General features: G+C 45.1%; 14 protein-coding genes across 38 annotated transcripts; 6 read left to right on the forward strand and 8 right to left on the reverse strand.

Annotated features, from left to right (window-relative positions):
* Positions 1-33,574: 33,574 nt before the first annotated feature.
* On the reverse strand, positions 33,575-193,766 carry MOB2 (MOB kinase activator 2). Of its 10 annotated transcripts, XM_050953755.1 has the most exons (7): positions 193,459-193,766; positions 120,244-120,344; positions 59,651-59,737; positions 49,243-49,403; positions 48,208-48,301; positions 38,469-38,593; positions 33,575-34,799 (listed from the first exon to the last, which is right to left on the reverse strand). In XM_050953755.1, the coding sequence occupies exons 2-7, from the start codon at positions 120,258-120,260 to the stop codon at positions 34,492-34,494; spliced, it is 792 nt and encodes a 263-aa protein (XP_050809712.1). In that variant the 5' UTR covers positions 120,261-120,344; positions 193,459-193,766; the 3' UTR covers positions 33,575-34,491. The 10 variants fall into 10 exon arrangements, with proteins under 10 accessions (XP_050809712.1, XP_050809711.1, XP_050809710.1 ...); XM_050953754.1 differs by lacking the exon at positions 120,244-120,344; XM_050953753.1 differs by lacking the exon at positions 120,244-120,344 and having other exon boundaries at positions 59,651-59,740.
* Positions 136,357-138,351, reverse strand: LOC127051440 (uncharacterized). Its single transcript, XM_050953764.1, has 2 exons — positions 138,067-138,351; positions 136,357-136,963 (listed from the first exon to the last, which is right to left on the reverse strand). The coding sequence occupies exons 1-2, from the start codon at positions 138,257-138,259 to the stop codon at positions 136,434-136,436; spliced, it is 723 nt and encodes a 240-aa protein (XP_050809721.1). The 5' UTR covers positions 138,260-138,351; the 3' UTR covers positions 136,357-136,433.
* LSP1 (lymphocyte specific protein 1) lies at positions 157,664-669,666 on the forward strand. 3 transcript variants are annotated; one of them, XM_050953725.1, is made up of 12 exons: positions 157,664-157,674; positions 581,344-581,450; positions 624,768-624,920; positions 631,684-631,866; positions 642,571-642,796; positions 643,942-644,070; positions 647,840-647,883; positions 648,195-648,276; positions 648,749-648,889; positions 650,231-650,311; positions 652,106-652,220; positions 668,775-669,666. In XM_050953725.1, the coding sequence occupies exons 2-11, from the start codon at positions 581,371-581,373 to the stop codon at positions 652,193-652,195; spliced, it is 1,209 nt and encodes a 402-aa protein (XP_050809682.1). In that variant the 5' UTR covers positions 157,664-157,674; positions 581,344-581,370; the 3' UTR covers positions 652,196-652,220; positions 668,775-669,666. The 3 variants fall into 3 exon arrangements, with proteins under 3 accessions (XP_050809682.1, XP_050809684.1, XP_050809683.1); XM_050953727.1 differs by lacking the exon at positions 624,768-624,920; XM_050953726.1 differs by lacking the exons at positions 157,664-157,674; positions 581,344-581,450 and adding an exon at positions 604,243-604,508.
* Positions 245,376-339,182, reverse strand: DUSP8 (dual specificity phosphatase 8). 2 transcript variants are annotated; one of them, XM_050953697.1, is made up of 7 exons: positions 338,861-339,182; positions 317,316-317,721; positions 295,916-296,054; positions 260,011-260,177; positions 256,531-256,690; positions 255,785-255,908; positions 245,376-254,610 (listed from the first exon to the last, which is right to left on the reverse strand). In XM_050953697.1, the coding sequence occupies exons 2-7, from the start codon at positions 317,544-317,546 to the stop codon at positions 253,479-253,481; spliced, it is 1,953 nt and encodes a 650-aa protein (XP_050809654.1). In that variant the 5' UTR covers positions 317,547-317,721; positions 338,861-339,182; the 3' UTR covers positions 245,376-253,478. The 2 variants fall into 2 exon arrangements, with proteins under 2 accessions (XP_050809654.1, XP_050809655.1); XM_050953698.1 differs by lacking the exons at positions 295,916-296,054; positions 317,316-317,721; positions 338,861-339,182 and adding an exon at positions 270,977-271,323.
* IFITM10 (interferon induced transmembrane protein 10) lies at positions 359,561-373,243 on the reverse strand (the record flags this gene model as incomplete). Its single annotated transcript, XM_050953782.1, has 3 exons — positions 359,561-360,624; positions 371,614-372,037; positions 373,131-373,243. Coding segments are annotated over 3 exons (687 nt in total), but the record flags the coding sequence as incomplete, so codon positions are not given.
* CTSD (cathepsin D) lies at positions 384,338-422,233 on the reverse strand. Of its 2 annotated transcripts, XM_050953721.1 has the most exons (10): positions 422,027-422,114; positions 420,458-420,593; positions 417,126-417,282; positions 404,599-404,722; positions 401,622-401,740; positions 395,391-395,590; positions 393,278-393,400; positions 391,607-391,751; positions 389,299-389,397; positions 384,338-387,528 (listed from the first exon to the last, which is right to left on the reverse strand). In XM_050953721.1, exons 3-10 carry the CDS (start codon positions 417,204-417,206, stop codon positions 387,367-387,369), a joined length of 1,053 nt encoding a protein of 350 aa, XP_050809678.1. In that variant the 5' UTR covers positions 417,207-417,282; positions 420,458-420,593; positions 422,027-422,114; the 3' UTR covers positions 384,338-387,366. The 2 variants fall into 2 exon arrangements, with proteins under 2 accessions (XP_050809678.1, XP_050809677.1); XM_050953720.1 differs by lacking the exon at positions 420,458-420,593 and having other exon boundaries at positions 422,027-422,233.
* Positions 476,793-510,160, reverse strand: LOC127051436 (cytosolic 5'-nucleotidase 1A-like). 4 transcript variants are annotated; one of them, XM_050953748.1, is made up of 7 exons: positions 510,083-510,160; positions 488,256-488,314; positions 486,301-486,468; positions 484,148-484,277; positions 483,300-483,422; positions 481,569-481,747; positions 476,793-478,994 (listed from the first exon to the last, which is right to left on the reverse strand). In XM_050953748.1, exons 2-7 carry the CDS (start codon positions 488,298-488,300, stop codon positions 478,692-478,694), a joined length of 948 nt encoding a protein of 315 aa, XP_050809705.1. In that variant the 5' UTR covers positions 488,301-488,314; positions 510,083-510,160; the 3' UTR covers positions 476,793-478,691. The 4 variants fall into 4 exon arrangements, with proteins under 4 accessions (XP_050809705.1, XP_050809704.1, XP_050809703.1 ...); XM_050953747.1 differs by lacking the exon at positions 510,083-510,160 and adding an exon at positions 492,105-492,183; XM_050953746.1 differs by lacking the exon at positions 510,083-510,160 and adding an exon at positions 492,031-492,123.
* SYT8 (synaptotagmin 8) lies at positions 520,914-532,110 on the forward strand. Its single transcript, XM_050953728.1, has 8 exons — positions 520,914-521,041; positions 523,020-523,177; positions 524,089-524,184; positions 524,654-524,821; positions 526,138-526,305; positions 527,348-527,465; positions 528,574-528,707; positions 529,816-532,110. The coding sequence occupies exons 1-8, from the start codon at positions 520,927-520,929 to the stop codon at positions 530,047-530,049; spliced, it is 1,191 nt and encodes a 396-aa protein (XP_050809685.1). The 5' UTR covers positions 520,914-520,926; the 3' UTR covers positions 530,050-532,110.
* Positions 553,111-560,073, forward strand: LOC127051429 (uncharacterized). Its single transcript, XM_050953724.1, has 5 exons — positions 553,111-553,206; positions 554,807-554,905; positions 556,904-556,993; positions 558,563-558,747; positions 559,000-560,073. Exons 2-5 carry the CDS (start codon positions 554,818-554,820, stop codon positions 559,855-559,857), a joined length of 1,221 nt encoding a protein of 406 aa, XP_050809681.1. The 5' UTR covers positions 553,111-553,206; positions 554,807-554,817; the 3' UTR covers positions 559,858-560,073.
* Positions 559,910-578,679, forward strand: TNNI2 (troponin I2, fast skeletal type). Its single transcript, XM_050955977.1, has 6 exons — positions 559,910-560,032; positions 574,203-574,244; positions 574,793-574,921; positions 576,287-576,376; positions 576,718-576,894; positions 578,189-578,679. The coding sequence occupies exons 1-6, from the start codon at positions 559,910-559,912 to the stop codon at positions 578,285-578,287; spliced, it is 660 nt and encodes a 219-aa protein (XP_050811934.1). The 3' UTR covers positions 578,288-578,679.
* PRR33 (proline rich 33) lies at positions 657,252-689,918 on the reverse strand. The gene is made up of 3 exons (XM_050953705.1): positions 689,841-689,918; positions 689,639-689,739; positions 657,252-661,532 (listed from the first exon to the last, which is right to left on the reverse strand). The coding sequence occupies exon 3, from the start codon at positions 661,521-661,523 to the stop codon at positions 659,901-659,903; it is 1,623 nt and encodes a 540-aa protein (XP_050809662.1). The 5' UTR covers positions 661,524-661,532; positions 689,639-689,739; positions 689,841-689,918; the 3' UTR covers positions 657,252-659,900.
* A 19,698-nt stretch (positions 689,919-709,616) lies between these two features.
* On the forward strand, positions 709,617-735,915 carry TNNT3 (troponin T3, fast skeletal type). Of its 3 annotated transcripts, none has more exons than XM_050953770.1 (10): positions 709,617-709,700; positions 722,172-722,190; positions 723,286-723,331; positions 724,698-724,814; positions 726,259-726,336; positions 726,658-726,771; positions 727,196-727,305; positions 728,708-728,798; positions 732,659-732,699; positions 735,516-735,915. In XM_050953770.1, the coding sequence occupies exons 3-10, from the start codon at positions 723,287-723,289 to the stop codon at positions 735,562-735,564; spliced, it is 645 nt and encodes a 214-aa protein (XP_050809727.1). In that variant the 5' UTR covers positions 709,617-709,700; positions 722,172-722,190; position 723,286; the 3' UTR covers positions 735,565-735,915. The 3 variants fall into 3 exon arrangements, with proteins under 3 accessions (XP_050809727.1, XP_050809726.1, XP_050809728.1); XM_050953769.1 differs by lacking the exon at positions 732,659-732,699 and adding an exon at positions 729,568-729,608 and having other exon boundaries at positions 709,627-709,700; XM_050953771.1 differs by lacking the exons at positions 709,617-709,700; positions 732,659-732,699 and adding exons at positions 710,070-710,084; positions 729,568-729,608.
* A 3,957-nt stretch (positions 735,916-739,872) lies between these two features.
* Positions 739,873-833,954, forward strand: MRPL23 (mitochondrial ribosomal protein L23). 7 transcript variants are annotated; one of them, XM_050953777.1, is made up of 6 exons: positions 739,873-739,982; positions 740,894-741,016; positions 743,762-743,844; positions 746,013-746,086; positions 784,428-784,495; positions 833,924-833,954. In XM_050953777.1, exons 1-6 carry the CDS (start codon positions 739,963-739,965, stop codon positions 833,937-833,939), a joined length of 384 nt encoding a protein of 127 aa, XP_050809734.1. In that variant the 5' UTR covers positions 739,873-739,962; the 3' UTR covers positions 833,940-833,954. The 7 variants fall into 7 exon arrangements, with proteins under 7 accessions (XP_050809734.1, XP_050809730.1, XP_050809736.1 ...); XM_050953773.1 differs by lacking the exon at positions 833,924-833,954 and adding an exon at positions 821,958-822,152; XM_050953779.1 differs by lacking the exon at positions 833,924-833,954 and adding an exon at positions 789,597-789,624.
* A 248,572-nt stretch (positions 833,955-1,082,526) lies between these two features.
* On the reverse strand, positions 1,082,527-1,114,067 carry IGF2 (insulin like growth factor 2). Its single transcript, XM_050953768.1, has 4 exons — positions 1,113,773-1,114,067; positions 1,097,751-1,097,913; positions 1,084,625-1,084,791; positions 1,082,527-1,083,716 (listed from the first exon to the last, which is right to left on the reverse strand). Exons 1-4 carry the CDS (start codon positions 1,113,869-1,113,871, stop codon positions 1,083,477-1,083,479), a joined length of 669 nt encoding a protein of 222 aa, XP_050809725.1. The 5' UTR covers positions 1,113,872-1,114,067; the 3' UTR covers positions 1,082,527-1,083,476.
* Positions 1,114,068-1,153,433: the final 39,366 nt, after the last annotated feature.

The following is a 1,153,433-nucleotide window of genomic DNA, read 5'->3' on the forward strand; positions in this document are numbered from 1 at the left end:
ACTGAAAGAAGCCTAATGAATATGAAGTGTACTGAATGCCATTTTTTTACCTTTGCATGATTATTGAATATGGTGTTTTGATTCATTTTCAGGCTTTTTTATGGCCTTTTCCTGGGAACAGTCAGTTATCAGTACACTGGTAGGCTGCTCCCTGGAAGTCCCAAATAAGGCTTTGACTGTCTCCCTACTATGCCAGGTCCTATGGATTACAGGGCCTCTTGCTCTTCAGTCTCTTTCCTACAGTAGGGACATCAACCACTGGGTATTGCACCTTGAGCTTCACAGGTCTCTTCAGTGCAGCCCATAAGCACCCAACAGCCATGCCAGCAGCGCTGCTGGTAGCAGTTAGTTGCAGTGCCTGCAGCAGACGGATGCGTTGCAGTGGGAAGCAGGAACTCGCCTGCCTTGGAGGACTTGTACAGCACAGCGGCCTCCTGTGTTGCTAGTCACAGGGTGGCTGGTGAGGTGGCTACAGTACTAAAGTTTTGCAGGGAAGGGGGGAGTGTCTGCCACCCCCAGCCCTGCCACTTCTCCCTCAATTCCTTTAGCTCTTAAACCACCCGCCTGCTCCCCCACCCCCAGCAGCACAGTGAGGTGGGCTCAGGCCAGGGGTGGGAGGGAAGGGTTGGCTGGCCTGCAGTGCGGCATACACGGAGCAATCACAAGGGGCCTGAAGGGCTACAAACGCTTTCCTGCCTCCCCCCGGGTGAGGCCCTTGCTCGTGAGCCACCCTCTGCTCCAGGCCACATGGGGCGAGCCCCGGCATGTGAGCACAGGGCCGAGCCCTGCCCCCAGCCCCGGACCTGCATGAGGGTGAGCCAACCTGGGCGGGAAAGGGAGCAGCAGGTAGAGGCTGGCGACTGGGGAGGCCGGTGACCTGGTAATGAGGATGGGGGAGAAGCAAGGGGTGTGTGACCTACTCAGGAGAGTGGGGGATGGGGAGCTGGGGGGGGGAACTTGGGTGAATAGGTGCTGCACCCCCCCTTGAAGTGGTTCTCATCATACAGGATTTAGCGTTTGGTTCAGTGGCTTTCCGCACCCCTCCCCCACCGCTATACAAATTGTTCCAGCAGCCCTGCACAGGTGGGGGTGGCAAGTGACTTGGGGAACCAGGACCTGATGTGGTTGTGGAGGGGGGGAGGCTCTTACTTGGCAAGGAGAACAGGAGTGTGGGGGTGACCGGGACCTGGCAAGGGAGGGAGGGTGGCTGTGACATGCTGAGGAGATTAGGGGGCAAACGCAGGGCTGCTGTGACGCAGTAGGGAGTGGGGTGGATTGACCTGGGAATGTCGTTTAGTTTTACTGGGACTGTCTGAATGGGGGATGGGAGAGCAGGGGATGACTTTAGGTGAGGGATGATACCTGAGCCTGTAACCTGAGCCAGGAAGGGGTCTGGGGCGAGTCGACACCTTTGCCCGGGAAACTGGACAAAGGGTGAGGGGGAGAGAAGGAGGGGAGTGAACCGGCTGGAGGGGTTTCTGGTTTCAGTTTTGGGCTGGCTGGGAAGAGACAGGGAACCCCAAGTCTGGGGTCTAAGATCCTTGCGCACCAGAGGGACCTGGCTGGGGTGGGGTGGGGGTCCTGGTTGTACCTACAAGCCCTGCTTGGGACTGTGTTCCTGTTGTCTAATAAACCTTCTGTTTTACTGGCTGGCTGAGAGTCACTGTGAATCGCAGGAAGTGGGCGGGGGGGGTGCAGGGCCCTGACACTCCCCCCCCACCCCCCCGGTGACAGGTGCATGTTTGGCCTGTGACTCCACAGGCAAGGGCTGGTGGGGCACAGACCATTGGAGCCACTGGTGTCCCTTCAGGCGAGGAGGGGTGGCATGGAGCAGAGTGGGGGGCAGTGTCCTCACGAGCAGGAGGAGCCATGGGCAAGGGAAAAGAGCCTCAAGTAGGTTAGTTGCTGGATTTCAGGGGGAGGGGGAGGGGAGTCAGCACTGCCTTTGAATGAGGGAGTCATCATGATTTTGGGGGGGGGGGGTAGGGGTGGCTAATTGCCAGCCTCAACCTTTCCGCTTTTTAGGGGCAGCAGCTCCCCACTGACATGGTGAAGCCAGGCCACCAGGGATGGAGCAGCCAGCAGCTGAACCTGTGAGATGAACCCTTTAATCAACATTAGGCGCAGGCCATGTGTGTGGCTGGCTGCTTCTTGATCACGTAGTTCATGCTCTGGGCCTTTATGCAGTCAGGAAGAAATTTCCCCCAGGTAAGACTTGAAATGAACTTGGGCTTTTTGGTTTTTGCCTTCCTTTGCAGCGTGTAGGCACAGGTCTCTTGCCAGGATTAAAAGGGTATATTACACTTAATAATTTCCCTGACACACATTGCAGGGACCTCCGGCACTGGTGCACCCAGGCCCTCCTATTCTCTGCCTTTGGCACATACTAGTCTCATCTCCTATGGGCTATAATACTTTGATCTAATGTTGGTTGTTGGGTTCACTGTGCATGTGCTGAGTGGTGGTGGTGACCTGTGAGGTACAGGAGACAAGAGTAGGTGATCTGGTGCTCCCTTCTCTATGCTGCTCAGTGCTAGCCAGGGCACAAGAGGATGCAAAAGGGGGAAGGATAGTTTACATCAACCTCTATTGCCCAAGGTAAATATTGTGTCCAATACCTAGAAACTCCTATAGAGTGGAAAACCATTTCTTATGTTAATCTTCATGGTATGGGCTGAGATCATACATCAGCAACAAATTGGTTTACAGAGAGCATGACCTAAAAAAAAAAAAAAAAGCCAAATGTCAGCACTCGCCTACAGAGAATGTTGGGGAGGGTGAAAATAATGAGGTATGTAAGTCTGCTCAGCCCATTTTGTGCTAAACATGTCAGTTCTACCTCCATGTGTCAGTCAGACGATACCATCCTAGTCTTATTGATGGCTATATCTCATGGACCCCACCCCTCATAAAACCATCTTATGGCCATCATAGCTGTTGCTTATTTGGAGAAGTGAGATGAGAACAGTATTAAGTTCATTGTAACTGTTCTGCTGACGGCTCCAGTCCAAGAGGGGAGTTTTCGCTTTCGCTCCTGCAGAATGAACTGCTAAGCTGGCATCTTTTCCATCTCTCCAGCTGCTTTAACACAGATTCAGGCTCAAGGAAGAGCTGCTTGAATACCTGTAGAAGCAGCTGGAAGTGGGAAGTTATAGCCAGCACCATGTGACCTGCCAGTCCTTTGCAGACCACCAGAAAGTATTCTGCACACTAACAGTGGTCCAGAGACCATGGTTTCAGAACCACTGCCACTGCATCTCCTGCAAGGCAGTTGCTGTATGAATGGGATTATTATGAATGGGATGGAGGACTGCATCCATACTGGTAGCAAAAGATATTTCTGAGAGTCAGAGAGGGTTATGTTACTTTAGCAGACACTATCTCCTGAGATTGTCTAGTTAAAATTTGTAGCACATGGTATTTTCCAAGGAAGATGCTCATATTAAGTCTCTGGAGTGGATAGCATCATGGCTGGGGTGAGACTAACACTGGTAAGCTATTCAAGCTTTGTGGGGCAGGACAAAGAGAAAATCTTTAGAAGGAGGCACTTTTTGAGGGTCATAGTAACGTCAGTGGAGGAAGGCGTCTTCAGAGTGTCATGTTAAAGTCAATAGCAGGCACAATTTCCTAGGATGATGTGTTTGTGGCCAGCGGCATCTCTGCGGGGAAGACTTTTGGTGAACATCTACTGCAGAAGGTGGAATATGTAGACTTCTGCTGCAGATGACATCCCCTGTGGACACTCACACTGTACAGCATCTCCTGGGATGAAGGGTCAGCCCAAGGTCAAGGTGCTTGGTGTTTATGATGATGTCTGATGCTTATGTTCAAACAAAAATATAATCTCAGGAAAAGTCACTGCTGCGTTATAAAAGGTTTTTGCAGACCTCTCAGACTGCTAGGGCCCAAAGGTGGGGTGGAATGTGTGACAAAGGCCCAAAACGAGACTCCCAAAACAATCATTCATGCAGCGAACTTGAAATGTGGAATTCAGTCTCTTAGTTTTAATGACACTTTTTATAACTAATGACACTTTTCTATAACTTTCTATAAGTTCATGATTCTGTATTTCTGATCTAAATAATTTTCAGTTATGAAAGTGACAGGAGATGCCAGATTGATGTGGACTGTAGATGATTGGTGCCTACAAGGAGGGACATTTGAGAGACTTTGATCACATACCTTAAAAAAAAAAGTTTAATTTCTCTCCTTCTCCCTCCATCTCCAAAGCAGTTGTTTGTAAGTCCTTCCATGTGGTTTCTTTATCCTCCCAATACTGATTTATACATAATTACATGCCAAAATGCTACAATAAAAGAAAGCTAAGTTGCAAAGTCAAGCACTCAGACATTAGGAAATGCCTGAAATAGGGTTGCCTGTGCAACCTTACTCAGCTTCCTGGTTGTCATGCATGTCTTTAATTACAGAATCACATATGATTTATTTCAATAGGACCCCCTGCCTCATTCAGTGCACGGGATGAATGGTGCTCATTAAAAGAGTGGCGATTCAATTTTTCTTTTTTTCCTCCTCATTCAGTGTGTGCCCCTCACACACATACAGTATTTACTGCACACCATTCGAACCCTGCTCAGAAGACATTATTATGAATTTTCTCATGGGCTTTCCTACAGTGCGCTCACTGTAGAGAGGTGTTTTGGAATTTTTTTTATAGGTATGGTCTACTTCAAACATGAATAAATTCAAGCAAGTCATATGGCCTGTGTTATAAAGGACGTCAGACAAGATGAGCACAGTGGTCTCTTTTGGCTCTATAATCTATGAATCTAGTATTTCAGTGCTTTCCAAACATTAATTGATTTATCTTCACAACACACAGGTGAGGTGATGATATTATTATCCCCATTTTACACATGGGGGAACTGAGGCACAGAGATGAAGGCCAGAATTGTCAAAAGTGTCAACTAACTTTGTGCGCCCAATTTGAGATGCCTAGGGCCTGACTTACCAGAGTGTCTCGCATTTTATAGCACTCCATGTGTTTCAAGTAGAGCTCCTATTGCCCTCACTTGCAGCGGTGAGGGCACAGCAATACTACAAATCAAGGTGTGTCACGCTGGCACCCAAAAATGAGAAACACATAATTAGCAACCACCATTGAAAAATTTGGTTTAAGTGACTTGCCCAACATCAGTCAGGAGCTCTGTAGCAGAGGCAGAGAGAATCCATTTCTCCCGGACGCCATTCAGTTGCCTTAACCATGAGACCGTCCTTTCTCTTTCTGTCTCACTCATTACACACCTTCCAGCTTCCTAAACAAATGAGGCAGGGGGTCTAAAGAGACAACAGCTTCCTTTACTACACAACCCTGATTCATTTCCAGACAGCATGGTTCATCCTGTGCCCCAAAAGAGGCAGGAGTGTGTGTGTGTGGGGGTGAGGGGGGAATATATGTGATCATGTAATCAAACACTATGCTATAATGCATACAGACAAGGGGTTTTAATTAAGGTAGGAAAGGCAACCTTAATACTGGTATTATCTAACTTTTGTATGCTTGCTATCTGGTCCAGCCTGTAATATATATGCACACCTTTTATATTACATATTTATACACAAACACTGGATCTAACTAGAAAAGCGAACCATTAGAAATTGAACCAGGACATAAATACATACTGTGTAAGCAATATAATAAGCAATATGCATTCAACAAATGAGTTGGTCAAGCAGCAGTCATAGTCTGGTATAACTATTCACCATTCATTGAGACACAGGCATATTTGGGGTTGAAAAAGAAGTCAGTTGTTGCTCACTTGAATGCACATCAGGCCAGGTCTTGCAAGTGAACATGGTAATTTCCTCCATAGTCAGGTTTGCTGTAATGAAATCGATCCAACACAACGTACTGGATTTATCTTTAACAGTCCAGACAATCAGCATGCACCCCTAGGCCAGTATTAACAATAACAGCAACATTTTTGTAAGACTGCCAGGTAGTGCTAATTCTGGCAATTTATATATTATGGACCCAATTCGACTCCCATGGACTCAAGTAGGAACGGGGTCAGACCCAATAGGCTTTTTTTTTGCAGGGGGTGTTAAACCTTGGGGTTGATTCTGCAAACTGAGCAGCAAACCTGCTGGGATTGCCGTGCATGGTGAGCAGGCGGGATTGGGCCCAGTAGCCGTGTCAGCGACGCTATACTCCACTGCAGCCCAACAGTAATACGTGCCGATGAACTCATAATGATAGGGAAGCAAATTTCACTTCCAAGTGCTTATTATAGAAAACCGGAAGTAAAAAAAGATTGTGTTTAAAAATTGGAAAATATCTCAGCCTCTGGCTGCACCCGTTAATCTTCCTATTTCATTTTTTAAAAAAAACCCTCTGCTGCTGGGGTTCTAGTTTTAATTCAGAGAACAAAACCGAGCAGCTGCACTGTCTGGGGACACTTGAGGCCATCAGTGGAGCGGGAACCCACACCAAGGGTAAGTCCTTTTCTTCTTCCTAATGCACACCTTATTGTGTGGTTATTTTTAGCACCACCATCTCACTGAACGCTGAGTTGTGCCTGGCAGGCTTTGAAGGGCTTGAGAAATGGGATTTCCCGTTCCACCAGCTCAGAGCAACTCGTGCCATTGTCAGGAGCTATTATTGCGCTCCCAGCCAAAGCAGATAATGCAGTTTCAAGGGCAGGGAAGACACAAGCTCTCGTCAGCAGTGGTAGCAGAGGAAGGAGCTCATTTGCAGACAGAACTATCGTGTCAGCCTCGTTTGATCTAAGGGGCCCTCTTCCTCAGCAGTGGGGACTACTCATAGGTACAGCTTTTGGGGAGAATAAGGGAAACACATTTCCTTGTGCCCCAACTTTTCACTCTCCTTTTTATATCCCAGTCAGTCTGGCTGTAGGAGTCACACAGCCTCACTGCTGAGCATCTCTCGCATTTTTGCATGTGAGATTAGGAGGCAGTAGCACTGCAGCGCAAACAGAGAAAGAAAAGGCAAGCAGGGTTATAGGGAAACTTCCACCCCTACTGCAGGTGTGGGAAGTACTTTCGTTTACTGAACTGCTAGTCCAACATTGGGCCAGGTCACATGTTATTGCAGCAAAGCGTCCCATAGAATTGGGTTCCATTTTCTGTATAAAACATATTCCTTCCATGCGTCTGAGGCAGTGGCCTTAGAAACACCTCTTTTGATGACTGTGAAGCATTGGCAAAGTGCGCGTCAAAGATTTATTTTGAAGAATGCAGAGAGGTTCTGCAAATAGCACTGAGTAACATGCCAGCATTAGAATGGCCTGATTTAAATCTCACAGAGATGTAGCTCTGTTGACTGCCTGAATTATGGTAAAGCTTAGAGGCCCCAACTCTGTTCAGATATGTGATAAACAGTCCCTGCCCCCACAGAGCTTAGGGCCAGATTTTTAAGGGTATTTAGGCATTGCTGCACTCAGTGTTGTGATGCCTAATGGATTTAGGAGCCTAATTCTTATTTGTAAATGGGCTTAGGGAACTTTGGAGCCAAAATCAGAGGCATAGAGAGGTGAAGTGACTTGCCCAGCTTCACACCACTGGTCAATGGCAGAGCTGGCAATAGAACCAGTCCAGGACTCCTGTCTGCCCTACTTATTAGCTATGCTGTCCCTGTACACTACTGATTCAGCATGGCAGAATGACTAGACCACTAGCCTACAACTCGGGAGACCGAGGTTCTATTCCTGGCCTTGTGAGTGGCTTCCACCTCTCTGTATCTCAGTTTCTTCCTCTGTAGAATGGGGCTGATGATACTGTGCTCCTTTCATAAAGCACTTTGAGATCTGCTGATAAAAAGCACAGTATGAAAGCTAAGTAATTACTACTACTACTCTTGATTCACACCAGTTTCAGAGAAAGGAAGAGCAGGTCCGGAACATCCCACCTATAGTTTACTTTAAAACTTAACAGTGTTTTCTTGGGGGGCATAGATGTGGCCGGCTCCAGCTCCCCCTCATGAGATACCTCATCAGGCATTCCTCTGGTGCGGTTACTCCCACTATGATGCTCAGATACCATACTGGACAGTCTCTCTCACGCTGATGTAAATCACGTGTAACTCCAGAGCTACAATACTGTGAAACCTGTAGCGGGAGAAGACCCACACCCAATCAGTGCTGTTTGTAGCACATTGCATGACTAGGCAGTTTTGCATTTCCTTGCATTGCAATCCTATAGAAAAGAAAACTCTAGATTATTTTTTAAATCTCCAAACCATTCACTAAATGAAACAACTTACACACCAAGACGCAAAACAGGTCTGACATCACTACCATTGTACATACCAGGGCATTTCAGACAGGGAATCACTGAGCTAGAGCTTCATTGGCCTGGAAAAAAACCAAAGGAATTGACACTCCTGTCATAACCTTAGTCCCAGATTTGGACCTTAGCGTCCAAAATATGGGGGTTAGCATGAAAACCTCCAAGCTTAGTTACCAGCTTGGACCTGGTACCTGCTGCCACCACCCAAAAAATTAGAGTGTTTTGGGGCACTTTGGTCCCCCTGAAAAACCTTCCCTGGGGACCCCAAGACCCAAATCCCTTGAGTCTCACAACAAAGGGAAATAATCCTTTTCCCTTCCCCTCTCCAGGTGCTCCTGGAGAGATACACAGACACAAGCTCTGTGAATCCAAACAGAGTGACTCCCCCTCTCTGTTCCCAATCCTGGAAACAAAAAGTACTTTCCTATTCCCCCAGAGGGAATGCAAAATCAGGCTAGCAAATCCAACACATAGATCTCCCCTGATTTCTTCCTCCCACCAATTCCCTGGTGAGTACAGACTCAATTTTCCTGAAGTAAAGAAAAACTCCAACAGGTCTTAAAAGAAAGCTTTATATAAAAAGAAAGAAAAATACATACAAATGGTCTCTCTGTATTAAGATGATACAATACAGGGTCAATTGCTTAAAAGAATATTGAATAAACAGCCTTAATCAAAAAGAATACAAATTAAAGCACTCCAGCACTTATATTCATGCAAATACCAAAGAAAAGAAACCATATAACTTACTATCTGATCTCTTTGTCCTTACACTTAGAAACAGAAGATTAGAAAGTAGAACTACTTCTCCAAAGCTCAGAGAAAGCAGGCAGACAGACAACAAAGACTCAGACACAACTTCCCTCCACCCAGAGTTGAAAAAAATTCGGTTTCCTGATTGGTCCTCTGGTCAGGTGCTTCAGGTGAAAGAGACATTAACCCTTAGCTATCTGTTTATGACACGCCCCCCAAATTGCAGACAGTGGGGAAGCTCACTGGCGGCGATTTCCTTCTAGAACTTTAAAATAAACAGATTACTACAACACATGCACCTTTACATATACTACTAAGTATATAACTAACAGACTTCTACATTTTAAGAACACTTTTTAACTACTGAATTCTGGGAAACTCTCACGGGAGAGTGCATCAGCAACTTTATTAGAAGCTCCTGTGATGTGTTGAATTTCAAAATGAAAATCTTGGAGAGCTAAACTCCAACGAAGAAGTTTTTTGTTGTTCCCCTTGGCAGTATGAAGCCACTTTAGTGCAGCATGATCAGTTTGTAGTTGGAACCGCCGTCCCCAAACATATGGGCGTAGCTTTTCCAGGGCGTACACAATGGCATAGCATTCCTTTTCACTGACTGACCAGTGACTTTCCCTCTCAGACAGTTTCTTACTGAGAAACACGACAGGATGGAAGTTGTGATCTGTTGCTTCCTGCATGAGCACTGCTCCTATACCACGCTCAGATGCATCTGTGGTTACTAGGAATGGCTTGTCAAAGTCCGGGGCCCTGAGCACAGGGTCAGACATGAGCGTTGCCTTAAGTTGGGTAAAGGCCTTTTGACACTGATTAGTCCACTTAACTGCATTTGGCTGGGTCTTTTTGGTCAGGTTGGTCAATGGGGCAGCGATTTGGCTGTAGTGTGGTACAAATCGCCTGTAGTATCCGGCCAAGCCTAAGAAGGATTGGACCTGCTTCTTTGACTTTGGGACAGGCCACTTTTGGATAGCATCCACCTTGGCCTGTAGGGGGTTTATGGTTCCTCGACCCACCTGGTGCCCCAGGTAAGTCACTCTGTTTTGGCCTATTTGACACTTTTTGGCCTTAACAGTTAGTCCGGCCTGCCTGATGCGCTCAAAGACCTTTTCCAGGTGTAGTAGGTGTTCGGGCCAGGAGTCTGAAAAAATGGCCACATTATCGAGGTAGGCAACTGCAAATTCTCCCAGTCCAGCTAGCAGACCATCTACCAGCCTCTGGAAGGTGGCGGGTGCATTTCGAAGGCCGAAAGGAAGGACATTGAATTCATACACCCCCGCATGGGTGACGAATGCTGACCTCTCCTTGGCAGGTTCATCTAGCGGTACTTGCCAGTACCCCTTGGTTAAGTCTATTGTAGAGATGAACTGGGCACGTCCCAACTTCTCCAATAGCCGATCGGTACGTGGCATTGGATAGTTGTCCGGACGAGTTACAGCATTTAGCTTACGGTAGTCCACGCAAAAGCGTATTTCCCCATCTGGTTTGGGTACCAGAACCACTGGAGATGCCCATGCACTGGTAGATGAGCGGATTATACCCATCTGTAGCATGTTCTGGATCTCCCGTTGTATAGCAGCTTGGGCATGAGGAGACACTCGGTAGGGTGGGGTTCTGATTGGGTGAGCATTACCTGTATCAATGGAGTGGTATGCCCGTTCAGTCTGTCCTGGGGTGGCTGAGAACAATGGGGCGAAGCTAGTGCACAGCTCCTTGATTTGTTGCCGCTGCAGACGTTCCAGGGTGGTTGAGAGGTTCACCTCTTCCACGCCACCGTCTTTTTTTCCGTCGTAGTAGACACCGTCAGGCCACTCAGCATCATCTCCCTGGACTGTAAACTGACAAACCTGTAAGTCTCTGGAATAGAAAGGCTTGAGAGAATTAACATGGTACACTTTAGGCTTTAGTGAGGAATTGGGAAATGCTATGAGGTAGTTTACAGCTCCCAGGCGCTCTTGGACCGTGAATGGCCCTTCCCATGATGCTTCCATCTTATGGGCCTGTTGCGCCTTCAAGACCATAACCTGGTCTCCTACCTTGAAGGAACGTTCTCTGGCATGTCTGTCATACCAGGCCTTTTGCTCTTCTTGAGCATCCTTTAGGTTCTCTCTAGCAAGGGCTAAAGAGTGTCGGAGGGTGCTTTGTAGGTTGCTTACAAAGTCCAGAATGTTAGTTCCTGGAGAAGGCGTAAACCCCTCCCATTGCTGCTTCACCAACTGTAATGGCCCCTTAACCTCGTGACCATACACAAGTTCAAATGGTGAAAACCCTAAACTGGGATGTGGTACAGCCCTGTAGGCAAACAGCAACTGCTGCAACACTAGGTCCCAATTATTGGAGAATTCGTTGATGAATTTTCGTATCATGGCCCCCAAAGTTCCATTGAACCTTTCCACCAGGCCATTGGTTTGATGGTGGTACGGGGTGGCCACCAAGTGATTCACCCCATGAGTTTCCCACAGTTTTTCCATGGTCCCTGCCAGGAAATTAGACCCTGAATCTCTAAGGATGTCGGAGGGCCAACCTACCCTGGCAAAGATGTCTCTTAGGGCCAGGCACACAGTGTTAGCCCTGGTGTTACCTAGAGCTACTGCTTCTGGCCATCGGGTAGCAAAGTCCACTAAAGTCAGTACGTACTGCTTTCCTCTGGGCATCTTTTTTGGGAAAGGGCCCAGAATATCCACAGCTACTCGCTGAAATGGGACCTCAATTATGGGGAGTGGCTGGAGAGGGGCCTTGACCTGGTCTTGAGGCTTTCCCACTCTTTGGCATACCTCACAAGACCGGACATACTTGGCAACGTCCTTGCCCTTCCCCTCCCAGTGGAAGGACTTCCCCAACCGGTCCTTGGTTCTGTTCACCCCAGCATGGCCACTGGGATGATCATGGGCTAAGCTTAAGAGCTTCCCCCGGTACTTAGTTGGAACCACCAACTGTTTTTGCGGCTGCCATTCTTCCCGGTGTCCACCAGAAAGAATTTCCTTGTATAAAAGTCCTTGGTCTATAACAAACCGGGATCGATTAGAAGAGCTGAGAGGCGGTGGGGTGTTCCGTGCCGCCGCCCAAGCTTTCTGAAGGCTGTCATCTGCTTCCTGCTCAGTCTGGAACTGTTCCCTTGAGGCTGGGTCACCAGTTCTTCCTCAGACTGTGGGCTTGGGCTTGGTCCCTCTGGAAGCGATGTAGGTGATGGGGTTGTTTTCGTTGCTGGTGAACCGCTCTCCGCTGGTGCACCTGAGGGTATTTCAGGCTCTGGCTGAGCCTTTTGGGTATGGCTGTCTGTTGCTTCTGCCAGTTTTGGCTCGCTGGCGCCCTCTGGCGTTGAGTTTGAAGATGGGGTTGCACTTGCTGGTGCTGGTTGCTGTTCCAGTTCCGGGCCTGGGACTGGAGGTGCTGTGGCTGTTTCAGTGGTTGGCATGGAATCCGGGTCCACTACCTCTGTCTGGGTCTCTGGAAACACAGACGGGGCGTCTGTGGACGGTTCAGGAACAGGAATGGGTCTGGAAGCTTGCCTGGTTTGGCTACGTGTAACCATTCCCACTCTCTTGGCCCGCCTCACTTGGTTGGCCAAGTCTTCCCCCAGTAGCATGGGGATAGGATAATTGTCATAGACTGCAAAAGTCCACATTCCTGACCAGCCTTTGTACTGGACAGGCAGTTGAGCTGTAGGCAAGTCTACAGCTTGTGACATGAAGGGGTAAATTGTAACTTTGGCCTTTGGGTTGATGAATTTGGGGTCAACGAAGGATTGGTGGATAGCTGACACTTGTGCCCCCGTGTCTCTCCACGCAGTAACCTTCTTTCCGCCCACTCTCAAATTTTCCCTTCGCTCCAAGGGTATTTGAGAGGCATCCGGGCCTGGGGATCTTTGGTGTGATGGTGGTGTAATGAATTGCACTCGCATGGTGTTCTTGGGACAGTTGGCCTTGATATGTCCCAGTTCATTACACTTAAAGCATCTTCCATCTGATGGGTCACTGGGCCGAGGTGAGTTACTGGAGACTGGTGAGGTGGAAGGGTAGGGTGTCTGTGGCTTTACTTGGGTGGTATGTGGGGTCTTTGGCTGTCCTCGGTTGTAGGGTTTATGGTCTGTGTGCCCCTGGGGTAATCGTTCCCCTTGACAGTAGCTTTCTTGCTTTCTGCCAGTTCCATCCATTTGGCTCCAATCTCCCCCGCCTCAGCGATATCTTTGGGATTTCCATCTTGTATGTACCGTGTGATGTCTTCAGGAACACCATCCAAGAACTGCTCCATTTGTAAGAGGAGGAGCAGTTCTTCCAAGGTTTGAACGTTGTTTCCTGTTATCCAGGCCTCATAGTTTTTTGCAATGTAGTAGGCGTGTTTGGGAAATGACACCTTTGGTTTCCACTTTTGGGTTCTGAAGCGCCGACGGGCATGATCTGGGGTTATCCCCATTCTGTATCTGGCCTTGGTTTGAAAAAGTTTATAGTCATTCATTTGCTGCTTAGGCATTTCAGCTGCCACCTCTGCTAAAGGTCCACTGAGCTGTGACCTCAATTCTACCATGTACTGGTCTTCGGGGATGTTGTACCCAAGACAGGCTCTTTCAAAATTTTCCAAGAAGGCCTCGGTGTCATCCCCTGCCTTGTAGGTGGGAAATTTCCTGTGCTGTGGAGCAATAATTGGCGCCGGGTTGTTAGGGTTGGCTGGCACATGCAGCCCAGCTTTTGCCAACTCCAGTTCATGTTTTCTCTGTTTTTCCTTCTCTTCATTCTCTTTTTGTTGTTTTTCCATTTCTTTTTGGTGTTTTTCCATTTCTTTTTGGTGTTTTTCCATGTCTCGGCGGTGGGCCGCCTCTTCTTCTTCTAGCTTTCTTTTGTGTGCTGCCTCTCTTTCTCTCTCTCTTATTTCCATCTCTGTTTGTTTTATTTCCAGTTGTCGCCTGTGTTCAGCTTCTTTGAATTGCTCTTCGGCCTCAATTTTTGCCTTAGAAGTCATGATTCCTGTTTTCTTGTGTTGGGGTGCCCTCCGGTGTTTATCTTCTGAACTGCAGGTTCTCTGTTGCCTCCTGAAGTCTGCCTAGCAACAGTGCCTTTAGCTAATTTTCAATGTTAAGTAAACCTGAAAAAACCACTTTATTTGCATTTATATAGTGCTGGTAATGACTCTCAATGGGAGTGCTATTGTGTGACAAAAGACCCTCAACAGTCTCTTAATGGCTTCTCGCTTAACATGCAAGCCACAAACTGCCAGAGAGAGCAGGAAAAAAATTCTCTCTGGTTCCCTTTTAAAACCAACTGTTTCTCTCTGCTAAAAAGCCCTTAGCAGAGAAGAGAAAAATATAATATTCCTACTGGCTTCTGGATTCTGTCTATATCCCACCACTGCCACTCATGTCATAATCTTAGTCCCAGATTTGGACCTTAGCGTCCAAAATATGGGGGTTAGCATGAAAACCTCCAAGCTTAGTTACCAGCTTGGACCTGGTACCTGCTGCCACCACCCAAAAAATTAGAGTGTTTTGGGGCACTTTGGTCCCCCTGAAAAACCTTCCCTGGGGACCCCAAGACCCAAATCCCTTGAGTCTCAAAACAGAGGGAAATAATCCTTTTTCCCTTCCCCCCTCCAGGTGCTCCTGGAGAGATACACAGACACAAGCTCTGTGAATCCAAACAGAGTGACTCCCCCTCTCTGTTCCCAATCCTGGAAACAAAAAGTACTTTCCTATTCCCCCAGAGGGAATGCAAAATCAGGCTAGCAAATCCAACACACAGATCTCCCCTGATTTCTTCCTCCCACCAATTCCCTGGTGAGTACAGACTCAATTTTCCTGAAGTAAAGAAAAACTCCAACAGGTCTTAAAAGAAAGCTTTATATAAAAAGAAAGAAAAATACATACAAATGGTCTCTCTGTATTAAGATGATACAATACAGGGTCAATTGCTTAAAAGAATATTGAATAAACAGCCTTATTCAAAAAGAATACAAATCAAAGCACTCCAGCACTTATATTCATGCAAATACCAAAGAAAAGAAACCATATAACTTACTATCTGATCTCTTTGTCCTTACACTTAGAAACAGAAGATTAGAAAGTAGAACTACTTCTCCAAAGCTCAGAGAAAGCAGGCAGACAGACAACAAAGACTCAGACACAACTTCCCTCCACCCAGAGTTGAAAAAAATCCGGTTTCCTGATTGGTCCTCTGGTCAGGTGCTTCAGGTGAAAGAGACATTAACCCTTAGCTATCTGTTTATGACAACTCCACCTTTCCATAGCGCACCATACAGAACAACAAAGCTGGTGTGTTTTTATTTATGCTTGTTGCAGATCATGTGTGAGGCATTTTAACCTATAGGCGAAGCAGCACAACTTAGACCACCCCAGCCTTGATTTTCGGCTGAAGCTCTGTTACACCAAGTGCGTGCTTAGGGTGACCAGTTTTTTTTTTTTTTAAGTTATGAAACTATTTGGATATTAGGAAACACTTTTTCACTAGGAGGGTAGTGAAGCACTGGAATGGGTTACCGAGGAGATGATGAAATCACCTTCCTTAGAGGTTTTTAAGGCCTGGCTTGATAAAGCCTTGGCTGGGATGATTTAGTTGGGGTTGGTCCTGCTTTGAGCAGGAGGTTGGACTAAATGACCTCCTGAGATCCCTTCCAACCCTAATATTCTAGGATTCTATGACCCTTACGTAATGACAGCCTCAGAATTTTAAGATCTCTAACATCAAAGCTGGTTGTTACAGTCCTACTTGGTCAAACTGAGCTCGCCAGTAACTCCCCACTAAGCATAAACTTTATGGAGGTGTCCAAGTAGTGTTAGATGGCATAAAGCTACACTGAGACCTGCATTAACCTAAAAATTCCTCCATTTCACACGTTTGTGGATGAATTTAGTGGCCCAATAGATAAATATATAGGGCAGGTCTTCTTTCAGTTTTATTTAGGGCTTGATCCTGTGAGGGGCTGAGCACTTGTGACTCATATTGAAATTAACGAGAGAGAAGGATGCTTGACCTCTCTCTGGGGTAGACGCTGAAGTACTGCAACAAATCATTAGAGTTTTGCTTTATGACAGTCACTACTAATGAGAGGAAAGATGGTCCAGTAGTTAGGGGGCCAGCTTGGGAACAAGCAAACCAGGTTCAATTTGGTGCTCCACCCCAGACTTTGTGTGTGACTGTGTAAAATAGCACATCACATGGGTGCTGTGAGGGTAAATACACTAAAGATGGAGAGGCACGTAGGTATTACTCTTATGGGACCCTATCAGTGCCTAACATAGACTGCAATGGGGACCTTTGGCCACCAGTTGGCAGTAGAGCACTATGAACACAGAGCAACCCCTATAGTTTTAGAAGGCTGATGGGATTTTGTTTAGGTCAGTGGTTCTCAAACTTTTTTACTGGTGATCTCTTTCACACAGCAAGCCTCTGAGTGACACCCCCCCCCATTAAAAACGCATTTTTATATATTTAACACTATTATACATGCGGGAGGCAAAGAGGGGGTTGGGGGTGGAGGCTGACAGCTCACAACCCCCCCATGTAATAGCCTTGTGACCCCTTCAGTGGGCCTGATCCCCAGTCTGAGACCCCCTAGTTTATTGCTCTGAAACTGACCCTTCTATGAAGGCTCATTCTTCAGTTCTGATTATGGTCATTAAAGTGTCAGGATCACCCTGTTCTGTACACGGATATTAACATGGGACATCAAATAGGAGATTACTAAAAGATTATCCAGCCTATTCTGTAGCCATCTCCCACAATGAGAATTCCTTACTCATTATATTAAACTCCCGAGTTATAATTCATAGCAACTAATGACTCTGCTGTTATTACTTCGTTAAATAGACACGGGCCTCATACAGCTTGACTGCGCACTTACCCAGCTATAGTGTGTAATATGTGATCTGACCCTTTCTAGTTTAATAAAATAATAACTGGGGACTAAGATTTAGCTTTCAGGCTCAATTCCTATGGGTCTTACATCACATCGGAGTTTTGTGGCACAATTAAAGTGGGTAGTGCTCTGTGACTAGTATGCTAGACCTCCCTTGCACTAGCATGGAGCGCCATTGCAGTAAATGGCTTTCCTTTTTACTGCATGGATGTAGTTAGAGACCCTGATTCTAAGACGTTTCCACTTTTTGTCTGGTCACGGGTCATTTGTGCATGTTCACCCAGAATTACAGGTGCATTCGTTTTTAATCACCAGATATTGGTATTTTCTGTACATATAACATGCATTGAAATGGAGGTTTAATGATATAGACAGTATGGGCTAGTGCAGGGGTTCTCACAACCCATTTTTTGGTGGCTTCAGAGTGCAGCCACTAACTCTTGCAGGTGGCCACGCTGACAATTTTTCCTAAAATACTTAATTAACCTTAGGAAAAACAAAGAAATATGCACATATACATGTCCAATTCATTGTAATTTACTTATGTAGGGTTTTTTCAGACTCAGTAATAAAAATAATGTACAGTTGGCTCTATTCTTTACTGGACCTAAACAGAATGGAAACACAAATAGGGTGCTTTGCATGGTCTTGTCTTTTTGTTGTTGTTTCTTTTGCTTTTTTGGTTAAAAAAAAAACTTGCTAGGTAGTAAGTCTGCTGCCATGAAGAGAGATATTTGTGTTTGTTACTATCACTTTTCACAGCAGACTTACTCAGCCCCAGCAAGCTCTGGGACAAATTAAGCCCTGGATGGGGAGGTGGGCATGGAGGCTGCACGGCCCAGAGATGATGGCATGGGCGGTGAGCCTGGGATCAGAGCCTGGAACAAGAGCCTGCTATTGCGTGGATGGAGCCTGCCCCCCCCCACCCCAGGGAAAGTGGGGAATTGGCCAGCTGCCTGCACCTCCAGTGTTTGTGTCTCGGGAGGGGGACAGGGCCCAATCCCCACTGACGGCCCTGGAAGAGGGGCCACTGCTTCCCCCGCCCCATCACAGCCCAGGAGTCTGTGGCCGCAAGAAAAGCCCCTGATGACCAGATGCAGCCACGGTGGCCGCATTTGAGAAATGCTGGTCTAGTGGGCAGGGCACTGCCCAGGCAACTCGGAGACCTGCATTTTATTCCTGGCTCCGTCATTGACCTGCGTTGTGAGCCTGGTTAAGTCACTTACTTGTTCTGTGCTTCTGTTTCCCCTCCCATCTTTTCCATGTGCAGATTGTCAGGTCTGCAGTGCGGGATGCTCTCTTACTATGTGTTCATACAGCACTTCGCTCAATGGGCCACAGTCAGTTAGGGCCTGTGGGTGTCACCATAATATAAAATGAATAATATTTTGAAAATGTAAATATTTCTCACTCCTGGCATTCCAGGAATGAACAAAGAGCCATCTGTGCAGGTAAGACCTACCCATGTTCCACTGTGCATTCAGTGGCAAAATTCTCATTGGGCCAAATTCTGCTCTCAGCTGCACAAGGGCAACCCCCTTGGTTCCAGTGGGAATGGGAAAGTAGCCGTTCTCCCAAAATGGGCTGAAGCAGGGAGTGGAGATGCAGGCCTTCTTGAAAGCAACATTCTGTCCTGAAGCTGACACCCTCCTTGGAAAGCCAAACGTTGAAAGCAATCCCCTTTACTCTGAGCCAGTGTCAACACTGTGCTGTAGTGCGGATTACAGGGGTGGGAATCACAGTGCACCCCTGAGAGTTGCACTCTAATTGCCCTGGGCGGACTCTTCTGGTGTGAACTAAAATGTACCTAGCAGCAAAGAGTCCTGTGGCACCTTATAGACTAACAGATGTTTTGGAGCATGAGCTTTCGTGGGTGAATACCCACTTCTTCAGATGCATGACATGCTCCAAAACATTTGTTAATCTATAAGGTGCCACAGGACTCTTTGCTGCTTTTACAGATCCAGACTAACACGGGCACCCTTCTGATAAAATGTACCTAGTTCATGTTGTCCTAGTCCTCTGTTTGAAGATCGCCTTCCTTGCAGCCTAGAAGGTGTTGTGAGGAGAAAAAATGATCAAGTTCATTGTGTCTGCTGAGAACAAATGTCCCTGGGGAGTCAACACCCTATGACACTAGTGGCTGTATTGGCTCTAGCTGGGCATTCAGGTAGAACAAGGGGCAGGGCAGATGTAAATTTAATCTCTAACTGGGAGTACATTGTAATAAGTTAATTATTTCAGAGATTAAATATGCAGTTCTAAACTGGGCTTCAGATGACGATGACAAAACACTGCCCACTTTCCTAACAGTCAGGCACCTGCAGATGCTTGGTTTGCATAAGAAAAGATGGGCATAAAGTGTAAGGTTAAGTAATGGGGTTGAGATTTTTCAATTATTGGCCCACTTCTGCTCCCACTGAAGTCGTTAAAAAAAAAGAAAAAAAAAAACCTCCCTAAATCTTCAAGCTAGGCCAGTGCTAAACACTTCTGAAAATCCCACTTCAGGTACAGCTCTCTGCACTAAGCAGAAATAAGCACCAAATGCCAGCATGTCGGCTCCCTTACTCACAAGTGCACAGGATGCGTGTGAGGGGAGACAAGCTTAAAAGCAATCAGTTTTCAGCATGCTAATGAGGCCCTTAGCTATGTTATGCCCTTGCTGGCCTTGATTCTGCAGGAGAAACATGATGTCCGTACTGCAGCCCTCTCATTAATGCACAGTCAGGTTCTCCTTACTCATCACTTTTACCTCGTGCTTATCCATGCAGCCCACAACACCTGCACTGTGCAGCGTTCAACCCAACATCCACTTCTTATAGTGTCCCCTTGGTACAAAATGCATTCCGAGCCCTTGGGCAGGACATGCTCTTCTCAGAGTGCATGGCAGAGTCAGGTGAGAGTTAACCAACCTTGCCGTATGAGAAGAAATCATAATGAGACCTCACTAGTTCAGTGATGGTTATAATTCAGGATCTGAACCCTTCAGATAGTTCAAACACAAATTAAGGTAATTGATTCTGGTGTTCTGCTGGGTTCTCTGGAGGAATTTCATTTCTGTCATGCTAATTAATATTTAGAAAAGGCTAAATGAGCCATCGAGTGTGGATTGGAAATCAGTGGAGCAGAGGGGTAGAAACAGGCTGCAGCAATAGGACATACAAATGAATAACAACTTGCAAACAAATCTTTTTAAAAAGACAGAACTAAGCATCTCAGCTGGTATAAAGCTGCACAGGGCCTTTGACCTCAACAGAGCTACACTGACAGCAGCTACAGATCTGATGCTGAATGAGGAAACAGAGAGCTGCTTTTGGGCTCTCTGTTACCCTCTTGCCTGTTTGTACCCCTCTGCTCCATTATGCAATAATCTCAGTTTGCAGCACTGGAGCTGAGATGAACCTTAGATCATCACACAGTTCCAGCGAAAATGTTGTTCACGTCCTTCCTAAAAGCGAATGAAGATGTGTCTATCTCAAAGAGATACTCTAAACCCAACACAAGTTATTAGGTTCACTGTGGGGCTGTGGCCTCTGCTGTGCAGGAGGCTAGACTGGAGGATTGTAGTGATCTGTTCCAGCCTTAAAATTTATGAAAAGGCCTTGCTTTAAAGGTGTAAGCTTTGCCACCTGCCACATATGCTCTCCACCCCCGCACCCTACCCCCATCCCCCAGCCAGAGATGAAAGTAAGCTGGTCTGCAGTGGCTGGAGCCCCGGGCCCTTTAAATCGCCGCCCAAGCCCCGCTGCCAGTGGCATAGCAGTGGCGGTGGCCCGGGGCTCTAGCAGTGACTTAAAGGGCCGAGGGTTCCCGGCCGCTGCTACTGCAGCAGTGCCCTGGGCCCTTTAAATTGCTGCCAGAACCGCACTTGCTGGAGCCCCGGGGTAGCGGTGGCAATTTAATGGGCCCAGGACTCCTGAGGTCGTGGCAGCCAGAGCCCTAGGCCTTTTAAATCACCCCTGAGCCCTGCAGCTCCCAGCGACCTTTGCAGCTAGTAGCTCTGGCAGTGATTTAAAGGGCCTGGGGCTCCCAGCCACCCTACCACAGCCAGAGCCCCAGGCCCTTTAAATCTGAATTTAAACAGCCTGGGATTTAAAGGCCCGTCTCTTCCGGTTGAGGCCACACTCCTTCTGGTTGAGGCCCCACCCTCCTGCTCAGGACTCCGGCGTACCGGTAAATCCTTTAAGTTACTTTCACCCCTGCCCCCTGCCTATTCCAAGAGGAACAGATGTTAATGATAGCTTTTGACCCGTGTCTAGAACAGAGATTCCCAAATCATAGTCTGAGGAGAGCTGGCTGGTCACATAGTGCTTGTTCTCTACCTAGTTTCCTATTAGAAATATGAAACATTTTCCTAATGTTATTTTTCCATGTATGCATTTGATGTGGGAGTTTTACACAGTCACAAATGGGAAATCATTGTAGGGGAGAAAGGAGTGTTTTAAGTTGTTGAGTGCCAAGGAATTTTATCCCCCTAATTACTAAAATTTACAGTTTAGAGAAAAAAGAAATGGTAGGCCAAACTTCAATAATTCTTTTTTAATGGAACTTTAAGGATTTTAGTCATTTGGGTTTCTCTGCCATGCTGTAGCAGAGACTTGAGTTAAAAGCAGGCAAAATGATCACAATTGTTAACTCTGTCCTCATTAAAGAGGGAAAAGAAAGACAAAAAAATTGCTTGTTTTTAAACAGTGGTTACTTCTGTTACAATTTCTTCTGCACGCCTCTCTTTGGAGAGCTTTTAATAGAGATCATGTGTTCGAGAGTGGGTTTGCTTCTGGTGGACATGCTCTTCTCTTGGTAAATTAAGACCGTAGTATTTTATTTTCAAACTTAGTAGAGTCCTGTTTTAGCATATCAAAATAACTAGAACAGTTGTATAGAATTTTGTTTAAGGCTAGGTGAGTCTGTTTGATTTATCATGGATAATGTAAACCACTTATAAATGGGCAGAGGTGAGTGATTTTAAACTAACTTTTATGAAACCAGAGAAAGTATTTAAATTCAATTACTTAAAGAAACCATTCAAGGAGCTGTCTTGAGACAGGCAACCTACTGAATATTAAGAATTTTAATATTCAGTTTAAATGCACTATTTTTTTCTGATTACCAAGGTTAGCGTATGTCTCCTCTTCAGGAATACATAGCCTAAAACACAGTCACCATCCTTTATATCAGCTGTGAACATATTTGAAGACAATTATTAGGTCCCCCCTTCTGTCTTCTTTTCTTAAGACTAAACATGCCCGGTTTTTTTTAACCTTTCTTCATAGGACAGGTTTTCTAAACCTTTTCTCTTGCTCTTCTCTGAATTCTCTCCAGTTTGTCCAAATCTTTCTTGAAATGTGGCACCTAGAACTAGGCACAGTACTCCAGCTATAGCCTCACCAGTGCCAAGCAGTGGGACAATTACCTCCCACATAATACATACGACACCCCTGTTAATTTACCCCAGAATGATATTAGCTTTTTCCACAACTGTATCACATTGTTGGCTCATATTCAATTTGTGGTCCACTGTAACCCCCAGATCCTTTTCAGTGACACTACTCCCTAGTCAGTTACTACCCATTTTGTAGTTGTGCATTTGTTTTTTCCTTCCTAAGTGAAGTACTTAGCACTTGTCTTTGAGTTTCCGCTTGTTGATTTCAGACCATTCCTCTAATTTCTCAAGATCATTTTGAATTCTGATCCTGTCCTCCAAAGTGCGGGAAACCCCTGATAGCTGTGTGTCATCCATAGATTTTATAAGCATACTCTCCACTCCATTAGCCAAGTCATTAATAAAAGTATAGAACAGCACCAGACTCAGGACAGATCCCTGCAGAACCCCACTAGATACGGCCTCCCAGTTTGACAGCCAACTATTGATAACTACTATTTGAAGACTTCAGAGTGTTTATAAAGGAATCAGAATTTTGTGTGAGTTTAAAACTGAAGTTTTGCTTTATGAAGAGAGAAGAGGCTCCTGTCTCAGCTTTTTGTGGTCCTGACAAACAGAGGCTGCACATCCCTGCTTTCTGAGATCCTATAAAAGGAATATCTTCACATTCCTTAATGAGGGGGAGACAGTTGGCTCTTTGAGAAGGCACTCCTGTTGGGTATTTGTCTTTTAAACCAAACAGTTCTCAGGATTACAATCTACAGTAGCTTCACTCACAATTCACAATTTAAGACTGCAACCAAATGCTCTATACAAAAACAAAAATCACGACTCAAATGTAAATCTCCTAATATTACATAAAATAACCTATATAGAATATCACAACAAAATAGAAGTCTAGCGTCTCGCAGTTGGACCTGGGAGTGATAAGTAGTGATTTATGGGAGAGGAGGAGGAGGAGGTATTCTTGCTGACGCTTCTCATGCCTGTCAGTTATTAGGAGAAAGTTTCTTTAATTAGCTTGAATACTTTGCTTAATAAAACAAACAGTTAAAAATAAAGCTATTTTTCTCTAAGCCCCACATCTACGAAAGCACTTAAGTATTTCTTCAATTTTATGAAAGACACAGGCAAGTTTGTAACAACCTAACAAGAATAAATTATATTAATTTTATTGAGGACAATTTTTGTATCAATTTGAGGATTACTACCTACATGCCCACGTGACAGTCTATGGAGAGCTATTCCACATGCTGGTAAAGGCTGGGCACAGCTGGTCTAGAATGCCAAAGCCAACCAACTACACTTACCTCCACTCTAGCCATTTCACTTAAGTTAAAAGCTGCAGCTACTGAATCAATCTCAAACAGCTTTTGGGGACTAGCACAGTGCTCGGTTTGGCTGTGTTTGCAGAGACTCGCACCATGCCAACCACAACCATTTTGAAATCCAGTTCTGCCAGATATGGTTTGAAATATCCCCACCCACTTAGATTAGCAGAAATATGCTAAAGTGAATATCCCAAACACTGACTTCAGTGGACTTCTAGCCACACTGAATTTATCATAGCGTGTGGAGGGAAGTAAGAAAAGAGCAGACCCCGGCTCAGGGACCCCATCCCTATAGGGGACAAAGGAGATCCCCAGCTCAGGATCTCATTTGTGAAATGGTGATCAGAGCAAGAAGTCCTGCCCTTGGCTGCTGTCTCTCCTTAGTGATGCACCATCCCTCTGTCATGCTGGAATGGGCTAGCTCATCTCTGAGTGGTAAATGACTGGTGCTGTAGCTCCAATTATTTGGCTACATCCTGTGCTCAGCTGTGTGTGCACAGTATCTAGTCCCACTAGCCTGTTTCACATCCAGGGAGGTGCACTGGAGCAGAGCTACATTAAGATGGAGTCAGCCGGAAATGCACAAATCAGTCTTGGACCTGTACAGCATTGAAGGGTTATCGTTCCAGCCAAGGGCTGAGCGCTCCTTGCTCTAGTTAGAAGTGCTGGGAATGGTTTGTTTGCAGATATGTGCCTTGCAAGTGCACGAATGGCGTTCGAATGGTGTTAAACCGCTCAGTCCCCTGGCTACTCCCACAGTCTCTGCTCACTACCCTGCAAAAAGGAAAAAGCCCTTTTGTTTCTCAGTAGAGAAGATCTCAAACAGAAATAAGCTAGTAGCTCATGAAGACCAACCGAGGAGCAAGCACAGAAAATGGTTTCGCTGTGATAGGATGTCGCACAGACATGTTGAGAATAGAATGCACTGGAGAAGTGTTCTAGATGAAGATTCACTGAAGGGAATCCATGCCCTGAACGTCCGCAAACCACCTTCAGATGGAATATTAAGAAGAACATCCTCTAGGCTCAAAAGACATCTTGAAAGAATGTCCTGCCTCCAGAATTCTTGTCTAGGGTCTGTAGCTGAGGAGCTGTTTCCTTGCTTTGATCCATAAAGACCTGTATGGTCTGGATCCTAGCTGTGTTACCATTTGTAATTGCACTAGATGCAAAATAAAATAAAATAAATAAATAAAAATCACTGCAATGGAGTAAATGCCGGTGTAATGTTGTCAAGCCAGCTGCCATGTTCTACATTAGCTGAATCTTCCAGGTAGCTCTTGAGAATTGTACGGTAGGGTGCATTACAGGAATCCAGTTCAAATGTGGCAAAATACACAGTGTAAAGTCTGTATGTGAAAAGAAAGGGTGCAGAATTTCCTAATTAATCTCAGATGGAGAAGGGCAACCGCTGTCTGAGAATCCTGCAACAGATGACAGTTCACAAGATCCCCTAGATTATTAATGTATTTATTACTTAGAGGTCACAACTGAGCTCAAGGCCCCATTGTGTTAGGTGCTGTACAGACCTGAAGTGAGGGACCGTCCCTGCCCTAAAGATGTTACAGTCTAACTTGATAAAACAGACAAGGGCTGGGGGAAAGGAAGTGGTGTTATCCTCATTTTTACAGGTGGGGAACTGAGGCACAGAGAGACTAAGAGATTTGCCCAAGGTCTCACAGGAATTCTGTAGCAGAACTGAGATTTGAATCCAGATTTTCTGTGTCCCTGGCTAGTGCCCAACTCATAAATTACAAGGCCAGATGGGACCATTGTGATCATGTAGTCTGACCTCCTGTATAACACAGACCACAGAACTTTCCCAAAATAATTCCTTTTGAACTAAAGAAAAAAAAAATCTTGCCCTCAAGACCATGCTTCCTCTCTCCCCAATTTCAATTGTCCTAGCAGCAGCAGTGTCCGGTTCCCCACTGAGCAGGTTGTATGTGCAGTGGTGTCACAAAAGAGGCAAGTTTGCTAGCCTCCTTGTGACGGATGTGCATAGACACCTTAATAGATTCTTCTCCCTTCTCATGACATCACCCTGGAGCAGCGGTTCTCAAACTTTAGCAACTCGAGGACACCCATTTTGACTTAAAAATTTTCACAGACCCCCAAATCCCACCCCTGCTAGCCCCAGCCCCACTCCTCCTCTTCCCACCTCTTTCTGCTCCCTCCCCCAAGCATGACCCATCCCCACTCCTCCCGCCAAGCACCTCCTGCACTCTGTTCCCTGGCATGCAAGAGGCACTGGGAGGAACGGGGAGAAGTTGATCAGTGGGGCAGGCGGACCTCCTGGAGTACCCTCGCAGACCCCAGTTTGAGAAACGCTGCTTTGTGTACGCAAAATGAATAAATAGGGTACATTCTGTGTTTTGACAGCAAAATAGAGATCTTGTGTCAAGAGTCTCCTGTGATCTTTCTTCCCCCTTCTGTTATGCACCGTTTAAACAAGCTACAGTGTCACTGGAGTGAGAGAATATGGAGGAAGCCTGAGTTCACACCAGCTGCAAAGCAGCCTTCCTGTTCATAGACTTTAAGGTCAGAAGGGACCATTATGATTATCTAGTCTGACCTCCTGCACAACGCAGGCTACAGAATCTCACCCACCCAACTCCTGTATCAAAACTGTATCTGAGGCACTGAAGTCCTCAACTTGTGGTTTAAAGACTTCAAGGTGCAGAGAACCCTCCAGCAAGTGACCTGTGCCCCACGCTGCAGAGGAAGGTGAAAAAACCCCAGGGCCTCTGCCAATCTGCCCTGGAGGAAAATTCCTTCCAGACCCCAAATATGGCGATCAGCTAAACCCTGAGCATGTGGGCAAGACTCACCAGCCAGATACCCAGGAAAGAATTATCTGTAGTAACTCAGATCCCACCCTATCTAACATCCCATCACAAGCCATTGGGCATATTTACCGCTAATAATCAAACACCAATTAATTGCCAAAATTAGGCTATCCCACTATACCATCCCCTCCATAAACTTATCAAGTTTAGTCTTGAAGCCAGATATGTCTTTTGCCCCCACTGCTCCCCTTGGACAGCTGTTCCAGAACTTCACTCCTCTGATGGTTAGAAACCTTCATCTAATTTCAAGTCTAAGCTTCCTGATGGCCAGTTTATATCTATTTGTTCTTGTGTCCACATTGGTACTGAGCTTAAGTATTTCCTCTGGATAGTTTGTAGAGAGTTGTTTTATTTTGCTTCACAAAAACAATGAGGAGTCAGGTGGCACCTTAAAGACTAACTGATATATTTGGGCATCTGTCATAAACAGATAGCTAAGGGTTAATGTTCTTTTACCTGTAAAGGGTTAACACAGGGAACCAAACACCTGACCAGAGGACCAATCAGGAAACAAGACTTTTTCAAATCTGGGTGGAGGGAAGTTTTGGGTGTGAGTCCTTTGTTCTTGGTCTGTTCTTTTCTCGGCTCTGAGAGTGATCTTTCTATCTCCTGGCTTTCTAATCTTCTGTTTCCAACTTGTAAGTACAAGGATAGTAAGACAATAGGTTTATATTGTTTTCTTTTGTATTTACATGTGTGTAGTTGCTGGAATGTTTTAAATTGTATTCTTTTTGGATAAGGCTGTTTATTCATTTTTTTCCTTTAAGCAATTGACCCTGTATATTGTCACCTTGATACAGAGACCCTTTTATGTCCTTTTTCATTCTTTTTATATAAAGCTTTCTTTTTAAGACCTGTTGGAGTTTTTCTTTAGTGGGGACTCCAGGGAATTGAGTCTGCAGCTCACCAGGGAATTGGTGGGAGGAAGAAGTCAGGGGGAAAATCTCTTTGTGTTAGATTTACTAAGCCTGACTTTGCATACCCTCTGGGTGAGGGGGAAGAGAGATTAGATCTCTCGGTACTTGTGTTTCCAGGACTGGAAGCAGGAAATCTCCCAGGGTCGTCCAGGAAGGGGAGCCTGGGAGGAAGTAACAAGGAAACAAGGGGAGGGGGTTATTTCCCTTTGTTGTAAGACTCAAGGCATCTGAGTCTGGGGGTCCCTCAGGGAAGGTTTTGGGGAGACCACAGTGAGCTAGGCACTGTATAATTCCTAGCTGGTGGCAGCAATACCAGGTCCAAGCTGGTAACTAAGCTTGGAGGTTTTCATGCTAACCCCCATATTTTGGACGCTAAGGTCCAGATCTGGGAAGAAATGTTATGACAGCATCTGAAGAAGTGAGCCTTTTTTACCCACAAAATCTTATGCCCAAATAAATCGGTTAGTCTTTAAGGTGCCACCGGACTCTGTTTACTTTGCTTGTTCCACACATGGAAAATGGTGTCTGGTCTGTGCTGAAGAATCCTCGCACATGGAGACCCACTGCCCTCCTCCTCCATGGGGCCGCAGAGATGTGTTAGCAGCCGGCCACTTCCCGGGAGCAGCATTGGGCCAGGGCAGGCAAGCAGCCTGATGAGCCCTGCTGTGCTGCTGGCCAGGAGCCGCCTATGGTAAGCGCCTCCCGGCCAGAGCCTGCACCTCACAACCTCTCCTACTCCCAGCCTGAGCCTCCATCTCACACCGCCTCAAAAAACAGCTGCCTGTAAGGGGGCAGCCAAAGAGATGCATGCGGTTCCAGAGATTGCCGACTACCCCCCACTAAGGTCCACAACAGCACTCATCACTTCCTCCTAATATCCATTTTAAACTTGTCTGGTCCCAGATGGAAGATTGGCTTTGGAGCAGCAGACCTCCCCTGTGAGCTAGAGGCAGTGGAAGGTCAAGTGTTAGGTGAAGCGGACCTGAGAACCAGAGCCTCTTCAGCCAGGAAGGCCTGCACAGTAGCATGCTGCTCTCTTATTTTGCATTGTTCAGGGATGCTGTGGGAGAGGTGGAAAGAAAAAAATCTCTGCTTTGGGAGCAGTCATTCATTCCAAATCCTAGCACATGGCGAAGCTACAGGGCACGTTGTTGCTGTGTCCAGATGCAGGGAGGTCAATCACCAGCCCATCCAATTGACTTACAGTATATTAGGATATTTCTGGGTACAGGTTACACTCTTCAATACAATTCTGTCTTGATCTGAAGTAGCTGCTGGATGTTTTCATTCATATCGTGGCATTTCTATGGGTTGCTTGGTATTGGGAATGAGACCAAGATGTTCCTGTGGTTCTTGCACAGCTGGGTACTCTCTGTGGACAGTGTCCTGTCACCTTGTTTTGAGCAAAGAGACATTTGCTCCCAAACTGAAAGAAGTGGTGGCTCCATTCTGGAGCCTAACTCCAGCTTGAGCTGGATGGGAGTGATGCAGATCGCTGAGAGGCAGTGGAGGACAGCTGCTGCTCTTGCCTCAGCACCCTGCCTGCATTTGTTCTAGGCACTATTTGCAAAGACATATTTTCTCCTGTTACTTCAGGGACTAACTCACCTTGTCATGTGACCTCTGTTCCTGTCTATAATGTCCTCTTAGGACTGTAAGTGCACATGTCTGATGACTCAGCAATAACTTCTACTTTCCCCTGTAGCACTAACAGAATTGAGCACTGATTTGCCTGAGCAGCTGATCTCAAGGAGTGAACCTCCATATACCCATGAGAAAGATTTATATCCCACTATCGTTCTCAGGGAGGCCTTAGGCCATGGGATTTCTAGATTGAGTGCCACCAATCTGCGCACCCTTATTAGCAATGCTTGTGGAGAGGCACATAGTGTGTAGGATGACAGGGCTGTCTATTTTTTTCCTATAATGCCACTGGAGAGTTTTCCTACTGAAGAGACGGACTCTAATGTGATGCCTGCCTGGCTGGACTTGGCTCTCCATGAAAGGCTTGTATAGTGAGGTGACCTCTCTTCCAGGTAAAAACCACTCCCATTTCTGAGTCCCTGAGCAACATAGAACTTTGGTAATGTTACCATGATGTGTTTGGACTGGTGCACATGGAGGAACCTTCTGGCTTTACAGGGTGGAAGGCAGGGGTGAGGAAGGTTAGAAAGGAAGAAAAATGAGGGGCCAAAAAGCCCTCATATTGTCTGCTTGTTCTTTCACAGCTGGCCAGCTGAGATGAAGCATAGCAATCCGCAACAGAAGCTGAGGGCGATAACCTGCATACTAGGGAATGGTGACCCACAGCAGTAGGGAAGGACAGCCCAACACTTTCCCTGTCGTTTAGGTATGGCAGAAAATCCTTTTGTTTCATCTTCATGAGTACAAAGAGGGATATATAGCTATAGCTTGTCTAGGGTGGCTGCAGGCCTCCTAAGTGTGGTTTCACAGTCCTTTGCCTGATGGGGGTATATATTTGATCAAATAATATATATTAAAACACCTTAACTCTGGTTTGGACAGATGCCCTCTTCCCCTGAGGAGGAATCCCATTTTGGGGGTCTGTGCATGCCTCGTGGAATCAGTACCTAGCTCTGGCCTGGGTTTTTCCCCCCAGCACTGAGCTGCCAGGCTGCACTCTGTGAAGCTGAGGATGGGAGCGGGATGCTGATTTTATTTATTCATTTAGCTCCTTTTAGGGAGTTTGTCCCAATAATTCTGCTTCAGAGAATGGTCCAAAAATATTTCAAGTGTGTCATAAACAGATAAGTAAGAGTTAATAGAACAAAACTGCTTCATATCTCTTATGCCTGGAAAGGGTTAACAAGATCCATGAGCCTGGCTGTCACCTGACCCGAGGACCAATCAGAGGACAGGATACTTTCAAATCTTGAGGGAGGGAAGTTTTTGTGCTGTGCTGTTAGTTTTGATTGTTGTTCTCTCTGGGGGCTCAGAGGGACCAGACGTGCAACCAGGTTTCTCTCTAATCTCTCCAATACAGGCTCTTAAGTTCAGAATAGTGAGTACTAGGTAGATAAGGCGAGTTAGGCTTATGGTTGTTTTCTTTATTTGCAAATGTGTATTTGGCTGGAAGGATTTTAATTTGTACTTGTATACTTAGGCTGGGAGGGTATTCCCAGTGTCTATAGCTGAAAGACCCTGTAACATATTCCATCTTAAATTTACAAAGATAATTTTTACTGTTTTTCTCTCTTTAATTAAAAGCTTTTCTTGTTTAAGAACCTGATTGTTTTTTTATTCTGTTGAGACCCCAGGGGACTGGGTCTGGATCCACCAGGGAATTGGTGGGGAGAAAGGAGGGAAGGGGGGGAGAGAGGCTAATTTCTCTCTGTGTTAGGATTACTGTCTCTCTCAGGGAGAGTCTGGGATGGGGAGAGAGAAGGAGAGGGGAAGGTGGATTTTCCTCTCTGTTTTCAGATTCAAGAAGTTTGAATCACATTGATCTTCCAGGGTAACCCAGGGAGGGGAAGCCTGGGAGAGGCAATGGTGGGGGAAAGGGTTTTCTTTCCTTGTGTTAAGATACAGAGGGTCTGGGTCTTGGGGTTCCCCGGGCAAGGTTTTAGGGGGGACCAGAGTGTACCAGGCACTGGAATTCCTGGTTGGTGGCAGCGCTACAAGTACTAAGCTGGTAATTGAGCTTAGAGGAATTCATGCTGGTACCCCATCTTTTGGACGCTAAGGTTCAGAGTAGGGAATTATACCATGACAAAGTGACTAGCTACCACCCTGTCCTCAAAGAGGCTGGGTATATTGTCTCCCCTTCTCTGCATGGGTTTCTCAAGGGAGGCACTGGCTGGGGCTTTAAGATGGAGCTCCCTCGACTCTCTGCCTTCTCTTGTGCATGGAATCCACTTGCTCTGCTCTTTCGGTGGAGGTCACAGCCTGGGATATCACTAGGGATGAGCTGGGAGGTCTGTGAAGAGGTGAGAGCAGGAGGAGAGCTGAGCTTGAAAGCCTCATGCTGTGTCCTCCATCTGGGGCTGGAGATAGCAACTGAGCTCCACAGGCAGGAGTGAAGGCTCTAAGGACGTCATGAACTTCCATCTGACACACTTCCCTCATGGAAATGGTCTGTTCGTGCCTAGAGGCAGTTTTTCCAATCCTGTCTGGCTACTTTCCTGTGAGCAGCAGCCTGACCCCAGAGCTGGTTGAGCTCCCCAAGGAGAGAGACACCTTTCTTTTGATTCTGGCTTTTCTAGCTTATATCCATCCTTGAAGCAGCACATGCTTCAGAGAAGGGCAAGTGGAACTGTGAGGACAATGTCATCAAAAGGCAGAGACCGCTAGGACCAAATTGTTATTAGGGAGAAGTGTGAAATTCTCCCCCATAAACTGCTACAGCAGGGAGGTGTGGCTGAGTTGCTGACTGCTGGTGAGGCAGATAAAATTAGCTGGAACTTCAGGTGGTGAGATGCAGCCTACTGCCAGTGCCTGACAGGTCTGATTCCACCCCAAGCTACAAGCAGATGGGAATGTCTCAGTCCAAGGGCTCTGTGGACCTTACCGCACAGAAGGCTTTCGTTGAATTGTAGTTTAAGTTGGTAAGGAACTGACATAACCTTATAGATAGAAGGTGCTTTTAAACCAAGGTAAGTGTCTACATGGGTTTGCCTACAAATGCTTTTAAGACACCAGTACAAGTTTCCTCTTCGGCAGAAGAGAAAGTTAATCCCAAGCTAGACATAGGGAAATTCAAGCAGAATGGGTGAAGTCAACAGAAGCTTTGCCCTCACTTTGACAAATGCAGAACTGGACTCTGACACCTACATATTCAAAGGTGACTAGTGATTTGGGGTGCCCAACTCGACACTTTTATAGGCTTTGATTGTCAGAGGATGGATGCTCAGCACTTTCTGAAAATCAGGTCCCTTTAAGGGGTGTCTCAGGTTGGGCTCTCAAAAAGCGTAGTCCCTCAAATTACTGTTTTCTTTTGAGAAGTTGGCTCTAGCTAACTTGCCCAGAGGTTAGGGGGCAGCCAGGATGAGACCTGAGGAATTCTTATCTTTCACTTTTGTACTCTGTACTGCTGCTCTCCTACCAGTAGATTGCACTTGAAGACCAGGATACATTTAACACTGTTTAGTCATCTGCCTTTAATGGGAGGAATGTTTTTTTGTTTAAATGGGGCTGGATGATGTCATGGGCTTATGCATTAATACTTAGCAGCTTTCTAATTTTTGTAAAGGCACTAAAATCAATGAATTCCTAACATACCCTGTGTCCTACTAAACTAGCTTACTGGTTGGAAGTAACTGTACGATGCTAACCATCCATAGCAGATGTCTCCCCTTCACATAGGCAGGGTACTGTAGATCAGGGCAGAGGCTTTCCCTTTAGACTGAGGGCAGTCATTAGCCTGACCTTGAGCAGGTACAGTATTGTGGGAAATCTACCCCTGGCATACAATGGCATTTCTGAATGTAAGCTGTCCAGTAGACAGGGTTGTGAAAATTTATGCTCAAGGTAGCCCAAATAGATCAGCCCTTACCTTACTTCAAAATGGCCACCATTTTCATGACACCAACCAGTGCCTGAATGTCCCTTGAAGCAAGCAATTATTGGTCCAATCGGTGCTCTGGTGTTTGTATAATATGGTGCAAACAAGGGAGTACATACAAAAGAACAATGTTTGCAACAGCCTCGTTAGGGTATATGATTGAGTATATCTTAAGCTGACACCTTCCCTGTACTGCTTGGTAAGGTTACTGCTCTCTCCAACTCCCACCTCAAGACTTCTGCCACAGTGCCAACAAGAAACTAGCCAAGCAACAGCTGAGAAGTCTTTATGTAATTAGAAACAATCTGCAGACTGGAGATGAAAGTGTGCATGTGCATGAAAAGTGCATACGGGGTGTATATCCCTTGTCCCCACTACTTCTGAGATTGTAAACTGTTCAGCACAGGTATATGCAGTTCTTACCACACTGCAGCCCTCTCTGTGTGTACTTGATTATATTATGGTAGCAATGCATAAAATGAACAAAATGCAACGTATAGGTTGGAAAATAGCAGGTTTTTTTTAAAGTTGGTTGACATTATCCTTTCAAATTAGACTCTGTGCAGGGAGCTAACCAGGCTAACAGTTTCCCATGCATTCACCTAGCAAACCATCTCTGCATCTTTTAAACAAACATTTAGTGATTTGTGTCGCTGCAGACAAAAACAAGGCTCGTGCCTGATAGAAATTTTTTTTATTATTATTGAACAGATGAACTAAAAATAAGCCAACAATATAATTTTATGCCAACAGCCATCTCTCTATCACAGCCGGTGACTGACTCAGTGCACCCTTCTCCCTCTGGCCCCCTTTTCTATGGGAAGTAAATGGTGGTGGCTCTTACAGACCCCAACGATCTCACTACTACTATTCCTGGATGTGTCCCTGAGACAGGAGGGGCAGAGAAACAAGTAGATGTATTTTGTTGGAGCAACAAGCAGAAAGGCTTGTGGATCCTCTTGCAGGTTCATAGCCAGATGAAGAATCACACTCGTCACATTTGTAGCGAGCACCTACTGCTACTGCGGTCAAGCCAGGCATCTCTTCTTCCCATTATAAGCCAGCAAAGGGCAAGATGCAATTGACTGAGGATTCTATGCAAAATTGGGAGGGGGAGTCTATGTAAAAACCAAACCCCAAAACAAAATCTGCATTTAAGCCACTTCAAAGTAAAAGTCACTTCTTATAACATAATATATATTTTTAAAATGGCAGTACCACCATCCTAGAAAGACAGAAGGGCTTGCACTCAAGACTGAAGAAACAGACCAAAAAGAGAAAAACAGCAGCCCAACTCAAAAACATGGTTCTTCTCTAAAAACAGCATCCGTCAGCCATCTGACAGGGGAAAAAGAAAGAAGGAACATGAGGAAAACAATAAAAGAAGATTGGTGCAACTTCTCACCAGATGGTGCATTAACAAAAGCTCCGTACAGTCCATACGACTACACGTCCTGTGGTGGCAGCATAATTGCTTAAACTTTCATCGCTGTGTATGTCTGTATATATATATATGCACATATACATACACACACATATATAGAATATATAATATTGTTTTTATGTTAATGTTAGTTTTGCTCCATAGGAAGGCTCATCTCTCCTTCACGTGGTTCTGTGCTCCTGCGCTGCTGTTGCCGCTCCCATTACTACTGGTCCCACTGCCGCTGCTGCTGCAGAGGATCTCCGTGAGGTCATCCATGATGGTGGTTTCTTTAGGGTCCACCAGGTTGAACTCCCTGATGAATAGGATGAAGTGTGTGTAGAGTGTATTTAAGTGTCCATGCAGCTCCAGTGCCAAACTCTCCTTAAAGTGGGAGGAGTAGATGTGGGCCAGCACATGAAACAGATATTTGCAAATCTTCTTCACTAAGGACTCAAAGGAGTTGGGGAATTCTTTGCCTGTGAAGAGGAGAGAAAGAAAACCTGAGACACACAGATAGTGCTAGATGTTCAAATCCATTGTTTCAGCCTAGGGGAAGCATCTGTCCATGCCAACGTGCAGACTGGTGCAACTTACTTCTTTTTAAAAGGCAGGCTATAGTCTTTAAAGCAGTAATGGAGAAGCAGGATTTAACTGGATGGAGCCCATCAGTCAGAAGTGCCATTCCTGATTCCCCTTCCAGGGCTGCCAACTCTTGCAAGTTTTTTAGGAAGCAAATAAACCCGCCAATTTATTATTTTTAATATCTCAATTTTGGGGGCCACAACTCCAGTGAAACCTGGCAGACATCTCCTTATTTGCCTGCCCACGCACCTCAGTTATAACTGCACTTCTGCTCCACCTCCCAATTTTTCAGTCCACACGTCTGGGCCTGGGCCGAGGCCTAGATGCTGCTGCAAGCACCTGCAAGCTGGGGGATCCATTCGTAGGTGGAGTGGGAACTGAAGAATGTTCCATACCTGTCACCATATTTCACAAATCTAGGCCCTGTGGTGCGCGCAGTACAGCTATGAAATCCTCTACAGAGCTGTCCATTGCAAGATTTACCTGCATCACCTAGAGGCACTAATTTAGACTCATCATATCAGGATTAGTCCTAGACAATAGGACTTTTTATAGCCCGATGGCATGCTGCAGTAGGATCTGCACTGCTACAAAACAAGTCTGGACAAACTCAATTTAGATTGCATACTGCCCCGTGGATAGGCAGCTGAGTGCCATGTCCAGAGTCGCGCACCTAACCCAAGATGGAAAATTTATTTTCCTTCTAACAGACTCCTCAGTTTCCTTGTTAACAGCACCAACCAACAGGAGAAACAGATTTGCCTGCCCAAGTTGCTACAGGGCTATATTCCTCTGCTAGCTTGGCTCAGCCAGTTGTACTCCCTAATGCACTTTGGGGAGCGCACAAGCAGAATTAGCAGCATGCTAACAGAATTAGACGCACACTCCAATTACAGTGCAGGACACAACTGCTGTTTGATGGCACTCATGAGGAGGTCAGTTTTCATTTTCAACCCAAGTCCTAACACGCACGCAGGATTTAGGTGCAGACCAGACCAGCAGCCTGGCCTTCATTATCATTATGAGAGTAGTCAGATTATGTTTGGTGCTGTTCAAACACGTAGGGACTGCAGACAGACATGTAGGGGATGACTTAGCACAGTCATACATGAAACTTCTCATTTGGCTCCTTTGTGACAGCCACATTTGCTTGTGAAGTGGGCAAATATGAGATCCTGATTACCTTTGAGTAACTAAATTAAAAAATTTTCCATAAGCAAAAAGGGGTTAAGCAACTGGCTTAGCTAGGAGCTAGTTGCTTCAGTTGCCAGAATGATAGTCTCACCCCTGCATGCCTCTGCTCCACATTCAGATGCTTGTTGTTATTCAGCTAGTAGCTCCACACAACATATCTGTAACAGTGAGGTCTCACTCTGGGGGCTGAGGCAACTGTTTAGCTCTTGATTAGCTCCATCCTGTGGGCAGGCCAGTCTAGTGGGCAGGTACCATGTTTTACTTGATGAATACAAGGGGATTGTTCTCCCCTCTACAATAATCTAGTTAATCACATCTGGAAGATACAATAATTCTTTCCGATTATGTTCATTGCTGAGCCCTGGCTATACTGCTAAGATTGCATTTTTCCTTGCATTTCAATTCCTAGATGGTCTTATTGATTCACCACTCAGTAAGACACAGATATGGAATAAGGTGGCAGGTACATCACTTTCTATGGGAGGAAGGGGGATTTCAGACAAAAGAGGCAAAAGCAACCCAAAAACTCTTCCCACCCCCTGAGTAGAAAGTTTACAACTATAAAAATAAAAAGGGTCTTTCATATCCTTCAGCTGCCTGCTCACTGGTTCATCCCCTCTGAAGTTCCAGTGCTCTAATGGCAATGGTGTGCAGGGATTACAGAGCTCAGATGCTGGTGCTCTCCAAAGAAGCATGAAGGTGGTCCCTACCTTAGAGAGACAGCTCTCAAATAATTCCCCCTCTCTAAAAATTGGCTCCTCCAGAATAATTCAGAAGGACTTTGGGTAGGTCTACAGTTACAGTGGCCTGTAGAGAGTACAGACACTGCATGCCTAGCATGGCGTAAATAGCAGCGCAGGTTGTGAGGTACTGCTTAAGTGAGTAGAAGAGACATGCCAGAACCCTTAGGGTCTGTATCCTACATGCCCAAGCAGTGCCTGCCATGTCTATGCTGCTATTTTTAGCAGTGTGGTGTTCTGCTGCCAGAGCTTTTCCCCACCCCAGAGAGACACTCTGGCAGTATGGAAAGGCTCTTTATCGGGGAGACAACGGGGAAAGGTCCCAGCCACTCCCTGCTGGCAGTCTTTAGCTGCTGCCTCCCCCTGCCAGAGCTTTTCACTGCCACATGTAGCTACACATACCCTATGTGCCACTATAAGTGTAGACAGAGCCTAAGGGAGGGGAAGAAGATGGAAAGATCTGCCGGTCTGGCAAAAAGGTGGCTCTGCAAATCTCTGGGAGTTCATGGTTTCCTTTTCTCTCCAAGGGTGAAGCTACATGTATTGTGTGCTAATGATTTAACAATTCCATAGTCCTTACTCTGCAAGAGCACTTGCTGATGATCTGCAACGAGAACCACTTAGCTTAGTGGTAACCCCAACTCCTTACTTCCAGCCACTTGCGCAGTGAAGTAACTCCTTCATTGCAATTAGGAACCTAGATCCCTGTTAAAGCAGCTGGAAACAGGGAGGCCCAGCCTAGCTGCTGCATAAGCAGGAGCATGGGTGACTGGAGCCACCAACATGACAATTAGCCATAAACGAATGCTTTCCAAATGTCACTTTTCTAGGTAGGCAACTGATGTTTCCACAGCAATGTTGTGCAGCTGTGAATAGGAGAGGAGGTGTCCCCAGCACTATTCAATCTGTTTATAGAACATGAATCTTATATTGAGAAGCCCCATAATAAGTGAACCATCTTTTCCTTGACTAACCATGGTACTACTGGTTCTGTGACTCTAAGGATGCAGTGTTTATTTCCTGCTACCTCACAGGCTGTCATCTGCCCCCTCTTCGCTGCCTGTGATATTAGATGTTATAATAGTCCCTTCTGGCTTTCAAGGCTATGAAAATAGGAAATAATGGGAACTATTTGGCCTGTTGTCTCCTGCAGTGCTGTTACTAGATCCAAGCTGTGTGAGTGTGTGCAAGGAAGGGTGTGAAAAAGAAAATGCTCATCATAGCAGCACACCAGGAGAGACTGAAGGATTGTGAAACTCAGGGTGACAACCCCAATGCACATGGCTAAGATAAACAGGCCATATTCATCACTGAAGTAACCCCACTGCAATTCAGGGATGAATCAGGCCCAGTGTTCTCTCCCTCCAATCAAAATGCTTTTGTAGCTAAAAACCTGCCTTAGAAGTTTTGCTCTAGCTTTTCAAAACGTTCATATTTGGGTGTAGACCAAGCATGCAAAATTTCAGCCCAGAAAGAAAAAATTAGCAAGTTCTGAGTAATCAATTAAGAATAGACAGCACAAATGAAGTACACTTCTGCACCCTGAGTGCAGCATTTGTGACTTCTGGATGATGAACACCTCTTTCACAGAGATAGACCACAGGACATTTCCCCCAGCAGTAAACATACCATATTTTGTAGGAAAGACATCCTCGTCTGTCACTAGCTTCTGCACCGAACTCATGACAAAATCAACGTACTGAGGGGCTGTGCACTTTATCTTCTTTCCCCGCTCATCATACCAGTAGTACTGTCTGTGGAGAGAATTGCCAGTGTTGTGTGTTACACTTAGGACCCTCGGTTTGATTTACAGCACACAGGTACATGCCTTTGGCCAAGTAGCTTGACAGTCTAACTAAACTAGAAGAACTTCGGCAGCAGCAGTTAGATTTTTTTTTTAAAGGACATTTATCAGATATATGTTGATATCAAACTTACTCCAAAACCCAATGCCTGGCAAGAGACAAAATGCATTTTTTCAAGCTGTTTGGGCTTTTAAGCAAGCCAATAACGTTACGGAAGTACAGGCCGTGGATTCCTACAGCGACTCACTTCAGAATGTTTTCCTAGATAGGAAGTCCTGACACTATCTCCTTTATAAAAACAGCACAGCACTTGCCATTTACCATTCTGCTTCTGCCAGCGAGCTCACTCAATGCTGTCAGTAGTACTAGCAACACCGACAACTTGCAAAGGAACGTCTTCCATAAGTCAAGCCCAAAAGGGAGGTCTGTCTCACTCCAGTGTTACTTTCACCAAACAGGACAAATCCACAGAAAAGGGCTGAAGATAATGCCAGGATGCAACTTTGTTAAAGCAGCCTCTCACAGTTCTGTTCCCAGCTTTGACAGTGACATATTGTCAGGTTTGGGTAAGTCACTTACCCTCCACGTGCCTAGTTTCCAAAACATTTTGAGGGCTAATGATACCCACCACACTGTACGGCTTAACTGTTTGCGAAGTGCTTTAGAAAGCCTCTGATGGAAGGCACTATAACTGCGAAGTGCTTGGTAAAGCACAGCCACATCATTAATAAATAAAGTACTTGGTCAGTTATACTCTGTGACCCTCCCAATGCTTTAAACAAAATTAACAGAAGTGAGATGGGGGTCCTCTAGGCAAACACAATGTTAATTCAGTGTAAGAACCTTTGCTGTCAGGAGATGGCACCATAATGCTAGGTACCCAGTTTTGGTCTCCCTCAGTCAGGTAACTGCTGCATTTCTTTATTAACTAGCATAACAGCTTAGTCCATCTTCAATCTAATTTTTGGGCACATGTTAGAATCCCTTCTGCATCCCCCTCCATCTAACCCAGGGGTAGGCAACCTATGGCACACGTGCCAAAGGCGGCACGCGAGCTGATTTTCAGTGGCACTCACCATGCCCGGGTCCTGGCCACCGGTCCGGGAGGCTCTGCATTTTAATTTAATTTTAAATGAAGCTTCTCAAACATTTTAAAAACTTCATTTACTTTACATACAACAATAGTTTACTTGTGTATTATAGACTTATGGAAAGAGACCTTCTAAAAACGCTTCTTAAAATGTATGACTGGCACGTGAAACCTCAAATTAGAGGGAATAAATGAAGACTCGTCACCCCACTTCTGAAAGGTTGCCGAACCCTGATCTAACCCCATGTCTGTATTTACATTCTCTGCTCACTCTGGGAGCTCACCATCTCTCCCCCAGCACTACAGAACATGTGAATGATCTGTTTTCAAGGGCATGGGACATGCAAACTGTTTCCAAGAAAAGGTAACAAGTCCTTCATAAGCAAGTATAATTAATTAAAGTTCACTGGCCCCTAAATCACATCAATTAACAACGGCCTTCAAATGAATCCATTATTAAGACAACAGGAAATTTTAATAAAGAACCCCAGATACAGTAGAACATCAGAGTTACGAACACCTTGGGAATAGAGGAGGTTATTCATAACTCTGAACAAAACATGGCTGTTCTTTCAAAAGTTTATAACTGAACATTGACTTAATACAGCTTTGAAACTTCACTATGCAGAAGAAAAATGCTGCTTTCCTTTTATTTTTTAGTCGTTTATATTTAACACAGTACTGTACTGTATTTGCTTTTTCCCCCGTCTCTGCTGCTGCCTGATTGCGTACTTGTACTTCCAAATGAGGTCTGTGGATGACTGGTCAGTTTGTAACTCTGAGGTTCTACTATACCAGCTCCCTTCCACCAAACAGAATGATTAGAATCATTGAAATGTATGGCTGGAAGGGACCTCAAGAGATCATTTAGTACAGCCCACTGCACCTAGGCAGGACAAAATATACCTAGACTGTCCCTGACAGGTGTTTGTCTAACCTGTTCTTAACCTCTAAAGACAGGGATTCCACAACCTCCCTTGGAAGCCTATTCCAGCGCTTAACAATCCTTATAATTAGAAAGGATTTCCTAATATCTAACCTAAATCTCCCTTGCTGCACATTAAGCCCATTACTTCTTGTACTGTCCTCAGTGGACACAGAGGACAGTTGATTGCCAACTTCTTTGTAGCAACCCTTAACAGATGTGAAAACGATCAGGTCTCCTCAGTCTTCTTTTCCCAAGACTAAACATGGTTAGTTTTTTTTAACCTTTCCTCAACCTTTCCTTTAAAACCTTTTATCGCTTTTGTTGCTCTCCTTGGAACTCTCTCCAATTTGTTTAAATCTTAAAGAGTGGTGCCCAAAACTGGACACAGAGCTCCAGCTGAGGCCTCACCAGTACAGAGGACAATTACCTCCCATGTCTTACATACAACGTTGCTCTTGATATACCCCAGAATGATATTAGCCTTTTTTCGCAACTGCATCACATTGTTCACTCATATTCAATGTGTGATCCACTGTAACCCCCAGATCCTTTTCAGCAATACTACCACCTAGTCAGTTATTCCCCATTTTATTGCTGTGCATTTGATTTACAATTAGAATCATTAAAAGTCGTGAATCTGAAGTCTGATGATGATGATAGAGTAGTGTTTAGTACTGATATATATTATGGTAGTACCTAGAGCAGAGGTGGGCAAACTATGGCCCACGGGATCCTCCTGCCCAGCCCTTGAGCTCCTGGCCCGAGAGGCTAGCCCCCAGCCCCTCCCCTACTATCCCCTTGCAGCCTCAGCTTGCTTGCTCTGCCGCCGGTGCAATGTTCTAGGTGGCGGGGCTGACTCAGTGCTCTGTGCTGCGCCGTGGCATGGCTGGCTCCCGCCGGGCAGCGCAGCTGCCTGTCCTGGGGCTCTGGGTGGCGCGGCTGTAGCACTGCCAGCCACCGGTGCTCCAGCGTGGTAAGGGGGTAGGGAGTGTGGGGGGTTGGACAGAGGATGGGGGTTCGGGATGGTGGTCAGGGGGCAGGGATGTGGATAGGGGTCGGGATAGTCAGAGGACAGGGAACAGGGGGGTTGAATGAGGGTAAGGGTCGAGGAGAGTCAGTCAGGAAGAAGGGGAGTTGGATGGGGCGGCAGGGGGCAGTCAGGGGTAGAGGTTCCAGGGGGAGGTCAGGGGACAGGGAGAAGGGGTGGTTGGATGGGGCAGGGGTTCTGGGGGAGGCAGTCAGGAATGAGAGGAGGGGTTGGATGAGGCAGGGGTTCCGAAGGTGGTCAGGGGACAGGGAATGGGGGCGGGGGTGAGATGGATGGGGCATGGGTCCTGGGGGGGCTGTCAGAGGGTGAGAAGCAGGGGGAGGGAGTCAGATAGCAGGAACAGCCTCCCCTAATCAGCCCTCCATACAATTTTGGAAACCTGATGCAGCCCTCAGGCCAAAAAGTTTACCCGCCCCTGACCTAGAGGCCCAACCAAAATCAGGGATCTACTGTTCTCTGGGCATGTCTCTTAACCAATACATGTACAGCACCTAGAACTACACTCTAAACGAAGAGTCAGAGAAAGGAAGTATCCCCATTTTACAAATGGAAAACTTCGACAGAAATTAAGCATTTTGACCAAGGTCACAACAAGAGACTTGGGTTCATATTCCTTAGTCATCCTTTAGGAAGGAAAGGCTCAGTTCAAGTTCTGGACACTCCTCAGTTATCATCAGAGGACTTGTCTTCACTACCAGAGTAAGTCGACCTAAGTTACACTACCCTAACTACATGAATAATGTAGCTGTGTCGATGTAGCTTAGGTCGACTTATCCTGGTGTCTTCACTGCGCTGCATTGACAAGCGATGCTCTATCAACTTACCTTAATCTTCCCAGGGCGCTGGAGTACCAGGGTCGACTAGAAAGCGCTCTGTGGTTGATTTAGAAGGCCTTCACTAGACCCGCTAAAATCGAACCCTGCGCACCCATTGCAGCAGCAGAGGTAATGAAGACCAGCCCTGAGTGTAAGAAATTGATTGAATTGGTATGCCCCCCATTTCACACTTCAGGATGCGCAGGGCTTGCCAGGCACAATGGAGGCAGAGTAGAAGCCACCAGACAGTATTTGTGCATCTGAACTGGCCAGGTATATTTTTTCTTCATGCCAAGGATCAAGCACGGTCCTTTTGCACACCTGCCCAACCACTGAACTCTAAACACTCTTCACTAGACAGGGAGAGGTGTTATCCGTCATTTCTCAGAGAAGTCACTTTTTGAAAAGCATTAAAAGGAGATTAGTCCCATAGCCCTCGCCAAACTATTGCTTCAGTACGAAGTTTAAACAGCCTATGTTATCAATAATCCCTGATAAAGTGGGTGTAATATCCACCCAAGAACACTCACTCATATCCTGGCTAAGGAGCTAGGAAGACTACATGACAGATGTCTGCTGCCATGTGCAGAAAAATCTGCATTCAACTGGAAGGATGTGGGGGCAGAGGCTGGAAAGTAAAGTTCAATGTGTACACCAACGGTGTGCACAGAACAGTCTTGAAACAATTTAAGGAAAAACACTGATTTCAAGATTAAGGCGTAATTGAAAGGTTTGTTCTATTAACAATGAGTTTGTTTTCTTTGTCCCAAATGCTTTTCTAGAAACACTAAGGACATTGTGCATGTCCCTAATGCTGAGCAGAAAAAGGACACCTCATGAGATTCTCCTACTGGCTGTTGTATTCTGCTCGATGTAATACTTCAACCTTCACTATTACTGTTCTCCATTACAGAACCGCAGTTTCAGCAGAGGCTAGCACTGTCAGTGATCAGAGGAGGAGAAAACTAGGGGGGGAAATGTCTAGGATTTTCCTCAATTTGCAGGAAGTTAAAGACTTCTGCAGACAGCTTTTTGTTTTAATACACGTATTCACTGCATGGTGCTAGTCATTCACATCGTGTCCATAGTTACCTAAAGCAGCATTACTGACTCTAGAAGGGCACAAGAAGGCATGTTCAGGCATAGAAGCACCAGTTGCAAGTCGCTGTGGAACCACACTAGGTGTCTAAGACCCACACTTATATGTGGCCTCATTCTTGCACTCCAGACGGACCTATATTCCCCACCACCACTTTTAATTCCCTTAAAAATAATCAGTATGCTTGCACACATCACTTACCAGAAAGCAAATCAGTCCCAGGTTCAAGTTACTGCAGCCACAGGACTGAAGCTAACTTATGCTGGCCCACAATTGCTGGAACACATTGTATTTCAGCTTCATTTTTCTGCCTTGGAAAGACCCGTGTGCCAAGAGGGAGGAGCAGCCGGTTGAGAGCTGGCTATGTCAGCTTTACACCAGCAGAGGATTCTCCCATGCTGCAGAAATCCACAGCTGCCCAGTAGGAGCAACACCAAGTGCTCTTTGCAGCATAAAAAATTTTGAGGGATCTGGCCCTGTTTTAAAAATGGTGTTTGAACCATGCAGAGGGAATAGTGCTTTAAAAAAGTGTTAAGATCCTCTTGATGCTGCCCTGATTTGTGCATGATGTGGACAGGGTTAAAGAAACTGTACATGTCTTGGGGACAGAGAGATGAGGTGACACAAACCTTTCATGTCACTCTACAGATTTCACTTGGCAAGTGAGTGATCAGCAGCAAGGTTTGTGGTTTAAAAAGAAGCTGCGCCAATGCTCCACTGCAGCTGCCACAGAGGAGAGACTAAAATTCAGATGAGAAATTCCAAAAGGTTCAGTTACACACAAAGAACCCTGATCACGATGTGACGAACTGGGAAAGTTCTTAATGTTTTCTCTGAGTACTGTGTTGGTGCCTCAGTGTCCCCATGGCAGTTCTTAAGTATCTGGCAGAGCAAAGGGCCAGTGCACCTAAATGCCTGACACTCTGTCTCCTAGCAACTGATGGCCTGGGCCCCTCCTCTGCAAAGGTGCCAGCTGAAGGTGTTGGAGACAAAGGGATCAGGTGACCTCCTGGCCCGGGGAAAGGGGCTGAGGAGAGAGGAGGGGCTGGGAGGGGTTGTTAGTCTGGAGCTGGCTGGGGTCAAGGGTGGAGGGCAGACCTGGGGGTCTGGCTCACTGCCCCCCCCAGAATGGTCCCAGCCGAGAGGTCCGGTTTGCTGTATCTACAAGCTCTGTTTTAGACCCTGTCCCTGTCATCGAATAAACCTCTGTTTTACTGGCTGGCTAAGAGTCACGTCTGACTGCAAAGTGGGGGTGCAGGACCCAGTGGCTTCCCCAGGACCCCGCTGGGGTGGACTCGCTGTGGGAAGCGCACGGAGGGGCAGAGGATGCTGAATGCTCCAAGGAGAGACCCAGAAGGTGAAGACGTGTGAGCTTCTTGCCCTGAACAAGTCTGCTCCAAGGGAGAGGAGGCTCCCCAAAGTCCTGCCTGGCTTGGTGGGGAGGAGTTCCGGAGCATCGCCCGGTGACTCTGTGACACACCTTCCAGCTGAGGCAGGGAGACAGTAACGTCCTGCTTTGAACAGTGCGTGGAGATCTTAGAGTCACTGTGAATAGTTCTCTGAAAACATTCACTCAATGTGCAGCAGCCGTCAAAAAAGTGAACAGAATGCTGGGAATAATTAAGAAAGTGATAGATAATAGGACAGAAAATATCATATTGCCTCTATATAAATCCATGGTACACCCAAATCATGAATACTGCATGCAGATGTGGTCCCCCCATCTCAAAAAAGATATATTGGAATTGGAAAAGGTTCAGAAAAAGGCAACAAAAATGATTAGGGGTATAGAATGGCTGCCATATGAGGAGAGATTAATAAGACTGGGCCTTTTCAGCTTGGAAAAGGTACGGCTAAGGGGAGATATGATTGAGGTCTATAAAATCATGACAGGTTTAGAGAAAGAAGATAAGGAAGTGTTTACTCCTTCTCATAACACAAGAACTAGGGGTCACTAAATGAAATTAATAGGCAGCAGGTTTAAAACAAATAAAAGGAAGTATTTCTTCACACAATGCACCGTCAATTTGTGGAACTCCTTGCCAGAGAATGTTGAGAAGGCCAAAGCCACAACAGGGTTCAAAAAAGAACTAGAAAAATTAATGGAGGATAGGTCCATCAATAGATATTAGACAGGATGAGCAGGAATAGTGTCCCTAAGCCTCTGTTTGCCAGAAGCTGGGAATGAGCAACAGGGGATGGCTCACTTGATGATTACCTGTTCTGTCCATTCCCTCTGGGACACCTGGCACTGGCCACTGTCGGAAGACAGGATACTGGGCTAGATAGACCTTTGGTCTGACCCAGTAGGGCCATTCTTATGTTCTTATGACAAAAAAGGATGCAGAAGTGCTTGAAGACAATGGTAAATTTACAAAGTGCCTAAGTGACTCAGAAGCCTAAGTCCTATTTTCAAAAGTCAGTGAAAATCATGCACCTAAGTCACTTCTGAAAAGTGAACATAGGCTTCTAAGTCACTTGCATGGTTCTGAAATTTCCACCCAATGGGCCAAATTTTGGCTGCCCCTGTGCATATGCACCTGACTGAATTCAGTACTGGGACTATGAAGAAGTTGTCTGTCCTATCAGGGTCATTAGTGACTCATGATGGCAATTCCACTAAAGTCAATAGGACAGACAACTTCTTCATAGTCCCAGAACTGACTTTTGAAAATAGGACTTAGGCTTCTGAGTCACTTAGGCACTTCGTAAATTTACCATGGTCTTCAAGCACTTCTCTGTGTCCTTTTTTGTCATAAGAACATATGAATGGCCCTGCTGGGTCAGACTTGCTCATCTGATGGTAAGGACTATAGCAGGAATCAGCACACTAGAACAGCAGTTCTCAACTAGGGGTTGGGGTCCCCTGCGGGCCACAAGGAGGTTTCAGGGCGTCCCCCAAAATAAGCCAGACAGCAGGGCAAAAAGCAGAAACCCGAGTCCCGCCGCCCATGGCTGAAAGCCAAAGCCAGAGAAACTTAGTTTCACGGGGCCCCCTGTAGTGTGGGGCTCTAGGCAACTGCCCAGCTTGCTACCCCCGGCTTTTAATCTACTGGATATGCAGAAAAACAGTTGCTGTGGTGCAGGTGGGCCATGGAATTTTTATAGCATGTTGGGGGGGGGGGGGAAGGGCTTCAGAAAGAAAAAGGTTGAGAATCCTTGCACTAGAAAACCAGAAGGCAAAAGTTACTGGAGTACCTTTCATCTTGCTAATCAACAACATCTCATTTACAAGGAGACAAGCCGCCTCTGTCCACTGATTTCCTAGCTTTTGGACCATTATCCTCATTTTTGTGTGAGGGAGATTTATCACTCCACATTCCAGACCGCTTTCAAAATGTTCAGAAAGCTCATATTTCTTGGGTAATTAGATCTACGTTCTATCCTGGTAATCATTAGTAGCGAGGTCTTCTTTTTTAGCCTCCAACTGGAAGTTACCCTGCTGTTAATTTTCACTTCTGAAAAAAGTATCCTTTATAACTTCACATAGACACTCTCCATGAACACAGGAGTGCCTCTCAAACCCCCTACTTGAAACAATGTCAGTATGAGCTGTTAATACACAACTGGAGTTCTACTGAAGTGCCACAGTATAGGAAGCAATCACCTATTTAGCATTACCTAGCAATATGTTGCAATCATTACTAGTCATTTTAATAGGGACGCCTGTGTTTGCTGTGGATAATCTTTACAGCTACTGGTGTGATAAGACATTAACTACTGTTTTGTTTTCCCTTTGAAAACCCATCTTCACTACAGATTGAAGAGATCTCAAGATGCATAATGGAGAAGGGGGTGGGATTATCAGTGTATACATCAGGGAAAAAAAACACAGGAGCCTATCACACCCTGCTGGAGCTCTCAGATTCCCTCATGTCTGAATCTCTCAGTCAAGAGCAGCAGTTTGCAGTAAAGTCCCATTTCAAAACGGCCACTTTGAGCCAATTGCATTTTCCTCTGCATCCTTAACACATTAAAGCACCAATGCTCTCTTTTAAGGCTGGCTACCTGTCAGGTGTGAAAGCTCTGATCACTCCTAGAGTGGGAAAAGACACAAAACCAGAACATTTCCTTTGCCCTTTGAGAAGTTTCCACTTGTGTCCTCTCTGTCCAAGAGCTGAGGCAGACAATGGCTCACATCAGACTGGAGGTTATCTGTCAAATGGCCTGGTGCCCTGTTCACATTCCAACCACAGAGAGGGGCCCCTGAGGTTTTCACTATTCTTTTATCCTTCCTGCCTTCTATGGACTCCCAGCAGCTTTCCCAGTCTGCACAGTTTTACTTTTTATTCCTTCCCTACAAGACCCTAAACAAGGCATTTTTCTTCTGCAGTATGACCCTGCTGCTTTTCTGACTGAGCTGGTTTTCCAAGAGGTCATCTCTCCTTTACTGAATCAGCAGGATTTCCCCTGCCCTCCACTGTTTCCAGGAAGGGTGTGCATTTGTCATGTCCTTAACAGATCATAAGGAGATCATTCTTTATTTCCCTAACGCCCTCCAAAACCTACAAACCCATCCACACTGAGTCTAGAGGCTTGGTTGGAGCAGTCCAAGCAGAGAACACATGCAGGCTGTCACTTACGTATTGCACACGGCCATGGTCTGACACGACTCTCCTGTGCAAAATTCTGAGATTGTACTATACTGTAAATTGATATGGTGGAAGAAGGTCGTTGCTGAAAAAGACAGACAGGAAAAATAAAAAATGTTAAAGATGTAAGCTACTTATCAGAACACTGACAGGTAATCGACAAACGAACAGGTAAAGTGGCCTAACACTCCTGAACTTGGGGGTCTTAATGTTCCAGCGTACTGACTTAAAATCAGCGTTCAAAACCTGCTCAAGATACAAAGGTGAGTTTGGTTCTGACTAAACCCGAATGACCACTTGTACACTTAACAAAACCAGCATGCAGTTTTAGATTAAATCTCTCATAATTAGCACGCACTGCTAAGAAATAAACGTGATTGGGTGTGACTGAAGGTTAGGATTGGCAGAGCTATACGAGTACCAGCAGGCGGTGTTGCAGGTCAGAACAGAGATGCAGTGGGGAACGTACATAGCATATAATCTTTAGTCAGCCACTTCTGTCAGTACTATCTTTGAGTAAACTCTAAAATTCAAAATAACTCACAGGGCTACAATAGGAGATGGCGAGAGAAAGAAAATCCAGCTAAAAGGCGTTTAGATTTATCTTTAAAACAAAACGAAAACAAAAACAAAGGAGCTTTACTGGGACCTGCCTGCAAGTCAGAGTCTTTAAAATGTTTTTGGAAGACCAATGCCTCCAACTGAACCAGCAGTTTTAACAGACCCTTCAAAAGGAAAATGATGGTCCTAAACGAGACCTAAAAAAAACGTGTAATGTCCTCACCAATGTCACAATGAGAGGGGGAAGAAGGGAGAAATGCACTAATATTTCCACCCTGTAGAGCACAGCTGGTTTATGCTAATCATAGCTTAGTTATCACTCAAGATATTGTGACCCACATTGCACAGTAAACATGGAAAAGCATTCAATGGGTTTTAGTGTTAAAACCAGGAAAAGAGACCATGTAGATGAAAGCCCCTTTTGGGTATGGGCATCAGGCTGTGAGCTATGTTCATACTACTTACTATTGCTGGCTAGCCACTCATTGAGGTCTATTTCTCGTGGTAACATCACTAGCTCCTTGAATTCAAAGTCAGTAATTCTCAACTTTGTGTATTCTGGCTCTAGGTAGAGTTTCTTCTCTTCTGGTACTGGCTTTTTACCATTTGGTTTTCCCTTGGATTTCCTGCAAAGGATTAAGAAAAAAAAATAAATAAATGTTACTATTACTCCCGGTAAGGAACCACAGCACACTGACAGGGTCTGCTTTATCCAGACTCCCCCACTCATGTACACTGCATGTGTTCTCGTGTGTAGTACGTGGTATAATTTATTTTAATATTAGCAAACAGAGAAAGATTCTATGCTGTTAGAAGCTTTTCCTGGAGCATACTATCAGCACTAGCAAACAAAAGATATGCAACCCTGCAGGAACTCAGAGTTACAAAACTGCAAGCAAGCAAGCAACCTTTAAGTATTTTGCTTTTTTCCACCAATTTCTTTTATTAAGGCATAATAATAAAACCCACAATTAAAAACCCCATACCTAGTGACTTTACAAATTGTTAATGTAATCATGAAAGCTTTTGGATGCTGCATGTATTTCAGATTGTTTTAATTTATACACCTTTCACACTGTCTATTTAGATTGCTCAAGATACTGTGAAGACACAAAGTCTGTCACTGCCCCACAGTCTGTTACTGCCTCAGAGAACTAGCAAGGAGGCACTGAGCTTGGTTGGGGCTTCCAGAAGCTACTACAATGAAAATTACTACAGTCTTGCTTATATGCAGCAGTATTTTGCACCTGTATTGGAGGTGGATGTGGGGATGGATAGGGGAGAAGATGTTGGGAACGAGCAATAAAAAGATTTAGAGGTAACGAAGGAATGGCACAAGCAAATGCTTTGCAAGCTCTCCCCAGCCCTGCTCTACCAGTATATTGTAGCTCATTCCTGAGGTGCAGCACTCCTTACTACTCCAGTTCTGCACCTTTCCTGAATGAGGACAAACTAGTGTTCTGAACAGAGCATTTACTATGCAAACATGCACTAAAGACTGGGACAAAAACAGACAGCTCATTTTTTTAGACACTGGTTCAAATCTGAATGGAGCGGTGATGTAGACCTGCATATATGGCACATTTTTACCTTCTTCCTCATCAAGTATCAGGGGGTAGCTGTGTTAGTCTGTATCCACAAAAACAAGGTGTCCAGTGGCACCTTAAAGACTAATATTTATTTGGGCATAAGCTTTCATGGGTAAAAACCCCACTTCTTCAGATGCATGGAGTGAAAATTACAGATGCAGGCACTGTTATACTGACACATGCAGAGAAGGGAGATACCTCACAAGTGGAGACCCAGTGTTGACAGGACCAATACAATCAGGGTGGATGTAGTTCACGCCCAGTAATTGATGAGGTGGTGTCAATTTCAGCAGTGGAAAAGTTGCTTCTGTAATAAGCCAGCCACTCCCAGTCCCTATTCAAGCCCAAATTAATGGTGTTAAATTTGCAAATGAATTTTAGTTCTGCAGTTTCTCTTTGAAGTCTGTTTCTGAAGTTTTTTGTTCGAGTATGGCTACTTTTAAATCTGTTATTGAATGTCCAGAGAGACTGAACTGTTCTCCTACTGGCTTTTGTACGTTACCATTCCTGATGTCCGATTTGTGTCTATTTATTCTTTTACTCCCTTCTCTTCATGTGTCAGTATAACAGTGCCTGCATCTGTAATTTTCACTCCATGCATCTGAAGAAGTGGGGTTTTTACCCAAGAAAACTTATGCCCAAATAAATCTGTTAGTCTTTAACGTGCCACCGGACTCGTTTTCGCATCAAGTTTCACAAAGAAGAAACTGAGCCTGTCCCAGTCACCACCGTTTTCCTCATGGCCTGTCCTTAAGGTTCGCAGACTTAAGTCTCAACTGAAGCCAACAATCCCATGGCTAGACTTCAGTGAATCATGGTCTGAATGTGCTGACCCATCACATGCTCACTGCTCCGGATGGGTTTTTAAACAAAAAAGCAATGTACGTTGTCAAGCTTTTGTTTATTTATGTGTCTCCAATGTCTCTGTAGTGACAAACTAACCTACTTAGAAGGGGAAGGGACTCTTCTAGTGCTGAACAAGTACAATAGGCATTGTACACTTAGCACTGGAACATGAACATTGGGTATCAGATGCTCAGATTATTTTAGCTCAGGCATTCTTGGTTTAGGACAAAATGTTTTTCAAATCTAGAAAACCAAGACAATTCCACCTTTGGAGATCACGGCTTTAAACTGTGCTATTGAAATTAGCCTGGATTCTGTCCCAAGAAAACCTGGCCTTGAAGTCATGCTGTAAACGGACAGCATATAGACTTCAAAAGAATCTTTAAACAGTGCCCGTCTGTGATGTATGTAAACTGTAATTATGGCTGCAAAGGATCAGACACACCCTTCCTAGAAAGGGCACTTGAAGGTTCAGTAAAACCTGAATGAGGAGTATGAACCTTCCGTCATCCGTCAGGATCTAACTTCTTAGGTACTCTCTCTAAGTGTACCCCTTTAAAAATGCTGTGAACACTCATGTGGCCCAAACCAGTGAGTCAGTATTCTGCACTGTTGTATGGAAGGCCTGGATTTGATTTCTGGTCTCTTGCTCCCTGGGATGGTAGAAACTAGGAGGCCAATGTAAGAGTGCCTCATATTACTCTGTGCCAGCAGTTCTCAAACTGTGGGTCATGACCCTGTTTGAAAGGGGTCACCAGGGCTGGCGTTAGACTTGCTGGGGCCCGGGGCTGCAGCCGAAGTCCGAGCCCCACCACCTAGGGCTGAAGCCGAAGCCTGAGAGCTTCAGCCTGGTCAGTGAGGCTCAGGCTTTAGCTTCAGCCCTGGGCAGTGGGGCTCAGGTTAAATTCCCCCACCGCCCAGAGCTGAAGCCCTCAAGTTTTGCACACCCCAGGGCAGCAGGGCTCAGACTTCAGTCCCTCTTCCGTGAGTCATGAAGTAATTTTTGTTGTGGCAATGAAGTTTGAGAACCCCTACTCTATGCTGACTTTACATTGAAAAGTTGTCCCCCCCTCACCCCCCACCCCCACTTACTGGCCAGAAGGAAGGCAGACAACATGCAAAGTCTTGAGTAAGACAGTTGTAAGGAAGAGAGGAAAAAAAAGTCAGGGAGATCTTCAAGGCTGCAGAGGACGCCTCATCTTGTCTATTTGTACATATTACATGTAGTGTATTTACAAGTCAGATACACAGAAATCTCATAATAAGTCCCAGTTAGGGGAAGGTCATACTTCGTCTAACTACAGTAATGAAAGGATTAATGAGACAGCTATGAAAGAAGACTTTTGTAACCCCAAACATGTTTTAACTAGTAGGAATGGCCCATGAAAGTAAACTAAAAACCAGCCATACAAAGACTGGCTGCTTTATTATACTGCTTCTCACCTCACTCAGCCTCTGCCTTCCTGTTGTTCAGAACACTGAATTCAAAGTAAGCTAAAAAAAAAAATCTGCAAGATTTCTCTCCTGAGTTTGTCTAACAAACAGAACCTGGCCTACAAACTAATTCTTCAGACTACTTCCCAGCCAGGGGCCATTGTGTGTCAACTTGGATACATGTTCTTAATGTTAAAATCCTACGGTTTTACAGTGGACAGAGGTATAACTCTGGAGGGCTGCAAAGTTGGAACAACTCTGGGTTTGATAACATAACTCCTGCCTTCATCTCTGCAGTTGCAGTGAACCTTGAAGTATAATGTTGAGCTCTAGATAAGAGAAAGATTCAGGAAAGATGCATAAACTGACTTATGCAAGGTATACTTGGATGTTTTGTCTCTAGTTCTCGACTTTTCACAGAACTTGAAGTGTTCATCATTGAAAAACTATTGTAACACCAGAAGAAACAGTCTTTTTCAGGAGTCAGTCTTTGGTTTAATCAAAATATCTTGAATGTAAACAGATGAAGCAGCCTGTTTGACCTCTTTCTTTTGCAGGAATGCTATACTCAGACTTGGAACCAGTTTATCCTGGCAGTAAACGGTATAAATCCAGTTGAAACTATGTACTTAGCCCCTAGCTAACCCAAAGCACTCAAGGCCACTGAATTGCTCCATTCCAAGCAGAGACCTACACACCCCGCCGCTGGTCAAACCAACGTAGGCAGATTCTGTACTGCACCTTTACACCTGCAGAGGGTCTCAGTGGAAATTACCATATATGCAAAAGAAAATCATGTTTTGGGATGGTTCAGGGCATTTAGAACAACAGATAGGTGGTATATTCAAAACTGAAACTAATTTAAAACTGGAGCAAAAAGCAGCATGGTGCATTCAATGTCCTCATGCCTGAGAAGTTGGCATAGAAAGTTTCACTAAATTGCTATTGGCTGAGATGAGTGTAAAACAATGCTCTGAGGGAGAAGAGAATCTGACTCCTCTTCTATAGGATAGTGCTACATCAAATGCCTTAGATATGGAGGGATGATGCTATGCAACATCAGGCAAGAGCAACCTTCCATGGGGAGGAGGAGGAGGGAAAGAGGGATTAAGAGGTTAAAGCTGGCCTGTCGTGCAGACAGGCTACTGGCAGGAACCACGGGAGAAAGCAAGATGTGCGGAGCCAGCTTTTCCGTGAGTAAGTGGGTTGTTCCTACTTCATTCTTATCCAATGCCTCTCCCCAATTTCAGTACAGAACAATTTACTTTCACTGAGTCTCCAAGTTTCTGAACATCATTTCTGCACACAAATGGCTATGCCCCATCTTAAAAAAAGGTTTACCTCTGCACAGAAACTGCAGTTTTATGCTGCTGACAATGCGACCATTTTGTCATTGCGGCATTGAGACATTGCGCCAAATCCCTCTACAAAATGCCCAGTTTAGATCTCCAGAACCCTGAAGATGAACTTCTTGAAGGAGAATTAGTTCCCTTTCCAATGTTTTAGTCCCCTTCTCAAAAATATTAAGTTGAGGGCAATGTCCCACTTGCCAGATACATGATCACAAAACATGAAGGTTTATTCATATCACCAAGACACTTGAATATCAAACTTCAGCTGGCAGTAGGAAAAATTTTTCCCACCTGGTTTAGTTACTGAGGGCTTGTCTACACTACTGCTTAAGTTGATGCAACTTACGCCATGCAGGAGTGTGAAAAAGTCATCCTCAAGTGATGTATGTTACATCGACTTAAAGCGGTGTCTACACCACGCTATGTCAGTAGAAAATGCTGTACTGCCGATATAGCTTCCGCCTCTCATTGAGATGGGAGTAATTATGCCGATGGGAGAGCATTCTCTTGTCGACATAGCATGTCTTCACTAGATGTGCTACTAGGGCATAGCTGCATCGGTGCATTGTTGAAGAACCACCATAAAAATTATTTCTACCAGTGAGTTTTCAGAGAGTGTATTGGTAATAGGTGATATATAATAAAAAAACTATTGTAATGCACAATAATTAGGCTCAAGAGAATCTTAAGAACATCAAGTGCTGGACTTACCAAGCTTATGAAATTGCAAAGCAATGCTCCAGCCTAGCAACCGAAGCTGAATTAATTGTTTTCATGAATCCCAGATTCCCAGGTGCAAAGTGCTGGTTCTAGTGTGGAAGATGATAGCCAGTACTGAGTATTTCATATGTTTATGTTCACTGCACCATGCCACATTACAGAAACATTTTTAAAGGTGATCATACTTGAGTAAGAGCACAAATATTGGTATTACATTCCAAATAAACTGCTCAAACTGAAGCCCATACATTAATTTAATGTTGATAAATATAGTTACCTACAAATATAGGTTAAAAAGTTACCTCTTCCTTCCTACTCCAATCAAGTTTACAGTTACTTCAGCTGAGAGGCTGCTCCTAGGAAAACACTCACTATGAAACATTTCCAAAGACTCTTGAAATATTTTTCGTGCTTTTTATAGGTTATAAAAAGCATATGTCCGGAAGCTCTTTTCACATTCTCAATTTAATATAAAAAAGCCACATCTATAAGGAAAAAAAAAGATTTATGTAGCCTCTTTCAAGATATCCCAGAGCATTCTCTCAGGTGAAGAAAAAAACGCTGATTGTGATATCTACCGACAAATATGAGCAGCAGTAGCTCTTGGAGCCTTCACTGTTAGAAGCTACTTAAAATAGAGGAAGGGTGATAACCAGGACAATGGAATTATTACCACTGTGTTCAAGGAACATCACAGAATCACCGTCTACCTGGGTAATCACTCGAGAGCTTGATCCAATGTCCCCTTAAAAATGATGGCACCTATCAAAAAGCAGCACTCCTAGTCCTACACTGCAGTGTCAACACTGAGAAAAAAATCAAGTCTTGATTCAAATTCTGCATCTATGCCCTTCTAGACAAAGACCAGAGAGAACTCTGTAATTAAGCTTTTCTGATATGGACATTTATCAAGCCTTAGCTGCACCTGCCGAGTATGCACATGCATTTGTTTTTTGTATAAAAGTCTAGTTGGCTGGTTTTTGGGTACCGTTAAGGGGGCTTCCTGAAAATGTGCCCCATATCAGTGTTTGAATGTCAGTGGAAAACATCCTTCATGAGGCATACAAGCATTTTTTTTCATCATCATCTGTTGTGATGAGAGATCAGTTCATGTGTCCCCTGCTCTCTGAGGCAACAGCTCAGCTGTGTTTATTCACAGGTAAAGCAAGACTGCAAACTAATTCCTCACACTGCTTCCAGTAAAGGTTACATCAGAAAATGCCACAGGCACAAATCACACCAGACCGTGAAGAAGTGCAGGGAGGGGGCAGAAAGAAAGGACACAGACAGTAGGGAGGTCACTACGTAAAATGTTTTAGAAGAAGGTTAAGTAAGCTAGCTTGAGCCCGACAATATATTCATTGCAGCTGTGCTTCTAGCAGGGCTTCCATACTCTCTGCTTTGTATTCATCTGAAAAAATATTTTAGCTGTAAGCCTCCCTGGGATATCTTTGGAAAAACAGAAGGTAGAGGACAACCACAATGACTGACAAGGCCATCTGGGTCACTGGTTACTTCCTTTAACTAGCTGCATTTTATTTTTCTTAAAGAGATTTAATAAAAATGGCTATTTCCCAGGTGTCTTTGCTATATCTGTTCAGTTAATCAAGATCTGAAACCCCATCTCTCCCCCACCCCTCTTTCATATCCTCCTGAACTAGAAGCCAAATAACTTTATTGGCCTAAATACCACTTTGGAACTTTGCAGGGTCTAAGCACTGAACAACTGTTTAGCCTCAATACCATATGAAGTAAGTATTATCCCTATTTCACAAGTGGAAACTGGCTTGTCTATGTTAAAAAGTTGCACCAGTTTAACTCAAATTTTAAAACTGATCTAGTGAAACCAAAACAACCTCCCTACCCGACAACATAGATGCAGTTTAATCTAGTTTAAATCAATTTAACTTGCATTGGTAAACTGAGTTAAACTGAAGTTCTTTTAAACAGGTTGATGGGGTTTTCACAAGTTTAAGTGACACAAACAAGGCCTAAGTAACTTCCCTATCAAATTCAGTAGTTTACGTTGATGTCTACATTGAGCATCACACTATTCCATTGTTCCAGTGTGTTTTTATCCAGCAGACCCATGGTAGCTATTTTAAAGGTGCTGTTGTGACACTTCACAGAATATATCTGAGGATTTACTTAATAAAGACAAAATCTGCTTCATCACTCTCAGCATAAATTAACTAGTTTTGCACAGTCATCAGTGGCTTGCCTACCTGAGGTGTTTTTATTAACAGCATCACATCACAACCTTGAAAAGGTCTAAGGCGATGATAATAGAAAGCAGTGAAAAGGAGCAGAGATTTGCGTGCAAGACTCCACTTATTCTCCCCCTCCCCTCCCGCCCCCGGGGGAATGTAATCCAATGTCAAAATTCCACCCCAAGAATCCAAACGGTTTGATACTTCAGTGGAAATTGACATACCAAGTCTGATAAGCATTCTATGCCAGGTTTCCTGTCTCCCCATTAGCCAAGCCTCAAAACTCACAACCCATCCCAAATCTCCAGGAAAAGGAGAAAGGAAGACTATGGATTAAGAATCTGGAGTTGAGGCCAATAAAATACTGATTTGTAGCTAGTAATTTATAGAGACTTTTTAAAATGGCTAAATCACGATCGCAGGTATCATCCAGGATTAAGATTGTGCGGTGAAAATTCCTAACAAAAAGCAGGAGATTCAGGGCAAAGCACCTCCCTTACACTGGGACCACTTGGCTTTAGTGGCCTGAACGTGCAATTTTTTATATTAAGTGCACTCAAAAGCTTTAAAAATTGATATAAAAATAGCATAGAAAAAATCTTTACTGAGCAAATTTAATTAAAAAAAATTTTTCCAAGAGCTTAATGTTTATCAATTTTTTAAAACAAAAAAAGATACCCATATAAAAATTTACTACATTTCATTTTGAAAAAAAATGAACCAAAGAAGTTATTTAGCTACTTGTAAACTAGTCCAAAATACTAATTCCCAAAGTCTGCACATTTTCAAAATATTGAATGTTTTGAAAATTGTTAAAGAAATGCGTATGTGGATTTAAATACTGCGTTTCAAACTGGACCAATTCAGTGGGTGATTTACAAACCAAGCAGCAACTCAGAAATGCTATAATGCCTTGCACCTGCACACATTCCCTGCCATACACTACTGTACATATTGACGTCATAAGCCAAGACACTGTGCCAACACATGTTCGCCTGGACTTTATTCTTGAGATTTCAAAAAGAAAAAGGAATGAATACACATCTAGAATTTTTTTTTATATCCTCTGATAAAATTATAGTGTGAAGCATTCTTGTCAGATGCTACCTTTTCAGTAGTCTCCAAAGACACAAGTTGGCCTCTTAAAATATCAGCTAATGTGGAATTATACAGGCAGTGAGCCAATATTTTAACCATATCTTCTAGACCTTGAATTCCTTCATGTTTGATGCTTTGCAGGGAAGAGAGCTCAAAAGGGATGCAATTCAAGAGGACAATTTTGTTGGATGTTTTAATTTCAGCTTCTCTCTCCACCTCCCTTCTATGTAATAAATCAAATGGGAGGTGGGTGAAAGGCAAAGGCAAGTATAAACAACTTGAAGAAAAATCCCATGCTTCTATGTGCTCTCTTCGCAGAAGACAACACCAGAGATTTCAGCCATCCATGAGAAAGTCCAAGGCTTTATGGGGAAATGTAAATTAACCAGTAATAGATTTCTTCATTACTATTATCCTTTTCCCCATAATTCGCATAATCAATGAGGGATTAATTAAAAATTGAAAGCCCCAGGTTCCTCTACTGGAAATCAGTTATCAGTTAATTTCTACTTAGGGTTATTCTGCTTAAGCGTCAGAGTTTTGAATCTATTCACAGAAGGAAGGAAACAGTTTATGACCTAACATTTATGACTTCCATTTAAGTTCTAGGCAAGGAATTCCCAACAAGAACAATGAGGCAGCAAATAGCACTGATATTTTTACAGGACAGAGGTGGCTGCTTTCCCACTCTCAGCCCTTCCTTCCCCCTACCTCTCCCCTCTTCCCACCAAACCACAATTCCCATCTACCCCTCGCCCCCCATACTTGAAAAAAACCAACCCTTCTTTCTTCAGTTAAGTATCAAGGCAGGGGGGAAAATTCTCACACCTTAAGACAGCTCCCTGATAATCAAGTGTAGATTTTAAAAGGCTAAATTCTTCTGCAGTATCATAGCCTGTATTATCGAGAATGACACTATCTGGTGCTAGATCCAGCATATTAACAGAAGTCTGGAAACGTGCATATTTTCAGGGTTGGAAAGGAAAAGAAAAGAAAGGATGAGCATCAGTATAGAAGGGGTGTATAAAGTATAATTACAAAGTAAGCCTATATTCCATTACAACACAGCCAACTTCTTCGTAGACTGTTGTGGTCAGATTATTTCCATGGGACATTGGGAAGGGAAAGAGACAATCTATTTGTACAGTGTCTATTATGTTCTCCTCCCTTTCTAGCCCTCTGACAGACCCCACCCCAGAGTGTCATTCTTCTCTTCTCCCATCCTGGGTCACTTCCAGAACCCAGTTACAGTGTAGCTCTAAGGGGGCTGTGCAGAATAAAATGTCTTTGGCAGCATCCCTGGCCTTGCTTTTTCATTTTTGTTCTGTTTTTAAAAGTTACTAATAGTTTATTTAAGAGGAGGAGGAGGAGGAGGAAGGAAGAATGTTCCCTGCATGCCAGGGAAACTTTTTTCTTTCATATTCTCATAGCGGCTCTTTACCTTAAAAGGCAATCTTTACTTAGCCTCCGGGCGCTCTGCTGTAAATAGTCGGTGCCAAGGCATGGCAAGCATGTTAAGGATGACAAGTGCCATAACACTATTTCATAATGCTGCTTCTCAAAAAAAGCGTATAAACACTCTATAGACAGATTTAAGACCAAATTAAGCTCCAGCTGGCCTCACCTGGGAAGCAAGGGGAACAGAGTACATCTGGTATACACTGTATATATTGGTACAGCAGAATTTCCCACTCCTGTTTGCTCTTTCCTCCTGCTTTTAACAAAAAAAGGAAGTAAGTAGACAAGTGCTTATCACATTGCTTACACGTAGTGGTTACGAGGTCCTGGCAAGCCACAGATAACTGCCTATCAGAACACCTGTCTATTGACAGAAGAGACTCAATTACTGTATAAGTCTTTGCTGGTTTCCAGGTTCTGGTACTACTCCTTCTGGTTTTCCCAGCTTTCTCCATTGGTGTACTACTGGGAAGAATGACTACAAAAGCAAGGTGGAGCTTGCAGAAAGTTCAGTTAATGCTATAGGAATATTTGGAGTGCATTCTTGTGGTAAAAAACATACTGAACTAGAGCTTCCTTTTTTTCTTTCTGAGCTCCTATCCACCAGTACCCCTCCCTGCAAAACTAGAGGCTGCATCTGACTTCCAGTTATCTTTGATGACTCTTTTTGACTGCGTAATCCCCAGGTCATTCTTCCATGGTGCCCCTTCAATCAATTTTGGGGGGGGGGGGAAGAGGATGAAGATGGAGTTCTGTGCACAGGTGAGGAAGGGAAGGTCAGCTGGAAGAACAGAACATTTTTGTGGATATATTTCCAGGAGGCAGTGCTGAAATACAGATGCAACCACTTTCAACAGCTCAAAATGTAGGAAACTGTCCAACCCAACAAAAGCATTCTACGTGGCCTCAATGACGTAGCTCTGTTGTTGGAAAAGAAGCATTTAAAATTAGTACATCTATGACTCTACCCACTAACCCATAGTTAACTCCTCAGCGAGCCAGTAAGCCTTCATATGCCTGAACCAATAGGCATAAACATGAGGGTTCAGCAGATTTCTTATCTTGAAGGATATTTTGCAGTGCAATCTGTTTAACTAAAACTAAGATCATCTACTACAAAAAAAACCTGATAATTCAGGCATTGGGGAAGTAAGAGCGCTACTGCTTTTCCAAATCCTTGAACCATTCTCAAGAGGTCTCTGCACAGAGCTATGATTACCTGTGTGTATATAAGGTAAATGCAATAGGTCACAGATGGAACAGTGTTATAAACTTATCTGAACTAACTTTCCTAAAATAGAATGAAAAAGGATTTAAAAAAAAAATCAAAAATAGTACCAGTTCCTAACCACCCCAAAATCCTCACATTAATGCCTTTTTTTCAAAGGACAGCTGAATGTGGCTTGCCAGGAATGCAAGATTTGTAGCTTCTCGCTCCCAATAATTTTTTTCAAGTTTATAATAAGTAAAATATTATCTTTTCCCCTTAAGAAATACAGTGCAGCTGACTTTTAGTTCTGTATAACAGGAAATAACTGTCTCAGGATCCTTGACCTTATCATGCATAGGAGCTCAGCTCGTCAGTTTGAGGGGCACTCTGGTTACAAGGTGGCTTAAAGCCTCCTGGGCCACCTGTGTACCTTGCTGATCCCAATGGAAAAGGCACAAGGTTCAGGAAAGTCCTTATTACACCAACTACATTCATGATCTGTATGCGCATATGCCCTGCTACTTGGACCTCCCCCCCACCCCCCAACAGGAGATGCCCTACACTAGAATGATAGTCTGCTATGGGACTTCCACTTTGCACCAGTGGTGTGGCATAAATTAGGCACAGCACAGTGGAGAATTATGTCCCGGATAGCTCTTCACAGCTTCTCAGCAGTGTCACTGTCTTTACCTCTCAAAACTCCATCAGTTTAGAACACAAATGCCAGGAAGCTCCAGGGTCCCAGGTCTTGTCAAACAGGATGCTAACCAAGTAGTGCATTTCAGTGAGAAGTCCCCATGACATGTACCCTGCCTAACCCATCGTAGATCCTTAAAAAGCAAGAAGGTAAGGACACGTCTTCAATAGCAACGTTAAAGCGCTGCAGCAGCAGCGCATTAACGTGGCTTGTGTAGTTGCAGCACCAGCGGCTACACCTCCATGAGGGGAGTAGCTCCCAGCACTGGGAGCACAGCTCCCAGCACTGATGCACTGTCTACACTGCCATTTTACAGCACTGAAACTTGCAGCGCTTAGAGGGGTGTTATTTCACACCCCTGCGCGAGAAAGTTGCAGTGCTGTAAAGTGGAAGTGTAGACAAGACCTTAGAATGTTACTGTATCTAGTTCCCATGCAGAAGAACCATTCTCATTAACATCAAATACCCGACCCATTCCTTTTCACCCTCAAAAACGTGAGCTGAAATTTACCCAGCTTGCAACTAGACAGAAGGGTTTGTCTAACAAAGACAGATCTTGCAGGTAAAAGTTCTTGGGGAGCGAGAGGGAAGGTAGGGGTCACCTTGCATCTACTAATGTTTTATAATGGGATATGAAAAAGGAGTGCTGATCTCTTACATGTCTACTGGAACAAAACAAAACAACACAACAACAAAAAAGTCAGAGGACGTGTCCAAACTGGGGATTTTTGCACCAGTGTAGCTACATGGGTGCGCAGCCCTAATGCAGATGTGCTGCACTTGTGCAAGCTAGTGACTGGCACCCATGCAACTTAGCACAGGTTAACCTGTGAAAATCTACACAAACAGCAATGTCCTTGACTTACTCTGAGGGAGAAGCAAGAAAAAAATTGGACAAACAGTAATTATCCTTGCAAGTACTACAAAAAAGCTTCACTCGGAGTAGAAGAGACTCACTGTTGTAAGAATAAGCAGCGTCTTATGGCAACAAAATACAACTGTAATTTTATTTTGTATAGTGTCTTTCCCAGCTTTCCCAAAATGCTTTACAGAATTAATACAATTGCAAAGTTAAATGAAATAGGGAGAGAAACAGAGATTCAGGCAAGGGTAAGGAGAGGTTTTCAACTGACACAAAGTGAGTAACAACAGAGATGCATAAACTGGTTGGGTTGCAGGAGGCTTCCTATCTGCAGTCTGTAACACGAGTACTGAACTTTCAAAGCGCAGAGACAAGCTTGTGCAAGAGACCTGTATGACGACTGTTGGTTGGAAAAGAGGTGTTTTAGTCCCCCATGCTTTTGGGAAAGCAAATATCTCCAGATTGCAGCAACCCTTAACATTTATAGAAAAGTTCTGCTCTAAAAAAAAGTGTGTAGTCTAGAAGAATCTGCTCCCTGTCTGTGTGTATTCAGACATATCTGATGACTAAAACAAGCTTTGCTATTTTTCCACCCCTACTGTCTTGCAGAGCCAACATATATGGGGGCATGAGAAGGATTTATTTTGGTTTGTGTATCATCAATACAACTGAGCTCTAATTGCAGGACCAAATTCTGCTCTTGGTTACTTCCATGCAATCCTGTTTTCTTTCAAGACAGCATTTGAAGACAATGAAGATGCATGGGTGAAACCAGGGAGAGAATGTGGCATGCGGAACCTATTACTGCAGACACTGCGCACATCAGAAAGGATTCAGTTTGACTCTCAGAACCCCAGATGCGTTTATAGGGCTGGCAGTTAGAAAAGCTAGCTTTTTTCTTTGTAAACTGAGCAAATTTGATCAGGAAATCTGAGGCATCCTAAATGTGGAATTTCACAATGTCATTTACAGAGTCGAGTAGAATCACACTTTAATAGCAGGGAATAATTTCATCATGGCAACTTGGCTTTAGCAGTGACAGACCTTTTTTGCTCTATAACTCAAGATAAGCAAACGCAGACAGATAGCTGTTTGCAGACGGTAGTAGAGTTTAGACTGCTTTGTCTTTGTACTACAGCTGTATTTCTTCGGCTTTCTCCGTTCTCTTTTTCTCCTACAAGCAACGATCACATCATACAAGTTTTGAGTATTACACTAGCCTGCAGAAAATCTATTGTAAGGCAAAAACATTAGAGATGCAGACAAAGCCAGCAACAATCATTCCTACCTACCAACATCTTTCTGTCACAAACTTAAGGGAAGACTTCAATTTTAGCTAGAGTATTAGTAGGCCAGGTTTCAGTATGCTAATACACAGTGCATTACCACCTCCAGTTCAGAGAGGAGTGGCTATATAATGGGACATGAGGACTGTGTTTAAACAGATTTAATAGTCTAAAGACAGTCTTGCCCAGAAAAACTTTTATAATTTATCTAAAAGCAGCACATTTAGAGGTTCTTTTGGTTACTATGTATGTTCTTTAATCTCATTTCTAGATCTGCTATAGAAGACAAAAATCCACCCTACTGAACTGTAGCAAACTAAGGATGGCTGCAAAACTATTTTATTATTGAATTATGATAGTGGGCAGGGCTAGTGTTCAGCTTTTCCTCATACTTCTATTGTACAAAGTACAAAAATTGCTGCTGAACGAGACTTTTGTTTAAAACACTAATTATGTCAACTGCAACTAGTTAAATTGTTAGCCTGATTAAATGGAATATTTGGAAAAGCAAAAAAAAAACCCAGTGTCTTTGTAGGAGGATGTGCGCGCACATAGTTCTATATACACCTCTACTCTGCTATAACGAGGTCATGGGGAGCCAAAAATCCCTAACGCGTTATAGCTGAAACCCCGTTATATTGGGGTAGGGGCAGCAGGGCTCCGGCGGTGATTTAAGGAGCTCCAGGCTCCAGTCACTGCAGGGAGACTGGGCTCTTTAAATCGCCGGTGAGCCCTGTGGTCGCAGCACTGGGGTAGAGGCGGCAGGGCTCTGGTGGTGATTTAAAGAGCTCTGGAGCTCCCTGCATTAGCTGGAGCCCCGGACCCTTTAAAGCGCTACCAGAGCCCTGCGAACCCGTGTCATATGGAGTCGCGTTATAGCAGGGTAGAGGTGTACTTGTAATCAGATTTTTAAAACAGTTTCTCAATTAAGAAATCTACAAAAATACTTTCCCAAAGATAATTTAGAACTGGTACCATACTACTGAGGAAGGAAGGTACAGTTCCTGTGAGACTGTCTCATGGAGTTAATGTCCACACTCATTCCAACAGGCTGAGCTCATCAAAAGAAATATTTTTCAACATGGTGCAATATGTCAGCTCTCAAGTGAGCTCAGTCATAGTTGTTGTTTCTCTCTCCAGCTCCCCAGAGAGGAGAAACAGTAAAGGGCTGTCTTTAGCTCTTCTGGCAGGACTGGACAAGTTCTAACTATTCAGGCATGGAAAGCCTTGAGCTGAAGGGGTTTGGTTACTTACTTTTGTGGGCAGGGCTGGCTTTAGGCCTATTCCACCAATTCCCCCGAATCGGGCCCCGCGCCCAGTGAGAATCCCTTCCCTGGTTAGAGGTGCCTTTTTAATTTTTACTCACCTGGTGGCGCTTTGGGTCTTCAGCGGCACTTCAGTGGCAGGTTCTTCGCTTACTCTGGGTCTTCGGCGACACTTCGGCAGCGGGTCCTTCAGTGCCGCTGAAGACCTGGAGTGAGTGAAGGACCCACCGCCGAAGTGCCACCAAAGACTCCGAGCACCACCCAGTGAATACAAGCCCCACGTGGTTTTTTTACATTTTTTTTTTAAAGTCATCCCTGCGAGGGCCCCGTCAAAACTGTTTGAATTGGGCCCCGCACTTCCTAAAGCCGGCCCTGTTTGTGGGGGGATGAGGAGGATGGTCATTTACTTCTCACACCCACCCTCTGCATCTGTCTTCCTAGCTCTTACCACCCAGGATCATCCATTACAGATACAGTTCCACCTTGGATAACTTCACCTCACTCATGAGCATACAGTAATCAAGTTTGGGCTGTAAGGATCCCTTACACACAAAGGGTATTTTGTATCTGAAGAAGCTGCTACAGAGCTTAAACATTGGATGTGCACATTAAGTAACAAGATACTCAAATTGTAGCTGTCTCAGTTAAGGAAAAAACGTGAAGTGAAATTCTGCCACTAGCTTTAGCTTTGCTGGGTTACAGATTAAAAAACCTTACCTATAGAATCATGGTTAAAATAATGAATGGATGAAAACTTTCTAACAGAACTGTTGTTACACCGTAACACTCTGTACCCCCATGTTCACCATCATCATATGATTAGGATATGTTTTGTACAATGCATGCCTTGTGAGGTACCATTTTAAAAGTCTTGATCTGTTGTACTGTATGTGAAGTTATGAAGTACAGTACTGCTATATGTATTACTGAAATATGTTATAAGGTTGGGAAACGCCCACAGTCAGCTGCTCCTTCCTTGCAACTGAAAGGCTATCACTGGCCAGACAGGCGTTAATAGATTCTTTTGGATGGGCCATTCTCTCAGAGGCTCCTTAGGAGAGGGCATGTACACAATGGGGACTGCCCAACCTCCAACTCTGGGCAAAGATCTTTCTAGCAGCTGGAAGAAAGTATAAACGAGGGACAGTGACATCACTCGCCCGCTTCCTCCCCCAACCTGGAAGATCATCTGGAAGACAAAAAGACTTTGAACTAAGGAGATTGGTTCCAAGCTGGAAGGGAGATCAGTGTGAGTAATGGTATTGAGAACTGTGAGCTGCCTGTAACATTATGGTGAAACACTACTTGATTCAAATCTTGATTAGTCTACAGAATTCAGGTTGCAAATTTATTTTTATTTCTAAAGTAACCAACTCTGATCTCTATGCCTGCTACTTATAATCACTTAAAATATATTTTTCTGTAGTTAATAAATCTGTTTTATATTTTATCTAAAACAATGTGTTTTGGGTTAAAGTGCTTGGGAAATCTCAGCTCAGATTACGAAGGCTGGTGCATATCCACTTTCCTTTTAAGAAGTGGCAAACTAATTAATGAGCTTGCACTATCCAAGGAAGTCCTGAGCACTGTAAGAAGGTATATTTCCAGAGTGCAAGGCTAGGGGCTGGAGTGACTGGCTGGGGCCTCTCTCTGTATGATTCATGAGTGGTTCAGGGAGCATTCATGGAATTTAGCTGGGTGAGTGGCTCCACATGCTGATGGCTGAGTGATCTCAGCGCCGGGAGGGGTTTGCTGCTTGTCACTGGCATGGCTTTGTGAGATGACGACCCAGGATGGAGAGTTAAGGCGGTACAGCGGTCCCACAGTTCCAGGTTGTACCCCATGGATTCTGTCACATACACGAACTGGTGAGTGTTAATTGGTTTAAGAGAGAGTAGGGATTTACGATCTCAATTAGAAGTGACCCCCAGAATATTGTGTAAAGTTAAAAACTATGGGAGACTGAAAAGAATAGAAATTAATAGAATTGTATAGATCAGTGGTCCCCAACACGGCGCCCGCAGGGACATCTTAATGCGCCTGTGTCCTGGACCCCGGGAGAGCACCCGTCGAAATACCGCCGAATTTCAGCAGCATTTTGGTGGGGATGCCTCTTGATGACGACGATTGTTGCCAACAAGTGATGTCATCGAGAGGCATCGCCCCCGAATTCCGGCAGGGATGCTTCTTGATGACGCCACTTGTCGACGGCAAGCGGCGTCATTGAGAGGCGTCGCCACTGAAATTCGGCAGCATTTCGGTGGGTGCTCCACTGCCACAGTGGTCCTTTGTCTGGCGCCTGCCAGATGAAAAGGTTGGGGACCACGGGTATAGATATTTACCAAACTGTTAGCAATTAAAAAATACCTTTAATTTCAATAAGCTTGTTGTGGTAGCTTTACAAAGTTAAAGTTCACTCATTTAATCAAATGTCAACATGATTATATTAAAAGGCACACAACTAAGACAAACAACCTTACGGATCTGATTTAAAATAAAAATCAATCATATGTTAATGTTGGTTTCCAGACCTTATAAAGTCTGTGCCACTAAACAACAGTAGCAGTTCTACAGAAAGATAAAGCAAGAAAAACATAGGTGATAACTCTACACTTAAAATTGAGAAATGAGTTTTCATTATTGGTCCTTCACTGTATAGTTCAGTCTATTGCAAACTTCCTCACCCCAGCATTGCCAATAAATCCCAGTTCTGACCCAAGGTATACACTGTTATGTTAGTTCTGGATACTCTTGAGCACAGACTGAATCAGGCTGATTAGTGATACGGATAAGTGACCACCAGAAAGTGGATGGAGCCACCAAAACCCTTCTTCAAATTTGATCTAAGTAGCATTTGAATTTCTGCCTTCAGAGAAGAAAGCCAAGTCTGCTAATTCATTGCATCAACTACTCTGTGAGAAATGTACAACTATTCATTCTCCCTGTTCATGATGCAGATTATTTTGCTCAGAAATGTGCATTTTTTGTTAACTTTGGTCAGTAGCAAGAACACCCAACTCATTTATGTTGATGGGCCTCAGACAGACATTTCAGATCAACTCGATGTTGCAATATTGTTTTCAGATGACTCCAAACTTAACTCTACATTTCCAAGATGTAAGTAATACAGCAGCAAAACCTGCACTGGAACTAGTGGCCCAAAAGTGGCAGAACCAGAATGCAGATACTCTGAAGTCATCAACAGACTAAATATAAATTTAAATTTTGTTTACTAAAATAAGAGCCAAAGCAAATTGAAGTACTTTAACAAAGCCAACCAGATTTCTGTTCAACTATTAAAACACCACGCATACCTCTACATTTGGTGAGATACAAAAATATTAAATAAAATGATTATGCATTTATATAGCACCATAGTAAATACATGTTGAAGTAAAGGCTCATTTTCTCTACCTTAGGATACAGAAGTCTGAAGTTTTGATCTGCCTGATGATGTAGGGGATACAAACATGACTAGAAAGTTTCTCCTAGTTATCCAACAGAATAATTTCTTATCTGCTAATTATTTTCCGTGACTTTGCTACATTAGTGCAAACTGATGTTTGACTGGTGGGCAGGTAAATCCTGCCCTATCTTTCGCAAAGACAGAGTGTCAACCAATAAGAGCTCAGTTTTAGTAAGATATTTCTAAACATCAGCCTGCCCTGGAGAAGCAGCGTTAGAAAATATTAGTTAAACAAGAGAAACTGCTCTGGCAAGAGAAAAACAGTACTGATTTTATGGCCTATATACTCTTTTGGTAAAGGGTTTGGGAGTGTTTCCACAGAATGAGAAAACATGGCACAGATGGACTTTCAGTTCACTCAGAATGCTAGCTACATACTTAAAATCTTTGAGATAAAGGCATCCTCCCCGTTAAAGGAAAGCACATATTCAGTAAAAGGCTGGGTTATTAAAACACGGGAGATAAAAGGGGAAAACAAAGATTTCCAGGGAATTCTCAAAAAGGTTCATGCTGCATGTTCACCACATGTTCTGTGCATGTATACACAGAAGTAGAGAACATGGTCTAGGCAGAATTAACCAGTAATTAAAATGTAAAGCAACTCCTATGACACAGACACATAGCAAGGAATCAAGAGACAGAGGATAGCAGAACACTTTCAAGGTTTAAGATTACTATTAACTGTTTATTATTCCCAAAGACTGGGCCAAGAGAGTCCCAAAATACCTCTAGGATTGATCTTTAGGAAAAGATCAATATCTGTATCATCAGAGCTGAGGAAAGAAAGGTTTAACCACAAAAACTTTTTTGTTTTTTAAAACACACAACTAGTAGGGGGAAAATACAGTACGGGTTATTTCAATACACAACCAAAAAAAAAAAATTTGTGGTTCTACCCCCTCTGGCTACCACTTTGCAGGACACACAATATGTAACCAAAATACCTGCACAACACTAAGTGCCTATGAAGAAACACTGACTCCACTCCATTAAGCTAACTCCACAAGATGGTACACAAACATAAGCACTTTTGTAAATACATGCGGGTCATGACATTTCTACAGCAACTACAGCTGGAATATCCTTCCACTTATTCAGGTGAAATGGAGGACTGCATGGCTCAGTGGGCTGGTAACAGGATGTAGAGCCTCTCTCTAGATCACCACTTCAAATACAGCCCAAACAGGTAGATAAACTTACTAGCATTCTTTGACAGAAAAAACCAGCATCTGATGGCTAGTAGCAGTCCAGTTCCAAGCAGAAAAACTACCATCGAAAAACCCACTCTTATTACCAGTACTAGAAGCAATTTTGTTGGCCACAAGAGCAAAGAAAGTAAAGACTGATAAATGCAAAGTAATGCATATTGGAAAACAGAACCCCAACTATACATATTAAATGATGGGGTCGAAATTAGCTGTTACCACTCAAGAAAGATCTTGGGAGTCATTGTGGATAGTTCTCTGAAAGCATCCACTCAACGTGCAGCGGCAGTCAAAAAAAAAAATGACCAGAATGTTGGGAATCATTAAGAAAGGGATAGATAATAAGGCAGAAAATATCATATTGCCTCTATATAAATCCATGGTATGCCCACATCTTGAATATTGCGTATAGATGTGGTCGCCCCATCTCAAAATAGATATATTGGAAATCAGAAAAGGGCAACAAAAATGATTAGGAGTATGGAATGGCTGCCATATGAGGAGAGATTAATAAGACTGGGACTTTCCAGCTTGGAAAAGAGACGAATGGGAGAGGGGTGGGGGAGATATGACAGAGGTCTATAAAATAATGACTGGTGTGGAGAAAGTAATTAGGGAAGTGTTATTTACTTCTTCTCATAACACAAGAACTAGGGCTCACCCAATGAAATTAATAGACAGCAGGTGACAAAAGGAAGTATTTTTTCACACAACACACAGTCAACTTGTGGAACTCTTTGCCAGAGTATGTTGTGAAGGACAAGACTGTAACAGGGTTCAAAAAAGAGCTAGATAAATAAATGGATAGGTCCATCCATGGCTATTAGCCAGGATGGGCAGGGATGTTATCTCTAGACTCTGTTTGCCAGAAGCTGGGAATGAGCAACAGGGGATGGATCACTTGATGATTACCTGTTCTGTTCATTCCCTCTGGGCCACCTGGCATTGGCCACTGTTGGAAGTCAGGATACTGGGCTAGACTGACCCAGTATGACCGTTCTTATGTTCTGAGTCCATCTAGAGAACTAGCTACCCTTTCCCCTCAAGCAGTGGTCTCCCCATCAACAGTGTGGGGAAGCCTGCACTGCCTCTGCCTAGACTGTATCCATTCTGGGCATAAGTGGAAGACCTCAGGCTCCTGGAATGGTCTGATATAGCTCATTTTTGCTAGCACTTGATTCACATACCAAATTAGGAAAAGAGCCACCTACAGAGTCCTCTATATACTTCTTCCTTATCATGCAATGGCAAATGAAATAAATCTTGCCTAATCTCTAATGTCAGAGATGGTTCAGTCCCAGGTCACTTCCTTCCTATCGCTTTGCAATGATGAAATGAGGAAGCCTATAGTGAGTTTGATTAAAAAGCAATCATGTTTCACTTTAAAAGGTAAGACACTGAACTCCAACTGCAGACAACATGTCACGTTTTTCTCCTTTAAACTATTTTAGCACTATGGAAGTTAGAAAAAGAACAAGACAAAAATAATCTAGACAGTTCTAAATGGCCCCCAATCTACATTTAAGCATGTTAGGGAACACTATTTAAACACATTTATAACTAATACAGTTAACATTGTAGTCTGGGCCAAACTGTTAAAATAGTATTTTAACCTAGGCTAGAAAAAAAACTTTTTAGACACTGTTTGGCCTATCTCCACTGCATACTTCAAACCTCATTAAAAACCAGTTGGGAGAGCTTTCAAATAGAGTTTGTTAACCTTGTTAAAAGGCCAATAGATATACCACTTTGCTTCCCCCAGCACTTACCTGAAAACTAACTGAGCAACAAGAAAAGATGGGCGGGGCAAAGGAGGCAGAGAGCTCCTTCAATGACAAGAAGAAAGCGCAATAGAAGATTCCAGTATGGATACTAACAAAAAACAGAGTACAATGTCAGGACTATGCTTTGTGTTTCCTTTTTAGCCTCCCCAGTACCATTTGGGGGAGAGAAGGCTAAAGGAGTGGGAGCTTTGTTTCCAAAATATTTTTTGGTGTATAACATACAAAGTATACTGCACAACTATGAGACTCTGATGCCAAGACAAATCAGTCTATGGGAAAAAAAAATGTATTCATTTATCAAGCATCAAGGCAAGTTATGGTAGCTTGATAAGCGACCAGACACACATTTATATTCTTGTGTTTGCAAATTACCTTACATAACTTACCACAGGGAAAAAAAAAAGGGAGGGGGGGAGAACACTAGCCAGAAATAAGAGTTTAAAGGAGCTTATTTTTATAGACTCTCCAAGAGATGAAATATGTAGGCGGATATAAAGGACCATGCATATTATGTACCATAACAGGGGTCGTGAGATTACTTAATTCAGGAAAGACCCAATTTATATCATAACATATTTGTGACACAAGGCAACTACCCAGGATGACTAGATTTCAGCAGAGACTTAAAAGGAAAAGCAAAGGCATGGGCAGAGATGCTACATGATAAATGAAGTCAGCCATCTCTGACTATTGTCTGCACAAGATCTAAGCTGTCAGAGGAAAAGCAGACATACCACAGACCACTCCCACTGCTAACTCAGGTTCTGAATCACATTTGGGTGTCTATTCACATGATGAAAATATTTACACAGAGCAAAAACTGTGTCTTAAAAGTAATAAAACAAAGCTCAGAGCAAGGATTAAGAGTTCAGATGGCCCAGGTCAATTACTAATGGGAATAGAATAAAGAAAGGTGTGCTGGATAGATTAGTATTACTTCCTCTATTACTTTCTAATTATTCAAGGCAACTAAAGAGAAGGCTTTGATGAACAGTCTATACTAACCTCCTGCTTTCTTGTGCATGGAGTTTTACCAATATTTGAAGAATATGATATGATATGGGTAAACAGAGTTCAGTGTGCTTACAAAGTTTCTGCCTCCCTCTCCCCCCAACATCTCTAATTTTCTTTCAATAATTGGATAAAAATAACTGTCCAGAGTTCATCTGTGTTTGGGGAAAACATTTAAGATTAACATATTTCAAAATGACATTTATATATCAGAGAGTTTTTTATCTGTTGCCTGGAAATCCTATTGAACTCCATGCTAAGAGACGTGTAACTTCAGGTCAGCTATGCTGAGATGAGTTTATCACTGTTCTAACAGTATTTTTAATTTGTTATATCTTCAGCAAAAATTAGCAGGCTTTGTATGGCGGCTAGTAATTTTTGGGTAAATTTTGCAGGCTGTAAGTATGTACAGCATGAAAAAGAGGCACTGTGCACAGCTTTCCAAAGACAAGCCCCCTATAATTTAAAGGAATATTAAAACACAAGAGTCGGTTTCATTTTTAAAAAAATGCAAATAGGCAGATAATACATCTGCTGCTTTTGTTGCCCCTACTTTGCCTTCTTGGCTTCACTTGGTTTTCCCCTTTTCTTTCCTATAAGAAAATATGAACCATAATTCTTTAAGTTATCAATTGTTTCTTCTTTTTCCTCTATTCAACTATTTGACATCCCATTCTCTCTTTCCCTACTTCATTATCCAACACCTTCTCTATATATTCTCCCTCTTTTCCCTCTGCCTCAAAAATCTCTCTTTACTGTACTATTTTTAAAATGTGCACAATCTTTCTCCCCTGGTCTCTCCCCTATGGTTTGGAGACATTACTTGACAACAAGGAGGAATTAACCCTACATTACCACCTAACAGAAGATAAAAACAAAGGTGGAGGGCATTGCAGTGTGCAGAAAAAGTTAGTGTAAAACGTTACATTTAAGTAAAACAACATATTGTCTTGTAATTAATGTGTAATGCATCTGCACTAGAAAAACTGTCACTTGTAATTCTCAGCCTGTGCAGCTCCATCAGAGGTAGAAATGGAGTCTGTTTAGACAGAGGCATTTTTACCACTGTTTTTTGTCACTGCTGAGACACGTCCACACCAAAACTTCCAACAATGGAGCTGAACCAGTGTGAAATTTAGGATTCTAATTTTGCCAGTGTAGACAAAACCTTAAAGATCAGCAGACTGTTTACATACTCAGCACTGGCACACACAAAAATTCACCAAGCCTTTCTTCACCCTGTTAATAGCAGTCCCTTTCATGTTCTCCACAAGTAGTTTCAAAGCCTGATCTACACAGGAAAAGTTACTGATCACTGATAATGGGTGTCATTCAGAAGTTCACACCACTTCAACTTCAGTGTAGACCACCACAAACAGAGTTTGGCATGGTTTAAGAAAGCCACATTTACAACTGTGCTGAAAACATCTTGTCCTAGACTAGACTAGACTAGACTAGACTATAAGAGGTTTAAAAAACGAATTAGATAAGTTCATGGAGGATAGATCCATCAACAGCTATCAGCTAGGATGGACAGGGATGATGTCCCTAGCCTTTGTTTGCCAGAAGCTGGGAATGGGTGACAGGGGATGCATAACTTGATTACCCATTCTGTTCATTCCCTCTGGCATTGGCCATTGTCAGAAGACAGAATACAAGGTTAGACGGACCTTTAGTCTGACCCAACAGGGCCATTCTTATGTCCTACGCTTGCAATCAGACAAGTACCAAACGAATGACATCAATTGTCAAGAAGAAATTTTTCCTATACCTAGGCCTATGTCCCTCCCACTTTCATCAACAGCATCACTGGCTTCACATGATGCTATGAAGCGCTAGCAGACTATTTTTGCAACAAACTTGCACACCTCACTCCTTAGACAAGAGACCGTCTATTTTTTGTCAAAGTCCAAATTTCTTGGTCAAGTTATAGTCAAGGTCCAAACTCCAGAGCATATTTTTATACCACAAGGACATTAATGATAATAAATAAGTAAAAAATTTCCACATTCATTCAAAAGCATCTGGTAATCCAGATTTGACCCGTGGTCCACCTATTAACTTTCCCTGCCTTAGACCAATCTCAGATCTATGTTCTTACTATCACCAATCATATCATCCTAGTATCTGAACCCTTTATAGGGTGATGAATCTATCGTCAACATTCTTATGAGGTAGGGAAGTATTACTCCATTTCACAGACTGCAGCAGAGCAAGGTTAAGTGACTCATATGAGGTCACATGAGGAGTTTGCAGCAGATCCAGGAAACGAAACCCAGATCTGAGTCCCAGGCCTTAGTCCAGACAGGCTGAGCTGGGCTGCTGTCTGGCAAGGACAGTGAGGTGACTTCACATTTTTTTTCTTTTTGGATGCAGAAGTTGGTGGTCCAGGACAAATAGGCAAATGCAAAAAAGGACAGCAACACACAAGCAGCATCAGTTCATGGGAAGTATTCAAATGTAGGAGAAAAGAAAGTATTTGGGCATTATGACACAAAATATAGTAATTTATCCATGTTATCCACAAACACCTGTCCAATAGTTGACTAGGCAAAATAAAATACACCTCATTTCTTCATCATCCAGGCCTAAAACATTACACATACTATGGAAGCTTTTCCCTTCTTTCATGCTAAAGTTATGGTATATGCTTTAGAAAATGAGACATGCAGAAGAAATTACACTGTGGTTACCAAAAATAAATTGTATAGAAATGTAATATACACACTTTCAAAATAGGAAAAAAATATCAGTAAGACTTAAAGCTCATTGTGACTTGTCAAAATTATTCAGCTCTCAAATATACAAAGGTATACATTTCACTTGTAAATCATGGGACGTTACCTATATTTAAGACCAACATTACAGACCCTGAACAAAGGCTTTGGCAATACTTTCTTTCAGAGGCACCAATGTATCTACATCTGGGAGTGCTGCCAATAGAACAGCTACTAAAACTTCAAAAAAGTTCACAACATGAATAGCCAGCTACTGGCCAAAGTGTTTTAAGATAGGACTTACTGCACACCACCACACTGAATTATAGAGCCTAAAAAAAAGCTTGCAAACAAAGAACGGAACCTGAAACAGTTCTGACACACTAAGCTAGTTGAAGAGCTGGGAAAGGAACTTACCACTCCTCAAAACTCTACCCCTTAGAAAGTATAAATGAGAGACAAAAGCATGAAAAGGGGAATGACAGAGCAAGCAAAAGCGGAAAGGTGAAGACAGCTATTATTTAAAATTATAAATTAAAAAAAAGCATCCCCTCTAACTTAAGCACAGTCAAGTTCTCTAGCAGAAATGAAAAAGTCTGATCGTAGTCCAGTTTTTCTTGTCTTTACTTAGTTGTCACAAAGTTCAAGTTTAATGAACATCTTCACAGTGCAGACTGTGGTGTCAGAGGACCCATAAATCAAGGAAGGCAGACAAAGGATAATGTTTCTGTTGACAAACATTTTTAACAAATTTGCCATCAATAAGAGGAAACAGCTGCAAGCAGAGGCTTGCCAAATAAAGTTATGTGCATACAACAAAGCCCCTCCTTGGGCTTGTGCACTAATTCTTCACAGTTTAAAAAAATACTTAAGCTCATGTTAACAGAAATAAAAAGCTACATTTTCCCCAACATCAAGCCTGTTTCTTCTAATATTTGTGATGAAATTTTCCTCTCAGCCCAGAACAGATCAGAACTCTCCCCAATCAAGGTACTATACTTGCCAAAAGTTTTCCTTTTGGTCTTGATATTTACATATATGCGTACAATCAGACCCATAACAGTATGTTTAGAATACATGAACTAATTTTTTTAAAGTATATTCTTTACCAGTGTACAGACAAAAAAGCCATGTGCATTATGTAGATTCTTGGTCAAACTACTTACTCAAGTAACACTACTAATGAAGAAAACAAGTAGCCATTCACCAACCATCCCCTTGAAACTCAGCCCTCTCAGATGCCTTCAAACTATTTCACTAGAGTATTACACTTGACATTTTTAAACACTGGTATAAATTCAAAAAGTTTGATAGAAATTCCACATTTATATGGCTACCAATTAAGTTTTAGAGACAAATCAACACAGCTTTTAATTCCCCATTCCTTAAAAATGTTGGACAAGACCAAGGGTTACTTTGCCAGTAGTCTACTTCACAACATTGTTCAAGTCCCCCTCTCACAATGTATCTCCACTTTACAACATTATCTTTACAGAGTTTCCCTCACTACACACTTATTTGTGCCTATGAAATCAAATGAAATAAAAAAGTCTGCTCCAAACTAAAAGTTTTCCCCATTTTGCTATGCATGCCAACTCCCTGTCCTGTACCTCTCCCTTAATTTCTAAAATGACGACAACCTGATTGTTACCTTAGCACTTTACCCACCGCCTGTAGAACCATTTTGCAGCTTAATCCAGTTTTGGGATTCTGGGAGAGTACGGGTCTGTCTCCAGAGAGGTTACAATGATCCCCAACCATGGTACAAAGAGAAAATGAGGGATGGGAGGGAAAAGCTGAGGGGAATGGCCAGTACAGCCTCACCTCCACTCTTCAATCTCTCTCCCTGTAAAAACGAGTCCAACCACATTCACAGAGTGTACACAGCTTACTTCATCCAGTCCTCCCTCCCTCTTTTCCTGAGCCAATAAGCAAGCAGTAAGAGAAAGAGGGGAAAAAAAAAAAACTCAGCTAGAAAAGACAAACAGCTGCTCCTTTAAAAAAAAAAACAAAAAAAAAAACATTCTGAGCTAGAGCCAAGTCTGAGGAGCCAGGGCCAATAAGGGAGCATCTGAATTGGCCTTTTCAAACCGGTGCCAGCTGTGCAGCAAGACAAGAGTAGTAGTGTGAGGGATAAGCAAGCCTCTTTCAGCCAAGCTCTTTGCAGTACTGTGCTGGGAGACATATTTCATTAACTAATCCCTGTAGAGGAAAGGAAGCAGCACGTTTACACCCAACTTCAAATTTTATCACTCTTATCGTCAGTGCAAAAGGCTAGATAGACAAAGATGCATTCAGGTACACAGCAAAACCCATTTCTAACAATATCAGCTTATGAAGTCTTCCACCATGCTCTGCAAGACACTGCACAATAATTTCATACCACAAGCAGAAAAACCCAGGCAGAGGGAGAAATTCTACATAAAGAGAAGAGAAATTGTTCCAAACACAATGGAACAAATCATAATCTACAAAGTAAAACTTTTAGGTATTTTTAAGTGGAGAAGGAGGGAGCTAAGATGGATGTGAAGGGGTTGGGGACATCCTAAGAGCATGCACAGCAAAGACACAATTATGTAATAACCTAAAGCCCGATAGTGAAATCTCTAAAAGATACTTCCAGATAGAGTCAGGATGAAGTTCAAAATCAGCAGAAGTAACAGTCAATTTGCAAATTTATAGGCAGCAAATAGTAAACAAGACCAAGTGGGCATTATAGGATCATGGCTGTTCAAGACAGTGAGCAAGCATGCTATTGTTTGCAGCTTGTGCAGAGTCTAATGAAGTAACCCTGCTGAAAGCCCTCCTAGAAGTGGGAATAATTAATCTTCATTATCAACAAGTAGTGTGTTGCTCTTTATGGCTTGTCTACACTGCAACTTTACAGTGGTGCAACTTTCTCTCTCAGGGGTGTGAACCCCCTCCCCCCAAGTGCTGCAAGTTTCAGCGCTGTAACGTGGCACTGTAGACAGTGCATGAGCACTGGCAGCTACGCCCTTCGTGAAGGTGAGTTCTCCTAGCGCTGTGCTGTGACTACACAAGCCACTGATGTGTATCAGAAGACTGTGGACATCTAATTCTACCAGTATTCTCTCCATGGCTCAGTCAAAAAGCCCAGGGAGAATACTGTTTTGCATTTATGTAGTACCTTCTATCCAGAGGATTTGTAATCAATTAACTTTAGCCTCAATATCCTCTTTAAGTAGAGGAATATGACAGTAGGAGGTACTTTTATCCTTGTGCTTCCAAGTGATCCAGCTGAGACAGAGGATAAGTGACTTCTCCAGTGTCACACAGGAAGTCTGTGGAAGGGCTGGAAAAAGAAAACAACTCTCTCCAACTTCTAGTCCTGTGCCTTAACCACAAGATCATCCTCTCTCTTGGAATAATCTGATACTGGCCAAACTCTCCCCCACCCCCCTAAATAATGCAAACTTGTTATATTAAGTCAATCATACTACTAGAGTGAGGCAGAATATCCACAGAAGGAACACACAGTAGCAAGGGAAACCCACGCAACTTTATTCACCAACTAAAATTCACAAAGACATCTAGCCCTTTTAAATCAGCTGTAAAACAATAAGCATTTAAACATTTTTACAATTACACTAACAGACAAAATATTAAGGGAAAACCTTATTGTTTCCAAGTTAAAGAAGATTTCATAGCTCAAACGAAAGTAAATATGAAACACTATGATAACACTGTTACGATTTTAACAAGAAAGATGGCCTCTCCATGCCTCATTAGTAAGCTGAAAGATTCACACTATCAGATAGAAGGCTTCAACATCCTCACATAGAGGACTGGACTTAGGAACTTTCGTGATACACCTCTTGAGAAGGATGTCAAACAAGAAACTGAGACTTGAACAATTTGGAAACTCATGATCCTTTCCCCTTGACATATGCGATCAGTGATCCATTTGCAGATGGTTAACCTCTGTGCCACACTTCCACTTTCAATGCTCTCTTTTGTGAAACATTCTCCCCTCCCCCAGAACACTCTTCTTTTCCTCTATTTCTCCAACTATCAGTTCTCTATTTGGCAAGCTGCATCCCTTCTTTGGGCTGACTGTACTGTCCAGTTGTATGCTTACATAAAATCCAGTAACATCTTGTTGTTAAAGATGCTGTGTCTCAGTTCTTATTTTAAATACCCCAAAATCATGCAACCGAAAGTAAAGGTTTTTAGAAAGCACAACTCAGCCACTTCGAGCAGGTATGTTTTATTATGTATGATGTCAAATTTAGTAACTTAAAACATATGTGCAACATGGCCATTTGGTGCCATGGAAAGTCATAACTTCGGATTTTAAGAATTTTAAAACAAGAGACTTTGACCATAAGTTCAATGAACAGATTTATCTGAAAACAGTCATATCCAAAAAGGAGTACTCAAATGCAGCATATTTATTTGAAGGTGTAATCATTGAAAATAATGATGTATGTTCATACTGATATTCACCTGAATTACAACCATGGTGTACATTAAAGGTCCAATGTCAGACTTCATACGCAAGTAATTATATTCTTCCCCTTTAAATTATCCTGAAAGTTCCTCCTGGATACATAGTCTTCGTATACTATCTCAAAATTCTGCACAATTGTTTAGCAGCTGCTTAGTTCCACCTTGGACATACGTGCCTTTCAGTAGTAGAAGTGTTATCCCCGTGTGGTAGGAAAGGGATATATAGGGACCAATGAGGCTTTTTTTGGAAGGTGCACTGAAATTAGAGAATAAAAAGTGTCAGATCCCCACAGTGGGCGTGTGAGAGGGGTAGACCAGTTACAGACACCATGCTTTGTTAGGGTAACAGAATCATAGACATCTGAGCGTAGATTGCTCCCAGTACACAAGATAAATTACTAAAGTTAATCTTCTAAGTGATGACATAGGGTAAGAAAAGGTACCAATCAAAGACAGTGGGAAAGGCAGAGCACCCCCCTGACATCTATTCACAAAACACATGCATATACCGAGGACACACCTTCCATACTAACTCCAGCCACTGCCAGACCAAAGACAAAGAGCTTTATGATTGACATCATCTACACTCAGACCTCACCCTGATGGGAATGTTGACCCGTCAGGCCAAGGAGTGATATTTAGTAATCTTATGAATAATGCTTTGTGTGTTTATAACCATTTTATAAGCAACTGTTGCTCACTTTGCTATTTATTTGCCTCTTTCAGGGTTCCATAAAAGCAGCATAAAGTAGGTAACACAGGGAAGTATAGTAGTATCAAGAGGCTTGGAAAAGAACAAGTCAAAACCACTCAGACAAGCGAATAACGTAAGAAACAAAAATAGAGGCCATTAAAGTGCAACTCAGCATTTATATGAAAAATGAGGGCTTGTAATGTCAGATTGTAAAGTTCTGTTTTAAATTAAATTGCAGTCTATTGTGTGTCCCTGCCTGCCATGTAATATTTCAATTCAGCTAGCTAATTGCCCCTTTTGTTTGATTTTAATATGCTTGTGCTATTACCTTGCCAAGTAACCTTTCTAATTACCTCAAAACGTGTCCCCAGTGCTCTGGGACCACTCAAGAATTAGCAGCAGGACGTTTACATCATTTAGTTTACCTCCAAGTCTTATTTACATTGGAAAGTAATTTCAGTCTTCATTCTGCTATCATCCCAACAACAGCAGTAGGGGAAAAGCACTTAGTGTTTTGTCCAAATTCAAAGTCTCATAACTCCTGATAGAAACTGAGGGCTTGTCCACACAGAGCTGCAGTGTGTCCATTAACTGGTTTGTGTAGACCATGCTGGCATGCCCAAAAAGTTCCCTAGTGTACTTTAGCATAGTACTATTTTAAGGTGCACTCCAGAACTTTTTGTTGGTGCTAGCAGGGTCTACTTGGGCCAGTTAGTGTGCAACACATGGGGCTGCTTTAAAAATCACACCCTCATGGAACACATTGTCTCTCTGTGTAGAGAAGCTAGGGTTGCCACCTAGCCAGTTTTTGACTGGCCTGGCCAATTTTTCTGCTGTCTTGTCTGTTACCCATCAGAGATGTGGCATGTCAGTGTTTATTTTTGCTGCCCATGCAGCAGTCTTGGCTCCTGGGAGTGTCACAGCCTGGACAGCGCCCCGGTCCTGTGCTGCATGCATGCAGCATCCCAGGCCCTTGCCTGCCGGGGCCACCACAACTCCTCTTGGTGCTGAGACTGAAGTGGGGGAAACAGACTCATCACTCAGGGACAGGAGTCACCAGCAACAGGGGTGAGATGGGGCCCACAGCCAGTGGCCCATTTTTCTTTGCCTCAGAGATGACAACTCTAACATAGGCCTTAAGAGTGAAGTCAATCCGGAGGCAGAAAAAGTTTAGTGATGGGGTGGGGATCGTATAAGGAGGAAAGATGTCAGAAACATACTTTCAACCCCAACCCAGAAACATCAGGATGGAAACATGCCCTCCTGACCACAAAGTGTGCTGAGATAAAAGCCCTGTAAATCAATTGATGCAAGAATTTCAGAAAATTAATCAAATTTGATAAATACTTTCAAAACGTTGACACAGTATCTAAACTGACCAGTATTTTACTATATTCATAAAGCTCTGGTGGCAAAGATTAAGAGTCAGTATTTGGAGCAGCAACCACTTTCTTTAGCTTCAGCTGTGGCTATGTTTTGCTCTGCAACAGGCAGAGAGAAGAGACTGGTACATATCTTCACTAAATCTGAAACACCAGAAACAAACATCTATCCTGTTGGGGGCAAGAGCAGCAAGTTGGAGTGCACAAATCAGAAGAAGTCTAATATGAACCTGCAAAAGTCTTCAAGATTTTGTTCAAATGCCAACAGGAATTCTTAAAGCGGTTGAATTGTGGGCAAGACCCACAAAAAGCAGGATGGTCATTGAGAGTTCAGCTCAATAAAGTCAGACCGTACCAAAAAACAGGAAAGTGAGAGTTACTGCATGTACTAAGCAAAAATAAATCATGAGTAGATTGATCAGAAAACTTCTAGCGAGTATGTAGGCCTGCACCCATACTACCTTGTGCTGAGATCACTTCAGATCTCTAGCTAAATGGAGTTAAGTCAGATCTGTATTTGAACGCGACACTACTAAAAAAGATGGAGGTGTTTGAGTAGAGATAACGGTTCAGCAGATTACACTCTTGCCTGTATCAATATTGAAAAAAAGCCTAAGAGTTGTTAAGGACTGCTATGCTGTTGGAGGGTCAGTTTTCTGAATTAGGGTACATCTTCAATGCAGAGTTAATGCAAGTTATCTACATTTTACAAATTCAAGTGAAAACCTTGCAATGGCCCAATGCCAAACCAGACAGCACAGCAGTGCCTGGTTGGAAGGCACAATTCACTTCAAACAAGAAAAAAAACCTTATGTTTCTCTACATTCTCTCCCCCTTTCGAGAAAAGATATCCACATTCTCTCTCAATAAGAAAAAAAAATCCACAAACAAGATTTAGTTTCTGCTAAAAAGTACAGATACACTGATGATCTGGTACATGTATCCTTCTGAAAGCACCAGCACATGACTGCAACATACATACTAAGAAGTGAAGTCAGAGGAAGCAATCTTATTGAAAAAACTTATCTGCCTCAGTGCAGCATGGGCGAGTTGCTCCTGGCAGACAGTAAGAAATGGGGTGCTCAGTTTATGTCATTCCTAACCATTGTTGTTCTGTTTTTTTTTTCCTGGAGATCATAACAGATGGGAGTTTCATCTCAGACTTAACTATTCCTTTTATTTTCTTGCCCTAATTCTGAAGCTCAAATGGGCTGCTCTCCAAGGAAGGATTAGTGCAATAATGTATTTTAATATTAAAGAGCTAAAGTGAAAGACTCCTGTTGTTCTCCTTCCATCCCACAAAACACCCAAGACCCCTAGCTTCATATAAAAAGGCTGAGCTTCTAAAACTTGGCTAAGAAAGTCTCCCCAGGGTCATTTAACATTCTGAACTACTTTCTACACATATACATAACCTCCCTGTAAGGTGTACAACACAACTACTGTTTTCAGTTTTACGTCAATATGGCATAGCAATCGAAGCCAAACTGCAAACGGTCATGGAACTCTAGGCTGAGGGATACAAGGTGTAATCAGCACAGAGAGGGAGGGTCCCAGAGTCAACAGTTCTCATTGGACAAGACTATCCATGCTTTGGGTGGGAAAGGAGTGGAAGGAAATAAGTGGAGACTGCTTGAAGTTTTCCCAGACACAGAGCACCATTCACGAAGCACGAGTTTCTCCCCCTACTTGGTGTTATAACTCCAGCCCCATTTCAGTCTGCTCCAGGCAGCATTACTGTAGATGATTTTATTTGATAATGTCACACTTAGATGAGGGCACAGGGAAAAGAAGGATTCATAAAAGTAACTATGAAATATGCTTGAGGAGAATTCTCTCCAGGCATGCTATATTAAATACATGTGGAAACACATAGTTTACATTATGTGATATTAAACAGTAGAAGCTATTCAGTGCAACTCTCAGCACCTAACAAAAAATTTCTCAACTACACTTGTTAAAAGCAAGGCCACAAAACTCTGAAGGCACAAAATGAACTTGGTTCACCCAAAGCCCAGGACTTGTTAGCATCCTCACAATTAGGCTCATTACAGGATTAGCTTCACCTGGAACACGCGTGCTGCACCTTCACCTATTTTCAAAACACCTAACAGTGCCAGCTTAATAGGTGCGTATCAGCTCCTACAATGCAAATATGCCATAAACCATCTAGTTAAGATAAAAAACTGTAGGAGTTTCTGAGACCAAATAGTTCCCAGATGCAGCTGGGTCTTGAGCTGTTTTACTGTTGTTTGTATTGCAGAAGACCAGTTTAGGGGAGAGAAGACCACTTTACAACCCCAAGGTAAAACCTGTTTGGACAGTGTGCATGTAATGGCATGAGAGAGAGGCAGACACATAGCAGAAAGAATTTAACAAGTATCTCATCTCAGTGACCTACTTACTGCTAAATGCAAGTCAGAAAAAATTGGTTAGAAATACAACCCCAAGTAGTAATGCTGAACATGGTTACTTTGAGGGTTCACCCTCAAGTCTGACATATTGCTGAAATCTTTTCGATTGATTATGAAGTACTTTTGGCAACTTACACATATATTTTTAAATGATAGGTTAGGGAGGGGAAGTTAAATTTTAAACATAGAAAAATATGTATGTATATTTACATGAAAAAGCAAAAACTCCACCTCCGTACACTTTGTTATAGTTGAGTTGTAAATCCAAAGTAGTAATGACATGGCTCCCATAGCAATTGCAGCTTCGCTCCCTGATAAGTATGTTCTTTTTTCTGTACTTGTAAACTTTAGTGCGCACATCCCCACCCCCATTTTCTATCTCCTCACGTCTCTGAAATCTTAATTACAAAAATGAATTTAGTTTTCACTTTGATGTTAAAGAGGACAGTGTTGGTACACTTGACTGAACACAATTATCCATTTAATTCACATTTTAAATGCTTGGAGACTATATAACTCATTGTACCACACTTTCCAGAGAACACAAAATTTGAACAGAATACTCACATGTTCAAACATGGTACAGTGGATTCAGATTAAAGAATGACTAGCTAGTATCCAGAGTACTCAAGTTTAAGACTGGTTTATGCTGTACTCAGTATTTCATTCTCCAGACACTGATAGAGCACGTGTATCTGGACCACAGCAGTCTGCTATATTAACGAATTAGAAGAAAACAGAATCCCATGCATGCTGTCTTCAAATTTTTTAAGTTTACATAATTTGTAGATAAAAATGTCTTCAAAAACAGGACAATGACCCTAATATTTATTGAACTAAATTCATGCATAAGTTTAATTTAGTGTTTTTTATTATCAAAGAGCATCTGAAAGATTGAGTTATATAAATTACTATTTCTTTCTTTACACTATAACAATTCAAAAAACGTATATAAGTGGATTTCTCTCAAAATGTCAAGTTTCCTCCCCGGTCTCAGGGTTAGTGTAAGTAATTTTAGCCTAAGGGTAACTTCCCCAAAAAACAGTAAACATTTCAAAAGAATTTATGATGCAAGTGCCTCCCATGCTTCTGTTAAAAATCATGCCAGTGACACAGATGTTATTATAGTGACACATGCATGGACTGTTATATACCCTGGTTTTTAAGAGCTTGTAACTCTGATCTAGATAAATAAAAAATGAAAAAACCAACAGATGGGCTATATCTTTAGAGACTGACTGAAGACTAAAATAAAGAAAGCTTTTAAGAACGAGTCTCATCAGGCCATGCACAGAAAGCATATGGGATCCGTCCTGATTAAGCATCATATTCATTGAGATAAAAAGGGGGAAATATGTAAACAAAGTCAGCTGCAGGTGTGGATGGAAGTTTCCCTCTTTAAAGAGCTCTGGTTGTTGGGTTTGGTTTTGGTGACATTGCTTGGTTTGCTACCACTGGCTTGTGCAAACTTAGTTCAGATTACAATCTCCAATTCACACACATATACTTGCCTAGATTTATGGTTTTTTTCCTTGTTAGCTGTTAGGGCTCTGAAATGGGCCTTCATTGGCTAGAGAAAGGAATAAAAAGCAGTGGATAACAGAAGAAATTCACTGTTTGTGAAGTTCTCTATTCACCACTTTCAGCGTTCCTAGCCTTGTACTGCAGCAGATTGTTTGCAGCCAGCACTGTTACATAGTAAGAAAATTCACTTGCCTTAACTGAAATTGGCTGCTCTACTAGAGAGAAAGTCTTGAGGTTAAGTTATTGAACTGGGACTTAGATTGGAGTTAAACTCTTGGCTTTACCAAAGACTTCATGTATGAGTTTCAAATAACCTAGTCTTTGGGCCTCAATTCCCCCATCTGCAAAATACTACTACTTCCTTCTCTAATCTGTCTTGTCTATTTAAGCAGCAAACTATTGGCTCCAGGGACTGTTTTAGTATCTGTATGTACAGAGTCTAGCACAGGGGTCCCCAACGCGGAGCACCTGCCGAAATGTCGCAGCAGCATTTTGGCGGGGAAGCCTCTCAATGACGACGCTTGCCATCGACAAATGACGTCATCGAGGCGCGTCGCTCCCGAATTTCGGTGGGGCACCTCTCAATGACGTCGCTTGTCTATGGCAAGCGACGTCATTGAGAGGTGTTGCCGCCGAAATGCTGCCAAAATTCAGCAGCATTTTGGCGGGTGCGCCACCGCCACAGTGGTCCTTCGGCTGGTGCTCGCCAGCCAAAAAGATGGGGGACCACTGGCCTATGCACAACAGAATGTTAATGTCCTACCACAATATAAATGCTACAGTGTTACCAATGCTTATACCCAGCATGAAGCAATGTCAACATCATCTAGGCTTTTGAACAACAGCCAATCTGAACCGGGGACAGACTGTGTGAAAGAAAGGGGCTGAAAAAGAGGTTCAGATTCCTCAAAACAAGATAGACCAATTATTATTTACTATTTCTATTATTTCAGTGCCTAGCAGCCCCCGTCATGGACCAACACTCCATTGTGTTATGCACTGTAACAAACACAGATTAATGAAGCAGTGATACCCAACAGGATTCTAGAAGAGAAGGCTGTAATAGAATCCTATTTTTTAAATGACTGATGAAAAACACCTTGCTACTAGGAGAAAGCTCTGCTGAAAAGGTTAATTGTACCAGGATATATAAGCAGGTGACAGGGGAAAAAGAGAGGTAATATGTTCCAATGGATAGAGAGTCAGGACTCCTATGTTCGAAGTCCAACTCTGTGACTAAATGCAACTGACTTCCTGTCAGAATTCAGCATCTATTTGTGCCTCCTTTTCTGCACATATCTAAAGAAGAGATTACCTACCTATTGTAATAGGAAGGTTGTTAAAGGTGTATAAAGTAATTTGTGATCAGATGAAATGCACAATATGTGAAAATTATTAGCATTAGTATCAGGGCTAGTTTGCTAAAGTATTTTTTCTAGGTTTGTCTTTTAGCGCAGAAGAGACATAATGCCAACAATATTTGGGGTGCAATATATGTAACTTGTCTCCTATCTACTTACTGCACCTTACCAAAAGGCAGGTTATGTGCATGAGGCAACTAGCCCCAATCCATAATAAGCAAATCCTTGTCTCCTTGACATTTTGATCTAAAAATTATGCAAAACTCTGGAAAATACACTCCTTCTGGAATATAAATAGCAACCTTCCCCTTACAGTTACAATATATTCTGATGAGAACTGCATCATGACCAGGACACTTGCTATGAAGACAAATATTTATAATTATTCTTAGTGTGCTATAATTTTTTCCTAAATTATAAGAATACATACATGCACATACACACTTAGTCCAAAACTACATTTTTTCCCCACTTGACACTCTTGGTTAAGAAACAGTTATTTGTAACTTCACTGCTTTTTATAAAGTAGCATCATGCACTCTTCACTTTTTCGCCACACAAGCTCCCATGTCTCTTTAAAGTCTCTCAACAGGGTTGGCTTTTTGAAATCTTGCATAAAAATTAGTGTTCTTTTTCGGGGTCCTGCTTGAAGTCTCATTTTCTAAAAATAAAAATCAATCAGTTTGAAGTATATGTTTAGCAGGGGAGAGAGAAGAAAAGGGGCTTCCACTAGCATTCTTTCACAAAATAGGCCTGTCTGACATCAGAGAGGGATACGGTGTACTTTTGATGTGTGTACACTCTGAGCGTTAACAGCAGTTACCACCAGTAGAATGTAGTAAAGTGCTGAGTGTGACATTCAAACTTTACAAGCATTTCTGTTAGTTCTCCAATAGCCTGAAATACCCCAGATTTTTCAGAACAGACATAGCCCAGTATTATCTTATTTACATGCTTATCCTAGTCAATGCTTGAATCAACTGAAGTACCCATACTTGATTACATAAACCAGCACATTTTACTTTGTGTACAAGGCCAACTAGTCTGTGGAAGCCAATGACTTCAGTTGTGGTTGGAAATGGAAACCATGATTGATCAGAAGATTGGAGCAACCTTTAATCTCATGGTGATGCCTGGACACAGAAATACATCAACTCCTCACCCACCCACCCCAGGTGGAAAAATATAACCAACTTTACGTTGTTAAACAATGTACAAAAACATGGTCTAAGGTTAAAAAGAGTTTTCCACTTAAGTGCTTTTCAGAAATTCAGAGAATGAATATATTCTATAAAAAACTCTCTTCTGAGGCAGGGTGAAGGAGATTACAGTTTCTTATTAACAAGACCAGAAGGATAAAAACACATTAAAATCAGTCAGTTCTAGCTCTAATCCCTAGTGTACAAAAAACTGTGTGTTAACCATAATAAATTTATCACTGTGTAACACCAACTCCCAGAGTAAGGGGAAGTCAACTGGAATAGCTATTCCAGAATACAGCCCTGTGTGGACACACTGTTCTGGAATAAGCAGAATCCAAAATGGATTAAAAGCTAAACCAGAAAAAGGCACTCATTCTGGTGTCCATAGGAAGAGTTATTCTGGAATAACTAAAGCAGAGTGTGGGTTTAAAGCACAATGTAACCTAAAATAGTGCTTGTTGCACTTTAAAGTTAAGACTAGATGCTCACAGAATAATCTGTAAAGTAATAGCTATAATCAGAAATCCTCACAGTGTACTGGAGGAGTGGGGAAGTGCTGTGAATCAAGAGGATAAATAGCTCCTTGGTTTATTTGTAAATCTTCCTGTCAGTGGGTTTCAACCATAAAATTGTCTCTTATACTGTTTCCCTTGAGTATTCTACAGAATTTCTCTGAATACTAATGTTACTTGTCTCTCTATTAAGGAAAAAAAATCTTTGCATCTCTAATCAAATCAGTAACAATGGCCAAGACTTCATCCCACACAAGTTTTTGTTATATCTGATCAAACATTCTTGAGAAGAAAAATTAACTCTGGTACTTTGCTACCATGGACACTGTAGTATAATCACTCAGAACACCTACACACATGGAGACCACAAACACAAAATCGGATGTTTTGTTTTAGGCCTGGTCTTCACCACAAAGTTAAGTTGAATTATTACTCAAGTGTTACCCTAACTCTAGTCCCAGCCACACATAAACTGAACTATAGTGGTGGTTTAAACTCAAATTGGCTGGCCCAAGGTGGAGTATGCGCTAAAGCCTGAGAGAGCAAAACTCATCAGCTCTTAACATGACCACTCTGTAGTATGGACAAAGGCTAGTATCACTCTACACCAATGTCTTCCCACAATTCCACCTGGGTGCCCAGAAAAGACAAACCAGTTCTCCCATAATTCACTGAGAATTAATTCAGAGCAGCTCAGCTTACCATAGCATTAAGAACCAGAGGAGGTGCCCCTAAAAGTCTCAGCGCCACACACAAGTATAAAGGGGCTATAAAGTTATGCTAACTTGAAGAGTATTTTGAGTGTAGATAAGTTAATTCTCCAGTGAAGATATATTCTTAGTCACATATGTTCAAATGCCTCATCCCTACTTTGTTCTAATCTTTTGGTGGGAAGAGACAATGAACATGTTGCTCCTAACAGGATTACTAAGACTAGTTGGCCAGGTACAATATGGATATTATCCATTATGCACAATCCAACTATTCCAGTATTTAGCTTTTCCTGGGCAGAAAGGTTGCAATAGTGCAGAATTACTAAACTGCATGGTGAGGCAAATAAGCTTACACTTGAAACAAAACAGATACTAAATTCATCCTAATTGTGAGTACAGGATATGAACCCTGGACTGAAAAAGTAAATGCATTCAACCACAAAAATAATGGGAATGAAAGCCTCACCAACACACTCTTCTGAACATAAACACACCCCATATTCTCCAAGAACTGCTGAACCCTGACTGGAGGATGAAAAACAAATAAAGGTTTAGTGAATTGTTAATAGGTAAATCAAAACTTGTTTATGTAATCCTCCACCTTCAAGGTGTTGTATTACTAATACCCGAATGGAAACTGAGGTTAACACTTCTTTGGTGCTTCATTTATTGGCTCATCTCCATTGAAGTCAATCAACATGACCTGCCCCAGTGTTTCTTCCGCATGTGACAGGAAAAACAAAAACAACTGTTTAGCCCCTTCTGTACAGGCGATAACAGTTTTGATATTACAACTCCTATTTTGGTAGATTGTACTTTCAAAAAAGCAGTCTGGGCAACAGACCAGCAGCTTAGTACATGTTCTGCTTTTGTAGCCTTATATAAACAATCAACTTCTGCTTTTCTGCAGGTACAGAGAATGTTTTCTTCATTCAATTTTATTCAACTAGTTTAGTTCAATGACTAGTTCATTCAAAGTTGAGAAACTGATTATAAGATTAAAACAAACGTTCTTGTTTTTAAACTCCCAGTCTATGAAGAAAAATTCAGTATGAGAAGATGAGAGCTACTGTTGTAAAATCTTGAAGGACATGGTGACCAGAAACCATCAGTTCTATTTGCTAACTGCACATACCTCCTTTGTTTAATAAAGCAGTTTTAAATGAAAAATATGTTTTGAAAAATCTACTTTCAAATGTATCCAGGACATAAAGGTCATTCTCTTTAAGTAATAAATTTTAAAATGCTGGTTTTGCATTTTAATTTAATCCCAATTTCTATACAAATGTAGCTTGACACAAATCATAAGTTAATAAATGCACAGTCTAGTAAACAGAAAATGAATGATGCATTTCTTTAAAAAAAGTAAAAATTAAGAATCTGAATAAATGTTAAAATACATATTTGCTTAAAAAGATGTGCTTAGATATAGTGTACACTTCGGGCTACCAAAAAGAAATACCAAATTATACCAATGAGAATCAACTTTTCTTGAGGAAAATAAAAAGATTCCAAGCTTAAAACATGGTCAAGAGTGCAGGGGTCATCCCCAGGCAAAAGCCATTCAAAAGCAGGGTGGCCTCTCCCATGCCAAAGGGCTTGTCCCTCTTTCCCTCCTTGTGGCTCTGGCTGGAGGTCTCTGCTCTGCTGGGCCAGGACCACGGCCTCCCCAACACCCAGGTGTCTCAGGCGCCCTGCAGCCTCACTGTCAGCACTGCTCTAACTCTAACCCTTCACCTTATTTTACTGCAACTGTAAAAATTAAAATAGTTAATGAAAAATGCTTAAAAATAAAAATCAGCATTAAGCATCAGAATTATTAAAAATAAAAATCCAGTTGTGCCAAACCTACCTATAATTAAGGTAGCCAGACAGTTCCCATTATAAAGCTCTTGTATTCAGCAGCTTATACTTTGCCAATCTTCAACCAATCGGGTTTAAATTTCCCATGCTGGGTTTATACCTCAAGGTCGAATATTTTAAGAAAGTATCAGCTAAAATGGTTTGACCATTTCAGAGAATGAGATTAGGGAAAAATATATTATGCCCAGCTTAAAAAAATTCTGAAATCCATTTTGTTGAGACGGTCTAGTGTCCTCATGCTTTTGGAGCAAGGGTTCGAAATACGGAAGGTGGTCACTCTGGTATCATAACTTTTCGTGGTTCCATATACATTTTCCCAAATTATGAGCAGCTGAAAAATTCTCAGTTCACATCTGCTCAGCAGACTTGTTAGGGTTTGTCAGCTAAATTCTCCAAAGAGTGTCTGAACTCAGCATGCTCTTTTCCCAGAGTGCCAGGGATGATGAGTACTTTCCCTGTAAATGGTTCCCCCTGCTTCAGTGCTGGACAGGGAACTGAGAAGAGAGATTGTCAGTTCTCAGCCCTAAATGCCTCCCCTCCTCACCTTGCTGGCCCCCAGGCCTTGAATACAAACAAGTTAGAAATGGTAGGGAAGGAAAGGAAAGGGGGCTCAGAAGGGTGTGTAGACAAGCAGAGAGGCTGGGGAAGCAACAGGCAATCTTAACTCTAGCATATCCTAACTTCTGAGTGCTTGATTTTGTAACCTTAATGTTACTTCAACGTTTTTTGGATGCAATTATCTTACAGAAAGGCTAATGATGTCCGTTGGATGTGACAATATGAAAACATTAATAGTGTAACAAATACTTTGCACTTGTATAGCTCTTCCCAACCCCAAAATCTGAGTGCATTATTATCTCTATTATACAGAAGGGATATTGAGGCACAAAGAAGAAAAGTAATTTGTCTAAGACCATAAAGATATATCATGGCAGATTGGAGACTGAAACAGAGGTTTATTGACTTCTTGCTCTGCCGTCAATCCACTTGATCAGTGGTTCCCAAATATTTAACAGAAGGGAACCCCCCCCCCCAACTGCATTTGGTCTCTTTTCGGGCCCCACCATTACCACTGCTCTCCCCTCTCCAGCCCCCAGCTCGTCCCTTTCTCTCCCCAGCCCTATAGCCCGTCACCCTCCCTTTCCCAGTCAGACCGAAAGCCCAAATTCCCTGCTCAGCTCTGCCCACCCCCTTTTTCTCCCGCCGACCCAGCCAGACGCTCTCTTCCTGAAGCTGGGCCATGACTGCTACTAGGCTGCTGACTGTCCTCTTGCTGCTTCCTCCATGCTGCTACTGCCACTTAGGTCCTGATCCCCATGTCACTGCACGCTGCTCAGGGAAAGTAATGGGGGAGGGAGCTGAGGGTGGGCAACCTTCAGGGGACATGCAACCTACCATCTCAAAAACACTGCACTAGATCACAGCTGTCCCTAAATAGCATTCTCTAGCAATTCTTTAAATACAGATTGTATGTCACCACTTCATTTTTTATTTTCTCTGGCTAAAGTTTCCACATTTACCTACCTGCAAAAAAATAAAATAAAATTAGTGTAAACACCCAAACCAATTTGTGTAAATAGGTTGGATCAGATATGCAATGACAGCAAGAGAAAAAGATTATATATTAGGAAACTCAAAACTCCACCGATCAATGCTGCCAAAGTACTCAGCTGAAGGTCAGTAAGGCACAGCTATTCCAGCACACTGGGAGAAACTGATAGTGGGACATGAGATGGTTTCTTCTCCATGGCAAGGGTCAATCAGCTGGAGCTGTTCAGTGCACATCAGGGAAGAAAGAAGGAAACACAAACCTGTGAAATTGTGGATCCAAGACTCAACCAGGCATTGTAATATATGAAAGGATGTGCTGGAAGTTTGAAATTGTCTATTTTGTTATATATTCTTAGTAATTAAAGGAATGGCTCATGTGAGAGATGAGGCCAAACAAAAGTTTATAGAAGCAATTTGTCTATAACACTTTTGTTGAGCTCCGAAGTTAAGGAGACAGTGATAGAAATATATGATCTTGAAACTATATTGTCCCCCTCCAATATATGATAGTGCCCAGATACAGAGAGCAGACAGAACTAGTGTTTACATGCTTTTCTGAACATGACATTGTAAAGCCTTTATTTTGGTTATGATATATGGTTGATTTATTATAATTGTTTCATCTATGTAGTGATCATTTACATGTGGTATAGTATATTTTTTGGTGATGTAAGAAATAAACACAAAAAAGTTTTGAATTAGATGATTTCTAATTCTAATTTTGAGGAAAGGTGTTTTTGGTCTTGCAAGATTCATGCATTTACATCACCATCAGAATCCATCAATGGAATGAAAGCCTCAATTCAGATGAGTGTTACTTTATCCACAATGAAGGATATTTCAGATAGCTCATTCCTATTCATCTGAAGACTTTCAATAATTATAAAATATGAATACAAATGTATTATTCAGTCAAATATATTTTTTCCAGAAGAGAAGCAAATGATGGGGAAATCTCAGCCATACAACAGCTGCTAGCAAACTGCTATGAGAGAGGAAAGAGCTGATCGTGTCTAGCACTGCCACATGGCAGATGGAAGAAGAAAATCCTTACACCAAGGAAGGAGTTAATAGATTCCAGGGCTGGAAGGGACCTCGAGACGTCATCAAGTCCAGTCCCCTGCCCTCATGACAGGACCAAATACTGTCTAGACCATCCCTGATAGACATTTATCTAACCTACTCTTAAATAGATCCAAAGATGGAGTTTCCACAACCTCCTTAGGCAATTTATTCCAGTGTTTAACTACCCTGACAGTTAGGAACTTTTTCCTTATGTCCAACCTAAACCTCCCTTGCTGCAGCTTAAGCCCATTGCTTCTTGTTCTATCCTTAGAGGCTAAGATGAACAAGTTTTCTCCCTCCTCCTTATGATACCCTTTTAGATACCTGAAAACTGCTATCATGTCCCCTCTCAGTCTTCTCTTTTCCAAACTAAACAAACCCAATTCTTTCAGCCTTCCTTCATAGGTCATGTTCTCTAGACCAGTTCCATTATTGGGCTCACTAAAGATCTTAAATGACAGACTTGACAACATGGGGGTCCTAAAACAGCTAATCAGTAGGCAGCTTCACTACCACCTCGCTTTTTCTTCTTCTTCTTTTTTTTTTTTTTTGCTTTAAAAATACTAGATCTAAATGTGAAAATAGCTGATTTGTATACAGAGTAATTGTCACTCACATGCGCGCACACACACAGGCGCACACCCACCCACCCTCTTAATGCCTGTGAAGCATGTGTATGGAACCAGAACTACATACTTCATTATGTACAATATTATGGGTTACAGAGTTCTCTTGACTGAAGCAGAGGTTAAGCATGAATTACAAGTGCTTCAAGCTATGAAAAGTAGCTTCCATGTGAATGAATTTTTTTGACGACATAGAGCCTGATCCTCCACTCCTTTACACCTTGCGTAGTAATCTATGCCAGTAATAATCTATACCAATACAAAATTGGTATGAAACTATCATTTTGATTTGTTAGTGTTTTACATCATGGTGCACAGATGTAAATGTCTGCACAAAGTGCAAGATGGTAGAAAATCAGGGTGAGAGTTTAAAGTGGACTGACAACAGGTTGCTGAGCAGGAATTAAGCTTACTGGCTAGTTATATTTGGTCATTTAAATTTTTGTTTATGTAATGGTTGAACGGTAGTAATGCCACAGCTGTTTTTCCACAGAATATACATGTAGTATATGAAAGGATACTCTGGAAGTTTGATATGGTCTATTTTGTTATATATTCTTAGCAATTAAAGGAACACAGATTAGCAAAGGACACTGACTGAGAGACAAGAATCCTTATATGAAGTACTGGGTTTGGGGATTAAAATAAATTTAAAACTACAAAATATAAACAAAACTAGATTAAAGGAGGGAAGGAGTAAGAGGAAGAGTACTGGTCATTGAAAGTGGTAGAGGGGCCTCAGAAAAAGTAAGCTTGAGGTTGAGGCTACCAATATAAACCTGCACTTCAATATCACTTTACAAGGCTGTTTTAGTTGGAGATATTATTCTTTGCTTGTTATACTAAACTGTTGTATATTGTCACTATCAGAAACAGCTTCTGTGTTACACCCTAGAAGGGATTATATTTCAGTAATGAACATGTGGTCTTTCTCCATCCATTCTTCCTTCACAGACCTGTTATTGGAGAACTTCCCTAAAACAACTGTGGATATATGGAGGTATGTTAAGAAGGAGGGCAATGGATTTTTGGAAGACCTGCTGCAAAAATACTGTAAGATATGGTTTTCCCAGTTTCGAAGGGAAATTATTTTGGGTCTAACTGACATAATAAAACAAGTGTCTAGCCCGCCATTTCAACTGTAATAATTTTTCTACCAATTCATAAAATTTTCAAGAAGTGCCACTGGTAAGATTGATTGTAATAGTGTTCGGTTTAGCTGAAAGCCAAAATAAAGTACTCTATCCTACTACGGTTTGTACATTCAACTCAAGCTTGTTTCAGCAGGAGCTGATAGTGGTTGTAGCCATTGCCTTCTGTTTTCTCCTTTGTTTCTCAAAACAAGGAAATGCATCCAGATTTTTCCCTCCCTTGTCTGGGAAACAGGAAATAGCAGTTAGATAGATCTAAAAGTCTGTCCCACACAGACTCTGCAGGGAAAAGGTGGAGTTTGGCACCATTAAGGTTTGTTCTGAAAATGAAGGCTATTAATTATTTGAAGGTAAGCAACAGGATGGCTGGATTTACTGATGTTTACCCCTCGCTCTGCTACAGTTCTTTAATTATTTATGATTCATGTAATCCTACTTACAAATGCAAAGCTCATTTCATCTGAAAAAAATACCACTTTTGCTTGAATTTTCAGCATTTGACTCTTCTGTATAGAATTTCTCTATCACTCTCATATAACAGGGACAAAAAGCAGTATGGTTTTGAGTTTTGATCTATAACATTGGGCTGACATATCAAAACATCATATGCCCAACACAATATCTCAGGCTTTGTTTGGACCACCACTATATAACATTTACACAGCAATCTTCATTTTTTTAAACCACTGTACAAACTAATTGGTCATTAACACGGCTATGAGGAAGGTGACAAGCCATTATCATCCCCATTTTACAAATGAGCCCATGCTGTTTCTAGTCCTAGAGAATACATCAGATACCAAGTAGACATGACATTTCTTTCTAGGGACTACATCTGATCCTAGAAACAAAAACCTATCTTAAGGAATGGCAAACCCCAGAAATGCTACTAGGATAAACTATAATATGTTCTCTCTATAAAGGATGTCAATAACTTACCTACAGAAACTGCTATCCCTCAACCCTTCTAGACACATACTTTCAAATTAATCACCAGCTAAATACCAGGAATTTATGAGCCTGAAACATTCAGCTTCAAACTCAAATTAACCAGAAGGCAAATTCTCCTTTGGAGCAACCATACCGAGGAACAAGTTTGAAAGATGTGCAAACAAACTACCTAGGGGAATCCTGAGATGACCAATTAGCAGAAAATCTGAAGAGTTTGACAAATACTGCTTCCACAGCTGAACCTTGAGGGTTTTCTGTGTGCTTAAGTCAAAAGTGCAGATGCTGGTTTGCAGAAACACAGTAGAGAATCTTTTAGCTCTTTGCCTACATTAGATAAAAACCTGCTCTAGGAAAACTTCCAAAAACCTCCCCAACATATTTTAAAAACTGATTCAACATGCAGGATTTTACCCTGCAGCATATACAGAGCACAATTTGGTTATAAGAGTTATTTATGCACAATCTAGATTATCCAAGAGTAGAAACTCAGATCCAAGACTCCTTTATGGTACGCACATATAATAAAATAAAATAAAATAAATAAAATAAATAAAATAAAATAAATAATAATAATAGGAGATATATCAATCTCCTAGACCTGGAAGGGACCTTGAAAGGTCAACAAGTCCAGCCCCCTGCCTTCACCAGCAGGACCAATTTTTGCCCTGGATCCCTAAGTGGCCCCCTCAAGGATTGAACTCACAACCCTGGGTTTAGCAGGCCAATGAGCTATCCCTCCCCATATACTTGACACCCACTGAGTAACCAAGGATACCCCTTTCACAGACCATACCTCCCATGTTCAGGACATTTTAAATATCATCAACAGTCCAAAAGGTTACTAAAAGCTAGCATACCTGTTCCAGTCTTGCGAAGTTTTCAACTATTTGAAAATGGGGCCAGCGGGAAAGGAAGAGATATGAACTTCCACAACTGCCCTACATTCAAAAGCAAATAATAATAATCCTAGTTATGATTACTAGGAATAATATTTTTTTTAAAGTAGCGTTAGCTCTTATTTAAAGAAAGAAGAGTTAGCAGATGTGCCTCCTCAGTGCCAACTGGCAGAGGGCACACCATACCACAACACACATCAGGCCTAGCACACTCCATGCCCCCAACACACTGTTCTCAATCTGTATCTAAAAGGTGTCATGTAAATCATCATATGAAGACTGGTAACATGCTGGACATTAATAATACTGTGTGATGTATGCATGAGCAGTATATAAAGAATTATGGACGTGTGCTGAAAACATGTTCTTAAAAGTTGTTTTGCAAGAAGAAGAGCAAAAGCCCAACCTGTCTTAGACAAAGGAATGCTTTGCCTGTTTTTCTGTGTCTCCAATCTAAACTGAACCACTTCAGAGGACAAGTACATCTACATAGAAGGTACACAAAGCCATCAAGCTAAATGAGCAGGAGGAAGACCGCTAAACGATCATGACTGAGGATAGAGCTTGCATCCCCAGGAAGTCTTCCTGGCCCTTAAAAACAGACATTGCACACTTTGGGAAATATAAACAGAAAGAAAATGGTATTTTGGCTTCCATCACCTGGAGGACAAAGAGGGAGCAAGCACCCTTCAAGCTCATGAAAAGTAGATTATCTTGGCCTGAAAACCAAGAGAATCTGGAACTGACTATAGGGGAGAAACCTGCTTCAACAAAGATTGTAACTTAATTTCAATAAGTTTTAGCCACTAGAAAGCATGTTTGTTTTTGTTTTACTTGTAATCATATCTGTGTCTTCTGTTCTTACTTATTACCATTTAAATATCTGTTCTTTGGTAACAAACTTATTCTTGTCTAATTACAGATCCATCTCAGTGCTGTGTATTAAACTGAAGGGTGAGGTCCTCAGCTAAACTAAAAGGCTGGTGTGTGCTCTGTCTCTTTGGAGGCAGCAAACAACTTCTGTGAGTATCCTGCGAGAGGGGCAGAATGCTGCAGGGAAGATGATTTGGGGAAGATTCAGGACTGAAAGGCTTACAAGCGGATTAGCCAGGCTGGTGGAAGCCACAGTGAGGCCATTGTGCAGCGAGCTCGTTGCGCATGTCAGAGCCAAAGCACAGAAGCAGCAGGGTTACAGGCAGTGACAGGAGCCCTACTGGTCTGATGAACCCCCAAAGTGTCACAGTCCCTCAAGAGAGAGGTACAGTACTAAATGAGAATTAGCTAACACCTTGCCCAGGGGTAAGAAATACAACAGACTCCATAGCAATAAAACATTCATGCACCTGTGACAAGGAGCCAGAATTCAGTGCAATCGAGATCTTAGACCTGCTGGGGACCATGAAGACATCACTATTATTGGTATCACCTGTTCAGCTGCACTATATCTACATCAGTCTCTCTTTCAAGCCCTTCTGCAGTGCTCCCCCAGGGGAAAACAAAGAAAAGCACATCTTTGTTTTAGCTGAGCTAGAGGCAGAGTGAAATTACTGAAATTGCATCCTCCACTGTGGCAAGAGAGAGGATGGTTAAGAAGTAGAAGAGAAATCATTAATGAATTTGCTTCTATATTTTCCTTTCGTGGCTTTAGTAGAAGAGCCTTGATAGACAGATCACAACAAAGCTCAATCTTTTAATATAGCAGAAGGCAAAGACACTGCAACTTATATCACAGCTAAATGTAGACATGAGATCTAGTGTGAGTAGGGAGGAGGTGAGCTGTTACATTGTTTCAGTTAAACACCTGAATTCATTGAAAAACTACTGAACAAGTTAAAGTCTTACTATATCATCTGAAGAGAAATAAATGAACTGTCCTTGGTCTGTTCAATGTTCACATATCAAGTGATTACATTTGGCATTCATGACCACTGGCATAGGAGAGAAGGTAGGAATCCTAGTAGGGGTAATCTGCTGCCTCTACTTTTCTTAGATAATTATAATTTAGGACTTTGGTAATTCTGGTATACACCAATAGGTAAATTAAATACTCAGTTTTAATGGGCACTGTTCCACCTTTATATATGCACTACCCTGGTTATAAGCCTTTCCCTTCTCCCCACAATGCTCTCCACTGTGAAGGTTACTAGAGGCAGTGTGAAGTCAACCACTGGAAATGTCAAGACTGGAATTTAGTGATAATTTTTCTCCATCACCCTATCCTGAACCAAGCCTGAAATGGTAAGCACCTGTTTGAAAATAAAACCCCAGCCCTAATCAGAGCATTTTAATTGGTTTAGATTCTGCATTAAAATATAGATAACAGCTTTCTAAAGGTTCCACCATTGCATTGTTTGCATGTGAAAGATTTCCAGGTACAACAAGTACTTGCTGGGGACGGGGAGGGGCGAAGAATGATAAAAGCGACAGAACACATGAACACAGACTTGAGAATTTCTGGAATACCACGAGCTGCAGCTGTGAACTCAATTTCTGCTTCTGGAACCTTTTTAAATTAAGTATACGTTAGAGTTATTGGTAGGTTGTATACAGTTAATCATCCATTAGAAAGAATAAGCCATGTAAAATATGATCACTGATTTATAATATTCCCAAAGGATGGGAGTGAAAGCTGGGGGAGAGTGACTAAAGCCCGACAGGATTAAGATTAAAGATAAAGATGAGCATATCTTTCTGTCCTGATCTTTTCATTTTTGAACAGACTGTACAGTTTGCCTTTAAAACAAGTTTTCCATTTAACAGACAAAAATCTTTAATTTGTTTTATACAAAGTCTGGCACTAAAGGATTACCATTCCAGACTTATGGTACAGTATAAGTCTATATTACATGCTCTGCTGATCTGAATAATTGGCTGATCAAAAGGAGTATCAAAGAATATTTGATCGTTAACAAAATACAGAGTCCAAGTCACCATGAAGGCGGTCCAGTTTCAAATCTACATTGTCAAACAGTTTTGTTAATACCTAGTGAAATCTCATCCTTAGGGGCATGAAGTTTACATGTCAGATATTGGAAGGGGATGTTAACCACTTCTGGGTTATGGCAGCCGCCCATTTCTCAAGTAAACAAGCAATGCCAATTCACTGTGGAAACATTCCAGACTATGAACAAGAAACAACCCTTCAATAATGTGACTGTCTGCAGTCATCCCACTACAATCCCAAACGGAGTGCACTTTGTTCATGATTTAGCTGGTTACTTTCCTAATCTAGACTTCCATCCCCATGGTGCCAAACCTCTTCCCACTGGCTCCCTTAACTCATTCTAAAGGCCTCACTCCTGGCTTCAGATACCCTTACGGCCCCTGAAGACTCCTTTTGCTATAACCGAGTCAATAATAATCATACCTAGCAATGCTTATGATTATGAGGTAAGTGGTAGCGTCTAGCCCTTCTCTGGAAGGATTTACTTCAGTCAATTCAATTTGGTGAAGTGTTAAGATGCTATTCAATCAGGCCAGAGCCAATGTGGGCTATACCCAAGTTTATAAATATGCATCCAGTGTTGTTAGCCAACAGCTAAGTAAATTTGACTTGAGTAAGCAAGTCCAGGTGTCTGTACTGATTTGCGGTCTTTGCCTACTCCATCACCACAAAATCACATGCACTGGGAAGAAAACAAGCATCCAGAACACAGTTTCATCCACCTGAGATAGATCATGAATTTAAGGCTAAGATTTAGTCACGAATATTTTTAGTAAAAGTTATGGACAGGTCATGGGCAATAAAGAAAAATTCACAGAAGCCTATGGGGGAATCAGAGATGTGGGGTCCCCCCACGGGAGCCAGGAGCTGCTTGGCTCAGGGCTACTCGCCACCCACAGGCTGAAGTCACAGAGGTCTCTGGAAGTCACAGATTCGGTGACCTCTTTGACAAAATCGTAGCCTTAATCATGATAGGTTTAAAGAATCTCAGGTGGTTGTCAACTGTACACACATACAGTCTACAGCGTATGTAGTATATTTTATAATAATCATTGGTAGAGCCGTGCCTTGGGTATGGTAAATCGGGGCGACTGCTTTGGGCCCCGCACTTTCGAGGGGCCTCCGCGGACCAGTGCGATTGGCTGGCATGGTCAGTCCTGGAAGTGACAGATTCATCACTTCTGCCCTGGGCTCCGCAACCACCTAGGGACAGCCCCCGTCATAGGGCAGTACCAGGATACATAATAGCAGCGTGTGGGTGGCGGTGTTGGGGGTCAGTTGCTGGATTTCAGAGCTCACTTTAGCACGAAAGATGCAATTCTTCCAAACCATAATTCTCCTCTCCATGCTAATGTTCCCCATTTTCTTGCTGTGGCCTGAGGCACACCTTTCTTTCCTTAAGCAAACACACATACTCCTCCAACTCAAAATCCCTTTCGAATTTTGTGCACATGTTCACACACTGAATAATCTGCAACAACATGGCTCTTTTCACCTAACTGGGAGGCGAGGAAAGATTGCGATATAGAAAAAATTCCAATTTTTTGGAAAAGGAAGCTTTGCTATGCTGGGAAAAATGATGCTAAGATCATTTAGGCAGATCTCACTGAGCCCTACTCTGCAATCAGGGCCGGCTCCAGGTACCAGCTGAGCAAGCTCGTGCTTGGGGTGGCAGATTCTATGGGGCAGCATTCCGCCCAATTCTAGGGCGGCACAGAAGGTGTTTTTATTTTTGGTTCCCTGATCTGGCCGCTCTGTAGGGGGTGGAGGAGGGGAGCGCCCTGCAGCAAACTTGGCAGGGCAGCCTGTGTCCTTCCCTCCCAGCCAACCAGAGCGGAGCAGAGCCCTCCCGGCAGGCGGCGCGGCAGTTGGGGCTGCGGAGTGAGCGCCCTGCTGAAGCCCTGGCAACTCCCCTTCTCTCTCTCCGCCCCAATCCCTCCCCCTGCCCCCATTAGACTGGGCACGCACTCTGCAGCACAGGCACCCTGGCTCTGGCTGCCCTGTAGGGTTTTTTTGTTTTGTTTTTTTCTCCTTGCTTTGCCGGCCGTGCCATTCCCTCTACCCTTTGCCGCTCCAGCCGTGCCATTTTTTGTCCTCCCCCCCAGTTTGCCACTCAGCCTGCGTCATGTTGTCATTTTTCCCCCCCCTGCTTTGCCGCTCCGGTCATGCCGCAGGTTTTTTATTTCCCCCCATGCTTCGCCACTCCAGCCACGCTGTGTTCCCCACCCCCACTTTGCCGCTCCAGCCATGCCGTCTTTTTGTTTTGTCCCCCCTTCCGCTTTGCCACTCCAGCCGCATTGTGTTTTTATTTTTATTTTTCCCCCTGCTTTGCCTCTCCGGCCGCCCGCCCCCCCTTTTTTGGGGGGGGGCAGCAAAAAAGCCAGAGCCAGCCCTGTCTGCAATCAGAGTTTCTTCAAACTGATTTGGATGTATATGCACAACTGCCTGATTGTACTTAAACACGCTTAACCCTGGATCTAAAACTGCTCTGTTCAAAAAGCATTTTAGTGCCAGCTAAGCAGCATTATGTACAACCTACACCATTCATTTGTAATTGGACTATAATGAGTTGAGGTCACAATCAGCTACTGTACTGAAAATGAAAGAACACTTCCCCAAACCTCTGCTAACTCCAGCCCATTAATAAGTATGAAATGGGCACAAATGGCCATCGCTGATCAGGAAACAAACAAGGTTCCCTTCAGACTGAGTCACTCAACACGCAGTGAGCAGTGCTGGCATTGCACCTTAGCATATGTCTTTTTGCCATTAAAACCACTTCCTTTAAAAGTCTTCAAAAAAAGTTTCCTCGTATAGGGAAACGTCTACAGTAGCCACGTGCATTGTCACCCCTAGTTCTGACCTTCTAAGCGGGGTCTAGATGAGATTAATTTTGGGGGCCAACAAAAATTTTTATATTGGCAGAGGGACTCAGTTAATCACAAGTTACTCTTAACTATTCCCTCTTCTTTGCCCTACCCCCAAAAAGCAGTGCATTGCCTCTAAGTTTCTGATTTGTAACTAAAGGCTCTTGATTATGCAAGCTCAACTCTTAGGCCTTTCCAACATGGCATCACAGTGTAAAATGCCATTTCCATAGAAATATCAACTGGCTCCCAATGCACTCATTCTTGTAATGAACCACAATTCCTGGATTGTTAAACAACAAGCGCTTCAGGAAAAAAAAAAGTTTAAACCAAGCAGAAACTCAGCAAGACAGGTAGAGAAGTGACAACTTGGCTGCATTCCACAGAATGGAAAAATACATAAGCAAAGCCATTGCTCTGTTTAGCTGCTTGTGGCTCATACTGGCTTACAGACACATCTTCTGAAAGCATCCACCAACAATCAGAGATCTCTGACCACATACCGTATTGAAAGGCGCAAACAAGCATTTCCAAACACAAAAGAGAAATCAAAGTAGTCTTGTAGAATATAGCGCTGGAGAGAGAAAATAAAGCAGCACTGATGTCTCAGCTGTTTGAATTTACAACAAAGCCAGCTGACACAGCAGGCTGAATAAAGAGAGATTTTTCAAGACAGTAAAATGAATGTTAATCAGCAACTGGGGTGCTAATTGACTGGTTAACCACAAACACTGCCTTTTCAAGGCTGCATTCTGCCTGCCCTCTCAATGCAGCATCACCCTGCATTCCTTTTCCTCTTACCGGTGCTCATAATACAAATCAACCAGCATTAACTTAGCAGCAAGAAGTCAAACCTGGGACCTACTGCAAATAAAACTGTCATAACTAAATACAACCCTTTTAGTGCAATGATCCAATTGCACAAGACAGATTAGAAGTTAAGCGCTCCTATAATGGACAGAGAAAGCCCACAAGCTCTTGTACGCTCACTACAGAAAAACAATGGAAAGTTCCATTCTGTGATATATATTTTTTCCATTTCTGGGAAACAGGCTATCATCTATGTCTGCCTTAAAGTATAGACCATATAATGTGCTGCAAGATTTTCATTGCCATGAGTTTTGGATGACCACCACACATGAATTGCAGAGTGCACTGTTTACACAAGCCCTAAGCCTTTGCACCAGTCTTCCTATCTTTGTAACCATGTCAGTTTAGAAATGGACATAGCCCACATCTACACTGCAAACTTTTCTCCAAATAGGTATGCTGGTCAGGGATGTGATGAGGCAGATAAACACAGCTGTGCCAGCAAAAGCCCCTAGCACAGACACAGCTTAAGCCAGCAAAACTGTGTTTTTGCTGATACAGCTTTTTGCCCTGCAGCTGGGGGGCGGGGGCGGATACACCTGGAATATGCAATACCAGCAAAAGCACACATTTCCTGATATAAACTGCGTCCACACCACTGGAAGCTCTTTGCCAGCACAGTACTGTAGAGCTATATCAGTAAAGTCTTTCAAGCGTAGACTAGTTAAAAGGGTACTACCCCATAGCGTGAAGAGTTATACTGGCACCTTTATAGACAGTGGTACCAAAAAAAGTGCCTAGACCAGCCCTTAAGGATTTAAGGACACCAGTGACCAAGAAAGCCCAACATACCATTATTTTCAGAGTATATGTTCACTCTTGGTGGGTCGGGAGTCATTTTTCCCAGCATCCATGCCTGGTCTTACATCCTGCAATAATTAAACAATACACATGGAGGAAGGAGAGGCAGAATAAAGAAAGCTAGAGATTTCCCTGGCCTCTTGTGCAAGAAGAAAGGTGCTGACTAGCATGGAGAGGGTATCAGGGAAAAGAGATACTGAAAAAACACAAAACTTGCAAACAGAATAAGTTAATACACTTGTGCATTTTTCATTGCCGGTAAGTACAACACTAAGCAAATAAAAAAAGCAGAGTTTGGATGACCTCAACAGCACATAATTTGTAAAAGGAAAATATGCAATGCAAAGAAATATAGGCCACATATTGCAAACCAGCATTTCAGCAGCAAAGCTGACTTCACAGAAGTGCCAAGAAGATGCTGGCAGCTAATGTTCTGCTTCATTCTTGCCAGAATTCAGGCAAGCATCCTCAGGAAGGATCCTTTGACAAATTCACTGAACTAGACTTCATTGCCTACATAAAGATCTGCCCTCCCATTGCTCATATCCCCAATTTTACTTTTTACAAACACACACACACAGATCCTCAACACTCCTGTAATACCAGTTCAGTGAAAACTCTAGGACAGGGGTCTGCAACCTGTCAGAAGTGCGGTGCTGAGTCTTCATTTATTCACTCTAATTTAAGGTTCCGCGTGCCAGTAATACATTTTAACATTTTTAGGTCTCTTTCTGTAAGTTTATAAAATATAACTAAACTATTGTTGTATGTAAAGCAAATAAGGTTTTTAAAATGTTTAAGCAGTTTAATTTAAAATTAAACTAAAATGCAGAGCCCCCTCAGACCAGTGGCCAGGACCCGGGCAGCGAGAGTGTCACTGAAAATCAGCTTGCGTGCTATCATCAGCACGCGTGCCATAGGTTGCCTACCCCTGCCCTAGAGCCTTGTATTTATAAGCAAGCTTATGGCTACTTAGGAGAGATTCCTGTTTACAGCTATAGTTCTGCCCCCAATTAATGACAAAGTGCAGCAGGATATGTGAGAAGTCTGGAGGGAGCAGGAGCTATCATTTACTACATTATATTTAATAGCATTCAAAAGTCTTATTCCAGGCACTTCAACCAAATAATTCTTCCATCAACCTAGCTACTGTGTCCTGAGGGGGCGGGGGTAGATCAGCTACAGCAACAGAAAAATCCCTTTTGCTGCTGTAGCATCCATTCTGTAGACCAGACCTCTATTTTACTACACCTCCATGTTTTTAGACAGCTTAAGATGGTTTGTATGAAATTCCTAAAGAGATATTAAAAACCTTTCACCTCTAATAAGAGGCAGTGAAGGGTAGAAAAGAGGGGACAAGTTGTATTTTAACTTGTGTTAGCCAATCGAGTTGAGCCAGCCCCGACCATCCATAGCACGAGACAAGTTCCCAAGTTGATTCAAACCTGAATTTGAAGTTTCAGCACAAAAAGATACCAAGGTCAGACGGTAGTGCCTAGATTTCCAGGATAAGGTCATGCAACAGTACAATGACATGTCACTTAATGCAGTGTCCCCTCCTAAAATCAAATCTCCACTGCCCGTGCCTCAGACCAATTCAGAGACGACAATAACTAAATATGTATCATCAAGGCATGGAAATTCTGGTTCAGCTGTTGGAGAAGAGGGAATAGGGTTATAATATAGTATTTATATAGGTCTTTGGATGTTTGTTGATTAGAATTTTAACATTAAGAATTGCTGTACCAACACTCATCAACTTCATTCATTCATTAAAAAAATTAAAAGAAAGCCGAAGTGAAAAGAATTACTATGTTATACGCAAGAAAAACTCTGCCTCGTGACTTGTGAAGACAGAAGTGGGTTGAATAAGTATCTGTTTACCTTCTTAGCACTGAACAAGAAGATCTAGAATTTGATTAACAAATATCACAATTCCATCCTGAGCAGCTGTAGCAGTCTATCATTTACTGCTAACGAACAAGTTGGCATACGCAAATAAATATCTGAGGATCAGACAGTAATGAAGTTTGAGGTGAAGAAACAGCTATTCTCCTCTTTGGAATGTTATATTTAAGTGAAATCTGATGCACTTTTGAAGTTTACAGTCCAAATGGAATGATTTGTGGATATTTCTGATTAAAACAGAATGTATGTGACTTAGCATACACGTCAAATCTTAAACAGTAAACTACTTCACAGAAGTCAGCATCTGCTCACTAAATGCAGAAACTGTTGCAAGTTATGCTAATTTTGTTTTAAAAATATAATCATCTGTTCAAAACATTTCGGGATATAGTATATACAGGAAACTACAACTAAACTGTATTTTTGTTTTAAGGTTAACATTTCAACAAAATTCAAGCCATCTCCCCCCCCCCCGTACATGATATACACAGCATATTATTTAATTTTAACCCACAGCGACTGAGCTATTCATTATGAAAATTAAGTATCTATTTCAATGTCTAGATTCAAAGAAATCAACTGTTAATTCATATTACAACAGTTATACTTCACAACCACACTAACATTTCATTCATTCAGTTTTACACCATCCTGGGTACTCCCAGTCATTCAGGATATTTGGAGTTGGGTGATGGAACTGCAGATTGTGGGGGTTATCTTTGAACATACTGAATACTTTTGGATACTCTCATCTGGCCGAACAAGTCCCCCTTTTAGTTACAAAACATGCAACATTCTGTGCACCAAGTTGAAAACAGATCTCAGTGTACTAGGTACTACCTGCTATTTGCAGTCATTTGACATAGCAGCCTCAATTAATCTTTTTTTTTTAAAGTAATTTTTAAAAAAAGCCCACATTTACCATATCCGATTCCAGCATGCTGACCTTTTACAGTTTGCCTTCCAAAGCAGCCTAAAGCATGGGTCTGACAATGCACCTGACAAATAGAATATAGCCTTTCAAACCAAAGCATACAAAGATCAGGAACAAATCTTTCTGTTAACACACTAGAAGTGTTAGATGAACACTAAAATGATATTTTCTTCAAAGATCTGTTTCCTTTACATGGTATTATTTCCCAGACCTGAAGAGCTCTGTGTAGACAGAAACACTGTCTTTCGCACCAACAGAAGTTGGTCCAAAAAAGATTTTACCTCACCCACCTTGTCTCTCTAACATCCCTTGTTTTTGTGAGTCTTCCACACATCAACAGGGGAACGATGTTTTTTGTTAGTTTGAAACAGAAAAATATTTTTTAAAAACACAGATTTGACAGGGCAACTCAGGCAGTTTGAAATATCTGAAGCTCTAACTTTGCTTGTTAGCAAACAGCACTTCTTTGCTGCAAAACAAAGGTTAAACTTTTCAAATGATACTTCCTCTAATGGGAACATTGTCAACTTGCAATTTAGTCTAAAAACTGAATTTAATATCATAACTAACAAAGAGCCAAAAAATTAAACTTCATCCTTTCCCCAAAGAGAAAGACTTCTTAAAGCCTCATACCTTTAACTGAGCAGCTTCCTTCCATCCTCAGAGTCACTCCCCCACCTCACTTCTAGACGTACATACTTTAAAACAAAGCTGACTAAAAATGCTAAATAAAATTTAACCAAGCCGCATGCTATATATTCTGACATCTGCCCTTTTTTAAAAAAAAGAAAAAGATAACACTGATTTTTGTTGCAGTTTTACATGTCCTATCACCAGAAAAAAAGTTTTGATTTTTGTGCAGATTTAATCGCAAAGAGTCAAAGGAGTAAATATGTATGTAATGTATTTCTTACCTGCTCAGTGTGTATGACCCATTCCTCTTAAGCCTCATGCTTGTGGATAGGAATCTTAGGAAAAAATCCAGAATGATGGTTTGTCCTCTGTTTAGCAAGAACAGAGGCACCTGTTTGTTGGTAGGTCTTTCTTTTGTTAATCAAGGGATCTCTTTCCTGTTTCTCTGAGTCATCAATTGGGAACAATGAGAAATAGCCAACAGAGCCAATTAGCAGGAAGCGCAGAGGAAGTCAGCCCAGGCAAACAAGAGCCTTGAAGTGTAAAATACCTCACCCCTCCCTGAAAAATCATACAGCCTCGCTTTCAAGAGAGAAGCAGAAATTTGACAATTGGATAGGAAGATTAAAGAGTTGTATGGTCCCCCACTTGACACAAATTTCAAGGGAAAAAGCTTGTGGAATAATGTAGTTTATTGGTGGGGTCTCTTTTCTTCCAGTTAGTCTAAACAGCTTCAGATATTCCCTCTAATGACTTATTACCTAAATATTCATCACAACCTCAAAAATACAAGATAATTCAGCAACAAGCCACAGTAATAATGTCCACGTTCCTTTAAAGTCATAAAAAAAATCAAGCTGAAGACAGCTGTGTGGAGGGGGACACATGATAATTACAAAATCTTTTAAAAGGTTTATTTTTTGTAGGAGGCTAGTCTGAAACACGCAGCTCTGAAGTCACACTTGCACACTGCAGAGAAAATTATCTTCCAGCAACCCAGTCCTGGGCAATCTGCCCTGCATAAATCACAGGATCTACAGTGTCTCTGATTACACTGCTTTGCTTCCTTTCCTGTTCAACCCACCCTTCTGTGGTAGCTGTGAACTACAGAGCTGCCCCGCGTGACTCCTGGAATACGATCGGTTACATAAATTGAATATAAATTTCTCTAGATATTTGTTATTTTACCACCCGTGAAGGGAGTACGATGTTATGACACAAATGGTGAAAGTGACATGTTTTCCCCACAAATACTGTAAGCTTGGAAAATATTTTGTACTCAATAGCGAAGAATGAACTACTGGAACCCTTTTAATTTCTTCATTACGGCTAGAAAACTGCACACTTATGTGGGAGGGTGGAATATTTATTCCCTTTTGGGAGAGACCTGGAATAGTTTCGCCACTTGAGAGGTTTCTCAAACTTATTAACATTAAAAATACATCTCAGCTGTGTGGAGCTCAAAAGCATGTCTCTTTTGCCAACAGAAGTTGGTCTAGTAAAAGACATTACCCCCTACTCTTGTCTCTCTCAGTATTACAAAAATCACACTTCATAATGCGCTTAATGAAAATCACCAGTTGACAACATGTGTGTATATGCAGACACACGGCAGAGCCTCACCACAGTCACACGGTAGGTGGTTCCACCAAATAACCTCATACCTTAAATGTGCAAGGGTACCTATACCCTGCCATCTAAGCCTGAAGTTAGTAAAACTCTAGTTAGCAGACTCTGCGTTTGTTAACCTGGGGCTCATTGTCCGCATTCATCTGTAACCCCAGATTAGGAATTGTTGAATCCTGGGCCCCAACCCCGGGTTCTAGCATCGACACAGTATTATGTGGGCCCAAGTCCAACCACCCATTTCCCAGAGTTCCTAGCCCTACAAAAAATGTGGCTGCTCTAGCCCTTTTGTGGTGCAGTATGGGAAAACTTGACTGTCCAGAGGACAAGTCAACCCACAGGATTAGAGAATATTTTTGGCAGACTCCCAGGGTACAAATCAAGTGGGGCTGCATCTACCCTGCAAAGCAATAGGGATAGTGGCTGGGATCCCAGCTTGACTTAGGCTTGGACTCTCTACCCCTGTGGGGTCCTGGGAACTTGGGTTAGCATGATGTGTGTGCAGACAGAAGAGGGGTTAGGCTTGAGCCTGAGTTTAAACCCTGAGTTTATACTGCAGCGTAGACATAAGAGGAGCGGGCAAGACTGTGTAATGAGCAGGAGTGTCAGCTCAGTGGTGTTTGTCACTGCATGAGGAATTTCCTCTTGCATAAATGTTAGTGCAAAAACTTCAGATTAAAAATTCACATGCAAGTTATGGTGGAGAAGAGGAGATACATAAGGGGCATTAACTGTTTTACTTTACAGACACTGTTTTCCTTTCTCTCGTTCCCTCCTCTGCCTTGACATATCAAATGTTCTGTTGTGCTACAAGTCTAAGTTGATCAGATGTACATACTTTATACAGTGGACACCTGTTTTAACTGACAAGTCAGCTGTTTTAAATAAAAAAACTTGTGATGGTGAAAGTATGTACAGAACTATGGTAAGAGGATGATAGCATTTTGCACTTAAAATCCAAATTAATTCTAATAGGTTTGAAAAATAAATGAAAATTGGAAGATTAAATCATTGTATGTTTATAGGAATAAATTAGTTCCATTTCACTCTACCGCACTAATCATAGAAAATGTACGTAAAAGAATACTCTAACAAATAGAGGCTACTGTAACTTTTTAAAGGAAATTTCTTAAATGCTGTATGCCAGCATTTCCCAAACTGAGGTCTTTGGACCTGGGGCTCCACAAGAGTATTCCAGGGATCTGCAGGCCCTGCTGATCGATTTCTCTCCTTCCCTCCCAGCATCTACTGCATACTGGGGAACCGCTGCAGGGGGTGCTGGGAGGGAAGAGGAGGAGGAGCAGGGATGGAGCACGCTCAGGGGGAAGGGGCAGAAAAAGATGGGGCAGGGGTGGAGCAGAGGCGGGAGGAGGTGGGGGTGAGAGTGGAGCCTTGAGGGAAGGGCTTGGGGTTGAGTGGGGTGACTTGGGAGTTCGCCAAAAATTTTAAACTAAAATGGGGGTCCTTGGGTTGCTAACATATGAGAACCGCTGCTGTATGCCAATACCTCCATGGCACTGTAGTAAACACTTAGCACACCAAACGCTTTTAGAGGAGCGCTTACTGAACTATTACTACACTTCAATTCTATTTCACTGAAGGAAATTTCCTAACAACAAAACCAGTCAGGTACTAAACCAGCAAGATCTATTTAAAGGAGCAGTTATGAAATTAAAAGGTCATTACTATGGGGTACAATCGCCCCATCCTCCCAAGTCACACTCGAATCTAGGTATGTTCCCCCTACATGGGGTATGGCATCTGTTCCGATTACCAGCTTTTCTGGATCTGACATCAGGTAGCTGTTGATATCAAGAATGAATTTAGACTTGTCTACCCTGGCATTTTACAGTGCTGCAACTCCTCGCTCAGGGGTGTGAAAAAACACACCCCTGAGTGCAGCAAGTTTCAGCGCTGTAAAGCGCCAGAGTAGACAGTGTAGGTGGGTGTTTTTAGCTCTCTCCCAGTACTCTCCCAAGACTACACAAGCCACGTTAAAGCGCTGCTGCGGCAGTGCTTTAGCATTGCCAGTGTAGACTAGCCCCAAGAAATAAAAAACACTGGATCTGAGCCAAGATTTTCATATACCAATTTGCTGCAATTGTTGGCTGGAAGCGAAGTGAGAACTGTGCCTGGTATCCACACATCAGACCACCTAGCCCAGGAGCTGACTGAGAGACTCTTGAGAGGTGTACTAAGGTTTGGCTAATCAGACACCATCTCAGTATCTTTTGCACAAAGACAGTCTGGGGTGATAGCTTTGATGCTGGAGTTTGAGGACTGTAATAGTCACTTCCCTTGTTCACTCAAAACCATGTTTCTGAAGGTTTTTAATGACTGTTGATGGGCCCCATGCAACATGAAAAGGTTGTCAAGGTTTTTTATATTCAGATTCGGCACGGTGCATGCACACACACAAGGTTTGGCCTTTCATAGTCTAAAGACATAAGTATCTATGAAGTTATACTCTCATTTGTGCTTAAAGGATTAAGTTTAGTTGAGAGTCTGCGGTATCTTGCTCAAAGCTTGAGTTTTAGAGATGTCTCTTTTTTAAGAGAGGTTTTAAGATTGTGTATTGTTCCTCTCATAGCTGATTCTGAGCAATATCCTTCACCAGTCCCTGGTCCAAACCTCTGAGAGAAAAAGAGAGAAAGGTGGGAAACATGTTACTACAGAGACTGAAAGGACACCTTGCAGGTATGTATCCTGTTGCTCTCCCTAAGGAAAAGGGTAGCCACTTTCTGACCTACTGTGGGATATCCCTGGAATCTGGAAGTGGAAAGGTAGGTCAGTCTTCCTCCCAAGGAAGGGGATGTTAATAACTTTACACCACACCTCCTGCTCCTGAGTCCAAGGTGAATGAGGACTGAACGTAAAGACTGATGAGTGAGCTTCAACCATTGGAGACAAGTGACTCACTAGCATCAGAAAAGTCAGAGGAGCTGATGCTTCTCATGACTGTTGAGGACTTGCAAATTTAAAAAAAGCTTGCAAGAAGAGGGATGTTTTGTGGCTGTCTCTATAATCTTAACAAGGATCTTGCCTATATGCTAGCTGGGAGCAGGAATTTTTCTCCTTTGGATTGCTACAAGTGAACTTTGCCTGCCATCAAGATTCAGTGAATGGAGTTTCCACGTGGCCTGCTCTACCATCTCAGTATAGGCCTCAGTCACACACTCTAAGGCAGGCAATTTTACTGTGGTCCACTTAACTGTCTTGGCACAGACCTTTGCCCACATCCAAGCTGAAAGCTGGTTTCCTGCAGCCTGCTGTCTGCCAGCCATTTGAGGGGGAAAGATGACTTAATGATGTCCTTCAGACCTGCCTCAAAGCCCACAGGTTTGTTTTCCCCCTTTTAGTTCTCCTTCAGTTTTTCCTCCTCAAAATTGCTAAGGAAGAAACTGAGACAATTTACTTAATCTTTCAAAAAATGCTGTGAAAGCTCTGCTATAAAGTATGACCTGGAGTTTGCTGCGTGTGCCACCTCAAGGCAGAGAAAGCTAGGAAGTCCCTCCTGATGGGCAGTCCTAAGCCCAGGCTCAGAGCAAAGATCTGGTGCTCTGCCAGCTGTCATGACAACAGGAAACACTTCACTGAGAAGAGAGTGACGTGGAGAGGACTGAGAACTGACTAAACACTGAACATATGACCAGTCAGAGAATGAGAGGCCTGAAGGGTTTTGGGTGCATGCTAATTTACACCAGCATTAAAAACACATGGAAGTTGGAGGTGACTTTAGTTCTGATGATTACTGATCCATTTGATAGCAATTAAAAACTGTACCATACTATAACATATTAGGAGAAAGATCAGAAAGGTTTACCCCCAAATGGACATTTTTTAGCTGTTCCTTAACTTCTCTATGGATGCACATCTAAATTAAGCTACCCACTGATTTTTATGAACCTTTTGTTTTTACTAGCGATCTCACTACTTTAAAAATAAGTTTTAGCATTCCATTGCAGCAACCAGCTGCTGGCGATTTCAAACTCTACTCCTGCTGAAACCTACCAATGCTCTTTTCTCTTTCACACCCTTCCCTTGTGCTCTTTTGGGGATTACAGAAGCACACGGGTATGCGTTCTTTAATATCTCCATCTGAAAGCTATTATAGGAGACCAGCAGCTAAATATAAAATGCCCCATCAGAATCAGAGCTAACTACATTGATGCTGAGGTCCCCGAGTGCTATCAAGATCAAAGTACCTGCCACAAAAAACAAGACCCCAGTGGTCAGTATAACAGTTTTAAAAATTAAACGGGCTCTGCTAGTCCACTCTTGGTACATGAGGGAGATGTTGCTTCAGTTTTCAGAGCTAAGTGTTCTTTACCGGATTAGTTAAGAAATATCATCCTGTAGATCTGGTGTCTGGACTGGTATAGACGATAAAAGATAAAGCTTTGCATCCGTGGTTCAGGAGGGTTTTCATGGTTGTGAAAGCCATTATGTGACATGCCCGATATAAAACAGACCACAAAGAATACATTCAGAGTCTTATTTATCCACATTACTTTTAAAGAGGAGAACTTTTAAAACTAAATACAATGGGCATTCCTGATCGAAGGCAAAAATGCCATCAACACTGAAAAGCTTACTGCAAGTGCTTCAGAATAAGCAAGAACAGTGTCCAATGAAGCAAAGGAACTAAAATAATACAGTGTGCTCTGCCTGGAAATAGAAAAGGGTGGGTCCACACTACACCAGGGATAAAAGCCACGATTTTATAAATTTAGGAAAAAAAACATACAAACTTCTCATTTCAGAGCTTAACTCAAACAAAACTAGGTTTAACAGCCTTTTATCGTTTGCCTAATCATTCTTAACTTCTGCTCAAGCACAGGAAAGAACTAGTTTTCAACATGGGCCAAACAGTACAAAAAAAAATTCTGCTTTGATCCTACACTTTTTGCAGCATACTAAGGGTATGTCCGTAGAGTGAATGAACATGGGAAGCACTCTTTTTTGGAGGGAATGTCATGAACGGTTAAATAATGCAGAATTTAATGTCAGAGCTGAAGCATACTTAACGTTGCTTGGAATAAGGCTGACTTTGACTGCAGCTTTATACCTACAAGCACGCAAGCAGCTAAGTGGACCTGAACACAGGTTCTACCTTGCTGAAAAAAGGCTACACAGAATTAACACAAGACACTAAAGAGAATATTTCACATTTATGGGCTAGACGTGAAGAAAGTTACTGGTTTCAGAGTGGTAGCTGCGTTAGTCTGTATCAGGAAAAACAACGCATCTTAGAGACCAACAAATGTATTTGGGTATAAGCTTTTGTGGGCTAGAACCCACTTCATCAGATGCATGGAGTGGAAAATATAGGAGCAGGTATAAATACATGGAAAGATGGGAGTTGCCTTACCAAGTGTGAGGTCAGTCTAACGAAACAATTCAATTAACAGTAGGATACCAAGGAAGGAAAAATAACTTTAGTGGTAATAAGAGTGGCCCATTTCAAACAGTTGACAAGGTGGTGAGAATAACAGTAGGGGAAAATTAGTATGGGGGAAATTTACTGTGCTTCACAAAGACTGGTGATATCATTGGCCATGTTAACAGTAGCTTATGTATGTATCTGTAATAAGTAGCTGAAAATTAAATGCATGAAGACACCTATTCCGATCAGCACCGAAGATCCTGACTAAGGAAGCATGTTCATAAAATGGTGTAATAGAGAAAAACATGGGAAGGTTGATTTTTATATTTTAATTTTGTGCAAAAGCAGCAAGCAGGTAATTTAGAGCAGGCACTGCCCCTTCAGTCCAACAACAGGAAGCAACTGTATGACTTGCCAAACTGCTCCACCCAAGTTTTCCCAGCTGGTATAAGAGTCTTTGCTGCAAAATTTAGCCGATGATACAATCCAGGAGGAGGAAAGTCTGGAAGAACTGCAGAGGGAGAGTGGGAGACAGATTTCTGAGAATGAGACTTTAGCTAAAAAAAGCCAGGCCAAGACGATCACTTAGGAAACCCTGGATGTTATATACACCCAGTGGAAAAACACTAGGAAGTTTTGGATTACACAACATTATAACTTGATCTGATTTTTTTATTATTTTTTATTTAATTTAGCTAAGTGCTCTCACTACTAGATTGGTAAAATCTGCCCAACTGTACTTCGACAAAAAAGTTTGAAACTGATATTTAAAAAAAAAAAATCCAGAGCTTTCAGTAGAAATAGTACACAGATTCTCAACTCAGAGAGGTCTGTGTGTGTGTGCGCATTTTTTTTTTTAAACACTAGTAGTGACCCATTAGAGGGGAAAGGGAGAGAAAGATTTAAAATGTCAACAATGAGGTTGTAATGTTGATCAAAATAAAGCTTAAATCTGAAAAAAAAAAGAGAGACAGCATATGGATAATGTGTTTATTTTATAATACACTTAATGCAATACAACATACACATTAATATTAGTAGAACAATCAGTCTAGACTTTACACTTCTAACAGTTGCGATGGGGCACGGCCAGATGCCTACAGTAAAGTACTGAGGAACAGGTATGTTAGCCCCAGGCTAAACAAATCCCTAGTACCATGGTAACCAAATGGCAGTTGCTCCAGGTTAATCAAGGCACTTGGGGCCAATTAAGATCTTTCTAGAAGGCAGTGGAGATAGCTACTTTGATTAGAACACCTGCAGCCAATCAGGGCACCTCGGTTTAAAAAGGAGCTCACTCCAGTCAGGTGGGGAGGAGCCAGAGGAGAGGAACTGTGTGCGAGGAGCTGGGAGCAAGAGGCACAAGGAGCTGAGACTGAGAGGGTGTGCTGCTGGAGGACTGAGGAATTATCAGACAATCAAGCATTATCAGACACCAGGAGGAAGGTCCTGTGGTGAAGATAAAGAAGGTGTTTGGAGGAGGCCATGGGGAAGTAGCCCAGGGAGTTGTAGCTGTCATGCAGCTGTTACAGGAGGCACTATAGACAGCTGTGATCCACAGGGCCCTGGGCTGGAACCCGGAGTAGAGGGTGGGCCCAGGTTCCTCCCAAACCTCGCAACTCCTGATCAGACACAGGAGGAGCTGACTCAGACTGTGGGTTCCATCAGAGGGGAAGATCACTGAGGTGAGCAAATCCGCCAATAAGCACAGGACCCACCAAGGTAAAGGAGGAACTTTGTCACACAGTCTAAAAGTAATTAAAAACATCACTTTTTAAATATATACATTAAAATGGAGGGAACCTACTCCTCTAATTCATTGCCCTTTCAAACTTGTCTTGGCTTGACAAACTTTTCATGCTCAGTGCCTCCCCTGACCCTTATTAGGACCAGAAGAGATACTCCACTTCTTCCTTTCCTCTGTCTATGGAAAGGAATTCACAACAGCCCTAGACTCAGACCTCCAACAGACCACCACTGCTTCTTCCCACACCCGAAGAAGTGAAGAGAACAAGCGAAGGAGTCACTGAAGTGGTATTGGATAAACTATGTAGGAAATACACCCACCTTAAAGGTTTCATATTTGGACAGATGAGAAGAAATTAGGTTTCCCCTAGATCAGCAAAGTGGCCCATGCACAGCCGCCTGGTCAGGTATGCCAAAGGTGATGTGCATAGATCTTTCTGCCCCAAATATTTGTTTGGGGAGAGGAAAGGAGGATCAGCTGTCAGCATAATTCACTGCTCAGCACAGGCAAGGTCAACCTACAACTAAATTCTGCACCACTCAGGCAAAAAAATCTGGGAATTCTCAACCAGCTTCAAATACATTTACAAATGGAGATTGTGATGGAATATACTCCTGTATTCACACTCTCCACATTATTGTAGTAGACTTTGTACAAAGTATGCCTTGTAAGGTATCATTTGAAAACTCATGACTTGATGGTCAGTATTGTCCTGGTAAAATATATATGTGGCAACACTGTATGTGAAGTTATAAGATTCCCCCTATATGATGTTATTAACACATGTTCCAAACCCCACAGCACTGCCCAGGCAGAAGTCAGGTCTCCTCTAAACAAAGGAAGGAATGTGTGTTTGCCTGAATTTGCATTTAAGCAGTAAACAGAGTCATCAAGCAGGGAAGGAAAACAAAAAGTCCAAACAGGTGTAAAAAACCCAGCAGAGAATATCCTTCCACATAGATTCTTTGTTTCCTGGGTCTCAGATAGTTTCAGTCCTCCTCTTGAAAATAATTTCTATTAAAAGGGACAACCACCAAAAGGCAACCCTCTCTGTACCCCTGCTCATTGCTTCCTCTGCACCTGAGAAGACAAAAGGAAACAGCCATTGTACTTTGGGGGAAGGGGCCCTGACCTGAAAGGTTTGGTCAGTAATCTGCTGGCGAGCATGTGATAAGAAAGTCTGCTTTGCAACTAAGACAGTTTCTTAAGTAGATACTAGCAAGCGTTTCCTCTTTATTTTTCTTGTAACCATTTCTGACTTGTATGCCTGATTACTTGTACTCACGTAAAATCTCTTTGTTGTTATTAAACCTTTTTTGCGTTTTATCTAATCCAGTGAGTTTAAATTGAAGTATCTGGGTAACTATTTAAGGTCATGAACTGGCATATTATTCCCTCAAGGGAATAACAGACTTAATATATATTTGTACAGTCCAGGAGAGGGCTGAGCAGTATAGGGCATACATTTCTGAGGGAACATCTGGGACTAGGGGAGCACTGTGGTCACCCTGCAGTATAACCCAGGCTGGGAGAACCAGGACATAGCTGGCAAGCTGCAGTTACATACACACTCAGGGTGTGGCTAACAGGCCAGAAAGCTGTTTTTGAGCGGCCCGGGTGGGAGCTACTTCAGCAAGGCATTGTAAGGCAATCACGATTGCAGGGCAGGGTGACACATCCCACTAGTCCAAATTGTACCCCTAATATGTCACAGAGATTTCACTAAATACAAAAATGAACACAAGTGAATACAATTAGTACAGTAATCAGTTTATGTTATTGTACACTGCACTACGTTTATGAAAGTGGCATTTGGTATTGAAAAATATGTAACTGCATTGTAGAAACTACTGGGGGACTAGTTACCTCTGAACCAAATTGTTGGGGCTTCTGGCAGGTTAGTGGTCAGTTTGAAATTGGGGAATAAGCATATTAATAGGGTGTTTCTGCAAGTTTATCAGCAGTGACATAGTTAACAGGGCCATTTCAATCATCATCTTAAGGTTTCAGCATCAAAACCACTCAGATGAATTGGGACAATTCAACCCTTTCAGAACAATTGCTGCAAACTTCCTGCAAATTCAGATAGAAAACATTACATCAGTTAAACCTGAACATGTGACCAGAACCATTTCTTCACAACAGTAAGGAATAGAAGTTGTTTTTTATTCTGGAGCATAAATCTGCAGCAAGGGAAGTGTTCTGCAGCCATGCAATACTCTTGGCCCTAACCACAGGGAATTACATGTCAGAAGAGTCTTATCTCCCATTGTATTTTATGCCCTTGTATATGTGTCCACATACACAGTTCGCACTGTGTCCCTAACAGAACACTTTCACCCAAGACGACTGCAATTTCACATATTAATACAGCAATAAATTAAAGGGCATGTTTAGCCTTGAATGATTATGCTTCTATAAAAAGTGTCTCCTTTTCACTCTTCGGTCTTCTCTACATTAAGATTTGCACTGGTTTAACTACAACAGTAGTTTCTTAATGTAGTCAGGGCCAAATTCTTGGCTGACAACATGAGCAATGTTGTGCTGACTACATTAATCTAAATATCAGAATTAAGCTTGGCCATGTCTATTTTTCCCCTCCTTCTCCCCCTATCCCCCAATTTCTGTGGGCTATTTTAAGAGCCTTACTTTTTAGGATATTATGGATTTTAATTGTTTCTTCATTTGCCAGGGTTCACTTTGCTTGAACATTATAGAACCATCTAGCCTCATATGTGGACACTATCATGTCGGCCTTTTTAAAAACTGCAAGAACATTTAATATAGCAAAGTCATTTTCCCAGGTTAAAAAATAGAAAGAAAAGAAGGCACCATTATTAGTTGCAAGAACAGACACATTGCCTAGTCCAAAAAATAAAATTAAAAAAGGTAAAAGAATCTGCTTAGCATCTTCAGTGCAAAGAAAAAAACATTTGTATGCCTTCCCAGGACAAAAAACAGTTTGTTTCTGGAGGAAAATCTGACATTCATTTTTTACCACCACACAGGAGCATTTCATTCCTTTTCTTGCTCAAAGATAAATCAAACTTGAAGAAACATACAAAAATGCAAGGTCTCAAATATAAAGATGGGCAACAGCAGCAACAGATGGAGTGAAATCAGCTGTTGAAGCATTTTTGTATAGTTCCAGAGGACATTTCTCACCTGCAACAATCCTGCATCTATGGCAGCTATTCTAAAATCAGCAGTCGATTTGACATGGTATTCAGTAATCAGCTTGAGCAGCCACATAACTGAGGACTTGTCTATATGAAAGGAACATGAACAGTTAGTCTACAGTACACTGGGGTGTAAAATTGCCTTGCACTAGTCTGCCCAACTTGAACTGTCCATGTGGATCCCGCTGCTGTTGTACACTAAAAGTTCCCTAGTGTGCTTTAATCTGTCCATTTCAAAGGAACTAACCATTACTACAGATCAACACTGAAATCAATCACACCTCAAGCCTCTGCCACCATAATAATTCTTATCCCATAGTCACATAAGAGATTTGATTTCTTACAGCAACCTGGACCTATTTAAATACAGAAGCACTTAGAGATCCAGTCAGGACTGGAATACAAAGACACTGTCCTGGCCCCAAAGAGTTTACAACAGGGGTCGGCAACCTTTCAGAAGTGCTGTGCCGAGTCTTCATTTATTCACTCTAATTTAAGGTTTTGCATGCCAGTAATACATTTTAACATTTTTAGAAGGTCTCTTTCTATAAGTGTATAATATATAACTAAACTATTGTTGTATGTAAAGCAAGTAAGGTTTTTAAAATGTTTAAGAAGCTTCATTTAAAATTAAATTAAAATGCAGAGCCCCCAGACCAGTGGCCAGGACCCGGGTAGCGTGAGTGCCACCTAAAATCAGCTTGTGTGCCACCTTCGGCACGCGTGCCATAGGTTGCCTACCCCTGGTTTACAATCACAGGGAAATGTTGGCATTATATCCATAAAATTTAAGCCGTTTAGCCGAACACAGACAGTTGACTATAGTGTTATATGTGATTTCCCTTAAAGCTTTTCAATAAACAGAGATGTGGAAATCTGAGATCAAGTTTGTAGAAACTGACCCTGGCAACTGTGTGCCTGGGGGTTGGGAGTGGAGGTGAGTGCAAGATTGTACTTCCTAAAGCTTTTAAGCACACTAGCATACTTTTCCTTCTCATGCCACTAGATCAAAAGGTGTTACAGTTCTTCCTAACCAGTTGTGTACAGTTGCCAGACAGACTTCTTAAAAAACGAAGTATTGTTTAATCTTAATAGCAGAAACAAACCATTTAGTGAAAAGGGATTTTAAAAAGACAGCCTATACATGTCTAACTTACCAAAACTCTACAATCATGTGACAGTGGTTTAGGCAGACTAGCTTCTTCAGATTCCCCAGTATCAGTCTTGTTTCTCCAAACAGCTCCCCAATAACTACCTTTTCTCTTGAAAGAGCACCTTTACATTCAGCCTTTGGTCTTCTCAGTTCCCATGCTTTGACCCTGCTTGTCAAAAACTAGTCCAGGAGGCTCAGGAGGTCAAGCCAGACTACTCAGAGCCAATGGCTCTGAGACTGTCTCTTAAAACCCATGAAGTGTTTGCTAAGAAGTAGCTCTTTTACATTCATGCTCATTTTTTCCTTACAGCCCGTTGTTAAACTAAACCAATATATTAATACAGTAAACATCTCAGTAATCAGGTCAACAAACTGTATTCATAAATCACAGGTCCATATCCATCACAAAGGGCAAGAGTCCAACTGTTGCCATTAAGAATTGATACAAAAAATAAGCCTGGCTAAACAAGTAGAATGATCAGTTATCATCTGTACCAATCCTGAATGTAAGATGAAAACCCTTTCACAGAAACACCTAATTGACAATGCAAGCTTGGCAGGCCCTGGTTCTTTCAAGTAAATATCCAGAAGAAAAGTTATGGCATCTCAAAATCCAAATGAAGGATAAGCCAGTTGTAACAATACATTTACCTTCCTTCAGAATCCCTAGACTGAAGGAAGATAAATGTGAACATGCTTCCTTCCATTGCCGTAGCAATTCCCTCCTCCTGATAGCATAATAAAGCCTGTGGTTTATTTAGCAGTAAACCTAGGACCCAGAGAAAAGAACAAACAAATCAAAAACAAACAAAATCATTAAATAGTCCGATACACAAATCAAAGCAAGAGTTTGAGTAAGAAACAAAACTCACATAATAAATAAAGCTATAAATAGAGTACAACTGTTCTAACTATGAATCAAGCTGGTCCTCAGTCTGTCTCTGAAAGAGGATGACCCATCACCAACAAAAGGCATTCTTCTGTTCTCACTATATTGTAGTCTGTCTGCCTTGACCAAAAAAAAAATAAATATCTATGTATCTATCTATATATCTATATATCTATATATATAATAATAATAATAATAAAGCGTACCCTGATGATATTTGAGGCAATCAAAAAGCTGCTGAAGCCAGAACTATAAGGTTGCATTTTCATAGTCATACTCCTGTGTTATCTATCCAAAGCAAAAACTTACAAATGTCTAAAAACATGCAGAAGTTGTTATATTGTATAAAAACCCCATGAATAGCAGTTTTCATCTTTATTTTTAGAACTATCAGTGAAATAAACAGGCAACTGCTTTTAAAAAGGAACAAACACTGCAATAACGGAATATGATACCAAATACGGTACACTTATCTTCCACATGCTAGCCATATATCAGACATGTTTAGCATCCCATCTCAGAGGATGGGAGTATGAAATTGACTTCTCTAATAGAATAGTTAATTTCAGTGGTGGTTTTACAGCTTATCCAATAGTACTATGTCTGCACACACAAAACAGCCTTTCTGAAAGTTTATGTGAGTGCAGAGTGAGCGATATATTATGTGTCAATGACACAAGCAGCAGCATGAATCACCCACATGAGCAACACTGGCCTTTTCATGAAACTTACACGAACAGACCTGTCACTGAATTGGGCTTTGGCCGCTATTATTTATATTTCACAAACACTGAAGTTTGCAGTGCAAGACGAGGTTTTTGGAGACATATTTAAAAACATAACCCAGATCACCCAGCCTTCAAGGAAAGGAAAGAATGCTTCACTCAGGTCAGAGTCTAGGCCTCACACAAGGAAATAGTATTAGAACACAGAATTCTACATCCCCCTCCCCCCCCACAACTACTGTACAAACATTAATCTTCACAATGCTCCTGTGATGTAGGTAAATATTATTCTCAATTTAAAAATGGGGAAATTGAGGCAGGAAACAGCTGTGGTTCAGCAGAAAGGACAGAGGAAAAGGAGTTCCCATCACTGACACTGACACTATAACTTTGGACAAGTCACTCAGGCCTTGTCCTCATTAGGAGAAAAGATGGGCTCTTACCTCATGTTAGATAAGACACAGCAACAAACACAAGGTAAAATCCTAATGAAGACAAGACAGTCTGTAGTTTTCACACAAGTTAGCAGGTCCAGGCAAAGACTATAGAGGAGCCTAGTCTTTGCTTGGACCTGCTAACTTATGTGAAAACTACAAACTCTTTTGTCTTCATTAGGCTTTTACCTTGGTTTGTTGCCATATCTTAGTTCATAGAAGGTAAGAACACTTTCTAGTGATGAAAATCCCTCTACCTCTATGACTCAGTTTCTCTAACTGTAAAACAGGGATAGTTATACTTTTCATCTTTGTGAAGCACTTCAATATCTATGGATTAAAAGGGATTGTATCAGTGGTAGGGTTTAATTACTATTATTAGTGACTTGTGTAAAGCCACAGAGAGTGAAAGGCTCAAGAATAGATTTCAGAAGTCCTCAGGTTCCAGCTCGATCCTCATTATTCTAAACCACAGTATCTTTCAGTGGGCCTCTAATCTAAAATAATAAAGAGAGAATCCTTCAGTTCTGGCCAATGGCATTTTTCTTCCCCCTACAATCTGTCAGCAGAAATCTTCAGTAAAATAAAGAAGCAGCTCAGTTCCCAAGGCAAGATGTTTAGTAAACTGTGACCTTAAGAGCCTAACTTTGTATCTTTCCAACTTTAAGTTTTAAAAAACTAATTTTTATTGCCAACACTACATTCCGCCCAACTGCTGTCTGGTTCTACTTCCTACATGACAATCCTCCTATATCCAGTGAAAAGCAACCTGACTTAGTCATGAAACAAAGATTTCTCTAGAGGAAATGAGTTATCTGATCAGACTTGCCAGTAGGTGTGCCTGGTAAAGCAATGCAAAGTCACCCTTCCTTCAGGGCTAAAAATTGTATTCCATGTAAGCGTTGGAGTCTGTGTGTGTCCCCTGAAGTAAAATGCAGAATAACTCTGGGTCACCAACAAAATTTGTAGCTTTTTTCCGTGCTTTCGCCAGATTGCAGTTCAAGTACCACCAACTACTTATGAGAGTGGCTTAGCCCATCTCCCTGGCACTAACAAAAAAAACGACTGATTTATCTTATATAAAGATGAAACATGGAAAACTGATTTGCTCTGTTAAAATATCAGATTAAGGCTAGGTCTACACTGCAGTTTATGTCAGCATAATTTATGTCGCTCAGGTGTGAATAAATCTCTCACACACACCCCAAGTGACATAAGTTACACTGATATAAGTGCCAGCGTGGACAGTGCTATGTTGTTGGGAGAGCTTCTCCCACCAACAGAAGCTTCTGCCGTTCTTGGGGCTGGAGTAGTTAAACCAATGGGAGAGCTCTCTCCCGCCAGCTTAGAACAGCTACATTAGAGTGCTTACAGAAATGAAGCTGCACCCACAGGTGCCAACTTTTCCCAGTGCTAGTCGGTGCTCAAGCCCCACCCCAATCCCCGGTCCTGCCCCACCCCCTCCTGCCCATGCCCCACCCCCATTCCAACTCTTTCCCCAAAGTCCTCTCCCCAGCTCCACCCCCTTCTTGCCCCATTGGACCCCTTCCCCAAATCCACACCTCGGCCCCGCTTTTTCCCCTGAGCACGCCGCATTCCTGCTCCTCCCCTGTCCCTCCGCGAGCTTGCTACAGCTGTTTGGCAGTGGCAAGCGCTGGGAGGGAGGGGGTAGAAGCGGGATGTGGCGCACTCAGGGGAGGAGGTGAAGGTGAGCTGGGGTGATGGGGTGAGCTGCCAGTGGATGCAGAGCAACCATCAATTTTTCCCCGTGGGTGGTCCAGCCCCGGAGCACTCACAGAGTTGGTGCCTACGGCTGCACTGCTGTAAACTCCCTAGTGTAGCTGTGCCCTTAGTCACAAAGTTTCATGGCACAGATTGGAGTTGCCACAATGCTTGTTGTGGTCAGAAAGGTTCTTGGCTGTTACTGGAAGGGTTTAAACAAATATCTTATATCTTGGGTTCAGCCATGTCCTTGCCTGCCCTTCTGGCTGACCAGACAGGTTTTTTTTTTTTAAATTCTCCCAGCTTTCAGCTCATATACCTACAACATTTGATCTAAGTTTTTCAGCAACGTGATCCATGTCTTGTATGCCAGGCAATGAGTCCAATCTTTCCTCACCACAGAAAATTCTCTCCTGCCACCTTGCCAAACTAGTTGAGGTTGAATTGTGTGTTCTTCCACTTCCCTTCTTCATTTAATTCTATCTTCACTTTCTGAATGGAAGTTCCAAGCGATCAGTTTTTATCAACTTCTAGCCTGCTTGGGCTAAGGGCATAGACTTGTAACAAAAGGCTATTAGACTAAAGCAAAAATCCATTAGCTGCTGTGGGTGGACCATAGCTCTGCATAACGATAGAACAGCAAAGAGGCAAGGGAACTCAGCTGCAAGGCTGGGGTACTGTGCGGACATGTGACAAGGTCTCCCTTGCTCCTAAAGAGCTGGAGTTAAGGGTTGGGGAAACAGGGTACCCTAAATCTTTCCATTGCTTCGTAAGGGATAGTATATAGCCATGGTAGAAAGCAAGACTACTCAGAATTAACTAACCCAGATCTCTTCATAATTTCCACAAGTGATGTTGAGTGCAAGAGCTCTTCATTAAAACTACTTTGAGGGGAAAGGTTTTTAGGTTAGCCCTTTAATGACCTTTCTGTCTCAGTTCAGGACAACTACACCAGTCTTCCTATTCTAGGCTCCAGCCTTCTTAGCCATCATGTCTCTTGGGTGAAGACAAACATCTCTTTCGCTCCTGACCAGTGCATGTTCAGGCTGCACGGCCCCATGACTATACTAGGATATCTTCCAGCAAAAGAGACTGCCTAAGCAGACCTGCTTCACTTCTCTACTCAGAGAAGGTAGACATTGTAATTGCCGCAGTTAAGTTACCACACAGCCCTTTATAAGTGGGCACATTTATTTTTAAAGTGAAAGCACTAAGCATTACAGACAAAAACATTAAGAAGAATAAAAACCTATACACATGCTAATAAGCTGATCAGAGATCACCCCATCACTCCAACAAGGGTTTTGGTTGGTGGTTAGTCCTTCAAAGGTCACACAGGGATTTCTCCTATGGTCACAAGTTCATCACAGCTTCAGCTCAGAACCAGTACCCACGTCTTGTGAGGCCTCAGTGGGCCAAAGACCATTGAATCTTTTGATGTAAATCATGTAAACCAGAGGTCCTGTCCTTTTGCTGGATCAGAAAAAAAGCCACAAAACAGTTTATCATCAGGTTATTAACCCAAAAATCTCTGATTGTTGATTCCTGGAGAATCCAGTTTGAACTAGTTTATGTGAACCTCTCCAGGGACTGGATCTTCCCTGGAAATGTTACAACCGGAGTGACTTTGACTAACCACCCCATACTGTTCTCAGTTTCTGAAGGAGCTGTATTTTTCCCCTTCCATGGAAATACATACAATCCCCGGGATCCCATAAGCTATTGCATTTTTAATACAATGGGCCCCACGATATTAAGTAAGTTTAACTTACTTCAATAAGGTTTATCCAGGACATTGGGGGAAGATTACCCTATTTGTCAGACTTATATAGCAAAAGCCAACTGCACAATCATTTTCTTTTGAGTTGCTGTGTTGGAATAACTATCTCTTATTTACATTTTTACTTTTGTTTTACATGAATCAGCTTAAAAAAAGAGAAAGACTACCAGTTAGACAAGGTTACTATTTTCAAATCTCTTTGCATACAATTAACCAACAAACCTTATACACTTCTGCAAGGCAGGTGAAATATTTTCCACTTCACAGAAGGGAAACTGATGCAGAGAATGAATTAAATTGCTTAGAATAGCACTAGTGAATTAGCGGTGGAGCTAAGTTTACAGCTATAGAGTGGCTGGCCGCCAGGCCACGCAGTCCCATAGACAACACTGTATCTCTGTCCACCCTTGTACATCTCCGTCATATCAGAGATTATGACCATTCATGCAAGAATGAAACTGGGGCAGCAAGAAATATCCTGCATTGAGGGTGTACAAACACAAGTTTACTTATGCTACAATTAAGCCTCCTCTGTGTTACCTAGAAAAAATATACACAGGAAAAAACAGAATGTCTCCCATAGCCTCCTTGCAGTCAGACAGTTCACAGATACAAGCTAGTTTCCTTCAACATCCTCCAATCCTGATTAGCCAGTGTCTATAAACCTCAAGGCTGAAAAATATATACGCATGTGTATACGTGCTCTTCTCTAGGAATGAAATATAGTAAAAATCTGTGGCTGGAAAATGATGGGTTATAGGAAGAAGTCAGAGAACCTCAGGTGAGCCTTTTTCAGATTCTGGGCAGGCACAACCCTCAAATCGGATGCCCGGGGGTAGGATTTGACACACAGACATAACATTGGGTGTCCTGCATCTGCCCAACACAGCTTGTTACTCAGTTGTCAGAGAGCAACTCTAAAACATGCACATCCTCAGTTTATTATACTCCCAATGTTTCTCCAATCATTTATTTTTCTGGTTTTCTGTTTAAGATAATACAGTACATTCAAAAAATTACATTAAAAGAATAGTAAGGCTGCAAAGTAAAGCACTGAAAAGTTAGGAAATGCTGGAATTGAGACAACAGCAAAGAGCCCTGTGGCTGGAATTGAAGTTACACAGCACACAGTGAGTTTCACAGCTATTTGCTGGTGGCAGTAGAATGCAGAGACTGAGGAGAGTATAGTAGTGGTTAGAGACCCTGTGCCCTTCCCTTATTCAGCTTTTCCACTGTACCCCCACTTCACACACTCCTCCCCCTGTACTCCAGTCCCTCAAGCCCTGGCTCTTTCCCTCTCTATGTCCAAGTACTCCCCACCAGTTCCCTGCTGCTTTGCTCCCTCCTTCCCCCAGCTCCTGCAACCCCTTCTTCCTCTGCCCCTGTCCCCATCCAACATTCAAAAGACTGTTTCTTCCTCCACCTTGGTGGAATAGGGGGAGCATGGAGAGCACAGGAAAGAGTCTCTTTTCTCCTTTGTGATGCCCAATGCCACTATGGCCCCAGGCCAATAAGAGGAGCAATTACAGGGTGAGTCCTGCTCAACCTCAGGCTGCAGCATACTCAGCACAGACAATATCTGGAGAATTTAGCTGCCAAATTCTAAACAAGTCTGGGCATGTGCAAACAGCTATTTTTCCAAGGCTCATAACTTGGCCACATTTGAGTAGTTTTTAATGCAACCACAGAAGGCGCGTCCCTGATACTAGAATAACCCCGGACAAATTTCAAGTCCCTGAAACAAAATAGAGCTCTAGTACGAGCCTCTAAATGAAATAGTTGGAGCACAAAAAGCAAATCAAAAAATCTCACAAGGGCAATGTATCGTTTTTCCTAATCTTGTTCTCAGGAAAGGCTCAATCATTTTACCTGAAACTTTAAAAAAATTCAACTTGAGACAGACACCCAGCATGGAAAATTTCAGCTTGAACTGATCAAGTTATAAGCAACTGATAACAGGGTCTTATAAATGGAAAGTGTCAGGCAACCTTAACTACAAGTGGCACTACCAACTCTGCTGTCTGTAATTATATATACACCCTTTGCCCCCTACGCAACCCCCTTTCTCAGCCTCTTTAAATTCCTTTAAGAGAATCTTACAGGCATTCAAGAGAAACTCCACATTTCTTGTTAAGTTCAGACCTGAATTGGCTCCAGAATAGATAACCAACTGTTACATTCCTGGAATGACTGTTTACATTCACGTTGCCAAGACATGAACATCAAGAGTTCTTTAACCCAACATGTTACTTACAAATCCAATCTACTGCACTGCACTCAGGTATCTGAAATCCACCTCTTATTTGAAAATTTCCAAATCTATTCCCATTGCACTTTTCCTTCTTCCTACTAATGCTGTTTTGCTAATAAGTCATTGAGCTCCCCACACTCCTCTTCGCTTACAGACAGCCCCCCAACCTGAAGCAAATACTCACCAGCAACCACACAACAAAAACACTAACCCATGAACCTATCCTTGCAAAAAAGCCCATTGCCAACTCTGTCAACATATCTATTCAAGGGACACCATCATAGGACCTAATCACATCAGCCACACCATCAGAGGCTCGTTCACCTGCACATCTACCAATGTGATATGCCATCATGTGCCAGCAATGCTCTTCTGCCATGTACATTGGCCAAACCAGACAGTCTCTATGCAAAAGAATAAATGGACACAAATCAGATGTCAAGAATTAGAACATTCAAAAACCAGTCGGAGAACACTTGAACCTCCCTGGTCACCCAATTACAGACCTAAAAGTTGCAATTCTTCAACAAAAATACTGCAAAAAGAGACTCTGAGAAACTGCAGAACTTGAATTAATTTGCAAACTGGACACTATTAAATTATGCTTGAATAAAGACTAGGAATGGATAGGTCATTACACAAAGTAAAAACTATTTCCCCGTGCCAATTTTGCCCTACTGTTGCTCACACCTTCTTGTCAACTGTTTGAAATGGGCCATCCTGATTAACACTACAAAAAAGTTTTTTTTCTCCTGCTGATAATAGCCCACCTCAATTGACTAATCTCTTTAGAGTTGGTATGGCAACACCCATTTTTTCATGGTGTGTGTGTGTGTGTGTGTGTCTTCCTACTGTATTTTCCATTGCACGCATCATGGGTTTTAGCCCACAAAAGCTTATGCCCAAACACATTTGTTAGACTAAAGTGCCACAAGTACCCCTCCTTTTTCTTCTCGCTCTGTTACAATAATGGGTTATGAACCACCCCAGCTCACACAAAGTAAAACTCAATTTATAGCAGTGAATTGACTGGTGGGACATCTGAGAAACAGTAAGATCTGAAGACAGGGCTAGAAGCCCAACTCTCCGAGTTGTAATCTCAGCTTTGCCAATGTCCTTGCCTAAATCCTTTAACTGCTGTGCCTGTCTCCCAATCTATAAAATGGAGGTATTTTAACTAAATCAAAAACTGCCTACTCTGCAGGTAAAGTTTGCACAGCAGTACAAACACAGACCTATATATTTTGTATTATACATCTAAATTACTTTGAGATAGCACAGCATGATTTTCAGACACATTAAATAAGTTAAATTTGAAGGTCACTTTCTCCTGCTCCCTACCTATACACACATCCACACCCCCCCCACACACACACAATTTGGCACAGTCACAAAGTGATGACTAACTCCATTGTCTCTGCCTACTACCCAGCAACCTCACTATCACAGAGAATTCATCAAGGGAAAGAGGCCACTCACACAAAAGGGTTGAACATAAAATGTCTGAGAACCTTTTCCCACCACCTAACATATGGGGAAACTGAGACACACAATATTCATACAAAATATTACAGAAAACTCCCACTCTGTGATAGATAGTAAGTCACATTTTTAGACCACTAAAGGTGTGCATGAGGTACAACAAGAAAAACTACTACTTTTCTTTGGGCTAAATGTCAGTAGTATGTCTACACAGCCTGTGGCAGCGAGTTTCCCAGTATGGGTCAAGAGACTGGGGTTTGTGCTACCACACTAAAAACAGCTGTGTAGACCAGAGGTCGGTAACCTTTCAGAAGTGCTGTGCCAAGTCTTCATTTATTCACTCTAATTTAAGGTTTCATGTGCCAGTAATATATTTTAATGTTTTTAGAAGGTCTCTTTCTATATGTCTATAATATATAAATAAACTATTGTTGTATGTAAAGTAAATAAGGCTTTTAAAATGTTTAAGAAGCTTCATTTAAATTAAAATGCAGAGCCCCCCAGACCGGTGGCCAGGACCTGGGCAGTGAGAATGCCACTGAAAATCAGCTCACGTGCCACCTTCGGCACACGTGTCAGATTGCCTACCCCTGGTGTAGACAGTGCTTTGACATTATGCTTGGGCTGCAGCTCAGGCTCTGAAGCTCACCTGCCTCCTTAGGATTCAGACCCTGAGCTCCAGCCCGAGCCTCAGAGTCCACACAGCTATTTTTAGCATGGTAGTGTGTGCCAAAGACTACCAACCTGGGCTGGGAGGCCCGCATACCCAGTAAGTGCTCCAATTGGAGGGCCCTCATTTTGGGCCTCATTCAGAGCCTGTCAAGAACGCCCGCATCTTTCCAAGTGAGGCAGCAGCTTGCCATCGATGAGGCCTCATGAGATTCTCAAGAAAACCTTTCAATGCACAGTGCATAACCTTTCAACACATCTGTACACGCAGATTATTTCCTATTCAATTACAAATCACAAGATGCTCAAAAATAAATATATTCTACTAAAAAGTCCACCATGTGCAAGGGGACTGAAACAAGCAACAATGAATTAGAAAGGCTGGATCATCTATTTTAAGACTGTCTAGTTGCAGAGGAAAACATGGTGTTTTAAAAACACACACAAAAACAGATCTTCAGTACCAAGCTTTGTTTTGCAATACTGTCCCACCACACCTCTTTTCTCTGGACTCCAAAACGTACCCTAACCAGACAGCAGTTTACTGCCAAGCAGACTTAACCCGCAACATCTTGTAATTACAACTCCAACATTGGCTGTGTACAAAGCCACTGAAATATTGATAGCCCTTCCTGATAAACAGGTCTGTCACAGTTATAGAAAAGTCATTACAGGGAAGAGAAAAAAAGCAAGCCTTCCAGCAGGAGGTAAATCATTGTGGCACACGTTGTAAAGTGCACAGTGCATGGAAGGCCCCCCACTCCCTCCCAGCTCTGTTGGAAAAAGACAACAGGTATGCAATATTTATATGGTTTAAAGACTCAGAACTGAAGATCATTTGACAATTAGGAGTTCACAAGCATAAAGGATTTTTGTTGACTCAATGTGAGATTTTAGCTACATAAGAATACACCAGTTTCAAGTGTGACAAACTAATGGGGCAGTTCTTGATAGCATATAGAAAGGTTCTCTTTCTGTACTCACACCCACCACCCCTTTCCTCTCCCACAACTATGTCCTCTTCTGCAGGTTACTAGGTATAAACAAAGCTACACTCTTTAGGTCTGCCTAATTACTTATGTCTGCCATTTAGCTCAGAGGGCACTGACACAGAATCAGTTAATAGTAGTCATAGCACCTACTAGAAATGACATCTGGCAGCACAGACACATACGCATTGGGATATTTTGAGAAAGGAATAATTTTAACTCAGTTCAACTTCTACCTCCAAGAAAAAACCACAATACACAAAACAAACATTTACCAGATTCTGGTAGGTTCTCCTTAATTAATATAAGATCATGTGTAGAAATGAAGAAACATCCGTTACAATATTTCATTGCAGGTGGAAAGAGATTTGAAAAGATTAAGTGCTCCAGTGCATTATACATACAAACCACACCCTCTAAGCACCATTCTCACAAGCCAAGGAGGAAGGGTATTGTTCTTCACTAATGTTAAACCCCCATTTACTATCCGTTAGTACAATAATAGACCTTTGTTCATTAGCCTTACTGGGGGTGGTGGAGTGGCGAGAATATGAATATGTTAGAACGGAGAAGGCAGCACGATTCTGCTCCATATGAAAGCATCAGGCCACGTTTCAGCAAGTCAGGCCTGATGTCTTTTCTAGATATATAAATTCAGTCAAACTCCCCCGCCCCCATCCCTCTTTTGGATGCAGAAGCATGGAAAAATTAGGTTTGTGAGAAATAAATGATTTATGCCAAAACATTTAAAGCACCAAAATTCCCTCAAACTACTCGTTTGCTAATAGCTAAGAATGTAAGAGCTTTAAAAAGCTTGTTTATTTTGGGCAGATAAAGGAGGTGTTTGTGTACAGGAAAACAACAGACAAGGTAGGTAAAATAGTTCAGTGACTTAAAAACCTGCGTGCACAAGCACTAAATGGATTCTATTTAGGCCTGAAAAAGAAGGCTGTGTGCTGACAGTGGTTTTCCTCATCTGCCTCTCATCCTTATTGCTATACTGACCCACGGTACAGTAATGATAAGCAGCTCCCCTTCTCTATCCTTCCATGTCTCAGACACTTCCCGTCTCCACTGGACACAGTGCATTTATTTTCAGCTCTCAAGATTCCTTTCTATATGTTCCAGGAATCCTTTAGCCATCCTCTGTCCAGATGGCAACCTTCAGCGGAGGGGAACAAGGTCTTGGAGAGTCTTTTCTTGGCCCGCTTCTCAGCCTGTTGGAACAGCGAGAGGCAGGATGAATATCACACAGACAAGGCTCTGTTGCACTGCAAAAGCCCTCTCTCAATTTCTCTCTAAACTTTCCTCAATACCCTCTTTGTCTTCCATCAATGTTTTAAACCTTTTAATAGCCTCTGCTTTCCAGGGCCATACTTTGTATGATCAACTCTCTACAAAGCCCTGTAGATATCTGATTCTCTAGCAAAGTCCAAAAACAAAGCAAAAGAGCTCAGAAACCAGTGTGAGGCATCCAGAACTTCTGCTTCTTCACAGCATAGGTAGCTGTTTCTTCCAAAGCAAAACTCTGCTTTGACAACAATTAGTTTCTTGGTTCCAGATTTAGTGAAATGCCTTTGGTCTCCATCCCCTGCAAGAGACCGCTCCTGGAAAAAACAATTTATGAACCACAGGTAACTATTACTTTAGTGAGCACATTTTTATCTGACCATCCCAGATAACCATCACCTTCATCTCTAGCTTGGGACAATTATACCAGATGGGAACACCCTATGACAGAAAGAAGCTTTTTTACCATCCAAGGCATCACAGAGTGACCTTATATAGGCTTCATTCCACCATTTCAAAAGGTGTGGCAGTGAAGGGAGGAGAAAACATGCTAGTATTGTGTGTCTGACTGGGATGTCTTGGGGAGATTAACAGCCATGCTACAGTGTTTGGGACAGGGATCATGTTTTCCTTTGGAAAACACCTAGCACATTTTAGCGCTACATTTGTAACATTACAAATATTCTCTTCTGTTATTTAATAGCTGAGTATCTTGCTGAAGTCTGGTGTTTCAGTTTCAGGCACTTCCTGTAGATCGTCACTCAAAGTCACATATACTATTTCAGGAACATTTTGGAGAACTAATCATGGCTACCATTTCGCCAACATTCTTCGACCTTTCATCAAGCAGGCATCTATGCACCTTTGCTGGTGCTTAGCTCACCATTCAAGAGTTAAATCACACATCTCTGTTAAATAGCGGGCAATTAACCTCAGCCAAGCCTCATTTGTTACTTGTGTCATTTTGGTCTTCATGCACAAACTATCCATCAATCTCGCAGCCACAAGATAACAGTATCACAATACATGCAAAGCACACTGCTTTGAAAATGGCGGAATTAGCAACTATGGCCATGTCTACACTTACAGTTTTGCAGCGCTGGTAGTTACAGCTGTGTTCGTACAGCTGTGTAGGGCCAGCGCTGCAGTGTGGCCACACTGACAGCTACCAGCGCTGCAGTGTGGCCACATTTGCAGCGCTGTTGGGAGTGGTGCATTGTGGGCAGCTATCCCACAGAGCACCTCGTCCCATTTTGGCGCTGTGGCTTGTGGGAAGGGGAAGGAAGTGTGCGGGTCTTTCCGCTTCCTGTTCCAACGCCCCGTGGTGCTTTGCTACACATTCTGAGCAGTTTGGCGGCATTGTGAGTCTGCAGTGCGATTTATGAGATTTTTGTTACAAATGGAGCCTGAGCTGCTGAGGACTTTCCTGATGAATGTTGCCAGCACATCACGCATGGCAGTGGAGCTATTCCTTCAGCTGCAAAGTGACAGTGAGGAGTCAGACGATGATATTGAAACGCCTGACGCTCAAGACACTCAACTGCTTGTGGCAGTAACAGACGTGTTTAGCACCGTGGAACGGCGCCTTTGGGCTCGGGAAACCAGCACTCAGTGGTGGGATCACATCATCCTGCAAGCATGGGATGACGAGCAGTGGCTGCAGAACTTTCGGATGAGAAAAGCCACTTTCATGTCACTGTGTGCTGAGCTCGCCCCTACCCTGCGGCGCAGGGACATGAGATTGAGAGCTGCCCTGCCAGTGGAGAAGCGGGTGGCTATTGCAATCTGGAAGCTGGCAACTCCAGACAGCTACAGATCGGTGGCGAACCAGTTTGGAGTGGGAAAGTCCACCGTTGGAATGGTGCTGATGCAAGTTTGCACAGCCATTAATCGCACCCTGCTAAGAAGAACTGTGACTCTGGGGAACGTGCAGGACATTGTGGATGGCTTTGCACAAATGGGTTTCCCTAACTGTGGAGGGGCAATAGATGGGACGCATATTCCTATTCTGTCCCAACTCCAGCTGGCATCAGAGTAGGTTAATCGCAAGGGGTATTTCTCCATGATTCTGCAAGCGCTTGTGGATCACCGTGGGCGTTTCACTGACATTTACTCAGGATGGCCTGGAAAGGTGCATGATGCACGCATCTTTTGGAACAGTGCCCTGTTCAGGAAGCTGAGGGCCGGGACTTGTTTCCCAGACCGCAAGATCACAGTAGGGGACGTCGAAATGCCCACTGTGATCCTTGGAGACCCCGCTTACCCCTTAATGCCATGGCTTATGAAACCGTATACAGGGAAGCTTGACAGGAGCAAGAACCGGTTCAACTACAGGCTGAGCCGGTGCAGAATGACTGTGGAGTGTGCTTTTGGCCGTTTGAAAGGGCGCTGGAGGTGTCTTTATGGGAAGCTAGATTTGGGGGAAAGCAGCATCTCCGCTATTATATCCGCGTGCTGTACCCTCCATAATATTTGTGAAGGGAAGGGTGAAAGATTCAGTGAGGAATGGACCTCCGAGGTTCAACGCCTAGAGGATGAATTTGCACAGCCAGAGAGCAGGGCTACTAGAGAGGCCCAGGAAAGGGCTTCAAGGATTAGGGATGCCTTAAGGGAGCAATCTGATGCTGAGAGGCAACAGTAATGTTTGGTGCCTTTGCTGTGCTCCTTTCTACCTTGGGGTACAATATTTACGACTTCCTGCAATAATAAAACGTATTGTAAAAGCCATAAAATCCTTTATTCAAAGTACAGTACATAAAAGGCCAGGGGGATTAGGGTGGTGGACTGTACATTCAGAGGTTTGAATATGTCCTGTTTGGATTACTGTTCAATGTCTGCTGCACTTCAGGATTACTATGCTGCAGAGTAATGGGGGTGGAGTGCACAGGGTAAGAATTGTAGTTATCAGGGCTGGTAGGTGATCGTACAGGTGTTGGGGGCAGCTGGGGGTAATAAGAAACTGGCTGCTGGAGAAAGGTGTTTTGTGCAAATACTGGGGAACAAGAAAGAGAGCTTTGGGCGGGGTGTGGGTTACCACGGTACAGATCTGCCTGCATGGCTACGAGAGACTCGAAAGAGTCAGTTTGGCGAGCCAGGAGGCTTATCAGGTGCTTTGAGGTTTTTTTGGTAGCCAATTCCTTTCTCCTGCTTTCTGTTTGCCTCCACTCATACATTTTCTCTCTCCATTCCTGCGTCTTCCTACTTTCTCTGTTGTAGTGAATCATAACTGCTTTGATCAATTCTTCTTTTGATTTTCGCGGATTTTTTCTCAAGTTCTGCAAGCAACGTGAGGCCGGTGATCCGGCTGCATTAGTCAAGGTCACTAAAAAAAACAAACAGATAGAAACATGTAATACACAGAGGCTACATTGTTTATCATCACACAGTGAAGGAGTTTTTAGACTTTTTATAGCATCCTTCCCACATACCTAACATAACACAGAGAGGCCACGGAAGCGAAGGCATGGCGAGCAATGGGGTGAGTGTTTCTGCCCCGACTGCACCTGGGAGGGGGAATTGACCGATAGGTCACTGGGGTTTATCTGCACTGGGTACAGGAGGTAGCTGGTGTCCTGCACAGGGGACAGTAGTGAACAGGAAGGTGGCGAGCTGCTGGCGGGGGGGGGGGGGGCGGTCCGTGTAACTGCCGGCCTGGTGGTGGGGGGGGGGGGGGGGGGGAAGACCGGAGCGCACCGCGGGGCTGGCTACGTGCTGGAAGGGGGTGGGGAGACCGGAGCGCACCACGGGGCTGGCTCCCTGCTGGAAAGGGGAGGGGGGGAGACCGGAGCGCACCACGGGGCTGGCTACCTGCTGGAAAGGGGAGGGGGGGAGACCGGAGCGCACCACGGGGCTGGCTCCCTGCTGGAAAGGGGAGGGGGGGAGACCGGAGCGCACCGTGGGGCCGGCTACATGCTGGAAAGGGGAAGGGGGGAGACCGGAACGCACCGTGGGGCCGGCTACGTGCTGGAAAGGGGAAGGGGGGAGACCGGAACGCACCGCGGGGCTGGGGGGGACCACGAACCTGGCGCCCTGCACTCAACTATCCCTAAATTCTCAACAGGGTTTCCTACTGCCAGATATATCACTGCTGCGTGTTACCTGGGAAGAGAGGGAGGGTCTTCTACAGCAATGTGGATTCCGCCCTGGCCCCTATGCAGCTTGCCTGTGTGCAGCCATGGTCCCCCCCACCCCTCGCTGCACAGTGGATCGGACGAGTTAGCCTGACTGGGACAAGGACCACGGTGGCTCTCCCTATAAACTTGCGAAAGCACATTGCCCACGCTCTGGCTGCAACTTTTCAAGAGATTACCGAGGCAGATTACAGAGATGTGATAGAGCAAATCAATGGGCTATTCCACGTTTAGGCATGCATGCAGGCAGCCATAACCCCAACCCTCCTCTCCCAAAACATAAAAATCTGCTTACCCCGAGCACGCTCCTCAGCTTCTTCCTCACCAGCAACTTCCAGCTGCTGCGACTGGCTAGCCTCCTCCTGGCTTGAGAAGAGCTCCTGGCTGCATGCCTCCTGGGACTCCGGGGTGTCTCCCTCCATGCCAGTAGCCTCACTGTTGGCTTCCTCTACACCCTCCCCCACTTCTCCCTGCTCTGAACTCTCCATCGTGCTCCTAGGATTGGCAGTGGGGTCACACCCAAGTATGGCATCCAGCTCCTTGCAAAAAAGGCAGGTTGTGGGGGCAGCTCCTGAGCGGCGATTTCCCTCACGGGTTTTGCAGTAAGCACTCCTCAGCTCTTTTATTTTGACCCTGCACTGCAACGCGTCCCGTTCATGGCCCCTTCTCAGCAAGGACTGTGATATCTGCCCATAGGTATCATAAATTTCTCCAGCTGGAGCGCAGCTGTGCTTGCACAGCTTCCTCACCCCAAACACTGATGAGGTCCTGCAGCTCGGAACTGTTCCATGCTGGGGCTCATCTGGGGCGTGGAGGCATGGTCACTGATTGATTGAATGATTGATTGCACTCCACACCTGGCTGAGCAAACAGGAAGGGGATTTTTAAAATTCCCGGGGCATTTAAAGGTGGGGTCAGCTGAGCCCAGGGCAGTGGAGTGTGCATGACTACCAGAGAGGCTTCTAAGGTATGCTGGGATACCTCCTTATACCCCGGCGGTCAATAAAAGCGCTGGTGGGCGTCCACACTTGCTGACCAGCGCTGGATCACCAGCGCTGGAATCCCTACACCCGAGGCTCAACCGGGTGTACAGCCAGCGCTGCAACCAGGGAGTTGCAGCGCTGGCCGTGCTTTGCAAGTGTGGCCACATCCTAAGTTGCTGCGCTGTAACCCCCTCACCAGCGCTTCAACTCTCTAGTGTAGCCATGGCCTATATCCAGGAAAGACTGGTTAGTCAAGTCACCGACCCAGGACTAAAAACCAGGCCAACTCAGACTTCCCAAATAAAGAGGAATGCCTTAAATCATGGTTTCAGCACGCCATTCATGTTTTACTGGGAACAACTGGTAGAAAAGGAGCATTCCTATGGGGACACTCAAATCCGTATATTGTTAAATTCTAATCACTTTAAGGCTATCCACATGGTCTACCACCACTCCAGGTGGTGATATTAGGCTTGCCCCTGAACAATCAATGTAAAAATCAGACTGTACTTTAAGAACAGCCTACTGGGACAAGTTCTCTGGTGAGTGAACTACAGTCTTAAAACATGCTTCTTGTACTTCACAATCAAAAATACAAATGTTTCATTGGTGCCACAACATTAAATATATTAGTGAACAGTGTTTCTCACATTTTCTTCTGTCTGAAAGTCAAACAATACCCAAGTACAGTGATTATCAAAAATATGCCAACTTTGGAGTTAACTGCATCCCATTAATGACAGAGCAGTGCAGCTACTATCCATGTGCAACATTAGCGGGATATTGTTAACACAAGATAATACACCAATATCTAGCAATATACCCTTCCCATCTCATCTCATCATATTTAGCATTTTACTATGTCCTGTCCTTACCTGATATTTAGTTGTTAAAATGCAATGTGGCAGGTTTTACAGGTTACAACCCCCAAGGGGCCTTATACAGTTTGCTGCTGGGTAGAACAGCTCCAATGCTCAGCTTTCCAGTTGCAACTCTGCCCTTGCTACCTCCTTCAGTGACCTCTTCCCTACTGGCTGGACACAAAAGACCAGAAATGGGATTTGTTTCCTGCCAGCTCAGGAGACTCCCTACCTAAGCTGTACCTGCAACTGTAGAGAGGAGCAGAGAGGATAGCCAGAGTGGCCAAAGTGGTCAAGCCAGCAATGAGGAAATTTAGCTTCTGGTCCAGCAGGAGCAACCAACCAAGTCCAATTCCTATTCCTTCCCATAGCGAGTCTGGTTCATGGAGTGTGTGTGGAGGGGTGTTTGGGGGAGAAAACAGGGAAATTCTTGGGGGACATTCTTCAAGTGGATGTGTTTATATTGTTATGCACCCAACTAAAAAAAAAAACACGCTAGTAATTGTGAATAAAAATGCTTTTATTTAACTGCTCTAATCTAAAAATTAGTTTGTGTTTCTCCCATCAATCTGCTAACCCATTTGAATATGTTCAAATTACAAAAACCTACCAAATATCTTATGCTCTGTTTAACTTGTTTAAAATGTACAACCTGCAAAAAGGTTTCAGACTGACAGACCTGTAAACTGGACTTCTCTGCTTATTCACACATTGGGTGCAGCCAGAGTGCAAGCTTCCCCCGGATGCCCTGCTAATGAACTTAACCCTGACTTAAAGGACCAATCTCCAGGAGGTGATCAAGTAGGCAGACCACCACTACTCTCCCTGCAGACTCATAATAGTACTAAAGGTCTCACTCTACTGAGTAAGCCCATATCTACAATAACAAGCTTACAGCAAAACAGCTGTATCAATGCAGTTGTGCCACTATAAGATCACTTGTGTAGCCGCTCTATGCCAGGAGAGCTCTCCCATCGACATAATACCACCTCCACGAGTGGCAGTAGCTATGCTGGTGGGAGAAGCTCCCCCCACCAATATAGCTCTGTTCATACCAGCGCTTTTGTAGGTGTAACTTATGTCAGTCACTCTGGGGGATGTTTTTTCCATGTCCCTGAGTGACATAAGATATACTGACAAAAGTCATAGTGTAGGTTTGGCCTAAGCCTTGTCTAGTAAACTGAAACTAATACCTAAGTCAGGCTCCTGAGTGCAAAGAAGCCATTTGAAATCAGAGGAGTCACTCCATTTACCTCTCTCTTGCCACTGTGGGATCAGAAGTCAAGAGCCGACAGTATGGTTTTGATTTAAAAAGTGGTCCCATAAATTAAAAAAAAAAAAAAAAGTCCATGATTACTGGGATAAATTGAAAGGGCAAAATTTAAATAACTGAGTGCTGGTTAGTAAACCACACTGAAGAATTGGGGTGAATCCAGAAGCAGCTCTGGACATTGCTATATTTAGGATCTTTTTGGCTCCATTCAAATTAAAGGATAGGACATCACCAGGTACATATTATTCACTGCTGTGAGATGCTGCTTCCAAGAATCCATGCTGGTTTTAATGCAAATTATTTAAAGCTACCAGCTCCGAATACTGCAAATTCAAAGATTATCTGCTCCAAAACAGGCATGTTAGACCAGAGCCTGCTCTCCATTCAGAATGTGGAGCAACAGGGAAGATCTTAATGTAGTCCTTGGGCAGGAAAATCCTCATCTCTGGCATGCAGGCACAATACAAAGAATGAAGTTGTAGAATCCCAGAAAAAGCCCTTGAAAAGAAAGACAAGCCTGGGCTAGAGCCTGTTCAAGAAGGAAAAATTTCTCAATTTTAAGTGGAGTAAGAAAAATTATGCATTTCAAAGGAAGTTACAGAACAAGTACATGCAATATTTCAAGTCCAAGATGGGGCTCTTCATCTCCCTTTTTGTTGCAGAGAAGATGAGGAGTTAAGTGCTATTTTCTCAAATAAATTAACAGAAGATAATATACAAAAGGAAATGTATGTATTGCAGTGTTATGAGTCTTGTTCTCACTTGTTAAAGGAATACAATTCACCTTTTAACAAAGCAAGCGTTGAGTGAACTCTGGAGCTCAGTTAGCAGTGGCCGCACAAGGGGAGGAATGACATCCAGCGTATTTAAAAGAGCTACAATATAGGCTTTAAAAAGATTTTAAAATGTGGATAGCTGTCATCTTTTGCTCCTTGAACTCTGTTGCCATCTGTAGTCATTAGGCATTTCCTGTATCAGACAACAGCACTGCAACAGACACCTTACGAGAGAGGATTCCCTTCTGTGTTATTTGGACCAAGAACTCTCAGTGAGGCACACTTTAGACACTCTCCCTTCATTTTGGCTCCTTTGCTCTCTATGCAATGGTTGGCATGACATTCCCAGACAGTGTGGTATAATTAAAAACAAGATTTCATTAAGAAATCAGAAACAAAAAACAGATTAAACATAAAAAAATGAATATACACGTTTATTCTGATACTTTGCAAGGCTCACTGAAATAGGCATCCCTTACTTTTAACTACAGTGAATGAAACACCACCTTATATATCTAGAAAGCAATCTTCTCTCTGATCCATTTGGGGAGTCAGAGATGGATCGGTTCTCAAATACCTCCTCTTTCAGCTATAGCCCATGATCATTTTGATTGTGAGGGCAATACCAACTTCAAACGTCATATTCAACCTACCTCCCAAAGATAGTACAGAAACAACTTCCTCAACAAGGACATCACTGCCTCCTATGAAGTGTCCACATTATACTCCCTGTCCTTGGTAAATCACTTTGAGGTTCCTGTTTTTCCTCTTTGTTGCCATTTTTTCTTCAACTGTTTGAAGGTGTAGCCCCACCATGGATGATTTCAGTCCACATTTACATCTCCATACGCTGTGGATGTTTGTTACTGAGCTGTATTAATTTACATCAGCTGAGGATCTGGCCCAGGAATTATAGTTCCCTCATACCAGTATATGAAAAGTTACGCAAAGATTAAAACCAGTTATCACAATACCAACCTCAGTTGAAATAGACAGTTAATGAAGCATAGACAAAGTGAGCCAGATTGACAATCCTAGCGAATGAATTGCTCTAGCTACAGAGTCATTAGAACACAGGCAGACAAAATGAACTTCCCCACCATTACCTGGAGGGATCACCTTCTCCCTTTCTACAGCCATAGGGAGTGGGGCTTTAAATGCATCAGTTACCTACTAACTAGAAACTACAGTAATATGAAAGTTGGAGTGCCTAGGCAGGGTTCATAGACAGCAACCTGGTAGGAATCCAGCAGATACAGCATGATGAGGAATTTTGCTTGTGACCTGGATGTTCTCCTTCCCCACCCCTACAATTTCATATCAGCCTTTGGCTGATGCATTTAGTCTCTAGCCATTAGGTGTTTGGAAAAAAATTCCAGGTGTCTGGAAAAGGTCCAGAAAAGAGCAACAAAAATAATAAGGGGATACAGAACAGCTTCCATGTGAGGAGAAAATAAGACGATGGGACTTTTCAGCTTGGAAAAGAGATGACTAGGGGGAATATGCTAGAGGTCTATAAAATCATGACATGAGTGTTATTTACTCCTTCTCATAACACAAGAACTAGAGGTTACCCAATTCAATTAATGGGCAGCAGGTTTAAAAACAAACAAAAGAAAGTATTTGTTCACACAACGCACAGTCAACCTGTGGAACTCTTTGTTGCCAGAGGATGTTGTGAAGACCAAGACTATTGTCATAAACAGATGGTTAAGGGTTAATGTCTCTTTTACCTGTAAAGGGTTAAGAAGCTCAGTAAACCTGGCTGACACCTGACCAGAGGACCAATAGGGGGACAAGATACTTTCAAATCTTGGTGGAGGGAAGTCTTTGTTTGTGCTTTTTGTTTGGTTCATTGTTCGCTCTCAGGACTGAGAGGAATGGGACATCATTCCAGGGGTTCTCCAATCTTTCTGAATCAGTCTCTCATGTTTCAAAATAGTAAGTAATAGCCAGGCAAGGCGGATTAGTCTTATATTTGTTTTCTTAACTTGTAAATGTGGTTTTGCTGGAAGGAGTTTTACCTCTGTTTGCTGTAACTTTGAATCTCAGGCTGGCGGGGGGGGGGGGCGGTCCCTCTAGTCTATATGAATCTGAGTACCCTGTAAAGCATTTTCCATCCTGATTTTACAGAGATAATTTTTACCTTTTCTTTCTTTAATTAAAAGCTTTCTTTTTAAGAACCTGATTGATTTTTTCCTTGTTTTTGAATCCAAGGGATTGAGTCTAAACTCACTAGGGATTGGTGAGGGGAAAAGGAAGGGGATGGTTAATTCCTCTTTGGCCACGTCCAGACTAGGGTATTAAAATCGATTTTAGATACGCAACTTCAGCTACGTGAATAACGTAGCTGAAGTTGAATTTCTAAAATCGAGGTACTCACCCGTCCAGACGGCACGGCATCGATGTCCGCGGCTCTCCGTGTCGATTCCGGAACTCCGTTCGGGTTGATGGAGTTCCGGAATCGATGTAAGCGCGCTCGGGAATCGATACATCGCGTCCAGACTAGACGCGATATATCGATCCCCGAGCAATAGATTTTAACCCGCCGATGCCGCGGGTTAGTCTGGACGTGGGCTTTGTTTTAAGATCCAAGGAGTTTGGATCTGTGTAAGCCTTTCGAGGCAACCCAGGGAGGGGCGAGCCTGGGGCGAAAAAGGTGGGGGATGGTTAATTTCTCCTTGTTTTAAGACCCAAGGGGTTGGGATTTGTGTTCCCCAGGGAAGGTTTTGGGGGAACAGAAGTGTGCCAGACACAGACTTCTGGCTGGTGGCAGCATATCAGATTTAAGCTAGTAATTAAGCTTAAAAGTGTTCAGGCAGGTCCCCACTTTTTGTACCCTAAAGTTCAAAGTGGGGGAAGAAACTTTGACAACTATAAACAGGATTCAAAAAAGAACTAGATAAATTCATGCAGGATAGGTCCATCAATGGACTATCAGCAAGGATGAGCAGGGATAGGGTCCCTAGCCTCTGTTTGTCAGAAGCTGGGACTGGGTGACAGGGGATGGATCACTTGATGATTACCTGTTCTATTCGTTCCCTCTGGGGCACTTGACATTGGCCACTGTCAGAAGACAGGATACCGGGCTAGATGGACCTTTGGTCCAACTTAATATGGCCGTTCCTATGATGTCGCTATGTTGATTTAAATTTTAAGCATAGACCAGTCCTCGGACTTCTTCAGCCACTTAGTAAGTGACAAGACAGATTCCAAAGGCAATGCTATTTAATTCTCTTTTTTGACAAAGGAATGTTGACTGCCACCTAGAACCTCACCAGTGGATGGCACAGAAGCGAGTCTTGTTGACTGCGGATCTCTTACATCAGAGCATTTAAGAGATGGAAACTATTATCTCATACAGATGGCAAAATTGTTGGTTACAATAATGCCACTAGCACTTATTACCACAGGAAAAAGCTAGTTTGAGGCAGGAAACTTAGAAAGGAAACACACTGGCTAAGCATTATGCTGACTGCTGTTCTTTCCCTTCTGCTGCGACACCACCACCATACAGTTTTGCGCGAACTCCCTTCCAAGTTTTTGCCTGCATAGGGAGCTTCAATACATGCCCATACATGTCTGCAGTAGCTAGTGAATATAAAGAATCCTCTTACCAACCCCGGCAGGATGAGCAGATGATGAATTCCATTCCAACAAATTTAACAGCAGGGATTTTCCAGTATGAAGAAGGTGGAAAAAAGTCACGATAATATTTCAGACTCTGTTGTGCTAAAGCCTCAAGGAAAAGGATATGGGAGGTGCAGCAGTTTGTGGATCCTCAAGATCTGGTAAATGGAATAGGGCTTGAAAGATCACTTTTCCAGGTTTCAGCAAGACAGAACTTCTAGCAGGAGAGGGGAACTGGGAGAAGGATTATCTTCCAGTAAAAGATACCTTCCCCTGATTTCATCCATACAAGAGAGCTGCTCAAGAAAGGGGAAGGTGCAGCTTGCCTTTCTTTTCTCTATCAGAGTAGCTATTATCAGTAAGTTTCCTAATGGGTACTAAAATTACAGGCTCATATTTCAGGACAGCCTGTTCCAAGAAAGCACACTGTTCCCATCAGAAAGACTATTTAGCAAACTCCTCTCTGTACCTTGCCCTCTTCCTTCCTGAAAAGCATTCGAAGTCTCTCAGTGAGCAAAGAGAGAAAACAGTTATCCACAATGCTCAAGGCTAAGGTGGCAATAGAGTACCTAGAATAACAGATAAATGGTCTATTTTACACTTTTCCAAAACCTCAGGTTAGGTCATGGATCCCAAGGGATCGATACACCATTGAAGTTAAAAATATTTACTATATCCTTCTGACAGTTTTCTAAGCCCCATTCCCTTACATTTAGAAAGTACTAAAATAGTCAATCCAAGCTTGCTTTTGCTTTGATGAGATTTCAGGGAATTCCCATCCATCTCTCTCAGCTTGTTGTTCAATTTAGGAAGATCTTTGCTTGAAGAAGATCTGTATGGTGCCACCTTGTGGAAGACACTAATGGCAAAAAAGAATCAACTGAAAAGATTCCAAGGACAGCACTCTTACTGTGAAGAGTCAGGGAAATTTTTTCGTGCAATCTACCAGGTGCCCAAATGTCTGTCTGTTGTTCCAATGGCATTTTCACTAGAGTCAGCATTAGAACCTGTTCACCCATAGCTACAAATACATTATGCTCCTGGAGTCAATATTTGTGTTTACTCTAGCACCAAGCAGCTGTGATTATACACTCATGCTTCCCAGACCTAGTGTGTAACAAGCACATTGCTTCCAGTGGCTGCACAGCATTAAGCAGGTAGCTACTGGGCTCAATACCCACTCTATCCAGAGGTGAAAGGATGTGAAACCACAGACATCTGTAAACTGCCTCTGCACAGCTGCCTGAAAATATGGCAGCCCTAACTTTAAAGGCCTGAGAATGGCACAAAAATACTTATTAAAATCTATTTGTCTTGTAATACTAGACCAGCCCCAATCTTACTTGAGAATTCCGACAGCCTTCACAACCCTTCCTTAGGCTACTTATTAAAACAAAATCTTAAAATGACATTTAAAGAAAATGTTTATAAAGTTACGTTCTGTTCTTGCTAGAATGTCTAAACCTAATGGCCCGCAGTAGGTTTTCTTCCATACGCACTGCTTTTAGCTACTACTCTGTGTTTTTCACAAATACAAAACATACAAAACTAAATAAAAAATAAGAGTATCTCACTCTGCAGGTATGACTGTGCTGTGGGGCTGGACCCAGCTCCCCAATCCAGGCGTTATGATCTGGCACTCAGGGTCACAACTCCACTCACTCAAATTTGGCCCAGCCACCTTTCTGTCATCATGACAGAGGGGCAGCCAGGCCAAATCTGAGTAATGCTGCAACCCCATGAGTCGGGAACAAAACCTGGAGCAGGGAGCAGGCCCAAGCCCACAGCACAGGAGTTGCTGCTGCAGGATGAGTGTGGGGCAGGCTTGCTTTGCAACACATCCCCCCAACCTCCAAGGCACCCACCCTCCTGGGGGCAGGAACTGACCTCCCCACCACCAATACCGTGAACAACATGGATAAAATGTAAAATGAATCCCCCCCCTCCCGAAAAAAAAGTTATTAAAACAAAAAGTTTCACAGGGCTCTACTTAAACTATTACATTTCTTCATATTTGAAAGATAATTGGGCCAGTGCTGCCCTCTAGTGAACAAAGTATTCATGTAAAAACTACTGCTGTGACAGCTATACCCTCTTCAGTGTAGAAAAATTAAGTGGGTATAGCATGTCCCCTTTTTGCTGTAATCCCGTGTGTGTAGTAAGTCTTAGCGGCTCTCTTTCCCTGTGGGAATACTGAAGCTTATGGGTATGAAAACTACAAACTTATATACTGCAGTAGTGCATCAAAAGTTTTTACCTAGAACTTTATAACACAGTCGCACCTAGATGCCTCAAAGATCAGTGTCCCATTGTGCTAGGCGTAAAAAGATGGTTCCTGCCCCACATATGATAATCTAAGTATATGATGTGGGAACAGGTGGACACAGACAAAGGAAGCACAAAGAACAGGTGCACACACAAACCAAAAGGATCAGATACAAGTCATGTAGGGTCAGTGTGACTGAGCCTTCAGCAGTTCTTTTGGACAGCAATGAATGAAATACCTAAAGGAACAATGTATTAAAGCAACACCATCCATTTGGGATTCTTATCAATTTTGTTGTGAGAGAGATTAATGCAGTTTCAGATAATAACCCGTGCCAGAATCCTCATTACTAATGTTCTGTAGTTTTGCCACCCACATCTGCCTAGTTATCTATTTTAAATTTTCTCTTTTTGTGTTGCTTTGTTAAAGATGATTCCAAACAGGGGAAAAGTTTATACAGGAATCACTGTCAAATGCAGAAAGTAAACAAAATGACATGCTTCCTCTCCTCTAATCTTTCAGTTACAGTAATATTAGCTATTACTTATATAAATACGTGAAAGCTTCTTGTAAAAGTGTGATTTTTTTTAAACTGATTTGTCTCTAAGTGCCATGAACTAAAAAGTTAATACAGTATCGAGGTTGAGAGACCACGTACTCAAAAGTCAAGAAATTCTCATAGTTAAAATTAAATTATCCAAGACCGAAAGTTTCTTAGCAGAAATTGGGGGAGAAGTCTTTTCCCCTCCCTCATAGCAAGATCATAATTCAAAACAATAGAATTAAAAGGAGGGGAGGGGACCACCACAAGGAAAAACTTCAACCTTTGGTATTATAACAAGCAATGAAAACTTGTACTCCAAGAGAAATTTCCCAAAAGGAAGTTATGAGTAACTAAAATGAGCTAGAATAGAAATTGGAAATCAACCTTGCCTGCACTGGCGGCTATTTGCAGTGTTTATCCCAAAATATTTGAGAGAAGGTGGGTGAGGTAAAAGTGTGATGGGTTGCCCCCCATTAAGGTGCCACCTGATGTACTGAAATACCACTGAGCCCGCCTGTTCCGCCAGCCTGGGCCCCCGTTAGCCTGTCTTGCTGAGCCAGGCTCTTAAGCCTCCTCTAGCACACACAAAGGCAGGGCCACACCCAGCTGCAGAAAGACAGACACAGACGCTGAGGTCAGCTCTGGGAAGACTCAGTTTAAGGGACCTTCTCCAGCACTCAGGTGCCCACCGCCCCTGGAGTGCAGACCCAAGGGTATATTGTCTGTACCGCACAAGCTCATAAAAAAAAAAAAAAAAAATCGCCCACTCCCTCATTGTGGAGAGAGATATGCACACCTCTCCCCCTCCCCCATATGAATTGCACAAACTGGGTTCTGAAATAAACAAGAAACAAGTTTATTAACTACAAAGGGTAAATTTTAAGTTATAATAAGGGATAGCAAACAGAACAAAGTAGATTACTTTAGTACAGGGCTCAGCAACCTTTCAGAAGTGGCAAGCCGAGTCTTCATTTATTCACTCTAATTTAAGGTTTCACGTGCCAGGAATACATTTTAATGTTTTTAGAAGGTCCCTTTCTATAAGTCTATAATATATTTCTAAACTGTTGTATGTAAATTAAATAAGGTTTTTAAAATTAAAATTCATTTAAAATTAAACTAAAATGCAGGATCCCCCGGACCAGTGACCAGGACCCGGGCAGCGTAAGTGCTACTGAAAATCAGCTCGTGTGCCGCCTTCGGTACACGTGCCATAGGTTGCCTACCCCTGATTTAGTAAACAAACAAAAACCGCAAACTGAGCTTAACACAAATTCTCACCCTAAGTGATAAACAGTCTGGCAGGTTCTTAAGGTACAAGTTGCCTTGGCTTTCCCAGGTTTTCATACACAAGCTGAAGATCCTTCTAGCCTGGGACCATCATCATTTCCCTTTCCCACAGTTCAGTCCTTGTCCCTCAGGTGTTTCCAGATGTGTTGTTGTAGGGAGGAGTGAGGTGCCTCCAGAATGTCAATTTCCCCTTTTTATTTCTTCTTCCCACTTGCTGGAAAGCTTTTTCACTGCGATCTGGGTCAAACCATTCCTATTGTGTACTATTATCTCTGAGAGGTTTCTACTGTACACAGTTCCTGGGTTAATTCTTGTGCTTGCATGCATTTCCGCAATATGCCATTAACATTGTTTGGCCTTTTTACTGTTGTACCCGAAGGGCTGCTTGTGAGTGTTATCAACCTCAGGACATGTTTCAGCAACACATACATAGCCAAAACTTCATAATTTCACATAAAATTATATCACATACAATCCAAGATATTACTGTCTAGCAGATCAAGACTTTTAGAACCACATCTCCCAGGGCATACTTTGTATAAGACATATCCTAATTACATGACAGTGCTGAATACTGGGGTGTCAGGGTGTAACAAATATATTTTCTTGGATCAACTTCAGTTGGTAAAAGAGAAAAAAGTTTTCAAGCTACACGGAGCTCTTCTTCAGGTGTGATTTGTGCCAATAGTAACAATTCTTGTATTAGTTATGCACAGGTCAATTTACTATCCATTCTTAAAAAAATAAATCTGCAAACAGCCTATTTACATACTTGATCAAAGGTCACTACCCAGCTTTGATCAACATTTAAAAGATTTATAAACTACTCAAATACATGTATTTTATAAAATAAAAAAAGTTTCACAATAAAATTAGAGTCTTCCTACTACCTCTACAGTCAGTCATTAGGCACTGCTGGTGAAGTGAATACTTCACACGCTTTCACCTACACACCAATGTCACAAAATACACGCAGCTCTACTGAAAGTGATCTTTAGCAAGCTCTCCAGAACTGAAAATACCCAGCTCAAGTCTTGCTCCGCACTACATTCTAAAAGTTCATATGAATAATAGTCAAAACTCGATTCCATTGTACAAATAAAATTGATGCCATTTTCATTTAACCATATCAGACCTAGAGCTCTCATCTTCCCACTTAGCAAAGCAATGAAGAGATTTCACAATGGGTACAGATATTCTGCAGTAATAAGAGCTACATTTCTCGAAAACCAGAAACACTTGAAAATTGAAATGCTCTCAACAATTTTACACACATCTTACCAGTGCAAATACAAGGCTGCATTTTCCATGCTCGTAGAAACTTTCAGTCATGTAAGCTCCCTGGGGCAACTTTAATCTCCTGAACAGAATGGAATTTAATAAATTTTTACAGGTTTTATCATACTTATATCATACTTGCATTATAAAGAAGTTTCTTCATGCAAGTCCTTACCTCACTTTTAGGTATTTTAGGGCACCTACTACCATGGTATCCAAGCAGTGAACTTTCAAGGATAACTCCGAATGCAAATTTGGAAAGTCGCATAGTTTTGCCTCAATTTTTATGAGGAAATGAAGCAAAGTCTGTAAATGTTCATTAAAAAGTACTTTCAAGATATAAAGACACTACGAAAGTGCTAAGCAATAACCTCACTGACATTTATTGTTAAAACAAACAAGATCCAACTACTTGACTTCTTCCTACATCCAAGTAGGAGACCTTGGTTCAGTGTTCTGCTACAGTATCTTCCTATAAAGGAGATACTCACAGCCTCCCTTAACAAAACTCACAGCAGAAAAAGTTTAGGTAAACATACATAATTCTTCAAAAAGCTGGAAGTTATTCATTTCCTCTGACCCCAGAGATAGAGTTTTAACAACCACTGAAGTATCTTCTAGTTGGGAGTTGTGACATGGTAGCCTGGCTCCTAAGGGTAGTACTGCCTACTGATTAGTCCTCCCTGTCATGCGGCATGGCCCTTTAAGAGTTTGAGGTGGTCTGATACACTTGGAGTCTTTCAAAGAAGTTGGGGCAGGGCTCCCCGCTCACCTTGCTGATCAGATATGGGCTGAGAGAAGGAGACAGCATAAATGTTTCCTCCTTCAGCAGACAGAGCAGATGCCTACAGATACTGCAGGAAGAAAGAAGGCTCTTGCAGGGCTCTGAGTGATCAAGGAGAAGACAGCAGCAGAGGAAGGTCTGCCTGCTGAACTCTCCCAGCCTGCGTTTGGAAAGGCTAGCAGGAAAAAGAGCCATCTGTAGAAAAAGCTGTGAGATTCTACATCTGCTCTAAAGGACAACTTCAGCTCCAAGAAAGAGAGCGAGGACATTCCTATCTTGAGGAGAGGGAAGTCCAACCCAGCTCTGAGAGGATGGCTGGGATCTCCTAAACAGGAGAGGAAACTGACCAGGACTCTTACATGGACCCAGAGTAGGCATGAACTTGAGCAGCTCAGTAACTGAGTTGCCCTCAGTAGAATGAGTGAATCAACCAGACCCCACAAAGAGAGGTTACCGTTAAACTAATTTGTTCTGGGTAATGTCTGAGAAGATCCAACTGGTGTGGAGCGCAATATGCCTGCAGGGCCATGACAGACCACAAGGGGGGTGGACTGGAGACCAATGCCCTACCACAGGAGGGAGTGCAAGCAGTCTTTAGTATTCATTCAAAGTCTCAGTGCAGGGGAATAGTTATTTAACAGTTTGATACTGAATCTAATTTGAACTCACAAAAAATAAATAAATTCAGGAGTTATGGCTGAAATTCTGTTCCTAACTCACATGGATTAGTCTTAGTATTGCAACACAATGTCACCATTGTTTGAAGACACTTGAAGGCGTCACTATAAAATATATGACTGTAGGAATCTCTTAAATTGATAAGAGTGGGCTCTATGACAATTCAGTAGTTTGGGATTGTTTGTGATTAGTCATCCATCATTTTATTATACATGAGGAACCTAAACACACATTTCTACATTTTAATTAATAACTTAAATTTTAGTTTTTAAAGTGTTCATAAAGGTCTGAAATGTTAGGTACCTGAAGTGCTGAACAACTTATAATGCCGGAAAGTAAAACGTTCCATTCTCAACAGCACAAAGTGACATTTGCAGAATGATCTATCTGCTGGGGATGCTAGGGAGCGTAAGGCTTGGGTTTGCTGAACGTTAAGTCTTTGATTTTGTAAGTGAGATGTAAGTACAACATTTTCCAAACAGAGAAGCATGTCACTTTGGAAGTGTATTTGGCTTCTGCTAGCCTGGAACTTGAGAAGCCTGAATCTCAGCCCTCGGCCCAAGATTCCCAGCTGGCAGCAGCCAGCAAAAAATCTTCAAATTCAAAGTAAAAACATTCTGTGCACTTCAGCAAGTTTTCATAGCTGCAGGCTGATTCCATTCCCTAGAAATCATCCAAAACACTCCAATCACATCATACTGAGCTGATTCCATAGAACCACTGGAAACTAGCTGGCTGCAGAGGGAGCCCTTTGCCTGCTCTCCCAGCTGCATAAATGATGAGACATGAAGTCAGCTTCCAGGAAAGAACAGGTTGTGTCATGCTAGCTAGAGTGATAGAATCCATTGCTTAGTTTCAGCCTTCAACAATGACTGTACAAGAGTTCTACCAGTGGAAAAAGAGCCTGTGGCTGGTTGTGGAGAAAATAAAGGCCTGATCCTCTGCAGTGCTATGCACCCTCAATATCCATTGGTGTCAATAGGAGCCAGAAGTGCTCAGCATCTGATGGAATTGGTCCCTAAAAATAATTCTGCTACCGCTTTAGTATTCCTCCATTATTTGGGAGTTATACTAACTCTTGTGCCCAAGGAAATTTTGTTTCATGCAAGACTTCTCAGAAAGGAGGAAACCTATCCTTCCTAGAAAGAAATATAATTTGTGGCTTTGTGAGTTCATTATAAAAACCTAGAATGTTCAAGATAATTGCAACACTTCACTAGCTGAACATTCTGACATCTGCTTCAGAAAGCAATAGGTCAGCTTGCATAGTACATGAATGGACCTCCCCATATCTTACTGGGGAAAATTTTACGATACACTAAAGAGCTGCAACTCCATCCATGTACTCACAATTTAAAAACACCCATTTTATTCCCAAACCCCTATCAACCCTCTCCTCCCCCTCCCTCCTCCCGCCCCCAGCACCAAAGAAAAATGAAACAACCTACCCCAAGCAGAACTTTGGCCCTGAAACAGTGGATGTACCAGAGACTTCATTAAGTCCACTGGGAATTTCACCATTGTTATTTATTTTATATGGGAGGTGCTCAAATACTATGGTGATGGATGACAGCATAAATACCTAAAATACATAGAAAACATAAGGAGCTAGACATACCCTACACAAAATTGCACACCTGGAACTCTTTTCATTGCATCTGTTCTTTTAAAAATAATATGGTCTCTAGGGAAAGAACATTGCATCTTCCAAGCAAGCTTTTATCTGAAAATACAAAACTCATCCTTGGCCCATAGTTGCTAAGGAAAATAAGGAGCCAAAAGTACTGATTCCAACAGTGCTATGTATAGATGAGAAGAACTTTCATCCCAATACTAGAGAATCTCCCTTCAAAGTAAGCTTCACCTACGATTCCTCCTGATGAAGCCACAGTGAAAGAGGACTTCATCGTCTCTGTTCTATCTATAAAAGGAGTACAACACAGCTATATATAGCACATGATGTAGTTTCAAAGACACTTTCACTGTAGACCCATATAAGTGTATCAACATAGTAACTAGACTGATTAAAATGACACTTTATAATTGTGTGAATTCCTTTTGTTCTCAGCTTACCTTAGTATCCTCATTAGTGCTCCCTGTATTACCATTTTGGACACATAACCTTGACCCGCCTGGTTACCATACGAGAGTGGTTATTTGGATTATTTTCCTTGACGGTTATTTCCAAACACAAAACAATTATTGCACCCAAAATGTTTTAGTACAGATCTTCAACTGCATATATCTGATGCTATCAGAACTGCTTTAACTTACATCAATACTGAATTCAGGATCTCAGCTAAAAAGTAAAGAATTCTTAAAGACTAAAGAATACAAGAGGAGCTTCATAAAAGACATGTAGCCATGTGTGTCCTCTGAAAATAGCAGGAAGTCCATGTCAGCACAGTGAGGATGAGACAGAACTGCTAAACATAAATCTATCAATTTTCTTCCCTTCATATGCACAAGAGTTTCAGCACAGGTATCTGTAAGCCTAGAGGGTCACCACATGCTTTGTTACTGTAACAGTGTCTTTCTGCTTGGCAGCATCACCCACTTTATCACCCTTTAACTCCAGCACCCATAAGCTTGGTTTCTCCAGCTGAGAAATATTAAGTCTGCTACGACACTTCCTTGATGGCATATGCTCTTGCACATGCAGGGGAAGTCTGTGGCCAAAGCAATCCATTTATGCTGATTGTCACTGCACCATACACAGTAGCGCTACACACTACCGCTTAGATTTTAGGTATATTTATGTTCTGTTTCTGAAATCCACCATTTACAGAATTTCCACTAGGATATATCAACCTAAGCAATTGAACATTCATTAAAAAACAGACCAAAGATTCCTACGAGGCACAGCAGTAAGTGACAAAGACTTGGTGGACCACAGAATCGACATGCTTGTTCAAGACGACTGGATACTGTATCCACCGGATATTGTATCCGTTTCTTCCAGCCCCTCAACCAGAAACACAGTGAAAATGGCAGCTTTGCTCAGACCTCTAGGCTATAAACAAGGCAATATAAGTAGCTTGATTTCAAGGAGTGGGGCAAAAGAAAAAAAGACTCCTCAGAATTATGGTATGAAAATAGGGTAGAACAGGATAACATAAATCCACTATGAGAAAGTGATAATTTTGAATTAAGCACACACATGCATTGTTCATCTGAGGATTGCACTGATTTCACCTATTTAGCATAAAAAGGAACCAATTTAATTTGCCCTCACTAATATAAGCATGCAGCCCATAAAAACTAGGAACCCAGCCTATTTTAACTTGACCTGAAGGAATCTGTGAAGCAACACATCCTGGGATTTTTAGTCCCTAGAGACCATTCCTCTATATTGAGGACAAGAGTCAGGTAAGTTACAGGCTGCAACGTAAGGCTCTAGATAGCCAAAGTTTGGTTTATCCTTTTCCTCTAAACCATGATGTTTTGAACTATTTGATTCTTTTCCCTCATCTTTAGACAAAATCCCAGTTGTTACCCCCTACCTCAGGAAGCATGCAATGTGGAGTTTCTCTTACTACGACTGTAGCTCTATGTTAAAAAGAGGTTCACATCTTCCCCAGAAACTCTGGTCCACTGCAGCAGATTTTGTTCAAGTGTTATAAAACCTGTTCAAAATAGCATCACAAGCTTCTGTAAGGTTACTCCTATTACTCTGTTGGAGAAACTAAACAGTTTCAGTCAGTCTTGTTGAAAACAAGAATTTAAGAGGGAAATGCATACAGATAAAGAACCCAAACAGCAACGGTATGTATGGCACCAAGTAATTTAGAGTTTGCTCAGGTTAAGTAACTATTAAGAAAGGAGATATATTTTTCCTACCTGATTATTTATCTTTTTGAGATCTTCTCAAGCTTCAGTGAGAAGACTGAAAAACTGCTAATCCCTTACCGACTACGATGCAATCAGAAGGCTTTGTGTTCTATCTTAATCTATGCTGGGAAGGAACTATAACCCAAGTGTCTGGATTGATATAAAAAAATCCAAGAGAGAACCCCATATTTTACTACACATACTTGTGTTGAAATGGTTCCAAATAAAATCTTAAATCTAGGCACAAGAGAAATGGTTGCACACTCCAGTTGAGAGTCTATGGGGCAGGAATCAATTCCTGAGCGAGCCTTTTCAAGAGAAGGAGGCCTGTGCCCTGAATCTGTATAAAACTGTTGAGAACAAAAGTAGGGAAAAAGTAAGTGTTGCCTGCAATGAACTCCTAACCATATGATCTCTGTTTCTTTTAAGAAAAAGTTTAAGCATCTGCAAAGTTTAAAAATATTCTTTGAATACACTTTACAATAGTCATCTCCTGCACCTCTCACAATATTCTATGTGGGGCAACCATGTGCTACTTCACTACCCCATTGTATGCGAGACCAGACTGGTTTTTGCACTATATGTATTTTGAATAACAGTGTTCAATCTGTGGTAATGCACTGAGCTAACTGTCTCATTTGTCCACTCCATTATAAATTTGGATTTTAGTGTTGAATTTTGTTGCGTGGTTCTATAAATGTGCCGCCTGCTGTGTTTTCAGTCAGCGGTGGTTATTCAGCAGCCCAAACATTACACATTAGGGGGCTGGTATTCACTTTTTTGGCTGCTCCTCATGATGTATTCTTCAATAGTGGTGTCACTGCACTGTATTTAGCTGCTCAGTTTTATTCAATATCAGTGTTTATTCAGTGACAACAAACTGTATTTAAACACAAACCAACACCTGAAAATAGAAATGTTGAAATGGGCAAATGCAATACAATGTTCATTAGTACAGTGCCCTTAGGAACTGTTCAGTCCTCCAGCCATTATAGCGAAGGTGACTCAAAAAGGATTTTGTATGCTCAGAACCAAAGTGCAAACTGCATAGGACAGCTTGTCTGATGCACATATATTGATTTTAGTTGTGGAGCTTTTTCCAGCAGGGAACTAAAGTAAGTTTTTGAACTGGGTGAATATTGGCAGTCATGTTCATGGCAGTCGCTTGCGCAAAGAAAAAGATGTCTTTTTACATTAGGGCTCATATCACTACTCAACCTCTAAATGTTTACCTATTGTTACTTAATGGATATTGCAAAATGCTGTGTGACAGCCTCCTGCCTCATACAAGGAACATGAGACCCAAAATGTATAGCTCAGTTGATTAATGCAGTAGTCCATGTCTTTGTGCACCCACATATTCATACCCAAGTGTCAGAGTATGTGTACTTCAGGCACAGGTATGGGAAGATTGGCAGACACAAGTAACATTTTTTAAAGTAATGTTATGGAACCAGTTCTGAGATTAACAAGATTTGGAAGCAAGAATAAGGAGCAGCAACTACTCTGATTGAGACCTGGATTTAGCAGTTTTAGGGTACGTCTACACTACCCATCGGATCGGTGGGTAGCGATCAATCTATTGGGGACTGATTATCACATGTAGTGTAGACACAATAAATCAATCCCCGATCGCTGTCCCATCAATTGCTAACTCCAGCTTGGCAAGAGGTGGAAGCGAAGTCAACAGGGGAGGCGCGGCCGTCGATCCCACACCACAAGGATGCGAAGTAATTCTAAGTCGATCTAAGATACGTCGACTTCAGCTACGCTATTCTCATAGCTGAAGTTGCATATATTAGATCAATCACACACACACACACACACACACACACACACAGTGTAGCCCAGGCCTTAGAAAACTGGCATCCAACATCTGCAAATAGGCAGCACGGTAGCTCAGCACACTTCTAAAGCAACATAATATGCAAATAGAATTTCATTCTCCGGTGCTACTAAACAGCAGAAAGGTGAATCATAACCTGTAGAGATTCTATGTATTACCACGCCATATGCGGAGACTGCTGCTTTTCAGTTCTCTTCCCCCATTCCTCTGCGTCCACGGAACGCAAAGGTACACTACTGTGTGAGTACAAGGTACTGTGGATATGTCTACACTGCAAAGAATCACCCATGGCACCGAGCCTCAGAGCCTGGGTCAACTGACTCAGGCTTGCAGAACAACCAGAGTATCTTGTCTCCACTATGTTTTTACAGCGGGATAGCTAATGAATGTTAGTTATCCCTGAGTAAAGACAAGCCCTTAGCATTCTAGTTTGCATGATTCCCAAGGGGTTATCCACAGCTGCCGGAGGTTTCCCTTATAGAAAGAAAAAAAAATCAGCCAGTCATATAGTAGTAGCATTTTGACTGCAAAAGTTAGCTAGGAGGATTAAGCCATTTTCATATGCAGCAATCATCTTTTGTGCTGAAACAAACAACTCTAAAGTACTGTATCTACTCAATCATAAGTAGGTTGGTGTATAAGCTGACCGTCTCATCTCCCCCCCTCCCAAGATAGATAAGTAAAAATGGAAAAAAATTTACGACCTGCTTGTAAGCTGACCCTATAATTCAGGGGTCAGCAAACTTTGGCTCCTGGACCACCGGGATAAGCTGCTGGCGGGCCGAGATGGTTTGTTTACTTCAAGCATCCTCAGGCACAGAGGTAAACATAAGTAAACAAAGTGTCCCAGTGCGCAAGCTGCTTACCCTGATGGGCCAGGACAGCAACTGGTGGAGAAATTTTTGGGTAGGGAGAAGCTGGGAGTCAGGGGAGTAACCCCTGTGACCACGCCCCATATGACCCACCCCTAGCCCAAGACCCCCCCCACTCTCCCCATCCCATCCCTTTTCAACTTATCTGGGGAAAGCCAGGGGAGGATGTCTCTGGCCTCGCTAGAGCTGCTCTGGCAGGCCAGGCTGGGTGGCACGGCCGCATCTTGCTCTGGCAAACCAAGCCAGGCCAAGCCGCACCCTGCTCTGGTGGGCTGGGCCAAGTGGCATGGCTGCAGCCTGCCAGCCCCGGAGCTGCAGCTGCTTCGGAGGCTCAGGGGAGAGCAGCATGGCCAGAAGCCGAGAGACTGGCTCTGCCTCTTCCCTTCTGGCTTTGCTTCCTCTCCTTGCTCCCTCTGTTGGGGGGAGGGGCTGTTTCCCACCTCTCCCTCTCTATACCTGTTCATAAGCCGACCCTCTTCTCTGGTGCTTCCCTTTTTTACTAAAAAAATTAGGCTTATGAATGAGTATATACGGTATACTGTTGGACTCTGCAAGTGATCCATTTTAGTGATTACTGTGGTCACCCAAAAATATGAGTGTTAGACAGTTGGCCCCTAATCATTACAATCAGCATTAAAAACCAGGATAAAAAAATGCTTTATGATTTCTGAATCAATCACATTGCAGGTTTGAACAACAAACATTGTATTTTTTAATCCATAGGTTTAAAAGCACTTTACCAAGGTAGCTAAGCACCACTATCCCCGTTCTATAGAATGGGAAACTGAGACAGAGGCTAAGTGATGTGTCCAAGGTCACAAAAGTGAAATGGAGCATACATCTCCTTACTCCTTGTATGGTATGCCTCATTCACTGGACTCAAGTTCGCATTTCAGTCAAACGGCCCCTGCCAGCAGAAAGCTCAGATAGGCCAAACTGAATTTAAAAAATGTAGGCAAGGACTATTCACAGATTTGTAAGATATGCTCCATTACAGTCCTTAGGCACATTTACAGTAAATCACAAGTCAAAAATAATAGAGGGAGAAATGCAGATGTGAGAAATTCTTTTTCTATATGAAGTTTCAAAATTACTAACTCAAATAGAGTGCAGCTTCTGAAATTAAACTGCTTCTGATTACCAAGTTTTGTGGTGTCCTAGAACTAAATAAAGCTGTGCTACTGACGGAATGAAACCAGGTGGAGGAGGGAACCAAGCAACTGCTGCTGATCAGGGAACTACAGATACAAATGTACTTTAACTCTTAGACTACTTTAAAAGTTGTGAAGAATATAGGATATTGAATGCAAGGTCAACAGGATTCTGATGAACAGTTGTATCAGCAGTTGTATCACCAGCCAAAGGGCAGAGATTATACACCACAATTTCACTGGATTCAGTTTACAAACCCTGGTGCAGCAGTTAGGACAAATATCTAACAATAGCTGTCCTCATAAACTGATCTAGAACAGCAATGAGTACAATTCAACAATCAAAGCTGTTTGTATCTATAAGGGAAAGCAAATAACTGTCCGAGGTCTGTCTACAGATGCTATACTGTGGTACCAACTACACTCAGATCTTCCTTTTTATTAATCTCTTTAATCACTGGGGTGCTTAAAGGCCCCAATCAGAGATTTGGATCTTATATCAGATGCTGCGTGTATGCGCGCGCACACACACACACCCCTTTATCCACACTCAAAGTAGGGTGACCAGATGAGAGATATAAAGTATCAGGACGTGGCGGGGTGGAGGAGGGAGAGGTGTTTGCTGGAGGAGCAACCAAAAAAAGCCCCTACAACAAGAGCCATTGGAGCATAGGAAAAATTGGTGGAGGCTGAGCACCCACCGACAACTCCATAACCCCATCCCCCCTGCACCAGCTCGCCTTCACTCTGCCTCCACCTCTCCAAGCTGGCTGCCACGTCCTGCTTCTCCCCCATCCCTCCAGCGCTTGCGCCAACATACAGCTGATTCGCGCAATCCTGGGAGGGGGGAGGAATGCAGCATGCTTGGGGAAGAAGTGGGGCCAGGGCAGGATTTGAGGAGGGATCCAATAGGGCAGTGAGAGAGCGGGGCTGAGGGTGGGGTGGGGCCAGGGCCGGGATTTGGGGAGGGAGCGGTGGAGTCGGGGCAGGGCCAGGGGGCACGAGCCCCCTCCACCTGTGTGCCGGAGGGCAAAATATCGGGATAGTCCCGATAAAATTGGGACGTCTGGTCACCCTAACTCAAAGTATTTAATGCCTACTTGATATGTAAGTGACAACATATGGAGTCACATACAGCACTTCATAGCTTCAGAATACTTTACAAGAACAATACAATATTTCTCGCAAGACTTTTATGGTGTAGATGTTATCCCCATTTAACAGATGAAGATACTGAGAGAGAGACTGACTAGCTCAAGGCCACAGAGGAAGCCAGTGTCAGTTGTGGTTGTAACTCGAATTCCTAGCTTCTGTCTCATCTGCCCAGAAGTACAAAGGCAATAGTAAAGGGCAATAATAAAAGCAAGCGACGAGAGAAAGAATAGCTTCCTGTTTTGTAAACGCCTCGGTTCCTTCACTGAAATGTTATGTTCCAATGAGATGCATCTTATCACGTTAGATGCTATTTTTATATTTTCACAATGAGAAATTTGGTTTTAAATAAAAAAATCCCACCCACAATCACTCATAAATCAGGAGGAAATGAGGTGATGTTTCATAACCACAGAACTTAGCAGCAAAATCTCTCCCTCAAAATAAAAGGAAAGGAAAATTCTCAGCCTTGAATCAGTTAAGTTCTTTTATTCTGGCAGAGAAGGTAAGACCCTAAACTAGAGAATTATGTAAGCAAGTGAAGGAACTCCTTGTGAGAGAATTAGGCAAAAAGCATGCTTGCTTGTGGACACACATACATTCAAACAACTTACTACAAGTGTCCTGTGACCAACAAATGGCATTGTTTGCTATGCTCTTGGGCTAGTGTTCTGATAAGGGAGTCCCAATAAGGGATAAGATGTCAGTGAAACCCTTTTTCACTGTTACAACATTCCAAAGTTAATTGTGGTCTAGGACTGTGTGTAAAGTTATTCTGGTTTACTGCCATTTTAACAACCACCATTAAAAATCATTTTAACCTTTATCAAAACTTACAGAAAAAGGAAAATACGTAATACATTTGGAATTTAAAGAATAATGGCAGCCTTTTTAAAAAGCAAAACAGAATTCCCTTGTCATTTTTTCTTTTCTTTTCTTTTCTTTTCAGGTGGCCTTGATTCTCCTTTTTGAAAGAAAAGGGAAAGTTAATTCAGATGTTTCTGAGCTGTTGAAGTCTGACCCTGTCGCCTTAAACACAAAACAAGGCAACCACCATAAAGAAAAAGAAAGGATAGTAAAAAAATACCTAATGCAGATTCAGTCTCTGATGCTTACTTTTGCTTGCAACCTAGCTGCTATGAAAAATTACAGTCATGCATCTGGTCTCTCTCAGAGACAGAGACCTGGCAAACTTTTACCAGTGTTGGACTGTAAGACATTGCCTGCACTTCGCCTTTCTGGTCACAAGATCACAGCATTGCTGCAAAACGTGGAGTTATCTCAAGTCATCTAAGCCAGACATAGCGCTCTAACTTGCTGTCTCAGGGGGGTGAAAAATCACCCCCCTGAGCGCAGCAAGTCTGAGCACTTTAAAGTGATAGCGTAGCCATGCTCCCAGCGCTCGAAGCCATGCTCCCAGCGCTTGGAGTTATTACCACGCTGGCGTGCGACCACACACACCACTTCGAAGTGCTGCCATGGGAGCGTTCCCGTGGCAGTGCTTTGAAGTTTCCAGTGTAGACATATCTTTGTCTTTTCTCTTTAAGGGTATGACGGAGACGACATAACATGAAGAGGGAAAATGACTAGGGAGGGAAAGAAAAGAGGAACCTCAGGTTCATATTTAGTTGTAGTTCAAAAACTTTAGCTGAAGCCAAGGGAGCTAGATGTCATCTGTTTCTCTCTCTCTGGCTCAGGCCAAAAGACTGTGGTGGCAGCAGTAGTTATTACAGGGATGCTCACTCCTTAGCACAGTTTAACTTCTATGATCCATTTGTCTCTGACTTTTGTTTACTTCTATCAACAACTTTGTAAGATGAGCCAAGTTGGACCATTACCTTTGACAATTTAGAATATAGGTCTTCACACACCCGCACCTCTTTCTTGGGCTACAGCATGTTTGCTACTGATTTCAATGTAGGTATGTAAAGTCAAAGTGCAAGCAACACTGACCACCTGGCTTTAAAAATCCGCTTCTAGTTTAGTGAAACGATTCTGGTTGTACATACTTGGTATTCAGGAAGCCCAGATGGAGACATCCGTAAACAAAAATTTCAGCTTGCTTCCTTTAAGTAATTTGTTCCTTAACCCTTCCATTTAGTTTACTTAGAAAGATTTTCTGCTGCCACTGTAGTATGTGTTCAGGTCTGGCATTAGCCAGTTCACACTGTGGCTGCAAATATGAGACAATAAGTACTTGGGTTCTTCATTATGGTGTGAAGTATTGTTTCTTCACATTAGGCTGTGACCCAGCATAAGAACTGTTACTTAAACCAAATAGTGTAAAAGCTGATCAGAACATCCCCTGTTAAAATACACTTCCTATTTAATTTGCAAGATTCCTTATATAGGCTGACAACTGAGTTTACATCACAAACATAATTCCTCCTTTGGGCTTCTTGAACAGGGAATCTAGGTTTACAAGCCTTCCCTTAGGCTTGTAAACACACACACGCATGCGCACTCCACTGAACTTTCCCTTAAATTATTGTTATTCTCTATTGAAGCTAGAAAAAGATTGCTGCTACATAAAAATGCACTTCATCCCCTCATCTGCTCTTCCCTCAGATAATATAGAAGCAGGTTAGTTTATCACCCTGCAGCTCTTTGCTGATTTGCAGGTCCGTGCATGCATATTTATAAACGTATTTCATGAAGCAAGCCAAAAAGTGTTCTAACTGCTTTGCAATGTCAATAGGATGACGTGTCGTGACAAGGCCAGGGTGACCAGGCCAAGATGAAAGGAAGAAAAGTAGTCAAGTAAATCTATTAACTGAGAGAGACCCTAACATACACACACAGCCTGCAAGACTTCATGCTTCGCCAGGAATAACAGATAAATGCAAAATTTCTTCCAGAAAACTAGACATACCTTGAGCCTCAGAAGGCTTGCAGATTGCAGTTAAGCTTCAGTGAATCAATCTTAAATTGAAGGACATCTTTGCCATCATCACAGTATCATTCTGTCCAAAGCTGGAAGAAAGTCTCGTGTGTGGACGAATGTTGCTCTCATTAAACAGAACTGACTGGCTGCCACAAAGGACCCATCAATTGGCTGATAGTTCTTGCAGTGCCTACCAACCATTGATTCCCACCCTGTTGGCGTAGTGAAACTTCCTTCTGCACTTGTGGTATCATTTAGCCCAATCTCTGCAATGTGCTGCACCCTGCAGTACCCTTTGTTTTTGAAGAGTAAACCAATGTAATAGTTACCTTCTGAAAATGGTAGCTCATCAATCTATTCCTCTGTCTAGCTATTTCTCACACACATTAATATCAAAGCACAATTGCTTATCTAGCGGATATTCTTAGAAGAATGAATAATAGTGAGCATCACCTAGCTCTAATATAGCTGTTTTCATCAACTCTCAAAGTACTTTAAAAGGAGGTTCCCCACATTACTGACAGGGAAACTAAGGCACAGAGACGTGAACTGACATGCCAAAGTTCACCCAGCAGACCCGTGGCGGAGCCAAGAATAGAACCCAAGTCTCACCGCCAGAAGCTGGGAATGGGAGACAGGGGATGGATCACTTGATGATTACCTGTTCTGATCATTCCTTCTGTGGCACCTGGCATTGGCCACTGTCAGAAGACAGGATACTGGGCTAGATGGACCTTCAGTCTGACCCAGGATGGCCATTTTTATGTTCAAGTCCTTGTCCAGTGCCTTAAATTGTTCTTCCTGTTGTGTATTTCATTGATCCAAAAACCGTAAGTATAATTACCAGGAGAGAATCACTGTTGGATGACTGCAAAAATGGTATTACCTGGAGTCTAGTTTCTAGTATCTCCTTCCTCTTCACCCCACTAAAAAAACAGTCACATTAATCACTTGAATAGGGCTAGGACAGCAATCCTTGTTCTAACAAGCCATGCAGCTCTTTCCATCCAGCATCCCTTCATCTGCCAAGGCAAGTGAAAGGGGAGATGAGCTGCAGCTATGCTGTGTATCTGCTCATAAATAGATGCAGTCTCACTAGCCAAGGTTTCCCTTAACTTTCTCTTCTTAGGAGTGTTCAGTTAATACGTTGTGGGATCCTGTTGGACAGTTAGTGGTAGTCTATCTTCTAGTAGAACTTTATGCAACAAAATAGAGAAATATACTATCAGTAAAAAGAAATTCAACAAATTAGCGCATAAGGCTGATTACTTCTGAGAGCTTCCTTTTGATTGCCACATCTCTCTTAAAAACCCCTTATTTTTACCATATTTTTTCTTCTTAACTATATTTAGGACATGATACTTTGATATACGAGCCCCCACATGGCCTGTACTGGTGTATACACACATGGTAACCTGTAAAAGACTCAGACTTGCATAGTAGTATTAGACTTAAATTCTTTGTACGTTCCAGCTACTACAGGGCAACGCGTGCAGCATGGAGTGTCCGATATGCTCACATTGCATGTGTGCATGCTCATGCACAGACAGTACAGAGATCATTTCAGAATGGGTATTCCGGAGGTTGGTTAGGTCCAAAGTTTGACATATCTTTTAAACATATTTTTATCGTGAAAGGCTAACCAATTCGTGTTCTCCCCAAAGCAATGGGTCTGTATTCTTAAACAAAAACACCTGAGAGAGTGAAGAATGAAACATTTGAGTGTAACACTGCCATCAAATGGGGTAAAATAAGTCCTTAATCATGGAAGGTATTTGTAGACTTACTCTGAAGGAAATCACTTCCTGTTATAAGGTATATGGGTCCTCTCACACAACACTGGCCGTAAGTACCTGACTATGCTAGCCAAGTAACTAGAGAATTGGAGCACTAATTTATATTCAGTATGTTACTTTAGAACACATGCAATCTCCAAGAGATCTTCTGAGACTAAGGGCTGCACAGATGCAGGAATGAGAGCTAATGAGGCATGTAGGTAAGGCTATTACAATGCAAAATAAAACTGGCTTTTCAAATTCAGAGGGCCTAATTCAAAGCCCACTGAAGTCAATGGAAAGGCTCCCTTTACCTTCAGTGGGCTTTGGCCCAGGTTCATATATCTGAACACTGCTTCCCTCTCCTGCCCCACCACCACCACCACACACACCCACTCCCATGTCTGGAGATGTGTTAACGGGACACTTGGGACACTTCACCTTGAACTGTCCCTTGAAATGTGTGTCAACTACTTATGCTAAACAGTCTGTTTTACCTTCTATTTAGCTGAGACACCCTAAGCACATTCCCCAGACCTGAAGAAGAGCTCCGTGTAAGCTCAAAAGCTGGACTCTCACCAACAAAAGTTGGTCCAATAAAATATATTACCTTACCCACCTTGTCTATCTAATACCTGAACAGTGATGTAAGGAATAATTATTTTGCTATCAATTGTCTCTCAGGATTTTAAAATTAGGTTGAGTGGGGTAAACAGTACTGGAGTATTCCAGTCATTTTTCAAAAAGTGATCCTGCCCCACCATTTCTATTCCATTTATTTACTCACATACATTAAATAAATTGTTTAGTAACCCACTTACATCCTAATACAATCACACTTCAGTAGATTCTCTTCAAACTTCTATAAATTTTGGTAGAAGACTTGTGTTAACCGTAATTGCCTGAACCCTCTTAGCTCTGCTCTGTCCTCTCTCTCTTAGATTCTGGTTAGTTTTTCCCCCTTTCTTTTTTCCTAATCAGTACTGCCAAAGAGTACTGCAGTGTTTCAGGGTCAAAGCACTATACAGGGAAAGCTGGCAAAGCTCTGCAGCAATGTTCCATGACTGCACAGACTGGTTGTCTCTATAGTCTGTTCTGTAAGGTGTGTCCAGACAGAAGTCCTATAATCATTGTGCATGTGCGCTTTGGAAAAAACACTGAATAATGTACGATGTTCTGAAGTATAATGATAAACATTTTAATATTTTCCTCTCATTTTTAAAGGCTGATGACAGTTGTTGAATTTGTAGCTCTAAGAACTGAAGTTCTCTATCCACAAAACAGGCACTGCATGGATGGCAGAAATGCATCTTTGCTCCACCATGCTGGCAATATATCGAAGACTTGACCTGGAGGAGCCACCATAAAAGCATAGTTCAGTTCCCAGGTCATTCGCCCCCTGGCCCTCTGGCGAGAACAACAACAAAGGTTTCAGTTTTGGTGCTGGTTATTACCTGGACATCTTTCTGCTACGAACTGAACACTCTCCCCAACCACCATTTGATGGTGGTAGCTTTAAGTTCACTTCTATCCAGGGGTGGATTAACAAATCTGGCGCTCCTAGGTCCTCAAAAAAAAAAAGTCTCCCCTCCCCCCCCGCCAGCTCACCTCTGCTCCCCCGCAGCAAGCCTGGGAGGGAGGGGGGAGATGTGACGTGCTTGGGGGATGGCGTGGGTGCAGTGATGGTGAGCTGGTGCAGGGACCGGTTCCCTGCCCCACCCCCAAAGAGTTACTCCCTGCACCTGCTGGCCCCAGGTCACCTCCACTATCCCCTGCATGCACCGCTACTCGCTTCTCCCTCCCTCCCAGCACTTTCGCGCCGCAAGTCTGGGAGGGAGCAGGGAGAGAGAAGGGAAGTTGTGGCGCACTTGGTAGATGGCAGCAGTGGAGCAGAGGTGAGCTGGGGCAGGAAGCGGTTCCTGGCCCCTCTGGGGTTACTTCCCGTGCCCGCAGGCCCCAGCTCACCTCTGCTCTACCTCCTCCAAGAGCCGCTACTCACTTCTCCCTCCCTCCCAGCACTTTTGCGCGGCAAGCCTGGGAGGGAGGTAGAAGGAGGGACGCGCGGCACACCTGGGGGAGGAAGCAGGCCGGGGATTTGGGGAAGGGGTGGAGTTGGGGAAGGGGTGTGAGCAAATTTGCCACTCCAGGCCTAGGCGATAATATGTTGCTGCTTCTATCCTTGACTCCAGTGAACAAGGTGAAAGGTATGTATCAGACTACCAGTCTCTCAAGTTCTCCAGTACTCAGAATTACTTTTTATCCTTCCTTTTACTTGCTCTCCCCTGCAAACTTCCTACCTTGGACTGGAGAGATGTTCCTTCCACATCCTACAGCTAGTACATGTTGTTCCAAGCATCAGTCAGAAAGGAACTTGCTAAGAAGTCCTGTTAGATAACTCCTCCCTTTCCCTGCTCCCCAGCCCATACTCAAGACTGTAATCCTGAATATGACAGTGTTGTGCATCTATTAGACTAGGGAGGCAGCGTGGCCTGGTGAATTAGGTCAGAAGGTGACCTAAAGAACTCTATGTAAGCTTGAAAACTTGTCTCCCTCACCAACAGAAGTTGGTCCAATAAAAGATATTACCTCACCCACCTTGTCTCTCTAATCTCCTGAGATCAACATCGCTACAACAACACTGCATATGAACAGAAGAAATTTTTAGGACTCTTACTCCCATGAAGGTATATAAAAACAACATTGAAAGGGATTTAAGTGATTCAAAGGTGGAGATGGTGGACTGCATGGCAAAATCAAATCCTTTAAGGTAACTGCTGGACTGGGGGATTTTTTTGGTACATTTCTGCTTTGAAACAAAGTGACACCTAAAATAAATGTCCTAAAACAATGCTAAAATATTTGACATGTATTTGTCTTTACCCAGAGGAAGCCCCAACAAAATATAAACATTTTTAACTGCCCCAAGTCACAGCACTCAACCTTGACTCAAACTTAGCCGTCCAAGGAATCAACATAATGCTTCAGATCTGCGATCATCAGAATGTGTTTTTGTAGGTAGAGGAAGATGACTTCCTCCCAAAGAGTTCTGCCACCTCCTCATGCTCCAATAGAGCAAAGCACTTAAAATACATATTTAACTGTAGGTACGTGCTTTACTCTATCAGGTCCTTAACCATCAATAGGGAACAGTACACTCACTTATGTCATTCACAAATCTGGAGCAGGGCCAAGTGTAAGCTCTTACTCCTGGGGAAATGCTGTGCCACTGCACGCATGCAGAATTCATGCTCCTACAGATTTCTTTGCTTCCCCGCAGAAAAATGACTTTCTGGTGGGGAAGCAAAGGGAAGCTGCTTCCCCTCTCTCTCCCCAGCAGCACAGGCACATTCTTTCAGGTGCCCAGAGCAGCCAGCAGAGAGATAAATTGCCATGGTGGGACACTCATGGGTGTAGTTTGCAGGGGCAGGGCGGCATTGCCCTCCCAAAGAGAGGAGAGGGGCTACGCAGTGTCACAGGTCACTGCCCCCCGCTCTTTTCTGCAAGTGCTGAGCTACTCAACACTAGCTCTGCTCAGCCTGCTGGGAGGGAGCAGGCTCAGTCATTTCCCTGCTGCATCTCGCCCAGATGTGTTTCTGGCTCCCTAGGCTCTTCTCCCCACCAGCTGAGCCCGAGAAAGGTGCAGAAGAGGTGACAAAGAGTAGCTTCTCTCCTGCTGGGTGAGGGAGGGTGGCTGCTCTGGCTTGATGCCTCTGCAGCGGTCTCCTGGGTCCTAGTGCCGGTCATCTTCCCCTTCTATGAGTGCTAGGCACCCTTCATGGCCACCATCCTGTTTCCAGTACAATGGTTAGTACCTGCAGTGGGGTGGGGTGGGGCAAGGGGGAAGGAAAAGGAGGAGCCCAGCATGCGGCATCCGCTCAGCAGTAACTGGGGCTCCCCCATTAAGCAGGCCCATCCCCTCCAGTACTGGCAGCCCAGGTACAACTCCAGGCAGCAGTAGAGAGCCAGTCAGGCAGGGGAACTGGCACATGCACAAACCCCTTCCAAAAACCAGCAATCAAACTACACCTATGACGCCATGTTCGGTGGTTTCTACCCTGCACTGGGCTCAACTGTTAGTCCCAGCTGGGCTGCTGGCAGGGAAGGAGGAAACTTCCTCTTCCCCTGCAAGGAGCAGCCAAGGCTGGGGCTACCCCCAGAAACCTCCCTGGTTGCAGGAAGCTCTGCACTCTCCTGCTTCCTGCCCCCATCACCCGTCGCCAGCAAGGGGAAAGGGTCACTGTGAGGGGGAGAGGGTCCTGCCCACCCAACTGCCATGCATGAGGACCTTCCCCCATATCCAGACCCCCCCCACGGAGTCTCACCCCTGACACACTCAAAACCCATCAAGAGCCCTCCACATCCAGAACCCCCACTCCACTGAACCTCAGTCCTGTATCCAGAGCACCCCTGCATCTGACCCACTCCCACCAACCCCCACCCTCCTGCATCCAGACCCTTCCCCCACCAAGCTCTCACCCTGAGAAGCCCCACTCACTGCACCTGGACCGTCCCAGCATGCCCCACTCCTCCAACCCCCCCTCCAAGCCTCCCACACCCAGACCACCCTGCCATGTCCCAACCATCTTCACCTGGACCCCCCACAGAATCTTATTGCCCCTGCACCTGGAATCCCCCCAAAAGCTCTTGTACATCCAGATCCCCCCTGCACTCAGACTCCCCACTGAGATATCTACATCCAGACCACCCCCCACAAAACCCTTTCACCCACATCTGGATCCCTCCATACTAAGCCCCTCCACACTTGCATTCTGCTGGGCTGAACCTGCCTGCCCACACCTGATGTGCCTGGTGCAGAGGGACAGGGCTCTGGGGTGTTCCTGGAACAGGTCCAGAACTTGTGCTGAGTCAGGATCGGGTGCAGGCTCACCGAGTCCATGTCCCAGGGGGAGGGGAAAGCACAGGCTGCAGGGTCATCTCCCACCTCCCTGTAGCTAGTGGCCTGTGCTTCCCCCGCCGTGCTCGAGCCTCCACATTTGTTTATTGACAAATAATTTGCAGAATTTTAAAAGTGTGCAGAATTTTTATATTTTTGGCACAGAACTCCCTCAGGAGGAAGCTCTGCAGGGGCTTCAGCCAAGATAGACATGCTTGTGCCCCATCCAGTTCCATCTCCACACCTATGACTAGGTTCCTCCAAACCCATGACACTACACTGCCTGCCATCACCACGCCTTCTCCCCTAAACACCAGAGGCTGTTCTATAAGAACCAGGAAGTGGGGCTGCAGTTCAACTTTGCATGCTAAGGGAAAACAGTGGGATGGATATTAGGGAACACTTTTTTTGTTGCAGCCCTCTGGCAACAGGGGTACGTGTGATGGTGCCCAGGCTGGGTGTGCTCATCTGCTATGGGGCCTTATGCAACCATCTAGGTAGCACAACTCTACAGCTGCCACTGTTCCCTATGAGAAGGATGCATCATTGTTCTGTTTTTAAAAGACTTTACAGACTTTGTGGGAAGACCACACAATTTCAAACTTGCCTAGTCATTAAGTATACACTGGAAGCTGTTCTCCAGCTCCATAACTTTATTTAGGTGTTTATATGGATGGAGGACATTTTACAAACTCTAAATGCATACAAAGAAAGGTCATTTCAATTGGTTTTATGGGTCAAGTTCTAGTAATTTTAAAAGATTTACTCACTAAGACTCATTAGTGACATCAGCTCATTAGGTCACTGCCAGTGTTCTTTTTAAAATCTACTTCACTTGACAAAGTTTAGTTTCCCCCTTTCACTACCACAACAATACGTGACTCTAAACACAGCCTTTGCCTGCTGGATAGACGTAAAATATCCTTATCACATCTTTCAATTAAAAGCAGGGTGTTCTGCTTCCTTAATGGTGTCTGAACAAACATAAAAAGCTACAGGAAAGGGGAAACGTTCCACTTTCATGTTATCTATAGGCTTGATCAGCACACAGACAGAAGTTGCAAGCCCAGTTCTGTGTGGAAGGCTTCACTTTAAAGCAACCCAGGCAAGCACCTGATCTGGAAATGCCTGATTGCCTGCAGAAGAAGTGTGTCATTTTTAATATGCACAACCCTAAAACTGACAGAGTTCTTGACTCTTAAAGTCACTGTTTATGTATATTTTGCTAGGGCTTGATCTGGAGTCATTAATGCCTGATGGCATCTGAAGTCTAGGTTTCTAGTATTTGTGGAACTAACTAATCACACCAGAGGAAATCAGATTTTTCATGGCCACAATTCAATTACTCTGGAAGTACAGCAACTGGCTGTCCTCAGTGCCTGATCAGCACTTCAGGAGCAGCACTGGTATTTGCTGAGCTGGGGTTGCCACCTGATCACCCTTACAGGTGGAGGCAAATTGTTTCTGTTTAGAGAGGAGAAAGGTGATTGGCAGAAAAATGGTTTTCTTCATGAGGCTCTTTTAAAACCATTTAGCCAGCCCTTTACTTGGACAAGTATTGGCACTCTGTGATGGGGCACTTCACGATGGAGCTCTTCCTTCATCAACACACACAAGCCCACTGCTATTTATCTGGTGCATAAGCCCAGGTTCTCTCAGACAATTAGGAGGGGAAGTTAATAATATCCCAAGAGATAAAACTTGAATGTATTTTTTTGAAACATGAAATATATTCAATGGACATTATACTTTTCTAAGTTAGCCTTTGCTCTGTATAATCAAGAGAGCAGGACTGACAGAGTGGCATTTTCTCCCTTGCCCACTGTGGACTGATTCCAGGCCATCTGTGAGAAATGCCAGACAGGGCATTCTATCTTTCCTGCAGCACAGCACAGCAATGCCAGCCACTTTACTGCAACAAATGGAGGGGAGAGCAAGGGAGGAAGGGCAGGCAGAGAGCTTCTTTTGTTTTCCTTATTTGTTTGTTTGCTTTACTCAAGCAGAGGGCTTTCCTCTTGCCAAATTCACTCCCATGGTGAAATGTTCCCAATTACACTGTGGTGGAGAGAAAAACAAAGTTTGCAATTAGAGCTGCAGGAGTTTGAGCCTCACTTCCCAGACAATAAGTGAGACTGCCAAGTATGGTGCATCTCTGCAAAGAACTCAAACCTGAGCAGATCAGCTATTACAATTATTTCTTCAATAAATTACTTTCATAAAGTGCCTTTTCTTTAACAAAATACTCCAAAGTATGCTGAGTACTCACTATAAGCTTCTGTTACTAGTCAGCCTTCTATAAGCCATTTCACCATCTTCCAACTCTCCTCAGTTTTATATTTGCATCACCTTCAAAGAGCTGGATGGCTAATTCAGGGTTCTATAGAACATGCAGCTATGCTGCATAAAACTAGTTCTTACTCTTTCACAGTGCATAGGGAGGTTGCTTTACATATCCTGTGCAAGAAAAGTCAAATACTTCTCCTTGTGGCATTCTCTTTGTTGGAGCCCTAAAATCACCCATCCTTCGTATGTCTCAGAGCCCCAAATTGCAATGGTCTTTCTTCCACTGTCCAGAGAGGAAACTGAAAGAGACATTATACCTCACTCACATAAGAGAAGGAACTCACTCCCTGTGTAGCAATCTCAGCTCCTGACAGACCAGGAAACAAGAGTGTGGAATGGGATTCTAACCTGGACATTGCAGAACGCTGCCCATGCACCAAGACAGTCCCAGGTGCTGGATTTTTTATATTACATTGCAAGGCAATAGCCTGTTCCACGTGTTGAGCAAATGGAACACAAGAAAAAAATAGATGCAAGAGAGTCTGTTGGAGTTTAATGGTGAATCAACAATAGGTTCTCGCAGGGCTGCAAGCCCCACCCTAAAAGACATAATACCCTCAAATATAAATTCAATAATTCTGGGAGTTGCACAGCTGTTTAAGACTAAAGAAGAACCAACACTAAAGATTTTCATTTGCAAACCAGTTTTCCTTAAGTCACACCTTGACAAGTTTAACTGGACTTATTTTCCCTCTTTATGTCCAATAGTTTGCCAGTGTATATTTGAAGAAAAGAGAATAGCGGAGAGAAGGAGAAGAGAATAAGAATGACAACAAAAGCCAATGTTTAACCCCTACCTCCACAGCAAAAAAACAAAAAAAACCCTAATCTTTACCTACTGTAAGACCTCTGCCCAGTTTTGCTCTGGCATGCAACTTTTGCCCACAAAAAGAGTGCAGCAATACACTAAAAGTAAACATATTTGGAAGATAAAAACTGCCATTTGCCACATAAATGGTCCAATTTTTTCCAACAGAAACAGAGCCAAAAAAAAAAACAAAAAAGTTTTAAATCAGGCTGTTTAAATCAGTTTGCCTAAAATAAACCATCCCTTATTACATGCCACTCCCTCCTTATGCTGAAGGATTTAGGAAGCCTGTATTGCCATGATCTGACAAGAGGTAATCCAATAAGCCATACATCCTCTCTCTCTCCTGGAGAAGGACACAGCTGCTTTGACCTCTCCACCAAGGCCTTATGTCCCCAACTCACTTTTGCAACAGCGCAGCCAGCTGTGCTGATGCAGCAAGCTTTAGACCAGGGGTCGGCAACCTTTCAGAAGTGGTGAGCCCAGTCTTCACTTATTCACTCTAATTTAAGGTTTCGCATGCAGGTAATACATTTTAATGTTTTTAGAAGGTCTCTTTCTATAAGCCTATAATATATAACTAAATAAGGATGTTTAAATGTTTAGGAAGCTTCATTTAAAATTAAATTAAAATGCAGAGCCCCCCGGACCTGTGGCCAGGACCCGGGCAGTGTGAGTGCCACCAAAAATCAGCTCACGTGCCGCCTTTGGCACTCGTGCCATAGGTTGCCTACCCCTGCGTTAGACACTCCCTTAAACAGGGCTGTAGTAAGAACAACATGCAGATACCCACATTCTGAAGGTTTCTTGTGCCACGAGAAAATCTTAATAGAATGTCTTACTTCTCTTCATCCTCACTTTCCACCTTCTATCGCCACTGGTCTAGTCCTGTTTAAACCTGGTGGGTTTCCCAGGCAAAACTCTCACTTGCCTGGTCTAATCTGGCTCTAGAGCTACCAGCTCCATTTGCCCTCTCTCCACCCCCAACAGAAACATTTACAGAACAAAAACAGCTGCTTCAGGATAAACCTACAGGGCTACATTTCACAATACACTAGAGAGCTGTGAAACACTGTAGCTGAGCGCAGTACACTTAGTTCTGTAACCAGTGTATCAAATCATTGCCTCTCATTACCTGGTGGCATAGGAATAATAAAGATAAAGCAACAAACACTAGAATGTTTAGAAGTGGTGAAGAGAAAGTTCTCAGAATGGAGGCCAGGTTGAATGAACTTATCTGCACCCAGCAATTGCAGGCATCTTCTGAGAATGGATCTTACATACTGTAACGGGGTTCTCAAACTTTATTGCACCGTGATCCCCTTCTGACAATAAAAAGTACTACCTGACCCCGGGAGGGGGGGACCGAGTCCCTTCTCCCCAGGCAGGGGGGAGCGCAAAGCTGAAGCTCCAGGGCTTCAGCCCCAGGTGGGGGCCTGTAACCTGAGCCCCGCCACCCAGTGCTAAAGCCCTCAGGTTTCATCTTCAGCCCCAGGCCCCAGCAAGTCCAACACCAGCCCTGGCGACCCCCTTAAAACGGGGTCCTGACCCGCAGTTTGAGAACCGCTGCTGTACAATATGTTGCAGCACACCAGGAGGAAGGGAATAAATTAACAGTTTCTATTTCTGTACGTTTCATAAAAGATCTTCCCCTTACCTTACAGTAGAGAGTGGGCTTGTTTTGGGAGTTAAGACTCATACAGCCACATAGCAATGTTTCTGGGAACATAAGGCAGTGGATACGGTTAAACACTGCACATCCCAGTTTCGCTTCCCCAAGTCACATGACCAGTGGACTACCACTACCTGGTGCACAAAGGAGAGACCTGGGATGGAGGGGGGTTCTTTACCATTGTTCTTCTAGAATCAGGTGCACTTAACAAGATTTCACTGCACATATAAAAGCAGCATCAATCAACAGGCAAAAAAAAATGTTTTGTGCACCAGGTCTGCTTCTTTTTTTACATCTGCCCAGTCACACTGCATCTGATCCTACAGCCTTCCATCTGGACAGAGGGAATCAATTCCTGTGCCTAATACACACCATATTCTCAGTTTACCAGCTAGATGTCTTAATACCAACAGAAAGACCAGTGAGTGGAGACAATTAGAAGTAGAGACTTTTGCTGGATATCCTCATAGGTGGTGACAGAGCAAAGCAGAGATGGTGATGATGCCAGACTAGATGATCATGTTGGTATAGTCTAAGAGTCTAATATTGCAGTGTTTAGGTGCCTTGCTTTATTCACTCAGCAGCAGAACAATTTGTTGCACACATTAAGAACTGAATGCTAATCTAATTTAAGATTAAAAAAAGATTGAAATGCCATGCAAACTGCTGCTCCAGTCCAAAAATACTAATCAGTTTACAAAGCCTAAATCTTAGACTGGTGCTATACATTTCTGGATACTGTGGCAGAGCTTATGTCAAATATAGCCATTTCACTATCACTTTACAAAAAAGTGCCCACTTTTAAAACTTCAATATTTGGTCATATATTAAACAAAGTTTTTCCATTCATTGGAAGCCAGTTTAACAATCTGACAATGGATGCTATACTATCACTATCAGAAACTGTCACTTCCAGCAAGAGAGTCATCAGCAGCAGGCAGCTCAAATGCTTAGTAATTAAAAGTTGTATATATCTATACTGAGTAGTGCAGCTAAGCTGGATTTTGCAGACTTGCTCACCTCAGCAAACTGCACATATAAAATACATAAATAGAGTCATATGTAGGGTAAAATTTAAGTTTCCTGTCCTAGATACTTTTTCTCTGTACTTACCTGCGGTTATGTAGTTTCATAATAAGAGTGAATACTCACACCACTGTCAGACTGTTTTATTCTTACTACGTATGCTGCGGCAATCCCCAAGATCACATGCTAACTGAAACAGGATTATATATCCTGGAAAAATATTTCAAAACTAGCTAAAAATCAACCACCAGCAACAGGCAAGAGAACTCATAAGCAACACGTGAACATGTGCATTTCTATCCCAACACTGAACAAGTACGTTGGCTGCAAGAATGAGACTTCCTCCAGCTACATTTTTAACAGAACTGTTGTAGACAAGAAAACAGCAAACAGGATATGTGCAGGAGGTATTCTGCACACATGTTACCAACTTGTTTCGGTAAGGGAGAGATTCTGGAGCTTTGGGAAGGAAAGAAAGGAAGGACAGCTTCAAGCCTAGAGCTTTACATATTGACAAGACAGACAAAAAGGTTAACAAGCAGAAGAGAGTGACAAGATTACGCTTTGAAAAGCTGTTGGCTTAGGCAAGTAGCCCTGCAGGAAATATAGACTTTAAGCAGGTTAACTTATTTCTTATTGCTTCTGTGTTTAAAAAACCCCACACATTCTCAGTATGCATAAATCAAGATGTCATTGGCATTGGAAACACAAACCCAGCTTAACTCCATAGCTACAAGGCTTTTGTTAATCCCCCACTAACATTCCCACCAGGGTCTACAGCTTTCCTTTGCTCCTATTGCAAGGCATCTTGGTTTTATACTACACAAGGAAAGACCACCAAATTCTCCTATTAGATATTCACTTATGAATCTTTCCCTCATGGGTATGACGACAAGAACTGAAGTCACCCAAGGTTATTATTACGGGATACAACTACTGAATCCATGTGTAAAGATATTGCGTTATAAATTCCTGCCACAGTTCTCATCATTTTGGGTACTAACACAAGTGTAGTTTAAAATACACCAACACAAAATATCCACATTAAATTGGTCTGATCTGCAAAAAAAGATTTAAGTTTTATTTATATATCAGATTTGTTCATTCATCAATTATGCCTTTTAAGAGATTTCCATGTGCAGACAGGATTTACACAACAGTGTTCAGTACACATTCATTTTTAGGGGGAGGATTGTGGTAAATAACCGCTAAACATCTTTAAAATAAGGCTGTTCCTTCAAATAAAATATTTAGGTCCCTTGACCAGGTGTATTAAGTAACAAGCAATACAAACAGCATGCTGGAGAGGTAAATCAGAGTGATGGCAATCAACAACTCTGATCTGGTAAAAGTTTCTGTCTTGGCATTAGCACATAAGCTAGAAATCAAGGAGAGAGGTTTTCACACCCTTTTGACAAGATATGTAATGAATACACCCTTAGTATTAAATCCTCAGGAAAGGTACAAACAAGTCATTGGCACAAGTTATCCGAGAAAAAAAGCCACTGAACCTTTCTTCACATTTCATCTCCTGGATATGTAAAACTATTTTCAAACGCTTGCAGAGATGTTAGTCGCAACTTCACATGAGCTTCTTAAATCCCCCTTTGCAAATGTCTAACTCCCAGAAGGAAAAGCATGGACGGAAGCAAAGTGATTTGACAAAGTAGATGGCTTTTCATGACAAAGGCCCATATGAGTTGCTACCTGAGGTCTGGTGCATTTCTTATGAGAAGGTACCTGACATCCTTGTACGTACAAGAATTGTGGCACAAGAGATACAGGGCTTTACATTGTCTTACATTTTACTAAACAAGTGCAAACCCTGTATGAACACACTTAAATCTGTTTACACCTGGTTATCAACTCATCTTAATATAGTAATTTATTGCGCAGGAGAAGGGAAGGCAAGGAAAGTTGTAGATTTAAAAAAACAAAAGTGTGCAGTGAGGAAAGAATTCTAAGGAAAAGAAAGAGTCATCTTTAATAGCTAAACACAACCCAATTATCTTATGTGGTCCTGTTTGAGGCAATCTCTGGCTGATTAGTTGTTTGAGCTAGCCTTGTCATCTACAAGAAAACTATTAAGTCCTATGCCTACCCCAATTCAGTCAATTGAATTTCATTTGGTAGTGCAAGAGTGTCATATATACATGTATGCAGTGTTATGTAGCAGTGTTGGTATCAGGATATTAGAGAGAGACAAGGTGGGTGAAATAATATATTTTATTGGATCAACTTTTGTTGATATGAGAGAGAAGCTTTCGAGCCACACAGGGCTCTCCTGATCTGAAGAAGAGCTCTGTGTGGCTCAAAAGCTTGTCTCTCTCATCAACAGGATTTGATCCAATAAAATATATTATCTTACCTACCTTGCCTCTCACATATACACACGAACACTTTAAAATACTTTTGTATCTTTCCTACATAATAAGTTTTTCCAACATTAATATAATCAGTGGAATGAAATTATATTTGGCCTGCTCAGTGAGGATTGGCCAATAACTTCATAGCTTTTCAAAACATGTAGATGTCTTTTATGTTTCTGAGTCAATGCTTATTCTTTATATACACTAACATACTTGCTACGGCATGCAACTAACAGTTAAAAGTAAGACAGCTACTACATTTCCTTTCCCTAAAAGCCTCTCCTCACCACCCACTTGGGGGCAGGGAGTCAGAACTTACACTTCAGTGTTAAAATGAGGTGAGCCCTAATAGTGATAAGTTATTTTTAACAAAAGCATCCCCAGCCCAGGATCTCATCATTTAACTGGATCTTTCTGGATGTAGATTCAGCCCCATCCAGGGATTATAAACAAACATTCAAGAGTACAGAGGTTATGATTAAACAAAAAGAAATGCTGACTGATACCAAACACTTCAAATTCAGATATAAAAGTCTACTAAAATCTGATCTTGTGAACCATCAGTTCAGCATACAAGCCAGAAGCAGTATGTGAGCCGACAGTACATAAACTGTCCAGAAAGAAATACAGAATGAAGTGGAGAGGACCCAGGTCAACATGCCATCTCAAGAAGTGTTGCAGTCAACCCAGGGGAATTCTATATTAGACCTTATCCTAACAGATTAAAAAAAACTGATCGCAGAACTAAAAGTTAATGGTAGCTTAGGTACAAGTGATCACTACTTGTCACATTTAATATGTGCAAGCAGAATCAAGCCCAGACCAATAATATAAAAGGTGCTTTAATAGGACCAACAATTATGAGCCAAATCATCTGGGAGGAAAAAGTTATCAAAAAAACAAGTAAATGATAATGAGAATAATTTAAAACCACCTTACTAGATGACCAAAAAGCCACAGCCCCACAACAGAAAAAGAAGACTATGCTCCTTAAAAAACAAAAACCTAGTTTAGAGCGGAAGTAAAGGCAGCTGTAAAAAATAAAATAATGTACAACAAATGGAAGAAAGGGGAAGTTGATAGTAATGAGTATAAATCAGAAGTTAGGAATTGTAGAAAATTGATACAGGAAGCCAAGGGACACAAGAATAAATCTATGGCTAGTAGCATTAAGGACAATAAGAAGGTGTTTTTTAAAATATATTAGGAACAAAAAGATATGTGACAATGGCATTGCTCCATTACTAGATGGAAAAGATAGAATTATCAATGACAATGCATAAGAGCCAGAAATGTTTAATAAATAGTTCTCTTCTGTATTTGGGGATAGAACAGCTAATGTAGCTCATTGGATGGCAATAACATTCTTTCTATACCACTAATCTCTGGAGAATGTTAAAACAGAAGGTACTAAAATCAGATAATTTGCATCCAAGAGTTTGAGAAGGGATGGCTGAAGAGCTTGCTGGACTGCTAATGTGGTACCTCTCTGGAGGTGTTACAATCTGAGTGAATGTATCTAATCTCCCCACACTGTTCTTAGTTCCAGGCCCACAACCATACTTAAACTTAGTACAGTAAGATCTCCCAAAGATATTGCAGGAAATTGCCACAGCTGTCACAATGGAAACAACTTAAGTTTAAATACCACAGTGATTAAGTGTCAGAAGAGTCTGGGATATTTGTTCGATCTCCAGAAAGTCCAACTGGATCTGGTCATGAGGCTGGGGGTGTTTTAAACAGACAATTCTGTCCATTCCCTTCCCCCAGTATCATGAAACCATTACAAGTATTGGCATATGCTCTTTGACAGACAAGGTCTCAAAGTTGTGACAACTTTGGGGACCAGTAAATATTAGGAGCACAGGCTGATCCTGGCATCTTTATAGACTAAGCTGCTGTAATTTACCTTACTTACAACGTGGGTGGGGATGAAACATGACAACAGGAGAGCTGACACATGGCTCCATAATAGAGACACTATCAGAAGTTCACACCATCTGAAAAAGCATGGAAGGAGGGATATTTGTTTCTTAAGCCTCCAGTATGAAGACCTCAAGGAAGCGCAAATGCTTAGAGAGTGACAGATAGCACCAAGTTAAAACTTGGAGCAGATACATGAAATTGCCATTTTTTAAAACTTCCAGATAATAAATTAAATGAACTAGTGCACTTACTACTGTAAAAGTAGTAAAAATATTTCAGCTTGCAACTAAATTGGAGGAGAGGCTATTCTCAAACAGGAAGAAAGGATATTTCAATATATTTTAGACAGCTGCCTGAAACATAGGGCCAGACATACTGAAAAAGACCAACGGTCCACCGAGTCCAATATCCTGCCTCTGACAATGGCAATGATGGACTGATTCAGAAGGCAGCATAAACTTCTGCAGGGGAAATTTCTTGCTGGCTCTGGCAGATCTGCTTATGCTTTGACACATGAGGACAGAAAACACTTGCCATTTTTATCCTAGTGAGCACAAATGTAGAGAACACTCTGGTTAATATGATCTAATCTTTACAGAATTATACTAAGCAAGTTGCTTTAGTGGTATTATACAACTTTCAGTTCCACAGGTTTATTAAGTATCACATTTCATTAGTGTTACATCCTTGCAGCTCTTTTATTTAATCAGCTACACCATTGTTCTTGTATTATAGTAACAGTAAGCTGGAGCACAGACTAGTCTCGAACATTTATTTAGGATTCTTCCTTCTTTACCCTTTTCTTTTGATCTTGCTAGCGTGCTTCCACATCGTGAAGAGAAGCAAGCATTTAGCTGAAACTTGAAGTCATATAATCTGTTTAACTGTAAGCGGAGCATAATGGAGAAATGCCCTCTGTCCTATTTCCATTGCCACTGATCTCTCTTCTGACACAGGAACTAAATATCCAGCTTTACAGGTTGTGTGAAGAACTGTTGCCCTGACTAGGTTCTCTCCCCTATGAGAACTTGCCTTCAGTGGCCAAATTGCTGTTTCCCCCCCTCCCTTAAAAAATAAAACTAAGGTTTTTTTTAAAACTCTTTCTGTGCTGCTACTGAACGGTTAAAAGTCAAAATGACAAGTGTAACTCCTGCAGAAGAGGCTGTTTCAAGAATGGGGAAACTTCCAGGAGTCCAATTGCCCAAAATGTGTGAACAATCTCTGGCAAGAACATTTAATAAGACCAAGTCTATTCTTCATTCACTAGGGAGAGCTCGTGTGGCTCACTAATTTAACAATCCTCAACAGTACTAAAACCAATGCGTCACTGCCAAGGCATCACATGCCTTCCTTACAGAGTGTGCTATGGCAAGAGAAGCAGCCTCAGCTTCTTGTATTCCAGAATAAAGTGGGCGGAATACTACTAACAAGGATGTTTAAAAACTGCATTCAGTAAACAAGCTTCACAGCTTCCTCATCTTGTTAACTAGGGAATGGATACAGTACACTGCAGAAAAGGATACAAGGTAATACACTAGTTCAGTGGTCCCCAAACTTTAACAACCCATGAACCCCTTTCACTAAAATTTGAAATCTCATGAATCTCCTCCTAAAAATGAATATTTCCAGAGATTTCAGTTTAAATCTCCTCAGTGTGATGCTAACATCCACTCACCTCCCACTGAAGCAAAACAGCACTCCAGAGAAAATGACTTAGTATCGAATTACTGAGGCACCTAAATGCTGCTACAATGACTACCTCCTGGTTCCGGCTGGTTTGGCGCGCAAACATCTTGTCTTCCACCAGGGCCAGGTGCCCCACGAGGGACAAATTAGCCTGGACCACTCCCCACGTACAGCGTGGCCCCTGCTCTCTCTGCCCCTCATACCACCCAACTTCCCATCTGCCTAAGACAGGGGTCCAAGCTGCCTCCCTGCCCACGATGAGGCTCAGGCAGCTGGCCTCTGCTGGACAGGGTCTGGGCTGCCAGCTCCACACTCCGTGGGGCTCGGGCTGCTGGTCCCCACTGACTGCTGGGGCTCAGGCTGCCAGCCTCAGCTGCCTAGCCCCGCGCTGCATGGGGCTTGGGCAGTGGCGCCTCCGGTGACCAGGGCTCAGCTGCCCACTCAGTGCTCCACAGGACTCAGGCTATCTGCTCTGCAACTGGGTCACACCTGCTGCCTCCCATGTCCAGGGTCCTCTGGCCCCCGTTAAGGAAATTTTTCTGGCAACCCCCCTGTAACACCGTACAAACCCCCAGGGGTTCGCAAACCCGTTTGGGAACCACTGCACTAGTTTAGTTTAATCACTAGCATTTCACTTTGAGACCTGGATTAAAATTCTGCCTTTGATCAACAACAGCCCCAGCATACACAGACCTGGCAAAGGAGAGTTCAGATTTGCTTAATGCAGCTGTTTAAAAATCCCACTATTTTGTTAATTTTACACTTCCAATCTCAATGTCCCTGGGCATCCAATGATTCTTGTAGACAGTCTGTCAGTGACTGATGCCACAAGCTTCCCATATTGCAAAGCCACACAGACCACAAAAACTAGAGCTGATCCAAACTGCCGCTTCCTGAAACTTGTCCTGGACAGGCTTTGATTCAATCAAAAGCTCCCAAACCTCTATCTTCCCCCAGATTCATTACATTCCTGTTTTTGCTAGGAAAACTTGCTTCAGATCCATTTATGATTTTTTACTCACTCACATGACTAACATCCAGTTATCACCATATTTACAGTTTTGCCACAGAATGATTATAACAAGGACTTGAGGTCATCTCTTTGTTATCCACTGTGAGATAACTAGCCTACCCCCAATAATACTAATCAGGGGCTCTCTCCAGTAGCCCGCTAAGCTAATAGGAAAGATACATGATTCGGCAACCAGCAAAGAGAATCAGCTCATTACGTTTTGTTTGAATGTGTTAACTGTTTGTACTATTCACTGCAAACAGCTTAAAATAATGCACGACCTTCTTCTAGTATTTGCCATATGTCCAGATGCTATGGAAATTGGAAAGCGGAAGTCATGAAGAATTACAGCCTACTAATGAATCTGCCCAGGTGTACCCATTGAAGGCCGGGGTCTGGGGAGGTCATTTGTAGGAGCTAAACCTAAATTAACAAGTACCTGCATCCTCATACTCTGCTCTCAGTCAGAGGAAAATACTGCTAACTGCTTTTTAAGAGTTTATTTACTTATTGTACGTGACACCCAGATGGAAGCTTGAAAGATTTTTCTTCAGTTACTTATCAGCTAGTGGAAATATAGTCCATGCTTAAAATGAACCGAAGTGATAGTGGCTCTGTTTACGCACTATTGATGTCAGAACAGTTCTAGGAATAGGGGGTTTTCAGTAAACACAGTGCCAGTAAACTGAAGACAGAACTTCATTTCTGCTTAAATCCAGACATCTTAAAATGCATCATTATGTATGATGAACATATGCCATGTTAGACAGAAAAAGGATTCAGAAAAAAGGGATCAAAGTGATAGCAAGCATTTTCAATATACACTGAGGGCCACAATCATCCCAGATTTACACCCTGCAGTGTTGTCAGAGGGGTTGCAGCACAGTGAAGAAAAAGCGGGGATTTTCATCGAAATCTAACAGATACAGGGTGGATCAAAGTTTGACCCCCAGAGTGCGTGAAAAGCACAGTTCCCCCCTCAAGTATGTTTAATTCAATTTTAAGGATATCTGTTTACATGTTCACATGCTTCTGTAAATGTTTTGTAAGAATGAGAATCCCTGTGCTGTGCCCTCTACAGAAAGCAAACAGGGAAGAAACTTAAAGGAGGGCCAAGTATGGCTGGATAAAAGCAGTACTGAAAGTACTGGGTAGGAAAAAAGTAAAAACAGCTTCAGACACACTCTGACTCTCTTTACAGGAAGCATTAATTCACTTATGTGCAGAGTAGTGCAGCTGCAGTGACAAGAGGAGGAAGCAATTTATCAATAATCGAAGCTCAACACAGCATGCAAAGTCATTGATGTCTCAGAAGCACAGTAGCGGACACCAAGCTTTTCCTGATATCCCTAATATAGTAATTGTTGAATTGCCTCGATACCATCAAACTGCATCTTAACCCAAGATCTTAGCATAATGGCTAATTTCCAACACTGGAAACTTGGGGGGGGGGAAGACATGGTGACCACTTTCCATCTGATCAATAAAATGGCTAATATCAAACTTGATATGCAGTTCTGCAGTGAGAGTGTCAGCCATGAGGCTAACCCAAAGTATCTTGGCATTATACTGGACTAGAATTTGACCTTTCAACACCACCTCAGGAACACCGCAATAAGGTCAGGTCTCATGTCACGCTTATCAGAAACTGGCCAGAACACCATGGGGCTTCAGTCCATGGGCCCTACAAACTGCAAGTATATATTCTGTGGCTGAATATTGTGCTCAAGTGTGGTCTCACAGCAGTTACACTCAATTCCTTGATACTCAACTCAACAATGTTGTGTGCACAGTGTCAGGGACGATCACATCTGGCTCCCAGTTCTATCGCACATCCAGCCTCCACAGATTAGAAGAGCTGCCAGACATCTTGCTTTCTCAGCCATGTCAAGGCAAACATGAGGATCCCATTGCACGAGGACCTGCAGAACCTGCCAAAGACAAGATTAAAATCCCACAACCCTTTATGGAACTGCATCAAGGCCCTTACACTCAACTTCAATGCTGAAGCTCAATGGAGAGCCACATGGAGCATTCTGACTGCTCAAAACAAACAGCTTGTCATTGACCCTGCCGAGGAAACGCGGGTCTTGCTTTATGTGAGAAAGACTAGTGCAGATTGAATCACATCAGGACATCTCGTGGGAGATGTGGACAAACCCTGTTTAAATGGAAAATGAGGCAAACACCAGTATGTGACTGATCACCAGGCACAAACAAACAATGGAGCACATCATATCTGAGTTATTTCACTGGCGAACTGAAGGACATTGCCGCAGCAGTGACCTGGTGAATGCGATGGCTATCAAATCTAGACATAAATTTGTAATGGTTGCTATTTACCCCAGCCATACAAAAGAAGCAGCAGCAGCTGAATTATTAGTCTCTTTCCCATGCCTTCACTCGCCAGAAAAGATGCAAAATCCGACTGTGACAATCTTGATTAACTTTCAGTTCTATTATCTGTTTCCTTCAAGCAAAACTATATTTAGTTTCACTTTAATAGAGTCCAGAGATATGTAGAGTGTCCAGTGACACGTACAAAGTTTATTTGGGTGCAAAGAGCATAGATTTAACATGTCCTTAGGTATTATATGTATGAATGGGAAGTGCAGGTCTGTGTTTTATGAGTCTATTTTCAACTCTCTCCAAATAGGAGAAACAGCTCATGAAACCCTGATTTTGCAGAGATTATACAAAAGGGAAACACCTGTTGTGAGGTCAGTTAAAAACCAAAATGAGCATATATTCATGCAGCTGAGAGAGGTTCTACCAAAGCTTTGTGAGGGGGAAAAAAAGTCACCTTATAAAAGAAGAAGGTTTCCCTAACTAAAGAGGAATGAGGGCAAACAAGTTAGCCTTTTTATTGTCAGCTGATGGAAATGCTGGTACTGCCATGTACAGAACTGAGGGTAGAAATGTAATATTTTATTTTATCTATATTGGTGGGGAGGGGGAGGACATTCTGTTGTAATTAGTTAGCTTCAAGGAATCCTCAAACTTAAAATGCTTCCTTACACAAATGCCTGTTCTGCACAGGCCAGGAGTATATTGCTTTTAACCTTAATCTGTTCACTTGTATTGGGTAGCAGCCAACCTGAACGCAAAGCATGCCACATACTTCTTCACTGTTCCTAGCTATATGCTGTATTCCTTACATTTAATGCATCCTGTGCAAGCACAGACAAAATTAAATCTAGTACAGTTGAAAATTAGCATATTTGATTCTTATTGGCTTGTAAAGCCAGAAGTAGGTAGAAGTGTTGCAACTTAAGTGTTCTTTGGACACCTTTAGTCTCTAGTTATTAGCGATTTAAAGAGTAGTTCAGTGTTAAGACCTCTCCCCATAATAGTAGTCTGTATATGCTACTGAAGTTCATTTTCAATTAGACATTACCTCAAGAATACACAGCTTTTTAATAAAGAACTCCTGCATTCTCATAAGTCTTCTTACAGTGCTGAAGTTAGTAGTATGCAATTCTGGTTTTGTTAACTAGCTTCAGACTCTACAAAGTAGCAATGCTACCACTCCACAATTTTACAACTCGCAGGACGTTACAGCCTTCCACATAGTGGCCTGAAGAAGGAAGAGAAAGTCGGTCAGAAGCCTCTAGTGGAAGGGAAGGTTTGCCACTTCATTTTTACTTAAAATACATTGACCTTATCCAGGTAAAGGTAAGATCATGGAACCCTTCTACACTAGAGGACTGAATCTCTGCACAAGGTTGAACATTGCAGCTGAGATTCTCTTTGATAGATTCTTCTTCACATGGATTAGTGTCCACACTGAACAGCTATTTGTGTAGACTAATGCACTGTGTCCACATGTAGCACTTGCTCCAACCTGTACATTGTGCTACTTATCCCATAATTCCAGTAATAGGTATTTGTGGTAGCAGGCATGTGCTAGGCAGTAAATTGTATGTACTGTGTATACATATTACTGTACATATATAATTTTTTATACAGTTGCATGTGAAATTTTATATATAGGTGTCAAAGTTATGTTGGATTAAACCAATGAAGTAACCAAATGATTACGTCCAATAGCTCTCCCCACTGTGAACATACCATGAAGAGTAAGGGCTTTCCCCCTCAATTGCATTCAAAACACAGAAAGCCACAAGTTGACCACAGAGTGCTTAAGTAAACTGTTCCTGGAGTCTTATATGAGCACTGCTGACTTCAGGTGCCCATGCTCTAAGATAAGAGGCTTGGTTTATATTCTATAACGTCTCTGTATTTTGTTGAACCATTTCCTCTTCTCATCACCCTCTAAAAGTCAGATACAGGAGCAATGGGAGGACAGCCCTCCAAGCAGGCTAAATATTCTCCACTCCCACACCACATGCAGTAATGCCCCAGGAGATGTACAAGAACTAGGGGAGAGAGGTCTGAGTAGTGGTTACTGAAATACCATGGATATGTAGGACTGAGGATTTAAACCAGGGTGTACAGTGCCTTCTTCAGATATAATAAGTCTGGGAGATACAGCCAAGGCAGCCACTTCACTGCCATGCCATTTCAACCCACAGTAAGGCACAAATTCATTTGTTGCTGTGAAATTACCATGTGTACATACGTATTTTGTCCAGGAGCTAAAGATCCACTGGCCACAAAATATTATTGTAAAGTTTTACTGGATAACGTTAATTGTAGAATAAAAACCACACAATTAAATAGTTACTTTTAATAAGCTGTTGTGTGCTGCGTTCCTCTGTGGGGGAGAGAGAGAAGCAAAGGGTAGAGAGTCAGAATAAGAGCAAAAGCAAGACCAGCTTAGTATCACCTATCCTGTATACATCCAGGAATTGGTGGGAAGAAGTTGTGACAGCTTGGTGAGAAGATCAAAAGAAGCCTCGGAGCTACAATGTTATCCTGCTTGCAGTGAAACAGTTCCAACTGAAGCAGTCTGGACAAATGCATTCAGACTTACTCAGAGGTTCTACAGTCTTACTGGTACTGGAAATACCTTGTAAAACCATCTGGACACAGTATTGGGACATTGCAGTTTACCAGTATTCTAGAGGACCATACATGGTACTGGGAATGTCACAGTTCTCTACTGTGGATGGAATATGGATAAATGGTCAACAGAAAACAATATCCACGCAAGTTTAAGGACAGCATGTGATTGCAGCAAACTGACTTAGGCTGCAAGGTCTTTCACGTGGTAAAAGATGACAGAACAAAGAAAAATTAGACAAGGAAACATTATAGCTTCTTTTTAATGAAACAATTTTCACTCATTTTTCTCTCTCCACCTCAGTCCTTCCATAAAGCAGTAATTTGTAGTTAACAGGTAGTTGTTGGCAAACTGGTTTTTTCTTTAAATGTCTATGTAACATAAAGCTGCTCTGCATATTCAAAGTCATTCTTCCGTGGGCACAGATGTTACAATTTATTTATCAGAACCCAGTATTTAAAGAGTAATCAAGGCTTGTGAGATTTACAACTTCATTTTCAAAACAGGTTTTGTCCTTTACAATAAGAGTTTTAAATTCAAATTAAAAAGGTTTCACAACTGAAGGAACAATACCTTTGTTGCTACTTTAAATTGAGTGTTACAAATACAGCCAAAATCTTTAACAGCAAATCAATCCTCTTTCAAAATGAAATACTAAGTGTATAGCCTAGATTCCCATCAGATGTCAATGAACACCACCATCCAAGCATCTGTGGTCTCCAATCAAAGCCATGGTACATATTTTCTATGTACAATGGGAATACTTTTAGCCTTCTCTCTTCTATTTATAAAGATCCAAGATATTGCACAACCTATTGTTCTATTCTTTCCAGACACAACTCCCATTGTAACTAATAGGAGTTGCACATATATACCAAAGAGAACACACCCTTCAATCAGTAACATTGTTATGGCAATGTTCAGGAGAAAGATAAGGCATTTTCCAAGGGAAAGGAGAGACTTGAGATTTATTTGGGTCTTAAACTGACATGTGATTGTATGTATGCCAATAGCTCAGTTATGCAGCTTTTCCCTCTAGAACTTCAACAGTTTTAAGGCATTTGAGAGAACAACAATTAACCAAACTGATCACAGTGAAGCTCTGGTGTGTGGCCAGCCAAGCTTACTGTTACTTGCCTAATCTTTGACAAATTCATCATTGTTTATAGGCTCCAGTTTCTATTTCTGTATTAAGTGCTCTGCGGCAATGTGAGACACTTAGGCTGCTGCCCTCTGTGGTATGATTAGAACTTCCCCTTCCCCCACTTCCCAACACAACACTCAACTGTACAGGACCTTTAAGGAATAAAGAGGTCTAAGTGCAATAAATGTGAGATGAGCTGGAATAGTAGGAAGCTAGAACATGGTTAGCTGCTGCTGCCTAATTTATATTTTAAACAAAGAATTTTCATTTGCCTTTGAAGCCAGTTTCTATGATGATACAAAGTTTTTTAACATGTAGAGCACTTTCCACTCCAGAGCATTCAAGAAAAAATATGATTGTCAACATGAGGAAACAAATGTTCTTAGGAGTACTAACACATTTAACACAGTATAAGAGTTTATTGAGAAGGAATTGTACTCTTTCCATATTAGTCTCATGGATACACAGGGACTTTAGAAAACAGACTGATGAGGCTTAATATGCAGAAGTGAGAGGAAATTCATTCAAAAAACTGTGGTGTTCCAGGGGGCAACATTTTGTTCTTCCCTCTTTGTGCAAGTTTTTCCACAGCGCCTCCCTTCGCTTACAAGAGATTGCAAAGAATTGCAATTTTAGCTGAAGCTAAGGCAGACACATTTATTCAAAGCTCTGCTGTAATGAACCGAATACCATAAGCTTCTTTTTCAGTAAACAGAGGAGTGTTTTCACTTAGACACACATAGTGCTGCTGATGGAAGCACCCATATGGACAGATTGAGGCCTGGTTTACACTAGGAAATTAGGTCTGTAGAACTACCTTGCATAGGGGTTGAAAAATCCATCCTCCTGAGCAACACAGTTAAACCAACCTAACACCTGGCATAGACAGCAGTAGGTCATTTTCCCCCTCAACCTAGTTACCACCTCTGAGGAAGGTGGAGAACCTACACTGATGGAAGAACCCCTCCTGTTGGCATAGATAGTGTCTTCACTGAAGTGCTGCAGCAGTGCTGCTGTAGCAGTTTGTGTAGCCAAACCCTAAGAGGTGGTTGTCTTCCCCTCTCTCCCCCTCGCCCACATACCCACTGTTTTCCTACTCCTTATTATCCATAAAGTCCACACAAACAAAACTGCAACAAACTTTGAAACAAAGAATGTGTCTCCAGAGTACAGTTAGCTCAAATTAGCACACTCAGATTAGGGGAATTGTGGTTACTCTAACTTGAGCTATGTTAGCTTCATTTCCAAACAACATGAGTTACACACAGTGATTTGATTAGCAGCACAGAATCACTGGACTATCTTCTGATGACATGTTGTAACTCAAGTTATTGCATCCCCACTGCATTCCTAGCTCAAGCTTCAGCAGCACTGAGCTTTGCTGGCTAGCTACCTTGAGCTTAAAGCAGTTTTCTCGAACTATAGATTTGTGTGTGGGGAAAGGAGTCAAGTTAATATTTGAGTTATAACTTGATCTTACTGTGCTGTGAAGACACACCCTGTGACAATGCAAAAAATTGCAATGTACACAAGGTTTGGACATTAAACAGAAGTATCAGGTAACAGCAAAGAACAAACATGTAATCCACAGACAAACCAGGACCAATGAAAATTAATGTAGGCAAAGAGACGTTCTCCATTCCAACATGAGTTTCACCCATCTTGGAAAGATTACATGTACACAGTGGCAGCAGTAGTACATAGCACACTTCCAACAACCATAAAATATGAATGATGAGAAAATTTACATTCTAATACAATGAAAGGCTAGTAACATCATAAAGTTTGGTTCTTGGCTAATTTATGATATAGTTTGTACAAAATGGATGTGAAAGAACCATCTTAAGCCATCTAAGTCTTCTGCTTAAGTATTGGGATAAGCTTTTTTTTTTTTAAATGAAGCTTCCTTTCACTTAAAGAAACGTGAGTATTGTTGTGGAGAGTTTAGATTTGTTTATATAAAGTAAATATGGTAGGCTCTAGTTGCAATAGTAGTTGCTAAAAACACAATCAAAAGAAACCCAATTACACCAATATCTTCATTATTAGTAACTAAAAACAGTATTTCCTTATAACCTGCCAGATGTCAGCTTTCCAATGCATATCACACAAAAAGGCCTTGTATGTCTCAAACACTATACTTCTATTAATTAATTTGTTGTAGGAAAGCCATACTAACAATCTACCCAGAAAATGCACAGGAGTTCATGCCTATTAGCTTATTAGTCAACATTACAGTTAATACTAGTTACAGATGTCTTGACAACTGGATCTAGAGTTGGATATATCCAAAGAATTTGTCTTCTTAATAAAAGAGCAGGGCAGACAAATGCTGTCAGTTTAAGAAAAAAGAAGTAGAAGAACTGGGTAGTTTTTCCATGTAAAAAATTTACTACTTGACCTAGCAACACAGATAGGCTGTGATCCCATTTTCTAGTGCTGTCACACTATGGAGGATGCAACACAGGTATAAAACATCACACTAAGGATCAAACTACTGTACAAAACCAACTAACTTAACACCAAGTGTCACTGAATCATAAACTTACCGGCCACCTGACTCTGCAACACAATTATTCAGTTCACCCAAGTACAGGTCATCAGCAAAATTCTTGCAATAAGCTATCAAATCTCTTTCTCTAGGACACTAATAATATATCAGGTCACTCCATTCTACTGTACATGTGTCTCTCTGGTGAAGATTTTTACACATAAAACCAGCAGCAAATCGCTTTCTACCTTCTGTCTCTGTGTAATTAGCACGATTAATCCCATACTATCCAAGTCCCTCGGCACAGAACTGATTTGATTTTAATCTATGCTGAGGTGTCTTCCTCCACTCCCCAGCAAGCCATTCAGATCAGATCTTGGCAAACTCCTAGGTCAGAGCTAAAGTTCTGCTGCAGAAATAGCAGTCTCACTACACTGATAGAAATGTGTTGAGACATGCAATGTCTCCCTTTTTTACATCCAAAAAAGGAAAGAAATTAGTTGCTCTTATACAGATTAATTTGCAGAACAGGGAAAGTTCTTTTCTGCATCTCTCCTACCCTGTAAACCAGTAAACAACCTCCACATAACAATCAATAGACAAGGGACCCAAAAATAACCCCAAACATTTTACAAACTTGACACAGTGTAGCCCTATAAGCACATTCTAATACAGTATTTCTCCTCTCAATGTCACTGCAGGAGACCACACATACTGTCTTTTCAGCCCTGAACAACTGATTAGTCATGTATTTCTCTTGTCCCTTAGCAGGAGTCCCATACTATTTCACTGTTTTTCATGCTTCCCAACCTGGGTAGCCAATGCTTTTCAATACGATAGAGTCCCTTACCACCCTAATACTCACCTCTGTTCACCAACTGCCACCTTTGAAGTGTAACCAACAGTCTCTATGATACATTACATTTTAAGGCCACTATCAGACAGCACCACATAGCTCAGGGAAAAGTTAAGAGGCTTTCACTCTGATGTTTTTCCACTAATTCCTGTGTTTTCCATATCCCCTTGTATTCCTGTGCACTTCAAACTAGGCCATATAGTTCCCATGTCACCCAAAGCTACCCCATGTCAGGGTATTTCTTGCCACTCAGGGACCAGCTGCTGGCCACCAGCTGCTTAGAGGCACCTCCTCACCCCAGGTAAGAGGGAGAATTCCTTGCCACTCTTACTATCACCTGCATTCACAGACAGGCAAGAAATCCCCATGCCTCTCCACACACACCTGGCCCTAGCACCTGCCCCTCCCGAGCCAGACTAGTTGAGGAGAAATTTGCAAGGGACCCATCACTCTGGTGCTGACACAAGAGCCTGCCTCCACTGGACAGAGCAAGACGATTCCCCACCTAGGACCACCTGCACTTCACACCCAGCCTCAGGCCAGCACCCGCCAGTTGCACCCCCCACAGCCATGCCCCCAGCTGCACCCCCGCGACCCCCAGTTCCCCGCAGCGCCACTCACCCCATGAGCCAGTCCATGGCTCTCCCGGGTGCCTCCTGCTCCGCCGCCTGCTCCGCTGCTGCGCCGCCCGCTGGGCGCGGGGCCGGGGAGGAGCCGGGGCGGGAGGCGGGCGGGCTCCTGCGTCCTGCCCGAGCTCACCACCCGCTCCGGCCTCTGGGGCTGCGCATGGGGCTCCCCGCCGGCGGGGCTGGCTCCCGCTCCCGCCCCCACTTGGCCCCTCCTCTCCTTCTCCCCCCCGCGGGCGGCTCGGCCAGGCTCACGCTCCTGCCGCCAGGCTGCGCCGGGTCCCCCTAGCCTCAGACACACTCCCAGGGAGGCCGGAAGTAAACACACAGGCCCCGCCCCTTGCTACTGCTAACCCGGAAGTGTGCTGCGACCCACGGCACTACGGGAAATGTAGTGCACGCCTGCTAGTGCTGAGGCTGCTGCTGTACGGAGTGTGCCAGGCAGGGTGTCTCGTCTGCAACCAGAAGCCCCCCCCAGTCTGGACTGGTGCATAACTGTTATTCCATTTATAAGAGGAGTAGCCCTATTAGTCTGTATCCACAAAAACAATGAGGAGTCTGGTGGCACCTTAAAACTAACAGATTTATTTGGCCATAAGCTTTCGTGGGTAATTTACCCACAAAAGCTTATGCCCAAATAAATCAGTTAGTCTTTAAGGTGCCACTGGACTCCTCATTGTTTTTGTCATTTCATTGGCTTCCTGTTTAATAATTGCATGGGGCCACCACTGTGATGGGGTTTTACTTTATTCCTGATTTGTCCATTAGGAGATTAGTATATCTAAGAGCTGGGTATCATTATTTATTAAATTATTTACTATCGCTTACAGGTATTTTAATTACACTGCTCTACCGCCAAAATGTTTGTTTCATAATAAATTTTATTTGTATAACCCTTTTGCTGATTTTTAAAGTGTTACATAAACAGGACGGGTGAAATATTATCATGTAAAGCAACCATAAACACATGAAAAGACCTAGGTTTACAATTTATGATTAAAACTCTACTATCTACACAATATACATAGACATAAAATGTAAAAATTTAAATATCTTAGAAACAGTAGCCAATCATATTTTTAATTGTCATATTTGAATTCAGCACATCAAAACACATAATAAATATCACATTTTATCTCTGAAGCAGATGACTTCTCAAAAATTGTAGACCAGTGTTTTTTATGATAGTTATATTGTTAGTTATATTGCTAGTAGAAGGCACTGTGGCCTAGCTGCTCAAACCCAGTGCTGGGAGCTGGGACTCTTGAGTTCTGGTTAGTGGGGGAGGGGTCACCTTGCCCCCTAAGAAAAGGCTAGCTGCACTTCCTGTAGAGCAGTGGTTTTCAAACTTTTTTTCTGGCAACCCAGTTGAAGAAAATTGTTGATGCCCGTGACCCAACGGAGCTGGGGATGAGGGGTTTGGGGTGTGGGAGGGAGCTCTGGGCTGGGACAGGGAGTTAGGATACAGGAGGGGGTCAAAGCTCTGGGCTGGGGGTGCAGGCTCTAGGATGGGGCCGGGGATGAGGGGTGGTGGAGGCTCAGGGCTGGAGCAGGGATTGGGGTGCAGGTTTACCTCCGATGGCTCCTGGTCAGGGTGCAGAGGCAGGCTTCCTGCCTGTCCTGGCTCCGTGGACCACGCTGCAGCCCAGAAGTGTCCAGCAGGTCTGGCTTCTAGGCAGTGGCGTGCAAGCCCACAGGCACTGCCCCTGCAGTTCCCATTTGACTGGTTCCCAGCCAATGTGATTGTGGAGTCAGTGCTCAGTGTGGTGGCAGTGCACAGAGCCTCATGGCCCCCCTGCCTACAAGCCAGACCTGCTATTGGCCATTTCTAGGGCACAGCACGGTGTCAGAACAGGTAGGGACTACTAGTTTTTACTTGCCGGACACCAGGGTTCCTGGGTGCTGAGCAAGGGGACCTAGTGCCTTGCAGGGGACCTAGTGCCAGTACTGGGTCATGACCTGAATTTTGAAAACCACTGCTATAGAGCTGTGGCTCTCAACTTTCCAAACTACTCCTTTCAGGAGTCTGATTTGTCTTACGTACGCCAAGTTTCACCTCACTTAAAAACTACTTACAAAAATCAGACATAATCAAAAGTGTCACAGCACACAAGAACTCAGAAATTGCTGACTTTCTCATTTTTACCATATAATTAGAAAATAACTCATGGGAATAAAAATATTGTACTTACATTTTAGTGTATAATATATAGCGCAATATAAACAAGTTGTATGACATTTTAGTTTATACTGACTTTACTAGTTCTTTTTATGTAGCTTGTTGTAAAACTAGGCAAAAATCTAGATTAGTTAATGTGCCCCAGGGGTACACTGACCCCGGTTGAGAACCACTGCATAGAATATGTAAGACATCCCTATTACCCGAAATTGAGCCAGCTAGTAAGCATAGGGAGGATTAATGACCTACCAGAGTTTGGCAGAAAGCAGCACATTTATTATACTGATAGCTAAGCTCAAAAGAAGTGGTGTGGGGGGGTCACACTCACACTCGCATACTCACACTCTCAGGACAGGCAAGGCACTGGAGATGTCAAGATCCTTCAAGGTAAGTATCCCACAGCGCAGCGATGGATGGTACAATGAAGGTAAGTCTTCTCGAGGCACGATGAAATGCAACGCGGTGAACCTCTGGCCAGAGGATCCGGGCAAAAGGCCTTCACGGGAGGTACAAGCTTGTGAGTGCCGCCTGAGCACATGACCCCTTCCCCTTCTAAGGACCTGCTCTTCATGGCCTGCAACTAGAGATGGCTTGGCTGCATCTGGTTGGTCACACTGCACCTAGGGCAGTGTCCATGCATTGGGCATGTGATTGCTGCCTAATCAGAGTGCCAGACACCTTGTCTACCTGGGAGCTCTTCTGATCTTCCAGCTGCTCAAGCAGCCCATTCATCCCACAAGCATTTCAGGAGGGAGGCGGAGGGAGAAAGCCACTGCATGGGTATTCAAAGGGGGAGAGGAGACAAAGGGGAGGGGGAGGGAAAGGTGGAGAGACCTTTTGAACATACAGCTTATACAGATCACTGCAGCTCCTACAACAATCCCAAGGACCGGGGTTACATGTGCTCACAGACAAAATGCGGTTGAGGGACTGATGAATGTATTCATTTGTTTTCCACATTTCCTATAACCAAGAAAGAAAAGTGTTTGCTCTAAATATTTATACTTGGTTTTTGAAAAATATACTGATGATGGTCCAGTGCTTACACACATGCTTATATTTAGTCATGGGCATAAGACCTTGTGTGATCAAGGCCTGCATTAATAGGCCCTGCATAATACTCAACTGCAAAAATTGTGAAGAGTTGGAGGCGTTTGCTTTTTTAAACATCTGTCATTTAATGCAGGTTTATCCATTGCAAAGGCCACAAAATTTCTCTTCAGAAGAATTTCTGTGAACTCCAGCAGGAAATAATCTCTGGCTACAGTAAATTAGCAGTAGCCAGTCTAAGAATGAGTAAGCTAGGGAAAGAATCCAAACCATCCCTTCAGAACGGCGTCAGAATTTTAACAAAGGACTCCAAGGTACCACTAGGAATTCTATTCCCAGCACTGGCTCTGACTTTTATGTGACCCTAAACAGATCACTGGGATTCACATTTTCAATAGTATCCATTGATTACTGGATGCCAAATTTGGGACACCTGTGGCCTGATTTTCAAAGCTGCTGAGGAGAACCCACTAAATCTAGAACTGCAGTGTTCTATTCTTGGTTTTACCATTTACTCAATGTATGATCTTAGCTGAGTTATATAGCTTCGCTGTGCCTCAGGTCACTTTCCCCAAGTACAAAGAATATAATAATAGTTATCTAGATCACAGATGTATCAGTAGCCATTTAAGTCAGTAGATCCTGACTTTTGCTGTGTGATGGGAGTATTAAACTATTGCAATCCTGACCCATGTCAGGCTACTGGACTGACAAATAAATACTAGTCTCCTAGCAGCACACCTGCCCCATCATACATTTTATTACAAATAGGGGCATAGAATTATAGGACTGGAAGGGAATCAAGACAGGACTAAATATTATTTGGACCATCCCTGACAGGTGTTTGTCTAACCTGCATTTGGTGAAATCTTATTAATTAGTCCCTTTATGGTATAAGAGTGTATAAAAAGAAAGGTTTGTGATTAAAGCACTGGACTAGGACTCAGGCTATCTGGGTTCAATTCCTTGCTCTCCCACCAGATTTTCCTGTGTGACATTGGGCAAGTCATTCTGCCCAGATTTTTAAAGGTATTTAGATGTTCTGGCACTTAGCATTGCAAAGCCTAGCTAAGTTAGGAGCCTGAATCTCATTTTCAGAAAGGATTTAGACTTTTAAGTGCCTAAAGGTTTGAAAATGAAAATTGCCTAAAGCAGTTAGGCTTTATAAACACTGAGCAGCAGAATATCTTAATACCTTTAAAAATCTGGGCTCTAGTCTCTCTGTCTCAGACCCCTGTCTGCAAATGGGGATAGTCATGCTTCCTTACTTCAGAGGGGTGTTGAGAGACTAAAATCATTGAAGACTGGGAGGCACTTTGACACTATTGTAATGGAGCTACTCCAGTACCCTAGAGAGAATTCTCAAAACTTTCTCTAAATTATTCATTTGGGGGGCTAGGTTTCCTCTCTCCAAACCCTTAACTCATGGTGGGTCCATCCACTAAACCAATTAATTTCCCTGGATAAGCATTAGAGATCCCCACAGAGTTGCACAGGGGGACACCAGGTTTGAAGTGGGCTGTCTCATGGTTGTTCAGCAAGCTAGTACCTTTCCTTACTAGCTGCATCTCACGCTCCAGAATCTAATCTTTCGTTTAAAACGTTGAAGTCTTTAGCCCTTCTGATTGCAAAGATAACCTTCCAAATGTAAACCAGATGAAAACAGATGCAATGATACTGCCCAAGTCTGCAGACAGCCTGGAACCATAGCTCGTAGGGATGGCAACCACTCTGTTCAGTTTTAAGGAAGGTAATCATTTTGAAGCCTAACGACCACCATTCAAATGTCAACATTGTTCACTATTTAACTAACTGCATACAAAAAGAAGGACGTTAGTTTCATGGTTATTTGCACACTCCAGGGCTGGTCCAGGCACAGCTTTTGCAGCAATTTAAAAGATTCAGGATCCTCTCCCACAGAATCAGAGGGGAAGATTAAGGGTGTCTCCAGTGGTAATAAATGCTCACATGACAGATGCAATGGAAGTGCATAGTGTTATCATAATGCTAAAAATAAGTTGCAAAGATAAGAATACATGTCATCTTGGTAGTGGTATTTCTCCCTTTGCTGAGGAAAGATGATGTAATTATTTTTCACCAAGGGCTATATTGTGCCATCAGTTTTTAAGCAGAACACTCCATTTAAATCAGTTGGGAATCTACAGTTGACATAACCTAGATCACGGGTCAGCAATCTTTCAGAAGTGGTGTGCCAAGTCTTCATTTATTTACTCTAATTTAAGGTTTTGCGTGCCAGTAATACATTTTAACATTTTTAGAAGGTCTCTTTCTATAAGTCTATAATATATAACTAAACTATTGTTGTATGTAAATAAAGTTTTTAAAATGTTTAAGAAGCTTCATTTAAAATTAAATTAAAATGCAGAGCCCCCGCCACCCCCACCCTGGACCGGTGGCCAGGACCCGGGCACTGAGAGTGCCACTGAAAATCAGCTCGCATGCTGCCTTTGGTATGCATGCCATAGGTTGCCTACCCCTTACCTAGATCATTTACTTTGCCTAACTCCCATAATCAACCTCCTTACCAGACATTACTGCCATATTAGGTACAAGAGAGAGACAGAAAAGACCAAAGCTCAAAGTGTATGTTGTCAGATAAACATTTTTCTTTATTGCCCTGAATCTGTCTTTCCTGTTTCTCATTTGTATATACTTGGCGTGGGGTAGGAAAAGTTTCCTTTCTTTCTAGTGAAATCGCATATACCTAGTATGAAGCTGGGATGGGGATTTTTTTAGAATTTGTAAAATACCGGATCAAATCATCTGTGGAAAAGAATTACGCTGTATGCAGACACTTGATCCAGTCATTATCTGCAAACATTGGAGAACAGATGTCCCTCATTTGAATGATGTTTTCTTGTTTCCCTTTGTTAAGAGTACTTTTGGCAGGGTGGTTAAGGATGAATTCTATCCAATGTCACTGTGGGGTGCATTGTACCAGGAGTTGGGTGTTTAGTCATATGACACCCATTCTAATCCATAGATGACTCCTAATACAATGAGTTTGTCATGGCTGATTAGCTGTTTCCTGCCTGTTTGGAGCAAAGAAAATATATTGCAAATGACAAAGGAAAATTAACAGCACAATAAGAACTCAGGAATATTAACATCTATTTTATTAATCATTTATATCACATCTTGCAATACATCACAGCATTAGTGTATATGTCACTAAAAATATATATGTATATATTAAAAGGTTCCTAGGAGCCAAAATACCTAACAATAATTTTTTTCTTCATTCTATCCCTAGGCATGGGGGACTCCAGAAATAGCTCTGCCAAGCAAAATGTTTCACATTCCCATTCCCCTCACCAACCCAGGAAAGAAGGGGATGCTTTAAGAGCACAGTGTTCCCTCAATTGTTATCCCTATGTCCCTCTTCTATTTGTAAGCCCTCTTAAAAACCCAACCCATTTCTTTCATGAAAGCTTCCTACATTGATCTTCTGGGTCCTCATTATTTGGTGGCAGTAGCAACCAAACACGACAAACAAGGGAAACAGTGAGATGGTCATGTGTGATGGAATGGGGTCTCTGCACTGACTCACACTGAACTGTTGCCCTTGGTCTCTATTAGGACCTGATATGCAAATCCTTCAATGGCAAGTCTGTGCAAAAAGTTAATAAGAGTTCCATGCATGCTGGGTTTGCAGGATCTGGACTATAAGCTCTTTGGCTCTTGTGGTATTCAATGAACCAGGGCCGGCTTCAGGCACCAGCGCAGAAAGCAGATGCTTGCAGTGGCCAATGGAAAGGGGCGGCACGTCCGAGTCCTCAGCGGTGGATCCATCAGTCCCTCTCGGAGCGGCGCGGTAGAGCTGCCACCAAAGTGCTGCCGATCGCAGCTTTATATTTTTTTTCCTTTTCTTTTTTTCCTTCTCCACTTGGGGCGGCATAAAAGCTAGAGCCGGCCCTGCAATGAACTACCATGTTTATTGACAAGGGGATTGATTCATCATTGTCCTAAGGTCCCCTTTTCCCCAGGCTAGCTGGGACAAAAGGGCTGCAGTGCAAGCATAAACCCTGGCCCTCCCTCAGGTAAAGAACTGCTTCTCTAGTTCTGTGTCACCTCTGCAGTAGTTCTGGGCACAGGGGACATTCTGGAATAGGCCAGAGGAGGGAGGGAGGGAGCAGATTTGGGGGAGGAAGGTGTCATAACTATAAAGGGAAGGGAACAGCCCTCCTGTGTACAATACTATAAAATCCCTCCTGGCCAGAGACACCAAAATCCTTTTACCTGTAAAGAGTTAAGAAACGCAGGTAACCTGGCTGACACCTGACCCAAAGGACCAATAAGGGGACAAGATACTTTCAAATCTTGTTGGGGGGAAGGCTTTTGTTTGTGCTCTTTGTTTTGGGGGTGGTTTGCTCTTGGGACTAAGCGGGACAGGACACCAATGCATGCTCTCCAAATCTTTCTGAACCAGTCTCTCATATTTCAAACTTGTAAGTAACAGCCAGGCAAGGCGTGTTAGGTTTAACTTTGTTTTCTCAACTTGTAAATGTTCCTTTTTGCTAAGAGGATTTACCTCTGTTTGCTGTAACTTTGAACCTAAGGCTAGAGGGGGTTCCTCTAGGCTCTATGACTCTGATTACCCTGTAAAGTTATTTTCCATCCTGATTTTACAGAGATGATTTTTACCTTTCTTTCTTTAATTAAAAGTCTTCTTTTTAAGAACCTGATTAATTTTTCCTTGTTTTAAGATCCAAGGGGATTGGATCTGGACTCACCAGGAATTGGTGGGGGAAAGGAGTGGGGATGGTTAAATTCTCTTTGTGTTAAGATCCAAGGGGCTGGATCAGTGTTTACCAGGAACTTGGTGAAGAAGTCTCTTAAGAGTGTCCAAGGAAGAGAGTTAGTATTTGGGAGTAGTGACAGCAAAACCAGATCTAAGCTGGTAGTTAAGCTTAGAGGTATTCATGCAGGTCCTCACATATGTACCCTAAAGTTCAGAGTGGGGAAGGAATCTTGACAGAGGGGTAAAGGGACATGGTCAGTCCAGACCTGTGGCATGGTAGTTCTGCACCCATAGGGCTCAGAAAAGCAGAAGCACAAGTTAATACTGCCCTGAAGGCTGTTTTAGTCTGAAGTGGCGGGTCACATCTTCCCCCATAGCCCCTCAATAGAGGAGTCTGTCAGCCCACTGAATACAGCTCAGCGTGGTCAGAATTACCTTGGAATCAAAGCGCAATTGTGAATAACAATGTGTCCTGCTTTCCTCCCCCTGTGCTTCTCACAAAACAGATTTGTACAAACAGGACGTTGATAAAAGAGCAGATGTTTCTCATACAGAACTCTCACCTGATCTTTGTATTGGCTTTTAACTAAGCTTCTGTATACTTACTGGATCAAAAAGGGTGTCATAAAGGATAAATTGCCATGATGAATTAAGGTGGTAGTTTTATGAGGCTGTGCCAGCACACTGCTTTTATTTCATTGCTTTGTGTTTTATCATCATTACTGTACTTTTCACGCCACAGTGAATGCAACAACAGGTGAACAAACATTGATTTTGCATTGCAGGCTGCTAACGAGTGGAATTGAACTTTGCCCCTTTATTTGTTTATTACATCAGGGAAGATAGGCCTGCCCCTCCTTGTGTTTGGAGCTTGCCCAAACTACCCTGTATCCGATAACTTGATGTATGGAGGCAGAGAAAGTGGGCCAGATTCTCCAGAAGTTGAGTCATTATGAGAAAAAGATACAGCTTAAATAGATTCAGGTATTTCCTCTTCTTTCCCCAAATGGTTAGTGATGGATTTGGGGAGCAAGGATTAGAGTAAGGGGGAGTAGAGCTAAAAGCAGAGTGAGAGCTCCCCTTCATTGTTTGAAGGAGCACTGTTCCCATGAAGACCTCTCCCTCCCCAATCTCCTGGATTAGTGAGGGGAGGACTCACTAGGCAGTGAATGTGACACACTTTGCCTGGCTGCAGCATTTCCAGGGCTCCCAATGTTCCTGGCGGTGGATGGAGAATCAGTAGCATGTGAACGGTGTCTCGGGTAGTTCTCCTCTGCAAGTGCCTCCACTACATGTGCACATCAGCAGTGTCAAAGGACCAGCACTACCTGTATGACACCTGATGGATTTGGGGATGCACAGAAAGGGAAACTGGCCACAGAGCCCTGGCTGGCTAGAGGATTTCTTGCTGCCACACTGCCTTTCACTGAAGGAGAGAAATGCCACTGCAGAGAGAGAGCACAACCCTGCCCTTGTGGGGACAGGGACTGGTTGCTAATTCTAGGATTCTGTAGTCCCATCCATCACTGTGGTATCTGAGCACGGGCTGGTTGACTTTGGGCCAATCAGCTGGCACGCGGTAGGGCTGGACAGAGGAGCCATATGGCTGAGGCCCAAGCACATGTTGCTGCTGCTGGAGGGAGCAGACCCAAATACAGCCTGACCCTGGAGCTTGGAGATCAGCCCAGGGGGAAAGGTCACAGCCCAGCTGAAGGAGTAGCCTAGACCCAGCAGAGGATGCCTAACCTGCAAGGGAACCGTGGTGACAGACACCAAGCAGAGTAACAGAGACTGGGACTCACTACTTCGAGCTTGCATCATGCCCAAATATTGTCCACCCCTGCAAGGGGCAAAAGGTACTGGGTTTGGGAACTAAGGGTATATCTACACTTGGAGCTGGGGTGTGATTTCCAGCTTACATAGAAGTGTAGCCACAGAAGCGTGGGCAGCCATGAGCGGCAGCACGGGTTAGCCGTGCCGAGTACATACCTGCCTGAACCCAGGGGGTCCGTACACAGCATGGCTAGCCTGTGTTGCAACTCACTGCTGCCTGTGCTACCCCACCCATAGCCCATGCTATTTTTATCATACTATCTCAATGTGAGCTAGTGCAAGTACGTCTGCACAAGCTGGGAATATCAGCCCCCTACCTTCCAGCTCATAGACTAGACATAGCCTGAGAGACTTGGGGCAGACTGGCCTCTCGATCAGGTCCGATAGTATTACTCTGCATATTTAAGTTGGGTTTCAGTACATTGTACTATCTCTAAGGGTGAATGCCTGACCCCTGGGAGGGGCCTACTTTGTACTAACTGAGTTTTGTCCCTGCTCAGATAATGAGATTAGTATCGTACCGGAGTGTGCATTATCTCTGGGGTAAATTCCTGCCTATTCAAAGGCTGTGGAAAGGACTAAAGAGTTTGGGCCTTTTGAGAGACAACGGCATGTGTCTGGGAATTGGAGACTGCCCAGGAGTATAATTTCAGAAAAATTCTTGGAGGCGGGGGGCTGGAGAGGGAAAGTTCTGTCAGCATATAGGCCATTATATATATTATATCCTGAAAAGACGGATATTGGTGGAGCATATTGACCTATTAAAAGTCAGGTGTTGGAGGGCAAATTAAGGTCCTTCCACTGCCTATTGCAACTCACTGTCAGGAAGGATTTTTTTCTTAGATCCTGATTTTCCCTTTCTTAATTTCATCCCACTACCACGAGCAATATAGTCAGAGCCATACCCTAAACTGGTGAAAATCAGTATAGTTTCATTGTATCCAGTAGAGCTACACCAATTTACATCATCTGAGGTTCTGATTCTCAGATTCTGATATTCAGTAATGGAAGAAAATAAATATTTAGTAGTACATAATGATTTGATAGTTTTGGGGTCAAAGAAGATATTTTGCCATTTTCTTGAATGTGGCAGTGGTTCTTTAAATCAGCACCATCCACATACTCCTTCCCTAGGACAAAACGTCTTTGTCTGTGTGCATTATTCATGTTACGATTAAAATTCCTGCATAGCTATTTGAAAAAGGCAAGTGTATGTTGCTTGCAGTGTGGGACTGTCTGCAATTCAAAATGTGATTGTTAATCATGCTGGATATTAATAACATCATCTTTTTCTAGGTGGAACATTTGATTTCTTATAAATAACCATCATGACTGGTTGTAAACATTGATTGCTGCCTGTGATAGAAAGAGTACTATAGTCAGACAATAAACCTAGACTAGGGCCAAATTTTCTAAAGAGCTCAGCATGCTGGGTGTTGGCCTTTTTAAAAAAACCTGGGAGCTGGGTCTTTGAAAATCTGGTCCCGGAGGTGGGTGCTGAACACCTGAAAATCTGGCACATGGGGTCTAATTTTCAGTGATCCATAACTCTCAATGACTTCTTCAGGGTTGGTAAGTGCTCAGACCTTCTGAAAGTCCGGCTCATACTACATTCAAGAACAGCAACATCTTAAAGTAAACCTCTGGAGACAACGGTCCCCAGTCTCCCAGTCAGAAGAAGAAAAAGAGTAATAGATGCTTCCTCTTTTGTAGAAGAACTTATTACTAGTGATTAAAGCAAGGATTGGTCATAAGGACCTGTGGGTTCTATTTCTGTATCAACCACTGATTGAGTAATAACCTCCCTTTGCTTCATTTTCCCCATCTGTAAACTGAGATAATATTACTGAGGTAATATTTCCCTACCTTACAGAGGTGTTGTGAGGGTGTTTGTAAAGTGCTTTCAGATTCACAGATCTAGGAGTGCCTAGTATTAGAATTATTTATGCATGTCTTACACCTGGAAAATGGTGTCCTCCTACAAGAAAACTACCATATATACTTGTTCAGAAGCCAAATTTTTTTAGTAAAAAGGGGAATCACCAGAGACAGGGGGCGGTTTGTGAACAGGTATAGAGAGGGAGAGGTAGGACTTGGCCCTAAAGACAACAAGGCTCATGTTTAGGATCCAACTTCTTAGGCCTTGTCTACACTAGAAAATGAAGTTGATTTAACTACGTTGGTCAGGGATGTGAATAATCCGCACCCCTGGGCGGCACAGTTAAACCAGCCTAAGTCCCCATGTAGATAGCGCTAGGTCAACAGAAGAATTTTTCTGGCAACCAAGCTACTTCCCCTTGTGGAGCTAGATGACCTACGCTGATGGGCGAATTCCTCCCATTAGCATGGGTAGTGTCTACACTAAGCACTACAGCAGTGTAGCTGGGCCACAGTAGCGTTTTAAGTGTAGACAAGCCTTTTGTCTTGTTGCTCATGCCCAGCACTGGAATACATACAATCAGCAAATGGGAATTTGTGTTAGAGCCTGAATCTGCACGATGTTAAAGGCCTCCAGCTGCCACTGATTTCAATGGGAATCAAAGGGACCATTCAGCACCCCCAGAAAGTGTTCAGCAACTTGCCCTTATGTGTCTTCCCAGGAATACCACCAGCTGCATGCTACAGCCCAAGGACTTTCATACCAAGGGGATAGAAATCACAGGGAACACTTGCTGCCCACCCCAGATTTGTATTTGTTCCCTGCTACTGTACCCCACAAGCTACAGCTTCTATGATATAGTGTAACTCATTATGGTTGGCCCTGCTTAATTGTCAGCTATCATGTGTTCTTTAACCTGTCACAGCATCTATCAGGGAAAGAGAAAGATAAGAAACAGAGTCTGTAAATTTAAATTAAAGACAGGATATCTGCTCCTCAATGGGGGTGGGATGTGAGCCCCCATCAAGTGAAACGGAGCAGAACCTATGATTTCCCCCTCCTAGTTTTAGAGGAAGATGAAGACACTGGATTTTTTCCCAGAAAGTGTTTGCATTGTTTCATTGCTGCAACATCTCTCCCCCACATGGCAGAAACTCCCCTGGGCCTCGACATAGAAGATACACCAGGTAGCAAAAGGAGCAGCTAAAGAACGTTTTATCCTTTTTTTCAAGGTCCTGAGTACTTTTAGCCAAACTAAGCCTAGGGAACTTTTGCAAAGGCAAGAAGGGCGTTCGGATATTTCCTTCCAGTAATTTGCCACTGCAAAACCCCACAAGTAACTTCAGATTCTTGACACTTCTCTTATAAAGTTAAAGAGACAAGGTCGGTGAGGTAATATCTTTTACTGGATCAGCTTCAATGGAAGACATTGAATTTAGCCATCTTATGAAGTTGAAAGTCTGGTGACACGCAGACTACCTTCCTTGTATTGATGCCAGCACCAGAACCTACAGCATAGCATCTCCTTAAGCCATGCCCTTGGGATTGGAACAGTGCTAAGCCTTTACTGAGCCACCAGTACCATCTTCTGAAGCACAGCACCTCCTGATGCCAGAACTAATCTAGAGGGATGCATGCACCAACTGCATGCCCTGAAGCATGTGGTGTTCCTTACACATCACCTTTCTCAAACTCTGTCCACATCAACAGTACTTAGCTTCTGGGCTCTGATGAGCGCACAGTGCAAGGTGGTGTTGCCACAGGCTCAGTCCTGCCCCTGTATGTACGAACATGTGGAAGCTGCCTATCATGTAAGAGTAGTCCCTGTACCTGCAAGCCCAAATGGAGGACTTGGATTGCCAAGCCACATGGAGATGTGTGTGATTCATGGTCCCCTGGACAGCATCAAGCCTAAGAGCTTGATTTACTGACACGCTGAGTGCCCAGAGTTCCAAGTGAAGGAGCTGCATGTGCACAACTCCTCTGACTGTCGGCAGCACTTAGTTAATATGTAAGAGGACAAACAAAGGGCTTGATCCAGCAAGTTGCTGGGCACCTGAATTACCACTGAAGTCAATGGGAACTGAGTGAACTCAGCACTTTCCAGGAGCATCTCACATGACTAGACCCAGTGGGATCAAATGAGGCTTCCCATGACGGTGTTAAAATATTCCCCCCACCCCTCATCCAATACAAAGAAAGCCTTGGAGAACAGGAGTCTGTCTGAAATGCTCTGCATAGACAGCTTCTTTTGTAATTACATCTCACAAGAGCCACTAGCCTAGAGAATAGAGAGGGTGCCATCTCTGCAGATTGGATCAGGGAAACAGGGTCTAAATTGGAACAATTGACTCTCCCTATTTCCAATCCCTCACACCTTCTTAGCTAAGCGTGGGTTTGACTCTGCAGAGCATTCCCTTTAATTCTCTCAGCCTCCTTGCCCTATAGGATGCAAGTCAATGGCCTGCCTGCAGTGTATGTGACACCACCATCACCATTCTCAAAATAGCCCCCAGATGACAACTCAGCACCAAGTGTGAGGGAGAGGCACAGGTTCCTGTTTGGGCTTCTGTGAGACCGTGGCGCATTGAGAAGAAAAGTTATTTTAAGGCACACAAAAGATTATGCTGTGAAATTGAAGCAGGCTCCCACTGGGCTTGGAACTCATCCAGCCCTGCCCAGCAGCCATTTTAATCACTGGTTAAACTCAATTTTCTTTCTGTCTCCTTTCCCCCTGCCCCTGCCACCAGTCCTCTCAGTCCCTCTCATATTGCTATATTTTATATATATATATCAACTATTTCTTTATTTAGGAAATTTTTAACAGGTTTACAAATCCTAATGTAAATATCAGAGACAAAACAATAATCATTACAAGAGTGAGCTGCTATATTTTTTACTTACACCATGGACAATAAAATCGATCCTGAAAATATAATAACTATTATTATTTATTTGTATTGTGGTTGTGGCTAACAGGGCTCCCATTGTGGTAGGTGCTGCACATACATGGAACAGAAAAAGACAGTCCCTTGCCCAGCAGAGTATTATCAATACAAATGGCCGAGAACACCTGAACTTGTCTGGAAAAAAGATGTTACAGGTGGTTGGAAAGCCTCATGCAGTGTGTCCTGATGCACAAATCTCTGTGTCTGGTCAGTTCCGAATTGTGCCCCATGCAAAGGAAAGGAAAGGAGCAAGAGGAAGCTGGGATGTGTGGAACCTACATCCAAATGGGAAAATGTGTACCCTCCCCCTGGCTGTTCCCCAGAGCAGTCATGTGTCTGGAGAGACCATGCTCCCTCAACAGGAAGGCCTTGTCTAGGAAAAAAGGAGGCATTTTTATCTTCTATGTTAGCTAACATGGTAACTAGTGGTGCAAGTAGAAATCATTTCTTGCTGGTACTGTACTCATCGGAGGGACACAAGGGAGGGCATGTGACTTCCCCATGTGACCCTCCATGTGACTTCTCCCCACCCTGTCCCCAGTTCTCCCCATCCCCTGTGACACCCTCTTCATAGGCACTGACTCCATGGATGCTCCAGGGCTGGAGCAACCATGGGGAAAAATTGGTGGGTGCTCTGCACCTATCAGCAGCCAAGCTCTCTGCCCCTCCCCCTCCACCTCAGCTCAGCTCATCTCCGCCTTCGTCTCCTCCTCTGAGTGCGCCGTGTCCCCGCTTCTACCAGTGCTTGCTGCTGCAAAACAGCTGTTTTTCAGCATAACAAGCTCTGGGAGGGAGGGAGGAGGAGCGGGAATGTGGCACGCTTAGGGGAGGAGGTGGGGCTGGAGCAGAGATTTAGGGAAGGGGTTGGAATGGGGGCAGGGCAGGAGTGGGAGGTGGCGGGGCAGGAGTGGAGTCAGAGGCTGAGGGTGTCATAAACAGATAGCTAAGGGTTAATGTCTCTTACACCTGGAAAGAGGTAACCTGAAGCACCTGACCAGAGGACCAATCAGGAAACCAGACTTTTTCAGGTCTGGGTGGAGGGAAGTTTGGGTCTGAGTTCTTTGTCTTGTGCCTGTGTCTCTCTCAGCTATGGGAGGATTTCTGTCTCTTGCTTTCTAATCTTCTGTTTCCCAGTTGTAAGTACAAAAGATCAGATAGTGATTGATATGTTTTTTTGTATTTTACATGTGTGTAGTTGCTGGAGTGCTTTGAATTGTATTCTTTTTGAATAAGGCTGTTTATTCATATTTCTTTTAAGCAATTGACCCTGTATTTGTCACCTTAATACAGAGAGACCATTTTTATATATTTTTCTTTCTTTTTATATAAAGCTTTCTTTTTAAGACCTGTTGGAGTTTTTCTTTAGTGGGGAACTCCAGGGAATTGAGTCTGTGCTCACCAGGGAATTGGTGGGAGGAAAAAGTCTGGGGGAAATCTGTGTGTGTTAGATTTACTAGCCTGACTTTGCATTCCCTCTGGGTGAGGGAGGAAGAGAGATTAGCTCTCGGTACTTCTGTTTTCCAAGGCTGGAAACGGGGAGGGTGGAATCTCTCTGTTTAGATTCACGGAGCTTGCTTCTGTGCATCTCTCCAGGAATACCTGGAGGGGGGAAGGGAAAAGGTTTATTTCCCTTTGTTGTGAGACTCAAGGGATTTGGGTCTTGGGGTCCCCAGGGAAGGTTTGGGGGGACCAGAGTGCCCCAAAACACTCTAATTTTTTGGGTGGGGATCGAGCACTCACTGGCACTAGCAGAAGTTGGCGCCTATGACCCCCTTACCTGTCTAAAATTTTACAATTGCATCTGTTAAACTGATGCAGTTGTAAAATGATGCTTTGGTCCTCTGGTGCCACCTGTGCTTCCAGGTTTCACTGAGGATCCAGCAGCACCCCACATTGAAAACTTCTTAAATGAAAGAAGGATAGGAAGGACAATCACCTCACTTTCCCTTAACACACTACCAGTGCCTCCCTTATGTCCAAACTAAGTTTCTGCCAGCTTGCCTTTTTCTAAGTATTGCTCTCTGCCAGGCACTAGGAAAGCAAAGATGCTGTGCCATCTGGGTTTGATGGAAAAGAGGCATAGAACTGTGTGTGCCATGTACATCTTGATAGAACGATAGCCCAAATTATTTTAATATTTCCTCAGCATGACATATAGAAGAGGCCATCAAAATCAGCCTGGTAGAACATGCATGAGAATTGTCTCTGGACAGATGAGCAACTGATCAAAATCCGTAGAAGCAGCAAGGACTAACAGATCCAGACTAACACGGCTACCCCTCTGATACCTGATCAAAATGATCTCTTGGGGCCAAATCCTGTTCCCATTGAGATCAAAAGAAGTTTTGCTATTGAGTTCAATGGGAACAGGCTTTGACATTTGGAGAGGAAAGAGCAAAACCACTCCAGCAAGGGCTATGTTGCTTATACCACAGGTATCAAAGGCTGCTGACTCCTGTGAGAAAGTCAGCACGCATCTGATCTTTGTCCATTGCAAGCAGGGGCGGCTCTAGGCATTTTGCTACCCTAAGCATGGTAGGCAGGCTGCCTTTGGCAGCCTGCCTGTGGGAGGTCCCCGGTCCCGCAGATTCGGCGGCAGCCTGTGGGAGGTCCGCTGAAGCCGCGGGACCAGCGGACCTTCTGCAGGCATGCCGCCGAAGGCAGCCTGCCTGCCGCCCTCACGGCGACCAGCAGAGCGCCCCCCACAGCTTGCCGCCCCAAGCACGTGCTTGGCGTGCTGGTGCCTGGAGCCACTCCTGATTGCAAGGGAGAAATCAGCAATCAATGAGACTAGGACAGTCTCTGTACCGTATCCAACTCATAAATCCATCTGCAAAGAATCAAGGAAATATGAAGGCTCTAGATTACCTTAAAGTCCTCAGTACCTCGGTTAGAATGCTCCCATTAGTATATGTTCATAGTCCAGAGGCTGGAGCAGGAAAGAGGCCAGAGAGAGAAAGAGGCAAAATGGAGATGTTTCCAGGCCAGGGCCTTTTAGCTTCTGCCAAGTGCCAAGTAAAGGGAAATCTGTTCTTACTGTGAAAGATGGTGTTTGGAGTCATATGGGCAAATTACATGTCCATCACCCCCACTCATATTCTAGTTAGAACATTCACAAAAAGTCCATTAAGTGTAGACAAGTGTTTTCCAGGATCCATTGTGAGCTAAGTGTTCCTTAATGGGCCATTCAACTTGATTGGTCCCTTCATGTGCTGGCCAAATACCTTGTGGGCGTTATAACTGGAGCAAACATGTAGCAAACATAGCTAATATTCATAACTTCAGATACCAAGATGAATATACATGCATAAAAATAGCTTAATCATAAGTACCAGCTATTTCACTTACATGACTCTTCCCAAAAGAGATTATGAAAAATTACACCACGTACTTGAGACCCTATGTGCCAGCAACGTGCCCCACTAGAGTTTTGTTATCTGTTATGTAACAACAGAGATGGAGCCAGTGACATGACTCCGTTTAGCCTAAAAGGGTAAGGTTAAGTTTTAGCTGTTCAGGTGTGACTGCACCTTTAGTCTGTGAGGACGTACTGGATGGTACACATTCAGGTTAATGGGCTTCAGCGTTCCTTTGCAGATAACTTTTTAATGTTCATAAACTTGGTATGTTCTGAGGTGGTTTAAAGCACAACACGGGTGTTTAGGTTTGCAAATCCATGAACCTCTGCTTTGAGATTTTATTAATTATTATTATTATTAATATTATTTTTGCTGGTCATAATGTGGGAGGGTATCCTCTCTGCCCTCTGCTCATGAGGTTATGTATGTGTCTTGTAGCACTCTTCTGAATACCAGTTGGAAGGATTTTTTTTTCCAGTAAGTGTATACTGATTCTTTTCTCTTAGAAGACATGTCATTTTTTTCAGGTTCACACTGATTAACACAGAAAACAATTGGGGCTGTTAAACTTTCTTCAAATTCCATAGAAAATTAAGTTCAGCTATATTTTCCAGTACAGTGATGAAATGGGTGTTTATATATACAACTATTAACATGCTTAACTACTCACTTCCCCCCAAAATATGTAGTATTTCAGTCTGTTTATATGGAATATGGGAGTTGGGTGAAGAGCAATTTCAACATATATATGACTTATTAAAAGACAAATTTTAAGTGGAACAGTATCCTAAACTGCATTATGATATTGTTGTACTCCAACACTGCATTTCAATGAGAGATTCAACTTCCTTTATAGGAACAGAACAGACTCCTGAAACTCTTACCACAAATATGGATAGACATGCAAATAGTCCTATTATCTTCAATGGAATTGATCAAATGATTAAGAGTTTACAGGATTAGGTTCCAAGTATGTAAATTGTGCCAGATGAAACTGACAATGCCTGAGCTGTCAGATCAGAAAGAGTGTCATTCGAATAAAGGTGGGCAGATGTGTGATAAGTCTTAGCTCTGTTGTTAAGATGAGGAACATATTTTCAACAAAGTTCTTGGCAGATTCCTGAGGCAGCTGGTTTAAGGTCATCAGTGTCTGGCATTATAATTTTCACTTATTAGTTCTCTCACCCACAAAGCTGGAAAATGAGGCATTTGTTTTCTTTGTTTTGCTGCTCCAGTTCCAGTTAGCAAAATGCATGTTAGACGAGTTTGGCTTTAAAGAAGAATTCTATGTACATTGGGGACAACACCTGATTCCTGTCAGGCTGCAGAACTGGGCTGACATCAGAATCCAAACATCCTCTGGTCAGTGCAAGCAGAGGCATTCCTCTAATGATTTGGACTTGATGGGATGCAGTATGAATGTCGTGGATAATTCAGACCAATGAAACAGAATAAAACAGAGAGAGAATAAAACAGAATAAAAAACACTGTTTAAACACCTTCTGTCTCCTCCACTCCTCCTCTCTTGAGGACTCCTGACCAATTTAACAGCCTAATATGCTAACAAACTTAAACAAAGCCTTTGTTTAAATTTGTTGGCATATGCATTGTGCTGTTAAAGCCATATAGAGAACGAATGCCCACCCTAGCCATGTTCTGCTCCTTTAAGGAGCAGAGCACAGCCCCATCCCATGTCTTTCCGGTAACCTGTACCTGCTAAAAATCTCTTGCTGATACTGCATACTGGAGAGTACCATCCTACTTGCACTCCTGATGGTAATTAACACATTAAAACATAGTGTAGACAAGGCAGTTATTTGGTTGAGGTAAATGCTAGTGTTTACCAAAGTGGTCTCCAAACTTTTTACGTCACTCCTCATGTCTGCGCTCCCCCCAAGACGGGGATGGGAGTGGGGTGATGACCCAAGGTGGGGGGGCACGGTCAGAGCTAACGGGGCCAAGGCCCTGCCCCTTGGAACAAAGGGTCAGTAGGGCAGGTGTAAGGCTCCTCCCAATTTGAGTAGCCCCCAGTTGAGGGAACCCTTACACCAGGCAAAGAGCCAACTCCTCCAGTCACCTCTGCAACAGCTTCAAGACAGGAATGTTCCAGCATGGAATGAAGGCAGATGATGGGTGGCCAGAGGAAAGAGGGGCAGATCTCTGGCCAGGACATGCTTAAGACTCAGCTATTCTGTGTCTCTGAAAAACCCAATAGGAGCCATCGCAGCATGGGCACAATTTAGGGTAGCACTGAGGACTGCTTCAGTCTGCATGGGGACTACACTATGCCCCACAACCCCTGAACAGAGGAGGTGCAAGCGGCATCATCTCCATCCCTGCACTGGTTCAATTTGCACCCCTTCTTCCTGGATCTGGGCAGACATTGATGATGCTGGTACACAAGCAAAGGAGTAAATAAACATCTATATTATATCTCCAGCTGCTTTAAATGCCTAGCTAGTGTGTGTGTGTGTGTGTGTGTGAGGGGGGGGTTATTTGCAAAATAGAAAAGGCCAAAACCAACAAGGAAAGATAAAATACTTTTGACATCATAAGAGAGTGCTACAAACAACATAAAAAATGAGAGAGTAGTGCCCAACTGTCCCTTTAGCACTATAAATATGCCATGAGTCAGCAATCCAAGCCGCTCTAACACCTGATGGCCAGAGCAAACAGGCCAAGAGACAGAGAGAGGCATGAAGAACTGTTGTTATTGTGATTTGTATTGTGTTAGTACTTAAGATTCCAAGTCACAGACCAAAGCCCCACTGTGCTAGGCGCTGTACAAACAGAAAAAAAGGACACTCTCTGTCCCAATAGCTTACAATATAAGTTGTAATTGTTATTGCTATTTATTATTTGTATTACCATAGCGCCTATGAGCTCTAGTCACGGACCAGGACAACAGTGTGTGAGGCACTCCCGTGCCTGTAGCGTTTGAATAAGATTTTTACACTTACTTTAAAAATCAAAATGTGTCATTGATTATTTTCAGTGTTGAACATAAGAAATATTTTAAATGATTTTTAGTAATCACCTAGTAGGATGTTACAAATATTTAATTTTAAAAATAATTGTAAATATTTCTTATTTCAAAATCAGAAAACAATGAACCAACAATTTTCAATAAACTTACAAAAAAGTAAGTCTCTTGAAAAAAATCAGTGTTAAAAAAGGCATTTAGCTGGACAAAAAAAATTCTCATTCAACATTTTTTTACCATCTCTACAATAGAAAGAAAGAAAGAAAGGAATTGGACGAGAAGGCCTCTTGAGGTCCCTACGAATCTTATGATTCTGTAATTCCATGATTCGAAGGAAGAAAGAATAGAGAATCCAGGGTAAGTCACATGAGTGTAAGTCAGTGCTTAATTTGTGCCAGGGCTAAGCTCCAGCACCTCTAGGTACATAGCCCTCGCACCTCTGGGCTTGCTGCATCAGTAATGAAGGTAAAAAAATTGCTTGAACCTTGGCACCTCTTTCATTACAAATTAAGCACTGACATAAACCCTGTATTAAAACAGTGCAATATAACTACACTAGGGTTTCACTAATGATCAAAACTGCCTTGAAATCCAAAATGTAAGTCTAATCAAGAAGCAGATTTTGATGGATCAATTTATTGCATCAGTAAGTGCTGTACTGAGCGACTCTGATGGGATTTTGTTATGGACAGCCAGGAAAGAACTTGTGTACCAAAGAAGACTCAATCGCACCATCTGATGGGCATATGAAAAACAGCAACTGCAAATTAAAACCCAAGATTTTTCTTCTAAGGTTAGCAGTAAGTTGGATGAGAAAAGCTGCTTTGAATATTTTCACACAGTTCATTGTTTTGTCTCAGGTGCTGAACAGGGCAGTGGGTGTGATGGAAGGGTGAGTGCATGGTGGAGAGTTATTGTGGGAAGTCAGGAAGGTGCACGTGGGAGGATTTTGGCAACTTGGGGAAGGCAAAGAGTGGGTGTTAGTTCTCTCCTGCTGGAGCATAGCAGGGCCAGGGGCATCTCTGAAGCAGGTTTATAGAAAGCAGGCGTTGGGAGGGGAGGAAAACACACATTGTAAACCCAGCTAGGCGAACAACCCTCAAAAAATCAGCTGGTCAGGACCCTACTCAAAGGGGAGAAAGAGCAGCATACAACCAACACTTCCAGCCAGGTAGCAGCCAGGGGTACCTATCCGGGGCCAGGTTCTCCTGACTTCAGCTAGCCTGTTGCTGTCAGTTTCACCAGTCAATTGGCTGATGGCTCTTTCAGACTGTCTAGTCAAAGCCTGCAGAAGTGCATGCTGCAAAACACTGTTTGTTTTTTAAATCAACAGGGACATTCATTATTTTCAGGGGTACATGATCACCCGCACCTTGTTGGAAGGGTGATCATCAGGCCCTGAGTATAGACACACACTGGCTGGCCTTTCAGAGCAGCTGGAGTGGGGAAATTGGCAGTCTGGACGCTCTATGCTCCTGTGTGACTTAGTTTCAGGCGATGACCGATATGTGTTTTATTCTCTAGCAAATTCGCAGAATATTTCTACTCCTCTCCCTGTACATGTTTTATTATGTTTACTCCACCTGTAGTTCTGAGTGTTAGCAACCTGCCTCTTTGTATTCTCCTTCTTTGATCATTCATAGCTACGAGGTATTATAATTGCGACGAGTTGCTTTGGCCCAGTGTAATTTATTCAGCCAAATGGAGGAGTCTGGTGGGATTGTAATTATATTTACATTACCTCACAGAGAAAAACCAATGCAGTTTGGGCTAGAAAGGGCCAGCTAGGATATTCTTCTAGTTGAAAACAAGCATTGTGAGTTTTCTCTAGATTGTGATACGGGAGGATAGGAATCGCGCTAGTCTGGGTCAGAGCAGTGGTCCCTCTAGGCCAGTGCTCTGCTTCCAACAGTGGCCATTACCAGCTGCTTCAGAGGAAGATAGAAGAAACCCTGCAGTAGGTAGCTATGGTTTTGCTCAGAGGCCCCATTCAAGGATCAGGTCCCCACTGTGTTAGGTGCTGTACACACACGTAGCAAAATAATGATCTCTGCCCCCAAAGAGCTTACAGTTTTAACATGTTCCCACTTAACAATAACACCGCTAAACCTTTGGTGTCTATAGACGTTGTCCTTGTGTAAGTTACTATGACAAAAGAAAACACTTTTGATATCCTGGAATTCGCTCCTTCTTGTGGTTGCCCAGAGGCAGTTTAGAATGCAGTGCATTTGTTCTGAGTGCTTCTTAATTGGGCTGCTGTCAGGAGCATATTTATTTCCTGGGTGGAGCTGGTAGATGCAGGGGAAGATTTGACCTGTCAGTTGTTGGCAACAAGTGTTTGTGCTAATATCTGCAGCCTCTAGTTACTAATGTATAAAGCCTGCCCAAGCACTGAAAGTCTTTGAGGGCTTGTGCGCAGGGCCAGGCAACAAATCATTGTATAAAACAAAAGTAAGAAGCCCAAAGCTAAGGACTCGCTGGAGATACAATTGACTTACTTCCCCAACACGGTAAGAGTATGAGGGAGTAAACTCCAGCTAGAGAGGAGGAGAGGACCTGTAGGTAAGACACGAGACTGTGACTCAGCAGTTCAATTCTGAGCTATTCCCACAGGTTTCCTGTGTGATCTTGGTCTAGTCACTCGCTACCTTAGTTCCCCATCTGTAATATGCAGATACAAACACTTCCTCTCTCCAAACTTTTGTCTATTTAGAGCAGGGATCGGCAACTTTTGGCAGGTGGCCTGCCAAGGTAAGCCGGTTTGTTTACCTGCCGTGTCCACAGGCTTGGCTGATCGCGGCTCCCACTGGCCGCGGTTCACTGTTCCAGGCCAATGGAGGCAGCGGGAAGCAGCGGCCAGTACATCCCTTGGCCCATGCCGCTTCCCGCCGCCCCCATTGGCCTGGGATGGCAAACTGCGGCCAGTGGAAGCCGCAATCGGCCGAACCTGTGAACGTGGCAGGTAAACAAACCGGCCTGGCCTGCAAGGGTGCTTACCCTGGCGAGCTGCGTGCTAAAGGTTGCCGATCCCTGCTCTAGATAGACAAAAGTTTGGAGACAGAAAGTGTTCGTGTCTCCATATTACAGATGGGGAACTGAGGGAGCGAGTGACTAGCCCAAGATCACACAGGAAACCTGTGGGAATAGCTCGGAATAGAGGATAAGCTCTTCAAGTCCAGGGCAGTCTTCTTATGTGTTTATACTGCACCTACCACAATGGGTCCTTGTGACACTGAACCCCATATTTTTCACGGTGATATTGTGATGAGATGTTTATGGCATAATTATGATGCATTTTGTACAAAATAAGTCATGTGAGGTTGTAACCGTGCCTTTCTGGGTCACAACTGAGAATATCAAATTGAGGACAAACTATTGAGAATTAAGGCAGCTACACCCCAAAACTGGTGGTTATTTTTCCATAAGATAAACCAAACCAGCAATAAAAGTAAAACTTCTCTCTCACTACACTGCAAGAAATCATACAAGCAGTTTCCTTAGGTATTCCAGTCCTTGTATCAAGCCAGCCCCCCCCCCCCCCCCCAAACAAACAAACAAACCAACCAACCCACTGGATTTAAAGGTGAGTGGTTCTTTATAGATTCATAGATTCTAGGGCTGGAAGGGACCTTGAGACGTCATCGAGTCCAGTCCCTTGCCCTCATGGCAGGACCAAATACTGTCTAGACCATTGCTGATAGACATTTATTTAACCTACTCTTAAATATCTCCAGAGATGGAGATTCCACAACCTCCCTAGGCAGTTTATTCCAATGTTTAACCACCCTGACAGTTAGGAACTTTTTCCTAATGTCCAACCTAAACCTCCCTTGCTGCAGCTTAAGCCCATTGCTTCTTGTCCTATCCTTAGAGCTAAGATGAACAAGTTTTCTCCTTCCTCCTTATGACACCCTTTTAGATACCTGAAAACTGCTATCATGTCCCCTCTCAGTCTTCTCTTTTCCAAACTAAACAAACCCAATTCTTTCAGCCTTCCTTCATAAGTCATGTTCTTTAGACCTTTAATCATTCTTGTTGCTCTTCTCTGGACCCTCTCCAATTTCTCCACATCTTTCTTGAAATGCAGTGTCCAGAACTGGACACAATACTCCAGGTGAGGCCTAACCAGCGCAGAGTAGAGCGGAAGAATGACTTCTTGTGTCTTGCTTACAACATACCTGTTAATGCATCCCAGAATCATGTTTGCTTTTTTTGCAACAGCATCACACTGTTGACTCATATTTAGCTTGAGGCCACTATAACCCCTAGAGCCCTTTCTGCCGTACTCCTTCCTAGACAGTCTCTTCCCATTCTGTATGTGTGAAACTGATTGTTCCTTCCTCAGTGGAGCACTTTGCATTTGTCTTTGTTAAACTTCATCCTGTTTACCTCAGACCATTTCTCCAATTTGTCCAGATCATTTTGAATTATGACCCTGTCCTCCAAAGCAGTTGCAATCCCTCCCAGTTTGGTATCATCTGTAAACTTAATAAGTGTACTTTCTATGCCAATATCTAAGTCATTGATGAAGATATTGAACAGAGCCGGTCCCAAAACAGACTCCTGCGTAACCCCACTTGTTATACCTTTCCAGCAGGATTGGGAACCATTAATAACTACTCCCTGAGTACAGTTATCCAGCCAGTTATGCACCCACCTTATAGTGGCCCCATCTAAGCTGTCTCCCATGATTTTCCATATATAATAGCTAGAGGCTCAGATACCTCCTCCATTTGCTCGAGTATTCTAGGATGCATTTCATCAGGCCCTGGTGATTTTCAGGCATCTAACTTTTATAAGTGATTTTTAACTTGTTCTTTTTTAAATTTTATCTTCCAAACCTACCCCCTTCCCATAAACATTCACTATGTTAGGCATTCCTTCGGACTTCTCAGTGAAGACTGAAACAAAGAAGTCATTGAGCATCTCTGCCATTTCCAAGTTTCCTGTTTCTCCCTCCTCACTGAGCGGTGGGCCTACCCTGTCCTTGGTCTTCCTCTTGCTTCTAATGTATTGATTAAAAGTCTTCTTGTTTCCCTTTATTCCTGTAGCTAGTTTGAGCTCATTTTGTGCCTTTGCCTTTCTAATCTTGCCCCTGCATTCCTGTGTTGATGAATATAGGCAAACATTTGTCCTAGTTTCCATTTTTTATATGACTCCTTTTTATTTTTTAGATCATGCAAGATCTCGTGGTTAAGCCAAGGTGGTCTTTTGCCACATTTTCTATCTTTCTTACCCATCAGAATAGCTTGCTTTTGTGCCCTTAATAGTGTCCCTTTGAAATACTGCCAACTCTCCTCAGTTGTTTTTCCCCAGTCTTGATTCCCATGAGACCTTACCTATCAGCTCTCTGAGCTTACCAAAATCCACCTTCCTGAAATCCATTGTCTCTATTTTGCTGTACTCCCTTCTACCCTTCCTTAGAATTGTGAACTCTATGATTTCATGATCACTTTCACCCAGGCTGCCTTCCACTTTCAAATTCTCAACGAGTTTCCCCCTATTTGCTAAAATCAAATCTAGAACAGCTTCCTTCATAGTAGCTTTTTTAACCTTCTGAAATAAAAAGTTGTCTGCAATGCAGTCCAAGAATTTATTGGGTAGTCTGTGCCCCACTGTGTTATTTTCCCAACATATATCAGGATAGTTGAAGTCCTCCATCACCACCAAATCTTGGGCTTTTAATGGGTTGCAACAATGATCAATACTGTCATATTTTAATCAGATAATGAATGCCACAGAGGTATCATTGGAAAAGCTATGATTTGCTGAATACGATTATCCTATTTGCATGTATCATTTTTGTATCTGAAGTTATGAATACTGACTATGTATCTGTATTTCAAATGTGGTTACACCTGGGTAACGCCCACTAGACAAGATGCTTTCAGTCTAGATAGCTGGTTGGGAATGACTCATTAGAGAAAACAATAGGCCTTAGGAGAAGCTTATCTCCCACCTGGTGAGCCTTCCTGAGAACACTCCAAACAGCCTGTGAATGATGACCACCGTGAAGCTACAAGGATACGTGACCAGGCCACATGATGCTGGACTCCATCTTGGGATGTCAGTATTTTTCCACAGACTAGTCTGGTAACCAAGATTTGGAACAAAGTGTTCCTGCCATATGTAAAAGCTACATAAGGCAGGGAGTGACATCATCTGCGGTTCTTCACTCCCCATGCAAGATGACACCTGGAAACACCTGAGGGAAGCTGTAACTGCAGCTGTGTGTGTCCCTACCTTTATGAATGCTAGTTACTCCTGAGGGCATTCTGCACCAAAACATTAAAAATTCTGCACATAATATTTTAAAATTCTGCAAATGTTATTTGTCAAATAAATGAGGAGGCTCCAGCATGGCAGTGGGGAGCACAGGCCACTGGCTGCACAGATCCCACCCTCTTCCCCTCACCCCCAGTGAGGGTGCACCCAACCCTGACACAGCACAAGGTCAGGGCTTGCCCCAGAAATACCCCAGGACCCTTCCTGTCTGTGCCCCATGCACCCAGGTGTGCGCAGGCAGGCTCAGCAAGGCAGGATCCAAGTGTGAAGGGGTTCAGCACTGGGGGATCCAGGTATGGGGGAGAGAGTTGTGTGTGTGACAATCTGCAGGAGGGGTCCAGGTGAAGGTGTTTGGGACTCAGCGTGGGGGGGTGTCTGGGTGAGGGGGGATAGAACTTGGCAGAGGGGTCTTGATGTGGGAGGTTCAGTGGGAAGCTTTAGATGCTTGGGGAGTGGGGCTCAGTAGGGTGGGGATCCAGGTGTGGATGGCTCATCAGGGTGGTCTAGATGCAGGGGGAATGGGGCTCAGTGAGGGGTCCGTGTATGAGGAGGTCTGGATGCATGGGGGTTGGGCGGATGGGGGAGCAGATCTCTGTACAGTGATCCCTCCCCCTGCAGCTGAGGAGCGAAAGGTGCAGGAAGCATGTGGGGGAGGAAGAGTGAGTTTGCAGGGCTTCCTACAGCCAAAGAAGAAATCTGGGGCCGGGTCTGACATGGCCCCAGATGCCGTGCAGGGGAAGAGGAAATCCCATCCTCCACAGCCCAGACGGGACTAGCAGCTGAGCCTGGCGAAGGGTAGAAGCCACCAGCTGTGTCTTCCTCAGTCCTGCCCGACTTCTCTGCCAGCTGCCCTGGGCACCCAAAACATATTGCTGGTTAGGGTCTCATGACTGGTCTTGTGGCTTTCCTTTGCTTCCCCATCAGAAAGTAATTTTTCTGCAGGGAAGCAAAGAAATCTGTGGGGGACATAAATTCTGTGCATGCACAGTGGCACAGAATTCCTCCAGGAGTACAGACTTATGAAAGTGAAGACTGGAGGGCTTTGCAGCTTGTCACAGCAATACAGTGTGAGTGAGCCCAGGCTGGTGGGTCAGCGGGCTCAGTGGTACCCTAGTTTCAGGTAGCACCCTGAGGGGACCCCATCACACCCTTATCTTGTTAGGGATGTTGGCCTGGACCATATGCCACTAAAGGTCAGCAAATTTGGAGTTTTTCGGACCAAAAGGAGAAATTAATTCCAGATTTGCACAGCCCTCATCCAACCAGTATCACCATGTGCTCACCCTGACTCCCTCAACCATCTCTCTCTGACGAGGCCTCTCCTTGTGGGGACTGGGAGATCATCTCTCATTCTACAGGCAGAAGGCACTGGCTGCAGGGAAATTGAAGTAGCAGGATCTGTTCTCCTGGTCCTTCTGGGATACTGTATCCTTCTTGGCAGGCTGAGAGTTGGCAGAGTTGTTCTTTTCAACTCCCTTCCCTGTCCACTGAGGAGAGGAGCTTGTGGGGGATTCAGCTGACAGCATTTACCAATGACCCAGTTGGCTTTCTAATTAGCTGTTTTCATGTGCAGTGGTATAAATAAATATGTGACTGTATGTCTGTATCTGCATATGTAATAAGCCTTTGCAGTTATATAGCAGCATTTGCCAGGGATCTCAAAGCATGATTATCAATATTAAGTAATCACAGTGGCATGAACATGTTCTATCTAATAGTTCTTTGAATTGTATACACTTTTGCCTCCCAACTGAGCCACTCCAAAGAGCTTCAGATCAGAGCACTTCTTATCTGTGGGCAGAGAAGAACACAACGTGGAGTTTTGTGGCCAGCTGCAATGGATTCTGGGTACAACCCTGTTGATATCAACCCTAGGGCTAGACTGCAGCTCAAACCCAAGAATTGCTATACTGCATCAGAGATCAATGACCCTTCTAGTCCCAGTGTCCTGCTGGATGCAAGAAACCCAGTAATGGACAAAAGACCAACCCAAGCATCCCGTCCTTCTCGTCAGTGCAGGTTTCTTTTTAAAATCAAAGAGTTGAGGAGGGAGTGTGCTACAGAAGGAACAAGAATTCCTGCTGAGGGCTCCTGGGAAGGGCATGCCATATCGGCAGCTTCCCCATCCTGAGAGAGGATGCAGCGAGTGCTGTCACCCGCCCTCTCCCTGGGCTACTGCAAGGTGGGTAATCCCAGCCCTGACACCTCATTTAGAAACGCTAGAGTCACTGATGGTGTTAGATGTGCACTGACCGTGCTGCCCAGTCACACCGTTGCCGGCCCTGGAGCAAGGGCTGGATCTGCTTCTCCTTCCCCTTGCATGGGGCTTAGCCATGAGCTGTCCCTTATTGGCTGACATGGGGATCCTGAATGACCAGGTGTCCCTAAAGTTCCCACCCAGGGCTCTTCAATGCAGAACATTAAAGTCCACCATGGTTGACTCACTAGGTGGAAAAATGTGCTTCTTGTTTACCCTCCCTTAGTGGCAGAACACATCACCAGGCAAACTAAACAGGCAATAATTGCCAAACATAACCCCACCCCTTCACAGCACTTCCAGCTACTGCCCTTTCAGTGCTAGTCCCAAGGTCTCCCTGAGAGAATACTGCTGGAAGATGGGGGAGGAGGGGAGACAGATTTCCTGAAATTGAAGCCCTGAGGGGGAAGTCTAAGTGGAGGAGATCGATAGCCACACTTCTGAGAGCCTCCCAGCCACTCTAGATCAGCTAAAATACAGAGATGACCTCATTGCTAACAGCTCTGGTGGGCTCTGGAGCCAAGGGCCCTCTGCATGCACAGGAAGAACTTCGGTCTCCGTGCCTCATCCTTGGGAGATAGGCAGCCAGAGTGCAATGCAAGAAGGAAATAGGGTATGCCCTGGCCGAAGTGTGCTCTGGGAGCTCCCTGGGGCAGTGACTGTCTTCTTCATTACTTGTCTGTGCGGCAGCCTGCACAGCGGAGCCCTGGCATCCCCATGGTTGGGACTAGCCTGGCCAGGGAATAATGTCCCTCCTTTACTTAAGAGCAGAGCTGCATTGAACTCAGAGCTTTACAGTGCTTCTTAAATAATGAAAGTGAGTCTTCAATAGCAGTTTTCATCCACTGATCCCAAAAGGATTTTGCAGACAAGATAAGTATCATCAGGGGAAATTGAGGCACAGAGAGATGCTATGGTTTGCCCAAGGTCACAGAGCAGGACATAACTCAGACCTCAAGTTCTGGTCCAATCCCTCAGTCCCACTGGGCTATATCCTTACAAATGTTTTTCCCCCTTCACAGGCCTTCACACCCTCCTGAGTTTCAGTTTGAGCACTGGTCTCAAGTGAACCCCATGATGTCCAAAAACTCCGTAAAACAGAAAAGTTTCTCAACTGCCTTTTCTACCAAAATCCTATACCACCACTTAAGTGATTCTGACACGAACCCACAACATGGGCTGTTTGGCTTTAAACTTGGCCCAGGTTCATTAGATGCAGTTGATGAGAAAACTCAGAACAACGTTAAGTTTCCTGTGGTCTAGTGTTTCAGAGCCAAAATTTTGTACAACTCAAAGGAAAACGTGCACTTGCATTAGACTGTCACTAGGTGCTGCTGTCATACTTCTTTTAACAGGTCTGGTCTCTTTCAGAGGGATTGATAGAGTTCTGCTGCCTAAAAACACGTCTTTTTCTTTGTCAGGTGTTTGACCTGCAGAGCGATCTTGGGCAAGTCATTTCATTTCTCAGTGGTTCTGTTTCCCCTTTATTATTTGAATTATGTAGTGCCTAGGCACCCCAGTCATGGACTGGAGTTGCTTGTGATGATGGGGGCAGGGCTCAGCAGCCCTAGGGCTCACTTCCCATTTATGTCTTATATTCTTTAAGATCATGCTTCAGGGTTTCAGCTGGGCCACCTGTAGGGGTTAGGAAGGGATCTTTTTTCTCCCCCCAGTATATTCTGGGGTTTGTTTTATCTCCTTTCTCTGAAGCCTCAGGGATAGCCATGGCTGGAGATGGCACATTGGGCAGGGTGGACCATTCCTCTGAGCATTGTCACTCTTAGGTGCTTGGCCAGCTGGTTCTTGCTCACATGCTCAGGTTCTAACTGATCGCCACATGAGGAGTTGGGAAGGAATTTTCCTTCAGGTCAGATTTGCAGAGACGTGGGTTGTTTTTTGCCTTCCTCTGCAGCGTGTGGGTGTGGGTCACTTGCCAGGATTATCTAGTTCTCTCTCATTTAATAATTTCCCTGACATCGTGGCAGCCTTGGGGCACTGGGACACCTTGGTCCCTCCTATTCTCTGCCCGCGGCACACAGTAGTCTGGTCTCTGGTGAGCTGTAATACTTTAGTATAATTTTGGCTGTTGGGTTTAGCTGGGTGGTGTTGATCGTCTGTGATATACAGGAGGTCAGTAGGGTCACTGCCTTCGAAATTCAAAAAACTTGCCACCTCTCCCCCCCCAAAAGGCAAGCCCATTGCAACCCCAACTACAAGGCAATTCCGCAACCCACCCCCTTCAACATCCACTGATAGTATCTAGCAAGATAACACATATAGATAATAGTGATAACGTTGCACGTCTCCTCACTCTCATGTGACTCAAACCCGCTCTCACACAAGTGCAGTGTGCTTGTGGGAAGACAACTGCTGTATTTTCAACCATTTTGATCTGTTATTGCTTAAACTGCAGAATGGGAAACACTGCAGCATCTTTAGCTGGACACAGAAACTTTTAACTTTAAATATCCAAGTATCTTGGGATAATAATGTAAATCTTTAGATCCACATTTTAAAAAAGGCCCAGCAGATTAAATTATTTCTCTGGCAACTGGCAAATCCAGAAAAAAAAAATCCAGCCAGATGGCAACCCTAGAGCCAGATTAGATGATCTGATGCTCCCTTCTGGCCTTAAACTCCATTACTCTATGGCCAGGATCCCATCGTGCTAGGTGCTGTACAAATACACCCCCAAAAGACAAACCCTGCCCTGACAAGTTTATAATCTAAGTATCGGACAAGAGACAATAGATAGATACAGACAGACCAATGGGGCAGTACAAGTCAACAGTGAGACAATACTAGTCAGCATGATAGACAGTGATGTCTGCACACCGACAGCCTAACCATTGTCAAGTTTTTTGTAGGCTTCTCAGCAAAGATGAGTTAAGGAAGGATTTGAAGGAGGCTAACGAGGAAGCTTTGCAGGTGTTTATGGGGTGCGCCACCCAAGAGTGTGGGGGCAGCACAGGAGAAAGCATGAAGCTGCCTGTTTGAAAATGTAAAAGTAGGCAGTGGAGGCTGGTGTAGTGAGTGGATCACAGGTGAGTATCAACATCTCGACAGCAAGTGAGAGATGATAGGTAGGGTGGGGCTTGATAGTGAAGTCCCTGAAAGTGGCTATATCCAGCTTACGTTTGATGTGGTAGAGAAAGGAGTGTATGTACACTGTAAGATCTTTGTACAGCATCAAGAACAATGGAGCCCTGATCTTGGCTGGAGCCTCTAGGACAGGGATCTCAAACTCAAATCACTACGAGGGCCACATAAGGACTAGTACATTGGCCCGAGGGCTGCATCACTGACACCTTTTCATACAACGATACAAAAGTACAGTAAAAAATGAAGAGTAATACAGTATGCTATTAACAGTCAATGTATTAACTTCTTAAAAACTGTAATGCAAAGAGGGATTTTAATAAAATATAAACACCTGTAACTATTCTTTATGTAGTCAGTAACACTGATGATGATCTACACTAACAGTCTATCAACATAGCTGTAATGGCAGGAACTTTTAAAAGTAACTATTCATACAAAATACGTTGCCACTTCTAACAAATATTCTTCCCAACTACTCACAGCAAAGAATCATACATGCTGAACTTCATATCTCAGACTGCTTGTCTAGTCCATGAGGCCCCACCCCAACTTCACCCCTTCCCTGCCCCTATTCCAACTCCTTCCACAAATCCTCACCCTGGCCCTGCCTCTTCTCCGCTTCCTCCCCTGAGCATGCTGCATCCTTGCTCCTCTCCCCTCCCTCCTAGAAAGTCCTAAGCGCCACCAAACAGCTGTTTGGTGGTGGGAAGTCCTGAGAGGTAGGTAGAGGAGCAGGATGCAGTGCGCTCATGTGGGGAGAGGGGAGTTTAGTTGCTGCTAGAGTCAGCACCTATGGCAGGCTGCAGAAAATGACTACGCCGGCTGCATGCAGTCCACGGGCTGCGTGTTTGAGACCCCTGCTCTAGGAACTATGGCAATCCAAGTAATAACAATGACCATTTACACCTTTGAAAATATGTGTAAAATGTGACTATTGTCATTTGGTAGCACTTTGTGTCACCTGGGCACTCACTTTACTCTGATGTAAGTGACTGTCAAAGATGCAGGACAGGGACAGTCAGGCTCCTTGACTACTATGAGACCACTGGCAGAGACGGTACTGTTCAACAACTGTATGGAGGTCAGAATCTTACCATGGTGAGTCCTTTAAGAAGCTCCCCTGTGGTATGGGCGTGTGTTAGTTGCCAGATAAATGTCACAACAGCTTGATTAAGGAAGGGATCATCCAGGAGGAGGAGAAAGATGAGAATGAAGAATGTTTCTCACCGCACACAAATATTATGGTAACAGGTAATAAACAGAAAGAACATGCAGCCTGCGGGTCTGCGGCCTGCAGGCCAGATCTGCAGCCAGTAGAAGCTGGTGTAGCTCCACTGGCTTCATTTTTGTTTATGATAGGCACTACTCATTATCTGATTCATCTTAAATAAAAAATAAAAAAATCAGAAGTCGCATTCACTTCCTCATGGTCAGGAGTAAGAGGGGTGTCCTGCATTCCCCCAGAGCAGCACACGTGACTGGGGAGAGGTGACTTCTCTCTCTTGCTTACCAGCCTCCCCTTTCCCCTCTGAAACGCTGCATCAGCTATCCACTCCAGCTTCCCTTCAGCCCACAGTCAGTAAAGTGGCGGCTGAGGACTTCCATGGGCTCAGTCATACTGAGCTAACACACTCAGTTCAAAGAGACTTTCCTCCTATCAGTCAGTGATGGAAGATTTCTAGTCAGTCACCACTCCCTTGCGGTGCTCAATGCACCCGTAGAACTAATGGAGGAGCACTTGGGCCTGACCCAAAGCCCACTGAAGTCAGTGAAAAGGCTGCCATTGGTTGTAAGGCTGCAGGATTAGGCCCTTAGTGTTTGATTTACAGTAATTCCACGCTTAACGTTGTAGTTAAGTTCCTGAAAAATGTGACTTTAAGCAAAACAACGTTAAGCGAATCCAATTTCCCCATAAGAATTAATGTAAGTAGTGGGGGTTAGGTTCCAGGGAATTTTTTTTTCACCAGACAAAAGGTATTATATACATATACAGTATAAGTTTTAAATAATTTTAAACAAAATTTAATACTGCACTCCCCAGTGATGATTGTGAAGCTTGGCTGAGGCAGAGGTGTAGCAGGGTCAGGGTGTGGGGGCTTGCCCTTCTTCGTCCAGAGTTCCAGCCAGGGCGAAGGGTTGGGGTCTTCCCTGCTCCCCATCTGGAATGCCAGGTGTGTGGAGCAGAGAAAGCCTCTTCACCCTGACCCTGTGCCCAGCAGGAGCGCAGGTGGAGGGCAGAGGAGGGAAAGCACACACACCCTGACCCTGCACCCGGCAGGAGTGTTGAGTGGGCAGGCAGAGCAGGGAAAGCCTCCGCACCCTGACCCTGCTCTCGGCAGGAGCACGGGTGGGGGGCAGAGCAAGGAAAGCCCACACACCTGACCCTGCTCCCAGCAGGAGTGCCATGTGGACGGACGGAGCGAGGAAAGCCCCCACACCCTGACCTTGCTCCCGGCAGGAATGCTGGGTGGGCAGGTGGAGTGGGGTGAGCCAAACAACATTATAACGGAACATTGCACGACTTTAAACGAGTATGTTCTCTAATAGAGCAGCAACCTAATAATGAAACAATATTAACTGGGACGACTTTAAGTGAGGAGTTACTGTACGTAGTGGGACTTAGAACTATGTTCCCCCGCCCCTTCCTTAAACCTCAGTCCTCACTACTCCTGGCAGACAGTATTGTGCCTAGGGAGAGGCGTGGCAGTGCAAGGCACAGACGCAGCTAGGCGGCCTGGCTAAGGACGATGTTTGGAAAAGCATTGTTATGGTGGCTGCAGCATGCTCACCAAGTCAGTCCCATCCCGTGGGATAGGAAAATCTGATTGAGGATTTACCGAAGGCCATCGCAAGCAGAAGATGTTAGTTAGAGCCCATGGCCAGAGTTGGTCCATATGGAAGGTCACCTCATCTGGCAATGTATTGGGAACCAGGAGAACAAGCACCTAAACTGGAGTTCTGTGATCGGTTGGACTGGACTGCAGGTGCAGCCCAGGCGAGAAGGACCTGATCCCACACTCTCCTGGAACAGACACAGGGCGTATAGCCTGTTGGAGGAGAAGGGCCTGAAGCTGGGTGCTAGGTTTAGCCCCTGGGAGAAGAGTTTGAACTGGAGTTTGGGAAGCTGTCTCCCTCTTCCTGTACCCATGCCACTCCCCACCCGTCTGGATAAGCCTTGGCATCTCTTTGTGCATTTTGATCCACAGAATTACTGCTAAGTCAGCACATAAGGCTCAGAAAGACATTTCCTTGCTTGACTTGAATCCTTCTCACCTCGCATTGGGGGCTATTGCAAAGGAAGGGAAGGGTATGGAGCACATATTCACTCCCTTAGAGAGAGCCAGACTCTAGTCCTAGGAACATAGGACTGGAAGGGACCTCCTGGGCTATAGACCCCAGTCTCTGGCTACTGCAGGCAACCCATCATATAAACCCGTTAATAAACTTAGCAGGCTCCATCTTAAACATCAGTTTCTTGCCTCCACTATACCTATTGGAAGGCTGTTCCAGAACCAGTAAGACATTATGACATTTAACTAGTCACAAGGTGCACTCTGTTAGTGCATAAACTGCCCACCACATAAACAGAACAAATTAATTACGGCCCAGAGTCTCGAGTTGGTGTAAACACATGTAGCTAATTGGAGGTCTACAAAGCTACACCTATTTACATCATCTGAGAATCTGGGCCAAAACGTGTGGCTGGCTGGAGATGCATGTATACACACACACACACACACACACACACACGGGGTGTGTGTGTGTCCCCGTCCCACGCCTACTTGGTGTGGTGCTCTGTCGCCCTCTAGTGGCACATAGACCAGTTAGAGATTGATGAGTCTGCTACAGCCGTGGCTAAGAGAGAGGTGGCTTTTAGCTCATGCAGTAGAGGCTCATACACAAAGCTTTAGAGGTCCCAGATTCAATCCCATCTGCCAACAACCCAGTCTACTAGTGTTACATATACACACACACAGAGTTGCTGGCCATGCATATGTTTATGTGGGGTGTGTCTATATTCAAGTTTGAAAAACCCATGTGTATTTGCTGCCCACATATGTGTTTATGTAGGGGGCATACATATTCACATGCACCTGTGTGTGCATGCTTGCATCCCCATGCATACATTTATGTGGGGGTGCATATAGTGCAACACACTGTGTGTGCATGTATGTATGCGTTGGTGCCTGTTTTCTTAGTGAAGTAATCCTCTGAACTGGAGTGATATGATGAGGTAATGTCAGCCCATTACATTCTCTGAGTAATGGATTCCAGTCTGCACAGATAACTCCTGGTGTCTGTATTAGTGTCCCCATAACAGGCAGCAGGAGATGTGTTGTTAAAGCTGTTTTCATGGCAAATAAATTTTTCTGCCTTAAACCAATGATCCTTCCATTTCCTCTGCTGATAACGACCTGCTTCTCCCCCACCCCACACAGGCTTGCTGACCATTAATATGTTTGTGTGGGGTGTGTATATAGTCACATGCTTCTCCTCCACCCACTGCTGACGTTCCACGTGGCACAGATCATCTTAAAGGTGCTGAATAACTGGTGATCTCACTGTGTGTGTGTGTGTGTGTGTGTGTGTGTACATACACAGTGATAAGCATGAGTATGGTGTATACACACACCAAGAATCAATCAGGCCTCCTGCGGGATGAACACTTCCCTCTCACGGCTTAAGGAGCGGAGCTACTCCTTGTGTCCCCAGCACCAGACACGCAGCCCTGCAATGCCAGGCCTTTTTGGAACCTTGGATCTCTGCATTCAATCCTGTTGTTTCCTTCCAACGTTCTTGCTCTGTACACTGTGAGCCAAACTCGGCCCTGCTCTAACTGGGTGCAGTTCATGGCAGAAGCAGGGACTCCTGAAGCATTGCAGCCACTTACACCAAGTCTCTGTTTGCTCGTATGTGTATAGACACGGGTATTGAGACTTCACTTGTGAAAGAAAAATCTCTGTGACCCTGACTGTTAGTTACTGTATTCCTGTGCTTGTAGCAGGAATGGAGTGTGCACAGGTCAAGGTAGTTTGCTTTCCATATTTTGGGACAATTTGGAGGCCTGTCCAACCCCTGGTGCAAGTTAGAGCAGCCTCAGGGCTGCTCTAATTTATGCTCTACTTTCCATGACCCTTTATGGGCTTTGGGAAATAGGAAACAGCCCTTGTGCAGCGTGCTCCTGGCCTGCACCTTCACAGGGTGCTGGCAGCAGAGCTCTTATGCCAGATCAGAGGCCCCCTGTGCAGGGGGTATTCCTGGGGGCCTGTTTACATTCCGATTAAGACTCCTATATGCCACCATAGCTGTCATAGTATATTTGAGAATCTGGCCCTGTGAGAGGGGAAACAGCAAATAGAGAGCAGGGGAAGAGGCAAGAAGGGTAGAAAAAGCCAGATGGAAAGAGTGAGGAGGAGGACAAAGAGGGGGAGAGAGTATTAGAATGAAGGAGACAAAGAGAGAGCAGGAGGAGAAAATGACTGATCTGGAGAGAGAGGAAATGACAGGGTGAACGTGAGACAGAACTGCCTGCCTTGCTTTGCATTGGCTTTACAGTGTTGTTTACACTGCACAGACCCATTACACTGATGTCATCTGTCTCTGCTGAAATGAGCCGGCAATGACTTCACTGCAGTCAATTCAGCCGCCGGAGTGCTAGGTGCTCAGTCAGCCACAAGGCACAGCAGAGCCATAAACATCTGTCTGGCAGGTCGATCCCCTTTCAGACCACTAAGTAAACAACAACAAAGCTGCCTGAAGAACCAGCGCACCCAGACCACTGGAGCCACCTTGGATTATTGGGTCCTTGTGGCTTGGGGAAGGTAGTGAACATAAGAACGGCTGTACTTGGTCAGACCAAATGTCCATCCAGTCCAGTATCCTGTCTGCTGACAGTGGCCAATGCCAGGTGCCCCAGAGGGAGTGAACCTAACAGGCAATGATCAAGTGATCTCTCTCCTGCCCTCCATCTCCACCCTCTGACAAACAGAGGCTAGGGACACCATTCCTTACCCATCCTGGCTAATAGCCATTAATGGCCTTAACCCCTATGAATTTATCCAGTTCTCTTTTAAACGCTGTTATAGTCCTAGCCTTCACAACCTCCTCAGGCAAGGAGTTCCACAGGTTGACTGTGTGCTGTGTGAAGAAGAACACAGTGAATAGAGGTTGACTGATGGTGCTAATCAGAGAGGTGTCCAAGCCACCAAGAACACACCAATATTGGGATCCAAGCTTCCCTCAAGATCGGGGTTGTATGGAGCTGGGGTTCTGGTTCAGGCCCATCTTTAGCACTGTTACCAGTCAGACAAAGAGTGTATGAATACAGCGTAGGGGAGGCCAGCACTGCACAACTGGAGAGGAAGGACAGTCCAGTGATTAGGGTGCTAACCATAGACCTGGGTTAAAATCCCTGATCTGCCCCAGATTTTCCTGCCTGCCTTTGGGCAAGTCACTTAGTCTTTCTATCTCTCCGCAAAACCCTTGCCTCACGGGATGTTGCAATGATTATAAAAGATGGTGAGGGTCTGTGATATGACTGTAAAAGGAGCCATGTAAGTGTCAAAGGTACAAGTCCCCTTCCTGCAGGTCCCCCTTCTCCCACTGATCTACTGGTGCACTTTGATCCTGAGCTGCAACATGAGTTTCACATCTCGCTCCTTATAACCTGCTGCCAACCTTGTCTGCTTCCAGGTCCTCTTCAGAACAGCCCCTTACACATGCTATGACAACCCCTGCCACCCCCATGCTCATAAGCAAGGCCCCTGCCCTCTCCACTTTTCAATCCTTAAAAATCCACCTCTGCCATGGTGTCCATGGTGAATCTTGTGGATTTGTACAGAAAAATCCTTTTGGTTGTTCCTTGACTTCCATCTACTTGACTCCATCTGTCAAGTCTGTGAGCTCCTTGGGATACAGGGCTGGAAAGCAAAGGCTCTGACACAAACCAGTAACAATCACAAACCATACCTCAGATCTTGCACCCCTCCAGGATTGTGATCCCACAGAACAGGGGGCAATGATTTCATGATGAGAGCTTAAGATGAGGCCAACCAACTCATTCTCAGTTCTGACCTCCAGCCAAAAAGTAAAGCTCAGACTCCAGAGGTTAAAGGTTAGCTTCCTACCTATTGCAGCACCCAGCCCAGTTCCTCTGCTCCCCTCCCCCATCCTGATTGTCATTGATCACCGCCAATCACTGGCAGGGCAGTTAAGGAGTCTGAAAATATCTTTATCAGACTTATTAGGCTGCCCTTATATTCATAGTGCCATTCAGTTTTGATAGTAGCATTGTGAAAATAGCATCATGAGGTTGCAAGTCTATTGTGTCTCAACAGCTTCCAGAGTAAATGTGCTCATTTCACAGGTAAAAATATGCTGACAACCCTGGAAATTCAGCCTGCAAAATCAAGTTGGGCCCTTCCTTTCTCCTGCGTCAGCATCGGTAACAAAGGCTCTGAAGGATGAATTCTTCCCTCAGTGACTCCTGTGCAACCCCATCGTTTTCAGATTATGCCCTTCGCTGCACCTGGGCTGCCCAATGGTCCCCTGTGAGTTTGCACAGGTGTGACAGGTTGGCCCTGTAAGCAGAACTGGGTAAATAGTTCTCTTGATGAGCACAAGAAGTAATCGAAAGCAGCTTGCTCTCCTGCAGCTATGATGACTCTCCAGGATGGACTGGAGCAAAAAGACAGAGCAAACCACCAGCCAAGCTGTAGTGGATTCCGTCTCGGGCTCTTTGTCTCTCTCTGATCTCTCCAGTAGTTAGTCATAGGAGACAGCAGACAGCTTATCAGGAGCCCACACTTTATCCCCTGCTGGTGGTGCTCAGTTCTTGTTCTTGAGCTGGTCTGTTCAGCTTCCTTGCTGAAAGTTGGGAGGGGGGAACCTCTTTCCTCTGGGTTGCTGTTTGTTATGGGTCCATGTTCTGGCCATTGGGGCTTTTCACTGTCTCTGGGGGATTATGCATTGTTGGGGGTTGCTTTCCATGGGTTCCAGCCAGTTCCTTTATGACCATATTGACTGCAAGGATCGGTCCTGCTTTGAGCAGGGAGTTGGACTAGATGACCTCCTGAGGTCCCTTCCAACCCTAATATTCTGTGATTCTAGATTCTGTGAATACCCACACTTCGTATCCTGCACTGCCTCCAAGAACAGACTTCAAAATTTTCCCTCCAACGGGTAACAATGCAAAGTGCAGAGGGAAACTGAGGCATACACAGGCTTCATAAATATATTACAGAAAATTCCCACTTTGTCCTAATGAGCAGCTGTGAATCAGATTGACTCCAGGAAGCAAATCAGATGCATAAGAAGGGTTCCTTTTTACTGAGTTGTGTTTTAGAGAAGAAGTCCATTTTCATCTGGAAGGGTGGCTTGCAGAGATGACAGTTTCCAACATGCAAGAAGCCTGGCTGCAGGAATCAAGGTGGAACATTGTATGCTGGGAGCTGTCAGTTGCATCGGTTGCTCTTTAATATTAAATACAGGGCAGTCCAAGAGCTGCATCTGGATTGTAGGTCACACTGTGTCCTCGCCTGATCCATGCTGCTTCCAGCATTTATTTTTGAGGAGGGGATTTTATTTGCACATGGTGCAGTGAAGCCTGATTTTACAGGCACTTGTCTTTGCCTCACTCCCATCCCAAACACTGCTTTCTGGCATGGAACTGATTAAGAGAAGCATTGTGAGGCTGTCAGTGTGGAAGGGTGAAGCTTCTCGGCTTTGGGGCAAACAAATAGAGGTAAATCCTCAGATGGATAATTAGCTCTGCTAGCAGAGGGAGGCTTTTAAAACAAACAAGCAAATAAAAGCTCCTTTAAAGGAGTGACACAAGTCTCATCCCTGAGACAGTGCAGACAGATGAGTAATGGGACCCTCTGAGTAACAGAGTCACCAGCCAGCTCTGAGTCACTGAAAAAACAGAACCATCCTGGAGCCAGGGATGTGGCTCTTCTTAACCACACTGTTTCTGAGAGACACCTTCTATGGTAAAGAAGTAGGTTTAGGGGCAGAGGGAGGGGGATGTTCTCTCTGAAACTGATGGCCATCTTCTTTTATCTTATGACCACTCTGTGCTCCGCCTATGTCTCCTAGATGGTCTCCCACTGCTCCCTTGCCTGCAGTGGTGCTCTGCAAGTCTGCTTCCCCCACTTGACTTTCCAGGGCTGACCCCACTCTACGGCACTTGCCTCTTTGCAGGGGCGGCTCTATGTTTTTTGCCGCCCCAAGCACAGCAGGCAGGCAGCTTTTGGCAGAGCGCATGCGGGCAGTCTGCTAGTCACGTGGATTCAGCGGCGCACCTGAGGGCGGTCTGCTGGTCACGCGGATTCAGCGGCATGACTGCGGGAGGTCTGCCATCGGTGTCCCCACTGCAGAATTGCCGCTGAAGTGCAGGACTGATGGACCTCCTGCAGGTGCGCTGCCGAAAGCCGCCTGCCTGCTGCTCTCACAGCAACCGGCAGGCTGCCCCCCATACGCACTTGCTGCGCTGGTGCCTGGAGCAGCCCCTGCCTCTTTGACAGATATTGCTACCTTGGACTCTATCACTCTCTCTTATTCCTCAAAGGAACCAATGTGACATATATGCAACAAGCTATAACTCCTCACACTCCTCTTTCCCATATCCCTGCTAGCCCTTTGTGTCATCCCCATCTTTCCTCGTTTAACCCAGGCCAATACACTGTGGCTCTTTGGCCCCCTGCTAGTGCATCTACCATGTATAGAGATCTGTGCATGCTGCTGGGGTGGTCCTTTAGCTTAGGAAGTAGCAGCTGATGCTTTTAGATGCAGAGGTTCCAGGTTCAGTTCCCCTAGATTACCCACCTGTGGTGTCATTACATTGTATCTAAGGTAGTTCTTGACTCTACCTCCTTTCTGCACATGGAGTAGTACATTACCATGGGAATGAGCCTGTCCGTGGCATGACAAGGTTCCACTCTGTGCTAGTCAAGGTGGCAGATCTGGCTCCTTGAGATTATAAGCAGAATTTGGGGTAGGGACCTGGGAGGCACTAGGCCACATCTGTTTCCTTGCAGAGGTTAATAAAGCAATAGGGGGCCTGATTCATGCCTCATGGTGAATAGAACCCAGCTCCCTAAGTAGCTCTGTTTGTTTCAATGAGCAAGATTGCATCTGGCCACCCTATGCCTGCAGGGAGTAAGGGGATGCAAAAAGCAGCCCATCTCCCTGCCTCTTAGCTCAAGCACTGGAGATCAGCTTCTGTGGGCATTCTCCATCCCACCCAAGCAGGTGGGCAGAGGCGGTGGAACTTTGGCTTCACCACCATCCAGCAATGCTGGTCGGCAGCACTGCCGGGGGAAATATCCTGTTACGCTTTGTAAAGGGCTCCCAAAAAATCACGCCCCTGGGATTGTGTGTGCCTGAGTCACAATTCCTTCCCAGGGCTTGTCCAGGGGTGGCACAACTAGTGCACCTCGGAGGAGGGGCTGGGGCAGACCTGTACCAATTCTCCACTGGGGTAAGGCCCCTTAAGGACTACTCTAACCCTGGGGCCAGATGGTACAGGATCAACCAGCTCCTGGATGGCCTCACCAGTCCTGTGTTAACTAACATAAACTAGCTTAAGTAAATAAGTACAAGTTTGTGTGCAGTCAAGATCTAGGACCCCAGTCTTGCACTGAGCTCTACATGCGTGATCTTTCATTTAACTGGGGCTTGAGCTCTTAACTGCTTTGAAGACTAGGGCTAAACCCTTGGTATCAGAAGCTGACTGGAAGCCTGCGGAGGGACTTGAGCATAGGCTTGATGCGCTTACAACGGCCTGAGCCATGGTTAAAGCAGGCAGCGGCCTTCTGTCCCAGCTGGAGCCTGTGTAGCATCTTCACCTTCAGCTTCAGGTACAGTAATCCAGCCTGGAGGGGACAAATGCCTGCATGACTGCGGCTGGGTCCTTGTCAAGGAGGAGGGAATGAAGTTTCCTAGAAAGCTGAAGGTGAAAGAAGGCATTTTTAGATACTCATGCTAGTGAGGAGTCACACAGGACACCACTGGGCTGCGTGTGTCAGGGCCAGGCCACAGGCTGCCTGTGTGCAGCTGCTAAGTTGCAGTCAGGAGATATGTAGTGGGGTCGGGAGCAGCCAGGTCAGAATGCCAGAAAGTCAGGGTCAGGAACCAAGTTGTAGGCAGTAGGCAAATAGCAGAGTCCGAGTCAAGGAGATCCAGGATACCAGGAAGCTGGGATCAGGCATGAGGATTATAGATATCAAGCAAATAGCAAAGTCAAGAACAAACTAGGGTCAGAAGCTGGAGTCTGGGGTAGGGGCAGACAGACAATCTGCATTGTTGCTCAGAAAGCTCCCCATGCTGGCTTCCTGGTTTAAATACTAGCATCTGCCAATCAGTGGGCTGTAGGGTGCCACTAATTTCTGACATGGTACTAGTAGTAGTGGTGGCTGCATCAGTTGAGAATGAAGCCTTGGCTACACTTGCAAGTTACAGCACAATAAAGCAGTCCCGGGCGCCCTAGCTCACTCCTCGTCCACTCTGGTAAGGCATGTAGAACACTCTGACTCTGCGGCTACAGCGCTCCTGGTACTCCACCTTGACGAGTGGAATAACGTTTGATGCGCCCCTGCTGGAGCACTGCGGCGCCAGTGTGAACAAGGTGTTGCATTACTGAGCTGCAATCAGCCTCCAGAAACGTCCCATAATCCCCTTAAGTCAAGTGGCCACTCTTGTCATTGTTGTGAAATCGGCTGCAGGCATGCAGAAATGCCCTTTCAAAGCTCCGTTTCAGAGAAGCCGGCTGCTTATTAGCTCTGAGAAAAAGCAAACATTTACTGTTTGCTTTGAGTGAGTGAGAGAGAGGGGCAGGGTGGGGGGTGGGGCAGGGGGTCTGAACTTACAAGACAGCATGCTGACACACTTTCAGCACCCCAAAAACCCACTCTCTCTCCTCCCACATACACACAGCACACTCCCCGTCACACTGCACCCCACACCCCATTTGAAAAGCACGTTGCGGTCACTTGCATGCTGGGATAGCTGCCCATAATGCACTGCTCCCAATGCCACTGCAAGTGCTGCAAATGTGGCCACGCCAGTGTGCTTGAAGCTGTCAGTGTGGACTGACAGCAGCACTTTCCCTACTGCGCGCTACAAAGGTGGGTTTAACTCACAGCGCTCTACATCTGCAAGCATAGCCATGCCCTGAGATACATTACTGAATATCAGTGGCATATGGTTGGCAGCTAAGCTCACTGTCACCCAGGGGTCACGTGTAGATATTGAAGAGAAGTGAGGACAGTACAGATCCCTCTGGAACCCCATAGGCAAGGGGCTTTGCAGAGGAAGAGCAGTTACCCATCACCATTCTGAGTTCTGCTGGAGAGGAACAACTGGAGCCACTGTTGTGCTCCTGCTACATCATGTGGGTGATTTAGTAGCACCTGTGATCCACTGTGTCAAAGGCTGCAGAGATTCCAGCAGTCTGGGCATGGTGGTTTTCCCATGTCTGTGGCCATGATTTCAATGAGACTGCTCTCAGTTTCAAAGTTAAGCACATAGAAATGGAAGGGACCTTGAGAAGTCACCAAGTCCAGCCCCCTGTGCAGAGGGAGGAGCAAGTGAACCTAAACCATCCCTGACAGGTGCCCATCCAACCTATCCGAAACCCCTCCTGTGATGGGACTTCCACATATCATATGTAAGTCTTTACAGTATCAGGGCTGATAACTCAGAGAGCTGTGGTCTAGTGATATAAACACAGCACAAGGAGCCAGAAAGTCCCAAGTACTAAACTCAGCTCTCACACTGATTTTCCTCTATAGCCTTGGGCAAATCACTTGACCTCTCCGCTTCAGTCTCCCATCTGTAAAACAGAGATAATGAGCATGATTCTCTTCTCATTTTCACCAGTGGACTCCATTGATTTTATAGAGTTCATTCAGATTAATATGGGTGTAAGTGAGAAGAGGATCAGGCCCAATAACAATAGTAATTACGTAGCTCCCTCCCATGGGTGTTGTGAGGATTAGTTCATATTAGTAAAGCGCTGTAGATGTGCTAAGCATTATTAATGTCTTGGATTGCTCCAGGAGTGGATATAGCTTTCCAGGGAGTGACTGGTTTTTTTCCTTTGCTGGCATGGGTCTGCAGCAGAGTCATCACAGCTCAAGGTAAGCAGGGTCCTATTTCTGTTGGCCTTGGAGCACAGAGCAGCGCCTGCTTGCAGTACTAATGCCGCAAAACCTTCTCATCTTTCTTTCCTGCTGTATTTTCTGCTTTGGAATGGGGGCTGTTCCAGAAAGGTGCAGCTGTTATGTCAATGCATAACCAACACAAATAATTTCCTGCTTAATTCTTGCCTGCTTCTTTAGTGAGCTAATTACTTTGGATGAAATCCACCCCTGTTCAGAGGGCCAGCATAAGCCAATGAACCAATTAAGCCCTATGGGTCAGATTTGTGGAATAAATTCCCCTTTTTATTGTTATTCATATTACAGTAGGTCCTAGAGGCTCCAACCAAGATCAAGACCCCATTGTGCTAGGTGTTGAATACACATGCAGTAGAAGATAATCCTGGCCCTGAAAATCTTACAGTCTAAATAGACAAGACAGACAATGGGTAAACTGAGTCATAGTGAGGGGACGTGACTTGCCTGAGATCACCCAGCAGGTCGGTGGCAGAGCCAGCAATAGAACCCAGGTCACCTGCATCCACTGCCCTATTCACTGGAACACACTCTGATCCTCTCCCGAGTTGGTGAGTTCTGCTCCTTAACCAGTTCCACTCCTTAACCAGCTGAAACTCAGGGCCGGAGTCTTCTCTCAGTTACACCTCAGTCACTTCAGTGCAGTGGCACAGGTGTAACAAAGGGAAATGTGGCTCCCAAGCACCAATTCTTCCTGCACTTAAATGGAGCAGCAAATGAGAGGAGAATATTTCTCTCACCGTGTCTCTCCTATACAACCAATGACACCAAAGATGAATTTGGCCCCTCCACACCATGGGTTACATGGCATCCTGGAAATGGGTTAAATCCCCTTACACTGCAGAAAATGGAATATCAACACTTCATTAATCTTTGCACAATGCCTTGCAGATGTCCAGTGCTCTCTTTTCCAGGTTGAAGGGGAATGCTTGGCTACTTCGTTAAGGGTGATTTCTTTGATTTATAATTGTCTCACAGTGGTCCTCAGAAAGCATGAGAAGATCGTATTAAGAACATAGGACTCACCAACCTGGATCAGCACCATGGTCCATCCAATCCCATATCCTGTCTTCAACAGTGGCTAGTACCAGAGACATCAGAGGAAGATGCACTAAACTCTGCACACAGCAGTCACGACCTAACCAACCCCCAGGGATAGCTTCCTTCTAACCTCCCAGTAACTAAAGTTTGGCTTATGCCCTGAGGGTTCATATCCCTTTCAAACCCCTGCTATTTTAAAATCCTTATTATTGTAACTGTAGCTGTTCTTGGGATCCATACAACATGTTTGATTATTCTCCCAGTCCTGTTAAGCTCTTGGCCTCAATGATACCTTGTAGCAATGGGTTTCAAATGAAAAAACTAGCAGCAGTTCCACTGAGCTCTATAGCGAGTCATGGCTTTCTAATGTGGGTAAGGAGGCACTCTTTTATGCCAGGTAAATGTGGCCAGTCAAGAATGAGGTCAGGCGTTTCCACAGAAGCCCAGGCTTATTCTCCCCCTCAACCCAAGGTTAATGGCCAACAACCAAACTGGGAACCGTGAGGTCCACTGTCTCTGGGGGAGGGGACAAGTGCGTGGCACGTCAAGCAACATTACGGTACATTATGAGTGCTGGAATGAGACTTCAGATTCCATTACAGAAGTAGAGTTCAGCTTCCTTCCATTAGCCATGAGCTCTTTACTTGGAGGGCAGCTGTCAGCTCTGTACGCACAAGCAGAATGGAGAACGTGCTACTCTGCTAACCTCTCCTCCCACTGGGAGGGTGCAATATACCACACAGGTTCCCCTGGGAGATCCCAGCTGTCAAACCACTTTTTCCTATCCAAGGGATCCCATCTCCCCAGGAGCAGGAGTCCCAAGGTGTCTCCCCATATAACCCCCCCATCCACTCAGAGGCTACCCCAAGCCTGACAATATTACCCCTGAAATATATGGGCCCAGGAGGCTCTGGAAGGGAATGCCTGGCAGAGGCTTTTTGCTCAACCCCTCAGAAATGTGCACTACTTTTGGTGACCCTCTTTCCCTGCATTGACTCAATCTTTCACCTTCCATGGGTGGCCACAGCATGGTGTGGGATAAAGCTAAGGTAGAATTAATCCTGACTGGCAAGCTTTCAAAGAGGCCATAAGCTAAATAAATGGGTTGCAGCCTATTTCAGTGGCTGCTATATTTAGCACTAGAACATTTATTTATAGGCTTGGCAGCCTGTCTGAGTCAATAAAAGCCGGAGAGCTGGAAAAAGGCCGTTCCTGTGTTTCACAGGCAGTAGCAGTTGCGGCCAAACGGAATGGGATTGGCAAGACGGGGTGTAGTAGCACGCTGCCTTGGAACTAGGGTAAAGGTGACAGGACAATCCCAGACATGTCAGAATGCACATACACATCCAACCACATGTGGGCCAACATGTATGCATGCGTACACACCGTGAGCGGTGCACACATGACAACACATGTAGTCACATGCACCCCCAGCATGCACACAAGACATGTTACCATGTGTGCCCATGCACCCCAAGACACGATAATCACATGTACATAAGCACACTCCTGTTGCCGTGGCCGCACAAGTCAGATAGTTAAATTGAGAGCTGATTTGCTCCAACAGTATTAGCAGAAAAGAAATGCTTTCTCTTTCCTCGTTCTAGACGGAGCTGGGGCCATCCTACTGCAGACGCCATGCTCCAGTTACACTCCCATGTCTCAAGCCCAGTAGCATGTTCACGCCAGGGCACTAGTCTCAGGAGTTACACTGCCAGCCTCCATGGACTGCAGTCTGCATCGGTTTGTTACATGTGCTTCCATGCCAAGCCTTGCACTTATCCCTGCCATCTCTCTCCGGAGCAGAAGCATTTCCAGCACGGAGGCAATAGGACTGGTTAGTTCTGACTTTCTGGTTGATCCCTGGCACATTGCCTTAGGGTGAGAAACCAGTTCTTTAGCCTTAGAGCCAAGGAGCTCAGGCAGCAGAGACCCTCAATGGTGCCATTCGTGCCTGTGTTAGGTATTACTAATGGTCTCAAGTTGCAGTGGGGGAGATTTAGGTTGGATATTAGGAAAAACGTTTTCACTATGAGGGTGGTGAAGCACTGGAGCGGGTTACCTAGCGAGGTGGTGGAATCTCCTTCCTTAGAGGTTTTTAAGGTCAGGCTTGACAAAGCCCTGGCTGGGATGATTTAGTTGGGAATTGGTCCTGCTTTGAGCAGGGGGTTGGACTAGATGACTTCCTGAGGTCCCTTCCAACCCTGATATTCTATGATTACTAATAATACAGGGTAGACCCTGGGAAGGAGGGATGTTTACCGGGCATGATAGCTTGTGGGGACTGCTCATTTCCCCCATTCAACGAGTGCAGGTACATTCCCTGCAACAAAGGGTAGCTATAGGTGAGAAGGGAGGGCTATCAGCTCTTCCATAGTGCCAGGCTCTGTGGCTGCCTGACAGACTGTTAGTACCTGTGATGCAAGGCAGAGAAACTTCCAACTGATCAGCTTACACCTCAGCCACTGGCTCAGCCAGAGCCAGATGTCCCTGCTGTGCAGCTGATGGAGCTGCTGCCTTCTAAGCATAAGGGCACAGGTTTGATTCTCACCTGAGGTGGTGTGTGGGTCTTACAATGATGGACAGAACCATCCCTAAAGTATTGTGTTCCCCCAAGCGGAGGGAGATCAGCCATCTCCTTTGGCAGCCCACTGAGCAAAGCTGGAGCGCAACCCTGCCCTTTGTTGCAGACCTTGTGTGAGGCAGCCACATGGATTGTGGGATCCCAAACACACAGGGACTTCTGGACGGGATGGCAGGTGTTCTGTATGCAGTGGCAGGGAGCCTTCCACTTACCCAAAGGTGAAGTCTGCAAGGCACATGGGAAATGCCTGTGTGCACATGTCTACATTAGAAGAGGTCAGTGGTCATGAAAGCAAGATGCTCACAGCACCGGATAACGCCAGAGATCTTGTAAGCAAGCACCATGCAATGTCCCACATGGCTCTACTAATGCACTGCCATCCAGATCTGACACACACCCACACACCCCTCTGTGGTGCCGGCAAGTCTCCTCTCAGCTCTGCCAGGCCACTTATGTAATAGGTACATGCTCACCACTGCTGGGTGAATACTCATACAGGACAGATGGCATGAATAAGGGCTTGGAGCACTTCTCCTTTGTGCTCCCCAAGTCACATCTGCTCTTAGTCACGTTGCACTTGTGGGGGGCTCCTTTCTGGAGGAGCTTTCTGGAGCTCCCTAGCTTGGAAAGATGCATGTACATGAGAGAGAGCTCCTGCCCCTGCCTAAAAAACTCCCACCTCCCTTGGCCATGGGCTGGACTTTGCTGCATGGGAGAAAGAATGCATCTGGCCCCTCTAAAGGTATAACTGGTGAAATTAGCCAAGCAGTGGGGCAAAGTTTTGCTCCTTGTTTCTGAGCTGGCTACATTGTTAAAAATATCCTTCCACTCTAGGTCTGTCCTCTAACTGCCCAGAGAACGGAACAAGTATCCTACCTAGGTCCAGTCGTTGCAAAGTACAAGGGTGGGGGATCCCACTGTTGCTCCAGAATGATAAACTGAGAAAGGTGGTAGCCATTCCAGGTAATCTGCCTGAGGACTGTAGGACTGCATCAGGATTAATGGTCTCCTGGTTTGACAAGGTTTGATTTGTACAAGACATCGAGATTTAGCTGTGCCTGCCGTTACCACTTGGCAATGGGTGGTGGTGCCAGATGTTACTAAGGGCTGGTCCACACTGGGGGGGGGAATCGATCTTAGATACGCAACTTCAGCTACGTGAATAACGTAGCTGAAGTCGAATATCTAAGATCGGATTACTCACCCGTCCACACCGCGCGGGATCGATGTTCGCGGCTCTCCGTGTCAATTCCGGAACTCCGTTGGGGTTGATGGAGTTCCGGAATCGATATAAGCACGCTCGGGGATCGATATATCGCGTCTAGATTAGACGCGATATATCGATCCCCGAGCAATCGATTTTAACCCGCCGATATGGCGGGTAGTCTGGACGTGGCCTAAGTGTGTTAAAGTCAATTAGCGCTTCAGTTTGCTGGAGCCTGATTGATACAGTGCCCACTCATGCCCTCTCCCCCATGTTAAAGCTGCTGAGAATGGAGGGATTTTGTTTCAGTTTAATAAAAAGTTCTTCAGAACTGGTCACTGATCTACACATCCCAGGAGTCTGAAATGAAGTGATGACAGGTATTCAGCAAAGGAAGGGATAAGTTCCAGGCTGACTCAGTATTGTGTCAGTCCTGGCTGGATCTACGTGGGCGTCTACACTATAACTATCGTACTTAGCAATTACTGAATTACTTTGCAAACACCAACTAATTTATGCTCACAATGACCAGGGCAGGCTGTTACAATATCAGGCATTGCCAGATCAAGAGGAAACTGGGAGAGTTAGATAAACTACTCCTCCCCTTCTCATTTGGATGGGGCATAGTTGGGTTGCATTACAAAAATGTAAACAGATACCACTAAACCTCCTGTGTTCCTGTGGCCATTTGGAGTGTAGTTCGTTCTGCCTCAGTCACGACTAGGGACACCCCCACCCCTCTGCAGGTCCAGTCCGAAGCAGAGACTGGCCAGCTTTTCACATTCTGTTGGTGGGCGTTGACGGCCTATGGGCATGCCCAGATCATGCATTTTAAAGGGAACTTTATGGTCGTCGAGTTTGACCTCCTGCATAGCACAGGCCATAGACCCTCACTCTGTAATTGCTGCATTGAAGCCTAACTTGCGGCTGAGCTAGTGCAAGAATCTAGTCTCCATGTAGAGATGTCAGGTGATGGAGAATAAACCACATTCCTTGGTAAGTTGTTCCAATGGCGAACCACCCTCACTATTAAAAACATGCCCCAATCTCCAGTTTGAATTTCTCTAGCTGGAGCTTCCAGCCAGTAGACCATAGGTGGACAGATCTTCCAGCAGGGCTTACCAGTACCGATGGATCCCATGCAAACCCATTTCCATGCGCAAGAGCCATGAGTTGAGCCTGCTCTCCCAAGAGCGACTGTTCAGGGTAGGATTCCATGGCACCCCCCGGACGATGGTCTCACCATCAAAGAACAAAGCCAACACCAGCTGTTAAAACATCTATGTGGGCATTTATTACAACACGTTGTTCCAAAGTACAAAAGAAAGGAAAAGAAAGAGGGTAAAAAAGCACTGCTGTTTACAGCCTCTGGTAATAAATAAATAAAGACAGGACAGGGCAGAGCTTGTCTCTCGGTCCTGCCAGGCGCCATCCGACTTCAGCATTGGTGTAACAGGCAGGAGATGATTTTGGTTTCAGTGACTGAGAAGGGAATGGAACACAGTGGGCTGATTGCAAGATACTGTCTCCCCACCTAGCACTTAGGATGCATTACAAGTGCCCCTGTCCGTTCTGGATCCAATCTCTCTGCTGAGGGGCGCTGTGTGTTTGCTACTGAAAGGCCTGGTGCTCTCCTGTACGGTATTGCACACCTTCTGAGCAACATCCTTGGGGGCTAGGAGTGCTCAGCCCCCTCAGGCCCCAAATCCACAGCATTGTCTGCAGAGCAGGTGATCCTCATTTAACTCCCTAGCCACTGCTGCCTGGAAATGCACTGGAGAGGGGAAGAATGGAGCCCAAACTGGATTTCTAGAAGAGCTGGAATGGATTCTACATATGACTCCTGAGAAGAGGATAAAGTCGGAACTGGATTTCTCTGCTCCTCTAGAATGGATTTTGAGTGACAAAATAAATTCAACACAGCACAAGGAAAAGATGACTTCTATCTATAATAAACCACACTCATGTTAGAGACGATAGGCCATTGCATGGCTGTTATTGGAAGGGCAACATTAATCCCTTTGATTTAAAATGACTTCTAACTGGACTGGCTAGTTAAAGAGATAATATTTGATACTGTGGCACACAGAGAATTCCCTCCCTATTGCACTGACACTTTCTCTCAGGCCTCCTCCCCATTCTGTTGACTGGGTACTTGTAGGCTTCAGGACGAGTCCAGACTATGGGTACAAGAAGCAAGTGCCAGGTTCTGGCCACTAGAGTTACTCGGAAATCTTAACTCTGCTTCCTGTGAATTCTTAATGCTGGAAAACCAGTTATTTCTGCCAGCAATGCACGCACTTATAGGGCCATTCGCCCTCTCTTCTTGCATCCCTATCATTCTTAGAGGCCAGTCTGATCAGATCTCTCTTTGCCCATGGGCTGGTCTTCCACTAAGCCTCTTCTGGGCAGCCTGGAGCTCTGCTGCTCTAAAACTGAACATCCTCATTCCCCAGAAGGTGTGGCTCCTTGGACAAAGAAAGATCATCAGGTGGCAGGGAAATTGAACCCAAGAAAGCCCAGGATTGCTCGCCAAAGAAAGGTGTGGTGGCTTTGGGTGGCTGGGAGAATGCTGCCAAAATAGCTGCTGATGCCAGGCCATTAAACCATTCCTGGTAAAGATAAACTTCCTGGATTCAGACACCAGAGTGGGGGACCCTGAGAGCATGTGTGCATTGACTGTTTCCTGGAAACCTGGTCAATTTTCCTTTAGTTTTAAGCTTGTGCCTTTGAATTCTCCATTCCTGCTCCCTACAAACTTGAGTAGACTCCAATGGGTGTGGGTGTAGGGGAGAGAAAGGCATTGCCCTGGGCTTTGGTGGTTTCAGAACCTCTGGAGGTTTCACTCTTTCAAATCCACTCACATGGGCCTACCAGTGTGTGCTTTCTTCAGGACAGCTAATGAACTAGGCCTGGCACAGTATAGTGCAGCCAGCCCCAGACTGGTGGGGCAGGTACAGGGTTGAGGCAGGTGGGGAATGGAGAGGTGGCTGAGGGTCTGCACTTATTCACAACAGAGAACCAAAGAGCAACATACAAAGATTAAGAAGAAAAAATTACATAATAGTAATAATAATAATAATAATAATTAATAAATACTTAAATCTATAATTCATAGATTGCAATTACAACACTGACAGCTTATTATTGGTAGTTTAAGAGGGAAGGCAGAAGGGGTTTCTTTTGGGTGTAGGCTTCCTATAGCAGAGACATGACAGGGATGCATGGCCAGAAAAAGAAACAAACACAGAAAGACGAGAGATTGGGAACACAGCACAAGCTAGGAAAATACCTTTGGGCTTCAGTGTTGCCGACTCCTTTCCTCCCAGGATCCCTCCCTTGCCAGTCCTCTGAAGCTACAAAAGAAATGGGGATGCTGCAGGGTGTCAAGGAGTTAGCCAGTTATGCCTGACTGAGTGTGGCTCAGCCTTGCACTCCTTTAGAAGCTGGGAGATATGGAGCATTCTAGAGGAGGGTCATCTGGGTAGCTTTACTGTCTGCCCTTAAGAAGGTTGAAAATCTACCAATTCGCAGCTGCACTCCAAGCAATGCAGCTATAGCAGGAAATAATTGGATGTTCTAAGCAGCAGGGCACCAATCAGATGCTTTATAAATTAATCCGATTGTCCAATAGGGGGGCTCATTTACTTTCCTTAGGGCCAATCCTGCTCCAATTTAAATCAATGGGACAGAGTCTGATCTCACTTACCCTGCTGTAAATCAGCAGTAACTCCACTAAAGGCAAGGGTGATACATCACTGTGAACCAGACCCAAGTGAGATCAAAATCAAGCCCAATGACTCTGTGGATCAGAGATTCTGGCTGACAGAGTTCATTAAAGAAACACAGTAAGGGATGGGGACCAATTAGGCAACAGATAAAATCCTCCAAGGTAACTAACCTTGATACAAGAGATAGAAAAGATCTATTCAGCCATGCAGGGCTTGATCCAAAGCCCAGTGAAGACAATGGGAAGACTCCTGTTGAGTTCAATGGCTTTGGATCAGTCCTACCACTCGAGGTTAATGCAGGAATCTTCCCTTAGAGGATATTTTTTCTAGAGTTTTAGCTTTAAAATGCTCCAAGTGAGAGCAACTCCTCTCACAAGGACCATCAGAAAGGGCAGGGCAAATGCAAGCATATTCACAACACTGATGAGATGGGTTATAAATGCGCCATGGTTCTTAAAATCTTTGGCTTGGTAGCAGAATGGACAGCAGAGTAGATGTCACCTCACTGTGTGCAGACACAGAGCTGCTGAAGGGCTTTGCTGACAGTCTAGGGTTGAGGGAGACAAGACAAAAAACCGAAACCCCCATTTTTGCATGCACCACAGTAGCTGTTTCTCTAAAATGCCACAAGATGGCAGCTGTTCAGAGCCCTGCTGCTATTTCTGAGCAGGCAGCTGCTCATGTCGTTCTTCACTGAACCTGTCTGCTTGTTGTTTGTATTTATAAAGGTTGAGATTGCAGTGTCAGGCTGAGGATGGCCCAAATGTGTCCCAGAGCACACTCTGCAGTGACTTCATGTAGGACTAACGGGCTGAGCCCCATCACATCTCATGTCATGTCTGTCATTAAGTTGCATCTACACTAGATTTTTAACCCCCAAATGTCCTACCATTGCAGCTCTAATAGTGGTATTAGTGCTGGGGGGTAATAATGTAGAGTAGGATCCTGTGTACCACCATGTCATCCAAGTCCACCCAAGTCTTGAGGTCATAGTGGTAAAAATGCCAATGCCTTATCTACTCTAGAACTCCACTATAGCTACCATGGGTGGAGCTGGACCAATGCTAGCAGTGGTGGTAAGACCCACTGCAACAGGAAAAGGAAACTCTTATTCTCTCTAACGCTATAGGGTTAAAAGATGGGAGACAGCAACTCCGGGCCAAGCTGGTGCTGGCAGCTATGGAATGCCAGCTGTGGTGGAAGGGGAAAACCCCTTACAATACAGAGGCTAGCAGAGATCCAGGGAGGAGACTGTGGCTTTGGGGTGCTTTGCAACTGCTGTGGCTCATACTTCTCCCAAGCTTCAACCAATAATATATGAACAGAGGCACCCTCATTAGCTCCTCCCTCTGCACTGCAAAGCAGCTGGGTCACATGCCATGGAGGGGAAACTATCACAAACTTCACAGCTGAAGAGGTCTCTGTACTAACTACAGTTCTAGTGCACCAAACCTTGGAAGATCAAGGGCAGAACCTACACGAACAGATGTCCGTGTGACTTGCAGAACAAGAGAGAGTCATTTACTGCTCCTAAGCAGCTGGATGGCTCTTCTCCTTGTCATAAGGCAAGTATCCTTAAGGACTGCTGATCAATACTGTTGAAATGGTCAGAGAAGCTGTGTGTTTTCTATGGAGATACTTCTGTATATGACAGCTCTGCTTTCAGGTCAAGTGGAATGCAATAAGGATACAAATGGGGATTCTCCATTTGTGGTGCATGATCCTGTACTAGGCTTATGGAACATCGGTAAGATGTGAACATGGAAACGCTGTCTTGCTAGCATATTTCACAGTGTAACCTCTTGCTGTCTGGGACTGACCAGCCAATTGACCTGGCTTGGCTGAGAATCTCTGAATTTATATGTTGAAATTTAAAAAAGGGGGAAAAATGTAGACAACCATTTGTTCTCTTTTTTGTGACTAGCTCTAGGGCTGGCTGGAATTTTTCAAATTTCACTGAAAATGCAGGACAGAATGAGAGGGAAGAAGACTGGCGGCCCCAAAAGGGTTAAAACATGAGACAGGTCATATTGCAGCCAGTGGTTAGTGGAGTCTCAGTGGTTAAAAGCTCAAGAAGCCCTTTGAAAGCTTTCCTTTGTTATTAACCTCCCGATGGAGCCAGGATGCTACTTAATATACCAGTTCCCTTAGAATCACCGCCTCCCCACTGTCCCCACACACCATATCTCTACGCTGGACGGGAATGCAAGAAAGAAAGGGCAAGGGTTCTGCCTGCCTCCTAAAAACATAGTAGTCGGCAACACTGATGCTGATTTGAGGTGCTCACTAGAAATACGGATGCTGTGTTTTTTAAGAGAGAGAGTTAAAATGAGTATCTACCCCCCCTTTCAAAATAGCTGTAGGAAAAAGAGGGATGGGATAGGCAGAGGGATCCAACCATCATCAAAACTTGTATTTTATTAATACTTCAACATGGAAAATCAAATGAATTTAACCACCCAACTTTCCCCTCCCCCACTACCAACTCCAGCACATTTTGGGGTACCAGAAGGGATTATTTGAGGTTTCCATGCTTCTCACTTAACCGCTTTAAAAAAAAAAATCAAGAAGCCTAATGCCAGTCATAAGCCTCCTTGGAGAGTCCCCTCTCCCATCCGCCGAGGACACGTGCACATCAGCAGAGACAGACAATGATCATAAGAAAAGTGACAATCTGATGCCTCCAGAACATTATAATTATTATTGCAGCTCCTCACGGCTTCGGTCTGTGGTTAAGTTTTAAACCTGAGATCATCATTTTTGTCTTGTGTAGTTTGATTTGAAAATAAACACAAACAAACACATAAGAAAAAGAAGGGAAGGTGAAAAAAAAAAAAAAGAGCTGGAGGGGGTCTAAAATCACACACAACACACACATGAACAAAAACCCCTGAGGTATTGGCTTGGAAACCAGCATGATACTAAAAGGAAGAAAGCTACAGAAAGCGAAATGTGCTTTGCAGCAGAGATAGACCTGTGCCCATAACACCAAGCAGCGGCTCAGCAGCAAGGTCTAAGCATCCCGCTGCGTGGGAGAAACACAGCTTTGGGGGTGAGGGCTTTGCTCCCCTTTAAAACAGGGGTTTTCATAAAGAGGAGAAGCAGCCAAAAGCGTCTGAGAATCAGAACAGAAGCCACTCGTGCCCCTTTGTCATTCTTCTCTTGACCGTGCTTGCTAACTTATGGAAGCTTTCTGCACTGTGCTCATTGGCCTCCTTGAGGGCTCCCTCTTGCACCCTTGACTTCAGTAATAGCAGGACCTGGCCCTTCCTCAACATCTGTGTTATCATAAAGGTCCCACCTGGGCCCGACGCCACCTCTAAAAAAATAAATCAAGGGAAGAATCCCATGCAGGAGGCCTTCCCTAGGAAATCCTCACCCTTTACCCACCCGAACTCCCAGAGGGAGACGGGTTTTTGGCAGGGATTCCCTTGGAGGCTGGCACCCTGCCTTCTACTGGGTAAGAAAGAACCATCATTCGCTTCAGTTACTCTGAAAAGGTCAATTAACAGAGACTCTCCAAAGCAAAATCCCAGGAAAAGAAAAAAAAACAGGAAAAGAAAAACAGTGAAACCAATCTTCTTAGCAACACATCTGAGTGTGGGAGGATGCTGCTGCAGGAGGGTGGGTGGGTTTGGAGATAGGAGATGGGGGTGGGGTAAGGAGGGAGTGGTTTGTCCTCATACTAATATCCCAAATATTGGGTTTGTCTCTTAGCCTTTCAATGCATTTCCTGGTGTTTCCTCTCTCTCTTTTCCTTCCTGAAGTGCCCATTCAGTTTGGTCTTTCATTGGCTTCACCTGTGTCTTTGGACTGTTTTCCCTCTGCCACATGTCACTTGCACGCCCACTGGAGCCCCAGTGCTGGATACGCTCCATGATCATGCTCCCTTACACACACGCGTGTAGAGAACTGGTGCAGGAGTACCAAGAAATACTTTATGCTAAGCACTCAGAGGTAACTGTCTAACTATCTTGCAGTGGCAAACCTGTCGCTGTTCTCAGGACCCCCTGGGGTTCATTCTGGTACTACAATAAATAACTCCATTTGTTCCTAAGGATGAGGCCTATATTTTCCGCCAGGGTGCAGCCCCTCTGGACGGCCATGTGGAGTAACACTGGGAGGGGGAAAGCAGGGCCTCAAGGGCTTTTCATTACAATCTCACCCATGCACAAGGGTGAGAAGTGTTCCCTATTTCTCCAGGACACTATCTCCCCCACCTCCTCCCCAGAAGCACCCTGAGCAAGTGGGCAAGGCAGTTGCTCATGAGAGTCCAGCCCACCCAGAACCACTCGAGCATTATCTAGGGAGTGATTTTTTCTCCAAAAGGACTCAGTAACCCCCAAATTCTCCAACACAACCCAGTATGCGTTGCTGCCCCTTTAATGAAAAGCCTCTTCTCCTCCCTCATTCCCCACATCCCATCCTCCGTTTTTTACATAGTCTCTCCCTTCCCCCCTGGTTTTTCCATAGACCAATGCCAGACCTTCTATCCCAAAACTGGGAGAGGGAAAGATTCTATGGCTTTGATGGAGACAAGAGAGAATCAAATAGGAACCAAAAGGTAAAGCAGCAGCTTTCAGGAGAGAATTTCCTGCTCAGTTTGTGTTGAAAGAAGATATTTTGTTTTGTTTTGTTGTCATTTTTAAAAAGTGCATGAAAGATTTTTCCTGCCAAGTTTTTGCTTTGCGCACAGGGAATGGGGAATCCGTGTCGCTGACGTGCGCTACAGAAGGAGTCACAGGCCGCGGATATTGCTTAGAAACTCATGTTTCAGATTTAAATACCATAGACAGTAAAAATAGAGCTGAAAGTACCGCCCCACAATGTCTGCAAATCATTGCCAGAATGAACAGCTTCAATAAATTAAAAACAAAACCATTGAAATATTATTTACGTCTCAATAAAAATTGCAGTAAAACCGTTTACCTTTTTCTTTGTGTGGGTTTTTTTATATTATATATAATATATATTTATATATGTATAGGGCTGCGGTAGTGCAGCATTAAGATACTTAGCCAGAAAAAACACAGGCAGAGCATGCTTAGTGCACCAGGAAGAGAAAAAGGCTTAGGGGGAGGAGCTAATGCAAATATCCCCACCCCACCCTTGAGAGGGAGCCACCTACATTCGTCCCCCACCCTGATACAAAAGGACGGAGAGCTGGAGTGAGCAAAGCCTCTGCCATTTCTTATTGGTCAGGATAATGCTCTCTTCTAAATGAAGACACTCCTACTTTTTGACTGCATCTGCAGAGAAAATATTAAACCTCACTCAGAATTTTAAGCTGAGAATGACACTGCTGGGGTGCTCAGATATGATGAGCATCTCCTCCACTTCAGTCAAAGATCCGCTCTTCCATCACCCCAGCGAGTCACTTTCTGCCCAGGGGGCAAAGAATCCAGGGGTGAAAGAGGCTCGTCCCTCCCAAAAGGGAATGCAGCCAGGGTGGGGAAGGGGAAGGGGCACTAAGCATGCGCAGTCATGTTTCCTGACTTTGGATTCATTCATCTTTGTTTCATTTTGGCGTGTGTGCACCTGCAAATACACACACGGGTATAAATACTGTCCCCACCCCACCCCCACTTGGCCTCTTCCCAGTTAAATATCCACCCCTCACTCTCCAATGCCCCAGGATGAATGTCAGGACACCTCAATAATCTCCATGCTGCCCGAAAAGCTAGACTGTTTGCCTATTTTGCCCAGGTCTTCCCGGGACCTGCCCTCTGACATGGTCTCCTCGAACTCCATCTGGCAGCTCCTCCTCTTGAACTGCTTCTCCGCGGCAGCATCCTCGTGCCAGCTGTGCCGCCCATCCCTCTGCTCCGCTCTCTGCTTGTCCCTCAACCTGATCTCACAGCTGCCCTGCAGAGTGCTGCAGCTGAAGGAGGAATACGAGGCAGCACTGGCAAACAAGGCCCCGCTCCCTCCGCCGCCGCCGCTGCTGCCCACTGCCGAGTCTGTGCTAAAGTACCAGGGGTTCTCTGATGACGGGGTGCTGGGTGATTCCAAATGCACACCCCAGGCGCCTACCCCTCCTCCGCCGGCAGAGTTTGGTGCCACAGCTGGCTGTGTAGGCTGCTGTCCCACGCCAGGGAGGCTTAAGCGCAGTGTCTGCTTGAGATTGTCCTCCACGCTGGTGCTTTTGTGCATGGCACACACCCCGCTGAAATTGAGGCTCATCCCATGGGCAGGGGAGCCCGCCTGATGCCTGTGTTTCCGCCTCTGCCTCACCTTGGCTTCCAGCAGGAAGTCCGGCCCACTGGGCCAGTCGGGACTATCTGGCACGGGTGAGAACTGGCACAAGCCGTTAGGTCCAGAAGGGCTGTCCAGCTTGCAAAGCTTGGGGGCTTCCCCGGTGTCAGCAGGGCCTGGGGTGTTCTGCCTCAGGCCGGGGGAGAAGGCTGATTTGATGTCCAGGGAGAAGGAGCGCTTTAGCCGGTTGGTGTCTTGAATGCGCTCCGAGGACAGGTGTAGGCCGTTGAGTCCTTGCTGTAGTGCTGTGGGTGAGACAATTTTGGGAGCGCCTGCTGGCTCACTGCGGGAGGGTGCCAAGCTTGTGCTTTTCGATATGTCCTCGGCCTTTTCTGAGGTAGAAAGCTTCAGGTGCCTGTTGCTCTCAGGCACTTCAGCTGGGTCTGGTTGGGCATCCCCCTCACTCCTATCACCTTGGGCCTTCAAGGCCTTGAGGAGCTTCAGGCTCCTCTCGTACTCCAGGAGCTGGCCCAGGAAGTTGAAGTTGGGCGATATGGATGGGCGCCGGTCTTTAACAAACCTGCAAGGGTAGACAAACAGATGGGGTGGTCACTTGGTCTTTGGCCCACCAGCTAGTCTATCTTAGCTCTGCCGGTCTCCTCAGCGGGAGAAGCTAGTGCATTCTACCAAAAGCTCAGAAAGAAACAGGTGATGGGCTATCCACAATGCCACAGGGCACTCTGCAGAGCAGGGCCGGCTCTAGCTGTTTTGCAGCGCCAGGCAAAAAAAAAAGAAAAAGAAAAAAAAAGGCGTCCGGACTGCCGAAGCAAAAAACCAGCAGCCGCAGCTCATGGAGGGCAGTCAAGGTAGCTTGCAGGGGGGTGAAGGGCAGCACCCGCCTGCTCCCTCTGCCCGCGGGCAGCCAGGCGCTGCAGCCCGCTCACATTCGGGTGAGAGGGACTCCCTCCTCCAGCCTTGGGGTGCTACAGGAAGTGGTGGCTCAGCAGTTCCTTTAAAGGCGGCTCGGCCAGGCCGGGCTCAGACCGGCGCGGGAGGCGGAGGCCGCTGCAGGGGGTGGGGAGTGGCACGTCCCGGGGAGCCCGGTGGCACAATGAGTGGCGGGAATTGCTAGTTCCTGCCGCCCCCCCGGCCAGGGTCCGTGTTCCTGCAGGGCTGGGCTGGCCACCCCAAGATTGGCCGGAATGCCGCCCCTTACCATGTGCCGCCCCAGGCACGTGCTCTCTCATCTGGTACCTGGAGCCATCCCTGCTGCAGAGAAAGCCAGGACTGCTCAGGCTCTAGGAAATTTACCACCCTCACTCTACTTTCCCATGGGCAGCACCCCACCTCCCATGGCATGTAGTCCCATTGTGATATTTCAAAACTGCTCCCGAAGGACAGCCCTCCGCCTCCCATGAATGTAGGGCAGCACCAACCTGCTACTAGGCCAGCCTACACCAGATTTCAACTTAGTCAAGGGTTTTGCTTCTTGAAGCTGAGCCCTTCATTTCCTTTGACTGGGGCAGCAATGAGGGGTGTGCACGGGCACTGCTCTGTGGTAGGGCACAAAGCGTATACCCCACCCAGGTGTCAGCCTAGCAGCGTGTAATCCACTAGCACTCAGAAAATTCATTCAAAGCAGTGCTTTGAAACCCTTTCTGACAGCTTCTCTCTGCCTGCGCCAGCCTGCTTCCCTTTACTAGAGCAGGGTACATTCACGTACTTCCTCATTCCGCTCATCCAGTTGCACCTACCTGTAGGCGTCGTCTGAAGACATGCCCATGGTCTTCATGATGTAGGCGATGGCAATGGTGGCTGATCGGGAGATCCCTGCCAAGCAGTGCACTATCACTTGGCAGCTGGATACCTTGGCCTTGTCTGCAGCATGGTACAGAAAGAACAGCTTTCAGAGGGGTGCCCCTAGAGGTTGGACAGAGTCATTTCATCCTTTGTCCCTGTGGAACAATCTTTGTGAGGCTGTATGTCTAGTGGCCAGCACAAAGGATTGGGAGGCAGGACTCCTGTGTCTCCCCCTGGCTTTGCCAGTGACTCGTCATGTGACCTGGGCTAATCTCTGCACATCTCAGTGTCCCCATTTCCCCATGAATAACATGGACATAAGGACACTGGCCTTTGTTTCTCACTCAGACCCTCAGATAAAAGGTTGTCTTACAGGATGGCAAAGTATTATCATTTGCACAATGAGCTGGTTGTGGCAAAGGTCACACTTTTAAATGACTGATGCTGGTTGAGGTGCCAAGTTTTCTAGGGGAGGAAAGGCTTCTCCTAGTGGCTGAGTGCGCATGTTTCACTGTGGGTGAAGGGACAAGGGCTCTCTGGACGAAGAGAGGAGTTGGGGGAAGAAAAGCCTGGGTTTTGTTGGCTAGGATAGGCAAGGAGTGAAGAGTCCAGCTCTCAATGTCTGGGGCCACCACAGCAAAATCAAGACTGGAGCTGGAAGAAATAAATAAAGGCCCAGAGAGCCAGGGAGATGCCTCACCAATGAACTCAATGGACTTGTCCAGCCAGGGAAGCAGCTTCTCACAGTAGTTGTCATTGACAGGAATGCGCATGAAGTGACTGTCACAGATGAAGTCTGGCTTGGGGCAGGAGTTGCTAGCGTTGAGGACGTAGCTTATTCCATTCTGAGTCATCAGGTCCTGGTGACAGAGAAGATACAAGCGACGTGGGCTCAGTCAGTACAAAGCTGGACCTTCCCATCTACACTCTCACAGGCCTCACGCACTCCAGCGTTCTCGCCTTGCAGTTCCCCACAGTACCTCCAGTGCAGTTCAAAGAAGCAACATGGGGAGCACCAGCACAGATGAGCCAATGAGGAGTAAACCATTGTCATATGGACCTGCTCTGAGCATGAGTAAGCTGTCTGCAGTCTCTCTGCACTAGTTCTTCCACCATTGCTTCTGCATTGTACTAGAGCATGAGGTTCTCACATTTGGGGTCCTGATCAGGTGTTGGGGGTGCTGACCACCTTACCCTTCCCGTACTGGTAAAGAAAAGTGGGTCCTGGGTAGAAAGCAGGGAGTGTGCTTGGTGGGCTCCTGGTAGGGGAAAGACTGAGAACCGGTGAGCTAGAACAATGGTGGGAAATTTTAAGGAAGAAAAACAAAATAGTCTAAGGGTTACATCTGCTGTAGAAGAAAGCTTAGAGGGGCCAGGTTCAGGGGAAGAGAACATCATACTAGCAGAGCTACTATTCATTGAATGTAGTCCTCTTTTCTGTTTCCAAATCACCTGGAAACAACTCATGATTTCCCACAGATTTGTTCCCTGTTTGAAACTCTCCTCTCCATGGTTTACCGGAGCCAGTTTGCAGTCTATAAGAGACCTGCAAATGGTTTGCTGCTGGTACCATTCCTAGCACAGGAGACTGGCAATTCAGAACATGAGATGTTTTGTTTGGGACACATTTAGGTCATGTGATTTCCTTTTGGGATGAATGTAATCATGGCTCTGGAGTGAACTCTTTGGACTAGCCAAAAGAGAAGTAGCTTTCTATGAGTGTTCTGCCATAGTCGTTACTAGTCACCACTTTCTTCCTAACATTCCTGCCAGTAACCTGATTCGCCTGCATGCTTATGGAAAGTGAATGAAAAAGTCAGAGGGCTAGTTCAAAATGTCAAGTCAGTGTTCATGGATCGTTTCTTGCCACGTTTTGGTCATTGGGCACATGTATGTGACCTCTCATCCTTCCCAGAGACAAGGCTAGATTCACCAGTGTGCATGGCCAGAGCAGCATAAAACAGCCAGAGTGTAGTGGTGAATATGACCCATTGTTCCCCCTGAGAGCTGAAATCCAAGCCAGATTATGTCCAAAACAAAGGAGATCATCCATACCAAAGATCCGATAGCTCTAGTCCTACGAATGCCTGTTCTGTGCTATTTCGGGGTGAGGAAGAGGAATACAGAATTGAATGGAAGGAAGCAGTTGAGAAAGAAATAAAGGTGCCATAAAATTGACAATGATTAGGGAAATGGAGAGAGAAAAGAAACCTCCCTCCTGCCCCAGGCTGAGCCCTGTGCCATGGCAGCAGTGAGGTGCAGAGCTGCCATATGAGGTTCGCGTAGGGTGACCATAAGTCCTATTTTGGCCGAACAGTCCCTTTTTTAAGCCCTGTCCCAGCCATCTTGACTTCTTTTTTCCCCAAAAGGAGGCATTTGTCCCGTTTGCTCTTGCTGACTTGATCAGCTGGCAAGAGCAAACAGGACAAATGTACACTTTTGTCAAAAAACTGGGGTGCGGTGCAGAGGGAGAGAGGAGAGAGGGAGGAGGCAGGCATTCCAGCATGCAGGGGAACCCGCTGGGTTCCAGCAACTGGGCAACAGCCTGGTGTGTATGTGTGTGTGTGGGTTTCCCGTGACCGGCAACAGCATGGGGGTGGGGGGGACGACAATAGACTTGGGCAAGTGGTTGGGGGTGTCCCGTTCTCTTTTTGGGAAATATGGACACCCTAAGTTTGCGTGCTCACAAGGGATCCTGCTATCCCATCACAGAGTATTGTTCTCTGCCAGCTCTGCTCTCTAATGCCCTAGATTATGAGGAGGGAGTGATTCTTGTCCTCAGTAATGACCACTGCGCAGAGAGGGAAGCAAACACCTCTCAGAACAAAGGGGTGAGCAAAAGGTCGTGCTGAGATGGGTGGGGGGCAGGGTTGAATCCTAGTCAGTCCGACGCCTGATGTAGGGCTCTCAGGGGACACGGCCAAGATTTCCTCCCTGAATTCCATGTAATTCACCCTGTGGTTCCTATCTTAACTAAGCTTACATAAGAGTCTCTTCCTCAGCAGGCTCCCTAGAAGCCTAACCTCAGCTCCTAGGAGCCAGCCCAGCTCCTGAGTTCACATTCTTGGCATTTTTCTCTTTCATTTCCTTCTACTCCCTGTATATAAAAATTTCTCTCTTCTCTTTCTGGTCCACCCCCATGCTCCTGTCAGATGCTTCTCCCCTGGCCCTCTCCCCAGGCGAGAATGTCTGACTGGCTCCCTCCTGCCCACAGTAGGCGCCAGTGGAATTTTAACTACAATTTCTGTTTCTTTCTTCTCTCATTTATTTTTTTCTTCTCTTAAAACAAAATTCCTTCCCCGAGGTGACATCACTGCCCAAGCATTCCAGCACCTTTAAAAGGACAGTACCCCTCTTTTCCCTCCGCTCTTTTCTTCCCGAAGCAAATCTTTGTCTATTTCCAGGCCTCTTTAAAGAGCTCTTTGCCTTGGACTGTGGTTGCTGGCCCCTTCCCCACTCCCCCCTCAGGATAAAACATCCCAGCTTAACCCCTCCTCTCCCTCTGGCTGCCAAGCTGGGCCTGGAGCAGCTGAAGTCAGCTTTGGCAGCCCAGCTGGCAGGGGGGATTAGTGGGGAGAAGCTGGCTCCCTTGGTGTGAATCTCGCAGGGGCTCCCTTGGGGCGAGGCACCCTGGCAGCTCCTTCTTCTTCTTCCCCCTTCCCAGCTCCACTGTGCCCCTTCTGTCTCTTCCCCACTGCTCCTCTCCGCCCTTCCTGGATTGGATGCCACTCACCAAGCCCAAAGAGCTTAAATCTTTTCTACGTGCATATTCTTGGCCATGCTCCCTCACCCTTTGCCACCACAGAGCATGGCAGTCAGGGGAATCGGGCAGCTCCCCTAAAGCTGCAGAGAGATGGCCGGTCCTTCCTCACACACCCCTTCAGGACTGAATCAAACCACAGCAGGACAACACCCCTGCCAGCCAAGAACTATGCAAGGCTCCTCCTGCGGATGCTCTCCACCCCCCGAGGCCTTTGTATGTATGGTCCATGTCCTTAGCTCCTTATTCACTCCAAATTGGGCAGGACAAACCACTGAATGTTATATATGCATTGTCCTCAAATGTGAAAAGTACAATGAGCTTCCCCTATGTGCCACCTCGATCAGATAGGCCTGTTCCAATTGGTAAGGGGCAACAGCAGTGTGGGGCAGGCGCGTCTCCCCACCAGCAAGACCGTACCTTGTTTAGGACATCTTTCTGGGAGCCCAGGTAGAGATGAGGCAGGATGCGGGTAGGGCCAACATTGGCCACTGGCAAGCATGGCTGGGAGATGCTCATTGGCAAGATGGCAGCTGGTTTCCCTTCGCAGAGTCCTGGGAAGCAAGAGGAGAAGGTGGCAAAGCCCCCTGCAGACAGAAGGAGGAAATTTAGACTATGTAAACTCTCCAGGACAGAGCAGGTCTCTCATTGGGTGTCTTTAAAGTGCCTGGCACAATGGAGTCCTGATCATGGTTAGGGTTTCTTGGTACTAGAATAAAACTGGAAGAAGATACCGACAGTCAATTATAATCAAGCCAGCCCCATAAGAGACCTGGTGTTAAACTGATCGTAGACAACCAAATAGCTTAATGATGGGCATCAGTGTCAACTTACATATAAATAAAATATACTGAAAGTACAGGGAGGGGCTGGGGGTCGGCAGAACTAAATAACCTATGTTAGAATTTGGCCAGGACCCCATAGCTAATCCTCTTTCTCGTATAAATACGTCCATGGGATTTTTAGTGGCTACAAACAGTCAGTGCCAGGATTTTAGATCTGATCCAAATGACAACAACCCTAGCAGCGCAGTGGTTTGCTAGCACTGTGCTGGGCAGTGGCTCAAGGGAACTGCTCGCTGCAGGATTTAGGTGTTCTTTGGCGGTCTTCAATCTAACGAGTTGGACCCTGCTTAGCTTGTGGTTTTTGACAGGATCAGAGCACAAACAGCTGCAGGCCTTTGTACTTGAGCAGGATCAGCGTCAGAGTCATGCAGTGTTTTAAGTGGCATTTACCCTCCCCCCCCAAACACACGGCTCCTGTCTCTTTCCTAAATGAATGCCTGCCTGATTATGCAGCCCTGTGTACAGTGCTAATTAGAAAAATGAGTCCGCACACAGAGAAGGAGGGAGGTGGGCGGCTGGGATGCAGAAAGTATTTGGACAGAGAGGGTGGAATCTGACTTTTTTTAAACAGATTCCTGAGCAATTTTTCATGGTCAGATGTTGCTAAACGTGATAGCAAGTAGTGTCCGATTCACTGCGCCAGCGCAGGCTGCAACCCTGTTTGTGTCGGTTTTGCTCAGACGGCCCCAAACACCAGATTCAGAGGAACAGCTATGGGGTGGCAGAAGCAGGTAGAGGATGACAAGTGAAGCTAGAATTCTGAGAACTCTAGTCCAAATACAGAGCAGCTCTTCCAAGTCTGAAAATTATAGCCATGCTCACCCAGCAGGAATGGGGAAACGGAGAAGAGAATCTTGTTGCACTTTCCAGCCAGGGATCTCCAAGTGCTGTATGAACCTGTACAAATCCTCACCTCCCCATGCGATTACGTAACAGCATTAGTTCGTTTTGCAGATGGGGACGCTGAGGCTCAGAGAGGTGAAGCAATGTGCCTTAGACCAGTGGCAGAGCTGGAAATGGAAACTCAGGTTTCCTGCCTCCACACCTCTGCTAGGCCACAGCATAGCCAAATGCAGGATTTACCGAAAGGAACACACAACATGGTCCCTCCTTGCACTGCTTTAACTTGTTATATATGCAAGAGACCTGCATTCTTGAGGGAGTTTCTTAACATACACCAACTCCTTTCTCCACACACAGAGTTAGACCTAGCAACCCCTAGCGAGAACTACATCTGGTCTAGGTTACCAAGCCGAGCGCTGGTGTCAATATGAAGGGTCCCGACTGGTGTATGCCCCCACTCTCTGCTTTTCATACTAGGGACTATAGATAGTGTAATACAGACTGGGAGTTTCACAGAGGCTGAACTAAATTCCTGACTCCCACTGACTTTCACAGAGATCTGGATATCTAACATAGGGTGACCAGATGTCCGATTTTATAGGGACAGTCCTTATTTGAGGGGCTTTTTCTTATATAGGCACCTATTAGCCCCCACCCCGTGTCCTGATTTTTCACACTTGCTATCTGGTCACCCTAGTCTAAATCCATTAGGTCCCATTGAAACTGCCAGCCATTGTTTCTATAGGGACTGTTTCTGTTTCTGTAGAGTCGAGTTCAGTTAAAATAAGAATCTCTGCCCTTGAACCCAGCCCATCTCCATAACTGAACTAAAACGTCTACTGAAGTTCACTTAACGACCTTCCACCCAATCCCTCCCCATCTAGGGGGATGGAAGAGGCTGAAACATGGCCCCCCTCCCCCAGGTCATACTCAACAGAGTCCTGTCAACTTCCCAGCAAACCCCTCTGAGAGTCCCCATCCTTACCTTACTGGATCCCGTGTGAGGCTCTGATGAGTCCTGACTAGTGTTGAAACCAAACCTCCAGTGCTCTGGGGTGAAGTAGGGGAGGGGCTGACACAATGGGCTCTGCGGTGCTTAGCCCTCGAGCAGACAGTGTCTGAGAGCAGCAGCAGCCAGGCCTCATAGACTGAATGCCCAAGTCCTGGGCCCTATCTCTGCTCAGATGGGGAAGAGGTCCTCAGTCCTCCAAACAAGGGAGATGGCTCATTTTCCATGCCACAGGAACCCCAAGCTGCTTTGGACGGACACCAACCTCCATGCCATTGGCCCTCACTTTGAGTCCTTTGAAGAACAATGCCTTTTCCCAACACAGCCACACAGCAGGCAGCCCAGCTGTACTTGCCCAAGGAAGCCACCATATTGGAAGAGAAATTGATCTCCAACCTGCAATGTGTCTCCGCTGGCCGCTTAAGCTTCCCTGTGTCGCTGGCACTTATCACCCAGAACAGCTACCAAGACTTTGGAGACTTGCGATATGAAGAGTTAAAACACCTCCCAACACTTCCTCATCCCCAGTTCTTTCCAACATGACATCACTCCCTTCAATTGGGATATTAAATCAGAGTGAAAGAAAGATGCTCGGCATAGAGGTGCACACAAGCTCTGGTTACTCCCGCTCCCTCCCCGGCCACATCAATCTCACCAGGAAGCATAAATCATGAGGCAGAGTGGGGTGTGCACATGAGGATTTGAGTGCAAAGAGCCCACATCTGGAGATTGCAGAAGAGGTTCAGTGGACAATGCAGCACAATGGGCAGTCAGGCAGAAGGGCGACCTGCTGCTCCCTCCCAGAGAGACCTTTCCTTCTATTATGCATCGGTGCCAAAGGAAGGAAAAAAAACGATCTCCTGTATTTTTATTTGGAGGGTGTATGTGTGGGGAGGTCTAGTCTTGCAATGAATGCATGGCCGTACCAGGGCCAGGCTTGGGTCCATAATCCTTTGTTCACTCAAAAGGCTTAGGAAGCCTTAAAAGCACAAGAACTGGTGTTTTTCATCTTGGAGCAAGGTGTGCGCCATTCCCCCTGGAGTACAGGCTGGAAATCAATGCCTGCCTCCCAGCCCCCGGCCCCTCTACTTTGCTCATGTTCATTATTGACCTATACAACTCGAAACGCTCTTCAGGAGCCAGCAGCGTTCAAGGTGACATCATAGCTAAAGCAGGCTGGCACATGCTGCGACTCTCCTAACAATGTTCCCCCTCCTCTTGCCCCCACCAGCACTTGTCTGCCTGCAGATCCTTTGCTGGCTCTGCTGGGGAAAGCACAGACAAGTGACACAGGAGGCTGGGAAGTGTGCACGGGGAGATTCACTGAAAGGGACAGAGTCACCCTTGCCTCAAGTTTGTATGTCCCAACCACTTCTAGGGAGGAGACATGCTCCCTATATGGCCCACAACAAAGCACCTAAGCACATGCTTAAATTTAGGAATGCGAGTCGTCCCATTGAAGTCATTTAAACTACTCTTGTGCTTCACTTTAACATCACGCTTATGAGCTTTGCTTGACAGGGTCCTAGCTGAGCAAAGCTTTTACCATTTTCTGCTCTGTCCCTTCATAAACCTCTTTCCACATAAACCTTATTTCCTCCCAAACATCATTGCCCACAGCTATTGAGCAATCCCAGGGTTTGAAACAGAACTGGGAGACAGCCTTGAGCTGAGGACATCAGGCCCCGACACCTCTGAACTTTCAGGGATACAAAACCCAGCCCTAAAACGTGCAGCTACAGCAAGTCTTACATTTTTGGAAAGCAAAGCTGCTTCTTAAAATCACCCCAAAGGCAGTAACTGTCCCTGGAAGCATTCCAAGCAATACTTGGGCTTTCCCTTACCTACACAATACTCCACGTTTTAGTGTTAATTCAGAACAAGAAGGGGCCGTTCTAGTCCTTTATTTGTAATGCTAACACCTCCCTGGGGCTGGCAGTGGGATTCTCCTGGCACGCATGGAACTAAGGGTGGGGGTGAGAATCTGTATTTTGGGTGGAGTGGGTGGAAAGAGATCTTGGGTTTCTTCTAGATGCTCCCTCAAGCAGGAGCACTGGCTGAGGCTCTTGGATAAGGAGCTTGTCCCTTGCAATGCACAGAACCTTATCCTTGGCCTGGACTCCAGCATTCCTGAGGGCTTTAGAAAACATTCCCTACTAAATCCAATGTTTTCCTGGTTTCTAGAGTTACCTACATCATGCGAGGGTGGAGCCCAAGCGAACAGAGAGATGTGTGTGGATGTGGGGCCAGAAGCTAGGAGAAGTGCTGACACCTGCTACTCCCACTGAAGTGGAGGAGAGAAAATTACAAGAGGTGAGCGCATCAAAGGATCAAGACGCTGGTGGGACTCCCCCCCTATCCTAAGCTTCATGGATCAGTCAGTCTTTTTGAAGTAAGAAAAAACCCTTAGTGCCTTCTACCTGAGGCTCTCAAAGAACTTTACAGACAGCAAGGAACGTAGCACCCCTGGCATATATGTAATTGTTATTGTTCCCATTTAGCAGATGGGGAAACAGAGGCACAGAGTGCCTAAGTGACTTGCTCAAGGTCACACAGCAAGTCTGGGAACAGAACTCTGGCCTCCTGCCTCCCAGTCCTGTGCTTTCACTACTAGGCACCGCTGCCTCCCTCCCTTTGTAAAACTACCCAAGTGTCCCTGTAAGAGGCTTTTCTCAATGCTCTAGACACTTTGCTGCTGGGGGCAGGAGTCATAATCACTTTGGGAAGCAGCATGGAGCATTTGCCTACTGTACACTGAAAGGAAAGAAGCTATTTCTTACTTCCACTCCCTCTCCTCTTCCTCTACCCTACCATCCCAGACTCTCAACCCCATCCCCCTGTCACTTCCCCCAGCCCCAGATTGTCACAGAGGATATCAGTGACAACCACCCATTACAAACAACTTTCACTGGGAAAACTGTGAAAGTTCAAGGGTGAAGGCAGTGAGCCTTGGAGTTCTTTAAAAGCCCAGACATTTGACAGAGAAAGCAGCTGCCATTCCCTTTGAGCTGTAACATCTTCTCATATCACCTGGCCCGCTGGTAGTTTGTGGAGAATCATGAGAGCTTCCCTCCTGGGACGACAGGCCGGTGATAAATAAAAACAGTCAGAGGGTTACAAAGAGAACAAGAAGCCCTGTACAATCATCTCACTACACGTCTGGATAATTAAGAGCCAATGTACAAAGCACATCTCAGCAAACACCAAGGCAAAAATAGAGGCACACTTGTAATGGTGCTTAGCCGCTTTGTGCCATCATCACAGGGGAAGAAAATGCACCCACAGACATGGCCTAGGAAAGAGAACCATATAGGTGAGGGTCTCCATAATCACTGCTGAATAATTATCAAACCTCGGATCTCTGGATTTGAAAGAAGAAGCTGCCTCCATTGCCTGCGTTAGGAGACAGTTGCAGACTTAAGCTTCACAGGTGGTCTAACCACTATCCTCAGCTGGCACAAACTGGTGTCGCTCTCCTGAAGTCAATGGAGTTGATTTACACCAGCTGAAGATCTGGCCCATGATTTGAACAGTCACAGAAATAACAGTCAGAGGACTTTTCTCTAGACAACGCCACAAATCACCAATGCCCACGGCATTCTAGATCATGTCCAAGAATTTTGGGACAGTACAAACTGATTGGGCCATCAAATCCATCTCTCTGCCAGGGAAGGACTGCTCCCGATGGTGTGTTCTGTATGACCCTGTGCAAAGTGTAACAAGTTCTAGGTGAAGGTAAGAGCACAGTCCCATTGTTTCGCCTCCTGGGTGGTAAACTCCAGCTTTGTGGATATATACATCCATAAAGGAAAGAGTATTGTTGAGTATTAAGAACAGTAATAGACTCCAGTGCAGCAGAACAAGAGACATCCCCTGCTGTCCTCATTCACACTCAGCCAGGCAGCACAGACCCACTCCATTGCCGCTCTCACTATGATCACAGGAAAAGCCAGCAGTTGTGGAAGCAGCTGCTAGGGCAGGGGGAAGGGGACTTTGATAAAAGGTATGCTCTCAGAATCAAAAGATACCAGCGTCTGACTTCACAAGGGAGGACGGGGAGAAAGGGAAATGTGATCCTCATTCTCCTCTAGGGATTAAAGGGCTTGGAAAACCCTTTGAGATATGAAGGCAAGGCAGGGAAATGAGGGGAAGCGCTGAAGTGAGATCAAAAGGGATGTGTGGCACGTTAAACAGGGCCATCCACATTCCCCACTGTTAGAACCAGGGGGACATTCCAGTCAGGCTTATGGGACTGTGTTGGGCCTAGCCAGCTGTGATGCTTTGCTGCTCCCAGTCAGGTCTCCTTGCAGTCAGGTCTCCTTGCAACACCCGATGCCATGGAGCGCACAGAGAGAGTAACAGGGTCATCTTGGCTTGAAAACCTGTTAACCTGTTGTTTTGAGGGCCCCAGGCTCCTCCTTTATTTCCAGCCATGTGGGCTTACCCCTCCAAGTCTCCACTGAAACCTCATGCCTAACTGTGCCACTGAGGCCTTGGTCCTTCTCCCATTGGAATAAAAGGGAAAACTCCCACTGACTTCAATGGGGAAGGATTAAGCTTTATATAAACAACACCCCCACTCCCCGCAGTAACAAACACTGAAGCGATGATCTAGTGCAGAGACAGCGCTTTGCTCCTGGGGGTGCTCTCTGGGAGTCTCCAGTTCCCATGGGTGCCTCTGACGCACTGGTGCGCATGCTTTCCACAAACACCCCTTTCCCCGGAGAGCATAAGGGCTGTCTGTGGTAAGACATACTGGACAGCAGAAAAGTGACCCACGTACTCATCCCTCCCTTTCTTCTGTGCACACAACACGGGCCCTCTGGAACGGGCCCGGGAAGGAGGGTTGCACTTTCACACCAGCAAAAGCAGAGCTGTCCTTAGCAGAGAAGAGGAGGGGGATGGAGACACAGCCACAGAGCGACAGCCTCCATTTAAGCTAGCTGGCTCACGGGCCATTCTGCCCCATCTTCCTCTCTCTCTGGGGGAAGCATAGGAGCAGCTGATCCCCATCTTTCTAATAACTGCTGTTTAAAGGCAGTGGCTGCTGTAATAGCCCTCCTGGTATGGCTCTGATGTTGGGTATCTGAGCCTGCACCGCAGCCTGAAACCCCACCTTCTGGTATGACCCGGAGCGGCACAGGACCTATGCCTGGGAGACAAAAGGTGCCTCCACCTGGAAGTGCTAAAGCTCATCTGCTCTAGGGTGAGACAGTCCCTGCCCGCCAACATCTCTGTGCCTTTGAGGGGGAAAGTCACAGTAGACTCTTCCCTTCCTGGGCCTTGGTGTCAGTAAATGCAGGCAGTGGGCTCAGGATTCAGAGATGCTCCCTGACGTGGAAAAGGTGCAGCAGTGCATGCAGTTTCACACAAGTCAGGTACGGCCTTATGAACACTTAGTCTCATGTTGCTCCCGCGCAGCCAAGCCAGGGCTGGCTCTCCCTCCTGGATTACATAAAGCCATGTGCTTCCAGATCTCCTGTCCCTCGATAAGAAACAGCTCTTCATGCTGGTCCCTCTGTGATATCGCCCTGTGCTCGTAACTGTGCCTGGGGTTCCCAAGCTGCTTGGCAGTGCCAGCAGTGAATCCACAGCCTCTGCTGTGCCGAGGGATATTCATTACAGGCTTTTAAACAGCTGGAAGCATTCTCGTCTTTGAGTAACAGAGATGTCACTTTCCTCCTTAAGGCTCAAGCCCTCAATTCAGCAAGATATTTGAACACATGCCTAAGTGAAAGGATGAGTCCCACTGAAGTCAGTGAGAGATGCTTCAAGTTAGGCATGTGCTTATGTACCTTGCTGAACTGGGGCACAAAGCCTGTAGTCCTTACTTGGGCAGCGAGTCAACGAGAGAGTAAAGAACTGAGAACTGCAGGATCTTGCCCCTAAAAAAAAATACCAGCCCTTTGTCTCTTATTCAGTCTCAGCTAAACCTACCCTGTTCTCCTAAGCAGTGACATGACTGAACACGCTGGCCAGGATTCCTTCGAATCAGGGCAGAAAAAAAGGAGAAAAGCACATAGACCAGAGGGGTTGGACCACGACAGCTGCCTTCAGATACTAAAGTAGCATCATTTCCTTGGCCTCTGGGAAAATCCCTCACTGCAGCATCACCTCCCCTGGCTCCTACCTCATTTTTTTGCTTGGTGGTGGCCCATTCATGCTAGCTGCTGAGTGAGATGATGAAAGGGCCTTTACAAACACCCTTACTCATCACTCTTTGGAAAGTTTCTTGGTGTGGGTCAGAGCTTCCTACTCTCTGGGAAGTTTTAGGTTTCCCCTCCGCCCTGCCATCCTCATCACTTCTCCGTTGGATGAGGTCCCATGTTTAGCCCTTTTGATTTTGCACAATGACCGTCTCAATGCATAAGAATGACCCCCACCCCACCAAGCTTCCTGCTGAAATAAGTGTTACAGCCACTGCTGGGTCTCAAGGGCTGGGGGTAGGGTGACCAGACAGCAAGTGTGAAAAATCAGGATGGGGGTGGGGAGTAATAGGAGCCTATATAAGAAGAAGACCCAAAAAACGGGACTGTTCCTATAAAATCGGGACATCTGGTCACCCTAGCTGGGGGAGCAAGTATCAGTGCTGGTCAGGACCCAGCACTGCAATAGCACGAGAGGCTGCAGGTCAGGACTAAGGTGTATAGGCACCTGTGTGGGAAATCTGTGGCTTTCTGTCATCTTCTTTGTAATTAAGAAATGAGTTCTGGTTTCCCTTCTTCCCAACTAACTAAAGATCCTGCCCTCCTCTCAGTCAGGTCAACTCGCCCTCTGCTGGACAATGCCTACATACGTCTCCAATTTCCTTTTTGTATAAGACATCGCTAGAACTCCCAGAGCATTCCAGATGTGGCCTCACTGATTCCTTATACAGGGGCTAGATTAGAAGGTCCCCTCAGCTGGGTTTGCTGGCTTCCCGGACCCTTCTTCTGCTCTGTGTTTTATAGCCTATGAGGATATATTCTCTATTCAGGTTCTTCCACTCCCTCCAACCTTATCACAGTGGAAAGAAACATACATCTACCCTCTCTACTCCTAGTCACGCTGAATCTCATAGTATTGTATCGATTGACCTCTCTCTTTATACCTTCCCTCTCCCTTAGTTTGGCACAATCAGGAGATTTCAACCCCCCACTGCAGGTTCTTTCTTCCAGGCTGTTAGTATAAGAAGCAGATGAACTAGCGCTCCATTACTGATCCATGTACATTCCCCACTAGTCACTTCCTTCCCTCCCAAACTGCTTCCACCCACCAACCTTGAGCCTCCTTTGGCTGTCCTGGCCAATACTTATTCTTGATTTTATGCCAGCAGTTGCTGACCTCGTAGATTCATCCTACAAGCCTGAAGACCGGGTAAGCCTTGTTGCCTGCTCCTCCCCTAGTCTTGCCAACTGGGTTTTTGGTACTTCCTTAAAAAAGGAAAAAAAAAAAAAAAAAAAAGAAACCCACAGCTCCAGCCCCCAAAAGTTGCTTGTCCTGATTTTCCTCTGGTGACTGCGCCTGCTCTGGACCAGCTTTACTTGTTCTAAGTAAAGAAGAATGTGTCATTTCCACGACTGACCTATTACTAATTACACCATCACTGGGTTATGTGGCTCACGCCACAAAAACATGCCAAGCTCATTTAACAGATTCCCATTTTAAGGGATGATGATGGTGGGGGGGAGGGGGGAGAATTGCTTGATTAAACCATTTGGTAAACTAGGTCATTCGAGGCTGGGCATATTTTAAGCCGCTCTATTTAATTTCACCCTTTCCTCCTCTCACTCTAGTGCTGTGGAGCTAAGACATTGCAAAATCTCTTTTTGAAAAAGGCACTTGCAAGAGGGGAATTTAGTGATCATCTCAGTGGGGAGAAGTGAAACAGAAGCAGGGGCTATTTGGTTGGTTGGAGGTGGGCTGAAGTAGTGTCACTTTCTTAATATTGTTTCTTTGAACACCCTGTCCACAATCATCACTTTGTTCTGGGGGAATTCCTCCCTTTGCTCCCACCCCCCCACCGCCCTTTGCACATGAGAACAGATAACAATTGCCTCACTGGCCCCTAGCAGCCCAGCAACCAATGCACGATGCTGCTTAATGCCTGTAGTTGCCTACAGGAATACACCATTTCCTCTGTGTCCTGCCCTGGAGGAGTGCAAGTGTGGGTACATAAGGACGGAGCCCCCCACCTTCCTCCTGGGACAGTTCTCTTCCACTCCTGCTTAGCCACTCCAAACTTGCAGGATTTAGTCCCAGTTAGCTAGTCCCACTAAACAAGCAGCACTCCTGGTTTCTAGATGGGAGCCCAAGCAAGTCATAGGGGGAAACCCAGCTGACACCACCTCCTAATGTCAGTCTCATCCTTCCCTCTCCCCTTGCAGTCAACAGCAGAACCTCACCTGCCATGCTCTGCAGCGAAATATCTCATTTCTTCCTTTGCCACCCCCCGCGTCCCCTGGAGGGAGAGGCCAGATGCCCCCTAAAAAGCTTCCTGAAATTGCAAAGGTTGAAAATTCCTGGTATTTCTCCCCATCCAAAAATGCTCCCTGGATCCCTCGATCCTCATGCCTGCAAGATGCCAGCTGTCTAACATCTTTACATTGCCTGCACATCAGCAGCTCTGCAAAGACAGCATCTTACTGCATGGGTCAGGCTCATCAAACAGCACCCCCGGCACCCAAAGGAAAGGAGCTGGCCAACAAACCTCGCATGTCCCTGCTCTCCTTCATCCTTCGCACCCTGATTTTCAGCTTCATCTGCCCCTCATGCATGTCCATCCAGAACTGGTCCTCGGAGGGCGCAATCATAACATCTAGAGGCATCCAGGCAGCTGGGCTGCGTCTCACAGAGGCACAGCTTGCCCTTGCAAAACAGCTGGCAGGCAAAAAAAAAAAAAAAGCCCAAACTCCCCCCCAAAATCCAGCGTCCAGCAGGAATTAAAATAAAAGGGGACGGGGGGAGAAATGGGGAAGAGAGAGACCCTAACACCCTTTTTCCAGCACTACAGCTTCTTCTCTCCCCTCTCTCTCTCTGCGTGTGTGTGCGCGCAACTCCAGCTCCCCCGAGCCTGAATGAGCTCAGCACATGAGCAACAACCCTGCTGATCATAGCTAAGGGGTCAGGCATGCAACCGCATTCCTTACTCAGCACACAGACACGCAGTTTAACTCACAGGCTACACCACTGACACATGCTTCACTCAGCTGCTTAAAGGGGCAACATCCCATTTTTTCCCATTGACCTTGCTTGCTCTCTGAAATAATTGCTCCCTGAACGCCTGCAGAGGACGGCCAGCTCCCTGAAGGCAAGAGGAGCTGCAGCAAACAGATCTTTGTTCCATCTGAAGTGAGCGTTATTTACTTTGGTGAGTTAATAGTTGTACAGTGAGTTGAAGGTAGAAAGCTTTGTACTGTCTATCTAATGCAACTATCCAGGGTCCATCACCATGGTACCTAAGCACCACCACACATGCTAGCACAGTGATTTTATGATTCTGGATGGAGCACAGCAAACCTTTCCCCATCGCTTGGTGTTTTCAGGGGTAGATACAACAAGGAGACTGGCTTGTTTCTTTTTAACTCGTTGATGTTCTTTTTCACTGAAGCCTGAGAGCAGAAGGTTTAGCTTGAGAAAAAGAACTGGAGGGATGGGAGGAATAATCTGGCAGAGACGTAGGCTGCAGGTGAGGGTTGCTGAGACGCCCATCAATAATGAGAAGGGAAGAATGGTCCAGCAGTTAGGGCACTCACCTAGGATTTGGGAAACCTGGGTCTGAGTCCAAGATATGCCATGGATTGCCTGTGTGACCTTGGGGAAGTCACTTAGTCTTTCTGTGCCTCAGCTCCCCATCTGCAAAATGGGGATAACAGCACAACCCTACTTCACAGGGGCATTATGAAGATAAATCCAATAAAGATTGGAGGTGCTCAAATACTGCAGTGAAGTGGGCCATATAAGTACTGTAGAAAGAGCATGGAGAAGGGGTTGATCTGGGATTTGTGGCTACACTGGATTTAAGTGGCGAGTCAGAACACCCTGACTCTTTTTGCAGAGGAAGGACAGGAGGTGGGGCTGGAGTTTGAGGATTTGGTGGATCTGAGTCCAGTTCAGTGTTACTGCACCCTAACCTCAGCACTTGGTGTAACTGCTTACCACTAAACACAGAGTTCTACCTGCTTCCTCTGTCAGAAAGCCCTAAGTGTCAGTGAAATCAGCAGGAACAGAGTCTAAATGATTCTGTGGGCAGTGTTGTTGTAGCTGTACTGGTCCCAGGATACAAGAGACACCGCTGATGAGGGAAAATCTTTTATTGGCGTTAATGAATGGCCTCTTAAAACATATGTTAACTGCTTATGCTCAACACTCTGTTCCACGTTGTATTGAGCTGGGACACTGAGTACGTTTCCCAGACCCGGAGAAGAGCTCTGTAGAGCTCAAAAGCCAGATATACACTATAAACGTACATTGGTATAACCACATTGCTCCAGGGTGTGGATTTTTCACACCCCTGTACGACACAGTTATAGCAACCTAATCCCCGCTGTAGACAGTGTGATGTTGACGGGAGAAGCCCTCCTGTTGCCAGAGCTACTGTCTCTCACACATGTGGACTAAGGACACTGACGGGAGCTCTCCTAGTGGCCCTAATAGCACCTTCAGAGAAGTGCTCCAGCAGCAAGCGTTTTATGTATAGACCTGCTCTGAATGACTTGTCCAGGGTCACACAGTTCTGTGGTGGGGCAAGGACTTGAACCCACTCTCCCAAGCCCTGCGTCAATGCTTTAACCATGAGGCCATCTTTACTCTCTCTCCCAAGTGCTTCTTGGTCTCTGTACTGAGTGGTGATGCAGGCCATCCCCACAAAGGCATCAATGTGGCCCTGTAACAGCGGTAGATTTTGTGACATGGTCACTCGTTCATTAAGATCTGGATTGAAACCTCAGAACTCACACGGGCCAAACACACGAGAAGACAACTTCCAATAACACCCAATCTGCAGGGGAGTCAAACCTGCAGGCTAGATGCAAACGGCTCCAAATCCCATCTGCATTCTTCTAAGCCATTGCCTCTTCTCTGTTTGAGGCACTCCTTTGTACGTACACCCTCGTGTCTACTGGAGGAGATGCACACATTGCCTAGGCTTCTTTTCAGGTGTAAGATACAGTGAAAAGTTACATACGTGAATGGTCTGTTCCCATTCACAATGTGGCTTATTAATGAATTATGACCTCATGAGCAGACCCTCTTCCTCTTCTGCGAGAGAAGTATTCATTCTCCTTGCCTGGCTTCCACAAAACCTTGGAACTCTTTAAAACATCTCATCATAGTTCCTTAAAAGGTTACTTGTTCTGAATTCTTCCCAAACCTCCAGAAAATTGCTCAGGATTAGACTAGGCAGATGGGACATATTGTATCTTTAAACTCTGAAGATTTACAGGCTGAGAAACACAAGGCTGAGTTATACATGGGAGACGTCAATGTTTTCCCTTAGAAGTGACATCACGTGAGATGAGGTCACCAGCACTAAATGAACCCCCCTTTTCCCCCATTCCACCCACCAGCTCATGGAGCCAGTGTTTTAATGAGGCTTGTTATTGTGAGTTTTATTATTGTCAGATGTGGGTCAGAGCCTGAGGTTGGATAACATTCAAAGCACATTCAAACCAGGTTTGAAAAAAGGATCAGTGTTCAACCAAAAGCAACGCTTAGGAACCTGGGAAGTTGTTCCCACAACCCAGGGTCTCTTCCCAACAAGCATGACATTGACTAGCAGAGTGGATGGGGACAACAAATGCTGTTGCACTTCATAGTGGTCCTGTTTATGCTACACTTGACACAATGATGGGGGAAGCATAAAACATGCTTCCATCATGTAGTGTAGATTCTCCTGTCTACCCAGGCGGGCAGATGAATCATGGGGAAATTTCATAGTCCTGTCTACACTGCATGGTCCCATCTATGCTGCAACCAAGTTGGAGGACAACTCTGCTGCAACCAGTTTCTCCAACACAGTTGCATTTGCAGTATGGATGGGAGTGAAATTACATCCAGATGACAACACTGGCAAACCCCATTTCCCATAAGATCTAATTATGGACTCCATGCAGGAATTGTGTGTGAAATCCTATGGTCTGTCCCATGCTACATAATCATGATTGTCCCTGTGGGCCTTGAAATCTATGAATATATTGTCTTCCTTTGCTAGCCTCTAGTAACAGGAGGGACTAACTTCCTCATGGCTGAGAGATCCTAAAGCTAAGTTATTTTGGGGCTGCAGGTTCCTTCAGGAAGAGTTTGGACTTGTTTTTTGGCTCTGCCCATCACGGCTGGGGCATCTCTGGCTGAGATCTGTAATGCAGGATGCTTTAGCAGAACCCTTCTTATGAAAGGTTGGCCTATGCTCTGCATCCCCGCCCACCCTCCTAAAAGACAAATGTGCCCACAGGCAACAGAACCCATCTTCACGGGGAGCAGTAATTAATCCAATTCCAACTGCAAATTTCTCCCTGGAAATAACATCTCTATCCCACCCTCCTCAGAGTAGCTCTACACTGCAGCTGGGAGGTGTGGGTAGATAGATACACGCTACCTTAAGCAGAGCTAGTGTGCTAAACATAGCAGTGTAAATGGGATAAGATGGGCGGTGGCTGGGGCATCTGCCTACCCCAGCCGGGAAGCATGCTTCCAGCGGCAGTGTTGACATTCCTTTAGAGTTGCCTCTCCCCTGCTCTGCTCCTGAACCTCCACCTCTTTCCTTCACCAGCTGTGGCCCCCGTTTGGGGGCTAATGTAGGGAAGGAAGAGAAATTTCCTCAGTGCCAGAGACACCATTTCTCATATTTACCATTCCTTTTAGATCATTCTGCATAGACATGAGAAATGAAAGAATCCCTCACCCTGCTGAAGGCTCTCTCTCGAGGTTGCCACTGCAGGACTAGCCCCTCTGGTGTATGCCTCAGTGGGTGGTTCCATCTAGTTTTTAATGGCTCCACGGATAGGGCTTCCTACATACAAGACTCTCTTGTTTGTTAAATACATAATGGCAAGGGCAGGAATGCAGTGTTGGGACAAGGGGGCTCTTTAAGAAGAGATGGGGGAAAGATAAAATCCATCATCAACAAAGAAGGTAACATACATTAAAATGATGATCAGAGAGAAAGCATTGTCGTGTAGGTAAGCCACTGGGACGCAGAAGATCCAGGTTCAGGTCCTACCTCTGCTCCAAACTTCTTGTGTTGACCTTGGGTAAGACTCTCTGTGCCTCAGTTCCCCCATCTGTAAAATGGGAACAGTGCTTCCTTCTTACCTCTCTTGTCTATTTAGACTGTAGGTTGCTTGCAGCAGGAACTCTCCCCCCCCCTTGGTATGTGCCCACTGCCCAGGGGTGGCTCCAGGCACCAGCGCGCTAAGGGTGTGCCTGGGGCGGCAAGCCGCAGGGGGCACCCTGCCGGTTGCTGCGAGGGGGGCAGGTAGGCTGCCTTCGGTGGCTTGCCTGCAGGAGGTCCACCGGTCCTGCAGTTTCGGCAGCAATTCAGCAGCAGGTATGCTGAGCTGTGGAACCGGAGGACCTCCCGCAAGCATGCCCCCGAAGGCAGCCTGCCTGCCTGCCTGCCTGGGGCGGCAAAATACCCAGAGCCGCCCAGAGTCTGGGAGGGAGGAGAAGCCATGCGGCGGGCACTCGGGGAAGGCGGTGGAGTGGAGGTGAGCTGGAGTGGGGAGTGGTTCCTCTACCCCGTTACTTCCTGCGCCCCACCACCCTAGCTCACCTCTGCTTTGCCTGCTCCCTTGAATGCACTGCTGCTCTGCTTCTCCACCCTCCCTTGCCTGAGAGAGAGTGGGGAGAAGCGGAGCGGCAGCGCACACAGGGGAGCAGGCAGAGCGGAGGTGAGCTAGGTTGGGAGGTCGTGGGGGCCCCCAGGAAGCAATGGGGAGGGAAATGCTGCACACCTGGGGGAGGTGGTGGGGCTGGGGATTTGGGGAAAGGGTTCAGAAAGGGTGGAGTTGGGGAGGGGCCGGGGGCATGAAAAAAAAAAGGGGGGGGAACAGCCAAAATTTTTTTGCTTGGGGCGGCAAAAATCCTACAGCTGGCCCTGCCGCTGCCTACCCCAGTTGGGTCACCTAGGTACTCCTGCAGCATATATCATCATAAATGCTAATGAGGGTCAGAGTCATCCTGGGTGTAACTCCACTGAAGTCAGCAGCATTATACTTGAGAGGAAACTGGCATGAAGCGTCTGCCACACCGAGGAGCATAGAGTCTGTCTTCAGCACTTACACACACATGCAAGGATTAGCGATAACCCAGCTGGTTAGTGGCCAGCTTTTCTCTCCCCCTTCCATCACAGACAGCTTATAATCATGGCAATTTCAAACCTTTCACATGGGCCTCAGGAAAAGGGGATGATAGGGGAAGGGAGGGGGCACTAGGTTGTTCAAAAGGAAGGAAAGCATAACTGGGCACAGTTCCTGTCTGCCAGGCTCATTTACTGGGAAAAGTTTCCTTCCCTCACTTTAGCTTTCCAGAAATGAGATATGAAATGACATGGTTTTGCAACTCTTGGCAACTTGTTCTCCTAGTCCCGTCCTCTTCCCCCTCCCCTTGTTTCCCCTTCTTCGTCCAATTGTTAAACATGCAGCTGGGGGACAAGGGGGTAGCTCCAAGGAGTAATTATAGAATCAGGAAAACAAGTCCTCTGACGACAGTGTTACTAAACAGGGATGTTTAGAACACAGGCCAGGAATACAATCAGCTCATACATATGTGACCTGGCTTAACCCATTCCAGAAATTCAGCCGCTGCTCCCTCTGGGAAGAAAACAGGCAAAGATATCCATAAGTTCAAATGCAAGGGTAGAGTGTGATGAGAAGGGGTGAGAGCTTACCAGGATGCTACACCTCAGCCTGGAGAAACCACTCCTTCCTCACACACAAAAGGGGATTTGGATATTATGCGCCAATCCCCACTCACTTTGCTTTGACAACAAGCAACCACAGCTGGATTTAGGTACCTACCAGACCAGTGGTTGTGGTGTAGCACAAGGTAGAATCCTCCATGAACACTAGCCTAGGAAGGTTCCATTTCCTAACAGCCTGGACTCACCCAGCAGGCACAGCATTCAGTGCCACAGCATCTCTGCCCTGGCCCAATCTAGGCAGTTTTACATGGTTTTGCTGCAGTAAAGAAAGCAGCTCCTTTGTTATTTTGAAACAGAGAATGGCCATGTGACAGAGTTAGTCAGTCAATGGGGCCACAACCAGAAAAAAAGTAGTGCCCACAGTTAGGATTCTAAGACCATATTTAGACACAAACTAGTGATTTGATTCTTTTTCTTTTTAAGTGCCAGCTCCCAGCATCTCCTACTGTGTTCAGCTGTTCTCAGTCCCTCTGAAAATTAGGTGCTTGGGGAAAAGCAAGAGGAAAAACACACATCAGACAGTTACCACTCCACCAAACATAGGCATTGCCATAGGACATTTTCCTGCAATATCCTGAATGAACTTTATTGAATTAGGTTAATACCTTTGGGATCCATTGCATTAAAAAGACAATTGTATATTTGTTATTGGGTTACTATGTATTTCCATAGGAAGGGTAAACTACTGAGGTGGAGAGGTACATATATACTGGTTCATACTAGACTCTCCAAGGACCAGCAGACAAAGAACGGGTTTTTAGAGAAATAGTCTAGTTTTAAGCAAGCTCAGGGCTTTTCCTGATGCAGCAAGTGGACAGGACCCTCAAGCCACAGCTTTAGGGTAGGATTGGAAGGACTGAGCCTCTACAGGCCACATAAGAATGGGTGCTTGCTTTGAGCTTGAAGATGTGATGAACTTGTAACCACAAGGAATCCCCTTGGGTGCGGATCTGAAGGACTGTTCCTGCCAGAATCCATGTTAAGGTTGGGGTGATTTCTGCTGAGCTTATTAGCATGAATGTAGGTTCTTTTATTGTTTTTAAATGAGTTTTAGCTGTGATGTTTTTTACCTTAAGAATAAATTAGGCTTGCATAGGAAATGCTGTGCGGAATCTTGAGTGTAGCAGTTACACCTTTAACCGACACCGAACAGGCACCAACCAGTGTCCTGGGCAGCCTGTTTGTCCTGGGAAATACAGTGAAGGGAGGGAACTGGCAGCTTGGAAATACCCCTGTCAGAAGGGAGAGAGCTGCAGGTCTTCACCTAGAAACAGTGGGTTGTGAAGCCTGACCATACATGCCCTTGCTGGACCACTGAGGGAAACCACTGGGGCAATTGCCCTGGCCAGTGACATTCCACATCCAGACACCCACGCAACCATGAGGGGGTCTAAAACTGGCACCCATGTGGGCATCCTAAGTTGGGAGTTAGATGTTCTATTAAGATGCCTGATTGAAAGCTAAACTTCTTGCTGTATTGAGTGGTATATTCTTGCTCTCTTTTTATAGGCAGCTGAAGAGCAGGGTCCTAAGGCTGATGTGAGCAAATTAGTTGGGCTAGAGGTGTCCCAGTAATTATCCATGAAAAGACCTGCACAGACGTACACATATGAGGGGGAGGCACATTTCTGAACAGATTCAAAGGCACTAGTTCGACTTGAAACGGGGCTGCATGGGTGAAATAGGGTAGAATTTGGACCAGTAACTGTAAGTGACTTGGACAGAAAACATACTCTACAGTAATTGCACCATGGGGTATTAAATCATCAGGACTAGGCTTAACATGTTAGCATGTGGCCATGTATTTTCAGGTCCCTATATTAAGTGCAGACCCTATTCGTATCAGAGCAGAAAGGGCCACTGCCCTGATTTAGCAGCATTTATGATAGTATTCTCCCACTGCTGGAGAAAGGGAATACAGTCCCTGTGGAAGAGATGCAGGAATATCTGTTGTGATTCCTGAAGGAGCACAACAGTAGCTAGTTATACAAGGACATTTTCACAGAGGATATAAAGATATTTACAGAAGCTACCTTGGAACTAGGTGACCTCTCAATCCACTTAGCACAGTGCTGGCAGGTTTCCATTCAGCCAAACTGCTCACACTTCCCCCTTCAAGGCGGATGAGTCAATAATAAATATTGGGTAAAGTTATTCTGTGTCCAGAGCGTTTCATTAAATAAACCAGCAGAGCCCTGTGGGCTCCTGACAACTCCTAATGTTGTCTTTTCTCTGGCAGCTCCTTAGCGCTGCATCTACAGAGCCTTGGATAGGATACGTCCCGCTTCTCCCAGACAACACCACGCTCTATGACCTCCTGCAACAGCAATGGGAACAACCAAAAGAGCTCAGAGAAAACTCTTGTGAGCTCAGGACAGAAATTATTTCCTGCAGTAGACTCTCAGCTGTGGAACTCCCTGCCACTAGATATCAGGCAGTGAGTCTCCACACTAACATGCCTTCCAGAGCAGTCCTTCACTCACTCACTGGACAATCTGCAAATATAACTCGGTAACATGTTTAAAAATTTGATGAAAATCTGATATTTTGAGAAAGAGTTTTGGGGAAAAAATCTCCCCGCCTTTTTTCTTTGACCAACAACCTTGGCCAGAACGCTTCTAGTTTCTCTGCAATTTCTTACTTGGCAAAAATACAAAATTGGAAAATCTTTTTCTTACAAAGTCCGTCCCCACTTATTTTTGACCAGTCCCTTCTGCAATGAAAAACACAGGATGACCTCACTCCAAGTGGAGAGAGCAACGATAAGAGCAGGGAGCATAGCCCTCAGGGAGAACTGTACTTGTCTAAATACACCTCACTACTCCTTGGAACGGGTGCCTGCCAAGGGCCAGGCTCACCACTGCCTTGGCACCGGTGGTGTGATTTCCATCAGTGCAGAAGGGGAGTCAGAACGTAACGTGTCACATTCCACTTTGCACTGGTGGAGGTACGCTCATTTACACCAGCAAAGGATCTGGCCCAGCATGCTTAAATGGACAGCTTGGTAAAAGGGGGGTGCTCACCGAGTGGTCTGAACAATCTCTTTGTTTTCCTCGAGCACGGACTGTACAGTCTCCTCCCTACAGAAAATAACACTATGGCTCTGCCCTGGAGCATCATTGCCAAGCTACAGTGTGAGGTGGAGTGAACCAGGCTGAGAAAAGATGCTGTGGAATTAATATGGAGTTTGTAGGCTTTGGGCCACTGGCCTTAGTTCCATCTTCAGAGAGCAGACGAGGAGTCACGGTCAGCCCGTCCCTATTATTATTTAACATCTGTATGTGATGTAATAGATCAGCTCTTCGGGGCCAGAATCATCTTTTGGTTCTGTGTCTAGCGTAATGGGGTCCTGGTCCATTCCTGGGTCTCCTAGGTGCTATAAAAATAATAATAGGAATCCATGGTCCCCAACAGAGACAATACTGAAGGGTTCCCAAGCACTTTGCAGACCATATCTACAGAAGTGTCACGCACCACTGGGATGCAGCTGGCCTGGAATGCTGCAGCCAAGCAATTTCAGCAGCCAAGCAGCACTACAATAGTTTAGAACAAGAAATATTGGGGGGAGAGGTGGGAGAAGGCAAGCAGAATGGAGTTACTGGAGCTGGAATTTGTCCATGAAATCAGATTTTAAAATCTTTTTGTGACAAATTGCCATGGGACCTTTAGTGACCACAAATGGAATCCCCTGGCCCCCAGTCGTACAATGCCCTCCAGCACTATCCTGGGGCACTCTCTGGATAATGACACAGAGCAGAGAGTGCCACCTACAAAATCAGTCTGGATTTACCTTGGAGATCTTCCATCCTTATGCCAACAAGGTGATCCTTGCTCAGCTTGGAGATCTGATATCACATGATCCTAGGTGGCACAGATGCAGGCTACTACACCTACAGGCATACATGTCAACTAATTAACAGGCAGGGTAGGGTTAAAATCAGAATTCCAGTGCTCTAAACTTCTCAGTTCAACCAGCAGAACATTTGCCTAAGAAACGCCATCTGTAAAATCTGTCAAGAGAGACACTTCTGTGTTATTACCTGTGCTGCTTTGCAGGTTACCGAGAAGAGAGCAGCACAGCAGGAAGAACAGCACTGAAATCGCATAATTATTTAGTGCCCCCCCCCCCCCCAATCACATCACCATCTGCTTATCCAGGTCACCCACAGGGCTACCCCAGTCTCAGGCCAGTGCCAGCCCAGCTGTTAGCAAGCACAGGTTTGTGTATGTGCACGAATGCTACAGAGCAATGGTTCTCAACCAAGGGTCCGGGGCCCACTGCGGGGGCTACGAGCAGTTTTCAGGGGGGTCCGCCAAGCAGGGTTGGCATTAGACTTGTGGGGGCAAAGGCAGAAATCTGAAGCCCCACTGCATGGGGCTGAAGCCCAGTGACCCAAGCCCCACCACCCAGGGCTGAAGCCAAAGCCTGAGCAATGTAGCTTTGCAGGGTCCTCTGTGGCATGGAGCCCTAGGCAATTGCCCTCCTTGCTACCCCTTAACGCTGGCTCTGGCTTTTATATGCAGAAAACTAGTTGTTGTGGGTCATGGAATTTTTATAGCATGTTGGGGGGCCTCAGAAAGAAAAAGGTTGAGAACCCCTGCTACATAGGACACTTTATGGCAAGACACTTCAGTTCCCTGGACAGTGACCTGACAAAGGGAACTGCCTGGGGAAACTGAAAAAGCGCTTGGAGGGTATGGCACAGACTAGATAGACACTGCTTAGTGCATGCTTGGGCTCACAGAATAAAAGAAGAAACTCAGGCTGCTACACCTAGACACAGCCATACCAGATCAGACCAGTAAGGCCCCAACTAGTCTGGAATCCTGGCTCTCTTGGTGGCAAATACCAAATGCTTCAGAGGAAAGTGCTCTGGACAATGATGGAATAACCTGCCCAGACAGCAGTTTCCGTCTCAGTGCCCCCACCCCCATTAGTTAATTTCTGGTTTATGACTTGAAGCAGGAGAGTTTATATTTTTTATCCTATCTAATGTCAGTGTGGATGCTCTCATTATCCACAGAAGTGCCCTGACCCTGGTCTTCAATCTTGCTAGGCACTTAACTTCAACTATACTTATCACGGTTGCTTAAGTTCTGTGTGAAAAAAGTGTATTTTTCTGCTTTAAACTTGCTGCTTTCAAATCCATTGGCTGCATCCTTTTTCTTGTTCCATGAGAAAGGGTAAATAGACACGCCTGATTTCCCATCTCTACCCCATTGGTTATTCTGAAACCTACAGCATGCCCCTTATCCATTTCCCCTCTAAACTACACAGTTCTAGTCTCTCTTCACACGGCAGCCTTTCTCCATCTCCGTCGCCTGCTTCTGGATGCCTATCCTGGCCCTGTCTTTTTTGAAACAAGGTGACCAGCACTGAACACTATATGCCAACCGAGGGCATCCCATTGACTTATATAACAGCACGATAATAATTTCAGTATATTAGCCCTGAGAACATCTTCAGTTAGACTAATGGCTCGTTTGCCTTTTTGCCCATCCAAACCCACTGAGCTGAGGTTTCCATGGAGCTGTTCACACTGACACACAGTTCATTCCCCCTGAGTGTGTACAGTTAATGTAGAACCCAGCAAATGTATGGGCAGTTCAAACTCTCTTTTATTCATTACTAGTGAATTTCATCTGCCAGCACATTGTCCATTCACCTAGCTTGGCTGGATCGCTCTCCGGGTGGATAAAAATTGATGACTTTTTAAAAAACAATTTTAAAAAACCAGATTTTTTTTTATTTAAATGGGACATTTTTTATAAAAGGTTTTTTGAGGAAAAAACCTATCTAAAGATAGTTTTAATTAAGATATATTATAGCTCAAAGATCTCTCATCATGGAATAGGGATTATAAATTCTAATTCTATAGTATGAGACAATATATTCATATAATGTTTAACAAAAGTTTAGTAAATGAGTTCCAATAGTTCATGGATTAGGGACCCAATTTTATGAGGTTCCAGGGGCTTCTGTATAGATTAACTAAATAACCTTTCTATCTATCCAATGGGACTCAGTGATCAGTCTAGAAGATATCATCAGAGATGCTTAGTTTTGCAGTTCTCAAATTGTGGATTTGTGTCTCCAGAGATAACATGCTTGTTAACAGCAAAAATGTTTTTAAATACATAAATGATATATAGAGGTGAGAAATAACAGACCTCAACTCTATTGTCCCTCTGCAAATGTGTGTACACAGTCAATCCCTTATGTCTCTCAAAGTGCAAAGTTTCAAAAAGTTCAATGAACAGAAGATTGTTGGGGATGGAATAGATCTGGGCAAGGAGAAGGGAGGGACAGGCACTAGAAACAAAAGTGAAACCGTCTGAGCAGCATATTCCAGAAGTCTTGAGGTCTTTGAATGTAGCCTTCATTGATTTGAGATTTACCATACCATTCTCTCAATAGAAGGGAAAACCTATAATGGCAGCAGGCCATAAAAGAGACCCTGTTTGGGAATCAGAACCATTCAAGAAATATATGTTTGCTGATCATATTTTTAAGAAAGTCACTCCGGTGAACTGGTGGAAGTCGCTTAAGCACTTGGTTTCAGAGAATGTTGAAGTGATAATCTCACTTTTAACAGCAGTAGCTTCTGCTGCGAGTGTAGAAAGAATCAGTCCTTTGGACTAATTCATTACAAATTGAGAAATAGTTTGGGACCTGAAAAAGCACAAAAGCTTGTTCTCGTTTCCAGATGATGAACAAACAGGAAAATGAAGGTGAAGATGGCTGAGTTAGCTGCAGAAGCCAATATTTTAAGTTTGTCATGTTGACCTGGCTGACATAGTCAATTTAATTTTTGTTTTTTAAAAATATTTCATTTAACTATTTTAGTTAAAAACAATTTTAACAAAAACAAACTTGATTTTAAAAACCTGAACGTTTAACTAAATTCAAAAATTCATATGCTTGTTTTGTTAAATTATTATATGTTTGCTGTTGAAGAAAAAAATCCAGAATACATAACACTTGTTTTAGTTAAATAAAACAATTTAAATGTCTGTCTGGTGATTTCTCCTCCTAGTACAGCATGGCAAGAAAATCCTCCAAATATTAATGATTAACCTATTGAATTGGAGATAGATCACCTCCCAATAACTTCATAAATATCTGCTTCAATTACCTTTGGTAAATGAAATAACCAAATTATTCATTTTCTGATATAGCTGTAAAACTAATCTGAAAAGTTTTCAAAATAAATCACTTAAAAATGCATAGTGTGTATCTTCTAAAAATGAAACCTACACCTATGAGTTGTGAAGAATATGTATTAAGGTTATAACAACCAATAAGAATGCACTTTTATGTAGAAATCCATGATTAAATCGAGTCTTCCTGACTAGTGATTTAAATCAGTTTGATTTAAATCAAATTCACCCTGGTCCCGCTGGAGTTCTTTAGTCCTCTCTAATCTTGACTATCCTACACAATTGTGTGCTTTCTGCAAATGCGGCCAAACCCTCCCTGTTCATCTCATTTTTCAGGTCACCGATGAGCATATTTAAGCACCATCACTCCACACTGTTAACTTTCTGCCATGGTGACGATCGGCCCTTCATTCCTATATTGTTTGCTGCCTCTCAGCCAGCTCCTAGGCCAGGACAGAACTTCGGCTCTCACCCCATGGCTACTTAACTTCCTTAATAGCCTCTTGGGAGGAGCTTCATCAAAAAGGCCTTTGGAAAGTCCCAGTAAATCATACTGACTATTTCTCCCACATCCACTAAGTCACTGACACCTACTCAACAAAAATAGGGCCCAGACAGCTTGTTTTGCACCAAGCTGGAAGGCAGACTCCTGCTGAGCACTCTGGCTAAAAAGGGAACAATTAAATAGACCAACCAAATATTGGCAGCGAGCTCATCAAACCAGCATGAGATGCTCTTAAGACGCCACGTGGATGCCTGCAGCCTTCCCCTAATATTTATATTCTTGCAGGAAGCAAATGAGAGGGCAAGTCGACATTTAAGCTGCTTCTGTGGAAGATGCAGGCTCGCTCCTGTACCATTGGGCTGTATATGGTCTGGGCCCCTCGCCAGCTCTGTCAGGGCCAATCTGCTTGCCAAAGGGGGAGGGGAGATTTCTCACCGCTGATATTGTTACATTCTTTCCGAATCCTGGGAGTAAACAGACGCTCCAAATTTAGAAAGAACAGGACTGGCAAGTTTTAAAAAATTCCTTGCAGACCTGGGACAAACTGAGGGAGTTGGGGACTGGGGATGATCTCACATGTACATCCGAGCCAGATGAAAAGCTCATGACTGAAGTTCAGAAAGCAAGCGAGGGGCCTGTTTCAGGTTAGTGCACAAGATGGGAAAGAACAGCTTCCTCCCCCCACCCCCTAATCTAACCCCTCTAATCCCAGGGGGTCCCAGTTCTACCCAGTCTACCATGGCAGAGGGCCCTGGGGGCAGCCATCACTCCATACCCCTAGTGCAGGCAGGCAAAGACACTATTTGAATGGACAAAGAGTCCCCTTTGCTTAACGCCAGCACCAATTATGACTCATGGTGATTATAAGGGTTTGCACCAGCACATGCACCAGCAGCTGGAAGCAGGACAACCTCTCAGCATAGACAAGGCCTAGATTCTTCTTCATAGGCACCAAACACCTCCCCCAAATTAAAAATCACACCTCCTCCCCGGCTGTTTCCCTCTTCTACCCTACAGGGGCAAGGCTTGCAGTCATCTCATGTACATTTAGAGTAACTTCACTGACTCCATGATCTGTCAAGCATCAAGGGCTGTTCTCTCTTTTGCACATAGTGTAAACCACAGAGGTACAGCTTGCTTTGTATGCAGCATATCCATGCCAGGGGTTTACACTGGTGCAGCAGCCTCGGTGTCAATCCATAAGGTCCCCTTTACATGGTAACTGGGAAGGGGTCACTGTGCTACCCGCCCATCTGGCTGTAAACCTGTCTTATTAGTCAGGTGAGTGGCTTCAGATCTGATTTTCAGAGGGATGTCCGAGGCCAGCTAGGAACAAAGCTCTTAGCTCTGGGGTTTGGGGAAGGGGAGGGGCTATAACAAACTGGAATAGGCTGTACGGCAGCGTGGGCCCAGGCATGCAAAGTGCCATGCAGATGCAACCAGCTGGAGAAGCTTCCCAAGCACTGAATTGCAGATGCCAATTGTAAAATGGGAGAACACTGACATGGGAGCCTGCCAGGGACCCCCTTAGTCCCACCCATCCTTCTCAGGTGAACACAAAGGGAGGAGAAGTGCAGGTGACACACCATGGTGACTCAGCCCCAAATAATACCATGGCTGGTGTCAAGTCCTCCAATACAAGAGCCTGCAGCACTGACCGAGGCCATTAAGAGCTTCTGCTGAACAAACAAACAGCCATCAATAAAAAACAGAGTTTGCAAAAAAGCAAGAGTTTGTGCTGAACTAAACAGAGGTTAAAGAACAGTCAGGCTCCTGCTGGAATAGCACAGTTCGGAGGGGAGGAAAAGGGGGCATTACGTAATGCAGGAAAAATGCTGGCTCCATTCAGTTTTCCACCACTTCATGTGATGTCAGGAAAATCATATAAATCAACAGGCTTTCTGCTCCCACGGATGGAGAGCAGTGAGCAGCACTATTTATACTAAGAAAAAAAAAAGAAAGCAACAGGGAGATGATTTCCAAGACTGGGAAGAATGGACTCTAAGGTTCCACCCCCCCAGCCTCTTTGGAATCATCATGCCTTCCAGTTTGTTAACTCTTTAGGGGCTCCTGCCCTCTATCCCATCACCCCCTCCCCTCTTCCTTTCAGGCCCATCTGCGGCTGCTGCTGCTTTCACGCACAACATGGAACTCTTATGCAGAAGACTGGTGCTAAGGAGTAGGGCTGCCCAGAGGATTCAGGGGGTCTGGGGTCTGCGGCAGGGGCCCTGCTTCGGCGGTAATTCAGTGGTGGGGGGTCCTTCCGCTCTGGGACCTGCCGCCAAAGTGCCCCAAAGACCAGTGGCAGGCAGATCCTGCCGCCGAATTGCCACCGAAGACCCAGCACTTCAGCGGCGGGTACCAGGACGGGAGGACCCCCTGCCGCCAAATTTCCGCTGAAGACCCGGAGCAGAAGAAGCTCTGGGGGCCCCAGCCCCGCGAGAGTTTTCTGCAGCCCCCGGAGCGAGTGAAGGACCCCACTCCAGGGGCCCTGAAAACCTCTCATGGGGGCCCCTGCGGGGTCCGGGGCAATTTCCCCACTTCCCCCACCCCGGGCGGCCCTGCTGAGGAGTCATGTGGTAAACTGTATGGCTACAATGCAATAAAATGCTTGCGGCACCAGTGCACCAAGCGCATGCCTGGAGCAACCTGCCGATCACTGTGAGGGCGGCAGTCAGGTGGCCTTCGGCGGCACGCCTACAGGAGGTCCACTGGTCCCGCGGTTTCAGCGGTAATTTGGCGGCAGGTACACCAAAGGCGTGGGACCAATGGACCTCCCACAGGTGCGCCGCCAAAAGCCGCCTGACTGCTGTGCTTGGGGCTGCAAAATACATAAAGCCTCCCCTCTGCGGCACGGCCACCCCTGGCCCAGGTCAGTTGACTCGGAATCACAGGGCTCGGGCGGAGGAGCTATAAAATATTCAGGGTTGGGGTGGAGCCTAGGGTCTAAAACTTGTGAGGAAGAAGGCTCTCAGAGCTGGGGCTCCATCTCATCCCAAACATCTAAACTGCAATTTTTAGCCCCTGAGCCCAAGCCGTGCAAGCCTGAGTCACCTAACCTGGGTTTCAAGACTTGGTGCCGCGGGTTTTTGATCGCAGTGTAGATATACTCCCAGGCACAGAGAGGGGAAGTGACTCGCTCAAAGCATCACAATGAGGAACAGAAGCCAGGCATCTCCAACCTTGCTCAAGCTATTAGACCATGCTGGGAAAATAAAAGGCCTTTGTCTATAACGGGGGAATTCCTTTCTGTTCAGGACACTACTGCAAGTTTCATTAGCCACCATGTTTCACTAGCATCAGCCACAGGGAAATTCCAGACAGATACTGCTGCCAGTGGGAGTAAATCATTGGTGGGAGAACAGGACACACAGGTTTTAGTCCTTATCAAGAATTGCTCTCGATACATCTTCTCCAGAGAGAGGTCACAAATACAATGAGTTTAGCGGTCTCATCTGTGCGGATTAAACCAGAAAATAAACCAGATGCAATTTGACTTAGGTTTTCTGTTTCACCTCAGCACTCCTGAGCCTGTAAAATTGCACGGGGTGGAGGTGTTGTCTACACTGAGGATTTACCCTGCCTTCAGTCTCTAGCATAGCCGCACCAGTACAAAGTCCTAAAGCAGACGGGCAAACCTGCCATTTGTACTGGTGGAGCCAACCCCTGCTTGAAACCAGGGCAAGCTGCACTAGGGACTTATACCCGTGCAGCTATGCTGGGTCCAGCTACCAATTGCCAACACGCACAGTGCAGACAAGACCTCAGCACAGACTGAAGCATCATTCTTTGGGAACTGAGGCCCAAAGCTCCCATCATCTCCAAAAAGCAGTGGGAGAAAATGCACCATTACGCTCCAAGGGGATGCAGGACAACACTCCGGCACGATGCAGGCGTTAATAAATCATGTACAGGAAGGGACCAATGCTGAGATTGGGGGTGGGGAGATTGGTTTTTAATATCAGAATTTGTTGTTTTGATCTAAATGCAAAGGATAAGTCAGACCATCTGGGTGAGTCTTCCCCACTGGGGTCCTGCGTCTGGGACTTAGGTTGGGTTCCCCGGCATTTGACCAAATGCCTGGGATGAGATTGGCTTTCTTGCCTCCATTTTAAACAATGATTTCACCTACCTTGGAAGAGCAGCGGTGGCGGCTTTGATAAACAGATGGTAAGGTCTGGCTAAGGTCATACAGCTTCTGTCAGTGCCAATGTGTGCTCAGTTTAGCCATCATTATATAATGGCTCAGAGCCACACTCTGAAAAAGACAGCAAATACCCACTCTGTGCCCAAGCACAACATGCTACCAAGCGATCCTAAGAAAGGGGGACTATTTCTTCTTTCACCTAGCAGCGGAAAAATACTGCAGCCCCTAAGCTACGATCACAGCACTGGCATTCTCTGGGCCCTTTCTGATTTTGACTGGGAGTGTTGCTGAGCAGGTTCACTAGCTACCATTTTTCAAGAGTGACTAGTGATTTTGGGTCCCTTTGTTCAGATACCTTAGAGGGGCCCAATTTCCAGGAAGTGCGGAGCGCCCACCCTCTGAAAACCAGGCCCCTTTAAAAGGTGTTTCACTCACCCCAAAATGGAGGCATTCGGAATCACGAGTCACTTTGGAAAATCTTGGCCCATGTCCTTTAACCCTCTGCAAAGATCCATGCACGCGATAGCATTAAACAAGAAGCCAGGACCAAGAACACCAGTTACAAGAAGGGATCAGAGGATGCTTTGATTATTCTCTCTCCCCATCCCCCTTCAGCCTATTCAGTCTCTCTGGCATTCTTCTTTTTCAGTTTCTTGAAGGCGGGTGTTTTGGCAAATGAGATTGGCTGATCAGAGATAAGTCATCATTATTATTATTAATATTATAGTACTGCCAAGTGGCCTCAACTAGGATGAGGACCCCACTGTGCTAAGAGACACAGTAAGACACAATCCATGTCCTAACAAACTTTCAATCCAAACAGACAAGACAGGATGACTAACACCATTTTACAGACAGAGAATGGAGGCAGAGGATGAAGTGACTTGTGCACGGTCAAACACAGGACATATGTGGCGGAACTGAAACACAGATTTCCTGAGTTCAAGTCCGATACCTTAGCAACAAGAACAACCTTTGCAGAAAGAGTTTCAGCCTAAAACCTGTAAGAGCAGACACCCCAAAACCTTCACTGAGAATGAGCAATAGGATGTGGACAAAGGGTTAGTCATGGGCAGCAAAGTATGCCCCTAAGACACTTCCACTGGAGAGACTAACAGCTTGTATCCAATTTCACTCATTAGAGTGTAAATCCAGAGTACAGCCACTGAAGTCAGCGGGGTTATTTTGGATTGATGCTGGCATAAGCAAGATGAGAATCTGGCTCCAAATCTCCATTGGAGGCTGCATTCCTGAGCAAATCCCCAAACTTTATATACAAGCAGGAGAGAGGGCTTCATTCTGGTCTCCCTTATGCCAGATTTGCAAGTGGGTGATGCCACTACTTTTGGTGAAGTGCCTTGCCATTGGGATGAAATCAGCATCAGTCTCACCACACACATCCCCCTCAGACCTCCCAAATGCTGCTAATGTGCATCTAAAATAACTGGCTGCTGCCCACATTACAGGAAGGAGAAAACTGCATGAGTGTGTGCACGTGCTCAGGCCCCCCACCTCCTGAATGTTTTCAGCAGTATTTTTGAGTCACGATTTCCATATAAAACTCAGCAGCCATGACCCAGTGTTCTACATTTTGGTTCCTTTTTTCCACACATTAGTGGTCCGCGCTTCCCATTAGCGAACCAGCAGGCTCCAGGGTGTGCAGCTCACAAATGCCACAGCAAAAGGAGCGTGAGAGGCTTTGCCAAAACCTCAGCAAGGCAATTACCAGCCACTTCTGGGAACACATTCACCCCCGCACCCCCCGCTGGCTGCAATTTCTCTTCCAGGGTTTCTTGTACATAGCTATTGTTTTGGAGCTGGAAATGCATAGGGCTAGACTTGGCCCATGCAACTGAACAGACCTATCACAGCACAGAACCGAACACTCGCTGTCAATGAGCGGGGGGAGTTTTAATTTATAGACAGCATGGGCAAAAGGAGCAGCTGTAGTAAGGGGGGGAAAAGAGTGAGACACAGACAAGTAATTGGCACTGGAGAGAAAAGGCCAGCTTTAGGAGTCACAAACAAGACCCAGGATAACGGAAGCGGCCCATCAGCACAAGGCTTAATTTTATTCCCATTATTTCTTTGCTCCATCCTCCCAGCCAACCACGCCGTCACTCACAGAGGTTATGTCTACGCTGGAGCTAAAGGTGTAAATTTCCAGCTTGGGCAGAGATACCCGTGCTCATGCTAGATGGAACTACCGTGCTAAAAATAACAGTGTAGCCCGTGCAGCCACGGCTAACGGTCCGGACGCTAATCCTGTCTGACACCCTAGGGATGTACGCAGGGCAGTTAGCTCTTCCCGTCGCTCATGCAGTCACAGCTACACTGCTCTTTTTAGTGCTCTAGCTGGATCAGAGCGAGTGCTGGCAAATCTCCTCAAGCTGGAAATGATACCTGCCAGCGTCAGTGCCGATAGGCCCATAGCGTGTGGCACCAGAGAGGGGAAAAAAAAGGGGGTAACAGGTAGTTCTGTATACAGGTAAAAAGGGGAGACCCATAAAAGTCCAAAATGCTGCACTGTAGCTGAGAAGATGCTACGTGAGCTCTCCCAATGGTACAGCAAAGGGTACTGTAAGAAGTACTCTGCCCCCAGCTAACAATTCCCCGCAGTCCAAAGGCATCCCTCCAGCACAGGAGAGTTTGCTTTTTTGTACTTCACCTTATGGAACCCGTGAGCTAAAGAGAGGAGAAGCGCACATTAGCACAGCTCCTCAGAGGATCTTAGGACACCCAACTCCTATTATTTGCAATGAGAGTTAGGCTCCTAGACACCTTTGAGGCTCTGTGCCACTGTGACCTACCTGGGCATGAAATCCAGCATGATGGGGGTGACTCACACCTTTCTGCTCTCACGTGGGTTGCTCAATGCCTAGCCAGTGGCATGCAAATCACTACACATCTGGGAATGGGGCAGCATTAGCAATAATTACTGCTCCACACCTGGAGCTGGGTCTCTGCTCTGGAGGTAGGGCTTGGGCGAATTTGCCAGCTAAATGCACTGGAACCTCCTCTTCTTCGACCTTGGGAAAGCAAAAGTGTTGCTGGTGCATTAGGGATTGTGGCAAGGAGGATGCTCCTGACACATCCCCATTGACTGAGCTGGCTCCTGGGGAGGTGGGTAAAGAGGATTCTTTTCACCTCATTGTGCAATTTATGCAGGGTTCTGCACTTACAGACTCCACAGTGACCTTGGAGCTGCAGAACAGGCCCTGCCGACCACAAGCCTGGATTACTGTATCTCCTGTCAACCAGGCTTCACTGCACTGGTAGATTGTTCAAGAGGCAGCAGTATACTTGCTTGCTGGCCTGAGGTCCTCTTTCACATCACTCCTACCCTGTGCCCTACTACACTGGCTGCCTCTGAAGCGAGGAGGGGGATTTCAAAGGTGGCTTTGCTGGTTTTTAAAGCCCTGGGTATAGTTAAAGCCTTCTCCTTGAGCCTTTCTTCTGCATACAACAGTAGCACCTTGAAGGCCCACCTAAAATCAAGGCCCCCTTGTGCCAGGCACTGTACAAACACAGCCCCATGGATCTCAGAGCAGTTCAGATTACTAAGGTCAGATATTCATCAGAGACTTGTCCTTTGTGACAAAAGCCCGTGGCTGCTATGTTGTTTCCACAACTAGACACAGCCTTTGTACCTGGCCAGCATGGAACTGAGCCAGACTCTTTCATAGGTACTAACAAATTTCATCCCCATTGCACAGAGGGCAAAACTGAAACACAGTTGTTGCCAAAAAACACGGCACGCCACTGGCAGAGTAGGGAAGAGAAGCCAGGGAACCCCTGCTTTAACCCCCAGAGCGTGACCTATGGAGGTGCCTACCGGCGCTAACACAGCTTGAGTTGCTGCACGTGTACACACGCCTTGCGTCCAAGGGAAGGAGCCGGCTGCCTGAGTCCAATGCAGCAAAGAATGCACAGGATGGCTACGTGATGGGAAACAAGCCAGGCAGCCCTGCCATCCTAGCTGCCAGAATGAACAGGAGCTTTCACCCTCTCAACACCTGCTCACCAGCTCTTTTTCCTGCCAGAGCGAGAGAGAGATTCATTCATTCATTCATTCCCTACTCAGCTTTTCGTGAGCTTTGTCCCAGCACCGGGAGGGCAACGCTTGCTCTGCAGCAAGCCTATAATTAGAACATCATGCTCACTTGCTCTCATATGCTCTGTCTTCTTGGATAACACCCAGGGGACCCCGATTCATTCCAGCGATAACTTCTCCACTCCCACTCCTCCTTTTCTGAATGAAAAATCCCTCCCCCCTCCGGGTTTTTTTTTTAATAGGCGCGAGACCGAGTGGAGCTCTGGTAATTCATTCACTTTTTAAATATCAAGCAGCATGGGGTGGATGATTTCATCTGGGAGAGGGTAACTGGATACTTTCAATCACCTCCCTGCCCTCTCCATTCACATCCTCCCATGCATGCTCCCTCCTCAGCAAAGCTATTCTGTTACACAACAGCCCTGCTGGCTGCTCCTACTGTGGGACTGGCTCCAAGCAGGAGACAGATGGAGAATGTCCCCTAAAATCACAGGGAGCTAGAAGGCACAAGAGGAAAAAGAGCCAGAAGAGCAAGCAAACCCCTATCCCTGCAGTCTTGTGCTTCTTCTTGGGGGAGCTTGGATGGAGCTCTTTTGTGTTGATGGACAACACTGCCCTCTACTGGGAGGAACATATGGAACAGACACCAATGTTTAATCAATGGGTTTCCTTTATTGACTGAGCTTGGGGAGCTGTTCCTTGAGCTCAATAGACAACAGTGAGGCAGACTAACCGCCATATAGTCTAGAGAAAGACTGTATCATCCCTGTCTGCGTGTGCCCAGGAAACATGACAGGCTGCCATGCTGCCCTTCCACAGTGAGCAAGTTCACCAGCCTATTGGCTGGATGTGCCGTGCACCCCCCACCCCCGAAAGTCAGCCTTAAACCCTGCTGTCGCACAACATGCCACCAGCCAAACCAAGCGAGCACAGCCTTTGGCCCACATCTGTTCCCAAGTGACAGCTGCCTGCAGAAACGCAAGCTGAAGGGGCAGCACAGCTTCACTTGTTTCCTCTGCGTTAAGAAGGGCACAACTGAGCGGCGCTGGCAAATCCCTCAAGAGGGTGCACTGCCCTGAAATCCATTTACAAGAGATACTGGAGACTTCTGGCATGCTCACAAATGGCCCAAGAAACACAGCTGCAAATATGGCAAGGTTCTCTGTGGGAGCAGAACTGTGCTGGCTACACCCAGGCCTAGACATGCTCACTTCCAGCAGGATTCTAGCATTTTTTTTCTCCCTGAGCAAAGTGGACAAGGGCTCTGCTGTGCTAGAATCAGGACATAAACCTGTGGCCTGGACAGAACACTTACCAGGGAAGTGTGTAGCATGGTTTACTTAGGACAGAGTTTGAGAAGAAAGAAAAAAAACTCTCTACAATTATGATGTATTCTGTTTTGAGTGCAAAGGTCTCTCTGGAGAAATCATGCTAAAAGCATAGCAGTAACTGTCATGGATGAACAATGCTGGGCCTAGTATTGTTCAGATCCCACTCCGGATGGGGCCTCTGTCTGTGTGGAACAAAATACAGGCACTAAACATACCCAAGGAGTTTTGTTCCAAGTTAATTTGGTCCTTTGGAGCCACACGCAGCTCCCTCCTCTCACTCACACCCACCCTGCCTGGCCAACTGTATCTCAACAAGACCTTTAGAGAGTCCCCTCTTTAGGGTCACATTACCAACACCTGGGCACTATGCAGAGATCATGGAGCCACACGCAGCTCCCTCCTCTCACTCACACCCACCCTGCCTGGCCAACTGTATCTCAACAAGACCTTTAGAGAGTCCCCTCTTTAGGGTCACATTACCAACACCTGGGCACTATGCAGAGATCATGAGCCATGTAGTAGGTTTGACATGGGCCAGCACCGTAAGGTATCAGGGAACAGACATCAATACTCAGCACCTCAGGACACGGAAGACCGTGTCCTTCTTCACCCTCCATTCCTGAGCCAAGAGTGGATGCAGCCCCCTCGAACATCTGACAGCCCTGCATTGCTAATTGTGGGCTGTGTCAGCGAGACCCCAGGCAGCAGATCCACACCATGGCACACAGGTGCCTCCTCACGATACGCGCAGCACTGAGTATGGCTGGGTTCTGTGGGGAATTTCTTCCCTCTCTCAGGCTGCTGAGCTCCCAGCATTGAACCCAAGCACTCTCTTTAAGAGCGGATCTAAAGTGGGAGTGCTGAGCACTCATTGCAGATCCCCTGGCGCAAGAGAAAGGGTGTTAATCCCAGTGCTCAGGCCACATTCCAGCTCAGGTAATTACACTGCCTAACGCAAATTTCCTCTACATTTTCATCTGTGGGGATGTTAGTCTTCATTCCCAGGCCTAGAATTCTTCACTTCCTGTCTTAGAAGCACTGTGGTATTTTTCAGTGTGGTATTAAACAGCTGCTGGGTTCCACCCCAGAAGTGGATGCCTTCCAGTGGAAGGTGAAAAGGCAGCCTCTCATAGGTAGACTGAGAAGTGTGTTGGGATGAGAGACTCTACACATCTCAGTCCCCCAATATAGCACCTGCCTACAGGTTGAGGGACCCAACGCTGGCTTAGACAGCGGTACAGATGAGCAGGACTGGTGATGTGCCAGATAGGTGCTGCAGACAGTCTGCATTCTTGGTGCCACAATACCCTCTAAGGACGTCCCATCTCTGGGAGATGGCACAGTTCATCCAGGAGTGTCACCTGAAGGCATGGAGGCACTCCTATGGGCACCCTAAGGTGCTGGTGACCCAGCGTCTGGCCCGGAGATAGAAACACTAGTCACAACCACATGTACTCAAGGGAGACATCCTCCCCGCCCCCTTTCAGGGGCAGAGCCCCCACTTCTCTATGGCATCTCAGCCAGATCCTACCTGTGAGGATGGAGACGTTGTGGAAGCAGCTGTCCAGCTTGCCCAGGAGGATGAAGAGGAAACTGTCGGCAGCCAAGCCACTCACGTCCCGTGTGCTCTGGTCATAGACCACCACGTCCTGGTGCTCTTCCGCCTCCACCTGGGGGGGGGGGGGAAACCACCACAACAGAGCATTACTGCATGTAGGGGGCAGATAGCAGGGGGGGTAGGGGTTGGATATGGGGAGTTCTGCTGCTCTCCACTGCTCTCTGTGTCGCCAAGGTTTTCTGACTTCAGTGCTGGAGAAGAGTCCCCAGCCTGAGGTAGGATGGAGCAAATCCTCCTGCTGCCCACACCCCAGGAGGCAACGGTCCCTTCAGATCAGGCATGAAGCAAGAAACAAGCAGGGGAGCTAGAAAGGGAGGGAGAAGGGGAGCTGGTGGCCACGGTAAGGTTATGAAGCAGATTAATTTTGCTCCTCTAAACTGAAGGAGCATGGAGACGTGGCTCTCCCACTCACGTCTGAGGAGGCTGCCTCTGCCAGAACAGGTCTAGGGTCTACTGACAGAAACCAAGAGCTGAATGGACATGGAAACTGAACTCCCCAGGAGAGGATGGTTCCTGTAGGTCAGATCTCAGGATCTACTGAGACAGCTGGATGGAGAAAGCCTATGCTGAATGGACATGGAGAGGGAAGCCCCCTGGCCTCCATTATAACCCAGATAAGAGATGGGAGCCACTGTCTAGGTGAAGCCGAGGAATCAGATGACAATGACATTTACCTCAGCCCTGACCCTGCCACCTCAGCCTGTGCAGGACTCTGTCCTATCCCAAGTGAGGAGGCTTCGCTCACCACTCCCCAGGCTAGCAACTCTTACAGACAGGAATGGTAGGGTGTTCTAAGGTGCTCAGCATAGGCCTCACTTCGCACCCAGCTCTGTCACGGAGCATTTTGCCATGAACTCCAGGGGAGCAGTCAGGCTAATTGTGAGCACTTCTGAAAATCCCACTCTCAAGCCCCCCTTCTCCCATACCCTGCCTAAATTTTCCATTGCTTGAGTTCATCCCCGTCCTCCCAGTTACACTCCCCCACAAACCATTCCTCCCCTGCAGATCCACATGACAAACACTCACTTCCTCGTTTAGCCAGCTCTGAATTGTTCAGCTCTTTCAATAATTCCGCACAAGCAAACCCTCCAGTCCCCCATTTCCCTTGTACTGCTCTTCTCCAATCTGCCTCTCTCATTCTGGTATCAAGGTAGCTGGAACTGAATCCTGCATGGCAGGGATGCTCTCAGGGCCAGCCAGAGAGAAGGAGACATGGGCTGTAATTGCCACCTTATAATCTCTCTGCACAGCCAACCTCAAGAGTCACATCCACTTGTTTTGATAGCACATCAGCTCATACGTGAAACAACATGGTCCAGTGGATTGGGCACTGAACTGGGACTCAGAAGCCCTAGGTTTTATTCCTGGCTCTGCTACTGACCAACTGTATGACTGCAGGTAAGTCCCTTCATCTCTGCCACCTTGAGCAAGTTACTTCCTCCCCCGCATCCTTTGCCTGTCTTGCCCATGTAGATGTTAAGTCACTGGGGCAGGGGCTCTCTCACTTTGTGCATGTACAGCACCTAGCACAATGAGACTCCTGCTCAGGTGTTACCACAATGCAAATCAATTACAATTTGCCATCTGCTTGCTCAGAGTTTCCTCTGTTAGGAGTGCATTACCAAGTCAAAGCCTCCTGCAGACCAAGCTTGGCCCTAGTACGAGAAGTGATGGGAACATCCCCACATCAGCTGTTTGCCATGTGGGCTCTCATTGCCCCCTTTCCCTAGGCATTCCTAACAACAGGGACTGCACACAGCAGAGAGCACTGTGTGTGGGGGAAGATTGGCCTGACCTGCTCACTGCACCTTTCTGTGCAGTGAGCAATTTACAGAGCCAGCTGCTGTTCCCAGATCCTCAGGAACCCAGTCCAAGACGTGGTGAATTCAGGAGCACCAGTGAGGCGTGCCAGCTTTCAGGGCTTGCGCCCAGGGTATTAGCCATTCTTAGGAGGGCGGGCTCGGGGAGGAAGAGATCAATCTCTGAGGAGAGGTTATATGGTGTCCAGTTAATGGCAGGATTACAGAGACAGTGGGAGGCACGCTGTGTCTAATGAAAAGTTAACGCATTAAAGGCTGATAAAATCCTTGCAGTGCCACGGCTCAGTGCACCTGCTGAATAGGCAGATGGTTGACATACACCTGCCTTGCGAGCTAGCAGCCTCACGCTCTGTGGGGCGAGGCACATTTGTCATTCTGCGGTAGGTGGAGGCAGCAGCTGTGAAGCAGAGCCAGTATGAAACCTGCCAGCAGGACTTGGGGGGTGGAGGGAGGGAAGCAGGGAATGAACAACTCTTTCCATTACAGCCCAAAGAGCAGTTTAGCGCAGATACTGTGCAGCTGGACAAGGAGTTTACAGTCTAGAGCTGTCTGTGTAGCGAGTTTGCTGTTCTCTGCGGTGCGGGCTTGTATTTGTGTTGGCAATCTCAGTTACCAGGTATGGGGAGCTGGGGCTGTCACTCACCTGCTTCAATAAGGTTTTGGGGCAAGTGGGGGGAGGTGCCTGCCATTGTGCCACACTCACTAACCCTTCAGAGCTTTGATTCGGCAGCAACCGCCACAGAATGACACGCTTGCCAGAAGTCCCTGGCCAGCAGCATCGCCTGACAACTTACTGACCGCCCTGCATGCAAAGACCCGAGATGCCTTTCCCTGGCCCGCCAAGCACATCCTGCCCCATCTCTATTCTCAGCCATCGGAGACATCAGTGACCTTGCCCCAGCACTGCCCATCACCCCCCAACGGCCATCTGGGCTGAGAGCAGAGCGCGATGGGTGGTAGCTCTTGCCATTGTGCTTGCAGTGACTTCTGCAGTCCTGCCCCCACTCCACATGCCTTTGGTGCCACACGCAGGGCTTGGTGCCAAATGACCATTACCTTCAGCGTTGCCAGGCATACTTCACCTCAGCACCTCCCCTGCCACCCTGTCTGGTGCCCTCCAACCCATCTCACCCTGAGCTGCTGAGTGAAGCCAACTCCCCCCAGCACAGCACAGCACAGCACTCAGCCCTCCACCCCACACCCAGCTTCTTCAGTTCTGCTCTGCAGCACAGGGGGCTGAGCACTGTAGCTCTCCAGTGTCCTGAACAGCAAAGAGATCAACAGCTGCCTGCACTGCCAGGCTCCAGGCCTGCAAGAACACATGAGGCGGGAGGCCTCTGGAGGCCAGCTTGTGAACTTAGGATGAGTGGCTCCCCCGCTCACCCAGAAGAACTATAAAGACTGACTGAGCCATCCTGGAACATCACAGCACAAAGGCTGGTTTAATGGTCCTCTCACACACCTGAAGGTGCTAGTGTGAGAAAGCACATCCCATCAGCTTGAATTCTGGAAGAGGGAAATAAAGATAGCAGGCATGAAAATTATTCACCTCTTTCCTGTTCAGTTTGGACTTCCAAGAGCTGGCGCTAAGAAACGAAAAGCAGAGATCCCCTGGGTCCACCCAAAGAAGACAGGAAGTGTTGACAGATTACTACATCTTTTGGAACCACAGACTGAACTCATTTGCGCAAATATGTTGCCTGCTTTAACCTGTAAATAACTCTCTCATTTCCATTTCGTAGTTAATAAAGCCTTAGTTAGTTTACTATAGGATTGCCTTTGCTATGAGATATAAGGCACAAATGGATCTAAGGTAAGCGACTCATCTCCTGGAACGGGGAGCAACCTGAATATTTTGTGATTTTTGGTGTAAGTGACCATTTATCACCAAGTCCAGCTTGCCTGGGTGGCCAGGTAGACTGGAGAACCAAAAGGGACTGCCTATGATTCTATGTAAGACTGTTGCAGTGATCCAGGAGTTCACATTTGTTACTGGATTAGTGAAATGTAATTATAGAACTTATCACCAGTTTAAGGTGCCTGCCAACCTCAGGGAAGACTGTCAAAAACAAGCCACTCTTTGGTACGAGCCACTACAGACAACCTGACAACCTGAACCCCAGACACCACAGCACTATGAAGGGGAAAGAGAAACTGACTTAGCTTGGACCCGGAAAGTCAGCGCAGAGAAATGCAGAAAGGTAAGAAAACAGCATGAATGGGTGTCATAAACAGATAGCTAAGGGTTAATGTCTCTTACACCTGGAAAGAAGTAATCTGAAACACCTGACCAGAGGACCAATCAGGAAACGGGACTTTTTCAAATCTGGGTGGAGGGTTTTTTGGTGTGTGAGTCCTTTGTTCTGGGTCTTCTGCCTGCACTCTCTCGGCTATGAGAAGTGATTTCTGTTTCCTGCTTTCTAATCTTCTATTTCCAAGTTGTAAGTACCATATAGTAAGGCAGTAAGGTTTCTATTGTTTTCTTTTGTATTTACATGGATATAGTTGCTGGAGTGCTTTGAATTGTATTCTTTTTGAATAAGGCTGTTTATTCAATATTCTTTTAAGCAAATGACCCTGTATTTGTCACCTTAATACAGAGAGACCATTTTTATGTATTTTTTCTTTCTTTTTATATAAAGCTTTCTTTTAAGACCTGTTGGAGTTTTTCTTTAGTGGGGAACTCCAGGGAATTGAGTCTGCAGCTCACCAGGGAATTGGTGGGAGGAAGAAGTCAGGGGGAAATCTGTGTGTGTTAGATTTACTAGCCTGACTTTGTATTCCCTCTGGGTGAAGAGGGAAGTGCTTGTGTTTCCAGGACTGGAAATAGAGAGGGTGGACTCCCTCTGTTTAGATTCACGGAGTTTGCTTCTGTATATCTCTCCAGGAACACCTGGAGGGGGGGAAGGGAAAAGGTTTATTTCCCTTAGTTGTGAGACTCAAGGGATTTGGGTCTTGGGGTCCCCAGGGAAGGTTTTTTTTGGGGGGACCAGAGTGCCCCAAAACACTCTAATTTTTTCGGTGGTGGCAGCTTTACCAGGTCCAAGCTGGTAACTAAGCTTGGAGGTTTTCATGCTAACCCCCATATTTTGGACGCTAAGGTCCAAATCTGGGACTAGGTTTGACAATGGGACAAAAAGGAACTGGGCTTTCTAGCTGAGATGGGAAATGGGCACTTTTGGAGGTCTGAGCTTTAATGTCCCTTGCACTTTTAATAATCTAAGATGCTATTCTTAATATAAGTTCAGAGATTCATATTACAGGGTCAGATCCTCAGCTGACAGACTGGAATAGCTCCAGTGATTTCAAGGGAGCTACACTGATTTCCACCAGCAAAGGATCTGGCCCAGGATTTTCTTTGATTTTTTTTTAAAAAAAGTTAACTATATCCCTTTAGTGGCACTGTTGAATAACCCAAATCCAAACAGAGCCCAAGTGCTGATGAGCCTTCTGCAGTATCCGCAGCTCAGCCCCTCACAGGGCTGAAACAATAGTACCCTACAAGCTCCTTCAGGAATGGTTTGAAGGGAGAACTTCCAGCCTCAATAATACTCAGCGCTACCTATAGGGTCTCTCATATGTGGCCCTCAAAGCATTGGAGAGAAGCTAATTAAGCCTCATAACATCCAGCTCAGGTAGGGAAGTACGGTCCCATTTCACAGATGGGAAAACAGAGGCAAAGAGAGGATACGTGACTTTCTAAGTGTCATATAGTAAGTATGGAGCAAAGACAGGGATTAGAACCTCAGGCATCTGACTCTCAGGTCCCACCTCAGACTCGTAGGCTGCCCACCTTCCCTGACTGTTGGACAATCGACAATCTGGCATAGCCAGCAGTGAAAGAAAGGAATGATGGTCTCGTAGTCACACTGGACTGAGACTCAAGAGATGTAGGTTCAATTTAATCCCTAGCTCAGTCACAGACTCAGTGTGACCCTGGGCAAACATCTTAGTTCCTCTGTGCCTTAGTTTCCCCATCTATAAAATGGGAATAATAATAATTCCTTTGTCTGTTTTGTCTACATAAACTGTAAGTAGGGGCAGGGACTGTTTCTTGCTCAATGTCTGTACAGCACCTAGCACGACAGGACCCCGATCTCAGCTGAGAGTCTCATGCCACTAACAACAACATTACAACCCATGCAGGTGGAACCTCCTGTTCAGATCCTGGTCAACTCCCAGTGCTCCATGAAGCAGGGAGGAGGAATAACTGTGGACCAAAACATGGGGGGGGGGCGCAAACAAAAACACTACATGGGACAACGCGGCTGCTTGGCTGTGTACCCATTTCCTAACGTCTCCCGGCCACATCCTGAATAGACACTAAGGCCTGGTCTACACTATGCGTTTAAACCGATTTTAGCAGTGTTAAACCGATTTAACGCTGTACCCGTCCACACAATGAGGCCCTTTATATCGATATAAAGGGCTCTTTAAATCGGTTTCTGTACTCCTCCCCAACGAGAGGAGTAGCGCTAAAATCGGTATTACCATATTGGATTAGGGTTAGTCTGGCCGCAAATCGACGGTATTGGCCTCTGGGTGGTATCCCACAGTGCACCACTGTGACCGCTCTGGAAAGCGATCTGAACTCGGATGCACTGGCCAGGCCAGGTAGACAGGAAAAGCCCCGTGAACTTTTGAATTACATTTCCTGTTTGCCCAGCGTGGAGCTCTGATCAGCACGGGTGGCGATGCAGTCCCAAATCCAAAAAGAGCTCCAGCATGCACCGTATGAGAGATACTGGATCTGATCGCTGTATGGGGAGACAAATCTGTTCTATCAGAGCTCTGTTACAGAAGACGAAATGCCAAAGCATTTGAAAAAAATCTCCAGGCCATGATACAGAGTCCACAGCACAGTGCTGCGTGACAAGCATAACGGAAAGCCAAAGAATCAAATGGACGCTCATGGAGGGAGAGGGGGTACTGAGGACTCCAGCTATCCCACAGTCCCCGCAGTCTCTGAAAAGTATTTGCATTCTTGGCTGAGCTCCCAATGCCTGTAGGGTCAAACACATTGTCCGGGGTGGTTCAGGGTTGTCATAACCTTCGTCCCAGATTTGGACCTTAGCGTCCAAAATATGGGGGTTAGCATGAAAACCTCCAAGCTTAGTTACCAGCTTGGACCTGGTAACTGCTGCCACCACCCAAAAAATTAGAGTGTTTTGGGGCACTCTGGTCCCCCTGAAAAACCTTCCCTGGGGACCCCAAGACCCAAATCCCTTGAGTCTCACAACCAAGGGAAATAATCCTTTTTCCCTTCCCCCCTCCGTTCCCAGTCCTGGAAACCAAAAGCACTTTCCTATTTCCCCAGAGGGAATGCAAAATCAGGCTAGCAAATCCAACACACAGATCTCCCCGATTTCTTCCTCCCACCAATTCCCTGGTGAGTACAGACTCAATTTCCCTGAAATTTCCCAGTAAAGAAAACTTCAACAGGTCTTAAAAGAAAGCTTTATATAAACAAGAAAGGAAAAATACATACAAATGGTCTCTCTGTATTAAGGTGATAAAATACAGGGTCGATTGCTTAAAAGAATGTTGAATAAACAGCCTTATTCAAAAAGAATACAAATCAAAGCACTCCTGCACTTATATTCATGCAAATACCAAAGAAAAGAAACCATATAACTTACTATCTGATCTCTTTGTCCTTACACTTAGAAACAGAAGACTAGAAAGTAGAAACTACTTCTCCAAAGCTCAGAGAAAGCAGGCAGACAGAAAACAAAGACTCAGACACAAACTTCCCTCCACCCAGAGTTGAAAAAAATCCGGTTTCCTGATTGGTCCTCTGGTCAGGTGCTTCAGGTGAAAGAGACATTAACCCTTAGCTATCTGTTTATGACACGCCCCCCAAATTGCAGACAGTGGGGAAGCTCACTGGCGGCGATTTCCTTCTAGAACTTGAAAATAAACAGATTAATACAACACATGCACCTTTACATATACCCCGAAGTATATAACTAACAGACTTCTACATTTTAAGAACACTTTTTAACTACTGAATTCTGGGAAACTCTCACGGGAGAGTGCATCAGCTACTTTGTTAGAAGCTCCTGTGATGTGCTGAATCTCAAAATCAAAATGTTGGAGAGCTAAACTCCAACGAAGAAGTTTGTTGTTGTTCCCCTTGGCAGTATGAAGCCACTTTAGTGCAGCATGGTCAGTTTGTAGTTGGAACCGCCGGCCCAAACATATGGGCGTGTATGGGGAGACAAATCTGTTCTATCAGAGCTCTGTTACAGAAGACGAAATGCCAAAGCATTTGAAAAAAATCTCCAGGCCATGATACAGAGTCCACAGCACAGTGCTGCGTGACAAGCATAACGGAAAGCCAAAGAATCAAATGGACGCTCATGGAGGGAGGGGGGGTACTGAGGACTCCAGCTATCCCACAGTCCCCGCAGTCTCTGAAAAGTATTTGCATTCTTGGCTGAGCTCCCAATGCCTGTAGGGTCAAACACATTGTCCGGGGTGGTTCAGGGTATAGCTCGTCAATTTACCCCCTCCCCGGCCCTGTGAAAGAAAAGGGAAAAAAAATCGTTTCTTGACTTTTTTCAATGTCACTCTATGTCTACTGAATGCTGCTGGTAGACATGATGCTGCGGCAGTAAAGAGCAGTATCTGCTCCTCTTCCCTCCCCGGTGGCAGATGGTACAATATGCTTGTTATCTGCTGAGTGCTCCTGGCAAGCCTCAGGTGAGGCCGGCCGGGGGCACCTGGGTAACAATAGGAATGACTCCTGGTCATTCCCAGTAGATGGTACAGAATGGCTGGTAACTGTCTTCATCATAGCAACTGGGGGCTGAGCTCCATCAGCCCCCTCCCTTTCATGTGTAAAGAAAAGATTCTGTACTGCCTGGACTATCATAGCAGTGGGATGCTGGGCGCCTCTCCCCCACACCACTTAATGTCCTGCCTGGACTAATAGCAGTTGGAGGCTGCCTCCCCCTCATTTTATCTCGCTAACAAGTCAGTGTTTCTTATTCCTGCATTCTTTATTACTTCATCACACAAATGGGGGGGACACTGCCATGGTAGCCCAGGAAGGTTGGGGGAGGAGGAAAGCAACGGGTGGGGTTGTTGCAGGGGCACCCCCCATGAATGGCATGCAGCTCATCATTTCTGCGGGATCTGACACAGAGCAGCTGTGCTCTCTGGTTCTGATACACTCGTTCTCTAGTACACTTGCCCCATATTCTAGGCAGGACTTACTATTTTTAGATAGCATAAGGGAGGGATTGACTCGGGGAGTCATTCCCATTTTTGTCTTTGCGACCCCAGCTGACCTCAGCCAGAGGCACCCATGACAGCAGCAGATGGTACAGAATGACAGATAACCATCATCTCAAATGGCACAGCAGACGGTACAGAACAACTGATAACCATCTCTGCTGTCATGCAAAGGCAAATGAATGCTGCTGTGTAGCGCTGGAGTATTGCCTCTGTCAGCGGCATCCAGTACACATACGGTGACAGTAAAAAAAAGCTGAATGGGCTCCATGGTTGCCGTGCTATGGCGTCTGCCAGGGCAATCCAAGGAAAAAGGGCGCAAAATGATTGTCTGCCATTGCTTTCACGGAGGAAGGAATGACTGACGACATTTACCCAGAACCACCCACGACAATGATTTTTGCCCCATCAGGCACTGGGATCTCAACCCTGAATTCCAAGGGGCAGGGGAAACTGCGGGAACTATGGGATAGCTACGGAATAGCTACCCACAGTGCAATGCTCCAGAAATCGAAGCTAGCCTCGGACCATGGACGCACACCACCGAATTAATGTGCTTAGTGTGGCCGCGTGCACTCAACTTTATACAATCTATTTTACAAAACCGGTTTATATAAAATCGGAATAATCCCATAGTGTAGACATACCCTAAGTGTCAATAGTGAGTGAGGGATAGCTCAGTGGTTTGAGCATTGGCCTGCTAAATCCAGGGTTGGGAGTTTAATCCTTGAGAGGGCCACTTAGGAATCTGGGGCAAAAATCAGTACTTGGTCCTCCTAGTGATGGCAGGAGGCTGAACTTGATGACCTTTCAAGGTCCCTTCCAGTTCTAGGAGATAGGTATATCTCCAATTATTATTAAATAACCCTGATCTTGTCAGGAGCCCATCAACCCTGCACACCACAGCATCGGAATGCACCAAATGATCCTTTCTCAACAGGGTGGGGACACGCCCCGCCAGAGAACAGATACCTTAGCCAGACACACCAGGGTGCCGCCTCAAGTGCAGGGGGCCCCCAGGGGAGATAGCCACTTGCCAACCAAATTATCCCACAATAGGATTTAGTGTTCCTCCACATGGGGAGGCTTTGTTTTGCCTATTACTGAAGGGTTGCTAGGCAACGGCAGATAGATGTGACATGGTTTACATCTTATTAAAGTTACAAGCTTTCGGGCAATATAAATGCCAAACAAGCCCTGGCCTCGCATGGCCTAGCTGCAATAAACAAACATTGCATTGGCCGGGGAGAGCTCAGAAACAGGCTGACGGAAGGGCCGGCTTCCTTAAACGTATTAAAAATTCTTCCCCCCCCACACCATTTTCCTTTGGAACAAACAACAAGGGACAAATTCAACCTTGAGCTGGTGCTTTGAAGGAACAGAGGACAGACAGTTTGGGCCTGCCCTGACCAGCAGCTGCTGGCTCCAGTACTCCCCCAAGCAGGCCGCACTGCTGCCTTAATTGCCCAGCCTAAAAGGGCTTTGCAGGGTTATAGAACTCCTGGGACACAGGTCCACCTCAGCCCTTGTTCTGCCCCTTGCTGCAATGGACAAGGGGACAGGGCTGGACTGATATGCAAAGCTGGATCATGCTTCTGGAATTGTAAAGCCTCTCACAGCACTGCTGTGGGGAAGCTCACAATACTGGCAGAACCTCTCCTAGCACAGCTATAAGGAAGAACACAAGGCCAGAGCCTTAGCTGGCATTGTGCAAGCGTTCGGCAGAGAAGTGCTGGACTCTTGGCTGAAGAGACTTGGAGAGGTGAGATGAAAAAGTGCTAGTAGATTATCTTGGCTATCCTTAGCCATGCCAGGGCATGAGTGCTGTCTACAGTAGAACATGCTTCTGACACTCTATGGCAAGCTAGGCCACCTTTGGGCCTAACCATAGAGGGGAAAGTTGATAGGGAAGCCAGGTGTTGAAGCCAGGATCTGTGTCTACATGGATACTATTTGAGCAAGAATAAACCTGGAGGAAACTCTACAAGAGAGTTAAAGAGGAGGTGACTCCTCCTAGCACACTCTCCAGGGAAAGCTGCACTTGCCTGGGAGATGACCCAATGCTGCAGAGGGATCAGGAAGCACTGGAGCTAATTAACCATTTCATGCCAAGTGATACACCTTGCTCTCCCAAGAACCAATCCTCATCCAGCTGGGCCCTGACTGCCTAAAGTTACAATCCGAATGGAAGGATGCTCTAACCCTAGGATTCTGAAATGCCCATCACCATGGTAATCTGCTGCCAGAAAGTGCCCTGTTTGATACTGTCAAAGGAGTTAAGTGATCACACCCCAAGTGCATCCTGAATTACTGCGGGAAGACAAGGACTAGCACCAGCTTGCAAACAAGAGCAGCGATTTCAAACCTTTCCACCCCACACCAACTGCTGATTCCAACAGGTGATTCTTTTTGCTTAAGGATCATCGACAGATACCAGACATGATGTCCTGTCCAAGGTGCCAGTTGTGGCAATGGATGTGTGATCCCCACTGGACACCTGTCCTCTACTAACTGAGCTGACTCAGTAGCTCAGACAGTAGTCTACAGTCTTCCCCAATACGCCTTGGCTCAAGACAAAGGTAAGCCCCCTTTCAACTGGAGGAGGAACCTATTTCTCTCTCCCAAGACCACTGTCATAAACAGATAGCTAAGGGTTAATGTCTCTTTCACCTATAAAGGGTTAACAAACAGTGACCTGCAAACACCTGACAAGAGGACCAATCAGGAGACAAAATACTTTCAAATCTCGTGGAGGGAAGCCTTTGTTTGTGGGTTTTGGGTTTGGTTTTGTTCTCTCTGGGTCCTGGACGGGACTAGAGGTGCAAAGAGGTTTCTGCCAATCTCCCTGCTACAGTCTCTTATCTATTCAGAATTGTAAGTAAGAAAAGGCGGTCATAGTCTTTTAATTTGTTTTTTTTCATTTGCATATGTGTACTTGCTGGAAGTAGCTTAAATTGTGTTTCTGCTGGAGAAAGTTTCTTTCTATTGTTTATAGTTAAAAGACCCTGTAACTTTTTACCATCTAAAGTGCAGAGATAAACCTTTTACTTTTTTCTTTCTTTTTTATTAAAAGTTTGCTTTTTAGACCTGTGTGATTTTTTTCTCCTAGTTAAGGTTCGAGGGAATTGGTGGGGAGAAGGGAAGGATAAATTTTCTCTTTGTGTTATATTCACACAGCTTGTATTGCCTCTGGATGAGGGGAAGGTAACACTCCTCTCAGTGTGGTGATTCAAGAAGTTGACTCAGGCGATCTCCTAGTATTCCCAGGGTGGGAAGGAGCTGGGAGGAAGAAGGGAGGGGAAAGGGAATGGTTTATTTCCCTTTGTTGTGAGACTCAAGGAATCTGGGTCTTGAGGTCCCCTGGGAAGGTTTTGGGGGGACCAGAGGGTATCAGGCCCTAAAAATTCCTGATTGGTGGCAGCCTATCAGATCTAAGCTTGTAATTAAGCTTAGGGGAATTCATGCTAGTACCCATATTTTGGACACTAAGGTCCAGAATTGGGAATTATACTTGACAACCACGTCTTAGCTGCCTGAGGAATCCCAGGTAATGGAGACTTCCCAGAGGTTGGGAGACATTTGGCACAGCCAACCAGTTAACGCAGTTCCACATATCACAGGCAGCCCCACTGACATTTTCAGACACAAAAGTATACAGTCATTGGCCCACCAGTCAGATGGGACATGGAGACAGGGAGTTTCCTCTCGCTACACCATTGGTACGAGCTACGCATATGTATGCCATGACTGTCTCAGCAACCCACGTCCTCGCGAGCAGGATGCTGTGGTGCTGTGGGTCCAGCAGGCCACTTACTGGACTGGGAATTCAGGATCACATGACTGCTATACTGTATCTACAGGGGGCTCCCTGCAAGGGAGCAGAGGAGGACTTTTAAATGATCCAGGCTGGAACCTTCTCAGTGAACCAGGACCGATGGACATTTGCAGCCAGACACCTTCCACCCACAGTTCCATAATCCCATTCAGGTTCCTGGGCTGAAGCCTTTGAAGAGGGAGAAAACAAAAACAAAACAAAGCCAACACCCCCTCAACCAGCTGTATTTCTGAGTGTGACTCAAAGGTCTCCAGCTCGGTGGCTTTGGTTCAAAGAAGAGTTCACATCCCTTTTCGTTCCAGCTTTGAACGAACCCACCCATTCAGAGTCTACTTGCAGCTCAGCAGAGGATAAAGCCATGGCAGTGAGGACAATGCTTCTCAAGCTTCTTGTGCTCAAATGCCCTTTCCTCAGCATGAAGACTCAGATGCTGCCCCACATCAAACAATTCACTGTAAAAAAACTGAATTTCCTTCCATCTTGCTAGTGCTGAGGATGGGGCTCTTGCAGGGCTCTTCCCTATGGGCTGTTCTGCCTGCTGCAGCCTGGCTTAGGAGAGTTCTCTCAACCAGCTTACAGGATGCTGATCAGTGCTTTGCGGGGGAAGGAATAAAGCCTTTGGAGGGCACCTGGGGACATCCTTCTCTAGGGATTATTATTTAAACGAGCAATAAAATAATCTCAGCCTTCTAAAGGGGGAGGGAGAGGGAGCACAAACGGGTGCAGAAGTGCCCCATGAGAAATCCTCACATCCCTCCTCACCTGGCTGTGAGAACTCTCTAGCAGAGTCAGTACTCAGGTAAGAGGAGGAACTGTCCAGAAGTTGGGGCACCATATTAAGACTTGGGAGACCTAGGGTTCCATTTTCTACTCTGCCACAGACTCCCTGTGTGACCTTAGGCAAGTCGATTACCTGCTCTGTCTCTCACTTCCTAGCTGGAATGGGGATAACAGCATCAGCCTACCTCTCTGGGGTGTTGTGAGCATAAATCCATTAAAAGATTGTGTAGCACTCAGATCCTATGAGGATGGGGGCCAGATAAGGGGATCCTATGTGGATGGGGGTCTATCCCTACCCCATTAAAAAAAAAGTCTGAAAACTATACTTTCATAAAAGTGTTTTTGATTTTCATAGCTCTTCACACCCGAGTAGCAGGTTGACACTTTTTCAAATGCTGCCAAGGTGTGCAGATTTTTGCAGCCACTTTTGGCACGATCCTGTCCGCTCTCACATGCTACCTGGAGGGAGGTCAGACCCTGTGCTTAGATAGTAGACTTTCATACAACATCCAGGTGCTATTGGTGCTTCCCTGCAAGTCAGTACTGAGCCAGTGACACAGCATTATGGCAGGAGGCAATGGAGATTTCAGATAAGACCGAGTATGTAAAGAAGCATAAGTGTCAGGGTGTAAGTCCAAGAGCTTTGGCCGAATTCCTGCTAACCTAAACTCTCCCTGCAGTTTCAGTTGGGTACAGCTCCTAGCCCAAGCAGTTGTGTAATATTAAGTATTCGTTGATTTAGATCAGTGTTTCCCAAACTTGGGACACTGCTTGTGTAGGGAAATCCCCTGGTCGGCCGGGCCGGTTTGTTTACCTGCCCCGTCTGCAGGTTTGGCTGATCGCAGCTCCCACCGGCCACTGCTCCGGGCCAATGGAAGCATCCCTCGGCCCGCACCGCTTCTAGCAGCTCCCATTGGCCCGAAGCAGCAAACCGCGGCCAGTGGGAGCTGCGATCGGCTGAACCTGCGGCAGGGTAGGTAAACAAACCAGCCCGGTCTGCCAGGGGCTTTCCCTGCACAAGTGGCATCCCAAGTTTGGGAAACACTGACTTAGATTACAGAATGGCACTGGACTGGGGCTTCAGACCCGGGTGCTGTTCCCAACTGGCCTGCTGGGGAACCTTGGACAAGCCACTTTATTTCTCTCTGCCTTGGTTTTTCCATCTGTAAAATGGAAATAATGATACTTCTCCCTCTCGTGAAGTGCTCTGAGATCTACAAATGAAAAGGGCTACATGAAAGCTAAGTATTATCCAAACACGTCAGACACATCACAAAAATATTTTAAAACACAGTGACTCATTGTACCAAGTAAACAGTAGCTCCGTATCACTTCATGACGTGCAGGCAGCGCAAACAATAGAACGATCCCCTGGTTTCCCTATACACATCACCCCTAAGACAATAGTTACTTCCTCAGCAGCCCTTCAAAAAAAGATGATGGCAACATTACACAAGAGCAGCCATTGTTTAACTGTTACTGCAGCTCCACCCCAGAGGCAGCTGCATTTCAGAACTGGGTAGCAGGTGGAGCTGGCTGCAAAATACTAAGCATTTCCTGTGAAAAGTTCCAAAAGCAATTGAATTCTCATTCCTCCTTTCCCCCCACCCAAGAAAAAAAAATTGCAGAAATTTTCCTTTAAAAAAATAATAAAATGTTTGTTGTTGAAAAAGCTGTAAAAGTTCAAATATTTTGTAACCTTTTAATCTCAAATAAAGGCCATTTGTTAACTGGAAAAAAAAGGTTCCATCCCCAATTTTGCACACAGCTCTAGTAGCAGAGCTTGATGTTGTCTAAGAGGCCAAGGGGGTTGTAGATCTTTGAAATTTCTCCTATTTCCTGGGCAAGAGGCTCCTGCCATGTTGGTGGGTCCACTGAGCACATGGGGTTAGAAACCTCTGGCTTAGATATAGTCTTTCTTCTTGCACTCACTCAGGCAGGTCAGGAGAAGCATATGCACGTTTCAGTACAAGCCCTGGAAAAAGCAATTTTAACTTTTAAGTACCTACTGCTCAGCCAACGTGTCCCTTTGCCTCACATTTTAACAAGGGAAGCCAGGTGTCAGTATTACTCATCCATGGCAATGAGCCAAAGCAGGGCATCTGAAAGGGTTTGTAACGGATGGTGGGAGGGGAGGAGGAAACATTCCTGGTGCCAAGATAACATGGCAGAGATTATTACCCTTCTTGCTGCAGACAGGGAGGGACGGAAAGAGGGTGTGGTGAGAGCAGAGTGGGAACATCAGGGCAGCCACGCTAGAGGGGCGACCAGGTGTTTGAATGCAGGAGAACTGCCACCACAGGGACAGAAAGGGACACATGCCCCTCTCCACCAGCTGCCATGCCTACCTAAGAGAGGAGTAGCAGGTGGCTTCCAAGATGAACTTGCCCTATCCCCTGGGTTCTGCAGTAGATAGGAGAGCATGGCCTGGCAGGGGCTGCTGCTCTTGGAGTCCGTACCTCCCTCTACTGCCCAATGAGGTAGGGCAAAGGCAATGAGCTGGACAGCGAGAGAGAGTGAGTGAGTGAGTGAGTGAGTGTGTGTGTGTGTGTGTGTGTGTGTCCCCACTCCCAAGCCCAGAAACGTAAAGGGGAGAAGTGCTGTGGATCCCTGGCTGCCTTTGTCTCTCCAGCTCCAAACTCTGTCAGCAGGAAACCAGCAAAGAAGGCAGGAGGCTTGTCAGGAAAAATAATGGGGTAGGACAATCAAGCCTATGACGTCACCCTTCCTGCCATCTGCTACTCAGCAGCAGCTTTGCTGGTCCCAGCCCCTCCCCCACCAAACACACACACTGGATCACGTGAGGGTGAGCCACTCAGCTGGCGCCCCCCCCCCCTTCCAGGGACCAAGAAATAGTGGTGATGAGGAGAGCATGTATTTAACACACTGAACTGATATTGTTCAAAGTGCCAGGGATGGTGCTGCCTTGGTTGCCAAGGGGGGGCAGGGGGAAGAAACCCACCAGCATCCTGTACCTTGAAATAGACAAGGAGGGGGACCTGGGTTGAGCAGAGATCCAGAGGGAGCACACACTGTGCATTACCTGAACTAGCCACCAAAGGGAGCTGCTGTTCCACCAAGGCCCAGTGGCTGGTGTAATTCTGTGGCTGCAGACAACAGGGGAGAATAAGTCAACCCGACCTTGTTCAAATCCTTGGCTGTAAACCCAGCTGTGGGTCAGAGGTCGTAGCTCAAGCCCCTCTGTAAGAGACAATCTACCCGCTGGGAATTCAAACTGTTTCTAAACCTCCCTCTGCACAGGAGGGTTCAGATCTAGGGGCTGAGTTTGACCCATTAGAGAAGACTCGGAATTCAGAGCTGAACTTTGGGTTCAGAGCTATCACCGCTGTCAGGCAACAACCCCATTCCACTCATCGGCCCAGACCAGCCACTTCGTTCTGACGTTACATTCCAAAGCCAGCTTCCTCGGGCAGATTCCCGGCCGCTTCACTGCACAGTCAGCTTTCATGGACCATTAACCCAGCAGGCTGGACCACTGGCTCATACATAGGACTGGAAGAGGACCTCCTGGGTCATGGAGTCCAATCCCCAGCTATCACAGGCAACCCTGTCTTATAATCCTGATCATAAATGTATCAGGCTCAGTCTTAACACTAGTTAAGCTGTCCTAAACCACTACAGGAATAGTGAGCAGGGTTACTACATATGCAGACGGGCAACAGTTTCTTCTCTGGAAGTGAAGGTGGGTTGTTTGGCCTCCTTAGGGCCTGCTCTGTTCATGCTGAGATTTTCACAGTGCTCAGCAGCTCCTATTGTTCTCAGTGAGAGCTGCTGGGTGCGGAGGCCTTAGGAGAACTGGCCTTAAGTGCATAATGCTCCTGCGTAGGGAATTAGAGAGGGTAAGAGCATGTTTTTTTCTTTTTTAAGAGCATGTATGTTTCCTGTTCTAGTTCTATGCTTTTAATTTGCAGCCATATTCAATTTCTGCTGCCCGTTCTGCCCACCCATGCCTGCAGCCAGTCCCTGTACCTTCCTTGCAACCCCAAGATCCTGTTCCAAGTCCCATTCCCTCCCTCAAACACCTCCTCTTAAATGGTCCCCTGCTATCCCATCCCTTCGCCTTTCCCAAGCACCTGACAAGTGCTCTATCCCCAACTGGCAATAGTCCCAAGCCCCTCCCATCATCCCAATGGCTTTGATGGGAAGGAAAGAAGAGGGGCGCTGGCAGCTCCTCCCCTCAGCCCTGCTCTGGGGGACTCAGGAATCTTCATCCTTAGCCCTAAAGGAGCAATCATCTCGTCTTCTGTCCCTCAGGAAGCAGACATAGAAGCTCCTTCTTTCCCCAAGGGGCCAGTTATTAATAACCACAAATCCCATAAGGCCTCACTCCTCTTGTGGTGCAAAAAACCACCAGGGTGAAATATTCAACACTCCCCAGCTCCCAAACTGACCAACAAAACTGAGATGTCCAATAAAAATGAAAGTGAGCAGCACACAAATTTAAGGTTTTTTGAAGCGGGGGAGGGAAGAAATTTAGAAGTGGGGTCTAAAATATGCTCTTAAAGGGACATCAGCAGGTTATAAGGCCCAGTCCTGCTCCTATTTAAATCAACGGCAAATATCACTTTGACTGAAACTACTGGGAGCAAAGTGCATTCTTGACTTATCAGTTACTGCAGTCGGGCTGCTTTCATCAGCCCAAAGTACACTTCCTTAGGAGTGGTGCAGTTCAGAAGCCTGATCACAGGACTTGGAATCAGGAAACCCACAGCCACATCTGCCACTGGTGCACAAATAGAGCCAACAGAGCTTTAGATTGGATTTATACCAGCGGAGGATCTGACAAGAACCCTCGGCTTCCTGGGGCAAGTGGCTTAACTCCCCGAGGGTGCCTTGAGGATTAACTCCAGTGCTCTGGAGGTACAGCATGCCAGAGGATATTAACGAATGGCTCGCTCGCAAGTACAGCGGAAGAATGTTCGCGTCTGGCTTGGGAAGCACCATGACAAATTTCAGCCTTAAAGGAGGTAAGAAGAGAAGTTAAACCAATGAGTGCCTCCTCTCCCAGCACTGCAGTGTCACTCCCAGGAGATTATAATTCTGTCTCTCATCAATGCCCGCATCGCTATGTAATTACCCACTGGGGGTCTCCTGCACCTTCCTTTGAAGAAGCCACTGTTAGAGCCGGGATATTGGGCTAGATGGATTATTGATGTGAGCTAGACAGCAATAAAGGGCCACGCACGCCTGCACCAGTCTGAAGTTTGGGTGACACCGGTGACGTTAAAGCCTCCATTGGCGGGTGGGGGTGGGAAGAGAGGAGCAATGGGGGGTGCTGGCCCAGCTCCCTTTGGCTACTGCTGTGGGGATTTCCTTGGCCTGGCTGTAGAGACGCTGTACTCCTGAAGCGCTGCAGGTCTGCAGACAGAAGGTTAGGCTCTTCCCTGCCTAACACTGGTCATCACCCCCATGCACACATGCAGGGCATCAGTGCTCCGTTGCTGCTGCTGCACATGACCATGCCCACTGCAGAGGTAACCCCAGACCAGGGGAGGGTGGATACACATCTCTCTCTTTCTCTCTCAGTTTGTAAACACTGCTTATTCGGCCTTATTTGCTAGCGGATTTAAGAACAGCTAAATCCCTGCAGGAGGAATTCTCTGCAATCCCCTCCAATCCCCCGGCCTGAAGCATCAGTAACGCAGACTGGAGGCAAGGCTCCCCAACCCACCCCGCAGTGCAAACCTCCTTGATCCAGGCAGGGTGATGTCACCGGCAGCCAATCAGGAAGCCCGTGTGCACGCGTGCATGGGGAGGGGGTGTGAGGATGCCACAGATGGCTCCAGCTGGGCCTAGCATTTGATTAATCGCCTGAATTACCCTCACTTTGCCATAAAATGGGGAGGGGGGGAGAAGAGAGAGAAAGGAGAAGAATGAACAGTAAAAGCAGGAGCAACTGCAGAGAGCAAGCCACAAATGGAGAGGCCTCGGGAGAGAGCTTATTGTTAAACGGCCCAGCATCCACCTGGGTTAATGCAAAGCATGGGAGGGAACAGCCCCGCAGACAGAGGGTGAGAGAACAGGGGAGGCACCGGGTGGCTGAACAGTTGCTGCTGCTAGGGTATCATGTGCCCCCAGTGCGGGCAGGTTTCTAGCTGCATGTTGCTTTAAGCCAATGCCAGGGCCACCCTGCAGGAGGATGCAACCCTATGGGGGCCTCTGGCACATTACCTCCCCCCCCCCCCCCAAGGAGCTGCGTCAGCTTGAACGTTGCCTGTCTGCCTTGGAGGTTCCAGGCCAATAAACCCCACGCCTGGCAGAGCAAGGAGCCGGGGCTGATCCCGTGAAGCACTGACACAGCTAGCAGCAGCCGGGTGACCCCGTGGATTCTCAGGCCCTGGGCACCCCCTTCAGAAATGGGCATATTAGTACTGGGGTAAATAGGCAACAAATGGGGCTCAATCGGTCTGGATTTTCCCCAAGCCCCAGAATGCCTCTGAGGGAGGAAGGGGCAAGGTCAGCACCAAACCCCACCAACAGGGCCAGCATGGTAGGGACGACCTTTCGGTAGGCAGAGGTGAGCCTTCCTCCTGCCCCTTAGCCCAATGGCAGGGCACACAAAAGGAGCGGAAGACTGGTATAGCGCCTCATCAGCAGCCCAGCCCTGCCATTCATCCTGCACGCAATTAGCTCTCGTTGACATGAATCCCATTTGAAAGGATTATCCCCCCCTTAGTCCCTGGACTCCCAGAGGGATGGCAGCTAGCAGGTGGGTTTTGCACAGCTGCTTTTGCAGGGACGGTTCCATCAGGCAAGGAGCTAAGAGAAACAAATGATGCTTGCACCATTCAGTGTGCGAGAAACTAGAGTCGTGTAACAAAGAGAGCTTACGAAAGGGTAAGCGCAGCAGCCAGCTGACTGGCTGCAGGGGAGTGAGGAGATGAACAGAGATCCCGTACAGCAGTGCTTCCGAGCCTAACGGCAAAGTCCACCCTGGGAGGACTTGCTCCTGCCAGCACTGAAGCAGCCATCAGGGCACCAGTGCCATTTTAAATCGAGTTGGACCTGAACCCACACAGCTGGGAGCGATCAGAGCCTGATCCAAACTCCGGGGCTGAGCCCAACAAGGGGAATACGCGAAGAAAAAGCAATGCTACTGGATAGGAGCGCTGGAGTCCCAAGGGAGGAGGAATATGGGTCCCTGAAGAGGGCTAGCAATAGAAGAGGGGAGAGAGGAGTTTTTAGTGGGGATTAAGTACTAGCTACTAGAGGGTTGTGGGGCTGGTTTGCCAATGCAATGCCCCTTGCCCAAGGCCAACACACCCGTTAGTCTCTCCGGTGGCAGCCTCAGGCGAGGGACAGTAGAGCATCATGAAAGGGCAGCCTCTTTTAATGGCTCAACCCCCCTCCTTGCCACATTAACAGGCAACTCCTCTGTGGGCCATGGACACAGCGAGTTGCGGGGGCACGACTGCTCTGCCTCTGTGAGATGGCAGGGCCAGAGGGCAGTGGCTGGGTTCCCCTCTAAGGGACTGGAATAAGCAGCAGAAGAGTGAGCCAGCAGCAGGCACTTCCATCCTGTTGCTCCATATGACAGTCATGTGCCCTCTCAGGCCAGGTCCCTATCTGCTAGGTGGGGGGCCCCAGTGGAAAGGCAGGCAAGGGCCGGATTGAGTACCTTCATCTTGAAAGCTGGCTGGATGAGCTCCGCGATGCAGACTTTGTCCTGCTGAAGCCGCCTCTTGACCAGCTTGGAGCAGCAGATGTTGACGGAGCTGAGGACGTGCCAGGAGTTATACTCCACGAAGGAGCGGCTGTCAATGACCAAGGTGCCCTCGGCCCCGTTCCTCAGGAGGCTGGCCAGCTTCTTAGCATCCATCACTTTGCGTGGGAGTCTGTCCCCGGCCATAACGGGCCCGTCCCCTCCGTAGTGACTGGGAGGAAGGGAGGGAAGGCCAGGGGCAGGGAAGCCAGCACAGATCTCCCAGAGGAGAGAGGGAGTGGGATACAGCGCGAGCAAGGCAGCACCTGTCCTGATCTTGCCACGCCGCTAAAGCCCAGGATGCCAAGTCATCATGCCGAACCTGTTGAGGAAAGGGGAAACCCAGAGTCAGGTGTTATGACAGCATGAGCAGCCCTGAGAATTCAACTGGAAACAAGTTTCCAAGAGCCAAATCCTATCTTGGCCACATGGGCCAACAACTGAGTCCAATGGGGTTACTCTTGATTTACACCAGGGTAGCCATGGAGAGAAACTGGCATGGACTGTAGTACTTTCTACATGGAATGTCAAGGTACATTCACCTGTCAGATCAGCCAACTGGGCAGAAAGGTGAAAATGGAGACTGCAGAATGGAGCCAAGAGTGCTGGTCTTTTGGGTCTCTGCAATACCTGCTGCACCCCCTCGCTACCTGAGTGTATCCCTCCACAGGGTCTGTTCCCTCTCACAGCCTGCCCTACCACCACACAACAGCTTCTCCCCTCACAAACACACAGAACTTCCATCTCAATCCCTCTCCCCCCACCACCCCAGAAACCCAGTCCAGGGTATGGAAGGAGGCAGCTCAGAGGAGCAGGATTCAGCATATTGGAAGCAGTTTCATTAAACACTGTAACCAGAATCTTTCCGTTCTCCCAATTACTGCTAGCCTGGAGGTGGTCCCACCTTACCCTGCCCGGACCAGCTCACTGAAGCACACTGTCAGAGGCAGGGCCAGTGTGAAGGGCAGGAGCCGTGGGGCCCTGACCACCATGAGATTAACAAAGAAGTTAGAGGGACATGGACTGGTAAAGCCCAGCTCATGACCCCCTCGTCCACACCCTGTAGCTGGCTGCACGGGGGTGCTGGGTTCATGGCAAGTGCTCTCCCTTCCTCCAAGGAAATGAAGTTATTCACTCCAGCAGCCTAGCTCTCATCATCAGGAGCACCTCTGCAGTGACCAGCCAGCATAAGCCAAAGGCCAGCACACAGCATGAGCAGCTTTTGCATTACCTAAGCCCTGGGCCCCAGGGTTGGAAGAAGCAGCAGCCCAGCAAACTTTAACACAAAAGTTAACTCGGAGATCAAGGCGGCTTGAACTCAGCACTTGTGCCAGACTGATTAGCTATTCTAGGTGCCTGAAAAGGGGCCTTCTTTTCAGAGAGTGGGTGCTCAACACCTGCTGAAAAATGGGGCCCTTTCAGGTGTCTAAACTTTGTGCACCCACAAATCACTAGCAGCTTCTGAAAATATTGGACTCTGAACATTATTCCCAGCTCTGATGTGCTGTGTAACCTTGGGCAGGTCACTTAGCTGCTCTGTGTTTCAATTTGTGAAATGGGAATACTACTTCACTCTCCCCCAGGGGTGTTTGGAGAGGGGCTCATTAGTGTTAGTGACGTGCTCAGAGATCTTCCATGGAAGCTTCGCAGAACTGCTAAGTGCTCTGCAAAGCCCAAAACTCAGCATCTGGGAGCAATCTGCTCACATCTGCAGGATGTCTGCCTGGCAGGCAAAGGGGAAAGGTTCAGGCCTCTTCAGTTTTAATGCCCTGCATCACTGTAGGACACAAGGAGAGCCATTCAGAAATAGCAACCAGGTTATTATAGTGCAGACCACGTTGTATAGAAAACCCACAGGCCGTACCAGGGCAGCCTAGTGTGTCTGAGCCGGGAAAAGTGAACAATCACTTCTAGAGGGGCCAGTTCAGGGCAATGTCAAGTCCACTGACTTTCTTGGAGCCAGGATTTGTCGCAGAGACAGTAGCAGGCATCTCAGTCACTCAAAGGATGCTGGTTGTTCTCAGCCGTTTCCATATTCTGATCCCTCTTCTCCTCCCCACCGCCCCCCGCCATGTAGCAATTCAGAAAGGGCATAGCTAGGGTTGTTATGTCCCTACATTGCTGTCCCCCCAACCCCCACCCCCAAGCTGGAAATCCACAGAACATCAGACTATTCACATTTTCCCACGCATAGCATTACTCCTATAGAAGAACCTTTCAAATGACAACTGGTACATGAGTCCAGACACACAAAGAGAAGCATGTGAAATAGTTAACTCTGCCATCATTTTAATAGTAATAACCAGCTTTGATGTCAACTCCCACTCAAAGCCAAAAGGAGGGGAAAAAAACCACTCTTCCACTGCTGCTGCTATTTCAGTCTTTATTGTTTATTTGTATTATGTCAGCTGCAGCATCCAGTGGTCCCAAGCGAAAACAGGGCCCCATCATGCGAGGCACCGTACTAAAAACATACGGTGAGAGAGCATCTCTGCCCCAAGGAGCTTTCCATCTCAGTAGACAGGACAAAGGCTCAATACCATATCTATTTATATGGTGAAGGCCCTTCCACAACCAGGGGGAGCGAGAGAGAAATCCCGCTCTTTAAAAGGTAAGTGATTCTAGAGAACACAGCGAACATCCAGAAAGACATAAATCCTCAGAATATGGTTTTTTTTCCCCCAGCCTCTGAAGGCTTCTTTTAACCCCGCTGATGAGCAACCCTAAAATAATAAACTCCCTCTTCTGCGCACAGAAAGATCCACACCCCAAAGCACTAGGATCACTAGAATCTATACCCCCAAACCGCCAGTGCCAAGATTCATGCTCCCAGTCTAGGGACACAACAGAAACGATACACCAAGAAACCACATACCCACAAACACACCCAACCACCCATCGCCATATTAAATTTAGATTAAAACCCATCAGGAAATGATGATTATGGCCCCCTTACAGCATAGAAAGCTTCTCACAGCTCTGTGCAATTGTCCCCTGTAACACTGTGCGCTGGTATCGCTTTATATCTCAGCACAAGGATTTCAATCAGAGCTCAGCTACCCCTTCCCATGGACAGCTCACAATCCCTCCCCACCACAGCTATTCACACACTCCTATTTTTTTCCTTCTAGGGAGGGTTTCAGAAATTGAAACAGTTCTAATTAAGAGGCCTGGGGGAGGGGGAGGAGGAAAGGCTGGCTCCTGCTGTGATATGACCCACCTCATTATGCAGTAACAGCCTCGCTGGAGACCCCCCGCTGCACTTGGGCTATAGAGCATGGGCAATCAGAAAGGATGCAAATTAGCCAGCTTTTGCTAGGTTTCTCTCCCTCTCTCTGCTCCTATCCCCTCTCCATCAGGGAATACAAGCTGCCAATTCCCCTCCCGATTCCTCAAACGCCAGCCAGGAAAAATAGGAATTGGAAGAGAGAGAGACAAAGAGCTGGAGATAAGGTTCAGACGGAGGGATAGGTATGGAACACTGGAGTGGGATGGAAGGGTGTCCACCAGAGAAGGGAAAGGGAGAGAAAGATAGCTTATTATCCAAGGAGACAATAGGATCCACTCCTCTCACTCTCCAGACTGTGAGGAAGGGGTGGCTTTGGGGTTTTCAAACACAATCAGAGGGGCCTGGGGAAGATAACAGCCCCTTTATCTCCTAATTGCTCCAAGAAGAGCCAGTTTGGAAGAGGTTGTGTGTGGTTAGTTCTGAGAGGCGAGCAAGCATTTAGATGGACAAAGCCAGAGACGGCGGGGAACATGACACAGGGAAAAGCAGCCAGGCCCAACCGATAACCCCCGCTGCCCAGAGAGGACTCGGTGTACACAGGTAGTGTGCTCTCCCCACACTCTAGCTCTTCCAAAACGAAGGCTGCAAGGACAGCCCAGAAGCTCAGTCCAGACAATTCATCATCCCTTGACACCTAGAGAGTTGTTTATTCTAGCGCACTCCCACCCACTCAGCATCATGGGAGACAGAAGGGTCTATTGGATAAGGTAGCACTACACTGGGACATGGGACTCAGGAGGGTTCCACCTCTGACCTGCTGTGTGACCTGCGCAAGTCATCTCACCTCTCCATGCCTCCTCCTGCCCCCTACCCTTTGTCTTTGACTGTAAGCTCTTTGGGGCAAAGACTCTTTCACTACGTGTTTGTAGGGTGCCCAGCACAACGAGGTCACAATCTCAGCTGTAGTCTCTGGGTGCTAAGAAATACAAAAAATTGAATTATGTCTGGTTGTGCAGACAAGGTGTCAAACAGAGATGCTGACATGATCCCTGATCACGTATTCCCCGTCTCCCCACAGAAACGAACACCAGGAAGCTATCCACTCAGGCAGGCATCAGGGCTGCATCCTCTTTCAAGTGAGGTTCTGCTCTGGAGAGAGACTATGCAGAAGTAGGTCTGCTTCCTGTATGAATTCAGAATCCCATCTGCTGACTTCATAGGACTACAGCAAATTTTGACAGCTTGATTTTATTTTATTGCGGATAACCCTGCAGTGCCGGCATTGCTATGGGAGAGTGAGCTAAAGTCTGATCCTGCTGGAACATCACAATAAGTTCCATTTGCAGAATCTTTATTGCTGGTGATGCAGGAACCAGAAAATGCTCCATCCCTTCACTAGTCTCCCCCACTTCCCTGCAAGCTTCCCACCATTGCTACCACCTGGTTCAGCTGTACAGATGGTAACAGCAGCAGCAGCGCTAGCACAGACATAAGCTCCTGGCACTAGTTATTAACATTACAGAAACACCTACGAACCCTGATCAGCAATCAAGGCCCCATCGTGCTAGGCACTGTCCACACAAAACAGAGTTCCTGTCCTGCCCACCAGGAAGTAGCAGAAGGCGCAGTCAGTGCTTTTACCACTACGCTGTGCAGCCACAGTGAGAGCGTGTCTCGGTGACATGGTGGTAAAAACACCAATGGCTGCTATCTGTTCTGTGTTATTGCTCTCAACCTTGCCAAAACCAGTGGGGCTACACCGTTCAGTGGAGACAGCAACCGCAGGAAATTGTGAGGGAGGCATGCAGGGAAAGCTAGTGGAGGCAAGGCCAAGAGAGCCCAGCTTGACTCCTCACATCACAGGCTGGGCTTGGCTTGGCAGGCTGGCAGCAAGAAGAGAAACATTTTTACTTGTAAACCAAGGATATTTGTTCTACAGTCACTGAAAGACACTGAGCCGGACACCCTGCAGTGCTGTGTTTTACAGTCTCTCTTAAGAGTACAAATGAAGTTTAACACGAAGTTAACTGGGGAGATACGAGGAGAGGTGAAATAAGGGAAGTGTCTTCTTCCTTCTTGCCAACTGGGTCAAAGTGAAGGAGCAGGAATGGCTGGTGGATGTTGCTGAGCAAGGTCCAGAGAGATCTCCCATTACCTCACCACCATGACAGGAGACCACAAGTCCAAAGGAGGGGAAAAGGTTAACCTGAAACCTAAATTGGGGTTTCAAAAACAAAGCTGTGTCCCTCTCTTATCACTCTATTAAAGCTGCCTTAATCATCTTGAGCATTCCTCAAGAACATTACCATAATCCTTTAATCCCACCTCTCCCTGAAGTGCCTGTAATGAGGAGATGGGCCACAGGCTTAGCTGAATGGGGACAGCAAAGCAGGCTGCCGCTCAGGGACAGAAAGACAGCTTCATGTGTGCCTTACGCTCCCCACGCGGCCCCCATCTCTAGACAGTGGGGCTGACTCATCCCTGGCATGCGACTCAATTGAAATACACATCAGTGAAATCACACAGGGGTCAGCACTAAGGGTTTAACCACACACAGTAGAGCATGCCCTGCAATGCAAGCCCAAAGTGGGGCCAAACATTTCTATGCAATAACCTGGAAACACTCAGCTCCTTGGGCCTGAACTGTGCTGCCCTGAGCCCTGGGTGCTCATTTGCTCAGGTGCACAAGTGGCTATATCTGGTGGGAAAAAATGGAAATCAGGCCCAGGGTTTTCAGCTGCCCATTCAGGTCTCCAACTCCCCCATCTGCCCTCATATCCGCTCATTACTTTAGGACTCAGACTACTACTTTTTCCTGCTGCTGGTGCAGGACGCCTTGGAGAACACCCTTCACAAATTACAGGTGGTTTCTTGGTGGAGACACCTAGCCAGGAAGCCTCAAGATGAGAGCTGTGGGAAAGCTTGAAGAATGCCAGAGAACATGGAGTTGGGTGAGGATCTCTGGCCAACAGGCAGCCATCTGTTCTCATCCATCTCCTTTCCCATAAAGGGCCCTCAGGCATGTCCCTGAGGAGGGGCAACGCATGGGCAGCTGCATTCAAACAGCATTGGCCCCCACACCAACATCCAAATCAGATTATTTCCCCACAATTGGAGTAATCAACATCTCACACCCCCTTGTGTGTAATATAGCACAGCACCCATTCCACACACACAGTCCTACACACTTAGAGAAGCCATGCAAAGGTTCATGCGCTCTAGATGCACACCTGTTTTGACATGCTCGGCAAGCACATAGGAAGCTCTGGAGAAGAACAGAGCCTGAATTCATCCCTGTGCTGTTGCAGAGACAGAGCTCAGCCTCTCAGGTCCCATCCTATCTTCCACTCTGGCTGCAATTAGGCACCAATGGGCCATTGCAGCAGCACAAAAAAAAAAACCCCAACCCCACTCGGTATAGCACAGTCCTGGCTGCTCCTGCCCTCAATACTTCACTCCTGCTGGCTGCCTCAGAATGCTCCCTGGTAGAAGGCAGAAAGCAGCGTGTGGATGAGCCCCACTAGGCCTCCTACTGGGGACATGTGCATAGGAAGGGTGCTGAGCTGGCTCCTGCAGAGAGTCTCACGCTGGGGGATGTTAACGAGGGAACCTCTGCAGATGTACTGAGTAGCAACCATCAACCCCAGGCAGCCAGTTTCAGGTCACCGAATTGCTTTGCGCTAGCACTTGTGCCTCCATGATGGCTCTTCCCTTTAGTACACTGGTCTAACTCAGAACTGCCCCTCTTGCTACCTTTGGCAAGTCAACTGCACTGCAAGAAGTAGTGGGTTCAACATTGTTCATGACCCAGCCTGTTTCTGGCCCTTTTGTTCCTCCTCTCCCCATCCACTCCTGCTCCCTTCCCTGGTGTTTTCTGCTCCCCTTTGTTGTTCCCGTAAGTCCTAAATATAGATGGAAGCAGCCAAGGCTCAGGGAAAGAGAAACAATCTAAAAGAAGGTTAACTATACCCTCGCAAGGCCAACAACTAGCTCGTGTTTCTCCCTCTATTTTCTCTTCCCTCTTCCCACCCAGTAGCAAGCAGAAGGGTCATCTATGGAAAGGGCTCATCCACACACTGCTTTCTGCCTTCTACCAGAGATCTCCCTTGCCGCAGAACCATATTGAAATGCCAGAGACTTGACTACCATGGGTCCAACTGTACTCCCATCAAAAGCAAAACTCACATTGACTTTGATAGGGACAGGATCAAGCCTAAATGTTGGACATGACTTTAAAGCGGTCAGCTCAGGCAGAAGAGGCAACAGGTGATAACTCCAGCCTGGATGTAGTGCTGGAGAAAATACTGGAGAATATACTATAGGGGACAGTCCTGCATTGGGTGGACTAGACAGAAAACAAGTGATGGAGTAAATAGTTTCAAACACGGTCAGTGCACATCTGGACACAAGGAAGCAAAGGGGCAAGGAGAATACCACCTAGCTCTTTTCATCCATGACCTCAAAGTTCTTTACAATGAGAGGAAAGCATCATTATATACCTGTTAGGAAAACTGAAGCACCGAGAGCTGAAGCGATTTGCCTATCACCCACTGACAGAACTCAGGTCTTTTTACCCTCTGACCAGTGCCGTGCCCACCCATGGGCTACGCAGCCTCTCAAGGTGCGCAGAGGGCAGGTGTTGACAGAACTTGTCAGTAATTCTTGGCTCAGCCGTCAGGGACGGGAGGAGATTATCTGCGGGAAGGACTGCTGAGAAAGTAACTGTCAGCTTATGGCCTGAAACACTGGCAGGAGCGTTTAAGCTTCAGAGCTCTCCAGGTGCTTATTAAGATGTAAATTCTGGCACCGTTGCCAAGAATTCCCCCCCACCCGCTCCCCCACATATCCCTCCTAGTACGTGGGCACTTAGCAAACCCCCTCTGCCAGCTCACACTACCTGAGAGATCCCTAAATTATGGGACTATTACTAATTATTAGTATTTTGCAGCAGCAATCAGAGACATGGGGCTTATTAACAAGTTAGCACCTCTGGTTTCCACAGCAACCATGTAGCTGCCAGGCAACCGCTGCGTCTCAAGCCCCGTGGAGACATTAACTGGGTTTCTCTGCAGTAAAGACACCTAACAAGCAGCAGGAGCCTTGGCCCAGTCTTAACTGCACTGGCACTGCCTGGGTGACTCCAACCAGCCTCACAATCTGCTTGGGTCGGGGTCGGGGGGTTGAATTCACAGAGAGGACTACAGGCTGCTTCCACCCCCTTTGTCAGACATCTGTCTACAGTTTGTCTATCTGCAATTCCCCTTTTTGCTACTGAGGCTAAACACGTACAACCTAGGTTAAATGGCAGCTGTGGCTTCTGAGAACGACATCCAAACACCCAGCCAGCATGGGGCATGTTAGGACTATGGGGTGGTGAGGGGAGGAGGCAGCATCAAGTACCACTGCTAGGATGGCCCTTGGAGATTTGTCAGCAGACAACTTGGGATGCCCTTTAAAAAGGAGATTCAGCCTCACTTAAATGACTCTCCCCTTCTGAGGGGAGATTCCTTGTAGTTAACATATTCTGGGTGAGGATCCTCGTTAGCAGAACCTTGAAACACTGTCACCAAGATCTGTCAGCTCAGGCACAAAAATCGACTTAGCCTCTTCAAGGGAAAGGTGGGTAATGAAAACAAATGGCCATTAAAAACCCACAAATGATATTTTACTTTCCCAACAAGATAAAATGACTTGCCTCTAGGTTGCGTAAGGGATGGATCCCTCAAAAAAAGCCTGATGGCAGGAAATTGTCTTTCCACCTCAAGCGTTTGGATAACTACAACAGAGCAAATCCTCATACAGGGATAGGTAGGTACTACAGTAGGACCTAGAGAGCCCAGCCCCACTCAGGGCCTCATAGTGCTAAGCACTGTACAATATATATAGCAAGAGCTTACAATCAAAATAGATCAGATCAGACAAAGGGTGAGGGTAAGGCAACCTGCCCAAGGTCACACAGCAGATCAGAGAGAGATCTGAGAAAAGAAGCCATGTCTCACAGTCCAATGCCCTTTCTAACCTTGGACAGGATTCTCCCAGGAGAGACAGACAGACAGACGAGCAGAGGAACCAATACAGAAAAGAGAAACCACCACGCTATCTCTCACTTGAGACTATCTTTCACTTGGTCCTTTGTACTGCCTGACCTCCCTCACCTTAAGATCGTCACCAAGGCCAAGCACAAGTTGTAGTACTCTCACTGCAGCACACCATCTGTGCAAACAAATCTCACCTTAAGAAGTCTGGAAGGGGAGCTTCCATTTTTGGCCCAGCACGGCAGCTCAGTGGCAGTCGGCACAGCCCTTGAACATACACAGGCCCAGCTGCTTACTGGATCGCTTCCCCTCTCTCGTTTCCCCATGCTGCTGCATTTCTTCTTGCTTTATAGTTTAATTCCCACCCCCAAATCTTATAATGATTTCTTTCTGGTGTTTTAATACTGGCAGGGACGCATAGTGGGAAACAGAAGCCTCCTGGGTTTTAAATATGCCACTCTCTGCTGCAAATGGATCATGGTCCATCTAGATCTGTACTTCTAAGGTATGAATTGTGCACCAAGATACACACAACAGAATTCTTGGACGTTGGGTTTTCTGTAAGAGTCTCATTGAACCCTTAAGTCCAAAGGTACAAGGGTATTTCTGGTCATCGGATGTTACATGTGTACGCAGAGTCAGGATGAGCTCTACCCTGACATCTGGTGGTGAATTATGGGGAGTGTGGAAAGGAATTTTAGGTATTTGCATTGGCACACCCACCCCAACTAGCACAGCACATGGCAGCCTGGGATGGTTATTTTGACAGCTCTGGGATCCCCAAATTCTTTGCTTTTGGGGCAGGAGGAATAAAGTGTTGTCACCCTGATTACGTGAATGAGGAACTATGAGACTGCTTTATGACAGAGATGTCTCAACATCAATTAAGTAACACTTGCTAGACAAGGGACATGGGTGCCAAAACCCATTGAAATGAGAGAGGTTGGGGACTGGTGTGTGTATCTGATGGTATGGGCCCCTTTTGAGGGCTTGGAACACCAATTGCCCATCCTCCCTCTCCACTGTTGAAGAGCAGAGCTAATTTTGATTCCATTAGGAGTCTATCTAGAGGCTTCTGAGGTCAATTCATGTTGGGTCAATGGTGCACCAGCACCAGGGCTTCCCTACTACAAGCTGAAATAACTAAAAGAGCTAAGCTTACTGAGCTGAGATCACTGAGTACTGTGTTAACTAGTGGGGGAGCCTAAAAATCTTTTGCTAAGCAGCAGGCAGAGCGGAGCAGTTTGCAGCATGTTGGAGCAGCCCATGGAACAGTGAGTGGAGTGGAGCGGAGCAGTTTGTGGGGACAGCTGGAGCGGCTCACAAGTCAGCTGGTGGAGTGGATCTGGTCGTGGTGAAGGCTGCCGCAGAACTCCATGGTGCCCATGTAAGGTGCCCCCTAAAACCCTGTGTGCGCCCCCCCCCATTTTCACCCAGGCTGGGTGGGGGGGTAAAACTCTGCAGATAAACTTTTGAACACTGGGGTGGCACTGACCAGAGACTTTTGGTTTGTTGGACTTTGGGGTGATTGGACTTAAGACCCTAAGGGGGAAAGGACATTGCCAAACATACTTGGAGGTGGCTTTTTTTGCTTATGGTTTGTGTTATAATCCTGTTTGTGGTGTTTCTCCAATGTGATGCCGCACTGTTTCCCTCCTTTATTAAAAGGATTTTGCTACACTCAGACTCCATGCTTGCGAGAGGGGAAGTATTGCCTCCTAGAGGCGCCTGGGGGTGGGGGTGGTATGTAATTGTCCCAGGTCACTGGGTGGGGGCTCGAGCCGGTTTGGCATTGTGTTATTGAAACGGAACCCCTGGATACTGAACCCGGCCCTTGTTGCTGCCAGCTCAGAGGGGCAGAAGGGTTACACATGCACTAAGGAGTTCTAATCTGCTCAATGTGATAATAGTGCATCAAGCACCACAAAGAAGTGGCAGCACAGAGGCCTGTCAAAAACTCTGGCACATACTTGCATAGGTGCAGGCTTTCAGTCTGAGACAGGGGTTTTTATGGACTATCTCAGACTTGCCTCGAGCACCTCAAAAATCAGCTGAGCTGCACACTGTCAAAATCTTGAGATACCACTGAGCAGACAAGGAGAGCAATGAGAGGAGGAGGATGAGCCCTCTCCAGTTAGGCTATAAGAACATTTTCCCTGTGTGCCCCTTAGTGGCCAATGTGGAGTACACATTGAAATCAGAAGGGCATGGGATCAGGCGCTGTAGGGAGAACAGGGTGTTTAGTAGGGGCCTAGATAACATGCCCCTGCCACGTGTGGCCATAAAAGAAAGCAATGATCTTGCACTTCTGGAATGGGAAAAGGCCTTCGTGTGACCAGGACACTCATGTTTAAAACATGTGACAGCGGAGACCCTAGGGTTTGCCAGGACCATGTTTTAACCACAATTGTCCTTGCTCACACTCAGGGCAAAGCTTCCTAGAACACTGTGGCAGTTACGTTTTCTAACACAAGACTCTACCCACACTCAGAACAGTCAAGTCCCATGTCTCAGAACTGAAAGCACTTCCTACTCCAACCCACTAGCTACACACCTTAGCTGGGGCGAGGGAATGGGCTATACTGCAGTATTTGTCCTGTGCTTGTACATATCACTGTGAGGGACAAAGGTAATTCAGACTTACACCTGCTCACTTCTGCTATACTGGCTCCCCAATGCTTAATATTTAACAAGCCCCCTGCATCTCCTTTGGGTACCCACATGTTACCAGAGGTGGGGATATCAGGGTTCATCTTGGAGGGTTTCAGTGGCTTGATCATCATTTCACAATGGGAATGGTTTGATGTATTGTGGTGGGACTGGCCTATCTCCCTTTGTCGGGGGCCCTGAACACCCTAAATGTACACCGGATAAATGTTCAGCCTCCTGGGAAAAGAAGAGCACAATGTTCTGTTCATAGCTGTTCCTAAGAATATCCCCCACAAGGTTTATGTACGAGAGGTAATGATGCACAGGTCTGAGCTGCAGGAGTCTAAGATGGAACCTCTTCAGGGTTTGGTGATGCAGGTGAGTAAGTGCCTCAGCATTTCACCACTAAAGAACAATTACAGGTGAAATGAGTTTGTGGGTCTCAAGCAAATCCCAAATGTATGTTCTCCAAATTAGAGCTATTGAGAATGAGTGATGGTCACTGGTGAACCTGGGGACTGAAAAAACAGGGGAGTGCAGCAGGTTAAGGCTGAGGTGCAATGATACTTGTAGCCCATTTGCACTGTACAGCGGCATTAGTTCCTCACATTTATGAGGAAAAAGATAAAAAATTGAATCCATTGTTTAGCAGAAACAGTTTAACAACCTTGCTCCCTGAAAGGTCTTACACAGTTTCTAATGACACCCATTGCAAACCATGGTATATGAATGGACTCCAGCTTGGGTTCTGTGCTAGTGTAAGTCAGCACAGAAATCCAGGGAGTTTCACCATTTTATATTATCTGAGGATCTGGCCCTCCATTTCCAGGTATCCTAAAATCCAGAAATTAAACTAAACTCTAAAAAAGATGCTACAGTAATCTTCCAAGGGACTGCAGATCCACAAACCTAGTTACATGTAAGAAGTTTGGCTCTGTTTACATCCTGCCCAAATCCTTGTAGACCAAAAGAAAGTTTACTCCAATGCTGAGGAACAATCTAGTACTTGTCAGTTGACGCTCTGCCCTCCTGTCAGAGCCACAAAAGGAAGCCACCTCTCCTAGATTTTGAGTGGCTCACCTATATCTAGAAGAATACACCCGGTAGGACGAGGAACATCTGGTATGCAGCGATATCCCACTCTCACCTTTTTGCTTAGGGCTTGTGATTTATTACAGGGTGGTTTTGTTTGGTCACTCTGAAATCATGGAGGTCAAGCCAAGTGACTTCTCATCTCTTCCATCTCTCCGTCCATCCCAGACCAATTTATGGGCAGCGGCCACACAGAGTCAGGACTTGCTCTTGTCACGCTGGCTCTCTTTCCTGAATAAGCCCTGGTCGACACTGGGGTGGTGGTGAGGGATGTCGATCCAAGTTACGCAACTTCAGCTACTTGAGTAACATAGCTGAAGTCAACGTACTTAGACTGATGCTCCCCTATCGACTCCGCTTGCGCCTCTCGTGGCGCTGGAGTACAAGAGTCAACGGGAGAGCGCTCAGGGTCTATTTATCGTGTCTAGACTAGATGGGATAAGTCGATCCCTGCCGGACCGATCGCTGCCCGCCAATCGGGTGGATAGCGTAGACATACCCTAAGAAATCTCATTGTTTGCCCTTTTGAAAGGGGGCTGGATATTGCATATTTTCCAGCACACACCATCTCCTGAGAAGCCAGAAGTGGAATAGCTGGCAAAATGTGTTTCATTCATTAACCGGTTCACCTGCAAAAGAGGGAGGGGGCTACACACCTCTATTCTCCCCTCCCAATTCCAGGGGGTGTTTACTTTTCAAGGCACACATGATTTTGCCATATTGTTTCAGACAACATAGAGTGCAGCAATAGAAGAGTGACCTGATTCTACATCATGATCCGGCCACTTCCAACATCAGTGCTTCAGCGGGTGTAATGAAAAGTATTTACGAAGTTTTGTCCTTTAGGACCCATTGCTGCCTCCCCAATAAGATCAGTTCTCTCTCCTTCCCAATTCTCTACCAGAGTCCTTCCAGATTTAGCCATAGCTCAAGCCCACCTTTGTGTCAATTACTGCCTGGGAAAGGATTGCCCTGGCACCAGATACATGGAAATTGAGAAAGAAAAAAAAGGCAGCCAAAATAAAAAGATACGTATTGCAAAGAGACATGAAATTACAAGTGTCACCGTTTAGCGAGCGAACAGAATATGCACCACCATCCATATTTAGTGGTACAGCACAACTGCTTTGTGAGAATGTACATTCAGTGAGGTTCTGCAAAATCTGCAACCAGATGCAGCCATCTAAAATGGATGGATTAGTTTTGTGGGATATTCAGTGTAACTTAGGATTTGGTGGTTATTCTGCCCTTTTCTTGCCTTCCACCCAAAAATGTATAACAATTTGTGGGAGACTTTTTGGGCCTAAACAGGTCGACACCAGAGTCTCAAGCTCCTTTTGACCATTTGCCTGTGCTGCTGCATTCCACCAGGATCAGCACAGCATATACTGAACAGCAGGCAACAAGTAAATAAGAACTCAGTCCATTCTGGCAGTACTGAGAGATTGTGCTCGAGTTCTGGGTCTCAGCCAAGGTGGACTGGCAGAGCTGTGGGAAGCTACTGTACAGGACTCAGTGGTGGTCCCGCTGAAGTCAATGGAAACAAGACCAAGTCCACAGCACATGCCTGAACTTTGCTAGACATTAGCCAGGTTAGTGCAACCCTCTCCTCACAATCTGGGTGGGGAAAGTTGAATAAAGAAAAACTAGCGAAGTATTTTTGGTTTTCGTGTACATATAATTTTCATGCATTAATTTAGTGTTCTGAAGTCAGCAGTGCTGGCACCATCTCTGAACCATCTCTTGACCCAACAGCTTGAGTGTTCAGCATGCGGACAACTGTATTCCAAGGAGGGCTGCTGGCCAAGACAGATGACATTGGAATAAATACACACTCCAGCTACAACTCAATGAAAACAAGTCATATTAATGAGGAGTTCAGAAACAAGGGCTGCTCAAATCCAGTCCATCCACTGATGTTGCCTCCAGTGGTTATTTATTTATTAGACTGCTCTGGAGACTGATAGACCCTCTTCACTTCAGCTGTAAAGTGTCAGCGCTATCTAACAGGGTTTGGAAGTCAATGGGAATTGAGCAGCTTATGAAATCCCAGCCTTACATGCATTTTTGTTTCACTCGCCTTGACACAGGGGCCACAAATGCTTGGATAAGCAGATTGAAAGCTTGGTATAGTTTCACCCTATTTTCTGCCAGAGCCTCTGTAACCTCAATTGAAATATAATTTGCTATTTTTTGCAGCAATATTCCTCAAAGAATTAGTTTTTTTAAGATTTATTATAGACAGTGTATGTAGGCATGCCACAACCCTACTAGCCAGATGACTCACACTGCTAGCCAGAGGCTAACAGGAAAGATGTGGTAAGGTCACCAGCAAGGCTCAGGGGCAAGTGCTGGGAAGGAGGGCGGATGTCAAGAGTTACAGTAGGGCACTCTTATTGGATCAGACCGGTGGTTTATCTAATCCAGTACTCTATCACTGGCTCTGGTCAAGACCAGATGCTTCTAGGGAGGGCAGAAGAAATGCTGCAGCAGGCAATTGTGGAATAATCTGTTCCTACAGTAAAGCTGCCTTCAAACCTCCAGCTGGAGATTGGCTTATGCCCTAATATGAGAGTTTATAGTCTTCCCACAACTTCCTTTTTACTTTTAGAACTCAGGATGTAAATTCCTTGAGCTCATTACATGGAAATGGAGAGAATTCCTCCTGCCAATTACTGTTACAGGATCCCAAAGCGTTCTACAGGCGTTCCAAAAGAACAAAAGGTCTCAGCCCCAAGGAATGGATAGGTTTATATCAGATGAGACAATGAGTGAAGACACACACACACACACACACACACAGAGGTGAGAAAAGATGAGTTACAATCAGAGCCCAGCACCCTTAGGTTAGGCATGTGCACATGTTAATCACCATGCAAGTATGGGCTGGGTATGACTCAAACTTCTCCTGGTAGGTAACCTGGAGGAAGCGAATACATAGCAAGGATGTGAGTGAGGAGAGGGCGGTGACTTGGCGAACAGGAACCATCCGGGCATTTTGTACCTAGGGAGCACTTGATAGAAGACATGCAATGGGAGTGGGAACAGGAAATAAAGAGGGTGTCAAGGAAATGCTTCCAGCACCAGCCCAGTGACTAATACACTACAGCTACACTATGGACTGTACAGTGGCACAGCTGTACTGTTGCTGCTGCACCGTTGTAAGGTCTCCTGTGTAGCAGCTCTGCGCCAGCGGGAGACACTCTCCCGCTGACATAGCACTATCCACACCAGCGCTTTTGTTGGTGTAACTTATGTCGGTCGGGGGAGTGTTTTTTTCCCCACACTCCTGACAGACAGAAGTGCCAGGGTAGATAAAGCCTATGTTACTTATTTCAAACCCAATGCCATACAACCCTAGTATTAATCCGAACACCATCTCTTGCTGTTTATTTTTGTAAGACTGTCGACATAATGGGGCACGATTTTCAAAAGTGACTAGAGCTTCTGCACCCCCTGTCCCAACTGGGGGTACCTTCATAGGACCCGAGTTTGAAAGGATGGGTACTCACACTTTCTGAAATATCAGACCCCTTCAAGGCATCTCAAGTTGGGCACCCAAACCCTCTGGCCACTTTTGACAATTGTGACTCACAAATGCAAAATGTTGAAAGCGAGGCTGTAGAAAACTTCACATGTGGTAAAGAAGGGAGCCCCATATTAGTTCAGACTTCTCCTCCTCTTAGGGTTTGTCTGGGCAGGAAAGTTGTTCCTATTCTGCTACAGCCATGCTGATCAATTTCTCCAGGTAGACAAGTCCTTATGTTTGGTTTACGTTCCTCTCATCCACACGGGGCTTCGAGGTTTGAAAGCCTGAGAACCCTCACTGGCAACACTTTCCACAAGAGGTGAACTCCTATATGCAGCTCCTGGAGCAGAAAGGGATAAGCTGTTGGCCCTTGTAAAAATTGTATGTTAAATAAAAGAATTGGTGGCAAAACTGTGTGCTTCAGCCATGGCTCAATAATGCCACACACCCCACCCCTCCGCTCTATAATGGCTTTGCCAGCCAGGTTTAAACAAAAAAGCCAATGTTTCAATATAGGTTCATTGCACTCCAGCCAAACTAGTTTCTAATGTGGTTCGAGCATGTGGACAGGCCAAAGCCATGTTAGAAGAGCACTCAGAAAAGCATTCTAGTTTCCGTGACCATTAGTATGTTAATATTTACTATGCTGGAGTGCTCTGTTATGGTACAATTGTGCCTGAGCATCTGGTCTCGCCTGCATGCATGGAACTGCACCATATTACAACTATGTTACGCAACCTAACCGCAACTCTAGCTCTCTTCACCCATGGAGGAACAAGCTGTGTTAGGACAGAGTCATGATGTTATCATATTATCACACAGTTCCTTGGTGCAATGTCTTTTGCAAAGTAGATGCTCTGTAAGCCTGTGGTTTTAAACCATTTCTCATTTGCGGCCCCCTAAAAAACTGCAAATGGAGGGACCCCTTTGGAAATCTTAGACATAGCCTGTGGACCCCGAGGGGTCTGTGATCTACAGATTGAAAACCACTGTTCTGAGACAAGTTACTACCACCTAAATACATGGAACATCCCAGGCTTCTTATCAAATGAATTATCTTGGCCTGTTCACCTCCCATCCCCACCCCCCCTTGATTAGGGCAGGCATCTCTTCCCACTTTGCATCAGGCGTGACAGGTGCATTTTAGAAGAAATTCCGAGCTTGAAAAACAAGTTTTAAAACCCAGCAGCCATTAGGATGCAAAAAGCATTTTCAAGCAATGCACACTCTTCCCTGCCAGGACCCCAATATTAAAGGCAATCACTACAAAGGTTTTGCACTCAGCAGTTTCAAAGCCATTACTACACCTGGGCATTTCGCGTGCAGCATTTTGCTAAACAGAAAGGAAGTGATAGCAGGAATCAACAGCAATGAGAAGTTCTATCGCCTTTCACAGTTGCCATTGAACCCACAGCTCAGGATAAAAGATCTATGAAGGCTTCAGACTATTTTTTATCCACCACCGCCTCATCCCTCATGAGCGTAACCCATTATCTACTAGCTCTCTTCCTCAATCACCTCCTCCTTCTCAATAGGTTCAGTTTCCAATAGCTGTTCAAATACAATAGTGATAGGTGCCCTAGGAGTGGATGTCATCAATCAAAGGCGTCGAGAGCCAGAACACAACTGCCTTTTTCCAAGTTTCATTCAGGATCTTTAGTTCATTACACATCTGCTACTTTAATCACACGCACCTTAGCACAGCCCACTCACCACTTTTGGAGCCAGACTTCAGTGGTGCTACCCAGCTCTACAGTAGCTGAGGATCTGACTCAAACAGCCTTCTAAAAAACCCAGCGGGTGCCCCCAATAACCATTCCATATGTGTATATTAGTCTATTGATGGAGGTGGGAGGGAAAATGAGGTGGAACATCGCTCCTTCCCACTCATACCAAGAGAAGCTTCTTCAGTTTGCGAGGAGGAATATGTTCAGTCTCCCGGGGTGAGTTGGTTTGTTTTTTTAAATCTAGGACTCTCCAACTTACCCAGAGGTAGTCTGGCAATAAGGGAGATGGATGACTAAGAAGTCTCACCCTAACACCTATTGTATTTTATCATCAGTAACTGTGTAGGGTGTCCAAAGGTAGATTATAAACTCTTTAAAGGCAGGTGCCAAGTATTATTTGCCTGCAGGGTACCTAGCACCCTTTGTTGGGTGCTATGTAAATAAGCACTAAGGGCCATATTTTCTAGTGTGCTCAATACCTAGCGGCTCCCTTTGCTGAGTGCTTTTGAAAAATCTGACTACTTATGTACATATCTATGGCTTTGCGTAGGCTAGGATTTAAAGGCATACTGTTAGAGGAGATGACTAGAGTTAGTTAGCAGGCTAGCAAAAACAAAGCAATCTAAGGGCACATCTTCAATAGCTACATTAGTGGCTTGTGTAGTTGCAGCATAGCAAAAAACCCACCTCTACAAGGGGCGTAGCTCCCAGCGCTAGTGCACTGTCTACACTGGCACTTTACAGCACTGAAACTTGTGGAGGGTGTTTTTCCACCAGCACCACCCAGAGGATTCAGGGGGCCTGGGGCAAAGCAATTTCGGGGGCCCTTTCCATTAAAAAAAGTTGCAATACTATAGAATACTATATTTTCGTGGGGGGCCCTATGGGGCCCAGGGCAAATTGCCACACTTGCGCGCCCCCCCGGGCAGCCCTGTTTTTCACACCCGAGTGAGAAAGTTGCAGCACTGTAAAGTGTCAGCGTAGACAAGCCGGTCAGAAGTGATAAGTGCAGCAAGTTAAAGCCTACCAGCGTTCAGTGTTGGCGTCTTAGAATAAACGCCTGGTGAAGTGTCCAGCCTACACTTCACAAACATTAGCCACCTTGAGTTAATTCCAGGTCAAAATTCAAGTGTCGACTGAAGCCAGGTGTAAACTAGACAGTTTTACCAACACAGATTACATCTGCAGGGGTGTGAAAAAATAATCACACCCCCAACCAGCATAACCACACCAGCAAAATCCCTAGTGTACATGCAGTTACATTGGCAAAAAAAAATATCCTATCCATTACTTGTATTGATATAGTGCCTGTACTAACACAGCACAAAAAGAAGACAGTCCCTGCTCCGAAGGGCTTTCAGTCTAAGTTTGCCAGTACAGTTTATTTTATTCAGGGTTACTGGTATAACCCATACCAGCAAAAGAACTCCTGTGCTGGTATAAGCTGCGTCTGCACTAGGAGGGCTACAGCTGTAACAGAAAACCCTTTCTGGTGTTGAAAAGGCCAAGCTTTTAAGTGGGAGCTACTGGGTACTGAGTTCATGGGCTGGGTTTGTTTTAATATGTAGACAGCCATGCCTCCAAGGCTTCTGCTTTATATTAAAATAAGTACTGCTAAAATAAGTCAATTGACACAAACTCATTGCAGCAGTGACTTCACCTGTTATTCAGCTGCAAAAGTGTATCAGATGGTCAATCAAAATCTTTAGCCTTCTGAACTCAGACCTCACTGGTTTTATATGCTTAACAAAGCCTCATTCAGTCATCATTGCAGCTACATGCCCGAAACCTCTTCGCTGGTGACAACTCTGCAGCGTGTTTCTGATTGTAAGCTCTTTAGGACAGGGAACACCTTATTTTTGTCCTGTACGTTCACGCCTCCTAGGACAATGGGGCCAAGATCCCACTCACTGCAATACGAATACCATGCATCATTATCTGCACCCAGCAGATCCAAACGTCCTTAAACAGAAAACAGGGCTGCAGCACCTCCTTCGTTACAACAAAACCCACAGATTACAGCCCTGCATCTCCCCTAATGCAGGCTGAAGCACTGACGTCAGCTTTTAAGTATTGACAAAGCATTCATTTTTTAAAAGGGATTTATTAACCAAGAAGCCAAAAAACAAAAAAAACCACACAACCCAAGAATCTTTCATCTAAACTCTTTGGAACATCAGCTCTCCGTGCTGAATCACTGCACAAACACCACTATGGTTGCAGGCTGATGCTCCATCCGTGCTCATGCGGGGGAATCGTTATAAGTGGCAAGCTTAACTCCTTGCTCGCTAGCAGCTCCCTTTGAGCGATGGCAGGGAAGCACCGCGAAACCCCCCCTGCTGCGCACACGCCCGTTTTCTTGGGTTCCTTGAAATGCCAAGGACATAAGGCGATACCCCATTGGGAAACCACAGGGCTGTTAACACCAGCAGCCTCCCAAACGCTGAGCCCGAGCCCGAGCCGGAGAATACTGGTAAGACACTGCCTGCAAAGCCCAGCCACACTGGAGCCCGGTTATTTCCCAGATCTTCTGTAAAACCCCACGGCATTAGAATAGCAAACCGCAAACATATGTTCCCCTACTCTGCAGCCGCCCCCGCCCCCCGTACACACACACACGCTTTTAGTTCACGCGGGAGGATCGTATCATTTTAGTTGCACCCAGCATGATCAGGATTTTGTTTAAACTTCTATCTAAATAAGCATGCAGGTTCCCTGTCAGCAGCTCCCTGCATGATATCACCCAGCACGGGATTTGGTTTTTATGTTTTTGTGTACGTGCGCAAGGTGAGTTTCCAGTCCGTTTTGCAAAATAACAAATGTTTTTTAAAACGTCTGTCAGCTCCGGGTAATAACACAACACACTCACAATTACATCTCCCCAACCATTCCCTCCAACGCATGCCTTGTAATCACCAATTCATGCACCACTTACTGCATCTTCCTGATCCTACCCCCGCATGTGAATACAAACGCACAGCATATCTGCGTGTGTGTTGCATTATATATAATTGGTGTCAGGATCAGGAAGATGCAGTACGCATCTATATAAAAAAAATACACCTCTACATGAGAATTTTCTCCCCAGCTCCAGCCCTTAGGATCTATTGCAGAAATCTGCAGGGTCATTCAAATACAAAGAATGATTAGAAACCCTAGGCCACCCCTTCTTCTTCCCTTACAACAATATAAACACTTACCCTCCCGTGTTTCCTCTGCAGCCGGGGAAATCAGAGCTCCTGAGGTTCTCCAGCTGATTGCAAATTTCTGCACATTCGTCAGGATAATTAAACGCAATTACAGGATGATCAAATGAGAAGCCCTGCAAGGCTGGTGCCAGTGTTGATGATGCAAGTTCTAGCCCCTTGCAAACACATACAGGCACCTACACTGAAATGTAGTCATAATACTAGCCCAGTAAGTGAGGGGCAGGCATGTCCCTGCTCAAAGGGGGTGGTGGGGGTGGATGGCACAGATAAGCATTAACAGGGCCGAAGGGATCCAGGAAGACAGAAGGTTGCACTTTAGAACTAAAAATGAACTGAGGATGAGGTCATGCCTTGAAAAAAAAGCACCTGACGTCACCCCCAGCCAATCAGAGAGGGAGGCTCAGGGGCAGGGTGACGTCAGCCTCTGATCCTGGAGCTTTGGGTGCAGATTAAAGGGAGACAGGCAGGCATAGCTGCAGTTTAAAAGGGGTAATAGTCTAGTTCCCCCCTTTTACTTATTCCCTCCCAGGCTGTAAGCTCTTAAAAGGGAAATGTACTGTCTTACCAGCTACTGAAGGAGATAGGAGAGTGGTGCAGGGAGTTCTGAGCAGTGGTGTAAAGCAAGCCACTCATGCTAAATCAAGTTAGCATTTATTGTTACAAGGGAAGTGTGTGCGGGCTTGTGTCATCAGCACCTAGATATACCCTGCTGTTCACAAAGAGGAACTGGGAAACATTTTCCAATGCCAAAGGGAGGGAAGAATATTATTGACTAAACCTTCCATGCAGCAGCCTTATGTTTTCAAATCAGATTTCATTTTGGAACGATGCACCTAGTGTCCTATAGGATTTTACCCTAAAAAAAAAAAAAAATCCCACCACCCTCAGAGCCTTTGTTTTTGCATGCAGGGAGTGACCCAAAGCTGCCTGCTCAGTTTATGGTGCTCTGGGAGGAAAGAAAAAATACAGCTAAATGATAAGCCCTTAAAATGGCAAAGGAAAGGGGAGCAAGGAGCCCTCCAAGTCCCTGCTTTGTGGGTGGAATGTAATCTAGAATTTGAGATTATCCATCTCTTTCTGTACAGGAATTCCAGGCTTCTGCCTCCTGGAGTTCCCCTGAAACAAAGGCCTGATCATTTGGGTTTTTTTTTTTTAAGTTTCCCTTACAATCGTCTTTATTTCCTGTAGGGCAGGGTTGTTTTTCTCCTTGACATTTATTTTTATTGCCCACTAAACAGATCAGCCACATGCAGGAGGGAGCTATAAGGTTTCATTCTTTCAGTGGTGCTGCTATAAAACTAGCGTGGCTGGTGGAGCACTCACTATGGGATGGGTACTCCCCTCAGCTCAAGTACGCTGCTCTCTGACCTGCCATGGTTCAGCCTTGGGAACACTGGGCAGTGTTAAAAAGACAAGAGGACAATTTGGTGTTTGCTTCCGCAACTCCCCTTCTTTACAGCACTTCTGTCCCCCATGCCTCACAGGCTTTCCCCCACATCAAGCAGCATGCTGGCCGAGCAGAGGGTTCTATTTCCATCTCACCCTAAACACAGGATCGTAAGGTAATCGGGACTGTCCCTATAAAATCGGGACATCTGGTCAGGTCACCTTACAAATAGCTCTGATCACTCCCCCATCTGCAGCTGTGGAAAATTTCCAGTAAGCACCTTCACCTTCCTCCCATGCTGCTCCAAATGCATAGGAGAGACTCTCTGCAAAGCCACTAGGTTGCCTGCTTTCAATCTCTCCTGTACTGCATGCCTAAAACACACACTGCAGTGGCTGGGCAGCTGAGGTGCTGTGACCACATTATGGTTGGTATAATGAACAAACTGTCTCATCTACCTTCTACTTCCCCATTTATTGGATCCACTTGCTTTCTCTCATCATGTACTTTGATTTAAAGTTATTTGGGGCAGGGACTGTTGTTTCCTTTTGTGTGCACAATAATGCCTAGACAATGAGGCTTTGTTCCCTAATTGGGACCCCTAGGTACTATCATATAGAATGAAAATTCATCAGAGAGATGGGTCCAAGCTGCAAAGTTTGGGTTTGGATCTGAACAACCCCCAAATCTGAAGATATGCCCAAACAAACCTCTAATTACAAGCACTGAAGACTGTAGACCAACTTCCCAGGCCTGGCCAAGTTGTGCTTGTTGTAGGAATTAGTGTTGAGAAGGGAAGGTGGCTCTCAATTACAGCTATTTGAGAATTTTCCAACAGAACAGTCTCTCCAAAAAGACCAATTTGATAAAATTGAAACATTTTGTTTCAACTTGATTGCTTTGACTTTTCCATTTTGTAACATAAGAAGAGTTAAATAAATAAAGTTGAAGGAAATGTTTTGATAAGGTTGACATGTTTTGCGGTGTTTTGTTTTGTAAATATTTCTGAGATTGACAAATTTGAGATAAAACCAAAATTCAAAGTCTCAGATTTTCCCACAGGACAGAAATTCAATTTTTTGATCAATTCTATTCTTGTTATCTTTCTGCTTTGCTGATCTTGGATCTGAACCACCACCTAGATTAATTTAGAGCAGCCCCCTGGCTGCTCTAAATTATATCTCTTAGAAAAAGTCCTATATGAATTACTAAAGTGCAGCATGTGCTGTCCATGACCCCTGGCACCATCAGCCATGCTTCTGATCAGCTCAGGAATGATTTCTACTCCTGGGCAGGAGGGGTGCAGGGGCAGAGATACAATCTCCAGCTGCCTTGTCTGTGTGAATAAGAGGGAGCTCAGGGCAGGATATGACCCTATGACCCAAATTCCGCCTTCAGTTACAATGGTGCAACTTCCATGGAAGTCCATCAGCACCAACCCCATTCAAGCGAAGGCAGAATTGGGCTTTGTGTGATTCAGGGACAAGTTACTATTTTTATGCCATGACATACTTTCTGTATGTAAATAGTGAACACACCACACAGGAACCATGGAACCAGCTGAGGGGAACAGACCATGGAACCAGCGTCTGAGGGGAACAGACCCTGGGGCCTGCCTGTTGTCATTTGACTGCATCGATTTAGAAGGGAGAGGGAAAGAGAAAATGAAGGCAAGGCTGGGAGAGAGATGAGATTCAAGATATCCATTCCCAAGGCCCTCTGTGAGGGCCCACCAAACCCAAAAGCCAGCCCTCGGAGTCAGCACACATTTGGGCCCCTTGGAGAACTAACATCATCATGTGATGTTGCAGAGGGGGTGTCATGCTGTGATGGAAGGCCCCACCCCCATGCCACCCTAGTGGGCATGAACTACCCGCCAGCCAAGAGATCTCCAAAAATAGCAGTCATTTCCTTTGTGCCATTGGATATAGCCTGACAGCCTCCAGCTTAAAAAGGGATTACATTTTAAAAGCTGAGGTTTTGCTAATACTTATGAAATCAAGGACAGACTCGCTCCCCTTCCCTGCCTCCTTACGATGACAGAGAAGGATTTTTTTTGTTTTTATTTTTTTAACTTTTTCCTCTCCAAAGACGTACAGATCAGCTGGCCAAATCAGGATTTCAAGCTATTACAGTTACTTAGATTGTAGGGGATCGGCCCTTTGTTTATACATTTGTACAGCACCTAGCAGGCCTGGCCTTCAGGTGCTTCCATGATGCAAACCACCACTATCAGCAACTGGGAAGGATTGAGGTCCCCCTAAGTTCTCCTTTACAGCCACATGAAATTGATCCTGGGAGATACATCCAGGGCACTTGGGCAGAGAAACCATCACTGGGAGTAGCAGGGGCAAAGTTTTTGAGGAAAGTTCATTTTATAGGCACCTAAGATGCATAACTGTGCTAGTTACAGCTTTGGTTACACCAGGGATTGGCCTGGATTACAACCATCGCAGGCCAGATCATTGTAGTCACACTTCTGGTATGGACCCCTAGCACCAATAGGCAGAGCTGCCATGGAGGTGCAAATCATAGCTTACAACAGACCTGACTGTCTGCACTAGAGGTTTGTGCTGGCGTAGTTATACTGGTAGCTAGAATCCCCAATATAGCCAACGCCCTCATTTCAAACGGAATTTGTATATATTCTCTCCCCCCTTTGGCCTAGTCTCAGTCTCATAGCACATTCCAGCAGCAAAGTGATGGAGTTTAATTCTGTACTGCCTTGCGATTGTGAAGGCAGCGCTTTATACCTGGTCAAAGTGCACGCAGCACACTGCAGATTGAACGTTTCAAACCAACAATGGCTTTCTCTCATCAATGAAAATTCATGAAGCTTTTTTAGGTTGTTCTCAGAAAATTTAAACCAAATGAGTTTGTCATAAAATGGTTCCGGTTTCATCTCCCTTTCCCGCCCCTAAATCTTTTTTCCTTTTTCCACACCTTTTTCCAGTGGTAAATTTAAAAAAAAAAAAAAAGGCGGGGAGGGTAAGGAGGGACAGAGGAAGGAAGAACGATCTGAAAATGTTTGAAATCAAAGATTTAAGATTTAAAAAGTGTGAAAAATTCAAATAGATTAAAAGTCATTGACTTTTGAAATCGGATGAAGATGATTTAAAAAATGTTATAGAAAAAAATTAAACATGATTTCCAATTAGTTCTAGCAAGATGCTATCCAGCTCAGAATTCTCCATACAGGTGGCTGAGATGAGGACATCATGGCAGGCACTGTGTTCTGAACCAGAGTTGCGTGAGCTGGGGATGAGGACGCTGAGCATCCTATTTGCAGTGGTAGGTGACTTCTGGTCAGAAAACAAGGAATAGGGAGATAGTAATAAAAGTCCAACGGGGCAAGAGGTCCTAGGGGATTGTGGGTAGGCATTGCATGCCTAGTGGCCCTCTGTTGTGGTAATGACTTGCTGCATCTGCACTGGACATAGTGAGAGGAAGTAACTCATTGTCTTCTCTCTGCCTCCAGATGTGTAAGCTCACTCAGGTGATGCCACTCCTGCACATAAATGACTGGTGGGCATGTCTGGAGGGGGGTCAGAGTAACAGAAACAATCATGCTTCAGCTCATGCTACATCACTAGAGAGGACAAACCCTTGGGAGATGAGATATGCCTAGTGCTAGCACTCAGTTGGTGCTAGCAGGGGGTGGAATAGAATAGACCAGTCACAGGTACTTTTACCAAATCTTCATGCCAATGCTCTGCACTAGCATGCCTGGCCACTGCTCTGCCAGTGCCAGAGCAATGGTGGGGAAGCTCGTTAGTGGCAATACAACTGTCACACAAGGCAGTGGAGAATGAGGTTCATGATCCCATCCACTTCACTGCAGTGAAAATAAATAAATTAAAAAAAAAAAACCCACCCTCGGGAGAGTCTCATACAAACGATTAACAGACGTTAACCTATACGCAGGACATCTGAGGTAACAGACAGATGGTGACATGGGCTTGCGAAACCTGGTCAATCAAGCTGAGGCTTTGACAGCCTAGAGCTGAACCTCTCGTGTTCAGGAGATTCAGACCCATGCAGGGAAAATAGCGTCCTGAGCGAACTTGTATTTTGGTGCTTCTGGCCCCTGTGGGTATGGCATCCTCCCATTTCCCCAGCCCCCCGTGGGCTCCTCAGTTGGCATTGCTGCTTGCTCCCAACCTCCAACACTGCTCCTCCGCATCCCCCTAGGTGGTCGTGAGGGAGGGGAGCGAGGAGCACTGTCAGGGCTCCCTGCATCCAGATGACTTTTCCTAACTGGGATTAGGGATGTCAACCCTCCCAGTTTTGCCGGGAGTTTCCTGGAATCGGGCTCAATATCCTGGAGGCTACTGAAGCCAAGCTGCAGCAGGGCTAAGGCAGGCTCGCTGCCTGACCTGGCCCTACGCCCCTCCCAGAAGTGGCCAGCATGGCCCTGCGGCCCCCGGGGGGAGGAGGGGAAAGGGCCTGGGAACTCCACGTGCTGCCCCCACCCCCAGCACCAACTCCACAGCTCCCACTGGCTGGGAACTGTGACCAATGGGAGCTGTGGGAACAGTGCCTGCAGGCAGGGGAAGCACATGGAGTCACACGCCCCTTCCCCAGGAGCCGCAGGAACATGACAGCTGCTTCCGGAAGCGGCGCAAGGCCAGGGCAGGCAGGGAGCCTGCCTTAGCCCTGCTGCACCGCCAACCGGGAGCCGCCTGAGGTAAGTGCCTCCTAGCCAAAGTCCTCACCCCCTCCCACACCCCAACCCCCTGCCTCAGCCCTGAGCCCCCTCCTGCACCCAAACTCCCTCCCACAGCTTGCACCCTGCAGCCACTCCTGCACCCCAACCCCCTGCCCAGGATCAACCCAGAGCCCTCACCCCCTCCTGCACCTCGACTCCCCTGCCCCAGCCCGGTAAAAGTGACTAAGGATAGGGGAAAGTGAGTGATGGAGGGAGGGGGCAGGGCCTTGGAGAAGGGGTGGGGCCAGGGTGTTTGGGTTTGTGTGATTAGACAGTTGGCAACCCTACCTGGGCTGTATAAGGGGAGGACAGGAGAGAAGCAGCTCATGTGGGGGAAATTACTTGGAAGCTCGGAGCCCTTGTTGTTGATCCTTGCTTCCCCCCCGCCCCTTACAGCTCCTAAGGGGGCACAGAGGAACATTGAGAGGGTAAGCAGTATCTGCGTATCACCGCTTGCCCCTCCCCTGGCGTGTTCCTCCTCTGGGAGGAAGCAGAGAGAAATCTGGGTGCATAGGCACCAACTTTCCCCAGCACCTCTCCTCCCCCCTCCCTCCCAGCTGCACAAAACAGCTGTTTTGCAGCACAAGCGCTGGGAGCTAGGGGGAAAAAGGGAGCACGCGGCACACTCAGGGAAGGAGGTGGAGGTGAGCTGGGTAGGGAGCTGCCAGTGGGTGCAGAGCACCCACCAATTTTACCCCATGGGTGCTCCAGGGCTGGAGCACCCACAGAGTCGGCACCTATGTCTGGGTGCCTCTCTACGCAGCACTACCACCTGGGAGCAGTTTTTGAGTCTACACCAGCAGCGCCCACCTCTGCACTGCCGCACGGTGCCCACTTGACCATGGCACCCTGGGAAGTCATTCAGGTGACTCTGCAATAGTTACTATTTGTATTACATTAGTACCTAAGGTCCTAACTGCAGGAGGACCCTGTTGCACTCAGCTCCGCATACATACTTTAGACCCCTTTTGCCTCTTGCTATCTAAATAGACAAGTTTTAATATGGGGAATGGAAGCAGAGAGAGAATAAGTGACATTGCCAAGGTCCCACAAGAATGAGGGAGTAGTGTCATGAGCTGATCCCAGAACTCTCAATTCCTTGTCTATCTTAATCACAATGCCAACCTCATTCCATTTCCCCCAACATACTCATATGGAGATTGTTCAAAACAGCTTACTAGCTGGATTGTTTGAGAGCAGAGGCAGGGTTTTGTTTCAGACAGACCCAAACACACAACCCCCCCCCTAAAAAACAAACAGCACCTCACCTTACTTTTCCATTTTTTCCCCCATTTTTCCTCTTGCCCAAATTTCAGGCATGTCTGAACTGTGTGTCTGGACTACAGGTTACGCACTTATATGTGTGATCCTTTTCTTCCAATGATTCCATACATTTTATCAACTTAATCTCAGTTCAAATGTACAATTTGAAATCTGGGTCACCTATTATCTGTACATTTAATAAAAACGTCAGCCTGATCATTTGGAAAGCTAGGGAGAGAAAGCTGGTTTGCCAGGAATTCCTCATCCATTTTAAGGAATTACTTCTCAGCCTGAACCGTGGTTCCCCTGAACTATGGAGGAGTGGCCCCAGTTGCAGCCAGCAGTGTAGCTGCATCAGTACAAGGGTTTAGAATTGCCAGGCAGAGCTGTTATCTACATCAGCTTGAAACCAGCACTATTTGGGGCTTATTGCACTGTACTTTAGCTACACTAGTTTGTGCCACTGCAGCTATACCAGGGTAAACCTTGAGTAAACAAAGTTAAAGAAAGTTCCATCGGTTCCCCTAAAGTTGTTCTTTAGTCTTCACTGTGCTCTGAAGTCTCCAGCCTTGCACCGTTTCAGTCAATAGGGAGTGTTGCCATTGATTTGAATGGATGTAATGTAGAGTCCTAGAAGAGCAGGCCAGTCCAGCATGGGGAGGTTCAGAGTAAGGAGTGCTCTGGGTTCCCTATTATTGTAGCTCAGTGAATGCTAGCTCACATGGCAGATCAGCCAGGAATGGCCCCACTGGGGTGCAGTTCCTTTTAGGGCCAGGGCCAGCGCTTCCATTGGGCGACCACAAGTGGTTGCCTAGGGCACCAGGATTCAGGGGGGGCAGCATTTTGTGCACTCCCCACGGGGCACAAGGGAGCTTCCGGTTCCGCTCCCATTGCGCCACCAAAGAAAGGACCTTCTGCCGACGTGCCGCAGAAAACAATGGCAGGCAACTGAGCAGCTCAATGACTGCTGCTGTCGCCTGAGGCTTTTCGGCAGAGGGTCCTTCTTCGGCGGCGCAATGGGAGTGGAACCGGAAGCTCCCGCGCACCCATGAGGAGCGCACAAAATGCCACCCCCCGAATTCTGCCTAGGGCCCCAGAAATTCTGGCGCCACTCCTGTTTAGGGCTGGCTGGCAACCTTTAAGGGCCCACATCAAAACTCACTGAAGTCAGAGGAAAGACCTTCCTTGACTACAATGGACTTTGACTCAGGCCGTAGAAGAGCCAACTCTCCCAGTTAACTGACCCCCTGTTTACCTGGAGGTTTTCAGTGTACTTCAGTCTACAGATACATGGGGCTACCTCTTTTCCAGCTTAGCAGCAGGCCTTGGAATGGTATCACAAGTCTACATAAGAGCTTCACAGAATGTGCCACACAGCTGATCTGCAGAATGCCGGTCCAAAACCTTTGTATTCAACACAGGGGCACCACTCTACCCCAATGGCAGTAATTAGCTTGCTAGAGTGTCCATGCTAGCATCATCTTTCAAGGGTACCTAGCCCTAGCTTAAGGGCTAGTTGTCATTTTGGTAGCTTTGCCTGAGAAAGTTGGGGATCAGAGGAGTGATTTGTTTCCCCTGTAAATAAAGGCCACCTGAGAACATTCTGACCTGTTAAATAAGTCGTGGGAAGGGGAAGAGACCTGAAACCTTAGGATCCCCATGCCCAAGTCATAATATAGGATTCTCCCTGCTCACTGTTGCAGAGCAAAGCAAATCCTTCCTCCTTTCACTCACCAGGGTCTCTGCCCATGTACAAGTTGGGGGTGAGGAAGCTTCTCTCTCACCCCCTGCCCCAAAAAACAATCAGTTTAATCATATGCATATCTGAGAATGACTTTAAAACTCCCCGTCCATTTGCACCCCTGGGTGAACCTCAGTAGCCCAGGTTTGTCATTTTCAATGCTGAAAGCACCTGCTGCCCTGAGAGCCTATTCTGTCTCTGCTCTGCATTCTCCAAGACAGCCACAGAAATGCAGCAAGGTGCCTTGGTCCTCAGCACATACTGATGGATTTGCAAAACGCCACTAAAATGGATATGGAATCTCACCCCACATTGCCCAGGCATAGGCAGAAGCAGTTTCTGCCAATACTTTTATTGTTGCTGGCTGCAGTGCTTGCACTGATTTCCCATTATTAATTTTACAGTCACACTGAAAGACCCCAACTAAGATAAGGGCCCAGTGCTAGGAGTTGTACAGACCTCTAAATAAAGAGCCCCTGCGCCAGAAAACCTACAGTCTCATCTGACAAGACAAAGTGGGAGAGGAGAAACTGAGGTGAAATGACTTACCCAAGGTCACACAGCAGGTCAGTGGCAGAGCCAGGAAGAGACTCCAGGGCTCCTGTATCCCAGGCTCCAGCCCTGCCTATTTAACCACATGGCCTCTAAGTGCTGCTGCCTAAGGGTCTCTCAGAACATCCTTCACTGAGCAATAGCGGAGCTGAGGAATGTTGTGTTTTAGTGAGAGGCAGTACGGTTACAATGCAGGGAGACAGTTGTGTTGTTTATTTACGGCTCAGAAAACAGGAATTAGATGCACAAGTTATGTTACTATGACAGGCCAGCCTCAACTTGTGCAGAGTTCAGGACGTTGAGAGTTAAGTCTGCTGCTGCCCCTCTCTTGACTCACCAAGCTTTGCCCTGGCACTACAGCACACATGCCACCTCTGACCAGCTCCAGGGTAGGCACTGCCCTTCCCCCTATGGGACCTAGATGAGACAGGCAGATGGGCCAGATTCACAGACTGTGTCAATTGACTCCATCTACACTCAACCACTTTATATTAGCTGAGAGAATTTGGCCCAGGGTCTGGAGCTGGCTTGACAGCATATGCAGCAACAGTGGCATCATCAAGCACTGAGCATTTGAGGGAGGAGGAAGGCAGAGAGCCAGCAGGAAAATGGCCAAGCCAAGTATTGCATAACAGCGGTATGTGTATTTGTGCACATGCCTGACATATCTGTGCTCTAGTTGGCCTGGGAGACTGCAGTCTCCCCCTGCCCAGGCATCAAAGGGGTTAATCTGTAATTCCACACACTGCCCTAGTGGGTGCATGACAACATCAATACGTACATGTATGTGTTCAGTACAAACATGCAAAGTCAGTGTCTTTGGAAGGGGCTGCAGTAGTCACATATTAGCCAACTCCTGGATGTTTGCACAACAGGAGAACCGCCCCATTCCAGTAGCTGCCAGTTACACAAGCCTTTCACTCAGCCAACAAGCTTTCCCTGTTCTCTGGATCAGGGCATGTGTTTTCCCTGCACACTGAGGGTGCCGGAACAAGAGGAGGAATCACATGTGAACAGCACAAGGGGGTGTGGGCTCCTCAGAGTAATGTAAACAATGATGCAACGGATGTTAAATGCTGGAGGCTGGGGCTATACTCTGAGTCTGTGCCAGGTGAGCAAAAATCAATGTCATGTTCTTCCCTGAGCTCCTCAAGACTGATGGCCTTTCAAGGTATGCACAGAGCAGGTTCTGTTCCTCGTGTGCACATTGAACAGGCTGAGGGGGCCCTCTGTCTGTCTGACAGAGAACAACTGTCTGGTTGGTGTGTTTCCACCTGTGACAAGCCCAACTGAAGTACTAACCTCATCCTCCCTGCAAGACAGTCTCTGCAGAGAAACGCGCAGGTCATTCTGTGGCACCATACAGCCAGTGAGAGTGGGGTAGGCCCGCACAGGAACTCACTGGAAATCAACTGACAGTAGAAAACACTCCACTGAAAACAGGAACAGAACATCATTTGTAACTGGTGGAACTGGCCAAAGTTTCTCAGCCAAAGTGCCTCAAAGGTGCCTCTGCTTGCTCCCCCTTCCAGGTAATTTCAAAAAAATGTGTATAAAAAAAAACCAAAAGCCTTTCAAAGGTTTGAAATTCCAGGTCTCTCCCTATTATCTGTGCCACTAAATGCAATAGAGGCCATGTCTTCACTGCCAAACAAGGCAAGTTTTTCCAGAGAGATCACTACCTTGAGTCAGCTCTTACCTTGATGCAGGTAGTTGAGATAAACCCTAGGTGGAGGGAGCCTACTGTTGACTTTGACTAGCTACATCAAGATAAGAACTACCTGTGTCTTGTCTCCTCTAGGATTTTACAGCAAGATAGATAACTTGCGTTATCTATCTTGTTGTAGAACATACACTTTTTTTTCCGCAGTGAAGGCATAGCCAGAGTGAGCTTGTCTTCACTAGGAAAAAAAAGTATGTTTAACTCCTACCAAATCCTACCAAAGACAAGGCGAAAATTCTGTAGCTCTCACAAGAGTTAGCAGGTTAAGATAAACTAAAAACGCTTTGTTTTTTAGCAGTGTTGTAGCTGTGTCGGTCCTAGGATATTAGAGTCAAGATGGGTGAGGTAATATCTTTTATTGGACCAACTTCTGTTGGTGAGAGACAAGCTTTCAAGACACACAGTGCTCTTCTTCAGATCTGAGAAGCTCAAAAGCTTGTCTCTTTCACCAACAGAAGTTGGTGCAATAAAACTTATTACCTCAGCCACCATGTTTTTGCGAGGTGTTTAACTCCAGTTAGCTAACTTGAATTAAGACTACACCTTGATTTCCTAGTGAAGACACAGCCAGTGAATGATTCCAAGGATTGACTGGCGGTTTTGTTTCCTGCTCCACTTTTGGAGAGTTTTTAGAGAAAGTGTTGAAAAGTTTTGAGTAGAAAAAGGAAAAAGTGAAAGAAAAAAACCCCAGAGACCCAACCCTTGGAATCATTTGTTCTGTTGCATTCAGTGGCAAAAGAAGGGGATACAATTCTGAAATTTAGAAACTTTTTGTGCAAACAAACAGAAGTTGGAAAAAAAAAAAAAAAGATGTTTGGTTGACTTTTTTTGTGGCGAAAAAAGGAATTTCCAACCAGTTCTAATAACTGGGTAGCAATTTTCATCTGTACAAAACAAATGATAAGGGCTGTTCATATTATTTATATATATAGCACCTAGAGGCCTCAGCAAACATCAGACCCCACTATGCTAGGCATTGTGTAAACATGTTGTAAGAGAGTCCCTGCCACAAAGTTACTATCTAAGCTGACAAAAAGGGAAAAAGCACAGATGAGTGAAGTGACTTACCCATTCACCTAGCAGGTTAATGACAGAACCTGGAAGAGAACCCAGAACCTTTAGTCTAAGGCCCTGTCTACCAGACCACACTGCCTTTTAAGCACAAGGGTTTGAATTATGATTTCTTTCAATGCATAGACTTTCCCTCCCCCTTCCCCCACCTTAGTTCTGGGCACATTGATACAGGTTAAGATATAATAGCCACACAGTTCTACTCTAGTCAGAATGGGACTCTCCTGCAGCAGGCCTGGTAAGAGAGTGCAAATCTGGGAAGCCAGTCTAGGCTCTGGCAGACCAAGGGTCAGAAGCTAGTTCCAAAGGCAAGATGGCTTCATCGAGAAGGCCCTGTTAGCAGGCCTCATTTAAAATTGAAGGGAAGCAGCTTGAGCACCTCCACTGAGAGTGGGGGCTTAGCCACCTCTACCTCACATTTAGACCACTGATGAAGTCCCATAAACAGCTTTGGAGAGCAACTTCCCTTCTCTACTTCTCTTAACAGCACACTCAGGCAGTGTAGTGCTGCCAGTTTAAGGGGCATGACCTTCATTTAGGGTCCCCCCAGACAGGGACATATGGCTAATGCAAAACGCATGAATTCTACACTGAGTGGTCCTTTGCATTAACACCACATCACTTTTCTCACTAAAGATATGGCCCTGTGAGCAGAGATACTGGAATCCACAATGGACACATGTATGCCTATGTCATGTAGCTATTCCCCGGCAGATAATCTGAGCTCCAGATCTCCCTAGTGGCACACTTTCCACCAGAGGTCTGTGTGTAGCAAGTCCTTTCCAACCTTCACACATCTGTATATAGGGCAGCCAGGACCCTAGAGGCCTATGCACTACTTCCCTCTCACTTAAACCCCATTATGAAGGCTGAAGGGATACATGGGTATTGTTCTGGCCCTCTGTGCTGTCACCCCTTGAACATAAGTTGGTCACACAGCAACAGTACCCAGCTAGGCTGTGGTACGGCCAGAGCCTCATGCCTCTCAACACACCAGCTGGAGATCCAAAGCTGAGGATGGAGCGGGGCATGCTGCACGTCCAAAATGAAGGTGACAGAATTGCTCCTACAGAGGCATTTTGCCTGACCTAGTACTCTACAACCAGAAGAAAGGCTGGTTCAGCTCTTACTGTCCTGGCCTGAGAAACCTGGGCTCAGTTCTGTGCTCTTGGGAAAGTCACTTCAATGGCATTTAGGTGCCTAAATACTTTTGAGGATTTGGGCATACGCTCTCTGTGCCTCAGTTCCCCATCTGTAAAATGGGGATCAAAAGCACTGCCTACCGCACAGGCATGTTGTGAGGATAAATACAGTAAGAATTATGAAGTGCTCAGATACTATGCTAATGGGGAGCACATAAGTACCCTGGATAGAATGACTCAAGTTACTATTATGAATGAGATGTCCTCAAAACCACTCCCAACGGTTCTGGCTTTAAGAGCCACAGTCTGTTCCATCAGCCATAAGTCACCTACAGAGTCATAATGGGTTCTACTTTTCTGTCATCAGGTGCATCTTGGCCTCACTTCCCCTTCTGATCCACATTCTTCCTCTAGGGGCAGGGAAAATTTGGGTCTTTTAGACTTTGGCTCTCTGGATAAAGCAAAACTTCCCTTCTTCTACAGAAATCCAAAACAATTCAAAATGGTCCTTTGCCCTCACTGTGCTCAACAATCGCAAAGCAGTGCAATTATTGCAGCTATCAGTAATAAAAGTATGAGAGAAGCAGCTCCTATCTACCTGGGCACTATGGGGTTAGGTTTCTCATTCATTTTAGGATAAAAAACAAAACAAAAAACCCCAAAACAGACAGTTGAGGCACTGTTGGTGGAGAGCATAACTAGGCTCAGGGGCCACATGAGGCACAAGGGCAAAGTCTGAGGCCTTTCAATCCATCAGGAAGTGGCCTAGGACTATGTCTATACTGGGGATTTGTCCAGATTCCAGCAACTGATGGACAGCATTACACCCATGCAGATGCATGGAGTAGGCAAGGAAAGCTGTGATTTTCACTGGTGGATCTTACTCACAGTCTATATTAGGCCTAGTAACCCACACCTTAGCGTGCCTTATTGTGCCTTTAGAACAGAATAAAATGGGGAAAAAATGGCAGCAGCATTGCTATAGTCAGTAGTTCACTATGAACCCCACACACACCCCAGTAAACCTCATCCCCTTCCCCCAAATAGCACTCCCATGAGCAATTACACCAGACAAGGATTGTTCCTGAAGCAACGAAACAAACCAGAATTTGAGGGAGGAAGTCATGTGCAATAGAATAGGTAGCATCAAACGGTGAAAGAAGACATTGAGTAACTTGGTGGATAGCAAGTGGTCCCTTAGTTCTTCTTTGTAGTGTGAAGTGAGTCAAATGACCCTAGCTACAGGAAGAGGTAGTAGGGGCAGCTGTCCTGCTGGTTGTTAGGATGTGTCAGTGAGTTCTGCCCCAGTCTGTTAGTAGTGAGGTCTCAGCTGTGTGTTCTTGGGAGTTTGGTGCAGGGCTGGAATGTCATAAAAGGCCCAACTGGGAAATGAGAACACCACTTTGGGCAATCAGTGTGGCAACAGCACATTGTGACTGAAGTAACAGGGCCTTGCCTGCCACTGGCAAGCCTGTATATGAGATAGGCCAGGTGGGTGAGGTAATGTCTTTGACTGGACCAATTTCTGTGGATGAGAGATAAGCTTTCAAGCCACACAGAGCTCTTCCTCAAGTCTGGGAGAGGGGCTCACTTCCCTCTGGGCACAAGTAGGGTGACCAGACAGCAGGTGTAAAAAAAAATCAAGTGTGGGGGAGAAGGGGGGGTAATAGGAGCCTATATAAGAAAAAGACCCAAAAATCAGGACTGTCCCTATAAAATCAGGACATCCAATCACCCTAGGCACAAGTCATTTACTCAAACCTCTGCTCTCGACATGCTATAGCTCTGTCAAGGTCTTTTCCCCACTTTGAACTTTAGGGTACAAAAAGTGGGGACCTGCATGAACACTTCTAAGCTTAATTACTAGCTTAGATCTGGTATGCTGCCACCAGCCAGAATTTAGTGTCTGATACACTTTCTGTTTCCCCAAAAAACTTTCCTTGGGGAACACAAATCCAAACCCCTTGGATCTTAAAACAAGGAGAAATTAACCATCCCCCCCTCCTTTCCCCCCAGACTTTCCCCTCCCTGGGTTGCCTTGAAAGGCTTCCCACACAGATCCAAACTCACACACAGATCCAAACTCCTTGGATCTTAAAACAAGGAGGAATTAACCATCCCCCGCCTTTCCCCCCCCCCCAACCCAATCCCATGTGAGTTCAGATCCAATCCCTTCGATCTCAAAACAAGGAAAAATCAATCAGGTTCTTAAAAAGAAAGCTTGTAATTAAAGAAAGAAAAGGTAAAAAGTTCTCTGTAAAATCAGGATGGAAAATGCTTTACAGGGTACTTAGATTTATATAGCCCAGAGGAAACCCCCTCTAGCCTCAAGTTCAGAGTTACAGCAAACAGAGGTAAAAATCCTTCCAGCAAAAGAAACATTTACAAGTTGAGAAAAACAAACATAAGACTAATCCGCCTTGCCTGGCTATTACTTACAATTTTGAAAGATGAGAGACTGATTCAGAAAGATTTGGAGAGCCTGGAATGATGTCCCATTCCTCTCAGTCCCGAGAGCGAACAACAAACCAAACAAAAAGCACAAACAAAGACTTCCCTCCACCAAGATTTGAAAGTATCTTGTTCCCCTATTGGTCCTCTGGTCAGGTGTCAGCCAGGTTTACTGAGCTTCTTAACCCTTTACAGGTAAAAGAGACATTAACCCTTAACTATCCATTTATGACAAGCTCCCAGACAATTTTTACCCTGACTTCTCTCAGTGCTGCAGGGAAGGCACCAACTTCAGCACTTGCTAATTGCTAAGGTGCTGGCTTTTGTATTCATTCCATCCCTTCTCAGCTGGGTCGATAATTGACCAGGGTTGGCTGGCCCCCGGCTTCCTCACCCCCTTGCCTGGCCATTAAAGGGCCAACCACCCTGTTACACCAGAGTTATAATTAAAGCTAACAAAAATGTTGGAAGGGATAATAATTAAACCTCATTTTTCAGGGCTAAAGGTAATCCAGAACTATTAGACATCAGGAGTCACAGATTTGAAGGCCAGAAGGGACCATTGTGATTATCTCACCTGATCTCTAGGGTAAGACCTAAACTGGGCAGAAGGTTATTTTAGATCTGCCTACTTTGTGATTCTTACACCTTCCTCTGAGGCATCTGTCTGAGTGAGGATACTGGCATGGCTGGAGCCTGGACCTCAGGTCTGATCCAGGCTGACAAATCCTTTGTATGGAAAACACCAAATGCAGTGTGGATGTTACTGCAAACAAATAACAGATCTAATGAGTATTATTACTACTACTACTACTATCCACCCTCTCAGTCCCCAACAGTTTATATATAGAGAAAAGATGTGAAGCCAGTTCAATATTCCCTGTTGTTCCTTAAAACTCCATCCATTGTCTTTTAGATGAGACGATCCATCACAGAAAGAAATGATCGTAACGCATTTGCTGCACTTGTTAAATGGAAGCAAAAGCTTGGCTTGGGTTAGTTCCAATGCTGTGTCAGCTCTTATTTTATCTGAACTGTTTCATTCATTCCCTGTACAGAGTATGCCTGCCACCCAGTGTTGAAAGCCCAGACCTTAAGATGAAGAGAGCTGTGGAGGTAGCACTGTGCCTGCAAGAGTTCATAGACTGTAATGCAATGTGATTTCTGAATGGAAAGCATCCTGCAGTACAATCTGCAGCACTACAAATCATAACAGCACATATCTACTAGTAGTGTTCCTCCTTCCATTCAATCCCACAGTTACCTACATTCCAGACCAACTTGATGTCTCCTCACTTTTGTTGTGGCAAGTGGATTACATCAGAATACAAAACTCTGAGGTTATAGTCATTTATATTAAAGGAAGGATTCATGCAGGACACAGCTGTCAGTGTCCTGCATGAATGATTTATTTATGCCCCTCATTTTGGATCTTTGTCACACACTGCATCCTGGGGCCAGGGCCAAAGCCAAAGCCTGAGCCCTACTGCGCAGGACTGAAGCCAAAGCCCAAGGACTTCAGGGGCTCAGGTTACAGGCCCCCTGCCTGGGGCTGAAACTCTTGGGCTTTAGCATTGCCCCCACCCCCTGACTGGGATGGTAGGGCTAAGGGTTTGGCCCTGCCACCTGGGGCAGCTGAGCCCAGGCTTCGGTCCCCCATCCTGGGGTCGTGCAGTAATTTTGCTGTCAGAAGGGGACAGCAGTGCAATGAAGTTGGAGAACCCCTGTTCTAGTGTAAACCGACCCTAACACACTTTTCAGTTTTGCTGGCTGTTTTGACTATTGTTTTAAAAAAGCATTTTGGGTTGACTGGAGACAAGACAATTTTTTGGCAAACCAAAAAGTAAAAAAAGAAAAAAAATCATATTGGGTCCAACGCAACATTTTGTTCGTCCCAAAGTGAAATGTTGTTTTGGTTTTGAGCTATTTTTAAAGGGTTTAAAATAAAAAAAACCCGCCTGAAGTAAATTTTGACACAAAAAGCCATTTCAAATAAAAAAAAATGTTTTTTTTTTAATGAAAACGTTGAAATGAAATGCGCTGTCATTTTCAGATTTATTTTTTTTTGGTGTGTGAAACAATTTGGCAGATTTGACAGGAATCAGTGAAATGTTTCGGTTCACCTCAATCTGCATTTTTTTGGTCCAAAAAGGTTTTGGGTTGAAAAAGTTCATCAAGTTCCAGGGGCGGCTCTAGGTATTTTGCTGCCCCAAGCACGGCAGGCAGGCTGCCTTCCGCGGCTTGCCTAGGGGAGGTCCGCAGTCCCGCAGATTCGGTGGCACGCCTGTGGGAGGTCCGCCGAAGCTGCTGGACCAGCGGACCCTCCGCAGGCACGCCGCCGAAGGCAACCTGCCTGCCGCTCTCGCGGCGACTGGCAGAGCACTCCCTGTTGCTTGCCGCCCCAGGCACACGCTTGGCGTGCTGGTGCCTGGAGCTGCCTCTGTCAGGTTCTATCAGAGACAGGATAAGAGTGTCGCTGGACCTGTGGTCTAATCCAGTATCATCAATTTCTTCTTGTCAAGCAGGAAGGTTATTAATAGACTTCCATCTCTAGGTCACCCATTCAAATGCTGCCCAGGCTAGAGTTGGAGCATATTGGCAGGGCATTAGAGAGAAGCTGGAAAAACTGAGCTGTAACTAGACTTTTTTCTCCAGTTTGGTCAATCTGGTGCCTTTAAGAGTGATACAGTCACTTTAGACCAGAACCCTGAATTGTCTGAGAAGAAGTTGTGTGGAAGGTGCTCTGGTGTGATCGTTCATGCAAAGGCTATGGGTAATCTTACTGGATTCTACCAGAATGCATTTTATAGCAATTGTACACGGCATTGTTATGAGCATAACAGAGCACTCTTGCTGAGGAAGGCTAATGAAGGTGAAGTCTAATTAAGTTTTCAGCGAGGTACCCTTTCATGGTCTATTGGTTTGGCCATTTAGGTCTTAATAGCACAGTGCTGGCATTGGGCTGATGTGATTGAACAATTAGTGAAGAAAGACCCATCCCATTAGTGGCTTGGGCACCTATGATGCAGGTGTGAATTCATGTTGTACCTTGATTTCCTGCTCCTGGGGATGATGAGTCTGACCCAGATGCTCATGGGTCTATTAGTTCTCAGTTTGAATCAGCATTGTGTCTCCCTTAGGGATTTTTGCACTGGTACAATGTACAGTAGTTAGAATGTTAAAGCTGGCTCTGCTTGTTAAAACGATCAGCTCTCTCCAAGGCCAGGGCTGTGCTGTGGGCATATACACGATTGCCGTGGCAGCTGCTGGTAAGAGAACACCCCTCCTGCATCCTCCCACCAATCCATGGGTGTTTATCACATGGGTCCCCTCCACCGGCCAATGCATGAGGCAGAGGAGACAGGACTGAGCCGCGGCTGCATTGAGCGGAAGCCTTGCAGGCTGCCTCTCCCCAGCAGCACATGTCCCAGTCTGAAGAGCTGCTACTGGGGGGCAGCCTGGAACTGGGAACCCCACCCTGAGCCCCCCTGGAGAAACTCACTCCAATTCCACACTGGCTAGGGGAGACTGGCAGCAAACAGGGGAGACATTGAAACATAGGAATTTCTATATTGGATCAGACTCAAAGTCCATCTAGTCCAGTAGCCTGTCCCAGTGGTCAGTACCAGATACTTTGGAGGAAGGTGTAAGAGCCCTGCAGTAGGCAGATGTGAGATAATCCTTGCCCCCACACGTTAGGTTTCAATTCAGGGATCTAATAGTTCTCAACATAGAGGATCCATTCCCACCCAGGGAACCCACTGTCCATCCAGCTAATCACTGAATGCCCACAGGATAATTCACCTGCCAGCTCCACTCTAGGCAGAGCCAGCAAGACACCTGCCTGCCTCTGCTGCTGCTGTGTGGAACAGCTGCTAGACAGAGATGCCACTCTGTGGTGTTCCTGTTCCTATGACACCCTAGGAGGGCAGGGGTCAAAAGGGATGGGTGGAGGAAGGATTGATGGGTTCAGAAAGGTGGATGATTTTCAGTGGAAAGCACATTTTACCCAGGGAATGTAACATTTCCAGCTGAGCGTGGTGGAATGTTCTTAAGGGAGCTTCTTTGTTAAACTCTCAGCAGCATATCACCATCACTGGTATGACAACACGTTCCAGTCTATGTACTCCAGAGCAGCGTGTCCTCACTGAGATGGTGATGACCTTCACATGTGCCTGGTCAGGGGATTTAGAAGCCCCCAGATTTCCCCTAGCTCCTGTCACCTCTTTCCTCCTCTCCCCCAACTCCAGTCCTACATTTTGCTAATACACAAGTGGAAATTCTTATCTCAGCTGGGTTCTAACTGGCACCATCCCCTTCCATGCCTGCCACTGTGGTTGCTGCTTGTGTATCAGTCCCCTATTGCACTGCTTGTGGAGCTGCTCCCTGTCTGTTATTTAACTTTCTTTCACATTGTTAAGTGAGGTGGCCCATTACTCCAGGCCCGTATTCACCAATGAAAGCTCATGCTCCAATACGTCTGTTAGTCTATAAGGTGCCACAGGACTCTTTGCTGCTATGGTTGTAAAGGCAGGTTAGAGTGTCCAGTAGGAGTTTTAATTCTCTTCTCTGCCCCTCTGGATTAATATGGGACCAAAGGGGGTAAAACCCCCTAATCTGTGGCAATCTGTGAAATTAACCAGAATGGCATCGGATAGGCAGACGTATTATTATCTTTATTGAAAGTTTACAGAAATACAGTAGGAGTCGGTATACAGGATATATGCAAGTTCTCCAAAGGTTGCCTTACGTTCTCAGCATTTGCAGGAGATTCCATGGAGGAGTTTTGTTTTGTTTTAATTCTTTGGGGTTTATTGGGAGGCTTCAGAATTCTCCACTATGAACTCTCAAGGATAAAACTCTCTGGGGATGGGAAATGGTAAGCTATTCTGGCCTTCAAATGAAATTCAATGAATAAATGTATAAAAAGAGGAAAAGAACAAAATATACAGGGGAGTGAAGGGAAGGGGAGAAGAGAGAGAGAGGACGTGGTAGCAGCCCGAACACATCTGATATGTCCTGAATCTGCCCAGCTTTACGTCTCAGTTTTATCTCACAGTAGCAGGCATTTTTCCTCCATCTCTTGAGCTCTAAATCAGTGCACCTGCTTCCTGGTAGATCTGGAGTTCAGCTCTCCCAATAGGGTTATTTGCTGTTTTCCATCTAAGACACAGCTCAGCGCTTGGACTGCTTATGTAACTTTAATCAGCAGATCGTCGATGACACAATGTTTTCTCTGACTCCTCGGCCGCCACTATGGTTGCAGCATCTAGCTACACAGCTATTGGCTCATGTTGTGGTTAGTTCTAAGCTTCGCATGTTGTCATCACCCACTTCTGTTAATCATGAAAATAAATATTTTTCTGTAAAAAATGTAAAAGTAATTTCCTTTTCCACAGAAATTCAAATCCCAGTCAGGGTTGGGAGTTGGGGGGGTTGCTTGGTAGAGTTTACTTTGTATTTATTTTTTGCAGTCAAGATGGATTGTTGTTTCATGTCCTTGCTGGAGGAAATTCAGTGGACACTTCTGGCACTGAGGCATTTCGGCAGTGGCTGCTGGCCTTGCTCTAATAGTCAGTGAGCGGGTAGCGCAGGAAGATGAAGACGAGGATGATGCAGAAAGTGGCGAGTGCTGAGCTGGTAATGTTAAAAAGCCGGGCTGTCTTGGCATCTTCGACTGCTCCGTTCAGGTCATTGAGGAGTTTCTTATCCCGGACCTGAGACAAAAAGAATTTGGAGAGACAAAAACAAAAAGACAAGCAGGGGTTAGTGCGTGTGGAGACTTTGTACCTGTATCTACTGCATTCTGAGGTTGGGCGTAATTCCTGGCACTATCGTGCATTCAGGTATGGATGCTGGGCGCACTATAGGGTGAATTCTAGCACTAGTGCATGCTTCCTACTGTATTCCGAAGGTGAGAGTGTGAATCCCAACACTAATGTGCTGGGGTTTGGGTCCCACTGCCTTTAGAGTAGGACCACTGGCACTTGTTTCATTGTGAGTGTGCTTTCTACTGCATTCAGAGGCTGAGTGTGTGAAATCTGGCATTGGCTCCAACTGCAGTTAGAGGCCATGCACAATTCTACAGCATATTAATATGCCTGGGTTAATGCACTCTTTTGGCAGGTCCTAGGCAGTTTACACCTACCAATCCTGCAACTGACAGTTTTCAGCTGTAATGTCATGCTCTGATATGCACACTATTTCAGAGGCTGTGACTTTAAACGTGTCCATGCTGGGGGAGGACAGGATGCCTCTGAAGATTGGTAATGACCTTGTACACTCATGAGTTTGACAACAGTCCAAGCTGATAGTGACCAAATGGTGTTATCACTCAGCAGCTGGTCAGTAGTAGTTTACAATGTGTCAAATATGTCGGTGTTCTCAGTCCAGTTTGTTGCAGATACATGTCCACATCACAAAACCACCATCAGAACTGACACTGATTAGACCCTGGCCAACAGTCTCAGCAAACAGGATAGGGACAGAATGGGCTCTTCACTCCCAGCGGTGGTCAGAGTTAGGCAGCAGGGGAATGCTGTCCTTGATGTACCTATTCCGGGGATGGAGGATGTCAGCTCCAGTGGCTGCTACTTCCATCAGACCCTAAATTTGCTCTCAGAAAACACCTTTATGGTGCTCCTATCTGAACACTAGATGTCACTAGCAAGCCACGTAAACCCCTGAGCCTGCACCACAGTCCTACCTAGAAAGGATCGAATGCTTTTATCGACCAAGAGTTTTCCAAAAATACACCAGGATTGATTTTAGTCACTTTTCAGTGATTTGCTCTGTAACTCTGGCAGCACTTACAACCTGACGCTGGCCTGTGAGCTTGACATGACTCACTGGAGACAGGGTGGTAACAGCCACCTCAGTCCCAGCAAATTGCTGTGTGATTCCAGTTCACGGAGGCCTGAAGCTCATTCCAGACCTTGGAGTAACATCCCATGCATTCTAATATGTGGATTCTTCCACTCTGTTGCCCTGGAGGGGAAGGTCCTTTGCGAACACATTCCCTGCTTTTATAACGCATCACACTGGCCTCTGGGAAGGAATCTTTCGCTGACATAAGGATGCATGTGAGACCCTACCACAGCGGCCAGTCAAACACGTGGCACATGTATGTTAAGTATCTGTACCTCGCTCCCTCACCCTCCATGGCGCATCTAGACCTGGACAGCGTCTAGTGACACGACCAGACTGTCACACGCACCCAGCAGCAACAACTGAGAACAGCAGCAGCCAGATGGAGAATGGTGCAGCCAGAGCTGGGAAGTGAGCCACTCTCTCATGGGGCCTGTTGCTCTCCCTGGTGAGCAGAGTAAGCACAAGAAAGCTCCTCCTTTTCTGTGCAGGGCCCTATGCGAAATCAGCAGGGGATGGGGGGGTTCAGGCAGACAAGCCCAAGCCGCTGCACACCTGAGGTCTGGGGAGAGAGGCATTCGGAGGTTAAGAGTACAGGTTTCATTATCTTGGGCAGAAGGGAGTAGGTGTGGGAATGAAGCCCCAAAACACCATGTAGTGAGCACCAGAGCCCACCACGGAGACAATCCTAATCTGTTGGCAAAGCTGCCAGCAGAGATCTCTCATTATGAAGGGAGCTGAGCAGACACATGATCTGTATCCCACAGGGTCAGCCCCACTCACCAGAATAGAAATCATTCAAGGAAGGTCCCAGGCAGAGCTATACCCCTGGGAGGCTGAGGGAGAGAGGGGACAAGTATTCATTGCATGAGACAAACTCCTCTAGGGACACTTCTACTCCTCCACCTCACTCCTACTGGCCTCCTCTCACCATTCTTCTCTATTTCACTCCAGGCCTCTCTCTCCTGCTCCTTCCTTCTCATCCCCCTTTCCCCATTCAGATGCTTCCCACTGGTCTCCTCTCCCTCCCCTCCCTTTTCCCATTTTTTCATTCCTCCTTTTCTTTCTGCCCTCTGTCTCCCCTCCCCCAGCTTCTAACTTCTCTCCTTCACTCAGCTTCCATCTCCCCCCTTGTCCGGAGCTGCCCTTTCCTCTCTTCCCCATGGCTCTTCCCTGCCTTCGCTCCTTCCGCTCCAGTTCTTGCACCTCTGAGCACTTTCACAGAGAGTCCCATGACTGCACAGATTGCTACTTTCCTTCCTCCTCTGCCCTCCTCCCAGCTCACAAGATCTGCTTCTCTGGTCAATTTCTGGGTGCTCCCAGCCCCTCTGTCTCAGGAACGCCCTCCTGGACCCCTCTTCCCAGCACCTTCCCTCCTTCACTTCATCCTCAGCCCCAGATCTTATCAGCTTGCACATCTGTTCCAAGTGAGAATATCCATCAAGGACTCTCTTCTGCCACCTTCCCCAACCCTTCCACCACCCACCCCACACTCTCCTCCTTCACCCGTTTCTGACTCTGATGTCTAAACCTCAGCGTGCCTCTGATCACTCAGCCTGTCCTCCTGTCGCCATCTAGTCCTCTCAACTCTGGTTCCATCTCTGATTCTCTCCCTTAATACTCTCCTCTCTGCCTCCTTCTACCCACATACTATTGATTCTACAGTCCCAGCTGCTTCTCTAATGTTCACCTTTGCCTGAAAACTCCTCCAGCGTGCCCCATGCTCTTGCCCTCTCCTTGATTCCCTCCACTCTGGCTTGTGCCCTCTCTGCTCCACCTGATGGGTGGCATAATATGACCTACCTCCTCCTAGCAAATTCACAGGGAGTCTTCTCTAGCCCTACTTTGCTTGAGCTCACTATCGCCTTTGAAATATCTGAGCTTTCTTTTGCCGTTCGCTTTCTCTCCAAGTTCTCTTCTGACTTCTTTGATGGCTGCTTTGGCCTCCCCTTTGTTGGCACTTCATCCTCCCCTCTTCCTCTGTCTGTAGGACTCCTTCAGGGTTCTGTCCTTGGTCACCTCCTCTTTTCCCATATACTCCTGTGGCATCAGCTAGCACCTCTATTCAAATGATTCATTGTTATTCATGATCATTTATACTGTGGTAAAGCCTAGAGGCTCCAACCAACGCTCAGGGCCCCACTGGGATAGGCACTATATTCACATATAACAAAAAGACAATCTCTGCCCCAAACTGTTTACAGTCTGATTAAGCTTCCTACAGCTTTCTGTCCTGGCTTCTCCTCTTCTCTCTGGGCTCCCATCTCCAATGCCCACTCGACCATCATCCCTGGTAGCACAAACTCAATCTCTCTAAGAGTAGACGGACATTTCCTCCCCTCCCTTCTCTATCACCAGTAAGGAGTTGCCCATCCTCCCTGTATCCTGACCTCACTACCGTTTATCTAGATACTCACATGACCATTACTATGATATTTCAGGGCCCCACAAACATTAAAGAATGTGTCCTCACAATCCCTCTGGAAGGCAGAAGAACAGCATCTCCCTTTCACACAGGAGGCACGGAAATGCTAAGTGACTTGCCCAAGGCCACACAGGAAGGCTGGGTGGTAGAGGCAGAAATTAAACTCAGCTCGTTTGTCCCAGTCCAGTTCCTAGGGTTCAAAAAAGAACTAGATAAATTCATGGAGGATAGGTCCATCAATGGGTATTAGCCAGGTTGGGCAGGAATGGTGTCCCTAGCCTCTGTTTGCTAGAAGCTGGGAATGAGCGACAGGGGATGGATCACTTGATGATTACCCATTCTGTTCATTCCCTCTGGGCACCTGGCATTGGCCACTGTTGGAAGACAGGATACAGGGCTAGATGGACCCTTGGTCTGATCCAGTAGGGCCATTCTTATGTTCTGAATCACAAGTCCATCCCTTCTCCATGTCACTTTGCAAGTGATAACAGCAATTCTAGAAGGGATTATATCACAAGCCTTAAACCAACCTCTAATCATTGGAGATTCAGAGGAGATTATCCCACATCTTCCTGCTATGAGGTCCCTATTCCTTCCTTTGAAGCATCTGGTGGCTAGCACAGTTAGAGACGGGATACTGCACTAGATGGGCCTTTGATCTGATCCAGTATGGCAATTCCTATGTTTTGCTCTCCTTTCTCCCCATACCTTCATAGCCAGCCTTTAAATCCAGTCTTGCACTTTAACGTCACCAGATCCAGGTTCTCCTCTCCAACCCTGCTAATGGAACTTGTACCAGTCTTGGACAACTTTCCCCCGGACAGCTGTCACCACCTTCCCAGGCAGCTGCTCACCTCTCTCCCTTCAGCATATCCAGAATGCCAGCGCTAGAGTCATCTTCCTCTCCCGCTGTTCTGTTCACACCACCGTCTGTCCCCTTCCACTCCTGTTAGGCTTCCTGTCTCATAGTTCAACAGCTCCAAGCTCCAGTATCTCTGATCTCATTTTCTCCTACTGTCCAACTTTCTCCTATGTGCCTCCCATTCCTCCCTCCTCATCTCTCCCCTTTGTCTCTTTCTTGCACCTTCATGTGTTCTGGACTTGGAAGTCTCTTGTCTACTTGTTTGCTCAGTGTCCACTATCTTCTCTTTTCAACCCTCTCCTTCTTCCAGGGATCTTTCCTGCCTTGGTTTCCTCAGCAACACTCTCTCCACAAACTCCTTCCCCTGCTTTTAGGCCAGGCCTTGTCCCCTCAGATCCTCAGGAGCAGGGGACAGGTCACATTGTATGGCTGTCACGTACTGTGTCAGTGTACCATGCAGACACATGCATTTTATTAATAAAATAATAATAATAATAATAATAATAATTCTGATAGGACTGTAGCTAATGCTGCTTGGGCTTTGCTATCCAACCTGCTGCTGGTTGCATCTAGGCTGTGTGCACTGGCTGGAGGGCCTGTAGACCCATCTCTTCCAAACAGTACACCAATTTCCGCTTCTCTGCACACAAATAACTTCCCATGTAGGAAGAGGGGAGAGTCTCGGATTGCTCTACAAATTGGTTGTAAGCCCTCCAGCTTGTGAGCACCTCTGGTACAATCTCTCCTCATGGACTAGCATTAGGATCTTGTCTCATTGGCTCGCTCTGTCACTGTACTGCTTGGGAAGCAGCTGGATCTATTTTAATTCCTGAAAGCTGTTGGTCTTCTAAGACAGTGTTTCTCAACTACCAATCCCTGAGATCTTCGGGGCTGGCGCTGGTCCTGGAGATCTCCCTGACACAGTTTAGGAAGGCAGTTTAGGAAGGCAAACCAGTCCCTGATATCAAAAAGGTTGAGAAACACTGTTTTAAGAGAACAGCCTGAGAGGCTGATGTCTTTTCTCATGGAGTCATTACTACCATACGCCTGCCTGAGAACTCAGGAGATGCAACCTCCCTCATTCCACAGAATCAGGGGAGCTAGACCTCTTTGGCCATTCTAATCCCTTCCCCTCAAATGCAAAGATGCAACATTCACACCTCATCTGCTTACACTCTAAATAGACAAGACAGACAAAAGGTGGGAGAGGGACACAGAGAAAGGAAGTGCCCAAATCACCCACCTAGGGAAAAACCAGGAATAAGACCTAGGTTTTCTGATTCTCAGCCTTGAACCTATCCACTACGCCTCACTCCCTCTCTGGTTAGATTTGCACTAAAACCTGATCTCCACTGGAAAGGAAAGGCTCCACAAAGTAGCTCTTTGTCAGACACAGGTGTAGCTGCACCACTGTTATTCTGTTCATTTTCCTTTCCACTTGAAACTACCTTTGGTAGAGTTGGAGCAGTAAAAGGTACAATCAATATGGCTCCAGCACATACATTACTCATATGCAGCACTTATGTTCACTTAAAATGGAAAACAGGCTATATAAATGCAAGGATCTCAGATGCTCCATAGCTCCCACATGCTTGGTGTGATGCATCTTTTGGCAGTAGCATAGGATCATCTGTTGGAACACACACATGGGAAGATATTTTTTAAATCAGTAAAACCCTGGAACTATGGGTGGACACAAAAAGGAGTCTGGGTTCCTCATTTTCCTGATGTCCATATATGAATCCTGAAATTAGACTTCCAGAATAAAAACTGACTGTGATCCCAGCCTCTCTGATCTACTGCCTTTTTGTGTAATTGGTACATTGAAGGATTTGGCTTTTCCCAAAGGTCTCTAGTGATAAAACTGCTGGTGACTGATCTCTTAACTGTTAGTGCTGATGCATCATTTATTAGTGCGTAGAGCCGGGAAATAGGAGAGTGGGGGAAGCAAGCTGAATAGCCTGTGCAAAAGTCAAGGCCACAAAATTTGCTTCTGGCAAAACCAAACGAAAAAAATCATCTTCCTAGCCAAGTTTATTAGATGGTGTTAGCATCTGTGCTGTATTAATGCTAGTGCTGACATGGGCTTTCAAATCTCACTGCACTCACGTCTAATCATTCCCTCCACCTTCCTCCAAATACACATATCCATTCACAACTAGGCACAGTTTTTCCCTTTCCATCTCACTGATCCTACAGATCGAGTGCTGGGGCCAAACCCTCAGCTGATGTAAACTGATGCAGCTTCGTTGCAGTCAACAAAGCTATTCCACTGTACACCAGCTGAGGATCTGGCCCAGTATGGGTTAGAAAGAGGGGGTATATGTAAAGACCAGGTATGCAGACAAAGCTTATATCAAATACTTGGCTTGTATACCTGTGCCCAGTCTCCACTTGGTATGTTTCTCTGACTGAGAATGTAAGCTCTTTGGTGCAGGGGCCAATGTGTGCCTAGAACATCTAGCACATTTTGGTGCTATTGCAGTGTAACAATCTATACCCAGTGAGAGATCTATAGAGCTCTTTGTCCACACGCACCCTGGGAGGCATGAAGACAAAGAAAGAACAGAAGTGAGTATATTATTTCTGAAACATTTTAAAATGCAATATTAAAGCACACTAAAGGCCCTGATTCAGCAAGGTACTTAAATACGGGCTTAGCTTTCAGCACAAGTGGTCCTAGTGAAGCCAATGGGACTCTGCATTTTTGTTATTTAAAACAATGTTTCTTAGGGTTTTTTAAATGTTTACATTATGTGAAGTAAGTTTAAAGAACAAAATCCGGGGACCCTAAAGCCTTTAGCGCATTGGCTGCACCCTAGGCAGGAAATCACACAGCTTTGGTTCCCAGTGAAGAAACGCCTTGGTTTTATTCATAATAGCAGCCCTGGTCCCGCAGCCTCATGGACTCCACTGGGCCTCTACTCAGCATGGTGCTCCTTGAAGGACTGGGGCCTAAATCGGCACATCTAAACTTTGCTTCAGGGGACAAGAAGAAGGTCTAATTAACAGGACATTTTCCCCAGTTATTTTCCTCATTCCAGTCTTTTTTTACCTAATGGGAAAGCCCTGCAAAATGTAACAGAGATAGAGATGAAACCAGTAGGGCTCTGTAGAAATGACTCTAACGTCCTATAGCAACTAATAAAGAGTGGAAGTCTTTTTACGCACTTGTGCGTACACACACACACACACACTTACCCACGAAAGCTTATGCTTTAATACGTCTGCTAGTCTATAAGGTGCCACAGGACTCTTTGTCACTTTTTACACACACACACACACACACACACACACACACACACACACACACACACACACACACACACACACTAATTCTACAGCAGGGCTATCATTCTCTATTAAACGCTATAGGGTGGTTAAGACTATAGAAATGACCACATTTTCTCTTCCATTCTGTAGGCCTTTCCCAGGGGAGTTCTTTTGCTGCATCCAGATATTCCCCCATTTTCTCTCTTATGCCGCTCTCCCCATCAGTGACCACAATATTTCAGGCCATATCTCCTTGCCATTCCCTGACTCTGCCATGGATCTCTGAGGAACGTTATGTTTGCCATTTTTATTCTGCCAAAGAACTGAAGCTAGTAGAGATGGGAAAGACCTGTTGGGTTGTCTAGTCCAGTGTTTCTCAATGACTGGTCCGTGGGCTGGTGCCAGTCCCCAAGATCTCCCGGACACAGTTTAGGAAGGCAGCAAGCTGGTCCTTGGTATCAAAAAGGTTGAGAAACTCTGGTCTAGTCCATCCCCTGCCAGAGCAGGACTGTGCCCTACAGCTAATTCACCCTGTCTGGTTCAGGTTAGTTGTATATTTCTCAAGTGACGAGGACTACTCCACTTCCAACAGGAGACTGTTCCACAGACTGATAGACAGTGCTGTCTCTGGATCTTCAGCTTATATTTTCGTTTTCCTGAGTTCAGCCTAATTCTCCTAGCTATTCCTCTCTCCCCGCCCCCAATCAATTGTTCCCTTGTGGGGGAGAAGCATCCATGTTATTAAAGCAAATTTAAGCTAATGAACACATGAGGGGGGCAGGGGAGAGAGGAAAAGCCTATTTCTTGTCCTATACTGGTGTGCCCATCCCACAGAGTGTTACGTGGTAAGCAAGACTTCCATATCATCCTCCTTTGATGTTGGCAGTGGCTCTAAATGTCCTTGGGACAGCCCAGGCAATGGTAATGTTCAGCACTTGTATAGGCCTTTACATTCAATGCACTTTACAAACAGCAGTGAGTTAAGCCTCCTGACACCCCTGCAAGGAAGGTGAGTGAGCATTCTCACCCCCCTTTTGTGGATGGGGAAACTGAGGCACAGAGAAGGTAAGGGACTTCCCAAGGTTACCCAGTAAGTGGCAATCAGAGTCCCTGTGCTCAGTGGTCTAGACCACACTGCCTCTGCTATAGCAGAGCCCCAGGGCCTGGCTGGTTCAGAAACAGCCTCCTTGTATTCTTGTGGAAGTCACAGTCACTGGAGTTAGATGGGGTTAATTGATCTGTTTTTGTGATGAAATCCCTCTGTACACTGGCCTTCCTGTAAACACTGCCTGCCAAAACACATCCACTAGATTCCTGTGCCTGAGGCCACCCAAACGATGACACATTCAGGGCCACCCAGGAGCCTGGTCTCATTTAACATATACAATTATCTAATTGCTTTTATGAACCTCCCTCCCCAAACAACATAATCCCTCCAAACCCTCAGACCCTCTCTTCCTTGACAGATGATTAGAAACTGCTTGCTGGTTGAGTTCACCGGCAATGAAATCCTGCAGCCCAGCTGGTCTGTTCTCATCTGGCAGTTACAGGGAATAATTCCGGAAGGTTGGACTCAAAGGATAGTGTTACCTTATGATAGTGTTACCTTACAGACATGCAGAGGTCTGGAGCCCTCAGAGAGTAGCAGACTGGGGCAACTGACCTCTTAGAATCAGACTCTGACTCCATTTCGAGGGTGATCCAGCAAGCAGAGAGCAGGACGCAGTCTGCAGGATACAGGCTGGATGCCCCTGAACTACTCAGGTCCCATTCTCCCTGGGCTGCATTCTGCACACTGGCTCCCAGTTCATTCATGCATCTATTTCCATTCCTCCCTTATGAAGCCCTCCCTGGTCTTCCATCACCTTAGTTAGCAGACCTTGTTTTCACATTCCTGGCAGGTCTCCAAGGCTGGCCTGATGGTTTAGGGGACCCTAGGGAGAATCAGGCCATGAGCTGCTTTCCTCACTGCTGCTTTAGCCAGAGCCAGGGAAGGAAACAAGTTGCTTCATGCCTTTCTGGTCCCACTGCTAGAAGCGGAGGGGCTGGGCTTGGAGTGGCAGAACTTGTAGAGGATGGGATGTGGGGACAAAAGAGCTGGGGCACAAGTGGCTGCTTGGTGTGTTTGTGCTTAAAGCCAGTCCCACCGATCTCCCGGTTCCTCCAGTTTGCACAGTTGCTCTTTTTCCCTCCTTCTCTTTGGAGCCCTCACTATCCCCAGACTCTAGGAAACACTCACTAAGGACCTGATCCAAAGCCTGCTGAAATCAATGGAAGGACTCCCACTGCATCCATATTTAATCAGACCGCTAAGGAGTTCTTAAAAGACCGACTTCCTGTTCCACTATTGGGCCAGATCTTTGACTTAGCATAAATCATCAGAGCTCCACTGCAGTCAGTGGAGTAACTGATTTACATGATTTGAGGATCTGGTCCAGTGCCTCTAACTAAATTATCTTATGTAGAGCCTCAGCAAGTTGGTACCAGACTGATGTGAGAGGCTTTAGTGCGTGGACCACAGGACTGCCAGCCAGGATTTCCAAGATTCTATTCCCAGCTCTCAGACGGACTTCTTCTGGGACCATCACCAAGTTACCTCAGCGCTCTGTGCCTCAGTGTTCCTATCTGCAAGATGGAGATAATACTTGTCCCCACGTAGCCTCCCTCCCCCCCCCAGAAACGTTGCCAGGCTGAATTAAGTTTGATTTGCAAAGTACTGGGAGGATGTAAAGTGCTTCTTATCATCATCATACACCTGGAGTCCCCAGTAGCCTATCAGCATTCAGGATTCCCCAGCACCAGTTGAAGCTCTCTCCTATGGCGATGGGGGTTGCCCCACACAGGTCTCCAGATGCTGGGGGATTCTGGCTACCTGGGGAGGAAGTTGTTTGTCCTCCTGGTAGTAAATTCAACTGTTCTAGTTCTCAGAATTACGCTATAACCAAGACCGCAGACGAGTGAGAAATATAGATCTCCAGTCACAACAAAAGCCAATTCAGAGCCATCATCACCGATTCCTCTTATCTCTCTATCTAGATTCTTCTGTGGTGCCCATCACCTTGGTACCTGAATGCCGTGGATACCCACACTACTCACAAAACAACATTTCCATTCCCAAGATCTCCCCTGACAATGTATATTAACATGACAAGGGCCAGATTCTCCACAGGGAGAAACTGGCATTGCCCTGCTGACTTCAACAGCCATGGCACCGATTTACCCCAGCTGTGGCTCTGGCTCAGTGTGTTCCCCACAGGGTGGCTTGGAATCAGTACTTACTTTCAAAGAATAGGCCAAGGCGATGAAGCCGAGACAGCAGAAGTTGAGGTATACAAAGTTGAAGATGGACCAGAGATAGTAATCGTTCACCTCAGTGGTGTCTGGGTAGATTTCAATCACCGTCGTGGGGTTAGTCATTGTCTTCTTCTCCACAGTGTGTTTGCACTGTACAGCTGGCCGCAGGCTGTCCCCTTTGCAGCTCTTATTCTCCATGTAGCAAACAGCTGAAGAGGGAGATAGGACAGGCGAGGCTTGCGGGATGGCAGGAGGCTTGGGAATGCCAGCAAAGCACCCCTGCTGGGGGGGTCTCTGAATCCAGAATGCTCCGTCAAAGGGACACGGCGGGTCCAAGGTGGGTTCCTGAGTTCTCTCCGTGGCGGCTGCTGCAAATTTACCAGACTGTATCCTGGCAAAGAGAAATCTCCTGTGAAAGATTGGGGGTGGGGAGGGGAGACGGAGAATGACGGGGATGGAATAAAGCAGGGGGGAATCGAGGGAGAAGAAAGAAAGGAGAGGCAGAGGGACAGAGGAGAGATTGGGGAGAAGAGAGAGGGAGTAGGTAGAGGGGAGGGAGGAGAGCAGGGTAGAGGAGGGGGAGGAGACAGAGAATAGTATTTGCACTCATGTACCACAAAGGAGCATTCTCCTGCACATTGAGCAGTCTGTAATGTATGCAGCAGTGGAACAGTTACTGCTCTCCATGCAGCTGGCTGTCCCTGCTCCCGCAGCATGTTCTGTCTCCCCCACAACCCTTGCAGAATAGCCGGAGAGTTCGAGGAGCTTCTGATATCTGTCACCCTCTTCCTCTGCTCCCACCATCCTTATTATCGCCGCCAAAAGCCTTTGCAGCGGGAGCGTCCCAGCAATAACGCATGTGGCTGTTTCCTCACTTGGCCCCCCACCTTTCCCCACATCAGCTCTGAATGGGAGACAGCGGCTGCTTTCGTTTCTTTAAAAGAAAGAAAGAAAGAAAAGGCAAGAAAGAACAACACATCCGAAGAAGGGGGAGAGGAGGTTCCGAAGAGAGTTTCCAAACAGACCCCGTTCCAGCGTTACCCCCACCCCCGCCCTGTCCATCCATCCATCAGGGCCCTGCTGCTCTCTGTCCCATTCCAGGATCGAAGCTGGTTGCTGGGGGGAGGTTAAATGATTGTCAATCCAGTCAGCTGTGCAGCTGCGGCAGCACAGCCCTGGCTTCTCTCTCCCCCTCTGTTTTTCTTTTTTTTTTTTTTTGCTGAGTCCTCATCTCCCTGGAATTCCTGATGTAACTAAATTTCCCATTTCCTTTCACTCGTCAGCAGTTTTTCCTGCTTGGCCAACCCCGAGGCGAGAGGCGGAAGAAGGGGCGAGGACAGAGGAGGGTGAGGGGGAGCTGGGAAGAGGCTGTCTCCTGCTCCCCACCTTCCCCACTCCATTAGCTGTGTAATTAGCAGGAACCATCTGCCTCTAGCAACCCGTCTGTCCATCCATTTATCTCCTTGGGAAAGGCGGAGGAGGGGAGAGCGAGGGATACTCACAAGGAGGAACACAGGGAGTTGCTGCATCTCTGGCTCAGCACTGCCTCCGACTCTGCTTTCTTAATAACTGGAGTTAGTGAAGAAGAGGAAGCGGGTGGTGGGGGAGGAAGAGGTCAACTAGCATCCCCCTGAAACAAACAGTTCAAGGCACACATGCTCGTTACAGCCTTTTGGCAGGAGAGCTCCACTTCATCTCACCCACCGATGCTGTTTTCTCATGCCCTCTCAGCCCAGGAACACGACCTTCTGGTTCATGTTTCCTTGCACCTACCTACCAGCAAGGCACATCTCCCAGGTGCACGGCTCGAGGGCGTGGGCATCAGTGCACACGCTAGCCGGGAAGATCACCTCAGACAGAAACCATCTACCACCTCCATCAAGATATTTAAGGAGAGATTTTGATGCAACCTTAACTATGGAGTCACTGCCGAGGCCTTGGTAACCTGGACCGAACATATACACGCCATACAGGGCTGTCTGGTCAACCAAATGCTGGGAGCACAAGTCTAACGCGAGGAGGGTGTTCAGCAGCGTTTGCACTCCAGTCATGGGGAATGGATAGAAATTGGATAGATTCTGCATGCAGGGAGAGAGACACATGCACATGCAATCAAAACAAGAGAGAAGCATCCCCAGGCCAACAGCGTCTGGAAGCACACAGGACGTAGTGCACTCTGCTGCAGAGAGGAGGAGATGGATGGACATCATTAAGGATGGTAAAAGCCAGGAAGGGTTGGGATCTGAGTTCGGTTTTCTGAGCATCCCTATTGTTGACAGGGGTTGAATTAAATGGTTCCCATCTCTGCTTTCTACCTATCCCAAAAGCTACATTGAAATAAACCGGCTCACCCAACTTCACAACCTAATGACCTCATTTTGTGGGGTGGCCAATGCAGCAAGGTCATAACTTTCAGATTGTCCCAGACGGGACAAGCGTAAAGGTGGTGCCCCAAGGCCACTAAAGATGCTCTGCAGTAGTGGATTAGTTAGGTGAAGACAGGCATGGAATTGCATCGAGTCTTCTTTGGCTGGAAGGCCAGTGGCTGCAATTTGTGGCACTGGGTGGGGCAGGGAAAGCAGTAAAAACGAGGGGATGCTCGTGTTGAAATGATAATTAAAGACAGAACTGTAAGACACATGAGTGGCCATTTATGAGAACGGTTCCCCAGAGCGGCTGCTGAGATAAAGTTCTCCTTAGGATAACATAATGGCTAACAGAGAGAAAACAAAGAGAAGGAATAGTCTATTTTCAAGATGGTGAAAAATTAACAGTAGGGAGCCACAATGTTCCATGTAAGGATTCGTGCCCTTAATATTATCATTTACGATCTGGAAAAGGGAATGAACCATAAGGGTGGAAAAATATTGCAGTGACGCGCAATGATTTAGGTAAATCAAGACGAGAGAAGGTGCATGGGACCCGGAAGCGAGGTGAATGGGCAGATAATTATCACTATTGATCAATGTAATGTAATTTGCAGTGTTGTAACTATGTTGGCCCCATGATTCTTCAGGTCTGAAGAAGAGCTCCACGTAAGCTCAAAAGCTTGTCTCTTTCACCGACAGAAGTTGGTCCAATATTCCCTCACTCACTTTGTCTCTCAATGCAACGTAATGTATATAGAAAGGGATACTCTGAAGTACTGATACACATTGCTGGGTTCAAAATTAACTTTACATCTGGAAAAATACCTGTGGGTAACTGGACAGTTGAATCAAGACCTCTGCTCAATGTAGAGTGGAAACAAAACATTGTGATGTATAAGGAAAGGAGTGGAAAATAATATTGAAAATATTGTTATGGTGAAATGTGCTAATGGCTGCTACCATGTGAGTCTCAGGCTTTGAATACACTAGCACTTTTGTCAGCAAAACTTTTGTCGGTCGGGGGGTGGAAAAAAAACCCATCCCCCTGCCCAACATAAGCTTCACCGACAAAAGCACCGGTGTGGACAGTGCTATGTCAGCAGGAGATGCTCTCCAACCAACATAGCTACTGCCACTTGTTGGGGGTGGTTTAAATTATGCCGGCAGGAGAGCTCTCTCCCGTCAGCATAGAGTGGCTACACACGAGACCTTACAGCGGCAGAACTGCAGAGGTTCAGCTACATCTCAGTAATCTCTCTAGTATAGCCATAGCCTTAGATCCAAAGGCAATCACAGACCTCATCAAACTAATGGGTGTGCTAAGTACTCTCAACAGAAGAAGTAATCAAGCCGCATTATGCACTAAAAACAACTGCAGACTATTGGGGGTGGAATCACCCAAGGCACTAGGCAAGACAAAGCTAAGCCATGTGGACTGAGGTTTGCTCCTACTGTATTCAGGGGAACAGGACTTTTGTGCACACTTTTTGTAAATAAACAGAATTGCTCCATCGATACCTGAGTCCTATCATCAATTTCTCCCCCCAACAGAAAAAACCCTGCAAAGTCCCAAATACTGGCTAACTGCTTGGGCCAAAAGGCAACAATATTATAGTGCCATTATATACATAAGTGGGATAGCCTCATTTTGAATACCGTGCTCAGTTCTAGTCAATCCATCTCAAAAAGTATAAATAGAAGGGAATGAAATACAGGCAAGGAAAATGATTTGACATATGGAGAGACTTCAGTAGGAGAAAATACTGGAAAGACTGAGATAGTTTAGAAGTTTACTGAATGCATTGATCAGAGGAAATACTTTTTCATACTTTGTACAATTAAACTGTGGAACTCACTGCCACAAGCTTTTATTGAGGCAGCATTCATAAAAGGATTAGACATTTATATGGCTAATGAGAACATCTACAGACACATTAGGGAAAAATCATAAGGGATATAAATTGGTGAGGGTGACAAAGAAACTTCCCATTTCATAATTGTCCTTTACAGCATATTTGCACCTTACTCTGAAGCAGCTAGTGTTTGCAATTGTTGGAGGCAGGATACTAGATTAGATGAATCACTGCTCTGATCTGGTGAGGTAGTTCTTTTGTTTCTATACGGACAGGGCCAACAGCTCACCTGCATTTGGGGTGCAACACACCAAAAATTACTTCATCACCCACTCACCCTGTGAAACCTGGAACTTGTTCTGAGGAACAAGTAAGGAAGTGAGGCAAGAAAACTGGAGAGAAATGATAGTGGTGTGGAGTGGGGACTGGTGGAGAAACAGGACCAACAAGACTGCTTTAGAAGTCAAGGAGAGAGGATCAAAGGCCTGGGGGCTGAAGGAGAGGGAAGAGGCTGGCACCGAGAAGGGAGAGTAGAAGTTAAAAATAGTGGAGAAAAAAAAAAACACAGAAAGTGAAAAATGAACTGGGGAAGAGAAGCCAGATCCAACATGTTAGAAAGCAAGGGAGAGAAGGATGGGCCTTTAATCAAAAATAATCAACTAAGGGAAATACGGGCACTGAGAAATACTGAATTAAAACCCGAGATGGAGAAGAAAACCTAATGAATAGGAAGAATAAAAGGAAAGAAGAGTAAAGAGCACAGCTAGGGAGATGCGACAGCTTCTCCTTTCTAAATATCATGGTCTGTTTGCTTTAGCCAATATTCTGGTCCAGCAGCTGGATACTGTTAGAAGCCGAGGCTGGTTCCCTGCAACGAAGCGAGTCTGACATGACACTGAAAGTAAATCAGGAGAACGGGTTTATTTCCGTGAGAAGCCTAAACAGAGAAAGGGCTGAGCTCTGCAAGACAGGGGTGGGAAACTTTGAGCCACCCAGGCTTCACAGCCACAGTTGCCACCCCTCCATCAAACAGCCTGATCCCTCATGCTGCCTGGCAGGCACTAAGTTAGTGCAACACATGAGAAGCACTGCCTGGAGAGGCACTATCAGGTGTTATCACAGCAAAGGAGCTCAGGCCCCGCCTTCCAGTGTGCTGGAGACAATGTTCATATAGAGCAGCAGTTGATGAGGAAGAATTCTGCCGTGCACGCAGCTATACCACCCAGAGTTATCCCCTGGCTCGCTCCAGAGGGATGCTAGAGCTTGTTCCTGGTTGCAGACATTATCCAGAGTGGACAGTGACCTGTCAATCTCCCCAGGGCTCAAGATGGTACAGGCTGTGGCAGGGGAGGGGGGAGGAAGAGGCTCAAGGATAGCCTCCATTCCCCACTGAGCTCCTCACCACAGTGCTGCCTGCTGGCAAGGCTTGGAGACTACTGCTTTCTCCTGCCCCTGCTGGCTGAGTGGGCACCTGTGGGAGAAGCACTGAGGGCAGATGAGGAGAGAGTTTCCCTGCCCTCAGTGCCAGCCCCCACCAGCAGGGAGGAGTGACTGCCAGGGAATCCCTAATGCCTGCTCAGTCCCTGCAGCCCTAACTGGCTGCATGAGAAACTAGCTGCAGCTGGAACGCACACATAGGGGTATCTGACAAAAAAGTTCCCCAGGTAACCATTTGCATTTTCTTATTTTCCAGATTCTAACAAAAGAGTAAGGCAAGAAATTCAGGCCCCACCAGTGGCACTCAGCCCCATGGCCTGGGAAAGCCTGTCTTAGGGGATCATTATGGCTGGCTACATGGCGTGGCTGTTTACGACACCAGCAAGAGAGAATGTTTATCTGGGTGTGGCTGGGAAGGTGTGCGGAGGAGTGGGGTGACACCGCCTGTTCAGATCTGACTTCATTCTTTTACTATCCACCTCCCTGATTTTCTTTTGTGTAAAGGTGACAGCTGATCTGTGCTCTGAGATTTATATGGAAAGCCGCACAAGGAGAAAGCAGCAAGCGGCAGCCATGGAATATCAGGCCATATTTCCATTTGAAAGCAGATGCTGATGCCATCACAAACTATGGGAGTAGAGCCTGAGTCATGAGACCCCCTGAGCTGCAATCTCCTCTTCTGTCACTGCTGCGGCTCTCATCTCCTCCTTTCACTAATATAAAGGCCAGCATGTTTCCCTCGGAGTTAGGTTTCCTTTAACAATCTATTGCTATCGCTATGGAACTAAACGTTTACATTTTACAAGAGTCCCTAAAGTGCCATCGTGCCAGAAGATGCTTAAAGCTCCACAGGCTCTCTGGAACCACAGGTTCAACTGCCAGCAGCATCACCTCATGCCTTCATCCCTCCTATAGCCTCCATAGGCCTGATTCTCAGTTACCCTGTCCCTGTGCTTAGGGCAGGGCTGGAGGAGAAGGGGCATGGGTAGCTTTACACTGTATTCACACACATTGTCCTCTAGCATTATTCTGGGGCCTACCTGGCCACCAGTGTAAGTCAGAGCAGCCTCAGGACTGCTTGACTTCCATGTCTGCTTCCCAGGACCTTCAATGGTCTTTGAGAAGCAGGGAATAGCCAGAAAGAGTAGTGCACCTTGGACATTCCCCTTCCCTGTCCTCCACACTAAGAGCTGGGAGTGGAGCAGCAGCAAACCTGATGCCAGGCCTGTTTCAGCTGGAGAAGCCCCCTGCTCAGAGGGCTCTTCCCATCCCCTTTATGCTGCCACTGTGCACCCGAGAATGGGGTCCAATGGAGTTTGCTACATGTGGCTCTTTCAGATGAGACTTTAAAAACCAAGGTCCTGTCTGCTCTGCCTCGGTACCACAGCACCACATATGCGTGCTCATTGGCCCTAGATTCCATGGCCAAAAGATCACCCTAGTCACTGCTATATAGTACACTAGCACCAGCTGGCTGCCACCATCCCACTCCAGAGGCAGTAGCATTTTAATGAGGCTGTAAGTCCTGTAAACAAGGCCTGAGCCAAAGTCCACTGAAGCCAATGAGACTCTTTCCATTGATTTCAGCAGGTGCCAGACGGCCCTATAGTTTTCAAACCACTTTGGGATCTCTTCTTAATTATTATTAATTCATAATCTTTCAAGATGGCAAGTGCTGTATAATCTATCACATGGTACATGATCATGGTCACCGTACTATTGAACAGAATGTTACATACTCAGTATTTCAAAGCATTAAAAAATCATGAGTCAAGCCTGAAAAAATTATGAAATTGGCTTAAAAAATCATGAGGGTTTACTTTCACTTACATTTTTCATTCTTTTATTTGCCTCTGGTTTCTGAGCCTTTAGGGGTCATTCTCTACAACCATAAAGGCTGAACATCTACTTTTTTACAAATGAAAGCTGAGATTATAATTATTATTTGTATTCATAGTGCCTAGGACCAGGACCAAAAGAGATTCTCTTGTTATCACTTGACCTGGGGGAAGGCTTTAAAAACCATCACATACTGTGAGACTCATGACAGAATCAGGAGAGTTGGCAACACTAACTGAACTCTCCCTACTAGAACCAGAATAGCAACACTGGGAGAACAGAAGAACGGCCATACTGGGTCAGATCAAAGGTCCATCTAGCCCAGTATTCTGTCCTTCCGACAGCAGACAATGCAGGTGCCCCAGAGGGAATGAACAGAACAGGCAATCACCAAGTGATCCATTCCCAGCTTCTGGCAAACAGAGGCTAGGGACAACATTCTTGTCCTGCCCAAGAGCACTATGTAGGACTGAATTGCTCAACTTTTCAGCAGAGGAAACACAGCAGCAACCCTATGGAGCTTCTTTCCTAGCCCCACTCTTTGAAATTCTCTCTACTGAATTCTAAGCTAGCTGAACAATAATATTGTTTGACATTTGAAAGGGTCAGGTCTCCTTCCCCATGCTTCTTCTCTCCTATCCTCTAGCTTTTAAGCTGCATTCCACTTCTCTTCCCCTCCCAAAGGAACCTAAAAATAAAATTAAAAAATCAGAGGAAAAAGAAAACAACCAACCCCAAGACAAAAGTGGTTCATCATTTGTTTTTAGTAAAAAGAGTTTCCAAAAGCAAGAGCTTGTCTTCTAGACATTGCCCTGAGCGTCTGAGTGTGTTGCCTCCATGAACATGGGGTCAGATCTTCCATTCATTTACATGAGCTTCACACTGGTGTAAGTGCATTGACTTCAACTGATTCGTTGCTTAGTATTTAGTAATTCACTGTGTTGCAGGAGAGTCAGCAAGAGGAGAATTGGACTCTTGGAGCTAGGGTATCATGTTTGCTGTTCTGTACATGTGGTGTGTACTGTTTATCTTCTCGGTGCTGGTGGAAAATTTTAATACAGATGAAGTTTCAACTAAATCAAATGAATTTAGTTGTGGAGAGACAATGCAGTAAGTGGAGGGAGATGGCAGAGGAAGGGCAAATGACTCAGATCGTTAATATTAAAAATAGCATTGCAGAAATTAAGGAAATAATGTTGCAGTGCAGGACACAAGTTGAGAGTAGTGGAGGGAACTGAGCCACCTGGCCAGCAGGGGTAGAGAACCTGGCCCCAAATGTAAATGAAGTGCAGAGTACTGGAGAATCAGACAGTGTGCGCGCATCCTGGTGAGTTTTAGGATGTTTTGAGATGAGTGTGGGAATGATCAGGGCATCCCAGGGATGATCTGCAGCAGTAGTTAAAGGCTGGCTCCTCTACAAGACCAAAACTGCACTAATCCCGCCTTTCTGCACAGCCTTGGTGTTTAGTCACAATGCAAGTTGCACATGTTTTAAAGCATAAGCTCAGCATGCCACTGGCACAACACTACACCTGGAAGCACCCCAATGGGGTGAGGAAACATCCAAAACCTCTGCTGGGGGCACTAGGTTGCACAACTTTCCCTTCCCTTCCCGCAATGGAGTCTCTCCCTCTTACCTCTTGTTTCCAGAAGGCAGGCTGGAGTACAAGCATGGGACCAGCAACAGCCCTCTGGCCCCTTCCAAGGTGATCCAAGGTCAGGCCTGTTCTCCTCCCATACAACTTTGTGACCCCTCCCCTCTGCTCTCTCCTTCCTGTCCCTTTAATGGTCTGATTTTCAGAGGGGCTGAAAATGGGATGTCAGTGGGAGCTCAGCACCTTTGAAAATCAGACCATTGTTGTGACTTCCCTTTCTCTTTCCCTTTCCCTTTCCCTCTCCCTCAGCCAGCTGTGCCCCCCTCTTCCTTTCCTGCCTTGGGTCTCTCTTCTGCTTCCTTTTCCACTTCTCTGAAGGGAGCTGAAACCCCCCTACTGGGATGGATGGAGAAAGCACTCAGCACAGAGCAGTAAAGCCAGCAAGGGAGAGCTTCTGGTGGCCACAGCAGTGAAAACAGCATCTCCTAGTGGCAATATGAGCAAACTGCGTGTGGGGAAAACCTGTGTTTTCAGGCCCAGCTGCCTGGAATAAACAGCAACGAGGTGGCAGTAGCACCTTAAAGACTAACAGATTTATCAGGTGGCACCGGACTCCTTGTTGTTTTTGTGAATGCAGACTAACACGGCTATGCCTCTGATACTGGAATAAACAGCATGATCAGAGGACAGCTAAAAAAACCCAGTGGCCACCAAACGGAGCCTGTTAGCCCATATGCACTGGTAAAGTGGTAAAGATGAGCTAGGCAGAAAACAGGGAAAAGGAGGAGCTGCGCTGCTTGGCTTGGTTGTTTTTTACTGGCTCATCCTTTTTATCAGTTATTGTTATTTCTTTGTGTTGTGGGACTGTGTGGAGTCCCAGGGCTAGGCCCACTAGGTGCCATACAGACAGATAGTCCCTGCCTCAGAGCGTTTACAATCTCTTTTGTAGCAAAGGGCTCCACCAGCTTGACCATCCCATTTCAAAAGTCAAACTTCGCTCCCTTTGTCACTAATTACACCAGAAATTATTACAACCACCCACCCAAGCAATCAAACAAACCAATCAACCCCCCATAAAAACAAAATAAATCTAATTCCCCATTTCCTTTCCTGTGTTTGTTTTTTTTTTTTTTTTTTTTTTTTTTTTTTTTGCATTTCTCACCACTTAGACTCTGAAATGAATTTAGGCCCAGATTCTGCAACTAGGTTCACACAAGCAGGTTCTGGTGCTTGTACTAATCCCTAATGGATCAGGGCTTTTAGTCAGTTCCAATCTTGCTTATAGCTAGTTTTGTAATTTAGCTGTCATGCACTAGCCCAATGCAGCAGAGTTTGGGTTGCCAGCACTACAGAGATGTTCTGAATCCAAACAAGAAATCAGGTTCATCAAAGGTTAAAAAGATCAGGAAACCATTTCTAGTAGTGATATATTTTGTTAACAATTTTTTTCCCCAACCTAATTTTTGGGCATATTCTTAAAGTACCTGCTAGACAGTCCCTTTTTAGGTGTGTTATTTTCTTCAGCAAGGCCTAGCAATCCTAGCTCTCCCTTTAATGTTAACTAAGTGGAGGGTGACTAGTAGGAGGAAGATCAAACCGAAATCATGGACCCAATAAGGCACGTTAACATCACTTCTACCACTGGCTTCCCTCCAAAATGAAACTGCATTGGCCCCAGTTCTGCATGGGTTCACCTGAGGAGCTCTTTGCAGGATTAGGGCTTTAAAAGTTCTTTGAGGCAGGCACCTTGCCCTCGTATTTATATTAATAAACATTTGGCAATTGATTACATCTTTTTTCCTAGGCTGAGCATTCGGTATTTGATAGGTATTTATGGGGACTCCTTTCATAGTATAGATGTTAATTTAGGGAAAAAGTTGATTTTGTGGTTAAGGCACACAGCCTTCCTGTGTGACCTTTGCTAAGATACTTAATCTTTTTGTACCTCAATTCCTCATCTGTAAAATGGGGATAATACTTCATTTTGTCATGGCTGTTTAGATAGTAAACTCTTCAGGGCAGAGATTGACTCTTATTGTGTTTGTACAGCACCTAGCAGAGAGGAGCTTCATTTTTTGTTGGGGTTTCTAGGTACCACCATAATACAAAAAGTAATAATATGGGAAAGAGGCTCAGAGCATAGGTTGGATTTTTTTATGAAATTGAAAAATGAATAGTGCTCTTCCTAGATCTGAATCTTTTAGTGTCATCCCATTTCATACATCCTTCAGGTGAGGCACAAAGACATTGGTGTGTGATGCATCTATAGGCATACAGTGCTTCATTGATAGAGCCAGGGTTATAAACTTGGGCTCTGATCTGTGGCCACTGGGGGTGTGTCTGTGTGGATCTGCTTTATGCCATATCTCCAACACAAAGAGGTACTAACACTAGTACAGCTGGTCATGAGAGGATTATCTTATGGTAGGTGGCTCCTTCATTGCGTGGTGCTTGTGTAATATTTGCTGCACTGCCCCCTCCCTGAGGGCCACACAGTGGGAGCGGCTGGGCATTCCCTTCCTCTTGACTGTTATGTGGATGAGAGGCTCAAGAACTGGATGATGGCAGTTCTGTTCCCAGCTCTACTACTGGCCTGGTGGGTAACCTTGAGCAAGGCCCAGTGCCACTATGCCTCAGTTTCCCCATCTGTAAAATGGAAATAACCACACTGCCTTCCTTTGCAAATCACTGAGAGATCTACGGATGATAAGAGCTAGACGTTAGTGTTATAATGGTCATTGGGAGATTATGTAAATTAGAGCAGGCATTATATAGAGCAGAACGGTGCCTGCTGTGGTGGTTTCAGAGCTCCAGTTGGGCTAGGTTGCACTGGGTCATTGATAGGAGGTTAGCATATTGTTTTACAGAATCTCAATATAACGTTTTAATAATTTAATACAGGACAGTATGTTTCTGTCCCTCATGGCTGAGAGGTAAACCTTCTGTAACTGACAATTCTGTCTGCCTCTGTTTGCAGAGAGCCTGAACCAATAGGTCTGAGAGAAGTGAACTGGGCCATGTATCTCAAAGCACGTTACTTCAGATTCCCAGCGAAGATAATGTAAATGTCAACAGTGTTAAATATTTCACTACTGTTTGAACCTATGTAAGAAAGGCGAGTAAGGAGCCCATTGCGATGCTCTGCACAATCTGCTCTGATTGACATTTCACAGCAGTGCCACAAATGGAGCTATCACGGCTTCCTCTTCCCCTCTCCTCACTCCAAATCTGACCTGTGGAACTAAAAGGCCGGAGTGGAAGAGCAGAGGCCAAGCGGGCCTCTGAGCACCATTAACGGAGAGCCACTCCTGAAGAACCCAGTGGAACATTCAAACCGCAGCGTGTGGAGCCTACCCACAGAAGCCCACCTGAGCATATTATGAACATATGTACAATGTACTGTGAGTGGTGTTTCCTTTTCACATCTCAAGGAGGCAGAGCTTGGGAGAATATCTATCCTCCCCCCGGCTCCATTTCAACCCTGAAGTGATTGAAGTTCACTGGGTCCTCCACCCTTCCTGCTGTCCCCCAGCCTCCCAACGTAACGCCTGGCCTAAGTGAAGTGCTCACTACACCTTGGCAATTCCAAACCACTCAAAAGAAAACAGCCACAAGGTAAAGGGGAGAAAAGATGTTTTCATTTCAATTTTCTATAATAAAATGAGATGGTAATTCTGACAGCAAATCAGATTGCCCAGAAAAGAAAGTCAAACAGCATTTCAAGCTCTGTTTGAAAAACACAAGTAAAACAACAAGGGGAAGAGACTGATTTCAGAAGCGCCACGATCTTTGCATTGCAAATATATTAAGTCAAATAAACCGCTCCCCCAGCCTGTCATAAGATGTGTCTTTCAGGGCATCACTATGGACCAAATTCTTCCCTCAGATATAAACGTCCTGTATGTCTGATGACAGAAATTGGCCCAGTGTTACCAGTGAGATGCTACAGAACGTACAATATAGGGCATTATATGTTTTAACAGCAACTACAGTACAATGGCTCCTTCATACAATGCCCTGTGCCTGTTTTGGAAGGGGTTAAAAATAGATCCTTAATAAAATCTAAGCTTGCGGTCAATTCCCTGCTAGAGTTTTACCTTCCACCAAATCTAATTAATGGGCATCTAAGAAAAGTTCTACGTTTAAGTCACTGTATGGGATAAATTCTTCCTCTGAGAAAGGATTTAGCAAAACTTTAAAGAGCTCTGGGCACTTGATTAATTTGCAAATGGGACCCTCTGGAGGGTAGCTGAGTATTTGTGTTTGATGGTTTTTGGGAACACACCATTGTTCTCTAGCTAGGTCTTTAGGCTGTAACAGATGCCTTCAGCTTCTAATCTGAGGCAGCAGCTGAAGAGTGGGCACAGACAGCAGCCCATGGTGAGAACAGCGTATTTATCACTCCTGGGGCTGTGCAGACTGACATGAATATTAGAGCTCCTACATTCGCACCAGTCACAGCTGCCTCAGGCAGCCCCTTCCAGGTGCCCAAGAGTAATGATTGTAAGCATTAAGTACACACAAATGAAATAGCCCAGTCTGAGCAGCAGAGGCTGTTATTAAAGACCTGAGTCAACGTTAGCAAACTTATCACAGGTGCAATGGACTGGAAAAGGGTGGCACTCAGCAGGCTGATGGGATGTGACTTATTTTAGATCATCTCCGCCCCATTCTCCCTGAACATCCCAATTAACTGGCAGCCCTTTTCTCTTCCCCGATGGCAGGCTCAATGTTGGCTTGGACCTGGGGAAAAGTGTGTATGCTCCCTAGTGCGACTGGCCTCCCATATACCCCCAGGCACATTACTGCTCTCACTGCCTGGGGAAATCCTGACCCCACTGAAGTCAGTGGCAACATTCCAATTGACTTCAGTGGGGTCAGGATTTCACACCATACATCACTCCCAATCCTCTCATCTTACTGCTACTGTTGGTGTTAAGCTGGCTCACACCAGGGCAGGATCTGCATCTTTGACTTTTCTTTTTCTCTCTCTGCGTTGTGCCATCACTCATGCTGCATTATACACTTGGGGGCCCACCCCAAAGCCCACTGAAGTCAATGGAAATCTCTCTGTTCACTTCAGTGGGCTTTGGATCAAAGCCTTGATAACTCTACCAAGCTCACTCTCTCCCACTTCCTCAAAACCGTACTTAAAAACCCACTTTATCTCACTCTGTCTACCAATCACTACTTGCAGTCCCTCCCCTGGACTGCTGCCCCATGTTTGTCTTGTCTAAGGGCCCGACAGGGTGAACAGTTCTGTATACGTAGTTGCTGGCTCTTGCCTGGGAAAGTGTGGCTCTGTGCACATGACCATTAACTGTAAGCTCTCCAGAGCGGGCAATGCGCCTCACTCTATATTTGTATAGCAGGGTGTATGTTTACCTGGTTTTGAATAAGAAAAGTAAGCTAGGGTTCGGAATAGGGAGTGTAGAGTAGAGATGAATTGGCTTTCAAAGGCTCAGAGGTTTGGTAAAGAGAAGCACCTGGAACCTGAGATGCTTCCCCAAACCTCTTTGATCTGGAAGTCTTGCAAGTCTCCTGTCTGACTGCTAATAGTCTCTGGTTTGATCAGATCAAAAATACCATAAGTAAAGTTTTCAAAAGCAGCTAAGTGACTTGAAAGCACCTAAACCCCATTGACTGTCAGTGGGACCTAGGGCTTCTAGGTAACTTAAATGTTTAAAAAAAAAAAAAAAAACCCTCTCAGCTCAATAGCTCTTGACAAATTTTCCCAAACAGTAGGACTTTAAGAAAAAATCCAACCAATCAAACTATTTCAAACCTAAGAAGTTTGGGTCATCTCTTATTTTATCTGAACTGGTTTGCTCAGCCTTAAGTGTAAAGATGGGCCATTGTGGACATGAACTCAAAGACCATCATCAAATCCTACCATGGTCCCCTTCCCGTTTCTGCTCCCTGAGGGTTCTACTGGCTGGAGCCCCTATTGTCATCCCTGCCCAGTGAGACATGTCAACAGAGATGGTCACACCACGGCAAGTGTTCTCGTTACACTGCCACGACACAAGAAACTCGGTTAATGTGTTTTGATCCTAAGCCTTCCCTTGTGTATTTTAAGGGATGGCTCATGCAGCCATCTCTCGATCACCCTCCTCAGCTCCACAAGAGAAATCAGTCTCACAAGGAAGCACATTAAAACACAAACTTATTAAGAGCCACCAGACTATTGCCTTTCTTTCCCATGTGACTTGGAGCAGCCATAAGACAAAGTCAGCTCCCTCACCCTGTCATTGGTTAGAGAAGAGGAATAAGGAGAAAGTTTTCTGCATGGGGTTATATAACCCCCTCTTCCCCTCCCAGTAGAACAATGAATCTAATGACCATTACCAATGTGGGTTCTCTGCAGGAGGAGGGGAATCGCAGCTTCATTACCTAATATTTAAAATGGAGCTGGAAGATCTAACAAGGTGAGGCTGCTCTAAATTTGAGTGATCCGCTAGAGCTCTCTGATTATCACTTATTCAAGAGACGGCAAAGGGTCATTAAGAGGGCACTAATATTGTTTCCTTTTTAATTTTAAATCTATTTCCATTTCTTTTATTTCCTCATTTGCTTCCTAATCCTGGGACTCACTCTCTACAGTGCATGCATGTGTGTGTGTGGCAGGGGTGGTGGAGCAGGCACTCAGACACACTTGGCAAAGCCAACAGAGTCATTATCACGGTCAAACACAGTGTAGTAGGGGCCAATGAACACGTCTCCCAGGATCCACAGCGGGCCCCCGGGAGGTGGGATGTCCAGGGCTGAAAATCCACTCAGGCAGATGGTCTCTCCCTGTACAGAAACCTACAGGAAAGAGTGAGAAGGTCAGTAGAAGGATGAGTCCTTCCCCCATCCTCCCACAAGCTCCGCTCTAGGGCACCAACTGGTGGAACTGACTCTATGTGGTATGAGGTATTAACTGTCATCATCATCTATCATGACAGAGACTGGCCCTGAGCTCTCCAAACCCAGTGGCAGATGGACTGCAATAGTAGAGGAGGTATTGAAAGAGTCACATGATGTCCTGTCCATTATTGCTCACCCTGCCTCCCTAGTTTCATCCACTGCAGGAGCTGATGGCTTTACTCAGGCTACGTCTACACTTGCAGATGTAGAGTGCCAGGAGTTAAACCAGCCCTCAGAGACAGCAGCAGGGAAAGCACTGCCATGGGTTCACACAGTGCTCCTTGTGACTGTGGAGCATGTCCACATTAGCAGCTCTTGCAACGCCACAGAGAGCAGTGCATTATGGTAGCTATCCCAGTGTGCATGTGGCTGCAGCATGCTTTGGAAAGGGTTTGCAATGCCTAATGGGGCAGGCACAGTGTCACATGATGCAGGTTTCCCAATCCCCTTGTTGCAGGGCATCCTTCTAGATTGCCAGCTGCTTTTCAAATGGGTGTGCGGGTGGAGTGTGACAGGGAGTGTGTTGTGTGTATGAGACAGTGTATTTTGGAAGGCAGAGAGTGCGTCAGCATGCCGTCTTGTAAGTTCAGACAGCGGCAGGGGGAAACCCCAACATCAGCCCCAACCCCCCTCCTCTCTCTCTCACACGCACAGATGCCTGCTTCTGCAGCAGGAGCATTCCACAGTAATAGCTGCTTTGTCCCAGAGCAGATAAGCATGCTGGCTGTCAGAAACAGAGCTTTGAAAGGGGACAGCTGCATGCCTGCAGCCAAGTTCAAAACAATGACAAGAGTGGCCACTTGACTTCAAGGGATTATGGGAAGTTTCTGGAGACCAATCACAGCACAGTAATGCAACAGTCGTCCACACTGACATCCCAGCACTTCAGTCCGGGTGCAGAAAGCTCTATGCTTCTCTAAGTGCCTTGCCAGTGTGGACACCTCAAGAGTTGGGTGCCTGGGGCTGATTTAATGTGCTTTAATTTGCAAGTGCAGACAAGGCCTTAGCCGTCTCCTATTACTGCAATAAACCAGTAGAGGTCTCCATTGCTCTCTACAGATCCAGCAGCTGAAATTCGCATGACAACATCATGCATCTGATGAAGTGGGTATTCACCCACGAAAGCTCATGCTCCAAAATGTCTGTTAGTATATAAGGTGCCACAGGATTCTTTGCTGCTTTTACATGACAACATCCTGGTTCTTCAGACTCATGCTTGTCCCTAAGTCTGGCACACAGGGGTCCCATCTGGAACTGTAGTGCATGGAGCCAATTCTGACCTTACACACACTGGTCTAACTCTCTGCAGAGTTACTCCTGATTTAGACCAGAGTGAGCAAGGTGAGAGTCAGACCCTGTGACTGAAGCTCTGGGCTGATCCTGCTCCACGTATCCTGCTTTGGAGTCTGGCCTGCTCTCTTGAATAGAAGAGGTTATGACACAGACTCAGATAGGACTGGCAAGCAGCTAACCTTGCAGCAGCGAACAAGCACTATCTTGGCAGGACTCACGTGGGCATTGGGGTGAAACCCCTGCTCTACTGAGATGGTAAGACCACCACTGACTTCAGAGGGGCCAGGATTTCACCATGACAGCCCTGCCTCCTACGTCTAGGTGAGAAGAGCTAGCGTAGGAAAGGGAGCTGAGTAGAAGCTGCTCTGGACTCACCTTGAAGATGTACTGTTCTCCAGTGAGCTCAAAGGGTTTTCCTCCTAGCATGAGAGTGACGACGGGAAGGGACGACACTTTATCACAGGGGATCACGTACTGAAAAGGAAACAGCAGCAGCACACTGAAGCATGAGACCCCATGGGCACAGAAAGGCTGCTGGCTGGCAGGCTTAAGGAAAAGGGGGTCGCTATGGAGATGGCAAGGTCTCTCCTTCTGTGCTCAGACAACAGCCTTCTGCGGGTTAAGGAAAGGAGGCAGCCTATGGTAATTAGCACCCTGTAGCCTTAAATGGAATCTGAATGGGTTCTTTGCTGAGGCATGGGCCCCTTACGATCAGAAGGGCTCAGCACAGTTCAGTGCACAGAGTTTCAGACAGCAAGTGGGAGGACTAGCTCAAGAGGCGGTGTGGTCCTGGGAGTAGCACACTGGCCTGAGAGTCAGAAGACCTCAGTTCCGCTCCCAGCTCTGCCACAGATCTGCGGAGAGAGACTTGTGGCAAGTCACAGCATCACCCTGCCAGGTTCTCCTCCCACCCTTCGTCTGTGGTGTCTCGAATTCCGATGAATGGGAATATAATGCTGTTGGGCTCCTTTGAAAACCTCACACTCAGAGCTCTTTGGGGCACAGAATAAGTGCACATGTAGCGCCTATGCACAATGGAGCCCCTAGGAGCTGCTGAACTAATGAATAAAAGCACAAAACACTGGATGCAAAGCAGGAGCAGGGGCACAAATACAGGGGTTGGAGTCCCTCAATCCCTTGGCCAGCTGGGCCCCAAGTTGCTCTCCAAAGACCCAGTTTTGTCAGTGGGGCTTGTTAGGGGCTACGCTGGGCTATGTAATGTTTGTTGCACTGTATGTTTGGGGAGATTTCTCAAGGGCTTGTAACACTGTATTCTTACATCCTGCCTGGGACAGCTGGGCTATGGTGGCTGGTTCTGTTCTAGCACCAGGGAAGCCCTCGGAAGGAGATGCTTTCAACCGCTGTTTGCCAAGTCATATTACTGAGATTGTAAATGCTTTGGGGCCGGGGGTGTCTCTTCATTAGGCATTGGTACAGTCTCTAACACAATAGGGATAGGGCCCTCTAGCTGCTACTGCAATAGAAATAGATAGTGCTAAACAAAACAAACCCTAGAGACTCTGGATAGGGGCAATCCATCTAATTATAAAGAAATTCTCTCAGCGGTGTTGATGGGGCCTGGAGAGAGCCAGGTCCAGAACGAATGTCATTACATTACAGGCACCTGTATCCCTGCAGAAGTTAATAAGGCTGAACTCAGTAGTGCTCTGTATACATTATTCTAAAACCCTACAGAACGTCTTAGAGTAGTTCCCTCATAGGACATTTATTAACAGAATCCTAGACTGGGGACTTGATTCTCTATCAGGTTCTATAGGATGGTGAAAACACCCGTGGGAAGATTCTCATTGTCTATTAAATCTTGTAGGACTTTTGTGCAAGTGCTTTCAAATGTGAATTTACCCCTCGCGCCTTCCCCCACTGCTACAGGGAGGGGTTACAAGGTCTGAGCCAAAGCCTACTGAAATCAGTGGGATCAGGCCTTAATTCTTGTCCCAGCTGGCCAAGAAACAGCATGGGAGACTATTAAACTCCAGTCCATTTCCTCACTGGCTGCTTCGCTCTTAGTTTATCCAGAACTAGCACAATCATGGTTCAGGGGGTTGGGATTTCTCCATGACAATTTGCTCCTCCCACAGAAGCAGGTCAGTTCCCAAAGTAGGAGAGAGAATCTAAGCTCACGAGCTGCAGTTCAGGATAGGGCAGGGCAGCGTGTATCCCTTCCTCTCTCAGGCTGCTGCCCTTAATTCTCTGTATGGGGCTGTAAAGGTACAGCACCCGGCTCACCGTGCCAAAGAAACAGCAGGTCCCTGCCCCAAGGAACTCGCAGTCTAGAGGCACAAGGGGACGTGACGCAGGACAGACAAAGATTTAAGTGCAGTTGGAACACTACTGTTGGGTTTCAGGAGACGTAGGAGAGGGAGGGGATTTGGGTCATATCAATCAGGAGACTTTTCAGGAGAAGGAGAAAAAGAATCTCCCCCCAAGAGAGACTTGGGCAGAGCACAGAGAGTGGGAAGGAACAGTAGGAGGAAAGACAGGCAGAGATGCAAGGAGGGACAGAAATAAGAGATCTGCAAAGTAAGGAGAAGCTTGATATTAAAGCTGTCTGAAGAAGGGAAGCCAGTGTAGAGATTCCACAGGGTGGGGGCACCAGTCTTTTTGAATACTCAGCCCTCTCCACGTTTCCAGTTCACTACTCAGCTTCTCTGCCAGGGTTTACCTGTCCTTTGATGAGTGGCTTAGCACCGATGGCAGCCTGCAGCGCCTTCACCTCCTTTGTTGGCCCTGTAATGAGCGAGGTTCCTGTGTCCACAATAGCTTCACAGCCCCCTTTGCATAGGGTCAGGCCGTTGGCAACATCCAGTCTATGTGAAAAAGAAGATTCCCAGACAATAAATGCCCTCTGTGAGTTGCAGTTCAGGTTGCAAATATGAATCAGTTACTTAAACAGGGGAAAAAAACCTTAACAGAACAGTATAAAAATACTGGCAAACTGGTGTAGGGGAATTAACAGTTAAAACTCCCAGAATATGCTGAAGTATGGAAATACCTCGGTCTTGATCCAGCAAAGCACTTGAGCAAATACCTCACTTTAAGTGAATAGTCCCATCAACTTCAATGAGAGCACTTATGTGATTGAAGTTATACATACTTTGCCGCAGCAGGGCCAGCAAATTTCTTTAATTTCTGCCTGGTATCTCACAGCTAGCTGACATGCTAAACCTTTTACCATGATGCGTTAACCAGAATTAGGACATATAAACCTGTATGTACTTTGGCACTTCCCCTGCAGATATCTGAATCTGTTTCCACAGTGGTTTATGCAGCAGTACGTACCACCATGGGTGGCAAAGGATTATGTAACATTTCCCGCTTCAAAGGAAGTATAGTAGGCAGGTGATGGGGTCTGGTTTGGCCTTTGCTGATGTTAAGCATCACAATACTCTGCAATGTTAAAAAACCTTCCAGTCAAGGGTCTCAATGCACTCTGCAAACATTAAACAACTTGAGGATAATGATACTTGACCCATGTGCCAGGGAAGGGTGGGAGGCACTTGGAGATCCTTAGATAAAGGCACTCTACACAGTCCTGTCTACACTACAGAAGCTTTACCGGTGTTGCTATTCCAGCAGAGGCCCCTCATGTAGACACAGCATATGCCAACGGGAGTTATTCTGTTGGCATAGTAACAGCACTTACCCATATGACATTAGCTATGCTGAGAGATGCCCTCTTCAGTCACTATCAGGGCATTGATGCTGGGGAGCAGGGAGGAGGGGGTTGCAGGCACAGATAGGTCAGCTCTGGCTCTTTCCACACCCCTGACTGACAAAGCTACGCTAACAAACCTGTGTAGTGTAGATCTGGTCTAGAGCTTGGAATAGAAGTCCAGGCTTCCTGGCTAAAAGCCCTCTGCTCGGACCATGCAACCAGTCTCAGTGCCTCCCCCTCACTTCCCTGAGCAATGCAGAATGCTTACTACTGCCTGCCTATAAGAAGAGGGCCCCTTCCATCAAGTGCAGAATTCTTTGAGCCCCACTCAGCCTTTACGTATAAGCAACTCTGGGGTTTCATCCCCACTGGGAATGATAGCAATTGGTGGACCGAGGCCCTGGGGGGAGATAGGCAAAGCTGCTAGAAGCCATAATTTGATGGGTTTACTCCTGCTTGAAGCCAGCATAAGCTGCAGCTTATAAGTGTTTGCACTGGTGGCTTGTGCCCAGCACAGAGCAGGCCTGAATGAAAACAATGGGACTTACACCCATGTATTCGAGGGCAGAATTTATCCCATTGTCTTCCGCCTCTCCCCACTTCCCAGGGACTAACGGCTAGGTATGAAGGGTCCTGTCCAGATGGGGTGAGGGGGGTGTGGAGGAACGTGGAACTCACTCGTCCATGTGGATCTGCCAGTATGCTTTGCGTGAGACATTCACCCACTTGAAGTCTCCAGTATAATACTTGGGGTCAGTTCCCCCCAGCAGCAGCTCTCCTCCAGGCTGAGCTGATGGGTCCCTGAAAGAAAAAAGACAGAACGTCAATTCAGCTGAAGTGGAAGGGAGGCAGACACTGCTTCTCCAAGCACGCTCATTCCACAAGGGATCCCCATGCACTCATGCCAGGGGAGAGCACGAGCAGGGCACCCACATATGAAAGATATAAAAATATTAAACCACCAACATTGTGGCTTAGGTTGTGAGGGGATATAAGGGAACTCCAGCATGTCTTAGGCTAGCTGAGGGCTGAGCCATCCTGTAACAGCCATGCACGTTGTGTTGAGACCTGGAGAAACTCACTGCATGCAAGGAAAGAGCAATGGAAGAAGGATCATTGGTCACTGACAGCCCAAGACTGGCCAACTTCTTTTACCACTAGCTCCAGGACTGGAGAGACAGACACAGCCTATTTCTTTATCGCCCTTGCATTTGGGGGTACGGGTAGGGCAGAGGCAGAATAAGCTTTGTCACTCTGTGTACTAGTACAATATCCTTCATCCAGCCAACAACATGCATTTATGTGGGGAGGGATGCAGCTGATCAAATGATACATTGTGATTGCCTGACTCACGGCCCAGAGAACCGCATTCTTCAGGTTATTTCAACACACAGATTGCAGCTGACTAGGTGTGAGGAAGCATTGCTATGGGGGATTTTTAGGCGTAACTGATCTAGAACACCCCGCACCCCAATAAGACATTTTTCAGCCCAAGGAGTCTCGTCTCTCCCAGGAAAATGGAAAACCATGCTCAGGTCTGTAGGAGTGGTGATAGGTATGACCGAGCCAGTGAGGGTATGACAGGGCCTCCTGCTGCCATGATCCCAGTCCTCCCTCCGTATTGTCTTTTCCCACTCATCTCCCACTCCCCTTGGGACGCACAGCCTCTCCTGGCCCACCTCAGCACCACATTCAACCCCTCCTCTTAGAAACAAAGACCCTGAATCTCCCCTTCCTCACACTGATTTCATATCAATGTAGCTCTGTGATGGTACTCCCAACTGTCACCGGTGCAAGGAGGAGGAATCAGGCCTAAACTCCTTCAGCAAGGCCTACCAGTGACTCCAATCACCACATGCTATATGCACAGGCCTCATGTGAACCAACCCAGAAGGAATTCATGACTTCTTCCCAGTCCAGAGTTTGACTTTCAGCCGACATATACACAGTGCGTAGAGTTCTGCACTACTTGAGACCCCATTCCCCATTGCTCTACCCTTTGGGTAGGCATCCGGGTATACTTGGTCCTGCCTCAGTACAGGGGGGTGGACTAGATGACCTCTGGAGGTCACTTCCAGCCCTACTTTGTTATTACACTATTAACGCCACCTGTGCAAAGTGGGTGTGAAAGGCTACCATTCTGATCAGGTGGCATGAACACACTCACTTTGCATAGGTGGAAGTGACTGTCTAAGGGGCCAGACAGAGAAAAACTTAGGGCTGGATAGAGAGGATGCTCAGCAGCTCCCAAGTCTTTTTGGGGACGCTCCATCTCCTCAAAGGATCGGGCCATTTGACTGTAAGCTCCTCGGGGCAGGATGTGCACTGACTTGCCCAGTGACAAACATGCTGTAGGCATTCAGGAAAGGGAATGTTTCGCAGCTGATGTAAATCAGCAGAGCTCCAGAGAACTGAAATAGTCAGCAGAGCTCCAGAGAACTGAAATTAAAAATAAAAATAAAAATAAAAAACAGCTTTGTCCAGAGCTCTTCAGTCAGTTGCCTGATGCCAAGCAACCTGTGGGAAGTAGCTACAGCGACAGATGAATGCCCACTCTCTCTGAAGTAGTAAGGGTGTCAGAAAACACACCCTATTGCAATAATGGGATTCTGGGGCCAGGCCCTCCTTTGGTGTCAAGGGATGCATCTCCATTGATTTCCATACAGCTGTGCCCCTTTACACCGAGGGTCTGATCCTTGGAATGAGGGTGGGAGGACAGGAGGTGGCCCACAGGTTGGAGACAGCCAGATGTGATGTCTCAAGAATGAGCTCCGTGCCCCCACAGTGTTACCTATTGAGGTAGAAGGAAAAGATGTTCTTATCCACCAGCTTCTGCTGAATGACATTATCGAAGAAGGGTGTGACTTTGTCCACAGAGATCTTCGGGAAGGCCATGCCCATAATGCCGTCGAACTTGGCAGCGATGAAAGTTATGCCAGGTTGCTTGGTTGCTTCACCAAAGATCTGGTCCTTGACAACTAAGTCACCGATCTGCAGGGAGGGGGAAAAAAAAATCCCACCCAAAACCAAGATGGTTAAAAAGAGACAGTTTCAGAATACTGGGGTGGGAGAAAGCACTTTCCTGGAAACAGGATGGAGTCTATGTGTGAGAGCTGTTCTCTGGTCTAGCATTGGCTAGAGAGATCCTGGCTCTCAATGCGTGCCTCACACAGAAACCACGGGTAGGTCTCAGGTCAGAATGCTATGCTACAAATACAGGCCATTGGAGATACAGCTCCCATCTAGTGCAGGCAGACCAACATTGGGCCCTCACAGCTCCTCGTGAATGGCGTGACAGGAAATGCTTATGCTCCCTTCCCTGGATCAGACTTACTCCTCTAGCTGCTCTCTCATTTCTCTGGGCTCGCTCTCTTTAAGCCCCTCGGCTCGATCTGTGCCCCCACCACTGAACTGAAACAGCCCTCCTGCAGGTCACTGATAGCTTAGCTCCTTGGGGTAGGGAGTGTCTTTTTGTTCAGCATTTGTACAGTGCCCAGCACAATGGGGTTCTGGTCCATGACTGGGGCCGTTAGGTGCTATGGTAAGACATGTAACAGTAACAATAACAAATCCCATTCGCTCCTTGGCTTTCACCTCATGGCTTCCCTGGCCTTGCGCTTTCCTGATTTCTCCTCATGCTCTCAGTGTGTTTTTCCGTGACTTCTTGGCCTCCTCTTTGCTCCACACAATTCTGTATTCTTTCCCCGCTTTGTACTCCCTCTCTTTAGGGGATGCCATCTCCCACCCATTCCTTCACCTACCATAGCGACCACCACCCCTACTGCCCTTTTCCCTAACTTCTGCACTTGTGTGTTCAACTCCAGTTCAGAATGGCCCCCCATCACCACTGGCAGCGCTGTTATCCTTCCCGTCTCCACGCTCTGTCACCACACACATCTGGCAAGTTGCTGAGTCCTGTAGCTTCTACTTGTCCTTTCCTTGCTATCCCCCTACTGAGGTCATCCCCTGCAACCCCACCCCTCAATCATCTCCTGTCTGGCTTGACTGCCTCACTGCTCTCCCCCATCAAAGGCAAGTCTGAAGCAACCACTGCTAATGGGAGCTCCCATTGTGACCACATCAATTCTGCTCTTTCAGTCCCTCCACTGGTTTCTGGTCCTTACCCACAAGGCCCTACAGAATCCTGTCCCACCTACAGCTCCTCCTTTCATTCCCAAAGCACCTACTCACCTTTCCCTTCCTTCCAGTCAGCAGCCATCATGCTCTCCCCTACTTCAGAAACAACCTCCCTTCCTGCATCGCTCTCTTTCCTCCCTCAAACCCAAACCCCATTTAGCTTATTCTCCTAGCTAGAATCTGTAGCCTCCCCTCATGAACTGCTGGTCTGTGCCACATGTTTGTCTGTCTAGTGGGATTTGGATTGCACATCCCTCAGTGTAGGGGAAGTTTCCCCATCCACATTTACGGCCCTACTTATGTCCTTTGAATCAGGAGACCCCAAACATTCAGAAAGCAGACACCATAGATGCTGACTCCCACAGTTCTCAGGAAAGCAAGTCAGGAAATTGAGATTGGCACAAAAGGGTTGTGTTTGGGTGGTGGGAGGGGCAAAGTGGCAATCTGACTGATATGAATTTAAGGTCAGCTCTCTTGCCAGACTCATGGCTAGAAGGACTGATATGGTATAAAGCACTAGGAGATCAGTGTGGCCCCACAGAAGTCAATGGAGCTAGGATGATTTACACCAGATAAGGATCTGGCCTTTGGTTTCTAGCTCTAGCAGTTCAAGAGATCTCATGACTTAAAATGATCACAGGCAATTTTACCAATTGGACCAGGATGCTTTCAGAGTCCTAACCATCATTCCTCAGTCCACCCTGGCTGGGTCTGAAACTCTCATTGGCAGCATTACAGTGAGATGTACTGTACTGAAAAGTGCAGCCTCTCTGACCTGACATCAGAAAATGATACCTTGTAAATGACTAAAATCCCCGCAGGGTTAAATAGTGCCTCGCTCTGTGTCAGTATGTTAAGGTGTGTGTGCAGGCCTGGTATGTGTACAGAGAGCTCTTATTTTAACTGGACTAAGAACACTTTCTGTTTCAAAGTGTAATTTGCTTCACAAGAGACAAAAGCCACAGAGCAGGATGTGGGGCAGAAAGGATCTGAGTGACACGTCCGGTAACGCACTGAGAAGAGGGAGGCATTTTCAGAAGTGATAAAAGGCACCACCGCAGCACAACTTCAGTTTTTAAACAACAGCAATAAAATATTTGATGGGCCCAATCCCTAGCGGGAGCAACGCTAATTTACGCCAACTGGGGAGCTGCCCAAAAATCGCTAACATTTTTACACGCACAAAGATAGCCAGGCGTGCAAACATTTTCAGGCTTGAAGTCTGAGAGCATCTTTAGCAGAGCAAAGGCATTGGGTTACAGAACTTTCCCTCTCTAAGTCACTAGTTTGGCTCCCATCCAGGTACATAATGATCAAAAATCATTTCTAGCTGATGGCTGTTTGATGGCCTCACTCCAGTTCCTTGCAGAGAGGTGTAACGCATCACATCCTGCAATTGGCACCCTAGTTAGCAGTCTCAGCAGAAAGATCACAAATGGAGAGGGGCACAAAGGTCAAATCCTCAGTTGGTGTAGGGCAGGGTTAGCTCCAATGACTTCAGTGGAATGGGGACAATTTACCCCAGCTGGGAATCTGGCCTTGAATACTCCCTTTCTGCTGTGTGGCTAAATGAGGACTTGACTGTGCAGGGCCATCAGCCCAGCACTCACTGGTCTGTGCTTTCTGTCCTATCCTTGTAACGCACCCCCTAAACTCCCTGTGAAGCTACAAACCCTTGGCAGAACTCAGGATTACCAGTACTCTAGGAGGCAGAGGTGCCTCTGCTACAGCTGTATTCACTGTTTGCTATTTGGAGTGCAATTCCCAGCTCCATCAGGAAGGCAGAAAGTTTTCTACACGGCTGGTGAAGGCTTCCAAGGAAGGTTGTGGAATCTTCCTCACTGGAAGTTTTTAAGACCAAATTGGACAAATACCTGTCAAGGATGGTCTTGGCTGGTCCTGCCTCAGTATGTGGGGATGGACTGGAGGACCCTGAAGTTCCCTCCAGCCCTAAATTTCTGTGTTTCTATTACTTCTCATGGGGTGTTTTTCCCTGGGATGTTCAATAAAGGTTCAGGACACCCAGAATGACTGTTTAGGGGCTGGGATTTGGGGGAAAGCAGAGAAGGGAAAGACACAATCCTTCATTCCCTTTCATCTAGTCAGCTGTCCTGGCCAAACACCTGCCAAGCCAGACCCACAGCTGGCAAATCGTGACTTTGATGGCGCTTTGCTGATGTCAACCTGCTGAGCACCTGGCCCGGCCTGATGGCTGCATTTTAGGTCTGTGCTCAGACACTGACAGTGGCTCCCATTTCACATCTCCTGTGCATCCCAAGCCTCTCTCTGACATCAGTGGAAATTTGGGGTGTGCAATGAATGCTGGGTCTGGCCCAGTACGGGAAGCCTCTTGGGTTCCCAGCATTTAGCGCCCACCTCCGAGTGCCAAGAACCCACTGCAGTGCTCCTTTGCATTGTAAACTCGGCTTATCATGGGATAGACTTCGATCACTTCCGCACACAGGGAAGCTGAACATTGCCAATTGCAATGGCTGCAGAGAGCCCTTTCCCACCCCCCCTACCCACGCAGGCTAAGGAACAAACTAATTAAAAAGAAGGCATTACAGTGATAATTAAAAAAAGCTGCAATTTCCCGTCTGACTCCATTTCGTTCCCTCCATTAAACTGTAGAGCACTGAAACCTACTAACACAATCCCATAAAGCCAGCTGCTTTGGATCGCCGCCCCACTCCATCATTGGAGCAGCTCCTTTCAAATGGCCTCTTCATCCCGCCAGTCACCTGCACCCAGCTCCCCCCCGCTGCTCTCTCCCTGCAATCCTCCAATCCCACTAGCAGCAACTGACAGCACAGGGCAAAAGGAGACATCTCTATCGCTAGACTTTTTTTTTTTAAACCTAACAGAAGTGGAACATTTATTGTTAAATGCAAAATGACTTCATTCGGGAACAACAATAAAATGCTTGGAGGGGGTTTTAGTGAATCCGAGAAGCTTCCTGAATGGAAATGACTAGGGTCTAGATCAGGGGTTGCCAACCTGAGCCTGAGAAGTAGCCAGAATTTACCAAGGTACATTGACAAAGAGTAATATGTCAGCAACCCCGCCCCCATCAGCTCCCCCCTCCCTCCAGTCCCCAGTGCCTCCTGCCCACCAGCAACCCCATCAATCAGCATCTCCCCCTCACTCCCCACACCTGCTGCAAGCAGGCTTGAGGGAAGGGGTGGAGTGGGGGCAGAGCAGGGGGTTGCACTCCCTGGCCCATTGGAAAGTTAGTGTCTGCAGCTCCAGCCCCTGAGTCAGCACCCATGCAAGGAGCCGCATATTAACCTGTGAAGAGTCGCATGTGGCTCTGGAGCCATGGTTGGCCACCCCTGGTCTAGATCATCTAGAACTGAATGTTGTGAAGCCAGGGAACTAGGCATGGGAGGCAGGGACAGAGCTAGAATGGAGGTACAGGGATAGCACTGGGCTGTACAGATCTCCCAAGACCAGTGCAGTTTTTGGGGGTGGGAATGGAGGGAGGAAAGTTCTACTGGTTTTGGAGGTCAATCCTTGCTCATTGTGGGGTGGCAAATCCTTTCACCCGACCAGGCAATACCGACAGTCAATCTTAGCAAGGGGAAACTCACTAATGCCGTCATCTGAACTCAGTGCAAGTCTACCCATTGATTGATTCATTTTGAATTGGTCCCAGAGTCTCTTGTCGCTTATGGGGATAACACCTACAAGGGGAATGTTTTGACTGTAAGTCAAGGATTTCTGCACTAGTCTAGAAAAGATTCTGGCAGAGGGGAGCCAGAGTGTAGTCCAAGCCAGATTGGAAATTCAGTTTAGGCTGTTCTTCTGTGCAGTGAGGTGGAGAAAGAGAGGGATCTCTTTCTTTTGACACCAGCAGACTTTGTTAGCCAACACTTTTAAACTGGGACAGACGGAGAAAATGCCAATGGATTTCTGGGCCTACCTAAAATAGGTTTATAGATGTATCTATTTTGGTTAGCAAGTTTAGGGCTCTTAAGCTGACACTGAAGACTAAGGCCCAGATCCTCTGAGGTATATAGGATCCTCACATGCATTGATTTCAACACCTTTGAGGACCTGGCTCTACGTAATTTGGAAGCCCAAGTCCCAGTGACTTGCGACAGGACTTGAGCGCTAAGTCACAGCTATGACTTTGAAAGCCCTGAGCCACATTTTCAAGAGTGATTGCGGGCATCTCATTTTCTGAGTGCCTAACTTGAGACACACTGAAGTAGCCTGATTTTTCAGAGGGTGGATGCTCTGCACTTCCTGGTAATCAGGTTCCTTTAAGTTGTTTCAAGTTGAGTTCTGGAAAAAAGGATGCACCGCCCCAAAAATCACAGGTCCCTTGAAAATGTAGGCCCCAAGTTTCTACACAGAAGCAGAACCAGTGCAATACAGGCAACAGCAGGGCAAGCTCATCCCAGACTGCCTCAAGTATGATATGATGGGACTACCTCTAGTGGACGTAGGGTAGTTTAATCTCCATTTCACTCAATGCTTAGCCTCGCTAATGAGATCTGCCAATTGCAACATGGACAAGTGTCCCTGGGGGAGGTGGACCGAGACCCTCAACTAAGGCCCTGCTTCAGCAAAGCACTTAAGCAAGTGCTTACCTTTAAGGAATAGTGGGATACAGTCTTTCCCAGTGACTAGCGAACTGGACTGGGAGTCGGGAGACCTGGGTTCTATACCTAACAACCACTGGCCTGCTAGGTGACCGTCAGCAAGTTAATTCCCCTTCTCTGTGCCTCAGTTTCCCCACTTTACAATACTGACCTGTGTAAAATGCTTTGAGATCTGATGGGTATTGCTAAGGCCCATTGAAATCAAAGGCACATGCTTGAATTCCTGGCTCAACAAGGGCCTACATGGGTTGCAGAAGTGAAGTACAGTCATTACTAACCCCCACAGCATCCTGGCTGAGGAATCCAGAGAGGCTCCCGGTTCCATAATGGATGGCGAAAGCTGTGCCGTTCTTCTGGTACGTACTGGATTTGGAGGAGTCGTATTTGTGATGGATCACTGCAGCGAGGAAAAGGAATATAGCAGATACACACAATATTAATGCTGCTCAGCAACTTATACAGTGTGTTGCCTGTTTGAAGCACTGGTCGGGAATTAGCTAATTAAATGAGCTGATCTCCCCTAAAACAAAAGTTGGGAAAAATTTCCCACAATTTTTCTGTCAAAATTTCAACAAAAATTTGAAATTAAAAAAAAAGGAAGCAGCTGTCAGGAAGTCCTAGAAATTAATGTCACAACCCGCCTGAGAGGTGCAATAGGGGATTGTTACCCCCGTTTTACATATGGTGGGGGAGGGGAAGAAGCAGAGACGTCAAGGTCACACTAAAGTCAGTGGTGGAACATAGATCAGGAAACTCAGGACTTCCAGGCTACTAATCCCATGCTCAGAACTCCAGACCATGCTGTCTCACCTGCTCTTAAAAGTAAATGTATGTTTAAGGAGAGGGTAAGCAGAGCTCTGATTCTTACATATGCCAATTCCGGAATGCCTTATAAAGCATTTCTAACATGCGAGGAATTCAATTATGAGATCCGATTTAGCAGTTGAATAGGATTTGGCTACCATATTTAGAGACTAGACTGCACATGGCTGTTATGTCAGCGGACATTAGAAACCACGAGAGTGATGCTCAAGTCACCATAACTGCCCCAAGAGAAAGCTGCTTTGGGCTATGGAGAGTTTGGGTGAATTTAAGTATATACAGGTATTAAACACAAACATTAATTTTTGTATTCACTCATTTACATCACATAGTGCGTCTTTCTTAGAGGTGGTCTGGAAAAGATTTCTTAAAATATACATTTTCTGCCCTTCTTTATAAAGATGGCCTGGAAGGTTTTAGTTAAAAAAAAAAAAAAAAAAAAAGGGCGGGGGTGAAAAGGATGAATTCCTCCACACCTATTTGTTTTATACCTTAGAAAGTTCAGGAATTTTATTTATTTCTTCCCCAGTTTTGCTCCAGGGTGTAAATGGATGTCTCAGCAGACATGGATTGTTTTTAATTATAAGGTTGGAGACAACAAGTCATTAGCAATGCCATCCTTGCTCCCAAATGTTTATTAATCCCTGGAATTAAAATAGGTCGAAAGACAAACAAGCCAAATAGATGGGACCCGATACATCATTGCCTGGCACCTTGGGTCTAATCACATCTGTGTAAACTCAGTTCCAGTTTGGGAGCATTATACATTTGTTTTGCACTACAGTAAAATGAGCAGTACAAGGTGCAAGTGGAGAATCAGGACCACAGAGCTGTAAACAGACCAGCTAAAATCTCTTCCCCTCTCAACTGCTCAGCTATCTTACTCCTGCCTCATGGGTTGTCACCACTTCCCTAGTTCTCTAGAGGTACAGAATCTCCAAGATAGACCAGTCCTGAATCAGAGAGTCTCTAGCCTAGACAGGGCCCAAATCTCCTATATATCCACCTGCCAAACCACTATGAATCATAAAGGGCACAAGTCCAATATTCCCCACTTCACCCTGGCTTTGCAGGTCACCTTTCATGTTTGTATATTTGTTGGCTCCACTTTCTCCATTCTGCTTAAGTAGCACATTCGGTGGCTTTTAAAAGGCATTTTACAACAGTTGGGTTTGACATCTTCTTTGGAGATTTATTATACTGCAACATCACTGGGTGAAAACCTTGTAATTTCTAAGCCTTTGGTTTTAGCCACAACATTTTATTTTTTTTAAAACACGGTTATTATTAATTATAGATCCATAAACATGTGCATGCACATTCTGGGCAATAACACTAGAAACTAGGACATTTGGTATCAGATCTAGCAAGATAGGTTTTTTTGACAGCATTGAGCAATAGGACAACATAGCTATAATTTAAGGAGAAGCAGAGTGACTCATGGAATGGCTCATTACCCAATCAAGGTCATTCCCAAAAGAACTAATGTGAGAGTGTGTGGGAGATGGGGGAAAGGGGAGGGGAAGAGACAGAGCAGGGACAGAGATGGGAGAAGGAAGGGCCATTAACGTGACAGCACACTGGACTGGGACTCAGGACACATGGTACTATTCCTGGCTGTGCTGGTGACCTTGGGCAAGTTGCTTCGCCTTTTGTGTTCCATCTGTAAAATGGGGATAAAGATATTGACATCTCCTTTGTTAAGGGTTCGAGCTCTACTGAGGAAGACTGCTGTAAGAGTTGGATATTATTGTTGTTCTGTATTTCACTCACCCCTCCCCACCGCCAAACGCCACTCCCCCATTTCAAGTGGGCCATTGATAAACCATCAGCATAGACTCTCCTTGTCCCTTTCTCCTCCAGTCAAAGGGAACAAGAGTGCCAATGCCCAGATATCAGCACTGTGCTCCACTAATGCATCTATCACCACAGGGCAAGGAAATGGCTTGCTCTGGTGAGCCTGAAAAGTGCAAAACAAACGACTGCATCCTCCAAACCCCTGGAGCTGGACAAACTTAAGGGGAAAGAAAAAGAAGATATTTATTTTGAAGACCTAGTGGCTACAGGTGCCAAGGACAGGGACCATCTGTGTCTAGCTTAGCCATGCTGCAGCTGCCTAAGCTGTGAAAGCCATCCTGGGAACTGGAGTGCAAATGAGAACACAAGAGACCCCTACAGCATTCAGTGTTTCACTTGGGTTATTCTCCCCGACTGCTCCAGCTGGCCCACTCATGGGCCAAGAAGTCTGCAGGACAGACTTGTTTGGAAGATGCTAGTTACCCTCTGCAGGCCAGGGGTTTCTCCCTCAGGTGATCTGACCTTCTGTCCCTGGTTCACAGGGCAGCTCTTTGGTGCCTGTACTGGATACGCAAGGAATGGGAGGCTGCTAAAGGTCATAAGGCCAAGCAGCTACACAGCACAAGAGCTACTTACAGCAGGCGATGTCCAGGAGGTTGCAATGGACAGAGGGCACCCAGAGGTTTGATGATCCAGTGTCAAAGACCACGGTGAACTTTTGTGGTGGCGTCCCAATGCTAATCTCTCCGTAGTACTGAGCCTGAGGGAGAAGAGGAGAGCAGAAAGGAGTGTTAATACAGATGAAAGTTTGTGGCAACAAGGAGAGTATTCCCAGGCGCTCTCGCTCAAAATTGAATTGAACCGGATAATCCTCTGGGGTTGATACATAAATAACTTAGTGGTGTAAGGCTGCAATTGCAATCCCTACTTCCCCCAGCAGGAGCAGGGAATGGTGTAGACAAGTGCTGGTGATAGCAAGCTCATAATCATTCCAGTACAGCCTCTTCCAGCAGGAATCATTTGTAGGGAAGGGCATAGTAATGTTGGCTGTGGTGAGCTCACAGCCGCTCCAATCCCAGCCTCTCCCAGGAGGAATCAGTGTAGGAACACAGGCTGCAGTAAGCTCACAAGCCCAAATCCTCAAAGGTAACTAGGAGCCTACCCTCCACTGATTTCAATCCTAGGGTAGTCAGCCTCACACAGCAAGAATCACTGAAAGGAACAGCAGAGAATCCAATAGATACAGTAGCATCCAAATAGGTCACAAGGTTGCAGGTTGGGTAGGAGTCTCCCTCTCTCTCCTCTGCCCAAGGCGCACAGTTACAAAGGGCTGAAAGGAGGGATGGGCTTGTGACGAAAGCCCTACAGTACAAATTTAAGGTCTGGGCTCTGTTCCCAGCTCTGCTACAGACTTCCGACGTGACCTTGACCAAATGACTTAATCTCTTGGTGCCTCGGTTCTCCTTCTGAAAAAAAATGGTGGTAATATTCTCTTTGCCTGTCTTGTTCATTTAGAATGTAAGAGAGTCTATTTCTCACTACACGTTTGTACAGCACCTAGCATTATGGGATCAAGGCCTCTTAACCCTCTAGGTGCTACCATAACACACACAACAGAGGAAAATTCCTCAGAGAATACGTGGAAGTTACCGCATATAGACACCAAGTGAGGCTACTTCCAGTTGTATTTTTTCTTTATTAAAGTGACTCTGCCATCTCCCAAGTACCCCACCTGCTGTCAGTTCTTAGTAGGTAGTAACTAACAACGTCAGGAAAATCATGCGTGAAACAGAACAGGTCATTCTAAATCAGTATATTAAACCCCTGCCTTCTCTGTTTGTCCAGGTGCCTCAGAATGTAGATGGGGCTGTCGCCTCCCAGCTACTCCCAAGCATAGCAAACCATATGTAGGCCATTTTGCGATCGATGTGCACTTCTGTGGAGGTTTTATCTTGCCCAGAGAAGCCTGATATCCCTCTAGTTTCTTACCAGCTCGCACCCTCATTTTTTAAAAACACATTTAAATTTTTTAATATGTAAACCAAAGTGTCAGCCACAAAAAATTCGCTGCCCGCAGACAGTACCTTGGGCATCCATCTCCCTGAGATTTTTTTCTAACCCCAACAAGTGTAAGTAGGGCTAGATTACACTTGCTTGCTCCTGTGCACTGGGTGGGTAGATTTCCGAGGTTAGGGACATTAGCATCTGCTCATTTGAAGTTTTAATTAAAATAAGAAGTTTCTAATCCTTATGACAGTGAAGAGAACCTTGCACATGTGAACCAAGTATGTACTGATGCAGTGCAGTCTGTAGACAGCCAGCTCTGGTGCCTCTGCTGCTGCTCTTCACTCTGCCAAGCTGCAGCAGAGTGAAACTGGACCACAGTTTTGCCAATCTGCATTGTTGCCATTCCAAGAATCAGGTCAGTTTCAGCCCTGCTGACACTGGGGAGGGCTGTAAGTAACAGCAGAAGCATAAATTAATATGGATCTATTCACTGGGCACTGGAGGGGAGTCATGACTCAAACAGGCTGGGATAGAGGTAGAGTAGCAGGGAACTTTCCAAGCACCCTTGCAGCTAAAAAATGGTAGGTGTGTGAGTGAGAGAAATGCTCAATTTCCCTTCCAGCAGGGAGGGGATAGGTGCAGTAGGGAATACACAATGATCACCTACTAGACCTGCAAGCCAGGGATTGATATGAAAAAGTGCTTGAGCAGGGACCAGAGATTCCAAGCAGGACTCCCAGGAGCTAGACATGTGGCTGGCTTCTCACATGGGTAATGCCTTCCCTTAGTTCTTATCAGTTTTTGGCTAGACAAGACAGGTGAGGTAATATCTTTCATAGGACCAACTTCTATTGGCTACTAGTTTTATTCCAATGGCGCACAGAAGTCTGGAAAGATTTTCAACTCCTATTTGTGAGTGAGTGGGAGGGAAAAGATAAGTCAGGAAACTCAGAGAGACAGGATGTTTTATTTGTTTATTGCAGAGAGGGGTGGGGGAGGGAGAAAGAAAGCAAAGACAAAAAATAGCAGGGAGAAGGCAGAGAAGTGGGAGAGGGCGAGAAAAGGAAGATTCTAGGCAAATGCTGAAGACACACCTCAATCTACTATAGGAAAGAAACACAAAAGTGGAGTGAAGCCAGGAAGGAAACAAAGCTATTACAAAATGAAGAGAGAGAGGGAGTAAGGTGAAAAATCATTAATTAGCAAGCCAGCTGGCATTGCGACAACTGCAGTGCACAAGAGTCCTATTCCCACACATTGCAAGGGAGAGGAGTGACAGCACACGTATTTCCCACCCTGGCTGGGAGGTTTAGTCCTCAGGCTAGCAGGGATTAGAAACTTTTCAAGAGGCAGGTGAAAGAGAAGACGCTCCTGCTGAGCCAGGGGGAAAGGAAGAGATTGCACTAGTTGTGCCTGCAGTTCTGAAGAGAGGGGGAGGGAGAGGTGTTAGTGTTGTGGGGAAGAGTTGAAACAGTAGTCTAGAAGCAACCTTGGAGTCTTGTTTATCAGCCAGCTAAGTGTGCAAGTGGCTGGACACCCTGGACTGCAGAATGCTGGACACAGATGACGCTACAAAGTACACCCAGTTAGGCCGGACTGGTGCTCCTGTTCAGGCAGTGTAGATGGCATCCCCTGACAGCAGCAAAATTTTGCTTATCATTATGGGAGTGAATGCGGGGAGGGAAGGGCAGTCCCCCTCCAGTTGCTTTAGGGCAGAAGAAAGTTGAGTGCTAGGGCAATCCCTAGGTGTGAGGCACACAGATGCTCTGGGTTTGCTTACTCTGAGTGTCACATGACGGAGACCATCTCCCAACCTTCCTAAAGTTTATTTCTGGTGTTGGGAACCATTGGGATTAGGGGGGAAAAGGAAAAAAACATGCCATGGAAGCTACCAAAGCAGGGACTGCTGCACTGGGAGGAGGGGGTAAAATGAGGTCCAGACAAAGCTTATCTTCCTCTTAGCACCTTCCTGGACCCAGAACTGTGCAGGGCACCCTCCCACCCCCAACACACACACTGGGGGCAATAGGACACAGATTGTGATGTCACCTGCCCCTTCCTCCCCCATATAATCTTGGGGGTAAACAGGGCCGTCCTTCGGATTTATGGGGCCCTACGCAGTATTATTAAACTGGTGCCCCTATGCCGGATGGCAGCCCAAGCTCACAGCCTGGTGGGGGAGGGGGAGGAGGGACTTGACAGCAAAGGATAATGAGATGCCCAGCCTGCCTCATGGTGGCGGAGAGTCACAGTTTCCCGCAGAGACTTCCATGCACTCTCCCTCATGCAGAATGGACATGAAGAAAGTACCTAATTAAAAGCACTAAAATTTGGGAATAAAAAATGTCAGTCACAGGTTTTTTGATATGCCCTGAAGTTTGTCAGAGATTTATTTGCAAAAACTTCATAGTAAGGGTGAGTCAGCTCTCCTGCTGAATACAACATTACATATAATGGAATACATGATGCAGCTCTTCTCTGTTTTACATTTTCTTCATCAGTATTTCTACGTTGAATTTATATTTTAAATGTACTCAAATCTTAAACCAGCATTCCAGATTACTACATATTTAACTCACTGAAACAAAGACATTCTTTTAAATTAGAGAGGTTTAGTGTGTTCATAACAATGTTCATTGCTTTTAGAAAAAGGGAACAGTAATTTACTTTGTGTGATCTCCATAACAAGAGACATGGTTATGAAATTTCACCAACTTTAAAAAAAAAATATGTTTCCAAAGATTTTAGGTATAACAAGGATTTTGTCTTACTAAGGTACTGATTTTGCTGGAAGGTTCTTTTAAAACTAGTTTGGTCGGATAGTCAGAAGTAAAGAAAGGGAACTCTTTGTCCAGCTATCTGGAAGGGAAGGACTGTTGTCCCTTTAAGGGCTCTCTTCAGTAGGGAGTGGGGGGAGAGGTGGTGAAGGGATGGACAGAAAGGACAGGAAGACTTGGAAGCACTTTTTTTTTTTTTTTTAAACTATAGTAATTAAAATGTGTATTTTAGATAAGGGAGGTCTTTTGAAGGATTTATTTAAAAAACTATGTGTGAAGATCCACACATTTAAGGCTAAAGATGATTGTGCATCTAAAACTCTATGCAAGCATTTTTTAGAAATGTGATTTTATAATCTTCACCAGCTCACTAATGAAATATTTTTAAAGCAAATTTTAAACTAAGGTCCTGTAGACTGACATGTTCTGTGTAAATATTACATTAACGCACAACAGTTTGTCAGTAAAGTCAGAAACTGACAATATAAAAATTTATTTGGGCATAAGCTTTCGTGGACATCTGATGAAATGGGTTCTAGTCCACAAAAGCTTATGCCCAAATAATTTGTTAGTCTTTGAGGTGACACAAGGACTCGTCCTTGTTTTTGCTGATACAGTCTAACAGGACCACCCCTCTGAAACCTGTCAGTATATACCTTGGGGTAGGCAAATGCCTGTTAAATGGCTTTATTACCCCTTGAATGTCTCTTTAACAGTTTCAATGTTGTGTTTATAGGTCTGGCAGGCTGGAGGTCTTTACCTTGGGAGGGAATCTAGTAGTTAAAAGTGAAGACTCACCAGGCTAGAGCAGCCATCTGTGGGAGCCTGCAGGAAGGGTCAGAACAGGGATAGGAAGACAAGAGGGTGGACACTAAGACCCAGTGGTGCCCCAAATTTTCAGGTGCCCTATGCAGCTGCCTATGTTGCCTATGCCTAAGGACGGCCCTGGGGGTAAATTGCAGTAAGAAATCAGCCAGAGGCTCAAGTCCAGCTGGTAGGAGCAGGCACTGATGCAGCCAAAGCAGGGACCCAACATATGGAGAAATTCCTCTGCCCTGTGCTGATTGCTCCAACCCTCTCTCACCTCCCAGTCTCTTCACCTTGGTTCACTGTACACCAGCCCCTCTTAGCCCTTTCTTCCCTGTCCTGCTCCCTCACTCCTCTTCCCCACCACCCCACTTCTGAATATATCCTCACTCAACAAAGCCCATAAAGGTCATGGAAGGAGCAGGCTATTTGCTGCCACCACATTGTTTTGATTTAGTTCAGGTTGGTCCTGATTTGAGCAGGGGGTTGGACTAGATGACCTCCTGAGGTCTCTTCCAAACCTTGTCTTCTATGATTCTATGTTCACCTTGCTTATGCGTTCTGCCCCTTCTCCTAGGCTGCACCTGTCTTGTCGATTTAGATTGTAAACTTGTTGGAGCAGGGACCATCTGCTATTCTGTGTTTGGAGTGCCTAGCAGAGTGGGGGCCCCAGTCTTGATGGGTCCTGAGGCTCTACTGTAATAAAACATGATTAATAGTAATAAGGGAAGGCTGGGCAACTTAAAATGTCAGTGGATCAGGCCCTGAGATTTTTAATCTGCTCAGAGCAGTTTGCAGGATCAGGACCATAGAGGGAAAGCTATGAGGAAGGCAGGTCAATTTTTTCCCTAAAAATCACCACCACCAAAGGGAAAAAAACAACAAAAACAAACTCCCACCCCTTCCCCAAGCCCTTAAGGCTCCTGATTAAAAAGGACATCGCATTGTATAGCCAGCTGCAGTGAGGCAGCATCCTAAATATTTTGCAGTTTTGTAAGGCAGCTCGGATCACTAAGTGGTTAGTGATCTGTTATAATAAACTAATAAGAAGACAGTGGTGCTCTCTGATTATTGCTAGAACTCAAAAAACCATTAACCCTTTGTGTGCAGGCAAGGAGGGATGAGCACAGGACATGTGCCTCACGGCACCAGTTTACGGAATCCTGAGCATGATTCTCTACTGTCTTGCCCCTGCTGCGGTCATTTATACCGCCCCCAAGTGCTAGCCAATAAACACCCCACTAGCGTGCAGTGGAGCAGGGTTTGTACAAGCATAGGGTACGGGTGTAAACGGCCACACAAGGAGCAAGGTAGCACAGGATCAGTCTTCCCTTCAACAGCAGTTCTGGGAGACTGACCAGGAAAGCCAATTACTAGCAGCATGGCAGGGGGCTAAATGGAAGTGTAGCCAGTGCTCAGCAGGGCAGGCTGAATAAAATGAAATGCACATGGAGCTATATTGCTTTTGTTTTTTTAAATTGCCTTAACTGAAGAGGTTTCACACACAAGAACTCATCTGATCAGAATAGCCCTGGGCCAGCTTTCCACTGGCTTGCCAGCAATACGCTGACTTGCAGTCACAAGGGAAGGTAGTGTAGATGGGCCAGTGACTCGGCATTTTCTATGTTTTTTGTTTTGCACAGTCACCATTGTCTGTCCAAACCCAGCACCCCTCAAAGGTCACCCAACAGCTGAGCTGAGGATTTTCTCTTCTTGGCGTTCTTCCAGTGGGGAAAAAGGCCAAAGAGCAGCTTACTGTAAGGCACTTCCTTAGTACTAGATAAGAATGACCTTGGCTTGATGCTAATACCTCATCTACACCTTAATTAGTATCAAGTCAGGGGACCCACTTACAACACATTTGTCCCATGACCAGATTACAAACAAACAGATACTAGATGGTGTAACCAACACATAACCATGTCGTAATTGGGTCAGGTGACCAAAGTGTTGTAACAGGTACCTGACTCAATTAAAACACAGAAGTGGTCACAATCTTCAGAGAAAAAGCCCTTCGGCCACTCTCCTTCATTTGATCTTTGGAAGCATCCGTCTGTAACCTACAAATATCCCTCCACTAAGAGTGACAGATTTCTACCTTGTCACTGACAGTCACAGTCATGGTCAAATCCCCTCCACCTAACGGGCTATTTAAACTCTTGCACATTACCAGCCAGAGCACTGTAAAAGCCTAATCTGTTAGCAAGTCAACAAGGTGGATGAGATCATATCTTTTATTGGACTAGCTTCTGTTGGCGAGAGAGAGAGAACCTTTTGACCTACACAGAGCTCTTCTTCAGGTCTCTTTCACCAACAGAAAATATTCCCTTCACCTTCCTTCTTTTGCTAATATCCTGGGACCAACATGACTACACCACCACTGCAGATAGTAAGAAGAGACAAGAAAAGCTTTGCAGACTCCCTCACCTCTGATAGGAGCTTGAACTTTGGGAACGGAGCTGAACTTTTAAAAACACATGCCAATCCTACAAGGTTGACTCTGTACTGCATTTGCAGAAAATCCAGCAAAGTACTTAAAAGTTAACAGATACTTAAATGCTTTGCTGGCTCAGTCTCAGGATGAGCTGGGCCTATGCCTTAAGTCACATGACCCTCTGTCACCTGATCAAAGTGCAGACTAGAATCGGGGGCTTGACTCTTTGACAGGCCCAGCTCACTCTATGACAGGGCCACAGAACTTAGACTCGGGGTTTCTTTAAGTTCTGCTGGCTGCAATGGAGCCTCACTGGGGGGTTCTGGGACCCGGAAATTGCAGGAATGCAGCAGTACACTAGCCACACACCCCTTCTGTATGTCACCCCCCTATCCTGGAAGTGAGATGGGCGGCCCTCAGCTGGCCAGGCCAGTTCTATGCCATCCGGAGATTCCTAAGGGCAAACTCTTAAAGTAGCCGGTTAAGCCGGCTATAAGATTGCACCAGTCTAGCAGCTCAAAGCAAAGCATTCTCCATGTGAGCCATGATCTGGCCAAGGAACTAGACAGCTAAATGGATAGACCAGAACCAAATATACACTAGGAAACCCAGAGGAAGTACTATGTGCTTTAATACTGATGAGCTTCACTGAAGAGGTGCTTTAAGACCTGAATGCAAAGAGATACTGCTTCCCTCGGCCAGGGAGGCCATCCTAGGTGTAGGGATGCAGGAGAACTATGTCAATGCAATTAAGAAAGCCATGGAGATACCACCTACATCTCAATAGCATTGCAATGCAGGGTGTGCAGTCTCCATTGTGCATCATGCCCAAATGGCTATTTCTGCTGAGGTTTAGAGGCTCTCCTAGTCTCCTAGCACTTTGGGTGGGGTTCTAGCACACCGTCAGGGTCTCCCTACCTGAAGGCACAACTGCCTCTCCCCCCACCCCCAGTTCCCCACTTTTTTTTGCATCAGAAAGAGAAAAACCAAAACAAGCCCTTGGAAACACCACAAAGCTGACTTTAAGCCATGCTGTGTCCACTAACAGGAACAGATGCAGAGTACCCCCCTATGGGTCAATACCGGGTACCATTCTGTGACATCTGTGGGCCACAAGCTCTGGGGGACGGAAACACAATGAGTCACGGGCATCCTGGTCAGTGGGAACCAAGACTCTGCAAGGGACCTCTTGGAGAGATTTGGGAAGGATTTTCTGTTCATCTAACCAGGGGACACTGGCCTGGATTGGGGTGACAAGCGGTGATGAGTGGCAGAAGGAGGGTGTATTTCAGGGGATGGGGTGAAACCTTGTTATTTTAAACTCTTCAGGCATAGGGCATGCAGGACTGGGTGGGAAGGGATATTGCCTCGAAGGGGGAAGAAAAAAAAAAAAAAAAAAAAAAAGAGAGATAGAGGTGGGGGTGGGCTAAGAAAGACACAGCTGATAAAATGCCCAAGAACTACAGTGATCCCTTCTATGAATCCTCTCCCACCCAGTGGTTGTGCCTATGCTATGTGCGCTTTCACATGAAACGATAGTGAGGTTCGAGCTACATCACTGCCCATCACGCTGACTAGTATTGTCTCATCATTTCCTTTAACCACCCCACGCTAACTTGTAGTCTCTGGCCTTTTTCCCTTTGATTGTAAGCTCTTTGGGGGCAGGGACTGTTTTTGCTGTGTTTGTACAGCGCCTGGCACACTAGTGTCCTGGTCCATGACTTGCGCTGCAAGGTGCTATAGGAAGACAAATAATAAATCTGCCCTGTCACAGCTCCTGGGATCCAGTGTTCTAGCCTGACATCACAAGAGGAGCACAACCAAATTCTTCTGACTTTGTGACTTGAAAATAAACCAAAAGGGGGTTGAAATCATTTCTAGCAACAAGATTTGCAGATGGAAAAAACAGCACCTGAGAAGTGACTTAGTGTCAGCTCCTAAGAGCCAAGTGCTGAAAATGAGGAAAAAGGTCTTTAAAAGAAGCCGCCAAAAATGTTTCAGAATCGCAGTCCCACCCTTTTGTAATCCACTCCTCCCTCTGTTTCGACATCGCTGATTAACCAATTGTGGTGCCTCCTTGCTGATCCCAAGGAAGCTGAGAGAGGAAGAAATTGGAAATCTGACAAGAGCCCAGAGGGCCTGAGAGTGCAAGAGAAGAGCTGCCAAGACATTCCCGTTCCCAGGAGAGCACTCCACATATGCAGGACATGGCATGCACGGTTGTTCGTAAGTCTGATGCCTTCAGTTCTGGGAGCTTTAAAATTCCACCTGTCTCATAGGAACCAAGGCTGAATGGCCACTGAAGTTCAGGACTTCAGTTTTTGGGTGCCCAACAAGAGGCTAAGTTTCAGAAGTGCTGAGCACCCACAAATTCAGCTGAAGTCAATAGGAGCTGCAGGTGCTCAGCAACTCTGAAGGGAGAAGAAAAACAAAAAACAAACAAAAAAAAAATCAAGCCTCATATTCAGATTTAGGTTAGGTGTTTAATTTTCAGCACCCAAGTTAGAAAAGTTTGGCATAACTAAACAGTCTAAATACACTGCTCCCCAGACAGAAGGTCAGGAAGGTCTGAAGAAGTGAGTGAGAGAAGGAAATAGGTCGTGGTGAGGTTAGCACAGCTGTGGGGGAAGAGGTGCGATGTGATATGAATCAAGAACAGAAACATGGGAAGGGCCAGAGCTGGGCAGATCCCTGAGGGGCAGCACACTGCAGCTCCACTGAGCCCTGTTCTGGTTACGTGCAGTGACTAATCGGTAACTTTCCAGGGGACAGCAGCATGGCTACTAGGTAGTAGAAAGAACCAGCTTCAAAGGTGGGCCCTTCTGGAAGGCTTTGCCTGCAGTATGAGCCAAGTCATTTACTGAGGGTGGATAAAACCCTCGTATTGGGATCTCAGAAGGCCCTGTTTGAAAACACCAATCGGGGGCCTGATCCAAAGCTCATTGAAGTCAATGGGAGTCCTACAATTTTAAGAACCAGCGATAATGTTGGCAGGGGCGAGTCAGCAGTACCCACGCTGCAGAGGTGGGAAATTACCTCTATCCCGGCAGATGGTTGCCTCTCCTACCATTCAGACACCCATTGCTTCCCAGACGTTTGCCAGGCATTTCCTTTTCCATCTACAGGGAAAACACTTGTCTAGATCCTGGCTGACAGTGTCACACACCAGCTCTAATCACATTGCTGATTCCCCATCAGATGGCCCAAGCTCACATCCCCCTTTTGTAATCTGTTTCCGGTCATGTGCCAAAAGGAGACTTCAGTAAACAATTGCTGCCTTGAATGCTTGGGGTTTGTCCTCGTGCTAGTGTCAGCACCACTGGTATCAAGGGGTTAATATTATAATGAGCATGTGTGCCAATGCCCCCTACTGTATGGGAGGACTATAACCATGTTTCATGGACCCTATACTGCTAAGAGCTAATGCAGGTTCCTCATTAATCCAAGAGGGGACATTTCCTTTTGAAGTGGGTTCTGAACCTCCCTCCGGCATTCAGGTTACATAAACTCCCTAGCAAGGCTGAAGATAGGCAGCTTCCTGAATATCCAACATATAATTTGCTCCATTAATGAACTACAAAATGTCTGTGTCCCCAACGCAAACCCAGGTAGTGAGCTTTGATGAAAGGAACCCTGCACACTCAAAATATATGCAGTGTTTTACCAAAGCAAAATGGCACATATATTCTGTTTCTGGATTCCCTTTTCACTTGACCTTCGTCAGTACTGCTGCCAATATATACGTGGGTGTAACATCTGCCCTGTGATTTTCTTGAGCACCCAATCTCAAGTGCACTTGACAAGCCAGACTTTCCAAAGAGCTCATGGCCATTTTGACAAGTGCTCAGCACCCCCAACTGGGGCTAGACTTTCGAAACAACTCAGCGCTCAGCAGCTCCCATTGTGATACGTATGGGCTTAGGCCCTGATCCAGCAAATCGTTTAAGCATGTGCTTAACTCTAATGGGACTACTCAACAGCTTAAAGCACATTCTTACATGCTTTGCTGGATCTGGGCCTCAAACAAACAGCAGCAAGAGTTCTTCTCATCCATAGATCTCACAGCACTTTGCAAAGGAGATCAATGTCGTTATCTCCATTTTATGGATGGGCAAATCACTTCCCACCTTCCATTTCCCCAGCAGCTCGATAGAGCTGGGTTCTATTCTTGGCTCTTACAGATTCCAGCCCAGTGCCCTGGCCACTAGGCCACAACGGCTAGCAATACTAACAGCTACCTCTCCCTTCTGCTTGATGCATTCAGTGAAAACTGCAATTTGTTATGCCCTTGCATCGCAGGCAGTGCATTGGGGCACCACCGATCAGGTGAGAAGTTGAGAGGTCTGATTACAAAGGAGAAAGCTTCTACTGACAGTCATAAAGTTTGGGTAATTAGCAATGAGGGGAAAAGAAATAGGTTACTGAAGCTGTAAAGACTGTTTTAAAGCTCTCTTGGGTGTGGCAGCAGGTTTATTAAAACTGCAAATAAGAGGCGCTTGCCCTTCAAACTGTGGCTCCTCCATTCCTTGGGAGTCTGCACCACTTCTGTGTACTTATGTAGTGCTACACTTAAAGGCCTTCTCCTCCCCCTGAAGTCAAATGAGGCATTGCCATTGATGTCTGCAGAAGCAGGACTGGACTTTAAGGCTCAGATCTTCAAAGGGAATTAGGCAATCTGGACCTAAGGGGCTAATCCCTGCAACAGCTCTGTAAAGGAGGTGGTATGACCCTTTCACACATGGGTAAACTGAGGGAGAGTAAGCAGCTTGCTGCAGAACTGAGGCCCTGACTTTGGCAGGGTGAGTTTCCTTGGGAATGGATTTCCACAGCACTGGATGAGAGTATAATGCGTCTGCAAACAAACATTGCCCATGTGCAGGGGCTCTCAAGATCTGAGTGTGATTCAATATTCACAGCAAAGAGTCAGGCACTTGAGAAGCATTTGCAGCAGAATGAGTCAGCTATCACTCTGGGCAAGCAACTGCCTCTTTTTCCTGTCCATGCGAGCTGCATAACTGGTGCAGATGACAAAAAGTTTCCAGGTTAATGGGAGACCTATGCATTGATGCAGGGAGTTCCCTGCAATACCATGCTGCCAAATAGAGTGGTGACCCTGCAGAATCAGCTGCTGTACTTACATCCATGTAGTTCTTTAGGGTCTCTGGGGTGGGCTCCCCTACGCCAGGCACGCCCAGCTTGTATTTGAGGAATTCGCCCATGGCATTCAGATCGGGGATTTCGCTTCCGGCTTCATTTAGGATGCGGCGCACTGAGGGGAACTTAGTCAACGGGATTCTGTTTGGGAATCAAAGAAAAGCATGTTGCCAGTTAAAAGCAAGTTAACCCTGCCAATACCCCATGACAACATCCACCATCCCCACAGGCAGGGCTGGGCTCCATGCAAAGCAAGTGATCGTCTGGTACACAAGGAGCACTCAGAGGTTCAGTAGCAGTCTTACAAAAATCCAGAACTTGCTGCTGTTTAATGTTCTGAGGGACAGAATGTCCCTCCTCCTCTCCTCTCCCCAGGGTGACAGCACCTGTTTCTGTTCATCTGTGCATACAAATAAATGCACACCAGGGCCTGCAGGGTTCTCAGGAACACATCTGCTGGTGCAAAATGCCACAGTTCCATGGAAGTTAACGGATCAGCCAGTTTACATCAGCAGAGAATTTGGCTCCTAATGTCAGCAAGGTTTACAATGCAGCTCCCAGACTGGGAAAGCTTCGACAATGTTTATATTTTTCTGAAGCCTACCATTGTGTCTTCTTTCTGGAGCCTTACTAAAAATACGTAGCACTTGGTGCTTTTCACGTGTAGATCTTACAGAGGAGGTAACTGCGATTATCCCCACAGATGGGGAAATGGAGATACAGAGACGGACTTGCCCAAGGTCACACAGCAGGTAGGTGGCAGAGCCAGGAAGAGCATCCAGGTCTCCCAAGTTGAAGCCCAGTGCCCTATCCAGACAGCCATGCTGTCCCTCTCTCTCAATTCCCAAGGCCTGAAGAGAAGCATTCACTGCTTTCCATCTGGGGCATGTCTACCACACTGCCAGTGGGAAAGCATGTGCCCTCAAGCTCAGAACAGCACCCCCAGCTCCTAGTGTAGGCATCCCTGAATGAGCCAAACTTAGGGTACATTCAGACTACCTGCCGGATCGGCGGGTAGCAATTGATTTATTGGGGATCGATATACTGCGTCTAGATGAGACGAGATATATCGATCCCCGAACACGCCCTCGTCGACTGGAACTCGACCAGGGTGAGTGGCGGTAGCGGAGTTGACGGGGGGAGCTGCTGTCAATCCCGCGCCATGAGGACGGGAGGTAAGTCAATGTAAGATACGCAACTTCAGCTACAGGAATAGCGTAGCTGAAGTCGACACATCTTACATTGACCCCTCCCCCCAGCGTAGACCAGGCCTTAGGGCAGGGGTTGGCAACCTTTCAGAAGTGCTGTGCTGAGTCTTCATTTATTCACTCTAATTTAAAGTTTCGCATGCCAGTCATACATTTTAACGTTTTTAGAAGGTCTCTTTCTATAAGTCTATAATATATACCTAAACTATTGTTGCATGTAAAGTAAATAAGGTTTTTAAAATGTTTAAGAGGCTTCACTTAAAATTAAATAAAATGCAGAGCCCCCCGAACCAGTGGCCAGGACCCAGGCAGTGTGAGTGCCACTGAAAATCAGCTCGCATGCTGCCTTTGGCACCCGTGCCATAGGTTGCCTACCCCTTCCTTACGGTGTGTCACAATCCAGCATGAGCTGCTTCTAAGAGTTGGAAACTCATCTCAACTTCAGTGGCCCACGTGAGTGTGTGTGTGTATGGAGGGGAGGTGGGCTACCAGCACAAGAAGAAAAATAAAATAAGTCAGAAGTTTGAGTAGCACCATTATTCCCTTCTCCTCCTTCCATCTTTGGGGCACTTCCCTTGTTCTTTATGGCCCTCTTCGTACCAGAAGCAGAACTATGCTAGCTCTATGTTCCAACACACCGTTTCCATGACAAGTGCCTGATCCAAAGCCGACCAGTGCGAATTGGAGTCTTTCCATTGACTTCAGCGGGCTTTGCACCAGGCCCCCCATTAGCAGGGTGCTGGATGAATATAGAAAACAGTCCATTCTTGCTCTGAAGGGCTTATAAAACCACATTTGGGGAGGTGGCAGGAGTTGCATATAGCACTGTTTAGTTTGGGGAAAGGATTCCCTGTTCATTTGAATTAGTGAACCATCCTAACAATAGTCACTGATCCAGCCTCCTGATCCCACCATAGGCGACACCTTAGACTCATCTGTTATTGGGAGTGGACTACATCCACTCTGATCGAATTGGCCCTGTCAATACTGGCTCTCCACTTGTGAGGTAACCCTTCTCTGCATGTGTCAGTATAACAATGCCTGCATCTGTAATTTTCACTCCATGCATCTGAAGAAGTGGGTTTTTTACCCACAAAAGCTTATGCCCAAATAAATCTGTTAGTCTTTAAGGTGTCACGGGACTCCTCATTGTTTTTGTGGATACAGATTAACATGGCTACCCCCTGGTACTTGACACCTTAGACTCAGACTAGCAACTGCAGAAGTGCAGTGTTCCCAACTGCTAGGGATGTCCAGGCACCACTGAACTCATGGCCCTCCGTAATTTCACTCAAATAGGGAATCACTCTAATGTTCAGGGCCCCTTTGCTACTAATGATCTTCTGCAACTTCTGGAGTCAATGGTTTTGCTCAAGAAAGTTGTCTGCTCCTGAAGGTGTGGTAGCCAGTCTGCTCAAAACCACCCATTCCTGTCTCCCCTTGAGGCCATCCATTTGGACGCTGTTGCTTGTAAGGACTCTGCTAACTTCTTTCTGAAATTGCTATATTTCAGGCAGGACCGGCTCCAGGTTTTCTGCTGCCCCAAGCGGCAAAAAAGTGCCACAGCAGCGCAATTGTGCTGCTCCACTCTTTGGCAGCAATTTGGCAGCAGGTCCTTCGCTCTGAGAGGGACTGAGAGATCCACCGCCAAATTGCCGCTGAAGGCGTGGATGTGCCGCCCCAATAGCGGCTGGAGTGTAGCCCCTTGGTATTGGCCACCCCAAGCACCTGCTTCTTTAGCTGGTGCCTGGAGCCAGCCCTGATTTCAAGCCCTGTCCACGCTAGGAAATTGACTGTGTTCTTGCAAGCTGTCAGGTACCAGGGCTGTAGTGGTTGCTGATGGCCCGCAACAAGAGTATAATTTTGTTAAAACAGTTGATGAAAACTGCTCAGAGTCCAGAAACAACTGAAGTACAGGAGGGGCTTTATGCAACAAATGAGAGCTCTCGTATCAGGATGTTTACCTATGATCGAAGAGTGGTAAAGTCAGTACTTAGCTAAAGGCACTTCCTTTGTCGGTTATGGCCCAGTGCAGATAAAGAAAGTTAACACATTGACGGAGAGCTGATCAGAGCTCACAGAAAATGAAATAAAGGAAAACAACTTACAGCTATTTTGCTTGTCATGATTTAGATCTTTGTAAACACTCCGCTGAGGTTCCACTTGAGAGGACAACTATCCCAGCTTGGCACTCCCTAGATCAGACTCCTGACTCCCAGAGCCTCATTCACTGCTGTCCAGCATCTAGAATAGTCATTTTCACCAGTGTGCGAGTGTTACAACTACTACACCAGACCCCCGCTAGAACATAGGGTTTTGGATCCATGCGTGGTCCCAGGTTAACACGGAGACCATGTTATAGTGGGGACCGTGTTATAGCGGATTCCAATGAAGGTAATTGAATTTGGGATCCATGCATGGCCCCACACTATAACTGAACTAGCGCTATAAAGACACGTGTTCTAAAGAGGGTCTGCTGTATTCTGATCTCAAAGCATTTTACACACACTTTGCACTGTTGAAACTGACTATGCAAAGTGCAGGGCTCCTAATGGGTCCAGAAACTCCCACTTCTGTATCACAGATCAAAGACAACAGAGTTTAACAAGAGGGCAGTTGTTTCCACAACCCAAATCCTCAGGTCAAGAGCTGCTTGCTACCAACAAATCCCCCAAATTCAGTGCTACCTAGTTCCAGAGTAAATGTATATTTTGCAGGGAGTTTTGTTTTAAGTTAACATATTCACTATCAGTTTCAGCAACAAGAGGAGAAAATTCATGACCACTAAATAAAACCTCAACTCTTGATGATCTCTCAGAAGTTCCATTGACTTTCACATGAGCAAAACTTTCCAAGCCCTAATTTTCAGAAGGGCTGGGCACCTGCTATTGATTTCAGCTGGAATTGTGGGTGTTCAACCCTTTTGAACACTCAGGCCCTGGGAAGTTTTGCTCCTGTAAAGGTCAATAAAACTTCTGAGAAATCATCAAGACTTGAGGTTTTACTTAGTGGTCAGGAATTTTCTCCTCTTGTTTTTGAAACTGACTAGTCAATAGGTACACCCTTAACTTCTGCTTAGCAGTAGTGAGACACTTTAAAGCACCCTGATGCCTCTTCAGAGAAACTTCATGAGCCAAACTGTGCCCTTGGAGAGGCAGGCACATCTCCTAGAGGAGAGAGAGGAAGCCAATGGAAAAAGGTCCATGCTTAGCCAAGGACCAAATTTTAGCTCATGATGAGTCAGATTTTTGTGCTTCTTTGCTTAATTCTCCCATTTCCAATCGTTGCCGAGGGCTGGATGCAGGGAGACTGTCTCTTTGGTCTGTCAGGCATTTACCTGAGTCTGCAGCTAATTCCTCACGTCAAGTCCTAATCTTGCTCCCCCCCCCCCCCGCATGAGCTCATGATAGCAGAGAGAAATCACAACCTCCCAAGAGCAAGAGAGACCCAGCTTTCCTGCAACCCTCACTAGTTACCGCAGGCAGCCAGGCAAGCCCAAGCAGCCTGGCTTCTAAGAAATATGTTTCCCAGGAGGCCTCGGTAGCCCTTTGGAGCAAGGGGTGAGCAGCTGCTGTTGCCATCGGGCTCCCCGCTAGCACCTTTGTTTACAAGGACCTCGCCCTGGGAGCCCCTAGCGCCTGCTGTCTATCCATGCCCAGCTGCAGCCCTTCCCTCACCTGATCAGCGCCGAGCATGGGACCACAAGGGCCAGGAGCAGGACAAAGGCGTGGAGCCCCATAGCTGCTGCGGAGCTAGCTCCCGGTGTGACAGCTACTGCAAGCCGATCCGTGCGCCACTGCCTGCCCACACCCTCTCTTATCCAGGGCAGGGGATGACTGAGCATAGAATCCTGTGACTTTGGGATCAGCTGACGGGCTAAAATGGCAACTCCGTGTCACGTGATCAGAGCGCCCGCTGGAGGAGGAGAAAGCCGGGGAAGGGATTTAACCCTGTAAACGCCACAGTCAGGCGGAAGGAGGTAGCTTAGGGCTGTGAGGTGCCAGACTTTCCTTTCCAGCAGCAGTATTGCTAACGTAAGCATGCAAACAGCATGAGTCAGCCGCCCTCCCTCCCGCCACAAAATATCATGAGACTGCCTTAGAGTGCTTTGCTGTCTGGCTTTTAATTTGGACTTTGGTCACAGGTTTCAAGCTTTTCTTTGCAGCCAGGAAAGCTCAAAACTTAATAATAATTAAAAAAGGGAAGAGTGAGCTGCTGGTGTACTCATGCGGTTTACGAAAAACACCAAACGTGACAAGACTTGTGCTACGATTGCAAGAATTTGCAACACTGGTAGAGAGATTGTGTCATGTCTACCTCCCACTCACAATCATATAAACTCCCTGTGGCAATCGGGGCAGCTGCTGGCATGGAAAGAGGAGATCGGGAAAGTATTTAATATATTTGTACCTAGGGTGACCAGATGTCCTGATTTTATAGGGACAGTCCTGATTTTTGGTCTTTTTCTTCTATAGGCTCCTATCACCCCCCCACCCGCTGTGCTGATTTTTCCGACTTGCTCTCTGGTCACTCTATTTGTACCTGCCTGTTATTCTCTCTCATTGTATGCACAGTGTGCCCAGCCATTTCATAGCATTGTCATCAGCCAGGTGAGGAGGCAGTAGCCCACCGTGGAAATAAGTAAGTGGGCACTCATAGAGAATATGCCACACAGCCAGAAGGTACCTGCATCTACCTGGTGGTGGGTCATTAGAGGAACCCCATTTGAAGAGACTGGCCGAAAAATGGCTCTGTCCTGTTCAAAACCGGTTCAGGGATGACCACAGGTGTCTTGGCAGGTCCAAATCTGTTGGGCAAATGGTTGGGTAGGTGGTGAGAGAGTGATTATTAATGACTGTCATCACAGATCTCTCATTACACCAAGCAGATTCCACCATGTCTTGTGGTGGCACAAGTGACCATAGGGGGCGCCTAGAAGACTGGCGAATTGGTGGGCGGTTGAAGAGGTCAGAGGACAGAGGCAAGCTGCTGTTCTCATGGCTTGTGGCCAGGAGCAGGATGGAGGCCCCCTCACAGCGAAAATGGAGTGGTGCTACGTTTCTAAGTATTGGCAGCCATGGCAATGGAGTTGCACAAAAAGTCCCCATAACGTGCATAGCTTTGTTAAGTTCTACATCAAGCAGTTTCATGTGAGACGAGAGACACCAGAGAGGAGCACATACTCTGCTGCTGAACAGCAGAAGGCAAGGACTGATGTTCTAAGCATCCCTGCACTTCGAACTAAAGATTGTTAGTGCAATTTAGCAGCTAGAATCAAGGAGACAGCATCACGTGAGCTGCCAGCTCCCTGCAGACTGCTAGCAAGGGCTTTGTGGATGTATGGACCACAATTTGGGATCCCTACCTAGGGACCTTAGCAAAATTGCAGTATCTAGACTCCTTGGTCTTGTAGGTTTGAATTTTTGTATGGCAGCGGGCCCATTTCAAGGCAGATGAACCAGATTCTCTGGATCTTTTAGAGAATACCCTGAAAAGCCAGGTGCAGTCTGGTTTGTCTGGATGTTAAAGGTCTTAGGGCACTTTTTAGGAAGCAAGGGACCTTTGACCAAAATTGTACCCACTCTGAAGTTATTGTGGGGGTGTTTGTGGCTGCTGCCCTCCAATCTAAAGATAGTAAAACAAACCTTGGCTACATAGATTGTAAAGGGATCCATCAGAATGGGATGTGCTTTATAATGACCAGCTGCAGGTTTCTGCTGCTAACAGAACTGGGCTCTAAACCCATCTGCAAAGCACTATTAGAGAATCTTCTGAGTGCAGGGAGGGGGGAACCTCTAGCCCTGTCCATATAGAGATTCCTATGCCACTTCCCTTACCTACCTCTGCCAGCCTAGTGGCGGGGGAGAGGGCTGGAGGAAAAGGAGTGTGCCAGGATGCTCCCCTACATTACACTGATCCTGGGGTCTGTTTTCATCCTCTTGATTGCTTAACAGCTAGCACAGAGGAGTAAGAAAAACATGAAATATAATTAGGAACTGGGATTTTCACAGCCTGAAGCACCCCCTGGAAGACTGGCTCCTCTCCCACACCCCCACCTTGCTATTATTATATCTTTCTTGGAGTAGCAGGAGAGAAGTCATTATAATGATTCTTTTTTGTCCCAGTGCATTTGCATTTGGAGAGTTACTTGGGAGTCCTGCTTCTCTCACTGACTCCAAGGAGGAATAAAGGATTGGCAGGAGATGTGGCTTTGAGCAGCACCAACTTCGCAAGAGGGCTTTCAGGGTAAGGAAGGGGCAGGGGTCTAATAGCAGGGAGGACACTTCTGCTAAGGAGACTGTGAATTTAATGGATGGTTAATGGCGCCAGCCAGCCAGTCAGCCATGGCCCTTTCTTATCTACAGCACAGGTAGAACAGGGGCTTCTCCAAACTTATGGGAGAAAAGGGAGCTCAGTTTCCAAGCCCATTCAGTTTCTGACCACTACTGAGGCTGCCAACAAGGGGTCTCCATTAGTAGCAACTGAGGTGGTGTGCTTGGTATTGTAGATACCCCATTCCCTGAATCCCTTTATCAGCCTCCATCAGATTCAAACACCGCATTCTGGAAGGCCCTACAGAATCTCACCCCTACCTCCACTCTTATTTCTTCCTACTCTCCTGTGTTCCTCCCAGCTCTCTCTCCTTTCTTTGCCCTTTCTCCCACTCTCAGCTTCACTTCCTTCTTTGTGCTCCCCCACCATGCTTCGGAGAGCCAGCCAAGTGTCCTTCCTCCACCTTCAGGCCTGCTGCTTCAAAGAATCTGTCCTGCCCTGTTCTCTCTATGATCTCAGCACACCCTCCCCTGTATGAACTTTTATATCATCTTTTGCCTGGCGGTCCCCTTGTCCCTTGTGATCTCTTCAGGGGAGATAACACGGCTGCTGCATGTTTGTAAAATGCTGGGGGGAAGGACAGTTCTATCAAGATTAATAAAACAGATAAGCCAAGATTTTCAGAAGTGACTAATGATGTTGGGTGCTCACCTTGGGATTAGAGCCAAGCATGACAGACTTGCAATAGTCTTTTGAATTAGATTTAATACTATTGGGGGCCTCTGTATTAAAAATGCAATTGTTTGTGTGTTATTGTGAGATCTGGTCTACTCTACACACTTACATCGATATAACTGCGTCTCTCAGGTGTGAAAAATCCACACCCCGAGCAATGTAGTTATACCCACCTAACCTCTGCTGTAGACAGCACTAAGTTGGTGGAAGAGCTTCCCCTGTTGACATAGTTACCGCCTCTCACAGAGGTGGATTAATTATGCCACCGGGAGAGCTCTCTTCCAGCGATGTAGAGCGTCTTCATTAAAGCACTAAGGAGGCAGCTGGACTGATGTGCTGATGCAGCAGTTTAAGGGTAGACCTGCCCTCAGATTATATGCAACTTCTCTAGGAGGCAGGGGTATAGTACTGTAATCCCTCCAGTTATCAGCCCTGTGAAACTTTGTATTGGGAGGGGGACCTAGTGTCTGGCTCATTACCTAGTCACGCTCTCTTCAAAAGTTCAGACTGGATTCTCTAGAGACCAGCAGACAAAAAAAGGATGTTGGGATAAATAACTTGGTGGTAAACAGACTCAGGACTTTCTTTCTGAACCAGCAAGTGGACAGGGCCTCTGGTCGACTGAAGGCCCTGGTCCTTAGGGAAGAGTTGGAAGGACTCTGGCCTACTGAGTTCCCATAAGATTGCTTTCTTGCTGAGCAAAGGGTATGATTAACTTGAAACCACAGAGAATGCCTAGGTGAGTTTTGAAGGACTGTTCCTGCCAGAGCCCCTGCTGGAAGCAGGGGATAATCTCGGGTAATCTTATTAGCATGCATGTAGGTTCTTTTATTGTTTTTAAATATGTTTTCTCTGTAGTGCTTTTGCCTTAAGAATAAAACAGGCTTGCTTAGAAAGCTGTGTACTAACTTACAACTGTAGCAATTACTGTACTGTCTCTGAGGAAAGAAGAGATGCGGGACTGCTTAGGGAGTCGGTCTTTTGCTGGGAATAACCCAGGGAGCTGTTCAGCCTGGAACTAACCCAGTCAGGAGGGAGAGAGAGAAGTTGGTCTCCATCTAAGAGAAGGAATAGCTAGGGAGCTTTTGCTGGGCCACTGAGAGGAAATACAAATGCAGGGGCCCAGAACTGCAACACTGCACAAATTCATTTTTTTCCCATTAGAAATGGGCTATTTAAGATTTTTTTTAATTTCTGAGCAAAATGAATAAATAAAAAATGCAATTAGGGTTGAATAAAATATTTGGTGGGTTTTTTTAGAAGTTTAATTAAAAATAAAACATCTTTTGGAAACATTTAATTTCAGCATTTCCAATTTTCCCCTTCCACTTTTTTTTGGACCAGAAGTATTGACCAAAATCAAGTCAAATTCACAGTTTAAGTCAGGGGTTCTCAAATTGGGGGTCAGGACCCCTCAGGGGGTCACAAGGTCATTACATTGGGGTTCATTAGCTGTCAGCCTCCACCCCAACTCCACGTTGCCTCCAGCATTTATAATGGTGTTAAATATGTAAAGAAGATTTTTTTAATTTAAAATGGGGGTTGTACACAGAGGCTTGCTATGTGAAAGGGGTCACCAGTACAAAAGTTTGAGAACCACTGGTTTAAGTCCACCTGACTCTGGAGACCCAGGTTTGAATTCCTACTCTGGAGCAGGTGTGTGCCTTAGCCACAAGTGTAGAGTCATTCTTGCTCTCTGCCTCAGTGACTGTTCAAGTATTTTATATAAAGTGTAACAGATTGCACAGGAGATCTTGCAAGCTACCTAACCCAGAATAGTTTACAGCCCAGTGGTTTGAGCATCACACTGGGCTAGGGGAGACATGGCTTCAAACATTTGTGTGGGGATTCCAGACTCAGTCTGCCCCATCCCAGGGGAGTACCTGAACCATTAGGCTAAAAGTTATCAGGGAGGCACCTCTTCCTCTGGCTGTTTTGTGAATCTAGCATGCACAGTTCTTTCTGGCCAAACCTATTTCAGCCAGTTTGCGTCCAATTTGCAAACAGTTTCAGGTCAACTAAAACTCCATTTTTCAGCGAATAAACTTTTGCCTAGCTCTGGGAGAGTGCTCAGCACTGCCTGAAAATGTAGGCCCTTGGCAAGTGTTTCAGACTGGGCACCCAAAAAATCATTAGTCACTTTTGGAAAAAAAAAAAATCTTAGTCCTCAACCCACACTGAGCCCCCGGACTAGAGCTTGGCTGATTTTAAGAGATATTCAGCCCCTGCTGCTCTCTGACATTAACAGGAGTTGAAGGTCTTGCTGCTGGTTTAAGATGCCTGGAAGTAAGTGGCGTCCTAACCCTAGCCAGCACAGAACTGCACGGGTGTATGGTCAGCAGTCACCCCTCTGAGGTCTGACTGATTAACAAAGAGTGGCTGCCAAACTGGTCCTACATGAAACTCCCATCTTGGCTGGCTGGCGAGGTCCCTCAGCCTCAGGCTTCGTCCCCACCTCAATGCCCTTAGCATTCCTTTCCTCAGGATGGAAGGGTGCCAAACCCCAGCTCACCCACTGCCTGAGAGAGCAACTGCTACCTCCCTTGTATGCCTGAATGGGTGTCATCGTGTGCCTGCTTTACCAATGGTTCAGCAAAACCCTCAGCGTGTAACTGTCTTACACCCTAGTGCTCTCTCTATTCCCCACTTCCTTTGTCTGCTGTAGCAATGTCAGCTAAAACCCACTTAAAACATTCCTAGAAGGCTCAAGACCTGCTAACAGCTTGGGGCACCTTAGGCAAACAGTGCCAGCCTGTTACATTCCTCCCTGCTTGAGCAAAGCCCCCGCCAGCTTCCCTGAGGGTATGTTTACACTACCTGCCAGATCGGCTGGCAGCGATCGATCCAGCAGGAGTCAATTTATTGTGTCTAGTCTAGACGCGATAAATTGATCCCCAAGCGCTCTCCCATCAACTCCTGTACTCCAGCGCCATGAGAGGTGCAGGCGGAGTCGACGGGGGAGCGGCAGCAGTTGACTCACTGCAGCAAAGACACCACAGTTAGTAGATCTAAGTACATAGAGGTCAGCTCTGTTATTCATGTAGCTGAAGTTGCATAACTTAGATCAATCCCCCTCAAGTGTAAACCAGGCCTTAGTTTCCTTTCTGCAGTGATCAGATGCAAGCACCCCTCAGTGACCCCTGGAATTGCCAGAGAACTTGGCCAGCCTTCCACTAATGGCACTTACTCAGTTCGAGACTGACAATCCATCCCCCTGACACTCAGGATGTGTGAAAAAGATTTTCAGGTCACATCCCACAATGACAGCAAAGAGTAACATGGAGGCCACCTCTTCTGAGTCAGATTAGGTCCCTTCTCTGTGCAACCAAAGGGGAATTACAGCTAAAGAGTATGTGGGGGATGGGACTCCCAGGATGCAACAGGCTTCTCAAGCTGAAGAAGCTCCTGGCAACCACTTCCTCCCACCTCAGTGTGTAGTTGCACCCCAATTCCAGCAGACTGTTTACTCTTTCTCCATCCACCTGCATGGGCACAGTGCCATCACCAAAGACCACAGACCCTAAGGCCCCAGTGAGCCCTTGGACTCCCACTTGGTCAGTTGCCTCAAAATTACCCCCATTCTAGGGGCAGAACTGAGAGTGCTATGGCAGGGACACTTTGGGCTCCCACCTGTGGTCTATGTCAGTGGTTATCAACCTTTCCAGATGACTGTACCCCTTTCAGGAGTCTGATTTGTCTTGCCTACCCTCAAGTTTCATCTCACTTAAAAAAAAATCAGATAAAAATACAGAAGTGTTACTACATACTATTAACAAATGGCATACTCTCTCATTTATACCATATAATTATCAAACAAATCATTTGGAACATAAATATTGTACTTACATTTCAGTGTATAGTATATAGAGCAGTATAAACAAGTCATTTGTCTGTATGAAATTTTAGTTTGTACTGACTTCACTGGTGCTTTTTACATAGCCCATTGTAAAGCTAGGTAAACATCTGGATTAGTTGATATACCCCCTGGGGTAGGCATACCTCTGGTTTAGAACCACTGGTATAGGTAAGCACCCTCATCTGACTTTGCTGCAGCTTTGAGTTCACCAGGCCCTTTAGTTGTTTCCTGGATAGCTCTTTTGCATTAGGCACTAGTGTCTCTCACCAGTTGCTCTGCCAGCAGGTCCTTCTCCATTACCAGTGGTGCCTCAGCCAGCACAATCTGTAGGAGTTAGTGCACCAATGCCTGGACATCCCATGTAGATGGTCTCAATACTACTCTGCAGGCAGCAGCTCTGTTCCCTCCCCTCAACACACTCTGCATCTTGAGCCACCCAGTCTGATGTCAAACCAGTGTGCACAGTAATGTCCCCCCAACAGTCAGCAGTGCTCCTTTTCTGAGAGTCCCACTCCAGTGGAGATTTCAGCTGTCACAGCCTCAGTTGGGCTGCCTCCTGTCATGGACTCACAGATTGTGCCCACTCTTGGCCTCATGCGGTCCGTGGGGGGAACCCCCTTCAGTGTGACAACCCTTCTTAGGGGTCCACTCTCTTTTGGGGGTTAAGCCCCTTCACCTCCTGGAGCTGCATCTCTCTGAGCCTTAGCACACTTGTCTCACTCTGTGGGCTCCCTCAGGGAGTCCACTTGCTCTGGATACCTAGGACCTCCACTCCCAAAGGAAATAATGCAACCCTGTTCTCTGGACTGGAGTGACGCTCAGCCTGCGTAAGACAGGAGGGTTTATTGAGCATTTGAACACAGCATAGGAAACTCAGAGCCCTTGGACCTGGCCTCCCTCAGCACAGCACATCCAAGTCTCCCCTGCATCCAGGTGGGCTCTGCCTGCTCTCCCTCTCCAGCCCAGAGCCCCCCGGCTTCCCAGCTGGACATCTGATATCACCTCCCCCAAACCTCACCTCTGTCCATTGTCTTCTCTCCAGGTAAACAGGGTCGCCTGGGTCTCCTATCCTCTCTTCTGTCCTCTGGCCCCCTCTGGCTGGAACCAGCTGGTTAGGTCACTGGGGTCCTCTTTACAGCTCATTGTCCTCCCACTGACCTGAACCGGCTGCAACCCCTAAGCTGGGCCTCCGGGTCACTAGGTCACCAGTCACTAGGGTATCCCTTCTCCAGGCCATTGGCTGGGGTCCCAAGTTCACTCACTGGTCCTCTGTAACAACTCCCTCCCCCATCACCTCGTTAAACCAGTAACACCCAGGGAAACTGAATCCCACCCCCTCTGCATGCAAACCATGGGGGAAAAAACAAGACAATCCCCCACTTTGTCACACCTCCTCACCCAGGAGGTGATACATTGCTTGTCTCTTCTTCATTAGGCACAGAGATAACTGGATTGGCTGGGACTCCTCCTCCCATTGAGCTGCAGTAGCCACCCATTAAGACATAACCAGATATGCCCCTGGATTATCTTCCTGCCCCATTTTGGCTACAGGTGGACTGGGACTTCCAGGCAGTTTGGGCAGTGCCCCAGATTCACACACTGTTGCCTCCGGTGTTCCTTCCTGGACTGGAAAAGGATCTCTATTGTTCCAAAGAGCTGCTGTTTAAGCTTGCTGCTGCTCTCCTCCCTGCTGTTCCATTAGCATTTTAATTTCCCCCTTGTGGCTCGGCTCTTCCTGGCCAGTGCCCCAGGCTGTTGGGTCTGACCAGACCAGAGGCAGTGGGGGAAGGAAGGAGCCTGCTGGCCAGGCTGTTGGTGAGCTCAGTGCTCTGACCAGGAGCTGGTTCCCTGCACAGCACTGGGAGTGGGATGCGCTCCGTCAGGGGGGATATGGAGGAGCAGCAGGGTTGGCGGGGTGAAGGGGAAAAGCATGGACAGGACAGTGAGAGAGGGAGCACATAAAGGGCCGATGGGTGGGCGGAAGAGGTGATGTAACTGGCCGCCGCCTGATGCCTGCCTGCACTCACCAGCCACCAAAGCTTGCAGCAAGCAGCCAGCACAACGGAAATGGGATGGGAGATGGGACCCTACTGGCCAAAAGCTGGCATGCAGCAGGGGCTGTGCTGAGGGACCAGAGTGGCTGGCCCTACGCCCTGCATCTTCACCTTACTACCAGCCTTACACACCCACTCCCATTGTCAGCCACTGGACCCCCCCCCTCACTCACAGCTGGTGGGCGGGTGGTTGGCAAGCAGGGACCCGCCCAGCAGCAGCACCCACCAATACTAATGGGGGGAAGGGAAGAGACAGAAAATATGGGACAATTTGTCCATTTTTAAGAAAAAGTCATGACACTTGCAGGAGGGTTTAAATACAGGACTGTCTCTTTAAAACAGGATGTCTGGTCATCCTAGGTAGTATGAGTAAGATGCCCTATCCCACTAAGGGTACATTATGCTTGGAAACTCGCACTAGCTCTCATTGAGTTAGCATGCTAAAAACAGTAGTGTCGCTATGGTAGCATAGGCAGCAGTGGGTGGCGGCACAGGATAGCTGTGCTGAGTACAAACCTGCCTAGATGCATGGGTATGTACTTGGCATGGCTACCCCGTGCTGCTGCTCACTGCTGCTCTGGCTACGCTACTCCTGTTAGTGTGTTAACGCAATGCGAGATAGCAGGAGTATATCTACATGAGCAAGGAGTCACCGCTCTAGCTCTCAGCGTAGCCACAGCCTAAGACACTCTGACACTCCAATTCTCTTAGACCTACTTGCTCCCACTCCCCAGTGTGTGGGAATACATGCACAGGTGCCAGACGGAGCTGCAAGGAGTGGTATCTTTAACTACTCACATTTTTACTCACTCTAGTTCACTGCTTTCCTTGCTACATGTTCTCTCCTGGCCACAGGTGGGATGTAAGGGTGGGGTTGGGATGGAAATTACAGGTTGGAAAGTGGGTGTGTACCTAAACCTAAGTGAACTCTATGAGTCTGACTTGATATAAAATGAACACTGAAGGGGGCTGGAAGAAGGTGTGAATTATACAACCCTAGACTCCCTCTAGTCAGGTTCAACTCACTCACCCTGAATTTGGTCCATTGTCTTAGCTGAAATGCCTTTTAAAAGTTCTTTCTATTGAAGGCACAAAGGCCCAGATCCTCAAAGGTATTTATACCTACAAATCAATGGGAGTTAGGCACCTAAATACCTTTAAGGATCTAGACCAAAGTGAATGTAATCCATGTCCAGCCATTGTGAATTCCGGATTAGGGGAGACTCAGCTCTTTCCATTTAAATAGCAACAATTCTTGATTAATTAGATCTGCAACAAGTTGTGGTACTCTAGTAACAATGACCCCAGCTATGACAGCAATGAGCATGCGATAAGAAACCACCACTATCTTGGTCATGTCTGGGAACCTCTGGAGCAAGGAGAATCAGAGTTGTAGGACTGGAAGGCATCTCAAGAGGTCATCTAGTCCAATCCCCTGCACTCATGGGAGGATTAAGTTTTATCTAGACCAACCCTGACAGGTGTCTGTCTAACCTGCTCTTAAAGCTCTCCAATGATGGGGATTCCACAACCTCCCTAGGCAATTTATTCCAGTATTTAATCACCCTGATAATTATGAAATTTTTCCTAATGTCCAACCTAAACTGCCCTTGCTGCAATTTAAGAACATTGTTTCTTTTCCTATCCTCAGAGGTTAAGGAGAACCTTTTATGTACTTGAAAACTGTTATGACCCCTCTCAGTCTTCTCTTCTCCAGACTAAACAAGCCCAGTTTTTCCAATCTTCCCTCATAGGTCATGTTTTCTAGACTTTTAACCATTTTGTTGCTCTTCTCTGGATTTTCTCCAATTTGTCCACATCTTTCCTGAAATGTAGGAACCGGAACTGGACACAATACTCCAGCTGAGGCCTAATCAGCGTGGAGTAGAGTGGAAGAATTATTTCTCGTGTCTTGTTTTCAACACTCCTGCTGATGCAAAAAAGCAAACATCATTCTGGGATGTTTGCTTTTTTACAACAGAGTTACACTGTTGACTTGTATTTAGCTTGTGAGCCATGATGACCTCCGGATCCCTTTCCGTAGTACTCCTTCCTAGGCAATAATTTTTCATTTTGTATGTTTTGCAACTGATTGTTCCTTCCTAAGTGGAGTACTTTGCATTTGCCCTTATTGACTTTCAGCTTATTTACCTCAGATGATTTTGAATTTTCATCCTATCCTCTAAAGCATTTGCAACCCCTCCCAGCTTGGTATTGTCTGCAAACGTTATAAGTGTACTCTCTCTGTCATGATCTAAACCACTGATGAAGATACTGAACAGAACCAGACCCAGAACTGGTCCTTGTGGGACCCCACTTGATATGCCCTTCCAGCTTGACTATGAACCACTGATAACTACTCTCTCGGAATGGTTCTCCAACCAGATATGCGCCCACCTTATAGTAGCTCCGTCTAGGTTGTATGTCCATAGTATGTTTATGAGAAGATCATGTGAAACAGTATCAAAACTAAGGCTTACTAAAGTCAAGATTTACCATATCTATCACTTCTCCCCATTCACAAAGCTTGTTACCATGCCAAAGGATGATGGAATGAATCTCTATAGCTCAGGAACCTGGTGCTGTAGGTAGGAACTGTAACAGATTCACATCCTCTATTGATTAGGCACAGAGGGGCGGGACACATAATCATACCAAGTAGTGGGTTACACTTTCACAGCCTCCAGTCCTGCAAAAAACCCAGCATGGACAGATCCCCTCATCTATGCAGGGCCCTTTTGACTTCAGTGGGATCCTTCACAGATTTGCATGCATGTTGCAGCATGCAGGATGGGGGCCACAGGCAAATATAGAGCTTATAAGAAAGGATTGAGAGTCTTGTGATTCTGGGTGTCAAAGGATGTGCATTTTACTCCTGACTCTACCATATAGGCTTCCTTTGTGACCTTGATCATTAAGGGTACAATTTTCAGAAGTACCTAGGTCCCATTTTCCAAATGCACCTATGTGACTTGGATACTTTTGAAAATGGGTCTTTGAAACAAAGAGATTTAGGGTAAAATTTTCAGAAGTGTCAATTTTTCCTTCTGAGAATTTCAGGTTAAAAATACTAACATGCTCCCAAAAGGTGCTGTATGCCTTCGTTCATAAATGGTGGTGAAATGCTTGGAGATCTTGGGCTAGAAAGTGGCATATTATTATTGGATTAACTGCTAGACATAAAATTATTTTCTTCCCAAAGCCTTAGCAAATACCATTACTCATAGATAATTACACAGCTGCATGTGGCAGAAAGTTTCATCTGGCAGAGTATGAATATTAATACCAGTACAATGAATAACTGAAATTAATAGATTTCTCTGAGAGGTGGAATCAGCTGAACCCAAGCACAGATGCAGTCAGGAAAGATTTTCCTAAAAGGATGCTTAAAAGCAGAAATCTAAACCCAAGAGAAAAAGGACAAAAACATCCCCCCCGCCACTCTAGAGTTCAGCATAGGCTTATACCAGGCAGTGCAGAACCCAGCTTCTCCGCAGGTATTATCTTATCCCTCTCTCCTCAGTTTATAGTCCTTCTGTGCAAAGGGGCATTGTGGGGGAGGAAGGAGAACTGAGCCAATGTTAACCCTTTGTTCACATGGCCCAGGCAGAGCCCTGCACCCTACCACAATTTCATTCTGCCTTGGACAGCTGCAACTGGGGTTGTTTTAAATCATACCTGATCATTTAGCATGTTTGTTTTTTTCCCTTGAGTTTCAGAAGAGATTTACAAACTGGAATATTCCTGCCCTGAAGAGCCTTATTGTGTAAGAGTTAGAAGCTATCACCACCCTTTGATTAATTACATTTGATTCAAATTACCTTCGCTCAGAGAGAGATAATATTAAAAAACCCTCCTAAATTTATTCTCTGGTTTCTGCAATTATTCTAAGGTGGTCATGAGTAATTCCAAAGCTTCCTCCCTGTCTATCCACACCTGTAGGTGCAACACTGATGCAATCTGTCTGTGCTCTGGAATCTGGCCAATGGTTTTGCAAAACTCTCCATCACAAGAGTTTAATCCCAAGTGGTACTTTCATCCATTAAAGGCAAATTTGACTACTGTTTGGGGGGAGGGAGAGGAACTGGGTCGGGGGTTGTTAGTGGGTTACAGATTGTTGTAATAAGCCATAAATCCAGTGTCTCTCTTCAGCCCATGATTTTTAGTGTCTAGCAATGTTTTGGATTTAAGCTCAGAGGCTCGTCTTTTGAAAGTGTTGTGCAGGTTTCCTTTGAGGATGAGGACAGATTAAGTCTCCACTTGCTGCTTCTCCTCCACCCCACCCCATTTCCTCCCTATGATTGGAGGGGTGTCAACAGGCGATTTCACCTTGAATAGTCTCTTGAAATGTGTTAACTGCTTATGCTAAGCAATCTGTTCCACCACACTAAGGGCATGGCTACACTTGTGAGTTAGAGCACATTAAAGCAGCCCAGTGTGCTCTAACTCACGACGCGTCCACACTGGCAAGGCACGTAGAGTGCTCTGACTCCGTGGCTAGAGTGCTCCTGGTGCTCCACCTCGGTGAGTGGAATAATGTTTGATGTGCCCCCGCTGGAGCGCCGTGGCGCCAGTGTGGATGCCCTGGTCTGTTAACGCTCTCTGATCAGCCTTCAGAAGTGTCCCACAATGCCTGTTCTAGTCACTCTGGTCATCAGTTTGAACTCTACTGACCTGCCCTCAGGTGACCAACCATCAGACCTGCCCTTTAAATTCTCTGGGAATTTTGAAAATCCTCTTCCTGTTTGCTCAGCCAGGTGTGGAGTGCTCTCAGCAAATCTTTCTAGGTGACCATGCCTCCATGTGCCAGGCGATCCCCAGTATGGAGCAATGGCGAGGTGCTGGACCTCATCAGTGTTTGGGGGGAGGAAGCTGTCCAGTCCCAGCTGCGCTCCAGCCATAGGAATTACGATACCTTTGGGCAAATATCAAGGGACATGATGGAAAGGGGACATGACTGAGACACACTGCACTGCAGGGTTAAAATGAAGGACCTGTGGAATGCCTACTGCAAAGCCCGCGAGGCAAACTACCACTACGGTGCTGCCCCCGTGACCTGCCATTTCTACAAAGAGCTGGACGCGATACTTGGGGCGATCCCACCTCCACTCCAAGTACCACCATGGACACTTCAGAGCCCAGTTCAACAAGGCAGGAGGAGGAGGAGGAGGAGGAGGAGGAAAGCGGGAGCAAGGGTTCTGAGGTGGAGGAAGACACCCCGGCATCCCTAGATGCATGCAGCCAGGAGCTGTTATCAAGCCAGGAGGAAGGTAGCCAGTCGCAGCGGCTGGTGCTTGGGGAAGGACAAACACCAGAGGATGTTCCCAGTAAGCGCTTTTATTTTGGGAAGGAAGTTATTGGGTGTGGGCTCTTGGGGCGAGGAGGGTTAGGGCTGCATGCATGCCTAGATGTGGAATGGGGTACTGATGTGCTCTCTCACATCGCAGTAATCGGCCTCAGTGATCCCTTCAAAGGTCTCATCCAGGACTTGGGCAATGCGCTTGCGCAGGTTTCTTGGGAGAGCCACTGTGGTCCTTGTCCCAGTCAGGCTAACCTGTCCACGCCACTGTGCCGTGAGGAGCGGGGGGACCATTGCTGCACACAGGCAGGCTGCATATGGACCAGGGCGGAAGGCGCATTGTAGTAGAAGACCCTCCCTTGCTTCCCAGGTCTCCCTCAGCAGCGAGATATCTTCCAGGATGAATTCCTGTGGAAAATGTGGGGACAGTGTTCAGTATAGGGGCCCCCTGCAGCTGCTGGCTCTCCCCAAGGCACAGAAACCCGAAGGACAGTACGGCCGTGAAACAATCAGTCCCCTTTGACTCTGTGCTTACTCATCATTTTGGGGCTCCTGTGGGTTATGTGTGCTTACTTTGGGATGGGAAAATTATGCTATTGTGTAAACTGTGCTTGCTCTCAAGTACAGGGGAATCATTGCACTGTCTGGTGCGAACAATGCTGCTTCTGTTAAATGTTGCATTTTGCCTTTACAGATGCAACCTTGAGATCTCAGCCGTCCGTGTTATCACCGGCTGAGAGACCTCAAAGAATCAGGAAGAGGCCCCGTAGAAGCAAAGAAGACATGCTGCATGAAGTAATGCAGCAGTCACTTAATGAGAATCTAAAAGAGCAGGAGTGGAGGGAAAGTGAAAGGAGGATCCGCCAGCAGAATATTAATTGCTGGCACAAAAGCGTGGCGCTCCAGCAGCAAAGCACGGATTGGCTGATAAGCATCATGGAGCGCCAAGCGGACTCGATGCAGGCGCTCGTAGCCATGCAGGTGAAGCACTAACGCGCCAGCGCCCCCACAGCCCTTATCCCAAAACTCTTTCCCTTGTGCCCCCATGTCACCTCCAACCCACTTTCCCTAACATCCGGGTTCTTATCGTCACCAGCTGCCTCCAACGCCTGTAACTTCACCACCTAGCCCTGAAAACTACGATCCTTACCCACTGCTCTCAACCCCCATCACTATGCATTATAGCCATCCTGAAGTGCAGCACTCATTGCACAGCACTCCAGATGGGAAGGCTGAGTATGATAAAAGGAGATACGCAAATCTGTGCTTGTACCATTCCCCACCCCACCTCCTTGCCTTTCTGTTTCCCAAGCAGTTGTGTTTCTTTTCAATAAATGAATTTTCTTTTCAATAAATGGATTTTTTGGCTTTGAAAACATTCTTTATTATTGCATAAAGTAAAAGATAACTTAGCCCAGAAAAGCAACAGGCACTGCAAGTCAGCGTAGCAAACACAGATTCCTACTAACATTGGAACCACTGCACTTCACTCCTGTGCAGGGCACCAGACATTACTGGTGGCTTTCAGGCTCAAATTGCTCCCTCAAGGCATCCCTCATCCTTGTAGCCCCAAGCTGGGCCCTTCTAATAGCCCTGCTCTCTGGCTGTTCATATTCAGCCTCCAGGTGTTGAACCTCGGAGTTCCATGCCTGAGTAAATCTTTCACCTTTCCCTTCACAAATGTTATGGAGGGTACAGCATGCGGATATAACCACGGGGATGCTGTCATTGGCCAGGTCCAGCTTCCCATACAGAGAGTGCCAGTGGCCCTTTAAATGGCCAAAAGCACACTCCAACAGTCATTCCGCACCGGCTCAGCCTGTTGTTGAACCGCTCCTTGATGCTATCAAGGTTCCCTGTGTTTCATGAGCCACAGCATTAAAGGGTAAGTGGGGTCTCCAAGGATCACAATGGGCATTTCGACTTCACCTATGGTGATCCTCTGGTCTGGGAAAAAAGTCCCAGTTTGCAGCTTCCTGAACAGGCCAATGTTCCAAAAGATGCATGTGTCATGCACCTTTCCAGGCCAGCCTGTGTTAATGTAAACGAAACACCCACGGTGATCCACAAGCGCCTGGAGAACCATAGAGAAATACCCCTTCTGATTAACATACTCGGAGGCTAGGTGGGCTGGTGCCAGAATTGGACTATGCGTCCCATCTATCACCCCTCTGCAGTTAGGAAAACCCATTTGTGCAAAGCCAGCCACAATGTCACGCATGTTACCCAGAGTCACTCTTCTTATGAGCAGGATGCGATTAATAGCCCTGCACACATGCATCAACACAATTCCAATAGTCAACTTTCCCAATCCAAACTGGTTAGTGACTGATCGGTAGCTGTCTGGAGTTGCCACCTTCCAGATTGAAACCATCCGGGCAGCTCTCAATCTCGTGTCCTTGTGCCACAGGGTGGGGGTGAGCTCATCACACAGTCCCATGAAAGTGGCTTTTCTCATCCAACAGTTCTGCAGCCACTGCTCATCATCCCAGACTTGCATGACAATGTGATCCCACCACTTGGTGCTTGTTTCCCAAGCCCGAAAGCATAGTTCCATGGTGGTGAGGATTTCCGTGAATGCCACAAGCAATCTCGTGTCGTATGTGGTACTCGAGTTGATATCATCGTCAGAGTCCTCACTGTCAGTTTGGATCTTAAGGAGTAACTTGGCTGCCAAATGTGATGTGTTGGCGAGACTCATCAGCATATTCCTCAGCTGTTCAGACTCCTTTCCCGCAAACCGAAAGGGAAGACAGAGTGTGCAGCACAAAAAACGTTGAAAGATGGTGCCAAATGTGGACAGAAGCAGAGGGATTGCTGGGATACGAAGTGATGCATCACGGGGTGTTGGGACAGGACCCAGAATGCCCCACCTCCTGCCCCCTTCCCACAAGTCACAGCGCCAGAATGGGAAGAGTGCTCTGTGGGATAGCTGCCCATAATGCACCGATCCCAATGCTACTGCAAGTGCTGCAAATGTGATCACGCCAGTGTGCTTGCAGCTGTCAGTGTGGATGGCCTGCAGTGCTTTCCCTACTGCGCTCTCCAAAGGCTAGTTTAACTCAAAGTGCTCTACGTCTGCAAGTGTAGCCATGCCCTGAGTACTTTTCCCAGACCTGGAGAAGAGCTCTGTGGAGCTCAAAATCTTGTCTCTCTCACCAGAAGAAGTTGGTCCAATCAAAGATATTACCTCACCCACCTTGTCTGTCTAATATCCCGAATCCTGGAACCAGCACAGCTACAACATCACTGCACAAAACCAAAAAATTGGATTTGATTTCAAGCATTTTAAAACTTTTAAAAATTTCCCTTTATAAAGAAAATTTCTAAACAAAAAATCATTTGGAATAAAAAAAAAATGTTTCATTTTGAAAGTGTCAGTTTTTCTCAATTCCTCCACCTCCCAGCAAAACAATTTGAGGAAATCAACAAGAATGTCTCAGTGTCACAGTATCTGCATTTTTCCCTGAAGAAATTTTGGTCAAAAATTGTTGCTCAGCTCTAGCTGTAATTGAGATGTTTTACATGTTACCCATGGACAAGCCAATGACCTGAAAATGTTTCGCTTCAAGCAAATGAAGCCTTCTCTTGTTCTAGAACAACTCTCCTGTTTATAGATCAGCATCTGTCTATCAGGAACACTAAAACTGAACCTTTATTTCTACTTCTGGCTGTACATTACTTTTATATTCCCTGGACTTTTATTTTTTTTTTTTTGCCATTAAGCACGAGTATAGGCCCATCTGCATGGAAAATTGCTAAATTAATGCCATTGTACCAGAGCGGCAATTTATAAAATGAGCTGCTTTCTCTGTGTGTCCTGTAGTGTTAGGAAGACTTATTTCGTAAGTGCAAATGGGAGTGCTACACAAATATTGACTTTATTGCATTCCCAGGCAGGATTTAGAGTACAACGCTCTAGTGAATAGCTGCTAGTTATAATATAGTCATGTTACAGCAATCTATATGGAGTGCTATGGAGCATTGAAGTGTTTCTGGTGTAATTTTCATAGACATCTGATGCTGGCAGCATAGACAATTCATAGCAGCTGGTAAATTTGATGACTTCTGGTCTTGAATCTAGTTTAACTCTTTAACTGGAAGACGGGAATTATTACTTATATTGCACTAGCAGCTATAGGCCCTGTATAAACACATAGTAAGGCCTGGCCTACACTTAAGAATTAAGTTAACATAACTACTGTACTATGTACTGAGTGCCATAGCTATGCCAAGTTATCTCACTGGGATAGACGCAGCTAGGTCAATGGAAGAATGTGTCTGTAGACCCTGCTACCATCGCTTGGGGTTACTACAGTAATGGGAAAAAACCCTTCCATCACTGTAGTCTGTATGCACATTATGAGGTTGCAGAGGTTTAGCTATGGTGCAGTAGGTATGGCCTGGTCTACATGGGGGGCGGGGGGAGGAGAATTGACCTAAGATATGTGTAGGGAGGCGCCCTGGCTCCCCGCTGCACCTCAGAGGGACGAGCCAGCACAGGTGCCTCAGTGAGCAGAGCTACCGCCGCCTGTCCCCGCCCCCCGGAAGTCAAGGGGCAGGACAGGAAGTATAAAAGCCCGGCCTCAGCGCTCAGTTGGCTGCACACTGCTGGAGAGGACAGATGCTGGGGCCCAAGCTCCTGCTGGGCCCAGCCTGCCCTGTGCTCACTATCCGGAGGAACGCTGGCTTGAGCCTCCCTACGCCTGGTATCCTGAGGAGCGGCCTGAGCCTCCCTACACCCAGTATCTGGAGGAGCGCCCTGAGCCTCCCTACGCCCGGTATCCCGAGGAGCTGCCTGAGCCTCCTTACCCCCGGTATCCCGAGGAGCTGCCTGAGCCTCCCTACGCCCGGTATCCCCAGGAGCTGCCTGAGCCTCCCTACGCCCGGTATCCCGAGGAGCTGCCTGAGCCTCCCTACCCCCGGTATCCCGAGGAGCTGCCTGAGCCTCCCTACCCCCGGTATCCGGAGGAGCGGCCTGAGCCTCCCTACCCCCGGTATCCGGAGGAGCGGCCTGAGCCTCCCTACCCCCGGTATCCGGAGGAGCGGCCTGAGCCTCCCTACCCCCGGTATCCGGAGGAGCGGCCTGAGCCTCCCTACCCCCGGTATCCCGAGGAGCTGCCTGAGCCTCCCTACCCCCGGTATCCGGAGGAGCGGCCTGAGCCTCCCTACCCCCAGTATCCGGAGGAGCGGCCTGAGCCTCCCTACCCCCGGTATCCGGAGGAGCGGCCTGAGCCTCCCTACGCCCGGTATCCGGAGGAGCTGCCTGAGCCTCCCTACGCCCGGTATCCGGAGGAGCGGCCTGAGCCTCCCTACGCCCGGTATCCGGAGGAGCTGCCTGAGCCTCCCTACGCCCGGTATCCGGAGGAGCTGCCTGAGCCTCCCTACGCCCGGTATCTGGAGGAGCTGCCTGAGCTTCCCTCCGCCCGATATCCTGAGGAACCCATGGTCTGGGACTCACCAGATGACGCTGGCAAGGGACAGGTACCTAGAGAGGAGGAGGTCAGAAGTGGCCCGGGGGTAGCCGACCCTGGTTTGGCTCCGAAGAGCCTGAACCCATGTCAGTGTGTTGCGGCCAGGATCCCCACTGACAGCAGCGTGCCTTTGCCGCTGCTAGGGCCCCGGGCTGGAACGCAGTGGAGTGGGAGGGCCTGCGTTCCCCCTGCTACCCCCTCAAGGGTGGCAGACTCCCCCTCTCCCTGGCCCGAGGAGGCCTGCTGTATAGACTTACGGCTTAAACCGCTGCTCAGCCTCTGCCTGAGAGTCTGAGCTCTGTACCTGTTGGTTGCCCACCCTGAGCCAGGGCTTGGGCCTTATAGACTCACTGCTTGAACAGCTTATTGCCCCGCCCTGCCCAAGGGCCTGGGCCTAGATACTGTGCTTGCTCAGCCCCTTGCTGAAGTAGCTGAGCCTGAACTGCTCATTGCTCCGCCCTGCCCAAGGGCCGGAACTTAGATATTGAGTTTGCTCAGCCCCTGCTGACGGGCCGGAACTCTGCCTTGTTTAAAGACTATTTGTTTGCTCAGCTCCCGCTGAGGGGGCTAGGCCCTGGACAGATTGCTGCCTGTAGGGAGGCGCCCTGGCTCCCCGCCGCGCCTGAGAGGGACGAACCCCAGCCCCCGACTCTTACAATATGCAACTTCAGCTATGAGAATAGCGTAGCTGAAGTCGATGTATCTTAGGTCGACTTACATCGCATCCTCCCGGCACGGGATCAACTGCCATCGCTCCCTCGTCGACTCCGCTTCCGCCTCTCACCGCGGAGGAGTACAGGAGTCGACGGTAGAGCGATCGGGGATCGATTTATCGTGTCTACGCTAGATGCAATAAATCGATAAACCCTATAGATTGATCACTACCCGCCGATCTGGTGGGTAGTGTAGACGTACCGTAAGTCTTTAGTGCCTGTAGTATAGACAGAGTTTCAGGGTTAGTCTACACTAGAGAGCGCTTCCATTGGCATAATAAATCCACCTCTGGAAGAGGCGGTAGCTGTGCTAGTGGGAGAAGCTCTCCCCGTTGGCATAGCGCTCTCCACTTCAGTGCTTAGGTTGGTGCAATTTTTATGTTGCTCAGGGTTGTTCACACCCCTGCCCCCCCATTACCTATTCTGCCCCTGCAGCAGCGTCCCTCATCTTAATCTGATACAAGATGGGTGTTTCCCTCAGCTTCCCTTTGTGGATTCCTTTATAGACTCCTGCTGGGGTCACCTGCTTCTTTTGGTCATATGAGTCCCTCCAAGGTCTGCCAAGGGACAGGTGAGCTACTGATGGACATTGCAGCTAGGTTTTTTTGTATGATCTGTGCTTTCCTGTGCTTTACCTGGTTAAATATAAAGAGCATCAATTTAATAGACTGAACAAAGTGTGAGTGTGCTGACTGCTTCACAACTACCACGTGCCCTGAGGAGTTACACTGTAACACAGAAGTTTCACAGCTTTGGGGATGGAGTTCTGGGAGGGGGTGTTTTGGAGTGGGAAGCCTGAAGGATCATAATCTCTGCTGCACCCAGAGGGCCTAGGAGGCTGGACAGCAGGTTCCATACTCGAAGGAGGTTACCAGATAGGTCTGCACCTGAGTGCGCATCTAGGGACCCTGAGATTAGGGCTGTGGCTGGACTTCATTCAGGTTCCAGGAGTTGAATACACCCCTGGGAATCCAGAGCACAGAGGCTAAGATTCCCCGTACAGCAATCCTAGAGGGTGGCCAGGGACTGGTGTTTGCTAGGGCCTGTGACAAGAAGTACAAACAAGTGCGATGGGGCTGAGAGAGAAAAAAAAATTGGTAGCTAGACTGTGAACTGAGTGTTGACTCTGAGCACTGGGAATCAAAGAGCTCTCCTACTGCACCGTGCCACTAGAGGTTAATGGGGTTTTACTAAACATGATTCCAACTGAGTGATGACAAGATCATGGGCTCAGAGACCTTGGGATATCAGTGCAGCTCAGAGTGGCTGTGTGTGTATAAAGGAGGCTATAAGACAGCTCTGAGACCCCAGTCCAGTTCCCAGCATAAATTGGAGCAGCCTCAAAGCTGCTTTCACATTAGCCTCCATGGATCACGGGGTGTAGTGACATTCCAGCTGTGACCACTTCTTCCCAGGCTGGGGCAATGGGGATTCTCAAAGAGCCAGTTAGCCTGGCTATCCTGCTGTGTTGTACTACCAGAATGGTGCAAAGCGGCTGGAATCAGGAGGTGGATCTGGCTCAATATGCCTTGACTATCTATTTCTCTGTTGAGAAAACTACTGAACCCAGAGTTCAGGCCAAGTGTTGCTTCCCCGTACTTGTATGAATATGCAAATAGGCTTATTCCTATGAGCAGGGGAGCATGATTTGGTCCTTTAGATATTCTGCTAGGCAAAGCAACTCCAGGGGAGTGTACCTACCTATCACATATGTCTAGGACAGTGAGCTGTTACTTGCAACTTCACCGGTGACTGCATGGGGGGATAAAGACAGAGAGAGAACAAAAGTGATAGCACCAAATGGTGGGTGCTTGCACCGAGCTACGGCGCAGAGCACTGGGGATTCAGAACTGGCTGGCCAAACTGCTAGACTTGGGCAAAGGAAACCCACACCAGAGACTGAGCATGAGCTCACTCAATAAATTACAGAGGGGCTGTCAAGGGGTGGAACCACAAATGCTCCCTTCAGTGGAGGAGTCACGTAGACAACACACAGTGCAGCAATCAGGGAGGTGTGTGTGTGTCTGTTATGGCAATTCTCTGCAGTATCCTCCACAAAGCTTACTGAATTAAGTTAATCCTAATTGAATTAAGTTTACGTATTTTAGGAGCAGATTGTATTAAAATACAAATGTTTGTGTGCTGTTGTGGGATTGTATTCAACTTCTCTAGGAGACATGACTAATGTAAACCTTGGGAAGTGCCATGAGCTTCAAAGGACTCTTTGAAACACTGTGCTAGACAAACAAAGAAAAGTGGGATTCCTAGGAAATACTTAGTGATGCAGGTTATGCAAACCCCCAGCCTTTTCAAGCTTTGCCCCGAGGACAGAACCTTTGTCTACAAATTATATATTCCCAGATCAAAGGCCCAAACAACATAAATGAGTGACTCACAAATTCATGAGTGTTCTTGTTTGCAGGAAAAGGAATTATGAAATTGTAACCACACAAACACTGTTGGTGGGGCTTGAAGGACAGTTCAGTGGCCAGATCCCTTGGTGGGGTCAGAGGGTGATCTCTGGACAGCTTATTAGCATGTGTGGAGGTTTAGTTAGAGTTTTTAAAATATGTTCTCTGTAAAGCTTTTACCTAAAGAATAGATGTGCTTGCTCAGAAAGATCTGGGTGATAACTTATACATGTGGGCAATTATGCTGTTTATAGCCTCTGAAGAGAAAGCAAGGCAGAGACATAGGGCTGCTGGAGCTGTTTTGCTGGGGAGTTCACAGTGTAGGCAGGGGACTGTGCAGCCTGTAAATACTGCGGTCAGGAGGGAGACAGACATGGCTCTTCGCCCAAGAGAGCTGATGGCTGGGGAGCTGGAAGTCTAAGAGCAGGTGCCCTTCTTGGACCGCGGTGAGGGAACACAGGTGCAGTTGCTCTGACTTATGAAAGGATACCTACGTGCAGGGGGTAAGACAGGGGGCCAGACTCCTTCTGGAACAAGTGGGCACAACTCTAGGGTTGACAGTGAAACTATACGTGCTTTGGCCAGAGATCAGTTTGGGCCAGAATGTTCTATCAAACCAGCAAAACAAAATACCTCTGGGTCAGAGCGTCAGCCAGTGTGAATGAGTGCAGCTGCATTGATTTCACAGCTCCCTGCACTTCACTGCTGATTTACACCAACTGAGGAGCTGGCCCATGTGATTTTGCAGCCTTTTATGTAGATCTCAGGGGAAAAATAAAATACCACTCAGAGGGCAAAGCATCACCTACACATTAGCAAATTATGCAGAGGACAAGATGAAACAAGCCCTGGTGCTACTTGGGTGTGGGAATGCCAGGAACATTCACACACCAACCAGAAGAGCACCAAACTACCCACACTGAAAGGAGAATTTGGCTAAAAAAGGACATGAATCCTGTGACAGATTGGGTGTTAGTACACAGGCAATAGACAGGGATAATTGGAGGTTTTGTCTACACTAACACTTTTGTCAGCCAAACTTTTGTCAGTTAGGGGTGTGAAAAAACACCCCCCCGAGAACAAAAGTTTCATCAACAGAAGTGCTGGTGTGGACAGCAGAAGCGCTCCCACTGACATAACTACTGCTGCTCATTGGAGGTGGTTTAATTATGCTGTTGGGTGAGCTCTCCCCACCTCCCACAGAGTGGCTACACAGGAGACCTTACAGCGGCATAGCTGCGGAGGTACACAGCATAGACATAGCCTTAACCTGGTTCCCCAGCTCAGAAGTCAGAGTAAAGTTGTAGTGATCTCTCCAGGTGGGTCTCAAGAACCACACCCACTCCCAGGAACTGTTCCAGTCACACTCAGGATCAATGATGGGGAGGAACATTTTGAGCCAGCTCCTGTAAAGTGACCAGCTGTTTTATATCAGTGGAGGATCTTGTCCTTTGTGTTATTGTTATTTGCATTAAAGTATTGCCTAGAAGTCCCATCTTGCTAGGCCCCGTACTCAGACACAGCGAGAGCGAGTCTTTGATCTGGAGAGCTTACAGTCTAAATAGGACAGAGACAAAGAGCAGGACAGGAAAGAGAAGCACAGGGAATGGAAGAGACTTGCCCAAGTCACCCAGCAGGCTGGTGGCAGAGCCACAAATAGAATCCAGGATCCCTGAGTCCCCGTCTCATGCCCTGCTCATGGACCCTGCTGCCTCTTAAAGGTAATGGGTTTGCCTAGACCATCAGAACTGAAACTTCAGCCTCTTTCATAGACCAGCTATTAGTGGGCCGTGATGACTTAGGGTGGGGAATACGATGTGGCAAATTCAAACATTTTCAAATGAAGCTTCCTAGAGCTCCTTCGCCATGCAGCAAATGACATCCTCCACCAGAAACAGAAGTTCTAGCAGCAGTTTGGAACAATGGGCAGTTCTCTCTCAATGGATGTCAGATGCCATTTATAGCTTATTCAGCTCACAAGTCACTGTTTTTTGTATCTGAAAATCCAACATCCAAACCACCAGCTAAAGGTGAGAGATGGACATCTCACCTCCATCTATATGAGGTCACCATAATTTACAGGACTGGTACCAGAAGCCCTGCTGTTAGCGTGTCACCCCATCCACCTCTAGAAGCTAAGTCAACAGGGCTATATAAACATATCTACAAACAGGTATGAACAGAAATGCTGCTGAGGAGTAAATCACTTACACTGCTGTACAGGTGATGCCCAAAACTATACCATTGGCTAGACATTAAGGTGCCATTCCTCCAGTACATTGGGGCTGCTTTGTGTTGCTCCAGTTGTGTAAAGCTGGAGGACCTCAGTGTTGGAAGATTCCCTTGGTATAAGGGAATCTTTGGGTGGCATAGGGCCACGGTATTAGCTCATATGCTACCCCCTATCCCTGATGTCTGTGTAGGAGGCGTAGCCATAGAAAAGGGGTGGTGGCTGGGGTATCCAGTCACCAGCTGCTGGGACAATCCATTGTGGCAACTGGCATAAATCAGAGCAGCCTTCAGGTTCAGTCTCAACCTAGCCAGCAGGGAGTAATGCCTGGCCATTGATGGAGGTGGTAGGAGCCCTGCAATGAGCGCTTTACATCAGTTCTATATGGCAAGTGGCCTGCTAAAGATCCATTCGTTAATGCCACTGGGCCATATTCATCAGCCTAAGGAGTGAAGTCCTGGTGGCAGACGAGGGTATGCATAGTAAATGTTTTTCCACATCATGGGCAGGGAAAGGAGAGCCAGACCAGAGTTGAAGGAAAGGGGACAGAAGCAGGAGACAAAGTCTAAGGGCTTGTCTACATCACAAAGTTGCAGCGCTGGTGAGGGGGTTACAGCGCTGCAACTTAGGAGGTGTACACATCTGCAGGGCATCACCAGCGCTGCAACTCCCTGTTTGCAGCGCTGGCCGTACTCCCATTTTGTCTCGGGTGTAGAGGATCCAGAGCTGGTGATCCAGCGCTGGTAATCAAGTGTAGACACTTACCAGCGCTTTTCTTGACCTCCGTGGAATAAGCAGGTATCGCAGCATACCTGAGGATACCTCTCTGGTAATCAAGCAGGTCTCCTTCCCCGGTTTGCTCTCGCGTTCCCCGAACCCCCAAGTAAGCAGGTCTCCTTCCCTGGTTTGCTCTCGCGTTCCCCGAACCCCCGTGCAAGCAGGTCTCCTTCCCCGGTTTGCTCTCGCGTTCCCCGAACCCCCGTGCAAGCAGGTCTCCTTCCTTGCGGTTTGCAGAGGGGTTCGGGGAACGCGAGAGCAAACCGCGGGGAAGCAGGTCTCCTTCCCCGGCTTGCTCTCACGTTCCCCGAACCCCCGTGCAAGCAGGTCTCCTTCCCTGCGGTTTGCTCTCACGTTCTCCGAACCCCCGTGCAAGCAGGTCTCCTTCCCTGCGGTTTGCTCTCGCGTTCCCCGAACCCCCCTTGAAGCCGCCCAACAGCGCTGCAGTGTGGCCACATCTAACACCACTTGCAGCGCTGGTTGCTGTAAGTGTGGCCACTCTGCAGCGCTGGCCCTATACAGCTGTACTAATACAGCTGTAACAACCAGCGCTGCAAAATTGTAGATGTAGACATACCCTAAGTTTCCCTTTAGCACTGTACAACGTCCCTGTGACACTGACCAATTCTCCCTCCAGTCTGCTGCTGAATCTTGAAAACTCTGGGAAAGCAGTGATCTGTGCCTTAGGAAGCATCATGTTTGGCAAGTAGAAACTAAGGGTCACCTGCGCATTGCGGTCAGGACAGTCAGCAAAAATCTCAGTGCTCACAAGAATCCCTCTGTAGTAATGGCCTTGCATTATTATGTGGCCACCTGCTATAATAGCCAGGAAAAGAAGAGTCCCTTTAGTGACTAAATTTCCATTTAAATCCCAGTGATTATTGCTTAAAGCTTCATGCAGGATCAATACACTTTCTCCTATGCTGAGAGGTCAGGAGTGTCGGGAGGTGGCTGCCATAGCCAAGTGCTTCGATTCCCTGTGACAGGGTGCTCAACTCAGCACTAGGTTGGCATCTCCTCCTGGTCACTATGGAGAATAGCCCATGAGATCAATACCCCTTCCTACAGTTGCATGCCATCCTCATTCTCCGCCTCTCTCCCAGAACCTCTCTTGCTCCTCTTCATGACTCAGCCCTCCAGGCAGGTCACAACATCCCTTTTCCCCTACCGGGGTACTGAGGTCTTCCTTCAGTGTAAGTGATTACACTTCCTTGGCAGTCTCCTCATTGTTGTGGCACTCCTTCAGTGGCTGGCAGGGGAGCCCAGGCCCTCTCTCTACTGGTTCTGACTCAAGGACCCTCTAGCCAGCAATCCAGGCTTGTTCCCATCTAGACCTCACTGCCTTTCCCTGAGCCTTGTTCTACCCTCCTGGCTTCCCCTACTCTGGGCTTTCCAACCCAAACACACCTCCCTTCTCCCAGGGAGCGACTGCAGACTTTCCCAGCAGCCCCCTTCTGCTGCCAATTTCCTGTCTTTATAGTCCCAGCCCAACTTATTCCTCCTCAGCTGGGCTTCTTCATTCAATCAGGGGATTGCTTAGTCACCCGATTCCCCTCAGCTGTGGCCTGTTGGGTTAATTAGCCCACTTCTCAGTCTGCCTGAACCCTCTCAGGGCAAGTGTGGGGTGAACACGCCATCATACTCCTAGATATATCCAGGGCATCTGATCCAAAATCTTTCTACTGATTTCACTGGGCACTGGATCTGACCCTAGGAACTGATACTGCACCAATGGAAGTTTTGGACAAAATTCCCATTGGCTCCCATAGGTGCAGCGTAAGGGGTGAAGGAACATAGCCAATGGCTCACCTACACACACGTTAGTGCTGTCAGATTTAAGCAAACAGGTTACCAAATCCATACTACGGACACTGAAAACACCTGACATGACACAGGATATTTTAAATGTGTGTCCAACCCCTTTTGGGGCAATGCATGGAAGCTTCAAGAATTGTTCTCCACCGTGGGAGGCATGCAAAGCAGGAGGAAGAGCTTATGCTGTGGGTTCCCCTCCTTTTTACTGGAAGGTAGGATAGACATGATCTGAGGAGAAGCAGGATTTTGCTGAATAAACATGGGAATGTTGTTCAGACCCAGTCCCTAGCCATAGTAACTGATCCTGTTCTAGCAGCATCAGCAAACATCAGGGGCGTGTCACCCAAGATAAAGTTAATTGCTCACTATTATAGCTACTTTTATTTATCTCTCTGCAGTGCTAAGAGGCTCCAGCTGAGATCAGGGCCTCATGAAGCTGGGTGCACATTTGCAGGAAAGGACATTCCCAAAGAGCTGACAGTGTTATGCCAAAGTGCAAGGTGCAAGAGACAAACATGGGGGTGGGGAGGGAAGGGAGAATGAGTTAACATCAGAACAAGGATGTTTTTTCCTAGACTAGCTGTGAGCAGATCAGTGGGAATGGTCTCCCCTCCCTCCCTGTCCGATCATTTTCATCTGGTAACATTCCATAGCACATAGCAGTGAGACCCAAGCAGGGAGCTGATGGAGGATAGTGTGGTGGATGTACAGGCACAGTAGGCATGTGCCGAGGGGCACCAGCATTCTAGGGGCATCTTACCTCTCTAAAACTGCGTGCAACACAATGGTCAGCTGTAGGCAGCGAGGTGCTGAAGATCTGTGCCTAGGGGCGCGTAAGGTATAAATCCCGCCTTGTGAATGCATGGATCTTATCAAGGAGGAAGTTCAATAGGTATAGGGTGATATGGAAGGAAGGGCACAAGTAGACAAAAGTTGGCTATTGTCCAAAGCGAGGGCGAGAGCAGTTGAGGATGTGATAGGTGGGGTGGGGCTAAGTTGCGAGGACAAGAAGCTTGTGATTGGTATGGTGGAGGAGGGGGAAGGACTCAGGGAGGGAGGTGATGCAGTCAGAGTGATGGGCTAGGGGGAGGATCTTAGCAATAGAGTTTGGAGGGGGATAAGGCTGCAGGCATGAAGGCCAGAGGAGAGGGGGTTGACGTAGCTGAGACGCGAAAGGTGAAGAGCATAGATGAGAGTGTTGGTGTTGTAGACACAGAGGGAAGGTAGGAGCTCTGAAGTGATGAAGGAAAAGCAGCTAGATTTAAAATGCAGGTGCACTGGGCAGAGCTGAGCATGCAGGGGAGGGACACAGTAGAATGTTGGCCGCTCAGAGTGGGAAGCTGGCCCAGCACCTGCACATTTCATACCTGTGCTCTCACCTTTCCATCAGCCTTCCAGTCACCCAAACTTTAAGTTTGAAATAGAAGTGCATTTGCAGGGGTGATATATTTGCTTCATTTGTGCCTTTGATATCACACGGAGGGGCAACATGATGATTCTGCATGAGATGAGCTAACTTATATAGACAGTTGTGCCAGATCTTCAGTAGCTATGTGGAAGTCAGTAGATCTGCACAAATGTACTCCATGGGAATGGGCTCCCAGGATCAAATTTGACTCCCCATGAGACCCTGTTGAAGTTAGTGAGAGTGCACAGGATGTCATTCAGAGCAATATTTGACCCTTATCTGGGCATCTAGCTAATTAAAAGCCCTCTAATTTCCCTAGTATCCCAGAGGCACTGTCAGCTCCCTAGCCTTCCAGGGGCCAGCCCCAAAATTCATTAGGACAACTTGTTTCTGCAGTGGCTGCAGAATTTTCCCTGATGTCTCCCCTGCAGGGATGACCTGCTTTTCTGAGGGCGGGAGTTGGCTATCCACACAGATAGTTTCAAAGAAGGTTTGGCCCTTGTCCTGTGTTTTGGAGGTGAAGGCGTTTGACCAGAATCTAGCTCTTTGATGTTTTGTTCCTGCTAGGTAACTGGCTGGTTGCATCCAGTTCTGATACAGACCTGGGGATAAGCCTGAGCAAATAGTTACTCTCAGCAGGAAGTACAATGACCTTGGGGAGTTACTAAGGGTATGGCTACACTTGCAGCTGTACAGCGCTGCAACTGGAGTGCTCCCGCGGCAGCGCTTTGAAGTGCGAGTGTGGTCGCGGCACCAGTGCTGGGAGAGAGCTCTCCCAGCGCTGCAGGTACTCCACCTCCCCATGGGGATTGGCTTACAGCACTGGGAGCCACACTCCCAGCGCTGGGGCACTGTTTACACTGGCGCTTTCCAGTGCTGTAACTTGCTGCACTCAGGGCGGTGTTTTTTCACACCCCTGAGCGAGAAAGTTGCAGCGCTGTAAAGTGCCAGTGTAGCCAAGGCCTAAGTGTAGCTGCCAAATGCTTGTGCTGGATCTTAATTATCCCTTCTGTCTCTCTCTCACTGAGGGCCTGATGTTGCTAGTGGCTCCTGATGCTGAATGCCCTTCATTGCCACTGATGTCTCGCGGGTGGAACTTTCCTCTGAGCAAAGGACCAGCACCAAGCCTATGTACCACTTAATCTCACCTAAGCCCTCAGGGTGCAGAGCAGCCTTCTGAACAAGACTGAATTTCACATTGAGAGTTAAAAGCTCTCAGCACCTCACGGGAGTGGGCTGTATAACATAGCTGATATGCCTGCTTCTTTGAGGGGTGCTGTGGTGCCTCTGTTTCCCCTCCTCCTGCACCTTTCAAATATGCACATACTGGCATTTCAACTGAGGTCTCCCCTTTTGGGTTCTGGCTTATTAGTGTTATTAACAATAACTATTCGTCCTTCACCCTTGTACCTGGTCTCCCCAAGAAGTTTCCGGCCTTTTCTCCCAAGGCTTCACAGTCACCTCTGTATCAGAGCTCTGGCTAGTCTTGCTTCTGGTCTGGGTTTCCAGCGAGTTAGCACTCTAATCCCAGACCTTCTGACTGGCCCTGGCCCTGATCTCTCCCAAGCTCCCTCTTATATAGTCCTCACAGGAAATCGCTTGATTCCCTGGTCATTTTACTTTTCCAGTAATGTGATCCCTCCAGTCAGATGCTTCACCTGGGGAGTTACTATTGGTAGAATTCTATCTTTTAAGGGTCATTGATGTGTTGGTCAAGCATGTGCTTAAAGAGCAGTGCCTGGACTAGCATCAGGAGTTTGGTCTTCAGTGTCAGATGAGTGGCATTGGGCTACCATTGGTGGCAAGACCTGCTTTTGGCAATGGCTGGCCTTGCTTTAGTGTGGGTAGATAGGAGCAGGGGATCTATCCTCAATGAAAAAAGCTTTTCTAGCGTTTCGGCATCCCCTGCTATTAACTGTGCGAGTGCCTTGTGGATGTAAAATGTATCCAGGAGCTGACCCATACAGTCCCTTTAAATGTATGTCAGCATCCAGAGTGTCTTCAAGTCCCTTAGGGGTAAAATTCCAAATATTACAAATGTAAGCTCCAGATACCTCCATTCTATCTCCTTTCCCCTTCTCTGTCTGTGGAGTAAAAGAGTTTCTCTCACACCTCCTCCGTGACATCATTCTGGGCCTATTTAATGCCCTGCCTATCTCTACTTCCCATCACCAACTCGTTTCTTGTCAGCCTATGGCACCCAACACTCTAATTATACTCCAAATTAACTCTAATTAAATCCACTCATATCCTCCTAGCCTTAGAGCTCCCTGAAACTTGGCCACTCTGCCCTCCTTGCCCCAAGAGCTGCCAGAGATACAGAAACTGCCTGTAGGACATATTGTCCCCGGGATAGCTCTCCTATTTCTGCCCAAAACAAAGCTGCCAGAGACCTCAGATACTATGGTGATGTGGGTGCATATAAGCACATAGCTACCTAATCTTCTTTTCCCCCTACTCAGGCCGTATCTCTTTACTACTCCAATCCCTGCACTGATTTTCCCTGCTCTTCTGCATCAAGACCTCTGTCTAGCAAAACACTTGAGCACATGCTTAACTTTAAGTACATAAGTAATCTCAATGACTTCACCAAGACTACCCATGTGCTTAAGTGCTTTGCTGGCCGAAGTTCCAGGTTCTCCTCCTCGTTTCAAAGCTCTCCACATTTCTGCCCTGTTAAAGTCCCCTCAACTCCTACTATACTCACTCCTCTTCCCTCCATTCTGCCTTCACATCCTCATGGCTCTCTTTATCTTTATTCCATGCCACCACCATAAACTCAAAACAGCTCCCTCCCAATGTAGGCTTTGCCGGCTCCCAGCTTTACTACCAAAGAATGCATCCCAAGACCCAGCAACTGACAGCAGCCTGTGTTTGTTTTGCTTTGTTCTGTACTGTGCTTTCTGATTCATCCGCTCCTCGGGGCAGGCTTTGTTTGCCTCACTGTATCTCTTGGGAAGCAGTAGGTAAAATGACGGGGTTGTGTGCACAGTTAATAACAACATCATCATGTTATTGGCATGTTCAGTCTATGAGTGGACAAAAAGTTACTCTGTGATCATAATGAATAAACAATGTTACAGGACTATAAATGGTAATGATTGTTTATATTGTCTTCTCCTCCCGTGATGTGAGGGCAACCATCTGAAGGCTAAGTAAGCTCTAAACCCACTACCATGCCCATGTCATGCTTCTTCAGAAGGCCTTGTCAGATTGCACTGTGACAAGTGGCACTGCCGATTTTTGGGTTGATGTTGCCAGTCTACTGTGGATAGACATTTGTATTCAGCCATGTTCCACAACTTCCAGCACGTACCTCATACTCCTGACACATTCCTCCATTCCTAATGTATACCCTGCTTCCCAGCGTGTCTCTCTCTCCATTCTGGGTGAGTTCCCCCATTATCCAGTGCGCTTCCCCATTCTGGACATATCCCCTATGAACTCTCCATTCCCGGCACATACCCCCTATTCTCTCATGTACCCCTATTCCTGATATGGACCCTTGCACCCAGTGTATTTCCTCTCTGCCATCACCTTCCTGTTCCCCTGGAACAGCTTACTCTCAGCTTACACAAGTGCTAGGGAAGTACAAGTCCATTTAAATGCAATAAAAATGGCTTGACTTTCTTCCCAGAATTTCAACCAAACCTGAACTAACCCTTTCTGCTGGTTGAAGGCCATCTGGCTAATTCTCCTCCGAGTATTTTTCATTCTCACGTGTCCCTAGTTCCAGCTAGGGCAAGCAGCAGAGACGTATGAGTATAATCCACACAGATTACATGGAGCCCTGTGTGGATTTGCCTGGCAAAGTGCAGTTTCCGGGTGGGGGAACCATTACTGGCATGCAGAGTGAAGCAGACTCACCCGCTGTCTCAACCCCTGGAATCTGAAATGAGGAACAGTGACCCTCAAAATGAGGAACAACACACCTTGAAATGAGGAACACAATAAGGGACCTACATTTTGTTATTCAACACTGTTTTATTTACCAATATATGTAGGAATAAACATGCAAGCCACCTGGAACATATTATGATGAGACTAAATGCTGATTCTGTGTACTAGAAGTATGCTTTCCACAGAAAGCCACTATTTCCAATAAAAAGCCACTATTTCCAATAAAAGAAACAGTTCATTTGTTCTAATGCTCACTGTTGTTGTATTTAGTGGTTGCTTCCCCTCCTCAGCAAACTCCAACACTCCTTTGGTTGCGGTGCCTCATGAGTTTTGTTCATTTGAATAGAAATCAGTGGGTTAAGTGTTTTGATGCTGAACCTTTGTCTCAGCCGGTACATTGAAAACAGATCCATTAGCTGACTGGCTTCTTCAGCACTACTTGTAATCCCCAGTGTGGCTGTCAGATCAGACACAGCTGTGGCTGACACCTGCAACTTTGATGTGGGATCAAGGAACGTGACTGCATTTTTTTTTAACAGTTGAGCTCTTAAGAGGAATTTTAAAGTCATTCTACCTCATACTGTCACATAAAATAATGCAACCTTTTTACACCTGTACTTTTCATCAGAAGGTCCATAGAGGGCATCTTCATGCTGGTGGATATAGTCCTCACCTTCTGGACTGACACATACTTGGTTCAGAGATTGAAAATGTTCTTGGCTATCCAAGACTTTGCAGTTATCCTGCTGTCCAAGCAGCCTCTGGCTTCAGTATTCTTCTAGAAAATGGCTGGACAATCCTACAGAGGTCATTATGCTCATTAGGTCAGCAGTTGAGTTTTTTGAGCTTGCATCCTCACCTTGAACTGGCACTGAATAAAGAAAATTAGATGAAACAGAACTCCAGCAATGCTATTAATCTTGCAAGTTGTATGTGGCCTTTGTGCCTGTACTACCAGACATGGTACCCATAAGATGCTAAGGTGAAAATTATGCAAGCTCTTGACACTTTAGAGACTGGCACTCAGCTGCAGCCATTGACCTTCATGTGACGTGTTGGCTGTCCCTGCTTCACTTGCTCGCAAAACGGCAGTGACTGGTTGCGAGCATGAGACATGAGGACATCATGCACCAAGAAGACTTGCTGAGCAGCCATATAGGGACTTGGCAATGGGCATGCAGGACTGTGGGACAACTTTAAAAATTGAGGCCAGTTGCAGGCTGTGCCCCGCAATGTGGGACACTGGAGAGGTATGCCTGGGGCCATGCGGCAGTGGAACAGACAGACTATGGGAAAATGGACTCACCCAGCAGGGTGCAGTGGAGGGACAGGGAGACCCTCCCTTGTAGGGACAACAGAGAAACAGGACAACTAGACTCTCATCACTGGAGCAAACATGTCCACCATAATGCAGTGGCAGTAAACCTTTGCTGTCAGAGTTAGAGGAGCAGACTTGTCCAGCACAGCAGAGGGGTAGCTGGACCCTCATTGACATGAGCTGCAGAATAGAGTCATCTAGAAGACTACAGCCCAGCTCATTCTTTGATAGAGTCTAAACTGGTTTCTTTTGATGGGTCACAGTAACGATATTACCAGTTGCTCCTGGCGTCCCTCAAGTTCACCTCTGCTCCACACAGACATGGAGCTGAACCAACAAACTTTGACTTTGGAAATGCTGACTCATGACCTGGAGGGGACAGGAAATGCTGTGTCTGTTGCAGAAATGAAGCCCACAGCATTTCCAGCTTCCTCCTCATCTCACTGGCTTTTTTGCTGCGTCATGTGCTTCCAAAGGGCTGAAATTTCTGCCTTGGGAATCTGAAAGCAAGTGCTCAAAACACTTTGAATTCCATCACATTTGGAAAACATTTATATTTAGGGAGGGACTGAACAGCACCAGAGGTGCAGCCACTAAAGAAAAAAGTCATGGAGGAGCTGAAGTGAAAATGCATGGTCATTCCCAGAAAGCAACCACACGCTGAGAGGACACAGAGAGAGAACTACCTTCTCACACTTAGTGATGGTTCTGGCAGGGAAGTGTGGGAAATCTTACACTGCTCATGCCTGTTCTGTGGAACATTTGCCTGTAGCCTCCATGGCTCTCTAGCCTTTGCTATTTGCCAGCACTACATTTTCCTTTCATTTGCAGTTAAAGTTGTCCTGATAAAGATCACAATTTAGGCTGTCAAGACTCCTCCACACTGAGTAATACCAACCACACTGAGTATGTCTGCACTGCAGCTGGGGCTGAGCCTCACAGCTCAGGTAGACAGACTCAAGGTAGTAGAGGTTGAACTAGTGCACTAAAAATAGTCATAAGGATGTTGCAGCTCAGACTGGAGCTCGGGCTTGCAAGCATAGGGCTCAGGTCGGCTTGACAGCCTGAGCTACAATATCCACATGGCTATTTTTAGTGCACTAGCTTGAGCCCCACTAGCGTGAATCTGGCTACCTGGGCTGGGAGGCTTGCTTGCCATCATAGTGTAGACCAGGGGTTCTCAACCAGGGATCCGGGGCCCCCTAAGGGGCCACAAGCAGGTTTCAGGGGGTCCGCCAAGCAGGGCCAGCGTTAGACTTGCTGGGGCCCAGGGCAGAAAGCCGAAGCCTCGCAGTGTGGGGCTGAAGCTCAGGGCTCCCAGCCCTGCCACCAGGGGCTGAAGCCAAAGCCTGAGCAACTTAGCTTTGTGGGAACCCCTGTGGCATGGGGCCGTCAGCAACTGCCCTGCTTGCTACCTGCTAACACTGGCCCTAGCTTTTATATGCAGAAAAACAGTTGTTGTGACACTGGTGGGTCATGGAGTTTTTATAGCATGTTGGGGAAGGGGGAGGAGTGTGGCTCAGAAAGACAAAAGTTGAGAATCCCTGGTGTAGACATCCCCACTGAGCCTTCTCCTCCAGAGCGGACACTGGGATTGTAAAATGAAACCACTCAGGTTTCAAAGCAGATGTTCGGGATAGGGGACAAACCACAGCTAGACTCAGATGGTCCCAGGACTGATGCATGCTAGCAGACCAGTTACTTACTAATCACTGCAATTCACCCTGTGGCAGAGGCCCAGAACAAGGCCCACCAACCATTGGAATGGCCTCTCCACTCAGGCGAATTTCGCTGGAGTGAGAGCAACAGTCAAATAATCTAGATCCTGAGTCAGGACTCTTCTCTGAATTGATCCCAGCCTTCTGGGGACCCAGGCATATTATGGAAATTGTCACAAGCTCATACTTGACAGCTCTGGTCCAACGTTTTCAAAAAGTGACCTCTGATTTTGCATGCCTTAGTTGATGGCTGGCCAGTTTTGAAAATTCAGCCTCTGTGCCTTGATCATGTGTCATTACCTGAATATGAATTGCCTCAGCTAGTGTATATACTTGTCTTCCTCAGTATATGCTTGACTGCATACTGTGGCCAAGATTTTCAATCCTGGATGCCTAAAGTTAGCCTCTTAAATTCTTATTTAAGCACCTAAATAAATATCAGAGGTGCTTTTCCCATCATTTCAAAGAGAATTATGGGTAACTCAGCACTTGCTCAAAATCAGTCCACCTATTAAGGTGCCTAAACATGGTTTGACTATTTATATTACAATCGTGCCTGGTGGTCCCAGCTGAGATTGGGACCCCGTCGTGTAAATACGCATAGAAACAGACTGACCTGCCCCACAGAGCTTACAATCTAATAGACCCAAGGGGAAGCAGTGCACAAAGAGGGAAGTGATTTGCCCATAGTTGCACAGCAGAACAGGATATAGAATCTGATGCTCAGAACGCCTAGCCCAGTGCCCATGTCATGTGACCACTCTCCCTATCCTCCATGGGCCCTCTCTGATGACCATAAGAGTAGGCCCCCAAGTTTGAAAATCTTGGCCAGTGCATGCCTATAAATAACCATTTGAAACACGAACGACTATGTTGTTTCTTGTGTTACAAGTAGCATCTTTGTTGATTATTCACTGGGAAAGGAATCTAAAAATTGTCTTTAATTGTCACTGCTCAGGCTCTGGTTTTATTTTCTGCCTCTGGTTGCAGACGGAGGTGATGTCTTCTGCTGCCCTGGCTATTTGGGCATCCTCTAGCACTGAGGAGTCTGAGGCCACGTCCAGACTAGGGTATTAAAATCGATTTTAGATACGCAATTTCAGCTACGTGAATAACGTAGCTGAAGTCGAATTTCTAAAATCGAGGTACTCACCCGTCTAGATGGCGCGGCATCGATGTCCACGGCTCTCTGTGTCAATTCTGGAACTCCGTTTGGGTTGATGGAGTTCCGGAATCGATGTAAGCGCGCTGGGGATCGATACATCGCGTCCAGACTAGACGCGATATATCGATCCCCGAGCAATCGATTTTAACCCGCCGATGCCACGGGTTAGTCTGGACGTGGGCTGAGGCAGATTTCACTGCTGTGAACTGACTTCAACTGATGGAAAATGCCCTTGATAGTAGGGGAGGTTCATTTAAGAGCTTCTCTCTTCTTACTAGCATCACCTCTCTGTTACTGGGTTCCCCAATAGCCACCTGCTCTTCATCCAAGTGCTGATGTTGGCTCAGCAGTGAGAAGCTGGGAGAAGATTGTGTTGTTTATGTGGCAGTGGAGCTGGCAGCCAGCTGGCCTGTTGTCTCAACAGCTCTCTCAATAGCTTCATATAGATACTGAATACTATGAAGGAGAGAGTGGAGGCTGTGGGGATCCCCAGGTTAGGGCTGTGAAGGAGGAGGAACAGTCACTCATAACAATTCTAAGGGTTCCATCACAGGACGAATGACCTTAGCCAATGTGAAGGTGTTTGCATTTGGCCCTGCGGCTTCTTGGAGGAGGGATGGGCATAGTTTTAAATGCCACAAAGATGTCAAGCAGGATAAGTGGATATACCTCACATGTCTCTGGCCTGCAAGAGGATATCCACCAATACATCAAAGGCTGTATGAGTCCCATGTGCTAGCCTGAAGCCTGACTGAGGTGGATCCAAGATACTGGCTGCTGACAGGCGGAGACAGTCTTTTGTTAGCTCCTTGATTAGCTTGCTGAGAAAATGAACATTATACACCAGGCAGTAGTTCGCAAGGTCTCCAGTGTTGTGTAAAGATTTCTTTAGTACTTCTCAGACTGCTGCATGCTGTAGTGCCGGGATAGGGAAGGTGCCTCATTTCCAAAAAGAAGGTTTCTAGTTTAATTGAATCCAAAGAAAAAAGTGGTTTTTGGACCCTCAGCCTGGACGATAGGAAACATCTTTTCATATCACAAAAAGCCCTGCCTTCCTAGAATGGCAGGGCTCACGGTGAATTACTATGGTGAGATCCACATCAAAAGATAAGGTCTCAACCTCCCAGACAGGGGTAAAGGATAATGAGAATTCCTGGCCCCGGCTGTTCTCCAAGACTCTGGAAGCTGCTGAGAATCCAGTAAGACCAGTGAGTAGGGTGTGAAGCTCATTATTAAAGGGGGGGAGTCATTATTGTTATCTTCTCCATTTCCAGTTGTTTACACAGCCAGCTGGCCTTATCTCAGTCTTAACTAGCATATGTCAGCCAGCTTGTCCTCCTCCAAGCCCTTATCCAGGTCACCAGGTGAGACACTGGGAACCTTGATCGCAACTCCAGCCAGCTCTGATGAAATGGAGACTCAACTATGCATCAACTGAAGACTGAAGGCACCACATCTCACAGCACCAGATTCTCTCCCCTGACAGCTTCACAGAAACACTGGACAGGAAGCAGATGGCTATGGTACCTGAGAAAAAAAGAGCTCTCAGGGAAACAAATGGCTACTTACTATCACCTCCAAGGAGAGGAAGGGAAAGGAAAGAAGAGAGACACTCAAAAATAACTGCCCCTGGCAGGGTCTGCAGCCATCTCAGTGAGACCTCCCGGACAATGTTACCAAAGACTGCCAATAGATCTTAAAGAATCAGAATGGATTCTTGCAACTAGATCCTCAGCTGGTGTAAATCAGCAAAGCTCCACTGACATCAGCGGAATGAGGCTGATTTATACCAGCTGAGAATCTGGACCTTGATTTCTCTCCATTGCCAGGAAAGGGCTACTGACCAGTGAGATGAGTGCAGGCTCCATACTATATCCAGACCTAAAAACCTGTTTGACCAGGGCCAAGGGAAGCTGGGCACTCCGGTTATTGTCAGAGTTCCTTCTCTGTTTCCCCCCAAAGAGGGAGAGAAGAAGCTGGGAGATAGTCAGCAAGACTAACAATGTCAACCAATTGCTTATAATTGAGCAAGGGCCTGTGCAATAGGGTTTACAAACACTTACAAACTGAGCACGGGCCAAAGGGAAAGAAGAATCTTCCCTGCTTATAGGCAATCAGGCTAATCCCATGCCCAACCAGCTGCCAGAATTGCCAGTGGTGGAGACATGCCTCCACAGCTGTGACCAATAAAGTCAACAAGCAGAAAGGCCTAGCATAGGAGCTCCATGCCAGGCTGCCTGTGAGAAACCAACACGAAGACAAAAAGAGACTAAGAGAAGAGTTTACAGCCAGGTCTAATCATAGATGAATTGAAGGGGACCAGTTAGGGGAAAAAGCTGCGCCCCCTAGGGAGACTGCATCAGGTGCAGTTGACAGCCTAACAGTCGCCTCTTTAAGAGAAGCTGCACCCTGTCCTCTCCAAGGGAAGTACTGACAATCTGCACCAAGAATGGACCCAATGGCTGCCAGTCAGGTTCTAGTAGCCAAGAGGGACAAGGCCCAGGATTCTTGACTGATTGAAGGAATGTATTGCTGGATGTGTTGCAACCCAACTACTCTTGTAAGTAAACCTCTAGGATATGCCACTCACAGTACTAGCTAAATTAAATAAAGCCTGAAATGCCATGGGAGTGAAAGAGGCTGGGGCAAGTGGGCAGATGGTGGGGGAGTAGAGAGAGGATAGATAGGCAATGGGGTAACACCTGATACTTTAGCCTATCAGAAGGTCTCCAGTTTAGTACAAATACAAAATAGTTTTGGAAGCCTCTGCTTTGTTTTCTAGGGAACAAGTCTCCAAGTTGCAAAAAGTCCTGCCCAAAATGGCATGGCTTTGAGCCACAGACACCCAAGATTAGGTGATTCAGATAAAGGCAAAATACCCATAATGCACCTAGCAATACTGCTCTTAGGGGATGAAGGTCCTTCCTATCCCCTGTAGGTGGTCATCTTATGTCCAGAACCACAAGATTTCTGCCTGTTTAATGTTTTGTGTATGGTAGCCCTAGGGGGTCTCATGTTTTGGCTCCAGACTTCTGTATAGTTAGACTGCATTGATTGCTCAGCCTATTCTGTGAATCCAGGCTTCTTGGCAGAAAGATATGGCCATTTGCTGTTTGCTTTCGACCATGCCTTTTCCTGCAGTCAGCAATTCAACAAACATAAAAGAGGGTTTCAGATGTACTGGAATAAACAGTGCTTGCTGCTTTAAGAGCCAGTGACGTAGCCTCCATGATGATCCCTAATCTTGGCAGCTGCTTTTAGACCCAGTGACTTGGGCCCACAAAATTTCAAGGTGTCACCAAGGGATGACTGGCACATGAAGGACTCATCGAGTTCTTTCACAAACACAACACTACTCTACTCTTAAGGGGTGTGCTGAGCTGTGTGCTCGAACTCTGTATTAACAGGCTGTCCTGTTACTAATCCCTGGGGAATGCTGGGAAAAAAATCTTTGTTTGAGAAAACTCTTCAGAGCACAAGGCCTAAACATGAAACCCTGCTGTGGCCTAGTAAGATGCCCAGCAGCAGCACAGAGTACGGCAGCTGCAGCTTTGCTGTGAGTTCACCACTGGGCTGCTCCGCTTACTTCAAAGCGCTGCAGTATTGGAAACTCAGTGCTCGGAATCATTTCAGCTCGTAAGAGGGTTACTAGTGGCTTTTCCACTATTACTCTAGGACAGGGTTTCTCAAACTGGGGATGTCGTTTGTGTAGGGAGAGCCCCTGGCGGGCTGGGCTGGCTTGTTTACCTGCCCCGTCCGCAGGTCTGGCTGATCGCGGCTCCCACTGGCCGTGGTTCGCTGGTCGGGGCCAATGGGAGCATCCCTTGGCCTGTGCTGCTTCCAGCAGCTCCTATTGGCCCGGAGCAGCGAACCGCGGCCAATGGGAGCTGCAATTGGCTGGATCTGTGGATGCAGCAGATAAACAAACTGGCCCAGCCCGCCAGGGGCTTTCCCTGCACAAATAGCGACCCCAGTTTGAGAAACAATGTCCTAAGACACTGCAGTGTTTTACCCAGGACAGTATTTCACACTGGCTGTAGTATTTTACTGGCTCAAGCTCTTTTTTTGTCTTTTATCTAGGAAGTCAGGAAGGGCTCACTAGAAGTTACTTGTAAATGTTTTCTATAATGAATTCAAATGACGATCTTGTATGTGAAAAAGGGTAAAACCACACATCCACATATGAGCACCCACATAGCCAGGGACACACACACTGCACACACACACAGACTCACATACAGAGTATGCATATATATGCACACACAGATGCAGGAATAGTCACACACACAGAGTACATATGTACATGCACACAGAGTACTCATACACACTCACAGTCTCTTTTCTCAGACACAGTGTACACACGTACATGCACACAATCTCTCTCACTCACAGTACACACACAAGCACTTAGTCACACACACAGAGTTCACATATACAAACACACACAGTTTATCCACATACATGCAAACACAGAGACATGCACAGAGGACACACATACTAAGTACACACATGGAGAATACACACACATTTGTGCATGCTTACATAGTCACGCACATATACACACAGAACACAAATGTGTGCACACACAGCGCGCCTCTCTCTCTCTCTCTCTCTCTCTCTCCCACACACACACACATGCATGTCTACCTGCCTTTTGCCTTGTCATTTTCGTTTCCAAAACAGTCTCAAGTTGTAGCCAAAAGTTAATAAAGCTGATTTCTTGGACACCATCAATGCAGCTGTCAGTTAGCGTGTAAACACCTGGTGTGCTGCCAATCCCCTCCACAGTGCTGACATTTCATAAAAAAGGACCCAGTTTTTCTTCTTTTTCTTTCAAACTGCAATCACACTATTGCAACAAGCCCAGCATAATGGTGCTGATGGGGCACTGCTTTGGGGAAGCTCACAACCGTAGGAACTCAAAGGGGTGTTGTTCTGAGGAAGCCCACACTGCTGGAGTGCCATTTATACATTTGACACGGCGTGTGTGTGTGTGTGTGTGTGTGTGTGTGATAGAGTGAGTGAGTGAGCAAGAGACTTTAGGAACACTAACCTCATGTGCCAAAGTCCTGAGGCAGCTGTCACCTCCACCTGGCATCTGGATGGACAGGGTAGTAAATGTTTTCATCCAGTCTTATGGTGACCCAGGTCATTGTGACTAGGAATAAGGGGCAAAGAAAGGGGATTGGGGACATGCCCTGGGCAAGGATCCTCTGTAGAGTAATCTTCCCTAGCCCAGCAGAAACAATATCCCACTGAAGTAGGTTTCTTCTGATCTCACAGTGAGCCTGTCACATGCCTCCGCAGAACAAAGCCCGGCTTGTCTGGCTCTGGCTGAGGAGATCAACTCAGCCTCTTAATAGGCGCAAAACGGAGCATATCTGGGCAGCCAGAATTTCAAATACCAGCCAATGGAGCACTTCCCGGAGGCACCATGGGCGAGGGCAACGGGGGCCAAGGCTGACCTCATGGCAGGTTGCGGAGTGTCTTGTTGTGTCTTTAAAACACACAAATTGCCTAGATGGAGTTGTTTTGCTGTCTCAGGGAGAGTTGGGCAGAGCACACCTCTGTATAGGATAGGTGTACAGGTACAGTGTGAGTGACTGAGGGGGGAAATGTGCATTAGTCATGAGAGAAATGAACTCACCCATTCAGTGCTCTCTAGCGGTCCTGGTGCCCCCAGCAGGCCGTGCACGATCCTTGGGTGTGCGTGGTTTACCCTGGCTTCCTCCTAAGTCACTGCTGCGTGTAGCCATGTGTTTGGAGAGCCCGGGGTATGGTGCAAGTCTAACCAATGGTGCTAAAGTAAGGGTGGCTGTAGGGCAGCACAGCTCCCCTTTCTCTGCTAGCAGAGAGACTGTGTTCCCTGTTGTGACGGGTTGAATCACAGAAACCGCCTTGGGAACTGCCAAGTGATGTGCCAAGACTACTTCTGCCCCTGCTTTCCTGCCAGCTTGGGACCCCAGCACCCTGTCTTGCTGAGCTGGACATGTCCGACTGCTCCAACACAGACCCAGGGTCTGAATTACTTGCCCCATAGCTGCAGACTTAACTGAAAGCAGATTACAGAAATGTTCTTGTCTTTAACACTCAGATGCCCGACTCCCAATGAGGTCTAAACCCAAATAAATCTGTTTTACCCTATATAAAGCTTATACAGGGTAAACTCATAAATTGTTCGCCCTCTATAACACTGATAGAGAGATATGCACAGCTGTTTGCCCCGCTAGGTATTAATACATACTCTGGGTTAATTAATAAGTAAAAAGTGATTTTCTTAAATACAGAAAGTAGGATTTAAGTGGTTCTAAGTAGTAACAGACAGAACAAAGTGAATTACCAAGCAAAATAAAATAAAACATGCAAGTCTATGTCTAATACAGTAAGAAACTGAACACAGATAAGATCTCACCCTCAGAGATGTTTCAGTATGTTTCTTTCACAGACTGGATGCCCTCCTAGTCTAGGTACAATCCTTTCCCGATACAGACCTTGTTCCAATTCAGGTGGTAGCTAGGGGATTCTTCATGATGGCTCCTCTCCTTTGTTCTGTTCCACCCATTTATATATATTTTGCATAAGGCGGGAATCAAGTCTCCCTCTGGGTTCCCATTCCCACCTTCTCAATGGAAAAGCACCAGGTTAAAGATGGATTCCAGTTCAGGTGACATGATCACATGTCACTGTAAGACTTCATTACCCACTTGCCAGCACACACGTAAACAGGAAGACTTACAGGTAAAGCAGAGCCATCTGCAGACAATTGTCCTTGTTAATGGGAGTCATCAAGATTCGAAATCACCATTAATGGCCCACACTTTGCATAATTATAATAGGTCCTCAGAGTTACAATTCATATTTCTGGGTTCAGATACAAGAGTGGTACATTTATACAAATGGGATGACCACACTCAGTAGATTATAAGTTTTGTAATGATACCTTACGAGACACCTTTTGCATGAAGCATATTCCATTTACATTAGCATATTTTAATAAAATCATATAGAGTGCAATGTCACACCTGTGTAACCCACACACACTCTGGAGGTATGGCTACACTTGAAATTTCAAAGCGCTGCCGCGGCAGCACTTTGAAGTGTGAGTGTAGTCGGAGCGGCAGCGCTGGGAGAGAGCTCTCCCAGTGCTGCTCGTAAACCACATCCCTTACGGGTGTAGCTTGCAGCGCTGGGAGCCGCGCTCCCAGCGCTGCTGCCCTGATTACACTGAGGCTTTACAGCGCTGTATCTTGAAGCGCTCAGAGGGGTGTTTTTTCACACCCCAGTTGCAGCGCTGTAAAGTGTGAGTGTAGCCAAGGCCTGAGGCTTTACAGCGCTGTATCTTGCAGCGCTCAGGGGGGTGTTTTTTCACACCACTGAGCACGAAAGTTGCAGCGCTGTAAAGTGCCAGTGTAGCCATGGCCTGGGTGTGGTGTTCTGTCCCATCTAGTGGCACCGACACCACTTAGAGAGAGTTAAATGAGTCTGTGCTACAGCCTGAGCTAACAGCTCATGCTTATGCTGTAGACCAGTGTTTACCAAAACTGGGACACCGCTTGTGTAGGGAAAGCCCCTGGCAGGCCAGGCCAGTTTGTTTACCTGCCCCGTCCGCAGGTCCGGCCGATCGCGGCTCCCACTGGCTGCAGTTCACTGCTCCAGGCCAATGGGAGCTGCTGGAAGCGGTGGCCAGTACGTCCCTCGGCCCGCGCCGCTTCTAGCAGCTCCCATTGGCCTGGAGAAGTGAACCGTGGCCAGTGGGAGCCGTGATCAGCCGAACCTGTGGACGCGGCAGGTAAACAAACTGGCCCGACCCGCCAGGGGCTTTCCCTACACAAGCGGCGTCCCAAGTTTGGGAAACCCTGCTGTAGACTGTAAAGGCTTTTAGCTCATGCTGTAGAGGCTCATGCACTAAGCTCCAGATATCCCCAGTTCGATCCTGCCTGCTGATGACTGGGGTCTGTCGGTGCTACACCTGCTCTCCTTCCTGCTGTCCTCAGGCAGCATTGCTGCCCCTCCACACTGCCCCTGCAGACCCTCCGCCTGATGTTGTGAGGAGTCCATATCAGCCAAAGGCATGGAGAAGTGACCCTGAGTTCCTCTGCTCACTGTCTGAGCAGGAGCAGAACACTTACTTAGAGCTCAGCCTGACTCTTGCCAGGATTCCCGTCTTCTGGGCCTTCACACTAAACCACAGCCCTGCAACCAAAATTAGAGAGCTCTCCTCCTCCACTGACCTGGATCTACTGCAGCCCCACGTCAGAGGATCCAATGGGATAGCAGAGATACACGTGTGTGGGTTGCTGATGGCAGCAGGAGACTGACTGGACCATTGAACTCTCCCAGTATGGCGAGCCCAGTGTTTCTCCCTGTTATCCAGGGCTGGTGAATTGGTGATGCTTTACAACATGGATCAGCAGCATTAGGCTATATCCTCCACTGGGCTTGTAATTCACAAAATACATTGGTCCACAGAAAGGAGATGTGGCCTGTTTGAATTTTGGGAGGGTTAGGATTAGCCCTAACTCCTTCTTCCCCAGCATAGCTTCATTCCCACCCAGATGGAGGATTCTGATAGACCCACCTGTCCAGTGACCTACAGAGTCTCAACTGCAGAACAGACTAGCGAGTGTGGTGATCATTTAGCTCAGCTTTACGCGTGTCACACTGATACACTTCAGTTGGAGCTAGTGGAAATTTCCCACATATGAGTTTGTGACAATGTTTTTCATCAAAAATTAGATTTCCGAGGAAAACGTTCCTCCTCCACCCCACCCCTCCCATGAAAGCTTGGATGAAAAACTGTGTTGTAAGGGGTTTTTGATCAGTTATACAACTGGTCACATTTTTAGAAAAAAAAAAGTTTTTTTTAAATTAATTAAACCAAACAGTAAAAACTTCCTCCTGCAGCCCACAACTGCCTCACCCCTTCTGCTCTGGCTAGCGACCTTCTCCTCTTCTGTCTGTGCTGAGCCCTGATGCGAGGCCCAGCAGCATGTACTCTGAGCCTGTGGAGTGCTAAATAGCTTTTAGAGCAAGCTAAAGGTTTGGTCATTGAAAATCTATAACTTAAAGACCAAACACAAAATGTTCAACTCCAATGGTCTTTGCACCCTAACATATGGATGTGAAAGCCGGAAATCCACCAAAGGTACAGACAGATGTCTAAATGGCTTCAAAAGGAAATACCTCAGGGAAATATTAGGTATTATATGGATTGAATTTATAACAAATGCTGAGATTGGTCAGAGTGCCCAACAACCACTTATCTTTAAAGTTATCCAGAAAAGAGAATGGACATGTCTAGGACATGACAGCCAGAGGACCTGCCATGGTAGACATGCCATTCAGCAGATGGAGGAACATGTAAAAGGGGCCAACTGAAAGAATCTCTTCATCAGTCACTCTGCAGAGAAGGCAAAAACTTATGGGAATTAACAGCTGGGAAAACATGCAAAGAGCAGCCCAGGGTAGACAGGGATGGTAGAGCCTTGTTTGTGCTATGAGAGACGTCTGACAGCTCAAGAAGGATTCAGATTCAGAAATTCCATTAGACATTGGAGTGTGAACAGCTCAATAGTAACTGGACCTAGGGTCAGAGCCAACGATGGGCCAAGAGTTCATCACTTACGTGGGGAGAGGGAACCAAAAGCAGAAATACTAGCATGGCTGGTTTGGGATGAAGCAAGACCAGTGGCTGTGTGTTCCTTCCCCTTCCCTCTTGCAGGCATGTTTTGCCTCTTTCAGGGTCATCGCTCCTTGTGCTGACAGCATTGGTCTGAAAGCACATGGCTCCATTACCCCATCTTTAGCAGTTTATGCTGTGTAATAACCCACATGCCTCTCTGTTTATTCAGGGTGAGCAGAGGCACCAGATTACCCACCCTGGATTGTGGGTGGTTTCTCTTCCTCCATCATGCATCTGGATGACCTCCCAGTGTCCTGCCTGCCTGCCAAAGACTCCTATCTGCACCATTCCTGAGTCAGCTAATCCCTACTTGCCGAGATATTTGACTATCGGTCTTAAACTTGGCGCAGAAGCCTAGGGAATAGGGATTAATTAGGAAGTCTCATTCCGTGCTGTGTGGAAATTCTAACGTTCCAGCAGTGTTATCTCCGAGGTCCCAGCCTGGTACAGCTGAACGGTGCTGATAAGTAAGCTGGTGTGGCAGTGCAGTCGGGGGGTGACACAGGGGCATCCTTCCTGGGAAAGGTGGATGAAAAAATTCACAAGGCAGCAAGAACTAATGGTTAGAGCAGGGGACTGTGAATCATGACTCCTAACTTCTAACCTAGTCTCTGACACTGGCTTACTATGTGACCTCGGGCAGCTGTTTAGACTCTCTATGGTTCAGATTTCCTCCCTCACCCCGCTCTTTTAGGATGTCCCAATGTTTGGGGCTTTTTCTTATATAGGATCCTATTACCCGCCACCTCCATCCCAATTTTTCACACTTCCTGTCTGGTCACCCAATGCTCTTTGCATTGCCTAGGTGACAGAAAGTGACCCTAGCTGGCCAGCACAGAATTCTCTCAGGACGGACAAGTCTTAGCTGGATTTAACTAGCATAGCCTGTGTGTACACCAATTGCTTTTCATAGCCCTTAGTGTAGGGGTGTGTCATGGTACAGCAGACCACACTTGCACTCTGCCAATTTGCAACTGACATATGGTCTCCTAGGGCTCATAGCCAGCTAGCATCAGTTAAAGCAGCTGCTAGGCTGTTCTAACTTCTGCTGGGGCTGGGGCTGGAGCAGGTGCACTCTGAGAACCACAGGGCCAGTTAGTGCTCCCTCCCTACCTCTGCCTCTTTGAACAGAACTCAATGCAAGACAGAATCTGGGCATATGTCTCAGTTTCCTATGGTTAAATCTGGGAGAAGTATGTTTACTTACTTCCCACGGGAGTTGTGAGGGCTCATTAGCTAGTGTTTGCTCAGTACTTTGAAGAGGAAAAGTACTTAACATTATTAAGGGTGATTACTTGTGGGTGCTACTTGGAAAAGCTAATGTTTGCACCTGAATTTAGAACATGTAAAGTCTAGAGCCAGATCCTCAGCTGGTGCAAGTTGCTGTAGCTCCACTGACATCCCTTTATATCAGCTGAGGATCTGGCCTTTTATGTATTTCTTTTACAGATCTCTCTTTGAGTAGGGTGACCAGATGGCCTGATTTTATAGGGACTGTCCCGATATTTGGGGCTTTGTCTTATGCAGGCGACTATTACCCCCCACTCCCTGTCCCGATTTTTCACACTTGCTGCATGGTCACCCTATCTTTAAGCAAACCTCGGGATCCAAATGTGCCTGATGCTGTCTCCAGATCTGAACTTGGCAGCCAGTCTCCCATCACCTTGCATTGCAAGACATGTAAAAAAGGAGAGTGGCACCTACTGGTGAAAATCTAGAACTGAAAATGATTTTCACGAACATGAATGTTCATGAAAAAGTCTAAGGTTGGGGAATTATTTCAAATTTGGATGTTCCTAAAGAGATGACTCCGTGTTTGGATTTTACATAATAGGAGGCGCTGGTAGAGACACCTCTAGCTCAAGTTGCCCAACACGTCCCATTGTAAGATCCTCTTTTCAATTGCTTGTAACTTGGCCAGACTTCGACTGTCTGAGCTGAAATTTTCCATTCTGGGTGTTTGCCTCCGTTTGATTTTTTTTTTTGAAAGCTTCAGCAAAAACAATTCAGCTGTTTATAAGAACAAGATCAGGGGAAAATACATTATTTTTCTCATGTTAAAAATATTTCCACAAGCATTTTGTAGAGAAGTTCTAGCACTTGTGTACATTGGAGTAATGGCCTGAAATTGGACAGGAGAGTTGCCTTGATGTCAGAAATGTGCCCTTTACATGAAAAACTGCCTACATTTGGCCATGTGAGAGCCCTTTGGACAATCTCAGTTTGCAAATGCTTAGTATAAACTGGTTGGATTCTGGCAGCCAAGTTCTCTGAAGATTCCATCTGCACCCCGCTCAGGGCCACAGGGTGCCTTTTCTCTGCAATTGTTGCTCCTGGAGCACCAAGAACCGGAACTGAAAGCAGGGAGACGGTGTCTCCTGTGCTCTCAATGTTCCCACAGCTAGTCCCAGTCAGTGTGGAGTAAGAAGCCACCTGACTTGAATGCAGAGAGTGTACAAGAACCAGCAGAGCGGAGGGCGTGAATTGTGATAAGAAGCCAGGGAGTGGGGAGGAGACTGAGACTGGGAACTAGTAGGTGGCAAACTGAGATAAGATGAGAAGCTGGGAAGGAGCCTGAGACAAGGAACCTAGAGTGGGAAGCTGGGACTGGGCGGGGGGAGTGAGTCTGTGGGGTGGAGGGAGACTGGGATGAAGAGTCAGAGTGGGGAGAATACTGGAACTCTGCCAGGGAGACCAGACTGGACAGGCAGGAAACAAGGCCTAGGATGAGGAACACAGGGGGATGAAGACTGGGAGTAGCCAGGGGAAGAGACTGAGCTGAGGAGCTAGGGAATGGGGGTGGGAAAGAGATGGGACTGGGACTGGGACTGGGACAGGGACAGACTAGAATAGAAAGGGGCAGACGGGTCTGTGACCACTAAGGAACTCTCCCCTCAGAGCCAGGAGTGGACCCCACGGTTCCTGAGCCTCACCATTCCTCTGCTGTCAGCAAATATTTGCGAAACCTACTGGCAAAATGTATATCATTTCCCTCTAGGGGCCAGTCCACATAAAAGATGACAACCTACTACTGCAATCAATTACCCTGTTTGTACAGATCTCTGCCACTTGAGCAATGAATCTATAGGCTCCAGCCTTGCCAATGTCCCATATGGGTGTTGATATGCTGCCATCTGTTGAGTTTTTTTCAGGTTTCTGTTTTTTAAACTCAGGCAATTCTACACGATGCTTGACAAAGACCAAAATGAGGAACAGAAAACAATCATTCATGCCGCAAACTTGAAATGCGGTGGGCTCTTCTAGCAGGAATCACTCTCTCTACCTTGGATTCGTCAATCATTCCTGATGTAAAGAGGAGTTTCCGAGTTTATTTGTAATATAGGTAACTTGGCGACTAAAATGAATGACCTCTCTTCAAACAAAGGACACTTCAGAGCCATGGCACCTGGAAAAACTTTTTAGGAGCAATGTTAAATCACCAGAGGTTTTATGTACTTGCTTCCTTAAGGGGAATCAATGGAAATCTTTCCCTTGACTTCAGTGGACTCTGAATAAAGCCACATATGCTTAATAAATCGTCTGACTATGTGCACGTATTTAATAAAAATCTTGAATAAACAGTCAACTTTCCTTTCAAGTGTACGACAGGATTGTAAGAAATGTTAGGCTGTTTTCTACACTTTCATACACACACACACACACACACACACACGGGGAAAAAATTCTTCTCACCATCAAATGATGTTCATATATCTATTTATTTATCCAAGGAAATAGCATTGGCAGGAGTGGAATTTGTAAATCATTTTTAAAAAGTCATTTTCTGATCATATTGAAATAGAAACCATTCACGTTTTTTCCTTCTCTCCCACGATCCTTCTCTTGTTCATCCACTGGGGCTATAGAATTTGTGGCTATAATCTGCTGATCTCATGTTTCCATGTTCTTCTCATGCTGGTGTGCAGTGTTTTGCCTCTAATGCACGACACCCTCCTCATTCCCTAAGCAGACTGTTAACATTTGGTTATCAAACTCTGACCACTTTCAAATGCATCTATGCCCCACAGCAGTGATACCATAATTCTTATCCATGAATTTTTCTCGGCATCTGTCATCATCAAAAGTAAGACCAAAATTTAAATATAAACAGCAAACAACATTCATTTCTGATGGCTGCAATGGTTGATCGTATGCAATGTTTTCCTATTGGATGGACATAAATATGCACCAGATGGAAAGACATCGTGTGGTCCTTTGATACTGCGTGAATATGGGATGACATTAAGAAAATGAAAACTTAGGCTTAATATCAGAGAATCTATTAGCGGCTAATCTGGCATGTCTTGCACCCCCAAAAAGGGCATCTTGCACCCCCAGGGGATGCGGGCACCCCAGGTTAAGAACCACTGTATTGGCCTATGGAACAATGATGGAAACCCGATCCCTGGCATATTTTAAAATAGACTGGATGAAACACGAGACACTGTGCTGTAGGAAACAATTCTGCACTAACAGGCATGACCTAACAGGCCTTTTCTGTTTGTGAAATCTATGATTCACATCCTTTTTAGGGACTGGTGCAATAAACCTTAGATTTCATTCAGGAGATACTCAAGTGATTCATAGCTAAAACAGAGGCAGACTGAATTTGTTATCACTGGACAGTAGTCACTGTTACTAGTGACTAGAGCTGGTCATAATTTTTCAGTTGAATTGTTTTTTCCAATCAAAAAGGACAGTGCTGGTGAAATGTGTCCCAAAAATGGTTCAATTTCCACTAAATTGTCAATGAAAAAAATTCACACAAAAAATTGTCATTTGGCTAGGCTTCATTTCTAACTGAAGTTTTTGTTTCACTTTGATTTCTGAAAACCAAGACAAAATGCAAATCTGAAATGTACCAAACAGTTGTTCAGATATTTTTTTTGGTCAAAAACTTGACATTTTCCATGAACCATTTAAAGACAAGGTCTTTGTATTTGACATTTTTGCTGAAATGAAATGAGATTTTTCAACCAGGTCCCCGGTGCCATGCAATGGTCTATTACTGGTGAAGAATGGATGTCAGACCCTTTCTGCACAATTGCCTTCAGTTCATCACTCACCAGCACACAGCACAATCAACCAGAGAAGGAACCCCATGCTCAAGAGGGCCCCCACACCTTAGGTGCCTTTTTAATTTTTTTACTCACTCGGTGGCACTTTGGCGGTGGCGGGTCTGTGGAAGACCCGGAGTGAGGGAAGGAACCCCCCGCCACCGAAGTGCCACCAAAGACCTGGACCGCCGCCGGATATTTGAATCGGGCCCCACAGTTCCTAAAGCCAGCCCTGATTATGGGTCTACTACAGGAGTGGCAAGCTGAAGAAGACTATTGCTATTAGCAATCTATCTACAAAAGAGATAGTATCACCTCCCCCTTCCTCGGTATGCAGTGGTCCGCAGTATTTCCACTAGAGCTTGAGAATTCTTCTTCACCACCACCTCACATGCATTCCCCTACTTTAACCTTCTCACCTTCAGTTTCTTACAGTGCAGCCAGCATCTTTTTAGCCAGGGGAGTGATTAGGAGAGTCCATGTCACTCCTTCAATTAACCGCTGGGGAGGGAAAGTTGCTTTCGAGTAACACTCACTCCTGCGTATAGCAGTCCTGCCTCTGAGCCCCTACTGGCTCCAGCCCCGGAGCACCCACAGAGTCAGTGCCTATTGAACAGGGTGTTGGATCCCTGTCCATCCTGGCTAATAGCCATTGCTAGACCTATCCTCCATGTACTTATCTAGTTCTTATTGGAACCCTGTTATAGTTTTGGCCTTCATGACATCCCCTGGAAGAGAGCTCCACAGGTTGGCTGTGAAGAAATACTATTATTTTGTTTTAAATCTGCTGCCTATTAGTTTCATTAGGTGACCTCTAGTTCTTCTGTTATGTGAAGGAATAAATAACATTTCCTTATTCAATTTTTCCACACCAGTCATGATTTTATAGACCTCTATCACATGCCCCCTTAGTCACCTCTTTTCCAAGCTGAAAAGTCCCAGTCTTTTTAATCTCTCCTCATACAGAAGGTGTTCATACCTTTAATGATTTCTGTTACCCTTCTCCGTACCTTTTCCAAATCCAATATCTCTTTTTTGAGATGGGGTGACCAAATCTGCACGCGCTATTCAATATGTCAGCATACCATGGATTTACATAGAGGCAATATGATATTTTTCTCTTATTATCTATCCCTCTCCTAATGATTCCCGATATTCTGTTAGCTTTTTTAATTGCCACTGCACATTGAGCAGATGTTTTCAGAGAACTATTCACAATGACTCCAAGAGCTCTTTATTGATGGGTTCAGCTAATTTAGACCCTAACACTTTGTATGTATTGTGGGGATAATATTTTGTCAAGTGCATTACTTTGCATTTATCCACACTGAATTTCTTCTGCCATTCTGTTGCCTAGTCACTCAGTTTTGTGAGTTCCTTTTGTAGCTCTCTGCAGTCTGCTTTGGACTTAACTATCTTGAGTAATTTTGTATCATCTGCAAATTTTACCACCAGACCGCATACCCTGTTTTCCAGATCATTTATGAATTCTCACCTTTTATTCCTACCCTTTGTTTCCTATCTTTTAACTGAAGTGCCTGGCAGTGCTTTCAGGATCATCTAAGAATCCTTAATTTACTTTAACGATAAGCCTTTCGTTATCTTAATCACCCCAGCTCTGTTTATAAACAGCCCCAAAGGCTGTGCTGCTCCCAGCTTCCAAACTCATCACATATCACATGCAAGTTGTTGCAGTTAAGAACTCCATCTGGGGCTAGGGTGAGTAGAGCTCCCCTATGAAACTCGGAGGGATGGAGGTGGGGAGGGGATGACGTGGACTAGAATCCTCCCCTGCCCCCTTTAAATGACCCCCCAGGGAGTGGAATTTAGGTCTTCTATGTGCAATGCAGAGCAGTGAGATAGTTGGCTGGGTTCACAGAGAAGATTCACTAAAGTTTTTTAAAGGGCCTTTTCAAGGCATATTTTGTCAGTTAAACATTTTTTTTCACCCACTGCTTGTAAGAGCCTCCTTGAAGCAAAAAGCTAAGTTCTGTTTGCCCTGATTTTGTGACCTGGCTGCATGCCACAGCAGCGATGGGATCAATTTGCTAGCATGCCTGTTTCAGTAAAAGCAACAAGGGGTCCTTGTGGCACCTTAGAGACTAACATTTATTTGGGCATAAGCTTTCGTGGGCTAGAACCCACTTCATCAGATGCATGGAGTGGAAAATACAGGAGCAGGTATAAATACATGAAAGGATAGAAGTTGCCTTACCAAGTGTGAGGTCAGTCTTATGTCCAAATAAATTTGTTAGTCTCTAAGGTGCCACTCTAAGGGCTGGTCTACACTACGGGGGAAAATCGATCTTAGATACGCAACTTCAGCTTCATGAATAACGTAGCTGAAGTTGAAGTATCTAAGATCGAATTACTCACCGTCCTCACGGCGCGGGATCGATGTCCATGGCTCCCCCTGTCAATTCCGCAACTCCGTTCGGGTTGGTGGAGTTACGGAATCGATATAAGCGCGTTCGGGGATCGATATATCGCGTCTAGGTGAGACGCGATATATCAATCCCCGAGCAATCGATTGCTACCCGCCGATACGGCAGGTAGTGAAGACGTACCCAAGGACTCCATTGTTTTTGCTGATACAGACTAACACAGCTATCACTCTGAAACCTGTTTCAGTAAGGAGCAGCATGGTGGCCTCTGGTGGTGAATGTGTGCATAGACAAAAGGCCAAAATTCAGCTCTGAGAAAGAATCTGCAGATTAGCAAATATAAATTAGGCTCCATCCTATTGCTTCCTGCCCAGTAAAAAACCCCCCAAAATATCCAAAACTGCTCACGACAGGCCTCAGATACACCAGCGCCAGCAAGAACAATGCCCCAGTGTAACCAGCTGCACCTATTTCAGCCAGCAAGAACAAAGGCTAATGGACACTTATTCCAGAAGAAACAAGGGATGTGTAATGCAGCATGCTTAGAATAAGGCACTCAGCTAAGCCCTCTCCTACCCCAATACTCTGCTGTTATTTTTGAGTCTTCCTGCCCCTTTTGGAATAGTTTGCTGAGATCCAAGCACTAAAATCAAAGCACTGCTGCTGGCAAGAGCACACAGGAATTGGAGTGCTAGATCATTACTGCAGCATCATACATGTAGGGCCAGATTCTCAGATATGTTGGCATAGCTCCTCCAGTCAAAGGAACTACCACAGATATACACCAACTGAGAAACTGGCCCATAATTTATATCTATATATATGTAAATACACACACACAGAGGATATAACCCTAGTATCCTATGTATATTATGTCTATATGAGGGCTTTGCATCATATTTGTGCGCAGCTATAACCAACTCAGACTTAGTTCTTAAAAAAATTATTACTGGAAAATAACATTGGACATGATTTGTCTTGGATCCTAAGTGTGAATGACCAGATATACCCGTGGGGCTTGCCATTCTTACCCTGTTCTCAGCACAAACATACTCGAGATACTGTAAAAGCAGCTTTGCAGTGTTGTGCATTATAAATTGACAGTTACTTGATCTTCCTATGCCATTTAGAGGAGAGAGCAGAAGAGAGGCTGCGTGGCTGGCAGGAAAAGAGAGAGCGGTTGACATTAAATTAACTACTAGATATTATGGACTGGATTCTGATTTCACTTACCCTGGTATAATTCCACTGATTTCTGTGGAGTTACTCCTGATTTACACCAGTAGGAAATCAGAATCAGGCCCAGTGTAAGACATACCTACAAACTAGAATCTATGAGAAGACAGAGCTCCTGATTCCTGGCACTCAAATCTTGGGAGGCGCTGAGCATCTGAAACTCCTGCTGAAGTCAGTGGAAGCTGCAAGCGCGCACTAGCTGCTCAGCATCCCTCAGGATTTGGCCCCATATATCTAAAACATACACACTAAAAAAAATAGTGTCCTGTGAAAAAGCAGAAACCCCAACAAATGCAGCGTTTAGAGGGTTATTGGCATTTGAATAGCAGTACTGGCCCAAAGCTCCTAAGACAAACCCCCATGTCTGAGTGCAGCCTGAGCTTATATTGCCTGCTTCTTACAACAGTTACATGCTGTCTTCAGCTCACATGGTCTCATCACTAGAGCTGTAGTTTCAGTGCTTGTATGACACAAGTGGTGGAGCACATTATCCCTAGTGGCTGGAAGGGCTGCAGTCATTGAAGAGACGGCTAAGGCAGATCAAGAGATGGACTTAACTATTACGTTACATTTCAAGCATCCTTCCTTCCTGTGGATTTTTGGCTTTCTGTTGCCACATCCCCAAGATCAGATGGACTCGGTCTTTGGAACTAAGAGAGGGACCCAAGAGCAATAGATCCAGCACCACATCAGCACACAGCATCTTCTCTCCCTCTCCCCTAAGCTTGCTTAGCACAGGTTTAGAAATCCTTCCTTATCCCTTCTGGCAGAAGCTTTGTCCTTGTGTTCTCCAATTGCGTGAACCTTGGAGGACCTTTGCCCCTTCATCCCTGCCCATCAGCAGTCACAGGGGACCAAGGCAGAGGGTATGCCAATATCTTGAGCCCCCTGGATGTTATGAAGGCCATCGTCAAAGAAGATGTGGGGTTGGATCTGGGAGAGGAGAGGGCCCTTGGGAGCCCCGTCCATGAAGAAGGCCTCATCAATCGCCAGCCCCCATTCCCGGAGGGTCTTGATAGCACGGATGCCCATATTCCGGCCGCTGCGGGCAGTCAATAAGTAGGTGCGAATAGGGGAATTCTCCTGGCTGAACTTCTTGCGCATCTTCCCAAGATGCATGGCAAAGGCCTTCAATGGACCCTGGAAACCACACAGGGATTAGAGGTTGGGAGTACAAGAGGAAGTGTGAATTTCACCTTTGCACAGAAATAGCCAGAAAAGAGAGATCAAGGAAGGTAACAGATTTTTTAGACAAAGGAAACCCAGTGGATCTAATTTACCTCGATTTCAGTAAGGCATTTGATACTGTTCCACGTGGGGAATTATTAGTTAAATTGGAAAAGATGGGGATCAATATGAAAATTGAAAGGTGGATAAGGAACTGGTTAAAGGGGAGACTACAATGGGTCGTACTGAAAGGTGAACTGTCAGGCTGAAAGGAAGTTACTAGTGGAGTTCCTCAGGGATCAGTTTCGGGACCAATCTTATTATTACTGACCTTGGCACAAAAAGTGGGAATGCGCTAATAAAGTCTGCAGATGACAAAGCTGGGAGATATTACTAACACAGAGAAGGACCGGGATATCCTATAAGTAGATCTGGATGACCTTGTAAACTGGAGTAATAGTAATAGGATGAAATTTAATAGTGAAAAGTGCAAGGTCATGCATTTAGGTATTAATAACAAAAATTTTAGTTATAAATTGGGAACACATCAGTTGGAAGTAACAGAGAAGAAGGACCTCGGAATATTGATTGATCACAGGATGACTATGAGCTGCCAATGTGATATGGCTGTTAAAAAAGCTAATGCAGTTTTAGGATGCATCAGGTGAGGTATTTCCAGTAAAGATAAGGCGGTGTTAGTACCATTATACAAAGCACTGGTGAGATCTCATCTGGAATACTGTGTGCAGTTCTGGTCTCCCATGTTTAAGAAGGATGAATTCAAACTCGAACAGGTTCAGAGACGGGCTACTAGGATGATCCGAGGAATGGAAAACCTGTCTTATGAAAGGAGACTCAAAGAGCTTGGCTTGTTTAGCCTAACCAAAAGAAGGTTACGGGGGGATATGCTTGCTCTTTATAAATATATCAGAGGGATAAATATTAGGGAGGGAGAGGAATTATTTAAGTTTAGTACCAATGTGGACACAAGAACAAATGGATATAAACTAGAAACTAGGAAGTTTAGACTTGAAATTAGACGAAGGTTTCTAACCATTAGAAGAGTGAAGTTCTGGAACAGCCTTCCAAGGGGAGTAATGGGGGCAAAAGACATATCTGGCTTTAAAGACTAAGCTTGATAAGTTTATGGAGGGGATGGTATGATGGGATAGCCTAATTTTGGCAAATTAATTTGGCAATTGATCTTTGATTATCAGCAGGTAAGTATGCCGAGTGGTCTGTGATGGGATGTTAGACGGGATGGGATCTGAGTTACTACAGAGAATTCTTTCCTGGGTGCTGGCAGGTGAGTCTTGCCCACATGCTCAGTGTTTAACTGATTGCCATATTTGGGGTCGGGACGGAATTTTCCTCCAGGGCAGATTGGCAGAGGCCCTGGAGGTTTTTTGCCTTCCTCTGCAGCATGGGGCACGGGTCATTTGCTGGAGGATTCTCTGCAGCTTGAGGTCTTCAAATCACAATTTGAGGACTTCAATAACTCAGACATAGGTTAGGGGTTTGTTAAAGAGGAGGATGGGTGAGATTTTGTGGCCTGCGTTGTGCAGGAGGTCAGACTAGATGATCATAATGGACCCTTCTGACCTTAAAGTCTATGAGTCTAAGATGGAGCGATTTCTTACAGAGGCTAGGAATGTAGATTCCTTACAGCTGCAGATCTCACACTTTTCCAGTGCCTGAACCACAATTAATTAGAGGGATGGTCTCGTGGACACTTCCCCACCCATCAATCATAAAACATCCCTGTAACAATGACAGCCATTGCTTACATAGAAACGTGACTTTAGGAAAGTAGTTTATGCTTTGAATAGCATAAACCTGTCATAAACCTGACTAGCATGTACCCATCTTTTAATGCAGCTTTGCAGCCAGAAACAAGAGGGAGCCAACACTGTGCCACAAGTCAGCTCTCCTGCGGCAAGTGGTCGGCAGAGCACCAGTAGTCTGTGAACTGTGCCACAGCGTGAGTGGGTTAGTGCTCTAACTTTTCACTTTTGAAGACTTGATGCAAACCCCAAGTAGGTCAGAAATGGAAGTGAATGCTGTGGCCTTATCTCTGTCCCAAGTGAGCAGATGGAGACATTCCAAAAAGCAGCACCACAAAAATAAGACCAGTTGATTGTGACAAAGGACAGTGAATTTACTAATAAAGGTTTGCAGACTGGGAAGAGGGTTAGAAATAGAGCAAATATTCACAGGCGGCCCATCTGATCTCAGAGCACGGCTAGTGTCACAAACCTCATCCACAGGAGAAGAGACCAATGGCCTGTTACAGCATTCACTGAAACCAACAGGGGACTCTTCAATGCCTTCAGTGGGGTGTTGGATCAGGCCAAAGCAGTCACTGTATAGGCCAGAGGCCATCCATGAATGTTTGTGCATATTCTGCTGCAAGAGGCTATTGGTTAAGCCCTAGCAGGAGGCCCCACTCACTGGTCACTGTGGATGAGTGTAACACAACCAGACTGAGCAGGTTGGAAGCAAGTGTAGGGACTGGGAAGCCCATTAAGGCAGGGCAAGCTAACATACCTCTCCCATGGGCACGGCTTCCATTGCCATCTCATACTCCAGAGCCCCCGACAGCCCCTTCTCTCGAAAAACCCGGTCTGTCTCATCTGAGAAGAGCACGGCATCCCCATCAAACACCACTCGCAGTTGGGTGCTGGGGGTCTGCACCTCCTGCTGGAAGATGAGAGCCGCTGACACTCCTGTGGGACAGAAAGAAGTGTCACTGCCTAGCTGAGAATGGGAACCAGAGAGATTGTGTCCACACTCCAGTGAGGGCCCCAGAGTACGAGTCCTGGCTGCCTGGTGATGCTGCTCAGTAGGGCACCCCCATGCGGCAGCCAGTGGAGCCACACAAAAACTTTGTGCTTGCATGCAATGGAGGACAGGTTGGGGAGCAGTCAGCATAGACATAGCTTCCTCTGGGAAATTTTTACAACCTCATCCAATGCCAACTGACATCCATGGAAAGACTGCCACTGACTTCAGTGGGTTTTGGATCAGGCCCTCGCAGCTTCGGGTTCCCCAAGTGAAAAGAGATGATAGATCTTCAAATAGGGCTCATCTGGCAGAGCTGTTCTGGGGGTGGGAAGGAGAGGCAATGCTCAGATGTCACTGTTTGGAGATACCTCCATAGGTGCTGTCGGAAGCGTGGTTTGCTGCACCTATGCACCATGTACATCCAGCACTCTCCTGCCTGTGCTTACCCTACCCTGCCAAACCCAGACACACTCACTTGGTACAGCTGGTGAAATTGGCTGGCACCTCCACTATATTCTTTTATGCACCTGGCCTAATGCTGGCCCTCTTCCTGCACTGGAGAAAAGGGGTTCTCTGCCCACTCTCACATACTGGGATTATAGCCAGGAAATAGGTTTTAACCCAGGGATGTTACTCAATCAGGCACTTTTAGGGTTTTACTTCCCTGCAAAGAGAAGTTTTCTCGTTTAGACGTAAGTTGCTTATGAATTGTGTTGTTTGCCTGAATGAAGGAACCTCGACAGCTGGGCAAGGTCCCAGTCAAACCAACAATGTTCATGAAAAACAGACTCTGGGCCTGATCCCCCTTAAAGTCCTTGGAAAGACTCCTACACCCTGATAGAGGTTAAGCGCATGCTTATGTTCATCCCCATTCAGGAATGCACTTCAGCATATGCTTAATTTTAAATCAATCACAGAAAGCAAATTTCCAATTTATAATGATAGTGCTCTGCAGACCTGATTCTAACAGTGACTCATTCAATCCGGGAGCAGGAACAGCTTAAATCTACAATGTGGATGTTCGTAACGACCAAGTTGTGACCGAATTCATGAGCAACAATTATTCACACAAACTGTTTGATGGATACTTTAGAATAACGAATACATCTGAGAAAACCCATGGTCTATTTGTGGGTATCTGATAAACAGAAAGAGACTAAACTCTTCAGTAACAGATGAATTACGAATTACTTGCCCACTTGCACCGGAGACCGGCTAGTTCATTTGACATGCACCATCAAAGAGTTACAAGCTGGTTACGTGTGACTTCTAGACACTGCTGAACTCTTAGGTTCTGAATTGTTTCCAGGCTGAGATGTAATGTGTCGAGATCCGCCCAGAACCACTTCTCTGAATCAAGTAATAAACCCCTCTGAAAAAGCAAGTCTTGACAGAACTTCATCTTGGGGCTTATGTGGGGAGGTGGTGTAGGGTCCAAGTATAAGAATGAAATCCCAGGCTGGGTGAGGGAGGAGAGAGAGAAAGCAAGCACACCTCGCTGAAGTGCATTGCACACGTCCGTCCTGTCGGCCGAGAGGAAGAGCTTGACATTATGGGATTTCAAGTACTTGGTGGAATCTTCATCGCTGACAAAGCAAAATCTGGAAATCTCCAAACCTTAACATCAGAAAAAGTAAATGAAATCAAATTAATACCTAGCTCTTACACAGCACTTCTCATACGTGGATCTCAATGTGTTTTGCAGATGAGGTCAATATCATTATTCCCACTTGATGGGAAAGCCCAGGCACTGAGAGGGAAATGACTTGCCCAAGATCACCCATCAAACCTGTGGCAGAGCTGAAAAGCTATCTTTAATTTCTGTTTCCAGCCTGCCTTGCGCTCCAGCCCACACACTGACATAGCACTCCCTACATCTCCCGCCATGGCCGACACACGCTAATGCAATGTCCCTTTGTGCAACTGATGTCATGACCCTGCCAGGACAATAGCTGCTCCAGATATCAGTGCAATACCCCCATCCTGCTGCCTTACACTTATGCAGGGACCCTCAGCACAGCCACCATTATCTTTCCTCCCCACATCAACACAATGTCCCTCACATTGTTAAATCTTCACTCCTTATCTCCCACATTCATGCAACATCCTTCTCAGGTTGCCAGCCATTTCCCACAACATCCCCTTCACTTCATCCCCTTTTTGTGCTACCATCCCATAGGCTGGGTCCTTCCCCTTCCATACCACCTGTCCCCAGACTGTTGTGTATCCCCTCGGCCCTACCTCCTCATCTATTTCACAGCAGTCTCTGGAGGACTGGATGACAGTTTTCCCCCATTCACTGAATGTGGGCTGACTGCAAATGAGAGGTGGGATCTCCTTACCATGGCGCTTAGCACTATTGACGATGCGCATGCCACTCTCTGGGCTGTTGTTGGAGAGGATGATGACATCAAAGAGGCCTTTCTCCTCTGGGTTTCTCTCCAGGAGTTTCTCATTCACAAACTGCACGGCCTGGATGAAGCAGCCAGAGACACAACTCTGTTTTACAATGGGCTGTTCTCTGAGTTGTATACTCACAAACGTACCCACAATCTACTGCCACACAATTTCCAGCACTCCTCCCCTGCATCTAGGAGACAGAATCACTCTTGTTGGTGTAGGGAAATGTAGAAGACAGTGGCCCTCTGCACCCAGCAGGGAACCACTCAAAGAAGAGCAGACAAAAGCATTGCTATGTACTTTCCCTCAGGAATTCTGTTGTGGGGGGATGGCTTTAACTTGCCCTAGGGCATTACAGGAGTCCTGCAATGGATAGGGTAACAACAGTGTGTCTCCTGATTGTTCTAGCCATGTCCCCTTCATGCAGAGCCCCTGGATGCAGAGGGGAGATTGCTGCCTTTCCACCACTAACAGCCCTGACCCTGGGCTTAAGCCAGAAGAGGCCAAATTTAACAGTGGGCTATTGGTTGCCATAGTTACTCTCTCAGTAATTTGGTTTCGGTACTTTAAGCCTCTAGTTAAACCGAAGTACTCCACCCCTTCTGGGGTAATGAGAGTCCAGCGTTGCTCCCACTCTCATTCCTTGGATCACAGCCCTCCCTTAAGGGTCTGGTACTCTCCTCTCCTCCCGCGGGTACAGCAGCAATGCCCCCTGCTCTGCTGCTCCCTCTGACTCAGTGGAGTTCGTGCCCTTTCTCTTCTGCAAGCTCCAACCTTCAGGCCTTCGACAGAGAAGCAGGTGTCAGCTCCAACCACCAACTCTAGCACCGCATCACTTCCCCTTTCATGCTACTTCCTTCGCTCTGCAACAGGCACCCCCTCGCTGGAGTGATTCACCCCACCCTCAGGCTGTCTTCTCTTGGGCCTCTTCCCAGGCCCCTGACCGGAGAGATCTGGAGCTCTTGCCCTTTTCCTAGTGTCTCTCTCTTTCTCCTAATGGGGAGACAAACAGCAAGTCTTATTCTCTCCCCAGTATCTCTCACAATGATGAAAAGGGACCTCCTGCTAGCCTTGCCCCTTTCCCAGCATGTATTGCTGTGTGGCTCCAGCTCCCCTCAGCCATGGGAATTACAGCTTCCCAGATCCCTTATTCTGGGTCACATCCTTTTCTGTCAACACATGTCTGGCCTGAATTTAGCCTATTTTGTCTATTATACATGCACTAAATATATATAATCCAACTTGCCTACCCACTTTCAGAGGTCACCAACCTCTGCTGGTGTCGTCTTTCCTCCAAATTGCTGCTGTGTCCTTGCTCAAGAAGTCACTTCATAGTGCTGATGTTGTTCTGTCTCTAACCTTCCCTCTTTCTAAGGGTAGGTTTCCAGGATGGTTGTGGTGAGGAAACTAGTGTCATTTGGAGTCTATAGTTTTTCTTGAATCCTTACAGTTTGTCTGCCATCCTGGGTATGGCAGGAAGGATGGTATTTATGCTTTAAACACTAAATAATTAAAAAAAAATACCACAGTGACATGGTGCCATCCAAGCTGGCCACTGTCAGTTTTGGAATGGTGGCTGATGGTTTGTGTGTCTGCAATGTATCCCTCCACAAAACAGAACAACACACAACTCACATGTATATTTCATTGTTCCAAATGAGGGCCAAAAGTCACACTCCTATGCATGTCTGAGGAAGGCACTTCACCTTGACTGCAGCAAAGACCTTATACTGATAAGGTCTTATACTGATACTGAGCTAAGGCTGGAAGCATCTTGACCTCACAAGAGCTGAGATCTCACCTGGCTATGGGCAAAGGCCCAGACCTTCAAAGGTATTTAGGTGTCTAAAACTCTCACTGATTTTAATGGGAGGTGGGCACCTAAATACCTTTGAGAATCTGGGCCAAAACATCTCACCTGGATGAAAGTAGAGGCCATGCCTCACCATGAGTCAGGCATCGCTCTTTGCTTTCGTCAGGGAGAGATGCCCCAGCCAAAGAGCACAAAGTTTGAAGGAACTGAAGGTTGAACTTTGCTATGTACCAAGTTTCACACACATCTTGATGAGAACGGGGGCCATTGCTGGCGTCTCACCTGAATGAAAGCGAAGGCTGTACCTTGCTCCAAGGGCTTATCCTCATTGACTTGCTGATACTTCACATACTCTTCCTTGCCCTTTGTCAGGAACAGCTGATGCTCCTCCTCTAGGTTGAAGATGGCCCTGGTTGTCACAGCGATGACCAGCGCCTCATTTGGGTCTTTCTGCAGTGGGCAATGGGAGATCCAAAAAAGAAGAAAGGGGTGGATTTAAAGAAAGAGGTGGCAATGATCAATCAGGAGAGAGTGCTGCAAATGAGCAGTGGGAGCTGCAGGTTCTGACATCATCTCTCTTCTCCCACACATTTCCTGGGGTCTTAAATACAACAACCTGGGTAAGCCTTGCAATTGCCCACACCCCCACCACAGGCAGCCAATCACTAGAAAGATGGGGGCCGTTCAGTGCCAAGACTTGAGTAGGCACAGTGATTGACCACTTCCGTCCAGCCGACCTTTAAAGCACCACCAGTGTCACAGTGGTGCTACGAACCTTCCCTCACCTGTGGGTGTTGTCTGCGAGCTAGGGGGTGGACACTGACAAGTGCACTTCCCCAGTCAGTGGAGTCCCCCATTCAGAAACTAGATGGTGTGTTAAAATCTTACACATTACAGCCGCTAGGACAAAGTTTGTTTCAGGTGGAAGTTCTGGATGAACGGAGCCGTACACTGGGGTCAGACCAGGCAGGAACAGATGTGGGATAGGACCCCTATTCTACCAACAGCTCACTTGTTACATATATTCGTTGACCAGGATGAATTAAGGCAGGGGTAGGCAACCTATGGCATGCGTGCCGAAGACGGCACATGAGCTGATTTTCAGCTGCACTCTCACTGCCTGGGTCCCGGCCACTAGTTCGGGAGGCTCTGCATTTTAATTTAGTTTTAAATGAAGCTTCTTAAACATTTTAAAAACCTTATTTACTTTACATACAACAATAGTTTAGTTATATATTATAGACTTATAGAAAGACACCTTCTAAAAACGTTAAAATGCATTAATTTAAGGTTTTGCGTGCCAGTAGAGTAAATAAATGAAGACTCGGCACACCACTTCTGAAAGGTTGCCAACCCCTGAATTAAGGCATGACACCTGAGATTCAAACCCCACCGTGGCAGCTGTGAGCTTTGGATAGCATGACATACACTTGATTGTTGCTGGCCCTGCACAACCCAGGGAAGAGAGAGACCTAAGGAGAGAGATGTACACTGGGTCTATGATGTTCACTCTCAATCTCTCAGGTCACAAAAGACAGGGCAGGCAAAGGTTGGAGGTCATGGCCCTCCCAACTTGGCAGCATGCATTGCGTATACTGTTGTCTGTCTGCGACAGTTCTGGGCAGCTGCTCCGTAATTTTGGCTGATCTGGACACAGTATAGCCTCATTTCACTACTTGTGCAGAGCTGTAAATTCCATGAGGTGACATCATCCACGGTTTCCTGCCAACACAGATTAGCTTCACTGCACATCAGCAGCCCCTCCTCCCTTCACAGGCATTTTTCACCCCAGTTTGTCTCCTCTCTTGCAAGAATAATAAAAAGTCAATAATGTTCTTCATGGATGCTACCACTTGTGAGTTTTCATTTTAGCCACTGCAAAGGCAGGTTTTTCCAAATGAACCAGTTTCACCCTCTCTTTATATAACCAGTGGTTCAATCCTGCGATGTTTCCCCACACAGTGCTCCTATAACTTCACTGGGACTGCAGGTGCTCCGTAGTTCTGAAAACCAATCTGCTTTTATTTAGGTGTCTGAAAATAGGGATTCTTTGGTTCCCCTGGCATGAACATTTTGGCTCCAAAATTGAAATCAGTAGATTTCAGGAGTTCCTAGCTCCCATTACTGCGCTCACATCCCTAGACCTTGTTCCTCTTTGTTGGTGGATTTTGGAATATCACATTGAAGATAAGTGCTTGAAATATGAAATATAAGTGGCCTAACAAATAACTTCTTACCTGTTTCACACTGGTGTTTATAACTGTGCTTTCAGCCTCTGCCATCTCCTATCTCCGACCTCAAACAACAGAAAATAAATTATTAAACTTTGACTACTGTGTTAGATCAAATTCAGACTCAGCAGATGTTTTACTCTTTTCAAATTTTATTCAACAAGTGGCATGGCAGTAGAAGATGCATGGTGGGAGGGGAGGGCAGGATCATCCCTGCCCCTCTCCAGATTTGCTGCTTGGCTTGTACTGGGCATCTCATACGGACTGAGCATGCTCAGTCATGCTGTGGAAGCCACTGCCCTCACTCCGCCCTACCCCACTATCAGCAGGCATTGATCGCCTACAAAAGAATAAATGTTTGATCTAACCATTTCAATCTAATCTGATCATTACAAAATTCACCTACATTGGCTCCTATTCAGCCAATGCCAGAGCTGATACTTATGAAGTCCAAGACTATAACAGGGTGCAAAAAAGAACTAGATAAATTCATGGAGGATAGGTCCATCAATGGCTATTAGCCAGGATGGGCAAAGATGGTGTTCCTAGCCTCTGTTTGCCAGAAGCTGGGAATGAGCGACAGGGGATGGATCACTTGATGATTACCTGTTCTGTTAATTCCTTCTGGGGCACCTGGCAATTGGTCACTGTCAGAAGACAGGATACTGGGCTAGATGGACCTTTGGTCTGACCCAGTATGGCCGTTCTAACGTTTTTGTAAGTATCAAAGCAGAGAGAGATTTTAAGAGGCTAATGTGGTGGTTTCGAGAATTTGGATAAAGTGTTCTTCCCATGCATACATAGCTAGTTACATGGTGTCTCTGGCCTGCAGAGGTTTAGATCATGGCATATTTTGGGGATTTCAATTTAGTGGTCGATACAACCCAAGTGGTTTGTGGGTTGTTATATATGTTTGTTTGTGAATAAACCACAACTCCTCCATGCTTGAGCTCCACCCTAGCTGTGCAAATTCCCCTATAACTCCAGCTGGTGAGTCATAGAAAATAACTTGCCAAGTATGAGGTACATTTAGGTCTACAATCAATGATGGTCAAGGGGAAAGTCTCTAGCTCAGTGGCTCTCAGACTACTGTACTCTTTTCAAGAGTCTGATTTGTCTTGTGTACCCAATGGCGCCGCAACATTTTGAATAGTGGGGATGCTGAAAGTCAGCCCTTTTACCCCTATCCAGCCCCCAGAGCTGAGACTGGGAGCTAAGCCCAGGGTGCAAGGTGGCAGCCGGGATTCCGGACGCAGGGTGGCAGCAGACCCAGGTGTGTGGGTGGACAGCCGGGACCCCAGGCACGGGGTGGCAGCCGGGACCCCAGGCATGGGGGTCCGACAGCCAAGACACCGGGCACGCAGGGCAGCAGCCTGGACCCTGGGCACGGGGCTGGCAGCCAGGAGCCCAGAGGGTGCTGTAGCACCCTTCGCACCCCTAGTTCCCACGCCTATGTGTGTACTCCCAAGTTTCATCTCACTTAAAAACTCACAAAATCAGACATAAAAACACAAAAGTGTCACAGCACACTACTACTGAAAAATTGCTGACTTTCTCATTTTGACCATAGAATTATAAAGTAAATCAATTGGAATATAAATATTGTACCTACATTTCAGTGTAGAGTATACAGAGCAGTATAAACTAATCATTGTCTATGAAATTTTAGTTTGCACTGACTCCGCTAGTGCAATTTATGTAGCCTGTTGTAAAACTAGGTAAATAGCTAGATGATTTGATGTAGCCCCTGGAAGACCTCTGAGTATCCCCAAGGGCAGGGCTGCCCAGAGGATTCAGGGGGCCTGGGGTCTTCGGCGGCAGGGAGCCCCTGCTTCGGCGGTATTTCAGCGGCAGGGGGTCTTTCCGCTCCGGGACCCACCGCCAAAGTGCCCTGAAGACCTGCGGTGGGGCCCCCTGCCGCCAAATTACCGCTGAAGCGGGACTCGTCGCCAAAGTGCCGGGTCTTCGGCAGCAATTCGGTGGCGGGGGTCCCTCGGAAGGACCCCCCGCCACTTAATTGCCACCGAAGACCCAGAGCAGAAGCAGCTCCAGGGGCCCCGGCCCCGCGAGAGTTTTCTGGGATCCCCGGAGCAAGGGAGGGACCCCACTCCAGGGGCACTGAAAAACTCTCATGGGCGCCCCTGCGGAGTCTGGGGCAAATTGCCCCACTTGCCCTGCCCCCGGGCGGCCCTGCCCAAGGGTACATGTACCCGTCGTTGAGAACCACTGCTCTAGCTTAACCAGAAAGGTACATTCTCTCAGGTACTGTGGATGGCGGAGGGTGCACATAACCCATTGGCTTGGCACACATGGTGATCGTGAACTGTATGTATGAGCAGGGCCGGCTTTACGCCAATTCCACCGATTCCCCGGAATCGGGCCCCACGCTGAAGAGGGCCCCATGCCTAAGGAGGCCCTGCTCTGGGGGTCTTCAGCAGCATTTCGGTGGCAGGGGGTCTGATCCGGGGGTATTCAGTGGCATTTCAGCGGCGGGGGGGTCCTTCAGTGCCGCGGAAGACCTGGAGTGGACCCCCCACCACCAAAATGCCACTGAAGCCCCGGACCGCCGCTGAGTATTCCAGTCGGGCCCCACAGGTCATAAAGCCGGCCCTTTGTATGAGTACCACTGTCCTCTAATAGATGGGATACAGCACACCAGCATAGGGGTATATCAAACAGCTCCAGCTCTTACAGCTCTTGGAGAAGAAACCTCGGCTAAAGCCAAAGGCGGTGATTCCTATCCTCTATGCCTCATGCAAACAGCCACTGAAACCCAGCGTTTTATGTGCACACCATGGACTGGTACAAGGCACATAGGCAAGAGCTGCCATTTTTGATGTTACAACAGCATGGGAGGCTGCTGAATGCTGGAGGGAGATGCCCGTTAGAAGTTGGACTTGTCCGTGCGCACACATGCATTTGCTGAGGAATTAAATCAATCCTCCCATTATAATGTAGACGGAATATTGTTATAAACATGTAGCAGCAAGAGAGGTTTCCCACCACAGGGCTTCAACCAAACAGGCAACTTGGGTCTAACCACATCGGCTGAAAAGGAAAGAGAGATGAACCAGAAGAAATAGATCCATGTTCCCCTTCCAGCAGCTGAACTGAAGCAACAACAGGGCCCTTTAGACCAAGTCTACATTTAAAAATTAGATTGACCCAGCTAAATAGCTCGGGGCTATGAAAAATATTGTGCCCTGTATGACATAGTTAGGTCGACCTACCCCTCATTGTAGACACAGCTAGGTCAATGTAAAATCCTTTCCATCAATGTTGGAAGTGTCTATATCACCGTGACACAGCTGCAGCACCCTAGCTGTGTCACTGTAACGGCTGTAGTGTAGGCATACCCTTAGCATCTGTGATATTTCTTTGTTTTCGCAAGTGATGCTGGGCTTTGCCTCTGCTCCCCTACCATCCTTGGTCTGATTGTTCTCCTGCATAAAACCAAGTTTGCTTAATTTCCATGTTCCTGTCCTACTACACACATACACAGGGGCACTGGAACAATTTTTATAGCAGAGGTGCTGAAAGTCACTGATCAAAGCTGTAACACGCTTCCCTGTATATGATAGAAACCACTTCAAGCCGCAGCCCCAGAACCCCGAGGTCCAGCACTCCTGCACGCACATACACACACACAAACACAGAGACACACACACAGAGACCAGCTTGAAAACTAATTAATTCTTAATTGGGAAAAGCATCTTTCCTACAGACTGCCCTCAGGACAACATACAAGAGCTGTCTATAGACACATACAAGCCAAACTCACTGTGTGTGCTTCCTCCACTCTCCAGTGCAGCTTGTCGCAGCAGTATCCAATTTTTTAAAAAAGATACTACTTACTTCACCTTTTATATTTCCCATCCCCTGCCAGGAAGCAGAAAGGAATGTGGCAGTGCCCATGCTCAGAGAAGCTTGGGATTCGTAGTCATCTCTGCAGCCTGCCATCCTCTCTGCAATGCAAAAAGGAAGGGTTAGACTTCATGTCCCAGGGTGCACAGCATGGCAGGCTGCCAGGTTGTGGGGAGAGGTTTTAGTCTTTAGGGTGGATCCCAGAACACTCCTCTGGTAATGACAGGTTCTGGCCGCAGCCAGGCTACTAATGAAAAGACAGTGATAATCTCAGAATCAGAGTGCAACAGGGCTGCTCTGTTACTTTTCAGTGGTATGTTTGGTCATTCCTGCAGTTCCTTCTGTTTTTAGATTCAGAGCTGTTTGTAACTCACTTTCAGCTCTTTCATTTCATGGCCCTTGATAATGGAACTGTCATAATTTAGACCAATAAATACATATATATTTAGATATAGATATATACCCAAGAATACAAGTCAGTGTATGTATGTATGTATATATATACACACACACACAAATGGTGAGTTTGTTGATTACTCAGGCATAGAGGCTAACACAGAATAGAACTACGATGCCAAGAAAAATTGTCTGTTCATTATGTGAAGATTTTAACATTTCCCACAATTATATTTAACGTTTTAAGATGGGGATAAAAATACTCTTCCTACCTGCCACACTGCTGGAGGTTTAAACCTCCTGTCCAACAAAGCATGTGTTGAAGCATCTTGAAGTCAATGGGTCTAGCCACATGCTTAAAGTTAAGCAGATGTTTGACTGCTTTGCTAGATCAAGGCCTAGGTGCCATAATTAGTGCTAAGTATCATTATTGAGTCTTTTTCTGTAAAGTGTACAAGAACTAGACTCCAGCTGATGCATTGTTCTGCTACTCTGAGATAGCTAATCTCTTCATCTGACCTGCTAAAAGAGTCTATTTGAGTTTTTAAAACATTTTCCTTTTGAAAAATAAAGTAAAAGCCTTTTATCCTGCCATACTATTGGTATGACATGCACATTCTCTGCTGCATAGAAGCAGAACAGCTCTGTGTCCCAGGACATTGCAGATCAGACTCAGATGCCCTTAATAAAGCTAGCAGCTATGCGGAAGTGCTTATGTTTTCATCAGAGGGTGGAGCAGATAAAACAGTTGGGTGAGATTGCCTTCCGTTGGCTGTAGGCTTTTTAACCCTTTCATTTCAGGCTGTCTTCAGGCCGTACACAGCTGTGTAAAGACATACTCTTGGGTTTCAGGCTCACATATCAATCTTGATTCTTTCATTGAATAGCCCTTTCTCAGTTTCAATTATTACTTGCATCTGTCTGTTTCAAGGGCCACATCCTTCACTGAAATCAGGATAACTCCAGGGCAACCAATGAAGCTGTGCCTATGTACATCAGCTGGGACTCTGGCTCTGCATGTCATGTGTGAACCACTTGAGCATAATAGCCACCGTTTTTGAGTTCATAGCTTCTTTCATTATTGTTTTTATGAATAGCTCCCCACTTCACTGGAGGAGTCCTCAGGTTCTATCTTTAGCCCACCAAGCACCCTGAAAAGGGGTTGAGTTTATTCAGGGCCGGTGCAAGGAAGTTTCGCGCCCTAGGCGAAACTTCCACCTTGCGCCCCCCCCAGCCCTGCAGCAGCTCCCCGCCCCCACCCCACCCTGAAGTGTGCCGCCCGTCCCTGTGGCAGCTCCCCACCCCCTGGCCTGAGGACCCCTGCGGTACCTCCCCACCCCAGCTCACCTCTGCTCCATGTCCTCTCCAAGCAGGACTGTGCAGTGGAACCCCTGGGCTGGCGGCTGCCGCGGCAGCGCGCTGACCCAGGAGATACCGTGGGCTGCCGGCTGCCGCGGTGGTGCGCCTACCCTGAGGAAGCCCTGGGCTGCCGGCAACGGTGCGCTGACCTGGGGGACCCCCTGGGCTGCGGGCTGCCGCGGCGGCACCCTGACCCAGGGAACCCCCTGGGCTGCCGGCTGCCGCGGCGGTGCCCTGACCCAGGGGACACCCTGGGCTGCCGGCTGCCGCGGGCAGCTCAGACTCCTTCTCTGTCCCAGCAGCAGCGATTGCTCAACCATTTAAAAAAAATTGGGGGGCGCTTTTTGGCGCCACCAAATCTCGGCGCCCTAGGCAACCGCCTAGTTCGCCTAAATGGTTGCACTGGCCATGGGTTTATTACAGGTTCCATGTCCAAATGCTGGGCATGTTCTATACTCCTGCCAGCTCTCACGTCACTGTGACATCACTCTTTGTTTGGCATGTTGAATCCTTTGCCATGTTATTTTTTGTAAGCTCTTGTGCACTTCCACAGGGTGGTTAATCATATGGTGAAGGGGCGAGGCTGTGATAGAGGAGATCTGAGTTTAACACTTGGCTCTGCTACAAGCTTCCTGTGTCACTTCAGATGAGTCATTTGATCTTCCTCTACCTCAGTTCCCCATCTGCAAAATGGGGAGAGTGATAACATTTCCCTACCTCATGGGGGGTGGCAGGGGCGGCTCTAAACATTTTGCCGCCCCAAGCACGGCGGCGGGGGGTATTCTGCCGCTCACCGGTCCCACGGCTCCGGTGGACCTCCCGCAGGCCGAAGACACCCTGCCTGCCGCCCTCCCGGGGACTGGCAGAGTGCCCCCCCCCGGCATGCCGCCCCAAGCATGCACTTGGCATACTGGGACCTGGAGCTGCCTCTGGGGGGGTGGGGGCAGGAGCATTCAATTGTTTGTGTTGTGCTCAGAGGTAGGTCTATAGTTAGAACATTTACACAGTCACATGCTATGTTTGTCTATACGTCTGTTTGTTCTGGTTCTTGGTTTATGAATATTGCCTATTCACACATCATGTCCACCCCCTTAAGTAGCCTTTCATTGCTGCACCCTAAAGCTAGTTAACCGATACTGAGACAGTCTTCTAATATTCCAGATTCAAATCAGGGCTGCCCAGAGGCTTCAGGGGGCATGGGGCAAAGCAATTTCGGGAGCCCCTTCCATAAAAAAAAGTTGCAATACTGTAGAATACTATATTCTCATGGGGGCCTCTGCGCAGCCTGGGGCAAATTGCCCCACTGCCCCCCCACTCTGAGCAGCCCTGATTCAAATACTGTGGGCCTGATTCTCCTTTCCTGAATCCCTGTGTTTGAAGTAAAGAAGAGCAGGGGCAAAGAAGATTTTTAAGCTGCCTTAGTGCTTCTCATATTCTGGGACTGTGCAAGGGCCTGCCTGTTTCCCTGTATTAGTTAAGGAAGCCTTAGGGCTGCTCTAAGTTAGACTTTGTGTTGCCTCCCATAACCCTAAATTCAGTGCATTCTGGTCACACGCCCACCCCACCCCACCCCTTGCACCAGGGACTGGGAGCAGGACCAGAGTTGAGTCCTTATGCAAGCCCCAGGAGAGGCCCTTAGCACAGGAGTATTCTCAGGGGGCCATTTCTGCAAAATTTTAAGACCCTTTTAAGCTGCCAGAGTGGCATAAAGGAGGTTTAGTGTTATGGAGAATCAGGCTCTGGTTCTTTATCTTTAAGTCTCCTCTGCTTTCTGCTCCCCATTTTGCTACTTAAGCAAAAAATCTGTCTTTAATTGGTAAGATTTTTTGCCAGGGTACGATGACCTTTGCACTTATTTGTTACTTCTTCAGAACTTTCTTCCCCTTCATCATTCTTGGTATGAAATGCACTGTAAAGATGCAGTGCTAGTGCTACTGCACCATCAATAACTGCTCTTTTCTTTTTTTCCCCTTTGACTCACTCTGTGACCCTAGTATGCAGCTCAGGTTGCTTCTTTCTGAGCCTTTCCTCAGACCTCCTTAGCATTCTCCAGGAGTTTTAGGGCAAGTGGACGATTTACATGTCACAGTCACATAGCGCGTACTGCAGCTGTTTATTTTTGTGCCGGTCTCCTGTTGGAGTCAGCATCCCTTTCATCAGAGATTTTCAGTCAGGTCGGGTTTTCCAGCACTCCGTTTTTTCCAAATTTGGTCCCATGTAATATTTCTGTGATGACACAGGTAGGTTTTAGGGTAATTTATTACATCACCAGCAGTAGTGTGTTAATCTAGCCTGGCTGTATTCTCTGTCTCATGCTCTGAAGCTGGTTCACGTCTCTCTGTGTGTGAATGGGAAGTAGTGTGGCATTGCACAGCCTGTCCTGCAGCACATGTGGCAATTTTACACTTCCTTCTGAAGCTTACCTCTTTATAGCACAGGGGGTCAGTAGGGAGAGGGGATAGCGCCCTGCTGCAGCACACCCTTTGGCGATAATGGAATTGTTTGGTGGGGAAGGGATAAGAGGAAGTTGTGTTAATACGAGGGTGTGTCATGCCCAGCCAGAGTTGAGATGTTAATGAAAACCTTGTTCCCAGGGCCGGAGGTTCCACTAGGCCACCCTAGGCAGTTGCCTAGGGAGGCAGGATATGGCTGGGGGGCGGCATTTTGCCGCCCTTAGCGGAAATTCAGCAGTGGGGGGTCCTTCTGCTCTGAGTCTTCGGCGGAAATTTGGCAGCGGGTCCTTCACTTGCTCTGGGACTTGCCACCGAAATGCCCCGAAGATGCAGAGTGGAAGGACCCCCGCCAATGAATGCTCAGAGGAGGAGTGCTGATGCCTAGGGCGGCAAAAACCCTGGCGCTGCTCCTGCTTGTTCCCTGTAACAACATCAAATAGTTAAATGTGGTTTCTCTGTCAAGAGCTGAGTGAACAATTGATTTTTCAGTTTAGGGACTGGACTGAAAAATATGAAAAAAGAATTCAGGTAGTTTTGAACTGAAACTGATTTTTTTTTTCCTCACCAAAATGAAACAATCAATCAATCATTAAAGACTGAAAATCATCTGAAATGAAACATTGGAATGAAATGAGATTTGGTGTGTGTGTGGTGTTTTGTTTACATTTCAGGTGTTTTTCAAACTTTGTAAAAAAACTACCTAGCTAAAGTTTTTGAAATTAAATGTAATTTCAAAATGAAAACTTGAAATGTTACATTTTGAAATGTTTGAAACCAACTGGACTTTTTATGAAAAAAAATTTTTTTTTGGCAGTAGCTATTTACTGAATTTGACCTTAATTCGCAAATAGTTTTGATGCCCCCAAAATGCATTTTGTGGAAAATTTATTTGCTGAAACTAATTCTTCCAGCTCTAGTTATCACTGGCTTACTCCTGTTGTAACACTCCCCATTCAAATCATTTAAACCTTTTATTAAGGAGACAGAAAGAGAGAGAAAAACAGTTAAACCATTTAAAATATTAAGTGTTAAAACAGGCTTTCATTGTAACAATATTCTTTGTTCCCATTCCCTTTATCTGTCTCTCTCACCAACAGAAGTTGGTCCAATAAAAGATATTACTTCACCCGCCTTGTCACTCTATATAGGGGAAAGTATTGTCTGACACTTTCCGATGGCATTAAAAATGGGATTCACTCTCCTTTGGGTGGGGGAGTGTGAAAGTAAAATAAATTATATTGTAAAAATAGAAAGGATTAAAAAAATGTTGTCTGTATCTTTAAGCAAAGATGTTGAAATGTTGCAACCAGGTGTCAGGAATACAGATATTAACATAAAACAATTGCACCGTTTAAGGGCAATTGGTGAAGCATTAGCCTTAAATCAATAACAGTTAGTAAGAAAATAGGATATGCATGCTGTGCCCCAGGTGAACTTTACTGTTTTGGTATCTTTGTCCCTTTGTCTAATTCCCGCTCTTTTATCTGCATAAATAAGACTGTTTGAGCCTTGCATGGGCGCTCACATATTCTGAATGTTATTGGCAGAGTGCTGTGCTAATAAAACAGAGTGGTCTGAAATTGTGAGTCCTGATTCTAACTTTGACAATTTGGAGGTTCCACCGAGATGGCAACCGTCTTCACTGGGCCAGTGTGATTCCTGACTGTTTTTGTAGGATGACCGTGGCAGCCGGTACCTGGGCGTTTGGCCCAAGCGGTCCCCCACTAGAGCGGAAAGGCTCACAGCCACAGTGAGGTCTATGCCATCGAACCTGTTGGTTCCCACTCTGTTCTGGTAGGGATTCCGGGATCTGACATCAGGAATCTGGTCAGGTAATTATTTCTGTGTTTTGTCCGGACTGAGGACTGTCCTGTCTCTGTGTCTATCTGTCCTCTTGTGGAGTGTTTGAGTCTGGGTGCCATCTCTGTCTGGGGATCGGCCGACCAAGGGGTTCCTGTCCCCGCGGTCTGAGTGAGTGAAATCTGCACAATTGCAGCCGCACCACACCTTGGGTAAAACCCTTAGTGTGAAAGCAAGGGCAATTGAGGCAGTAGCCTGTGGGCTCCTTTTGTGTGTTGCAGCAGGCATCGCTCTGACGAACCTGAATTTCCTTCTTGTGTGATTGGTGTGTGAAAGTCCTCCTGTACTGGTAACCAGACGTCTAAGTCGGGACAGTTCCCTAAATGAACGCCGGCTCATTTTATGTATTTAGGATGGGTCCAGACTCCTGTAAAAAGGGTCCAGACTCCTGTAAATTTCTGGGAAAATGGTCTAGGCTAACTCAGGGGGATCCCAAAACTCAGTGGCCACTGTTAAAATCTTGGAACAAAGACTGACTGGACGTCTTAAAAGACAAACTCGGCCAACCTAAAACTAAATTGGCTAAAAGAGAGGTTAATTGTTTCATGCAGTGGTGGGAAGAGGCAAATCATAGGTGAACAAAATCAAAACTGGCCTCTCTCACTTATTCAAATAATAAGTTAAAAGCTTTATTAAAAGCCTCCTCTCCCACCACTAGACCGAGTGCTCCCCTTTACCCCGTTCTCCAAACCCCGGATCGATCCAAACCCCTTCATACTCCCATCTCATTGTAAAAAGGACAAAAAGTCCCTTGTTCTGTTCCCCTTTGTTGTCTGCCTCAGAAACTGATTCTTTATAGTGTCCCACTAACAATTCAGCAAGGCTGGGGGCGGGGGGAGCTCCTCAACTAGCCCCCACCCTTCCTGGTCCCTTTCCTTGAACATTTCTTTCAAAATTGTGAAATGACCACAATATCACTCACAAATAGTTAAAAAAAAAAAAAAAAAAAAAGCAGGATCGGGCCCAGACAAGCAGGCAAGCAACAGATAAAAAAACAGGTTGAAAGCCCTAAGAAAATAGTGTCAGGAATAAGAAAAGTAGTAAGTGCAGGCATGAACCCCTGGAACAATACTTAAAATGGTGAAATCTGAGGTAATAAAGGTGTCATTTTGGAACATAAACAAGTGATTTAAGGAAAAAGAGTAAAAGTTAACTCTATAGAGGCTGGAAAAAATTAAGCAGTTAAATTTTGTGGAAAATGTTAAAAAGAACCATGTTAAAGAGAGAAAATTCTTGGTTTCTTTGCAGCCATTCTGAAGGGAAAATGGGCCCTTTTCCAGAAGAGTGCCTGTAAATAATCCATATATATATACAGCTATGCAAAAACAAAGCAGTGTAAAAAAAATGTTAAGGAAAAGAAAATGTGTATGTATCTATTTGTCTGTGAAAATATGTAAAGTTCTAAGAATCTAAACCAACACATCTGGTTTGTAAAACTACTGTTTTGTAGGTGTAAGATAAATTGATTTTGTTTTTGTTTTTAATGCCACTAAAAATTCATTTGACTCTTTAATTCAAAGTTGCAAAACTGACAGACCTTTTTGCAAGACACAGGTAATTAGTGTTGTTTGGCTTTGGGATTTAGCATTTAACCCTTAAGGGGTAACTTGATTCTTTACAAAAATTAAAATGTTTTTAAATAAAAACCAAGACATGGCTGCAATGCGGCAGTCAAAATCAGGAGAATAGGTAAAAATTCTGAAGTCTTTTTGTTTGTTTGGTTTGTTTTTTTTGTAACAATAGCAAATAAAAGCTGTAATAACAAAATAAAAAATTAACAGTGACCCTCCGAAGCAACAGCAGAGGTAAGGTGCACAAAACAAAAAGAAGCAATGTTAAAAACACTAAGCCTTAAAATAACTCTGTGTAATCAAACTGTCACTTTAATAAAAGTACATAAAAACTCTGTAAAAAACAAAACAAACAGTTATACCTTATGTAAAAATTAATATGGCTAATGTTTTTAAAAAGTTATAGTATAAAAAAAATGTGCATTTTCCGTAGGACATGTGCAGCGTATATTGTAAAAAGGAATGTAAAAAAAAAAATGCAAATAAAACATGCTGCTAAATTAAAATCCTATTAGGGCTCCAAAAAAAGCCGCAATAGGCTGTGTTTTCTTTTTCAGATCCCTGTGTGTTAAAACAGAGTCTCTGAGCTCTGCTGATGGCTTTGAATCCAAAAGCCTAGCCTGTGTTAATGCAAATTACCTAACTGATAAAAAAAGGTAAAAACTGCCAGCACAAACGAAGCTGCAAATAAAAAACATACCTGGTCAGCAAACAAACTGCCTACATAAAAGGCTTGGTATAACAAGATACCTTTAATAGATTTAATGCTAATGTTACTGTTAATATTAAACATTAAAATAACTTTAATGTTAGTAAGTACACCTGTAACAACTTGTAGTGTGTATGATTTTTGAAAAAATCCTTTAAAGTAATATGGTAATAATGCTTCTCAGCTATTACCTGTAAATAAACTTAAAGCTTAACACAGCAGGAAAAACATTACAAACTTGGTCTGCTATATAAAAGGCAAAACTTAAGGTACACCACCTCATAAATTTAATAACTAAACAGTGAAATAATTTTTGCATAACCCTTAAAATGTAAAAGCCATTAAAACCTGGCCTGCCTAAAAAAAAAAAAAAAACACACACAGGAAAATATGGGGTAATTCCTCTGTTTTGCCTGCAGTCAGGAAGGGTATTTGTAAAAGAATGGAATCTTTAAGCAATAATCAATGCCACCCCAAAAGGGGTAGAAAACTGTTCTTTTTGTCTTTCAGATAATCCAAAGTACTGTATAATGGACTATGTGTATGTGTTAATTCTTGGGGAAAAGTGTTTAAAAAGTGTTAGCAACCCACCAGAAGACAAATGTAAATGTAATGTAAGTACTGTGTTTACCAATAATCACATTTACTATTTGCCACAACAACAACAACAAAAGAGTCTCAGCTTACTGTAAGCACTGATTTAGGTGAGTTCTCTATCAATCTTGGCATTAAATGGCAAACAGTTACCAATCATCTGTTAAAAGGTAAAAAGGTAACATAGTTCCTAAAAATAAAATAAAATAAAATAAAAAAATAAATAAAATAAAAACAAAAATGTGAAAAACTGGACTATTCATATTATACACGCAAATGGGGACATGTTAAAAATTGCCACTGCAGAAAAGCATAACAGCTTACCATTGGTATAACATATTTTATGGATGGTCTCCCACAACTACTGGCATACTAATGTTACTACCCCTAATTGTTTTTGGTTTTAAATTGTATGTGTTTAATTGAAATGTTTAAAATGTGCTGGTGGATAAAACAAATGTATGTAAAGCTAAAGCCACAGGCCCAAATCACCTCCCAGTATTTTCTATTACGTGGACTAAATAAGAAGTGACACTGGCGATTAATAATCTTAGTGTCAAAAGGGGATATGTAGGAGCAGGATTTTATAATGTCCCATAAGAACTAAAGTATAATTTGATTTCATCCTGCTAGCCATTTTTTTTTAAATAGCAGAAAGAACTGACCCCCTGGGACTATAAAATTCTGTTTTCCCATATGCATTACAAATTGGGCCCTCTCTAACTCTTTGTTTTAAGATTTAGGTAGTAAGAGACAGGATTCTCTATTGTGTCTGTGTTAAGTAAATTAGAGAAACACTGAAGGCCTGGGTCTCAATGTAAATTGTCTTAGTTATCAATTGTAAAACTTAGCAAGGTTTAATTTGCAATGCTTTTCTTTGTTCTATATAAAATACTACTGTTTGTATTCTCAATCTGTTTGTGTGAATGAGGAATGTATGCATCAGGAAAAGACAAGGTGTGAAGGCCATTGTTACAGCCAGAGTCAAGGGACAGCTGTTAAACTATCTGGCATCTCAGAGTGGATACATGCTTCGCAGTGTAAGAATGCACCACCCCCAGTGAACCAACCACCACCTCAGGACCACGCAGAGTCAATTTTTTTTAACTCCAGAAGAAGACGTAGAGGAACAGCCTGCAATAACTTACAATCTACGCTCTTGTAAGGGTTGCCAGAAGCAGATGACTACATAAAGCAAGGCCCAAGAAGAAGCAGTAGTGAGCTTAGCGCCTGCTGCCTGGTGGACATAAAACTGTGACTGCAGTTCCCTCAGTTGAGATTGTCAGAACCAGAAGGGCCCTGCCTCCAACATGCGCCTCTGGTGGTGCCTGTTCTTCGGCTGCTGGTATCTTAAGGTCTGGGGAGTCCACAATGACAATTCTTTTATCCAGCAGCAAGTGTGGATAGCTCAGACCCTTATTATTTCTAAATGCTGGGTCTGAAGCCACATCCCAGCCCACTCTCAAACTGGTGTTCCTGTCCTGGCTATCCCACTCAATTCCCCAGACCTCACTGGAGGACCTTGTCCGTTTAACACAATATGGAACAGTCATGACACCTGGAAGAGGCTATTGGCAGTTCCTTTATCCCACTTGGGGGAGCAATACACCAGGCAAAAAAAAAGGCTCCTAAGTAGTTAAATAATGGCAAATAAAACCAGAGAAAGTTTAAGAGCCCTAGCCAAAGAAACAGGGGCGATCGGACAGGTGGCCCTCCAGAACCGTCAGGCATTGGACATAGTGCTGGCGGCCAAAGGAGGGACCTGTGCTCTCACTGGAAAACAATGTTGTATGTTTATACAATACCAATGAGGTAATAGATCGCTATAGCCACTTAGAACAAATCGCATATCTTCCTCATGAAGAGCTGAGTTCTTTATGGAAGTGGCTAAGTAACCTGTTCAATTTCTCTGGCATAGGAAACTGGTTGTTTCAGGAAGCCCTAACTATCCTGTTTGGAATCTTAGTGATTTTTGTAAGCTTTCAGTTAATCTGTTGTATCCAGAATTGTGTCACCCAGATGGCTGCCCCAAAACAGAGTGCTAATATGATAATTTTGTGTCACCCAGATGGCTGCCCCAAAACAGAGTGCTAATATGATAATTTTAAATATCACTAATAAACAAAGAAATAAGGAACGGTTAATTTGTGGAACCCAGTAATTGTTGGTCATGGCGTGCGCTTGACCAAAAGGAGGGATTGTGAAAGTAAAATAAATTATATTGTAAAAATAGAAAGGATTAAAAAAATGTTGTCTGTATCTTTAAGCAAAGATGTTGAAATTTTGCAACCAGGTGTCAGGAATACAGACATTAACATAAAACAATTGCACCGTTTAAGGGCAATTGGTGAAGCATTAGCCTTAAATCAATAACAGTTAGTAAGAAAATAGGATATGCATGCTGTGCCCCAGGTGAACTTTACTGTTTTGGTATCTTTGTCCCTTTGTCTAATTCCCGCTCTTTTATCTGTATAAATAAGACTGTTTGAGCCTTGCATGGGCGCTCACATATTCTGAATGTTATTGGCAGAGCGCTGTGCTAATAAAACAGAGTGGTCTGACAAATTGTGAGTCCTGATTCTAACTTTGACAGGGAGGAAGAGAAAAAGTTAGTTTAGATGGTCTCACACTGCATGTGTTATAATTGTTGCTGTTTAATCCTGTTTTTTTTCAGGAAAAACAAACACAAAAGAGAAGAAAAAATGTAGCTTGTGTCTCGGGTGCTAATGTTACCTTGCAGCTTCCCAGTTGGGGCAACACAGACCCAGCACACTCTGATCAGCCACGCCTGGACCTGGCTAACTCATACCAGTGTTGGGCTGTTGAAGGTGATGTTTTTAGCTACCTATCCGGTCATTGGATCACAGCAGTGTCAGGGGAGGCAGGTTTGTATAATTTTTGGTGGTGTCCAGAATGGGTCCCAGTCCCACCCTGCCCCCACCTGCCTTGTAAGCCGATGTATGTTTTTTTAAAAATAATGTAAAAATGGACTGGAAAGAGTAGGTGTTTAACAGTTTCCCTATATTGCACAATGTGAGTGAGGGGGGAGGGGATGAGGGCTGTGGCTGAGGATGCTGGCTCTCGGGTGGGGTTGGGGATGAGGGATTTGGGGTATGGGAGGGGGCTCAGAGCCAGGGCAGAGGGTTGGCATGCGGGGGTTGGGTGAGGGCTGCGGGGTGGAGCTGGGGATGAGGGGTTCCTGGTGCAGGATGGGGCTCAGGGCTGGGGCAGAGGGTTGAGGTTTGGGTGGGTGAGGGCTCTGGCTGGGGGTGTGGTCTCTGTGGTGGTGCGCGGTTGGGGATGAGGAGTTTGGAGTGCAAGCAGTCTGCCCTGGGGCTAGGGCCAGAGAGGAGGACTCCACAGTCCCCCCAGCCCCCTCTCCCCCTGCAGCAGTGAGCTCCAGGGGTGGGGGCTCCCTCTTCCCCTGGCAGCACACTCACCTGGCACTGTCACTGTACATGCTCCTAGGGGCTGGGCCCCTCTCAGGTCCAAGAAGCCCCCTTGCCTCCCCTGTGGTGGGTGGGTGTCAGAGGGGGAGGGGGCTGCCATCACATGTGGCCTCCTCCCCTGCTGCAGCCTGCTGCCCTTCACCATAGCCTCACAGAGGATGGGGCTGCCCCTGCCCCAGCGTGGGGCAGGAGTGCTGGCTGCGGGTGGGGAGGTGTGGATCACATGGTCGGACACTCACTCAAGCCCCAGCAGCTGCTCAGGTGAGGTCCAAACTCCATCTCCCAGAAGTCCCCTTGGTGCCACCTCCTGGTGGGTGCAAGGGGAGGGGAGGGCTGCCCATCATATGGTTGCCTCATCCTCTCTGCAGGTGCAGCAGCTGCCTCAGCCTGCCACCGCTCTTGTGTTGTAGTGTAGGCAGCAGCAGCCAGTGGTGGCAGTGAGGGAACACAGTGTGGAATGGCAGGGCAGCCGCCTGCTTGAGGCAGGGACACTCTGGGGTCTGGAGAAGGCATGCGGGAGTGGCAGGCAGGGCTAGGGGAGAGACCTGGCTCCGAACATTAATGGAGCCAGGCCCCTGGGCCCTGAATATTCCTGGAGCCTGGGCACCATGGGCCCATACAACTCGCTGACCCTAAGCAGTGTTGCAAAAGGTGGAGCTGTCTTGGATGGCTAAGCTACATTCTTATTAGACAGGAGACAAATGGAGAGAGACAGAAAAGAAGAGAAATAAAGTGGGAAGGAAAATGACACAAGGGGGAAGGAGTGACAGCCAGGGCCGGTGCTACCATTTAGGTCAACTAGGCGGTTGCCTAGGGCGCTAACATTTGGGGGTGCCAAAAAGCGGCACCCCCAATTTTTTTTTAAAGCTTTTCAGTGGCCACTGCGCTGGAAGTGAGAGGGAGTCTGAGCCATCGGCAGGCAGCCCAGGGGTTTGGGCGGCCTGCGGTGCGCTGACAGAGGGGAATCCCTGGGCTACCTGCCAGAGGCTCAGACTCCCTCTCTCTCCCAGCGCAGTGGCCGCTCCATCCCATGCGATTCTTCTCATTGCTGGTGGGGGCGCCAGCGGCTGGGCAGAGCTCTGCAGCTCTGCTTAGTACCTGTGGCACGAGCCTGGCGACGGGCGCGACAGCAGGGCTTCTGGAGCAGAGGTGAGCTGGGGTGGGGAGGTGCCGGATGGCTCCCTGGGGGCGGGGAGCTGCTGTAGGTGGAGGGGTGCCTCAGGGCGAGGGGAGCTGCCGCAGGGCTTGGGGGAGGGGGTCGCAAGGTGGCAGTTTCACCTAGGGCGCGAAATTTTCTTGCACCGGCCCTGGTGACAGCAGGAAGCCAAGTCTCACCAGAGAGGTTTTCTCTCTTTGCTCTTCTCCTCTCTCCCCTTTTGTTCAGGATTTAGCTGAAGATGGTGGAAGTGGTGATGTCATTGGTTTCCCTCTGTCTGGTCAGGATGTCTTTCAGGATCAGGATGATGATGGCTTAGCGGTGTCATGGTGGATCCCAGGAGACAGTGGAGTGGCAGGAGCTATGAGGGTGAAACTTGCTCCTTCGAGTCCAAGAGTTCAGTTATTCCTCAGTCAACAATGTCCAACAAGGGGAGACAACCACCTCCCATTAAAATTAACCAATCAAACTCATTATGGAAATTTAACCACCAGCATTTATTTCCTCCCATTTCTCTAATCTTTCATGTTATTATTATGTTAATCTGTGACTTTCCCGGGAGCTTTGCCGACCCTTCATCACAGTTCTTGTCAACAATCCGGTTTGTACCATTTGCTTTGCCTCCAACTTTAATAACAATTTTATCCAACAACCTGATTAAGAGTGTTGTTAACTAGGCCTCTGCACAACACTCCTTCCCACAGCCAGCTATTCCTATAGGAGGTGCAGGGGTATTCACCAGAGTCCCTGCAATGTGATTCACCAGAGTCCCTGCAATAAAGTTGATATAAAATGGCTCTTCAGCATTGGAGGTAGAGACACAGAATCTACAATCAAATGGGCCAGCCCAGTAGATTAGAAGCCATTCAGTATTTTTTTAATTTAATAATTGGAGATACATGTATCTCCTAGAACTGGAAGGGACCTTGAAAGGTCATCAAGTCCTGCCCCCACTAGCAGGACCAAGTACTGATTTTTGCCCCAGATCCCTAAGTAGCCCCCTCAAGGATTGAACTCACAACTGGGGGTTTAGTAGGCTAATACTCAAACCGCTGAGCTATCTCTCCCCCATAAGCTACCAAGAAAACTACCAAGAAGGAGAGACAAAGCTCCTGAATAATTTTGTTCTGGGGCTGTAACATACTGGGTCCAGTGCCAGTAGCTGGTTAGAGGCTAATATTCCATCACCATTTTAACCCTTAGTAACTGCATCTTTGAGCCATTAGGTATCTCTGTGTGCTGTGCAGTGTTCCAGAAAGGTGTGGTCCCTGGTGAAGCAAGGAGACAAAGCTGGAACCAAAGCTATGGAGAAGTCTGTTTATTTGTGTTGATAATTTGTAGTTTTCTTTAACAAATGCCTCCTGCCTCCAGACTCTGCTATTTTATATGTCACAACACAGGCTACTACATCTTGCTATTTATTGATCCAATGTTTCTTTGTTTTTCCCCCCTCCTCTTTCAAAAAAGGCTGTAGTCATTCTGAATTTTTTTGTAGCAAATAACTAGAGACAAGTGTAAACCAAACCCACTCCCCTACTTGTCCCCCTTCCCACTTCTCCATTCCGTGTTCTGAATACATTAAATCATGGAGGTAGTTAAAAAAACAGATCTGGCTCTGAATTTTGTGGTGTGAACCTGTTTCTGGATATGACAAAGAACCAGCTTAAAAGCCTGACATGTTGTTTCCCTGGCCTTAACATTACATATCTAAATATGTGTTAAACACCGTACTGCCAGCATTCCTGCACAACTAAGATGCAGCCTTACATTTACCATCTGTGAAACCATTTTCCACATCCCAGGTGATGACTTGCTATCCAATAACCTGACTACAATGGTTATTACGGTCCAGAGTTAATAATTAAGCAGTCCTGTTTGCTATGGGCCGTTCTCTTAAATGCTGCACAGGAGAAGACTACACTAGGCATGATATACAGAGCAAAGTTGACAGAAAGAAAACTCCCTCTCTCAAGATAAACCCAGGAGTCTGATGTAACACCAGTTCACTGGTTTTTGCGACATGCCCAGTGACTTGTGAACTTTGTCTGGATGGATTTATTCTGCTGGAAGGATATAGCTCACTGGCCACAGTCTTGATAAATTAGGCAGGGAGAGAGAAAGAGGGAGTGTGTGAGTGAAAGGGGTAGATGGTAAGGGAATGATGGGGATGATCTGATGTTCTGATTCTCACAGTATCACATCTGAGAAGTGGAATTTCAATGAAAAATAGATTGTGAGGACACTTTTCCCAGAAAATAATGTCTTGAGGAATAAGCTTCCACACACAATAGCAAGGAATGATATAGGAGCACTGACTGCAGAGACCCCCAGGTCCTGCAGCACCACCAGGAATCAAACTCAGCTCTGCTGCATCTCAGGTATTTAGAACCTTTCTGCACAGCCAAATGGCCCCTGTGGGGAATTGGGTTATAACACAATTCCAAGCGGAGTTTTATAGCAGGGTTTGACTTTGTCTGTGTTAATGGGACCAAATCATAATGCAAGAATATTATATTTGATTACAGCTTTGGAGCCTGATTCTCCACTGTGCTCCTAGGCAGGGGGAACACAGGTGCCTTCTTGCTCACTCAGATCCTGGGGGGCTCTGGGGACTGAAGTCTCAGAGCTATTTAACTAGCATTCCTGGAGAAGCTCCCAATGGCCAGCTTGCTATGCTGGCTTTCCACCTCCTGTGTATTCTGCTGTGCAAAGGGAATTGCCATCTGCCCTGTCAATGCAGCTCTCCATCCCTTTAGTGCCAAATGGATGGAGCAGCTGCCAAGGATCTTGCATGTAATTGTTCCAGGCAGGCTCCCAGTTAGGCCATGTCCACACTGCAAAATTAAGTCTACCTAACTTAGTACAGCTGCTGCAGTAATTACGTCATTTGTGCATTGCCACACTTTGATCCTTGTGTTGGTGGTACACATCCTCACCAGGAGTGCTTGTATCTATTGTACTGCCAGCGTGGGACATTGTGGGATGGCTTCTGAAAGCCAGTAACAGTCCATGTAAGCAACCCAGTATCTACACTGCCATTGTGTCAACCTACCTACGTTGACCGTGACTCTATGCCTCTCGTGGAGGTGGAGTTAAGTCATGTAGCAGGGCATTTATGTCTGTGGGAGCGAAATTTTAGTGTAGACACTTCCATAGTTAGGTCGACACAAGCTGCCTTGCATTGACCTAACCCTGTAGTGTAGACCAAGCCTTAGAGTCACTCTTTGAAATGACGTAGAAGTGCTGGTAGTGCAGAGCTCATGATAACCTCAGTCCCAGCCTCTTCCAGCAACAGTCACTGTAGACCAGGGGTGGGCAAATTTTTTGGCCCGAGGGCCACATCTGGGTATAGAAATTATATGGCGTGCCATGAATGTTCACAAAATTGGTGTTGGGGTGTGTGTGTGTGGGGGCACGGTGAGGGCTCTGGCTTGGGTGTGGGCTCTGGGGTGGGGACAGAAATGTATTCAGGGTGCAGGAGGGAGCTCCGGCTGGGACTGCGGACTCTGGGATGGGGTTGGGGATGAGGGGTTTGGGGTGAAGCAGGGCGCTTCGGGCTTGGACTGAGAGGTTCGGAGGGTGGGAGGGGGATCAGGGCTGGGGCAGGGGATTGTGGCAAGGGCAGGGGGTGAGGGCTCTGGCTGGGCATGTGGACTCTGGGGTGGGGCTGAGGATGAAGGGTTTGGGGTGCAGAAGGGTGATCAGGGCTGAGACCAAGGGGTTCGGAGGGTATGAGGGGGATCAGGGCTGGGGCAGGGGGTTAGAGTGTTGTGGGGGTGGCTCAGGGATGCAGGTTCCAGGTGACGCTTACCTCAAGCGGCTTCTAGAAGCAGCGGTATGTCCCCCCCTCCAGCTCCTATGCAGAGCTGCATCCAGGCAGCCTTGTTGCACACTGCTCTGTCTGCAGGCGCCGCCTCTGCAGTTCCCAGGCAATGGGAGCTGTGGAGGCAGCACTAGGGGCAGGGGCAGCATGTGGAGTGGAGCCCCCTGACTGCCCCAAGCATAGGAGCTATAGGGGAGACATGCCACTGCTTCCGAGATCCATGCGGAGTGGCCCCTGACCCTGCTCCCCGGCTGGAGCACCGGAGTGGGGCAAGACTCTGACCCTGTTCCCCCATGGGAGCTCGAGGGATGGATTAAAATGGATGGTGGGCCAGATTCGGCCCACGGGCCATAGTTTGCCCACCCCTTCTGTAGACAGTGGTGTAGAAACACTGGCTGTGGGGTAGCTACTAATGACTCCTGCCCCAAACTTCCCCAGTGAGGAAAAGCCTATAGGAAGTGGCTTTAACAGAAAGCGGAGGTGTCAGTTGTGCTGAGGAGGGTCAAAATAAGGAAGATCATTAATACCAAATTTAATTAAGCTGCCCACTTCAGAGGTTCCTGTCCCCCTGATGCAAACAAGCAGCAGAGTAACAATACCTGTTGCCTCCAGTTTCTTCAGCCTGTTAGCTTGTCCCCAAGCAGAGACAGTCTCTTGATTTTGCTTCCTGGTCCCACTGGGAGTTCCCTCAGTGGCTTTTTTGTGTGCAGGTGAATAAGTTAATGCCTGAGGTGGGGCTTCCTAGAGCCTTTCCAATCGGTCTGGTTTCTCAGCTCGCAAAGAAGAATTTCCTGTTTGGGCTGCACTGTACAGAAACACGGTGATCCCTGCTGTGAGCCACCAGCTCCGTGTGCTGAGCTGAGGGCTAATGGGCCCCACAACAATGGGTCCTTTTCAGGTTCTGAGGTAGGAAGAAGAATCAATATACCCAGAAGAAGGGCTTAGCTGCTGCTAAGGTGGGAAAAAGAGGAGGCTGGAAACCAAGAGGTAAGTGGCTTCCTTCCCCTTATATAGCCCCTACCTGCTTATCTGATACAAAATTACTGGCCAAATTCCACTCTGTGTGCAACCCCATTGACTCCTATAGGAGCTATAACCTAGATCCCAGTCTGCCCTCAAGCTCACTCTCTGTATCTCTCTCCTGGGAAATCCCAGAATGAAGCCAAGCTTTATTCCATTCAATCAGCTTAGTGCCCCATAGCTTGGGTATATTCATTCTTGTGCACAGCATTCATTTCCTGTGCATTAGGGGACAGCTGGAGGGGCTTGTTTGCAGAATGTTAAGCATTCAATGGCTGGTGGGCAAGAATGGATTTTTGCTAGTTCCAGCTCTATTGTTTACTGCAGTCACCCATAGGATAAGCAGAATTGTTCATTGTCCAACTTTGGTGGTCAGAATAAAGGTATTTCCTGTATATTTATTCTGTCTCCAATCAAATGCACTGCAAAGCAAATAGTACTATTGTACAACGATGATGTAGCACCTTCCATCTTGATGGGACCCAAAGTTCTTTACAGACAATATACATACAGCTCTGTTGAAATGCAGCCATCTCGCCGACTGGTAGGCCAATAACTATTTCGCATGCAGCATACTTAGCCTGATGGGGTTGAGGGGAGAGGAGATTTGGGGAAAGGAAATCAGTTCCATGCTTGACTTCCATGCAAACTATGGAGGGAAGTTGTATAAAGTATAGTATAAAGTTGGCCATTTGAGGAAAGATTTCAGAAATATGTGCTATGACATGACCTTTTATGTGCCACTGCATATTTTATATATCATGGGGCCAGATCCTGCCCGGGCATAAATCAGCATAGCTACAGATTAGAACTACCCCATTTTTCACCAGCTGATAATCTGGCCATTGAATGCAAAGATTCTGGACCAGATCCTTGGGCGGACCCATAATACACACAGCCCAACTCAGGGAGAGTGAAAGCGGGTGAAGGCTTCCATAAGAGCAAGCTACAGCAGTTTGAAGATTGCTTTGATTTACACCATCTACCCATGGTGCTAAAGGGCCATTCCAGCACCTGGGGATCACCATGGGATAGGGACAGTGGGACTATGCCCCCTTTTCCACATGACCAGAAGTGAGGGCAGAGTATGAATTGTTACGGCAACTTGCCCCCTGAAGATCCCCTGTAGACAATAGAAGTGTTCAAGTAACCAGTTAAGCTAGCTTTAGGGCTGCTTTGAACTGCCAGAGCAGCACAAATCAGCTGGAAGGTGCAGAAGGTTGGGGACATGTCTATGGAGAATGAAAACCCATAGGGGGCTTCTATTTGCTAGTCTTGCAATGGGATCTACTTCATTATATCATGGCAGGAAGCAACCAGTTCAAATCAGAGAAAATCCAACAGATACTCTTTAGTTACTAGTACAACTTGGCTATTAATGCCTAATGAAGCATTTATTCCACATCATTCCCTGAATTTTCTCTGTGAATGCTCCACAAACAAATAGTGATTTTCTCCAGTTTATTTGTTACCAAAGTTATTCACTGAATAATGTCTCCAAAGAATTCTTATTCTGGAGTCTGGTCGTGAGCAGTTTTATTGCAAGTATTCAATCTTCAAATTCATACTTCTCTGACAGGACACATGGTACTTTCCTGTTACCTGCTTAGATTCATGGGCTGAGATTTTGTGGGTGTGGGCATGTAGTGGTGTTGCCCCCAAGCTGTATACCAGAGGTTTCAAACTGTGGGGCATGCCCTCTCTGCGAGGGGGGGAGGGGGGAACAAAAGAATGTTTGGAGTAGGGGAGTGGCGACGCCAGGTGGCTCAGGCCAGCTCCGCATAGCAGGGCTGCCCGAGCTGGCCAGCCCCACATAGCAGAGCTTGGGGAGAGAGTGCCACCTCCACCCTGACTCACTCATTAAGTAAACTGTAATTTAAATACCACTAAACTGGTAAATCTGGAAGTTAGACCTATACCTATTATTAATAGTAGTAAGCCCCCTGCCCTCCCAAATATAGGAATCATACTATGCCTACGCTCGGATTGTACTGTACAAATGCACATGACTGTGAATTCTTAGTTTGACTTCAGTAAATATTCTTCAATTTTTTGCTTAACATTCCCTGTTTCACCAGAAACTTTGCCAGGATCATAACTGTTAATTATTTGTATTAGAGTAGCTCTGAGATAGAGACCCTATAAAGGTAGGTGCTGTACAAGTACATATGAGGCAGACCCTGTGCCAAAGAGCTTACAATCTAATAGACAAGTCAGACAACATGTGGGAGAAAGAGAGAATGATTGTCTCTGTTACAGACTGGGACCTGAGACTGAGGCAGATTGAATGACTTGTTCAAGGTCACACAGGAGATCTGTGGCAGAGAGGAGAACTGAACCAAGATAACCTGGGTCACCATCCAGTGCCTGAAATACAAGACCTCCAGGAAACTCATTTCTTAGACTATTCATGGAAAATAAACACAGAAAAGCCTGCAGCGTTAGCTGAAATGAGTGCAAACAGTTGAGAAAATATTGGCAAAAATTTTGCAGTATTCACTCATTTTTAGTTACTAGCCAGTCAAAAACTCTCTTTATTTATTTGCCTGTGTAGTTATGGGGGAAAAGAATCTTCCTTGATGGGCTGATGTTTGCTCGCTCCTTCTTGTTCACCTGACTGGATAGGTTATCAGATATTTACCCTGGACCAGCCCCTCAGCTGATGTAAATCAGCATAGCTCTCTGGCGATCCATTGAAAAGCTACTGATTTACACCAGCTGAGGATCTGGTTTAGTATATATTTGCACCAATACCAATATTGCACTGTCCAATCTCTAAATCTCTTTGGAACTCAACTTTGTTGGGGGGAGAGCAGTCCATCCCCATCAAAATCTCAGAGCTAACTGCACCTGCACTTCTTGTGGGTCCTCCCCTGCTATATTAATGGATATGAAAGACCCCCCTAATGTGAACCTACAATCTACCAAGATGGTTTGGGTATAAAAAGCTCAGGCACCATCACCAGTGATCCATATTGCACAGCTTTCTGCTTCCTTCCACCGTGACCACTGTCTTCCACACAACCAACCTAAACTGGAACAACTGTAGCTCAAGTGAACACTTCCAACTGGGTAGAAGCTTCCCCCATCCCCAGAGATCCTCCCATACAAACAAGCCAGGATGGAAGGGCCTGCAGCTGCCTTATAAAGCTCAGAGATTTATCCCTACTCTGTACCAGAACAACAGAACCCCTCCTGCTCTGTACTAAATTTCTCCTACTGAAAGGGTATTGCAGTATAACATACTAGGGCAGGATATTTCTTACACCTAATAGCAGTAACTGGGACTGAAGTCAGTGGCAGTTGCTCAGATGCAGTGGAAGAAGAATGGAGCCCTGGGATTTGAAGCATAAAGAGGGAGCAGAGAAGTAAAAAGTAGCTAAAATGTCTTGCTTCTCAGTTCTTCCTTCTTGAGGGGAAGCTGAACAGCTCTGCTAATGCACCAGGGCTAATCCCTGCCCCATTACACACACAGATTGACCACATGTGACTTGCTGTTTTTGATTGAGCTTAAGCCTCAGAAAATCAACCTGGTATCCTACCTATTAAACACAAGACAGCCCATCACTGGCTTTCTATATATAGGGACAGGCCTTCGGCTGTGCTAATTAGCAGAGCACCATCGAAGGGAATGTTGATGGGCTGACACCAATTAAGGAGCTGTCCCTGTATATAGAAGTCAGCATCTCTCCACTCATGTCAGTAGTGCTATACTAATTGACACCAGTAGAGGAGCCAGCCCAGAATGTTAATAGAGCCCTTGGGTTACAGAAGGTGTTGGGAGGAGAATAGCACCAGAAACGAATTTTCTGCAATGTTAAGTAATTAGGTGCCTGGAGAGACTTCCTGGGGAGGTGGCCTTGGGACACTAATCTCTGACCTTTAACAACACCCAGTAAAGCAGGAGCATTGCCAGGAAATTAACAGGCAGTGGAAAGGAGCTGCTGCGGACACCTGGTTCCCACCTTTGTGTGTGTACACACCCACACATTAATCTGCGACAGGCGCACACCCATTCTCGGTCTGAACGTCACTCCAGGGTGTGTAGCCAGGCATACGTGTTGCATTTGTGGCAGATGAAGTGTGCTCCTGAGAAGAAAGCTGTCCTGGGCCTGGAGGAGTTGGGTGCTAGAGAAGGAAAGGTGAAAAAGGATAACAGGGGAGCCAGCAAGCTTCCCATGCAGCCCTGCCCCTGAATCTCAGTATTGTCCTGCAGCTAACACGTCAGAACGTCTGTGGCACTTTTAGAATGAGCAGGGGGGTTAGTCCTTGCTGTCCTAACCAAATCCCCTTGTGGTTTCAGTTGGATACATTGTTTGTCACCTCCTATCCTAAACTGTTGTGTAGTTGTTGTGTAGTGTTGTTGTGTGCTGTTTAGCAGCTGCCGTATTTCCACCCCAGAGGTGGAGGATGAGATCCTTTAGCTCCCTCAAAGGAGTGTTGTAGAGCTAATTTTATGTCATACTTTAAGATCTGGTGAAAGATGACACAGAAGTATCTGTGGGCTTTCCCTTCTCTTACTTTATTGTTTTCTGCTGTTGAGCCCCAGCCATTTGAGCATGGGTTTTCCTTCCTTCCTTCCCATTTCTAAGGCTCCTGCCAATAAACAGTTAGTCTGCCTGGTGAACATAGCAGTGCATTGATGCAGACCATGAGCTTGATTCTCATGTACACTCAGGCCCTTTTAAACCACTCTGGCAGTGATGTAATGTGCTCTGACTTTAAGGCCCCGTTTTGCTGCCGGAGCAATATAGGAGGGGCTACAGTATAAATGAGAATCAGGCCCCATGTGTGTGTATAAAGCATGTGTGTGCATTTGTAGCTATCCATCACATGTGTGAATGTATTTGTAAGTGTATGTCTATATTGGTGTATGCTTGTGTGACACTAGTTAATTGTCTATTTTTAATACATACATGTGTACATTCGTATATGCAATATGTGCATACGTATGTAGGCCCGTGTGGGTACATGTTTACACCTAGAGTAAGAATCTCTGAGTCTCTGATCACATGCCTATCCTTGTGCATGCTGGCATTTGTGTGTGCCTGTTTGTGCATTTGTATGTGCTTGGACTGGGTACTATGAATTTGATCAAATCCACATCATTCAGTGCAGTGGGACATTTTTCCTGATGCTCTGTTCTGGATGCCAGCGGAAAGTTATGACTGTTTGTTTGCCATAGTTATCTTGAGGGCGTGGCACATGCCAAAGATCCATTTGTTCCATGTTTATATGAGGAACCAGCTTATTGTCCCACAACTTGTATATTCCTGGGGTTAGACTGTAACTCAAGAACACAGCCCTGAGCAAGGGGTGAGGCCAAAGCTGCATCAACCAGGGAGTAGCCCCAGCAGACATTTTGCCTCAGAGACTCCCCTTTGAGTCCCAATGCTTCTTTCTTGCTCTCCTGGAGTAGGAATTTACGTTACCATCAGTAAAGTCCTACTTACCCCAAGCTGGCTCAATGAGTAGGGAATTGGAGCCAAGGTTATGCTTGTTCCTCACTCATTCCTTGCTCACTTGCTCCACAGAGGGAGTAGGCAGGCAAATAACCTTGCTTACTACTACATGCCTGTAACAATCTTGGGGTTCATTAAATAACAAGCCAGTGAATGAGAAAGGAATAACACTTAATAAAACAAACTGGAGAGCTTCTGTAGTGAGTTGCGGCCCACAGCCATGTGGTCCCCACCACCCTCCCCAGGGACATCTCTGAATTCCCACACTCACAACACTGTCCCTTATGAGAGAGCAACTCCAAATCACAGTCTTTCATAAACATATCTCTACAATACCTGGACCCTGTATCTTGCTGCCTTAGGCATAGGGGTGTAAGTGGCATTTTTGTTCCCATGTCTGGGTGCGTGGTCTGAGCCAAAGTCCAGAAATTTGGGCATCACTGTAGAAGTCTATTATGCAACAAAGGCAGTAGAAATTCCTGCACTGGCTTTCTTAAATTAAGTGTGAATGGGAATATGTTTCTAATGGGACAGTTTACACACAGATTTCAGGGGGGAAGTGTACACAATTAGAAACCCAATGTTCTTTACCTGGGCTACTGAACACACCATATTGGATTATTAAAAGTGCAAGACCATTAAAAATCTAATTCGCTTTGCACTATTTATATGGATTCTCTTTTTGCATTTCATGAAGCTTGGAGGCACAACTGCACAGGTTACTTTCACTTTTGTTTATAATTTTCACTTTCTGGTTCAAGGCACTAGCAGCTGGTTAGGGTTGCTGTCACTGCAGGGGAATATTTAAATTAAAGAGTTTTTTCACTGAAGTTAAAACAAAATTAATTGAAGTATTTTCTAATGGCTGCTTTGGAGTAATTTTACTTCAGACAAATGTGTGCTCAGAACTCTGAAATGCCTTTCTTCAGCACTGAATAGAGTCCATTCTTTGTTCTGCCTGCCTGATGTTTGGAAATTTACATGGGATTTTCAAAAGTGCTCAGTGTTAGCAGAACTCTGATCTCAGTTGGGGCCTGTAGGTACTACTATACTGCAAGTTATACTAGCCTTGAATTTAATTAAATCGTTAGCTGAGGTTTGTGAATCACTTTGAAAACACAAAGCTCTGTGTACATTTATTACTGTTATGAAACATTCTCAACAAAACTCAGCCAAGGGAAGTTTCTCTTTAGGAATATTCTCTGCCCATGACTTGTCTCTTTGCTGAGTGGCAGCGTGGCAGGCAATATAAACTTGCATTTTCTCATTAAATGCAGACATGGTCACATTCAGCAAGTGGCTGCTGGGAGCCAAGGTAGACAGGCACATACTTTGCAGTGTCCATCACATCATTCTGTCCTGCCATTTATTAATATTATTCCAGGGAGGAGATCCACACACCTGGCTTTGATTATTGACTGGCCAGCACCCAACACATTCATGGACGGGTGTTGCCCACTTTTGCTTGGGGGAAGGGCCTTGTTTATTGTAATTGTGTAAACATTCCTAGTAATAATATTAATAACACCTAGAGCTTTTCAGCAGCAGATCTCAAAGCACTTTACAAAGGTCACAATCATTATCCCCCTTTTACAGATGGCAAAACTGAGGCACAGAGGTGAAGTGCCTTGCCCAAGGTCACCCAGCAGGGCAGTTGCAGAGCCAGGAATAGATCAGGTCTCCTGACTCCCAGTTCAGTGCTCCATCCACTAGCACACACTGCCTCCTGCTGAAGTCCCTACTAAGGGCTTCTGATTGCTGACTCACTATCACAGCAATTTTTCCTTTTGCTTCCTACTCAGCCAACATTAGGCCAGATTGTGACCCCTTTGCACACAAGGCTGAGCTATTATTCATGGTTACCCCCAGGGGAGACAATACAGTCAAATAGCTATTGCACTGGCCCAGGACACAGGAGAGGTGTGTTACTTTTCTTCTCTGTGCTTCTGTTTCTCCCATTCTTTGTCTGCCTTGTCTATTTAGACTGTAAGGTCTTTGGGCTTGGGACTGTCTCTCCGTATGTGTATGTAAAACACCTAGCACAATGAGGCCTTGATCTTGGTGGCATCTCTTGGTGCTATAGTCCTATAAATAATTGAAGTCAATGGGATGAGTTGTGAGAGTTACTGTTCAGCTGAGTAATGGGGCCTGGCCCATTGTTAGCACCCTCACATACACACATCCCAAACCTCTCTTCTCCTTGCTGATTCATTTAATAATAAATCTCTTCCTGTTAATTCTGGAAAAAAGGTTGATGTGTGGTTCTTGGTGTGACAAAGTTCTTCCTTTACCTTGGTGGGTCCTGTGCTTACTGGCAGATTTGCTCACCTCAGTGATCTTCCCCTCTGGTGGAACCCACAGTCTGGGTCAACTCCTCCCATGTCTGATCAGGAGTTGGGAGGTTTGGGGGAAATCCAGGCCCACCCTCTACTCCAGGTTCCAGCCCAGGGCCCTGTGGATTGCAGCTGTCTATAGAGTCTCTTGTAACAGCTGCAAAGCAGCTACAACTCCCTGGACTACTTCCCCGTGGCCTCCTCCAAACACCTTCTTTATCCTCACCACAGGACCTTCCTCGGTGTCTGATAATGCTTGATTGTCTGATAATTCCTCAATCCTCCAGCAGCACACCCTCTCAGACCCTTGTGCCTCTTGCTCCTAGCTCCTCTCACACACTTCCTCTCCTCTGACTCCTCCCCCACCTGACTGGAGTGAGCTCCTTTTTAAACCCAGGTGCCCTGATTAGCCTGCCTTGATTGGCTGCAGGTGTTCTAATCAAAGTAGCTCTCCCTACTGCCTTCTAGAAAGATCTTAATTGGTCCCAGGTGCCTTGATTAACCTGGAGCAACTGCCATTTGGTTACCATGGTCCTAGGGATTTGTTTAGCCTGGGGCTAACATACCTGTTCCTCAGTACTTTACTGTAGCCATCTGGCCTTGCCCCATCACACTGGACATTCATGGATGACATGATTCTCCTTTCTTTCCACCTGCCATGCTGTAATGTCCCACTGGCCATATGACTGTGTCTCCACGCTGGTGGGTGCCAGATGCAATGCTCTCATAGAGCCACGTTAATGCAGTCACGGCCTGGGGATTAAGGCTCCAATACTTGATGCCATGGTGCATGTCTATAAAGGTAATGAGATGCTAACCCAGTGCTAGAGGCTATGATTAACATAGTGGAGGCAAAGATGCAGTCATGTCTCAGGGCTGGAGGCTCCCAGATCCTGCACAGCATCATAACGAAGATGGTGTACTAGGATGCAGTTCTTAGTGTCTAGTATGCTCCAAGTTTACTAACGTGCTGTGGTTTCAGTTGGACACTGTGTTCTCCACTTCCTGTGCTCAACTGCAGTGTTGAGTTACAGCCTGCTTCTAATCCTCTTTTACTTTCCACCCCAGAGGGGGTTGCATTTCAGTGAATGAAAACAGAGGTCTGTCTGTGTGGTTTGTAACACCTCCCAAGCATGTTGGAATCTTTAGGGACATATGGGTGCACTATAAATGCAAGGGGCCCATGATTCTGTATGCAGAGTTGGGCAATCCATGCACAGATCACTGACTTTCCACTATCTCCCCCTCCATTGCTTCATGTGGATACTCATTTGCCCCATGAACAGAATTCAGGAGCTGGGCTGGGGAAGGAAGAGAACGGAGCAGAAGAGAAACTGCTCTCTCTGCCATCATCTATTACCTTCTGCGGGTCCTCTCTGAGGCTGCTACTGAGCAAGGGGATCCAGCCAATGCAAGCGCAACTCCTGCTCCAGCCATGCTGCCCCAGGGAGAGGTCAGTGCCAAATGTCTCCTGTTTCTGTGGAGAAGGAAGTTCCTTTCCTCCTGGATCCTTGACATTTGTAGGGTTGGGAGGAAGCATAACTCCTACACCTCCAGCTCCTCAAATCTCTCCCACCTGAGGCAATGGCTGCAGGTAAGCGCCATGAGTGTAAGTGGAGCTTTCATCCTCCCTGTCTCTTTCCCAGAAGTTTCTCTCTAGGAGGAGACAGTCACATTACATAGAATCACAGTCTTTCTCAAATAGGAGGCATTTATTAAACAAAAGCACAGATGACAGACAGAATCAAACAGACTTCCGTATAGCTTGGGTACCAACTTTATCTCTGGGCTGGTCTACATTGGGCGGGGATCGATCTAAGATACGCAAATTCAGCTACGTGAATAGCGTAGCTGAAGTCAAAGTATCTTAGATCGAGTTACCTACCGTCCTCACGGTGCGGGATCAACGTCCGCAGCTCCCCATGTAGACTCTGCTCCTGCCGTTTGCGTTGGTGGAGTTCCGGAGTCAACAGGAGTGTGTTCAGGGATTGATATATCGCGTCTAGATGAGATGCGATATATCGATCCCTGAGAAATCGATTGCTACCCACCAATACGGCTGGTAGTGAAGACGTACCGTCTTCTGTTGCTTATCAGGGACTACAACCTGTCTGGGGGCTGGTCTACACTGGGGGGGGAGCGATCTAAGATACACATCTGCAGCTACATGAATAGCGTAGCTGAAGTCGAAGTACCTTAGATCGATTTACCTGTCGTCCTCACTGCGTGGGATCGACATCCGCGGCTCCCGCTGTCGACTCCGCTACCACCGTTCACGCTGGTGAAGTTCCAGAGTCGACGGGAGTGCTTTCGGGGATCGATATATCGCATCTAGATGAGACGCGATATATCGATCCCCGAGAAATCGATTGCTGCCTGCCAATATGGCGGGTAGTCTAGACGTACCCTGGAATTCTGTCCAGCACACAGAGACACCTAGTGGTTGAATATTATAATGCAAATTATCACATTATTGCAGAGGAGATCTGGTCCATATTTTACTATGTTTGTTTCATGTTTTATTTGTATTTACTCTTACTGGAGTCCAGGATTGGAGAGACAAACAGTGCGAAGGAAATTAATTTCCCATTTATCGTGTTTGTTTCTTCAGGTCACCCACACCTACTCATGGTTAACAAAATGAGTTCAAACAGCACTACTGCCCCTAGTGCCCTCACTACGACTGCTGCTCTGACTACTGCCAAGCCTGGCTTCATCGATGGCATTATTAACAAAATACCTTGTGAGTAAATTAAAGGTGGCAGAGTGGGCACAAGTGTTGGGTTCATCAGGGATTAATTTATTTGCTGAATTCATCGTGAGTCAACCACGCTTCCTCTTTGACTTACCCTTGATCTCACAGAGGGCTGCCACCAGCCAAAGCTCCATGGCTGCCACCATAAGCTTTAAAGCCTTCAGCTCCCCTGAACCTCTGCAGCAGCCAGGGAGAGATGAAGGTTTACGCTGCAGACTGAGGACACTGCTCCTGGCCTCAGAGTCTAGTGGTCCCTTCTCCAAACCAACTCCTTAGTCTTTTTCACCCCTCCAGCTCCACTTAATGGTGATCTGAAGTGAAAACTCAAAAACAGGATGGCTTGATTTGATGACTCTGTCCTAAGGACCAAGTTTGAATGGGGGTTTCCTTAGCCACTGGGCACCTTAGAAAGAGCAATGAAGAAAGGGAGAATTTAGGAAATGATGACAGAGCCACCTAGTGGCACCACACTTTAAGGTTGTGTTCGGCTGTACAGCATAAGCGTGGCACCAGGGCCTTGGCCAGGGCAGGGCTTGAACTTCTGTGGCCTGATTCCTGGGTTGTGCTGCACTCCAGTGGCAGTTTCTGATACACTTTTAAAATTTAGGTTGCTGTTAACCCCACTAAATCTAAAAATGATCCGTACAATCAGCATAGTGTTTATTTTGGGGTGGCAAGAGGAGGTGTTTAGCTGGATGTTTCTATAGAAAGATCAGCCAGGAAAGAGTGAACAATGCGACCATGGAAACTGGTATCTTTAGGTTTCAGACATAAAATCCTAGTGAGATGAACACAGTGGTTCATGGCTGTCAGAGAGTGATTGTTCCAGGCTGTCTCCGGACTCCTGGAGGCAATAGCGCAGCTGTTACATCCGGTTATGTTCTGTACCTTTAGTTTTTTCAGCCATGAACATTTCTTTTTCCAAAGTGAAAGTTTGTATTTTGCAGCAAATTTCTGCATTAAGGGAGTGAACTCCCAGGCCAGTCCCATTGCTGCAGAACTGCAGGCGAAATTTGACCATGAGTATAAGAGCTTAGCAAAACTGATCTTTAGAACAAATATAGCTCAGCTGGGAGCCCACATATTAACCTCTAAGTAACTACAAATTCCCCCAGCTACAATGCTGGTTCTGTCATGCTGACCTACACTGATTCTTCAGACAGAGGCACCTCTGCCACATCATTTAATGATGGCTGGGAACATAGTATGTGCCACTGCTGGATCTGATATTCACAACCCCTTTATTATAGATTGTGTATATCATGGTTGAAAGAGACCTTAGGAAGTCATCCAGTCCAACCCCCAGAAAGATTTTTGCCCCAGATTCCTAAGTGGCCCCCTTAGGGATTGAGCTCCCAACCCTGGGTTAAGCAGGCTAATGCTCAAACCACTGAGCTATCCCTCCCCCATTTTACTACTGCTTGTTCTCTCCCAAGCCCATGATGATCAGGAAGCACGTAAAGGAACCTGCCGGGATATAAGCAGGTGGGATTTAAAGGACATGGCAGTGTTTGTGCAGGATGTGACACTCAATCCATCTCCATGGGGTTATTCTCCCCCTCCCCACCCCGACAGCTAGGGATCTTAGGCACAGAGGTGATAAGGCCAGACTTTTCAGGTGGATGTGCCAAGCATTAGACAATTCATTAATCCATATTCCAGCACATCAGTCACAGTGGCCTCATTTTCAGAAGTGCTGATCACACACAGCTCTGAGTTAGTTCGGGGGAGTTGCAAAAGCTCAACATCTCTGAAAATCTGACCACTTTTATTTAGATGCCTAAATGTGGATGTAGGTGCCTAAAGTCCACCATTTGGTCCTTAACTGATTTTCCCAGGGCTCAGATGATAACTCAGGAGTCCTGATAACATTCTCTCCCTAGAAACAGGTATTATCTAGACAGGCATGCCATTAAAAAGTGATCTAACCCCATTTTCTCTCTTTGTTTCCAAAACGGTGCAACAGTACCCAAATGGGCTCTCATCGCCATCGCAGTCGCGGCAGGCCTTCTCCTCATCCTCTTCCTCATCTGCATCATCAAGTGCTGCTGTTGCAAGAAGAAGCACAAGAAGAAGGAGAAACTCAACTTGCAAAACATCAATGGCTCCACCACTGCCAGTCTGGTATGCTCCTCCTGTTGTCCCTCCTCTACCTTACTCCACAGCTGGTAGATGCATTCAGAAGCAGCAGCATGTTCTAGTGAGCTGAGCAACAAGGCTGGAGAGCCAAGAACTTACGGGTTTTGCCATGGAATCATAGAATATCAGGGTTGGAAGGGACCTCAGGAAGTCATCTAGACTAACCCCCTGCCCAAAGCAGGACCGATCACCAACTGGGGCAGCTTCTGTTCAGAAATGACCTCAAGCTAAATTAGCAATGTGCACTGCAGGCCAGAATGAGGATGGTTTAGCACAGATGTTTATGGAGAACTTCCCCAGCACCTACCTGTCTGATGACTTTATGGTTCTAGTTAGTGCTATGAGTTACCCATTTTCACGAGCTCCAAACAGAGGAAACAGAGGAAGAAAAACAGAAGTACATGATGCAGTCTGTCTTTGAGCCTGGGAGCAGCCAGCATAAGAGAGATCTATGTGTAGTGTGGCAGAATAAGACGTACCAGCGTCCCTTTTTGGACTACTGGGGCTTATTGATGGAGCCTTGCATAATCCTGAGGCTGTCCTGATTTTTGTTTGCTTGGTTCACTTCAATGTGGCCGGTCTTCAGACTCATATTCGCAGAATGTAATAGGGATCTTTTCATCATTTGTCACAATCTAAACATGACTTTAAAACAGTGATCTCCAGGACTGCACCACACTGCAGTACAGTGTAATGAGCTTGGGGTTCACTCTTATCTGCTCAGGAAGGAGCAAGCAGCTTGGGCTGACAGCATCATCTCTGGAATATGGTGACATGCTTAGAGAACTGCATTGTTGCCCCTCGTCTCCAGCCATGGAGAAATACCAAAGATTCCAGTCTTGAACCTTCATGAGCATTGTTATCTTGGAAGACATTCTGCTGTTTTCTTGATGTAGGTCCAGCCAGACATGGAAGATTTGGAGTCCGGACTGGAGAACGACAAGCGAGGAAGGCTGCAGTATTCCCTGGAGTATAACTTCCGTAGCCAGGAGGTAGGACTTGCTACGCCAGGGTGAGCTACTAGTACTGAAGGAAGTGGCAGGAAATGAGTTTTTCTTGCATTGTCAGATTCTTCTCCTTCATAGCATTCCAAACCCTCTCCTTTCAGAGCCAGCTCTGCACCTTTTTCCCTTGCCCATCACATTTTCCACACCCACACCAGCCAGCCAGCATGCTGATCCTCTGCTGTGCACACAGCTCCAGTTCCTCCCCTAAACCTGTGGGCACAGCTGCAGATACTAAGTAGGTCCTAGCCCGCCAGCTGGCCATCAGGGTCCCTTCTGCCTTCCTAGCTACTGATCCATAACAGCACCTCCAACACTGATTTCTGCAACAAGCACCTACCATGCTTTTCTGTGTCCAGTTGCAACAGACTTTGCCTACAGTCACCTGGAAGGCTGCAAAGCTGAGCCAGCTCTCTCTCCTTACATGGAATAACCTTTTGCTGTTGATATTTTTCAGATGAAGGTTGGAGTGAAGCAGGCAGCAGATTTAAAGGCCATGGACAGTGGGGGGACCTCTGACCCATATGTTATTGTCTATTTAACATCTGATATGAGGAAGAAGTATGAAAGCAAGGTTTACAGGAAGACACTGAACCCTGTCTTCAATGAGACCTTCACCTTCCAGGTGAGAAACACTCTCAGCTACTTCCTCTCATCCAGATTGCTGCTGTAAATTGCTCTTGACTCACTGCTTGTGAGCTGAAAGCAGACGTCAAGTAGCTAGTGCTGATCCTGCACAGCGCAGATAAAGAGTGTGGCATGTACGAAAGCAAGGCAAACAGGTGAGCAAGAGGAGGACATGATCCCATTAGTGAGAGCACTGCTGCGCGTCCAACAAAATCCTCCTGCTTTGTGGCAGGAGTAAGGCCAAGGAGGAGAGACGCAGAAGATGGATGTGTCCTCAGGCCCACCCATTCTTACCCACATATCCCCTTTTATGCCCTGGATTCTTGAGAATAAAGAAACAGGGTCTGAGATTTTCTTACATTCATACTTACACCTTTTCCCCATCACAAGGCGGCTCTGTCACTACCCAGTGTGCCACACTGCCTGGCCTGTTTCTCGCTCTTTTAACTACCAACACACACCAGATTGTTACCCTTTTACCATGTGGCTATTTATTTTTCACTTACACAGTATGACAGAATGCATTGCAGGCTTATACAGTGGGAGGAGACTTCTACACGGTCATCTCTCCTCAGCTCAGGCTCACCCTCTGAACTTCCCCCAGCTCCTGTTCCTCCCACTTACATCTTCCCCATTACTGAGCCAAATTGCCTCTTTAGCCCAGCAATTACCACCCAAGGTTCATTAATCCCCAGCAGAAACTGACAAATTGGCTTTAAGGAAGCCTACACTCGTCCCAGTGCTGCAGCAACCAGGGTGCTACTAATAGTGCCCTGTCACACTCCTCTCCATTGCCCGCCCTGAATCCCTCACTCATGTGTGTGCTGCAGCACAATCAATTTGCTCTCCCTGTTGTGCAGCACCATACACACACACCTGCAGGAGTAAAGCGTTGGTCTCCTGCACAAACACTGCTGTGTCCTGCCAGTTTCTTCTGCTGAGTCTGAGTGGGAAACGGGGACTTGCCACCTCTCATTGGTCCCTCCTGCAAATGATCCCGGTAACAAATCTTCCCTCCTTCCTTTGGTTTCCAGGACTCAGATGTCCTTCCTGCTCAGGGCTTACGGCTAGCAGAGCAGCTTGTTGGGAATCCTAGTGCTGAATGACCATGGAGGCTGACTCTCATTCTGTGAGAGGATGAGAGCCTGCCCAAGCCCAAATGTGCCTTTAGCACAAGGGAGTGGCAATGGAGCGAGGGAAGCTCTGTTACAGGTCTGCTTCCCCAGACTCACGAGACAGAGCGCCAGCAGAAGAGCACGACAGTAATATCGTTAACTCCCCCACTGCAATTCTTTCTTGTCTCCTCTCGGGCAGATTCCCCAGGCGGAGATGTCTGAGTCCACTCTGGTGATGCAGATCTATGACTTCAACCGCTTTGCCAAACACGACATCATCGGCGAGGTCCGGCTGCCTCTGGGCGACTTCGATCTGCAGCACGTGATTGAGGAGTGGCAAGAGCTCACCGCTGCCAGTAAGATGGAGGTGAGTATGTAAGTCAAACCCTGGAGTGAGGGGAGCAGCAAGTGGGCAGAGGGAAACTGAACCAGTGGCAAAATATCTCACAGATCTTACCATGGAAATCTTGATTCCACCACTTTCACTCGTGTTGAGCAGCGCTTCTCTTGTCAGCAAGTACTTCTGCTGAAGTTCCCTGGGCTAGAACTGTTGCAACCCTTACTTAATTGCACACGGGCGCAAAGTCTGCCTGGTTGCTCAGATTTCCCCTCCACCCACAGTGAGGAGAACAGAGGTTACTCCCTCCGCGTGCCCTGCAATGAGCCAGTAAGTGAGGAAGGGATGCAGAAGGGTGAAGAGTGCTGAGATGGTTGATTACAGAAGCAGGATGGCTAAGCCAAGCAGTCAAAAGTCATGAGTCAGCACCCCCGCCCCCCCCACCACCATGAGATTTTTCAAAATAATAAACGTTGGGTTCTTTTTATTTGTTTTGCTTTTTGAGCCCTTAAGACTCACATTTTCAAGCTTTCCTCTTTAATCATGAGGCAAGAAGACTAGAACTGTACTTTTAAAAAGTTGTTTGAAAATGGAAATTCTCTTATAATGACAGAAGTCCAGGAACTGGGGTTTTAAGAAAAGCACCAAATATTATGAGACTCATGATATAAATCACAAGAATTGGCAATGTGGAATTGTTTCTGTTCTCTGGTTGGATGAAATGCTACTAACCAAAACAGTGTGAAATGCAAATGTTGAAGATGACAGTCAAATCTACAGTTCAAAATTCATGCCGTGCTGGTTATTCACTGTAAATTATACCACTTATGTAATTAGAGTTACATAAAATAGTTACATAAGTTATGTAAATGAGTTCCATCAGTTACAGCATGAACTATAGTTTGTAGCATTGGTTTTAATACTCCTAATTAACAAGTAGAAGTTTGCTATTAATTTTGTCTAGTTATAAAACTGGACAGTTTCTTGGTGTATCTGAAGATTATTTGCAAATAGAGGGGGAAAAGGTAAAATTCAGTGAATATAAGATTAATTGACTTTGTGTTTCTAACAGCAAGAGCGCCTTGGGGAGATATGTTTCTCACTCCGATACATCCCCAGCACCAGTAAGCTCACTGTGGTGATCTTGGAAGCCAAGAAGCTCAAGAGGATGGACTCAAGTGGATTATCAGGTAAAGAGGAAGGGGCCACAATGATTGTACAGTGAGGGATTCGGGAGTGTGGTGCACACAAGCAAGGACACACCATGACGCTGCATTGACAGATAAGCTCCAACTGGATAGGTTCTCCTTAGACACAGGTCTGTCTCTGCCCCAGCACAATTCAGGCTTGACTCCTTTTGCTATATGGGAGTGGAGATAAGACAGACAGAAATACAGAAGACGCCAACGGTAAGAGTTGTGGCTTCAAATTCAGCCTCAGGTGATGAGGATGAATGAGTTTGATAGTCTAGTTCCAGTTTCCAACACTTACACCATATATTTGCAAGAGAGATAAGCGGTGAGGTAATATCTTTTATTGGATTCACTTCTGCTGATGAAAAAGGTCACTCACTTTGTCTCTGTAATATCCTAGGACCAACATGGCTACAACAACACTGCAAACATATATTTGTAACACCGTTTGGTAAAAGCTTGTACAAATAGGTAACTTCTGCATTTGTCTTCAGGAGAAGGGCTCTGGGGGCAACCCCAAACAGTTTGTGTGGGCACTTTGTGTCTGTAGGTGGAAAGGGCTCAGGATAGACCTCCTTTGTGTGTATGGGGCTGGGAGCAATTCCATTCTGTGTTTAAAGGAACCCCTTAGCATATGAGGTTAGACGCCCCATGTCCTGTGCCTCTCCTTTGCGTCTACCTCTCTTCCTCATTTTGCCCCATCACAACCATTGTGATGGGGCAAAGGGCTGAAAGTTGGGATTCAGGTGCATTGTCAGAGCTGTGTGCAATTGCAGGAGATATCACAGATCAGGGCTGAGGCTGACTGGCTGAATTGTAGGGGAAGCCCAGGGCTGGGAAAGCAGGGATTGCTGCAGGTCGGGACCGAGATGTACTGGCAACACCGTGGGCTACAGCAGCAGTGGGCCCTCTAGGTCAGGACTGAGGTGCATTGGCAAAGCCATGCAGAGGCCAGTTCCCAGGAAAGCTAGCAGAATTCTGAATGCCAATGTTCTATGAAGCTGTTTCATGGGCAAGCTGTGGAAATCTTTGCAACAAGGGATAGCATTAATGATACTGGTTGGCCATGCCCTCCACTCCCTCCTACGTTTTCTTTGTTTCTCAGACCCCTTCGTCAAAGTGCAGCTTATCTTGAACAAGAAGAAATGGAAGAAGAAGAAGACAGGTGTGAAGAAGAGCACTTTAAGCCCCTACTTCAATGAGGCATTTAATTTTGAGGTGCCTTTCAACCAGATCCAGGTAGGTTTCCCCAGCCAGGGAGAGCATTCAAAAACAGACACCACTGCTAGCAATGAACCCAAGGTCACTGGCTGTGAAGTGGCTGCTATAACTGAGAGTACTAACAAAAAAAAATTAGTCCTGTTGGTGCCATGAGCTGCCATTGTGATGGTGGCTTGGTCTTGCTCAGTTGCTCTGCCAGGCTAAGGGAAATGATGTGGTGTCTCCTACAATACAGGAGTCTCCTGCAATACAGACAGACATGGAGTTTGGAACTCAGGAAGGTGAAGGATTTGAGTGAGGAGGGCGAGTGGCTTTCAGGTGCTGCCCCATCTTGGCTGATGTTGTCATCCTCAGAGGAAATCTTGCACCCTGGATTTACACTGGGGATGTGTAGGGGACCTTGCTGATTGCATTTTTCATTCCAGACCCAGATACTGTATTTCTCACACTTTTCTGTAGCACAGCTGGGAGCAGGGGAGTGGTCAGGAGGTAACGGAAAGGAATGGGAAGCATCTCAGAGTGGTTTCTCCCTCTCCCTGGTGTGAACATGACCCTCCCAGCCAAACCAGCTGAACCTCCAAGCCCTTCCCTTTCCAGGGGATAAGCATAAGCCAAATCCCAGTTCATGTTTTGTTCTCCAGAAGGGGTGGGGATGCATGCCAGTCAGTCAGTCTGTCCCATCAGCCCAACCCCAGTCATGGCTGGCTTCTTCCGCCTTTTGGACAGGGCCACTAAGCATGTAGGGTTAACAAACCCAGCTGCATCTGCTCTACAATAGCCATTTAACCCTTCCCTGACTGATTTTATACACACTCATGCAGAGGCATACATGCCTCTCCATAGGCAGCCCCAGCCAACCTGCTCAGAGGCCAGTGGTACATTTTAGGAGACAGAGAACATATCCATCCCAGAGAGAAGGGATTAAAACATTTTACAATGGAATCCCTATGGGAAAATCACCCTTTTCTCTCTAGCCATGCTCCCTCATTTTCTTTTCTTCTGAATCCTTTTGCCTGCCCTCTTCTGCTTCTTTACTATCTGCCCCCTATTGTCTTTATTCTCCCTTTCCATGCAATCCCCTCCTTCCTTCTCTCTCTCACCTGTTCCATTTGTGTCTTCCCTCCAGAACATTGACTTGGTGATTTCAGTCTGGGATCATGACAAGGTGACCAAGAACCAACAGATTGGCAAGCTGTTCCTGGGCTGCAGAGCCACCGGCAACCAGCTGCGCCACTGGTCAGACATGCTGGCCAATCCCCGCCGACCCATCGCCCAGTGGCACAGCCTGCAGCCGGTAGAAGAAGTGGACAATGCCCTGCGGCTCAAATCCCACTTCAAGCTGCCTCTGCCTGGCAAATAAAGGGAGGTTTCTATCTCTCTCTCCACTTGGGATCATAAGGAACCTGAGACAATGGGTGTGCTTGGATGGATGGTCTGGAGTGCCAAGGAAAGGCAAGAAGTGCCTGGCCTGGGAGAGTTGGGAGAATTTTGCTATGAAGAATCTGTATCAATTAGATTTGTAGCCAAAATATAAGTGAGCAAGAACCAAGTTCCCCAGCCATGTTGGGAGCTGGTCACTCATGCATATGGCACCTTAGGGTAATGACAAGAGCTTTGAGAGCACCAGAACCTACAATCCATCCCCAGCATAACTATCCTCTTCGAGCCAGTGGAGGGAACTGCATGGAACAAGTCTCTGTGCTAAATTTTGGGGTTGAGAGTTGATGCAGAGACATGTGTGCCCAAGGCAGAGTGGGTTGGGATCTGGAAACAGCCTGGCCTCGCGTGAGGAGGGGGATACTGGCAATGTACGGACAAATGGAGTGGGTTATTTCCACAGTGTCTAGGAGAGAGAAATACATGCGACTGAAAATAATGCAATGATGACACTTCCTTTGACACAAACCTGCACAATAGCAGCAACACGGTTCAATGGACTGGCACGGATGGATGGGCTGCTTCTTACTGGAAGGAGCCAGGTGGGAAGATCATCCATAATCACATTTTATTCAGGGGGAGAGCATTCCTAGATGGAAAGACATGATGTTAAGGAGTCTGGTCCTCAAACTAAGGGGCAGAAGGACAGACTTGCAGTCAAGGCATTGGAGACCTGGGTTAAATTCTCTGCTCTGCTACAGGCTTCCAGTGGACTTTAGGCATGTCCCCTAGTCTCTCAATGGGAATACTAGGGCTGCCCTACCTCCTAGGCGTGGGGTGGGGCACCCACTTTGACACAAAGGTCATGGGGCTATGTACCTAGTTAGACAGACCTCCTGCGAGGATCCCGTCCTCAGTTCTAGGAGCCACTTCACAGCCAGTGAGCTTGGTGTGTGTTGGTTACAGTGTGCTCTCCCTACCTGGCCTGATGCTGCTGCTGTATTTAACATGGATTAACTCCCCTTGATTGCAGCATATAGACACTGACAGGCTCCTCTAGTACTTCTGAGCTTTTCTCTTCGTGAGAGTGAGAAGCCTGCTCTCTGTGGGAGTGCAGTGGGGCGCTCCCAACACTCTGTGGCATATTGCTTAGCACTGGGCTATTCAGTCTATAGCCCTGAGTGAAGAATGTGGCTGAGGGCTGCTTCAATGCTGTACACAAGCTTCATTATTGCTGTGGTGTGGTGGACTGTGTGGACCAGGAAGGTTGGGGTCTTGGTGGGAAATACTGAGAGGTTGGGCAGGGAAAAGCCTCCCTCAAAACATGCTGGGAAGTGGGTTCCCTCCCATGGTAGCCTCTGCTTAAAACAAAAAACAGCTGTTTAGGCTGACAGAACAGCACTGGCTGGGATTCCCTGCCCACACCTGAGACCTCCTGTGTTGCTGGTCCTTCAGGACAGAATAGTCCCACTCCATAGAATCTTAGAGTTGAAAGGGACCTGAGGAGATCATCTAGTCCAGCCCCTTGGTCAAAGCAGGACCAATCCTCAAATGGCCCCCTCAAGGATTGAACTCACAACTCTGGGCTTAGCAGGCCAATGCTCAAACCACTGAGTTTGCCTGCCTGCCTCCCCCCCTGAATGAGGAAAGACACCTGGATCAGCTCAGGCTAGAAAGAAAACTGCTAAGGGTGCCGTGCTGCGTCCTTGGGGACATATCTCTCCTGGTCCTTGAGTTTGCATTTCAAGGGGCCATTCATTCTGGGGATTTTTAAGGGGTTCTTTGTTTTAGATTGAGACCACCGGTGAGTTTTACCCTGATGCCACGGGACACCTCTGTCTGCCTTTGCCAGCCAGGTCTTCTAACTGAGAGAAGATAGAATTGGCCAGGTGTCAAACCGCCAGGGGCAGCTTCAGACCCCAGCACGCCAAGCGCGTGCTTGGGACAGCAAGCCATGGGAGGCGCTCTGCTGGCGCCACGCAGGCTGCCTTCAGTGGCTTGCCTGCGGAGGGTCCGCTGGTCCCGCGGCTTTGGTGGACCTCCCGCAGGCGTGCCTGTGGAGGGTCCGCTGGTCCTGTGGCTTCCCAAGCCTGCGGGAGGTCCGCCAAAGCTGCAGGACCAGCGGATCCTCCGAAGGCAGCCTGCCTACTGTGCTTGGGGCGGCAAAATGCCTAGAGCCGCCCCTGCAAACTGCATCTTGGTAAATGCTGTGGGGAACACTGAATAGACTCTTACTCTATGTGCATGTAGTGCCTAGCACAATGGGCCCCCCGGCTCAGCTGGGGATCCTAGGGGCCTTCATAATATGAATAATTCTTAACTGTAATAATTAAAAAAATACCTGTGCTAGAAAAACATCAGAGGTACAGTGCAATAAAATCCAGAACGTTAAAACAGTTCACTCTGCCTTCTCCGCTGCGGAGAAAGCCATCTGGGCCACATGTTTTCCTGGGGCAGCGCTGTTGACCTCAGTGGGTTTACACTAGTAGTTCTTACTGTAACCAAAGGGAATCAGGAACATCGGTCAATAGGATTTGTGCGCCTAACTCCCACAAGCACTTTTGAAAATCTTTCAGTAAACAGTTTAAGGAGTCAGATCACTGTAAATGATAAAGTGAGAGAATTTAAAACAGAACAGTTAAATATTATATCCTCCTTTACTGACTTGCCATGCCAAATACTAAGAGGACAGGATTTGGGACCAGATCCTTGGCTGGTCTAAGTGTCACTCCAGTGACATCAGTCAGTGGAGGATCTGGTCCCTGTAGCAGCTTTTGATGTTGCTGACTCCTAAGGTGCACTCGCCACTCTTTGCTGAGCTCTAGGTTTCTGTGGTCTGGCATCAGGTGCTGATGCAGAAAGAACCCACAACTTGGGGCTGATCACAGGAGAGGTGGCCTTGCAAAGTAAAGCACAGCATCAGTGTCAGCCATTGGAGACTCTCCAGACCTACACAACCTTCAGATGGCTGATGTCCTTACCAATGCCAGCATTCTGTGGGTTACATGAAAGCAGCCTTTGTGGAGTTTTGCTATGGCTATTGTTCTCTCATGTCCTATGAAGCCAGAATTCTTTTGTTTCTGGATAGATAACAGACTGCCCTGAAGGATCCTCCAGTGCTGGGGTAAATCAGGGCTGTACTTTTGCAGCCCTAACTTGGACTAGGGCTGGGTGGCCCTGAATCATGGAATCTCCTCTCTCCAAGAAAAGCTAATTTTTTAGTTAATTTCCTAATTCTGCCAGGCACTCAGATGCCACAGATGTGGGTGAGGAATAAGATTCTAAAGAGAACAGAATGTTCTCCATCTCCAGCTAGCCAGTGGCTGGCCCTAGCAAGCAGAAGAGCCTGCTGATTACTGATTGATAATTGGGCTCCAGGTTTGATTCTCCAGCATAAATTAGAGCAGCCTTCAGGCTGCTCCAAACTATGCCAAGGACTGTTTCAGTAGCCTGTGTCAGCAGGATGCAGATGCACGAAGGCCACCTTCCCTTTTCTTTGGTCACATCCCTGGGGGCCAGGGTTGGGTATTGGCATGGCAGCTATTACAATGGCTCTACACCATCTGGGTATTTCCCTATGAAGGAGGAATCTTTTAGGTACCTGATCCTGAACTATACTGCTAGAGCAGAGCAGAACAGCTATAGCATGTTGGAAAATTGGTCCCAAAAGTGTAAGGGAGTTTTAGGTGAGTCTAATTTATACCAACATCACATATTGCCTCTGATTTTGGCTCTGTTTCTTATGGAGAAAGACCTGCAAGGACAAGCAACTTGCTTGCCTTTGGGGAGGAGAGAACTGAAGACATTAAAGACTTTGATTTATAGGAGAAGAAAATTAAACTTAAATTATCTGGAGCTCCACTGAATGGCTCGCAGAGAGTTAAACAAATACCAACAAGGTGCAAAAAGCTGAGAAAAACTGTAATAGAGATTAATAACCTGAACTTGACTAAAAAAAACATTGTCCAGGATCCTTAATAAATGTTCTGAGTTTAATGCTACTTATTATTGAACAAGCTGGAAAAAAACGAGACGATCATTCTGAAATTGATGCAGCAAGTAGAGTGAGGCCTATAGTGGGCAAATGGAATATAGTGAGTACATTTAATGAACTAAAGGGTAAAATAAATCAGCCGAGAAATGCCTGTAGAACTGACATGCAGCGAATTAAAGCCTCAGGCTTAAGTGACAATAGACTGGACTGTACCAAAGGTAACGTTTATAAATGGATGCAGAGTTCAGAATTCATCTTGGAGTGAAGGTGCGGTGTTTAGGTCCATTCTATAGTGGGTAGTGATTTCAGCTGGTACAGTGGCAATGGGATTGTCAGGGTCACTAAAGAAGGGTGAATCTGTGTGCCTAATTTCAAATTCCTTTGTAAATGTTGGCCTTGAAGGATCAAGCTGGCTGTTACTGGGTTTTTGTTCTGTTGAGGAGGATCTGAATAAAAAGCAGCAGAGGGAGATGGAGAATAAAATACTGGTCAGTTTCCCAGCAGCGACAAAATCAGTGATGCAGAATCTGGGCTGATTCTAACTGTAACTTGCTTTATCTACACATGTACATCAGTCCTGGAACAAAGGTGGTCAAACAGCATGTAGGTCAATCCCTGCTTCCAGGAATTTCAGCCCAACATCAGTGACTGATTCCTAGGAAGCAACTCTGCCTCAAGAATTGACTATTCAGAGACAAAGATAATGAGCAAGCTTTCCTGCTGCTTGCCCAGCTCCCTCTCTCTTCAAGCTGCCCCTGCACAGAACCTTGCATAACCCAATCTAGCAACCGCACAGCATATCTTCCTAGGAAATATTTGCTCACACAGTAAGAAAAGGAATTTAGAATTCTAAGTATATGAGCGCCACAATCTGCTATAACAATACTTACTGAAAAAAGAAGGTGAAAGATGGAGTGAAGGGCTGGGCAGCGTGAGAAAAAGCTACAGATGGTTCAATTCAATGTTATCCTGTGGCCATTTTGGGTCAAGATGAAAACACCCTGTCACTGTGGGCCACTATGCCAGGTGAGATATGCTGCAGTGGGGAGGGGATGGGCATTCCAGGCTGTGACCAGGGAGGGGGTGTGTTTGAGGTATTCACTGTTCTTATTCCTCAATAGTTCTGTGAATACTGGCTGCGGGACCTGAGGTCTTACTTTGTAGAGCTGGAACATTTGCCTCAGCTAGTGGACAAGCACTGAACTGGAGAAGGACAGGGCCTCCTCATCCTTTATTCAGTCTGGACTTGTTTCCTTGTGAAGTAGCTTGTAGGAAGCCTGTGGTTCTGAGGCTTCAAACAATTGTCTGGCATTTTCCATGGATCTTCAAAAGTGAGGGGCATCTGCATGAGAATAGAAGGGAGCTGGTGCTGTCACCAGGACCAGATGGTTTTCATCCAAGAGTTCAGAAGGAACTCAAATATGAAATTGCAGAACTACTAACTGTAGTTTGTAATCTATTGCGTGTACCAGATGACGAGAGGTTAGCTAACATAGTGCCATTTTTTAAAAAAAGGCTCCAGAGGCAATCCTGGTGATTGCAGGCTGGAGGTCTAACTTCAGGGCCAGGCAAATTTGTTGACATGATAGCAAAGAACAGAATTATCAGATACGTAGATGAACACAATATGTTGGGGAAGAGTCAACATGGCTTTTGTAAAGGGAAATCATGCCTCACCAATCTATTAAAATTATTTGAGGGAGTCAACAAGCATGTGCACAAGGGTGATCCAGTGGATATAGTGTAGAACTTTCAGAAAGTCTGATGGGGTCCCTCACCAAAGGTTCTTAAGCAAAATAAGCAGTCGTGGGATAAGAGGGAAGATACTGTAATCACAGATCCTTGGTTAAAAGATAGGAAACAAAGGGTAGATAAATGGTCAGTTTTTACAGAGAAGAGAGGCAAATATCTTTGGGGGACCCCACTCTGTACTGGGACCAATACTGTTCAACATATTCATAAATGATCTGGAAAAAGGGATGAACAGTGAGGTGTCAATGTTTGCACATGATACAAAAAGTTACTCAAGATAGTTAATACCAGAGCTGTCTGTGAAGAGTTACAAAGCAATCTCACAAAACTGGGTGACTTGGCAACAAAATAGTGGATGAAATTCAGTGTTGATAAGTGCAAGTAGTGCACCTTGAAAAACGTAATCCCAGCTATACATACAAAATGATGGGATCTAAATTAGCTGTTACCACTGAAAAAAGAGATCTTGGAGTCATTGTGGATAGTTCTCTGAAAACATCTGCTCAGTGTGCAGCAGCAGTCAAAAAAGCCAACAGAATGTTAGGGACCATTAGGAAAGGGATAGGTAATAAGACAGAAAATATCACAATGCCCTTATATAAAATCCATGGTACACCCACAGCTTGAATACTGTGTGCAGTTCTGGTTGCTCCATCTCAAAAAAGGACATATTAGAATTGAAAAAAGTACATAGAAGGGCGAGAAATTGATTAGGGGTATGAAACAGCTTCCATATGAGGAAGGATTAAAAAGTCTGGGACTGTTCATCTTAGAAAAGAGATGACTAATGGGGGGATATGATAGAGGTCTATTAAATCATGAATAGCATGCAGGAAGTGCTATTTACCCCTTTCCATAACAAATGAACCAGAGGTCACCCAGTGAAATTAATAGGCAACAGGTTTAAAACAAACACAGGGAAGTACTTCTATACACAATGCACAGTCAACCTATGGAATTCCTTGCCAGAAGATGTTGTGAAGGCCAAAAGTATAACTGGGTTCCAAAGAGAATTAGATAAGTTTGTGGAGGATAGGTCCCTCAGTAGCTATTAGCCAAGATGGCAAATGATGTAACCCCATACTCTTGATGTCCCTAAACTTCTAACTGCCAGAAGCAGGGAATGGACAATGTGGTAATTGCTCAGTTCATTCCCTCAGAAGCATCTAGCATTTGCCACTGTCGGGAGACAGGATACTGGGCTAGATGGACCATTGGTCTGACTCACTATGGCCATTCTTATACAGGGAGGAGAGAGGGTTCTCTATACAAGGTAAACCCAAGACGAGGGAACTGAGCCATTTAACTGTGAGAGAAGAATTCAGTATCATCTGTGGCAAGTCAAACCACCTACCCTTTAGTTTTTAATGCACTTTTGAAGGATTTTTTTCTTCCTCTGTATTTTGATGCTGTTTTCCACATGGCTTTGAGAACCTTACAGTGCATTGTCCTTATGTTCTGGCTAGGTTCTTTTTCTTCCTGCCTGTTGCTGCTTGGTGCATGGCTCAGGGAGCTCATCTTCTTCTGATTTCTTCCCCCTGAACATAAAGAAAAGGTCTCATGCTGTGATGGAAGGATCCACCTGCCTGAATGAAGCCTTGGTGGATGGTATCTTGGTAATGGGAGGGAGGATGGCCTTGTGCTGATAGGCACAGACTTCCCCTCTTTTCCGTGGGTGCTCGACCCCCACCCCCGATCCTTTCTCTGCCCCTACTCCACCCCTTTCATGAGGCCTGCCCCTGCCCAGCCTCTTCCCACCCCTTACCTGCTCCCATTCCAAAGTTCCTGCCCCAACTCTGCCCCTCCCTTCCCCTATTCCAACGCCTTCCCCAGACCCCTGCCCCAGCCCAGCCTCTTCCCTTCCTCCTGCCCTGAGTGCGTCACATTCCCACTCCTCCCCTGCCTCCCAGACCAGGCAAACAGCAGTTTGGCGGCGGCTGGGTGGGAAGCGCTGAGAGGTAGGTGAAGGAGCAGGGAGGGGGGGATGAGGGGGAGGTGAGGTGGAGGGATGAGGGGGAGGGGCGTTTGGCTGCTGGTGGGTGCAGATCACCCACTAATTTTTCCCCCTGGGTGCTCCAGCTCGGAGTACCCACAGAGTCGGCGCCTATGCTTGTGGTTAAAGTAGCCACTTGGTACTAAGAAGGGCTGAGTTCTTATCCTGGCTTGGCCTTAGACCCTCTGTATGACCTTGGGTTAGTCATTTGATTTCTCTGTACCTCAGTTCCTCATCTGTAAAACAGGAATTTTAATCCTTCCTTTCTAACAATCAAAAATATGTTTCTAGTACTTGGAGATTCCCCAGACAGAAGACAATACACTACACTCCTACTGTTACTCTTAGTGAAATGGTAGGGAGGGAAATGTTCTTCTCCAGCTTTTAAAAAGGCACCTCAAACTCTCTAATCACTCTCTGGCAATTTCTAAGGTCTCCGTCCATGTGATATCTACCTGCCATTGTATATTAGTGCTAAACCATGCAGTCACAGAGTCAAAATAACATAGACTTAAACTACACAAAAACAGCTCTCTTGAGAGGAGTCTGAAATTCTGATGAACAGATGGATGCTCAACCAATGTGCCACTTTGCTAGTTGCATGTCACACACCCACTGGTCACAGACATTTTTTTACTATGAGCTCAACCCTGGAGAAATTCAAGCAGCTTGAGAGCTCTCTGGAGTCCCAGCCTGCAAGCTACACGAGACAGTGTTAGGAAACAGATGGTGTTCTCCAGGGGAGTAACAAATCCCATCTCTGACCTCTGCAATGGAACAAGCTTTACTACACAAGGAGAGAAATCGGCATAGCTCAGTCTTTTGGGGCTAATACGTCCCAGGGCAAAGGGGGGCAGTATAAGGGCTCCCTTTGCCTAAATCAGGAGTAGGCAACCTAGGGCATGTGTGCCAAAGGCAGCATGTGAGCTGATTTTCAGTGGCACTCATACTGCCTGGGTCCTGGCCACCAGTCCATTGTAATTTAATTTTAAATGAAGCTTCTTAATCATTTAAAAAAACCTTATTTACTTTACATACAACAATAGTTTAGTTATATATTATAGACTTATAGAAAGAGACCTTCTAAAAACGTTAAAATGTATTACTGGCACGCAAAACCTTAAATTAGAGTGAATAAATGAAGACTCAGCACAGCACTTCTGAAAGGTTGCCAACCCCTGGCCTAAATCCTAACTTGTACCCAGCTGCCCAATAGCTTCTATAGGCCTGGTGACAACCAGGGAATACACAATGTGTAGAACTCCTCCTGGGCCTGCCTGGGGCTCTTGCAGGGGGTGAATATATGTGTGTTGGGGGAGGGTTACGGAGCTGTCTCTGCACGGCAGGAAGGGCCTCCTACAAGAGGGAGGACTAATTGAGGGAAGGAGAATGCAGGGCAATCCCTGAACTTTATCCTGGAATTACTGGGAATTTTTCCATTGATATCAGTGGGAACAGGATCAGGCCTGTGAAGAGAAAACCAGCAGATTGCACAGAGCTCACTGGATTAACAGAGCCAAAGTGACAGGTGGAAGGTAATTCAGTTAGTTAATATGGGCCATAAAAATGCAATCAAACAAGGCATTTATGGTTCCCCCTGTGTTTAAAGTGCCTCAGAAGGATTGGTGCAAGGTTCCCGAGCTCTGACTCTGCTACAGCTATCCCCTTTGGGGAGAGAGATAGAGTCAAATAATTTGAAAATGCTAGAAAACTGTGGTGTTCTCCATAGGATTTAAAGCAGGGTTAAGGGTCTGAGCTATGAATGTTCAGGTCTAAGAGAAATATTCCTTCAAGAAATCTCTGTTAATCTCACTGAAACACCTGCACTGAGAAATTAGCTGAATGCTAAACTCAATGGGGAATTGCTACACAGAAATCATAGAGTGCTAAACCATCTGAAAAACCAACGCACCCGAGAAACACTGATCAGTAAGGATACGATTCTGTCACGGAAGTCACGGATTCCGTGACTTTCCGGGACCTCTGTGACTTCTTCTGGGACAGGGCTAGAGCAGCTGTCAGCCCCGGGTAGTCAGAGCAGGGCTGAAGCGGCAGCTGAGGTTGGGTCAGCACCTCTGGGGCTGAAGTAGCAGTGGTCAGCCCTTGAAGCAGGAGCAGTGGCAGGGCTGGAGCAGCTGCTGGCGGTCAGCTCTGCTGCTGCCAGAGCAGAAGCAGCAGTCCCTGGGCTGCTGGAACAGCGGTCAGCTCTGGGACCGCCCGAACAGCGGCTAGGCAGAACCTTACCCTTACAGGTAAGAAATATAAGCTCTTTTGGGCAGGGAGGACCTTTTTGGCTTGTGTTTGTACACCACCTAGCACAGTGGGGCCCTGGTTCATGGCTGGGGCTCCCAGGCACTACCGTAACACAGATAATAAATATTCCTGGTATTTGAAATCATTGATGTTTACACCAAGCTCGAGCAGTTCATAGCCTGGAGAGTGAAATTTTAGAGCTAACAGATGCAAGGGACTCTTCTAATGCATTGTGAGCCAAGTACAGTACAGAGAGTTGCTGTATAAATGTGCATTACACCGTTCTGCCACTGTGCCTCTGTTCTCCATTGCTGTTCTAGCAGCAAAGAATCCTGTGGCACTTATAGACTAACAGACGTTCTGGAGCATGAGCTTTCGTGGGTGAATACCCACTTCCTCAGATGCATGTAGTGGAAATTTCCAGGGGCAGGTATATATATGCTAGCAAGCAAGCTAGAGATAACGAGGTCAGTTCAATCAGGGAGGATGAGGCCCTGTTCTAGCAGTTGAGGTGTGAAAACCAAGAGAGGAGAAACTGGTTTTGTAGTTGGCAAGCCATTCACAGTCTTTGTTCAATCCTGAGCTGATGGTGTCAAATTTGCAGATGAACTGAAGCTCAGCAGTTTCTCTTTGAAGTCTGGTCCTGAAGTTTTTTTGCTGCAGGATGGCCACCTTAAGGTCTGCTATAGTTTGGCCAGAGAGGTTGAAGTGCTCTCCTACAGGTTTTTGTGTATTGCCATTCCTAATGTCTGATTTGTGTCCATTTATCCTTTTCCGTAGAGACTGTCCAGTTTGGCCGATGTACATAGCAGAGGGGCATTGCTGGCATATGATGGCGTATATTACATTGGTGGATGTGCAGGTGAATGAACCAGTGATGGTGTGGCTGATCTGATTAGGTCCTGTGATGGTGTCGCTGGTGTAGATATTTGGGCAGAGTTGGCATCGAGGTTTGTTGCATGGATTGGTTCCTGAGCTAGAGTTATTATGGTGCGGTGTGCAGTTACTGGTGAGAATATGTTTCAGGTTGGCAGGTTGTCTGTGGGCAAGGACTGGCCTGCCACCCAAGGTCTGTGAAAGTGTGGGATCATTGTCCAGGATGGGTTGTAGATCCCTGATGATGCGTTGGAGGGGTTTTAGCTGGGGGCTGTATGTGATGGCCAGTGGAGTCCTGTTGGTTTCTTTCTTGGGTTTGTCTTGCATTTCCTGTTGGTTTCTTTCTTGGGTTTGTCTTGCTGTTCTAGTCTCCCTTCCCCTCCAAGTTCTGTCAATACCACTCAGTCCCAGACTGCAGCAGCCAGTTATTCCAGCCCTGGCCTTATCTTTAATAGAATCCGCATGTCATGCCAGACTCTGTGGTTTTTGTAAAGTGACCTAACCTCCATTAGGGACATGGACGAGACCAAATCCTTCCATTTGTTCCTCAACTAGATTTGATGCTGTCTCCCTGCAAGTTAAAAGCTGATAGCTAATGCACTGACCCGCTGTGTCATCCCTGTTGGAGCTGTCAGGTTCTAACCCCTAATGACCTCTTTAGTCCTATCACAAACCTGTTTCACGAGAGCCTTAGGTAAATGATAGCAGATAATGGAGACCACAGTGTATTCTGCCCCCCCAGCGACTCCCATTCCAGTGAGTTCTATTCTCAAAGTCATGGGTGAGACCGTTTTCTCTCTCTTTCATCCTCCACCGTGGCCCTTGTTTTTTAATTTCTCAGCTTGAAAGTCACCAGCCCTAGCCTTACGCTTATCCCATAAATGGTCACAGTGAAAGCAAAGTCCCCTTCTCTCTCCCTCCCGCCTTTTTATATTTTAGACTTTCCTCAGTAGGTGGATTTTGCTGTCAGATGGAGAGTGGAGGAGAGTGTGGGAGCAGGTGGGGTTCACTCTGGTAGGCTGGCGGTACCTGTGCTCATGGCAGGGTGATGTCTACTGGGGGCATCTGTAAAGCAGACACCCCCTCTTCCAAAACTCTTAGCTATGGGTGGGATTGGAGACAGCTGCCAGAAGAATCAAAGTAAGAACTCTCCAGACGAGGAAGGAACAGTATGGAGGGTCAGCAGGGGTCTCTCTGAATATATGTGCTCCCCACTCTGTTATAGAGTTGTCTCTGGTATAACAACTTCATTTAGAGGCAAGGCTCCTGGGCTCCATAAAACCCTGTTAAAAGCTTCTCACTATGTCTTCACTTGCTTTGCTTGTAATGCTCCCACCCAGCACGTCAAGATACTGTTCTAAAGACAGGGAGGCTGCAGGTCTGCTTGCAGAGCGACCTCCACTGGGGCTCAGAGTGCAGAAACTGTCTCCCTCTGCAGAGCTGGATGAGTGGAAGGGCCCCAGCCAGAAAGTAAAGAGCTGAGGGCAAGATGTCAAAGTAAGGTCCTCTTTGTAGTCCCACCCTGTCATAAACAGATAGTTAAGGGTTAATGTCTCTTTTAGCTGTAAAGGGTTAACAAACAGGGAACCAAACACATGACCAGAGGACCAATCAGGAGACAAGATACTTTCAAATCTTGGTGGAGGGAAGCCTTTGTTTGTGTTTTTTGGGTTTTGCTTTGTTCTCTCTGGGTCCTGGAAGGGACTAGATGGGCAACCAGTTTTCTTGCCATCTCCCTGCTACAGTCTTTTATAGTGAGTAATTCAGTAAGAAAGGCGGTTATAGTCTTTTGATTGTTTCTGCATTTGCAAATGTGTAGTTTGCTGGAAGTATTTTAAATTGTATTTTGCTGGGGGGGGAGGCTTCTTTTTAGTTTCTATAAGCTGACAGACCCTGTAACTTTTTACCATCTAAATTGCAGAGATAAACTTTTACCTTTTTTCTTTCTTTTTATTAAAAGCTTTGCTTTAAGACCTGTCTGATTTTTTTCTCCTAGTTAAGGCTCAAAGGAACTGAGTCTGTACACCAGGGAATTGGTGGGGAGAAGGGAAAGAGAGCAGGGGGAGAAGGGAAAAGAGAATTTCCTCTTTGTTTTAGATTCACGGAGTTTGAATCTGGATTGCCTCTGGGTGAAGGGAAAAGAGGAGGGGGGAAAGTATCATTCCTCTCTGTGTGGTGATTCAAACAGTTGAATCACAGTGATCTCCTAGTGTACCCAGGGCGGGAAAGAGCTGGGAGGAAGAAAGGAGGGGGGAAGGGAAATAGTTTATTCCCCTTTGTTGTGAGACTCAAGGAATTTGGGTCTTGGGGTCCCCAGGGAAGGTTTTGGGGGAGACCAGAGTCTGTCAGGTGCTCTACTCGAAGTCCTGATTGGTGGCAGCACTACAGGATCTAATCTGGTAATTAAGCTTAGGGGAATTCATGCTAGTACCCACATTTTGGAGGCTAAGGTTCAGATTTGGGAAAGATACTATGACACACCCAAACTGTCCTCCCCTCCCCACTGGCCTGCCTCCTTCCCTTGTGGGCTCACTTCCCCATTAGATTTATTCCCCTCCTCTCCCAACACATGCATTCTGAAGCTTTTATTTCAGCCCCAGCCAGAGATCGGACTCACTCACTCGTTGCTCAAATTACCCTTTGCACCCCCTGATGAGCTACCCACTCCTACACATGCTGGGACCCAGACACATGAGTGCATTCATCCAGGTACCACGGCAAACAGTCAGCCAGACACATTCGTTGGCTCTTGATTCTCATTTCCTAATTCATGTGCTTGGGGGACAGGTGGGCATAGCAAAGGTGGCATTCATCTGTCTTGGAGCTGCTTGTATTCTGGAGAAACAGAGGGGAGCTGGAGTGTAGGGCACTCCAGCCACGCCCTAGACCTGCCCCCTATACTAGAGACTGGTAGAAAGACTTTGTCTATGTCAGCATTAGTAGAACCCAGACCTGGGCCCACTGACTGCAGTGGGGCTTTGCTGCTGTAAATCCAGAGGCACTGAGAGCGGATTCCAACCCTTACTCTGGAAAAGTGAGATGCTTTAAAAGTAAAGTTTGCTGTAACCTGCTCTGCACGTTCCTTCCCTCCCTTGCCATCTGAAGCTGAGCCATCCTAGGGGGACTTATTGCTCATAGATCGTGATACACTGAGAACTGTCTTTTCTCAGTTATACCACGCCACCCTCTTTCCAGCAAGGATCCTGTGAAGCACTCAGCTGCCTCTCTGGATCCTAGGCTGTGACGCATGGCTCCATTGAGAGAGCAGTATCCAGGATACCCAGAACCAGCAGAGCCAGCCAATCGCAGCCTCTGAGAAGCCAGTTCCACAGAGGAGCAGACCCTCATAACTGATTGAGCCAAGCCTGTTCATTTCACGGAAACCAGTGGTACTGAAGTTAGCCGGGAGTGTTAAGAGGATGAGACAGAACAGCTGAGCGCCAGTTGCTGGTGATGCCGTGTAGCACTGCTTGATTTACAAGGGCACATCAGGTAAGTAATTCTGTAAACTTTGTTTCAGCAGCTCTTGCTCAGTGAAAAGGAGAAACACCGGCAGGATCCATCTCTGTACTTTATGCTGTAGTATCTGAATGCCTCATAGTTAGGGCTGCAGGTTTGTCATGATGCAGAAAAAGTAATTGATATCAGGATTTCTTGGATTGTCCGTGACTTCCAGCAGGAAGGCTCTAGGGGGGTTGCTGGCTTGGTGTGGAGAGGAGGACCAGGGGCTGAGGTGTGTGGGTGCCCTCCCCTCATTCACCCCACAGCCGTGGCTCCTGGGTCCCACTGGCTAGGCCTGGCTCCCTGCCCTGGGTTGTGATCTGGCGCATGGGGATCACAGCATCATCCACTCAGATTTGGCGCTGTGGCCCCTCTGTCATGACAGAGGGGCCATTGGGCCATACCTGAGCAATGCTGCTACCCTGTGCACCAGTTTGCAACATACAGAGGGAGGAGCCTTGGCCCAGCTCTGCAGGACACAGGAGCTGCTGCTGCCCATGTCTGGGGTGAGTATGGAGCAGGCTTTCTCCTCATCCCTGCCCCCTCAGTTGTGTCCCTGGAGTCTCCCCTCCTCATCATGCCAGGATAAGGTTGTGGTGCTGGGGTGAATGGCACAGCTGTGGGTGGTCAGTCCCCCCTCATTTGTGGAGACACTTTTTATAAAAAATCACGGAGCAGATGCTAATCCCATGATTTTTACTACCTTTACCGTGACTGCTCTGTGATTTTGGATTAAAAAATGCTGTGACAAGTCTGCAGCCCAACTCAGAATCATTAATGGATTTTATCCTTATCCAGTGAGGAAGGGAGGTATTAGCCCCATTTTACAGACAGGGAACTGAAGCACAGAGTAGATCAAGTGAATTGCCCAAAGTCACACAGCAGGTTCATGGCAGAGCTGGGAACTGAATCCTGGTCTCCTGATCCCTGTTCATTAGGTCACCCTTCACACCCCAGAGCTCCACCTGGTTAAAGCAAGCTAGCCAGTGGCCTTTGCAGCTGTATTAGCAATGTAAACAGAGTAGCATTTCAAAATACTGATCTCAGTGAGAGTGACTGAAAGTGCTAAGTGTATTGTGGATTGGCCAGAGAAAGCTGCTGGAATTCTGCAATGTTCTGATCTAACGCTTCTTTACAAGGGAGAATTTGATCTAGTGTGAGATGACAAGAGGTTCTGGGTTTTGTTCAGGAAGGGACACTTTGACCTCTACTAGCCCCAAGGGAAAACTTGATCACTACCCAGCTGGACACGGCTTGATATTCTTAGACCTGTACAGAGACATTCCTTAGAACTAAGGAAAATGACTAGCTGCAGATTTCATTAGAACATGACTCTGGAGAGCAAATTATGCAAGATGCATCTGCAATTTGGAGTTCATGAGAGATGGAAGTGCTCAGCACCTTGTCAGGATTTGACCCTGACTGAGAGAAGATGGTGAGGGTATCCCAAAGTTCTATGGCTAAATGTTGAAACTAGCTGTATGATCCCTGCATGCTGGCTACAAATTATACCTTGGTACTTTGAGCTCAGCAGAACAGTATTTGCTTTCAGTTGTACAGACAGCTGCTTTGTACATGCATATTGATTTGACATTTATTAAAATACTCTGAATGTGATCAGTTTTGCAGGGAAACATTATTATCCTTTCCAAAAATTTAAATACCTGATGGGCTTATGGAAAGCCAAGAGGACATTGGAATAAGGCAGGCAGGCTCTTCGCAGAGGTGAAAGTAAGCTGGTACACTGTGAGCCAGAGCCAGTACACTGTGCCGGACTGCACCAGCTTCTGTGTCGGGGATTTAAAGGGCTCACAGCTCCCGCGGCTGTGGACAGCCCAGAGCCCTTTAAATCCTGCCTGCGGCTCCGGGGCCAGGCTGGGGCTGGGATTTAAAGAGCTCAGAGCTCCCCGCAGCAGCAAGAGCTCCAGGTCCTTTAAATTCCGGCCCCAGCCCAGCAAGGCTCAAGGCTCCCTGCAGCCGCGGGAGCCCCGGGCCCTTTAATTTGCCCCGGGGGCTCCCAGCCACCTCTGCAGCTGAGAGCCCCCGGTTGATTTAAAGGCCCTGGGGCTCCCAGCCGGTGCACCAGGGCCTTTAAATCTTGAGAGGCCCCACCTCTTCCGGTTGAGGCCACACCTCTTCTGGATGAGGCCACACACCTCTCAGGACTCCAGCAGTACCAGTAAGTCCTGTAAGTTACTTTCACCCCTGGCTCTTCTACAAGCTTTAATGGTCTGGGTAAGAAAGGCAGTCAGGAGTGGATTCAAGTAAGAGTCTGGCCTTATGTCAGAAGAAGGATGGACCCACCTGGAAGACAGAGCAGTAGTACAGTGCACAGATGTTTGCTGCAGGCTGGCACCCGTTGGGACGGGGATGGACTGCCTCAGTTGGGGGGAAGATCAAGGATGCTGGATTGGGAGGAAGACAAGTCTTCTAGGGGGCTGGAAGAAGCTGTCTGTCCCTGTAAGAGGAGGCCAGGAGATGGGGCTGTGGGGGAGATATGGTTAGGGGCAGGGCTGGCTCAGGCTTTTTTGCCGCCCCAAGCAGCGGGGGGGTGGGGGGGGAAGCTGCGATCGGTGTCACTTTGGCAGCAGTGGGTCCTTTGTTCCCAGAGAGACTGAGGGACCCTCTGCCGGAGACCCGGACATGCCACCCCTTCCTATTGGCTGCCCCAAGCACCTGCATCATTTGCTGGTGCCTAGAGCTGGCCCTGGTTAGGGGAAGCAAAGCCCATTTGGCCAAGCTGCAAAATGTGAACCTGGATTTAGAACACTAAAGTTTGGGGTGTTTGGATCCCAAGGTAGGGAGTGGGAACAGGCTCAGCCCATTGGAGAGAGAGTAATAACTTGCAAAACTGCTCTCTGCTTCTGGCGCTGGATTTCTAATGCCATCATAGGCCTGGGTTTTCTGCATCTGGAGTTTTGGTGTGAACGTGTCTCTAGCCACCCTAGTGACAGTTGTAAGACTCCTTTCGCCCCATACAGATTGATTTTGCCAGGACTGGAAGGCTAGGGGGTTATGCAAACAAGATTGTGTTGGCACTGTAGAGTTTAGCATGTGGAATTGCCTAATGTCTTAGACCAGGGGTTCTTAAACTTCATTGCACCGCGACCCCCTTCTGACAACAAAAATTACTATATGACCGCAGGAGGGGGAGGCCAGAGCTAAAGCCCTACTGCCTGAGGTTGGGTGGGGGCAGGGGTCAAAGCCGAAGGCCAAGGGCTTCAGCTCCAGGCGAGGGGCCTGTAACCCAAGCCCCACTACCCAAGGCTGAAGCCAACCCTGACAACCCGCTTTGGGTCCTGACCCACAGTTTGAGAACCACTGTCTTAGACTCTATGACATACAGTTTCAAAAAGATATGCCTCCTCCATAGGACTTGCATATTCTGCTGGAGTTGGTCACACACAATGCTGGGCTATCTCACGTGGACGCCTGTGAAACAAAAGAGCCAGTTCTAGTGGAACTTGCATCTCCATGCAGAAGATTCCTGCCGTGTGACAGCACAGAATTAGAGAGGTGGCATGCAGCCATGTCCCATGCTATGGGAGGCTCCAGCATGCTGTACTGGGAGGAGTTAAAGAAAGCCACATTCACTGATATTTATATTTCCCCTGAGCACAGGCAGGCTTCCAGGGCTGAATCCTAAAATCCTTCATTCAGTTTACACTTGGACAAATCTCCCACAGACTTCAGCATCACTCGTGATCTGGCTATTTCTAGACGTGATAGCAGATGGACTGTTAATAACTTCAGTCCAGTTAATTTTACCTCTGTTCCACATGAGAAACCTCGTTAAAATGGTAGGTTATTTAGAGGATTCATAGATTCCAAGGCCAGAAGGGACCATTTTGACTATCTAGTTTGACATTTTATATAACAGAGACCATAGAACGTCCCCAAAATAATTCCTAGAGCAGATCTTTTAGAACAGCATCTAATTGTGATTTTAAAATAATCAGAGATGGAGAATCTGCCACAACCCTTGTAAAGCAGCAAAGAATCCTGTGGCACCTTATAGACTAACAGACGTTTTGGAGCATGAGCTTTCGTGGGTGAATACCCACTTCTTCAGATGCATCTGAAGAAGTGGGTATTCACCCACGAAAGCTCATGCTCCAAAACGTCTGTTAGTCTATAAGGTGCCACAGGATTCTTTGCTGCTTTTACAGATCCAGACTAACACGGCTACCCCTCTGATACTTGAACCCTTGGAAAGATGTTCCAATAATAGGCTAAGAAACAGGGTGCTCTTTGTGAGGTCCCCTCAGCTGTGGAATTCACTGTCTCCCTGATCTAAAATTGTCCTAGGCCTGGTTTACACTACAGAGTTAGCTTGAAGGAAGCCGCCTTAAGTCAACTTGTTAATGTCTACACTTCCAGGTCCTTTACGCTGACCTAAGTCGCCTCTAATGTTGACTTCTGTAATCCACCTCTCTGAGAGGCGCAGCACTTAATTTGATTTTCATGGGTTGACTGCGAGGTAGAGCAGATGCAGCATTGTGTAATTCGACTTAATTGGCCTCCAGGTGCTGTCCCACAATGCTCATCTGTGACCGCTCTGGAGATCATTCTCAACTCTGCTGCACTGCAGCCAGGTACACAGAAAACAGCCCTTCCCCAGCTAAACACCAGGAATTTTTGATTTCCCATTTCCTGTTTGGTCAGGATTGGGAACATGTCAGCTTGAGCACAGCTGATCATGGAGACTACATGCCTCAAATGCGCTCCAGCCTGGTCTGCACAGGAGGTGGTGGATCTCATCGCTGTGTGGAGAGAAGAGTCTGTGCAGGCAAAGCTCCAATCCAGCAGAAGAAATGCTGACATCTAAAGATCGCTTGTGGAATGAGGGAGAAGAGGTACACAAGGGACACACAGCATTGCCATGTGAAAATAAAAGAGCTTCACCAAGTGTACCAGAAGGCAAGGGAGGTGAACAGTCATTCTGGTGCTGAACCCCACACATGCTGGTTCTACAACAAGCTGCATGTAATTCTTGGGGGTGACCCTACCAGTACCCACACATGCAACGTAGACACCCCATAGGTGTGTTAGTCTAGGGACAACAAGGAGGACGATATGGTGGATGAGGAAGAGGAGGAGGAGGAGAATGGGAGACAGGTGAGTGGTGGATCCATTCTCCCTGAAAGCCAGGAAATATTTTTAACCCTGGAGCCCTGTGGGTCGCAGGACTTCATGGTGGCCAACCATGATGCTGGGGAAGGTTCCTAAAGATACACGTGTCATGAACCTTTCCTGACCATCCTACACTGATGTTGGTGAAACACCCCCTGTGATCCACCTGCACTTGCAACGCCATTGAAAAGTATCCTTTTTGGTTTATGCACTCTTTGACAAGGTGGTCTGGTGCCAAGATGGGGATATGCGTGCCATCTATTGCCTCACCACAATTAGGGAACCCCATCACAGCAAAACCATCCAATATGTCCTGAACATTACCCAGACTTACTACCCTTTGTAGCAGAAGTTGATTAATGGCCCTGCATACTTGGAGCACAGCAGTTCCCACGGTTGATTTAACTACTCCAAATTGATTCCCCACTGACCGGTAACTGTCTGGTGTTGCAAGCTTTCAAATAGCGATCACCACTCGCTTCTCCACTGTCAGAGCAGCTCTCATTTTTGTGTTGCTGAACCGCAGGGCAGGGGAAAGCTCAGCACAAAGTTCCTGGAAGGCGGCCTTTGGCATTCAAAAGTTCTGCAGCCATTGCTTGTCATCCCATACCTGCAAAATGATGTAGTCCCGCCAGTCAGTGCTTGTTTCATGGGACCAGTAACGGCACTCAACAGAGTGCAGCTGCAGCAGCAACTGTGAGTTGTTTTTTTCAATGGCTTGCAGCAGGGCTGCTTGCAGGACATCACTATGTTCCATGCGGACCCTACTTTGACTCTGTTTGAGATGCTCACAGCAAGAGTGCACAACTGAGCAGCCTCCATGCTTCTGGGGTTATGACGTATGTGCGGTGGTTTTAAGGCACAAAAAACCACTGGGTTGTTTGCCACTGGTAAGAGGGAAGGAGGACAGTGCATCATGGGATGCCAACGCAATGTTCCCCTTCTCTCCTGCAACAATGTTTTGGTCCCATAAGACATTGCAGAAACTTCCCAAAACACATTGTGGCAAGTTGCACTTTGGGATAGATACCCATGATGCACTGCTTTGTGCATCAATAACAGGCACTGCTAGTGAGGACACACTCCATCGAGACAATGAGCCTGGTGTGGCCACGCACAATCGACTTAATTAATTCAGAGGCTCGAGGTCGAATTAGATAAAGTCAACTTAATTTTGTAGTGTAAACAAGCCCTTATTTTGACACTATCAGGGCATGCTGCTAGGCTCAAGCTGAGAGAGACTGGGAGAGCTAGCAGGAAGCCATAAAGATTGGATCTGTGTTCTTGGCTACTGTCTTATGATTCATTGTAATTGATTGGAGTGGGGTATCTAGAGACGCTTGTTTATTGAACTGTATTTTTAAAATGTGCCATGGAGCATCTACAGCAAAGGCTGGAATGTGTGTGTTTATACAATTTAGGAGAATGTTCCCTTTCTTTGCAGGAGTTCTTATCCCATCCTTGCCACAGGCTAGAGAAGTGAGCCCAGGATTGGGAGTCAGGAACTCACAAATTTTAATCATCTATGCCTGTGCAAAGTGGCTGTTAAGCATCACCAGAACAGCCTGCCATTCTGTCCTTTCTTTGCACAGGTGTTAATTCGTACATAAAGTGCAAGGCAGTGGAGAACTGGGGCCTGAGAGTGTAGAAATATTGTGTGTGTATGTAGAGGTTTTGTGAGAAACAAATCAAGGATGAATGGCTTGCCAATTACAGAACCAGTTTGTCCTCTCTTGGTTTTCACACCTCAACTGCTAGAACAGGGCCTCATCCTCCCTGATTAAACTGACCTCGTTATCTCTAGCTTGCTTGCTAGCACACATATATATACCTACCCCTGGATATTTCCATTACATGCATCTGAGGAAGTGGGTATTCACCCACGAAAGCTCATGCTCCAAAACGTCTGTTAGTCTATAAGGTGCCACAGGATTCTTTGCTGCTTTTACAGATCCAGACTAACACGGCTACCCTCTGATACTTGAAATCAAGGATTGTTATTCAGTTACAAGTGCATGCTAGAGTGTTCCACTACTTACAATGAGTCACATATTTATTTTATTATTTTGAGTTAATTATGTGTATGGATATACTTACTAGGGGTGGAAGAATGAAATTAATAAAGTGTACAAGTAAAGTGATAATACATGTGGGAACCCTGGGCAACAGGGCTTGATATGGTGCTGCCAACTCCCATGATTTTTATCACAAGTCTTGTGATATTTCCTGTTGTTTTTAAAAACCCCAGCACCTGGTGCTGAGAATCTCCACTCTGTTTAAAAAAAAAAAAAAAATTCTGGCCTTCATGTTTGTGGAGGAAAACCTGGACAGTGTGAATTGAATGTATCCTAGAGGTTGAGAAACCAAAAGAAAAAGAATCCAAAATTTATTTGTTTAAAATCTCATGATTTTTAAGCCAATGGTTTAGGGGGTCTGACTCGTGTTTTGACGGACTGGGGCTGGCAAAACTGCATGAGCAAAAGAGCAAACTTGTATGCATCGTAAATACTTATTAACCAGTGTTGTGAACTCTAATGATTTTATGGTGACTTTCATGATGTTGGGTGTTTTTTTCTTTTTTTATATAACGCCTCAGCTTCTGGACTTATGTGATTAGGTGAAAATCTGAGCTTTAATTAAAATAAATAAATAAGAACTAAGTTTCTGTCCCTGATGGTTGCAGAGAAGAAGGTTAAACTTGAAACCTAATGGCTCCTAAAACAGAAGGCAAATACCCGCCGCTCCTGATTTCTTTTTAAACCTCATGATTTTAAGTGAGCTCATGGATTGGCATGGGGGAGCTGGCTCATGACTGTGTTGCTTGGGGTTAGCAGGACTGTGGTAGTAACAGCTCCCATGATGTGGTGAGGAGTGGCTAGAGCCAGGGCCGACTCCAGGCACCAGCTCAGCAAGCAGGTGCTTGGGGTGGCCAATGGAGAGGGGCGGCACGTCTGGCTCTTCAGCGGCAATTTGGCAGCGGGTCCCTCAGTCCCTCTCTGAGCAAAGGACCAGCCGCTGAATTGCCGCAGAAGACTGAAGTGGCCACAGTAAAGCTGATTGCGATCACAGCTTTTTTTCTTTTTTGTTTTTGTTTGTTTGCTGCTTGGGGTGGCAAAAACCCTGGAGCCGGCCCTGGCTAGAGCACTGGCCAGTCTCTTCAGTGAGAGTAGGGTAACCCCATGTTCCCATATTATCAGGGCCACCGACGATCCTGGTATTAGGGGCTTTGTCTTATATATGCAACTATACCCCCGCCCCCGGGGAAAAAAAAAAAAAAGTGTCCTGATTGCTATTAGGTCACCCTGCGAGAGAGGGGCAATGCAACAGCTCCCAGGAGCGAAGGCAAAGCAAACTAGGCCAGAGCAGGGCAGGATTGAGAAGGAAAGGGCTGCCCCCCGCGACCCAGCCCGGAAGGAGCGAGCCCAAGTGAGTAAGGGCTGGGAGCCAGGGCAGCCTCTCTCAGAGCACGGGAGAGAGGGAGGGAGAGGGACCTGCTTTGTTCCAAAGACTACATCTCCCAGCTGCCCCGGCACGGCCGCCTCTTCTCTCCGGGGAGCGTCCCTTGCACTTGCAGATCAGCCGCGGCTGCAGCCCCGGCTCTGCGCACCCCACTGGGCTCAGGCCCCGGGATTCCCCGGGTAAAACTTCTCGGGGGAGTTGTTCAGAGTTGCTCCAGCAACAGGGAGAACTTCCTGAAGCGGCCAAGTGGTGCTTGGGGAAGCTCCAGCGGGGTGATCAGGCTGGCTACTGTCCGGGGAGTGGGGCTGGGAATGTGTTAGGTGGGGTGAGACTTTGGGGAGGCTGAGCCAGCCTGGGCTGGAGTTGAGGGTTTTGTCTGCAGTGTGTGGGGGGCAGGGGGCGGGGGCGGGGGCTCCGGTGAATGTTCCCTGCCTGCCCTGGGCAGGGGGTGGTCTCTGCACTGTGGGGTTGGGAAGGAGGGAGGCACTAGGCTGGGAGCTGGGTGTGTGCGTCTTTGTGCTGAAGCTGGGGGAGGGGAATGAAGGCGGTGTCTCTCCTCTGTACCTCGTTTCAGTCCTGCCTTTCTGGGGGGACAGCAGCTCTCAGAGCAGGGTTCAACTGCCTCATCCCTCCCTGCTGCCTTGGGCTCTCTCTCCCTGGGCTATGTTCTGGGGTTGCCTGTGATCTTGCAGGTGTGAGTTCCACTCTCAAGGCAGGCACTGAATTCTGGTTTCTGTGAGTGTGTTTGTCTTCCTGGTTAGTTCCTTGGCACCTGCTGGCTCCTGGTACCAACACTCCTCCAGCCCAGGGCTTGCTGCTCTTTACCTTTCCAAAGTTTGGAATGGCACTAGGCTTTTGGATGCTCCCAAAGCCCCAGGGTATTTCTGCCTTCTGCTTTTGGCATTTTGTTGTTAGTTTTGGATCAGTATCTGAAAAGTTAAGACACTGCAATGCAATGCTTTAGAACTACCATCTCCCTCGTTCCCCTTCCCTTATCGTTTTCTGTTGGTCTCCCTTTGCTTTCTCATGATAGTAGCCATTTTCCTTGTTGGGGTTCTAGCAAGAGGGAAAACCTCTTTCTCTCTCCCAAAATCATCTGGGGGGATGAATGCTACAGGTGACAACATCACAATAGACATGTGGGATTTTTTTCACCCTTAAGGTTTTTCTTCTAATTTAACCTCCTAGCAGATGACAAGTAACTAAACCAAAACCCATGCATCGTCCTCTCTTGCCTTCTAGTCCTTGGCTTTGGGTTACATTTAATGGGACAGATTAGGCCCAGTAATGAAACATATAACTAGCCTTGGACAACAATGTTAGTTCACCATCCTGACTAAATGCCAGATCCATGATTATGAAACGTTAGGGGAGATGCTGCTTACTCTGTTGTCCAGCACCATGCTGAATATTAAGTTATCTATATATGTGCAGCTACTCAGATTTCTCTCAAATGGGAAGCAGAGCTTTCTCACCATGCAGAAGAAAAGGCATCTCTAGTTTTAAAAGCTTGTATGTTTCAGATCTGAGCTCATTTTATATAGGCTCCAAATTTTGCAAACATCCTGAAATTTGAGGGCATGGCTGCAGCTGGGAATTGATTCAGGCTCTATCTCCATTTTACATACACACTTAAGTGATCTTATCAGAAAAAGAGAGCCAGTTGTTGTGTGAATTGGCAGCCTCATTCTTCTGTCTCCCAGCTGGTCAGCTCTCCCAGTGTAAAAGGTGAGCAGTTGTGTTTGTAGGTTTTGATTTCTTGTTTTTTCCCTGTTGCAGGCCTGAGGACAATGGAGTCGGTGGAGAAATGGCACAAGGATTACATAGCCTTCAAGCTTCTGGACAAAAAATGTAACTCAAAGAGGAATGAGGTTACAGGTGAGTGAGAGAAGGGGAAATAGGATGTGGGCCCAGACTTACCCAACAGGAGTCCCTGGAGGGAAGGGTGTGACAACTGCAGCAACATCAATCTTAGTTGGTTTCAAATGCTGTAATGTATATTTCAAAGCCTGCTGTATCCCCTTCATGCCACCACCTCCAGAGAAGGCCTGTGTCCTAATGGTTAGGGTGGGACACGGAAATCAGAATTCCTAGATTCTAGTCCCAGTTCTGGTAATTACTCAAGTGAATGCCCAAAGTCATACCCTAACGTCTCTGTTCCTCAACTTCTCCATCTGCAAAATGGCAGTTACTGACCTACCTCACCAGGGTATTGGGAGACTTAACTAGCCTTGGGAGGTGCTCTTGCCATCTACAGTCCTTACAAAAATGATATGATAAAAGCTTTTAAGCCAAAAAATTCAAATTAGGGAGCCTAAAGTGAGCCCCTCCCTTCCACCCCCCCCCAAAAAAGCCAAGCATATGGTCCCTGGCACCAGTTTAACTAAAGGTGTGTTTCAAAACCAACTTAGTTAAACTGCTGCAAACCCCTGTGTGGACACTCTTTATTTTAATTTAAGGTAAACTGAAATAAGCTTCTAGTCTCTTAGGGTACGTCGAGACTATCCGCCATATTGGTGGGTAGCGATCGATTTATCGGGGATATATCGATCCCCAAATGCGCTCCTGTCGATTCTGGAACTCCATCAGAGCAAGCGGCGGTAGCAGAGTCGACGGGGGAGCCGCGGCCATTGATCCTGCGCTGTGAGGATGGGAGGTAAGTCGAAATAAGATACATCGACTTCCTGTAGCTGAAGTTGCGTATCTTACATCGACACCCTCCCCCAGTGTAGACTAGGTCTAAGGAACAAAGTTATGTGGAACTGTTGTGCAAATTCTTAAGCATGTGCTTAACTTTAAGTATTTGAAGTCAACAGGATTTGCCCGTAGTGAAGTGTACTACATACAGAAGTGTTTGCAGAATCCTGGCCTAAGAATGCCCACGTATGGGGTTTGCACCAGTTAAGCAAAAGTAGCATAAGTTTGTGTGTAGACAAGGCCTTGCCTATCCTATTTATAAGGGGTGTGCTGAGTACTCACTGCTCTCACTGAAGCCAGCAAGAACGGCAATTGCTCAGTGCCTATGAAAATTAGGTCATTTTTATGCAGGTGCCTCTGTTTGGCTTTCAGGCCCTTGCTTCTGGCTCCCCAATAAGAATGTTTTGGCTTTTGATGCAGCTGTATGGGTGAGGGGAGAGCTCTTCTCTAAGGCTGCCCATCACTTGCCATACCTAGGTGCAACAGGGTAACACGTCATGTCTGACATATGGTGATCAACTGCTGTCTTGAGGCACCATAATACTAGAAACAAGGGGATCTATCATGGATGGAATGGAAGCTGAAGCATCACACTTGCCAGCCTCAGGAAAGGTGTGAAGATCGTCTGAAAATAGTGTTTGTGTTGTCCAATTCTGAAGTTAGCTGGAAACTGGTGTCAACTTAAATGTGTGCTTTAGGGAGGGACTCTGTAATAAGCATGTTATTCTGGGGAAGCTGGTTCTAGGATGTTGTGGAGTAAATTCAGTACAAACCTGATTATTTTAAGATCTCTGGCATGGGAGGTGGGTGGGTTTCAGCTCATTGAAGAATTGGCCCAATGATCTCTGTTGCCTGCACTGTCTCTTCTACAGAGTGGAAGCAGGTTGCCAGGCCAGTGGTACTTGGAAGCATCTGCGCTCTGGATTTGTGGTTTGTACAGCGCAACGAGGAGTTGCTGGCCAGCACAATATTACCCTGTATACGTGGCAGAGCCGGGGCTGTACTGTATCTGTTTAGATAGTGCTGAGTCATAGGCTGTGGCAGAATGCTTATGAGCAGTCGCTGTCTGTCCTGTGGGTCTATACTTGGAAATACTCTAAATAAAGTGGGGTTTTGTCCTGATACATCAGGTCACTCACTATGCCCTTGCTAATATGCATGTCCCTCTCAATTTTCCAGGCTTGATTGTAAAGCACCTTCAGAAAACCTTGAAGATGCCCAGCTCCTTGCAGCTCTCCTCCTGGGTGGCTCTCTCCCAGCATTGCACAGGTGGGTGTAGGCGTATGAGATGTTCCAAGCGGCTGCCTATTTTTAAACCTGGCTTTTACACAGCTCCTGAGGAAACATGGAGAGCAGCAAAACAAATATTGAGGAGCAACTGGTTAGCAGGGAAGTGACTGGCCTTGGGGTTTTATGTGGAGGGCAGCTAGACTATTGCTCCCTGCTTTAAAGATGTATAGAGAGTTTCCAGACGAATAGCCCTGCTGTTATTTCTTAGTAGCTTAATGACCCAGAAAGCTTTATGGCAGTGGTTCAGGGGTGGGAGGCAGGACCAGGCTTTAAAATGTTAATCATTTAAGCCTACTGGGATCTAAATCTGTGCATCCTGCATGTTCTGCTCAGATGCTTGCCTCTTTCATTTGTAAGCTCTTTGGGGCAGAGACTGCCTCTGAGACAGACAGACAGACAGACAGACAGACAGACAGACAGACAGACAGACAGACACACACACACACACACACACACACACACACACACACACACACACACACACACACACCCCCCCCTCTCTCTCGGTGTGACTACAGATTGGGGAATGCATGGTCAGCGCTTGTTAAAGTCCATGGTCTTGGATTGGAAAAGCTAACTGTTAACCTGTTGGAGCGAGGTTTTTGGGAGTGCTTTCTGCTGAACTCTGTAGTTGAAGAGTATGTAATTATATTTCAACTTCTTACCATAGTAAGTTCTGAACACAGGGCTGGGTGCTAGAAACATATGATTTCTAGTCCTGGCTCTGATTAGAACATCTGGTAGGTGGGAGGCTGATGTTCAGAGGGTTCTGTTACTCAGGTTCCACACTCCCTAACCAGCTGTGCATTAGCATAAGTAGAGCTACATGCAGTAGGGTGGGTTGGGGCTGCTTCTCTCCCTCCTGTAGCCTATCCTCCCTTCGTTCCCTCTGTATCTCTCTTGCCCTGCATGTGGGGGAGAGTGAAACTGATCTGTCAGCTTCCTTTGTTGCTGCTTCCATGTGGAGTGGAGCATATGGTGAGGAGGGATAGTAAGTGTGGCACAAAGTTCTGGCTCATTGAGCTTTTCTGTGGCTTGCGTGACAAGTCCTTTTGCCTCTTGGCCTCCATTTCCTCTTCTCCTTTAAAACTTGCCTTACAGGGATGTGAAGACTGATTAGCGCTAGTGTTTTTATAGATACGTGGTACTTCACAGTAAAGCTACAAAGCACTAGCTTCTATGTAAATAAGGGTTGTTAGGAGTCATCGGGTCTGTAATGAAACGCTCTGGAAACAAATGGACTCTTAGCTCAATATTTCATTGTTTCGCCTTCCAAAAAGTGGGAAAACCTCAAGCACACTGACAAATGGACTGAAAGGTTTCACTGTAGCTTCTGAGTCCCTTTGAATCTCCAGCTGAAATGCTCTTCCTGTAATTAGTTGAAGCTCTTCTCTCAGTGAATCTCATTATTCCTGCAGCAACAGTAGAACATTAAAGGGAGTGTTGAGGAAAGGCTTATTAAGATGCACAGAGCCCTGTCTCTCTACAAGGCAGGTCTTTGTGATGAAAGCTCTTTCTGTGCCTGGGTCACTTTCTCTGTCTCTGCAGGCTCCTGTCCAAACTTGATGATGAATAGGAATGACGCGCTCAATCGAAAGCCTGACAGCGCGTCCCCTGCGCTCCAGCTGCCCACTAGTAAACATCAAACGCTCTGCTTTTTGCTCTCATCGGATGGGGATGGCCACTCTGATGGCCTGGTGTCCCAGGGGTGGCGGAGGAGTTTGCAGGCTCAGGTGAGGAGTGATTTGAGTGTGGTTGTGGCGTGTACTCTGTCTGATACAAGGGTAACTGGCTAGTTAGATGTCTGGGCATAGACATTTTTGAGGCTTTTAAGGCCTCTAGTGTAATCTGCTCCTGTGGCAGTTTGATATCTTGGCTGCTTGGCTGGGCCTACTGCCGTCTCTAGCCCCTCTGCTGCTCCAGCTGCCTGTGAAGGTCTGAGAGAACAGGGTGCCAGCAGTCTAACCAGTCTCTTTGTCTTGCAGATGGAGCAGGCTCACAGTGGTGGAACTGGCAGCAGCACAGGGTCTCTGGAGCGAGCGTCCATTTTCTGTGCCTCTAGATCCAATTCTTCCTCTAGTTCTACCTTGTCCAGTCCAGTGGGTCCACTCACCAAAGTCAAATCCTCCAGCCGGTTCTCCCTGTTCTCTCCACCATCTTGGAACAGCAGCGCCGAGCTGGATTTCAACCCTCTGTCCTGCTCCAGCTCCAAGAAGTCCCACAGCTACAGCCAGAGGGGAGGTGCGAAGCCTGAGGAACCCAGCGACCCAAAGCCAGGAGGACGGGAATACTTCAGCTTCTCAGAGCCTGTCATCGCCAGGGTGATGGACTGCATCTACCTGGGGAACCTCAATGCGGCCTACTGCGGGAGGGTGCTGTGCAGAAACAACATCGACAGCATCATCGACATGAGCAGCCTGCCCAGCAACTACAGCCTGAGTGTCATTCCATGCACATGCAGCCGAGGAGGGCTCCGGCACAACTGGTCTCGCCTCAAAGTGGACATCCAGGGCCCCCTGAATGGGAAATGTCCTGCCCTGAGGGAGCCTTGCTTCTGGGACATCAATGAGTGCATTGAAGCCTCTTTGGAGAAAAGAAAGCGGGTCCTCATCCACTGTCTGGATGGCTATTCCCTGGCCCCTACCTGTGTCATCCAGTACCTAATGGTGAAGCATAACATGCGGCTGATGGCAGCTTATGAGTTTGTGAGGGCCAGGTACCCGCTGAACATCCGTGAATGCCATCAGGATATGCTGGTGGGCCTGGAGAGGTCTCTGCAGCCTGGAAATGTGGACATGGGGCACTTGAAGCATTCCATGTCCCGGAAGGTAGCATGGACTTAAAAGGACAATGTGGCGAGGGACAGAGTGCTGTAACTGCTCGGGGGTACTAGCCATGAAGTGGAACCTGAAGCAGCCAAAAAAAAAAATAGCCTTCATCTCCCTTAATGTGGTGACTGTAGCTGTTCCATATGGAAAGAAGACAATGCTGGTAGATGTTCTAGAAGCTGTGTGCAAGGCAGGTGGCTATCCTGGGCAGTCGCTGCTGTGACCATAGTGCAGCAGAAGTGGAGTGCGGGAAGGTCTCTCAATCCATGCAACACTTCACAAGTCACTCTGGACAAGGATTACTGGGAGGGAACCTCAAGGCACATCAAGATGTGTGTGGGCAAGGTCCTGAGTTGACTCTCTGTAAAGCAGGGGTAGGTAAGACATAGGTTTGCTCAGCAATTCTGGACGGCTGTTTCTAATGACTGCTCTCCCTACTGGGTATCATAGCTAGGTTCTTGTGGAAGGCACCATGTCTATAGCCAATTCTCTCAACTGTGTTAGGGGTTGGGGAGAAGGGTTGTGATTTGGGTAAAGAGGACATGTTAACACCTGAAAACAGGTGGCAATTCTGGCATCAAAGCACCCTTTGGGACTGTAGATAAACAGACCTTGATTTGGTTATGAAGGACATTAAAATAGTGTCTTCTGGTGTCACGTTGGATTCATTATTATGTGACACACATGGAGCACCTGTAGTGTGCAAAGTGCTTTCAAGTATAAGATACAGCCCCTGCACCCCAAGTGCTTACAGTCTAATAATAGAAAAGATGAGAAGATGCGGGAGGTACAAAAAAGGGTGGGGGAGGGAGGACAAGGGTTACAGCAATGGCAGTGGATGATTGGTTAAAGTATGCCAGTCGGCCTAGTCTCCCACCATCTCCTGTCAACATCAACGTGGATTCCTGAGAGCCCAGGACAACAGTGCAGTAGTAAAATCTCTGGATTATTGGGCAGATCCTCTGTGGTGTGTCCAGGTCTTGTCTAAACTTCAGACAGGAGGAGCCTGGGCTGAGCTATTCCTGGAGCCACGGTCACATTCATCATTCTGGGGGTGTTGTACCAGTTCACCAGCTCCATGGAAGCTCCATCTCTTCCTGAAGTTTCACGTGTCTGCTCCTGGTCAGGTTGGCTTTCGTGTCCTCTGGCAGCAGGTGGCTTCTCTAACTCAGAGCAAAGCTCCTCTGTGAAGGATCAGAGTTTCCTTACGTTTTCACTACGTTTCTGCATGGATCGTCTCCTCCTTCAGTCTCTAGCTAAGTATTGCTCTTCTTCAGTTAGAAACTGGTGCCCTTTCTCACATTTGAACATCATCACTCTGGCTGTTTGATTTTCCTGACACTTGTTGGGTTTCCTCCTTGCCCTGGCTTCCAGTTTGAGCCTCTGATTATTTGTACAGAACACAAAGAGCTTGCTGGAGTTCCACCTTGCACTTCTGGGCTACCTGCTCAAAGGGAAATCTCTCAGAGGCCTGTGACCTCTGATCTTACCCAAAGTTACATAGGAAGTACCCTAGTGGCTTTGTTATCATACTAACCCATTGGCTAATCTACACCTTTCACTGGAACTTCTGGTCCCATGTTCTGAGGGTGAATAGGCCTGTTTGATCCTCCTGTGATTCAAAAATACTACACTACTTTATTAAAACAACAAAGTGACGGGACCGTCAGGTTCAATGACCTCAACTTTCCTTAACCTTTCAGGCCAACATTTGAAGGTGTAAAGTGGTAACAAAACTTAAATAAAAGTCCATACCCGTCTTGCTTATAAGGACTCTGATATTTCTTTCAGCTTGGCCAACATACAAGGCACCCTTGGACTCTGGGAATGGTGTAGAGCAAGCTTAGAACTCTTGTATATTGCAGTGGGTGTAGGACCTGTGCTGTGGAAGTGAATTGGGTAACCCACCAGTTCTGGGCATCACTCCTAGTGCCAAGCAACTATTTGTAGGGCTCATGGGCAATTTGTTGCTGAACTGTATAGTTTTGCGTGCATCAAGAATGTTGTTTAGTTGAAGAGCTAGCAGTAGAGTCCTTGGAGACAGTAATAAAGATTGCTTTAACTTTGGGAAATGTGGCTTGCCTAGCTGGTGATAGGAAGAACAGAAGCAATGCCATTAACCTGTTTTGCTAAAGGGATCCTGTAGCCTGACGCAGGAAACCACCTATTTAAAAATGCTACCGTTCTCTCTTTTTCATTCCTAAGGAAGAATCTCTGAAAAACCGCCTCTTGCAGAGGAATTGAAGCAGCAGGAGCAGATATTCCTCCCAGGAAGTTGTGGGTGTGCCTACACTGCAGAGGCTATACCATCATTGCTAGGGTTCTACCAAATTCATGGTCCATTTTGGTCAATTTCAGTGTCATAGAATTTTAAGAGTAGTCAATTTCATGATTTCAGCTATTTAAATCTGAAATTTCATAGTGTTGTAACTGTGGGGGTCCCAGTCCAAAAGGGATTTTTGGGAGGGTCACAAAGTTATTGTAGGGAAGTGACGGATTGTCACTATTATTTCTGCGCTGTTGGTGGTGGTGGCGCTGCCTTCAGAGTTGGGCAGCCAGAAAGTGGCAGCTGCTGGCCAGTAGTCCAGCTCTGAAGGCAGAACCACCGCCAGCAGCAATGCAGAAGGAAGGAAGGATGGTGTCGTGTGGTACGGTATTGTCACCCTTACTTCTGAGCTGCTGCCTGCAGACCTGGGCCCTCAGCCAGCAGACGCCACTCTCTGGCCACCCACTTCTGAAGGCAGCAGGTGCAGAAGTAAGGGTGTCATGGCATGGTATTAACACCCTTACTTCTGCACTGTTGCTAGTGGGGTGCTGTCTTCAAAGCTGGGCACCTGGCCAGCAACCGCCGCTCTGTAGCCACTCAGCTCTGAAGGCAGTGCAGAAGTAAGGGTGACAAAACCACAACCCCCCTTACAATAACCTTGTCACTCCCCCCATGACACTCTTTTGGGTTGGGACCCCCAGTTTGAGAAATGCTGGTCTTCCCCGTGAAATCTGTCTGGTATAGGGTAAAAGTACACAAAAGACCAGATTTCACGGGCCATGAGACGTTTTCCACAGCCATGAATTTGGTAGGTTCCTAGTCATTGCTATGTTTGTTTAGCTATGCCAGTATAGCCCCCTTGTATAGATGCAGCCTCCAGCGACAGAAGGAGTATTTCTGTCAATGTAGGAACACCACCTCCCCAAATGAAGTTAGCTGTATTGACAGAAAGGCTTCTGTCGACATAGGTGTGTCTACACTGGGAGTTCTGTCAGCATTGCGCCGTTGGTCAGAGATATGTTTTTTTCACATCCCTGACTGATGTTGCTATGCAGATGTAACTTTTCAGTGTAGACCAAGTTTGTCTCTCTTTGCTGGCAATATTACACTCATCCATAGTAGCCACTTCTGTCATGTAGACTTTACCTACAGTACCATTTTTTGTCACTTTTCCCAGTTGCGTTGCCACCAGTTCATCTCCACAGCTTGTAGCCACTAAAGTGGGTAGGATGCTGATAGCTATAAGCGTCATAAACTCCACATTCACTAGGCCCATTCTGAGCACAGAGTAAAATGCTGATGGTCTGTCTAAACTAGTGCTCCCATCGTCACTACCATTGCTGGAGCTGCGGCAATGAGGAAACTTGATGGAAAGATGTCATTGTAGACACAGCCAAAGGGGAAGACTAGTGAATGGATCTGATCCCATGAGGAAGGGTGATCTACTGGATGCAGTGCTAGCCTTAGACTTGAAAGACCTGGGTTTGTTTCCCTGACCTGCACCAGACTTCTTGTCAAGACTTCAGATTACTTAGTTTCAGGGTGTCTCAGTTCGTTATCTGTAAGACGGGGATAATAGTACGTCCCTGTCACAGGAGTGTTGAAGATAAATATGCTGGTAACGGGCCAGATAACTACTTTAGATCCTGCTCCTGTGGAAGATAATGTCAAAATGCCCATGGACATCATTAGAAATGGGATTGGGCTATGTGGGTGGAATAAGCAGCTGGAACAGAAAATAGCATCAGGAATAGCTACTGTCATTTCCTGACTAATGGCCTTAGTAACAACATCGGGGCAGAGAAATAAGTCAAGGAAACTGGCTTGCAGAGAGGCCACAGTTTCCTAGGACAAGTCCAGCAGCTTCTCCATTATCAAACTGCATGTAAAAATAAGCACGGAAGTCAATGGGACGTGTGCTCCAAATTCAGGTTGGTGCTTGTCAACATCCCGGCAAGGCTGGCTGTTTTCTAACGCAGGGCCTACCTATGCGGTGTGAGTTGCAGCAGCTATTTGACGAGGGCTCCAATTATTGTTAGGCCTCGGAAGGGCACGTTACCCCCAGTGTCCAATTTGGCTATTAAACCAAAACATACACTCTGCTCTCTTGGCTCCTGTGAACAAGGGCCAGTCCCAGGGGAAGGAAATGGGAGGGTGAGGGGGCGGGGATGGGAGGAGAGAAAGGAAGTGAATCTCTGCTATGCTGCTGTTCTACCAGCAGATGGCAACAAGTAGTCACCTTTCCAACCGTGATGCATGCACTGTGATAGCCAAAAGGAGGAGGAGTACTTGTGGCACCTTAGAGACTATGCCCACAAAAGCTTATGCTCAGATAAATTTGTTAGTCCCTATCGTGCCAGAAGTACTCCTGTTCTTTTTGCTGATACAGACTAACATGGCTACCACTCAGAAACCTATAAAAGCCAAGTTTGTCTTCACATATTTTCATGCGACTGTCCACTGGGCTTGACTGGAGGGGAGTGCCATTTGCATGAAGTTTTAGTATGATTCTCTTTTTAAAGTAAACTTGACTTGCAGTACTATTCAGCAATTGAGTTGTGCTTCCGTGTAGCAGAGAAGCTCTGATAGCAAGGGCTATATTTGTGACTCGTCTGCACAGACTCTCGTTTACATGGGGCCCTGATCCTTGATCCTCCTAGGTACTGCCATAATAGGGAAAATAGTGTAAAGGAAAAGAATCCCCTCCCCCACAAAGAAAGAACTTGGCCAAGGTTATGAAAACAGGGATGTAATTTTACACACGTGCTTGCTCATAGAATGAGAGTGGCAGTACCAAGAGCACATAATAGTGTGCATCTCCTTCCTCCCATCAGCATGATGCCTCTGATGAGCTAAAAATCTTTCTGTGTATTTCCAAGAGCCCTGAGGTGGATTACAGCCATGGGGTCAGATCCTGAGCTGGTGTAAATTGGCATAGGTCCATTGACGAGTGGAGCTGCATCGATTTACAACTGCTGATGGTCTAGTCCCTGATGTTACAGAATGGCTTCTTCTCACCTCTATCCCACAAAAGGGTTGCTGGGAGGGAGAGGGGGGCTGTTGCCATTGAAAATTTCACTTCTTGTGAGGGGCAAAACTCATTTGCTGCTAAGGTGAGAAATTGGCCCTTCACGTTCTGGGCTTTCTGTTTCTCTGCCGTGCTGCAGGCAACAGCATCTGTGGTTGCTCAGATGCTAGAAGGTAGCAGAACAGGAAGTCTGCAACAGTGAGCCTGCTGCTAAAGGCTTACTTATTTTAAAGATGATTCCAGAGCTGACTTTGTATTGGCCATGAAACACCAGTGGAGTTGGAGTGAGAGTGGGGAGCAGAGTGAGGTGGAGCAGGTACAGGAATGGGAATCTAGGATCCTGATTTCTAATTCTTTGTGACCATGGGCAAGTCACTCACCTGTATGCATCTCTGTTCCCTCATCTCTAACATGAAGACTCTGACACTAGTCCTCCTTTTTAATGTGCTTTGCGATTGATGGGTGAGGAGTGCTAAGGAGCAGAATGAAATCCTGACCTCATTAGAGTTGGGAAGAATATTGCTAGTTACTTCGCCGGGGCTAGTATTCTAATGCCTCTCCTCCCACCCCTCTTTCCCACAGTGCAGTACAGTTCTGCCATGCTCACACCCTCCTTTGGGCTGCTAGAGGAAAAAACTGTCTCCATTTTAATGCCCACAGCAGACTACCTGGAAAAAGACAGTAACAGCCCTGTCCATGTTGTGTTGCCAAAAGCATGATAGTTTATTCCAAGGTGGGAATATGGCCAATAATCTATGTGTACGTGGGTTGCTAGAAGAGATCTGCAAGAGGTAGCTCTTTGGGGCCCCTGAACACACCCACCATTGTGAACGTGGATGAATTCAGCCAGCCACAAGCATGCTACTGAGATGAGCCCCTAGAACTACTGAAATAGCTTTATTTTCTCCAGTACAGGTTGGGATTATTCATTTTCTAAAACTATAAAGGATGGGTTTTATTTAACCCCCTCTTTGGTTTGCTTTTTAAAAATGCTTCTCATTGTGGTGAAGCACCATGTGCAGAAGGGATGGAGGGCTTGTCAATTTTGATCATGTGAAATGAACTTATGATCACATTGTATGCTTGGGGACCACTGTTTCACATGCTACAAGTGCAGGGAGCTGGGAAGAGGAGATGGTAGTTGGCAGTGAATGTAAACTGCAGGCTTCTTAGGCCACGTCTACACTACAAACTTTTGCCAACTCCTCACGGCCGCAACGGCTGCCGATAAAACCCACAGAGGTGCCACTGTCAGTGTAGTCACAATGGAAAGTGAACGTTCAGTTTCGGCACTTCCTTCCCTCGCTCCCCTAAAGTTTTAAGCAAGACATGCTTATTGACACTTCTGCTTCAGAGTGCTCACAGGACCAGCCGTGGTGAGTGTGGCCTGCTGGAGTGAGGGAAATGAGGAAGGAATTGCTCGGTTGCATGTAAGTAGATGTGGGAGTCTAGGGCAGTGACAATGAATGCTAGCACTGTTCTCCACAGGCGGTGGTGATTTTAGCTGATCTCTCACTCCTGAGGTTAATAAAGGCACAGAGAACTCAGTTGCTGCTGGAGTTCCAAAGCCAGCTGGGTCTGTACACTGCTAGCCTGTGTATTGCAATGGTGCCTGCGGAAGTTATCACCAATGGATGTGGGAAAGTGTCCCACCACAGAGGAAGAAATAAGGCAGCCATCTCTAGAAGCCTTCAGGAGAGGATTGCACATCTCTAGAAGCCTTCAGGAGAGGATTGCAGAGTACCTGCGTGAAAGTTATATTAAGATCTCTCAGGAAGATTCAAGGGACATCCCTGCGTATGTAAACAAACTTCTCCGCATGGTTCCCCCATGCCTACCTCTACAGGGGAATATAACGCAAATAACTCTGTCTCTGCTGTACCGCTATCTCTTCTAGTCTGCGTAAAGTCATGAAAAATAGATAGCTGTGTCCTGTTAAGTGGAGGGGAGGGTACTGTCAGTACATCCTTGTAATAGGGAATAAATTTACACACTTATCTGAGCTTCCTACCCCTGCAATGGGCTTATCTATGCTTGACTGCCTGGACTGCAGTGGAGCCTCAAACAGGTTCTGGCTCATGGCATAGGTGGAACCCCCCAGTTGCAGGTCCCCCATACTCCTTTTTCCTCCTGCTCATCCTCACTGTTCATAGTAGGGGCCTGTGACTTGGGCTTCTCAGAGGTATCCAGAGTGGTGTGCAAGATTGTGGTTGGGTCTCTGCCGAGGATGGCAGGCAGCTCTTTGTAAAAGTGTCAGGTCTGTGGCTTGGCACTGGATCGATGGTTGGCTTTCCTGACCTCCTGGTATGCCTGCGCAGTTCTTTCTCTTCCAGGCAGCACTGCTGCTGCTTCCTGCCATACCCCTTCTCCTGCATCCCCTGTGCAATCTGCTTGTAGATGCCAACATTCCTATGGTTGGTTTGGAGCTGTACCTCCACAACCTCTTCTCCCCACAGGCCCAGAAGATCCCATATCTGCTGTCTACTCCTGGCCGGAGTGTGTCTGGAGCATGTAACTGTCGTGGTGCACAACAACAATGGAGAGCTGCTAAGTGTGCTCACCAAGCTCAGCAATCAGGAAAAGGTATTTCAAAAATTCACCGAGTTTTAAAGTGGGGTGGAGTGGGCTTCCGGTCTCCGTGACCCTGAGCACTGGAGTCACAATTGTGACCAGAGTGGTCCATGTTAGGAAGACTGTTCTAGTCGACATAGGTAACTCAGCATCTATGCTCACACTGCATTGACCTCAGTACATCAGCCATGGCTCAGCACTGCTTGAGGAGGTGGTGTTCCTGTGTTGCGATAACAGGGAGACAAATGTAAGTGTAGACCGATGCACAACTAGGTCAATGTGAGGTGGCTTGCGTCGACCTAACTTTTTAATGCAGACCAGGCCTTACATCCTTAATTCACACTTAGGCCTGGCATACACTTAAAAATTAGATCAACTTGGCTATGCCGCTCGGGGCTTTGAAAAGTGGTGTGCCCTGAGTGCTGTAGTTGGGTTGACCTAACCCCTGGTGTAGACATGGGTAAGTCAATTGAAGAATTCTAAGGGATTAACTACGTTGACAGAACCCCCCCCCCCTTCTGTTGATACAGGAAGGGTCTACATTATGGGGCTCTAGGCGCTGCAAGGTAGACATGGCCTCTGTTAAGGTAACAGCTGGTCCTAGGCCTTTGCAGTCCTGATCTGCCTGCCAGAGCCCTCTCTTGTCTGACTCTGATGTTAATAGCCTGTGACATTGAACCTTCCCCTAACCACTTTCCCCTACTCCTTGCTTGGAAAGTTTTGTCTGAACTCCACTCCTGGACACCGGGGACATCTTGATGGGGTAATGAAACTGCTGAGTCTCACAGAAGGGGGTTCACCACAACATGAGTGAGCATCCAAAGGAGGAACATTATTGCCTTTGAGCCACGCAAATGCTGTGCCTTTATCAATGCTGCTAATGAGGAGTTCCTTCCTCCATGATCACTGCAATTCACGAAAGTTGCCCCCTCCTGCCACAAAGTTGTAAACCTCCATCTCTTTCCCCTATAGAGACTCCCTGAGTCACTGCAGCTTCTCTCTCCTCCAAGACACCTTGAATGCTGGCTGGATGGACTTCTTTAGCCAAGGGAGGTGCTCTGTATTTCTGGACCCTTGCACGTCATTGGTCTGAGGAGATCTCCATGCCCTTAAAGAGTAGGTGGCTTTTCTGCTGAGCCATCGGAGAAGCCCATTTATACCTCCTCCCTGAGCCAGCTGCCTGTGGCTTGCCAGTTGATCCTGTCCTTCCACCAGCGCTGTCTGTTTTTCTCCTTGGGACTTAGGTGAGCCCTTTGCATGTCTCTTACTGACCCAGCTTGCTGTTACAGGAGTCAGGGGGAATGGAACTTGCTTTTTGAGTTTGAGATAAGTGCTGATGTGTCTGGACTCTTGCTGGTACAGCTGAGGGGGGAAAGCTTTAAAGCTCCAATTAACCTGACACCCCATCTCCAGTAAGTAAGTCAGCCTGAGCTTTCTCAGGTATGTCTGTGGTATTTATTGATCACATCTGAAATGGTCCCTCCTGTTTACTGCAGGTATGCCCTCAATATTTGATTCGCTCAGTCCCCCAGTCAATTGCTTTTACTCACGTAACCAGGTTAAAGGAAAAGCAAAGACCCACAATGCTTATATCTGACCTTGGATCTAGTTCCCAAGGCTATAGGGGCCAAATCATCAGGTGGTATAAATCAGCATAACTCCATCACCTACTCTGATTTACCCCAGTTGATGAGCTGGTGCTAGGGGTTTCTTCCACGCTGAACAGATCTGCAGAGTATGGAACCCTCTAGCTTGGTCTGCCAGTAGAGAGTCCTGATTTGCTGTTGATTTTTGCATGCTAGGTGCTAAACAGGCAAGATAAGGCTGCAGGGAGCAGATGCTAATATAGTTAGTCAAACAGAAGAGAATGTGAGGCTCTTCTTGTCCGGCTTCCTTTCCACTTGCCATTTAAGATGCCATTAAAAAGAGCAGGGAGAATTTTATTTAAAAATAACCTCCCTGGAGCTCCCACATTCCTCAGATACCAAGTCTCTTGTGTGTATTGTTGCTTCTTGTGGTTGCCACTGTGTTGCCTTGACCTCCTTGACTTATGAGGGCTGGCACTGGGAAAGGCTGCAGCCCAAGGAGACAGCTGGAGCTCCTTGCGAGCTGCCCTGACTGTTTTTAGAAGCACTTTCTCCCCAGTTATGGGATGGCCCTTGCACATTTTCCAGGATAAAGTTTCCTTGGGGATATCAGCGTGGCTTTCTGCGCCACCCCCTTGACCTTTATCTCTTCCTTTGACCAAATTAACTCCTTCCATCCTTCCCCAGCCCTCCCAAATCTACAAAGAACTGCATTCAGGGATTAGCAGACACAATCCATGATGTGTTACTTATGTTGCTGTAGCAGCTTGGTACCTGATTGTGCTCAGTGCTGTATACACCTAATGAAAACACAGTGCCTTGACCTTCCTATCTTTGGCTCCTCATCTGTGTAGTCTCTGAGTGCCTCACATCTTTCATGGATTTATCCCCACGACGTCCCGGAGAGGTAGAGACGTGCTATTATCTCCGTTGTAAAAAGTGGGGAATCGAGGCCCAGAGAGATTGCAACTTGCCAAGGCCACTCGGGAAGCCTGTGATGAGGAAGAGACTTGGGTTCAATTCCCTGCCCTACAGTGTTTATAAAATAAGTACATGATGAGTCAACAGGCAGCCCACTTGCATGAGAAAAGGGATGCCTGGGTGATCAAAGAAGGTGGCAGCCGGAGGAGGGGGGGGGAGGCGCTGTAGTGGTCCTTTCACACATGAGGACTTTTTGCCATGGCTGTCATGTTCCCTAAGCATTTTATCCAATCCAAAAGACTCCGGGTGCTGGTTTGGGGTGAGAACATGATTGGCACCTCTCCATAACCCACAGCCTGCTTCTCTGGGATACTGGATTTTGCGGAAGTTGGAAAAGAAGCACGAACCGGTTCCTCTTTTCTGATGAAACTGTCCTTTTCTGATTAATCCAAGAAATTCCCTTTGAACACAAATAATTGTTACACTTCTTTTTAATTGCAGGTTCTAAATCCACTAAACCAAGATGTCAGAGTAAGTTTCTGGTTTTGTCTCTAACGAGGTGGCACTGGTTTGCTTTTTAGTCTTTAAAATAAGTGCCAACTTTTGTTTCTAAATTCCTTCTCTTGTTTTTGGTTCTGATGCTAATCTCCTTTTTTTCTCTCCTTTCCTCCCTCCCTCCCTTTTTCTCTCTCTTTCTCCCTGAACAGTGAAGAAGTAAGTCTCTCTCTCTCTCTCTGGGATTTTTTCTTAGTAGTGTTGCATGGGGATAGTATCACATTTGGCTTTGTGTTATCTTGTTAAAAAGACCAGCTCCTGAAAGGAAATGTGGATCTGCAAAACTCACCTAACTAAATAGGCAGACTAAAAGGGTTTAAAAGGACAAGTGCCCAGAAGCTGAAAGGCAGGAGATAATGTTTTGGAGGAGGTGTGTTTCTTGGCTGTAGTTTGCAGGTTGGATTTCCCCCAGGAGCATCCTTGCTTCCCTAGCTGATCACAAGATGGTGCTGTGGAAGATGTTCATGTACCTGCTGCCCCAGCTGAGTGGAAGGTGTTCATGGTCCATTAGCCTTGTAGCTTCTACAGCAACAGAGGCAATTATAGAGACAGGAATGGCCATGAAGGTGCATCCTCTCAGGCTCAGCTGGCTGTGGCGCACGATGTTGATCCTATTGCACCCACAAATCCTCATCTAATCCCTTTTTGAAGGTGATTCTCTGTGGCCTGACTCTGGGTTATCAAGAGGTTGCCTGCTTAGAAACGCCTCTTGACTCCAGTCAGAATAGGATCAGGCTCTTGTGTCATGCTGTGCTCAACTCTCTGTCCAGCCTGGGAATGGCTATGAAGGATATTGAAGAGTCCCATCAGCAGTGTAAGCCTGGATGGGGAGGGGCACATGTGGAATCCCCTCAGAAGAATTCCTCCCTCCCTGTAGAATCTACCTGTTCCTTCTGCTGTGTCCGGCTTGTCTCTGACTCACTCGGGGGGAAATTCTACCCGTGTTTGTTTGTTTTTTTTTTTGAGGCATATGTGATGCATAGGCCTTGAGCTGGGGTGGATTTTGCCCAGAGAGCTGTTATGGACTCAGTACTGGGATGAATTGCCCCATAGTAAAGTAGAGGAGTGGAAGCAATTCACCGCAAGGCTAGATGCTGGTTCTGTGAGCATCGTCCAGAATACCCTGCTGTATGTGTCGCTTCATGGTGGAACCTTGGCCGATCTCCTAAGCGACACAGGATGGGGCCTGTAATTACTTGGATAGGGGAGAACTCCAAGGAAACCCAGGCACTGCATAGTGGTGGTTTGATTCCCTCTTGCACCAATGCCACAACACAGGGCTAGGGGGACACTCTAGTGCTGGGGGTGCTGCCTTTCAGATGCCAGGCAAAACCTAGGTTCTGCTCACCCATCAGATCAAACCATGAGGTCCTTACCCAGTTTTCAGTCAGTCATTACTTAAGCTAACGCCCACTGAAATCAAGTTTGAAGGAAATCCCCCGGGAATTCTTTTCAAAGTAAAAGTTTTAGCACCAACAGCCGATCAAATTCTAGTTGAAGTCATAACAACTCACTTCTCTAATTCTCCCTTTGCACTTTCAGTTGTGTGTAGGGTGTTCTTCAGCTGTTCTTAGCTGCACACAGCAGCTTAGAACAGCTGATCTGCTGCTGCATTGCACCTCAGAGGTGGCTGCCTTTCTGCCATGATGAAGTGATCTTTACATATTCCATAGTGGCTCTGCACTCTTTCTGGATGAAAGGTGCAATTGAAATGTAAATAATTATCTACTGAGCTACCGTTTTTTATCCTCTTCCTCCCCGCCCCCACCTCCGTAAAGCACAGAATGCTTCTTCCCCTCCCCCACAAATACACATCAAACGTGTGTATTTCCCCCACCCCAACCACACTCAGATGCACACAGTCTTTATGATGAAATGTTCAGGAAACAGATGCAATGCAGTGTGGGACAGAGCTTGTGGCTTCTGTAAATAGAATATTTCTGCTAGCCCATGTAGCCTGGAAATGAACAAAGTTTGGTGCTTTGTATCCATGTGAAAGACATTTCAATTACTCAATGAGATTTTTTTTTATATTAATTTAAAAACAAATCAAAAAAGGCCCAATGCAAAAGCTACTCTGGACCTGTATCCTGCAGCCCCACCCCCACGGGCAGCATTACCTGATTGCCCAAGTGCTTAATGGGGGAGGGATTCTCACTTTCCTCTGCAACATCAGGGTATTGGCCAATGTGTGAAACTTGGACCTAGACTCTTGTCCTGTAGAGCAATTCCTTTATTGTCACTATCCTCCCTGCCCAAACGATAGTCAGGGAACCAAGGTGCGGTCACAAACAAGGGGTCAGGGCGTAGGTTCATGGCCAGCTCAATGCACACTAGGTAACAGAGTGTGTTGCTGCTGTATTGTTGATGCCTGCCTCCATTCCTGCCTGGCAGCTCCCATGGCCCCCTTCGGCTTTGCTCTTCCTCATGGAGCAATGAATCTGGCTTCCCTACTCCCATGGCCCCAGTGCTTTTCTCACTCCCCTGCAGCGACAAAGCTGGTTATGTCCCACCCTTCCTTGCTGCAAGGGGGAGGGGGAGTTGTGGAAGGTAAATCTGGCTTTTGTCCTGTCTCCTGCTGCTCTGTCTGTCCCCTTGGAGTGATGAACATAGGTGCTTCCCTGCATGTGCAGCCCCACTGCTGTGCTCATACCCCTGTGATGAGGAATCCTCTCATCCCACAGCCCTGTCTCCCCAGTCAACCTTAATGCTGTAAATAGAAAGATCATTAACTGCTAAACCGGGGATGAGTTGGAATGCGGGATTAATTCTAACATGCTACCTCCTCCATGCTTCTCTCCCCTGCATTCCATTCACTGGCCCTTTAGTACTATTGACTTTTTAACAAAGTTGCCATCTCTCATAATTTTGATAATGAGTCTCACAATATTTGGTGTTCTTAAAGTTCCATCTCGTGGAGTCCTGGGATTACAATCTCAGCTTTCAGTTTTTAAAGTGCACACATTCCTAGCTCTCTTGGCTGCGGAGAAAAGCTAGAACATGTGATCCCTACAGGGGTCCAAAACTGGAGGGGGAATGGAAAGGGCCCCAATCTATTATTTTTTAAAAGAATGCTCATGATTTCTAAGCCAATCAGGATTTGAGGTTTGACTCATGTTTGCTGAATGCTTAGAGTTGGCAACACTGGGGTTAGCAGGGAAGAGCTATGCTGAGCTCTGCTAGCATATATGGATTGCAGCAAACTGTCAGTGTCTTCTAGTTTGGGGACCAGTTGCTAAGGATTTGGGTGGGGGCTTGATGCCAGATCCCTTTGTGCTGTGTGTGCAGTTCTTCTCTTGCTTGCCATTCTGGGAAGGCTCTGGGGAGGGATATAGATGCTAAAACTGTCATTAGAATTAGATGGGAAGGGGTGGGGAGGAAGCACGTGGTGAACCTGCCTTGTCTTTCTTTCTTTCTTTCTTCCCACCCGTAGAAAAGGAAGAGGGCAATCACTGCCCGCCGGCAGCATCTGAAGGTACGTGCTATTCCTGATTTTGCATGAAGTATGGGATTTGTCCACAACCATCCTACTGTCCATTCTTGAGCCAGCCAGTGCTCCTGCATCTGCCCCGATTGCGAAAGCCAGGAGCTCCCAAAATTGATGCTCCCTCCTACCCCATTCCAGACAGTGCCTCCTGTTGGAACTGGAACAGCTGAAAGTTCCCCATCATTGGTGAATCCTCCTCCAGGCTGGCCAATGGCTGGGGTATCCCAAAGCTTCCCAAATCACTGCTCCTACAGCATTCCCTGCGGTTGGGGTCTCTTGCTGGAAGAAGCAGGTCCTGGGAGTAGCTGTGTGCTCCCCACATCCAGCACTCTTATGCCATCTCCTACAAGAAGCAACTCCTGTGGGCAACAAGTTGGACTGGAGTGTCCATGACCCCCTGCTGTGAGCACTTCTTCAGTGATTCCTGCTGAGAATGCTGGGGTTGGGAGTGGCTGTGAGCTCCTTCCCTCCCCATTGCTGCTCACTCATACAAGTAACTGAATTTGTCTTTTTTTTTTTTCTTCCGCCCCCTCCAGAGTGTTATGCTCCAGATTGCTGCTACTCTCATAGAGAAAGAAACAGCAGCTAAAGAAGCAGAAAAGGCCAAATACCTTGCCGAGCACTGTCCTCCTTTGTCACTCCCACACTCCATGCAGGAGTTGCAGGTAACAGCTTTTGTCTCTTCCATCTTCTCCCGTGCAAGAGCAGAAAGGTTTGGGGTTCTGCCTTACCCCACATATATGGCTCTTCCAACTCAACCCAACACACTGCCCATTTCCCTATATTGGTGCTTCTCAACCTTTTCAATCCCATGAAACCCTTGCGACTCAGCAGGGATGTGCCTGCTGTTTGGAATTTAGGAAAGGCAGGTGGTTGTGACCCCCTGTCATCTCCTCATATGCCCCCTGGTGCTAATTACTCACAATTTGAGCACCCATGTTCTCTACATCCTCTGCTCCACTTCTGCCATAGTAGCTAGTGAGAGGTGAAGTCCTGGCTCTACAGTGCATTTGAGGTGTTCTCTCCTCCACAAACAGAGATGAAAACTTGTGGGTCCAGAAATGGATTCTGGCTTTTTAAAAATTTCTGAAGTAGGATGGTCAACTCTGAATGTACCACTCAAAATGTTGGAGAGGGAACGTTGCTCAGCTGTTTCCATATGTCCAATAGGTTTGATCATGAACTCGGAGGTGAGGTATCAAGTTGATTTTGTTTGGGGCCTTTCAACTCACAGTCACACTAGGTTGCATTTATACAACAGATCCTCCTGCCCAATGCAATCTTTCTTTAAGGTGGAGGAGAAAGGAGTCCTCCAGGTTCCCCTAAAGACTCCATGTTAAGACAACTCATCATTCCTGCAAGAGGGGCACAGGGGAATTCTCTTGGCTGGCTTGAGAGCATTCTATACTACTGAGTTAAAGGCACTACTTTCCCTAGGGGGTGGGCACCAGACATTTCCAGCACTATTGTATTTTTGGATCTTTGATTGGAAATCAATTACAGTTGAGGAAGTTTAAATGCAAAAGCCCGATGCAAAGCCACATGGAGCAATATTTGGACTCATTTCTGAGCTGCACTAGAGCAGAGCTTGGCCAGCTGAGCTGTGAGAAGGGAAAAATGGCTTGAAAGCTTCTTTTCTGCCTCTTCTGAACTTGCCCCCTTGGCGGAAGTGTGGCCCTGAGAAGCAGCCTAAAGCTGCCAAGAGGTCATTCCAGCAGCACCCGTTTGCCTCAGTCATACTCCTGATTAGCCTACTGGGGCCAGTGGGCAGAGGAGAGGCTGGCTATAGTCGCCATGTGCAACCTGGGAATTCCCTTGTGCCAGGGGAACTCCCAACCGATGGGTAAGCCAACTTGTCAATTGTGTTAAGCTGCTGGAGCCTTAGAAAGCAGGGTGGCCCGTCCCAAGTTCAGTGATTCAGAGCCGCACCTGAGCTGGGCTCTTACAGAACTGGAGGAAGTTGTGGAAAGGGTAGGCGGTGTGAGTCGCATGCTTTCCAATGGCCCATATCCTTTTCTCTTTCTCTGCAGGACCTATGCAGAAAGCTTCATGCCAAGATAGAGGCGGTGGACGAGGAAAGATATGACACTGAGGCTAAGTTACAGAAAACCACCAAAGAGGTAATCTTCCCTGGCAGTCCCATCTCTGCTGTTGTGGAGATCAGTGGAGTGTCCCCAGCCTCATGCTTTGTCCCTCTCTACAGTATGTATCTGCTGCCTGTTCTCCTACCCCACCATCACTGTACCTGCCCGCTCTCCCAAATGCCCATGTCTTCGCCGCTTCACATGTCTTCCGTGCTTGCCTAAGCTTTGTCAAACTAATCCTTTACCTTTGTAGATGGCGTTTCCTTTCTATCACACTATATGCACTTGTGTGTTCGTCTGTCCATTCGTCTTCTGCTACGGGTCCATCTCACCACATCATTTTCTCCTCTCTCCCCATCTCCTCTTTCTTTTTGTAGCTTGAAGACTTGACCCAGAAACTGTTTGACCTGAGGGGCAAGTTCAAGAGGCCACCCCTGCGTAGGGTCCGCATGTCTGCTGACGCTATGCTGCGTGCCCTACTGGGCTCCAAACACAAGGTCTGCATGGATCTTCGCGCTAACCTGAAGCAGGTCAAGAAGGAGGACACTGAGAAGGTACGACGCAACTTCCCCTGTTGTAATAGGATCCAGGCATTATTAGCTGGAAATCAGACTTCCCTGTGTACTGGTGTGACAGCCGTATCTTGACCAACGCACTGGGGACTAAACTGGAGACCTCCAGAGCTAAAAGCATGAGCTACAACAACTTAAGCTAAAGCACTTGGCTCCCCACCTGCAGCCGTAGCAGACTCTCCTCTTGTGGGTTGGGCACACAGGGGACCTGTAACACACACGTGGACCAGTTGGCCAGTGGATCTCTGGACCAAGACCCTGGTTGCTCAGAAAAGGCTGCGGTCTCCCAATCACTGGCCTTATGTACTTCTGCTATCCAACCTTTGTATTGTTTGCACTTGACACCGGGCTGCTCTACCCTTTTCTAACATCCTGAGAGTGATCCTGTCTCTGCCACATGGTCATTTCCCTATTTGCCTCATATCTCTAAATCTTTCCAGCAGTCATGAGGATGTACACGTGGCAGTGGCCCAAAGCCACACAGTGGGAGATGGTTTGGGGTTCTCTCACTGACATACATTTTTACTACCAAGTGGTAAAACTCTAGATTTTAATGGCCTCCCCATCTGTGGATGGATTAAGAGCTTTGTGTCAAACTGTTTTACTTTGCCCATTCATGGTTGGTTGCTAGGGGTGGATATTCCACTCCAGTTACAGATTAGGTGACATTAGCAAGAATGTCCCAGTGAGCAGACCTGCAAAATTCAGACTTAGATCATCCAAATGCTCTCTCTTGGCCCTGCTGTCTATGATTTTGTGATATATCTCTAGAGTCTCGATCAACTTCCAGTTCGGGGTAACATCCTGCTAACCTAAATTCCTCTTATTAGATAAACTCTTCACTTCCTGACCCAAAAATGTTGTGCTGAGCTTCTCTGCACTGTTAATGAAATTGCCTCATTCCACATCAGAGGGGGCTGCATTTCAACAGTGGGTGAAACAATCTCTGTATGGATGGTTTGGAAAGCACTGTGGGATGAAAGGCATTAGGGGTGCATTTCACTCCTGAACTAAGGAGGAGCACAAAGCCTAGACATCACTTAAATCACAATCAGGTCCTTCAAAATATGGTTTGTGGGGCATAAGCTTTGAGCCAGTCTTCTGCACAGGGGTGAATCTCGCCCCTTAGGGATATTAGATAGGTTTGCTAACTGGAATCCCAGGTGGTATCTATGCTACACTGGGATGGATGTTAGCTAAAGAATACAAGGATGGGCATGAATACCATCCAGCGTTGTCAGTACTTCCATGGTTTTTTTTTCCCTAATGCCAACAGGAGAAGGATCTGCGTGACGTGGGTGACTGGAGGAAGAACATCGAGGAGAAGTCTGGCATGGAGGGCAGGAAGAAGATGTTTGAGACTAGTGAATCCTAAATTCCACACAGCTGTTAACTCTAATCCTGGTATCTAATCAATTTCCAGATTTCTCCTCCTCCATCTCTCCTGCCACCTATTTTTCAAACCAGCTCTCTAGCAGTGTTTAGGGCTAAACTTCCTGAGCCCAGGGTCACATTTCACAAAGCAATCCAAGACACAAGACCTACTTTCAGCCCCACCCCCTACTGTTGCTATGGAAACAACTGTCCTAAATCATGCAATGTCATAACTACATTTGAAACAATGCTAGTGACATGAACTGAAATCAAATGCAGTTTAACCCTGTAATTTTCTAGGCTCTGGTGTATCAAAGTGATCCTTAACTGTGTAAATAAAGCTTTGCAAGTATGGTTGAACTTTTAAGCCTTGGAGAGCAAGGCATGAATTTACTTTGTGTCACATGATCACTTATTTCCTGAGGTGGGAGGGGCTATTAAATACCCCTATAGAGACTGCAGATGATCAAGCTGTATGAATTATGGCCTTACCAATTACTGTGACCATTTTGGCTATTAAGAGTCTTGTTGGAGTGCTAAAACCAGTACTTAGAAGTGCTGATGGGATAACAAATGAGTCAGTGCAAACTAACAGCTAGCATACTGGACTAAGACTTGAGAGATCTAGGTTCTGTTCCCAGCTCTGCCATGGGCCTGTTTGGGAAAGTCACTTCATCTCTGTGCCTCAGTCTCTACATTTGTAAAATGGGGATAAGATTATCTCCTCCTTTGTAAAATGCATTGACATTCACAGATGAAAAGTGCTGTATAAGAGAGAGATCAAAGTGACTGCTGTGTTTTTGAGCTGCTGTGGGGTTGCTGGAGAAGATGCTTGTTGCATGAGCAGGTTGAGAAAGAGATCAGGGGATTAGTGCAGTGAGAGAGGCCACAGGAAGGAAATGGGTGCAGTGTGCTCTACTGCCAGCCACTGGTGCCCCTCCAGGTTCTCTTGTTTCCTCTTCTTCTACAAGAAGAGAGGCAGAACCCTCAATCCAGAAATCTGCTCCACATTTTTCTCCTCCTGAAGGTTGTACTCAGAGCCCATATCTAGGTGAAATCTCCATCTCCCGTTCCCATTGCTGGGAGCAGCCTGGTTTCTGCTCCGAGAAGATGCTTCTCTCCCTCCTTTCCTCCTTGCTTTGAGCCCTGCAACCTCTTTTGCTTTCTCTGCCATAGAGGAAATGAGGTGAGTTCTAGCCCCTATCCCACTCCCTTGTGGGCTCGATGGCTCTCTCCCTGGCTCTGCAAGGGGCATAAGAACAGCCGTACCGGGTCAGACCAAAGGTCCATCTAGCCCAGTATCTCTCTACCGACAGTGGCCAATGCCAAGTGCCCCAGAGGGAGTGAACCTAACAAGCAATGATTAAGTGATCTCTCTCCTGTCATCCATCTCCATCCTCTGACAAACAGAGGCTAGGGACACCATTCCTTACCCATCCTGGCTAATAGCCATTAATGGACTTAACTACCATGAATTTATCCTTTAGCACAAGCTAAACCAGTCCTCCATCTTCTGTTAGCTTCAGCGAAGGGCAGTTACCCTCTCCAAACCCCTAATATCTCCTGGGAGAGGGCAGGGAGTTCTCCCACTACAGAAACTCTGCACTGTGTCTCAGGGCATATGGCACCTCATAAACCCATGCTCAGGAGCTGGGGAACTTTCTGGGTGCCCTTAGTGATTGGGGAACAATGTGTGTGTATGTGTGTGTGGGGGTTCGACTTGCTAGCCCTTCCCCTCAGCTGCTCTCCTGGATGGCAGGTGATCAAATTGTATCTCCCCCACCCCCCAACAAAAGATGTAAGATGAAGGACTGGCCACCCAAGACTCCTGAAGAGGGAAGAGACAACCAGGCCTTGCTATGGTCAGCAAGATAAGTAGGAGGTGGGTACCAGGCCTGAGAGCAGAGAGGCAGGGTGGTTTTTGGCAGGACATATTCTACTGGAGATTTGAATTTGAACTTCTGTGTAATAGGAAGGGACTCTAGCTACTTCCCCTGCACTCCACCCACCGCACAGTTTTTTTTCTTAAGCAATTCTGCAGTCTGAGCCTTGCTGATTGAGCACAGCACACCTTTGTGCAATTGTATCTCCATATAGCAGCTGTGCTGGTTGTATTTCAATTGAACACAGAAATCTGATTCAGGTGTTTCTTTTTCCTGGTGGCTCTCCCACACGCAGGACAGAGATATCCAGTTCATGTCTTTTCCTGGCCAACACATAAACAACGAAGGAGCTCCCTTGCCCACGCCAGCCTCAGCTCTGTTGACGAAAAGGTTTATTATCTGTGATTGTCACAGGAATGTCCCAAAGTGAACTTTTGAGCCTAGGTGGACTGGATTGCTCAGCTGCTTCTGAACATTGTCCGGTTTTGCCTTCAGTAATCCCTCACCCTCATGTAAGTACCTGAAAGCATTTATGTGGGCATCAGCACACACAAGGGAGTCCACCAAGCACTACAGCCTGGCTAGATTGGAGAAAGGGGGCTGTGCAGAGTTGCAAGGCCCCACCTGGGGACCCCTAGCAGTGCACCCTTGGGAAAAGGGGGCTTCTGGGTTAGGCTGGTGTTAGTGTATGTTGGAGATGATAGTGTCAGTGGCTGGGACAGTCTTGCACTCTGGCAAAGGGCTGCTTCCGTGGCTTTGTGGCCAAGGTGTTGTGGCCTGGACAGAACCAATCCTTGGCAGGTGGTTGTTATCGAATGTTGCCACTTAAAGATGCAGCCATTTAGTAGTATAGTACTATGAGTGGCTATGACCTGTCTCTCGGACATCTTTCTACTCTAACAGGCCCTACGAGTGGCTGTTGCCCCATGCTTCCCCTGCAGCTTGGGTTAGTACTTCCTGATTTTTAGGCAGTAGATGGAAACAAAATCTTAAATATAACCTGAAAGTAAGAACTCCCAACCCCCCTCAAACCTCAGAGGCTTCCGGCATCATTTGTTGCTGGGTTAGAGAACAGGAAGGGTGGTATGAAAGTGAACACACGCATGCGTGTGCGCGCACACACATTGTACTCTTACAGAGCTCTTTGCAGAGCCCGTCGATTTGGCAAGGTTGTTGGCAAGGTTGTTAGCAAGGAAATAAAATGTCAGACTCTGAGGAGTGCCATGGAGACCCCGAGAGCAAGAATCAGGAAGGGGAAGAGCCCCCAATGGACTCTGAAAGGTAAGGCCCCTGGGAGTAGCTGAAATTTACCTCATGCTTTGGTTCTGAGTGGGCTACAGGTTAGCCAGAGAACTGGAAGGTAGAAGCAAAACAAGGGGCTGAATGAGCCCCAAATGAACTTGAGCTAAGAGTCATTGCAGTTGGTAGTGCATGCACATCATAGAGAGGGAAACGCAAAAAGGGACCAGCCATTGGAAGCTCTAGAAAGTTCTTGACCAGCAGGGCTGGCTCTAGGTTTTTTGCTGCCCCAAGCTCAGGTGGGGCTGGGGCTTGCAGGCAGCACTGGAAGCGGAGGGAGTGATGTCACCTTCTCCCAGCTCCTGCAAAGGCTTTACCCACTCCCCTGCCTGGCTGCGCAGAGAAGCCCCCATATAAGGAGTGGCACAAGGCAGCGCAGCAGCCAGTGCGCAGATGAGGTGGCACAGCCCTGGCTCCCCAGCAGGACTCACTCTCTCCTCCTCAGGTAGTGGCTGGGCCCTGGCAGCTCAGCATCCCAGGGCTGGGGCTTCCCCTTCCTGCTGTGGCCAGGGGCACGGTGCCCTCGCCCCCTCTAAGTGGCGCAGCTCCGAGAGTGCAACTGCCCTGAAAAAAAAGGATAGCTGGAATGCTGCCCCTGGAAATGTGCTGCCCCAAGCACGTGCTTGCTTTGCTGGTGCCTAGAGCTGATCCTGTTGACTAGGCTCATTAGCTTTTCTCTGCCTTGCTCGTGGACACAGGGCTGCAAGACAATCAAACTCTTTGCCTTTCCCGCCTCTTTTGGACTTCAGAGTCCCCTCTGGGGACAAACTAGAGATTGCAGCTCAGGCCAAACTTGGCACTGCTAGACTGAAGCTTCTTGGGTGTTTGGATCTGAGGTTTTGGCTCATTGTGGAGCCATGAAGTTCAGATGCCCCTGTTCTTACGGATGCACACATGTCCAGCGTGAGAGGGAATGGAGGGATTTTATTAGCTCTATTATTCTATTGTCCATTCCTCCATCTCCCTGTAGCAACTGTTTTGGGGCACTGCGGAATGACTCTCATTTAGACTCTGGGTGAGGGGGACTTATATAGTCCACTTCATCTTTCTCCCCAAAGCATTTTGACTCCATATTCAGGCTGTCCATAAATCTGAGCTAGAACTGCGTGTGAAGGTCATAATGAAGTGTGTTCTTCTCTGAGGGAGAGTTTCAAGGAAGAAGACCAGGGGCAGAGAAAAATAGACCCTTTTCTGATTCTGCTTTGTGGAAAAAAACTCTGCCATTTTTGCCCCAGCTATCATTATATTTGTAGATGGATGAGAAACTGGATGTTAATACATTGAAAAGACAAGTGAGGCACTGGATGGGAGTTGCTGTAGTCTTGATTTCTTTCCCTATATATCATATTTCTCTGGCTGAATTAGACTGGAAGCCTCTCAGAGCAGGGATATTGTATTTTGTGTGTTTGTACAGCTCCCTGTTCACTCACATCATCCCTGAAATAACAGCAATCAGATAATGACACCTCCCTGGTTGGTTTGCCAGCAGGGACTGAAACTTGGACTGTTAGCGCCAAAGCACAGACAATCTACCATTTAGGTTAAAAGAGTAAGTCCATCAGCTGGGAGCAGTAGCAGTTGGCTTTTGGCTGTGAATTGGCTACTAGAAAAGGATAAAGACACGCTTAGCCAGTGTGTTATCTAGACCTGGGCGCATCTAGATCTGGGTTCAAATGTTGAACATCTATAAAGTTTGGGAGGTGGCTCTGGCCTCTCTAAAAATAAAACAATAACAATATTATTCACCAAATCATATCCAACACGTGTTCAAAATATTTAACATTTCCCCACAAAAGGAATGTCTTATGGAAGTTGATAAAATCTGTGGCTGTAGCCCCTCCATACTTTTGGGGTGATGGGGATCAGGAGGAGAAGAAGGGTTCATGTTCAATGCATGCTTTGCAGTATCCGGTAACGAAAGGGTTATTTGTCTCACAGGGACACTAAAGCTATTGAGGGTTTCAGTGCTGCTGTTGGTTGGGGGAGCCTGGGAACAAATAGTGATATATTGTTGCAACAAATATTCTAGTTGGCACCTATATGTAATTAGTCAGGCAGTGGCACAGCCCTGGCATAGTGCAGCTTTCCCACTCATTCCTCTGCCTGCCATGTTTGTATGTGTAGATATGTCTTTTTTGGTGGGGACAGCTCTGCACAGGCTTCTAATCAGACTGCAGTAATGTTAGGACAGTATTCGAGGTGGGGGGAGGGATGTTCCCTGCTAGGTTCATGACCAAGACTTTGAAACAACCAAAGAAAAAGCTGCCTGCAGAAACTGCTTCTCAAGTTGCATGTGGGGAGGGAGGAGGGTCAGGGCATGTTTTTTGCAGCATAGGCATTGCTGATGGGATGCTCATGTAGTGCCAATGTGATCAGTGGTTCTCACAGTCTCTCCACTGAGTCTCAGAACATGGGGTTAAGGAACCTCATTGTGACTGGGAGTATAGCAGTAAGAATGCTTTTCTGTGGTATTTCAGCCTTTGTGCTCCCAGGCAGGAACAGAGAGGGCGGACATCACAAATATTACAAACTAGTGCAGGTCGAAACTTTTCAGATTTTGGAACTTGGACGAAAAATGGGGGGAAAATACAGATGAAATTGTTGTCATTCCCTCCATCCCTGGTCAAGTTTGGAAATTGTCACAAATTTTTAAATTTAAAAATTAGATGGGGAAAAAAAGGGTGCAGGGGAGTTGAATTTTGTTTTTAAAATTGATAATCACTTTCCCACCCAAACCTTGGAATAGGTCCAGTTCTAGGTTTATTTCAGTTCTCGTTTAACCTGCATTTGTTCTACTATCCCCCCTTCTCCAGGTGAGCAACCTCTCCTGAAATCCACCTCCTAAAATGTAGGAAAATGAACAACATTCGGGGTGGGTGGTCTTGCTCATCGGCCTTTCACTCTGTGCCCAGTCTGCTTTCAAGCTAGCCTGCTGCTGATCAAGTTACAGCAATGCTTCTGAGACAACTCTGAGGAGGGCTGAGGGCATGGAGGGAGCCAAACGGGGCATGGGGTTAGGGTTTGTGGAGGGAGACTGAATGAGGAGCTGACGTGGGTGGAGGTGGGACAGAATTTGGTCAGAGTAAGATGAAAGCGAATCAGAAAATTGCCCACAGGTCCCAAAACAGCACCTGCTCTTTTCATTCCCTCATGTACGCTGCCACAAGCTAGATCCCTCACAGGTTCTACACTGTTATTCTGTGACAGACAGACAACAGGAGTCAGCATTGTCACTTGGTCACCTAGCCTGTTTGTTTCCAAGAGCGCTGCTGGTGCATGCAGGCCACAAGGCCTTAGCTACGCAAGCGAAAATGGGGCCCATAATTCACCTGCGGTAGCAGTTCTGGAAGTTGTACTGGAGAGGGGGCTCAAGGCGGGGTGAGACGACATGTTGATCAAAATTACATATCCCTGTCTACGCTACAGCTTCCTCTGTGGTTGCTGCTGCTGGAGCTGCACGGGTAGTGAATGACATGTGCCACTTGTGCCAGTGTAAATGTGGGAGGAAGAGGGGGATTTGGTTAACCCTTCATATCTTCAGGCTGTGCATCAGTCTGTGTCTTTAACAAGGCTGGGTGTAGGCATGAGACGTTTAGGCAGTTCTTCCACGGTCGCTCTTGCTAGCAGAGGTGCAGCTCCACCGGTGCTAGCTCTCGTGTGCAGACTGGACTGCAGGAATAAAGACCAGTGGAGACAAGCTCGCACACTGGGGTCTGTTCCTCTCTGCCTGTGAGGTCTGGAGAGAGGGATGTCTGCTGAGGAGAGGAGGGACAGGGAGGGAAACGGCTGCTTCTTGAAGATTGGATGGGAGTAAGTAGGCCAGCCCCTGAAGAGAGAATGCACAGTAGTTCAGGGGGAGCTGGCGTTCCTATCCCAAAGAGGATAGCTGGCTGCTTTGGGAGATCAGGGAGCTGTTGTGTTGGGATAATTCAGTACGCAATGTGAACTCTGAACCTCTGAGATCCCCCTGTCACTCAACCTAACATACCCCTCCATCCTCCTAGTGATCACTTTGGAACTTACGGAAGCTAACAGGATTGGCATATATATATATCTGTAGGAATATGGCTTGCAAGGCAGGTGCTCCTCCTGTTAGCGAGCTTCAGGGGATAGGCAAGAAAATAATTTCTTATAGACACAATCAGCCATTCTAGCTCATCATCCAGTGTTCCCTTCCTTGTCTGGCCTCCTATCCCCCATGCTGCAGCGAGCCCTGGGCTGACCATATATGGTCACTGGCTCAAGATGGCTTTGCTGTGCTAGCAGGCCCATCCCTTCCTTTGCCACATCCATCCCCAGCTGTCTTGAATTCTCCAGATCCCTTAGAGGAGACTTGGAGAGTCCTAAGTAAGATTACCACAGTTGCTAAGTATATCCGAGGCTGGAAGGAGATACCTCAGGAGCTATCTTTGAACTCCTTAGCACCAAATTCCTGGGGGAGGGGAGGAGGAACTTTTGAGCCATGCTCAAAGAGGCTGTTAAAAATTTAACTCAGCTCACTCAACTGCATGCTGCTTCATCAAAGAAAGGCGGGGGAGGGGAAGGAATAGGTTCTAGTTGAATGAATAAGAAAAAGAGCTAGAAAATACCCTAGCTCTGACAAAGGTGCCATGTATATGGGCAATTTGTGACTGATCCTTTGACTTTCAGAATCATCTTATTTAAAGGAGACATAAAAAAAAAAGTGGCTTGTGGCCCTTTTTACTTCTTTAAGATGGAGAAAAAAAGTGTGAAAGATTATTAATTAATTATTATTATTATTCTTTTTTCTGCTTCATTTTTACCTTGAAAATTCAGGGCCAGTCTAGATTGGAAGACTCTATGACAGGGCTAGTCTATTATTTGTCAAGGTCCAAATTTCTTGGTCAAGGTTTAGTCAAGGTTCAGCCTCCAGAGACAATAATAATAATGAAAGTAAGTAAATAAAAAGATTTTGGGGTCAGTTCAAAAGCCCCTGGTGGTCCAGATTTGCCCTGCAGTCTGTCTATTGACTACCCCTGCTCTATGATGACAAGAGAACTAGTCAAATGGTGACAGTATAAAAATCGAGAGCAGCTCTCAAGCCTAGTGGTGAGGCCGGGTTTAGTTCCAGAGGCTTGGGAGTACACAAAGCCAGTTTTGCACCTTTTATCTTCATGAAAAGACAGCCCGATTTGGATTTTCAGTCTCACAGAGGGCTGGGTGGGAGAAGGTGAGTGGGGACAGAGCAGGGATGCAGGGGGCTCTCTCCCTGTTTGGACATGAACTGGAAACCGTTTCCTTATACATACATCATCTTCCCTTTTAGCAGCTGTGGGTCAGAGCGCTGCTATTTTCCCAGTGAGCTGTTTAATAAAACGAATCCTCAGAAGGAAGAGTGGAGGAGGAAAGAGAAAATGACAGAGACGGCTGGAGGAAAGAGGTGGAGGGGTGAGAAAGATTAAGAGCAGAGACAGGCTCATAACAAACCCCCAGATCCCTGCACTTCAGAATGGAGCAAAAGTTCCAGACTCTGGAACTAAACTGTTCAGCTCAAAGGAGTTTGGCAGGGACACATGCAAAATGAGGGGAGCTGTGTGGCAGAGCAAAGGGGTAGTGACAGCAAAAGCAGCGGCACCACCCAGGTTGGGCTGGCAGTAGCTGGGCTCTGGCGACACACAGGCTGGCTTGGAATGACACAGCTGCTGGGATATGGCGCTGTGTGGGCTGGAGGGCGAGTAGCAGAGCTGGGCATGGGTGGGCAGTGGCTGTGGCATTGTATGGAACAGGCTGGAAATGACAGCGGTGTGGCAGATTTTACAGATTGCTGCTGGAATGGTTGTGGCACTGCCCAGGCGAGGTGGGAGCTGAATGCTGCACACAGTAGGTGATGATGGCATTGGGTGATGGTGGCAATGTTCAGGTTAAGATGGTCTTGGAGTTCTTATTAGCAGTGCACTAAACAGCGAGGCACTAGAACAGCTGGGGCACTGTGTAAGGCTGACAAGGTGGATGAGGGAACATATTTTATTGCACCAAAGTCTGCCGGTGAGAGAGACAAGCTTTCGAGTTTAGGCAGAGCTCTTCTTCAGGTCTGGGAAATGTACTCAGAGTCAGAGCCAGCCGGGGGGGCAGGTGCAAGTGGGGCAATTTGCACCAGGCCCCATGGGGGCCCTGTGAGCCCTGGACGGTGGCGGTCCGGGTCTTCGGCAGCATTTCGGCGGTGGGGGGCCCTTCAGCCGCTCTGGGTCTTCAGTGGCATTTTGGTGGTGGTGGGGCCCTTCAGTGCTGCCGAAGACGTGGAGTGACTGAAGGGTCACCCGCCGCCGAAATGCTGCCGAAGACCCGGACTGCCGCTGGGTGAGTACAAGCGCCGCAGCTCCCCCGCTTTGCCCCTGGCCCCCTAAATCCTCTGGGCAGCTCAGAGTGTCACAGCTTAATACAAGCTGAACAGATTGTTTAACGTAAGTAGTTAACACATATTTCAAGAGACCCTTCAAGGTGAAGTGTCCTGTTAACACCCTTCAGGAAATGAAGGAAGGGGAAGACAATTAGGGGAGTTGTTAGTGGGTTACAGTTTGTTTTAATCCAGTGTCTCTGTTCAGTCCATGAATGTGGAATGCGCTGTCTGTTGCATTGCACTGGTTAGGCTGGCACTAATTGCCTGCAGCACCGCACAGCTTAGACTTGTAAGCACACATGTTACAGCACCAGGAGACCTGCTGTAACATAGAACTAGCAAGCACTGTTTGCTGCTGGTCTGGATGCACGGAAAATGGGAGAACTCTGCCACAAGAACACTTGTTCTTATGCCCAGGCAGTGATGTGATGCATTTGCATTCATCAGCCGCAAGGAGGCATGCTCTGCTCATGTTTATTTCATAAGGCAGCAGAAAGGAGAGAGCTAGAATGCAAAAAGCCTGTGTTTCAAGGCAAAGTTTTGGGGAAGTGGAAGCTTCAACCCTTGCCTAACACAGCCAGCCATGCCCTAGTCAAGAGGGCAGCCTTACAGAAAGTGTTTGTTCAGGGAAGCAGCTGTGAATGCCATTGCACAGCATGTTCTAGTAGCTGAGCCCAAATAGAAGACAAGATTTGTGGCTTTGTTCCCAGCTCTGCTACTTACTGGCTATGTGACCTTTGGTGAGTCATGTAATCTTTGTATCCCTCAGGTTCCTCATGGTTAAGATAGCATTAATAACACTTACCTCCTTCACCAGTGTGTTCTGAGCTTAATTCATTAATGCTCCCAAAGCACTTTGAGAGCTTCAGTGGGAGGGTCTGAGAGAAGGGCAAAATATCTCCTCCTACTGGTTTTATGTATTTGTTCCCATCACCCATGAGTCCTCCTGTTGATGTCCTTACCCCCTACACTGCTGCCAGAACATGCCTGGCCCATAATTCCAAAATACATATAAAATGATGGGGTCTAATTTAGCTGTTACCACTCAAGAAAGAGATCTTGGCGTCAATGTGGACAGTTCTCTGAAAATATCCGCTCAATGTGCAGCGGCAGTCAAAAAAGCTAACAGAATGTTAGGAATCATTAAGAAAGGGATAAACATAAGATAGAAAATATCATATTGTATCTATATAGATCCATGGTATGCCCACATCTTTAATACCGTGTGCAGATGTGGTTGTCCCATCTCAAAAAAGATACATTGGCACTGGAACAGCTTCAGAGAAGGGTGAAAAAAAATATTAGGTGTATGGAACGGCTGCCATATGAGGAAAGAGTAATAAGATTGAGACTTTTCATCTTGGAAAGAGACGACTAAGGGGGGGATATGATAGAAGTCTATAAAATCATGACTGGTGTGGAGAAAGTAATTAAGGAAGTGTTATTTACTCCTTCTCATAACACAAGAACTAGGATCACCAAATGAAATTAATAGGCAGCAGGTTTGAAACAAACAAAAGGAAGTATTCCTTCACACAATGGACAGGCAACCTGTGGAACTCCTTTCCAGAGGCTGTTGTGAAGGAGAAGACTATAACAGAGTTGTTTCATTCCCGGGGCTGACAAACAAGGCTGTACTTACATTGCCACTGCCCATGTTCGGCCTGTTCTTTGGGCAAGTAGAGAATTTCTGTGTGGGGGGAGTAAATGCACCTTAAACACTTGTGCTTCCCCAGAGCCAGGGTCTCAGCAGCATGAACTTCCCCATATCAGTCTATGAAGTAACCTGGCCCAGTGGATAGTGTTGGCTTGAGAGCAAGGAGACCTGGGCTCTGTTCCTGTGTGACCTTAATTGGAAGCACTTTGGGGCAGGGCAGCACCTGGCACAACAATGCCCACAATCTTGGTCGGTGCTTCTAGCTGCTATTGCAATACAAATAATGAACTTGCCCTTCTCAGAGCCAGCCACAGGCCCAAGTCAACTGCTGCAGGGTGCTAGTGACTGCCCCTGAAGCCAGTGGGAGCTGTTGCTATCTGGTGGCAGGAGGTTAAGGCCCCAGTAATGCGTCGTTCTCTGTCTACAGTCGTGTGGGTTGCCTATGCTTGGGACTGTAGCTTGCCCTTGACAGCTCTAACTCAGCAGATGCCTCTCTTTCTCTCTCTTTGTACCTCACAATGGGGCTGGACCATAAATGGCTGCCTTTTCCTCCTCCCACCTTTCCTCCTGCTTGTGGATACTCGCCAGACAGGCTGCTGTCTCCTCTGTGCACTCCTCCTCCTACTCCTGCCCTGCCTTCCACCTGGAGGACACCTCAGAGCAACTGCACGCACCAGACCAACAAGCCCCGGAGGGGAAACTGCCGTTGCCAAGAGCTTGAAGCAGTGACCGCCTCACCGAGCTCCTTTGTTTCCTCCCATTCCCTCTGAATGGGAGGGCCTGAGAGCTGCACTCTGAAGAGACCTCTTGGGAGTGGGGAGATATTTTCAAAAGAAGCTCAGGGAGGTAGGTCGGTGCCCAGATCCCATTAAAATTCAGATGTAGTTGGGCACGTAGCCCTGACAATCCCTGCCTTTGGCTATACTGGACCACATGCTCTGAAGAAACCGCTATGGGCCTATTCATCCCTGGGCCAGAGATCGGCTCAATGCAGGGACTGAGTGGGAGAGAAAAGGAAGTGGGGGCAGGCTAGGGCTGGTTTGGCCCTTGGCACAGATTAGAGCAGCCTGAACCCAGCTGCCAACAGTGCTTGTGGGCTGGCCCGGAAGCCAGGAGTAGTTGGGGCATAGGAATGTCCTGGCCACATCTCCCTCCTTATGGGACTTGCCCTTGCACACCAAGAGCTCCTGAGAGGGGTGCCATAGAGCTACTGATGCCTTAATCCACCCTTAGTTCCCTGTCGTATCTCTGTCCTTAATACCCATCTATCTAGTGAACAAATTCCATGTGTACCTGAAGTCATGCATTGCAAACACTTATTTTGCTTTGGGTCTCTTTTGCAGTGTGAGCTTCCCCACAGCAGTGCCCTGGAAGCAGGGCAATTGCCTTGGACCTCATGTTGCTCCGTGCCTGGCTGTGTGCGAGATATTTTTTTCTCAGCCAGCCAGGGAGGGCAGTGCCAAAAATGTTTTCCACCCTGGGCAGCAAAACAAACAAAAAACAAAGCAGTGAGACTTCTAGAGCTGGCCCTGCCTGTAGGTATCAGCCCGGACTCCAGCACTGTGAGCTTCCCCACAGCAGGGACTCCAGCGGCACCAGTCACAATTTCAGCAGCATGAGCTTCCTGAAAAGCTTCCTGCTCCATTAGGGCTAGCCCCCTCTGTCTGGGAGTAATTGAGACTGCTCTCATGTGGCACAGTGTGGGAGCTGTGCTGTCCCTAGGAATCCTTCATTAGCTGACTCGCTTTGGCCTCAACTAGTCTTGGCCTGGCTTTCTGGGCCTGAACCTATGTCTAGTGTGATGGCTATTGGTGTCCCCCTGGATCTGCTGCAGGAGCTAGTCCTTCTGGAAACATTTCCTCGAGTTTTCTCTGAGGCAGTGGTCTCCAAACTACAGCCCAAGGGCCGGATGCGGCCTGGGGCTTCCATTTGTCCAGCCCTCCAACCAACAGGGGAGAAGTGAACAGCTGAGTAGGCACACTGAGCAGGCAGGGGGAGGGCTGCCAGCAGCAGCTCATATGGGTTGGGAGTGGTAGCTCAGCTGAGCTGTGCAGAGGGGTAAGTTCCTCTGGGAGTCAGTGTCCCCCCGGAAGGGGAGCCAACTTAGGGGAGAGTCATTGCTGCAGCTGAGTAGGCACAGGGAGGGGCTGCCGACAGCAGCTTGCACGGGGCGGGGCGGAAGCTCAGCTGAGCTGTGTGGAGAGGAGAGTGCCCCCTGGAGCAGTGTCACCCCAAAAGGGGAGCCAACTTAGGGGAGAGTTGCTGCTGCAGTGTAGCAGGCATGGACCCCTGCCTTAGAGTAAAAATACAAGTCAGCTGCTTAAGTTACATCTCCAATAAATCGAGTAAATAAGATGGAAATTAACAATTTCATAATGGTTAAATGTTAACTACAGCACTAATAGAACCAAACAGTATTTGTAGGATACAAATGTGTGAGTTTTTAGAAATAAAATGTAAAAAAGTGAAATGCTTTTTAATGTATTGACAAATATTGTGTGATTTCACAGTACCTGCATTGATTAACTTTTATACCCGATTTAGAATTTAATGCAACGCTGACACAGTAGTGTTGTTGTTTAATAATTTTGCATATATTTGCATATATTTAATTTCTTTCACGGTCTCTTCGGCCCACGAAGCCACTTCCAAAATCTAATATGGGCCTTGTCTCAAAGTTTGGAGACCTCTGCTCTAAGGAATCAGGATATTTTGCAACTGTTTTGCAACAGAAAAGCTTCAAAAACAGAGTCCAACGAGAAACTGAACTTAAATTAATATGCAAATTAGACACTATCAGCTTAGGCTTCAATTGAGAGTGGGAATGGCTGAGCCATTAAACACATTGAATCTATTTCCCCATGTTAAGTATCCTCACATCTCTTGTCAAACTGTCTGAAGTGGGCTATCTTGATTATCACTACAAAAGTTGTTTTCTCTTAATTAATTAGCCTCTTAGAGTTGGTAGGACAACTCCCACCTTTTCAAGTTCACACACACACACCTCCCCACTATATGTTCCATTCTATGCATCCAATGAAGTGGGCTGTAGCCCACGAAAGCTTATGCTTAAAATAAATTTGTTAGTGTCTAAGGTGCCACAAGTACTCCTGTTCTTTTTTTGTGGATACTGACTAAGACGGCTGCTACTCTGAAAGTTTTCCTAAGGAACATTCTGGGAGATATTTAGTATGGTACAACTGGAATTCAAAGGCCCCTCTGTTTTAGTACTTAAATGGTATTCCAGCAGACATGTGCCACTGGGAACGATTACCAAGCCAGTGTCTTGCTCCTGGGCAGCTGTACCTGGTCTATGTGCCACAGGCATCTACCCCAGATGCTGCTGTGCATACTTTGAGCTACAGGACCCTGTATGGTATGGCTGTACAAAGCTGGTATTACTCTCACACTTTGTAGGACCGTAGCATCTAGAGGGCCCAGCTGAGATCAGCACCCCATTGTGCTCTGCAGGGTATAGACACATAGAAAATACATAGACACAGTGTCTATCCCAAATAGTATAGAACCGAAATATGCAAGGGAGAAAGGAAGCATGATCCCCTTTTTTCCAGATGGACAACTGAGACACAGAGACTTTAATCAAGGTCACTTCGGAAGCCTGTAGCATAGCTGAGATTTGAACTTACATCTCCTGAGTCCTAGCCCAGTACCTTAGTCAAAGCCAGAAGTTTAATTGAAAACTGCTATAGGAATGCGTGCCTGTAGTGACCTAGCAATGAATGGGTTAACCATTCTTGCTTGGAATCTCAGTGTATTTTCTTTGCCAGTTTATCCGTCTTAATACACACCAGATGTGCGAGGCAGCCGACTGAGTGCCTTAATCCTGGGCTTCAGCAGGCTGCGTTGTCTCTCTTGCAAGGGGCAGGCCCACTCCAGACTCACTGGGGATTTCATCTAGAGCAAAACAGGGGCAGGGAGGCTGGCAGCCCCGTCCCTTGCAGGGAAAATGTGTGACGACCCTAAGCTAACTAATTGTTAAACCAAGGTCTTTTACTTACTGCAATGAGCTAGCCATTCCTAGGCAGAGGAGTTGGGACTGGGGGTAACACCCTCACTGACTCAGCAGTAATGGGACTGGAGGCAGCACCCTGGACATACAGCAGAGATATCTCTGTTCTAAAGATGGGTACTTAGAATGGATCAGCTCCACAGCTGGTGTAAACTGAAGTATTGACTTCAGTGATATGGTGCTGGTTTAACCAGCTAAGGATCCAGCCCACTATGTCATCTGGCCCTCTGCCCCCCTGGCCCTGGACCACCCAGCATGCTGCCCCCAGCCCTGGACCGCGTTGCCTGAAGCACCCGAGCCGTGCTGGCCCCAGACCCAATCGCACTGGCCAGTTGGAGCAACCCCAGCCCCTCTCCCTTTAATCGGTTAACTGATTAAATGATATTTTAACTTTTTAAACAATATTTACATCCCCACTCTCATCCTTTCCAGACTACTGTACCCCTTTCAGGAGACTGATTTGCGTACCTCCAAGCTTCACCTCACTTAAAAACTACTTGCTTACAAAACCAGACATAAAAATACAGATGTGTCACAGCATGCTATTACTGAACAATTGCTGACTCTCATTTTACCATATAATTGTAAAATAAATATTGTACTTACATTTCAGTGTATAGTATATAGAGCAGTATGATTTTGTATGAAATTTTAGTTTGTACCAACTTCGCTAGTGCTTTTTGTGTAGCCTGTTGTAAAACTAGGCAAGTATCTAGATGAGCTGATGTACCTCCTGGAAGACCTCTGCGTACCCCCAGGGGTATGTGTACCCCACATTGAGAACCACTGAACTAGGTCCCTTCTGGCCTTCCAGTCTATGGGTATGTCTAACTACAGGATTATTCCGATTTTACATAAACCGGTTTTGTAAAACAGATTGTATAAAGGTCGAGTGCACGCGGCCACACAAAGCACAATCATTCGGCAGTGTGCGTCCATGTACCGAGGCTAGCGTCGATTTCTGGAGCGTTGCACTGTGGGTAGCTATCCCTTAGCTATCCCATAGTTTCTGCAGTCTCCCCTGCCCACTGGAATTCTGGGTCGAGATCCCAATGCATGATGGTGCAAAAACAGTCGCAGGTGATTCTGGATAAATGTTGTCACTCGTTCCTTCCTCCGTGAAAGCAACGGCAGACAATCGTTTCGTGCCCTTTTTCCCTGTATTGCCCTGGCAGACGCCATAGCATGGCAACCATGAAGCCCGTTTTGCCTGTTGTCACTGTCACTATATGTGTACTAGATGCCACTGACAGAGGCGTACTGCAGTGCTACACAGCAGCAGTGATTTGCTTTTGCCAGGTAGCAGAGACGGTTACCAGTTGTTCTGTACCATCTGCTGTGCCATTGTAAATTAGTGATGAGATGACGGTTATCAGTCGTTCTGTACCGTCTGCTGCTGTCATGGGTGCTCCTGGCTGGCCTTCACTGAGGTTGGCTGGGGGCAAAAAGACAAAAATGGGAATTACTCCCCGGGTCATTCCCTCCTATATGTTTTATCTAAAAATAGAGTCAGTCCTGCCTAGGATATGGGGCAAGTGTACTAGAGAATCAGAGAGCACAGCTGCTCCGTGTCAGATCCCGCAGAAATGATGAGCTGCATGCCATTCACGGGGGGTGCCCCTGCAACAACCCCGCCCGTTGCTCCTCTTCTCCCACAACCTTCCTGGACTACCGTGGCAGTGTCCCCCCATTTGTGTGATGAAGTAATAAAGAATGCAGGAATAAGAAACACTGAGTTTTTAGTGAGATAAAATGAGGGGGAGGCAGCCTCCAGCTGCCATGATAGTCCAGGCAGGAAATTAAGCGGTGTAGGGAAGAGGAGCCCAGCATCCCGCTGCTATGATAGTCCAGGCGGTACAGAATCTTTTCTTTAGACATGAAGGGGGGGGGCTGATGGAACTCAGCCCCCAGTTGCTATGATGAGGACAGCTACCAGCCATTCTGTACCATCTGCTGGGAATGACTGGGAGTCATTCCTATTTTTACCCAGGCGCCCCTGGCCGACCTCACCTGAGGACAGCCAGGAGCACTCATGGGTTGATGATGAGAACGGCTATCAGTCCTTTTGTACTGTACCGTCTGCCACCGGGGAGGGGAGAGGATGCTGCTGTTCAGTGCCGCAGCACTGCGCCTACCAGCAGCATGCAGCAGACATAGGGTGACATTGAAAAAAGTCAAGAAAGGATTTTTTTCCCTTTTCTTTCACCAGGGGGAGGGGGAGTAAATTGACAAGATATACCCTGAGCCACCCCGGACAATGTGTTTGACCCTACAGGCATTGGGAGCTCAGTCAAGAATGCAAATACTTTTCGGAGACTGCAGGGACTGTGGGATAGCTGGAGTCCTCAGTGCCCCATCCCTCCCTCCATGAGCGTTCATTTGATTCTTTGACTTTCCATTACGCTTGTCACACGGCACTGTGCTGTGGACTCTGTATCATAGCCTGGAGATTTTTTTCAAATGCTTTGGCATTTTGTCTTCTGTAACGGAGCTCTGATACAACAGATTTGTCTCCCTATGCAGCGATCAGATCCAGTATCTCCAGTACAGTCCATGCTGGAGCTGTTTTTGGATTTGGGACTGCATCGCCACCAGTGCTGATCAGAGCTCCACACTGGGCAAACAGGAAATGCAATTCAAAAGTTCGCGGGGCTTTTCCTGTCTACCTGGCCAGTGCATCCAAGTTCAGATTGCTTTCCAGAGCTGTCACAATGGTACACTGTGGGATACTGCCCGGAGGCCAATACCGTCGATTTGCGGCCGCACTAACCCTAATCCAACATGGCAATACCAATTTCAGCGCTACTCCTCTCGTCGGGAAGGAGTACAAAAACCTGTTTAAAGAGCCCTTTATATTGATGTAAAGGGCCTCGTTGTGTGGACGGGTGCAGGGTTAAATCGGTTTAACGCTGCTAAATATGGTTTAAACGTGTAGTGTAGACCAGGCCTATGATTCACCATTCCATTCAAAATAACCAGCACTGGCGCTTTGGTCCTGGTTTTCGTACTGATCAATTTAAGCAGGGAGAAAAGAAAATGGAGGGGAAGATTTCAATATCATAGCAGAGTTTAACTCCTCCATCTGTAGCATCAGCAGGAGATTTTGGTTCAAACATGGATGAGCTCACAATTGAGTTGAATGTGTTGGTCTCAGTGGACACTTACATATGTTGCATGAATGCCATTCAGCAAAGCAGGGGTGTGGCAGATTGCACCCAGTCCTGCCTATGATGGAGAATGGAAAAGGCTGAAGGTTTCTTCTCTGATCACCTGTACACCACACCCTCCACCACTGAATAGCCTTGTTTCTTTGCCAGCTAGAAAAATAATGGGCAAATACATCTTCATATTTCTGTAATCAAAAAAAAAAAGTGCATCTCATATTTAAGGCTGAGGACTGTTTGCAGAACTGTCCAGGGGATTTGGATGCTCAATTCCTGATTATTTGATTGGAAATGGTGTCCAATCCCTTAGGACAGCTTTGAACATCTCAGTCAAAATGAATGTTGTCTGGGGTGTGATCTAAGGGCTGCCTTCTTTGTGGTTGGCCTAGGCAGCACCTCTCTCTCCCTTTTCTCTCCTGTTTATCATCCCTCTCGTACTGGTACCAGCTGCCTTGCAGGCCTGAGAGATACCTCCAGAAGCCTGTTTCCAAGCCCCAGATGCTGTGATTAAGGCGCTCTAGAGAGGAAGATGCTTTTGTGGTTGAGCAGTGGACAGGAGCTCAGATAATCTAGGTTCAGTTCCCAGCTCTGCTATAGGCTTCCTATGTCACTGTGGGCAAGTGCCTTTCTGCCTTAGTTCCCTGCTTGTCGAATAATGTGTCTATCTTAAACTGTAAGCTCACTGGTACAAGATGTGTCTCTTATTACATGCTTGTACAGCACCTAGCACTAGGGTGTCCTGATCTCAGCTGGGGCCCCTGTTATACAAATAACGGTGGTCTCACCAACTCTCCCCTGCCAACTTTTTTTTGTTTTTTTCAGCATCTTTCTCTCAGTCTCTTCCCCCTTGTCCTCTTTCCTTCCCTCTCTGCTCTTCTCCTCGACTCTCCTACGCAAGGCATCTTCTGCTGGGATGCTGTGCAACACTTGTTGTTCCTAGGAATCTGTCACTGTGAACCTAAACATACTGTTTTGCCTCTCAGGCTGTGGAAGGGGAGGTGGATTTTGCCCAGTGGGAGTGCTCTGCTTCCAGGGGCAATCCTGAGGACAAACATGGATTCTTCCCTCTCTGTAGCTCCCTTGCCTCTTGATGAGAATGTTTTGCACATCTATAGCCCTTGCCCTCCGAGAATCTGGCAAGGCTTTAGAGACACTTATGAATTAAGCTACCTAACATGCTTATCACACAGGCAAGTAATTTTGTTTCCAATGTTCACTGGAGGAAACTGAGGTACAGACTTGCCCCCAACCAGCAAGTATGTAGTGGAGTCATGAACACAACTCAGATTTCCTGACTCCAAGTCATCTGTTTTATCCAATTGGCCATTGTCTGCTTTAACCAGCAGACCACCCTCATCTCACACACTTTCACACCCACCTGTAGTTATATAAGCTCTCACTAGAGCCATCAGTATGCACCTGGGCCTTTTTTGGGGGCCTGGCAGCACTGCTCCTAAACCAGCTAGTAAGGTGTTGCTAATGAGCGACAGAAAACTCAATGCCTTGTCAGTCCCTTAAGGGAAAGAAGGGACCATCTGCTGGCTCTTTCTTTCTTTCTTACAGAATTAAGCCCTGAAAATCGTAATAGCTTGATATAATCCCACAAAATGAGCCATCCTGTCCTAGAGTCCTGATTGTGTAGTCAATGAGTTTATAAGTGGCTACTCCTACTTGAAAGATATTTGAGACTGTTAAAGCCCCTGTTTCACTGGGATTACCTTTAATGTGGTCGGCTACCGATCTTCAAGCCTTAGTAAAATGAGATGGGACATATTAATTGGGATCGCACACATCAGTAAGTAACATTTGTTTCACAGGCTAGAACACACTCACCATTGGTTACTTACATATCCATTAGACTGGCATTCCAATTAACACGTCCCTTCTCATTTAGCCCAGGTTTGAAGATGAAGGACAAATGCTGTAAAGATAATCCCAAGAGACCTACTTCTGTCAGACTTTCTGAGAAATGTGGGTCCATTGGGTTGGGGGGCGGTGGAAGGAGAGATAGTGACGGAGAGAGTAGAATGTGAAGATGTATGAAGGATTGTACCAGCTAGGAAACAGGGCACCTCCCTGCCATATCATCACCACCAATTTTGCTGAAGCATCCAGTGCAATGGTTCACTGGCTGGTGGTATGTAAATGACCTTTTTGAGAGGCGGAGTGGCCAGGTGGGAATATTACAGAGAGAGTAATGACATGGGGTGTGCACTCACCTCTTCTTACTGCAAGATCTCCTGAAGGTAACCCGTCATGTTGGGGTGCCTTACCTGGTGGTTAGGGCATGAGGACATGTGCCAATGTGCATTACCAACGTATAGGAAATCGGCAAAGAGCACCAAGAGAATCACTGAGACTGGACTATTCGAGCTGGCAGCTAACATAAGAACCACCGGGCACAGGTTGACGTTGACCAAGGGTCTCACTGAAGATGCAGTTAGGCGCAATTTCTTTATCCAGAGTTCCTGTGGGAAATGGACTCAGTGTACTCAGTGAAGCACTTCTAAAGAGGAGACACAGGGAGGAAAAAATATGCCCAGGACCTGTCTTCCACGGGACCTGAGGGAACACAGCACATGGGCTACTCTGAAACCTTTACAGTTCTAGGGCCTGATTCTCCAAGGTACCCAAGGTCATTATGCTTCTCTTGTGGTGTAAGGAGGGGGCCTTAAAGGACATGAAATATGGTCTGTGTAAAGAGGAACCTCTGCTGGAGTAGAGCAGCCCTATCCTGGCCCCACTCCTGGAGGGACAGAAAAGGGGTGTAGCGGACAGCACCGAACAATGGGCATTTTGTGCTCTTGCAAGGGGCCGTGAGAAGTAGAACACATGCTAGAGCAGCCTCGAGATTGCTCTAAGTGAAACCAGGGCTTGGGTAGGGCCAGCTGCCTCAGACTGTGAGGAATAGAAAGGTGGTTTCCTGTGCTTCCATCTAAATGAAGAGACTTTCAATTCATTCCCATGTTCTCTAGTCATTCTGAAGCAGGCTGTGCTGCTCCATCAATAATTCCATACATGCTTAAAAACTCAAGTCACTCCCATGCTCTACAGTGCTGGGGCCTGATCCAATGCCTGTTGAAGTCAATGGAAAGGCGAGGCAGAGGGCGGATGATCTCAGCGGGTTTGGCATCCCATCACTGGGGACAGGCACGTTCCACAAATGCTGGGCCTGATCCTGTCAGGTGTTAAGCACCCTCTGCTCCCATCTCTGGGAGTTGAGGGTGCTCAGTATCTTCAAGTACTGGGCCCTGGACTGGCACTAGACATTTTACTGTCCTGGCTGGAGCTGCATTGGGGGAGTGGCTCCTGGCTACAGATGCAGAGGGAGCACATTTAAAGGGGCAGCCTCACCTGCTGAAAGCTGTGCTGTGGGACTCAGGCAGCCAGAGCAGGCAGGATTTGCCCAGCTGGGTGTCAGCCCTCTCACACAGTGGTGTGTGGGGGTGTACTTAAAGCAACAGATCTCCAGAAACTGTGCTGGTGCATAGCAGGGCAGGACAGCTAGGCTGGAGGTGCCCCTAAAAGATTGGGATCTTAGGGTAGCCAAATTACACGCTCATGCCCAAGATTGGCCCTGACTGGGACCTTTGATTGCAACAGTGCTAGAGCAAATCACTCTGGTTGCATTTCTGTGCTACAGTCTTGTTTTTTCCTAGACATACTTTAGCCTCCAAAATGATTTTGCAACCTGTGCTACATAGCAGAGCAATTGTGTCATTAATGAGAACTGGTGCAGCCCTATCTCTCTGGGACTCCCTCCCTGCATCCCAGGGCAACAGAACTGAGTCACTTCCCCCCATCCCACTCACCTTTAAAGCCTTCCCTTTTTGTCTGTTGCTGGAAAGTTCTTTATAAGCCTTTGGCTTAGAAGACACATGCTATGCACTAGCAAACTGCCTTGTGTTATTGGCCCCTCTTGTTTTGTGCTAAATGCACCACAACCCTGCAGAGATTTCGATTGATTTTTTGTTAAACTCCAGCAGGAAAATAAATCATCTTTTTTTGGTTGGTGTCTTTTTCTTACTGCAGCATCAATGCTGTTTCTAGAATGGCACCCTGAGGTTTATGTGGGCAGTGCTGTATGAGCTGGGCAGATGGGACCACGGCTGATGCTGCTAACCCCTCGCTGCCCTTGAATGGAAGTATAAATCACGTTGAAGCAGCTATGCTCCACCTTGGGCAGTGGTGTGGTGGTGGGGGAGAGACCTCTGATCCTACACAGATTGTGCAGGAGAAGCCCTCAGCCTCAATTGCCTCTGGTGGGTCAAACCATCTCGAGCCATGAGGGGGTAAGGTAGGTATCCCCCTCGCTCATAACTTTAGTGATTTTTTAAAAAAAAATTTTTTAAATAAAGTTGCAGTGTCTCCAGTTGAATTAAGTCAAGGGGAATGGATCATCCCCAAGTGCAATCGCTAGCATTTTCCTTTTGCACACTGGAGAGATGGATCTGGAAGATGCAGGTATTTAAATAGAAGCACTCCCCTGGCCCTCTTCCATGGGGTCCTCTGTGACCTCCCAGTGCTGGACATGCGTGTTTCTCCCACCTGATCTCCCTGCATTCTCTGACAGAGATGAAAGGGATGGGATGTTGATTAATCTTCACTATAGGAGGAGCATCACAAACACATCACACCAGCCTGGAGAATTTGCAGTCAGGGAGTGGTACCTGGGAATTCCTTAACCCTGTATAAATGCAATGGGAAATGTAACCCTTCCACCCACCCCAACCCTTTGCATATCTTGGTGTATTCTGCCCCCACCCTCCAGTTACTTTCAGTCACCCTCCTCAGTTCATTCCAAAGATCTTATCTCCCCTCCCACCTTTCACCCCCGCCCTACTTCCCTTAAAACAGCTAATCCAACCGACTTCTCCTTGATCCTAGATGCCCTGCTGGCTCAGGAAATCCATCTGCCATACGGCGAGCAAACACCCACATCCTTCACTGCATTTGGCTTCTGCACTGCCTGAGGACATGAGCCCTTGCGGAGAAGGGGGTTGTTTATAGAAGGGCACCCACGTCTAGCTTCTAGGCAGAATTGACTAAGGTGCAGGATTTTAGCACCGCTGGACTCTACCTTCTCCTCTAGGCTAAAAGTTTTGGTTTGAAAACCTCTTGCATATTTAATAGCGGGCGGTTTCTTTGGCTTCTTTGCCACGAGGCACTGGTGTTTATTGAGTGGAAGCATGTGGGCAAGACAATTGTCTCTGGACCCAGTCCTCAGCTCGTGTAAACCAGCATAGCTCCACTGAAGCAAATGTCTCTGTGCCAGTTTACACTAAAGGAGGGTCTGGCCTCATATGCCTCCTGGTGAGCCCACCTCCCCACCCTTGGCAGGCATGTGCTTCCAGCCTCCCCATAGTTATCAAACCCAGGTCTTTCACATTCCTCTCTGCCCCTCCTGAGTTTGCTATGGATAGTGTGGCTTCTCTGGCTATAATAAGAGCTGTGATTTCATTCAGCAGCAGTTGTTGTGGCAATGCCATCGCTGTTAGCTTCACTGCCCCTTTGTCTCTGCCCGCATTCACCACCAGCCCCTTATAAAAACCCTAGAATGGTACCATCTGAGTGGTGGGCCCCATGCTAAGAGCTGCATCACTGAAATCAATGAACATTTGCAGGATCAAGCCCTCTCATCACTCTTCCATCTTGCAGAAAACTGTTGGGCATTTGGCCAGTGACTTTAAAAGACCAGAGGCTCTGATCCTGCAAATGCCTGGACGTGTGCTTAACTTTAAGCATGTGAGCAGTCCCAATGAAGTCAGTGGGAGCGAGTCTGCTTAAAGCCAAACTCACATATACATGCTTGCAGTGGCTGGGCCTCTCTCTTGTTGAATATTAGAGACCTTTGCTGATTGCTCTCCTAGTTCCACCTAGCCTCACAGAATGTAGAGGTGTAAAATAAATATACTCCAGCACATAGTCCACCCGTGATCCCAGTACAAGAGCAATCACTGTGCCTAGCTGCTTTTATTATTTCTCATCATTTATGGGCTGTTTGGTAAATACATAAACAATTAACAAAGAAACCCATTTTTAAAGTGTGGGGTTTTTTTTTTAAACATTTAATACCTGTCTGTATTTATTTCAGTGCAGTTTCTCTTTACTGATATTTCTTCATTTATTATGTGGGCAGTTATCAGACATCTACATTTCAAACAACCAAGCTACCGTAAATAGTCCAGCATTATTCATCCAAAGAAAACATATGCACATTTTATGAGATACAGGGAGAGTGGCATGTAAAAATTTCAATACATGTTGGTCCTGATAATAAGGACACTTTATAATTCTCACAGTACACCTTTTAGAGAGGTCAGGGTTGATATTCCCTTTCCACCAATGGGGAAACTGTGGCAGAGAGGTTACTTGACCTGCCTACTATCACCCAACAAATGAATATCAAAGATGGGATTAGATCTCAGTAGTTATTGGCTGCTAACCCTATGCTCCCACAGAGTCCTCTCTTCTTCTTTGTATTACAGTGGCACATCGATGCCCCAGACTAAAGGACTGTACACAAACTCCCTGCCCCATTGAGTTTACAATCTAAATGGACAAGACAGACTCAGGGTGGGAGGGGAAACAGAGGCACAGTAACTTGTCCAACATCACTCGGCGGGATGGGGCAGAACCAGAAGTAGAATGAACATCATATTCCAAGGCATAGTCCAAAGTGCTATCCAAGATCACCCAGTTGACATCATAATAATGACACCTAACTCTTATTGAGCACTTTTCAGTAGATTGTGAAGAACTTTATGAAGGAGGCCAGTCTCATCACCCCCATTTTATGGATGGAGAAATGGAAGTACAGAGAGCAGAAGTGATTGACCCAAGCTCACCCAGCAAGTCAGAGGTAGAGATGGGAACAGAATCTAGTTGTCCTGAATCCCAGGCCAGTGCTCTGTCCACTAGTCCTGCACTGCCTCCTCAAATGCAGTAGTCTGAATCAGCCTGATGCAAACCGAATCACATTGCACTTCATTCTTTGATACAGCATTTTTAACCACAAAGTGTTGCAACCTCTTTGCAAGTTGCTGAGATTTGCAATTAATTTTTTAAGAGTAGATTTAGACTATGGAGGCTATGGGTCAGATTCTCAGCTGGTGCACACTGTAGTAGCGCCATTGATTTTAATGGATTGCTGCTGATTTACGGGAGCTCAAGATCTGGCTCAAGAGTTGTAAATCTGTCCTCTGCTGTCTTTCCTCTAATCAGGTTTTGTGTCCCTGAGTGGCTTTTGTTCCTAATTTATGCAATTAGTTAATGCAGACAGAAAGATCGGAAAGCGAAGAAAAAGAGAGAAAAATGAGGAGTGGGGGAGGGGGAACAGAAGGAGAGAAAAAGAGGAGAAACAAAGAGGCATAAACCAGGAGGAGTGTAAGAGAGAAGAGAGAGAAACAGATAGCCAAATAGAAGAAGAATAGCCTTTAGAGCAAAGGAGAGGTTTAAGCTTTGCATTGAGCTCACTCAGCAGTCAGATGGGAGCAGGGAGGGGACCCTGCTTTGCCTCGAACTACAAAGCTGCTCTCTGAAAGATTTTTCTCTGACATTTCCACTAGGCTGTGGAGGAGGTAGAGGTGGAGGAGACAAGAGGGGGGCTGAACAGGGAGGCTTGGAGAAACAAAAGGAAACCAGCTGCAGAACTTCCTGAGGAGAGGGAGAGGATTATTTAATTTTTTTTAAAAAAGGAAAAAAAAAAAGTAGGAAAAGGAGGTTTAGCAGCCAGGATCTGTGAGCCTGCCCTGAGATCAACCTCTCCCACAATGACCAGTGCGATCCTGAGGAGGAATTCCAGCAAACAAGGGTTACAGAACCTCATAAGGTAAGTCTGTACCTGCCTAGCAAAGGCAGAGAGACAGAATTCTTTGTTCCATGGAGCTCAGTCCATTGATCTTCCACCATGGCAATTTGATTTGGCTAATTCTAAACTCTATGGGCTGTTCCTTTCACAGAGAGAAATGTGTCTGCTCCATGGTAAGAAGAATATTGTTCTGGTGTGGTTTATTTGTGCACGCATATACGTAAATCAGTTGAACCTATTCATTAACAAGGCTCTTAAGCAGACAGAACATCTTGGAAGCAGGGAAAATAAATAAAACACCAAATAACAATATTAGCAAGGTAGAGCTGAGCTTACTGATGGCTTTTCCAGAATCACATAGTTAAAATAGCTGAACATGACCGTACTGTAATATTTACCTGAACCTGCTGGTTTTTCCTCTTGGCTTGGAGACTTTATATGTGTCTCAGCTGAAGGAGAGGGGCTTTGTCTAGCAAAGTTTTTGGAGGCTAATATGTGAACTGTATGTGTGTTTTTAGGCAGAAATCCTTAAAGGGCCAGATCCTCAGCTGGTGTAAATCTGCATCAGTCTATTGATTTCATTGGAGGCAGAGGTGCTGATTTATACTATCTGAGCATCTGGGTGTAATTGCTAGGGCAAATTGTTGGACAGTTAGAAGATCCTTGGTTCCTTTTTTCAATAAATGCTGAGCTCAGATCTCTCCGGGCAGGATGGCTGCACTCTGCTCTGTTCAGTTACTGGGACTCCACTCAATTGCAACCATGCTGCTTTCTAATGTGGAGTAGAAACCCCACTTTTGCTCCTTAGACCTTTGCACCCAGATCATTATGGAAGCTTATCATGAACCATGCAGGAAGGTGTCAAAAGCTCAGATTCAAAGGGGAAACTCCCTGCTCTGTTCTTTACTTTAATGCTAAGTTTGACTTAGAGGTGTGGGAAATGGGAGCACTGGAGACTAATGCTCTCCTCTGAACCACAGTTTGGGCACGTTGGTCTTCCCTGGGGTGTACAACTTCCCCAGCAGCTGCTGGTCCCCAGCTTAGTGGGAGTGGCTGCCTGCAGTGTTTGTTTTTGGGTAGGGGGCATTCCAGTCTCCAAGTCCAGTTCATTTTGGGGATTCCCATGGGCATTACTGCAGTCTTAAACCTTACCTCAGAAGGGCTTCTCTCTTCCAGGGACTTCCTGTACTACCCTTTTTGGAGGCCAGTTCAATACCTGCAGGAGACCACAGAAAGACTCTCATTGACTTCACCTGACATTGAATTGCCCTCTTGGAGAGAAAGGGGAATGGTCACCTCCATTCTGACCCATACATTTTCCTCTCCTTAGCCTTGTATCGGGGGAATCACCCCATTTGATGGAATCTCATTTTGTAACAGTGCACTAGGGGCTGGGTTGGAAGGTGTAAACAAGTACAGGTGGAATAGAATCATCAAATGCATTCAAACACAGGACACACGACTCAGAGAATGGGCCAGGATTGGGTGCTGCTGGGCAAAACAGTTACGCTAAAATAAGACTCCCCTGTTCAGTCTTCCCCAGAATTCAAATCTGGGCTGAAACTCTTTGGAAGAGACAAGGGTGATGAGCATGCTGCACATGCTCCATAGATAGATAAATGACCCAAGCACTCACACATGCCCCAATCCAGACTTTCTCTTAATAGCTGTTCATAATTACTCTAAATGTTGATGGGGATTGTAGGTGCCCATTCGGAAGAATACCTGCCCTCTGGTGTTTTATCAGATTAGAGGGAGATTTGATGGAAGATGGGGATTAAAACTGTGGTTGAGTCGGGTCGTTTGGTAAGTGGATTTTAAATTGGATTCGAGCGTGGGTGTTTGTATATATCATTCCTGTCCATGTGCGGGGAAAAGGGATGGATTTCACCCTGGGTTACACAGATATAACCCCCCTGAGGTCAACAGAAGGCAGAGAGTTGCTCAGATATAGGCAGAGGACCATCCATACACTATGCAGAACTTTTCATACACAGTGAAACCCTCCTGTAGAAGAGTCATTTTTTTCCGCACAGAACTTCGTTCTAAGTTTTGCTATAAGCAGAATTGCTGACTGCACAACTAAACAATTCAGGACTTTCTTTCTGCCTATTCCGTCACAGGACTGGTGCGGGGCTGAGCTCATTCATGTTCCTAACGTGCTTTGAGATTCTTGGACTCAAGATACAACAGCGGTGCAAGGGAGTACTGCTCTTATTCTGCTTTGCTACATGAATGGAGTTTCCAGGTTCACCATAAGCCCCGGCTGGTTGCACTACAAGCCTACATAGTGCATGTACACATCTTGGTATGTCACATTTATATGGGTAACACAGGGACAGACTCTGAGCTTAGTCACACTGGTGTAAAACCAGACTAAGCTCCAGCGACTTCAGATGCTGCTGAATCACTGAGCTTTCTCCCACACTTGCCTGTTGGAGGCAAGAGATTGCTGATGGCTTTCCCCACTTTTAGTCCTGACACTAGGGCTCTGTAACTGTGTCCAATGAAGGGACTCATTGGCAACTTGTCAGCAGCCCCGAGTTTCCATCTGATTTGCTGGGAATAAAGAGATAGCGTCCATGCTTGTCTTTAATAGAGAGGCATGGCCCCCGGGGACTACAGATCCCAGCATACACTGCTGAATACGAATTCAAGCAGCCCAGCCATGCTACATGATGGGAGCTGGGAACAGTATCCTAAAGGGGCCGCACCTTCATACTAAGCAGAAGGGCAGCCATGGGCTCCCTCAGACTCTGTGGGCTGCACTTAAGCTCCTCACTGGCCGCATTGCCCCACATAAGCTATTCACTGCTGTGCTCCTGTGTGGTGATGTACATGTTGTCCAGGGTAGCCCAGTGGGCTCATTTGCCATTGTTAATATTCACTGCTACTGTAGCCCAGTGGGCTAGCCTGACTTTATTATATTTACTGCTTTGTGTTACATTCTGCTTTGAATTATATCCAGCAGTAATGCAAGAAACCTACAGGCCTATATCCTGAAAGATATTAGTTTCAGCAAGTTAGCATAGCACTTGAGGCCTACGAACTTTGAATAGATAAACTTTGCACAGATAAATGGCCTAGTGGAAAACCCCAAGGATCTGGGGAGCTGAAAATAGAATTTAAGGGGAAGTTCTGACCACAGATACATGAGTCAACCACAGAAGTGTCCTGGCAATGAACTGATGCTGTTTCCATAGGCATCATTTACTATCAGTGAAGACCCTAGTGGAGAACTACAGGAACAATGATCATTCCAATTTGTACAGGCTTTGGATCAAGGCCTTAATGCCCGATGAGTGGCATGAGAGTGAGTGCAGTTGTTCCCTGGAGGGCCATTAGCAGTATCTTGTTGCATCCTGGAGGTGGATTGTAAAACAAGCCCTTCTTGCTCTTTTTCTGGCCACTGGCAAAGGGAGGATGGATACTGGGGGTTGCTTTGCATGAAGACACTTGACAGGAGCACGTCATTTGCATCTGAAAAGTTGGTGACTGGAAAGCATCCATCAGGCTAACAGAGCCCAGGGATACGCCCAATGATTGCAGAGAATACCCAGCACAAGTGACTGTAATTAACTAGAAATGACATCCAAAAGGAATAGGCAGTTTACAAGATTATCTAATTCTTCTTCTCTCCAATGTGTACCTAGGATCTCCCATTGTTGGGTATGGTCTCTATCAGTCAATGGATTGCAAAAGAGCATCCATCAGACATCAGGCTGCTTTGTCTTGTTTGTAATAAATTAGCAATGATAATATCTGCGAGACAAGGTGGGTGAGGTAATAGCTTTTATTAAATCTTGGAAGAGCTCTGTGCAAGCTCGAAAGTTTGTCTCTCTCACCAATAGAAGTCTCTCCAATAAAAGATATTACCTGACCCACCTCATCTTTCTAATGCCCTGGGACCAACACAGCTATAACAATGCTGCACACAATAATGATAATACCTAGCACTGCTATGAGACTTTGTATTTTCAGATCTCTCTCTCTCTCTCTCTCTCTAATGAATTCCTATCAATAAGATATGCAGCTATTGCTTGTTCTTTTGATTAATTCAATTCACTAGCCACCCCTGCTAGAATTTTATCTTCTCTGTATTCATTGAGTCTCAAGTGTTTTACAACAGAATATTACTGTTTAATTAACCTACAAATCAACTTCTTCATAAACCTGTTGTACTGTATGTGCCTCTGTTCACTGATGGTTTAAATAGCATCTTTCACGGATGGATGCAGCTTCCACTGTCTTCTGAATATGAGAAGCAACCTTGAGATGGTTTCATGTAATCAGATCTCCTTAGCCATTTCATTAATTATTACAACTTAAGTAGGGGTGTGTGTGTGAAGAAGGGATACTAGAAAAGCCTCTGCTCTTATATCACCTGGTTTGATTTTTTTCCCCTTCTTTGTGTGGAGGGACTCAAAAGATTTAGGCTTGAACTGAGTCATGATCAACTCTCTGAGGGCAGGAATCATAGGCTGGTTCTGTGTTTGTACAGCACCTAGCACAATGGAGTTCTGGTCCAGGACTGGCATTCCTAGGTGCTAATGCAATACATACACTAAATAATAAGGATAATTTCCAAAGCCTCAAAATCTGAACTCTGAATATCATCACAAGAAAAGGGGAGTGCCAGGGAATCAAGAAGAGATGTGGAGGCTATCAGTGAAGAGAAGGATCTAAGACATTTCTTCATTCATACAGAATTATTGCTTTTTTGGTATCTTATCAGTCCGGAGAGTCATTAATACTTGCAAGGAAAGCCATTAAGTATGGAATTTTAAATTAGACTCCCCTTACTTTCAGGCCCAGTGTAGATGGTACCTTAACATGGAGATGCAGCCTATGGAGACTGCATGTCCCTACATGCAATGCTGCATCTTGATCCAAGCATCCTTGCTCCAAGTACCTACAGACTCCATGGTTTGTATCTCTTGATTAAAGGTGAGGGCTGCTGTGATCTGCGTTTTGGAACTCTGTGAACCAGTTCAGCCTATGGGTTCTGTTCTAAATTCTCCTGGGTGTTAGGCATTTTCACAATTCCACTGGCTCCTCAGATTGTCATCTCCATTTGTCATAGCTCTTGGAGGGAACATTTTGTTTGATGGAGGATCACCCTGCTCAGTTTTTTTTCCTGCCCCTATTATCCTGCCTACCCTTCCTCACACACCCCAACTTTCTCTGGAGTCACAAGTGTTTGTGCAATGGGGAAAACGCTATGCCCAATTTCTTGGTGCTGCCTTCCTTGTTTGACCATTCCAAGCACTGAACTTTCCAGACAAGATCTGGGTAGGGAGTGTTCGAAGGGCTGGAAGGTGGGCTGGGTTGGGAGTGAATTTCTGGGCTGAAGAGGAAAGCAGCTTGTGGGAGGGTGTGTGTGTGTGGGGTTAATGGCAACTGGGGTGCAGAACATTTGTGACTGGGATTCTGGAATCAGGATGGGAACCAGCAGTGGGTGGTGGAGGGAGGAGTTGGGGTAGGTTATCTATTAATCATCACATTTTTGATGTGCCTATCACCAGGTTATCTAGGGGCTAGATACCAGGGGGTGGGGGAGAGAACTTTCAATGAAGAAGTGGGGGAGGTGAAAACAATTGTCTGCTGGGGAGTGAGGAGGGAGCAAGTTGGGCGTGGCAGTGTTACTGCAAAAACAACGAGTCTGGTGGCACCTTAAAGATGAACAGATTATTGGGCATAAGCTTTTGTGGGTAAAAAAACCCACTTCTTCAGATGCACGCTTATGCCCAAATAAATCTGTTCGTCTTTAAGGTGCCACTGGAGTCGTTGTTTTCGTGGATACAGACTAACAGGGCTACCCCCAATACTTGACACCATGCAGTGTTACTGCAGTGGGTGGAGAGGCAGAGGCAACTGGAAGGGGATCAGGCTATTGGGTCAGGGATCAGCTGTTGCTGGATGCTGGGGTCTACTCCTAGGAGCAGCACGGGGACTTAGAAGCTCCAGCTGAGTATCTCAGCACAATTTGATGAGGACAAGTACAGCTTTAGGGGTTAAAAACGCTGCCTTCCACCCCACCTCCATCTTTCCCCAAGAGCCTGCAGATCCACAGTGGCCTCTCCCCTCATGAAATACCCTTTCAGTCCTTTTGTTGTTGTTGTCCTCCCTGTCATCCCCCCCCTCGCTGTTTGCACCATTACTCAATCATTCGGGGCATAGCCGACAGGCACCTTAGTAAGCTCACTGAGGCAGAGGAATGAGTGGGGGGCGGGGGAGACAAACGTCCATATGCCGTGAGGCCTGCTTTGCGCACAGGCTCTGCTGGGCTCCCAGGAAACACTAGCAGGCACGGTGTGCCAGACTGATGGATCACACAGTGCTAGAGGGATGTGCCCTGATCCTTAGGATTCCCAAGGTGACTCCACCCCTTTCCTATCTCCAGTGCTGTGCTGTTTGCAGGCCATATTGTTGTGCTGATATCTGAGTGTCAGTACCAGGCCTCATTGGGTGGGAATGATGCATGTTATCTGGGAGGCAGCTACCTTTCCCCACCCAGTATTGTCTAGGAGTGCGGGTGTGTCTCTGAGTGCACATCTTCACACAGGAGAGGGTAAGCCGGCCTGCAAGCCTCCCCAGCACCCATTGTCTTGGAAGCTGTAAAAGGCGGAGGGGAAGGTCCGCTGCACAGTCCCACCCTGGGGCTAACCCACTCACATGCATGTTGTAGCACTGAGCTCTCTCTTGGCTTTGAGCAACACTGAGCCCTGCCAGAGGAACTGACTGTTATTTCAGGCCATGGACAGTTAGGCCCCTTCCTTCGCTGTGAATGAAGGAGTTGGGAGAAAGGCAGGGCTTGGAGAGCAAATCTGTCGGCCCCCTCCCCCCGAATCTGTCGTCTTTGTTGTGATCCAGCACCCTTTTATTAAAAGATCTCAAAAGAGCACTTTGCAACTATTAACGGGTTAATCCTGTGAGGTAGCTAAGTGTTGTTACCTCCATTTTAGAGATGGAGAATCTGAGGCTAAGCGACTTGTCAGGGATCACCCAGTGAGTCAGTGGCCACGCTGGCAACAGAAAGCAGGAGGCCTGGCTCCTGTAAAGCTCTCTGCCTCCCCTAAAGCAGTTAAATCAACAACCATTAGTCATGCTGGCAAATAGATTTGTAGCACAAAAGCCAGATGCTCACAAGCAAAATCCTTTCATTTGCAGACAGAGCCTCATGCTCTCCTCTGAAGCCTGGGCTGAGAGAATGATACCTTGCCCCATTTGAGCTCACTGGTCAGCTGTGGAAGGCTCCATATCCCTTCCCCGGAGCGACTTTGCATGCGTAGGATACCCACATTCCACTCTTCCTGCCCATCTGTCCCCCTGAAGCCTGCTGACTAATCCTGCTCTTGCCAATGGAGGAATGTGAGTGTTCCCTCCTGAATACCATGTGGATTCATTCCCAGAATTTCCTAGCACTCAGAAGCTCTGCAGCTGCCATGCATCTAGCCATTAACTATAACGTTACTGCTCCATATAGTACAGGGGCTCCCTATGGCGTGGTCAATTTTATTGCATTCTGTTACCACCATTCCACTTACCCGCCTTCAGAGCTTCGATTTCTCCAGACTTATTGGCCATCTAGGGCCCAGTTCTGCTCCCGTTGAAATCAGCAGGACCTGGCCTGAGCCCTTCAGTGTTCATGGAGTAAGGTTTATTCCTGCCAAGCCTGAACAGTCTTAGTAAAGCAAGCAAACCCCTGGGGATGGATGGAGCATCCACTGATGGTGGTCAATGAGCATGTTGTGGGAAAGGGTTTGGTTTGCAAGTCTAAAAATGGCCAAATCAAACTCAGAGAGCTTTTCAATAAGAAGAGGCAGTGGATAGGACACTGGTCTGGGTCTCAGGACACTTGGTTCTGTTTCGGGTTCGGCTGCATGATGACAATGGGCAAGATGCTTCACCATTCTGTGCCCCTGTCAGCCCCTCCCAGCCTTTGTCTTAACTGTAAGCCCTTTGGGGCAGGGGTTGTCTCATTGTGTGTATGTACAATGCCTGGCACAATGGGGCTCTGAGCTTGGTTGTTACTTCTAGTTGCTACTGTAAAATAAATAATAGTAATAAAGGAAGCACACCTTAAATCCCACTGGGAACTGAGACGCACACTCCCATTGCCTCTCTGCACTCCGCTATTCAGTGTTGTGCATGTGCTGATCTCTGCCCTATGTGTCTAGGGCTCAGGGGAGTTCTGTAGAATGAAGTGGTATAGAATAAGTGAATGAAGAAGTATTGTTGGGCGCCTGGATTCTAACCTCTCGACTCATCAGTACTATAAAAAGCATCAGGCCTCATTTTGATCTCACTTATGCTAGTTCTAAACTGGCGTAACGTTATTAACCTTTATGTGGCCCCTCCTGGTTTACACCAGTGTAAACAAGAGCAGAATCAGGTCCCCATTGAAATTGGGGTGGGAAGATTGTAGAAACGAGTTTCCCCAAAAAATACTGTATGGGGTTTCGTGAAACTGTCAGAACCTTTCTGGCAAGATACTTGCCTTATCTATGTGAAATTTTCCTCCTTGCAAGGGCTAAGTGACATATTATTATTATTTATTATTATCCAGCAATCACCCTCCTGCAAATGGAAACAAAACCTCATTATCTTTCAAGGTTCTGAATTCTGGAACCCTAGATCTAAAAGGAGCCTAGGACCCACTAAATTGTGAAGGGCTTTGACTCTGGAACACGTGATGATGAAGACTGAATACTTAAGGGGTTTACATTTTGGTGCTTACTTATGCTCTACAACCGATGCAATGATGCTGATGTACCACAATACACGCACTATTACAAGGCCTGTATGCTAGAATCCATGAAGTGCTAAGGGGCTTAACGGATGACAGTACATACAATGCTAAGGCTTATATGCTGGAATCTATACAGTGCTAAGGGGGTTAATGCATCACAATGCAAGCAATGCTATAAGGCAGTGGTGGGCAACCTGCGGCCCTGGGCCACATGCAGCCCATCAGGGTAATCTGATTGCAGGCTATGAGGCATTTTGCTGACCACCACTCCCATTGGCTGGGAATAGAGAACCGCAGCCGCTGGGAGCTGCGGGGGGCCATGCCTGCGGATGGTCAACATCAACAAAATGTCTTGTGGCCGCAATCAGATTACCCTGATGGGCTGCATGTGGCGCAGGTTGCCCACAACTGATTTAGAGTATAGACTCTTGGGGTGAAGATAATCTCTCACAATGCAGAGCTGAGCTGAGCTACTGTGCATGCAAATAAAAAATTATTAGAAGAAGCAGTGAAGAAAATTCTTTGGAAAGTCCAGTCCAGTTTGGTTCAGTTTCTGTTCAGGAGATGGGTGAAGCTTTGGGCTGCTGCTTATTTTACCTGTACTTCTTGGCCTGGTCCTGTCTCAAGATTTGCTTTGTTCTGTTTTCCTTTTAAGTAAGTAGTGTTTCTTTTCCCCAGCTCCTTGCACCAAACAGGTCAGCAGGGATGAGACTGGCTATGATTCAAGGGGTATGTGTGGGAGCTCGGCTCTACCCTGCTGTCTGGATCCTGTAGGCAAAGCTGTGATTTATAGGATGAGTGGGGGGAAATGACTGAGATAGGCAGAAAAGCTTAGTATGAGAGAAAGGCATAGGATGAATTATATGTATCATTTTTTCCCCAATGCTCTTCTAGTCTAAACTTTGTAACAAAGACTCCATACTGAGCTTTGCAGCCCAGTTATTGAACTAATAATGGTCCAGCACAGCAATGTCTTTATATGACATTGTCTATGGCATGTTCTTGTGGTCTTTGTCTACCCAAATAATGGGGCTTCCACTGCTTTCCTTGAGGAGACTGATGCAGTGTGTCTATCAGACATCACTGTTTGAGGACATGTACTGTAAGTTTTCTGCTGCTCAGTTCACTTCCATCACAGCTAGCCATACATCCCTTGGGTCAAACTAGAATCCAGCATGATTTCTCACAAGGTCCTATGATCAATGGAAATCAATGTGGGTAGGTGCCTAGGGACTTCTTCTATTGACAGTCCCAACAGGCACCCAGCTACTTCTTTAGACATCTAAAAACCTTTTAAAACATAGTGGCCAGGCAGGAGAATTTCTGGCACAGCTTCCATGTCTGAACAATGAGCTAATCTTTCAGCGCCAAAATAAACATTTCTTCCCTTGAGGGATAGGTTGGGAGACTAACCTCCCTGCCTATATGGATATCTGTCACAGGGTTTCCCCCATCTTCTTCACACTATCCAACCCACTCCTAGCTGCCAAAGTAGGTAACAATTTTACTGAGTCTTTGCTATTAAACAACATTAATCATAGGTCATAGAATCCTATCTCCCAAGAAACATGGCTCCATTGCCTGGTCATCTAAGTTAAAGATACCCCTTGTTGTAGTCATTTTGTCAGCCAGAGGGAAAATTGTGCCTTGTGTTGAGAAGTGAAATCACTTTTTCCTGCATTCCATAGGAAGAAGGATGGTCCAGTGGTTGGGAGCTAGCTGGAGAGCTGGGTTCAGTTCCCTGCTCTGCTACAGGTTTCCTGGGTTGGGTAAGTGACTTGGGGCCTGATGTTTTAAAAGGTTTTTAGATGTCTAAAGAAGTAGCTGGGTGCCTATTGGGACTGTCAATAGAAGTCCCTAGGCACCTACCCATATTGATTTCCATTGATCATAGGACCTTGTGAGAAATTATGCTGGATTCTAGTTTGACCCAAGGGATGTATGGCTAGTTGTGATGGGAGTGAACTGAGCAGCAGAAAACTTACAGTACATGTCCTCAAACAGTGATGTCTGATAGACACACTGCATCAATCTCCTCAAGGGAAGCAGTGGAAGCCCCATTATTTAGGTAGACAAAGACCACAAGAACATGCCATAGACAATGATCAGTCACATTTGGCATTAAGAGTTCTTTTATTTATCATTTATAAAGGTTAATAAATGATTAATGGATGATTTACTCAATTGTTATAGGGTCCAACAGGTCAATAGGTTGCTTATAACCATGATTTATAATCTTCTGCTGATGCCTTTGAAACCATCTATAACAAGGCCAACTCATGTCTATAACATGCTTATCACATCTATTAATCCTTTATGAACTAATTCTAAATGTACCCTTAATATTAAGTCAGCAGCAGGAGGAATGAGTTGATTGACGTAGGTCTTAGTCTAGCTGGATATCTTGTGAGTCACCTAGGTCACATTTGCTGGTTGTCACTAGAAATGGGTTTATTGGCAAAGGGAAGACCCCATGAATAAGTCCGGGGGATCTTCCTTTCCCTTCCCTCTTGGTTAAAACTAATGGGATGGGTGCTGGGGAAACATCCACAGGGCTGCCATTGCCACCTGCTTTCAGCTTCAGACACTCCTCCTTCTCTAGGCTGGTATTTTCAGAAGCACTCAGCTTTGGCCTAACCTGGCTCCTACTGAAGTGAATAGGAGTTTTACCATTGAGTTCAGTGGGAGCAGAGATAGATTAACATTGAGTGCTTTTGGAAATACCATCCAGAATGTATGGCTGCACATGTAATAAATTGCAGCTGTGAGTGCTAGTAGGTGATCCCAAAGCCTGAGGCTACCTTCACCTACCCTGGTCCTTGTGTATGCGGGTGGGGAAGAAGGGGAACAATATTGCCTCACATACACATAGGAAAACCAGATAGCAAATGTGAAAAATCGGGATGGGGGGGGGGGGGGGGGGTTATAGGTGCCTATATAAGAAAAAGACCCAAAAATCGGGACTGTCCCTATAAAATCGGGACTTCTGGTCACCCTACATACACAGGCACCAAAGAAAATAATTTTATAGCACTTGCTCCCACTCTAGCTCAGGAGACAGGAATGCTGAATTCACTTGCATAGGGGTATTGAATTCTGGCACAGATCCTTGAAGTCTAGCCCCCACTGGAGGCTTTTCATTTTCCTTTCTGGAATTAGCTTCAGTGCTGAGAGCTGGTTCTGGGCCAGCAAAACTTCCTTTTAGCTGTGAACCATGCAAAAGATTCCCAGAGTCTGGGGCACTTCCCTTAAAGACGGCAGAAGCTGTGCCAGAAATTCTCCTGCCTGGCCACTATCATTTCCTCTAGCGTGGGTGAGGAGTATGCCCCAGGGAACGTGACCTTCCTTGAAATCCTTGGTTGTGGGGAGTGGGAGTTAACAGCCACCATGTCTCAAACAAGCAGAGTTAGAGGGACTCCAGATCTGGATCCACTGGCAATGCTAAAGCGCTGCCGCGGAATTGTTAGAATTTTAGAGCCCTCCCAGCGCTCTAAAAAAAAACCCCTCAACGAGGGGCATAGCTACCAGCACTGGGGCACTGTTTACACTGGCTCTTTACACCGCTGCAACTTGCTGCGCTCAGGCAGGTGTTTTCTCACACCCCTGAGCAAGAAAGTTGTAGAGCTGTTAATTGCCAGGGTAGACAAGCCCACAGCTGGCCCAAGTCAAAGCTTAATTAATCCCTGAATTTCCCCAGGGTTCACAGTGCAGGGGATGGGAGGCAGGATCATAAAGGTTACATAAAGGTTACTGCAAAAGAGCCACATGGCATGTGAGCACAGTTTAATCCAGGGGTTGGCAACCTCTGGCATGCGGCTCGCCAGGGTAAGCACCCTGGTGGGCTGGACCAGTTTGTTTACCTGCCGCCCTAGTGACACAGCTGTGCTGACAAAACCTCCACACACATGGCCAACCAAAAAGCGCATAGCTAACATCATCTGGGGAGATGGTGTTCCTATACTGGCAGAAACACTCTTTCTCTCGGCATATGCTGAGTCTACACTAGGGGGCTGGGCCAGCATAGCTATATCTGTAGTGTAGACCTAGCCGTAGAACACCCATGTTGATTACACTTGTGGGATTTAGCCTTATGGGTAAGGATCAGAGCTGAAGGATTAGTACAGTCCATTACCTCACTGTATCCAGCCCTTCCCTCCCCTGCCCCCCAACATACAGCCAGTTTGCCTATTTTCACTTGCAAATGTACATCACGATGAATAACCCATAGATCCAGAAATTGCACGTTAGGAACCATTTGACATTCATCACCTCTGAATCTCCTTGCTTTAAACTCAGCCTTTCTACCAAACAATGTAAAGACTCTTCTGCACAGCACAGCCTCCCCCCACCATAGGCCTGCATCTTTCTTAGCGTATCCTTACACCTGGGAGTCCTAACTTTTGTGATGTCCCAGCTTCTTAATGCAAAAACAGCTGCAAATATGTCCTGAGCACATGATATGAAGTCAATGTGCAGAGAAGAACCAAAGAAAAGGCAGGGGAGAAAGAGGGAAAACTTGGACAGTCTCACATACACAGTGGGTCTGAGTTTGACCTCCTTTCTACACCATCTCTGGGGTTGCATAGGATGTGATTGAGGCCAGGCCATGAAAATATCAAAACACATTGGAACTGATTATTTATGACTGATTAAACCAGGGGTCGACAACCTCTGGCACGCAGCTCGCCAGGGTAAGCACTCTGGTGGGCCTGACCAGTTTGTTTACCTGTCACCTCTGCAGGTTTGGCCTCTTGCGGCTCCCACTGGCCGTGGTTCACCACTCCAGACCAATGGGGGCAGCAGGAAGCCACAACCAGCATATCCCTTGGCCCGCGATGATTCCCGCTGCCCCCATTGGCCCGGAGCAGCGAACTGCAGCCAGTGGGAGCCGTGATCAGCTGAACCTGCGGAGGCGGCAGGTAAACAAACTGGTCCAGCCCACCAGGGTGCTTACCCTGGCGAGCCGCATGCCAGAGGTTGCCAACCCCTGGATTAAACTGTGCTCACATGCCATGTGGCTCTTTTGCAGTAACCTTTATGTAACCTTTATGATCCTGCCTCCCATCCCCTGCACTGTGAACCCTGGGGAAATTCAGGGATTAATTAAGCTTTGACTTGGGCCAGCTGTGGGCTTGTCTACCCTGGCAATTAACAGCTCTACAACTTTCTTGCTCAGGGGTGTGAGAAAACACCTGCCTGAGCGCAGCAAGTTGCAGCGGTGTAAAGAGCCAGTGTAAACAGTGCCCCAGTGCTGGTAGCTATGCCCCTCGTTGAGGGGTTTTTTTTTAGAGCGCTGGGAGGGCTCTAAAATTCTAACAATTCCGCGGCAGCGCTTTAGCATTGCCAGTGGATCCAGATCTGGAGTCCCTCTAACTCTGCTTGTTTGAGACATGGTGGCTGTTAACTCCCACTCCCCACAACCAAGGATTTCAAGGAAGGTCACGTTCCCTGGGGCATACTCCTCACCCACGCTAGAGGAAATGATAGTGGCCAGGCAGGAGAATTTCTGGCACAGCTTCTGCCGTCTTTAAGGGAAGTGCCCCAGACTCTGGGAATCTTTTGCATGGTTCACAGCTAAAAGGAAGTTTTGCTGGCCCAGAACCAGCTCTCAGCACTGAAGCTAATTCCAGAAAGGAAAATGAAAAGCCTCCAGTGGGGGCTAGACTTCAAGGATCTGTGCCAGAATTCAATACCCCTATGCAAGTGAATTCAGCATTCCTGTCTCCTGAGCTAGAGTGGGAGCAAGTGCTATAAAATTATTTTCTTTGGTGCCTGTGTATGTAGGGTGACCAGAAGTCCCGATTTTATAGGGACAGTCCCGATTTTTGGGTCTTTTTCTTATATAGGCACCTATAACCCCCCCACCCCACCCCCATCCCGATTTTTCACATTTGCTATCTGGTTTTCCTATGTGTATGTGAGGCAATATTGTTCCCCTTCTTCCCCACCCGCATACACAAGGACCAGGGTAGGTGAAGGTAGCCTCAGGCTTTGGGATCACCTACTAGCACTCACAGCTGCAATTTATTACATGTGCAGCCATACATTCTGGATGGTATTTCCAAAAGCACTCAATGTTAATCTATCTCTGCTCCCACTGAACTCAATGGTAAAACTCCTATTCACTTCAGTAGGAGCCAGGTTAGGCCAAAGCTGAGTGCTTCTGAAAATACCAGCCTAGAGAAGGAGGAGTGTCTGAAGCTGAAAGCAGGTGGCAATGGCAGCCCTGTGGATGTTTTTCCCCCCACATCCCTGACTGATGTAGTTATGCTGGTAGAAATTTTAAGTGCAAACCAAGTCTAGTCCCTAGTGGATAATATCCATTTCTTTAAGCCACTGTGTGATTAGCAGCTCCTACTTAGGACTGGAATGGCAGGGCTTGAGCTTGCACATGTGTGTTGCATCCAGGCCAGTTTGGAGTCACATTGGCAGAGCTGTAATAAAGAAAGCTTGGCCAATGCCTGCTTGTGCAATTCCCAGATCTGGCCAGTGCTTTCAGCCCCTACACTTCTTGAGCACCGAAATTCACCAAATCTGCTTAAAAGTTTTGAAGAGGGGACATTTTTAGCAGTGCCATTGACAAACAAGTGACATCAGAGAGAAACCCCAGCCTGAGCTGCAGCTGGGACTGTTCGGTGCACCCCCTCTTCCTGACAGAAGTCTGGGAAAGGCTTTCAGCATGACAGCACTTCCCTCCAGCTGGAGGCCCCGGACCTCTGAGCACTGTGCAGCACAATAGAAAGCAGCGACCCGCATGTTTATGGCAAAGAGGCTTTCAGCACTGGGATAATTGCAATGTGGGTCAGTTGGAAGAGAAGCCAATACGCCAGGCTGTCCTTTGGCAGGGTGAATTTGGTGGGTATCTTTTGACTGGGCCGAGCAATCAGTTTAATTTCTCCCTCCCTCCCCCCAATACAGTTGTTCTTGTTGTTATGGTCCTCCGCTCACGTTCCACACAGCCAGTTCAGAAGATGCAGTGACAGAATAGTGAGCCGGTGAGGTCATGGAGAGAGAATTAGTCACATCCAACAGAGAGGGCTGCAAGCCAAGCTCATTTGATAATGTAAATGACTGTCACACAATTTATATTGGAGCCCCCCTGGGAGACTCCAGTTCACCCCTTGGGGGCAGTTATAATTCTGTACCACTGCAGCCCCCAAGGAATATCAGGTGAATTCCAAAAATCCCACTCACTTTGGCAAAAATGTGGCCCTCACACCTAATGACTGGGGGAGTCCAGGACAGATGGGGTTAAGAACCTTTCTGAATCAGAGACTCTTATCAAGTTCTGTTGCATAAAAAGGGAGGTCGAGGCGGAGCTTAATGAATGACTTCATTTATATATCTTAAACCCCCTCCCCCATCCCACCTTGGCTCCTGGCCAGGACCACAGACAACTGTTTCTATGGGAACTATGGAGAAAACAGTAAATATGAGTGTGGAATGAATGAAGAAGGGAGTTTGCTTGGGTCTTGTTTCTGGTGGCTTCATGCTCTCTGTTCCTCTGTGGAGTAAGGCAGGATGGAAGAGGCAGGATGGGAGAAGTGAGGTGCAATTTAATTCACGTAATGTAAGTTTTAGAAAATGCAGTGTCCCTTCTGGCAGTGGTGTTGGGTCATGATGGCAGGAGAAGCCCATTCCTGTGAGGATGGCAGGGGGGTGGAGTGGGGAGAACGAGAAATCAGGGCTGGGCTGTGCACTGTAACTGTGCTACACCCCAGTGGTGAGCTGGAATCTCCACGCTCTCTGTGCTCTTTCAGTCCTACTCGCCAGCTCCCCTGAAGTGTCTAGCATGATTGCCATGTGTTGTAGTGCCACACTGGGATGGCAGGGAGCTTTAAATGGAGGTGAGCTCAGACACATTGTTGTCTGAGAACACACAAAAAAGGGCTGGAAAACAAGCTAGTCAAAGAAACATCAAATATGCTGGCCAAGGTTCTCAAAGGTAACTGATGATTTTGGATGCTTGGCTTGAGACACCTTAGTGATGGCTCTTGACAGCTGCCTGGGGAAAGCGCTTTGCAACAATTACTCTGAGGCCTGGTCTACACTAGGGGGGCAAAGTCGATGTAAGATACATCGACTTCCCGTAGCTGAAGATTGCGTATCTTATTTCAACTTACCTCCCGTCCTCAAGGTGTGGGATCGACAGACGAGGCTCCCCCGTTGACTCCACTACCACCGCTTGCCCTGGGGAATTCTGGAGTCAACAGGAGTGTGTTTGAGGATCGATATATTGCATCTAGATGAGACACGATATATAGATCTCTGATAAATTGATCGCTACCCACCGATCCGGCGGGTAGTCTGAAAGTACCCTGAGGCAGTGTGGTCTAATTGCTAACGCAGTAGATTGAGAGTCAAGAGACCTGTATTTTCTTCCAAGCTCTGCCAGTCACCTGTGTGCATCCTTGGATAAGTTACAATGCTTCAGTTTCCCATCTCCACATTTCTCTGTCTTGTCTGTTTAGATTGTAAGCTCTTTGGGGTAGAGGCCATCTTTCTCTATGATCCTGTCTGCACACCTGTTTGCATCAGGTTAGTTAAGATGGTGCAAACCCCTGTGGGAACATACTTATTCTGGTTTGAGTAGTTTATTTAGGTTTTGCTTAAACCTATCCCTAACCGATTTAAGGTAAAGATTTAAAAATGAACCTTGTTTGAACTGCAATAAGCAGATCCACACAGCCTTTTGCACCAGTGTAACTAAATCACTTTCCAATCACGCCTTTAGTTAAGCTGGTGCATCTTTACATATACACCAGCCCTCTGGTGTGTACAGCACCTAGCACAATGGGGCCTCACACTTGGAGCCTCTAGATGTTACTCTCCTTACAAATCATCAACATAACAAAGGACCTTGCTCTTTGCTCAAAAACTGATGCTTTCCTCAAAGCTCTCCTTTATGTATGTTTGCAAAAATACCTCCAGGGGAACATCTGCCCCCTTCAAATCCCACTTTCAATCTGGAGCCCTCATTAACCTGGCGCCTTGTACTGAGTAGGAGTGCTCATTGGCAGCAACTGGGTAGGGTCAGATAGACTCACCACTACAATGAAGCAAAAGAATTGGAGCCCTGGCTAGTTCAGCTGGAGCCCTGCTGATAGGGGCCATGAATGACTCAGGCCTCACTCTATCACAGCTGTAGTCTGAGACCCTGTGGAAGCCTGAGTCTGGCAGGGCTGCTGGGCTGGTGTTCTGCTGTGCTGAAGTTAGACAGGTTGGGTCTCTGACATGGCTTGTCCCTCTCACGCCAAGATCAGCATGGTGCTGAAAGAGGTGAGAAGGGGAGGAGTGGATCCTGCGTGAAAATTCATGTTATTACCAGGGTAGGAATGTTGCTGCGGCCTTATCATTTCCTCTGGGATCCAAGAGGTTGCTCTGCTGACAGAGGGTTTATTAGCTGGAGGCTGGGACATTCTGGGAGAAGCCAAGCCAGGATTTTCTTCTGTGCAAGGGAGGAAGGAAACAGCACAGAGCACAGCTGGAGCCCTGCTGAGTGATAGTGCTGGGTACCCTCCTCCGACATTCTCTGCACCGTTGTAGCAAGAGAACAGCTTGGCACAGGAATTCTGATTAAAATATAACTACTCGGCTGATTAAGAAACCATGTCAAGGTCTGCTCTGTGTAGGTCTCTATCCCTGGGAGTGCAGGGGCCCACAAACCTGGATTTGGATTTCTCACAGTATTGGGAAACCTTTCAGCTGCAGGGCCTGGGATTTCCAAGAACTGGATCATTGTTATATATAATATTTGTCATTCTTTCAATGTTACTGCAGGGGGCAGAACTAACAGAGCTGAGGGCAGAAATCCTTCCTTTGGCCCAGATTATGGAACGAATCCCTGCTCTGCACAGCACTTAAGCATGTTCTGAAATCCCTTTTAAGTGCATTTGCTTAAGTCCTTTCCTGAATCAGGACCATCACGTACAGAACAGCTATGCAGCACACTTCCCCTATGCTGCCCTGTCAAGGTGCTTCAACTCTGACCTAGGGGTTAGAAGGTGATTTGGTTTCCCAGGCCATCCAATGCTAGATCTTTTTGTTGAGCCTGCCAGAAAGGCCATCAGTTGCCATGATATCAGTGTGATAAGAGTAGCTGCCCCCTGGACGGGGATCCATACAGTCTTTTCACATGCCCTTTTCAGTCACTGCCAGCTGAGGCTGGATGACACACAGGAAAATGACCAGATGATCAAACCGAGAAAGCAGGACATCTATCCTGCAGCAGGCGTGGGCAGGCTGTGGGGCAATACCTATCGCATAAGTGGCACCAGGTGCTGGAGGGAGAATTTCCCTGCAGTGGGGATTTCTAAGCGGCACCCCTGCTGAGACAGTGTGAGTCATGCTGTTGAGCATCCTGTGGGATACTAGAGCCGGTGGGAAACCAGAATTTCTGTCCCATGGGAAATTCCAGCATTTTGCGGGGAGCGGAGGGAGGGGGAATTCCAGATGGGAAATAAAAGCTGAAATATTGAAATTTCAAACAGAATGAAAATTTTGAAAAATTTAAATTTGGGACCATTCAAATGGTTTGTTTTAATAAAGTCAAAATGTTTCATTTTGACCATATTCATGCTGATTTTCATATTATAGTAAAATATTACCTGTAACATATTAAATATAATGTAATAGTGAAGTCAATATTTAGTATAAAGGTCAGCATGAAATGACTTGCAATGATAGCCAAAAAGAAACATTTTGACTTTATTGAAACAAAATGAAAAATGATTTGTTCTGACTTTTTTCCCATTGAAAATTTCATTGAAATGGACTCATCGCCATGAAATGTTTTGATTTTGACAAAACTGCACTTTTTTTTTGGATGGAAAACAGTTCCATGGAATACATTTTGACCAGCTTTATGGGATAGCTAGGTATCCTGTTTTAGTTTCAAATTTCTGGTACAATCCATTGGAAAAATGGGACTGCCTTGGAAAGAATAGAACATATTGTCACTTCATATGTGAAAGACTAGATAAATTCAAAAAAAGAACTAGATAAGTTCATTGAGGATAGGTCCATCAATGGCTATTAGCCAGGTTGGGCAGGAATGGTGTCCCTAGCCTCTGTTTGCCAGAAACTGGGAATGAGGGACAGGGGATGGATCACTTGATGATTACCTGTTCTGTTCATTCCCTCTGGGGCACCTGGCACTGGCCGCTGTCAGAAGACAGGATACTGGGCTAGATGGACCTTTGGTCTGACCCAGTAGGGCTGTTCTTATGACTCTATCATACACATTTTGTTACCCATCCCCTAAGAAGCAATCCAGTCCTCTCATACATGGCCTGATTCTGCAATCCTACTTTCTCATGTTCTGTAGCACTTATACAAGTTGTCTCCTTGGCTTCCAGGCATGCTGCTAAGGTAAATAAGTGCTCCTGGCTTGGCAGGAGTGAAGCTCACAGAATGGGGCCCACCCAGTGCTGTGTTTTTATCCTGAGATTCCGGGACGTTTTCCCTTCATTTGCTTCTCTTGGAACTGGCTGCCTGCATTAAGAATGCATTTCCCTTCTGGTTGACAGGCTGACAGCACAGTGGAGTGTGGAGGATGAGGAGGAGGCAGCGAGAGAGCGGCGTAGAAGGGAACGGGAGAAACAGCAGCGGTCCCAGGCAGAAGATGGTTTGAACAACACCAACTCCTTCTCAGAGAGTGGGCTGTCAGCCCAGGAAAACCAGTAAGAAGAGCTTGAGTGTAGAACACTCTTCAAACAAGCACCATCCTAGTGTAAAAAATCCTCACTGTATGCTAGTGCTTGTGTTACCCAGACCCACTCACTGTGCTGTTCTGTTCTGTCCCTGTCTAGTGTTGTCTGGGTCACATCTAAAAGTTGATGTGATTGGTAAAGCCTTGGCTGGCAAAGGAGGGTTTTTTAGATTGATGCTTGTGCTTTAAAATTCAGAGGTCCCAGGTTCTATCCCTTCTGCCAACAACCCTTTTAGGGAGACAGTTTTTCATTTTCCTATGAGATAAAAATGCCAGGGGCTAGGAGTTTAAATGCAGAGAGTTCAATAAGGGTTAAACTGATGTATAAGACCCCAATTCAGCAAAGTGTTTAAACACATGGTTAACTTTAAGGATATGCATAGTTCTGTTGAAGTCTACAGAACTTGTTTAAGCATATTAAGTGTTTTGTAGGATCAGGGCAAGTTAGACAAGAAGTGGAGCTGATTGAAAAAAATTGTGAGAATTTTTCATTTGAATTTTTAAAAAGTGTCAACCAGATCTGTAAGGCCCTGATCCTGCTACCACTTATACATGTGTTTAACTTCACCACTGATGGTTAAGCATGTGCATAAGTGATTGTAGGATCAGGGCTAAGGCACAAAAGCAGCAAACAAAATTATGGGGCAAACAAATCAAAATTTGTTTGTGAAAAATAATTAAAGGAAAACATCTGCATTTATTCATGAAAACAATTTTTTTTCATGAAAAAATGCAGAATTTTTCATGAAAAGAATTCAAATTTTTTCAGGATTTAAAAAAAATTTATGAAGATTTTTATTTTCAAATTCATGTGAAAATGTTTCCTTTCTTTGTGAAAAGCATTTCATCAATATTTCAAAAATGTAAATATTTCTGCCAGCTCTAAAAAGAAATGTATTTCATTAAAAATGTAAGATGTGCTATACAATATTAATTGAGAGCATTTCTAGACCACCTTTTATACCAGGATCACAAAACACTTTACAAACATTCATTAACAAAGTCTCAGATCATATTGCTGAGGCAGATATCCCTATTTTACAGCTGTCTAGAGGCCCAGCAAAATTAAGTGACTTGCACAAAGCATCAAAGCAGAAGTTACAGTGAAAAAATAGCAGCCCCCAATAATGCAAACACAGAGGCCCTGCCCTGCAAAAACTTGCATACATGCTTAACTTTATGCCCCATGAATGGTCCCATTTACACCAAGGGGAACTATTCACAATGTATAAAAGTTAAGCACCTGCGTAAGCCTATACAGGAGTGGGCCTGTGTTTAGCTTTAATAGTCCCACTGAAAAGAGTGAAAAAGGCACAGAAAAACAGGGAAGAGAAGGGAAGAATAGAGAAAAAAGATGTGTGGAGGGTGGCAACTTTTTGAGGGAGTAATTACAGAAAATGTGTTTGATCCATTTGTCATATATGATACAGTGGGGGGTTGAGAGTTTCTGGCAATATACAAATAAATAGGAACAAAATTCCCAGCTGTATTAAGAAAGGGCTCAGAGGGGAGACCTGCCCTTCCCAGATGTGTCGTTTGGCTCATGGTCATTCTCTTTCTGTTGATAGACAGGGATTCATTGCACAGTATAAACTTCCATTGATTTTACTGGGAGTTTTAGGTGTGCTAGAAAAAGAGGAATGAATCAGGCTCAAAGCCAAAATGTTGTAACCTAAATGTTTAAATTTAGGAACCTGGAACCTAAATAAAAGTGGCCTGCTTGTCAGAGATGCCGAGCACCTACCAGTTTTTGTTGCCTTCAGTGGGCTTTGCTGGTGCTGAGAATTTTCTGAAAAATCAGGACACTTTTATTTAGGCTCCTAAATATGGACTTAGGAGCCTAATTGTAGGCAGGCATGTTTGGAGATTTTTGGCCAGAGTGACCAAAGATCCAAGTAGCAGATTAAAAGGTTGTTGATAAACTTCTGCCCACAAGGAAGGAGGAGAAAGGGTCATGCAGAGAGGTCTGAGGCATGATTTACACTTTAAAATAAATAACCCCAGTGCAGGAGAACTAGCCTCACTCTTTGAGGATGGGGAAAAGATTAGGAAGCTTGTGGGCATCTTTCCACCGGGGCCAAAAGAGACCAAAGTAACTCATGCTAGGATTTTGTGACTCTTTGTGCCACTTTGATGGGCAGACCACATAGAAAGGTTTATGAGCTTGGTACTAGAGGTGAGCTAGTCCCTTAGCTCAGGCAGTGAAGTTTGTGGGTTGTTTTTTTTTGAAAAGATCCAAAGGTCCTGGGTTCAATCCCCCATACAAAAACACATGCTAATATTTGTAGATGGAGTATTGAGGGTTAGGGAGAATGCTGGGAAACCTATAGGTATCATTTAGGCAGGGATGAGCCTGGACCCAAATCCCACATCCAGATGCCCCAGAACAATGGAGAGGTTTGATAGTAAAATCCATCCTTTCTCAAAACCTGCCTGCTGGCCATCTTGACTCCTGGCTTTTATGGATGAGCCTTAACCAGCCTCTTTGCTTTGTTATACGCTCACACCGATAGCACTGAGCTATTGTGCCTCACTCTAAAATCGCGTTTTCTTCTCTCCAGCCTCTTCTGAAGCTGCTGACGGCCACCTGGGCTGGTTTGCTGAGCTGGGGTCAGCCTGCCATTAATCTTCCATAAGTCTTTGCTTTCTCTTGTGTAAACACCACGCCTCCATACAGTGACTCACCCCATTCATGCAACTCATCTTTGTGTAAACATCGTTTACTTGGGGGGAGGGACTTTGCACAGCCCCAAAGAAAATCTGGGTTACATTTCCCCCTCCTCCTCCGCCACCCCAGACAGCTGTGGTGGCTTCCCTGTAGGTCTGGATGCTGGAGTGGTGCCAAGCCATTTAGTATTGAAATGCTGGAGCGGTGTTATGCCAGCCCCACTCTCACCCCTTTAATTTCTCCTCCCGGGTGATCTTGAGTTCTGAGGAGAGTAAGGGGGAGACTAGGCTGTGAAATCAAAATTACCCCAAACTCCAGCCCAGTGGCATCTATCCTTTGCAGCCTGAGCGCTGGGGTGGTATTTCAGAAAGGTCAAGGGGCTGCAGACGGGACATCGAGGCAGATTCTTGAGCATCGCAGAGGGAATGGGGACCACCTACCAGTCCCCTGCTGGGGATTTGCCATGGAGCTTAATGCTCTCTCTGTCCCTGGTAAAAGGAGGTCCTTGGGTCAGGGAATGACTAGAGTGGACTGTGCTCTGGCTACCCCTAACTGGTGTATGGCCTTTATCTATGCCTTTAAGGGCTGAGCTTCCCACCCAAGGATCGCTCTTCCCCCAGGCCCTGACCGGGGATTAGAAAGACCTGGAATCTTTTCCTGACTCTGCCACAGAGTTCACTGTGTGTCCTGGGCAAGTCTCTTCTCCTGTCTGTGCTTCAGCTGGTCATTGGTAAAACAGGAATCATACTTCCTACCCTGTCTATTCAGATTGTTAGATTTTTGTGGCAGAGACTCTCTTACTATTTGTGTGAATAGAGTCGAGCACGGTATCTCGCTCGGGGCCTCTGGCAACTACAGGAATAGTAAATCCTAATCTACTTTCACCTGTGACATCACAGATTGTCATTGTATCACTTAGTCAATATGGGAAGGTTCAATGGGAAAACATCATGAAGAACCCTGAAAGATATCCTTGGCTTCTCCACTGGCTGACCATCTGATTTGGGACAGGAGGAAATGCCAACCCAGTTACTGAAGATCCTTGTATTACTAGGGTCCTTCTGGAGATATAGGGCATTGTGGATACTTAAATCTGGGCCTGTCTGTTGTCAGCTGTCACAAGGCTTGTGATAGCTGATTTTTCCCCCCAAAGACTCAGCTGCTGGAGTCACATGAATAGGAGAATCTCAGCTTTCATTATTTTTAAAAAGTAAGTTTCTGGCCCTCGTGGTTGCAGAGAAAAGCTGGAAAATGTATGTGGTCCAAATGCTCCTTAAGGCTCCGAACTCAGAGAACAAACAAGACCCCCCCACCACACATTTATCTATTAAAAAAATCTCATTGGTTTTAAGCCAATCTCACAATTTCTCAAGGCCCAACCCGTGATTTTTTTAACATTTGAGGTTGGCCATCCTTTATCTCGGGCATCTCACTTGAAGTCACCACAAGCCTAGATGGTGAAGGAGAAAGGGAGAGGCAATGACAGTAAAATGGCCCAAAGTTGCTCTGCAGCAGGCAGCCATGTGATCTGGAGGAGCCAATCCTCCTTCTGATCACCTGACACTCAGCTGTGCCCTGGGCTTTTTTTGTGTCTTTGTGTCAAATCACAGCCATTGGGTTGCATCAGAGCTTTGGAATGTGGTCTGTATGCGCCGTGCTGGTAGGGTGATGAAGCTCTGCAGGCTCTTGGCAGTTGGATAGAAGTTCTTCTTCACCGCTTTTCTTTCCTGTTTGGTGACTGAACAGAGAGTTTTCCCCTCACCAGTGGAAGGATAGGAGATCTTTCCAGAAGTTAAGCTCCTTTTGGTCCCCCCCGCCCCTCCCCACAGGGCTTTTTAAGGAGCAGAGGGATGAACACTTGGCCATGCCAAACTACGCTGGCGTGTGCCAGCTCAGCAATTGCCAGTGGGTGGCATGGCATGGGAGGGACGAGACTGCCAACATGTGTGTTTTCAGGAGCACTATAAAGTGCAGGTATGAATCCGATTGGGAAAGTGACACTGGGAAAAGGACACCTATTCACTGCCAATACCTGCTGCCTTCGGGGCACATCCAGTTCTCAGTGGAGTCAATGACAAAATTCCCCTTGGTTTTTTTAGCACCAAGGCTCTACCCTCCTAGATCCATATCTGCTTACTTTGCTGGGGTAAGAGCAAGTTTGTTAAACTGCTGCCAGCCATGAAGAGTCCAGGAAGACACAAAAGAGCAAAGCCAGATTGTGTTCTGCCTCACACATCATCAATAACAGTTGCTGTCTAGAAACCGATCCCAGAACCCTTATTGCTGGCAATGAGGCATGAAGCAGAAGGCACATAGGTAGGTTTGCATTAGGGTGACCAGATGCCCCGATTCTATAGGGACAGTCCTGATTTTTGTGTCTTTTTCTTATATAGGCTCCTATTATCCCCCACCCCCGTCCCGATTTTTCACACTTGCTGTCTGGTCACCCTAGTTTGCATTGACAGATGGGGACCAGTGTATCTGAGCCACTTGTCTGCCCTCCCTCCATTAACACAGATCCACACACCTTATCATCTGTAATGCATTTAACCTCCCAACACCCTTGTGAGGGAGAGCAGTGCTATTATCCCCATTTTACAGATGGGGAACCAAGGCACAGAGATATTAAGTGTCTTACCCAAGGCCACACAGGAACTCTGTGGCAGAGCATTGGATTGACCCCCCAAGTCCCAGGTTGGAGCCCTAACCACTGAACCATCCTTCCTCTCTCACTCATCCATTGCTGTGCATCTGCGTTGTGATTTACACCACTGCCAAGTGGGTGCAAAGTGCTTTCATTCTCATTTGGGAGTGTTTTGCACCCACTTGGCACTAGTGTAAATGGCATACCCAAGCTGCAGGGCAAACATGAATGGGACCCTGGGTTCCTAAATGCATTTAATAAGATTTTGCACCAGAGTCTCTGGTCTGGCCAAACTGTGCTCAGTGCGGGACTAGAGGAAGGGGTGAAGGCACTGGTGGCTGAAGGCAGCTCTAGCTTATGCCGGGATTTCCTGTGGCCTCACGAGGACATCTGAGGAGCCAGGAATCAGTAGGAGCACAGAGGACAGGTGTCACGGGGTCCCCGGGCGATGCTCTGGAACTGCTCCCCACAAAGCCAGTCAGGACTTTGGGGAGCCTCCTCTCCCATGGAGCAGACTGTCTTCAGGGCAAGAAGCTCACATGTCTTCACCTCCTGGATCTGACCTAGGAGCATTCAGCATATGCCCCTCCCTGCGCTTCCCACAGGGAGTCTGCCCAGGCGGGGTCCTAGGGAAGCGAGAGGGTCCTGCATGCACCCCCAACTTCGCAGTCAGATGTGACTCTCAGCCAGCCAGTAAAACATGTTTATTAGATGACAGAAACATGGTCTAAAACAAAGCTTGTAGGTACATAGAACGGGATCCCTCAGCCGGGTTCATTCTGGGGCCCAGCGAGCCAGACAACCCCGTCTGCCCTCACTTCCCGTCCCCAGTCAGCTTCCAACTGAAACCCCCTCCAGCCCCTCCTTTCTGGCCTTTGTCTCTTTCCCAGACCAGGAGGTCACCTGATCTCTTTGTTCACTTTTAGCTATTCCCTTGCAAGGGGGGAAGGGCCCTGGCCATTTGTTGCTAGGAGACAGATTGTTGGCCATTTATGCACACTGGAGACTTAAGAAATGCATAGGAGAAACTGAGGCACTCACACAGTATTCAGAGGAAACATTAAGAACAGTCCCACTTCATCACAACAGGTCACTGTCTCTTTTGCCCCAGGAATGGAGGTGAGGTGGAGTTGCTGTGTTGTTCAGGGGATTCCCCTTATACCAGGAAAATTCCTAAGTGGCTGCTCTGTGGTGTTTTCCTAAGTGGTTTAGGCTGCTTTGTGACCTCTCCTTTAATGGAGAATGAGGACGGATGGGATTCTAGAAACTAGGCCCTTATTGATATCAGAGGAGCTACTAGAGGAAGGTTATGATAGCTAGGTTACTGCAAAGGGAAGGACCATGACCAGCATGGGGTTCATTGGTACCAACTTTGATCCTTTGCAGTTCCACTGTTCTAATCTTTCTCCTGCTGTGTTTCAGGTTTGACTTTAAGCCTTCAGGGACCTCAGAGCTGGAAGAGGATGAGGGGTTCAGCGACTGGTCTCAGAAGCTCGAGCAGCGCAAACAGAGGTGGGCTGCAGAGGGGACACAAGAGGGGGAGCGAACATCCCCCAGGGAATGGACACAGGCCCAGGAAGCAGAACCTACTTGCAGAGAAGAAAGGTACAGCAGTGAAGGAGCTCCTCCAAAGGAGGTTGCATCTTTCTGAGGGCAAGCCCAGAGCATAGCCAGGTGGGGAGATGGGAGCAGGAGGGTTTGGGCTGAGCTATGTCTGCAGGAAGAACTAGTTTGATAACTCAGAGACTAACACTCAACTCACAATAATTTATGCTATTGTGGAGAGACAAACTCAGATCCCAATGCCCCCAAACTCTGGTCATGTTTGGAGTCAGATGGAGCTTTCCACAGCTCTCGGGCAGATTCTGTGCTGTAATGTACCTCCAGAAGGCACAGCACAGAAGGTTAAGCCAAGGCCAGTGAGGACAAAGTTGGCTTTAAGCCACTTCTATGCCCTCCTGAGTCTAAGCGGCTGCAGGGGCTGAAATGACCTCCAGCATAATTTAGGCAGCCCAAGGAGCTGTTCTAAATTATGGCAGTCTCCTAGCACTGCCTCTGGCTTGTGGTGCCAGCCAGAATGGTGCGGGTTATCATCCCCCACATCCTTGTCAGAGCATCTTCCCCAGCAGTGGACTTCTCAAGAAAGAGTGGGCAACATAGGACTATTGTATGCGGCCGAATACAGCACTTGTGTAATGCCCACAGACCATAGTCATCAGCAGGTAGGGTTGAACCTGGGATCTCAGGACATGAGCCACTGCTGCATGAGCTAAAAGCCATATGGCCCTTAGCGAAGACTGTAGTGCAGACTCATTAATCTCCCTCTCTCTCTAAGTGGTCTTAGTGCCACTAGATAGGACAGAACACCACACCCAGGTTTGTGGGTTACACTTGTGCCTGGGGAATTCTTCAAAAGGCACTTGCAGACTGTTTATTGTCACTGTACTCTCTCAGAGATAGTTCCTCCCTCCCCTATTGAGAGGGCAGGTCTTTAGCTATAGCTGGACCTAGGCCCACCAGTCTCAGTATCAGCAATAGGTTAAATCCCCAAATCCCTCACTTTGCTTCTGGTCCCTATCCCCTTGCTGAGCTGACCCCTGGATCCAAACCCTTCCCTGGAGTACAGCTGATATCTGGATCTGAACATCCTGTCTGAGCCTCATTGTTAGTCTGATGTTACTGGGATTTTTGTCTTAAAATCTCTTAGTCCCTTTTTATCCAGAAGGGTGAAAAGTTGCATAATTAACATTGCATCAAAAGCAGACAGAAATATAGCTTTCCTTGTCTCTCTAGCTGTATTTCTTTTTAAACATCTTAGCTAAATAAAATTTAAAGTGACATCTCCTCCCTCCTCTTTAAGGCCCTAATCCTACAAACACTCACTCATGCTTAACTTTTTATATAGCACTCATCCCATTGTCTTCAATCATACTTGCAGGACTAGGGCCTCCATTATGAAGGAACCCATTTCCCCCCAACTCTCCCTTCTCTCTTTCTTCTCCTGTGAAGATTTCTTGCTGGAAGAGGCTCACTCTTCTGTGTGTATGTGAGAGAGAGAGCAGGCATACATCTGCTTTGCCTTTAACAGAGAGGATTTTCTATCTTTGTTGAACAGAAATGTTGCACCTTATTTGCCTGCTCCTTCCCGGCAACACTCTGTTAAAAAAAATTAAAATGCAACTTTGTTTCTTGCTTGACAAACACAAGCTGTGTGGTGTGAGGTGAGGCTGCTCTGTAGTAGCTGGAAGAGGGAAAATTGCAAACACTTGTGGCAGGTGAGGCTTAGTGAAGGGAGTTGCCAAGCAGCTGGAAAACATTTAAATCCAGGCACTGGAGCTCATGCAATTTTTACTGGGAGAGTGTTGAAGTGACGTAGCAAAGGGCCAACCTAGGTTATCACCAGCCTTCCTCTTTGTTTGACTCAATGTGGATGTGATTTATGGGAACCTGAGGAGGTCCCTCACAAACCTGTAGGAAATTTCATTTTGCTTCATATGTTGTGCTCCCTGAAAGCATCTCCTTTTCCACTCCTCCTGCTGATATTGTCACAGAGTAGGTGGAAGCCTTGTGTGAGCTTTCAGGTATGTCATGTGCTCCAGTTTCACCCTGTTCTTCCACAGTTGTCTGCTATCCCCATTGAAGGAATGTGACTGTAGTGGAGAGAACTTTTTCTATCTCATTCCTGAGCTGTGGCTAGGATCCCTCCCCTTGGGAGGAAGACAAGTGTTTTTTCATATTATGGACATATGCCACTGTAATGCGCTGGTGAGAAGGGAGAGTAGTGCCCTACTGAATGGAACTGTGACTTGTGTCATAGGCCCAGTACTGCTAGCTTCTAGCTTTGGTGTTGGGATTCTGTGCTCTTGGAGCTATAGGAACCAAACTTGATTCTTGCTGCAGCTGTGAAGTTCTGAATAGCCATGGCATGCAGCAGAGTGACTACTTGGCTGTGGGTTTGTTGTAAGACATTAGTGGTGGTGTCAAATTAGTTGTCTTTTATATTCCAGTACTCTGTATGTTGGTTATATTCCATATGTCAGATGTGTAGGGCTTTAATTCTAAAACAGGTCTGTGCTTTAGGGGTAGGCCTTATTGGCTGGGCTCGCTCTATCCAGAACAGGTAGTTACCAGAGGCAGTAAAACATTCAGGGAATGTCTGTGCTGCAGTTAAACACCTGTGGCTGGCCTGTGTCAGCTGCCTTGGGTTTGGGCTGCAGGGCTATACAACTGCAGTGTAAAGATCTGGACTAGGGCTGGAGCCTGGGCTCTGGCACCCTCTTCACCATGGGGTCTCAGAATCTTTTTTTCTAGCCCAAGTCTGGATGTCTACACTGCAGATGTATAGCCCCATGAGCCTGAGTCAGCTACACAGGCAGTTCCGAGTGTTTAATTGCAGTATAGAGAGGCTGCTATGAGAACAACCACAGAGTAAGATGGGTGGCTATTTGCTATTTCAGCTAACATGTTAAACCTGGGTCTGCCTAGGGGTGTCAGTAGGGAGGACAGTTCTGCTGCTGTAGAGTGACATGTATCTTTCCCCACTGCTGAAAGTTGGGTGGGAGGTGGTGACTGTTGTAGGAGGGCAGCAGAGTCAGCATTTGCTGCTGTTTCAGTAGAGGTCACCATGAAACTAGAGAACCTTTCAGCCCACTTCTTGCAGGGCCCATAGCTGCCATTTCAAGGTGTTTTAATAAATATGAAGTGGAGAAAACCTCTCCCCTGCCCACCTCCCTCTCTCCACAGCACTTACGCTTAAAATAAAATCCCATTGCAGAACTGCTGGCTTCTGACAAGTCTGGTTTTCACTAAGTGGCCATTAGCACTCATCCACAGCCTGCTCTGGGTGGGTCTGGGCTATACACTATCCTGCCTTTGAGTGTGGTTCTATGAAATACTCTGAGCCTGGTGCCACCCTTCTTTGTCATTGTTAATGTACTAGGAGGATTTATTCTTCAACATTGCTGACTGTGGAACCAATGAAATAATCTAGCTCCCAAAAAGTCTAGCTCGGGTTTTACCCAATGCTCTGTGCATGCGGGCACAAGACACTTTTGGAGCACGCAGCACTGCACCAAAGGTGTGATTATTGGGGTGCTGTTTTTCTCACCTTAATGTTGAGACTTGGGATATTAGTTAAAGGCTTCTGCTCACCTGAGGTATAGCGCTGACTACAAGACACTTTTTTCCTTGTGGAAATGGACTTTTCAGACACGTGTATGTTCATGCAGTTTCAAGCTTGGGAGTGTGACCTACTTCTAACAGGGTATTGAATAAACACCACCACTTACAACCGAGCATGCTTGTCAAGTGTACTACCAATGCTACCTGCGAACGTGTACTCCTTTAGCTCAAGGGGAAGAGGCCAGTGCTGTAGAATCTGGGTTGAATCATGCTGGTCACCTGTGTGTATGATGTGGTGGGATTCAAGGGTGCTAATGTAACCACATTATGCTGACTTTGTGGCCCCTGCACAGAGTGCTCTTCAAGAGCCACTGATAGATGCTGTGTCTGGGGTGTGAGTGTCCTGACTATTCTGCAGTGCCATAGTATCTAGTGACCTACTGCATCAGGGATGCAAGTTAAGGTACCCCTTGGAGTTGCTGTAATGTGTGTGTGATGGGGGGTGGGTGGGGAGGGTTAAGCCAGCCCCCAGCACTCTCAGGATCAAGGGATGCAAGCTGCCCCACCCCTGGCTCTATGCCAGCATAGGGGGTGACTTTGACCTCTGCTGTCAGTGCTCTCAAATAATTTTTGTGAGATTGTTTAATATCTTGGTGGTGGTGTAGCTGTGTTAGTCACAGGATATTAGAGATAAGGTAAGTGAGGTAATATCTCTTACTGGACCAACTTCTGTTTTATTGTAGTTCAAAAGCTTGTACCCTTGCGGAGCTTTCTATCAGGTCTGGGGAAGGAAGCAGTGTGTCTGACCTAAATACAAGTTAGCACAGACAGGGCTAGTGCAACCTATTAGGTGACCTAGGCGGTTGCCTAGGGTGCTAGGATTTGGAGGGTGGCATTTTCTTCGGCAGTGACCACGGCGGCTGGATCTTTGGCTGCCCCGGTCACCACCGGCATTTAGGCGGAGGGAGCTGGGGCAGGGAGGCATGGGGAGGGCTGCCTGCAGCAAGTAATGGGGCGGGGGGCAGCACTCAGGGGAACTCCCAGCCCCAGCTCACCCCTGCTGCGCCTCCTTCCCGAGCATGCCGTGGCTGCTTCAATTCTCCCGCCTCCCAGGCTTGCGGCCCCATATGGCTTTGGTGTGGGGTGGTAGATGACAACTATGGGTGTGCTGTTAGTGGTTTGTCTTTCCTGTCTTCAAGAAAGTTCTCCTGGGGTATTAGGGTGGCCCTTTTCATGATGCAATCTCTGGCAGAGTGTCCTTGTTTAGTGAATGAAGTGGTATTGTATCCATGTTGGTTCCAAGTAGGGTGACCAGATGTCCTGATATTTGGTGCTTTTTCTTGTATAGGCACCTATTACCCTCCATCCTCATCCTAATTTTTCATGCTTTCTGTCTGGTCATCGTAATTCTAAAACAAGGTGGGAAAGTGCCTCACCTGCCTTGTGTATCTTGTTTAGTGAAGGTGGTTTTAAGTGTGTTTAAGGTGTGTGTCTCAGGCTTTCTCTTTGGAGAAAATTCTGTGGTATTTGAGTGCCTGGCTGTAGATAACTTTGTGGGGAGGGCGGAGGTGTCTGGATTTGTGGAGGCAAATGTGGTGACTGGTGGATTTCTTGTATATTGTGATTTGATTAAGCTGATCATGGTGTCCAGGAAGTTGATGCTAGTATGGGAGCCTTCTAGGGAGAATTGTGGTGGAAATCTGAGGGATTTTAGATCTTCTTTCTGGAGGATGGAAAATATTGATGTATCTCAGGTATATTATTGATTCTGCAGTGCATTTGTCCAGAAATTCTTCCTTGAGGTGGCCCATGAAGATGTTACATATTGGGGAGCCATCCTGGCACCCATGGCTGTTCCAGTGGATTGGGCAAAGTGTGTGTTTAAATTGAAGTTGTTGTGGGTGAGGGTGAAATGGATGAGTTTGGCAATGTGTTTTGGGTGGATTTCTGAGTTTCGTGCATTATCTTGTGTGTATTTGAGGCAAGCAGTGATGCTATCATGTCCCAACTAATAATTAGCTCAGACACTCTGCCTCTTCCCCAGACCTGAAGAAGAGCTCTGTCACTTCAAAGCTTGTACCTTCCTCTGACAGATATTGGTCCAATAAAATATATTGTAGCTTTATCTAATATCCTCTTAGAGATTGGTCTCTATACAGAGACAGGAGCATTTGGGTTGCTTTCTGCCTGGTCAGTGGCTGACCTCACTGTCTTTCTCAAAACTTGAGCCAATGTAATGCTGGTGAATGGTGATGGTTTAGCAGACCTGGAGATCAAAGGCTTTTAGTCTCCTAGTAGGAACAGCATGGCATGAAGGGTGGCAGTGTCTGCTTCCCCCTCAGCCCTGACCTGGGAAGAGCTGGAGCATAGTTCTGTCTCTGCCTGACTAATCCTTGGCTTTTCTGTGGAGACCTGCCAACTGAGATGCTAGATGTGATGTGAACACTGCAGTCTAGAAAATGATTTCTGCTTGTACTGGCCTGAACTTAAACCAGTGCATGAGAGTGAAATGTGTTTCAAAGAGACTAGTTCTGAACATGACACATCCTGTCATGACTGTCCTACTACAGGACAAATCAGTGCACTTCCATTGGGTGGGGGGTTACTTTACAGATAGTGGCACTGCAGAAGCCTGTGGTTTTAAGGCTGTGCTGCAAACCTTACTTAGAGCGTAAGATCTGTGGGGCAGGGATCATCTCTTGTTCTGGGTTTTGCACAGTAGGAAGTGGTTCATGACTAGGACTCCTAGATACTATGGCAATACAAACGTAATGGTGAACATATTTTTAGATCTGAGCACTTTACAAATGCCAGTGAATTGAGCCTCTCAGCTTTGCTGTGAAGAGATCAAGTCTGGGTACTTAAATCCACTCCATTTTTGGTGGAAGAGAGTAGGCCCTGGTGGAAGCTGCTATATGAACAATTTCCCACCCCTCTGGAATCCCAGCAATTCTGGGGATGGGGGTCTCAGCTGTTCACAGCACCCTGTAGCCTTCTCCCCTGAAACCTGGTGTGTAGCTTTGGTATGTTATGGGAATGAGACGTGCAAAGAAGGATTGTCATCTCCCTTCAACCTGCTAGAGAAGTTCCAAAGTAGACCTGAGTTGTTAATTGACTTTTCTGGTGTGGCCGCCAAACTGAAAAACCAGGGGAAATGTTGTTTTGGTTCCAAAATTGTTTGGAATTTGTCAGCAAATTATAAAAGTTCATTACAGACCACCAAAGTGTGTGTATGTGTGTCTTCACCCCGCCTCTTTGCCTTCAGCCCATTGGTTAGGGCAAATGGGATATACGAGACATTGGGCTGTTGTGCACGGGGAACTTACAGTGGCAGTGAAAAACCCACACTCCTGGAGAGACGTGATATGCCGAACTAACCCAGGGTGACTGTGCTGGCTTGATGGAAGAATTGTTCTGTCAGCCTAGCTACTGCCCCTCGGGTGTGGATTAACTACAGCCAGGGGAGAATCCCTGAGCTGGAATTCCTGCTCTGGAGAGGGACTTGAGCTCAGACCTTTCTTCTTCTCTTCTTTCCTCTCCTCCCCGCACCTGCTGTGTCTCCAAACTGCCAGTCTGGAGGCTGTTATGGGTGGGTTGCTCTCAGTCTGTCCTGTTGAAGCTGTTCCACTTTATATTAATATCTATATAGTCACGGTGACAAAGAGTGAAGAGGAGTCTAGCCTGGTGATTAAAGCACTGAGCTGGGAGGTAGGAGATGTAGTCATTCAGATCTTCTCTCTGCCTGCCTGATTCAGAGGACGGGTTTGAATCCACATCTCCTACCTTAACTACCAGGTTGGAGAGAGGTACTCATGCTCTCTCCTGGGCACAATGAAGGAAAGATTGAGAGCCTGGGAATGTGCAGACACCTGTTGAGTTTGTTGTCCTGAAATGACCTTTTTTCCCTGGGTTGACTAAAATTGTATCTTTCACCAAGTAAGTTACTTGCCTGAAAAACCTCATCATGTCCTACTCCTCTGGGCTAGGAATAAGGTGACAATGGGCAGTGATTCTGGACCAGGCTGCTGATTCTGCTACAGAGACTCCTCTGCTAGTCCTTTCACATCAACAACTGTTGGGAAGAACACCCTGGGCAAAGCCAAGCAGCTGCAATGTCAGCAGCACGTCACTTTATCTTGCAGTTCCGCAGACTTCCCCAGAAGAGAAGGTGCAGGGCAAGTCTGGGTGAACCATTGTCCCTTTCATTCCTCTCAGTGCATCTGGCAGAACTGGCACTTCTGAACAGAGCCTAAATCCTTCCTCAACTTCCCCTTTCACTCGCTACTACCTCTTGCTCAACACGCTGTCCGTTACCTAACCTCCACTTGGTCGCTCTGTCTTTTGCTCCGCAGAGATGGCTGGTGATAGCTACTGTGGATTCAGGTGAGGGGACAATGCCTGGGGTTAAGAAGGCAACCAGGCTGTGGACTTGATGCTTCTGATTGTTGGCCTGGCAGTATCCGCAGCCTGCCTGGATACCAGCTGCATGTGCTAGTATCTAACTGAGGAGGGAGGTGTGCTTTTGTTCACTGTCTTGTGTTGTGATCAGTGCCTGGCTGGCCCACGCCCCTTCACCAGAGTTTGTTGTGTGTTAGTTCTGTGGAGCCCCTGCCAACACAATGTTGCTCTCTGTTCTCCTCTAGTGGTTAGGTCAGGTATATGGGTTTAAGTCCTATACTGCCTTCAAGCTAATGACCTCTTCCTTTCACTCAGGCAATAGAAGTGCTTATGCTTTTAGAGCCAGAGTTCCCTGTTTCATTGCTTGCAGATGACCAGTCCTGAGGCACGGCTACATAAACGCAACTTTGTTCAGTAGCAGTACAGCTTAAGGCGCGAAACATCCTTGCACCAGCCCCGCTCATGGGTGTGGATATTTCACGGCCCTGAGCGACTTAGTTATACTGGTTCTGTAGTGTAGACCTGGCCCTTGCCTCCCCAGAGTTGCAGCAGCTTAGAGATACCTAGTAATTCCTTTTTGCTTGGGGTTTTTATCCCCTTCTTGCTACATGCTTTGAGCTGCAAACTCAGCTGATAGGAGGAGTCCACTTGCATGACTGATCTTCACTGGGAGGAGAGCAGAACAACAATAAGTCTTTTGTCCTCTTGTTGACAATTCCTCAATTGTTGTAAGAGCCACCCGTAATCTCTCTGGTATTGATGGGCAGCCTCTTTCGATGGGGTCATAACAGTTTCTGTAGAAGAGCAGCTCTTCATGCTAATGTCACTCTCCAGTACTGTACAGCAATGCATACAGTATCAGAGGCTCACAATACAACTGTTCCAATATTACATCACAGTATGGAACCCCGCTATTGAGAGTAAGATTAATGCATGCAGCAACTCGCATGCATTCAGTAGTCTAAACACTTTATTATAATTCTAATACCTATTTGATCAGTATTGACCCACAAGTGAGCCAAATGGATTCCAGCTGTGTCTAGTTTAGATATGGAGACCTTGCTGTGACCTGGCAAATGCCTTGCAGTGTCAGTCATTTTAGTGCCTCTGGAAAATCAAGCCATGAGCCTCTTTCTAAATGCTTCAAAGAAATATGTGCAGTGGGTACCCTGGGCTGGGGCTACCTTTTAGAGATGGGCAGAGGGGATGTGTACCTAGCTTGGGTCTAGAGCTGTTTGGAATCTTTGCATCTTGAAAAAAGTTGCACAATTTCCCTCCTTTTTCCTCTTGCCCTACTTTTGACAATGTAGATTTGAATGTTTGGCTTTATCGTTGCTGGGTTTCCATTCTCCTTTGGCTGAATTCCAGTGGTTCCATTAGTTTCTACTGGTGAGAGAAAAAAGCAGGTAGAAAAATGGTATCAAAAAGAAAAAAGGAGCCGTATGGACAGACGGGCAGGCAGGAGTGTGAGTGAGTGTGTGTGTGTGTGTGTGTAAATGGTTCTTGTACCCTAATGAATAATGCAGACTGTCCTGTAGTTGGAAATCAAATTCTCCCAGAAGGTGGCTGGGGAACAAAAGAACAAGGGGGAGAAATCCCCTTGAGCTCAAGCTAGTCTTGCCCAACCTCAGACCACACAAGTTAGCTCAAATGGCCTCAAAATTAGAAGGGATCTCGGTTACAGCCTACTTGGATGAGGAAGTCCAGCTCTGGAGCTCAGGGAGATGGGGTAGGGCTCTCCTCCTGCTCCATACATCTGGAACTAGAAACGTGGAGGCATTATTTCTTGTTGTCTTTGCAGTTGAGACTGGAGCAGGAACTCTGTAGCAAGGAGAAGTGACATTTACTACTTAGTTCTTACCAGTCTTCCTCCGCCATTACTGTACTGACCACCTCTCATGCTGTGCCTTAGCCGCAGGCCCATTTCAGATGGGACTCTGCGTTTGACATGAAGGTTGAGAAATTGGAGGCGTGAGGTTATGAAAGTGCTCTCCTGTCTGTGTAATGCTGGCATCTTGTATCTAGCACCGAGTTCGCTGTGGAGAAGCTGGATTGCACTGCAGAAGTTGTTTAGAAGGGAAGTTGCCTCATGTAATTAAGTACAGTACATGGAGCCAAACCGATGTGATAAACAGCCTAGGGCCTGATCCAAAGCCCACTGAAATCAATGGAAAGGATCCTATTGACTTAAATAGGCTTTGGGTCCAGCTCCTGCTGCTGGAATGAATGTGGACTAGTGGACAGAACACTGGGCTGGGAGTCAGGAGACTTGGCTCCTATTCCCAGCTCTGCCATTGACCCTGGACAAATCTCTCTGCCTCTTTTTTTTTTTTTTTTCTCCTCCCACCCTCAGTCTGTTTCGGCTGTAAGTCACTGCCCTGAAGAGCTATGTCATGCTCTGTGCGTACAGCACCTAGTTCAATGGGGCATCTGTCTTAAGTTGCGGCTTTTATGTGCCACCATAATGCAAACAATGATTAAAAAGTAGACCTGATTTGCCTTCTGTTTTTGAATGATTTCATCTATGTCTTAGTATAAACTTCCCAAAATGTTTGTAATTCTTCTTACTGTTTTATTGGCCAGTTCTGCCATGCACTAGCTTCTCATTAAACCAAAATCTACTTGTCCTAAATAGTATATCTGTATTTGCACAGTATTTTTAGAACTCCAGTTGCATGTTGGGCCATTACTAATAAAGCTGGTGTTTTAAAGGTACAGGACACCAGATTTTCTGTAGGTTTGAAACACCCATTTCCCTTTCCAAAGGCTTCTTTCCTTCCCCACGTCTAGGTCTCCAAGACACTCCTATGAGGAAGAGGACAGTGGTCTGAGGGAAGCTGAAGTCAAGCTGGAGCAGGTCCAGCTGAATCAGGAGGCCCCGGAGGAGATTCCTGGGGAAAACGAGGAGATGAGGCAGGAGCCACTGGAGACGGAGGAGCCTCAGCAACTTTTTGAGGAAGAATGCATTCAAGAGCAGAAGCAAGAAGAAGAGGAGGAGGAGAAAGCTGGGCAGGAGGTCAGGGCAGAAATATTGGATCTATGATCTCTCTTGGTATGGCTGTGACTTCATGGGGGACCCATCCATCATGTGGGTAGACACATCGCAGTAATGTCTAAAACAGGGCTTGTACTTGTGGTACATACCTATCCCAGTAGCTTACAAGGGTCACACTAGTGCACACCCTGCCTTACGATGCTGCAGCACGTCTGCCCCAGCAGTTTGCTTTGGTATAGCTGCAGCTATGCAAGCACCCCCAGTTACATGTAGCTTAAATGTGTAGAGACCACTTTCATGTTTACTGGCTCCTTTCTTCTCTCCTCCCCTCCCAAAAATCAGTCACTGCACATAATAGAGAACTTAGTGCTGCTCTGACAAGCAGCACCACAAGGCCTGTAATTCTGTGTTCTAAGTTCTCTGCTGTGGTATCTGTTCTGCCCCTTATCATTCAGTATGGAGAGTGTAGGACTGGAGAAACTAATAAAGCCACAGATACAGGACTCTTAAGGAAATTCTGAACCTGTGTGTTCAGAACACCTTCCCCGCCCCCTCCTTTTTTTGGTCCCATATTCTGAGAAGCCTTGGCCTGATCTTCTAATAGATCTGAAAATGGGGTCCAGCATTTTTGCCTTCCATCCACTAGGGGTGTCTGTGCTGTATATAGTTCAAGGCATGGTGTGGCCCTGGTAAACAAGGGAGACAAAGATGGAACTGCAAGATGTATGGAAGCCTGTCTGTGTCGCTTTTAGTAGTAATAAATGTTCAAGATGGACTGTGATTGCATATATCATGACATCCCTCTTATTAGGGGGTGTTATGGCTTCGTAGCTCCTCAGAATAAATGCAGTTACTTTCCCTGTCCTCTGCCTGAGAGTGGGCATGTATAATCCTTTCTGATGGGGGCTGGGCAAAATTGGTAGGAAACGTCTGTGAAAGCTCATGCAGAATGCCTCATCAGTTCACTTTGTGACCTTGCACCTGTGGAGAGAAGGGAAGAAAAAAAAAGTCTTTTTAAATGACAACCGGGAGAATGAATTTTTCACATGTGAAAGAAAGGTCAGAGTACCTTTGCCCAAAGCTTCACTTGTGGGGGTGGGTCTGACGCTTGTTACAGCAGGCATTTAATCAGCTTTGCTCCTGATCTGCTCATTCTTTGCATGCAGGAGAAAAAGAGGAGAAGGAATGAGGAGGAGGAGACACCAGAAAAACGCCAGAAAGCACCGAGCACCTCCAGCGTGGAAGGGGAAGAGGATGAACAATGTGATGGCCAGTCCCCAACGAGTTCCACAACAGTACGTGCTGCTAAGAATGCTCTGAGTCGCAAGTGCACTTAGAGCTGGCCTAAACCTTAGCGCGAGGCGACCTGGCAGCCTGCTCTGAGACTGGTGTGGCTATGTAGTGGGGAGGAAAGATGGTCTAATAGTTAAGACCTCAGGAGATCTGGATTCACTTGCCAGCTCTACCACAAACTTCCAGCATGACCTTGGGGAAGTCACTTGCTCTCTATGCTTCACTTGTAAAATGTGCGTAGTACTTTCTCCATCTGTTTGTCTTGTCTACTTAAGCAGTCAGCTCCTGAGAGCAGGGATTGCCTCTCCCTATGGGGATGTACAGCATCTGGCACAATGGTGCCCTGGTCTCAACTGGGGCCTCTAAAAACTTTTATAATACAAAGCAGTAGTAACCCTGGCCATCTTCTACCTTCACGAATTTAATCAAACTGATAGTCTGTGGATACGCAGCCCTGTGTATCCAGATATGGTAGGTATATGGGGAAAATGGCTCTTTCTTTCTTCTGTCAGAGTTAATCTTGTTGGCCACGGATTAGGATGGAGCATGAGGAGTCTAGTGCCTGCAGATTTCATTAGTCTTTGGTGTGATGGCTGAGCGTTCAAGTGGCCTCTTATGCACCTGTTAGCATTGTGCTCCCCTAGTGGCTCTTAAACCCCATGCTGCCTGCATGTGACTCAATGTTGCCTGGCCACGGAGAGTTACGTCACTTTCAAAAGGTGTGACAAGAAACATGTAGCAAAGGGAGTGTTTCGTCTGTAACTGTTGGAGGAGCTGCTCAGATGGGCAGCAGAGCTTTGTTACATTACAGGAAATATTAACAATAAAAGTCAAACTTCTGGGGAGCAATAGAACTATCTGGATTCTGGCCCCAGTCTATTTGCATTGTGATGCATGATGGGAATGTGTGTGTGACTATCAAGCCAGGAAGTAAAAACCCTCACTACACTGAGAGAGGGGAATGGGTGGTATGTGAGCAAAAAAGAAATCTATGGACTTCAGTGAGACTAGAATTGGGCTTGTGCTTCTGAAAAATCCCACCCTACCTTTTGGTACTAGGGACAGACGCTTTCTTGCAGTGCAACCCCCAAATCCCTATATCTTCCTATGGAATTGTTGCTAAGAACAATCCCGTACACAGCAGGGAAGGGGTTAAATATCCACTGCCTCTGAAGGGGCCTTTATGGTGTTGGTGGGGAAGCTTCCCCACCGAGCAGGCTGGGGAGAGAGGTGCTTTCATTCAGGGGAGAGAGGTGCTTATAATCTTTGCAAAGCAGAAAGGAGTTCTTATGCACAAGCAGTTGAAGGAATTTTGTTTAAACTGTATATACTTAAAAGCCTGGATTATCCATAAGAAACCAAGAATGGAATCATTCCATAACATGACTGGTTTGGAAAGGCACGAGCCTGTGGGGAGAGTAATAGGATTAGGACATAAATGCTCTTTCAGTTTTAACCACAGTGCTGACTACTGGCCTGAGATGGGGAAACTCACTCCTTTAGCTCAGTCAGTTGAAGCTGTGTCTCTTAGGTCCAGAGGTCCTGGGTGGGAGGGTGAGGTCTTAGCATAACAAGTAGCAGTATGAGACTTCAAAGGCCTCTGTGGCCAGGAAAGGGGGATTTAAAAAATGAGAGCAATGGAGGAATGAAGGGGTTCTCAAGGCATGAAGTAGCCAGCCACAGAAGAAGGGAAGCTAGGCACCTGAAGTCTTGCCCTAGACTTTCTTTATGGCCTGGAGCCAGGAGGTCAGCTAGATATTTATAATGTTCCCTTCTGTCCTCTAAACGAATAGAGAAGTTCTGCAAATTCATGAATGTGAGGGTCTGGGCTGAGGAGTAGGGTTCAGGTGAGTGAGCAGTGAAGAAAGGCTGTGAATAGAGTGTCCTGCAGAAATGAAGCAACTTCTCCAGTTTGTACTTGTGATAGCTCTCTGTGGACCTGGGAGCAGTGTTAGTGCTGGAGTCTTGGTGGGGGAATGGAACAAGAGAGCAATCCCTTGTTCCTGTATAGTGCCTCTCCTCCAAGGATTACAAAACTTACTGTAAATACCCAATAGATGCGGGTTCTGATGCGCTATCCCTATTCTTTAGAAGGCCAGACACAGATGGTGATCTGCAACTTGCCCAAGATGCCAATTAACTTGCTGCTTGATCTGGGAACAGAACCCAGAGGGCTGATTCTCTGTCCTGTCCCTTTTACACCAGTGTAAGGTGCTGCCTGGTTGGAATGGTCGTGTGCAGCACACACTTGGCACAGGAGCCAATGACTGCACAAGGGGCAGAGTGACAGAGGCTTAGAGCCCAGATCTCTGGATTCACAGTCATGAACTCAAACTGCAAACACCCCCCAGCCTCTCAAATGTTGCCGCTCTGACAGGCTAAGCCCTGCTGATAAAGGAATAATTTTCCAGAGCAGAAAATGGACATATGTACTATTCAGCGAGAGGTGCATTTTACAGACAAAATCCCCAAACAAGTATGCTATAAACCAGCAAAACAATCATCCTAATGCATCTCTGTTTGCAGATGCCCTTAAGCTCTATTACTTTAAACAGCCTTTTCTAATCTATCTTGCGTATGTCCACGTAGCAATTTGGACAGTCACCAAGAAGACAAGTTTGTCTTGTCAGATGCTTTATTGCTCAGTGACCTCTGAAGGTGTATTAAAACCCTTCTGCTTTGCAGCTTTTACTACTCGTCTCCCTCTGCTAATGAGTGCACAGTTCTCCTACTGCACGCGGATGTGTGTGCAGGGTGAATCACTGTCACGGGGCTTCCGATTCTTGGTTTTGTAGGATTCCCTGGTAGTAAGGAATATACTACATGCTGGCTTGAAGGCTCCTGCTCCCTGTGCAGTGCAGAAGGCTCTGCTGGTTAAATCACTCCTCTGTCTTGGAGCCTCCTTGCAGTGGAATGGCCAGTGTAAACTATGTACCTTCACAGATGCCATTTTCGTCCATCTTCCACTTTTTCCTGCCTTTGTGTTTTTTTTTTCCTCTTGTCTTTACCTTTATCTATACCTGCCTCTTCCATTCTACTCATTACCAAGAGCCTATGTGAGTCTTACAGTGGAGAGGCCCTGCAGCTTGGCCCCAGGGTCACCCATGTGCTGGAATATGATGGGATGGGAGGAGAGAAGCTTGCTGGTCAAGTTGCTGCTTACATTGGCAGCCTACATGCATGTTAGCTACTCCTGTGGCCAGATGAATTAGTGACCCTCGGAGAACAGGATCAGGCTTTGGCTGCAGTGGGGAATGGACTAGGTACAGATGTCCTGCAGCTTTTCCTCCTGCACTCTGCTCAATATGTGACTCTTCCTTCACAATGGGGGTGGGGAATCACTGGGCTGGAAACGTGGGGGGAAGCTTTTTAAAATACAGATGTTTGACTCTTCACTGCAGTTCATCCTCTGATGCTCTGGAAGCTCACTTTCCTGATAGCTCTTCCACTTTGAAGCCACCTCCAGAACTTGTTGGTCCAGCATCATCAGGTCTGCAGCATCTACCATCATTGCTGTTGCAGTTGAAGATGCCACCTCTTGACTGCAAAGTGGGGAGTTATAGGGACACCCAAGGGGGCTGGCTGACTGGTTCTGTCATTCCAGGGTACAGGTAGGGAGGTGGGAGGAAACAAGATACTTTTGAAACAACCCCAAATTTCTCAGTTAGGGGTGGGGAGAACTCACTGATTTGAGTTATGGCCAATTAAGATGAGGGACTCAGGGCAGCAGGGAAAACTGATGTCTCTTCTTTCTCATATCTTCCCATTTAGATCATCGATCGAACTGAATCCCTGAACCGCTCCATAAAGAAAAGGTAATTCTCCTTCCACTGATTGACCTGTTGGTAAGTCTCCACTGGGCTTTGACTTGGGTATTGCTGTAACACAGACCTGCACCTGAACTAAAGACGCAATTCCAAGTGATCATGCTGGAGGGCTGTGCTGGTGGGTTGAGGGGGAACAATGTCCTATTGCTTAGTGGGTCACTTGGACATCTTTCAGAACCAGCATTTGTGACGTGGGATGGAGGTGAAACTAGTGGCTTCTTCCCAAAGAGGCTTGGGTAGACTTCACTCTGATGAGCTTAAGGCAATAAGACTTAATTCTTCCTTCCTTCTTTCTTCAGCAACAGTGTGAAGAAGACTCAGCCACTACTTCCTGTTTCCAAGATTGATGACAGACTGGAGCAGTACACTCATGCCATCGAGGTGATGCTCTTGATCATATAGGTGGCATGCTCTCGACCCCGAGCCCCATATAGGCTCTATTCTATTCTGCATAGTCTTCACCTCCTTTGGTCCTTGTAGACTCTGCCCTAGCAGCTAGCTACAATAATACTAGAAGGGATTGAATCTAATACTCCTAAATCCTTCCATGCTCTTTAATTCATCAGGATAAGGAATCGTGTATCTTTTGAGCAGGAGTGCTGGAGATGTGAACAAGCCATTTTCTCCTATCTTACTACACCAGATGAGGGCTGTCTCCTCCCTGCACCTCTGTCCTGAATTGGCACAATGTTCTTCTACTTAGCCTCCATATTCTTGTTTTGTTTCTGTCCCTTGACTCTGTAGTTAATGTATCCATCGGAATGATTATTTACAACCTCCTTTCTCCAAGAATCTAGTTACAAAAATCTGCAAGTGCTCGGAACACTTTCACTTTGATTTGCTTTGTTTCCAGACATCCGAGAAGGTTCAGAAACTCGTCCGACAATCTTCCCTTGAACTTGCCACCACAAGCATGGTTGTAGCCAGCACAAAAAGCCTCTGGGAGACTGGAGAGGTTGCAGCTCAATCCTCTGTTAAGTCACCATCCTGTAAGGTAAGACTGCTTAGCTTTATATGCCCAGCCAGCTCTGCTGCAGGAGAAGGGGTATAGCTCTTTGTTTCATAGCCGCTGACTTCTGCTCCCACCAGTGGGTGCTCGACCCCCCACTTTGCCCCCCAGCCCCGCCCTGACTCCATCCCTTCCATGAGGTCCTGCCCCACCCACATTCAAACCAAAGTCTCTGCCCCTCCCTGCCCCTATTCCGACTCTTTACCCAAATCCCTGCCCCAGCCCTGCCTCCTCCCCCTCGCTCCCAGAGCTCGCTATGCTGCCAAACAGCTGTTTGACGGTGCTAGGAGGTAGGCAGAGGAGCAGGGATATGGCATGCTCAAGGTGGGAGGCGGGGGAGGAGGGGAACTTGGCTACCAGTGGGTGCAGAGCACCCACTAACTTTTCCCCGTAGGTGCTCCAGCCCCAGAGCACCCACGGAGTCAGTGCTTATGCTTTGTTTAATGTCAGAGGGCTGCCCCTGCGTCTAACCGCATGAACTTCAGAGAGAAAACTTGCCCTGCTACATGGTTGGCTGGGTTTACTCAAATTATTCAGGTGCATATCACTGTGGAGCAGGGACTTAAAAGAACAATAGTATCAGGAGTAGCAATGTCAGGTTAAAACCACATTCTTCCCCTCTTCTACTGACATCCATGATGTTAAAACTTTCAGATGCTCTGTCCCTACTGCCTACAGTTCACTAAAGCTTTGTCTGTACCTGTATTAGCCCCAGCCACAATAATGCAAATACCAAGGAAACTGGTTTTGTTTATCCCGGCTTGAAATGGAGTTAAACTGAACGGCTGGAAACAGTTGTTTCCTTGTCTGCACTAGGAGCTACCCCAGTTGCTGCGTATTGATGGCTCAGTGGGGTCTAATCCAAGTACAGGCAAGTTGTAAATTTTAAGCAATGGAAAGAATTGACTCTCCATTTCTAGTGAATTGCATTTTCTGGTTCAAGTGCTGACACAATGATGCAACATCTAGGTTGCAAAGGCCTCAAGGCAAAAATGTCTCTCTGAAAACTCTTTCACTTAAAGCTTCCTAGGAAAGAAACTTTCCTATTAGTACTTCTTAATATTGTAAACCCTTTCCTCTACAAAACCTACCTCTTGGGCCTTCGATCCAGTGTTCTGGTAAAATACCAAATGTTGGAGGATGGTTAAGAAAAGGGGAGTCTCAAGCCCCCTGGTATGCAGCCATGTTCCTGCCCAGTGTGACTCTACCCAATCACATGGCCAAATATAGTTATTGGGCAGATGGCTTCAGTCGGTGTGAAATGAACAAAGGCAGCTTTCAGCTGTGTCGGTGGCAGGGTGATGAGATTGATTCTTATGTCCCCAGGATATTGTGGCTGGAGATATTGTGAATAAGCGAAGCATGTGGGAACAGAAGGGTACCCCCAAAAATGAAGGCAACATCAAGGTAAGCAGCTTCTTCCTAGGTGTCTCTGTTATAGCACTTGCTTTCTGGTATTGGGGCTGTCATAAACAGATAGCTAAGGGTTAATGTCTCTTTCACCTGAAGCACCTGACCAGAGGACCAATCAGGAAACCGGATTTTTTCAACTTTGGGTGGAGGGAAGTTTGTGTCTAAGTCTTTGTTTTCTGCCTGCCTGCTTTCTCTGAGCTTTGGAGAAGTAGTTTCTACTTTCTAGTCTTCTGTTTCTAAGTGTAAGGACAAAGAGATCAGCGAGTAAGTTATATGGTTTCTTTTCTTTGATATTTGCATGAATATAAGTGCTGGAGTGCTTTGATTTGTATTCTTTTGAATAAGGCTGTTTATTCAATATTCTTTTAAGCAATTGACCCTGTATTGTATCATCTTAATACAGAGAGCCCATTTGTATGTATTTTTCTTTCTTTTTATATAAAGCTTTCTTTTAAGACCTGTTGGAGTTTTTCTTTACTTCAGGGAAATTGAGTCTGTACTCACCAGGGAATTGGTGGGAGGAAGAAATCAGGGGGGGAGATCTGTGTGTGTTGGATTTGCTAGCCTGATTTTGCATTCCCTCTGGGGGAATAGGAAAGTACTTTTTGTTTCCAGGATTGAGAACAGAGAGGGGAAGTCACTCTGTGTAGTTTCACAGAGCTTGTGTCTGTATATCTCTCCAGGAGCACCTGGAGGGGGGAAGGGAAAAAGGATTATTTCCCTTTGTTGTGAGACTCAAGGGATTTGGGTCTTGGGGTCCCCAGGGAAGGTTTTTCAGAGGGACCAGAGTGCCCCAAAACACTCTAATTTTTTGGGTGGTGGCAGCAAGTACCAGGTCCAAGCTGGTAACTAAGCTTGGAGGTTTTCATGCTAACCCCCATATTTTGGACGCTAAGGTCCAAATCTGGGACTAAGGTTATGACAGGGGCTGAGTTTGTTCAAGAGAATTCTCTCTTAGGTCAGAGGGGGAGAGAAAGGAGAAGGATGCTTGTATGTTGGAGCATAGACTGAGGTTGTCTACTAACAGAAGCATAGGTGTAGGCTAGGCCAAAGGAGGTATCCTCCATGGCAGTGACAGGAAGGCATGCTTTCCTTTTCTAAACGTATCTGTTGTAAGAAACATCCCCACTAATTTAACAAAGGGCTGGGACCAAAGCCCAAGATTCTCCCCCCGCCCCCCAGACTCTATCATTTGCATTTGAACTGAAACTCTGCAGGTTGGCCTAATTAATAGTTGTTGTTTTTTAAATTTTAAATAATAGCCTAACTCTCTGGAAGTGCAGAGTGGCTTAGATACCTGGGGTTCTGTTTCTGGGCTGTCTGCTAGTTCTGAAAAATGTGGAGGCCTCTAAGGATGCATGGGCATAGTGGATTAAAAGGTACTTACCCACGATTGAGAATAGCCCTGGCTCCATAGAACTTCAGCTCTGACGCTGCATCTCTTTTTGGTATGGGGTTACTGGAGAGGTTAGACTGAGCTACATCTTACCATTGTGTTATCTGGCAGTTCCAATAATTATCCTTCACCATTATTATTTTATTGTATGTATTTGTCTAGGCAAAGAGATGGTAGGAACAAGCTCTCGCCCCAGGTGGGAATCTGGGCCACATTAAAATATTGAAGGTGGATAACCTCACTTGCTGCTCAGACTTCAGTTTATTTGACCTTTTTTTTTTTTTTTTAAGTTTCTTAAATATTAAGAAACTTATTTGCGTTGGTTGAGATACAGGCTGGGAGATGGACACCTGAGGAAAGGCCCTAATCCTCCCTTCTCTTCTCCCATTCAGACCACCGCTTCTGGCAAGAAGTACAAGTTTGTAGCGACTGGACATGGCCAGTACAAGAAGGTGTTGATAGATGATGCAACAGAGCAATAGCGTGTGTGGAGTACCAATCAACCAGGTAGGTTAGACACAATCTCTGACTGTAAGAGAACCACCTCGTACTTCTCTGGCAGGACAGCTAGGATGATTCAGCACAATAAGCATAAAATCTGTTTCTTCAGCCTATACGTTCTGCATTGCCAGCCAGACTTGGGTGTGTTGGAAGGTACTGTATGGACAAAGGGTGGGTTCCTACTTCTCGGCAAACAATCCTCTTTGAGGTAGAAGAGGGGCATGCACGAAGAAATTCTTTCTAGCAGCTGTGCAGAGTAGGATGCCCATGTTAGCTGCAACTAGAAAACTTACCTTGCAGATCAGACTATTTATTGAAGCTACTGACCTCAGCCCCACTTACAGTAAAAGTGCCTTGGCTGAACTAGACATAGCTTAATCTGATCTCTTATGCTGTAAAGAGTAAGAACTGAAAGTGCGGGGGGTAGCTGGAGTTCTTTCTAGAGTGTCATGGAAGCTGACCAAGTCCTCTGTGTCCAGTGTGTTTATGGGACCTGATCCGGTGACCATTGAGATCAATGAAAGGATTCCTATTGACTTCAGTGGCATTTGGATCAGGCCTATGCTTGCGGGTGGGGTAGGGGAGTGATCTTGTGAAAATGTGCACTGTTTCTAGGTAGACAAGTGGTGCAGAAGGAATGGTCTAGTCACATTAAGCATGGAGGGGAAGAGTGTAGATGTTATCTGTGCCCACTTGAAACCCAGAGACTGTTCCCCACCCTCTCAGGACCATGTTGCTTGTATTAATAGATATCCCTGTGCTATCTTAAGTGGCCAGTAGTAGAAGACTCAAGGGCAAAGAAGAGCTTGCTTCGAGTAGTGTGATAATGGCAAAGCACCCTGAGTGTCTGACGCTCTGTGCAGGAAAAAACAGCATTTGACTTCTCATGAAACTTTTTATTGACTTTCCAAGCTTTATGTAGAGCTCAGTCTTTACAAAAGGACCTCTTCCTTTCATTGCTCCCTAATAACCACACGCATTCCCATCCCATTGGATTGTGTATCCAGACATGAAGGCCTACAGGCCACTTCATGACCATACCCACCTCTCTGCTCCTCGTTTCTAAAACCTGCTTCAACTCTCTGCTTTCATCATTTACCTTGTCCTCTAAATCCACATAGATTCCCCTTGCTGTACTCTCCTTTCATGTGCCAAGCCTGGCTTTGCTGAGCTTGGCTCTCCTAGGTGCGGTTAAACTTCATTATCTGAGCTCCTGCAGCTCACATTAAGGGGTTTTCCTCCCCATCCAGGGAAACAAACCACTTCATTAGTTTGAGCCTGTCTAGGAGATTTAGACTCCTGTCTCTGAATCACTCAGTCCCTCATTGAAAGGCAAACAGGCAATGACTAGACCTCCCCTAGGACAGCCATAGCCAATACTCTAAATGGTGAGGGCTTGGCACAGTTGCCCCACAGTCCTGCTGTTCAGTCTCTTTCTCTGGCTCCAAATGTTTGTACTTAAAGACAAAAAGGTTAAAATGGCTTTGGGTGCTGGGCTTCACCTCTGTTTTCGCTTGCTTCTGTGACTGTTTCATGTCTTGAGTGTCTCTCCTCTCCCTACCTATCTTGTTTTGGCACTTCTCTTCTCCCTTCCTCATCACACAGTCCCCTTTCACACTCTGGTTTTCTGCTCAAGGAGGCCTGGGGAGCCCCATGATGCTACTTGTTAAGCAACTGGAAGGCTTACTATAAAGTGTCACAGGGCAGGTGTTGAGCATTCTTCCCCGCACCCTCCACTTTTGAGTTGCTTCCTCTTGGCAGGCTCATGAAACAAGAGGTTGTCTCCAAGTGATGGCCTGTACAGTTACTGATTTGGCTGCCACCACATATCTTAGTAACTTCAACCACACATTGAAGAGGTTTACCAAAGGTCTAGCCCAGTATACTGTCTTCCAACAGTGGCCAATTGCAGGTGCCCCAGAAGGAACGAGCAGGACAGGTAATCATCAAGTGATCCATCCATGTTGCCCATTCCCAGCTTCTGGCAAACAGAGGCTAGGGACACCATCCCTGCCCATCCTGGCTAATAGTTTATTGATTGACCTATTCTCCCTAAACTTATCTAGTTCTTCTTTTGAATGCTGCTATAGTCTTGGCCTTTACAACATTTTCTGGCAAGGAGTTCCACAGGTTGACTCTGTTGTGTGGAAAAAATACTTCCTTTTGTTTGTTTTAAACCTGCTGCCTATTAATTTCATTTGATGACCTCTAGTTTGTGTGTTCTGAGAAGTAAATAACACTTCCTTATTTACTTTCTCCACACTGGTCATGATTTTATAGACCTCTGTCTTATCCTCCCTTAGTAGTCTCCTTTTACAAGCTGAAAAGTCCCAGTCTTAATAATCTCTCCTCATATGGCCATCATTCCATACCCCTAATAATTTTTGTTGCCCTTTTCTGAACCTTTTCCAATTCCAATATATCTTTTTTGAGATAGGACGACCATATTTGCATGCAGTATTCAAGATGTGAGCATATCATGGATATATATTGAAGCAATATGGTATTTTCTGTCTTATTCTCTTTCTTAATGGTTCCTAACGTTCTGTTTGCTTTTTTTGACTGATGCTGCACATTGATCGGATGTTTTTAGAGAATTATCCACAATGTCTGCTACCTTGATGAACAGAGGCCTTAATACATTGAACAGCTACCTCTTAGGAGACAGCCTGTAGTAGGAGTGCAGATTGCTAATATAGCCAGTTCCAAAGGTCTCCTCTTCCCTCTGGAAATCCATGATCTCTTCTTTCCAATGTCCATGGTTCCAGAAACAAGCCCTCCTTTACTGAATGTATCTGCTTCCTGCTCTGACATTCTCTGTGTTGTAGGGCTAAGCAATGCAATGTGGCCTGCTTTAGCCTACTTTCCAATCTGGAAACTGAGCTCCCTGCAAGTTGTTTTGCCTATGCAGCAGACTGGGTTTTGTTGCAAATGCAGTGAGGTTGGGGGGGCACAGCAAAAAACAAGCAGTGGTACACCTTTCTAAATGGCTAAACCAAGCAAGCACCTTCCATCTCATCTGTGGGAGACCCCTCTTGTTCCCTGGGTCACTATGGGACAGAAGTTTCAATAACTACTGAGTTATCTTGCCAAATTGGCCTAACGTCCCAGCTGTAATAAATGTTAGTTGCTCTGCTTGACGGTAATAATGCAGATCCCATGAATGGTAATTGGTGTCCTTTGTGTGTGCCAACTATGCTGCAGTGAAGTTACTCTTACTAGGCAACAAATAGATATTCTGTGTTTTAAGCAAACTTGTTTTGGCATTAGAAAGAGGCTACTGTATGCTAGCGGACAAAAGGGCTGCCAATCAAGGGCATCTGGTTGAAGGACTGAACTCTTGACCACCATTACAGGAGACTGCATATAGCTGATGATGTCCCAAAGCAACTATGCTGAAACAAACTAAAAAAAAACAAAACAAAACTGAGGCAGCATTTGGAAACCTTGTCGTGCAGAGTTAAAATGAGACTTTCTCAATGTATTTTCCCACCCTGGAAATTCAAAACCAGTATGTTTTATAAACATGATCTTCAGATTTAAAAATCAGTGACCTGAACCATTTATATTTGAGTTTGATTGGACTTCACCTGAAACAGGCTTCCTGGCAACAATTTGGCGTTGACTTGGCTAGAAAATTAGGCTGCTTAAGACTCTTACCTTGAGACATCTTTAACTAATATGACGTTGCAGTCAGTTTAGACATGGACAACATATGTTCAGTGTTTGTTCCAACTGCTCATGGCTAAACTTTTCCTGCGATCAGCAGACAAGTTGTTATGCTACCTGCGTGCTGTCTATGCTGGTTGTGAAGTTGTGTTCTGCATCATATGAATTAGGTTATAGCTTCCTAGGGAAAACAAGCTCCTTGTGCTGTATTTGAAGAGTTGAAGAAAAACAGGTACTGCTTAAAAGGATTGTCTTGAAGTTTTAGTAGAGATTTCTGTTGACTAAAGCTTTGTACAACTTTCTAGTTTAGACTGCCTTGACTATATTGGTATAGTCATGGTAAAACCCAATAATTCTGAGGTAATTTACATGGGCTTAAAAGTGTGTTATATCAGTATAGCTATTCCTATAAGGAAAGAGGAATAAACTATACAAGGATAAGCACCTTTATACAGGTATAACTACATCCACACTAGGAGTTGTACTGGTGAAACTAGATTGGTTAAGTATCAGAGGGGTAGCTGTGTTAGTCTGGATCTGTAAAAGCAGCAAAGAGTCCTGTGGCACCTTATAGACTAACAGACGTTTTGGAGCATGAACTTTCGTGGGTGAATACCCACTGCATCCGACGAAGTAGGTATTCACCCACGAAAGCTCATGCTCCAAAACGTCTGTTAGTCTATAAGGTGCCACAAGATTCTTTGCTAGATTGGTTAAAAATCACATCTCTAAGTGAATTCATTAGTTTTGTGTATATAGATTAGGCCTAAGGAGCAATCACAGAGCCACTTCTGAATTCTCACCCTGTAAATTGTAATTTAACAACAAAATAGCAGTTGGGGACAAGTTTTAAATGATTGAGCCAAAAATAAGGCTGGAATTTTTTTCAACAGACCATAAGGGAGATAAATGTCCAAATCTCACTTAAATTCAATGGAATCTGGGTGCCTCACTCTCTTGGACTCTTGAGAATACCAGCCTATCTGCACATATATTTTAATTAAAGCAAAATACCTCCATTCTCAGCCTAGGTCAGTACAATGTTGTCTTGTAGCAAGCCACCTTTCTGTGTCAGTAGAATCTTAACTATCTGTACAGCATATTAGAGCTGGTCTAAAAATAGGATGTACATTTTACCTAGTAATTCTTATTTTCTCAACTCTGTTTCATGGAAAAACTTTTGAAATTTTTCAGATTATTTGGGGGATTTCCCTCTTTCTTCCTCTTTTCGTTTTTGCTACTGGAAAATGGCCAGGGGCAAAAACTGGACTTCTGACTCTTCAACACTGAGAGTTTTCAGTTTTCATTTTCTTCTCAGAAATTTAAACTTCACAAAAACAAACAAAAAAAGTGGTTTTTTTTGTCTTTTTTTTTTTTTAAGGCTGTCCATTTCGAATGAGAAATTCCAGCCAGCTCTCTAGCCTGTGCATAGGCGCAGAAGGTAGAAGGTGGTATCAAATTTCCCTTTGGGGTGAAACATACCAGTCCTATATTAGCTAAAGCAGAAATATTCCCTCTTATGGTAACCTCACTAGGGAAGTGGAAATAGCTTCATGCTTACCCTGTGTGAGCTCACTCCCTAAGCCTGGTGACTATGGAGATGCAAACAACTGTGAACATTAAAAACAAAACTAACAACCCACAAAACCAGCCCACCCCAAAAATAGCCAGAAAAACCAGATCTCAATATAATGCTGCTTAATATTTACAACCCCCCCAAAACAAACAAACAAACAAAACCCCATGTGTTCAACCTGAGCAGCGATCAAAAATAAATGCAATACAATGTCAGAAAGCCATGGAAAGTGTGGAGGAGCCTCCATCTTGGATTTGTCAGTGTTTCCTACAGTGCTTGAAAACTGATGGGTTTGAAGAAAAAAAAAAACCCAATCGTAAGGCCTTGGCAAGGCATGCTTTGGCCATACTTCTGCCAAGACATCCCTAGTGCATTGCACTGGGGCTTTGATCAGTTTGAGAGAAGACTGAAGGCTCCAGAGAGAGAGCTCAGAGGGTGAGTGCATGCCAGTGCTGCAGCATAGAATGGGGGATGCAGCTTGTGGAGGTTTTAGCCCAACAAATGTTACTGACACATGGGTGGCAGGGGATCGAGTGCGGCTAAAACTAGTTCTTCGTTGCTAACTATCTGTCTCAAGTTAGAAGTGAGGCCAAGGAACAGTTGGTTGCCATAGTCTTCCCTGGGTGACTAATAAGATGACCAACAATGTTCTGTTCTGTATGAGGTGGTCACTATAATGTGCCCTTTCTATCAACTGCCCGCTTAGCCCCTTCAGGCAGACTGATAAGGGAACACTGGAGCTGCCACATTCGAACAGATTAATCTTTCTCCTAATCTGCCATTCTAACAGTGGCTAACATCAGATGCTTCAGAGGATGCTATTCAGTAGCCAGGAATTCAGAGTTAGATCAGGGTCCATTCAGTGCAGTATCTGGTCTCTGACAAAGGCCAGCTCCGGCTGAATGAGAGGAAGGTGCAAGAAACCCTGCAGTAGGCAGCTATAGGATAACATGTCCCTAGGGATAATTTTCTTCTACCAGCTAGTAGCTTAGAGGCTGGTTCATAACCTGAAGGTTTATATTGCTTTGAGATCTTTGTTTTGTTTACTGTGACTCTGGATAGTCTCGTAATCTCTATCAATGTCCAGGATGATCTGCTCTGGTGAAAAATATCTAAGCCACATGAGAACTCCATGAAGGGTGCAATGTGAGATTCCTCGTGATGTGCCTGAAAATGGCAGTGAGAGGAACTACTGAGACTCTCTCAACTATAGCTAGGACAGTGGGGGCTGCTGTAGCTTGGAAATCTTTAGATTCAGGCCAGTGCTCCCCACTCGAATCCAGTAAAATAGTTCCATATAAATGCTGCCATTTATAGCAAATGTTTTGGTCTGTGCAAGAAAAGATGCTTTTGAATCTCTCTGAAATCCCTGTTGTTTTGGCCCACGTGCCACGGCCAAGAGTTACTAGTCACTTTGAGTGCCCCATCTGAGAGACCTTAAAGGGACCTGATTTTTTTTCAGAAATTGCTGATTGCCCACTCTGAAACTCAGACCCTATTAAGGTATGTCAAGTTGGGCACCTCAAAAGCTGAAGCAAATAAAATCCTAATCATTCTGAAAATCCCTGGCCAATAACTGCACTTGAAAGCATTTAAGAATGGAAAAACTCTGATCATTACAAAACAAAAAGCTCTCTCTTCTCTCCCCCTCCAACTCCTGCAGCCTCAAATTTACCTTTTAGGGAGATCAAATTAATTATAAAACCTAAAACTAATGAGACATTCTGTTTTCTGGGCTGAGTAAAGTGTGGTTTCAGAGTAGCATGAAATATACCACAACCTGTCACCCTTGTTCTATGCAAGGGAATTCATCTTAGTTTAGTTCTGAGTGACCAGAAATGGAAACTACTGCTGAGGGTTCCAACAAAGAACTCAGTGGCTTAGAAACTGAACCCTTCTTTCAGTCTTAAACTGGATCGTGCAGCCTAGGAGGCAGAATATTAGATGGGGCAATGTGGACCAACATACATTTTGCCACAACCTGTCCTGTTTCTGGGCTTGCACTGTTTGGGATTCACTTAAAATTCCATTGATTTACTGAATGAAAAACAAGGTGCCTTTTACATTGGAGGTTTTCTACAGGTCACTTCTTTTCCTGGGTCCCTTGTTTGGTTTTGTAGCCTGATCTCCAATTGGAATATTTTAAATGAAGCTGCAAATAGATATAGAGTTGTTCTTCTTGGATCCTCAAGCCACTCTGGAGGTGTGTGCATGCACTATAGATATATGCACTACAGATATGTAGTGTACAGTCATAATACCCTCTACAGCCCTCAGCATAAAGTTGCTGTCTGTGAAAGATTTTATTTATATTTTTCTCACATTTGGCCTCCATGCTGCATGAAAATCTGGCTATAAAACGCACTTTCCTGCTCAGAACTCAGGCAGCACCTTGGAGGAGGCCTGAGAGAACTTGTTGCTGAGGTGGAATCCAGCTGGCTTCACTTGAACTGCCACCCTGATGCAGTCCTGTTAAAATTCTTGGTCTCCTCAGGTGTCTTGCGGCGGAGCAGACTTGATTCTAACATGGTGGTGATCTTTGTCATTGGTTTGGAAGCTAGCTCCTTCAGTTTCCGGGCATCAAAACATGGCCTGTGGAGAAGGGGCAAGCGGCACTGGAATGAGAATCCCTCCTCTTTCCTTATCCCTTTTTCTTCCTCTTGCTGCTTTCTCCTCTTGAGGGCTGTCATCTGATATAAAATGGCATCCCACATTTTGGTGGCCCTTGATTTAATCAGCCTGTTGTCTTGGTTGGCATTACCTTGAGAGCTTTCTGCTTTACTTCCTGCTTCCCCCTGTTCAGGCTTGGCTTGCTCAGTTTCTGGGAATTGGCACCCCTCTGGTTCCACTGTTAAGTGCTTCTTGAGGCGAGACCATCCACTAAGCTTGGCTGTAAGAGGTCTGGCCTTATCCACAGATAGTGGTGGAAACTCAGCTTTGGGGAAAGGACTGGTACTGGGAATGGTAGCTGTTGGCTGTGGTTGAATGACCAGCTCTTCCTTGGCTTCTGTGGGGAAAGCCTTTGTATTGTCAGCTGGCACTGTGGCCTCTTGCTTCTGAGCTGTATGGGGAGTCATTGGCCTTAGGCTTTTGCTGTGTGGCTCAGGAAGTTCAGGAACCCACTCTGTTCTGGATCTTGCTCTGTCACTTCCTGGGGTTTCTGGTCTACTGAATTGAGGATCCAGCATCCGAGGACTGGGGAAAGCAGTCCCAACAGGCTCTCTGGGAGTTGAAGACTTAAGGGTTTTGTAGGGGGGCCTTGCTGTCGTGGTGGGAAGCATGGGGTCCTTTGATTTGGGAGTAGCAGCTCCAGTCTCATCACCATTGAGAATGACTGGTGCCAGCCATGGAGGTGTCTCTGAATGGCTTTTGTCTGTATTGGCTGCCAATGGCTGCCTGTCCTCACTGCTGAGGGCTGTAGACAACTGGTCTGGTAAAAGGGTCTTCGCTCTGGGTGCCTGCACACTATGGACACGTGCATGCACTTTGGTAACATGAGTAACCTCCACTGGGGCTTCTATGACAGGTGAGATGGAAACAGGAGGGTCAGGGAAAATGAATATAGAATGTGCCTGTGGAGAGGGCAGCTGGGTGGGTGTGTCTGGTTTTGTCATTCCTTTTGGTTTCCATGGGGACTTCCCGTGCACAGGTGATGCTGCTGGAGAGACTGAGAGCTTGAGGTGTTCAGAGATTCTCCTCTGCTCGGTTACTTTGAGTGTGAATGTCTTGGCCTTCGGGAAAGGAGATGAGACGTGGTGGATGACTGGCTTGATGGAGAACCGGGGAGGGAGACGGATGGTGATGTGCGTTGACGTTTCTGGGGTCTTCAGCGGAGATGAGCACTCGTTGTGCTCTAGGTCTGGGCTGGCCTCGCTCACTGGGGAGAGGTTGGACTGGAACGATTTGGCTTGCTGGGAGGCTAGTGGTGCATTCTTCTTTGCAACTTTCTTCAAGAGTTTCTGGAGCTTAAGATTGTCCTTTCCAGGTTTCGGAAGTATGGCAGGGGGTGGAATTTGTGGATGGAGGGATGCTGGTTCATAAGGTGGTGTTACAGTGATCAGCATTTTAACCCCCTGAAATGAAACACAAAAAAGCTTAGAGTTGACATCAGTAACTGATCTGCTTAACCCTGTGCCTGCTGCTGGGCTGTTTGTGCCTGCCACAAAGATGGGTCTGCTGCCAGCAAACCCCAAACATCTGTCTGTAGAACTTCCAAGTGCTGTCCCAGTGGAGTCTGGTTGTTTTCAGAAGCAATGCTTTATCTGGGAGAGGGAGGAACATTGCACTGGTGCTTTTACCTCCTGCCTTCTCAAAACAACCAATGTCTAATGGATATTTCTCCACATCACTTGCATACAACAGAAGGGTAATGCATGACCACCAGTTTAGGGCTATGGGTCAGGATTTGAGATGTTAGTACATTGTTAGAAGCAGTGGTGCTGGAGCAATTTGTATAATGGGGCTGCTGAGAGCCACTGAATCAAACTGTAAACCCTGTATATGATGGAAACCACTTCAAGTCAGGGTTCAGCAAAACGCCTTGTTCCAGCACCTATAGTTAGAAGCTTGCCAAGCATCTATCCTCACGCTGCCTGATGCTAGCAAGCCCCTTGCTGCCTCAAACACTAAGGCCTGGTCTACACTATGAGTTTAAACCGAATTTAGCAGCGTTAAATCGATTTAACCCTACACTCGTCCACACAACGAGGCCCTTAATATCCATATAAAGGGCTCTTTAAACAGGTTTCTGTACTTCTCCCCGACGAGAGGAGTAGCGCTGAAATTGGTATTGCCATGTCGGATTAGGGTTAGTGTGGCCGCAAATCGACAGTATTGGCCTCCGGGCGGTATCCCACAGTGCACCATCGTGACCGCTCTGGAAAGCAATCTGAACTCGGATGCACTGGCCAGGTAGACAGGAAAAGCCCCGCGAACTTTTGAATTGCATTTCCTGTTTGCCCAGTGTGGAGCTCTGATCAGCACTGGTGGCGATGCAGTCCCAAATCCAAAAAGAGCTCCAGCATGGATCGTACAGGAGATACTGGATCTGATTGCTGTGTGAGGAGACAAATCTGTTCTATCAGAGCTCCATTACAGAAGATGAAATGCCAAAGCATTTGAAAAAAATCTCCAGGCTATGATACAGAGTCCAAAGCACAGTGCCGTGTGACAAGCATAATGGAAAGCCAAAGAATCAAATGGACTCTCATGGAAGGATGGACGGGGGACTGAGGACTCCAGCTATCCCACAGTCCCTGCAGTCTCTGAAAAGTATTTGCATTCTTGGCTGAGCTCCCAATGCCTGTAGGGTCAAACACACATTGTCCAGGATGGTTCAGGGTATATCTCGTCAATTTACCCTCCCCCCCCCGGTGAAAGAAAAGGGGGAAAAATCATTTCTTGACTTTTTTCATTGTCACCCTATGTCTATTGCATGCTGCTAGTAGACATGGTGCTGCGGCACTGAACAGCAGCATCCTCTCCCCTCCCCTCCCTGGTGGCAGACGGTACAGTACAAAAGGACTGATAGCCGTCCTCGTCATCAACCCATGAGTGCTCCTGGCTGTCCTCAGGTGAGGTCGGCCGGGAGCGCCTGGGTAAAAATAGGAATGACTCCCGGTCATTCCCAGCAGATGGCACAGATCGGCTGGTAATTGTCCTCATCATAGCAACTGGGGGCTGAGTTCCATCAGCCCCCACCCCGCCCCTTTCATGTCTAAAGAAAAGTTTCTGTACTGCCTGGACTATCATAGCAACTGGAGGCTGCCTCCCCCTCATTTTATCTCACTAAAAACTCAGTGGTTCTTATTCCTGCATTCTTTATTACTTCATCACACAAATGGGGGGACACTGCCACGGTAGCCCAGGAAGGTTTTGGGAGGAGGGAAGCAACAGGTGGGGCTGTTGCAGGGGCACCCCCTATCAGGGCCGGCGCTACCATTTAGGCAGCCTAGGCAATCACCTAGGGCGCCAGAATAATTGGTGGGCGCCGTTCCGCCGGAGGGGGCAGCAGGCAGCTCCGGTGGAGCTGCCGCAGTCATGCTTGCAGACGGTCGGCTCCTCACGCGGCTCCAGTGGACCGCCCGCAGGCATGACTGCGGCAGCTCCACCGGAGCCGCGGGACCAGCGCGCAGGGTGCCAAAATTGCCAGCCGCCTAGGGCGCTCAAACCCCTAGCGCCAGTTCTGCCCCCCATGAATGGCATGCAGCTCATCATTTCTGCGGGATCTGACATGGAGCAGCTGTGCTTTCTGGTTCTCTGATACACTGGTTCTCCAGTACACTTGCCCCATATTCTAGGCAGGACTGACTCTATTTTTAGATAAAACATAAAGGAGGGAATGACCCGGGGAGTCATTCCTATTTTTGTCTTTGCGCCCCCGGCTGACTTCAGTGAAGGCAAGCCAGGAGCACCCATGACAGGAGCAGACAGTACAGAACAACTGGTAACCGTCTCTGCTACCTTGCAAAGGCAAATGAATGCTGCTGTGTAGTGCTGCAGTACCGCCTCTGTCAGCGGCATTCAGTACACATACGGTGACAGTGACAAAAGGCAAAACGGGCTCCATGGTTGCCACGCTATGGAGTCTGCCAGGGCAATCCAAGGAAAAAGGGCGCAAAATGATTGTCTGCTGTTGCTTTCACGGAGGAAGGATTAAGTGACAACAGTTACCCAGAATCACCCGCGACACTGTTTTTGCACCATCATGCATTGAGATCTCAACCCAGAATTCCAATGGCCGGGTGAGACTGCAGGAACTATAGGATAGCTACGGGATAGCTACCCACAGTGCAACACTCCAGAAATTGACACTAGCCTCGGTACATGGACGCACACCACCGAATTAATGTGCTTAGTGTGGCTGCATGCACTTGACTTTATACAATCTGTTTTACAAAACCGGTTTATGTAAAATTGGAATAATCCCGTAGTGCAGACATACCCTAAAATGCATTTTCCTTCCTACTCCCACAACCCTCGCAATAAGAACTAGCTCTAATTTGGCCTTTAGGTTAGATGGTATTGCTAGTTCCTTCAACTCTGCATCAAACAAGATCCCTTGCTCTGAGCTGTCTGGAATCCCGTCTGAACTCTGCAGCTGGAACCATGTCTAAAAAACTTGCTTTTGAGTTTCCCCTAGATTACAACCAGGCACCCTCAGAGGCTGGCAATGCCCTTAGCTGTGTGAACCTCCACTGCCCCAGCTCTCTTCCCGTTCTTGCCTTAGGCTGCAACTTCTGTGACCCTGTTTAGAAACAAAAGAAGTTCTTCATGACAGATTATTGCTCCTTTGTGTAGAGATTACCAGCAGAGGCAGCCGCATGAGTTGAGCAAAGAGTGGGAAGTCTGTGCTGGAGTAGGGAGTGAGGGCGAGCACCTGGCTTATTCCATCCATCTCTCCATGACACAGACTTCAGCTCCCAAGTGTCACAGATTAAACTTTTCCTCCAGTTATCGCCAGCTTCACAGTTGCTGAGCTGGCTTTGGCTAAGAAGTGAGGCACAAGTGTATGAATCCGTCAGCTCTCACTGCTGGATGGTGTCAAGTGTCCTGAAAGAAGGAATGAGCGGGAGGAGGCTGGGAGCGTTCACTGGGGCTGTCAGGTACTCTGTTCCTTTTCGGCGACTGCCAAGCTCATGCCAGCTTCTTGTTTGTGGTAGGTAAAGTTCTAGTTTTGAGCCATAGAGTCCTAACTCCCCTGGTCCCAGCCCCTGTGGAAGGTGATGCAGTATGCTGCATCACTGTCTCTAGAGGTGCAAGCTTTAGTTCACTTGTAAACTGCTCTGAGCAAAACCCTTTGATGGGTAGAACAGATATTTCCACTTCAATGCACATGAGGCTTAAACAGCCTTTGGCTGCCTTTGCAATCTGTCTTTCAGCACTGGCTAACTACTCCTGCTGGGAGGCTGGCCTTTTGCTTGCTTGCTACAGAAATTCCTGGCAGGAGGAATGGTGGAGAAAAAGGAGCCCTAAAGCAAACTCTAAAGGGTCTCTATTTCCCCAAAGGCTCCAGTTGCCACCCTAATTCCAGCAAAATCTCAGCAGGAAATATTGTCACTGCACAGCTGGGGCTGTTCTCCAGGGTGTAAGTAGGGTGACCAGACAGCGAATGTGAAAAATTGGGATGGGGGTGGGGGGTAATAGGAGCCTATATGAGAAAAAAAACCCAAATTGGGACCGTCCCTATAAAATCGCAACATCTGATCACCCTAGGTGTAAGGGGTGTGGTGTGTTGTTGGCATAGGCAAAAGGCAATTGCTTTTTGTGTGTGCCCGCATAAGTGAAAAGCCAGGCAGCATTTTGTGAGGAAGCCTTGAAGGGGACTTTGTGTATGTGAGATGGCAACTGCTGGAAGTTCGAAGCAGCTGATCGCTTTTAAGCAAAGGTTAGAATTAGGCATAGTTCTATTCCAAGGGCAGCTCTTACGTGTGAAACTCATTTGACCAAAGAGGGCTAGAAATCCCATTCCCCATTGTTATGTTTCACAGCGCGCGCGCACACACACACACACACACACACACTTGGATTGAACAGATTCTCCTGCTGGAAGGTTGCACCAGAACACTGCTTTTGTTAGAATTCAGAACGCACAAGAACCCCCAGACAGAGACACAGCTCCCTACAGCAGAGAGGTACAACTTGCTCAGCCTTCCTGTAGACTGTCTGGCTGCGGACTCTGCTGGAACACTTTGCTATGGAGCCCTGTAACCTACATGCAAGATCAGGGAAGCCTTCTCCCAGCTCCTAAAGTGATAGCTTGCAATTTCAGCAGTCCTCCATACACCAAACCACCACACATCCCCAGGGTTGGAGGTCTGAAAGACCTCAAAATGCCTGACTTAGACTTTGCACAAGTGTTGCTACATTGCTGTAATTACATGCGCGCAAGCTCCTACTTCAGCTATGCTGCACCAGCGTAAAATGGATTTACTCTGGTGCAGTTGGCTTTGGTAATTTACTAGTGCGAGGTGCATTAGTGTATGCCCAACTTCACATCAGAGTCCTGCATCTGTCTACATCTATGCTATGAGCTAGGGATGTGATTTTCCTCGTTTGTGTACACGTAAATAGCAGTGTAGCAGTAGGAGCACTGGGTAGTGGCAGTGGAGGCCTGTCTGAACTGTGCTGTGTACAAATCTGCCTGAAACTAGTGGGTATGTGCTCAGCACAGCTGTGCCGTTGCTGCTGCTGCAGCCTATGCCACTATTGCTACGTTGCGATTTATGCTCCATCTACCTTGCTTGTATGTGTATGTGAGCAGGGGAATCATAGACTATATAAGAGGTTTGCACCCTTCTTGTATCCATGTAGTTACACCACTGCAGATGTCTCTTATGCAGGTTGGACCTCCTAGACATCCTTCATTAAACCTGCTTTGAGCAAAACACACTCTACATCTAGGGAATACCTGGAGTGTAGCCATGGGTAGGTCATTAAATTTTTATATAAATCTTCTTATGGTCAGCAGTAGATAAAACTGTAGCTGACTAAAATATTTCTTGTGCTAAAAACAGAGGCATTTTTTGCTGTTTAGACTGACCTGGGGCTCTTATGTTTCCTGGTGCCAGTCGCTGACTCTGAAGCTAGAAAGCTTTGTTTGATGCATTGCTGTATATATGCCAAAAGTATCGCCACTCTCTGAAAAGGAACCAAAATGCCACTTTAGCTTTTAATGGCTTGTGAAGTGGAGGGGGACAGGGACATAGGAGGCACCAGCCTTTGTTTTGTGTAGCTGTACAAAACAAACTGATCTAAGCAAAAGAAGGCAGGTGGAAACACATCCCTCACAATAGTGTGACACCTCATGGTCGAGTTGATGACTTTCCCTGTGTCTCAACTCCCGAAAGTGATGTCTAGGCCATAGGAATTGCTACACTGGATGAGAGCAGTGCCTCATCTGGTCATGTATCTGTCTAATCCTTGCAGCTGTATCAGAGGAAGGTGCCAGGTTCCCTACAGCTGGGAGGTAATCAGGCCAGTGTGGAAGTCTTACTCCCAGTAGTTAAAAGCTGGCTTATATACTGAAGCATCTGGGTTCATATCACTTCCAATGTGCTTAATTTTTTTTTTTAAAAAGATCCTTGCTATTAGAACTCTGAATACTCTTGTTTATCCGTGTAAATATCCAATTCTTTTTTTGAATTCCACTAAATCCTTGGTCTCAGTGATACCACGTGGCAATGGAGTTCACAGACCGATTCTGGCAGAATGGAAGTGATATCTTTCATCATTTTCAAATTTGCCACCTTTCAGTTTCATAGATTTTGAGGGGTGGGGAACGACGACACATTTGTGTCATGAGATCTACTTTCTGTATCTCCCCCTCAGAGTTCTGAATGCTTTTTGGAGAGCTCTCTTCTGGAGCAATCTGTCTTCTCAGTAGGAATACCTCCCCGCCCATGCTGTGTATTGGAACAATAGGAGAGCGAAGAAAGATGCATTGCTTGGTCTTACTGACTGTAGTGGATATTTAAAAGGGATTCATTATAAAACTGAGGGGGAATGAACTGCTCAAAGAACCCAAATAGCTTGTGAAGCTTCAGGAAAAGCAAGTGAAGTTGAGACTAAGTCCATGGGATTCTTAAAGTGTTAAGTGTGTACTTCATGCTGATACACAACCTGAAACCTGCCTGGTCTTGGGATCCCTCTTATGCTGTTCTACTATGCTTAGAGAGAAGCTTTAATCAAACCCTAGTCTCTAGTTTGACCTTTAAACAGGGGAAATATCCGTGTGGAAGAGTCATTAACTTCAAGATGGAGAAGTAATTTGGGATGCTGGAATGATGGCACAGAATCAGCTGTTCCGTGAAGAAGAATGAGCTAAGGGAACTTGATACTTGTGTTGCTGCAGCTGGTCGCTAAGGGAAAGCTTTGCTTTAGTATTTTTCTTGGGCTCAGAGGGGAAGACTGAGGCAGCATCACCTCTAGCATCTGAACGACGACTCCTAGGGATGAGCTGACTGCACTGAAATGCATCTCTATCTGCCAGGGTAACATGATTTGTTCAGGACCCTTGCTGCTGTGTAGGGTCTCCTGCCTGTTGCCAATCGTCTCATGTGACAGTAACAGAGCAGCAGAATCCAGAGGCCTTGAGAGTGATTTGATATCTTCTCAGACGTTCTAGGCTCTCGTTCTGGGTTGTAAGCAGCTCCTGTACACTGGCTGAGCCAGCATATAGGGGTTGTAAACCCAGGAGGAACACTCAAAGGATACACGGGGGAGGAGGCATCTTGTGCTGACTGTCTGTAGCCCCGATGATCACTCTCACTATCTGCTATAGTAAGCTTGTCCTTTGTTCTGTTTTTCTTTTACAGCGGAGTTTGGTCCTGGCTAGATGCAACCCTGTACTCAACGCTGATGCTTCCTCTGCTATAAGGGAGATCACTGAAGGATGTCTTTCTCCCAGTCCCTGGTGGCTAACTTCTCTCTGCTCCAGAACAGCCTGGCTGTATCCTCGGGTGGGAGCATCACCCCACGCTGCTTTCATGAGGATGAAAGGAACATAATCAGCTGGCTATTGTTCCTCATTTTAACTTTCTAAATGACTCTTTACTGTTTTGTATTTGGCTCCTCTGGGCCCTTCTGTTTCCATGCTGGAGATGGGAGGCCATTACTTTGGCCCTCTCTAATCTCTCAAACATACAAAGAGAAGGATCTTCCAATTTGCTTAATCAAGCAGGGGGTAGAAGGTGTCTCAATAACCAATGAGAAACCTTCAGCTACTTCCTCTTTGGAAATAGGAGGGATAAAGCTGAACAGAAAAAGATTAATGGGTACGGTGGTGAAGCAGGGGAATGCTCAACAGAGGAGGCTAGTGGACTGATTCTTAGAACCACCTCTACTCAGGCCTCTAATCCGGTGGAGCCACAACTGTATTGGCAATCTAGACCATGTCGTGTATATTAAAGAACCACCATGTTCTTCTGTAAGTGGGGAAAACTTACCCCGTTTGTTTTTCCATCTCTTCACCTGTGCCTCTTCTGCTGTGAACTTTAATATGAGGTGGGGAAAACCTATGACTGACCCTCTCCTCTGCCTTTGTGTGGATGTCCAGGCCAAGATAGTCTATTCCAGTTGAATACAAGATTCCAATCCAGACTTCTCTAATTCTACAGATGTTTCCATACTGAGGTGGTCCCTTCACCTGTCAATCACAATGCCAGTCTCTTCCAGACTGATTGTCCCATGTGAACAGTGGTAGCTCAGACTTGATGAGTCTGAGGGTTCCTTTCCCATTTTTACATGCTCAAACCCACTGAGCTAATCTTTTTAACATGAGCTCCAGTGGAGCTGTGTGAAGTATTCCCATCAACCTTGGCCTGTGCTCCTGTGTGTGGACTGTGTTGGTGCAGCTTGGAAACCAGCAATCTTCACCCCTTTTCTTCACTCATTGGAGCTGCCTAGGCAGAAGGGTGTTCTGGGGAGGTAGGGGCTTGTTGTAGTGCTGAGGAGAATCCCTGGAGATTAGTAATCCTCAGACCTCCTCAGTAACAGACAGGATTTGGTTTGCGCCCAGTCCCTGCAAACCAACTCTCTTGGGTCAATTTGTAAACTCCTTCATGTCCTCTAGCCCACAGTCTTTGGCACATCCCTGATCTCTCATTAAAAAATGTTTCTGTTCTTCCCCCTGCAGCTTGTTTCTGTTCTCCTCAGATAGGAACCCCTGGCTTATGGGGCCTCTCTCATCCCTCAGTTTGCTTTCTGCTTTAATTGATTCTGTCCTGGATTTATTTTTTTGTGTGAGCATTTAATAAAATGTCTGAGGAAGATTATTGTAACAATTGTGGCTCTGAGGGTTTCACTAATGGTCAAAATGGTCCAGTTCATATAACAGTTATTTCCAAAGTCTCCACCTGCCTGGCTACGGCAACATGTTGAGAGAAGCAAAATTTCCCAGGTTCTCTGAAATAAAGAGAGCAGGAGCCCAGCAAATATTAGAAGGTTTAGGAAAAGATCCTGCCACTAAAGTTTTCTGTGGTAGGAGCATTTCTGACTTTCACTGGCAGTGGGGAACTGGGTGAGTAAAATCTGTAAATGATCAAATCCTATTTAGGGAGTGGATAAAAGACTGTCTCTGTAGCACAGAGAATTGCTTTCTTAAAAATGAGACCTCTAGAAGGAGCAGAAAGCAAAGCTGGTTATCTGTCATGATCAGTTCTTTGGCTGAAATGCAGAAATTTAACTGTGTAAATCTAATTTTGGAAAATGTTGTTGCCACTAGTATGCTAAGCCTAGAGCTGGGTGCACATCACTTCACAGAAAGCCAGCGCAGCAATGAAGGACAGAATGAGGCTGGTATAGGTAAATGCCCTGGCTGTCCGTATTTGTAACCATCTGAAGATAATGTTGCCAAACCCACTACAAAGGCCACTATGCCAAAGCTAATCAGTCTTAGCAGTCCTACCTCTCCTGGCAGTTTCTGTACCACTCTCTGTATGTACAGGCAGAAGCCATGCAGTGCTATCCTTACCTATGCTATCCAGTAATGGCTGGAAAAAGGCCAGTCTCCTCTTCAGTTATGTTGTCTGTTTGCAGTACCTCCACAGAAGCATGAAACTATAGTCTTTCCAGCATTGTCTTAGCCAAAACTTTTTTTTTTAATCTGGAGAAGGGACTGCTCTGTCCTGACACACCTGTATCCTTTTATTAAAGCTCGGAATTAAGATGCTGCTTTCATCAGAGCACTGAATTTAGGTCTAGGAATCAAGCTGGCACCTTGCCCAACATTCAATTCTATTTTGGAGTGGTAGGGAAGCAGGGAGATATCTTTTACGTGCCAGCACCATGGATTTCATAGCAAAACTCTGAAAGATATCTGTGTGACATGAGCTCTCTTTAGCCAAAGTTACTCTCTGGCATATTCACCTTCCCTCCCACACAGTTGGGCCCAGATTCACAAAGGTACTAACTGCCACTGGGATCACTGGAAGTTAGTTCCCAATGACCCCTGTGAATCTGGGCTCTGGAGTCTTGGGTCAAGTCACAACTGGTCTCCGTAGAAACAACTGTCATGGTCAAGGTGCTGGCTTCAATGGAGGAATGAACAGACTTCATAGCTGCTTCTGTAACCTGCACACCTTCTGGGTGTGGTGTTGTCTCCCGCTTGTAACGCCAACAGACCCCAGGTGTGAGCAGGCAGGATCGAACCAGGGACCTCTGTAGCTTAGGGCATGAGCCTCTAGGGCATGAGCCAAAAGCCAACAGGCCTTTAGCTCGTGGTAGAGGCTCATGCACTAAGCTCCGCAGGCCCCAGGTTTGATCGTGCCTGCTGATGACCGGGGTCTGTTGGCATTACGAGTGGGGCATTTTATCTCTCTCTTGCTCTCTTAAGTGGTCTTGATGCCACCAGATGGGCCAGAACACCACACCCAGAAAGTGTGTGAGTTACACTTCCTCTAGAGCATTTCCATCTCTAGTGATGGGGAGGGAGAAAGAAGATCCAGGAGAAATTGGGCCTGAATACGCTCTGGTTGCTTTCAGGAGCTACTTGAAACTGGGAATTTTTCCATACTTCATTTAACTTTCATACTCGCTAGAACTCCTCTCCCCAGGGCTGCAGTACGGACATGCACCTTACATTGGTAGTGGTGGAAGCCAACTACTAAGGTCACTGAGAGGTAGGCAAAGGACTTGAAGGCCGATGTGGGGGGTCTATAATGTTCTATGCGATCCTGATGTGAAACTCAGTGAGGCCCAAGAAGCTGCCTAAGACTACCAGACCTGTACAGTAGCGAGTGAATGGAAGCAGGCTGGGAAAGGTGGTATTGTTAGCATCAGAGCAAAGAATGCCCTACCACACTCTGCACTCTCCTCCTCACATCTCACCCCTGCACACAATCCCCCTCCCCAGGGTAAAAAGTAACTTAAAGGACTTGCCTGTATGCCGGAGTCCTGAGCAGGGATGAGGCCTCAACCGGAAGAGGCAGGGAGCCCCAGGGCCTTTAAATCACCTCAGAGCTACCAGCTGCAGAGGCAACTGGGAGCCATGAGGCTCCGGCGGAACTCCGGGCCCTTTAAATCACCACGGGAGCCCTGGGCCCTTTAAAGTGCTGCCAGAGCTCTAGCAGCAGGGATCAAGCCCAGCTGCTGGAACTCCTGTGGTGATTTAAAGGGCCCACAGCTCCCTGCAGCAGCTGGAGCCCTGGGCCCTTTAAATCACCGCCAGAGAAGCCAGTCCAGTCCAGTCCAGTCCAGCATGGCATACCAGCTTACTTTCATCTCTGCCCCTCCCTCCCCCAAGAAAATCCTAAGCGAAGCAGACCCATTGGGCATATTCTGTTGGGCTGTAATTTCAAGAGTGCTTGGATGAGGGCCAGAATAGCTCCTCTTCCATGTGCAAACCAAACTTGCACTCAGATGTCATGCTGGCCCATTTTCACTGCTTTGGGTCTAGATTCTGCTACCTTACCCATGTTGCGTAGTACCATAGGTAGTGACTGGTCCCTACTGACTTCTATTGGAATAATGGTGACAGACTGGGCCCTTCTGTTGCATCTACCTCTGTTCCATAAAATGAAATTGCTCCCCCTCTAGCTAGATGTTAATATAGCCTTCGTCACTGTAGCAGCTGAGATCCTCACAGACATTAATTAATTCATCCTGACGACCCCGGTGATGTAGCAGAGTAGCATCCCCTTCAAGCAAGTCAGTTAATCTGTGCTGGGAGCTGAATTGAGATAGCTCAGGTCTTGGTCTTGCACTTAAGGCACAGAACTATCCTTCCTCCTGTTGTGCAGCTTTAACATTTCCAAGCAAGATTCCCCTGGAATGCTGTCAGTGAGGCTTGAATCAAACGCTAGGCTCTGCCACACCTGGAATGTGATTCCTCCAGATCTGAATGGTGGACTGAGCAGGTGAGTGTAATGAAAAGGATACTGATCACTTTTTTTTTTTACTAAAACACATCCACTTCAGTGCCGCTTTTTTGAAACAAATCTAGCACTTTTGGTGAGCAATGCTAAAATAACAAGTGTGTGTGATTTAAAAATTGCACTGAAATGTGTTTTAGTTTTAGCCTTTATAGCAGTGTTTAAAATGATAGACTAACAAGCCAATTAAAAGAATTTGAGAAAATCCTCAAGTATTCACTATTTCCAGGGCTTGTTCTGCTTAAAGACTGAAGGCTGGATTTGAACTAGCTTCTGTTTCTAGCTGTAAAATAATTGTAGGTGCAGTTTTGTGACTGCACGTATGTATGCCCACAATTTACATGGTGAAGAGTCTGACTGAAAGCCCCTTGAAATGGACAGATTCCCACTGACTTCAATGGGCTTTGTATCAGGCCATTAGTGAACAGCCAAAAGCAGAGGAATTAGGTAGATTTTGAAGTTTAAAAAACCTCCCACAATTAGTTAATTTAAAAAAAATTGCACTTGTACCCTCTGGAAATAGAAGCTGGTGTCTGAAAATCTGGTCAGAATGTCAGGTTTTCCTCCTTGGAAATATTAGTGGAATTCCCACAGATAATGGACTAGTACTGGATAAGTGTTTTGAAAACTCTCAGAGCAAGTATACCGACATATCATCCTCTTTTGTTGGGTTTAAGAATCTAAGTACCACCAGTGGAATAAACTTTTTTCCTCCTAGCTGTATAAAGAGTGAGTCTGACATTGGCCAAAAACATATATAATAAAGAATTCATAGAATTTTAAGGCTAGAAGAGACCACTGTCATCTAGTCTGACCACCTGGATCACACAGGGTTTAGAACTTCACCCAGTGACTCTTGCCTTGAGATCACGAAAGGTTGTATGAATAACTGTGGTTGAGCTGGAGCATACCTTTCAGAAAGACATCCAATCTTTGTTTAAAAACTGCAAGTGATTTTTAATGCTAAACAGTTTAAACTCTATTTTCTCTCTTTAAATAACAGGGTAAAATAAAAGACAGAGGGAAAACTTGTCACTCCAATCCAGGTCTCTGGCATGCATGCACGAATGGTTACAGATTACACAAGAATGAAAACAACTCTTCATCCCACAGTGTAATCAGATGTTTTATGAGGTTTGTAAAAACCTTGGGTAATTCTAGTTGATGTCCATCTTCTTAATGTTGCCTAACTCTGCACTGCCAGGTTTTGTCCAGAAATAGCAGTAATGAAGTCTGTCTGTGTTATTTCGGTTTAATAAAACCAGCAACTATTAAACATCAAGTCCAAGATTTAAGACAGTTATGGCATTGACTTCATTGTGAACAGGATTAGGCCCAGTTTGAATAAAGCATCCCTTGCAAGTTTTGAGTCTAACTTCTACACCAAAGAAGTTTGGATAAGCTTCAGACAAATATGTGACCTTTCCATTCCAAACTGAAACATCAAGATTGCTGGAAGTTTGCCAGTCACTCAGCACTGGCTGGAATGTGAGAATACCCCTAAATGGCTATTCCATTGCTGATCCTTCAACTTGTGCTCCTCATCTCTGGTTTACATAGGACAATGTTTTAGAAATTGGATCTAGCATTCTTCCTGTTGCTCGCTTGGAATTCATGCTCAACACTGGGTTGTGGTGATCAATTTATAAATGCACAGAACTAGATCTTCAGCTGATATAAATCAGCATAGCTTCACTGAAGTAAATAAACCTATGCTGAGGATCTGGCTCATGGATTTTAAGGCTACAAGTATCTTATATGACTACCTGCATAACACAGGCCATAGAGTTTCACCCTGTGATTCTTGCATTGAATCCAATAACTTATGGTTGAACTAGAGTATATCTTTTGGAAAGACATCGAGATTTGATTTAAAGACATCAAGTGTTGGAGAATTTACCACATTTACTGGTTAAATACCTTCATTATTACCAACGTAAGTCATCATATTTCCATTTTGAATTTCAACTTGAGTTCAGCTTCCAGCTGGTGGATCTCATAACACCTTTATCTGCTATATTAAAAAGCCCTCTAATATCAGAGATCTTCTCCCAGTGTGAGAACTCATAGATTGTGATCAAGTTTCTTCTTAATAGTGTCTTATATAAGAACAGAGATTCTGGGTCAGAGCAATGGTCCATCTAGCCCAGTGTCCTGTCTTCTGACAGTGGCCAATGCCTGGTGCTTCAGAGGGAATGAACAGAATAAGCAATCACTGAGTGATCCTTCCTCTGTCATCCATTCCCCGCTCCTGGCAGTCAGAGGCTAGGGACACCCAGAACATGGGGTTGCATCCCTGACCATCTTGGCTAATAGCTATTGATGGATCTATTCTCCATGAATTTATCTAATTCTTTTTGGACCCCTGTTATTGTTTTGGCCTTCGCAACATCCCCTAGCAACAAGTTTCACAGGTTGACTGTGCGTTGTATGAAATATTTCTTTTAGTTTGTTTTAAATCTGCTGCCTATTAATTTCACTGGGTGTCTCCTGGTTCTTGTGTTATATGAAGGAGTAAACAATACTCACTTTCTTCACACCATTTATGACCTCCATCATATTCTCCCCTTAGTTGTCTCTTTTCCAAACTGAAAAGTCCCAGTCTGTTTAATCTCTCCTCATATGGAAGCTGTTCCATACCCTTGATGATTTTTGTTGTTCTTCTCTGTACTTTTTTGCAATTCTAATGAATCTTTTTTGAGATGGGGCAACCAGAACTGCACGCAATATTCAAGGTGTAGGCATACCATGGATTTATATAGAGTTAAATTATGATATTTAGTGTCTTATTATCTATCCCTTTCCTAAAGGTTCCTAACATTCTGTTGGTTTTTTTGACTGCTGCTGCACATTGAGCAGACATTTGCAGAGAACTATCCACGATGACTCCAAGATCTTTCTTGAGTGGTAGCAGCTAATTTAGACCCCATCGTTCTTTAGAAAAAATAATCTCAACTATATATAATGTACATTACTTTGCATTTTTCACCATTTAATTTCAGCTGCCATTTTTTTGTCCAGTCACTGAGTTTTGTGAGATCCCCTTTTTAACTCTTCCCAGTCTGCTTTGGCCTTAACTATCTTGAGTAATTTCGTATCATCTGCAAATACTTTACTGTTTACCCCTTTTTCCAGATGATTTATGAATATGTTGAACAACACTGGTCCCAGTACAGACCCCTGAGGGACACAACTATTTACCTCTCTCCGTTCAGAAAACTGACAATTTGTTTCCTGTCTTTTAACGAGTTATTGATCCATGAGCAGACTTTCCCTCTTATCTCATGACTGCTTACTTTGCTTAAGGACCCTTTCAAAGGCTTTCTGAAAGTCCAAATCTACTGGAAAAGCAGCAAAGAATCCTGTGGCACCTTATAGACTAACAGATGTTTTGGAGCATGAGCTTTCGTGGGTGAATACCCACTTCCTCAGATGCATGTAGTGGAAATTTCCAGGGGCAGGTATATATATGCTAGCAAGCAAGCTAGAGATAACGAGGTCAGTTCAATCAGGGAGGATGAGGCCCTGTTCTAGCAGTTGAGGTGTGAAAACCAAGAGAGGAGAAACTGGTTCTGTAGTTGGCAAGCCATTCACAGTCTTTGTTCAATCCTGAGCTGATGGTGTCAAATTTGCAGATGAACTGAAGCTCAGCAGTTTCTCTTTGAAGTCTGGTCCTGAAGTTTTTTTGCTGCAGGATGGCCACCTTAAGATCTGCTATAGTGTGGCCAGGGAAGTTGAAGTGCTCTTCTACAGGTTTTTGTATATTGCCATTCCTAATGTCTGATTTGTGTCCATTTATCCTTTTCCGTAGAGACTGTCCAGTTTGGCCGATGTACATAGCAGAGGGGCATTGCTGGCATATGATGGCGTATATTACATTGGTGGATGTGCAGGTGAATGAACCAGTGATAAGAGGACAAGAGTGATCCAGAAATCTACTGGATCACTCTTGTCCACATGTTTGTTGACCCCCCTCAGTGGATTTTAATAGATTTGTGAGGCATGATTTCCCTTTACAAAAGCCATTTTGACTCTTCTTCAACAAATCGTGTTAATCTATGTGTCTGATAAGTCTGTTCTTTACTGCTTACAATGGTGTGTAGCCGATCCGCGACTAAGAGCAGCAAATATCTTCAGTGGCCAGTGATGGGACACTAGATGGGAAAGTCTCTGAGTTACTACAGCGAATTCTTTCCCAGGTGTCTGGCTGGTGGGTCTTGCTCACATGTTCAGGGTCTAACTGATTGGCATATTTGGGATCAGGAGGGAATTTTCTCTCAGGTCAGACTGGCACAGATCATGGGCTGCTTTTGCTTTCCTCTGCAGCATGGGGCCCACCTGGGTCACTTGCAGCTTTAAACTAGTGTAAATGATGGATTCTCTGTAATTTGAAGTCTTTAAGTCATGATTTGAGGACTTCAGGCCTGGTCTACACTACGCGTTTAAACCAAATTTAGCAGCGTTAAACCGATTTAACCCTGCACCTGTCCACACATGAGGCCCTTTACATCGGTATAAAGGGCTCTTTAAACTGATTTCTGTACTCCTCCCCAATGAGAGGAGTTGCGCTGAAATCGGTATTGTCATGTCGGATTAGGGTTAGTGTGGCCGCAAATCGATGGTATTGGCCTCCGGGCGGTATCCCACAGTGCACCATTGTGACGGCTCTGGAAAGGAATCTGAACTCGGATGCACAGGCAACAGGAAACAGGAAAAGCTCTGCGAACTTTTGAATTTCATTTCCTGTTTGCCCAGCGTGGAGCTCTGATCAGCACGGGTGGTGATGCAGTCCCAAATCCAAAAAGAGCTCCAGCATGGAGCATACGGGAGATACTGGATCTGATCGCTGTATGGGGAGACAAATCTGTTCTATCACAGCTCCATTACAGAAGACGAAATGAGAAAGCATTTGAAAAAACCTCCAGGCTATGATAGACAGAGGCCACAGCACAGTGCTGTGTTACAAGCTTAACAGAAAGCCAAAGAATGAAATGGACGCTCATGGAGGGAGGGAGGGGGTACTGAGGACTCCAGCTATCCCACAGTCCCCGCAGTCTCTGAAAAACATTTGCATTCTTGGCTGAGCTCCCAATGCCTGAAGGGTCAAAAATATTTTCCCGAGTGTTTCAGGGTATATGTTATCAATTTACTCCCTTCCTCCTCCCCTGAAAGAAAAGGGAAAAAAAAAGTTTCTCGCCTTTTTTCAATGTCACCCTATGTCTACTGCATGCTGCTGGTAGACGGGGTGCTGCAGTGCTGAACACCAGCATCCCCTTCCCGGTGGCAGACAGTACAATATGACTGCTATCCATTGTCATCATCAGCCCATGAGTGCTCCTGGCTGGCCTCAGGTGAGGTCGGTCGGGGGCACCTGGGTAAAAATGGGAATGATTCCCGGTCATTCCCGGCAGATGGTACAGAATGGCTGGTAACCGTCTTCATCATAGCAACTAGAGGCTGAGCTCCATCAGCCCCCTTGCCCTTTCATGTCTAAAGAAAAGATTCTGTACTGCCTGGACTATCATAGCAGTGAGAGGCTGGGCTCTTCTCCCCTGCCACCCTTTAATGTCCTGCCTGGACTATCACAGTAGCTGGAGCCTTCCTCCTCCTCATTTTATCTCACTAAAAAGTCAGCGTTTCTTATTCCTGCATTCTTTATTACTTCATCACACAAATGGGGGGACACTGCCATGGTAGCCCAGGAGGGTAGGGGGAGGAGGGAAGCAACAAGTGGGGTTGTTGCAGGGGCACCATCATTTCTGGGGCTCTGACATGGAGAAATTGGGGCTCTGACACGGAGCGGCTGTGCTCTCTGGTTCTCTAGTACACTTGCCCCATATTCTAGGCAAGACTGACTCTATTTTTAGACAAAACATAAAGAAGGGAATGACCCAGGGAGTCGTTCCCATTTTTGTCCACGCGCCCCCGGCCGACCTCAGCAAGGCCAGCCAGGAGCACCCATGGCAGCAGCAGACGGTACAGAATGACTGAGAACCATCATCTCATTGCCAATTTACAATGGCATAGCAGATAGTGCAATAGGATAGTAACCGTCTCTGCTACCTTGCAAAGGCAAATGAATGCTGCTGTGTAGCACTGAAGTACCGTGTCTGTCAGCAGCATCCAGTACACATACGGTGACAGTGACAAAAGGCAAAATGGGCTCCATGGTTGCCATGCTATGGTGTCTGCCAGGGCAATCCAGGGAAAAAGGGCGCAAAATGATTGTCTGCTGTTGCTTTCACGGAGGAAGGATTGAGTGACAACATTTACCCAGAATCACTCGCGACACCGTTTTTGCATTGGGATCTCAACCCAGAATTCCAATGGGCGGGGGAGACTGTGAGAACTATGGGATAGCTACAGGATAGCTACCCACAGTGCAATGCTCCAGAAATCGACGCTAGCCTAGGTACATGGACGCACAGCGCCGAATTAATGTGCTTAGTGTGGCTGTGTGCACTCGACTTTATACAATCTGTTTTACAAAATTGGTTTATGTAAAATCGGAATAATCCTGTAGTGTAGACGTACCCTCAGTAACTCAGCCAGAGGTTAGGGGTCTATTTCAGGAGTGGATGAGTGAGGTTCTGTGGCCTGCAATGTGCAGGAGGTCAGACTAGATCAGTGGTTTTCAAACTGTGGGTTGCGACCCAGTACCAGGTCATGGAATGTAAGGCATGGGGTTGCGGCGGTTCTGGTCAGCACCAGCATCGGGCTGTTAAAAGTCTCGTCAGCAGTGCTTCCCGGTTAAGGCAGGCTAGCTCCTACCTGTTCTGACAACATGCTGCACCCAGGAAGTGGCCAGCAGCAGGTCCGGCTCCTAGGAGGGGGGGCCATGAGGCTCCGCGCGCTGCCCCTGCCCTGAGCATGGGCTCCGCACTCTCATTGGCTGGTAACTGGGGGGAGGGGGAGGGCGGCGCCTGCAGGCGAGAGCTGCGTTGAGCTGCTTGTGCGCCTCTGCCTAGGGTTGGACCTGCTTCTGGGGCACACCGTGGTTCCAGGGCAGACAGGAAGCCTGCCTTAGTACCCTTGCTGAGCTGCTGACTGGGAGCCAGCCAAGGTAACCCCACGCCTCAATCCTGAGCCCCCTGTGCACTCCAAACTTCTCATCTCCGACTCCACCCCAGAGCCCTGACCGCCCTGCATCCCAACCCCCTGCCCCAGCCCTCCCAAACTGCTCAGCCCCACCCCAGAGCCTGCACCACCAGCCCAGAGCCCTGACCCCCTACAGCTCCCCAACCCTCTGCCCCAGCCCCGAACCCCTCCCACACCCTGAACCCTTCATCCCCAGCTCTGTTAGGTCGTGGGCATCAGCAATTTTCTTCAACTGGGTCTCCAGACAAAAAATTAAAAAACCTCTGAACTAAATGATCATGATAGTCCCTTCTGGCCTTAAAGTCTATGAGTCTACAGTTTTAACCAATTTGCTTGGTACTGAAGTTAAACCTACTGGCCTGTAATTGCCAAGATCGCCTCTGGACCGCTTTTAAAAAATTAAATAAACTACATAGATTGAGCTTCTTACATCACTCATTACAAGGTGTATTTTGCAGGCCATGAATCAGTCTTGTAGTTCTTCTCTGAACCTTCACCTGTTTTTCAACATCTTTTGAAGTTATTGCCATTATAGCCTGATATGTTTATCTATATCAAACCACGAAGCACCAAAGTGGATAAATGAATCACAGAGCATCAGCCTATTGTAACAAATGAGAACAAAAATTAATCCAATTAACTTGCATTTATCATTGATGCTCACCTTGGCTATCTCTTGCCTCCATCACTTGTTAGCTGGGCCCACAGTGGCAGTGGTTTCAATTAACAAAATTAATGGACCACCCTTGTTTCAAGACTACAGGCAGCTGAGTGCTCATTTTTCTTTGGGCCTTCATAGTTTGAGATGGCAGGTGAGTTACTAAAACATTGCAGGGAAAGGGCATTGGTGACTTCTTGATATTTATAGTACCAAATGAATCTGGGAGATAAGGGCTTCAAAATAAAACATCCTCTTTGACAGAAGGAAAGTTTCATTGGCTAAATGTAGCATGAAGGCCTACTATCAGGTAACACCATCACATGTCACTAGACTTCGCTTAGCAAGATTTGGCATCTAAGCTATTGTAGATTTGAAAGGCTGGTGATGAAGACATGGTGCCAGAATGAATATTCTGGGATGGTCATGCTAGATGGGGAAGGCAATGTGGGTTTTTTTAAGCTCACCTTTCAGAGCTGCTACTCTTCTCATAGATCACAATCACAGAATGTTTCTGCTTCAACCTTGAGTCTGTGTGCTGGTTACTAATGTACTTGGAAAATGTGAGCTCGAATCTTGGCACTAGTGTATTGACATATATATGGAACCTACTGTCCAAAGAGGCTGGAAGCTTGAATCTGACTGTACTGGCATGTGGATATTGCATTTCAAACAGAGGAGCATGTGTCCTGGTTCTATGCTATGTTGATTCTCCCATAGAGGCTACAAATCCTGCCCTGTCTCTCCTGCTTCACTCAAAGGGCAGGCGTGAGACTCCTGGCATTAGCTGATGAGCATGGCATTCAGTATGTGGAGGAAAAGCTCGTGGCCATAGCAGAGACATAAGAAGGCAAATGGTGAGACCTAGACACAAGCACAGTGGTAACTGTCGAAACAACTGTTGGTGATTGAAAAAGTGAAATACCAGGGCAAAGGTCAGTCATTTCAATAAAATATGGTTAGAGAACCTCTCTGCTACCTATATCAACTCAACCCTAGGCTCACCAGGAGGGCAGCAACATCATCAACTCTTGGATAAAAGCCTCATGATGCTGCTGACAAAACCTCCCTGTCTTGTGCCTGCACTGACTATGTGAGTTGTCCAAAGTTTGTTGAGTTAATCTCTCCTCCATCTTTGCTGTGCATCTAGTGATCAATGGATAGTATTGTCCATTAGTCAGCAGAGTTCCTTTCAATCTCTCATTCTCATAACACGATCCATCCACTGTTGCTTTTGGCTTTTCCACAGTCTGCAAGACGCCTTTCATTTTGGTTTGCTCTCTTACACCTATGCTTCTCGTCAGACCCCAATATCCAAGTCAGAGCTGCCACATCAGCTTCTTGGAGAATGCTGTGCTTTTGCGACAGGTGCCTTGATTGGCAGCAAACAAGTATCAATGCAGACCTCAGGTTAAATAGATGAATGAAAAACCATTTTCAATAGTGAATGAAACGTGGCAGAAATGATTTTTCTGAGGTCCCCAAAGTAGCTTCAGAGTTCAATCAAACTAATTCTCTCTTGCTTGGTTTTAGAGCTGGTGAAACATGTCAGGATGACAGAATTCCTCTGCTTATCCAGAACTACCACTAGCAATCTGAGCTTCCTCATTTACTCCCCCTAAGCATCAATGTACCTCAAATTGGATCAACAGGAACCACTTCTAGGAGCAAGAGGATAGTTCATTTTCCATGTTTATTCGATCTGTGGCCTCTCTTCTGAGACTGACAACCAGGGTAGCACTGGTGATGGTGGTGGTTTTGATGGGTGGACACATGTTCAATAGATCATCAACTCATTTCATTAAAGTCACTAAAGAACCTTCAGGTGCTAACAACTGCTGGCTTTGCCTGACCTGGTTCATAAGGTGAAAGGCTCCATATTCTAGTGACAATCCTGTATCCATCCAGTCCCATTATTTATTTTGGTGCATGCAGAAGATGCATCTAAAAATAAAATACAACTGCGAATATTAACAGAGTAACCAGCCACAGTGGGCCAGCATATTATCATAGCTCCATTGACTTTTACAGAGGTAGGCTGATTTACACCAGTTGAGGATCTAGCTCTTTGTTTTCTCCTGCTGGACTTACAATCAGTGTAGATGATCAGCATCCTTTGTTTATTTCTGCTGGCTAATGAACTTCTTGCTTTCTGCCTTTGCTGTGACATTTCAATAGCTAAACTTTCCTCTCGCATGCAAAAGTTGGACAAAAATCCCTGCTTCAGGATTTCACATAACTCTCCTAAATTACTAAGGTATGTGCCATTATATCTGGAAAGTGAGAGCTGTGGGAATGGCGGGGAGCTGGTTGTAGTTCTAGATTCTCACAGTATATCTACCCAGCGCCATCTGTACTGGGCAGCTCTATCTTACACCAACTGACCATGTTCCCCAGGGAATGATAGGCCAACTGGGGATTGCGGAGCTGAGCACATACTAGCTGTGCTGTGTGCCCCTGTAGCAAAGTGCAACTCACTGGTGCAGAACTTCCTGCTGGTCATCTGGGAATTAGCTCTTTTCCAGCGTATGGAGCGCCTTCTGCAGGCCAGTGTCTTGCCTGCCGCTGGCCCCGTGTCCCTACTGGACCCTGGTGCCCTTTACCTCAGGGTTTTTCCCCAGTAGTACACTCATGCTCTGGGTCTCCCCTCTCAGGGAAACCACCAACCCTCTAAACCCACCTTGTCTCAGTGGCTACTGCCAGTCTTCATCTAGCCCCCGCTCACTGGGGCAGACTGCAGGCTGTAATGGCCACTCATCATTGGCAGGGGGTTAGGACTTTGCCTATTCCCAGGCTGTATCTCTGCAGCCCCAGTACCTTTCTAGCCCTTAAACAAGGTCTGCAGCCTGAGGTTTTACTAGGCTGGAGCTCCCCAGCTCCCTTGCCATATTCCCCAGCACTGCTCCAGTTCATGTACCTTCCTTTCAGGCAGCTAGTCCTTCCCACTCCAAGGCTACAGTGAGACTCCTCGCCTTCTGGCCCAGCAGCTCTTTTATAGGGCCCAGCCTGGCCCTTATTGGCTCTCAGCCCCAGGCCTCTCCAAGGGCTGGCTTTTAACCCTTTCAGGGCCAGAGCAGGATATCCACCCCTCTACAGCCCCCTACACAGAGGTGGAGGAAAACTCCTATAGGATATGCTAGCTGTTTACTAGCTGAGAACTCTTCCTGTGCTGGGGGACTTCTCAGCTGGATGGCCTTGGCTGCTTCCAGCCCCTATGTGTCATGAAAGCACACAAAGAAGCTGGAAAACAGTAAAGAATCTGTCCCTGAATGTTTATACTGGCCTGATGGGTGATACCTGTGCTCTGTGTAATCTAAAGAGCAAGGATTGTGAAATGTAAGATAAAAAGAGAGATCTATTTCCATCAGTGATGTCCTCTTCTCAGCATTTAGATAAGAATTCAGAAACACTGGACTCCATCTGTGAGATGAATAATTAACTTCAATAGGTCAGCCAATAGAGGGAACACATGGAAAGGTCTGATTCCAACTCCTACACATATTCCATATGGATACCCCTGACTAACCACTCTTGGCACAATTCCTTATTGAAAGGAGGTGCAATGTTTGCTTAAGTTTATTCTATGGGTATTTTACTACGGTCTATATATATCCCAGGCACTGGTTCCTAATAAAAGGTGAAAATCGGTATCAGGTATCCTGCATTGGAAGAAAAGTTTGTGTCATATAAAAATACAGCAAACCCTCTCCATAAGGTTTGAGATAAGCAGCAAAATGTCCTCTATCTAGGTTGTTTGTGACTCAAACATACACACATGAGATATAGTCACACCTACATTTGTTTTCCTTAATGTCATCTTATAGACAGATAGAAGAGATGTGGTTTAACAAGCCACATAGCTTGCCCCAATCTCACTTACCTAAGTCTCATAGATCTCAGACTCTAATGTATGACTGGATATGAATGATCATCTTCCATTATTTGGGGAATTAATTCATTAGCAAGTAGGGGATAATTTGCTACCAGTAGCTTATTCTTCATGTTGGTGATGGTGTACAGAGGACAAGATGTTGTTCTTCAGGCAGTTCATGGATGATGCAAAGAATAGAGAGATGGGTGCAAGGAGCAAAGATATGTGTAAGAAAGAGTGGATAGAATAAAAAGAAAGTATACAGAGCAGGCAATTCAGAAAGCAGAGAGATGGTCAATAGTGAAAATACCATAGGTTATGTATGAAACAAATGTCTGGAATCAAGAAATGAAACAAGAAATAGGCACCTTGTACATGGATAACATATCATAGAATATCAGAGTTGGAAGGGACCTCAGGAGGTCATTTAGTCTAACTCCCTGCTCAAAGCAGGACCAATTCCCAACTAAATCATCCCAGCCAGGGCTTTGTCAAGCCTGACCTTAAAAACGTCTAAGGAGATTCCACCAGCTCCCTAGGTAACCCATTCCAGTGCCTCACCACCCTCCTAATGAAAAAGTTTTTCCTAATATCCAACCTAAACCTCCCCCACTGCAACTTGAGACCATTACTCCTTGTTCTGTCATCTGGTGCCACTGAGAACAGTCTAGGTCTATCCTCTTTGGAACCTCCTTTCAGGTAGTTGAAAGCAGTTATCAAATCCTCCCTCATTCTTCTCTTCTGCAGACTAAACAATCCCAGTTCCCTCAGCCTCTCCTCATAAGTCATGTGTTCCAACCCCCTAATCATTTTTGTTGCCCTCTGCTGGACTCTTTCCAATTTTTCCACATCCTTCTGGTAGTGTGGGGCCCAAAACTGGACACAGTACTCCAGATGAGGCCTCACCAATGTCAAATAGAGGGGAATGATCACGTCCCTCAATCTGCTGGCAATGCCCCTACTTATACAGCCCAACATGCCATTAGCCTTCTTGGCAACAAGGGCACACTGTTGACTCATATCCAGCTTCTCGTCCACTGTAACCCCTAGGTCCTTTTCTGCAGAACTGCTTCCTAGCCATTTGGTCCCTAGTCTGTAGCAGTGCATGGGATTCTTCCATCCTAAGTGCAGAACTCTGCATTTGTCCTTGTTGAACCTCATCAGGTTTCTTTTGGCCCAATCCTCTAATTTGTCTAGGTCCCTCTGTATCCTACCCCTACCCTCCAGCATATCTATCACTCCTCCCAGTTTAGTGTCATCTGCAAACTTGCTGAGAGTGCAGTCCACGCCATCCTCCAGATCATTAATTGAGCAGATGGATGAACCATGAAACAAAAAGTCTATATATATATGGCTATTATTATGAAGCATGAGCCAGAGATGATATGCAAAGAGAAGACAGAGAAAGCATACCAACAACAGATGAGGCATGAGCCAGAGATATGATATAGTCATGATCCCGGGACAAATTAAGAAAGCATCAATCAGCTAACTTCTTTCAGAGAGACGATGCCTGGTGCCAATTGACCATGTATGAAGAAACCTTTATCATGCTAGGAACAGAAAGATCATGCATAGATTAGGATATGTTATGTGTAGCGCAATACGTATATATGAGCTACTCAGAGACGTGATTCATGATGTAAGGAGATGATCCATAGAATGTGTGGGCAATATGGGGAGCAGCTAGATGACTCATTGAGCAGATGGGCCATGAATGAAACAGAGAAGGGACTTATGGAACAGATGGATGATGCAAAAAGCGCACAGATATTGTATGGAGCAGCTACACGATACATGAGGTTTATGGACAGCACCCAGAGCAGCTGTGTGAATACAGTGGTCAGAGGGGTGTCATGAGAAAGCATATTGATAAGATGTTCCACAGAGCAGATGGCCCACATTGGACCTGATTCTCCACTTATTGAGTCAATGGGAGTTTTACTATTGATTTTCAATGAAACTTGGATCAGAGCCGCTGGGAACAGATACAGTAGACGGTGCACGGAGTAGATACTATAGATGTTCACAATTGAAGCATGGAGCTGAGATTAAATGCATGGAGCATACAGGCGAGTCAAGAAGCAGAGAGATGATGCAGAGAGACACGGGATCAACAGTCCACCAAACAAAGTCCACGTGACGGGGGGTGAAGGGCTAGGTGACCTAGCTGTTAGCACACCTGTCCTCCAGCACCGTGTCTTTCTAAAGGGAGGGGAAGGCATAGTTGGGGTGCCTGGTTCCTGCCACTAGACTGGAAATGACTTGGCCTCAACCCCTGTCTGGACATTTGCCCTTAAGTGGGGCTTGGTAGGGGGATTCAGGCCCTCCCTCTCCACTGGGCCACCACCCAGGGTCCTGTGGGAAGTAACCGGGGCACGGTCCTCCCTGCAGGGAGTCTAACTCTTCCACCATGAACTACTTCCTACCTATGTGCTCCTTCAGTTTGGGGTGTGGCCCCTTGTTATAAACAGATAGTTAAGGGTTAATGTCTCTTTTACCTGTAAAGGGTTAACAAACAGGGAACCAAAAACACCTGACCAGAGGACCAATCAGGAAACAAGATACTTTCAAATCTCGGTCGAGGGAAGCCTTTGTTTGTGTTTTTTTGGGTTTTGCTTTGTTCTCTCTGGGTCCTGAAAGGGACTAGACGGGCAACCAGGTTTCTTGCCAATCTCCCTGCTACAGTCTCTTATATATTCAGAACAGTAAGTATTAAGTAGAAAGGCGGTTATGGTCTTTTAATTGTTTTCTGTATTTGCAAATGTGTATTTTGCTGGAGGTATTTTAAATTGTATTTTTGCTGGGGGGAGGCTTCTCTCTAGTGTCTATAAGCTGAAAGACCCTGTAACTTTTACCATCTAAATTACAGAGACAACTTTTACTTTTTTTCTTTCTTTTTATTAAAAGTTTTGCTTTTTAAGACCTGTTTAATTTTTTCCCCTTGTTGAGGCTCAAGGGAATTGAGTCTGTACTTACCGGGAAAGTGGTGGAAGACAGGAAGAAAGAAGGGAGGGGGCAAAAGGGAAATCCCTTTGTTTAGATTCACGAAGCTTGAATCTGTCTATCTCTCCAGGATAGCCCAGGGAGGGAACGCCTGGGAGGGGGAGAGAAGGGGGGGAAACAAACCTGATTTCTCTGTGTTGTGATTCAAGGAGTTTGAATCACAGTGATCTTCCAGGGTAACCCAGGGAGGGGAGCCTGGGAGAGGCAATGGTGAGGGAAAGGGTTTACTTTCCTCGTGTTAAGATCCAGAGGGACTGGGTCTTGGGGGTCCCCAAGCAAGGTTTTGGGGGGACCAGAGTGTACCAGGCACTGCAATTCCTGATTGGCGGCAGCACTACAAGTACTAAGCTGGTAATTGAGCTTAGAGGAATTCATGCTGGTACCCCATCTTTTGGATGCTAAGGTTCAGATTGGGGAATTATACCATGACACTCCTATAGCCCAACATGCAATAGCTTAACAAAAGTATTTGTCTCTCCTGCAGACTGTCCACTGCCCTTTGCTTGGGTTTCTGAGCTCCTTTTAACCCGCTTCTCCAGCCAGAGTGTGCGCAGCAGGCCAGAGCTACCTTGGCCTAGTATTGCCTCTTAGCCCCCTTGGGCCCAGTGTGGGGTTTGTATACCCCATGACAACCTAAATAAAAATATTTGTTTTAACTGCCAAGCAAAAGGGAATCCTAGTTATTCAGGTGCCTCTAAACTGGGTTGAAAGGCCGTTGCTTCCTTGCAGGTCATGCATGGACAGCTAGACGAAGGCTTCCCATTTTTGCAAGATGCTCAGTTTGTTTCCACGGAAGGACTTAAAACAAATGGGCCAGATCCTCAGCTGATGGAGGCAATGGAGCTGCTCAGATTCATACTAGCCAAGGCAATAGATTTCCAGTTTATTTCTCTCTTTTCACTTGGTTTTTGCTGGTGAAATCCAGTGAATTTTCCTTCTCTGCTTCCAAATAAGGGACTGGGTCAACTGACCGGAGACAGACACAGTGCAAGCAGGCACTGTACAGTTTTGTCCTGTACACAGCTGTCTCAATGCACCTCAGTCCTTGAGCCCTCTACTGCAGAGTAGGACAAAATGCCATGTCAGCGCTAAAGACAGACTATAATAGGCAAGCAGTTAGTCAAGTGAGACTAGCAAATACACTCCCTTAGACATTGCCAAACATGGTACACAGTTCATTGAAAAGAAGGGGAGAGGAAAATGTGGTATTCCCTTACATTATATCCATGAGCCACTATTTGATCAAAGGGAGTATTTCTTGGAGAAATGCCAGCCATTTGATTGCCTAGGGGCAACGATCTAGCCAAATATTAGCAAAACATGTGTTCATTGCATTAGTGCTTTCAGTGGCACTGAGAGGGAAAAAACCAACATTATATGTCCTAATAACTGTGCACCTTTGCTAGGGATTCCCCCACCTCAGCTGTGTGGGGTTTCCAACCCAACCCAACCCATACACTAGTCAGATTCCTTCTTCTCCTATGTGAATTACAGAATAATAGCACTGGGGACAAATATGAGCCCGTTCCACTTTTTAGCAAGCGTTCCCTCCTTTCCAGCAAACCCTCAAGAATCTTGTTTCAGTATATTTTGGGGGAAGGGAGAGGGAGAGGGGAAAAACAGCCTATGTTTGAAGAATGAAAAGCTCAAAACACAATTTTTGCTTCTGTACATTACCTGGTGAGTGCTGAGTGATGGTTAGAGGCTGCAGCTTGTTGCTCCCAGCTCCTTGTGCTTAAAAACCCGTCTGAACATCCTTGGTTTGGACTCTTCCCTTCCTACAAATGGCAAGGAGAGTGGGAAGGAATTGATCCATGATGCATGCCAAAAATAAAAGCAGCCTCACAGCTCCTGACCTAAATGTTTTCTCTGCTCTTACCGGCTGATAGCAAAGAGGGCTGCTAAAGCTGGCAGCCCAACTGGAGGACCTGGTCTGTGTTGCTGGGGTCCCCTGCCAATGGGAGGTGGGATTGGGGGTTGGGGTGAGGTGAAGCCTGAAGGCTTAAAGAAATGGAAACAGTATCACAAGGGTTGCATTAGACACTGCAAACCTCTACTGGTAAATCAATGCAACTGCACTAAGTGCATCAACAAACCAAATTCTTCAAAGGGTTCTTTTTTGGTCTGTGTTTGTTCTTGTATCTCTAGGGCCTATGGGATCTGCAGGAATCCCCTAATCCCCTCAAACTTTCACAGATCTGGGTGCAATGACCAGCCTGCATGCGTCAATAATTTATGGGAGAGGCCCTCATTTTAAAAGCCTCTTCTCACTGTAATGAAAGGCACTTGAAATGTGTCTCCAGGAGATGGTCAAACAACAGCATTTGCTGTGTTTTAAGAAGGCCCTACTCCTCTTTGACATGTCCCTAGCATCTGCTTGAATCTTCTGCTTGTGTCTTCCAACTCTCTGGTGTGCACACACCCACCCACAATACACTTCTGATCTATTCACAGAATCACAAACTATCAGGGTTGGAAGGGACCTCAGGAGATCATCTAGTCCAACCCCCTGCTCAAAGCAGGACCAATCCCCAGACAGATTTTTATCCCAGTTCCCTAAATGGCCCCCTCAGTGATTGATCTCACAATGTGGGGTTTGGCAGGCTAATGCTCAAACCACTGAGATATGCCTCCCCCGAGTTCCTCCTGGTAGAAATGGGAGGAGTATCACCCCAAAAGAGTGATATGTCTGCATTTCCTTCCTGAATCCCAAATGCACCATGTAGCTCACGCCTTTTAAACCTTTAGCATAGCAACAGAGAGAGGGTAACTGCTAGGCCTAGAGGGTGGTAGATATTGCCAGTGCTGTGGGAGGGCCATGACTGACTTCTTTTAAATACCATACCCCACCTATCTCTGTGTTTCTACAAGAACTGCACTCCAGTGCATGCAGGAGAGCCTGTCGCTTCCTTGCCTTGGCTACCTCTCTTTAAGTGTTGCTTGCATGGTTGGGTTATAAATATAGAAACATAAGCCTGAAGGGTTTTTTCTCCAAACACGTCCCTCCCATCTTAGCATAATCTATGCAATTCCTCCAGCTGCTCCTATACTTGGTATGACCTTCTTTCCTTTCTCCTCCCCCCACTCCGTTGCTCCTTCCCTGCCTGACATTGTGTGCCAGGTGGCCAATCGGCTTCTCCAGAAGATCAAATGTCACTATAACATGAGGACTTAATCACCTTGGGAAGTTTGCAGATCCTGCAGCCCGTCCCATTCGGCAGGGAACTCACCACTTCTCTCAGCTTCCCCCTCTCAGGTAAGAAGGAGATTAGGCAGGGGACATGTCTGTGTGAGTAGAGGAGGGACAGCAGACTGGACCCTCAGTCTAAATGGGGAACACAATGGGGGCTATGACGCTTGCTCATGAATAAGACTGAGCCTCAGAACCCTGGCACTCAGATGAAGGCACTAAGGAGGGCAGTGGCCCTATTCTTTTCTTATCTACTCAGAGGGGGATTTGTTGACCTTGTTTGAGGCTTGAGAATGTCCATGAAGATTTGGATTGTTTGGTATATAGCAGGTATTCCTATGGATCAGGGGGAAATCTCCACCTAAGCTCAAGGCCCTGTGGATGAGAACTAAGTGACATGGTATCTCCCATGATTTTGAGGTTGTCAGGAATATTGAAGTGATGAAACAAAAAAGTACATGTGCCAAAGACACTTTGTAAAACCTGGGATGAGCTGACTGTTTAAAGCACCGCCAAGAGCTTTGTTTTGAACCCTGCAAGAAGGCTGAGGCAGGAGGGGTGGGGGGGAGAGGATATGCAAAGAAGTGATGTGTGTTGGTACATCTCACAGACATATCCAAAGGCAGGAAGGGTATCTGTAAAAACATGAAGCAGCTTGCTGATTGGATATGCCTAGTATTCAGTCTTAAAGGAGAAAAGGAGTGTGAGAGACAAACATGAAGCACTCCCTCCTGATCCCTTAAAGAAATGTGTGTCTGTGTTGGGGGAGGTTAAATTAAAGATGTCACTAGGAGATCTTTTTTGTTACACAAAGATAATGTGAGTTCAAAATGCCACGAAATACAGTAGCTGTCTCTCTCAGACCTGCCCTCCTGGTACGTATTGCTGAGTGGTTTCTATGGGCAACCAGGAGGGTGTCAAAATCAAAATAGAGAGGGGCATTAAGATGGGAGGTGAGAGTGTTACAAAGAAATGGTTTCTTACATGTGCTTTCTTCCCTCCATTCCCTCCCATGAGATAATTCTAACATCCCTCATGCCTCCTCCTGGCCAGAGATCTGTCAGCTAGGTGATCACATACAGCAGCAGTGGTTCAGTAATTGTATAGGGCAGCAGAAGAAACCCAAGAGCCAGCTTGGACACCAAGGAGGGTGTGGGACACTGGGGTAAGTTTCTAGCATCTCAGAAGAGTTGTCAGCTAACACTGGCTAGCAGATGCCATTTGGTGGATGGGGGTACACTGAGATGTGTATTGAAATGGTCCGTGACGACATCCCAGAAATGAGGAGCGATGTAAAAATTCAACATGTTCATGTATGGCCCAAACCGCTTTTCTCATCCCTCTTCACCAGCTTGCTGGGTGAGTGAGTATTGCAGACTACTTTGCATTCCTCACACCTCCCCAGGGCCATGTGGATTATTATTACGCAGATGGCTCATTGGTGTGTGTTTCTCCTTCTGCAGTCAGGCCTTAATTACCTCTGAAAGCTTGGGAGGGAGGTGTCAGCAAACAGGGCGCCTGCCCTTTGGGTGCTGAGCACTTACATCATGGATCTAGTTGTGGTGGCGACCAGTGGCTAGCTTGCTGATTGCTGTGTTGTGTGAATGCAGCTATATGATGCCTAGCTATCAGTGACAAAGCGGGGTAAGCCTGACTGATGCAAGTCACATTTTACACCACTGCAGTGTGTCCTACTCTAGGGGTTTGCACTGGTGTAGCTGCACTGGCATAAAACCCCAGGGTAGATAAGCCCTAGTATGGTGAAAGGATTGATGGTTACAAAGGATTTGCCAGTGTTCCCATCCAGTGGGATGGGATGTGTGCAGGAGTGGGAGATGAGCGGAACTTGGGATTTCATTTTTCTTTTATAAAGTCGTCTTATTCCTAGCAAACCCTGCCAGTGGAGTGAGGTAGCCCAGAGGCACAAATGAATGGGGTTAAGATTACTTAGACTGTAAACTCTCTGGGGCAGGGAGTATCATTTTGTTCTGTTATTTTACAGTGCCTAGCACAATGGGGTCCTGGCCCAGGACTGGGGTTTCTACATGCTACTGCAATACAAGTCATAAATAATTGTGTTAAGATTGAACAGGAGGGATCTTTCATACTAAGTGTTGGTTTCTGGCCCCCAAAATAGAATGTCTTTTGTCTTCCAAAGCAGTGAATAGTTCAGAGACGAAGAATTCCACCAAAAGGGGAAGAGAATTAAGGATATACATAGAAAATATTATTAGATGTGTCAGATTTACAGGAGCCCCTGCCAGGAACTATACCCATCTGCTACATGATAGATTGTACCCAGCCATCTCGTCTGACAGTTATTCCTGCCAGGTCTGGTCTTCCATACATGTCCATTTTCTTTCTCCTCTTTTCTTTAATAATCTCGCTCCTTTACATCCCTTTATGGCAGGCAGTGTCTGGCTAAGTAGTGAGAATGATTGATAGGAGGGTTATTTTCATAGATGGCCTCTGAAGAGCAGGGGAGTGAATTCAATCTGTCAGCTGGCAGATGGGTACATTCTCAGCTGTTAAGATGCTCCCTGGGAGATGGTAGCTGAGTTCTTTAAGCCAAGAAGGAACTGATTTGGACCAAAAGGAGCATATAATTTAGAGCAAGAGACACAGACAAGTTTGCTAGATAGAATCATGGTCCACCTTGTCCACTTGAATATGACTTGAAACAGAATATTTACCCTTCACTTTGACCCCATAATAATTTATGGGGCATCATTCATATAGGGTATGCAATAAATATAGTCATTTGAGTCTTCTGCTTTGTGAATGGTAAATGAAGCATGCATGGAGGCCCCAGATATCAGGCCCTGAAGATGTTAAACAAACAGAAAGAAAACAATTTAGGCCTTAAGCTCTTGAATTAAATGTGGAAAATAAACCTTAGCATTGGGGAAACTAGGTTTTAAAAGGCAGACTGATAATCAAAACAGTATTTTTTGCATATGTTTAGATTTGTTTCCAAACAATGGACATCAATAATAATGATTAATAATCATTATTTATTAATCCATAAACCTGAGTCAAGTTCAGGCCCCATTTTGCTGGACACTGTACAAATATAAAATAAAAGACAGTTCCTGTCTCAGAAGCGAGCAGTCTAAATTGCTGGTCTTTTTGCTTTGTGATATCTGTGATGAGAATTGTTATCTCCACTAGGGGCCTGATCCAAAGCCAACTGGAGTCTTTCCGTTGATTTCCATGAGATTTGGATCAGGCCCCAGCAGCACAAAATACTTCTGTTTTGTATTTTGCTTTATTTATTTAATTCCATGTGGGTGTACATAAAGTTTCATTTATTCATTGTTCTAATACATGAAGTAATTACATGAATAATACAGTGAAGCCAACTGAGTAAAGTAATTTTGGCTCCCATTATATATAGCCAGTGGAAGTTTTGCCATTGACTTTAATAGAAACGAGATAAGGCCCTCTGTTCATTGAGAGCTATGAAGGGCCCATTTCTTCGGCAAGACATTGATTAGCCTCACTGGGGGTGGGGAGGGGTAAAGGGGGGCTTGCCTGGGCAAGATCTCAGGATAAGACACTACATGTCAGCTCATTTTGTTGGAATGAGTAAACCCGACAAATGATTGCCATACTCAGTGTCCACCAATGTACTTCTGTCAGGTATCATTGGTCTCCACCTGGAAACCATGGATTTCCGTCTCAGTGAGGCACACTCTAACCCCAACACCTCCATAAGAACAGTCATTAGGAATACAGGCTAGAATAACCGGTGAGGGGCACAAGATGGAAAATTCAATTCCAGATTCTGAATATCACAAGACTGTGGAATACTTGGAGCCAGGATTTTTGTGGATTTTTTTTTTTTTGGCCCATCGTAAACCTAAGGGTCATTTGTGAAGTTTAGTTCTAGGTTTGGATTCTGTAACCCCCTTAGAGTCTGGGGATTTGGGCATCTGGACCCTTGTTTTTAATTAATTCTGGCCCTTCTCTGCATATTGCTTGCCGCCTTCTTTGTATTACTAATGATTATTTTTGTTATTCGTGTATCTGTTTACTAATGTTGCCTAGTTCCCAGAAGTCCCATCCGGCATTGGCTCTCACTGTGCTAGGCACTGTACAAACAGATGGAAAGATGTGGTCCCTGCTCAGTCAAACTTACAATCTAGTCATATTTTATAGCATGCTAATAGGTGCCTTGTAGAATCCCATTGGTTTCCTCAGCACTTAGACTGTCAACAGATATGGAAGAATCTACGGAAATCGTTGGACCTGATATGTCCAAACTTCAGCCAGATGTCCTTAAAGGAGAACAGGCAACAAGATGAGCTGTGGGAATCATTAAAAGAAAGACTCGCTTTGTGTCCCAAAGACGCCCATTGCCTTCAACGGGCTTTGGCTCAGGTCCTTAAAGGCCCTCTGCACTGCACTGTGTATTTATCCTGGATTTGATCACAAAAATAAGTCAGCCCTTCAATACTCACATTTATAAATGTGCATGGAGAACTGTCAAGGCCTCATTCTCCTCCCAAATACACTACTGCAACTCTGTCGACTCCATTGACATTCTGTTGGTGAGAGTGAGTCTTTTAAAACATCTACGTTATCTTCAGACTTTAAAGGAGAGAAATCCAAGTTTATATAGTGCAGACAGAGAAAAAGAGGAGTATTGTCCAAAATATCCACAAACCCTTACAGGATCATCTAGATTGGAAGGAGCCAATAGTAGGTCTTCTAGGCCATTCCCCCTGGATCGTAGCAGGATTTGCTCTGTAATAGCTCTGTTGCCCTCTCTATAAAGCATGGTACTTATTATTTATTTTGTATTTGTATCAGGGTAGGGCCTGGAGGCCCAAACTGAGAGTGAAACACCCATCTTGTTAGCCACTGTCCAAGCACACAGTAAGAGACAGTCTCTGCCCTAAGGAGTTTATAATCTAAATAGATGAGGGACAGGAGAAAGTAAATATGATTACCCCCATTATACAGCTGAACAACAGAGGAACAGAGATTAACTGACACAAGAAGACTGTGGCCATGCTGGGACCTGGGATGCCTACCCTGAGCTGAGTTTTGATGCCAAAAAGGGAGAAGTGCCAGAGCAACTAAGAAGTCCCCTAGGAACAGCTACTGATTTTTTGTGGAAGGTGCTTACGTGCTACGGTGATGGGCATCAATATAAAACCAAATATAAATAAATAGATAACAGAACCCAGAGCTCCTGGGTCCCAGTCCAGCGCCTTACCCAAGAGATCATTCTTCCTCTCTAGTGGGAAGTGGGCCTGGATTAAAGTCCTGGTTCCTTGTGCCAGCTGGAGCCAGACTTGAGTTTATCAGACCAATCTCTAGTACTGATATATACAGGCACAAAATGTACCTGACTGATACAACTTTCAAGGCGTGTTTGGATGCTGGAAAGGGGACAAAGGAGTAAATGAACAGGAAGAGCATTCCATCCTGATCAGAATATGTATATACATTTAATTCCTTTTGGGTGTTTACTCATGCTGTCCAATGTTATTGTTGGGAACTGGACAGGATCCCTTATACGGCAGAGCCAGTGCCTATGGCATTATTATACTCATCTGAAATAGAAACCTTCTGAGCTGCAGTTGTTCCTCTTGGATATAAATCAGTCCGCCTGCTCCTTCAAGACTCCTCTCATATATCGGCTAAGTAATGAAGTCATGAAAGTCAAGGCTTGGGTTTCTTGCGAGGAGATGTCTTGATTTCTAATTTAAGACTTGTCATGGATTTAGAGGAAGGTTGAGTGAAAGGCCCCTCACCTTCTAGAGCACCTATTCCCTCCCCCCCCCCACCCACTGCCTTAAGGCAGCTAGCTCCTTAAAAATAGCTATCTCTTCATCTGCAGAGAGCAGTGTGTGAATTAATAGTTCTGCAGTGTTCACAGGAAATGCTGGCTAAGTCATTCCCTCTGGTAAATCATAGGACTATAGGGTCAGCTCCTCAGCCAGTGTAAATTGGCCTAGCTCTACTGACGTCAATGGAACTACACTGATTTACACCATAGATCTGAGGGCCAGAAAAGATCAGTTGAGCCATGCTATCTGACCCCTGATTTTTTCAGGACTCCCTGTGCTACATCTACCCCTGTCTATTGGTTATAGTGCTAGCCTGGGACTCAGGCAGCCCAGGTTCACTGCCCTTCTCTGCCACAGACTTCGTGGGTGGTGATGTGCAAATCACTTTCTCTCTGTGCCTCCGTTCCCCATCTGTAAAACAGGCATGATAGCACTTCCCAACCTCACAGGGATGTTGTGCGGACACATGTCTTAAAGAGGGTGAGTCACTCAAATATTGCAGTGAGGCAGACCATAAAAGTAACATAGCTAGATTTGTTTCAGTACCTATCAGATGAGGTGAGTATCTGCTGTAATAAATACTACAACCAGCCAAATAATATTAATCAAGCGGTCTCCTCTATGAATCAGGCCAGTTTCCATACCCCAAATTAGTTACTGGATAATTTTTCACACAATTCAACTAGACTTTCAAACCTGGTGCTACTCATTCAATAATTTATTTGACATTTTTTTGGCATCAACTATCAAATAGCTCATAGCCAATATTTTTGTACATTATTCTACCAGTTCCCATGTATACTTGAATCTGATTGTCCTCTTACTTACTCTACTATAAAATTCATTGAACTCTTTGGCGTGATACCAGGGTTAAACAGCTGTGAAAGAAGACTCAGGACTGGATTACAGCTGACCGATGGGGATGGACCCATTTCCAAACACCTCTGATGTTTGGAAAGCTTTGAAATACACCCAGATCCCAACCTGAACTCTTTGCAGCTCTTTGCATCCATGCGAATCATCTTAGCTACAAAGCTAAAGGGCTGTATCTTTTTAGAGACTCATTTTTCCTTTCCTGTCCCTCTCATTTGATCTGACCAGCACAGAGTTCTATAGTTCCAAAAATGGTGGTCGTGGTGGGGATCTGCTGCTCTCTAGGGCATCAGCTGTCTTTCTTTACAGCTTCAAACAGCAGCACAACTGCTTCTGTTTTGGCATTATTTTTTAGTAAACCCTGTTACTAATAACTCGCCTCTTGCTTTCCCCCTTCATCTAGAAACCCACTACCAACATGTCTGACACTGAGGAAGTGTAAGTAGAAATAAAACTGTCTTTGTGTTAATCTGTTCAGAGGGGCCATTTTAAGACAATCTGGGGTTTCCCTGTGAAGGTAAAAGATGGGGCCCCACAGCTGCAAGGACCAAGAGCTGCCCATTGAAGTCAATGGACAGAGTCTCACTGACTTCAGTGGGCACTTGAGAAGGCACCAAGTGTCCAAATGCAACCTGCTCTTCCCCCAGTCTGCACCTGCCCCAGACTCCCCTACCAGGGTCAGTCTGGAGCAGTAACACAAGTTGATGAGTTGCTTAGCATATAAATTGGTGTAGTTTCAGAATGCAGCACCTGATGTATATGGAGGGGCTGCGTCAGGGTAACAGTGGCTGGAAGTTTCCTATTAAACAGAAGCTAGACCTTGCAATGTGCCCCCAGGTAGGGTTGCATTATGGGAAGGGAGAACATCAGGCCTGGCCAGGGAACTCAAGTTGTGATGATTGAGGACCTGAATCAGCCTGAAGCATCTTATGCAGCACTGGAGAATGAGCAATAAACATCCTCCTTGCACTAAAGACCCCAGGACTTAGGGAGCCCCTGCCACTGCTGATTTGGGAACAGTCTGGCCTAGTCCAATCATTCAGAAATTGGCTTGGCCAATAAACCAATGACAACTTTTACTACCTGCAATCGTCTCCTGCAAACACTTAACCCACATGAGTAATTGGGTTACTAGTGTGTGTCATTTTACATGCATGAGTAATACAAGCCTGGCCATAATTAGTGTGTTTTTTAATTGTAGTAATTTTATTAACCAAAAAGCAACTGGCTGGGTGAGGGGGGGAAGTGAAGAGAGAGCTATTTGTGTTTTAAGTGTAAATGTGGCATCTTACTCAAATGCGGAGTTTAAAGCAACACATTAACCTATTATTAATGTAGAGTGGATGAAATATAAATTCACTTTGATCAAACTCTCACTCTATATCTCTCTCTTTTCACAGGGATCAAGTGGAAGGTAAGTCATAAAGCTCCTTGTCTCTAATTCTTTAAACATCAGCCTGATATGTTTTTAAACAGCCTTTTCCATTTTATTTTTCTGCTGCATATTATTTTCCTTTTATTTACTCTGGGTGAAGTCTCCAGCTGGTGTAAATGTGTGTATGTAGCTTCTTTGACTTCAGCAGAGCTATGCTGATACAGCTGGTATCTATCTATCTATAGATTCTGATACCCATACTTATATTATATAACCCTTAACTCCATAAGTGGTCCTGTTGAGTTCAGTGGGACTGCTTGTGGACTACGGGCTGCTCTGGAAGAATACTTGAATGTGGCTCATAATAAATTTATAATCCTTTGTTATCCACCCAGTGGAAAATATATAATTCAGGCCTTTAACATGTTTAACAGCAAATAATGTTTGGTTAGGTGTGGATGGATTTGTTTTATTTTTGTAGAGATGCTGCCATCTGCTGGTGATTGTTTTTATTTGCAACCTTATCCTCTGTATTTTAATTTTTTTCTTACTGCTTTATTCTTATATACATTAGCTCTTCTGTGTGGTTTTTTTTTTTTTTTTACCTGCTAAGGTACTTGAAAGCCTCCATGCCCAAACTTTAATACAGTATTTTCTCCCCATCTTCTCTGTCACTTTTTAATTCTCCCTCTCTCAAGGTCACTTGATTCAATATTTATTTTTGTCATTTTTGAAATGCTCTCTCAGCAGTTGTCTATCTTGTGTCCTCTTTCCTGTGTGAAGTCATAGATTCAAATGCAGGAGCTCTCTCAGAATATGTGCACCTACAGGGTGAAATATCTTGTATGTTTGTTATGACATTTGGCTGTATGTTTGTTCATGTTGATGGTACCACCATCATACATGTTACAGGTTAACATGTCATTGGTTAGTGAACCTGACTTTGCTCACTGTAGTGAAATGTTAGATCTAATGCGGTGACTGGCAGTGTGGGGCCTGTGTTTATCTGTTACGGTCCTTTTCTCTGTGGTTTGAGTGAGATAAATCATTAGTTCTCACTTTACCAGACGTTCCCCATCAGACTGATGCAATTTGCCAAAATTTCAAATAAGTCCTTTATCCAAAGCCCACTGAAATCAATGGAAGTCACCCACTGACTTCAATCAGTTTTGGATCAGACCATTGCTGAGCAAAACTGGTCCTAGCATGAAATTTCATAGCCATTTAATCACATTTTGGAAGAGTTCAGACATAATTTTTCTTTACATTGGCATAAGATGCCTTTTGCTTATAGCTGCAACTCAGGAAAGTGCTCAGCTGAAAACCCAAACTCGACACTTTCACTTTAAGTAGGTGACAGTTTTCAGTTTGTTTTACTTTGGATGTCTGCTATTGTATGTCCTCTTGAGCTGGATGTTTCTGTTATCCAATGACAGAATAGTTGCGTTCATTGAAATAGTTCTGCATGTTTCACTCATGAAAGGATACATATATGATTCTGCAACCCCCTATCTACGGAGTCTTGTATCAGAGTATGAGACACCCATCAAAGTTTTGTTCTGGTGACATATATGCAACTTGATACCTGCTGGAAAACTTTGGTGGGTGGAGTTCTGTGAAGTCAAACATAACCATAATTCCCTGGACCTGATTCTCATCTTGCTCACAACAATTTTACACCAGTATAACTCAGTTGACTACTTTGGAGATACTCCTGATTTACACCAGTGTGAGTTGGATTAGAATCAGACCCTTCCTTCCAACTTGCTCATGCAGTTTTAATTAAGCTCAGCACAATAAGCTCAGTGCAATCAGCCTCTTAATAATCAGTGGTTATCTTTCTAACTTGACCATGGACTTTTAAATATGATTACACAAAGCCCCTTGGAAATCTTTATGCTCTTTATAAGAACAGGGCTCTTTGTTGTCACTGGCTTCTTATCACTATGTCACCTTTTGTGGTCTATGTGCTGGAATGTTTAGCCTTGTTGATTTTGCTGCTTTTTTTTTTTATTTCAATGCAGAGGAATACGAAGAAGAAGGTAACAAAAAACTGGAACGTAATTTCTCTTTCTGTAACCCTTGATCCCACCTCTTTCCTTGCCTGTCAGTCACCCTTCTCTTTGTTACATGCTGCTAAAGGTGATCTGGAATGCTTGTTCAATAAATGAATCCAAACTGTTTTGATACCAAACAGATGTAGAGATGTGCCAGAGCTATGAAATTTAGAGCCGAGTATGAATTCTCCCATTACAGAATCATAGAAATATAGGACTGGAAGGCACCTAGAGAGATCATTTACTCCATCCTCCTGTGTTAAGGCAGGACCAAGTACATTTATGCTATCTCTGACAGGTTTTTGACTAACCTGTTCTAAAAACTCTCCAAGGATGGGGATTCCACATCTTCCCTTGGAAGCCTATTCCTGTTCTCAACTATCTTTATAGTTGGAAAGTTTTTTCTAGAATCGAATCTAAATCTCCCTTGCTGCAGATGAAACCAATTACTTGTTGTTAGGGCTGTCAAGCGATTAAAAAAATTAATCGCGATTAAATTCAGGGCTGTTCAAATTTGGGATTTGCATATGGAGCTTCTTCTATTAAAATATCATGTATCCTGGACCAAATACTACAGTTCTGACTCAGGCAAACCTGCAATTGCCTCCAACAACACAACAAATATTTTTTTGGGGAAAAAAAGCTGAAAAATGTTTTCCTCCTTTACCTATCTGCTAAAATCAACTCACAATATGAGGTTCTGTGTTATCTCCTAAATGAACTGATCACCTCAATATCACGTAAAGCGATGTAAGGAAAGCAAGTGCTGCAGATTCTTGTGTTCTTTCGGGCCTCAGGTGTAGCTAGCAATATATAAATAAATCACAAAAGTTTCAGCTAAATTTGCTCTTTTCACTGAAATTCAAAATTTCAACAGGATATTTCATTGAAATTTTGAAATTCAAAAATGTTTTTGGTCCAGCTTCAACCTGAAGGATATCAGCAGCTGTTGCTAAGAGGAACACAAAAGCTGAAACTCAGAGCTTGGCAAGAATAAGTTTTTTCAGGTCACCTTTAGCCATCCAATGATTTGACAAGCTACTATAGAAATATAGGAGATTTGAAAAAAGATGGAGTGTGCAAGGCTCTCTTCCCCATGTTTTCACGGAGAGATTTCGCTGGTAAGATTTTCCCCTATGGCAGGGAGAGGAAGATTTCAGAGACATAGTCCTATTGACACCGTTCAGACATTGGCTAGAGCCATTCCACATATTGCCTGCACGTAGCCAGCCTTCAAGTTAGGCAACTGTGCTTCAAAATTGGCTTGTTTATTTTCTTCCAAAGATGTTTGAATGCAAGGAAAGTGCCCACTAGCCATTTCTCCACCAATTAAGTGAAATTATTTTACACTCTATTTAGATAGATGTTAAAAACCACCTGGGACAGAAATGAGGGCCAAATTCTGAGACGTGTTGAGGTCAATCAGACTTGCAGGTGCTCTTAGGATTTGACCCCAGTTCTTTAGTTTTCTCTGGTAAAGGTAGGGAGCAAACCCCTTTTGAGAGATGGAGATATTTACTCAGCAAGGTTAAGACACCAACTCTAACTCAAAGGCGTTTGCTGCCAAGGGTTTTCTGAGGTATGTCTTGTCCTTCTTTCTGTGCCATAATCACTGTCAGAGGTTTTGTGCACATTAGGCACAATTTCCCCACTGTTGCTACAACCAGTTCATTTCCATCAGGGATAGTGACAGCAGGGAGTGCAAATGTAGACTGAGTGCTAGCATTTTAAGGGCTGTGTTGTATAAATTTGCCCACAGCAGGACTAGACATCATGGTGCTAGTAACACCAGCAGCCTCCTGGAGCCCTGCCTGCGCTAGTGGTCCCAACATTGTTAGCTGGATGCAACCGTCTCTCACACTTTTGCCGTCTGCAGAGCAACATTTTATAGATGCAGCTGTAGACCCATAACACAGTGCAAGGCCTCCTCTGTGACATAGTGGATATCATCCATTTCACATGGATGGAGCTGAAACAGTAGCAGTGGTAAGAGATTTTTTCACAAACGAGCCTAATGCAGACACCTTCGAAAACTCAGAGCAACTCAAATGTCTTGCTGCCTCTAATATTCTGCTGCCTGCCCAGCCCTGAGTGGCAGCGTCATCCTTGTACTGGAGAAGCAGCCAACAGAAAACCAGAAGCATGAACTGATGTGGGTGAAGGTGTCATTCATACTCCATGTTTATTCACTTCTTGTCAAACATGGAAAGAGAGAGATGAGAGTGTTAATAATACAGGCAAGTATGCCCAGTAAAAAAGATTCTTCCTTGTCACCTTTGTACCTTTCTCCTATCTCACCTAACTTTCTCCTTCTTTTTTGATTTCAGAATTAAATATTAATATGAAATTGATTCCCTCCCTCTTTAATCTGCACGCTCCTATGCTCTAAGCATGCTTCCTCTGTTTTTTGGTTTCCCAGTTCATACCTTTGCTTGACCTTTGTTTTGCCCTCTTCTGAAGTGTTTCATTTCCTTTTCATATAACCTCTTTCTCTAACCCCTTTCCCTCCCAAATCTTAGCCTGCAAGACTTCAAGGGTCTAATGATTTTCTGTTTCATTTTCCCATATGTTATTGCCTTTTTTTTGTTGGTTTTGTTCTGTTGCCTTTTGTTCTGAAGAAGTTCAGTAGGAAGGTATGTGACGTGACTTCTGATATCTTTCTCTTCACATTTGGAAGAGGATTTTGTGTGAAGGAATCTTCAGATGGCAGAAGGGACAGTAGAGAAAGAAACATTAACACTAAGTGTCCAAGGGCTTGGTCCATAGCCTAGTGACATCAATGAAAAGATTTCCATTGACGTTAATGGTAGAGCTGATCAGAAAATGGGGTTTATTTCTGTGAAAAATAATGATGAAAACAACAGCAAAAAATCATTTTCATCTAAAGTTTGACATTTTTGGTGAAAAATTAAAATATTTAGTCCAAAACCCAGTTTTTTTTAATTGAAAAACTAAAATATTTCAATTTGGAAAAATGATTGTAGTGATTCATGGGAGTTGTTGTATGAGTACTTCATTCTCCTGTATGGACTGGGCTCCCTGATTGGACTAAATATCCTATGCTGCATCACAGTCTCCACTCATGGTGAGGGCAGGCGGTTGTATCCTGGGAATCCCTGGCTATTGTGCATCATGGGAGATGTAGTCCAGCGGGGGAGCCCATGTCATAGAGGAGAATGAGGTCGTGAGGAAAATAAACTACAAATCCCGTGAGGCATCCTGCCAGGATATCTAAATCAAAGTATTTTGGGTTTCAGGCATTTGAGTTTTCGATTAAAAATAAAAGTTTTCTGTGGAAAGTGGACACTCTACAACAATTTTCATTAAGTGGGGAAAAAAACTTTGTAAAAAAATTTTTTTTGAGGGAACATATCAATCAACCCTAATCCCAGAGGCTTTGGATCAGGTCCTAACTATGACATCCTTGCAAATCCAAAAGTCCTATTTGCCTCACCGGGAGTTTGGATCACACCAAGTCAGGCCTTTTATAATGGAACAGAAGTAAAACGAAATGTTAACATTCCAGAATTATTAGACCTGGTTTAAATTTTCTGAAATTTTTAAATTTCAAGAATTTTTTGGCAATCTTTTCCCCACTTTTTTTGGTCAACATTTTGAGGATAAATGTCCTTGAAAATTCAAAATTTAAAAAATATTGATCCAATTTAGAAAAAAAATCATGAAAAACATTGTACAATCCTGTTTTCATTTCACCAAAATTTCATCAAAAATCCAGTTTGGTAAAATCTCAACCAATTCTAATCTCATAATAATATCTATACCAATGTTGTTGTTTTTTTCACCTAGCCATGTTTTCACACCCCAGTATCTTTTCAGCTCACCTTCAGCTTGCTCTGCCAATTCATATCAATTTTATTAATTCTCTCTCCTATGTCATAATTTCTAAGTTCCTCTTTTTTTGCACCCACCCCATTAATTTAACAGAGTTTGAGGCTGTCTTAATCAGGTGTTTCTTTTTCTAATTTTCTTTTTGTCATTGCCTCTCATTCCATGATGCTTCGATCTGAAGAAGTTCATGAGGAAGGTATGTGAAACAACTTCTCAATTTCTCTCTTTCCCTCAGCAGTGCTAGCATGCACAGGAGTTCTTAAGAAGGTGGATGAAGACAAGAAAATGTTCCATTTGTGACAAATTATTACTCGCACAGCATCATTTGCATTTAAAATGTTCCATCTGTACATTAATATATGAGCAATGATCACTGCATGTAAAAAGGCACTAAGCTTGGGGGAACATGTAAATGCTTTGAAAACCTCCATTTCTCACAACCATACAGGGTCTGATCTTCTCCATTTCCCAGTTTTCCACTGGTGTAGCTCCACTGATTTCTCTGGAGTTTCTCCTGTTGTACACTAGAGTGAGAAAGGAAGCAGGTACCGTAGGCGTATTGGGCCCTTGATTATGTGTGTATGTCTCTCCCATTTGACAGCCCAACCCTCCTTTCTTTGGATGCTTAAATCTCCTACTGACTTCAGTGAGAGAATTGGGTGGACAAAAAATGCAGGATTAGGTCCTGGATATGTGCCAGATCAGAGCATCTTGGGATAACGTTTAGCCAAATGTGTTTGTATAATTCATTCTATTGCCTACCTAAGCATTCCTCTGTAAGGTTTTAGTTCAGCTGTGAAGCTTTCTACTAAATGTCAAAATTATGTAACTTTGCATTTTTCTTTTTAAAACATAACTTTGCAAGACTGTTGTAGCATATATAACCAAAGGTATGTAGCTATGCTACACAGCAAAATGTAGGTCTTACAAAATGGATCTAAGGAAACCTTTGCATCACAGTGATACATGGATACTGGATTGTACGTGATATTTACAAGTTAGGTAGGTGCATGAAGGGAGAGCAAAATGATGGAACTGAGATCTGGGACCAAAACATAGTGAGACATTTGTAAACCTACATTCTAGATATGAATAGCAACATGGGGTGTATATTCCCATCAGATTTGTAAATTTATGTTTATGGCCATGTTTAAAATAAGTATAAACACCTTAGTATGCCAGGTGGATCAGCACCACTTGGTTTAGAATTTTTTTTTGCATCTTATGAAGGATTTATATTTCTTACCAGGCACCTGCATGCTCCATTTACCTGGCTTCATTCCATCACATCCTGTATTTTTCCATTTCGCACCCCTTCTCTTTCTTTTAATGGTATTAATTTTCTTTCCCTATAACCAATTCATATTCTCCTCCTTGGCTTGAAAGATTTGAGGTTGTTATAATCACGTGTTGCTTGTTCTAATTCTCTTGTTTTCTGTCGCATCGATCTTATTCCCTGACACTTTCCACCTGATGAAGTTCATGAACCAGGTATGTGACATGACTTCTGAATTCCTCTTTCCATCCTGCGTTAGTGTGCACAAGAATTCAAAGGTGGTGGAAGGGGATGGGACACAATTCTGTTATGTTATCACTTACAATATGTTGGCTTTCAAGCTTTCTTCTGTAACTGTCTCTGTAGATTGACCAGTGATAATGATAATCACTGCATGAAAAGTGTTATACATTTTAATATGCTGGGCCAGTTCCTCAGCTGGTTAAATCAGTGTAGCTCCATTTGGGGATCCACTTAGTGATACCAACTCAGGGTATGGGCCCACGTTCTATCTGAGGGCAGGATTTGGCCCAATACATTTGAACAGTGTTTTTCTAGCACATTAATGCATACACTTCCCCTGCTGCATCAAAGCATACTCCAGTTGTCTAAGATGTATACTAAGCTACAAGTCTGTTCTAGTGCATAGCTTTGTAAAGCATAGGTTAAGCCCTCCATGCTCTGCTCTTTACATAAGTAGAGGGTGTGCATGAGGATCCATTCTTTGAGGTGCTGGAAGAAAGGAGTGGCCACAGGCACACAATAGAAACATGATGTCTCTATTCTCTTCACACTTCTAAAACTGTGCTGATGTAATACATATGGTTCTCTGTAAACAAATGGGAGCCAGCAGTATTTAGTTTACACAATATTTGTGTATTTTGCAAGATTTACACTTTTTTACCTTTCATCTGCATGCTCCTTCTCCTTTTTCTCCCATCCCCCTCTCTTCCCATTTCACACCTGTATGTGCCTTTTGTTCTCTCATTAATGTCCTTAGTTTTCTTTCCTTGCAACCTATTCATAGATTACACCCAAGCTTGTCTTGAAAAAATTTAAGGTTATTGCCATCCTGTGCGTCTTGTTTCTAATTCTGTGTCTTCCTTTGCATCTTTTTTCCCCCGACACTTCCTGCCTAATGAAGTGCATGAGTCAGGTATGTGATGTGACTTCTGAATTCCTCTGTTTCAGTCTCAAGGGTTAATGTGTACAGGAAATCAAAGGTGGCGCAAGGGAACAGGAGATAACAATAGATATTAATGATAGTTTTTTCTCTACTTCTGTTTTTCCAAAACCATTTCTCTAGAAAATAACAAATTATGATATTTAATCCTAATATCTGGGTGTAAGAATAACACATTTTAGGAAAAATATGAACCATTTTAACATCCACTTAGGGCTTTGCTCTGAGAGCAGGGATAGAACTCAGATCCTCATACTACAGAAGCACAAATGCAAGCCCCTTCCACTTGAGCTGATGGAGAAAATCCTCTAGCTATTTTTGAACCTCTCTTTTATGAACTAATGGGGGATTGAGTTCATAACTTTGGAAAGTTCATAAAACTGAACATCTCAGAATCACCGTAGGTGCAGTGCATAAGTTAATGTGTTAATCATTCAATAGTAGTGTTCCTAATGAATAGTAACAAATGTGTACAGAGTTCCTGAATTTCTTTGTGAGAACTGCATCTCTTCTTTGCCACCAAATCTCTCTGTCTTTCCAAACCTGTACAGCTGCTTGGATGCTGTTAGAATGACTAAAGTGACCTTTGGTGGAAGAAAAATTATATTGGCTGCAGAAAGATAGTTCATGTAACCAATCGTTTATAAGACAGATGTTCATAAAACTAAGCTTCTACTGTATTAAGGGTAGACTTGGCAGAATTCAATTATATCATTAAATGTTGGTAACCATCGATTTCACTGTTCATGCACAAGCCGACGGAAGATATCGATGTTTATTTTAAAGCATTTTAAAAGATTTGTATCGATTTAAATGTTCACATTTGTGCAAAATTATGTGTGTTAGGCTTTTTTATTTTTATCTATTTAAATTTTCACAGTTGTAGGAAATTATGTGGAATTCAATCAATGTGAAAGTCAGACAATATTTATTTAATGATGGTAGAAGTTGAGATTCAAAATGTTAAAGCTTTATAACTATTAAAACACATCACATATCAAAATATACACAGTAAATACCTCTAAATCAAACCCTAATAAGTTCTCAAGCAGCATTTTTCTTACCTATCTGTAATTTTCAATTATTGGTGGAAATATTTTTTCCATCTGTTTTGTGTGTGTATGGCAAAATCAACCTTTATTCACATTTACCAATAAAAATTGAATCCTACCAAGCCTAATGAAGAGTATAGATTCCATCACACAAAGTGGAGCAGTTTTGATTCCATCCAATAGAGGGCAATGTTGCAAATAGGCACTCTCCAGTTCCTTACAGCCATTTTTGGCCCATTGATTGTATAAAGGGAATCTAAGTAGTGTTGGATCTTTGCATTACAGTTATGCATGATTAGCAATATTGTCTGGAATGCTTGCAAGATAACCACATTTAAAGGGCAAAATCTTGCTCTCGGATGGACAGGGTGAACCCTTTTGCATACTTGGAAAGTAGAATACCGAAATTCATATCCTAGCTAGTCTGAAATTCACCATGCAGACCCGTGAGCAAGGTTTTCCTATTATGAAATGACATGTTTATAAATCAAAACTGCAAATGGCTGTGAATAGCAACAAGAATGCGGATAGATGCCCTTCCAAAACTATATTCAAGGCATAAAGTGGCATGAGTTGTTGATCCGGGAAAAAATGCAGAGAGACTTCTGATGTTAGTTGATTATTAGTGATGGACCATTATATGTAATCAGGTTTTCAAGTCCTATAAGGTTATAATGCAAATGAACGAAATTCCACTATTGAAAAATGACAGACTCAGTATTTCTCTGAGATCACTTTAAGTCCTGTTCTCATGTGTAGCTTTTAAAATAGGAGAAACCTTTATAAATCATGGTGGTCAGTTCCTCTTTATAGGTTTTGCAAGCTTTACATTTCTTACCATGAAACTGCATGTCTATTTCACCTGATAAAATCCTTTCACAATCCTGTCTTCCAATTTATTTGTCTTTTAAATGTTATTAATTTTATTTTCCTATGATCTACTTCCTAAACACTCTCCCCTCACCTCCCTTGGCTTGAAAGAGCTTATGATGCTTCTAATAACATGTTTCTTGTTCTCATTCTCTTGTTCTCCATTGCATCTTGTTCCATGACACTTCTCACCTGATGAAGTTCATGAGCCAGGTATGTGACACGACTTCTGAATTCCTCTTTGTAGTTCCAAAGTGTGTGTGTGTATGTGTGTGACCAGGAATCTTGAGCTGGTAGAAGAGAAAGAACATAAGAAACAAATATTAACCACAAATGATCACTTACAGCCGTTTTCTCCTTTAATCTCCATGCTTGCTGCTACTTTAACTTTACGGCATCTTTAATTCCCAGCAGCCTCTCCAGACACCTTTGTTTCACTGTTTCTCACTTTTTTGCATTGATATTCTTACTTTCCTTCACCCATTCCTTGATCTCTTTCTCAGACTCCAAAGTGTTTACATATGTATTCTGTTTTCTCTATTTCTCTGTTTTCCATCACTGCTTGCTCCATGACACTTACAGAAGTTCACGAAGAAGGTTTGTGACCCACTTAAAGAATCTCACTCCCTTTGTCTTTGGGCTAGTCTCCACTACAGGGAGAACAATGCTGTTGCAATTGATGCAGCAGGGATTGATTTAGTGGTTCTAGTAAAGACCCACTAAATCAATGACAGAGCACTCTCCAGTCGACCCTGGTACTCCAGCTGTCCGAGAAGAGTAAGGCAAGTTGACTGGAGAGTGTCTCCCATTGACTCAGCGCAGTGAAGACACTGGGGTAAGTCAACTTAAGCTAAGTCAACTCCAGCTATTTTATTCACATAGCTGGAGTAGAGTAACTTAGGTTGACTTACCCTGGTAGTGAAGACAAGCCATTTTAGTGCTGGGAAAAAAGTATTAAAAAATGTTAAAGTTTCACAAGATGAGGTCCAAGAAACGAATGTGGGAGGAGAAATGACGTCTCTTCCAAAGAGTTTTGGATGAACATTGAGAAAAGGGTTGTGTTTGCCAAGTATTGTGGTTTCAGGCAATATGAAAAGAGTGTTACAGGTTCTATACTGAAACTTTTGGCCTAAATTTTCAAGTGTGATGTCAAGTTTTGGCTGCTCAACTTGAGTCAGCTTAAAATGGACTGATTTTCAAAGAGTGAATGCTCAGCATTTTCTGAAAATCAAGCCCCTTTAAGCTGTCTTATTTTGGGCATCCAAAAATTGCAGCATTGAAGATCCATAGACACTTGAAAATTTAGGCTTTTGATTTTTAGCTAGAGCTGCTAAAGCAGCTTTGGGTTCTAGATCAAATTATCAGGAGTGTTCTGAGTTCTACAATGAACAAATTAACATGTTGGACAGTTCCTTCAGTGATGTTGGAAAATGCTCGAAAGACCAATGGATGCTTTTGTGATCTTTGAGAGAGACAAGGAGATTAAAATTTTGCTCTCAGAAGTATTTATTTTTCTGCAAAGCTTGTTGATGATCCTTCAGATTATAGGGTGGTATTTGCCAAAATTGTAATTCAAAGTACAGTTTGATCCATTTTGTCCATCTATAATTCTATAGTGTTTCTTGGAGAGCATTCTCATACATGGTTGAGGGAGATTGTAGTCACAGAAAGAGAAGAAATAATAGATGAAGATTTAGAAGGATGTCTAGATGAGTAGATAAGAAAAGTGACTATACAGAATTCTACCAAAGTGAAAAATGTACTATAAAGAGTAAAGCCACCCAGATTCACAAAATATGTTAGATTATTTGTCATAGTACAAATTCATGATTTCAGTACCTAATATACCTAATCTATAATGCTCAGTATGGAACTGCACAGTTGGGGGGTCTGGAAGGTGACATTAAAGAAAATGTCAGTAATTCAACACCCATGTCACTCTGATAGGTTTTTTCCAGATTGGGGATTAACTGGAGAGAGGTGCAGAATTGGTTTAGAAATAGTTTCAACTAACAATGGGAAAACAATCTTCTGTGTAAAAAGCGCATGGCAAAATGCTGTTGTTTGTTGAGTCTGGTGCTTTCTTTCTTTGTAAAATAGGCTAAACAAAGCTCAGATTGCATGATTGAGAGAGATTCTGAGGAGCCAACATCTAGAATAAGGAGTCATGTGCTTTTCTTGTCTTTGTTCAAACCTCCACGTATGGGATTACTAGTTTTCTTCTCACCAAAATAACACCATCCCAAAGCAGGGTAAAACCTTCTGGGTCTTCACTGAATTCCAGTTGCTTGGGAGATGGTTCTCCCTTAAACTCTTTCCTTGACACCTTTTATGATACTTCTAGTTGTTCTCCTCTGTAACTTATGGGAGGTTGGAATTCTGTATGCTAATGAGTATGGTCCCATGAAATTTGGTCAAGAGTGTCACAAGATGACAGCCTAAATGACACAGGTGATTTTGATTATACCTGTCAGTCATACCCTGATGGATTCCAAGCAACTTAAAATCTGGATTTTTGTTTTTAGATTTTCATTGGAAGTCAAAGAAGAATGCCAAAAACAAAACAAAAAAAACCCAACAAAAAAACCCATTTGCTTAATAATTCACTTAAAATAAAATTGCATATGAGGGTATGTTTGTGGAAAGCAAATTTTGAATTCACAAATGTGAGGGTTAGCACTAGAAACCTGATTCTAAGAAGAAACAGAAATAATATTATATGGACTATCAAAACTAATCAACACAACATGAATTTCCAGTGTCTAGTATTAATACTCTGTCTGAATTATGAATACTTAAGGTAAAAACTCTGCGTACCTGGAATTATTTTACAAAAATTTAGAAAAAATAATGTATTCAAGAAAACGGTAAGCTTCTTGCAGACAATTTGCAAACACGTGGAATCCTTCTGCCAGTCAGAGTTGGCAGCAACAAAGACCGGATTCAATATCTAGGGGTTCCTTTTCAACAATACAATGCAAAATCATCTTGAGCCCCCACCCAGTGACCTGGGACAATTACACACTACTCCCTGGGCATTTCTAAGAGGCAAAACTTCCCCTCTCGCAAGCACAGTCTGAGTGTAGCAAAAACTTTTAATAAAAGGAGGGCAGTAACTCAGCATTAATTTGGGAAAACACCACAAGTAGGATATTAAACATAAACTCTGAGCAAAAGACCCACCCCCCCAAGTAAGTTGAGCAGTGTCCTTTTCTCCTCAGGTTCTTAAGTCCAGCAACCCAAAAGTCCCTTTAATGTGCCCGTCCCTTCTCTGCACCCCACTCACAGTTGCTGTCCTTGGTCAGTGCAGCCCCAGAGTCCAGAGGTTCATCTGCACAGTTCACCTCCCACTCTGGGTGGAAGGGAGGTGGAGGTTATGGAGGCACCTTACACACTCCGCTGCTTGGCCACTTGCTCACTGCCCTGCCAGCCACTTCTCACACCTCTCTGTGGGGCAGTGCTCTGGCTCTCTCTGTCAGCCGCCTTGCAGGCCACACCTCTCCACCAGGCACTTGGCTGGTCACTCACCAAGATGTTTTCATGGCTCACCACTTAACATGGCAGTCAGTGATTTCAACTCTCAGTGATCTCAGCTGTTAGTGTGTGTGTGGGGGGCTCACTGTTGGTGCACCCTGGACAGTTTCTTGCACCAGAGACACTGTCCCAAAGTAGGTCTAATACTCAGATCTAGATATCAGTGATTTCAGCTCTGCAGTGTGTAACAAGAGTCTCAATTGAGTCTAAATTAGCTTTTTTATTATACATGGAGAGAGGAAGGATCAAATGGTGTCTAGAACCCTTGAACATGGTCCACACCGCAAGGTACAAGTACCCATACCCACCCTCTCTCAACTCATGAGGCTTTGGAACCTCTGTCCCCTGCCTAGCGAGTGCTGTTCAGTTGAGGGTGAGTCCCGCCATTGGGGTATGCCAGGTATAGTTCTTCTGCCCTTGATTCACATGGGGATAACAACCCTTTATTACTTCTGCCCCAATAACAAGGAGACTGGGGATCCAGCACCAGCCACAAGTGATCATTTCAGCAACCAATGCCATCATGCTGAGTACATAGGTGGGGTGGCTGTGCTTATGCAAGCGAGATCAACTCCTGAAATCCTTTTCCACAGGTCACCACTAGATGACAGGAGAGAGCTCATTCAGACTTTGCTTACACATATAATCAGACACAATTTGTCAAATAAATCATATGCTTCTAGTTTTCACCAGGTCTTCCTCCTAAATTCTATACTTCATCTCTTACGTGCCATACAGAATTATAGGCATATGTTCTCATCTGAACTAAGTTTTCAAGAGATAGAGAAGAGAACTTGTGCTTAGAAGGCTCTTTTGAAAATCTCACCCTTTGGTGTCTAAATATGGATTTAGGAGCCTACCTTTAGTGTCCTATTTTTGTAAATTTTGGCCAATGCTAATATCTGTATTTACTGGGTAACTGGGGACGTGCACTATAAATTGAACATGAAGTGTGGTGGAATCGACAGTACGCAGTTTGCCACAACTTCTTTGTGAGACAGGCAGAGAAGCAGAGAGGAAAAGTCACTTTCCCGTTGGTGAAATATTGCTTTTGATTTCACTGGAGTAAAACTGGAGTAGCCCTGTTGAGGCAGAATCTAGCCCCAGAACTGTGACCAAGGGGCCCCAGAACAAGTGCCATCCCTAGATGACATTATCCTTTGTTTTATCTTGACTTCATTGCCCTACGACAGAGCTAGTTTGACTTCTCCCATCCCAAGCTCCTCCTGTACATCTCTAATGTTCCTTGTGCTTTTTTGCACTTGCTTTTCTTTTGTATGTGTGTGTGTTGCCCTTTAAGAAGAGGCCCCTGAAGAAGAAGAGCAAGAGCTTGAGTATGAAGAAGGTAAGTCTGTCATTCTTTCTTGTCCTTGAATCTGAGAAGTGATGTGCTTTATGGGATGCTACCAAGTCTCAGCGTTGCTGCTTCGTGGTGCTGTTGTATTGGTCAGATCTATTCAGTCTGAGTTGATGTCTCCTGTCTTCTGCTATGGTACTCCTGGCTGAATCTGAGTTTGTTGCTTTACTCTGGCTTTAGCATGACTGGAGAGCAAAGCGTCAGCCTTCTGAAAGGCCACACAGAAAGTTCTTAGGGGAGGGGGGAAAGGTTGCACTTGTTAGTTAGACAGTTGGAAAATCTGTTAATCGGTTTCTTTTAGGATGAGGCTAGTGGGTCTGGAAGTGTGATACTTCAGACAAATACTGAAAAAGCTGATGTTGACAGCTGTTTACCCAGCACAACTCTTCACTCGAATTCTGAGATGAATGGGAGGGAATTTTTTTGACAGCTGCATGAGCCTTACTATCCTCCAGCAAAGCTTTGGGAGTACACATTTTAAGGAAGATTCGCAGCTGGTGTAAATCAGCGAGGCTTCGTTGAAGTCAACGGAGTTGCACTGATTTACACCAGTTGAGGAACTAGCTTTGTTTCTGTATCAGAGCTATATTTTACAGAGCTCCCTTCAGTCCTAGTGAAACAAATCAGCTGTTCACTATGATTCAAATGAGCAGGTCGATCCTTTAACAATTTATCAGTAGGGCCATACCAAATTTACAGCCATGAAAACATGTCACGGACCATGAAATCTGTTCTCCCTCCATGAAATCTCGCCTTTTGTGTGCTTTTACCCTATACTATACAGATTTCAAGAGGGAGACAAGCATTTCTCAAATTGAGGATGCTGACCCAAAAGAGAGTTGGGGGTCATAAGGTTATTTTAGGGGGGGGTCGCGGTATAGCCTCCCTTACCTCTGCGCTGCCTTCAGAGCAGGGTGGCTGGAGAGCAGCGACTGTTGGCCTGGTGCCCAGCTCTGAAGGCAGCGCCCTTCCAGCAGCAGCGCAGAAGTAAGGGTGGCAATACCATACCATACCATCCTTACTTCTGCCCTGCTGCTGGCAGTGGCTCTGCCTTCATAGCTGGGATCCTGGCCAGCAGCCGCCGCTCTCCAGCTGCCCAGCTCTGAAGGCAGTAGTGCAGCAGAAGTAAGGGTAGTAGTACAACAGCTCCCCCCATAACCTTGTGATTCCCGCTCTCCCCCAACTCCTTTTTGGGTCAGGACCCCTGCAATTACAACACCATGAAATTTCAGTTTTAAATAGCTGAGATCATGAAATTTATTATTTTAAAAATCCTGTGACCATGAAATTGACCACAATGGACTGTGAATTTGATAGGGCCCTAGTTATTAGCTGTAACAGGGGTAGGCAACCTATGGCACACGTGCCAAAGGCTGCACGCAAGCTGATTTTCAGTGGCACTCACATTGCCTCGGTCCCGGCCACCGGTCTAGGGGGGCTCTGCATTTTAATTTAATTTTAAATGAAGCTTCTTACAATGTTAAAAACCTTATTTACTTTACATACAACAATAATTTACTTACATATGTATAGACTTATAGAAAGAGACCATCTAAAAACATTAAAATGTATTACTAGCACACAAAACCTTAAATTAGAGTGAATAAATGAAGACACGGCACACCACTTCTGAAAGGTTGCCAAACCCTGAGCTATAAGCTAGTCAGGATAAACAATTGCTAACATAATTTATACAAAAATGACAATGATTATTTTAATAATAACAATAACTTCATTAATAAACTACTTTAATGTGTGTTACAGTCAATAGCTCTCAATGGTCTTGGGACTTACAGTATAATAATTACAAGTCACTTTGCATTTCAGTAGCTCTGTTGGACAAAGGGTACTGTGTCCCATGATTCATCTGGATAATTTCTTTTCATGCATTTGAGTCATTGGACACCCTCGTCTCTGCTTTCGTTTCTTTCTTCTTTGTTATCCAGCAAGTTCAAGATTCCAGGAGTAGTGGAGAGGGAAAGGGAAAGAGTAAGTGGGGTATTTACAGAAGAACAGCATCAACTGTGGATTGACTAGTATATTTCCTTTCTTTTGCTTTTGTTCTTCAATCTGCAGCTGGAGACGAAGGAGAATACTATGATGGTAGTTTGGTGTTGTTCTGAGAGAACAAAAATATCTTTCTAACCCCCCCTTCCACCACCCTTTTGTTTTCCATCTGCTTCTAATCCTCACTTGATTTAAACTCATAAACTGGGCCAAAACATCACTGCTGCAAACATTCATTCACTGTGCATATCCAGGCTCTCTCTGGGGACTTTGCTGTGTCTGAGGTGTTTATTTGCGCATTCCATCACTAGGGAACTTAGCAACAGGAGAACCTTGCACTCTCGAATGTTCAGCTCTAGAACCCTATCCAGAATTCTAGGTGTGACCTAGAACCTTTAATAATGTCATATTTTCAGAAAGGCCTGTAAGCATCTGCTTAAGTTCTATTGACACGTTTAAAATTAAGCAAATGCTTAAATGCTTTGATTAATAGGGAAGTACATAGGCACATCCTAAAAGTTAGGCACATGCTTTATTGAATCAGGATATGTCATTGATCTAAATTGGAACTGACTCCAAATAAAACAAAAGAATTCATATGAAAATGGATGGGTACCTGATGGAGGATTTTTAGTTATAAGCAAATATTCATGATATGTAAAACTTGATTTATGCCTCCCAAATATACAGCACATGTGCCTTAACTTGAAAGCTGATCTGTGCCAGTGGCCCTGTACTCCCACCACAGGGGAAGCCCATTGTATTCAATGGAACTGTGTGTGGGTGTTAAGATCCATCTGCATGGATGCAAAAAAACAGGCCCTGATCCTTCAAATATTTAAATCCCTATCCAGCAAAGCACCTGAGCACGTACTTAACTTCAAGTATTGAAGTTGATGGGACTAAGTTAAGCACATGCTTAAGTGCTTTGGTTGATTAGAGCCTTATGCATGCATCTAACTTCACTTCTGTGAGGTGTTTAATTGGCTGCAATGAGAACAATTTACAAGAGGAAAGCTGTGCATGTGCTTACGTGTTTGCAGGATTGAGGCGTAAGGGAGTTTTGACACTGCAAATAAGCAGATATTTGAAAAGTTTATGGAAGATTAACAACTGTGTAACGGAGAAACTGCTTTTACATAGTTGGTAAATTCCAGTTATTGCTGACTTAATAACTATTATTGTTCATTTTTATTATTACAATAACAAGGCCTACCGATGAGCATCACTACGTAAGGGCTAGGTGATATATTATGACCTTATTACATCTACTCTCTGTTTGGAAATTCCTCCCTCACTGAAAGATTTTTTTAAAAGATTTTTTTTCCAAACAACTTTTTTTCCCCATATGAGTTCTTTGTGGTCATCAGTGAATACAAGGGCCCAAATTCTGTATGGTGTAACAGGGCAAAGCTCCACTGAAGTTCAGTGGACTTTTGCCCATTTGTGTTAGCAGGAAATTTTGGTTCAATAGCATCACTAGGTGGAAAGATTCCCACTGATTTTAATGGGCTTTGCATATGGTCTTCAAGGAAACTCTCATTTCTTGATGTTGTTTTGTTGCTTTCTGAATCTCAAGAGCTCAAGAGTACTAAGGGACAGCAGGTTCTAAAGCGAGAGTCTCAGGTTCTTCCAACATTAATTGAAGTCAACTCATTTTTTAAAATTTATTTTCTTGCTCACTTTTTTCAACCTTTTTCTTATTTTAGAAAAAGCACTTTGAGAACTTTTCTGGTCCCTTTACATCAGTTTTCACTTCAGAATGTGAATTCTCTCTCTCTTTTTAAATAATATATTTCTTTTCAAGCTCTTTTCAAGCTGGTTAGAAGTGTTACTTCTGGCAGACGAGAGGAAGGGAAGCGACTGGAGAAATCTGAGGCAGTTGAGGTGTAGTGAAGTTGGATTCTTGGAAAAGGGAGAGCACAGTGAGAATATGTTATAGACGTAGCAAAAAGAATGGAGGGTGCCTTAATGATACATATGGAGTTCCTGTGCTATCCCATTGTGACTACCAGCAACTCCTGGAACATATGTATTATTGCAGCAGCTGTGAACCTGGGTTTTCAGTGGTTCTTTTCAGAACTTTTGGCAGGGTGATTATGGGTTTTTTCTCACAGACCCATGGTTCATGGGCAGAATGCGCAGAATATGGGAGTCAGAATCCACCATGTGCGTCAAAGAATAGGAATTTGCTATGACAATTCCTGAGTGTTAACAAATTTTGGCCCAGTTCCTTGATTGATAGCCCTAAAAGAGAGAGCATCTTAAAAATAAACCCCAGCCCTGTGGCCGGTTTTAGTGCTGGGCCATGCACACTACAGGACATTCTTTGGATGAATGCTGACATTTCTTTGTAGTCTCACCCTTTTCTAGTTTCCTGGTGGTGCATTTAGACCTCACAACTACAATACTTTATTTTGAGAATAGCAAACTAACTCTTTTGGTAATCATTTGTTCATTCAATTGTTCAGAAAACAGCAATTTAGCAGCAACTGATGCTAAAGTTTAAGATGTGGTTGGATTCACCCAGTCAATGACAGACGGGTCAACCACGAATAACAAACAAACACAGAACAATCAGTCATTCCACAGCTCTTTTTCTCTCTCTTATGTCACAAATGCCACTAACTTACAACTTCCTTGTTAAACTGGAATGGTTTGGTTATTTCCTTGGAATTTCATAGGCGAAGGTAATCCTGCGTGTCTCTGAATAACGTCCAGATCAAACTGGTTGAAGCAATTTCCCTCCCTTCCCCCAAATAAATAATAACCAAAAAATCATATGAAAAGCTCACTGTCTATTGGACAAATCTAAGCAAAAGAAGATGAACAACAAAAATCCTACCTGGAGAACTAATCTAATTTTGCTTTTACTGGAGATGATCTGTGGCTTTGTTTTTATTTATATTCTTATGAGTACAGTAAAACCCTGATCATTTGACATGATTATTTTATCATTATTATTTATTTGCATTATTGTATCATCTAGAGACCCACAACTGCAATCAGGGCCTCGTTGTGCTAGGTGCTGTCCACATACCCTGTAAGCAACAGTCCTTGTCTCAGAGGATTTACAGATCTAAACAGAGAAGACAGCCAGAGAGTGAGAGAAAGGAACAATTACCACCTGACACTCACTCTGATGTGGCTCTTAGGGTATGTCTACCCTTGGAGCGAGGGCTGTGATTCCCAGCTCACCTAGACATATTCATCCCAGCTATCTTCAGACCAGCACTATAGAAACAGTATCATAGAATCATAGAATATGAGGGTTGGAAGCGACCTCAGGAGGTCATCTAGTCCAACCCCCTGTTCAAAGCGGGACCAACCCCCAATTAAATCAATCAGTAGTGTGGCTGGGGTAGCACAAGTATAGGTGAGTGACAGCATGGGCTAGCTGTGCCGAGTACAAACCCGCCTGAATCCGTACCGCCACTCGCTGCTGCCCAGGCCACCTCAGCTCTATTGCTATTGTGAGTCAGCTAGCTCAATGAGGGCTAATGCAAGTATGCGCATGCAAGCTGGAGTCAGGGCCGGCTCCAGGCACCAGCACAGCAAGCAGGTGCTTGGGGCAGCCAATGGAAAGGGAAGGCATGTCTGGCTCTTCGGCAGCAATTCGGCGGCGGGTCCCTCAGTCCCTTGGAGGGAAGGACCTGCTGCCAAATTGCCACCAAAGAATGAAGCGGCGGAGGTAGAGCTGCCACCGAAGTGCAGCCGATCGCGGCTTGTTTTTCTTCTACCGCTTGGGGCAGCAAAAACGCTGGAGCCCACGTCCCTAGCTCTGAGTGTAGTCCCAGCCTTGGTTATCCCTCTCACGTGACTCCCTTAATCAGCTCCCTCAACTGTCCAAACCCCAAATAGCTGATATTTCCCTCAAGGTTTTTTCACCACTGATTAGATGCCTTTTTTTTTTTTTTTTTGGCCTTATAGTCGACTGGACATTGCCTTTCGTTTTATTCTCCCTTGTACCGCTAGCCCCCATGCCCTCCACACTTGCAAAAATGGGAGGGTGACGGGGCCTATGTTGCCAATTTAATAATTTTCCAACATGTCCCCTGTACATTCAAACACTCCCTCTAACTTCAATTCCTGGGGAAAACATGCTGACGGTAGCCTGTCACTCAAATGCCTACCAGTATAGGTTAATTGGGACCTTTATCTAGAGGCTCAATTAACAAGTGGAGCCACATTGAAGGGCTAATTAGAGGGGGAAGCAATCCCACCAGCTAGCAGCAGCTAAATACAGAGGTAGGTGGCCCTGGGAGGGTAGGTGGGTGAGGGAGTGAAGAGCCTCATGGAAGGCAGAACTGGCTGCTGCCAGGACTGCTGCCTTTCTCCCCAGACGTAAGAGCTGACTGGGACTTATAAATATGGAAATAGTATGACTGGCAGTGGCCTTCCTGGACACACTGTGGTGGTGAAGGTGGCCAGGAGTGAGACTCCCAAAGTACAGGTGCTGCATTTAAAATAAAAGGTCATCCTTTGAAATGCATCAAAATATAATGATCTGACCTCAAATTATTACAGGGGAAAAGTATTGTTTCTGGATAACAGGGTGCTTGGACCAATTCCTGAGTGAAGTTGAGCTCCTCAAAGTTGGCCTTGTCCACAATAGGCTGTGAGCATTTTATTTCTAATCCACTGCACCAAGCAAACAATACAAGAGCATTGTATGAGAGAATTCAGATGAATTCCTAAAAGTTCAAACTCAGCATATGGCTATGAAAGTCAACCTGGGTCCATAAGAGACAGCATTAGGACAGAATGTATGGGCTTAATACTCCTCCATTTATGGGAGAAACTCCTTTGAATTTACTGGCATTACACTGACATAAACCCAACATTAGAGAGAGGAGAATCAGGCGCAAAGTGTGTGCAAAACATCACATCACCAAAACAGTAAATGGCTGTTTGGTGCAGTAGAATGTCTCTCATTATGAAAAGCCCAGGATTGACTATCTTGGAGATGGTTTACATTGCATATTGACGGGTCTGTCCTCTCCTGGAGACACAAGCGTCACTCTCATTAACTTTCATGGGAATTTTGCTTAGAATATCCATCAGTACATCAACTGGAGAATAAACCCCCTTATGCAGGATAATCTTTTCAGGTTGAGTTTGAGGGGCACTGCTGTGTATGAAGGAGAGAAAGAGAGAACATGGAGACTTTGGGAAACATAGATGCCATGCGGGGATGTCTGGGAGTGAATGTGACTAGAGATGATTTACCATAAAACTGTTCCCCTTCTGGACTATGTATGCAACATTTTAGTAGATCTGGAGCCAAGTTTAGTTCTCATTTACACCAGTATAAACCCAAAATGACTCCATTGACTTTAGTGGAGTTGCTGAGAATATCCACCAGTGTAAAAGAGATGAGAAACTAACACTAGGAGGGGAAATATTCTTTTTTACCCTCCAGCTCTGTCATCCTCCCTATAGCTTTGGTCTCCAGGGGGTAAGAACTAGCACTGATCTCATAAATGAAACCATTCACTTCCAGATGCTATGTTAGGACTTTTAAACAATCTCTTGTTTCCTTTCCTTTTCTGTACAGTTCTGATTTGAGGTCAAATCAGCCTGCTCTTCATTCACACCAAAGGAAGGGTCTCTTTTGGATGTGTATGAGGCATAACCAGTTCCTCAGAGGTGTTCCTGCTAAACCTGGATTTCCCTTCAGTTTCCTTGCTTTAACAAACCACAACTGGTGTTGTTTTTCTCTTTCTAACTGTTCTCCATCTTTTCTCCTCTCTCTTCCTGTTTTCTGTCCATGTTTCCAAACTCAGAGGAAAAGCCCAGGCCGAAGTAAGTGTGCATTAATGGTTGCTTTTTAAAATACTGGTATAAATGTGATGACTATCCATAGACCTCCTACCAGAGAAATGCCTCCCACTACCTACACGCAACCCTCTCCTCCCCACCATTCATGCAACAGCCAGCATTTCTTGACTCTTCCCTCTGTCAGAAGCTACTGTAAGACTTGCTACAGGCCAGGAAATAGAGACCAGTTCCATACCAGCTCATACATCTTTATTACAGTGAGGAATGGCACAGTCATCAGGTCTTCACAGCCAAGTGATCCTACTCCATCTCCTGTAGCACCTCATTTTGGGTGAAGCTGAACTCATATTATCTGCTCATTTCTCCTGGGCTGCACACAAATGAGAAGCGTGGGTACCAAGAGGGGAAAGGCAAGTGTGCAGTCTGCTCTGCCCACCTTTCTCTGCCTGCTCTGTGACCCCTTTTGCAACAACATGTGCAGGTAAAAGAGAATGTCTGACAGGGCATGGCCATTTGCCACAGACAATGGACACTGTGGGGTTCAGTATTAATTTTTTTCCATCGTTCTTCAAACCATGAAAGGGGGCATGAGTTGCAGCAGCTGGATGTGGAGGACAGGGCAGCCAATGGCAGCATGTCATGGGAGTTACACATACTTCCAGTGTTGCTGACAGGCAACACAGTTGGGTTGTCCTGGGCTCCACAGGGTTTGACCAGGATTCCCCAGGGATCTTCTGGCTCTAGTGGATCAGTGCCCAGTGCCTCCACCTAGCCAGCATCCCAGGATGGGTCATGCAATATTCTCTTTGTGTTAGCAGCCTCATGGAACTTCATATGTGAATTGTCCCATTCTGTGCCTTTTTGTGCAAAATAGGATGACTCGATAAACATTTGGGATGGGTCATCTCCCGCCATCTATTGGGTCATCTCTCCTCCTCCTCCTGTGTGAGACAGTACAGATTGTCTCCTAACACTATTTCCAGCATAGTATTCAATCAAGCCATAGCTTCAGCTGTACTCCCCCATCAACATTTCTCCCTCAGCAAGGCTCCATTTGGTAAATTAGTTAATCTCTTGGTTCTTTGAGGTTCAATTCCTTCTATTTTTCATCCCCTACAGAATGACTGGTCCTAAAATACCAGAGGGTGAGAAAGTAGACTTTGATGTAAGTATTCCTGAGACATGCCCATCACATACACACACCCAGCTCTCCCTGCATCGCTACTAGCCTTTGTGAAAATGTCACTGCCATGTAGCCAAGGGCAAAAGGAGTCTATTTTCAGTGACAGATTAATTGGGGGTCCAATCTGAAAAACCTGCTTACACATTGCTTTAGTTTTGCAGCTGTATTTATATCTTAATTCGTCTTGGAAAGAGAAATCTGAAGGGTGGAAATAGAATTAGTAGCTGCTTAGAAAGCCTTTAGATCTCCTTCCTTGAAGACTTTTATTGTGATCTTTATCTTGATCAGTTAATTATTCCTCAGTTTCTCAAGGACAATCCAACTTCCCTTTCAATCACTTCCTAGTCCTGTCTTTTTGCTTAGTGCTCCAGGCAACTCCCCTGACTCAAGAATGATGAAATAAGATTAGCTTTGGAGTTTGAGTGGTATCAAGAAACTGCAATAGTGCATGGGAAACAGTTCTGTCCTTTATCAGAGGGATAGCCATGTTAGTCTGTATCCACAAAAAAAACAAGGAGTGCAGTGGCACCTTAAAGACTAACAGATTTAGTTGGGCATAAGCTTTCACAGGTAAAAAAAACACTTTTCCTTTAATAGACCACACAATAGATTTAAGCTAAAAACAAAACAAAACAAACAAACCAACAAACAAAAACCCAATCCCCCTAACAATGCACCTATAAGCAGAAAAGAGATTTAAAGAAGCAAGACCCTTGGAGGAGGCTTTCCCAACACTGCATGTGCCTGTAATGAATCCACACACTTGAAGCAGGTCATATCAAGTCTGTCTCTGAGAAATAGTGCTCAGAATGGCACCATCAAATAACCAAACAAGCATGGACCCAAATGTGTTACTAGTAAGTCAACAGGAAAAGAAAAAGCCCTTGTGATGAGTGGTACATGATTACATCAGGATAAGTTATATGATCATTCAGGGTCACAGTAGTGTTCACCTTGTCCACAAGTAAATGAGGCTTCTTTTCATTTTGACTGGTGTAGGAATACTCAGGTAAAATAAGGAGCACACAGAGAAATGTAAAAGGAGGGTCCATTGCCACGAGGACGCAGGAGCTGGGAAACCAGGGCTCTGTCCCTTGTTTTAACACTGGCTGTTAATTTGGGCAAGCCACTAAATGTCTCTGGCCCTGATTCAGCACCCGAGTCAATAGAAAGGCTTCCATTGACTTCATTGGCCTTCAAATGATTCCCCTTGTGTTTCAATTTCCCTATCTGTAAAATGAGGCTGTTAGTACTTAGCAACCTTTGTACAGGGTGCTGAGATCCTCAGATGGAAGGAGCTGCACCATTGTTAGACTGTTATTGTAATAACGCCTTACTGCTCCTTCAGGACATCCAAAAGAAGAGGCAGAACAAAGACCTGATTGAACTGCAGGCCTTGATTGACAATCACTTCGAAGGCAGGAAGAAGGAAGAGGAGGAACTGCTTGCCCTGAAGGACAGAATTGTAAGTCTCTATGGTGCCATCCCCAGTGATGTCTGCTTCAGGAGGATAGTGTGTGTCATTACCTCAGAGACTCAAAACTGAACTGGACCCTGACAGACCAAATTGCTCCTTTTATCCAACAAGTGGAGATAAGAGAATTGGGGAAGAGAATCCTTCAAGGTGACGGCCTGTTGTTCCCAATGTGATCAAGATAATGGCTGTGCATTTTTGGCTGGTGTAGAGTGGAATGTGCCCACGTGCCAAGGTGGAAATCAAGGACACCTTGCATTGATAGCCTTAATGAGGCTTGGGTCAGTGCACTAGCTTCTCATTTCTGAAGAGCTAAATGCAAACCTGGGTTAGATCCCAAATGAAAATAAGTCTTGGGTCTTCTCGTCCTTCCTCAGGGATGTGTTTGTTTATACCACAAAACACCATATACAGTTAAGCACAGCTTAGGACCATAGACCATTTCTCCTCTGACATATCCAGGATGAGGTTGCTGCAGGCCAAGTCTGAGGTGAATTGGTAAAGTGATGAGGTGGACTTAAGACTGGAGTAGCAGTGCTTAGGCAGGTCAAGGATGACGTAAAATGGCACAGGTGTGTGGTGGAACTCAGAACTAGAACATCAAAGGGGTGTTGCAGGTCAGAACAAAGGTGCATTAACAGAGCTATGTGTGGCCCATAACTAGCATAGCCTGGGTTGCTATAGTCCTGTTTGAGAGGACTTGACTAAGCTGTGAATGGGAAGCTTTGATGCTGCCACAAATGAGGAACTGATACCACAGCTAGTGCCTATATAATGTCTGGTTCTAAGCAATGATATTTCCTCACTTATAGGAACACTTACTGCACTCACACACATACATGTTATAACAACAGAGGATAAGCTGTGGGAGCTACATATGGGAGGAGACCAGTCTCCCATGGGCCTGAAACTCAGACATACATAAGGATAATCCTCTTCCAGCCTTAGATAAGGCAAGGATTGCAAGTTATGGTCAATCTAGCCCCTAACTGCACTAGGATAAAAACCATTTTTTCATTAACAGGTTTTCAGTGCAGTTTTAAACTGGTCCAGTCTAATGCACTTTACATGTGGTGGATGAGGCATAACCATTTTGAAAACAGGTATAGAAACCACCTGCTAGCCTCGGGTCCCCTCTGTAAATGGACAGTCTATTTTACTTGTTCAATTATGGCTTGTGGGAAACCTGTCCCACACTGCACAGAGGTGACCACATTCATTGTAACTCATCCCTGGTCTCAGCCTCCCAGGTGTTTTACAATCATGGAATTCACCTGGGGTCCTTCAGCTGGCTATATGCCTCATCCTGCACGTTTTGGTAAAGTAATGGGAAAGGTCTACTACCTAATATGGAAACTAAAGTCCTTTATAAAGCTTTGGAGACAAATAAAGCCACATACTGATGACTCTATGCCTCTTCCTTTGTTTCGGGCAGGATAAACGCAGAGCCGAAAGGGCAGAACAACAAAGAATCCGGGCTGAGAATGAGAAGGAGCGTCAAGTCAGGCTTGCGGTACGTGCCTCTGCTTCCTGTTTTCCTCTTGACACGTAACAAGAAAGTACCTGGGCTCAGACCTTGTTTGGGAACTGTGAAAGGAGATGGAGAGAAGCTGCAGGTCCCACCTGCCTCAAGAATACCAGAGAAGATACTGATATTCTCCTCCTCACAGTGAGGCTAACTGGGCAGAGCCTGGGAAGGAGGAAGCTATAACTTCCTAGACACATACATTTCCACATCATTCCCTGCAGTGACTCCTGCTGCTAGTGGAGTAGGTATGGCCTCCCCCAGCCGAAGTCCTTTCAGTAACTTGTTTTTTTGTGGTGCATTCTGCAGGAGGAGAAGGTAAGAAGAGAGGAAGAAGATGCGAAGAGAAGAGCTGAGGATGACCTGAAGAAAAAGAAGGCTCTGACCTCCATGGGTGCGACATACAGCAGCTATTTGGCAAAGGTGAAGGCATTGATCAATGGATGAAATAGGGAAGCACTAAACACACTTCTCTGAGTTTTATCACTACTTGTGTACCTCTCTGTCCTCCCTGAGTCTCCTAAATTCTCTACCAATCATTAGGAGTTCTCTAAGTTTGTTCCAGCAGTTGCTAGGAATCCCTTAGATTTTCATGACAACTCCTATAATTGCTTGAGATTCTCTGAAGTTTCAAGGCCACTGCAGAACTTTTAAGAGGTTCTCAGCTCCTGTGGAGTAAGTGTTATTGGGAATGTGCTAATGTCTCCAGAATGGCCCCAGTGCATCTGCCTGGAAAAGTTCCAGTACGTTTCCATGGTTCCTTAGCCCTTCCCCAATATCTTCTTACGTCATCCTGAGTTTGTGCAGGGCAGTATCCACTGATGTTCTGGGCATATGTTTCCTGCAGGCTGACCAGAAGAGAGGAAAGAAGCAGACTGCTAGGGAAATGAAGAAGAAGATCCTAGCAGAGAGGCGCAAAACACTAAACATTGACCACCTGAATGAAGACAAGCTAAGGTAACATGCCATCTTCATTTGCTGCAGGTAGATTAGATGATTTCTCAGGGAGATCATGGCTGACAGATCTGAATGAGGACACACAGAGATTTCTTCTAGTAGTCTGGGGCCTCCCACACTGAATGAACTTCCTAATAAGGCAACTTTGGAGCCCTTATGAAGCCAATGCTAAATTCTGCCTTTGGCTGTGCTGGGACACAAAGTGGAAAAGGGGGAAATAGATGATATTGTACATGATGTGGACATCCAGCCATGGTCATGGCTTAGTCAGACTGTCTTCCTTCTGCTGCTAATCAAGCTATGGTTGCCACTCATCTCAAAATTCATGGGACAACGACATCCGCAAACCTGCAGACTAGTTCAGCTCAGCTGAGCTCAGGTTCATTTTGGGCGCTGTGCTATTGTGATGTTCCACCATGTTGTCACAACATGAGGCTGCCTCTTCATTTCATGATGTGTGAGGATATTAGGTGAGGAGAGGGTGTGCAACATCAACACACACTGAAGCAACAGCATGACATGAGAGGTCGAGAGGAGCGTGTTAGCTTTGATACGCCCCATCCGCCCACAGCTAACCTTGTAGACAGTCCTCAAAATCCTAAAAACCAAACCTGGTAATGACAGTCTTAAATCTAAGGGAAATTAGGGACATAGAGAGTGTGCTGCGGGAATACCTGTGTGCCTTGGGATATAAAAGGAATGGGTAAGGGCCTTTTTAGAAATGCCACCCTACAGAAGAGCCAACCCTGGTGGAGACAAGGGGCAGAACAATGGTGGATGTCCAGAAATAGAAAGGGCTCTTTGTAATGTGGTTAGTGTCATAACTGTAGGAGTATTGCAATCCAAGGAAGAAGAGCAAGCCTCTGCCAACATCAGTAATAGCAGAGATGGGTCTGCACTGCAAAGATCTAGATGTGAACCTTCTCAGCGTTTGGGAGCTTCGAGAGATCTAATGTTTTGGTCCAAGCCAATCTCTAACTAATGTTACACTGGGCCAGTTTTGCTTATCCACCTTAGCCTGGTGAGAGCTACCATGTCAGTTGCACAGCCAATTGCTCATTCAAGTTTTGGAATCCTATTCACCACTTCCCCTCCATTTCCCCTGGGTTCTTTAGTGAGAGACAAAGAGCCGAGTAGATAAATAAACTTGTGAAAGGGTGTTAATGCTTGATAGAGGAAACAGTGCAAGGCTGAAATGTTAAAAGGGATGAAGATGAGGAAAATAAAATCTGACCATAAAAATAGAGAGTGACATGAAGCTGGGGAGGACTTTTGCTGCACCAAAAATAAATAAATAAAATAAAATAAAATTTGCTACTAGTGTCCTGAGGGCCACAGCAAACGGGTGACATTTCAAATGTGTGAAACATTTCTCATGTCTTCCTCCCTCCTAAATGCATAGGGATAAGGCCAAGGAACTGTGGGATTGGTTATACCAGCTGGAAACTGAGAAGTATGAATTTGCAGAGAAGATGAAGAGTCAAAAATATGAGGTGGGTTGAGAAGCAAATTGGTGATGGCACTGATCACCTCTGGGTCCAATCTGCAGGAAGCAGTGAAACCCCCATAGCAAATGTGGTGTGGAGATGTCATTAAGCTACTTCCACACACAACTTGGAATATTTACCCAGCGGAGTAAATTGCCAGAGCCGTGCATGGCACATTGGAATTATATTTTTCATAACTGTGTACCTACCACATGCATGGGGCTACTATTAGCAGGCTGCAATTGAGTCTTAAAGTTGAAATTGATTAGACCAGAATCTATGAAAATGAGACACGCCCCACACTGGGAAAAGAAAAACCCCATTGTTTATTAGTCTGGAAGAGAGATATGAAAAGGGGTTGGTCAGACTCTTTCAGTTGCCTGTCTCCATCAGCAAGTGACTTTCTTAATCACATGTTCAATTTCATATTTAAATTTTGGATTTTTTATTTCCATCGTAGAGTTAAAACAAAAAGAGTGGGTTGAAAATGACCTCCTGTGGACTGAAGTCTTAGGAGGCCCTTGATGAAATCTGTGCCTCAATAGATGTGCATTTTACTGAAGTGTCACATGGTATCAGAGTGCTGACATGTCCCTTTCAAATCTGATAATGGGATATGCCCATACTCAACTGCACTAAATTTCGGTGACCAAGATCCTGCTGGGATCGATATTTCTGGCTGCTTTTCTCTCTCTTCACTTCCTTTTTTCATTTTTTTTTAAATACTTGGACTGAGAACAACCCACACCAACATGATTATCTTAATCTCTCTTAGATTACATCACTACGTAGCAGGGTGCAGGCACTATCCAAGTTGTAAGTACAAAGAGTTCGCCTATGTGACAGGAGCAGCAAAGACTGCTAAAATGCATGAGCCTCCTGCATGGCGAGATTTCGCGCGCTTGCGCACGCAGGTGGACAGGGCTCTGGCACTCAGTTCCATCTGGCAGAGGGACGAGGAGACTGAGTCTTGTGTGTCTGCCTTCACTTTGTTTTTCTCTCACCTTCCATTCTTGTAAAGCAGGGTGTAGTCTGAACAGTGGCACAAAATCACAGTGGTGTTTAACAGTTGCAATTGGATGATTCATGTATGTTCAGATGGAATGAATCTTCTGGACACTGCATGACATCCCACTAGTTTAAATGGAATGCAGCAGCATCACAGATAGAGTGGGAATTATTATGTTCATGTCATACATACAGAGAAATTAGATGAAAACAGAAAAATACTCTTGCTGGAAGGTTGCAACATAACACTAAATTTCTTAGAATTTAGAATAACACACAAGAACCCCAAAACAGAGAGACACAAAGCAGGCTGTTCCTTAAACCAGAGAAGCACAAATTAACCTACCTTATTCTAAGTTGGCTTTGTGCAGAACTGACTGCTGAAAGATCCAGACTGCATGCGTCCCCGTAGAGCCCCATAGCTTATAGAAGGTACAAAAGGAGAAAGTGAAGAGGGCAAAGAGTGTAATAAAGAAAGAGTGAGAGAGGAGAAAAGGAGACAGAAAGAAGAAAGGTCAGAATGAGTAGGAAGGCAGAGAAGACTGAGAAAGAAAGGAGAGATGGGAAGAGAAAGTGTAAGAAGGAAAAAGAGAAAGGAAAAAGAGAAGAAGACATAAAATAACAAAGAAACCAAGGGAGAGAAAAAGGAAGAAAACTGGACACACAAGATGACAGTGAGGGGGCCTGGTTTTAAGCACTGGCCTCTATGTGTACATCTTCACTGCATTTTAAAACTCGTGGCAGAGAGTCTCAGAGCCCAGATCTACAGACTTAGGCTCTTGGGGCTTGTGCTACTGTGCTAAAAACAGCTGTGTAGATGTTTGAGGTCAGGCTGGAGATCAGTGGAGACTGTGGTGGGGACTGGGCTTCAGAGCCTGAGCTCCCGCCTGAGCTGCAATGTTGACACTGCTGTTTCTAGTGCCATAGCGTGAGCCCCTTGAACCCTAGTCTGTAGACCTGGCCTCTGAGATCTGGTGCAGAAAGTTTTAAAATGCAGTGTAGATGTACCCCTATTGCTTACTGGTACTGTGTAAGACACTGACTGCTGTGCCTACTGTCACAGGTTTAGCAGGAAAGGTGAGTCTCAAGCCTTTGAGTCAGTTTGAAGGGCAAAGCTGAATCTCTGCCAGGTCTGAAAAAAATACCCAGTTGCGATAAATGACTCAAATCCAAGGAGTGGATTTTTAAACTACCGTGAGTACGTACAGAATGCAGCAGATCTTTCCTTTTTGATGTTGTCCTGTTGCCTCTAATGTCTCAGTCTCTTTCTTTCTTTTTTTCTGTTTGCCGTGGGAAAACTTGGCCCAGGAAATCCGGGATGGCAGACCGTCCTGAAATGTGATCTTTTCCTGTTTCAAGCACTGGGAATTTCAAATGCCATGTGACCCTTGCTGGGTCATCAGTTCTTGGACTGTGAGTTTGCTCAGAACATGGAGTCCAGAGGCAATGGAGAATTCTGAATTACACCAAGAGCAGAAGTAGGGGGAGGAGGTGAACTTTCACCTCTGGAAACCAGGGTTCGATCCTGATTGGGTTACACAGGAAAAATGAAACAAACAGAAGTGGGTTGTAGTCTCATTGTAGTTTTTAGTGGACCTATATTCAGAGCACAAAATCACTGGAAGACTGGAATAGCAAGGCTGCATGTCAGGATTGAGGTGCTAACTCAGGCAAAAAGACACAGCAGCCACACATTGGGTCTAGCTGGTGCTCTGTGTATTAACCCTTCACTTTCCTGAGCATCTAGTTCAAATCTAAAATTCCACCATGATTAAGAGAGAATGAGCTTATCCTCATTATGAATCCCACTCAGGGGCAATGGAACACAAGTATTACCACACCACAAATTGCCACGGTCTGGAAGATGGCTTGGGAAGGACCTCAAATCCCCCACTCCAGCCTTTCTTTTTATGGTTGCTGTGTTTCCTTTCTAATATTTCCTCCCTATCCCCTTTGGGAACCCTTCAGTCTATTAGATAAATGTCTGCATTGTGCATTCTCTACTTCCTTCCCCCAAATCAGGACCAGAGCTGCTCTACTAATTAGCCTGCAGAAGGTACTAGGAGAGCACTTGCCCCATCATACTTGGGGTCTAATCCAAAGCCCACTGAACACAATAGGACCCATAGAGTCTAACTATCAAGAAGATATGATATGCCTAAGCCCAGTAATACTCCTCAGTTGGAGTATCTCTCATTCCCAAAGTGTAGCGTCTCTTTATATTATATTGATGGGTGGAGGCAAGTGCAGCCTGCACCCCTCCAGTATACTTCCCCTCTCATGAAAGCCCTGGAGTTATTTGTTGCTGAGCATACTCACTTGTTTGTCTCCAGCTTTGGAGCTTTTCTGTTTCCAATTTCTCACCTGTCCAGGTCAACTCCACCTTCCACTTCAATGTTGCTAGCTACCTGGTAAATTTACAGCTGGGATGGTAGGAGGGTGAGGACAGCACACACAAGGAGATCACACCTCTCAGAGTCTCCTGAGCTTTCAAAATGGGCAATTTATGAATTCCTAGGCCACTTACCTGAAGTTTGGCTATACATGAATTCACCATAACTGGGTTCCATTGTACGTGAACTAATTAATTATTTTAACAAGGGCAACAGCACCATCCCCTCAGTTGGATCCCTCATATATAATATGCCTCCTTGTAAATCATGAAATTAGCTTGTAAATTTACTGCTAGTTAGCAACATCTCACTCACGAGAGTTTTCATTTGAAAAGAAAGAGTTTCTCCCCATCACAGGCACCTGTCTCCAGACCTCAAGCCAGGTAAACCACTTCCCTCCCTATGGGGAAACCAGGTCACTTGGCAGAGCCCTTTAAAAACCCTAGTCGTGTATGTTGTTTGCAGATCACCACCCTCAGGAACCGGATTGATCAGGCCCAGAAGCAGTAAGTACCTATGTCCCAGCCTAAAGTCTGGGATATCCACTCAGTGTTCCAGTGGACACTTCAGCTTTGATGCTGACATTTTCTTCTCAGAAGGGAATGAGGCGAGAGGTGGAATGGCACCCTCCAACCCGCCCCCACCCTTAGAAGATGATGGTCAAACTGAAGTGAATTCATAACCTAATGTAAAAGAACCATCATCTCCCATGCACACACCTTCCCACAATCACTGCAAAGACACCAGCTGCTCAAGCCGTAACTGTTTATATTGGCTGAAGTGTTTTGAACTCAGGAGCGGAAATGGTCCTTGCTTATACAGGATGGAGAAGTGATTGCTGAGATTGTAAGGAAAGGTGTGTAATAAGACTGACATCCAAAGTTACCCTGTCACATGGATGTTATGTAGTCAGGGGTGTGGGTTCTTTTCATTGGTATATAACTTCCCACTTTCCTTCCCCACCTTACCTCTTTAATTTAATTTCTTTCCTGCTTGTGAGTCCCATGTCTTTGTTGTTGCATGTTTTCATCAGGAGACCTCAATACATCAGAGACAAGGGGCTAGGGGTGGGACGGGTGTGTAGAGAAGTAAAAGGCAAGGAGGAGGAGTCACGTGAAGAAGGGGAGGGAAGCTCTCCGAATGCTGAAATCTACTCTTCGCAGTTTCTCTGTACCATGAAGAGCTCCAGACATGCACATGACTCAAAGATATAGGTATCAGCAAGGACCAAATATTCTTTCTCTCACCCCCCATTCACACTGGAATGTCAAATGAATTTAACATTTTGGGTGCAGTACTCTGTAGATTCCAAACACAGGGCTTGATGTATTTACTTCATAGAGAGTATGGGGTCTCATAGAACCTTGCAAGATTGTGCTAGTGGGTGATTTTCTTCCTCCTATGTCTTCTGATCTCACTACCAGAAAACCAACATGAAATGTTACCATGCTAGGGACCCTCCCAATTATCCAGGGAGGTGATATTTTTCCTGGAAGCATCTCTTTCCAGAGATGGTTGTTCTGGGTGTGATGGCACTTCATTTGGAAAGGTACGATTACCCTCCAGGTATTATGGGGCATTTCTCTGTCAGAAATGGAGCACGACATTCCAATGTAAAAGTCTTTCATCCTGGTGTATTAGCCTTGTAACTTGTAAGGTCCCTTTTTGTTTTAAGGAACAATAACCCCCCATAAGCATAGTCTAAAGGCAGGCATAACATGAAACATCTTAGGCCTTGTGAAACTCAAAGTGATAAGGGCGCTGCATTAATTTGGGGAGCTGGCGGTTAGGCGTGCAGCTCCTACAGTGATTTTTGATCCAGTCCCAAAGCCAGCATAATGGAGAATGAGATCAGTTTAAAGAAAACTGAGCTTAATAAAATATCAAATAGGATAGTCTCTGAGTAAACAGACAATAACCCCTTGTCTCTCTTGTAAAAGGTCATTTTTTTGGAATAGACTGTCTTCTATTCTAAATTGGTTGAGAGGTAAAGTATTCACTGTATGTGTGTATGAGTCTCTATGGAAGACTCTCCCATACATAAGTCTGCTACTCCTGAACAAACCCACTGTAAGTTGGAGCCTATATAACCATGCTAAATATACCCTTCTGCTGTTGCTTTTTAATCCCTTCCCTGCTGCCTTGAGGAACATGTGTTCCGAATGCAGCTTCTTTGGAAACATCCATTCCAACCAATACAACATTTGCTATCCATTTCCACTGGCCCTACAGATGTGTTTGCTCGGCACCCTTGCTAAGCTGTTTAACAGCAATAAGATTAAACAGCTTGCAAGCGGTTTGATTCAAGAAGTAGCCTTACTGGTGTATGTTTGGGATGGAAGGGTATGGGTTATGCAATGCACAAGGAATCAGTGCATTGCAGAGTGGCCCATTACTGACATGGTGCAGAGCCTAACCAGACTAACTTTCTCACTTGGAACACACCTGGAAGCAGGCATGCATCTGTTTCACAGCAGGAAGGTAAGTGAATTGCATGTTGAAATGCTATTCTGCATGCAAGAAGATATTACTTGGTAATCATTTCCTTAGAGTGCTTTACAAGCCTTAGCTTGAGGATCATATGGAAACTGCATCCATACATCCCCCAGTAAGACTGGGTTACTAGTACCAATGAGAGTCAGAAGAGAACACATAATTCTGGGGAACCAGAATCATCTCTTTGCATGTGTTAAAACATTTTATAATTCTTTACATTCCCCAGGCATTGTATGGGGGACTTCAGTCCCCTTTACTATGGCAAAGTAATTCTTTTATTCAGCCTTAGCTGTATTTAAATATTGCTCTGATCATTTTGCATGGGAATAATTTCTAAAATTCTACTGTCAAGTGACTTGGGCCTCTGGGCACTGTACTGACACAGTCCTGTTTGAAGAAGTCCTTTCCATTTCCAGAGTTGCACCTGAACCCATAATCCAGATCTGAACTTGGGAAATGTTCAGACCTGGAACTGGATCTGCACTCTGAAATTTGGGGCCCATGTCCACTAGTTTCCAGGATCCCCTGCTCTCTGAGCATACAATTCAGTAAGCGGCAAAGCCTCTTACCCCTCCATTCCTATACTTCCTGGCATCCTCTGAAGACCCCAAGTAAAATCTGCTCCCACCATGATAATCTCTTTCCTCAGAATGTGCTACATCTGCTCTGGAGCAGGTGCATCCAATTCACAGGCTATCTGATCACCTCACTCTGCTGACTTGAGGTTTAGAGCTTCTCAGCAAAGTAGCGGATTGAAAAGACAAACGGTCAGAGGACTTTTCTGCAGCAGTCACACTAATGTGTTTTCCTTCTCTCTGTACTACAGCAGCAAGAAAGCAGGAGCCAAGGGCAAAGTTGGAGGGCGCTGGAAGTAAAGAAACAGAAGGTGACTGCAGGCAGGATCATCCCCGGTGGCGTGGCTAAACATCGCTGGCCTCCCCCTACCCCTTTGACAAATCAGTTTCACTCCCATGCTTGAGCAAAACTACACCACCAGCCTGGATTGCCTACTCCTTTTTTAAGGACTCCAGCAGCGTCCTGAACCAAAAGGAAGGAGGTCCCCGTGGAACAGAGATGACTCCCTGCTGGCACCTTTCCTGCTTCATGTGTCCTTTGTTTTCCTGACACCAGGCCTCCGCTCCCCATAGATTGCTATGTATGAATCTCTAGTTTTTGTAAATAAAGTGTGACAGATACCTACTTCAATTAAATATCTCATGACTGCCGTTTTGGGTTTTTCTATTCAATTCCAATAGATTAAAATTGTATCCAACATTGCAGAGGCTTCAATGGAATGTTCAAGTGCAATACATTCAAACATGATATAAAAGCGTCTATTAGGGCAATGAAACCTTAAATTTAAGTCTAAAATCTAATATTAAAATATTAGATCTGGGTATTAGAGCTGAGTGATTCAGCAAAAATGCTCTCTGAGGCCAGGGAACACAAAAACATTCAGGATAAAATGCATTTGGTAAAGTAAGGATTCAAGAAGTCAGATTTCTACTGGGTGTTTTATTTGCCCTGCGTTTGGTTCATCATGATGGGGAAGAGGGCAAGCAGAAGTGCTGGCCAACTTTTATCCTTATATATTTCTAACCATCATTAACTTTTCAGAGTTTCTGGTGCCCCTAAGTTGGATGAAATTTTGAGTTCCCGAATAGGATCAGAAATGGTAACATTTTTCACTAACAAATGAGGAAGGCTGTTGAATTATACCTTTCTAATAAGAAGTCATTCTATTAGAATGGCGGGAATAACTATGACTCTCTTAACGTGTTCTACGTGGGGAGTCGGGTTCTTGAGGCACGAAGAAGCAGGTTTATTGAGAGGGGGGTTGACTCCCCCCAAGCGGCCAGGGCTCTGGCTGGATAAGGAGGTTGCACCTCTCCTCTGGAGGCTTGCTGATTCTCTCACTAGTCGGCATCCTTTTAGGGGAAAAGACATGGTTCACCACTGATTTTCCTAATGGGGTCTAGTTATTGGGGCAGCAAGAACAACAGATCCTTAACCTTCCCGCAGTGCCTGCCGGACGCCACCTATATGTTGATGACCAAGAGGATCTGCTGCCCTGCCCCACAGAGTGACTGGGCTGAAAAACACCCTGTTGGAGAAGCCAACACTTCGGTGTTGAAAAATAAACCGTAAGTCGAGCCTCCGGGTTCGCAGTGAGGTGAGACTCCGGATTTGTGGCAAACTGCCCTCCATTGCTTTGAGAATTGCGGGATTCTCTTGAACTAGTCTCATCTCCTTTTCGCTGCAGTAATAGGCAGAAACTCCATTGACAGTTGAAAGAACACCTACAATCATCGAAGGATAGATATGGAAAAGCCCTGCTATGTCATTCAATCCATCTCCAGAGACCTATGCAGGACTGTTCCCAACAACAGTGGTTCTCAATCAGGGTACAGGTACCCCTGGGGGTACGCAGAGGGTACATCAAATCATCTAGATATTTGCCTCGTTTTACAACAAGCTACATAAAAAGCACTAGCAAAGTCAGTACAGACTAAAAGAGGGGCCGGTAACCTTTCAGACGTGGTGTGCCGAGTCTTCATTTATTTACTCTAATTTAAGATTTCGCATGCCAGTAATACATTTTAATGTTTTTAGAAGGTCTCTTTCTATGTCTATAATATATAATTAAATTATTGTTATATGTAAAGTAAAAAAGGTTTTTAACATTTTAAGAAGCTTCATTTAAAATTAAATTAAAATGCAGAGCCTCCTGGACTGGTGGTCAGGATCTGGGCAGTATGAGTGCCTCTGAAAATCAGCTCGCATGCCGCCTTTGGTGAGCGTGCCATAGGTTGACTAATCCTGAACTTAAATTTCATACGATGACTTGTTTATACTGGTCTTTATACTATACACTGAAATGCAAGTACAATATTTATATTCCAATTGATTTAGTTTATAATTCTGTGGTATAAATGAGAAAGTAAGATTTTTTTCAATAATAGCATGCTGTGACACGGCTGTATTTTTATGTCCGATTTTGTAAGCAAGTAGTTTTTAAGTGAGGTGTAACTTGGGTGTACACAACACAAATCAGACTCCTGAAAAGGGTACAGAAGTCTGGAAAGGTTGAGAGCCACCGCCCTACAGTACAATTATCTAGTATTTTGTCCAGTTTAGTTTTAAATGTTCCAAACAATGGGGTTCCACCACTTCCATTGGGGAAACTATTTCATAACCTAGTAGGTGCAGAGAAGGGCCACTAGGATGACCAGAGAAATGGAGGAAATACATCGGGGGAATAAACAGCAGAAAGGGTGAAGAGCTATTTAAGCTAAAGGACAGGGTTGTCACAACAACAAATGGGTATAAACTAACTGAATAAATTTAGGCTGGAAATTAGAAGATGTCGAGCAGACAGAGGAGCGATGATCTGGAGCAGCCTTCCAATGGTGTGTGTATTTGCGGGGGCGCGTAGGGCAAACAACCTAACAAGTGTTAAGATGGTGCTTGATACAATTATGATCAGGATTATATGATGGGGTTATCTGCAATAGCAAAGGACGGGACTTAATGATCCGGGAGGTCCCTTCCTATGTTCAAGTTTCTGTGGCTTTTGACCAGTCCTCTTTCAGTTGTTTCTTTGTCAAACTAGAGATGAAAACTTGGCACAGTCTCTAAATCTTTTTTCACAAGCCAATCTCTTCCATTGGACTGTTTTTCCCACACATGGTCACATTAATTTTTCCAAGGTTAATCTTATTGGGTTATTTTCTGCCCATATTTCTAATCTATCTAGGTCTCCTGGTATTATTTCTCAGTCCTCCCTGGAGTTTGCAACTTCTCCAAAATTAGTATAATTGTGAATTTCATTAATGTGCTGTTTACTCCCTCTTTGAGTAAGAAGTGGTGATAATTAACTACGGGTATGTCTACACTACAATTGCTAGAGCGGCACAGCTACGGCACTGCAAATGTGCAGCTGTAGTGCCATAGTGTAGATACTTTGTACATCAATGTTTTTTTTCCCCATTAATGTTGTTAATCCACCTCTCCAAGAGGGATTAGCTTCTGTTGACCAAGCAGCATTTACACCAGGAGATAGGTCGACCTAACTATGGTATTCAGGGCAACCTGAGCGATGTAGCTATGTCAATCTAATTTTTAAGTGTAGCCTGGGCCTAAGCCTGTACTAAGGAACCATGCTTAGATAGATCTTCCATCTGCTCAATACTTAAATCACTGCCCTGTTTAAGGTTTTGATCCAGTTTTAGTCCACATAATACTGCTCCTATGCAAGACAATTGGAATTAATTTTTCAATCTAGATGAAACACTGTATCAAATACAATACAATCTGAATATATATCACAGCTACTGCATTTGCCTGGCTCGCTAATCAAACGCACACACGAGGACACTGGAGGTCTTGAACTCTGCTGCCTTGGAAAACACAGGCAGAGACAGCAGGTTGCAGCTGGTTTACATTTAATAGGACAAGACTTGAGTGATGATTTCCTGTGCAAGAAGCAAACAAGCCCATTTCACCACATTGCCCCAGGCTATGATGGCTGCATTCAAATGCCTTTAAGGCTGGACCTGAAGGGGGGCCATAGCAAATGTTTTGACTCTGAGGTATAGTAATTGACTCCCTCCCCTGGAGACAGGCTGGGATCTCAAATGCTTCTTGTTTTTTTTTTACCCTTGGTTCCACAACCTACACCAGCATTGCCAATCCTCACCATTTTACTGTGACTTTTGTGAGGGTCGGTGTTTTTCTTCAAGCCCCAGCTCCTGGAATCAGGAGAATCTCAACTTCCAGTTAAAATAAAAGTAGGTGTCTGGCCCCGGCAGTTCTGTAGCACATCGGGAAGACACCCTCACCCCCTCCTGGGTTCAGTGTAATCCCCAGCCTCAGAAACCAGGGAGCCAAGGCGATTTTTAGGGCAATCTGGTGAGGTTTGGGGGTAGGGCTGACTGCTGATTTGTGAAGGCTGGGGGCTGCCACCCAAGAACATGGATTGAAAAGCCCTGCTGTCGCTGCAGGCCAGGCACCCCTGTGGATCCCACCTCGCCTGTGTCCCTGGGACTGGCTTGGGTCACGCCTCCTCCTTCCCCAGTCTTGCCCAGCCCAGCCCGAGCGAGGGGCGCCCCGGCGCGGAACCCTCGAGTGCAGTGAGGCCTCCCGAGCTGCAGGGGGAGATAGCGCCTCCTCCGCCAGCCGTGAGCCGGCCAGGGAGACTCTCGTGTGCCGGACGCCGCTCATCGCAGCTACTCGTGCTTGGGCCTGGGGGACGCTGCGCGCGCGGCGGGGCCATGGCCAGCGGGAAGGTTCTGTGAGTAGCTGGCCCCGCCCCCTCCGTGATTCCGCCACGCGCGAAGGGGCGCGAGGCTGCTGCGCCAGGGCACCCGCTTCCCCGCCTCCCCCCGCGCGCGAGCCTGGCGCGGCCTGAGAGCAGGGCTGGGGGCGGCGCAGGGAGGCCGCCGCCTCTCTCGGGGGTAACCGCGTCGCTAACACCCCCCCCGCGGCCCTCCCGCCCCCCCATTGGAGTCGCTGCAGCTGCGGCACTTGTGCAGATGGTCCCCTAGTGTAGGCAGCGCTTTATCAGCCCCTTCAGCGCAGTGAGAGCAACAGCGGCCCAGGTCTCGCTTCAGGGGCACTTTGGGCTTGTTCTCCGCTCTTGCTTTCTCCCTGGATCTGTCAGTTTCTTTCCCTTATTGTTTCCTTTCCTCCCCTTGTTTTCCCCCTTCTTCCCACATGCTGGTGCTGTCCCACTAACATTTCCCCCTTTTCTGAGTCCCACCTTTTCCTGCTGTCATTCCTAAATTGCTTACAACCTTCTGGCTCACAGGTTTGGTCCCTTCCCCTGTTGCAAAGACATCTCTCAGACGATGTGGCATACTCCTTTGGTTGGTAGTGAAGAGTTGAATCCTGACACTCATTTAAAGCACTGTATCTGGGCTCGTTTGTTCCTTAGAAATAGCATGTGGTGCTGAGTAAGGGTAGCCGCCAAGCACATGGTTTATTCTTTATACATGCTGCCAGTTTTTTAAAACTCAAGTGCAAAAACGTGTATCTTGCAAAGGAATAAGCCAGTTTGAAATAACATAGTTCTGTGGCGGAGGTTTATGTTCTTTGCTGTGTATACAGTGTGTGATTTCACTCAGGGAGTAAAGCAATTAAAACCAAGATTTTATAATAGCACTAGTGTTTTATAAGTAACTTTGATGTTTTTTCTTCCTGTAGCTACCCCCTGTACCAGCTGGGAAACCCCCAGCTGAGGATTTTCCGACCTAACTTCTTCATGACACTGGTGAGGCCTGGTGTGCCACAGCCAGAAGACACTGTACAGTTTCGTATCTCCATGCAGTAAGTGCAACCAGAGAAACAATAGATGAAAGGGTCATATTTTTCTCAGTTTGAAAGCCTTCAGAGATAGCAGTCTAAATAATGAGAAGAACAATATTTCTGGAAACACAGTTAACTAGGCTTGAGGTCAGATTTTGTTGTTGTTAGTTACAGTAGACTTAGGTCGTAATTAGAATTTATTAAATCTTCCATGTTGTGAAACTTCACACCCACTATTTAAGCAGATAAGCCCATTGCCTGGATGCAATGTGCAGTGAATGTTGCACAGGTGCAAGTATGCTCCTTGAACTAGAAATAGTGTCTATAATTTTGATACCATCTTTCATTGTGAAGCATCCAAAAGCCATTTGCCAACCAAAATGCATATTGTTTATTGGAATTGCTTCACCAAAATGCAGCCATTTCTGGCGTGAAACATAGCAACACTACATTGCAGTTTCAGACAGACTATGTAGAATACTATATCTGTCTGGAACTCAAGGGGAATTTTAGGTAGGACCTTTAAGGAAATACTCCTGCACTTATTTAAGGGACATAAGATCTTTAATGATCACAAGTGTTCAGGAGCTGAGTTTTACATCTCACCGAAAATATGCCTCTTCCAACAACAGTGTCTCTTTATAACATGCTTGGTAATAGTTCTGTACTGATTTGGTGGCAAGAAGTGACACCTATTTAGTTATCGACACTCTTTCCTCCACCACATAGGTAATCTCAGAGTTCTCTCCTGCAAAGATTTAACTCGTTTTGACCTTGCTTAGCATATGTGATCTGATGGGATCACAGCCTAAGGTGGTATGGCTGCAGATCCTGAAGCTTTTAACACATAGTGGTTGTGTGTTCATGCATGTGAATCCACTTGGCAGGTGATGGTTTTGTCTTCCAAGCCAAGCTAAGGTTCTATACCCTAATTTTTTTTATATTTTCAAATTAAGAGTCCAACTTTGATGTCTTTTCACAACTGCTTCCTCTCACTCTAGAGGAAAAACACACACTTCAAAAGATTCACTGTATGCATCGCTACTTTTGGACCTCTGGTAGGCTGCTGCAGAACCTGTCTTGGATGACTATCTATACTGATAAAGAGGATCCTAAAGAATCTGTTCCTTTGATTTCAAAACATAATCCCATTGGTTGAGACAAGGTCACTGGATCTTGTTCAGTGGATTGCTAGCCTACCAATAGCTTTTTGGTGCCAATAGCTATTGACCAGCAAGGAGGAGAGTACTGTTAAAATATGTTACATCCTTGTCTTCACAAAACTGATTGTCTGCCCATTGATACTTTAATATACCGACACACTCCATAGGAAGGGAACGTTGATTAGTGATCAGAACAAGAGTTGGGAGTCCAGTGTTTGGGGTTCAGGTCCCACCTTTACCACTGATTTATTGTTACCTTGTACAAGTCACTAAAGCTCTTTTTGCCTCAGTTTTGACAACTATGGATTTAAATCCTTGCCTTCCATACAGGGGTGTTGTGAGGCTTAATATTTTAAAAACATTTGAAGTTTATTTGAGGAAAGATGCTATAGACGAGCACCTGTTAAGTATATAATGATTTTTGACAGTGAGTCCCACTTAAAAATAAGCAATGTTTTGGAGCAACAAGATTGTCCATTTTTATAGGTTTCCAGTGTAATCGTAGTGACAAGCTTTGAGAGCAATAACTGTAAAATACTGCCTGAGGAATAGAGAAGCTGAGTGCTACATATAGTAGGGTTTGGGCACTGTATCACAGTTGAGGTGAACTTTTATATCAGGGACTTTAATAGGCTGTGAAGGCTGTAGCTTCTTAAGCATGAGCTTTTCCTATCGCCTCTTCTGTTGGTTAAGAAGACACTCCATTTGTCCAAGGGAAGTGGCGTGGGAGAATGCATTGGTTGTTATGAGGCCCTTCTTAGAGACAGGGTGTTGCTGTGATATCCCCCAGGGTGCAACCAGAACCACTGCGTCCCCTTCAGCCTAGGATGCTTCTTACACTGCTTTACTAGTGAAAAGCATCCTCTCCAGGCTCTGGTCACGCACCCATTAATATGTAAAGGCACACTCAGCAAAGTTACATGAATGCTTTTTTAGCCACTCATGAACTATATACAGGGTGACACCTGTAAGTTCCCCAGCCGTGCACCCCAGAAATGTGTGTCTTGCACTGTCCAGCACACTACTGCACAGAGCAAGCTCATTAATAATTCATCATTTTATCAAAGAAAATGATTATGCCTGAGCTTTTGTTAACCGGAGTGGAGATTCCCCAACCACTTCAACCAAACACACTGGTTTAGATAAAACGATAAAACAAAACAAGTTTATTAATTATAGAAAGATAGATTTTATGTGATTATAAGTGGTTACATGGGGTACTGTGTGTCACAGTTGCTCATCCATTTGTTTTCAGAGATTAGAGACTTCTACAAAGAAAACAGAAGAATTGTTCATTTAGGAGAGAGAGAGTGAGCCCATCCACCTTCTTTGAATACAACTGGCATTTGAGTTTTTGACTATTAAGATTACATTGGATTCAATAGTTGTTATTGCTGCAGCCTGTTTTTGCTTATAGCACCATTGTGAACTGTTTGTCTTGTTTGTATATTTGTGGCAGTCAAATTATCTTGGCCAAATGGACTTGTTGATGTATTTGCTCTAAAGTATTGATAAGTTTATACATATTTTTTTCTGTTTTGAATTCAATTTAAACATTTATGCTTTTCTTCCCTCCTCTCCAAAATATTTCCTCTTTGCACAGGATGACGAGAGTGGATGTTAAGAATTACCTTGAAAAAATATACAACGTGCCGGTGTCTGTTGTGAGGACCAGAATACAGTATGGTGAGTGCAGAGGCTAAGCTGCTTTTCGGGATGTTTAAAACATTTTTGTTTTCAACAAAGCTCCTCTTCAGCCTACTACTGTGTTTTTTAATCCCCAAGTGTTGATTTTCCAATACAATATTTTGAGAGGGTGGTGTGGTGAAATTTCTCTCTCCCCTGCCACCTCATAGATTCCATCACTGTGGTGGAGAGATCTTCCTCTCCAGGGCTGAAGATCAGCTGTGTCTCTATGGTCATCCAGTCCTGGGCTTTCCTAAACTCCTTTATCTGTGAACTTCAACTGTCCTATTCTGGGGAAAGTGGAATTTGGTCTTCATATTTGTTTAATTCAGGACTTTTTTTTTTGTCCCTGAGCCAGAGAGGACCCCCTTTCCCTGGGATGAGGTAAAATCAATATCTCTGTTTGCTCAGTCCTTACCTTCTCCCATTATATTTCATATCACATAACCTTCACACAGTTTAGCAAGATCTGTAGCCTCTGTTTGGTAGGGACCCAAGACTGAAACAGCAGGAGGGATTCTGTTGGCTGTAGGTTCTGTTGGCAGAATTCTGTTAGACTTCTAAGGGTAGCCCAGGACTGGAATAGCAGGAACCTGCAGGTGAAAAGTGAGATGTGATTACAGCTATATAATGGGGAAAGCTTGCCCAGCACCTGCATACAATGTTCATGCCCCTAGTTGGTACTGTTGGTTCCTCATTTGGCTGAGCATAAAATCTATCCCCTCTGAAGTTAGACACCTGCCAACCCCAACCTTCATTCTTATATAAAATTGGTTTAAACAAACTAACAACCTCCCTCCCCCATAGTTCTTAAAGTATTAAGAAATAGTTAAGGCTGAAAGTAGATAAGTTTATCTAACAACCAGACAATATAATTGTCATTGTTATGCCCTAGCCCCTACACCCAAAAATCCATCATAATCTGCTCTGATTAATGCCTGGATCTGACCTGGTGCCAAACAACCCTTGGATTAGGGTGCCCAAAGGTGCCATAAAGCCACCTTTGCATCTGATGCCCCCTCCCTGGAGCTTCTGTAATCATAGCTGGAATGCATTGGAACAGTGATGCAGAGTAAGGGGCAGGATTTTTAAATGTCATCAGCTTGATTTTCAAGCAGTAAGTAACTGAAATGTAACTTGTTCTTACCGACAGGTCAAATTGTGTTGGGTTGCTGGATGTTTTTCTTAGTCTGCATCTCACAACTAGAGAGGAGGAACTGTTTGGATGTGTGTGTGAAGGCCAGCAGTGGGGAGGACATTTTAAAAAAAGGGTAAAAAACAAGGTTATAGGAGAAATCTGAGGAGGAAGAGACAGGAGGGAAGTAAAAATTCCTAGAGAAAACATGAAGAAATGTTGCTAAAATTCCTTAAAATAGATATGTATTTGTGTGTGTATGGGGAGAAAAGTAAATTAAAGGGAAGGCAAGTGTAGTATTTTCAATTTTTTATTTTCTAAATAACTTTATACTGACTTTATGCACGTTTACTTCCAAACAGCTTCTAAAAATATTCATACCCAATTTGGCAACCTCTCCACTCCACCTTCCCATAAAGCCTAGCCTGGCTGGTGGAGATGGTAGTTGTGTGTATGTATGTTGAAAGGAAGATAAGACGAGCAGGGCTTGGGAAAGTGTCATTAGTTGGGGAGCTATAATGAAGCACAGCCCACTATATTTTAGAAAATTAAAAATTGCTAAATTTTTTGGATTTTGTAATTTCTTTAAAACCAGAAACAGTAAACTGTGCTTGTGCACTAGTGCTACACAGTGTATTGTTTAGCTGAGGAGCTCCAAGGAGCAGGGCCACTGATCTCGTAGCCACTTAATAAATGACTATTTTCTTCCTTTGGAGTACAGGTTTCCCAAAGCTGACCTAGTGGCTAGGACACTAGCGGAGATCTGGGTTCAATTTTCTGCTCCACCATAGGCTTCCTGTGTGGCCTTCAGCTAGTGCGCCTCGGTTCCCAGTCTGTAAAATTGGAATAATAGTACCTACCAAAGGATAAATATGTTTTAATCATTGTGAGGTGCCCAGATTCTATGGTAATAGTATAAATAGCTAAAATAGAATTTTTCCCCACTAAAGAATCAAAGCTCAAATTAAACCTTTCAGTTAGGGGAGCATGTGACTCTGGGAAAGTAAAAATGAGTTTCTCTTCAATTGAATAGGTGCAAACAATAAAAGGAACCACAAGAACCAGAAAGTGAAGAAGCCAGATTACAAGGTTGCGTACGTACAGCTGGTGAGTAAACATGTATGTGTGTTTGACGTGAGAATAGGGTCTGTTAATCAGCATAATTAGAAATAATGCTCAGTGAATTGTCCATTGTACTGAATATTTATGCAACTTAAGCCTTCCCTGTGTCATTCCCTGCCACACTTGAGACCTCATGGTGAGGCTGTCTGAATGAAAAGAGTTCAGTTCAGAAACACCCAAACAAACCATTAGTTTTTAAATCCCTTTTTGTTTGAGGCCTGAATCTAAGGTCCAGTCAGGTAGCATTGAGTATCAGTCTGCCAGTGAGTTTCAAGCTGACCCTGTACTCTGCATGTTGAAAGGTTCACTGCTTATGTGGCTGATTGCTGAAATGTCTGCTAAGTTAAAGAATAAAGGGGGGTTAGTATTTTAATAAAACTCTTTGGATGTTGGAATAGTTTAAGGTACCGCCCTTGGTGAGCTTTCAGTCATGTCTAACAAGTATGCTTTGTGGCTAAACTGGGTTCTAAATGTTGTTCAGTCCCAGTGGAGATGGAGCCCAATATTTTGTATAACTGGTAGTTCTTTTTGTTTTTGTTTTTTTTTTAGCAACCCAAGCATATTATAGTTCAGATCTCTTCCTGGAATAACCTCTTTGATCGAAAACTTACACTCCCAAAAACTACCTTAAAAGAACATTATTAAAATTGCCAAATCAAGCACTGGAAACTTAGGAAGTGCCAGAATTACTATTGCCTGCACAACCTTAATCCTACTCCCTTGTGCATCCATCCTGTGCATTGAATGAAGCAAGTGTTCTGTGGGAAAAATAGTATATGATCATGTAATTACAGACTGGATCGTAATGCATATGCACAGAAAACTGAATTAAGGTTGCATAGTCAACCATAAATCTGGCATTTCCTACTGTTCTGATACTTGACTTTGCGACCTTAAGTGTCTTTTAATGGGTTTTATATGTAATTTATTCCTTTTTTTTTTTAAAGACCAAGATAAAAATAAGTTCTGTTATGTACAACTATATAACAGCCCTCCTGGAGGGTGTATAGAGTTGACCTCCCACTAGCTTACATGGAGGTAAAAACTCCAGGTCCTTGTCTCCACTAGGTTTTACAACATGCAATAGCTATTTGATGTAAAAACACACCTATTATTTTCAGTGAAGACATAGTCTGAGACAGAGGGGAGATTTACCCTGAGAGAGGGTAGGCAGCGTTACTATATTGTCTATGCTTCTCAGGGCTGCCACTGTGAGGAAGCTTCTCTAAACCACAGTCAGGACTTAAAAGGAGCCTTGCGGATGGAGAAGATTCAGGGGTGCATGGTATCCTTGCATTTCCTGGCCAGGCTCCGCATTCTGGCCAATGCAGTCCCCCAATAAAGACTTGGCAGCCACTTTCCACTGCCACATTCTCTGCTTTCAGGAAGGATCAGCCAGACTGTAAGCAGGCATAGATCTTCAGAAGATGTCTACACTGTAATTAGAAACAAAATTCTCCAGTGTTGTGGAATAGATTACAGACTCAGAGCAGTATTATGTGTGCTTACCTCAGGCCAAGCATCTGTACCTGGAACAATCACAGATATCACATCTGTGAGGGGCAAGCGTTTAACAATGCCATACTTTATCATTCCATGATATGAGACAGCTTTAATGCTTTGGGGCCGGGATGGTTTATTTGCTCTTCAGTGTGCTAGATGCTGTACAAAGGGAGCCTAGATGCATAGGTAGAGTTCCTAGACACTCCTACGGTAGTACAAGTAAAGTAATAACACGAGGCACAGCAAAGTAATGCACTGAACCTTGAGCCAGGATGTCATGTGTGTCTTCTGCTTCCCCTCACCTCTAGGTTTTCAGGCGCTACCTACCCTCTCCTGTTTCTTTTGTGTGTGCTCTACCTCTTGGCCCCTGGTACTCTTTACTTTCATTTCTTCTCTATGTATTTTTCCTCTTTGTGGTTTTTTTTTTTTTTTTTAAATTACTAATTCTGGTCTGTCTCTTGCTCTGCTCTCAGTTCTGCATTAGTGTTGCTTTTACAGCAGTGAACTAGAGTTCATGCCCCCACTGTCAATTTTGAAACTTTTGGTTTGCCTTCATTAGGCCCCATGGTTAAAATAGAACTTTACTCGTAGTGTAGAAAAACCTCTGCTAAGCACTTCAAAACTACCCTTTTTTTATTAGAATCATGCTGCATCTGTAACAACTCCAATTAAGGTCAAATTAGTCAGAGTTTTTTGCTTCCCTCTCATTTTTACCAGCTGTGTTTTCTCTAGTCCAGTTTCAAGTTAAAATGGTGTAAGAGTGTAAGAAAATTGAAGGGGTCAGGAGTGTTTTGTGTTGGCCTTTTTATCAACCACTAGGTGGAAGCATTACTCTTCCTAGTGTCAGGTTTCAGAGTAGCAGCCCTATCTGCAAAAAGAACAGGAGTACGTGTGGCACCTTAGAGACTAACACATTTATTTGAGCATAAGCTTTCGTGGGCTACAGCCCACTTCATCGGATGCATAGACTGGAACATACAGCAAGAAGATGTTTATACATACAGAGAACCTGAAAAGGTGGAAGTAGCCATACCAACTGTAAGAGGCAAATCTATTGAGATGAGCTATCATCAGCAGGAGAAAAAAACTTTTGAAGTAATAGTCGAGATGACCCATAGAAGGTGTGAGGATACTTAACATGGGGAAATAGATTTAATTAGTGTAATGGCCCAACCATTCCCAGTCTCTGTTCAAACCTAAGTTAATTGTATCTAATTTGCATATTAATTCAAGTTCAGCAATCTCTCTTTGGAGTCTGTTTTTGAAGGTTTTTTGTTGTAAAATTGCCACCTTCAAGTCTGTCACTGAGTGGTTAGAGAGATTGAAGTGTTCTCCCACTGGTTTTTGAATGTTATGATTCCTGATGTCAGATTTGTGTCCATTTATTCTTTTGTGTAGAGACTGTCCGGTTTGGCCAATGTAAATGGCAGAGGGGCATTGCTGGCACATGATGGCATATATCACGTTGGTAGATGTGCAGGTGAATGAGCCCCTGATGGCGTGGCTGATGTGATTAGGTCCTATGATGGTGTCACTTGAGTAGATATGTGGACAGAGTTGGTATCGGGCTTTGTTGCAAGGATAGGTTCCTGGGTTAGTGTTTATGGTGTGCGGTTGCTGGTGAGTATTTGCTTCAGGTTAGGGGACTGTCTGTAAGCGAGGACTGGTCTGCCTCCCAAGATCTGTGAGAGTGAGAAATCATCTTTCAGGTTAGGTTGTAGATCTTTGATGCGTTGGAGAGGTTTTAGTTGGGGGCTGAAGGTGACGACTAGTGGCTTTCTGTTATTTTCTTTGTTGGGCCTGTCCTATAGTAGGTGACTTCTGGATATTCTTCTGGCTCTGTCAATCTGTTTTTTCACTTCAGCAGGTGGGTATTGTAATTTTAAGAATGCTTGATAGAGATCTTATAGGTGTTTGTCTCTGTCTGAGGGATTGGAGCGAATGCGGTTGTATCTTAGAGCTTGACTGTAGACAGTGGATCGTGTGGTGTGTCCTGGGTGGAAGCTGGAGGCATGTAGGTAAGTATAGCGGTCAGTAGGTTTCCGATATAAGGTGATGTTTATGTGACCATCGCTTATTAGCACAGTAGTGTCTAGAAAACGGACCGCTTGTGTGGATTGGTCTAGGCTGAGGTTGATGGTGGGATGGAAATTGTTAAAATCGTGGTGGAATTCTTCGAGGGCTTCTTTTCCATGGGTCCAGATGATGAAGATGTCATCAATGTAGCACAAGTAGAGTAGGGGCATTAGGGGACGAGAGCTAAGGAAGCATTCTAAGTCAGCCATAAAAATATTGGCATACTGTGGGGCCATGCGGGTTTCTATAGCAGTGCCACTGACTTGAAGGTATATTTTGTCCCCAAATGTGAAATAATTGTGAGTGAGGACAAAGTCACAAAGTTCAGCCACCAGGTTTGCCGTGATATTATCTGGAATACTATTCCTGATGGCTTGTAATCCATCTTTGTGTGGAATGTTGATGAGGAGGGTTCTACATCCATATTGACCAGGATGGTGTTTTCTGGAAGATCACCAATGGATTGTAGTTTCCTCAGGAAGTCAGTGGTGTCTCGAAGATAGCTGGGAGTGCTGGTAGCGTAGGGCCTGAGGAGGGAGTCCACATAGCCAGACAATCCCGCTGTTAGGGTGCCAATGCTTGAGATGATTGGGCTTCCAGAATTTCCAGGTTTATGGATCTTTGGTAGCAAATAGAATACCTTTGATTGGGGTTCTAGGCATGTGTCTGTACAGATCTGTTCCTGTGCTTTTTCAGGGAGTTTCTTGAGCAGATGGTGTAGTTTCTTTTGGTAATCATCAGTGGGATCAGAGGATAATGGCCTGTAGAATGTGGCGTTTAAAAGCTGCCTAGCAGCCTCTTGTTCGTATTCCAACTTATTCATGATGATGACAGCACCTCCTTTGTCAGCCTTTTTATTATGATGTCAGAGTTGTTCTTGAGGCTGTTGATGGCGTTGTGTTCAGCATGGCTAGTGTGACTTCCTTCGCTAGCAAGTCTCTGGTTACCTGGATGAAATCAGGTTCATTTTAAAGAGACTAGTCATGCTGCACTCACTTCTTTGGAGAACATCAGTCTCTACAGCACTTGCACATACTAATGTACTGAAAGTGTTTTGAAGATGAACAGTATGTTATTAAGAATCATATACAACGTATCAGTTCAGTCTCTCTTAAATTCTATTTCTTGGGAATTTGAAATGGTTTTCTTTTTCCTCAGGCTCTAATAAGTTGCCAAATAAGTCGTCAGTCCAGTTGTTACTGTTCTCCCATTAAAAATGACCTTAAATCGTCAAAGCTGTGGTCAAAAATGTCTGGAGTCACTCTAGACCCTTGTTCCTTCTCTTTTCTTCCCACCATCCAGAGGAGTGGGGAAGGCTTTATGTTAGAGTCATAGTCCTTAGTATGGAATTCTGCCTTTTAAGCTATTTTATTTTTCATAAAAGCCAAGTTATTTATCTTTGCAAAGAAGCTACTGCAAATGTGGTTTAGCTTTTTTCTCTGCTTTCATAAAAAATTAACTGGCAAATGCTAGCTCTGATGAAGGTATGGATGCCATAAAAAGTCAGTGAGAGACTTTATGGCCATGTCGATGCTGGGGAAGCCAGTGCTATCACTAGTTCTACCAAGCAAGTGGAGCAGAAGTGTAGACAAGGCTCTGGAATCCAGATCTGTTTTTACCTCCATTTTACTTAAACCTGCTTAGAGAAAGTCTAATGAAAATGGTAATAAAAAGAAGAGCAATCTTGTCTACATTGGGCTAACACCTGTTCACCTGTACAAGGGATGGCACCAGTGGGAATTTTTTTGTAAATATTCCTACATATGTTTTGGCTACAGTGCCTTATAAGCCTGTATTTAGCAGTCCACATGTCACTTTAAAAATGCTCCCATCCAAAGATGACAGCAGTTTGTAGGGTTCTCTCTGTATTTGAGGAATTTTGGAGAAAGTAAGATTCCTCATATGCTGCTATGTTACAGAAAGGATTTTAAAGTTACGTGTCCTATTCTCCTTGGCTCTACTCTTTATTTTAATACCAGATATTATTATAAGACACAAGGAGAGTCATGCAAATATATTAGGTTATAAAACTGAGCTGCCTTTGCTGCTGGCCCATGTCCCACACTATAGGAATCCAGCATATTTTAGATGATATTATAAACATCACTCTATCCTAATTCTGAAGGACAGTAGTAAGCGTCTTAATTATCCAAATAATCAAAAGAGCTTTCAGCTGTTTGCAAACTCAACATTTGTTACATCATTCCTATAGAACAGTTTCTGTGCTGTCCTTTCATTCCTAAATTTGTGAAATAAATGGAAGGTCAAAGCACATATAACTAGCTTGTACTGGACAAGCCTATTAGCTGGATATTTCTGGCATGATGCTCGGCTGTGAAAAGGTTAACAATGTGAACACTTAACTTTAAAGGCCTAATTATGATCACTTAACAGCCCATTAAGCTGAATGGAGACAATTTGTACCTCTTGGTGTGATATTTCTCTCTGAAGACAACCTTTATTTCCACCCTGAAACCGATCTTCCTAACCAGAAGAGCTAGAAATGTAAACTAAAAATAGACTTAGCACTTATTATAGCATTTTCATCTTCAAAGCTTTTAACAGCATTTCATGAATTAATCCTTACAATAGCTATTATGTAAATGAATTTTATACTAGGGTAAACTGAAACAGAAGGAACAATGAGGAGTCCTTGTGGCACCTTAGAGACTAACAAATTTGTTTGGGCATAAGCTTTTGTGGGCTAGAAACCACTTCATCAGATGCATGGAGTGGAAAATACAGGAGCAGGTATAAATAGATGAAAGCATGGGGATTGCTTTACCAAGTGTGACATCAGTCTAATGAGGTAAATCAATTAACAGCAGGATATGAAGGGAGGAAAAATACCTTTTGAAGTGGTAAGAGAGTGGCCCATTACAGATAGTTGACAAGAAGGTGTGAGTAACAGGAGGGAGAAATTCATATTGGGGAAATTAGGTTTAGGTTTTGTAATGACCCAATCACTCCCAGTCTTTATTCAGGCCTAATCTGATAGTATCCAGTTTGCAAATTAATTCCAGTTCTCCAGTGTGAAGCTGCAGTCTGTTTTTGAAGTTTTTTTTGGTTGTTGAAGAAGGATTAGATTTGGGAAGTTAATTGCTTCCTTTTTTTAATGTAAACAATGGACCATGCACCTATCTTGCATATACATTTATAATTTGTAGAAAACAATAACGTCTGTGGGAAGACCCTGAATCCTTGCAATACATAGCTTTTTAGCACAAAGTTTTACTATCCCAACAACAATAAAATATATTTTTAAAGCCCCCTTCATTCAGTGATCTCAAAGCATTTTTTAGACATAAAATCTCACCGCATCATTGTGAGTTGTGCCTTATCTTCAATATACAAAAGGAGCAATTTGGGGCCCAGTGTGGTTAAATAGCTTACAGAAGGTCACACAGCAAACCATTGTGAGCACTAGGAACAGAACGCCAGAAACATGCCTTCCAGTTGCATGTTGTAACAGTCAACATTCCATCGCATGGAAAGTTAGAAGTGAAGTTGTGGTCCTATTGAAGTCAATGGTAATTTTGCTTTTGACTTTAGGTAGGCCAGGATTTTTCTTATGAATCTTTTTATCATATGTGTGCCAGTTGTTTACTGCATTACTTTAAAAATGGTAAACTTGTATATTTTATTTACAAACAATACACCTAATGCCTTAGGTATACTGAATTTAAATATGTCTGAATGTACACTCTGCCCTTTACATAAACGGATGCCTCCTGATATATTTTAAGTTTTGAAAAAACCCAGAAATATGCTTTTGAAAACTAGCTACAATAGCTATTTTTCATGCAGCTTGCATCACTCCAGAGTCTTACAGTGCAGTATTACAGCATAGTATTGTTACTTAAGATTTATAAACCTTCAGTTCCAGAGTGTAATGTTTTGGCTGTTTGAAATTGTGTCTGGCTGCCAGCCAATCAGAATTTCTTTACAAAACAAGAGCTGGAAAGAGCCAACTTGTCTACCCTGATTTTTATTTATTCAGAAGCTCCAGATACAGATAGACTTAATCTGCTCAGTATTTTACTTTCACCAGCCTTGAAATGGGAACTCTGAGCACTTTGATAAATGGATGAAAGGTTTGTCTGGTTCCACTGTATCCTCTGTGCATAACTCTGTATTCTCTTTTTGCAGTGCTTAGTGAATCACAATGGATGTCACTAGTACACTGCAGGGACTATTTCCCTTCATTCTCCAGTAATGAAAGCATATCGATATTGGAAACATATCAAAATGGCTGTGCTGCATCAGGAGATCACTCCTTTCCATGTTGTTACCAGTAAAACTTGTGCTTGGGTCTTGCTTACATGTTGGCTTGAATTGTTTTCAAATCAGTTCAGCTGAAATGGTTTAATCCCTAGTGTGAATGAGGCTTTAGGGCTGACCTAGTCTGTGTCAGGGGATTTCGCTACAACATGATTGTCCTTTGTTTTCATTAAAGCATATTAATATTGTGCAGTATAGACAGGACCTTAGCCACATGCCTGAAGTCTGCTAAAGTCTCGAACAGCCTTGGGCTGTAAGAGTGCTCACAGCTGGTCCAGTCTGTGCATTTTCTAAGGGAATGGTGTAGCAGCTTTCGTGGTACTTACAGCAAAGGAGCTTCAATACTCCATGGTTTGAACACTGTTTAGGAGTACTGATGAGGCCCAATTCTGTACCATTAAATGGAGCTGTGCTTTAATTGTCGTAGGACACTGTGCTGTACCCAGTACCCTGGTTGTTTTGTAGTGTAGATACACTTCCTGGGGTTCCTAAGAGGCTATGCTACAGAAACAACCTGGGAATCGCATTGCACTAGGTGAACTTGTTGTAGGTTCAAGCATGGATAAGCTCAACTGGGGCAAGTTGCAACTTCCTTGTCTACACTTGGGGTTTAGACCATCTCTCACCTGTAAATTGTCATGCAGTGTATAAGGCTAAAAAAAAACAATACAAGGACAAATGTGTCAAGTGACATGGTTACTGTTCTCAGATCCAGTTGCATCACATTTTCAGTTCTAAAATGAAGTGTAGATGGGAACACAACAGTGTTCTGGAAGCAGAGCTGAGCCTTGTTCTGATGCCAGCCTGGGTATGAAATGTGATTAAGCTCCCATCTGGAGCTGTGTTGTATCTGGATCTCTGATGTGTTTGTGTTTGTAGTGTAGATGGGTATTTACCCATTTTTTTAGAAATGCACTCTAATTTGCAAAACCAATTTAAGTTTATAGAGTGGCAATAAATGCATATAAAAACCTTGAGAAGTATGCATTTATTTGTCAGATAGTTTTAAAACAGTCCCAGTGTTATTTTTATAACATCTCTCTCTCTGCCATATTATTGTGTGTGTGTTTAATTATGCAGCGTTTCATATTGAAATGAATGGACAGGGCTTGCATTGTTGATTTAAAGAGGTTGTGATTGGTACAAACAATACTCAGAAATAGAGATAATGTCAATGGGATAAAACGTTGTCACAGAATAATGGTTTCCTGCTGTTAGATAAAAGCTAGAGGCCAAGTGGTGTTTATTTTCCACCCAAGCGGGAAACATTGATCCTGTGACGGTGATATACTACAACAGCTTGTCTGTTAGGCGGAATGATTGATGTAGGTTTAATCATTTTATCTTATGAAATTTGTTGGTACATTACAGTTTTTTTCCACTGTCCTGTTGTTTTACATTCTATTCTTTGTTTCAACTGGTGAGAGACCCCTTCCAACCACTATCCTGTATGACCCACCCTGTAATGACTTGCTGAAACTGAACTGTAGCACTTCTCGCTGTGAAGCTAGGCATATTAAGTATAACATTTGTATTATAAATTAACCAGCCATATACACAGACCATTAGCTAAGTGCTAAACAAAATAAATGGTCTTTACATGGTTCACTGAAGTTGGGACTCTGGCAGAACTGCTCACTGCCAGTTTCCTTGATCTTATCTTAGAAGCTAATAAAAACACCTCTCAGTTGATGCGCTGTGGTATAATATAAGAGATGGATCTCAGATAGTCATCTCCGGAGCATTCATGCCTTAAAGATAGTTGCCAACACCTGGATTTGCACATAGAAGTGAATAGGAGACCAGTGCAGAGTATGAGTTCTTGGTATGTATAGAGCCCTGTCCTGCTTGGGAGATGGAAAGTATCATTCTCCACCAGCTGAAGCTTCCAGGTGGTCTTCAGATATAGCTGTAAGTATGTACATCACAGCTACTTCAGACAAACACTGGAATGTGTATCTGACCATTTGTTCTCTCTCTCTAGGGTCAGGGACAAACCTTTCAGTTCCCAAACCTATTTCCAGAAAAAGAAAAAACCCCAGAACCTGGCTCTGTTGAAGACATCCAGAAGCAATTTATGGAGAACGAGAGACAGAGGCAGACAGCTGATCCCAGGCGAGGAGGAGTCACTGACTGGTTTGGACTTTGATGCAACAAGGCAGCTGCCTTTCTTTATGCCTCTCTGATGGATTTTAATCAGCGAACCTGCGTCTTTCTCTCCCTATGACATAGGGTTTATTTTCGAGCAGCCTATCTGTGCATAACTACGACAAAACGGCGCAAAAGAGAAATAAAAATAAAAATAAAAAGACAGCATTTCAGATCTTTCTTATAAAGGCTCCAGACCTCTTAAATACAGACTCACTGGCAGTTCTCTTTGGCTGGGCGAGTATATCACCCACCCTCTCCCACTTAAAGCCCTGCAACTTGACCTGAATCAGTAGCACTTATCTACAAGTGTCAGGTTTGAAACAGGTCAGAAAACAACCCAACCTTCTTGGGGTCAGGTCAGGCTGTCTCTGACCTTTTCCTGCCTGTGAGGTTGGCATGGTGGCAGCTGCACGCCCCACTCCTGATGGCCGTTGGCATCTTGCTGCACTCTCTGTGTGCTGCAGAGCGAGTGTGCGGACAAGGAACAGTGCCTCCTTCTCTGCCATAGTGCAGTGGTGGATGGCAGGAGTAGGGCATGCAGCCACTATTGTGCCAACCCCATGATTCAGGTTTGGGGTGAAAGATTCAGGTTTGGGTTGGAAAATGACTAAACCCTCTCAGGCTCTGGTTGGGTGGGCTTGGATCCAGTTCAGGTATAGGTTGGGCTTAAATTTAAGGGCCTAAGCAGACCTCTGCTCCCATTCGCCTTACCCACTGCCTCCTGCAGGTCATTTGAGCACCAGTATCAGGAATGTCATTGTCCAACGTTAATTGTAGTGTGCATTGAATAGATTGTATAAAGGATGAGCTGGGTGGATGCTGTACTGATGAGGGTGATATAAGATGGATTGGCTGCTCTAGCTAACCAATGGATTGGTTACCTGGGCTTCAGAGTACCAGTTTCCATCCTTGCAGGGCCACCCAGAGGATTCCGGTGGGCCTGGGGCCATTGGCGGCAGACGGCTCTGGTGGACCTCCCGCAGGCGTGCCTGCGGAGGGTCTGCTGGTCCCGCGGCTCCGGTGGAGCATCCGCAGGCACGCCTGCAGGAGATCCACAGGAGCCGCGGGACCAGCGGACCCTCCGCAGCCATGCCTGCGGGAGGTCCACCGGAGCTGTGGGACCAGCAAGCGGCAGGGGGCCCCGCGCTCGGTGAAATGTCTAGAGCCGGCCTTGTTCGGCGGTGGGGGGCCCTTCTGTTCTGGGGCCCACCGCTGAAGTGCCCTGAAGACCCGCGGTGGGGGCCCCCCGCCAGCAAATTACCGCAGAAGCGTGACCCGCCGCCGAAGTGCAGCTCGCTTTTCGGCGGTAGTTCAGCGGCGGGGGGCTCCTGCTGCGGGTCTTCAGGACACTTCGGCGGCGGGTCCCTGAACGGAAGGGCCCCCCGCCGCCGAATTACCGCTGAAGACCGGGTTGCACTTCGGCGGCAGGTCCCGCTTCGGCGGTAATGCGATGGCGGGGGGTCCTTCCTCCCCGGAGCGGAAGGACTCCCCTGCCAGCGAAGACCGGGAGCGGAAGAAGCTCCGGGGCCTGGCCCCGCAAGAGTTTTCTGGGTCCCCGAGCGAGTGAAGGACCCCGCTCCAGGGGCCCCGAAAAACTCTCGGGGCCCCTGCGGAGCCTGGGGCCTGGGGCAAATTGCCCCTCTTGCCCCTCCCCCCCCCCCCGGGCGGCCCTGCATCCTTGCCAAGTGGACTAATGCTTTGCACACAGGATACTGTGCTGTAGTGACTTTTTCTGCTTGAGGATGTAGCTGTGATCTAATTTCACTACTCCATTAATGTTTAATACATTCTGGTGGTATGGGGCTTTTAATGTTGAAGGAGGAGGCTATACAAGATGGATACACATCCATATGCACATTTATATAGCCCACAGAGACTTGCAGGAACTAGTGTATATGATTCTCCCTGAATGCTGATACATGACATAAGTAGTTGATTCTTAGGACAAGTGCACACTGGAAACTTCTGCTGGCATAACAATGTCAGATAGGAGGAGGTTTGTTTTTTTTTTTAATGAGATAGCTATTCTGATATGAGCCCTACCTAGGGAAAATGTGGTTATACTGATATAAAATGCTTTTGCCAGCATAGTTTATTTTCACTCACAGATCTGGTGTAAACTATGCCAGCAAAAGCACTTTCTTGCTGCTATAGCTGCATCTATGATAAGAGGGTCTGCCAGCAGTTATACCAGCAAAGTGTTTCTATTGTAAGGTCACTGTCTTCAGATTCTTTTATTGTCTTGTGTTCCTGCCTTTTCTCTTTGCTCTGGTAAGGACATAACCTTTCCTTCTCTCCTCTTTGCCAGGTAATGTGCTCTGCTTGTATGTCAAAAGGGGGGCTGCTTTTCAGCAGACAGAGTAACTGTACTACTGTGCCTTTGGAAAGGGATCTGTGCCTCCCTCAGTGGTCTGATTTCTCTCGGTTGGCCGCTAGACATAGAAATCTCCTCCTCTCCAGCATGTGAGGGGTCAAACTTTCAGCTCAAGTTTTCCCTGCTGTTGAGTTCTGCCACTTGAAGCCCTTGGCTGTGCAGTGAATGAACTCTCCCCTTCAAACCCTTATCCCTCTACCCAGGCACTCTCCTTTAACTGGCTCTGTCCAGACTTGCAGATTGGACAGCTAGCAAGATGTTTACAAGGAGAAAGCTGTACCCCAGAGAAGTCATCCAAATAGGATTTTATGCACTCCGTCCTGCTCATTAGCTGCCTCTCCCTCTGCATGACAGTCTGATTCCTGTGGTTTGTTCCTTACAACATGAGTGAATACCCCACCCCCTCCTTGTACAACTTCCAAGAAAGGGATTTAGAGTGCATCATGATCTGCCAGCCAATGCTTAAACAGAGAGATGCTCTTGGGGTAAGGGAAACAAGAAGGGAGGTTTTACTATCACGGAACTGCTAACAGAGCTACAGTAGTAGACATGGAAAAATACGAGCTCCATCTGAATTAGTTTTTATGCCCAGCATATGCGACAAACCTAACAGTGCCAAAGATCTCTAGTGACACCTGATACTTTGTGTAAGTCAGGAGATGGCCTACAATTTTAGAATAGAGTGGCAGAATTTCCAGTTGATTTAAAGGAGTTATGCTCAGACTAGCATAACCCCAGTCTTAGACTATAAGCTGCTTGTGGGAGGGACTGTCTTTTACTGTGTGTTTGCACAGCTCCCAGCACAATGTGGACCTGATCCTGGTGGGGGTATCCAGTTGCTACTGCAGCATGAATGCGAAATAATGCATGTGGAGTCCAGCTGATGTACTGAGCTAGGTAACTGCCTCCTCCTCGTACCATGGGCTTGGGAGAGCTGGAGCAGAACCAACCCCATGCTGCCAGCTGGCTTTGGGGAAGCCAGCTGGTGTTCTTCACTGCCTCCTTCCTCGTCACTGGTCAGCCAGCCTTAACCAAAGAGCCAAGCAGCTCTCCACTGTGAAGAGTATAGTATTGCCCTGTGAGGCAGGTATGACTCAGCTTTGGTTAAATGGGGTGGTTCTTTGTCTAGAAGAGCTAGACGTAATAGCAACAGGTACCTGGCTTAGCCATGAGACTCTAACCCTTGAGCCTTTCTGCCCTGCTCACTTCCAGGTTCTTGGAGTAGCTCACGGCAGAATAGGCCCCCAGTGCAAGTTAGAGTAGACTGAGCATGGCTTGCCTGAGGTTTAATCACTTGCACCAGCAGTGACAGCCCAGGATGAAGATATACCTCTACCCCGATATAATGCAAATTCGGATATAACGCGGTAAAGCAGCGCTCTGGAGGGGCAGGGCTGTGGGTTCCGGCGGGTCAAAGCAAGTTCGATATAACGCGGTAAGATTTTTTGGCTTCCGAGGACAGCGTTATATCGAGGTAGAGGTGTAGTATGCTGCAGTCCAGAGCACACCCTATGCAGGGGGTTTTGCTATGGTGGCCCCTTGCCACCCAGAGGTTCCCTATGTAAGAGGACTCCCCAGATGGCCATTTAAGCCAGCTTTTTGCCCCTTTTGCACTGCAGGGTTGGCACAAACAGGAAGGAATAGGGGCCAGGATCTGGTGCTACAAGTCTGTATAAAACTGACTCTTGCATATTGTAGCAGATATCCAGCGGCTAAACCCCACAAAGGAGAATTTTCCAATCCAAGTGAAGATAAAGTTAATAAAATACTGAGTGAAAATCTCACAAAAACAAATAGAACGGGGAGTACTTATGGCACCTTAGAGACTAAAAATTTATTTGGGCATAAGCTTTCGTGGGCTAAAACCCACTTCAGATGCATGGAATGGAATATGAATATATGAAGAGAACATGAAAAAATGTTTTTTTCTATTATAGCAAATGTTATTCTTGCCCCAGTTTCCATGGAACTGGCATCAGAGAGGTGGCAGATACTTTCAGCTTTCATGCTGGCAAACAGTTTATAGAAAATGACTATCAATACTGATGTTTAACATTTATCTAGGGCTTTACAAATCCTATTGCCGCCTCTGTACAGTCCAGTATCACCGCTGTTATTTTACAGATTAGAAATTAGATTCAGAGGCTTTCACAAATGCCTGGGGTGCACAGCGAGTTGGTGGCAGAACTGGGAATAGAACTCAGAACTATCTGACTCTTGGTCCCATGTTGAGGTCACAAAACCATGCTTGTCCCAGTGCTCCCCAATGCCAAGTGGTCAGCAGTGGTTTCTGGGAGGTCAGATACTGCCCTGTTGCTGGGAGGTTGACAGCTGTCCCTGATAGGCTACAAGGGCAGCAGCTGTACCTGAGAGGGCCAGTATTGACTGTAGATGTTAATAATTTCTCCATGGAGCGAACTGATTACTTGATAGAAGAGGTGTCTGGAAAAGGCAACATCATAACATTCTGGTATGACGCACAGAGCCATACTTGGCACAGAGAGCTCTGCAGCTGCCGGCCTCCCTGTCATGTAGGGGAGATGCAGAATGGTTCCTTTCACCTCTTGTCATGTACAGACCCCAGAATGGCGTAACATGTTGGAATGCAGAGTGAATGTGCGAGGGAGGAGTGTGTGTCAATTCCGTTGAGTAAGGGATTCTGTTGAGTTGCTGAGAGAGATCAGCTTCTTGTGAAAATACAAATGCAAACAATAGATCACCCTCCTGTTGCCATTTTATTTTAACCTGAATTACAAACAACCACAACCTGTAAAATAACTTCCTTAGTGATACAGCTTTAACATAGCTTTGTACTATTACCCTCCTGCTTGCTCAAAGGCTTTGTGTGAAAAGCTAATGATGGGCTGGCCCTTGGGTGAGACAGGATTACACGGTTCTCACTTGAAATGAAAAAGCGCAGCCTAGAGTAACCATTTTGGCACACTTAGAACAGAGAGAGAATTGAAATATCCCACGCAGTTCAGCCTTTGGTTCACATTCCATTATCCTGTGCTGCCTTTTTAATTTATCAAGCCATATAGTAAGGGAGATGCATTGAAGGAAAAGGCTAAGCAAAGTAATGGTGTAAGAATATTACTTTGCATTGCTGTGATCAGTCCCATCAAAGCATTTTACAGTGAATTAAGCTTTGAAAAACCCCCCATGGTGTAGGCAAGTAGTATCCCTACTTTACAGCTGAGGAAGCCAAGTCATTGAGGGAATGACTATCCTGTGGCTGGAAGCATGCCTCTCTTACTGGGTAGACATGTGCTAGCTGTGCTCAAGCTAGCACACTAAAAATAGCAGCATGGAGGTTGTGGCACAGGTGGCAGCTTGGGCTAGCTACCGAAGCTAGGACCCCGGCTTGTTCTTGGGTGGGTAGCCTGTGTTGCCACCCGGGCCACAATGTCCACACTGCTATTTTTAGCACACTAGCTCGAACAGAGCTAGTGCATGCCTGTCTGCCTGGGCTGGGAAGCTTGCTTCCAGCTGCAATATAGACATACCCGGAGAGGTTTAGTGACTTGCTTATGCAATAGGTGGCATAACTGGGCACAGAACTTGGAGCTTCTGGTTCTCAGTCCTGTGACCATAAGAACGGCTGTACCGGGTCAGACCAAAGATCCATCTAGCCCAGTATCTGTCTACTGACAGTGGCCAATGCCAGGTGCCCCAGAGGGAGTGAACCTAACAGGCAGTGATCAAGTGATCTCTCTCCTGCCATCCATCTCCATCCTCTGACAAACAGAGGCTAGGGACACCATTCCTTACCCATCCTGGCTAATAGCCATTAATGGACTTCACGACCATGAATTTATCCAGTTCTCTTTTAAACGCATTAGTCTATGCTCCCAGTGGCAGAAAAGATGATGTGTGGAACTATCTGTCCCTGAGATCTCAGTAACACAAATATTTTTGAATGAATGAAACTGAGGAAAACATTTGCTGACATTCATCCAGGATGATTGTTGCTGTTGCGGGAGCTTTGCTATTATCTGGGAGCCACATGGTCTGCCGAGGGTTTTTTTTCCCCCAGTCGTAGCTGAAGATGTAGCTATTGAGGGAAGATTGTTCTACAGACTGGAATTTCTCTATTGTCTCTTCAGCTAGGGCAGAGGAAATGCTCTCCAGTGGATAGTAAGGATTGGTACAACAGGTCTGCTTTGTAAGTGAAACAGGGCAGTGTCTATAGACATACCATAGTATTGCATTAGTGTGTGAGAGCTAAAAAAAACCTAAGGCCCTGTCCATCCTGCCTTCTCCTGAAACAGTTTTCAAAGACTGACCATAAACCGTTTTAAAATAGTTGGCTGGAAATGGTTTTGTCCCATCCACATTAACTGACTCTCCCATATTTATAGAGTTTAAGCCCTGAAGGGACTATTATGATTATCAAATCTGACTTCCTGTGTATCATGCCATAGTTTTCATCTAGTAAGTCCTACATAGAACCCAAAAACTTGTGGTGGAATGTACCTGGATCAAGCTAGGCAAACTTCCCTAAGTAGGCAGTGTTTGAGCAACTGGAAATTAAGTAAGTGGAGTAGTTCTGTCTTACTGACTTTTGAGTTGATCTTAAAGTGGCTTTGGTGTAGAACAGGGGTAGGCAACCTATGGCACGTGTGCCAAAGGCGGCACACAAGTTGTTTTTCAGCGGCACTCACACTGCCCAGGTCCTGCCTACTGGTCTGGGGGCTCTGCATTTTAGGTCAATTTTAAATGAAGCTTCTTAAACATTTTTAAAACCTTATTTACTTTACATACAACAAACATTTAGTTATATATTATGGACTTATAGAAAGAGACCTTCTAAAAGTGTTAAAATATATTACTGTCACGCGAAACCTTAAATTAGAGTGAATAAATGAAGACTCGGCACACCACTTCTGAAAGATTGCCGACCCCTGTTGTGGAAAATTGAGCATTGATATTCATTAGCAAGAGTTGGTAAACAGGAAGGATAATTTTATAAATATTTTTTCTTTAAATCCAAAGGGCTTCAGAGTAAACAGTGAGACACCTTGACTAACTGGGGCATTCCCTGTAGAATGATTTATGGCTCCTTAGACAGCATATGGCTCCTTGTATATATTATAGCTTGTCAGAATGAGTGCTGCTACACTGAAGGCTGTTATGAACTCACCCATCTTCTAGAGTTTACAAGGTATCCTATAATAATTCAATGCATTGCTTGAGAATTCGGTGTACTAGGTCTTGGCCCAAAAGCAATTGTTCTTATTGCAAAACACGACTTTGGTTACCAGTCGCTGCTCCTCCTTTTCTGCTTTTAGCTGTTCTTAAATCCTAAGAGTTCAAGGCCTGGACACTACTCCCTGGTGGGAGCTTGAGGGCCAGATTAAAATGTCTTAAGGCCTGGATGCAGCCCCTAGGCTGTAGTTTGCCCACCCCTGGTGTAGACACTTCCATAGTTAGGTTGATGTGAGCTGCCTTGTGTCAACCGTACTCTGTAGTGTAGACCAGATCTAAAGACACTCCATCTAATTAGTTCATCAAAGAGAAAGTTAAGAGGGGTTTTGATCACAGTCTGTATGTACCTATGTGGGGAGGAGATTTCTGATAGCTGAGCGTTCTTTCATCTAGCAGAGACGTAGTAAGAGCCAGTGGCCGGAAGTTGAAGCTAGACTAATTCAGACTAGAAGTAACCTGTGTAGAGTAGGCAAGTATTATTCCCACTTTACAGCTGAGGGATTCTGATGGGGAGAGGGACAGACACATTCCAGACCTGTGATCCTGTGCCTAGACGTTAGAGTTGGGAATGACCTATTTGGTCATATAATTAATCTCCACAAGTTGAGAGGGACTGCTTCTGCCTATGCTCAGGCACATGTGTACACATGGCAAGCCCAGCGAATGGTGTGGAGGACTGGTCATTGTACCCAGTGACTCTAAACATCCTGTTTATCCCTGCAACAGGGAACAGTCGATTGAAAGATAAATACCATCAAATTCTGCGAGGAACAACATTCTCCCTCACTCCAAACTGGGCAAACAACCCTGAAAACAAAGAAAAATAAACATGTTGATGGAGACATGTGTATTTACACATAGTGCCTGTACTTGGGGGTGGGGGCGGTGGGAGCATGTGTGTGCATGCACCCATGTGGTGGTTGGGGAGAGGGTGTTCAGAGTATAGTCAGGCTGCCAAAAAGCTTTTCACAGGGTCACCCTCAGGGCATGACTCTTTTTTATTGAAAAATAGACCTGAAAAACCCCCGAATTGGCAGCAAGATCTTTTTTCTTCCCCCTCCATTTGTTTGTTGTTCATTTGTCACTACACAGGAGGTCTGTTTACTTTGTTAGAGGGAACGAGGGATGCAGGAGACACTGCTTTGCATGCAAAGCCTTTATGGAAGGGGCTCGGAGAAAAGGAAGTTACCAACTTCCCAGTTCCTTTGGAATGGAGCTAAAAAATTCTGGGGGGGCTCTTTCTTTTGCTTGTTTGCTAAATATGTACTGAGCCTGAGTCTGGTCTGTTTATGCAGACAGAACTGCCATTGGCTTCATGGACTGGCCTGGGCCCACTGTCATTGCTCATGCATGCCATTTTCTGTAAAGCTGGTGTGAAAAGCTTAAGAATGGTGAGGCCTGGAAGCAGAGTTAAAGAACAGCTGCACCAGATTGCAGTTTTTTCCTGCTTGTGGGATCTTCCTGGTTTGCTTTCAACCCACATGTCCAGGCTACTACCTCTCCCTATCCCCCCAACACGGGCCCTGAAGCTACAGGTGAATTCACCTTTCCCTTCACCAATCAGCTCTTCACAAAAAGAAGCTAAATTCAGCATGTTGTTCCAATGATTAAAGCAAGGGACTAGGGGGCTGTATTCCTGCCTGCCACTGCCTTACTCTGTGACTTTTTTTGAGTTATGTAACTGCTTCGTGGCTCAGTTTCCCTATCTGAGGTCAGTACTACATACCGACCTCACAACGGGGCTGGGTGGCTTGATGTTTGCAAAGCAGTTTAAGATCATCTGACAAAAGGTGCTGTGGAGATGCAAAGTAGTAGTAGTAGTTTTGGTCAGCTTGGAAGTCTCAGATGGTTGTGTTAAACCAGTGGTTCTCAAACTTTGTATTGGTGACCCCTTTTGAACACCATGCCTCAGAGTGTGACCCTCCCCCTTAGAAATTAAAAACACATTTTTGATATTTAACACTGTTAAATACTAAATTTAAACTCTATTGCTTAAAATGAATTTACCTTTTCTCACTGCTTTTAAATTAAGACTAAAACACATTTTTATCAAATTAAATGTAAATGGAAAAGTTACTTTTAAGTAGAATTTTATTTTAATACTTGACAGCAATTAATGACCTGAAGCAAGTAATAACCCTCCGCATGGCTGGGCTCCGCCTGACAACCCCAGTACAGGGGTTGGGGCTCACAGCGTCCTGGATGCCCCAGCTCAGGGCTCACAGCCCCTCTCCTGGTTGGAGTCAGGACTCGCAACCCTGTGTGGTAGCCGGACTCAGGGATCACAGCTCCACTCCTGGCCAGGGTTGGGGTCTGGGCTTGCAGCCCCATGGGGGGTCGGACTCGGGTATCGCAGCTCTGCGCCTGCCCGGAGCTCACAGCCATGCTCCTGGCCAGGGTTAGGGTTGGGGCTCACAGCCCCATGGGGGGTTGGACTCGGGGATCGCAGCCCCACACCTGCCCGGAGCTCACAGCCATGCTCCTGGCCAGGGTTGGTGTCGGGGCTCACAGCCCCATGGAGGGTCGGACATGGGGATCGCTGCCCCGCAGCTGGCCGGAACTCACAGCCCTGCTTCTGGCCAGGGTTGGAGTTGGGGCTTACAGCCCCTTGGGGGGTCGGAGTCAGGGCTCACTGCCCTGCACCTGCCCGGAGCTCACAGCCCTGCTCCTGACCAGGGTCGGGGTCAGGGCTCACAGCCTGGCGCAGGGGTCGGGGTTGGGGCTCGCAGCTGCTCACTGGGGTCAGGGCTTGCAGCCATGCATCCCTGTCGGGTTGGGGCTCACAGCCCGGCGCCAGGCTCAGGGCTCACAGCCACATGTCCCTGTTGGGGTCGAGGCTCAGAGCCCGGTGCAGGGGTCGAAGTCGGGATTCACAGCTGCACGCCCAGGTCGAGGCTCGCAGTCCCGCAGCTCCACGCAGGGGTCGGGGCTCGTAGCCTGGCGCAGGAGTCAGGGCTCGTAACTTGCAGCCACACACTGAGGTCGGTGCTCGCGACCCCCTGCATAACCGGGTTGCGACCCCCCGAGGGGTCGTGACCCCCAGTTTGAGAACCAATGTGTTAAACCATCCTGTTGGACCTTCCTTTCATCTCTTGTTGTGTGCAGTGTTTTAGATGTGTTCATCCCAGGATATTAGAGAGACAAAGTGGGTGAGGTAATATATTTTATCAGACCAACAGAAGTCCAGTAAAACATATTACGGCACCCAACTTGTCTTCCTTTCTTCTGGCACCCAAAGAATTAGAATATAAGGACATAAGAATGGCCATACTGGGTCATTCCAATGGCCCATATTGCCTAGTATCCTGTCTTCCAACAGTGATCAATGCCAGGGGCTTTAAAGGGAATGAACAGAACAGAGTAATTATCAAGTGATCCATCCTGTTTCCAGTCCCAGCATCTGGCAGTCAGAGGCTTAGGGACACCTAGATCAGGGGTTACATCTCTGACCATCTTAGCTAATAGCTATTTATAGACCTGTCCTCCATGAACTTATCTAGTTCTGTTTTGAACCCAGTTATAGTTTTGGCCTTCACAACATCCCCTGGCAATGAATTTCACTGGTTGACTATGTGTTGTGAGAAGAAGTACTTCCTTTGCTTGTTTTAAACCTGCAGCCTATTCATTTCATTGGGTGCCCCCCGGTTCTTGTGTTATGCAAAGGGGCAAATAACTCTTTCTCCACACTATTCATGATTTGATAGACCTTTATCATATCCCCGCTTAGTAGTCTCTTTTCCAAGCTGAACAGTTCCAGTGTTTTTAATCTCTTCTCAGATGGAAGCTGTTCTGTACTCTGTACCTTTTCCATTTCTAATATAGCTTTTATTTTTGGAAGTGGGTGACCAAAATTAAATTCTGAAGGTGGGTCTGGGGAGCAGATAAAATAGGTTGGGGTAGGGATAATTTTCTTAGGTTCACAAATTGAAGTATCTCAAGAGGTGGACTCTTCAATTTGGCTGGCTTTATTTCAGATCTAACATGGCTATACAGTACATTTAATGCCTATGTCCAGCAAGCTGGACATCAAACGATTGGCTAACAAGTAGCCAGACAGTGAAGAACAATGTCTGCATAGGAACAACTGTGCAATTCAGCTGTAATAGGTCCTCCATTTTCTGTGATTTTATAGCTTTCTACTAGAGGTGACTGAGAGTTGATAGACAGATCAACCACAATCAGTGACCCTCTTTCTCTCCCTCCCCTTGCTTCATTAGTTAAGCATGGGTACATTCTTTGGTACAGTTATCTTGAGTGGTCTGTAGAAGACAGGGAAGTCTTAGAATTAAGGAGGGAATTAGCTTTCTTTGCCCCCAGATTCCTTATTTTAACCAATAGGAGAATAATATAGAAATATTATAATGCTATTGTATGCATGTAGGGTGCACCCTCACCTGGGATCCTCAGTGCATCTCAAAAAGAAAACAGCAGAATTAGAGGGTGTGAGGAGCATGCAATGAGAATGATTATGTACATGAAACATTTCTCATCGGAAGACTGGGATGGTTTGCCTTAGAAAGAAGATGAACAAGCGGAGGTTGGGAACTCCTGTTCTTGTTTCTAATACAAGAGTTCAGGGCCATTCAATGAAATTTAAAAAATGGCAAATTCAAAACTGTTAAAAGGAAATAAGTACTCTTTCATGCTATGTACAATTAGTCTTTGGAACTCATTGCCACAAGAAAATCTTGAGGCTAAAAGCTTACCATGGTTCAAAAAGGGATGAGACAGTTGTATGGAGTGACAGAGTGACAATGGTAAACATTAAAACAACAAGGGTTCTGGAAGCAATATAAATCCTCATGCTTCAGGTCACAAGCCAACCTCTAGCTATTCGGGTTTAGGAGGGAACTTTCTCTGGGTGCAGGTTATCCCATCACTGCTGAGTTCAGGGTTTCTTGCACCTTCCTTTGAATCCGCTGGTACTGGCCACTGTTTAATGACAGGATACTGCTTTAAATGGACCCCTGGTCTAGCTCGTATGGCAATTCTGATGTTCCTAGCAGTGCATTAAAACAGCGATCTTTCTAGTAATAACATCATTTCTAATAATTTGTTTCCAAACCTTTCAAGACTGGATACTAGCTTCTACATTCTGCCAAGTTATATGTTGTAAACATCATAACTTCCACTGAAAGAAAGGGTGGTTTGGGGGACTGGAACTGAGGAGAGCAGAGTAAAATTTCCAGCTCTGCCAAAGACTTCCTGTGGGACCTTGGGCAAATCACTTAATCTCTTTCTTTGCCTCAGTTCACCATCTGTAACATGGGGATAGCAATCCTTCCTTGCACCTAGACTTTGTCTGCTTGACTTATTTAAATTGTAAGATTCTGGGGGCAGGGACAGGCTCTTGTACAGCTCCTAGACCAATGCGGCTGCCATCTAGGTTGGGGCTTTGACATAGTATTGTAATACAATAATCATCATAATGGTACACTGAGAAGGAAGTCCTGTGTTCTTGTTCCTTGCTTCACCATTCTTTAAGACCAGTACTGTAACCTGAACATCTTATCCATGGCAACATGCAGGTCAGCTCTGGACTTCTCTGTAAAATAGCAGATTATTTTTTCTTTTTCTTTTCTATTGCTTTTAATAGCAATAAACAACCTCTACATGGAGCATTTCTTGGCAGTTAATGACCAGCCGGGTAAAGGGCCCTTGTCTTGATTTCAGGCCTGTGGTGAAGATAGTGCAATAGGTCCCCAACTCCTCCAGCCACTCATTAGCTGCCAGGAAATGCCTGAGACAGAGCTCATTAGTGCGTAAGTAATTCAAGGTTAATCAGCACTACCTCTCCAACTGCTAAATGCCATTCTAGTAAGGGGCATATACTCCCACTCGCCTACGGTCATTTGTTTTCTGTTTAGACAAATGCTCTGTTTTTCTTGGCCTGTCAAGGGAAGTTATGAAGTGTTTTGCACTAGGCGCGGACTCCAGCAGTTCTGCTGTCAAAGGAGATGTGATTTCTCACAGAGCGATACGTTAGAACACTGGTAAATGTATTTCCCTCACCCTTCCAAGCACATATACCAAAGACAGCCCTTCCATAGCTGATGAAAAGCAGCACAGCTCATCCAAAGCTGGCTTATGGCAACTAAGGCTGTGTCTACACTACCACGGTAAGTCGACCGAGGCCACACAATTCCAGCTATGTGAATAAAGGAGCTGGAGTTGACGTACCATAGGTTGAATTACCGTGGGGTCTACACCATGGGGGATTGACGAGAGAAAATCTTACTCTTACCTTACTCTTCTCGTCGGCGGTAGAGTACAGGAGGCGACGGGAGAACGATCTGCCCTCAACTTGGAGGGTCTTTACTAGACCCGCTAAATCGACCACTGGCAGATCGATCTCAGAGCGTCGATCCCGTCTGTAGTGTAGACCTGCCCACATTTGGAATTTTAACAGAACGGTGCATTTGAATGTTTGCCGCCACTTCAACCGCAAATCACTACTGCAATTGAAAAATCGTGAGCCAAGCCCCAGAAATCACGAGTTGGGCTTAAAGATGAGATTTAAAAAAAAATAAAATGGGGGTTCTTTTTAATTTTACTTTTGGTGTTTGAGCTTTTAGGGTTCACATTTTCAAACTTTTCTCTGCAACCAGAAGGACAAAAAACTTACTTTAAAAAAAATGTAAGCTGAAACACTGATGTGTTGAGGCTTTGAGGAAAAACACCAACTATCATCAGCTTCTTAATAGGATCATGAGTGTTAGTAGCACTGGGCCTCCCTTTGATCAGATTGCTCTGGAAAAGAGCTTTTCTGTGGATCGGTAAAGCTGTACGAAGTGGTGGCAGCTGGTAAGGTTTGGTTATTCATAGATTCATAGACTCTAGGACTGGAAGGGACCTCGAGAGGTCATCGAGTCCAGTCCCCTGCCCTCATGGCAGGACCAAATACTGTTTAGACCATCCCTGATAGACATTTATCTAACCTACTCTTAAATATCTCCAGAGATGGAGATTCCACAACCTCCCTAGGCAATTTATTCCAGTGTTTAACTACCCTGACAGTTAGGAACTTTTTCCTAATGTCCAACCTAAATCTCCCTTGCTGCAGTTTAAGCCCATTGCTTCTTGTTCTATCATTAGAGGTTAAGGTGAGCAAGTTTTCTCCCTCCTCCTGATGACACCCTTTTAGATACCTGAAAACTGCTATCATGTCCCCTCTCAGTCTTCTCTTTTTCAAACTAAATAAACCCAATTCTTTCAGCCTTCCTTCATAGGTCATGTTCTCAAGACCTTTAATCATTCTTGTTGCTCTTCTCTGGACCCTCTCCAATTTCTCCACATCTTTCTTGAAATGCGGTGCCCAGAAGTGAACACAATACTCCAGTTGAGGCCTAACCAGCACAGAGTAGAGCGGAAGAATGACTTCTCGTGTCTTGTTTACAACACATCTGTTAATGCATCCCAGAATTACGTTTGCTTTTTTTGCAACAGTATCACACTGTTGACTCATATTTAGCTTGTGGTCCACTATGACCTCTAGATCTCTTTCTGCCATACTCCTTCTTAGACAGTCTCTTCCCATTCTGTATGTGTGAAACTGATTGTTCCTTCCTAAGTGGAGCACTTTGCATTTATCTTTATTGAACTTCATCCGGTTTACCTCAGACCATTTCTCCAATTTGTCCAGATCATTTTGAATTATGACCCTGTCCTCCAAAGCAGTTGCAATCCCTCCCAGTTTGGTATCGTCCGCAAACATAATAAGCATACTTTCTATGCCAACATCTAAGTCGTTGATGAAGATATTGAACAGAGCCGGTCCCAAAACAGACCCCTGCGGAACCCCACTTGTTATTACCTTTCCAGCAGGATTGGGACCCATTAATAACTACTCTCTGAGTACGGTTATCCAGCCAGTTATGCACCCACCTTATAGTAGCCCCATCTAAATTGTATTTGCCTAGTTTATCGATAAGGATATCATGCAAGACCGTATCAAATGCCTTACTAAAGTCTAGGTATACCACATTCACCGCTTTTCCCTTATCCACAAGACTCGTTATCCTATCAAAGAAAGCTATCAGATTGGTTTGACATGATTTGTTCTTTACAAATCCATGCTGGCTATTCCCTATCACCTTACCACCTTCCAAGTGTTTGCAGATGATTTCTTTAATAACTTGCTCCATTATCTTCCCTGGCACAGAAGTTAAACTAACTGGTCTGTAGTTTTCTGGGTTGTTTTTATTTCCCTTTTTATAGATGGTCACTATATTTTCCAGTCTTCTGGAATCTCTCCCGTCTCCCATGACTTTCCAAAGATAATAGCTAGAGCCCTCTATTAACTCCTTGAGTATTCTAGGATGTATTTCATCGGGCCCTGGTGACTTGCAGGCATCTAACTTTTCTCAGTGATTTTTAACTTGCTCTTTTTTTATTTTATCTTCTAAACCTACCCCCTTCCCATAAGCATTCACTGTGTTAGACATTCCTTCAGACTTCTCAGTGAAGACCGAAACAGAAGTAATTAAGAATCTCTGCCATTTCCAAGTTTCCTGGTACTGTTTCTCCCTCCTCACTGAGCAGTGGGCCTACCCTGTCCTTGGTCTTCCTCTTGCTTCTAATGTATTGATAAAAAGTCTTCTTGTTTCCCTTTATTCCCATAGCTAGTTTGAGCTCATTTTGTGCCTTTGCCTTTCTAATCATGCTCCTGCGTTCCTGTGTTGTGTGTCTATATTCATCCTTTGTAATCTGACCTAGTTTCCATTTTTTATATGACTCCTTTTTATTTTGTAGGTCATGCAAGATCTCGTGGTTAAGCCAAGGTGGTCTTTTGCCACATTTTCTATCTTTCCTACCCATCGGAATAGCTTGCTTTTGGGCCCTTACTACTGTCTCTTTGAAAAACTGCCAACTCTCCTCAGTTGTTTTTCCCCTCAGTCTTGATTCCCATGGGACCTTACCTATCAGCTCTCTGAGCTTACCAAAATCCACCTTCCTGAAATCCATTGTCTCTATTTTGCTGTACGCCCTTCTACCCTTCCTTAGAATTGCAAACTCTATGATTTCATGATCACTTTCACCCAAGCTTCTTTCTACTTTCAAATTCTCAAGGAGTTCCTCCCTGTTTGTTAAAATCAGGTCTAGAACAGCTTCCCCCCTAGTAGCTTTGTCAACCTTCTGAAATAAAAAGTTATCTGCAATGCAGTCCAGGAACTTATTGGATAGTCTGTGCCCCGCGGTGTTATTTTCCCAACATATATCTGGATAGTTGAAGTCCCCCATCACCACCAAATCTTGGGCTTTGGATGATTTTGTTAGTTGTTTAAAAAAAGCCTCATCCACCTCTTCCATCTGGTTAGGTGGCCTCTAGTAGACTCCTAGTACGACATCACCCTTGTTTTTTACCCCTTTTATCCTAACCCAGAGACTCTCAACACTTCCATCTCCTATGTCCATCTTCACCTCAGTCCAAGTGTATACATTTTTAATATATAAGGCAACACCTCCTCTCTTTTTCCCCTGTCTATCCTTCCTGAGCAAACTATACCCATCCACACCAACATTCCAATCGTGTATTATCCCACCAAGTTTCAGTTATGTTATGTTGCTTCCCCTCTCTGGTTCCCCATCTCCTTTCTTTCCTTGAACAATCAGCCACCAACAGCACAATCTTTTGTAGCAGCGGTTTCCTTTCTTTTCTTCCATCTCTCCAGCAGCGCAATGGAGAAAGCAGCAGGGTGCAGGTGGGGAGAAGGGAATAGGGGAGAGATAGTCAGTGGTTTGAGCATTGGCCTGCTAAACCCAGGGTTGTGAGTTCAGCCCTTGAAGGGGGGCCATTTGGGGATTGGTCCTGCTTTGAGCAGGGGGTTGGACTAGATGATCTCTTGAGGTCCCTTACAACCCTAATAATCTATGATCAGTACAGTGACACCATAGGGTGCAGTCTGGGTAGGGCGACGCTGTTAGATCTAAGAGAGTTCCTCTTTCTACTGAAAGTATAGAGCAGGGCTGAGACCAGAGCCTGCTCGCTGACTGCCTTCTCAGGCCTCCTTGTGGTTGAAGAAAATTTGCCCCAATGAGTTTGAGCAGCAGCCTCAGGGCCAAGCTATGCCCCGAACTCAGAAGCAGCAGCAAAGGCCGAAGCTGAGGCAGAGGGAATGAGGAGTGGGCCAGCCTGAGACTGCCAGGGAGCAGTAGGTAGGCTGATCTGTCAGATGGAGAAAATGGGTGGGACAGAGCTTGTGGTCCAGGGAGGAGAGTGGAAGGAGGAAAGGGGCAGCATGGGTGTGTGTGGGAAGGTGGGGGGGAGCCTGTGATCAAGGGAATGAAAGAGAGTCTGCTAGCTCACTTGGAGAGGAGCAGTGGGGATATAGCTGAGGAGATAATGGGTAGAAGGGTCACAGAATTTATTTAACAGGAGGAGTCCAAATTCTGTGGATGGGTGAGTGATTTTATCTGGAAGACCAGACATGACCTTGTGTATCTGTGTGTCTGTGGGCTGTGTGTGTGTAAGTAATCACTAGCCCTCCCCTTTATTTTGGACACCACTAGTTGGAAGTCAGGATGCTTGAAGGTAATCTAAATTCCTCTACAATAAAACAGGGGGATCTTCTGAAGGATCTCAGAAGGCAAACCCAGCATTCCCACACATGAGTTAACCCCAAAGCAGCAGCCATGCAACACAGGGAAATGGCCTGTTTTACATTTGTATTTCATTCACCTCCCATATGGGATCATTTTCCCTTTTCTTTATTTTTTTTAATAGTGCTTTTCCTAGTCATAATAATCAGGGTTTTTTTTTTTTTGTTTTACACAGCTGGCTTTGATTGGTTTCAGTTCTGCAGTTCCTACTTGTGACTAAGGAAAGAAGCAAAAGTTCTTTTAGTTTTGTGTGCGAGGCAGACGGGTGCTCTTTTGGGGGGCGGGAGGCAAAGTCGACCTGGGCAGCAAACTCTTTGTTAAAGCCTCAGATCATCCTTTTCTGCATCTGGGCTTGGTCAAATTGTGGCTCGCGGGACAAATTCTCATCCAAGTATCATGCCTGGAAAAAGTAATACACCAGGGATTCTGCACACTCCCCCACTTCCCCTTAGTTTATAGATTGATTTTCAAAAGATATAAACAAGGGTGACAGTCTGACTACCTGTAGGCACCCTGTGTGTCCAGACTGTGGAAGCAGATGGCAAGAGTGCATCTGTGTTGTGGAACGGCAGAGATAATATGCAAGAGTAGAGGATGAATCGAATCTCTGTTTCTACGTTTGTAACACTGGCATTAGTCTTCAAGAAGCAGTAATCCCAGGCAGCCACCTCTCTGCCATCCAGCTGCATACTTTACATAATACAGCCACAGGATGATGCATAATTTACCTGTGGAATTCACTGTCATGAGCAATTGTTCAGGCCAAAATGTGCATATGAATGAAAACATCCACAGTTACACTAGCAGGGATTAAAAAAAATGTAAGGGAAACTAAGTGCCATGCTTCAGGGCATAAATCAGACACTATATGCATGGGGATAGGAAGAAACTTCCCATAAGGGCATGTAATTGTTCACTGTGGGGTTTCTTGTATGTTCCTCTGAAACAGCTGCTTCTAGTCACTGTCCGAACTGGGCTAATCTGCTCTGGCTAGTCTGACGTTCCAAGAATTATCCGGCAGGAAGAGACACAGTTATTGTGCAAGGCTGAAAGAAAGTAAATGTTTACAGGGACAATGCACAGTTCAGCTTGTTACATGTTCCTGTGCAATGAAAGAACAGAAATGAAAGCATAATTAAAACAGGTCCCAAGTCTCAATGTGTATCTTGGCTTTCTGCTTAGCCTTGTTGGAAGGCTGCCTCTGCCTTTCTCAGACCCCAGGCTGAACAGGGACCACTGGACCATTAGATCTATGTCAGTCTCTTTCCAGTTATTCAAATCACGTTGTTCTTCAAAGAACTGCAAAACCCTTCCAGCAAACAGGCTTATAGCTTGTGATAGATTCAAATGCTTAACGTGGCCCCTGGCCTAGAGGTAAGAGAAGTAAGAATCTCACAGCCTCTTCAGGAAACTCTTCATGTCATTTCCTAGCATTTCACTGGTAGGTGAATGATGGTTCACTTGATTTTAAGGAGCAAAAGTGATTTTTTGAAAGGTGTCTCCCATGAATGGCATTGATTTGTTGTAGCTACAGTTAGACACCAGAGTGATAAGCATCTTTCAAATAACTGTGGGCTATGTTATCACAGCCCTTACTTGGCTGCACAGGGGGTTAAAAATGAGTAAAGCCTCCTTGCTCTGCTGCTCAGATTACAACTCTCTCTGGCCATAGTGGGGGAGAACAGGGGCCTCTAGCCAGGCAGAATAGCTGATGGCAAAGCGGTGGGTGCACGGGAGTGAACTAACATATCCCACCCCATGAGTAAGGGGAAGCAGGGAGAGAATTGTGACTCACAGAGTGGTGTCTGAGGCGCAGTCCCTCCTGAGGACACTCCTGGGTCTGCGTGGTTTGCTCAGGGCTGTGCTTACAGTTGCAACCTGGCCCTAACAGAGAGAGCAACCATGTCATGTCCGGGAGCCTTACTCTTGGCAAGGATGAGTTGTCCGAAGGAATTGCTAGCCCACACAGCAAGCAGTTGTAGCTTGTAGTCAGGAGGACCTCAATATGGCATCTAACCTCTGTGATTTCTAACCCACATTCCAGGGGCCTTGGCTCGTCACTGACTCTTAGGAAATAGCATCCACTACTGAATCACTAACACCAGTTCTCTAGTGGCCACCCATTCAGGTACTGATGGTGTTTGTTTGTTTTCTTATTTATTTTGATTTAGATAATAACTAAAAAAGATGCCTATCCAATAATCTACTTGCCCTGGCACACCCTTAATAATATAAGGAAATCTCAGTAGCATTACAGTGATGAGTTTGACAGGAAGAGAGCAAGACAGCCCTTTACAGCAACTTTTTTCTTCAACTTTGTCGCTATAGGAAACATTCCCTCAGCCTTCTCCAAAAAACCCAATCAACCAGATTTGATCTGTTGCTTAGCTTGTAAGGGTTAACAGGCTCCTGGCACAAAGTTGGTATGGCTTCAGGAGAGCGGGCGATGGTTGTGTTTAAGGCATGATAACCCCTGCCTCTCATCTTTTATAGCTGCGTTGTCTGACGCACTGAGCATGTTACGGAGAAGCAGTAACTTTTCCATAGCTCACATTGCAACTTTCTTCCATATTGAAGTTCCTGCTAACCTGGGCTTGGAAAAATTTGGTTTGGTTGGGCATTTGCTAGATATACACTGAAGGCAAGTGACCATGGTTCTGCAAAGTCTGAAGAAAATGTGTCAATGTGTTTTGAGTCACAGGTCATTAAAAATGACTGTGATTTGAAAATTTGACATTTGCATCATGTTTCTTTGTGTTCCTCTAGCTCGAAAAACAAATGATTATTATCCCTTCAAACTTTCCACATAGTTAAATCTCCTTTATTACTTGTGTGCTGGCCGTGGTTGAAGAAAATATGATGTAGCTAAGCAAATTATTAACAGTTTTTGTTGTGGGTCATGTTAGGGTCCAATCCAGCTTCCAGTGAACTACAATAAATAGTAGTTCTGGGCCTGTTCCTATTCTCATTGATGTCAATGAGAGGCTTTTTCTTTTATTTGCTGATAATTTCAATGGCAGCAGGATAGGGCAGTACGTGTATGTGTGAAGAGATTTCTCTAGCTGGTAGCTGTCAGCGATCTTGCTAGAAAGCGATCTCCCTTTTAAGCTTTCTCAAGTAGTAGGGAGGGACATGTGTTGTGGAGCAGCAAGAGCCATGGCTGTAGTCCTGATTCCAGTAGGTGTTGTTTTATTATGGAAAAACGATAGCCTTGCTGTAAAGTTGCAACCACGAGCCTCATGATTTTGATTGATTTGTAAATTCTTACACTTTCAAAATTCTTGGAGCTGACTCTCATTAACAGTTAGACCATTCCCTGAAAAATGCTGATGTAATGAAGTACGTACTACTAGAGATTAAAAGATTTATTCAGTTGTTCCTTTTTGAAACTTTTGCAAGTGTCTAAAATTTTACGTCCCTCTAGCTGCCAACAAAATCATATTACACCACACAGTTTGCAACATTAGGCACATTTGAACACTGGCTCACGCAAGAGGCAGTTTTCACGGGCCAGAACTGTAAAAATAGTATAGAAATTGCCATGTTTTGAAAACCAGACCCAGTTCAGTGAAGCAGCTGGACATACTAATAGTTACTTCAGAAGGCCTGGAGCGCAGCTAGGCACAAAACCTTAATCTCTGAGGAGGTGGGAGACCCATGTCCTAGTCATTAGGCCACAGCACCTTTTGTACCTGTTGGTTCAAAACCCTCTATTTAGTTAGGCCATGTGTAAAAAGGGGATAATAACGTGTAGCCACCTCTATAAAGTGCGTTGAGGGCAGCACATGAGAATGCGTTAGGTAAGTGGCGGTAACTAAGGAACAGTGACGCTCAATAATTTGATCATCATGGGTTACAGACTGGCTACAGAGTTAATAGAACTGGGCTCTAGTCCTGCATCTGATACTTAATTTGCCGATGCTTTAGCCCTTTTTGCCAACATTTGTAAGTTCACAGATTTTTAAGTTTAAAAGGAGCCATAAGATCATCTTGCCTGACCACTGTATAACATAGGCCATAGAATTCCATCCTGTTACTCTTGCAGTGACCGCAGTAATTGACATTAGGAGGGAAGGGATGCTGTGCTGCAGATGCTTAAGTTACTAAGCCATATTGTGAATGTGTGTATCTTGTCTGTTGTGCAAAGAATGAGGCTGGGTGCCACTGGAACCGTTAGTAGCTTGGTTAGTGCCACAAACTCTTTAAATTTAATATGCTGGTGACCAGCATATCCTGTTCATTTAGAAAAACAAAACAAAACCTATGAGCGAGATTCTCAGCTGCGTAAATTGGTGTAACTCCTTTGTCATCAATGGAAATTTGTTGATTTACACTAGCTGAGAATCTGGCCCCATTTTTTTTTTTTAAAAAAAGGGAGCAGGGGATGGGAAAGGTTTGAGTAGCAATAGAAAAAAAACAATGCACCTTTTTGCCAGAAAGGAGGGATTCTAGTTCCCCATTATTAGAATGTATTACAGTGCCTTCCTCTGAGAGAAGCCTTTTCAAGATACCTAGATAGAGCACATAATTTACCCGCTTTAGAACATGAACTCCTATACCACCTACCCATGTCTTCCTGCTCAAGCTTATTCTAATGTAGCAACAAAAGAAAAAGGTTAAGCCATTGCTATATAACCATTCAGTACTGTGGGGTAATCCAGCCTTATTAAATGCAGGCAAACCAATGGTGCAGAAGCAATTGATAGAAAAGGGTGATGTTAGCCTTGTCGCATCCAATCGAGGGATACTTTTAAGTCATTGCCTCAATAATTTGGCTGCAGTTTTGGCAGCACCTACAAATTAACCACAAAAATTGGCAATGCCACACATTTATGAGCCAATCCGTTTGGCCTCAGTGCAGTAGTAGCTCTGGAATCAACTAACTTATTTTATTAAAATTTTTTTTAAAAAATGGACAGCATACCAGACCCACTGCATGAATATATACCTATTGACCTTCCACTGGAAAAAGTATGGAGAACCCTTCAACATAAATTGAGTCAGGGTTCAAGGATCCCAGGAACAGTGGAACAAAATTGAGCGTGATACAGAAAAAGCATGAATTGAGCTCTCCTCTTTAACTAATTCACCAGCAGATTATTTTTCACATGACTTGGACCTTTACAGTCCAGGTAGGTATTAAAGAAACATACAGGTGTTGGAAATCTGGAGGATTCCTTAACTCTCTGTCGTATCTACTGAAGCTGTTAAAAAAATAAAAATAAAAGGTGCACTTAGTATCAGGGATTTCTTTTGATCCTGCCAAATTGTTTATATTGGTACCCACCAACCAAAAGCTTACTCTTTATGATTCATGGGAACATTGGTTCTGATGGGCCTTGTTGGCAGTGAAACATCAAATCGTACAACACCAGAAATGACCTACATCTCCCAGCTTATAGAACTGGGGTTGAGTGACATGGTAGCTCTGGGAAGAGTACAAGCAAGAAAAGGGAAGAGCTCTTCAAATTTGATGCCAATTGGGGCCAGATCCTCAGTAATTAGTGTCAATTGAGCTATGTTGATTTACACCAGCTGAGGAGCTGTCCTGATGTCTTTATTTTTAGAGTTGGTTAATTGAACTAACTGCAGAGTGGCAATATATATAGGACACTTTATTGGTGGATCTAGTGTAGCAGTGCTGAAAACAGTTCTAGACTAATGTCATCATTGCATGTGGACAACTTTTTTACTCTTCATGGTATTTCTTATGTCTGACCTGCTTTGTCTACAATGTCATCTTTCTCTTGTTTCCTATGGCTTGTTTGATGTTTCTCTGGTGCTTTTTCTCCAAGTGCTCTTACAATACGAAAGGAATGTACAAATGTCAAACATTGGTGTAAAGTCTGATGAACTTGGTTATCTTTTTTCTTACTTCGTTGTGAACTCTATAGTGCTCTTCGTTTTCCTTTGTACAATAAAAATATTTAATTGAAAAAGAAATCATATAAAAACCCTGTCAGCCTAAAAACATGCATTTCCTTGAGTTCTGGTTTTTATAAAGTTGTGTGCCTTCAGCCAAGGCATAAAAGATGATGTATCTCTTTTGAAGCGGCAGATAAGACAGAAAACAGAGGAGTCTAGTTTCCCTCTGATTCACGTGCAGAGAGGAGTGCGAGGTTACCAGTGATGTCATTCCTGCGTTTATGATCTACAGTTCCAGCTATTTTCTTGATTTTGAAGTAGACATACCATTTCATAAACTCAATAAAACAAGCTAGGGAGTGTGTTATGGAGTGATTACTTCATCTTTCTGTTGGCTGCAGTTACTGGAGCTTTGGCCATGTGCATTGTTAGGCTGCTCCAATACAACTAGATTCATAACTATTGTATACAAAAACAGGTGTAATGACCTCCCTAGACTGGTGGGCTGTAGGGACTGTCTCTGGGACCTCCAGATCCAAAAGCATGAGTCTACAAAGCTTGAGCTAAAAGACTAGCTATGTTAACTTGAAGGTAGATTCAGATTTATAAACTTCTTTATGTGGTCCAGCTATTGTGGGGGAAAGAGGGGAGTGAGGTAGGGCAAAGACACACTTGGCCACTGAGTTACATATACCCTTTAGCCAGGGAAGCTTGTCCTAAACATCAGAGGTTCACGGCAGTTTGAATCATCACTTCTAACAGTACCTCTAGATGGGTTCCATAAGTAGAGATTGAACCCCTGACGTCTGAGTTAGAGCACATGGGCTTCTACTATTGAGCGGCAGGGTATATCCTCACAAACCTTGTTACATGGTTCATCTGCAACAGAGGTAGTCTGGGTTGAGATGACAAAGACACACTCTGGCCTATGTGTTGTTGCACAAGAGTGATCTGTGGTTCCAATATCAAATTCCATTCGATCCTATCCATTTTAGCATTTTGCTTGTGCTTCAGAAAATACCATCCATTTTAGAGTTACTTCAGAAAACACAGCACAATTTGCTGGAGATATGACAATGAGGAGAGAACATCATCCAGCCCTGCTGTTATGGAAATCTAGCTTTTACCTTTTTGACCTTTGCAGAACACAGCACAAAACATCCACAGTAACTTCCCAAGATGGCTAAGAAAGTCAAATGACAGTAGTTTACTGATAGTGGCTTTCTTTATTCCACTAAGAATATTATCAGAGTAAAAGCATCACTGTCCATTTTTAAATGATGCTAAAGGCCAATGTTGTTACATAGTAGGTACCAGGTATCCTACGATGTGCTGAAAACATCATGCCTGGAGCTTGTCTTTCAAAGGAAGGAATCATTTGGATCTCATTTCAGTTTGTTATGGAAGTGGAACAGAAGTGTTTCTGAAGATTCAGAGATTGAGAAGGGCTGTATATTTGCAGTAGCAGGTACACCAAGTTAGTTGAATATGGAGATATATTGCCAACCAAATTACTTGGTACTGAAGCCTGACTTATTGGTCTGTGATTCTAAGACCACACCTGTCATCTTCTTTAAAAAAATAGGCACAATCTCTGCTACCCTCCATCCCTCTTGTAAATTAGCTGATTTTAGTGCGGTTGTTAATTTTTGTTAGCATCTCAACCACTTCATTGTTAAGCTCCCTCAAAGCTCATGGATGTAGGCCACGTCGCTCTGGTGTCTTGTTGCTCTTTTTAGTTGTCAGTTTGTTTCAGCACCTCTTCTTTTGACAACTCGATCCCTGACAGTACTTCAACCTTATTACCTGAAAAAAAGTGTGGATCTTCCTAGCATCTACTGTGGTGGACAATGCAAAGACATCATTTAGACTCTCAGCATGGTCCTTAACTTAGTAGTCTAGCAATCTTGCCTGATTCTTTTGCAGGCGTCCATGCTTCTGCCATACTTGCAGAATTTCTTATTATTTGTATTGCTACTTGTTCTTCAAAATCCTCCTTAGCCTTCCTACTTTCCTTCTTACATATTTCTTGTCATAGTTTATATTCCTTTGTATTGGCTTCGGTAGGGCTGGATTTTTGATCTGAAAGACACCTCTGTCTCAAAACAGAAAAAACCTCTTCAACCTTTCTATTTAGCCGTACTGATTTACTTCTTCACCTCCTATATCCTTTTTTGTTTAGGGTTAAGCATTCTTTTTGTGACCATGTTGGTATGGAGGCTTCTGACACATACTATAAATCTAAGAACACTGAACAAGACCCCTGGAGAGAATGCCACCACGAGATATTTCAAATGATGTGAAAATACCTGGAATCCACCTAAAATAAAATTAATTGTTTCAGCTTTTGAGGGCAGGTTCACCAAAGCAGTGGAACAGGTTGTCCAATTAAGGTGAGTTTACAGAGGCTTTGCATCACTAAACGACACACAACACCTAAACTGCTGGTAAATCTGCCCGTAAATGTGCAGTTGACTTATTGGTTTAGAGGGCTGTTAGTGAGACTGGTGCTATGTGATGCTGGAAGAAGAGCCCAGTGCTTGAGTCCCAATGTCTCTGTGCTTTAAGGGCTTTCTCAATGCTCCTGCCAGAGGTCCCCCAGCAGTACTGCCTCAATGCACAGTTGAGCCAAAGCAGCAGTGGCATGGGGAGCCTTTAAAGCACAGATAGGCACTTTAGCCTGTAGCAGTGAAATCCTTTAAAAACAAGTGCAACAGGGTAGTTGGCTCCTTAAATGGACCCAGTGCGCCTGTTCCAGTCCTGGTGTGCCCTAGTTTGGTGTAATGAGGCATCTGGGGGGTCCTAAGGGAGTTATAAATGAGGGACCGCCAAAAGGGAGTGCAGAACCCAGAGTTCAGAGTCGAAGGGCCTGAAGAAGTAGAGAGCTCAGAGAAAAAGCAGAGCTGGGCTGAGAGCTTCAGGGAGGGGAGCAGTTAGAGTTCTCTAGTTAACCACAGGAGCCAGATCAGCCCGGTGACAGCAGAAGGCAGGTGGATCACCCACAAACTTCTTCAGGCCAGAGAGGGTTGAAGGCTGAGAGCAGCAGAGAGAGATGTTTGCTGGCTCTCTGATCTCCTTCAGAATTAAGGTTGAATTGAGTTTTGAACTGAAAGCATGGATTCAACCTCTGGTAATTATGAAAAATACAATGTATCCTACTCAAAATTACTGCAATACTGTGAGTATCAAATTATCGTTGTGTGGGAATTTGTGAGTAGATTTATTTATTAGTTTTGGAATTAAAATTAATGAGAATGTTTGACATTTTTGCATCCCGTGTTGACTTTTTACTTTTGTTTTGTTTTTGTTGTTGTTGACCTCTAATGATCTCAGTAACCGAATGACGTAGACTGAAGGCTTCCTATGTAGTTAAAACTCACTGAAATCTTATGCATGAACATAGACTACATTTGAATAATTATTTTTTAGAATTAATGGTATTTTTCCCCATTATTCTTCAGAACTAAATTTTCTTCTTCAGTGGAAATCAACTCTGTCCTTTAGTGACACCATGCAAAAACCATACAGTTTTCATTATGGCATATTAGTGGTTGTGGGCCCAGATTAGACTAAATTGACTCTTAAAGATATATTCATTTTTTTCCCTCCAGCTCCCTGCCCCACCCTGCCCCTAGGCATCAGTGGTGGACAGAGTTAAGGTTGTTTGGGTGCCTGAACTATGCACTTCCATACCTTAACATTTTTGGATTTCTTTTAAGTTGAATCCTAAACCCTAAATTTCATGAGTTTCTAACTCTTAGATTTGGAATAATTACAACAGTGCTATAATGTATTTTACCCAGATTACTGATATGCATTCTTAACCTTAACTCCATTTTAATGTGGTGGTTTTTTTGGATAGTATATTATGGTAACTTGTACTTAATGGCTTAACTGTTATTATTTTGTGAACCAATTTGTGTGAGATACTGAGGCAAAGTCGAGAGTAGCCTCCTCTCTTATACTCTACAACTAACGGTTCCAAGAAGCAATTGTTTAGAGATGCAGTTTCTTGATATCTTGAACCTTGCCCTATTGTACCGTTTGACCACTTTCTGGGCCTTATTCAAAGCTCATTCAATTCAGTGGTAAGACTCCCATTGACTGCAATGGGCTTTGGTTAAGGACCGATACAAAGGTAGCATTTTCATTCTGATTGCAGCTTTGCAAACTCACTCTGCTGAACATAAAGTTCAAAGGGAAGTGAGAGTCTTCACTTCTTAGGGCAGACTGAGCTGCTAATAACTCTTCATCTGACTCTCCCTCTAGGTTGAAGTTTGTGTGCAAAGAAGTTGTGACCAGGAAGGGGTGGCTTCTGTTGGAACCTGGAAACACAAGTTAGTCTGTTCTATCCTCGACATTTCCCATGCAAAAATTCCCATTGTACACTTGACTATTGGCGTGTGGTGTGGTAGATGACATAAATTCCATGAAAACTATTTAGGGCTGTTTAATCAATGAATATTTGTGGGCTTGATCCTACAGCCAATCATACTGAAAAGTGAACTGTCAGGCTGGAGGGAGGTTAGTAGTGGAGTTGCTCAGAGATCAGTCTTGGGACCAATCTTATTTAACATTTTTATTACTGACTTTGTCACAAAAAGTAGGTGTATGTGAATAAAATTTGCAGCTGACACAAAGTTGGGAGTTATTGCCAGTATGGAGGAGGACCGGATTATCAAACAAGAAGATCTGGACAACCTTGTCAACTGGAGTAATAGAAATGGGATGACATTTAATAGTGCAAAATGCAAGGTCATGCATGTAGAGACTAACAACAAGAATTTTTGCTATAAATTGGAGACATATTAGTTGGAAGTGACAGAGGAGGAGAAAGACCTGAGTGTATTGGTTGATCACAGGATTACTATGAGCTGTCAATGTGATGTGTCTGTGATAAAGGCTAATGCAGTCTTAGGATGCATCAGGTGCAGTATTTCCAGTACAGACAGGGAAGTGTTAGTATCATTATACAAGGCACTGGAGAGACCTCATCTGGAATACTGCGTGCAATTCTTTTCTCCCATGTTTAAGAAAGATGAATTCAAACTGGAACAGGCAGAGAGAAGGGCTACTAGGATGATCCAAGCAATGGAAAACCCATCTTATGAGAGGAGACTCAAAGAATTTGACTTGATTAACCTAACCAAGAGAAGGCTGAGGGGAGATATGGTTGCTCTCTATAAATACCTCAGAGGGATAAATACTGGGGAGAGAGATAAGTTATTTAAGTTAAGTGCCAATGTAGATACAAGAACAAATGGATATAAACTGGCCATCAAGTTTAGGCTTGAAATTAGGTGAAGGTTTCTAACCATCAGAGGAATGAAGTTCTGTAACAGCCCTCCAAGAGGGGCTGTGAAAGCAAAAAACCTAACTGGCTTCAGGACTGGGCTTGATAAATTTATAGATGGGATGGGATGATGGGACCGCCTACAATGGCATGTAGCCAATATGTGACTGCTAGCAGCAAATATTTCCAATGGCTGGTGATAGGACACTAGATGGGGAGAGCTGTGAGTTAATACAGAGAATTCTTTCCTAAGTGTCTGGCTGGTGGGTCTTGCTCACATGCTCAGAATCTGTCTAATTGCCATATTTTGGGTCGGGAAGGAATTCCCCCCAGGGTCAGCTTGGCAGAGACCCTGGTTTTATTTTGGCTTCCTCTAAAGCATGGGGCATGGGTCATTTCCAGGTTTAAACTAGTGTATGTGGGAGATTCTCTGTAACTTGAAGTCTTGAATCATGATTTGAGGACTTCAGTAACTCAGCCAGAGGTTATGGGTCTTTTACAGGAGTCTGTAAAAGTTCTGTGGCCTGCAATGTGCAGGAGGTCAGACTAGATGATCATAATGGTCCCTTCTGACCTTAAAGTCTATGAGTCTATTTGCACCAAGGCCCCTTTACACCATTGTGGCAGTGTAAAGGGGCTTTAAGGTGAGTAGCCTTTGCCAGACTTGTGCAAAGGAGCCTTAATGTAAATGAAAATCAAGCTCTTGTCTTTTTTTAAATACATCGTTTATTGTTATTTGTTTGTATTATTGTTGCACCTAGGATCCCAAGTCATGGACCAAGACCCCATTGTGCTAGGTACCGTACAAACACAGAACAAAAAGAGAGAGCCTGCCCCAAAGATACATGTAAATGTAGGGTTGTTGTAAACCCTAATGATGAGTGTTTCCTTCTGTTATTTCCCTGTCTTACTGCATCTCTTTCTTGCGTTTACTCTTTTTAAAAAATTATAATATTTTTGTGATCTAAAGGGTTTTTCTTTTTAGAAGACAGCTTCCAGGATAATACACTTTCCTAGACAAACAAAACTCTGCTTCAGATTAACACACACACGAGAGAAAGAAAATTCTACTGAAGGAAAAAGCATACTTGGCTAGGGTTCCCCTCTGCATTTTGAGATGTACAGTATTTTGTTATTCTTAGATGGTCTGTTATTGTCTTCCCCTTCTGTGCAATATGCCAGCAACCACATGTGTGTGAGTCGCTTATGCTGTATATCAAGGGTTGGCAACCTTTCAGAAGTGGTGTGCCGAGTCTTCATTTATTCACTCTAATTTAAGGTTCCACGTGCTGGTAATACATTTTAACATTTTCAGAAGGTCTCTTTCGATAAATCTATAATATATAACTAAACTATTGTTGTATGTAAAGTAAATAAGGTTTTTAAACTGTTTAAAAAGCTTCATTTAAAATTACATTAAAATGCAGAGCCCCCTCAGACCAGTGGCCAGGACCCAGGCAGTGTAAGTGCCACTGAAAATCAGCTCGCGTGCCACCTTCGGCACCTGTGCCATAGGTTGCCTACCCCTGCTGTATATTGAACTATATGCTAGTAGTATGGCAGCATGATCTACTGGATAGCACCAGCATGAGCACCAGGAGATCTGAGTTCTGTTCCAGGCTCTACCAATGACCTGCTGCATGACCTTGGGCAAGTTACTTCATATCTGTTTAAACTGTATGCACTTTGGGGCAAGGACTATACAGTCCTTAACACCATGGGTTATTGGTCTTGACTGTGTCTTCTAGATGCTACTGTAATAGAAATAATAACATGGGAAAATATTTGAACTTCATGATGTTGATCAGAGGAGCTACTTAAATAATGTAGTGGTCCCTCTGTTAAAATAATGGGCCATGTCTCAGCTCATATAAAATCAGCAAAGCTCTGTTGAAGCCGAGGGACTTTCACCGACTTACACTAAGTGAACTTGTGATTAAATATTTACACATTAGATAAGTCATCAGCAGCTGATTTTTCATATCACTGATTAAAATGTAATCGTTACATCCCTTATCATAGAATCAGAAATACAGAGCTGGAAGAGACCTCATGAGGTCCTTAGTTCAGTGTCCTGTGCTGAGGCAGGATCAAGTAAACCAAGACCATCCCTGGCAGGTGTTTGTCCAACCTGTTCTTAAGAACCTCCACAGGTGGGAATTCCACAATCTCCTTTGAGAGCCTATTCTACAATTTATAGTTAGAAAGTTTTCCTAATCTCTAACCTAAATCTACTTTGCTGCAGAGTAAGCCCACTAAATTCTTGTCCTACCATCAGTGGACATGGAGAACAATTGATCACCACCCTCTTTATAACAGCCCTTAACATATTGAAAGAAGACCATAATCATGTCCCCCCTCAGTCTTCTTTTCTCAAGACTAAACATGCCCAGGTTTTTGTAACTTTTCCTCATAGGTCAGGTTTTCTAAACCTTTTATCATTTTTGTTGCTCTCCTCTCTTCTCTCTTGAATCTGTCCACATCTTTCTTAAAGTGTAGCACCCAGAATTGAATCCAATATTCCAGCTGAGGCATCATCAGTGCCGAGTAGAACAGGACAGTTACCTTCCGTGTCTTACATACAACATTCCTGTTAATACACCTCAGAATGATGTTAGCCTTTTTTGCAGCTGCATCATTGTAATCTAGAGTGACCAGATCACCCAGGTCAAATATCGGGACGCGGGGTGGAGGAGGAGGAGCGGAGCTGGGACAGAGAGGAAAAAAATGGCAGCAGAGAAAAAAAAGAAAACCAATCCCCCAACCCCAATTCCTTCCCCCCTCCGCAAGCGCTGGAAGGAGGCCCGGGAGACTCAGGGGAGCGTGGGGCCGGGGTGAGTTTGAGTCTGGCCTGGCCCTGAGAAGGCAGGACTCGGCGCGGTATCTGGAGGGAGAGTAGGGGGCGGCCCGCGGGGCCAGGAGGCAGCTGTTCTCCCCACCTGGGCAGTGGGACTCGGAAGCAGCCGCTGCTGCAGCTCCCACTGCCGCGAGGGGAGGAAGCGGCTGCTGGCCAAGCTCGGCGGCTGTGGCTCTGATGCCCACGAACCCCCCCCAGGCCCGGGCCTGCTGCGGGGACCCAGCGCACACGCTGCGCGCGCCCAGCCCCTGGCCAGTCGTGTCTGGCCTGGCTGCCCAGCTGGTGCAATCCCGTGGGCGGCCCCGCAGTGGGGGCCGCAGGCCCCAGCCCCTCCATCCCGCTCAGGTCCTGCAGAGGAACAAATGGGGCTGGGCTGCCGATGCCTCCGCCACGGGATTGCACCAGCTGGGCAGCCAGCCCAGAAGCGACTGGCCAGGGGCTGGGTGCAGCGTGCGCGCTGCTGAGTCCCTGCAGCAGGCCTGGGCTCAGGGGTTTCGGGCCTGGGCGCCAAAGCCGCAACCGCCGAGTGCCACGTGCTTGGTCACTTCCTCCCCCCACGGCAGTGGGAGCTGCAGCAGTGGCTGCTCCCGAGTCCCGCTGCCCAGGTGGGGAGAACAGCTGCCGCCTGGCCCCGCGGGCCACCCCCTACTCTCCCTCCAGGTTCCGTGCCCGTGTCTTGCCTGCTCGGGGACAGGCCGGACTCACACTCATCCCGGCCCCATGCTACCCTGCATCCCCTGGGTATGGCGTGCTTGGCAAGAGGCGGGGATTTGGGGAGGGAGCCAATGGGGCAGTGAGGGGGCAGGAATTTGGGGAGGGAGCCAATGGGGGAAGGAGGAGGCAGAGTCAGGGTGGGGGAGGGCGCGAGCCCTTCCGGGCCTCAGAGCCTTTGCTTGTTTGTCCAGTGTCCCGACCTAACATTGGTCAGGACGTGGGACAAACAAGCAAATATCGGGACAGTCCCGATAAAATCTGGTCACCCTATTGTAATCCCAAGCACCACTCTAGTCACATCATACATACTACTGCAATGATATTTGTCCAAAATACGCCTTGTAAGGTATCATTTAAAAACTAATAGTACACTGGTCAATAATATCATTGTAGGATGCACATGTTAATCTTATGTATGAAGTTGTGAATGCCCTCTGTATAATGTTGCTAGACCAGGTTCAAGAAGATAGCCTAGCCTAGTTAGAGGTGATAAACAGGTCTGTCCTGAATGGAGGAATGTGGTTATGTTAATTTACATATTAGCTGTAAACAAAGCTATCATGCAACCTAGCAGGAGTGGAGCCTGAACTCAAGAGACAGAGAATTAGCATGGCTCCTGTGCCTTGGAGAGACACTGGAGACTGAATCCCCAGGAGGCCTTCCTAACTTTGAGAAGAAAAGCCATACCTATACCTACAGCACTGCAGTGGTGCAGCCATGTACATTGTCCAAACCAGACAGTCTCTACGCAAAAGAATAAATGGACACAAATCAGATATCAAGAATTGTAACACTCCAAAACCAGTAGGAGATCACTTCAATATCCCTGGACATTCAGTAACAGACTTAAAAGTGGCAATTCTTCAAGAAAAAAACTTAAAAAACAGACTTCAATGAGAAACTGCAGAACTGGAATTAATTTGCAAATTGGACACCATCAATTTAGGCCTGAATAAAGACTGGGAGTGGATGAGTCACTACAAAAAGTAATTTTCCCTCTGTTGATACTCACACCGTCTTTTCAACTGTTGGAAATGGGCAATGTCCACCTTGATTGCCTTGGCCTTGTTAGCACTACAAAAGTAATCAACTGTTGAGAATAGGCCACTTCCACCTTAATTGAATTGGCCTCCTTAGCACTGACCCCCAACTTGGTAAGGCAACTCCTATCTTCTCATATATATACTGCTTACTGTATTTTTCACTCCATGCATCTGATGAAGTGGGTTTTAGCCCACGAAAGCTTATGCCCAAATAAATTTGTTAGTCTCTAAGGTGCCACAAGGACTCCTCGTTGTTTTTGCTGATGCAGACGAACACGGCTACCAATCTGAAATCTATACTGATACAGTTGCACTGCTGCAGCATGTCTGGTGAAGACACTCTCCCATCGGCATAAAAAAACCACCCCGCGGGCAGCAGAAGCTATGTCGGCGGGAGATGCTTTCCCACCAACATAGTGTGTATGGCTGTGTAACTTATGTCGCTCAAGGGGATGATTTATTCCCTCTTTTTGTAGTATTCCTTTTTGATTTTCAGGTAATTAAGAAACTCCTGATGTAGCCATATTCGCCTCTTACTTTTCTTCCTATCTTTCTTTTGCATAAGAAAAATTGTCAGTTGTGCATTCAATATGTTTCCTTGAGACACTGCAAGCTTTCCTGAACTCCTTTATCCTTTAGATTTTCTTCTCGTGGGATCTTAGCTCTGAGTTAAACATTTTTAAAAGCTATTGTTCATCTGGCTCGATGGTAAATGTGCATGATGATTAACAGACAAATAAGACACCAGGGGCCTAATTCTTCATTACCTTGTGTGGTCACTTACACCAGTGCAAAGTAAGTGCAAAATGGGTGTAACACGCTACCAAATGAGAATGTTGGCACTTTGCACTGGTGCAAAATATTACTCAAGGTGCAAGATGACAATGAATTGGACACCTCAGGCCAGATCTTTAACTGGCATAAATATGAATTCAATGGAGCTACACTGACTTACACCAGCTGAAGATTTGGCTCCTGGCTTCAATTTAAGGGCCTGGTTCTCCACAGAGTTATGTTGATGGGTGTACTGTCTCCTGTTTGGAGCCCCATTGGCTACTGGTGAGTCAATGCACGCATGCCACAATGGTTGTGAAGGTTCTCACTCCAAAGAAGTCTTTCCCCACTGACTTGTGCGTGCTGCCCAACTCTCTATATTTGCAAAGACCTCACTGGCCCTTCCCAGCCTCCTCTTTCCTGTTCAGTCAGCCCAAAAAGAACTGGAGCAATTAGCAGATCACATTGACTAGTCAAGAAGGAAAATCTGTTATTTTTAAATCCAGTATGTGCAAGAAAAAACAGCATGAGGTCTTCAGATATTGGATCGCTTTTATAGACCTACTTGAATGCAGGGTGTTCTAGTGACTGAGTGAAGACATCAATGCAGTTGTGATACAAGGTAACCACAGGTCCCTGCTTTCAGGGAATAAATAGTCTGAAGGTGTGTCTGCATATAAAAGTACTGATTTAAATCTACTGGATAGTTAAAGTGAAACAACCCCCTGGTGTGGTTGCCGTTATACCAGTAGAATTTATCCAAGCATGAGAATAAGCTATTCTGGTATAAGACACCTTTATACTGGTGTAATTGCATCCAAATTGTGGATTATACTGGTGTAACTATATTAGTAAAAAAAAAAAAAAATCATTCTCCTAACTAACATAGTTCTACAGGTACAGCTGTCAAGTACTGACCAGCCTTACTTAGGGTTTGTTGGTGCACAAATTTGCACCAAGGTTTTGTTTAAAATTGATTTAGTTAAACCACTTCAAATGACTATATGGAGACTTTTAAATCATTATAAACCTCATTTAAATATTATCAATTAGGACTAGGTTTAAACCAAACTGAAATCAGAGTGTCTATACGTGGTTTTGCATTAGTTTGACTCAATCAGTTTAAAAGCTGATTTAAGTTAAATCAGTCCAACTTCTATGCGTTGACAAGGCCTGAGATCCAGCTGAAAAACAGGGGAGAATTGTTAATGTAAAAAAACAAATTTGTTTGGAGGAAATTTCAAACGTTTCTGGTTAGCTCTAGTCTGACTGTTTATCTTTTCAGGAGATGACACTTCTGTTCTCGGAATTCAAAAGGAGAACTGGATTCTGTTTGGTGTGTGTGTTTGTGTGTGTGTGTGAGAGAGAGCGAGAGAGAGGGAGATAGTTAGAAGAACAGCTGCAGTTTATTTGTCAGAGACATGAGGTTTTGCTTTCCTCACAGATGAGGAATACCAGATGAATCTTATAGTGGAGTTCTCCAGTTAAATGAGGACAGAGTAATCAAGTCGGGGAGGTGACCGGTCTTGGTACGCCTGGAATGCTGGTGGGAAGAGCCCTCTGCATGGATGCTGCACAACTCCATCTGCTTTTATTTACTTATTCCTTTCATATTCAGTTTTTGTTGTTTTTGTCGTTGTCTGGACAGTCCTCTAGGCGTTTTGAGCATGGGCGGTGCCCCTTCCTCTTCATGCTGAGATGATTCTCTTAGGGTGACCATATGTCCCGATTTTTGGGGAGCAGTCCCAATTTTTGGGTCTTTTTCTTATATAGGCTTCTATTATCCCCCACCCTCTGTCCCGATTTTTCACACTTGCTGTCTAGTCATCCTAGATTCTCTCCCTCCAACTGGGAGTGCAAAATGCTTCTTTCTGCACTTTGAGTATTGCAGCCTACAGTGTTGAGTAACACCAAAGATTGGCATTTCACCCATTCCCCAGGAGACCAGCCACATTGCCACTGACACCCATTGAGGGAGACGAGTCCCAGACTCACATCTTGCCTGTCATTGAAATTTGGTGCTGCCATGCCTTCAGTCTGGCTTCAGTTTGCTGCTGGATTTGTTTGTTTGCATTTTATCTTTATTTGCCTACCCCAAAGAAGACAAGTCACTTGAGGAAGCTGTTTAGTTTCTCCTGCTCCATTATCACTGATTTGCTTGGGACTCTTTCCATTAACTTCAATGGGAGTTGGATCAGGATCTCAGACCATTAAGACCATAGTCAGTATACTCCCAGTAACTCTGTGCAGCAATCTACTCAGTGCAGTACAGGGACGAGGGGGAAGGAGTGTGGTGTGGTAACTGTGATGCAGGCAGGCCAGGTGCCACCTCATGCCAAGGCCCAAAGATCTCACTGAACACTGACAAATGCATAGTGGGAAACCAGTTTGGCTCAACCTGTGCATTAGCATTGTTAAGTCGATAAGACTGTGTTTAGTGTTTAGACTTGATAAAATTCTTGTAGGCTGCTGCATGTATTGATCTCACTTATAACATCTGTAGCCCATAGTCTAAAATTATACTGAGTGTTTGCATGGTAAACCTCTGTAATTGTGTAACTCACCAAACAGGAAGGAAGCATTAATTTGTGTAAAGTGCTGATCCTGCACACAAGGCCCACTGAAACCAAATGAACCATTGTGAAACATCAAAGGACAAAGACTCTGTTGATTGCCCCCCACCCACCCCCAATGAAGAGGTGATGGATGCTGACACTTTGGGGGAAGGAAATAAAAATGCCTGACCCAAAGGAAATGTATCACTATGCTGCTTGGAATTTGGAGAGGACAATATTTCTAAGCATAAGCAAGGGATCCCCAAGGTGCTTAGTTTGGGTGAGCCCTAAAGGGCGTATAGAGCTTGTATATAGTGCAGCTACTAACACCTTTTGGAATCTAAGACTATAACTCATTTGTGTGTGTATGTTTACCTGCTTTAACCTTGCAAATAACTCTCATTGGTTTTCCTAGTTAATTAACCTTTAGTTAGTTTGTTACAGGACTGGCTACAAGTGTTGTCTTTGGTGAGAGCTCTAAGGTACAGTTGACCTGGTGTAAGTGACTGGTCCTTTGAGACTGGGAGTAACCTGAATATTGTTGTGATTTTTTGCTGAAAGGGACCATCTGTCACAAAGGCAGGTTTCCCTGGGTGGCAAGACAGACCGGAGTACCCAAGGGGACTGTCTGTGACTCCATGTTATGACTGCTGTAGTGCTTGAGGAGTTCACAGTTGATACTTGGTTGGTGAAATCTAATAATAGAACACACAACCAGTTTGGGGTTTGTGCCCTGGTTTGTAAAAGTTTCTCCTGAGGTTGGCACCCACGTTCCTGAGCCACTCTAGACAGCTTCACAGTAAGTTCATAAACCCAGGAGCCAGACAACCTGTGTTTGGTTCTCAGCTATAACGCAGACTTGTTCTGTGACCTTGGGCTAGTCATGTAATCCTTCAGTGTCTCCCACATTGCTGGAAAAAAACACCAACATTGAGGTTTTCTGAAGTGGCTGGTGATTTGTCTGGATGCCTCACTATTTGGGTGCCCGACTCGAGACACCTGAAAGGGCCAGGTTTCCAGAGAGTGGGTGCCCATCACTTTCTGAAAATCAGGCCCCTTTCAGGTGTCTCAAGCTGGGCACCCAAAATCACTAGTCTCTTCGAAAAGCTTGGCCTGGGTGTGTGTTCTTATGTGCTTACACTGAACAAAACCCCATGTTGTGAAGATAGACCGGCTGACAATTCGAGGGAGAAGGGGAGGCAATAGACCAGGTCCCAATAGCCACCAAATCCAATCCCATAGCTAAGAGACAGAGAGGAGGACACAACACAGAGTTTCACATGCAGCTTACTTTCAGTGGTGTGAGCTCATTAGGTGTCACAGTGGATGTGGACATGTCACACAGTAAGCAGTTTAGAAACAGAACTTCTTTTGTATGGAGTTGGCAGGCTTTTTGACAAGTGTCTGTGTCTGCCATGCTGAGACTGTGGGCTTCTCTGTGAAGTGGAATATTTAGCATACCTGTGGCATGGCCACCTGCCCACAGGCTTGTAGTACAGATTTACTAGAGAACCTACTCCTGCAAATCCTATCAGGCACAGTGCTTGCATACGGCTCAGGTAGGCTACTCAAGTAGTGTGACCCTAAGAACCTCTCAGTGTTCACTGCCAGCAGGCCCATTATACCATGACTCACATCAGGCCTGACACAGGCACTATCCACAACACCCTATTTTCATAACATGTATCAAAAAGGTGTTCGTGTAAGGTGTCAGATGTGAACTAGTGACAAGCTGGTTCTGAAAGTTCATTGCCTGATTGTACGGGTTGTGCATAAAGAATTATGTGTTTGTGCTGGAAATATGGGCTTTAAATGTATCTTGGAGGCAGTCCAGAATTCAAACCTGCCCTAGACAAAGGAATGTGGATTCCCTTGTCTGACTTGATTACAGGCAATGATAATGAAAGTATATTTACATATACATTAAACAAAGCAATCAAGCTAATAAGTGGGAGGAAGAAACAGTTTTAAGCACACCGGGGGACAGAGTCTGCACTCCCAGGGAAGCTTCCTGGTTCTGGAAGCATAGACAAAAGACTTTGGGTAATATAAGGAAAGGAACAACACATTTTAGTTATCCTTCACTTCAGAGACAAAAGAGGCCAGAGTTTTTGGAATCTATGAAAGGTGGATCCTTCAGCCAGGTAGGTTGAAGTCTCTGGGGGCTGACTATAGGTAGGGCCCTACCAAATTCACAGCCATGAAAAATGTGTCACGGAGCATGAAATCTGGTCTCCCCCCGTGAAATTTGGTCTTGTGTGTGCTTTTACTCTATACTATACAGATTTCATGGGGGAGGCCAGCGTTTCTCAAATTTGGGGTCCTGACCCAAAGAGAGTTGCAGGGGGGTCACAAGGTTATTTTAGGAGGGTTGCGGTATTGCCACCCTTACTTCTGCACTGCCTTCAGAGCTTGGTAGCCAGAGAGCAGTGACTGTTGGTCAGGCTCCCAGCTCTGAAGGCAGCGCCTTCCAGCAGCAGCACAGAATTAAGGGAAGCAATACCATACCATACCACCCTTACTTCTGTGCTGCTGCATTCAGAGCTGCGTGGTCAGAGAGTGGCAGCTGCTGACTGAGGGCCCAGTTCTGCAGGCAGAAGTTCAGAAGGAAGGCTGGCAATACCATACCTTGCCATCCTTACCTGTGCTGCTGGTGGCAGCGGCTCTGACTTCAGAGCTGGGCTCCCAGACAGCAGCCACCACTCTCCAGCTGCCCAGCTCTGAACGCAGCGCTGCCATCAGCAGGAATGGAGAAGTAAGGGTAGAAGTACTGCAATTCCCCCCTACAATAACCTTGCGATTCTTCCCCCACATACACACACAACTCCTTTTTGGGTCAGGACCCCGACAATTACAACACCGTGAAACTTCAGATTTAAATAGCTGAAATCATGAAATTTATTATTTTTAAAATCCTATGACCATGAAATTGACCAAAATGGATCATGAATTTGGTAGGGCCCTAACTAAAGGTGAGAAATCACCTGAGAGCAAGATTATATTCTATTAAACCTTAGACACTAGAAAGCATGTTTTATTTTATTTTGTTTGTAACCATATCAGTCTCCTTTTCTTTTGCTTAGTATCACTTAAATCTCTGTTCTATATTAATAAACTTATTCTTGTTTTAGTACAAAACTATCTCAGTACTGTATATTAACCTGAAGCGTGACTTCAGCTAACCTGATGAACAAGTGTTTTCATGTTTTGGGGTGAAATTCTTCCTTGCACTGGCTACTGAAAACTTGGTTGGAATACACACTTGTTGGCTTCATAAGGGTGACCACCATATTTGCTTTTCTTTGCAGTATTTCAAAGGACTTTCATCACTGTTATCCAAAATTAGTAGCTCACTCAATACAGTGTGTCTATCTTGTCAGGCACAAGATAGACTTGTTCTGGAGACTGAGCAAAAGAGTTGCAGCCTGTTTCATAAAGACCAGATCAGATTGTTGAGCTTTAAAATAATCTGATTAACTCAGTAATTTGAAGTATTTTGGTGCAGTCTTTTTGTTGGTCTTTTCTATTGCTCTTAGGGATGGAAATCTTCCACAAACTCATCTCGTGTTTGGCAAACAATTTATGCATAAACTAGCTCCTTCCAGTATCAGAGGGTAGCCGTGTTAGTCTGGATCTGTAAAAGCAGCAAAGAATCCTGTGGCACCTTATAGACTAACAGACGTTTTGGAGCATGAGCTTTCGTGGGTGAATACCCACTTCCTCAGATGCATGTAATGGAAATATCCAGGGGCAGGTATATATATGTGTGCTAGCAAGCAAGCTAGAGATAACGAGGTCAGTTTAATCAGGGAGGATGAGGCCCTGTTCTAGCAGTTGAGGTGTGAAAACCAAGAGAGGAGAAACTGGTTCTGTAATTGGCAAGCCATTCACAGTCTTTGTTCAATCCTGAGCTGATGGTGTCAAATTTGCAGATGAACTGAAGCTCAGCAGTTTCTCTTTGAAGTCTGGTCCTGAAGTTTTTTTGCTGCAGGATGGCCACCTTAAGGTCTGCTATAGTGTGGCCAGGGAGGTTGAAGTGCTCTCCTACAGGTTTTTGTATATTGCCATTCCTAATGTCTGATTTGTGTCCATTTATCCTTTTCCGTAGAGACTGTCCAGTTTGGCCGATGTACATAGCAGAGGGGCATTGCTGGCATATGATGGCGTATATTACATTGGTGGATGTGCAGGTGAATGAACCAGTGATGGTGTGGCTGATCTGGTTAGGTCCTGTGATGGTGTCGCTGGTGTAGATATGTGGGCAGAGTTGGCATCGAGGTTTGTTGCATGGATTGGTTCCTGAGCTAGAGTTATTATGGTGTGGTGTGCAGTCACTGGTGAGAATATGTTTCAGGTTGGCAGGTTGTCTGTGAGCAAGGATTGGCCTGCCACCCAAGGCCTGTGAAAGTGTGGGATCATTGTCCAGGATGGGTTGTAGATCCTTGATGATGCGTTGGAGGGGTTTTAGCTGGGGGCTGTATGTGATGGCCAGTGATGGTGATGGTCACCAACAGGACTCCACTGGCCATCACATACAGCCCCCAGCTAAAACCCCTCCAACGCATCATCAAGGATCTACAACCCATCCTGGACAATGATCCCACACTTTCACAGGCCTTGGGTGGCAGGCCAATCCTTGCTCACAGACAACCTGCCAACCTGAAACATATTCTCACCAGTGACTGCACACCACACCATAATAACTCTAGCTCAGGAACCAATCCATGCAACAAACCTCGATGCCAACTCTGCCCACATATCTACACCAGCGACACCATCACAGGACCTAACCAGATCAGCCACACCATCACTGGTTCATTCACCTGCACATCCACCAATGTAATATACGCCATCATATGCCAGCAATGCCCCTCTGCTATGTACATCGGCCAAACTGGACAGTCTCTACGGAAAAGGATAAATGGACACAAATCAGACATTAGGAATGGCAATATACAAAAACCTGTAGGAGAGCACTTCAACCTCCCTGGCCACACTACAGCAGACCTTAAGGTGGCCATCCTGCAGCAAAAAAACTTCAGGACCAGACTTCAAAGAGAAACTGCTGAGCTTCAGTTCATCTGCAAATTTGACACCATCAGCTCAGGATTGAACAAAGACTGTGAATGGCTTGCCAATTACAGAACCAGTTTCTCCTCTCTTGGTTTTCACACCTCAACTGCTAGAACAGGGCCTCATCCTCCCTGATTAAACTGACCTCGTTATCTCTAGCTTGCTTGCTAGCACACATATATATACCTGCCCCTGGATATTTCCATTACATGCATCTGAGGAAGTGGGTATTCACCCACGAAAGCTCATGCTCCAAAACGTCTGTTAGTCTATAAGGTGCCACAGGATTCTTTGCTGCTTTTATAGCTCCTTCCAGCAGCTCAGTTGTGAGGCATCATCTGAGACCAGCATGTTGAATCATGGATCTCACGTGGAGGGAAGATAGAAATGCTCACATCACAGCTCCCTGGAGAAGAATATTGACAGATGGTCTTTCATATCACATCCTTATTCTGGCTTCAACACTGTTGTCTTTGCCATGCCAACCTTTGAGTCGACAGATGTATTTGTGGGATGGTCTGGCTGATGGTATCTGTCTGTATGCTGAGTGCATGTGTGGTTTTAGGACATTTGTTATTATTCTTTATTTGTTATTTGTGTTACTGTGGCAGCAAAGAGCCCTAGTCATCGACCAAGATCCCACTGTACTAGTCACTGTACAAATGCAGACTAACAACCAAAAAAGTGGCCCCTGTGCCAAGAAGCTTTCAATTTAAGTCTAAGATGAGAGACAACAGATGGATATGCACAACCGGCGGAGTCCAAGGAAACAATGAGACACCATTGCTCAGCATGATGGGCAGTGATCTCAGATCATGGGTAAGGAGGTAGCTTTGTGAATCCTTACAAGGAGCACCTCTTAAGCATGTGGGGCAGCATGGGAGAAAGCACTGAGGTGTTTATATGAAACTGTAACAAGTGGGCATTGAAAGCTGGCATCATGGGCCAATCAGAGGGGAGTGTAGACAGCCCAACAGAGAATGAGAGTTGAGTAGGGATGGTAGGTGGGAGGGTAGGCCATGAAGAGCCATGAAGGGCCTTGAAAGTGAAGACAAGTAGCTTAAGTGTGATGTGATTGAGAAGGGGGAACCTCTGGAGGGATACAAAGCAACAGCTGGTCCATGTTGTCCACGTCATCATTTACCCTTTTGCAGATGTCCATGTGAATTGCTTTGCTTGATGATGGACCTTACATATGGGCTGCACTGTCATTCTTCAGGTGACATGTGCACATGGATGAAGATGGATATTCCTCAGTGCTGCATGGCAAAGATGCTTGCATAGCTCTTTCTATGTATTCTGCACTACCTGGGGCTATTTCTGCTTTCCATGGCTGTGATTTTTCCGAAAGGCATGGCTGGGGCACCGGGGCAGGTTTTCATGTGAATGAAATACTGGATTAAAAGTGACAGTATAAGTCCATTTACAAGCAGCAATGCAGTGTTTAACGTTGTGTGCACTGGATCAGCAGAAGGGATCCTATTACGGTGTGGAACACAGTATATAAATGGTACAATGGCAGCCCCTTATTACAGTTTGGAACTCAGAAAATAAGAGTGGAGTAAAAAGACTCTCTGTAGCATAGTGTATATAAATGGTGGAGGAGTGAGCCTCTCTTACAGTCTGGAATGCAGTACATAAACAGTGGAAACACAGATATAATGGAGAGCCCCTATTAACAGTTTAGTGGAAAGTGCTTATAAATGGTAGAAACATGGGGTCAGGGTAAGGCCCCTATTCCAATCAGGTGTGCAATGTATGTGTGAAGGGAAGGTTCAGCCTGATATTTTAGATTTACGTGCTGAAGGGAGAGCATCCTGTGTGCTGTATGGAATCGGGGTGCCCTTTGGAGAAAACCCTCTCTGCATTTCTAAAGCTGGGATTGGAGATCACCCCACTGGCTTTTGCAAACCCTCCTGTGCTTTGTAGCAATCACCTTACTGGAATTTTATAAACCTGGGTGCTACATCAATTGGAGAGTTTGCTGTATTTTGGAGACCCATTTATGTAACATGTTGAAGGTGGAGTTAATGAGGAGTCAGTCCTTTGCACTCTCTTTCTTCAGGCCCTCAAATTTCCCTCCTTCCTCTGTTATGTGGATCAAGATACGTGGAATTGCAGATCTTCTTAAACAGGAGACATTTCTTAACCAAAACAACTACAACTACCAACAAACAGACTTCCACTCAGTTTGAGTTCCAGCTCTAACTGTGGTGTCTATTAGAGACCATACCCTGTCTGGAACTCTATACAGCACAGAGACATCTAATAGCTGAATAATATAAAACAGGTAGATATATAATTATCCAAATAATTATATAAATCAGGGTATTCTAAGAACAGGGCCACGTGGGAAATGAACTAGAAATCCTGCTGCGGCTCTATATCTCTTTGACAGTGCAGGGACTTTTTTTGCCTTTCTCCTCTCCTTTATTCTCTATCCATCTCCAAGGCCCCAAACTATTGGATGAGGCTTGTCAGTGACCTTTGGCTCTTCTCTCCCACTAGACCACCACTGCCTCTACTGCTACCACCTGCAAAATGGCACCCACTGGACAGTGCAGTGGCCTTTTATGGGGTTGAGATCTTTCAAATGATGCTTGCAAAATTTTCAGCCATTTTGATACCTATCCCTGCTCCTTTGCAGCCAATTTGGGATCTTGCCTGGATCCAAAACCAATATGGAGGGGCCATATCCAGCACTCAAAACTCAGCAGTGCTCAGAGCCAGAGTTTTGGGTTGGACCCATCTCTAAATTTTATATATATTATCAGGAAGAACTTTTTTGTAAGGATCCTCTCTAGCAGGTAATCTTGGGCATTTAAAGAGAGATTTAATCGTAATGGAACTCAGAGCCAAATAAAGCCGATAACTATTTCTAAGGGGTTTAGAAAACAACTCAGTCCCCTGATTCACTTTGCTCTGGGAATCCCCATTGTGTCAACTTTCTAATCCTGGCCTTGTTTTCCACTTCTTCCCCACTCTCTTGAAGAGCCCTTTTGTCTTTAATTGCAACTATAAACAAATCACCATTGCCAGAAGGAGTATTTTTCCAAGTCTAAACTCTACTGTCCAAGCCCATGAGTTTCCAGGAATTCACTTCATCTTATTCAGAAATAGGAACAAAGAAGTAAAAACTGTGTTCAGTCTTTTTACATACCAGCTCCTGTTTCCGATGAATAACCTCCCTAATAGCATTTCAATCCTAGATCCAGACCTACTCTGCTAGCTATAGCAGAGGTGAGCACATTGGCACTACCTTTGTTGTTCTGGATAGGTGGTTTAAAAAACCTTCCTGTATCAAAACCAAGCTTCCTTGTAAGCATTTTCTAAAATCCAGGCATCTTTTCTTGATGCTTATATACTCAGCAAGCAAAAAATTGAGCAAGAGGGAGAGATCTGCAATTTTAAATCCCACAAGCTAAGGCAAACACTTTCCCCAAGACTTCCTGCATGTGAGCATCCAGCACCTTCCTAACTTTGTAGTCTCTTGTCTATGTGGGAAGAATTCAAAGGAAGACTCATAAGCAACACATCTCACTGGTATTTTTAGACACATTCCTGTTACAGTGCGTGTTGTCTGTCTATCTATCTATCACTGTAGCATTAGAGTGTGTCTCAGTCTCTAATCTATTTATCCTCACAACACTTCTGTGAGGTAGGGAAGTGTTATCCCCATTTCACAGATGGGAACTGAGGCACGGTGACATTGAAGGACTTGGCCAAGCCACACAGGAAATCTGCAGCAGAGCAGGGACTTGAACCTATGTCTTCTCAATTCCTAGGTAGCATGCCAACACCTGGGCTATCTTTTCTCTCTAAGAAGGTCATGGGACACTGGGTCACTACAGGAGTTGCTGGCCTTGATTCACTTTATGACATTTTTCTAAGGATAATTATACCTTCCTTAATGGTTTAAGAAGGCATTTTTTTCTCTGTTAATGGCACAAGCCAGAGTACTGGAGAAATGAAAGGCCTAGCAGATAGAGCATAAGAGTGGGCTGAGGAGAACTAGGTTCTATTCTGCTGCATGACCTTGGCTAAGTTACTTCTTTTTGCCTCAAATCTGGGATCTGTCAAATGAAGATAATGATACATAAGCCAGGTCCACACACAGATTGCGGATTGTGTACTAGGATACCTGTATCAGTCAGGGGTGTGAGTGTTTTTACTGACACAGATATGCCGGTACAATCCCCTACAGTGGATGCAATTATACTACTTATAAAGGTGTCGTACAGGAAAGGGAATAAGCTATATAGCACCTTTATACTGGTGTAACTGCATCTGCATTGTATTGCTTTAACTATGTTGATATAGCAAGTCCCTTTTTATATATAGACAAGGCCTTATTCACTTTGATAAAGGGCTTTGAGATCTATGGATGACACATGCCATATACGTGTCCAGTATTATTATTTGTTTCCCTAATTGTCACGGGCCCATGTGTTACAGTGATGAATAACTATCTTATTCTTCAAAGATAATTAAAAACAATTAAATAGGATCTTTGTTTTTCAATCATACTGAGGATTTCTGTAAGTGCTCTACATTTTTCCAAAGTGCTGTATGAACAGGAACTAATTTAATCACTTATTCAACATTAATGTAAGGCCTTTGTCACAGCTTCAATTTTCATAGCTGCTTCGGAGTTTTCCATTAATGGCAATCCCTAAGGTAGTTTTGAATTTGAATCTCAGCCTAAGATTTTATCTGCTTCCTATTTCTTCCTCTTCACCTAAAGTCTTTGTGGGGAAGGTGGGGGGAAGGGGTTTCCTGGTCCTCTTGCAGTTAATGAGGATTTTGCCACTGATTTTAACCATAACTATTGTCTTTGCAGGCAAGAGCAGGTGTAGGGGCATGGCCTGGTTAAAGGTTAGTAGAGGGGAATCAGAAGCACTTGAATTCTAATTCCGACTCCCTGTAGGGCTCAGGCAAGTCATGACAGTTCACTAAAAAGTCTTGGTTTCCATGCCTGTAATATAGGGCTAGCAGTAGTTACAGTACTACTCAACCTTAATGCACTTTGAAGATGTAAATTGTTGTGGGTAATTAATTCGGGTGCCACAAACACAGGGTTAGGATGTCTGGTTAGGAATAAGAAATGGGGCAGATGAACTCTTATAACAAAAATAATATTAACAATATTTTTTGCAGAATCTTTTTCTGATGAAAAACAACCTTCCCCCAAAAGTTTTTTCATTTAAAAAAAATCAAAAGGAACACATTTTCTATGAACATTTTTTTTTATAGAAAAGGCAGTTTTTTATCAGAATTTTGTTTTGACCAGCTCTCAGAAAGGTCCTATGCTTAGGGCATTGATCTTAGACTAGAGGACTTGGGTTTGATTTCCAGCTCTGCCACAAAGTTTTCCTGTGTGACCTTGAGTTAATCCTTAAATCTCTCCTTACCTTGGTTCCCCATCTATAAAGTGAGGACACTCCTTCCTTACCTCACAGGGCTATAATGAGAAGAAATACACTAATCGAGGCCCCTGCCACCTACCCTGCAGCTAGCCCTTCGTGCTGTTTTGTAGGGAAATGCCCCCATGCTTTAGGAAATGCTATATTAAATGACTGCAAGGTGCTTGGATGCTGTGGTGATGCTAGGGCCAAGTAAGTACCTAGGCAGATAGGAAGCATCCTTGAGAATGAAGAATAAGGAAAAAGAAGTGCTAACCATGTGTGACTTGCAGGAAGGAAAGATTTTCCAGATCTCCTTGTCCCTCCATCCCCAAAGCTCCATGAAGCATCAGTAGCTCTTTGAAGGCAAAAGAACTGTGACCGAATGCAGGGTCAGTTCTTTTCTGAATTAGTCTCCATTTGCGGCAATTACCTTCTTTCCTTTCTATCCAAATGTTTCTCTCAGCCTGAGGCCCTGGCTAGTTTTAGTCAGCTCTGGCTGCACAGGGCAGAGCTCCTTTCTATATGAGAAATATATAGATGACGTTCAGGCCCCTCTAATTCAGCTTTCACTGTTAACCTCATTAAAACATTCCTTTATTTAGTTTAATTTTAGTTTCTCCTCCCTACCCCCCTTTTTCTAAACAACCACTTGTATTATTCTTTTAATTGCCTTTAAATTTCCCTTGTGTAACTTTTCCAGTGTCCGCATAGCCATCCGCAGAGTACATAGCGCTCGGAGACTTGTACACTCACTATTGACTCAACTGCATGCTGTGAATGACTCAAAGATCCGTGGGGGTGGGCTAACAGGCAGGAGAATGAAAGGGGAGGGAGAGAGAGAACGAGGGAGACAAAAACATGCTGCTGTTATTGTGTATCAGTGGTGCGTCTTCTCTCAGTGGCAAAGAGGAAAACAAAAGAGAGAGAATGAGAAGGAAATAAACAAAACAGCGTGTCCCGCCAGGGTTGGGGGGCGGTTGCGTCCTCCTCGTGGCTCCGTGAGCATGGGCCATAACACGGCATTGCACAGGCATGATTTCATCTGTTTCCATAAGATTTTTCTCCCTCTCCCTTTCTTTGGCCTGTAACTGAGAAACGTATGAGCTCACCTCCTAGGAGCGGGAAATGAGAACTGCAAGAAGAAACAAGCTGGAAAGTATACATCGGATTGGGAAAAGAAAACATAGATTAGTTGGGGGAGGAGATGTATTGAAAAGAGAAGTAACTCCATGTGCTTTGCTACCTCCATCACTGCTCCAGGGTCACGGCATCTTCAGGGATCATGCATGTGAATAGATGACATTGGAATCTTGGCAGTTCAGCTTTAAACCCTGCCTAACAGGGGAGACAGCCTTGGTCAGGTGATAGTGGGAGTGCGGTTCTCAAAGAGGTACTGTGGATGACACATCGGGTCAGAATCTCAGTAGGTATCAAGTGGTGCCAGCTGAGACTTTGGCCTGGATTTTCTTCTCTTCCTTCCCCTGTCCCAGTTAAACTATTCTGAAAAAATGTAGGTGTCAGCCTCCCTCTTACTATCTTGTGGTGCCTAGAGGCCAGGGTTCCATTGTGCTAAGCACAATACAGACATTTAACAAAGAGACAGTCCCTGCCCCATGGAGTTTACAATCTAAGTACAAGACTGTAGACAACAGATGGATACAATAAATGGATGGGGAACCTCAAGGAATCAGTGAGGCGATGCTGGGCCATGTCATAGGCCCCGGTCACTGCATACCAGGTGCCAAACCTTTGTCGAGGTTTTTGTAGGAGGATGATTGTCTGAGTATCCAGCATCCTCAGACCCTGATCATTGTCCCCCTGAGCATGAGCAATGTGTGAAATCATCCTCTGACTTCCATCTGTGTCTCTGCCTCTCTCCCTATTCTCTTACTTTCCTTTCCCTTCTTTTCAGTCCCTTATATCTTTTCCTTTTCCTAGCTGCCTTTTCTCTATCGTTATTTAAATTGAACACTAACTGACGGGGACTAGAAAGAAACTTCCCCTGTGGACAGGTTACTTCATAGTTGGCCAGTTGCAGCTTCCTCAGAAATAGTTGGCATTGGTCGATTTTGGAGACTGGATGATGGACTAGATTTGATCTGGTCTGGTCAAGTATGGAAATTCCTATGCTCCTCTTTCCTACATTTCCTTTCATTCTCTTCCAGTTCTCCAGTTCTTCACCTCCTTCAACTCTCGTTACCTTCTCTCTCTCCCTGCCCCAAGCCTTTCTCCAATCTCCCTCTATTGTTTGTGCTTATTTGGAGAGAACAGGACAGGTCTAATTTTTGTCTTATATGAGATTTGGACCAAACGGCCTTTTCCTCAACTGGTATGAATAGGTGTAGCTTCATTGAAATCAACATTTTACTCTAGCTTATGCTGTGGCCCATAATGTTCTAGTCCAACCCAAATCTGAGCCACTCAGACAAGGCACCACAGAAACAAAGAACAGCAGAAAGCAATATGCAAATTAAATCTGGCTTTCAACAAATGTCTCCAGAAGCCCTGGAGATTGCTGGATACAGGTTGTAACGTGCTTGGATGCTCTGCAAGAACGAGGCCCACACACACTGTGAGTTATTTGGCTTTAATGAAGGTAAAGTGACACATTCGCAATGGGGACCCTGGGCATTGCTGTCACTTTGGCGGGGAACCCAGCACCAAAGCTCAGCTCAGCCTGGGTCAGAGTCCAAAAGCGGGACCAGGAGCATACAGCTATATATACACAATACAAAAGCAACTCATACATATGCAAAAAGGGACTTCCCACAAGCTATGTCCGCCCTTTGGCCTAAGGCCATACAAACTGGTTTCAACCAGTTAAAAGCAAGTTATAACTGGCACGCCGTGTCCTACAATGACCGGCCACTTAGCAAGCAGGGGCTTTCCACAAGGCCGCCGAGAAAGCGGAGATACCCTAGCTAGGCCGTGACACAGTCTTCCGCAGTCCCCTACACAGGTGTACAGTGATGTAGCTCAGAAAGCAGAGAGTGCAGCCAGGGAGTGGGATGAATCTTGTTAGTTGATTGATTTATATTTGCAAAGTGTTTATATGAATTCTAAGAGTTGTTATTGTTACCTGGAGGAGTATGAGGTTTTTCTGAACTTCGCAAATTAGTTTCTGGGTTTATAAGTTTCACGAAACTGGTTTGAATTAATGAACACCCTCACCCCTCATCATTTAGAACCTGATGTCCTTGTAATTTAAATTCATCTTTCTCTCCCTTCCAGGGTGAGCCAATTTTTTTTATTTTTAGAAACGATCTTCCAGCTAAAGGGATGCCTGTGCTATGAATTAGGGCTAGAAATGCCACATTGGCACAAGGGGGTGCCCCATATAGGTTATACTGTATTTATTTTTCCATTGGATTTTTTTCCCTCTCCCCTTCTCTGCACCTTTTTTTCTACACTTTTTCCTACATGAAACACTAATCCAGTGACATTCAAACCCACAGTGTTTGAGTGGCCTCTAAATTAGGCAAAACAAGTTTGCCCAACCCTAGTACAAACTGGGCTCATTTTCTAATTCATACACACTCTATTCATTGGCAGTCTGTTAGTCCTAATAAAATATACTTCTGTCCTGGGCCCATCTCCTCATTAATCTGGTGCCCCCTCTCATCCCCTACCTTAACCTCTTACACTCCTCTGACTCTTTCTCCTTGTCATACAAACATGCTCCTGTCTCTTCCAGCTCAGCGACACAAAAGATCCTTGATTCCAGTGGCCTGTCCAGCTATCACCCCCATCTTCTTTTCATCTCTAAGCTCAGTGAATGTTCTGCTTACAAATGCTATCTGGTGTTCATAGATTCATAGGGTTGGAAGGGACCTCAAGAGAACATCTAGTCCAACCCCCTGCTCAAACCAGGACCAATCCCCAAATCCCTAAATGGCCCCCTCAAGGATTGAGCTGTCAACCCTGGGTTTAGCAGGCCAATGCTCAAATCACTGAGCTATCCTCCACCCCACGCCTTTCCAAGTGTTCCTCTCTTCCAAGTCCATTCTAGACTATCTCCAACCTGGCTTCTGCCCCCTGCTGTCCTCTGAAACTGCTCTGACCAAAGTCTCTGATGACCTTCTCTTAGTCAAATCTCAGAACTAGGACTACTTCTGCAAGTAATTGTCCCTTTGGGTACTCCACTTCAGGTGTGTGTGCACCCCTATGCCTCTGATTGGAGATTTTTGGTAGCAGTGTCCATGTAGTCCATGTCTTCACGCTGTGTGCCCTCATGCTCTGATCTGAGGGCACGTAAGGCAGGGTGAACCTGCCATCCCTCTAATTCCTTCTCAGCCATCTGAGGCCTCAGACAGAATGCAGCTGTGTCTGAGGGTTAATGTACCCCAGGCATAGCTAGCTTTCCTCATCGTATACTTCAATTGTTATCTTTATTTTGCTTTTGAACTTACCTTGCACATCTGTTTTTTAGAAACGCTCCCCGCCATTCTTTTTGTGTGGTTGGGGGCTGTCATATCTCTTCCCCTCTGCTTAATCTCTCCCTTTGTTTAAGTCTTCTTTTTCTTTCTTCTCTTGCTGGGTAAGCCCCAAATCCCAGGTTTTACACTCTGCCAATATCGCAGAAAGTCTTTTCCCCTCAATGACAGTCTCCGTTGTCTGGGTTGAGACACACATCTATCAAAGTGCAAGATCTGCATCGGATTTGGGAGCAGATCCAGGAGGATGAGGGAGAATAGACTTAAGTTGCTTCTCACAGAGCATTCTCTTGAGACCCTTCTCCAACTCTGAGCCTGCCTACCCCCTTGTACAGAGGGATCAGACAGCCTGAGCATCTTTTCAACTTCCACAGCTCTGGCTCCATCGGGTAAGAACCATGGGACAGCTCCACAGACTAGTTCAAAGGCCTCAAAAAAAAGAAGAGACCTCAGCCCCCTGATAGAGAGGCATAGAAGAAAAGGCGTAAATCACCTCATAAATCTGTCAGCAAGAAGATCTTGCATTCCAATATGGGTCCAGTCGAGGGTCCTAGATACTCCAATACTGAGCTTCCTGCAGTGACTAAAAAGACATCTAGTGTTATCCACACCAAACAGTCTCTCAGCGTGCAGCCCCATTGGTACCGACAGCAGTACCTGGCTTGGAACTGGCCAGGCAAAAGGACTCCACCACCTCAGCCTTTTCTGAAAGAGGGTCATCAGGAAACAGGGACTTGCAATCCCCTCAGCAGCCCCCTTGGTATGACCAAGACCTCATGAAGAGAATAGTAGAGTCTCCGCAAATCCCTCTGGATGTGCAGGAGGAGTCACAACATAGCCTGAGGGATAGCCTTCATATCACCTATTTCGGCAACGCAGCTCTCCCAATAAATGATGCCTTGCTAGAGCCAACCAGAAGTGTATGGCAAACGCCAGCCACAGTTCCTCCCACTTGCAAATGGGTGGACAAGAAATATTTTGCACCCTCCAAAGGCACGCAATACCTATTTCCCCATCCTGTCTCAAATTCCTTTGTGGTTGATGCTCTGAATGAAAGAAACAAACAGCATCATTCCTGGTCCACACCACAAGAAAAAGACATGTAAGTGCACAAAAGTTATTCCTTGGTCTCTTTACAAATTAGGGTAGCAAATTACCAAGCCCTGATTGCAAAACATGACTACACGAAATTCACTCATTTTGTTGAGTATCTCCCACAAGAACAAAGAGACCAGTTCTAGGTTCTCATCACTGAAGGACAACTAGGGGCGAAGGCCCCATCACAGGCATCTTTGGATGTGGCAGACATAGCCTCTTGGTCTATGACAACGACTATAGTAATGCTCCGCTTATCCTGATTACAGTCCTCTGGAGTCCATAAGGAGATCCAGAACATAGTGGAGTATCTTCTAGGTGAGTGTCCCAAGCTATTAAGCAACACCATGGTTGAATCCCTCCATTTTACACTCCTGCAACCAAAAGAAGATATAGCAGATCATACAGCCCAAAGGTCCAGCCTGGTCCAGTTTCTAACATATCACAGGGCTATAGAACCACCTAGAAAAAGACCTAGGTTCCAAAGGAAAAGACCATTGATCTCCATAGCTATAGTCATCCAGCCATCGACCTCTACAAAGCAGTCTTTTTGGTTATTAGTCAATAGCCACAAGTCATGCTGCCACCTAGATTTTATGCTGCATCACCCTTCTGTTTCCTACCTCCCCACCTTTTGTGGACTGTCTTTCCCATTCCAAGCATTCATGGTAACAAAGCACATAGAGCAGATGGGTGCTAGCAAGCATCACATCAGGATATGCCATTCACTTCAGCTCCATCACTCCCCACTACTCTTCAGGGACTCATCTCATGAAGGTCTCCTAAGATAGAAAATAACGGGGTGGGGTAGAGCCAGCTTCCCCTCCCTATATGGGGAAAGGCTTCTACTCCAGATCCTTCCTGGTACCCAAGAAAAAAAGAGCGATGGAGACTGATTTTGGACCTCAGCACACTTAACATATTCATCCAGACTCTTATGTTCAGGATGGCAACCTTAGCAGCAATTATATCATCTCTAGATCCAGGGGATTGATTTATGACCCTCAATCTCTAGGATGCATACTTTCACATAGCAGTGTGTCCAGCTTACAAGCACTTCCTACAGTTCATGGTTGGCTACAAATATTATCAATAGTGGATACTTCCATTTAGCCTCTTGACTGTCTCAAGAAGCCTCACAAAGGTCCTTTCAGTGGTGGCTGCCCTGCTGAGACAGCAGCGGCAGTCTTTTCCTGCCTACACAAGTGAATCCTGTTGTATACCTATCCTCCCACACCGCTGCTTCTCAAAGGCCTGAAAAAGATTAAAAAGGACAAATCCAAAATCAGCCTATCCAAGAGAGGATCCCAGACCTGATTTGCCTGTCACTTTGGCCACCTTTTCACCTGCCACTGACAACAAACTTTCTGTCTCAAGGGAAACTCTCCAGGAAAACTATTCACCCCACTCTACCCACACTATATCTCAAGGCCTGGCTCTTGGAGGCTCTCGGGCATAGGAATGGATTGTTCATTTTGAAGTGCAGAACATAGGGTTCAACAGGAAACCATCAGTGAAGAAGACTTACCTTCACAAATGGATGTGATTCCACTACTGGTGCTCCCAGCATGATTGTTTCCCTCTAAACTTCACATAATACAGATTTTAGATTACTCATTAAATATAAAGACCCTGCGTTTGTTGCTATGTTCCTTTGAAGTCCATTTTGCAGTTGGTAGCTCTTCTGACAGATCCATCCTACACCAGGTTTTATCAGGGCAAAGTGACTCTTTGCCTCCATCTTTTTTTTCTCTCCAAGATCTCCTCTGATTTCTCCATGACATTCTATTACCCATATTCTACCCTAATCACACAACTCTCGGGAAGAAGCTAGTCTGCACACTCCGGGTGTTGGAGGGACTAGCATTCTACCTAGAAAGAATTAGACCCTTCAAAGCTTCTTCTAAGCTTTTCATCTTCTTCATAGACAGAATGACTGGAACCTTTATTTCTATCCCATGCCTACCCAAATGGGGCTTGGGATGCTTTTTATCCTGCTATGAACTCTCTAGAATGCACCGTCCCTCTAAGGTGACTGCCCATTCCACTAGGGTCCAACTCTCTTACTTGGCTCATGAATCTCCCCATCAAAGACAGCTGTAAAGCTGCCATCTAATCATCTGTTCACTGCTTTTCCCAGCACTTTGCCACAGTGTATGCTCGCAGGTCTGATGCAGCTTTTGGGACAACTGTTCTCCAACCTGTACTAGATAGGACTCCTCAGCACCTGACCCCTTAGCCTGGGCACTGCTTGGGAGTCACCTGAAGTGGAGCACCCATAAGAACAATTACTCAAAGAAGGACTGATGATTACTTGGTACAGCAAGGTGAGCTCCTTAAGATGTTTTGTCCTTATGGTTGCTCCACTCTCTGCCTTCCTTCCCCTCTGCTTCAGAGTCCCAGCATTAAGCTCTATTTACAGTGGAGAAGGAACTGGAGTGGCAGCAGTTCCACATTGAGGGTGTACAGAGCATAGGTGAGGATCACATGGACACTGCTACCAAAAATTTCTGATCAAAGATGCACTGCCATTCATGCACCAGTAGTGTAGCACCTATAGGGTCAAAATATCTGAAAGAACTCAAGTTACTGCCAGATCCTCAGCTGATGTCAGTCAGTGTAGCTCCATTGACTTCAATACAAGTTTACCCTAGCTCAGGATATGGTCCCAGTGTAGGGAAGGAGGCATGAGTTAGAATTTGTTTGATTGGCATTGTGACAGGGTGTATCAACCCTGCACTGGGCCAATGGGGGCTGACCAATCACTGTTTGCCCAGGAGACCATGACCACTCGCTCTTGCTGTGCATGCTCCAAGTGAAGGGGACAGATAAAAGAAGGCAGCCCAGCTCAGTCGGGGCTGGTGGAGGAAGAGGAAGGGCATGTGCTGCAGGCTTCTGCTGAGGAACTGTCAACTCTCCAGTCTGTAGGGACTGTGGACACAGATTATGCTGTGGACGACTAACTGACCATGGAGACTGACTGAGATGCCGAGATGCTGCCAGTCGAGAAGATGCTTGAGATGGGCTTTTTGGTAGGAAATGACCCAAGTGATGTGTTAGTAGCCGATGCTGAACCCTTTATAAGGAGTTTACTGGCTCCATAGGGCTGTTGGTTGGAACCTGGTGGAGTAGGATGAGCCCAGGTTCCCCTACCCTCTCCCCCACTGCACGTGCCACTAGTCATGGCTACCAGGGGCTCCCACCATAGACAGAGTTTTGCTCTGCCCTGCTCACAGGGCCACAGCCCCAAACTGACTGCTCTGCCCTACCTCAGAGGCTATTGGCTGATTGTTACTCTGCCCTGCCCAGAGGGTCAGAGCCCCTCCCGCCCATTGCTACTGCCTGCCCCAGCCAGGAGGCTCAGGGGCCCTAGACTGAATATTTGCTTTGCTCTGCCCTGCCCGAGGGGGTTATGGACTGCTTGGTTGCTCTGCCCCCTCAGGGGTCCTGACATACCCTGATTGTGGTTGTTTGACCCAATAGGGAATCCCAACAACTGTGTGACAAGGTGGCTGAACCCTGCACTGGGCAAACAAGGGTGGCACTGTTCGTCACGCTGAGCCCTATGGCAGGCATTTTGGTTGGCTTTCCTTTTTATGACTTGTTCCTTGCTGCCCTAACTGCCACCCCATCCTGTTCACATCCCTGTCCATCTTGTCCTTGCAACTTGGTCACAAACACATGGCTTGTCAGACGAGCACGCCCTTTGCCTGTGAAAGGTGGGCTGTTCCTCCTCCCCAACACACCTGCCTCTGTCCACTTCTTTCACCTCAATATTTTTTTCTTTTGGCTGGTTGCGTGCAAGTAGCTCTGCTTTCCCGCTGAGGTCAAGGAATTTCCATGTCACATGCGGCGAGAGGGTTTCCCCAGCATCTCTGCTTCAACCCAGGCACTGGTTCATTTAGAAACAGCTCGACTGCTCCTGGAAATGGGCCTGTGTGAAATAATATTGTCTTTTCAAGGGTAGAAAAAAAATGTTCTTTTATACAGTCGCGCACACACTCTTAAAAGAATTCCACAAAGCTCAGTCTGTTTCTCCCCTCCCCCCTCCCAAAACACTGGAGAAATTCATCCTTGGAGTTTGACAGCACTAGAGTATACAGCATGTACTGTGCTCCGTGGAATGCTGGCTGCAGTTGCCTTCCCTGAACAACACATGATTCTGTTGCTGTATCATGTTGTAACTTCTGAGGATTGTAGTTTGGTAGTGCTGCTTGTATTCTGGGAGAGACGCAGGGAAAGGAGTGCAGATGGGGTTTGGAGTAGGAGGCATGTTGAGAGAAATTGCCTTTCCTGGATGATGAATAAGCACAAAGAGGCAAGAAATCAATACCAATTTTACCCAACTTGAGGATTTGGCCCTTGTTACGGTGTAACAAGATTACTCCTCTTGCCCAGCAGCTGTCTGGGGGAAAGTCATTAAGGTGGATTTTCTGAAGGGACATAAGCTCATATTCCAAGGGAGCACACATTGGGACCTTTGCTTTGTGCCCTGCAAGGTCCTTCTTCTCACTAATGGTGAAATCACTCTAGATGCACTCACTGATGACACACGCTCAGCTGTTGTACTCTAGTGGGGAATAAACTTGTGGATATTTGCACAAAGATGTGTACAGAGACCCACCTATGCCATACAGTTGCCCATTCACAGACATGAACTGAAACACACACACATGTGCATACAACCCCTACACACCTTTGACAGGACAGAAATGCGCATACTGGTCCACAAACACACTATTTCCATGCTCACAGACCTACCCACAGCCACATTTCCTGACAGAGGAGCATATTCACTCAGCTATACACGTGCTTGGTAACATTCACATTTAATACGGTGGTTGCCATTAAACTCTGTACAGTTTTGCCTTATGTTTGCCTTAATGGGTTCTGTGTATTCACAGTATCTGAACTTCTCTTTTTCCTTTGTATAGAAAATACCTAAGGAAATCTGTGAATGCTTTGAGAGTGTCACGTAATTTCAAAGAAACTGTAACTTTTTCTAAGGATGCCCACGATGCATTAAAATATTTTCTGTATTGTTGTCTGCCCCATTCAACGTAATATTTTGGTTGCTTTTTTGCTGGGCTCTGTGCACTGAACAGATGTTTTCATTGAGCTGTCTGCAGTGACGCCTGAATCTCTTTCCTGAGTAGTTACAGCTCATTTAAAAACCATCAGTGTATTACCTAAGCAATCCCTTGATGTCATTGATTAGAAGAACCCAGATGGTTGTACTTCTTAATTCTGTTGCCTGTCTGTGTCTTGTTATTTTTATCATGTTTAACATTTACTCACATACTGGGCCAGTTTTTCAAAGTGAGGTGGGCATATATATATTTTTTAACATTTACTCACATACTGGGCCAGTTTTTCAAAGTGAGGTGGGCATATATATATATATTTTTGCATGTGCCTGATTTCCATGGTCAAGTGCTTCTATCTGTGTGCAAAACTCAGGTCTTTGTACTTATCTGGCCATGTTCTTTTGCAAATCCCTGACTTAAATTCACACACCAGTTATCGGTGGGTGAGGCACATGCAAACATATGCATGTATTTACATATACCTGACTTTGAGAACTCAGTCCACTGATGTAAGAGGGAATGTAGCGAGGCGGTGTGGCTCCCCTCCTCCTCAGGGAGGGTTGAGCCCCGTCAATCGCCCCCCAGGGCAGAACCACTGGGAGGAAATCCTGCCCCTCAAAGGGTCAGGCGGCGACCCGGAAGGATAAAAGCTGGGCCTCAGCCCTCAGTCAGGCCCCAGCCGCCGGCAGGAGCAGACGTGCCCGCTGACCCTCCTCACCGGGAAGCCGCTGAGGCCCGAGGCCGGTGGGAGCTGCCCCTCAGCCGCTACGACGAGGAGCTGCCGGAGCTGCCCCGCAGCCGCTATGACGAGGAGCTGCCGGAGCTGCCCCGCAGCCGTTACGACGAGGAGCTGCCGGAGCTGCCCCGCAGCCACTACGACGAGGAGCTGCCGGAGCTGCCCCGCAGCCGCTACGACGAGGAGCTGCCGGAGCTGCCCCGCAGCCGCTACGACGAGGAGCTGCCGGAGCTGCCCCGCAGCCGCTATAACGAGGAGCTGCCGGAGCTGCCCCGCAGTCGCTACGACGAGGAGCTGCCAGAGCTGCCGGAGCTGCCCCGCAGTCGCTACGACGAGGAGCTGCCGGAGCTGCCCCGTCCCCACTACAGCCCCGAGGAGCCGCTAGACCAGACCTGGTCCGCCGTCCCGGAGGTATTCCAGGACCTACCGTCCTGCCTGGACTGGGAGGAGCCCATGGTACTGGACACCCCAGCGGACCAGGTAGGAACCAGGGGGGAGGCTGACTGCAGTCAGGCTGCAGAAGGCCCTGCGCCTATGTCAGTGTGTTTCTGTCAGGACCTCCCCACTGACCACCACTAGCGGCGTCAGCCGCTACTAGGGCCCCGGGCTGGAACACAGAGGAGTGGGTGGGCCTGCGTTCCCCCTGCCATCCGTAACCGGGCCGCAGACTCCCCCTCTTCCCGCCCGACCCAAGGGCTGGGCCCCTATTGACTTTGCCACTGCTCTGCCCTGCCCCAAAAGGCCAGAGCTGATACTGTGTTTGGTGTCCCGCCCGACCCAAGGCCTGGGCCCCTATTGACTTTGCCACTGCTCTGCCCTGCTCCAAAGGGCCAGAGCTGATAACTGTGTTTGTTGGTGCCCCGCCCGACCCAAGGGCTGGGCCCCCTTTGACTTTTGCCACTGCTTTGCCCTGCTCCAAAGGCCAGAGCTAACTGAACTGTGTTTGTTGGTGCCCCGCCCGACCCAAGGGCTGGGCCCCCTATTGACTTTGCCACTGCTCTGCCCTGCCCAAAAGGGCCAGAGCTGATAACTATGTTTGTTGGTGCCCTGCCCGACCCAAGGGCTGGGCCCCTTTAGACTTTGCCACTGCTCTGCCCTGCCTTAAAGGGCCAGAGCTAATAACTGTTACTGCGTTTGTCGGTGCCCGCCCGATCCAAGGGCTGGGCCCCTAGTATTTAACTGTGTAGCTGTTCGGTCCCACGCACAGGGTCCAAACCGCCAGAGCGGACTGCGATCCCGAGGGCAGAGGCCCTCGGACGACGAGACGAGGCTGGTGTGGCTCCCCTCCTCCCCAGGGAGGGTTGAGCCCCTGCACCCCCTCGTCCACAGGGAACTGCACATCTTTTTACAAAAAGAGCAGTTTGTTTCAAATGCCCCATAAACCATGCCAAACGGCATTCAGTACAATGTGATTCTAAGTTTCAAGCTAGTTTTTTGCCATGAAAATCTTACACCCACAATTGTGGGGCTATATTGAAGTACCAGGAAAAAGCATGAATGCACTACAGATGGAAAACTGTGGGCACAATTAATCGTAGACACATTACTCTGCCCACAAAACTGGATGGATGCTTTGAAAGCCGGGCCCATATATGCATATAATGATTCTTGTTTCTCACCCTACAAGGTCAACCCCACCCAGATCATTGGCCACTCATTGGAAGTAGTGTCCCAGTACTGATGATGTTACAGCAATGGCAAAACCCTACTGGGTCTGGGTAAATGTCATTTTAGTTCTCTCTGTTTCCATTGCATGGTTTTGAAAACTTTAAAAATATTGTGAGATACCTTTTGAGATGTGAAATAATATAAATCATGTATAAAATCAAACAGCTAACTAAAACTGGCCATATGTGTGAGCGACTGGCTCCAGGATGGTTTTGTAGTTAATGAGCGCAGAGGGACATGCCTGGGTATTATACTGCAGTGGCACTAGTAATTTGGGCTGATCCTGCTCCACTGGAGTCAGTGGGAGCAGGATAAAACTCCTTGTTAGGGATGGGTATCCTGAGATCTACGGAAGGAAACAAAGAGATATGGCTCCTTTAAGGGAGATAATACTATGAAATGGTGTGACTGTCTATGGATTGAACAGTTAACTTTTAAAGGTAAATGGTTAAAGATATGGGATGGCAGCAGCCATCTTAAAGGAAAGAGCCACAAGAAGATTGGACTATGCAAACAGAAAAGCCAAAGAGAAACGAAAGTTTGTCCAGCTTCCTAGTGCTAGGAGGATGAAACCAGTCTGACTGAGCCATGAATATTTCCAAAGATGCCAGCACCATGTACTAAAAGTCAGAAGCTCCTTGGAGAGAAAAGAAGCTTTCAAACATGGAGGAGCTACACCCCGAGAGAGAAAGTTAAGATTGGCAGTAATTATGTGCAAGGAAATCCAACTGGGGTGCAGCTGGACAGAATGTGAGAGCAAAGGGAGATTACTGGCCATGGCTGAGTGCTTATGGGACACCACTAAAGTTACTGGGTCAGATCCTCAGCTGGTGTCAATTCACCTAGCTCCACTGAAATGCTACTTAAGTGACATTCTAGAGCAGGGGTAGGCAACCTATGGCACGTGTGCCGAAGGTGGCACACGAGCTGATTTTCAGTGGCACTCACACTGCCCAGGTCCTAGCCACCAGTCCGGGGGGCTCTGCATTTTAATTTAATTTTAAATGAAGCTTCTTAAACATTTTAAAAAACCTTATTTACTTTATATACAACAATAGTTTAGTTAGATATTACAGACTTTAGAAAGAGACCTTCTAAAAATGTTAAAATGTATGACTGTCACGCAAAACCTTAAATTAGAGTGAATAAATGAAGACTCAGCACACCACTTCTAAAAGGTTGCCAACCCCTGTTCTAGAGCTGGACAAGAACAAGAGCAGATGTCTCCTGATTCCACCTTGCAGATGGGAGAACAAATGTGATTTTTTTGCAGCACTCCATAGAATATCATGGTCACAAAATTGATGTGTGTTGTCTTCACAAGTTACTAGTAAAGACCAAGGCCACCGTGGGTACCCCAGTTCCTGAAAATAAAAGTCTGCCAAGTTCCTTTCAGGGGCTACTGAACTCATATGGACTGATGACTCATCTGACTGCATTAATTAATCCCTTCGCTATCTTCTAGGTCAAACCCAAAAGAGTGTGGCCAATCCTTTGAAGTGAAGTCAATGGAGCTATCGTCCATTGACACCAGCTGAGGATCTGGCCCATTGATCTTAGAAGAAAGAGCACAACAATAGCAGCCGTAACAGGATTTATGGGGCACATGGAACGGAATACTGAACACTTTGCAGACATAAATGCCATATTGGAGCAATGGATTAGAACCTCTTCTCTGAGCATGATGGGACTAGACAGTCCTGGAACCAAAACATACGAAAAGATTGTGCAAGTGCTGCCGTCACAGCATGTTTCAACCCTGCTGGTGATGATGGAGAGATTTCTGTTTTGTAATAGAAACCAAAAAGAGTGGGAAATGCTTTCACAGTGCTTTTGATGCTGGCCTATTGTCTGAGCAAGATCTCACAGGCCAAAAGGCTGTGGAAATTGCAGCCCAGGGAATCTCTAGCACTGAATATTCATACAAAAAGGTACAAGATTGCAAGGGAAATGTCAGATGTTCTGGGATTTTACTGATGTGTCAAGACAGGACATCAAGAATCATGTGCTTGTGTAAAGATCAGATCAATATACTATTGAGGAACCAACTGATTGTCCCTGTGTGCAGAATAAAGTGGCCTCAGAAAAGGCAAGGACTGGCAAAAAAAAACCACCTAGCAATAAAGTGTGGCAAGAAGACACTGGAAGATCCCTCTGGACAGGAAGAAAACAGAACAAGTCAGCAGAAATTACATTGCACATCTCTACTATAACATTAGCTAATTTTTACTAACCTATTGAAACACATATTGAGCCACTGCCAAGGAGAAGTGAAATCAACAAGGAGTGGTAGCAGATAGAAGACAGACAGAACTTTTAAAAGCAGCACTAGCTCATATCTATGCTGCAAGGGCTGAATGAGTTTCACTGCTGAACGAGAACCAGTGTCATACCCAACAAACATATGAAAGGCGTGTCTTGCATGCTGGAGTTATGATTAGCAGCATTTGGCCTTTCAGATGCTAAGATGATTCATTGGATGAATCAGCAGAAAGTCCAAGAATTTCAGATCCAGAACATGTGAATGAAGCATTCAGATCTCTTCCATTCTCAAGCCTTTTTTGTTGTTGGAATAAACAGATAATCCTGTATCAGCTTCCTTTTCCATATCAGTAGTTGATTGCCCTGGGACATCTGTTTCACATACAGCATGATGTTATGAATTATCCAGTTCCGCTATACCAAAACCCATACTTATTTCAAGATGAATTAGAAGACTGCCTCATCATTTTAATTTGTAACACAGTGTGGCTTTAGGGAAGAATAATCCCTGGGCAAAGCCAGAATTAGAGGATAGTTTTCTAGTTAATAATAGTCATATTAATCAAAAATTCCATTTGGGAAGGTGAGGAGACATTGCATCTTAGGGCAGGTCTACCCTACAGCCAGGATCGATGCTCTGAGATCGATCCACTGGCAGTCGATTTGGCGGGTCTAGTGAAGACCCGCCAAATCGACAGCAGATTGCTCTCTAGTCGACCCCTGTACTCTACCCCTGATGAGAAGAGTAAGGTAAGTCAACAGGAGAGTTTCTCCTGTTGACCCCCTGTGGTGCAGACCCCGCAGTAACTCGACCTAAGGTACGTCGAGCTGGAGTTGTGTAGCATAGGTCAACTTACCATGGTAGTGTAGACATAGTCTGAGTATTCATTGTGTCTACCAATCAAATGATTAGTGTCCCTTAAAATTATGCAGTGGCAGCAGCAATCTTCAGTTTATTTCACAGTAGAAAGGCATCGCAATAGTCTGCCACCTACCTACAGACAGTTGGTGTGATTTATCTTTATGAGAATCTCTTTGTTCCCAAGCTAACAGAACTCTCCCTGAGCCACACACCTTTGTCTGTCAACCATTTGGAAAGAGAGGTTTGCCATAGAACTGTGTGTACGCTTAGCAAATGAGAACTTACAGATACAGTACCAAGGGGAACAGTGTGAACCATAAATTTATCAAAGCCAGAGCCACTATAACCTAGTGCTGCGCTTAACAATGTGGAAGAAATGTTGTTAAATCTGTGCCTTTGTGAGCTATTCTGTTCCCAGCTAGCCCACTCCTGCAGTGTGCTCAGCATGCTGACTTTCCAGGAGCTCTCTCCATGTTGGAACCAGCCACCTGTCTCCTGCCAGATCCCAGAGAAGAACAAGACTGGCTGACAAATACCATATGTCATAGGGCTGGCCAAAGGAAGCCTAACTGTATTTTGTTCCACTTGTCTATTTAACTGGGTCACTGTAACAAGGCTGTTTTTACAAATAGCATATCTGTATCTGGTTGAACTTTTCTGTTTATATGAGAACAGACATCCTTATTTTTTGCCCTAGAAATGTAACATTCTGCCCTCCCCAATGGCAGTGATGGAGATGGTGTGGGGAGTGAATAGCAATTTTAACAAAAGCTGACCACCAACAAAAAGTGATGAGAAACCCCAGGGTTAAAACCATCCGTTGCGGAAAGTACTCTCAGTTCTTTGTGCATGTGATGAGACTGTTCATACTGATCAGGAAAAACAGAAAACATCTCGTAGCACATTCAAACCGAGGGTGCACACACCTCTGGGTAATGAATATCTAAATACAGATTATGTCTATCTAAAAATGTCATCAGAACTAGAGATGGGCTAAAGCCAGAAAGTAGCTAGATGTGGATCCCTATTAACAACAGTGTAAATCCAGAGTAACTACACTGAGATCAATGTAGCAGAGGTCAGAATCTGAGCTTACATCCAGATCTGGCCTTTTCAATGGTTCAGGACTTCTGTGTTCTTAGCAGCATGCCGCAATGGGGAAAACTCAAGGGACCTGCGTTCTATTCCTAAGTCTGCCATAAACCTGCTGTGTCTTTTTCAGAAAGTCACTTCACCTTCTTCTACCTTTGTTTCCCCTCCTGCTTTTTATCTGTCTTATCTCTTTAGAGTATAAACTGTTTGGGCAGGGACTATCTTCTAATATATGTGTGACACTGAGCCCGTGAAGGTTAAACAACCAGCAGGCTAAGTGACCCAAGATCAACCTTAAAAACATATTTGAGAAATATTGACATGGTAAGCAGCGCCACTTCATGTAGATAATTATCAAAGCCGTGTAAGTGAAGTAAATCCTTTGAAATGCAAAACTATATTGTCAGAGAATTAGAAGTAAATATTATTGCATTTGTCTGTGTTTACCTATATCTGTTAGGAGTTTAACAATGTGATCTAATTAGCATGTAGATGCTATACTCAGTTCCTGTCTGTCATATTACATTGCTGTGTTCTATTGATTCAGAAATCAAAAGCGAATATTAGCAATTAGATGAAACTTCAGTGTAATGGTATCATGTCTTTATTTCTCTTTGAAGTTTGTAGTAAACTACCTGTGAACCTTTGAATGGTAAATTGCTTTATGCTAATCAATGCAACTAATTACCTGTGTATACATAGGAAATAGGAATTGACTTCAAAGCAACCATATATATTACCTATTCTTCACCCAAGGAACGCTGGCTGTGCCATTTGCTAGCAAGAGGCTATCATAACCTGCCAGAGAGCTATAAAAGAACTTTGAGACCTGATCCATTTTTCGTCTCAGATCTGCAGAAGCTTGGTCAGGGGAAGTTTAAGTTGCAAGACTGAGGTTTCCAGCTCCAGTCTGGATTACCCTGCTACTTCTCATGGAAGAATTTAAACAGATACTGCACATGGATTATAATTTATGGATTCTGGAAGAACTTTCTACAAATCAGCAGCTCACTGTTTCTACTATGAAACTAACCTAAGAACTTTACTCACATCTGTATGTATAATGATCTTTAATCACAATACTCTCTCTCTTTTCTTTTTAAATAAATCTTAGATTAGTTCATAAAATTTGGCTGTACATGTGTATTTGGGTAAGATCTGGAACATTCATTGACCTGGTGGATAATGTGTCCGTTTGCTTGGGATTGGTAGAACTTTATATATGTTTTAAGTAATCCCACCATATTTGACTTGACTGTCTGGGTGAAAGTCCAAGGCTGGCTTGCTTTAAGGGAGCTGTTTTCAGCTCCTGGGTAACCAGTTAGGTATCATAGAAGCTATTTTGTTCCTGAACTGATGAATCTAAGTATTGGAATAAATCACCAGTTTTGGAGATTGCCTGCCCCAGTCTTTGCAGTTTATTCTGATTGAGCAATCTCAGTGAGGCCCTTCCAGGCACCACAGTCATAGTATGTTTGTACAAAGCCTAGCACAGTGAGGACCCAATCTTAGTGGGAACCTTTAGGCACTACCATAATACATGTAATAACAACTTTGGTTCAGCCCATCACAGACAGAGGGGGAAGCTGAAAAATTTAGATTGAGATTGAAACTTCCCCCCAAATTACTCCTAGGCATACATACAGCCTCCCAAGCATTCTGGGCAAACTTTGGCAGTGATGTAAACAATTATGTGTTGTACGTTTCATGTTGGTTAGGACAGCAGTTTAAATGGGAACTTGCACCAATTTGGGATTCAGCAGGTGAATTTGGCATTCAAAACCCATGTGACTTCACTACCATAAGAGCAGAAGAGGGGAGATGAAACAAGAAAAGCATCTACCTGCAGAGTGTAAGATAAAGCTTATACTTTTGCTCCCCTTCTCCCTTACTCATCTTACATCCTCCTGTTAGTTGCTTTACCTGCGGTGCCTCCTGTCTGCCCACTTGATGTTTAAAGTACTCATTTTTGCACACTCCCTGAACATAACATTAGTGCAAGTTACAACACTCGACCACTTAGACTACAGTTCTGAAAGTTTTACATTCTATACAGGCCACAATCTGCCCTCAGTTGTACCATGTAGAACCACAACAAGTCAATGAGGTTTCACGGGTTTAACTGAGAAGTGAATTTGGCAGAGTGCATAACTCATACCACTGAATTTGGCTCACATTCATTCCTGTACATTCACTCACTGATACACTCATTTGTTCACATAGCCACACATTTGTACTCTCTCCTTCAGGTACTTGCTCTGTTACCCACACATGTATATTCAGCTTTATATATTCATCCTTTCACTTATGTGTGTGTGTAGCATATCACCCCCAAACACATTCTTCTTAACATAGGCACATGCTCTTACACAGACACTCATGCATATATACATCTTATCTGTCCATTGGAAGTTTTTCTGAATCTGCCATCATCCTGTATCCAAGTGCTGTGCATACAGGCACATCTGTCTAATCATATATACATGCACCTTCTCTGACAAACACCCACTCATGTACACACTGCTCCTTTACCCATAGACAGATGGACACATAAGCACATATATACTCCTGCTGGCATCTACTTACTCATTTACTCATGTGCATCCCACCCAGTCTCCCTCTCTCTCACTTTCTTTCTGAGAGAACCAGTCATTCACACTACAGTTGGGACCATACTGCAAAATTCAAGATCCAGGTTCAGATTTTCTCCCTCACATCCACATACATACACCCATCCTATCAAATGTGGGGGAGTTTGAAGCCAGGATTTTTGTACAGGCCCATCTGTCCCATATATACATAAGTAAACTCATGCGTGCACACACATACACACACATGTTGGCACACCCATAGGCCCAAACACGACATGCCTTGAAGCTTCTTTAAAAAACCCAACATGTCACTAGACCATCACAGTTAATGACAATGTTCAGCATGTTGTCCTCCAGCTCTTCTCCCCTGACCTCTAATTTCTACCCACACTGAGCCACTTAAAATGAATGAAGACCAGATGCAAGTGTGTGCTCACTACATTTTGCAGGAGGTTCTGGCTTGTTGCCTTCTTGTCCTCCATACCTCAATACAGCTAATAACAACCAGAGACTGCCTCCACAAACTGGGGTAAAACCCACCTCAGCTGTGACATCTCTGCAACCACAAAGGATTTCTTAGGGATCTGGAGTCTAACCATCATGCCCAGCTTTCAGGTGTGGAGTTCCAGGCTCTGGTTTCATCTCTCACCAGCATGGAAGGGATGAACTCAACATAACTGAGCTGTCCAATAGCGGCCAGGCTGGGAGCTGTGCTCAATTAGCCAGCCTTGGATTTTTAAGAGAGAAGGGATGAATTTGATGTATTTTAGTGCTTTTAATCAGAAGTGACTGATAGCTGTAGCTAAACCCATGCATGGTGCAGACAGGCGCTGTGTGATCTTCCTCACCACAGTTCTGCCACCTGGTAACCCCCTTGCTGTTCCAGTTTCTCCACACATCCCAGCTAACGCATCTTAGTCCTTAGCTGTGTTAGCTCTGTGTATGCACACACACACACACACACACACACACACCTCTCTGCTTTTGAAAGTCCCTTTCCTAGCAGAGGAGTCCCCATCTCTGCTTGCCTCAGGCTCTTGGTAGATTGTTCTGGGGGCTCCCCAGGCATCTTAACATATGTGTGTGTTGGGGGAGGAGGGAGTGGTTGTGGGGAGCAGTTGAACTGGTAGAAACTTATGACAGGTTCATTGTATGTGAGAAGGCTGTTACAGGTTGCAAAATTGGTGTAGTTGATTTACACAGAGACAGAGCCTTAAAAATAGGTTTTATTCTTTAAAATAATCTTTCTAATCTGTCAGTTGTGGTGTGTAAAGACACACAGGTTTCACTCATTTCAGTCACTTGTCCCAACTCGGTGGTTTGTGTCACACGTCAGCAGGTTGGAAGAGGTGTCCTCAAGTGAAAGGTGCCATATTGGGGGCAGTATTATTGCGGCTGGGATGATGACCTTGCAATGGGTTGATGTCACTGTTCCTTTCCCTGTGACAATGATCTATACAAGGCCTTATAGAAGCTGATCTGGTGTGTGTAATGAGCCATGCAGTTGTTTTACTTATTCCTTGGTCATCTCCTCCTTGAGCCTCAGGGCTCTATAAACTGGGCAGCTCTATGGCTGCTGTGGTGATGGGTGGGATTTATGCAAAAAAACCAACCTTAATTTTCAACACAGAGCTCTCTCTCTCCTTCTCAACCCCCAGGCCCTTCAAACATACCTGTGGGTAAAGGTAGTATTATTGGAACAGCCTATTTGACTGCTATAACATTTTCCACTCTGATCCATTGACTTTTATTTCATATTTTCCTTGGATCAGCACCTCTGAGACTGGCTAGGCTGCTGTTGTTTGAATACTTTGAGCCAGTGTCTCACCCCATTGGCTTGATCTGATTTCCTCTGTAGAGGGCAGCAAAGAGATGTGTCTGTAGATACAGTTGCTAGCATGAACTATGTTTCTCTCCTTTGTCAGGCCTTCTTACTAGTTAGCACTACACAAAAGAGTGTCTCCCAGTGGGAGTGTTAGGGGCGATCACTGTTCTCTAGTACTATACTAGAAAGAAGAATTTTAGCCACTGTGACTGCAGATGTAGAGTAACAAGCAGGGCCGGCTCCAGCTTTTTTGCCGCCCCAAGTGGCAGAAAAAACAAGAAAAAGAAAAACCCGATTGAGCTGCCGCCAAATTGCCGCTGAGGAGGAAGACAGGTAGTGAAGGATCCGCCGCCGAATTGCCATCAAAGACTCAGGCAGGCGGGTTAAGCTGCTGCTGAAGTGCTGCCGCTGCCGCCCCAGACGTGCTGCCTCAACAACAGACACGCTGCTGCCCTTTTCTATTGGCCACCCCAGGCACCTGCTTCCTTCACTGGTGTCTGGAGCCAGCCCTGGTAACAAGTCTGTTGTAAAGATCAATTTTTTTTCTTATCTGCGAGGGGCTGAAAAAAGGGAGGTTTTAAAAGCGCCCCTGAGCTGGCCTGAGGGCTAATCTCCTTCACACTTAACATAATTGCTGTCCAAACCCATTGTCATAATAGCAACTGAGACGGATGGCTACTTGCCCAGCAGTTCATCATTACCAGCCCCCTGGTTTGGCGTCTCAGCAGTGGGCAATCCAGAACGGAAAGCAAATCTCCTTGGAATTCACTATTATTGCTCCTCAGCTCCACTATTTCTCTTCTTGATTGCCTGATGGAGCCTCTAACTAACCTTAGCTAATACAAATGGGATTTGGCACAAAAACAATGACAGTACAGTTAAAATTTATGAAGAAAGGATGAATATTCCCAAAGGGCCTAGAAGGCAGAAGGAGAGAGATAGGGCCTCAGTAAAGTGGACCTTCCCCAAACAAAATTTTAGAATCTGAAATGTAAAAACCTGTTATCATGTAGTCAATGCCTTGATTTAGAAACCCATCTGATTCTGTGCATTGCCAACTGCCTGGTGTGGCTTTATAAAACTGTTCCTTCTTGAGGTTCCCCAAAACCAAAAAATAAAGGGATCAATAAGAGGACTAACTACCATACTGCAAACAAACTTAAATAGGAATGTGCTCAAAGATCACAGCATAGGAAGATATATGGAAAAAGTAGCACCGTTCATGGTTGGTTTATCTCCTTTCTTTTACAGGGGGGTAGCTTGGTCCACAGAGAATCAAAGTCATACAACAATTTATTTTAAAAATCTACTGAGAAGATATAAACAGAGCAGGTAGCTGGGGAAGAGAGTTATCATTTGATATTCATGCTGTATGTTACCAGCTCTCACAATTTTATTGCAAAGCATATGCTTTTATTTAAGCCCCAGCTTCTCGATTCCTGTGATTATGTGAGACTTTTATTTATTTATTAAAGTGAGTTTCTAGCTGTCTTGGTTGTGGAGAAAAGTTTGAAAATGAGTACCCTAAGGGCTCAAAATCCAGAAGGACATTAAAAAGAACACTCCAAAATTTTTGCTTTTGTTCATAAACCTCATAATTTTTAAGCCAATCACATGAATTTTAGAGTTTGACCCATGATTTGGGAATACTTAGGATCTGCAGTCTTGATGCTTTCCATCCTGAAAGATTGCAAAGCATTTTACCATGTGTGGGGGGTGGGGGGGGCGGCGGGATGCTACCAGGCACTGTTAATACACATAGTAAGGTACAATACCTATCTTGTAGAGCTGATGATCTAACAGTCACAACAAATACAGAGGCAAAGAGTGTATTTTTATCCCCATGGTGTCTGTACCCCATCTTTAGAGAGAGACTAAGTGACTTGCCCAGGGTCACATCAAAGTCTGTGGCAGAGCTAGGAATTGAAGCCAAAGTTAGCAAACTGATATATAGACTATGAAAGATTCACTTTGCACTTCAATAACATGCAGCTGCCTCTGGGGTGGAAATGGATGAATGTTTAACAACCCACAGCAACACCTCATATTAGTTTGAGACAGGAAGTGAAGAAAAATGCTGGGTTAGGCAGAGAGGGTAAGAACGGCAGATATGTACCCAGAAAAACATTAAACACAAAGCCAAAAATGTATACGCTTTTCTTCTTCTTCTTGCTTTGCTTTAGGAACAATATGGCAACAACCTTCTAATATCCCAGGGCTTTTGTTTATCCAGATTTTTATTGGGGGAAAAAAAAGGCAGAGGAGAAAAGAGAAATGAGAGAAAAACAAGCCTCCTTTCCAACCAGAGAGTCATGCGTTTTGACTCAATCTAATTATACAAATGATATTTTTATAAACTCTGTGAAGCCTGCCCACTTTCTTTGTGTCTCTCTCCATTGTTTACTTTAGAGCAGTCGGGAAGCCAAGTCTAAGTGACTTCGAAGGAAAACACACTGGACCTTGGACTATGCTACATGCTCTTACTTTTTGGCTTGTAAATGGGACTGTTTCCCTGGTATCATACCCCCCACACCTCCGTACAGGTTGTCATTCTAAGACATTTTGCCCAGCCCTGGGCCATGTTGGCAGCTTCCCAGGAGGCCTTAATGTGTACAAAATGGAGTAGAACACAACGCTTCAGGGCTAGATCTTCAGCTAGTGGAAACTGCCATTGTTCCATCAAGGTTATGCCCCCGTTTTCAATCCGAAGCTGTGGCCCACTGATCCTGCAAATCCCAGCAGGTGGTTCTGTTCTGTTCCGACGCAAGTGATGTTTATTAGCAGCTGAGACTTGTGTTCTCTGCACAGAGCACCTCTGTATTAAAGAGAAGGACAGTCAAGGGCGGCACTTTGTCCTCCCCATGCACAGGCTGCTTTGGGCCTTTTTAGGACAGTTGACCACACTCAGAATGGGGATTAGGCTTTAAAAGACAAGTCCAAAGACAAGCTCAGTGGGTGACACCATAAGTGTATTTGCAAAACAGCAATGAGGAAGGTGGAATTTGAGAGGAATCGCTTGGCCCATGAAAATGAGACATTTCATGGCCTTGGTGCTGGTAACAAAAGGGAGATCAATACTGTGCAGCTGTTAAGTATCCTATGCATGAGAAATAGGGATTTTAAAAAGACATTCCTGATACTTAATGATTTTCACATTGACGTTTTGATAGGAGGTCCATTTGGATTCTCACTGCAGGCAGTGTGTGCACGTGGGAGTGGAGGAGCAGGGTCACTGCTCTTTGACCTTGACTGTTGTCTGGTCTGTGGGGGAAACAGGTGACTTTTATCCTTTGAGATCCTCAGCTGGCAGCAGCTCTGTTTAGCCACAGGAGGGCAGTGTCACTCTACAGAAACACTGTTGGGGAATCATCCTCCTGGCGGTGTAGACGGGGCATCAGAGGGGAGACATTCATAAATATGGGTAACCAGCCCCATTTTCTCTATGCCATCGTTCACTTGGCAGTACTGAGAGAGAGACGTAGGGGTATAGGTGACCCCAGCATCAGATGGGGTGGAAGGAGAGGCTGACTGAATATTAACCCATCTGCCTGTTAAGAAGATCTTAGATGCTCCTGATTCAAGAGAGGTGACCTCATGAGCTCAACCCAGCTGCAGAAAGAGATGTCTTTCCCAGAGAAATTGTTATGGGGACAGAGAACCTGCTTCAGGTTTTCCGTATCGCATTTATTATGGCTCTATTTCTCTTGAGTTTAAGACCCTACTCCTCTGCATAAGGACACAGACACTTTCACACTAGCACACAGCAATAGTCTTCTCTTCTGGTATGGAGCGCCTCACACACACACTATAAGCTACACCTGATACATTAAAGGAAGGAGAAGTTGGTCAAGTTACCTTGCCAGTTACACAATCTTTGAGAGGAGAATTCCTTCTAAGCGCTCCCTGGCAATGAGCATATGCTTTAGCACATGACCACTGATCGCCCCTGCTAGTTTTTATCCTAGCAAATGTAGATTATCAGCCTGATTTTTCAGCCTACTTGTCACCTAGCTGGCTTCCATTTTTGTCCCTGAAATTCCAACCGTTGGAGGTGGGCTTTCCAATTTACTGCCCTATGTTCTTCTTCGTTTAAAACTCCAGTCCTTTCTGAATCTTCTTACAGTATTTTGCCTCAACGATATCGTAAAGCAGTGAGCTCCACAGTTTACCCTCTGGGGGCCGAGTCCTGAGGGCAATACTCACTGTTTGTTTACTCAGCGAAACTTCTGCTGCCTTTAGAGAAGCAGCATGGTTAGTGGATAGGCACTGGAGTGGAACTCAAGACACCTGCATTCTATTCCCAGCCCTGCTACTGACCTGCTGCGAGTCAAGTCACCATTCTGGGCCTCAGTTTCCCCTCTTGTCCTTTGTCTATTTAGACTAGAAGATCTTTGGGGCACAAACAAGCTCTCACTGTGTGTATATACTGTGCCTGGCATAATGAGGCCCTGATTTTTCTTAGGTCCTCTAAACACTAGTGTAATATAAATAATAAGTGGGAATTGCAGATGCTCATTCCCTCTCAGGATTTGGCCATATTGAAAGCTATAACTTTTCTAGTTTATTCCCTTGCAAATACAGCTGTGCATCTGTAGTGGGGTGATTACCCCGCTCCTGCCCTGAAGGGCTTAAAACAGCCCTGAGAGAGGGCTGTGGCAGGGGGATGGCTGACTGGGGAAGCAGCTGCAGCTGGACCATGCCCCAGTCAGGCCACAGCTGGCCTGTATAAAAAGGCTTGAACTAGTCTCTCTCTAGGCTAGGAGAGAGCAGGGCCCGGCTGCCTGCAGAAAAGGTAATGGGAGTGAAGTAAGGCTGGGGAGAGTCAGGGGAGCTCCAGGCTGGCAATGCCTGGTCCAAGGCTCATAGAGGTACTGGGAGGCACAGGAAGGCAGCAGGTCCAACCCCCCTTGCCTATAATGAGTGGCTTTTACACTGCAGTCTGCCCCAGGGAGTGGGGGCTTGGTGATGACTGGCAGTAGCCCATACTGAGGCAAGGTGGAAATTAGAGGGTTGGGGGTTTCCCAGAGAGGGGAGACCCCATAGACACTGGTGGAGGTATTGCCAGAGGGCAGCCCCAGGGTAAAGGGGCACTAGGGTCTGGGAGAGATATGGGGGCCAGCTACAGGCAGGACACTGGCCTGCAGCGGGCGCCCAGGCTGGAAAAGAGCTAATTCCCTGAGATGACCAGCAGGATGTGCTGCAGGGGTGAATCACGCATGTTTACAGCATCTTACTCTCTTTGGCGCACCACGGCACACTGAGCAAACCTCTTCACTGAGCTGGCCCCACTCCTGCAGAGATACTTCTTTCTGAGTGCCTCCAGCTCATACAGAATTCTAGCATGTGTGATTGGTTGAAATTGCTCCTTCAGCTGTGCATTGCAATGTATTATGCTGTGGTTGTCCCCTTTCTCCTTTCGCTGCTTCTGTGAAGAGGCAATCAGAATATCTATAGCGTAATGGTGAGTAAACATGACCCTGGCCTCCCACTAGGAGGTTTTCAGACCAAGTGTAATGTGCCTGAACTCTTCCATTGACACCAGGGTGTATATTGTGGGATGTTATTCATATGCCATAGATTGCAATCAGTGGCAGTTGGTCTCACTCCACTGCTGGCTGAGGAGAGAGTAAGCTGATGCTATTGTGAAGTAGTAATTTGGATGGGAAGTGATCACTGGATAACTGAGGGGTGTAGCAGAGACATGGGAGTGAAGGAAGGATGAATTCTGGCATGGTTTCAGAGCAGGCTGAGAGACATAGGGGAATGGAGAGGAAAAGGTTAAGTAAGCTAGGCTGAAAGGTGATGCCAAGATTTCTAGACTTAGGAGTGAATGGAAGGTGTCCAGTTAAAGGAGGCAACAGCCTAGTCAGGGATGTGGAACACAGAGGACTCTTCTCCCAACAGGAGTCCTTGAGCAATTCAGGAGAAGGAAGTTATAGTGTAGTCAGGAGGCAGCTGATTCAAAACAGCAGAGGGTGGGGAGGGGTGAAGGCCTGCATCAAGCCAGAGAGAGGACCAATTCAGGCCCAGTGTAAGTGGATGAAACTCCACTGCTTGTAGCTAGAGCATATACCCCCAGAAACAGCTAGGCCAGATCCTCAGCTGCTGTAAATCAGTGTAATGCCATTGACTGCAGTGGAGCCACAGTGAATTACACCAGTGGAGAATCTGGCCCTCTGCTTGGCTTCCTGCTGCCTCCATCCTGCCCACTTGAGGAGGCCTGCAGCAGTCTTCAGTTGAACTTGCGGGGGGTGAGGCAGAGCTTTCCCTAGCAAATGAGAAAAACACTGTATCTTCATCCTGCTTCATCTTCCCAGGATTTCCGACTGAAAAGGCCCTGACTGATTCCATCTGGCAAGCTGACTATGCTTCAAAGACTGCAAATCCTGGGACTTTTTAACTTACAAACACAAACATGCATAACAAAAAAAAAGACCACTCTCCTCAGGGAGAACGGAACTCCAGTCTATGAGAAATCAAAAACAAGGCTCAGCTCTTGCTTCCACTGACTCCAGTATGTTTTCTGTTCCTTTTAAAACGAAATGAATGCTAGTGCCGCCTCCTGCTTGACACCTACTGTTTGCATCAGCTCCCTTATTCCCCAGCCTCTTGATGTGTTTAGGCGGGGAGAGGCTGAGGCCACGTCCAGACTACCCGCCGTATCGGCGGGTTAAAATCGATTGCTCGGGGATCGATATATCACGTCTAATCTAGACGCGATATATCGATCCCCGAGCGCGCTTATATCGATTCCGGAACTCCATCAACCCCAATGGAGTTCCGGAATCGACACGGAGAGCCGCGAACATCGATCCCATGCCGTGTGGACGGGTGAGTAATCCGATCTTAGATATTCGACTTCAGCTACGTTATTCACGTAGCTGAAGTTGCGTATCTAAGATCGATTTCCCCCCTCTAGTGTGGACCAGCCCTGAGAGGAAAGGGAAAAGCCAAAGAAAAAGCCCTGGAACAAGCTAGAGCAGGCTGTTCTACAGTGCACGTGATTGCTGCTGGCCCGGCCGGAGCCCAGCACATTTGGACCACACATCCAGCCTCACCCTTTGCATGAGAAGTCAGGCTAGCACAGAGCTAGCTAGGCTGGCTTTTGCCCAGCCCTGGGTTTTCACATGCATGGGAAATCCTCACTGAACCACTTTTCCATTCCCCGTGCACTGCTCAAGCGGTGCAAAGGGGCCGGGATCTTGCCCACTAGCGACCAACCCTGGGAAATCTCAGCTTCAAAAGCGAATGTTCGGGTAAGTTACAGGCCTGTAGAACAGAAAGTTGTGAACTGAAACTGGCTAGCAACTGTAATTACAGTGGGTGCCACCGAACCTCCAGTAAACTAACACTTTTGGACTTTTCTTACTCTTCCACAGGGAGCTTAAACCTTTCAACACATCTGCATGACACCCTGGTGATGTAGGTATTCTTTTCATAGATGGGTAAACTGAGGCACAGCCATGTGAAGGATTGGGATGTGCCCCCCCTTTACTCAGATTGACTAATACCTTCTGGCATGAGTAACCCCACTGAAGTCAATGGAACTGCTTATGGAGTAAGGTACTACTTGTTGGGAGTAAGGATATCACAATCTGATCCTGAGTGACTTTCACAGAGCAAGTCAATGGCAAAGCCAGGACTGTAACTCAGAAGTCCTGACTCCCAATCCCCGGATCTAACCACTAGACTAGATTGTCTTGCTCCATAACACAAATGACTTCAATAACTATGTGAACAACGAGAGTAATGAATACTAAGCCCTGAGCCACCTCTTTGCCATGCCCTTCCCATGCTGCACGTGTTTCAAATTTCATGTCTCTTGTACATGCCTCTGGGCCAGGCACAGCCTATACCACCTCTCCCTGGTGTCTGAAGAATCACTGTGGAATCCAGGATTCCAATTCCCCTTAAACAAACCTGACCCCAGATCCTTCACTGACGTCACAGAGACAGCAAGTTGTCAAGTGTTTTCAGCAGGGCACCCTGGGGGAATTGCCTCAATTGTTTTCCTGTAGGTAAAATCCCTTCTGTATGTCAGTGAGCAAACTAGGCAGAAAAAATCCTGCCATGACTCAGAGCAGCTCTCCAAAGGCTCTGGGATGGGAAGCGGGGATAGGAGGAGGGGTGTTGGTACATCCTATGTACCACTAAGCCACAAGCATGAGTTTTTGGAGCTGACAGGGTCAGGAGCACAGTGGAATCTTTATTAGTGCTTTCCAAAGCGGGAGGGCTTGCAATAAAAAATAAAGTATCTGAGATATTATTGTCAATGGCCACATCTTCCAAGATGAGGTGAACAGTGCAGAGTACCTGGAGAATGTAGGCAGTACTTGCTAAACACCCAGTCGCAGTGCTGGGGGAAGACTGTTCACATAACCGGTTTATTCCTTTTAGCAGGATTCCTTACCGATGACTAAGTGATCATCCTGGGTCTGCCAAGCCTACAGGTTTTCCCCACAGGCTACCAGTTTTTTGGTCCCTGCTACAGGGAAATCCCAAGAATCTACGCATCAGATCATCGGCCCCAGGTAAGTCCCCTTTGTGCTGCTGCAGTGAAGCAAAGGGCTTTTAAAGCTGGCTTTACTCAGCAGCTCTGGCTCCCCCTATCCATAAAGCAATTCTCAGCTTCTGCTTTAAGGTAGCTTTAAGTTCACTGTAACAGAGAAATCTCTGACAGGTACAGAGAAAATTACTCCATGCTCCTGTGAGGCAGGGGTGATCTGGTGCCAGAAGAGGGTGGAGCTAGACCACATTGGGTTCTAGCAGCCCTGGCTGCCCTACCAGCTCCTAGGTGCTCAGCATATTCTGAAAATCTGGGCCTTCTGAGGGCACCTCAAAATTACTAGTCACTTTGGACAATCTTGGCCATACAGCTGTAAAAACGGTTCCTACATTTTGATAGCCTCTTTCATCCCAGGTGCTTCATAGACTGCATATATATTCTAACTGTCTACTTCTTTTTTTATATCCAGTGATTGCTCACAACTGAAATGCACCCATCTCTGGGGTAGAATATGGCAGTCGTTCCTCATGCGCATGCCACACAGTGGAGTGAGGGAGGTGAAGAATCACTGCAGTTACAGGAGGAATTTGAAGTAGATCAAAATATCCCATATTGATCTCCAGGGCCTGATTCTCTACTGCCTTGCTCCTGGGGCTATGATTCACACCTGCACACAGAGAGTGTGAAACTCCACCAGATCAGAATGGCAACATATTATACTCACTTTGCATAAATGGTGACACCGGGTTTGTCTACCCTGGGAGCTGGAGGTGTAATTTCCAGCTTGAGCAGACATACCCAGGCTAGCTCTGATGGAGCTAGTGTGTTAAAAATAGTGCAGCTGATGTGGCATAAACACCATGAAGGGCTAGCCACCCAAAGTACCTACCTGTCCATACATACTCAGGTAGGCCCCTCATGCCATTGTAGCTACCCTCAGTAGTTACCGCAGTAGCTCAATCAGAGCTCACATAGTAGGTATGTCTCCTTGATCTGGGAATGATACCCCTACCTCAAAGGATAGACGCACACACAGTGTAAAGCAGTGGATAATCGAGGCCTCTAATCGTATGGGCCTGTTTCTCCTCTCACATAGCTAAGGGTTAATGTCTCTTTCACCTGGAAAGAAGTAACCTGAAACACCTGACCAGAGGACCAATCAGGAAACAAGACTTTTTAAAATCTGGGTGGAGGGAAGTTTCTGTCTGAGTTCTTTGTCTTCTGCCTGTCTCTCTCTCGGCTATGGGAGGATTTCTGTTTCTTGCTTTCTAATCTTCTGTTTCCCAGTTGTAAGTACAAAAAAGATAAGACAGTGATTTATATGTTTTTTTTATTTTGTATTTACATGAGTGTAGTTGCTGGAATGTGTTAAATTGTATTCTTTTGAATAAGGCTGTTTATTCATATTTCTTTTAAGCAATTGACCCTGTATTTGTCACCTTAATACAGAGAGACCATTTTTATGTATTTTTCTTTCTTTTTATATAAAGCTTTCTTTTAAGACCTGTTGGAGTTTTTCTTTAGTGGGGAACTCCAGGGAATTGAGTCTGCAGCTCACCAGGGAATTGGTGGGAGGAAGAAGTCAGGGGGAAATCTGTGTGTGTTAGATTTACTAGCCTGACTTTGCATACCCTCTGGGTGAAGAGGGAAGTACTTCTGTTTCCAGGACTGGAAATAGAGAGGGTGGAATCCCTCTGTTTCGAGTCACGGAGCTTGCTTCTGTGTATCTCTCCAGGAACACCTGGAGGGGGGAAGGGAAATGGTTTATTTCCCTTTGTTGTGAGACTCAAAGGATTTGGGTCTTGGGGTCCCCAGGGGAGGTTTTCATGCTAACCCCCATATTTTGGACGCTAAGGTCCAAATCTGGGAATAGGTTATGACATGGTGGCAGCTTTACCAGGTCCAAGCTGGTAACTGAGCTTGGAGGTTTTCATGCTAACCCCCATATTTTGGACGCTAAGGTCCAAATCTGGGACTAGGTTATGACATACCCCTACCTCAAAGGATAGACGCACACACAGTGTAAAGCAGTGGATAATCGAGGTCTCTAATCTTATGGGCCTGTTTCTCCTCTCACTTGCACTTCTGTGTATCAGGAGCAGCTCCATTGCCCAGAAGAAGTAGACACACCTACAAAAGGCCAGGGGCTCAATTTTACAGAGCCCATTAAAGATTGTTATAGGGGTTTCATCACTGGAGGCTGAATTAGATTTCACACATAGATGTCCTGCAGTAACCTAGTATTTTTTTCCCTCAATGCAAATTATAAGTGTGATGTACCCTCTTGCTAGCATTATTATTATTTGTTTGAGTAGATGTCTTGCAGAGTAACTTGCCCTGACCTTTAGCCACGGAGGAGCTAAAATCCAACAAAATACTGTAGTAAAGTGATATCAAGTGGGAAATGCAAGACAGCCAAGGAATCCACAGTTACAGCGGAAACTCCCATCTTACTCCTAACGTATCAGAGTAAGTTAAGGACAGGGTTGCAAAGGTAACACTGACTTTCTTTGATTTTTGTGGTTTAAGACAGGCCTTCGATGTTACGTGAACATATTTGGAGTGGATTTAATTCCCTTTGAATTATTGTCTTTTATTTTTACCCAGTAATAAATGAAGCTCCTTTTTCTCTCCATGCCCTAAGACACACATTCCCTCTGCATCTCTGCAGGGCACAATGGAAGAAGTGGCTGGGAGCCATTTTAAATACTTGAAAAATATATTAGTATTGATCTGACAGCCTGTCTCAAAATTTGATGTGGATTGGGTCAGAAACTGGAGCCTGCAGAATGTTAACATCAGGGAGGTGTGAATCCTACAGAGTACAAAGAAAGTATTTCAGTTTGGAAAGTAGTTTTCCATGAATATTTTCCCCCTATAATTTAGACCAAATTCATTAGTGTTTTTCCCCCTAAAGGTCAGTCCTTTAAAAAACAAACAAACAAAAACTAAGCATATTTTCCAACCGGAAAAGAAGACCGAGCTATTTACTAGGAATGGAAGAGCTCCTCTAAATTCACATTGACATAGTGGGTGCCCAATATATTACAGATGAATGTGGTAGCACCACCTACAGTTCATGTTGCCAGACACTTCCCCTTATAAGCTTAGAACTTTGCCAAACTTTAACCATTTGGGCTGAAATTTTCCATGCTGAGTGTCTGCCTCATTTTGAATTTTCTGGGAAAGCTTCAGCCAAAAAAAAGGCTCAGTCATAGCCCAGACCAAGATTAGGGAAAAATACATTGTTTTATCCATGTTAAAAATTCTTGTAGCCCCTTCATTGAGAAGCTCTAGTGCCTCCATGTTTTGCAGCAGGGACTTGACATTTGGTTGGGGGAGGGAGTCACTCTGATGTCAGGAATGCGCCTTTTGCTGTTCCTGTGGAAAAACTACCCACATCTGGCCAAGTTAAAGTGTTCAAAAATCTGTTTGCATATACTTAGTAAAGACTTCTTAGAGCTTGGCAGGTAGATTCTCCAGAAAAGTCCATCTGCATTTCCCATGCTCCGCCCCCTCACAACTCCTTAGTACTGATTGCGCTGAGCATATCTGTGATGGGGCTGGCTCCCCACATTGGCCCCGAGGGGGTTGAATTAGGCCAGGTCAATCAAGCAGAAAACAAGGGAGAGATTTAGGCTAGGAGAGGGCTGGTAATAGCAAGCATGCTCACCTGTGAGGGAATAGGCAGGGCTTACGTGAAGCGGAGACTGGCAACTAAAAGAGGGCTACAAAGTGAGTCACAGTTGCTTTCCCGGGGGGAAGAAGAGAGTGGAATCCCTGAGACCCCACTAGACTCTAGGAGAGAGGGGTCTGATTGGAATGGGTGGAAGTACGATAGGAAGAAGTCCAGGGGTGAGCGCAGTAAGGTTAGAGAAGCTGCACTCCTTGACTGCTTGGTAAAGGGCCCTGGACTGGAACCTGGGTTCCCCTACCAACCACTGCACAGTGGCACTGCTTGTGGCAGTGAACTAGAAGACTGCCTGGATCACTGCAGGAATGGCAGGGGCAGGATGGTGGGTGTGATGACTGCCTGATGCCACTTGAACAGAGAGACTGAATGATTCTACCTTGAAAGGCAAAACCACTTCGTGACTTGGCTGGAGGGCTGTATCACAAAGAAGTTGCTACAGCTCCTGGAGTGAGAGAGTGATGAAGTGCAACTGCAAGAAGGGTCATCTGCCTGGCAGAGCTAATCACCGGAAGGGGATGCTGTTGTGTAGAGCAGCCTGTCATGATGCTCTATCCTGGGGCTGTTGGGGTTTAGCAGTACTTTACTCATTGCAGGGACTCTCAGCAGCTGTGGGACAGAGACTGTCGATCTCTCCTGTATTTTCATTGCCTAGTCACCCTACTGGTGCTCAGGAAGCATGGGGGGGAAACTGTCAGACTCAAATGCAGAAGACAAGAGCTGGACCTGGTGGGGGATGCAGCAGAGAGGAAGACTGACATGGGGTTGGGAGAGCCTGGAGGGAGCTGACAAAGACTGGGAGCCAGTGGGGGGAGAAGTAAGACTGAGGCAGGAAGAGGAGCTGGGCTAATGGGACTGGGAAATGAAGAGGAAGGGAATAGGAGATGACTGGGACTGGCAGGGTAAAGAGCCTGGACAGCATCAGACTGGGATGAGGAGCCTGGGGAGGGATACTAGAACTTGGATGGGAAGCCCAGAGGTGGAGACTGTCTTCCCCAGTCCCATGCAAAGAGGGTTAAAATATCAAGCAAAATGTGTACGTTTGCCAGTAGTTAACATAAAGATATGTAGTAAAATAGGTTCGGGGATGGGGCAGGAATAACCTGAACTGCACGGATGGATGATAGGCTAGTCATCATATGTATCTACTGGGACCCATCTACTCCATACTGCCAATCAGTCAATTTGGCTGAAAGATAATCTACCATATACTCAGCTGGTGTAAATCAGTTCAGCGCCACTGAAATCAATGGAGTATCATCCGTTTACATCAGCTCAGGATCTGGCCTATGGTCTTCTAGTTCATCCACAAGTTACTCATCTCAATAATGTTCACTAAGGCCTAAGGTTCAGGTTAACTTTAAACATGTGCTTAAGTGCTTTGATGAACTGGGGGGCCTTAGATAGCAGGAAAAACAGTTACTTCCTTGGCAGGAGTTTCTGCATGGGGCTTCTATGGTCTCTTTCTGGAGGAGGGCTGACTTGATGATCTTAGTGGTCCTTCTGGACTCAATATCTATGACTCGATCTTTCTTTCACTTCGTCCTGTATTGCATTTCAAACCCAGGCCTATTTCACATGTACTTCTTGGACAACATCCCCCTTCTATGCTCTTTCTGTTCCATGACCCTTCTGGCAGATCTTCTGTCCTCATTACTCACACTGACACATTTTGTAACATACAGAGCTAACCTTCAAAATCCAGCTTTTGAATTTTCCTTAAATCTGTAAAAGAAAATACACCCCCCATCCACATTTTTTAAAAAAATACTTGTTTCAGGTCCCAGTGGGTGAAAACCCCAGGATGGGAAAGTGAAGATAAACATAGCAGAGCTTTTCAGAATTTTTTATTTGAAGTTCCAGCTTGTGCTGCTCTCCAGTTTTTGCCATCGTAAAAGAAAATCAGAAGCCCCTACACTGCAATAGCAAGGCAGCCTGTGTTTGTATACCTTAACCCCCAAGATGGCTGAAAATTCTGACTCAGCATTCCCAGTGGCAGAAGTGTGGTACACTAAAACATTGTGTTTTGTTTAGAATATGGCAACTCAGCTTGTCTTATGTTTCAACAGAGGGTTTTGCAATGGTGGGGAAGAGAGACAGGTAAAAGATTTAGTTGTTTCCTGTGCCCACTCCCATTCCTCTCTGGCATTTCTGGAGTCAAATCCATTCACTTCTAAATGTTGCAGTGTTTGTGTTTCGATTAAAATCTCATCAGTTTTAAAAATCCTCCAATCCATTCAGGCAAGTATTTTTTAAAAGGAGGCTTAGACCATATGGTTTGACATACAATATATGGAGGATGGAACTGCACAGGAACCTGCAAGGAGAAAGTCAGGTATTGTTTGGCAGCTCTGTAATGGATCATGGCTTCTTTTGGATTATGGCTTTTAAAGGGACAGAGTCAAATACTTTTTTGCAGGGACCTTGTCAGCTAATGAAATAAACAGAATTTTGAACGTACTGACAAACCAACAGTCTGACTTGGCTTTGCTTTTCTCTATGGAGTTTCATTATGCATTTACTTAAATATTTGGTTGACTTCTGGGTAGTAGGGAAAAATGTTTATGAATCTAGACGGTGCCACAAACATTCACACAAGTTTGTTTTTTTCCAAAAGAGTGAACCATAAGTGACTTCTTGGCTATTCATCATTGTTTACAGTCTTGTTTTAAAGCTTTCAGTCATCCAGTCAAAGAGCAGGAAAAGTACCATGTGACAAATCACACATGATGAATAGTAAACAGTTGAAGTGAACAGCTTGAAAACACCTCCTAGGCTGTAAATGATTTGTCCAGACATTTCAGTAAAGTCCTTTGAATATGGAGACAGCCTCTAAGGGAGTTAAGCACCAAAATGCCATGGAATTTCTAACTTCCCTAACTCCCACAGATGCCTTTGAAAATCCTTATCAGAAATTACAGATCCATCTGGAGAAATCAGGATTGGTTTGTGAACAATTGACAAGGAGAATAAAAAGGGTGAAATTCCCGATTAATATTACTTATAGTGACTAACCCACCCACCTCAAAATTATTTTATACACAAATAATTTACTGTCCACTGATTGTGTTGCCCTTTCAGGAGTTTGTGGGGGGAAAAAAATCTTGTCTTATTGGGCTTGATAAAATATAACTTTTTTTTTCTTGTGTTCTTAATGGGGGTTGTTCCAGTCTCTGTTTCTTCCAGTATTTTTTTAATCCTTTTCACCAGTGGTCTGACCTGAGATTTGAGCATTGTTTTAGGGTCATGCCAGACAAAGGGCTGGTCAGAGCTCCACGTACATCCCTCCTGCAAGGGCAAGTGTGGTGGGGTACCTCCCCCACGTAGCTGGTGAAAGGATTAATGTGGGTCTGAGATGCCAATTAACCCATCTGGTTGCACCTAATTAATGATGACACCTAGGTGGGGAGGGGCTGGATGGTGCTATAAATGGAGGAAGTTTGGCCATTGCAATGAGAAGCTCTGCAGTTATGGATTAGGTTGTGAAGAGTGCTTTAGGGAGTCAGAAGTCTTTAGCAGGGAAATGAGCCTAGGGAAATGCTTGATAGGAAGAAGTCCAGAGAGGTGGAAGCATAGAGCCTGATGCAGTGAATCTTAACTGCTTTTCCTATGGTCCCTGGACTAGCATGATAGCACTGAGTCCTTGAAAAGAGGGTGTGAACTACTGAAAGCCCTGAGAAAAGAATGTATGACCCACTGTGTCTGAGAGTGGGATGTGGGTAGCAGTGTGTAGTAGTTGGAGCAGGAGTTAGTAGCCAGAATCTGAGTCCAGGATCAGCTGGATTACCTGCAGTGATACAAGGCTGGAAACAAATAGCAGCTAATGCAACAGTGGGCAAATGCTTTAAGCACCTGCCAAACTACAGCTGCTGACTCTTCAGACAAGGTAGCCAATGAGGTAGCTTACTGTAGGCCAGCTGTGCTTGTCAGGTTGCCTGGAAACTGGCTCTGCCACAGGCCCAAAGTCCTCATGCAGTGAGCTCAGAAGTGAAGGTGGCAGACCAGATAGAGTCCAGGAAGAACAAGTCCCTCTGTGCTACACTTGAAAGGGTGGGAGTGGATATGACCTGGTGGGAAGTCTGAGTCACAAGAAGAGGCAGATAGCTGCAGGGCTGGAAGAGGAGAGGCTGCTATGTCCAGCTGCAGGCATGGTCAGCTGACTCCTTTTATAGCAAATCACCATCATTCTGCTCCATTTGGTGATATTAACTTGTACTCCCTTTTGCTGATGGGAGGAGCAGTGCACAATGCTGCTCTTAGGATTTTCAAATGTGTGTTGCTCTTATAGTGAAAGTCAATGGGAGTCAGTCCCTGGGACCTCATTGCAAATCCAGCCTTAAACAAACCCTGGTTATTGACATCTTTTAGGAGGATGGAGTAACAAGGTTTTAAATTTAGATATTTAGATCCTGATTCTGGGCTGTCAGAGCTGTGCTCTGTGCAGGTTAGGGGGCAGGGGGAGTGAGGACAAAGGTAATTTTATGCCCCCTTTACCTGCCCCTGAGACCCTGGGTCTGGCTGCTGGACTGGCTCAGTCTCCAAAATAAATTAGAGTAGGCTGCTTTAATTTACAGGTGGCTACCTATAGCTCCAAGGGACTATTCTAGCAGTTGGGGATCACAGGTGCAGAGAGACCGCCTCTTTCCTCTGTACGTGATCTCCTACATTAGATGCTAGGATGAGATGTAGCTTAAAAGTCATTACCATGGTACTGTGCCATCTGGGATTCCCCCTGTTTAGTGAGATTCTCCATAAGCCAGTTAAGATGATCTCTTGGGCTGCTTTGTGCTACTGGAATGGTGCAAAGTAGCTATAGCAGAGCCTGGCGTCTAGGCATTTGAATGCAGACAGCAGAGCTCAATAGACACAAAAACCTTTTTGAGGCAGTTTGATCATATTGAAGCCTAAAATATGTGGTGTCATATTCACTTTGAGCAAAGTACCTTGAGCATAATGGGCCAGATCCTGCTCTAAACTAAGTGTAAATCTGGAGTGACTATACATTTCAGGGGAGCTACTCCAGGTTACCTGGTATAAAGAAGCCATATTCTGCTCTCCTGGGGTCATATTAATCAGTGGTATACTTGGCTTCACCACTGCAAGTTAGGCATTGCCAGTGCCAGGAGGATGCATCTTGCACGCTCTTATCATTTGTGATACATCATTGGCCATGGCTGCTTAAGATAGAGTGTGGTAAATATGAGTGCAGGTGCATGTAATGGCTTTGATCATGCTGTGGCTGTGTGAATATACACAGAGCATTTGAATTAAATCACCCCTTCTTAGAATTTTTTTGTCAGTGCACAGGATCAAGCAAAGTTGAGAGCCCCTGTCCTCCCCCTCCTTCCAAAGGCAGGGACCTGACTGGTTCTATTACATGCAGCTGACCTTTAAGAAAAGCTTATAGAATTTATTTGAGAGGCATCCAGTGAACATTGTTGCCAGCTCCCACAACTTCATTATGAATCTCACAGTATTTGGTGGTTTTCCCAAAGCCCCAACTCTCAGAGTTATGTGACTTAAAAAAAAAAAGTGAATGTGTAGCCCTCAAGAATGCAGAGAAAAGCTTGAAAGCATGAACCCTAAAGGCTCAAAAACCCAGAAGGCTAAGAAAAAAACCTTATTTGGCTTAAAAATCATGAGATTAAAAAAAATTCAAGATTTTTTTTTTTTTTGAGTTTCTCATGATTGTGGATGCTTAGTATGAGCAGTACTTCTATAGAAATTATTCTAAAACCCAGGGGAAGTAGGTCCTTTCTGCTGGCAATTAAAAAAATAATTTGGTAGCAGCAATATAATTCTCAATTACATTTGATAGGAAGGTTCAAAAGATGCATAGGATGATGATTTTCTATTAAATCCTGCAATGTGTGCCATAAGGGACTCGCTGCTGTGGTCTTGTTAAAGGACTGGTGTCACTTGTTTTTCACCCTTTCTTGTAAAGAGCCAGCCACCCCCTTCCGTTTGGGCATCCAGTAGGCTTTAAAAACCAGAACAAAGAAAACAAACAAGCTAAGAGATGAAAGGCAGGGAAGGCCCCATCTTTCCATGTTTCCCTGTGTGTGCAGGCAGCAGGGGGCCTGAAGGGGGAAAAAAGCCCTTTCCATAGTGCTGCAATACTTGTCCCACAGGAAGCAAGGCAGTTTGCAGGACAGAGGGCTTTGTTCAGGTCAGAGCAGCTAAACTGCCTCTCTCCTTGTTTAGAAGTAGGGGGTGGGCAGAGAAGGAGGAAAGGATTGGAGGGAAATGGTCCGTAGGTGGGGTCTCTTGTCTCTCCTCTGTGCCTTGCTGCCTAGATTCTCCAAATGTGCATGGTCCCTCTACCTCCATCCCTGCTCCTTTGTCTCACAGCAGCCCCCACAGTTTCTGATTCTGGCTAGAATGTGCTGTGGTGCTTGCAGCCTGGGCTTGCATTCCTAAATCCAGTTTTGCAGCCCCACATCTAGAGCAGGAAGAGTGAAAATCTGGTTTACCTATTCTAGTTCAGGGACATGAACAGGTTTTTTTTTTAGGAGGGGCTCCTGTGTGGATTCTCTCTTTTGTGGTTTCCTGCTGTGTTCTGCTCCACCATGATGCTGAGAGGATCTGGTGGGGAATGTTTAGGACCCTCTCTCATCTGATGGTTCCCTTGGACAAGGAATGGCTCCTGGGCTCTCACCTAAGGAATCAGAAGTAGAGCTCCCCTAAAAGTCTGCTCATTAATTTTTCTAGCACCACACAGCTGAGATGATCTGACTTTCCGTCTTGTTTCTAGGCAGCACAGCCCACTACTGTGCAGAGAGAAAAACCAATATAGGCTTATGTTGGCATTGCCATCCAGGCTATCATATCTATCCATTCTCTCAGATCAGATGGGGAGGGAGCACTGACCCTGCCAGGCTTTCCCCACCATCTGCCACTCACTGTGCAGATTGCTCACACATGATGTCTAATGACATTTGCTCATTCGGTCCCTTCAACCTGCTTTCATGACTGCTCTCCTTTTTCACAGGCCTTCCCATGTTATTGATCTTATTACAGGCCATTCCCTGCTCATCAAACTTACCACCACTCATCCTCAATTGTACCAGATCTGTATCTAGTTTTTGTAATCTGTGCTTGCAGGTGCTGCCGAATGCCTCTTATAATTATGCCCACCCTGGGTGTCTGGCTGTAAAATCTCAGAATGGTTGTAAGGATGGGAAAAACGAAGAGATCCTCTTGGTATTCTCAAGGTTTTTACAATCCCATAAAGGCATAAATTGTGGCAAGGAGATCTATGTGGGAGGCAAAGTGCTAGATCTACCTTGGGGTTCCCAAAAGCCTTGGATCCAACCAGTTGGATGCTTATTTGAACCAAACCTGTGACTCTTTGAGTTCACCTGTTGCTATTTATCCTGAAGAGGCCAGAATGGAATTATTTCCTTGCATCTCACTTCAACCCCTTTGTAATTCTCAGTGTAATAAGTACTATTTCCTGCCAGCTTCTTACAGCTGTGATGTATTAAGTGTTGAATAGCATTCAGCCTGTTTAAAACTCCACAGTCAAGGCAATGTCGCGTGTCATCACTGTTATGCTTGTTTCACAACAGTGTGGCACTGTTGGATGGCATGTGGAGTTACACTGACATGAAATGGGTGTAATGGAAGGCAGCTCAGGTCTAAGGGGGTGTAGGATGCTGGAGTTCATCTAGAATGTTTGCAGAGTAGAAGGTGGCAGGACTGTGCCATTGCAGCTGAGTGTATCCTTGCAAATCTACCCTTCCTGAGTACCTCTCATGCTGCCATCGAAACCCCAGAAGAGTAAGGTTCCCCCACAGCATCATCACCAGCAGCCGAGAAAACAGTCTGTCTTGTTTACAGACTAGCAAGGGATTTGTGCGTGCACGTGTCTGACTAAACACTGGCTAATGTATCGGTTTGACTGCTTGGAGGGTCTGGTTTGGTACAAGATGTTTTTCAGAGATGATTTCTGCTTTTTATTAGAACAAACTGGCAGTAAGAGAGATGGGGATGATGTGTTACTAGGGTGAGGGAGGAGAGAGCTGGTGGTAATTCCTTCTTTAATGAAAACCAGCTTCTATGTAAAGAGAACAGACCCTGATAAACCTTTTGGCTTCCTGCAGAGGATTTTGCTGAACCCACTCCTTGGATAAAACACTTGGTTTTGCTGAGACCATGTTTTAAGACTTTTTGTTTCCAGGTAACTAGCTTCACAATAAGGAAAATGTAATCAGCCACACTTTGCTAGCCTATCCACCAAGGGAGATAGGGAAGGGTTTGTCATTTTGGTATTTATTGGTGCACTTTTCTGCTTGTGACGTTTCAGAGGGTAGTGAGGCAGGTATCGCTGGACACTTGCCATGCAAGCTTTTGCCATTGTGTACCATCATTGACGTCAATTATACACGGATTCATAGTTGTGTTGTGGGTGGGGGTGGTATGGCCAGAAGCAGCCATTATAGTCTGGCCACATGCTAGTCCAAACTTTTCTAGGTGCCTCTGGAGCAGCTGTGCCCAGCTATGTTGAATGTAAAACTTTTGGGGGGTCTAAGCTGAAATCACCAACTCCTTTCATGTGGGACCCCAGGCTGGATGGCATGTATGCTATGCAGCACCTATGTAAAGGGAGACTTAGTCTACAGTACAAAGCCCTGGACCTGAAGGATGTCAGCCCCATATGTTAGTGAGGTGAGGGAGCTGTAGATAAATCAAGGGGCAGGAGACACTTGCTTCCAGTACTGGTATCTGTGAAGTAGCCTGACAAATAGCTGGTGCAGAAAGGCGAATTCTTACAGCATGGCCTTTCCCAGCAGATGCCTGCTTCCCCCCTTCCCCCCACGAACCCATTTCTCTGTTCTGTTTTTTTTTCTCTCTCTCTCTTCCCATGTTGAGGGAGCCTGGTGCTTCAATTCCTGAGAGAGGAATCAGTGCTGTATTTCTGCCTCTCCTCTCTTCTGCAGGCTTGAACCCGCATTAGTGGTAACCAGGGCAGATGGGGAGGGGATGCAGAGCGGGGAAGAAACAGAAAATGTCCATGAGGTATTAAGTGGAGATGAGCAGCAAGAGGAAGGCATGTTCTAGGGGAGCGAGGGGGGAAGCCTTTTCATTTTAACTAACCAAACACTGCAGGATTGGTTGGAAAAAGCAGGGGGACAGCTCCAGGGAAGGAACAGAGAGAGACAGGCCTCCTCATCTCTCAGTGGTTGTACCTACCAGTGGTTGTACCAGCACAATGGGGCTGTTGGAGAGCCTGGAGTAAGGGTCAGGAGTGGGGCTCTAGACTCCGTTGCTGGAAGAGCCAAAGAGTGTGTGCCTTTCCCCTGCTAGGAAGCAGAAAGCATAGGAAATGGGGCTCTGAGGAGGAACATGCTGGAGGTCTGAGAGCTGCTGGGTAGTGGGAAAGAGAAGATGTCTACCAGAGGACAGCACCTAGCCCCATTCCAGCTGGACATCTCGTTCTATTATTTACTTCAGTGGAAAATCAGGGTTGATAGTTCAAAGAGGAGTAGCACAAATGGGAACAGCATGTTCCCTGGAGAGAGAGTTAGCCAGACCTGACAACTGCCCAAGAGACATCGCAGGGACAGTGTGTCTGCAGGGCTATGAGCCAGTCAGGTAACAGCTGAGTGGAGAGGGAGGACAGCAGGCAGGGAAGAGACTGTGTGGTTAAGTGAATAGGACCTGGGTGTAGGCTTCAGGATCTCTGGGTTCTACGCCTGGCTCTTCTGCTACCGTGCTGTATGTCTGTGGGCAAAACACTTCAGTCCTGTTTCCATGTTTGAGTTGTAACCTCTTTGGAGGCAAGGACTGTCTCTTCTGCATGGACTGTCTCTTGTGTTCACACAGTGCCTGGCACAATGGAGCTGTAGCTGGCCAGAGTGGCCATTAGGCACTACTGTAATATTATTTTTATATTAAAAGGAGACTGGCAGTGAAAAGAGGAACAGGGTGGAAAGGAAATGAGCAGAGGAAAAGGGAAAAGAGTGTGAGGGATTTCAGTGGAAGATTTGATTTGCCACCTGGCATTGGTGGTACTGAAATTCTAGAGTTCTCGGGCTCTTTCTGCACTTGAACTAGCTCTTAAATCAAGTTACAGCCAAACAGCATCGCAATTAGCATCTGCAGCTAGCATGGCTTTATAATCTGAGGTGACAGCTGGTGCCATGTGTCTGAAAGCCCAAATCAGGGCCTCGTTGGCCCCTGTATGTACCTACAGACCCAGGCATGTTGGGCAGCATGCAAGCAAGCACATACAGTGCATCAAAGAGGATGAATTCCAAGCTCAGCCAGGGACCTTAGACCTAGTCTTCTCTATCTGGTCTTTTGTTTCATAGCTGCTTCTGGTAGGAGTGCAGGGGAAAAGGTGGAGACACACTTATACCAACAAAAGTGTTCTTTGGCAAGTATTGCTTATTTTATTGAAGGAACTGGGATAATCTATTTACAGCAAAGGTGCTCTTTTGACAGTGTAAGTTGCATCTCCACTAGGAAGGTTTGCCAGCACAGCTCTAAAGCCTTGTCTGCACTAGAAAGGACTTGCCAGGAGAGTGCTTGCTTCTCAAATTGCCATCTGGCTGATCGAATAGGGTGGTATTAGAAGCGGGAGGTTTAAGTTGGATATTAGGAAAAATGTTTTCACTAGGATGGTGGTGAAGCACTGGAATGGGTTATCTAGGGGGGTGGTGGAATCTCCTTCCTTAGAGGTTTTTAAGGTCAGGCTTGACAAAGTCCTGACTGTGATGATTTAGTTGGGAATTGGTCCTGCTTTGAGCAGGGGGTTGTTCTAGATGACCTCCTGAGGTCCCTTCCAACTCTGATATTCTATGATTCTATGATGCCGAAGATGTCTTGGTTCAGAAATAGCGATGTTAAGTTTGTTTGCTGGAAGTCACTCCCACAATCTGCACATTTCTCCTCCCCATTTCGGGACCTTCACGTAGGAGCCAATCCCACCATCTTTACCCGATTAGTGTGTCTGAGCTGTAGTTTTCAGGGGCTCTGTGGTGTCCAATTAGTGGAGACCCTGTTGCCCCACCACATGGTTGGACTCGTATCTGAGAAACATGCCAGGTAAGACAGGCCTGGCTGTAATCTCACGTATGCTGTGGTGAATCTGGAATCACTCCTTTAAAGATAATGGCGCTGCATCCAGCATCAACCTGGTGACCGAGAGAATCAGACCGTCAAAGGAGGACGTTTGTGGTCTTCTGCCAGCATGACTACTGGCCCTTGCATAGTCCTCCAAAGATGTTAATGATCCTCAAATGACCCTTTTCTGGTAGGAGGGGAAACTGAGACAGAAAGGTAAAGGAATTGGTCCATGGCCACCCTCTGCCCCATCCTTGTGACCACACTGCCCTCCTCCCCAGGAGCTGTCTTCTTTCACTTCTCTCCAGTGGAGAATCCTCCTCTCCCCTTCACCCCCAAGCCTGGGAGAGGGAATGCATGTAGCAAGGAAGGAGCTCTACAGGCTTGGTGATAGGGGAGAGGGACTGTGTTCCATAGGGGCCTGTGTCCCATAGGGGCCTGCATACAGGTGTGTGGGGCATATTGATGTGTGCACCAGTTGTCACGTCTTGAGGAAAGTGCACCTAATGGAGAAAGTGAGGTGATATGATTACATAAGCGTGGGGTTGGATGTCTCCCAGGGAAAAAAATGTGACTCTGCTGTGGGGGAGCACGCAGGGAAGAAATGTAAGGGGAAGATGCCCCTATGAGGGAGACTGCCCAGAGGAGCAACTCTCCAAAAATCAACGGTTTTGGAAGGGATATAGGCCCTGATCCAGCAAAGCACTTAAAGACCTGCTCAACTTCAAGCATGTGAGTGGCCCCCATTGACATCAATGAGACTATTCATGTGCTTAAAGTTAAGCATGTGCTTAAGTGCTTTGTGAGATTAGGGTCATAAACTAGCCACTAACTGAGAAATCCTACCCCTAATAAAAGTATTTCCCCCCCTAATTCTCACGGCTGCCCAGTGCTGGGCTTTTTATACCTTCTTCTGAAGGAACTGGTCACTCTGAGATGGGATACTAGACGGACCATTGGTTTTATCTGGTATGGTAAATCATACGTTCTTTGCCTTGTAAACATCCCATAGAGCACAGCCGGGTGGCATACACCACCTCATGTGTATCTTGTTAACTATGAATATCATTATGTTAAAAGTTAGCAAACCAGTTGGGTATCTCCAGCCCTTACCAAGGATCAGCCAGTGTTACCAGGACTTGGCATTCTCTTTGACAGTTGTATGGAAAACCCTCCATAGATGATACAGATATCTCTCTGTATACAAGCAAATGTTCTGAAATGGAGGTGGGGCCCCTGTCAGAATTATTTATAGCCGCTGACGTTTTAAATATATTGAGGCAAAAGCTAAAATATCAGCTGGGATCTCAGCCCAAGTTTGGCCAGGAATGGGATGCCTCAGAAGTGTTCAGGAAATGAACAGGGGCCCAGCAGAGTGAAGCCAAGGCTTCTGTGGCTGCTCCATCCTACTCAGAGCTCTGTGTGTGAGAGAAAAACCCTGCTAGGAAACTTAGAGCTGCAGAGGAAACAAGTGTTATCACCCCCACTCTGTCCTAGGAGCAGCTAGACAGCCAAACATCCAACAGCAATTCATCAGGGATTAGAGATCTTGGTATAGAGACCAGCAGGGGACTCAGTAGGAATTTCAAAATGTTGTATATTGTTGGTGTTGATCATCAGGACTGGCATGATGCAGTCTGAATATCAGGCCAGATCCTCAGCTGGCGTAAATTGGCTTATGGGTCTCTTTGATAGAGCCATGCTGATATATCCCTGTGGAGAACCTGACCCATTGTCTGTAGCATGCTGAGTGACTTAAGTGGGAAACAAGCACCTGGGTGTAGGTGATACAGGAGTAGGGTAGTGAGCAAGTTGAAGGGAAGTGCATTTGGTGTAGCTTATCCAAACACAGTGCAGTGGTTTCTGTGAATAGCTTTGCTCACAACAGGGAGCAATCTACTGTGTCTGAAGTGGATTGTCACAGAGGAGTAGTGGATTTGGGTTCAGGCAATGACCACATGTGGTAGGATTACTCAGGTATAGCCAGTTTATGTGCAAGAGGGTGGAGCAGAGGTACTGTAAAAGAAAAAGAAAATGTCTTAATCAGGGCCCCTGCCCTACACACACTCCTTGCCTGTCCCATCTCCCCACACGATGTTTCCAGTGAATAGGGTGCTGGTGCAAACGGAAGATATAACAGTGCTGGAGAGTGAAGTCCCCTTTAATGATGGCACATGGACAGTAGCATTGTGAGTTTCTCTGCATTGTGGGAAGGGAGAGGAGAGTCTAGTCTCTTTCCTTCATCCTTGACCTCTGAGCTAAGATGGGCAACCGTAGTGCCAACTAGGATGGCATTGATTTTGTTCAACCGCCCTGGGTTTGTTGGGGTGAACTCTTCTAAAATCTGCCTTTCCTGGAGACAGAGGCTGCAGCAGGGATAGAACATAGCTCCTCATTTGCTCCTTATGAAAGGAAGGAGAGCTGATGTGCCTATTCTCTGTAATCAGTGCTAGCTGTGACTGTTCCCCATAGGTGACAGTGTTTGTATATGAACCCCTTCACAGCCTGAGTATTTGAACTTCTCACTCTGTGCCCCTTGCCTGGTAGCTATAACTGCCCAGGTTGGTTCAGCCATCAGACTTAAGGGCTAGTCAGGATCAGGTGGGGGAACTCTTTCCTTAAGGAGGTCCCTTGATAGCTACCTTTACAGTACAATGCAAGTCCACACTGTTATCAAGCACACACATGGCCCTGGCGGGGCTAACTGGTAATGGAATTGCTATCCACTCGTTTCACATGCTGACTGCCCAAACATATATCAGATGCCAATGGCTCTCAATCAACTACCACCCTGTAACAGAGTCAGACCGACCAGCCAAAATCCCTGTATCCCATCACAAGACCTTGACCCATCTTGTGGCTCTTCTCCCCATGTTCTACAGAAATATTTCAAGGCCAGTCTTTAGTTTGAGTTTGGAAGCACTCGTGATGTTGGGATTGAAAACAGAAGCCTTAATGAACATTCTGAAGGTGGAAGCTATATAGCATGGCCTTGTAACTCCTGCCTTTGAATACCACAAACTGAAATAGAAGGGTTGCCTGGAGAATATAAACCCTACATGGTCTGAATAGCAGCCGCAACAGTGTGAGGGTAACCCCAATGGGCAGGAGGGTGACTCATTTCTCCAGAAGAGACAACACTGTTTATTAACCACTGTCCCTTTGAAGGGAAAAATGAAGAAAACGTCCCATAGCCAGAATTATGATTAACCATCTAATTGTTCTGCTGGTATGTTTGCTTAAGGGTTTTCCTTTGCTCTGTGTACACTAAGAAATAGTTTCTCTCTTATAGTCATTGCACCCAGATGTTAGTCATTAACAACACAGGCAACAGAGCAGTTATGTATTCATAGTCCTAACATTTTTTATCCCTGTTTCTTTCTTCAGTACTGGGGAAAGAACGACAGCTCTGGAGACTGAAGCCCTCCCCTGAATCACAAAGCAGGTAAAGTACAAGCTGCAGCAGGTCTATCTCTGCATTGCTCTGCCAACATGCCTCAACCTTCAACTTGGAGGGAGCACCTCCAGGACTGAGTAGTTCCATGGAGGTATCCATCAGTCCTGAAAATGTGAGCTTACTGATAAGAGAAGCAGTTAATGCCAAGTGTGATGCTGGGAGAACTTGTTTGCTGGAAGCAGTACTGAAATCATGGGCTTATTAGGTCACCAAATAGCCATCAGATGGAACTGGCTTTCAGGAGCTAATGATCTATTGTAGATATGAACCCAGGATCTAAATATTAAAGGTTCCATCTCTCTCTTCCATACTGATGTTCAGAGCCATCTACTTATACTTATTTCTGTTGCTAGTGCTTTATAGGTCTTTTATCCCTTTTCTAGTACTTCTATTATTGCTATAATTTAGTAGTTATAATTTTGTAGCAAAGCTAGAGACCTCAGCCCCGTAGTAGTAGGAGCTGTACAAATAAACAGTAAGAGACAGTCCTTGATTCCAAGAGCTTACAGCTAAATAGATGATTAACAAAAAGTGGGAGGGGAAACTGAGGCACAAAGAGACGAAGTGACTTTCCCAAGGTTATACAACAGGTCACTGGTAGAACTGGGAATAGAACCTGGCTTCCTGAATCCCAGTCCACTGCCTTATCTAATCTTAAAATATATACTAGTGTAACCCTTCTGCCCCTCTAGTTGGCAGCAACAAGGGCCGGGTTCAGTATCCAGGGGTTCCGTTTCAGTAACACAATGCATAACCGGCTCGAGCCCCCACCCAGTGACCTGGGACACTCACATACCACACCCCCCTGGGCGCCTCTAGGAGGCAATACTTCCCCTCTCGCAAGCACGGAGTCTGAGTGTAGCAAAATCTTTTTTAATAAAGGAAGGAATCAATGCGGCATCCCATTGGAGAAACACCACAAACAGGGTTATAACACAAACCATAAACAAAAAGCCACCTCCAAGTACGTTTGGCACTGTCCTTTTTCCGCTTAGGGTTTTAAGTCCAATCACCCCAAAGTCCAACAACCCAAAAGTCTCTGGTCAATGCCACCCCAGAGTTCGAGAGTCTATCTGTAGAGGTCCCTCCCCCCAGCCTGGGTAGAAAGGGGCACCTTACGTGGTCCAGGGCCAACTGCCCTGCCTCTCCGTGGGTTCTGCTTCCGCCTTCTCCACGAACTGCTCCGCTTTACCAGCCGCTCCACGCTGCTCCTCCAGCCGTCCTCAGGAACTGCTCCGCTCCACCAGCTGCTCTGCTCCATGAGCTGCTCTGCAAAACTGCTCGGCTCTGCTCACTCTGTGGGCCGCTCCACCTGTCCCACAGCTACTCCGCTCTGCCAGCCGCTCTGCTGCCACCAGCTGTCCCGTGATCCACTCCAGCCATCCCCGCAACTGCTCCACTCCGCCAGCTGCTCTGTTCCACAGCATATCTTCAGGCTCCCCCACTAGTTATCACAATGCTCAGTGCTCTCAGCTCAGTCATTTCAGCTTTTTTGTGATTTCAACTCTTAGTGATCTCAGCTCTTAGTGGGGGAGCCCCAGCACTAGTGCACCATTAGCCCAAAGTGCATTCAGCTCAGTAACCTGTATTTAGATTCTTGAGGGAATAAAAAAAAATCAACTCTGACATTCCACAGTGGAGAGAGGAGGGGGTGCAACTGGTGCTTCTGGCTCCACAAGGAGACTGCCCCACCAGGCACAGATACCTGTCCCCAGCCTCTCTACTTCACTGGGTTTTGGAACCCATGTCCCTTGTCTAGCAAGTACCACCCAACTGAGGGTGAGTCATTTGTCACCAAGCAGTCCCACCGCTCAGCAGTCTGGGATAGGGTAGGCGTGCCTATGCAAATACACTCTCTGACATTCTTTCCACCAGATGTCAGGGTAGAGCTTATCCTGACTCTGCTTACACTAGCAGACTTTTTTTTTTTTTTTTACCTCAGTGTTGTTATGCAGGCAGGCTCTAAGGGTATGTCTACACAGTGCAAAATAAAATAAAATAAAATACAATCCACAATAGTGACTTTCAGACTCTGGATCAGGCTGCAGAAATAAAAACAGCTTCATAGGGACTGGAGCTGAGGCTGGAGCCCAGGCTCTGAAACCCACAGAGGGGTTTCAAGCCAAAATGTCTATACAACCATTTTTAGCTCCACAACTCGAGCCCTGTGACCCCAGGCAATTGATCCGGGCTCTGAGATGTGCTGCTGAAGGGTTTTTTGCAGTGTAGACATGTCCTTTTAGTGCAAAAGAACTATTTAATTCAGCTAAGGTTGCTATCACCCATAGGTTGTGATAGACATCAGAGTTGAATGCTTAACAAACAATGGACTTGGAGGAGCAACTGTCAGCATTTCCAGACTCATTAGTGGTCTTTTAAAAACTGATAAAGCTGAAGGAAACTGGTGATTCAGTAGGAATCAGTCTTGCTTTTGAGTTAGCATGAACCAATGTCCCATCATGGTGTTTCAGGAGGTCACATCTTTCAGATGAAATAGCAAACAAAGATGCTGGTCGTGAGGGATGGTTAAAGCTTCCAAAACATTCAGGTAAGAGTACGGCTTAAATCCCAGTGTATTAATCATTTGGATATTTACATTCTACTCACTTTAAAACCACCATTTCAGCTGGATACAGTATTCTTCACTTCCTACCTTAAACTTGTGGGTAGTGTTCCTGTACACGTTCAAATAATGGCAGTGTCTGCCCAGAGGAGGCTGCTTTTCACTTAGGGACAAAGGGACCCCTGTATATAACCTTAAAGTAGATGACATTGAAATTGAGGATGGCTGAACTGATTGGAGGTTGATGATGTTGAGCATCTCAGACTAATTTTTGAGTTCAAAATGGTTCACAAAACTAGTTGGAGCTTACAGATTTTATACAGTGCCAGCATAAGCTAGAGCTGTGAACTTCAGATCTGGATCCAGACTTCCCCAAAGTTTGAGTTTGTCTTTGTCTTGTAGAGAAGTACCAGGTACATGAAATCTTTATTAAAATAGAAAGAAAAGATGGATTAGGCCCTGCCTCTTAAATCAGCCAGTAAAAGCTGGAAAATTATTTTGAGCACCAATTTATTCTTACTAACACTACCATTCACAATCTTTTACAGAACTTATTGTTTAGGATTTTCAAAAGCACTCCTCATTGGCTTAACTCTGCTCTCGCTGAAGTCAATGGGAGTTTTACTATCCACTTCAATAGGACTAGAATTAGGCCAGTGCTAAGCACTTTAGAAAATCCACTCTTTATATGCAGTGTAATTAGAGCAAAGCTAGTTCTCTTACCATTTGTAACTAATGAGTAGTTAACACAGTGGATTTTGTTGTAAGCACATGTATCAGTTAGAGGGAGTGAGTGGGTAGAATATAGTTTTGGCTAATGTTTTACATTAATAAATGTTTTGTCTTGCCTGTCCCTCCTCTTCCCCCCCCCCCCATCCAAATGCACTTGACTCAATTGCAGCTAAATCTGAAATTTGGCTGTATCTGATCTGCATGTCATTAAGAGACACATTAAAATAAGTTCTCCACAAAGACTATTTAGTGCTATTTGTCCTGAAGTAACATCCAGAGGTCCCAGTTAGTGATCAGGGTCCCATTACACTGAGCGTTGTACACACACACAATGAGAAAATGGCCCTTGCCCCAATGTTTTACAGTACAAATAAATAATGAGACAAGAAGTGGATACAACAAATGGTTGGGCTGAGCCCAAAGTAACAATGAAGTGATTAAGATTAAGATTAGTATAGCAAGCAATGACCTTGACACACCAGCTGCGTAGTCACTGGGAACTTACTTTGGCCTAGCAAAGGGTCTCCGGAGCTTGAAAAATCCACACCCCTGAGATATGTGGCTATGCTGACCTAACCCCTCATGTACACAATGCTAGATTGACAGAAGAATCTTTTGTCAATTTTTAGTTACTGTGTCTTGGGCAGGTGGATTACTACTCCTATGGATGTAGGTACTGTCTATACTGAACTGCTACAGCGGCAACTGTGCTGCTGTAGAAGCTTAAGTGTAGACAAACCCATGAGTGATTTTTTTTTCCAAGTGCTTTGTAGGAATCACAGCAGAGGTGGAGGAGCAGAAACGTTGTCTACTGAATTTATTCAGTGCCAAAATTACTCAATTTATTCTGTATTCAAATTTGCTGCAGCTCCATTCTAATCCAAAGGTGTAAATATAGTGTCATGATGGGGTAGCTACAGTGTATTCCAAGTGGAATGCAAACCCAACCACACTGAAATATTAGTCTTAATACTGATCTCAGAGGGTCTGATCCAAAGCCTATGTAAGTCAATGAGAATCTTGCTTTTGACTTACGTAGGCTTTGGATCAGTCCAACGACTTTCAAATGGGTTCAGATTTAGGAAAAACAAGTTTGCCAATCCCTAGTGTAATTTGAATATGTGTTCAAAATAATATGAATAAATCCCATTTAGGTAATCTATGTGACATACATCTGTTTACATGTATGCATTTTTATTACCTCAAATCAGGCCAATAATGTATCTGCTGCATCTAACATATGCTGTATGTTACTGTGAACTGATCAGAATATGGTCAACATATTCACAGCATATCTAATACTGGCCGTTTTTTCCAAGTCCACTTATAAACTTTTCTTTCCTGCTGGTGCAAATACTGGGGCTCTCTTTTCGCTAGGAGATTGTCCATCCATTTGTTTTGTAGATCCTTTCATTGTCTTGATATCTGACTGGGTGGTCCTACAGATTGAACAGCTTTCTCCTCCACAAAGAGGTCACTCCAGAACAGGCTGGAGGAATGTTAGTGGAGCAGGACGCGTGCACTGCAGCTGCTCCATAGAGGATGTTAAAGCTGTCAGTTTGGCACTTTTCATGAGCATGAAATTCATTTAAACTAACATGATGATGGTGGGGAGCAAGGGCTTAACACATGCCTAGTGAAGGTGGCATGTTTAATTATGTAAGATTTGTTTGTGGTTCTGATGTGTGTAACATCCAGGTTTCACTCACTACATTTGTGTGAATGGATGGCCAGCTGGGATCTTGGAACACTTGACTTCAGCCTGCAGATGGTTAGATTCATGCTGGCTTTGGACTCTTCCCCCTAGTGAGCTCAAATGATCACAAAATGCTTTCCAGTAGGCTCACAGCTTTAAGACCAGTGTTGCTCTGACAGCTGCCTTGAGTGGGATTGAATCTAGGACCTGTGCAGCTAAAAAACCACTTCTGCTAGTTTGAAGACAGCAATAGATTCATCCATCCTCTTCGTAGTTCAGCAACTAGAGAGGGGACAAAGACACTCCTGGCCATTGTGACAGAGGCTCAAGCTGTCCTCCAACATCATTTGTGTATGTCAATATGGTGGTGCTCTTGCATATGTACTTCTCTTTATGAATTGTGCGTGTTTGTGTGCATAAGGCTCGGTGAGAATGCATGTCTGTGTAATGACACGTGTTTTTAATGTAAGTACAATGGCTGCATGTGCTTTTGTGCTTGCTGTGTCCCCATCTCTGTGTTGTATTTGCATGTTTGTGTGTGTCTACCTGTGTATGTGCATAGGAGTACAATGGGCAGAGGGAAAAACCCTTACAGCAGTGTCACATCCATGTGAGGAAAAACTTGAGCTCCTTTTCCAACTGAGCATTTCAGACAGCCAAACTCAGAGTGGGGGATCCTGGTACTGGTGCTAAACTTGTGGTTTTCTTTAAATCATTTTGCAGGGCCTCTCTTTGCTGGCTATAAAATCCTCCCTTGAAATGCAATTACCTTAATGTAGAGAAGAGATTGGGCCCCAACTTTGCAATATCAGGAGAGGAACAGGGAAATCTTCCCCATGTCCCCTCTTTATTTTGAACAATGGCACATTATATATCACTAGGGGAGAGATTTGGGCCAGATCCTCATCTAGTGTAAGTCTGTGTAGCTCCATTGACATCAACAGAGCTATGCCAATAGAACACCAGCTAGCCCTTAAAAAATGTCTGTAGAAGGAGAGAGAAAACTTAGATAGCATGAGCCACATCTGTTGGAGTCAATGGAGCTAATCTGATTTACACCAGCTGAGGATCTGGCCCTCTGTGCAGCAAATTAATTGGAACACGTTAGCCAACAGCTTTCTGTTGAATACTTTGCTAAAAATGGAAATGTCTCCTTTCCTTTGGTTAAACTTTGTTTCCCTTCCTTCACTTCACACTTTCTCTTCTCACTGTTCTAGATCTTTGCATATCGTTCCTTCTGCTTTCAGTATCTGGTGTTCCATCTGTCACCCCTTCATTCCTTGTGCCCTGTTCTAACCTATCCCACCAAGATCTCCATTCACCCTAGTGCATGTGCCTGTGCCCTAGGAAGAGCTGAATGGCACTCCTGGGTAAATGATTTTATTGATGGATTATTTATAAAAAGAAAAGAATAGTAACCCTCAACTGTTGTGTTGATTCTGAGCCACGAGATCGTGCACAATTAGCCTTTGTTTGCACTCGCTGGTGGTGTCTTGTCTTAAATCAGGCCTGCACAACTTGTAAAGCGGTGAGGGCCATATTACTCCAAAGAAAACAGCTGAGGGACGAACCTCCCCCCCAGCGCCGCCAAGCCCCCCAAAATACTCCCCCCCCCCAGAACCATCCGCCCCGCAGAAACAACCCTCCTTCCTCAGTGCTGCCTCACTGAAACAGCAGTATTGAACCTTGGTAATATGTTATAGCAGGCCCCTAAGGTAGCATAATTAAGGTAAAAGAAAAATGTCTTTTTGCTAGAAGTAGAATAAGATCTTCCCCCCATTTTGTTAATTAATTGCCCTGTTGAATGAATGAGGTGTGAATGAGGAAGGCGTGGAAGGCAGCACCTCCAGATAGCTGCAACGCTTGGAGAGGGGATGGGAGCCAGACCAGATCAGTAGAACAGGTCAGCCACTGACTCCTCGCTCGTCTCCTGAACCCCCCACCCCCCGGCTTGCCTACTCACCCCCACCACTGCCCGCCCACTCACCTCCTCAGCCACCCACTCCCCCGGCTCGCCTACTCAGCCCCTGCTACTGCCCACCCACTTGCTCACCGCCACTGCCCACCTGCTTGCCTCCTCAGCCCCCCACCCCTCCGGCTCGCCTCCTCACCCCCCACCACTGCCCACCCACTCGCTTCCTCAGCCCCCCGGCTCACCTCCTCACCCCCCACCACTGCCCACCCACCTCTTCAGCACCCCTCCCTCACCTGCCGCTTGCCTACTTATCCCCTGCGGGCCACACAGTGAGCCCACGTGGGCCGCATGCAGCCCCCGGGCCGCATGTTGTGCAGGCCTGTCTTAATTGAAAAGATAAGCCTTTATGGCAGGTGCTGTTTGTACAGGGCCTGGCACGGGGCCCCCCCATCTCTGACTGGGGGATTTGGGTGCTACTGTACAATAAACATCCACCTGGTCCTCCTCATACACTCAGTCCATACACACACAGCTATGGTGGAGACGGGGATGGGACTCAAGGCTGGCTGCAGGGTGTGAGGAATCTTGGGAGTTGGAGAGGGATGCTATTATTTGTTTCAGGAGCCTGGTGTTGTGCCCTTTCCTTTTTCCAGCTGCTGGTGGGTGGGTGTTGGTGAAGGTGTGGCCTGGTTTCTTCATTCCTTCCATGTGGGGGAGTCAGGAGCTGGGGTTGATTGTCATCTTCTTCCCTGTGAGCAGGGGAATTCCTTTTCCCTTTAGCCTGGCTAGATGATGGCAAGATAGAGAAGTGAACGGTGGTGCGCGTGAGCAACACTCAGCAGGTTGCTCCTCCTGAGTCTTCACTGCACCTCTGAGTATATTTTCTGCTCCACACTCAGCAGCCTTCTATGCGAGGGAGGAAAGATTGGCAGTAGAGTGCATTCGTCCAAGTGTTCATGGGGCCAAGTCAGCTCTGAAGCCTAGGTAAACATATCGCTGCCCTACTATTTCCTGGTTGCCCTCAATGACTGTGGACAGGTGTCCACAGCACTAGAGTTGTAACTAACTGGTAGAGAAGCCTGTACTGCTAGTGGTTGTCCCTCCAGGATGGGGATGAGCCACTTTGGTTGGGACTCTGAGGTCGCTAGCAGTGCTATTGCTCTCTTTGTATCTATTCTACAAATAAGAAGCTGGCTCTGGCCTCCTGGAATGTCCATTTGGTACCATTTATCAACACTAAATTCATATTTTGGGGGAGGGGGAAGGAATATAGATGGAGTGCTCAGCTTGCTTTCATAGGGCCAGGAGGGCAGCGCCAGTAGGAGAGATCTCTTTGCAATGAATTATTGAACACCCATTTCCTGCAGCATGTCTTTTGCATACAATTATCCTGCAAACCACAAATCCAGTCATTATCCCCCTCCCTCCTGTTTCATGTTGTATATATTCGATTCAGAGAAGCTGGTCAAAGAAACCTTTAAAGCCAGGCATCCCAATGCTGCTGCTCTAAGGAATCCTTAGATGTCAAATGGAATTCATCTCGGTTAGATCCAGGCAAAGACACTAGAAATCTGACTGCGCTTGTCTACATCTACTCTTAGAAAATGAGGAAGTGTGTCATGGTATAATTCGCCACTCTGAACCTTAGCGTCCAAAAGATGGAGTACCAGCATGAATTCCTCTAAGCTCAATTACCAGCTTAGTACTTGTAGCGCTGCCACCAACCAGGAATTCCAGTGCCTGGTACACTCTGGTCCCCCCAAAACCTTGCCAGGGGACCCCCAAGACCCAGACCCTCTGGATCTTAACACAAGGAAAGTAAACCCTTTCCCTCACTGTTGCCTCTTCCAGGCTTCCCCTCCCTGGGTTACCCTGGAAGATCACTGTGATTCAAACTCCTTGAATCTTAAAACAGAGAGGAAAATCCACCTTCCCCCCTCCTTCTCTCTCCCTCTCCCGGACTCTCCCTGAGAGAGAAAGTAATCCTAACACCGAGAGAAAATTAACCTTTCTCTCCCCCTTCCCTCCTTTCTCCCCACCAAATCCCTGGTGGATCCAGACCAAGTCCCATGGGGTCTCACCAGAATAAAAAACCAATCAGGTTCTTAAACAAGAAAAGCTTTTAATTAAAGAAAGAAAAACAGTAAAAATTATCTTTGTAAATTTAAGATGGAATATTTTACAGGGTCTTTCAGCTATAGACACTGGGAATACCCTCCCAGCCTAAGTATACAAGTACAAATTAAAATCCTTTAGGCAAAATACAGATTTGAACTCCTTCCAGCCAAATACACATTTGCAAATAAAGAAAACAAACATAAGCCTAACTCACCTTATCTACCTAGTACTCACTATTTTGAACTATAAGAGCCTGTATCGGAGAGATTAGAGAGAAACCTGGTTGCATGTCTGGTCCCTCTGAGCCCCCAGAGTGAACAACAACCAAACACTAACAGCACACACAAAAACTTTCCTCCCTCAAGATTTGAAAGTATCCTGTCCCTGATTGGTCCTCTGGTCAGGTGACAGCCAGGCTCACTGATCTTGTTAACCCTTTACAGGCAAAAAAGATATAAAGTACTTCTGTTCTAGTAACTCCTACTATCTGTTTATGACAAAGTGTAATTCACCAATAGTGCAGCTCAGGTGTAGTAACAGTGGAGAGAAGCTGGGTCTCAGGGGATTTCAGCTTCTTGTCCTCTAACCCCAATCTGTGCATGGTTTGATGATGTGGCAGTAAAAATGGTGGGGCCTTGCCTGTGCTCAGACTACATCCAGCAGAACCCGTTGTGAATTACTATTTCTGAATGGCCTAGTGTACCTTTGTGAATTGTTGGCTTACACGCGAAGGTAGGAAAGCTTCAAGCACATGTTTTAGGTCCCTCTCCATTTAGGGCAGCGCTTAAACATTGACTTGATTTTAAATATGTGCTGAATTCCCCTGGTCTGAACAACATGTAAGTAACAGGACAGAACAGAGAAAGCACCGAGTGACATTACAAGCCCCACTAATACCCATGAACTCTGTCCCAGACAGGGAGAAAACAGTTCCAAGCCTGTTTGTGTTTACTGAATCCTTTAGCTATCATCTTGGACTGCAATTTAGTGTCATCTGCCCACCAGAAAGTGGACTGACACCACTAATTCATTTCACATAGGCCTTCAAATAGCATCAGTTATGTTAACGTTGTTGGGTCACTATTGGTCTCTCAGGCATTTGAATGCATAACCTGGGGATAAAAGTCTCTGTATTCTGCTGCCAATCCTATGAGCTATAGAGATCCCTACAATCTGTTGCTCAAAAGGTAGAGTGAGAAATCTCTCTATCTTTGGGTTTTGTACTGCCACTCATTGAATTGTATTTGAGCATCTTCTGTCTCAAATAATTTGGAAGTAGTAAAGTCCCTAGTAGATTTAATGGTGTCTCAGGCTTTTCTTCCACTTCAAGTACTGGAATGCTCTGCTTGGAGTGGGGAAGTGGTGCTTGATTTTACTGTCATTCTGGTTTTAGTGGAACAGCTTTACTTGAAGGTTAAAGGAAAGTATGTCTGTTCTTAAGGTAACCGTGGTGTGTGTGTGTGATGCCAATGAAAGGGTTAAGCACCTTTCAGAAATTGCTAGGTAACTCTTCTGATCTCTGGATCATTAACTCATCAATTAGAATTGTTCTGAATAATCTGAGGTCACACTTCTATCTCTTGTTTCACTGGCTGAGTGTCAGTCAGTTAGTTACTGTCTGTTTCTTATTTGCATATCTCTGGGCTGCCACCAACATTTGCAAACATAGTGCCTGAAAATGAAGTACCTACCCCTGTTTTTAGACCCCTACATCAGTTTCAGAAGTTCACTGGAAGATGTGGGTGTGACGGGATCGCCACAGGATGCAGCCTGGAACTATGGGACTCCTGTGCCCCCTTAACTCTCTCTAGCCTGGGCTGTCTCTCACAATGCCTTGGTAGTGACCAGCAGCAAACCACTCCAGGAGCTGTGACCACTCAGCACAATGGCACGTAGAGCCCCACATGCAGCTATATTATATGAATGCTCCCAGAGCCTCTCATGAATCACACAGAGAAAGGCACCAGAGCCAAATCCCCCCAGCTCCCAGCACTGTACCTCAGGAATATATCATCTTGCACTGCTCAAGATGGGTAGTGTAGATTTATTAATTGGTTCATCACTTCAGCAATGGAAAGTGGATATACACCAGCCTTTGGAAAACCTGAGCAGATTTGCCCAACACTTCATACAAACTTACTGGTAAAGGCAAAAATTAAACAAATATATTGACTATAAAAAGTTGATATTAAGTGATAGTTACCAAAAGAAATAAAATATAAGCACACAATCTAAACTCTCAACCCTATTAGACTGGGCAGCATCTCGATTAAGCAGTTTTTCTCACTCCACTGGATATTGGAGTCCTTAATATACAGGTTTATTACTTAAACCTGGGCCAATCTCCTCTGTTGGAGTCGTGTCTTCTTCTCAGTGTCCTAGTTGCTTGCAGCATAGGTGGGGGCAGGAGAAGGGCCCAGTATGTGTCCATTCTGTGTTTCATATCCTCAATCCACGTGCCTGGAAAACTACAAGTCCAGGCATGTCTGGGTGAGCCTTGCTGAGCCTCTAGGCAAGATTGAGCAATTCCCCTAGTGTGGCCTCATGCAGGTGAGTCATTGCATCGTAGCTCCCTTGCTGGACAATGGTTGTTGGTGGGTTGATTGATGCCCCATACAGATATTGGCTACTTTCCTTGCTGTTGCCTCTGGGGAGCTAATGTCTGGCTGACTCCCCAACTTACAGCATGTTTTAATGTCCACCATACAACATAATTCTCATAAATTCATATGCATTAATGATATACAAGTGGATAGAGAAATGACTTTCAGCCGATCATCACCTTTCCCCTGATACTTTACAAGGCATGCTTTATATGTAAGATCTCGATTATATAAAAATGAGGAATATGGGGGTTCCAGGACGCTCCCCCAAGATATTGAATATCACAATGGGCACTCGGGATCTCTGATTAGGTTCACCCCAATTGAGGGCAGCACTTAAGCATGGGCTTAACTTTAAGCATGTGCTGAATACCCATGGTCTGAACCATGGAACAGGTACAATTCATGGCAGGCTTAATATGGATTTAGATGCTTAACACTGGGCACCCAAATTTGAAAATCAGTCTGTTATTCCTAGCAAAACAGAAACATCACCTTTATGACCTAATATGGGGCACATGGTAGAGTGCTACAGGCATTGAGCAGATGGAGAAAGATCTAAGGGAACATTATCTCTCCTAGGAAATTGTTCTCATAACTAGACTCAAAATAATACATTTCTTTGTTAGTCTGAGTCATCTGATTTCTTTTTCATTTGACCTGATTTAAAAAAAATGTTGAGTCTAGAGTCCATCTGTGCGTGGGAGAGGGGTGGGTGGGAGGCAAGTTCGTTAAATCCCCTGTAGCTTGAGTCACTTTTGAACACAGCAAAATTTCTCTTTCGGCTCTTTTTTTGGAAACCGCCGACTCTGAGGAGGTGGACCTCAAGTCGTCTTATTTTGTTTTTAGTTTGCTTTTGGGGTTTGGAGGTTTCATAATAGTCAGAAGCTTCAGAGTTCAAAATGCAGGTCTGAGCTATGGCATCAAATTTGTCGATGGTGGGCCAGATTCTCCTCTGACTTAAACCAGTTTCACAACTGTATCTTTCTACTGACTTCCATAGAGTTACTTCCAATTTACACCAGTGTGAAGGGAGAATTGGGTTCACTTTGTGCCAGAGTGTGAACCCCTTCATTAACCAGGTGAGCACTTACTTAAACTGAAGTCACTGGGTCTAGTCAAGTGAATAACTACCCATGAATGGTGGCAAGTGGTGTAAATGGGGCCCTATGTATTTCTGATTCTATAGGGTCCGGTGGCTGGAACCCCAAGTGTGGGTGTGTTCAAACTATTTCCTATATAGGAGTAAAATTGCTTCTCTGTGGATCTTGACTCATATGCTCCTCTCCCTACAGGTGTGGAACTCTATCTTCTGAATGATATTCTGCTTTCCTCTCATGTGGATCTTAAAAGCAAATGTTGCTATTGACATTACACATCAGCCCCTATAAACCAGAACCCTCCTTTGTATTGCTGATCTGAAGGCAAAGGAAGAATATATCTTGCCAAGAGACACTAAAAACCATCGTGCCAAGTTTTGACTATTTCTTCTCACTTATGGAAGCGTACACTATGGAAAGACGGTGGAGTGGGGGTAGAGATGTATCTCATAAAACATGACTTCTCTTTGGCTTAGATTATAATAACAGTGTCTGAGTCACCACACAGTACATCGATGTGAAGCAACTGCCTGCAGGAAAACCAAAGCCATGCATTTTTCTGCAAAATGAGGAAGAGAAAAACACACCGTTTATTTTCATTCTTTTGGCTAGTCTAACTTGCTTCTATTTCTCATTAACCTTTAGATAATAAAGCTAGTTTTCCTGAGGAAAAATAGCACTTTGTCTCCTTACCTCAACCATGGCTAACCTTCAACATCTAAATTTGGCTGGAGACTTACATTATGTGGCTTCCTAGTCTCCTGTTATGAGCCTTGCTTCTAGCCCCAAAGGACCTGGGTTCAAATCTCACTGAAGCTGTGAAAATTCTAGCGCATGTGAGACCTGATCCAAAGACCATCAAGGTCAACAGAAAGATGTGTCTGGGCCATGAATTAGCCTTTTTGTGATGAATGTAGTGTAAGGACTTGAGAAAGGAAAAATATATCAGACCTTATTTCTATTCGACTCACACTGCCTAACTTCACCTGAATCAGGAAGGGGGGTGGGTAAATGGAGTCCTCCACAGAAAGCTTGTCTGTACCCCACAGGTAGTAGGGGTAGTTGCTAACTAAGTTCCATGGGATATGGTGTTTACCAGTGAAGAGGGATTCCAAAGGATGGGTTCTTTTCCTTCTCAGGTAACAGTAGAAGTATTTGTTCTGAGCTTGTGCTGTGGGGTCTGAGCCACAGCTGCTGTAAATCAGCTCAGCTCCATAGAAGTCAATGGATTTGTGAAGTCAGTAGAGTTATGCTAATTTACACCAGCTGAGCATCTGACCCTAAATTTAATAACAAAAAATTAATGAAAGGTAACATGAAATCTGGTCAGTTCCTCCAATTTAATCTTTCTCAATGTACGCTAAGGGTAGCCTGAGAACAAATAAAAGAAATACAACTTCGGATAGAGGCAGTGGAGTCTAACAGATTAAGCTGGGGCTTAGGGCAGGAGAAGTGAGTTGTGTATCCTGTGCCGGATACTTGACTGGTGTAAATTGGCATAGCTCTATTGACTTGGACCTGGCCCAGTATATCTATCTATAGGTATGCAGGGAACCTACTTTCAGATAAGGTAGCTTGGCTTAACATTCACTGCTTTATGGTTCTCTGTCCTACCAGTGCTAACTCACTGCTTTGTAAAACCATGTGGGCTACTTCTGAGTAGTGTATGAAAGGTGCTATCTAACACCAAATTGTGTTCCATCACTCAGGGCTGGGTGCTCAGCCGAGTTTAAGCAGCACAGCTCCACTGAAACCAGTGGAGATATGCTGATTTACACCAGCTGACGATCTGATGTTTGGGGAAATTCATCTCCATTCCAAGGGCCTGCCCAAGGCCCTATGCATGTTTTAAGTTGCACTTAAAGCCCTCTTCACACTTCATCCTAACTGGATTTGTGGTTTAGTCACCCTGTTAAGAGAAGTAAAAGGTTGCCTTTGGGATCCTAGTGGCAGGTTTCCCATATTGCGCTATTGCTGTGAGTGTTGAGTAGGCACCATGCTTTGTTCAGAGCTGCATCCAAGAAGGCATTTTCAATGCATTCATTAACTTTATTGAACCTAGAAACATATGAACAATACAACAGATGCTGTTTGTGCTAGTTGCCACTAGATGGCGATCTTTATATATGCTAACTTTATACAGGGCTTGATACCCATGCTGCATTTTATATAAAACTCTTATTCTCCACCAAGGGACCACAGTGCCTGTGCAGTTTGGAAAATGAATGCAGGCATAACATTGCGAATAAAATGATCTGTAACTACTGTCAGACTAGGTTAACATTTTAAGGGGATATAGTTTCCTGGGTGGTATTACCCCAGGGTCTGCCACCACGCTGAGCTCTACCCCCTTGGGTTGAAATTGTGAGCTCGGTATTTGATGGCACCTGCTTTGGTGGGCTCCACTGGCTTGGTTCCTCCTCAGTGGGGTTCAGAAATGGACAGGGACAGACTAAGGCATAGGTACAATGAACATGCACCTAAGGATCCAGCTTCCACCCAACGTAGTGTGGTCAGAATCTAAGCTTGGATAGGCCTCCCTGTGAAACAGGCAAAAATCATCACCTTCATCTTACAAAGGGGTAACCAAAGTGTAATCAATAACAAGTCCATGGTAGACCCTTAAGATGATACCTAGTCCTCTAGACCACAGTTACACTCAGAGAGGTCAATATATTGGATGTCCAATACAGGACACCACAGATTGAAATCACTTATTTCCCTACATCTAGTGCAGTCATTTAAAGCAGTGCAAAATAAAAGGGAAATGATACTAGTTTCATCAGGCAGGGTTTTATATATGCCCATTTTGCCTTGGTGTCAATGGCCATGAGGAACAATGGAAAGCCATGCCACAAGGTCACAGCCACTAGGTCAACTCAACCTGAACAAACCTTTATGGAGATTTGGAGAAGTCTGGGTAACTTTTTATGAAGTGTATTGTTTGCCATAATTGTCACTGATCTTACCATTGCCTGGCTCCGGCCAGGTCCAAATATCGAAGTTCTAAAACATAGTAAAAAACAGCTAGTCTTGCAACCTACCTTCCTTTCCAAAAGTGGTGGTGGTGTCCAGTGAGTAGGCTGGCAGTCAGGACACATGGGTTATAAGCCTGGCTCTGCCACTGGTTTTCATTGTGAGCTTGGGCAAGTCACTTTCCCTCTCTGTGCCTCAGTTTTACAACCCTCTCTTTCGTCTCTATTTTGACAGCAACAGACAGCCCTGCCATATGTGTGTGTATCTAGATGCTTCTGAAGTACAAATAAATAATAATACGTTTCAACACCGAAAACACTGGGTTTTTAACTGAATGTAAGACAACCAACAAACTTTTGAGGTTCAGACCAATATAGTTTTGTGGCTGAATCCCTTGCAAGTCTGAAAATTTAGCAATGCTCTTTCCCCAGCATTTACAGTCATGGTTTAGATTTGATTCATGTGGGTGCGAAGGGGGTGGGGTTTGCTGGGAGCAGTTGTTGGAGAATTTTAAAGGACACATCAACCTCCACGATATGTGATTCATGCTGGTGTGAAACCTAGCAGACTGCTGGAAAGGTGACCAAAGCACAGAATAGCTTGGTCCTTTTAAGGAACTCTATCTGTTATAAACCTTCCTAATTAATTTCCTGCGAGGTCCACCTACAGCTATCCATAAAGAAGGGCTTATTAGTTTTAGGACTAATAATCCCATGCTGGGATGACTCAGTCTTCTCCACTGAGCTTCAGGTCAATCTGACCTGGAAAGATCCTATTTAGCAAGACCTATTCTGGGAGGTGAAAATTGAGTTATAGTCAGCCTGAGGTCCAGTCCACACGGGGGGCTTAGATCACTGAACATAGGTTTGGCTGGCCAATGGGAATAGGGCCAAACCATCATCTAGTCTAGGTCCCATGGGGTGGGCAGGCAAAACCATTTTATAAAGCTATAGAATGCTACCTGTATGTGACACCAACACAATTTGGTTTCATGTAGCTTGGTGGGCAGAAGCACGTGAAAAGCTGGTTTAATTTGGAACTCTCTTGAAGTGGTGTTTGAGCACAGTTCGCAAAGACTTTTGAAAGGCTAGTGTAGATGAAACCTAAATTACACCATCTGAGATGGGATCAGAAAGTGGGGTTTGACCCAACTCTCCACTATGGTTTCTCGTTTGTTTCCATGGACACCGAGGAGACTAGTCTGTGTCTATGTCTACACTATAAACCAAGGGTGTAATTTCCCCCACACACGTACTAGCTTGTAATGTAGATGTAGCCACATTGACTGCTGTTTCCAGACCCCGTGCCTTCCTTTCATAGTTCCTGCGAGAGGTAAACAGCTGAGCTTTGCCAATTCAATTAAAAACACACATATACACATTACATAACGAAAGAAGAATGTGGCCCCCTGAAGCCTAGCCCTGTAATCTAATCTGCTGGCTGGTGGACCCCCAAAGATGATGCTCAAATCCTTTGCTGGAGGTCTCATCCCTCTTCTCTCTCTCTCTCCACACACACTCCTCTCTGTTTTTCTTTCCTTTTTGGCTTTCTCTAGCTGTATTGTTTTAAATTGGCGGCTGGGCTGTCTGCCAGTTTAAAATTCATCTGCTGCTCTCCTCCTCCTCTTCTCCCCACCTCTCCCCCCTCCCCGCCCTGCACCATCCCCAGAAGTGATACTGTTTACTTTCTCTGCTGCTTTCTCAATGTCTTTGTACACACTGCAAGGGATATAATCACCAGCTGTGGAGAGCTTTCTGAAACTTTAACTTATTCCTCAATGCCCCAGGGCCGGTGATCAGAAATAAAAAAAAAATATAATAAAACAATGCTGTCTTTAAAGAAAAAAAATGCATTTTTCACATGTTGGTCTGGAACTAGAACAATAATGCCTGTTTCCCCCTCATCTGCAATTTTGAGGCTTTTTTGGTTTTGGTGTTTAGTTTTATTTACTTCTTGAAGATGAGGAGGAAGAGTTCAATGTGGAAGTGTCAGATTCTGAAGGGTGCATTGTCTCCTCAGACAAAGCTTTAGCAACAATGTGGAGATGAAAGATTAGAGGATAAAAGTGTTTGCTAGAATTTCTTCTTCTCCTTTTCTTTTTCTATCTCTCTCCCTTTTAGGGTGGAAGTGAAAGAGAGGTCAAACTGCGCCCATTGACCTTTACCCTATGACCTTGGCGAACTGAAGGAAAGCCTTTGAAGTAGTGAAGTGCCCATGAAAAAAAGAAAACCAAACAAGTTGCTGTCTTTTCCCTCTTCCCATGTGAACCGGCAGCTGCTTAATGGAAGGTGACAGTGCTATGGTGGGCTGGATGGCGGACTCCAGGCATTGTCCCCCCCAGCCTTATCTCAGCATGGAGTTAATTGGCACTGCAAAAAGCCCACCCACTCAAAGAGAGGGGTGGGGAGAATGGAGGAGACATATGAGAAAACAATCTTCATCCCCCCTGAGTGTCGCTCACTGTGGCACTCTGTTTCCCCATCTCCACCTCTCACCCACTCCCCATGTGCGGTGACCCTCCAATAAACATCTCATTTTTTTAAATGAGAAAGTCCCCATACACAGAGAGTGGGTGAGAGGTGGGAGATGGAGGTGGGGAAGATTTTGGCCCATGCTAGCTAGAGCTGGAAAAGACCTGCTTAGATCAATGAGCCCTTTCCCCTGAAGAATTGAGAGGACGTGGCAGCTGTTACATGGGTTGCTGCTGTCACACGCATGACCTCTGCTGGCAGTTTGGAGAAAAACAGCTTTTTTTTATTGAAGATACCCCTCCTCCTCCTCTTCACCTCCCCATTATAACATGCTCAAAGATACAAAGCTCTAGGACTGTGACTCTTAAAGCACAATAGACTTTATCATTATTAGAAATAGAGGAAAAAGGACTTGGTAAAATACGCACCCTTCTCACAATATTTTGCCCATTTCTAGAACTGAACCCAAACCAAATATTGTCTTGTTTGAAATTATTATTGAATATGTATCATGGTAGCACCAAGAGGCCTCAATCTGAGCATGGCCTCCTTGTACTGGGTGCTGTACTAACATCTAATAAGAGACAGTTATCTGCGATTGTAACAGTTATCCGTGATTGTAATCTATGGGAGGTTAGCAGTTGTACAGACTCGTTTTTGCATAGCTTGTTTATGTGCATAGTTGTAGCATAGCTATGTGCAATTTGTAGGTATTGAAGTTATTTAGTTTGCTTGTTTGTGGGTAGATTTTGAGGTGATAGATAAATAATGACGTTAGTGACTGTATTCTCAGCTCCCCTCTTGCCTAGTCCGTATCAGCTGGTTCCGTAGACATTGAAGTAGGAATCCTGTGGCGGGATTTGGTGGAGACAGTAGTCAGTCTTCCACACATGTAAGGTGAAAACATTAGGTAAGTTTTTTCCCTCCCTCTCTGCCGACATACTCAACACACAATCTGCCCCTCGGGGAAAGGAAACAGGGCAAGCCCCAGCATTACCCCACACTAATCTTTTTTGCTATCTTCTTATGGGAGGAGGGAGTCTTTGCAGCTAGCTACACCTCTCCAGGTTTCTTAGGGGTCAGTGACAAATGTTTCCCATCTTGAAGTCCATTGTTGCTGGTGGGTAACTGGACCACTCTACCTTCCAAGTGGTGGACAGTTGGTCTCATTTGTAACAAATATGTGATACACAGGAGCGCTGGGAAGAGACTGGTCTTTATTTCAGTCAATTGACATAAACCAGGGTAATGGATGTTTAATATCCCTTGCATGGGGTCAGTCTCGTTTAACTCCAGTAGTGACTGTTACATTTTAACACTAATGAAATGCAAATAAAACATCGCGTCAACTAAAAATGACAACCAGACACAAATACCGTCAATTAATAGGCACACTAATAGGAACATGTAGGGATGAGGGTGAGGGCAGACAACCAGAACCCCCTGCCTCTTATTGGGCATTGATCAATAGCTACTAACTGTGAACCTCATTGTTTTTCTACTCACGCAGTCTCATTGTACTCTCCAAACAATACCTTCTGCAATGGCTTGCTTGTCTGCTGAAGTGAGTCTGCCACCTGGAGCCTACGTTTGCTGCATTTGATGTTTACCATTGTCAGTGACTCTGTGTGTGTTACTTCTGCCAGCGCTCAAGCACTGTCTGTAGTATGCTGGATGTCCTTCAGAAACAGCGACAATGTTATCCTTGGTTATAGGTAGATGTCTTCTGTTTTTCACGTAGGTGGCTGATTATGATACTACATAAGCTTAGTGCTATTACTTCGGCAAGGGGTTAGTCACTTTCTGTTTGGAATCTAAAATTCTCTCTTTCTGAAGCATCCTTTGAGTTTTATGCTAATTTTAATTTGACTCCACCTAGTAATCCTGATGTGGTGTGCTGGATCTACCAAATGAAATTGCTGCAATGAGCAACTTGTGAGCTTACCTGCCGTTAACTCATCTGGAGTGCAGTAGCAGACAAACTGTGATTTACAGTGCTGTACCTTGCTATCTGATGTATTTTGCAACAGCTCAGTTTAGAAAACGAGCAAACAAACCCAAACCTGAATATTAATTCCTTAATAAGGGGCAAGCCTTCCCATTTAATTCAAATAGATTTGCACCAGCCTTGAAGTGAGAGCAATCAAGAATTGCAAGTGGTTTCAGTGGTTTCTGCAATCTGTTTCCTATGTTTAGTAGTTTTCACACTTGGGTACTATCCTGGCCCCAGTGAAGTCCTGGGAGCCAGGAGGTTACTCATCATCTCCAGGGGAGGGGTTCGTAAATGTGCCAAATAGGACTTCTCAGGCTGTTCTTACACATCTCAATGCCCATTTAGGCACTGTGGATTATATTTAGCATTTCTGACTGCACGATAGTATGACACTGTCATGGTATAATTCCCCACTCTGAACCTTAGTGTCCAAAAGATGGGGTACCAGAATGAATTCCTCTAAGCTCAATTACCAACTTAGTACTTGTAGCGCTGCCACCAACCAGGAATTTCAGTGCTTGGTACACTCTGGTCCCCCCAAAACCTTGCCCGGGGACCCTCAAGACCCAGACCCTCTGGATCTTAACACAAGGAAAGTAAACCCTTTCCCTCACCGTTGCCTCTCCCAGGCTTCCCCTCCCTGGCTTACCCTGGAAGATCACTGTGATTCAAACTCCTTGAAACTTAAAACAGAGAGGAAAATTCACCTTCCCCCTCCTTCTCTCTCCCCCCTCCCAGACTCTCCCTGAGAGAGAAAGTAATCCTAACACCGAGAGAAAATTAACCTTTCTCTCCCCTTTCCCTCCTTTCTCCTCATCAATTCCCTAGTGAATCCAGACCCAGTCCCCTGGGGTCTCACCAGAATAAAAAAAAACAATCAAGTTCTTAAACAAGAAAAGCTTTTAATTAAAGAAAGAAAAAACAGTAAAAATTATCTTTGTAAATTTAAGATGGAATATGTTACAGGGTCTTTCAGCTATAGACACTGGGAATACCCTCCCAGCCTAAGTATACAAGTACAAATTAAAATCCTTTCAGCAAAATACAGATTTGAACTCCTTCCAGCCAAATACACATTTGCAAATAAAGAAAACAAACATAAGCCTAACTTGCCTATTCTACCTAGTACTTACTATTCTGGACATATAAGAGCCTGTATCAGAGAGACTGGAGAGAAACCTGGTTGCACATCTGGTCGCTCTCAGAACCCAGAGAGAACAACAATCAAACACTAACAGCACACACAAAGCCTTCTCTCCCTCAAGATTTGAAAGTATCCTGTCCCTGATTGGTCCTCTGGTCAGGTGACAGCCAGGCTCACTGATCTTGTTAACCCTTTACAGGCAAAAGAGATATAAAATACTTCTGTTCTATTAACTCCTACTATCTGTTTATGACAGACACAATGTCCATTTTACAGAACCATATTCTGTGTGGCCATTTCATCTCTGTAGCCCCAATATATTTTCATGCTTGCAGATTATTGGGCTTTTTTTCTGATGGCCATCTATCTAGAATGTAATACTAATGAATGATTATATTTTATGACAGTAGCACCTAGAAGCCCCAGTACCTCTAAATCTGAAAATGCCCTTGTTGTTAGAAGCCTAAAGATGACTTCTGATTAATTTGATAGCTGTATTCAAATCATTTGGATCAATATACATATGTAACCTGTTTTTTTTTCCCCATTGACCATACCGCTAATCTCGTCTGTAGAGAGCATCTAGTTTTACCATCACATCCAGTTAGCGTTTGCTTTCTCTCTCAGTGCTAAAGGGACTTCATGTGGTGGATGTATTTTTGGTGGCAGACTGGGTTCTAAAGCAATGTGAGTTGTTATATCCTTAATGCAGTCTACCCCCTTACACGCATCTGATCAAATTCCTTAAGAGTATCATTTGCAACCTGCTTAGGAGACAAGTTATGCACCCATTTGATTATTATCATTTGCACTTTGGACCAAACACACATGAAAGATTCCTATTCCACTATTTCCAAGTCTGCTGAGTCTACAGATAAAAACAGGGTAGCTTTGCCTTATAGGCTCGTTTTGTGCCAGCTGAATGAAACAAGCTTAGTTTTCAGTTTTAACGTTGGATGGTTACTGTGGTTACATTGCACTTATATCCAAGCTCCTCCTTGAAAATTCACTTTTGTTTGTTTATGCTTAGTGTCTCAAACTGGCCTGTTGTTGAACCTTGTTTCTTAAATTTATTGAGACCCAAAGAAGAACGCCATGCCTGTCTCCTGGTCATAATCAGAGCCTTGTCATCCATCTGTATGTTGATTAATAAATTTTTCTTTTGTATTTCTTTGCAGTTGGTACAGTGAGCAACATACTTGCACTCATTATTTGAATGAATGCACAACCCAGCATCCCCTGTGGTGTGCACCTTTGTGTTGTGTTATGATTAGAGCTGGGAAGTTATTTTTGGCTGAAAAAATGCAATTTCAAGTCATCACAAATTGTGCAAATTTGGGTTGAATCTGAGACATTGTTTCAGCTGAAAAAATGGGAATTTTTAAAGACATTTTCTGAACAAAACTTTTTGACTTTTTGTTGAAAAAAGTTAGGTACATTTAACTAAGCTCACCGTCTCTCCCAAAAAAGAGTTAAAAAAAATCTGAAAAGGAAACACTTTGTTCAACATGAAACTGTGTTATTGATTTTTTTGCTTCAGTGAGAAAAAACAAAAAAACTATCATTTCACAGTGAACCTAAATTAGCCATTTCCCAGATTTTTTTGGTCCAGCCACTGAACCAAAAAATCACTAATTTGCTCAGCTCTAATTACAACAGTAAGTGCAAAAGGATTTGGTCTTTTCTGTATGTTTACTCACGTATTCTGACTTTGTGCCTTTGGTCTGCATTTTTAATTTGCTGCACTTCAGTTCTTTCGTTGCTTGCTGATATTTTCATTTGGGAAGCACATTTTTCACTAGCCCTGCAAATATACACTGTTCACTGAAGTGTCAAGTCCATTCCCTGTAGTTCCTTTGACCTGGTTTTCAGTTATACCACAAGTAACTTGGTCTCTAATTTAGTTCATGTGTTGAGTATTCAAATTCATATGACCTAAGCAGTGGGGCCGTATGGTTAGAGCACTGGAGTGGGACTCTGGGAACCTGCATTCTATTTCCAGCTCAGCCATTGGCCTGTTATGTGACCTAGGGAAGTCACGTCACCGCTCCCTGCCTGCTCATTTGCAAATGGGAATAATGATAATCACCTCTCCTGTGAAGTGTTTTGAGATCTACTGATGAATAGTGCTATATAAGAGCGATTATTATTTATTTATTAACTTTACCTGGTAGGTCTGTAACATAAGGATTGATAGTCTCACCTGATAGCTGTTTCCTTATAAAGAAAATGTGCTTTTCTCAAATGACATTTTTGCATGGATCCAAGTACTTTTGAATGACTTTCTCTACAGTATGTCGTCCACCACCCCTTATGTTCCCATTGAAATGTACTATAGATTTCCAATGGCTTAATGCCTGGCACATGCAGCAGTGTAAAGGATTTTACCCTCCTCTGTTTCTTTTCAATATCTCTTGCTTTCAGAAAAAAATTTGAAAGCACAGCAAGCCTCCCCATTCAGTTCTCTGCCAGGCAGGGAATTCAGGTGGCTTTGTTGGCTTCATTTTTGTCAGCATTTAGTTTACCGTGCAACGAACATGAGACAAACAGGAGTGATATAAAAGATTGTCCCTGATATCTGCCCCCCAGTAACATGCCATTTAACAGGGCTATAGAAGTTAACACCCCTGTCACCTAACAGAGGTCAGTATCTACTGCCTCCAATGGATACTGTTATAGTGTTCTCTCGCTGAGCTGTATGGGGCTTTTAGAGAGCTGTGGAAAAGATCTTTGCCACACAAGCTTCATCAGGGAGCTGATAGATGAGTTTATACCCCACCCTATCCCATCTGAATCCTCTCTGCTTTCGTCTTTGGTACCCACAGATTCCTTTGCTAGATCCCTGTGCTCTAGATCTGCAGATGGTGACCTATGCAGCAAGAACTCCAAACTCATCTGAATAAGCCCTGTTCCAGTCTGCCCAGTCAATCAGAACATCACGTCTGGTTGTAGCAGACTTGACACCGAGACACGATCGCGTGACATTTGCCTCACAATATTATTAATCAGGTATCTCTCTAGTGCTCATCGTAGCATTTTAGTGTCTAAGTCACATATTTGTCAGTATCCAGTGCCAGGCAGGAGGGTTCGTGTGTCTGGGAGCTCTTTCTCAGTGCACATGAAGAAGGAGAGAGTCACTGCTTCCTCTAGCTAATGAACATCTATCCATCCATTCTTATATGCTATCCACACTGTATTTCCAGGCTGGCCTGTCCACACTGCCTCACTGATATAGTAAATATTACTACATCACAGTGCACTTCCTTACCCCCAAACTCTGCAGGTGGAACCCAAAGCCGGAATATGGGTTCTATCTAGCCCTGCGCTTTTTGCTGTGTGAATTAGTCTGAAATCACTGACATTCTCCAGTCCTGGGGAAACTGTTTCTTCTTTCTTTTCTTTGAAAAATATTTAACTTGAGAACAGTTTGTTGGTGGACATTCTCCATAGACATTTATCATCCCAGTAAGAGGCAGCTTGTATTTCAGCATGTAACACTGGAATTATTGTGTGCACGCTAATGCACCAGAGAGAGGAGAGAGCTCAAGGAGAAGAGAGAAAGGAGACTTATTTTTTTAAGTCTGCTACATTGTTTTCAATCCTGTTACATTTAAAGAAAGGGTTTGGGATCAGTCCAGAGTCTAACAGATTACAGCGTGGTCAGTTTGTTCCCTTCTGTAGTTAAGTTTTTATTTAAAGAACTACCAAAGGGAGCTTTACTGTACACATAGATAACATTGGGAGACAAAACTGTGGTGCCAGTGCTCTAACTCTGTGATATGCCACTCATTCATCTATCGGGAATTGTGCTTAAGTTCCCACTTCTAGGCATGATCTCAAGTAGGGTGAGGGCCAGGACGCGTTGTTACAGAGACATATACACACACACTCCAACCAGCTATCAAGGATTATTCCTGGAGTGTGTAGGGACAAGCTCTAACATGCCTTCAGAATAATGCTGACTATTTAAAGCTTCTGAGGGCTGGGAGATCATATGGCAGAGGGCTCGGTGCCTGAAAACTGGGCACTTTCTGATGCTGTGAATGTGCTAAAAAGGGAGGTGAGAAATGTGTGTGTGTGTTGGGGGGTCAAGTTGACCGAAAGGAGAGGATCATTAAAATAATACTTAGCATTTAGATAGTGCTTTACATGTTCAAAGCACTGCATGCATGTCGACTGAGGAGCTTTAGGCATTAGTGCAGCAGGGCCTGAATTCACTGCATGATCATCAGAGGAGATTTTCATATGAGCTGATCTTTCCAGTGTGATAGGACCGAGGAACACTCCCCGCCCCCAGCCATTTCTCTGCAGCACAGAGCACTGAAAATAGAGTGCAAGCTACGCTCAAGGACTGACATGGTGGCACATGTTATACCAGAATAGGATGCGCCATCATGCTTTGCTGGCAGCAGAATGGGCGTCCTTGCCTGGTGCACAAAGTGCCAGAAGGCTGCAGAACAAAAATGAGCAGGGCTGTGGTAAGTAGAAGGATAGCCAGGGGAAATGTGGCTGCGCTGCATCTTCCCTCTTGCTCTAATTAAGCTACAGCAGCATGTCTATGCACTTCCTAGCTGCCCTAAGCACCTCCATTGTCCTGGTATTGCCCTGGGACAGTGCACGTCTGGTGAAGGAGGTGTGCTTAGGGTGTGCTTAGGGTGACCAGACAGCAAGTGTAAAAAGTCGGGACGGGGTGGGGAGTAATAGGTGCCTATATAAGAAAAAGCCCCCCAAATCGGGACTGTCCCTATAAAATCAGGACATCTGGTCACCCTAGGCTTGCCACTGCCAGCAGCTGTGACCCCCAAAGGCTCAGACTGGGGCAATGTGGATGTGAACCAGAGACAGAGGCTCACAGACAGTGGGAGCTCATCTCACAGGGGTCCCAGAGTGATAGAGCAAGAGTTACAGGAAGCCTGGCTGCCTCTGGCATCAAGTAACAGCCTCCAATGGAGAAGCATGAACTAAGATCAACATCAGGTGCTCAGCTACGACAGGGATGGAAGCCATCAGTAAATAGGCTGGTAGATCTATGGGGCCCTGCCCTGCACAGTAATAACGGGTGCTGAATCAGTGGGCATCCTTTGGAGCCGAGTCCCTCTCCCCTACAGACTGGAGAGTTGGCTCTGGCAACTCTCAGCTCTAAATGCTCTAGTAGCGCTCTGTGTGATCTGCATTCTCTTATGCCTTTGCAGCAGTTTCTTCCACAGATGCCTAGTCCTGAATGGCCTTTTGAGGACTGAATTCTGGGTTGCCTGTGAACCAACCTATCTGTGCACTGTTCAGGGATACACTGTGGTGCACTATGTGCCTCCTTTTCTGAATCTTTTTTAAACGATGATTAATGAAAGTCTGACAGGAGACTGGTGAAATCTGATTGGCTGTCTTCATAGTCCCACTTTCCCCAGAGAGATGGCACCCCATCTTATCCAGTTCCTGAGAGACAGAGAGCTTTGAATTTTCTCCTTCTTCTATAGAGTTGCTCCCATTCCTGCTGCTATGCCAGCTGTGAAGGTGACACGGCCATTTGTGGGCTGCTCCTACTTTGCAGTGCCATCATCTTAGCTGTCTCTTGAGGACACAAATCAAACTGTGACATCTGCAGCAAAGGAGATTTAGGTTAGATATTAGGAAAAACTTTCCAACTCTGAAGCTAGTTAAGTACTGGAATTGGCTTCCAAGGGAGCTGGTGGAATCCCTGTCACTGGAGATTTTAAAGAACAGGTTAGACAAACACCTGCCAGGGCTGGTCTAGGTTTACTTGGTCTGGCCTCAGTGCAGGGGAATGGACTAGATGACATCTCAAGATCTCTTCCAGTCCTACTTTTCTATGATTGTAATCTTTGTTGGCATGACAAGCTGTACAAGGACAGGAATTTCTAGGCTCTGTCAGTGGTGGTTACAATACACCAAATATGTGCCTGGAATATGGCTTCATAATGCATCGAGGTCTGTCTTCCCCAGTGTTTGCCGAGTTTTATTTATGTGTCATCACTTCTTCCTGATTCCATGTCAGGCTACTGCTTAGCACACAGCTGTCTCTGTTGCCAGTTTTTCTTGTCCCGGAGTTACGTACATTCTGCTCCTCCTTGCTTTTAGATAGAAAGTCCTGTCCTGGTTCCTAGTAGCTTGAGGGAATCTCTGTTGCACTCCTTGGTTTCAATGTCTCTTGTGTGACAACCGTTCCTCTCTGGGCTTAGTGCCTCCCATTTTCTATTTCTAGTCTGTGATTGCTGTTTCTATATATGGGGAGGGTCTGCATACGTCTTGTGTGTTTCACTGTGGTAAGGAAATTTGCTGCTATAGCTGTAACCAGATAGCCGAGGGGCATTCCCCTCCTCCCCCTTACCCTGAATGCTTCCATGTCAATATCTATCTATACAGTGTGGAAACCTCACAAAAATGCCTTTCTCTTGCAAGCAAACTTTGCCCAGGATGCAAATGTCAACCCAGAGAATCAAAGTGACTCACTCTACACACACATATGTAGAGACTATTTTCCACACAGCATGATTAGCTTGTTGGAAATCCATGTTATGTAACCATTGGTCATGAATCACGGGGATTACTGCTTGGAGTTGGCTGAGGAAGGCTCAGGCTGTGAAACCGATTCATGTAATCATCTATAATGACACTAATATAGAACATATTAATAATGGGACGCAACGTGTTCTTTCCATTCGCTTTGCCTTGATTAGTCCAACAGGCACCCTACCATTTTGCTCATTCTTTTGGCAGCCTTATTTATTATCTGCTGCTTCTGTGGGGGGAAATGGATTTGAGTCCACCATGCAAAGGAGATGCTAATGTAACTGTCTAGTGTCAGTCAAAGCGTGCGTGAGGGTTTGCCAAACCTCCCAGTTCTTCTCTCACTCTACCTCCATCTTCTGTCTCCCTCTTTGTTCCTTCCTTTTTCTATGCCTGTTTCCTCTTCCTGAATCCCTGTCTGTGCTTGTATTTCCCTCTTCTTTCCCTCTTCTTTCATCCTCCCTCCATGTTCCCTATCCCTCTCTTAGCTTTGCTTCACTTCTCCCTCTTAGTCCGTCCTCCCCCTTTCTCCTGCAGAGACACTAGGCTTTCTGGACCAGTTTCCTTTTTGACCAGCCAAACTCCTTTGCTTTTTTCCTGTAAATGCTTAGGTATCGTGTAATGAAACAGTGTAAATTTATTAGCATTTTTTCAGGGACGGGTCAGGGTATTCTTACATTTGCATTTTTGGTAAGTTTTTTTATCGTTTTTTTATTGGTGTTTCCTCCTGCCAATAGCTTGCTTCAGAGGGCTGCCCAATCTTACTATGAATTATTTGGTATGAGTCAAAGAGATTTCATCTTTCTTAAAGAGTCATTCCTGAGGTATGCACTTAGGGCCCAATCCTGCTCCCATTGGGGTCAACAGAAAACTCTCACTGACTTCATGAGGAGCAGGATTGGGCCCCAGGCTTAATTACTTAATTACTTCCATACTTAATTACTCCTCCCTATCCACATTCTATCTGGAGTGAACCTTGATACTGGGGAAGGCTGGTTAGATTAGATGTCTGTGTGCGTTCCCCATGAGGTGTTACTGGAAATAGAGCTCACACCTCTCGTGCTCACAGCATTGAAAAGTGGTTTAGGTGCCAGTTGCCCACTTCCCTTTCAGTAAGTTGGTGAAACCTTTCGGAGGTGCTTCCCTCATCGAGTTCAAGGTGGGTTCCTCTTTAGAATTCACTAGGTTGACTTCCTGCCACCAGGCTAGTCAAATAACCTTTGGAAGATGAGCCCTGTATCAATATGGCCAATTGCAAGTGTTCCAAAATCACGAGTCAAGCCTCAATAAAAAAATAATTGGCCTTAAAACCATCAGACTATTCTTAAAAATAGTATTAGGGACTCTTTTCACCTGTCTTCTGGTTTGTGAGCCTTTCAGGTACACTCAGGTTATGTTTCCAAACTTTTCTCTGCAACCACAGGGACTTGAAACTTACTCTCTCTCTCCCCCCACCCCCGGTAAATGAAAGACAAGATTCACACATAAGCATCTGATTCCTGCAGCTGGAGGTTTAGGGAAAACACTAAATATCGTGATGCTGGTAATAAAATGATGGGAACTGGCAGCACTGTGCATTTTCATGGTCAGGAACCTTCTCCTAATAGGATCCCTTCCATACCGCATTCTGTGTGTGAGATGTCAACTTGGAAGGGTCTAATACTGCCCTGATTTACACGCCAATTTATCCCATTTTGAGTCGAATCAGATTCCATGGATGGAAGTTGGGGCAGAACTGGCCCTTCATGTATAAATCAATTAAATCTCACAAGGTGGTTCAGAAAACTTACCACAAAGTGATCGCTTTCTATTAAATCTTATAGAGCTAATATTGAAGCATGAGGCACCTCCAGTCCTACATATAGTTGTTTATTGAAAGTACATGCCTCATGTAATGCCAAATACATTAAACTACAGTGGGAAAGAGTGCTAAGGAAGGATGGATCAGAACAACTCATATCCACAAGTTCACAGAGTCAGAGATTTTTAAGCCAGAAGTGACCATCATGATCCTCTAGTCTGACCTCCCGCACATTGCAGGCCACAGAACCTCACCCACCCACTCCTATAATAGACCCATAACCTCTGGCTGAGGTACTGCAGTCCTCAAATCATGATTTAAAGACTTCAAGTTACAGAAAACCTGCCATTTACACCAGTTTAAACCTACAACCCCGTGCCCCATGCTGCAAAGGAAGGTGAAAATCCCCCAGGCTGTGACCCATCTCTCTGCAGTGAACTAATCCAAAGGGTCATGCTAGAACTAGTTATAAGCATGTTTTGCAGAAAAAAAATTGAAAAATCTTTGTTTTCTCAACAAGTTTTAATAAAAATGTGACATCTTCCAATTTTAAAACAAAACAAATGAGCAAAAACTGTGAGAAAACCCATTTTTTCAGTTTTCAGAACTAAGTATGAAATGTATTCTGGTTTGGGGTTTTCAGGTTTTTTTGGGGGGGAGTTCATCCCTTTCTTTCCCCTTTTCCCCGTTCCCTCCTTTTTTTCCATTTTTCCATAGAAATAAAGGGAATGAGAGAAAAAGGGAGGGAAGGTAGGGAGGATCCCAATAAATGAAAAAGCTGAAACCTGAAAAAAGTGTGTTTTCAGATTCGGTTAATTTTTTTTTGAAAACTTGGAAAATGTTGAAACATAACTGAAATTTTTCATTGAACAATTTGTATTTGAAAAAGGCTGTTGTTCAGTGAAAAAGAAAGTTTGAACAAAAAGTTTTGACAAATTCTATTCCTATCTGAGCACTTCATCACCCAGGGTAGGTGGAGGCAGTTTCAAAAGCTGGTTCTGGATCCAAATTTTGGCCCCATTTCTTCTCTAAAATGTAAATATAGACACACACACAAACACTAGCACAAACATGGCAGTAGGAGAATGTTTGGGATGTTCTTCTTCCTCTGCCTCCATATGATATATTTGAACTTAAATGAGTAACTGGAAGTGTGACTAAGACCTCTGTCTGGAAGGCAGCTTGTCTCTCAGGGTTATTCTAGCTTCCCTCTCCACCACAAATAGTTAGCTACATATAGTTCACCGCATTTCTTCAGAAGGAATTTTTTTGGAAGAACTTAACCTGGTTTTCCAGGAATCTCCTCTCTCTTTGGCTTGGAAGGGAAGTCTAAGTAATGCCCTTCCCCTCCTCAGCCTGATGGCTCGTTACAGGGGTTCCTGATGAAAGGTTAGTCCAGTGATTCAGCATTCAAGTTCCAAAGAAAACAAAGAGTTTGCTTTATGACTAGGACGCTCTGAGGCAACAGGGCCTCTTTCATATAGTGGCTGGTCCTGGAGTCTCTGTACTATCACTTTGATTTAGAGATGGAGAACTAAACTTGCTTTTTACGGGCCTGGCCTAATGGTCTAGTGCCACATTGGGCTACCATGCAGCAGATCTAAGTTCAGGATCTGAGCTTATCTTTCTGGAGGGAGTATGCAAGGCAGGTGTACAAATATGTGCATGACTGAGCAGATCAGCTGATCCTGACAGGCCCTGTACTTTTGTGGTCACAAATAATTATGTTTTTTTCCCAACAGTGCCCTTTGATCTCTACCAGTCCATGGCCTCCCAGAGAGCAGTTTAGGAGCTCCCTTGTTTTGACTGATCCATGCCACTCTTATGAAATAATCATTATCTTACTATATCGAATGCCACACCTTTCATCCACATGCATCCAAAAGCACTCCAGAAACATTGCTAACAGACTGTATGAACTATAGACTGTATGAATCACTCCCTAGCCCCACTGAAATACAGCCACCTCTGGGGAGCAATGTGGCTACTCTTAACAATGCACAATTTTTTTTTCATTTTTGTTAAATTGTTTGGGTTTTCAGTTGACAAAACCAAAAAAAGTAGTTTCCAGTTTTTCAACGAAAAACAGTTTTCAACGGAGATGGAATTTTTTTTCATGAACGTTTCTGTTTGGTTGAAAAGCCATTTTCCACCAAACAAGTTTTGATGGCAAATTTTCAAGCCACTCTTAGCCTCTCAAGCATGCAAACAATCACTACTTTCCTCCTGTTAAAATCCCTTAGGAACATTGGTCATTGAAAAATAGTGAAACATTTCTGACGGGGGAAAAAATCCATGAAAAATGTTTAAATTTCAGCTTAAACTTAGTGTTTAAATTTCAATGCCAAGTTTTGGTGGGGATGGTGACACAGCTATGCTGAAAATGACCACAGTGATATGGGCAGTTCCTCCCACAGAATGGATGTAGATTCAGTCTGATCCCTATGGAAAAATCCTTATAGAATCATGATTGTTAGAAAACAGAAAACAATTGTTTTCAGTGGATGTTTTGAACCATCTCATGGAACTGAATAGAGTTTTAGATCACTCATGTAGATATTTACAGGATGGTTCAAAAAAACAATCTTCAGAAAGTATCTCATTCACCATTACATTTTGGCTAGTTTTGTTTCACCCTTGTTGGTTTCTTCCCGATGAGATTTTATTACAGAACTTTTCCATAATGGGAGAGCCCAAGTAAGAGTCTCGGAGCCATAGCTTTTGGAGGCAGTTCTTTGTTCCAGTCTTGTGAAATTAGTTTCCAGATGTGGACCATGCTGGCCTTTTCTCTTGGCCAGGAATGAAAGAGGGGAATTAAAATGATGAATGAAATAATGAACATAAAAAAATAGTAATGGCCAGAAAACTTCTTTGTTCACCATGACTGACTCAGCTGAGGGCAGCAGCAGCAAGAGAGTCTGCTGTGAGGCTGGTCTAATGTCAACAGCAAGCATTACCATGGGGCTGCCGTGAGATATGTTTGGTGGAGTAGGGAGGGGAATGCATGAAATAAATTTACTAAAGAGCTGCTTTTGAAGATGAGGTTTAGATCCAGATTCTCCCTTATGGTCTGGCCTCCACGCACCGCTCTGGAAAGACAACACATCTCCCTAGATGAGGATTCTCCCATCATGGGGGAATCCCCAGCTGGCATAGCTGGCTTCAGTGCCAATTCCCTAGAATGCAGGGAGCATTGAGGGGAGGACAATAGCTAACTGGGGTGGAATAGAGCAGCCATGATAACTGCTCCCAGACTCAGGGAGCTGCAACCCTTGTGATCTCAGGTGCATTGAGTTGAGACTGAGCAGAGAATACTGGCTTTTATGTTTTTTCACATCCTTTCCTCTTTTTGCCTTGTGAATTCTGGGGTTTCTGCAAGACAGGACTGAAGTGTGTTCGGCAAAGCTGTGTGGACAGTAACTGCAGGATCAAGGTGCAGTGATACAGTAGAGCCTGCCTGGACTAAGTCCAGTTCCAGGCAGTGCCATCATTCCCTTTCTTCTACAGGCATTTGAATCGTTCAAATAGAAAAGGAAGAGGACAACAAATTTGGAATGTTACTAGATATCCATTTGGGGATCTTTGCTTAGGAAACTGAAGTGAATTCTGAGGTGATGAGCTAAGGGGAGTGGATTGTGTGTATAATTCTTCTGCACATGCTCAGAAATTTCTATATGGGCTATTGACTCTACAGTAGAAAAGGTACCTTTAAAAATAGTTGTTTTCCACTGGACAGTCAGCCTGATTGTGGAGCAAAGATGGAAGGAAGAGGTTGGAGGATCTTCGCATAGCACAGCTAACACTAAATATTTCTTTTGTATTCCAAATTACTGTTTTCAAGCTGCAGACACATCTGGAAGTAACAGCAAACATGTGTAGAATGGCTTTGGAGGAGGGGAGATAGGATTCATACGCTATGGAGGGTGGAATCCTGTCCTTGCAGTACAGGCTGGAAAAACCTAGAGAAGATCTTTTAGAAAAACATTTAGTTTAGATTTTAAAATGGCCAGTGATGGAGAATCTGCCATGACCCCTGGTAAGTTGTTACAAAGGTTAATTACTTTAATTGTTAAAAAATTACCCCTTTTTTCCAGTCTGAATTTGTCTAGAATCAGCTTCCAGCCTTTGAAATGTGTTATGGAGAGGGATAGCTCAGTGGTTTGAGCATTGGCCTGCTAAACCCAGGGCTGTAAATTCAATCCTTGAGGGGGCAAAAATCTGTCTGGGGATTGGTCCTGCTTTGAGCAGGGGGTTGGAGTAGAAGACCTCCTCAGGTCCCTTCTAACTGTGATATTCTGTATCTTTTTCTACTAGATAGAAGAGCGCATTATTAAATATTGGTTTCCTGTGTCAGTACTTATAGACTGTCATCCAATCACCCCCTTAACCTTCTCTTTGTTAAACTAAATAGCTGGAGCTCCCAGGGTCTATCACTGCAATTAATGTTTTCTAATCCTTTAATCATTCTTGTGGCTCTTCTCTGATCCCTCTCCAATTTATCAACAGTCTTCTTGAATTGCAGGCACCAGAACTGGATGCAGCATTCCAGTAGTGGTTGTACCACTGCCAAATACAGAGGTAAAACAACCTCTCAACTCCGACTTGAAATTCTGCTGTTTATGCATCCAAGGATCGCATTAGTTCTTTTGCCTTCAGTGTCACCCTGGGAGCTCATGCTCAGCTGATGGCCTATGTTCTTTGTTTCTGAATGTATACATATACATTTAGCCATATTAAAACACGTATTGTTTGTTTGCACCCAGTTTACCAAGCGATCCAGATTGCTCTGAAACAGTGACCTGTGCTCATTATTTACCATTCCCCCAATTTTTGTATAACTTTATAAGCGATAATTTTATGTTTTCTTTCAGGCCATTGATTAAAAATGTTAAACAGCATCCGGCTAAGAACTGGTCCCAAGAGACCCCACTGGAAACAGACCTGCTCGATGGGGATTCTCCATTTACGGTTACATTGTGAGAGCTATCAGTTAGCCAGCTTTAATCCATTTAATGTGTTCCATGTTGATTTTATTTCTTCTAGTTTTTTAATCAAAATGCCATGCAGTACCAAGTCAAATGCCTTACAGAAGACTAAGTGTATTATGTCAACATTATTATCTTTATCCATGAAACTTGTAATATCATCAAAATAAGATATCACATTAGTTCGATAAGATCTATTTTTCTTAAACCCATGTTGATTTACATCATATTGTATTATTATTATTACTCTCCTTTAAATCTTTATTAAGTCCTGTATCAGCTGCTCCATTATCTTGCCCAGAATCAATGCCAGACTTACAGGCCTATAATTATCCAGGTTATTCTGTTTACCCTGTTTCAAAATTGGCACAAAATTAGCTTTTTCCAGTCTTCTGGAACTTCTCCAGTGCTCTAAGACTTGATAAAAATCAATGTTAATGGTCCAGCAAGCTCATGAGCCTGCTCTTTTAAAACTCTTGGATGCATGTTATCTAGACCTGTTGATTTTAAAATGTCTACATTTAGTAGTTTGTGTTTAACTTCCTACAGGGATACTAGTGTGATGAAAAGAGTGTTATCATCACGATGAGACTATATAATCTGTTTCCCCCCCAAATACAGAACAGAAATATTTATTGAACACTTCAGCCTTTTCTGCATTATTATTAATAATTCTACCATTTCCATCTAGTAATGGACCAATACCATTGTCAGGATTCTGTCTGTTCCTAACATATTTTAAAAAACTCCTTATTGTCCTTATTTCTACTGCTTATAGGTGTCTCATTGTGTCCCTTAACTTCCTTCATCAATTTTCTACAGTTCCTTATTTTTGATTTATATTCATTGCTATCGACTTCCCCTTTCTTCCATTTGTTATATAAATATTTCTTTTTTTTACAGATGCATTTACTTCCCCTCTGAACCAGGTCAATTTTTTAACCAGTACAGCCTTTCCCCTCAATTGTGGGAATGTGGTTTTTTGGGCATCTAATAACTCCTTCTTAAATGATTCCCATTATCATTCACTTTTTTCTGATTAATTTTTTTCTCTGGGTAATTGGCTCATAATTGTTTTCAGCTTTGGGAAATTGGTCCTATTAAAGCACCAAGTATATGTATTACTGGTTTAGACTTCATTCTGCTAGCACATTATAAATGTGATCAAGTCATGATCATTTGTACCTAAGTTACTGTTAATTCTTAATTCTGTGATCAGTTCCTCTTGACCTGTTAGGACAGGTGCTAATATATAATTTCCCCATGTTGGCTGTTACATTTTTGAATTCGGAAATTATCATCTATTATGTTTAGAAATTACAAGGATATGTTAGTCACCATGAGACCTCCAGCATATGTCACTCAAATTGAAGTTCTCCATAATTGTGCAACTTTTTTTTTCCTACATATGGTAGGTAAGTGCATAAAAAAGTGGTCAGCTTGCTCCCGAGTGTGACTTGGTGGTCTGTAGCAGACCCCTACTAGTACCCAATCTTGTGCTTTATCTGCAGGGCATTGGTCCATAAACATTCTAGATAATTTTCTTCTGAGTTATCAGTGACTTGGAAATGGTTAATGCCAGTTTTGACACAGGGCACCACTTCCCATCCTCTTTTGCCCACTTGATTATTCCTAAATAGTTTATAATAATTGATTTTAATATTCCAGTAGTGTGAATCATCCCACCAAGTTTAATTGATACCAACCAAATTGAGTTTATGCACACAAAGGAGCAATTCCAATTCCTCTTGTTTGTAAGCCAGGCTCCCAGCATTGGTACATAAGCAATTCAATAATTTCGTCTCTTCATATCCTTTGACTCCTTGATTAATTTTGTTTTCACCATCTCGATTTTGTGCTGAGTGCTTATATCCTCCTCCTTTTTACCCTCCCCTTGTGTTATTAGTTTAACCTCTCCTGACCACTCTAGCCAGCCTGTTCTCAAAGAGATTAGTCCCCTTTCTACCGAGTTGGAGGCCATCCAAACTTACAGTCCCCTCGCCCCATAGACAGTGGACCAATTGTTCCGTAAAACCCAAACCTTCTACCCTCCACCACTTACCTAGACAGCAATTCACTTCCAAAATCTTCTGCCTTCTGTATTCCATTGTTTTTGGGTCTGATCAATTACCTTTTCTCTGAGACTTATCAAGTAATTGTAAAAGCCAGCAAGTGGCTCAGTTGGAAAGGAGAATTGTAGGATGGAAGCTGGCTGTAGAGCAGGGGGGAGAGATGGGAGAGGAAAGTTTTCTGGATCCCTGCAGGGAACCCAGGTCTGGGGGAAAGATGGGGTTTATATGTGGAACTGTTTTATTGTGTTTGAAGAATAAACTGTGAGAATAGCTGTTCTTGTGAGACTTTCACTGTGCAGTGCTGCATCTGGAAAATCCGTGTTAGGGATGATCCTCGATTTGATTCTTAACTCAAATTCACATATATGAAGGCTTGAACCTGAAATCTGGTAAAATTTAGATTTGTGTGTGTTGCACTATCTGGAGGGGTTCACAACCACGAGTGCAAGTCTGAGGGCAGACTGTCAAAAACAGGGCAGACACTCCAAACTGATGGTATGTTCTATAATTAGATTTCACCAACCTGATAACAAATGTGAACTCCTGGAACACTATAACATCCTTGCTATGGAGTCACAGACAGTCATCTTGAACACTCCAGTCTATCTTGCCTTCCAGGCTACTTGGATTTAGTGATAGTTATTTGTCATGCTCCAAAGATCACAAAAGATTCAGATTGCTTCCAGTCCCAAGAGACCAGTCACTTTGCACCTCAAATCTCATACCAAAGACAATGCTTATAGCCAATCCTATAGTAAACCATGGTGTCCCTAGCCTCTGTTTGCCGGAGCTGGGAATGGGCGACAGGGGATAGATCACTTGATGATTAGCTGTTCTGTTCATTCCTTCTGGGGCACTTGGCATTGGCCACTGTTAGAAGACAGGATACTAGGCTAGATGGATCTTTGGTCTGACACAGTATGTCCGTTCTTATGTTCTTAAACGAACTAAGGATTTATTAAACTGGAAAAAGAAATGAGTTATTTACAGGTTAAAACAAGGAGCACATAGACACAAATGAGTTACTGTCTGTTGTTTTAAAAGGTGACAGCTGTAGCAATCTGTCAGTTCAAAATGTCTTTCAGGATGGACCCAGGGAAACCCTGAGGACTTCTGCTTCAGTTTTATGTCTCTGACTTTAACAGAATCCAAACATCAAAAGAGAGTGAGAAAATGTCTTGTGTCCATGTTTGATCTCTTTCTTCCAGCACACAATCTGATAGGACAGGCTTTCTTGCATGTAACACCTTCATGGGTGTGAGAGGGCCTTTATCCAAGACTATATCTTGACGTTCCACAATGACCCATTTAGTTTTGATAGTCTTTCTTGATGGACAGGTGAACCTCTCCTCCTGCCTGGGTTCAAAAGTTAGAGCAGGCATTTACAGTTATAAAGCAAAACTTATATATTATAGCATGGGATACAGACATTACAAGTAAGATTAATGCATGCAGTAACTTGCAAGCATTTTATAAAGCCTAAACACATCAGTACAAGTCTCAGATTTATCTTGAACAATACTAACATACAGGTGAGCTGGTCTGGTTTCCTGCTATGAATTTGTCAGTGCTCAGCTGACACCTACAGCCTTGGCAAGAGCTGGCACCTGCTTTATCTGTGTCACAGACTGTTAATTTCAAGCCCCATATTTAGAAGGGCCCAAGCTTTGGGGGACGAGGGTGGGGGCTATTCTGATTCAGGAGAGAGATAAGAAGTTTGACATCCCAACTCCCAGAGTCAGACCCAGGATTTTGGTTTGAGCTCATCTCTGGCTCCTGCGTAAATAGCAGTCATGGTTTAAATGGAACCCTTATTTTTTGGACTGTTTCTGATTCAGCAAAATGTTCATGGCCAGGAGACTGGCCAAGTCTATAATTTAAACTGTCACCTCTCAGGAGCCTGACACCAGCAGGCAGCCCTGACATGCTATTTTAAACGAAACATTAAAATATAGTCTGCTCTTTGAACCATGGCTGGGAGGGCTGTAGTTCTTCTCAGCTGGTGGTCGAACACGACAGAGCACAGAACTAATTAGTAGAGTCCCTGCTCTGGACTTCTTCCTACACATTCCCACTGCTAGGACTCAAAACAACATCTTCACTGTCTATAGGCAACAGCTATACAATGTGAGTCAAGCAAATGCCTTCCTCATGGCTTGGACTGAGTTAAATGTGCTAAGCTCACCTCAGCTGGAAGCTAGTCTGTGAAAACTGCTTCTCCCTGCAGAGAATTCCCTGCATCCAGAAGGCCAGAACAAGGCCTATGCATCATCTGAGTTCTTCTTAAGCCCTGTTTTGAGGACTTAAATGGCAGATATACCTTGTGCTGGCTCTCTGACCATGGGTGAATTGTACCCAACATTAACATGCAGCATGCTTGGCTGAGCAAGATTGGCAGAGCTTTCTCCAGAGTAGTAGAAGAGATTCCAAGGTTCGTAGCACAGAAATACTTTGGAAATAGGGACCATAATGTATGTTTGGAATTAGGATCAGGGTGAGTCCCAGAAGTGGAAATCCAGGGATGTTTTACTGGGATTTTCAGAAGTGCCAAAGGGAATTAAGCACTGAAATCCATTGGGAATTGAGTGTCTAACTTCCATAGGCTCCTTTGAAAATACTACCCTTAAATTTTAGCAATACAACATTTGAGGAAATGTGTATATCACTGTCAGCAAACCTTGCTGGCAAACTTACCTGGGTTGGGAAGACAATAAAGAAAAGAGGGAAATAAACTGTAGGTAGCTGAATAGAGATGTACTGCATGGCCATCCAAGGAGTTATAGCTAAAGAGCTAAAAAGATGATCAAGAAATATTTCCTGGAAGTGAGATTTATCAGAATGGAGAAGTGCAGTCCCCTGGGTAATTTAAACTAGGGCTGAACAAAGAATATATTGTAGAGACCAACCCTGCTCTGTCAGGGGGTTGGACTTTAAGATCTAAAAGGTCTTTTCCATCTTTGACTTCTGTGGTTCTAGTTCACTGTGAAAAGAAACAGCAGAAAAGGACAAATATGAAAGACCGAGGAAGATGCCTACCGAGAGGAGAGATGGTGACTTAAACCTGGCACCCAAACTTAAAATGGGATCCAGGGAAGAACCAGGAAACTTCAGGCCCTTAAGTTTGACATTGATCTTGCAGAGATTGTTGATGGCCTGCCTAGGGATTAAAATGGGAAAACATTATGGATGGCGAACCCCATGCTAGTAAGTGAATGGACCTGTCTTCTGTCTGTGGTATGGTCTGCGTCCACCCATAGATATTGCTGAGGGCTTGTCTAATGCTAGGAATTTTTGTATCAGTGTATTACATTTATGCAATCTCTCAATGGAGATGAGCTGCAGCAATTGGAAAATTTCAGTTCATTGAGATCCAAGGGAGCCCAATCTCATTTAAACCAGTTCAACGCTAATAAGTGCACACTAGTCAAGCCCCAGTTCCCACTTGTGCAGCACATCTACATTGAGGGTTTGTACTGGTATAGCTACATCAGTGCAGCTACACCAGTGCAAAAATCCCTAACAAAAACAAACCAGACACTTCCTGAAATGAGGGTCAGGGGAGAGACTTTATAAGAAGCGAACTAGGGTTCTTTAAAAACAGACTGAAGACTGACTTTTGCATAAACAGCTGCTGAGCCTGCTTTCCTCCTGACTATGGCTTTGTGAGCTTGCTAAGTATGTCAGTTGTCCAAGCTATTACTTAGAAATCCATGTAGCACTTCAAATAAAGTTTCTTAAATGCCTATTGAAGTAAGGATTTAACAAGACAACACCAGTGGTGGTATTAAACATATTTCCTGAGCCTCTGTAATGGAGAGAGGAACCTCAGGGCACATGTTGTTAATAACCAATTGGTACTGAACATGCAGTAATAGATTTATTCTCAAGCACTAATAAAAGAGTGGTTTCTGGTAGTTTAAAAATATAATTTTTTATTAAAACATTTACTGAGGATTATTAATTAAGTAATAGACATGTAGCTATTGGGTCGTAATCCTAAATATTTTGAAATGAGCAGTGTGCATTATTTAAAGTAACAATACATGGATATTTGAGCCCAGTTCCACCTTTGGTTGCACCCAGCTGACCCTACTGGAGCTCAAAAAATGTACATGTGAGGAGGGCTTAGCTCTTTATTATGGAAAACTTATAGATTCATGGAGAACTCTAAGCACAAAGTGACTCAAACCCTTCAGTTTCTGACTCAGTGCCAGATACCTTATCCATTCAGCTGTGTGGTTCCTTATACATTTTCATCTGCCAGGAGGATTTATTTGGGGTTTGAATCAGGGACTCCTTGTATCTTAGAATTATATTCTTAGATCCACAAGCCCTTTGTTAAACATACATTTGGAAATGTACTAGCTGCCTAGTGGCAGCATGTTGTACCACTCCACCTCTGTACATATCCCACTGTTTTTATGCACTCCCTCCCTGGTTTTTTCAAAGCCTTGATTCTGCATGGATGAAGTGTGTCTCCCTTGAACCTCACTGAACTGAAATCCTCTCCCAACAAGTGACTGGGCTGGGCGCCAGCCCTGAACCATCAGTGAGGGATGCTGCCAGCCTGGGCTTCCTCAACGTATTAGACCCCCTGAACTTGGGATCCCCCGCTTCAGCTTTGGCTCATCTGGCTGAGCGTGAGGGCAGGAGGACATAGAAAGAGCTGTGTACTGCTCTCTCCAGGGCTACAGCTGGCAATGAAAGAAGATTCCTAGCTGTTACTGTATAAAAATTCCTGTAAGATTTACAAATTCAGATCATTTTTCTTTCATTTAACAGTAGGAAATTTTTTTTTACCCCTCTCTTGTTTAACCACCTTATTGGCCACTGCAAACCCCAGTGTGGTAAAAGCAGAGGGAAGGAGGGAGTGGAATTTAAACTCCCCTCCACTCCCCCGGGCATGTGCTCTACTGTATCTCACGTGATTCTTATTGGCAAAAGAAAGGGGTCTTTGCTTGTCCTAGGCAGAGAGATGAGTTGGGGCTGTTTTGGTGGGGAAAAGTCAGGGTCTCAGTCATTCAGGGACACCATATCTGTTCCCATCTGCCTGATTTGTCCCTGCAACTTTCTCCTACACTGCTCCTACACTCAGGATGTGGAATCTATTTCCAGATTCTGGTCTTCTGTACAGTACCTACTACACCTTCAGTGCTTGGGCATTCTTTCTTTGACTTCCTCACAGAAGGGGAAGGACATGCCCTCCCACCCTGTCTCCTCACACTACCTTATGCTTTATCCTGTCTGTGAACTCTTGACCTTGATAGCTCTCTCTCTCTCTCTCTCTGTATACAGCTCCTCTCCTGTTTTCAGCTCCAAGACTGTCTCGTGTTTCTTGGAATCTGGCAGCCCAAGAATTCTTGTTGATTGATATAAACAATCTTAAAGGTCACATTTTTTCCCCCCTGCAAAGGGAGGCAGGGAAGGCTTCTTTCAAATTAACGACCACAACGATGTAAACATGGGAGCCAAAAGGAGCTATTGACCAGCCAGTCGAACTCTGCCAAAGAAGCCCCTCTGGGCTATCTTAGGAAACAAAATGTGGCCACAAGATGTGGCTTGCTTTTAAGACTCCCTGGGAAGGAGAGGAAATGTCAAGGGTGCCAGGGGACTAATAATCACTCCCTGTTTGAATGCTGATCTCTGATCTGAGCAGGGATATTTGTGCTAGTACTGAAGTTGGTCATTCTGTTATGCTGGAGGAGAATGCAGAAGCACAACAACCCTGGCTGTTAGCAGAGGGGCAGGAGTTCTAGAAGGTGTAAAACAATGGAGATCTATTAGAAATGTATTCAGCCAGTCCATGAGTCTGATCCAACTCCCACTGCAGTCAATGGAAAGTCTCCCTTTGATTTCAGTGAGAACTGAGTCATGCTCCATGTGAAGGAGAAACCTCCACAGAAAACAAATGCAATGCAAGATTAGGTGTGCAGTCACCTTTTCAGAGGTCATGTCTGCTCTTTGGCTGAGTCCTAGGCCCAGGGCTCTGAGCATCATCTCGTACTACTTCAGAGTTGTGACTGGCTTTTCTCTGATGTCACCCAGAATGGTTTGTGGCGGCTCTCACACTGTTTCAAAGAAAGGGCTGGGTGAATAGCAGCGTGTAGCGCAACCTCCTGGCACCTGAGATAAGTGGTTTCAGCAAATCTGGTTAGTGACAAACAGGGATAGGTGGAGCATGTGACTTGCCCTGTCTCCCCCTGATAAAAGCAGATGGCTTCCTTGTGAGTAATGCTCACAGGCTGAGAACCATTGGCTTAGACTCTAAAGCTGATACTTTTCCTTCCCAGGTGATGGTGGGGTCAGCAAACCCATACCAAAAATGGAGAGCTCTTGGTTAAGCACGTAGTCATGGAGCTGGCATAAGGTAGGGACTGTTGGAGAGAAGAAGGCACAAAGAGGACAGGAGGTGCTGGGGTGTGTGAGCCAGATGCAGGTGAACAGGAAAGATAATGTAAAATGGTGGAGGAGTGGGCAAATAAGGGAGAGGGTGATGGTTCTGAAAAGCGGGGGGCTGAAGGGCAAGGAAAGGGAATCCCTTGAAAATCCTGTGCTACTGTTGAAGAGAATATCATCTAGTGGCCCACACTGAGATCAGGGCTCCATTCAGGGGCGGCTCTAGACATTTTGCTGCCTCAAGCACTGTGGCATGCCATGGGAGGCGCTCTGCCGGTCGCTGGTCCCACGGCTCCGGTGGACCTCCTGCAGGCGTGCCTGCGGAGGGTCCACTGGTCCCGAGGCTCCACCGAAGCCATGGGACCAGCGGACCCTCCGCAGGCACATCTGCGGGAGGTCCACCGGAGCTGCGGGACCAGCGGACCCTCTGCAGGCATGCCGCAGGAGGTGGCCTGCCTGCCACCCTTCCAGTGACCAGCAAAGCGCCCCCAGCGGCATGCGTCCCCAAGCACGTGCTTGGCATGCTGGGGTCTGGAGCGGCCCCTGGCTCCATTATACTAGTTGCAGCATATACACATAGTAATAGACAGTCTCTCTGCCCTGAAGAGCTTAAATAGCAGACAGGACAAAGGGTGTGAGGGGTAGAGCTAGGATTAGTTCTTAGCTCTCCTGAGTCCTAGTTTATGCCTGGTCTACACTAGTCTGTTATTTCAGAATTAGCTGAGTTAATTTGAAAAAAAAAAAAAGATTTCGTCAACAGAACCAAACCGGTTTTTTCTCTTTAAAGGGCTCTTTAATCCAATTTCTGCACTCCACTTCGGCAAGTGGAGTAGAGCTTAAATCGAAATCACAATCCCAGGTTAAAATTATTGTGGATGCAATTCGATATTATTGGCCTCCAGGAGCTATCCCAGAATGCTCCCTTGTGACTGCTCTGGACAACACTCTCAACTCCGATGCACTAGCCAGGTGGGCAGGAAAAGCCCTGGGAACTTTTGAATTTCATTCCCTGTTTGGTCACCATCAGCACAGGTGACCATCAGCACAGTTCACCATCTTAGGCAGCCATGCAGAGTCCACCATCACAAGAGATCACGCAGTCACGGATTCACAGAAGAGCTCCAGCATGGTCAAAATGGGAGGTACTGGATCTCATCGCATGTTGAGGATGATACGAGTCTGTTATGGCAGAACTACATTCCAAAAAAAGGAACGTAAATACGTATGCTAAAGTCTCCGGGGCCATGACAGAAAGAGGCTACTCCAGGGACACAGAGCAGTGTCGTACAAAAATCAAGGCGCTCAGGCAAGCGTACCAAAAAGACAGGGAGGTGAACGGGCGCTCTGGGTCACAGCCCCATACATTCCGCTTCTACCATGAGCTGCATGCAATTATGGGGGGTGACGCCACCACTACCCCACCACTGTCCATGGACACCTGCAAGGGAGGAGTTGCACGGAGCGAGGAGGAAGAGTCATTGGAGGATGAAGAGGAGGAGGAAGAGGAGGAGGACAGTGTACAGGCGGCAAGTGGGGAATCCATTTCCACCCCTAGCCAGGAACTATTCTTAACGCTGGAGCTAATAGCCTCCCTCCACTCCCAAGGTGGGCTCCTGGACAATGACCGGAGAGGTACTTCTGGTGATTGAGAGCCTGATCAGAGCCACGCGGTGGGGAAACCCAGCAGCGCTGGGCTGTTTGCATTTAGTTTAAAGGGCTCATCCCTGCTGAGAGCCTCATTGGAGCCATGCAGTACATTCGGGGGATGGGATGGGAGGGTGTTGTGTAAAGCTATCTTCCCAGAGAGCCCGCAGGCCCTCCTTTCATATGGCAAACCCACCAGGCATTGCTTGCTATGGGAAAGGGGGCCCAGCAGTTTGAAAGCATTGAAATGAATGTTCAAGAAGCAGTACCTCGCATGCCCCTAGGCTGCCTGCAAGCTGAATTCTGTTGCTCGGCCATGTGTGATGGCTTACTCACACCAAAGTGTCCCCTTTGTTCTCTGAAATGTCTCTTTAAAAATACTACCCTCCCTTTTTCTTCTCCGCAGGCTGGTCCAGATTAGAAGGCGGAAAAAACAAACTCAGGATGACATGGTTGCCGAGCTCATGCAGTCCTCCCGCACCGAGAAGGCTCAGCTGAATGCGGGGAGGCAAACAATTGCGGAGTCCCACAGTCTACCTTTGGATTTCTCTCAATGTGTTGTGCAACAAATAATAAAGAACAGTTTTTAAACAATTTTGACTTGATTTCCTTTCATATATATAGGGGGCCTGTGCACAGCTTCATGAGCTATGGCATTAAGGGGTAGGCTGGGTCCCCGAGGATAACTATAGGCATTTCAACATCCCCAACATAATTTTCTGGTCTGGGAAGTAAGTCCCTTTCTGCAGCTGTTCAAACAGACTAGAGTTCCTGAAGATATGAGCATCATACACCTTTCCCGGCCATCCCACATTGATGTCAGTGAAATGTCCCTTGTGATCCACCAGTGCTTGCAGCGCCATGGAAAAGTATTCCTTTCAGTTTACGTACTAGCCACCCTGGTGTGCTGGGGCCTAGATAGGGATATGCGTTCTGTATATTGCCCCCCAGCAGTCAGGGCTGGCTCCAGGCACCAGCCCAGGAAGCAGGTGGTTGGGGCTGACAACGGAGAGGGGCAGCACATCCGGCTCTTTGGCAGCAATATGGCGGTGAGCCTCTCACTCCCTCTCGTAGCAAAGGACCAGCCACCAAATTGCTGCCAAAAACTGAAGCAGCAGCAGTAGACCTGATCACGATCGCACCTTTTATTTTTTTTTCCTGCTTGGGTCTGCCAAAACTCTGGAGCCGGCCCTGGCCACAGTTAGGGAACTCCAGCGCATTAAATGGTCTGCACATTTCCCAACGTCACTACCCTTGATAGCAGCTGGTCAATGATTGCATTGGCTACTTGCAGCACAGCAGCCCTCACAGTAGATTTGCCCACTCCAAACTGATTCCCTACTGACCGGTAGCTGTCGAGCATTGCAAGCTTCCACAGTGCTGTAGCCACTCATTTCTCAACTGTGAGGGCTGCTCTCATTTTGGTGTCTGTGCTTCAGGGCAGGGGACAGCAAGTCACAAAGTTCCATGAAAGTGGCCCTATGCATACAAAAGTTTCACAGCCACTGCGAATCATCCCAGACATGCAACATTATGTGGTCCCACCAGTCTATGCTTGTTTCCTGGGCCCAGAATTGGCGTTCCATGGCATGAACCTGGCCCAGTGCCACTATGATCTCCCAGTTGCCACATGCCGTGTTTCTAGGAACGTCTGTGTCCATGTCCTCATCAGTATAGTAATCGCACTGTCATTGCTTCTTCGCCTGGTTTTGCAGGTGCTGCACATACTGCTGGATAATGCATGAGGTATTTACAATGGTCAAAACTGCAGCGGAGATCTGAGCGGGCTCCATGCTTGCCGCGCTATGGCGCCTGCATGGGTAACCCTGGAAAAAGGCCGTGAAACGTAGGAGGCCTGTTTGGTTCAAATTGACCAATAAAAGGTGGTAAATGGTTGTCTTCTGTAGCTTTCGCAGAGTCGGGAAGCTCGCTAGAGTTGCAAGAGCGGGAAAGCAGAGTTTGTGGCGGAAGCGTGAGCAGAGTTTGCAGCAGAAGCTGTGAGGCTCAGGTCATGATGGCTGAAAAATGGCAGGGAATTGTTGCCATCTATAGCTTCCATGGGAGCCCAGGGCCGACAACATGGAAAAATTAGCTAGCGATGCAAGAACGGGAGAACAGAGTTTGTGGTGGAAGCTGTGCTGCTTGGTTCATGGTAACTGAAAAAAGGCGGGAAATGGTTAGATAAATTAGTAGATAGAAAGACGAGAGGCCATGCAAGGTGGATTCATAGTACCAGGAGACAGTGGGTGCTCCGTTCTGCACTGGCTGCTTGCAGTATGGCATCTGCTGTAGCTTTCACAGACGGAGGAGTGAGTGATGGCACACACCCAGAAACACCTGCCAGAATGATTTTGCCCCATCATGCACTGGGAGCTTAACCCACAATTCCAATGGGCGGCGGGGACTGCGGGAACTCTAGGATAGCTTCCTACAGTGCACCGCTCCGACATTCAATGCTAGACTCGGTTCTGTGGACGCACTCCGCCGAATTCATGTGCTTTAGTGGGGATACACAACACCGAATGTATAAAATAGCTTCCGAAAATTTGAATAGAATAAGTTCGAATTAATTTCGTACTATAGACGTACCCCTAGTGTTATAACCACTGGGCCCTATTGCAGCTCAATTATTAAAAAGTTTTGCAAACCCAAGGCATTCAGCTTAATTTTGCAGCAGCTCAGATGAGCTTCTGAAATGAATTAATATTTGAAGGTTTAAATGCTAAATATTTTTATTCATGTCTAAACCAAATGATCACATTTTTTTGACATTCACTCCTTCCCTTCCCAAAACAGGATGTTTCTGTCTTCTATGGGGGGGGGGAAAGATTTGTGCAGAAATATTTGTTTACAAGCAGATATCAGCAGAGACTTTGCATGAAAAGGGCAGGACGAAGGGTGTGTTACTCCCTCATATGCACTGCTCAGCAAAGTATGTGCTCAGAATTTTACTTTGGCAAAGCAGACACAATAGCTGAGCAATGCCTTGCGAGCTGTTACAAGCAAACACCATTCCTGTTCTGAAATGCTGAGTGGCTGAAGAATGAGATCACAACATCTGGGGGTCTCTTGCTGATACATCACCTTTGTTTAAATTCCTAGCATATTCCAATTCATAACAGAAAATGCCCTTGAAAGATACTGTAGGTTTGTGGTGTACATTCAAGTAGAATGCTTCTTAATGAATTTGAAACCGGGCAAAACTTGCCTGGTTCCGGGTGTGTTATGAGCTCAGGTCAGGATTGGTAAAAGTTCCAGTGAGCTTCAGAAAACATTAGTAAAGGACTAGCAAAGAGCTGTTAGGTTCTAAACATCAGCTGACAGCAGGAAAATAAGAAGTGGTTTCTTTCAACAGTCTAGTCTCGAATGCAAACTTTTAAGATTGCTTCTTGTCTAAAACAAGTCAGATTTTGATCTCACACTTTAAGAAGAATGGATACAATTTTCAAAAGCACCATAGTGTTTTACCAGCCTCAATCCTATTTTCCAAAGTGACTCAGGCACTTAGCAGCCTAAGTCTCACTGACAATCAATGGGATTTGGGTGCCTAGCCTTTTAAAAATCTCTCTAGACACCTATCTGCCTCTTTAGGTGTCTATATACTTTTGAAAATCTGGCCTTAGTTGCCCAAGTCATTTTTGAAAATGAGATTTAGTCCCTAATCCAGGGGTAGGCAACCTATGGCACATGTGCTAAAGGAGGCACGCGAGCTGATTTTCAGTGGCCCTCACACTGCCCGGGTCCTGGCCACTGGTCCGGGGGGCTCTGCATTTTAATTTAATTTTAAATGAAGCTTCTTAAACATTTAAAAAACCTTATTTACTTTACATACAACAATAGTTTAGTTATATATTATAGACTTATAGAAAGAGACCTTCTGAAAACATTAAAATGTATTACTGGCATGCAAAACCTTAAATTAGAGTGAATAAATGAAGGCTCAGCACACCGCGTCTGAAAGGTTGCCGACCCCTGCCTTAATGTTATTTAACCCGTTTTGAAAATTTTACCCAATATCAGCCTCAGCCAAGATTTTTCAAAAGTGGCTACTACCTTGGGTACTTGTTGGAGGGTGGCTGCTCAGCATTTTCTGAAAATCAGGCCCCTTTAAGCTATCTCCTCCAATCTCTAGTTACCACTGGAAGTCTTGACCTTATTGGGAAGAAGATCAAAGTCGTTGTATGCAAAGCTAGTTAGGCTTGAAAACTCAGTGTTCTGGGCCTTCTTTCACTAGATATGTATTGAGTAGAGCTGGTGAGAAAAAATTTCCCAGGAATATTTTGACTTTTCATTGAGAAACCAAAAAAAGTTTAGTTCAAAATGTCAAAAAATGAAACAATTTTCCATTTTGGGGTTTCCAATGAAAAAGCTAAATTTTATGAGGAAAGTAGACACAATCTATGGACATTTTAATTTTGTCTAAAATACAATTTTCCCTCACAAAAAGGTTTTGATGGAAGATTTTCAACCAACTCTAATGCTGAGCCTGATTCTCCTCTTGCTTACACAGGATTTAAATTGATTTAACTCAATTAACTTCAGTTGATTTGCTCCAGATTGACATGGTGTGAGATCAGAATCAGGCCTGTTGTCTCTTAAGTTCCAGCTTCTTTGTATTGACTTTTCTGCTCGAGTGCTACGGGAAGCAATTTGGAGGAGTCTGCACATATATTTGTATAATAGCTGTCACGCTAAGGGGGAAGTGTGGATCCACAGGATACAGAAGTAAGGCAGCCCACTTCCCCATTTAATGGGTTCTCTTTTTCATAAACTGCCCCTCCCCTGTGTCCTGACAGGACTTGGGTCAGGCTCCAAATTCCATTCTGTTCCTCTGCTTCCTGCCCTTTCACCCATGACCAAAATGATAACATACCATTCCTAGGGCTTTGTGGAACTGATTGCTACATTATATTTTTAAAAATAAAAAATATTGTTCTGGAGGCTGGTATTTGACTTGTTTTTATTCGTTGTTACCTCAGGCTGGGAATTTCTATGGGGGCCAATTGAGTGGAGGCACCCTACTTCTATCGAATTTCAGCACCTAACTCCATTAGACTCCTTTGAAAATCAAAGCTTCAGTCCTCAATGAGATTTTTTTTGCAAAGGTCATTGCTTGGCAAGAGAGCGTGGTCCAGAGCTGCAAAGTTAAGACCAGTATGAACTTCCTCAAAGGAATGGAGCTGTTCAGATTTGGGGGTTTGGTTTGACCTGTTAAAACTGAAAAGTTTAGACCTCTAATGTAATAGGGGAAAAGAAGAAACATCCTCTAAGGACAAGTTATCCCATAATCCCCTGTTGCAATGCCTGTTGCATCTTTCTCTGAAGCATCTGGTGTTGACCACTGTTGGAAACAGTATAGGTCAACACCACACTAGATAGACCTCTGGTTTGAGTCACTATGGCAGTTCCTAAATTCTTATTTTCCCAAAAGAACAGGTGTGCTTGGACATGGGGCTTGGTTTGGGCCTAACAGGAAAAGTTATTTTGTGTGGTATCTCTGCCTAGTTTGTAGCAAACTTTAACATTGCCGCAATAAAACAAAAGAAACCCAAGGAAAAGTTAAACAGCAAAGAACATTCAATAAGAAAAAGAGCTGATAGATTTCAGTGTGGCAGCAGAGACCATGAGAGACATAATGCTGTGCGTATTGCGGGATAGGGCTGCACAGGAAAAAGAGGCTGAGATTCTTATTAGCTGTCCTTATTTCAGTTAAAATGAAGAGAATCCCACTCTTTGAGAAGCTGTGCCTTTCAGTATCTGATTCCATGTCTTCTTCAGGGGTCCTTGGAGCTGTTGCGATGGATTCACAATGATTTGGACAGAGGAGTTTTTATCTGCTAGATATGGAGGGAATTATACATGAGGGCAAATGAATCTTTCTTTTTCTGTGATCTCCCCAATTCCTTCCCACACCGCTCTCCCCATCCCAACACAAACCCATCCTCCCCTTGTTGTGAGTGCCTCTGACTGAACTTTGAAGGTTAGACGGCTAAGGCGATGCCTGTACAATTAATGGGAAAGATTAAGTGGAAGATGGAAGGAGGTGGCTGCAATGTCAAGCCAGGGAACAGAAACACAATGTGCTGCACTTCCACTCCCAGAACACTGGGGATATGGGGGCACTTTTCAGCCAGAAGAGAAGGGATTGGGAATGTCCCATCCACCTTCAGATAACTGGTAGGTACAACATACAGCATGTGGCTTGAATCAGTGCTTTCGCCATTTTAAGCCTTGTGCAGGTTCGTAGCCTCTTCAGCTTCTGGTTGTTATGACACTGCATATATGTAAATAGATAATAAATGAATATGTTGCCCGTTGATGGTGCTCAAGAATACGTGGACTAGTTCTTGGGTTTTGTGGAACCAATTCAACTTCTTGTTGTGCATTGCAAATGACTTCCTCTGTGCAGCTCTTTACTTCAGCTCTTAATAATGGTCCTTTATTTGTATATCCATCCATTTCCAGGTCATCAGAAAAGGACCAGTAACCTTTTCAAAGCCACTCCTGCCCATCTACCCATAACAGTAATTCCCTGACACCTCCATTGCAAAGTCCTTTTCACAGCCCAGCTATTGCCCATCATATCAAAGGGGACAAACCTCATCCTACATGATATTGTCACTGTGTGTTTCTCCCCAGTGGCCTTGCTCTCCTTTGCTGCAGGCTTATCCACATTACTACCCAGTACCACCATCTGACATGACAGATACTTGACAAAATTACCATACTTGATGACAGATACTGGGACAGGTATTGTGTCATTCAATCATTCAATTTTTTGAAAAATGACGGCAGACCTTAAAATTTTTACCAGGGACACTTGTGTTCAGGTACAGAAACATTTCAGACCCCTGATTATCACCTAACCCTAGCCTTCCGGGAAGGAGAGAGCTTTGGGAAGGGATAATGATAAATAAAGCTGGTCAAAACCAGGAGTGGGTTTTCTAAGACACCATCAGTGAGATTTAGTTTTCCAAACACAAGAATGGTTCAGCTCTGGGCCCTATTTTATCTGAATGGTAAAAATTTGAGGGGGATGGGGTTGGGGCAGTGATTTTGGCAATTTGCTAAATATCGCTGCTACCTGGTACTTGTATAGCACTATATTGTTCTTGCTAAAAGCCCTGCACGCCAACAGAACTTAACATTAACTATTGAAAAACTAATCAGGGACACCCCTGTGGGTTTGCATGCCTTCCTTATTTGGGGTCATAGTATTTGTTGCTGTAAATTTGCTCTGTCCCTTTAAAGTCAATGGAGTTATGTCAGTTTACACCGGTAGAAAATTTGGCCTTTTGACTCCTGTTTACCTGCATGTGACTCTGTTCGAGAGGCCACTCTGTCAAGAGCGTATGGAAGAGATTAGCAGAAGTTTGACAAGGCATGAGCACTACAGTTACCCCACTGATTTTTCAGATGGGTTTATAGCTGAGGAAATACCACAACAAATTATTCACAAACACTTGTGTAGATTAAAACTGACAGTTGTTGAGAGCTACTCAAAATGTTTTCATCAAAGCTTTTTTTTCTAAAAGAAAAATGGCTTTTTCACCAAAATGAAACATTTCATTTTGGTCAGAATTTTTTAGGTTTGTTTTTTTTTTAAACAAAAACCTAAACAAACAAAACAAAAAGAACCCTAAGCCCAAGAAAGCAAAAAAACAAAACAAAACAAAAAAAAAACCATTTTTTTGTGAAAATAGTTTTTAAACACTGATAATTTTTCAAATTTGATTTTTCTTGTCAACCCCATTCTCCCTACCCTTACCTCCAAAAAAATATTCATGGAAAATTTAGGTTTTTTTTAATGTTTTCCAAAATTTCCTGAAAAAAAAAATAGAACTTTTCAATGTGCTCTAGAATGTTCTTAATGTTATCTGTGGTCCCATTTATTTGCTTTTCACGGGCATCTGTGAAAGATTTTATTTGCAAGAATGTTAATAGGAAGGCAAAGCACTGAATTCTCATGCAAAATCTTTACAAATTGGAAGTGATCCTGGAGTATCCAGTCAGGAAGCAGAAACATTATCATATGACATAAGTGAGTGTACATACAGTGGGTACTGAATTATGAATAACGAACACTCAAAGCAAGTCATAGTGAACAGTTATAGATTTTAGTATCAGAGGGGTAGCTGTGTTACCCCTCTGTAAAAGCAGGAAAGAGTCCTGTGGCACCTTTTAGACTAACAGATGTATTGGAGCATGAGCTTTCATGGGTGAATACCCACTTCGTTGGATGCATGGCACAGATTTGTGGATTTTAAGACCAGGAGGGACCATTAGACCATCTTTTCTGACCTCCTGCATAAGGCACAAGCCAGAGAATTTCATTTAGTTACCCTTGAACGGAGTCCAATCACTTGTGTTTGACTAAAGCATATCTTCCAGAAATGAATCCAGTCTTGATTTGAAGACATCAAAAGATGGTGAATTTACCACTTCCTTTGGTAGTTTTATTCCAATGGTTAATTGCCTCCTGTGACGGGGCAGACAGGCCACGCACTGGGAGTGAGAGAGTTAACCCTTCCCTGCTGGCAGAGGAAGCCACACCCCTGAGGCTCTGCTGGGCATGCTCCAACTGGGAGTGAAGCATACAAGCCTGCAGAACCACTCAGTCAAGGTGGGCAGCTGGAGAAGGAAGAAGCCCAGCAGAAGCTCCATCCCAGGAGCAGTTGCAACCCTTACAGGAGGGAGCTGAGGAGCCAGGAAGCAGGCCCAGAGACTGGCAGCTGTAGGAACCCCAGGGAGCATCGGGTGCTGAGGAACCTGGAGACCCTGATGCCACAAGGACTGCTATGTTTGGAGGACTGGTAGGAAGTGACCCAGGGAAGGAAAGGGTGTGGTATCTCCCACCCCTCTGAGGGCAGTGTGTTGTGGTAGGATTCCCTGCTGACCTGTGGTGTATCATGCTGTCACTGACAGAGCCCTGGGTCAGAGCATGGTGAAGGTGGGTGGGCCTGGGTTCCCCTACTGGGGGTATCTAACCCCCCTTTGGGGGGATGACATAGTTCACTGACCCCTCTCTCTTGCCCCAGAAGGCAGTAGACAAACTCTGGCTGCTAGGCAGTGCTATCTCACCAGGGGAAGAGAGTCCAGAGGGACTTGGCCATTGGGCCCCACTGCTTTGGGAGCACAATATAGGGACTCTGGCCACTGGGCTGTGCTATCCCACCCGGGGAGGTGGATTTGAGGGACTCTGTCCATTGGGCCATACAGCCCTGACTACGAGGCAGGTAGTAAGACTGACGTAGATGCAGGGTGTTTTATCTGTCATTGGAATGTGTCTGGGTTTAATGTCCAGCCATTGATCCTTGTTGTGCCTTTCTCTGTTAGATTAAAGAACTCATTAGTACCTGGTATTTTCTTCTGATCACAGTAACCCTGTGTCTAAAATATAGATGCATAAATTTTGCTTTGCATATTTTCCAATAATAAACAAATTTGTAAAAATCAAAATATGTTCATAAATCATTCACAAAGTGAAATGTATTGAATAAATTGTTTGCAGCAAATAGTTCACCCAACACTACACAGGGCATGTGAGCTTTATGTTCTTTTGATGGCTTTCAAGACAACACATTCTACAAGGTCAGAGAAGCTGATATTGGGCTCCCAATGTGCTCTCATTACACCCATGCAGTGTCATTGAAGTAGGGGAGCATTTGACATCTGTCATCTTGCTGCTTTTTCCTGCCATGCTAGAGTTGAGTGAATCAGAACCTTGTGCCAACACTTCAGCTTTCCTGAAGTTCAAAATTTTCCCCTTCTTGTTTTTTCCACCTTATTCAATTTTGTGCATCTCTCTGTTTCCATGTAGCCCTTCCAGCCAGACCAAAATGCTAGATACCAGAAGGACTAGAAACCTCCCAACAAAGTGGGTTTGTGTGAGATTTCCAGCTCAAGTTTGCAAACACTAAGGCTTGGATAATTCCAATAAGTCTCAGATAAGAATCCTGATTACCGGGGCCTTGTTCAAACTAAAAGTGGACTCCAAAAGTTTGCTCATTACTATTTCAGCTGGGTGGGTGTGCAGAGGGAGAGTTTCAAGCAGCAGTGTGAAAAAGATGGCTATTACCCTTGTCTAATGAGCCTTTTCAGACCAGTCCAACAAAACTTCTCCTACTACCACTCCCCTCCTCACACAACCCCAAGTTAAACAGCTAGAAACTTTCCCATACTGCTTACCACTTGTCATCTTTGTGGGGGCAGTACAGTAGCAGGCTTAGTTCCTGAGACCCCCTTTGAAGGCTGTGATGGCAGCTAAGCTAGAACTCTTTAAACATTATAATTCATATAGCTAATATATGAGAGGAGCCTTTTAATTTTGATCTGGTTGTGTGTGTGACTAGACACAGGAAAAATGTATACAGAGTTGAAACCTATGTAGTTTTTTCAGCTCTCCAACAAAATCTCACACTTTACAGTGAATAAAGGTGTGGAAAATCAGAAGAGAAGGTCAGAGTCCTGTTTTGTTACTACCCAGGTTAGGTTAGTAATATAAAAGGATTGGTCAAGAAATGACTAAGCCAGGAAATTTATGGTTCTCATAGCATTCTTCAGTCAGCCACACTGCACATCCTGTATATTTCATGACATACATCCAACAATATAAATATTAATAGCTTAATATTGACAATTAGGGCCTGATCTAATTTCCATTAAAGTCAACAGAAAGACATCCATTGTCTTCAATGGAAGATGGATCATGACCTTAAAAAGGAACATTAGAATAGATAATTCAAAGTATGTGTATCATGGCTAAACTGATATTATGAAAATCAGAACTTCTCCACTTCCTGACTTTTGAGCATTTCAGTTTGTAACCTTAATGTTATATTATTTCAAAACCAGGAAGAATTCAGGGCTGGATCAGACTTAAGGCAGTTAGTAGCTTTGCCAATGGAGCTTGTAAATACTTGAATTGAAATGAGTGGGCTTGCATTGTTCATGAGCTGTGCTGGCTTCACCAGATTGGTAGCCCCATAGTTTGCTTTTGTGGTGATTATAAACTCTGTGGAGGAAATTCTTCCTCCTGCTGATCTTATAAACTCTTCAGGAGCACAAGATGTTGGCTCAATTGACTCTAATGAGGGTGTAACACAGAACCAGCTCCAATGATAATCCAAATTTTCAATAGGCAAAGGAAGAAAAAATTAACTCTTTGAATCTTAAGGTCTACTGTCCTTAAATAATTATGGACTGACATCCTATAATTTCCCCACAGTTGTGAATGTTTCAATCAATACAAATTGTAAAAAAAATTTAAAAGCCATAATTTTGTGCCACTGTGAAAATGAACATAGATAAAATAGAAAAAATGCTTAAAAATAAACATTGATATTATCTGTCAACATGATTAAAAATAAAAATGAAATTCTGCCAAATCTGTGTATACCTATTAGCTCTGACTGAGGTTTTCAGTGGCTGAAGTATGCTCAGTTGCTATAATAACTATTAATGTGAATTGGGGATCCAAATAATTTAAGCAGCGTTGATGAGCTTAGTTCACAGTGCTAATTTATGACTCGATCCTACCAAGTGCAGCACACCGCCTAGATATTGCTGAGCCACCTCATCTCCTAAAGGAGCAGTATGATAGTTGGGACACTTGCTCACAGTATCAGCAAAAGTTATATGTTACATGGAGGAAGCCAAAAGCCAGATCTTCAAAGGAGCTCAGGGCCAGATATCCAAGGGCTTAACACCCACAATTAGGGCCAGCTTTTCAAAAGAGATCAGCTTCCTTTTAGGTGCCTAAATAGGGCCAGATTTTCAAGTGCTCAGCTCTCATTGAGACACTAAAGCCCAGATATGAGTTCAGCATCCACCACGTACTGAGCCTGTTGAGCACATATTTTGGTAACTGATATGCCATAGGCCACTGTGCTCAAGAGACAAAAGCACATGGCAAACTGCATCGCAAGTCAAGTGCACAGGGGAGAGGGGAAGGATTACCAATGAATGGAGGATTCAGTATCTTTCCCCTGCTGCCACCACTCATATATCTTTCATTTCTTTTACTCCTCTCCTAAGGAGGCTAATGTCCTATCTCTATAGCACAACGAAATGTAGGCAGTTCACCATTTTTACAGTTTGAGGAAAATAAACAGGGTGCAACAGCTGGAAAACCATGTGACATAACTCCTGAATTATAAGAACCGCAGCTTAAAGTTCCTTTTGGTGTCACAGTGCACTCTTGCACTTTGGCTGTTTTGTTGACAGGGTAGATACAGATTTCAGCCACCGAGTTCTACAGGGGGTAACCTCTTCTCTTCCTTCCATCATGTTGTCCAGGAGAGCTGACCAGACTGGGGGAGAGTACTCATAGTGCTAAGTTCCCATGGAAAGACATGGTTGTACCACAGACATCTTGAAAAAAGAAATGCATCGCGTATATCTCCCGTAGCTGCACCATGGGTCTACAAAGCTGAGTCAACAATTTGGAGTTGCATCAATTAAAAGAGAGAGATCTTGAAGAATATTGCAGGGCAACTTAGACAACCCATTTGCCATTGCTGGAAATGTTTGAATTATCAGTAATAATGCAGAAAAGGCAGTAGTCAATACGTATTTGTGTTCTGTATTTGAGAAAGAAAGATAATACTCTTTCCATTCCACTAATGGCTCAGAAGGATGTTAAACAGCATCTACCAAAGTCATACATTTTAAAATAAACAGGCCTGGGTACCTTGCATCCAAGAGTTTTGAAAGAGTCGGCTGGGGAGTTCACTGGACGGTTAATGTTGAAGCACTGGAGAAATTCCAGAAGACCAGATGAAAGCTAATGTTGTGCCAACATTTAAAAAGGGGGAACAGGATGACCCAGGTAACAATAGGCCTGTCAGTCTGACATTTATTCTGGGCAAGATAATGGAGCATCTCATATGAGAATTGATTAATAAAGAATTAAAGGATGGTAATATAATTAATGCCAATCAACATGGGTTTATGGAAAATAGATCCTGTCAAAAAAAGTGATATCTTCTTTTGACGAGGTGACAAATTTGGTGACATAATATATTTAGACGTCTGTAGAGGCGTTTGAGTTGGTATTGAATGACAATTTTATTAAAAAAACTAGAATGATATAAAATTAACATGACACACATTAAATGGATTAAAGCTGGCTAACTGATAAGTCTCAAAATATAATAGAGAATGGGGAATCATCATTGAGTGGACATTTGTTCTTGGTTCTATGCTGTTTAACAATTTTTAACAATGACTTTGAAGAAAACAAAAAATCATCACTGATAAAAGTTTGCAGATGACACAAAAATTGGCTATGTGGTAGCTAATGAAGGGGACAGGTCACTAATACAGAGTGATCTAGATTGCTTTGTAAACTGGGTGCAGGCAAACAATACACATTTTTATATGGCTAAAAGTAAATGTATTATCTAGGAACAAAGAATTCAGACCATCCCTACATGATAGAGGACTCTATCCTGGGAAACAGTGACTCTGAAAAAGATTTGCGGCTTGTGCTGGAAAAATCTACTGAAAATGAGCTCCCAGTGTGATGCTGTGTCCAAAATGGCTAATGAAATCATGGGATGCATAAAAAAGGGAATCTTGAGTAGGAGTAGAGAAATTATTTTACCTCTGTATTGGGCACTGGTGTCACTGCTGCTGGAATACAGTGTCCAGTTCTGGTGTCCACAGTTCAAAAGGATGTTCAGAAATTGCAGAGGGTTCAGAGAAGAGCCATGAGAATGATTCAATGATGAGAAAACATGATGGCTAGACACAAGAAACTCAGTCTGTTTAGTTTAACAAAAAGAAGGTTAAGGGGTGACTTGATTACAAACTAAAAGTACCTATATGGGGAACAGATATTTAACCAAGGGCTTTTCAGTCTAGCACTATTCAATGGCTGGAAACTGAAGGTAGACAAATAAAGAGTGGAACGAAGGTATGATTTTTTTTAACAGTGAGAGTAATTAACCATTGGAACAGCTATGGAATGGTGGATAGTGGAACAGCTCTGGAACCGTCATGGTGGACTTTCCCTCACTGGCAATTTTAAAATCCAAACTGAATGTTTTTCTAAAAGATCTGCTCTAGGAATTATTTTGGGGAAGTTAAGAAGTTAGATGATCACCATGGTCCCCTCTGGCTTTGGAATCTACGAATGGCTTTCCATTAAATTCAGTAGCCATAAGAGCAATAAAACAAAGACAGCTCCCCCTTAGTAAAACCAGAAGCAGCTGTTTATGATCAATCCTGCTTGGAGTCTTGAACATTGTAAAAACTAAAGCTGCAGTGACTTGAGTTAATGTAGAGATTTCACAGAGCTATAAGGTAGTGAATGTGGTACTCAATTCTAGAGTACTTAGGGAGCACCAATTGGATTGCTTTATCCAGTCTTTCCATCTATTCTCTTTAAGCAGTGTTGCCATGCTCCCTGGCCTGACTAATCACGGAGTAGAATACTACATTGTTACTGTCACTGCTCTTCAGCTTCTTTAATACATTTTAAAATCCAGTATAGATGGTTACCTATCTAGGCCCGGGCTCTCAAACTTCATTGCACCATGACCAGGGCTGGGTCTACTGTTTTTGCAGCCCCAAGCAGCGCGCTGAATGGACGGCTGGGGCAGTCCATGTGCCGTTAGAGTGGCATGCGTGTTTCCGTGGTGGCAGCAATTCAGCGGTAACTTCTGTCTTCAGCCGGAAGACAGAAGCTGCGATGCCACAGACAGCTGACCATAGAAGCTGCCGCCGAATTGCCGCCACCACGGAAACGCACGTGCTGCCCTAACGGCACACAGACTGCCCCCGCCGTTTGCTGTGGCAATTCAGCACGCTGCTTGGGGGCAAAAACACTCGGATTGCCGCCCCTTGCAGATTGCCGCCCCAAGCACCTACTTGGAATGCTGGTGCCTGGAGCTGGTCCTGACCGCAACCCTCTTTTTGACAACAAAAATTACTTCATGAGCCCCAGGAGAGGGGAGTGAAGCCTGAGCCTGCCCAAGCCCCATTGCCCTGGGGAGGCAGGGGGCAGGGCCCAACCCCTACCACTCTGGGCAGGAGGGCCAAAACTGAAGCTCAAGGGCTTCAGACCCATGCAGGGGGCCTGCAACGTGAGTCCTGCTGCCCAGGGCCGAAGCCCTTAGGCTTTGGCTTCAGCTCTGGCTCGTGGGGCTCTGGCATCAGCCCTGGGCCCTAGCAAGTCTACGCCACCCCTGGTGCCTGCATTCAAAGGGGGGTGGTGACCCACTTTGCGGTCCTGACCCACAGTTTGAGAACCGCTGATCTAGGAGCTCTTTTGTGCTGGGGTGTGGCAGCCCTACCACCTCTGACTTTGATCAATGCTATGGCTGTGACTTGTCCACAAGCCTAAAATCAATAGGTGTTTGAGGAAGTGCTGCTGGTTACTCACTGGGTGGCATTCTGCCTACTGAGTCAGTGCTGAACTAGACCTCCGCTGCCTGCAAGGGGCTGCTAGGCTGTTGGAAGTACCAACTCTCAGAAAAGAGGTAAAACTAGTGTCCCCCGATCTCTGATGGTCATTAACAATCTAATGGCATTTTTGTCACTAACAGGGATGTTCTGGAGGCAAAAGCCCTGTTTACAGGATTACATTCTCTTTCCCTAAAATCCCCTTGTAACTCTCAAAATTATTCTTCATTTTGCCTCCTATAAATCATGTAAGGTGACCAGATGTCCCGATTTTACCGGCACAGTTCTGATACTTGGGGCTTTGTCTTATATAGGTGCCAGTTACCCCTCACTCCCGTCACAATTTTTCACACTTGCTGCCTGGTCACCCTAAAATCATGCCATGTTCTTTTACTGGTGCAAAATGACTGACATGTTCCATGCTGTAATAAGGGTGAAAGTGCCTATGAGAAGTTTTGTTTTATTTCCAGGTCCCGGGTAAGGGTTGCAAAGGTAAATAACTGTTCTGTGTAAGGGTTAATATTCAGTGGTCCAGCTGCATTTTGCGGTGGATAAGAGTGATCTCGCTGTAGGGAAATTTTAAAAAGCATTTGAATCCCCTGACTTCAAAGTTCTGTATAAATGTAAAGCATTATTACTGTCTGAAAAGATTTAGCAGTTCAGAGGTTCTTTGTAGTTTTATTTGCTTTGCAGCCCTCATCCTCTTGCCTGACCAGCACTAATATGAAACAAAAATGTTCCATTCCCCCCTCCGCCTCTCTTTTGCATTGTTTCCCTTGCTATCTTTTTCTCTTTCCTGTCAAATAACTAAGCAGGAGATTTCCTGCTTGATGGTGTGCCAAGTAGAATTTCAGCTCCTTTACTCTGCCCCTTTGAAAAAAAATCTGACCCCAATTTCCATAACCAAAGAAGAGACAGGTTGCCATTGTTTGTGTTTCAGAGCGTGACTGTTTTTCTTAGATTTGCACCCAATAACAAGAAATGATGCTGTTATTCAGTATAGAAATTATCCTAGTGACCCTAGCGAAAGCAACAGTAACAGGGACATTGTAAGCGTCCTCCTGCACACAGGTTTGGAAATGAACCTGTGTCTTTAGCCAATACTCTTCTCCTTTTTCATTTTCTTTCAGGCTTATTTAACCCTGGGAATAGCCTCAACAGGCATAAGGTGGCCATCAGTTGAGTATCTGCATCAGGGCTGACCCTGCTGAGTGTAGACAAGGACATGCAGAGCTTTGCAATGACCTAATTGAGGTTTACCTCTGCTTCTAATTGGGGTGAACTTTAAGTAGCTCTATCACTGCAAACTTTGACTTGCTCTGATCGATTATTATCATCATCTGCATTAAAAGTACCTAGAGGCCCCAACCAAGATCAATGGCCCATTAAGCAGGCTGTTGTACAAACACAAGGTAAGAGACAGTCTCTGCCAGGAAGAGTTTAAAATCCAAATAGACAATATAGAAGGAGAAAAGAAAAATTATAAGGCCCATTTCACAAAAGCTCAGATAGATAAAAGGTATATTTAGGCTCCTAACCATGTTAATAGGCACCTGGGCCCAGATTCTCAAAAACATGTAGTTGTCTAACTCCTATTGAACTCAATGGAGTTAGGCGCCTAAATATGTTCGAGAATCTGGGCCCAAGAGGGATTTCCAAAAAGCATTTCAGTGCCCAAATTCCATTGAAATCTGCATCTTTAGGTGCCAAAATATGTTTAAAAATCTGGCCTCCAGGACACTCTTCCAAAGTCACACAGGAAATCCATGGCAGAGCTAAGAATGCAAGCTAGGTCTCCTAAGTTTCAGGCCATTGTCCAGGCCATCCTTTCTCTCCATTCATATATTCCAGCTCTGGCACAGTTACATCAATTGCTGGCTACCAATGGCTGAGCTAGACTATTGCCAAGAATAAATAAGGCTGCAGACTAGAGGTGTACTAGTGTTGAAAACAAGACATCTAAAAAGTTATAGAACTGGCAAAGGGAGAAAAGGAGAAAGACAGAAACAACAAGTGAAGATATACTTGATGGGTTTTGTGTAATGATGAACTAACCTCAATAGGTAAGAATTTCAGTTGGATCCAGAGAAGTGCTCTGGGGTGTAACCCTGTACTATATCTGACACGTATTTGAACTTAAGGCTCACTTTCCTCATCTCTACCCTTCCCAGGGATTGCATGACCATGATGTAGTTGGAGGGGATAGTATGCTTCCGTGACCCTGAGAGCTGGGCTGCTGGTAGCATTGCTACCATAGGATCTCCCGAACCAGGCAGGTCAATGGATAGGGGTCAGACTAAGGAGCAAACTACTGGGCCTGCAGGTTGGGGGCTGGGCATAATGTTAACTCTTTTATCCCATAAAAAGCACAACTGTTAAGAAACTCTCAAATAAGTGTCATCTGTTGATAACCAATCTTAGTTACCTCACAGGGCTGTTATAAGGCTTATGGGTCCAGTCTTGCAAATTTACTCATACAAATAATCCTTAATTATTGGAATATTCCCATTGACATCAAGACACAACTCAAATTAATGACAACTACTTATGTTTGTAAGGGTTGCAGGATCAGGCCCCCATTCTTTTTGGAAAGTGCTTTGAGACACTCAAAAGAAAGGTGCTCAAGAATGCATTTATGAGGACAATGATGTTGTAACATGTTGCTCAAAGATGTCATATTTCCTACTAGATGTTGGTCTACATAAAGGTAAGCATATACTGCTGTTATTAGCTAATGGAGTTACTCCTTTAGCTCAAGAAGCAGAGAACTGTGATTTTTAACTGCTGAAGGTCTTCGGTTCTATCTCTGCTGATAGCCCATGGGTAATAAACCTCTTGGATCTTGAATGCAAGTTGCAAATCTCATAATATCAATCATAAACTGAGCTGGAAATATCAGAAGAAGATTTTTTCCCAGTATATGTCTGCTCCCAGCTGAAACAGAGGAAGTACAAAGAATGTGTTTGAAATAAAAAATTAGTCACGCTTCTTTGTACCATACTAAAAGTTTGGATTCAATTAGGGCTTTGGGCAATGGTTCGGCTCATATCTTACTTTATTAGAACTGGTTTACCCAGATACAACTGTACAATAAACTACAACAATGAGGCAATTTTCATGGGGTTCTATATTGCTGTGCATTGTACATCAATTGAGGAATGTTAAGATATATGCTGACAGCAGTGGAGGCAGCTTTAGTTGGATTATATTGATGTATAGCAGCTAATGTTGCTTTAGTTAGGTGGTATGTTGATAAATATCAGTTGAAGTCGCTTTAGTCAGTTTGAACGCTAATGCATAGCAATTGTGGTAGCATCAATTGGGTTGCGTGGTGAAATAAATAAATTGTCGCTGTTTTAGCTTGGTTAAGAATACTAGCTGTTGTCATCTTAAGTTCTTCCACAGTGGTTAAAGTAGACTAAAGCCCAGATTCAGGAAAGCACTTAAACCCATGCTTAAATTGTATTGACATCAATGGGGCTTAAGTTCGTGCTTAAAGTTAAGCACCCTTTCTGAATGCAAACCCAGGGCTGGGAAAATGTTAGGAAAACTCTGCATACGACTTTAGGATGACCAGATGTCCCGATTTTATAGGGACAGTCCCAATTTTGGGGTCTTTTTCTTATATAGGCTCCTATTACCCCCCCATTACCTGTCCCAATTTTTCACATTTGCTGTCACCCTATAGAACTTACGAACCCGGGAAGCAAAGAAATCTCACATTCACAAACCCTGTGGGCTAAAGACATAGAGATAAACCTGAATCAATGACTTGTGGAGGAATTAAATGGGGGCATACAATCAAAATCAGGCAAAAGATCTCATTTTCAATAAATATAGTTCAGCTTTTCTGTGACAGTTTTACACAATCAAGAATGAAAATATTGACTGCTGAGTTCTCATTAGAGTGGTTTTATTTTTTAACTTAATGGAGTCATACATGGCAGAATGTAAGAACAAAGACAATAAGGCCAGGTCCTCAGCTGAAGTGAAGTAGCATAGTCCCTACTGACTTTAATGGAGATACACTGATACTGCAACAGCTGAGGATCTGGCCTTATCATTGTTTGTCTTAAGTAGAGAGTCATATTTGGGGTCTGAGCTCATCTGAGGGCTTAGCTCCCACTAGATTATTGAGAACCAGAGATGTGAACCATCTTTGGAGCAATGAAAATATCTATTTTTTATTATAAATTTCAAAAAACACCTCAAAGAATCTCTCCCAGGGAGTGGAACTTAGAATTTCCATTTATGGCATTACCACAGTAGTTCCTTCCTAACCCACATCCCAGCTACAAACTTTCATCCTTGAATACCTCATACAGAGAAAAAAACAAAACAAAAACACCTCTCCAAACATATACATGCTGCTGGGACTGCTCTGACTTTTTAACATTACAGACAAAGTTGAAAAGTTAGTTGAGGTCAGGGTCTCAGGATGCAAACTTTGCATGCATTGAGGGAGGTTTGTGAAAACCCTCAGATGTGCTCCAAAGAATTTGAAACTTAAAAGCAGTATAAAATGCTTCATCAAACATATTTTACAGTCTCCACATTACAGCCTATTAAATCTATCCCCAGTGCCAATTTTGGAGAGATTTTGAGAATCTCTCTGAAGAGGTTTTTCCCAGCACCAGACCGAGTCTACAAGGAAACTGTGACCTGCTGCTGTGTACTTTAGTTTCAGGGGTGGATGACAGGCCTTAGAAGGGGCTATCTCATGGGAAGTCACACAGAACAAGCAAATGACCACCCCTCAAAAAACTAAACGTAAAGTAAGCTATTGTTTGGTGAAGGCATCAAGGAAATGGCTGAGTCTGGCAGTGCTCTCTGATTAAATATATGCTATTTCCACCCTTAGAGTGTTTTCTTGACGTTTCCTTTGCTTTTCCCATAATGCCTACGCGTAGGACAAAGAGTGGTGGATGCTGGGAAAAGAGATTTTTGGTACAGATCAGGCTGGAAATAAATCTCATGGCTCAATCAGAGATTCTCTTTGGCAGAACCACCTTTGACTTGCTTGGAAGCCCGGCAACAGACATATCCACACTCTGTCCTTCACCAACTGTCTTCTAAGTAGACTAAGCAGAGATGTGGGGCCAGACCAGCTGGTGTTAATCAGCACAGCCCCATTGACATTCAATTTTTGCAACTGTTTCTTTAATGCGCCAACATTAAATGGATCAAACAACCGAGGCTATGTTTTTCAAAGCTACCTAACAAAGTTAGGCACCCAAATCCTACTGAATTGCCTTAAGAAGAGTTTAAAATCCCAGACTGAATCTCTATTAGACATTGGTACAGTAGAGATAAAATGCACTGTGGTAGGAGATGATCTCAGCATCACTGTGTCCCGCCAGGAAAATAAACATCTCAGTTTGGTCTCAATATTTATTTTCCAACAATGCCTTGACTTTGCCTTTACATTTATGTAGCAGCCTGAGACCATTATCCCGTGACATTTCTTCCTTTCTACAAGTAAACAGCATGGAGGGAAAGGAAGAGTGGTCAAACCTGCTATATCTAAGATGAAATTGAGCAAAACAAAATTTAAGCTAACTATCAGGGAAGATTTATTATTCTAATTATTATATGTGTTACAGCAGAGCCTTGATCTCCCAACCAAGATCAGCACCCGATGGTGTTAGGCATTATATGTACACATCATAGACAGCACCTGTCTTGAATAGCTTTACAATCTAAATAGGCAAGAGAGAGACAGTGGGGAAAAGGAATTATTATCCCCATTTTACATATGGAGAACTTGGCCAAAAAGAGTGAAATCTTTGCCCCATTGAAGTCAATGGGATTTTTGCTATTGACCTCAATGGGGTTAGGATTTCACCCAAAGTGATTTGCCCAAGGTCGTGTAAGAAGTCTGTAGCAGAGCCAAGGAATGAATTCTGAGCTGAGTGATCCCCAGTTCAGTGCCGCCTTAAGTCACAACACCATCCTTCATCTCACAGCTCATAGCAGTGTGGCCTATTAGATTGTGAATAATTGTTTAAGGAAAGTGGGAGAGAGAGAGCCAAGCAAATACTTTGCAACAAGTAATTTAATGGAAAAACATAACCTCTTTTTCTCCTTTTCATCAAATCTATTTGATTTTCAAAATCATTCAATAGCTTTTAATTTACATCATTTGTAAACTTCTATTTAAAACTATTTAGGTATTTAATACTTGTTGGTCCAACTATGTTGCATACTTGCAGTTGATTAGACAGGGCAACCTTGTTTCTACTCCCTAATATGCTGAGCTTCCAAGCACTTCGGGTGTAACTATTCACGTGAGCAAGTGCAGGCCAATGCACTGCAATGAAAGCCAGGAGAGTGCAGAGACCCAGCTGGGTAGTTTTCATTGCAGGACCAGTACATTACAATGCAGTTTCTAGCCCAGATTAAGAAAACTGTTTTTATAAATACAACTTTGAAATTTGCTTTGTGCAAAAATTTGGGCTTGTAAAATTGAAACATGAATGCAGCCAAAGTGAATTAATTACAAAACTCAAGTGAGTACAGTAGAACTCAGCAAATGCAAACTTTGCACTATATATACTTTATATTCCCCACAAAAAATTGGCCACTCTTCACCTTTTATCAGACAGAAGCAACAGTGAAGCATATGTAACAATATGCTATGAAATATAATATGTAATTAAAACTAATACCCGGTAGACAAAATAAATGAACGAAGTGGGCCAGATTCATTTGTTCACGGCAGCTGCCTTTGCATCGTCAGGCAGTGCAAAGCAGCCAGAGCATACTGGTGCACCTGGCACAATTCATGTTGTTTTTACATTATCCTTGTTATTTTAGGACCTGATTCAAAGCCCACTGAAATCAATGGAAATGAGTGGGTTTCCAGTTACAATGGGCTTTGAATTAATCCTATACTTGCTAATTTGTAACATTCAGTATTTCCCAAAAGATCTCCCAATCATAAGTGCAAATTATTCAGATGCCACTTTTTTTATACCGCTTCATGTTGATTGTGTTGTTATTGGTTTACATTGTGATGGCTGTATCCTTGTAATGGGGGAACCAACACCACCACAACAACCGTCACAAGAGATATGGTAAAAGTTTCAAATGTGCTTTAGTGATTTAAGATCCCAAGAGTAAGAGTATTTAGGTGTCTAATTCCCATTCATTCCAAGGTACAAAAAGCAAGAGCAAGATACTAAACATGTTCAGTAAGGGTAATAAAATGTGGCCATATGCAAATACAGTCAAATACTACTTACATTCAAAACAATCAGAGTCTGTTCCCAAGCAACTTGCAAACTGAAAAAGAGGCTGAAGCTGTCTCATTCGATTTTTATTATGAAATATTTCCCACTCTAAGACCTATTTCAAAGCCAGATGAAATCAAAGGAAGTCTTTCCATTGACCTTAAAAAGCTTTAGATTAGCCCTGTAATGAGGGTTATGTCCATGCCAAGTTTCGAGTTTTGTCCACTTTTGGTGTCGCCTTCTTCAGAAAGAAAGCAGTTAGATTTTTTTGTTACAAGCAGAAAAATGGAATTGTTCATTTTCTCCTTGCTCAAAAAGGGTTGGTAGGATTTTGCTCAAAATTTCCTCTTCCAACTTCAGGCAGAGACTAAGTCCATGAAATTTCAGCCCAAAAGCTGAATATTTTGGAAAGTTCTCAGCATGTGCAATTAAGAGCTGATAATGGGAAGCTACTGCTTAGTAGTCTTAATTATTGAAAATTGTATCAGGTATCTACTATGCTAGGGAGATCATGGAGCTAATGCAAATCTATATTCTGTTATTATCTAAATTATAATGGGAATTGCTCATGGCAGAAATCTCAGGTAACTGGAGAGAGCTGCCCATACCTTCTTCATTCTATAAGTAAAAATCATTAATAAATAATTATATATGGAACCATGTTTCAATATCTTTTTACTATATATATAATGACTTTCATCTCAAAGGATCTCACACCACTTTACAAACCAATTGCCCCATTTTTTCAATGTCTTACTCAAGTATTCCTTTATCAGGCAACGTATCCAATTGAAGTTAATGGAGCCTTTTGCCTGAGCAAGGATTAGTTGCATTGGAATGAGTGTGCAGGCCTGATATGTGCAGGAATCAGTCAGTGGGCTCTGAAATGCAATGTCCGGTAGAAAATGGCAATTGTTTGAAAGCCGTATTGGAAGTCCATTGGAGTCAATGAGAGTCTTTCCATTGATTTCATTGGACTTGGCATCATCCTCTAACAGCACAGAATAAAACTACCTGACAGTTTAGAACAGGAGAAGAAAAATACCACCCAAAACTGAAAATCAGGGGGAATCTAGGTAGGCAGAACTCATTACCTATAACGGAATTTGGACAGGAAAGCTGGATACTCTTTTCTTGTTTTATACTGTACATTATTTATGTAGAAAAGCTACAGAGGCACACTAGATGTTTTGAAATATCAAAAATTTCTAACTTTGCAAGAATTTGAAGGTAGTTTATGTGTGTTGAAACATAGTTTAGACATCCACATATTTTATGAAATGTACCCACAGCTTTTATGAAAAAGAGTCTGTAGAAGTGTAATTATTTTGGGTAAATTAACTGTTGCTGTATTTACTGATTTGGAAAATTCAGAAAAAAAATTGTTTGGAGCAATAAGCAGGCGATGGAGCTTCCCCAGCAGAGACTGTCTGGAAGCGTGAAAACAAATTCATATGACTCTGTGGCCAGTCCCTTTGTGCTAAAATAAACGGTGGTGCAGTGTGTTTGTCTGGGATATATATATATACACACATACACACACACATCTACTGTAGGTATATGTTGTTGATCTCTTCTTTGGACATAGATATCTGCCCCTAATTTTGGAGCCCGTTCTGCTCCAAGCAGAACTGGATGAGACAGAAGGCGTGAATGGACAGCCAAGACGGAGCGCAGCCAAGGGACTGGCTTGGCTCTAGAAGCCAAAATGCAAACTGAGCCATTGGAGCCGGCTGTACACAGATGAGAAGGAAAATGCACAAAGTGATAAATAACTTTGCTCAGACCTCCAGGAAGGACTGCCAGAACATTCTTGCTTGGCTGCGCTCTTCCTTGGCTCCCCCTCCCCCTCCTGAATAGACAAAGAGCTGCACCAGAGCCACACACGCATTTTGAGACTTGCTTGGGACGTCATTGGCACTGCGCGATTGCTGGATTGCTCGGTGATCTCTCCCAACAGATTCCGAGGTGAAAAAGGCCACTGCCAAGAACATGGTCTTCCCTACTCTCCCTGTCCAAATACCACACACTCACAACAGGTGAAGGGGAAGTGAGGATAAAAACAGGAGTCTTTCCATTAACTTCACTTGATTTTGGATCAGGCCCAATACGAACTTAATCCATCTCCTCCATTGCTCTTGGCATTTTGTACTACTACTGTCCCTAGTGTTAGTACATAGTACTACTCATGTAGTCAGGGAATATCCTGTTTCTAAAAGCCTGGGAACTCCTTACTCACACTGGTGACTAGTTGCGTGCCCAGAGTGTCCTGGAGCCTTCAGTGGGACTACTCATGTGGTCTACTCATTGCTCACCAATATGCATAAGGGACTCACGGTATGGCCTTTAAAGGCCAGCTGGATATACTGCATGGGTCCACTCAGACCTGAAGTCAGTTTTCAGTACAAAATACAGTGTGCTATACATGAAGCTGCACTTTCTCTGCTGCCTTATGCTGTCAGGTAAATTATTCCATTAATTTGGCTGAGTCTAATAACACTTGCTTTGGATGAAAGGAGAGGGGCTGACTTTTCAAGGAATTTGTCAGGGAAAAATAGTCTTGACAGCACTTCCTGGTTTCAGCAAAAGTATGAGAAAAGCTGTTGTAATATCTCATCTGTCATTCTGATCTATGATGCACATTAAGCAGATGTCTTCATTTAGTTGCCCGTGATTTCACCTACATCTTTTTTTTCTCCCTCTAAGGTTATAATGAATTCAAGATGTAACAGTAACAGTAATCTGTTATTTCCCAGTGCATTATCTTACAGTTGTCTATGTTGAAAATCATTTGTCGTCAAGTTATCCAGTTAGTACCATACTTAGTTCTTCATAATTATCCTATTCTTATCCAACTGAAATGATTTAGTATGTCACAAACATCACCGCCTTGCTATTCACTCACACTTCTGCTGGCTAATACATCTATTCACCAACACTTGACTCAGTACTGATCACTGAGGCGTCCTGTCTCACCCTCTTTTGCTGCTGAATACTGCCCCTTTATACCTACTTTTTGCTTCTTCTCTTTTAATCATGACTGAATTGCTGGTTACCACGTTTCAATAACAGCCTCTTGTGAGAGACTTGGTCAAATTCTCTTCAAATGTCTAAATAAATCATCTTCCTTTATCTCTTTGAAGCCCCAATTCAGCATAACATTAAAGCACATGCTTAAGTCTATCCTTAGTCAGGAAAGCTCTTAAGCCCCATAACTTTAAGCACATGCATAAAATTAAGCAAGTGCTTAGTGCTTTGCTGAATAGAAAAGATCTGCTGAATCAGGGCTTGACTCCCATCACTGGCTTCCCACCACTTTTTTCATCATATTCAAACTTCTTGTCTTAATGTTCAAGGCACAACACTCATGCTTATGTGCTTTGTTGAAACAGGGTCTAAATCTCTGCTCCCATTTCACCTACTTTCCACCCCGTGGCCTATACTCTTCCCATGCATCCCTTGGGGACACACAATTTCATTTTCATCCATATGCCATTTTCCTATGCCAGCCTCTCTATTTGGAGTTAGTTCCCTTGCCTTATTTGCCCACCAATCTTCACCTCTTCATTCAAAAACTTTTCACCTGTGAGACCACATAAAAATAGCCCAACAAAAATCATGCAGTACCTGAGATCTAAGCCAAAGCCTCTCATTGATTTCAATGAACTTTGGATTAGGACCTAAATTTTCAAACTTTGTTTAAGATATAGTTTGGGTAAGCTCCTGGCCCTGGAAAACTCTCATTGACTTCACCAAGGCCAGGACTTCTCCCTTAGACTGTGCCTAATTTTTAATGTAAGCTTTTTGAAAGCAGGGCCATGTCTACTTCTGTGTTTATAAAGCAGTGGAGGCTCAATTAATAACCATAACTGTAAAAATTCTTGATATTTTGTTTAACTTTTTCAAAGAATTCTAGCTGGTTAGGGAAGGGTGATTTGCTCCTATAAAAGCTTTATTGTCATATTACCCTCCTCATTTCAGCACTGTTTACATTTTTGGCACTGTATAAATAACAAATAGTACTACGACATTTTTAAAAACTGCTTTTCAAAAGAGAAATTTGATCCTGACAAACACTGTCCTATGAGTGTAAGGAGGAAGAAACATATAAAGCCTGATTTTTGGAGATGCTAAGTGCTCCACTTGACTCCAGTGGTAGTGTCAGGCACTCCACACCACTTAAGCACCTAGAGGATAACAAAAATGAGCAGGAAGATATTTGGGTTCAGAAAGAATAAATTACACCAGGCAAACCAGCTTGACTGATAGAACTCTAGACTTAAGTTCCAATCTAATACATGGCTTCATATGGGGGGATTCCTACAGGCATCCATGTGCGTACAGGACTGGGGCCTTAGTGGCTGAAGAGGACAACCAAGAGAAGAGGTACTCTTGAGCAAAGCATGGGATACAGTGTCACAAAATCTCCTTTGTAAAATAGCTGCAATCTGAACACTGTGATGTGGACTAAAAAATGGCTAAGGGCCACAATCAAAGGGTAATGAGAAGTGGTAGCATACAATGCCAAGTTAGGAGAAGGTGCTCAGGGAAGTGTTACAAGGACCGGTGTTCGTTCTGGTCTGATTTAACATTGTCATTAATGATGGGGAGGAGGGGATAGACAGCATGTTGAAAGAAAGTGCAAATGACACTAAACTGAGAGGTGTTAAGCCAAGGAGAAGAGACAAAGAATCCAAAAAACAAAACAAAAAACCGAGGAGTCCTTGTGGCATCTTAGAAACTAACAAAATTATTTTGGCATAAGCTTTCGTGGGCTAGAACCCCCTTCATCAGATGTAGCCCATGAAAGCTTATGCCAAAATAATGTTGTCAGTCTCTAAGGTGATACAAGGACTCCTTGGTTTTTTTTTTTTTGCTGATACAGATTAACATGGCTACCACTGAAAAGAATACAAAGGGACCTGGAGCTGCAATGGGCTGTGGATCTGCTCTTTAGATGCTAGAAATATGGGCAAGACCTGGCAAATGGAATTCAGCCTGGAAAACTGAATGTAAATATATCTAGGACTAAAAAACTAACACACGCAAAACACATATTGAGTGAAAGGGAGAAAACTGGAAGGTAGTAGTATTAATTAATTAAATTAATAAGATGCAACAACTCAAAAAGCTATCGGTGTATAGAAAATAATAAATCCAGTGACAGTTTGATAAGCTATATGGTACCAAAAACTGTGAGAGTTTGGTCTGGATATGCACTGGCATCACGAGACAGAGCAAAGAGGTGATATTAGACCCACTATACACAACAGTGGAGAAACTGTACTTAGAACGCTGGATTCAGTTCACATGATATCAATGAATGTCTTAAGTGAGGAGAGATGTAACCAGAGATCCAGAGGAAAAAATTGCTACATTGAGCTCTGATGAGCCAATCCAGATGCAGAGTTGCCTAGATTACCACAATAATATCTTAGAATTATCATAGATAAATAGATAGATAATTAAGAACCTGCAACATTCTAAAAGTTTTAATAGCTATAGCCCATACCTTTATTTATTTATTTTAAATTCTAGAACCGAAATATTCTCAAAGGTTATAATTTGTAGAATCAATCAAGTTATACAAACTTCTAAATTATGGATCTGATTTCCCCCTACTTGAAATTATTTAGGTTTTTCAATCAGTTTCATAATATTTCTCTGGTCATATTATGGCATGCTGGCATTTTAGTTCTACTGTAATGACCACTAAACAGAAACAAAAAGACCTACTATGTGATTTTGGGCAAATCACTTCACCTTCTTGTGCTGCTCTTTCTCTTCCACCTATCGTTTGTCTTGTGTACTCAGATTGTTTCAGAGTGTCTGAAAAGCAGGCCCCTTTGAAGCTCCTCAAGTTGGGCGCAAAACGAGTGCACCAAAATCACTAATCATTTTGGAAAGGAAGACCACTGACTACCTAAAAAGACAGGGCTCTTGTCTGGAAAATCTTACAGTCCATCACAAAGAAATATGGTACTTGAAAAAACACTTATAAGAGTTCTACACAAAACCAGTATATTCACAAATGTGTGGTGTATGCAGATAGTTACCAAAAAAAGTGCCACCTGCTGGCATGCAGGATTGTGTAGCATTGTTGATAAGTTTATTGGGTCAATAAAGTTGTTTTTAAACACTCAAAAAGCTTCTTGATTTCAGTGCTGATACCTGATTTCAGTGCTTAACAACAGTATGTTAGGTGTTAGGTGGGAAAAGCCTGAATTGCAAAGTTTGTATCAGGATCTCAACATCTTCCCTGTAGTTTGAGGCTGTTCAGATCTGAGGTTGGCCCACTTGCAAAATCTAGATACAGTTGAAATTTTGATACAGGTCAGTATCCAAACGCTGCCAAAGTCAGGAGTTTGTTAAGGTTTTGCTTCAGTGCAGAAACATTATCCATACGGATACAGGTTCTTAGTTATCTGCATACTGTGACCCCAACTTACAAGAGAAGAAAGTTTCAGGAGTCCCCTGCCATCCAGTCATAATGATAGGGAGGGTGTAATTCCTCTGGCCCTTTTCATGACCCCGCTGGGGGTCACAAACCCCAACTTGAGAACCTTTAAATAAAGAGATCAGTCTAGGAAGGATTAATAAATGAAAGAGGGACTGGAAGAAGAGAGGGACAAAGTTTGCTTCAAGCACATCAGGCGCCCTGAAAGGTGTGAAACCGAGGGGGTCTCTAAGACAAAGTCCACCAGTACATCCCAGCAATGGCCATGCTCGAGCAAACTCAGTCTCTCTCTGGCAGTGAAGTGTTTACACAGAGTGCTTCGCAGCTTGGACATACACTAAGTTTGTTTTATGTTTAGAGGAAATCTGGTTGAATCAAAGCAGAAGCCAGGTTTCCCCCATCCATGTCCACTCCCCTTTTAATGTCTTTAATACATAAAAATAAAGATCCTTTATGAGAATAAAAGTGGAAGATGTCTCCCTGGAGCATTTTTTAAAGTTCCAAAAATAGTCTCAAAGTCTCAACCAAATGAACAGAGTCAGGATTTCTGTGGAAAATGTCTGTAGATAGAAGGGTAGATGGAAGGAGTGCAGGGGATTCAAATAGCTGCTTCTCAGACCCTATCCCTTCCCCAACTCATCCTTCCCTTCAGCACCCTGCCACAGTATATGAGTCTAGCCCAGTCTAAAAGGAGTGATTTGCTTGTTGGCTGCGTGACTGATCCCCCCCAGAGAAACAGCAAACTCTCCTCAGTGGTCTTCCCTGTCCTTTGTCTGACAGTTCTTGGCAACTCTGGAGCAACGTGTTGTTAACAGTGGTTTCTCCCTAATTAATGGGGAACATGTGTGTGTGTTTCAAAAAATCTCTCTGTTTTTGTGTGCGGGGGGGAAATACCACAAAGCTGTTTATATCTACTATAAAAAGAGTTTTTACTATCTTCTGATCCCAAAGGTTTCTTTTACCTCAGATCAACCCACTTAGGATCAGGCACTTTCCTAATCCCTGAGTTTTTCCCAAAGGCTTTCACACATCTGCACCCCGCTCTTCTGCATTCCTGCCATACCACTCCTCCTAATGAGAAGTAGCAGCCTTCAAAACGCTGCCAAGCCTTTTTTGGGGGTGGGGGTTGGGGGTCTCTAAATAGTTCTTTAATGTTTGTGGGTTGTTTTCTATTCTTCATTTTGTTGTTTTACTTTAAATTTTGCAAAATAAAGAGGTGTTTGTTTGGTAATAAGATTAGTGCCTCGTGCTCACATAGCGCCTGCCAGCTGAGAAACTCAATGCATTTGACAAGGCAGCTGTCAGACCCATACACCCTCACCCCAGATATAACCTCTGGATAGGAGGCACCAAGCTGGCATAACTGCCTCCACACCACTGCCTGCAAGAGTTTCTGTAACCCACACACCTCCTGGATATGGTGCTCTGTCCGATCTAGTAGCATAGCGATCACATAGAGCTAGATTAATGAGTCTGCTCTACAGCCTCACCTAAGAAGCATATGGCTTTTAGCTCATGCAGTAGAGGCTCATGCACTAAGTTCCAGAGGTCCCCAGTTCGATGCTGATGATGGGTGTCTGTCAGTGTTACATTCCCACCACAGATGTGTTAGGGGGTGAGCAGAATAGGAAAGGAGCATGTCTGTGCTCAGGACTACACTTATATACACTACAGTGTCCATTGTGGCAAGGGTTCAAATTAGGGCAGCCTCAGGATATGGGAGGGCAGGTCATGCTCTTCAGGCCCTGTTCCCATGGGAATTTGCTCTGAGTACTGTATGGAGAGCTGAATATAGTAGCAGTATCTGCAGATTACAGGTATTTAATCCAAGGCATAGAGGGCCAATGAAGAATCTCACAGGTAGGAGCCCTAGGTGGAGGAAAACTCAGCATGGTATCCCTCAAGGAGTGTCCTCAAAATTCTTCTATGGCAGTTTGGGGTTTGCCCTTGAGCAGAAAGGCAGGGAAGTTCATCTCTTAACTCTCCTGAGACCCACAAAAGGTCAGGGATCATCTACACTGGCTGTCTACATATTTGGCTCATCACCATAGCGTCTGAGCAGGTGCTTGCTTCTCCCAGGCAGTGCAACCCTACTTTGCTAGAGCTTCTTACAGTGGTGGCTGGTGAGGGGTTCCAGAGCACAGAAGGGGGCTGTGAAGCCCTTGTTATGCCTTCAGGTTGTACTAACGTTTTTGTTGGTTCTCCAGTGGGCTAATGAGGATGTCACAAGTTTCTTCTACTCCCAGCCTGACTCCTTCCCAGATCGGTGACTCAATGGAGTATCTCTGCAGGCACCAGGATAGAAGGGGTGGTGTTAGGGGTTGCGGTCCACTCTTCAGCGATGAGGAAAAGTTCTTAAAACCGGACAATGTGAATGCCTTTTTCAATGGAATTGGTCACTTATTCCAGCTATTTATTCTGCAACCCCTTAAACTTGACTTTCACAGAAGGTTGTAGGAGGGAGCAGTGTGATGAGGAAGGATCACTATGCAATTTTTGCTGATGGCAAAGTTTTAACACTCTGCTGGCAATTGCAAGGTGATTTGGGCATCTTACACTTCAGAGTCACTGAAATCCCACAACTCAGACATTTTCCTATATTTGCCCCAAGGGCAAAAAGAAAAAACATCTAAATAAACCTATGATGAAGTGGGTATTTTCCCTTGTTATGTTGTATGTGAGCCTATGTGAATCTTACTGTTTTGCATGAATGCTGTGTGTGCCTCAGTTTCCCTGTGTATTGCACCAATGTCTAGGTGGTGGGAATAAGGGTGTGTGACTTTTGCGGGGGCTGCTCCAGCTGCCTGCACGGATGGCATGGCTGCTCCTTCATAACCTGAAACCCAGGAGAGGGATACGACCTGGTGACTCTTGGCCCGAGAAGCGAGACAAAGGCCAGAGAAGGAGCAATGGGTAGGACAGGGTCCAGGCAGCTGGAAGCGAATCAGTCTCAACTGGCTTGGGGCGCAGGGGGCGGGCCAGAGCCCTGCCTCTGGGCTCCCCTCCCCCAAAGATGGACTGCACTGAATGTTTTCTGTGCTAACAAATTCTGTTCTATGCTGTGTCTCTGTCAAGTAATAAATCCTTCTGTTCTACATGCTGGCTGAGAGTCACTGCAGACTGCAGAGCTGGGATGCAGGGACCTCTGGCTTCCCTAGGAGCCCCACACGGGCGGATTCGCTACGGGAAGCACATGGTGTGGAAGGGGATGCTGAATGCTCCGAGGTCAAACCCAGGAAGGTCAAAGCTGTGTTAGCTTCTTGTCCTGGTGACAGTATGCTCAGAGAGAGGCAGGCATGCTACACCAGAGTCCTGGCTGGCTTCATGTGGAGTAGTTCCAGAGCATTGGCCCAGAGACTCTGGGACAAAACCCCATTTCTGAAGTGCAAAACATTGTCCTGTGTTACTTGTGGGAGATGGCAGAAAATTTGAGACCAAAGCATTGCACATTTCACTTCTCACCACAGCAGTGAGAATGTCATGTTTTCCCCTAGAGCTACAACTATGTTCATGCAGCTGATGCTAAGAGACTTCAGTGGAATTGCAGGATTTATATCAGCTGAAGATCTGGCCCATCGAGCTGCCACCCATCTGAGAAATTCACGGGATCGATTTGATTCTTCACAGCTCTGCCCACGCCCCGCAAAGCATGCTGGCAAGATAATTAAAATGACCCACCTTTATTTTGGGTGTCATGGCATGACATCACGTGACCTCTTCCTTGTGGGGCATTGCATCACTGTGTGTTGGTGTTCTACTATTGTTTGGCAATGTCACAGTGAGAAGGAGCCAAATTCCTGATGACGTACTCCAATATTATGATAGGATTATTTTGTTTTATAGGACAAATGAAAATAGAGGGCAACTTTAGATAGCATCTCCCAGGGAACAGAAGAGACAGGCCTCAGCTATAATGAATATAAAGGGGATCTTTATTCGGGTCACTAGCCACAGCCAGACCTCAAAAATTCTCCCTGATTCCTTATCTCTTGGGCTAAGTATACAGCCTGTGCTTCTTAGCCTCACCAAAATTTGACAGTACCCATTGGAGTCAGTGAGTCCCTGCCATATGAAAGGAATATTAACCCTTTGTAAGAGAGTCAGGGGCCAGGGAGCAAAGAGCATTCTTTGCTACTGCAGTTCTGCATGTCACACCTTTATCACTGGGTGTCAAAAGTAAACAATTTCTTTTTGGGGGGGGGGACGGGGAGTAAGGGGAGGCAAATGAAGCCACCTCTGTCTGGTAGAGAACCTGGCAGAGAACTAGAAAGGGGTGAGGGTTGCAGCACTTCCACATCTTCCTAGAAGGAGGGGATATGAAGAGAAACCAAGGAAGGTGAAATCCTCTACACTGCTGCCTATGCTAGGCCTTGAAGATCTACAGTACATTGCACTAGGAGCATGGAGAGATGCCATATTGCTACACGTCTGAAACCACATGGGATTCTTGATCGCCCTTGGTGTCGGATGGCCACAAATCTATTTGAATTGCATTAGCTCTTATTGGTAGACCAGAGTTTTGTTTTGTTTTAAATGAGTTGATCCATGATACATAGAGTGGCCACGTAATAGCACATTTTAAATTGCCTCTTGCTCACCATGGAATTCCAGATGAGTTAATAATAGATAGTGGCACTGTCACAGGAGGACTGGCCCCTTTAAGAGGGATTAGGCCCAATCCACCTGTGCCTGGTTAAGTGCCTTCTAATGGGACTGGAGAGAAGACACCTGGCTTACATAAAGGATCAAGCAGCAGGTAGCTAATGTTTGGGTGAGAGGTTTCTATAGAGGCAGAGGTCTGGATAAAGCTCATGGCCAGGAGAAGAGTAGAGGGGATGTTTGCCCACTGACTTCTGTGAGCCCAGAGAGAAGATCCAGAGAAGCAATCTGGGGGTGGGTGTGCCAGACAAGGAAGAGATAGCTGAGTAGAATGCAGGAAGGACTAAGAGCTGGGGAAGCCCAGGGGCAGGACAGCAACAAGGAGAAGTTTGTCTGCTGACCTCTTTAAGATCAGGGAGAAGGAAGGTCCAGGGGAATAACCCTGAATTGGGAGAGAACCCAGGAGAGGCTAAGGATTTTAGCCCAGTATGGGTGGGCCTGGGTTACTTCACATCTTTGTCAAACCCAAGGCAGGCAGACACTGTTTATTTTGTATTTTTTGTTTGGGCTTGGAGTTTGGTTAGGGAACACTGTGGAGGAGGGAGCCTGAAGCAGAGCCTGGTTTTTGGTAGTGGGCTATACTGTGAGGGCTATTCTGAAGCATTTATGTTAAAAAAACTAGCCTGCAGCAAGGGTAGCATTGAACTGCAGAGTCAAGATGAAGTTTGAAGAATCTTAACCTGGGGAAACTGAGGCTAGGGTGCCCATGGGGCTACGTGTAACTTGAGGGGGCACTTCAGGAAGGCCTGCTTGAATACAGGCCCACAATTCACACGTGCCTCATTCTCTTTGCTGTGTCAGTTCAAACTCACCGTATCAAACCCTGACTATCCATAACCAAAGAGATATTGATTAAAAAATGCTTTAAAATAAAAAGCCCTGGTGCATTCAAGAGCGCTATACTATTCTTAGTATGCTGGAGAGCTATATAAGCTACGGGAGGATGATGGTACAAGAACACGTGGCTGTAAATTGGCCATGAACACATTCAGGCTGGAAATCAGAAGGTTTCCAAATATCAGAGGAGTCAGGTTCTGGAACAGCCTCCCAACAGGAGTTGTGTGGGCAACCAACTCTGCTGTAAGGGAGAGCTGGACTAAATTAGAAGTGCAGTTGTATGATGGGGTTGCTTGTGATGGTAAGGGCTGCACTCAGCATCCCTGGTTGGAACTCATTTCTGACTTATTTGTTTTCCTAAAGCTCATACTTCAGGGTTTCAGCTGGCCACCTGCAAGGTCAGGAAGGGATTTTCTCTCTCCCCCTCCCTTCCCAATGTAGTCTGGTTTTTGTTCGTTTGTTTTTTTAAATCTCCTTCTGCTGAAGCATCAGGGATGGCCACAGCTAGAGATGGGACACTGGGCAGGGTGGGCCAGGACTCTGAGGTGGCACCAAACATTCATTTATTCATATTCTCTCTCTCTCATGCTTGGCTGGCTGGTTCTTGCCCAGCTGCTCAAAATCTAGTTGATCACCACATGTGGGTTTAGGATGAAATTTTCCACCAGGCCAGATTAGTAGTGATCTTGGGTGGGGGTTCACCTTCCTCTAGCATGTGGGTCACTTGCAGGTTTATGTGGTTATATCTCCTTTAATATTACCCTGCTATTGCAGAGGCCTCAGGTACTGGTGCCCCTTGGTCCCTCCTATTCTCTCTGTGGCAGATAATGCTCTGGTCTCCTGTGGGCTGTAATACATAGTCTAATTTCAGTTGTTGAATTTAGGTGCTGGGTGGTGTTGGAGGTCAGACTAGATGATTGAGTGATCCCTTCTGGCCTTAACCTCTATGACTCTTAGAATATCACAACACACCTTACATTGCTTCATTAGGATCACAAGTGCAGACACTTCTGGGCAGAGGATGACAACAGCCTTTCAGGCATCTAATGAGCTTGAGTTGAAGGCAATTAACATTCAAGTAGAAACAAAAGAACTATACATCAGGGTGAAATCCTGGCCCCATTGGTTGAATATGAATCTGTACCCGAACTGCCCCAAATTTCAGCGTGATTAGCTCCTGGGCTTTGTAATACAAAATAATCCTACAGCTCTGCAAAAAGGTAACTAACTAACTGATTTAGGCATCCAGAGATGGCTGTAGCAAACTTTTTCTGATTTCTCACCTCTTCCCAGCGGCCTGAGGATGGAGGAAAGTGGCTTTGTCTTTCTTGGAAAGGTAGTGCTGGTGAGTGAGCCATAGACAGGTATGACCCAGGCAAAAGCAGTGCAGGCAAAGATACTGTGCCTCCCACGCATGCAAGCTGCCACAAAGTTCCAATCCCCATGCTTTACCCAGGAGTGCCAGAAGGCCATGACAGAGATTTATGAAGACCTGATACTCCACTGTACTAGATTTATGGCAGTGGAATTCAATGAGGCTGAACTGGCACAACTCAGTAGAGAATCAGACTTAAATTCCCTGTCTACCTTAATGTCCCCTCCTCTCCCTCTCATTAGTACATTTACATATGCTGCTTAGTGATCAGAATTAACAATGTATTGTTCTTGAGCATGTTTATTACAGTAGTATCTATTCCAGGGCCCTACCCAGATCAGGGTCCCAGAGTAACGGTGACATTGTCCTGAAACGCTTTAGATTATTGAAGCAAACTTCCTAAATAATGTTCTTTAATATTTTCACTGTTAAGCCCAAACTTTGCTATAAACAATAGCTTGTGCCTTTCCAGGGAATTCCTTAGTTGTTACTACCATGACCCTGTTACCATGTATGCTCTTTAGTTCGGTGCTTATGGTACTTACGGGGGATGTGGGAGACCTCAGTTCAAATCCTTGCTCTAGAACAAACCTGAAACAGGCTTTTTTGATTCACCAGAATTTCTGAAAAATTACACTTTTGGCTTGACCCAAACCATTTTTTCCCGTTGTTTTTGGAACTGCCACCGAACTGAACAGTTATTCACCCAGCTCTACTTAGGGTCAGAGCTTCATCTGGTACCAAGTGTCTTAGATAGCACCAGATTCTTAGTTTGCTCTGACAATTTACCACGGAAGCCCACGGTGGTTTGCCTGAGTAAGAACTGAGCAAGGCCTTGAGGATTTGGCTCTGTGTGTACGTTTTGCTTTGTTGAGCCAGAGGGAGGGTTTTGAGCCAAAGCTTTCTAGATCATATCTCTTAATTACTCTTTTTAAGAAAGGCCACAAATGCTCAGCATGTTGTTGAAGCTGTCAGTGCCTAGAAAGAAAAAAGGGAACAGGAGCCATCCAAGTTTAAAGGTTAGTTTATTCCAAATGGTTTTGTGACCTCAACAGGAGACTATATATATAGCAAAATATTTTCCCTCTTCACCACGGTGCTTTTGAAATGGCATCTTTGTTGTCTCTGTTGCCATAACAATAACTAATGAGGATATATATAAAACGAGGGATTCCCCCCAACCCTGAGTTTGATCTTGCTGGCCTACTGTATACTTTTGTGGTTGCATTCCCTTCCCTGAGCCAGTCTCTGTCTCTTGCTTTCTATCTTGCTTTCCCATTTGTGGATTTCTAGATGCACCAAGGATCTAAGACAAGTGGAGATGAATTCTAGAATGAGCAATATTTGGTGGTGTTCAGCAGTACAGACAGGGTCACATTGCGCAGTTGGACAGAGCTGTGCTGGTTAGTGGTTTTCCTTGAAGACAGGTAGCAAGCCTCACACAGCTCAGAGGAAAGATCTCACCCCATGCCCACTGTGCCTGAATGATTAGTGTGAGAGTGAGGAGAGGGACTGGAGAGGTGACGTGTCTCCTTAAATAAATTAGAATGCCATTAATAGTAAATGTTCTCTTTATGCTGCGGGCCCTCTGACACATTCAGTTCATCCTCACCTTAGAATAGATTTATCTCCAGGCTCATATTTTTAAATTGTTCCTCCTTTCAGCAGCCAGTTAACATATGCCAGGGATCTCCCTCGCTGTGGTTTTCTGTCACATTACCCCATCCTTCCCTATTTCTCTAAGTATTTATCATGATATGGCATATTCATATATCTAAACTTCGTTTTATCCTCTGACAGTAGGTCTCCACTCTAGAGCTGAGATGGCCTGTGAGTGCAGTCCATAGGAGGTGAAAGACTTGAACCAGATTTCTGTCTCTCCTTTGAACTAGATTTTGGGTTCAGATCTGATCTGGATCTGAATTGTTTGCTCTCTCTCAATTGTATACCAGTCTATACATCCATTCTTTCCCTGCTCTATTGCAGGGAGAGTAGCTGTGCCCAAGCTTTATCACCACCACCAGAAACAGGGATGGATGGATAGATAATCTGCAGATGCAAGAAAAAGAAATGTTTTTGTTCCAGTCTTGTTTTAGTCCCCCTGACATCGCTTTCTCAGGCAGAAAAGTGTCATTTTTCCCTGCAAATAATAAATAAATAAATCATCAGAAAAGCAAAGATTCTTCTTCTCTCCCTGGCTTATTTCTCCTTCTGCCATTTGCGGTATGGTTCCAACACTGCCTAGACCAGGGGTTCTCAAACTGGGGCTCTGGCCCCCTCAGGGGGTCATGAGGTTATTACATGGGGGGTCGCAAGCTGTCAGCCTCCACCCCAAACCCCGTTTTGCCTCCAGGGTTTATAATGGGGTTAAATATATTTAAAAAGTGTTTTTAATTGATAAGGGGGGTCGCACTCAGAGGCTTGCTATGTGAAAGGGATCACCAGTACAATAGTTTGAGAGCTACTGGGCTAGACCAACAACTTCTGAGGATGACACAGTCAACTTTTTTCCATGTCCAGTCAGACAGGCAGAGCTATCTCTCTACTGTAAACCCCCTGTGCACAGAGAGAGAGTCTTCTGCGAACAATTGCAAGTTGTGACTTTTCATGGTGCTCAGTGGGAGCAGGAAGGAGTGGGGGTTTGGGGGCAGGAGGAAGGAAGGAAGGCGTTTGCAGCTAGCTCCTCCCTTTTCCAAACTTTCCTAAAACCAAATGTGTCGCATTGTACATGTATCCCTGCCTTTAGTCGGCTTGCGTAGAGGCAGTGGGAAGGAGAGTTGTGCCAGGCAACTCAGTGGGTGGTGGTTGGTATGGGGAGGAGGCCACTTACTTCGCTTGCAATGTGGTTCTATCACTGATGATAACATGTCACATTCTTGACCTGCTCATCATACCATTATTCTGCCTTCCAGCCTCCTCTCACAGACAGACATTGGGGAAGCCGGAGACAGAAGCCTCAGTGAGGGCGTTGTTTTGCCTTGTTTGCTTTCTGACTAGCTTTTGCTTAGCAGCGTTGGTTTATTTCAGGTGCTGTCATCAGGACAGCATGTCAGCTGTGAATATGATGAGGATGGAAGCTTCATCCTTAGGGTTTTACAGTGTTGCTGAGAGTCAGTGTGGGGTGGCAAAGAGGAGGGGTAGTTCTAATCGAGACCCTTGTAAGAATTTCTGAGCTCAATTAATATTTTTACTTGATCTAATTGTAATTCACATGCACATATCCAGACTGCCAAGCAAGCTGGGTCTGGCTGTGTATTGATGTAACAATTGCAAATATCGCACACAATGTCAAAAACAAGGCAACACAATTGGAGTAGAATGGGAAAGTGAACATACCAGTTAATCCAGCCAGAAAAACATTGCTGTTTAAAATGCAGCCCTGGTTTGTCCATATTTATTTTGCCCTCAATAATTTTCATATCAGATTTTGCTTTCTTTTCATAACAAAGCCAGCCCTTTTAGCATCAGCCTACTCAGCTGAAAATTAGCCTCTCTTCCTTCTGCTGCATTCATGCTTGCTGACAGTAAAGATGCTGGACTCAGAACTTGGTTGGCCATTGTGGCGTTGACACAGGAAAGAGAAGTGAACTTATCAGACTGTTTATGCAAAGCAGGTTGCGTATGCAAAAGGATATCTAGCCACCTACATTATATGAGCAGTCATGACAGTTGCACACATGGATGTAAGTACACATAGGCATACAGACCTCAGGCCTCTCTTCCTGAAAAATAGCTCTATGCATTGTCCACACCTATTAAAATAGGTGCTGGTTGGGTAGCATTCATGTGGGACGGTAATTCTTGTGCCCTAGAACGTGCTGCACCATGTGGTCAGTCAGTAGGGGGCTCCAGAGACTATTATGGTATCACAGCTGAGTTCCCCCCAAAAGCCTCCAACAGCCACAGTGCACTGCACTATGTGTGAGTAAGAGAGAGAGGAGACTTGTTTCTTAGTGTGAATGCAAAAAATTATCAGGTTATCAAGCTGCAGATAGCTACAGGGACCCTCTGTGTGTGAAGGGTGGGAGGCAAAAATTAATAATCTCAACTAGGGCATCATAAAAGTGCATGCAGGCAGGAAGTGGGGAGGCCTGGTGAATCTTTGCAAGGGGAGGTCGGTGAGTAAGAGTCTTCTTTTTTTGAAGCACTCACAGCCTCTGGATAACACACCTTTGTTCTATATGGATCAAGAGGATCACAGAGGCCAAATCTCTGTCCTACACAAGAAAAAACATGGAGATCTAAGAGATCACTAAGGGATGGGCAAAAGCAGCATGTGTAAAGTCAATACAGTCAGCATTATTGTACCACCTAGGAGAGCAAGAAACAAACAGTCCTTGAGACATAGCGCTCACAATCTAAACGGACAAGACCGACAAAGGGTGGGAGGGGAAACAGAAGCACACAGAGAGGAAGTTACTTGCCCACGGTCACACAGCAGGTCAGAGCCAAGAGTAGAACAGAGATCTCCCCATGTTCAGGGTTCTAATCTAGCCACTAGAGTGTGCTGCCTCTCGATAAGTGCCATATTGAACCTTTTATGAAGAACCAATCTCAGCTGAGCCATGAATGGAAGCACTTTTTGAGTCTGAAAAAAATGGGTTTAACAAAAATCCTGTGTTCCATTCCTCATTGGTTTTCACCATATTCCAACCTGGCCCAGAGCAGGAGATACAAGGATCCCACAAGAGAGATGGCTCTGGTGAAATTCCCAACTCAATTTTGCAGACCAAAGCTTGAGACGCATCTAAAGTGTTGTGGGCTAATCCAGATCTTCTGAGGATCGCCTTTCCATATGCACAGCTCAGCTGAAAAACAAACTGGCCCCTCATCAAGAGAAAAATGTGTAAGATGATGTTAACTAGGCAGAGAGCTCCAGTAGGTGGCATCAACTCTCAAACCCAGGAGTCTTAACTTTTTTCTTTTAAATCCAATTAGTGAAATGCCGCAAACTCCTTTATCTGGAAAGTAAAATGACATGCCAAATGTCTTCAGCATTTAAATAGATAGATAGATAGATAGATAGATATCAAATGTGTGTAAGAAAGAAATGCTGGCTCCATAGTCTGAATGACAGAGCCCATTTAATTTTTGTGAGTTGAATTTCCACACAACATTCACAATGAGCTCCAGAATAAGTGCAACAAATTCAACCTGAGCCCATTTGCAAACCTGGGCTGAGTTGCAAGAAATCTCCAGGCCATGTTTGGAGCTTCCCCCAGGTTATACTTCAAGTGATACCCCCTGCAGTCCAGGATTTGAACACACCTAACGATGAATTTCAAGCATGCTTGTGCCTAAATGCCAAATGTGTCCAAAAGCAAATTTCAAATGCATCCTTTTGCTCATGTGTGGGACTGAATCCCAAGTGCTCCTGGGGCTCAGAGTGCCTATAGCCCAGCTTTGAGCACAGCCTGGGCTCAGTTTCAGTTAAACTCCATAGGGAAACTGGTAGTTTCATTTACACAAGATTTCAAAGTTTGCCAGTTTTGACTGAATTTTGCTCTGATTTTTTTTCCATTCCATTCCAACCTCAGCCCTTGTCCAGACACACAAGTTCCACCAGTGTAACTAAAATTGTTTGGTTGACATTTATTTAGTCAAACCAGTGAAAACCTCCATGGGGAAACATTTAAACTCAGTTTGTTACTGAGTTAAATCAATAGAAAGTGTATGTAAGTGTGTTCCTACAGGACTTTGGAGTAGATTAACTAAATTGATTTAAAAAAACTTGATTTTAGTTAAATTAGTTGAATTTTGGCTGTAGGCAAGGGGTAAAATTATCAAAGCAGCTCTGGGTACATCTACACAGTCCATGGAAGTGAGCCTCTGAGTCTGGGTCTACAGACTCGGGTTCACAACACTCACCCTATGGCGCCAGAAGTAGCTGCGTAGATGTTGTGGCTCCGGCTGGAGCTCAGGTTCTGCAGCCTAGGGAAAGGGTTGGGCTTCAGAGCTTGAGCTGCGGCCTGAACTGCAACATAAAATCACTGTCCACACAACCATTTTTAGCGCCATAGTGCAAACCCCAGTCTGTTGATCCAGGCTTGGAGGATTGCAGATGCAGGTTGTATAGATGTGCTCTAAGTCAGTTGTCCTCAACCTGCAGTCTGCAGACCCCTGGAGTCCACAGACTATGTCTAAGATTTCCAAAGGGGTCCATACCTCCATTTGACATTTTTAGGGGTATTCAAATGAAAAAAGGTTGAGAACCACTGCCCTAAATGACTTAGAAGTATAAGCCTCATTTTCAAAAGTGACATAGGCCTTTTGAAAGATTTAGGCTCCAGAGATTTAGGCTTCTACGTGTTTACTTCATTTAGATGCTATTGGAAATTATACCCAAGGTCTAAACCTGAATGGTTGTGAATTAGGGCTGTCAAGCAGTTAAAAAAATTAATCGCAATTAATCGCATGATTAATCGCACCGTTAAACAATAATAGAATACCATTTATTTAAATAGCTTTGGATATTTTCTACATTTTCAAATATATTGATTTCAATTACAATACAGAATACAAAGTGCTCAGTGCTCACTTTATTTTTATTACAAATATTTGCACTGTAAAAAACAAAAAAAATAGTATTTGTCAATTCACCTCATATAAGTACTGTAGTGCAATCTCCTTATCATGAAAGTTGAACTTACAAACATAGAATTATGTACAAAAAATAACTGCCACTAGCAGAAGGTTGATTTTCTTTTTTGGTGGTTCTGGTTCTGTAGTTTCCGAATGGAGTTTTGCTCTTAACTCTTCTGAAAGCATGTCCTACATCTCCCTCTCAGATTTTGGAAGGCACTTCAGATTCTTAAACCTCGGATTGAGTGCTGTAGCAATCTTTAGAAATCTCACATTGGTACCTTTTTTGTGTTTTGTCAAATTTGAAGTGAAAGTGTTCTTAAAATGAACAACATGCTGGGTCATCATCCGAGACTGCTATAACATGAAATATATGGCAGAATGCAGGTAAAACAGAGCAGGAGACATACAATTCTCCCCCAAGGAGTTCAGTCACAAATGTAATGCATTTTTTTTTAAATGAGCATCATCAGCATGGAAGCATGTGCTCTGGAATGATGGCCGAAGCATGAAGGGGCACACGAATGTTTAGCATATCTGGCATGTAAATACCTTGCAATGCTGGCTACAAAAATGCCATGTGAATGCCTATTCTCACTTTCAGGTAATGTTGTAAATAATAAGCAGGCAGCATTATCTCCCATAAATGTAAACAAACCTGTTTATCTTAGCAATTGGCTGAACAAGAAGTAGGACTGAGTGGACTTGTAGGCTCTAAAGTTTTATATTGTTTTGTTTTGAGTGAAGTTATGTCACAAACAAACAAATCTACATTTGTAAGTTGCACTTTCATGATAAAGAGATTGCACTACAGTACTTGTATAAAGAGTATTTTTCAATTCAATGTCTTTTTTATCATTTTTACAGTGCAAATATTTGTAATGAAAAATAATATAAGGTAAGCACTGTACACTTTGTATTCTGTATTGTGATTGAAATTAATATATTGAAAATGTAGAAAAAATCCAAAATATTGAATACATTTAAATTGATATTCTATTGTTTAACAGTGTGATTAAAAGCGATTAATTTTTTGAGTTAATCGTGTGAGTTAACTCTGATTAATCAACAGCCCTAGTGTGAACCAATATGAAGTGAAGCCCCCCCATTTGTGCTCATCTCAGCTAAGAGGAGCTTACACAGTGCTTTTATTAACGCTGTTGTAAAACTTTTACAACTTGTCTCCAGGCACAGTTGCACCAGTTTAACTTTGTTTAAATTAAGGTGTGATTTTAAACTGATTTAGTTAAATCAGTGCAAAAGGCTGTGTAGATGTTCTTATTTTGGGTTAATCCAGGTTTTCTTTTCAGTTGAATTTACATAAGCCCTGTGGCCTGTAGCCCCTACAGAGTGACACCTGTTGGTGAACAGGGGGAAGAGCAGCCCAGAGCTTTGAGAATTCCGGAGGGAAAGTGGATCAAGAAGGGAGGGTGCTCTCTGCCGTCAGTTGTTGGTGAACAAGGGGAAATGACTGAATGGGCCAGCCCTCATTTGCATTTCAGTCATGTGACAGTTTGGGGCAATTTGATAAAAGTTCAGTTAAGTGTTGAGTTTGAGTGAGGGTAACAGAACGTTATCCCTGTTGAGTAATGAAAGTATAAGAGAACTGCACCAAATATGCCTGGAGCTGGGGTAATGGGTCACCTTGACCATAATTATAATCTGGCATGTTTAGCTAGTAGTTCTTGGACAATACTGGACAAGGAGAGAGAGAGGGTGGGTGGTGGGTACCTTCGTACTCCTGCTCTCTGCTGGGAATGACTCCCTGGGGACAGGGACTCTGTTAAGGGTCGTCTATGCCACTGATTTCTCTCTGAAAACTCAACACAGAGATCAGGGTTGAGGTAGCTTTAAGACAGTGAACAAATGTTGAGGCAGTTTCCAGGGGGGTGGACAGTCCTGCAGGGATCAACGTGCTGAGGTAATTTGGGCTGAAGCTTCAGAGAGCAGCAGCCTTGCTGAGGGCCACCTACTCAGCACCAAAGCTGTAATCACTTCAGCTGGGTCAGATAGTAGAGCCCCCGGAGCACTTTCCTTAGGGACTGGAGAACTCTGGAGTCTACCAGTCCCGGACAACAAACTGTGAGCGGGGTCCTGGGGAGGAGGAAGAGAGGGAAATGGTAAAAGCTAGATTGCATTGTCTCATCAGCCATTTACAACTGTGACAGAAGGAGTAGGGTAACCGTCTTACCTCACAGATATTGTTTTATTGCCAAATTTCCCAAGTTTATTTTATGTGACCCCTCAGCCCCCATAATGTTCTCTTTGTTCTAAACCTATGGACTCAGTGCTTGTGAGTAGAGCTGGGCAAATATTTTTCTCCAAAACTCTTATTTTTTTTTGGCACAAAATGCAGATTTGGGTTGACAGTAACATTTCACTAATGAGTGTCAACTTCACCAAAGTAATTTCATTTTGGAGAGAGGGAGGGAACTGAAAAAAATCTTTCAAGACATATTGCTTCAGTATTTTTTAAATGGAACATTTTGATTTTTAGATTCAAAATGACTTCTTGTGTTGAAATTGTCTTCAGTTTAATTTTTAAAAATTAAAACGTGTCAGGCTAAAACAAAATATACGTGGTCATTTCCCCCAGCTTTTTGAATTGCTGAATTTTTTTTTTTTAAATTTTGGGTCAATCTAAAACACATTTTGTTTTTATTTTTCAGAACTGTCCGTGCACTGCAAAGCCAGTTATTCACACAGCTCTACTTGCAAGTGGGGAAGTACTGTCTATCAAGGATGCCCAGAGGAGGTAATTTAATTTTCTCATGTTTCTTGGTGGGTGTTTCAAATTAATGTTTTTTAAGTTTTCTGAAGGAATCCCTAGATAATTGAACCCAGCTCCTTTTGCTGCTGACAACACCTAGCAGAAGGGTAAAACTTAAATCAGTTGGGGAAAGGTTCAAGCTAAACTGAAAGAAGTGACTCCTAACTGAAATGGAGTGTACACTCAGCCTTTTGCATCAGTTTAACTAAACTCATTTAATTTACCTGAAGTATAGGTTTGCATGTAGCCAGGTCTTCATAGGGGCACAGAGAAGATTTACAGGGTGCTAATCTTGAAACAGAGATTAAAATGGGATAGTCTCTCTATCCCCCTTCTCCATGGCCCCTTTCGGAAAATTAGGGGGCCTCTCTCCAAGGAGAAGCTATTGGAAATTACACACCCTTCCCCCTGAATGTAGCCAGAACAGCAATATACATTTCTGAGGTTTGGCAGCAGCATCTGAGAGCACTTTTTTTGCCAAAGGAGAACTGGCTGATGTACATGGGGGCTGAAGTATGCGTGGGCTTGGGGGACACGTGGGGTGGAGAAGGAAAGAGAAAACACTGCCCTGTACCCACTCTGCTACCCACTGCCACTGGCAATTCTATTCTCCCTTTCCCTCAGCAGCATCCAGGGGTTGTATTCCAGTTTTTGGAATGAAAAGTGTCATCTGAGAGTGAGATTCATGCTTGTATTTTCATTAAGTTACAAAACCAGGCAATTATTCATACAATAGGCCTCTTCTGAGTTGAACAAGCCTTTGCAAAAACATATATGGCCAATGCGCTGCCTGCACACACCAGACATGTTATTGGCTAAGGAAGCTGCCAGCTAAAGTGCTTGGTTTTATGCTAAATTCTGTTCATTGTATTGTTACCTGCTTCTTCCATTTCCCTATCTGTCTGTCCATCTGTTGTCCATCTTGCCTGACAGCGAGACGGTAAGCTCTTTGGGGCTAGAACTGTCTTCCTTGCTACCTGTTTGTACAATTGGCACACTGGGCCTGGTATCCCTGATGGGGGTTAGATGCTGTTAATTAATGCTAATACAAATACAAGTAACAAATATCAAAGCTAGTCTAAAAATGTTTTACATTTTCTGTGGAAAAAAATTGGACAAAACAAAAAACACCCTCTGTTTGAAAATGTTCACTACATTTTTCAGTTTATCAATTAAACTGAAAGGAAATTGTTTTCTGTATTTAGAAAGCCAAAAGTTTGTCAGGTTTTGTTTCCCCTTCCTCATCCCCTTTCTCTTTCTCAGAAAAGAAAAGGGGGGGGGGGAGAAACAGAGCCAGAAACTAAAATGTTTTTGTTTTTTTCTTAAAAAATTTGTACCATAATGAACATTTTTGTTGTGCCTGAAAAACATTTTTTTGGGGTTAAACAAGGTTCCTCATATATGTTGACTAGATTTTCTTGCTATTCTATTTAGGTTGTGACCCCTTTGAGGCAGGGAGTGTTTTGGGTCTATGTTTGTACAGTACCTAGCACAATGGGGTCCATGACTGGGAGCTACCACAATACAAATGATGACGGTGATCGGGACAGATTTTCAATGAGGCACATGCCTAGGGGTGTTGCTGTTCTAGGGGTGCCTAAAAGTTAAAAGTGGGTTAAAAGTTAAGAAGTTAATACATACAGCTCCTCTGAGGGTGGCCAGGCTCCTAGCACAGGTTGTAGGGCTGGAGCAGGTCGTGTAGGGCTGGAGCAGGGTGAGTGTCCAAGTCAGCCCACCTGGGAGTGCTGTGAGCTGCGGCCAGGCAGGGTGGCTGCTGAAGGTGCTGGGAGCATCCCAGTCCCTTCCCAGTCTCAGCTGCCCCGCTACCTCTGCCCTGTGCCGAGGGGGGGGGGTAGTGCCCCATTCACTTGCATGGGCAGAGCCTGCTGCACTGGGGTGCAGGAGGGATGGAAGACACCTGGGAACCACTTGCCGTGGGGATTCCACACCCCCCTCCGCACCTCACCTGTGTCAGGTGGTCTGCGCCTCTGCTCGGGCTGGGAGCACCATGCATGGCAGAGGGTCTTGTGTCTTCCTAGGGAGGCTGTTTATATTTCTTTTCATTTCATTTTTTACAGAAAACACAAAGATCAGCTGTAGGTGGGGGGAGAGGGAGGGAGTATGCTGAAGATGCTGCGCCTAGGGGCACGTAAGGTGTAAATCCAGCCCTGATGGTGATTAACTTCTTATTATCATCATCATTGTATGGAGCGTAACAAAACTAGCCTTTTCCAGGTTGGGACTGAAGGGTCCAAATTTTTAACGAGAAACCCCAGAGGCATGAGAGCATGTGAATGCTGATGGAAAAGTTGGCTGAAAGCCCTGCAGACCAAATCTGGTAAATGTTGTGTGGCTCTGATTGAACCACTTGTGATGGTTTAGAATAATTTTCACTTCCCTTGAAGTTCAAGCTCAAATTAGTGGACCCACCAAAGTGCTGCAGATATCAAGGTGGGAGAGGAGAGAGGTGTTCCTGCTGTGCATTTTTTTGCATAACTGTTCTGCTTTGGCAAGAGGTACAGATTAAAGTCTGAGAGATATGGGCTGATAAGTGGTTTCTGAGAGATAAGCTAGGAAAGAGTCAGTAATTCTGGATTAGAGTGTTGTGTGCTTTCTATATGTAAGCCTAGATGTTCAATAAAAGGAACTGTTCCAGCCTTTTAGCTGTGTATGTCTACATGCACGTTTGATTCTGTGTGCTTGGGGCAGTGATGCAGTTACCTATGGTCCAGATTCAAACAGGAAACAAGGGTCCAGTGCACCGAAGAGGAACAGCCAAGTGATTTATTTTCACAAAACGCTTCCATTTTCATTTCATTGGGTTGTACGTTTCGCTCTGGCCTCCCGGTTCCTCTCTGATCACATAACGTGAGATATTGACTGAGCCACAGATCTGAGGGAAGGGTGCTGCCTAAACTGAACCACCCCAGAAATAGACCTGGGAGGCTTTGTGTGTCAGACATGCACCTCTGAGTCACAATGCCTCTCTGGCTTCCTCCTCGGTCAGTGTGGAGATAGTAATTTACTGTTGGCTTGTAACCAACAGCAAAAGTCATGTGCTGTACTAGCAGTACATGCTGTGCTGGCTCATCTACCCTGGCCAGTAAATGGGGGTCTGGGGTGCAGCCAAGAATCTGCCAATGACCCCCTTATTCCTATCTAGATAGTGAGCGAGCGGGAAAGCAGCCTCATTTACTCATAGGCACCTGTGGCCCAGTTCCAGGTCCCACTGCAAAGGTGTAAGGGGGAATCAAACTATGTCTTACTCCCTTGTGAGGGCATTTAGTCCAAGTAATAAGCTAGTTCTTGGACACCATGTCTAATGCATTTTTCGGTATGCTTAAAGTTTTTTCTCTTTGTCAAATTCAGCTCCCATTCTCTAAGTAATTTGAATTTGCTTGGTGCTACAAGACAGAGGGAAATGTGTTTTCTTAACTAGAGCAGGCTATAGAAAGCATTTTTAGTCTGAGGCCAGACCCACACTAGAAGCATTGGCAGCAGTGGCAGTGTTGGTTATGGGGGTGTGATTGTTATGACAGCAAAAGCCCTAGTGTACTTATACCGGCATAAAAGTGCTTTTGATTATTTTGCCGGGGAAACCTGGCTAACATATACACTCCCTTGCTAGTGGAAGTTGCATCTATGCTAGGAGGACTTGGCTGTATAGTTACACAGGTATAGCTATGTCAGCAAACCTTTTGCTGGTGTAGACTAGGCCTTAGTCCAGTAACTGGAATGCAGCGATGCATGGAAGTGCAGGAACAGTGTACACAACCTTTTTGGAGTAAGCCCACGAAAGGCCAGATCCCCAGTTGGTTTAAATCTGTGTAGCATCACCTGAGTCAATGGAACACTCTCTGATTTACACTAGTTGGGAGTCTGCCCCTGAATATTCAACAAGCACTTGAATTCTCAGTGTGACTTCTCAGAACAAGCACATCATTCTACATAATGAGCAGTATCCTTATAAGAAAAAAAAATGAGGCACCCTGTAGCTAGAGTTTGGGTTTCTCAAAGTTTTGAAATAACAGATGTTTCTACAGTTCCTAGGGCTGGATGAACCGATTCAGATAATGTGTGTTGACATGAGCCCAATATTTGGATAAATCCAGGTAAGCATCCATTCTTATGATTCCTCCTCAGAACCAGACTTCTGAACATTCCAGGGTTCATCCATTCAGGTCTTTAAAGGAGTATTCATGCATGACTGAGGCCCCCACTGCCTTTATTCTGACCTGAGCTCTAAATGGAGCAGAAGGGCTGATCATCCATAAACTTGTCATGGCTATTCACAGTAAGTGTTTGGTTGAAGTATTAATTTCATGTTCCATAGCTGCAGAGGGGAACTGCGCTGCATACCTTTGGAAATACTTCCCACCCATCAAATGTTACCATCAGCTCTTGCATGACTTTGCAGTACAGAAACACAAATATCCAGTGTTCTTCTGTTCTACATTACAGCTTGAGGTCCGCCTCTGTCGCTGTTAGTAGACATTCTTAGTTCTGATTCCCAGTGGCATCTCTCTTGGCTTCTTATTCATTACCCAAACATCTTGGCAAGTAGGGGCCTATTAGTGGCTTAGGTCATTTGGAACACATGGTGGAATCTTATGGTAAACCCAGAGACACTTATGGAGGTGTAATATCTTGGTTTTGGTTCCCTCCACATTTTCATAGCACTGAGGCCAAAACCACAATGAAGGAGCAAAATCTGGCAAGGAAGGTCAATCCCAAACTCATTACAGACCAGTTAGGCTGTTAAGAAGAGATAAAAGAAGAAAAAAAGCTTCTATGTCCCCCTCAATTGCTTGTTTGTTGAGATTTCTTCTTTCTTTTGTGGCATGGGTTCCCAGGCCTCTTATCCCACTAGCCCAGGCAACGGGGTGTGCCTGGGGAGAGCCGAGACATTCTTCTTAAACCTATGACTGGATCATAGAGTTTGCTGGTCCAAGTTGAAGTCCAAAGGCTTTCATGCATCCGTTTGTTAATAATCATCTTTCACCATTTAATCTCATTGCTCTTTTCCCTATTTCCTCTCAGCAGCTGCACAACTTGCAGCTAGGAGGGTAAAGCCAATTGCAGCCAGTCTGCATCAGTGATCTTGCACTGGTCACTAAGAGCTGCTGAAGCAAGACCCGCTATATCTTGGCACCTAACCAATGAGCACTGCCCTTACAGCGCTGCCTGTCCTGGAAGTTCCACTTTGCTCATCAGCCTGGGTCTTTCACAGGACAGTGGCGTGAAGCTACATGCACTAGGCTTTTGGGCTCAAGAACATGATTCAGATGCTTTGCCATAATTCAGAAAATATGGAGACAAAAAAAGTGCATGTGAAAATACTCACTACCCAATGGGAAAGTAACTGCCAGCAATTCCGTAATATCTATCAGTGCCTTGTCAGCAGTGATGTCACAATAGTGGCTATTCATAACTTCCAAGGTTGTGCTGTCATTCCCAGAACTAGTGTGTAGCATTGTTTGCTAGAGTGATCTGGGATCTAGATGACAAGAAGATCCAGAGTGCACCCTAGCTATGAGTAGATAGTTGCATGGGGTACTAAATCCCCTGCTATCTTCAGACTGTCTAACTTCTTGTGTAAAGAGTAGCACATTTGCCCAACCTGTTCATCTGATCTATGGTTGAAAAAGTTAAGGTTATAAATTGGCTTAGTAGGGGGGAAATGCCCCATTTTCTTGATCAACATTTGAAATTTAATTAAAACTTTTGAAATTTGAAATTCTATAGTAGGTCTGAATATAGGGAAATACTTTTCATAAAACCTTTAAAAATATTTTCCCTGTTTTCAACAAAATTTGAAATGTTGACAAAAAATGTGAATTTTTTTATCCAGCTCTAGTTATAAGACATAGTTCATCCCAAAATGGGTATAGCTTTGACTTAAGGTTGAAGGATGTGTAGAGAATCCAGAGAAATTCGCACAGCAGCAAGCAGAGTGGCAGCAAGATTGTCGAAAGATAGAAAATATCTCTATGGGGTGAGAATATTGGTTTTGTGGGACCAGGTGGGACTCTGAGAATCCTGGCTATGACATAATTGGATGGGAGGCAAGATTATGAGGCAGGAGGACTTCCTTTAAGAGACGCCTGGGAAAAAGTGATGAAGAATGATGTTAGAAGCCATACAATGAAACATTTTCTGACCCAAGTGATAGTTCAATCCTTTAAAACATGATACAAGCGTCACAGCTTCATTGCATGAAATATTCTGGGTAATTTGATATTTGCTATCCAACATTCCTTGTTACCCAGATTTTAGCAAACAAATTATCAAACAACCTCTTCCTCTTCTCTCTGCAGCTTTGTCTTCACTGGGGAAAAAAAGATGTGTTCTTAATTTGTTAGCTAACACATGGTAACTAACATGAGATAAAATCCGAATGAAGATAGGGCAGTTGCAGGTTTAACATGATCTGCGTAGTCTTTCTGTTTAAGAGTGAAGCTGTGTTGTAGGTGATCCTCATAAAAAAGATTCTTTTGATGCTTCAAGAAATGGTGTAATGGCCAGCCTCACAGTATGCTCATCCAGTAAGAGCTTGCTCTGGTTACATCACATTTCTAACCTGACATTTCATTGGTTGAGTGTTTTGTCACTTAATAATCTGATAGTTTAAGGGTTGGAGCTTTGTGGAAGACCAGAACCTCCTCTCTCCATTTCATACACTTCTTGATATCAACATTTTTTCCCCTAAATAACTGGGGATTTTTAAGTACTATTGTTCCAAACACAGCTGAGATTAGGGGTAAGGATATACATCTCAAAAATCAACATCTGGATGAATGTCAAATTTTATCACATTTGGGGTTAGCATTTGACATGGTCTAACGAGTGCCCTGAATGGGAGTTGTGTCTGAGTAAAGACTGGAGAGACAGCATAATTTGCACTTACATTTGTAGAAAAACAGTGCTTCCATTAATATCAGATTGGGCTATTAGTTCTCAGTCCCTATAAATAGAAGAAATCCTGGAAAGGAAGGAGGGTTTGGATCAGAACTGAGGTTCAACCCAGAGAGAGACTGACCCCAAGAGCCTCAGACAGGTGCTCCGTTCACCTTTACATCTGAGCAGCTGCTTTCTTTGCATGTGCATGTATTGGTGTGTGTGTTTTTAATTCCAGTCACTAAGAATGGGAAAAATCCACCCTACCCCCCCAACTTCTGCGGATGCCTGGTTGATGATCTCATTCATTAGGCCCCTGTTACCCTGTTGCCTGTGAGGAAATGGCTCCGTTCTCCAGCTGAGGGCAGGAAGTGTCAAAGGGATTCTTTAGAACTGTCTGAAGAGTGTTTCCCATGGTGTTATGTTTATACTCACCGCAAAGCCACAGGGAGATCAACCTTTCAGATGCTTTTGATTCAACATGCTTTGGCACAAACCACATACCCTTCATCCGCTTTTTGAAGGGAAGTTTTGAGCTTGGACTCTCTTCCCAAACATGTGGAGCCTGCCCTAGTACTGTGTTCACAGGGCTAAATTCTGGCTCTGTCCTGCATGGGGATGTTAAGGCAGGAGAAAGGGAATCCAGGAGCTTCTTGTCCCCTTCTCCTCAAAGTGTATGCATGCAGGAGCCAGGCAAAGTGCTGACCTACCACGACCCTGAAATCTTGGTGATGAGGCAAGCTAATGTCCTCGGAGGTACTGGACTGCCTCAGAGAGGCAGGGTCAGTTGACATGAGGAATGAATTTCCAGCTCAACGGCCCTCATCTGCCAGAAGATGAAGGGGAAGCACCCATTGCCTCTCTTTGAAACAGCAGTAAGGAGCACTATAGGACGCAGTTGGCTGGGAAATGATTGAAAATTGAACAATTTTTGCTTTTGTTTTCAAGATTCCCAAGAATGTTGATGAAAACAGAACTTTTTTGGTGACGATTCCACTTTACTGAAAAACTATTTTCTGTCATACAAACAAATATTTCAACAGAAAACTTTTGACTACTTCTGCTATGGAGTGTGCCTCCTCCATACCCCCAGAGCAACTTTACCATGGTTGGTCAAAATGGCTCCCAAAACCTCCATTATGACCCTATTGTTCTACTCCATCCCCACAACCCTCCAATGTTCCAGGAAATTTTGTCAGGCATGAAGGCCCAGCACTTCTGTTAACTGAATATGCACCCAGCTCAGGGTGACTCTGCACTGGATTTTGGAAATATCTAGCTCACACTGGGCATGCTCTGAAGCTTCACATTGGCATAGCCAATCCCTTACTAATATTATATATCTCATTTGCATAGCCAATCTTAGTAATGTGACACCTTTGCTTCCCTCTTTGCCCCTCTCCCCATAAAATATTAGAATTTTAGCTCTTATAATGTAATTGTTAAACCAGTGGGGGTTTCACTCTGTTCCATTTTAGCTTCCCTTCCAGAATATTAATTAAATACAATGAAGTTTATTACCTACTTACCTACCTACTGCGCTCTCTCTCCCTTTTTTCTCTATCTACCAACTTTTGCGGTTATTATCACAAAGGCTTCCAAAACAAATGTTAAAAGCCAGCAATTTAAATCAATGTCTATTTTTATTAGAAACAAAACTGAACTTTTTTTCTAAGCCCCACATTCCAGTCTCCAAAGCTGAGATAATCTTCTGAGGAAGCTAATGGACATTGTTAATAGCTGGATCAAATTTATAAAGAGTTAGGGGAAGACAAACAGGAGAGCAAGAGATAACCTTCAGCAGGAAAGTTGTAACATTAAAACATCATTCCAAGGTTCTATGAGTCTCATGCCAACCACTTCATTCATTCAAGGTAATTCACAAACACGATGTTTAATTATTTGCAAGGATTCTTTCTGTTTTGTCTCTAACAGAAGTTGCTGACTCAGTTGCCCATTGCTTTTAGAATAAGATTTAATATGTTTAGTGCCCATGGTACATGTAATACAGAGCTATCTCCCAGCCTTCTGTGTTACATGTGCGTTGTTTTAGAAATCTAACCTATGCCATTGTGTGTGATGGATTTATGGTAATGTCACCACTGTGATATTATAGTTAAAATTAAAAAGTGATCTCCATCCTAAACCTCTTTTTCCAGTTACTTAAAATTAGAGAGAGGTCCTGGCTGGAAAGTATGGCTCTCGAGCCAAACCTTCCCAAACTTCTGTAGGCTGTTTAGTGCAAGGAGATTTCTTCATCAAATTACAGACGTGGGAAACAAGTGTAAAGATCTGGGGCCTGATATGCCACCTCTCTAGGCCTTATTCTGTTTACAAATGAGCAGAAGGAGTGCAAAGAAGGTGTACAGCCCTGCCAAATCAGGCCAGTGTATGCTTTGCCAAGTGGCATCTGTTACAGGTGTAAATGATGACACAAGCTGCAGGGCAGTGGCAAATCAAGCCCTTGGTCCAGATTTGGATTCAGACTTCTCCACCGTTCAGGCTGTTCAAATCTGGGTCTTCAGTTCAAGTTCGTCAGTTTGTAAGGCTTTCTCAGAACCTCTCCTGGTGGAACTTGCAGGGAAGTTTCAGAAAAGTCCATTTTGGAGTGATTCAGTGATGCGTAGAAAAGGGGTTTCTACCAAAGACCTTTTCTGATGCTTTTCTGTTAGCTTTGTTTTAAAACCTTTGATGTGTCATTTCCATCGCACTGGCTTAGGAGTGGTGCCTTTGGCATATTTCAGAGTACTTGAGTTTTGAAATAACAAAGTCATGGGTGTTTTAAAATAGTGGATAGCGAGGACTTGCAGCATATTCCATTCTGCAGCTTCAGAATGTTCAGCGAGATTACTGTGCTGCAAGTGATTCTATTTGACTTTCAAGCAGGGTGGGGAGATTTTAAGCAAGTTTATATCCTCAACTGGGCATATCTTCCTATTTTTGATTAATGTTCAGCTTCTTCTGTGTCCATCCCTTTCTGTGCACATCTTTCCAGCCATCGTGTGTGCTAGGAATCCCATTCTGACTTCTGAGTGAGCCCTGGACTATCTCCATCTTTAATGGGTAAAACCATAACTGAGAGTGTCTGTTTTGCTCTCAGATCAACCTGCTGTCCCTTGAAGATATGATATGCTTGGAAAGTGGCCTAATGTCAATCTGTTAACAGTTATGTTGTAGTGTTCATGAGCATTTTGGCTGGAACTTTCCTGCTCCTACCCTGGGAGAGCCTATATATTTACCATCCATTTGTCATGTCTGATCTTTACCAGCCTTGGGGAATGGGAGTCATCAGATCTTTCTCCATCCTGGTAGAGCAGCTGACAATATGCTGTTTTCTGAGTGCTGGAATCTGTCCCTATTGTGTAGCCCCCTAATTTGACCTTAACAGAGACCACACACGGGTGTCTCTGGAGGAGAGGGAATGTATGGAATGTTTTTCAATGAACAGTTTATGAAATTCCTTCCTTATATGTTTTCAGAAATTCTTTAAGTTAAACAGCACAAACATTTCTCAAAGAGAGTCAGAGTTCACAGGAGCTCAGATAGAGACACTTGCTTTTAAAAACATTCCTTACTGGAAAAGGAGGGAGAATAAAAGAAAAATAGAGATGTACACAGCAGACTATGTGTGTACACACACACAAAACAAGGTAGGAAAGACAAAAGCAGTGAGCTATGATAGCTCAAGGGACTGGTAATAGGGTACAGTTTCACCGCCAAGGAGCTAATCCAGTGTCCATCAGAATCAGTGGAATTGATTCAATATCCATCAAAGCCGATGGGTCTTTTCATTGACTTCTATAGGCATTGAATCAGACCCTAAGTCACTAGCTCACATCCAGCTTGGGTCAGTGAGTGCAAGTCATTGGCATCTGATGGCCAATCAATGGCCTCTATTATATGTTTGCCGTTCACTCTAGGGGGACAGGTGCACACATCACATTTGGCACCCTCTTTGGCAGTCTCAGGAGAGAGGCTGCTGAGTAGGCAGAGAGGGTGAATGACCTCCCTACCATTAGGAGTGGTTTCTCCAGTCAGGGGTGAGGCATGCATGTTGGAACTTGCACAGCCACTGCATGTCTCATGGTTATTCAGTTGATACATGGGACCTTTAACCAATATGGATCATTTTATCAATAGGTCACTAAGAGTATCATTTAATGGCTTACTGGGAGAAATCTTAACCCCATTCAAATCAATGGATAAACTCCTTTTGACTTTCATTCAACCAGGACTTCGTCATTATGTTTATTTTAAATTTTCATGCTGCCTCTTATGGTGCCCTTTATGGCTGGAACTAGCTCCTGCTCCTTAGTTCTGATCCAGAGCCCACTCAACTCTATGGGAAACTTACCATTAACTTCAATAGACTTTGGATCAGATCCTTTGTGCACCAAACTTCTTTTCAAGTACTTCTCATAAAATACACAACCTCTGCAGTGACTTTCAGCATAGATGATCCCTTACAACATGTGTGCTTTGTGATTGACTTTCATCTGATACATTTTGTGTGACAATAAAAGAATAAACATAGGATTCACTGAACAGGTCGGCATTCTGTGTTCCATAAGAACACAACAATAAAAAAAGATACTTCTTGCTGAAACCAATGGTGTGCTTAAAAATAGGACCGGCTTAAAAACACATCTTTTATTTATTTCTTTTTTTTAACTCTGTAAATATTATATAGATTTGGAATAGATATCAGCAGTTATATGACAACTGTATTAGAAATAAGTTTTGAGGGATGTATGGGAATAACAAAGTTAGGATTATTGATGTTAACCCAGTATTTCTGTGGCCAACAAACAGGAAGCGTGCTGTATTTAAACGCCAGGAGCACACAGGATGCAGAGAATTGATAGCTCCAGTATTCTTCCCAGAATGCTTTGGGTTATCTCCCTCTAGTGGCGGAGTTTACATTTCTTTGTTCCTATCGTGGTTCTCTACAATCCTTATGTGTTCAACTCTCCCTCCCGCCGAGTGGGTAATCCATTCCTTTTAAAGGAACTTTTTATCTTTCCCCTTAATCTTTCTTTCTGTCTTCTCCCTTCTCTGCTGCAGCTGACGTTTTGTCTATTCTCCCTATCTTCCAGACACACATTGTCAGTGTAATATTTGACTCCTCTCTATCATTCTTTCTGTCACATCCCAGCTATATCATTAGTATTATTATTCACAATACAGTAGAGCTTAGGGGCCTAAATTGCATTTCACGCTTGCGATGGGGTGTACCAGGCATTTGCTGCCCCCTGCTGGAGGTTCCACTGACTTGTCACACCCCACTGAAAGAAGGTGTCCTTTTGGGGCAGAGAAGCACTGAGTTCAGTCCTCCAAGAACTGCATAGAGAGTCCATCCAGGATCAGCTGCAGGCAGAACCAATGAAGATTGGTTCAAGTGGCTAGAAGGGCCAGGAATAGGCAGAAGCCAATCAGGGCTCAGCAGACAAGATAAAAGGAGCTGGTTGCCTCTTTTAGGGGCCAGTTCTAGGTGAAAGTGGAATGGGGGGGGGGTTGTGGGGGTGGTGGAAGAATCTCTCTTATTTTAACCCAATAACCCTGGCTTGTTCAGGGGCCTAACTTTGACAACACCCATTGATTAGGTCAGTGAAGGACTGTTGTTTTATGTTGTGGAATTTTAAACCCTGGGGGCTATTTTGATTTAAATATCAGTTTACTGCTGTAAAATCCGAGCAGCTTGTTTTGTGCAACCCTCCCATCGCTCAGGCAAGCCTGTGACACAGTGCTGTGCAAACACATAATAAGAGACAATCCTTGCCCTAAAAAGCTTATTATAAATAGAAAAAGGAGAAAGAGAGGCATAAAGAAGCTTGCCCAAGGTTGCACAGCAAGTCAGTGGCAGAGCAGAAAATAGAAACCAGGTCACTGGGCTATTCACTACACCACACTACTTCTCAAAAATCAGCCCTTCTTCCCTGTCCCAACAGGTTTATCCTCTCTTGGGTTATGTTTCTTCCTTATAACTGTAACTTTTTCCTCCCTGTCTCTCTGATACTCTCACGTTGGTCTATCTAAAATGCCACTGCTAAAGTCATCTTCCTTTCTCCCTCCACTGACCACATCGCCAGTTCCTTCAGTGATTTCCCCTCTTTCACCATATCCAAGCTGCAATTGATCTACAAGGTTCTCATCCCTGTCTAAAACTCTGCTGTTACTTACCATGACTTGGGATCTGTGCACACACAAAAAAAAATGGGGTCCCTGCCCCAAAGAACAGAGAAGGGGCATGAATGAGCAGTTAAATACTATAATACCTGGCATGGAATAATTCTATTTTACATAATTGTTTTGAGCAATTCCCTCAAGGGAGGGACAGAGACTATTTGGCCTGTTGGAAAAAGCACATCTGAATGAGGGGGGAAGGTGTGGCAAACCTGGTGATGGAAGAGGTTCCAGGCACCTGGGGAAGAAGATGCAGAGATGAGAGTGGGTGAAGGACAGTGTCAAGGCTGATTCCCCACTTTGGCACTTCGAGTGCAGAAGGTGGGGGCCCGCAAGGATTCTAAAGATTAATACTGGCCACTCCAGACTTGTGTTAAACTCCCAAGGTTACAGCTTTTCTCTGACCTTGGATGGGTAGATGCTGACACCACCCAAGTGCAGAAACCCTTTGAGAATCCAGGAAGGTGCACTTGGGAATTCCTTCCTAGGGGGTATCCTCAAGCCCTTTCACACACACACCCTGCCCCCCTGCCCCAGGGAAGAGAAAGGGGAAAAAAAGAAATCAGCTGCTGTCACCAGTTAATTAAACAACATGTGTACAAACCTTTTAAGACACAAAAATACAATTCTGTTGTTAAAAAAGGTACATTTTTATTAAAAAAAAGAGAGAGAAAATACATCTGGGAATTTAGGCATTTGCTAGATTAAAAAAAATCTACATGGATTAAGCATCAAGAATATCTTTCTTCAGGTCCAGTTTAAAGGTTACAAGCAAAACAAAAACACCTGGGTTTAGCACAGAGGAATCCATAAAGAAATAAAAAGAGATAAACCTAATCGCATCTTCCTAGACATTTTCTGATCTACTTACATATCTGGGGTTTCAAACGAGTAGTTTCTAGGTATGATACTGAGGATTTTTCATACCTGGTCCCAAGTTTCTTACAGCATAGCTGTTGCCCTGTCCCCTCTCCAGCTGGTTGAACCACAAAGACAGACAAAAGGGGAGTCTTTGTTTAATTTAAAAAAGTTCTAGCCTTCCCCTTCAGGAAATGGGAAGGGGAAATTTGTGGGGTGGGCAAAACAAAACTGATGAGAAGGGAAGCAGAAGGAGCCCAAGAGTGGAAATTTGCAGTTGCTGGGCCAAGGGAGTGTAAGGCAGTGCTTCTTAAAGTTGGTCTGCCATTTGTTCAGGGAAAGCCCCTGCTGTTCTGGGCTGGTTTGTTCACCTGACACATCCGCAGGTTCGGCTGATAGCACCTTCCACTGGCCACGGTTCGCCACTCCAGGCCAATGGGGGCTGCGGGAAGTGGCGCAGACCGAGGGATGTTCTGGCTGCTGCTTCTTGCCGCCCCAATTGGCCTGGAGTGGCGAACCACGGCTAGTAGGAGCCGCAATTGGCCGAACCTGTGGACGCGGCAGGTAAACAAACTGGCCCGGACCGCCAGGGGCTTTCTCTGAACAAACGCAGCCCGACTTTGAGAAGCACTGATTTAAGGTCTTCCCTTCATCTTCTATTTTAATCCTGTTACCAGAGTTCTGTATAAAGGACTCATTTGGGAATCATACATGGGAATCATTTCAGACCACCTTAGTAGATGCCCAAAATGCCATAATCGAGGAAGAAGACCATATTAGTTAAAAAAACAAAACAAAACAAAAACTGACCTGATTTAGAGGGGAAGTGAAGGCACAGTGATATAATTAATTCCATTTGTTATATATAAACAAATAGAAGAAAGGGGAAGTTGATAGAAATGAATATAAATCAGAGCTAGGAACTGAAGAAAATTGCTAAGGGAAGCAAAGAGACATAGAGAGACATCTATGGCCAGCAGAGTTAAGGACAATGAGGAGTTTTTTAAATATATTAAGAACAAAAAGTATCCTGACAATGGTCTTGGTGCCTTACTAGATGGAAATGGTAGAATTATTGATAATAATGCAGAAAAGGCAGAAATGTTTAATAAATATTTCTCTTCTGTATTTGGGGAAAAACAGATGATGGAGTATCATCACATGGTGATGATAATAATCTTTCCATCTCACTAGTATCTCTGGAGGATATTAAACAGAAGGTACTAAAGTTATACGCAGTGTTGTATCCATGTCAATCTTGGGATATTAGAAAGACAAGATGAGTGAAATAATATCTTTTATTAGACCAACTTCTGCTGGTGAGAGAGACAAGCTTTTGAGCTTACACAGAGATCTTCTTCAGGCTAAAGTTAAAAAATTTTAAAACTAGAGGTCCAGATAATTTGCATCCAAGAGTTTTGAAAGAGCTGGCTGAAGAGCTTGCTGGACCATTAATGTTGATTTTCAATGAATGTTGGAGCACTAGGGAAGTTCCAGAGACTCAAAGACAGCTAATATTGTGCCAATCTTTAAAACGGGAAAACAGGAGGACCTGGATAATTATAGGCCTGATATTGATGCTGGGCAAGTTAATGCAGCTACTGATATGGCACTTGATTAATGAAGACTTAAAGGAGGGTAATATAATTAATGCAAATCAATGTGGGATTATGGAAAATAGATTCTGTCAAACACACTTGATTTTTTTAATGAGATTACAAATTTTATTGATAAAGGCAATAATCTGCAAAGTGTTTGACTTGGTACTACACAATATTTTGATTAAAGCTAGAATGATGTAAAATTAGCATGGCACACACAAAATGGATTAAAAATTGGCTAGTGGATAGTTCTCAACATGTAATATTAAATGGGGAATCGTCATCAAGTGGGTGTGTCTCCAGTGGAGTCCCATAGGCATTGGTTCCTGACCCTACACTGTTTAAACATTTTTATCAATGACCAGGAAGAAAACATAAAATCATCACTGATGGAGTTTGCAGATGACACAAAAATTTAAGAAGTGGTAAATAGTGAAGAGGACATTTCACTGATGCAGAGAGATCTGGATTGCTTGGTACACTGCGTGCAAGCAAATAATGTGTTTATAATACGGCTAAATGTAAATGTACGTATCTAGAAACAAAGAATGTAGGCCACACTTACAGGAAGGGGGAATGTATCCTGGGAAGCAGTGACGCTGAAAAAGGTGTGGGGGTCGTAGTGGATAATCAGCTGAACATGAACTCCCTGTGGGACACTGTGACCAAAAGTGCTAGTGCAATCCTGAGATGCATAAACAGAGGAATCTCGAGTAAGAGTAGAGAGGTTATTTTACCTCTGTATTTGGCACTTATGCGACCAATGCTGGAATACCATGTCCAGTCATGTGTCCACAATTCAAGAAGGATACTGAAAAATTGGAGAAGGTTTAAAGAAGAGACATGAGAATCATTAAGTTGTTAGAAAACATGCCTTACAACCGTGGTTTTCACACTGTGGGTCAATGTAAGGCACTGAGTCATGGTGGCTCTGGTCAGCACCGCAAACTGGGCCGTTAAAAGTCTCGTCAGTGGTGCTGCCCGGCTAAGGCAGGCTAGTCCCTAACTGTGCCCCAGAAGCAGCCAGCATCAGGTCTGGCTCCTAATTAGGGGGGCCACAGGGCTCCACGTGCCGCCCCCACCCCAAGAACTGGTTCCACACTCCCATTGGCCAATGGGAGTTGGGGGGGCAGTGCCTGTGGGCGAGAGCCACATGGAGCCACTTGCACGCCTCCGCCTAGGAACTGGACCTGCTGCTGGCTGCTTCCTGGGCATAGCACGGTCCACAGTGCCAGGACAGGCAGGAAGCCTGCCTTAGCACCCCCGCTGCACCGCTGACCAGGAGCTGCCTGAGGCTAGCGTGCCCCAGCACTGAGCTCCACCCAAACTCAGAGCCCCCTCCTGCACTCCAAACCCCTCATCCCTGACCCTAGCCCAGAGCCCTGACCCTATCCTGTACCCCAACCCTCTGCCCCAGCCCAGACCCTCTTCCCACACCCCAAGCTCCTCATCCCCAACTATGTTGTGTCACAGGCATCAACAATTTTCTTCAACTGCGTGACCAGAAAAAAAAGTTTGAAAACCACTGCCTTATAGTAATAGACTCAAAGAGCTCAATCTATTTGGCTTAGCACAGAGAAGGTCTAGGGGTGACTTGATTACAGTCTATCTGTAAGTATCTACATTGGGAACAAATATTTAATAACGGGCTCTTCAGTCTGTCAGAGAAAGGTATAACACAATCCAATTCCTAGAAGTTGAAGCTAGACAAATTCAAACTGGAAATAAGGTGTACATTTGTAATTGAGTGAGTAATTAACCATTGAAACAATTTGCCAAGGGTTGGGGTGGATGCCCCATGACTTGAAAATTTCAAATCAAGATTGGATATTTTTCTAAAAGAGATGCTCTAGGAATTATTTTGAGGAAGTTCTATGGCCTCTGTTATACAGGAAGTCAGACTAGATGATCCCAATGGTTCCTTCTGGCCTTTGAATCATAGAATTATAGAATCATAGGGTTAGAAGGGGCTGCAAGGAACATCTAGTCTAACCCCCTGCCAAGATGCAGGATTTGTTGTGTCTGAAACATCCAAGACAGATGACTATCTAGCCTCCATTTATAAATCTATAGCTGTACAGTTAATTAATATAAAGAGTGTCATCCACTGGCATGTAAAAATATGTAGCACAGATGAGAAGTGTTTGTAATACACTTCAAATATCTTCCAAATACCACTTCTCTACCTGCATCTATACACAATCTACACTTAGCAATGTGATTTGTGACAAAGTTAAGACATGATCCTGGTCACAACCCAGTTGTAATGGAAGTTTTGCCATTGACTAAAATAGGAGCAGAATCAGACCCTTAAGCAGAAGACTAGCTAATATGACTTCAGTTTAGGTTCATAGCCATCTGTCAACCAGCTGACAACAGAAAATGACTTCTGGTCCATGTGAGGCAGTGCAGGAGTCCAGTGAGATTTTTCTTTCATCTGGCCAGGATTAAATATGTTGTTTTTCTCTTTTGCATGTGTTATTGGGAACAAAATGCCACCAAGGGACTGTTATTATTTCATGTAAGGATACAAAAGAATTTCCAGAGCTTCAGTGGATCCTCAGCTGAGGGTGTTAGAAACTGCACTGTGCTCAAAAAGGGGTGAAAACCTCACTGCCAACTTCCAGGCACAGAGTGAAGTCATCCAGCTGTCTCTCTGCAAGGAGGAAGGTAAAGCTGCAGATCTTTCCGTAGGTGAGAGGGTGAATTCAGAGAAGAAATAGTGAATATGATTGGGAAATATTAGCTGATTCAGAGTATGTTTATTACAGAATCAGGGAAATCAGGGAGGGAAAAAATACTGTATTAGGTCAATTTATCCATCCCTGCAATCCATGTAGAAGTCCCTCCCTACATTGTGTACTTCAAACTAGCTTTAATCCTTGGAGGATCCAGAATGAAAGTCACAGCTCAATCCAGAACAAATGTACTCTCTTTCCCTCTCCACAGCAGCAGAGGCCTCGTCTTACCTTCCTAATCAACCTACCATCTCTCCTTCACCCCCTGTGAGAGCCACAACTGGGTCTCCCCTGCCAGGCCAAAAGAAAGGTCAAGAACTGGTAGGGCAGACCACCTGGGGAATGCAGACTGGAGGTTCAGTAAGAGTGGTTCTTATTCCAGACAAGAATCCTGCCCTTCTCCCTGCTGCCAGAAACCCTGCTTTTACTTCCCAATACCTGCTTCTACAAGCACTTAGCAATAGGTAGTAACCCGTTGTTATCTACCTGGGATCTATCTGGTTTCCTGAGGACAAAAGCCCAACGTACAATATGACAAGAAGGTCTTACATTCAGCAGCAAGGTCCCTGGGCTCTGCAGCTTTCCAGCACAGCAGGCTGGAAAATGTGTTGCAGCTCTATGTAAATTGAAAAAAAAAATGGAGAAATGTAATGAATTAAATATGGAAATGAATAATACACTCAGCAGAGTGTCCGCTGTGTCATGTTGAGATTCAATTCATTTTATGCTGTCTCCACATGATCAGTTCTCAGTATGTTGCAGATTTATGTCTTGGGAATGCAGATCTGCATCGTAGAAGTTGTCAGGGAGGAAACTGGAGGTTTAGCCATCTGGTAGGACGCAGTATATAGGTTTTTAGGACCTGGGGAGGCATTGGAGACAGTTTGGAATTTGGGAAAATCACATTAGCTGGCAATTTCTGCTAAAGTGATCAGTGTTACCAATGCTGACATTCAAACTGTCAGCTTGAGGTGTTAGACTTACTATCCCATTGTACTGAAGGATGTGGGAGGTGACCTCAGACCTTTCAGAGCTATTGTCCCAGTCTCTCTGCAGACTCTGGAAGATAATATGGAATCAGTTTTAAAAAATGAAAGCATAGGTTCTAGAGCTGAATTATGCAGAGTGGGATGGATTCTCCAGCAAATGGTACTGCCTCAGGATTGTGGAAAACATTGGGTCCCAGGCCTGAAGGTAATAACTGTCATAATGGGGATTCCAACACCCACCTTAAACTCCTTTTGACCATCCCAGGTAATTCCATTCCTCCTTAAGGGCTGTTCCAGGGAGGAGTTGAATTCAGCAGGAGTTGTGGCTGTTCACCGTCTCTCGAGATCAAATCCTTAGCGCCTCAGCTTGTTCCCACTGATATCCATGGCAAAATTCTTACTGGCTTCTGTGGGAGGACAGGGTAATAGGGGTGCTAGAACAATTTCTATAGTGGGGGTGCTGAGAACCATTGAACCAAAGGTGTATGATGGAAACCACTTCAAGCCAGAGGATGCAGCAGCACCCCTAGTTTCAGCATGTATGCATGGTCATTGATGTTTATAGCTGGAAATTTCAAAGAAGACTAAAAGAGTTAGTCAAATTCCATTGTAATTCAAAGAGCCTAACTTCTGTGTGGCTTTGAAAATCCATTCAAATATTTGTGAGTATAATCTTCCCTTTACCCCTAAATCCATGAAAGGAGCTTTACTTACTTATAAAGTATCCCCACTACATGGTGTGAAACCCTAAGTTAGGGGCAGAGATGGAAGGGGAAACCCCTTGAAGCAGGACATTGGGTAGGCTGACTATTAAGTGTGACTTTTTCCCAAGGAGTGAACAGCAGGGTGAATCCTTTCCTGCAGATGGGAGACTTCCCAGAAATGGAGTCTCCTGTCTGAGTGGGCCTTTCTTAGGGAGAATGGAGCCTTTGATTAGCAGCAAGTGTTGCAGGTTGCTATTGGGGAGATGTATGGAGGAAGCTTTCACATAACCTGCCTGCACTATACCATGCTCTACCCAGTGCTATCAGTCTTTTAGTGCTTTCCCAGCCTTCATTCCACACTGACCTCCAATCTCTGATGTATATGCAAGTTATCTGTATAACAACAGCATGTCTCATGGTTTATAGGCCTTGTCCTTTAATAGCCAACTCCTTGCCCTGTTTTGATTGTCCTCTCTTGATGTGTTATGTCTAATTTAGATTGTAAGAGTCCGGGGACATGGTTCTGTAATTTTTATAATTGACTATGGAATGTCATGAGCCTCTCAGCAGTGTTTATTATTTATACCACACCATACACTTTGCATTCCAAAAACTCAGGCCACAGATTTTTAAAAGGGAGTGTCAAGGCGGCCTTGAATGCATATCTGAGCAGATGGAAATCAGTGCATGACGTCACTGTGACAGTGAGCCATTGCACTTGTAGCAACTATCTTCCAGTCTGTCATTACAGCACTCCATCATGCAAAAGCAGGTTCCCTTGTATCCTGGGACACCAGCTAACATAAAACCCATCACAGCAAGAGGCTTCTTCCACACTGAACAAAACAAAATGTATATTCTGTCATTCATTGCTCAGTCAGATTCCTGTGGAGAAGCTCTGGGATGACTAAAGCTTAACCATCCTCTGTTGGTTTCTATGGAGATGAGGGTCCCCATGTGGGGATCAACTACTGAGAACTCTGAGGGCAGAGGCCTGTCCCCTAAGTGCAGGAGTGGGACCAGAAGTCTGCATAGGCTAGCAAGATGTTAGACATTAACATCAAATATGCAAATCCAGACCTTAAGTCATTGACATAAAATCTCCAGATTTCTGAGATTTCAGCCTTGACGGTCCTGCCACAGAGCTGCCTCATCTCATCTCCAGGAGGAAAACCAATAGCAACATGTGAGCACTCGCAACAGAGCTTAGCTTTTTAGGTGCATGATGAGCATCCAAAATCCTTCATCTCACTTCTTACAGCATGCAATAACCACAGCACAGCCATGGACATGACTTGTTTGTCAGCCATCTTTACTCAGCTCTCTCCTATGCACACTCACCGCTAGGTGGCAATATAATGCCATGCACGTCATATATTCCACTTTGGCAGAGAAGTCCCATGCTAGTCTCTTTGCTGCCAAGAATTGTGCCCTGAATCCAATTCAGGCTGGAACACAAACTCAGTTCATGTTCATGGGGTCCAGACAGTCTGCAGACAATACTCTTTCAGGGTGGTGCCAAGTCTCTGTCACCAGGACACAGAAATCCAGGTCTCCTTGTCATCCCAGGGCTATTCTCAGAGTCCATTCTAGGTGACCCTTGTAAACATTCATATGATAATGTCACGCATGACTGCTGCAGAGAGGTGCCAGGGCTGAGCAACAGCAGTCCTCTTTCCAGGGTAACCATTTTCCCTAGGATCTGATCCTGACAGCCTTACTCACACCGAGCAGCACCTTCCTCGGCAAATAATAGTCTGACTGAAGGAAACAGGACTTTGTGGAGTGAGGCACTACCTCAGCATGAGTAATGGGGTCATAAAATGCCAGCTTTAGACTGCACATGCTTTACATTAATGTAAGAGGAGTGGGGGAGGATGGTGGTTGAATATGGGATGTTGCCATCAATGGGTTGCTTTTCTCCATTTAAATACAGCAACTAAAGAAATAAGAACCAATGAGATATATAACTTTAGGCTTCTTCTACAATACAGGCTGGAATTCTGTGACTTATCCCCAGATTTCAATACCTCCCCCATGGCGTCTCTTCTGTCTTTTACAATAAAGATTTGCTTGCCAACTTCTTTGATGGGGGACAATGAGCCAAAAAGGGGCTGGAAGGCACTGTGCAATGCTGTGCTGTGTTTTGGGAAGTCCTCCTTGATAATCTGTGTCCCCCTTCAATATATTCATCTTTGTGGGGTTCCCCCACTGATGTTTTGTGTGCTTTCTTGAGGTACCTTTCTCAAAAGTCTAGTGCAATCTAGCATGATAGTGTGTGAAGGGAGTGCCAATTCCTTTAATTAGTTAGGTTAGGTCCATGATGTAAGAGTGAAGGGTGGTTGTTGTTATGAAGGAGTTCTGTCTTCTTCTGGAGCATTGGGTATTGGTCATGTCTGGAAGCAGGACATCAGCTTAGATGGACCCAACAATCCAATCTGGTATGGTAAATTTTAAGATCTTTGAAGCCTCTGAGGCGATTTCCAAACCACAAATTATTTCCAGAAACTGGGACGCTCTGGTGAACAAGAGGAGAGAAAGCCATCACATGGCAAGCTTGACACAGAAGAAAAATCCTTTGCAATGAAGTCATTGCAGAGAAAGTAAACTGCTCACAAGCCCTTTTACCAGAAGAGTTTGAATCCAGAGCTCCGTGAATAGGCAATTACATGCAACAGATACTGTATGAACTGAAAGGGTATTAACGGGGTGTTGTCCATGGGAAGGTCTGAGGACTTCCACTGAAACCTGTGTGTGAGGGAGGGAGAGGAGGAGGGGAAGGAGAGAGGGAGAGAGATATTAACAGATTGAGATTGATTCACTGGGAGGATCAGTCCATGTGGCCCCTGTTCCAGAGCCAGGTTAAAGGAAGAGTGGAGCTTTTCACAGAAAATAGAGTCAAACCATTGCTTTATCAGGTTTGCCGTTCACTAAACTTTGCTTAACTTGTGCAACAATTCCTGGCTCCTCTGTCTGGCCTTCACCTTTGAATAGTACTGATTAGCTGGTACCTAGCCTGGCATATGAGCTGCATCCCCGTTAGATCTTTCTCTTTTTTATCTAATGGAGTTGGCTATTTTAACCCTTTGTTTGAGAAATCCACTCCTCTGGTCATGTGGGAGATTCCTCTGAAGTTTCTAAAATAGACAGTCTTTTTAAGGTGGGGAGGAAAGAGAAGGAGACTGCAGATCCTCCAGAGTTTAGCCTTAACGTTTCAGTTATTGGTGTTGCTAACGATTTGTGTTATAAGTAGCATCTTGAAGGCCACCCCAAACAAGATAGGGGGTCCATTATGGTAAGTGCAAGACAAGCACAAATAAGGAGAGACAGCTCCTACCCTGAAGAAATTACCAGCACAATAGACAAGACTGAGAGAGCGTGTGTGTGTATGGGGCGAAATAGAGGCATACAGAGAGGTGAAGTGACTTGGCTAAGGTTATCTAGCATGCCAATGGCAGCGCTGCAAATAGAGCCCTTGCTGTGCAAATATAATCCATGTTTCCAATGCAGTGCCCTACCCAGGGGTCACACGGCCTCTAGCTTTTTATGAGAGTGTGCAGACCATTGGCTTTTGATTCACAAATTGGTTAGTGCCTGTTAAATTAAAGAACCAAGATCTTTGTTAACACAGAGTTAAGGTTTGCGCTGTGGTATTTCATGCCCTTCCATAATGCGAAGAATGACAAAACATAATGGTCTGAAGACCAGGAAATGAAGAGTTAAGGTATCACACAGTTAAACCTCTGCAAACTAGGAACATGCCACCCCTGCAATGCATCCTTAATTCTGCCCTCTTTGAGCGCCGCCCCAACGTGCCAGCAACACACTTTGTAGCACTCTATCTTCACAGAACTCTGGGAAAAGAGCATATGAGAACTATAGGACAAAGCTAACATCTTCTCTTTGCTATGGCAAAAAGCGGATTTAGGTGAAGTGTAGCAAACAGGAGCTACCTATACTTGTCCTGCACTTAAACACTGAGCCAATTCTATACAAACCACTGCAGGCTTATTAAATGTCATCACTCTTTCACCTTCACTCTTGCCCTAAGGAGTCCTACTGAGACGTTGCCTTCACTTACTCCTCCCTAAACCCTGGAGACCAGAGTCTTATGGGCCACCAGATGGCCAACAATACCCATGGCAAAAAAACAAACAAACCCTTGAGCACTTCTGTGGCTACAGCCTACAAAAGACAGTGCTGAAATGAGGCATAATCAATGCCTCAAGGTACATGGGGACCTCTCATTACCTCACAGTGACAGCTCTGCCAAGTTGCTCCAACCAAACCCTCCACCAGTCAGTACAATGACATCTAACAGTGGATGCATCTGAAGTACATGCAGATAAATGCTGCAATTCAAATCCGTGGATCATATCAAGCAATAACACATTCTATTACTGCTTCCTCGTACGTCCTTATTATAGATTCATAGCCAGAAGGGACCATAGGTCATCTAGTCCAACCTCCTGTGTGATACAGGCCATAGAATTTCATCTAGTTTCTGTTGTATTGAGCTGAATACCTTGTGGTTAGCTAAAGAATCTTCCGGAAAGACCTGACTTGTATTCTTGTCCAAAATCCATCATTTTGAATCCATTTATAAAATGCTGGATTCTTGTTTTGTGGGTGAATGAGGTGGGCTGTATCTGAGGACTCCCTTCCTAAGCAACCCCAAATTTGGATTACTAACACTACCCCCATGAGGCATAGCAAAATTCAGGTCAATCCAAAGAAGCACACAGATTTTAGAGCTCTTAGAAGCGTCCACCTTTAAATTGAAAGCAATGGTCAATTGTAACTCAGGTGGAGTTCGTGCATGTTCATGCTGGTGGCATATGGATTAATTTAATTGAAATTCCCTTTCATTTTAGTGGAAGGTGGTTTCTTAATGTCATGGTTTGGGGTCCATTGTGAAGCAGGCTGTGCAGAAGCCCAGGAACAAAGGACCATGGAAACTGAACTCCCTTATCATTACTTGGAGAGAAGGTAATCCCTCTAGGGCAGGGTATAAAAGTTCTCTCTAGTGGGTGTGAAAAGGAGACCCACATTATGTCTGCCTCTCTCATGCTTTTATCTTGCCTGTGAATAAATAAGTTTATCTCTCTGGTCCTCGTAGTTCTTCACCCAGCAATCTATTCACCACTTAACCTCCCCCGCAAAAAGTAATCAATAAATAGCTATACCAGTGATTCTGATTAAATAATGGATGGATTGCATTAGTCTGTGTACCCAGCGAGAGCCTTCATAGGCATTTTCAGTAAGTGGCCACATGGGGCATCAGAGCTGAAAGGACACTCACATCTCAGTGTCTCCCGGGAGAATAAACTTCTTGTTAAGGCCTGGATTGCAACTTGGGAGACCTGGGGTCAGTTCACAGCTTGGCCACACGCTTCTTGTGTGCCCTTGGGGCAGTCACTTAATTTCTCTGTTCCTCAGTTCCCCATCTGTAAAAGGAGGATATCACTCCTTCCACCTGTCTTGTTTGTTTCTATTGTAAGCTCTTTGGGGCAGTGACTGTCTCTCACTTCGTATATATACAGTGCCTGACAATTGAATCCTGATCTCAGATGGGATCTCTAGGTGCTATTGTATTAAAAAGAATATTTGATCATTGTTCTGCCCCCTTAAACCAGCAGTTATGGATGTGAAAAATCTGCCTTTTCCTTATGCACCATACCTCAAATGCTAGCTTTTGTTTTTCATTAAATAGTTAGTGTGATTTGACTAGTCAGGGAATTCATGCTCTTATGTTACCCAACAAAGCTTCCTATTAAAGCTGGCTGAAAAATTCATAATGAATAAATTATTTGACCAATGTTTCCCTTTTCCTGTGCACAAAGTGTGAGGAATTTCCCAAATGTGTTCATTGTTCAAAGTTGTTTGTTGAGTCAGTCATCCAAACAAATTGCAGCCTGTGGTTTACTGACAAACTGAGCCCTAGAATTAGAGTTCGATGTGATTGGGTGCATAAGTCACATGATATTGTTTCCATTTCCTAATTGGATGACTGGAACTTCTTAAAAAGGAACTTTTTAATAAGTGGCAAGTAACAAAGAACGAACAATGGATAGGGAATAGCTTCCTCATGCATGAATATTATCCAGATGTGAACAGAGATTTTTCTATAATGAACAGCATCTCCACAAATATTCATGTGAACAGAGACTGAACTTCTAAACACTGAAGGAAAGATGAACAGCAAGTGGCAAAACTATGGCTGAATAAAATCATTTGCAGAATCATTTACCCATCTGCCCCTCATCATAGTAGCTCTGTACCTCACAGTCATTCATGGATTTTATCCTCCCAACATTCCTGTGAGGTAGAGAGGCATTATCCTTATTTTTCAAGTGGGGAACTGCAGCGCAGGCTAGACTGAGGCCTGGTCTACACTACGCTGTTAAACCGATTTTAACAGTGTTAAATTGATTTAACGCTGCACCTGTCCACACTACACTGCTCTTTATATCGATTTAAAGGGCTATTTAAATCGATTTCTGTACTCCTACAAAATGAGAGGAGTAACGCTAAAATCGATATTACTATATCGGATTAGGGTTAGTGTGGATGCAAATCGACGTTATTGGCCTCATTATTTTACAGTAGCTACCCACAGTGCACCGCTCCAGAAATCGATGCTAGCTTCGGACCATGGACGCACCCCACCAAATTAATGTGCCTAGTGTGGACGCGCACAATCGACTTTATAATATCTGTTTTATAAAATCGGTTTAAGCTAATTCGAATTTATCCTGTAGTGTAGACGTAGCCTCAAAGACCTGCCCAAGATAATGGAGGGAGACTGTGTTTAAGCCTGGAACAGAACTTGGGTCTCAAGGTCCTATCCAGCAGCCTGTCCTCTATAAGATCGTCTTTCCTGTCCGCCCTGAATACTTTTTCCCATTATTTCAGCATCTCTGCCTCATACTAACATGATTCCTTTTGGGGACACAAGGTCTGTTTCCATTGTGAACAGTACACCAAAGCATAAGTGGCCATTTGGCCAACCAGCAAAGACCTTCTCTGATATTTGGAGTGGCTTGGCATTTCTTGCTTTTCATTGTGGTCTCCACTAAACAACTAAAATGCTAAACTCCATTTACACATGTTTGTACAAAATGTTTCTCTTAAGCCCATCCTCATTAGGGCAATACAGCTAATGGAAGCTGTTCCCTCAGAAGGAACAGAGATTGATTGATCAATCTACCTACCCAGTTATCATTTAAAAGGTACCTACCACCTTCCTATCTGAGAGCCTTCACACCAGATCCTCAGCTGGTGTAAATCAGCATTGAACAATTGACTTGAGTGAACCAATGTTGATTTACACCAGCAGAGAACCTGACCCTTAGTATTTAAGAAGTGCTAGAACTAGAGAAAGAAAAGCTGAGAGGCTGCAGCCAGATCTTAGGCTCAGAGACTCATATATTTTATGACAAGAAGGGACCATTATGGTAATATTATATGATCTTTTGCAAAAGACAAGCCATAGAATTTCTAACAGTAATTCCTGCCACCATCCCCGTAATTTGTGGTTGAACTGGAGCAGATGCTAAGGCATCATACAGTAAATACAAAAGGCCAACAGGTGGGCATGTGGACTGTGTTGAGGGTAGGGCAGTGGGAAGCGGGAGCCGGAGTGGTACAGACTGAGTGGCACAGAGCTTTGCTGCGATTGGGATTTGGTTTTCAACGTGTCTCCCTCTATTTTTGGCAAGAAATGTCAGTGTGAGTGGATGCCAGAAACCCTGATCATTCCTCTGTGCAAGTCTGGATATGTTCAGTTCATTCTTGCCAGGCTTGCTGAATGAAAATGACTGTCACACGACCCTCCTTACCATCCCTGGACAACAATTTGGCACCCAGCCTCTTACAATAATGCAGCAGCATACTCAAACACTAGCTGGGGGTGGGGGGCATTTTCTTTTGATCAACCCTTCCTATTGCCCAAATTGATTCTGTATAGGATTGTTTATTTTCCAGCCCTGGGTAAAATTGGTGCTGCTGAAAAGGGCTGGAAAGTAAAGTCTTTATCCACTGAACAGGTATAATATGGGCAGCTCTACATTACCCCATTCCTCTAACGTCATAGAGGGACCAGCTCTAGGTATGAGAGTAGTTCAGATTCTATGGCCAAATCCATTCCTGGACTCTCTGCCATAAGCTACAGCAGAATTAACTGGTTCAAGAAAGATCAGATAAGTTCCCTCCATTCTGCCTTGTTGACTCCAGCAGGCCTCCTACCTTTGCTAAGGTTCAGCTTGGGCCTCTGTTAGGCCAGACAGTCTCTTCTGTGCTGGCTAGTATCCTCAGTTTACCAGTTCCAGGGCTTCTTCAGTCTCATGAATTCACTCTGGGGCACCTCTGACCCTGGAATGCTCTACAGAGCACAAAGCTATGATCACAGTGCCATTATATAAATCCACATCTTGAATGCTGCCTGTAGTTCTTGTTGCTCTATCTCAACAAAGATATATTAGAATTGGAAAAATGCAATGAAGGGCAACAAACACGGTTGGGGATATGGAACAGTTTCCATGTGAGGAGAGATTAAAAAGAGTGGGACTGGTAGCTTGGAAAAAGAGATGACTAAGTGGGGTATGATGGAGATCTATAAAATCACGAATGGTGTGGAGGAAGTGAATAAGGAAGTGTTATTTACCCCTTCACATAAAAACAAATAACAGGGGTCACCTGATGACATTAATTGGCAGCAGTTTTAAAACAAACATAAGGAAATACTTCTTCACACAATGCATAGTCACGCTGTGGAACTCATTGCCGGGGATGTTGTGAAGGCGAAAAGCATAATTTGGTTCAAAAAAGAATTAGATAAATTTATGAAGCATAGGTCCATCAGTGGCTATTAGCCAAGATGTCAGGGATGCACCCTCATGCTCTGGGTGTCCCTGAACCTCTGACTGCCAAAAGCTGGGACTAGATGACTGGGGATTGATCACTCAATAAATTGCCCTGTTCTGTTCATTCCATCTGAAGCATCTGGTACCAGCCACTGTTGGAAGACGGTATACTGAACTAGATGGACCATTGGTCTGACCCAGTATGGCCATCCTTATGCTTTCATGAAACTATGACTTAGGACACTGCTTGTCAGAAGCTGTATTCTGATTGGTGAGTTGGCTCTTTCTGATGATGTCACACTCATGCAACAACTCTCAATGGTGCACAACAGGGACTTCATCACTGAACACCCCTGTCTATGTCTGACTGTAGCTTTGTCCAGATTGGAATATCATCTGGTGGGAGGGGGGTGTTTGAAGGGCTTAGAGCAATGGTTCCCAAACTGGGGTTCATGAACCCCTAGGGATTGCAAAACTATTACGGGGGGTTCTTGGGAAAAAATTCACTAATGGCAGACAGAGCTGTTCCTAGGGACCCCAGCACAGGGCCAGCAGCCCGGCGCCCCTGGACTTCCAAGAGCTAAGCAGATCAAAGCAAGCATCTCTATCACACTGAGGCGATTTAAACTTCAAGACTCCTTATAAGAAATGGAAAGGGAGGTGGATCTTTTTTGCTGTTTTTAAAATTAAATAGGCAGCTAGTATTGTTTTTAAAATATTATGAAGAACAAGTTTAAGCTTTGCATTGTTTGCCTGGCCTGCTCAAGACCTGAATGCTTCTGTAGAAGGAACTCTTTGAGTTGGCTTCTTAAATACCTTCATACTGTCTCACATCTCATATTCCTTGATGAAACATAGGAGCCTTGTCTTATAACAGGCTTATTCAAAGTGACACAAGCTACAAAAGTGAGATCTTGGAAGAGTGTTGCCATTTTCATAATGTACTAAAAATACTGTAATGATAAATAATAATAAATAGTGTGTAATAAGCATATCATAAAAACAAATTTTATATTTCCAAGATCACTGCTTTTGTAAGTTATACTCAGGTAAAGGAGAAAATCCCTGGAAATATTCATTTTTAGGAAGGGGTTCGCGAGACTTGACATTTTAGTGAAAGGGGTTCCCAGGTTGTTAAAGTTTGGGAACCACTGGCTTAGAGTAACAGAGAGAGACTTGGAAATTGGGGAAAGTGAGATGGGAGTCAGGGGAGATGAAGAATGAGAGGTGTGTAGGAGGGAGTAGGAATTCTTTGGATTGGGAAGAGGAAGATAAGTAGATGTTCAAGAAACTGGTGACCTTAGATGTACTTTTGGCTGCTTATCCAAACAGAAGTAAAACTCTCTAACTAGTGCCAGTAGAAAAACTGATACAATTTTCATGAAAATTACATCCCTTTCTTTCCATCTAATTTCAAATGTCACTAACATTTTGAATTTCAATTTTAAACCTGTAGCTGTAGCTTTTTGAAAAAATAGTGAAAATTTTCAAGATAATTTTATTGGTTTTTCCATTGAAATTTAGAAATGATTAATTTTTAAAATTTCACCAAATCCTATTCTGAACTTTTGTTTGTTCCATATATCTATTTTACCACTTGAGGTATAGCGAATTCATTAGAAAAAATCCCATGTCTCTCTATCCCTAAAGAACACTATCTGCTCTTCCTTCTACTTTGCATCATACAGATCCATCTGGGACCTCCAAGATCCGTTACAACTAGGCAAGTCGAACATTTGCCACACCTAGGTGGAAGAGAAGAGTTTGACTAACTGGTAGTTGCCAAATGGCCCAACCAGTTGTAGAAAACTAATTGTTAAATATCATGCCCTCTATAACTGAGATCCACAGCCCTCTGAATTTAATGGAAGTCTTTCCACTGGCTCCAGTGGGGTTTGGATTAGGTCCTGAAATATGTATACAATTAAAAATGCTAACTCATGGGGAAGAAGAGGCAAAAGTACAGATTGGTGGTGCTTATATTTTATTTACTTAATGTTTCCTGCATTTTGCCAGCTGAGACGAGAAACCTGCCTGCTGATCTGCAACCACGAAGGGTAATTAATCTCAGCTCTGGCTGGTTTACATTCTGGCCAGATGAACAGGGGCAAGATTATACATGGTTCTTAATAGTGGGCACTCCCCAAACCAACCAATTGAAATGGGTCTACTGCTATCTAGCTGAGCTTTGCCTGGAATAAGAGGAGAAAGATGACCCTCGACATTTTGCCGACTTCCTGCATGCAGAAAAACTGGATTTGCTGAATTGGAACCTTTTCAACACCATTATTGCAGTGTTTTGTCAAAAGGTCTTAGCACTTTCCCATTATTTCACATTTTTGGTACATGTTAATGATGCCTCTGGCCTTTTTGGAAGAGTCTGATGGGCATATGTGTTGGTCTTATTAGCAGACTTCTGCCCCTTTTCTTGTGAAGGATATCTTCATTAGAGAACTGCATGTGATGGAAATCAGCATGTTTTATGCAATTATGTGACAAACCCATTGAATAATTTTATAAGAAAGGTCTTACACTCAATCCTGGATATCATTCCGCCCTCCCCTGTCCCACTGCCTACCCTTTGATTCCTCACCCCCAGTGGCAAATACCTAAACTTTAATAGATGCAATTTACAATTGTCTCCTTGAGCTTCATACATTTCTCCATCACTGAGAAAAAATATGCTTTTTTATTTGTTCTTCTGAATCTTCTGTTGAACAATCAGTTCTCTCCCATCTGCCATGTTTCTGTTTGAATCAAGGACAGATTCTTGTGAAAATGGAGTCTGCTTAAGTTAGACATTAAAAAATCAGTGGGTTTGGATAACATACATCCAATGTTTTTGAAGAGCTCCCTTGACCATTCATGTTGTTTTTCAACTAGTCTTGGAACACTAGGGTAGATCCAAAAGACCGGCAGAAAGCTAATGTTGTGCCAATTTTAAAAAAGGTAAATGGGATGACCTGGGTAATTATAGGTCTGTCAGTCTTATATTGATTCTGGGCTACATAATGGAGCAGCTGATACAGGACTCATTTAATAAAGAATTAAAGGAGGGTAATATAATTAATGTCAATCAGCATTGGGTTTGTGGAAAATAGACCCTATCAAACTAATATGATATCTTTTTTTGATGAGATTACAAGTTTAGTTGATAAAGGTAAGAGTTGTTGATGTAATAGACTTCTGTAAGGCACTTGACTTTGTACCACAGGACACTTTGATTACAAAACAGTAATGATATAAAATTAAAATGGCACACAATAAATGGATTTTAACCTGACAGATAGTTATCAAAATGTACCTGTAAATGGGGACTCATCAGCAAACTGGTATGTTTCTAGTGGGGTCTCACAGGGATTGGTCTTGGCCCTATGCTATTTAACATATTTATTAATAACCTGGAAGAAAACAAGTAATGAAGCAGAATGGTCATTGATCTGGATCGCTTGGTACATTGGGCACAAGCAAACACTATGTGTTTTAATACAGCTAAATGTAAATGTACACATATCGGAACAAAGAAGGTAGGCTATACTTACACATTGTGGGACTCTATCCTGGGAAGCAGTGACTCTGAAAAAGATTTGGGGATTGTGGTGGATAATCAGCTGAACATGACCTCCCAGTGTGATGCTGTGGCCAAAAGTCTTATGCAATCTTTGGATAATCAGGGGAATCTTGAGTAGGAGTAAAGAGGTTATTTTACCTCTGTATTTGACACTTGTGGGACGGCTGCTGGCATATCATGTCCAGTTCCGGTTTCTACAATTCAAGAAGGATGTTAATAACTTGGAGAGGGTTCAGTGAAAAGCCCCAAGAACGATTACATGATTAGAAAAGATACTTTATATGATAGACTCAAGGAGCTGGAAGCTGAAGCTAGACGAATTCAGACTGGGAACAAGGCATACATTTTTAATAGTGAGAATAATTAATGATATGTCATTGAGTAGTTGCTCTTGTTCATGCTTCTTTGTTTCTCCTGCAACAGTAACACCAAAAAAAAAACAAAAGAAACCAAAAAAACAACCCACGGTATTCTCACAATTTTTCATAGTATGGACCATATCTTAGCGGACAGAATGTCTTATGGATTCCTCCCTCCCACTTGCAATTAGGTAGCATCTCCATGTGTACAGCATATCTCTTTATATATTAGGGCTAGTCAAGAATTATTTCATGTAATTTTTTTTATTTTACTGAAGAATACCAATTCATCCAAATCAAAGCTGCAGAAAAGGGGCAGTTGTGACAAATTTCCTATTTAAAAAAATTATTGTTTTTTAAAAAGGTTCAAAATTGTTGAATGTTTCAACATATTCTAAGCTAAAAGATTCTGGGGTTTGGATCAAAGAGACTTTTTGGTTGAAAATTTAAGTTAATTTTTATTTTTTAAAATGTGTTTAAAAAAAAGAAAAGGTAAAATTGAAACAATATGTTTCAGTTGACCTGCCCCAAATTTTTTCTCAGATTTTTCAGTTAGTGAAAATTTGAAGATTGAACGTTTTCTTCCCAGTTCAGGATGGAAAACATTTTTGAAAGCCAACAGTGTTGCCAGCTCTTCTAATTTCATCCCAAGTCTCATGATATTTGGTGTTTTTCTTAAAGCCTCAATTCCTGGAACAAGGTTAATACTTGAACATCTCAGCTTCATTTAAAAAAAAAATTCTAGCCCTTCTGGGTGCAGAACAAAGCTTGATGAAAATCCTAAACACTACAATATTAGGAGGAAAATAAAAAGGATCCTATTCTGGCATATATTTTATAATGTAATTTAGCAGGTGGTAACATGGAGGAGAATTGGAACCATGTGATGATCACCTGGTCTCAGCAGACCATCAGTGGCTCGCAGACTTCCCTGGGGGCATTATTAATATACGATATTGTAGGGAGTGCAGGGCCGGTGCTACCATTAACGAGGTGGTTGCCTAGGACGCCAAGATTTGGGGGCTCCAAAAAGCAGTGCCCCCAATTTTTTTTACAGCGGTTTCTCCCCGAGTGCGCAGTCACTGCTCCACTTCTCCCACCTCCCAGGCTTGCAGCGCCAATCAGCTGTTTGTCACCGCAAGCCTGGGAGGAGAATTATAGCGGGGGCGGGGTGCTCGGGGAGGATGCAGAGCAGAGATGAGCTGGGGTGGGGAGGTGCCGCATGGCTTCCCGGGCCAGGGGGGGTGGGGAGCTGCCATGGGGGGATGGGAGGTGCCTCAGGGTGGAGGGAGGAGCTGCCACAGGGCTTCCCACCCCAGTTCACCTCTGCTCTGTGTTCTCCCTGAGCGTGCCATCCCTTCTCTAATTCTCCTCCCCTCCCACACTTGTGGCGCCAATCAGCTGTTTGGCACTGCAAGCCTGGGAGGCGGGAGAATTAGAGCGAGGGTGGCGTGCTCGGGGAGGACACGGAGCAGAGGTGAGCTGGGGTGGGGAGGTGTTGCACGGCTCCCCGGGGGGGGGGGAAATGCTGTAGGGTGGGGCACCTCAGGGAAGGGAGGGAACTGCCGCGGGGGGAGGCACCTCAGGAAGGGGGGCGGGGACCTGCCACAGGGCTGGGGGGGCACAAGGTGGAAGTTTTGCCTAGGGCACGAAACTTCTTTACACCGGCCCTGAGGGAGTGTGGGCGGAATGGCAGCAGTTGTTTCTCCATCTATGGAAGAGTTCTGCCATCCCAAGTTTCCCTCCATTAAGGGCGTCTTGTATGAGACTGGCAGCAGAAATATCTCTCCTGAGACCAAGACTTGCTGTACACGTTTGCAGTGATGTTTGCGTTGGTGAGATATGCAGTCTAGAAACCTTAACTCGGCGTTAACAAAGTTTTGAGGTGAGGTGCGGGGAGGAAATATAAAAATTCAAAGAGTAAAAAGAACATGTAAGATTTATCATAACAGATCAGACTAATGGTCTGTTAGCCTAGTGTCTTTAGCAGCGGCCAGTACCTAATGTGTCTGACAAGGGTTAGCGTTAAAACTGTCTAGAAGATGACAATTCCATTTTGCGGCAGCTCTGGACCTTTCTTTTCATTCCACATTGAAATGAAGCCAAGACCTTTTGAATGTTTTAATGAAAAGCAGAATTGTATCATAATGTTTGGTTTTGGTTCGAAACTTGAGTTTTTCAATTCGTGAAGAGAGGTAGTGATGTATCTCTTTTTCTAGCTTTGTGTTAGGACACCAGTCTGGGTATTGGAAGACCCAGGTTAAGAGCAGGTTTTTTTTTTCATTCCAGATGACTGAATGAAGCAGAGCAGAGATTTAAACCTGAGTCTCCCACATCTCAGACCAGTGCAACTGGACTATAAAGCCTCAAGCTCACACTCCCTCTTTCTCCAAAACAACCTGCCAGAGGAAAACTTCATAGAAATCGATAGATTTCCAAACAAAATTGCATGTAATGACAAAATGATGTTCCAACCAGCTCTAGTTAAAACTCCTCCATTTCCCACCTACTTTCTTTATCATCTTCTGCTCACACCCAACATACTCCTGTGGTCTGATTCCTCCTCTACAATATATCAGCCCTTTGGTTGAGTTCCCTGACCTGGAGTTCTAGTAAGTCTCCATTCTCTGTTCCTCTCTTTATCTCCTCCCCTCCCCTGGCCCTTTTCCTCTTCCCAGAAGGGATCCCTACCTTTGTTGATATTCCAGTTGCAGGACCTCAGCAGATGGGGAGGCTGGCTGCAGTGGCACATCAATTACACTATGATGTGAACCTAGTGATTCCTCAAAGATAAGATTTGAAGACAGCATCTAGCCTAGGAAATCATGAATGTTAACAAGGCTTTGGGGTGTCAGAATGCACCTTGGATCAAGTATCTAAACCTTTAAATAGGTGCAAGTGCAGTATAAGGGTTGGGTTGAAATTCCAGTTCTTATTTTTGCCCAAAATGCTCTCCAGTGCTCCTGGATTCATAGGTGAAAAGTTTGTGCATTTAACCACTGCATCAACTGGCCTGCTTGTAAGAGCCATTTTGGGAAAATTATCAATGGCTATTTGTAAACTTTTCATTGAACTATACAATCAGCTTTCTCCCTTTATGTACGTTAACCCCTGTTCTCACTCTCTGTTCTTGATGTTAAAGGAAGCACAGAACTGCCTTGCAGTCTTGTGAAGCATAAGACATTTCAGCAGATGGCACCCTTTCTATACACATTTATACCTATCCAGGTGTGTGTGTCTAACTGTGGTAAAGGTCACATTTCAGCATCATTCAGTGACAGGCCATGATTTTTAACCTGATTTTAATTAGACCGCTAACTTCCACTGCCAAAGAGAATAACATTAAACCCCAAAGCAAAATAAAAGTGTGATTGACCCAGCCCTTTAGCAACACAATGAAGTGAACTGCAGGCTAATATACTGGTCTATTTTACTATGTCTGTTAAGGATGGGCAAACTGGAAATGGAAAGCATAGACTAAAACTGCACACAAAAAAAAACCTTTTTGTTCTTTTTTTTTTAATTATCCAAAAGTCTTTAAACCATTTTCAGATTCAAGTTCCAGATAAAGGCTGGGTAGAATGGAGGTCAGATCTTGGTTTTACTCCGGGGTATATACAGTTAACAGAGTTGCTGAAGTAGTTTGTACAGGTACTGCAACAGCACCATATATTCAGGAAGTCATCTGGAAGTGGATGGGGGCAGCCAGCACCAGGCCGAGGAGGGAAAGCAGGCTCAGCTCCAGATGTAAATGAACCTTGGTTGCTTTATGGTTTGTTCCAGGTGAAACAGATAATTTTGGCTGAGTTTTGCTTTGCATTTTTGGAGTTTGGTTTTAAAACTAGAGATAAGCTGAAAACCAGTCTCCTGGATTCAAATACTTCAAACTGGAGGGTTCAAAATTTTTAGTGACTCAAAAATACCTTCCAAACAAGCTACCATGTAATTTGCAAGAATAACCAGAGGTTATGAGGAAATATTAAGAAAATAAACAAGAGTTTGGAAAGGGATATAAACCTTCATGCTTCAGAGCATAAGTTCAACTCTAACTTGTGGGGCTTAGGAGGAAACTGTCCCTGGGGGCAGGTCACCCCATAACTGCCAAGTGAAGGGCTTCTTACACTTTCCTGTGAATCAGCTGGTACTGGCCAGGGTCAGAATCAGAGTCAGAACACTGGACTAGATGAAGCTCAGGTCTGATCCACTATGGCAAGTCCCAGGTTCCCATGTAACATATGTGCATTAGGTTCCCAACTTACTGCATGCTCATATTATTAGCACCTTTCTCCTCCCTTTGCATGTCCCCTCAGTATTGCATTCTCCATATACTGTTCTTGTTTACACTGTATTGTAAACTATGAACTCTAGGGGCATGGACCTATACAGGGAATGAATAATAACATAAAATAAGTCATTGTCATAGATAATACTAAATACTATAATGATACATCATTAATACATTCAGTTAGTAATAAACTTTCCCCAAACTTTCAGGTATTTAGAATGAGTTTTTGGATTCAGACCATTATACACTTTTGTGCTGAAAACTCAAATCCCAAACCTAGATCAGGATCAAGGGATTTGGCTGGGGATCATCCATACTTAAAAAACTAGAGTGGGTATGGGGTTTGGAACCCATTCCATTAAGAATGATTGAAACCCAAGAAATTGTTTGTAGGAATTCCAGCAGAGCAGAACCACCAAGTTTCCAACAGCTCTAATGCCTTTGAGGCAGCCTAGCCATTTACTTCTTGTATCACAGCAGCTTGGTTAGGCTCAAGGTGGAGAACAGCTCTGTAACCCCAACTGCATTGTGGATTCTTACAGCCTCTGTGAAAACCTCACTGGTTCTTGACCTATTTTGCCTTCTCAAAGCCTTTTTAAAATATTGTATATATAGTTATTTTTCCTGTTCTCTATCTACACTATGTCTGTATACTTTATATTTGGGAGCCTTCACTCTTGGGCACTGTTTGTGAATAAATCTACTTGTTTGTCTCATAACTTTTTGGCATCTAGTGTCTCCACCAAATTATCATGCAAATCACTTGCCAAAAACATCTCTGCCCATAGCCCCACTTTAAGCCACCTTCGTGTTTCCTTTATTCTGGGGCAATGCATGGGCCTGACTAGCCTCTATTGTAAGTTAGTCTCAGGTATCCTCTAAATGATGCTCTGCATCCCATGAGCCCCTGTTGGCCCTAGGAAGCAAAGAATGGATGAACTGCATGGCCCTCTGGCCATGTCCCCAATGCCAGAAGCTGGGCTAGTGTAGGGAGCTTGTGCGAGCACTTCACCAGATGCGGTGGGGGATCCTCAGTGCAGGGGTTTTTCTTAAGTGGCTGTTTCTGCCCTCTTTAAGGCCCCTTTACGCTGTGGCTCCTCTCTCTGCACCCTCTCCTCAGGAAACTCTACTTTTTCTTTTCTTCCTACAAATCCAGGTCCTGACTGCTACCACATGGACTGATCATGAGAGGTGCATCTGGCTATGCTTGCTATCTTCTGGTGCAGGTCGCAGGCTCCGTAGTAGCTTGCCACCAGAGGCCAAGAGCAACGCTGCACTATTTGAGCCAGGGTTCTGCTTTGGCCAGACCTCTGCTTTGACAACTGTGTGCAACCAAGAGTATTTCGTTTCTTTACAGAGTACCATTTACAGAGCAACTAGCTCCACCTTTCTTTCCATCCTGGAGTAGGCATGCATCCTGAATAATATCCTCTAAGCCAGGGCATTAAATCGCTCCCAGAAGTTCAGTATCCCACAGGGTAGGGTGACCAGACAGAAAATGTGAAAAATCGGGACAGGGGGTGGAGGGTAATAGGAGCCCATATAAAAACAGCCCCAAATATCGGGACTGTGCCTATAAAATCGGGACATCTGGTCATCCTACCACAGGGGCACACTATCTGCTATAGATCCTGCCTCTTCCCACAAACCTGCCCATCAAGCCTTTTGTTTCCCTCCACCCCTCCCCCAGTCTGCTTTTCCTCTGGGAATTTGCCATTGCAATTGTCTCTGTGGTACCTGGGTATGTCACACCATCTTTTGGGGGGCAATATGGCCATCATACCTCTTACAAAGGCCAGCTTTTGAGTTTCTCTGCTGTAAATTTCTTTAGGATAAGAGCATTGTCCAGTGTCTTTAATTTGCCAAACTGTCACCATTGCTCCCTCTAGCCTGCTCCATCCCTGTACACTAGATAGTCACTCCTTCTGTGGTCCCTTTTTCTGCACCATCCAGCTTACATGCATTACTGGATCTATCTCCTTGGACGTCAAGTTATAGTTATCAAGGAAAGATGTACAAAACAGACTTCCCCTCTGTGCTTCACTCCCTGGGAGCAGAATAGTATTATGGTATGTGTCTAGTTTGTACTTCCCTATCTGGCAAATTCCCTATTGGTCAACTTTCTATGCACGCATTTGCATTTTGTCACAAAACCTTTAGGAGTCTTGCTCACCATTGGCTTGGCAGCACTGGCTGACTTTATCTTCAGCTAATGCTTCCTTGTCTATGTCCAGGCTTCAAGAAGCCAGAGCTCTATCAGCTTTTCATATTCTGCTATTTGAACTGGAATATTGTTCCCTGACCCTCACCTATTTATTAAAGAGCTTTGCCAAGCAGTAAAGCTTGTCAGAAAATGTATCCGTTCCCCCACCCCCATGGAAAATTTTGACAAAAATAAAAAAAAATTTGTTTTCATGGACATTTTCATCAGAAAAGTTCAACTTTTCATCAGAAAACCAAAACTTTTATCAGAAAATCAACAATGTTTTGGTTGTGGGACAAAAACTTTAAAAAACTTAAAAAATTTCAAGGAAGGCAGATAGTATCTGCAAAAAAAAATCATTTGCCCCAGCAACTAATTTTCCAGCAAAAAAAGTTGCAACAGAGACTTTGTGACTAGCCCTAGCAAGTGGCTCAGTTCTTCTCTTGGGATTTCTGTGTTGCTAATCCCAGCACTACCACTGGAAGGTCTTTGTGTTGGTGTCACTATTCTTGGCAGGATTACCTCCCAGATGACTTTGTGCTTTCAGCTCATCTAGGAGTGTGATGGGATGCACTCCCATCCCACTTGTGCAAAGGCTAACTAGCATGCCTGCACTCAGGCAGTGTCAATTAGGCACACCAGCAGAACATGTCGGGTGACCAGATTTCCCAATTTTATAGGGACAGTCCTGATTTTTGGGTCTTTTTCTTATACAGACTCCTATTACCCCCCACCCCCTGTCCCAATTTTTCACATTTGCTGTCTGGTCACCCTAAGAACATGGTCCACCTGGAGAAGTGAGACTGGCCACAGAAAATGAGGGGGAAGGGAAGTTTTCCCAGGAGAAGAGAAGCTTCCAGGTACAGCTAGAGAGCTCTAGTAGCAAGGGGAGCTCAGCCTGAGGCAGCTGGTAACCTTTTACTTCAACCCCTTCAGTCTGGGGCAGAATGACAGTACGAGCTCAATATAAGCAAAAGCCCTGGAGGGCTGCTTCCAGCCAGCACCCTGCTGTGGGTCTTGGGAAGTGCCACCAGGGGTACGAGACAAGGGGACTGTAAATTGGGCTCTGAAAAGGCCTAGGAGTGACCTGAACTTCTGCCAGAAACAGTCAGATTGCCCAGGAGTAAGGGATCCAACAGGGGCCCAGGGGCAAAAGACTCAAAAATACTATGGTTGAGCTAGAGCTGAGGATCAGCAAGATACTCCTTGTATCATGTGGCCATCTTAACATTCCAGCCTTCTGCACCATTCCGAGTGTGATATGGTGTGAAACACATCACTCCACTATTCCGTGCTTGGATGCTGGTGTTGTCCCCTGTCACCCTCTCAGATATAGTGAGGCAGCACTAATTACTGTCCTTGGCTATCAGCCAAGTCACCAGAAGTTCCTTTATCACCATGTCAGCTGATCTCAAGTCACCTGTGCCTCTCATATCCTTCTTCTATCACCTCTCAGCCTCCTTCCACCTTCTTTCTGTCTTATCCTTGTGACAATTGCCTTTTTATTCTGACTAAGTCCCTTGGGTGACCGATCATCAATAGTGGTCTTCAAGGATTATTTCTGAAGGTACATAGAATCATAGAATCCTATAATATCAGGGTTGGAAGGGACCTCAGGAAGTCATCTAGTTCAACCCCCTGCTCAAAGCAGGACCAATTCCCAACTAAATCATTCCAGCCAGGGCTTTGTCAAGCCTGACCTTAAAAACTTCTAAGGAAGGAGATTCCACCATCTCCCTAGGTAACCATTCCAGTGCTTCACCATCCTCCTAGTGAAAAAGTTTTTCCTAATATCCAACCTAAACCTCCCCCACTGCAACTTTATGCCATTACTCCTTGTTCTATCTTCAGGTACCACTGAGGACAGTCTAGATCCATCATCTTTGGAATCCCCTTTCAGGTAGTTGAAAGCAGCTATCAAATCCTCCCTCACTCTTCTCTTCTGCAGACTAAACAATCCCAACTCCCTCAGCCTCTCATCATAAGTCATGGGAGCAGAGGGGAATGTTACGACTTGGGTTCTTCTTTCTCTCCAGCACAAAGACTGCTGTTTTCCTCTTTCAGGGCTGGAGTATAGGGCTATTGTCACCTCAGACCTTTGGTTAGACTGTTTCATTCTTCAGTTCACAATCACTGGTTTTACTTGGGGCGTGGCCTTGGTTAGTGAGTTAGTCTTTAGTCTGAGTGCGTCATTGCTAGCCACTCCAAAAGATGCATCCCATTCTTGACAAAGGCCTTCATTGCTATTGCTGCTGCTCAGTGCTCAGAAGGGTCAGAGGAACTGAAAGGCTTCAGAAGCTTGGAAGTCTGGCTGAGAGTGGACAGAGAAAGATGATCTCTGGGAGGGAGGGAGGCAGAGAAAGAGAGCTCCATAGCCAATCAGGATCAGGGCCTCATTATGCTAGGTGCTGTTTGTGCACAGTCAGGAGACAGCCCTTACCCTGATGAGCTTACAATGTAAAGAGTCAGGACAGACTAAGGAAGTATTATTATCCCCATTTGACAGATGGGGAACTGAGGCAGTTGCCCAAGTTCAGACAGGCAATCACTGCAGAACCAAGACTTGAATGCAGGTTTCCAGTCCTGTGCCTTAAACAATAGACCATCCTTCTGCTTCAATACAAGCTCATGTCATAGTGCCATGTGGTCCCCAAGAAATCCTTTGGCATTTGTTACCATTTCAAATACAAAGATCTAGTGCAGGGCTTTGTTTTTATCCAGGCAGCGGCGTTCATCTAGCCCGAGGGGTAGGGCATTATATTGCTTCATGCTCATTAGACAGCGCCCAGTTGTGAACGTGTGAGGAGTGGAGGATCAGATAAAGCCTGGAAATGTGCCATATGTGGGACACGCTCAGGAAGCCCCTGGGATCACTGGAATTAAGCTTTAACATATTCTGAGCAAATATTGTCCTAGCCTGGTTCTGAGAATTCTCTGTGTGCCTTTTCTTGTGGAATCAGAGGCATGGAGCAGGCACCCAGCCAGGTGCTCTGGCTCAATACGCTGGGGCTTGGCAGCAGGCTCTTTTCAAGGATTTGGACCTATGGCTTTAGCACCCAGTATCCTCTTCTGAATTGGTCTCCAAATGTAATCCATTCATTTAATAACACAACATGGCCTCTTCACAAGCTGCTGCCACTGCAAGGAAGACCTTGAAAGCCACGTTCCTGAAAAACAACACTTCTCATAGGTGTTCCAGGTAAGAGATTACCCCCTTCCTGCCACACACACTCTTTTGGATTTGTTTTGACACCCTAACGTGCAAAACTTAAAGGAAAAAAGTGCCTTTTCCCTGCTGCTGAGCTGTATGTGTTTGCTGTGGTCTGCCCACTCTATGGCATCACCATTGTCCCAGGGTGCCTGAGCCTGTTCGCACTCCATCTCTGCTGGCCTACGGAAGTTCTAATGGCTCAGAAGGGGCTTAGCTCCCAGAGCTGAACTCATAGGGACAGACTGAACATTGCAAAGGAGTGGGAATTAAGGTGTCTCTCTCTCCCCCCATGCACACACACACACACACATCATAATGAATAACACTGCCAGAGAGGGCCTCTTCACCAGCTCCTCACTGGAACCCCTACTGCAGGGGGAACTTCAAGATGGAGTGGAGGGTATAGTGAAGATAGAAGAGGGATGGATTAAGGGCAGAGGAGGTGTGACCAGGGCAGTCTAGTGCTCAGGAGATTGTTGGTTGCAGCAACAAAGAAAGGAGGGTAGTCATGAGCACAAGTTAGGGGATCCTAGCCTATGCCAGTGTCTGATCCAGCCCCTGACTGCTGCTGAATAGAGAAAGCGCAGTGCCTTCTATCTCGGTCCCTGCACTGGCCGTAATGCTATATAATTCATGGATCAGTATGTGTTATCTGTCCCTGAGCCACAGAGAACGGGACTCTATTAAAGCTCTCAGCAAAAGATGCTGTCTCTTTAGCTGAAGCCATAGATGCATGTTTTTTAGCCCTGGAGGTCCACAGTTCAATTCCTGGTGTCTGCCATAGGAAGTTTTTGCTCTCCACTCCCTCTCCATGTCTTGGAGGCACTCAGCTACTGCATCATCTCCTTCCTCCCTCTTCGCTGGCTGGTGACATGGGGACAACTCAGGTGGTAGAATATGAAGTGAGACCAGCAGGAGGAGCAGGTGACCGACTGAGGAGTTTCTAGAGTTCTAAGCCTTTCCTTCAGTAGGTGGAGCAGCACTGGCAACTGGTGTGAAAAGAATTGCCCAAGCTGGACAATCCCTTTCTGCCTCCTTGTGCACGAAGATTTCTTCTCTCACTGGTTCTCCCTGTCTTTCAGGGGGGCAAAAGAGGCTGGGGTTCTAAGTCTTCTCCAACCAGGACATCTTTTACATAAAGGATCTGCTTCCTGCCAGCACCTCTTTCACATATAGCTGAGATCTGGCCAGGCTCCATCTCCCACTTGGCAAGGTGGGAAGGGCAAGGCAGTTGTGACCTCCAGGCAGAGAACATCTGTTTCCCTCTCATATATTTTCATTCTCTGTTCCCCTGCTCCTTCTGTTTATTTCTATGGCTGTGTGGAATCAGATCATCACAACAAAATTAAACCTTTGAAAATAGATTTGTTTAATTTCAGTTTTGAAAAACTGGTCGAAAATGTCATTTTGGTTGGGTGCCATCTGTTTGCTGCTGTTGTCTGAGAAAGAGTGTCTTCTTATGTCAAATTGGACCATTTATTTGCACACAAGATTGAAGAAGTGCTATTTTCAAGTGACTCTCTTGAATTTAACAAAAATATATTTTGAAAATTCTTTCTGGGAAACCTGAAGGGATTGGATTTTTTTGCTACCAACAGATGCAAAATCTTGAAATTTGATTTGGAAACTGCCATTTGCTAAAAATCTCTTTAAAATGGCCTGCAGCAGAATTGCAAGAAATAATTGTAAGGAAAGATCATGAAGGAAGAACATTGCCATGTTCATACAGCTTTACTTATTTTCCCCAAGTGAGGGTGCCTTTTAGGTATTATTACATCATAAACAGGCCGAAGAATAGAACTGGCTGAACTCTGCAAAAATAGTGATGACCATTATCTTTTCAAATTCCAAACTCTACTTCCAGTCAGATATGTTCAGAGCCAAGAATATTCACTCTTAGGAAACATTCTTCACGTAAAATGGGTTCTGTTTGCAAAGTGTTTGGGGAATAGTGGTTCTTTAGTCTAATGCCTCTATTCTGAGTGAATAAAGGTACTTTGTGGAGGAGGGTGATACAGGGCCAGGTATGCTGGTTTCCTTACACTCAGGGAAGCCCCAACTAGTGGTTTAGGTCTGCTCTAGGGCCCAAAGCAGAACTTTCTAGGGCTCAGAATGGAACCTCATGTGTAGAGAATATACAGTACCCTAGGAGTCTGTGGAAACTGTCTGAGGCTGAGAACCAGAAGAGGCCATGGGAGCTGGTGGACTTGGGAGTTGATATGGCAGGCTTTGTGGATTGGTGAGTTAAGGCCAAAGAGCTTTATTTTTGAGCATGGTAGGGGAGTGGAATAGCTGTGAGAACAATTTTGCTGCTAACTGGTCTAAGGAATGTATCCAAACAGCTTTAGATGTATTCTCCTGAGCATGCTAATTATATTCACTGTCTGTTCTAATTGGTCCTACATTGAGTTAATGGGGACTATTCGTTCCCATGAGATGTACGCTACAGTAATTCAGAATGGCCTGTAGATTGTTGATTGCAGGAAAAGCTTTGTTAATCATTGTCCCCTGTCTGTGTCCTTTCTCACAATCTCATGCAGAGTATCCAGAGGAGGAGTGGAGTTTGACATAAGTCACAGTGGCGCGCCATGAGCTGGATAACTTTCTCCCTTGGCAACAGATGAATGGCAGGGCCTTCCCAGCACAAATGACCAGCACAACATGGTGGGCAAAAATAGTGAGGAAGGTTGGTCTTGTGGTTAAGTTGTCAGCCTGGGCATGGAAAGATTGAGCCTCAATTCCTGGCTCTGCCCTAATCTACCTGTGTGAGCTTGGGCAAGTCACATGGAGCCAGTCAGCTACTCTGCACCCAAGAGGTGGGGTAAAGTGTTCAAAAGAACTCAGTTCCCATTCCGCCACCAAAAAAACTGACGTTTTCCAAAAAGTGCTGCAACTGCCTTTGTGACACTTATGGCCAGGTTTTCAGAGCTCAGCACCCAGTGCTCATTTATTTTGGTGCTTATCTGGAAAAGGGACTCTTTGGAAAATCTGTCCCTTGATTTTTCTGTGCTTCAGTTCCCCCTCTGTAACAAAGCTAATAAATCCTTCCTTTCTCTCACATTTTGTCTGTCTTGTTCACTTAGATTGTAAGCTCTTTGGGGCAGACTGACATTTTCTGTAGGGTAAATACAGCACTTAGTACAACAGGGCCCTGATAGTGGTGGAAGTCTCTATGCCCCACTGCAATACAAATATTAATAAGTGCATGGAAGCAGGGATTGGGAGCAGTGGAAGGTCCATAAGCTGATCCATGCAAAACCATCACACTTTCTATATTTTTAGCTCAAGACAAAAACAAGGTTTTTTTTTTGCAAAGAACATATGTGAAAAAAAAATTTCATCCCCCATCAGCGAAACCAGTAGGAGTTGGGAATGTTTTCACATAGCTCTGTCCACTAATAGTTGTCTTCTGTGTTAACTATATGCTCCCAACAGTTGAGTCAAGTATATAAAATATCCTACTGGCATGCAGCTGAGATCCCACTGAGGGACTGTCTTCTTCTCTTGTGCTGGTTTGTCAAAGAGCAGGCAAACTGCAGCTCAAGTTATTGCACGGTGGTCAGTGTTAGTGTGATAAAATAAGGATTTAATCCAAGTTTTAGGTTAATGTTCTCTTTAAAATGTTGAAGACTAAGGAAAGCAGAGCAGGGGGAGGGCCAGGGAAGAATTTTCAGATGTTTTCAATTACTGTAGGAAAAGAGGGAGGGCATCTGGTCTAGAGGTTAGCGCAGGGGAATGGGAATGAGTTTGACAATACAGTGCTTACCTGCCTTTGAATGAAGCACACTTCAAAAGTGAGCAGGGTTGCTATTTTAGGAAAAGTTTTTGTCAATGGCATGATCATTGACAATCACATTTATAGGGATACATGATCAAATAATAAACATTTTGAAGGCTCTTTACACTTTAAAGACACTGTACAACTACTGGCCAATTAAGCTTCACAATGGTCCTGATTCTCAGGTACTTGAAGGCCTCTTTACACGGCTTGGATGGTGCAAAAGGCCTTAAATTCGGGGTAAACCTTCATGTAGCACATTGATATCCAAAGGCTCTGTCTGGCCATGTGTTATTACCCAGGTGTGGAAATTCTGGCATAGACCAGTGGCCTGATTTTCAGAGGTGCTGAGCTATCCATGTTTCTTTTTTCTTTCCCCACATTGTCACAGCTCACCTCCTCTCATTATCCTTCTCCATCTCTTTCTCTTTCATCTATCCTTCTGTCCCTACCTCTCATTCTCCTCCCCTCCACCTTAATAACACTTAGTCCATCACGTTTCAAAGAACTATGCAAACAGTAACTAAACAACCCTCCCAGCAGCTCATTGAGGTGTATAGCTTATCCTCATTTTGCAACAGAAGATATGGAGACACAGAATCAAGAAACTTGCCTAAGGCCACAGAGGAGATCAGTGGCAGAGCTAGAATGAAAAAGCAGGAGCATCTGGCTAAGTGCCCCAAAACCAGACCCATGCACGACACATGATAAAGCTTTGATTATAGGATGTGGCAAAAAGACCATCAGGAAGAGTTGTTACACACTTGTGTAACCCACAAGGATTATTGCCCTCTAGTAGCAGGTCCACATAAAAGGCTAATGAGTCCATTATAGGTGCCTATAATGGGATGTATTTCTTTAGCTCAACTGATAATGGTTCATCCTTTTGGTGCTGAAGGTCCTACTTTCATATTCCAGTGTTAGCCCAAGAAGGACTGGTTGCACATGCTTTTGAAAGGTCAGTTTTTAAAATATTACTGTTCAGCCACTGCACTTATGTTTAAAGATACTACAATTTCAAGAGACCAATCATGTCCCCAACAGGTTTCTTTGGCTCCCTTCTCTTTGCTCCATTCTGCCTCCCTCTTTATTTTCTTTCCCATCCACTTTACTCCTTCTCTCATTAATGGTCCCGCAACCACCTCACTCCATTCTCTGTCCTCCACCCCTCCTCACCAGTTGTCCCAATCAGCACAAGAGGCAGCTATGTGCCTTCTAGCCTCCTCTTATCTAGTCACAGCATGTTCCCCTAAGGGAATTTTTGGCTTGGGATTTTGTGTGTGTGTATGTTTTTATATACTTTATTTTTATCAGAGAGGGGATAGAGAGTACATAATGTTTTCAGGCCATGAGATTACATAGCTGATAAGGGAGAGGCAGATGTAATACAATCACTCCAGGCCATGAAGTTTGTTGCTAACATCGAAAGCACTTGGAATGTAACAGGTAAAATTGCTTTCAACTCCTATGCAAGCACCTGATTTGTGTCAACAGATCCAGATCCAAGTTGAGATTTCAATGTTAATGTGCTGGCAGCTAGGGGTAAAATCCGTGGCTTTCCCTCAATTTCTGTTCCTCACCTGCTTTCTTGTTTCACTTGTCCTCCATTCTTTTCTGACTCTTCTCCATCTGCTGCTACTCCTCTCTTCACCTTTTATCTCTCCATCTCTGATTTGAAGGTATGGTTCTGTGCTTGGATTCTCAACCTCTCAACTCAATTGTAATTTCCTCAGGGCAAGAATTTACTTGACATCTATAAAGTGCCATGCGTGCCTATGGTTCTATAAAAATAGTAATACTATAGCAAAAATAGTATGCCCATGTTGCGGCCAAGAACTTTGCTAGATTCAGAAAGGGACTGGACATTTATATGGGTAACAGAAATATTCAGATTTATATAGTTAATGCTAACAATATTTTTAGAAAGAGATTATAAAAAATCCTCTCATGCACAGGGTTTAAGACCATCTCTAACTGTTAGAGATTAGGATTATTCCACATCTGCCCAGTATAGTGGCTTCGTCAACCTTCCTATCAAGCATCTGGTGCTGGCCAGCATCAGAGACAGGTTATTGGACTAGCTGGACCGTGGGTCTGATGCAATGTAGCCATTCTGTTGTTTCTATGTTCCTAGAAATAATGTGCTTACATCTGCAACAGAATTCTGTGTATTTAAGTTTTATCCCAGGCCTCCAGGAAGTGGGCAGAGCAGCAGAGGTTCAACATGTTCTCAAGGGTTAAGGATTACTGTGTTTCCCAAATATTGTGAGATGACACATTAAATGGGACATTCCAGAGTACTCCAAACATGGTGTGCAGAGTCGCGGACATTCCCTAAACATGATATCAGACCAGCACAATGTCATCTCTCATTGTGTTGCTAAGATTGCTTTGCTTTGTGAAGCAAACTCATGATGGTGCGAGGATGAGTTTGTTTTCTTGTGACAAACATGAAAATGGCCCTTACTTCTTCCCATCATCTAAACTAAGTTAATATTCTTCTAAGCATGTCAGATTTTATAGTGGCTCTGACAGGACCTGATCCAGTGCCCCTTGAAGCCCTTTTGATCAGGCTGACAAGGAGAAATTGTGGTTCTACTCCACCAATATCCATCAAATTCAGTGATCAAATCTGACTGATATAGTAGAGATAAAGTCGCTGTAACCAAATAATATCACAGGATCAATGTGTCTCAGTTGAAAAATATTTTCTTATCTCAGGCTCTAGCTTTTATCTAGCATCAGGAAACTGTGATCTTGGAATGACAATGTTCTAGACCCCTTAGACATTCTCTCTCTTAAATATGCAATGTGTATTTTCCAGTCACCAAACTGGCTGATTTGCATGACATTTAAAATATATTGTATATACGAGGCATTGGCGTATTCTATTGTATTAACCAGAAATTACATTTAGTGACAAGCATAGGTTTCATCACACCGCACCCTGCCCACGAGAAACCTTAACAGCACAGAAATATGAAGTGAAGGGGGAAATCTCTAGCATTTTTTGCTTGCCGCCTTCACATCGCCTACAATGCTATTAATAATACACTCCTGCACTCCATAAGGCATTCACATCCAAATTATGCACTCATACAAAATCTTAATGGTGAATTTATAGATTCAAAACATATTGTGCCACATTAGGCGTCAGCACATTCTATAATAAATTATGTTAAAAAACGAAATTAAAAGAACAGTAAGGTTGCAATGACGAGCGCTCCAGAGTTAAGAAATACCAGACTTAAGGTTGCTCCCTTCTGTGTATGCATTATGATACAGTTTTTAATTACACAATTACATACTATTTTTTCCACAGGACTCTTTCCTTATTTAGCGAATGAGTAGTTATTCAAGATTTTTTTTTTATATACTCTGCATGCAGTATATGGCCTCAGGCCTTATTTTCTATACACTGGCCAAACTCTGCACTGAATTATTAATTTCCTTTTGAGCATTTCTATGGTGCTCTCACCAAACTATCAGAATACATCACAAGCACTGACACAAATATTAATTAGTTTATCCTCATAACATATCTGTGAGATTAGCTGTTATAATTATCACCACTTTACAGCCAGAGAATTGAGGCACAGAGAGATTAAGGCAAAAATTGTCAGACGTTTCTACAAATTTTGTGTGCCCAATTTGAGACATGCAGGCTTTGATTTTTCAGAACACTTCCCTTTTTCATAGCACTTTCTATGTTCCAAGAACAGCTCCCATTGACTTCAGTTACAGTTGAGCGTGGTCAGCACCACTGAAAATCTAACCCTATGTATTCTGGGCACATACAAATTGAGGCACACATGCTTAGTGGCCATGGACAAGCTTATTTCTGGCATCTCCTATCTTCTGAGTGCTTGAAATCTTAATGTTCTTTTAATGTAGCCTTTTATACAATTTAGTTTAACGTAATGTGCAGTATGTACAGTTAAAAAATCACAAATGAGCAGGAAGTTAAGGTTCCAACAGCAAGGTTAATTTAACCACACCACAAATCTTGTCTTAGAGTATATGAGAAAATAAAACAATATGTATTAAGCTATATAGTTAACCAGAAAAAAAATATGTATACAAAATACTACAGCACTAGTCAAGTAACACCATGTTGGCATCTTAGTGTTTGCACTCCCTGACTTCTCATGATTTTAACCCGGGGTGGGAGGGGGCAGAGTGGACCCTTGTTGGACATTCATGTGTCCTACGGACTGAGGGCCAGGAAAATCCATGAGACCCTTATAGAACTTCCTCTGCATATTTCCTTCAGGGGGTATCACTTGTCCACCTCTCCTTACAGAAATATTTGGGGCCCAGGTCACAAACCCTGTCAAATTCTCAGCATACACTGGGGTTTAGATCATCTGCTGAGACTCTCCATGCCCCTGCATGGTCTTGTTCCCATTGTGGCTCTGCTGTCCCAGTGGAGTGCTCCTTGGCCTCTGAGATCACCCATTTAAAGGAGGTCCCTAGTGCACAAAGTGCCCTGAAGAAAAGTTAATACAGCTTCAAGTTATCCAGAACGAAAGTTCACCTTTTGGCAGAGACTGAGTCAGGAAAATGTCAGCCTAAAAGGTGAACTTAGCAAAGGAGCATGTGAATTCAAAAAATTATAGTCGGAGTAACCAACATCAGCTATAATACTTAATCAGTTCAATGAATAAGGAACCTAGCCTAAGCTCTGGACATCTTATATCAGTTAACACATACAGCGACAATCTTTTACGTTTTCACTATACTAATTTAGTCCTTCCAAATCCAATCACACAATTCTTCAGTTAGGCAATATGCCTCTATCCCCACTCCCCCAAGAAAACTGAAAGACTGCACCTATACCCATCTCCAACATACAACCCTCGTCTTCTGTACCTACAAACCCCTGTCTTCTCCAAATGCCTGTGAAACAAAGAGAGGCTTTACAGTGTGCCTGAAAGGTCATCTATATGGTCATGTTATATATGTTTGCAGTCTGTAAAGAGAACATGGAAAGTGCCATGATTATATTCAGCATTGTGAATGGGGTTCCAGTCAGGTGCTGCTGAACCTCAAGAGTTATTTGCACGGCATCTGCACTGCAAACGTAGATAGTCATGCTTCCCCAACCTTGCTGGCACTGGGAGCCTTTCCACTGACTTCGATGTCTTTGGATCGGGCCCATGGCAAGTCCAACTTCCCTCACCACACCTGCAGCATGAGCCCTGCCTTTTGCCGCAACATGAGACCTACCTCACCCATGATGCAAGACCTGCCTCCTCCTCCAGCATAAGTTCCACTTTCCCGTCCTCACCCCCAGCAGGAGCCTGCCTCTGCACCTACATATTGTGATTCCCACCTCTCTGATCTCACCTGTGCTGACTTGCAACACCGACAACTTCGCACCAGCAGCAAAAGCTCCAACTTCCCCACTGAGAAGATTTTTCCTTTCAGTCAGCTGCTATATTGACTGAGCTCTCAGGGACAGCATCGAGCATACAGAGTGTGTCTAATCTGGAGAATGTCCTCTGACATCACTATGATCAATATTCCATGGGGATAATTACACTTTCCTACCTTTAAGACCTTGGAGGCCCCCACATCAGATGAAAGGGACAGGGAGTGCAAACTCTTATTATTTACTACTGCTATTAACAGCGGGGGGAGGAGGGGGGATGATACAGCAGAGCTTCTCATGCCAACAGCAGCCTACTTTAACTACCTCAATTCACTCACCTATGGTGCTTGTGAGTCTTCTGCTACAGTTGTGAAAGTGAATGTTTTGCAGCATAGTCTGCTCCAACGTCTCCTTTCCTTTCTCTTCCCACATCCTCACCCTGGTGTTGATTTGTTCAGCTGCAGAAAAAAAATCAGGTTCAAAGGTCACAGAAAGGACAGTCAAGCCAAGGTCTCACAACAGGCCTATCTCCCTATCTCTGCACTGTGTAACAGCCTGGAGGAGGCCCTCTCGTTTGCTTAAACAGTGATACTGTCTCAGAGGTCAAGCCCCCAAGCCCATGCCCCAACTGCCTGGGGCACTTGGGTATTACTGGAGAAACCAATGGGTTGCCTTGAATATATTATTCCTTTCATTATTAATGAAAATACTATTCTATTCAGAGAGGAAAATATCTATTTTAGCAAGGACTAACAAAACATGACACTCTTTGGTACAATGAGTAGTTACTCTGCTCAAGAGAGGGATGGACCTGGAATAGTATGTACAGGTCTGTACCAGCAGAGCCCCATAAAGAGGCCCAGAGCTGGAGATGGAGGGGTGCTGCATATCAGCATTGAGGTCTAAGTGGGAAGCTACCACCGTATTTGTTTTTGCATGCCTCTCTTGGCCGTGGGGTGACACCAGCACCATAATATCTTGAGAAATAAATTCCCTTCAGTGAGGTGGTCAGAGAAAGAGTTGATCTGTTAAGATGGCCAGCCTGTGATAGTTGCACAAGAAAGATGGACTGAGAACACGAGAAAGAGGAAAGTGGGTAAGCTAGCGGAAAGAAAGAATGAAAAACGGAGATAAGAGGGAGATTAATAAAAAGTGACAGGGAGATACATCTTGAGACAAAAATAAATATCTAACTACCCTTTCCCATAAACGATAGTATTTGAGTACTTTCATGCATCCTGTGAGAAAGAGCTATTGTTCCCATTTGATGGGGCCGGGGTTAAGGGGTAGCAAGCTGGGCATTTGCCGGGGCCCATATCACAGGGACCCCTGTGAAGGTAAGTTGCTTAGGCTTTGGCTTCAGCCCCGGGTGGCGGTGCCCAGGGTCCCAGCTTCAGCCCTGGGCAGCAGGGCTTCGGCTTTCTGCCCTGGGCCCCAGTGAGTCTAATGCTGGTCCTGCTTGGGGGCCCCATTGAAGCCTGCTCGTGGCCCCTCAGTGGGCCCCAAGCTCCTGGTTGAGAACTTTTGTATTAGTCTGCTGGGGTATCTGACTGGGCTCCTTGTGGTTGGCTCCTCCCAAAACTAAAAGACCTGGCTGGACAGCAGGTTTGCTGTTTGTGGGTCCTGGGAATCTGCAGTGAAATCAAATCTTTCTCCTTCTCCTCTTCCCAGTGCTGGGATTGTCAAAGCTGGCACATTTTTTAGTCTGAGTATCTCCTCATGGTTTAAGGAGCTGGGATGATGTAGGCACAGGTTATACTGTCTTATTCTAACTCTTTGATTTCACTGCTCCTCTGTTTAGTCACTCATATGCTACCAAAGAGAGAATGTAAGCTTTCCGGGCAGGAACTCTCTCTCACTGAGTCTGTAGAGTGCCTAACACAATGGGGCCCCATTTGCATTATGCTATTGTTATTTGTTCATTATTATGTTCAGTTAGGCATAGGAGAAACTGATAGGTCTTTCCAAAGTAAATAACACTGGAGTGGATACAAGTGCCAGAAAACCGATGGCTTCTTGTTGCTACCGAGGATGCAAAGCTTCCCCCTCCCCAATACTCCCCAGCATAGTAGCTTGACGGGGTAGCAGAAACGCTTTCATTTGGGCTAATCTGTGTTTGAGAGCGGTGTTCTTTTTATCCTCTTTCTAATTTTAACCCACAAGGAAAACATCGAACTCTGAGCCCAAAACACACAGTCCAAAGTCTGGCAGACAAAGATAGGCCTGCCATTTCAGGAACTGTATAAACAGCAATGTATAGCTGTACAAACATGCCTCTCCCTACCCCAAAACTTTTGAGCATTCTGCAGGTGCCCAATTCAGCAGGCTGTTGCACACTCGCAAGTCGAATGGCTCCCACAGAAGAGGAGGCTGCTCAGCACATCATTGGTTTGAGCCCTATCTCCGCATTCACTCACTTTGATTCAACTCCGCTTCCTGTTATTCATTTACTCTGTTTGCACCAACAGAAAAGAAATCTCAGGCCATGTTCTGCTGCAGCCCCTGTTCGGACAAAGTTCCTATTAAAGTCACAGATGAAGGACTCGGGCAGGGCTGGTTGCTAGAAAGTCCGACACCAGAAGCAGTGTGGAGTAGTAATATTGGGTTACTCTTAAAGCTGGGCTAGAACCATGTTGGAGCAGTGGCTTCCAACCCTGACTGCTGCTAATCCCAGCTGGCATGGGACCAGTGGGAAGGCCCTAAAATTTCAGCACCCTAGGTATATGCCACCTACTTGTAAACGCAGCCCTGATTGCAGGGTTTAGCATTAGGACAGGATACAAGAAGAAAAACAAATAAACAGTCAGCCAATAATCAACTACAAACTCTAGCTTTTCAAGTCAGCACCAACGTTTTTAGGAAGTTCAGTGGTAAACACCAGCAGCAAATGTGATTTTGCAGATTGCTGTGGTAAATTACTTATCATCATCAACAATAATATCTTACATCCATGCTGTATCTCAAAGGATATCGCAGCAGCATACACATTTGATATAGATACCACACAGGTGACAGTGTCCTCCATCTGATGAATTGTTCCTCTGGCTGCCTCACCTGCATTCTGCCTACCTCTCCCTCCCCAGCAGCATGACTGTTAACATTCCCAATGTCTCCATCTTCAGCTGCTTCAAACAGCTATCATTTTCCAAAATCAACCCGCCATGGAAATGTTTCCTTTTCCCATCTTGGTTCTCTCTCCAAATCACAGTCACCCGTATATCTAGCTGGATGAAAGTCAGTCCAGGGCAATGGGAAGTTTTGCACCTGATTTTCAGTAGTTCCAAGAACAGTTGCCACTGAAGTCAGCCACCTTTCCTCTGCTATGCTCACAGCACAGAAGAGAAGTGGTGACATCAATGCTAAGGGCACTGGTGCAGCTGCAGTGAAGTAGCATGTCTGGTGAAGGGGCGCTATGCCAACGGGAGAGTGCTCTCCTGTCAGCACAATTACTCCACCTTGGTCAGAAGCGGATGGTATGTCAGAGGGAGAGTGTCTCCTGCCAATATAGTACCAGTGTGGACTGTGTGAAACTTGTGGTGGCTCAGAACTGGGGAGGGGGGGAATGCTTAACCGGTAGTGTAGAGCTGCCCTAAATCACAGGAGGGTGGGGTCGCCCCTTAACTGGAACAATCTTTTCTGGGCTGTAGGGCCAAAAGATACCAACAGCATGGTGCAAAGTGGCTGCACTGGGGAATCTGATCCTTTGTCAAGAGCCTAGTGTTAGCTCTTATGGTTTGTCCTGATTTGGGGTTTCTCACCATTAGCTGTACTATTTAGTTTGCCATTATCCCAAAGACAAGAGTGCTGTCAACAATAGTTCCTGCAGCAACTGGATTTTCCTTTAAGGTCTCCTATAAAATTACCAGTGAGACTTGCTCATGTAAGTTGACCAGATCATCTGCCAAGGTGCTAGGGCCAGGAGCCACACAGTAGCAGACATGTCTGAGAGCTAGGTTTGTATTGCAATAGTCTGTTCAAACAACTCAAGTGTATTAGTATTAAAAAAGAACTCTATGGTATGCTTCTGCATAGTGTTTGAGCTGATATTTGTTACATATTAGGAAAGTGATGAGGGTAGGAATGGCTGATTCACTGACCTAAAAAATGCCAAGCCATCTGTCAGCTGAGTTCAACGGTGGCTGAGCAGGAGGGTTAAAGCTGGTCAGCTCTACCCTTCCTTCACAAAGTCAAGTCGGCATCTTTGGCGAAAGTTTCATATTTGTGATCAGAGAAACGACTACACACTCTCCACATCTACTCCCTCTGCACCTCTTGAGTAACATGAAAACTGCTCCAAATACTGCAAAAACAGTTTTTCATGCAAGTCACTGCTCCAGAGCCCATGCAACTCTAGAAGGGGGAGCTGTGTGCCCTTCTGCTTTCCCCATCAACAAAGCTACTAGCTAAGTCCTGATCTTGGCACCTTCACTGTGGGAGATGACTTCAGAGCAGAAGAGGTGGTTAAAAGAGAATGAATAAAATAAGAACCACCCTTAGCCTTTGCTCAGAATGTAAACTAAACCCAAACTCAATCATTTGCAAAGTTCCGTCCAAGTTTGCAGGCTCAAAACGTTTCATATAGTTTGGAAACATTTGGAAATACATTCAGGCTTCTGAGTTACATACATGGCTGGAAGGAACCTATCTTATCTTTCCGATACCAGGTGAACTTGCAGTGCTTCCAGCTAGAAAAACCTTGGTTCAACCTATAAACACTGAGCAACTTTGATACTGGACAGAAATCATAGAAGGGGAGTAGTCTGACATGGAACACAGAGTAGTCATGCTTAGAGACCCTTTACTGACCATAACCTCACTCCATAAGGGATTGTCTAAAAGTATGTCAGCCACAAGCTGGTTTCTGTGGGGAAAGGTTGTTCCAAGTCTGTGAAAACCTGGAAGAAATCCCAGCTGGAGTAAACTGGTGAAGCTCCACTGATGACAATAGAGTTACATTGATTTATGCTGGCTGAGGAACTGGCCCCCATTTTTGCCAGTGCTGTTTCCCATGATTGTTTCTCTGTCACCCAAGTGGGAGCACGAAGGGGCCTGTGTCTAACAAAGGGACTGGTGGAAACATTGTCAAGCTGTGCCACACATTGAGAGAGAGAGGCATTGTCTATTGGAGATGGGCTCTGCTGACTTCCTATCTCAGGTCTAATGCTTCTCTTATGGCCTTGGGCAAACCATTAATCCTCTCTGCGTCAAAAATGGAGATAACACCACCGATGCCACAGGAGAGTTGGCAGGATTAACTAGTTAGTGTTTCTAGAGCACTTTGAAGAGGAAAAGTGTCAACTACCATTACCTTTTACAAAAAATGATTATACTGGACAGAATCTCCATGTCCTGCACAAAGTTCACATTTTCCCAAATTACAGCCCAAAACCACCTGCCATAATTTCAAATATTTGCTACATGGGTCACAGCAACTACATCCATAGTTACCGTAGATAGGTTAACTAGCTTTTTAAGGGCTAAAAAAGCCTCATGCTGCAATACATAAGCCAGTTACTTATGGGAGTTTGAAGGAAGCTTTTCCTATAGGCAACTTTATCCCATAACTAACCACCAGCCGACTTCTAGCTCCTTGTTCTAAAGCATCTGGTACTGGCCACTGTCAGAGGCAGAATATTGACTAGATGGACTATGTGTCCAACCCAATCTGGCAATTCCTATGTTCCTATAACTACGAGATATAATGGTGAGGGCAGAACACCTTGCTGGTGTTGCTTTAATACTAAGGCTGGCCAAGTAACCCTGTAGCTAACAAACTGAAGTGTCCAATGAAGGCTTGGGTTTGATTCCAGCTCCTTGCCTCTTGCACTCTGGATTAGCAGGTACTACAACTGTCCTCACAGGAGCAACTTGTATTGCTCTGCAGTGCCTCTGCAAAGCGTGATGGTAATGGGCTCTGAAAGAAGTTCCACCCATTCCTTAGCCAAGGCAGGTCACATTAAGGAAGTGATGACATGATGGGGAAAGGGAACTCTGTTGTGGACTTATACACAAAAAGAAAATATATTGATAACTTTTCCTAAGGTCAGACACTTGTAGCTCAGACAGGTGGGCCAGAGGGAATCTCCTGGGAGAGCTGTTCTTTGTCACCCACGAACATCCTGGTTGGAGGCTCAGCTTTGGGAATGCACAGAATATGCCCATACAGTGAGTCCAGCCACTTAATAAGGATTTTCACTAGTTGGTTACATTCTCTGGCCACCCACTGGAAGGCACAACAGCAACAAATGCCAGAGCACCCATTAGGAATTAGTTATTTGTCCCCTCCCCTCAGCTGACTGGAGTTTAGACAACTGAACATGAGGTAAAATGTGCTGAGTGGTAACTTTATCAAAACCACAGTGCAAGTTGCTACCATTGGCTCCTTCTGCCCTGCCTGTCAAAACAAAACAACGAAAACATTTTCAATCATTTCCTTTTGCCCACAGGTAAATTAGCCAACTAAGCCTGGTGTCTGAGCCAACTCTCAATTGGATAATTTAATTACATTCTTCCTACATCAATTACCCCCGTGGATGTGTCATTCTTCTGTACTTCCTGTTATGTAGTCAGTAGATTTGCTGTGCACAGTTAAATAGCAGTAACATTTCCATTCAGTGCACATCAGTGATAGCTGAGGAGATGATGTACTTTGAATGTACATAGCACATATACAATAGGACATACACGTGCACACACAGCTGTATCTATCCAGATCTAAACTTGGGAGAGTCCATATCTTGGGTTTTGGTTTGGCCTCATATAGAGAAATTGGCCAATTGTGAAGTCTAGCTCAGGGAGTTTTAGTTTGGATCTATCTATTTGTCTATCATGAGTGATAAAAAAAGGTCTTACTGGCATAACTTCAGGATGGGTGCAATATTCGTGAGTGTTGAAGCCAGGGGTGGTTTCTGCAGGACATGCCAAATGAATGCCAATACGATCATATTACCATGCCCCACCATCAGGTATAGCGTCTCTGCCACATGCTTCAGAAAAACTGTTTTAGAGATCTTAAAAAATATAATGGACTTATTTTGTGTATCCCTGAAAGCACATGTGCATTAGTTACCAGCAGTCCCACTGTACAGGGCTTGGGGAGTGGGGGAGGGCAGTTTTAAAGTGCATTATCTTGGGTTTTTCTAGCGTGTATCCCTTTGGGGAAGTGAGATTATCCCCTTCCAAATGGCATAAAGCACTTGCTTCTTGCCATGATTTGGGATTCTCCTATATCACACCAGTCCTCTGCCATGTTTTCAGCCCCTGTGGCTGTTGCAGCCTGATTAAAGTTAGGGTATCCATTAGGCTGCTCTAACATGGTGCGTGGATGCTGGCTTGCACGGGGTGGCAGCAGCAGGATCCAGGAGATACAGTGAAGTGCTTTAAAGCACCTTTGCTTAACACCGCTGGGGTTAGCCATAGACGAGGGTCCGACCCAAAGTCTTTAGTCTAAGGATAGCTCCCCCGATCCTAAAACAGTGTGACCACAGTTTCCCCCAAACCATGAAATCCTCCTGCACCACGCCAAGTCCTGTAACTGTCTGTAAGTGTTCCTGATGCTAAAACTGAGGGTTCAAAACAGAGCCCCATGGAAAATGACTCTTCTCTGGCTCATTAACTCTTGAAAAGACTTTAACCAGCCCCGGCCTGACAAAAATAATTTAACTACACTGAGACAAGAAAGAGGCTGTTAAGTTACAGAGAACTTAGCCACATCCCTAATCATTGTCCATCCTCATTAATGGTTAAGCTCGCTTTCCTTAATCGTTTGCTGTTCCTCGCAGCTGGGAGCTGTTTGAATAAGAACCACCACCTTCTCCCTGAAAACGCTGTTTGTGTCTCTCTACAGCTATAGGCAAGCAGCCTGTTAAAGCAGCACCTGAAGGATCCTCTGAATGGCACATCCTCCCTCACTAAGATCTATTATATGGCTTGTGGATAGGTGAGTTCAGAAGCATTTTCAGTGCATATGAGGGGAAAGGTCTAAGGACACTGGCTAGAAATAAGTATAGTGTGGGATGAGCTGTGTAGGTCAGGGAAACTTGATCAGTGATGCCCCTGCTATTTTAGTCCTGGGCCTCACGCAGTCCTGCCAATGTACCCACATCCTAAGTCTTCAGCACCCCTTTTATTTCAACCCTGGGCACCTACAGCTCCACTAACAGAAATCAATCCAAACTGCTATCTCTCCTGCAATTCCAGTCCTAAGCCCCACATAGATCAGCTAAGATATCACAGTCCAAACCTGCTATTGCAGGCCTGTTCCTTTAGTTTTGGGCCCTGATCGGACCCTAGCACCAGCCTGGAGCTCTACATGTGCGTTAGGGTCTAGTGATGTGCCACCAGTTGCAGGGCTGTGGCCCTGATCTGCTATTGCAGACTTAGTCCTCTGCTGGACCCAGACTGCTGATAGTGGCAAATTTGCCAAACTGAGTGTTGATTTTTCTATTACAGTCAAACGTTCAGTGAAGGCTAAGTTCAGTCCAGAAGCTCACTGTCACTTCTGACTAATAATCATGAAGTTATATTTGAACTAGGGATGTGCGAACCTGCTCAGATAGACTAAGATCTGCATTCAACCTTAATCTGAAACTTGAACCACTCTGAACTTGACCCTTCTTTCAAGTTTGAAAAGTTCAGTTAACATTTAAAAAAAAAACAAAAAAAAAACCACAAAAAACTTTCACATTCCTCTGCCCTCTTTGAGACTTGACCGGAGGTAAGAGCACTGAAATACCCTGAGGAATGCTGCCTTGCAGTATTTCTGACCCTGCTGAAACCAGTATTTCTGACCCTGCTTAACTCTGTTAAGATTTCCAGCTTGATCTCTAGGCCGAAGAAGTTCAGACAAGGTTCAAATAAACATCTAGAGTTGGATCCTCGGCTGGTATAAGTCAAAGTCTCTCCATTTACTTCAATGGAGCTATGTCAATTTGTACCAGCTGAGGATCTGGCCTCTAAAGTATTGGTTGCTCAACTACACTAAACTGCTGAAGCTTTTGAAATCCATTCATTACAGTATTTTGCATTAATTGAATGTTAACAGGGTGCTCAGCACTGAACAAAAATATCAGATAGGGACCCTAGGAATTTACAATCTAGTCCAGAGTTACACATCCCAACTGGTTTTGTCTACCTGAACTTGTTTGCTAAAAAACCAAAAAGTCATTCTACACTAGGGCCTGAATTTTCAACAGAGCTTCCTACTCATAGTCAGGATCAGGTTTTCAGGAAAGCACAGCTTCTGGTTAGCCACCAAAACAAGCAGCCAGGTTGTCAAAAGGTCTCAGCATGCTGGGTGCTGCGGTCTTTGGAAAAGCTGGCCATAGATGCCCCAATAAGAGCAGCTAGGTGCTGAACGCATCTAGAAAGCTAACTCTGATTTAGATTCTGGATAGGGTATGAGCTCTCAAAAATCTGGCCCCAGCTCTGGCCCTGAGCTCTTGTGGAAATCTGTTCTTAACCTACTGTGCTAGTAATAGTAACCAGCTTTAGGATTTCTTTTTTTCCTTTTTTTCCTCCTTCTGTTTTATCAGACGAGAACTGATTCAGGATTCCTTGATTCCACCTTGCTTATGTGAATTAATGCGAAGAAATGATGGGTCATTCTGATCTTCCTGTATGCAAAGGAATGAGACCTGCTCTGCATTAATCCCCAGTGTAGATGTGGCTAGGCTGATGGAAGAATAAGTCCTTCCACCTAACTACTGCCGCTCAGGGAGACAGATTCTCTACAGCGATGGAAAAACCCTTTCCATCATTGTAAGGAGAGTCTACGCTGCAGGACAACTACAGTGCCACTGTAGTGCAGTTTAGTGATTGGGGCATGAGTCAGGACTCCTGTGTTCTTTTCCCTAGTGTGCCTCTGACTCACCATAAAGTCTTGGGTAAATCACTTAACTAGCCCCTTCATATGCTGCCATTCTGTCTTGTCTTGAGAAACACCTTAAACTCTAAGGATAGCCCCACGGATGGAATAAGGTAGATCTAACAGTAGCAGAATTGACGCTATAGAAGTGTCAAGTCTTCTCAGAGGACCGTCAAAACAAAACAATTGTCCATTATACAGAGAGATCCTGTACATTCTCTAGAAAATTAAAAACTGCCTAAGATGTTTCAGACACCCAGGAGTTCTCGAATGGATTCCACCTTCCTAACCCTGCAATTGAGCAGATTAGAGTCTCTTGTGCTACAGACGAAAAAAATACAGAAGGAAAATCCCAGTTTGAACATCTGTTAATGAAAGAATATTTCATCAAATGTAAAAACAAGAATATTAGTACCTCCAGCTAATTCTCACAAGCACATTCCCATCATGCCACAGTGCTCATTGGCAAGCTCCATTATAAAGATTATACCTCGAAGGAAGGAGATCATTTTAATTTCAGTCAGGCTATTGTAGGCTGGTATTTGCTTATAGCAGTGTGGACAAATACTCAGGGGCTGATATAGCACTTAACAGCATCCTATGCAGAGGGCCTGATTCTCTTCTCACTTACACCAGTTTTGTATTCTAGCATATATCTATTGACTGCAGTGGAGTTACACTTGATTATTTACTCTGTAGTAAAAGAGAAGAGAGAGAAGCCCTGTACCAGTTCTGATTTAAAAATCAATTTTATTTCTTCTACAACATTAGTCACAATAGAATGGTATCTTTTCCTACCCATCTACCCATTGCTCTTGATTTCCTTTCTGGTAGAGGGTTCTTCTCTAACTGAGATCCCCTCAGGACTAGAAGCTTCACTTTCATCTTAGACTTCTCTTCCCCTGTTCCCAGAATGCAATGGGAATAGGGTGACCAGATGTCCCGATTTTATAGGGACAGTTCTGATTGTTGGGTCTTTTCCTTATATAGGCTCCAATTACCCCCCACCCCCATCTTGATTTTTCACATTTGCTGTCTGGTCACCCTAAATGGGAAGGAAGTTAGTGAGCACCTCTGGGATATTTACTCATAAATTCTCCAAACCTCAAGACTTCAGCATCAAAATCTATGGAGCAATGACCCTTGACTCACGATATCACTGACTTGGCTATGCTTTAGATAAACTATACAAAATTCTTCTAAACTTACTAATCTGAAGAACCAATGACCTAAAAATGTAACATTTGCCCAAGTGCATCTTTCTTTATCTAGCTGTGTTTTCTTATTTGCACAAATTGAAGAATGCAGTGGCACTGGGAGGTCTATGATGGAAGTTCTGTGTCTAATGAAATTCATTTGGACCATACTGCACCTGTGGATAGGGCACCAGACCAGGGCACTGAGCTGCTGGGTGACTTTGGCCAGGTCACCTCACCTCTGTGGGCTTGTGTTTCTCCTCCCACTCTTTGTCTGTTTAACCTCTTCAGGGCAAGGATTGTTTCTCATTTTGTGTTTGCACAATGCATAGCATGATGAGATCCCTGTCAGAGCTGGGACCTGCAGGCACTACTGTAATAAATCATAATTAATAAGCTTTTAATAGAAAGTTAAATACTTGTTTTTTAATGCTTAAAAACAAGTTAAATGCCCTATGTAAATTAACAGCCCATCACTGTTACTTTAGCACACTGGTGCTTGGGCACTGATTGATTCCCCCTCTGCCTTGGCTTCACAGAATGCCTTATCTACCCCACCCCATGTATCTTGGCATGTTCCTCATAGCTGCCCAACTGTGGAGTGAGAGGAATGGGAGGCATCTGCCAGATAATGGGAGTGTTTGTTAGAGGTGATGAAGAAGGTTCCAATCAAATTCCTCCCCTCTTGAACGTCTGGACAGATAACACTGCTTCAGAGGAAGGTTTAAGAGCAGGCCAGTCCTCCTGGAAATCTCTTAAAAACACTCAATTTAGAAACAATTCAGAGCTTGGGGACTGGAAAGCTCAGGGATTATGAACAGGCTTTCATCTGTAGACCAGGGGGTTGAATTCAACCAAGAAATCTTAAGGTTAGAGCCTGTTCCCATTGAAATCAATGGTAATCTTGCAGTTGAGTTCAGCAGCAGCAAGATTGGGCTCTAAATGCATAGTATTTTAACGGGCCTGATTCTGAGAGGTGCTGAACTGTATCAACTCACATGGTCTTTGTTGGAAATTGAAGGAGTTGCGCATCTCCTAGGAGACACATGTCACTTTTTAGAACTGGTAGGTATGTATCTGAACATAAAGCCTGAAATACCCAATAGACAATTGCTTCTCTTCCAGAGTGTGGGCACATTAGCACGGTGATACTTGGGGCTTACACAGTTACTGCCCATATTATATCGGATCTGTGGATAAACAGAAAATGTCAGTCAATTTCCTGTGTGGTGTCAGTCTGGTGCCTTTCACCTACACTCATTTCCAAAAAGATTTCAAGAATCCATCAACAATTAAAACACTTGTCTAGAGCTAAAGAACTACTCTCCACCCTTTAGGGGTGATGACAGCCCTTTAACTGGGCATGAGCATGCGTTCTATGGGAAGCCCCTCTTCCAGAGCTTCCCATCTTTGTTTTGTGGGGACACTTCCCAGCCCTTCAAAAAAATAGGGAAAGCTAAAACCATTGAGGGGTGGAACCTCAGCTGGTGATTATCAGTGCAGCTACACTGGAGTCAATGGAGCTCTGCTGATTTATACCAGGGACCCAATCCAAAGCCCACTTAAGTCAAAAAGTGTCTTTCCATTGTCTTCAAGGGGTTTTAGATCAGGCCCCAGCTGAGGGTCTGGCTCTGAAGTTATTGAGTCGTTCATCCTTTTTCTCCCCTACTCAAAGCTTCATCCCCACATGGCTTATCAATAGGCACGTGTCTAGAATCCATGCAACAGTATGTTCCCTCTCATCCAGCTCTTCTTGGGGGCATGTAATTCTGTGTGATCCTGCAGTGACACTGAGATACAGCAAGAGGCAGCATCACTCATTGGAAAGGCACACAATTCCACAGCAATGGTTGCTATAGTAAAATTATGTTAAAGCGGTGGATATTGGACCATTACTATAGAATGCTGGAAGAGTTTTCATAAGGGCAAAAGCCCAGCCATTCTTCTGGCTTTGGTGTGCGTCCTGAGGGAAAACAATAAAGCACAGCAGCTGAACCTTCTTTATATACTGCTTCAAACAATCCCAGCCAAGCTGGGATATTTTTCTCAAGGGGTGAAATTCACCCCTATCTAGTGAGCCAGCGCAAGACCTATGTGTAACCCACACACCGTCTGGGTGTGGAGTTCTGTTCCATCTAGTGGCACCAAGACCACTTAGAGAAACACATAAAATGAGTCTGCTCTACAGCCTTAGCTAACAGCCACTTGGCTTTTAGCTCATGCGGTAGAGGCTCATGCATAAGCTCCAGAGACCCCAGGTTCAGTCCCACCTGCCTGTGATTACATATGCACCACTTGAGTCCTATAAAAGCCCTATTTTAAGGACTTAAATGATATGCAGCCCTCTGTACAGGGGTAAATTTCAACCTTTGGGAAAAGTATTCCAACTTAGCTGGAATTGTTTGAAGCAGCTTGGAAAGAAGCTGTGGTTGGTTGGTTGGTTTGTTTGTTTTTGACAAAAATTGAAAGATGCCTTGTCTGCAGCCATAGAAGTAGATAACTAGAAGAGTTGGAAAAACTAATAAGACATCCACTAGAGGCCAATGTAGGATTGTTCCACAGAATGTGTTTCTTCGATGCTTTGTCCAGTGCCATCTCAAATGTGTCAGTCAATAGAACAGCCACGGCTTCCCATGGAAAGACCTTTCTATTCAGGTGTCTATAGAGCGTGGGAGAAGCTTAGCCCACCTCCTCAGATTATTTTCAGCCAAGAATCAGAGGAGTAGCCTTGTTAGTCTGGATCTGTAAAAGCCGCAAAGAATCCTGTGGCACCTTATAGACTAAGAGACGTTTTGGAGGATGAGCTTTCTTGGGTGAATACCCACTTCGTCAGATGCATGTAGTGGAAATTTCCAGGGACAGGTATATATATGCAAGCAAGCTAGAGATAATGAGGTTAGTTCAATTAGGGAGGATGAGGCCCTGTTCTAGCAGTTGAGGTGTGAAAACCAAGGGAGGAGAAACTGGTTTTGTAGTTGGCAAGCCATTCACAGTCTTTGTTTAATCCTGAGCTGAAGGTGTCAAATTCGCAGATGAACTGAAGCTCAGCAGTTTCTCTTTGAAGTCTGGTCCTGAAGTTTTTTTGCTGCAGGATGGTCACCTTAAGGTCTGCTATAGTGTGGCCAGGGAGGTTGAAGTATTCTCCTACAGGAAGCCGCCTTTCCTGTTTACAGCTGGGAAAAATACTGCACAGAGAAGTTAAAGGCAACATTTTCAAACATTTGGGTGGGAGCTATTCAAGTGGCCGCCTGGAGACTCAAATGGGAGTTGGATGCAATGGGGGGTTTCCAAAGCTGGAGTTTGGCTCTGCCCAAGTTGCCTGAACATCCAGTGGCTTGTGAACGTGAGTGGAGTTGTGGTGTAGCCCCATCCACATTTTCCGAACCACCTGGGGGCATTCAGGTGCTAATGGTCAGTGATATCTAGCAATATGCATTGCAAACACAAACATCAGGGGGACCATCCAGGAAAGGAGATAACTCATACCCCCTGCAACTATAAGTGCTTGGGTCACACATCAGCAGAAAATGAATAGGTTCTGAGGTGGGGGAAAGTGTATGTACTGTACTGAAATAGGCAGAATGGAATTCAGACTATGTTCAGATGCTGGGTTAACTGGAGTGAGGTTCTGTTTGCGCACTGAAATTAAGGGTGTTTACAGCCCTGTGTTTTGTCATCCGATACAATTTACTGCACACCAGAGACCATGACTATGTAAAATAGAATGAGGGTCACTGGCTGCACATTAAAAAGAAAAAAACTTGTTTTGAAAAGATCACAGGTTGCGGTTCACCATCTGCTCCTTTCCCGCAGCAGTCATTAATGCCTGGAGACCGCAACAGACTATACAGTTGCCAGGGTCTGAAGGGCAAAAATTCCTGCATGTCAGTCTCTGAATTCCTCCATCCGATTCCTGTGTTTTCACAAAGACGTGGCCTGCTGCTGGGTGACCTGGAAGAAGCAATGTAATGCTTTGTCAGCACACCCGGCTCTCTGCAGAAGCTAAGGACCAACTTGTCCTATTAATCATTTAAAAAGTGAAGAAGAAAAAATAAAAAATAAAAGCACAGTTCTGGCTAATTGTAGAAAAAATGAGGTCAGAGTTCATTTCTCTCTCTTCTGCTGCTTCACAGTTCGCTGACTGACAAGGAAAGTGAGATAACAAGAGAGGGGAGAGACATTTCATGGAAGACCCTCCATCCCTCACAAGGGAGTTTTGGATGGAGTTCAGGACTCTGGCATAGAGGGGGAATCCTGCAGATCCCCTGTGTTGGTCTTCATAGGCTCAGGATGTTCAGAAGAGAATTCTTCACATCCCCTCTGTGAGGATTCAGAGCTTTGGAATTGGTGGGTCTTGGGATACAATGGAACTGTACTCACTGGTGCCTCCACAGAAACAGAGTTACATCAGTATTGTCTAATGTTGCCTCCTCTGAGGTACAAAGAAACAGAACATCTGGGAGACCCTGAGTCCATAAAACTGGACAGCTGGCAGTGTGTACTGAGCACCCATAGAGATTTCCCACAACAGCTACCTCAAAAAAGGGACAGTCATTTGAAAACCTGGGCAGGTGGCATCCCTAGTATTTTCCACAATTATTTCTTGTGGGGGAGTCTGGTATGGGAACAACCGTGAGCTCCCCACAGCCAGTAATCCAATAGCATTCTCACTAGTTAACACTGAAGGCCATACAAGGTGGGTTCTCAGCCTGTGATTTGCACCTGGCCTCCCTTTCTTTATGGTTAAGGGGAAGAAAGGGAGCCGTCCTGTACCTCCTTTCTATTGTAACACGGGTCACAATATGGAAAAGGGTGAGAAGTATTCACCACTTTACAGCATTCCCTACCATGATTTCTGGTATGGGAGGCAACCATTGAAGTATCTATGAGCTCATTGTAGCCAATGCCCCAGAGTCATTAATGCAATGGAATCCTCTGGGGCATTTGTTATACTAACTTCTGCAGGGGAAACTCTCCCACAGCCAGCGTGTGAAACAAAATAAGCATAGGCAGCTCTGACGTTCAAGCTGGGTTTTCTGAAGAGTGTTCTGTTCACGAGGCCCATACAGCACAACCAGAATAGTAATAATAAGGGCTTGCCCCAGTCTGACTAGTTACATGCTAACCCTAGCCTGAAATTACAGAGCTGCAGAGCAAGGTAAATGTGCTAAGTCTGACTTGAGGGGCAGTGCAAACAAACAAAAAATAGGCTAATGTTTGTATACCTGTTGCCAACTCTCAGGATTTTGTCATGAGTCTCGTGATAATTATTGTGTTCCTTAAAGCCCATGGAATCAAGTGGATGCATCATGATTCCAGCCTTCATTCTTAGAGAAAAAATAAGTGTCTAGCTCTCATGGTTGTGGAGAGAGCTTCAAAATGTGACCTAAGTGCAACCTAAAGGCTCAAAAAGCAGAAGGCAAACAAAAAGAACACCAACTCTATTATCTTTACATGAGCTCATGATTTTAAAGACAATCTCATGATTTTTGGTGAGCCTGACTGGTGATTTTTGAACATTTGGGGCTGACAATACTGAGAGCATCTCTTTCAGAAGGACACCCAGTTGTTGATTTAAATCTAGAGATGCTGACTGGGGGAGGGGGGGAGGGTATGTGGTGACCAGCGGGAGAGTGGGAATATAGCTAACCCCTCCCAAGTGATTTCCCAGGGGTGATGGGCATGTCATAGCAGCAGCATTGAACACCATTTCTAGACTCAGATCGTAGAGCAATGATATCACAATATTCAGCGTGATGAATGTACTAATAGAGGATCTCCTAAGGCAGCCTTTCTCGAAGGCTAGGCCTGGCTGTCAGACCCTGCTCAGTGTCTGGGTGGGGCCCGAGTTTCTTGTTTTAGTTTTTTAGATGCACTCATGAAAATAAGAAAATGCAAGTGGCTGCCCGAGTGTCAGATTCCTCTATGTACTAAAGAACCAAGCTCCTCTAGCTGGGGCTGTAGCAGATTTACATCCTCTGTGGATCGGGCACAGACTGCGACCTGTAACTCACACTCCCCCAGTGCGTTTCACATAGATTTTGGCCAGAGCTCTATGGGTGAGGAGAAACTTGAAAAGCACATGTATGGCTCTAGCCAGTGCTATCAGTGTTACACTCCCACAAGCCTCAGATTCACCAAACATATGCATGCATTCCCACGCCCGCTACCTCTTATGGACCCCACAAAGTGTATGTGTGTGGAAATATTTTTATAAGTGCAGTTCTGAGTATGTGCACAGAAAATTTGAGTTGGTGCCTTATTGAAATATCTTGGGATGGATCAAGAGGGCATAGACGAGCAGAGTAAAGATTAACAGAGAGCCAGACAGGCTAGAACCATGATCTGGCAGAGAAAAAGAGTGAGAGCCAAAGGGCACACAAATCCATTTGCCCTAGCAGTTCCCTGTGCCAATGATTAGCTACATAGGGCTTTATATCTAGCAAAGGAAGGAAAGAAGGGTAGGATCTGGCTCTCAGTTGATATCTTTGAATATGATGAACATAGAGTCAACTTTTATAAGAGCCAAAGTAGATCAGTGAAGAACCAACCCACTACCAGTGAGCAGTTGTTTATGATCTTGTTTGCACAACAATATCCTTGTAACTGTATCGTCTCAGAGTCTATTGAAGCAGGAAAATACAGTCAGGGCTTCCACGTTCCCCTCTCAAATGTCTGCAGGTGATTTCAATCACCACGCAGTTCTGATACCTCCTCTCCACATGGCTGTTTGGATCCGCTTTCCAGACAACAGTAACCCTATGGCCTGTGTTATTGAGGAGCTCAGAACAGATGAGCATAGCAGTGCCTTAAAAATCTATGTTCATGCTGCATACAGGGTTACTTCATTTAGCAGAAGCTCATTATTAGATGGTGCCCAAAGCAAGTACAAAAACATGATGCTGCAAATTTTTTTTTTCTTCCAAGTCCGAAGTGGGAAGTCGAGATGGTGGAGTTCATGGGGAGATTGTGAAGAGATAGTCAGTCATCAATTCTCCCTTTGACTTTCTGTGGCTTGAAAGAATAGGGACACCTCTTTTCTTAGCACAGCACAGATCCTAATCAACATTTCCAGCAAAGTGGAAGCATGAACGGATGAGCAGGCAGGTGCGCGGATGCTGGATAGATAAGAACTCTCCACCAATTCCACCAAGTTCCAAAACATAATATTCAGCCCAAATCACTAACTAGCTAATATATTGTATTGCAGCTACATGTCACAGGGAGGACCACATAAATATTTATGATGAGAGAATGGATCATCAGGAAATAAACATCACCAAGGGCTCAGCTTCACCCATTCCCCTTTATGCTCCCTGCTCAGCCCTTTCCATTCTGTTTCAGGCCCATTTTTGTTCTGCTGTTGCTATTGAAGTGATAACATTTCATTTCTCTTGTTTTGGCTGGGACATCAATAAAAATCTCTCTCGGTTTAGACAAGACAGAGGGGGAAAGAAAATAGTCTTGTTTTCAGTAAGATGAGGGCTGTGCATCAGTCATTTGGCCATTTGTACAAGCAGGGGCGGCTCTAGACATTTCGCCGCCCCAAGCACGGCAGCATGCCACGGGGGCGCTCTGCCGGTCGCCGGTCCCATGGTTCTGGTCAACCTCCTGCAGGCGTGCCTGCGGAGGGTCCACCAGAGCCGCAGGACCAGTGGACCCTCCGCAGGCATGCCGCAGAAGGTACCCTGCCTGCCGCCCTCTCGGCGACCGGCAAAGCGCCCCCCGTGGCATGCTGCCCCAAGCATGCACTTGGCGTGCTGGGGCCTGGAGCTGCCCCTGTGTACAAGGCTTTCTGGCTTTGTAATAGACAGTTTCCCTGGAGGGAGTGATTGGGATGGGGGAGAAAAGTAGAGTGTTGGAAGGTAGCCTGAGGATAACAGGCGTTATAAAGAGGAATTTTTTTTCCTGATGCTTTTGTTTGTTTTACTACAGAGACTCAGTGGAGCTGGCCAGCAGCCTCACGCAGCAGGTGGTGCCAGGAAATGCAAGAGGAGAAAAATTCCTACTAAATGGAAGCATTATTTGACACCACTGCTTTTTGCAATGTTTTCCTTTTGTTTCCAACAAACTCCAAAGCCCCTTGGGCATCGTGGTCAAGGCTGTAGCTGGACTTTTCTGGAGTGGGGGAGGAGGAGACATGGTGGTGTCCCAAGCATGCCAGAGAGTTGAGTGACAGGCCTAGAATTCTGGAAATAATGTTGCAGAGATTTCAAAGGCACAGGTGAAGGGCAGAAGAAGAAAAAAGACTTCTGCCTTGGCTTCTTCGTGGCTATTTTACAACCCTTTCTTCTAGAGATGGGCCTGAACTAGAAGTGCCAATCCAAGCCTCCTCAAAAGTTGAAGAAGTTTAGAGCCAGAGCCACATAGACATTTCATGGTGTTGGCCCATTTCTACTCTCTTTTCTTCCCCAGGTTATCTGGAGGCTGAGGAGAAAGGATGGTCCTGTGGTTATGGCTTTAGCAGGAGATGCAGGTTCAATTCCCTGTTGAACCACAGTCTTCCAGTGTGACTTTTGGCAAGTCACTTAGCTTTTCTGTAAATCAGTTCCCCATCTAGGGATAATACCACTTTCCAAACTCACAGGGGTGTTATGAGGATAAATCTATTTAAGATTGTGAGGCATTCAGATATTACAGTAAGAATATCTGCCTCATAATAGTAGGTATCCAGGGAGAAATTCTCTTAGACAGGAACTGTCTTCCAATAGACACTGAGAAGTCAGATCAGATCTCATGCACCAAAGAGGCTCCCCCAGGAGATGGGGATACCATAGTAAGCTGTAAACAGGCTGTAGCACTAAAGGATTCCATCTTCACAGACTGTAGAAGTAACAGTATCCGTGTATGGGGTGATGAAGAACACGATTTGATGACGGGATGCCAAGGTGAAGGATCTCACTAGATATCAAGATCAACTTCTGCTGAGTGCTGTAGAGAAGTCTGTGTTCATCATACGTGACATTGGGAAGTGTGTAAAGAGGTCTTGGAAGCTAAATTTAGATTACTAGGACAAAGACTTCAGTCCAGGCTTTTTATGGTAGGTTTTCTGAACTGCTTCAGTTCCATGCACATAGCTAAACAGGGGAACTTCAAGGCCTGTGGATAAGAAAATAGAGTAAAGAGGAGGGAATTAAGTTAATTGGAAAGTGGGGAACTTTTGGAGAAGGCAAATCCTTTACTGGTAACTTCTGAGGGATGGCAGATCCTATAGGACCCTCTGTTCTCTTTGGAGAAGGCAAATCCTCCACATTAACCAAACAGGAGCTAGGACTCTGGTGCAGAAGATCAACAAGGTTTAGGGGGATTATATACATGAGGAACTGGGAGAGGCTGATGGACCCTGAGGAGCACTTAGATCAGGCTAAGACATCTGCTGGGCTTGTCAGTGATACAAAGGTAGCTATGTACCCAGGACAGGGCAGTAATCATAGCTGAACTGCAGGAAGGGCAAGCTGAAATCCCAGAAGTCCATTCCAACAAAATAACAGTTTGTCTGCTAAAGGAGTTCAATCAAAAAAGGCACATGGCCAAAAATACAAATGTTAAGGCTGAGATTTTCAAAACTGCTAAGGGGACTTCGATGCCCGATTTTAATTAACATTAATTCTATCTTAAATGTCCATGTACTAGTAAAATCATCTTAAAAGTAAAAATTAGAGAACTAGAATGCCTGGCAGTGGAAGAAGACCTTGCAGTATTAAAATTGAAACATGGTAGAATAAAAAGAATCGGCAACATCAACAAGCAACTCTATTAACTGGGTATGAAGTATATAAGGAGGTCAGATTGGGTCTGGCAGTTCAAACAGAAACAGTCTACCTAAAATATTCCTTAAAATCTAATGAGATAAAATTCCTGACTGGAGAGGATCATTCAGTTGAAGCCATATTGAATAACAAGTTGATTAATAAAGGTAACTGTGTAGATGTAATAGATTTTTGTAAGGCTTTTGCCATAATATCACCTAACATTCTGATTTTCAAATTATGCACATCAGTAAAGCATATGTCAAAAGGGCTAAAAACTTTGGCTGAGGGATCTCAGAAAGTAATTGTTAATGGGGGTGTTTCTAGTGGAGTTCGGCAGCAATTAGTACTAAGCTGGGTGCTATTCAATCTTTTCATCAATAATCTGGAAGTAAATGTAAAATCAGCGCTGATGCAATTTGTGGATGACACAAAGTTTGGTAGAATGGTAATAATGATAAGAACAGGGCAGTCACACAGAGTGATCTGAGTCCCTTGGTAAACTGGGCCTATTCAAATAAAATGCATTTTAATACAGCGAAAAGGGAAGTTTTATACTTCCAGGAATAAAGAATGCAGGCCATGCCTGCAGAGTGGTGCACTGCATCGTGGAATGCAATGACTCTGGAAAAGGATTTAAGGGTCGTAGTGAACAAGCAACTGAATATGAACTCTCAGTATGATGGTGTGGTGAAAAGGGCTAATGCACTGTTTTAATGTATAAGTAGGGGAGTAATGAATAGGAGCAGGGTGGTGATTTTTTTCTCTGTATATGGCATTGGTGAGACAAAGACTGGAATATCATCTAGTTCTGGTGTCCACATTTTAAAAAGGATGTTGAAAAATTGGAGAGGGTGCAGAAAAGAGCCACAAAAATTATTTGAGAGCTGGACAAAATGCTTTACAGTGAAAGTCATAAGAAGAATTCCAGCAAAGAGCAAATCAAAAAGATTGAGCTGTGACTTGATTACAGTGTAAAAATACCTTAATGAGGAGAAAATACAGGGTACTAAGGATCTCTTTAATCTAGTGGACAAAGGCATAACAAGAAACAGTGGCTGGAAGCTGAAGCTGGACAAATTAGAAATTAGGCATACATTATAACAGTGAGGGTGGTTGACCTTGGGAACAAACTGCCAAAGGAAGTGATGAATTATCACTCTCTTGATGTCTTCAATAAGTGGGTGAAATTTAATGGCCTCAGATTATGATATACTGGGGTTCAGACTAGATGATCTATTGGTTCCTTCTGGCCTTAAACTCGATGAATCTATGAAAGAATCTATGAAATCCTAAACCATAAGAATACAAACATACTCATAGGGTAAAAGCAGCAAAGAATCCTGTGGCACCTTATAGACTAACAGACGTTTTGGAGCATGAGCTTTCATGAGTGAATACCCACTTCGTCAGATGCATCTGATGAAGTGGGTATTCACCCACGAAAGCTCATACTCCAAAACGTCTGTTAGTCTATAAGGTGCCACAGGATTCTTTGCTGCTTTTACAGATCCAGACTAACACGGCTACCCCTCTGATACTCATAGGGTGTTATACTTCTGGCCTCCAGATCAGGGGAGAGATATTGAATGTGCATTGCAAAGGTAGATCAAAGAGACAGCTAAATCTAAGCAGTAATAAAAGATGACTGCAATAATTTACACATAAAATGGTCATATGTCATGTCAGGGCAAGGCTCAGAGAAGTGATTTCTCAGCATCTTAAAAATGAATACATTTGAAATGGATATTTCCAGAACACACAAGAGGAGAGGCTGCTCTTGACTTAGTCTTAAGTACCACAGAAGTTAGTTCAAAAAGTGACTTTAGTTAAGCCACTAAGTAATAGTGACTACAACATATTTAAGCTGAACAACCTGGCCATAAAAACTTGCATGTGGCATTCAAGTTCTGCAAAGGTTTTTGTTTTGAGGTATAAAACATAAAAACCAAAAAGGGAAGCTAGTCATAAGTGAGGAAATCAAAATCCGTAGACTCAGCATGAAGGCAACTTAACCATAGCCTAACCAAGTCACATAAAACATGCACAACCCCAAACAAAAAAAGGAAGCAGGAAGACAAGAAGAAAAAGCAATGGAAGTGATTCTGCTCTTGAGACTTGGCTTTAGTAATACTTTGCAAAGGCCCCCATGGACTTCAATAAGGGTCTAGTGGACTTGGGTTCTAGTCCCAGCTCTGAACTGACCTACTGCCTGACCTTGGACAAGTCAGTTCATTTCTTTGTTCCCCTTCCCTTTCTTCCTCTGTCTTGTTTCTTTCGATTGTAAACTCTTTGGGGCAAGGTCTGTCTCACACTTTATGTTTGCCCTGTGCCTAACATAATGGAGTTCTGATCTTGGTTGGGGCTTGCAGGCATTCCTGTAATACAAACAAATAATAACCATGGAATAAGGTACTATTCAGTGTGAATAAGGGTATCAGAATCTGGCTCAGTAAGTATGTTTACATGAGCTATTTTGAAAAGCTATTGGATCCAAACAAGTATCCTTCAGTTCATAGAAATTCAGCCCAACAGAAACCAATGACAAAAGAACATACACTGGCTAAATTCTCCACAAAAGCCTTCTCATTATATAATAGCTAATCTCAGTATACCATGAAAGCTACTGCATTTTATTACACAAAGCACACAGATATTATAATGTCACCATGGATGCCACGCAACATTGGGAGGAATGATAAATATGGCAATGTCACAGACCCAAACATAATGGCAGTGACAGCGGAACTAATGTACAGGCAATTATTCTTACATTATTCAGCACTTTCAATTGCTTTTCTTTTTAAAAGGCAACATGATGTAATAATATATAAATACTGTAGGGAGGGTTTATTTATAGTTGTCCTTAGTGATAACAATGAAAATATTAATGCATTTTCCCCGCACTATCTTCATTGATATCAGTAGGACAATCAGTTTTTAAGGTAAGAAATGCATTCAAGCCAATCTGCTCCAAGGCATTAAAAAGAAGAGGTGTAAATGTAGGATAAGGAGTGTGGTTTTTAACATGTGAACAAAAAGAAAATAGGAGTCAAGGCAAGAGGCCACATCCAATGGAAGAAGAAGGTTAGCATGCTGAGTGTAAAGATGCCAGCAACCTTTCAACCAGGAGGCCTTCTTCTGTTAATAGGAAGTTTTAGCTGAGAAAGAACTATTCAGGTGAGTGAGAGTTCGTAGCACCAGACTGTTTGGTAACCCTGTGCCATTGATCAGAAAAAACCACTAGGCTTTTCCACAGGCCAGCACTGCATCTGAGATATGAGTGAAATGTTCACAGAGCTGGGCAAAGATGCAAAGGCAGATTCTAGTCTCAGAGTAAATCTGGAGTGATTCCATTGACTTCATTAGAGTTACTCTGAATTTATAACAGCATAATTAAGTACAGCATGTGGCCCTAAAGTAAGAATACTTACAAACCACATGGTTTATAATGTATCCTTGGAGTTTCCTTTGGGAACCACATACTCAGAATGTTTCCTCTTTATGGATGTTGATATTACACTGGAGGAAAGACCCCAACATAGGTTAAAGCTACACAAACACCTGACTTCGGGTAACTGCAGTCTGAGAAAGAATTGGGTATGGCCTAATCCAAGAAACTGCTTGTTATGGCCCATAAGGGCTGCTTGTATCTGTTTGTAAAGAGAACACAGCCTTTCCTTCTCCCTCATCACTATAATTATGTGTAATCTTCAAAGCAATTCCTCCCTCGTTCTGACACTTCTGGAGCTCAGTGAAAGTGGGAGAAACCAGGGCGAATAATGTGTTCTTTGCCCTGGCTGCTTACAATAAAATCAAATCTCACTATTGTAACATGCTGAAATCACTTGTAAAACATAGATGTATCTGTGTATGGGAGAAGCTGCCTTTAGCATGAAGGGACAAAGCACTGAAGGCCCCAAAGAAGTTGATTTCAGTATAAGTGAGGATCCTAAATGGAAGCTAGGAGCCCCACTTCTTTTGAGCATTCAGCCCAGTGGCAAAGACCGTGCTTAGGATAAACAGTGTTGAACAGCTTGATTCTGTGCTGTGCTCATGTCTCACTCTGCAGTCTGTGCTGCTTCTTTGCCCTAGCAAAATAATCCTCAATCTAACCCCAAAAGGACTCCCTTTGGGAGACTGAACTGGCATTTATCTGCATCCTCACCATTTCTGGGACCACCTCTTCCAGACTTTTCATTTACAGGCATTTTCATGTCTTATAGTTGTGCCAGAGAATATATCGTGGATCTGCAGCTGGTGGTGATCTGAGAAGGTCCTCTTGTTTGTGATAAGGGTGCCAGAATTTGTCATCTTACTAGAGGAGTTCCCTCATCCATTTATTGTGCACCTTTCCTACTCAGACAATATCAGAACTCCCTCCAACAGCATGTGTTACAGCAGAATCTCCTCATGCTGAAGTCATGTTGTTCTCACAATATATTCAGCAGAAGCAGAGATATATTTTAACTGGAATGTACACATCGCAATACATGGAAAGAATCCATTAACTTTATTCTGCTTCACTACAAACAGTGTTTCACTGTAACCAGAGGGGAAAAGTGTTTGCAAATATTCACACAGATAAAAGACATTGTGACAGGGCATTGAGCAGGAACTGCTGAGCCAGCCCTCTATCACTCCAGCTCCAATTAGGGGAGGTGAATTGGAGCTGGTTAGACCACCTGGCCCTAACTGGGGAAGCAGAGACAGCTGCTGCCTAGTTAGGGTGAGGCTGTATAAAAGCTTATGGGGAAGGGAGTAGGGAGAAAGGAAAAAGGCAGAGAGTGGAAGCAGGAAGGTAGCTCTCCCCTCCTGCCTGCAGCTGGTAAAGGGCCACTTGTGTGGTAAAAAGGTGGAGGGAGCACAACCTGTAAATAAAATGCACTGGTGATTACTGAACTGAGGGTGTCTGAGTGACTTTATCTGCTTAATAGTGGCAGGAGGCAACAGGGTCCTGCAGCACCTAGTTACACGTGAGGGCTTGTCTGGGATATCTTGTGTCAGAGCAAGAGTTAGGCAGCCCAGAGATGGAGGAGACCCTGCAGTGTCTGGTAAAGCATCAGGAAGAGATGCAAAAGTGTATGTAATCTTTTCAGCAGTCCCACCAGCTGGAGAGGCAGGCCTTGCTCAACTGGCAAGCTGAGCAGCAGAAAAGGCTGCAGGACTTAATACGAGAGCAGGCCAGCATACAACAGTAGCTCCTCCAGAAGATGGCGAGTCCCATGGCAGAGGATGGCATTCTGGTGGCGGGCTTGAGACTTTGCAATATGGGCCTTGCAGATGACCCTGATGCCTTCCTAGGCACTTTTGAGTGGGCAGCTGTGGAAGCAGGATGGGATAGGGCAACCTGGACCTTGCGGCTGGCTCCCAACCTGACCGGCGAAGCCTAAGTGGCCTATATGGCCCTGAATGAGGAATAGTCCAGGATCTATGATGCAGTAAAGGCAGCTGTCCTAGATTGGGTGGGGCTGTTGGCCAAAAAGTACTGCCAGAGGTTCCGGGAATCAAAGTGGACAGGGGCTTTGCGGCCCCAGGCGTTTGCCCAGAAGTTAATGGACTGGGCCAATCGATGGCTGAGACCTGACACACAGACAGTGTGGGGGAAATATGGACACACTTGCCCTGGAACCATGGCCAGCTCTAGGCACCGCAAACCAAGCATGTGCTTGTGGCAGCACATTTTCAAAGGCTGCATTCCAGCCATCTTTTTTTTGCACCACGGGGGAGCAGTGCCCACACCTTGTGGCTGGGCTGGGTAGGCTCCAAGCGGGGGACACTCAGACTGAGGGCTGCCCCACGGGGCACACAGAGGCGCCTGCTGGTGCTGCAAGGAAGCCACCCCCACCCCAAGTGCTGCAGCCGGGGCTGAGTGAAGCAGTCCAAGCTGCCCAGGGGCTGCGGCAGGGCGGCCAGAAGCAGCAGCAGCAGTGGGGCCATAGAGGGCGGGGCACTGCCATGCAGGGCCCATGTCCTGCTCTCCAGAGCTCTGCTCCCTCAGGGGCTACCCTGCTCTGGCTCCTCAGCCCCCTGCCAGGGCGTCCCCAGCCGGTCCTGGAGGCGGGAGCCCTGGCTGGAGGGAACCTGGGCTGAGGGGCGGCCTGGGAGCCCCGCTGCTTACCCCGACCCTGCCAGTGCCAGACCAACTGGAGGCGAGGGGGGAGTGGGTGGAGTCAGCACTGGTGAGAAGGGGGAGCCCAACACTAGGGTGGCAGGAGGTGCAGGGGAGGGGGGAGAGAAAGAGCCCAGGGGTGGGGCTGCAAGGGGTAGGGGTAGGGGAGGGCACTGGTGGGGGGCAGCAAAAAACCTAGAGCTAGCCCTGCCTGGAACAGTTTTTACAGGACCTCCCCAAGAACATAAGGGTATGAGTGAGATGGCTCCAACTGAGTACAATAGAGGCCACAGTAAAGCTGATGGAGGAATATGCAGAGGCAGACTTCCTCTGGAAGGAGGGATGCCCATATAAGGAAGAGGAAACCAGGAGAAAATCCAGGGAATCCCTGACTGGGAAGGGTCCAGAGAAAAAAACGGGAGACCCACCAGAAAGCTCCCACTGGGACCAGGCCACTCATCTGCTGGCATTGTGGATGATCAGGACATAAGAAGGGGGACTGCCCAGAATGGAGTGTGGCTTCACAGAATTTTGCTGGTGGACCAACTCTGAAGGGCAGAGGAAGGGGTGGAAACTGTCCACCATTCCTGTAATGGTGGGGAGGAGACCCCAGCGGGGTCTGGTGGACACAGCCTCAGCCTGATCTCTTGTAAGGAGGGGTCTGGTGAAGCCACAAGGGATGATTCCTGGTGCCAAAGTGAATTTGGAATGCATCCATGGGGATAAGAGGTAGTTCCCAATGGCTCAGTTGCCCCTTGAGGTCTGGGGGAGGTTCCACTGGAAACAGGTTGGGGTAATGGAGGGCCTGCCATACCCAGTGGTGGTGGGCATCGACTGGAACCCCTGACGAAGAGGGAAAGGAAATTGGGGAAGAAAACCCATGGTAGGAAAAGGGAGAGACATCACCCCTCCCCTCGCCCTGAGGAAGGGGAAAGGAGTCTCTGAAGCTGAAAACCCTAGACAACGCAGCTCAAGCCAGGAAGGACAGGAGAAGGAGGAGATAGAGGAGGTATCCACCCCAGGGCCCTCAGCAGAGCTGAGGGGCCTCACCGAACTCCCTATAAGGGGACCGCCGGAAGATGAGGCCCAGGTCCTGCTTGATGGGTTTGGGGAGTCTGAAGTCCTGGGAGTCCAGGGGAGAGCTTGGGGCCAACCCCAAACCCCTGTTGGAGGCAAAGGGGGAAAAGGAAGGGGGACACACCAGGGGGTGTGAATGGTGCGAGGACCTGTGGGTGATGGCTGACCTATGAGGGTATCCGCCCACGATGCAATGTGGTTTCTGTGGGTGGGTAATGCCTGAACCCTGCAAGGAAGACCCAGCAGGTCCCCAGAGAGAAGAGGGAGGACTCCCCCATAGGGCCACACCCGATAGGGGGAAAAGGGGACACGGACAGTCGAACCTGGCCTTTCGGTAAGAGGGGGGAAGTGTGTGACGGGGCACTGAGCAGGAACTGCTGAGCCAGTCCTCTGGGACTCGAGCTCCAATTAAAGGAGGTGAATTGGAGTGGTTTAGTGCCCCTGGCCCTAACTGGGTAAGCAGAGACAGCTGCTGCCTAGTTAGGCTGGGACTGTATAAATGTTTCAGGGGAAGGAGACCAAGGGGGGCAGGGAGAAAGGGAAAAGGTAGGGAGCAGAAGCAGTAGCAGTGAGGTAACTTTCCCCTCCCTCCCGCCTCCAGCTGGGCCACTTGTATGGTGAAAAGGTGGTGGGAGCACAATCTGTAAATAAACTACAGCGGTGGTTACTGAACCCAGGGTCTCTGAGTGACTTTATCAGCAGGCAGGAGGGAGGGGAGAGTTACCTCACTGCTTCTGCTCCCTACCTTTTCCCTTTCTCCCTGCCCCCCTTGGTCTCCTTCCCCTGAAACATTTATACAGTCCCAGCCTAATTAGGCAGCAGCTAAACTGCTCCAATTCACCTCCTTTAATTGGAATGTACACATCACGATGCAATGTGGTTTCTGTGGGTGGGTAATGCCTGAATCCTGCAAGGAAGACCCAGCAGGTCACCAGAAAGACGAGGGAGGACTCCCCTATAGGGCCACACCCGGTAGGGGGAGAAGGGAACATGGATAATTTGAAAACAAAGGCCCCAGTTCAGCAAGATACTCGCGACTACCTGCATGCTTCAAATTAGACATGTGCGCAGGGGTCTTACTGAAACAGTGCCGGAAAATGGAGTTACATTTATTTAATAAATTGTGTTCTATGAATAGTTTGCCCAGACATAGTTCCTCTGTTATCAATATATATAATAGATCTATTTAAAAGAATTAAGTATCAATATTGCATGAATAAATGTGGCAACTGGGTAGCTCTTTAGGTGAGCTAATTGGATTGCTATTTGGGCATACAGCTGTACTTCCACACTTCTAATTGTTTCCAGTGGCTGACCCTTAAAAGCAAAAAGCTAAGATGAGGAGGTGATTGGGATGTGAGTGTGGTCACCTCTTGAAATGCTGAATTGTATTTTCCCCAACATAGACACAATGGAATACTTACTTGTAATCATGTATTGGAATGTATAAGCAGCTGTGATTTGCCACCATGCAAAAGCACAACCAGAAGTGAACACACAAGACAAACAGAAAAAGAAAGGTTAAAAAAAAAAGACAGTGAAAGGCAATGGGTCTGATTTCCATTTCTGTTACACGAGCATTTACTTTAATGAAGTTACCCTGTCATAAAACTGGCGTATTGGAGTGGACACAGGCCCAACATATAATTGTGTAATTCATGTTGTTTAACAGACAAAGGAAGATCTTTTTCCCATTTAAATCAGTCCGTATACCTGAGTGGTCCAAAAATCAGACCCTCGTTAACTTTAATGGGAGGTGAGTTTTCCCAGCAGTGTACCTCCCAGAATTGGGCTGACGATTTTGGCCATGTCTACACTTACAAGCTTTCAGCAGCACAGCTGTATTGATACAGCTGTGCTGCTGTCAGAGCTCTTGTGCTGCCGTGTTATGCCGATTGAGCTCCTATCTACATAAAACAAGCCAGCTCAAGCAGCGGGGGTAGCCATGGCAGCGGAGAGCATCTCCCACTGACATACTGCTTTGGACACAAGCACTTATGCCAGCAAATCTTATGTTGCTCAAGAGTGTGTTTTTTCATGCCCCTGAGCGACAAAAGTTTTGCCAACGTAAGTGTTAATATAGACATGGTCTTAGTTATCTATTAATGTTTCCCTCTTCTTAGAGGGATATTCAAATTGCCCCTCAAGTTCAGGTAAATATTTAAAAAGCTGCCTATATAACTCTGACATGTCAGATGTATGAAAGCAAAGACAGGAGGAGTTCTTACCTTGCCAAGCAGTGTCCTTTCTTCTTTTAACTCTTTCGGAAGAATAACTATTTTAGGCACATGGGCACCACCATTGTGCCGAGTAAGAAGGGCTTTGGACAGAACATAAGAAAGGCCCTTCCGGGTCAGACCAAGGGTCCATCTAGCCCAGTATCAGGTCTTCCAACAGTGGTTAATGCCACGTGGCCCAGAGGGAATGAACAGAACAGGTAATCATCAAGTGATCCATCCCCTGTCGCTCATTCCCAGCTCCTGGCAAACAGAGGCTAGGAAAAATGTGTGACTATTTCAAGGTAATTAGCAGCATTTTGGTCCCAGCACCAGAAAAAAATATCAGCTTTTGCTTGTTACTGATTGCTTTTTCTGGTTACAGAGGCCGTTGTTTGTTTTAATGACAGGAAAAGAGAGCTGTCAGAAGATATTTGCATAGTGCAAATGCAGTCACAAATAAGGGAATGTGTATGTTCTTTAGCAATTAATGGGGCAATGGTGAGTCTGTAACTAGGAGAACAAAATTGTTTCCTGGAATATAGTGAAAATCTGATTCTCTCCCCCCTCCACGTGCAACTGAAGGCTCAGCTACACAGGCAATTGCAAGCACAAAAACCTGCTTGCTTCCTATTTGCACTGGGCTCTTGAAATGATCTCATGAAACTTTCCTGTTTGTTTATTTTTATTCCTGCCTGCTTAAGATGCATTCTTTGAAAATATAGCCCCTACGTCTGTTTGTATAGACTGTGCTGCTGGTGAGTTAGACCAGGGGTTTGTGTTCATTTGGGAAAAGGAAAAGAATCCTGGCCATCAGAAATGTTTACTATAGCAGGAAATGAATTCACTACTCGAGGGTTCCAGTGGATATAAAACAAAAATTAAAACAGGAGCCTCATATAAATGCATTTGGTATTGTTTCCTCCACAAACAGCCCTATACGTGACAAAGCTCAGACAGAGAGAGAGAGAGGTAGTTTTATTGGGTCAGGGAGGGGAAAGTTAATTGTGTTTGGGGGGTGGGGGTTCTTCATAGTGGTAAGTCTGAATAAAATTCAGTTGTATTTCTCCTTTCTCCCATTCCAAAACTTCACTGAGAAATATCACTAGGCAAAATCATTTCAAGCTGTCACCATTACACAATCTAAATTTTATTTCTTCATTAATGCATTACAGAGGAAGAAAAAAAAAACCAATGAGAGCATTGCTCTGGAATGTGTGTTTATTGAGCACAAAATGATATGTTTACTGAAATAACAGTTGCTGCCGGGTTACCCAGTGGGAGAAAGCTTTCTCTTTCCACGCTATCCTGATATCCTGGTGTCACTCTGATCCGGAATGTTTCACTCCATAGATGGAACGATTCTGCCCTCCCTTGCACCTCTTTGGTTATGATCCGTGTTACAATAGCCATGCCCTGTTCTGAAGGGGAGGCCAGGGGGAGGTCATCTCTTATTGTGCAATGGGACAGTGAAGTAATAAGCAAGGATGGTGTGACTGTTCATGGGAGCCTGACCCTGGGCCAACTGAAGTTGATGGGAGCCTTCCCATGGGCTTTGCTTCAGGCCTTCAAGAAAGAGAGCTCAAAAGGAAAGAAAGGTCAAAATATCCTGATGTGGGGAAACCAGTGAGGCAGATGACAGGGAAATAGGTCTGAATCCTTGCCCCTTTGAAGTTAATGGCAAAGCTCTCATTGGCCTGGGATTTTCCCTTTAGGTGGAAAAAGACAGAATGAAAAGTATGAAACACAGGCATGCAGAGAAAGATGGTGTGTGTCATGATGGTGAGAGACAGACAAATAAATAGATCAGCTGAAGGAAGAGAGGGAGAGAAAGAAATAGATGGAGGCAGACATGTACTGACAGAGAGTAAGAGCAATAAATGCAGGTACTGAGAAAGAGAGGCTAAATACAACTCTTTGGTGATGGAACCCTTTATCCCAAGAGCCCCTGAAAAGCCTAAGGGTATGGCTACCCTAAGTATGCTATAGCAGTGATGCTGCAGCGCATCGTTGTAGACACTACCTACACAGGCCAATGGGGGCTGCTGGAAGCAGCGTAGGCCGAGGGATGTGCTGGCCACTGCTTCCCTCAGCCCCCAATGTCCTGGAGCAGTGAACCACAGCCAGTGGGAGCTGCTATCAGCTGAATCTGTGGACACGGCAGGTAAACTGGCCGGGCTCACCAGAGGGTTTACCCTGGTGGGCCACATGCCAAAGGTTGCCAGTCCCTGACCTACACCAACAGGAGGGCTTCTCCTGTCGCCTTAGGTAATCCACCTCCCCAAGAGGTGGTAGCTAGATGGACCAAAGAATTTGTTCATTGACCTAGCACTGTTTGTACCAGGGTTCAGGTCAGTGTAGCTACATCACTCAGAGGTGTGGCTTTTTCACACCCATGAGTGATGTGGCAATATAGATGTAAATTCCTAGCGTAGACCAGGCCTATGGCTGACTGAAGTCAGGCCACAAAACCCATCCTTTTGCACAAGTCTTCCCTCGGTGACAAGGGTGGAGGAATGGCTCGGGAACATTGCTCATGGATAAACGACAATAAAACCTTCCCGTAAGTAACAGCTACTGGAACCAGGACTGACGGAGAGTAAATTTCCTTTGAGGTCAAAATAATGACACTTAATGTAGTTCTTGTTGGCCTGGGTCTGATGGGCACATTTTAAATGCAGCATCAGGCAGGTAGATGAGGGGTAAAAGGAAGGAAGGATGTATGCATTAGGTAGATAAAGAAGAGGAAGGGCCTAATTCACTGCTGTATTACCCTAGGTTCAGCATAAAACCAGACTAACCTAGTGGTAAATCGGGACCAAAGCAAATGAGGGAGAGAGAGAGAAAGATGTGGATAGATACTCTAAAGCAAGTCTCACTTAGGGCTGGTCTTCACTGAAAAGTTAGGTCAACTCAGCTACATTGCTCAGAGATGTGAAAAATACCGTAGTTAAGTGCTGTGGATAAACCGACCTACCTCATGGTGTAGACCGCGCTAGGTCAATGGAAGAATTCTTTTGTCAATTTAACTACTGCCTCTTGGGGAGGTGAATTAACTACAGTGATGGGAGAACCCTGCCCATCACTGTAATGCAGTGGTTCCTAAACTTGTTCTGCCACTTGCGCAGGAAAAGCCACTAGCGGCCGGGCCAGTTTGTTTACCTGCCCTGTCTGCAAGTTCAGCCCATCGCAGCTCCCAGTGGCCGCAGTTCGCTGCTTCAGGCCAATGGGAGCTGCTGGAAGTGGCACAGGCCAAGGGATGCACTGGCCACCGCTTCCAGCAGCTCCCATTGGCCTGGAACAGTGAACCACGGCCACTGGGAGCTGCGATCGGCAGAACCTGCGGACTCGGCAGGTAAACAAACTAGCCCGGCCTGCCACGGGCTTTCCCTGCACAAGCAGCAGAACAAGTTTGGGAACCACTGCTGTAGTGCTTTACTTGTAAACAGAACCTCACACATCTACACTATAGCTTATGTTGGCATAACTTATGTTGCTCAGGGTGTGAATATATCACCCTCCCTAGCGTTGTAAGTTACACAGACATAAGCACCGGCGTGGATAGTGCTGTGTCTTCGGGAGAGCTTCTTCCACTAACATAGCTTCTGCCTCTCGCAGAAGTGGTTTTATTGTGCAGACTAGAGGGCTACTAGAACGATGGTAAGGGGTTTTTTGTAACGAAGAAACAAGTCTTCTAGTTGATGTGAAGCACTGCTATAATGATAGGGTTCTGTGTGAGTGTGTGCTTGTACATACTGTGGCAGAGTTCCAACCTTGTCCCCATGGGTCCCACGCTTCTAGGTGGTTTATCCTAGCCTCAGAGGTTCACTGCGACCCTCCACGTAGCCCTTCTCTCTCTAAGGCCAGGGTTACAGACTACTGAGCCCTTTTCATCTTAGGCCAGCAAGGAGGTTGGTGAGATAACTCCCACAGTCTCTGTTGTCCCTGGAGGCTTATTTCAGAACAGTTTAGCCTCCTGTCCTGACAGGGGCCTGACTTCTCCTCCCAGGCGGTGTTTCTGTAGTGGTGGGTTGGGGGAAACCTGGGCCCACCCTCTGCTCTGGGTTCTGGCCCAGGGACTCTAATGGTAGCAGCTGTTGGCAGCCAACCTTTCACTGCCAGAGTTGCTACATTTTCCTGGGCCACTTCCCCACAGCTCTCCTGCTTCTCCCTTCTTCACCCTTACCTTAGGGCTCCCTTACCAGTGACTTGAGGGTGTCTTCATTAACCAGCCCTTTGGCTACACTTCTTCTCCTCTGGTTCCCTGGCTCTCCTCTGCCTGACTGGAGTGAGCCCTTTTTATAATCAGGGGGGCCTTAATTAGAGTCAGGTGGTCACATTAGCTTTATGGCCTCACCTGACTCTTTGCAGGTTAATTGGAGTCAGCTGTTCTCATTAGCCTGGAGCAGCCCCCACTCTGGTCAGTCAAGGAACAGAAAACTGTTAGTCCAGTGGCCAGTATATCTGCCTTCTGCTACTCTGCTGTACCCAATTGGCCTGGGTCTATCACAATACATATACACGCATATATACACACACTCTCACAGGCCAATAACTACAAAGGAAACAAATGTGTTTTCTTATTATTACACCAAGATCCAGGCAGCAAAAACAGTCTGCTGTATAATTAAGGAGGTTTGTGCTCAGGATGGCTGCCAAACAGACATCTGCATTGGCTACTACATTGCCTAGTGTGGATTCCACCACAGCTCTCTAGTGAGTCACTCACCAGCCAATCAGAACATAGCTTGTCAGCTCCCCAACCAACCTGAACAAAACTTCAGTGTTTTCTGTTCATTCCTTCATCCTTTAAAGAAAAATAACACACACACACACATACAGAGAGGCAATGCTTCCTGCCATTCCTAACTGGTACAGCATATTAGTCTAATGAAGGGATACTGCTGCTCATGCATCACTCACAATGCTGCCAAAACAAGGAACAAACAGTCCCTACGCATTTGGATGGAACTGCTTGATCCGAACTTTTCAGAGGCTTATAATATGAAAAATCTTAAAAGGAAACATTCTTTCCCCCCTGCTACCTCCTTGCTGTTTATGAAGCTATGGCAGATGTGACTAGAACAATGAAAGAGGAAAGGGCCATAAATAGTTCTGGCAATCGCAGCAGATCTACCTCCACGAAAAAGCAGCTGGGCAGGTAGTAACACTGCTGGCTTACAGTTATACTAGGCCCCAACATTGACACAGGGCTCCTCATGCTTTACATAAGATCATGAAAATGGAACTCACTTTAAGCCCTTGATCCACTGAGGGGCCTACAGAAGCCTACAGCTGGCCAGGGGAAGTAAAATTGGTCTCCCACAATGGTTGCAACAGGTACTAATTAATTATCCATTTCTCTGTGATTATCTTAACCTGCTATGCACCTGGGAGATAGATAGATATAATCAAATCCAAATTAACATAAATATCTGCTCATCTGGGTTTGGTAAACTGGTACCAGCTATGTGATGAGTTGTGATTGCAGCTAAAGTTTGCACACATCCTATTATTTCTGTTACCAGGTCATCCCACCTCCCATCCCAGTCTGCTTGTTTGTTTCATTCCCCTGTTGTATCTTGTCTTTTAAATAATGGGAGGGTCTGGGAGGGTCATTTTTCAACATGTTTGTACAGCTCCTAGCACAATGAGGCATCAACTGATTGGCCTCTGTGCACAATAAATAATAATAATAATTAATTGCAACTCTGAAGCAAATATCAGAATTTAGACCAGAGTTAGTGATCTAACAAGTCATTGCACCGTGAAGAATTAGCTTCTTGCTAGTACCAGATTTTGCAAATGTTAGCTGAAGCAAGAGCCACGGGCCCAGGTAATGACATGCAAACTTCTCTCTCTTTCAAACTGGGATTTTATTTGTCTAAGGTTCCTGTATGACTCCCATTACTGTAGTTCCTGAGCATCTTGCAACCTTTAACATATTGATTCTCATGTCTGTGAGGTAGGGAAATGCTATGATCCCCACTTAGAGAACTGAAGAGAGAGTAAGATGAACTTTTTCAGGAGGACCTAAGTGATTCAGAGACTCAGTCCCATTTTCACAGGTGACTTAGGCACATATAGTCAGATTTCTAAAGGTATTTAGGTGCCTAAAAAATGCAGATAGATACCTACCAAGATTTTTAAAAGCATTGAGGTGCCTAACACCATTTGATTTCATCCATGTAATTACGAGCCTGATATGACCTTCAGCCCATCAACAATGCCAGCCTCATCTACACATTATCCCCTTCTCCCATAAGTCCCTTCACTCTTACTCCCAAGCCTTCCCTTCTGTCTGGGGGAAAACTCCCAGTTAATATCCATACAGTCCTCCCCCCAAACCATTTTCTCCAAGTCCCTCCTTAAAACTCACTTCTGCCATAATGCATACAGAAAACTGCCCTCCAATAACAGGTAGGCTGTTGAGTACTCTGATTACAGCTAATAACTGGCTACAAATTGTTCACACCGTTATTTGGTGCTAAAATATCTTGTTATTTTTGTTATTCTTCCCTTTTGCCCATCCACTTGTTTGTTTCTTCCACCTATTATGTCTTTTCTTGAGAGTGTACGTTTTTTGGCTGAGTAATGGTCATTTACAATAACTATGAGCCATCTGTACACTCAAATTGTTATCTACTATACAAACAGCAGAGGTGCTGACTGAAACTATTAATATTTATATTCATAATTAATTTCAGGTGCAAAAAATATGGTCACAGGTGCTTAAGGGTGCAAAACTGCTCACAAGAACTAGAAGCCAATGTGAGCTACCCTGAAAACTTTTCCTTTATGTCTATATAGAGGCTCATAGTTGTAATTAGATAGTTAAAAGTGAAAGGTTGTTAACATGGCAAGCGATATTTTGGACCCCTTTGTAAGTACAATAATTTTAGTATGTGAAATTCATTGCCACAAGATAGCACGGAGACCAAGAGCTTAGCAGGGTTCAATAAAGGTTTGGACATTTATACGGATAACAAGAATGTCAAGGGTTGCAATAGTAGGGATTATAAACAAAAATGTGAGTTATGGAAGAGATGTAAATCTTCCTGCTTCAGAACATTAATTCTGACTATGAGGGGCTGGGAGAAAATATTCTCAGTGGGTAGGTTAGCTCATCACTATCTGCTTCAGGGTTTATTGCACCTGCTTCAGAAGTATATGGTGTTGATCACTGTCAAAGAGAAAATACTGGACTAAGAGGACCAGTGGCAATTCCTATATTTCTTTGACCTTTCTTAGGTTTGTTCTCAGGACAGAGGAGAATTCCTTTGGGAGTCTGAATGAAATCTGATGTCATGTCTGAAGCCTGGAATTTAAGGCAATCACCGTTTTGGCCAAGTCTTTGCCCACTTATAACACAAACAAGGCTGGTTTGTACATGCTCAGATGTGGTCTGCACATATTCCATTATGAGTACTAGTATCTGAAGTGTGTTTGAGCATATTGGGTTGAGGAATCCAGAAAATGAATAATGTTTGACTCTCTTAGCCTTTTCAAGCTCTATGAACTGATCCTAGAAAAGATGAGAATCCCTGTCAGGCACCTGAGACCACTGGAACAATCACAAGTACCTAGCAGAGATTGTAATCTAGTCCCGGCAGTCAAAGTGCCAACACAGAAGCCTAGAGAAGCTGTTCCCTTGATTTCTGCTTTATGCTCAGTTGCTCGTCAGTCTCCTGGAAGCATTGTAACATGCTACTGACAGCACTGGCTGCATCAGTGAAAAATTCAATGTACTACGGAGAGGGTCATTGGAGTATTGCTGACACTAGGGCCCTGCGTTGTCTTACTACATTTCCAAGGGGTCTGATGTAGCTGTTGAAGAGGAGGAGACAGAGGTTAGATCTCTGGGACTCTACCTGTGAGGGCTTTTGTGGAGAAGGAGCATTCTTTGGGGCCTTCTGGAGAGGAATGACTGGTGCAGATGGAGTGCTGTGCTGTCTACCTCAGCTCTGTCCTGTGAACAGGTCAATAGCATCCTATGGTTGGCTCTGCTGAAAACTAGGTGAAGAATTTTCAGAAGTCCCTTAAGGTTCTTCTACACAGCAATAAAAAACCCCATAGCAGCAAGTGTCAGAGTCTGGGTCAACTGACTTGTGCTTGCGTGGCTGGCGCTATGGAGCTAAAGACAGCAATGCAGGTATTCAGACTAAGGATGGAGCCTGGGCTCCAAGACCCTTCTCTCCTCACTGAATTTCAGAGCCTGGTCTCCAGTTTAAGCCCAAAGGTCTACACTGCTATTTTTAACCCTGCAGCATGAGCAAGAATCAGTTGACCCAGGCTCTGAAATTCATTGCTGCAAGGTTTTTGTTTGTTTGTTTGTTTGTTTGTTTGTTTTCTGTGTAGCTGTACCCTTAGTTACTTAAGAGCCTAAGTCTTATTTTCAAAGGGACAGGCACTTAAGCATCTGAGGTTATGTCTATACTACAAAATTAGATCAAATTTATAGAAGTCTTTTTTTCAGAAATTGTTTTTATACAGTTGATTGTGTGTGTCCCCACAAAAAATGCTCTAAGTGCATTAAGTCAGCGGACTGCCTCCGCAGTACCGAGGCTAGCATCAACTTCCAGAGCATTGCACTATGAGTAGCTGTGGGTAGCTATCTCACAGTTCTCACAGTCTCCGCCACCCATTGGAATTCTGGGTTAAGATCCCAATGCCTGATGGGGCAAAAACAGTGTCACTGGTGATTGTGGGTACATGTTGTCAGCCCCCTGCCTCTTCGGTGCAAGCAACGGCAGATAATCGTTTTGTGCCTTTTTTCCTGGGTTACCTGTGCAGATGCCATACCACAGCAAGCTTGGAGCCCGCACAGCTGACCGTCACCGTAAGTGTCCTGGGTGCAGGTGGACATGGGACTGCATTGCTACACAGCAGCAAATCATTGCCTTTTAGCAGCAGATGTTGCGTTACGACTGATAGCCATCATCGTCATATTCTTGGGTGCTCTTTTAACCGACCTCGGTGAGGGGCGTCTGGCAGATGTGGGACTGCATTGCTACACAGCAGCAACTCATTGCCTTTTAGCAGCAGATGCTGCATTACAACTGGTAGCTGTCGTCGTGGTATTCCTGGGTGCTCTTTTAACCGACCTCAGTGAGGTCAGTCAGGGGCACCTGGGCAGACATGAGAGTGACTCAGCCAGGTCATTTCTATCTTCTGCCGAGCACCCAAATGAAGATGGCTAGCAGTTGTAATGTAGCATCTTCTGCTGAGCACCCAGGAGCTGATGATGGCTAGCAGTCAAACTGCACCATCTGCTGCCACCCTAAAGATGTAAAAGATAGATGGAGTGGATTAAAACAAGAAATAGACCCGATTTGTTTTGTATTCATTTGCTCCCCCCTCACTCTGTGAAATCAACAGCCTGCTAAACCCAGGGTTTTGAGTTCCATCCCTGATGCGGCCATTCTGTGTGACAGTTGTTTGTGTTTCTCCTTGATGCAAAGCCACCCCCTTTTTGGACAGTAATTCCCTGTAAGCCATGTCGTCAGTCCCCCCTCCCTCCGTCAGAGCAGACAATCATTTCGCACCTTTTATCAGCCCAGACACCACAGCACTGGGATCATGGAGCCTGCTCAGATCACCACAGCAATTATGAGCACTGTAAACACCACACGCATTATCCTGGAGTATATGCAGAACCAGAACCTGCCAAAGCAAAACCAGGTGAGGAGGCAACGGCAGTGCGGTGACGAGAGTGATGAGGACATAGACATGGACATAGACTTCTCGCAAAGTACGGGCCCTGGCAATGTGCACATCATGTGTTAATGGAGCAGGTTCATGCTGTGGAAAGCCGCTTCTGGGCCCAGAAAACAAGCGCAGACTGGTGGGACTGTATAGCGTTGCAGGTCTGGAACGATTCCCACTTGCAGCGAAACTTTTGCATGCATAAGGGCACTTTCGTGAAACTTTATGACTTGCTTTCCCCTGTCCTGAAGCCCCAGAATACCAAGATGAGAGCAGCCTTCACAGTTGAGAAGTGAGTGGCGATAGCCCTGTGGAAGCTTGTAACACCAGAAAGCTACTGGTCAGTAGGGTATCAATATGAAGTGGGCAAATCTACTGTAGGGGCTGCTGTGATCCAAGTAGCCAAGGCAATCAAAGAGCTGCTGCTATCAAGGGTAGTGACTCTGGGAAATGTGCAGGTCATAGTGAATGGCTTTGCTGCAATGGAATTCCCTAACTGTGGTGGGGTGATAGATGGAACCCATATCCCTATCTTGGCACCGGAACACCAAGCCAGCAAGTATATAAACTGAAAGGGGTACTTTTCAATGCTGCTGCGAGCACTGGTGGATCACAAGGGACATTTCACCAACATCAACATGGGATGGCTGGGAAAGGTACATGATGCTCGCATCTTCAGGAACTCTGGACTGTTTCAAAAGTTGCAGGAAAGAACTTTCTTTCCAGACCAGAAAATAACTGTTGGGGATGTTGAAATGCTTATAGTTATCCTTGGGGACCCAGCCTACCCCTTAATGCCATGGCTCATGAAGCCATACTCAGGCAGCCTGAACAGTAGTCAGGAGCTGTTCAACTATAGGCTAAGCAAGTGCAGAATGGTGGTAGAATGTGCATTTGGATGTTTAAAAGCGCGCTGCCACAGTTTACTGACTCAGATAGACCTCAGAGAAACAAATATTCCCATTGTTATTACTGCTTGCTGTGCACTCCACAATATCTGTGAGAGTTAGGGGGAGATGTTTATGGTGGGCTGGAAAGTTGAGGTAAATCGCCTGGCCACTGATTATGTGCAGCCAGGCACCAAGGCGGTTAGAAGAGTACAGGAGGGCACAGCTTGCATCAAAGAAGCTTTGAAAACCAGTTTCATGACTGGCCAGGCTACGGTGTGAAAGTTCTGTTTGTTTCCCCTTGAAGACTCCCCCGCCTGCTTCACTCTACTTCCCTGTAAGCTAGCCACCCTCCCCTCCCGCCTTCGATCACCGCTTGCAGAGGCAATAAAGTCATTGTTGCTTCACCCATTCATGCATTCTTTATTAATTCATCACACAAATAGGGGGAAAACTGCTAAGGTAGCCCAGGAGGGATGGTGGAGGAGGGAAGCACTGGGTGGAGTGGGGTGGAGGATGAGGGGAGGAGGGAAGGACAAGGACACACTGCACTTTAAAACTTAAAAACTTTAAAGCTTATTGAAGGCCAGCCTTCTGTTGCTTGGCCAATCCTCTGGGGTAGAGTGGCTGGGTGGCCGGAGGCCCCCCAATCACATTCTTGGGCATCTGGGTGAGGAGGCAATGAAACTTGGGGAGGAGGGCTGTTGGTTACACAGGGGCTGTAGTGGCAGTCTGTGCTCCTGCTGCCTTTCCTGCAGCTCAACCATATGCTGGAGCACATGAGTTTGATCTTCCAGCAGCCTGAGCATCGACTCTTGCCTTCTGTCAGCAAGCTGACGCCACCTATCATCTTCAGCCTGCCACTTACTCTCTTCAGCACGCCACCTCTCCTCGCGTTCATATTGTGCTTTCCTGTGCTCTGACATTGTCTGCCTCCACGCATTCTGCTGTGCTCTGTCAGTGTGGGAGGACAGCAGGAGCTCACAGAACATTTCATCTCGAGTGCATTTTTTTTCTCCTTCTAATCTTCACTAGACTCTGCGAAGGAGAAACATTTGTAGCTGGTGGAGGAAAAGGGAGAGTGGTTAAAAAGACACATTTTAGAGAAAAATGGGTACACTCTTTCACATTAAACCTTGCTGTTCACATTACACAGCACCTGTGCTTTCATTACAAGGTCACATTTTGCCTCTTGTATTGAGGGCCTGCCGGTTTGGTATGAGAGATCACTCACGCTTTACTCATCCCCCCACCATGTGGCTAACAGAGAGGAACATTTCTGTTCAGTAACAGCCAAACAGCTGAGCAGGAACGGGCACCTCTGAATGTCCCCTTAATAAAAGCACCCTATTTCAACCAGGTGACCATGAATGAAATCACTCTTCTGAGGATAACACAGCGAGATAAAGAATGGATGTTGTTTAAATGCCAGCAAACACCAGGACCATACGCTGCCATGCTTTGTTATGCAATGATTCCTGACTACATGCTACTGGCCTGTATAATACTTCTGGAGATGTCCCTGGAGGATTTCCGCTCCATCCCCATACATGTTAACAGACTTTTCCAGTAGCTGTACTGGCTGCGAATGCCAGGGCAAATTGATCATTAAACATTCTTGCTTTTAAACCATGTGTAATATTTGCAAAGGTACACTCACCAGAGGTCCCTTCTCCGCCTTCAGGGTCCGGGAGCCTGCCTTGGGTGGGTTCAGGGGTTACTGCCTCCAGGTCCAGGGTGAAGAACATATCTTGGCTGTTGGGGAAACTGGTTTCTCCACTTCTTTGCTGTGAGCTATCTTCAATCTCTTCATCATCATCTTCCTCGTCCACAAAACCCACTTCTGTGTTGAGTGATTCTCCATTGACAGAGTCAAAGCGCAGGGTTGGGGTAGTGGTGGCTGCACCTCCTAGCATGGCATGCAGCTCATCATAGAAGCAGCATGTTCGAGGCTAGGATCCAGAGTGGCCATTTGCTTCTCTGGTTTTGTGGTAGGCTTGCCTTACCTCCTTAATTTTCACGCGGCACTGCTGTGCGTCCCTGTTATAGCCTCTGTCCTTCATGCCCTTTGAGACTTTTTCTAATGTTTTGGCATTTCGTTTACTGGAACGGAGTTCAGCTAGCATGGATTCATCTCCCCAAAGGGCGAGCAGATCCTGTACCTCCAGTTCAGTCCACGGTGGAACTATTTTGCGATCCTGGGACTCCATCATGGTCACCTCTGCTGGTGAGATCTACACTCACCTGCACCTTGCCACGCTGGCCAAACAGGAAATGAGATTCAAAAGTTTGAGGGCCTTTTCCTGTCTATCTGGCCAGTGCATCTGAGTTGAGACCACTGTCCAGAGCGGTCACAATGGAGCATTCTGGGATAGCTCCCAGAGGCCAATACCATCGAATTGCGTCCACACTACCCCAAATTCGACCCTGCAAGGCCGATTTCAGTGTTAATCCCCTCGTTGGAGGTGGAGTAAAGAAATTGATTTAACGAGCCCTTTAAGTCGAAAAAAAGGGCTTCGTCTTGTGGACGGGTCCAGGCTTAAATCAAGGTAACGCTGCCAAATTCGACCTAAATTCATAGTGTAGGCCAGGCCTAAGTCTTGTTGAAAATCACTAGAATTTAGGTTGAGCTGGGTGAAATTTTTCAATCTATACTTTTTTTCCACTAAAAAATATCGCTTCAGGTCAACTGAAGCATTTTGTGAATTTGTGTTAATTTTGGCAAATTGTTTCAGTTGAAAAAAACAACAACAAAATCAAAATGTTTTGTGTCAACATTTTCTAAACAAATGTTTTTATTTTGATTTCAAAATAACTTTTTGTTATGAAATTTCCTTTATTTAAAAAAACAACAATCTTAAACAAGCTCAAAATTGAAACAAAACATTTTGTTACAAATCAGACAAACTGCTTCATTTGACCTGAAACAAATTTTGATTGACTTTTTGGTTCACCAAAACTGTTGTAAATGTTTTGCTTCAAGTCAACTCAAAACAATTTTTTTCTATCTTTCAGAATTGCCGGTGAACTGAAAAATCAGTTATTCACACAGATCTACTTGCGTCACTTTTGAAAATGGAATTTAGGCTCCTAAGTCACTTATGGGCTTTTGAAAGCCTTATCTGTAGCCTCTGTTTTGATAAGGAGGTTGTCTCTCTCCATTTTTAAGAAGCATATTAGAACCATTTTTTTCATACATGGTTTTTGTCATGAACCATGTCATTTATTACCTTCTCTAACTTTCTCTTCCTGTTTTTCTTAAGACACTCCTCAGTTTGTTTTATATTTTAAAAGATACCCCTCCTTCTCCAGATTGTTTTATTTGTGTCTTGAATCTGGTTTATACTGGCGATTTGTGAGTCTCTGCCCTGAAATGTCATGATAAGACTGGGTCTCTGAGTTCAAGGATGTCTCTGACGTCAACCACCTGTTGAGCTCTGTGAAGTCCTACACATCTTTGAGGCCACAGAGAGTTCTATTCCTTCACACATGATAAAGCATCTGCTCTGGCATAACTATAGTGGTGTGGAAGCCATTACTGTTCAGAAGAATGCTTTAGACAAATGGAAGTACTCCCACTTTCCTTTTGCATGGACCAGATATCTCCAGGCCAAAGAATTACTCAGCATATCATCAGGTGTGCAAAGATGTCCTTTGCACTCATTACTGGCAGCAAGATAGCTATTGAAAGGACACTGAAGCCAAAAGGCCTCTGGCCAAGTCTGTTATCAGTTCCCGATTCCCATGTTTCTCCCGTGGAGCAAAACAATCATATTTTTCAGTTGACAGAGGGCAAAGCTCAACAGGATTTTTTTTTTCTAGGAATTATTGAACTGTATTTTGTTACTCTTCTCCTTGTCAGGAACAGATGAGGTACCCTGTACATGTAATAAAAGTTTGCTACTGAGCGGTCAGTCTGCATTTAAGAATTTTGGTTCTTCACTAGACAATTGGCTCAAATGATAGTCTGTGAAGGACCTTCAAACAGTTAGCTGTGAATATTATGAAAGTTCCATGCAAGCCTCTTGCACTATGACTCTGGAAGGGGTTGGAAATCTGTTAGCATGGCTCTCATGCCTAAGAAGCAGCAAAGTCCCCCTCTGTGCAATCTCTAATATAGCATTGGATATGTGCACTGTATTTAATCTAGAGGAAAACATGTTTGTAACCACTGTTTAGTGTATATTAAATGTCTCCCTCTCTGCTGGATTCACAGAGGCTATGTATCTGCTATGGCAGCTGTGCTTTTAGCTCCACAGGCCCTGGGTTCAATCCCTGTTGACAGGCATCATACCCTCAGCACCAGGTGATAAGCTGGGATCATTGCTATGGATTGTAGGATGGTTCTGATTGTATTTGGCAAAGAGGCCTTCTAGTGAGAGTTGGATTCTTGCTGAATTGGTGTTTTGCTAGAGAAGAGGCAGCTCACTACTGTAATAAGGACCTGATACATAGGTGTCAAGTACCGACGAAGTGGGTATTCACCCACAAAAGCTCATGCTCCAAAACGTGTGTTAGTCTATAAGGTGCCACAGGACTCTTTGCTGCTTTTACTGATACACAGGAGTGCTGATAGGAAACAGAAACTTTTCTGGCAACAGTATCACCCTCTGGGCCAGGATTCTAAAAGTTAACGCTCTGGTGCGTGACAAGGCTCAGTGTCTACTGATTCCAGGGGCTGCTGCAAATGATTACTGCTTCCGATGCTCCAGTGTTCCTCTAGGGTGAGCCTCTATTAGCATACAGAAGTGATTCAGGCAGCACCCTCTCCCTCCTGATAAACTCCTGTTCCCGCGGGGGGCGGGTGTGTGACATTTCCCTTGTCAGTTTTGACACTGCACCCTAACAATAGCACTAACCAAAAAATGGAGTCTCCATCCTATGGAAATTCCAAGGTTTTCTGGAGGGGGCGGAAATTGTCCTGATTTGGATGAAAAGTAAAAACCTAGAAATGTTTCACCAGACAGAAATTTCAAAAAAAAATCGCATATTGGGAGAACCTCCCTGCAGGGAGAACTTTGAGTTGAAAAGGTCCAGCCAGGATGCCATTAGTTGGATTTTCCCAATGAAAAGTTTAGATTTTGGGGCAAAACTCACGTTTTCCTGTAGAAAATGTTGATTTTGGGAAAAGAAAATCGTTCCAATGGAAAATTCCCAACCAGCTCTACCTAGCAACTGCATATCCTCCCACATGAACAAATACTCTCACAGGGACCTGCCTTATCATATCAGACCAATAAGTTAGGCCTTTGAGCCAGGTATGCCACATAGGCCTTTGTCTTGACATCATGCCAGCAAGCAAGATGTGCTGAGGCAGATGCTTCATAGGGGCCTGGGCTTTCACACAAGCCCTGCAAACTAGAGGCTCTGAGCCAGTTATGTCACAGAGGCATGACATCAGACATTGGTGGGAAAGAGATTGAGCCAGTAACATCAGAGTCTTGTATCTTGATATAGTCCTGCCAAACTAGGAATGCTAAACTACTGGTGTGACAGAGGCTTGATACTTGACACAAGACCAGAAAGCTGAAGTTGCAGAGCTAGCGACATCACAGTAACCTGTTCCTGGATATCACATGAGTAAGCTAGAGGTGTCAAGCCAATAACTGCATACACACTTGCACTTTGACAGCAGCCAGGCATTCTACATATGCTAAACTATTCACTTCAGAAGTGCTTGTACTTTGACATCAGCCCAGCACCCTAGAAATCCAGGGGGTGGAGGGGGCATTTGGCAGCCCAATTCTCTCTCATCTGTTGCAAACAGAGAGCGAATCCCCCATCGTCTTTCCGAGGCTACTTCTTCACAGTCTGTTCTCCAAGGCTTTGTCTGAGCTAGACTGAAATGATAGGGCTTTGATGGCCTCTTTGGAAAGCCTATTCCACTAGCAGTAAGTAGCAGGGCTCAATTTTTGGAAATCTCTTCTGACATTTCGCCTAACTTTTCCCCTGATTGAACATTTCATTCTATTATTCATTCTTATCCCCCTCTTAGGCCAACCCTGGAACAATTTCCTTCCCCTCCTTGGTGTTTACACCCCTCGGTTGATTTAAAAATGCATGACAAACAAAATAAATAAATAAAATAACAAGGCACTGATAACATTCAAATATATCGCTTGACTATTTCCTCTCTATCATTGTCATCAGAGGGCTGGCTGGGTACCAGACTCCTTGCTTATTACCAATCTTAATTACTCTACTGGGCCTTGAAAAATAAAACCTTATAAAAGTCACTAACTAGATAAGTTCTCCCATTTGACACAGTACAAGCAGCAAGGGGATTTGTGTGATTTCCTATGAAGCCTACTGTTCTGAAGGGGACCTGTTGTTTTTCTTGTAAGGGAAAGGGATTTTAAGGTCATGGAATGAATAAATGATCATATGTGACTGCAACTTGCCTTGTTACAGAGAGAAGGAAGCATAAAAATTACTTTGCAAGGTAAGAGAAGTGCTCTTGAGAGTATGGTCCCCTGCCCATCCCCCTCTGTGGTAGGAAGGGGAATGCAGACCTACCCTTCCTGGTTCTGTAATTCTAATGCAGGACGATACAGAAGCACATCCCCATGGTTCACATTCACAATGAAAAATGTCCTTGCTTAGTTTCCTTGCTGCAAACAAGCATGAGCACTTTTTTCTTGACCTGAAAACACAAAATTCTCTCTTTCCCTTGTCTTACGCAATGCAGTTGTAGCTGTGTTGGTTGGCTATTAGAGAGACAAGGTGGGTGAGGTAATATCTTTTATTGGACCAACTTCTGTTGGTGAGAGATCTTGTCTCACTTACCAACAGAAGTTGATCCAATAAAAGATATTACCTCACCCACCTTGTCTCTTTTAACCTAACCACTGATGCTAAAGGTGCCTGAGGACTCTGAATGTTATGGGATACATGCACATTGACTCCTCCAGAAAACCAAGTGGGAAATTAAGTGCTGTATTTCCTATTCTTCTTGTGGATTTTTTCAACCAGCCATGTGAAATGCCTGTTCATGGAGGCTCCAGCTGGTGCATCAGGACCTGCATTTTTCCCTACTGGGGAGATCTGCATTTAAATCTAATTTAGATCACATGTGAGTTTTGTGGTCTCAGTTTACTGCCTAGATTGTTTTTTTTACCTCCCTAAAACATCATACAATGTGTGACTGGTACTCTCCAGACCCAGGACTAGGACTAGGATGATGGTGTAACAGATTGTCTGATTCCCCTGTCTTGGGATTGATCATACTCTTTCCATGGTATCATTATATGAACTGGAGAGAGTGGAAGTCAAAAGTCTTGAGTGTCCAAATGGAGGATCCAGTGTGTGGGTATTAACAATCACCTGCTTTCCCCAGTGCAGTGAGAGACAACATAGCTCAGTGGGTATAGCCACACCCTGGGATTCAGAAGACCTAGGTTCTTCTCGTGGCTCTGCCACTGACTCTGGCCAAGTCATCTCAGCTCTTTGTGCCTTCCATGCTCTGCCTCACTTTTCTATGTAGATTGTTTGTGCTTCAGGGTAGAGACTTTCTCTTACTATGTATGCATACAGAGCCTAGCACAATGAGGCCTGTAGAGACTGCAAATAAACTAAAGAATAAGTAGCAGTGGCTGGAGAAAGGTAATTCTGTTTCATGGAGGATTTAGCTATTTAAAAATTTTGTTTTGCTCTGATTTGGAATGAAAACAAACATTTCAAAATTCTTTGTGAAAAGGGAAGGAGCTTGGACCCCAGGGCAATCCACCAGATGGGCAGTCCCAAAGCCTCAGACACTGAAAACCTTGGGGTCCCTGGCCTGGCTGTCTGGCTGTCTCAAAGTGGTGGATCCTGGAAGTCATGGTTCCCTGGCCCCGGGGCAGTCCATGTGGACCCTGGAAGCCCAAGGGACCCAGCAGGTCTCCAGGTGGGCTGCTGACATAGGCAGTGGGTGTAATAGGCAGGGCAGGCTAAGCCTCCTCGGTACAGCTGTGGCCACAGTCCACCAGCTGTGAGGTTTGCAAGGGGAAATTTTTGCTTACGTGCCATGCAGGTTCCAGGGCAGCTGAGGAAGCAGTATGTGCTACTCAGCTTCCTGGGTTCATCAGCTCAGGTTCTTTGGGAGAGACATGAGATTTTTCCAGTGAGGCGGACTGGGGTCTCAGGAGGGGAGGCACTGTGAATCTCGGGGGTCTTCCTGCTGCATGGGGGTGAGGGACCTCAAGCAGAAAGGTTGCAGCCAGGGGAGCTCCACCCATGACCCAGCGCTGCTAAGGAGCTGTGAGGGTGAGCTGTGAGGAAAGCAATCAGGTTTCTCTCAAAATCCTTTTGAATCCTGCCTGGTTTCCTGAGGAACATTGTTCAACAAATCAGTAAATTCTGACAAAAAATTCTTTTGTCAGAATTTTTTCAACCCGTTCAATTAATAAAGGGTGTTTTTTTTCTTCCCTCAAGGATATCCTGAAGGTTTTTAACAAAGATGGAAGTTGGTAGCCCTCATTTTCCCTAGCTAGGGTTCAATATACCAGCGGCATAGAGGTAGTTCTTTCCAGTTGAGAGGAACGCTGGTGTCAGGGGATGTTCTGTTCCCAGCTTTCTTTCATTCTTTCCCACTTCTCCTCCTGCCCCCATTTATATTTCTAGCTAAAAGCTTTGATCAATGTACCTACTGATTTTTCTTTCATTATCTCCCATCTGAAAATGTGAGAGTGTCTAAGCCAGGGTCAGACCCTCGCAGAGAAAGAAACCTAGGGTGAGTGGCAAGTTTCTAGGCTGCTGCAGCTGCTGGAGGCTAGAACACTTGTTTTTAGGTAATAGGCCCATGGAAAACTGATACCTGCCTGTATTTAGCAAGAGGCTGAGACTGTGATGAATACAAGTGGATTTGCCGTAGCTCAGGATCTATGGAGGCCATAAGCCAGACCCTACTGGGTTGAATTTTATTACAGCTGATACAGAGTCTTGAGCCTTACAATGCCAGAGATCTTTCCATTTTTTTTTAAACGTATAGAAATAAAAGGTATGGTTCCTTTAAAAAGGTGAATGTTGGCAAATACCCAGCTATAAAAGCCCTCTAATAGGCCCACTGCTTTTATTTAGGCTGAGATGTTGAGAGAGGACAGACCTGTAGAAATTTCTCCTGAAGAGTCTCAATTAGCTCATTCCAGGCTATGCTTAATAGTGGCTACCTGTATTTTTTTTTTTTTTTGGAACATTGTTTAGGTTAGTTTTTTTTACTTTAGCTTAAGATCTTGGGTTAGTCTCTCTATCCTTATTTTTGTTTTGTTGACATGACATAGTTAAAATAAGTAGACTACAGACTCTCTGGAGTGTTGCACTTTCAGCTGGTGGGGAAGGATAGTGCCTGTTTTCTGCAGAATGGTTAGGGCAGAATTTGGAGAGCTGTAAAGGAGCTTAGTGATAGAAAAGCAAAGGGAGCAGCAGATTTGAACTGAGGTACACGGGCAAAGCTGAGAGAGGGGGAGGCTTGCACCACACCTCCCTTTATTGTGGCTGGCTTGAGACCTAGTGAATTGAAAACACACACACCCAAAGAAAAGCCTTTCCTGATTAGATAGGACACAGTTGTGTTCCTGGAGACATCCCAAAGTGAAAGATCAGGCATAGACTGCAAAAAGAATTATACTGGGGCAGGTGCAGAATTAGGCTCCTTATCAAATGGACTATTATGTCATACAGTCTACAAAGGAAAGGACTTCCCAAAGCCTAGAATACAAATTATTCTCTGCAGCAGACAGGAAACATGACCAGCTCATTCTCACATCCACAAAGTATGTTCACTTATTAAACAGCCAGCAGGCTATCAAAATCTTGCAAAAAATAGTTCCCTAGAGTAAGGAAAAGTAGGAGGCCTGACAGTAACTGCTTTTCAGCTGCTGCTCTTTCTCTTCATTATTCTGAAGGCCGTTATTTTTTAACATTATTTCATTTAAATAAAAGATTCTATTGAGCAGCATGACCTTCCTTCAAACTTAAACAAGGACAAGACAAATCCAAGCAACATTGTTTAGCAAACAGGCTTGTCATTTGACCCATGCAAATGCTTAAAACAATCTTCTATAACTAATCACTTGGAATTTTGAAAACTACCCATCTCACCTTTCAGCTGGTTGCAGGAAAAGTCACAAAAAGATATTATGGAAATGGCAAACACTAGAAAAACAGAGCTGAAGAATGTTCATAGAGCAAATGTCAAATCTGCATTATACCAGCTTTTGGGTTGATTCAGGGTCACATTAATCCATCCTTGCAGCAGAAATATGCCCTGTGACTTAGCGAATGAGTCTCTTAGCTTGAATTTCAATTGATCATTAGTCTTTTGGTTAAGGCATTGGGTGGGGATTCAGACGACAAGGCTTTAAATTACCCATTTTGCCCAGACTTCCTGTTTTACCATTTTTTTCTCTGTGCCTCAGTTTCCCATTTGCTCATTTGAGATCATACTTTCCTGCCTCCTAGGAGTGTTGTGAGGGAATTGGATACCATAATGATAGGGTCTATAGAGGTACCTAGACTGTGCCCTTAAATGTCACTTTTCAGAAGGGAACAGTAACTGCTAGTAAACAAACCACAGACCCGAGCTTATTCCCCAGAAGGACATGGGCTGGTTTGAGGGCAGCAATGGCAGAATGGGGCTGGCCATTTATTTGAAGCGTGGCTGGATGGGTGGGGCTGATACGCTGCATGTTTGGCCTGGGTTCTTTTGTTAGGTTTGTATCTTTTTATGTAAAAAGCACTGATAAGCTGTAGATAATAAGCATCAGAATAAGGACAATGGACTTCAAAAAGCCAATTTTAACAACCTCAGAGAACTAATAGGTAAACTCCCATGGGAAGAAAATCTGAGGGGGAAAAATGGAGTTCAGAGGAGCTGGCAGATTCTTACGGCAACAATATTATTAAAGGCACAACAGCAAACAATCCCAATGCAAAGGAAAGATAGAGTCATATTGGCATCTTACTATTTTTCCTATCAGGAGCTCTTTAGTGACTTGATAATCCAAAAAGAATCCTAAAAAAAGGTGGAAACATGGATAATTGCTAAGAAGGAGTACAAAAGTATAGAGCTAGCGTGTTAGAACAAAGAAAGGCTACGGCACAAAATGTGTTACACCTACAAAGGAACATAAAAGGCAATAAAAAGAGGTTCTTTAAATACATTAGGAGCAAGAAAAAGACGAAGGAAAGCACAGGCCCTCTACTTAGTGGGGAAGGAGAGCTACTAACTGGTGACAAGTAAACCTGTTTCTTTATACAAATGAATATCTCACTTTTAAAAAAATTGCATATGAGGCATCAAGCTGAAGCAAGCAATAGACAAATCTAAAAAAGGAAACAGTAAAAAGAAAAGTGTGATGGTGGAAGAAACAAAGCAACTGGTCATCTCTAGACCCAAAAGCTTTTTCATCACAAGGATAGACAAAGCAGGAAGAAGAGTTCCCATTTGGATACCTATTCAGTATACAATTTCTAGACCAAGATTCATCAGCATCTGAGCCCGTTAAGTAAATAGACTCATCTCGCTCTTTGAATATAGATGTTAAGCCATGCATTTCTGAAAGAGTCTTTTATTTATTATTTTGTATTGCAGTACCACCTAGGAATCTGGTCAACAGCATGAAATTCAGGGTGGTTTTGCCTCTTTAAACTTCAAATACTTTTAAATGACTTTACATTTATGTCTACAAAGACCTTCACATAGACATTAGCATTACCAGTGGAAGAAACATGTCATATCCTAGCATACATAAAGTGATCAGATTTCTGGAAAATTAGTCTTCTTGGGCCAAGCTGACATTGTCTGAGTCCTTGAGACAACTCTACTATAGGTGTTTGTTTCCAGCATTTCGTTGTTCAGCTGATGAGCTCTCCTCTGCTATTCTGGGAATGTAGGTTGTTTCCCTCAATGGCATTCATTGTCAACAGAAGTCCACTGGGAGCCCTAAGCCGCTTCTCCCATTGTCTATTGTCTTGTAAGCATATTTATATACCAAAAACTAGCACAATTAAAGTTAATAAAATACTGAAGTGGAAATTGCAGGCAGCTCAATAGCTCATTTTCTACTTCAATACCTTGCAACAGTCGCAAGGGATGGCTGGGGACTGGTTTTGGAGGCCATGATCTCCATTTTCTCTAAAGTGTCCAGTACCATAGTATTTAATTGCATTAGACTTATTGTTATCTACTTATACTATAGACCTATCCAATGTATTCATAGTTCTCAGTGTCATGTAATAGGGATTCTTCTCATACATACAGGATTGCATGGGTTAAGGTTGAGCAATATTAAGGTTACTGATCTCCAACAGGCTAATATTATATATATAAATAAATGGGTGGTAAAGAAATTCTGGTGCATGTCATTAATGTAAAATGCAAATTTCTTTATTGCCAAGATTCCCAGGTTTTATTAGGCCCATTCTAATAAGAACAGCAAAGTTGTCCTGCTCCATTTTATAGCAATGAACTTGCTTAACCATTAAGCAAAGTTCTTGGGAGTCAGTTCACACAAAGGAGACTCAGCAGCAAATATCTCAGCATGGATGCCCAAACCCCAGCAGCAACATTTTGGCCCCAAAATGGTGGCACCTGGAGGCAGGACCATGACTGACTTTCAACCTCTGATGTGGTCATATAACTCCTGCTTCCCACAGCTGCTTCAGCAAGGGTTGGAGGATGGTTGCCTTTTGGAAGTTAATCCATCATTTCCACATTCCTTCGTAAAGGATCCTTTTCCTATTCATTACGGTGTCTCCTGTGGCAGCAGGGTGTACTCATCTGAAAAATCAAGGTGGTCAGGAGCGGAAGTGGTTCTAGATGAATAGGCATTTCTCCAGAGGAAAGCTCAAGCAGCACATGAAGAATGAGACCCAGAAGATACAGAATAGCCTTCCATGGTGCTGGCCACTGACCTCAGAGGACAAAGGAAGGGAACAAATCAAGCAGTCACTTGTAGATTTCTCAAATATAGAGGCTGGGGCTACTTCCCAGATTCTGAGGCTGAATTTGGAGAGAAGAATTCTGATGAGTTGTTAATTAACCTGCCCCAGAGTCCATGAATAACAGTGATGGGAGGCAGCAGCAAGGGGACATGGATAGGAGTAATGACCCACCAGCAAGAGGATGAGAGTGAAAGTGAAACCACCTCAGTCAGGGGAGCAGCTCTGTGGCCCAGGAGATGGAGCAGCCCTATCACACTTCAACTGCTGAGGCCACTATTGCAAATGCTATTGCTTTCTCTCACCACTGACACTGCCATACCTGCTCATAGCAGGGTGCAAAAGGGCTGAAGCTGCACAGACATCCCAGTAGCTAGCTAACTGATTGCACGTGCACTGTTCAGACTCCATAACACCAACAATGCAGGCCCTGGAGGATGCTATTTGGGCATTAAATGGTAGCGTCTAATTCTCCTGTTGGTGTATCTGCATCAGTTGTTCTCTTTGTGCAATTCTGCTTATACTTCTTCGTCTAAATGCTGCCTGCTTCTTTGATCCTGCTGCTGGTAGCATTTGTAGCCAGGTGAGGCTGCTGCTCCTGACTGCCGATCCTGGCCTAAATTCCATGACCTTCTTGTTTAATGCCAAGCCAATAAAATGGGCTGGCATTCAAGTTACTGACACTCCTCTGAAGGGATGTGGGAAAAAGAGATTTCACCTCACAATCACAGCAGACATGCGGGCCAATTATTAGGCCACTGACACATCGGGCCAGCATGCTGCTCTTCCACTGGAGTTGCACTGAGGTGACAGGGCAAAACACGGGTCCTAACCAGGCACAGGTCAGCTCTGGGTACGGAAGCACAGGCAAAGAAAAGGTGGAGGCTGCCAGCATGATAGCAGCATCCAGTAGGAGATCGTCCAGGGCATGTGCAGTTTCCAAACATCACATCGGTTACAGAAGCAGAAGGAGATGAAAGATGGGTAGTTTGAGCTGAACCTCTTCTCCCCTGCCCCCCACCACCACAAAGTTTGTTGCTGATATCAATAAGACCAGTGTGGTGGGTACAGTTCATCATGGCAGATTTGGTTATGCTCTGTGATTTGCTCAAAATTTTGGGGAGGGAATTCCATTCTCTAAAGACAGCAAACATTCCTCTTCCACTAGGGGAGTCAAGGCAATTTGCAAGCACTGGGAAAAATTGTTTTCGGTAGCAGCTGAAGGAACTCTTTCTCCTTCATATCTGTAGCATCCTCCCAAATTCTGCTCTCAGTTACACCTGGTGCAACTCTGTCAGAGTGAGGGGAGAATTTGCTCCACACCTCGTATAGCGCTTTTAGGATCCTTGTAATCTATACCTTAAAGATGGGAGTAACTCTTTCCCGAGTGGTGGGGCCTGGTGGTATCTTATGTCCAGACACAGGCCATTGGGCAACCACATCCACCCCTGAGTCATACAGTATCAAATTAGATCTAAAAAATGGAAAGTTGGGGTCAAGCATCATTGCCATGCTGTTGACTCAGCTAGCATCGGGTCCTCTCCTCGCTCCTACTTCTCTACCCCACTTTCGTCAGAATCGAGAACTAACTGGACAAACACTGTTGGCAGAATTTTTCTCCTTGATGTTAGCCAGGAAAATTCTACCAGCTCCAAAGAAGGAGGGAGTCAGAGCGAGGTGAAGTCATCGTCGCTGTGTGACAGAAAAAAGTGGAACGAATTTAATTGTTTTCAGCGAATGAGAAAATAGAAGGGAAACACTTAAGAGGCAGAAAGGAAGTTCCAGGAGCAGCTGTGGCCTCTACTGTCTGTCTATGACATCCCTCCTCTCACTCCCTACAGGGGATGTTTAGGTTGAGAGAGAGAGTTTCTCTTTATTTTTAACACAACTGGCGCTCTACTGCCCTCGGTGAAACCTTCGACGTTTCCTGTCACATCCTTGAGCCCTCCAAGACCAGTTTATCCTGGCACATGATCTGATGTTCTGCCAAGCATCCTCATCTGATGCAGTGGGAGAATAATTGTGGAACGTGCTTGTGATTTCTATTGTTTTGGAAAGAAGGAACTGACTTCAGCTCCTTGAGGGCTCCCCTCCCACCCCGCCCCATGTTTCCTACTCTGCCCTCATTCTATTTGTTGACTGCTTTTCTGTCTGTTTCACTAGGAGGGGGAAAATCATCAATTCTAGAAGGATGGTTTGAAGCTGCTCAAGACTCTGTAAAGGTTATTTTACTTTATTCTCTAATGGGAAATAGGTTCCACAACTTTAGCTGGAAGAACAGAATGTTTGGTTAGAACAACAGAACATTGACTGGGGGTGGGATGGGTGACTCATGCTAAACTAGATGGGGTTGCACCACTAAAAGTTAAGTGATAAACAAATCAGGGTCCTAACTTTGAGTGTATTCAGAAAACAAGATTTCCCCAAGTAAAGCCAATCCCAACTCCACCACCTAATGTTTTCTGAATAGAAGTAGTTCCAATAAAAGATATTACCTCACCCACCTTCTCTCTCTGTCTTACACACACACATACACACACACACACTGCTTTCAGACTTTCTCTCAAAATCTTGCTGTGTTTTACTGCTTCATGGCACCAATGGCACATCAGTGCATAGGCAAGTACTGGACATGCCATTCTGGCACAGCTCAGTTCTAACCTGCAGCATCCCTTGCAAAGGGTGTGCTCTGGTGATCAAGACACCAAGTTGGTGAAAGGAGAGCCGTGTTCTTTTCCTTGCTCTGTCACAAACATCCTGGGAGACCTTGGGCAAGTACCTTGGTGTGTCTGTGCCTCGGCGCCTCCTCTGCAAAATGAGGGGAAAGAATACTTCTTTTCTGTCTTCTCTATTTAGATTAAGCTATTTGGAGATAGGGGCGGTACAATGCGCTTGTGCAATGCCTGGCATGACAGGGCCAAATTCTATAGCCGGCAGCTCCTGTCATATTCCACACTGATGCTTCTCCTGCACAGAGGGACTTCTCCTTCACAGAGTGACACCCTAACCACCCTCACTGTGATACATTTGGACTCCCTCCATCTTTGTGGGAGAGTCATAACAACAACGGATGTGACAATTCCAGAAGCCTGTTGCTACTATTGAGCCTATTACAACAGAGCCTGTTGTTTCCACAGCAATGGCTATTTCTTCAATTCAGTGTGCCTAGGTTTCTAACCTCCTTCTGACCTTATGTCAGCACACACATTTTGGTCTATGGTAGTGCTAGTGGGGGGCACTGCAGTAGGAAGTGGACATCAGCCAAAGGCCAAGTTTGCTTTGCATGAAGTGGAGAAGAAGGTCTCCACCAAAGGTCTCCAAATGAAGCATAGTATGCTTCATCTTCATCCAAATGACCTGGCATATAGGCAGTGGCATCTTGTAGAGGCTACATTTCTATACTAAAATATAAAGGCTGCATATTGATCACCACTGGCCTATAAGTGAAGATCATAATACAGCCTGGCTATGTGGACATCAGTCTAAATGCCACACATTGTGTGGTGGGCATTACAAGGGTCACAGAGAGATGTGTATGATAGCATTGAGATGCACAAAGCAGTAAAGTGCTTTGTTAATAGTGGCATTCATTCCAAACGAGATGGGATGGCACCAATAAAACTTAAAAGTGATAGACAAGCAATAGCATTAGAGTTCTTTTCAGGTTCTCTTTACCAACAGGCTTCTCTGAAAGCACCTTCTAGCACAACCTCAGCTGGATACTAAAGATGTAGAACATCTGAATTTTGGATGTGGTCATGGTGCAGTTACCAAAGGACTATTTCCTCATTTGTCAAAAACCCTCCTACTCCCCCAAAAAGGTAAATTTTATAAAATCAAACCGATTGGAATCTGTGATGGCCCAAAGGGCTGGGAAGCAAGTTTATCATTTCAAATTTCATAAAATATACAGCACCAATAATGGGGTCCTGGCTTATGACTGAGATGTGCCCCTTCTGGTGGAAAGCCTTTCTGTGGAAGTCAGATAAGAGTCAGATGGCAACTGCATATGAATGGGGTGGCTTTGCACCATTTGAGGGTAGAGAGGGAAGGACCATAAAAGGTTATATTCTAGTTTTAGGAAATTGGATCTTGCCTTTAACATTTCCCTCTGTGCCAAATCTCTTTATCTGAGGTCTCCTTGGGCATAAAAGCATTTTTAACACCATTGTTTGAAAAAAAAATAAATTGATTTTTCTTTTGAGGTTAGTCATTTTTCAGCCTTTTTCTGAAATTGAAAAAATATAAAAGCTTTGTGGAAGCAGATGCCCTGATTGTGTTTCTATAGCTGGGGGAAAGGATTTTTGATTGAAAATAACAACTTAATGATCATTAATCCATAAGGTGGATTGTTAGCATGTAGATCGTAATGAAACACCAGCAGTGTGTTTTTAAAGACAAATACAAAAATACAAGACAAAAAGGAAGGCACAGTCCTTGCCCTAAGATGCTTATCAGGTAACATGCCTTGCACTATGAACTGCACAGTATATGAGTGTTAGCACTCAGGGTAAACAGAAGGGCTTGTAAAGGTTCACTGTCTGGGATCTGTCACCACTAGAGCATTACCTTTGGGTGTTGCATGGAAAGTGCACTCACAGAAATCCAGTCCTTCCAACAGGAGCATTTGGTGTCTGACAGGCTCTCAGCTTTCCCGCTGAGGCCATCTGATTCTTTCTCCCCTTTTCAGAGTTCCAAGTAAAACCAACAAGCCAAGGTCAGCAAAAGAGATTAAACAAAAGGGCAAAGGAAAAAAAGAAACCTGAAGGCGGTTCTAGCCAGCATATTAGCCTCTCTTTCTTCAGAGGTGCCCTGGATGGTCCACAGCCTGATCCAAATTTGTCAGGCTCCCAGTTATAGGATTTAGTCTGTTTCCCCTATGCCAGTTGTAGGATTTAGTCTGTTTCCCCTATGTAGTACAGGGGATCTGTGTCACCTTTCTGTGAGGGCAAAGACTCTGCTAGCCACAAGGCCTCTCCCTTGGGACTGAGAAGCTCAACCACCCACTCCCATCCCAGGGCTGCCCATGGCCAAGTGGCACTTTCTCCTTTCGAATGCCTCCTCCATTCCCGGCATGACTTGCAGGTGTGGCAGGGTAGGGCTACTCCAGGCCAAAGCAGCTCCTGAACCCCTTTCATGCTGGTGCAGTGTTTATACACCCAGATACAGATACTTCTCTTTGGTAAAAAGAAAACTCGCTCTTTAAAATGTGCTGCTATATATTGATCCAAGAAAGACGCCATCACATCTCGTTCTCCCTACTCCATCCCACAGCAGCTCAGAGGCAAGGTGCAATGGCAGCAAAATCCCATTTTAATGTCTATTTCTTTTTTCTCTTCTTGCCTCCATTTTTCCTGGCATCTGAAGAAATGCAACAAAAGGCACCACACCCTGTAGTGCTGGCGGGATATGACCTCAGAAGCCTGGTGCGAAGGTTAAGGTCAGATTCTAGTCTCCCCTGGATTGGAGTCACAGTTCTATGACTTGCAAAGTAACTACCCAAAGCTCTGGTCCAAAAGACAAACTATTTTTTCTAAGCCTTATCTCTCCCAGCTCGTGAATAAGCTGCCAGCACTGCAGACAGGAAGTGGCTGTTCTGTAAAGGTCAGGTTGGTGGGCGGAATATATTACATTATGTAAACACCATGCCCCTGAGCCAACAGAATAGTTCTAGGGGCACTGGCCAGTTAGAGACCCTGCTGCTGAGGTATCAGAGAAATTCCACTAGCAGGGAGCTCTACTGCAGAGCTAGTGGGGGGAACTCCACCACTGCAGACCAGCTTAGATTCCACAGCTGTGCTCCATCGTCAGCTCAAACTGGGTCTCCAGTTCCAGTGAATGTGGGCTGGGGTGTGGCAGGTGAGAGGGTCAATGACACCTAGTCAAAATACTGGAAGTTTAGTGTTTTTAAGCAGGCAACCTGAAAGTTACCTAACCAAAATATTGATTCTTCTTGGTTACTGAGCATTGGCAGCCGATGATAGCTCACCCACCCAGCCCAGTGCACTGATATCTTCGTGGTGACATGTTTCTTTTGAACAAAATTTCTCGAGTTCTTACAAATTCCTAGTATGCATCAAATTTTTTTTTTTAAAAAAAGGTCTAGCTTAATAAAAAGGTTGAGGTGTGACATGATCACACTCTGTAAGTGCCTACATGGGGAACAAATATTTAATAATCGGCTCTTCAGTCTAGCTGACAAAGGTATTATAAGATCCAATTGCTGGAAATTGAGGCAAGACAAATTCACTCTGGAAATAAGATGTCAATTTTTAATAGTGAGGGCAATTAACAATCGGAATAACTTACCAAGGGTTGTGATGGGTTCTTCATTATGGACAACTGCTTAATCAAGATGGGAAGTTTTTCTAAAAGATAAGCTCTAGTTCACAAGGAATTATTTTGGGGAAGTTCTATGGTCTGTGTTATGCAGGAGGTCAGATGAAATGATCACAATGGTCCCTTCTGGCCTTGGGATCTATGGACACTCTGGCCTTGGATATAGAGGGAAAAGAACCAAATTACCCAGAGGTGCCCCTGGAAAGACACACAAAGACTCATGGAAATCCCAGGCTACCTTGTTAAATAAAGTTGCTAGATGTAGGTTTTTCCTTGGGATCAGGGCCGGCCTTAGGATTTATGGTGCCCTAGGCGAGATTATTAAACTGGTGCCCCTGTGCTTGATCTGCTCTTAGCAACACAAACATAAGCTTATAGTATTGGAAAACTTGCCACATTCACATTATTAAAACCAGTTTAACTTAATTAAGCACACTGTAATGCTGATGGGCCAGCACTAAAGAAGCAGCACTATAGAAAAAATTCTGATATGACAGAATGATGCAAATAATATATTTTTTTTAATTTATCAAAATTTTATTGGAAATTTATATGAAGAGGTATTGAAACAAAGATTTCTTTTTAATTAAAAGCAATCTTTCTGGCTTTTTTGGCTGCAAATCAGTAATAATGTCATCGTATGACAAAGACAAAGTCGTGTCTTGTTCGATCACAAGAATAGCAAGATCAGTCAAGCATTCCTGACTCATTGTAGAGTGGAGATAGTTTTTAATGAGCTTTAGTTTTGAGAAACTCCGTTCTCCTGATGCTTCTGTTACAGGAATTGTCAGTAGAATACGAGTGGCAATGTACACGTTAGGATATATGTCAACAAATTTGCGGGTATGAATAAACTGTACAATGTCCATCACCGATTTTGCATGTGGCAACATTGATGACAGTGTACTCAATTCTTCGTACAGTTCAAGTCCATTTAAATCAAAACTATCACCGTGCTTCAGGAGGCTCTCTAGATTCTTGCACTTTATCATTAGTTGCTCTTGTTTTCCTATTTCGTTGAATTTAGTTATGTCATACAAAAATCCAAACTGTTCATGGTGTACTTGCAAGGTAATAAACCTTTCATCAACAGCAGATACTGCTTTATCCATCACAACATTAAAAAATTCAACCTCAGATTTCTTTTCTGGATCGTCTATGGGCATGATCTGCTGTACAGATTCTTCACAAAGAAGTGTCCCTGGCCTTTTTAACTCATATTAACTATGTATTTACTTTATGAAAGTTGGAGAAAACATTGTGAAAACGTAAAACATTGGCTGCCCAACTTCTGGGCTGGCAAAAGTTATACTGACTCACAGGGGAAAAAAAAAGCAGGAGAATCTTAGTACAACATATGGTCATTCTATACCAGGGGTCGGCAACCTTTCAGAAGTGGTGTGCCAAGTTCACTGTAATTTAAGGTTTCTTGTGCCAGTGATACATTTTAATGTTTGTAGAAGGTTTCTCTCTATGTCTATATTATATAAATAAACTATTGTTATTATCTGAGGTCTTGGCCACTGGTCCTGCTCAGGCCACTGCCAGCTGAGTAAATGAAACCCCAAACCGGCAGCGGGCTGGTGGCTGGAATCCTAGACAAGAATCCCAGGCCCTGCTCAGCCCGCTGCTGGTCTGGGGTTCTGACCACCAACTCCTGCCAGCCAGGATCCCGGCCGCCAACCTCCCCTCAGGCCGCTACCAGCCTGGGATTCTGCTCACCCAGGCTGGCAGGAGGCAGAGTGGGGCTGGCGGCTGAGCTCCTGACTGGCAAGGGGCCGGCAGCCGGAACCCCGGAGTAGCAGTAGGCTGAGTGCTGCTGGCACCCCAGACTGGCAGCAGACTGAGCCACTCAACCCCCCACCGGCCCTGCTCAGCCCGCCACCAGCCCGCTCAGCCCGCCACCAGCCCGCTCAGCCCGCTGCCGGCTGAGTGAATGGAACCCCAGGCTGACAGCAGGTTGAGTGGTTCAACTGGCCTGCTCAGCCCACTGCCAGCCTGGGATTCCTTGGGGGTTTCCAGGCCAGCAGCAGGTGCTGAGTGGGGCCGATGGCTGGTATCCCAGCTGGCAATAGGGCAGCAGCCGGAACCCCCGAGCAGTGATGGGCTGAGCCGCTCAGCCTGCTGCTGCATATCATCAAAAATCAGCTCACCTGCCACCTTTGACAGGTGTGCCGTAGGTTGCCGAACCCTGCTTTATACACTAGTAAGGAGATGAGCATATTACAGTTGTTGGAGGGCTCTTATCAGGAGTAACAAGCTATAGGAAAGTCAGTCAACATTTTTTGTTTCTCTGATGAAAACTGACCCACTCCCTGCCTCAAACCAAACCTGTCACTAATAATTGTCAACAACTTAATTTTCTGTTTTTGGCTAAGATATTGATTTAAAAAAAAAACATTGAAATTTGATTCAGGATTGTTAGCAAGAATTTTTGGCAAACAAAGTTGTTAAATGACAATCTAAATGGCAACACAGTACTGCTTTCATGCTTGGCTCACCCTCTGGCCTGCTGGTCCAACAGCTGCAGTCGAGGAGGAGATAGATGGAAACCTGCAGGACCCCAAAATCCACCTCTTGGGGTGCAGAGTGGCAACAGCAGCAGCAAACCCTCAGGTCCAATCACATGCCAATGGGCACCGCCGCCAGCCCAACAGACCATGGTGAAGTTAGCACAGCATCTGATCTCAGGGACTGGGCACCCATGGAGCCACAGCAGCTCATCCTGCCCTGTGCAGTTCCCCCCGGACGAGATGGATTGCTGGCAGCTGCCAGCCCGGGGGAGAGGCGCTCCCCAGCTAGGGTGATAGATCCAGGTGTCCTGATTTTATAGGGCCAGTCCCGATATTTGGGGCTTTGTCTTATATAGGCACCAATTACCCCCACCTAGAGTGACCAGACAGAAAGTGTGTAAAATCAGGACAGGGATGGGGGGGGGAGGTAAAAGGAGCCTGTATAAGAAAAAGACCCCGAAATTGGGACTGTCCCTATAAAATAGGGATATCTGCTCACCCTACTCCAATCCCCTATCCTGATTTTTCACACATCCGGCTAACCCCAGCCAAGCCCTGTGTGACATTCCAATCCTGGCTGCCTGCCGAGGAAGTGAGTTACTTTCACTTTCATTCCTCAGCAGGCAGCCAGCCAGCCTCCCCTCCTCCCACCTACCCCCAGCACCTCACCCAACCCAGCCCTGACGGAGGGGAGGGAGGAGGGAGAGAGGGGTGCTCCTGGGGAGGAGGGAGAAAGGAGGGGGTGCTCCGTGGGGCGAGGGGGAGAAGAATGGATGTTATGGGGCACAACAAAGGATACTGGTTCCAGAGCCAGAGCCTGCCTCACCTCACCTCACCCGGTGGGAAAGAGTCACACTCACAGGTGAGCTCCTTCCCCAACCCCTACCCCCTCCCCTTCCCAGAGACCCCAGCAGCCAATCCCATTCCTCAGACTGTGCTGCATTCGGCCCTCTCTAGGACCCAGCAGCCCTGCTTCTGCACTGTCTGGGCTGCCTGCAGAGTGGTGCCCCCAGGCAGAGTGAGGCCCTACGCGGCTGCCTATTCTGCCTATGCCTAAGGACGGCCCTGCTTGGGATGTGGCACCACCAGCAGCATTTGTCACCACATCACCCAGTGGCTGTTATTGTAACATCTCATTGTGAAGTTCTTGCTCTACGGAGGCAGTTGTCCTGTATTGATATCATTCACATCTTAGTTTGGAGAACATACCATCTTTCTCAACAGCTTTCCTATGTGGATTCCCTCCAGGACTTATCTTGTGTCTTTTACTTTTCTGTATGTGTGCAAGCCCCCTTGGGAGACCTAGTAACAATGCCACAGGCCGCAGTGTCCCTAACTTGCTGATGACATTCCTCCTCCTTCCTAGCTGATGTGACCAAGACCACCATACAGATGGCACAATGCCGGCAAGAGCATGAAAAATATCTCTCTGAGGCTCAAACCAAGGGAGACAGAAATCATGCAGTTTGGAAGACGGAAACAATTTGAAGACCTAGCTAAGACACTGACCTTGCCCTCTATTGGGTACATTTGACCTGCAGTTGCCAGAGCAGTGAATAGCCTTCAGGTATTAGATTGCTTTCCACTCCTCCGTAACCAGATCGCAATAGGATTGACTTTTTTAGTCATCTGGGATTTCCTTGCAACTGTCCTAGGTGAAAAATAAATAACAATAAAATCTGTGCTAGGATTACCACACAGGAGATGGACACTTTCTCTCTGGGCATCTAATAATTCATGGAACAGCTAGATACAAACCTGATGGTGCAGTTACAGCTCCTTTCCTATCTCCCTAGCCCCAAAAGGGACTTCAGGAATACTCTTGCTTCTGGACTATGGGTATGGTTTGTGGACTTTGTGGGCTACTTACCAATTCTACAGATTGCATCTTTGGTGACCAGAGTAGAAACAAAGCTATAAATAATAGAAGTGAAATCGTGTGGTCCCACACACACACACACGCACACTGATACTTTAGAGTTACTCAGGATATTTGTAACGCATGAGGCATGAGCGGTACCATGAGGCATGAGCGGTACCATGAGGCATGCAGCACACCATATTAACGTGCAGACTCCAGACATAGCTTTCCTAATTATGCTGTCCTGCCTTCCCTCACACATATGCATACTCTTACAAATGTGCACACATGATCCAGAGCAGTTTAACCTTTACTCTATCAAAATGGAATGTTTGATATGCAAGAAACTATACAAAGAAAAATTGTAAATAGTGTTTTGCCCTGGCAGGCTAATTCATTCACATCCTGGCAACTAGTCTTCAAGATCCAGCCTTTGCCGGGGCAGGTGAAGAGAAAATAAGGTAAAAGTTATCATTGGTGACATCCTATTAAAATGAACTTTAGACCACTAACCTGCTTGCTGGGATAGCTATGCAAAATACATCACTCTTGTTCCTAAACTACACTGAAGGTAGCTGATGATGAGGCGATGGGAGCTTTGGTCAAGAAAAAGAGATAAGCAACTTCTCACAAAACCCCAAATCCTTAGCATTGTCAGCTTGGCTACCCCAAGTGTGAGGGGTGTCACAGATACATTATCTTCAAGTATTCTTGACCATGACATCATAATGAAGGATCTTGCAATCCACTGTTAATGACCCCCTTGCTTTTCCCCTCCCCCCGGCAGTTTTTGGCCCTACAGTGTAGAACTATCTGGCTTTCCCCTCCTCTCCCTAGGTGGTGAGCCTCCATCTGCTAACACTGGTTGCCAATGCCCTTTCTAGGGGACAGAGTTCAAATTTCAAAGCCTTCATCTTTTTGAAGATCTAAGGGCGGGGTGGAGAATGTTAAAAAATAAAAACAAATATCTTGACCAACTGAATTAGAAAGTTGCCTCTTCCATCTCATTCAGTATTGACATTATAATCCCACTGAACACTAGTTGTCTTATTTTTGAAAGATCTTACTATACATGAGATTCCCAATTACTTACAAGAGAACTGCTGAAACCACAAATCTTCTAAACAGATGAAACTTAACTAAGACCACAGCACACAAGCAGTGCCAGCCTGTGCACAGGATATTGAATGCTGACAGGATGTCCCTTTTTCTGCACCCAAAAAAAGGAATGTCTCCATCAATAAATGTAGCTTCTGAAAACTTTATTTCATTGTGCCAATTTTCCAAATGTCACACATGGCATTGTCTTTAAAACTTTGGAATTTGGATGGCTAAATAATGTGTCTGTCATACTTTTTACTTGAGGGTCTCAAAGCACTTAAAGATGAGTAAACATTAATTCCCCATTTTTACCAAAGGAGAAACAAAAGGGCAGAGAGAGGCTAAATGGCTTGCCTGAGGTCACATGGTGAGTTATTGGCAGAACCAGGTCTTCTGCTATAACCACTAGACAATTCTGGCTGTATCTATAAACTGGTTCAAATTTCAGTTCTTGTAGCTAAAACATTTTCCTTCCCACTTCCCTCCAGGCCACCTTGCTCCATACAAGTGACCAGATATGGAATTGACTTAACTCACACAACCTCTCTATATAGTCTTTAAATTGTCATCAACTTCTTATGACTTTTTCTAAGAATTGGCTTTAGGAGAATATTCTCAGAAGTGTTTGAGGGAGAAAGTGAGCTGTTATTGAATTATCAGCTGTTATGTTGCATTGTCTCCTTGGTCTCCTGCAGTGCCCTAAGATCTAGTGTTTGCAGCATTATAAAAGATTAGCCCTCTATTCACCTTGAAAATCAGCCAGGAGACGAGAGATAAAGAACACAAATCCAAGGCAGCCAACCTAGAAGCTCTGGGATTCCCAAGAATACTCCAGTATAAATGTATACGTTGCCTAGAAGGTACCTTTATTAGTATTACACAGCCTTTCTTCCAGGTAGCCTGGGCTTACAGAACTATGAAGGGAAATGCAGTGGGGCTAAGCTGGATAAACTGAGATACCACAGACTACTCAAGGGAGCCTCTGGACACCTTATTTCATTTTTCATTACCTCATATGACAGAAGTTTAATTTTATTTTAAATCATTTTTTCCCACTTAATGTATTCCTAGAAGTCTAAGTCACACAGCATGAGGTATTAGAGGTGAGATTAGTTTATAGTCGGCCGTTCCAGGAATCCATTTGGTTTGACAGCCCTTAAAGGTTTATATGAATTTCATCTCTTAAAAGTCTAATACAGCTGGGTGCATTGCAGGAGTATTTCCCAGGAGATTCTTGTATAACAAATGTTCCCTTTCTAGGACTTAACTCTAGCATTTCCTTCTCCAGCATGAGTTCCAGCTCTCTGGAGTTAACAGTACATTGGCCAGATTCTACTTTCAGTTATAGACAGTTGTCCATGCAGAGTAACACCACTGAAGCGTGGGCCACATTCAGCTTTTCCCCCTAGAATGAACTGCTCCTCTTCATTGTGGAAATTCCTCTTCCCACTCAGAGGCTGCATAGCTCTTCTGGAGTTTGTAACCATGGTGGCTACCCCATCACTGACACTCAAGCTAGTATCATGCTGGAGCTTCACACACTTCCATATCATCTTGCTTCTTCCTGGGTGAGTAAGGTTTTGGATGAGATTCATTCAATGCAATCAAACTGTACAAAGAACTGGAAGAAAGTTCAAATGCATATGAAATAATAACTTTGTTCAAAATGCTGGCAGTGGCAGTCCTATTTTTCCTGTCTTACAAGAAGTTACACAATCAAATAATTAATTATCCATGTTACAGAATGAAAGGTGAAAGATTAATATCTTGGAGACTGCTGCCGACCTTGCTTTGCACAGACTTGGGAACACTCCTAGCTTCCCAGAACAGCACTCAGTGCCAAGACTGTTCCCTCCTTGAAGGAGTGGGGAGTTTACTTTATCTTTTACAGTCCTATCCTTTTAACAGGAAATGGTACCATCAAAAGGCCCCCAACCTTCTCCTGGTATGAGAAGGGAGTTTGTCCCTGAATGTACCTCTTGGAATTCCTGAGTTTTACCTCATACTGCTGTAGCAGTGGAGTGCAAACCTGGGGCTTGTCTACACTGGGAAATGCCATTGTGTCATGGCATGTGTTGACTGACACAATACTGAGTACCCAGTGTAAACAAGAACCATCATGTTTAAATTGTCACCAGGTCATGGTTAGCCTTAGGGAGAACCTTAAACTGAATCACAACCAGATGACACAGTTTTAAATGTAATGGTCCTTGTCTATGCTGAGTTAGACCATGCTAATCAACACATATTGTAACATGATATCATTTCCCCACAAGAGCCCTTTCTCAAGATGTGGTAGAAATACATTGTATGTGTTGTAATCTTGGGCAAACCTCTAATCATCAGCGATCGCCCTAACCTAGTAGTAGTACATTGCTAGAATCATAGACTATCAGAGTTGGAAGGAGATCATCTAGTCCAACCCCCTACTCAAAGCAGGACCAGTCCCCAGACAGATTTTTACCGCAGTTCCCTAAATGGCCCCCTCAAGGATTGAGCTCACAACTCTGGGTTTAGCAGGCTAATGCTCAAACCACTGAGTTATCCCTACTCTGCATTGCTAGTGGATAAGAGGATACACAAGCTGATTGCTGATCATGAAACTATCAAACACAATGGGCCTTATTTTAGTCCCTCTTAACTCAAGTGTTGGTGCAGAAATCACAGAAAAGGAACACAGTTGAGGAAAAGGGCCAGAATTCTTAAATAACATCACTTGAAGAAACCTTTGAAATGGCGATCTGAAACTTGCCTACATTGTTCCCTTTTGAACGTCTCCAACCACCAAGTCTTAATGCTTGTGAGGTGGAGTTCGAAGCTTATTGCTTCACAAGTTCCATAACATTAATGTCATGTTTCGCCACCAATTTAGTAGACTGCTGGGCTCCAGGTTCCCAATCATTCCCGGAGCTCATGAGGTTGTTCTTGGTTTTGTTTTGGTGTTAGCATTAGGGTCACCAAAATGTGTGTAGGAAGTGCTAGAAGCAGAAACCCATTTTTCCTCACACATCTCCTGGTTTTTATGCAAAATGGACTGAAATAGTTGAGGTTTTAGTTTTAGGCATCTTTAGTTAATACTTCATCCCTTCATGGGGAGGTAAGGACAAAGTTGTGATGAAGAGTAGTTTTACTGTAAAATCTTAGCTACATTCTACTAGAGGAGGCTCTCTTTGTACCTTTTGCATGAGCTTAGCAGTAATAATAATAATTTTAAAAATAAACGTAGCTATTGTATTTAACCTTGGACTGTGCAGTCAGCGGCATTCCAGCTATCTATGGCTTCTTTTCACCCAAGCTTCCCTTCAGGAAACAGAATAAATTAATGATACAAACAGGAAGCAGCTGTCGTTCCCTAAATAATGATTAAAGTGGGGTCCCCTTGATGTGAGCAGAGGGAAAAGACCTGGAAACCGGTCAATAGCACTTTGATTAGTCTTTACAGAGCGTGCTCAGAATGGTTACACTCAAGCATTGGAGCTAAAAAGAATTATCTGTAAAAGAAATGTTTCACATTCATATTGATGTGTGATGGGAGTTGATGAGCAGAGAGAGGTGACTCTTCATCTTAGGTATCATTCATGTGGAAAGATGCACCAACCACTGTCCCAGGGAACTCTAATTTCAGGAGTTCTGAGGAAATCATCAGTAGCTGGTCTTGTTCTCCAGCTCCTTTCATTTGACATCACCATTGTAAAATCCCAGCAGCAGTCCTGATTGTTTTATAATTATTCCTCCTTCTCCGTAACTGAGATTTTTAACATAGGATCTTGAGAAGAACAAAGTGCTGAGAATGAGAGGGGGCTAAGAGGTGTATGAACCACACCATCGTCTTCCAATTAGTTGAGGAGCATCACTTGTGGATTATGAATAGCCCATGTTACTGAGGTACGCTGGGGCCCCAGTCATTGGTCAGGGCCCCATTGTGCTAGGCACTGTACACACACACAGAACAAAAAGATTGTTTCCTGCCTCAAAGAGCTGACGATCTAATTGTAAGGTGAGAGAACAGATGGATATTGGCATAGATGGGGAAGAACAAGAAAACAATGAGATAACCATGATAAACAGCAGTCACCAAATGATCTTGTAGTTTTATCGTTAGTTATAATCAGGTGAGATAAAGCAAAAAATGTTCAGCTTCATTAGCAGAAGTGGTGACATGCTAATTTGATGATGAAGTAAACTTTTCAGGGCTTTTGAGTTTGCTCTCTCGAGGGTAGACAGATGACATCTATCTCTATCACAGCTGAGTTGACATATGTCATCAGATGCATCTTTAGTGGATGTCCTGCCTTGTTGCTGCATGCAAGGCCCATGTCAATGCTTAAACAATATTTACCTATGGCAGTGGGAATTCAAGGTATGTCTACATGGCAGCTAGGAGAGAGCTTCTCAGCCTATGTAGGCAGTCCACCTGACTTCCTAGGCTTGAGAGCCTGAGCTGCAGCCCAAGCTACAACATCAACACTGCTACTTTTCAACAGGCTAACTCAAGTCTTACTAATGCAAGTCTGCCTACTTAAGCTGGGAAGCGCTCTCCCCGCTGCAGTGTAGATACACCTTGAACTCCCCACTGCCATAGGTAAATATGCTATTCTTAGTGGGCTAGCTCGAGCCTGGTAGCATAAGTCTGTCTACTTGGGCTCAGATCCTCACTCCCAGATTCAGTGTAGACCTATTCTCAGGGTCTCCTTTTGTGTTAACATTGGCTCTTGAGTTGCCACTTGGAGACCTTAAACTGGCTGACAACCCGGTGTTGAAAAATCTAAGCTGTTTGGCCTCTTGATTAGCCAAGTGGCACAAGATCAAAATGAAATGGAGGCTGGAGAAATGTACATTGGGAGAGATTTAAAGGTTTCACATTTTAATTCAGAAGTCAAACAAGGTTTTTAATGTCCCCCTTCCTCAAATATATCATTTTAAATATGAAGAAATCTTTGCTCAGATCTCATTGTTCTGGTAATCAAGAGATTCAGGGTTTGGAGAATAATAGAAAGACAGTGTGACATCTAATCAGAATGGACATGGACATGGACATCTAATCAGAATGGACATGGTCATGTGTTTCTCTTCTCGGTCCCCACTTTCCTGGACCACCCAGAAGAGCACAATTTGAGATCCACAAGTTACAAATTTAGGCCCTGGTTTTGCATACACTTATGGACCTATACTTAACTCTACTCCAAGTGTGAAATCAATGGGATAGCTCATGATAGTGGAGCTAAAGCATGTTTTAAGATTTTGCAGGATCAGGGACTTAATTCTTTAGCCAACATTGCTTCCAAGAGATGCAGTAATACTAGACAATTCCTCGATCCATTTATCAAAGCACTCAGAGGTAGAGGAAACAATAATAAATATAGAGCAAACAAAATTAGTCTGTGTTCTGAGTATCTGAACAAACAAAGCAAAAAACTAACCCCCTCAAAGCAAACCTCTTGACTCCTGCCAATCCACATTCTCATGTTCAGTTTGAATTAAATTAATGTACGAAGGTTCAGGAAATACAACTTCATGTCTCTGATTTTTCTTGGGCAGGCACTGAAATACCAAAAAGGGCAGCTTAGTCTTTATCACAATGTACAATTGAAGGAAAGTGAGAGGGTATTATTCATGTGGGTGTGACAAGTGAGTGTTGATTCACCCTTCCACTCCCAAGCACTTCCTTAGCCCTCCAACATTTAGAGCTGCTTTTGGAAGGGTCCTTATTTGGCTAACAGGATTGTATGTTTTTGGCCTGCACTTTTTCCTCTCTGCTACAAGTTATTGTTGTAGTAATAACTCAGTAATATTTCCCCCCCCCCAAAGATTAGACTCCTTATTGCTAAGAATAGCATCTGCTGTTACGCTAACAGAAACAAAGACTGTCAACAAGCTGATTGTCACATACGGCAAGAATCCAACTCCACCCATCGCCCCAGCAATACATTTCCAAAACTTTCTGGGTGCAACATGGATCTTCTTTTTTAACCACCTTCTGAAGAATCTATGATCAGTGTGAGAAACGGAATAGCAAAGTAAGATGGTCAGTTCTGATCCAGCAAATTCTGTGTTGCCATGAACCTTCTAATAAAAATGTATAACTGAAAACAAAGCATTTGAATCTATGCCGATTGATTGGGCCTGTTTCAACACCGAGTAGTTTGTACGTAGCTCCCAGAAATATATAGGAAGCTGCTTGAAATTCAGAACTGATTGGAAATAGTTATCTTCATGGATGCCCTCTACCCTGTTGTGAACTGGAAACAGTGTAAATTAACTCCATATGTACAGTTTTCATCTCAGTTTTGTCTACATACTCTTCAGATATCCCTACTCTTCTGAAACCTGATGGCTCAATGCAATGTTTCCCTAAGTGTGGGGTATGAGCCCCCAAGAGGGGCAGGCTGGTAGGACCTCTAGAAAGGGCATGTGAATGGAGCACTGACAGACCTCTCAATTGTTCTGCGGAGTCTTAGCATCCATTTTTTCTGAAAAGTCTCTAGCTCTTATGGCTGCAAAGAAAACCTTCAAAACATGTCCCAAGTATAAATAATGAAGTAATGTCTGCTTGAGTTTGCAAAGAGTCTGAAACAATACATCCAAGGTGTGAACTGCTCCATTAGTTTCAGTGGGAGCTAATTTAGATGCTAAAGGTGATACTTTAACTGTATCATTATTAACTACTTCACTGCTCTTCATAGCACTGTAAATATAATTCTGAGTTAAAACTCATCCAACTGGAACAAAACATCATGTGACCTATTCCAACTGTGAACTAGCAAATACTTGAGATGAACTATTTGGGAACAGTGTATAAACCAGGAATTGTTTAAATAAATTATATGGCAAATATTGTGTACTATATTCAAAACCTTAAACTGCTCGGACAATTTCAAATAGAAAAAGAGGCCTTAATTTTTTTGAATGAATTATTGCCTGAGATGCACTGATCACACTAACTGGATGCATGGTTGGGACGTTTTGAGAGGAAAATGTATATATAATCAAAAGAATGAGATATAGCTATCCCATCCCTGGTACCATTGGTCAACCTGAATGTAGTGTTTTTGTGAAGGAATTAATCTGCACTGTGGCTGTCCTCTTTTATGAGTTCCAATAAGCTTCATGATTAGTCTCATAGACTCTAAGGTCAGAAGGAACGATCGTGATCATCTAGTCTGACCTCCTGCACATTGCAGGCCACAGAACCTCACCCATCCACTCCTTTATAGACCCATAACCTCTGACTGAGTTATTAAAGTCCTCAAATTATGATTTTAAGACTTAAAGTTACAGAGAATCTGCCATTTCTACTAGTTTAAACCTGCATTTGAACCTGTGCCCCATGCTGCAGAGGAAGGCGAAAAACCCCTAGTGTCTCTGCCATATTTGGGATCAGGAAGGAACTTTTCTTCAGGTCAGATTGGCAATCAGTTGGTCCCTGAGCATATAGGCAAGAACCACCAACCAGACACTTGGGAAAGAATTGTCTGTAGTAACTCAGAGCCCTCCCCATCTAGTGTCCCATCACCAGCCATTGAAGATATTTGCTGTTAGCAGTCACATCATACCATCCCCTCCTTAAATGTATCAAGTTCAGTCTTGAAGCCAGTTAGATTTTTTGCCCCCACAACTCCCTGTGGAAGGCTGTTCCAGAACTTCACTCCTCTGATGGTTAAAAACCTTCTAATTTCAAGCCTAAACTTGTTGATGGCCAGTTTATATCTATTTGTTCTTGTGTCCACATTGGTGCTTAACTTAAATAACTCCTTTCCCTCCCTGGTATTTATCTCTCTGATTTATTCATCCTTTATACATGTTTCTCCTACATAATGTAATGATGGATATCCTTGTTAATTATTATGGCACTCTGTACCTCAAAGCAGCACCCTGGAATCCCCATATTCGCCACTAACACATCATTACAATACATTTTGTACAAAGTATGGCTTGTGAAGTATCATTTTGAAAGTCTGGCAATGTTGAACTTTAATGTCCTGTTGGATTGTATGTGCTAGCATTGTATGTGGAGTTATGAAGTTTTGCTGTGTCTGTTACTGAGATATGTTGGGAACTCCCACAACCAACCTTTCAGGTACGACAATGGAGTAGCCAGAGGCGCTGATGGTCTATTGCATGGAATCTAGTCTCCAGTGACCATCTCAGAGAGAGAGCACATAGACCATGGAGAATGCTTGACCAATGGGTCTTCCCCCACATCATTACCATAGATCTTTCCAGCAAGCTGGAAGAAACTATAAAAGAGGGGAAGTGACATCATGATTTGGCCTTACTTCCTCTACAACTCAACACCTGGGAACACATCAGAAGGAGAAAGATTTTGAACTGGGGAGGGTAATCCTGGGCTGGAGGACAGTTCCAGCCTATGTACTGAAGATCTGTGACCTGTTTGTACCATCTATCAGGGTGAGATACTGCTTGATTCAAATCCTGTTTAGTTTATAGAACTCAGATTGTGAATTTACTTTTATTTCTTAGGTAATCAACTTTGATCTCTACACTTACTACTTATAATCATTTAAAATCTTTCTTTCTGTGTTTAACAAATCTGTTTTATATTTTACCTAAAACAGTGTGTTTTGGCTGAATTGCTTGGGAAATCTCAGCTCCATTTACAAAGGCTAGCATGTCCTCTCCACATCAAGGGAGGGGTGGGCTGGATGATGAATTTACACTGGTCAGGCTTCTGACTAGGGCAAGATGATACAGTTCTGGGGTACAAGGCTGGGAAGCTGGGGGGAATTATCTGGAACCTCTCTATTGTTGGTTCACGAGTGGCTGGGAGAAGCATTCATGTAACTCAGTTGGGTGTGTCCCTGCCTATAGATGTCTGTGTAAGTGCAGTACCTGCCAGAGGTTTGTAGCTTGCCAACAGCATCACAATGTGAGAGGGAGCCCACATTGGTGAGACAGAAGGCTCAGTGGTCACACAGTCCACGTTGCACCCTGGGAACCGCATTGCAATCATATTCATGTCTAATCCTTTTCTGGATTTCCTTGCTTCACTAATACCTTGTGGCAATGAGCAGTTTCCTCATCACTGAGTTAATCTGTCTCAATCGAGGACATCAGGTACTTCGTTTATTATTACCTTTACTTTCTGTGCTTCATTTTCATTTGAAACTGGGAACCCAGTTCTGCTTCATGTAGCCCTGCCTCCCGTAGAACGCTTTTCAGGTATAGCTCCACCCTTCCTGCACACTCCAGCTTGCACCAGTTTAGTGAAGGAGAAATCCTAAGGTTGATGGTTGTTCCCCTTTGTGTTAGCATGAAATTCTACTGGTTTAGGTATTTTTGGTGGTCTGCTAATCTGTTATATAGTGGCCAAGGTACATTTGTGAAATGGACAGTGCTAAAGTTCATTCCATGCATGAGATATGACACTCAGAAACAGGGTGTAGTCCTCATTTTCAAGAATCTGCTTCTATCTTTAACTTTCATCCAGCTCCTTAATTTGTTTTCAGGAAACCACCTTTCCCCTCCAAATGAATGCATTTCCAAGGTGGCGTGATATTTCCAGACTTTGGATATTTTTTCCCCCAGAAGTTCCAGCAAATCCTAAATCTGTCAGCATGCCAGGAAATGCAGGAAGTGAAACATCTAAACTTCCCATCATATTTTCATGGAGGAGTCAGAACTGTCCTTGCCCTGAGGCATGAGCACCAATTTACCATCATTCTTTTGCTTCTAGCACAGGAAATGTTCCAATACAAGATCCAGAACCAAAACCACTCTGTATCCTTTAATGGTAATTCCATGACTAGTATGTGCCTTTATGGGCTGGCTATCTTTGGTCTAACTAACACTCAACCCCAAGTATGAGGAGCTGGCATTCTGCTATTGTGCCTTCATTTTCCACTGCTGCTGCCTCTTCCTCCCAAGTTGGTTGATAAAATAGGCTCACTCGCACATGCCATGAATGCCACATTTTAGGATTATGGCACAGTGGCACAAAGCCTGTATTGTGCAACTTTGCAGCCCTGAGACACCATCTAATTGTCTTCCACCGAACAACAATTTGTTGGCAGGGACACTTGTATAATTACATAACTATAGATGGCCTCACTCGTAAACAGATCTCTGAAACGTGTCTGTCTTCCCTTATTTTGGGTAAACAGCAAGTTGGGTCTGGCTGTCACCTTGATGCTGTTTATAAGAGCAAGAAACACATTCAGGGGCGCAAACAAAGTCTTGGCAACAAATGATAATTTATGGCATCACCATTTCTTTGTGATAGAAATGCAGAAATCAGGATTGGAATTCCTGGAAATGTGTTCTTATAAATAACTTTAAGGTATGCAGTACTGGATTCCTTAGTCATGCCTCAGACATAATTAGAAGGCTTTCCTCTGGGATGGCAGAGGAACTCAGTTTCTCTGATCATTGAGCAGTGAATCACCCCCTACACTTTTCTAACAATAGAGTTCTACCTTGACCGGAAAGGCCTAAAGTGCTGCAGTGAGAGGAGGAATTTGGCTACCATGTTCAGACTAGTCTGCTTTCCTCCTCCTTCCCCCACATCCCACTGCTCAAGTGTTAGATGTCAACACTAACCTGAAGTAATCAGCCTCTTTGGGGGGAAAAAACAACAGCAACTGGCCTTTATTTTTATTTATTCCTGGGATTCCCAGCACTACTCCAGGATCTAAAGGGACTGCCTGTTTCTGGGTGAGGAGATTTTAATCTTCATATTCATTCAATCTGACCCTTCAAAAATGAGTTCTGGAAGACAGGCCTTTTGTTTCACGTAGTGACAATGGTAATGAAAATTGAGACTCTCATCCAATAGCTCACCTGAGCAAGAGGAGTGCCAGGAAGAAGAAACTTATGTCAATATTCAGCCTTGTGGAAGGAGCTGAAATGACTATCCATTCTTAATTTCACACTTAATTTAACACAAAGCTTCCCCATGTTCAAGCATTAGTGAGTATTCTAACCCAGGGAGGACATGTCTCCCATAGATAAGAGAGGAAAATAGACTCTATGTTGGTTTTAACCTTTTGAGCCTCCACACATTGTGACGTCGATGGTCCAAATCTTTGGCCTAGAGGAATCTCTCCACTGAGATGAAGGGAGAAGTCAGTCTCCATGTTAACTAACTTCTGGGCTTCTTCTACTGCTCCCCCTGAACCCTAAAGCGAGATGGAGAATAAGGGACATCAGAAGGAAAAAATAGTGATTTAAGGTAGAATTTCCTGCTACCTGTTGTTCTTCTGGGTGAAGACTGAATTGACTAAGATAAAAGCACTCTTAAAGTCTGTTTCAAAGCCTCTTGAATCAATGACAATTGACTTTTGTGGGCTTTGGATCAGGCCCTTAGGAAGGTAGCAATGAAGCTGACGTTCCCAGAGCCAGCAACAGAGGTTTATTGATTACCAGTTTAGGTCATCAGCTACAAAGTAATCTTATTGTACTTTTTCTCTGGTGCTTCTAACTGCAGTCTTCCAATGACAAGCATCCCTTCTCTATCTCATTGCACCCGAAAAGTTCTGGACACTGCATTCCAATCATAGAAATAGAGTAGAAAAATGTTGGGAGGCTAATGTAGTATTATAACTTGGCAGTGGCTAGTTCTGTGTATCCCTCTTCCTCCAGCCTAACCTTCCGCACTGTTAGATTCTATTTCATACATAAATATCCTGCATATTGACGTCATTGTAGGCCTTGAGAAATTACATCCCTGCCTCTTCGCTAAGCACAGATAGCATAGGGGAAAGGGAGGCAGAAAAGAAGCAACAGCATCTTGGAAGATGAAGTATTAGTATATTATTGTATTAATCACCTCACTCCCTTAGCAGCTATGCACCAGCTGTGAAGAAAACAAAGATTACCTTTGCCAGTGTATCCCTTTGGATTTGGCTAATCAAGGGTCTAAAATTCCTGCTCATGGTCACATTTGTTGCTGACTGAGGGAGATGTGGGGAGGAACTCTGTCTTAGCAATACATACTTCTATCCCTTGCTACTCCTAGGACTCTGTGTGCATATGTGCACGCACATACACACTCTTTTTAACATGGAAGTTGTGCAGAATCATTGATAGTAAATCTAATTGATTTCCAATTACTGATTGGTAACCTAAAGAACACTTCAGGTTCATGTGTTCATGTCCATTTGAAGAATAAGGTCATGCTTGTAATCTTTGATGCTGAAACTAGGGATGCTGGGGGTGCTGCTGCACCCCCTGGCTTGAAGTGGTTTCCATCACATACATGGTTTACAGTTTGGTTCAATAGCTCTCAGCACCCCTGCTATAAAAATTGTTCCAATGCCCCTGCTTCTAACTATCCCTCATTATGAAGCCTGCTCCTCTCAGTCATTACCAAAGGCTGGTTGGCTGGGTCATATGATGAGTCAAACACAGACCTTTCTGCTCATACCTTCTCCCCAGTTCTGATTTCCCCCACACTCATTTCTCCACCTGTGTTTTGTTGTTGTTTTTCCTTAGCAAAATATTGTGTGTCACATATTTGAGTGCTTTCAGTTTTTCAGGCTCTGTGAACCAGTTTGCCCTAGCTTCGTACCCAAATTTGCCTCAATCCATCTATACTCTTTTATGGGTTTCTTTCTAATGCAACCCAGTTCTAACTTGGAAGGACCATGTGAACAATGGCATTTTGGTTAAGTTCTATCCTGACATGTTCTAGCCTGTTTTAACAATGAACACTTTACCTGGAACTGAAGTTACTTTGTTCTTGTGTTAGTAATTCCCCATCTCTCATTCAATCCTGGATTCCCACTACCACATTCTGGAATGGACCTTCTCCCCTACTAGGGAAAATGGCAGATTTTCTCATTCCTTGCCAGGTGATGACAGAGATTTGGACAGCTCTTTTTATAGAGATTGGGATCTCCCAGTTCCAGTGAGTGACTCCTTTGCCATTAACAAGGTCTCTTATGTTTATATCCCATGGTACACCTCTTCATCCATGGACAGAAACAGGTGTAATTTTGGAGAATGTCTCTATATAACCCTGAACTTTTACTCTAGCTACTGGTATTTGCTGTGCCATATACATTGCTTGCAATGAATTTTTATGTGGGCCAACACGCACAACGGAGGCTGGACACTCTGACCCAAGAAACTCTTAATGCCTACTGGCAAGGGGGGCACAGAGGGGCCATAGGGATATCCTGTGTCTGGCAAGTACATTCTAGTTCACGAAACAGTGTCATGCAAGGTCTCAAATAAAAGCCGGTGTCTCACTAGTCACTAATATAGTCATGAAAAGTTAAGCATGTTATGTAAGGAGTTACATATACACACTGAAATTAGGTTCTTACAGTCTGTGTTTAGGGATTGGTCACCAGCAAAGGTGAAAAAAGGGTTTTCTGCCAGACAAGAACTGTTATCTTATCTGGCTGTTCACATGTCAGTTACGTATTGTATGGTTCACAATGGGTCTCCTCTCACCAGTCTGAACTTATTGCTAATGAAAGATTGTGAAAACTTTAAATAGAGAAGAGAAAAGGCCCAGGAAAAACAATCAGTAGGGTGTGAGAGGGGTGAACCCTGTCTTGAGGTGCACAGCTTTGCTTGAGTATATCTGGGGGACAAAGAAGACACCCTGGCATCCTTCACTGAGGAAGTAAAGAGACAATGAGTTTGCTGCATGAAAATGGGGTCTCAAGCCTGCTTGAAAATGGAGGAGAGAACTTTGGGTGAGATAAACTTCTGTAGACAGGAGTGTAACTTGTTAGTTAAATTTAGTTTCCAGAAAGCATGTTACAATTTTTTTGTATGTAACCATATGTTTCCAATATTCTTACTCACTATCACTTGAATCTTTGTTCTTTGGTAATAAACTTATTCCTGTTCTCACTAGAAATATGTCTAACTGCTGTGGTTTTAAGCAAAGTGGTGATCCTGCGTGGACCCTTATAAGCTGGTGTGTGCTGTTCCTCAGCCTGATAATTACGTGAATACTCAGTGGGCAAGGGGCTGGACACATCACAGAATGCTCCAAAGACTCAGGGACTGGTGTGTGTCTATTGCTAACTTGCAGAGAGAGAGTGAGGCCTGCAGAGGCCTGGAAGGCAGTGTTTGTGGTGCGAGGGGCTGGTGGTTTCAGGGGATTAATCCAAAGCAGGCACAGACAGTATTGCCTTATGCTACAGGCAGGTGATGGTGAAGTGCCTCACAACCTGGGGTACCCCTAGGGAGTGTCACAGGTACATGCTGCCTTATGCTATCTACTTGCAGCAATTAGTAAAGTCAGAGTTATAAAAACTGACCCCTACCTAGTGCTCTTAATACATCTTAAGTCTTTCAAGAAGGTGAGAGAGTATTGTTATCCTGGAGCTGGTCCAAAAACGGCAGATATTTTGTGTGGAAAATTTTAAATAATTTGTTGTTTAACAGGATTCTATCAGGAATGAATTTTGGTTTATTAAAAATTTCCGTGGGGAAAAATATTTTTTGTTTGTTTTTGACCCACTTTTTCTTTTTTGGCCCCTGTAAAAGGAGGAGGAAGGAAAAAACTGCAAATGTTTCACTTTCTAGTTTCCTAGGGTTTTTTTTTAGTGAAACTTTAAAAAGAACCCTCCTAATTTTTTCATGAATTTCCTTTTTATAAAAGGCTATTTTTGATTAACAATTTTCATTTGACAAATTTTGACCATTTCTGCTTTAGCCACATTTCACAGGTGCTTTGTGAAATGTTGCTCATAGTTTTGGAGGGCATTCCCATCTTGGAGAAGCCGCCTTTCCATTTGCAAGAAAACTATAGTAGGGAGAGACTATTAACAATAATGTCAATTCCCAACATGGAAATCTTTATGGAGAGTGATCTTACGCATTTGGGCTGGGAGTTTCAAAAGATCTTAAGGAAGGCAAATGCCCAGACAACTCTCTTAGCCATTTATCAAATTCCAGCCTTACTCTATTGGGCGGCAAGGGTTAAACAACATAATACGAAGGAATTGGTCACCATATTCCTGCTGGTTGACTGTGGAGGGGATTTAGTGCATCAGCATGAAATCTCTTCCCCAAAAGAATGATCATATCAGGACTTCTTGTCTGAGACAATCACTGCCAAGTCAGGACTTCTTTGACACAAGACTCTTTTTTCATCCATATATCAGCAAATGGCCTGCAAGAACACTTGCTTGTGCAAGAGATTGATCCACAGCAGGTGGAAAAATTCCTGGCCCCATCTCAGAAGGTCTGATATGTTGACATGCGAGACCTCTGCTCCTAGGAATATCTATGACCCATGAGAAAACTGAAGGAGGCTGTGCAAGATGTGAAGAACTTCAGGGCAAGGAAGTCATGGACTATGTGAAGAAAATGATGCTGGGCAAGGACATAATGCTAGGGAGGTACTGAAGAGAAGTACCAATCCATTACTTCTGCCTGGGGAAAGTGGCTATGTGTTGCATGCCCGGAATTCTTATGTATAATTTTGTGTCACTGTCCTTAAATGTCTAGACATTTTATTAACGTGTTGAAATGTGTTAAAAATTTTGCATGAAATTGTCTCTGACACTTTGTTAATGTTGTCCACATCTATTTGTTATCATTTAAAAACCCCAGCCAGGTGCTGGTACTCTGTTATTAGCATGATGGATGCAACTCGATCTCTCTCCTGGTACATGTCGATTACCCTGCCATTAGAGCTGGCCAAAACCCCAGGGCATTTTTCATGATTCTTTCCTCCTGGACTTTGTCAACATTGAGATACATTCTACATTTTTCCACCAGCTCTTCCTGCCACGCAACATTCTTCATTATATACAGCTGACCCATATCTCTTATATCATTCCGTTCATCCTAGAGCACTAAACTGTGGGATGTATGCTCTGGAAAGATGCAGTGAGAGCTGCAGCTGGGGAAGCTTCATAGATTTTAAGGCTAGAAGGGGACCATTATGGTAATCTGGTGTGACCTCCTGAATTCCTGCATCAAGCCTACGTCGTGTGGTTGAGAAAGAGCATAGCAAGTTGGACATTTCAGCTTGCCATTCACTGTTGGCCAAAACAAGAAGAAACTGAAGGGAGGGGCAGTGGGGTAGAGGAAGCCCTTGGGGCAGGAGTGGGGGGCTCCCTGCAAATGCTGACATGAATTTAATGAGCAAGTACATGTCTAAGTATATGCACAGCGGGTAGCACAACAGAGAACCAGGCCAAGATTCCTAAATGGCCAATGAGTTTCCGGCAGGTTGAAGTCATGTCTGCTACAGAGTACTCCCCACTGACACCCAGAGCCAGAGAATCCTTGGCAGAGCAAAAAGAGCTGCCGCCAGCCTGAATCGTCAAAACACCAAGGAAGCCTTTATTCTAGGACACAAGATCCTGTTGTTTCTCTCTTAGAACTATTTGGGAGTCATTTTTTGAATTGCACATGCAATAAATATGTGTGGAGTCTCCTCTGTTAAATTGTGGAGCACGTGTGAATAGTGGTGTATCCAACAGAACCCCAACGATATGAACACCAGAGTTACAGAGTTACCACGCAACCAGACCCCCTGTGGAACTGGAAGGCCTCAATCAGGCAACAGTGCAGACCAAAAAAACCCCCAACAAACAAATACTGTCTCAGGGCTTTAGCCATGGGAGGCTGGGGATGCAGCTGTGGGTGGGTGTGCACCAGGGCTCTGGGCGGGAGGTAGGGGAGGGGGGACTCAGGGTTTCTGACCCTCAGGAGCACCGGGGCTCAGGGCTTCAGCCCCACATGGGGTGCTGGGGCTCGGGGCTTTAGCTGATTTCAGCCCCAGTGCTCCCCCTGTAGCTAAAGCCCCCAGCCCTAGAGTGCCTCCTCCCCCGCTGAAGCTGGGACAGGAGCCAGGGGGAGCCCCGAACCCCAGCACCCCCTGCGGGGCTGAAGCCAGGAATGGAGCTGCAGGACTGAAGCCCTGAGCCCCAGCGCTCCTCTCAGGTCTTAAGTGCTGAGCCCCAGTGCTCCTGCAGAAGCCCTAAGTCCCCCGCCCGGAGCCCTGGTGCCCCAAGGGTCAGAAGCCCCAACTCTCCCCCACACCCGGAGCCTTGACCCCTTCCCTGCGGCTGCAGACCCAGTCTCCCATGTGGCTAATGTCCGTAACCTCTTCTTTAGAGTTCCAGAACATTTTAGAGTTACAGACAACCTCAGTTCCCAAGGTGTTCGTAACTCTGAGGTGCTGCTGTATTTCCTGCATCACTAATATTGGCAATTCTCTAATGAGGTCCATCAGAAGACTTTTCACAAGCATCTCCACATTAAATTCCTGTAAAGTGGAAATTGTTCTAACGATCCTGATTTCACAGCAGAAAAAAAATGCAGGCAGAGAGGGCCAGCTGCAATCCTGTTGCTGGTGTGGGGACAGAGCAGAGGTAGGTCATACCTCCTCTATTCAAGCTAGAGTAGCCCTATGGGCCATGACAAGGGCACAGAACTGCCAGGACACAGATCCACCCTGAATAGTCCTCCCATTCCCAATCTTCTCCTGCCCTCCCTTTAGCCAGCCTCCTCTTCACCACTAACCCTACCAGGAATGTGCCCTGTCTCAGGGGTCTCCCGAGCTGGCACTACTGCCCATTTATCATATATAATAATCACTGCACTTCAACAGGTTTCTTCAACACTTCCACTGGCTCTGAGGGCTCCCATTTTTCCTCCTTCTCTGAAGGATCTCCAACTTCAGTGACAGCCACCATCTTGGCCAACACACCAGAGCATGAAACAGAGGTCTCCAGAGGTAAACGCTTAAGCTAAAGAGCCAAAGCTCTGAATCTGGTAGCTGAGAGGACTCTCATGGGCTGGGAATCAGACACACACACACACAAGCAGGGGGCAGCAGGGGTTTGTAAGCTAGTGGAATGGACTCAGCAGAAAATTACACCTGGGGTCCACAAGGTCTTGTTTTGAGGACTGCTTCAAACAAAGAAAAATAAGTGAATCAGCAGAATGTGAAGCTGGGAGAAGGGGTGCCCCAGCTTGGAGGTTCAGCCCATACCTGGGGGAAGAGCCTTGCCACCCAAAGGCATTACCTGCCTTCTGCTACCACCAGAAGCCACTCTTACAACCCTTTCCCTGATCATTCTCTCCAAAAGGCAGAGAATCTGAGCCAGGTTTAACCCTTTCTTCACTAGAGACCAGGGTAAAGTGAGGAAGCCATTATATAGAGTGCTTCTAAGTTGATGCACTAGCGTCTTTTCTGTAAGCATTAATAAGTGTTGGCCGGTTGTATCGTAGCTAATGGCAGGCTGTATCATGCTGACGCCACTGCGGGCTGACCCCTGTGCCTGCACTGAGCACTCCTGAAGTCACTGGGGTCTCTACACTAGTGCGGAGGTCTCTCTGCACCAATGTCATTGCAGAATTGGGAGTGACATTTTGTACCTCTTCATTAAAAAAGAAACCAACACCAGAGGCCATAGGGACATTATAACTGATTGCTTTATTGATACAAATGAAAAGTACAATAGGTGCAGAATCCGGGCAGTTTGAGTCTTGCATATTAGGCTGAGTGCACACAAGTGAAATGATTCAAGATACATTAATACCCTTCCCAGCCCCCCCCACCCCCCCACCATATAAAACATGAGCGGACAGTAATACATACAATGACAAAACCAGTTTTTTAAACAACAAATACAATTCTTCCCTTCATTTAGTGCAGAGGCAGCTAGGTCCATCACCAAAAGACTGAGCCTTTGAGATCAGGCAGGATGAAGTGGATGAAGCTATTGTGCGATACTAAGACAATGGAACCAGTTGGGGGCCCTGCTCCATCCCTAAAGTGCTATTGCTATGCACAGAAGGTTGGAAGAACAGCTCTGGTGTTTTCCAGCAAACAAGCCATAAAATAATGTATACAAAGAAAAAGTGATTTTCCCCAAATGCAGAGACACTAACTTATACGCTTTAAACACTGCAGCCAAAGAATTAGTTGTGCCACTTCCATAAATGAGTTGCACCCCCAAAATCCCAGTGTATCATGCTGAAAATGAACTCCAACAAAGGTGTTTAATGTGAAAACAGCTGGCCCTGCTTCCCCCTGCAAACCTACAGAGAAGCAATACCTAAAACCATCATCCAGAATGGCAATGGGATGGGAGGAAAGAAATGATTTTCGTGGTTACTTCTGTGGCATCAGAGGAATTCCACTAAACCCATGTTGTGCTGGCAGTTTCAGATGCTCTGCTGAAGCAAAAAGCTGTGAAATTGGCCTTCCCCTGCCCTCTGCTCTCTGAAGCACTGTCTGAACTAGCACAGTTCTACATGGAAAGTCTGTGTGAGACACGTCATCAGTGGGACAGACCTGGACCAATTGGGTTAAGCTTCTAGTCAGAGGTTTTCAAACGATTAATGGGAATTGGTTGTCCAAGTCTCTTAGTCATCTAACTAGGTTGTTTTTTTTCCATACAAGCAAATGTGTCCCCTTACCAGATCTATAGCTGTTGTAGTTAGTTAACAGACAAGCACAATGACAAAGTCTGATCGGTTCTACTGGTATAAACCCATTGACTTTGTTTACACCAATTCAACCTGGAGCAGACCTCAGTGCTCTGCAAGGTATAGAGATAAGCTGAATCAGACAGTGGGACCAACAAGAGAATTCTACCTGCTAAGATACTAAATAGGATTTTAAATCCCTCTCCTTCTCACTTGCAGGATCTTGACTCCAACCCCATCCACACTACCGATGAGAAAATATTTCTGCAGCTTAGCCCAATTGGTCCAATGCCCTAAACAGAAGCTCTCGGCAACATAAGGTGTCAGAAAAGGGTAAGTCATTCACTCCTTAAAGATACCAGGCATTGCCCAGTTCCATATGGAGTTTAACCCATTCAGTCTTTCTGGCCAAGTGAAGTGAACCAGCCAAAAGGCGAAACACCTACCGATACTTTGTTTAACGCAAAGATTTTGATCAAATTAGGGCTGCAGGACCCCCTTTTAGTTCCTGTGTTACATCACAGCTCCACCTGCTACATGCAGTTAGCGATGGGCCAGACTTCAAAGGCTGAGTTTGAATGTTTAATCAAAACCTGAACCAAACCTCTCGCATCTTTACTACAGAGCTGGAAACATTACGAGAGGTTAGGTTTTTTTGGTATTTCCAGCACTTCTGCTCATGCTCCCAGTGGGAACCAGGCACCACAGATAGGAGAAGGTTTGGTTGAAGTTTTAGGTTCTTTCTGTAGCATCTCTAGATGCCTTAGCCCTCTTTCTGAAGCAAGGAAAGTGTTAAAACTTTCCCTTATTCCCTAGAGCTACCACGGAGTGAAAAGCCCACACAGTGCAGGAGAGGAGGTCTGTGTGCTGAGCCAATTCTATAGTGCTGCTGAGTTTTAGCACTAAAGCATTAAAAAAGTTCCGCTAATGTGAAGGGACTGAGCCTGTGGCAGCTTACAAAAGGAACAGCAACCAAGGAGGGAGTCGCTGTAGCCTTTAGAAATATCTTTTGGTACAGTTAAACCAAATGTCTGAAAAATACTCACTTTCCTTTACTCTTGGGTGAATGTTAACGAAAACCCGGTTGAATATTCATAAAGGTCAAGAGGAATAATACCTCTCAGAAAATCCACTCTTATGGAATATTTTAAAAAAAAATCAAATAAAAGCTTTTTCTACTGTTTCAACTGCTGCTCCAGTTTTGAAGTTTATGAGCCTTTCTACTCGGAGACTGAGGGCTAGATTCACCAAGGCTCCTAAGCAAGTGGCTTAGTGTTAAGCATGCAAGTACAATAGTGCCACTGAAGTCAAAGGGACTGTGCACATGCTCACTTAGGCATGTGTGTGCCAAACTGGGATGAAGGACCTGATACACCATTGGCTCTTAGCGTCATCTGCATGCACTTTATGCATGGGTGGAAACTGCTACCAAATGAGAGTGGTAGTATTTTACTTCCACTTTGCACTGGTGCAAATGACTACGCGAGGTGCAAAGGAGCAACTGTGACCTTGACCGACAAAACTGCAGAGAGGCCCACAATCTTCAAGACCCCAAACTGCATGGAAGTTCAAATCTTATTCTGAGCTTTTGTGCCTTAGGCCTATCTTTTCTTGTGAGCCAGAACTCCAGCTATTACTGGGTCCTTAGAAAGGGCCAACACTTGTGAAGCGCAGAATCCTAGCAAAACTCATCAGAGGGATCTAGAAAATCACATAAGCATATGTTTAACAATATGCATGAGTTCAATTGACTTCAATGGAATTCCTCATATGCTTAAAGTTAGGTGCACACTTGAGTGCTTTGCTACATCAGGGCCAGAGTGTATGTAGTATCTTGCAGGATTGAGCCAAAAGAGAGGATATTTAAAGAATTCTCCTCTGTGCCTTTATGAATATTGTCCCTTGGCACAACTTTCTCCCCACCCCTTCCCCAAAAACAAAAATAAATAAAAGTAAAAAGAAAAAAGTCATGCTTCATATTCCAGATGGATATTTATTTGTTTAATAGGTATTTTCCACTTTAAAAATATATTTATTTTTGGTACTAAGCATCCAGGAAAGCTTTTTTTTTTTTTCCATTTCCCCCTCTCTTTAAAAATAAAAACGATGTTTTTAAAGAGACACAAAAAGAAAAATCAGTTCTTTGCAGTTGCTTTGTGCCTTCCCCACCCACTCCCAGACCACCTTTTAAATTTGGACCAATTTTAGTTTTTTCATATATATTTAACAATAAAATAAATAAAGGATTTACTTTTTCTTGTATATTGCAGTGCCATTTTTTTTTTTAAAACAAAGGCTTCGTGGCTCAATGTTGCAAGGTAATATTAATAAACAAAAGGATTATACATTAATATTCTCCCCTTCTCAGCCCCTCTCACTCGCTCTCTAAACCACAAAATAGAATACAATTCAAGTAGTCTCTTTTAAAAAAAATTTTTTTTAAATGTCTGGCTATATAAGGCAAAGCAAGTACAGGACTGGTTAACAGAGTGTCCCCATCTTATTAGCAAGTGAGAGTATATCTGAGGGAAATGTAGTTGATTTCCCCTTTTTTATGGTTCCTAGACAGATTTTATATATATTAAATCAACCTATTTTACAGCCCTCTACCCACCTCACACACTTGTTTGCTCGCCCAGTGTTGAGCCTCGGCAAGCTAATTGGCTTTTCTCTCCCACCTAGGCATCAGCTTTGATTCTGCACTAGGTGCAAAAAAGCCACCTTTGCACCTCTGGAATTGTGTGGCTGTCTCAGGGGCTTGCCCCATTGCTGTGCTAATCAGAGCAGCCTAGTGCTCTAAGTTACACTCAGACTTTCCATGGTCCCTTAAAGTGAAAATAAGCAGAGTGCAGCGAGCTCTGACTGCAGCCTCTCTATGCCATCCTACCTGTACCAGGCTTGTTAGGAAGGATGGTACAGAATCATTTTGCCAGCTCTACCCCTTAGGCTGGGGATATTCCCTGAGGAACCATTCCGCCCACCTGTCCTGGAATACTGTAAGGGGATCAGAGTGGAGTATAGTTTGCACCTACCCCTTTGAAAAGGGAGGAGGCAAGGGAAGGAACAGGATAAGGAGATGATTAGTCATGGAGCTATTGCTTCTGAGGAAACGCATGCAGGCTTTGATTCAGCAAGATACTGTGCCCAACTTCAAACATGGGAATAGTCCCATTGGATGCCTCTGGGGCCTCAATGAGCCTTAAGGTCAGAGAGAAGGTGGTAGAGGGAGACCAAAAAGGATTCCATGAATGACACACAAAGCTTGATGTGAATGCTAGGGCTGTAATCCTGCAAAAGCTTACACCTAACTTTCCACTCTATTAGGAGTCTGGTTGAAGTTGATGGAACTACACTCAGGGTGAGAAGTTAAGCACAGGCCTAAGTTCTTGCAGAATAGGGGCCTAGAATTGTAACTCGGATACCTTAACAACTTCACAATAGTTTATCTTTTTTCAAAAAATTCCCTTTTGATCTAAACAAATGCGTATAGACGTATTTCTGCATGTGCGTGCATCTGTGTATGTGAGTAACAACCAACTAGCTCATATGGTCATGACCAAGCTATATTTCAGAAGAGAAAAGAAACACATTTATCACACTTTTCCTAAAACGAAAAGCTACAATTTCAAGTTCAGTATTGAATATCTTGTCCTTCCCTCCCCACCCCACCCCCTGCTATTTCTGGGTTTTCCCCCCTTCCAACTTACTTTAGCACCATAACACATTTTAAACATTACAATCCCTCTTCAGATACTACACAAAAATTGTTCCATAAAAATAGTGCTTTTTGCCAAAAAAAGTTATATATATTATATATATAAATCAACTAAATCCGTGGCAAATGTGCAATGCAGACGCCTCCTCTATTTAAAGTGAACATCAGTTCACTTCCTCTTTTTTATTTTTCCCCCTTTCCTTTACCTCTTTCTCACACTTCATCCGTGATTTTAAAAAGGTGCAAGTCGATTTGGAATCTTGTAATTAAGCACATACACACAAATAAATTCAGATGGGTCTTCTTGGAATTTCTTCTCAGTTACTTTTTTTTTTTTAAGTAAAGGTGCAAAAAAAAAAATTGCGCTTTACAAAAATAAGAAAAAATACCAAACAAAAAAGTGGGGAGGGAATGAGAAAAAATTTAACCCCTCCAAATAAATTTTGCCCCATTTTTTTCACTTTATTGTCAAGAAAGACATGGAATGGACTCTTCTGGTTTTCAATTTCATATTCTTTTTTTTCTTGCTCTTGCTCTTTCTTTTGCCTTCTGTTGCTGGCACGTGGAATGTCATGCCCTGCCCAATATTAAAACAGTTCAAGTGCCAAACGGTCCCTTTTAAGTATGGGCTTGAAAATACTGGCTAGTGGGGGAACAAAACAAAACAGAAGTTTAAAAAAAAAACACTTTAATGCTTAAAGGACAATGCCACAGAAATTATGTTGTTGCTGACAATGCTGTAATCCCCTTCTCACTAAGTCAGTTGTTTGGTTCTCTTTAAATTGGCGTTACAGTGCCCCCTTTTTATTGCTTCTGGGTGGAAAGGCAAAATCCCTCTTGCTTCACAGCCAAGAGGGCTAAGGGCTAGGGAAGTTAGGCCTCAAAAGTCCCCCCCAGGAGATTTAAAAAAAAAATAGAATCCATTTCACAGTTCATTTCCGATTGCCTGATGTTTCTGAGGAAACTTGCACTACCAGGGGCTTCTGGCTGGGCAGGGAGATGAGGGGACGATGCACCTTGGTTTCATCAGATGCTTGCAGCCCTTCAGCTTGCCACCGGTACCTGCGAGCGCGGAGGATGCTGGGAACTCCCTGTTGTAGGCGCTGTGAGCTCTTTTTCTGCCACACATCATATTTGGAGTACTTGACATGTGAAGGTTTTTGAAAGCTATCCTGAAAGAGGAGAAAGGAGGTGGAGTGGTAAAGGAAAAAGAAAATGAGGGTCACTCTGAATAGACCATTGGCTGAAAACCCCATGACACTGTGGGCTGTTGTTGCCACAGTGAAACCCAGCGAGGCAGACCTGCCCAAACTGAGGTTCTGAAAGTAAAAGAGGTCACGCGAGCCAGCAATAGAACTCTGGAGTCATATGACCAGTCTCCCTCTTTCGCCACTAGATTACAATGCTTTCCTATTGCTCAAGTAGCCATTACCGCTTTTTGTGACTGAGCTACTTTCACTTTGTAGTGGCCAGCACACATTCTCTAGATCAGGGCTGGTGTGTTTACCTGCCCCGTCCGCAGGTCCGGCCAATCGTGGCTCCCACTGGCCGTGGATCACTGCTCTGGGCCAATGGGAGCTGCTGGAAGTGGCACGGGTCAAGGGACTTACTGGCCACTGCTTCCATTGGCCTGGAGAAGTGATTTGTGGCCAGTGGGAGCCGCGATCGGCTGGACCTGTGGACGGGAGAGGTAAACACACCAGCCCGGCCCGCCAGGGGCTTTCCCTACAGAAATGGCGACTCCTTTTTGAGAAACCCTGTTCTAGATGATCTGGTGTTCCTCTGTGTTCTTATTAAACTCATTTGATTCTTCTCTTGCCTTTCCATTTTAATCTTTATTTACCCTACTCTCCATATTTACTTCATCTAGTCATTTGATCTCTCACTTTATTATATATTTGTTTTATACAGATTATTTTACATTATTTCCCCATTCAAGATATTCGCTCTGTGTTCCATGAAGGTCTCTAGGTACTGTTGTTACTGCAGAAGCAGCAGATCTTAGAGACAAGAACTTTCCTCTCCCGTGGGATTTGTTTTTTTAAAGAGCAGCCGATTTCTAGATACAATCTTCACTTACCTTGCTTAGTGCTGGTAGGACCACAAGAGAAGAGGACGAGAGGTCCCGCTCAGACTTAACAGACTTTGCACAGTACGTTTCCAAAAGAGCAAGGTCGCAACTCCGAAAACAGCACTCCTCCACTATGCCACGGTTGAATCTTCTGTTATTTCGTCCCACAGGTCTACCTGAAATGGCAGACCTAGCATTTAGCTATCAGTGGTTTTGAATTAAGATTGTCCTCTCTTCTTCCTATGTCTGCACACAGAACCTAGCATATTTTATGTACTACTGCAATATAAACAACACCCAGTTTTTGTACCCGTGTAAATATTTTAGTTAGGGGTGTCATTTTTTTACTGATGTAGTTATACATACAGCTTTTAGTCTGGACACCGTTATACTGGTATGAAAGTTCCTTATAGTGGTAGATTTTGTTCCCTTTCCCGTATTGGAACAGCAATATAGGTATAAAGCCTCTTTAGACCCATATAACTGCATCTGTGAGGTATAGTTAAAGTGGTGCAATTTTTTAGTGCAGACAAGGCTTAAATAATACACAGATGAGTATTAAAGCCTCTGGTGTTGGTCCTGGCAATTGTACACTAGTAGAAAGAGGTAGTAGCATTCCTTATGTGTAGGGGTTCTACCAAATTTGCGGCTGTGAAAATCGCATCATGGACCATGAAATCTGATCTCCCCCATGAAATCTGGTCTCTGGCTGCCCAGCTCTGAAGGCAGAATGGAGAGCAGCAGCTGCTGGCTGGGCACCTAGCTCTGAAAGCTGCGCCATGGCCAGCAGTAGGACCACCAGGCAGCAGCCGCCACTCTTCTGCCAACCAGCTTTAGGTAGCGCCACTGCCAGCAGCAGCAGAGAAGTAAGGGTGGAAATACCACAACCCTCTCATAGGCTTATGACCCACTTTTGGGTTGAGGCCCCCAGTTTGAGAAATGCTGCGGAGAAATCAAACATTTTTTGCCGGTTGGTCCACATCATAAATAGCAAATTTTGTAACTGTGTGACACATCCGCAGAATTAGCTATTTATGCCATACCAGCCCATGAAAAATGTGTGATTTCTCTGTGATTTAAGTAGACCCCTCCTTACGAGGTGCCAAACTTCCATTAGAATGCTGACATTCCAGAGCTGAAGGGGACTAATGGAGGGATAGACCAGTTGCAGCCATCTAAGAATAGTTATTTAACTTCTTAACTGAGTCTTTTAATACAAGTTTCTTCCGTATTTCTCTGCAAAAGAATGCTGTAGCCAGCAGTTACGTTTTCAAATGCTCTGCGACAAGGGGGTTTCATTTCACTGTGTAATTAAAACCAAAAACACTGGCGCAAAGGCCTAAATAGCTTGATATCTTAAACAAACAAAAAAACAGACATTCAAATTTGCCCACACTTCCGTGTGAAATGGGTCAGCTTGGGAAATATCAAACTTCTCAACCACAAAATGTCCTGGAACCAAATTGTCACTTTTGTTTTGCACATTCCTCCCATCTCCCCCAAGTGTTTGTAGTTTTTTTTTGCACTTGGCTGTTGTGGAGTTAGCTGGAGGGGTCTCTTTCTGAGCTTCTGAAACTAGACCAGGGGTTCTCAACCTGGGGATTGCGGTCCTTGGGGATGTGGAGTGGGTCGTATCACTTTGCCCTTCCCATATTGCTAAGTGTGTGTGCATGCACACGCGAATGGTGGGAGAGTGTTCTAGCTGGATGGTGGGTGTAGCGGGGTGGTTATCCTGCTCCTGCCCTGAAGGGCTTAAAACAGCCCTGGGAAAGGGCTGTGGCAGAGGAAAAGCTGGGCTGATTGGGAAAGCAGCCACAGCTGTAGCCAGTGCAATCAGGGCCCAGCTGGCCCTTATAAGACGGCAGTGGGCCAGAAGGAAAAAGAGACCCTCTCTCTAGTTTCTTGAGGGAGAAGGAGCTGGCTGCCTGGTAGCTGAGCAGGGTACCTGAGGTGGAGCAGTACTGGGGAAGAATAGAGTGAGCTGGGGAGCTCCAGCCTAGCAAGACCCCAGGATACAGGCTTAGTTAAGGGCCCACAAAGGGTACTGGAGCTGCAGAGGGGCAGCCCAGATATAGGCAGAGGGAGTTGGTCCAACCCCCCTTGCCGATGATGAGTGATTTACAGACTGCTGTCTGCCCCAGGAAGTGGGGGCTAGATGATGACTAGCAGTAGCCACTGAGGCAAGGTGGGAATAGGGGGTTGGGGGATCCTCTGGGTGGGGAGACCCAGATTGTAGGTTGCTGCTAGGGGGCAGAACCCTGATATAAAGGGCACTGTGGTCCAGGAGGGACATGGGGGCCAGCAGCAGGTGAGAGGGTGCTCCAGACTGGAAGAGCTAATTCCCAGGACTAACAGCAGGAGGCGCCAGGGCGGTGAGTCTTTGCCCCGCCACAGTGGGAAAGGGGACAACATCCTGGTACAAGAGATGTTAAGAGCTGGTGATCTAGAAACAGTATACCAATTCCACTCCACTTCCCCAGTCAGAACACAAACACGGCAGGCTACTTGCACTTCTCATTTTCATGGGCACAGAGAAGTGTGCAGAAAGATCCAAGTTCAGCAAAACACTTAAGCATGTGCAGGATTTCAGTGGGACTCTTCATGAGCTTAAAGTTAAGTGCTTTGCCAGACTGGGGTCTTAGTTACATCGAGCATTCTTCAGACTCATTAAAGAATAACCTGCCAACTCTGCCTAGACACACACACTCTCATGTTGATGATGTACAGTAAATATGTAGTACGAAAGGAAGCCCCTGGAGACATACCACTAGTTTAATTGCTTTTAAAACTAAAACAAAAAACACAACCTCTGTCCTTTTTCATCTGACATCCCCATTTTCTGCCTTCGCCGCACAGCCACATTTTTAAGGTCACTAGAACAAGTAAGGCACCAGAGTGAATCTGAGCTGCTATAGGGGACTTTGCTGACTCATAACATCTAGCCCAGCTTCTGGAATCACTTAAAAAGAACTATTTTTTTTTCTTTTCAGAAAACATTTCAGGCCCGACCTTTAATCAGCGAGCTGTGAAGGTTAGAAGGATGGTTGTCTCCCTAGAAAAGTTCAGTGAAGGGAAAAAGACAAGCATTGTTGGAAGTTCTTCTCTCATTAAAATGTTGGTGGCATGTGAACCCCCTGCATTTGGATTGTTGTATTTAAAGGCAGAGCCCTCTCCCTCAGCCCCATGCTTAGGACTGTGGCTCCCCCATTTAATTCTAATTTCCAACCCCAGCCCTACCCTGATTGGTTGAGCCAGTCCCCTGGCATCAGAAGTCAGAAGTATTGGCCAGTTCTCTGTGACTGGCTGCCAGCCGTGGGACATAAAAGGGTGCATTTTAGTGCCTTGCTATCTCTAGGGAAAACCCCATGACTGCAATGGATGTGTCCTTAATGAGCTACCTGTCCTATTGGTGAGTCTGTGCATGTATTCCAGTTTGTAATACCCACTAATCAGCAGGTAAACAGTAAATGCAGCTGGAAGGGAGAGAGGTAGATGCCTCACTTACAGATACAGTGGATGTACTCTTCTCTGTGTGTGCTTAACTCCCATCAAGGTCTATGGCAGGGGTAGGCAAACAATGGCTCGTGAGCCACATGCAGCTCTTTTACAATTAAAATGAGACTCGTGGTGGCCCTCATCCTCCCCGCTCCCCATTCTCCACCTACCAGACTGTCAGAGGCTGGGGAGAAACTCAGGGCTTCTGCTCTGTGGTGGGGCTAGGGGGTCTCTCAGGCAGGGCTTCAGCCCCATGGGGCATACTTGCTAGGGCTGGGGCTGAGGGCTTCAGCAGGAGTGGAGCTGGAGCCCCAAGCCCCGAGAGGTGCTTCCTGTGGGACTGAAGCCCCGAGACCCACTTCCTCACAGGGCAGAAAACCCTAGCCCCACCACCGGGCTGAAGCCCCGAGCCCCACCAAGCACGCCCAGCCCTCGATTATCGTACGTAGCTCAGAGGATCAGTAAGTTTGGCCACCCCTGGTCTATGGTAAATGCAGGCCTATGCAGAGAGGGAGGGAATACTCGCTCCCTACCTGAGTTCATACTAAGAAGGGATCCACAGCTGGCCAAGCATTTACCTGGATAACTGATCATACTCAGCTGCTGGAGAGCTAACATGACAAATGTCCCCTTTTCTATTACAGACACTGGACTAGTTCCTATAAGCAATTGAAATCTAGGAGAATCTAAGTACTGCACTGTCCCTGCTGTCTGAAAAGCTAGGAACAGCTCGAATATATAGCATATTTATGATTCCAGGAAGGGGAGAGGGTAAAGCAAAGTGACCCTTTTGGATAGTACTCCATTCACATTCACACTAGTGGAAGGCTGTGTCCGCATTTCTGATCTAAGGTGCTGAAGTGCATAAGGTTGGGGGAAGGGATTATGTTTTAAAGACTTAACATTTCTTTCAAAGAGAGAAGTTAGCTGTCAGTTGTGTATATTTTCCAAAGCACCTAGGTAACTTAGGAGCCTAAATGCCATTAAAGTTTACTGACACTTAGAAGCCTGAGTGTGGGATTCAAGAAGGTATTTGGGCACCTAACTCCTACTTATTTCAATGAGAACTTGGTACCTAAATCTCTTGGCAAATTTCAGCCTAAGTTGCTTTTGAAAATGGGACTTAGGCATTTTGGAAAATATTAACCAATATCTACTTCACACAGTTGTGTGGGATTCTCGGAAATACACATCATTGGCCTAACTCTGCTCCCATTGAAGTCAATGCAGCACCAGACACTCTTGAAATTCCCACCCTTAGTTTGGCAGGTGAGCAGTCCAATATGGCCTTGTGTTTTTGCTTCTGCTGTTTCCACCTTCCATTCTTCAATCCTTTTTCCCAACCTCAACATGCCTTTCCCACCAAAAAGAAAACAAACAAAAACACTTGAAAACCCTGAGAATCTGCAAAGTTATCTGCTGTGTAACTGTCTGCCTGCTGTTTTCCTTGCTCACTTTGCTGCCAACTATTTTCCTATGATAGGACACATTTCCAATTACATAATTGTATGATGGCCGGGGATTTGAATCTCACCAGAAGCCACTACAACCTTTCATGAAAGATTTAGTGCTTTTAAAAACAACAAACAAGGATATTCAGTACCAGAAACTACTGCTAGATAATGACCCAAAGGCAACAGAAGCCAGGAAATGTCTAGTTAAGGGTGATAACACTGCTGGACTAGGTTGGGGTGAGTGTTAGTTCCCTAATGTGATTTATTCATTGACTGAAGGGTAAATTTTTTGGCTTTGGGCCCATCTGTGGCCTCTTGCCTTAATGTCACTGAAACACGTGAGGAAGTTGGGTTGCTGTATTACCACACTGAAATGCACTATTGTAGGGAATTTATTCCTTGGCAGAGGTGAAGGAGGAGGGATCAGCAGCCATTCACTCCCACATTAGTGCAAGAGTTAAATGTTTGCCTTTCCCCTTGTGTTCTCTATTTAACTAATGATTGTATTTTCACAAGGAGACCTGCTTCCTTTCCTGCTCCATAAATCAATCATTCCGTTAAAGCCCTATGATTACTGGGCATGCTCCTCTGAAATCGACCTCCAGTACTGGTGACATATACCAGGTTACCCAGAATCCCTACACTTTTATTATCATTTAAAAACAGGACCTCTCGTCGATCACTCCACACCCGAGCTGGAGCCCGCCTGGGAAGGTTTGAAGTATGTTATAGAATGAGCAGAGTTAGCAGTAACATTAGCTCACATGAACGCTGCTGGAGCAGTGCAAGTGCATTTCATAGCAAAGTATTATGCATCGTCTCTGTCAATGTTTTCAGAGGTGATGGGCACCTGCATCTCCTTGTGACTTCAGTGTGAGCTATGGAGCATCTGTGGGAAAATCAGGCCAGTGCTACTTAGGTGCCTAATTTTCTGCATGGATTTTTGCTTTGATTTGCAGCAAGAAAAAGTGATTGTGCTCAGTCACTTAGCTACTGGGCTTCCGGGTGACTCCAGGCAAATCACTTCACCTTGCTGTGCCTCAGTTTCCCCACCTGTAAAATGCAGCTAATATTGCCCTCCTTTGTAAAGCACTTTGAGATCTCCTGATGAAAAGAGAGCTAGGTAACATTATTATAGTCATGTAGATTCTACTATTACTAATACTTACACCGCACAGCAAATATCTGCAGAGTAACTGCAGGCTTCAGCTTTGTCATGTATGTAAGTAGCAAACAGGATTTTTGATAGCACTTCTTCCCTCTCCCTTAGTATGATGTGAAACAAGTGCTACTTCAGGAGGCACATGGGTGTATGCACATGCATATCCTAGGTGACATAGTAAGAAGCTGAAGGAAGAAGATCCAGTCCTGCTCATGTCACCTACATTCAGATCTGCCAAATCAAAGTGAGTGTGGCAGGCGTGGCTGGGCAGATGTCAGGTGACCACCTTTCTGCTTTTCATAGGAGTGTGACATAGCAACAAGTGTCACTGGGTCATGCTGCTGGTCTGGAAGCCCATTGCTGGAGAGCTGGTATCTGGAGAAAGCAGACTGACCAGAGTAGCACCTAATGTTCAGAGCTTGTTTTTAGAGCTCACGGAGGAGGAGAGGTACTGGCTGACCTGTTCCTTTAATTCAAACAGCCCCAGGACACCAGCCACAAAGTGGGGACAGGTTTGCTAGACTGGTCATCCCTAAATTTCTCTGGCTCCACCCCTCTATCAGCTTCTCAATCAAAACTGCTGCTAGCACTTACCCATATATGCGCTCAAATGTATGTATGCATAAAGGAGACTGTGTGTTAGACAGACACCTGTCAGGCATGGTCTAGATAATGCTATGAGTGCAGGGGACTGGACTAGATGACCTCGCGAGGTCCCTTCCAGTCCTGTGACTCTATGTGAATAGCTGTATGTATGTGGGGGGAAATGCACATCTTTGCATGGAGTGGGGGAAATGCATGTACTTGTTCATGGCTGTGTGGGGAAGGAACAGTGTGTACACGCTGGGTTTTTGCGTGCCACACGCAGGAGAAATTTTAGGATTCTCTGGAGCCCTCTCCCCGTTTCTCCAATCAGTCAAGCACCAAGCCAAATGGAATGAGACTTTGGGTGTAAACAATCCCCTCTCCCCTGTCAGAGGAATGTAGAGACCAACAAGAGAGCCTTTGTCAGATGGCTGGGCAGCCACAGCCATTGTCTCAGTCCCCACGCCTGCCCCTTCCCCCACCCAGCAGCAGCTTCCCCCCGCCCCTCTTTTTCCTAGTGTTATTGTGAGGAATGGCAGAGAGAAAGAATGTGCCCTGTCAGCATAAGTGGCTGTTGGAAAGAGCTAAATTCTTATCAGCTGTTGGAAAGGAGGAAACAGGAGCTGTTGTTTACAGAGAAGTCAGACACCACCCCCATACCCCCCTTCTCCACTGGCCTCCATTCCAACAACTCCAGATCCAGGTCTTCCTTTCTACCCACCCCTCTTCCTGGTTCTGTTTTTTTGCTAATAGCAGGAATCCCTTGCTCCTGCTGAGGTCAGACTCTTGGCCCTGCACTCCCCATTCTAATGCCTCTGGGCCTAAATCACCATCATCCTGCTCATAGTGCAGTCACTCTTACTGGTGCACAAAGCTTCCTGGTCAGAAGGATAGCCTTCAAATGCTGCCTTTGCAGCCCTGTGGTGGACTGTAGGAGGGTCAGGGTAACAGTGAGTTGGAAACTCTCTCAAAAACATTCACACAGGGTTTGGTGTTTTGACATCCAACTTGTTTTAGAGAGCTGGTTTTCTGCCACTCTCTCCTCTCATCAGCCTCAGAGGAAAATCTTCACCAGTGTCTTGCTCAAATACAAGAACAGTCCAAAAGTCCTGCAAAATCACTTAACCGCTAGGGCCAGAACCTCAGCTGGTATAAATTGACAAAAGCTCCACTGATCTACACCAGCAGAGGACCTGGCTACAAAGCGGAGAGGTTTATACTACATTGTGACAGGGACATAGGAGTTTTCATTGCAAAATGTTTTCAGAGTGTCTCTCCCCAAATTTCCTCCTGAAATGATTTGATGGAGGGAAAAAAAACACATATATGGTACCAGCTGAAGGAGGATGTACATTTTTTTGCACATCTCAGAACTCTTTTTTCTCCACACCGCAAAACACCTTTGCATCCTCTCTCGCTAAATACAGAAATGGAGAGGAGCTGAAGCAGAATCCCAGATCAAAATATTCTCTCAACCCTGCTCCCCTGGGGGTGCACAAGATCTAGGTTTAAATATTAAGGTTTTAGCTCATTTCCATGCAGAACAGAGAGAAACATCTCTGATCCCTCCACCTTCTCCCATCACCTTAAACCAGTGGTTTTCGACCTTTTTTTCATTTGCAGACCCCTAAAAAATTTCAAGTGGAGGTGTAGGCCCCTTGGAAATCTTAGACATAGTCTGCAGATCCCCAGGAGTCCGCAGACCACAGGTTGAAAACCACTGGCTTAAACCAAAAAATATCTAAAGGGTGTGGGAGTTCAATGCCTGGAGTTAGGAGTACACCCAGAAGAACTGTTGCCTTTGGACTATTCCTGAAGATCTCATTCATATGTGAATCCCATTTAAACATCAGTGGGCTTTCTCACAGAGTTTTCTTCAGGAGTAAGGACTACAGGATTGGGACCCTGAGGAGCAGCAAGTACATCCTCTCCGTTTCCGTTTATCGCTGTTGGGCGACAGTAGCATCCGGACTCCATAGTATTGCATGCTACACAGACAATGCCAAACCCTGTCCCACAGAGCTTACTGTCTAAGTAGACAAGAGAAACCATACCAGACAAAGCAAAAGTATTTTTAAAAGTGCAAAACTTTTTTATGGTTTATATAAAAAGAGATGATTTATCTCAGCTATCTCGTCCCCTCAGTGAAGCAACACTAGCACCAGGACTGACTCAGTGTGTCATCCTTCTGTACTAACAACCCAGCAGAAATGTTCCTCTGGTAACTAACTAGGCACCACCATTTAAATTTGTTTCAACACTGACAATCTGACCCAGCTCTCCATTGCTTTGCACCTTGTATTGGCAATGACACCTGTTTAACATGGGTGTAAAGTGTTGCCATTCTGATCTGATGGGATCTTGCATCTACCATGCACTGGTGCAAATGGCAATAACACAGTGCAGGGCAATGGAGAATCAGGCCCAGGATGTTTGAGAGGTGCTCAGACACTACAGCAACCAGGGCTAATGGAGGCACATAAATGCCACAGTGCTGTGCCTCTCAGCGATGCCTGCTTAGTGCATTAGTTTTAATTGATTTTTAAAAAATATTTCCTTTCATACTGATGTATAGCAGGGGGTTCCTATGAAAATCCCAGTGCTGGAAGAGAAGCAATGCATGAAATAAGTTGACACATTTTAATGTTAAGACTTTTCTCTGATAGATGCAGGTGGAGCTCATCAGTGTGTTGGGGCCAGATTATCCAACAGGTTCACCTCCCGTGTATGCATGCAAATGCTGTGCTTAATTTGTGCCGGGGCTTGCCAGAGCTCAGTCCCAGCACCTCTAGGCTTGGCAGTTCGTAGCCCCAGCACTTCTGGGCCTGCTGCATCAGTTATGAAAATAAAAAAAAAAAAAAATTGCTTGAGCCCTGGCACCTAATTGCTTGAGCCCCGGCACCTCTTTCATTACAAATTAAGCACTGTTTAAACGGCATGCTGAGCAGCCAGTGTTCTCAATGAGAGCTGCTCGGTGCTAAGCAGTTATGAAAAATCTGGCCCCAGTTTTGAAAAGTAAAGCCAGAATTTTCCGAATACTCAGTTCAGCACAACGAGCAGTAGATAAACTAAAGAGAGAGTTCCTTAGAGCATTAGAGTGCATTCTAACTCGGATGCCACTGAGGGCTTTTTCAGAGCTAATAAGCATGTTTCTGTGCTATGCTCCTCTGTGCCCACTGTCTCAGTATAGTGACATGTTCCCATGACTTGCCAGGTGTAATCTAATTTACATTGCGGGTCCTATGAAGCACCCCTTGTTAGGTGGTAAAGGATTAATATGGGCTTGGGCTGGTTTTATCTCCTCTCTCTGGGCACAGGAACTCTTCAGAAAAATTGAGAGAAAAGAGTATTTGCCACTTGGCATGAAACCGCTTATCTGCCTTCAAAAGTGTTTTTATTTTTGGACTGAAAGAAAGGGTTACTTGAGGTGAAAGGAGGTCTGTATGTCAGCAAAACAAAAGCCCCATTCCCCTTCCTCCCCAGAGAGGGGGAGGGGAGAAAGATGCACAAAAGGAGAGAGACAGACACTCAACTATATATAGACAGAGAGGAAGAGGTGTTAGACCCAGACAGAGTTATCCTCTTCACAATTGGCTAGTAAAGCAAGTTTCTGGTCCTATAGTCTCAGCAGAACTTTGGCATGTGGTCTGCTGACAGAAGGAAACGTGGAAGGCAGAAGAGGAGAACAGAAAGAGTAATTAGAACTGCAAACTCTTTCAGCTAAGCTAACCAACAGAAAGGAAGTGCTCCAAACTGGCTTCCAGAACTGCAGCCCCTGGAGCACTTGCTAGTGGTCAGCAGAGAAGCAGCTGGTGACATGGTGACAGTTTATGATCAGCTGCTCAATCACACCAGTGCAGCTAAAAATACATTCTTAATATTACACTGCTGTGCCACTGGGACAGCCAGTCGAGGGACAGTGCACCATATTGTGTCCAGTTCTGGGTCTCGTGTCCAGTTCTGGGCACCACATTTCAGGAAGGACGTGGACAAATTGGAGAAAGTCTAGAGAACAGCAACTAAAATTATTAAAGGTCTAGAAAACATGATCGATGAGGGAAGATTGAAAAAATTGGGTTTGTTTAGTCTGGAAAAGAAAAGATTGAGAGGGGACATGATAATTTTCAAGTACATAAAAGACTGTTACAAGGAGGAGGGAGAAGAATGGTTCCTCTTAACATTTTGAGGATAGGACAAGAAGCAATGGGCTTAAATTGCAACAAGGGAGGTTTAGGTTGGACATTAGGAAAAACTATCTGTCAGGATGGCTAAGCACTGGAATAAATTGCCTAGGGAGGTTGTGGAATCGGATTTTTAAGAGCAGGTTAGACAAACACCTTTCTGGGATGGGCTAGATAACACTTAGCCCTGCCTTGAGTGCAGGGGACTGGAGTAGATGACCTCTCGAGGTCCCTTCCAGTTCAATGATGCTATGATTCTATACCACCACAAATTGCAGGTGAGGGGTCCAGGAGATAATCTCAACGTGGCTTGCATTATTAAAGTTTTGGAACCTCCTTCTGCTCCTGTGAGATGAGGCAAAACAATAGAGCTGATGCGACATCAGTTGAGCTGAACCAAACCTCAAAGTTCAGATCAAAACACTTTGGGGGTGGAGATTCAAAGCTGAGATTTGGGTTCTTTTCTAAATTATCAATTCCCCTTCCCCCTGAAAACTGAGATTGAGATATCAATATTTCAGAAAGCAAATTTCCCCTGTATCTCAAAATAAATCCTGTACAGTTGGTTACCAATTTAGATAAGCTAATTAGTAGCAATTCTCAAAGTCAGATTGGAGGTAAGGGAGAGGAGAATTTATAACAGGGAGTGCATTTGCTATCTGCATCAAATTCATTAGTTCATCTACCTTTACCTCTCTTGGCCATCTTCCTACCAATTATACTTGTCTTTCAGTGTTACTCCTGTAATTAGATTAAAGCAGTTCAGTCAGCAAGCAAATAGCAAGATGTAAATATTCTTTAACTGAGGGAGGGAGAAATAGCCTTCTTTGACTGAAACACTTAAACAAGACTCTTGCGATAAATTCAGGGTGCAGCTCTACTGAAACCAGTGGAGCTGCATCCTCATTGCAGAAATGAATTTGCCCAATGTAAGGCTGAAGGGATGAAGTGTGACCCTGTCTACGTGAGGAAAACGGCCTGGTGCTAACCGCAGTATGTTCATTCTTCCTCTCCTTTCCCTCCTATACCTCACAGTTGTTGAATCCTTTAGCTGCTAATATAAATGGGATAAAATGATGTGATATTGTTAAGGAAAGTTTGATGTGATTGGGTCTCTATATACTTCCAGTAATGCCACCGAAGACATTTTTGCCCTGCATGCCAGCAGCTAAACAATTTTTTTTTTACACCAGTTGTAGAGCAACAGGGTGAGAAAGAACTGTTAACCACTATTGTCAGCAGTGGGGCATTGTCCATGCTTGGGGACTTTGAAATTCACTGGGAGTGGCCAGAAAAAGACAAATACAGACAACCAGAGCTGCACAGATAAAAGGAAAAATGAGTATTTCCTCTTAAATCAATTTATATTGTTATTGGCAACTTTTGTCCATAAACTTCAGATAAAACTGTATGCGGAATGTCTGATTGGATGTGTGTGTATGTACAAGCTTTCACACATGTAGGGCACAGATTGAGCATGTAGTAATAAGAAAATGACTTGGGAAAATCATTATGGCAATTGCATTCTTGCACCACTGTGATCAACTTCCCAGCAATCTCCCTGCTCCACCTCGGATATGGGAGTTTTCTGCCCAGCGAATACTCCTAGCTTAAAAGGCAGCTTCCTTTTGACACTTCTGGCACAGCCACATGCAAGAAAAACAAGGGCTTCCTCCAGTATGGTAGAGTCTTCATCACACTTGGGGCCTGATTCCCCAGTCTTGCTCCTTGCATAGTCGCTTATACCTGCACAAAATAGGTGTAAGATGCTACAGTTTTGATTTGTGTAACATTTGACACCTTCCACTTTATACTCATGTAAGTGATGACACAAAAGTGCAAGAGAGTAGAGAATCTATGCCCTTGTGTCTTATCACAACTGCTAGTGTATTTCCCATAGCCTTCACTTTTTGGGTGGTGCATTGAGCCAGGGTAAGTTATGTTAGATCTAATGCTCGGTCAGCACATGGGGGTATTGATACCAGAGCACCCAATATGGCACCTCCAGTCAGAGAGATCTTTAGAATGAGCTGTCTCCCTGGAAATGAGCTGAATCCTAGTAGTGTGAGCTGCCCAGCAGGGACATAGGACCAGTGCTCTTAGAAGTCGCCTGTTCATCCACAGGGATGAAGCATGTGTGATTGTGTCTGCACTAATGTATCTTTGGAGGAGAATGTTTCCTGCTGCATGCTCCTCCAGCTTCCCTGATCCGCAAGTAGCCAGTCAATGCAACACAAAAAAATGCCAGAGCTACTTACTGAAGTAGAAGCCCCTGTCCCCACAGACAAACTGCAATGTGTCTACTAGTTCCCCACCACAGAGCGTTTCAGCAGTGCCATATGCCGATGTGGAGTCCACTGTGTATGCCAGGAAGGTGAGTGCGAGCAGCAGTATCCGCCTAGAGGCGCACATCCTCTGCACCTGAAAGAGACAAATTCAAAATGTTAACTATGGTGCAGAACCCCGCTCGAGTGTTCTCAAGGCACCAAGCATAACATGCATGTGTGCATGCACAGGAGAGCTTGTGACTGTTTGTGTAAGGAGAACCACGTGCTCTTTTGCTTATTAGCGAAGCATTCAGACTCTTCTGACAGTGGATAAAAACAAGCAATTGCCAGACAACATTTATCTTGCCACTTGCATACAGCTGGCTTCCGCAAAGTATCACCTCCTCTCAGTCACCCAGAGAGGATTCTGCCTCATAGGGAAGTTCCCATTTTTGTCATGGCCGAGGACAGGTGGTCTTACTTGCTGCCATCAGATGTTTCTTCTCCTTCTTGCTCAGCGAATCTCAAGGGCTGAGCTTTGAATACAATCTTTGGGAGACTAAAGGTGGGGTTACAAAGAGATCCCTTAGAACTGGCATTCTCTTCCTTATGGAAACACCACATTAGTCTTTCAGACACCAAAAGTTAGGGCTAAGGCATCGTAGGTAGGGCTACATTTTCTACAGCAATAATTTAAACTGTGATTCTGTGGGACTGTTATGTGTTACCATTTCTCTGTTCAACTCCAGCCACGAACCTCAGTACTGATGTGCTGCATCCTCCTCTATTCCAGTCCCAGGCCTCTGAGCAGTGACTGCCAAATGTGTGTGAGGGAAGGGGAAAGTTGATTGTGGTGGTGGTCATGCAGGCCAATAGTCTCTAGGGTTACACAATCAACTAATCTTATTTTATTTGTGGCCAAAATCAAGATTTGAACCCAGATCTCCAGAAGGTTTAAAGGCCAATGCCTAATGCCCTCCATCACAAAGTCTGTACCTCAGGTTCCCCTCCCTAGCATATTAGGGCCTGATTTTGATTCCTCATAGGTGTGTATGTAACTCCATTAAGTGCTACCACACACCCTTGGGTGGCCTTAGGCAAGCCCCTTTACCTCAGTGTCCCACTTTCAGCCTCTTTAAAATGAGGCTGATACCACCTCTCAGGGGTGAAGAGGCTAAACCCATGCATGACTGGAGACCGGGATACCTCAGTGATGAGCACCTACAGAGAAAACCCTGGTATAAAGCAGCATGGTGAATGTGGCTTCTGAAATCCAATCAGAACTGCAGGGGGAAAGAATGGCAAGATGGCAACTGGAATAAGGCAATTTTGAGGTCCAAAATTAGTGAGAAAAAAATGCTGTATTAGCTATGTACTTATTAGGCTCTCATCACCAGAGCATCTGAACAACGCTTAATTATTAATGGATTTTTATCCAGTTCACTCTGGTGAAGCAGCATGGTTTTATTCCTGTTTTACAGATGGGGAAGAGAGACCTAGGGAAGATTAAGGAGACTTGCCCAGGATCACATAGGAAGTCTGTGACTGAACCTAGAATTGAATTCAAGTCTCCTGAGTACTAACCCAATAACCTATCCACAAAGCCGTCCTTCCTACCAACTTTCAACCCACCAGTGATAGAAATAATCTGACCTTACGATTACTAGTCCCTTTTAGATTATGAAAAAATAAAAGGCCATTTATCACGTAGGCCAAGCATGGGGAAAATATGAAGGGGAGCTGAGGACTCCTCCAGTGAGTGTCTTCTTTTTCCTGTTACAATTTTAATGTTTGATTTCTTATTCAAGATGGACCTGAACCAGAGCCCCATATCAGAACATCCCTGACCTAGTTCTGTGATTCAGGCCTCGTTTCTACGACCAGCACATGATTTTGCTAGCTTGTATGAAGACATGTTCTGAAGAAGCTGCAAACAGAAAGATGCCCATCATATCCTCATTTGCTGGTCCAAACAGGAGCTATAAACTGATACGATCTGCCACTGTCCCTTGTAGTTCTGGCTTGTGCTCCCACAAGCCAGTACAGTGGGTACTTGTTAGTCTTGTTAGTCTTCCTAACCTGGCAACACTCCTAAAATGCTCCTATTGGAAGATGCTTCCGTTCAGGCCAGATATCCAGGCTGGCTTGTAAAATTAAAAAGATAATAGAGGAGTTTTTAAACTAAGGGCTGGGGGACAGCTGACAGGTGTGGAGGAGCACAAGGTTCAGACAGACACATCCCTTAAAGGAGATATTCTAAATCCTAGTAAGGACGAGGCGATAGAAGCTGATAAAGTACAGGCAGGAACTGAAGAGAAACAGTCAAACAAAAGAGTTCTATTCAGTTACATCATAGGAAGGCAGACAACTAAATATCGACAAATTTTCTAAGTGCTTGTATACAAATGCTAGAAGTCTAAATAATAAGATAGGTGAGCTTGAGTGCCTGGTATTAAATGAGGATATTGATAATAGGCATCACAGAAACTTGGTGGAACAATGACAATCAATCCGACAGAGTAATGCCGGAATACAAAATATATAGGAATGACACAGTACATTACACTGGTGGGGGAGTGGCATTATATGTTAAAGAAAGCATAGAGCTGAATATAGTAAAAATCTTAAATGAATCAAACTGTACCATAGAATCTCTATGGATAGCAATTCTATGCTTGAATAATAAGAGTATAGCAGTAGGAATATACTACTGACCACCTCACCACAATGGTGACTGTAATTGTGAAATGCTCAGGGAGATAAGAGAGGCTACAAAAAACAGAAAATTCAATAATAATGGGGGATTTCAACTAAAATTTCTAGACACCATTAATGACCGCTTCTTGGAGCAGCTAGTCCTGGAACCCACAAGGCAAGGCAACTCTTGGTTTAATCCTAAATAGCACATAGGATCTGGTCTACAGTTGATTTGCTTGGTAATAGCAACCATAATGTAATTAAAGTTCACATCCTTGTAAAGAGGAAAATACCAAAGAAACCTGCCACAGTAGCATTTAACTTCAAAATAGGGGAACTACACAGAAATGAGAAGGCCAGTTAAACGGAAATTAAAAGGAACAATCACAAAAATGAAATAGCTGCAAGCTGCACACACACATCCCATAATAGAGGCTCAAACTATATGTATGTCACAAATGTATTAAAATAAGTAAGAGGACCAAAAAATTTCCACCATGGCTAAACAGAGTAAAAGAGGCGGTTAGAGACCTCTTTTAAAAATTAGAAGTCAAATCTTATTAAGAAAAACAGAAAAGTGCATCAGCTCTAGCAAGTCAAGTAAAATTAGGCAGACCAAAAAAAAAAAAAATCTGAAGAGCAACTAGCAAAAGACATAAAAACTAAAAACAATTATTTTAAGTATATCAGAAGCTGGAAGCCTGTCAAACGATCAGTGGGGCCACAGGATGATCAAGTAGCACTCAGGGAATTCTTTGCACTGGTGCCTTTACTGCTGACGAAGTGAAGGAGATTCCCATACCTGAGCCATTCTTTTTAGGTGACAAATCTGAGGAAAGCAACAAAGAATCCTGTGGCATCTTATAGACTAACAGAAGTATTGCAGCATGAGCTCTCGTGGGTGAATACTCACTTCGTCAAAGCTTATGCTCCAATACTTCTGTTAGTCTATAAGGTGCCACAGGACTCTGTCACTTTTTACAGATTCAGATTAACACAGCTACCCCTCTGAAATCTGAGGAAGTTTCTCAGACTGAGGTATCAGTAGAAGAGGTTTTGGACTATATTGATAAATTAAACAATAAGTCAACAGGACCAGATGTTATTCACCCGAGAGTTCTAGAGAAACTCATATATTAAATTGCCAAACTACTAACTGTGGTATGTAACCTATAGGTTAAATCAGCCTCTGTATCAAATGACCTGCAGATGCCTAATGTAACGCCAATTTTTCAAAAGGGCTCCAGAGGCAATCCTGGCAATTACAGGGCTGTAAGCCTAATTTAAGTACCAGGCAAATTGGTTGAAAGTATAGTAATGAATAGAATTATCGGACACATGGATGAACATGGTATGTTGAGGAAGAGTTAACATGGCTTTTGTAAAGGGAAATCCATGGTTCCTCAATCTATTAGAATTATTTGAGGGTGTCAGCAAGCACATGGAAAAGGATGATCCAGTGGATATAGTGTAGTTGGACTTCCAGAAAGCCTTTGACAAGGTCCATCGCCAAAGGTTCTTAAGCAAAGTAAGCTGACATAGGATAAGAGGAAAGCTCCTCCATGGATCAGTAACTGGTTTAAAAAATAGGAAACAAAGGGTAGGAATAAATGGTCATTTTTCACAGTGGAGAGAGGTAAATAGAAGGGTCCCCCAAGGATCTGTACTGGGACCAGTGCTGTTCAACATATTCATAAATGATCTGGAAAAAACGGGGAAAGAGTGAGATGGCAAAGTTTGCAGATGATATAAAGTTACTCAAGATAGTTAAGTCCAAAGCTGATTGCAAATAGTTACAAAGTGATCTCATAAAACTAGGTGACTGGGCAACAAAATGGCAGATGAAATTCAGTATTGATAAATGCAAAGTAATGCATACTGGAAAACATAATCCCTGCTATATATACAAAATGAAGGGGTCTAAATTAGCTGTTACCACTCAACAAAGAGATCTTGGAGTCACTGTGGATAGTTCTCTGGAAATGCCTTCTCAACTTGCAATAGTAGACTGTGATGGGGGAGGCTGTACAGGAAGCAGTCAATTGGAGGGAGATGGTACAGAACAGCAAATCCCAGTGGTCTCACATAAAATGAGTTGCAGGGCCAGAGTAAGTCAGTTGCTGCAGGGAGCCCAAGGAGGTTTCCTAGCAGCCTGTAGGAAGGTAGCACCTTGGACAGAACAATTGCTGGCAGGGACCAAGGGAGCCCCTGGCTTGCTGCTGGGACTTGAGGGCTGGAGGCCCTGAGAAGAAGGCGAAGAAGGGGCTGGAGCCATGAGGAAGTGGCTCAGGGGACTTAAGCAGCACTGGTGGAGAAGTTAAGGAGGGCTATCTGGATGCTGCTATCTACAGGGTACCTGCGCTGGGACCTGGAATAGTGGATGGGTCTGGGTCCCCCCTCTACTCACCAATGGGGAAGTGGCTGGACTGTAGAACTTTGAGATACTTTCCCCTGGAAGGGAGACAACACGGATGGTGACATAGCTGGAGGGCTGAGTCATGAAGAGGATGCTGTGACTCCTGGACTAAGGAGAAGGCAGTGGGGGAGGCACAACCAGGAGAGGGTGCACTGGCTGAGAGAGCTAATCTCTGAGACGGCCAGCAGGAGGGGCTGCTCTGGTGAGTGAAAAAACTAGCAATGTTAGGAACCATTAGGAAAAGGATAGATAATACAACAGAAAATATTATAACTCTACTATATAAATCCACAGTACACTCATACTTTGAATACTGCATGCAGTTCTGGTCGCCCCATCTCAAAAAACATATAAAAAGTATAGAGAATGGCAACAAAAATGATTAGGGGTCTGAAATAGCTTCCATAAGAAGAGAGGTTTAAAAAAAAATGGGACTGTTCATTTTAGAAAAGAGAAAACTAAAGAGGGTTATGATAGAAGTCTATAAAATCATGAATGGTGTAGGGCAAGTAAATAAGGAAGTGTTATTTACTCCTTCTCATAACACAAGTACCAGGGGCCACCCAATGTAATTAATAGGCAGCAGGTTTAAAACAAATATAAGAAATTCCTTCTTCATACAATTTACAATCAACCTGTGGAACTCATTGCTGGGGGGTGACAGGAATCTGTGAAGGCCAAAAATATGACTGGGTTCAATAAAGAATTAAATAAGTTCATGGAGGATAGGTCCATCAGTGGCTAATAGTGAGGGTCAGGGATGCAACCCCCTGCTCTAGGTGTCCCTAAACCTCTGACTGTCAGAAGCTGGGACTGGACGACAGGGGATGGATCACTCAATAATTGTCCTGTTCTGTTTATTTCCTCTGAAGAATCTGGGACTGATCATTGTCAGAGACAGGATACTGGGCTAGATGGACCATTGGTCTGACCTAGTATAGCTGTTCTTATGACCCTGCACTACTGATGTCAGTGGGGACTTCAATGGGGATCAAGCTCTTAGTCACTCACTGAGGTTTTGGCCTGCACAATGCCTCCATTGAGAAGCACCAGGAATATCACTGAGCCATGATTTCATTTTCATACAGTCTTCCAAGCTAGAGTGTTTCCTATGAAAAGACTTTCACCTGATTTAATGGCCTGGGCTGGGAGTCGTGACCAATGCTCCCTGGCATTACCTCAGTACGTCCTGTGCACTTCAGTCATATCCCAGATGTAACAACATCACGGCTGTGATCTCTAATTAGCACAATTATCCCATTTTTATGAGGCTTCTGATTGCTTAACATCCCCTGGGCTTAAGTTAAGCTTGCAGCTCATCACTAGGGCAGCAGGTGGTATATAGGCAGTGTCATTGCACAAGCAGCTGATATGGGGCTTAAGGACACCCAAATCATTCCCCACTTCCAATTAACCTCCCGCTCACATGAGCACCATGGTTAACCAAGAAACTTGTCATCAGTTCCTCCTCCCCCTACCCCACCATAGTCAGTTCCTCAGAAGGGATTGCTTAATTTTGTGTTTGACAAATCTGGGCAAAAAAACATCCCTCCACAGCAGGACAAAGATATCGGGCTTTGTCTGTCTCTGAATCTTGGAAGAACCCTGATAAAATCCTCTCCCAAACCACAAGCCTATCTGCAATAGTAGCTACGGTCACACTTTAAGAATATCTGTCAGGCAAGCAAGTGACCTCCCCCTCCCCGCTGCCAGTCAGCACTGTGGGACTGCTCTGAAAGATGCCATGCACAGAGAGCCTCACTGTTTCACAACCCAGAGAGAAGGCTTGTCCAGAACTCACGGGGTAGCTGCTCTGAAACAAAGGTCACTTCCTCCGATCCACCCCTCACCAAGCAAGCCAGTATCCAGCTACCTACTTCCATCCCCATCCTAACCGCACAAGGGAACCAATGAGATATTCTGAAGTGAGTTAGTGCTAGACCTATCGGTTCCTCTCTGGTACCTCTAGTCTAAACTCATTACAAGTCCTCTGCCCTGGTAGTGATACCCTCCACCCCAGACAGACAACAGGAGAGAGAGCTCCTTTCCTACCCACCTGTGTGCACTAGCAGAGAAAACAGAGCAGCAAGTAGCCACAGAGCCCCGTGGACTAAACACCTTAGGCCAAATGCCTCCATGGAGTTACTCCAGTGATTTGTATTCAGCTCTTCCCCTCCATGCCAGAGCCTTCACCTTAACCAAAGAAGCACCAGCAGAGTTGCCCACAACTGGTTTTTCCCTTAGTGTCCCCATCCTTACCATGTACCATGAGAGAATAAAAACATACCGGAAGGGAGAGTTTTTGTCAGCAGTGCGACCTGATACACTCCAGTTCTGTGGGGAAAAAACTCCAGTTCCTTTGGAAAATGCCAGCACCTCCAATCTTAAATTACTCGTTTTGTTATTTAGTGCTAAGATGACCCCATACCCCTTCTCCCCATACAGGCGAGGAGACAATCAGAGTAAACTCATGCCATCAGTTTACTCTTCACCCTAAAAATGACCCAGTGACTCAGGTACCAAGCCCCTTTTTGATGTCCTGTATTAAAGGTTGTGAGGACAGAGATGGTACTGACGCTGTAATCTAACCCAGTACCGATATGGCCACGTGTGATCCAATGAACTGCCTAGTCTGAAACCCCTCCTCTCACTCTGAATGCTGGCTCTCTCCAGACAGGTCTCAGGGTGATTTTCACCTTGCATGTATTTTTTTCCCCTCCCTTCCACAGATCAATGTAATGAGAAACCAGACAGGCAAGCGAGCAAGCAAAAAGCATATTTACTACCTAGTGCTGCACTTTCTCCTTGGTTAAAGCAGCTGCAACACTACACAGTCCCACAGACCTTTATTTATCCATTTGCCATGTTTATTCTCTGGAATACCCAGCAAGCTTGACTGCATGACAAGTTCTGTAGGGGCCTTCTGACCTCTGTGACATTGTCACTTGCAGAGAGTACCTGGAGGTCATTCGATCTGCTCTCTTTCCTCTCCAGTTACATCCCACCCCAATCTGGAAGGGGAGAGGCGTTTCAGGGCTCACTTCCGCAAATGTACAAAGCCTATCTTTTTTTGGTTACAAAATCACTTTGCAGGAGGAAGCCTCCTAAATTCCAGTTGGAAACGCTGCCCATTGTTGTCGGAGAGATCTAGGTTCAGTTCTTAGCTCTGCCACAACCTTGCTGTGTGACCTTGGGCAAGTCTCTTAATCTGCCCTTGCCTTAGTTCCCCACTGGTAAAATAGGGATGATACTTCCTTTCTTCCACCCTTTGTCTGTCTTATCTATTTTGACCGTACGCTTTTCAGGGCTGGGACAGTCTCTTACTGTGTGTATAGGATTTAGCACAATGAGGTCTTAGGCACTAGCAGAATACAAATAAATTAGGGCTGAAAATGGCTGGCAATATTTAACCTACTCAGGAAGTTTTTCTGGCTAAGATGTAAGATGCATAGCACCATGTTGGCGGGGGGGGCAGGGAGGTCTTCACTAAGAAAAAAAAAATCAACCCGTTGTACTCTTCTGAAATCAGGTTGGCTCAGCTGTGTGTATAATGCTGTTTCTTCTTGCTCGCAAGGACACCAAGTCAAAGAGTCCTTACCAGGGTTAAACAATTATCCTATAATGTTATTATAATATGATTTTCTCTACACACAGAAAAGTAAAAACCCACCAAGTTTAGAAAACTTGTTGGGCCACAAGCATGTTTTTTATACGAGTTTAAACGTGGTTAATTTTTGTAGCATTGTGTCTCTTGCGTGGCTAGTTTTACTGTAACATTTGTCTTCGGCTCCTCGCTCTCTCCTCAGTTCATTGTAATTTCTCTGCTCGTTCAGCGACACCTGCTCCCGCACAATGTTTCCACATTGTTCAGCAGAGGAGCTGTTCCTTTACTTGTGTGCATCAGTGTACAGGAGCCCAGATGAAATTGCCGGTAGGGGGAGAGATAGGGCGACTGAATATCCCTCTCCCCTCCAGAGAAAGTCATCCCTCTAGGTCGGGGTCTAACGGAGAAGCAATGTGGGGAGAAGTCCCTGTACTGAACCCACACAAAAACTGCCTCTTCCAGGCCCACTGCAACATAAGATAGGAGGATGCAAATTCTTCCTCTCAGTTACCCAGGCTGATTGGTCCCTCACTGGTCAAGTAAATCAAACTTATGATTCCCTTAGATGATGATAGGCTTCTACCATCTGCTTCCACAGCACTGTTCAACAAGCAAGGAGCTCAAACAAGACAAGAGCATGAATCCTATTCACCTGCAGCAAGCCATCGCCCCGCACTGAGTCAGGTGTGTCTATTTACTCTCCACCCCATTTCCCAGTGACTAGCTAAAAAGACTTGTCTGTTTCAGGGATTTTTGCACTGATATAAGCTACGCTCATGTAAAGGCCCAGGGCAGATGCATTTGCACTGGGGTAAAGTGGGGCTGAAACTGGGGCAAGTTTATATAGTGATCTCTTCAGAGAAGTATCAGAGGGATAGCCGTGTTAGCCTGGATCTGTAAAAGCAGCAAAGAATCCTGTGGCACCTTACAGACTAACAGACATTTTGGAGCATGAGCTTTCGTGGGTGAATACCCACTTCGTCAGATGCATGTCATGCATCTGACGAAGTGGGTATTCACCCACGAAAGCTCATGCTCCAAAACGTCTATTAGTCTATAAGGTGCCACAGGATTCTTTACTGCTTCTTCAGAGAAGGAGGCTGTTTGCACAATGGCTTGCACAGTGGGGCCCTGATCCCTGATTTGGAGCCTCTATGGGCCACTAAAGTTGTCCCGGTGAAGCTCATCCATACAGGGTTTTCTTCTCTGTTATAGCTACATTGGTATGGCTATACCAGTATAAAAAACTGATAATAATTAGGGCTGTCAATTAATCGTAGTTAACTCAAGTGATTAACTCAAAACAAATTAACTTGATTTAAAAAATTAATTGTGATTAATCGCAGTTTTAATTGTGCTGTTAAACAATTCCAATTTAAATTTATTATAAATAATTTTGAATGTTTTTCTACTTTTTAAATATATTGGTTTCAATTACTACACAATGTGAAGTGCAGGGCTTACTTTATTTTTTTATTACAAATATTTGCACTGTAACAAAGATAAACAAAAGAAACAGTATTTTTCCATTCACCTCCTACAAGTACTGTAGTGCAATCCCCTTATCTTGAAAGTGCAACTTACAAATGTAGATTTGTTTTTTGTTACATAACTGCATTCAAAAATAAAACAAAGTAAATCTTTAGAGCCTACAAGTCCACTCAGTCCTATTTGTTGTTCAGTCAATCGCTAAGACAAGTTTGTTTATAACTACAAGGTCCTACCTATAATTCCCCACCCTGTAATGCACTTTCATGATAAAGAGATCGCGCTACAGTACTTGCCTAAGATGAATTGAAAAATACTATTTCTTTGGTTTATCTTTTTTAGAGTGCAAATATCTGTAATCAGATATAATAACAAAGTAAGCACTGTGTCCTTTGTGTTGTGTAGTAATTGAAATCAATATATTTGAAAATATAGAAAACATCCAAAATATTTGAAATAAATGGTATTCTGTTATTATTTAACAGCATGATTAAAACTGTGATTAATCGGTATTAATTGTTTTAATCATTTGACAGCCCTAATAATAATTAGACGAGCCCTGAGTGGTACTCAGAGATGCTGCAATAGCAGTCTCACCCATGCAGTGGTATGCCAGCAACACGTGAGTGGCCATGTGAGATTATGCAGGATACCTGCACTCTGCTGTGTCGTGAGTTGAAGCTTATGGCACAGCCTCCCTTATTGCTGTTACAGATTTTTTTAACGACATACAGCACAGTCAGCTGGCTATGTTAGCTCCATTCAAGTGCTGGAGAAGAAGAGGCCAACAACTAGTTATGGCCAACCGAAGGTACTGTACCAGAGCTGAGCTGAGAATGCAGAAGTTCCTTGTGTGCAGGTCTGTGCTTACACTACTAGACCCCTGTGATGCCTCTCTCCTGTGTGAGCTCCCAGTCAGGCAAGATACCAAACTGTCTGACTGATCAAGTTCCTTCTTTGGTCTGGCCCACTTTAGAATTAATTCTACCAGAAGGATCAAATTAAAGAGATGGCCCAATCTGCAAGATTTGAGTCAGAGACAGTGGGTCCAATTCTTCCCCTTGGGAAATATATGTTCCATTCTACGCACCCCATGAAGTGGGCTGTAGCCCACGAAAGCTTATACTACAGAGTGGGTTTGTAAAGCTGCAATTCCCATGTGATAGCATTTCACACTCACTTTGCACTGGTGTAAGTAATAACGCGTGTAGCAGGGCAAGGGAGAATTAAGCCTAGGTTATTAGACATAATGAGTGACTAAGGCATGTGCTTAAGCTCATGTATTCAACCATATTAGGCAGGAGACTGCATGACAGTTACACAGGGACTGCCTGATTCTCAGTTACACCATCTCAGGTACTTGTGTTCCTCCCCTATCACCATACTGTTGGGGTGCCTCACAATCTTTAATGACTTTATCCTCAGTGCACCCCTCAGAGACAGGACAGTGACACATGAGGAACCGAAGCTCGGCGAGACTGAGTGACCTGCCCAAAGTCACACAGGAAGTCTGTTGTGAAGCCAGCTCCCAAATCCCAGATTGATACCCATACCATTGGGAAACGCTTTCTCTCTAAAAGCCCCTTGACACCACTCTGGCAGTATAAACAAGAATCCGGATTCTGATTTTCAGAAGTGCTAAGTATCCGGAACTCCAGCTGACGTCAATGGGAGAATGCAGATGCTCAGCATCTCTGAAAGTCAGGCCTTGACTTAACTCACACCCAGGACAGAGGTGCTGTTACCGTTCCAGAGACCTGAGAGTGTCTGGAAGTTATAAGAGGGCAGGGGAAGGTGTTTCATCTTAATACTTAGAATGTCACAAGTGTGAGTCTGCTGTGAAATACCTGCATCCCATGTTACTGTGACTGCTTTGTCATTCTAACAATCAGAAGAGAGAAGCCTTCCCTGTATAGGAAGGGGGAGGAACTCAGAGCCAAGTGCCATGTCAGATGGCACAGTGGTATTATGAAGGAAGCCTATGCTATGCATTACTCTGGAAGTGAGTTGCTAGGGAGTGGCTTCAGGGTAACATCAGTAGTTTTCTGAGGACTAATCTTTGTACAACGTGCCAGTGTGGCTCCTGGGAACATGCTTAGTGAGCCCCAGTGCTACCAGTTCTCATGATATTTGATGTTTCCTTAAAGCTCTAGGTCCTGGAATCATGTGATTGTATGAAACATTCAGCTTTCATTAAAAAAATGAAGTTTCTAGCCCTCATGGTTGAGATGAAAGGACAGCTCTCAAACACCAGAAGGCAGATAACATGAACCCTAAGTGTGCTAGTTTTAAAAATCACATGATTTAAGCTAATCTCATGATTTTTGGCACCTGACTCATGATTGTTATATGCCAGAAGCTGGCAACACTATGTTAGCTCTTACTCTTGTGTCTTAAATGGGAAATGTGCTCCCTCCCTGCCTCACTCTGGGAAGAGGGTTCCCTTCATACCCCACAGCTCTCTCTGTCCCACACTGGGGGATGAAGGGGTCTCTCTCTGTACAGTAAGTGTTAGTTTCCCCAGCAAAGACTATTGTAGCTATGGGTGGAAAAAATCAAACTAGAAAAAGGTGAAAGGGGTACTCAGTATTATTTACTCGGGAGTGTATTGCACAAACTTTGGTGCGCAGCCCAGAAATATTTGATTTATTGCATTAAAAAGGGAAATGAAATCTTGCTTAACTCCTCTAAAGACAGCTGGCAGAATCTGGAGAAGGGATTTCAAAGTCAGCCTTAGTTGCCTCATTTAACTTTTTCTGAATTACTCCAGGTTTTGGAATCAACTACAGCAAAGCAAGCAGAACGATAAAAAGAGAAGAGTTAAGTCGTTTAATCAGAAATTGTGGTGATTGCAGTTTTATGGCCAGTGATATTCCCACAACACATTGAACTGGCTTTAGGTCTCAGCAGAGCATGGTTAACCCTTTCAGTTCCATTTCATACAAGTGATCGGTATGTGTATTTTATCCCTCTCTCACTGAAGCCAGTAAACCACACACACACTGCCCCAGCCATTCTCTAGATATAGAAGCTTTTAAAGCAAAGACAAACCAAAATAGGGTTTGAGAGCTCGCTCCCAGGATATGCACTGGTAGTGGACAGGAGAAGATGGGCCACCTGCAATGCTGCTACGTGATCCTGGAAAAGCATCAGATTCTCTGTCTCTCTAAAAATAAGACCTGTGTTTCCTTTATTTTAAAAACTAGAGCAATTCCTTCTTATAATGCTCTGTTATGCAGCTGGGGCCTGATCCAAAACCCACTGTCATCGATGGAAAGACTTGCAATGACTTCACTGGGCTTTGGATGAAGACTCTCTGTAGTAATTTGGTCCAGCCAGTGATCCTCCCATACAGGTTATAGTAAAGGATCATCAGCAAAAAGCACACAGACACACGCACATTTTGGCTTTGAGATTTTGCTTGGAAGGGGAAAAACCCCAACAACTTTTTTTTTTTTGCAGGAAAAGTGGATTTGTTTATCCCTTTATGAATTTTCACAGAAAGCCCCTTTGAAAGGTTAAGTGAACATGTGCTTGTCAACAAATCGGAGCGGGTTTTACAACTGTGACCCATTCTCGCCCCCACCAAATTTGTCATTTTTGCTCCAGAGAAGCCCAAACCAGAAATGTCATCTGGTTTTACTGCCCCAGATATGGTGTTTCATTGTTTCCTTAATATGCAACCGAAGTCACCCTCACAAAACCTTGGACCCATTCCCCTGAACTCTCCTACATTGATCCAAACAAACACAGGGGAAAAAATAAAGGCCCAACAACCTGTTATGTCAAAAAAACAAAACCTCCTTCTGCAAACCTTGGGCTCCACAGCCTGTCTTGGGTGTTAGGAAGAAAACTATATACTTTGTATAGAGAAGTTCCAACCTAAGGGTTTAAAACAGAGGCTCTCCTGAAGTGTCTATTTAAAACCACCCACACAAGTCTTATATTTACACCTGGCTGCTCGATGTTGCCTGAGCATAACCTAGTGTATCAGAAACCCTGTTAACGTACCACTGGTTGAAAGCAAGGCAGCCACATCTGCTGGTACAGTTATGTTAAATCTAAGTTTCCTGGTATGCCCCAATTCCCTACCGCTGAACAGAGTGCTAAAACCTTTCCAAGTTGCTCTCTTAAAACAATTACAGTAGGGAAAAGCAATTGGGAAGGAAGGAAGAAAAAAAAAAAAGACTCCACACAAAGCAGAAGGCTACATGCCAACCATTAACTCTCACTCCATTTTGGCTTCATTTTCTTGTTTTTCCTCTCTGAATTTTCATTCCTCTGAGACCGAACATGCTGCAGTGTTTTTCAGAATAGTGTTTAATAATCTCTTTAGGCTCTGAAGCTAAAGAACTGTCTGTCCTTTCCACACAATGCACAATCTTAATATTCCCCTCCTCCCCCGCCAAACAACTTAAGAAAAGCATGCAATACTTCGTTAGAAGAGGTCTATTTAAAGTTCTGTCCAATAGCCCATAGGTGACCTTGCATGACCTCGTATAATAGAAATGAGATCTAAACACCCCTAATTTGAGTGCAGATCAGACTGTGGTGCCTTGAACCCTCTAATATAAACACACACACTTAAGGTGATCTTAGTATTTGTCTGTGAAATAAACATTCCTAGTTAGTCCCATATATCATTCTCCACACACAGCCTCCCATGATCACCTGCTATTCAGTTTCCGACACTGGCTGTGGTGTTGGTATACAAGGGCAATGCTTCTCATTTACTTTTAAGCTTTAAACGAACATATGCACACATGCACAAGCAGCAGAAAATCCATTAAAAAAAAACGAAGTGTGCTATGCTCCAGCTCCAGTCTGGGAATCCCGGCACGATGCCAGTATCTCCATCCATACGAGGACTCAGGAGTCCAGAGCGAGCATATGAATTTCCTGCGTTCCCTCAATAACAGGTCTCAACTCCCTTCCCCTTAGTGAAGAGCAATGCCCCACTAGGTACAGTGCACAGACATACACCAGTTTCCTAAGGGTGAGCCACCCCCTTGCAGAGCACAGCTCCCATCTCAGTCCTCTATAGCTGTGCATATACAGCCAGTCCCCACGAGTCCCTACCGTGCAATGCTGTGCCACCGATCCCTTTTTTAACCTCTTAGGCTCCCACTGGGAGAAGTTCAGCCCTCTAGTTTAAAGTGAGGCGACTCAGTCTGGGCCGTCATTTGAGGTCCCTCTAGCGACCCTAAAGGGGAACTGCAGTCAGGGGGGAACTTGCTTTTCTGTTTCCAAAACCCAAGCTCCACACGCAACCAAGGAAGAAGGCGGTGGGAGGGAGGGGAGCAGCTCATAAATACTCTGGTTCGCCTACACCGGTCACTTTTGCAAATATCCCATTGCACCCTTTTGCAAGGACTTCACCATCACTCACACAAAAGATGCCGGGATGCAGCAACAAGAAACACAAACATTTCACCCAAACGCTGCTCCTGGTTGTAATCACGTTGTTTGCATGACTCCAAAGCGACACAACCAAAACCCTCCTGCCTTGCTTAAAAAAGAAAAAGGAAAGCCCGGCCCCCCGCTCCTGCAGGAGAGAGATCTCTCGCAGTGAGCTGGGCAGCTTTTTTAGCTCATTTCCAACCCGCGTCCTTCTGTGAACTGGGGACGCGCGCGCTAAGCAAAAGGAAGAAGCAGAGTGGAGGCTCTGGATCTGCTGGGCTGACCATCAAAAAGTCTGATGCTACTGATCTTAGCTCAGCGAGCCCCCTGGCTGCCCCCTCTGCTGTGGCCCTGCGTGCTATGGTACTAGAGACAAGCCCAATATGGGTTGTTTAATGTTGTCCTTACCTTTAAACTTCCACTGCTACTTTCAACTTCTTGTGTGCAGCCCTGGAGTAAGGCTGGGTGACTGTAGCATTCATCCATGTATCTCTCTGCTCCTGACATGCTTCTGTCCTGCTTGGTTTGTTTGTTTGCTGTTTAGTGTAATTTAGGGGGAGGTTTTTGGTGTGTCAAGTCCTTGTTTTACGAGGATGTTGTTGTTTTTTCTTTGCTGTCTCTTGGCTTGTTCTTGCTTTTCCAAGAGTCTAAGCTGGTGGGGCTTGGTTCTCCCAGCTGCAGCTATATTCTCAATTAGCTGCTCCACAACTGAGGAGACAGGCTGAGAGCACTCACTGCCCCTTCTTTTATACACCATCCAATGGGCATGCTCCAACTTCTACTGTAACAACGATCAAGGCAACTCAGCCAATAACCTTGCAGAAGTTATCTAACCCCTCTTTCCCCCTCCCTCTCTCTCTCTCGTGTAACCCTCGGAGTCTCACACTAGGAAAAAGTTTCAATAACATGGTTTCATAGAATGTTCCTCTCAGGGGGCTGAATGCAGCTACTGCTCCATGCAGAAAAAAATATCTGTCCTTTGGGTGAGGGCAGAAGGAGGGTGTCTGCTTTCATCGCATGCTGCTTTTCAGATGCAGGTAAAATGAGCAATAAGAATGTGGACAGATGAATGCATTTTTTATTTTTCAGAAAAGAGCAGATCATTCCTGGGCTGCCAAATGCCCTACTATTGGCTACCAAATTCCAGACTAACATTACCAAATGCTTAGGAATGGTTTCCTTTGAGCTCATCAGTGTTTCATTTAATTTCAACAGTATTCCTATAAGGAAAGAAACCCAATGTCAGCTGAGTTGTGCTTCATTAGCCAATGGGTACCAAGTAGTGAGTCCACATTGTTCTTTTCCATGGGGCAAACTATCCATTTTCCATACTGAAATCTCTTCATCCAAGCCAGAGAGTACTTTTCTTTAAAGGTGCCTGTTTCATCTTGAATCTGATCTTTCCTCCTTTTACACAACTTCCTCTGAGCTCTTTAATTTGGCCAAAATTCCTCACTTGCCAAGAAATAAAATCTAGATGGCTACTCTAATATTTGATCTTTATTTTCAATGGCTGCATTTTCACCATTGGTCCTGCGGGTTCCCTTCAAAATAACTCCTGGGGTGAAATCATGTTTCAGTGATTAGTGAAGGTGATTTTCAGTCAATGAAGAAGTTGGTATGGGAGGCAGGATTTACAGTCACCTACCGACTGAAGTGACTCGACACATGCAGGATTTCAGAAGCAAAGGAGTAGGCATGGGAGGGGGTTGTTCACTGTGACTGGTAAGCTGTTAATCATTTATAACTTCATTAACATCCTTGCTATCCTAAAGTAAATATGGAGGCTTTGCCTATCTAGGGCAGACAGATACAGTATGTTCTGCACCCAGTGCTGTATGCTGGCTTTCATGCTCACTTTTAGTTGTCAACCAACCTAATGAAGGCCCCATTCTGCAAAGATTTATGCACATGAATAATCCCATTTAAGATAATGGGATGGGTCCCATATTTATAGTTAATTGTGCGTGTAAAACTGTGCAGGGTCAGGGTCTAAATATATTATTATTGCTATTGATTACTGTAGTGCCAGAGACACTCACTGAGATAGGGGCCCCCTGCGCTAGGTGCTGTAGATACATATAAGTAAGATAACAGTGCCCTGCCCTGAAGAGCTTACAATCTATATAGACAAGACAAAGCGTAGGAGGGGAAAGAGAGGTGAACTGACTTGTCCAAGGTCATGCAGCAGGTCAGTGTCAGAGATGGGAATAGAACCCAGGTCTCCTGACCTCCCAGGTCCCAGTCAGTGCCCAAATAGTTAATGAAATTCATTAGCTAGGATGTACAAGTCATGGTTACAATGTGCCAATGCACACTTACACAATAGAAAATAATGCTTTATTTTTATAATTGTTGGTTTTTTTCTCTCTGAGGTTGGGAACCAACTGAAAGATTTCTCCAAACAAGTGGAATTCAGAAGATTTCTCCCAAACCTTCCAAAGACAAGGGCTGGTACTTTCTCTATAGGCTTTTGACCTCCCAAAGGACATATGTCTCCCTCTCAAGAATCAGGTTGTTCTTTTGATCACATCATTCAACCCTAATTTTCTTTCCGTATCTGGATTGTGTCATTGCATTTCAGATCCACCAAACAATCCAATGTCAGTGCAATGCCCTTAAACTAAAGATGTCATCAGAACAGGGAGGAGGGCATGGTGCTGATAAAACATACATAAAGGAAAGATTTTCACCCTAAGGTTCGGCACCTAAATCCACACCTCAGTGGAAATTAGCTGCTAAGTGCTCAGCACTTTTGAAAACCTGGCCACTTCTTTAGGTGCCTAAAAAGGAATTTATGAGGCTAACTATAGACAGCCAAGTTTGCAAATCTTGGCGATATACCTTTACACCTCATCCAGTGTAAAACTTTCAGTAGATGGGAAAGAAAGTTGTATTCATTTTCACAACCATCCTTCCCCATTTGTTTAAAAACAAATCCATATCCATGGTGGTCAAATGGGGCTGTTAGCAGCCCAGAGAGAAGAACTGACTTCCCTTCCCCCAGCTTGCCACCAGCACCTCCTTTGAGTAGACAAAAGAAACCTAGAGAGGGTGAGAGGGCTAATCTCTCTGAGAAAAACAAGTGATTTTCCAGTAAACAACTGCAACAGCAAACAAAGGGGGTGAACAATAATGATAACCAAAAACTATATTGTAAGGAAGAGATGACCCTATTATGCGAGGTGTCTCACCAGCTCAGTGAAAACAGCCAGCATTTTGGGTGAGCCTTCATCATCAACAACATCACCACAGACAACAAAATAAACCCCACAAGTTGCCATTGGATCCACTTGTGTTTGTGCCTTTGATCTTTTAATTGCTTCTTAGTTATCCTTCAGTGCAAATAAATAGTGCATTGTGTCAAGAAAGAGAGAGAGAGAGGAGAGGATAAGAAAGAAAGAAAGACACAAAAGAAAGAGCTGTTGACCGAAAGAGAAAAAAAGCAGGTTATTTTCCCATCTTTAAAGGAGTGAGTGTATCTGTATTTGAGGGATGGGGGGAGATTGGAAATCAAAGCAAAATAAAAAAAAAACACATTAAGCCTCAGGCAAATATCGTCCTCACGTCAGTAGGAAGAAATGGGGGAGAGGGCAAAACCCAGGATTAACCTTGTTTGAGTTTATTCCCTGAGAGGTGAATCGATCCAAAGAAGGTATGATGTAGCAGCAGAGGGAAGAAAAATAGCTCTGAAGCTGTACTGACAGCTAACCATATCACTTTTCTTTCTTTCTTTCTTTCTAGCATTTCCATGGAAATACTCACTGGAATGTCATGGGGAGGAAAGTCCAAACTCCTCTAAGCAGAAATGTGAAACTCTGACAGACACAATCAGCCCTTCCAAATAACAAGGGACAAAGTTGGCCTTTATAGCATTGTACAAATATATAGAATTATGACTTTCTGTGTATGGCTATGGAATAATCTTTACATTAAAAGAGCTTCCCAGTGATGCCTGGGAAATATGGTGCAGGAGGGCAGATGAGAAGCTTTATAGATTGGAATCCTGTTGGGGCAGGGACTGTGTCTCACTATGCATCTGTGCAGCACCTAACAGGATAGGGCTATGATCTCAGCAGGGGCCTGTAGGTTTTATCCAGTAACAAATAGCAATATTCTTCTGTCATCCACTGGATGGCTTTGTGGAACAGCAGCAACACAAAGGCAATTTTTCATGCTACAACACCTGCCTTCTGTCAGTAGCAAATCCCTACAATCTAAAGCCGGGCTGAAACACAACATTGCACAGTTTGACTAAAGGTATGGTTTTAAACCTTTGTAGATAAGCTGATGCAAACCCTTGTGTGAACACACTGAAATCCATTTTAATCTGGCTTATATTGGTTTCGTTTGCTGCAATACATTTATAGGCACATGCTAAACCAATATGTTCAGTTTTAAAGATGTTTAAGTAGTCCATATAGGGGTTCAAGTAAATGTTGGTTAAATTGGTGCAACTTATGTGTGTAGACATGGTCCAAGATCCCCTCTGCTCCTGATGTATTCTACAGCTGTCTTCAGGCTGACTCTACTTCTATCTGTGAGTCTCTCTCTTCATAGAAAATCCAGAAGAACTTCACATATAACAGGTATATCTGGTCCTGCCTGAAGCAGGGAATATCACAAATTGGGTAATATTTTAAATGTGTCTGATACATCTTGTTACAATTAATGTACACATAATACAATTTATGAACTATATACTAGATCTTGATTTGCCATAGAGATTCTAAGCAGGGTGGAATGGTAGAGATATGTCTATTGAGTAATTAATTGCTTTAAAACAGCACAGTATGTTCACAAAGACAAAATACCTCTGAGGAATTCTGGAATCCCAGCTATGTAACTTTCAGGCATGTCTTTGACTGGTTTTTTCCTTGCTGCTGCTCTTCAGTCAGTGGGTCCTTGTGTCTAGTCCTCATTGTCTTCAGGATGATCATTGGATGTGATTCTTAAGTGTTCTCCAGAAGCCACTTCCCACCTTATCAGAGACCCTCACCTGCTGACTCTTAGATCCAACAAACGGTGTTGGGAATTCTGATCTGAATTCTGCAGAGTCAGCACAGCAAAAAATCTGAGGAGAGACAAAACGGAACATTTTATTGTCTGTTTCTACCTCCTCTTCTTACTCACTTTTTGGACTGCTAGGCTTTCCACAACAGAGTAGTTCTTTGGTCAGGCTCTTTTCAGAGAAAGACAATGGTCCTGGGTGAAGGTACTGGGCTAGAACTCAAAAGAGCTGGGGTCAGCTTCTGGCTCTGCTACAGTCTTCCTGTGCAACCTGGGTCAAGTTATCTAATCTCTCGGTGCCTCAGTACCCCATCTGTAAAATGGAGGTGATAATGCTTCCTTTCTCCATCTTTGGTTGCAGTATTGTTATAGTGAGGCTGGTCCCAGGATAGGAGAGAGACAAGGTAGGTGAAGTAATACCTTTTACTGGACCAACTACTGTTTGTAGAAAGCTTGTACCTTCCACCAATAAAAGATATTACCTCTTCTACCTTCTCTCTCTCCATCTTGTCCATTTAAATAGTAGGCTCTTCAGGTCAAAGACTGCCCCTTGTGGTATGTATGTACAACACCTAGCTGCATTTAAAGGCCATGTCTACATCTAAAGTTTTGCAGCGCTGGTTGTTACAGCTGTATTAGTACAGCTGTATAGGGCCAGCGCTGCAGAGTGGCCACACTTACAGCAACCAGCGCTGCAAGTGGTGTTAGATGTGGCCACACTGCAGCGCTGTTGGGCGGCTTCAAGGGGGGTTCCGGGAACGCGAGAGCAAACCGGGAAAGGAGACCCGCTTCGCCGCGGTTTGCTCTCTCGTTCCCGGAGCCACCCAGCAAACCGCAGGGAAGGAGACCTGCTTGCTCTGGGCTCCGGGAACGAGAGAGCAAACCGGGAAAGGAGACCCGCTTCGCCGCGGTTTGCTCTCTCGTTCCCGGAGCCACCCAGCAAACCGCAGGGAAGGAGACCTGCTTGCTCGGGGCTCCGGGAACGAGAGAGCAAACCGGGAAAGGAGACCCGCTTCGCCGCGGTTTGCTCTCTCGTTCCCGGAGCCACCCAGCAAACCGCAGGGAAGGAGACCTGCTTGCTCGGGGCTCCGGGAACGAGAGAGCAAACCGGGAAAGGAGACCCGCTTCGCCGCGGTTTGCTCTCTCGTTCCCGGAGCCACCCAGCAAACCGCAGGGAAGGAGACCTGCTTGCTCTGGGCTCCGGGAACGAGAGAGCAAACCGGGAAAGGAGACCCGCTTCGCCGCGGTTTGCTCTCTCGTTCCCGGAGCCACCCAGCAAACCGCAGGGAAGGAGATCTGCTTGCTCTGGGCTCCGGGAACGAGAGAGCAAACCGGGAAAGGAGACCCGCTTCGCCGCGGTTTGCTCTCTCGTTCCCGGAGCCACCCAGCAAACCGCAGGGAAGGAGATCTGCTTGCTCTGGGCTCCGGGAACGAGAGAGCAAACCGGGAAAGGAGACCCGCTTCGCCGCGGTTTGCTCTCTCGTTCCCGGAGCCACCCAGCAAACCGCAGGGAAGGAGACCTGCTTGCTCTGGGCTCCGGGAACGAGAGAGCAAACCGGGAAAGGAGACCAGCTTGATTACCAGAGGCTTCCTCCTTCCACGGAGGTCAAGAAAAGCGCTGGTAAGTGTCTACATTGGATTACCAGCGCTGGATCACCAGCGCTGGATCCTCTACACCCGAGACAAAACGGGAGTACGGCCAGCGCTGCAAACAGGGAGTTGCAGCGCTGGTGGTGCCCTGCAGATGTGTACACCTTCAAAGTTGCAGCGCTGTAACTCCCTCACCAGCGCTGCAACTTTCTGATGTAGACAAGCCCGAGGTCTCTAGATGCAACTGTACTATCAACAATGATGTTGCTCTTGGAGTCAGTGAAATTGCTTACACGCCGCTTTCATTCCTATTCCTGATGCACACTGCGGCTACGTCTACACTACAGCATACATTCGAATTAGCTTAAACTGATTTTATAAAACAAATATTATAAAGTCGATTGTGCGCGTCCACACTAGGCACATTCATTCGGTGGTGTGCGTCCATGGTCCGAGGCTAGCGTCGATTTCTGGAGCGGTGCACTGTGGGTAGCTACTGTAAAATAATGAGGCCAATAACGTCAATTTGTGTCCACACTAACCCTAATCCGATATAGTAATATCGATTTTAGCGTTACTCCTCTCGTTTTGTAGGAGTACAGAAATCCATTTAAAGAGCCCTTTACATCGATATAAAGAGCAGTGTAGTGTGGACGGGTGCAGCGTTAAATCGATTTAACACTGTTAAAATCGGTTTAACAGCGTAGTGTAGACCAGATGGGTTTGATCAGGAAGCCCAGCTATGAAACTGGTGGTGAGTTGCCAATATTTTAAATGAGGAGGTCCTTATAAAAACATTCCCCTTCTGCCTGGGATAGGCCCACTGTACCAGGGATGTGTACACTCAGCGTGGAGGGGGAGAGAGTGGGAGAGCTGAATGATTTGTTTTATCATTTAAACAAAACACATTCTCATAAGCATAACCAAGAAAGGGAGGCAACAGCACTTGGCAAACAAACGTACATTAAGTGCACTTCGCTGGAAATGTTTATGCCCTGCTGCTGAGAAATACGCTGAGCACATTGACAGGACAGCATGGTGCTCCGCTTGTGTAATTTGTAACAGGGTGAGGTGAGGACCTTGCAGTGGGCCCTGAGGACATTCTCCTCTCCCACAGGAGCATGATTTCTAAAATACCTGCCACTTGCTACATCCCGGTACATTCTCAAGGCCAGGGGCGGCTCTAGGCATTTTGCCGCCCCAAGCACGGCAGGCAGGCTGCCTTTGGCGGCTTGACTGCGGAGGGTCCGCTGGTCCCGCGGGAGGTCCTCCGAAGCCGCAGGACCAGCGGACCCTCCGCAGGCAAGCCGCCGAAGGTAGCCTGCCTGCTGCTCTCGCAGTGCCAGCAGAGCGCCCCCCCCCCCATGGCTTGCCACCCCAAGCACGCACTTGGCATGCTGGGGCCTGGAGCCACCCCTGCTCAAGGCCCCAGAGGTGCTCTCCAGAGGCATTTATGTGATGCAGAAGCAGCAGGGATGGTTTGGAAGCATCAAGGAGTACGGGGGGAACACGCCTCTTTAGTTGGGTGTGATACAACTCTACCAAGGGGAGCCCCTGACAGCACACCACCACCAGGGGTTATTACTTGCAGGACTGCAGTGTACATAAGAAAGAGGAAATACGACTGTGGGCTTAATGCACTGGGCTGGGATTCAGGAGATCTGGCCTCAGTTCCCAGCTCTGCTACAGACTTCCTGTGTGACCTTGGCCAGATTTCCAAAAGAGCTTAGCATCTAGCACAGGGGTTCTCAAACTCGGGGGTCACAATCCCTCGGAGAGTTGCAAGGTGGTTATGTGGGGATCTCAAGCTGTCAGCCCCCTGGCAGCAGGGCTGGAGCTGTCAATTCCATGTATGGCTGACAGCCTCAGCCCCAGCTGCCTGGGGGTGGGGGTTGCACTCAGAGGCTTGCTGCCTGAAAGGGGTTGCCAATACAAAAAGTTTGAGAACCACTATGTAGCAGCTTTCATGGGGAGGTACTGGGGACTGTGCACACCTGAAAGTATGGCCTTTATTAGCTCTGTGCCTCAGTTTCCCATCTTACAGTGGAAGTAATAAGGCTCCCTTTGTCTGTCTTGTTTGCATAGACTATAAACTCTTAAGGGCAGTGACTGTCTTTTACTAGGAGTATGTTCAGCCCCTGGCACTCTCATAATGCAAACAATCGGGTTTCTTTAATTGTGACACTGACAACTTTTGTTTTAAGGTCCTTGTACTGCCTCTACACTGAGGAATGAAACGGGGATGCTGAGGCAATGGCATCTCTGTAATTGAAGGCCACCCGGCAGAGATGCCAGAAGGGGCTGGGACCCTCTGAACTGCTAACATACTGGAAAACAAACCCAATTCACTTTTCTGGATCCTCAAAAAATGCAAATAGCCCTTTAAAACCATAAGTGCATGTTCAGAATATTGTCACACGAGCACGTGTTTTTGTGCCTGACTGGGGGTGAGCATTGTTTCAGGGCTGCCCAGAGGATTCAGGGGTCCTGGGGCAAAGTGGGGGAGCTGCAGTGCTTGTACTCACCCGCTGGCGGTCCGCATCTTCGGCGACATTTTGGCGGTGGGGGCCCTTCAGTCACTCCGTGTCTTCGGCAGCACTGAAGGGCCCCCCGCCGCCAAAATGCCACCGAAGACCCGGAGCGACTGAAAGGCTCCCCACTGCCAAAATGCTGCCAAAGACCCGGACCACCGCTCGGCCAGGGCTCATGGCACATTTCAGCGGTGGAGGGCCCTTCAGTCGCTCAGCATCTTCGGCAGCACTGAAGGGCCTCCTGTTGCTGAAATGCCGCCGAAGACCCGGACCGCCACCAGGCCAGGGCTCGCGGGGCCCCTGTGGGGCCTGGGGCCTGGGCCAAATTGCCCCACTTGCCGCCTCTCCCACCCCCCGGCAGCCCTGCATTGTTTAGTTAGAGCAAGGGCACAGGCGATCTGGATGCTAAGTCCGATTCTTCCATTGATTAGCTATGAAACTTCAGGCCACTCAAGTAATGTCTCTGCCCCCTCAGTTTCCACAACAGTCAAACCTACATTGGGTGGTGGTTATATGTTATAATGCTAATGTACCGGTGATCCGAGGAGGAAAGGTAGTATAGAGGTGGTAAGTACTAATGCTATCATGCTGCTTGGGATATGGCAGATGATCAATCTCCATGCTACAAACAGGAGATGGGTTATGTCATCTAGTCCTTTCCCCTGCCAGCCAGGGCAGAATCTGCCAAATCTGGGAACTACAGAACAGATACAACTTAGATAATGTTTTCACTTACACTTTAACCCTAAGGAGCATCGTCAAAAATTAACCAATGTCAGGTCATGCTAGGACTGGTCAATGACTGTTGGCTGGGTGTGTGGAGCTGATGTGACTTGACTGAAAGATTTGTGAAGAAAGCTGTTACCTATATTTTAGTGACCCCAGGCCCCACAGGGACCCCCCACAAGAGTTTTTCGGGGCTCCTGGAGCAGGGTCCTTCACTCTCTCCAGGGGCCCTGGAAAACTCTTACGGGGCCCGGGCTCCCGGAGCTTCTTCAGCTCCGGGTCTTCGGCAGCAATTCAGTGGTGGAGGGTCCTTCTGCTCTGGGACCCGCCGCCAAAGTGCCCCGAAGACCCGTGACAGAGGGTCCTTCTGCTCCGGGACCCCCTGCCGAAGACCTCAGGCCCCCTGAATCCTCTGGGAGGCCCTAAGACATTCCACTGATAGACTTATGATGAATAGCTTCCCCCACTCACCCTCCAATTACCAGTCAGAGGAGAACACCAGAGAGCTGTGGAAGGAGGAACCACTCTTTAATGACATAATTTAACAGCCTTTTGAAAATGTACAGCGATATCATTAACAAGCCTGTTAGAGGACCAGCTCCCTCCCCAATGGTGACTAGGAGCAGGGAGGACTGGGGCCCACCCTTTATTTAAGAGGCTGCTAATGTGGTTAATCCCTCAATTTCATTTAGCAGCTCAACCTCCCATCTCTTCTCTTCTGTCCCCTCTCCACCCCACGTATCTCCACTGCCTTGACTTTCTTTTCATTAATTTCTGCTCCAGCCGTTTAACAGATTAGAATGCACTCATGTATATCATTGTGGCTTCATTAGAGTCATTGTTATACATCAGGTGAAGGCCTGACCCTTTGCATTTAGGAATTGTCATGCTGTGTCATACCAGCTCACCCTAAAGGCCTGGCCTAGACTAGAGTGCCACCTTCTTTGTAATTCTATACATCCTTTTGCTCTGTTTATTGCACAAATGGATCAGTGTGAACATTCCAGATGTGACTAATGTTGCTTAATCCACTTGAAGTTCTGCCCACCATCCTCACTCAGTTCAGCTACAGTGTCTTCTGGGCAAATATCCCAGAGTTCCCATCAGCTCCAAGCAGCTGTGTATTCCGGGAGATACTGCAAGGCTTTGTGGAATATTGTGTGTGTTCCCAGGGGAATTTTGAGAGGCGGGATCAAGCACCCATAGCTCCTTGGGAAAATCTCCTGATTCCCTAGCAATGTATCCCATAAAGCTCCTGGAGAATGTACTATTTCCAAGCAACATAGAGGTCTGGCCAAATGCCCATCACATGCTCCTACATCATCAGCAAAATTTTGTTATGGAATAATCTGTCCATAGAAGTTCCTTCCTAAATCAACAGTTAGTGAAAAGCTTATGCCCCAGAGCCTGAGAATTTCTATCCCTTATATGTTTTTATCCTGTATAACATAACTGCATTGACCCAGGATTACAAACAGATGGCCCGTTTCCACAGACCCAGTTCCTGCCCCTTGATTTATAGGCACCGACTCTAAATGTTAGTGACAGGGAGATTTCTGTGCCTGGATTTAAAGTGTTGCTTCCATCCCACATGCCACTGGTGAGACATTTTTAAGTGCCATGGCAAACAAAGCACATATGTGGCTAAAACATTCCAGGCAATGTCTATGTGTGCTTTTATAAAGTTCTCTCCAAGTTCTGTGATTGGTTGCATTGATAGTATAAGAGTTAAATGGACTTCCAAGGCAGGTGGGGCAGTGGTGGGTCTGACGAGGTAATATCATAGACATGTTATCTGAAAAGCTAAAAATTGTGGAATTCCTCACCTAATCGAATATTCCAACAGTTTAAATAAAAGTGAAATGTAATATAAAAGATACCACTAAATCAAAGTACAAAGAAGACTGAATTAAAAAAACACACAAACCTCTCCCTATATAACCTGCATGCACGATGATCTACCTCCCATAATGCTCATTTTCTAATTTTTAGTGTATTTTCTGTTGGTAAAATTAGCTGCATCTACACCTGTGGGGAATTGGGTGTCCTCACTAGCCACAGGACAGTTACAGCACAGGTAGCAGCTGCTTCACCTTTCCACATTGCACCATCAAAGATCCAGTCACTATTTTTTTTTTCATGAAAAGTTGTTTTGCGTTGAAAAATTGACTTTTTTTAAAAAACCCAAAAAATATTGGCAACAGCTGTCAACTCTTAACGAAATGTTTGATTTTCCACAGCATTTTCTATCGATGTCACAATAGATATAAAAAAGTTGTGTTTAGAACAAACCTAGGTTTTGGCAAACAAAAGATTTCGATAATGTTTTTGATAAAAACATTATGTGGGGAAAATTATTTTTAAAAAGAACCCTGGAAAGTGTTTAGAAACCCGTGAAATGGAAACCACTTCAGTGGGTGGAAATGTTTGACAACATCTCGTTACTTTCCTTGATCAGCTCTACCCATCCCTATAGCTCAATCCTGATATGGACCAGCTGCCTCTGTGGGTCTGGATTGGCCACTCAGTCCTTAGTTCCTACAGTGAGGATGCAAACATGCCCAGTGTAGTGTTTCATGCAGAGGGGAAGTGGTGGTTGTTGATGTGAACAATTGATCACTGAGCATGTGGACTCCAACGGAGTTTAGACCAGTCCTAGGAAGTGATCCGCTACACTAACAGCGTGGTACAAGCAAACAAAACTTGCGTCGTTGTGATACTGGAGAATGCTAAGAGTCATGAGAAAATGGAGAGTTCCATTTGACACAGCATCAGTGCATCATGGAGGGGGACATGGGGTTCCAGAAAAACAAACTGCAAGAATCTCAAGACTAACGTTTAGCCACAACATTAAATCAAAACAAAAGAAGGAACAATAGAGAAGAGCTAAAAACAACTTACTGTAATCTTCTTGGGGCAGGGGCATTAATTCAGTTAACAGAAGAGTCTCTCTCTCTTTCTCTCTCTCTCTCTCTCTCACACACACACACACACACTCTCCAGCCTATGAAAGATTTCCAGATGGCTTGAGGAGTTCATGGAAAAGGTGTGCAAGGTGTTGCAGTTACTACAGCCAGCCATTCAAGTGTATAGCCTCTCAACAGAGAAGGTGGCTCAGTGTTTGAGAGCCCTACAAGAACAACAACGGAAGAAAACCGGCAGCCACCGCACTGAGCGGCTGGTGTTATAAAAGAGGGCTTTTTAAACCAGTGGTTTTCAACCATTTTTCATTTGCGGACCCCTAAAACATTTCAAATGGAAGTGTCAACTACTTTGGAAACCTTAGACATCATCTCCAGACTCCTAGGGATCCGCGAGCCACAGGTTGAAAACCACTGTTCTGTGGTAATGACAACCTTTCGTGGACTCCTTAGAAATAGTCTATGGACCCCCAGGGGCCGTGGACCATAGGTTGAAAACCACTGTTTTAAAAGAAACAAATGCATCCAACGTGCAATTCAGATATCCAACACGCAAGATGAGGATGCTTTGGATATTAAGGTGGGTGCTACCAGGCATCCTCAAAATATCATTTCAGTTGCCATAATGATGACAGTGCCTTCCATCCAGAAGGATCCCAAAGAGCTGAATGGATCATGTACACCACTGAAATGCAGTCACCTCTGAAGTGGAAAGCAGCAACCCCCAAGCACACATGTGGATGAAGGGAAAGTTTGGCCAAGGAAACTGGTCCAGTGCCCCTTGCCCTACTCTTTTAAAAAAAAAAATGTTCCATGGAATCTTAGCTGTCCATGTAGAGAAGCCAGGACCTAGGTTTTATTGTCTCATCAGAAAAATACACACAGTAAAGTGCAAGGAACTCAATTTATCTAACTGAGAAGGATGAAGAAATGAGTTGACTCTGGAACTGGCTCCAGAGTGTCTGAGTATTTCGTACCTTAGGCTTAGGTAATTAAACCATCCCCTCAGCATAACCGTAATGTACTTCTCAGACATTGCTCTGAAGCTGACCTCACGCTCTCATCTAATCAACATTTCCCAAGATACTATGTCCTCCTTTTAACATGCCACCTCTGGTGGAGATATGGTGTATTGCAAGAGGGTGTTAGTTTGGGGAGCAGTTTGGATAGCATTGTTGTGTCTATGCAGGAAAATAATAACCGAAGTAACCATCCTTGGTTGAATGAGTTGGGCCATTGCTAATCATGGATGGAGTATTACAATTCAGGCAATTGAAAGATATGCACAGTCTAACATCTCCAACCTAGACAGTTAAGAGTTGAAGGTCATGCCACATATCATCAGAAAGTGAATTTCCTCTAGATTTGGAATCTATCTCTGGTACCCATTGACCTAGTACAGGGATTCTCAAATTGGGGGTTGGGACCCCTGGGGGGGGGTCACAAGGTTATTACATGTGAGGTCGCAAGCTGTCAGCCTCCACTCCAAACCCCACTTTGCCTCCCACATTTATAATGGTGTTAAATATATAAAAAAGTGTTTTTAATTTATATGGGGGGGTCACACTCAAAGGCTTGCTGCGTGAAAGGGGTCACCAGTACAAAAGTTTGAGAACCACTGACCTAGAATGTGAACGCCTCACAATCTTTACCCCAGTGATGTAAGGAAGTGCTATCCCCATTTTACAGATGGGTATCTGAGACAAGGAAACTAACTGACTTATCCAGGTTCATATAGGAAGCCTGTGCCAGAACAGTGATTTGAACTGGGGTCTCTCAAGCGCTATGCACGCTAACCATTGGACCATTCTTCCTCTCACAAGAATATGGTCTGAGTTGTCCTATGAACTTGATGTAACAATATATTTAGTAGTAGTAGTAAATTTGTTAGTTTACCCATGTAAATTAATACAATCCCATCAGAAGAACTGATTTACTTCTAACATGTAATTTATGCAAAAGCAAAATCTTAGTGCAAGGCCAAGACGTGGTCTGAGGGTATGTGCTGGAAATGAAGACCCGGTGAACCAAGCTGGCATACTGCAGATCAGGGATGAGATGCTGCAAGACACAACAATGGGACAAGGTTTGCCAGAATCCCACTGTAAAGGCAATTTCATGAGCCAGGCAAGGCTCTGACTACACCCTTCATAACTTGGACTGTGCTCTGAAACCATAAATCTGACCGAAGCCTATTTTTTTTTTCTAGGAATGATGCTTCAGGTGAGGCCTGCCTGGCCCACATAGATAAAAATATGATTGATTGATTTTAATTCCCTAACCCCACTGAGGGTATGTCTATACTGCAGTTAAAAACCCGCAGCTGGCCCATGCCAGCTGACTTGGATGCGGGCTAAGCAGCTGTTTAGTTGCCGTGTAGACATTCGGGCTCAGGATGGAGCCTGGAATCTAGGACTCTGTGAGGTAGGAGGGTCCCAGAACTCAGGCTTCAGCCCAAGCTGGAATGTCTACATTGCAATTAAACAGCCGAACAGCCTGAGCCCGAGTCAGCTGGCACAGACCGGCCAGGTACCTAATTGCAATGTAGACATACCCTTATCAGCACTCACTCCCTTACAGAATCAAAGCCCCTGTCTTTGCCACACCCTGCTCCTGTTACAAGAGCCATGCTCATCCAATCAGGGAAAAGAAACAGTACCTTGTGGCTTAAGTGACCAATCACACTAACCAATGCCCATTGAAATTTGAATATCAAACACTCAAGGGGAGGGATTGTGCTCCCCACTTTGGTATGTAGGGGTTGTAAACAGCCTGCAGGCAGGACCTGGGCTGTCATAGTCATGCCTATGTGGTTTGCAGCGCAGGGGTGGAGCCAGTGGCAGGAGTGTGCAGGGCCATAATGCAAAATACTGAAGGGACCCTGAGCTGTTTCCAGTTGTAGAGCAGCCCATAGGCAGACCCCCAGAGTAGCCCAGAATCTTGAGCATGCAACAGTGATTTATTGAGGTCTTTGCACTACTCCTCTCCCAGCCTTAGACCGTCTAGGAGGGGCAGCAGAGAAGCCCAGCCTATGTAAACCCTACATCACTCTAAAACCACAACAACCTACACCTGTGATTGAGAGAGGGAATCTGAAATCGGCTCCCAGACATTCCTCAAACAGAAGCTAAGTTCACCTGGTAAAGTATTCACTGCAAATTATTCGCTCAGCTGGAAATGTATCCCACCTTGCAAATGTCTGCTTGCCCTCTTGGATGGGAATTTTTTTCTTTCTTTGTGGAGTATAAAACATCATTATTTATTTATCAATCATCATAGGGAGGGCAAATTTTTGTGCTTAGACTGGTAAATTCTCCTGTAAGCTTTGCAAAACTGCATGGATCTATGATGATGTTAATTGCCCCATTTTCCTCCCTTTTAAGGGCCTGATCCAAGGCCTATTGAAGTCAATGGCAAGAATCCTCTTGACTTCTGTAGACTCCGAATGAGACCCTAAGTGATGTGAAGTCTTCAGGGTAGAACAGTTCCAGCTATGAAAGGTTAACACACTGAGCCTCTGTAGCTATGCAAATACATGAATGTGATTAATGATTAACAGGCATGTAATTATAGCAATGGAAATTGTATCAGTCTGTCAAATCTGTCCCCCCTTCTTCCCCCACCTCCCCAAATTGGTTTATTACTCAGCCATAAAAATCCACCAGGTGAAACTTTGGTTCACAGGATCTTAGCCTGAAAGTAAATCATTTGGGTTGGTTTTGACTTGATTTAAAAAATTTAAATAAAATAAAATAAAATATATTCCTACTGGTTTGACCCTTTCAAAACAATACAAGTGCAATAAACTGAAAACAAACCACTTCAGATTTTTTCCCCACAAGTCTAACTCAAAGGCGGGGTATGATTTCTAAAAAATTAACCCTTAAAAATGACCAGGGGAATTACGCTGACTTAGATTAGTTTATATGTAGAGAAAAAAAGATAGTAAAACATGGGCAGAGACTCTAGACTTTTAAAAATCACCTGGCAGGCATCCTCAGTGTTCATTTCTCCAAGAAAATCATTAAAGTGAGTTGAAAAATGTTAAAGTCTGACATTTCTCAGCAAAAGACAGGGCCAGAGTTTTTGTGAAAATGTTCACGTCTTCCCCCCATACTTTGACCAACGCTAGCCATAAAGGGTGGGATTTTCAAAGGCTTTCCCTCTGTGGAGCTCAAAGGAGATCAGTCTTATTACTCCCATTTTACAGATGGGGAAACTGAGGGACAGGCAGAGGAAATGACTTGCTCATGGTCACTCAGCAGGACAGTGGCAGAGCTGGGAATACAATCTAGGTCTCCTGAACCCCTGTCCAGTGGTCTATGCACTGGTGCGCGAAGGCCCAGATCCTTTGAGGATTTTGGCCTAAGTGATATAGGAGCACAAATCCCATTGAATATGCTCCTAAATCACTTCAGTTCTTTAAAAGTCCCCAACCAACTTTCTTTCATTGGACCCTAAAATCCTACTGAGGCTCCATTTCAGCAAGTTGGTAGACCTCAAATGGGGCCCCACTGACCTTGAAGCAGTTTGCAGGATCAGGGTATTACTCACTAGGGGCTTGCCAGGAAGGTTCCCCTTGTCAACAGAAACATAATCAAGAGGCCCACAGTCCCTTCAGTGAATGATACATGTTTTACAGCCTGCTTTCCCTCACCTGCCCTCCACCCTTCTGGTAGCATGGGGACTCGCAGTGAAGCTGTAATAACCTGAATGCAGGGTAAAGGCTGACACTGCAGCACTTCCAGGACACTATTCTGTTCACAGCAACAGGACAGGGAGGAACACCAGGGTTAACTGAGTTTCCTGGATTTTGTCTGTTTAGAAGGTGACCTCGAGTGTGTTGGATGGGGGACACAGAGGGAAGAGGGTGGAATTTATTATTATAATAAGCATGTTTTCACTAAACAAAGGTTTTTAAAATCAAATGGGTTGGGGTGTTGGGAAGATGGTAAGTCTAATGCATATTGCTGGGCCTGGTTTTTCTAGCCTTTGGCCTGAGCTACACTTAAAACGTAAGGCTGATGCAGCTGTGGTGCTCAGGGGTGCAAGAAACTCACAACATATGGTGGCACAGCTATGCAGACCCCAATGGAATAGGTGTTGGTACTACACCACCAGAAAACCCCCGCCTTTCCCTGTACATTGCCTCTACGCTATGGGATTATGCTGTCATAGGTGTATTGATGTAGCTATGTCAGTCTAATCCCTGCAGTGTAGACACAGCATGACACTGAATGGCATATGGCAGGGGTCCCCAATGCGGTGCTTGGGGGCACCATGGCACTCGCCAAGGCATCTAAGTGTACCCACGGACTGGCCGGTGGATGAGCATCTGCCGAAATGCTGCTGACAAGCAGTGTCATCCAAAGGTGTCGCTGCCGAAATGCCACCGATTTCGGCAGCATTTCAGCGGCGCCGCCTACTGATGTTGCCGCTTGTCGCCGGCATTTCAGCAGATGCTCATCTGCCGCCACGGTCCTCCGTGGCTTGTCATCTGGCACCAGCCAGTAGAAAAAGGTTGGGGACCACTGGAGTACGGTGTGCCATTTCGTATGAATAAAAGTGGTAGCAGCTAGTCCATGGTGATCTGCCTGAGAAAGGGGAAAGTGACCCACAGTGAATGCAGCAGGCATGGGGAGAGAATGTATCATCCCACTACAGAAAGGTTGTGGACAAATTGGAGAGAGTCGAACAGAGGGCAACAAAAATGATCAGGGGGTGATTTACGAGGAGAGGCTGAGTGAACAAGGCTTGTTTAGTCTGCAGAAGAGAAGAGTAAGGGGGGGATTTGATAGCAGCCTTCAACTACATGAAACGCAGCAAAGAATCCTGTGGCACCTTATAGACTAACAGATGTTTTGGAGCATGAGCTTTCGTGGGTGAATATCCACTTCTTCAGATGCATTCACCCACGAAAGCTCATGCTCCAAAACATCTGTTAGTCTATAAGGTGCACAGGATTCTTTGCTGCTTTTACAGATCCAGACTAACACGGCTACCCCTCTGATACATGAAACGGGGTTCTAAAGAGGATGGAGCTCAGCTGTTCTCAGTGGTAGCAGAAGACAGAACAAGGAGCAATTGTCTCAAGTTGCAGTGGTGGGGTCTAGGTTGGATATTAGGAAAATCTATTTCACTAGGAGGGCAGTGAAGCACTAGAATAGATTACCTAGGGATGTGATGGAATCTCCAACCTTATAGGTTTTTAAGGCCCAGCTTGACAAAGCCCTGGCTGGGATGATTTAGTTGGGAATTGGTCCTGCTTTGAGCAGGGGGTTGGACTAGATGACCTCCTGAGGTCTCTTCCAATCCTAATCTTCTATGATTCTATGATCTTGAGTTCATCTAAGGTAATTACATGGCCACTCGCACTGTAGCATCTGAGCACCTCACAAACTTTAATGTAGTTATGCTCACAACACGTCTGAGAGGCGGGGCAGGAGTATTATCCCTCTCGTACACACAGGGAATTGACACACAGAGAGGCTAAGGGTGAGGTGAGTGCACTGACTTCAGTGGGAGTTAGGTGCCTAAAAACCTTTGTGATTCCCACCCCAAGTGACTTGCTCCAGGTCACACAGGAAGCCTGTGGCAGAGTGAGGAATTGAATGCAGGTCTCCCAACACCCAGGCTTGCACCTTAGCTATTGGACCATCCTTCCTGTCATCATTAACACCCACCCTGCTCTGACTGTCAGCCAAACAGGGATGCCTCTTACAGTACCTGTTATGAACTTCAGTGGTATCCACCCATTTTTGTTGCCATGGCATCACACTGGTAAGTTGTGCTTTCAGAAGACTGTCTTCACCGGAAGGTAGTGTTCAGTAGCAGGGGCAGGTGAAAAACACAAAACTAGGGCACTGGGTCACTTATTCTTCTAGTCCCTGCTACCATGGACTACACTGATCCTTTGTATTACAGTAATGCCTGGAGGTCTCCAACTGAGTTATTAGGTGCTGTACATACACATTATAAGAGACAGTCCTTGCCTGTGTGTGAGTTTACAGGATAAATAGACAAGCTGGACAAAGGATGGGAGAAAAGGAGGATTATTATTCCCACTTTATAGATGGGTAACTGAGGCCCATGGAGAGGTTAGATGTCTCCCTCAGGACTGCCCTACTTTTCAAGATCTCTCATTGCTACTATAAGCATAGTCAAATATCACACAATGGGGGGTCCAAACTTTTCTCTCTGTTTCATCTGGTCTCAGCCCAATAGGCCCTGGTTTTAGACTCCTAGTTTAGAATGCAAAATTTCTCTTTGAAATGCAAGCAATAGTCACACATTTACCCAGAGTGCCTGGGTTTGGTAACAGCTTCCCAACCTGCCTGTTGTATGGGTTTATTACTAGAGGAAGTTCTGGGGAATGAGCTTTCTCATCCAAAGCCTTTTTGAAATATGCGCTGCTCCTTGCCTTAAAGTCAAGCCAATTCACCACAAAGTGCCTCCTAACAAGGACAGCTTCTCAGCTCTGCTAGTCCCCATCCCTGTAGTCTGCCACACCTTGTTGAGCAACAAAATCAAAACAGGCAAGTTAGCGTTGTATATGGAGAGAAAAAATGGTCCAACAGTTACATCGCAAGAGCTGGAGTCTATCTAATACTGTTGCCACAACATAGTCCCTCTGTGATCTTGGCCAAGTCACCTAATTGCATTGTGCCTCGGTTTCTCCATATGTACAATGGAGATAATAAATCCTACTTACTTCACAAGTTGTATAGAGGATAAACTCACTTATGCATGTGAAGCACTTTGAGACATCTGGCTGGCAGGTGCTGTAAAGGTGACAGCAATTATTTGCTTTTATGCTGTTATACATACAACTCTATTGGAATATGAAGTCTTACCTCTGCCCTCTCTGACTATCTTGTGACCAGGCAGACTGAACTCTTCCTACTCCTGATCATCCAGAAAGAATTCAGATTCAGTAATGCGAGGTTGTGGAAAAGAAGAGCAAGCTTGGGGATTATAGGTTAAGACTGAAGTGAATTTTACAGAGCCGGGCAGAAGCCTGGAGGTCCTTCCAGTCCTAAAAAGGAGACAGTGGAAGCCTAGTTGTGCCACCTGTAACTACAGCTATCTGAATCTCACTTTCAAAAGCTTCAAAATTAGACTCATAGTCCTATTTTAACTTTACAGTTCTTTGTTGTTGTTTTTTCTGTTCCATCTGCTTTCATTCTAATTATTATAATTAACTGTTGCCTATTTTTAAAAGGCCAGCAGCCCAGCTTTGGCGTGAGAACAGATTGCATGATTTGAATAGACAGTCTATCTCATAAATGGCACATGACTGCTTAGGAAGCTTCTCGACATTTTTCTTGTTAGCCTGGAGTTTCAAGTTGGTACAGATTATCTTGGGCCATATCAGTGACATTTTGAAGCTGAAAGCTGCTGAAGGCACGTCGCATGGTCATATGATTCGAAAGCTTGATAGTGAATCAAAGAAGGTTTTTCCTAGACTGGAAACCTTTAGTGTTTGTAGGAAAACCAAACAAACATGAGATTCAGAATAAAAGCTCTTTTCTCTCTCTCTTCAGTTACTTGCCTTCTTCAGTTTCCCCCTTGTGTTCAGGGAATGGAATAACAAAATCTGAGGATGGGAAGGGCACTTGTGCTATGAAATCATTGCTGTGTAGAAGCTACAAAGTAGCTTAGAATTCAAACATTGCCTTTCTCTAGAGCATCTAAACCATCAGTTATACAATTTGGCATGAATAAGTGATTATAGATATTCATGAGTCTGTATGGATAGAGATCTGAGAGCTTGGTTTATCAAGGCCCTTTCTCCACCCCTGTAGACAAGCTCCTACAACAGGGCAAGGGGAGCACATGGACAAAAAGTACTAGGACCCACAAGAATTATGGGATACAGGAAGCCTAATCAGAACAGTGCGTCCTAGGGATCCATCTTAAAACTGAGCACAGTGTTCCCTATCCAGAAGTGGGTACTGGGAGCCTGGATAATAGTGATATAAGAGGCCCAGCCTGGACATTGTGTCCTGGGGCTTACTTGGATAGTGGCTCCACTTGAACAGTGAACCGTAGACGCCCACCTCCTGGTCAGCTCAGTCACAGTTGGAAGATGACACACTAAACTAATTCATCTTCCTCCAAAACTCTCATCATCCACATAATGGAGGAGAAGAGGACAGGTGCTCTCTGTGCCCCAAAGGGGCAAGGGATTTGGGCAGGGTGAGTGGTTGGATAGAAATGGAGTGCGGGAGGGGAGAAGCTAGTCAGAAAATAAAAATGCCTGGAAGAAAAGGTGGATCAAGAAACAGAAGGAAAAGTGCAGAAAAGGAATGGGAAAGAAGGGGCGGGTGGACCAACAGGTGTGTGTTTAGCAAGGTGCTCTTCTCTCTAGCATGCTTGCTGCATATAACATTCTAAGTCTATGATTCAGTGACAGCTTGGGGCTTTTATAGCCAAAATAAAAAATCTGAATATCTTCCCAGGTGTGAGTGAGAATGGAGAAACCCCCCACACCTCCACAGACCAGACATCCACTGGATGGGACTTTCAGGCTCTTAGTAATGACTACCTCAGACTCCTGTAGCAAGTGGGTACTGGGAGCACCAACCAGTACAATGGGAGACACCTAAACACTGTGTCCTTAGCTTGGGTGAGACAGAACATGCCACAAAATGGTTCAGAAACCTAGCTCTTTAATGCCAGCCCTGAGGGAGATAAAGGACCCTTTTTTGTAGGCTCACAGCTAATGAAAAGCATCCTGACAACTGAGAATATAAAATCAGACCATTCTTCCTAGAGAATGGTAATTGGAATGGACGGTAGCACTGCTGGGTTATAGCGTGGAGTTGTACCAGCTCACTGCTTAGGAGTTAAACATTTACTAACTGGGTGGAAAAAGATTTCCCAAGAGCTCAGCTCCCAGAGTTGGAGTCAGATTTTCAGAAAATCTCAGCACCCAGCATGTTAAGCCCTTCTGCAAATCTGGCCACTTATTTCAGTACCTAAATAGATTTTAAGGCCAGAAGGGACCATTATGAACATCTAGTCTGACCCTTCTGCATAACTTAGGGGTCAGAGAATTTCATCCAGTAGTTCTTGACTCAAACCCATCATTTCTGACTGATCTAGTGCATAATGTTCAGAAAGAGCCAATCTTGATTTAAAGACTGCAAGTGATAGACAACCCACCTATCCCTAAATAAAATGTTCTAAGGGTTAGTTACCCTCACTGTCAAATATTTGCACCTTATTTCTAATTTGAAGTTATCTAGCTTGTTTCCAGCCACTGGATCTTGTTATACGTTTGTCTACAAAACAAACCCCACAGCACAGTTTCAGATCTCGGGCTCACGCTATGGGTCAGAAAACAGCAGTACAGATGTTCCCACTTGGGCTCTGAGATGTGCTGCTCTGAAACGTGCTGCTGCGGGTGATTTTTTTTGCAAGGTAGATGTACCCATGTTACATTAGGCCATGATTGCACTTACAAGCTTACAGCAGCACAGCTGTAATGTACCAATACAGCTGTGCTAATGTAAGAATGCTCCTGTAGTCACATAATGCCGATTATACCCTCAACGTCATGAAACCAGCTCAACAAGCTGTGGCAGCAATGTCAGTGGGAGAGCATCTCTCACTGACATAGCACTGTGCACACGAGTGCTTATGGCGGCAAAACTTATGTCGCTCAGGGGTGTGTTTTTTTACATCCCTGAGCAACAAAAGTTCTGCTGACATGGCCTAAATCTCTTTCCAGTTTCTGATCAGTGTAGAAATACATTTGAAAATTGCCCATTTGTTCATGAACAGGATTCATTTAAAAGCCTGGGGAGTTGAAGTAATTAAGATTCTCGACAAATGTGTGTAATTAACTCCACACTTACACCATTGTATCTGAGAACAGAAGCCAACCCACCCTAGTGAGCCTCTGTGGAGAATAAATGAGACCCCTTATTTTGAATCAAGTTAAGAGCAAATTACAAATGTTGGCTGTTGGGCCCTCAATAGGCAAAGAAAAACAATTGGAAGTTTGCGTTGCTCATTTTTCTCAGTTTGGTCTAGATGGGAACACAGCTGGAGTTAAAATGTAAGGCTAGTGACAAGAATTGATTCAAACTGAAACTAAACTTGGTGCAGGTTTCAAGATATCTTAGTGTTCTGCCTGGTTGCAGCTGAGACTAGAAGCAAAAGAACTAAAATGCTGCTTGAAAGGCCATTTCACCGGGCAGTATTGTGTGCTATGGGGGATGTAACCAGGAGGAAGTGCTTTAATAGAAATAACAACAGTAATGTGGGAGTTATTTTCTCTGAATTGCTGAGGTGCCGCATTGACACTTGAGAAAACAAATATATGGACCTAATCCTGAAGTTATAGTTAATGGGAGTTTTTCCATTGACTTCCCTATAACAAGACCAAACTTCAAAGAAATTATGCTAGGTTGTAGCCACAATACAAAGTGTTGGACCTTTATTCTTTTGTCTAGGGGCCCAGTGCTCCTTCACTGAAATCATTAGGAGCCTTGGCTTTATTGGGAGGAGGCTTGGACTCCTAACTCACTTGAACATCATATATGGAGGGACGTTTTAAAGGGAGCTTCATGTACAGAAGGAATGTATAACCACATGGCGTTTTTTAAATGCTTTTGCTTTCTAGCTGAACAAAGCCTAACAGTACTTTAAATCTGAATTCTTAAACTGCAAATTCCATGCTCATCAAGCCTGGTTTGAACCAGGAATATACTTTGGCCTTGACCATGCAATGACTTCTGCATGGACAGACCCTCTTGGATTTCAGTGGAGCTCCACGTCGGTGCAATTGCCATCCACAAGGAGGTCGTTGCAGGCTTCAGGCCTTTATATCAAGTCTCTAATTCTTATGATCATTTTTTTTATTCATTTTCCTCCTGAGTCCCCAGTATGTTCTGTTCTGTTGATGGAACAATGTGAGCGCCCTCTGCTGGCCAACATAACACATTATCTATAGACTTCAGTTTTCTCCAGACAGCATCAGTCTTATATTTCAAAGGTACTGAGTTCAAATCTTATGAGAAGCTGATCTGTTAACTTAAAAAAAACACACACACACACTCAGGCTGGCTTTCATTTAAAATGTTATACCTGTGTTTGTAAACACCAAATCCTTTCTCACCCCTGAATATGCTGCATTTAACCAAAGTATTAAGAAAAATCTTTATGCTGAACAAGCAAAATATAAAGACAAGGATCATACTCCCCCCACCGATATCCACACACACACGAGACAGTTCATTGCCCCTTCCAATGTGGAATGAGCCCTCATTAATCTCTGTCACACCATCCCCCCACTCCTTCCTTCTCCACAGGCCCCTTTCCCCTCACCCAACCACAAAGGCCAATTCTTAACATTTACCGAAGAGAAAATCAAAAACATCTTTTATCAAAGGCCATTTTGTTAAGCTGACCTTAACAGGGTGGTGCTGGAGAGTCCAGCCATTCATTTAAAGAGCATAAGGACAGTTGTGTTAGAAAAAGGAGAGCCACCATAGTGTTGCCTATCCCAAACATTCAGACTTCTTGGGTCAGACACTCACACAAATCATGAGATTAGCTCAAAATCATGAGATTGAAAACAAAATTCAATCTCATGCCTTCCACCCCCACACACTTTCCCTACTTCTCTTGTACAGAAGCAGCACAATTCCACCTGATCCCTAGGACTTCAAGATGAAGGGCACTGATATGAAAGAATAGGCTGTGTAGGTGCAAAGCAGTTTACAGACATAGCAGTGCCAGCAGCAATGAAGACAAATTAAATTCTAAAGTCCCGATCCACCAAACCACTTAACCACTTCCATGTGAGACTGCATACGAACTTAAATTGACAAACATGGTTAAGTGTTGCTTCCAGACCAAAGTGATTGGAAGAGAATGGAGGTGCTGGCATGCACTCAGGACCATGAACAGGACACTGGAATTCAGATACTTTCCCAATGGGGCTGCAATCCTGGCTGGGGTCTTTGGGCATTGGCATAGTATAAAGGGTAGATGATGATAAGTCCCAGTTTGGTTTTGAACGTCAACATTTATATACTACACAAGGAGGGAGGCTCTGGCAGCTCCTCATTATTGCATGGGCAGGCAGGTGGTTTTGTTCCAAGGTCAAGGATCTTTGGAAACAAACGTGTGCGTAGTGGCAGGAGCTGGGGCAGCTCCTTTACTATTACAGTAGCAGCAGTTCCTTAAAAGCCAGTTTGGAAACCTTATGTTTTTCTAGGTGGCCACAGCTAGATTTAGCCAGTGTCACATGGTCATCAGCAAACTTTAGATCTCAGGTAAGATGGTGGCTGGACACACAAACAGTTTACTTTGGAAGGGGGTTACATCTAATCCACTTTACATTTAGGTCATGAACTTAGAATTCCAAATTCCCTTTAAGGTGGAGAAGGTGGAAGAAGAGGCGACTGCTGCAGAAAATTCAGACTAACATTTTTAGAAACAGCTACTGGTTTTGGGTGGCCAACATGAGATTCCTTAAAGGAGCCTGATTTTCAGAAGTGCTGACCACCAGCCGCTGTAACTGAAGTCAAGTTTTTGATAATCAGGCTCAACTTTGGACACCCCAAATCTATGGCCTAGTTCTGAAAACTGGAACCCCAATTGCTAGTAAAAGCAGCTACAAACTGGTAACAACATATAAAACCAAACATGTGACTGCCCCAACTACTTGGCTATGCTTGGATGGGGGTCTCTCTCTCAATTTTTTTTAAAAGGAGTCTCGAGTTCATCCTGATGCCCAATTGGCAAATATCCAAAAATCACACACATTTTTGCAAGCCGGGAAAATGGTTTCCTGCCCAGTTCTATTTAAGACAGGAATACAGAGTGTGAAGAGAGACACTCTCTGTATCCCCACTTGACCCAGACCAAAGACTTGCTGTGGGAGTGTTGTCTAGTGATTGGGGAAGCTGAGCAATAATCAAGAGATGTGATTATCTCCTGAGGCTCTGCCACTGACTTATTGTGTGACTTTTGGCAAGCAGTTTAAGGCCAGATTTTCAAAGGTACTGAACATCTGTAGTTCCCACTGACTTTAATTAGAGCTGTGGGTGCCCAGGAACTCTCAAAATAAGACCGGTAACATATTGATACCTCAATTTACACCTGCCTGAAAATTAGTATAAAGCCTGGCTGGCAGGGAATGGATTGTTGGGTGCAAAATATTATCTTTATTATTGACAGAAATACTGCCTTCAAAACCCCAGCTCTCTGGTGCTTCGAGGTCACAGAATGTGCTTCTGCAAACTGATACCATGCAGCGTCCCTCATTCTGTTTACCAAAACCACAAAACTGCTGGAATCTTTATCAGAAACACTCCATGCATTTACGTACCATTCCCTCCATAGTTCAGGCTGTTTCTAGTTACTGTTCTGCTTTCATTGGTTCTCTGTCCTTGATGCTAGGACTTGATCCAGTGTCCATGTGCTAAGATATTGTTGGTTTACAGACACCTTGACTGTACTTTTTTTTGTGGTACTTATAAGCAATGTACAGTAACAAGGTTACTTTCTCTCTGGGAAACAAATAGCATTTTTGTTTTACTGTTCATAATAGATAAAAGCGAGGCCTTCTGGTCTAGCAGTTACAGCAGAGGGCTGGATGTATGTAACCATTTGTGCTGGTCAATCCCAAATGAGTTGATTGAGTTTTATTTGGCCTATCATGTCCGACAACTTTATATAGAATAGATTTATGGATTTTAAGGCCAGAATGGACTATCATGATCATCTAGCACAGGCGCCCACTCCGTGGGTGCTCCGGGGCTGGAGCACCCATGGGGAAAAGATGGTGGGTGTGAGCACCCAGTCCCCCTATGAGCTCCCTTCTACCTCCCAGCACCTCCCACCCACCAGCAGGCCCCCTGGATCAGTGCCTCCCTGCCCCACACCGCGAACAGCTGTTTCATGGTATGCAGGAGGCTCTGGGGAAGGGGGAGGAGCAAGGATGCAGTGCACTCGGGGGAGGGGGTGAAATTGGGAGGAGTAGGGGCAGAGTATGGCATTGGGGGAAGGGGTGGAGTGGGGGCAGGGCCTGGGGTCAGGCACCCCTCAGCACTTTGGAAAGTTGGCATCTGTGTCATCTAGTCTGACTTTCTGCATAGCACAGGCTATAGAATTTCACCCAGAACAGCCTTGGCTCTCCACTATCTATGAATTAGAGGAAAAGTTTTAGAACATTTAGTGGTCTTAGCTCAAGAGAAGCACAAAGTCTGAGATAACAGGGCGTGTGGGCAGGGGCAGGACTGAGGTTCATGAGCAAAGCAGTGCGAGGCAGGTGCTGTTATTCATGTTTCTCACTACAGCAATGTGGCCCTAACCTCTAGTTCCCACTATAATACAAACAGTTAATAAGTGACTCTAAATAGTCTGTATGATAGAGATCCGAGAGGTTGGTTTGTCAAGGCTGTTTCTCCACCCATGTAGACAAGCTCCTACTACAGGACAAGGGGAGCACATGGACAAAAAAATATTAGGACCCTTGACAATTATGGCCTATGGGAAGCCTAATCAGAACAGTGGGTCCTAGTGAGAGATGGTCCCTACCCCAAAGAGCTTGCAGTCTAAACAGATAAGACAGAGGCACAGGGAGGTGAAATGACTTGCCCCAAGATTACCCAGCAGGTCAGTGGCAGAGCTGGGAATAGAAGCCAAGTGTCCTGTTTCACAGTCCAAGGAACTACCCACTAGCTCACCCTGCTGTCAAACATTCTGTGCTCTCTTCCCTTCTTTATATGCATTCTCCCTGCCATGCTCATCAGATCAACACATAGCCTTTAAAAGGGTGGGGGCAGAAAGGAACTGGAGACTCATCTGCAACCTAATGTTCTGGCATGATTTCCTTGTCTTAAATTAAGAACATTTGAGTACTATGGGGCACATAGCAAAGTCCTGCATTAGACTCAGGATCAATCTTATCCTCCCCACACTGGCACTGTTGCCAGTGCTTACTGGGACCCATGAAGGCCAATTCAGATGGTAGATCCAGGGGAAAACACACAGGCACAATGTGCATTGACTGGAATGGGGCCAGGTTTTCAGCTGTAGGGTGTGGTCTCAGTTTGCATTTCTTCACTGAAGCCCATGTCGAAGAATAGAATGGAAATGTGACTGACAACCTTGAAAGGCTTGATCACCGTCCCTGAGAAATTAGACCAGAAGTTAGCCCCAACCCCCTAGATTTCAAACTCTTGCTCTAGCCAATGCAGCACCTAGCTTTCTGAAGCTTGAAAATCCCTACCTGGATTTTATTTCCCTTGGGTAAACACTTGCAGACACACACATGAGCCAGTTGTGATGGATCAGAATTCCCGGGCAAGTTCTACTTCTTTGTCATAAACTTCATTCTCTATGTCGTCCATGGTGTCAGGGTAGCTCTGGAAATAAGATTTCTTGAGTTAACCTGTGCGCCATCTGCTGGTTGTGGCTGGGACAGCAGGCGAAAAAGCCCGTTAGCTTTTATGTGCTGGGGATGTTCTACTATATTTTGGCAACAGACCAGTGGATTATTTGTTGTTCTTAAATGGTTATTTTAAATCTAATGACATTTTAAAGATTCCAACTATTTTAAGTACAACAAAAAATGATTAATTTATGAGGAAAGATTCCAGGAACTGAAGAGGCAGGCAGGTTAAATGAGAACTATGCCGGGGGGAGGGAGGGGAAGAGTAGGATGCTAATAGTCTTTAAGCAGACAAAGGGTGAAAATGAAAAGGAAGAAGCAAAACTGTTTAGTAACTCAGTATAAATAGGAGTAATTGGATAAACCTGTGCAATGGGAAGGTTAGGATGAATATCAGTGAAAAAAATCACAGACACACCCATTAGATGGGGATAGTCTCTCATGACAAGTGACAGGACCTCCCCTTGGAAAACCATTTAGAAAGTAACCAACAAAGAGAAAATTAGAATGACATTAACCTAAATGCTTATAGAATCATAGAATATCAGGGTTGGAAGGGACCTCAGGAGATCATCTAGTCCAGGGGTCGGCAACCTTCAGAAGTGGTGTGCCGAATCTTCATTTATTCACTCTAATTTAAGGTTTTGCGTGCCAGTAATACATTTTAATGTTTTTAAAAGGTCTCTTTCTATAAGTCTATAATATATAACTAAACTATTGTTGTATATAAAGTAAATACAGCTTTAAAAATGTCAAAAAGCTTCATTTAAAATTGAATTAAAATGAAGAGCCCCTCGGACCAGTGGCCAGGACCTGGGCTGTGTGAGTGCCACGGAAAATCAGCTTGTGTGCCGCCTTCGGCACCTGTGCCATAGGTTGCCTACCCCTGATCTAGTCCAACCCACTGCTCAAAGCAGGACCAATCCTCAACTAAATCATCCCAGCCAGGGCTTCATCAAGCCTGACCTTAAAAACCTCCAAGGAAGGAGATTCCATCACCTCCCTAAGTAATCCATTCCAGTGCTTCACCACCATCATAGTGAAAAATAGTATCCAACCTAATAGTATCTAATATCCAACCTAAACCTCCCCCACTGCAACTTGAGACTGTTACTCTTTGTTCTATCATCTGGTACCACTGAACACAGTCTAGATCCATCCTCTTTGGAACCCCCTTTCAGGAAGTTATGAGCAGCTATCAAATCCCCACTCATTCTTCTCTTCTGCAAACTAAACAATCCCAGTTCCCTCAGCCTCTCCTAATAAATCATGTGCTCCAGCCCCCTAATCATTTTTGTTGCCCTCCACTGAACTCTTTCCAATTTTTTCACATCCTTCTTGTAGCATGGGGCCCAAAACTGGACACAGTACTCCAGGTTCAATATCCCTGATGTGAGTCAATGATCATTTAAAAAGAGGTAGTTACTGGGAGAACATTTTCTGTGAGAGGCTTTAGACTTTGGAATTCAATCCCACACACTGGTCTGAAGTAGCCCAAGTCTGTTGACCTTCAATCCCTTCTCCAAGCAAGGCTTGTCTTTTGTCCCAGGTTTTGTGGAAGGAGGAGTTAATGGTTCCTGCCCCATCTCTCAAGTACTGGGGAAGGTGATATGTTTAGTTCTGTGTTTTTAATATATGCTGAGTGTGGATAACTGCCTTTGAAAGACCTGATCGAAGGCGGCATGGCAGTTTGCATCTGAATTGTTTTCTCCATTTTTGTTGGTTTTGGTTGAAATTCAAAATGTTGAAGACAAAATATGTTGAAATTTCAACATTTGAAAACATTTGGCCAGCTCTAGCTGATAATTATGAAGGCAACTGTTTTGGCACAGAAGTGATACAATCATAGAATATCAAGGTTGGAAGGGACCTCAGGAGGTCATCTAGTCCAACCCCCTGCTCAAAGCAGGACCAATTCCCAACTAAATCATCTCAGCCAGGGTTTGTCAAGCCTGACCTTAAAAACCTCTAAGGAAGGAAATTCCATCACCTCCCTAGGTAACCCATTCCAGTGCTTCACCACTCCCTGAATGAAAAAGTTTTTCCTAATATCCAACTTAAACCTCCACCACTGCAACTTGAGACCATTACTCCTTGTTCTGTCATCCTTTACCACTGAGAACAGTCTAGATCCATCCTCTTTGGAACCACCTTTCAGGTAGTTGAAAGCAGCTATCAAATCCCCCCTCATTCTTCTCTTCTGCAAAATAAACAATCCCAGTTCCCTCAGCCTCTCCTCATAAGTCATGTGCTTCAGCCCCCTATCATTTTTGTTGCCCTCCGCTAGACTCTTTCCAATTTTTCCACATCCTTCTTGTAATGTGGGGCCCAAAACTGGACACAGTACTCCAGATGAGGCCTCACCAATGTTGAATAGAGGGGAATGATCACATCCCTAAATCTACTGGCAATGCCTCTACTTATACAGCCCAAAATGCCATTAGCCTTCTTAGCAACAAGGGCACACTGTTGACTCATATCCAGCTTCTTGTCCACTGTAATCCCTAGGTCCTTTTCTGCAGAACGGCTTCCTAGCCATTCAGTTCCTAGTCTGTAACAGTGCACGAGATTCTTCCATCCTAAGTGCAGGACTCTACAGTTGTCCTTGTTGAACTTCATCAGGTTTCTTTTGGCTCAGTCCTGGTGTTTGTGGTAACTGAGAATTTGAATAATATCCATGCCTTCCACTACCACCACAGTGGTGGCTCTTTTCCCCTCCTGACCTTGCAACCTGGCCCACATGGTCACAATGCCACTCAGGTTTGGTGTTTCCGCCCTTCCATAGATGGAGATGGAGGGGCAGACGTGCCAAACCTGAGTGGCTTTGCAACCATGTGCTCTAGGTCAATGGTTTTCAAACTGCAGGTCGTGACCCCAGTACAGGGTCGCGGAATGTAAGGCACCGGCTCACCACAGCTCTAGTCAGCACCACTGACCGGGCCATTAAAAGTCCTGTCTGCAGTGCTGCCTGGCTAAGGCAAGCTAGTTCCTACCTGTTCCAACACTGTGCTGCACCCTGGAAGCAGCCAGCAGCAGGTCCAGCTCCTAGGTGGGGGTGGGGCATGGGGCTCCCTTCACTGCCCCCAACCCAAGGACCAGCTCTCAGGCCAATGAGAGTTAGAGAGCGGTGCCTGCAGAGCTGCTTGCACACCTCCACCTAGGAGCTGGACCTGCTGCTGTCTGATTTCAGGACACAGCACAGTCTGCAGTGCCAGGACAGGCAGGAAGCCTGCCTTAGCATCCTTGCTATGCCACTGACCGGGAGCCACTTCAGATAAGCCTGTGCCCCAATCCCCTGCCCAGCCCTAAGCCCCACCCCCAAAACCCATAACCCCTTCCTGCACCCCAAACCCCTCATCCCCAGCCCCACCCCAGTGCTTGTACCCCTAGCCCAGAGCCTTGACCCCCTCCCACACCCCAAACTCCTCATCCTCAGCTCCATTGGGTCACCAGCATCAACAATTTTCTTCAGCTGGGTCACCAGAAAAAAAAGTTTGAAAACTACTGCCCTAGGTTACAATGCCCCTTCATTTCCATATACAGAAGGGAAGCTGCACCTAAGCTGAGTGGCACTGAAACCATATTGGTCAGGTCACAAGACCTGGAGCAGGGCTGTAGGACAGGAGAAGCCACTGCAGGATTTGTGCAGAATAAGCTCAGTTTCCAGACCCTTTCCACCTCAACCTCCTGGGACCTCCCCTCGTCACTGGCCTGGGCTCACTGTTCACCCCACCCCTCTGAGCCTCATGTTTTCCCCCTTTCCATGACATATCCTGGTTTTCCTGCACCTCTGCCGTGAAATGGGAAAAAATTGGAGCCTTAAAAATTTTTTAATAACTCACTATAAACCACCTTTTGGTGTGAGGTGTGATTAGTCAATGGCTCAGCTATTTGGGGGTCTAATTTAGAGAGAATACTTAAAGTGGATGTGAGTGAGATTTTTCAAAAACATTCACTCTTGGCTTAACTCTGCTTCCTTTAGAGTCAAAGGGAGTTAATTAAAAGCAAAGTTTAGGGCAAAAATGAAAATCTCACTGAAGTGAGGTTGACACTCTCCAGTGCAGCACCCTCTGTTGGTCATCCTGGGAGTTAGCTCTTTCAGCACTCAGAGCACCCTCTGCTGGTGCCTCACACCCCATGTCCCTCCTGGACCTCCATGCCCCTTTACCTCAGGGTTCTGCCCCCACAGTACCCCCACTCTCTGGGTCTCCCCTCCCAGGGGAACCCCCATCTCATCTAAACCCACCTCATCTCAGTGGCTACTGCTAGTCATCATCTAGCCCCCATTCTCTGGGGCAGACTGCAGTCTGTAAAAGCCACTCATCGTTGGCAAGGGGGTCAAACCAGCTGCCCCTGCCTAACCCCAGGCTGTACCTCTACAACCCCAAGGCCTGAAACCTAGGGATTTGCCAGGCAAGAGCTCCCCAGTTCCTCGTCTTTCCCCAGTACTGCTCTACTCCTGGTCCACTGAACCCCTCCCCGCAACCAGGTCCTTCACTCTCCACAGCTAGAGAGAGACTAACCTAGTGTCTCCTTGAACTCTTATAACAAGGCCAGGTGTGGCCTGATTGGGGCATGGCCCTACCTGTGGCTGCCTCCCCAATCAGCCTAGCCTTTTTCTACCAGAGTGAGGTAACTGCCCTGCTACACTCACCTTTGCTGGGGATATCAGTTGGCGGCTCCTCCATGGGGCCGTGAGCATGGGCATGTACTTGGCGCGGTTTACCCCTGTCCTGGACACCTGCCCCTTCTGCGGCGTGAGGGAGACCCTGGCACACGTTTACTTAGAGTGCACCAGGTTGCAGCCCCTACACCGACTCCTCATTGCCATCCTCTTACGTTTCTGGTTGCACTTTTCCCCTCACCTCCTTCTGTACGCACTCCCCATCCATGGCCCCATGAAGTCCCAGGACCTCCTGGTCAACCTCCTCCTCGCCCTCGCAAAAAAGGCCATCCACGCGACCAGGGAGGGGAGGTTGGCTGATGGAGACTCCGGTGACTGTGGGGCTTGCTTCCGCTCCATGGTCCGATCACGCATCCGGGCAGAGTTCCTCTGGGCGGTGTCCACTGGCTCCCTTGACGCCTTCGAGGAGCAGTGGGCGCTGTCCGGGGTTCTCTGCTCGGTGTCCCCGTCAGGTTTCCTCCTTCTGACCCTTTGACCTCACTCCTGTCCCTGTTCTTTTATTAGTTGTCCCCTGAACTCAGTGGGTTCTGTGGCCCTGTGGTTCCTCCCCTTAGGCTGGGGGAGGGTCCTTTAGCAGTGGGCGGGCTTTGCCCGCCCACTTCCCAGACACCCAATAGATACACTCACCTTTAGTGTTCATGAAACATGCCTGAATGATAGGCCTAAAAGCTGAAGTTCTCTGTTTACCAAGCAGGTACAGCACTCACATTGGAAGTACAAATTTTCCATATCCTATCCCAGCAATGTGCCTCAACCTGACATAGGGGGACCTTCTAAGGGAAAGAAGATTGTTCTGTACCCATGAAATCATTGGTGCTTCTAATGAGACTGCAAGCAAGTACAAATGGCTGAACTGAAATGTAACTCATGAAAAATGGCTTTTTGTCAAAAGAAAATACTTTCACAGAAAAAAAAATTTTCAACTGAATTTTCCATTTTTTTCTACTAAAAATGGAAACAACAGTTTTGTTTTAAAATGTTACATTTTCAATAGAAAATTTCAGTTCTGAAAATGAATTCCCCCCCAAAATTAACATTTTAAGAGAAAATGGTTTCAAACACTGCAATTGCTTTTGTTTTCAGTTTTTCATTTGAAAAATTGATTTTGTCATGTGAAATTCCAATGAAAACAAAATCACTCCTGAAAAATCTTCCAATGTTTCCTTAAAAAAAAAAAAAAAAAAACAACTTGATATTTTCTCCACCAACAAGGGTGTCATCAGCTAAGTTAGCAGTTTGGTGCTGCAGGCAGCTGTCTACTGCAGGAGCAATGAGTCCTACTGCATTCCCCCAAACAAGTAGCTTGGGGTCATTACCAGTCTACAGTAACTGCAAACCTATGACCTAGTGGTGAAATGCTCCATGTCTCATTGCCAGTTCTCTGAGCCTGCCATCCTCACAGAAAACTGCTGGGGTGGGGAGGAGAGAAAGTGGTAAGACTCAGAACCATTTCTTTTAAGCTCTATCATCTCAGTTGACTTCCCTTTAGCATCCTGGGCCTGTGAATGCCAGTGTTAACCAGCAGGAATCAAAGTGTGAATGCTGAATGTCTTTTGGAACACAGCATTCAGCTTTGACCAAACAAGCAATTGCACTTTTTTGTTCAGGACTTAAAACAAAATTGAATCACCTAGAGATAATTATTTAGGAATATTCATGCAGATCAATTTTCAGCAAGGATCCAAGCTGGAAGGAGGGGGTGGAGCAGGAGGAGGTACGGCTGGACACCCCAGGAAAGATTTTTGCTGAGAATTGGTGCACCATTCTTGAGGCCAGTCTAAAGAGCAGACAGGCTTTACATGGTAGATTGGGATTCCTTAGCAAAATATCTTCCTAGGTCAGAAGAAAGATTGTAGGTGGATTTAAAATGCATCACATGTCTATATTCTAAAACTTGGCCTAATCTTTTTAAAAATATCTTGGGTCAGTTTAGCTATTTCATATGAAAGAATGAATCCAGTGGCCCTCCAGGCCGTGGATAATATTCCACTGTCCGTGCCTTCCAGGAAAGGGAAATAATACAGTGAGATTAGCTTCGGCAAATTGGGAAGCTTCTCTTCCTTTTCAGATAAAGCCAGATACCATTCTTGAGCTGTCTGGTCACACGGCCAACATCATATGTCACTCCCTGTCTGCACTGACAACTTCAGCCACCCACCCAGCAGCTGGTTCGCCTCCCTTGGTTCCAAAGAGGTAATACTGATTCACAATTATATGTGCATCATTTATTTCAGAGTGATTCAGCTCTGTTTCCTGGTAACTAGACCAAGTCCTTTTTGGTAAACGTTCACAAACAGAGACAGAGGATAACTTTTATCCCTCTCTTTCCAGGCAGTGTTAACAACACCATGGCCCAAAAGAATTGTTTCGCAATCCGCTCTGCAGCTTAGTTTTCAGTTCTCTATTCAAACAATCTGAATGAACTTAAGTCTTTGTTTGCATTCTCTTCCAATTGCTCTCCACTGCTGGCATGAGACCTTCGTATGTTTGCTGCAAAAATAGCAGAGCCAAGATATTTTAGTCGGGCATGAGGCCTCACCACCATCACAGAATCACTTCAAGAGGATTACTGAGTCAGAATAAATTGCTCTGGATATATTCCCCTCCCACAAAGATCATGATGCAAAGCACAATGATAGGGTAGCTGGGATATCACATTTTGTCACTCAGGGGCCCGGTCCACACTACAGCGTTAAATCGATTTAAACAGCGTTAAATCGATTTAGCGCTGTACCCGTCCACACTACAAGGTACTTAAAATCGATTTTAAGGGGTCTTAAAATCGATTTCTGTACTCCAGCTAAACGAAAGGAGTAACCCTAAAATCGATATTACTAAATTGATTTAGGGTTAGTGTGGACGGAAATCGAAGTTATTGGTCCCATTGTTTTACTGAGCTACCCAGAGTGTACCGCTCTGGAAATCGATGGTAGCCTGGGACCATGGACGCACACCACCGAAGTAATGTGCCCTAGTGTGGACGCGTAAAATCGATTTTATAAAATCTGTTTTATAAAATCGATTTTATTAATTTCGATTTTACTCTGTAGTGTGGAGGTGGCCTGAGTCACTTACCCTTCAGGAATCCACAACAAGTGTTCACAGCTCTTCACTGAAGTATAAGAGCTGGGGAGTTGTCCTGTTCCTATGTGAGTGCAGTGGGCCTGCTGAACTCTGAAGGGGATTCCATAAGTAAATCTTGCCTGAGCTACAAATTGGGGCACTGTCTGTCCTAGGCATGTGTGAGTTCAGGTTGCTACTTGTCCACCTCCCTGATGTGTATCTAGGGCAATTCTGCATGCTACACTGTAGCTGGGCTTGAAAAGCATCAAGGGCAAAATATTCCAAACTAGGAGCCATCTCTTCAGCTGGCATATACTTGCATGACATTGACTTCAGTGCTGCTGCCCCAACATACACCAGCTAAACAGCACCACAAAAATGTGCATGTGGACAGAATCCCTAGTTCACACAGAACTGTAGGCAAACAAGCATTTGCACCAGCAAAGCTGATAACTGCATGCACATATAGACACACGCACCTGCAATTACTCATCCTGCACTTGGAAATGCCAGTTAGAGCAGATAAATAGGGAATATACACACAACATGGGTGCCAGCATACATTTTGAAAGTCCAACTTACGTGCCAAGTTTTGAAAATTTGGTCCTAAAAGTGATTCCCAAAACATATTGGGGGGGGGGAGAATCAACATTACCATGGCTGAAGGAGACCCTCAAAGGTGAAAAAATTCTTATCTGCTTTCCCATGACCAGACCGTCACTGAAAACGAAACTGCATTGACATAACTTCTGCAAATTAATTGTGCAGCACCGAGCACAAGGCGGCTGGGATCTCTAGGCACTCCCACAATCCAATTAATTATAATAATAATTCTATTTAAAACTGCATTTGTCTAGAACCTGAACACAGTTCTCTCTTGTCAATATGCATTCATAGCACTGTAAAAATGGTAGCTAATTACGGCTCTTAAAAACCTCTGTGAGGTAAGGAAGAATGTTAATCCCTTATTACAGATGGGGGAAACAGAAACACATAGAAATGAACTGATTTGCTCAAGGCCACGTGGGGAATCAACAGCAGACTTGGGATAAGGACTCAGGCATTCCTGGCTCCCAGTTCTATGCTTGATTCGTTTGACCATATTTTCTCTCAAGTTAACCCTGTCCATAGTGGAATTTGTCCTAGCCGAAGGGAAGGTACATTCCTCAACATCTGACAATTGGCTCAGTAAAAGGAACTTTTTATCTCACATCCTCACAGTTCTTAGCCTTTCTCCAGTTGTTTTTGTCCTCGATGGTAATGCTCTGCATTGAGACAGCAAGTTATGGCAGATAATGCAGACAGCAAGGAGAACAGAACTAAAGCTTCTGCTCTTTAGAAAGGAGCTTTGAGGTTGATGCGGGGGTGTCATAAACAGATAGCTAAGGGTTAATGTTCTTACACCTGGAAAGAAGTTCCTGAAGCACCTGACCAGAGGACCAATCAGGAAACAGGATTTTTTCAACTCTGGGTGGAGGGAAGTTTGTGTCTGTGTTCTTTGTCTTCTGCCTGAATCTCTCTCAGCTAGAGAAGGATTTTTTCTATTTCCTGCTTTCTAATCTTCTGTTTCCAAGTTGTGAGTACAAAATGGTTTGTTGTTTTGTATTTACATGTTTATAGTTGCTGGAGTGCTTTGAATTGTATTCTTTCTGAATAAGGCTGTTTGTTCAATATTTCTTTTAAGCAATTGACCCTGTATTTGTCACCTTAATACAGAGAGACCATTTGTATGTATTTTTCTTTCTTTTTATATAAAGCTTTCTTTTAAGACCTGTTGGAGTTTTTCTTTAGTGAGGGACTTCAGGGAAATTGAGTCTGTACTCACCAGGGAATTGGTGGGAGGAAGAAGTCAGAGGAAAATCTGTGTGTGTTAGATTTACTAGCCTGACTTTGCATACCCTCTGGGTGAGGGGGGAAAGAGAGATTAACTCTCGGTACTTCTGTTTTCCAAGGCTGGGAACGGGGAGGGTGGAATCCCTCTGTTTAGATTCACGAAGCTTACTTCGGTGTCTCTCTCCAGGAACACCTGGAGGGGGGGGAAGGGAAAAGGTTTATTTCCCTTTGTTGTGACACTCAAGGGTGTTGGGTCTTGGGGTCCCCAGGGAAGGTTTTTGGGGGGACCAGAGTGCCCCAAAACACTCTAATTTTTTGGGTGGTGGCAGCAGTACCAGGTCCAAGCTGGTAACTAAGCTTGGAGGTTTTCATGCTAACCCCCATATTTTGCACGCTAAGGTCCAAATCTGGGACTAGGTTATTGACAGGCGGCGATTTTATTTGGACGTTGCATAGAGTATAAATAGGAACTGAAGTTCTAATGAGCACAGTGTAGTTGTGTTAGGTGCTTTGCTCACACTTATATTCAGTGCAAATAGCGCCCTGCACAATGGGCTCCATGATTAGGACTACTAGGTGCTATGGTAAGACAAATAATTTGAATAATACATTCTCAGGCATCTAAAATAGATCCATTTATTAAAATGTGTTAGTTACAAAGATTCATTTCTAGTGTGTTGCTTCCTTTTCAATAAAGCCATCAGAACAACTGGAGAAGAAACCCCCACCTTTGTCCCACTTTGCTCTTCACTTTGCCACATCACTTAGGAAGCGGAAATGAAGCATCATCCAAACCCCTGTGTAACAGGGCCTCCTCCGTCCTGCTTCTGTCTCAGTCAACAAACCAGACAGAGACCCTTGTATTGGTTCAACGCCCTGCACAGTTTATTTATAATTGAGTCCCACAACATATCTAGCACCTTTACAAGCAGGGGAGAGCAATCAATCAATCAATCACTCTCTTTCTCTCATTGCCTGCTTTTCCCTTTTTCACTTCCTTCCTGTGCCTATTTGTGGGCTCTGGCTAATGGCTTCATTAGCTTTTCTGCCCTGTCCCACTCACAGATTAGGCACAACTCTGCCTCATCATCTCCCATTTGCTATGCCTGACTGGAGCTGCTGTGAACAGAGTTCTGACTCAGGGTTTCATACCTAGCACTCTGTCACACCCTGCTTTGAAAGTTTGTGGAGTTTTGAATTGTAGAATCCAGAAGTAATCAGAGTTTCTACAATTCAGAGGCATTTTCGATCTCCATAGGTTCTAGCACATGGAGATGATTTCCCTGGGATGTAACAG

Source organism: Gopherus flavomarginatus, chromosome 5 (genome assembly GCF_025201925.1).
Source record: "Gopherus flavomarginatus isolate rGopFla2 chromosome 5, rGopFla2.mat.asm, whole genome shotgun sequence".
Lineage (NCBI taxonomy): Eukaryota > Metazoa > Chordata > Testudines > Testudinidae > Gopherus > Gopherus flavomarginatus.

Coding starts and splice junctions, on each gene's coding strand:
- MOB2 (XM_050953749.1), bottom strand. CDS start 76,748: ATGGTTGGGGATCATTGTAACCTCTCTGGAGACAGACCCGTACTCTCC. Junction 59,738..76,638: donor GCGGTGGGTAAAGTGCTAAG/GTAACAATCAGG, acceptor TGTTAAAAGCAG/GAGGAAAGAGCAAACAGGAG. Junction 48,302..49,242: donor TGAGTGGCTAGCCAGCAATA/GTAAGTAGTATG, acceptor TGTCTTTTTCAG/CAACGACCTTCTTCCACCAT.
- LOC127051440 (XM_050953764.1), bottom strand. CDS start 138,259: ATGGAGAGTTCAGAGCAGGGAGAAGTGGGGGAGGGTGTAGAGGAAGCC. Junction 136,964..138,066: donor AGCTGAGGAGCGTGCTCGGG/GTAAGCAGATTT, acceptor TGTTTTTTTTAG/TGACCTTGACTAATGCAGCC.
- DUSP8 (XM_050953697.1), bottom strand. CDS start 317,546: ATGGCCGGGGACAGACTCCCACGCAAAGTGATGGATGCTAAGAAGCTG. Junction 260,178..295,915: donor CAACGTCTCCATCCTCACAG/GTAGGATCTGGC, acceptor TTCTGTCTGCAG/GGGGCTTTGCCACCTTCTCC. Junction 255,909..256,530: donor CAAGTCCATTGAGTTCATTG/GTGAGGCATCTC, acceptor ACCATGCTGCAG/ACAAGGCCAAGGTATCCAGC.
- CTSD (XM_050953720.1), bottom strand. CDS start 422,193: ATGCTCAGTCATCCCCTGCCCTGGATAAGAGAGGGTGTGGGCAGGCAG. Junction 404,723..417,125: donor CCCTAAAGAACTACATGGAT/GTAAGTACAGCA, acceptor CTTCTCCCTCAG/GCTCAGTACTACGGAGAGAT. Junction 401,741..404,598: donor CCTCCTGGACATCGCCTGCT/GTAAGTAGCTCT, acceptor TCCTCGCTGCAG/TGATCCATCACAAATACGAC.
- LOC127051436 (XM_050953748.1), bottom strand. CDS start 488,300: ATGGCAGAGGCTGAAAGCACAGTTATAAACACCAGTGTGAAACAG. Junction 486,469..488,255: donor TAAACACCAGTGTGAAACAG/GTAAGAAGTTAT, acceptor TGCCCACTGCAG/AAAGACCCAAATGAGGCGCT. Junction 483,423..484,147: donor CAATAGTGCTAAGCGCCATG/GTAAGGAGATCC, acceptor TCTGATGTTAAG/GTTTGGAGATTTCCAGATTT.
- SYT8 (XM_050953728.1), top strand. CDS start 520,927: ATGGTTAACAAAATGAGTTCAAACAGCACTACTGCCCCTAGTGCCCTC. Junction 524,822..526,137: donor ATGAGACCTTCACCTTCCAG/GTGAGAAACACT, acceptor CCTCTCGGGCAG/ATTCCCCAGGCGGAGATGTC. Junction 527,466..528,573: donor GGACTCAAGTGGATTATCAG/GTAAAGAGGAAG, acceptor TTTGTTTCTCAG/ACCCCTTCGTCAAAGTGCAG.
- LOC127051429 (XM_050953724.1), top strand. CDS start 554,818: ATGGAGTCGGTGGAGAAATGGCACAAGGATTACATAGCCTTCAAGCTT. Junction 556,994..558,562: donor TCTCTCCCAGCATTGCACAG/GTGGGTGTAGGC, acceptor CTGTCTCTGCAG/GCTCCTGTCCAAACTTGATG. Junction 558,748..558,999: donor GGAGGAGTTTGCAGGCTCAG/GTGAGGAGTGAT, acceptor TTTGTCTTGCAG/ATGGAGCAGGCTCACAGTGG.
- TNNI2 (XM_050955977.1), top strand. CDS start 559,910: ATGAAGTGGAACCTGAAGCAGCCAAAAAAAAAAATAGCCTTCATCTCC. Junction 560,033..574,202: donor TTCTAGAAGCTGTGTGCAAG/GCAGGTGGCTAT, acceptor TCCCACCCGTAG/AAAAGGAAGAGGGCAATCAC. Junction 576,377..576,717: donor TACAGAAAACCACCAAAGAG/GTAATCTTCCCT, acceptor TTCTTTTTGTAG/CTTGAAGACTTGACCCAGAA.
- LSP1 (XM_050953725.1), top strand. CDS start 581,371: ATGTCAGACTCTGAGGAGTGCCATGGAGACCCCGAGAGCAAGAATCAG. Junction 581,451..624,767: donor CCCCCAATGGACTCTGAAAG/GTAAGGCCCCTG, acceptor TCTGGTTGACAG/GCTGACAGCACAGTGGAGTG. Junction 648,277..648,748: donor AGTACACTCATGCCATCGAG/GTGATGCTCTTG, acceptor CTTTGTTTCCAG/ACATCCGAGAAGGTTCAGAA.
- PRR33 (XM_050953705.1), bottom strand. CDS start 661,523: ATGCTGATCACTGTAACACCACCTTATGAACCAGCATCCCTCCATCCA.
- TNNT3 (XM_050953770.1), top strand. CDS start 723,287: ATGACTGGTCCTAAAATACCAGAGGGTGAGAAAGTAGACTTTGAT. Junction 726,772..727,195: donor ACAGCAGCTATTTGGCAAAG/GTGAAGGCATTG, acceptor TGTTTCCTGCAG/GCTGACCAGAAGAGAGGAAA. Junction 732,700..735,515: donor ATTGATCAGGCCCAGAAGCA/GTAAGTACCTAT, acceptor TCTGTACTACAG/CAGCAAGAAAGCAGGAGCCA.
- MRPL23 (XM_050953772.1), top strand. CDS start 739,963: ATGGCCAGCGGGAAGGTTCT. Junction 739,983..740,893: donor ATGGCCAGCGGGAAGGTTCT/GTGAGTAGCTGG, acceptor TTCTTCCTGTAG/CTACCCCCTGTACCAGCTGG. Junction 746,087..755,945: donor AGGTTGCGTACGTACAGCTG/GTGAGTAAACAT, acceptor CTCTCTCTCTAG/GGTCAGGGACAAACCTTTCA.
- IGF2 (XM_050953768.1), bottom strand. CDS start 1,113,871: ATGTCAGGAGCAGAGAGATACATGGATGAATGCTACAGTCACCCAGCC. Junction 1,097,914..1,113,772: donor GTAGCAGTGGAAGTTTAAAG/GTAAGGACAACA, acceptor TGTCTCTTTCAG/GTGCAGAGGATGTGCGCCTC. Junction 1,084,792..1,097,750: donor GGACAGGGGCTTCTACTTCA/GTAAGTAGCTCT, acceptor CTGCCATTTCAG/GTAGACCTGTGGGACGAAAT.